The sequence below is a fragment of the Thermobia domestica genome, chromosome 5, assembly GCF_964235325.1.
Source record: "Thermobia domestica chromosome 5, izTheDome1.hap1.1, whole genome shotgun sequence".
Taxonomy (NCBI): Eukaryota; Metazoa; Arthropoda; class Insecta; order Zygentoma; family Lepismatidae; genus Thermobia; species Thermobia domestica.
In genome coordinates, this window is record NC_137458.1 from 314949202 (window position 1) to 316102634 (window position 1153433).

At 36.9% G+C, this 1153433-nt stretch overlaps 6 protein-coding genes and 1 non-coding gene across 8 annotated transcripts; 1 reads left to right on the forward strand and 6 right to left on the reverse strand.

Moving 5' to 3' along the window:
- Nucleotides 1–55131: 55131 nt before the first annotated feature.
- On the reverse strand, nt 55132–814568 carry LOC145686791 (uncharacterized). The gene is made up of 20 exons (XM_081760448.1): nt 814018–814568; nt 658357–658482; nt 621441–621527; nt 545970–546078; nt 533498–533566; nt 467266–467337; nt 354280–354351; nt 300808–300879; nt 272738–272809; nt 251702–251845; nt 248978–249049; nt 243906–243977; nt 205680–205751; nt 172289–172405; nt 135381–135613; nt 106113–106372; nt 85826–86051; nt 77869–77981; nt 64675–64800; nt 55132–55575 (listed from the first exon to the last, which is right to left on the reverse strand). The coding sequence occupies exons 1-20, from the start codon at nt 814055–814057 to the stop codon at nt 55480–55482; spliced, it is 2250 nt and encodes a 749-aa protein (XP_081616574.1). The 5' UTR covers nt 814058–814568; the 3' UTR covers nt 55132–55479.
- TRNAR-CCG (transfer RNA arginine (anticodon CCG)) lies at nt 677551–677621 on the reverse strand. The gene has a single exon. It is a non-coding gene; the product is annotated as a tRNA-Arg (tRNA).
- An 11201-nt stretch (nt 814569–825769) lies between the features above and the next one.
- LOC145686792 (glyoxylate reductase/hydroxypyruvate reductase-like) lies at nt 825770–921162 on the reverse strand. The gene is made up of 6 exons (XM_081760449.1): nt 920683–921162; nt 908882–909012; nt 901526–901715; nt 859049–859392; nt 853169–853294; nt 825770–826064 (listed from the first exon to the last, which is right to left on the reverse strand). Exons 1-6 carry the CDS (start codon nt 920940–920942, stop codon nt 825931–825933), a joined length of 1185 nt encoding a protein of 394 aa, XP_081616575.1. The 5' UTR covers nt 920943–921162; the 3' UTR covers nt 825770–825930.
- Nucleotides 921163–934848: 13686 nt separating this feature from the next.
- LOC145686793 (glyoxylate reductase/hydroxypyruvate reductase-like) lies at nt 934849–976323 on the reverse strand. Its single transcript, XM_081760450.1, has 6 exons — nt 975866–976323; nt 960851–960981; nt 956076–956265; nt 951487–951824; nt 939382–939507; nt 934849–935132 (listed from the first exon to the last, which is right to left on the reverse strand). Exons 1-6 carry the CDS (start codon nt 976126–976128, stop codon nt 935014–935016), a joined length of 1167 nt encoding a protein of 388 aa, XP_081616576.1. The 5' UTR covers nt 976129–976323; the 3' UTR covers nt 934849–935013.
- A 23526-nt stretch (nt 976324–999849) lies between these two features.
- On the reverse strand, nt 999850–1000650 carry LOC145685665 (uncharacterized). Its single transcript, XM_081758058.1, has one exon. The coding sequence runs from the start codon at nt 1000648–1000650 to the stop codon at nt 999850–999852; it is 801 nt and encodes a 266-aa protein (XP_081614184.1).
- Nucleotides 1000651–1003500: 2850 nt separating this feature from the next.
- On the forward strand, nt 1003501–1003992 carry LOC145685666 (uncharacterized). The gene has a single exon (XM_081758059.1). It carries the CDS (start codon nt 1003501–1003503, stop codon nt 1003990–1003992), a length of 492 nt encoding a protein of 163 aa, XP_081614185.1.
- Nucleotides 1003993–1011348: 7356 nt separating this feature from the next.
- Nucleotides 1011349–1045755, reverse strand: Nmdmc (NAD-dependent methylenetetrahydrofolate dehydrogenase). 2 transcript variants are annotated; one of them, XM_081760451.1, is made up of 10 exons: nt 1045469–1045755; nt 1038935–1038976; nt 1033526–1033710; nt 1030684–1030793; nt 1027854–1028019; nt 1026877–1026969; nt 1025122–1025229; nt 1019536–1019661; nt 1017818–1017991; nt 1011349–1013201 (listed from the first exon to the last, which is right to left on the reverse strand). In XM_081760451.1, exons 1-9 carry the CDS (start codon nt 1045573–1045575, stop codon nt 1017822–1017824), a joined length of 1107 nt encoding a protein of 368 aa, XP_081616577.1. In that variant the 5' UTR covers nt 1045576–1045755; the 3' UTR covers nt 1011349–1013201; nt 1017818–1017821. The 2 variants fall into 2 exon arrangements, with proteins under 2 accessions (XP_081616577.1, XP_081616578.1); XM_081760452.1 differs by lacking the exon at nt 1038935–1038976 and having other exon boundaries at nt 1045469–1045752.
- Nucleotides 1045756–1153433: the final 107678 nt, after the last annotated feature.

Genomic DNA, 1153433 nt, shown 5'->3' on the forward strand with positions numbered 1-1153433 from the left:
TTTGTTCTGTGATTTTGCTGTTTCAGCTACTTAAATGGATTTATTTCAGAAGGTGTATAGAAATGTTCAGAATAATTCAATTTTATTAATTTGATTACCAGTGATTGAACTTAGACTGTTTATGAATATATACGTCGATTATAGCTAACTGCTGTATAGCCGGACCAATTTTACCAGGTGAATTGGAGAATTTATTTTAGTTTGTGACTAGTGAGTGTCAGGTGAGGGGAATACATCAAGTTAAGAAAATATTTGTTGTTTTGTAGTTGTTCTTGATGTTATAAGCTGCATTATATATGTTAGCGGAAAGGACTATTTGGCGGAGAGGTACACTTGTTATGATTTATGGGGAAGGCAATGTGGAAATGGTGCATAAAAGACAAGATTGTGACTCATAGTGTTTGAGTTTTATCGAGTTGTACAAAAGTCAGGAGTATCAGTTGTTGAAATTGTGTGAAAACCATGGTCTAGTAAACAGGGGAGCAGTTTATAGTAAGTGTGGAACGAATTGAAATTATAGAAAACAAGAGGAACATCTAACCAAATCTAATCAAATCTAACCAAATTTAGTACATTTTGGCACTTTTGCACATAAACCATGCATTTTATGACATACAAAGTGTTTTCCTTTATCATTGTTCATGCGTATAGCCACCGCCGATGACGCACCTGCTCCCTTTGGATGCACCTCTAGCTGCCGCTCGGGTCCCTCTACTGTGCTCATGCTCTTACTCGGTTACAAAGCATTCGTGCTTTTTAGTGGCCACCTAGCATAAGTTGGTTCGTGTTTTATGAACTAGTTTTTATGCCATACATCCACATTGTATTTGGAACAATAATCACAACCAATCGATTACAACCTTGTATTTTGGGGGAGAAACTAAAAAAATATTCCTTTTTCTTCGATTTTCGTGTTGTCCGGCGATACAGCAGTAATGCCCAGCGATTATTGTACATGTTCACAGAGTAAGGAAAACTCATAAGAATTTTTTGGTTTAGGATTATAACGCGAGTGGCATCTAAGCAAAATCATAATTATCAATATTACGCAGATGATCAAGTATTTTTGTTCTGACTCCTGACCACCATAAGTACCAAACTTTATTTTATCTTGTGTTGTAGGTAACGATGTCATATAACATATCCTTATGAAGAATAGTTGCAATGATTTATGTTGGTGGACTTTGGTACAAGGTCGCCGATCCTACCCCCCTCCCTCCGAAGCTCATGAGGGTCCCCCTATTGTATTTATGAATATACAATATTTGGCATAATTTGAATGCAATTTGTCTTAAAATACTTATATATATATAGTATATACCTTCTGCATCTAAATGGGCCCCCCCAAAGTTACTGAGAAATCGGCGCCCTTGCTTTGGTAAACCATTTGCAGAAAAATGTCATACTCTTAAGGGACTGACTACTAAAAAAATGATACAAAAACTAACCATTTTTCATATGCCTGTTTTTCGTAAGTGAAAAGAGATAATGAAATGTAACTTACCATAATACACCCTAAAATATGAATCAAAAGAATACTCAATGTTGCCATCCATAGAAATTAAAGTGTGGCCAGAATATGAATTATCCAAAAATTTAGGTTAAGGCTGCGACTAGAGAAATGAACTCAACGGTAATTGTTGACTTATCATGTTGTCTTGGTTCCTTGTTAACTACTTTTTAAATAATATTTGTATTTATTTTATACTGTTTATTAAAAAAATATTTACTTTGTACTGTTTATTGCAAAATAAATTTTTAGTAGTCAGCTCCCTTACGAATATCGAGCATTCTTCTTTTGCATAGACATTCAGTATCCAGTTACCAATTTCGACAAAAATTCCCTTTGTCTCTTTTCAAGAAAATAATGTCAAAAAATCCTCCGAAATAGGACTTTTTCCACGGGTTGGTATTATTGCTACCAACTGAACAAATCGTAATGAAACCATCTATCATTAATTTCAAAAAAGTTTCGAATAAAATTCATTTATTTTCTTGCCGTAGAATTCAATCTGCAATAAAAAAAATGGGAGTCTAAGTTTTCAGTCCTCTCCCCTCCCCACAATCAGCCATCTAGGGATAGGGCTGGCTAATTTTATTATAGATTTATTTCTCCTCTCCAAAACAAAATATTTAATTTTTATTTCGATCACTTTTTTTTACGTCTTATGCTTATTTCTTCAGATATTTTGCAATCTCATAAAAACACCATGTTTGAAATTATGTTATGTTGTTAACTGCTTGAATAGAAAACAGGTGACAGTATTTAATTGTCGGATTTTAAAATGAAATTTGAATCCTGTTTTTTTATTTCTTTTATTCATGTATTCATAAAATATTTCTTATTTTATTTTGTAGCGAATTTAGTGACAATCTTCTGCTCGGTACCAACGAAATAACATTTGAGTCCTTAAACAAACAGGGATCCTTGTAAGTAATTATGAAATACTACATTTGATAACCATCTTTTTTTTTTCAACTGACGTAATTTTGTTGTCCTGGTTGGACCTTTACTTTTAGACTGAAACGTTTTCCATTAAGTAAACAGTGAATTCGACAACGAAACAAATTTGGGAATCTGCAAAGTCATTTTAATACATAAATTACTCTAGTACAGAGGCTTTACCAATGTTAATATTATGATAACTGGGAGTTTGATATTAATGTGGTGTAAAAATTTTGCTTTCTCTTACAAGCAGACTTACGGAAGTGTCACTCACCGTAAGAAATAAATAATGATGATATTTCTTCGCAAGTAAGGGTCTTGACGCCTGGGTCCTTAAAGTCCAAAATTGATTTTTTTTTCTACTGTTCTAAGATTTCCTTGACTCCTATATGCTTACTCAAAACTAAAATTAAAGATACGCTAACTGAATTTAATCCTAAATAAGAAGCCTCCGTACATACATAACGATCATTCTAAAGTAATTCATCTGTTACAGAAAAGGTTACCTTGCTCTGAGAACGGAGTTATCCAATAAATGATCAACACTTGAGATTCCATCTCCCTTTGGGCTGCAATCGCGCACGTGCAACGCAGCAGAACACAGCGAGAACTCGTCAAAGTACTTGTGAGAACAAGAAAAAAAGCAATGATTATAATTCATAAAACTTTTACGTACCACTCAATATTGTAATATTCTATAGATAGGATCAATAACATACACAGGAGTTTTAACCCTTCATATTTTTATCATGCAAATATCTTATATAATGTTTGTACAAAGTTTCTATAAGTCTTTAAATACTCTAAATAAATGTTTTTAGTGTAGGATATAAATAATGCCCCTTAGCATACGATGTTGACTCGGGAAGATATGTTGGCTCACAAGGAGACTTACGGAAGTAACACTCACCGATTTGAATGAAACTTTGCACACTTGTAGAACATCAAAAAATAATCGACGCGTATTTTTTGTTTCGGCAATGGTGAAGATTTAAGGGCAGATTTAAGGGTTTGAACTTTAAGAGTGGTCTCTAAGCATACACCGAAAATAATCATTTAATTTAGAAGAAAAAATAATGCCAGGGAGGTTTTAGCACAGCTGATTCAGAATCTGACGTCAAACTTACAAAATTCAAAATGGCGGATCCAATATAGTGATTACAATTACAAAATGTCTTCTGGTTTGAAATTCTCATCAGTGAGCTAAGAACAGTTATAGTTCTCAGAGATTACCGCGAGCGGTTGCAGACCAATTTGAAACCCCTTTCTGTATTTATTTTGATGGGATGCTTGATTAAAGTGAATCTCTGCACCTCTCACTATAGCGTTTAGAGACACAAACAGTAGAAAGTGTGGCACAATCAATAAATTTATGATTCATAGCTACACCATATAGCCTTTAATTTCTGAAAATGGTGTTGTAAAGAATGGAACATTTGACACTATAGTCCAAAACAACCATTTCTAATCTGAAAATGTCCTTGTGAAAGCATCAAATTCGGGAAAATTAACATCAAGTCTTGTGAGATCATGGTTTCAAGAGTTTTTTTCCCGATGTCTAATGTAAATTCCATATTGTTATTAGATTCATGGAGTGGTCACAATTCATCAACTTTCAACCTGTATTACAAACGAAGGAATACCTCAAAATAGAAACCATTCTGCACTAACATTAACAACTGGTAGGAGTCAGCCTCTTGATGTGTTCTTTAGGCCGTGGAAAAACCTCTTGATACATTTTACTGATATTGTCCTCTACAACTACAACTATAACATAAATTTACATCTCTATAATAATATAATTTAGATCCAAATCACTGATTCATAATCAGCTTTCTTCTCCCAGATTTGCAAATCTTATTAGAAATTCGTGATACAAAAACAGTTATTCGGAAGAAGATTTGGCTACATTTTGCGATTTGTCACAGTTATTGCTGTAATAAGGTGAGCTTGGTGTAAACAATGTTTATGCATCACACACTTTTTTTTTTACGAAATATCATTACTGTGAAGCGCTTTCTCAATAAATTCATAATTATAACAATTAAGGATATATGAAGTTCTGCCATAGTGAGGGGCGAGGGGATTTACTATACATAAGAACTCCGAATAGGGAGAGCTGCAGAGACTTAGTTTAATCAAGCATTCTGTTAAAATAAAGGGGTTTCAAATCAATAGAAAGAGCTTTCAAATTGGTTTGCATCCTTCTCGTAGTCACCCCAGCCAACTATAATTGTTCTTGGCTAACTGCAGAGAATTTGAAACCAGAAGACATTTTGTATTAGTTGTATTCACTATATTGGATCGGACATTTTGAATTTTGTAATGTTGACGTCAGTTCTGAATCACTTGTCCTTAAAAAAACCTAGCAGTATGTTTTCTTCTATATTAAATGATTGATTTCTATCTGTGCTTGGAGACTACCCCTAAAGTTCAAAGGGTGATTTTTTCCCCTTAGATCTTCACCATTGCCGAAACAAAAAAATACGTGTCCATTATTTTTCGATGTTCTACAAGTATGCAAGTTTCATTCAGATCGGTGAGTGACACTTCCGTAAGACTCCTTCTTAGTATTTTGAGTTTTTGTTCTTGCATAAAGCTTAATTTTCATCTTTTAATTACGAGGACGATTTAAATCAAACCGTTGGCGCCATTTGCGAAAGGCAGGTGCAGAGGCGAGTCTAGAAGGTAAAATCTGGGGGGACAGCTAGACCCATACTATGATAGGTATATCACGAGTTTAGTTTAAACTTTCAAAAATATATAAATGATAGCTTAAATTATTTTTCTCACTCAGAAATCGGAGGCCTAAACCTCCACTGCCTGGGGCTAGATCTGCACTGGGTAGGTGGATTACGTGTTGTTTGCCACGGTGTTGTGTGCCACGACTCGATTTTGGTGTTGTTTGCCACGATATTGTTCTCTCTGGCTTATATCAATCGTGAAAATTTATACAAAATTGATTTATAATTTAATCATCTGGCAACCCTTTAACTTATAACAATCAAATCTATCATAGTTATAAACAGAATTCATACAACACAAACTGTCCCAAGCCCGTTATTGGATAACTGCGCTATCGGCTGTTAACGCGACAGATAAATTTATTCAAGGTGAGTACAAGCACTCGATTTAATAATTTGTTTGCTTAGAAACTCTCCAAATGCATTTTCTAAATTGATATGGCGTAAAATGTGTTAGTGTTTGACTGAGTAGTCAACATTAAATCTAAGCATATCATCAGACTACCCATAAGGGGGATAGCAATCCCAACAAATGGGGACCCTAACCTTCCGGAGGGGATGCGATATATATCCTTCATAACCTTTCTAGAGAATTGAATTGAATTGAATGTATCTTTATTTCAGCCGGAGGCTGCTTTGCCACCTAACTCTTGCCATCATTACAAAGAAATGAAAAGGAAAAAAACATACAAATAAGATACAAATAACAACATAACATGATACATTCAATAATACTAAGGATAAACAAAACACTCAGTAAATGTAAATGTAAAAAAAAAACTATAATCATACTGATAGTCCAATTTCAGTCCAATTTCATACTGTAGTAAATCTTTCATGTGTGCCAATGCTTTGTCTCTGATCTCTAAATAATAATGTTTGGAGTGATGATTTAAATGAATTGTACGGTTTGTCAGTGGTTGACTTTGTTAGGGAGTTCCAAATTCTTGCTGCCGAAATTGAAAATGTCTTCTCTGTTATTTTTAAAGTATGCCGGGGCATTTTCAGTTTATTACTTCCTCGGGTACTGTAACCGTGAATTTCTGATCTACATGTTAATTTATGATGCAAGTAAGTTGATGTTTTATGTGAATTTATTTTGTATAGTAAACAACTATACTGGAGATACCGTCTTCGGGACATGGTTAGGATATTGTATTCATTAAGTACCGGCAGAATATGCTGAGACTTCCTGCAATTGAGAGAGAAGCGTATAGAGTCATTCTGTATTTTCTGAATTGCCCTAGTATTTTGAGAGGAGAGAGAGCTACCATATATTGAATCACAGTAATCAAACAGAGGCAAAATGAGAGTGTTAACAAGATATAGTCTTGTTTCTTGCGACAAATAGCCTTTTAATTTATAAATCTGTCGTAAGATGCGCTTAGCTTTAATACACTGTTCAGAAATGTGTTTATTCCAGCTAAGCCTTTGGTCTATTATTAAGCCTAGATCTTTTACAAAGAAAGAAAATGGAATATTGGAATTCACTACAGTTACTTTTAGGTCATCAGGGTTGACTTTGCTCAACTGATGTGATGTTCCTAATACAATGAAAACACATTTTAATGGATTAAGTAAAAGACCATTCTTAAGGCACCAGTTGCTAACAGCTGAAAGATCCCTATCAAGTAACTCTATTGTGTCCATAATATTTTCAGGTGTACTACTGATGAAGATCTGTGTATCACCGCATAGAAGTGAACTGATGAATATTTTATGACTGTAGAAACATTTGTTGAAAAGAGTGAAAATAATACGAGACCTAATATTGAACCTTGCGGAACTTCTGCCTTTATCAGGGATGCGGTAGATACCTGAGTCTTTTCTCCGCTTAGTATTACTTGTTGCTGTCTACAGGGGAGATAGCTGTAGAATCATTTAATAAATGATTCCGAGAAGTTGTAATATTTCATTTTGGCCAATAGGAGTTCACGATTTACCAGAGATCAAATTAAACAAAATTAGTTTTTAAAATATGGATTTAGCGATCTTTTAAACACCTTTGGCGAGAGGAGGGAAATTTAGTCTCTTGGTAATACAAAGATTTAATGACTTTGGTATTGTTGAAAGGTTATTTTCAAATCCACACAAAAGAGCTCCCTATTGGACGCTTTTTGTATACGCGCTTTTGGTCTGGGAAACCCGGGTTCGATTCTTGGCGGGAGCTCATATGGTCCGGATTCGACGTTAAACTGCAAGTCCACGTTTTATATAGCCTCGATGCCAAACGGGACGTTAAAACCAATCCCACAAAGATTATTAAAACGCAAGCCTTTCTGAAACAAGATAGAATGTGCACGAATTGGAGTAGATTTGAGTTAAGCATCCATTCAGAAGCAGACTATGAGGCCTGTGCCTACAGCTTAACACATATCTCCGATCCACATGAGTTTTCGTCGGTAATCGAACCCAGGTCTTCCACGCCAAAGGCGCGTACGCTATCCACATAGCCACAAGGGAACCCTATTTACGATTCGTGACAATGAAGCCTATGGCAGAAGTAAACGGGCAGATTCCATTTCTCTAAGTTAGAACCATTAATTCCCTCGGATGTTTGAAGTAAAATTTAGACCATATCAATGCAAGAAGTTTAATCCCACAATCGAAAGATAACTCATTTGATATTGAACCACTCCCACAAGAAACCAAAGAAGAACGATATAAAATATTCTCTTTTTGATGTAATCGTACACAAGATCGTATCTCAGGTGGATTCTCGGTAGGCAGAAATGAGAAATACTATCTTAACTTTTCAAGCAATTCTGAGAGTAAACACTTTGGATGACAGCGACTCAATCACAAAATTAATTATAAACTATTCTCATGACTTTAGTTATAATTTTGTCAAAGAGAAACAAGTGTATAAGTCAGTCTATGTGCAGCTACTTTCTCGGATCTTTACAATGAAATTTATACATTATATTTGTGTTTCCTGAACTTTACAAGGCACTCAAAATTTCCTCGCGCGAAGTGGGTTTTGTGGTAGACAAACACCGTGTGCATGAGTTTTCTCAGATTTATTCTGTTTCTTCCCACTTTCTTCACTACACTATTTTTCATTCATTCTCATCATTACTATATCTTTAGCTTACACAGCATAACCGTGATACTTAGAATTGAAATATTTCGTTTCATTTTTCTTAAGTATGTAAAATCTAGTTCTTTAGTCGAGTAGCATAACGGAAAAAAAATGAAATGAAATATTTAAGTTGTATGTCCCACGGTTATGCCGGTTAGACTAAAGGAGACGGTCATCATGAGAGATGAGTGGAATGGTGGAATGAAGAAAGTGGAAGGAAACGGGAGAACCCCGAGAAAACCCACGAGCACGGTGTTTGTCCACCACAAAGTCCACACGGCGCGAGCTGTGATCGAACCAGGGACAACAAGCACCGGAGGTAAACGCTCTACCACTAAGCCACCGCGCCCCCTCATAACGGACAACATATCATTATATAAAAGGAGATGATATTAAATCTTCAGTTATAAGAGAAACTGCAATTATACCAATTTACTAAGCTATTATGATATTAATGATGTTTTGTGTTCATTCTTTGGAGCTTAATGTTATCTTTCAGCAGAAAGTCTAATCAGACCTCCCTCGTCCCAAAGCCGAGAATATTTACCCCTTGTTCCAGAAGATCAAAAACCGAGGTGCCTGGCAACCCTTCCTTTCAATCCGGGTGTGTGTGAATTTTCTAGGTAATGAGATGTGATAAGATCGGAATGCAAATACTGTGGCAAAATCGTGGCAAACATTACGAAAATCGAGTCGTGGCAAACAATACCGTGGCAAACAACACGCCACCGATAGGTGCACGCCGAGTTGTGTTGTTGAGTGGGTACTGAATATCCTTTCTCATGCAACCACGATCTTTTTTACAGCCTTGGCAACAACAGGAAGTATACTGGAATATTGCCATGCAGTATGCGAGCTGAGAAAACAGATTTAAACGACTTTCTCGAACGATTTGACGCAGCTAGATATTTAAAACTAATATATTATTTCTTGCATTGACGACAGTGTATTTCATAAATGTTTTATTGCCTGTTGCACGACATTTGTGCTAGCTGTGACAAGAAATCAAGGATGGAGGAGAAGAGAAAGGGTAAAAGATGCTATAGTTGACAGAAAATATTAAAACGGATACGTCAAGGACAGTGGCGTATTTACAATTTTGTTTCGGGGGGGCTTTGCTAACTTTCGGGGAGCTTTGCCTGAAAATATGAAAATTCAGCAAGATATTTCATATACAAGTAAGTAAGATTTCGGGGGGGACTTAAGCCCGGAAGCCCCCCTAAATACGCCACTGGTCAAGGAAAAGAAATTAGCTCAGAACCACGGTCAGTGGTGGCAGAATACCCAACATGATACTGATAATGATTATGTTTAGTTGGAAGAATAAGTGTCATTCCTTAACTGACAACATTATTTCCAATAGCAAATGTGTATTTGATGCACTTGGTTATCGTATGTGGTGCACACGTGTTCATTTAATGAAAGGAAGGAAAACCTTAGTTACTGCGCTGTTAACGCTTTCACTCACCGAATTAAAAGTGTACTGCTAACTTTTAATTTACTAAGTAGTTTATTTTACTAAAATTTCTTTATGTCTTTATTTACTATGTCCATATGTCATGCCCATTTTTATTTACTATGCCCATTTTTAACATTACAGATCGTCAGCACTAATTGGGCACTAATTTTTGGTATATGTTTTAAAATTAGTGTCGATGTGTGTGGGGCCAGGTTCACGGACATCCATATGTCCGTCTGTATGGGAGGAAAATTTTGGAAAACCACTGGACGGATTATCACCAATTTTGGTCAGCATGCAGAAAGTGAAAGTTAAGAATCGATTTTTTTTTTACAGAGGGAATATTCCGACCGGAAGTGAGAGAAATCACCTACTTCCGGTTTCTACGTTGATCGACGAAAAAAGAGAAGGGGTTTTCTGCAATCAATTGCGTCCCCAGGACACATACCGATATCATGACCATTCTTTACTCTGTATTAAAAATAAGTACAAAAATAGAAACCCATAACAAGTTTCCGGTTTCAATGTTGGTCTACATAGAACATAAACGGCAAGAGAAAAAAAATGAGAGATTGTTTTTGAATTAATTGAGAGTTCTGTGAATAAATACCATGTATTATCTTAATTCTCTATTCAAATCGGAAGTTCTAAAAGATTTCGCTTTCAACGGGTATCGTTATAGACGAAAAATGGTAATTAATAGCATCCAGCATCCATAATCATTTAAGGATCTCAAAAGCACTAGTACAATCAATAAATTCCTGGACTGGTACTCAGATTATATGCAACCATTAGAACCCATGGTTGCAGTGCTCGATGTGAACGTCCATATGCACACAGAGAAAGTATACAGAAAGTATAAAGTATTGCCTTCATAATAGTTTAAGCATCATGTTCTCTTTTGACCTGTCTTGTCTCGGGTTTCTGCATTTTGGAGATGATGGTGATTTGCAGCTGGCTGCTTGTCTTGTTAGTTGTGGATCGTAGAAGAGACACCATGTTTCATCCCCTGTTATTATCCGGTTCAGGAACGTTTCATCAGTGTCACCACTTTTGGAAGCAGAGTTGTTTTGTTTAAGACAAATTATTAAAACTAGTTTTAAACAATTCATTTTCTTCAGAACAAATTTTGTACAGGTTGAATGCCACGGGGGTAAAGTGGTTTCCTTAGCTTGGGGCCACGCCGCGAAATTTTAAAATTACCATTATTTCTGTGATTTTTGTTTACTGCTATATTGTAAACGCATACTATAAAAAAATCCACGGGCTACGATCACTTTGCACTACGAGGCCAAACGAATATTTCAATCCATATCATCAAGTACGAGGTGAGGTATTGATTAAGACCTCAAGGCCTGAAGCAGTTATTGTAGTGAAACCTGGAAACAGGTCTCGTGGCCTACACAAGATATGTATGTGAGACCAGATTTCGTGTCTCTTGGCAGTCAACCTGTTTTTAAACACGTGTATTTTTAAGACTGTTTTAAACGTATTTTTATTATTATTTTATTTTACTTTTGTAAAATAATCTGCCAGAGAAAGAAAATTGTCAAAAGTGCCCCCCATTCAGAAAACTTTTTTTTTTTTCATGTGAATGTTTTGATATCCCGTGGCTTCAGCTCAAAGATGTGATCTACAATTTATTTTGTCTCTTTTTTCCCCTTATTTTTAACGTATATGGTATTGTTTAAATGCTTCTCAGTTAACTTGCGGGAAACTGTCGTACTTGAAGGTTGGACTACTTATAGAAGTGATATTAAAAATAAATAGAATAATTATCATGAAAACAGATTTTTGTGTTTTATTCAGAAAACAAACAGAAGGTTATTTGCTAAATTGCAGTTCTGAAATTAAAACATCGCAGGCATTCGTTGATACAGTACATGCTGGTTCTCAGTCTCCGTACAACTTTTAATCGTTTAACATGATAAGAAAAAAGGACATCATTTGGAGCAAATTTATTTAAGTAACTCAAACTCCATCAAATAAGAAAACGGCCATACGACCTCGTTGCAAAACGTGTAAGAAAAAATGGTTGGTTTAGTTCAAAGAATGAAGAATCATTATGAAAAATGCAATGCTATGAAAAAACTGGAAACACAAACAAATGATAAAAGTGTTGATCCGAAAATTGCTTCTGATAATTCTAACGTCAGTGATGTGATTGAGATGTAACTGGAAAGTTCAGGTAAAAATTAATTTTGTATCAACAACATCTTTTTCATTATATTATGAACATTTTATTTCGTCCCCCTTCCCGACCTCAGTTCTAAATTTTCTTAGAAACTTTACAACTTGGCATAGCTTGTATGAAGGGACCAGACGAGAAAGCGCAAGGTATGGCAGTCGTCCGGGTAACTAACCATTAAAGCATGATACTTCTTGCAACTTCTATGTGTGGGACAATTTGGTCTCAATTTGTTCGTCTGTCTGTATGTATGTACCACGTTACAGGGCGCAATTTTAGGTCTTTTCACATTAAATTTTGAGGGTAGAGGCACGAGACGTCAGAATTTGCTGTATAGATTTTGACTGCGATCCGACGTAAAATTTCAAAATTAGTGGTCGAGATCCCACTTAAAAACAAAAAGCCCTGTCTCATATAGTCTTGCTAAAGACTATAATCAATCAAACTAAACAAGCTAATTTTATGCGTTTCGAACAAACTTGGGTTGCAGGATAAATTTGGCTCCAACTCAGTTTTTATAAAATATTTTTAGATATGGGCCGTTCAGAACACAAGGGATCCGTGTCTATTTTCAGAAAGGTTCACTTTTGCTCAGCAAACATCGTATCTTCGTAGCTAAGAGTACGAAATGAATGAAACAAAAACCACGTGAAAGAGTGTGGACTAATTTCATAGGACAACCGCTAGACAAGGGCATTGACGGCATGAGGGAGGAATGCTAGTTTCCCCCTACTTGCTCATAAATTTAAGATATTAACGTTATATTATGTACGCTGCAGCGTGGGAATGACTAACAAGTCAAGCTCCGAATGCCATAGTCAGTGATGCATAATTACGTTAAATAAATGCAGGATGTGTTTAAAAGAATACACAGATGGAAAACGTCATATATTCACAACCACAAATCCGAGATGAAAGAAATAAAAACTACATGACAATATGCAATCTAGAATTTTATATAATTTGCGCTAGAGAGGGGCGTTCGTTTAGAGGTCATCCGCCCCTTACTCTGAATTTAAGATTTTGGGGACAGTAATGCAGGTTTTGAAACATTTTGCTGAGCAAATTCCAACATAAAAAATTTGAAGTCGTTACACCGAATAAATACAGATTTTTATCAGTTAACATCCATTTTCATTGGCCGTAAGGAGCTATAGGCCTATATTGCTCTCTTGTATATTTTTTGGCCCAAGGATTCCAAAGGTGGCTCTACATTAGAGTTTCGGACCTGCTTAAAATTCTGGAAATTGGGCCTAAACAACTTCCAACATACTTTTAATCATGTGTATGTTCTATGTATTTATTCGGTGTAAGGACCTCAAGCTTGTTCTGTTGGACTTTGCTTATCAAAAGATTTCTAAAACTGCCTTACTGCCCCAAAAATCAGAAATCCAGAGTGGGAATGGGGGCGGTTACCCTCCTGTGCACTGACGGCCCTGTTTAGTTGTTTAGTGGCTGTCATATGAAACTATCCCACACCCTTTCGCATGATTTTAGTTACATTTGTTTTGGACTCTTGACTTAAAGATATTACGTTTTGAAATAGAACTCATTTGGTGAGCAAAGCTGAACTTTATTGAAAATGGATCCATTGGGCTTTGAACGCCCCAAATATTACCTTTCTTTAATAAATTATTGACTCAAAATACAACCAATTGCATAGGCTTGCGGAAAATAATTCTAAAGCTAGCACAACATGAAGTGTGCTTCAAACATTACTTTTTGAAAATGTATTATTTTAAAATAATTTTGTTAGCATCAATATTCTGAAATAGTAATCAAATTTTGCAACCAAAATCTCACTCGCCTCCACGAAACGCTAGCTTAGCCCCTAAAGGCATAGCTAGAAAACTTTTAGAAGTGATAAATCCTGAATGACCTACTTTAGGGGTAAAATAATGGCACGACCGTATTTCTGGTAAAATTCTAGTTTTAAAACATGTACAATGACTCTTTTTACATTTGTATTTTCGAATACCAATTAAAGATGTCCGCCATGATGCTTGATAGCTTCATCTGATGTGTCAGACCACTTCCAAGTTTCATCATTCTCCCTCAACCCGTTCTCAATATACAAGAATGGTGAGGACTTTTGTTTCACCATGTATATTGATTGATACATTGTGTGAAATCTCCATAGTATGTAGATTTTAAAATCTACCTAAAAAGCTTATTACAACCAAGAAGGTACCTACCAGAGTTACTGGCAAGAGAGTGTAATAAAAGGGGGTCGTGATATGAAATAAGTTGAGAATTACTAATCTATACTGAAATATTCTGTACCCAACAAACTATAGTCTTAACGAGAATAAAATAAATGAAGAGGCCGGTTGCAAGAGCAAAAAAGTCTTAATAAATACGTTATAACTAGATTTTGAAATATGTTTAAAATCAGGTTTTAAACTGGTAAACATGTTTAAAACATGTTTTGTTTCGTGTGTGTTTTAAAACATGTTTAAAACATTTTGAACACAATTTTCGTGTTTTAAACACATGTTTTGTTCTTTTTTCCAACCCTGACTGGAAGTGGTACAAATCTGCTACTATTTCTGGATTCAACATTAATTGAAAAAATATCATACCATACAAGACAAACGCTTTTACATAATGTACACGAGACTCTACTAACCGTTAACAATTGACAAGTGTACAGTAGAAACGAAAATTATGGGAATATGGAGAACAGTGCAAATAAAAGAGAGAATACAACACAATGGTCCCTTTCTAGTCAAGTGAGTAACACGTGTGTTATCATGTGTTTGAGCCTCGTTTAAGGAGCTTACGAGTGGTGATTCCGATAGAACTTCTTAGATCAAATTTCATATAACGTCAATGCCTTAAAATTATGCTAAACTCTAAATCAATCCTTTAGAAACCCTAAAGAAGGCCACAATCAATGGAAAAAACTGGAAGCAATTCGCACATTATGAAGAAAAAATTTTTATACTTTAACTAAAATTCATGAGAACTGATGTTATAATCTGAAATAAAACTTAAAAGATTACTAGAAAAGGACGGTAAATATATCATAACGAATTAAAGTGTATTGTAAGCCAGGTAGTAAAGAATACAATAAAAAAAAAGCTGCGATGAATAAAACAATACATTTGGTTAGTGAAAACTGCAAATGTCAACCGGACGTGGTTTTGTAAGTATTGTGATAGTCATAAACTTCTGTATTTCTCCTTGGTAACTTATCATACGACTGCAGAGTACTTTCAACAACGCTGGATTCCAATGCAAGAGAAACGTCACTGCCATCTCGAGATAAATTTTAACTGCAGAGCTATCAATAGTTTTATGAGGAAATAATTCCTTGCTTGGTATATAAGTTATCTGATTGAAATTAATCTACAAAATGGATAAACAAATCAATTTGCAATCCTTAGATATGCTAGTTGATAGAGAAAGAATTTCAAAGTTTAAATATTAATAAACATATGTCAAATTCCAACTACTTATTAAAGAGATATAGCCATAAAAGGACCAAACATTCATTTCACCAGAAACTCTAAATAATTAATGGGTGCCTACACAGATAGGATTGTGATTAAATATTATGAACACGGATATCAGTCAAGAACATGGAAATGTCCACACGATTTTTACCGGTGTTTCCTATCTCTCTACGTGATAATCACATGACGACATTTGAACATTCAAATATAGATGTATGGCAGTAATACAGAGCTTTGAAATCTAAGAGAAATCCGGTCCGGAAATCCGGAAGAGAGATTACTTCCATTACTCTTAAATTTTCTAGTAAGGGTCTGAGTAAATATTTCCAGTACATTTAACGTTTTTATTGTGATTATGAGTAGTTATTTCCATTATCCCTAAATTACCACCACGAATCTGAATAGACATTTTCCTTTGACTTAAAGTTTCTACTGTGAGCCTGAGTTATTATTTCCATTATCCCTAAATTTTCTACCACCACGAATCTCTATAGACATTTTCCTTTGTCTTAAAATTTCTACTGCGAGTCTAACTGGTTATATCCATTATCCTTAAGATTCTGCTGGAACCTGAATGCCTGAAGACCGATGTAGTTCCGGTGGGACGCGAAGACATGTTGTTTGCGAGTTTCTATACAAACTTTACAATTTATACTGTAAGGGTGTTTTCAATTAAGACCATAACAGAAGGGTGTGGAAGATTAATGAAGGCCAGGACAATTGAGAAAATTCAAAAATATATTAGGATTTTGATTGTGGATACGTGTGTCTAAGAACTTTCCCCGTATATCATATACCTTTTGGAATTGGAACCCTCGGAAATTGCGTCAGAAACTGAAGTTTAACACTTGCTTTTGCTTTAGTAAATTTCAGGTAAAAAAGTTTATTTCATGCATGAAAAGTTCTTAAAGTATGTTTTCTCTTTGTTGGTCTTAGGTTGTTTTTCTATCATGGTTCCTGAATTCTAAGTGTCCAGAGAGCAACTGGCTTCCAGCAACGGAATTTGTTTTACTTAAGCTGTAGATTCGAAATACATAATAAAGATCCTATTTCAGTATCTGAGTTGCATCTATGTAACTCCAAGACCCAACACACTTTGACTTCACAAGATGAGGCTCTTTATTCGTCAATTGTGCAAAATAATATCACTTCAAACAACTGTCTAATTTATTTTTAAAATATTTTGTAGTTAATACATTTTTAAAAGAGTAATCCTGATACAATTTTGGAAATTTATCATTTGTTCCAGTACCACGATCATATGAGATGTGAAAAAACAGCTTAAGAACAAATCCCAACCGTCGTAATACGTTCAATTTTTTAAGGCTCTAGCATTGATAACCAAACTCAGAATCCTGTGTACCAAATGGGCGGGAGGCTAGCTACTAGACCAGCTACGAGCAGGACAAAAAGGTAGAAGAAAAGTATTTAGTGCAAATAGTACCAGTGAAAAGTTCTTAAATCTTGAAACTGATGCAAGATTCGATCCTCTGTGTCACCTTTTTGGGAAGTGACACATCTATGAGTCACATCTTTGAGTCTCCAGGGTTCGACCCTCTATATTCTGGACGTCTTTTTTAGGCCGTAACGATGGTTCGGAGCTTCCACCAAAGCCGATCATATAACCACTGGATAATACGGTTCAGAGTTCCGGTCAGACCATTCTCGGAAATTGACATAAAGAATAATTCCAATTGTATTTCTAATGCCAATGCAATTTAATAATACGAATATTATTACGTTGTAAAGGCATTAAATTATTTATGCTGGAAAGAAAAGGTAAATTAAATTTTGTCATATCTTAAAACATAAATTTAGATCATGGTGATTATTTTGGAAAAGGATACGTGCTACTGTAATATCTTAACTTTAATTGATAACACTGAAACTTCACAAACACATATTAAATTTCACTTTGGCACTTTGATTCAACCAATTTAAATATAGTATAACATTTTATATTTAGCTCAATTTTTCTCACAACGATCGCGAGGTTGCGATAGTCGCGTACTGCCGGTTGAACTTCACTACCACTTTACAATTATTTCTCCTTTGTTGGCTTCTTGGACGATTTGTGAGAGGAAGGGAAGGTTTCTTGGCAAGTCCATGATGCATGGCGGTTACTTGTAGAAATCCTTCTTTACAACATTTCATTTAATGTGATGTTAAATCTCTCGTTCTTGTTCTGGAACTACTGAATCTTCTCCATTGCGCTGTTAATTCCTTCCAGATACGAAGACTTTACAAATAATGCTTTGCAATCAATCATTATTATATTTTGACTTTTACTACGTATATTTATTAATCTTTAACGTAAATGATCACATTTTGTACAACTTGTAGCTTTCGTCGTTTGTCGGACTGAAAACAATAGGTTACTGCGTTTCATACGTAAACTGGTTTGTTGTTCGTCTTGCCGTTTATATCCGACTAACTTGCTTTTTCTCTCCAGCTCTCAGTCCTTCTACCAAACAGAGGGGCTTTTAATTTTGCACTAAATTCTTATGGGACAACCAATTATGTCATAGTATCTTCAAGCAACACAACTAGTGAAACAAAAGAAGTCAATAGTACAAAACAAATGACCCTCATAGCTGTGATAAGGTTAGCATATACTGGAAGGTATACGATAGTAATGGTACATATACATTGTCCTTTAAATAACCTGCCAAAAATAAGTCATATTTGTCTTATGTCCGTGGGAACATTGACTTAATTATAGAGCGCTGAAGTATTGTGCAAGGCACCCTCGCTCAATCTCAGGACATGTGAGATTGTGGTGGAGTTTTTTCCGTCAGTTCTTTCTTGATTTTACCGTATCCTCCAACACTCTTATTCCACAAATTCAATCTAAATCAAAGGGGGCGCGGTGGCTCAGTGGTAGAGCGTTCACCTCTGGTGCTTGGGGTCCCGGGTTCGATCCCAGCCCCCGCCAAGTGAACTTTGTGGTGGACAAACACCATGCTCGTGGGTTTTCTCGGGGTTCTCCCGTTTCCTCCCACTTTCTTCATTCCACCATTTCACTCATCTCTCATTATCACCGTCCCCTTTAGCCTAATCGGCATAAACGTGGGACGTAAAACTCAAAGATTTCATTTCATTTTTTTCAATCTAAATCAATTTCTTTCCCTAATTATGATGTCGGCCATAGGCGCCTACTTTGGGGGGCAGGTCACCTTTGGCCCAGCCAATATTTAAAGGTGAAGTCCCCGCCCCCGAATATAATTCAGTCGAGGAAGAATTAACAAAGAGGAACAAAAATTTCTGTCCTAAACTTCGTTGTGCATTTAATTCAGTATTAGGAACAGCCTTCTTATTCGATAGAAAATGGTGTTTAATAGAGAAGTGAAGCTTCAACCAACACTCTGGCAGCATTATGACAAGTGAAGATCAATGCAGCGTGAATTTTGCAGCGGAGTAGCGGACCAAGATCGGGAAGGAAGAGGGCCTCCATCAAGGAAATGGCTGAATATGGTGATATATGTATTCATTGTTTGGACCTCCCAATATTTTCTTCAAGACGGCGCCTGTGATGTCGGATAACGTAAATGATGCACAGTAAATCTGATGACCAGCGTGTAAGACTTGCCCAAGTGCAAGGGCGGTGATCTCGGGGGGGAAGCCTACCCCAAAGCTCATGTGGGTCCCCTTACTCATTTGTAAATTTACAATATTTGGCATAATTTGAATGCAATTTGTTTTAAAATCTTTATATATGGTTTCTGAATCGCAATAGGCCCCCCTAAATTTACAGAGAAATCGGAGCCCTTGCCCAAGTGTCTAGTGCAAAGATGAACTTTTTTTGTTTTAAAGAATAGATTAACATTTAAACGACGCTCCTGATTATTTAAAATAATGGTAGGGCAATGAAAACATAGGATTAAGTTTCTAACTGTTTTTCAGAATCACACTCGTAACGTCCTACGATGTTCAGTTACGGTACCTGAAGAAAGAAAGGACAACACTAAATACTGTCGGGTATCGTACAGACCACAGAAACTACCTTTCCAATTAAACACGCTTCACCAGTTCAGTATTCTCTTCTGTTTGCACACCTGTAAAGTACTTAATACACAAAGATTGTTAAACTCATAGTACGGAAGTCAATGAACAAATGAAAGCACAGTAATGCTAATTCCGGTACCATTTTCCACATTGTGAATGTAGCATTTACAATAGCTGCTAAAGACACTGCAGCCACACACAAATGATAGGTTGCAGTAGGATTTGTAATACGATGGGTGCGCTCCAAGCTTTACGGCCATTCAAGATTGAATGCATAGCATCTACATTTTAATAGAATATTAACGTTTTTAACAAATTGTACATTGTTTATGCACCATTTGTTAGTCTAACATTGTAGATTTAATTATGGTTCCATAAAGCGCTTTAGAAGGAGTACGTATTGCGAATAAATTGTACCAATGGTAGGAAACTATTACAACAGAGCAAAATATTAATAAATTGATCCATGGGTTAATTTAATTCGAGGCAAATTAACACTAAAGTGGTAACGTTGGGTCTACGGCACCCATTCAAGTTTTTACGCACTGAAATCAATTAAAGAAGAATATTTTATTACTTCGACCTTACATTGACGAAATTATCTTTAGTTACATTAAACGAAAGAGTACAGTAATTTATTTTGAATGCCAAATTCAATATTAATATATGTCTTTTATTGTTATGAAAGTATTTAACGAACATTTTTCATTCAGCTATTATTTAGTTAGGTTGGGTTTAAACACAGTATTCAATACGTAAAACAATATTCCAGACATGATACAAAAAATGAAAGTGTTAAGTAATGACGATATTACTTGAAACTGAAGGGAAATATGTCTTTTAACTTTATTTCAATTTTTCTTTGCACTAATTTCCATCGAATTTATGAAAAACTGAAGCCACTCTTATTAGCATTTTTACATGTAATGATCTGAACATTCACCACACAACATTCTTGCGCGATCCAGGCAAATCCACTTACCACAATTTTGGCAAAAGTACCTGGTTTTACTGTCTTTACACATGTTGCAACGTCCTCGTTTCAATTCTTGCTGCATAGGAGCATGCTCTTCAGGGGTTAATCCACATAACCTCGCAGCTGATTTTCGAAGATCAGTAGGATTACGTTTATTTTGTGATCTCTCCATCAACTGGCTCTGTATCAATTCTTTAGACATCGGTATACGAGCAGTCATGATGTTACTAGAACGACAACGAATATTCACATTTCCCTTTTTCTTCCTCCATTTCGTGTCCTTGTCTCTACGTACAAAATATCTGTGCACATTTTCTTCAAAATCAGAACTTCCATCACTGTTTCCTCCTTCATCACTAGTATAATGATCACTAGGCAAACAAAAGTCAGGATCACAATCTTCATCATCTTCTTCGCAAGATACATCACTTAGTTCTTGCTCTAACACGTCCCTTATTCTTTGAACATATGCCTCATAGCTTTCGGCCATGCTTCACTTGAATATATAAAAAAAAACTATACGACAAGAACTTAAAAAACATGCAAATCAACACACGGAAATATGAAGTTTTCTCTTCTAAAATCGCTACTTAATATTATTTAATCGTGCTAGTAAAAATAACATCACTGGTAACGTTGGGTCTGTCTGACCCACTCTATGAAAAAGCACGCGGCACACAACAATGACCAAGCGAAAACTAAAACAGGCTACGTATGATTAAACTACAACTTAGGAGCGGAAGGTAGGGGGAGGATGTAGCAATTCGAGTGTTGCCAACTAAAGTTATATTATTTTTTGTAAAGGCTTGGGTCTCAAAGGCCCAACGTTACCAGCATAGTGTTAAGAAGAATACCATGCTACTGTGCGCTATAAATGCGAATACCATACTAACGTGCGAACAATATGATTGCTTGAGGTCTATAGAAATCGATGCAAGGTAATCACTGATACGAAAAAAAAATGTATGTAAGACATTAAAAACTGCTCAGAAACAAAACTTCTACGAATATTTTCGTACATAAAAATAAATGAAATCTAGTGCGTAGAAAATGCCACATAGTGAGCAAAATCACAATATGTAAATATGCAGATCTCTAATTGGAAAACGCGTACGACCAGGTCTTCGAGAATACTAGAATAATTTGAGGGAAATTAACAACGATGTTTTGCCTAGTTTTATCTTTACCGCTACTTGAGCTGCCATACATATAGGCACAAATTTCCGTAAGTTTTACGTTTCTGACCCCTTTTACTTAATAGGTTTTTTATTTTACAGTTTAAGAATAATGTAGATTTTTCATCTTCGTCTTCTTCTGTTAACACCTTCTCCATATATTGCAGTTTCGGTTGGCCATGACTTACTGATCTCAGAAACAGAAGCTAATGTAAGCTAATAGCAGCACAAGCCCAAGTACTTGAGAACTTAGATATATCCGGAAATCATTTTTTGAACGCATTCAAAAGGATTTAGGAGTATTAGGAGATACAAAGTCTTCATTTAAGAACAATTAAAAGGTAGCAAAGATTTGTGTAATATAGTAATTTGGTAGAATTTGAGATCAGCATCCGTTTCAACAACAAAAATACTGCAGACGAGAACATACATCTCAATGTCGGATTCGAATCACATGGGCTCCTACCGGAATTGTAATATACATTTTGCGTATTATCTGTTGCAATTACGTTCAATAAACCTGTCTTTGTTTCCACTTAAAATTATTCTACGTTAATTGTAAATTGTATAATTAGTACTAAATCTAAATTTGGAACACGTATTTATTGTGTTTTTCGTGTTCAGTGCCCAAACAAATTATAGGCTAAGTGACGGATATTTCTATTTACGTAATCATTTTAAAGTTCGGTGACTTTTATCTTCAAAATTTGATTATAATAGCGTTATATGCAAAAGGTAAAATATGCAATTACCACTAAATCTGAGCTAGGAGCATATTATCATTGTCATTTTTTTGTTCAGTGTTCAAGAAATTATAAAGATAGCTAATTTTATTCCCGTAATCATTTCAATGTTTTGTGACTTTTACCTTTACAATTTCATTATTATAGCGTTCTATGTAATATGTAAATAGTGTATTATGCAAACTCTATACTGCCAGATGAAAATAAAATTTATAAATTTGTTTCTCTGCTCTCGAATATGAAGTAAAGTTGCATGCCGTATTCAAAGGAAATTCTACTTTCACTGCTAGAGAAAGGAAATATATTGTTACTTAATATTTTTGTGTTATTTTCCTGTTATTACTCTAGTCAAAGCTGAAATAAAAAATCTATTTTCTAAAGTGAATGCTATGGTAACAGCCATTTATTGTGATTTATATTCAATAAAAGTCCGCTCCGCTACCTATTGAGGAATTTGAGTATCAAATGAAGCGTGAGAATATTCTCACTACCCATAAGGGAAGTTCCTCTAAGAGTGCGCGGCCTCTAAGAGTACGATCAACAATTTGCCAGATCTGGTAACGCTGTACGATGTTTCTTTGTATTCGTGCAGAAGCGTCGTTGTGTGAAAGGTTGTTGTACGCAAGTTGTCTGCTGGCAGCATCTGTGCCCTACGTTTTATTGGTAAGTAAATATTTTTGATACTTCCAGTGTAATAATTCAGTTCCCACTAATTAGTGTGTGTAGTTGAATACAGATATATTCTGTTTCTAAACTTACCTGTTAGTATCAAATGTTAGGTGTCACAATCAGGTTTGGGCATAAGACAGATAATACCATCATATCTGAAAACTACTGCACACTTATGATAGATTTGTAAAATGAGTGCGATTCCTCTAAGAGTACGCATTTTCTTTCCTTCAAGAGTACGCGCGCACTCTTCGGGACCGGTGATGCCGTACGTTTGGAGGACTGTGTAGACAATTGAATTTGACTATCAGAGAAGAACACCTTGTCAGATTATTTTCCAATTCTGACACTCGGGGTTACTTTGAGGCAAAATATATAGGTTTCTCTAATATAAACACTAACAGTGTGCATCGCTGTTGAGTCGCATAGCCCGAGAAAGTAGGTAGGCCTAGGTATGATGTGAATCGCCGGCGATTGACATGGCTCACTGAAGTAATACTAATGTGAAATCACCAATAATTTACATTATAGCAATGTGTAATTACGCTATTCCTGAAGTGAATGAAGTAGGACAAAATCTCAGAAAAGTAGGTATGATTACTTCCAGGATCAGAAAATGACAAATTTGAACCTACTGCATGCGAACTAACCTCGGAAAAGAGTCAACTAACATACTGCAATAATTTTTTTAATGGTTTTTGTTTAGCTACAGTTCCTTTTTTCAATTTTTCCAGGGAACTGTCCCAATGTCCATGCGACGGATAAAGCCAACATTCATCCCTCTGCAAGAACAGGAATTGGCTCAGCACGTAAGGGACCTTGACTCCATGCTTTACGGTATCACATGCCAACAACTGAAGGACCTTGCGTTCGACTATGCAGAGAGAAATCAGATCAACACAACTTCAAGAGAGAAGAAGAAAGCCGGAAAGAATTGGATATATGAATTTTGCAAAAGGAATAATAACATTGCACTCACCGGAGAAATGCAGCCTTGGAAGAATAATTGGCTTCAACAAAACGCAATACACGATATTCTTCAGCAACTTTCAGGCAGTGTTACAAGACAAACAATTTCTCTCTCATAGAATGTTTAATATGGATGAAAATGGAATTTTAACTCTCCCAAATAAAATTCCAAAAGTACTTTCGCCAATCGGTAAAAGGCATGTGGGTAAAGTTGTCTAGTGAGAGGGGACAGACGATTACTGTTCTCTGTTACATGTCTCCAACTGGAGTTTACGTGTCTCCAGCCATCATATTTCTCAGAAATAGAATGAAAATAGTGTTGTATGAAGATAGACCTGAAGGAACTTTACCTCTGGTCTCAGATTTTGGATACATAACCAGCGAACTTTTTTTTGGATTGGTTGAAACATGTCTCTCACCTCGTGAAGCCAACTCTGAATGATGAAGTGTTGCTTCTTTTTGATAACCACACCACACACTGCATTTTGGAAGCAGATCTGTATTGTAGGGATAATTACATTATCTTTCTTTCTCTTCCTCCGCATGCAAACCACATGCTGCAGCCCCTTGACAAGGGGTTTGGACCTCTGAAGACTGCCTTTGCAGCTGAATGTGACAAATGGGTGGTCAACAACCATTGATCACCCGTGGGAAGAATAACAGAAAGGGACATTTCCGGCATCATCCACATTGCATACGAAGAGATTGCAACAATTGAGAAAGCTAGGAGTTCGTGGAAGCTACAGGGATCCACTCTTTCAATCCTGACGTCTTGAGCGAAGTAGACTTCCAGCTTTCTCCACTGATCGATCAACAACTGTGCTCTGCTGACAGCGAAGAGAATGGTGCAATAACATCAGATGTTCCAAATGAACCAGTAGCAGTACATCGTCAGCATGTCTGCCTCTTCCTAAACACTCAGGTGTACAGAAAATAAAAAGAGCAGGGAAGAAGTCTGAGATTATGACGTTTCCACCGTTCAAAAACAAACTTGAAGCATCCACAGAAGGAACTTGCAAAAGGAATAGGCCTAGATGCCAAGACTGAAGGAAGTTGTTGTGTTTCTTCAGACCAACCACAATCTTCATCCGAGAAGAATTACTTTTGCCCTGAATGTGATGAGCAGTACACGCAACCCATCATCGAGGTTTAGGTGCAGTGTCATACCTGCAGGAAGTGGTGGCATGAGGCCTGTTCAAATTATGAGGGCCTCAGGGTTTTTAAGAGTGACAGCTGCTAATGATCATATAAATGTCAGATTTTAGATGCAGAATTTTATTGTAATGTTCTATTTGTTTTATTTGCGCATATAAATTTCTGTTTAGTTTAAAAGCAGTGTCAATTATACTTTGGTATAATTTGGCAATTTTCAATTTTATTCCGTAATTTTAAATTGCAGTTTTCAATTTTATTTTGTAATCTAGGCCTAGGTTAATTATAGGCTATCTTTTGGTTTTCCTCATTATCAAGAATTTGAATACTTTTGATGTTACACTTATATTTGTATCATCATTTATATCAATTTCTCGCAAAACCAAAAAAATTTATACCTCTTTTCGTATTTCTGTCATAATTTTCTTTGAATTGTGTAATATCATCTTCGTTTGCTGCCTTGTAATAGTATTATTCTCACATAGCAAATGCGTACTCTTGGAGGATACATTGCGTACTCTTAGAGGCATAGTCCTTCAAGAGTGCGCAAATGCATTGTTTTATAACAATGCGTCTATTGTTGTAACTATTGCGCCACTGTCTTTATATTTGCCTCAAATTTTAACCTTTAAGGAATAACTAAAGATTTATGATAAAAATTATCACTCTGGGTGATTTCCCTTTTCTTCGTTACGTGTTTAAAGACTAAGTGCGTACTCTTTGGGGAACTTCCCTTATATGTACACAAAATTATTGGGCAAGAGTGCATTTTATGCAGAACAAGTGATTTTGTCACAATGTTGACATTACGCAAAGTAGGAATAAGTAGGGTAGGGTCGGGTTAGCTTAGGGTTCGGGAAGTTTCGACCCATTTTGTTAAAATCAATAGAGTGTAACAGCTTGTATTGTTATTTATTATATCGGTTCCTTGAATATTCTGCACAAAGTGCATTCTTTCCAAATGGGCGGTGTTATGCAATAATCATTCAACCCACAACGAGTCAGTTTTGAGGAAATAGCAGTCATAGGTTTCTCGACTCCATAAGATATTACCGTATGTTTGTTGACTTTCTCCTCATAGATGACAGACCGATCGCAAACGCGTTACCAGAATTTTTCAAGTATGTTCCTTACATATGTTCCAACCCTCCGGCAGGGTTAACTCATTTTTTTTTTTAATTTTCTGGGTTGACTGGTTGTTGCATAACACCGCCCAAATTACTATCCATGGATGCTTTCTTTAGTATTCAATTATACAAAATAAATACAGTTTCTACAATAAATCAATTTATTAACAACGGATGGGAATGAAAGACATGTGAAAAAAAATTTCAATACCACTGAATTTATAGATGATACCAAGATAGACGAAATAAAAACCTGAGGGCGAGTGGCAGGTGACCGCAGGATTTTTCCAAGGTAGGGGGCGAGAGATCAATTCCAGGGGGGTAAAAGACTGACACACCAGCACAGTAGTGAATAAACAGATTTCTACGGACGTGTTATCATAATATGTAATACAAAAAAACACTTTTTTACGCACATTTCCCTATTAACTACAGTAAATAAACGGTAGCACTATAATACAGCGTATTTCAAAATGATATTTCCAGCTTTAATCGTGTATAGGTCAAAAATGGGCATAATAGAAAGATCTAGTTTGCGGCATAGTATTCACACACACCCAAAGTTTTGTTCTATACCAATACTGTCAACACATCTCTCTTCTCTGGTTTCTTTTGTTTATGTTTTTGTCATTGCTGGTGAGGCATTGACAAAAATGGCCACTCCTTAGGAGATAGCACAGTCTGTAGAATGGTGGATAGATACAAAGTTTGACATGCAGATCGAGTAGAGCTTCCGAACTCGTTACAGACGCACACCTCAATCTCATCCAAATATCCGGCAGTGGTACATGAGGTTCAAGGAAACCGGAAATCACAAAAAGAAGATAAGTACTTTAAGTCCGAGCACGAGTGAAGCAGCTGTGGAAAGGGTGCACCATCATTTCTCCGGAGCGCAACCAAATCAGTCAGTAAAGAATCTCGAAAGTTGCAGCTACCAATTACCACGGTGCATAGGATGTTATACTAGCAACGGAAGCTGCATGCCTGTAAGATGCAGCTGCTGCATGCGCTTCAACCAGATGACAGGCCAAAGCGCATAACATTTGCTGTTGAAATATTCATTGCATTGACGCATGCGTCCTGATTTGCATTGACGAGGACCCGTGGCGTCTTTTGGATTTTAATTTTGGGTAGGCCCACTCCCTTGCTTATGCATACATACAGTATACACATTTGATTGATTAATGAGAGTAGGAAATTAATTTTACGGTAGGGGTTGATGATATTTGTTAGCGGAATAAATAGTCGTCCCCCTCGCCCCATTTGGTGCCGACAAGTTGACCATCTGGTTCCTAAATGGATCTGGAGTATTTTTGGTCCATGTCTGACTTGGCCAATAAAAAACCGGCTTTAAATGCCTCTTACGGGACCTAAATATGCGGTTAAAGACAGCACTGCATTTTGTTACGAAAACGTAGGCCTACCAAAACATTGCGATCTTGGCCAAGGATTTTAGAATCTCTTGGCCAAGGAATAGAGCATCAAAAGATTATGATCTTTGCCTATAATTAGCTTTTGAATCAGGGGCCACAAAAATTTTGAGCAGCCCTTAAATCGAGTTTTCGTAATTTTTCCAACGAAATAAGCACATCACACTGAGTTAAGTGATAGTTTGAGTTTGGCTACACTATATGTAGTTCTTCAGATCCTATAAGGCCTACAAGAAAATTTTTGACTAAAATATATTGGATCTTTTGATCCAGAAACGTAAATAGAAATGTAACCTGATAAAAATCATTCTGAACAAACATTACCATAATTTTCTGGATACGTATAGCTAAAGAATTAGAGTGTATATTGTATATGTACTTCCAGGAGTCGGGAACACTGAGTAATTTGATCAGACACTTAAATCTCTAGACACTAAGTGTAACTTGTGTTTTCTGAATGACCATATTTCGTGTGAAAATAACTTAGTTCCTGCCAGAAAAAAAGTTTTAAAAATCTCTTTCTCTTTGCTGTAGTTAGGCCTTTATCACGGTACTTCCATTTTAAATCCTTACTAAGCATCTCGCAGCAAGAACGAGGGTGTTGACGTCATTTTAATTGCAATATTTAGACGGAGAAAATTCCTGTGAATTTTAGAATCTTATCATGTAGTGCCTACTTAGTCATCAATTCGACAAAAAGATCACTTTATATGTGCCTTATCTTTGCACTTAAGTAATATTCTGTAGTTGGTTGGAAACTCTCCAAAGAACGCTCAACATTACTCTTTGTCTCTATGCAATATCTTAAAATACATAGAAAATAGAGACGTAAATTATACCTACAGTTAAGCCTTTTGAGATTTCTACTTTTTGACGTAAATTTTAGACTTGCACTCAAACAGTTACTGCTCCTTTACTATTTATCGTAGGGTCATGGTTCATACCAGTTTTTTTTTTTTTTCTGCAGAATAGAGTATCCTTTACAATGGTACGGTACCACTCTCTCGTCCGTATTATTAACCAGAAACGGGAAGATCGGGAAAAACCGAGTTTTTTTTTCGAATAAAAATTCAAATAGGGATTTGAAAATCTCTTTTAAAAATATGTAGTTATGTGCATAATGCATGTGCAAAATTTCAATCTTATATCTTGAAATCAAGCGGCAGAAAAAAGTTTTGAAAATCTGAAGCTGATCCATTTATGTATTCTAAAAGTTTCTAAATTACCATTTGGCCTAGAATCATAGTTCAAACGTCAGTTTCTTCAGTTCAGCACCATATTATAGTTCATTTGCAAGCCTATCGTGAAAACTTATGGGAGGCAGTAAAAATTTACGGCGCCCGGCCCCCTAACCCCCTGTGGATACGGCTTAGTACAACCTGTACATAATAAATCAACAGTTGATTTATAGTTTACGTAAATTTCAAGTTCATTTATTCATTAATTGTGAGACAGTTAGTAATGAGTTGATTTGAGTTAAATATCAGTTTAACATCCCTATCAGTAGCGAGGCTATATGAGACATGAATCTATAGCTTAACATGGGATTCGAACCATGTGAGCTGCCGCTTTGAGTAGAATCCAGGTCCCCCATGCCAAAGACATGTACGCTAACCATTTAGCACAGTTAGTAATGAAATTTCCTATGATTTGCAAATGCTACAGGTGTTTAATTTGGCAGTGGAAAAAATTTAGATTATCTACACCAGCCTTTCCCAACCTTTTCCACACTGCGGCCTCCTTTAGAGTCAAAAATATTTGTAAAGGACCCCTTGCAACATACATGGGTTAGTATATGTATTTCTTCCCATGCTAGTATAGTTAAAGCGGTATGATTCCTACTTCGTAATAAGGTGGTTTTGGATTTCAAACCTGGGGCCAGTGATTCTTCCAGGCATGCTTTGGGGGGGGGGCACTGCCCCCCGGAGGAGACCAAATAATACGTCTATGATATAATAGCTAATAAATAGAATAGTAATAGCAGTACCCCCGGTATACTAAGGGTGCCCCCGCGGAACATTTTTTCTGAAAGAATGACTGCCTGGGGCCGGACACATTGACTAAGATCTTGCAAATATATAAATAAATCCAGCACGGAAACAAAACTAAACCACAATAGCGTACCCATCAGGTGTAGAAAAAAATAAGAATATTTTCGTTTGAAGATATTTTACAAACACGTACATCAGTCTCTCCACACCTTTTGGCTCTGGCAGAAAAAAAAAATTGCTGTTGGAGATAGGCAACTTCTGGTAGGTCAAATATCACTTCTCATACAAATTGACATTAATTCGATCATTTACCTTACAATGATGTTTTTCTCACCACTTTCTGTGCCTTTCTCAGATTGGCTTGCTGACCCCCTGAGATCGTCTTGTGGACCCAGGTTGGGAAAGGGTTATCTACACAGTTTAGTTTCCGAGGTTTGCGGAATATATGATTGTATAACAGAACGTTCGTGCAACCACGTAGAAAGTGACAAACTAAGAATCCCTCGGACATGCATTTTATGACATGCAAGGCGGCGATTGACAAGCTTGAGGCACGGAGAGTCATTAAATTTCTCAATTTTCAGGGGAAATAAACAAAGCAGATCCACGAAGAGATGAAAGAAGTCTATAGGAATGGAAGTTGATCTCATAAAATGGTATCCAAGTGGAAACGTAACTGATGATGCCGCCTTGACGAAGAAAGTTGAGATCATAGAGGAAGGCAGGAGGATAACCATTGAAAGTTTTATGTGTACAATAGTTATGTGTTTCCCTGGAATATTATCTACAACCAGCTTCATCTTCAAAAAGTGCTAGCACGGTGAGAGCTACAACTGTTCACATCTTTCCAGAAGAGAAATCGCGAGTACACTGGAAGATAAATGATGTATCGCTGTCAGGTGGATGAAGAGGACGTTTTCGACAGAGTATTGACAATGGATGGATATTGGGTTTATCTTTATGACTCAGAAACATAGGAAATGAACAAACAATGGAAACATCTTGCCAAAGTGATGCTTTCCGTTTTATGGGACTGTGAAAGGATCATAATGACAGATTACCTACCACAAGGGCAAACTATTACTAGTACTTATTATTCTCATCTCCAGACTAAGTTATGAGGAGAACTGAAAAAGAAACGTCCCGGATTTTTCACAAAGAGGTAGTTTTCTTGGAAGACAATGCACCAGCTCATTTTGCTCACGCATCCATGATGAAACCAATGGAATTAGGATTTGAAATATTGTCCCACCCCATATTCTTCGAACCTGGCACCAACTGCATGCTTGCTTTTCCCAGAAATGAAGCACCTACTCAGAAGACGCAATTTTGACAGTAGAAATGACATCATTTCTGAAATTGAGCTATGTTTCAAAGCGAAACTGCAGATTTTTACAAAATGAGTTTATGGAAAGTGAAGAACCATTGATAATTATTTTTCGCTAGGCACAATGACTATGTAGAGAAAGACTAATACCATCATCGTGTTAGAGTTCTCCAGAGTAAATTTCTTCTAGGTGATTGCACGAAGTATTTGAAATACCCTTGTATTTGAAAGCGATTTTCTCAAAAATCCAATTAAGAATAATTTTTCTTTTCGTAGTGTTTTATACAGTTCAATTATCTCTATTGGATGCACGAATTAATTCATCTTCGTGACGAACTCCCCTACTTCCTGTGTCTGGTATAGAAAGACCACTTCTGGTCCAACAGATTTCTGGTTCAATCTTGGATTTCAATCCTGGTCCACTGCCGTCTGTTGTCACTCGATGAGGGCGTCCATATGGTAAATGCTTATTTGAGTAAAATTTTCCACTTATGGTTGTGTGTGTGTGTGTGTGTGTGTGTGTGTATGTAGCACTTATAATAGCTGCCAACGGAACTTTACCCTCAAGTGAATAACAGATAGCGCCATGATTTGTAATAAGGTAACTGTGCCCATCACTTTACAAGATTTTAAAACAGATTTATACGGTATACATCCTTAAATTGACAAAGAGATTTATAATGCGACGTTGCACTACTTTTTAAACTAAGGTACCAAGTTAACGTTATCATTCTAATTGGTGTTTCACATCATGCTAATATACGAACACGTATTAAGAATAAAAGCAGAAAATTCAAATTGAAGTTAGAATTTATTTAGTCGTCAAGTTTCTGTTTATTGTTTTAACAGTACTATGGATCGGTCTGTTAGACCGCATTATTCTTTCGCATTTTCTGAATAGTAGTATTATTGCATATTTTTTAAAATGCTATCCTACATATCTTAGTTGCTTATAGAAAAATAAAACATAGTAATTTCACGATGTAAAAAATCTTTATATTTTTAAAACAATGAAAAAGAGAACATAGTAAAAATTTGCAACTATGCTTTCATTGTTATTCTGAAATTGTAATTGTTGAAATATTCATTTTTTCTCCATTTCTATGTAGTCAGAATAACACTAATTTAAAATGCACTCTTCTTATGATGCACTGAGAATAAAAAATACAGTAAAAAGGGAGAAAAAGACATGGGATTTTAGCTTGTTTAAACTTACAAGAAGGTACTGTTATAGTCGTAGTGTTACATTTTTTGTAGTGAAAAGGTAATGAATAAAACTTACTTTTAGTTATTATACGATGGCGAAAGTAAAGAAAATACGTTTTGCCGGTAAAGAAAGTACAGCATTAACTTTTCTGACAGTATGTACTTTCTTCGGGTAGGCACTTATATCTTATTTTCTGCACTACAAGGAAATCGGTACCGGCACACCGCTGACACGAATATCTTTGCTTTCCGCTTACAACTCAGTGGACAGAAGACTATGTTTACATCTTCAACTCCTTGTGCACGATGGTGGGAAACTCGCTTTCAAGCTATAGTATATTCTTCATTGAAAAACTCAGCTCTCGTGGCAGATGTCCGATGAACAATCACGTTCTATGTGAGGCCTAAGACGTCCTTTTGCCAACGTTTTCATGAAATCAAGTCTTGTCCTCACTGCAGACTTAGCGTAGCCTTGATGCAAGACATACACATTGACACCACATGCAACATCCACCAGCATAAAGAAAATTGTCAATGGTTATTGTCTTGTTCGACGACTTGATGTGTAATCTGTAATTTTTTGTGTAGAGTATCCACTCCGCCTTTACTCGTTATATAATATGATTATTTCAAGTTTTCCAGTCTCTGGGTCATTATTTGATGTGTGGTGCAAGCCGTGCCACACAGTAAGACACAAACCTACTAATAATCAGTAGATAACGAAAGACAACTGAACAGCAAAATACTCACGTAACTACTATAGCACGTCTGTGAGACCGCTCGACCCCTCCAGCGCCGCCCACAGGGGATCAATTATAATACGAACTTCACAATACGTAACCATTAGCTAGACAGGAAAGTAGACGAAAAGATCCACTTCTAGTAGTGAGACTGTGGAAAATATAATACGAAAAGTCGCAGCGGTCTGAGAGACGGTCCATAGTAGTTACGGGTTAAGTGAGGTAAACTTGATAAAAGTGTGTATTAGGATGATCTAAATAATATACTAAATTTGCAACCTCGTGAGATTTCCGCTAGCGCCGCCATCTTGGTAAAATGGCGCCTGAAGCAGAATCTTCCTAAAATAGCATGATAAAATGGAATTAGTGATAAGCAAAATGATTCATTTCGGAGAATCGATTCATTTACTCTGATTCACTAAAATGATTCGATAATTTAATTCGTTTATATGAATTGGTCGTCTGCGCATTTCCTTCGCGCAAGTGAATTGGTTGGGAATGATTCGCTCATTGAATCAGTTAAGTTTCCGCGCATGTATTTTGCGCAAATGAACTATTCGATCATATGAATTAAGTGTGAATTACTCGAAAATATGAATCGGTTGGACTACTGCACTTCTTTTCTGCGCAACTTAATAAATACTTGTGAGGAAATACAACCTCGTGTATCATCTTTGCCATTGAAGTGAGTGAAGTAGCTCGGGAACTCGTAAGCTTCAGTACTATTATGAAGTTTCAATAATATGCGGTTGCTCTACTCCCATTGTTATTTTTACATCCTGTTTTCATATTTAGGGCTTGAGGCAAAGACCAAAACTGTAGCAGTCTCCACGTTTTTTCTGTCAATTTCAGTTTTCGAGGATGTACTTTGTTGAAATATACTCCATAAGATTTTCACGGGATACGAGAAGTTATAACAATTTATTTTCAACTTCTTATCGTCGTACATATTAATATGGAGAAAAATATAAAGCTCTAAGTGGAGGGGCGCACCAAGGCAAATTCTTCACCTGGGCAAAGGGACTTTTTGGCGTCCCTTTCCCTAGTTCTAGCCTGTATTATACATTTTATTACAGTGATTTTAATATTTTAAACCCATTTTCTAAAACAAAAATGAATACTCAAATACATGATATAGGTCCACTCTTTCTTCTACATGCCAAATTCTCAAATCTCCATTTGTTGATACACCCCCCCCCCTAGTACTATGAAACTGTTTTCTTCCATGGTGGAATGGAAGATCATGTAATTGACGCTACTTTAAGCTTATAAGTATATAAACCAAAAAAAAAATCAGTGGAAAACACGTTATAAAATATGTTATAAAATTTAGAGCTCCTCGGTGGCTAAGCGGTTAGCGTAAGAGCCTTTGGCGCAGGAGACCCGGGTTCGATTCCCGGCGGGAGCTCATGTGGTTCGGATTCCACGTTAATCAGTAGGTCCCGTCTCATATAGCCTCGCTGGTGAAATGGACGTTAAAGTCAACATGAACTTAACTCAACGTTATAAAATTTACTTGTTGAGGCTCGTTTTGGCGCCCCGGCTCTTGGTCCGCCCCTGTTTAAGTGTAATGTATAGGCGACATCCATGCTTTTCGTTTCAAATACAGAAAGCATTATACAAAGGGCCTGTAGTGTTAAAATCATTTCTGGTGAGTATTATTATTCCAAGTCATATACACTTTGTAAAGTACACGTCGTGTTAATTGATTTATTTTGTTGTTGTAAGTCTTAGAATAATGCACTGCAGGGGAAAGAAGAGCTGGATGATTAATAAAAGTAAACTGTTATCTCGCAATAATTTCTATTCTATTCTAGGGATGGGCAAAACCGGTTTTTATAAAAACCGAAATCCGGTTTCTATAAAAACCGAAACCCGAAAAACCGACATTTCGGTTTTCTCCAAAACCGGTTCGGTTTATCACCGAAACAGGTTTCGGTTTTCTCCAAAACCGGTTCGGTTTTCACGGAAACTGGTTTCGGTGAAAACTTTTCGAAAACACATAAAACTATTTCTGTGGAAATGGATTCGGTTTCCGGAGAACAACGAAATAACATTCTGGTCAGAAATAGAACAAATTTTGGAAAAAAAAACGGAATCGGTTTTGAAGAAAACCGAAACCGGTTTCGGTGAAAAACCGAACCGGATTTGGAGAAAACTGAACCGGTTTTGGAGAAAACCGAAATCGGTTTTGAAGAAAAAACGAACCGGTTTTGAAGAAAACCGAAACCGGTTTCGGTTTTTTTTTACCGAAACCGGTTTTTTGAAAATTTTCAAAAACCGGTTTCGGTTTTTTTGAAAACCGGAAACCGAAAAAACGGTTTTTGTGCCCACCACTATTCTATTCTAGGGGTACGTGGGGTCCCTGGTTTGATCTTGTTAACTAAGTATGTGGTGTACATCATGATGTCGGTGGGTTTTGTCGAGTACTCCCGTTTCCTCCCACACTCTCATTCCACCCATTCTTTCATCATCTTTTACATGCACTATCATTCGCCTCCCTTTGCCTATAAGACATATTCGTGGGATATTAAACTGCGAGATCTCTATTTTATTCTATTATATTCAAAAATATGTTCTATTTTATTCTCGACTGGCAGAAAATAATGATCTTTCTTAATTCCTTTGAACTAGAGAAGAAAGGGAATTGACACATCAACATATATTTAATATTATTGTGACCATTTTAAAAGGTTTCCCTCGGGAACGCTTTGAATAAACACGGAATGAAATGGAAACTTAAAAAGTTTTACGTTCCATGCTTATTATCATCGTGTATACTGAAGGAAACGATGATTATGAGAATGAATGAAATGGTGAAATGAAGAAAGTGTGCGAAAACGGGAGAACCCAGAGAAAACTCACACATATGGTGTTTGTCCACCATTAAGCCTATTTGGTGCAAATAGGAGAAAACCAGGGATCGCATCCGCCGTAGGTGAACGCTTTACCACTGAACCACAACTACTTTAATAAGTAAGAGATAAACATATATTTGCGAAAATACTGGTAACCTCAATTGAACTCAATATGAGAAATGCCCCAAGGGAAAATTCTTAGCCCCGGGGAAATTTCTCCCCAGCTATCTCTGAAATCATCAATGTTCGTCTATATTCCGAAGAGAAAACCATAAGTTAGATAAATTTAAGCTTAGTTGATTTTGAATTTAATTTCCCATTCAGCAGCGAGGCTATATGAGACGTAGACCTACTGATTAACATGGAATCCGAACCACATAAGCTCTTGCCGGGAATCGATCCCGGGTCTCCCACATCCACTTGTTTACATGGAAGTTCAGAAAACCATTTGTATATTTACGACTATTTCGATAGTAGTAAAGCGAAAAGTAGGGACCACTAAGCAAGGGCGCCGATTTCTCTGAAACTTGTGGGGAGGAGGCATTCAGGTGTGCTTCGTTGCAGACGACGGTCTAATGGATTTTAAGACGATTTCAAATTATGCCAAATATTGTATGTTCATAAAAATGCATGGGTACCCAACCCAAATGAGCATTCGGGGGGCCCGGCCCCCCAGGATCGATGCCAATTTCCACTAAGCTTTGTTCCATGTTGATAAGTGTTTCTACTGAAAGATGCAATACATTATCTTTCCAGAAAGAATCTACGTTCGTCTTTCTATACATATTTAGTCAAATCCATTATGTACATTACAAATATTTTAGAGTGCACTTTTCTGTGTAAATAGTGTATTTAGATTGAACATAATATAGTACTTTGAGTTGATTATGAAACATTAAAAATTTCCTTTTTGGCTAGTGCAGTTAAAATGATGATAATAGTTTAATCCAATGTACGTACAGTTTCATAATAAAATGGATAAATGCTCATCAAGGGTATGCTGATATTAACTACAAAACTTATTACGTCTGATTGGGCAACACTGCCAATACGTCACGTCGAGAAGCAAGAAACAGGAAAGTTGATTTGGAAAGTAATCTGTTTCTAAGAATGCGGTGTCCTTTCTCTGTAGGAAGCAACCCTATCACACAGGAAGAAAAAAGCGCGCGTATGGTTTTCTTTCTTTTTTCACTGCCCGTCAACTGCAACATCCCTACCAACTCTCTCACACAAGCTGGCAGTTTGTGATTCACAATTCATTTCGATCACGGCAAGCAATTCAGTGAAAAGTACAAATGATTCATTAGAAGAATCGATTCATTTGTGGATAGAATCATAGTTCATTTGATTCACGCCATGATTCGTTCATAATAACCGAATCATTCATGATCGACACAACACTAAATGAAATCTTCCTAAAATAGCATGATAAAATAACTCGCCTCCCTTACATTCTAGCACGAAATAAGTTATCATCAATAACAAAGAGCATAAAATTTGCCACAATTAAGGTCCTATACATTCTTTTTGTAGAATCAACAGTTTCAATGAAACAGCCCTAGGAAATTGAAATTTATTTTTCCGTACCTACAAAAAGTTATTTTTTTTATATTTAAGGTGAACGCACCGGATTTCGACAGGTTAAGGACCTTTTTCAAAATCAATTGCCTATTGTGGCCATAATATTGGTCGGTGTTGGCACATTTTTTTCCCTTGAAATGTACAGTCTCTACTAATACTAAAAGTCACTTCAAGGCTAAAATGCTAATGTTAAAATTTTTTTATGAAACTGGAACTCGCCAATGGAACCCGAATTCGACACACACCACCTGGTTTCGACAGTTGCGGTATCTGAATTCGACATCTTCAATTATATCCATGTAAAACATTAAGTCGGCATTGTTAGTAGTAGTAATCTCTTCTCAGCTTCAAATATTGTTTTGTTATTGTGCAGAAATTATCAGACGGACAAAAGAACACAACTTAAATTTTCTGAACTGAGTTGTTACTTCGATGATCCTCAATTCGACATGCTGGAACCTATTTTCGACATTCCATGTCGAACTGAGGTTACAACTATCGGAGAATTATGCAACAAATAGCTTTATGAAAGACTTTGAACATACTTGTACGTTTAGATATTCAGTTAAAATTATATTTGCACTACTGAGCATGAATTCGACAACCTTGTCGAAATCCGGTTCACGTTACAAATAAAGGCTCGTGTTTTCGACAACCCCCCGTTCATGTTACATCACAACCTTTGTCCTCACAGAAGAAAACAAAACGCACTGATTGAAACTCCTTTACAACATTAAAGTACTACTATTTGCTTGAAGCAAACCTAACTATAATAAAAGTCTTACGAAAATGACTTGCCGTCTTATGATTTCCTTAAGATTATGTGTTTTTTTCTCGAAGAGTGTATCACACACACAACAATGTACTTCTTTTCTCCATACATATGACTCATATACTGTAACCGTGCTTTTGACAGGAGAAAAGACACTCCCATAATGTTGCCACTTCTATGCACAATCGCAGGGATGACATCTTACGCTTGTTTCACAACATTTAAGCACAGGTATGTCGAATTCGGGTGCCTGTCGAATTCAGGCGCGTTTACCTTATGTCATTTGTTTTTAGTACTTTTACCACTTCACACTCATGTTTTCAAAATATTAGTTTTATTTTGCTTTCAGTGCACAATCTCGTGGCAGAAGACGCTTAACCACCTGGATAATTCTAAGGTTCCCCATTGTGTTGAATTGCAGTATCCATTCCGCTGACTCCTCAAAAGGGACCATAGACGCCTGAAAACCCAAAATCTGTTTCTATTCGACAATTCATAGTCATGTGTTGTAAGTGAAGAATTGAGTGATTATGGCTTCAGAACAGCAGTGTTCTATTTGCAAAACAAATTTATCGGAAGGTCCTACTTGTGTTGTGAATACTTTTCGAGTGTATAGTGCTAAGAGAGGTGACAAGAAAATAAAATTATTAAAAGAAGTAACTTCCGTAATCGTTCACGATGCATGCCGTAAACGACATAAGAATGTAAAGTATGGCAGTTCATTTAAGGGCAAGCTTAAAAGCAGAGTTCCGTCTCCTTCGCTGAGATCTACTGAAATTTCATTTGACTTCAAAAGAATGTTGCTTCTTGTGTGCAGAGGAATTAACAGAAGAATTCTTTAAAAGACAAAAAAACTAAAGTAAGTGATCGCGAAGTTGTGTATGACGTGCGAATTTTAACTGTTAAGGACGTAGCTTAAAATCCGCGAGAAAGCGTAATGATGATGGCCCCGTAAAATTATTGAACGAGTCGAGTTTATGATCGATCTAGTTGCAGCAGATGCAAAATACCACAATTTGTGCATGCAAAAATTATCTAGACTCCCCAGAACTGGCGAGGAGAAACATCGTCCACCGGCTACAAACATAGATGAAGCTATGGAAAATATATATGAGTTCCTGGAGGCAAACAGTGATAATTGTCAATTTAATTTAATGGAATCAAAGGAGACTTTCGTCCGGATCTAAGAACAGTAAAAAATAGATTGTTACCGAAATATGATGAGGATATTCTCATTGTCGAAACTGCTCAAAAATCTCCGGTTGTTTGCTTCCACAGTACTGGATATAACGCAATTAGTGACACATGGTACAAATAAGAAAAACAATGAAAAGGAAGAACGTCTGAGAATTGTTAAAGCAGCAGCAGCGATTCTTCTGGAAACAGAAACAGAAACAGAAAAGTTAAAAATAAGGAAAGCCCCTCGGGAAAGCCCGCGCCCTGACAGAGAGTAAGGCATCAACCATCTATCTACATGCCTCTCCTCACATGCAATTAGTACACTAAAGTATCTGTCGGGTGTAGGTATGCGCCGCGATTTCTATCTTTTACGAAAGACATTTACACGCCAGTCTGTCAATGTGTGAAATAGAAGGAAAGAAGGGTAAGCAAGAAGATAGGAAAGCGCGAGATAAGAGTTATTTGTGTTTGATAGAGGGACAAAAAACCTGGGAACCAGGAAAAATCCCCCTTTATCGGTCATGCTGCATGCAATAGTATTTACATGGCAAAACCACAGTTTAAGGGTGGCCAAAATCCATGTAAACTTGTCTGTAGTAATAAATTAATAATTTATCTGTTTAATTACAACCTATCTTAAAATCTGTTTAGTGTTAATAAAAATCTGTGTTGTCTGTAAGGGGAATTGTATTGTTAGTGGGGACAACTGTTATTTTTTCGACATGCAATTTGCCAATGTCGTTGTCCATTGTCGGTGCTGTGAGTCATCATCGGTATGCGGGTGACGGCTGGCTATCTCTCCTCTGGTTTTTCGTTTGCTCTTCTGCCGGTCCCCCTGCTATGTATCTTCTTTGCAACTGTTTTTGGAGTCGTGACGTACAGCTGTCCTGTGGTTGTGGATAGTGCGTTTATTGACAGGTTGAATATCTTCTTGGTGGCTATGGTTATTGTTTCTGTTAGTTTGGGCCTCTGTTCTGGAGGTGTTGTTATTGTCAGGATGGATGTGACCCATGTTATTATTTTGTGTGTGGCCTGGACTATTGCTTCTTCTATTTCTTCTTTGGTTAGCGTTTTTCCGGTTTTTTCTAGTTCTGCTGCGCTGTCTGATTCTTCTTGAATTGTGTTCTGTCCCTGAAAAGAGCCGGTCTTTGTGGGTCTGTCTTCAAAGATGAGCTTCATTCTTGTAGTTTGAGAAGTTTTTGGCCTTTCGGGACAGTTGCTACTTCCGGTTCGATGTCCTTGTATTCTGCAAGTGGCACAAAAGTTGTTGTTTATTGGGAGGTTGCAGCTGGTTTCATGTGTGTTTCCACATCTATGGCATCTTCTCTTGTTGGGGCATTGGTATTTCATGTGACCGTATTCGTAGCAATTCCAGCAGGGCGTGGGACGCGGCTGGCTTCTTGATTGCTCCACTTTGTATGTTCTTCCTCCAGATTTTAAGCCATATGTGATTAGTTTATTCACATCGTCTGGCCTAGTTGAGAAAAGCCTCACTAATTTTGTGGGTCCAGTCTCTGACCGGATTCTGATGAGGTTACTGAAACTGATGTTCTGATTGTGTAATTCAGCATCAAGATCCTTTATTTCTTTGTTTATGGGATAGCCTTTAATTACGCATGTGAATATGGGAGTCTTCTTCTTCGTCTTCTGTTTCCCCCTGGAACTGTTTGATTGGCTGGCGTTTGTTCTGGTGTTTGCTTCTGATTGGTTAGAATTTGTAGCTGTTGTAGTGGCAGCTGCACTCTTGTTTTCTGGTCCTTTCTTTGCTGGGTTCCTTGGTGAATGATTTCTGGCTTCTGATTGGTTGTTTGGTGCTTGCTTCTTGTCTTCTGATTGGGACTTGCCGTCTTGGGTTCTGTTGGTGCCTGATTGTTCCTTGTGGTTCTGAGAAGGGCCGGAGTTTAGAGTTTTCTCTTGGTTGTGTTTGGTTTTCACCTGCGTGTTAGGTTCCACCAGTGTGTGTGCGGTTTCTTCCTGTGTGAGTTTCATCTCTTCTTGTGATGGTTTCAAGGATGTCACTTGATTTGGTTCCCTCGTTTCTGTTTTCTTCCTCTTGCTTCTTCTCTGGACTACATAGAATTCGCTTTCTTGGTCAGTACCTAATGTACTTCTTCCATCTTTGGAGGTAGATGACAACTGGGTTTCTTTGACAGGGCTTCTTGAGTGATTACTTCTTCTGCAGTTTGAGGTTCGTGGTCATCTTTGGTTGTCTCCCCTTGTTTGGATCCCTCGGTCTCTTCTTCGTCGTGGTTCCTATTTGGCCATCTAAACGACGTATTTAACACTACGTGTTTGCCAAAGTCTTCTGGTTGGAAGGACTTTAGAAATAGTTCCCGCGCTGCTTCGTTAATGAAGAATACTTTCATTTGAGTTCCATCATCCACTACCAGGAAGGAGTTGTCATCCATCTTTTCTACGATGATAGCTCTGATGTCTTCGTCTGTGAACCGGTGGGACACACCCTTCATAAATACTGGTGAGGTGTGCAAAAATGCCTCGAGCTCCTTTCCCTGGTGGCGATCTAGCAGCTTCTGCGCTCTATTATTGTGGTCCTCTTCTTTGGTGTCTGGGTGTCTTCTAGTTTTGTCTGCTCCATCCCTGGCGCTCCAGAGAACTGGATCTCCTTCTGATGGCGTTCTTCTCTTGGGCGTCTTCTTGGGCTGGCGGGGCATGGCTCTGATAAGGGCCGCACTAGCTTCGCTAAACAGGGTGCAATTCTAATATTGTGTTTGGTGCCTCTCTATGCTATCCCAGAGAGATAATATTGCGTTCCCGTCAGCCGACTGTCGCCAAAGGCTGTACAACCTATATGGCCAGCGCGAAGCTTGACGCACAATAGGGGGTCCAGCCGACGGAAAACAATGCTTATTTCTCCAGGAAGCGGTGTGTGTGAGTGTGTTGTTTCAGTTTTTCTTTATTAAGAATACACAACTCTTCTCTAAAATGTACTCTTTTTTACAAAGAGTAAGTTCTTCTTGGCTGGTGAGCACACCTTCGTTAACACCGCAAGGTTTCCCGGTGTGTCACGGCGTCTTCTGCAACAGTACACGGCATCTTCATATCTTCAACACTTCTTGAACGTAGAATTCTTCTCTGTGAGTTGAGATGACTGCCGGATTCTTCTGGAAGATATCCGAAGCAACGTATATGGTACACCGATGATTTTGGGTGGTCGCGCTCATTGATTTCGTTGGGGTATGCGTTTATTGGGTTCGGGTTCACTACACTCAATGAGACTCAGGCTCACTAACCTCAACTAGAGTCGAGGTCGTTATTACCGATAGTCTCGTGCTCAATGACGCCAGTGGCGCTTGCATTGATTTGTGTTCGGGTTCATTACCTTCACTGGGGCTCACTATGAGTGGAGGGCTCACTATTCTCGTTAAAGCTCGCTCTTACTCAAGGTCGGGCTCACGTCCTTCAATGAGGTTCTCATTAACTAGGTTCCTTGGAGCTCGTAATCAGTAATCTCTTTCGGACACGAGCTTACTTCGGCTCAAACTTCTACACTCAGCGGGACTGGAGCTCACTGGCGTCAGTTAGATTTGTACTCATTTGTGCTTTGCTTCACATCCTTCATTTAGTCTCGAGCTTACTCGGGATCAGATCCTTTAACGAGACTTGCAGTCATTAGCTTCCTGGCACTTGTGCTTACTAATTTTGTTCGGGCACATTTTCATTTGAGCTCTGGTTTATTACCCCTTATTAGTGGTCGGCCCCACTAATCTCAATTGCATTCACGGTCGATTTCACTATTCTAAGTGGGCCTTGCACTCACCCAGACTATGATAGGTACACCATGAGTTTACTGTAGCTCAAATTATTATTGTTAACTAAAAACTGGGAGGGCTAGCCTTCGGCCCCAGCGTACATCTGAAATTGTGAAGTGGCTTCTAAGTGTCTTGGATTTTCAGATATTTGCTATTTTACCACCTCTCTAGCATTTCGATGTGCTGAAGTGTTATGAAAACTTTATGTACAGAAATAAGTTCAAAATATCACCAACGTAACCCAAACTATAATAGAAACATATGTGAAAACAAGGACATTTATATGTGTGAGCCATCTACTAAGTAAACCTACAACATAAAGACCAAACAATCCAGAAATACAATGCGGATAAAAACAAACTATGCGTTCCGGTTCAGTGACTTCTGGAAACTGCAATTAGAATAACCACTTACATTTCCTATGAATATTCAAAGAACAATAAAGATGAGTGGATTATAACATTAATATATAATTTGTATAATATAGCAATTTACCCTGTATATTTGTAGTGTTAGAATTAGTAATATTTTCCTCTCTGTGTAGTTTAAAAATAAATGAAGTTAGAATATGCTCGGAGCAGTGCTGTAATCCTAAAATGTTCAGAGGGTATACGCTGATTTGTGATCATCTATCATTGTCATAAGAGACATTGAAGGCCTCTTTTAATGAACAAGTGTAAATCGTATGTATTAATAATATAAAGAATACACTACTGCTTTATAATCTAAAACAGGGATGCAAATAACCACTCGCCCGGGGCAAGTGGTTCAGCGGTGCGGGCGAGTTTTTAATATCACTATTAAAATACTGAAGGTAAGGAAATGATTTTTATTGTGGAATGTGAGCTGGGCTGGTAGCTTTTTCTTGAGCTAGTAAAATTTCCTTGGTTATTTGCATCCCTGGTCTGAAAGCATTTTATGCTATTTTCTCGATGACACTCCTTACCTAAATTACAGCATTAATAAGATGAATGCAGTGGCGTATTTAGGGGGGTGGCTTCCGGGCTTAATCCCCCCCTCGAAATCTTATTTAGTATAGTAAATTAAATGAAATATCTTGCACAATTTTCACATTTCAAGGCAAAGCCCCCCCCCGAAAGTTAGCAAAGCCCCTCCCGAAACAAAATCGTAAATACGCCACTGGATGAATGTAATGTAGATATGGAGAAGGAACCAACTTACTCCGAGAAGGAACAGAAAAAATCGAGCAGAAATTTTTTCATGACATATATTTTACATCTGCTAAGAACATAAGAGGAAAATGGTGATATAGTCAATTTATCACTGGAGTCATGGCCCGATTAAATAAATAAACAGAAACGAAACCATACGCTTTGAAGCAGAAGGTGCACTCTAATGACTAAGATTAAGCAGAAGGTATACGGCGTGTACCGCCGTGTATCCTTGACTATAGCCCTGGCTCGGAGTATACAAAAAAGTGTATGTTAAAAGCAGAAGACGTGATTTCCTCTCTTACGCGTGACGTCACAATTTCAGCGACCAATGCCAGTTCGAATCGCATATTTGGTGGTAATTGACATCCAGGATCAATGTAAGACGACATTTCAGAACAAAACTTTACAGCATTAAAATATGCTGTTCATTATTATTGACAATAGTTGATTATTTTTGTTCCCCTGGTATAAACTGGTATCTACTGGGAGAACTTCTGAATATAAAAGTTAAAAGCAAAACCAACCCGCAATATCTCCATAACTGAATCACTCGGTTGAGAAAATGGAGACTAGCGTTGTGCGACACGTCATGAAAATTCTCATGTCTACTCTCGTGTCTGTTACTATGAACCTTGTTTTTTTTGCAGCTATACATAATTGGATAATTGTAACTGCTGCATTACAGCTGATGGCCAGACGCTGTCCCACCATGCTACCTAGAGCAGAAAAAAGTAGAAGATAGTTTACCAAGTAGTGCACGCTTGTGTTATGAGGATTCTGCATAGAATGAGATAAAATACAGAGTCGTCAGATGGGAAAACACATATATGAACTCTGTACAGTACATGGATATACTTTCTCTCAGCCAGCAGTATACATGCTACATGGCATTTTTTAATAGAATCATTCGATAACCAAGCACTGTCCGTAGCTAGTTGTTGTATAATTAAACTGCATATATTTAAAAGACCTGGTCATTCGTCGCAATTCCCATATACTGAAGTGTCCTATCGTACTTTCGGGCCGGACCGCTTGGTGCGCTGGTTATCGGCCATCCTTCACGCCCTGATTTCGTTCGAACTTTCTAACTCTCGATCGTACACACCGTATTTGTGTTCATTTTTTAGTTCTTACAGAAGCTGAAAATAAAAGAAGTACAGACAACATACATAAATAGATAAATAATAGGAGATACAATTTTAAACTATTGAAGAGCTTACCTCATGATGAGTTTCCGTTTTTTAGATCCATTCTTCACATATATCTTGCTTCCCACTACACAATAGTATATAACTTGCTTGCCACTGTACAATATTCACAAAATTGTCCATCAGTTAAAGAACACAAAATTATCCATCAGTTTAATAATATAATTGTAAACACATTTGTCAATTAAGCTGGAAACACTATTTAATGGAATATTCACGAGTTTCGAACACAGTCACCTGGAACACATCTATACTATTTAGTTGCTACACCTTCAACACTTTTCTTGATAATGGCTTAGAACGAATATCGCGCTTCGAAAGTCATTGGAATTCATTTCTATTTTGACAATAATTATTGATGTACGGGCGCAGAAATTTGTTTAAAATAACACTATATAACTTCTTCACGTGATTTTCATCCGCAGAAGGGTTCATGCAGATTATGCTGGGATTCTTACACAAGCTGCGTTCAAATAGCGTTCTAAGTTTGAGGAGAGGTTTCTGCTGCTTATAAACGTGAGGAATTGCTGCTGTAGCCGCTCGATCTAATGCAGACACTACTTTCAAGAACTCTGGAGTGGGAAATAAATAACCACCATGAACTAAGTTTTTCAGAAGCTGTAGAATGGGAAGACCAGAACTTGTCGACACGAACATAGATTTGCAATCTTCGCAATTGATATTGTCTTTCACTGTTCTTATAAGATAGCTAGCAATAACGGCTAATGTTGCTGACTGTAATTTCGGTTGTAAGTCAATATTGCTGCTTTCAAGTAACTTCAACTGAGGTTGAAGTAAAGCATGAAGGTACTTCTCTTCATTGTCCGTGTGGAGGTTTCAATTTTAGGCTTTCTTGTGTAATTAAAGAGAGTGGTATCTACTCTTTCCTCTTGGGGGCTGGCAACATTTGCGCTCTGAGAGGAAGCAATAACTCCGGTAGCCAGATTTTTTTGCATAGCTTGAACAACCACAACAGCATTTGTTTGATCATTGCTTCCCCCAAATCTTCTCACAGAACTAACAAAATTTCGATCTGATCGCTTGAAAATTTTCTGGTAAGAACAAAATGAAATCCATAGCTTAAAAGGTATCTTACGCAACGAACTGTAGAATTTGTTGTCAATGGCATCATATGTAGCTTTACTGAGAAATTGCGTCTTAGGGAATTTACCTACGTTTATCCACTCATTTAAGTAATTTAGGAAGTCTCTTTCTAGCCACTCGAGCCTAGAATCGCTGATTTCGAAGAAGTGCATTGATGTTTCATCGCGCGAATGAACATGGTACGTCGCACAGTGCGTCGAGCATATGGAAGTAATGGACAAAAATAAAACAAATCATACTGAAGTTTTTATCACATGTTTATTGTGTCGCAGGGCGTTCTTTGCTCACTTAGACTGAAGCAAAGTTGTTCTTGAAGTTATCGAACTTGACAACTGTACTTATATAGAAAATAATATCCCGGTCGTGGACGTAAAAAAACTACGTTAGACATTTAAAGCCTTATGCAGATTAGTTCTGACGTGTGATTAGTCCCATACTAAAGAGTTCGACTAACATATGTTTCCTGTAGTAGTCAGGCTTTTAGCATGACGCTAAACATACGTCTAAACGACTCTGCATAAGGCCCTTACTGTTTATGGCACTCGTAAACACGAACCCATACGACTCAAAACTACATAACACTAAATATAATGAAGAGCAGTGCATGAAATGACTGAAACAGTTCTATTTTTTTTTTTAGATCAGTCAGTACCATCACTGCCTAAATTATCAAATTCCATAGCTATAGAATTTATGAAGCTGGACAGTATCAGTTTTGAAATAACTTTCTAGATCTGTATCTGTCCTCCTTTTCTTTGCGTGAATCTGTATCTTGGAAGAGACAATAGGGTCAGATAGAATAAGCATATGCTTCGTCAAGTCTAAATATTATTGAAGAGAGACGTTTTCCGTATAAGATGTAGCCTAGTGTGACGGAAGACTTTGTGGAGAGCTTCTAAAGCTTCTTCCGCATAACGGGCAATCCTTTGGACTATTCGTCATTTCTTGGTGTATTTAATTTCGCTGTTGCTTCTTGACAACAAAGGCAAGCTCTTCTGCCGATTTATTCGCTACAAGATCTAAGCGCCTCTTCTTTGTTTTCACTGAACACTCTCCGAACTGTTTACTGGTTCTACTTCGAATAGAGCAAGCTACATCGGTTTTCACGTTGCTGATACCGAGCAGTTATCACTGTTGAGACATAGTCCGGAAATGTACATGCACGATGAAACCACTCTTTATTTTTAGCTAGGAAAACTGACCAAACTCTGTTGCGACATCCTCCATTTTTTTTTGCTCAAGGTCATATTAATATATTACTAAATTTCTCTAAACTGTTGTACACATCTTCCGCGGCGTCTTCAAGTTTATAACGACTACAAATAGTCTGCATAGTTTCCGCTTTCTTCCGACTAGTACTGGTGGTTGTTCTCCATCTTTCAAAAATGTCCTTGTTTTTCATGGCATCTTCCTTCGCAATTTCACTAATTACAATCAATATTGCGGACACTTGCACACACACTATTACTGATTCCAAAGGAAATCATTAAAGGAAGATATTCCTGCAGAGATCTCAAGACATGTTTAGGCTTTTTTGAGATATTCCAAATATACCAGTAAAAAATGATTACCAATCGTTCTTCGTAAAGGAAAGAACGTACCTGTGCTATAACTGCCCACTAGTGACAAAAAGTCTCACCTTTTGCTTTGGTCTGAAACACCAATGCAATCGCTGTGGAGATAATGACTCAGGTCGGTCTAATATAGTAGTTGTGCATGCTAATTGCTATCTGTAAGAGTGTCATCTCGACTCGGGTCAGTCTAATGTGGTAACTTTGCGTGCGTCCTCTGTAGGATGACGGGTTGACATCAGTTTGTGGCTAAGGATTTCTGTCTTGTGAATCATTTATGCTTCATTCAGTGCTATTTGCAAGTCCGAAGAAAATTGTTTCTTCTCTCATTTTTGTCCATTGGTCGACGCACTGTGCGTCGTGTTCTTCACATTGTGTATCTTAAACCATCTTCCCATTGTTTCTAAGAATATAATTGTTGCGTCACATGTTTGGAAGCCTTCTATGCCGAATAATTCCCCATGATCCTTCAGGACTTTAAGAGACGCTGTTATCTCTTCTGAAAAAATCTGAGTAGCTCTTTTTACGACATTAATTTTTTCAAAATTGCTCGTATTTAGGTGTTTTTTCTGATAAAAATCTAACAGCTTTCCACACTTCTTTTTTCTGAATTTCGTAAAGCATCCTGAGATACTTTGGAGTAATTTCTTGCCCTTTGTTAGTTAGAGTTCTTTTGGAATCAAGAAAAAGGTTCCTAACATTTTTTATTATATGACAGTAGTCATAGGATAGAAATAATGGTCGTTGGTGGTCACAAGGATGAGGGATTTGTGCTTTAACGTCGCCTTTACACATTTCTGCAAACATTTTAACATTAGTGGGATGATTATCAATAACAATTCTAATTACTTTAAATCCAGAATTTTCTATGCTTGTAATAACTCTCAGAGTAAGCTCATGAAGTTGCGTCCCAGTTACATTGTTGGTAAAAAAAAATATATATATTGAACGGGGAGTGCGAAATGAGTTCCTAACCCTTGAAATACGAAACACGTTAAGTAAGTCGCAACATTAGCTTCTTGCCCACTATTGTTTTCAAGTCCATCCATCTCAACTGTACCAATAACTGAGTCATTTGATCTTACGTATTGTACTTGTGATCGAATTGTCATATCATCTATTATTAAGGATCCTAACGTCTCTTCATCTCGAGCAGACTGACGCAGATCAGAGAGTCGCTCCGATATTAGAGTCATTGTATGCTCTTTAGTGCAAGTTCCTATGTATCGCTTAACACTGCAGTGGTCGCGCGTTCTACTTTTGTAGAACAGTTGTTTTATTTTTAGAATCCTGAGCAATTAGCAACACGCTCGACCTTAAGCGGTTATGTACCTTTCTCCGAAAACCTTCTGTACATTCGAGTCCATTTTCAGCGCTTGTCCTTGCACCTGCTTACATTTGTTCCATGATTTTATAAGTGTTCTACTATGGTAGATCGCGCGACTATTGGTGTATAAGTTTGTTTCGTATTAGTGATTTATTTCGTTTTACATTTTCACGTTATTTTTGTGAAATACGTGTTTGCAATATATGAAATGTCAATGTATGACAGAGAACAAGTGCGTTTTTAGTTAGTAGAGGCAGAAAGTGAGTGTGAAAGTGCATTTTGGATTGAAGACATGTAGGAGCTCGAGGAAGATTTTGATGAAGAAAAAGTTGAATGCAGTGACACCGAAGATGTACGAGCAATATACCGGAAGAAGAAGAAGAAGAAAACATACGAGTACAAGCCAGTATTGAAGTCATGGATCTTGCTGCACCACCTTCTCTCGATACTCGTGCGTTTTATATCGGTAGAGAGAAGAACGTAGGACCTTCTCGCTGGTATGTAGATCACATAGTGCCAAGAAACCCACAAACTCGCAATTTGAATATAATACCAGCTTTTCATAGGCTTGACCCACAAGGCATCTTTTTTATGCCTAATTGATGATGAATTGAGGAAAAAATGTAGCTGGTGTTAATGCTCTTAATATATTTAGTACAAATAAGAATAATGAGAATGTCAGACGAAAGGATTTCCCCCATGATCTAGGTTTTGATCTAGGTTTATGAAACCAGCAGTAAGCCAACGTTTAGCCAAACGAGCTTCGATGTAGACAAAGACTTCTGGTTGGCTTCAATGAAGGTATTCCATTACCACAAGACGGATATTCTGGGTTTGGAAAATATGTCCTTTGTTGCCATTCTCGCAACAAGTCAACAAGTAAAAACGTTTGGAAAATGCCAGAGATTTGTGTGCCCAGACCAGCAGAAAAGCGTGTGTGACGTTTGCTTGGAGTAGGCAGTCATTCAAAAAGAGTACATCAAATCATTCTACCTGTACGATGTATAATAAAAAAGATTTATGCTGTTATATGAACACTTATACCGAAACACTTCCTCTATTTTCAGTTCAACATTGTCATATATTAAATACGATATACCAAATGATTATTTCTGTCAATGTTCTTGTATTAATCAAACAAAATAATTTTAAAATATTTTAAAACGTGTATTACTATAAGTAACATACCCAAGACCGAATATCGCTAAAAATCATATTGCTATAGAAAAATACTGATATTCTACAATAGTAGAACGCGCGACCACTTACGTAAAGGTGGAGGGCGCGACCAACGTAGTGTTAAAAATAGATCTACTGGGAATAGAAAGTAGGGGTATGTCGCGAACAAAGTAGGGGTATGTCGCGAACGGAGACCTACTTTGCCACAGGACACAGTATCTAATAATAACCTCACTCCACTTATGTTTAATTTGCTCGAATCAATCTTTGAGAAAGATTGCTTTAATATTTCCCTCCTCGGATGCCGATTTTAATGCCGAAACATTTACCATTTCAAGTTTATTTGACAGTTCACTGCATGACTTTTTTAGTGTTTTCACTGCGGCTTTTAAAACTAATTCTACCTTTTAACCTGCGATTAGCACATTGCAATGAAAGAATTTGTTTGGTTTTCAAGGCAAGGGCCAATGATCGGTTATGAACTAACGTCCACTGGTAATTTCTACCTGTTTTCGTTAATTCAATGGAGTTCTCATTGTTTATGTCGTTCTCATGGGAAGTGACACAATTAGATTTAATTTTCTTTTTTTTTCGCACGAACATTTTGAAGGGAAGTCACTCCGTTTTTTTTAAAGGTCTTCTCGGGGATTTACGAGTATCTTGCATATAACTAGGATAATTTTGAAATAGGGATGGAACACTACCTGTTTTTAGGATTTTCCTCTTACAGTCACTTCTATAATCTTCCTGTCGAAAATGTCTGCTACAAACTACACTACGATCGGATGGCTGCCAATGTCCTTTGTCAACCCTACCTCTGGAAACAGCCTTCAACCATTTTTCTCTTTAACTTAAGTCACACGGAAATTCGTGAAATGAAACATCTTTGTCTTTCCCTTTTGTACTGTTGCACCGAGGAACACAACAATAAACCATTTCACTTTTATACAGAAAGCAATAACACAAGTCAAAAAATCTTTCCCATATGCACTTTGGATAAACGCCTTCTTTCACTTCCCACAAGCACTATCGTGCATGGCTGAACAGTAGCGCCACGGCAAACAGAGGAACTACTAAAAGCCGGACACGTTTAAATGTTGAGTGACCAGGTCTTTTAAATATATGTAGGTCTAGCTGGCAGCTTAATTAAACAAAAATATATTATAATAGATTCTATTATTTTATATTTATTTGCTTCGATCTTCAGGTAAGTAAGTTTGTGGTGGACAAGATCGTTTTCTTAGGGTATTCCCCCTTCCTCCCACATTCTCATTCTAACAATTTCTTCATCATCATTCACTTGACTTAACCATCGTCTCCATTAGCCGAAAGGGCAAAATAGTGAGACGTTAAACATAAAACTTGCATTTCATTTTAGCTTTATTTGCAATTCACACAATTCTTCTCGAAACTTGGTGTGTATATTTATAGAAGATATAAGGATAGTACCCTCAACAATAGTATTTAGAAGATAATAATTGAAGAGCTCAATTCCAAAAGAACCTAAGTAAAAAAAAAGTAAGTTTTTCAGTAGACGAATACTCGTATTTTGTGTGTGTTTCGATCATTCTATTTTTGTAGAAGAAAAGTAATCTACATAAAATAAACTTGTAATTGTTCGAAAAATAACTGAAATAATCATCAATAGCAAGAGTTTTATAAGTGTTTTTTAGGCATGAATCAGAAAATAACTTCAGAGAATACTGTTGACTAAGGATATTTTGAAAAACAACGTTGTTTTCTTTTACCTACAATTAATTTGACTTAAGGAGTTTTGGCATAAAACTCTGTTCAATATATGGAGATGCTGAAATAGAACTTAATAGAACCAATATTTAAAAAATTGACAAAAATTTACTTAGTCTCTTTTGGAATCCACCCCTTCAATTGTTGCCATTTAAAATAGTGTGTGTTATTGCTAGTACTATTTCATCATCGCTAAAAGAAGGCAAGCCATAATAGACACAATATTATACCTAACAGTGTGTTTTGCTTACATACACTGTACCGTAAATGAGTAAATAATTACTTGCAGTAAATACATAACAAAAGCAATCAACTGTAGTCAGTAACGAATAACATATTTTAGTGCCATAAAATTTGACTTTTCTTTGATTTTCTCGAAAACTACACATGAGAATTCAACTTGAGTTATCTCATTTCATTCAGCTTGATGTATTCTGTTATTGATACATGTCTTATCTTTATACATTATAGTAGACAACAAAAAGATAAAGTTTAACATTCTGGCTACCAGACTCATTTTCTGAGTTTTTCGCTTTTAGACCATGGAACTCACGGTGAGTCCCATGGTAGCTAACTTATTAATAACTAATCATAATCTTGAATTATATCACACACCTGGACCGTCAGAATATCTACTGCATAAACTCGCCATCATATTTTCCCGATCTTTATACCATTAAGCATGCGTGAAATGCTCTGAAACGACAGGTTCCACAGCATAATACATCACCTTTGGCCCTCCAGGACCTGAAAACTACTCTCAGGGAGGAGTAGGATCACACACACCTGGAATTCATTAACTTTTTCGTGAACAGCATGGCAAACAGATGTACAGCATTATTGGTGTTCGACATGGTAATACACGTTATTGACTTGCTGAGAGCCCTTATATATTCACGACACCTGACATTTCATGTCATAAATCCATAGTGCTCTCAATATGTGAGTGAATCGGGGGGGCTCACATCCTGTTTCTTTCCATGATGCTGAACTTCTACCATATGTGGTCAATAAAGCTAGCAGAATATTCCAACACACACATTGGTCAGTTACTATACTCTTTGTTCAAAAATATGACTGAAAATATGTTATAGTTTCCTGACAATTTTCAATCAGTGTATTCCATAGGTAAATATATCAGTGTAAACCTTACGATTTAGTATAAGATATTTTCCATTAGAAGAAAATACAATGGGAATGATTTGTTCTTGGGAGAGAGATCTCTTCGGACGCTTTTCTCAAAACTGACCCATATGGTTTTCTTCACAGTTGATAAGTACGCGTAAATTTTTCATTAAGAAACTCAATTTGACGTAAGAATATTTGTTAAAGTAATCTTACGCCAGAGCCCTTACCTGTGGTGTACGGGGTCCCTGGTCCAAGTAAGTGTGTGGTAAACAACATTGTGTCCGTAGGTTTTTTTTCGGGTTACTCTCGTTTTCTCTCAAATAACCACTCCTTCATCGTCATTCACTTGCCTTAACCATTGTCTCCCTTAGCCTAAAGGACATAATGGTGTGACGTTAATGTAAAAGATTTTCAATATTTAGACCTATTAATTAATATTTCCGTAACTGCAAGTGAATTAATGGAAAACCATAAAAAGATAAAACTGTAAAGAATTAACTCTTTTAATTAAGAACTATTTTAATCTACAGTATATAGCTAAGAGGCAGGATTGGGAACAAAAACCACAGGTTGTTATATTTCGTACTTTTATTAAATATTAAATTAAAAAAAAGTAATAGAAATTATATTGATCAAGCTCCTTTGAGCTGATCATTTACCTTAAGTTGGTTACCAGCGCCGCCAAGTGTGAGGCTGACGAACTAAACGAAGAGCTGTACGTAATACGAAGGATACCGGTTCATAATAAAGCTAGTGATAGTAATCAACGTGTTGTATCAAGTTTTGTCGAATTGTATGGTTAAAGGGAATGTACGTAATTGAAAATACATATTATGTATTTCCAAAAGTTAAGAATTCATATATATATATATATATATATATATATATATATATATATATATATATATATATATATATATATACAGTGGCGGATCCAGGATATGATCAAGGGAGGGGCTAAACCATAGTTTGCCGTTTTATCCAGTGTAAAGCAGGATTGAAGCCCATTTTATCCAGTGTAAACCTGAGCATCAAGAGGGGGGGGCTATAACCTCCCTCTCATCTTCCTCCGTATATATATATATATATATATATATATATATATATATATATATATATATATCTGGTACGAGCTGTAAAACTTGTAATAAAAAGGTCATTTTGGTGTATGATGGAGATATCTGTGATTACGCATGAAAGTTAAATAGAAGTCAATATGTTCACATATGTTTTGCATGTTATTGATCCATAAGGATTCAATTATTCAACTTTTGTTAAGAGATTGTGTATTTGTTCGTTTTAAATGTTGATATAAAGTTATATTTTAAAAAAAACTTTCTAATTTAACCTGGAAAGAGAACTTTGCGATTTTTTTTGAATTATTGCTGTTTGATATTCTGTTGCAAGTTATTGAATCTTGTACAAGAAATTGTCAGTGATATAAATTCTGAGATATTTCTATGCGACTGACAATGAGTACAGTATAACAAGGTAGGGTTCCATGGGAGTAGCGTAACAAGGTAAGGTTCCATGAGAACAGCGTAAAAAGGTAAGGTTCTATGAGAACAGCGTAACAAGGTAAGGTTCCACGAGAACAGCGTAATAAGGTAAGGTTCCATGAGAACAGCGTAACAAGGTAAACTTTAAAACTCACAAAAATTATGGGAAACAAAAATATTTATTATTTTAATTTTAAAATCTCTACTTTGGAAAACATTGTATGGTGCTGCTTCCCACTTACATAAAGTTTGTTTTCAAATTTATTTCCTTAAGAGAAGACAAAAGAAATCGAACACATCTGACTGACACCATTTTTACTCGTACACACACAGACACATAAGTTAGACTCTTTACATCAATGTTTTTGAAGAACCACATATCTTTTTTCACACACAATCCACGTAAGTTCACTAAATTCACGAATTGACAATATTTACACACCACAACATACAGTTTTATTTTTCACTCATTTGTCCATCGAAGTGTTTCAAGTTTCAGATGGATGTAGCATGGAATACATTTGTAAATGTCCATTTGACGCTTCCTCTACTCGCCAGTGACGATCTAAGGCTGGTCGTTTGCGTGTCTTGCTAAAACAAAAGGAAAAAATATGGTTTATTTACATCATATTTTTTATCATTAATGTACAGTCTTCAAAAAAATCCTCGCCCCCATCTCTCTTTAAAAGTTTGTAATCTCACAATAGTACCTGGGACAAAGTTAGTATTACGGTATAGATCGAAATTAGTACTGTATCTTAAACAACGTTACCATGTGGTAGACGTTAAAAAACTAGGACATTTTCCGATTTCACAAAAAGATTTATAATACTTGAAAATTTCTTAACCATGTCGGTCCCGGCGTCCCCCAAACGGGACATAAAATATAACGACATTATTATTGTTTACAACTTTAAAATCAGATTGCCAACATCGAAAACTGTTTACAGGGGGATAATCATAGATCGATAATCCCTTGTAAACAGTTTTCAATGTTGCCAGTCGAATTTTTAAGTTGTAAAGCAATAATAATGTCGTCATATTTTATGTCCCCTGTGGGGGACGCTGGGACCGACATGGTTAAGAGCATGACGGAAAAATATATAAAGTGTAACTCGGGCAAGTTCAGGACGGATAATCTTGTAATGATTACAGAGTTTGTGATTATGAACTTATTCTGTCAACGAGACGAGAATAAATGAATCCGCATAGAGGACACTTATAAAAGCGAGGACAGGAAAGAAGCCTTAAGGACTAAGACAACCCTACTTTGTGGGGCCTTGAATAAAGAGTTGAGGAAAAGACTCATAAAATACCTAGTATGGAAAATTGTACTGTATGGGTCAGAAACATGGACATTACGCAGAGGGTGTTAGAAAACAACAATTTTTGATATTATTAAGAAGAGAAAAAGAAACTAGTTGTGACATTGGCTAAGAAGAAACTGTATCACGAGAGACGTGCTAATACTTATGGAGGCAGAAAAAGGGGGAGGGAGCGAAGGAAAGTACCATTAATGGACAATATTAAAACGGAAAACTCGTACGTGAAGACGAAGACGTTTGCTGAAGACTGTGGAGCATGGAAGCTTCTCAGTTCCGGCAACTAACTTGTCAATTATGGGAGAATACTTATGGGTAAGATACAGGGCAAATTAGAGTAGTTCATGTACTCGAATCTGCGATACGACAACATTGCTCTGGTGGATGTTGAAGAAACTAACTCAGCAGATGATTTTATTGTTATTAGCGCAGCTGTAACGCAAAAAGTGAAGAACAGTCGACTTGTGTTCGAGTGAGTTTGTGTTTGGAAGAATTTGTGGATGGAATTAATCTTTAAAAAAGTAAGTAGGAAATCGTTGTTTTAATCCATATACATTTTATCAATACATTGTCACAGGTTCTGTAACAAATCCTTAATTTGGATGTAGTATCACGAAATTACCCGTATTTACAGAATTTGCAGGCCTCTTTTGGTCAACGATTAAATTTCTTCGATAAATATATACGTTTTACTTGTGTACATTTTTGGAAATTAAACATTCTAAGAATATTAATAATTAATTAAACACACACACATTATATATCAAGTGTTCTAAAAATGACGCCCACGGTCCACAGAACACCATTCTACAGGTCAAAATAAAGCGAAAATATTACATCATGGAATGTCCTCTAGGGCCTGCTTCAGCCGCTATGTAGAATCAAAATTTCACTAATGTGGCAACATCGCATATTAAGTTGGAACCATTAGCATTGCTTTACAAATCCATCAAACAGTTACATCGATTGTTAAAGTAATTAAGTAGTGCTAGTGTCAACGTCTATTGACTTTAACTATCATCTGACAAGAATCGATGTAATTATTTCATGAATTGGTAGATCTAAAAAAATATATATATGGTTCTTTATCTGAAACGTTGCCACATAGGACAAGTCGGGTCTCCAGAAGAGGACCTGAAAGGTATACAAATATAAGTTATCAGTGAATTTTAAAGAGAGATAGAAGTCCAGAGTTATAAAAGCAAGACTGGTTATTAGTGGCCTAGATTTGTTTTCAAGATAAGTAACAGAGTAATCTACTTTGCACTTAATTTTTATCATATAATTATGCTATTTTCTTCTCACAACTTGAGTTTTATTCTAAATTAGTTTGTAATAAATAATGCAGAGCAAATAGGTATAATTACCTTATTTTCTGTTTGTTTATTAATATTGTATATATAACAGTTCTTTATCATATAAATGAAATCAATAGTACTTTGTCAATACCAAAACCATGTTTGTACATTAAAATAAGTGTCTTAAGTAACTATATGGTGTCCTTGAAGGAAGTGCAATAGTCTGGGAAGTGATAGTATGGGTGATTCGAAGTTAAAAAATAAAGTTCACTTGAACATAAATCTTATGGTGAACAGTTTCGGAGCTATAGAATTTGATCACTATTTTTTTATGTTGCTTATTGTCCCCCCCTCCCTCCCTTCCTCGTAGTTATTTTATAGAGGTAATGCATTTGTATTTTGAAAGGTGATGAAATGGTTTTTCTCCAACGGTATGAAACACATGGAAGTGGTGTCTTTGGAAGTAAGGTTATTGAGGGAAATTGAAAAAAAAAAAAAGATTTCTTGAAGATTATTTAAGGAGATTGGATGACAACACTGATTGTCAAATTTCCCTCAATAAATTACCTCCCAAAGGCACCACTGCCACATGTTGCGTACCGTTAGGAAAGACATGCTATCACCTTTCGAACGTGTTATGTCTCATTTCGGTACAATAACTACAAGGTGAACAATAAGTAACAAGTCAAAAAAGGATCAGAGCCTGTAGCTTTCAAATTGTTGAGAATGGGGACATTTTTCATACGTACATTTTGCTTAGATTCACCCATACTACATCACGAAACTATAGTTTTACTTTTTAATTCTTAAATTTGAGGTTTTAGTATAAACATGTAAGATTTTATTTTTTTACAAAAAACTTTCGTTTGTTTTCATTGGTGCTGAAAATAAAACATAATAATAAGTGTAATTCTTGGTTACAATAATTAGGCTAAATTAAACAAGTTTGTAAGGAATTAATATTTTAAACAAAGTATTTACTAACTAAAGTACAATTGTTTGTCATATATGAGTATATAATTATAATTTATTATTTTACTACAAATAGAACTATGATAGTGAATATGTGATGATTAGAAACGTATTCATACAGTACATATATCAATAACATATTAACTAAGAAACATTAATTTTATTGTGGCCCCCTGCCAATATTATCATAAACAATTTCAATTTAGTTAATTACATATTTATGGGTTATAGGTGACATGGATCAATGGTCTGCATCTTTGCAATATATATTTTGAAAGAGGTTCAATAAATAACCAGTTTCATTTCATGTGTTATGCTTATTATACTAGTATATTCAACATAACTAGGTAACGTTAAAGAATTAACGGAATTATGTAATATTTCCACACAATTTGAATTTGAATGCTCGGCAAATTCTTTTTTTTTTTTTTTTTTTGGAAAAACTCAATTGTAGCAATTTATAGGAGCCTACAAGGCACAACTACACATTTTTTTGACATACTTAAATATCTTATTAGATAAAATACGAAAAATATATTTAAAAAATATCTTAATTTGCGGGGATTTCAATATTAATTTTTTAATAAGCACGAAGGAAAGAAGGAGGCCGCGGTGGCTCAGTGGTAGAGCATTCACCTCTGGTGCATGAGGTCTCTGGTTCGATCCCAGCTCGCGCCAAGTGAACATTTGTGACGGACAAAAATTGTGTGCGTGGGTTTCCTCGGGGTTTTCCCGTTTCCTCACACTTTCTTCATTCCCCTATTTGATTCATTTCTCATCATCACCGTCTCCTTTAGCCTAACCGGCATAACCGTGGGACATAAAACTCAAAGATTTCGTTTACGAAGAAAAGGAGAGAAGTACTCTTTTAAATAAACTCGCACAGCATAAATTATATAATCAAAAAACTATCTGAAATAACTCCTCACTCAAAAAACAGCAATCGACAATGCGCTAACATGCAAATTACATAAAATATGAAATCATTGATGGACTCTCAGACCACACTTGGCAATTATTAGAAGTAGACTTGGAGTACAATGACACAAACAACAGCATAAAAATAGAAACTAGAATACTATACACAAAAAAAAAAATATAAATAACTTTCTTGATTCTCTAAGAAACGTAAATTGGAATGTCATGTATGAAAAACATGCGATAGAAGATAAATTTTGCTATTTTCTTACTACGCTCAACCAATGATTTTTACCAAATCATTTTCAAAAACAAAGCGTCGAGTAAAGAAAAAAAGCGCAAAGGAGTTGGAAAACGCATGAAATAAAAGGATATAATAAACTGAAGCGAAAATTACTAAAAGAAAAAAATGTTTCAGCTTATAGAGAAATCTAAATAAACAATTTCATTAAATTCTATAAGGCATTAAATTAGAAACACTAAACAGACACACTTTACACCAATATCATTATTCGTTAGGAATAAAACCAAGCTGTCAGAGATCACATACACATAAAAGATAGAAAAGTAAGTAGTACTAAAAAGTTAATTACTGATGATACGATAATAGATGAACCTATTAAAATGTCTGACGAATTTAATTGACAATTTACGGAAACAACCGACAAGCCAGAGAATCCGAAACAGCCATTAAACTGTTAACAAACGCCATACCGCGTTCTGTTTACAGCATATTTCTTTCACCAATATTGGAAAACGAGGTACTGCATCAAATTAGTGAATTGGAGGAAAATAAGTCATCAAGCGAAGTGTTATTGGCACAGCATCTAAAGTATTTATTTAATCAATGCTTAATAAATGGTGTAATTCGTGATGCTCTTAGAATAGCTCAAGTAAGACCAATATACAATATAGACCAATCTCTCTGCTACCTGCTTTCAATAAAATATTTGAACATCTAATAAAGACCACACTATTGGATTTTCTCATACGCCAGAATATAATAACGAATGAGCAACACGGCTTTGTGCCAAACAAAGGCAATTCCACCGCTACCTGAAATCTAATTGTCAATATACTAAAAGGAATAAATTAGAAATTTCTAGTGCCCGGTATTTTTATGATCTGAGTAAGGCGCTTGATGTAATAAACCGTGAGATTCTTCTTTTAAAACAAGAAAATTACGGTATACGTGGAAACTGTCTCAAATTATTGAAACCTTATTTAGAAAATAGGAAGCAATTATAAGAAACACAGGTGATACTCAAATGAAGTACAAATCGACTTATCGAGAAATAAAATATGGAGTGCCACAAGGCTCGGTTCTAGGTGCACTCCTGTTTCTACTATATATAAACGATCAACTTAGCAATATAGATACTAAAATTATACTCTATGCCAACGATACTTCAGTTATTATCAAAGAAAAAGATATAAAAGCTCTTGTTAACAATGTACATAACATAACAAAAAACTTCGCTTTTGCTTTGATAGTAATCAGTTGGTTTTAAACAATACGAAAACACAATATATACTTTTCCACTTAGTACATGCTAAAACTATCAATAAATCCACAATAAATCTAAAGAACATATCCATACAGCTAGTCAACGAAACAAAATGTTTAGGTATTATAATAGATGGGCGCTTTAGATAGTCATAACGAAGCAACTATATATACACTAAATTTGAGGCTATATGCTCTAAGAGCCTAAAAGACACATTAACTTTAAAAATCTTAATACAAACCTACTATGGGTCCAAATATCCTATCATAAAGTATGGCATTCAGTTTTGAGGTAACGCAACTGAAAGCAAATCTATATTTATTAAACAAAAACAGGCCATCTGTGCCATTGCAATCTTACATTACACAACAAGCTGCAAATCGCACTTTAGAAAGTTAAATGATATTAACAGTTCCATCTATTTACATAAATGAAGCATCCGTTTTCAGTCTAACGCAAAACGAAGATGAGGTGAAGGATCATATTTATAATACTAGAGACCAAAACAAAAGTCTTACTTTAGTAGATTATTACTGGCACAACAATTCCCCAGACATATGGCAAATAAAATAGTAAATGCTTTGCCCAATCACATAAAAATGGAGATAAACTTAAATAAATTTAAAGAAAACTAAAAAATGTATCTAATAGAGAAAGACTTTTACAGTCTAAAAGAATACCTAGATGTATATGTGTAACAATGTAAAATATTTTTATCTATATGTATAATTACTTCTGTAAATCATATTCCGGCTGATGCAGAGTCGTTTTGACCTATGATTAGCATCATACTAAAGGCCTGACTACTGCAGAAAACACATGTTAGTCGAACACTTTAGTATGGCCCTAATCACGCATCAGAACGACTCTGCATAAGGCTCATTATATATATTTTTTTTATAATTTTATTCAAATACTATGTACATGTGAACTGAACCCTTCAAATACCATGTGCTGGTTAGATGGAGTAAATGGAGTAGTTATCTATTGTATTGTGTTGTGTTCGTTATTCCTTGTATTGGAATTACAATTGATATGTATTACAGTTATATCTTTATATATATATTTTTTCTGTATCCATATATGTAAATATTATGTATCCAATATTTTCCTTTTGTAAATATTGTATATGCATTTTAATCTGTAACTTTAAGACCTGACGATTGTAATGCTTTAGATGTTCTCTGAAGTTTCTGCAATAAAGACGATATGAATATGAATATGAATATGAAACAAAATGAGATTAACGTTTTAAAATTAGTTTTTATCTGAACCCTTAGATACCCTGGCTCTAGCAAATAGTGTTGGAAGACAACCTGGTTTAGCCAGGGAGTCCCTGATAGCATATGTCCCCCGAAACAGTCTACTGATATTAGTCACTGATACTCACCTAATAGAAATGACATTAGCCTTCAACACTTTCAGTAAGTATTACCCTAGTAGTTAATTGAGTCTGATATTTGAACAAAAAATAAGTTCATAAATATGAATAATATATTGTAAATTTGCATAGGGCATCACAGACTTCTAGTTTAAAAAGGTGGGAGTTTTATCTAGTAATCGACATGTAACCAATTCAGGGTAACTGTCCAGCATTATCCCTTAAAAATATCACCATCTTTTTCTCAGATGGTATTGGATTCCACTATAGAATATACAACTGAGCGCAAATTAAAAAAAAAAAAAAAAACTTGACCAAGTAACATATAAAATGAAACTTCGAATAATAATAGTCATTGAAATTAAGGCACTGCATTGCTTCGCAAATTGCAAATCGATTAAATCAACTTTGTAGATGTTGTCCTTCAGCACAACAGTAAAAAAGAGTAAGACTTAAACCTCTATAATTGATACGGTATTAATTTAATTTGTGGCAGTAACAAAGAGTAAGACTTAAACCTCTATAACTGATACGGTATTAATTTAAGTTGTGGCAGTAACAAAGAGTAAGACTTAGACCTCTATAACTGATACGGTATTAATTTAAGTTGTGGCAGTAACAAAGAGTAAGACTTAAACCTCTATAACTGATACGGTATTAATTTAATTTGTGGCAGTAACAAAGAGTAAGACTTAGACCTCTATAACTGATAGGGTATTAATTTAATGTGTGGCAGTAACAAAGAGTAAGACTTAGACCTCTATAACTGATACGGTATTAATTTAAGTTGTGGCACTAACAAAGAGTAAGACTTAGACCTCTATAACTGATACGGTATTAATTTAAGTTGTGGCAGTAACAAAGAGTAAGACTTAAACCTCTATAACTGATACGGTATTAATTTAAGTTGTGGCAGTAACAAAGAGTAAGACTTAAACCTCTATAACTGATACGGTATTAATTTAATTTGTGGCAGTAACAAAGAGTAAGACTTAAACCTCTATAACTGATACGGTATTAATTTAAGTTGTGGCAGTAACAAAGAGTAAGACTTAGACCTCTATAACTGATACGGTATTAACTGAATTTGTGAGACCCATACCTACCTAACTTGTTTAAAATTCATAACGTACTAATGAATATCTATGATTTGTATAGTACTAATCTATGTTATACACTAAACTAATTTGTCTATGATTTATCCCGTACTACTTCGTCTATGATTTGTATGATACTAATTAACATCTATGATTTAAACAATAATGACTATTCTATCATTCATACCATTCAATTTTGTCTATGATTTACCATCCTATTTTGATGAATCTAATTTAAACTAGGTTAATGTATTCATATCACCCCTAATCATTTATTAATAATTATACCAAACTAATTTGTCTATATTAGCTTCTCGTCTACGGAATTGGAAATCCAACTCTGACTGCGGATGGGGACTTAACCCTTTCGCTGCGGAATTAAATTTTTGGTTGCTTCCTAGGAAAAAGGGCAATTAAGCAGTCAAAAAATGAAATTTTTACATTTTCCTGAAATATGGTTTAAAGACACCAAAATAACTATTAGATATACATAGATTGTATCAATGGCTGAATCTGTCAAATTCGGTCATTGTATTTTCCAATAAATTATATAACACTCACACCACACATGACATATATAAAAATAGCAAAATAACATGTTGTGAATGTTTGAAATTGACAAAGTGTAAATTATATAATATTGTGTAACATTAGTGCTAAAACGTTATATTTGAAATACATAAAATCTATACATGGCTATGTGGTATCTCAAGCATAAAATATACAAGTAAACTCACAAACACGCCACAACAGAATGGCTCAAAGCCTTCGTATTCATTCGTGCTTAATTCTGCAGAGATCCAAGAAATCGCCGCCAATTGGCAGCATAATGCAACATATTATCACTGCCACATGTTCCGTATAGAGTGAGCAACTACCGACGTATAAACAAAAATAGACGTTGTGGACTAAAGTCGATTTCCGTAGCAAAAGACAAAAATTCTCAGATCGACTAAACTTTGCTTTCGCAGCGAAAGAGTTAAGGGATATGAATCCCACGTTCAGTTCTAAGACCAAGATTAATGTAGCATCTCTTCTGAAAAGAGACTTTAAATTCTAAATCAAACAAAATATCAACTAAGTTGTCTATGATTCGTAACACACTAATCGGATGTCTATGATTCACATAACACTAGATAGCAATTAATAAATGTTACTTTAATAAGTATTAATGTGGAAAGATTTGTGACTCACATGTGTTAATACATTCCTCCTCCCACTCATTGTTGTTCCTCCACAGCTTATGGAAAGATTGGAATCTTCGCCGGAATGACCATGGACTGCTTCCTTCTTCTTACATGCATATAACAATCTGGAAATCTGCAACAGAGTTAACTCAAATCAGTTGAACAGTGATTAATGTCTTCAAAAATTAAAGATACTTGTCACTTCTAATCCCTTTTAACAGATCTCATTTTGTAACTGGAAATCTGCAACAGGGTTAACTCAATCAAAAAAAAAAAAATGAAATCAAATGAAATCTTGAAGTTTTACGTTTCACGCTTATGCCGGTTAGGCTAAAGGAGACGGTGATGATGAGAGATGAGTGAAGTGGTGGAATGAAGAAAGTGGGAGGAAACGTGAGAACCCCGAGAAAACCCACGAGCACGATGTTTGTCCACCACAAAGTCCACACGACGCGAGCTGGGATCGAACCAGGAACCAAGCACCGGAGTTGAACGCTCTACCACTGAGCCACCGCGCTCTCAGGGTTAACTCAATCAGTTGAACAGTGATTAATGTCTTCAGAAATTAAAGACACTTGTCACTTCTAGTCCGTTTTAACATACCTCATTTTGTAACTGGAAATCTGTAACAGGGTTAACTCAATCAGTTGAACAGTGATTAATGCCTTCAGAAATTAAAGACACTTGTCACTTCTAATCCCTTTTAACAGATCTCATTTAGCAAATTAGATCTACATTTTGTAAATTACTAATACAAATACTTTTACTAATACATTTTGTAAATTAGAAAAAAACAGCGTTGTTGACGGGATAATTGCTTAGCTGTTATTTGAGAGATCGTTATTAAATTGTTATTCAAACAAATCAAGAAGACAGTAAGCTTTTGTAAATAACACTAAAGATAAACAACTAATGGCGGTCTACACACAGTGAGCTTGACTGTGGTCAGTGATGGTCTCAGGGGTGACCCAAAGAAATTACCTCTGAAGCCCCCAAAGCTATGAAAATTTCCTCTAGAGCCAATTACCAGTATTCTAGAAGTGCTATTTTTCATACAATTACTGAAAGTCTATCTGGGAAATCTGACATCTTTCTGAATAATTTTTAATAATTAGTTAATAAAAAATATGACTACAAGATGCAACGCTGAAAACCTCTAATCTACATAAAGGGACCCAACACTTAGCCTTAGGGGACACCAAAATATACAACATTTTTAAATCTGCCTTCCCAGTTGCCAGATTTACAGAGCATTCAATAAGTTCCGAGCCCACCTGGAAATAAAATATTTAATGATCCCAGAAAATGTAATTATCTCTTTGATTTTTAACATTCGCTTTCCTGCATTATACATTCGCAGTACCAGTCATACAGGCCTGAAACAACCGAGGAAAGTCGTCCACTAGACTTCTGTTCTGCACCGAGGGCACATCTTTCTTAATATTGTGTTTGTTCAGTTGTCAGTCAATGTTTATTTTTTCCTTGCTAGTGTTGAGGAAATGAAACAACGTTCTATTTAAATAGAATAGCTCTAGTTGAATTTTACTCAAAACGATAATTATTTAGAAAAAAAGTTGTTCAAATCATCAAAGATATTCCGCTCGCGCATCCATTGTCAGATCTAAGAAATACAAACACTCCTTGTATCTCGAGTCAATTACCACGCCGCTCCACCCACACATAAATCAGATTTTAAAATAAGTTCAGCAAAGAATAAGTGGAAACGGAGATGTTCAATTGTTCGACATGAATTTCTTAGACTTCCGAGAAAACCTTAGTTTTTCTTCACATGAAACCTTAGCTTTTTTCAATAAAACATTTGTTTATAAACATTACTAATGGTCTAACAACATACTTTCTTTTTAAACACGTAAACTTGTATTCAATGAAGAAAAAAAAATTGAGTTGTTAGTATCCGTTTTACATACATATTATATATATATATATATATATATATATATATATATATATATATATATATATATATATATATATATATATATATATATATATCGGGTGTTGCAAAATAAGTGTTACAACTCTTGGGAGGTGTGGGAAAATGACTTTCGGACGCCAATAGTTCGGAAACTATCCAACGTAAAGAGGGCGGGTAAAAAATTCACTGAAAAAGTCATACCTGCTGTATTGAATTTTGCATGTTTCACAATCCTACCCTGCACGCGCAAGGGATTCCCCAAAGGAACATAGGGAGTCCCGAATAATCTGCTAAATGAAAATCGGTCTAAATTTATATGAATTGATGGGGTTTCTACCAGGTAGCAATAATTCGTTTGTATTAAGTCGATATCTGGAACAAATACAGAATGGTGGACACCTTCATGCTTGTTGTGTGTGGTTGCATAATCGCCAGATACGGATGCTTGCCAACAGTGAAGTTCTGTGTATTAAGTGTAGCAAATTTGTACTCAAATGCTCTAGAAAGACATCTGGAGTGTCGGTAGAGCACAACAGATGGAGCAGGGTGATTCACATGTGTGAAAACACGTAACGAAAAATGCCCAGAAATGCACTCATACTCAGTAAACGTGAGTTCAAAGCGTCGAAAATGTAAGGATTAGCGTCAAGAACATGCAAGTCAATTCACCAATAATATTCCCTCAAACCGACGCAATATGATTTACACGGTTGCATACCAATAAAGATGCAACAACTGAGGCCAAGTTGAAATTGTGTAAAGGGACTCCCTAAGAAACTGGGGAAACTAAATGAATGTCTCTAGTGGGATCACATGATCGATATTAAAATGTGGCCAATGTTTGTGTTGATATCGACATGTAGCTAATGGACAAATGTCAGCATGTCCCACTACTGCTGAGACACCGTCTCACATGCGAAAACTAGGAAAATAACGTTGTACATTCTGCTATTACATCTGGTACACTTTTTGGTAGCACGTAATTAGAACAAGATTGTATCAATGTCCCACTTTGTTTGGGACATTGTCCCACAGTCGACACATATGCAAAGAAATCTCTTAATCCATGGTTCAAATTGTGATAGAGCGTGAAAATAACAAACTTGTATCACGTCTCACGTCTTCAGGGACATATGACGTACTGGATATCAAAACACCTCCAGAAATATGTATCTTACACATAGTACACATGCCAAGACAAAGACGAAAATGAACCAATTTGGCACATGTAACACTATTACTGGGATACCATACATATGGAAAATAAAACTATATGGAAATAGGAAGAAATTTCTTAAAGCTGATTGTTTACAACTGTGCAGTAGGAATAGCACAATGATACCCACAAGTATGTCGGGAGGCTGTACAAGAGCGCTTGCCAAACAAAGTGGGCACTCCTTAAAGAAATGAATACAGAAAAAGTGAGGCTCCTCGAAGCCTCAGGGCTAGAGCATTCGCTTTCGCTCGCGTGGTCGCAGTTTCCAATCCTACTGGGAGCCCACGGCCTCAGATTCAAGACCCGAGTAGTTATTTTCCTATTTTTCCCACGTGGAACGGTGTCCCAGCAGTAGTGGCATATGTTGACATTTCTCCACTAGCTACATATCGATATCAACACACAAATACTGTTGTGCTCTACCGACACTGTTGTGCTCTACTGGCACTCCAGATGTCTTTCTAGAGCATTTGAGTACAATTTCGGTACACTTAGAACTTCACTGTTGGCAAGCATCCGTACCTGGCGATTATGCAACCACACACAACGGACATGAAAGTGTCCGCCATTTTGTATTTGTTCCAGATATCGACTTAATACAAACGAATTATTCCTACCTGGTAGAAACCCCATCAACTTATATAAATTTAGACCAACTTTCATTTAGCAGATTATCCGAGACTTCCTACGTTCCTTTGGGGAATCCCTTGCGCGTGCATGGTAGGATTGTGAAACATGCAAAATTCAATACAGTAGATATGACATCATCAGTGAATTTTCTACCCGCCCTCTTTACGTTGGATAGTTTCCGAACTATTGACGTCCGAAAGTCATTTTCCCACGCTTTCGGCACCTTGTAGATCTGAAACTATGTCCAATACCCGAAAGTTCAAGAGAACTCTTATCGGGTGTTGCAAAATAACTGTTACAACTCTTGGGAGGTGACTCCTGCCACTGAGACAAGAAAAAGAGTTCTCTTGAACTTTCGGGTATCGGACATAGTTTCAGATCTACAAGTTGCCGAAAGCGTGGGAAAATGACTTTCGGACTCAATAGTTCGGAAACTACCTAACGTAAAGAGGGCGGGTAAAAAATTCACTGAAGAAGTCATACGTGCTGTATTGAATTTTGCATGTTTCACAATTCTACCATGCACGCGCAAGGGATTCCCCAAAGGAATGTAGGGAGTCCCGGATAATCTGCCAAATGAAAATGGGTCTAAATGGATATGAATCGATAGAGTTTCTACCAGGTAACAATAATTCGTTTGTATTAAGTCGATATCTGGAACAAATACAAAATGGCGGACACCTTCATACCCCTTGTGTGTGGTTGCATAATCGGTTGCCAGGTACGGATGCTGGCCAACAGTGAAGTTCTGAGTATTAAGTGTAACGAATTTGTACTCAAATGCTCTAGGAAGACATCTGGAGTGTCGCTAGTGTACAACAGGTGAAGCAGGGTGATTCACAAGTGTGGAAACACTTAACGAAAAATGTCCAGAAATGCACTCATAGTAAGTAAACGTGAGTTGAAAGCGTCGGAAATGTAAGAAATAGAATGAAGATCATGAAATCCATTGCCAATTCACCAATAATATTCCATCAATCCGATGCAATATGATCAGAACGGTTGCATACCGATAAGGATGCAACAACTGAGGCCAAGTTGATATTGTGCAAGGGGACTCACAAAGAAACTGGGTAGACTAAAGGAATGTCACTAGTGAGATCGCATTATCGATATTGAAATGTGGCCAATATCAACATGTAGCTAATGGACAAATGTCAACATGTGCCACTACTGCTGGGACACCGTTCCACGTAGGAAAAATAGGAAAATAACTACTCGGGTCTTGAATCTGAGGCCGTGGGCTCCCAGTAGGATTGGAAACTGCGACCACGCGAGCGAAAGCGAATGCTCTAGCCCTGAGGCTTCGAGGAGCCTCACTTTTTCTGTATTCATTTCTTTAAGGAGTGCCCACTTTGTTTGGCAAGCGCTCTTGTACAGCCTCCCGACATACTTGTGGGTATCATTGTGCTATTCCTACTGCACAGTTGTAAACAATCAGCTTTAAGAAATTTCTTCCTATTTCCATATAGTTTTATTTTCCATATGTATGGTATCCCAGTAATAGTGTTACATGTGCCAAATTGGTTCATTTTCGTCTTTGACTTGGCATGTGTACTATGTGTAAGATACATATTTCTGGAGGTGTTTTGATATCCAGTACGTCATATGTCCCTGAAGACGTGAGACGTGATACAAGTTTGTTATTTTCACGCACTATCACAATTTGAACCATGGATTAAGAGATTTCTTTGCATATGTGTCGACTGTGGAAATATGTCCCAAACAAAGAGGGACATTGATACAATCGTGTTCTAGTTACGTTCTACCAAAAAGTGTATCAGATGTAATAGCAGAATGTACAACTTTATTTTCCTAGTTTTCACACGCGGGACGCTGTCCCAGCATTAGTGAGACATGTTGACATTTGTCCATTAGCTACGTGTTGATATTGGCCACATTTCAATATCGACAATGCGATCTCACTAGTGACATTCCTTTAGTTTACCCAGTTTCTTTGTGAGCCCCTTGCACAATTTCAACTTGGCCTCAGCTGTTGCATCCTTATCGGTATGAAACCTTGTTGATCATATTGCATCGGATTGATGGAATATTATTGGTGAATTTGCAACGGCTTTCATGTTCTTGGTGCTATTTCTTACATTTCCGACGCTTTGAACTCACGTTTACTTAGTATGAGTGCATTTCTGGACATTTTCCGTTAATTATTTCCACACATGTGAATCACCTGCTTCATCTGTTGTGCTCTACCGACACTACAGATGTCTTTCTAGAGCATTTGAGTACAAATTCGTTACACTTAATACACAGAACGTCACTGTTGGCCAGCATCCGTACCTGGCGATTACACAACAACACACAATGGGCATGAAAGTGTCCGCCATTTTGTATCTGCTCCAGATATCGACTTAATACAAACGAATTATTGTTACCTGGTAGAAACTCTATCAATTCATGTCCATTTAGACCCATTTATATTTGGTAGATTATCCGGGACTCCCTACATTCCTTTGGGGAATCCCTTGCGCGTGCATGGTAGAATTGTGAAAAATGGAAAATTCAATACAGCACGTATGACTTCTTCAGTAAATTTTTTACCCGTCCTCTTTACATTGGATAGTTTCCGAACTATTGGTGTCCGAAAGTCATTTTCCCACGCTTTCGGCACCTTGTAGATCCGAAACTATGTCTGATACCTGAAAGTTCAAGAGAACTGTTTTTCTTGTCTCAGTGGCAGGAGTCACCTCCCAAGAGTTGTAACAGTTATTTTGCAACACCCGATATATATATATATATATATATATATATATATATATATATATATATATATATATATATATATATAGTTGTGATGTATCTTTATTTGTAAATGTTACTACAAGCTTTCATTAGCTTTGAAAGCAATGCGTGACCTGAATTTGATGGATTTAGATAATATTTTTTAAATATTATTTTCTTTATGTTTTATTCTAATACATAAGAATTTGAACTATTACATTCACGAAGAATCTAGCTTAAAAATATTAAAAGTTTTCGTTAACCCTATGACTACCATTTTTTTAAAATGGGAACATACTTTTATATGTACGACTCCTTTAAGGTTGGTTTAAAGGGACAAGTTTTGCCGATAGATGGCACTACAGTCTTCGTATCTCCTCCATGTATTTTTTATCTTTCACGAAAATTCACGATTTCTCTTACAAATTTCAACTTACAGACTTTCAAATTTTTAGAAAAGGAACTTCATAATCTATCGAAGGCAATAATCCGTTCCGATTTTTTTATTTAAAATTTTCCTCGTTGTTGAAATGGCTTGATTGTTCAAATGGATATCCAAATCTATAACAATCAAACTGTTTCACCAATAAAGAAAATTCTAAATAAAAATCGGCACGGGTTGTTCCCTTTAGTAGGTTATGAAGTTCCTTCTCTAAAAATTTGAAGTCTCTAGATTGAAATTTATAAAAGAAATTGTAAATTTTCGTGAAAGGTAAAAAATACATGGGAGAGATAGGAAGACTGTAGTGACATCTTTCGGCAAAACTTGTCCCTTTACACTAACCTTAATGTGGGATATTCCTGACATCTGTACACAGGTTTGGAAACTAAACTTAATCTCCTGGTCACATCTGACCCATTGGGATGGAATGTATTTTTATTGTATTTTCTTAAAAAAAAAAAAAATCACAACGATGTTTGAATTATTCGCATGGGACACAAGTATCCCGTCGGTAGTCAAAGGGTTAAATTGATTTTTTAAATCAAATTTCCCACACTGTAGAACACATGAGCAACCGGAAGATATAAGCCGATTTTATTTCCATTTTCATTCCTTTTTACTTTCCCCAGTTTGCAACTTTTCTGCAGTATTACTACTTGAAAAAAAATGCTTTTTTGGGCCACACTATTGAACACTCCCGTATTCGCCTAAGTTTGCCCCAACAAACTTCATCTTTTCCATAAGTTCAAATGTATTTTCAAGGTGGAAGCATTTTCATGGTGTCGCATAGGTTCAAGCAAATGAGATGGCAACACTGAACAGCAGTTCAATGGACGACTTTCCTCAGACGTTCCAGAGACTGTACGGCAGTTCCGCGACTGGGTGGAGCCGGAAGGAAATACAAGTGTAAAACTATCGTGGTAATAAATTTGTCTGGTATTTGATTGAATGCACTGTTTTTTTTTTCATCACAAATTTGTATTTCCATTGTACTATTTCTTATATAAAAAAACACTATAAAAATACTAGAAATTTTCCGATCAAATTTTAGGAAACTGGTGATGTGAGGCCTTCACTATCTATTCTACAAGTATCCCGTGGAAAATGTGCTTACACATGGAAAATATGCTTACAATATGTTTCGCTTACGTGATAGATATATACTACCACTTCTGTGGCAATATGATTCCTAAAGTCCAAAAAGTGTAAGAGACCGCAAAATAAGGCTAATAAATTGGATTCAGCGTCTGAAGAGCAAGTTATGTCCCCGACCTCTTCTTTTTTTATTGAATTCGGAAATGATAAGTTCATGTCTTTCAGTTTTAATATCAAATTTATGTTGTTTACAAGGCTATCCTACATTCACAGTATGAAATGAAACACGATTGTTTAAAATTGACACTGTTCTCATTACTAGGGATGGCCAGAACCGGTTCCTGGTGGAACCGGTTTTCGGGTCTGAAGGGATCCGGTTCTAGAAGATCTGGTTCCGGAACCGGTTTTTCGGATCCAGGTCTAGAACCGGTTCTTCGGATCCAGGTCTGGAACCGGTTCCGCTGGATCCGAATCTTTGTGACCATCCCTACGCTAAACCCGAGCTGCTGGCAAGCTGTGAACAGTATGCTAGATGAAATGGTGGAAGCGACAGGCAGGCGCCTAGGCGGCGGCAGCTTGTCTCATTTGGCTAAATAAACTGGGTAACTGGCAAACTTATTGGTTAAACAGGCAAACTGGCCAACTCATTTGGCTAAACACCCACTGGTGAACCAAATTTTTTTTTCTGGGGGCACAAGCGGGTCTGGGCGAGGAAGGCACAAGCGCATGGTCCTCTGCATTATTTTTGAAGGTGAACTTTATGCCTCCTTTACGGGTCTTTGGGGGCTTTCGGATCCAGATCTGGAACCGGTTCTTAAGATCCGTTTCTGGAACAAGGTTTTCATATCCAGATCTGGAACCGGTTCTTAAGATCCGGTTCTGGAACCGGGTTTTCGGATCCAGGTCTGGAACCGGTTCCTAAGATCCGGTTCTGGAACCGGGTTTTTGGATCCAGGTCCGAAATCGGTTCCAGAACCGGTTCTCAAAACCGGATCTCCGAGAACCGAACCGGTTCCGCCGGAACCGGAACTTTGTGGCCATCTCTACTCATTACTGGCATGGAAGTCAAGTTAGCAATTTCTTATGTTTTTTTTTGTCCAACAGAACATCAAAACAAGAACTGTTATATCTTTATACAGGGTGTTATAAAAATATGGCACAATATTTTGGGGACAGATTCATCACATCAAAATAAGAAAAAACGTTCATATAGACCTGTGCTCAAAAGTGGATAGTTTCGGAGTTATAGGGCCCGAAAACGTGAAATAAGTGAACTTTTAAAGTTTATAGTTTCACTGTGTGACCTATCGTAGTCTGTTCAAGACATCGCTAAGTAACGGTATGTGAACTATCCAAATATCCATTTTTAAATTTAAGAATGCTCCAGTACTTGCACACCAATTTTCAGAGAAGTAGGTGGAGAGTGATCAAGTACTCCCAAACAACCTCTCTAAAAATGATTGTGCAAGTACCTAACGTTCTCAAAGATGGATATTTGAAAAGTTCTCATACATAGCACGTCCAGAAAGTAAGCTCCGTTGCAATTTATCTCCGCTACAGCGCTGCGATTGCAGTTCCGCACATGCGCGGTAGACGCTCTGTATCAAGGAGAAGAAACGTGTGCCATTTGGAGATCGCTGTCAGTCACGTACGCTTTGTTGTGCTTGTTTACAATGTCGGTGTTGATTGAAAATCCCGCCACTTGTGAAATCAGAGCGATGATTCTGAATGCGAGGAAAGTGAAAGCAAGTGAAATTTATCGGCAAATTTGCGATGTTTACTCGCTCTCGGTATGGAATATGGTATGCTTGGCGGTCAACACTTCAAAAATGACGACGAGCTGAAAGAAACTGTTTCCAACTGGTTGAAGACACAGGCGGCAAACTTCTATGAGGAAGGTATACAAAACCTTGTGCCACGCTATGACAAATGCCTGCAAAATTTCGGTAGTTATGTGGAAAAGTAGTTTAAGAGTTGTATAATTTTGTGCAATAAATAATTTTTCTGTATCTGTACACAATTTAATTTTATTACCAAACGGAACTTACTTTCTGGACGTGCCTCGTATTAGTTCCTCAGTGATGTCTTGTCCTGATTACGATCCGTCCTATTAACGTATGCCAACTTATTGGATCGGAATCCGGACGTCGACATACACAATTTATATCCACACATAGCTCATGTAATAATAACCATATTAGCATGGGGGCAATTTAGAATGCAATCTCATAACAAATTTAACCATTTTAGGTAGAGCAATAATTTGTTAAGATGGTGATGTTTTAATTGGATAAATAAAACTAGAGATATCAGATTAGATAATTACCCAAAACTGGTGCCGTGGCCTTATAACAAAAATTAATAAAGATTGTCATATTTAATTAGGAGTTAGATTTTGATGTGTATGAAATTGGTACTGAAGTCTAATAATAGAAGTGTGTTATCAATTCGTAACCAGCATGTACTCACCAATGTTTTGATCGGACAAGATTTTAGAGGTTGAACCTACTTCTATGATGGTCACTTCAAAACTCTGTCGAGTTCACTATACTCTTTTTCTCCACCTACCTTTTCTTCCTAGTTTTTGGTAGCGTCATTTCTTCCGCTTACAATTACATTTTCAAGAATTTCCTCATGACTCGAAGTACCGGTAGGAAGTGTTTGTTATTGAGTTGACACATTGCTGCATAACATAAGTTATATTTCCTATTAAAAAGAATGTTTTTATCCACGCATAGTTTTGAGTTGTTACGAGACTTTCTTAGTTGCTCTACACATCTGAACGACCTAACAGTACACATTAGGAATTGAGTTTTTATTTCCATTTAAAATATGAAAATTTACAAAATATTAATATGAAGATTAACAAAATATTATTTACCCTTTACCAATTAACTTGAGTCATATTACATTATAGTAGTGGAGCTATGGACTTTTAAAGTTCATTTTCTCACGTTTTCGGCACCGTTTAACTACAAAACTATGCACCGTCGACCATAGGTCCATATGAACTTTTTTTTATTTTGAGGTGAGGAGTCTCTTACCAATATAATGTGACACCTTGTACAGGGGGTCCGAGAATTATCTATACAACTTTACGACGTTATATTTAAAGAAGTTAAGGTGATATTTACATGCCGTTTGTTGCATTCAATGCAGAAAGTCTTACATGTTCTTCTTTTGTCTTTTACAGGTTAGCAAACAATAAATGAAGATGTGGACAGCACAAGAAAAAGCACAGTGTGTTGCCTGGTACATAGAAACGAAGTCTGAGACTCAGGTGTAGCGGAATGTAAGGACCAAGTATGCACGTGATCCTCCAACCAGAGCTACAATTAAAGCTTGGTATAAACAATTCATGGAAGCGGGAAGTGTCCTGTACCAGAAAGGAGCTGGAAGACCAAGTACCAGTCAGGAAGATGTGGAAAGAGTGAAACAGGCCTTTGTGCGTAGTCCAACAAAATCTGTTCGCAAAGCGGCGAGAGAATTGAATATGCTCAGGGTTACGGTTCATGATGTTCTTCATAAACGGTTGAAGCTGCACGCCTAACTGATGATTTGCTGCAGCGCACATGTGCTGAAATTGATTTTCGTCTGGATGTGCTTCGTATCACACATGGTGCCCACATAGAGGTGTACTGAACAGGTAAAAAACTTTAAGACTTTCTGTACTGAATGCAAAATACCGCATGTAAATATCACATTAACTTCTTTCAATATAACGTCGTAAAATTGTATAGATAATTCTCGGACACCCTGTATATTCCAGTTCAACTCCTCAGACCGTTTGTTTTTAAGGTAAGAGTTTAGGTTTGTGAAGATTCTTTAATCATCGTTTTGGTTATATCATCACACTTGCATTCATATCAAAATCATCTAACTCCATTAATTGGAGGGTTACGCCCTCTCTTTAGCAAAGATTTAAATAATTTTGTAGATGCCAATACAGGTACAATAGGTTATCTAAGCGCAAGATAAAAAACAAGAATTTGAGAAAAACTCGTCTTGAGAAACAAAAGAGTAAATAATGCAGTGCAAAATAGTGGAGCAAATATATAATTAAAAGATAAATTTAATTAGGTATATCAAATATAATCAAGTTTGGTAATAATATGAAGTGTATTGACGTCACAATCACATTGGTAACGTCGGAGCTACTCAAGACTGTTGTACAATTTAATAGGATAGCACTCTGTTATGAGGCTACTTAGTACATAATTTCAATATATAATCTAGATTTCACTTACGTATTGAGGAAAATAGGATTTTTTTAAATGACATTACATTTACTTATGACATGTTGTACAAATAGGTAACCACTCTGCATAAATGTATAGATTACCATCTAAATATTGGAACTTTTGGACTTCTTTGATCATATTATAGAAGCTAATTTACAGACATTGACCTCTTGATTACAGAACCACATAGCGAAAATTGTGCGCATTGCACAAAGCAAAAAATATACATAAATAATAACTTGTGGACAATATATATATTTTATTTTGATTGAAATCATTATCTGGGAAAAGAAATAAAACTAATACTACAAAGTCGACAATTTGGACCTGCAAAAATTGATAGACATAGACATATTTATTGAGATTCCATGTTTTGTGAAAATATTATTATTATTATTATTATTATTATTATTATTATTATTATTATTATTATTATTATTATTATTATTATTATTAATATCCGTTTAATCACACAAACATTAATAATAAATAATCGATTTATCTCACATTACTATTCTTGAGACTGGCAAAATAGTAGGAACTTAAAATAGAGGGCAAAATAATGTCAAGAACACTGTTCAACTCATGCTCCTTTATACACATGTAGCTTTAATATTGTGGCTTTTATGGTAGAAATAACAGCAATAATAATAATAAAACTTTGATCTTATACAGAGGCGGATCTAGAAGCTGCAAACTGGGGGGAGGCAGTCAGAATCCAGTCTATGGTAGGTATATCATGAGATTAATATAACTTCTAAAAATATACCTTAAATTATTTTTGTCACTAAAAACTGGGTGGGGGGCTTGGCCCACAGGCCCCTGGCTATATCCAGTACTGAGCTTATAATGATATCAGAAACATATTAACAATTTCATTACATTTTATGAATATGACTTACCTGTTGTTTGAAAAGTTTAGTGGTCAACGTGTATAGCACAGGATTAAGCGCGGAGTTAATTGGAAGCACAAATACTGCCAACCATGCATACAGATCTTTATGAATGTTCAATCCTGAAACATAAATACGCAACAGATAACTTACAACAACTAGACATTTTTTAACATTTCAAAATAGGAAAATTAGGATAAACAAAACGGGAAGTAAAGTCAAATTTGTTGTTCAACCGAAGTATATAATTTATGATATAATTTCAGAAACTTCAGTCTGTGTTTACATGAACGAAACCTTCGTAAACATTTCTTTCTGTACACTATTCTGATAAAAACGTTATTCAGAAACTAGCTTTCGGTTAGCGTTTCTCGCTTACGGCCTCGCATCTCTTATGTGTCAGTCTTTGCATCAAGAGTGAATTTCGTGCATTTGCTCATATTTCCTGAGTATTGACAGCTGAGGGCTTAGCCTCCAGACCCCGCCTTTACTTGGCCTACGTCCTCGCACCTATTAAAACCACAATTCTATGGAATTTCAAGTTTCTTTTCCGATTCTAACTACCTAAAAGATAAGATTTTGTATCCCAAGAAAACGCCCATTTAAATAACATGGGAATTTCTTCATCCCCCTTTAGATTTCTTAAAAACTTAAAATATTCACTTTTGGCCACTTTCCTGTTTATTAGTCCCGCAAGGACACAATCATGCCAAATTTCATTATTCTAATCCTGCCGAGTTGCCTAAACATTTTTTGGGTGTAGAAGATGTACTATATAAATAACATGGGAAAGATTTTTTCAATTCCCCATAAAACCACTTTAAATTTGATTTTTTTTATTTTTGGTGATTTACTTAGGTAACGCTAATGAAAACGTACAAGCATGTCGAATTCCAACTTTTTATTCCAATTTCAAGTACCTAAAATATTAGATTATAGATGTTTCGTCACCTCCCTTAGACTTGTTAAATCACCGTTGCACTGTCCGCGTAGTCCCGACACCTTCACCAAAGGTCTGGCATATTTTCCGCCCCGTTGCAGCAGTGTTTGACTCCAATTTGAACTCGTATAGCATACACGCCCTTATGACGCTCTGTACAGGTGCTATGTTCACTCTGTCCTTATGCAAGTTTACGGTGTAAGTAAACTCCCACAACCAGGTAGTATGTTGGAAAAAATGAAATCTTTAAGTTTTACGTCCCGCGATTGTGCCGGTTAGGCTAAAGGAGACGGTGATGATGAGGAATGAATGAAATGGTGGAATGAAGAAAGTGGGAGAAAAAGAGAGAACCCCGAGGAAGCCCACGCACACGGTGTTTGTCCACCATAAAGTTCACTTGGCGGGGCCTGGGATCGAACCCGGGACCCCAAGCACCAGAGGTGAACGCTCTACCACTGAGCCACCGCGGCCCCAGGTAGTATGTTGGCTATACCCGTACCAACAGCTGACCTTCGCCTTATCTCCACTTGCATTCAACTCACGTTGTGAAGGCCAATTGAACACAAACCTCCACAAAAAGCGACCGAACTTTCTTGGTTACCTTTATATAATGCAATGATACAAAATATCCATGACATCCACAGTTTTCATTATATCTGTAATTTTACGTCGAGGTTCAATAGAAAAGTAGATCTTGGAAAGAAAATAAGTTTCCATCTCTCTTCCAATGATGACTCTCCAAGAAAACAAATATGTAATTTATAAAAGTAACAGTAACTCAAGAAACATAAGATACGTAATGCAGCGGTAGAGGAATAAAAACATGTATTGTTTCACCACATTTTCGTGACAGGAATAATTTCGCCACTAATAAGACATATAGTTGTTTGTGAATTACTACCTAGAAGAAAAAGTAAACCATACTTAAAAAGGATACGGCATACAACTAGGAAGTGAATAATAATTTGGTAGAACATATAAACACATTCGTCATTTAAATATACAAGTATTACAGGTGAACTGCACAAAGTAATATATCTGTCAAGAAAACTCGTAAATCAAATTGAAATTCAATTTTAAAATTACGCACAATTGATTTCTACTCATTGCAAATGATTCCACTAATACGTATACAACTAATTAAGGGTTAAGTTCCAAAGCTGGTTGTCCGTTTTTACCAAAATTTTGAAACTTTGCCTGGAAGAAGTGAATAATTTGCTTGTTTGTGTGCTTGATAATGTATAAAGAGAGCGAAATTTGTGTTTATTTTATTATGTGAGCGATCCTAAACATGGAAGTATTTGGCAAGCGGAGGGAACTACTTGGCGCAAGGTTACTGCATTGTAGGATTGTGGGAAAATAATAAGCATTTGTTTTGTAAACATGGATGCAGGTATACAGACATGCAGCCCTGGTTATGAGGTAACATTATATGAGTTTGTGGAACAATAAGGTGATAATCAGGAAAATCTATTTAAAAGTAAGTAAAAGTCATGGCTTAATAAATCTAAAAATAAATTCTAGAAAATGTGATAAGCAAATAACGGTAAAGAAACGTGGAAAAACAATTTTAAATGTAACGGTAAGTAACATAACCAACATGGCGGCAAGGTTCTAAAACACAGGTCCCCCTTCCCATTTAGCAGTAATAAAGACATAAAACAACGCGCCCTGCGGGGCTCTTACCCGCCTTCAGTCGCTAACGTTTGCTCGGCAATACTGTGAATTAAATATTAAACTCTGGCGGAAAAAAAAGGAAGTAATTACTACGCTTTTAGCCAAAAACTAGGCGGACGACCAATTTCGGAATATATGTTATAATTAATCTAAGCTTTCCAGTATTTCTGAAAGAGCGTTTAACGATACCTATATGAAGAGGATAAAAATCAATACGATTTTGATATTTTTGAAGGAGTCCATTGCATAGAATAGAATATAATGATTGGCAAATGACAAAATAGCTAGAAAGGCTAAATTTATATACAATATCTAAACGACAGTTTCAGTAGCAATTCTGTTTTGGTAATATCTTATGTCTTATTATATGGTTATGATAATGATTGTTCAATGGAGATAAAGAAGCTTTTATAATGGTATTCAAATTGCAGAATGATGAAACTTACGAACTAAGTTACGTGTCTCATTATTGTTGGTACCATGACAACCAGTTCTAAACGTTCCATTTCCCAGCTCCGCGCAACGCCCGGATAAGCATTTACGAGTGGTATAAGTGGTAAAGCCGAGCCTTCGTTGGGAAGTAAAGTAAAGGAAGAATCAATGGTGCCAGTAGTTAAAGATTTTAATATGGGAGTGGCTGATTTTATGTATCGAGTATTCAGCGGAAATGGAAAGACAAAAATCAACATGAAAACCAGCATGTTTTGAAATCCATAACATTTCATAATTTAAGAATCATATATAAACATCTTCATTCTTTTTCAAATATTGGGGACTCGCCGAGTCAATCGCGTCAACATAAGACCGCCACTGAATAATATACAGGGCGATCTTATTTGAATATGACAAAACATGTGCAAAATATAAAACGATGTGTTTAGACTTTGTAACTTGGTGCAATTAAATTAAACAATCACACGAGGTTTGTGAAACATTTAAGTTTTCCACATGCCCACCATGGAGAACGTAATAAACCTCATATCTAGCTAACATGGACAGTCACGTAGGTAGAAGGTGGAAGGATGAGATTTCTGAAAACACCATTTTTCATCTTTTCTCCTTTCTTGCTATACGCTTTTGACGTACCTGTGATGATCGTGGTTGAGGAAGCCAGGTTTGGTGAATTTGTTCCGTCAATTTTTTCTCCAAATTATGCATTCTGTGTTCACACTGTCGCTAACGTGAAAGACTACTCCGTCCATAAACATTTACCGAATTAGTCACTCATTATCTGCTGACTACCGCTCACACGCAGGCCCGTGCTGGCCCACCGGGACACCGGGACGTGTCCCGGTGCGCCCTCCGAAACATAACAGTGTAAATAAAGGATTTTAGTAATAAATTCTTACAGTTTTATTGGTAAAGAAGCCGTGAAAGGTGCAGTGCGCCCTTTACATTAGACGCTCTTGCGAGTCCACATCAAAGATGAACGATTTTATTTACTTTTCTGTATACCACAGTTCTGTACAACAAATACATACAGTTACTATTGGTAAAGAACCCGTGAAAGGTACAGTGCGCCTTTTACATAAGGCGCCACACGAAACATCACATTATAGATAGTGGTTTTAGTTATCCTGTGTATCAGCTTTATATAATAAATTCAAATAGTGATTGTTAATAAAGAAGCTGTGAAGAATACAAGATCCGTTACATGAGATGCCCTGCGAAATAATCACATTTTTAAAAATTTTATTCTTGTGTATTTCAGTTTTGTATTATAAATTCATACAGTTGCTACTGGCAGAGAACAGGCAAAGAGTACAAAAATATTATAAAGTTATGTAGCTATAAAGCGAAACAACGCGATACATCAAGAATAGTTCGGATAGTCAAACGTACGATGCATTCATGAAATACTACACTGACACTAGTCTTTAATTTACGATTTTTACAGCATCGAAGGTTTCACAGTCTTAATATGCATCCATATATCCGAGCATATTGATTGTTCCTGTGTGTTTTAAATCAGTGTTCGGATAGTCAGTATCTATTGTAATTCTAAAATATAGCTATATTAATTTCCGTAAAATGTGGTCTTCCTGTCACCACGGCACGGCGCGTCCTCAGGTTGTGGATCGAGAAGGCCTCTGGAATATAGAGGTTAGCTGAGAATACTGAATAAGCAGCCGCGAACAGACAAGGGGGTGATCCTCCAGCTTGAGGATTTGGTATGGGGCTAACTACTCATCCTGTAAAAAAAAAAAAAAAAAAAAGGAGGGGGCTTGTTCAGATATATTCGCAGAATCCTCGGCGGATCAGAACTGATAACTTGGCACGAACTCAGCAAAGTAAAATCGACATGAGAATTGGAACGTGGAAGATAAGAAGTCTCTATAGGGCAGGCGCGTTAAGATGTGTAACGAATGAGTTTAGAAATAGAAGATGGACCTAGTGGAATATCAGGAAGCTAGATGAGAAGGAAATGGAGGAGTCAAATTGGGAAATTTTTCGTTCTTTTACGGGGAACGAATTAAAAATTACCGACTAGGATCAGGGCTTTTCGTTCACAAACGAATACGTAATATTAGCAATTACATGGGTTGAATTTGTTAGTGATAGATTTTCTTTCTTATCTTAAGGGTCAGAGGTGTAATATTATTGTTTTAAATGTACCGTACATGCTTAACAGAAAATAAGGATGACAAAAAAAGTTTTTACGAAAGAATAGAACGGGTATTTGATCATCTCCTGCAATACCATATGAAAATTCTGTTAGGCAGTTTCAATGCGAAGGTAGGTTATAGGGAATAAATGTCTGCATAAGGAAGGTCGTGACAACGGCGTTAGACTCTTGAACTTTGCAACATCCAGAACCTTTATCGTGATGATTACAAAATTCCCACATCGCGACGTTCATAAATATACTTGGACCTTACCAGACGGAAAAACACATGATCAAATCGATTACGGTTTAGTAGATAGAAGAAAACACTCTAGCAGAACTGATGTTTGGTCGTTCAGAAGAGTTGATTATGATAAGAGAGAGACTATCGTTGAATAAAGGAAATATTCAATATCTGAAAACGGAGCGGTTTAATTTAAAGAAATTAGAGGAGAATCAGGTGAGAGGGTAGTCAAATTGAAGTGTCGAATAGATTCTCGTTTTTAGAACGTTCGGAGTGCTCTAATGTTCAGAATACTTGGTTGAAATTAGAGAAAACATTAAGATTTCGGCAAAAGAAACGTTGGGGCATGCAGAAATACGTAGGAACAAAACATGGTTCAACCAGGAATGCACTAAAGTAGCAGAGAAGAGAAAACAGAAGAAACAGCGTTGGCTACAAAATCCGAACGAAATAACTACATAAAATTTCACTGCCTTCTGGCGGAAAACTTCCAAAACTTCTAAAACAAAGAAACGCGATTTTTGAAAGCTAAAATTAATTAACTTGAAGATAATAGTAAAAAATAAAAACATTCCGGACATGTGTAAATGCATCAACGGACTTAAGAAAGGCTATCAATTTCGTGCTTATATATTAAAGAAAGCTAAAGGAAGAGTTCTCACTCATCAGAATACCATCTTAAATAGATGGAAAATTTTCTTTGACGATTTGCTTAGCACATAGTCAAAAATTAATGTGCGTGGAGAAAGTAAAATGCATACAGCATAACCCTATATTCCAGAACCTAACCAGACACAAATAGAAATCGCTATTAAAAAATTAAAGAAACACACATCTCCGGGTGTAGACGAAATTCTGGTTGACTTAATTTTAGCTGGGGGAGGGGATTGTAGAGCAAAATGCACAAACTCATTCTCCTTATCTGGAACAAGGAGGAGTTACCACAAGAGTGAAAAGAATCAATCATTATTCCAGTTCAGAAGAAAAGCAACAAAACTGATATAACAATTATTGAGGCATTTCTCTTCTATCAACATCCAATATATTTTCTTACACATTCTATTGGCAAGATTGAGTCCATACACAGACGAAATTATTGGAGATTATCATAGCGGATGTAGGTAAAATCGATCAACTATCGACCAGACATTTACTATTCAACTAATACTTGAGAAGAAATGGGAATACAATATTCTGGCACATCAATTATTGACTTCAGACTAGGGTAGGAGGGAAACATTGTACAACATGCTTACAGAATTTGCAATACCGAAAAAGGTAGATTAATTAAGATATGTTTACATGAATCCCAAAGTAAGGTTCGAGTAGAGAAATTCTTGTTCACGAGCTTTCACGTTGAGAATGGCCTGAAAGAAGGAAATGCGTTTTCGCCATTATTATTTACATTTTTTTTTTTTTTTTTTTTTGGAGAACACTATAAGGAAAATCAAAGACAGGAATCAGGTCCTAGAGTTGAATTGTATTTACCAGGTTATGGCGTATGCTTATGATGTAAATTTAATAGGGTGTGATAGAACAATAGAAAGGAATGCAAAAATCTTACTTAACGCTTGCAGAGATATGAGCTTAAAAGTAAATGCAGAGAAAACTAAATAAATGGAAGTTTGTTGTCGGGATCGTACTGCATTTTATGCATGCGTTAAAATACCAAATAATATTTTCTTTCGACAAAGTGGATACTTTCAAATATCTAGAATTATTATTAACAGACCAAAACCATAATTACAAAAAAAAAAAAATGGCAACTGAAAGCAGGGATTTCGTGTCATTATTCAGTTAAAAATCTTTTGTTGTCGCGAGTTCTGTTAAGGAATTTGTAGCTTAAAATATAAAACGATAATTATGCCTGTTGTGCTGTATGGTTACGAAACATTGTCACTGACTCTGAGGGAAAATCACAGACTCATAGTATTTGAAAAAGTTTTTTAAACAAATATTCGAACTCCAAGAGGAACGGAAATGGAGAATGGCGGAAACTCCATAACGATGAACTGCATAATTTTATACCGCTTACAAAAACATTGTTAGGGTCATCAAGTCTAGGAGGCACAAATTAGCTATTTACGTTAATACTAAAACAAATTTGGTGATTTTGATATAGAAAGGAATCCAAACTTTCTTTCAATATATATATATATTCTCGTTTCCATATATACTCGTTTGTATGGGCACCCTTTTAGTAGACTTGTTCATCGCCCTCATTAGTATCCCAGCAATGCCCTGAACGGAACACGTAATACAGAACTGATGGGTGCTTACTTCTATCGTGTCCCAAATACAAACTATACAGAATCTGGTAGTGTCTCTGTGTTCCTCACAGCCACTTCCACGTATTATGATACCATTTACTGGACAGCATGTTCAGACCGCCATCTACGTCATACACAATGGTTGTATGTATTCGTTCGGTATTTCCATGAACTTGTGTTACCAAATCTACTTTCTTATGTCAGGATAATTAAAATGTAAAATTACTTACCAGTGAGAGCAAGTATTTTGATGAGTATCACAGGCACCCAGCAAAGGCAATCTGTTCCTACGATGACAGCAAATCTCTGGGCGACCACTCTGTCCTGTCTTTCTTGAGTAGATCTTAAAGTCCTGGATTCCCTGATTACAGACAGCATCTTGACATAAGCAAACGCTATGAAGCCCAGTGCTATAGCATTTAGGATCATAAACATAGCTGCAGAGTATTCCCAGCCCTGGAATTACAAATTCAATAAAATATTTTGTATGAAGACGTAATTTTGTGGGTGTCGGAAATCAGTGTTACAGTAAATTTTTTATATGAAGTTAATTCTTAAGAATTTATCTGACTGTTATAGTTGCAGCAAGAATTACATGACTTGAACATGATAAATACAGGCAAAATATATGAAATACGTAATTAAAGAATGAAAATGTGTAAGGGAAGCAGCGTAGAGCAGTCGCTCAATATTTATTCAACCATTGATCTACTCAAAGTTATACATGCATGTTTACCATAAAGAATCTCAGTTCGTGTTTAGCTCAATCTGATTGATTAGTACACGTGACAGTTAAACAGAAATTAAAATTTAATAATTAATCATGTCTTGGGCTATATCTAATTAACCACACAGTGTACTACTAGCACATGCAGAAGGATCATTTGGAGAGGACGGATCACTTCCTTGATGGTGAAGCTCGAAGTACCAAGTTTAATTTTAAAATAGAATAAGGTGGTTCAATTTCTTCTTTATGTAGATAAAATATAAGTTTCCAAGCATATAAAAGATGATATACAAGATGATGGAAACTAGCGAGTTTATAAAAAAAGGTAGTCTTTAGGGGGGCGGTCGAACCGACCAGCTTCCACGTAGATTCGTCACTTCGGTATATTGTCATCTCGATAGTGTTATAATGGGAAACTCCATAAAGCTACGCTTAAGTATTAGTTTTATCTCAACAGATGGGGTGGTCATCGTGTGGATCACCACCCGGAAGTCAGTACATATTTTAGCTTATTTCCTTAACTACTGCGCAATGAAACGGTACATATTATAAATATTGTACTTTAAGATAGAGTAATCTTTCAGCTACAACACAAGACACTGATTCATTTGGTTGTGTCTTCTGATATCGAAAAAGGGAACAAAATAAAAGAAAATATTTGATTCGTTTTACAATGAGCACACAAGATGGCACTTGCTGTTAAATCTTACTAGAAGTGCTCAATGTTAAGAAATGTTTATTTGAATATGTAAAGTACTTTAAAGTAATGATCTTATTACGAAATAGATATATTGTTTGACCGTTTTTGTGTTATACTTCACATTTTATTTAAATATTAATTTATATTTAAGGAAATATATTTTGAGAGGAAATTTGCGTAGAACGCCATAATGCGTTGTTACCAAATTTGTACGTTTAATTCCTGGATTCTTGCGTTGCAGTTCGAGAAGCGGAACTTAGCTGTGAATTGCGGGAAGGGTCGAAAACTAATTTCTTCGGTAAGTATCCGAGCAGAATTCCATGATTACTTCCTTTATCATCTGGCACCAGTAAACACTCGACACTACCTGGCAACGCTGCACTATTCAAGCAATGTTTCGCATAGCACCGACAACACCTAGTGATCCACCTTAAGATTACAAAGTTATTCTTTTCTTTTTCTTTCTTTATTCAAGCAGGTGATCGAAATACCTAATCTTCAGATGTACAAGGTGAAGACTACGTATTACGAGCACCTGCGTGAACGCATTTCGGCATCGGTACGTACGATTATCCCCGTAATGTTGCAGCGTATGTTCAGGTGCACCGCGTAGGAGATGACAGCTCTGCTTGGATATGGAGGGTGGTCATGTCGAACTTCTGTGATTTCGTGGACTTTACGGTGTCTTCTTTGATATTGTAAACACTCCATTTGAATTCACGTGCCGCTTCCCATAAAGATTAGGGACTTTTCGGGCATCCTGTATTTCAGTTGGAAAATCACATATAGCTTAACGTGAGTTGTGATGTTAATTCTAAAGGTCAATTCTAATGTGTAGTATCCGAGAATATAGACACAACCTAACATTTTTGTGTGTTATTGTGTGTGTTTTTGTTAACAACTGATATTCTGCTGGAATAGAATGTTTATAAGTGAAAAATACGCTAATAAATATCAGGTCGTCTCTTCTTCTAAAAATGGTACAGACAGTCCATGCAGTTACACAATACTCCCAACAGTTACGAACATACCAGTTTAATACAGGGATGCAAATGAGCAACAAAATTTCACTAGCCCAAGAAGAAAAGCTCCTAGCCCACATCTTACAATAGAAATCATTTGCTTATCTTCGCTATGATATTAAATACTCACCCGTACCGATGAACCACCCACTCCGGGCGAAAAATGAAATGAAATCTTTGAGTTTTACGTCCCACGGTTATGCCGGTTAGGCTAAAGGAGACGGTGATAATGAGTAATGAATGAAATGGTGGAATGAAGAAAGTGGGAGGAAACGGGAGGACCCCGAGAAAACCCACGCACGCGGTGTTTGTCCACCACAAAGTTCACTTGGCGGGGGCTGGGATCGAACCCGGGACCCCAAGCACCAGAGGTGAACGCTCTACCACTAAGCCACCGCGGCCCCCACTCCGGGCGAGTGGTTATTTACATCCCTATTTTAATATCTTTCAACATTTGGTTATTCTAATTCTATTATCACCGATGTTCGTGTACTTTTTTTTAAAAAAAACTAGAAACCATGGATAAACATTTAGAGAGCTATCAAAATTTCGTACTGTAGATAGTTAGAATTCCATTATGTTGAAAATTTGATTATTTCAAAAGGAAATAATTTACAATGAATATATAAACAGTGTACTCAAGGCAACCATCTGCATAACAACACAACTGAACAGAAATAGATATATAATGAAATATAAACTTTAAATGACATTAAAATGAAAGAATAACATATCACCTGAGAGGGAGCACCTCAGGGATAAAGCTTCTGGAACGGAACGAATATTTGCACCTGGAATATCAAAATTGTATTTCATCTGAGGGTGCATATGAATGGCATTACGTGTTATGTTTTCAGGTGACTCCCGATATTTTTGCATTGATTTCCTTTAAGTTAAAATATTTTATGAGTACTGTCATAAAGGGCTGGTTGTGCTATGAGAAAGTAAAATATACCGGTACTGTAAGAATAAGCTGTCCTAGCTCAGCCGGTAACATGGCTGACTTAAACGCAAGAGAAACAGGTTCCCCGAGACCAAACTAGGCGCACCAACAAGATTATTTGTGTGGGTGCCGGAACCCCGGAGCACCCACACCCATACATAGACTATCGAAAAAAATCACATGAAGTGTAGTTGTTGCAACAGCTACGTATACGTACAAATCATGTAAATATGATAATCTCTTACTTTTTAACAGCGCTATTCAGTATACTTATGTCGGGTACGGAGAAAAAACTACACATTACGATCTTCGCTTGTAGCACTAACAAAATTGCTGATTTTGGTTAAAAACTTGTTAAATGTGTAGTACTATTTATTATTTCACTTTAAATATAATAACTGAATCAAGAAAAAGATTGATTTAACTCAAACACTGATAGCTCGGTCCTCTATTATAAACAAAATTATTACAATTAATGACGATTCTTAATTGAACTGAACTAGAGCAGGGGCTTTATGACTATTGGAAACATTTACTCTTAAAGTCCGAAACAAATGGTAGGATTCTTTTCTAGTGTAGCTGCTACAAGTACAAACACTTTGGAAGGCAGCGTGGATTTGACCCCCCACTTCATGGACTAACGAAAACATTAGTGCCATTCCTTAGTGCTCCTAGAAAGTACTAAAGTTTCGTTAGTGCTTACTTATTAGTGTAGTTATGACCAGTTACATGTCACGAAACTCCCATAAGAAATACAAGGAAAATTTATCATTGCGTCAAATTGTCGCCAAATTCAAAGGCACTAGCCTAATGATCTCTTCCAGTGCAATCGTTAGTGCTTCTTAGTGAGCTAACACCTAATATTAGTGCTTCATTAGTATAGGTGCTGCAAGTAAGAAACTTTTGGGGCCAGCGTGAACTTACTCCCCTACTTCAAGAACTAACGAAAAAAATAGTGCCATTCGTTAGTGCTTCTAGTAAACACTAATAGTTTAGTTAGTACTTCTCTATGAGTGTAATTATGGCCATTGTTTTAGCTCTAGAGCCTACGCTAATGAATCACTAACATTAGGGGTTGGTGCACTGACGATGCACTAACGAATGGCACTAATTTTTTCGTTCATGTTTGAAGTGGGGGGAAAGTTCATTCTGGCCCCCAAAGATTTTTTACTTGTAGCACCTATACTAGTGAAATACTAACGTTAGGGGTTGGTGCACTAAGAAGCACTAACGACTGACCCTAATTTTATCGTTAGTGCGTCATGTGAAGGGACAAGTTCACGAATGTGATTCTCGTTTCAAGTTGTTTAACGACGCAAACGTAGGTTAGACGAAAATTTGTCTCCCACATTTAACACTTGAGTATATTATATGATCGTTAGTTAATGTTTGTTGTTCCACGTTTAGTTACTTCAACTTTTTCCCCACAGCAATTAAAATATTGACGACATTATGTTTGAGTAGCCTTGATCGTCATGACGAATTATGAATTTCATCCATTATCAAGTTCGTTCTTTGTTATTTTGCTAACTTCAGCCCCTACATTTTTGGGCTGGCTACGGGCATGGAAGGAAGCAGTCTGTAGCCATTATGCTAAGTACCATTCCGGCATTCGCCTGGTGCGAATGAGGAAACCCTCATTCAGGATGACTGGCCTGAAAAATCTTTTAACACTTTTTCGAACGAATGCCCCCACCGGAAATCGAACCCGCGACTGCTTGCACAGAAGGCGAGAAGGCCAATGAATACGCTACGCGGGGCCACCATAATTCAGTGGAGTTTGAAGACAAATCCTATTAATTTTCTTGATCAATGTTTTTATTTGTGGAATGTTCATTTATTATTTGCTGTAAAATTATTCAAATTCGTAAGGATTATATCATATTAAGATGTGAAAAACAGTTAACAATGCATTTGCAAGTTTGGAAAAATGAAAGAAGTAAATTGCATAAACATTCGTTCCCTTTAGCCTAAAGCACATTATTGTGAGACGTTAAATTAAAATATTTAATGTCATTTTTTAATGTACAGGGTGTTTCAAAACAACACGACAACGTTTGGGTGGTGGTTCCTGACACCAAGACAAGGCAAAAAATTATAGACAAACCTGGGTGCACAAACGTTCCCTTTCGGAGTTATAGGCTGCCGAAAACATGAAAAAATGAACTTTAAAGATCCATAGCTCCAAAACTATGGGCCCTACCGTAGTCGGGTCAAGACTTTATTTAGGAACTAGTATGTGTCTCATCCAAATATCTATGTTTGAGAATCCTGCAGTACTTTCGCAATAATTTTTATAGAGGCAGTTGGTGACTACTTCAAAGTATAAGCCCGTAGCCAAACTGACTCTATAAAAATTACCGCATGGTTACCTTAGGATTCTGAAACATGTATTTTTGGATAGTGCAAATATAAGTTCCTAAGTGAAGTCTTAACCCGACTACGGTAGGTCCCCTAGGGTTGGAGCTATGGACCTTTAAAGTTCATTTGTCATGTTTTCGGCAGCCAATAACTCCGAAAGGAAGTATTTGTGCACTCAGGTTTGTCTATACTTTTTGTCTTATCTTGGTGTCAGGAATCACCTCCCAAATGTTGTCGGTCCTCTTTCGATACGCCCTGTATATTCCTTTTGTTTCTTTCGACTCTGAGAATCTTCAGCTTGAACCTTCTTTCTTCTCCTGTAGCTGTGACAACTCTAATGTTCCTAGCTTTATGAATACGAGTGTTGATACTAGGGTTTCGGTTTCGCAAAATATAATTTGGATTGATTGCCATTTTCTTCTGCTTTATGATGAAACCTGCTAACCTTTTCGGTTTCAAGCGATATACAGGCAACCGTGATGCACGAGCCTGAGTTAGGAGGGTATATCCTAAGCAGCAAAAGCATAATTTTACAAATATTGCTAGTCAAAGATTTAACGATCTCGGGTGCTTTGTGGTACACAATTTGCACTATCAATGGAGTAAATTACTACTTTGAACAGAATTTTATTAAGCTGTTCACTTCCAATCGCTGAATATCTTCAGCTGCTGCGGTAAGTTTTAAAATTTCTGCTTCTCCCTTTTGTTACTTCGATTGTGATCCACTTTTCAGCTGCAAATTCACCATGTTAAGAAAATATATTTTAAAACCCAATTCCACCAATACTACTTTCTAAACAGGGCTCAATAATTAGCCTTCCAAACTAATTGACGAGTCTAATTGGATGACTATGTCCAACCGTCCATCTGTCAATATGTATAATTATAGCAAAAAAAAAATGGAAGAGAAGCAGTTCTTTGCAAGTATCCCAAGAATAAGTACCGCCCTCGCCGTTAACGCTCTTCTTGAACCAAAAGTGATAGAAATTACCCATTTCAACGTTGATCGCCATACAATTAAAACGGTAGTAAATAGAAACGAGCGCTTTTTAATCGATTCAGCATCTCAACATAACATACTATAAGCAATCGTAACACTATTTGATACAGAAAGGAGTTAAAATTTACCAGCACCTTCTGGTTTTAATATTGCTCTACATTTGACAAGAAACTGTACGAAATATCGAGTGTCCTTTTCAGCACTGTGAGATCGGGACCAACAGCTTAACGTGAGATCCGAACTAGATGATTGCCTACTGAAAATCGAATCCGGATCTCCCACGCCAAAGTCGTCACGAAGAAGCTCGTAGCTCATGATAAGTACATATCTTGAATACTCATATATATTCGTAAAGTATTGCCATACATATATATTTTCAAAATCCTACTATCATGTTTATAGTACAATTGAAATTTTCAAAGATTGGTAGATGCACATTTTTCATTATTAATCTATTATGCCGTATACAATATCATATTTTCGGCAAATATTCCAGCAAACTGAGCACTAAACGTGTATGATTCTGGGTTTATGTAATTTTGAGCTTGCATACGAAAATTGATGCAATACCCAGTTTTAAAGCGAACTTGCTTCAAGAAAAATTAAGCGAAAAGTACTAAAATCATCAGTGTTGCTTGAGGATTAAAATATGCACAACATTATGTTCTTTCATGTTCAAAGGACAGAATTGTTATAGCAGTGTCTGTCACTTAACGAATTTTTTAAAAAACATTTCACTATTACGGACCGAACGTAAGGGACAATAATGCGAAGACGGGACAAACGGGGAAACCTCGAGAAAGCGTACATACACGGTATTTGTTCATCACAAAGTCCCAGTTGGCGGAAGCTGAGATGCAACCAGAAGCCCCATGCCCCTTGAGGTAAGAACTCTACCACTGAACCATCATGGCCCCCAAACTTAAGCCCTTCTTATTATTCTTTGTATCTGCCATTTTTCATGTTTATATACAGCTGGAGTTTCCTTCTTTCACTCTTTTCCTCCATTCATTTTTCTATCCTAGGTGTCCTATCATTTCATCCCTTCTGCCTCAAATAATCCTGTATCTTCTCCTTCCATCTTATCTCAGATCTTCCTTTCTTCCTCCTTTCTCGTACTTACAGCTTCTTGATTCTCTTTCCGACATAATCGTCGTTTCTTTGTTCTACATGTCCCAGCCATCTCAGGCTCAACGATTCAATCATCTCACTCAAGGGCTTCGTCTTAACAGTGCCTCTTAAATAACACAACCACACGCATTAAAAAAAAATTCTGTGCACTGGACCTTGGTATATAGATTCGACGTATTTTGTTACATAGAAACCAAATTTCGAAACCCTAGGACGACTGACCGTATCAATTTTGTTTCATGAGAGAAAAATGTGTCCTTCCTATCCAAAATGGATCAAGGTTTTCCCCCATAACAAAACATTGGCACGGTCGATCTTCCTGGGGTTTCGAAATTTGGATTCTATGTAACAAAATACATCAAATTCATACCCTGGGGTCCGTTCGCTGTATAGTTTTTTAAGCTGTGTTACCTATATTCTCCCTATCTAAAATCACTCAAAATTTTTCACCCATAACAAAATACTGACACGGTCAATCGTCCTGGGTTTTCGAAATTTGGATTCTGTGTAAGAAAATACATCGAACCCATACCTTGGGCTCCGGTGCATAGAACTTTTATTTTGTGTGTGTGTGTGTGGTTGTGTAATCATTCCTTATTCTATCCTCCCTTGTAACACCACATATCTATTTGGATATTCTCATTTCCGCCACTTTCCAGGTTTAACCACTGTACACAAAAGTTAAGGTCATGATAAGTCACTATTAGTGTACTGATTTTACTAAAGATGCTTATAGTGTTGTAACACAGAGTGAAGTTAATTTCAAAAGCCTAAAACTGTGGAATGAATACTACTATATACGAAATGTGTATTCATCAAATTGTATGGATTCGCTTTCGTACATTTGAGAAGCGAACAAAGAGCGATCTATTTATATTGTAATATACGGGTGTACTACTGTATACAAACAATGCTGTATACTCTTGTTTGTAAACAGCATCACATGGCTTTACTACACACCATGAGATATTACTACAAGCAGCAAACGACAGATCACTGGCACCCCTACGAAGCACATGACAGGACAACAGCAGCGCGATCACCATCCTTGTAGGCCTATAAACTCGACACCAACCAGCGGACCAGTACCAGTTCTCTAGAGTCCCTCCTACTGCTTGCTTCGGAGCATTAGAAGAACATACCCCCAAAGCCTCTAATAGTCTGCTTCGGGATTCTTGGCTGTTCCTTTCCTACTGGATTAACCTGCTTCGGGGAACTGTTGGGAACCTTACCACAGTAGCTTAACATGCTTCTGGGTTCTATGACTTCTAATCCTCTCATTGTTTGCTTCGGAGCATTGGGATTTCCTAGGTCATTCTGCTTAGCCTGCTTCTGGGTTCTATGACTTCTAATCCTCTCATTATTTGCTTCGGAGCATTGGGATTTCCTAGGTCATTCTCTTTAGCCTACTTCGGGGTTCTATGACTTCTAATCCTCTCATTGTTTGCTTCGGAGCATTGGGATTTCCTAGGCCATTCTGCTTAGCCTGCTTCTGGGTTCTATGACTTCTAATCCTCTCATTATTTGCTTCGGAGCATTGGGATTTCCTAGGTCATTCTCTTTAGCCTACTTCGGGGTTCTATGACTTCTAATCCTCTCATTGTTTGCTTCGGAGCATTGGGATTTCCTAGGCCATTCTGCTTAGCCTGCTTCGGGGTTCTATGACTTCTAATCCTCTCATTGTTTGCTTCGGAGCATTGGGATTTCCTAGGCCATTCTGCTTAGCCTGCTTCGGGGTTCTATGACTTCTAATCCTCTCATTGTTTGCTGCGGAGCATTGGGATGTCCTAGGTCATTCTGCTTAGCCTGCTTCGGGGTTCTATGACTTCTAATCCTCTCATTGTTTGCTTCGGAGCATTGGGATTTCCTAGGTCATTCTCTTTAGCCTACTTCGGGGTTCTATGACTTCTAATCCTCTCATTGTTTGCTTCGGAGCATTGGGATTTCCTAGGCCATTCTGCTTAGCCTGCTTCGGGGTTCTATGACTTCTAATCCTCTCATTGTTTGCTTCGGAGCATTGGGATTTCCTAAGTAATTTTCCTTAGCCTGCTTCGGGGTTCTATGACTTCTAATCCTCTCATTGTTTGCTTCGGAGCATTGGGATTTCCTAAGTAATTTTCCTTAGCCTGCTTCGGGGTTCTATGACTTCTAATCCTCTCATTGTTTGCTTCGGAGCATTGGGATTTCCTAGGCCATTCTGCTTAGCCTGCTTCGGGGTTCTATGACTTCTAATCCTCTCATTGTTTGCTTCGGAGCATTGGGATGTCCTAGGTCATTCTGCTTAGCCTGCTTCGGGGTTCTATGACTTCTAATCCTCTCATTGTTTGCTTCGGAGCATTGGGATTTCCTAGGTCATTCTCTTTAGCCTACTTCGGGGTTCTATGACTTCTAATCCTCTCATTGTTTGCTTCGGAGCATTGGGATTTCCTAGGCCATTCTGCTTAGCCTGCTTCGGGGTTCTATGACTTCTAATCCTCTCATTGTTTGCTTCGGAGCATTGGGATTTCCTAAGTAATTTTCCTTAGCCTGCTTCGGGGTTCTATGACTTCTAATCCTCTCATTGTTTGCTTCGGAGCATTGGGATTTCCTAGGCCATTCTGCTTAGCCTGCTTCGGGGTTCTATGACTTCTAATCCTCTCATTGTTTGCTTCGGAGCATTGGGATTTCCTAAGTAATTTTTCTTAGCCTGCTTCGGGGTTCTATGACTTCTAATCCTCTCATTGTTTGCTTCGGAGCATTGGGATTTCCTAAGTAATTTTCCTTAGCCTGCTTCGGGGTTCTATGACTTCTAATCCTCTCATTGTTTGCTTCGGAGCATTGGGATTTCCTAGGCCATTCTGCTTAGCCTGCTTCGGGATTCTATGACTTCTAATCCTCTCATTGTTTGCTTCGGAGCATTGGGATGTCCTAGGTCATTCTGCTTAGCCTGCTTCGGGGTTCTATGACTTCTAATCCTCTCATTGTTTGCTTCGGAGCATTGGGATTTCCTAGGTCATTCTCTTTAGCCTACTTCGGGGTTCTATGACTTCTAATCCTCTCATTGTTTGCTTCGGAGCATTGGGATTTCCTAGGCCATTCTGCTTAGCCTGCTTCGGGCTTCTATGGCTTCTAATCCTCTCATTGTTTGCTTCGGAGCATTGGAAAATGGAAATTGAAAAATGGTTGGGGAGGGTGCCTCGACGACAAAGGTCTTTTGCACCCGTCACTGGTCGTGTAAAAAACAGTCACACGAACCACAAAAACACAGACAGGGATAAAACACAGACTAGTCACTAAATGTGCGTGAAGGTCATACATTTAAAACTATCACTCGCTAGCACCAAAGAAGACAGAAAAAGTACCACACAATGAATAAAACGACGAATAAATAATTCGCAAGAGTAAAGATAGTGCACACAGATCATAGGTCGCAAGCACTGGAACACAGAAGAAAGTCAAAGCGCCGTCAAACATGAAAATGGCGCATAAACTGGAACAGCTGCAACACAGTGGCTTCATCATCGCCTAGAATAGTAGCGAGGTCAGCCGGCAGTCCAAACAAAATTCTGGTAGCAGCAAGAGGCACATATTCCACTAAAAGGTGACGAATACTCAGGGGCTGAACACAATGGCGACACGCAGGCGGAGGCATACGTCGCAGAATATGTGCATGACTATGTTAATGCGAAGGCTTGCCAAACTTCCAGGCGAGATAATAGGGAGCTCGTCGACCAGACTCTAAGGCGGGGCTTCACTGCATGCAGCTTATTGTGAATCTGCTCATCCCAGGAGGACTGCCAGCGCTGACGGAGAACGTGAGCAAACACAGAGCAGATATCAGAGCTAGGAAGAGGAAGAAGAGAGCGTCGACCAGTAACAGCAGCCTCCTTCGCAGCAGCAGTAGCAAACTCATTGCCAGGGATACCAACATGGCCAGGCACCCAACAGAACGTGACATCATAGCTCTCAGCAAGGAGTGCATGACAAGTAAGAAGGACGTCCTGGACTAGCGGATGTGTAGAAGTGACATCGGCTAGGCAATGTAAGACGTTGCTGGGATCAGAGCAGATCACAACACGGCGAAGCTGGCGACGGCTGATATGGTGGAGACTCTCCAAGATGGCAACCAGCTCTGCAGTGAAGACTTTGCAGAATGGATGAAACTGGAACCTGAAACGGTGGGCATCCAGGACAAAAGCACTTCCTACAGCATCAGCCTGCTTGGATCCATCAGTGAAGATAAGACGGTGGCCGTGATAAGAGTCGAGGAGGGACTAAAACTGTTGCCGAAATTCCAAATCGGTAGTAGTCGCCTTCGTGAACCGCAACAAGTGGAAATTGACCACAGGCTTCAAAAGTTGACAAGGTGGAAGAGGCAGGAAACCCAGCGGAGAAAGCGCAGGGAGATCGACGTCAAGGTCAGCTAAAAGCTCAAGGGCACGAATGCCAAAAGGCCGGGTGCAAGTGGGTCGGGCTTGATAGCGTTAAAGACAAGCACCAGCATTCAGGGTGAAACTAGACGGGTAGTCAAGAGAAGCTCTCAGGTGAAGCAAGTATCTCAGCTGCAACTGGCGACGATGGTCCAAAGATGATTCGTTGGCTTCGACATATAAGCTGAGGATCGGACTTTTGCGATAAGCCCCAATCGCAATGCGAAGGCCCAGATGGTAAACAGTATCCAGGTGACGAAGGACAGACAAACCGGCAGAGCCATACGCCACACAACTATAGTCCATCTTACAAGGAACCCTAGGTATCTATCAGAGTCCGATTTTCATGAAACTTTGTATATAGAGAGAGTACCTCGGGAAACTCGCATAGCCAAAATTGTAGCTGCAGAGTCTAAGACGTTGGGACACTAGGGCCCGAGAAAGATCAAAAGTGGAACGTCAGTTCATTAAGGACATGGTCAGAAAATGCACGTTTTTCTTTAAAACTAATCATTGTAGCGACCCGAAATGAGCATACATGGATACGAGATGGTCGATATGATCAGTTAAAAGTTATGAAAAGAATATCCGCCATCTTGAAAGAGGCCATGTTGAAACTGGTTCGATTGGTGTAAATGAGAAGAGAATCATGGGATGCATTAATTTGAACGTAAATAGCCACAAAAACTTGTTGGTGAAGTTTGTTGTGATATTACATTATTCCTGTGCTTCTGGTAGAGTGGTTTAGGTACAAGATAAGGAAAGTGTATCTCATGACACTCGAGCAGATGCAGGGTATGGAGCGCTATAGGTGGACTGATATGACGTTCTGATTTCTGTTCGAATTAAGTTAAGTCTAATAAAAAGTTACAAGTTAATGTCAACCATGACATTATTATGAAGATTGAACCCGTCATATCACCACATCCACACCAATTACATGGTGACTGTGACACAAATGATATAGTTCTAAAATTATATTTCGCTCGGTTTTCTAGTTCCACTGATTCCACTCATAGGGCTCCATAATCTGCATCTGCTTGAGTGTCATAAGATACACTTTGCTCATCTTGAACCTAAAGCACAGGGATAATGTAATACCATAACAGATTTCACCAACAGACCAGAAGCACAGAAATAATGTAATCCAACAACAGACTTCACCAACAGGTTTTTGTGGCTATTTACGTTCAAATTAATGCATCGGATGACCCTCTTCTTATTTACACCAATCACACCAGTTTCAACATGGCCTCTTTCAAGATGGCGAATATTCTTTTTATAACTTTTAACAGATCATATCGATCATCTCGTATCCATGTATGCTCATTTCGTGTCGCTACAATGATTAGTTTTAAAGAAAAACGTTCACCTTCTCCTCATATCCTTAATGAACTGGCGTTCCACTTTTGATCTTTCTCAGGCCCTAGTGTCCCAACGTCTTGGACTCTGCAGCTACAATTTTGGCTGTGCGAGTTTCCCGAGGTACTCTCTCTATATACAAAGTTTCATGAAAATCGGGCTCTGATAGATACCTAGGGTTCCTTGTTAGAGCGAATGAGGCTCCGATACAGTCAAAGCAGCACAACACAGTCAGCACCCCAAGTGGTATGGGAAACCAGGCGCAGCAAATTCATCGCACGAAGACACCTATACTTCAGCTGGCGGATATGGGAAGTCCAAGCAAGGCGGCGATCAAACTCAAGGCCCATCGGAGTATTGGGATTTCCTAACTCATTCTGCTTAGCCTGCTTCGAGGTTCTATGACTTCTAATCCTCTCATTGTCCGCTTCGGAGCATTGGGACTTCCTAAGCCACTCTGGTTAGCCTCCTACGGGGCTCTTTGGAGATCCAGTCCTTCAGCATCACGGTCAAGAACTACCTAATTTTAATCTGATAACTTAGAAGACAACCTTGTTTCATTAGCAGCTCTGCCTACCAGAAAGTGCAGTGTATGCAATTACAATTTCAAAAAAGAATCAATGAAGAATTATTAAAAGCAGCACTGTAAACATTATTTAAAAAAGTGGTCGCATATAATGCCTACGGATGTTCCATTTAAGCCACTTGTCTCTTCAAAGTACCGTAAAAGAAACAATAAATACAACATACTGTTAAAAGAAATAATTATATCTAACAGGCTTTAGACTGTGTGATGCAGTATGTGTTTTACTTTACCCTGTGCTGTGTTCCTCCATCATTTTCTTCTCTTTGCTCCACCTCTGGTTTATAAAGCGATGCACTGCATATTTACTAAACCAGTAAAATCGTTCGACAGATAAATGTTACTCAATATAACTCTAGTAAATGTCAAGTGGTTGGATGATTGTTTGATACACATATTTTGTTTCCTGACTATTCTCATCTCATCCAACTCGTCTTTGACACACCCTGGACTCAGAATATTGTATGTCCTATTCTTCACCAAAGTTGAGAACAAGTATTGTACGTAATGTATATTCTTTATCTTTGTCTACGTTTTAGCCCTTGACGCTTCGTTTCAGAAGATTTAGCATGTTTTATTTTCAGAAGCTGATGATTGTAGCTTTTGCGAAGATCTAACTACTTCAATTTTCCCCACGCAACTTGATATATGGGCCATAGATTCCATCTTGCACCGTCAGCTGTGAACAAAACAATTCGCAGGTGCATCAGGTTGAATTAAATAAGAAAGGCCAGTGTACACCACCTGCTGCCGCATCACATTACCGAACGTAAGACGAACTGCAGAAAACTGTATGAGAAATACTTGTCGGCTTCCAAATGGATGAAAATTGAGTTGATTTTGAGATTAACCCGTCTCTTTAAGCAGCGAGATTATATGAACGGGACCTACTGATTATCGTGGAATCCGAAGCACGTGAGCTCCCACCCAGAATCGAACCCGGGGCTCCCACGCCAAATGCCCATACGCTAACTACTTAGCCACGCAAGTGCTCATGGTAGAAAGTTATCGCAGTGGATGAATTATATGTCCATCTCACTACTGATATTCATATTCGGATGATCGCATACCGTGACATTCACGGAAAGGGGCGCAGCAACTTAGTACGCCAGTACAGGGAAAATTTCTCTCGTGGCTTTATAGTTGTTACGGGATTCGGACATGCGCGTAAGTTGATGATACGCAAGGTGAACAAAAATGTGAAAGTGAATGGAAGAAAATTTCAAGAATCTATTTTGACATCTATCTATCGGATAGACATCCCACAACAGTATGGAATAAACGCGAACCAGATTATCCATATGGACAAGCCGTCGAGTCATACCGCCCGAACATCACTACGTTTTTATCAGAAAATGGCAGAGGAAGTAGGAATTCGAGTCATTCTGTTTGAAGACATTTCTGTGAAAAGTTCAGATGCCAGTCCAAAGGATTTTTACGCATTTGAACTGTTAAAACAATATTTTCAACATCGCGACCCAAGCACTCTGGATGGTCTATGTAGAGTTGCCATTCTTCCTGGAAAATTCGAGACCGTCACGGAATCGAAATCTGCGTCCTGGCGTCCCGAAAATATTTCTCGGGACGCCTAAATGTCCCGGATTTCAGCGAAGAAGAAAGGAAGAAGATATTTGTAACGGACCAAAATTTTAGATTTTGTTAGTTACAGACGTTTTTAGTATTTTAACAAATAACATAGTTTTCATTTCCTAAAATAGATAGTTCTATGACAAAAAATAATTTGTAGAATTATTTATTTTGTGGCAAAGATGTTTTATATGCAGAAAGGCTATAAATATATAGATTCGGATTATTTTTAACATTTAAAAATTATAATTATTATTAAATCTCTTTCCTTTTTACTTATGAATATTTTCACGTATTTGAATATTGTTATATGGTATAATTTAATGTTCCCTTTTAATAATTGCAAACCTATGTAGAATGTTATGACTATGACTATGTTCTAACTTGTTCGAAGAAAAGAAGGAAAGAGATATACTGTTGTTGATTAAATGGATCTAGTTGTTAACGACTGGATATAGTTAAAATAATGTTATTGTAACATGGAGATAATAATAAATAGGTGTGAGTAAACTAGTTACGGGTCCCCTCAACTTATTCTTCTTTACCTCACCTTCAAATGTGAGAATTGAGTATAGCCCGCTCCCCCAGTGATTTTTAACGAATCATAGTGATTCTAACAATTCATATTAGTTCATAATGAATCGGAATTGCATGTTATAAAGTTTTAAGATGTAAATCTTGTGGTAAGGAAGCTTTAGTATAAGTAGTAGTAGTAGTAGTAGTAGTAGTAGTAGTAGTAGTAGTAGTAGTAATAGCGGTAGTAGTAGTAGTTGGTGGTGGTGTAGTTGTAGTTAGTAGCAATAGTAGTAGTAGTAGTAGTAGTAGTAGTAGTAGTAGTAGTAGTAGTAGGAACGGGTTAGAAGCCCCGCAGGGGTTGGTTGGGTTCTGTTCTCCATATAAGTAGTAGTAGTAGTAGTAGTAGTAGTAGGAACGGGTTAGAAGCCCCGCAGGGGTTGGTTGGGTTCTGTTCTCCATATAAGTAGTAGTAGTAGTAGTAGTAGTAGTAGCAGTAGTAGTAGTAGAAGTAGTAGTACTAGTAGCAGTAGTAGAAGTAGTAGTAGTAGTAGAAGTAGTAGTACTAATAGCAGTAGTAGTAGTATTAGTGGTAGTATCTATAGTAGTAATAGTAGTATTAGTAGTGACTCTTCCAGTTCCGGTGACAAAGAACTGGGGGGAGCGGGCTATACACAAGCCAAATGGGATCCTCTCATTATCTTGGTATATCTATATACAGGCGTAATAAAATGCAAGTAAGGAAAATAAGTTTTGACGTTGAAGCTGTTGTTCTTTTGATTTATAGAATCCTGAAGTAGTGTAGATATGTGTATATATTTCCTAACGTGTACTGGATGGCTGAAGGAGATATATGAGAGTCGACTAGTGATATTACAGGTGGATTCCACGTATAAATAATAATTCAAGTTCGAGCCGATGTTATGCCGAACTGAATAAAATAATGATTGGTGTGGAATCCGATGTACTTAATGAATCACGCTGTTGACCTTATCTTGATGTTCGCCCTTGTACATGTAGATGTTCTATTATGTGACTACACACTTCCTGGCCAGTTTACTTTATGCTTACGTCGAATAATCCTGCCATGTTTAAAGACAACGCCTAGTAATACAAAATACCTTTCACAGTTAGGGATTCCAATCTAAGGCGAATCTGGAGAAGCGATGTCCTGAACCTTTATTTGATGTAACAATTCTCTATGTTGTCGAATGAGAGAATTTGTTATATATTATGGTTTGTTTTTTTCACAGGATTAGGTATATAATAATTGTCTGCTTACGGGTAAATCATCTGCTTATATTTGCTTAACTAGGAGGAGGTCTACGTAATGCTTGAACAAGTCTATCTAATGGAAGAAGGTAAATTAGTATATAGTAATTCCTCTCATTTTAAGCATTTCAAAGATTCTCGTAATTTAGAAGCGTTCCGGATTTTCATTATTGAAATATGGCAACCCTAGGTCTATGGAAAGCTTACAGGGAGAGGTGGGACAGAATTCCCATACCAGTCCTGCACCGAATCTTGCTGCAATGGAAACTGCGATGATTTGTGATAGTCCACAATGCTGATAATCCAATAGAACAAGGTCGGTGGTGACGGCGCGGTATCTCTTAAGGTGAGTATCCGTCAAAAATGATCGGATGTAAAGCCAACAACCTTCTGTAATGCTGAGTTTTCGGCCATCTTCTCTGATTTCGTTGCAAGAATGTAGTTATATTTCTATGGTTTCTCTAACTGATATATAATCTGCTTACCTTAAATTTTCTGTAACTCTTGCATCTGTAAAATTCATACGATAATTCTCTTCTAAGGTAGGTATAAAAGTATTGGATACGTTACTTTTACCGCTAAGCCCGGATAGTTTTCGCAGCATCATTCCTTATTCCTCACCATGACAAACATTTTTGTTGATGTAAGGTTATCATACGCTCCTACATACGTAGTGTGATATCACTAAATTCAAATTCTAACTAGCTTCGAATTTTCCCTGCTTTTTGTAGATTTTTGTACCACCAGGATAGATGAAATTCGAACTTGAAAATGTCTCACTACAGGTGATCCAAGTGGCCAAATTCTGAACCATTGAAATTAACAAATGACCGACCCTGGTTTATTTCAATGGTACAGAATTTATTCTTGGTGGTACAAAAATGTTCAACAATTCGATACAATTCTGAGCTAATTAAAATTTGAATTTGAAGAGGTCGCACTATAGGTGATCGAAGGGGGCAAAATTTTGAAATGGCCCTTTCTCGTTTATTTGAATGGTACAATTTTTTTCTTGGGTGGACAGAAATGAACAAAAATTTGCAGAAGATTCTGAGCTAGTTAAAATTCAAGTTTGAAGATGTCACACTACAGGTCATCAATGTGGACAAATTTTGAGTTAGTCCTTTGTTGTTTATTTAAATGGTACAAATTTCTTTCTTGGGTGAACGAAAATGGACAAACTTTTGAGGTAGCTGAAATTCGAATTTGAAGATGTCGCACTACAGGCGATCGAAGTGGTTGAAATTTTGAAATGTCCCTTCCTTGCTTACTTGAATGGTGTAATTTTCTTCTTGGGTGGATAAAAATGGACAAAAATTCGTCAAAATTCTGAGCAAGCTAGAATTCGAATTTGAAGATGTTGCACTACAGGTGATCGTAGAGGCCGAAAGTTGGAATGGCAATCTTTAGTTAGTTTGAATGGTACAAATGTTTTTCTTGAGTGGATAAAATGGGCAAAAAATGGACAAAAGGTTTGAGCTAGTTAACATTCAAATTTGAAGATATCGCACTACAACTAAATGGACCCAGATTTTTCTTTTGATTCTTATACTGCCACAGTACCACACAATTTCAAATCCACACATACACAACAGTACCAACTTTAACTTCCGAGATGGGTGACATGGAAATTTCGTTGAAGCCGATTTGACAGTTATTTATATCTTCTTCCAAAATGCTGACATTCATGCATCATTGCCAGGAGGATGAATCAACCACCCTTTTGTTATTCTCATTTCACGTGACCTTGGAACATATTCTAAACCGATACCAATCAACCATTTTAAGATCTTGAGTCTAATTTATATTAGAAACTTGAATTTCTATTTATAAGGAAAGTTGTTGGACGTTAAAAATTGGTCGTTTCTTTAAATATACCTTTATATGCAATAAAGACATAAACATGCACTAACCTCCGAAATATACAAATATATGCATTATAAATCTCTGCTCTTCTGCTCCAAAACACCTGACACGAATTCCTGTTTAAAGAGCACATCAATATGACATCAACACAAAAACGTGCAAATAAGCAAAAATCCGGTCTACTAATGAGTCATTGTGTGCCTTGCGTTACTCAACTGTTTCTTATTTTTCTTCCTATCCTAATCGTGTCATAGTGTCAGATCTACGTTGAAAATGGAAGCAACTAGAGAGCTTCGAGAACTTTATGGTGAAACTGAAATCTTCAAATATTTTTAAAATAAACAGCTTTGGAAATGGAAGTATAGTTAGAGCTTCGAAAACAGTTCTATCATCAGCTTTGGAAATAGAAGCAGGTAGAGTTTCAGAAATACTGCCATCATTATCTTTAAAAATAAAATCTATTAGGACTTTGGGTACGTTCTTAATAAAAAGTAAAAGTGTGACCGGTACCGTAACTAGGAACGGTCTCATTTTTATATCTCCGTGTAAACTTTGTGCGTTGTACAGAGGTAGCCATACAACCACGTATTTCCCAAGATCCATTACCCATTCAATCACAATTTTGAAGTAACCTTTAAAAAGGGCAATATCTAGTTTAGAGTTTATGAATGGCTCTGGTCTCAAATAGAACCATCCTTCAGTGAACATTCTTGATTGAAGTAATTTCACCCTGTATAATTTTAAAAATTTGAATATAAACTTTTAACTTGCTACTTAATGCAAATATATACTTTTTTGTTTGCTTCTTTAAAATTTCAATACTGCATTTTGGGTTGCAATCCAACTTGTTGTGTGCACCACCGGATTATACTACTCTAAATACATAATCACCATCCCAGGTTTGATTTCCGTTAGGTTGGTTATTTACCGGCAAAACCTAAACTGGAAATTCCAGTTTCAATTCAATTAAATGACAAAAACAAACGCAATTCATATGAGAAAGCAAGTGTATGAATGCTTATGCCTGACAACTATCCTTACCGTGGCGAATGGGTCATGAATGTGTAGAGGTAAGCACACTCCATTGTTGCCATAGAAATCTATTCCAAAGTACTTGATGCCGCTGAGAGGCAGAAGAGCAATCACCACAGAGGCAAACCAAACAATTACCATATTCACAGCAGCCACGCAGAACGTTGATCGTGGCCTTTCCAACGGTTTCGTAATAGATACAAACCTATCGTAGGTAATTATAGACAATATAAAGACCGATGACTCTGAGCTCACAGTGCTCAGCAAACCTGAAATTAGAGTTGAAAAAAAGTAACTTAGAATACTCAAACAACAAGAGAATATTTGCATCTCATATTTTTGTTATGATAAAATTATTCAGTAGTACGTCTACTTGCGTGTGTATCGTCTCGCGAATACTCTAAGCTACGAGTGAAATATATTCGTCAATGTAGCCAGAAAGTAGCAACAAAAACTCACGAAATTAGTTACAAATGGCTAAACTTACCAACAAATATAACTAAATTTATAGCTAATAGCAAACCAAAAAAACCTTAGCAAAATATTACATAACTTTAATATACTAACTTAAACTATTCTATACTCTTTCTGATATTCCCAACTGAAACATATTGTCATTTATATTTAAAATACAGGGTTATTACAATTGATTGACCTGATTTCATTAATTCACTGTAGATTTGTTATTGGACATATTGTTAAAAAACTTGCAGACGTATTGAAAAACCCAGATTCTTTTTGTGACATATTACAAGTGCTCCATATATGCATCCCCAGCAATTCTGCAAAAATGAAGTTGATAAACAAGTTCTTCCCACACTCGTTGCAGCATGTCCCTATCAATCCGTTGAAAGATACTGTTGATGCGAGCTCTCAGTTCTGTTAGGTTTCGTGATAGTGAAGGCGTAAACACTGTACCTTACACATAAACAAATACAAAAAAAATGCGTGAGATTAGGTCTGAACAGCGTGGGGACCATAACAGAAATTTCTGATTGTCATCCCCACCAGGACGGATTCATCAGTTCTTCAATCCCCTGTTTAGATACTGTAGGCCGCCCAGTTGATTTGCCCTTACAGAGGCATCCTGAAGATGTAAACTGTGCATACCTCGCCGAATGGACTTGACAGTTGGTGGATATTTTGTTGAACTTCGTTCGGAAGTGTCGTTGCACTGTTAGGACAGACTGATTGTGAATGAAACTCGAGAACGACATAAGCTTTCGGTGTGTGTGTCGTTATTTTTAATAAATGTTCACTGCTGCGCTCTTTTGGGAGAAATCAGAAGCAAACTTGCAACATACAAAAAAAAAAAAAAAAAAAACTTGAGTTTTTCAATACATCTGCAATATTTTGTATGTTCAATAATAATGCGACAGTGAATTTATGAAATTGGGTCAATCATTTGTAATAACCCGGTACAGTATTTATGGTATGTTATACTCCCTGGTCACAAGTACTAAAATCGCTTGAATATTTTACTTTCTTTCCAATTCTCATGATAATGTTGGCTATATTTTGGAGACATTAGTCATCAAGCACTGCACTACAAGTACGCTGTTCAAGTTAAGAACATACTCGGAACAAATCACACAGAAAGTGAATAATGGAAAGAAACAGTTTTTGGAACCTTGATTTGCTGTGAGATGATGGCGCATGCTAAGAGCTATACAAGTAAAATACATATTGTAACTAAACCACAAAGCTACACAAAATTTATACTTTTTTAGTGAGGATTTTTATTGCAAAAGCGATTAAATTACTGCTAAAAATAAATGGCTAGAAATTGGAAATATGGATGTAGAATCGGTCCAAAATTACATATAATAGCTAATGAGAGCATGCCATGGGCTGAATTAGTAACTCTATTTCAGGGAGCACCGTGGCTCAGTGGTAGGGTGCTTACCTTTGGTGAGTCAAGTTCCCGGCCAAGTAAGTTTGTTATGGGCTATATCATGTCCGTGAGTTTACTTAGGGTACTCAAGTCTCCTCCCACTTTCTCATTCCACCAATTCTTCCATCATTATTCACTTGCTTTTAATCACAGTCTCCCTTAGCCTAAAGGATATAATCGTGGGACGTTAAACGAAGATTTCATTTTTAATGCGTTCCATCAGATCGTCCACGTGAACATTAGGCCTTCCGCTACGCTCCTGGTCATGAACATTAGAACGTCTTTTTCCAAACCTTTCTACACCATTCTCTGACTTTCGTTCACTCATTACTGTCAGTTCGTAATATAGCGAAAAATTCCTGATGGATGTTAGCTGCATTCTGTCCTTTAGCGTTAAAAAAATACGACTGATCTCACTTGACATTTCGCTGGATTTTGTATTTTGGTACCGGTAGTCATTTCACCCTTACTGCTACTCGCATGTATGCAACGGCACTCGGACTCGAACAAAAATTGAAAAACTTTAAACAAAAGTATGGAAAATGATCAGCCAATCAGATTGCATTAAGAATAATTTTCTACCAATGATCTTAGGTTATGTATGAATCATGGCTAAAAATCTTAAGGTTCAAAGTATGAAAAAAATGTTAATTTTGTACCAACTGTTTTAATAATTACCTATCGGTTTCATTCCTTAAAATTCGATTTCAAGTCCAAAATTTAAAATTAATCAGAGGCTCTTATCATCCAATCGTATTGCAGCAAAATTAAACTTGTATGAATAATCTCGGACTATAATTCTAAAGGTTCAAAATGTGACATTGTAACTCAGAGGCATGAATCAACCAATCCGATTGTACTAACGACTTTATACTATGAGTTATCCATACGTTTCAGTGTTAAAATTATATATTAGGTCATAATCTTCAAATTTTGAATTTTGTCAATTTTTTTTTACTCATAAAAGAACAAAACTTAAACGATAAAAATTTACCCGAATCCTAGAGAACAATTGCGAATTTTTATTTTTTGACAATTTCAAAATTTAAGAGTGGCTCAAATACGCTTCTCCCAAAACTTAAGAAGAAACTCAAGGTACTCATGTCCAACATATTACCAAATTTTGACAATATATTGAAGAATATTTGGAATATATTGAAGAATATTTTGACAATTTTTACCCGAAGAGCAAAAGCAGAACCAGTGACATTTACAGTTATATATTGGAGTCCTAGAGAATATTTCCGCTTTTTTCTACAAATCACAAATTTAAGGAGTGGTCTAATGTACCCCCCCCCCCCGAATTCTTGAGAAGGGAGCACCATTGGACTCATGTTCTATGAAACAGAATGGCTCTCTGTACTCACAAATACAATCCAATAACGTGTCAAAGGTTCATTAAAGAAAATGAACTAGACCAATAACCGATCACATGGCGAACACTTGTCAACAATATTTGGCAATTTTTACTTGCAGAAGGGGATAAGCATTACCGCTCCAATTTACAGAGTTACCCGTCCTAGGGAACATTTAACACATATTATTTTTGACAATTCTCAAGGTAATCTTATGTACCCCTTCCATATTTTGGAAAAGGTAAGTAAATGTTTCTATTTGCTATTAAAGGCAATGGAACTCTGTTCTCATCCATATCTATATGCGGTAATAATGGCTCATCAAAAAGTATAAAACAGGACAAAAACCTCCGAAATTTACATTTTTGGCAATTCTTTTCCCAAAAAATGGGAACAAGATAGACCCACCAAACTTACCGAAATAAATATTCAAGTCTTATTGTACCATATTATTCTTTTTTTAAAAAAATTGGTCGTTTCCTAATTTTAAAGGGGGTGAGCCAACGCACCCTCTTGGCAAAATCAAGAAGACATTGACACCTATGACGATGTATCATGTGATCAGGATACAATTCGTCACAGCCAATCAGAGCTGAATGATGAATAATACCAACGGGGTTTCATTTTACACTGTGAAGTTCAGTAGACGTTCCAGATTCGGATGCTCAGTATTGAAACCAGGAAGGGTTAATCTGTCAATTCAGCTTTTAATAGAGTAATACGTCAGAGATGGGACATGTTCTTTAAATGCTAAGATAAGAAATTACATAGGACCTATTCTAGGATCTTGAATCCATATAAAAGAAATTTCTAGCTACTATTACTGTTCTGCATGATGTAACCTACCCTTGGGATGTTTAATATGTATTAGAAAACCATTTTGGTAACTTTTCTTCTGATGCCTGCAGCAGATGAAGAGAAAGAATTAGCCCTTCTATGACTTTTCATAATGATACCAAACACAGGTTGGATATTTAAAAAAAATCGTTTTTTTCTGTTGAATTCAGTGAACATGAGAAACAAAGATGGTGCACAAATTCTGGAATTCAGAGACAGTGTGGTTGTCTTTGCTCTGTACTATTCTCTATTTACTGGATCTTCATTCTTTCTCGATCATAGATGTTCCTCAGGACTTTATTTTCGAATACTTAGTTTACATTCATCTGTGCTCGTATACAAAAATTTCTTCGGCATCAACCGCAAAGTTTATAAATTTTATCAATATATGAATGCAAATTGCTTGACTGAGATGTGAGTTCAATATCTCGGTTGTATTGACGAGTGTGAACTTAGCAGGACCACTTTTGAAAATTATAAATATTTTCACCCCATACGTTTGTACTGCGTTTGTACCGGTTTGTACCGTAAAAATTTTCGTTTGTACCGGTCTCAAATTCGAAAAAATCGAAAAATAAAGTGGTCCTGCTAAGTTCACGTGAACTTAGCAGGACCACCGATAAATTTCTACAAATTTGATGATTTTTCTGTACGATTCGTTTGTACTGCGTTTGTACCGGATTGTACCGTAAAAATTTTCGTTTGTACCGGTCTCAAATTCGAAAAAATCGAAAAATAAAGTGGTCCTGCTAAGTTCACGTGAACTTAGCAGGACCACTGATAAATTTCAACAAATTTGATGATTTTTCTTTACGATTCGTTTGTACTGCGTTTGTACCGGATTGTACCGTAAAAATTTTCGTTTGTACCGGTCTCAAATTCAAAAAAATCGAAAAATAGAGTGGTCTTGCTAAGTTCACGTGAACTTAGCAGGACCACTGATAATTTTTTACAAATTTGATGATTTTTATGTACGATTCGTTTGTACTGCATTTGTACCGGATTGTACCGTAAAAATTTTCGTTTGTACCGGTCTCAAATTCGAAAAAAATCGAAAAATAAAGTGCTCCTGTTAAGTTCACGTGAACTTAGCAGGACCACTGATAAATTTCTACAAATTTGATTATTTTTCTTTTCGAATCGTTTGTACTGCGTTTGTACCGGATTGTACCGTAAAAATTTTCGTTTGTACCGGTCTCAAATTCGAAAAAATCGAAAAATAAAGTGGTCCTGCTAAGTTCACGTGAACTTAGCAGGACCACTGATAAATTTCTACAAATTTGATGATTTTTCTTTACGATTCGTTTGTACTGCGTTTGTACCGGATTGTACCGTAAAAATTTTCGTTTGTACCGGTCTCAAATTCAAAAAAATCGAAAAATAGAGTGGTCTTGCTAAGTTCACGTGAACTTAGCAGGACCACTGATAATTTTTTACAAATTTGATGATTTTTATGTACGATTCGTTTGTACTGCATTTGTACCGGATTGTACCGTAAAAATTTTCGTTTGTACCGGTCTCAAATTCGAAAAAAATCGAAAAATAAAGTGCTCCTGTTAAGTTCACGTGAACTTAGCAGGACCACTGATAAATTTCTACAAATTTGATTATTTTTCTTTTCGAATCGTTTGTACTGCGTTTGTACCGGATTGTACCGTAAAAATTTTCGTTTGTACCGGTCTCAAATTCGAAAAAATCGAAAAATAAAGTGGTCCTGCTAAGTTCACGTGAACTTAGCAGGACCACTGATAAATTTCTACAAATTTGATGATTTTTCTTTACGATTCGTTTGTACTGCGTTTGTACCGGATTGTACCGTAAAAATTTTCGTTTGTACCCGTCTCAAATTCGATAAAATCTAAAACTAATGTGGTCTTGCTAAGTTCACGTGAACATAACTGGACTATTGACTAATTTTTTGATATTTGACGTATGTGTTTATTTCAATAATAATTACACAAACATTAAGCTTTATTTATATTGTAAATATAAGACTTGTTTTTACATCGACTGTTTAAAATGTTTAAATAGGGACTCTTACTTAAAAGGACATGCAATATCCAGAAACTAAAGTGGAAGAATTATACACAACATATAAAAGAAATATATTAACGTCTAACAGTTTTCAGTTATTTCAAGTGGTTTGGTGACTATATAGTGTTTTACACAATTTTAAACCTAGTTTAACAAATTTTACAAAGAGAATTATCATACTTTGAGAAAGTACTTTAGAACCCGAATTCAGTCAAAGTGTAATTGATATGTGCTCAAAACATAATTTGTACAAACATTAAATGGAAGATAACTTTCATGGGTATTTTCGTTTAACAGAGAATATTAAGACTTCCAACTTCAAAGTGAACACTGCACATAGAGAGTATTAATTGAAGGGTTGGATACAAGAACCAGGTAAGTTCACTTTTAGAAGTGTTTCCGCAGCTGCGTGCTTCTTGCTTTAAGTTCAGAATGAACACTTTTTCGTAATTAATCCTTTGCATTATAACACTGAATATAATAATCGGATGCACATGATTCTTACAGACAATTTGGAGTGTTTTTTTTCTATTGGAACCTGTGTAAATTTCAAAATTAGTAAAAAATGGCCCTACCTAGTGCTTGTATCCAACCTTTCAATTGTATTCAAACGCTGAATTAATATTACCATATACACACAATCAGTTAGTATCTATAAATAAATTGTATACAAGTTGTTCAAAAATACAGGTGGAAGATATTTTATTAGTTTTTTCGAGTAAGACTAACCAGTTTTGAAATTCTGGGTAGCTGAAATTTTACAATATGATTACTTATAATGTTTAATAGATATTGCTTTGTTTGTTTGAAGTTATGTCGTCTCATATTTCAACAGAATGAAAGTACAGAATTCCATATTAGAAAGCGATTTTAGAAAACGAAAATTACTAAACATTAGTGATTATAATAGTGAAATGATTTTTTCAGGAAGAAGGCAAAAGACTGGTGTTTGGAAACAACTTCGAGAGAAAATCATCACACGATTTATAAGCATGCTACACATATTTAATCCTGTACTCTTGAAAAACTACAATATAACATTTTTATGAATTTAAGACTATAGGAAAGACATATCGTAAAATTTCGATAAACATGCTTATAATTGTTGTAGGCTAGTATTCAACAATATTTTTCTTTACTAAAGATTTTTCTTCTTTCATTTCACGAAACACATTTGGAAGTCTGAATAACTTGTATAGGATAAATCCACGCTGCGTTTAGACAGGATAATATTGATTCGTCAATTATATGCAGCAATAAATTAATAACTGAGCAGTAACACTTGTTTCAAATGAAACAGTTTTCATGCCTTGTGAGTCCTGGCGCTCCCAACGACTATGAAGTCTGTAATTATAACATACATAATGTCCTATGTTAAGATCACTATCAGGTGGTATAAACTCTATTATACTCTTGAGAGAGTACGACTTATTTTGAAGGTTTATAACTATAGGGAAGTCTTTAAGCTGAAACAACCTCAAACGTTCGATCGTATGCCCTACAAACCTATCAGAAGGTGCAACATTTTCAGCAGAGTCAAAGAACACTAACTCAATGAAAATAATACTCTCTGATAATTTGGACGTATATGTGCAAATTCCATCGCAAAATGACTCCGCAGAATCTTCTGTCAACTTTTTTTTGGCACAGGGTTGGTTCAAATACCAGTTCCTCATTTACATATTGTTCTAACCTCTGTATATTTAATTGATTTAAGTTTTGGGTATTTATTGACACTAAAACATGTGATCTGATAATTATTGGTGCCGGGCAAGTGGGAGAACTGCAATTTATTGTTTCTGTCCAGGATGGAAAGCAATAAAAAATTCGTTTCAATATATTCAAAACAGTACTTTCACAGTTGATATGACATATGCCGCCTTGTAAAATTTCCATATCAAAATATTCTTTCGCAATCATTGTTCGTAGTCTGTACACGTCTCTACAAACACCCTTAGTTGACATGAGCTTTATAATAGAAACTGAAATATTATTTGGAGTTATACTGTCAACTTCTTCTCTGAACTTCTCACTGTCACAATAGAGAGCACTAAATGCATGCAATACAGAATCAATAGCACATGTATTTTTTAGTGCATATTTTTTACTTCCTATCTTAATAGGAGGACATTCCATATCGCTTTTCAAAGGACCTATCTTAGTGTTTATCATCTTACTACTTATATCAAGAAGGTTCCATTCTGCGCGTGGCCACTTGTACGAGAACCGTACATGTTTTTTCTTGGAGTTTAGATTCTTCCAATTTTCTTCAGCTGTTACATCATCAATAACTTCCTTATTTGTGTCTTTACGTACTCTTTCATTGTGATAACATGACCAACACAGTCTCTGTTGGCCGTATCCTTCCTCAGACACAGGAAGAGAACATTCGTCGAAAGGATGAACATTTCTTTTGCACTTAATGCAAAAATGACTTCCTTGTGGAAAATTACCTTCAGTACAGAATCTACAAACTCTTTCAGGCAATGTTCTGTCTCTAATGTCTTTGATATTTTGTACGTTTGGAGTACGTGAATTATTAACACACTCAGGATTGTTCTTTCTGCTTTCAATGTCATTATTTGATTCTGCAACCACATCTCTTGTTTTTTGAATTTCCTGTCTAAAAGTTGTCTTATTGACACTGATCTCTGCATTAGGATCACTCAAGCTCTCCACGGAAATGTCAATACTTTCATTGCTGTCTGTTATTATTGTACTAATATTTTTGTTTTGTGTAACTTTTTTGCTAAAGCTTCGTGCATTAAGTTTTGCTGAAGAAAGTTTTAATGAACTTGATATAAGAGTTAAATGGTTAACCACAAATTCATCTACCCTTTGAGGAAGTTCGCAAATTTCATTAAGTTCTTTTTTGACGTTCTTAAAATAACTTTCAACTCCTGCGCTGCTTGCTGTAATAGTAGGCGAATTAAAAATATTTGTCATAGTGCCAGACCACAGTGGTAGCAAGCGACAAATATTTTTCATCGGTCTTATGACGTCTGGTAAATACTGCATATTATCTCTATTTCCAGATGTTATTTGTAAATCTTCAATTCCAGAAAATATTTTTTTCATGAATGTTTCTATATTTTGTGATACAACTTCATCATGCGTTGATCTCATTTCTGTACAGGAATGATTTTCAACGTACATAGAGTCCTCTAACAATGTTCTTTCTATCTGTATATGGCCAATTCCTCTTTCTTCTAGAAATGTTTTCAAGTCCGTGGAGTTTCTTCCCAACCCTATTCTTTCTTTCAGCCAAAGTTTTGCATTTTCTGAAGATACCCTGTTTCCACAAGAATCCAGTCCTTCTGTTTCACTTTGGGCAACTATGGCTATTGCTCTAATGACATCTGCAGCATCTTCAAATGTTATACAGAGAGCAACTTGTGCAAAACATCGAATGTAGAATTCCCGAACTCTTCTAGGTTTTCCTTTTAAGCATGGCCACCGTGCAATACTGTGGAGGAAATGAGCAAAATCTACTCGAAGATAACAATCAGGTTTCAATGCTAAAGATCTGTTAGAATCGAAACACCAATTGAGATAAGACTGAAGATCAGAAAAATTAGTAAAAGCTCGCACAACAGAGCCAAGTATAGCAAAGGACATATCTGTAACAATTTCATTTGGAACTGCTGCACCATTTCTCGTCCACTCCATTAGCCAATATGAAATTGCGTTGGTGGTATGACGCTCGGATAACATTTGTACTACTGGCACGGATGGAGTCGAACCATAATTCAGAGTACCCTGATATAAAAAGATATGTTTAGAAAATTCTTTTTCATGCACAACTTTTTTCACTACACTTCCAGTAGCGTCTATACTAACAGATGTCCTCTGTTGCCGACAAATTTCATTATGAACATTAATTTGATCACCACTCCAGTAGTGTACAAAAAATCTGTCACAACCAATATCATGAATACAGTTTGCTAACTGTTGTGAGTGTTTTGCAATTTGCAATGCTTTTAACGGTTCAGTATGCAAGTAAGTCTTTTGCTTAGCTTGAGATTTGGCTTTCCGCAATACACTGCTAGAGTACAAATGACATGGTTCTACTTCTCCTATTTCCATAATCGAAAGAGCTTTCTCTTTCCTAAACAGACTGATCGACTTCTTACGCAGTTCCTCTTCTACTTCTTTTCGTTCTTCACCAGCCAACCATCTTTTTCGGACATTATTCTTGCATCTAGGTTGTTTAGAAAAATGGCATCTAAATATAACATCCTCAGATTCTTTTGGTTCCTTGTCTAGCATTATATTTACAGAAGTATCACATAATTTGCATGATCCTCGTGCAATAAGGTATCTTGAAGTAGGACAAATGCTTGAATATTTAAAGTTCCAAACACACGCTGATCTTGTTGATTCCCAAATTTTAGCATTAAATACCCCTGTCCACGTTCGCTTTTTCATTATGTATTTTCTTCTAACACCACATGTACTCTTTCTTTGATAAAGAGATTCTTTGGGTTTGATTTTGTTCCATTCATCAAATGTTAATACAAAATCGAACGAAATATTATCACTGTTTCCTGTGGAGGTATTTTCCCAACTGAAACTACTATCTGTCTCACTTGATTCCTCATTTTCGCTCACGGGGTATTCTTCTCTATAACCAAGAGTTTGCCATATTCCGTATCTTCCTAATTTTACAATTACGTAAACTGCCTTAGCCGATATTCTATATTGCAATTCCTCTGCAACTTTTTTCCATACGTCATGTTTTGGCACTGGTATTGACCGTCGTGAGAATCCCAATTCATCCTTATATTTTAATAGTGCAGCAATTATATCCGATGACGCTACTGCTGCCTTCTTCGGCATTTCTACATCTATAACCTAAAAAAAAAAAAAAAAAAAAAAAAAAGCTGCTTACTTGTTGGTCTTGAAAATCTTATAAAATACGGTACACGCACAAACATCTTATAAAATACATTTTAAAATGGCAGTTTAAAATAACTGAAACACAGGCAGGAAATGACTTGAAGTTGAAAAAGTTTCAGAGAATATTAAGAGAAGAGAAAATGACAAGAGGGGGAGGGGAATTGGATATAACAGAATACCCATCCTATTTCTACGTTGTGGTGTTACAGCCTAAGGAAACGTCATGCAACGCAGCGACTATGTCCTGTTCATCAGAGGAGATAGTATCGTTATTGTTACAGAACGAATCTTTCATGTGTGATATTTTTCTGTTTTTTCTGCTTCTCAAAACAAGTTGTAATATGAGCTTTTAAAATATCTAGGTAAGAAAAACGTTAATCCAAAAAGTAGAATATTAACTGATAGTAATGCATGAGGTACATGTTTCTCATTGAAAATCTTTAGTTTATGGTCGCACACTCATGCAAGCTATGTGCTAAAGAAGACGAATGAAATTGCACATGAATGATGAAAAAAGTGGAATTACAATGTGGGAGGAAACTAAGAACCCCCGAGAAAACCCACGGACTCAAGTTACTACGAACATACCCGGACGGGGATCGAATCTGCGACCTTTCGCACTAGAGGTAAGCGCTATACCACTTTTCTTTTAAAGTTAACTGAATCAACGAACGCCTCATTAGCTTGCTTAACTACTTATTACTAGGTTTTACTTCAGAAATCCAAACAAGAAACAAAATACTCGCACAAGAAAAAAGCTATTAGCCCACTTCCCAGTCTTTACAGTTTGATATAAATAATAGTGACTCGCCCGCACCGATCAACAACTCGCCCCGGGAGGTGGGCGAGTGGTTATTTGCATCCCTGTTTTACTTGTTGTACTCGCTTAACTCGTTTTTCTATTAACCCAAAACGACAGGAACACGAAGACAGAAAATCGAGGAAAGTTAAAATTCTAACACCGGGAATCGAACCCAGAATCCCATACACCAAAAGCGCACGTGCTAGCCACTAGAATAGTGAGGAGGGCACCACTGAGCTACCGTTCCCTCTCCATGTTACTCATTGTATACTTATGAGTTTCGTCATAGAAATAGAAGTAAATGAAACAATGAAGTATTGCAATGCAATAGCAATACAAGAGAGTTAGCCCGTGAATTCACGGGTATGTAATCCTACGATAAAAGTTTTCTAGGGGACACGCCCAGTATCCCCAGCCCCCTTGGTGGCCCATCACTTCACCAGCGACCCCAACCCCTTTGGCCATCCATCACTTCGTTCAGAAAGCTCAAGAAGTATTTTGGTTCTTCAGAATTTAAATAGCCTTCATACGAAGTCACTCAAGGACGCAATTTGTTGCCACAACTGCTTTGAAGCATTGCTTTAAACTGGAGCCTTCGTACGAGGCAACTGCAGTTACCGTCACTAAAACGGTTGCCGTCACTGAGCGCTCTCGCGCAACTGTCTCAAGCAACTCTCACAAGGGGAAAGCAGATTTTGGTAAATGAACTTCTGGACCATCTTTCGCGAGGTAGTAGTGCACATTTAAAGTATTAATATTACAAACTGGAAGAGCACAATAGGCAGAAATAGCGGAGAAAATGAGTCTGATTTGCCGTGTATATGATACGACGCGTAACTGCGTCAAGTGATGGCGTGGCAGAGTGAGGATTATCTAGCAAAAGAATATAAGTTGAGAAATTAATTACAAAGTTTATTTTGACTTTGGAGCTGCAATACCTAAAAAGAATTTATGGAAATAATATACACATATGTATATATACTCCTAATGACATGCAAATCCTCCTCTAAGGCAAGCCTCTTGACAGAAAGGGAGCCGTATCAAGAATCATCAGGAGACTCATTCAAGCTGATCCAAGCCAATTGCCATCCAGGGAACCTAAAATATCCCCCTTTATGTCAGCACCTTCGGAATCCAGAGAACTAGCTCAATTCCAAGAATTGAGTGCTAAATATCTTTAAAAAATGTTCCGGAAGTCGGAAAATGTGCCTAATTCCCTTAAAAAAATAATAATGATAAATTATATCTAGCTAAAATAAAAATCGACCAGCCTCCATAATTGAAAATTGCCAATTTTTTTACCAGGAGAAGCCCATCTCTCCGGCTCCGTCCAAAAAAATAACTAATTCAACTTTATTTGAGTGGACACTGAAATCTCGAACAAGGAATAGCTATACGTGTGTTTCTGCGTGTTCCATATATTTCTATGTGTCCTGGCAACACCATACATAATATGAACAATAAAAGGAAAAAAAACAGAAAAGAACTAGAAACCTGTGTCTGCCGGCGGTTGCCTGATTTATATTTCTTTTTACATGCAGTGGCAACTCAGTCACGTCACTCGGTGACATCGTGTGAAGGCAACCTTAGACCTTTATTAGCTAAGGGAATACAGCATCAACCCCCTAAGTTGTCCATCGCTTCGCTCGGTACTCTCCTCTCGCTTCCAATTTGTGGCTTAAAAAGTATTTTTATTTTTAGAATGTGGACACCCCCTGGGCCACTCTGCAGCCCCAACCCCTTTGATAGTCCATTGCTTCTCTCGGGACTCTCCCCTTGCTTAGCACGGGTGGCTCTATAAGTACGTATTATTTTTAGAATGGACTTTAGCCTGTCAGGGGGATACATTACATAAGTCATAACACCAACACTGGGTTTTTGATCACTTCAACTCCTTGGATAATCGTTGGTAAAAACAATGGAACATATATTAATTTAAACATTAATTGTAATTTCCGAATAATTATATCAAAGTTACTGAATATATAAATGATACACACTGAATGTGATTGCTATGAAGATTCTGGATATATGAAGATACTTGTTTATAACGTATAAATGGAAGTGACAAAACAGAGAACGTCTGAATTTATATCTTGATAGTATTATAATTTCTTAGTACTCTTGGCCAAATTACATGTGCTGCCATCTTTGGGCTGTTACTTGATTTTCAATTTGAAAAAGGTTATTAATTAATGATGATTAATTAAGATTTTCCCAGTATGAATAGTTTTCGGCAAATGCACATTTCAAGCTTTAATTTGATACATATGAAGGTTTGCCTGTGATTAATCTTAGTGATGGGCAAACGATTCAATCTCTCAGTCATCGCTCAATGGTTCGCTCACTAAAATGAATCGGTTCATTTGAACGGCTCATGACTCACTTATAATTTTACAAACTGGAGAGAGGGAGATTAAAAAATAAAGTGGTATTATCAGACTAAATGCATTACATAACACCAATTTTATAAAACAAATGAAACGAATCAAGTGGGAGGAACCGAGAGAACCGTAAGAAAACCCTCGCAGACGGTGTTTATCCATCATAAAGCCAACTTATTGCGAGCTGGAATTGAAACAGAGACCGCATGCACCAGAAGTGAACGTTCTACCACTGAGCCACCGTGCTCCCACAAATTTTATAAGGTACAACTCCAATTTTTAGATTACAATCCTGTTTTTATTAACAAATTTAACTTTAAATAAAGTCACAGGAAATTACAATTTTAGACTAATGCAAATTGTAATTAACAGATGTAACCAGGGTTGCCAACTTTTCTTAAGAAAAGAATTCGGACGGGACAATCTGTGCTGGAGCCCCCTTTCCCCACTCCCCGGAGACGACTACACGTACGGCAAGTCGTTGAAAACAATGTAAATAATCAGCTGAATAACACGAACTTAATGCTCACTTTTTTTTTATTTTCCCATCCACTGTTCATAAGCAATATAGATATAAGCAATATATGCAACAAATTCAAACCAAAACAACTGCAATTTATTTATTATAAACAAAGTTTAGAGAGAAAACTATATAGATTTTTATAACAAATGAGTGCATAACATTGTTAACGAATTATTCACAGAAAGTGTTACTGAAATCAAGTCTTATTCTTTGGATATCATCATACAACAAATTCAAACAAAAAGAATTGTAATTTATTTAAAATAAAAATGCTTAAAAAGAAAACTATATAGAAAGTTTGATTTTTATCACAAACAAATAAGTTATAGTTAGCGTGGCGGCCACCCGCTGAAGTGAGCTCTAGTATTACTGCCACTGCGGTAGCATTCGCTTTTATCTAGAGGCTGCAAAAAACAATAATTTTAGCGCTTCATGGAATATACTACCATCATAATTGACTGGATCAACTCAAACAATTAGGGAATAACTATAAATTAAAGACGAGCTGCTAACTATTTTTTCATGAGTCAAACTAAAACACAAATTTGTTAAATTGATTATATATATAAAACTGCGGGTGTAAAAGAATGGCCCAGAAAAATATTAATTAACTTTGAAAATCGATAAATCGGGACAATATGCGTCCCGACGAGTGTCCGGTCGGGACGCGGAGCAAATGAGTCAGAAATCGGTGCGGTCCCGACAGAATCGGGACGTTGGCAACCCTGGATGTAACATACAAAGAAATGCAATTGAAATGGAAAATAAAAATTATATTTAGATTAAATAAAAGCAACTACTATTAATACGTGTGTAATTTCTGTGTTGTAAAATATGATTTGACTTTGCATTTCTACATAGTAGTGTGTAAGGTAATAAACATTATTAAGAACTACTATACTATATATATTGTAGTTTGCTTTAAAATATCAAAGTCTAGTTGCTTGCATTGATGTACGCGTATTTCCCACCCCTGTTAAAAGTATATAGGTTATATAAAAATGAAAGTGATAATATTTGTGACTTAATAACTCTTGAACAACCGATCGATCTCGTTCAAATTTTCAACACAGACGAAGTTTGGGCATAGAACAGTGACACTTCCGATGTCGTTTAAATCCAAATTCAGCCTTCATTATAACTCCTAAAGGGGGATGATGACAGGTAAATATAATTTAAAATGATCAATATTAGTATCGAATTCATAGTTTCTGGGGTCCGTGAATTGATTGGTGCCAGTATGAAACATACTCTCCACGTGTGAAAAACGGGCATTTTGCTAGTAATATTATAAAACTTCATTTGGGTTATTACATTTCTGTAAATAATTACTAATCAATTAGTATTTTACCTGTATAATACAACATAGAATAAAGCATAACACATTTTTATTACGATAATGCATACTGCATTTTCTATTGCGATTCTAAATTTCAATTGTTTACAGTACGATTGCATTGGTACTCGCAAAATTGTATCTAAGCCTATACTAATATAAATATAAGGAATATCATAGGTCCCCCATTAGTCTGCAAACTCCACTCCTCTCTATTGACCTAGTCATGCCTTTCATACGTGTGGTTCAAGATTCGAAATTTTGAGAGCCTAATTCTTTGGAATACGTCCTTCAATAATAGTGACATAATAAAATCTCAGCTTGAGACAGGTAGTAACTATTTTTCGAAATTAATTTCAAACAGTTTCCTCATGATGCTATAACAAACAACAGACAACGTCTCTGGAGAAAAATGTATAGAAAAATGACCCATTAAATAAACCTGAAACCGCGAAACACGTGTTCCCTTATCTTGAATGAGTTATTTATTTATTTATTTAAGCTGAGTTTCATCTTCCTACCTTGACGGGTTCGTAAGACACTGAATTTTTCACATAATATTTGAAACCCTTCTAAACCCTTAGATTATCTCCTTTAATTAAAGAAACATGATTAAGAAAATAGCCCAAGATAATTAGATCTGCCAATTATGTCCAAAATTTTACTTTATGTCCCAAAATGTTCAACCATTTGCCCGAGATGCGGCCACAGACAATATCGATTTCAACGTGAAAAGAATTATAGAAATCCTCCATCTCCTCCCCTTAAAAAACAAATTTTCAATAACATTGAGACACATGTCTACATTTTTAAAAAATGAGGAGTTTATACACCCGAGTTTCATCTTCCTAATTTGATGGGCTCATGAAATAGTTTTTTTTTTTTTTACATACATTTTTGAACCCTCGTAACTCCTTAAAATGCCCCTTTAATCAAACTAATATGATAAAAACTCAGTACAAGGTATATAAATTTGTATGTTCAGAAATTCATTACAAACTGTTAAATCGTTTTCCCCATGATACGATCACATACAACCGGCAACATCGCTCTCAACGTGAACAAAGAAATTACAGAAAATGTTCTCTTTTCCCAGTGAAAGGGAATTCTCAAAAGCAAGGATATGGGTCCGTATATTCCTAAATTTACACATCGTAAGAACCTAAATTCCTTTTTAAAAATATAGGCCACCGCTACCCCCTTACGATACTCATTTTAATCAAAGTTTCATGATAAAAACCGAGTTCGTGGTAGGTGATAACTATATATAAAAATTCATCTTAAATGGTTCAACTGTTTTCCCGTGATGCGATCACAAACAAGATTCTTCTCATTTTTTATTTAATAGAGTTATTGTATCAATAATGTAATAGCCTACTAACAGAATGCCCGTTTTTCGCACGGGGAGAATAGTTTCATTTTGAACATAAAGGGCACCAAAACTACGAACCAGAAGACCATGAATTCGACATTGATATATTTCATTTTCAATTATTTTTACATGTTACCATCTCTTAGAAGTACTAATGGGGGCTGAATTTGAATTTAAATGGCATCGGAAGTTACTGTTCATCTCAGCGACCCCAAAAACTAAGATAAAAAATGACCGATATTAGTGTCTTGAATTTAATCTCCTCCCTCCCCCAAGTTTCGGGGCTGAATTTGGATTTAAACAACATCGGAAGTGTCACTATTCATCTCAGCAACACCGGAAACTGGATTCGATATTAAAATCGGTCATCGACCGATATTTTTTTTATTAGTATCGAATCCATAGTTTTCGAAGTTGCTGAGATGAACAGTCACACTTCCAAAGCCATATACATATACCTATCTCTCTCTCTCTCTCCTAAGTTGCACCATCAAAGTGAAATGATAAAACCCATACCAGGCCCGAACCTCATCAATGTTGTACATGTTTAAAATGATTAAGAATTTATTTGAATTATATATTCTCATTTTAACATATTCCTTCTTAAGAATTGCGTAATACATACCTTTATTTAACACCAATAGTGCCCAATTGACTCACACACAAATGCAGAACGACTACTTATTCTTATCAGTACTGCGAATGCACTGTGCACATTTTGTTCTTCTTATTGTTTAATTTCACAAACGAATAGCCAATTATCTACGTGCGATTACAAGAGAAGATAAGAGGGAAAAGATAAGAACCGGCTCTTCCTGGCTTTTACTTACTTGACTGACTCCCCTATTCTGCAAATTCAATTTTAATTGATACTTAAAATTTGAAGAAATTTGCTTTACACTTTACATGTCAAATATCATTGTGAGTACAATTGTTAAATCAGTGCTAAACGTTTGGTACTGTGTTTGATTTATTCATGCCAGAGGTACGCATATATATGGCAACACCCTTGCTAAACTCGACTAAGGAACAGTGTTGCCAGCGGATTTCAACTATATGTAGCCCAAACATAAAAATGAATTATTTCGAACTATACAATTTTACTAATCACACACACACACACACATATATATATATATATATATATATATATATATATATATATATATATATATATATATATACTACGTCAGATCACTTCTTCCATTCATTTGCTAATTTTGTGTTATCTGGGACCCATGAATTTAGGAACTTTCTATTGTAACTTCACTTACTTTTTATGTTAATATGGATAATGCAGTAACATAATTAACCTTCCGACGTTCACGTTTACACAGCTCCATACAACTATTAGGTTGGGCATTAACTTAGACAGAAACACGGTCAGTGATACTGCTACAGCACAAGGTCAACAAAAGACTGATGTTGTCAGATCTTGAGGTTAAAGTCTACTAAAACAAGAATTGAGCTAGTATCAAACGTGTTAGTTTCAATAAAACTATTGTTCCTTGTGAATAGGATACTAAACAAACAAAAGTTTTATTGTATAATATAAGTTTGTGATTTCAAAAATAAAAATAAGAAAATAGCGTATTCTTAAGAGTTAAACTGCCAGATAATTGCAAGTAGCCGAAAACGTAACGGGTCGCCCAATTTGAAATTTTTGTAGGAACTTTTGGAATCAAAAATTGCCCAATCCGCTTCTTGTAGCCTAATCTGGCTACACTGCTGAGAAGGCGCACGAATCAGTGAGACCACCTTTCCAAAACAGCAACTGATTGGGCCAACGAAGAACGAGAAGCAAGATGCAATTCGCGAATGAGCAACATACAGTCAGAAACAATATAAAGTATAGGTTGGAGGTACCAGTATAAAGAATAAAAGCTCCAAGCTATACTTAATATTGTTTCTAACTGTACGAGATTCATATGCTACAAATATTGTCAATCCCAAACAACCGTGTATCCATCAAAACTGTATTCCTAATGAAACCTGACTGCCAAAGACCATGAGTTCCAAAGAACCACGTCTCCTTAAAAACTACGACTCCTGAAAATACACGCATCACGAAGAAACACCACTTATAAAGAATCGTCGATCATTCCTAGTCAGAGACGACTCACTCGCTTATCCCAAAAAGCAGTCAAAAGATTCCGCTCAATCACGAGCGACACACTATTAATTAATCTTTAAATTAGTACCATAGTTTGACTCCTAGCGTTTTAGCAACAGATAATGCAATAGAATATAATGAATATTGTTCCAAAACTATTCCACGAATGTCTCATTTTGTCTTAGCAGAACACTTTACTTTCCGATTTTTTCGAATTTCACGCCGGGAAAAAAAAATACTTCTTACGGTACTATCCAGAACAAACACAGTACAACGCTTTGTTAAGGAAAAACCTTCAGATTACTAGAAATTTGTATTCCGGTCCTGGTAAGTTCACGTGAACTTAGCAGGACCACTTTATTTTTCGATTTTTTCGAATTTGAGACGGGTACAAACGAAAATGTTTACGGTACAATCCGGTACAAACGAAGAACAAACGATTCAAAGAAAGAAATCTTAATATTTGTAGAAATTTGTGTTCTGGTCCTGCTATATTCACGTGAACTTAGCAGGACCACATTATTTTTCGATTTTTTCGAATTTGAGACGGGTACAAACGAAAATTTTTACGGTACAATCCGGTACAAACGCAGTACAAACGATTCATAGTGAAAAATCATCAAATTTGTAGAAATTTATCGGTGGTCCTGCTATATTCACGTGAACTTAGCAGGACCACTATTTTTTCGATTTTTTCGAATTTGAGACCGGTACAAACGAAAATGTTTACGGTACAATCCGGTACAAACGTAGAACAAACGATTCAGACAGAAAAATGTTAAGATTTGTAGAAATTTGTATTCTGGTCCTGCTATATTCACGTGAAGTTAGCAGGACCACTTTATTTTTCGATTTTTTCGAATTTGAGACCGGTACAAACGAAAATTTTTACGGTACAATCCGGTACAAACGCAGTACAAACGATTCATAGTGAAAAATCATCAAATTCGTAGAAATTTATCAGTGGTCCTGCTAAGTTCACGTGAACTTAGCAGGACCACTTTATTTTTCGATTTTTTCGAATTTGAGACCGGTACAAACGAAAATTTTTACGGTACAATCCGGTACAAACGCAGTACAAACGAATCGTAAAGAAAAATCATCAAATTTGTAGAAATTTATCAGTGGTCCTGCTGAGTTCACGTGAACTTAGCAGGACCACTTTATTTTTCGATTTTTTCGAATTTGAGACCGGTACAAACGAAAATTTTTACGGTACAATCCGGTACCAACGCAGTACAAACGATTCACATTGAAAAATCATCAAATTTGTAGAAATTTATCAGTGGTCCTGCTAAGTTCACGTGAACTTAGCAGGACCACTTTATTTTTCGATTTTTTTCGAATTTGAGACCGGTACAAACGAAAATTTTTACGGTACAATCCGGTACAAATGCAGTACAAACGAATCGTACATAAAAATCATCAAATTTGTAAAAAATTATCAGTGGTCCTGCTAAGTTCACGTGAACTTAGCAGGACCACTTTATTTTTCGATTTTTTCGAATTTGAGACCGGTACAAACGAAAATTTTTACGGTACAATCCGGTACAAACGCAGTACAAACGAATCGTACAGAAAAATCATCAAATTTGTAGAAATTTATCAGTGGTCCTGCTAAGTTCACGTGAACTTAGCAGGACCACTTTATTTTTCGATTTTTTCGAATTTGAGACCGGTACAAACGAAAATTTTTACGGTACAATCCGGTACAAACGCAGTACAAACGAATCGTAAAGAAAAATCATCAAATTTGTAGAAATTTATCAGTGGTCCTGCTAAGTTCACGTGAACTTAGCAGGACCACTTTATTTTTCGATTTTTTCGAATTTGAGACCGGTACAAACGAAAATTTTTACGGTACAATCCGGTACAAACGCAGTACAAACGAATCGTAAAGAAAAATAATCAAATTTGTACAAATTTATCAGTGGTCCTGCTAAGTTCACGTGAACTTAGCAGGACCACTTTATTTTTCGATTTTTTCGAATTTGAGACCGGTACAAACGAAAATTTTTACGGTACAATCCGGTACAAACGCAGTACAAACGAATCGTACAGAAAAATCATCAAATTTGTAGAAATTTATCAGTGGTCCTGCTAAGTTCACGTGAACTTAGCAGGACCACTTTATTTTTCGATTTTTTCGAATTTGAGACCGGTACAAACGAAAATTTTTACGGTACAATCCGGTACAAACGCAGTACAAACGATTCATAGTGAAAAATCATCAAATTCGTAGAAATTTATCGGTGGTCCTGCTAAGTTCACGTGAACTTAGCAGGACCACTTTATTTTTCGATTTTTTCGAATTTGAGACCGGTACAAACGAAAATTTTTACGGTACAAACCGGTACAAACGCAGTACAAACGTATGGGGTGAAAATATTTATAATTTTCAAAAGTGGTCCTGCTAAGTTCACACTCGTGTTGTATTGTCCGTTCACTCTAGGATGGAAAATTAATTACAAACAACAACTGTAGTGCGAGCGTCAAAACCTTCCTTCTCACCCCTACATGGTTAATTCATAGTTGCCAGGCACATGAATCGCCGAACCGAACGTACCTACTTCTGCATAGTCATAGAACAATTATTATTACTACATAAATTGCTGCTTTTGGGATGACTGAGATATTAACGTTATGACAAATCGAGTTAGTTATTATGTAATATAATCTTACATATAATGCACACTCAATTTTGTACAGGTGTTCTTGTTCGAAGGTGTGCGAAAACCTTGTACGCCTGGCAATATTGGAAGCATGTAGTTTGTATTGTAAACAATAAACAGAGATCGCGAAGACCGTTAGGTTCGCTGGACAGCGTTGTTTTCATGATAAGGCGACAGAAACATCTTGTACTCATTATAAACAGAGGCTGGGAATTTCGATGCGAGTATAAGTGGAGATATTCTCGCCACATTATTGCCTGTTGGTGAAAGTTTGCAATGTTGCAAACTGCCAAGTCTAGAATTTCATACTAATTGAACGAGCTTTGAGAAGGATTAGTATGATGCAATAATTATAAATACTAACAACCTTAGACTTAAAGTATTAGGAAATAAAGCATGCTGCTGTAAGAAGAATGTAATACACATTGAATTACGTGTTCAAAGTACAGTATAAAGCGAATTTTAACATGCAAATATTTTAAAGCAATACGCATTTACCCTGTTTGGGTGTCCTTACCAGACACTATCCAACACAAAAAATGGCATTAAAATAGGTAGATCGAGCGTGAGCATGAACCCAGCTCTGGCTGGTATTCCTTATTAAGGTTTTCCTCAGTCCCACGAGGTGAATGCCTAGACGATAGCTTCTGTAAGGCAGGTTCGGATTCAGGACGGACTTCTGGGGGGGGCGGTGGGTTTTAGTACTGCTACTTAGAGCTACTTTTAAGAGCTCCAAACTCTGGGATGGGTTTTATTTAAATATATAAAATAAGAATGTTTTCTCTCCGGGGACCCCGATCGTCCCCTGGATCCGCCACTGCTGTAAGGCCAGAATTGGGCCAAACACTGAGGCCCCAGAATTGGCGGGAAATATATTCCTTCAGAATATTATGTTGCCGAAACTTCCACAAATATTATGGTGGTGGGTTCCGATATCCCTTTTTCGTTTATATGTGTTTAAATTCATTATGAAGTAAATGTAGAAGTGTTTCTTTCATTCTCTTTCTTTCTTTCTTTCTTCTCTTCTTTCTTATCCTCGCTCTCTTTTCTCCACGTTCTTAAAATGTGAATACTATCCTCCTTTAAGATTGTTTCTCTCCACCACCCAAGGTTTAAAGGGACCAACCTGATTTAGTTAACTATTAGCAGAACTATACCAATAAATTCACATTAGAGACAGCGCAGTAACTTAGAATTTTTCTGGGTGCAAGCATTAATACGAGTATTTGGGCCTCCTAGAAAGTTTTTTCTCATTCTAGGGCCCTGCTCTTTCTATCTTTCTCTTACTATTTATGTCCCCCCGAGGCCTGTGGCCCTCCCTCACGGCAAGGTCTGCGGGGCCGTTACTTCCTGGGCCCCTTCCATACATGACAAATTAATTCAGTGGAAATATTAACAAATCTCAAAACCATACGAATAAATGTCATTTCTAAGGTCAAAATAATAATACACGTTTTTTACTGAAGTGGGCCCACGATTCACTTTTGTTTTATTTACCTTTTGTGCGCCGCTATATGTAATGTAGTGAAACTGTTTGATGCTTCATTTATAATTTCATGTTCGTATCGTATATGGATTAAGAAAAATTTGTTTCAAACTGGGCCCCTTCGAACGGCGGGGAACCTCCCTGGGGGCAGTTGCCCCTCCCCTGCCCCATACAAGTTAGATGAAGAAGTAAACTGTTTCGAAATTTACGCAACTTGCGAATACCAAACCCTACTAGTGCTAAAGTTGATGAGTTAGTGCCACTGTTACCACTGCGTTAAGGGGAAAGAAGGGGAAGGACTGCTAAGATTCGCTAGCCAGCTTTTGTGTCAAAACACAGCGCCAAGCTACAGTAAACGGACAATATCAAGAACGAAAACGAGATAATTTAAATGCTCTATCAGCATAAATCTGTCATACTTATGAATGACAGAACTGCAGGCTAATGATAACGTCAATTTACCTCAAAAATACATTGTAAAGACGAAGATCGAAGACTCATAAAAAACTTACATATGGAACAAGTTGACGTTAGAATAGGGCAGGAAATGACAGAGGAGAGTGCAATTGGAAGGTGAGTTCGACAGGCATGCTGTCTCTCGCCTACACTATTTAATATCTATCTAGAAGAGATCATAAATATACTTAGTTGTTGGAGGTTCTAAAGAAGGTTGGATTGGAATAGAAAGATGGAAGATTCATAAGAAAATTATATATGAACCAACAAGGAAGTGTTAAAATAGGGGAGGAAATGACAGAGGAGAGTGCAATTGGAAGGGGAGTTCCACAAGGATGCTGTCTCTCACCTGTATTATTTAATATCTATCTAAAAGAGATAGTGAAATAGAACATACTAAATGAAGATGGCATTTCAGTAAGAGGTAGATTGATTAAATGCATACGGTTTGCAGATGATATAGCGCTTGTTGCGGAATCTCAAAAGAAAATCAATAGGATGTTAGAAAACTTGAGCAAGGGCTGTGAAGAATATGGGATGAAAATAAATGTCAGAACGACAAAAAACCATGCTGATTGGAACCACTGGCGCAAATCCCGGGGAGATGAGGGGGATATGTCCCCTATAATCTTGGAACTGGGGGAGTTTCCCCCCAAAAAAACTCCGATTTGAAATGTTTTTTTTGGGGGGGGAATGTGATGATTTGTGGCCGATTGCCACAAAGGAAAGTGAAATGAAATTGATGTCCCCCAGAATAAGCCTCAAATCTGCCCGCCTCCCAATGTTGAAGACAACTGTGCTCCCTGATCCTCCACAGCATTGTTTTTCAACTTCACAATTATTTTCAGCATCGCTTAACAAAAAAAGAAAAAAAAGAAACGGTCTTACTTGTCTCCCCCCCCCCCCCAATGTTGAAAACATAGTTGCACCGCTGATTGGAACAAAGTGGTCGGTGTTAGTATAGAATCAGCATGGGATAAAATAGAACAGGTAGTATTTTCAGTGATGATATAAAGCTGCGTTTCCCAACCTTTTTCAACTTGCGGCACACTACGGGTGTAACTTGGATTCTCGCGGCACACTTATAGATAATATTCTTATTAGATATTATTATTATTATTATTATTATTATTATTATTATTATTATTATTATTATTATTATTATTATTATTATTATTTGTAAATATAAAATACCGTGGTATTTTTTTCTGTGATTACTGATCTCCTTCTTACAGAGAAGAAAGCTCGAACACTGGTTTCCCCCGTGGTAAATTATTATGCTTATTTTTCATTCTAATTTTAAATAGAAAACAATTGCAATGAAATATAGGACTCATATTTTTAAAAGTACACTTTCTTTTTCGAAAACTGTATCCAACGTTTCACTAAGAAAGAAGATCATTAAATAAGGATGGAACAAACAAATCTCTTGTACTTTTAACTTTAATTTTTAACCACAAACCGGTCCACATTATTGCAACCACACAGCTTGCAATGCGACGAAGTCAAAACACAACTATTTAACAAGGTGTTATTCTGTCACTTACTTGTGTTCTACGTACCTTCACTTATCGCGTACTGTACAAGTGCTTCCATTTCTCGGTGTTAGTATGAACTTTCAATTGAAGTGTAACATAGCAACTAACCGTTGAAATGTGCACGAGCCGAAATACTGTCTGTTACACTATTTGTCTAGTAATGTATGTACAATAATATGTTACAATTACAGTATTACTTTCCATGATAAAAATTCATAGTAATGTGAAATACAAATATACATTTTTTCCTATGTCTTGCAATTTTGTTGCTATAGAATTAATAATTTTGTTTCGATTTCCTCGCGGCACACCAGTGTGCCGCGGCACACTGGTTGGGAAGCGCTGATATAAAGTGTGAACGTCAAATAAAAGCAAGGATAGGAATGGCAACAGAACCTTTCACAACGAAGAAAATATTATTTTGTTGACCTTGAACAAAGAATTGAGAAAAAGACTCATAAAATCCTTCGTGTGGATTTTTGTGATGTACGGGTCAGAAACATGGACATTAGACAAAAATGCTGAAAAACGACTGGATGCACTCGAAATGTAGGTGTGGGGAAGAATCGAGAGAAATAGCTGACTCGAGCAGAAAAAGAATGAGAGTGTGTTAGAAATAATGTTGTGGAGAAAGAATAATTTAGATGCTATTAAGAAGAGGAAGAGAAAGTGGTTCCGACATTATCTCAGAAGGCACTGTATCGTGAGGGACGTGCTAGAGGGTACGGTGGCAGGAAAAAGAGGTAGGGAGCGAAGGGGACTACAATTAATGGACGATGTCGAAACAGAGAAATCGTACGTAAAAACGAAGAGTTTAGCGGAAGACCGTGAAGCATGGAAGCTTCTCAGTTGCAGCAAGTGACCAGCTAATAATGGCAGAATACCTATGATGATGATAACCAGCATAAACGTCATTACATACTCTTTTTTTTCACAATTATTTCTCAAAACCCTTTTATCTACACCTTATTTAAACTTGATAAATATGCCGATCTGCACCTTATTCACACTTGATAAATATGCTATTCTAAATGAATCGAGTATATCGATACCGTTAGACGGTGGCAGTTGAAACTTTCTCTTTACAGTTCATAGTTTAACGGGCAGAGTACTGTGCAACTCTTTTTACATTTTATGCAAAGCTACCCCTGAAGTGCAAAGTAACCCCGCCTTACGGTATTTGATTTGAGGAAATTACATTTCTAACAGGAGATTTTTCTAATGTATTTGTGCGTTGTTTCCTTAGATAAAAAGTAACTAGACAAGAACTGATTCTATATATTGCTGGAAATGAGAAGGTGGATTTCTCATAGAAGATTTTTGTGAGTGAGTCTCTGTAAATATGTTTCAATTTATGTAGAAAGCAGAAATGTTAGTTATTTCTCATAGTTTGGAAAGAAATGTTTCAGTTTAACGTCCCACGATTATGACCTTTAGGCTAAGGGAGACGGATGATTAGGATAAGCGAATGATACTGGAAAAAATGGTGAAATGATTATGTGGGAGGAGACCGTAGTACCCCGAGAAATCCCCGGAAACTAGTTGTCAACCATAACATTAATTGGAGGGCATCAAAGCAGGAACCTCACGCATTAGAGGTAAGGGCTCTACCACTACCTCACTGCGCCCCTAGTTTTCCTAGTTTCAAGTGACTCTAGTGAATAGTATTGTAGGTAGTGGTGGGCACAAAAAACGGTTTTTCGGTTTTTACAACTTTTCAAAAAACCAGTTTCGGTTTACAAACCCGGTTCGGTTTTCAACAAAACCGGTTATCGGTTTTCTCCAAAACCCGTTCGGTTTTTCACCGGATCCGATTTCGGTTTTCTTCAAACCCGGTGCCCATACCATGTCTTCACTTTTTTCTAAGACTATTTACTCTTTGCTTATTTATATGAGATGTTAATCAAGTCGAATATTTCTAGTTTGTTTTCCTACGCAGTACACACTTGTGAAAAATGACGTACATTATTTTATATAAAAAAATATCCGTCGCAACTTCAGCTCTGGAATTAGTTTTTCTATATGAATGTCGTTCATTCTATCTCTGAAACTTCTTTTGACTTATGATCTGATGAAGGTAACGATACATTGTCGAAACTGTAATAGCCGGGCCGCGGTGGTTCAGTGGTAGAGCGTTCACTTCTGGTGCATGGGGTCTCGGGTTCAATCCCAACTCAAGCCAAGTGAACTTTGTGGTGGACAAACACCGTGTGGGGGGGAATCGTCGAGGGTCCTCCCGTTTCCTCCGACTTTCTTCATTCCAACATTTCATTCATTTCTCATCATCACCGTTTCCTTTAGCCTAGACTGCATAACCGCGGGACGTAAAGCTCAAATATTTCATTTTATTTTTTTTCGAAACTGTAATACTATTTATTAAAAGTTATTTGCTTTGGTTAGTTCTTCTATACTAGTGATATTTCTCATTATTATTAAGAACTGATGATAGCCACTATCTAACCTAACCTTTCCAACAGGTGGTTAAGTGCTAGTGGTTGTAGGTTGACAACTATTTGTATTATTATTACTATTATTTTAGTAATTACCAACTGCACCATATTAAGAAGCAATTTTATCCAACTTTTTAAAATTGTGTTAGTTATAACTAAGAATAATATAAAAGTCAGCTCCTTCGGGGCTAAGCGGTTAGCGCTTATGGCGTGGGAGACCCGGGTTCGATTCCCGGCAGGAGCTCATGTGGTTCCGATTCCACGTAATCAGTATGTTCACGTCTTATATAGCCAAGCTGCTGAATGGGACGTTAAACTCAATAACAAACAAATAAATAATATAGAAGAAATAAAATCGACAGCTGATTCAACGATTTGTTGTGTCCGGATAATTCGCTCAAAGAACCAGTCACCACAAACTGAAAATTGCTTTCGTGGCTCATTAGTCTTATCATCATGTTAATTAAAGTTAGTCGCTACACGGCCTAAAATGGGTTTTATCGCAACCCGGACTGATCACAAACCTCACAGAATCTCGATATTCAAATAAACAAAAGAATACTGAGAAAAAAAAATCCGGAACTCATACTGAACCGGAACGTTTTAATTTCATGAATCCAGGATCTATGACATACATAGATAAGTAGAACACATAAATTTGTGAAGTGAGACTTGCATATAATGATGATTTGTGGAAGCCTCACTCTAATAACTTTGAGCTTCAGAGCAGGACTCCAGGATATAATGCAAGTGAGATTAATACCTAATTGGAGAAAGTGAATTTAAATATTTCAATTTAGCGTTCCATGATTATGTCCGTTAGGCTAAGGGAGATGGATGATTAAGGCAAGTGAATGATAATGGAAGAATCGATTGAATTGGAGTATGGGAGGAAACGAGAGTTACCCGAGGAAATTCACGGACATGATGTTGTCCACCACAAAGTTACTTGACCGGGAATCGAACCAGGGATGCAACACACCAGTGGTATTCGGTCTAACACTGAGCTCCCATTCCCCCCCCCCCCAAACACGTGATTGTTGAAGCACATCTAATCTTTAATACAATCTGACAATGATACTAACTTATATCTAAAAATTTAAAACACAGAATTACAGTTTCTCACCACAAAAGTTGCATTGCCAGCTCCTTCTCCAGTTGCTCTCATGGTAGATGTAGACTCCCCTAAAATGTTGATCGTAGCCAGCGATGAGAAACAAGTAGATGCCCATCAGAAGATCGGAAACTGCAAGGTTTTTGATGTAAAAAGAATGGATAGCGTTTGGTTCTTTTACAAGAAGTCGTCCCACAAGAACGAATGTATTCCCAACACACGCTGACAGAGCCATGATCCAAACGCTGAAAAACAAAATGTATTTACATTCTGTCTTTAAAAGACACCTAAACTATGGAAAAGTGAATATCAAGGAGAATCAAGAAATGTTGGTGAGTGGTTTTAATAGTCAACGAGAAAGTGCTAAGACTAGCAAGGAAATACAACAATATTTGGCACAACGAGAAAGTGCTAAGAGTAGCAAGGAAAAAGAGTGATATTTAGCACAACGAGAAAATTCTAAAACTACCAAGGAAAACAGAATGTATTACGCACAAATAGAAAGTGCTAAGACTAGGAAGAAAAAAAGAACAATATTACGCACAACGAGCAAATGTTAAACTAGCAAGGAAAAGAGAACAATATTTGGTATAACGAGAAAGTGCTCAGAATAGTAAGGAAAAAAGAGCAATATTTTGCACAACGAGAAAATTCTAAGTCTAGCAAGGAAAGCAGAATATATTAGGGACAAATAGAAAGTGTTAAAACTAGGAAGGAAAAAGGAACAATATTTGGCACAACGAGCAAGTGTTAAACCAGCAAGGGAAGAGAACAATATTTGATACAACGAGAAAGTGCTAAGACTAGCAAGGGAAACAGAACAATATTTGGCACAACGATAAAGTGATAAGAGTATCAAGGAAAAGGGAACAATATATGGCACAGTGACAAAGTTTTAAGACTAGCAAGGAAAGCAGAACAATATTAGGCACATGGGGAAAGTGCTAAGTCAAGGAAAGAAAAATAACAATATTAGGCACAACGAAAAAGTGAAAAGACTAGCAAGGAAAAGAGAACAATATTTGGCACAACGAGAAAGTGCTAAGACTATAGCAAGGAAGAAAGAATAATACAACATCATTGAAAAGAAGGAAAGAAAGTTTAACACTTTTAAGAAGAAGCTTCAGAAAAGAAGCAGCTTCAGCATTACAAGAGAAGATATGATTGAAAGAAAAGTGTGAAGGGGAAAAAAAAAAGGTAGATTTAAAGCTGGTTAATCTAAATGTAAGTCAAAATATTGAGACTAGTCACATATCCATAGTATATTAGGATAAGTAAGTATATAAAAGTATAGAGAGATAGGATAAGCAAGACCAATACTCTTGATATGGAAAGTAGACTACATGTTTCCGTTTCTTAAGTTATCGCAGAAATAAATGTGTGCATTGACAAAAGATATTTGGTAAGTTAAAACAGAAGAAGAAGAAGAATTCTTAAATCAGATCACTATTAATTTTAACTTACCTTTTACTCAAACGAAAACATTATTTCTTAAATATTTTTTACGTACCTAACTCTTAGTATTTTTACTACAAAATAGAACTTTCTTTGATTTTTTTACTTACTAATTTTCTCAAACTTTACTTACTAAGAATCCTTAAGCCAAGGTACACTTATGATCAATTAAAATTTCCTTACTAGAACTTTAATTCAATCCACTAATATTTGATTGAAATTTGTCTACCATTCCAAAGTGGCTTCTCATTTGTTCTTGAGGAAACTTTACATGTTTCGAAAATTACTAGAAAACGATTTTTTTGAGCACTTGGTTTTCATTCGGCGAAAGTTGGGTATAGATCATATGACATCACCCATAGACTTAACGCTTGGGAGTTTAGTGAGTTATCATTCTTCGCGCTATCTAGATGATGCGTAAAATGATAATCGGGTAATGTTTCGAAAATTCTTTTTAGTAAAGTGGAAAGAATACTGTATAGCAATTCTTTATCGTAGTCTAGAAGAATGTTTCAAATGTTAACGTTAATGAAAACGTGTGTCATTTTCTTGATTATTTTCATTTTTTTTAGACTTCGAAACTATGCTATGTAAACGAAGTAAAGACTGATTCACACATAGGGTCCCGCGCCCATGTGATTCCTCTGCCATACTCTGTCGGTGGCACGGCTGTGACCATTCACACATACCATGGCGTGTCACCTGCTTTCTACCCCACTTCCCAAGGTTGACGCAAGAGCAGGTCAACTTCGTACCACTTCGAGTACTAAGAGGAAAGCCAAAGCATCGCGGCCGACGGAGTTTTCTCTTCAAGGCGACCTGTCGGGGCACGGCATGAGAAGGACACGCCATGTTTGAATTTTAAAAAAAGGACAAAACAATGAATTTTCAATGTCAGAAACTGAAAAGAAACTTCGTAGTCCACGGCACTTACAGTGCAGGGCATAAGAATGAAGCTAAGATTAGCGGGGAAAAGAGAACAATATTTGTCACAACGAGAAAGTGCTAAGATTAGTAAGGGAAAAAGAGCAATATTTGGCACAACAAGAAAGTGCTAAGAGTAGCGAGGAAAAAGAGTAATATTTGGCACAACGAGCAAGTGTTAAACTAGCAAGGAAAGCAGAACAATATTAGGCACAAGGAGAAAGTGCTAAGAGTAGCAAGGAAGGAAAAATAACAATATTAGGCACAACGAAAAAGTGCAAAGACTAGCAAGGAAAACAGCAAGGAATTGTATGAATTAACCTTAAGGAAGTCTTATTGAATGCATATGTCCGCCTGTATATCTGTCGACAGTATCAGAGCAAAAACGGTAAGAGATATGGAGAAGCAGTTTTCTGTAATCAATTCAGCGTCACAAGAATAGGTTTTATCTCCGTTATTAATCCTTTATACAAACCAGACATGGTAGAAACTAATAAGTTCCTATTCCAACGTTGAAAGCCATAGAACAGAAATGGTAACAGCTAGGGACAATCGGTTTTTGGAATTGATTCAGTGTGTTAAGTAAAGATATAATTTCTACTCAAATCTCTAGTGAAACCGGAAGTGGAAAATTTTATTACTGTTTCTGCTTTCAATATAGATCTTCATAGAGCAAAAATTGTAAGCAATAACAGCATACGGTTTCTTGGAAACAATTCAGCGTCTACACGATAGGTTTCACCTCCTCCGTTAGCTCTCTATTCAAACCAAAAGTCGTAGAAATTAGCCATTTCCAGTTTTAACATTGATCGCCATAGAGCAAGCATAAACAGAGATGACGAGAAATGGATTTTTAAAATGTATTAAGCGTCGCAAGATTAACCTTTTTCCCGATATTTCTTCGTCTACGCAAACCAGAAGTAATGGAAATAAACGGTTTCCGGTTTCAACATTGATTCCTATAATGTAACAGAGTAGATAGCATTTTTTCTTTTGGTAAATGAATTAAGTACCGCTAGAATAGATTATGTTTCCGACTTTTATTTCTCTATTACAACTAAAAGCAGTAGAAATCAAATACCACTTCCGGTGCTAATATTGATTCGAATAAAGCAAAATCTGGAATAGAAGGCGACACACGTTTTGTGGTATGAATTTCGAATCTGAGAATAGATTTCATTTTAGCTTTATTATCCTATTAAAGCTGGAATTTAGTAAGAAATATTACAACCTCTGGTACCAAAACCTGTTTTTACACAGTAATAAGTATAAGAAATAATGAAAAACTGTTTTCGATGTGTATTCAGCGTTCGATTAACATCTTCCATCTCTATCCCTATATTACACCTGGAAGTTATATACGGTATCTACTGCTTTCGCTTCAGTATTAAAGAAATGAAATCTTTAAGTTTTACGTCCCACGGTTATGCCGGTTAGGCTAAAGGAGACGGTGATGATGAGTAATGAATGAAATGATGGAATAAAGAAAGTCGGAGGAAACGGGAGAACCCTGCAAAACCCCACGAACACGGTGTCTGTCCACCACAAAGTCCACACGGCGCGACCTGGGATCGAACCAGGGACCCGAAGCACCGGAGGTAAACGCTCTACCACTGAGCCAACGCGCCCCCATGCTTTCAGTATTGAATTTTCTTGGTTTGAAAGTTCGCTATAGCTTCGGATTGTGAAACGAAACTCACTTTTCTTAGTGTGGTGATTTTATATAATTGTTGCGTAACATATGTTTTTATTATTATTATTATTATTATTATTATTATTATTATTATTATTATTATTATTATTATTATTATTATTATTATTTTCACCAGAATACATCTTTCCTATTCACATGTGGAATCTCGAGCATTGAATGAGAAACGTGCTTCTTTTAGGAGATATGAGTTTTTAAATTTAGTTTTTAATTAGACTATTTGCATTCTACAGCACTTGCAATAATTTTTAAACGTTATCCGGTTACAGTATCCAAAAACAGTTTGGTAAAAACGAGAAAAAAATCATCTTAAAATTCATATCAAATATTTTAAATCCTTCGAAGATGCAGAACTATGAAGATCACTTAAAGAAAAAAATGTACTTGCAGGAAACACGGGAAAGTATGATAAAGCTTAGTGAGTCAATACGGATCACATTTTTGGATCAATTATACTGTGTAAGTTCAACAAAAAATTAAGGAACATCGTAGGTATAATGGAAAATGTAATCCATATTCGTGTAAAGCTCGTTTGGATAATTTTGTTTCTAGTAACTTCAAAAAAAATCTGAAAAATGAACTATTAGAACTTCTTCTCGTTACTAAGTTAAAAGGATGCCGTATCTTCAGTTAATGTGAACGATCTTTGTAATTTAAAAAAAAATCTGAAGTGAATTTCACGCGAAAACTAAAGATACGGTACCAGAGAAGTATGAAAGTTATAACATCATTACTACAGATCATTATTCTATGTAGTACGTTACGTAAATACAATTGGTTCAGTTTGATTCCGCATGCAAATAACAAAACTGTATTTTCCTTTTATCTTATGTAGGTTTACAGGACTTCTAATCAGGGGCGTCATTTCAGACTTCACTTGAGGGAGGGGAACAAAAGCACCACCGACAGACAATCGGTTAAAGTATATGTACTCTTCAAACTCTTGGGGGGAATTGCCCCCTCTAAATGACGCCCCCGCTTCTGTATTACATAATCTTATATTACAAGTAGATTATGTTTCCCTGCCAAAGAATTCCAATTAATATAAGCTCTTCAAACATGGTGAACTGAAGTCAATAAATTACCTCTCATTAGTTACGCCAATGTTTTCGTGAAAATAGAACAACAACTCTTGCACCAAGCAAACACATACATTACTCCTTACAGAACTAGGAATATGGCCAATATTAAGTGCTTTCAACCACCTCAACTCCATCTACTCAACACAGTAGAAGTTCATAATATCTCTGGCATAGTTCAAGACTTAACAGTCTGGATAAAAGGGTATGTAAGTCAGTTTTGGCTCATACCTATGTCAGTTTCGGCACTCTCCTTGCTTGTTCAATCCAAGAAGGCACGTAGCCAAGGGGAGTCCATGGGGTACAGATCCCCGTTCAAAACAGAAATGAATAAAATTAAGGACGGATGAAACAAAAAGAAACGAGAAAAGGAAGAATCAGCGTTAAAAATGAAAAGCTACTGGAAGCTTTTGGTTACTCTTTGTTATGAAAAGCTTTGTATTACTTGTAATACATGGTGGCGAATGAGCGGGATATCCTGGAAAAGTCAGGGAATTTGAAATTTCTAGAAAAGTTACGGAATTCTCAGAATTTCTGCTACTAGTCAGGGAAATTTCAAGCTTTCGAAAGCATAGTGCGGTTCTGTAACAGCATGAACATTTTTTAATCATAATTTTTTCATCATTGCTTCTCTGCAGTATCAAACACTTTATTTCCGAAACAGTTTTCTACAGGTCCTTTAACCTGTCATTTGGAACAGACAGTAGTTGACGGAATAATGAAAACAAAAAAAGTTATGTGGAAAGAAAGTTCTGTTAACATTTGATTCAACAGAAAAAGGAACACAGATTTTGTAGAATATTTTACGAGACATTATTGGGTATGCACATTTTAATAGTGGTTATGTACACCTTGTCTCAAAAAGGTTGAGCGCATTCTTTATTGCTGTTTCGAGGCAAAAATTTTCTAAGTCCAACTTCGGGTATCTTCGGGAAAAAGTAAACCAGGTTCGAACCTCGAAGCCAACCTTTGCAATCGGGAAAAATTTTGCAGATGTGTTTTTCTTCTTTTAAATATAATAAGACTTGTTACCAATTATATATAAAAAAGCAACATTGATTGAAATACTTAATGATACAATATTTCGAAACTGTATTAATGCCAGCACATGCTTGTTTGTCATTTTGCTCTCCATATTTAATGGAATATTTAGATACGTAAACGAATCTTTCCATATGTAAAAGAATGGTTAAAGTTAAGACATAGAACATTATTCTCTCCTGAGTACTAAAATAAAAGTCAAAGTAGAACAAAAACAGCGTTTGCAGTGGATATGAATGCAATTATTGTCTTAAATACCGCTATATATCGCTAGAAGTATTATTCGTGGAGCGCTTGTGATAGCTCAGTGGTACGCCGTTGGATTTCAAATCGTAAGGTCGAGGGTTCTATTCTCATCTGAGTCAATTTTTTTTATGAAATTCTATTTTCCGCAATGCATGAAAAATTATATAAAATAATTACATTAAAATACGTCAGTTGTATATATATAACATACAATCATTGCAGAACATAGTGATTATTATGTTTAAAATATAACAGGTGTTTACAGTACGTTGGTATTCTATGATATATGTGAATGTTAAATACAAATTAAGAAAATAATATCATCGCAATGAATAAATTATGTAGTGTATTTATTTGCAGCTATTTGTCATCGGAAGTTACTTCTGAATTTTCTCATTACAGCAAGTGATTTACGCTTTCTGAAAGGTAAAGAGACTATTCGGGTATAAACAGAAATTATATACAAACTCCAATCTTCGTTACAGACACAAAACTCCCGATCCCCAAAACTATGTAAACAGGAAATTTACGAACACGAAGTCATGTCTAAGAGACTTATTTATACTCGAGAAAGAAAGCAGAATAGGATTTCTTTCCAAAGGATTTCAGTTCAATAATCTGCAAGGCTTTTGTATATGGATGTGGTCCCTTTCTCTCCGCCAATATATATAAAGTAAAAGCGATCGATATTAGTGTCGAATCCATAGTTCTCGTTGTTGCAGAAATTAATAATTACAACTCCGAAAGCGTTAAAGTCCAATTTAACTCTCATCGTAAAGCTCCTTTGTGGTTAAGCGTATAGCGTACACGCTTTCGGTGTGGGAGACCCAGATTCGGCCCCCAGCGAGAGCTCATGTAGTTCGCGTTAATTAGTAGGTCTACGTCTCATATAGCCTCACTGCTGACGGGACGTTAAACTCAAAATCAATTCAATTGATTCAAAACCCATTATTATGGCGGGCGATAAAGGATGAAAAATAAAATGTCTCAAGTTACTGAGATTAGTGTCAAATCCATAGTTTGAGTTCGTGACACTGTTACAAACACAATGTCATTTAATGCCACGTTTTGGTATGAGCGACTATGCCTCCTGGATTTTGAATTTACAGGAGCAACATCAAAAGCATTGCTCACACAGCTCTAAATGTTTTGATGTATGTATACGTGTATATTCCAGCTAAACTCCGGAATGTCTGGAGCAAATTTTACCTACCATGGGAGACATATTACTTTCAATCTAAGGAAAAAAATATTGTGAAATTCAGATACCTCAAGGGATTGAAGTTGGAAGAGTGGCATGTAAAAATAGTGTAAAATGACTGATTGTAGAGTGTTATCCATTGTTTTCTCGGTCGTTGAGATGAGTAGTGAGGCACTCAATGGCGTTATATCCAAATTCATCCCCATCTTTACAGGATGAGGGGCTTGGAGATATGATTAATAAAATGTAAAAACTTACTTAAATATTTGTCGAAGTAATAGTTTTCTGGGGTCGCGAAAGCGTTTCTAATAACTTTGGAATGTAGTTTGTAACCACTTCAAGATGGGCTCTTTAATCATATCAATTTCTCACCTTAAGAAGAAATTACCATCTCAACTAGTATATGTATCAAGCTAGCCTTCGCAATCGAGAAAAAATTGTGTAGATGTATGTTTCGTCTTTTAAATGATATACTAAATGTAAAATCAGAGATTGAGTTGGTCGGTGGGTCAAATGGGTCAAGATTTATGAGTGGGTCAGTGGATCGTAGGTCAGCAAGGCGTGACCCACTGCGAAACACCATCACTGTGACTCACACTGACCCATTGACCCACCAACCCATTCTGCTCAGTGCCTTCTAGATAGCATTTTCTGAACACTGGCAACTTTGTCTACGTTTTACTTTCAAGACCTCCATTTTTCTTCTTTTTTTCATTTGGTTGTAATGAAGAAAGAAGTTCAGGCTCTTTTGGATTTTGATATTTCCAGTTGTAACAATGGCAATAGGATTTACTGCTTGGCTTTTGAGATGCAGGCTATGAGTTTTTAGAGGAGCTAACTACTGGAAAAAATTGGTTTATTACAAATATAACCTCTTAAATCAGTAGATAAAATGACGTGGATAATGGATCAAACTTAATGACGATGTATTTTAGTGGGTCGGAGTTGGTCACAATGGTTCAGAGTTGTTTATAGTTGGTGGTGGGTCAGAGTGGGTCATGGTGGGTGAATGGGTCACGTTGGGTGTTGAGTCATTGTGGGTCACGATGTGTAGTGGGTCAGTATTTTGTGGATCAAGGTTTCATTGACCCACACCATCTCTTGTCAACATTGCACTAAAGAGGAGAGTTTCCGAAGGTGCGCGTCGGCGATTTTCTCAAATTTTGCACATAGATAGTACCCCACCAGAAAGCAATAAATCTCGAAACGGTTCACAGTACCATCTCACAGAACTCGAGATAGAGGGATTTGTTTGATTGGCTAAATTAAGACCTCAATAATTTATCCTTCTACAAGCGAGATTTTCTTCATCGATTCCGTGGCGAAGTCAGAAGAATATGCGGTAAGTAAACTTAAGGTTGAAGGTTCGTGCCCACTTTGGGATACTTGCTTTTTTCCCCTAGTGTTTTTTACACTCACCTGAATATAAACAAATCAAGCATATGGGCGATTTAACATATTTTGGGGGAGAAATTTTGTGGTTCGTTGGCGTTTCGTTGAGTCTCTGCCGCTGGTGGTATAATTTTCAAAACCGAAGTGGGGCCACCACGGATCGTAGCTGCGGGATCACCAACTTTTGGCGAAATGTCGCCAGTTGCGCATCGGTGGTCCACTGACGTTTACGACATGGGGGCTTGTATCTGAAAACTAAGAGAATAAAGAAGCATGGTATCCATGAATCCCGTTGACACTAATAAAAGTCTGAAACGATGAAACAGATGTCAACACCGGAAAACATGTATTTTATAATTTCAAAGGTACCCCGTGTCGAGGAAAAAGATTTGCCCCAAGGTTCCCCGGTGGGTCTCAGGAGGGGTGCAACTCAAAATTTGAAAATGGTAAGGGGAATCAAGTAGTATGTCATTTAAAAGTATTACTATAATTTAAAAAAAATGGTAAGAGTCCCGAGTCTTTATGCTAACTTGTGCAAAATAGCGAGCGTTCAAGATGGTAATAAATCCTTCATTGAAAACTCCTTGACCACCTCTACAAATGTGAAACTGTGAAACTACCCAGAAGAGGTAAACACTTGTCTTACCATTGCAAAAGTATAATACACCAAGGTAAAACAAGAAGCGACCCATTATGGGTTTATTACATCACTAATATTAAATTCTACGTTCCACGATTGCGTCTTTAAGCTAAAGGACAGGGTGATTGCGAATTATGAAATTAATGGTAGAATATAGAATTGACCCACAACCAACTATGAACCACTCTGAACCATTGTGACCAACTCCGACCCACCAACGTAATCAACTCTGACCCATGATCCACGTCCTTCTCTCCATTGACTAAAGAGGTTACACTTGAAATAAAACAAGACTGTGAAATTTTCACTTATCGGAGTTTGAATTCCTACCGTCAATCGCTCAAGCACCGCTCTGTTACAAAACCGGTGGATCTGACCTTTACGATATACAATGGTAAAGTGTTTCTCATCTTCCAAATTAAGATGAATTTAAATTTATCATATATAATTATTTCTTTCTTGGCTTACATATACATTTCAGTAGAAAACAGGATGAAATTTGAAAGTATCAAATCAAGATAAAGTAGACCAACGTAAGAAGAAAAGAAAGAAAAACTAGTTTTCCATATAATTAAGCATGCCGTACTAATTTAAAATGCTCATGAAATTAAGCTTGGAATACAAATGTTATGTCTATTTTTCTCACAACTTTATGGTTTGATTGCCTTATGCTCTGAACGATCCATATATTAAACACCAGCTTCAGCAATTATTATATTAGAAAGCAGTGAGTATAAAATGCAAAGGACTGTAGTTTTCATTCCTCAATTAGTTTCTTAACTAATATCAATTGTTTTCGATAATTTTTACAAATCAACCCACCACCATTTTCCAATATATAGAAAATCCCCCCCCCCCGCTCATAAAATACATTTTTAAAAATGCCAGGACACATTCTGTTTAGTTTTAGTAAAGAGTTGTATACTGAATTTAAGCTCTCTAAGTTGAACGGCTTGTAAGATACTTAGTTTTTCGCAAAAATTCGGACACCTACTCCCCACTAAGGATATGTGTTATAATGAAAGTGATATGCGTATGATAACTTCCCAGTTGGGATTGGGGCCTGATTATATACCAAATGTCATTTCATTTGACTTTGCAATTTGACGGTGATAATCACGCAGACATAGTTACTTTCAGTTTTTTATACTAGGTATAATAATTCATATATTACAGGTGATTCAAATTTTTTTCCAGCAGTTAGCTCCTCTAAAAGCTCATAAGCTGTATCTCAAAATTGAACTCCTATTGCTATTGCCACTCTTACAATTGCAAATATCAAAATCCAAAAATACCTGAGCTTTTTTCATTAGAAATGGAGATTCAGAAGAAGAAAAATGGAGATATTGAAAGTAAAACGTACACAAGCTCACCAGTGTTCAGAAGATGCTGTCTACAATGCGCAGAACAGAATGGGATGGTGGGTAGTTGGGGGTCGTTTCGTCCAGAGACATTTAGCCCAAGCACATTTGGTCCAGGGACATTTGGTCCAAAGGGCAATTTCTCCAAAGAACATTTTGTCCAAACGACAATTGGTCCAAAGGACATTTCGTCCAAAAGACATTTGGTCCAAAGGACATTTCGTCCAAAACACAATTGGTTTAAAGAACATTTCGTCCAAAAGCCAATTGGTTCAAAGGACATTTCGTCCAAAAGCCAATTGGTCCAAAGAACATTTCGTCCAAAGGATTTTCGTCCAGAGACATTTAGTCCAAACACATTTGGTCCAGGGACATTTCGTCCAAAACACAATTGGTGCAAAAGACAATTGGTCCAAAGAAAATTTCGTCCAAAACACAATTGGTCCAAAAGATATTTGGTCCAAAGGGCATTTCGTCCAAAAGACAATTGGTCCAAGGGACATTTCGTCCAGGGATGTTTAGTTCAAAGCACATTTCGTCCAAAGAACATTTGGTCCGGTAACGCTTGGGGGTCAAGGGTTTGCTTCTACTAGAAGAGTAAAAGTGATGCATATAACATTATGACTCACAAGTAATACCTTCCAAGTGTAGCACTCCGATTTTGAAAAAATAGGCAGGTAGATACTACACACAAAATAAACGAATACGTGTTTTTCTGCGGAAAAGTGGTTTTAGGGGGGCAAAAGCCCCTACTCAAAATTTTGAAAGTTGACGCCCGAAAGGCAAAAAGAGGTGGACCGAAGTGAACGAAATTGTGCACAGATATTGCAGACGTAAAATGAGGGAATACGTGTTTCGTATTTTACTGAAAAAAATGGTTACGTGGGGCACAGACCCCTCCAAACCTTTGATCACGAAATATCAAAAGTACTAATAACAGTATGTCAGATGTGTGTAAAGAACATGAAGAATTGCAACGAAACTTTGAGTAGGGACAATACGCAAAAATAAATAAATACGTTTTTTTATTTTCTGCGAAAGAACGGTTTTAGGGGGCAAAAGCCCCCATCCACAAGTTTGAAACTTGAGGCCCGAAAGGTCACAAGAAATGAACCAAAGTGAATGAAATTGTGCAGAGATATTGTAGACATAAAATCAGGGAATACTGGTTTCATATTTTCCTGAAAAAAAGAAAAAGGTTTGGGTGGGACACAGACCCCTACAAAACTTTGATCGTGAAACATCAAAAGTGCGAATAACAGTATGTCAGAAGTGCTTAAAGGACATGAAGGATTGGAACGACATATTGTGTAGGTACAATACGCAAAAAATAAACTAATGCGAGTTTATTTTCTGAGGAAAAACGGTTTTAAGGGACAAAATCCCTCACCAAAAATTTTGAAATTTGAGGCCTAAAAGGCAAGAAGAAGTGTACAGAATTGAATGAAACTGTGCACAGATATTGTAGACGTAAATTGAGGTAATTGGGTTTCGTATTTTCCTTTAAAAAAAACGGTTGCGTATATCACGGACCTTTTAAACTGTTGATTACGAAATGTCAAAAGTGCAAATAATTATACGTCAGAGGTTCTTAAAGAGTATGGAGAATTGCAACGAAACCTCGTATAGGGACAATTCGCAAAACAATAAACGAAACGTGTTTTAATTTGTGCGGAAAACAGTGTTGGGGCCTAGGCCTTCTCCGCAAAAAAGTAAATATTACCGTAATAGCGCAGGAAGTAGTGGACCAAAGCAAATGAAATCGTGGGTACACATTTTAGAGACCCTATGTAAAATAAGGCCTTTCGTGTTTCTGAAGTATTCCTATCCGTTTTGCTTCAAATTTGGCACATCAACAGCAAACAGGAAATTAATCGACACGTGTTTTTGTTTATGCGGAAAAACATTATAAGGGTTAAAGGTGCCTCCTGAAATGCTATAAAATACACTATACTGTTTGTGCTTGTTGTTGATCTGCCAAATTTGAAGAAATCAGATGGAGAAACTTGTGAAACACGAAAGGCCTTATTTTATGTATCCAATATCTACATACAATTTCATTCACTTCGGTCCACTTCTTCTTGGCTTTCGGGCTTCAACTTTCAAAACTTTGGGTGGGAGTTTTTGCACCCTATAACCCTTTTTTTCGCAGAAAATAAAAAAACCCGTGTTCATTTATTTTTTGCATATTGTCCATACACAAAGTTTCGTTGCAATTCTTCATGTAAATTTAGGCACTTCTGACATACTGTTACTAGCACTTTTGATATTTCATGAGCAAAGGTTTGGAGGGGTCCGCGCTCCACCCAATCATTCTTTCTAGAAAAACACAAAACCCGTATTTCCTCATTTTTCGTCTACAATATTTGTGCACGATTTCATTCATTTCGGTCCACTTCTTCTTGCCTTTCGGGCGACAACTTTCAAAATTTTGGGTGGGGCTTTTGCCCCCTAAAACCGTTTTTCCGCAGAAAATAAAAAAAGTATTTACTTATTTTATGTGTAGTATCTGCCTGCCAAATTTTTATCAAAATTGGAGTGTTACACTTGGGAAGTGTTACTTGTGTAGCTTCTTATTTCTAAAGGAAATTTTGAAATAGAGATTTATTCCGCAATTTTCTTTTCGAAAAAACAAATATATGTTGAGATATTCAGAAAAAACGTAAACGCCTGAAAACTAAATGGCCACCTTTCTTTGCTTTCATTAATAATTTTACAAAAATACAGTTTTAGCTTCGCAGAAATACAGTTGTAGCTTCGTTGGTTAAGGAATTCACCTCCCAAAATAATAAACAACCCTTTGAAGAGCATACTCCCTCTTCATTTGCGGACAACATTGCCTCCGCATGGTCATGTGAATCTTGTATTTGGTTTGAGACTTTGCAATGGATATCTTAAATGTACTGTGCTGTACCGAGAAAATTAATATGAAAGCAAAAGTATATACTATATTTGCATAAGGAGTAACACTGAAATAAAAATACAAGACAAGTTAACAATTCTGGTTTGTCATACAACTCACTAATTATGTAGAAACGTCTGCCGAAGTTACACACTATCAATAGTCTACAAATAGAAACCAGACTTGTGGTTAACCTGAGAAGATACGTATATTCTAAACGAAATGTTCCAACTTTCATCTTATATTTGTCAATCACTTTTCACAATGTTGCAGTCAAGAATGTGACTGTTTAAGAGTATTATCTTTGGACACTAAGAATATATTTCACACATGTGTATTTTTCTATTCTCAGTATTTCTTCAAAGATACTTGACACATAATTTTTCACTTTTCTAACACAAGGGTTTGAATACCTAATATTTAACTTATTCAAATTTAAACTCCATTAATTTTAGTTACCGGTACTTATTTTAGAACTATTTCATTTACAACATGAAAATTTTAGATGTCATGTTAGCAGTTATTACAGCAACATACTTCACACTACAACCTTTCCCTCACTCCTGTTGTTCGGCCATGTTGTTTTCAGGCATTTACGTTTTTCTGAATATCTCAGCATTATTTGTTCTATCAAAATGAAAATTGCGGAATAAATCTCTATTTCAAATTTCCTTTAGAAATAAGAAGCTACTGAGTCATAATATTATATGAATCACTTTTACTCTTCTAATAGAAACAAACCCTTGACCCCCAAGCGTTACCGGACCAAATGTTCCTTGGACGAAATGTGCTTTGAACTAAACATCCCTGGACGAAATGTCCTTTTGACCAATTCTCCTTTGGACGAAATGTCCTTTGGACCAATTGTGTTTTGGACGAAATGTCATTTGGACGAATTGTCCTTTGGACCAAATGTCTTTGGATTAAATGTCTCTGGGCGAAATGTTCTTTGGACGAAATATCTTTGGACTAAAAGGGTGGCCACCGGGTGGGCCAATGTGAGTCACGGTGAGTGGTGTTTCGCAGTAGGTCACGTCCTTTTGACCCACGATCCACTGATCCACTCACAAATCTTGACCCATTTCACCCACTTACCAACCGACCCACTGACCCACTCCATCTTTGATTTTAACATGTCTTGTTTCATTTAAAAGACGAAACATACATCCACATAATTTTTTCATCAATTGCGAAGGTTGGCTTAATATCATAATTTTAATGGTAATTTCTTCTTAAGGTGAGAAATTGATATGATTAAAAAGCCCATCTTGACGTGGGTACAAATTACCTTCCAAAGTTATTAGAAACGCTTTCTCACCCTGAAAACTATGAATTCGATAAATATTTAAGTAATTTTTGAGATTTTATTTTTAGCTCTCCCAGGCCATCATCCTGTGAAGATGGGGATGAATTTGGATGTAACCTCCATTGGGAGCATCACTATCCATCTCAACGACCGAAAAAATTATGGATAAAACACTAAGATCAGTCGTTTTACATTATTTTTACATGTCACACCTCCCAACTTCCATAACTTCATACTACTACAATATTTTCTTCTTAGATTGAAAGTAATATGTCCCCCAAGTTTGGTAAACGTTGTCCCAGACATTCCAGAACTACGCTCTCCTTATTAGATGTGCTGGGGGATCTTACTCTTACTGGAAGTTGAACTTAAACTTAAAGGTAATCAGAACTGCTCCCAATGAACTTGGCGACCACGAAAGATATGTATTGTATACTAACATTGGTTATTTTCAATTATTTCTACATGTCACAAATTTCACAAACTCATTCATTGTGTTAATGAGGGCTTAACTTACATGGCATCTGAAGTTCCAATCTTTACCTAAGAGACCCCCAAAATTATAGATTCGACACTAATGTAGGTTTTTTTTTTATAATTTTGATGTCAGTCTCTTTCATTCCTCCTAGGACAGCAAACGGATACTGCCACTGCTAGGACTAAATTTGATCTTAAATGGCATTAAAATTGCTACCAATTAATTTAGCGAACAGTGCTGCATTTAGAAGCTCGGCGTCCCTACGCACTTTTGTTCTCGGCGCCCCCAATAACTGCACATTTCTCCGTCCCTTGATCCCTAACTTACAAATAAAACTTAATTCGAATATGCTTAATTAGTGAATTTATTGCAGTTAAATACCACTCACTAGATGCTACAGCTACAATTACATAACAAAAAATAAACGGGAAACATGTTCTAAATTATTTTCAGATTTCTTACGCTATAATTAAATATATTAGAATAGTAAAAGAGGACTGCTCATGAAATAGTATATTTGCTCTCGATTTTTTTAACTTTTTCATACGAAAAAAAAATAAAATTTTAAACTTTGCGCTCTTCAAATATGTTGCCCTCTAGGCACGGGCCTAGTTGGACTAATGGGAAATGCGGCACTGAAAACTTACGTTTCGACTCTAATATTGGTTGATTTCGATATTTTTTTGTCGCTACGTAACCACCCTGGGTGCTAATGGGAGCTTGATTGGACTTGAATTGAAAGTAGAACTGTTTACCTAAGCGACCACGAAACTATGGATTCAATACTAATATCGATCCTTTTCTAGCATTTTTGATATATATCCCGACAGTACTTTTTTCCAGATTGTAAGAAATATGGTTAAAATTGCTCTAGACATATCAGAATTATGTCGAAACACACACATACATCCACTTTCATATATATAAATACAGAGTGAGCGAGCGAGAAAGTGAGAGAGAGCGACCAAAGGCATCACCACTTCCACATTGCAAAAGCACATATCAGGTATTGAATTGAAAATCTATGTAAAGACCTTCTGCTGTGGCATGCTTCATAAGAACAATTCCAGTCTGCTCACGTGACCTTTGGGGTTCATGAATTTCTTGCGAGCGTTCCGACTTTGGATTCTCTGTTTATACCCTCTTTTTATGCCTCGGATAATTTTTCAAGAATATCAATGACATGCTGTAATACGAATGTTCAGGAGAAACCCCTATATGACAAATAGCTGCAAATAAATACACTACATAATTTATTTATTGCGATGATATTATTTTCTTAATTTGTATTTAACATTCACATATATCATAGAATACCAACGTACTGTGAACACCTGTTATATTTTAAACATAATAATCACTATGTTCTGCAATGATTATATGTTATATATATACAACTGACGTATTTTAATGTAATTATTTTATATAATTTTTCATGCATTGCGGAAAATAGAATTTCAAAAAAAATCATTGACTCAGATGGGAATTGAACCCTCGACCTTACGATTTGCAATCCAACGGCGTACCACTGAGCTAACACAAGCACTCCACGAATAATACTTCTAGCGATATATAACGGTATTTAAGATAATAATTACATTCATATCCACTGCAAACGCTGTTTTTGTTCTACTTTGACTTTTATTTTAGTACTCAGGAGAGAATAATGTTCTATGTCTTAACTTTAACCATTCTTTTACATATGGAAAGATTCGTTTACGTATCTAAATATTCCATTAAGTATGGAGAGCAAAATGACAAACAAGCATGTGCTGGCATTAATACAGTTTCGAAATATTGTATCATTAAGTATTTCAATCAATGTTGCTTTTTTATATATAATTGGTAACAAGTCTTATTATATTTAAAAGAAGAAAAACACATCTGCAAGATTTTTTCCCGATTGCAAAGGTTGGCTTCAAGGTTCGAACCTGGTTTACTTTTTCCCAAAGATACCCGAAGTTGGACTTAGAAAATTTTTGCCTCGAAACAGCAATAAAGAATGCGCTCAACCTTTTTGAGACAAGGTGTACCTTTTATAATAGTTGAGGTCACAATGAAAGGAAAATAGTTTTATTTGAATGAACAGAGGAAGGAACGTAGATATTGTAAATTCTGTTTCAATACTTTTTTGTATATTGTCAAGGAACGTAAAATTTGAAGATAATTTTTCTATTTTAAGTTCATTTTAATAAGATATCAGAAGTTAAAGTTTAAAAGCAAATTATAATTTTGAATTGGCGTTGTATTTCAAAATGAAGAAATGCTGCAGTCAAAATAATTTCTAAATAAGATTTCGTTATGTGTATGTTTGGTTTTGTTTACATATGTGAAATAACGATACAGACACGAGTCTGCACGTGTCGTCATTATGACAACAAACATTGAGAAAATCTTAATTGTAAAACTTTTATAAATTTTTGTTAAGATGAACACATTTTAGGAGTTTGTCAAAACTGTTCAAATCGCAGACGTAGACTATTTGGAAATTTAATTTATTGAGAGACAATGGAGAAACCAATGGTTTCAACAAAGAGATGAAACAACACTAGAATGAAGTAAGAGATGAGAACGCAACATCGTAGTTTGGAGGACGACATAAAAAGGTTATGTCGGAGAGTCAAGAGAATCAGTTGCGGTGGATCAGTTGAAGGGAGCTCATACAAAGATCAGTCGATGAGTTGATCAGTCGACGAGTTGATCAGTCGATGAGTTGATCAGTCGATGGGTTGATCAGTCGATGAGTTGATCAGTCGATGAGTTGATCAGTCGATGGGTTGATCAGTCGACGAGTTGATCAGTCGATGAGTTGATCAGTCGATGAGTTGATCAGTCGATGAGTTGATCAGTCGATGAGTTGATCAGTCGCCGAGTTGATCAGTCGATGAGTTGATCAGTCGATGGGTTGATCAGTCGATGAGTTGATCAGTCGATGAGTTGATCAGTCGATGAGTTGATCAGTCGATGGGTTGATCAGTCGATGAGTTGATCAGTCGACGAGTTGATCAGTCGATGAGTTCATCAGTCGATGAGTTGATCAGTCGATGGGTTGATCAGTCGATGAGTTGATCAGTCGACGAGTTGATCAGTCGATGAGTTGATCAGTCGATGAGTTGATCAGTCGACGAGTTGATCAGTCGATGAGTTGATCAGTCGATGAGTTGATCAGTCGACGAGTTGATCAGTTGCGGTGGATCAGTTGTTCAGTCGATGGAGATCAGTTGCAGCGAGTCCGTAGTCAGTGGAAACCCTTCCACTGCTAATTCAGCGAAGTAACGACGTCCAGAGTCAAACCAACAGCCCGAAGGAAGAAATTATATTCCATCAGTTCTCATGTAATATCAACAGGTATGTGGTGTTTCATCTCAGTTGCTCTCAATTGAGTAAATCGCCAAAAGTCTACTTTGTGTGATCTGATGGTATTCACAAACTTATTCGCTCACACACATCATTACACTTAATAAATCCATTTATGAAAATACATGATTTTAATAGTATGTGGTCAGTTTCTATTTAGCGAATAACCTCTCGCAGTAACATGTCAAGTTCTGTTATTCCCGTCTATTTCAGGCAGTAGACGGAAGCAACTTTATTCGTGTCATAAAGCAATTACATTCCAGAGTAGTGAAAAAATGATCGATCTGGCTCAGCGTTTGCCAACTCACAAGCCCCTGGGAAAATGACCACCGTGCACCGTGAGCCCACGGTCTTTTACGACCTCCATTTAGGGGTGTATTCGTTCTCTTTTATGACCACTTTTTAGGGGTGTACTCATTCTCTTTTACGACCTCCTCCATTTTAAGGGGGTGTACTCGTTCCCTACGAACACATAACATTACGTAACACACAGCAGAACATAAGAGTACGTAACATAACAAGGGTGTATTCATTCAACCCCTACGAACACATAGAAAAGAAGATAACACATAACACTACGTAACACACAGCACAACAGATAATACATGGCGTATTTTCCAACCCCTATTTTAAGATAACAGAAATTACGAAAACATAGAAGAGCAGATAACACATAACATAGCAGGGGTGAACTCGTTCCCTTTTTCAACCCCTATTTTAACATAGCAGAAATGACATAAGCATGTCCTCAAACTACTGACCATTGTGAACAAAGGTCAATTGGTCATCAAGGTCGAAAACAGAGCCACATTTAGCAATAGGTCATCAGGTACTACATGTCCCAAAATTAGTGGTCATCGAGGTCAAAGACCAAAATACTTAAAACCAAATAACTCTTAAATGGATCCACATATTGAGGTGCTGTTTCCACATTTAGTAATCGGTCTCCAACTACTACATGTTAAAAAAGTACTGATCATCGAGGTCAAAGGTCAACATACTTAAAACCTAATAACTCGAAAACGGAGCCAAATATCGAAGTGGTGTTTCCACATTTAGTAATTGGTCATCAACTACTACAAGTTCCAAAATACTAATCATCGAGGTCAAAGGTCAACATACTTAAAACCTAATAACACGAAAACTGAGCCACATACTCAGGTGCTGTTTCCACATTGAGTAATAGGTCATCAACTACTACAAGTTCCAAAATAATGATCATCGAGGTCAAAGGTCAAAGTACTTAAAACCTAATAACACGAAAACTGACCCACATATTGAGGTGCTGTTTCCACATTTAGTAATAATATTGCTGAGATTCGGATATTATATTTTGCTGTTTATCTAACTTTTAGAATATTGTAAAATCGTTAATTGCTGTCTTCCAACTATAGAACACCAATTAGTGTTTTTTCTAATAACCTATTATTCTTAACGTTCAACAATTATTCACTGTAAAGCAATGCTTATAGAATTCTTTTCTCGGAAAAATCAGCTGTTGGCATGAAAAAGTAATTGGGGCTGTTCCCACTATAGAACACCAATTAGTGTTTTTTCTAATAACCTATTATTCTTAACGATCAACAATTATTCACTGTAACGCTATATTGAAAGCAAAATTCTTCTCGGAAAAAATCAGGTGTTTGCAAGAAAAATTAATTGGGGCTGTTCCCACTATAGAACACCAAGAAGTGTTTTTACAATAACGTATTCTTCCTAACATTTTTAGTGATATTTTCTAAACCTGAAAATAGAAAAAAGCAAATTATTATTACATTTCTTACATTACAAAATCATCCAAAAATCGCATATTAGGCGTATCCCACATAACTGGCTCAGCATTGGCCAACTCACGAGCCCCTGGGAAATTGAGCACCTTACACCGTGAACCCACGGTCTTTTACGACCTCCATTTTAGGGGTGTATTCGTTCTCTTTTATGAGCACTTTTTCAACATAGCAGACAAAGAACATAGCAAAGGGGTACGAACACATAACATCCTTCATTTTAGGGGTGTACTCGTTCTCATTTTTCAACCCTTATTTGAGCATAACAGATAATACATTCGAACCCTATAGCAAAGATTCTTTTAAGGAGTGAACTTGTTTTAACCTATATTTGAACATAGCAGAGATTATTTAAGAATGCGAAACTTCCGTGTTTTGTTATCAGTTACATAATAACTTCCGCCATATGTAGATAATTCTCATTACGTCATTCATCCGGATTTTAGAAAACATTGACCTAGTTTTCTCTTTAACAGACAATAACTTGTCATTCAATGATAGCAATCCCTGAACGTAATGTAATCAATCACAAAGGTATAAAAAAAGAGGGGAATCCCCGAGGATGACTCATACTATTGCGCAATATTACGCAATGCGGTCAGACAGGTATAAAAGACTGACCGACATGTTTTTTTTGTAATCACTTCATGTTTACCGTGTGAAGCGTAAAGTTCAGATATTTTTTGTGTGTGTGCGTTTATATTATTAGTGTGGTTTATTAATAGTGTGGTTTTGTTTTCTTTTGTAAGTAAGACATTTTATAATAATATTATATTATAAAAACTCAGTTCAAAAGTATTATAGTAACTTTGAAGAGTTAGTTTTTAAAAAAAATGGCAACAAAAAAGGTTAAATCAAATACTATCAATTCTGATACTCTATTTAATAATAATTTTAAAAAAAAATTATTTTAAAATGTGATACTGATTTAAATGAGGATAGTGGATGTTTTTTAAAGAATAAAAGAAAAGACTGTTTAGATATATTAAAACAGGAACAAGATAATTCAGCATTTAAAGTAAATTTTTCTTTGGCTACAACTTTTGTAAAACCAGTAGATTTAGAAACATGTCGATTCTTTGTAAATAGTGGTAACGAAATTATTTTACCGAGTACAGATGTGAATTCTATAATAGAAAAACTATTTAATAAAATTTTAGTTGAACAAGAAACTAGAGCAATTAAGAAATCAGGGTGGTCTTTATGTTCTGAACCAAACCATCACTTAGAAATTAAAATCAGTAAATATGATCCTCTTTCCGCTTCTTCTTTTATAAAATTACCTCAATGGATTTTATCCAAAAAGAATTGTTTCAAATATTCAAAATAACGATAATAGATGTTTTATGTATAGTATTCTAGCTGCGTTGCATCCCGCAAAAGAACATCCATATCGTGTAAATAATTACATACAATATATTAATACTTTATTACCATTATTTGAAAAAACCAATATAAAGTTTCCCGTTGAAATAGAACACATAAGCAAATTTGAACATATGTATAATTCTGTATTTCCTAAGGAACAAATTTCCATTAATATATATGGCATTAATTATGATCATGAAACTATTTTCCCGTTACGTATAAGCGAAAACACAGCTGTAGGTAAACATATTGATTTATTATATTTAAACTCTCATTATTGTTTAATTACAAATTTAAATGGTTTAGTCAGACATCAGTTAGGTAGTCATCAAACATTTATTTGTAGACGATGTTTAATATCTTTTTATAACAAATCAAAATTAGATGAACATGACAAATTATGTAAAGAACACACTCCAACCAAAATTAACATGCCGAAACAAGGAGAAGTTTTAAAATTTCGAAAATTGAAATTGTTATTACAGAATGATGTGATAATAATTGCAGATATGGAAAGTTTATTAAAACCTATAAATAAACAAAGTGGATCTCATACAATACAAATTCACCAACATATACCATGCAGTTTTGGTTATATTGTATGTTGGAGTAACAACTATATGAAATCAGATTTAGTTATTTATCGGGGAGAAAATGTATCAATGAAGTTTATGTCTGCTATGGAGAATGAATTAAGAAAAATCATAAACATATTAGATCAAGAAAAACCATTAATACCATTAAATAGTTCTCAGTTACAGGAGTTTAACCTATCCACTGAATGCTCAGTTTGCGATAGTAAATATACGAGTAACAATAGAAAAGTTAAACATCATAACCATTTAACTGGTCAATTTATTGCCACGGTGTGCAACAAGTGTAATTTACAAATTAAACGTCAAAGTAATTTTATCCCTGTCTTCTTCCATAATTTGTCTGGGTATGATGCACATTTATTTGTGAAAGAATTAGATTGCACCCCTGGAAATATTTTTGTAATTGCTGAAAGCACTGAGAAATACATAACATTCTCTAAGCACTTTAATTTTAATGGTAGACCTATCGAGTTACGTTTTGTAGACTTATTTAAATTCCTACCGTATAGTCTCGAAAATTTGGTGTCAAAATTAAAACCTGAGCAATTTGTCTATACAAAGCAATATTTTTCCGATGAAAAGTTTCCTTTAATTCTCCGTAAGGGGATTTATTTTTATGAATACATAACAAATTTAAATACATTTAAAGAAACTGAATTTCCTGGAAGAGAGGCGTTTAGTAGCAAATTGAATGGAACACAAATTTCCGAGACTGATTATCAATATGCAAAACTGATTTGGCGTGTGTTTAAATGTGAAAATTTAGGGGACTACCACGATCTATATTTAAATTGTGATGTACTTCTCACAGCAGATGTGTTGGAGAATTTTAGAAAGACATGTTTAAATGCTTTTTGTATTGATCCGATTAATTGTTTTACTGCACCTGGGTTGGCATGGCAAGCCATGTTATATAGAACAAAAATTGAACTTGAACTTTTATCAGATATCAATATGTATATGTTTGTAGAAAAATCGATTCGCGAAGGTATTACTCAAGCTGTGTTAATATATGCCAAAGCTAATAATCCTTACGTACATGATTTTGATGCGGAAAAAGAGAAATCTTATTTACTGTATATTGACATGAACAATCTGTACGGACTATCAATGATTGACTATTTACCATATGGTGGTTTTCGGTGGGAGGATAAAATTGACAATTGGCAAGACAAACATAAAATTATCAATTGGCCCACGGATAGTGAATGGGGATTTTTTCTAGAAGTGGATTTAGAGTATCCAAATTATTTACACGAATACCATTCTGATTTTCCGTGTGCTCCAACTAATGAAGTTAAACCGAATGGTAAATATTCAAAGTTACTATTGACACTTAAATCGAAATCGAATTATATCTTGCATTATAGAGTATTACAATTTTATCTAAAACAAGATTTAATATTGGTAAAAGTACATAAAATATTATGGTTTCGTCAATCTAAATGGCTTGCATCTTATATTCAAGAAAATACTCAACGCCGTGCACATGCTACAATTGAATTTGAAAAAGATTTCTGTAAGTTATTAAATAATTCTGTATACGGAAAGACAATGGAGAATGTACGAAAACGAATTGATATAAAATTAATTAACAATGAAAAAAGTGTAAAAAATTAGTAGCGCAAAATCAGTTTCAAAATTGGGTAAAATTGGCTGATAATTTGGCATTGTTTCATATGGTAAAAAAATTGGTAACCCTTAATAAACCAATTTACGTAGGAGCGACAGTTTTAGAATTATCAAAATTAGCTATATATAACTTCCATTATAATATAATGAAACCGCGATATGGAGATAAAATTAGAATTGCATATATGGATACTGACTCTTTCATTTACCAAATTAAAACTAACAATATTTATAACGATATAAAAGATATGATTGAGTATTTTGACACCTCAAATTATCCTGAAAATAATTCTTTATATAGCACACAAAATAAACACGTTTTGGGTAAAATGAAAGACGAATTAGGTGGAGTTCCTATGATTGAATATGTTGGGTTACGAGCAAAAAATTATGCAATAAAAACTGGTGAAAATAAAGAATTGAAAAAATGTAAAGGGATCAAGAAAAATATAGTTAAAGAACAAATTACGTTTAACGATTATAAATCATGTATATTTAAAAACGAAACGATCTATCAAACACAATTTGAAATTAAAAGTAAATACCATAATTTAACAACAAATCAGGTGACAAAATTAGCGTTAGATTCGTATGATGACAAAAGAAAAATTTTAAATTGTAATATACACACTGTTCCTTGGGGGTATTATAATAAAAATGTAAAATGTACGATTTGTATATTGTAAATACGATATAATTTTTTTTGGATATATTAGTATTAAAAAATATGTCACAATCAGTTCGAGAACAAATAGTTGCAGAATTACATAAAAGTGCAAGACGAAACTATCCTCGAATACCCGTTATAACGAAAGGGATTCATGATTTATGGCAAGCTGATTTAGTTGAAATGAATAGTGGAAAATTGAAAGGTCTAGCAAAAATTAATCGAAATTTCAAATATTTATTAACTGTGATAGATACATTCTCTAAATATGCTTGGGCTATTCCTGTGAAAAATAAAACTGGGAAAGAAATTACACAAGTATTTATAACAGTACTGAGAAAAGCAAACAAAAGCCCTAAATTTTTACAAACTGACAGGGGTCGAGAATTTTATAACTCAGAGTTTCAGAAGGCGATGAACCAAAATAACATTAAACATTATTCCACGTACAGTGATGTGAAAGCAAGTATTATTGAAAGATTTAATAGATCATTATGTAATTTAATGTGGAAAAAATTTACACTGCAGGGAAATTATAAATGGATTGGCATTCTACCGGAATTACTACATAATTATAATAATACTATTCATTCCACTATTAAAATGAAACCTATCGACGCTATTAAAAAAGAAAATGAAAAACATCTATTGACAAACATCTATTGCAAAAAGTTTTCTGTGATAAAAAGAAAAAGTAAATTTAAGATAGGTGAATATGTAAGAATTAGTAAACTTAAGCGTCCTGGTTTTGATAGAGGTTTTACACGCAATTGGAGTACAGAAATTTTTCGAATTGCAAAAGTTTTCTTCACTAATCCTCCGACATATCACTTAGTAGACTCAAATAATAAACCTATTGAAGGAAGATTTTACGGACACGAATTACAATTAACGAAATTTCCAAAAACATATTTAATTGAAAAAGTTTTGCGAAAGAAAAATAATAAGGCCTATGTGAAATGGTTAGGTCTGCCAAAAAGTGAAAATTCTTGGATCGATTTAAAACATACTATATTGTAAAAAAAAAAAAGAGAAGTCAAGAATTTATAGGTGAAGCATGTCGTCACAAGTATTTTAAATTCTAGCAATGGAATGGAAAATTCCTTTTACATGTATGGTAGCAGGTCCTACAGGTTGTGGAAAATCATATTTTGTTAAAACATTTCTTGACCATTATAGTAAGTTATTTAAAAATGTTGTAAGGAGTTATGGTGAATGGCAACCGTTGTATGATACTCTTTCAAACTGTACGTTTAAAGAAGGTTTACCTCAAAATAATGAATTTCAAGCACATGAGGGTCCACATCTTGTCATTATAGATGATTTAATGCGTGAGTGTGACCATCGGATTGTAGATATATTAACTAAGGGTAGCCATCATAGAAATATAAGTGTAATATTTATCACACAGAATATTTTTCATCAAAAAAAAGGAATGCGGGATATTTCGTTAAATTGTCATTATATTGTTTGTTTTAAAAATCCTAGAGACCAAGCTCAAATTAATTATCTCGCACGACAATTGTATCCAGGTAATACAAAATTTATTCAAGAAGCATATCAAGATGCAACTCGAATTGCACATGGTTATTTACTCTTTGATTTAAAACAAAATACTCCTGATGAGCAGCGAGTTCGAACAAATATCTTTCCAACAGATTCTTTTAATTATGTTTATGTACCTGTAAAAAAATAATAATTGTAATATGGTTTATATTCTAACAATTATTTGTGCTTTAATAGCCGTAAAAATGATTAGTAAGGAAATGCACATATGTTAAAACTTTTAGCAAAGTCAAAACCGAAAGCACGTAAGGCAATTTTACAAAATGCAGATTCTGATTTAATTCGCTCTATTTGTGAATGTTCCTATAACGTATTACAGGGAAATGTTCCATTAAATAACACAGAGATAAATAAGCTAAAAAAATATAAAAAGGAACTGAGATATTTGGTGAAAAAAGCTCCGTCATTAAAACAAAAGAAAAAACGAATAATTATACAAAAAGGTGGTTTTCTTACTGCTTTGCTTGCACCTATTATTGGAGGTATACTATCTAGTTTAATTAAATAATTATGCAAAACGCACAAAAACTTATTTTAATCGCACCAGAAAAATTACATCATTATCAAACGATATCTAATCTTGATGATGAAATGAAAGAAATTTTAAATGCAGAAGAAAAATGGACAAAATATAGAGAAGTCTTACAAAAATATTTAAATATAATTCAAAAACCGGCAGCAGTTACAACAACAGCAACTACTACTACTACTACTACGGAGGAAGAAAAGGAAGAGGATGAGGAGGAGGATGAAATAATATCTACTCTCCCTGAAATTTGTAAACGTAAAGCGAGACCTTTATTACGTAAATTGAAACAAAATCCAAATATTCAATGGGACGATAATGGAAATGTGAATATTAATAATAAATTGATTCCAGGTGCAAATATAGTGGATTTGATATCCGATTTTGTTAGATGTCGTAAGAAAAATATTTCAGTTGCTGGCTGGAAACCTTTTGCTACATTATTAGCAAAAGCCAATATACCCTTAGAGTACATTGGTAATCCTCAACGAATAGATTATATTAGAAAACTAACAGAAGACGAAGAGGATGGTCCTCCACCCCGTAAACGCAAATGGTGTACTTATAAGCAATAATAATAATATTCTATTGTAATCTATTGTTATTTTTAAGTATATAGAAAGATGAATGAGCCCTACCATAATTATTACATACATCAAGCAGGAGGTAATTATAACGTGTATAGAGGTACAGCATATCAAGAAGGTTATGGCATTGGTAGTTTTCTAGGAGGTTTATTTCGTACTGTATTTCCTTTATTAAAACAAGGTGCAAAAACTGTTGGTAAAGAATTGATACGTACAGGAATTAATGTAGCAGGAGATGTACTAGATAATAATAGACCTATTGAAGAGTCTTTGCATGATCGATGGCAAGAAGCTAAAACAAATTTAAAAAATAAAGCTCAAAATAAATTAAATCAGGTGTTGGAAGGATCTGGAAGAAGAAAAAGAAAGAAAGTTCATTTTAGTGGTGCTGGTGTGAAACGGATAAAAAGATCCAAAGATATTTTTGATTGACTATGGAGCAAAGTGATAGTTTTTATCTCACACTTCCTAGCAATAGTTCTATGGAATATTTTCCTCAAAATACTCTTGCTTGTTATACTACTAAATTATATCAACCTATTGTACTGAAGAAGGGAGTGTGGGAAACAGCTGTTGTTGAAGTGCATTATACAAGTTCATTTCAGAATGTTTCCAAATATACAAATAATATTTATTATCGTCTCATTACTACAAAAAACTGGAATATAACTCAAATCTTACCAGGCCACTATTATCATGTTGATGATATTCTATCTCAAATTAATCATAAAAGTGATATATTAAATTTACAATTAAAAGTCAAAGCATCACTGAAACGAATTGAGGTTAATAGAGTAATAAAAGATCAAGAGAAGCATATAGAAGTACGCCTATCTCGTGAACTAGCCAGAATACTAGGCTTTGATCATATAGAGCAGGAAGATATTGCAGTTGTTCATCATGCTCGTTATCCACCTGATTTACAAAAAGCGCTACCTACACTTATGTATATTTACAGTGATATTGTAGAACCACAAATGGTGGGTGACACCGTAGCTCCGTTGTTACGTATTATAAATACAAATATTACAGAGTATGGTATTAATAATGTACATATTTTTGATAATCCTCATTATGTCACTGTGCAACGTAAACAATTTGATCAAATTATTATTGATTTAAGAGATAGTACAGGTAATCCACTTCCTTTCCAATATGGCAGTGTATGTGTAAAATTACATTTTCGTAGACGTAATATGGTATTGTAAATTTTACCATGTGTGAATATTAATAGTAAGAAAAATGCAGTGTGAGTGTATGAAATCAGAATTAGATTTATTTGCTGGTTTACCCACTCAAACCAGTATTATAGGTAATAAAATAGTTCCATATAAACCTGTGGTTTCAATAGCTGAAATGCACCAATAGAATTTGTAGTCCCCGGTCATGGGGATGACTATATTGACTTACCGCACACAATGTTATATGTTAAAGGTAAAATTACTAAATCAGATGGTTCTAATTTAACTTCTGCCGATAAGAAAATCGGCCCTGTAAATGATTTTCTCAATGCAATGTTCAGTGAAGTGCAATTATATTTAAATAATTAAATTATTTCCTACTCTTCACATACATATCCATATCGATCGTATATTGAAAAACTACTAAATTATAATACTGAAGCTAAAACAACGCATCTTCAAACATCAATGTGGTTTAAAGATACTGCAGGGCATATGGACAGTGTGGCCGACGCTAATGTAGGATTTAAACAACGTTTTCTTCTCACTGCTTTAAGTCAGTCATTTGAACTATTGGGTTATATTCATGCTGATATTTTCAATCAGGACAAATTTTTACTGAATGGTGTACAACTGCGCATTAAACTAATTCCAGCTAAACCTACATTTTGTCTAATGGGTGACGCAGATGCTGATGGAAAAGTTGTAATTACAGATGCAACATTGCTTGTGAAAAAGGTTGATGTATCACCAGCAGTTTAAATAGCACAAAATAAAGTATTACAAAATCCTAAATTTAGAATAAAATATCCTATAACAAAAGTGCAGGTGAAGACAGAAACTCTGCCACAAGGAATTATGGATAGTACACTTCCAGATCTGTTTTCAGGCATAGTGCCTAAACGTATTATTATTGGTTTTGTTACTAATGCTGCTTCCAATGGTTCTTATCAAACAAATCCATTCAATTTTCAACATTTTAGTATGTCATTTTTTACACTGTATGTTGATGGAAATCCAATGCCCTTCAAACCTTTACAGCCAGATTTTGATAATAAGCTATATGTACAAGCATATTCTACGTTATTTACAGGTTCAGGTATTTATTATTCTAATCAAGGTAATAATATTTCACTCGCTGAATATCCTAATGGTTATACTCTACTGGTGTTTGATTTAACTCCTGATTCAAGCGCAAGTGCTGCATTTCATACTAGTCCGCAACGGCAAGGAAGTGTACGTTTAGAGGTTCATTTTAAAGAAGCACTGCCATCTCCTGTAACAACAATTATTTATGGTGAATTCTCTTCAGAATTAGAAATTGATTTCCAGAGAAAAATATATATTAATTAAAGATGTTAAATACAATTGAGCTTTATGAAGCATTACAACAAAATTTACCTAAAGATCATTTTATTGGTGTGTATGCTGCTGATGAGTTACCTTTGTTTATTCATACATTTCCAGCCGCCATAATTATAAACACTGATTCTAGTGATAAGCCTGGTGAACATTGGGTTGCTGTTTATATATCTAATATGTGTGTGGGAGAATATTTCGATAGCTATGGTATACCTCCCTATATACAACATCATATAAGGTTTTTAAAACGAAACTGTCTGTATTATACATGGAATAATAGACGTATTCAAGGTGATTTATCTCAATTTTGTGGACATTACTGTTTCCTATATTTAGCATGTCGTGCATCTGGTTATTCGATGCAGGATTTTTTAAACAAATTCTCACTCACTACTATTGATGCTAATGACATTATGCTTTATTCATTTATGAGAGTATGATGATGTTATTTTTTTAAACTCCGCCATTGCCGGTCCCAAGCCCTGGATGAGAAAGGAGGAGGGTTGGGGGTGTTGCTACCCCCGTAAAAGAAAATAATGTTACATTAAAATAGGGGTTGGAAACGAGTACACTTCTATTCTCTGCTATGTTAAAATAAGGGTTGGAAAACGAATACACCCCTATTCTCTGCTATGTTAAAATAAGGGTTGGAAAACGAGTACACCCCTAAACAGTGCTCATAAAAGGGAACGAGTTCACCCTTAAACAGTGCTCATAAAAGGGAACGAGTTCACCCTGCTATGTTACGTATTCTTATGTCATTTCTGTTATGTTAAAATAGGGGTTGAAAAATATGCTCATAAAAGAGAACGAGTTCACCCTTAAAATGGAGGCCTGCTATGTTAAAATAAGGGTTGAAAAATAAGCCATGCTCTTTTATTAGCTGTGCTATCTGCTATGTTAAAATAGGGGTTGGAAAAGGGAACGAGTTCACCCTTGAAATGTTACGTAGTCTTATGTATTATCTGATCTGTGTGTTCGTAATTTCTGCTATGTGTTCGTAAGGGTTGGAGAATGAATACACCCCTTAAAATGGAGGTTGTAGTTTTATGTGCTCTTCTATCTGTTCGTAATTAACATAGGGGTTGGAAAATATATACACCCTTGCTATGTTACGTATTCTTATGTATTATCTGTTCATAGTCTCAGTGTACTTTCTGCTATGTTAAAATAGGGGTTGAAAACGAATACACCCTTGTTATGTTATGTGTTCGTACCCCTTTGCTATGTTCATTGTCTGCTATGTTGAAAAAGTGCTCATGAAAGAGAACGAGTATACCCTTGTTCTGTTATGTGTTCGTAGGGGTTGAAAAATATGCTCGTAAAAGGGAACGAGTGCACCCCCTAAAATGTGCTCGTAAAAGAGAACGAATACACCCCCTAAAAAGTGCTCATAAAAGGGAATAAATTCACCCCTAAAATGGAGGTCGTAAAAGACCGTGGGCTCACGGTGTAAGGTGCTCAATTTCCCAGGGGCTCCTGAGTTGTTCTAATATGGCCAATGTTGTTCTATGTTGAGCCAGATCGATCACTTTTTTCCTACTTTCCAGTATAGGCACGACACGACTTAAAGTTGTTAATATATATTCTTTTACTCGAGATTTCTTCACAGTTTATCAAAATACTTACTAGCATATCCTCATTTTATTGTTCTAACAAGCCAATATATGTTGCCAGTAAAATAGTTTGGATTGATTGAGCTCCTGGTGTAATAACCACAGTATTTCATGTCACGCCCTCCCCCCCCCCTGGATTATGAAATCCTGTATAAACGAAACAATATATGTTGCCATTAAAATAGTTTAGAATGATCGACCCCCTGGTGTGTTGACCACAATATTTCATGTTACGGACCCCCGCTATACGAAATCCTGGCTACGTGCCTGATTCAAGCAACCATAAGAAGTAAGGAGGTGAAAGAATTGGTAAAGGAAATCGATAGTAACCGAATTGTAACTTAAATGCTTTAGAAAATTCCTTTGATATTTTTTTTAATCTTACATTCCACAATAAAATACATAAAAATCATTTAAAATTCATGTTAATACATCAATAATATCATTCCTATACAATGCTGTTTATTTCTCTTGTAAGATCTTGAAAGGGTGCTTATAGGAGAAAGATATGTGAGTAATGTTTTCCCTAAAAAACTTTAAGATTCTTTTCATATCTCATAAGATATAATATAACTAATATTGAGAGTTAGTGGGAGAACACCCGTCTCTGGTGCGAGAAATCTCACGCATTATAATGTCAGTAATTAGATGAATTATTGCGTCTTTGTTATTATTTACAAAATATATAGTGAGTCAGGTTAATGATTGTTTTAAAAGTTAGTTATAGCTAACAATTTCTCTAAAAAGTGGAATTAATTTTTCAAGTTAACTGAATTTTCTTTTTAATCAATACTAATTTCGACCAAAGCTCGAGTAATTTGATTTCCTCTCTCGCTACGCAAGTGTTATAAGATCATGACATAACAATTTTAAAAATCGTTACAATCGTGTCTGACTGAAAATTATACTCTTAATAAAGTACTCTTTTTCCAGTTTCTCCTGGGGAATCGACAATATCATATTGGGATAAATTGATTCGTGAAGAAATCATATGAGATATTTTCGAGAAAATAACAATTTCCCCCTTGTCGTTATTAGTACCTTACTCATTTTCTGCATTAAGGGAAAGTAATTACTGAATAATCCTGCTTTTAACACGTTAGCTGCTAAGGGTGAACTCTGTTGTTCACCGGTAGAGTGCCAAACGTACTTACATTATGTTTGGTTTGTTCATATTTTGTTAACATAATATTAATGCTGAAACATAATCTAAGGGGATGTATTGAATCCGCACGCATGAAAGTTGGGGGTCCAATCGGACCTACTCGTGTATTTTTTTTGTATGGCCAGGGGGGGATAAAAATGAAAATGAAATGAAATTTTATAGTTTTACGTCCCACGGTTATGCCGGTTAGGCTAAAGGAGACGGTGATGATGAGTGATGAATGAAATGGTGGAATGAAGAAAGTGGGAGGAAACGGAAGAACCCTGAGAAAACCCACGCACACGGTGTTTGTCCACCACAAAGTTCACTTGGCGGGAGCCAGGAGGGATAAATTACAGTTGAACTCAGTGTGACCACCACTAGTCTTTGGTACTAGATCTAGTACCCTTTATAATATTTTAGTGTTCTAGTGCGTTCAGCAACAAGTCTAGTACTTCTCTCCTCTTCTTTTCTCATAAATAGAATACATTTGGGAGAGAAACGGAATCTCATGAAAATTTGGCAATGTACGAAAATTTCATTGTTCCTGGTAAGCTTTTTCTTCCTTTTTTTAACAGTGGTACTTACAAGAGCGGGAGTGGAACATAGGTGCCGTCCGGTCGCCTCCTCCAATTAATAAATAACTACAGTAAACAATATTATGTATTTGGTGATCCGCTTAAACAGTAGACTATTAAGGAATTAAAACTCGACTTTTTTCAATAAGCTCATTTTATGTTATTTCTTATTTTCTCCCACTTCTTCTATATTTGACATACTTGTGTTCAGTGGCGTATTTAGGGGGGGGCTTCCGGGCTTAACCCCCCCCCCGAAATCTTTCTTACTATAGTGAAGTATATGAAATATCTTGCAGAATTTTCACATTTTCAGTCAAAGCCCCCCCAAAAGTTAGCAAAGCCCCTCCCGAAATAAAATCGTAAATACGCCACTGCTTGTGTTACTTTAATAGTTTAAAAGTGAGTTCTAATAAAATTAACCAGGAATTCCGCCAGGATTTTTAGTTTGGAAGTCAACATTTGGAGGGTGTAAATGGCTTGCATGATTTGTATCGAATTTTGATTTTAAAAAAATTAAACTTGGGGTTATTTTAAGAATGTGGAGGTTCCTCCCTCATCCATAGGGGAGGGGAAACTACTAGAAACCTTCTTATAAATTATTAATATCGTAAAGTGTCATAAGTAGGGTGAAACGGGAGCAGATAAAATTTTAGTACCTTTTCCCCAGATCTAGTACTTTTTTTTCTGCATAAGTTAGTACGAATTATTTTTGCTGGGTGGTCACATTGGTTGAACTGGCAACTCTGTTTAATAGTCATTTGTTCATTACTATATGAAGAATCTAATAGCTTTGTGTGAAAAGTGTGGATGAGTTCCTGTTGCTTCTAGTGCTAATAAGTAGTCTCTTTGTGCAATGAAAAACGAAGAATTATGAGCAGAACTTGATCTCATTTGTAATAACAGTATAGTGATCTAGACCTTTTGACAATTCAACAAATTGACGAGGACTTTACTAAACTTGCATCTTGTCAAAATAAATCAAAGTAAGTCATTCAAAAAGCAACGCGTAGGTCCGATTGGCCCTACAGAAACAGCAAATACTTGTTCATTGATATTCAGCGCCTCTAGCGGCGTTAATCAGCAACATTTAAAAACCAAACCTACAACATAAATATCACCTATATTGTGTGTGATAGAAACACTACAGTTCATTAACACTAGAGGCAGTACTTTAAAATACAAATACTCTAACAACAACTCGACGAATTAGAAATTGTGGGTCCCTCTGGACCTACGAGGACACTTTTCTAGACCACATCAGTAGGTCCGATCGAACAAACATGGCAGCTAACGTGTTAGAAAAAAATAAGTTTCAATTTGGTTCAATTGTATGGTCAAGAGGTTCATCCACATACGAACAATGGACAGGTTGGTTTCTGTCATTACTGCAGTCCAGTTTTCTGTCATTCTACCACGCACGTAGCCAGGATTTCGTGAAAGGGGGGGGGGAGTCCGTGACATGAAATACTGTGGTCATCACAACGGGGGCTCGATCATTCTAAACTATTTTACTGGAAGATATATTGGTTCGTTTAGGTAGGATTTCGTAACGGGGGGAGGAGTAACATGAAATTCAGAAGGCCCAGGAGCTCGATCAATCTAAACTACTTTACTATCAACATATGTTGGTTTGTTAGGGCAATAAAATGATGATATGTTGGTAAGTATTTTAATAACAAACTATGAGAAATCTCGAGTAAAATAATAATAGTAAAAAAAAAAACGTGCTGAAAAAAGATTTTACAATTTACATCCTTCCTCTGTTCATTCAAATATAACAATTTTCCTTTCATTATGACATTAACTATTATAAAAACTACATATTCACTATTAGAAAAAGCACATATCATACTCAATAATATCTTGTAAAATATTTTACAATATCTGCGTTCCTTTCCCTGTTGAATCAAATGTTAACAGAACTTTCTTTCCACATAAATTTTTGTTTTTATTATTCCGTCAACTACTGTCTGTTCCAAATGACAGGTTAAAGGAGCAATAGAAAATTGTGTTTGAAATAACATGTTTGATACTGCAAGGATGCGATGACGAAAATTTATGGTAAAAAATGTTCACGCTATTACACAACGGTACTATACTTTCGGAAGTTTGAAATCTCCTTTGAAATCCCCCTGACTAGTAGCAGAAATTCTGAAAATTCCATCTCTTCTAGAAATTCTGAGAATTCCGTAACTTTTCTAGATATTTTAAATTCCCTGACTCTTCCAGGATATCTCGCTCACCTCGCCACCATGTATTTCAGGTAATACAAATCTCCTCATAAGAAAGAGTAACCAAAAGCTACCTGATTTTTTAAACAATTTTAAGGAAATTATTCTTTTTCTCATTTCATTTTTTCATCCTTCCTTATTTTTTTCATTTCTGGTCTCGAAGGGGGAGTCCTGACCCCCCTTTGCTACGTGCCTGATTAATACCCATCTACTAACAACTGAAAATATATCTCAATGTCCTGCCATAGCCTTTTTGGTCTGTGAACCCGTACATCTGTTGTTCTTACCATAAAACAACTCTTATTCACAAAGACAGGCAAGTCAAGAACGCTGTCTTCTTATAGCTGCCTATCGTCCTCATCATGCATCTTGGTGATTCTGTTACCAGAATGATACAAATACTCTACACAATTAGTGCATATTCATTTTTTCCATAGCACTAATTAAAATAGCTCAAGCTCGAAGTCCTTTCACCTCACTCATTTCAGAGTACGCAAATCACATAAATAATGATGATATTTCTTCGCACATAAGGGTCTTGACGCCTGGGTCCTTAAAGTCCAAAATTTTTTTTTCTACTGTTCTAAAATTTCCTTCACTCCTATATGCTTACTCAAAAATAGAATTAAAGATACACTAGCTGAATTTAATTCTAAATTGAGGGGCGCGGTGGCTAAGTGGTAGAGCGTTCACCTCCGGTGCTTGGAGTCCCTGGTTCGATCCCAGCTCGCACCGTGTGGACTTTGTGGTGGACAAACACCGTGCTCGTGGGTTTTCTCTGGGTTCTCCCGTTTCCTCCCACTTTCTTCATTTCACCATTTCACTCATCTCTCATCATCACCGTCTCCTTTAGCCTAACCGGCATAACCATGGGATGTAAAACTTATAGATTTCATTTCATTTTAATTTTTTAATCCTAAATAAAAAGCCTTCGTACATACATAACGATCATTCTAAAGTAATTCATCTGTTACAGAAAAGGTTACCTTGCTCTGAGAACGGAGTTATCCAACAAATGATCAACGCTTGAGATTCCATCTCCCTTTGGACTGCAATCGCGCACGTGCAACGCAGCAGAACACAGCGAGAACTCGTCAAAGTACCTGTAAGCACAAGAAAAAGACACAATGATAATAATTTACAAAACTTCTGCGTAACACTCAATATTGTAATATTCTGAAGATAGGGTCAATAACGTACACAGGAGTTTTAACCCTTCATATTTTTATGATGAAAATATCTTATATAATGTTTGTACAAAATTTCTGTAAGTCTTTAAACACTCTAAATAAATGTTTTTAGCGTAGGATATAAATAATGCTCCTCGGCATACTATGTTGCCTCGGGAAGATAGGATGTTGTCTTAGTCCAAGGCAGCATCAGACGGCCTAGTCGTCTGAGGAACCTGCTCGAAATGGTTTTCATTGACATTAGAACTCCTTGTATATCTTCTGTGCAGATTCTGACGAATTCGTTGGAAGATGTTTGGTGCTTCAAGTATTTGTCCTGCAGGTCCACAATTATTTCTACTAGAATTTCAAAAGTCTCCACTGGGGTCTCATAAGCAAGCTCTTCATGGAACCCCAAGAACAAAAAGTCCATAGATTATAAGTGTGGTGAGCACGCAGGCCAAGTCACTGGGCAACCAATTTTTCCAGATATGTTGTGTAGACATCCACGAGCTTCTGCAGTGAAGTGTGTAGCTACATCATTATGCTGAAACTACATTTGCTACGTACTAAAAATGGAACATCTTCCAAGAATTGAAGGAGCACTTCGTTCTGAAATGTAAGATAACAGTCCCTGTCAAGGCATGGAGGTAAAATATATGGATCTATCAGCTGGTCTTCTAGTATTCCAGTCCAAACGTTGAGCGAGATGAAATTGGGAGTCTCTGCAATGCACATCGTGGGGATTTTCAGTTGCCTATGCGTTTGTTTCTTGTGTTAAGGTACCCGCTTGCGCGAAGAGAGCTTCATCACGATATAAGAGGAAGCATGTAAACTGTGAATCTTCAGCTACTCCGGCAAGAAATCACGGACAGAATTGTCGGCGTGGAATTAAATCTTATGATTGCAACCTCTGAACCTTCTGGAGGTGATAAGGATGAATGTGCCTATTGCGAAGAACGTACCACACCGTCATACGGCCAATATTAAGGGCGTCTACAATAGCCCGAATGCTGGTGGAAGGATCGTCTTCAACACGTTGAAACACTTTTGCCTCCAATTTGTGTGAACTTTTCTGGGAACCCTAAGCTTGGTTACTAGAACCCAAACGATTGTTTCACGCAAACGACTTTCAAGCTTTGCAAATATGGTGAGTAAATGTTGTCGCATATTCGGAAAACGCTTCTGATATAGTCTCCTTGCCTCTCTCTCATGTGGCCTGGCTTATCCGTTTGTAAGAAACATATTAATGTACTCATCATTTGTGTGTAGATGTGACACTCGAAACTTGCATTTGATTCTTCCTGCAAATCGACTCGTCTGTATAACACCCACTGACATGAAGCGTCTGATTCTGAGACACTGCTAAAAGTGATGTGTTGTCGCAATTGTATCTTCGTTTGCACTGTTACGCACTTGGAAAAGAGTTCAAACTGCTAGGTGGCATTTTATGTAACTAAAACTTAAAATAGCAGATTAGAGGAGAGGCAACAACCTTGACAACGTCCGTTATATGCACGAACCAATCCTGCTTGTACAGGTTTCATTCGCGTCTCTCTCCATTCTTCGTTTACATAGGTGGATGCAAACTGGGCTCGAAGGCCTGAATGTCTTCCAGATCGTATCGATCCTCGTCATAGACACTGAAAATTATAATTTTACTCCTATTTATTAATTTTCTGCCGAATAATACAACATGTTTCCAAACTCATGAGAAAGTGCAAAGCCGTGATGCTGTCTTTGTTTCTGATAATCAGCAACACAGAATTACTTTCTTCCCATATTTTGTTCAGCAGTACCAAAGGACACTAACATGCAATAACCTGACAGAGTGATATTTTGTTTCTATATGATATCACTCACGGTTTGCAACACTGTCACCTCCGTGTCACTCGCGTTTCATATATTCGTTGCACTAATTGTATATACAGCATCTTGCTGCAATACAATATATTATCACTATTGGGTCCCGTGTTTTGAATTGTATTTACCATTTTCGAAAGTCAATAGTGCTTCGCAATGGACAACCATGTATCTCGCAAACGTTGCAGCAATCGCGCAAAAAAATATAAAGAAACTTCATCAGTTTGGCCCAACAAATCTACGCACAAGCTATGTAACATGGTCACTAGGATACCTCATAACAACTGAATCAATTAAAATAATGGGCCACTATGGGTCAGTGGTAGAGCGTTCACCTCTGGTGCATAAGGTCCTTGGTTCGATCCCAGCTCACGCTAAGTAAACTTTCTGATGGACAAATACCGTGTGCGTGGGTTTTCTCGGGGTTCTCGTATTCCCTTCCACTTTGTTCATTACACCATTTTGTTCATCTTTCGTCATCATCCTCTCCTTTACCCTAGCCAGTGGGACATAAAACTTAAAGATTTCATTTCATTTCAATTAAAATGACTCTTGGCACGAATATCACTCTTAGGTGTTCAAAGGATCTTTTGATATTATGTGGATAATTTTCGGGATTGAGGTGAGTGGGATAAATGTAAAAATAATCGAAAGCGATATTTATTACTGACCAATCTCTACCTTTCGGAATCATTTGAGTGAATAATGATACTCACGACGCTGTTCAAAGTCCAAATTGATCCCCGTCGACAATTGGGGAAGAAGTGCTGACATATAAAGATAATCGAAAACGACCGATATTAGTTCCCACTCTTCCATTCCATAGTTTTTGGGGTCGCTGAGATAAATAGTGTTACTCTCGATGCCGTTTAAGAGCAAATTCAGGTTCCATCTGCATGCAGGAGCAAATAGATGGGGGATGGGGATGCTAAATGGGATCTATTACGGATTTGTCTCCTTACGCTGTCATGGAAATGCGAATACTAAATGGGAAAAGGTTCAAATATATTCCATAAACATATTCTTCTCTTCCAAAGAAATGCTATTTTAGGTATTTGTACTTAAATATATTCTTATGTCTTTTCATTCCTTGACATATAGCTTCAAACTTTCGTCTATGTATAAGACGTAAACCTTTAAGTTTCTGTCGTCTTACTGGGAAATACCTACTGTGGCAGGTTTGACTTTAACCAGAAGAATTCTGGACTTTCCACATTACACTATAGTAAGGCGAGAAAAAACCGGCGGACAAAATCCACCTTAGGATGAAGTTGAAACTACAAGTATTGTGATGTCAAAACAATTTACCATAAGGTTAATAATACACTTTTAGGCGGCACGAGCATACAGGAAGCTCAGTTATGCTTTTGCTCATTTACTCGCTATCCTCTCTATGTCTTCTATGTTCCAATTCCTTTTCTTGGTAAATAAAAGAAAAAAAGCCCCTGGCACTAATCAGACGTTGAATTTTCCTGTTTGTTTTTACATTTTCATTATCTCATAGTGATGTTGGTAATCCACTTGATCATCAATCCTTGTGTAATCCAATGCCTTTATGCAGTACTAGTCATGACATCCACTTTTTACAAAGAAAAAAAGGTGATCATTGAAATCTAAGACATTCCAAACGCCTCTTCTATAACAAAGTAAACATGACTAATATAACTATTTATCACTTGCTGAACACCCAGGTAGTCGTTTCATAGAACCATGAAAATGCATTAGTTTTGTTTCCGTTTTAATTCTGTAAGATGAAGGGTAGCTTTGCCATTTAAAATTACCAATGACGTAGGCCTATATAGGGGGTGGCTATCGAGCCCAAGCCCCCCCCCCCCCGCGTCGGCACTCAAAAGAAAAAATATGCGCTTAGTCATGTGTTGTCCATAGCCCCCCTAATCCTAAATACGCCACTGAAAATAACCATACTTTATCTTAACATTTAGTGAACTAAAGGATACTAGTTTACTTGATCTATAATGCACTGGTTGGTTCATTTTTGTGCGAGAGAAAATTTCCGAATTCATGAACCTGTAACAGGTACTACTTACCTGTTCTGTTTACCTCTTATTTGCATAGGTTTAACTACCAACATGGAAACCTAACCCTTTCCGATTTTTACCAGAAAGTGTTACAATGAGACCTACAACATTACACAAAGGATTCCACTATGTTCACTACACTAGTAGGAACAGCCAAGCGTAGAGGTTCCTCTGGTTTCGTTACTATGTTCGTTTCTGTTCGGTTTCGTTTGGACGAAAACATCCCAATTACAACACAGAGAAATTGAATGTTATCCTGAATGGCGTTGCAGCCTTGTAGAGCAGACGACATGGTGCTTACTTGTAGTAAAGCAGCGAATGGAATATTTGTTCCTAGAAAATGCATGTTTTAGAATAACTTAAATATTATTTAGAGACTGATAAAAGAGAGAGAGAGGCTGTTCCATGGGGATATTGCCGTTGCCTCAGCAATCCAACAATAGACTTACTAATGTCCCATAAGTAGCGTCACAACTCGTACACGTCCAGAAAATAAACATGGGTACTCACATCATCAGGAGGTAGTACGTTGTTGAACATGGTCTACAAAAGTGCACCATGGAGAACGCAAAATTGCGAGTTACTTTTCTTTATTAACTCAAATTGAGACATTAAACATAGCAAGCCTCAAGAAAACATTTATATATATTTCAGACAGGAATGACAAATGAGCGCACGATTCACAATTAATTTGTCACAAACATTTCGATCTGGTTATACAGTATTGCAAAATGAACCCCGTGGGCATAAATCAACATCATATTTGCTGATCCTCAGAAAGCGTTCTAGCCATTGCAGAAGAGTTTTGGCATACCATATAACATTATCATTCAGTGGCTACGTGCAATTGGAAAGATGAAACAGGTGGACTCATTTAGTCGACAATACCCAACAAGAATCGCCGTTTGAAGATGTACAGTCCTCTGTGGAATAACCGGAAACGTTTTCTGCGTCGGATTGCCGCTTTCGATGAAACATGAATCTGCTCTGACAAGCGCAAACGGTAAGAACAACGTAAAAGTCGAATCTGATGAACGTCGATGACGATTTCAAAACCAAACTATCATTGTGTCGTTGGTATGGTAGTCTATGATGGGAAAAATCCGTCATGTTTTTCTCAGGTAAGGTGAACCGTAGAACCATCAATGCAGATCGTTATTGTACTGAATGACACGAAATTCATCTTACTCATATCTGAAAGCGTCCAGCAATGGTCAACAGACATGATCTCTTTCGGTTGCATGTTAATGCGCTCCCCACATCTCACGCAAAGAAGAGTATAAGATCTTCATGAGTTACATTATGAAACCTTCCTTACCCACTATATTCTCCGATATCTCTCCCACTGACTATCGAAAATTCCGGTGGAAAGACCGTCCCTGACGATCGGAACAGACACTGAAGAGACATGATGCGTGTCTCCTGAGACTCGCAAATCCTGCCTATTGCTTCATATTGAAACGTCAGGTGGAAAAGGCTAATTTACCTTCAACTTTAAGAAAATAGTTGAAAGTGACCTTTGTATTTTAAAAAATAAATAATAAAATACTATTTTTATTTAAAATTATGCGCATTTTCCTTGGGGATTAGGAATAAACTAGAGAAAGTGGACCAAATATGGAATTCGTTCCTATTATAAAATACATAATTATTTTCTTTGTTACGTGCTGCAATCGTATGAAATTATAGTGAACGTAAAACGCTGGTATTCCTTTCTCTATGTATCAGTAGTTTTACACCAGTAGAAAACAAAACCTTTTGTTTCGAGATAGACTGATTCTTTGAACCGATCGAGTTTTGGCCAGTTCTAGTTTTTCGTTGTATTGAACGAAGTATGTATTGTAATTGTGTTTATCTGGTTACAGTTACATATATACCGTTCTTTTAATAGTATAAATGTTAAATTAGCAGATTGCAGATGTGTGTGCGTTGGAAGATTAATGTCCAAAAAAGCGATTTCCTTAATATGGAATATTCCAAGATAGGCTCAGGCATGTGAGAACTAAAGAAAGAGTTTTGAAAAACTTTCAACTGAAACTTAAGACAAAGATATTACCTTTATAACACTTGTGGTGAGATATAGAAGCAGCTAGTGTATCTTTGGCGGGTCCTTGTGATGACTTAATTCGGAGTACTGACAAGAGTTTAAGGGAGATTCAACACTTCCAAGTATGATAAATGTGACGTCTTCTACATGTACAATGATTCGTACACTGTTGCTAGCTGAGACTCTATTTCTATGATTATATACATGAAACTTGAGTTTAAAAATATGTGCAGCATCATAGTTGAGAGAAACAGAACACACATAATTTTGTGGTCATCTAGTAGTCATATTTTCTTTTAAGAACTGGAAAATGAATTAACTGATCATTGCATTAAAACGGATCGACGGTATGTTGTGCTTTATGCTCTTGACATTAAATAAACTGATATTTTAATTCATTGAAATAAATATTTCAAACTCATTTAGCAAAAATAGTAAACCAGGAATCCTTAATGGATAGAAATTCTTATGAGGCTCATCCGACACTTTTTCTGAGAACTCCGCAAGGAACCTCCATAACAAGATTGCTTGATTTTGGATTTAGCGTCCCTTTCAGCAGCGAGGCTATATGAGACACGGACCTGCAGATTAACCTCTAACGTCGACATTACAGATCAACTTGGTAATGTCAATGACTTGGACGAGTGTGGGAGGAATCGTACCTCCACTTACTTTTTCTAAGAACATGGACTCATGCTGTTCTTCCAGTTTCAATTTTAGGACTCTTCCGTCAGTCTAGATTAAATGCGAATATTTACTACATTTAATGTTTTTAAGGTTTGTAGATCCCACTGCAGAACACCCTATCTTAATGTTTGATAGGCATTATTCCCATACTCGGATTTTACAAGTTTATTTTTGTTATATGGAAACTACATATCATTACAATGTGTTAACGTCTTCACTGCTTCAGCACGCAACCAATAAATATGGTCATCATGAATTCTTTCAAGGCTTATTATCGTAAAGAACTGTATCTACGTTCGACTGTTCACTGTAGCTCTATTCAATTTTATAATGTTCCAAGTTTACACACTTCTTGGGAAAATATATAACCAAATTTCCTCTCACTTTCTCATTCCACCAATTCTTCAATCATCATTTACTTGCTATAGTCATCGTCTCCCTTAGCCTAAAGGACATGATCGTGAGATATTAAACTGAAAGATTTCATTTCATTTGATGCAGATTACTATCACTGTTCATGGCACCATATGTTTGCAGAAGTTTAGGATTGATTTCAGTACTAGGCTATATGAGACTTGCACCTATAGTTTATGGTGTACTCCGAATCACGGTAATATGTTCAATGATCATCTACCTAAGACCAAGTCCAGTCAGCATGTGCACCAAAGGCGTGTGCGACAGTCAGTAGATTTTCCCACATTTCTGACACTAATACATTCTTTTTTCCTTTACTTAGAATGTTCTTTATTCTTCTCTATACTCACATTTTAAATGTTTCCAGTCGTATTTCGTCACAGTAAAAATATTAATCCCTACAAGGGGGCCGCGATATTTCAGTGGTAGAACACTTATCACTAATGTGTGGAACCCCTGGCTCGATTTCAGCTTGTGCTAAGCCAGCTTTGTGGTGAACAAACATAGTGTGCGTGGGTTTCCTCGAGGTTCTGTCGTTTCCTCCCACTTTCTTCATTCAACCATTTTATTCATGATCATCAACACTGTCTTCCTTAGCCTCGGCGCATAATCATGAATCTTTATTTCATTTCATTTCAATAAGCCATATGAGTCTTTCTTACTGAACTAACATCTTGTGCATTACACGTGTAGCATGAGGTCCTGCTTTAGATTCCCGGTGAGACTGCAGTATCCAACGCATGATTCAGATGCACTTTAAACTGTAGGTCTTGATCCATATGGCCTCGCTGCTGAGAAAGGACGTGAATACTATTACTAATTAATCAATAGCTAATCCTTACGTAACATTTGGTGATCCTTATTAACAACTCTTGAGTCAACGACCTACAAATACGTTTGCTTCCTTCATAAAGGTTTAATTTGGTATTAATATTCTTTCTTTTTTCTTTTTTGCCTTTTTCTTTTTTTCTCTTTTTATTAATATCCTCTTCATATTTCAAATCTTCGCTTACTTTTGTAGTTGCGTTCCGGAAGTTGATATATTTTCTGTCCGTCGATTGTTACGTTTTTACGTGGAAGATTTGAGGGAATTAATTAACATTCTGCACACAATTTTATAAATGATAGATTTGAAGCGTGTGGAAACATTACCGTGACTTGTGAAGGACAGAAAGTTTAAAACTTTTATGAAACAATATATAAAATGTAAATGAAATCGTTGTGTTTTGTCGTCCAGAAATATATCCTCTATTAGGGAAGTTACAGAAATACGTTACTGAAAGGGGTGGATAACCTTTGAAATATGTCGACGAATGACGACACAGGGAGAGAAAGAAAGAAAGAGAGAGAGAGAGAGAGAGAGAGAGAGAGAGAGAGACGGAAAATATGAAAAATTAATGTCATCAGCTGAATGTTTATTGACCTCCACGACATATGTTAGTTGAGTATATGAACCCAAAATGACCTGATTTTACAGTATCGTGTTTCTACACACGTTCTAATGCCATATGCATAATCCATCTTACAACATATAAATTCTTTTCTCTTAAATGTAATGATTAACCCTTACATTCATACTAGGAAAGAAAACCAAAATTGTATCTATAAATACAGAAATTAAAGTAACTATGTTTGTAACATAAGAAGTCTTAAACCACCAGACCGATCTCGATCAAATTTTCAGCATATATGAGGTATGGGCCTGAGATGATGATTATCATTCTACTTTGAAGGTGCAACTTGAGGAAGGGGAAAAACACTTAAAATCATCAAAAACGACTGATATTGGTGTCGAATCAATAGTTTTCGGGGTCACTGAGATGAACAATGATACTTCCGATACCGTTAAATCCAAATACAGACCTGTAACGTAACCCCTTACTGCATGCCGTGTCATATATGACACATACCCTTTTTTTTCACTTTAGCTTTTCTGTGATTTATCAAAGGCACCAAATGACTGTTTTGTCTGCTGTGTGAGATATTGACCTGTATGAATAAAAGATTTTGGTGTCATCTGGAATGTTCTTTGCGAGTTGTAAGTGTGTCATATATGGCACTTACTTATTTTTCGTCGGAATTAATCAATAATCTAAAATTCAAATTTTAATTCATTTTTCAAGTTCCCATATAAGGATTTCCAATACTGATTATTTTTTTTCACTAAAAGAAAAACACCATGCAGAAAAGGGTTAAGGAGGAGGATTTGATTGATTGATTGAGATAGATAGATAGATAGATAGATAGATAGATAGATAGATAGATAGATAGATAGATAGATAGATAGATAGATAGATAGATAGATAGAGAGAGAGAGAGAGAGAGAGAGAGAGAGAGAGAGAGAGAGAGAGAGAGAAATGATCGAAAATTACCTATGCTATATTAGTGGTAAATTCAAAGTTTTTGGGGTCCCTAAACTCATTGCTGACAGTTTTAGTGTCCTTTATGTCTAAAATGAAACATATTCTCCCTGTGCAAAGCACAGGTATTCTACTAGTTGAGGAATAAATGTTTTCTAGCCTACACTGTCTTTATATATTTCTGTCTTCTTTTCTATTGCAACCTGCAATGCTACTTAAAGCCAGAGTTCGAATTACCGTTGAGAACTCGTTCTGGTATAGAAGTGTTAGGTCGGCCGCACTTTGACCAGAGGGCAAGACAGCCAAGACAAAGTTCAGTATTGTAAGCATTGCAAAGAAACTCGTACCGCGTATTCACTCGAGAATGTGGTAAATGAAATCCTCTCTAACGCTGAGTCACAAAGACAATGAACTCTCCGGGTTCCCTCTGCCTTGGCAAGGATGCCGTATCTATGGTCAATATTGGCTGGCCTTATATACCGCTAAAGCTTAGTATTAAACATAACGGCGTAAATGTTTAAGGAAGACCCGAAATAATATCAATATTTGTGTAGTTTTCTACTGTTAAGGTCGAACGCACATTAATCAGAGGCAGGACAAGCCAATTTCAGGTACAGAGAAGCAGGAAACAATGAGAAGAAAAAGAAATGAGTACATTGATCATCTGTTTAAATCAAAACGTTGGGGAGACTATCAAGGGCGCCGATCCTGGGGAAACGGAGGGGACCGGGCCCCCCAAATCTCGTATGGGCTTCCATGTATTTTTTTATGAAATATGTAATTTTTATTCTTATATGTATTGTTGTATGTACTTTTTTATGAATGGGGTCCCCAAAGATACAGAGAAATCGGCGCCGTTGGAGACTATTCTTTAGCACGGCTTGAATGAATACGACGTACGACACTTTGTTGAATCCCTCACAGTACTCGGCTAGGCTGTGCTGAATCTGTCCTCTGTACAGCCACATTAAAAGATATTGGCTGTATGCTTGTATGTATTGGGTGGGCAAGACGACGTGAGATTTCGGTTGCAACGTAAACTACAAGTACATATGATGCCCGTAGATACATACTATTTACAAATAATGATGTAAATGATTGATAGTTTGATCCAAGTTGTGTATGCTACACAAAGTAGGTCTACTTGTGAATTCTTTCATCCATTGCAAGTTATTTACTAGAATTTGTACAACTGTTTTGCTCAAGTTTGTGGTAGATTTATGTAATGATGCTACATCGTTTGCGTATGAGTCTTCCGTACGAGAGAACCGGGTTCGATTCCCAGAGAGAGCTCATCCGGTTTGTATTTCTCCAAGTCTCATGTATCCTCGCTGTTCAAAGGAAATTCTAATCGAATCCAAAAGTAACAAAAGCCGCGGTAGCACAATTAGCAAAGGATCTCAGACAATTTGGCGGCCACGGGTACTATCTCCGGTGGAGACGGGAATTATTTTCTCGTTTTACCCTCGTTCGAAAGCGGATAACATGTTCCCCGAACCTAGTATTTGGGGAAACTTGAGATGGTAAAAATAGCCAGAGCGTTTTCCTAACTTAAATAATCCTGCATGTCCCGAAGTCAGGAAAATGTGAACCATTAGGTTACTTTCACTCAGCCTATGCTTTGCTCAGAAAGGAGTCGTCCATAATCTCTTAATACTGAACAATAATTGGATAGTGATCACTTGCAACCGAATAAAATAATGCAATACTACCATGCGGGTATCAATTAGCTACATTTAACCCTTTCGGACCTACTTGGCAAAGTGGCACACAAGAATGTATCCCTATTGTAATCCGCTCCTGTGTGGACACTAATTAAGATAACTTGATAATTGTTTTTTCGCCAAATATAATTGTACCATAGTTTATCATAATTAGTTTCTTTTTCTTCTTCTGAGGGTCGAATTTCGTTCTCAAATTTGAGTCCAAAATAAAAACAATTCGAGAATTTTCGAATTTGGAATTTATTCCCTTTCTTTCCCTGTTTCTTCCTTCGTTGTAGAGTGATCTCCTTAAGACTTGTCAGGTAGATACCTCGGATACATACCTAATTGCTGACATCAATTGGACTGGCCTACACTCAGTATTGCCAACCAGGCAAATAAAAATTCCAGTTTCAAATCTTTGTTATAAATCCGTCAACTTACGCCAGTCGAATATAGTTCCTTATTGACCAAACGCGGGTACAAATCCTTACAATGGGGCAATTATTAAACGCACGAAAAATTCGTATTTAGCTTCTAACCCTTGATTTTTCTAGTTTTTCCTTACTTTAAATTTTTGGACTTTTGAAACACTTGGGGGTTCTTTATGTTTCAAATAAATATTTTTTGCACATTAAGAAAACTATAAAATGATAGTTATAAAAACATGAAGTCAAACGTTACGACGGTGAAACGGAATGTGTGAGAGGATAATTTAGAGATGAATTAAACAACAATGATTGTGGGCGACATCTCTAAACTACAAGTAACATGTGAACTACTCACGACGGTGATAGTGCAAAACCTCGTAACTCATCAAAACGAAACTTTTCAGGAGAGAAATAAAACCGTTCTGCTTTTACATTATCTTATATGGGATACGAGGTTTTAAAAGTTAGTTTTTCACGTTTTTTATTGGGTTTTCGTTTACGAGCTTTTGCACACACGTAGATTCAGATGTGGGGAATTGAATGCAACCGAAATCTAAAATTCCATAAAAAGTGGAGATACCGGTATGTGGTTTTGCAATTACGCCCTCGTAAGATGTTTATATATTAGGCAGGTCGTCGTTATGGTAGGGCAGGTTCTACACTTTTAGAAAAAAGTTTGCCTCGCCGACCTATTTAAGTGCTGAACGCTTTGGACTTTGCTGGATGGACGCTCTTACACGCAGCACATTTTCTAAAGCTTTATATCCAAACTTCAATAGTTTCTCTATCCTGAACAAAATTATTTCGGCCAAGTCCGAACCTAATGCGAAATGCCCGCCGAGTAGTAATCACACAACCACCATTACGATATACTTCCCCACAACAAACATACGATGCTCACGACGACACGCCATTGCAACTACTGAAAATCGTAAATATACCGATATCGATCGATACTCCCTCTGCCACGTATCCTCACTACAACTCACACAGCGCCTCCTCCAAATACGGTACGTTTTTTTGCCGGATCCTGTGTGTGTGTTTTTTTTAAAGGAACTCACGCCATGCTATAGGATTGTTTATAAAATGTGAACAAAATCGGCTAACTGTCCGAAGATACATTTGCCCCAAATAATAAATTACATGTTTCGGATGTCTTCAGAAGAAACGGCTTACGCCATATTATATAGTGTTCTTAATGAAATATTCATTCATATAATGTAAGCAGAATAGCATGATCACATTTTGGTAACTCAATAAAAAAAAAACTCAATCAAGAGTAGATTAGTCCTTGTGGTTTTCTACGGAAGAAGTACCTCCAGAAAAATATTTTAGAGCTGTGCACATTTGTCCGAGAAATATATATATGTACAAACTTCTGAGCAGTTTTTGAGACTACTGTCTGAAAGTAATTTCCCCCTAATGCTAGGGTTGTCATATGTCCGTATTTTGTACAGACTGAATTTTTGGATAAGTATAGCACACAGCATGAAATAGGAAAATTTCCGTGTTTCACAGTTTTTGGAGGTGCCCGAAAATTTCCGATTCGGGAATTACTAAAATCTCGGGTGAAAAGAATTGTATTTTCATCACATAGCTTATATTTTAGTAACTATTAATAAAGAAGGTCTTAAAAAAAGTGTACCATTTTTCCATCCCAGGATTCTGTTGGTTAGATTTGATATACGTAATCTAATGGCATGATTTATTATATTCGTGTTGATGAAAAAAATATATAAAACATATTAGTTTCCTATAGTGTTTTAAGTGTTACAATAAACAATTGTGTGATAACCTAAAAAGGTGACTTTTAGATCAGAAATTTCAAAATATTTGTTCTGAGTTTGGACATCGTATCTTTGATGGTTCGTCATTCTAAGCCTTGTCCGTATTTTGGATCAAAAATTTATGGGAACCCTACCTAATGGTATGGCAACCCTGCCTCTTACACATTTTTACAGGAGAAACAGATTATGCCATGTTGTTACGTTGTTAACGAAATATATACATACATATACATACATACATATTATATTATATTATATTATATATATATATATATATATATAGAGAGAGAGAGAGAGAGAGAGAGGAAAGAGAGAGAGAGAGAGATAATGTATTTATTCTAAGTGATATGATTACAATCGTTGAGTGGGTCTAGATAAAATTTTCTTAACAAAACTTTCCCCAAAGAGTAAACTACCCTTGCGGACTGTTTGAGAAATTGTTTACAAAACAGTATGCGTTGTTACCGAAATATATATTTATGAACTATGAGCACAATTGTCTAAGAATTTTTTTTAGAGAAAATTGAACGATATAATGGGTGATATCAATAAAACGGACAAGTTACTCATTATTCCCAATTTTAAAGTAGGTACTCGCATTGGTATCAATAAAAGGAGAAATGAGCACTACTAGTCTCGGCTGACCTCGGAGAAGCTGCGCTCGTTTGGAGAAACCACACTTGTATTCTTGAGCCAAGTAACTACTCCGCGTTTCATATCAATAAAAATCAGAGACTCCTCTGTGTGCAAGTAACTTCTCCAAATTTGTGGAGCAAGCTAAATAGGTGACTCCGAGCGAAATATGGCAGAGTATATGATTGTTTTGCACCGTAGAAAAACTTATAAACTGCATAGAAATGTTGCAAATGGTGATTACAAAAAACATTAAAGGTTCATGAAAGAAAGCTTTTCTTGAAGAAATCACAACTATCAGGTTCATATATTCACGTACACACACATATATTAACAACAACAACAAAAGTTTCTAGAAGATTTTGAACAAAATTATTGTTCACAGCTACAAATTCGACTTTGCCCACTTTTTTGCTTTTTTACGGCTGCCTAACTTTTCTTTCAGTTTTAAGTTCAAATACCTGACACGAATAAATGTTCGCGTTTTCACAAACTGATGAATGATGTCCTTTGCTAGTAATGGAAATTTATTAGCTAATGTATTTTTCATTTCTCTAATAACACCTGGTTTCCGGTTTAAGACTTCTGGAGGGTGAAGGGAACAAAATTCTCTTTCCATCTGCTGTACAGTTTTAAAGAACTCTTCGCTGAGCTTGTAGAGGCCACCCCGTGAAATAACATCAATCCAAGATTTTTCTTCCTGAGGAACAGACGGAAGCTCATCTGAACGCCGCCCTAAAGTTCGGTCTATATTACTGCATTTATGTGCCAGATACCCAGCAATGTAGTACAGGCCATCACTAGAGCAATCAGTTGGCCTAGTATTAATGTCAGTGTTTGCGGTTGGAAACTGTAGGCCACTTCCTCCTGTCTCGTTATTTCCGTTGATCTTCTGCTTGTTCATTCACCAATCCAGATACCATTTCGCTGACAATACTTTCATCTAGTGATCCTTCCAAATCGCACCTTTTTGGCTCATTGTCACACTGCTCTTTGGTTGGAGCTTTCAGTGACAGGCTTCCTATGTTGACTCCAAGCAGCAATAATCTCAACGTATTTTTGAATTCGGTTGGAAGTGGATGATCGTAAAACCCACCTATTCCTCGAATACGTGAAAAAAGGTTTCCAAGGACATCTTGATTTAGCCTTGCTGTCATTATGAACTTCATTTGGTATCTTTCTTTCATATCTTGATGAAGACCCAACAAAGCATTAATAGATTGTATGATGCCTTGTTGAAAAGGTAATAATTTGGTAGCACCATCCACACGCAAATCTGACATCATCCTCTTCATTTCACTTAATACTTTCGTTTGTTTCTTCAAATATGTCCCGAATGCACTTTTTAACTTATTGTCAAAGTTTTCTTTTACATAGAAGTTCATAATATCAAACCAGTCATTCACAAGCAAGAAAAAATTAACGGCTTCATCCTCATTTTCAAAGAAATAAGAAGTTGCCTTGCTCGTCTTCTTTGAAAAGAGTTGCGTCGCATAAAACACTCGCTGTCTTTCGCGCCCTGAAACACACAGATGGGCATCCGTAATACTTAGGGGTAAGTGAAGTTCACTTTCGTTTCTTTCCAACACTCTCTGTAGTATCGACTTCGTAATCACGGTTTTTGAAGGCAACACCAGTCCTCGGTCGAGAAAATGATTACGAAGTAACTTTAGCATGTGTGGGGTATCTGCAAACACCCAAATATTGCTTTTGTTGTCTGATGGATTTACAAAAAAGGGACGAGTTGAAGTTACACTTAAGTCTTGCCAAACTTTCCTATTACCACCCCCTAAATCTGACACGCAAGCAACGACATTAAATCCAGCTTTCTCCACTGCCTGAATTGCTGAAAACAGAATGTCTTTTGTCATTTGAACGTCAAAATCATAATAAATTGTTTGTTTCCATGGAGCATTGAGTCCGCGAATTAAAATTACTTGTGCATTCTTAAATGGTCCCATGATTCTGTCACTTTCGCTATCGTATGCAATTTTCGAATAAATGTTCATTTCATCGAAAGCTAACACGCAACACTTTTTGTCTTGAGAAAGAGTTTGTCCAAAGCATTTCATTATATCAATAACACTGTGCAGTATACCAGGTCTACATTTAAAGTTTCTGGTCCAGTTTCGCAAAGTAGTCAGACCTGGCAGAGGAATCTTAATATTTTTCCGAACATGGTGATACGCTTTCCTAGATACGTGTTTCAAATCCAGGGCATTTATTATGTCTTTCTTGGACCAAACCTTTGGCCTGAGTTTACCTTCGACAAGGCATTTACTTTGCTATTTTTGGAAATATTGGTTGGAGAACATCACTCGCTTTCTTTTCCAGCTCACGCGTAGATGTTTTTGATGTACGCAATTGAACTAATTGTTGTTTTAAAGAAAGGTTTTTCTCTTCTAAAACCTTAGTTTTATTCCGTAAACGATTGTATTGTTTACGTAATTTGGCTATGGTCTTAACACTTTCCTTGTGCAGTTTCTGAAGTCGCTTTACTTGCTTTTCTGCTTTTTCAAGTTTCAATTTTAAATGTTGGGAGACGTTTTCGTCATCGACGGTAGTTCCATTGCTAATACTGGTGCTCTCTTCGGAGGAAATAGTGCAAACACGTTTACGAGGCGACATTTCTTCAAGTCTTTCAATTGCCCGTTTACGTACCTGGCGTTTAATTGAGCGTTCATTTCGGTTTATTTTTCCATCAGTCTCACTGATACTATTACAACAAGGCAAAGACACTGATTTTACTGCAGTACTTTCTAGAAGGTTTACACTAGGAACAGCGTTTTTTTTTCAACTTTGTGCTACAACTTAAATTTAATAATTCTGCTTTTAAATTACGTTCGTAATCTGACTGCACAAAATGCGAGGAGCACACTGTTGCTGTTTTTGCGTTTATTCTGTCCTTTTCTCTTGCACTTCACACTCCAAGCTTGAGAAATCACTGGATCCTTCGGAAATCTGAAATAATTTATATTTTCTGTTTTTCGTGCATTGTTCGTACACGTAGCAACTGCACAATTGCGCGCCATCACGTACACACGGACACACACACACACTAGCGTTTCACACACAACATAGACACGAAAAGCACAAAGAAGATAATCTTCAAGAAAATAGTTTTAAGAAATTCACCTCAGAGGTCCTCAATATGTAATTCGCGCCTAAACACACACAAAAAAATTGCTCTCAGCGACTGCAGCGTGTGGCTCTTGTCCCGTGAGTGACGTCAGGGGGTGGCAACGCCCACAGGACACATTCTTCTTCTTCGGGAAGGCAGACTGCGCTACTTTCTCAGTCATTATTGTATAGGTACTTTGGATGCAATTATTGCGAAATCTGAAAACTGGATTGTTTCCGGCTAGTGCGCGTAAGATGCAAGCGGCAAAGGCAGAGTGGCAAGAACAATTTCCTTTTCCGGGTGCTATCGAAGCACTTGACTATACACACGTGGCAATAAAGAAACCTAGTATTTTGGAAACGAATACGCTAATAGGAAGAGCTCCGTCGTGCCTGAACGGTTAGCGTACATGTCTCTTGGCGTGGGAGACCCGCGTTCGATTCCCGGCGGGAGCTCATGCGGTTCGGATTCCACGTTAATCAGCAGGTCCCGTCTCATATAGCCTCGCTACTGAAAGGGGCGTTAAAATCAACTCAACTCAACGTTGATAGGAAGGGAGTAGACTATATATATGTGAATGTATTTTGTTGATGCCAAGGCGAAAGGGGACACGTATGGTGTGGAAAACACAATCAGATGGACGTCCTTTATGACGTGACTGGCTGGACTTCTTTAAAAAGGCAACAAAGGGGCCAAGTGTCTGATTTCGTTCTTAAAGCCAAACAATCTACAAAGACCTTGGACAACACGTGATATGCGTTTGTCGTGTTAATCTTGATATTGCTGGATTCGAATGAACATCCATCAGCTGCAATAGGTTCGTTCTCATGGTTTCAGTATTACTTTCTTGTTTATCGTCTTTCTTTTTCAAATTAGTTTTTTTTTAATTTATTCTTGTTCGAATATTAAAGATTCTCTTTCGGATTTGTGTCTCAGTCGTAGATGTATTTGATATTTCATTGCATTTCACTCTAATTGCTTTCAAAGCTTCGACTTTCCTTCGTTTACTTTCTGCTAGCTGTTACTGCCACAGTGCCAGTTGAAAACTCTTTTATAATATCCACAAATGTACTTTAATTGAAATTGTCGTTGCTACTTGCCCTTTCCATGATGTTTAGGATACTTCGCCAATAGGTTAAGCACAACGAAATGACCGCCCAACAGATGGGAGAAATGAGTAACTACTCATTTTATTGATATGACTCACTGCCACGCGCAGAGGAAACGCGAGTGAACGTTCATAAATCTTTAGCAGTTTAGACCTGAGTAGTGGCTTGTTTTATTGATACAAAATTGAGGGAGGGGATTACTCCAGGTGTAGCTACTCCGATTCTCGAGCAGGACTTTTCAGGAGTAGTTACTTATTTTTATTGATATCCCCCAATATTCCCCGCTAGGATAGTCTAGGTTGCCCCGTTTTGGAATTTCTCAGGATAAATTATTTACGTCACATTATAGGGTAATTACTGAAATATTTATTTATGAAATAGCTTCTAAACAAAATTACCCGTGGCTGTGATATATTTGGGAAAATTGTCAGAAGAAAACTCATCCCGTAGACTAAACATCCTCTTGTGAATTCTCGAATGACAGCTACTTATACCATTGTGCTTTCATTAATAAAATTAGGCTCTGGTTAACCCATCACCTGGTCCATTATTGACTCTACCTAAATTTCAATATTAAGATGGATATCCCAGAAATAGGAATACAAAATAGGAACTGGATTCTTTTGGCTGAGGACGGAAGGCAATGGAGAGCTTTTGTGAATACTGCATTGAACTTCCGGGTTCCATCGGCCAAAGAGTTAGTAGATCTAACGTTAGAACTTCATATCTGGTTTTGAGTCAATTGAAACGTTTTCTCTGATGTCCTATTTTAGAGGAGGGCGAATAATAATCTACGGAGGGACAAGGCCTCCCCAGGCTGACTACAGGCCTGAAGTTGATTGAGGTTGTGTTATGAGATGGTATGAGTTCCAGAACAATTGATGTAGAATGAGGTTAAGAGTAATGAGGTGTGAGTTGGAGAACGATTGAAATTGACTGAATTTGTTAATTATTATTCGCAAGGTGATACCTAATAGAGCTTTTTGTTCGTGTACATTCCAAAATCCCACAAATAAAACGTAAAGACGTGTACTACTGTTGACTTTAGACGAATTTCAACCCAACGCTCTTCTTTTTCAGCTAGACGAATTTCAACCCAACGCTCTTGTTTTTCAGCTAGACGAATTTCAACCCAACGCTCTTGTTTTTCAGCTAAACGAATTTCATCCCAACGCTCTTGTTTTTCAGCTAAACGAATTTCATCCCAACGCTCTTGTTTTTCAGCTAGACGAATTTCAACCCAACGCTCTTGTTTTTCAGCTAGACGAATTTCAACCCAACGCTCTTGTTTTTCAGCTAGACGAATTTCAACCCAACGCTCTTGTTTTTCAGCTAGACGAATTTCAACCCAACGCTCTTGTTTTTCAGCTAGACGAATTTCAACCCAACGCTCTTGTTTTTCAGCTAGACGAATTTCAACCCAACGCTCTTGTTTTTCAGCTAGACGAATTTCTTTTTCAGCTAGACGAATTTCAACCCAACGCTCTTGTTTTTCAGCAGTTATGATGACTACCAATATTATTCGGTCCTAGCCAACATGGTTTACTGTAAAAGATCACAAACTACTCCAAACGTATCATGTTCATACGCAAATCTTGGCCCCCTAAGTTTTAATAAAACTAATATAATAATCTCTTCTTTGTGAACAATCCTAGTTTTCTCGATGAAGTTATTTCTGTTTTCAAAGGAGTTAAATTTCAGTATTTTAGGCACAGTCCTAGAAAATTCTCAAATAAGGGAATTGCTCTTCCAATATTTTTTCAGAAAGGAAAATTCCAAAAGAGATAATAGCTTGTAAATAGCTCTTTAGTGCCATCTTTACAATAACATTTTAGACTTAGAGGCCAACAAATATTTACTGGCGATATAAGTTGAACGGTTGTTATATTGAACCAGATATTAATCAGTTAGTCGCGAAAAGTCAACACAAGAGTAACTTTCAATTGAGGATACTTTTACTCAGGAGACAAGCGCATCAAAAGGCTCAATTTGGAAGGGGTGCATAGCTTCCTGTTTGTTTGAAATGCAGAATTTTACATTAAAACTCTAAAAAGTAGTTTTAATGTAAAATATATAAATATAGGCCTATAGAAAAGTAGTAGCCCTATTTCGGTTACGGCGTACAATCACTACACTCACATGCAATCGCCAGGACCAGGAGTGCATATTGTATCACGAATTTGGACAGCCCTAGCTCTGAAACTATGAACTTTTCTATACATAGACTGGATTTAGTCGATGCACTCTTTTCGTTGTAAATATACACTATCTACAATGAGAAGCTAGCAGTGAAAATAGCAACCCTTTCTGAAACTTCCTGGCGTCATGTTTCCGTTTGGGGCTTAAAAGAAAGAGGAGTTTTGCAAAAGCATAGTTTAAGTCGATTTTCAAAAGGTTGAAGGAAAAGGATTCTCCAAGTAAAACAATATAACATTTGTCAGGTAGGGAAGGAAATAGAAGCCAGGAGAAGAGAACATTTTTTTCCTGCATAACACTTGCGACCCTCTTTGAAATATTTTCCTGCGTTCTATGCATCAGTGTTGTCAGGGATAAAGAATATTGTCACAGGTCACTTTTGAAGAGTTTCCGTGTGATTAGTTATTTTTTTTTTATTTATTGGTGCACCCTCTCAGATAATCCTCGATATATATAAAAATTGAAAAACTCTTGACTCATAGTATACTAGACAACATTTTAAAAATAATTTACATTTTCCAGCATTTATTGAGATATGAAGTTCTTTCCTGCACTTTAACAAATAACAATTTATTTTAGTAATTGTACTCCTTTGTCAATCTTCTTTGATTAATTTGCACTTCAATTTCTATGTGCATCTAATTGTTTCTGCCTCTTTCAAACAAGAGATAATTACGAAAAAGGAAAAGAGGATGTTCCCCAAGAGAAAATTGTTTTTTGTTCATGGTATTATATTTGTTTACATCTCGAGACGTTATATTGTCAGGAAAGTGTAAATATCTTCTGTATTGATGGATGCAGGTAAATCCAAACATTTTTGTATTTTCTAGGCAAATATAAATTAAACGAAGCTTTTTGACTAGATACATCTTATTTTCATTTGTTTCGGAAGCTTTCGATGATTTTGAATCAGGCTACGATCAATATTGTTTGTTTACATCTCAAAGCTGCAGATTATTTTCCTTGCCTGGGCAAATTGAATAAATGAGCTAAATTTAGAACATAAACACTTGAAAATATTGGAGTTACCTGTGGAATGAGGAAAAGAAGCAAAATCTTTCCAGCAGACACATGGTATATATGGCTTACTCTCCCCCTCTCAGCCATTTTCCTTTTACCATCAACATCGTTCGAATACAATATGTTTTCATATATAAGCCAAGTCAATTTTTTCCATTTTTTAATCTCCACTTTTGTTTGTTTTCCATAAGTTTTACTTCATTGTTTGTTTCGTTCCAATCTTTTAACTATAGCATTTTTCTGTATAGCTGCAGACAAAATAATGCGACTTGAAATAAATGAATCGAAGACAAAATGTATATGGAAATAGTTTCTCCAGACAAGGGATACGGACAAAATCTCTCGTTGAAACATCGCCGTCCAAAACCTCGCGTGGCCAAAACCTGACCGTCTTAATCCTCGTGGGTCAAAACCTCGCCGTCCAAAACCTCAGGGACCAACATCTCACTTGGCCAAAATTTTGCGGGATGAGATGAACCCCCCTACATTATGTGTCACGGTCAAAGTGAAATAAAAAACATCCCAGGCCCTAATCTCAACTATGTGGCAAATTTGATCGAAATGAAATATTTAAGTTTTACGTACCAGGGTTAGATCGGTCTTATGGTTCAAGAGATATTAAGTTTTATTAATTTTTATACATCTCTCCCTCCCCCTCCCCTAAGTTCCACCGTCAAAATGAAATCAAAATCATCCTAGGCCCGAACATCATCTATGTTTGAAATTTGAGATCGGTTGGCTGTGTCAAGAGATATGATGTCACAAACATCATTTTCATTTTTATATAAGATTTCCAAAACATGCGTTAGAATTGTTTAGTTGTCATTATTTTAATGCAATTATGTGTTACTACTAAATATATACATATAGCAATGTATAGAACATTCTACATCGAAGAAATCGTCGTGAGGGGGTTTTATACTAGGCGACATTTCTTCCTAGGCGAGATTACGTTCCACGTAGTTTAGGCCAGGTGAGATTCTGTGTCACGAGATCAGGACCGCGAGGTTTTTTCCAGGCGAGATTTTGGGACGCGAGGTTTTGGACGATGAAGTTTTGGCCCAGCGAGATTTTGGGGGGCGAGGTTTTATCCAGGAGAAATTTTGTTCCGCGAGGTTTTTGGCAGCGAGCTTTGACTAGTGGAGGTTTTGGCCCGCGAGGTTTTGTACCTAAACTAGCTGTAAGGGGGTATGGTGGTTCGGTGGTACAGTGATCACTTCTGGTCCGATGGCTCTCTGGTTCCATGCTAGGTCGTAAGTGTGCTTTGGATAATATCACGTCCGTAGTTTTTCTCGGTGGTCTTTCGAAAAACGAAATGAAATCTTTAAGTTTTACGTTCCACGGTTATGCTGGTTAGGCTAAAGGAGACGGTGATGATGAGTAACGAATGAAATGGTGAAATGAATAAAGTGGGAGGAAACGAGAGAACCCCGAGGAAATCCACCACAAAGTTCACTTGGCGGGGGCTGGGATCGAACCCGACACCCCAAGCATCAGAGGTGAACGCTCTATCACTGAGCCACCGCGACCCCTCGGTGTTATTTCGATTCCTCCCACACTGCCATTCCATCATTTCGTTGTATAATCATTCACTTTGACTAATCGTCTGTCAAAGGTAGTCTAACGGAATAATCGAGTTCATTATTTTCTGTAATTCTAGCCTAAATAATGGTGTGCATAAAGGATTTTAAGATAAGTGTGTAATAGATACAAAAATTCTTATGGTTATGATGTATCGAACTGAAAACGTAATTTCCGTAAATTGTACCTACAAATATAGTTGAATTTTGACGGAGTATACAGCGTTGAAATTGTTGCAGCTAAATTCTAAATAAAACTTTCTGTACTTGTATTTTATTCAACGCGCAATTGTTAACTTGAACATAAAAAATAAGGATTTACAACAACAACGAATTCTATTCGTTGTGTTTAACGAAATTTTAATATCAGTTTGTTTTTTTTTATTTTATAGACAATCACTTGTCCAGGGGGAAATCACCCCAAACTTCAAAATTTCCCCCGGAGTCAAATATACATTCATGCCTATTGTAGGTTACCAGTATATGCACAGTGCAGGAAATGGTATGGGTCAGTGAAAACTTGATCCACGACCCACTGACCCACCACACACTGAGACAAATTCTGACCCATGACCCACTCGTGAGGTACTCAATTCTTCGCAAAAAGATCGTACTCACACTCCCCCCTTAGAATATGTATTATAATGAAAGCGATATGATATCCGTTGAAATTGGGTTCTAACCATATACCAAAAGTAATTTCATTTGGCTTCGACATTTGGTCGTGATGCTCACACACACATAGCTACATTCAATTTTTTATACCTAGGTATAATAATTCATATATTAGAAGTGATTCAAACATACGTTTCTCAGTAATCAGCTCGTCAAAAAAACTCACAGGCTTTGTCTCGAAAGCCAAGTAGTAAGATCTATTGCTGTTATTACAATTACAAATATCAATATCCAAAAGTGTCTGAAATTATTTTTTACTTACATATACTCATCTAGAAAATAAGTAAGTAGAAACAAATGAAAAACGAAGAAAAATAGAGGCCTTGAAAGTTAATCGTAGACAAATTCACCAGTGTTTAGAAAATGCTGTCTACAATGCACTGAGCAGAAATGAAATGAAAGATTTGAGTTTTACGTCCCACGGTTATGCCGGTTAGGCTAAACGAGACGGTGAATATGAGAAATGAATGAAATTGTGGAATGAAGAAACTGGGAGGAAACAGGAGAACCCCAAGAAAACCCACGTGCACGGTGTTTGTCCACCACAAAGTCCACACGGCGAGAGCTGGGATCGAACCAGCGACCCCAAGTACCGGAGGTGAACTCTCTACCGCGCCCCCCAAATGCACTGAGCAGAGTGAGTCTGCATGTTGTACTGGATCGGTGAGTCATAGTGGGTCATGGTACAGCGGGGGACACTTCTAAATGGTACAGCCATATGGAGATTTACGGCTAAGGTGTACCATTTAGAAGTGTCCCCCGCTGTAGGACAGAGGGTCTGATCGAGTCACAGTGGGAGGTGGGTTGCAGGAGGTCACATCTTATTAAACCACGACTCACTGTCCGACTCACTTCTCCACAGTGTGCTATTTCAACCCCGTATATTCAAAATCTCCCGGGAGAAAACTGAAATCAACACAGTCCACTTCTCCTTCAACTGAAGCCAAAAGAAGTGTCAAGGAAGGAATGTTACCAAAATAATTTAAACCAATCAGGCGAAGGGTAACTAGCGTTCTCAGTTTGCAATCGGGAGGCACTGCGCTCGAATGTGGTTACCGGTCTTTCAAACTGTATTTTCCAGACTTTCTTCAGTTTTTTTAGACGAATATATGAGGATATACCATTCAAACATAGGTCTTTTTCTATTGTTGTTGTGGTTCTTACTAATTTTATGATTCTAATATGAACTGGCCTCTAAACCTGCATTTGGAAGTTTTTAATAAGTATTAAATGCCAATTTATTTTTAAATCACAAAGGAGTCTAACATGGGAATGAAGATTTTCATCATAATAGGCAAATCATACATCATTCCATTTGAAACGAAAAAACAAATACAAATTATAATCAGCAGATGTAACGTTAAAGCTGTTAATTATAATTTTTCATTAGTTTAAAATTCTACCTGTTTCTTTGTTTAAGTTGAATTTGTTAATAATGATATATTTTGGTCTAAAATTGCTTTTAAAAATCTGCTTTATAAAATGAATTTAATCTGATATTACAATTTTACCTTTCCAATCCACACCTCTCTCCTGATTTAATAATGCAAGCCTCTGATCCGCTCAATATTTGGCTCTTTTCAGTGAACAAATAGTTTTGCCCATATCACGTTATGATTAACACCTGTGTACATGGTACTATAAGGTAGAGGTCTGCACGGGTTCGGGTCGAGCCCGCGGGCCTTTTCGGACCTAGCTTTGTACAGCGATATTGATTGGACTGTTTTTTCTGAAGAACTTTTAAAGCATGACTACAAAATTAATACCCTACTTGCTGTAAATAAATACAATTTTGCGTTAAATCATTAAGTTCCTGTAATTCGGGCTCATTTGATTATCACATGAGCTCGGGCAAATTCGGGGCTAAATGCTAGAACACATTTCGGACTAGGGTCGATAATCACGTTAAATGTTCACGTTCTTGAATTAAGAAGTACGTAATGTAATACCAACACCTTGAAAATATACTTATTTCTCACTTCCCATTTTGCAGAAATTGTAACTATTCTGTACTATTGCTAGGAAATTAAACAATTAAATTAAGTCCGAATATATAATAGTACTGTATTCTTTTACTGAATATATTTTCCTAAAAACAGTATCCTCTACTTCAGTTTTCCTTGATATCTCACTCCAGTATTATATACGTTGTGTGCTCAGAGCCATCTAGGGTTGGCTCTTCACACCCTCAGTGTCTCTTACGGTCTTTCTTCAAAAAGCTTTTATCCGGTTGGGAAGAGAGGCAAATTAAAATGTGAAGCACCTGAATTGGAACATTGTTTTGGTGTGTATGTATATTGTTCGTGAAAATTCAAGCCCCTTAAAATAATGATGGACGTGTTTTTGCGTTTTAACATATTCTTAGTCGTTTCAAAAAATGAAATCTTTAAGTTTTACGTCCCACGATTATGCCGGTTAGGCTAATGGAGAGGTGATGATGAGAGATGAGTGAAATGGTGGAATGAAGGAAGTGGGACGAAACGGGAGAACCCCGAGAAAACCCACGAGCATGGTGTCTGTCCACCACAAAGTCCACACGGTGCGAGCTGGGATCGAACCAAGGACCCCAAGCGCCGGAGGTGAACGCTCTATCACTAAGCCACCGCGCCCCCATCTTAGTCCTTTCGAAGATACACGGAGTGCCAACGGACTTTATGGACATGAAATGAGAACCACCGCCATTTTGGGTGGGGTCAACATAGGGACCTGAAACTTTCACCAAAATATTTCTCTTGTCGAGACCTTTCCAACGATATATTACTCGACACCCTTTGTATTTTAAAATTTTCAAGTTTATCCCTCATACCCCTATATGGGGGTGTCTGGGTGAACTTTTATAGGTTAAAATTCAAGCCCCTTAATATAATTATGGACGTAGTTTTTCGTATTCTCATATTCGTAGCCAATTCTAAGATACATAGGGTGGAAACAGACTTTATGCACACCCTATATATATATATATATATATATATATATATATATATATATATATATATATATATATATATATATATATATATATATATATATATATATATATATTAGGGTGTTCCTTATTTAGTGTAATTTTGTGTTGCGATAAGCACACCCGCAAAATGTATTATATGTGACCGTAAACATGCATTTAAGATATGTTTAAATGAATCCCAAAGTAAAGTCCGTGTAGGAAAATTTTTGTCCACGAGTTTTCAGGTCGAAAATGGCCTGAAACAAGGAGATGCGTAGTCGCCATTATTATTTAACTTTGTTATGGAATACGTTATAAGGAAAATCAAAGATAGCAACCAGGGCCTAGCGTTGAACGGTATTCACCAGGTTATGGCATATGCTGATGATGTAAAGTTAATAGGTGATGATAGGAGAACAATAGAAAGAAATGCAGAGATCTTATTAAACGCTTGCAGGGACATGGGTTTAGAAGTAAATGCAGAGAAAACTAAATACATGGAAGTGCGTCGGGACCGTAATACGGCAAATTATGAATGCGCTAAAATATTAAATAAAACTTTTGATAAAGTGGATAGTTTCAAATATCTAGGATCAATATTAACAGAGGGAAATCATATTCACGAAGAAATTAAATGTCGACTAAAAGCAGGGAATTCGTGTTACTATTCGGTTCAAAATCTCTTGTCGTCGCGAATTCTGTCGAGGAATTTGAAGCTTAAAATATACAAAACGATAATCATGCCTGTTGTTTTGTATGGCTGCGAAACATGGTCACTTACTCTGAGGGAAGAACATAGACTGAAAGTATTTGAGAATAAGATCCTGAGACGAATATTCGGACCCAAGAGGAACGGGAACGGGGAATGGCGGAAACTTCATAACGAGGAACTACATAATTTATATGGTTTACCCAACATTGTTAGGGTCGTCAAGTCTAGGAGGCTTAGGTGGGCAGGTCATGTAGCTAGAATGGAAGAAAGTAGAAACGCTTTCAAAGTCTTGACTGGAAGACCAACAGGGAAACGACCATTAGGAAGACCTAGGCGCAGATGGCAAGATAATATTAAGAGGATCTCGCAGAGATAGGAATACAAAGTAGAAACTGGATACAGTTAGTTAAGGATAGAAGTCAGTGGAGAGCTTTTGTGAACGCGGCATTGAACCTCCGGGTTCCATAGGCCATAGAGTTAGTTAGTTAGTTAGTTAAACACGCATTAATGAAATAGAAACTTTCTACGAGAATCAGTATTGCCAACAAGTTGATACAAAAAGTCGCTAAATAGGAGTTGAAAAGACTCTAATCTTGGGTGAAAAGTCGCTAAAAATTTATTCGTGGAATTTCGTCTTTCTCTCTTTATAGTATCTACGCCACAAAAACGTAAATGAAAGATGCATATGTAACGAGCAATAATTTGACTTTTAATATAATATATATTTTTAACTTTATGTCCAATTTCACTTCAATAAAATCAAAATCGATTTTAGAAAAACTACGAAAAGCAAAAGTCTACAAAAAATATTACTTCACTTCTACTCGCGCTTCTAAAGATAACAAGCTTGCTATCGGTAATATACTGCTTGTGTCTCTGAACAGAGGCTCTGCAAACTAAAGGATATTAAAGGTAGGAGATCGTCCCCGTGAGAGGGCAGTGGATAACAGCAATCAAAATTGAATTTGGAGATAAATGCTATGTACTTTCCCAGCTCGTCAACACCTGCACTGATTCAAATAAGCAAAAGGAAAATAAACATACATCTCAATTGATTCAAGTTAATAGTACTTGATTATAGGAGAAGTTGTTTACAGTACGAAAGTCGCTAGATTTGTAAACAAGTCGCCAAATTGTCATTCAAAAATAACCAAAAAAGTCGCTAATCGGAATTTTTTTTCGTTATACTGGAAGTCGAATCCCCTAGATTTAGCGACTTTTCCCAAATATTGGCAACACTGATGAGAACGTTAACCCGTTCCTACTTGACAACAAAGTAATAAATGACATTTACAATGTCCAACCGTGATAACGGAGTAACTGAAAGAGACATAGAGATACGCAACTTTGCACGAAGGAACTAGAGAAAGGATGATATCTGCCCGTGTATTGAAGGACATCACCGGATAAACAGTATTGCCAACCCAATAGAAAGTTACGTTTTTGTAAATCGAATGACCTAAATTGAATATCATCTTTGGAAGTAACAATGAAAATAAAGATAAAAGAGATGATAAACACAGGTCAATGTTGCAAACTTTTGTTGAAATAACGCGAAACATGTGTTAAATGAAAACGCTATGGCGCGCAGAAAAAGTGAGGTACTAGTATTTTGTACACCTTAAATTAAATATTGACAAGAACTCTTTACGCTGACTCCAAGTCTAGAAGGTTCCGTTCAACAGTGTTGCCATTAAAAGAAGAGAAATTTGAGTTTTTAAAAGATACAATAACTCGGAATAGGTCACTAGTACAGTATGGTATAAAAGATATAATGCAAGGCGGTAAAGCATATCAGATGGAATCTATTCTTGGGACACTGAATACACTGAAAAACAAAACTGTTTTTGTTGTCTGTTAGCGTTTTGGCACTTGAATGTTGAAACCGGAAGTGTTCGGAAATGTCTATCACTTCCGGTTTTATTAGAGTCATGACAGGCATTATATTTTTCCTTGTGATGTTGAATCGATATTTAAAAATTACTTGTCGATCTCTGTTGCCTTTTTTGCTGTACGTAAAAAAGGCGCAAATACTGAAATCGCAAATACTAGTAGTAGTGTAACCAGATACAGACGGACGGCATTTTCCTTGACATGCTTGTTTCCTCGAAACGCTGAAGTGACTTTTTTTAAAAAATGCTTGTCGTTATATATTACCGTTTTTGTTCTATTGTAATTATTGAAACTTGAAGTACTAGCAACTTTTTAATGAGTTCAGGTTTTAGTAGACTAATACTGGTGGAAATGATGCCTTTTATAGTGATGTAGAATCGATTCCCAGAAAGCGCTTGTCACAATTATAGTTTTTGTAATGTTGAAATCATAAACGCTTGATTTCAACCACTTTCGATTTCAATAGAGAGTTAATAGAGGAGGTAGGACGTATTCTAGGGAGACTAAATTAATTCCAAAATACCGCTTCTCGATATATCTTACCGCGTTTGCTTTATTTAGCAATGGAAAATCAGTATTGAACCCGGAATTACTAGTAAAGTCAGGGGAGTAGCCAGCAGGTTTATCTAGGAGGGGCCGTCGTTTTTGAGGGGGCCAGCTACAATGTACAAAACCCGAAAAAACTGTTACAGGTAGTGATTTTGAGGCCTGGAAAAAAAAAACAGAAAATTTTGGTTTCCGTCCGGAAAACTAAAGACTGCTTTTTAGTTTTTTTTTCTTTTTTTCCATAAATTCTATTTTGTACCAGGTAGTGTTTATTATGCTTAGAAAAGAAGTGCTGTCCCCAACCAAACGCTATACCTTTATGCATAACTATTTCAATTTAAGGTGAATAATCAAATGATTTACCGTAAATTATTAAGTGTATGTAAATTATTTTTAAATGACTGAGGCGAAATAATCTTACGATGATGTTTTAAAAGCTGGTCATTTCGGGGATCCAGGAAATCATGTGGGGGCCCTGGCCCATTGTATATTCCTTAATTTTAAAGGAGTGAAACGAGAAGTGCGTAGTTGATGAAGTTTCATGGCTGAACCTTAAAGAACACGTAATTTTGTAGAAATGAAATGAAATCTTTGAGTTTTACGTCCCACGGTTATGCCAGTTAGGTTAAAGGAGACGGTGATTATGAGAAATGAATGAAATGGTGGAATGAAAAAAGTGGGAGGAAACGAGAGAACCCCGAGAAAACCCACACACACGGTGTTTGTCCACCACAAAGTTCACTTGGCGGGAGCAGGATTTGAACCCGCGACCCCAAGCACCAGAGGTGAACGCTCTACCACTGAGCCACCGCGGCCCCCCCGTAATTTTGTAGATGGTAAAACTAAACACTTTACAACAATCTCCACTAATATAAATATACCCTATACTTCATAACGTAAATGATACGGTGCTTCCTTTACATAACAAGTTATAGTTTCGATTTGTTTTCCCATCTCAGTAGTTGTGAAATACTCCTTAGCAATACAAAAAGTATTTATAGTACATCATGTTTGGAAAACAATGACCAGATTTTAAATTCTTACCAGGCCCGTATACAAGGGGTCTACGGGGGGCCGGGCCCCTCTAAATTTTATCTGGCCCAATAAAATTTTCATGATATGTTTGCAAATGAACTATGATATGATGATAAACTATAATATAGTTGGACCGCCCCCCCCCTACATTTTTTGGCTGGCTACCGGCCTGATTCTTACATCTAGGCAACAAAGCACATACGATCAATGAACATAATTTTGTACTATCTGACCAGCGATGGCCTAGAGTTTAAAATTACTGCCGTTAGATTGTACTACTAGCACCGAAATAGACGCTAATTTTAGTCGTTCACAAGATGGTATTATATTAATACATCAGAAAGCATTAATGTGTATTTGAATTTATCAACACCACGTGCGTGACTACGTTGCATTCCGATAATTTTATGGCATTGATTCAAAAGTGGTAAAGAACATTCGTCGTGGAAATTGCATATCCAAAATTTAAAGCACTGGACGTTTTTGAACACGAAGAAAAATGCATAATCCAGTTGGCATGTAACTGCTATTTTTACCAGGTTACGCGCGTCACCACATTAAGTAATGTTGTTTCATTTGTAGTACGATCTACCCCACCGTCCAGCGAAAATTTTGTATTGTGGGACCACCATTTCAAATCTAGAATTAACCCAAACCCATTCCGACGGTGGTAACTAACGTATATAATATTGTTACCACCTTCCTACGACTGTCCCCTCTTGGTTCTTTCTAAATCTGTGACTCCCTACCTTACGAGAGTAATAGTTTTTAACACGAAATCAATCATGTGAATAAAATTATCCATTCACAGCGAGTCTAGTTCGACGCCGAACTCCAGACTTGGCATGGTGTTCCCACCTGCTGTACTTTTATACCTGAAATTACATTACTTAAGGAGCGCACCCGCGTAAATACGATGTATCCACACGGAATTCCTAGTACTTTTTTTCTCAGTGAACGTAAAGAATCCATGGCTAATGATGCACGCCAGAGAAAAATTTGCGACACATTCAAGAGGATTTTAGTGAACACGCCCACCTTGGCTCTCAACTTCTGCATACAATATAGCGAATACAAATGTTTGTGGAGATACGTAAATCAGCTTGTACAGCGGGGGACACTTCTAAATGGTACAGCCATATGGAGATTTACGGCTAGGGTGTACCATTTAGAAGTGTCCCCCGCTGTACCACGATCATCCGTAGACTTGGACACTCTCTAAAACAGAATCACGGATTAAGTAAAGTATCTGGAAGAAGACGCTCTCAGACGTTTTGGTACGAATTATAGTAATCGGCTTAATTATATGTCTCAGCAAAAGGTAAAGGCCACATAGGGCATTCATAACTATGGTGAAAGAAACTCGAGGATTTACATAATAGTTCGTAATTTGTTTTGTAAATTGTAACACATTTTCATTATTAAATATGATAATTGAAAATAGGAGTAAGATCATTCTTTTTGAAACGCACTGTATATTCTGTAAGAGTACACAAAAATATATTAATGACTCTTTTGTATCAATGTTTGAAGGTAAATCGTATTTAGAATGGGACTATTGCTAATGCCAGCATGTTGCAACAGAAGATCGAAGTTTATCTATTTTTGTTTTCGTGAAACTTATACTGAGATAAAGTCTTAACCAAGAAAAACATATATAACCCATCAATAGTGAACCCTGAAGTTCAAGTTTGTAATATTGAAATTGACAGTAAATCGAAACATTTTGTAAAATTGGTATAAGAAATGCGCAACAAGTTCATTGGGAAGTTGGTAAGAAACATGCTAAGTGTAGGAGTAAAGTTAAATATGAAGTTGGATTTTGGACGGGTGAACGATACCATTTGTAACTATAGTTCCGTTGCTGTTACTTCCTGCCAGGTCCAACCCATTTGTTTACCTCGTTGACCTTGAAAGCACATGGAGTCAATACTGTGTTGTTATTTACCGCACAATACTAAGCTTTCCTAATCAATCACGGCTGTGCGGCTTTTCCTTTCGGACCGTGTGCTTTTCAAGGGCATGAAGTGAACAATATCGTCTATCAGCAGCCAACACAAAGCGCACTGTCTTCTGCTTTAGACGGTAGTGGCTACGTGATTGGAAGACGGTTCATACAGTGACGTGACTATATAGTTTAGGTAGGAGCCACTAAGAGATTGTTTTGCAGCAATAAATCTCTAGGTTCCTTAAGATACTGTATAGAGTTTGATGGTTAATTACCTTGTACGTTGTAAAAGTATTGAACAGAATTCCTAATGAACGAATATTTTATAGAAACTATCAAGTTCTCCTAATTAAATTTGTTCTCATTAGTGAACTAAAGCAGAAACTATTCTTAAAACAAGAATAATGGCAATAATTAAATGTTTATAAAATTTACAGAAATGATTAGTTTTTAAGTACTTACACGTGCTGAAGACATAACAAAGGACGCAGAACGCTAGAATCCAAGTGACGGAATAAATTGTTCTCCAGATTCCTGGAAAGAAAATAAGAATATAAGAAATACAGTATTGCGCTCGCTTTTATGCTGTACCTATTTCTTAAAAGCTCTTTTATTTTTTCCTTTATTCAAATTCAATTAAAATTATCACTTTTCGTTTCTAAAACTCTAATTATTTACGCCATGTATGGAATCTGAATTGAAATGAAATCATTTAGTTTAATGTGCTACAACTATGCCCTCAAGGCTAATAAGGGATAGAGAGGGATTAAAGGCAAGTGAATGATGGAAGAATTGTTAGAATGAGAATCTAGGACGAAACGGGAGTACCCCGAGAAAACCCAGGAACATGATGATATCCACCCCAAACTTACTTGGCTGGGGATTGAACCAGCAACCCCATGCACCAGAAGTAAGCGCTCTATAACCGAGTCTCCCTGCCCCCCCTTTGTCACGTCATGTCTATCTGTAGCGTAAAATCAAGAAGACATCGCAAAGAAGCGCGGAAATAGAATTATTCTTGGGACGCTCAGAACTACCTGGCTTTGTGGTTAGCGTATGCGTCTTTGACGAGAGACCAAGGTTCGATTCATTGTGGAGCTCATGTAGTTTTGATTACACGTTAATCTATAGGACCACGTCTCTTATAGCCTCGTTCCTAAGAATGATACTAAACTCTTAATTAACAGTCTTGAGACAATGAATCCATATCAAAAGAAAGTCTTATCACTGTGTTCTACTGGAGATGAATATTGACACCAGAAGTTGCAGTATGTTTGAAACCTTCCGTCTAAGTAGAAGAAAGATGGTTTAAATCTGTTGAACACATATCGGAAAACATTTCTTTCTCTGATGCCTGCCGACAAAGGACAAGTCCTTCTATGACTTCCTATACTTCTCCATAGCTTAACGTGAAAGTGTGAAGTTCTAATGACAACTGCTATAACTTGATATCTACTACTAGGATAGATAGAACAGAAGGTACGGGCCATTGCATTAAATTTTCTCACTCAAATTTCTCAGACTATAACCTGTTAGGCTGTAGTTATTATATAAACATTTATTTGTGATATACGAACAAATCCATAACACGTTTTCAAGATTTTTTTCCCGAAGAAAATTCACCTTCAAAAGTAAACTACCCCTTCTGAATATTTTTATTGGAAGTAATGTAAGCAACATTATTGTTTATTAATGAAATGTTTATACGAGAGATATGAACAAAATCGACTGGATCGTTATTGAGAAAATTGTCACACACACACACACACAAAATGAAATGAAATCTTTGAGTTTTACGTCCCATGGTTATGCCGGTTAGGCTAAAGGAGACGGTGATGATGAGAGATGAGTGAAATGGTGGAATGAAGAAAGTGGGAGGAAACGGGAGACCCTCGAGAAAACCCACGCACACGGTGTTTGTCCACCACAAAGTTCACTTGGCGGGGGCTGGGATCGAATCACACAAAAAAATCTCATTCACAAGAATAAACTACCCATTATGGAATTTGTCAGAAAAAAATAATTATTCCACATTATCAAGTTATTCATGATATATTTATTTATGACATACATATGAAGAAACTCGAATGAGTCTTATTTGAGAAAATTATTCATTCAGAAAGATCTCGTTCTCAAGAGTAAAGTATCTTTTCTGAGCTTTTTCCAGTAAACGACTACATCACAGTATGAAGTTGCTAATGAAATATTCGTGTTTATCATAGACATTCTTGGTAGTCATTTGCCGCTAATGAGAAGCTTGCATGCCCCACAGTCTTCCGGTAACCTCTTCGCATTAACGTACGATTTTTTTCTGTTTTGATATCGTCCGTTAATTATAGTCTCCTTCGCCTCCTCCCTCTCTTTCCTGCCACCATACCCTCTATCATGTCCTTCATGATGCAGTTCCTTCTTAGCCAATGTTCCAACCAGTTTCTCTTCCTCTTCTCAACAATACCTAAAACTGTTCTTTCCTTCTCACCATTTCTAACACTCTCTCATTCGTTTTCTGTTCGAACCAGCCAATTCTCTTCATTCATCTCCACAACCCACATTTCGAAAACTTCAGGTCGTTTTTAATCAGTTTCGCATAATGTCTATGTTTCTGTTCCGTACAGTACAATACTAAACACAAAGCATTTTATGAGTCCTTTTGGTGGAATAAATAAAAACAGAATTGTGAGAACCATTTCTTGGAAAATCGTATTTTTTTTTTTTTTTTTTATTTTGATCCTTCAGTAAACCACTATTACTTTCGTAGATAGGAAGAAAACTCGAACTCTCCTTATTAAACTTTCTTATTAAAAACTGAAGTTTAAAGTTTGGTTGAGATCCGAAGAACGGATGGCTTCTAGGTGGGTGAACACGTTTATATCGGGATGAACTAGAACGAACGAACTGACGGGCAGACATTCAGAAGTCACTTATTCGGAAAGTTGGACCATGAAACGTGTAAATGCGCTGGAACTTTGAATTCGATTATTTTCCTCATCACCATACTTTTTTCCTCTTCTATCATAAACTGAAAGTAAAGCTTCTTCTTCTCACTTTTGCATGTCTCTCCTCGTTTAGATCGTCCCCTCTCGTTTCTCCCCTTGCATGATATAATACTGTACTTGTTGCAATGCGCCTAACAATTAATTTTAAATCTCCATTTGTCTTTCTTCTGTTACACAGAAATCATGGTCTCTCCGCTGCCAGGTGGAAGTACAAAGGAAGAAAGAGAACACCACTCCGACTTTTCCGATCTGGAGGTGTGCCAGAATCTGAAATTCAACACAAGCTTACAATACAATAAAATACAGAGACAACGCTCGCACACGTCGAAGTGTGATATACTGCATCGCAAAATGGCCGGGTAAAGGTGAAACACAACGAAGAAGTAAGACGTTTATTAGCTACCACCACTGGCCGGAATATCTGGCAACCTTGATAAATGATTCTGCGTAATCGACGACTGCCTATCACCAATTAGATTGGATGTGCTCTGTAAATCATTTAGCTTTAGTTCTGCGTGTGATATTATCCAGTGTTGGGCAAAATCAATTGAAATCAATTGCAATTGATCAATCAATTGAAAGTAATTGCTCTGAAAATCAATTGCAATTGATTTCAATTGCAATTGATTTCAATTTGTAATTGACAATTAATTTCAATTGCAATTGAATTCAATCATAAAATTTGCAATTAAATTTTCGTCAATTGTTAATTGTTAATTGGTCACCAGGCAATTGAAACTTTTAATTGTTAATTGTCAATTGCAAAGGGTGCAATTGAAACATTCAATTGTTTAATTGCAATTGACAATTGAAACTTGTAATTGTTAATTGTAATTGTTAATTGCAATTGAAATCAGTAATTAAAACTGAAGATAAGAAGATATGTGTATATTGTATTGTCCACTTGTTACTGTTTTACATATTTCAAATAAGGTACTTATAAGAAATGCTGGATACCTACCACCCCTTTCCCCCCTGGGAAGAAAGCCGTGAAACTAAGTATTTTTTAAATATATTATGTTTATGGTTCTATCCCCCCCGAAAGAACTCTATATGCCCGTCATGCATACAATAGGAATGAGCACGAGCGAGTTCGAGCGAGTTTTCTTTAAACTCGACTCGAATCGAAGCAGACATCTTTGAGTTCGACTCGAGATCTCGGCTCGAAAAATTTCCCCCAACTCGACTCGAATTTACAACGAGATACTTTGTATCGATTGATAATTACCTGTATTTTTGGGCAGAAAGTGCTTCTACATAAGCACTATACCTGATATAATGTTAATTTCAAAATAACAAAAGAAGAATGTTTTTAATATATGTAAGAAATATACATTATTGTATATTTGGTTGCTAGGTAGTTGTTTATAGATACATAATTAACATGTTTGATTGCAAAACAGTTTGTATGAATATACGTTAAAAGAGAATCAACGAATAAATTATTTACTACTCATCATCGACTTGTAATTTCAGTATAAAAGGTGAGAATACTAGTGGATATAATTACGGAAGATATTTTAAGGTGTGAACAATTACGGCCACTAAAGATTTACTTATGTTATTAGCCGAACCAGGGTTGGCGACCACCTTTGGTGAGTCGTAAAATTTTGGTTTACCTCACCCGGGATCTTTGTAAATTCATATCCTGAAGTACAAAGTAAGGGGTGAATTTACTTCAGTAATAAGGTTCATGTCTACGAACTTAACTATACTTAGAAGTGGTAAAATAATCACAAGAAAAATTATGCTCGGTGAGGCAATGGAGAAAGAAACTGGTGACAGTGGTAACGACGAACAAAATACAGCCCCTGTTGTACCTGAAGTGTTGACATTTGAAGACAAAATCTTAATGGCTTTACAGCGACAAGAACAAAAGTTAGCCCAGATGTCGGAAGAATTAAAGCATACGGTTCAGCAGAAATCCGAAGAATCCAGTAAACAGTACGAGGAATTAAGTAGACGGTTGGAGCAAATAGAACAAAATTCAGAAGATACGAAACAATCTGTGATCCAGGCGGTGAAAGACCTTACATTACAATTTGATGAAAAGTTAAAAAGAGTATCAGAAGATTGCCAGGATAATTACAACCATGTAATCCAAGAAGTCAATTGTGTAAAAAAGGATTTGGAAGTAATAGAATCTTCTGTACGGCAACAAAAGATTCAGGTTACGGATAATTCTAACCAAATACGTGCAAACTCTCAGTTGATATCTACATTACAAGAGGATATTAGGATGTTACAAATTAAGGACAACGCATACCACAACAACATGGTTAATGATCATTTGGAGTTCCCTTGTTCACAAGAGATGACCTCGCATTCACCCGTAACAAATCAACGTGGACCTCATATTATCTCATCTTCAAGTAATCCATCCGATGAGGACATTATTTTGGAAGGAATTCATTCAAGGAATAAAGATGGGCGGAAAAGAGATGGTGGAACCACAGATAAAGCAGTAGGTAAAAATTGTCACTCAACACGAACACGAAATGGTGAAAGGAAGGTAAAGTTAAGTGTAAAGATGAGTGAAATACGTGCTATGAGTAAGTTTAGTGGTAAATGTAATGAAAATGCTACCTCTTTCTTAGAAAAATTTCAAGATGAGTGCAATATAATGTGTATAGATAAATCGCAATATATGAAACTAATCCCTCATTTATTACTCCCACCATGTTCTTTATGGTTTAAAGCAGTACGGGATCACATCAATACTTATGAGGAATTCAAAGCAGCGCTGATTGCAAATTACGAAAACGACTTTTTGCTTGCAAACAGAGATGCCACGATTAGAAACCAACCTTTTAATCCTCGTTTGCACAAATCTGTTGTCGATTTTGTCGTAAATACATATAACGAATTAAAAGTCGTAAATCCGTTGCAATCGGAATCCAGAGTAATTGCATCAATTCGAAATTTGCTACCGTTTAAACTACAACAGATCCTGTTTTCTACCCAGTGTATGAGTCTTAATCACCTATTAACGCTTGTCCAATGTTATGAAACTCAATATCACGCTCAGAATCATCAAGCAGGATTAGGCAAAATTAAAAACAATTCAGATCACCTTGTACCTGTTCGGAATCTAAATATCTGTAATGTAAACGATACGGAATATAACCTAAGTCGAGCAAATTTCAACAATCAGAACGGACAAAATAGACAGAGATATGATGGGAATCCACCTAACCTAACCAATCGTGACAATAATTATGTCAGATCACTTAATCGAAGGAGGCTCAAAAACAGTCGAAATGCATGGCGAAATTATAGAAATGCTATAAATCCTATGTATAGACATAACCGTAGTTCAAGAGATGGCACTTCATATCAAAATCAAAATAATGACGCAATTCATGTACAAAATGATAATGCGGGACCTAATCACGATTGTGCAGTACAATGTACTTTATTAGAATCATATGCAGGTACGAATTTAAATTGACTGCAATTGATGAAGTAAGGGTTAAACCCATATCAACTATAGATTCTTATCAACATTTATCTTCAAATTTATGTGTTAATGTTAATAATGAAAACAACCCTTATGACTTTTAAATACTTTATCACGTCTGTTTCAACAAATGATAATTTTCAAATGATTTTAATTCTTTCTTGTTAATGTGAAGAATTATAATTCGATTCGTAATTGATTAAAAGCAAAGGTTATTTATATTATATTGATCTGTGTTGAAACTTTGTTGTCAAAGATTATGTTAAATATAAGATTCATTCTATTAAGCTAATTATTCGACGGCTGTCTTTATGAGCTACCTTATATGTTATTCGAATAAGATCCTTTTGTATCATGACGCCTTATTGATATAATGTATATTTTAAAATATCATCTAACATAATTACTATATAATGCGCCCTGGAAAGATCAAACATCTTTTTCTTAATATGATCGTTTTTAATAATGATTGAAACTATTGATCATTGTGATTTATGTTTTAAAATGTAATTGACTTTTACAATTTTTGACTTCGCACCCTTCAGTGATTAGATTAATAAGCGACGACGTTTCTATAATAAAAGATAAATATTAATGAAATAAAAGATTTATTATAAATGTATTTCTATAAAGGAAGCTTAATAAAGTTATATACGAGGGTCGATCAAAATGTAAAAGGACGTAATTAATAGAATATCATTATTATAAACGGACCTGTGGCTCTTAAATATAAAAGCCAAGCTCGCTTGTAACTTTTATATTCAGTCCCGTCGTCGGGCGACATTTTATACAACGAGATACTTTGTATCGATTGATAATTACCTGTATTTTTGGGCAGAAAGTGCTTCTACATAAGCACTATACCTGATATAATGTTAATTTCAAAATAACAAAAGAAGAATGTTTTTAATATATGTAAGAAATATACATTATTGTATATTTGGTTGCTAGGTAGTTGTTTATAGATACATAATTAACATGTTTGATTGCAAAACAGTTTGTATGAATATACGTTAAAAGAGAATCAACGAATAAATTATTTACTACTCATCATCGACTTGTAATTTCAGTATAAAAGGTGAGAATACTAGTGGATATAATTACGGAAGATATTTTAAGGTGTGAACAATTACGGCGACTAAAGATTTACTTATGTTATTAGCCGAACCAGGGTTGGCGACCACCTGTGGTGAGTCGTTGTAAATTCGGATCGAGTTTCCAGTCGAGTCGAGCCAATTCGAGCTAAATCCTTTGTGTAGTTCCAAGTACTACTATCTTCAAGTATCCTACATAGACAATATAATTATCAATGATACTACTACTACTATTATAACTAATTATTATTATAACACCGTGTACCTGTATAAACATGGAATATAGGCGGTTTGTATCGGAATACTAAAAATTAGTTAACTGTCGATCTCGGTAGTCAAGAAATCTTCAGGAGGCAAGGACATCGGTCACGAGGTTATTGGTTTGAGTTCAGGAGGAGCAAGTATTCGGGCTCGAGCCAAAAATTGTTAGAAGTTATGGGACTCCAGCCAAACATGTTTAAAACTGCTCGACCCGGGTTTAGGGTTGTCAACGACTCAAGCGGCTCGCTTACAGCTCATTCACTTATCGAGCCGAACCGAGAAGTGAGCCGAGCCAACAGTTTATCCAACCGAGCTAGCTCGAGCCGAAGGCTCACACGAGCCGAACCGAACCGAGCTGATTGCTTACCCCAACCGAGCCGGTTTAAGCCATTGGCTCAGATAAGCTAACTCGAACCCAGCCTATGGACTCGTTTCAACGGAGCTGGTTCGAGCCATTGGCTTCAATCGAGCCGAGTCGATAACTAGTCTTTACCGAGCCGCTTCAAGCCATTGTCTCAATTGAGCCCAGTCGATGGGTAATCCCAACCAAGCCAGCTCAAGCTGTACGCTCAGTTGAACCGAGCCGAGCCGGTTGACATCACTATTCCGGTTGGGCTTCTACGTTGGCTAAAAAATTGGACCGTGCAGTTCTCAGCCTTGATGGTAAGAACTACAAAAAATGATACGAAATCTTTAGTTTTACGTCCCTCGCTTGTGCCGGTTAGGCTAAAGGAGATGGTGATGATGGGAAATGAATGACATGAAGAAAGTGGGAGGAAACGGGAGAACCCCGAGAAAATCCACGAGCACGGTGTTTGTCCACCACAAAGTCCAAACTGCGCGAGCTGGGATCGAACCAGGGACCTCAAGCACCGGAGGTGAACGCTCTACCACTGACCCACCGCGCCCCCTGGTAAGAACTACAGTATATACTTATATTGGTGCTCACGGCATCATTAACTTGTTCCACCACCAACGAATTTCGAGGTACTCTGTTTTGCATCTTTTGTGCGTGTTTTGTGTCGCTTTGTGCGCCTATTCCCACATTTTGTGCATCACCGGAAGTGGGTCAAAATGGGCCTACAAATATGGCGGAACAAATTATTGCTCTTCCGCCACCAATGAATTTCGAGGTCGTTTCCTTCACATCGTTTTGTGCCGTTTAGTGCGTCATGGGAAGTGGGTCAAAATGGGCTTCCAAGATGGGACGAAAATGACCAAGAGTTCCGCTACTATCGAATTTCGAGGTCGTCAATTTCACACCGCGTACCCTTTTGTGCGCCTATTTCGACGTTTTGTGCGTCACTGGAAGATGGTCAAAATGGGCCTCGAAGGTGGACGAAAATGACCCACTTCTCCGCCACTAAAGAATTTCGAGGTCCTTCATTTTGCATCGACTACTGAATTTTCGTGCTGTTTCGTGCCCCCATTTCCACGTTTCGTGCGTCACCAGAAGTGGGTCAAAATAAGCTTCCAAGATGGGACGAAAATGACCCACTGTTCCGCCACTATCGAATTTCGAGGTCGTTAATTTCACATCGCGTACCCTTTTGTGCGCGTATTTCGACGCTTTGTGCGTCACTGGAAGACGGTCAAAATGGGTCTCGAATATGGGACGAAAATGACCCACTGCTCCGCCACTACCAAATTTCGTGGTCCTTCCTTTCGCATCGACTAGTGAATGTTTCGTGCCATTTCGTGCCCTTATTTCCACGTTTTGCGCGTCACCAGAAGTGTGTCAAAATGGGCCTCTAAAGTGTGACCAAAATGACCCATTGTTCCGACACTATCGAATTTCTAGGTCGTTTCTTTTGCATCGTTTAGTGCCCATTTTTTAAAAAAAGTTTTATGTACCTACTTCCTCGTCTTGTGCGTCAGTGAGTTAAACAGGCCTTTAAAGTGGGAGTTAAATGGCTCACTGTTCCGCCACTATCGAATTTCGGGGTCCGTTCTTTCGCATCGTTTAGTGTCTGTTTTGTACGTTTTGTGCGTCACCAGAAGTGTGTCAAAATGGGCTTCCAAAGTGTGACGAAAATGACCCACTTCTCCGTCACTACCGAATTTCCTGGTCCTTCCTTTCGCATCGACTAGTGAATGTTTCGTGCCGTTTCGTGCCCTTATTTCCACGTTTTGCGCGTCACCAGACGTGTTTTAAAATGGGTCTCCAAAGTGTGACGAAAATGACTCACTCCTCCGCCACTACCGAATTTCGAGGTCCTTCCTTTCGCATTAACTAGTGCCTGTTTTGTTACGTTTTGTGCCCCTATTTCCGCGTTTTGTTGGTCACCAGAAGTGTGAAAAATGAGCCTCCAAGGTGTGACGAAAATGACCCACTGTTCCGACACTATCGAATTTCTAGATCGTTACTTTCGCATCGTTTATTGCCCTTTTTTTAAGTTTTCTGCGCCTATTTCTCGTCTTGTGCATCACCAGAGGTGAGTTAAACGAGGCTTTAAAGTGGGAGTTAAATGGCTCACTGTTCCGCTACTATCGAATTTCGGGGTTGGTTCTTTCGCATCGTTTAGTGTGTACCGTTGTACCGTTCTGTTCGCCTACTTCCACGTTTTGAGCATCACCAGAAATGCCTCAAAATGGTCCATCAATGTGTGAGGAAATAGAGCCATTGTTCCGCCACTGTCGAATTTGGAGGTCGTTTCTTTCGCATCGTATAATGCCTGCTTTGTACTGTTTTGTGCTCCTATTTCCACTTTAGTGCGACAACGAAAATGGGTCAAAATGGCCTACAAGTATAGCGGAATAACTTAATGCTGTTCCGTCACCATCGAATGTCGAGGTCGTTTTCTTCACATTTTTTACGCATGATTTGTGTCGCTTTGTGCATCATTGGGAGAGGGTCAAAATGGACCTTGAAAGTGGAATGGATATGTCTTTTTCTGCCATATTTGTAGGTCGTCTTTGACCCACTTTCGTTGGCCTACAAAACGTGAAAATATGCGCAGAAACGGTAAAAACATGCACTAAACAATGCGAAAAAGCGAACTTGTAATTCGATACGGGTGGGAGAGTGGATCATATTTCTTCCCACATTGAATGCCCATTTCGACCCACTACCATTGATTCACAAAACGTGGAAATAGGCTTACAAAACGGTAGAAAACACGCACAAGATGATGTGAATGAAACGACCTCGAAATCGTTCCTGACGGAACAGCATTAACTTGTTCCGCCATTTGTAGGATAACATTGACCCATTTCCGGTGACGCAGAAAACGAGGAAATAGGCTCTGAAAACGACACAAAAATTTTCCATGTAATTAAGCTAAATTTCCATTTAAGTTTGTAAGCTTAATTATATGGAAAATTTTATACATTTTTCCTTTATGTTGGCCTACTTTACGTTGATTTGGGACTTTTAAATTTTATTCAGTTTTCCACTGAAAAGTATCTATAATTCAACAAGGAAATAATTATTAATTATAATTATTATCTATATAATTGAATTCATTGTAATTTGTTCCATAACAAACACTTTACCATTTCGTACTAGCTGTTATGCCCGTTCTTCGCATGGATCAGATAAAATATCAATGTAAACGAACTGAACAACGGGAGAACAATTAAGAAACATTTCTAAAATTGGATATATTTTGTGTGAATATATATCCAACAACGTGCATGTGTTTTCATTCGGAAGGCCGATGGGGGATGAATTTGAACGTATACACTATCGGGGGTGTCACTATACGTCTGAGCAACCCCAATAAATATGGATTCGACACAAATTCTACTACTTTTACATGTCCCGGTGAAAAACCCCTCAGACCCCCTAGGTTCGTATTGTGAAAAAATCTCCTCTGGCCCCCACAAACCCCCAACCAATACCGCGAAAACTATGAATGTGACACTAACATCTGCCATTTTCTAATACTTTTTACATATGCCGGTAAAAGTCCCTATAATCCTCTGGTTCCAATTAAAAAAAAACAATGCCTCTGGCCCACAGCCGATGGGGGCTGTATTTGGAAGTCAACGCCTGTGGAAGTATCACCATTCATCTCAGCGACAGCGAAAACTATGGATTTGACACTAATATCGGTAACTTTCCATTACTTTTACATGTCTCGCAATTCCCCACCCCCGGTGACTCTCGGCCCGCATTCAATGGTGGCTAAATTTGAAAATCATCGCTAATGAAAGTATCACCATTGATCTCAGCCACCGCGAAAACTACGGATTTGACATCGGTCATTGTGGATTATTTTTACATGTCTCGTGATCCCCTTTATAATGCCCCCCTTTCTTAGCTGATGGGGGCTAAATATGAAAGTAAACGCGGTATTGAGTTTCACAATTGAGCTCAGCTATCCCGAAAACTATGGATTTGACACTAATATCGGTCATTTTCGATTATTTTTACATGTCTCGGAATTCCCCCCTCTGGTGACCCAAGGCCCGCATACAACGGTGAATGAATTTGAAAGTCATCGCTAATGGTAGTGTCGCCATTGATATCAGCAACCGCGAAAACTATGGATTTGACACTAATATCGGTCATTTTGGATTACTTTTACGTTTCGGTATCCCCCCCCCCCCGTTGACCCACGGCCCGCAGCCGAATACGGTGAATTTGGAAGTTAATGCGATTGGAGTTCCACTATTGATCTCAGCGACCGCGAAAACTATGAAATCGACACTGATATCTTTCTACTTTTACATGTCCCGTTAAACGCCCCCCTGAGACCCCCTGGTTCGAATTTTGTTGTAAACGCTTAGCCTTGGTGTGGGACCTAGACCAAGGTATCTTTGACCAAATTTTGGTAACTCTTGGTCGACTTTTCTGGTCCCCAGGCCGGTCCTGGTAAACGTCCCCTGGAGACCCCCTAGTAAGGAATTAAAAAAAAAGTCTTCGTCTTGGTCTGGGGCCTAGACCAAGCTACCCGTGACCAAATTTTGAAAAGTTTCGGTCCACTCGTCTCGTCCACAGGCCGCACAAAGATAGACATACAGACACACGAACAAACTCTATTTTATTTATATTAGAAAGGTCAGATCCGCCGTTATTCTATTAGTGCGGTGCTTGAGCGATTGATCATAGAAATTCAAACTCCGATGAGTGATAATTTCATAGGCTTGTTTTATTACAAGTTTAAACTCTTTAGTCAGTACAGAGGAGGGCGTGAATCATGGGTCAGAGTTGATGACAATGGGTTTTGGTGGGTCTGTGGGTCACAGTGGGTAAGAGTGGTTTATGGTGGGTGGTGGGTCAGAGTGGGTCACGGTGGGTCGTGGGTCACGACGGGTGGTGAGTCAATTGGTCGTGGCTAAAGTTTTCATTGCCCCACGCCCTCTCTGAACTACAGTGTTGAAAATTAATCAGTGAAAATCAATTGCAATTGATCAATCAATTGAAAGTAATTGCTGTGGAAATCAATTGCAATTGAATCAATTGCCAATTAATTTCAATTGTAATTGAATTACAGAATTCAATTGCAATTACTTTCCACTGCAATTACTTTCAATCAATTGATCAATTGCAATTGATTTTCCTTTTTCAATGGCCAACTGCAATTAACAATTAACCATTACTTATTTCAATTGTTAATTGCAATTAACAATTAAATTTACAGATTAATTGTTAATTGTTAATTCAATTGAAATTTGCCCAACACTGATATTATCCACAACGAAGCTTCCATGAAGTCTCTGAGAAATTGGTTTCAAAAAAGCATATCGTACATCATTCGCAAATCTTATAGAGATCTGTCAACGTTTACTTTACTACTACCACGTTGAAGATCAACCTATTTATTGGGGAAATCACCAGAGACCTAGATCCATTATTTTGAGCAAGAAGCCAAACTCGGAGCATGAAGTGAGAACACCTTCTCCACATCGTTAAAGAAATGCAAGATGAAATTTTCGGAGGTAAAATGACACGATCATTTCCTTTTCGGGGGCTCAAAGGTGATTATACTTGAGCATTATTTGAAAAAGTGGTCCACGGTCTCCTGTATAAGCTACAGTGAAACTCTGGAAATCAAACTCAGACTAGTAATTCGTACCATAGGACGACGGCCAGTGACGAAGAAAGATTTGTTGTTGGAGGACAAAGTACGCCTATATACGGCCGCCAGAAGCTTTGAAACCCTTACCAAATTGAAACACTCTGCACATAGTACAGATCTCGCACCTTTCAATTATTTTTTTTTCTTTTTTATTGTAAAGGACATCCATTTGGTTTCCACACTGAAATAAAATAAGTGTGCATAAACGGCTATGCGATCAACCGACAATCTTCCTCGGTAGAATAATCGAACTTACTAAGTGCTGAAACAAGTACACTGAAAATCAAGGTGACTATACACAGAACTGATGTTCTTGTTCAACCCCCTAGTATCGTTAAATGCTAATCCATTACAGAAACAAGAAGGTTTGGAATTATATCTCTCAGCATTAGTGCTATCTATGGGTCGGACTAGGCTTGACAATAACGATGATGATGGCAGTCAGTTATCACACTACGAGGGGAATTGGAGAAGAAGGGACCATCACAGTGGCGTATTTAGGGGGGGTTCCGGGCTTAAGCCCCCCGAAATCTTACTTACTATAGTAAAGTATATGAAATATCTTGCAGAATTTTTACATTTTCAGGTATAGCCCCCCCTCCGAAAGTTTGCAAAGCCCCCCGAAACAAAATCGTAAATACGGCACTAGACCATCATGTCAGGTAACATCCCGGCATTTTCTCGGTGTGAATGAGGAAAACCTTATTCAGGATGCCTGTCCTACAAGAAGAATTTTTTTTACAACTTTTCAACCGAATATCTCCATCGGAAATTACAGAGAAATGAGTGTGAATATTTTTTTGTACTTATTCTCGTACAATAAGCATTGTACAAAATTTGTCCCAAACGCCACTGAACATGACAACGAAACCTACAAACAACAAAAGCTTAGAAATCATTATTATGTAGTATTGGAAAGTTAGTAAGTTCTCAGAAGTTTTACATAACTTTACAGAAGTTCTGATACGAATTTTGTGAGACTTCCAGGGAAGTCTTAGGTTGCTGCAGACAAGGGTATTAGGTACTTTCTTCCATTAAAGGGAGATGAGTGTTGGGTTCTTAATGAATAACTTCATAAAAGTCTTCAAAGAAACACTGGAAAACAATTGCTTAACTTTGAGGAACTGTTCATATGAAAGGTAAGTTATACCCGGTGTTATAAATACGCATATATAATTTTGATTGACGACAAAATATATGATATTTAGTTCTCTTTCTTGTATTATATGTTTATTATGGTTGGAAGGTGTGTTTATAACTATTATATAGATCAGTAGTTCCCAACTGGTGTGCCCAACCCGGTATCACGCAACCTTATAGGGCAAGGGTTTTCAAACTTTTTGCAGTTGAGGCTCCCCTCTCAATCACCAAAATCTGAACGTCTCCCCTGTCAAAAATAAAATGTGTCAACAACATAAATACATGCGTCCCTAAAAGAATGACTATTACTGTGATAAACTATGTTTCATTTACTAATCACCAATGGAAATATCTCATTAACACAGGTGATCTACATTGTAACCTTTTAATGATATTAGCCGGTGTTAATAATTATAAATTGTTGTAAGTCAGATATTTATGCTAAAACTGAAAAATACGAAATAACAGAAAACATGATGAAATTTAAATAATTGAAACTGACAAATTTAACTGTTGAGGAAAATCAATAGGATTTATGAGCTTGTTTGAGTCACACAATTTATTAAATTTCTGCACATTTTAGAAATGGAAAGACGCAGATATTTTTAAAAAGTCCTTGTGTCTCCCCAGGGATACACGCCGCACGCAGGGATTGATCACGGGGATTTTTAGATTTATATAGATTTTATCAACAGAATAGTAGTAAATCAGCAAAAAACGCGAAATTTTAGTTATATCAAGGGGTCTTGCTCCCCCACCCCCAAGCCAAATCTGAATTACGCTCCTGGCCGCACAGTTTGAAAACCCCTGTTATAAGGTGTGTCGTGAAAGGGTCTATCCAGTTCGCCATAAGAAACAAACTGTGTCACTTACCCAGTTCAAAAATCAAGTTGCGTGCGAAATCGAGTCTGGAGATTCCAAATTCGGACGTGAGATACATCAAGTACGTAATCTCAGCGTGGGGGTGTCCTCAGGAATTCAAAGAAAATGCATATACTTTATCAGTATTATTGATTTTATTCAAACTTTATTTTTAACTATGTTCTATCCATATTTACCTTACGTGCTATACACGTGCTTACGTTTTTAAGCTCTTTATTATGTCTGCAATAAACTTTCAATTAGCCATCTCCTTATATATGGGTTTCAGACATATGGACGAGTTCATTTTTCATTGGTTTACCATTGACTTTAATGTTCATGTTTCGTAATTTTTTACTATGTTCAATCCATTTTAGGGCAATTTTCTTTTTGAATGTGTGGGTTCCTGTCAGCACGGCATGGCGCGTCCTCAGGTTGCTGATCGAGGAGAAGGCCTCTAGATATAGAGGTTAGCTGCGAATATACTGAATAAGCAGTCGCGGACAGCCGACTAGGAGTGGTCCTCCAGCTTGGGGGTTTTGGTAGGGCTAACAACCTCATCCTATTAAAAAAAAACACTTGTTCAGAAATATTCACAAAAGCCTCGGACAAGGACTGATAACTTGGCACGACCTCAGCAAAAGAAAATGGACATGAGATCTGCAACATGGAATATTAGGCATCTTTATAGGGCAGGCGCGTTAAAATCCGTAACGAGAGAGTTAGAGTAATACAGGATGGACGTAGTAGGAGTTCAGGAAGTTAGGTGGGAAGGAAATGGATCTGTTAATTCCGGAAATTTTACGTTCTTTTACGGGGAAGGAAATAAAAATCACCAGTTAGGAACAGGGTTTTTCGTACATAAACGTATATTACCAGCAATTAAACGGGTTGAATTTGTTACTGACAGACTTTCTTTTATTACTCTTAAGGGACGGCGGTGTGATATTATTGTTTTAAATGTACATGCCCCAACTGAGGATAAGGATGACGATATAAAAGACAGTTTTTACGAAGAAGTGGAACGGATATTTGACCAACTCCCGCGATACCATATGAAAATTCTATTAGGGGATTTCAATGCGAAGGTAGGACGAGAGGATACTTTCAAACCGATTATAGGGAACGAAAGTCTGCATAAGTAAAGTAATGACAACGGTGTTAGACTCGTGAACTTTGCAACATCCAAAAACCTAATCGTGAAGAGTACAAAATTCCTACATCGCGACGTTCATAAATACACTTGGACATCACCAGACCGGAAAACACATAATCAAATTGATCACGTTTTAGTAGATAGAAGAAGGCAATCTAGCATAATTGATGTCCGGTCGTTTAGAGGGGCTGATTGTGACACTGATCACTACCTGGTAGCAGCGATAATACGAGAGAGGTTATCGTTGAATAAAGGTAATATTCATTGTCCGAAAACGGAGAGATTCAATTTAAAGAAATTAGAAGAGAGAAATACCAGATTGAAGTTTTGAATAGATTCTCGGCTGTAGAAGATTCGGAGTGCACTAGTATTGAGGGTACCTGGATTGAAAATAGAGATAGCATTAAAATTTCAGCAAAAGAAAAATTGGGACACACGGAAATACCCATGGTTCGACCAGGAATGCATAAAATTAGCGGAGAAGAGAAAACAGGCAAAATTACGCTGGCTACAAAATATGAATGAAATGACTATACAAAATTTCGTAGATGTCAGGCGGGGAACTTCCAAAACTTTTAGAACAAAGAAACGCGATTTTCTGAAAGCTAAAATTAAGGAACTTGAAGATAATAGTAAAAATAAAAACATACGGAACATGTATAAGGGAATCAACGAATTGAAGAAAGGCTATTAACTTCGTGCTTATATATTAAAGAAATCTGACGGTACAGTTTCCACTGACACGGATAACATCTTAAATAGATGGAAAGATTTCTTTGACGATTTGCTTAACACGCAACCAAAAACTAGTGTGCGTGGAGAAAAGGAGATACACACCGCAGAACCGTATATTCCAGAACCCAACCGAATAGAAGTGGAAACCGCTATAAAGAAATTAAAGAAACACAAATCTCCGGGTGTAGATAAAATTCCGGCTGAGTTAATTTTAGCTGGAGGCAAAAAATTGTGGAACAAGATACACAAACTCATTCTTCTTATCTGGAACAAGGAAGAATTGCCACAAGAGTGGAAAGAATCAATCATTGTTCCAATTCAGAAGAAAGGCGACAAAACTGACTGTAATAATTATCGAGGCATTTCTCTTCTGTCAACATCCTATAAAATAATTTCAAATATTCTATTAGTAAGACTGACCCCATACGCAGATGAAATTATTGAAGATTATCAGTGCGGATTTAGACGAAATCGATTAACTATCAACCAAATATTTACCATTCGCCAAATACTCGAAAAAAAGTGGGAATGCAATACCCCGGTACATCAACTATTTATTGATTTTAGAACGGCGTACGACTCGGTTAGGAGAGAAACATACAACGTCCTTACAGAACTTGGAATACCGAGAAAGCTAATTAGATTAATTAAAATATGTTTAAATTAATCCCAAAGTAAAGTCCGGATAGGAAAATTTTTGTCCACGAGCTTTCACGTCGAAAATGGCCTCAAACAAAGAGATGCGCTGTCGCCACTATTATTTAGCTTTTTGCTGGAATAAGCCGCAAGGAAAATCAAAGATAACAACCAGGGCCTAGAGTTGAACGGTATTCACCAGGTTATGGCATATGCTGATGATGTAAATTTAATAGGGGATGATAGGAGAACAATAGAAATAAATGCAGAGATCTTATTAAACGCTTGCAGGAACAAGGATTTAGAAGTAAATGCAAAGAGAACTAAATACATGGAAGTGCGTCGGGACCGGAATACAGCAAATTATGGATGCGTTAAAATATTAAATAATACATTTGATAAAGTGGATAGTTTCAAATATCTAGGATCAATATTAACAGGCGAAAATCATATTCTCGGAGAAATTAAATGTCGACTAAAAGCAGGGAATTCGTGTTACTATTCGCTTCAAAATCTCTTGTCGTCGCGAATTCTGTCGAGGAATTTGAAGCTTAAAATATACAAACGATAATCATGCCTGTTGTTCTCTATGGTTGCTAAACATGGTCACTTACTCTGAGGGAAGAACATAGACTGAAAGTATTTGAAAACAAGATCCTGAGACGAATATTCGGACCTAAGAGGAACGGGAATGGGGAAAACTTCATAACGAGGAACTACATAATTTATATGGTTTACCCAATATTGTTAGGATCGTCAAGTCTAGGAGGCTTAGGTGGGCGGGTCATGTAGCTAGAATGGAAGGAAGTAGAAACGCTTTCAAAGTCTTGACTGGAAGACCAATCGGAAAACGACCATTAGGAAGACCTAGGAGCAGATGGGAGGACAATATTAAGATGGATCTCGCAGAAATGGGAATACAAAATAGAAACAGGATCTAATTGGCTAAGGATAGAAGTCAGTGGAGAGCTTTTGTGAACGCGGGATTGAACCTCCGGGTTCCATAGGCCACAGAGTTAGTTAGTTAGTTAGGACATAGCTTATTCTACATAAGGTATTGTGACTTGGCAAAAGGTTGATTTCAATATTATATCCTCGATACAACATTGCAGTTGAAACATGAGCACAGCAGTTGATGGTACGAGATCCAGCAGGACATTTGCAGAAATGTTCGAATTTTGTTTCATAGCCTTGGTTAAAAAGATGTAAAAGTATAAAAACTAAATATTCCTTGGAACTGGTTTGGCATCTCCAGACTCAATTTACCATGCAACGTGACTTTTTACCTGATCCCGTGACACAGTCTGGTCATCATGGCTAGCTAGACCTGTGTTTCTTTCACCTTGTAGTCTTCTAAGATTTAAAAAAAAATGTTAAAACTATACGTAAGTATAATTTGTTTTTTCTACAATTTTGAATTTGGGCGGGGGAAATTTAGATTAGCATGTTGAATGTAGTGCCTCAAGTTTCACTAAGATGAAGTTTTATTACAAGATGTGATAATAATCGATAAGTATGTTGCTTTCTTTTCTTGGATAGGACATGCATACCCCGATCCATCTCCTTGAAATTTTGGGAAGGGTACATTGGTTCACCCTTAAATTTTGGAAAGTGTCAAAACTAAAATAGGTCAATCGTCTCTAGAACTAAAGTATACATTGCATAGCTCGTGTATCCTTTTATGAGTAAAAGGAATACTAAAAATTGAATTTATGAGGTTTTTGACTTAATTTATTCTGTAAGATGTAGTTTTGCTGTAATATAAAGATATGAGCGAGTACAGGGTTCCATTCTGGTTCATTGGGCATGAATGCCTTGAGACATTCTTCTTAAATTTTTAGAGGTATATATTGATACACTCGTTAAATTTGAGAATAATCAGAAAACAAAATTTGGAAAATGTTCTCTAGGACTTGGGCATATATGTACTTTTCTAAATTCAGATCGTTCACTCTGATCCTTTGCATGGGTAAAAATTGTTTAAAGTTCAAACTTGTAAGGGTTTTCGCCTCATTTGGGAAGAGACACTTTATTATAACTGAATGAGTTCAGAACACATTATAAGGTAATTGGTGGAAACTTACGTTTTGCAAAATCTCGTTGGCTAATCCCTATCTCTTACTGGTCCACCACAAAGCCAAACTGGCACGAGTTGGGATCGAATCAGATCTCCAGTTATCTCGGTTGAACATTACAACTCAGCAACCACAACTCCGACTTCTGTTTATAGAACAGAGTGATAAACACGATAGCATATACAATTCTTTGGATGCTGAATTCATATTCGCTCTCTCTTATTGTTTTATTCTGATTGCTTCCGACCGGACATAAATCTTCCCATACTTATGTGTAACACAGTTTAAAACTCTAACACTCCATGTATGCACCGCAATTGTCGCGCAAGTCAAGGAACATTAAGTTAAATGGTGAAATTTAAGCACTATGAAAATTAAACTCATCATTCCTTAACTCGCGCGAAAATCGCGTTGCATAAATAAAGCCTCGAAAATAAAACCTAGCAAAATTCGTCTTCGTTTACAAATTCGTCCACTTTCTAACAATGTTTCTCATTTACCACAGATATTGGTCGATCTCTCGGAGAGTCATCCCCAATAGGCACTGAGCTTTTTCCAATCTATTCATCGTACTTTGGTACTCAAAGCCTTTTTTTTTCTTTTTTTGGAGGGAACCTATTTTGTTGTATACTGAAAACAACAGTTTTACATTTCTTAACCAATATTACAATACAATATGTCAGGTACAGGCCTCTAGCAACGAGGGACAGGCTCTCCAAAAATTTAGTCGTGCTCTCCAACTGAGAGATCAACACTAATTGCTTGATATGTTTTATATTAGGTCTATTAGTTTAGAGCAGCTGTGTGTAATAGCCGGCCCGCAGGCCATATGCGGGCCGCCTAATCCTGTCTTGCGGCCCGCTGGTCAGTTATTGAAAACAATAATTATTATAATTTTTCTTTTTTACAAAACCTGTTAAGAGTGAACTGGAAATTCCTCCATCGATCACAGTGCGAAACGTGGTGACGCCCTGAAGACAAGCACTTGGCAAGCGCAGGTACTTTCAGGAAATTTCCGTCGGTGTAAGGATTGCTAGATGTACCGACAAAGTTCTAAATACATTATTCTGCTCGTCTTTAGTGAGTAAATCTTTTGGTTACCAGTCTAACAATTGTTTCGTGTTATTGTGATGTAAATACGATTAACATGTTCCATCATTTAATACTATCCTATTCAATTGTCGTAAAAATGATATACCTACAGTGAGGCCCGCGACCCATTCAGTGCTCTGTTATTGGCCCGCCTACTGTTCCAAGTTGCACACCTCTGGTTTAGAGATATGAAACATCGATCAGTACTAGTTTTTGCCATATCGAGGTCCAAATACAGCAACGGTTGAAGTAAGAGGGGGGAGTGAGGGCACAAAACGACCAAAAACTAAGTAAGAAGGACTCTCAACATTCACTGATACAGACACACACACACACACACACACACTATATTATATATATATATATATATATATATATATATATATATATATATATATATATATATATATACTAGGCATGTTTTGATTGACAAAAAGTTTCAGAGAATTCTATGATTATATTCTGTACTAAATCATTATATATTTTGTTGAATTGCCCTTTCGAATTCAACAGGTTACACTGAACATATGCAGTACATTTTTGGTAAGAGTGATCATACTAATAAAGAAAATACAGTGTTTCAAAACCTCTCTTAAAAAATACTTAGATTTATGCGTAGGCTAGTGCCTATTTCGTTTCCTTTCATTTCTAAAGCGATATTCCACATTTGTAATTGCATAACTTTTGTTAAATAGTTTTGTTGGACGACCTTAGATGGTGCAAACAATTTAAACATTAAATTCAAAAATGTATGGACATTTTACAAGTTTAAAAATTTCAAATATTTAAATTAAACAAATATTACTCACAATAAGCTAGGGAATCGATGTCGAATATTCTTATTTTAGAACACATTAACGTTATATAAAGAACATACTTTGAAATTCTCAAGCTTTATTATTTTACATCCATGTTCATATTGCACATCTAAAGTGGTTTTAGAATTGAGAAACAGTGTTTTTAGAATTGTGTGTCTTGCAAACAGAGTAATTTCAAAACTATGTAAATTTGTTATTCGTTGGCCGAGACAAGCGAATGTCAGGACCAATGATACATAGGTGATCAACGTGAATAGTCACAGTGAAACATGTGGTGAAACTGAAGATTGAGTAGATACTATTCGGAGCAAGTTGTCAAGTGCAAAAGCTATAACCCCAAATTTCATTGCACAAGCGATGGATTTTGGGGACAAAAGACCTGCTCAGTCCAATTTACATGAGTACCGTGAAACAAAGTTCGCTGAAAAGAACGTAGTTTACAAAATCAGTATTACACAAGACTTTGGTTAGAATATCCGTTTTAAGGGACCAAAATTTATGCTATCCTTGTAGGAAGTTTCTAAGGAAAAATCTATGGGATTAGACATTTACTGTGACAAGGTTTTGCAATTGAAGCCAGCATTGGAGCTGGGATCAGGTCTTGAAAACATTCTTCCTCTAAAAACCACTAAGAAACAATTTAAATTTCGGAAGAACTTAAATAAAGACAGTACACGGGGAAAGATGTAAATATAATTCTAGGAGTGGAACAGATTACATGAAACAGGTACTATGTTAAGTGTGTAGCTTGAGAGACTGCAGTTTCTCGTAGTAAATAAAGTACCATACCGTGGAGGCTGAAGATGTGGACTCAAAGATCTGCAAGAATCAAATCCTTATGAATTAGGGCTAGTAAGTTTTATTGGACATTTACAACACAGTTCATATGATCACCATTGAAAAAGATTCGAAACTGAAGCCCATACTTATACATATTTCTCAGAATGCGCAATATATGATACCTGAAGTTTAGAAGTAAATAATAGATTTGTTGGCAGTCATAATACCAGACAAAATAAGAACAGATTATGATGAAAGTAAATCGCAGTTTCCTTGTTTGAAAGTACATGAAACACGAGACTCCTATGGTGTGAAAAATTGTCTGTAGTTGTAAGATTTCCGAAAGAAGAAAAGCTCTATGAACCTTTATTAGATCTTTTGCAATTATCGGATTTAGCATCTGAAAGTACACTGGAAAATGTATTTGAAGCTCTTTGCAAAGAAGGATTTGGAAAACAACAAATAATTTGACAGTGTTATGACGGTGCTAGTGTAATGATAGGACGTAAGGGAGGTGTTCAAAACGATTACAAAAGGACTTCAAAGTCCAGTGCCTTTTATATTCATTGTTGTAATCATCAACTTCATATTGTGATATGTAATTCATACTTGTGCAGCTGTTCTAAATCCGAAAGATATTTAGAATTAGTCGAGCTACAAGTTTTCAGAAAAAATCGAGTGTCACAGATATATAAAGGCCAGAAGCCTAAGAGATTGATGAATCAACGATAGACTGGATACTTGGAAAGATTGGAAAGTATTTCAGAGAATTTTGATGATATAGGTCTAGTATCTATTCTGGAGGTTTTCTCAGGGTGAATTAGGTCATGTAGATACTGAGTTATCTATTGAAGCTACGCGACTTTTAAGAAAGTGTTGCACATTAGAATTCTGTTTCATTACCCTCTAATGTTAGAAATCCTATCTACATTTGAGCCAGGCGACAGTGCATTGCAAACCACGAAAATGCATCTCAGGAAAGAAGATCCAGTTGTAAGGTCTTGTTTGTCAGTTCTGGAGCGAAAAAGGAAGTCTGGGTTTGATAATATGACTACTAGAACCAAAGTCAAATTACAAAAGAATTGCACAAAACTGTCTCATCCTTAGTTTTCTCCGATGAAGTGAATACGAATGATTCTCCTGTCTTTAAAAGATTTTTGTTGTTTAAGAATCTCAAAATATGACTCAACGTAAAGCAATTCACCAAAAGCAATTTTTAATGAGTTATTCTACCATAACATATTAGAAACTAAAGACAGATTTGCGAAGAATAATGAAGAGTGTTTGAAATCTCTCCATTGTTCGTTGCCACAGCCAGAAACATGTTTAAACAGTTCCGAAGTATTGCCACTGTAAATCTCCTGGGCTGTAATAAACAACCATTCGAATTAGAAGTTAAAGTTGTTACAGTAATTATCATATCAAACAAGAGTGACAATAATATTTTAAAGATCTTCGATATGTTGTATCCGTTTAAAATTGCATTTTCCAATTTGTATGAATGATATTCAGGAGCTATAGCAATTGGTGCTTCAACACCATGTGAGAATACATTTTCTTACCTTAAAGGGATTCTTATCCCACACACACAAAAAATTAATGCTTCCTGATAGAAAATCCTACCTTATATTGGCATTGGAAAAACAATACTCGAGCACATCTGATATAGAACTCTTTGCTGACATATTTCGAAGACGGTCTCAACAATTACAACTGCAGACGGTTTGTGGAAGAGAATAAAACTTACAAGCCTTTTTAGTACTTTTTTTATTTTAAAAAAGTATACATAGATACCTATCAATGAGAATCGCGTCTTTTGTTTCTTGAGCTATAGAATCTCAAAGAGAATTATTTTTTCTGTTTTGTTTTTTTCATAATAAAGTGTTTAATTTGAAACATAGTGTTTAAATCATTTTGATAATAAATGTGAGTATTTTCATATATGTGCATAATGTGTCTGATAATGGCAATGATATATATATTTCCGAAACTGTGACACTAATATTTTTCAACGTGATTTGCTTTGATCAGCTTTTATTTTAAATAATACAAAGAAGTTCCAAAGCTTGAGTATTTTGAATTATTTAATTTGAAATGAAATCCTCTATTCCTGCTTCATTAGGTACCATGTGTTTCCCGTTGTGTGCTATATATGTATAATGTAAGACTTGTCTCCGCTCCTGATTGACGCATAATAACCCTTCCGACGTCACAAAAGTCACAACCGTGCCTGATTTATTGTTCGAGGTGTCGTAGATCAGTGATTTTTCTTGCTAAGCAAGTGCTTTGAATGGCCCTACAGATAAAAGTATATGGTGTTAGATCGTGCGAACGAGGTGGCCACTCACTTCGCACTCGACGACCAGTCTAGTGGCCTGGCAACTGTGTATCCAACCACTACCTAACACATGATGCATAGTGAAGAGACGCACCATGTTGTTGGAAAAAGATAGGGAAGTCACTTGCTGGGTTCAGCAGTGATGGGAACACCTGTTCCTGCAGCATGTCAGGATATCTGTCACCAATTAGATTATCATGGATGAAGAACGGCCCGATAATACAAGTGTTCTATATCACACACAGCGTTCTAGAACAAATTATTCTCGAGGCATCTGTCCATGCTGAGTTTGTATCTGACCAATAACGATGTTTATTTACTTCATGGACCTCATGCAACAGATTCTCATCACTACATAACATACTACTTTGCACTTCGTCATAGCTCATTCTTCAAAATCCATTCTATTATCTTTGTCATCCTCCGCTAGGTTTGCTGCAGTTGAAGCTTGTATGGAAGCCACTTGTTTGTGCACAACACACGGAGCATCGATCTCTGACTTACACCTGAAATTGCAGCTAAACGTCTGGTACTGCGTTTCGGGCTTTTCAGCAAGGATGGTGCAACTGCCGTTGCTGTAGCCTCATCCGTTGCAGTCCTCGGCCGTCCACTGTGTTGTCTGTCATGTACATATCCAGAAACTTTAAATTTCTGCAAAATACGCGAGACTGTGTTATGTTCAATGTATGTGCAATGTTGTCTCTCCCTGGATGGCGAGCATTGAAGTCATCAGTGAAGGCTCCGGCTCTGTGTTCCCCACTGATGAGAAAAATTTCAACCCTTTCTTGAGGGTGAGAGCCACGTTACATCCCTGAAAAGACAAATAAAAAAATTACATGATACAATATGTAGTGTTTATTTCACAAACTTTCATTACTGTTTAAAGTTAGGTGAAAAAAAAACTTCAGATTCGTATTTCTGGTGAAAGTTTAGCCTAAAATCATGTGTCGCATGCCTCCCTTCCCATTTGAAATATTAGACCTGAATTCAAAATGGCTCATTTCAAGATATCCGCCATGATGCCAAATGGCGCCATCTGGTGCGCTCATATCCAATTTCCCACATCTAAAGATTCGCCATCTTTCTTCAATCTGTTCAAAAATACAAGGGTGGTGCGGGGCTATTGCCTCACCTTATATATGTATAAGAGCTTTCTAAATAGTATCACATTCTAATACGCTACATAAAAACATAGAATTGGGATGCAAACGAAAACTTACATTGCAAAACTACTATGCATCAATGAGCATAATTTACTAACGTAATTATGTAATTTTACGACAAAGAAGCATATTATAGCATTTTTCATTAAGAAGTGGTTCTTCTCTGTTATCACATAGACCTATACTTGTTGTAATTCTCCCCTTAAAAATACATTTTCATTTAGGTTCCTCTTTGGTTGTCACTAATATATACCAATGCACTATGGATTAAGGGCTATTACGTGGGACTAGCTGTAAAATTGACGACAAAGAAATAACGCGTACTTTAACATTTTATAATATAATAAAATTAAAGGGCTGAATGGTCTTACGAAATGCAAGTGGGGATGCGCACGAGACGAGTCGAGACAGGATTTTCCTGACAAAATTCGAGTCGAGAAATGGCTCTTCTAATAGAAAAATATACATCTTTCGAGTCGAGACATCACTTTTACAGCACATTTTTGAGACGAGACAGCCACAAATCTTGTCTCGTGTGCATTCGTAAATGCAAGACCTCAGATTACTTTTTTGGATATTACATAATGGAAACACGTAACTTCAGCAGTATTCTCCTCTTCTGTTCTTTGTTGTTTAAAGCTCTGGTAAGTATGACACATCTACATAATTATTTTATAATATTGAGCCAGAAAAGTTCTCTTGGTATTTCGTCCTATTACTCATTGAAATGGCAAAGAAAAGGGTCTTCAGTTTGCAACTTCTAAAAACTTTAAGAACAAATATGATGCGGGTAGCGTTTGGTTACAATATGAGTTAAGAAGTTAACACTTGTGCGAATTAAATTATGCTTTTGCTATAAAAGTGAAAGTTCAGTTCCAGGCCTACGTAATGCTAAATCCCCGTTTCTTGATGATACAATATTACCGATGCTGTATATATCATATAAGCACTTCTAAACCAGCTATAATTTTAGAAAATTTACAGAATGACCTTAGTACTATAGTTATATCATAAAAATAATTTTTGGAAGAACACCAATGAAATAATGCTGGCCTGCAGGCCTGGTCTGGAGGCAGTCAGGAAGCGGACGATGCCATTTGGTGGTTCCTCCCATTGACCCCTTCTAGCGTAGTCATTGTTTCTGAGTTCTGTCACAAAACAACGCTTGTGAACGAAATGAATTTTACCAGAATTCACCTATTCTGCTGTTAAAAATTCAATTGCAGTTGTTGGCTTAGTGCGATAATTACTTGACTGTTTCATGAAGAGCTTACACTGACCAAGAGAAGGGAATTCCATGGGTCTTGATACCTTGTATGTATTAGATGCATGTAGCCAGTATATAACAATAGGTGCCTCTGTGTGTGGTGTTTTAGTCTTTAGTGACAATGCAGACCTTCAATCAACATATGCAAGAAAAATACAGCATACAGTTAGAAATAAATAATCAGAAAATTAGTTGGAGAATTGCTTGTTTTTATTTTTACTTTTATAACATATCATTGTATTATTATTGTCACTCATTTCTAGCTTTTGGTTGGCCTCCCTAGTTGTGGTTCAGATGTATTAATTCTATGTGGAAATCGGTATGTTCTTATAAGAAACACGGTATGTTCTTATGTAATTGTATTGAAGTAGAAGAGATTTGCTTAGTGTGCATTTCTTTGATATAAAGCATGTAGGTTCGATTCCCTCTGGACGTGTGGTTCAGATACCACGTGAAAATGCAGGTTCCTGTGTCATATTGCTTCGAGACGCTAGACTATTTCAACCAATCTATTGAAATTTACGTACTGAACCGCACAAGCAACATCCCATCTGATTCAAGCAGTGTCAAGAAAGAGTGACATTGTCATCACTGTTTGTTTCGACAGGATAAGTAGAGAAGGAAAATGAAAAGTCATTTGTTATCAGACCTAGCACTTTAAAAGGAAAGATAAAGAATAAGCTTTTAAAATAAAATAAAGATAGAATATTCAGTTAAATTAACAATGTAATATTGGTATCGAAAGTGTATAACGCGTTTCTCTAATCTGATACATTAACTTACTGGAACCCTTCCCTTTAGCACAGTGATTGCCAAACCGTCGATCGCGAGCTACTAGTGGTTCGCGAGGACATTTTCGGTATATTGCGCTCAGGTTGGCTAACCTTGATTCCTCCACTGATCTGACACTGCCGACAACTGCTTGATTCTCGTGCGCTGCAGCCTCATCTTACAGTTGACCATGGGCGGCGATTAGGGGGGCAGTTGCCCCCGCACTTTTTTTTAAGCAACCCATTAATGTATATAGTTTCATTTGAAAATGTAAAGTTTTTGTATGTATTACTGGTTCATAGAAAAAATGATACCATATAGTATTTGCCGTTGCGTGAGTACTTATTGGTTGTCTTCTCGTGGAGTAAAGGAAACTATAGGAATTGCATTTTAATTGCCACGTAAAATAACCCAAAAATCAACCTATTGGAGCACAACAATTCCAGCATACTTTCACTTCTTACAAGGGCTCGATATGTTAGGAGTTTGAAACTAATTCGCAAAAACAGTTCGAAAAGAAAAGTATTTCACTTTCACAAGTTATTCTTTAATTGCACAAAAATTTAGATCATAAAATGTCTTTTCTTCTTTCTAAAGTAAGGAATGTTGATTAAAAAGAGCGTAATAAGAAACAACTTCTATCTTTTCCATTGTTATGTAGTGTAATATACGAGTGGAGTGGTGTGTTTAAGAGTGTACGAGTGTATATACAGTTAAATTTAGTGAATTCAACATAATTCTAAATTTTAGGATTATTTTGTATAACTGAGGTGTGGAGTGACTCTAAGTATTGTGTTTTGGTGTGTTCCAAGAAAGTGAAAACTGTACCTAACGGCAACGAACATGTTTCGGGAAGATGCAAAAGCAATTATTTCTTTAAATGTCATAGTATATGGTTGTAGTATTTACTGTCTTTCATTTTCTAAGAGTAATAACATACATTTAATAGCATGTCTGGAATTAAAAATATAAGTTGTTCATTAATCCCCAGTTTCAATATAACTTCTACAAAACAAGCTTCATTATTCATTACTATGATTAATATTATCTTTTCTACTTATTTCTTTTGCAAATTTGTTGTTGAAGAATCTGATCACACAATTTTCCAGGCAGAATTTTAAGGTGTTCATGAGCAAGAAATGAAATCACTTCTTACACTTTCGTTGTTTAACAGTACAAAGGGCTAGTACCTACTTGCGTTGCTCTTGTCAATTTACTTAATAAAATATGAAATACGATATATGATATTTTAACTGAAAAAGATAGTATCCTATTAGTTATACAACCTATCGTCAAAGTGTTAGAAACAACCAGGAAAACTAACAGTTATAAACAAATACCGAGCGAAGTAGCTCAAGCGGTAGAGCGTTGGCTTCGCATTCGGGAGGTCGTGGGTTCGAATCCCGCTGCCGACCATCCTGACTGAGGTTTTCCAGGGTTTCCCTCAGTCCTACCAGGCAAATGCCGGGATGTTACCTACTAAACAGGCCCTGGCCGATACCTTCCCAAATCCTTTCCATTGTTATTGTTGTTGTTGAATATCCAGTGTAAAATGGCCTCTGAGCTGTATCTGGTGATTGTTAAATAAATAAATAAATAAATATTCAGATCATGTCTTGCCCCCCCACTTTTAACATTCAACCGCCGCCACTGCAGTTGACCGTATACATGTGAGCTTGTGTATGTTATATTTTTCGTGTATATATATATTAGACATTCGCTAACTTTGATAGTTTAATTTCATATTTCGTCGCTGAACCGCTGTGTGTTAAAACCACTACTTTTCAGGAGAAGCAAAAAACATTCCGAACTCAAAATTTTGCCAAATACATGGAAACACTTGAAAAATGCAATAAAATTGGTTCTGCATATATTATGCATCTCACATTATGGTAATTTGCTTCAGCAGTATTGTATCACTATTTTTGTGTTTACGTAGCACGTTTTACGCCTTTATAAGCCTATAGAGGATTTGTATACATTAATCAATGCGTTACGTGATGAGAATCAGAAGCATTTAATTTTAATCTATAATTTTTCATAGTTGTGGCGAAACAATTGAATATTAACTTATGGCATTATAAGGGACGCTGCCTGACAGTCTACAGGTTTATTTGCACGACATAACTCTTTCCGACAAAAATGTCACATAGCGGTTCTTCGAGGCGCAGCGACGATTTACTAGAAGCGATAAACAAATGTAAGAGTTTTTGGTAGGTACTTCTTTTGATTAGTAGCTCACAGTAGGATTTAAAAACGTTATGGTAGCACAGAAGCTTCATAAATTTGGCGACCACTGCTTTAGCACATTATACACCGTGAACGTAAAGTCCTGCCCTGATTATAAAAATTTATTACGGAATAACCGTTGGACAGAATAATGTAAATTCTGGTCCGTTACATAGGTTAGTATTACAAGTTTTTTTAAAGACCAATAGATGGCACTAGTGCTACCCAAGAGTGACCCATTACGTTCCTTGGCGCGCGCGGGTTAGTTGGCGAAATGGCATCGAAGCAGGAGAAAGCGCAATGCGTGCTGTGGTATCACGCTCTCCCCGCCACAGACATTACTCCACTGAATTCTTTTTTATGGGGCTATATCAAGGACAGGGTCTATACCACACCTGTTGCTGACATCGAGGAACTGAAGGCTAGGATACAAGCAGTTGTGCGTACTGTGACAGAAGACAAGTTACAAAACACCGGGCGGGAACTGGAATACCGCTTAGACATTCTCCGAGGTACCAAGGGGGCACACGTTAAATTGGTCTAACGTAAGTGGTCTTAAAAAAAACTTGTAATACTAACCTATGTAACTGAAAAGTATTTACATTATTATGTCAAACGGTTTTTCTGTAATAATTTTTTGTAATCAGGGCAAGACTTTATGCTCACCCTGTAGTTTGACTCTAAAACCCTCACTTCTAGCATGGATGTTAAATCTCCGCAATGTCATTTTCTTCTATTTCAGAAACCTCCCTCTAGTTCTACTACATGGTTTCAAGTTACAGTATTGTCGGAGATTATTTTCTGTATATTTTCCTCATCTGGGATTTCTATATTACACCCACTTGTTTCATCGAAGTCACACAAGTACAATTGAGTCATACGCAGTCAAACGAAGTTAATATATTTACTTATTCTCGAGAAATGAGAAGGTCCTGTAGCTAGGAGCTATATTGTCCAGTTATAGATATTTGTCAAGTGTAGATGAGAATGTTTGATGGGTTAAAATTACCTGTATATTCCATAAGCAGCGAATAGAGAGAAAGCAACAGCAAAGAGATACCAAGTGTAGGGATTGTGTTGGACGTATGGAGGTGTGAGTGTAGGAATGACTGTAGGAGTGTAGACGAAAATTGGTTGTGACGAACACTGTACAGATCGGAGGTTAAGGTTACATGAGATTACTTGTTGTACAGATTTTTAGGATGATTTTGATTTGTTTGTTTTAGGTGGAGTTGAAGAGTGACGTCTAACTCTTCGCTGAATTTCTTGTTAAGTTGTTTGACGTATTCCTTTATTAGCAGCAGTATAAAATTACAAAGATCTTTGCTTTGCAGTTTACACAAAAATCTTCTACGCAATTTTCTTTCTCTCTTTTTAATTTTGAGTGATGATTGGAGAGAAGAAAATATAGTGATTGTAAAAAGACAGTCGATTTAAGATTTCAATCAATATACACATTTCATGTCTCCTACGTACTGAACAGTTATTTTATGACAGCTGTCCGTCTGTTCGTTTTGATGTACACTCGCCTGGACCAGTGTTCGGGATGCTTGAGACCTCCCCAATTTTGGAAACCGGTTTTGATCCTACCTTGAACCAAGCTTTCAGGAAATATATACATCACCCCCACTTTGTGGGTTCAGGTTCAAGTACGTTCGAAAATAATGTTCATGGCATTACGCGGCAAAGATGAGAACATCCTTTTATATAATTCTGAAGAACGCGTGAAGAGACAAGAATTCAAATCTGACAAAGTCATGCTTTTCTTTTAAATTCCAAAGCGATAAAATATGAACAATATGTGAAATAAATGTATTGACATATGTAAAAATTAGGTACGTAAATATGAAAAAAATGCATTAAAAGTAGAAATACTTAAAAATATGACCAATCAACTGTCTCAAATAACTGCAAAATATTTATTATTCCTGAAATTATAACATTTCAAGAGTAACTTGTTAAACGAAAAATATGTCTTTATACATAATGAGTGTTAATTACAATAGCATGTAATATTCTACACTGAGAAAAATCCGTTCTCCGGACAGCGGTATATTGTACAAATATACGGAATCCTCTTGATTCCTACAGAAATCAGTATGGAGCATATGTTATCCATATGCTTCATACGCATTGCCTTTAGATGTTACATCATGCCGTCTGCAGGATGTCTGACATCTAACAGTTTTCCGTATATCACATGCATATGCTTACGTTACCTTCGTCAGCTATATGTTATATACGTCCATTTGTATGTGAGATCCTGACCGCCTACATTGTTTCATACGGAAAGTACGTATAGATGGAACACTTATACGGAAAGTATTATAAAACATGCATTTTCAGTTATACATCCGCTGTACGTTGTCCAAAAACTACAGGAATTACGCATGTAACCTACCTTTTTAAGTACGACACCTACATTTTTTTTTCTCAGTACACAAAAAGAAATATAACACAACTTTATTTTTTGTTTTAATATATAGATCTACGTGTATTAAGTTTACGTTCATCGTCCAGAAGGCGATACACCTCCTCCAAATGACTTTTCTGGATCCGGTAGTTTTTATTATTATTATTATTATTATTATTATTATTATTATTATTATTATTATTATTATTATTATTATTATTACTTGAATTCATTGTTTAGCTTCCGTTTCAAAAGCCAGCCTATGCGAGACATGAAATTTCAGCTTAATGTAGGATCAGAACCAGAGGAACTTCCATCAGGAATCGAACCCTCATCTCCCGCACCGAAAGAGCGTACGCTAGCCATACATACGCGAGGGAGTTCCTAGATCTGCTTGTAATTCTGGTGGGCTTGCGTATCGGACACTCTGATGTTACACATTCCTATTTAGTGCGAGACGTCAACCGTCCGTTTCGTGGAAACTGTATTGTTCTGCTTGAGTGGTTCCCACTGTCATGTATAGAATGTCCAGATTACTCAGATGCCGGAGAACGGTTAGAATTAGCCTTTTCAGGACCAACGACTCAGGGGCTGAGCGAACAGTTTAAACCTCCGTAACTTGGCTCCTTATTAACCTAGAGACATGATTTAGGTGTCAATCTCTTCACTCACAGAGGACAGAAATTTCCAACGGTGTGCATTTCATTCACATCGGGAGGCACCACAGCGGAAGGGTAGGAGGAAAGTTGGATGTTTTCAGTATTTGGGGGACAAACTCTCTCCCCAAAGGAGCTACAAGCATAAAACGTGGTATCAATAAACATAAATGAACATACTAATTAGTGATATCTGGCTTATATGTTAAAACTTCTTTCTTGCGTATGACGAATAACAATGTTGCCATAGTCCCATAAAATGTATTTTTCATTATTATTTATTTTTAAAAAAAAACTTCTTCTTCTTTCACAGCTTTGGGAAGCAGAAGTTAACTCGCTGGAAATTGTGTCCCATAAGCTTTCCAACGAGGTATGGTTTATATCTCTGTGACAATTAGGGGCGTCGCTAGTGCTTCCAACGTCAGGGTAGACCAAAATATTTGAAAAATATGTACAGGATGATTTTCATAGGAAACATATTCGGAATTTTTTCTCACCTGGTATTGAATTTTACCTCTTAACGAACAACGTTTGTCGTATATGTGATTTTTTTCCTGCGTAAGAAAAGTAAGTGTTGCCCGCCTCTCAAATTTCCAAAAACAAATTTTTCTCATTTTAAAGAAAATCATCATCTATGGTTTTAGCATGGGGAAAGTGGACACAAAAGTTAGCGTATTGAAATCTGTATTCCATATACTTTACAACGAGGTATAATTAATGTCCCTATGACAATTAGAAGAGGTGCTAAGGTCGAAAACGTAAGGGTCTACGATTTTCTTCAAATCATTGTTGGTCCTGAAGAGGCTGAGAGCATTATAATTTTGGTCTAGTTTTGGAAGATAATATTGTGTTCAGTAACCTTATTCTAGCTTTCTTTCATGCGATTGAAAAAGAATGTTCTTTAAGGCTTCTGATTTTAGCTTTTAACTCTTTTTGTTTTATTACTACTATTTCTTATTATTTTAAATTTATTTATCATTTTAACTTTTCATGACCTATGTTTTAATTCATAAATTAACTTCCATCTTTCACAATTATTCCTTTCTCTTTACTCAACATTTGATCTAGTTTTTATTCCCTCTTTTCCGTTTTGGGCAATTATGCTTTTGTTCACTGTTTTTATTTTGCAAGTTTTCATGGAGGACATGTATCGGTCATTTGATCATTAAGTAGCACAAATGGCCTTCCTACTGACAGCTCAATAAAATCTTCAATCAACGAATTTGAGGGTCCTCAACAATCCTCAATCCTTTGATCTATTTGTAAGTGGTACAGTCAGGGCCGTAACTTGTGGGCAGCAACTGCCCCCCAGGGAAGCTCCCGCCGTTTGAGGGGACCCATTTTAAGACAAAATTTTCTTACTCCATGTACGGTACGAACACGAAATCATAAATGAAGCAACAAACAGGTTCACTACATTACATAAACAAAACAGCACACAAAAGGTAAATAAAACAAAAATAAATCGTGGGCCCATTTCGATATGTATTAGAGAGCTCCTCGGTGGCTAAGCAGTTAGCGTACGCTCCTTTGGCGTGGGATATCCGGTTTCAATTCCCGGCGGGTGCTCATGTGTTTCGAATTCCACGTTAATCAGTAAATGCATGTCTCATATAGCCTTGCTGCTGAACGGGACGTTAAACTCAACTCAATTCGCAATTCGATATATATTAGGTCCCTAGAAATAATATTTATTCGTATGGCTTTGAGATTTGTCAATATTGTTCCCATAATTAATTTGTCATATATGGAACGGTCCTAGGGGGGTAACTAACGGCCCCGCAGACCTTGCCACGCGGAATGGACCACAGGCTCGGGGGGCCCTTAAAGAGTAGGAGAAAAATGGAAAGAGGGGGCCAAGAATTAGGAAAAAGAATTTCTAGGGAACCCAAATACGCGTATAAATGCTTGCCCTCCCAGAAAAAATCTAAGTTTCGGCGCTGAGTACAGTTAGTTTGACACTTCAACTAACATTGAACCCGGTACTGTGCACCGGTCATTCCTCAAAGCATGACTTAATTGTTGTTGCAAACTTACAGAATAATGGCGAGCTCTTCCTACATATTAGTACATTAACAAAAAAACAAAAGGTTTCATTCTGTAGCGTCACTTCAAATTTTTCTAGAGGGGGGGGGTAATATGCCAATATACAGTACAATCTCTTATAATACAACCTATGTATAACCTATGTATTTCTCAAACTCGGCGTGCACTTGCCCAGCGTCGGATCTAGCCCCAGGCCGTGGAGGCTTAGGCAGGGGCGGATCCAGGACGGACTTCTGGGGGAGGCAATGGGATGTAATACTGCTACTCCAAACTCTGGGATGAGTTTTTATTTACATATAAAATAAGAAAGTTTCCCCTTCTGGGGGGAGATCGAACCAATAGCCCCCCCCCCTGGATCCGCCCCTGGGCTTAGGTCTCCAGTTTTTGGGGTGACAAAAATAATTTAAGCTATTATTTATATATTTTTGAAAGTTTAAACTAAACTCATGATATATCTATCATAATCTGGGGTCTAGCTGCCCATCAGGGTTGAATTCAGGGGGTAGCCCGGGGGGGAAAAGTCCCCCCGAAGAAAATTCATTCCCCCCTGGAGAAACAAAAAATTTCAGTCACAAAATGTAGAAATTACTTCACCCAATTATTTGCTTTTTTTCCGTGCACGTGCAGACGAAATCCGATCTCTCAATATACATATAAATGACGCAGACCCATTCTATATAAATATTAAACATATAACATCTAAGACAGAATACCAAATAGTCAATGGCTCAGTGGTAGAGCGTTCACCTCTGGTGCTTGGGGTCCCGGGTTCGATCCCAGCCCCCGCCAAGTGAACCTTGTGGTGGACAAACACCGTGTGCGTGGGTTTTCTCGGGGTTCTCCCGTTTCCTCCCACTTTCTTCATTCCACCATTTTTCATCCATTACTCATCATCACCGTCTCCTTTAGCCTAACCGGCATAAGCGTGGGACGTAAAACTCAAAGATTTCATTTCATTTTTCCAAATAGTCAATAAAACTTGTATTTCTTAACGCTATGACCGAGTTTGGCAGAACATGAAATTGTTAACTGTTGAAGAAAGGTTTGTATTTTAGTAGGTGCTATATTCTCGCCCTATATTATATATCAGTAAATAGCACTAGCACAGATTGAGATAGGAAAGGAAAGATATGGAAGATCTTTCAATCATTCCATATGATCTCTGATATCAGCAGACTTCAATTCTTGAAAATGTACAGTTCTTGCATTATTTGAAATAGAATACCTAAATCCTATTTCTCGCATCGGAAGGAACAGACATAAATGTGATTTATGATTGTTAAAGTAAACACACCTGTCTTTAATTAAAAATAAGTCAGTTAAAGGGTGAGATTCAGAGGGCGTCATTTAGAGGGATCAGGGAGGATGAGTTATCCCTGCTGGGTTAGATATTTATATAGAATTTATCAATATGATAGTTGTATATAAGTGAAAGATCACTATTGAAGGTGATGAAGATCCTGCTCAGTGCCGTGCTATGGGGGAGGGGCAAGCGGGGCGATGGCCCCGGGCGCCGAAGTAAGGGGCGCAAAATTCGGGGAGAAAAGAAAAGAAAAGAAGGAAAGAAAAACAGAGGAATGAAACACATGTGCACATATATAAAATGAAATGAAAAAAGTAATGAAAAGTGCTCAAAATCAAGGGAAAGCAGGGTTTACTTATTAAAATTTTCTCATCTTTCGCGGCGGGTCTGTCGACCTCACTCATATATACGGGGGTGCCGTCGTATACTCTCGCGCCAAGCGCTGGTTTTCCACGATACGGCACTAATCCTACTGAAGATTTCGTAAACTAAACTATTGATGTGTATGCAGTGAAGAAACCAAGGCTAATATGCTTGATTTAGAATCAGAAGTGTGAGAAAGAATGATAACTTTTTGTTCAGATATTCCTATGTATGTTTGTTAGGACAAAAAATATTTGCGTTAATTTAAATCTTTTTAAAAACTTCTACATTAGTAACAAACAATAACTACTGAATATAGGAAATAATAACAAAAATAGCTACTGTAAATAGCAGTTAAACTTTAGTGTAAAATATCTTTCCCAGTCTTTATTTAATGTTTTAGATAAAATTAAACTATTGTTTTTTTTAATTATAATCTCGCATTGAATATTTATCAGCAATTAGTCTCAATATTAGGTAAGATGTGCATGTGAATGGAATTGTTAAATATGCTGCTTTCTTGCAAAAATACAGAAAAACAACTCTCCCCCCGAGGAGTTGACATTCCCCCCCGGGTGAAAATGTCTGAATTCAACACTGCTGCCCATCCCCCCAGAATTTTACCTTCTTGATTCACCTCTGCACCTGCATTTCGCAAATGGCACCGACGGTTTGATTTAAACCTTCCTTGTAACTAAAAGACGAAAATTGAACTTTATGCAAGAACAAGAACTCAAAATACTCAGAGAAAGCTAAATTTTTATACCACGTTAATGTCAAATTAAAATCCCAAGTATCATAATATTAACATTGGTAAAGCCTTTGTACTACGGTTATTTTCTTATTAAAATCACCTTGCAGAATCCCAAATTTGTTCCGTTGTGATATTCATTGTTTACTTTTAATGGAAAACGTTTGAATTTAAACGAAATGCCTAATCAACACAACAAAATTACATCAGTTGAAAAAAAAAGATGCTTATCAAATACACTATTTCATAATTACTTACAAGGACTCCAGTTTGTCTAAGGACTCAAATGCTCCTTCGTTGATACCGAGCAGAAGGTTGTCATTAAGGTTGCTACAAAATAAAATAAATAATATTTTATAAATATATGAATAACAGAAATATCAAAACAGAATTCAAATTTCATTTTGAAATCCGACAATTAAATCTGTCACCTGTTTTCTATTTAAGTAGTTAACAACATGAAATCATTTCATACAAGGTAAATTTTTATGAGATTGCAAAATATCTGAAGAAATAAGCATCAGACCAAAAAGTGATCAAAATAAAAAGATTTTTTTTTGGAGGGCAGAAATAAATCTGTAATAAAATTAACAAGCCCTATACCTTGGTGGCAGGTTGGGGGGGGGGGGACTGAAAATTTAAGCACCCATTTTTTTTATCTTAGATTAGATTCTACGGAGAGAAAATAAATTAATTTTATATGATACTTTTTTAAATTAATGATAGATGTTTTCATTATGATTTGTTCAGTTTATAACGAAATACTTTGGATAGATTAATAATTACCTGCACCTTGGGCAGAAAGTGCTCATACATAAGCAATATACTTAATAGAATGTTAATTTAATAATAACAAAAGAAGAATGTTTTTAATATCGGTAAGAGATATAGATAGTGTTATGTAATTAGTTGCTATGTAATTGTTTATGGATACCTAATCATCTTGTATGTGTGCATGACAATTTGAATGAAAATACATAAAAGTGTATCAACTAATAAACCATTTGATACCGTTCATCGACTTTATAATTTTGATAGAAAAGGTGAGAATAATAATATGTATAATTATTAAAGATATTTTTACATGCAAACTATTACTACCACTCGAGATTCCTATATCATCGATCGAACCAGGTTAACGACTACCCTTGGTGAGTCGTTATAAAAATTTTGGTGCCGGAACCCGGGACTTGCTGTAAATTCACATCCCGAAGCAAAGTAAGGGTGAATTTACTTTTGTAATAAAGTTAATGAATACAAATTTCACCAGACTAAGAAGTGGTAGAATAATTATAAGAAAAATGAACGGTGAGGCAATTGAGAAAGAATCCAATAATAGTGACGACAGTGAACATAGTGTAGCACCAGGAATGACATCAGAAGACCGAATCTTGCTAGCCTTACAGCGACAATTGATTCAGATGTCTACCGAATTGAAGCAGACGATAGAGCAGAAGTCCGAAGAATCCAACAAGCAATACGAGGAATTAAAGCAGACGATAGAACAGAAGTCCGAAGAATCCAACAAGCAATGCGAAGAATTAAGCAGACGAATGGAACAGAAGTCAGATGAAACGAAACAATTAATTATCCAGACGATGAACGATATCACCTAGCAGTTCGAGGAAAAGTTAAAAGGAATATCTGAGGAATGCCAGGATAATCACAATCACCTGAGCCAAGAAATCAGTGGTGTAAAAAAGGATTTAGAAGTAATAGAATCTTCTGTTCAACAGCAAAAGATTCAGGTCATCAATAATTCTAACAACATACGTGCAAATACGCAATTGATAGCTACTCTACAGGAAGAAATTAGAACGCTACAGGTTAAGGACAACACATACCACAATAATATGGGTAGTGATCGCTTAGAGTTTCCCCACTCACCAGAGATGACTTCGCCTTCACCTGTGTCTGATGAGAATATTATTTTGGAAGAAATTCATCCGAAGAGGACAGATGGGCGGAAAAGGGATGGTGCAACGACACATCACGTCATGGATAGGAATTGTCAGCCAATAAGTACACGGAATGATAAAAGGAAGGTAAAGTTAAGTGTTAAGATGAGTGAAATACGGGCTATGAGTAAATTCAGTGGTAAATGTAATGAAAACGCTACTTCTTTCCTGGAAAAATTTCAGGACGAATGCAATATAATGTGTATAGATAGATCACAATATATGAAATTAATCCCTCATGTATTACTCCCACCATGTTCTTTATGGTTTAAAGCAGTACGTGATCACATCAATACATATGAGGAATTCAAAGCGGCATTGATTGCGAATTATGAAAATGACTTTTTGCTTGCAAATCGAGATGCCACCATTAGAAATCAACATTTCAATCCTCGTTTGCACAAATCTGTTGTTGAGTTTGTTGTAAATACATACAACGAATTAAAAGTCGTTAATCCCTTGCAATCGGAATCTAGAATAATAGCATCGATTCGAAATTTGCTCCCATTTAAGTTACAACAGATCTTGTTTTCTACACAGTGTATGAGTTTCAACCATTTATTAATGCTTGTCCAATGCTATGAAACTCAATACCATGCTATGAGTCAACAAGCAGGAGTAAGTAAAAATAAGAATAATTCAGATCATTTTGTACCTGTTCGGAATCTAAATATCAGAAGTGTGAACGATGCGGAACATAACCTAAGCCGAGTAAATTATAGCAATCAAAACGAGCAAAATAGGCAAAGTTATGTAGGGAATCAGCCTAACCTAATTAATCGTGGTAATCCTGATGTCAGATCACCCAACAGAAGTAGACTTAAAAACAATCGGAATATAGGGCGAAATTACAGGAATACAACAAGCTACATGGATAGACGTAATTGGAGGTCAAGAGATGGCACTTCGTATCAAAATCAGAATCATGATGAAATACATGTACAACATATTGTGGAACCTAATCATGATTGTGCAGTACAATGTACTTTATTAGAATCATATGCAAGTACGAATGTAAGCTGATTACCGTTAATGAAATTAGGTTAAACCCATATTAGTTATAGATTCTTGTGAACTTTTATTTTCAATTTTATGAGTTAATGTTGATAATGAAAACGACTCTTATGAATACTTGAAGTGCTTAGATATAGTTTTAGATAGACTGGAAAGTTAATTTTCAAATGATTTTAATTCTCTCTTGTTAATGTGAAGAATTATAATTCGATTCATAAATGATTAAAAGCAAAGGTTATTTATATTATATTGATTTGTGTTGAAAACTTAACTGCCCAAGATTATGTTAAGTATAAGATTCAGTCTATTAAGTTAATTATTCAACAACTGTCTTGAATGAGATTCTTCTATATTTTGATGCCTTATTGATCCAATGTTTATTTTAAAATATCACCTAATATAATTATTATATAATGCGCCCTGGATAATGGTAACTCATGTTTTAACTGTAATTGCTTCTTACGATTTTGACTTCACACCCTTCAAAGATTAAATGAATGGGCGACGACATTTTAATAATAAAATATAATAATAATGTAATGAATGATAATGAAATAAATATAATTAATGTAATAAAAGATAAGTATTAATGAAGTGAAAGATTTGTTATAAATGTATCTATATCTATGATATGTAATGAAGATACATACGAGGGGCGATCAAAATGTGATGAACATAAGTAATGTAAGACCATTATTGTAAACGGACCAGTGGTTCTTGAAGATAAAAGCCAAGCTTTCTTATGACTTTTATATTCAGTCCAATTGTCGGGCGACATTTTATATAACGAAATTCTTTGGATAGATTAATAATTACCTGCACCTTGGGCAGAAAGTGCTCATACATAAGCAATATACTTAATAGAATGTTAATTTAATAATAACAAAAGAAGAATGTTTTTAATATCGGTAAGAGATATAGATAGTGTTATGTAATTAGTTGCTATGTAATTGTTTATGGATACCTAATCATCTTGTATGTGTGCATGACAATTTGAATGAAAATACATAAAAGTGTATCAACTAATAAACCATTTGATACCGTTCATCGACTTTATAATTTTGATAGAAAAGGTGAGAATAATAATATGTATAATTATTAAAGATATTTTTACATGCAAACTATTACTACCACTCGAGATTCCTATATCATCGATCGAACCAGGTTAACGACTACCCTTGGTGAGTCGTTATAAGTTGGTAGCAATGATACAACCCGTGGAAAAATATGAACCGAAAATATGAACCGAAACAATTTTCAATGTTGCCATCCATAGAAATTAAAGTGTGGCCAGAATATGAATTATCCAAAAATTTAGGTTAAGCCAGCGACTAGAGAAATGAACTCAAATTGTGACTTATCATATTGTCTTGGTTCCTTGTTAACTACTTTTTTTTTTAAATATTTGTATCTATTTTATACTGTTTATTATAAAATTATTTACTTTGTACTGTTTATTACAAAATAAATTCAAATATTATTTAAAAAGTAGTTAACAAGGAACCAAGACAACATGATAAGTCATCAATTACCGTTGAGTTAATTCGGTAGTCGCTGCTTTAATCTACATTTTTGGATATTCATATTCTGGCCACACTTTATTTTTTGGTTATATGTTTTCAATATCTTCCCGCACTTACGATAATTGCTCACCTGTTTAGTAGACCATGCCTTTCACACAATTTCAACAACTGACACTCCTGCTTTTCGTACAACTCCATAAAACTCAAAGACGATGTGTCACAATCGTGTCATTTATGCACCATTTCCACACTGCCTTTCACATAAATCAAAACAAGTGTACCTTTCCGCCAAACAGTCCTTTCCTCCACCATATATAAAGCAGTTTATAACATCAAGAGCAACTACAAAACAACAAGTATTTTCTTAACTTGATCTATTCCCCTCATCTGACTTTCACTACTCACAAACTAAAATAAATTCACTAATTCATCTGGTAAAATTAGTCCGGCTATACAGCAGTTAGCCGTAATCGCTGTATATATTCATAAACGTCTGAGTTCAATCACTGGTAATCAAATTAATAATGTTGAATTATTCTTAACATTTCTATACACCTTCTGAAACAAATAAATCTAAGCATGGATGGAAGTAGCTGAAACAGTAAAATCATAGAACAAAATGTATCGTTTATTATATCTACAAAATTCATAGTTCTTCGGGACGGGACTCTTTGATGCGCCTGGAACTCTGCTTTTGAAGTACTTCCAATATCCACTTGAAATCATGTACTAAATCTTCAGACTTTCTTCTGGTACTTATTTTTAGAATACTAGTATTTATTTTTAAAGGCAATGCTTACTGCTATAGATATCAACAGTGTGACATAATACTTACAGCTGCACCAAATTTGTAAGATTACTAAATGTTCCCTCTGCCAGCTTATACAATTTATTCCACGAAAGGTACCTGCAAGATGAAAATAAAGAGATGAAAATATGTCTAATTAACTTTAAACATGAAAACATATTATTATTTCCCAAAATGTAATTAGATATCTATTCGGATACATGCACAGTTTGGGAACCTCGTGGACTAACTACGTGCTGCGACCACTTCAGCTACGTTGTTAATAGACATTTCAGTACTTTGCGATTTGTTGTTTAAAAACCACTTCCACGGAAGTGTATTAGCAATGGTTAGTTATGACACATTAACCTGCTCTGAATTGTGTTCCAACTTGTCCAATTTGTCGTCCGATAGGAAGCACATCAGGGCTCTTACATGTTAGTAAATCTACATATTCAGTAAGAATTATTACCAACCCAACACTACGTACTTAATTGTTTTGGATTCATACTGTAAACTTCACAGTGATGAATGGCTTTAATTATCCAGAAAATTACAGTAGACTTCCATCGTCACTGTTTCATAAATAGAAATAAATGAACCAACGCAAGATTATAGAAAGTAACTCTATATCGTAATTCCGCCAGCGACATAATTCAGTGTTATACAATTTCAGAGCATGAGTCGTTCTTGTAGAAGACGATTCATGCATACACACCAATCGGAGCGAAAAAGTACGGGCCATGACCTGTCAACCCAAGGAATTAATTTTCACCGTAAACCTCTGATGCTGTAAAAAGATTGAAAATGTTATCAATTCAACTTTATAGTATGGTGTATTGTGCAGTGGCCTCACCGAAATATTCAAGTCGAAGGACTGTTGTAGTGTAAATAAACTTTAGTAATATTTCCTCAAAACCTTTGATGTATGGTGGCCATCACTTGAATCCAATTATTTTCAGATTTCACTTTATAATATTCTATCCCTTCTGGGAGCAAGTATCTTATGTCGTCCGGTAGTGGAATATTGCTTTAATAGCCCTATATCAAGCTTTTCCCAGGATAAATACCACAATCGTCCTGGTCTGATTGAGCTTTAGAGCTTTGTAGGTTCACATGGATAATTCACGACGTTACCCACATAAATAACGTAACATAAGTCCTCAACCCGTATTCTAGAATTCCATTATTGTACTTCTAATCATAGCCAGTGAATTCGTGTGGCTCTTAACGTGAGTTCTCCTTTCCAAAGGGGATGTTCGGGGCGATAGGCTTTTTACAAAGCGTTTAAGGTTTCATGAGGTGTTAGAACTTTTCTTCTTATTAAACAAATATGTGTTTTACAATTTTTAAACAAACAATAGTGTAGATTCATCAAGACTAATTTTAAGAATTGAAGTCTTTTTTTTTCTGTTTCTTAGACTGCTTCGTCCAAGGTTTACGTTCAGCCTTCTGCAGAGGTGAATTGCCTTCAGATGACGAGAGGCACTCGGGGGAATTGCATTCATTCAGAGGGGGAGGCTAGGCTTGAAAAGGTTGAGAACCACTGATGTAAGTGACATACTTTACCTATAGCATTCCATTGTGCTAATTCAAATGAACTCAATTACTTTTTCGTAATTAGAATGTCTCTAGATATTCGAAATTAAAGGAAAGCATAAAGTATTTGGCGGACACCGCATTCTAGTGGCTAGAGCGTTGACTGACGTCCACGTGACCGATTCCCGGACGGTGCTTCCCAATGTTGGCCGTCCACCCAACGTCGTGAGGAGAACTGGGGAGCCATTGAATAGAAGACATGACGACCACTAGGTATAGAAATCTTTAAGTTTTACGTTCCACGGTTATGCTGGCTAGGCTAAAAGAGGCGATGATGATGAGAAATGAATGAAATGGTTGGATGAAAAAAGTGGGAGGAAACGGGAGAACCAGAGAAAACCCACGCACACGATGTTTGTCCACCACCAAGTCCACTTGACGCGAGCTGAGGTCAAACGAAGGACCTCAGACACCAGAGGTGAACGCTCTACCACTGAGCCACCGCGGCCCCTAGGTCTACAAAGTTCCTGATCCTGTTGAGGACAGGGCAATGCAGCCCGCTGACCAGTTTTCGTCGTTAGCCTAGAGGTAGTTTAGCCGGTTGCTAACATATGAGGTTGGCGCTACTCGGGTCCACAACAAGGGTTGTTACGCAAAGAGATTTGGTTTTATAATGTAAGCTATTCTATCAAGACATGGACTTCTCGCAATTTACTCTAAGTATGATACACAAATTTCTTCATTTTACTTGGTATAAGAAAAACTTAACAATTCTTTATAAACTAGTCTCCGCTAATATTACCTGGTAATAGAAACATTTTGATCAATAAAGAAAATATCTAAAATTATTTTCGTAAGTAAAGCATGAGAACTCTTTTGAAGATAGAAGAGAACAACCTAGATGTCATATTAATCAAATAATGTTCACATGATCAATGCTAGAGTTTCAGGTTACCTCATCCCGTTCTATTTGGTAAAAGTCAGTATCAAAATAACTTTCCTCACAACTTGCTTGTTGAAATCTTGATCTTGTTATAAGTGTTATTAGGGGATGTAGTGTTGCTATGATTTCTCCAGGACTAAGCAGCTTCATGTTGTTTTATCTAAACACAATATCATGTAAACTTCAAAACAGGTCACATCACATATTTTGCCATGCCGGAGGTTCTCAACTAAAGGAAACATAAAATAACTTATTTCAATCAAATCGTTGGAATATAGAAACATACTTACAAATGCTGTAGTCCATGCAGCATTCCAAAGCTTCCAGGCTCAATCTTGGTTATTTTATTGTGCGTGAGGGACAACAAGTTCAGGCGCTGTAGTGGAGGGAAATCGCCTGGTCTTAAAATTTCCAGATTATTTGCGTTCAAATTCCTAGAGAAAAAAAAGAAAATAATGTTATATCAAGTCTGTTGAATTGCTATGCATGTTTCTTTGAGTCATTTATTCCGAAGTTGGGCGTCCGATACTTTTCGAGCAAAATCTTCATAAAAGCTATTAAAATTCATAATTTTTCAATTCCTACGTTCTTAACTGACTTTAGGGTTCCTTTCGTTACATCGTGAGATAGGGGAGAGGTTAGGTTACGTGAGGTTAGGTTTGGTTTGCATATACAATAGAGGTGTCCTTGGACGTCCGAACAAAGTTTACTATTTAATAGTCAGTATTGCCGAGCGAGCGTCAGCGAGTGAAGGCGGGTTAGAGCCCCGCATTCCACGATGTTTTCAGTCTTCATTAAACTCTAATTAATATAGTTTTTTTTACACTTACCTTAGTACTTCGGTTCGTACTGAAAACAATAACTTCCTCCACGTTTGTTCGCTGTCACCCCCTTTTCACACTTCCCACAATTTGTTCTTAGGTTCATTAATTCATGCTCTTCACATAGTTTTAGAAGATTTTGCTCGTTATGAACGTATTGCTTCACGAAATTTAACACGGACGGTTCACATCCTGTGCATCGTTTCGGTATATTTGCCGCCATGTTGATAATATAAATGCTCGTGAGTTTCCCACAATGCAACTATTCTGTTACCTTACGCCAAGTAGTTCCCTCCGCTCGCTGAATAGTCCCAGGTTTGTAACCGTTTATATATATGAAATAAAGATATTTTTTGAGATCCTTATACATTATCAACCACACAAACGATCAAATTATCCATATCTTCCCTGTAAATTTTAAAAATTTTGCTGGAAAGTGACGCCCAACTTTGGAACTTAACTCTTCTTTGATCATCCTATGTATGTATACGGAAAAATAGGCTGTTTTATTGAAAATAAAAAGATATTTTAAATAGTTCTTCATTTACACTCCTTACTACGTGTTTGCTCTTTTAAATATCGAATAACTTAAAAGAAAATTATGAACATAAAGAATGCGTGAACTACGTCTGCTACTATCTACAGCGTGCTGATTACTGAACTAGAAACTGATCCAAAATTTTTCCATCTTTATACAATAACATCTTAGGTCAACAGGGCACTTCATAACGTCATAACTATCGAACGCTGCAGTTTATTCATTACATGAACGGTAACAGGGGAACGGAACTATTAGTTCCTTTCACAGCATTTTCTAAATATTAAAATAGCTTTCTTTTCGATTTTTAAAAAATATTTGTTGCTATCATATTATTGACAAAAAATAATATTATTAAAAACATGTTTTTCTTTAAAAATAAACAAAATAAAACAAATCGTACTTAAACTTTAAAAAAAGGAATAATATGTTTAAGAAAATTTCTTTTTACAAAATTGTAATTAAGCATTACAAAAAATCACGAAAGGCGTTCTCATACACCATATAAATTTATAACATATACTGACTAGCCTTCGGCTAGCTGGAGCTCTGCACCTAGATCCCCGCGTTTGCTCGGCCTACGGCTTTGTACCTCTTAAACCCACAATTCTACCAAATTTAAACTTTCTTTTCCTATTTCAACTATCTAAAAGATAAGATTTTGTATCCCAAGAAAACGCCTTTTTAATAACATGGGAATTCTTTTTTCATTCTCTCCTTTAGAACCCTTAAAAACTAAAAATATTCACTTCTGGCAATTTTCATGTGGGTTAATACCGGAAGACTACAATCCTGCCAAATTTCATCGTTTTGATTGTGCCGAAAGTGCTTAAACATTTTAGGGTGTAGATGTCCCACATATAAATAACACGGGAAAGATATTTCAGTTCCCTATAAAACCACTCTAAAGTTGAAAATTTTTATTTTTAGTGATTTTCTTAAATAATTCTATGGAAAATGTACAAGCATACCGAATTTCAACTTTTTATTCCAATTCCAAGTACCTAAAACGAGATTATATGTCCCAAAAAAAAAGTCCATTTAAATAACATGAAGAATTTCTTCATCGTCCCTTTAGACCCAATAAAATTAAAAATATTCACTTTTTGCAATTTTCCTGTCGGTTAGTCCCGAAAAGATACAATCATGCGAAATTTCAACTTTCCACGTCAACCGGAAGAACCCGTAGATATGTAGTTTTATATACATATAGTTAGAATTGAAAATGCTCCACACGCTTTTCGTTTCATAATCAGACATAAATAGCATTTGTTTTTGTAAAACAAGTAAGTTACTTAAAAACAGAATTATGTTTTCATTTTTTTTAGCACAATTTGGTTTATTTTGTTTATTAATTCTTTTAAGGAAATTCTATTTTTTTCTTTAATGTTTTATACTATTTTCTAGTTTTTAGTCATAGATAAATACATTTTTATTGAATTATTTTGTTTTCTTTCTTACATGCTTGCCAAGGCTTGGTATTTTTCGACACTATACTTTACCTAAGGAAGAAATTCAAAAATCCGGGCTCTTTTGGTGCGGTAGAATTAAGAAACAAAAACTAAGACTAGAACTTCATTATGCGCTCTAATTCAAATAAGCGTTATAATAAATCGCACTCAATGATTTTATAGTCTTGGAGATAGTTGTTCCTTTCACCCACTAAAGAATGCATCACTGCATGACGTATTTTTTTTAGACAAAAATGCAATGTCATTCTCATCATTTTATAAAAATAGGACATATCCGGATTACTTATCCTTCCAAAGGTTCATGACGTATTTTCTCTTAAATTATTCTGGTGTATGTCCTCACAAATCTATACCGACTATTATAATAAGCTTTATCTTTTATTAGTGGCTGTTCTGATCTCCAAGGTATCACTAATAGTACAGCCTTAATTTAAAAGGGGTTAATAGTTTTAAAGCAAATTTAGTTCCTTATGATTTAAATATCTTATTGACACCCTTCCTTAAATTTCAAAGACGCTGAGCGACATGACTTGCCCTTGTGGGCGTCCCTGGATATACTAGACTTCCATTTCTACTTTCGATCGATGATAGGAGAGAAGAAAGTATGATCAGGGGCGGATCCAGGGGGCGATCGGGGTGAAAGCAGAAATGGAAGTATAGTATATCCAGGGAAGAGGAAACTTTCTTATTTTATAAATAAATGAAACCCATCCCAGAGTTTGGAGCTCTTAAAAGTAGCTCTAAGTAGCAGTATTAAAACCCACCGTATCCCCCCAGGAGTTCGTCCTGGATACGCCCCTGATGATGATCGTGAATTCGAGATTTGAACGGATTTACACATTTATGGCCTCTATCTAAATATTTAAGAAAATATGAGTCTGTTTATTTAGATGTATGTATACTCGCTAGAGGCTATGTTACTCAATGCGTCGAAACCAAATTTCAACTTAAGGTTCTTGTAAATTTTTCGAAAAGCATTTTTAATGTTTTTCCATTAGAAAAAAACTCTTTTAGAAAACAATATTAGCTTATTTCAACTAAGGAACCGAGAAAATAAAAATAAAAATAAAAAAAATTCTTAAAAATGATTGATTACTGTTATCTATTAAAATATTTGATGAATTTGTTGCACGTCGACAATATGTATTACGACTTATGTTCTTCGAATAAACCCAACATTACAACCAGCAATTGATAAACTCTTCAGTTGGAGTCTACAATGGAAAGTTAAATTAAATCCATTGGAAACAGAATTGACATTATTTGGACTTATATATGTACTGCTTAACACGAATTCCTGAACGTTTACATCTTACATTACACGACTCGCTCGACAATACCGACAAAGTAGTGTCACCTATCTTGGTGTCACTTTCGACAAACATCTTTCTTGGAAAGCCCACCTTTACAATTTACAAGCTAATATTTGTCGTCGGATCCATTTGTTACGGAGTTTGAAAGGCACTAACTGGGAGTTTAACACCAAACTTATTCTTTATACATATAAAGCTTTTGTCCGATCAGCTCTTACGCTGGGACATGTTGCCTAGTTATCGGCTCCACACAAGTTTTATGATAAACTATAAGTCCTGGAAGGCCATGTGTTAGGCAATACTTATTCCTTACCACCACGGACGCCAACACAAGAGGTCTACCGTCTCATATCTATACCACACTCTTACCATATCTGTACAACAGTGTTAGTAGGTTTACGTACGAAAACATCCCTCAAATTACTCAAAATTTTCCCTTTTCATATCAAAGTTTTTCTAGTTTCTTGAGTATCCAATTCTTACGACAGAAGTTATGTGATAAGATAAATTTAGCTATACGTATTAAAGGAAGTGCCAACCACATTTGTTTTGCTTATTAGTTTTTTGCCTCTATTTTATTACTTTATTTTTCACATTTTTCTACAAAATAATGCATGATAATTCACACACCCAACAATGGGTGCAAATGGTGCTACTTTGCACACACACAAACTATTCCTATTATATTGGTTTATTTCTAAAGAACAAAGAATATATAAGAATTTGAAAAATGAAATGTTTCAGTTTTACGTCCCACGTTTATCCCGGTTAGGCTAAAGAAGACAGTGATGATGAGAAATGAATCAAATGGTGGAATGAATAAAGTGGGAGGAAACGGGAGAACCCGGAGAAAACCCACGAGCACGGTGAATTTAAGGCTTTATATTAGTTAATCAGTCAGTGCGAGAATTTCCCTGGATGTTCACGTTTTATCGAAAATTCCCTTTTTCCCTTTTTGCTAAAGTTATCTACGAAATTTCCCTAAATTAGGGAAAATTCCCTTAAACTACAAACACTGATGTACAGTCTTCGCACGTCACGCATATTCATCATTAGATCACCTTCTTGCTATTCATAAACATGATAGGCCACCGCTTACTATAACCTCCCTCCTCGTGTATATTATCACCATACATACATACATTGCACATAATTTCATCAATAAATCCCTTTGTTTTCTAACTAACAGGGCTTCAAGTGCTTGAATCATTTTAGAAACAGACAAGGCAATAACCGTAATTATCAGCATAGGAAGAGTACCCATAGAAAAAAAGGTAACTGAGACTTCCTATACTAATAGAGATTTTTCTTTCAGGAAAACGACGCATTTTGTTTTCTAAATTAAGTTGTAATAGGAAGGAAACTGATGATAAGTAAATCTCATTTTATTTTCAGCTACCCACGAAAAAAAAAAAAAAAAGCAGAGAGACTATGCATTTCTTTTTAAACATTATTTTGCTTTCAGGCTTTTAACTCTTCAGGAGGAGCAACTATCACGTTTTCGTTTTTTTCGTTTTGATAAACCAACAACTGGAATTCCTGACCATCTATTTACGTTTGCAAATAACGGACGATATAGCTGATTGCTCCTTTTCTTCTTCCATTTGTTTGATCAGTGTCGTACTTCACATACACTCAGTTGAACACCAGTGTTTCAAACCCAATAAATAACTTACTTTTAGTTCAATGTCTTTAATTTTTAATTTCAGATTTATAGTAAAAACTAACACATCTTATATGTGTAGCGGAATTGCATTTATTCCAAAAGCAATTTTGAGCTAGTGGCGTAGCTCCGCATCCCCAGCTAGTGGGAAGATACTTTGGCTTTATAATAAATGTATTTTATTAAAGTGTTTTAAGTTTTAAAATTCTTTTTAGAATCCTTTCCCATTTTTTTAAAATTCTTAAATATATTATTACATGTGATTTACAACCAATGTTTGATTTTCTTTTTAGAATTTTTTAGAAAATGTATCGAGATGCCCAGGATAAGAAAATGTTTACTTGTTGATTATTATACGAGGCGCATTTCAAAAGAAAGAACCGATATTTTATTGTAACCGATTGGCAATAGTGATAGGACCACGCTTGCGCAGAAACATCACTTCGTCCATTGGCTATCAAACAACCATAGTTTCGCCAGTCATCTGTTTGTTTTCGTATGTGCTGGAGAGTATTAAAATGGCTGCGCGCATACACAATCCCGCTAGGTGCGAGGTTCCCTCTGATTAGATTTCTTCATGGCAAAGGACAAAGTGCTGCTGAAATTCAAAGAGAATTGTGTGCAGTGTACGGCGACAATGTAAGGTGCGGCAATGGTGTCGTGCATTCAAAGAAGGCCGTACAGATATCCACGACGAAGAGAAGAGTAGAAGACCTAGCACTCAGACTAACGACTTGGTGCAGCGAGTGAATGAAAAAGTTAAAGAAGATCCTCGCTTCACCATTACCAAGTGACTATCACCTCCTTCTGCACCTAAAAAAGTGGTTTTCATCTCAACGATTTGAAGAACCTGGTGAATTGAAAACGGCAGTGTTGAGGTGGATGAACTCCCAGCGGCGAACCTCTATGCAGAGGGTATAAAATAACTTGTGCCACGGTACAGAAAGTGCTTGGAAAATAATGGTGACTATGTTGAAAAATAAAGTTGATATGTACTTGTTTTTACCCAACAAAACAATGTTGCTAAACTTACTTACCTGTTTCCAATTAAATATCGTCCCTTTCTTTTGAAATATGCCTCGTATATACATTTGTACATTTGTAATTGAAATTTAGTATGTAATCTCATACATAGAATATGAAATTTTACAATTGTAAGCAATCTCAAATTTCTTTTTTAGTGTTAATCTTAGATCTTGATCTTCATTTTCAACTGTTTCTTGTAATTTTGTTGAATCTCATTTACGTCAATTACCCGATTTTGATTTAATATTGAACTTGAATTTCCAGGATATGACATATTTTCTTCGAAGAGAAAAGCATGGAAAGTAGTTAGACTGAGGTCTAGCGTGTGATAACAGCCATTTCCTTGTTGGTTATGAGTATGTGCAGGAATGTCATGAAGAGCATATTCATCGAACTAAAACAGTAATATTTTTTATTCTAGAAGGAACTATATAAACAAAGATTACGATGGTGAACGGTAGTCTTTTTCCCATACTAATATGTATATGGAAATATTTTTAATTTCTATATTTTCTTGTAATTTCTGATTAAGGTTTTTTGTCGTCTTTTACAGACATCTTGGCGACCGTAGCGAAACTTCTTCGGATAGGATATTTCATGGGGATAAATATATTTATTTTACACGGAGACAATATTTCCTGGAATTTCAGTACTATTGCAAAATGGACTTGGCTAAGCCATTGGATATTCCGTAGCTAGTTGTATTTTTGCCATCAATCGCAAAATATAGTTTCTTTCTTTTATAGTCATCCGTAGCTAAGTATGTGTATTCTTAGGTTAAATGTTTCAGTATATTTTGTTGTCTAGTGATATTGCAGTGAATGTTTTAGTGTTTACGAATCGAAATTTTATTATATGTATTTGTATCCTAATATGTTGTAATGTTTTTCATACTAACTTTGTGAAATTTGTATTTTAGTTACAGTATGTCCCAGAAAATATTTGACTATTAAGATGGATTCCGAAAAAATAAACTCATTCTGTTTCTTTCAAATAGCATGAAGCCATAAAGTTTTATAACAATTACTTTCTGTCAATTATTTCATGTGCTTGACGACTTTGGATTTTAATGTCTTAATGAGAATGTTTTGAATATATTTTGTAGCAAAGATGCCTAAGAAAGTTTGTCACAGCTGTTTTGTAGGGAATTTAGTTTTGATGTTTCAGGCCGACCAGAGAGTTGTAATACCGTTGACTATATTTTCGCGTTTGTATCCCATTTTTCTTTTACTAGGTCTTGTACATTTTGTCTTGTACAGACAAACTTTTAAGATGCTACAACAGCATTTGTATTTTATATATTTTCCTAGGTGGAAGACCAAAGTCCGTATGTTATGTTCCAGGGATTTTACTGAATATTAAAGTGTTTATATTTCAGTTAGGTATGGAAACATATATAAGTGCCTATGATTGCAGGCCTTATCAAGTTTCTAGGTTTGCATCGTAGGAAACGATCACACTTTGTATGCGTGTAAGTACGTTTAGTATTGTACATTTTTCCCACCTATGGTTTTGGTCAATTCATGACGTAATGACCGTTTATTTTTCAGGAATGTTTGGACTAGTGAGTCAAGGTAGTTGATTCAGACCTTTGAGAAACTTGCATCTACACTGTATAGTTTTTAACGTTTTATTAGTAAGTTTTTTGCAGATGGTAACCCTACAATATTTACGTTTTTTTGGAAATGAATAACAATTATTATACTAGGCCTAAGCTAATAACAATTTGTTTCAGAATTAAATCGTTTGTTGTATTGAGCATTATTGAATTAAAATCTTGATTTTCACATGCCAAGTAGATGTTATTCTGATCTTATGACGTACTGAATTTTCTTCATGCATGTCAACGAAATTACAATCTCATTTCTTGATATACAGAATGACACACAATCATAGTCAACGTCTTTCGAATAAAATCAGAAAAATAAACACACTGCTGAACAAGATTGCACTTATTTAATATAAAAACACATTTACACGTGACGTTTCGATCTTCTAGCCAAGATCCTCATCAGAGTGTACGTCTGATGAGGATCTTGGCTAGAAGATCGAAACGTCACGTGTAAATGTGTTTTTATATTAAATAAGTGCAATCTTGTTCAGCAGTGTGTTTATTTTTCTGGTTTTTTGATATACAGAAATATGCATGTTTGTTGGAATCACTATGAACGTCAGCTTTGAGACTTAAATTTACTTTTTTATTTTGGAAAAACGAGTTTTCGTTATTTCTCATTAAACTACACAAAGCACTACTTTATTTACAGAAAGGGAGACATACAGGTGAAAATCTTTGTATATTGTCAATCAATAATGTCTTTACATTTTTATTCATTTTACTTTTTCAATGATTTTCATATTTCTCTAGTATATAACGGTAATATTGAAACTTTGACAACAATTTTAATACTTTAATATGTTTTAGAGTTTTTGTTAATTGCCTATTCATTCATGTTTTAATGTTCTATATGCATATATAAATATATTCTAAAAGGAGAAATTTACTTTTATTGAGATGTTTGAAGTCAATATTTTCATGAATAGTTATAGTGTGTGTACATTTACTTCATATCATACAGTATAAAGTGATCGAAACGGAAAACTTAAAAACATTTAACGAAAAGCATTTTTAAAAAAGAAAAGAAAAATAAATTTAAATAGCCCTATGAACGCTTTCCCCGGACTTTCAGTGACAAAAAGGTCTTCACACAGGCGTTAAAAGCCATACTTCGTTTTTCACATCAGTGTATTAAAAAAAAATCTTCCCTTCTCCCCTCATTAACTTAACGACCGAAAACAACGTGGGACGTTCACCATACGAAGACAAAATGGACTTCTATATGCGAAGAAACTGGATATAGAAACCCAACTGCACCAATCATTCAAGAGGATTCTATTAATTTATGGAAAATTTGGACTGGATACTGCTCATGCAGGAACCTCAGTATACTTTGTTGCAGTAAGTGAACAACAAGTTATTTGACTATTTTTAAATAGTCCTTTTTCAGGTTAAAAACCATTGAGCTCTTTTGCACGTAAATCTCACACCATATCACAGTGTTGCCAACTAACTAATCAATGTTTTGTGAGAAACCTAATTTTATCCCAATCTTATTAAACAATCAGGAGTTCTCATCCTGTACTACGCGTGCACTTGACAGATCGGTCCCTTGTTGGGAGTCAATCTATAACCGTCACCAGGTTATAGAAGCATTTTTGTGCACGCTCTGTATATTTCGTAAAGACCGTAATTATTTTTCGATTTATACTCTATTCTGCGACGCAATAACTTCTTTCTTCGATGGGAATTGTTTTTCTTCTCACGTAACAGGACAAAGAAGTTTTTCATGGTTTATTCATATATATATAATTATAATAAACTTTGCTTTGTGGTGAAAATATTTTCGTGAGCGATGAATGTTCTCAGTGTTTCTTCCTGACTTATTAATATGCAAGAGCTATGTTCTATGGTTATTTGGAGCTGAATTAAGTGTATCTTTTAATCATTTATGGAAGTGCTGCGATCCAGAACGGCGCCAGCCACATCGCTTTACAAGTTCGTTATCTGAATGTTACCATAATGTCTTGTGCGTCGTGGCCGGTGGCCTAAAATTATTATTTTTTTTATATTCGATATGCATATACATACAGGTGATTTAACTTGAGTTTCTTTTGGAATGAACTACCAACATTGACCAGGCGATCAGAGCAGCTCGTATCTCGAACCTCTGAGTTCGAGGAATCTTACTCCATGTCTGTGAGCAGCAACCACGTCCCATGCATCGGGCATCAAGCATAATGTTGTGCTAAGGGGTATACGTTATTAGCCAGTCAAGGACCTAGTTATGGCTAGCCTCAATGAGTGAAATCCCAAGTTCACATACCTAGTGCGTCTTAGTTATAAACGCGCCCTCCAACCTTATCATTCCCATTTGGTGATTACATGTTTTTGCTGAAGACTAACGTCGACCTCTAACGATTTTCTGGAGCAGCAACCATACTACTTCGTGGTATCATCTCGATGTTACTCCCACAGCAATAATCCCCCATGTGCATTAACGGTGTGAAAAAAGCATCTATAGTGGAATCCCAATTATAATCTTCCATATAAAAGTGATAAAGGGTTATAGTGTAGTGAAAAAGCAAAGTGTGATTTTATTAGTGAAAATAATTATATATATTCAGTGTTGAGTGTTGTGATTGTTTTTCTAATACGTTATTTTTTAATAGTATTTTAATAAATAAGCATAGTTTCGTTTAACCCAGAGTGTTTTGTTGTATGTATGAATAATGTTTGTGTGCGTTGTGATCTGAATGACCGTCTGATTGTCCGTAAAGTTTTCGAGACGAGACATCCGAACCTCTCGGTGCCTAATGCTCATATCGTTGTTGAGACCGGCGGGCAATTTGGGAACAATTTTGTAATCCCTTTTTGGAGATGTCCTTCAACGTCTTACCCAGGTAAGTCCAGGTCTCCGGAAAATATTCGTTGGCAGGACAACGGAGGACAAACCCCGGAAAGCGGTGATAGCGTTACGGAAGTATACATGAACAGAAATATACTACAAACATCGCCATCAGATCCTGATAATATTTATACTGAACCTGAATCCAGGACAATATGCGAGATGGGTTATCGTCCGCCCCCCGAATTTAAAAACTATGTTCCAAGATAATGTCCGTTACAACTGTTCGATTTTGGTGTAATGCATCGTACAATTCCTTTAAGACTTCCAAATAATTAACTTTGCATGGATTTGAAATAGTAAGGAATAAACAGCAGAGGAGGCCTTAGAGTTGGTATGGGAGACAGGTTTAGTTTTCATAATAATAAGAAGACAACTTTCTCTAAAGTATTGGCTTCTTTAGATATTTCTTCCTTGTTTCTCGATTGCTGTTTCTGCATAATTTTTTCACCAAAATTAACACCATTACTCTCTTTCTTTTGTTCTAGAAACTTTTCTCAAATGTTTTTCTAGTCTTTTTCTGAATAAATATCTTGTTTGCATTTTTCTCCGTTTTTTTTTTGTTTGTTTGTTTGTTTATATACACATTTTCCTCGCCGAAATTAACACAATTGAGGCCGTATCCGGAAAAAGGGCACATACTGTAGGTTTATGTGCCCTTTTTCCGACCATCGCTTTTTCTAACATGCTATAGTGTTGAGAATAGTGTGAAAAGTTCAGTTCAGTATCTCAACACGTGAGGTCAGTAGCACAGTTTTTGTAAACACATGTTTCAGATTAGTGGTGGTTGTGAGTTTGTTGAATCATAACGTAATCTACTGATACAGTGTTCTTGTAGTTTGTGCCTTATATGTTCATTATTAATTAACTATAGTGATGGATATAACTGAACCAATTGAAAAGAAGACACGATTGATGCAAGAAACTAGAAAGTTCAAAAATTAGTAAAGTTTGAGTTGAAGAATGTTACACACAAATGTAACGTAATTCCATCAAAAGGCTTTATATTGGTTAGTAAGTGTTGTGAAAATACATGTTATGAACAGTTTCCACTTCAAGATCAGTGTAACTTATTAGACTCATTCTGTAATGGGCAAAACAAGGCACTTCAAGATGCCTACCTATCACCTTGTATGACCCTGTCGGCTAATAACAACAGTAGTAACAACCAGAAGAAACCTCATCCCAAAACTTGGTCTTCCATCAACTCCATCAAGGAGACCCGACGGGAGCTCCTGTGGTTCGAATTCCACGTTAATAAGCAGGTCCAAGTCTCATATAGCTTCGCTGCTGAAGGGACGTTAAACTCAAAAACCATCATCATCATCCATCAAGCAGAATGGCACTTAAGTTAGGTGCCAAAAGTTTTAACTTACTATTTTCAGCTCTCTGTTAAAAGACTTCATGTTATTCAGTTGGAGTCTTTTTTCCAGAAAATGGGAGGTACTCACGATAATCGTCCACGTAAGTTACATGCTGATGTTTCAAATGTACTGAAAGCCCATTTACAACTAATACCTAGTGATTTTAGCCACTATTGTGCACATAAAACAAAATTCAGAACTCATTCTTAAAAGCCTTTTTGATATGTTTAAGATCTATTAATACGAAATGACCAACAGACCGCTGAAACTTTCCTACGAACACTATCTTAATTTGCTTAAAGTCATTTTAACTAAAGGTTTACAAATCCTTAGGCAGACATGTAAATTTTGTCTGTCCTTTTTCTCCCACATACTTGTGTTTCTTAAAATTTAGTTTTGTAGTCATACAACCAAGATATTTCGTACTTTTTGAGTGTACAATACGTGAATATTTCGAATCTTAGAGTTCATATTATTGTAAACCTCACTCCTGGTTGGAAAAAGGGGACATAACACACTTACTTTATTTAACTCTCTAATTAAAACGACAATTTTTAAGATCAAACACACAGTACAGATATAAAGAGTAAGTAGCTATCAAAAACACTTATGATAAAACATGAAATCCATCATTTATATATTAAGAGCTATCACTGTTTAAAAACTTGAAGGCTCAATATCCCAAAAGCAACTTTTGACTTATGTGCCCTTTTTCCGGATGCCGCCTCAATTGTCCTTTTCCCGCTCAAACCACTTTGGTAAAACATTTCCGACATTCTTGCAAAGTAAGTTCTTATTTTGACACCTTGAACACGTATAACTCAAGCAAATCTTCTGAACTGCTCTAATCGATCAAACATCAGAGATTGCTGTCACATAGTCAAACACTACAAGTCTTTACTATCGTTTTCCCCCTCAAATATTCTTCATCTGAATGAAACCAAAACATCAAAGAAAAATGCTTATTTTCCCCTCGTGCTTTTTTCCTTGCAGGTTAAGAAAATTAGGTGCTGAGCATTTATCGAAAATCCATTGATCACCGCTTTCTTTGATACCAATTGGGACTAGAAGTGAGTGGTATTAAGCCGAGGTTTCCTATTGTAGTTAATAATATTGGGAATGGCGGTGAATGATTGAAAATAGACGATGACAGGTCACGAGGTTTGTCATTTTTAGCAAAGTCAATGATTTTTTGGGCTCAAATACGTTCATTGCCTCTTAATCCTTGAACTAAGATAAAGATTAATTTTTTCGGAACCTCCTTTTGTGTTTAGAAAGGAACCGTTTCTTTTCAGTATTTCCTGACTCAATCTGCAAACTTTGGCTTTGGGTCAAAGAAGACACGTACATACTACGGTAATTGCTATGTCAAATAGTAGAACAATAACTTCAAGGTCACCATATGCATATAGGCCCTCACTCTTTCCTTTCTTCCCTTTGAACGCCAATGATTCTTGGAAAACTCGATCCCCCCCTCCCCAAATGCAAACATTTTCAAAGGATAAACACGACGTTAGCGAACACAGCTTGTCTAGGAACTGTTTAGTGATATATTTTGTTTTGAAACAGAATACGTGAGAGGCAATTGTTCTTTGTTCCGAGAAAAAGTTACAAACATTAAAGTACCAAGGAATACTATAGGAACTCTTTGGGGGGCTGAGCACCCATTCCCAACGCCACTGGGTATAAAGCAATAGTGTTATTCCTCTTTGCTCCGATTTTAGGGTTTCCTCAGTAACTTATTTAAATCTCATTCGTGTTTGACACAATATTATGCATATCATCTTTGTCTCTTTAATTAAGTGCCCGGGATTAAAATCAGTCAATACTGAGAGCTGAATTTTTCACCTTAATGTGGTATAGATTTTAAAAAAATGATTTAAGACATATTTCGTAAAAATATTAGATTTTCATGGAATATGGCGTATAATCATTCCTAGTACTTTGGTTATCGAGTAAAATCAGTTGAGAAAGACAGAATGAACCCTTCCCTTCTCCATCCCAGTTCTATGATGACTTTTGTAAATATTGTGCGATTTTAAAAACAATATAATGTATCTGCTTATTGAGTTGTTCAAATAATTCCAAGTTTCGCAGTTTCCCATCGAAAATTTAACTAAAAGTCTATGATAACTTTCCTAAAAGATACAATTTCGTCGAATATGGAATTTTCTTTTTCAAACAATTGCCAATTGTCTCAATTGCTTGCACTTGAAATGGGCTAATAATGAGAATTCTACTTCACCTCGATTTGAGATAACATAGAACTCGAATTATCCTGAATATTTACTAGAAATACGAAGATTTTTACAGAACGTTGTGTGTATTTTGTCGGAGGTGAGAGACTTACGTCTGTGGTTTGGGGTTAAAATTAGTAAGAGGAAGGATCGCTTGCCTCAATCATTCATAGCATCAATATTTTAACTTAATTTTCTGATAGTGACTAACCTTTAACCCAAGAAAACCCAGGGGGTGCCTCAGAGGCACCCTGGTCCACTTTTAATGTAATTATTCTTAATAGATGTTTCGTCGCTTGTCTTCCGCTCTAGAATTCTCCTATCTCTTTGGGATATGCCCCCTGATTGACTTGTTCATACGTTTTCTTATATCACTTCAGAAAAAATAGGGTTATTTTTTATATTGACGTAAAGGCCCAAAGGTGCCTCGGAGGTCAATTTTTAATGGCATTATTCTTAATAGATATTTCGTCCCGTGTCCTGTGCTCTAGAATTCTTCTCTCTCTTTGAAATACACCCTCAGATTCCGTTTCCTAAGCATTTTTTACTTTACCTAAAAAAATAGCATTTTTATACTAACGTAAAGGCACAAAGGGTGCCTCTGAGGCTCCTATTGAAGTAGGTACTTTTCTAATTATTTTATACCGTTCATTGTTTATTACCATTGACAAATGCTTTCATAGCAAAGTAGGTGACTAGCTTTTTCTATTAATGACGAAAAATACAAATGGTCGCGGTGAGTTCAGGTAGCTTGTATATGCAGCAGGGAGCATCAGAGGCACTCCCTGGTCCTTTTAAGGGTAAAATTAGCGTGGGCTTTCTCGGGTTAATTATAACGTTGAGTGAGTGCTGCAGCTTTCCAATCAACTCCCTGAGATGGAGTTTCAACGTGCTTTCAGCAGCGAGAGTATAAGAGTCGTGAATTTTAAACTTGAGTCCGATACATAGTAATAATTCTTTAGTTTCTTTCTTTTTTTTTTTAATTCCAAAAAGCACTTTTCCAACTTCTAACTTTTCTTCTTCCCGTAATGCATACTTTATCCATTGGTACGCCGACACATAATGCCAAGAAACTGAACTACAATGCCGTAACTACCTTCTAGAGCACCATTACTCCAAGACAGGTTATTTCTTTTGAATTACAATTATTAAAGCATTTATTAAATTTTAATCTACTACATGATTTTCAAAGCTTAACCGACAGTCTACCATCTTGATTAGACATAACAGTGACTACTACAGGTAACTGTGGCAAATGATTTTGCCTGTGAATAAACATGTTTCCATTGAGGTGCGGGAAGAATTCCCTCGAATATAACCATTTGCATTTTTACTTAGCATCAGTGTTTTCGTTTCACTGACGAGAATAAAAGGATTTCTTACTGATGCAATTTTTCTTAGTTTGCACCAAGAGTTCAGGCTATCAAAAATCGTAAATAAAATTATTATTATTATTATTATTATTATTATTATTATTATTATTATTATTATTATTATTATTATTATTATTATTATTATTATTATTTGTATCAGCGATCATGTAATAGACTGTTTCAAAATCACAGATTTCATGCTTTTTAAAGTGACGTAGGCAAATCATAGTTAAAGCAGGCAGATGTTTTTCCTAAAGGATTTGGGAATGTTAAATTCATTTTCACCGGTTGCCAGGCTCGATCTGTCCTCATTTATGTGCTACGGTGCCATTTTCCAATACGGCCGTCACAATTTTCAAACATTTAAAATTCATGAAACTTCATCATCTTTGTGTCAAATTATATGTTTTTGTGGCTAAAATAATTCAAATCTGCACTCCATTTTGCACAGGAGTGACTGAGTTTTATGTTCAACCATATTCCAATATGGCTGCCATAATTTATTTCAAACCTAAAATCATCTTTGTGTTAAACCTTACGCTTTTGAGGCTGAAGAAAAGGCAAATCTGCCGTCCATTTCTGCATAGAAGTTACCAGTTTTGACATTCTGCCATTTAAGAACACGGCTGCCATCATTATTAAAATTTTACAAAGCCCATCAAAATTATTATGACCTTTACATAAAACTATATATCTATGAGGCTATCGATCAATTATTACGAAAGTATTTGACCTATAAGCATATGAGTTGAGTTTTTTGAGTTTAACATACGTTTCAGGAGCGAGGCTATATGAGACGGGACCTACTAATTAACGTGGAATTAGAAACACGCGAACTCCCGCCGGGAATCGAACCCGGGTTTCCCACACCAAAATGTAAGCATTTAATAGTCAAACTTGGTAACTGGTATATCTTCAGAAATTTGAAAATTTGCTATGCTAACTTAGTCTGTTTACATGGTTCATGCCGACTATGACAGCTAGTGAAAATGTGTGGCTCACATCAAATCATAAGTATACTTTTATTACTTTTTAAACAAGCAAACAAACCAACGAAAAATTTAAAATAGAGAAACAGTTTGCAAAAATTTTTTAGTTGGTATATTACTTGATATAAATTAGCAGTAAGTCCCATGCGTCATTTTCATGCCAGTTCTGGTGGACTTGTATGCAGAGAGTGCAGATTCTCCTGTTCACCCGAGCACAGAGAGAAGGCAACTAGCAACTTCACCTGTAAGCATTTCATCAAGTGTTGCCTATTTTCGTGAGGTACAATCATACACAGTATGCAAAGTGGAGGACTGTGTATCTATGTGTGATACACCAGCTTCGAGGAGAGGTCAGGGCTGATTTTGAGAATGGTAATTTTGTTGTAAGAAAGAGCAAGACAGAAATTCAACCAAGTAGACCAAACCCCAGCAAGGAGTGAATGAATAGAAATAGGCAACAAAAATGGTGGAATTGTTGGGATCACCAAGACATCATCAGCTCTCAGTCGATGGACCCTTTCATACAACCTGTGAAGTCACTTGACTACTGAGACAAAGTGTATCTATGAAATTGAACGGGAAGATTCCCTCGCTCACAATGAATGCAACAAAGGCGGGCAGAAACTGGACCTTAAAGATGAAGAAAATCTTATGAAAACCTCCAAACATTCAAACTATTTGCTGAAAATCCACCTGAACATCTGCAAAATATTGCAGCAAACGACATCGTCACTCAGCAGATTGAAGACAACCTTATTCTTGCTTAATAGAAGGGCTAGGAACAGCTTTTTAAATTTGTTGAGGAGAGGCTTTAGCCTGACTCTAAAGTTCCTTTCAGAGATAGTTTACCAAAGAACATGTATCTGACCATTGCTTCTCTCTTTGAAGTGGAAAGGAAAAAAGGTCAGACAAGTGATCATAAAGTACTCCAAGCAACAAGAAGTTCTAACCCCTCATCATTGCCATAAATGCTACAAATGCCAATCTTAAGGACATACTGAAGCATGAGCTGACTCCAGCACCTCCTGCACTTGCAGTAAATTAATGGTGATCTACGGATAGGACAGAAGTCACTTCTGATAAATACTATGATTGGTGAAACATTTGTCCTACAAGCATTGATCCAGCAGATTTGCAGCAGCAGCCTGCACTGATAATTGATGGCCAAGCTTACATACTCGCATTGGGAAAGTCCTCGAAAGCAGATACCTTTGCTGACGCGTTTGTTTCCTGTTACTTCAAATTGGAAGTGTATTCTGTCGCTTAGACGTTGTGCGTTGTGTTTGATAAGTACTTTGACATATCAATCAAAGAAGATACCTGGAAGAGAAGAGCTAAGAATGTAGCACCAGTGAGGAGAGACATACAAGACAGGTATGTTCCTTTCCCAAAAAACTGGGACAACTTTATAGCTATGAAAGAAAATAAATCTGGCTTGGCAAATTTTCTGTTTGAACATATCATTCTACAGGCTGTTCCAAACAAAGTAATTCTTGTATCAGATGATTTCACTGATGAAGAGCAGGTTAAAACATCTCCTCTAGTCAATACAAAAGAGCTGGAAGCCCGACTCCAGGAAGCTGACACACGTATGATTTTCCATTGTATAAAGAACCATGCTTCCTCTATTGTTGCATCTGCTGGAGACACAGATGTATTTGTTCTTCTGTTGGCTCATTTGTCAAAGATATCATATACGAAGATCTGGATGAACTCAGGAACATCGAAAAAAAGAAGTATATTCCAATTCATTATATTGCATGTCAGCTTGATGATAATGTAATTACCAGCTTTCCATTCTCTAACAGGTTCTGATACTACACCTTTCCTCGCAGGACATTTAAAAAAATGTTGGAACTATACATAGCAAATCCACATCTTTTATCAAATTTTGGTCAAGGAGATCTGACTGACCAAATATGTACTGATGCAGAACAATTCATCTGCAAACTTTATAAGATTGACACAACTGGATTAGTGAACGACGCATGATCAGTACTCTTTACACTAGGACGTCCTCTGGAATATCTTCCACCAACCAAATATGTCCTCTCTTTTCAAATCAAGAGGGCATACTATCAAGCATTAGTGTGGTATCGAGAAAATAAGCAGTACCTTGTTTTGACCCCACCTGAGACTGCTGGATGGGAAATCAAGAACGGCAGTTTTATTCCTACTTTAACATCCCTGCCATCGGTTCAAGAGTTTTGCATTATACTTATCACCTGTAGTTATACAACATAATGCAGAACGTCTAACAGCAACTGTAGAAGGCAAAACTGAAATGTACTGCTGCTTGTAAGTGCAGCATGAGCCAGGACGTCTGCAGGAATATTTTTAAGATATTATGTGGTATGCATTCACTTATTAAAATCAATGATTTTTCCTTCCTAAAATTTAATTATTTGTAGCTATCAGATCCTGTGTGTAAATGTGCCTCTCCATTGTGTCTCACAAATGTCTGATTTCAAGATAACAGTACGCATCATTCCAACCACATTTTTCTCAATTGTTTCAAAGAGCATTTTGTCGAAGTAAAAGAAATGTTCTCTCTACCTCATTCACCAGAATTTAATTCTATGCATCATTATATTAGTGGAGAGGTCCATGCAAACATACAGTATTGTAATATCCTATGTAATGTCGTAAACAAGCAATTCCACGCATCAATGTTTACAAACACCACCACATGGTTCGGCAAGAGGATCTGCCACCAGAGGGACCTACAATCACATGCAGACGACGGCTTCTGGCATCTCCCACGGAGCAGAAGACGACATCGGAGCAGCAGCGCCACCGCCACCCAAAGGACCCTATAAAATGGATGGACGAAGGCAACTCGACACCAGTTTTCTGGTGACCCTCCTTTAGTCTGCTACGGGACTCTTGGAGTAACCTAACCCTAGGCCTCTAGTCTGCTACGGGACTACGCCTATCCTATCTCCTGGCTTAGCCTGCTACGGGGCTCTGTCTGGGAATCCCAACCTCAGCCGCTTAGCCTGATACGGGGCTCTGTTGGCCACTTAACCTGCCTCTGCTTGCTACGGAGCATTGGTTCCTTAATTCCACTCCTCTTAGCCTGCTACGGGGCTCTGTTGGAGATCCTGTCTGCGACCTTACGGTCAAAGACCACCTATAACTATCTTTGATTCTAGAGAGATTAATTTGTACAGTGTTTTGTGAAAATACTTTTATAGTGGAAGCTTTTATAATAAAACTGGTAGTGGGAGTCGATTCCGGACGCTCTTTTTATTAACTGCTCTACCCAAAGATCCTATATAAGACAAAGTTTTACAATATGCTGTCTTCAGTACTTCAGTGCACTTATATTTCGACAGATATTAAATTAAGGCCCGGTAACCACTGAAAATGAATTTATCATGCCCTAATCCAAAATGACGGCAGCCATATTGGAATATGGCCGAATAACAAAATCAATCATCCGTATGCAAAAACAGACAGTAGATTCAAAATTTTCAGCCTCAAAAACATATGGTTTAATATGAAGGTGATTAATTTTCACTAATTTTAAATTTCGAATGATCATGGCAGCCATATTAGAATACGGCTGAACATTAAACACGGTCACTCCTATGCAAAAATAGACAGTAGATTTCAATTTTCCAGTCTCAAAAATATATAGTTTGACGTAAAGATCATTAATTTCCATGGATTTTCAACTTTTAATGATCATGGCAGCCATTTTCGAAAATGGCGCCATAGCGCGAAACAGAGGACAGATCAAGCTTGGCAACCAGTAAAAATGAACTTAGCATGCTGAAATCTTTTTGAACAAGACCATCTGCCAACTTCGACTATTAAATGTTTACGGGTAACTTCTGTGAAAATTGCACTACTTAATAAAGTGTCGAAATCGATATAAAAAACAATATACTGGACACTCTAAATATTCATATATTTTAAATTTATATATTTCATTTGCAATATATACTATAATTAATAACTACACTTAATTGTAATATGTTAATATAATCTAATGTATATTAGTTTGTTATCGGCGATGGTTAGTTCAAATTTAGTTTGAACATTAAAAGAATTTTACTCACAGTGTCCTGAGATTTGAAAGATGTTGAAATGCTTCAGGTAGGATGACATCTATAAGGTTCCCTCTCAAGTCGCTGCAAAACAAAAAGAAACAGGGTGAATAGAAAATTTGAGTTGACAACAAATAATTCAATTAAAGTTAAATTCTTATTAGCAGGGACGTATGCAGGGGATGGATTCTAGGTGTCTGCCCTGTTGAAACTCCGACTTTGTAGATTTATTGTAATTTCCGGGGCAATTTTACAAATGTTAATGTAACTTTGTAATATTCGATTTCCATCTCCTAAAATTGAGTTTCGATCCCCCATCCAAAATTAAAGTTTTAGGCCCGCCGAAATAAATTCTTGTGTACGTCATTGCATATTAGCAGTAAAACTTTTAAAAGAGGATTAGTAGGTACACATCAACTAACAACATATGTTGTTACCGTGATAAGGAGTTAGCCAGGCGATTATCATCGAAAGGCGCCAAGATAGATGGATAATATTCAGGCCCCTATCCAGGGTGGCGTACGGGGCCGGGCCCCCCTAAATTTTGACTTATAGTATGGTTGAATTATAGTATGGTTGCATCGCCCCGCCTAACTTCAGCCGAGCCCCCCTACATTTTGGGGCTGACTACAGGCCTGACAATATTACCTTTATATCTCAACATTTAAGGGGAAAACAATTGGCTTTTAGACTTCCCAACTATGCTATAAATAAGTGTCGAATGTCTTTCGAACAGCTCCATCTATTCGTTTGTCAACAAGTATCAGAATAAAAACGGTAATGATATGGACAAACGTTTTTTTCTCAATCGATTTAGCGTCGAAATAATAGGTTCCATCTTCTCCGTTAACCCTTGAATCAAACCAGAAATGATTCAAATTACCGATTTGTGGTTTAAACGTTTATCGCCAACGAACAAAAACGGAAACAGCGGGAAGCGATTTTTGGATGACGATTCTGTCTCAAAAACAACATAACATATGACTATCCACAACACTACTAAAACTAAAGTGCTTCAAATTTACTATTACTTCCGGTTCCGGATTCCATACTGATTTTCGTAGAGCAAAAACGGCAAAAGACATCAAGAAGCATCTTTTCGCAATCGACTCAGAGTCCTAACAACAGGTTCCGTTTCCTCTGTTAAAGCTCTACTCAAACCGGATGTGATTAAAATCAACCAATTCTAGTTTCAACGTTCATCACCATAGAATGAAAACAGTAACACATAGTGAAGATATATTATATATATATATTACAAAACAATTAAGTGAATCAAGACTATAACCTGACTATTCAAAAAAAATTTTCGAAATTGAAAGTAGTTCAAATTTAATATTCCGGTTTCAATAATGATTTTTATAGAGCAAACCGGGTAAGAGATGTCGAGATTCGGTTTTTTTGCAATCGATTCAGTTTCCCAAGAAAATATTCCATCTTTTCCGTTAACCCTCTATTGACGCCGAAAGTAATTCAAATTAACCATTTCTTGTTTCAACATTTTATCACTATAGAACAGAAACGGTAACGGATACCGACAGTTTTTTTTTTCTGGAATCAATACAACCTTAAGAGTATACATCATCACAACTCTCAACATTATATCGAAATTGGAATTGGTTCAAGTTCAAGAGCGCCCATGTTGTGGTTTCCAAGGGAGGGAGGGGGGGGCAAATATAAGCGACGTTTCAAAAATAGTTTCAAATTTTGCTGTAACTAATGTAAACATTCTATTGGATTTTCGATATTCTGAAGTACAACTTCCTCTAGGGGGGCGAGCGCCCCACCTTGCTCCCTGTTGGGCGCCCTTGTTCAAGTTACTAGTGCCTCTGGCTTCAATACTGATTAATCATAGAGTAGAACCTTCAAGAGATACAGAGAAATCTTTTTTTCTTTGTAATCCATTTAGTGTCCTAAGAGTAGGTTTTATCTCCTCTTTAATTCTCTACTGAAACCAGAAGTGGTTGAAATTAACAATTTTTGGTTTCAGTGTTTATCGCTACGGAACAAAAATAGGAAGGTTAGCAAGCAATGAGCTTTTAATTGGAATCCAGCATCTGAGGAACAGGTTTTATCTTTGATCTCATTAATCCAGTGGCGTGTTTAAAATTTTGTTTCGGGGGGGCTTTGCTAACTTTCGGGGGAAAGGGCTTTGCCTGAAAATATGAAAATTCTGCAAGATATTTCATATACTTTACTATAGTAAGTAAGGTTTCTGGGGGGGCTATAGCCCGAAAGCACCCCTAAATACGCCACTGCATTAATCTATTTCGACTAGTAACTATAGATGTACCGTAAGGCGGGGTTATTTTGCACAAGATTTAAGGAATTTTAAAGAAAATCGCATGTAACTTACAAACGTCTGTATTTTAAACATACAATAGCTACAGATATAAAGAAAATATCAGTGCAAGTTCATTAGTAAACATTCAGTATGACCATAGTTATTGAAATATAAACTTTGGTGCAAAGTAACCCAATAAAGGGGGTTACTTTGCACAACATACAATAAAATATGTACAACATACGAAAATAACGCTTCTGTCCAATGTTTTCCCTTCAGTATTAATACATTTTATTTCTAGACAAACCGCATGCAATCTACAAATATTGATATTACAATGAGCGTACTGGTATCGATTCTTAGTGAATTACCAATATATGAAAGAAAGTTATATATTTACTAGTACCGGAACGGAAACTACATTCTAACAGTTCACCATATGTCTAAAAAAATGGCAACTCAGGAACAGAAAAAATCGTGAACTGATTTGCCTCGTTTTTTTCCTTATGTCCAAGAATATCATTCCAACCGTAATCAGTGGACGGGGTTTGGGACTTTCAGGCTGAAGTCTACTCAAATTGCATGATTTCTATTCTAAAAAAATCTAATGTTAGTCATTCCTATGCGTATAAGCTTCAAGCCCCCTCAAAAGTCTACTTATTCCTAAAAAACGAAGCCTTTGTGATTAAAGCCCCTCTCAAACTATTTTTCTGGACCCGCCACTGTTAACAATTTATTTTCCAACAAGAAATTCATTCCGATATCTTCCTAAATCGGAAATTTACTTAAATTTAGAATGCAGGAGGTTCCAATACTAATAATTTCTTATCTAAGCGGTATTTTGGACAGGTGCAAAATATCCCCGATTGGAGGCTAAAACCACCTTCTCCCAGTTTTACTTTTTTATGACTTTAAAACGTTACACATTTCAGTTTCAACTATTGAATCAAGGTCTCATTATACACAGTAGTATTCTACGAAACTGGCAACTTTGACAGGAATTCTTGTACGTGATATCTTTCAAATTTTGGCGGCCGTTAAAGAGACTACTTTCCATATTTCTACAACAACAAACTCTCTGGGAAATAAGAACTGATATTAACCGCCAGCATTATAGCCAAAATACAGTTAGATGTTCTATCCTACGGTGGCAGTTGAAACTTCCTCTTTGCAGTTCATGGTTTGCCGATAGAGCACTGTGAAACTTTTTTCATATTTTGTACAAAGTAACCCCTAATGTGCAAAGTACTCTATCGGTAAAAGTTTCACAGTACTCTATCGGTAAAACCATAGGCATTCAATACTCTTACGGTACTACTTCAAGTTTGAGTATTGAATGTATACACGACTCCAAAAGTGCATTACCACCTGCAATTCTGCTTTTCCTACAATAGTAGGCAACCCAAAAGAAGCCGTTGGCTTCGTTGAGAATTAGAAAGGCGTTGAACAAAACCAATTTTGTTACAAATATATCAGTGTGGCAAACTGCATATAAGAGAATAAAATAAATTGTTAAGAATGACGGTTTTATTATTGTGGGGGAAATGGATGACATAAAAAGTTACAAAATGATCTTACTTAAGCAGTTGAAACAAGATCAATGGTAAGAAATAGATATAAAAGGAAACCAGTTGTTTTCCTTTTTCAAAAAAAACTCGTAAATTTTTTTTAAAAAAAGGTTACACAATGTAAAGGTTTAATATAAACGCCTAACAGCACAAGAACAAACATCCACAGGAAACGGAAAGAAAGAGAAACACAGACTAAGGGACACCATTGGTGTAGCAGACTTGCGGAACTCTCATGCAAGATAAAGAGAGGGGACCCTACTTGTAAACCCAATTGTTATAATTATATTAATTTATTATTATTATTATTATTATTATTATTATTATTATTATTATTATTATTATTATTATATTGTTGTTGTTGTTGAATACTCGTTTCATTTTCAAAGCTCAGATTCTGCCTAAGAGCATGTCTGCATATAGCGGTCATGTGTGCAGTTTTTGTCAATGAGAAGTCTCAAAGGCCAAATGGGATGGAAATCTCCGAGAGAAAGGAACAAAAAACTTTCTTATGATAAATTCTAGGTCAAAATTCGAAGCACGTGTTTTTGACAGGTGCTTTTTCTTTTTTTCTTCTTCGGGAACAGAAACGTTTTGGCGCCTAAGAAATTACAGTATATAATACAGTATACAGTTTTGTACACGTAGATGCAAATAACTAATGCCTCTAATAATCCTTTCTTTATTAATTGGACTTCCTGCCCAGAGCACCGCGGAGGTCATGTGCTTGTTGGTTAGAAACCTCTTGCCCGATGCAGCGTTCAGGTAGGATAATATCTCCTGTCCAGTGGAATGCATAGATTGGTAAAGGACGTCTTGCCCGTAGCAGCGCAAAGATAAGGTTATGGAGTCTCTTCCGCCCGGAGCAGCTTGGAGAGATAGGTAGGATATGATCAGTTAGTGACTGATGTATTCTGCCTCTGTGCGTCCTCTTTTATAGTCAGTTTTGGAGGCGGTGCCTATGGAAGGGTTAAAGGGGTCCTCTTCGTAACTCTTCGTCCTCTTGTTCGACTTTCCGTAACATATTTGTTATGCCGTTCCTACTTTCCTCCTCTGCTTTAGGCGCCTGCTCCTTTTGATTAAATAACCTACAGCCGCTATCACTGGGTACACTTCATCGCCACACATTTCTTTATCATCTACAAACCTCTTGTAGTGCTGAGACTACTCTGGCGTGAGAACAAAGTTGCCACTATTTTTATCCAACCTGTGTACATCAATCATTTCCTTGCTAAACATGTATAAAAGTTTTAACAAGAAAGTGTACAAATGTATATAGATTAATGAAGTTTCTTTTGAGCTTCGGTGTGTGCCCGATGAGTACGCTTCTGTTAACAGTTAATGTTCAATCTTTAACATATTTGCATAATGTATTTTCCATCATTCTTATCCTCAATGCCAATTAGTCAAAGTTTCTTTCTTAAAAAAATCGCTAAGTCAAAACCCAAAATTTTGAGGATCGTAATTCCGGAACCAAAGGTCTGCACAGAAAAACATTTTACATTCATTCTAAGTTAAGATCCATGTTAAATTTGGTCAGATCGAATCAGTTCTGCGAACTGCCTACGATATATATTCTGTTTTTAGTTGATTTTCTAAACAGAAAACAAAGCTAAGGACTTACTTTCTTTCCGCAAAAAAATGGGCGGACTTCAGGAGGTAACACCCTGTGTTCAGTATGCTGGATATCATGTATTAGAAAGATTTGATGTAACCATTAATTATTGTATGGTTTGGACATCAATAGAACGCATATAGACTCTCTGAGATGTAATATTATTTAGGCCCCGAAACTAACTACTGTCGATTGCGGCCCCAAAATACATAATTTAGGAAGAAATGAGCAGAATCAGGTGAAATTTGATAATGAGAGTAACAAACGTTAGAAAGGTCGTTACTGAAGGGTGATTAATAAGGGAGAAAACATAAATTAAATTATGTACTGTATATGTTTGCGGAATGATCCGATATGAGGGGATAAGTAGAGCATAATCTGATATTGTTTCAGTCCCACTGTGTTATTAACTAACTTAGGATATATATATACTGCCGTAATGAAGAGAAATACATATATGTAGAGCGAAAACTAATAAGATGGGAGTTACATGTGAGAGAAATGTAGTGAATTGAGTCAAAAATTTGGGTAGTGTTTCATGGTATAGGAGCAAAAATTTGTGAAATTTAGGGAAGAAGTTTTGTATGTGATTATTTGGGTTGTATAATAAGGTAGAAAAACGAAATATAAAGTGTGCTGTGCAAAACTTTGCGACATACACAACACATATGTTTTATGAAGTATGAAATGTGTTTTCCCACTATACTCATTTATACATATATTCACCGTCGCTGACGAGTCTGCTCCCTACAGACGCAGCCCATCTTTCCGGCTCGGGCTTCCTGCTCAGCTGCTGCTCTGACTCGGTTAGAAAGCATTCGTGAGTTTTAGTGGCAACCTAGCACAAGTTGGTTCATGCTTAATGAACTGTAGTTGTTATGAAATATATCTATACACTGTATTTATAATCAGCCGCCGTGAAGACAATCTGCGCCTATTAACTTAGCTCCTTCTTTAAGAAATACTTTCTAAGGGATTAAGAGTATATCTGATGCTGAAAGAAAATTAATTTGTAACTTTTAATGTCTTAGGAACATGTTTTGGTGGGAGACTGCGCTCCCAAGCGGCCCTTAAACACGCAAAAAGGAATGAGTTCAGTTGAGTTGATTTTTAGTTTAACGTCCTATTCAGCAGCGAGGCTATATGAGACGTGGACCTTCTGATTAACGTGGAATCCAATCCACATGAGCTCCCGTCGGGAATCGAACCCGGGTCTCTCACGCCAAAGGCGCATACCCTAACCGCTTAGCCACGGAGGAGCTCACAAAATAGAACGGTAATATCAATCACGAAATTTAGTAGCAGTTTCGATGCTATATCCTCCATCGCAGTGAAAACTTCACACGGCTCGATTAAATATTGACTTGCGCGATCGTAACGCGTCCGTTGCGATCAATTTATGACAAACGACACTAAATGTAATTTGTGAAGTGATTAACATTGATATGTTTAATTTTTCGTAAAGTAAATTTGGGAAGGAAGTTGAAAATTTTGCGATACACTGCAATAGCAAAGTTGGGAAGACACGATATCTAATCGGCTCCAAATTATTTTATTCATTAATGGGTAGTACCGTGCAACATTTAACAGTTCCAAGCCGTGTTGCCAATTTGGGGGTAAAGTCGCTAAATCTAGGAAATATGACTTTTAGAATAGCGACAAAATATAATAAATCCGATTAGCGACCTCTTTGGTGATTTTTAAATGACGATTTGGCGACTTATTTACAATTCTATCAATTTTTGTGCTGTGAATAGATGAAGAACTATTAGTTGATAGCAGTTTTTGTACGTTTGTTTTCTTTTTACTTATTTGAATTAGCCCAGACATCAATGAGTTCGGCAAATATGCAGACTACAGACGTGTTAGACCCTCACCTCAAATTATTAGACCCTCACCCTCGAAAAATGCGAAATCGATGTTGAAGTCCTAATTTCGGAGTTCTAGAACATGTAATTTAATGGTTTACACCACCAATGTAGGATCCTTCATTTATTTACTGTACACTAGAAGTGGTAATATCACCGTCGAACAGCAAATAGTATTAGTAGGGGGGAGGAAGTTTTGAAAGTGGTATTTCAGTTGTAGACAGCTATTGAGGTTTCTAACAACAATCTGGAGTATTGTGGTTGCAGTTGTAAGCAGTTACCACGTTCGGATACAGAGAGGCGATCGTTCCCCCAGAAGAGAAAACTTTCATATTTCATATATAAATAAAACCCGTCCCAGAGTTTGGAGCTCTTAAAAGTAGCTCTAAGTAGCAGTATTACAACCCACCGTCCCCCCAGAAGAGAAAACTTTCTTATTTTATATATAAATAAAACCCGTTCCAGAGTTTGGAGCTCTTAAAAGCAGCTCCCCCAGAAGTCCGTTCTGGATCCGTCCCTGGCAGTTACAACATTCAAAGCGTTCAACAGTTCTAATGCGCCAGTTTAAAGTGATCTTGACGTATTTTGTGTATTAATCTTTTATTCTTTGAAGTCCTGTAATTACGGCATAATTTGAAAAGCCAGAGACCTTTCTTCGCGTAAAGTGGAAGTTGTCAAAACACTTTTGGGGGAAGGAAGATATACACAACGACAAATAGCTTTCGAGTTGGGGTAGGGGAAAAATCTGCGAGTAAAATCCCCATTGCGATGAACAAGAAGCATATGTATCAGCAAAATAGGTTTGGAAAGTGTGGTCGAAATCCAAACCTATCGCTAAGAGGTATCCAAAAACTAAAACGATTGGCTCTGGGAAACAGAAACGTAACTTATAGAGACTTAAGCGTAAAAATGGCTGAGTATGGTGTAGATAATTTGCCTGAAAACGTTCGAAGGATTCTTTGTGCTGAAGGTATAATAGCACTCAGGCCAAAAAAGAAAGCAAAAATTACTCCAATCATGGCAAATAAGCGCCTCGAATAGGCACGAAGCCTAGAATATTGGACTGCTGATGATTGGAGAATAGGTGTTTCAGTGATGAATCATGTGTCTTCTTGTCTGATGAATGTTCACAATATGTGCGACGTCGACCTGGGGAGGAATTCAAGTTGGAATGCCTCCAACACACAGTGAAGCATCCTACTTCAGTCATGGTCTGGGGTGTGATGTTTGTCTTCGGGCTAGGGAAACTGCATATAATAGAGGGAATAATGCCAATACAAGCATGACCAACACCTACATGTTCTTCAAGAAGAACTGCTCCCCAGACTGCAATCTGGTTTGATGACGCACTCTTCATCTTTATGCATGATGGATCCCCATGCCACCGGGGCAAAACTATGACAAAATTCTTTGAGAATAACGAAATTAGTGTTCTTCCGTAGCCGGGTAATAGTGCTGATATGAACCCGATTGATAACCCCTGGAGCTTCATGGAGGAAAAGCTAAAGAAGCATATTACAACCAAACATCAATTGATCAAAAAGATCAACAATTTGTGGTATCAGGATGCTGAATTGAAGTCAAAATGCGCTAAACTCGTATATAGTGGGTGCCATGACCAGAAGAAATTGGAACAGAGATACAGAATAGTAATTTGAAATAAGTTGAAAGGCGTTTTCTGATGTAATATTCTAAGAACAGTAAAATATTCAGAAACTGAATGTTGAGTCTAATAATTCGAACACGTCTGTATCAGGGTTGGAAAAAATACTGTTTTTTTTAAAAAAAAAAAAAAAAGAACAAACATGTGTTTAAAACATGAAAAAGGTGTTCAAAATGTTTTAAACATGTTCTAAAACACACACGAAAAAACATGTTTTAAACATTTTGAACAGTTTAAAACATGATTTTAAATACATTTCAAAATCGTGTAATAACGTATGTATTAAGACTTTTTTGCTCTTCCAACCGATCTTTTCATTTATTTTATTCTCGCTAAGACTACACTGTGTTGGGTACAGAATATTTCAGTATAGATTAGTAATTATCAACTTATTTCATATCACGACCCCCTTTTATTACATCCCCTTGCCAGTGACTCTCGTAAATACTTTCTTGGTTGTAATAAGCTTTTTAGGTAGATTTGAAAATCTACCTATTATAGAGATTTCACCCAATCTATCAATATACATGGCAAAACAAAAGTCCTCACCATCCTTGTGTGTTGAGAACGGGTTGAGAGAGAATGATGAAACTTGGAAGTGGTCTGACACATCAAATCGTGTTATCAAGCATCATAGAGAACATCTTTGGTTGGTATTCGAAATTTCAAATGCAAATGGAGTCATGTTACAAGTTTTAAGACTACAAGTTTACCAGAAACATGGTTGTCCGGTTATTTTAGCCTAAAGCAAGTCATTTCGGAGTTACCGCTTCTGAAAGTTTTCTAGTTATGCTTTTAGGGGCCAAGCTCGTGTTTCGTGGAAGTAGGAGAGGTTTTTGTTGCAAAATGTGATTACTATTTCAGAGCACTAATGCTAATAAAAATATTTTAAAATAATAAAATAATGTTTCAGGCACACTTCATGTTGTGCAACTTTAGAATATTTTCTGCAAGCCTATGTAATTGGTTGTTCTTTGTGTCAATAATTTTATGAAGAAAGGTAATAATGGGACGTTCAGAGCACAATGGCTCCACATCCGTTTTCAATGAAGTTCAGTTTTGCTCAGCAATTGAATTCTTTTCCAAAACGTAATATCTTCGCAGTAAAGAGTCCAAAACAAATGTAATAAAAACCATGCGAAAAGGTCATAGTTTCATATGACAGCCGCTAGACAGGGGTGTCAGTGGGACAGGAGAGCAACCGCCCCCATCCACACTCTGGATTTCAGGTTTTGGGGGCAGTAAGGCAGTTTTAGAAATATTTTGATAAAGTCCAACAGAACAGGCTTGAGGTCCTTACTTCGAATAAATATGGAGAACATACAGATGATTAAAACTGGAAAGTTGTTTAGGCCCGAAACTCGAAAGTAGAGCCACCTTTGGAGTCCTTGGGTCAAAAAATATACAAGAGAGCAATATAGGCCTATAGCTCCTTACGCCCAATGGAAATGGATTATAACTGATCAAAATTCGTATTTATTCGGTGTAAGAACATCATTTTTTTATGTTGGATTTCGCTCACCAAAAGGTTTCTAAATCTGCATTACTGCACCCAAAATCTGAAATTCAGGTTAAGAGGGCGGATGATCTTTAAACCAACGCACCTCTCTAGCGGCAATTATATAAAATTCTAGATTGCATCTTTCATGTAGTTTATCTTTCTTTCATCTTGGATTCGTAGTTGTGAAAATATGACAGTTTCCGTCGGTGTATCCTTTTGGACACACCCTGCATTTATTTAAAGTAATTTTGCATCATTGACTATGTCATTCGGAGCTTAACTTGTTAATTATTCCCTAGCTGTAGCGTACACAATATAACGTTAATATATTAAATTTATAAGCAAGGAAGGGGAAATTTGCTCTCCTCCTACATTCCATCAACATCCTTATCTAGCGGTTGTCCTATGAAACTCTGGTCCATATCTTTTCACGTGGTTTTTGTTTCATTTATTTCGTACCCTTGGCTACGAAAATACTGCATTTGCTGAACAAATATGAACCTTTCTGAAAATGAACTTGAGTCCCTTGTGTTCTGAACGCCCCATATTTAAAAATATTTTATAAAAGTTGAATTGGAACCAAATTTATCTTGCAACAAAAGTTTGTTCGAAACGCATAAAATTTGTTTAGTCTGATTGATTACAGTCTTGTGTCACTAGCAAGGCTATACGAGACAAGGCTCTTTGTTTAAAGTGGGATCCAAACCAATAATTTTGAAATTTTACGTCGGATCGCAGTCAAAATCTATATAGCAAATTCGTCTCCTGCCTCTACCCTCAAAATTTAATGTGAAAAGACCGAAAATTGTGCCCTGTAGCGTGGTGCATACATATAGTCAGACGAACAAATTGAGATCAAATGGACCCAGACACTGACGTTCGCCACTGATATTACAATAAGTATCACGCTTTAATGGTTAGTTACGCGGGCGACTGCCATACCTTGTGCTTTCTCGCCTAGTCCCTTCATAAAAGCTATAAGCTATAAGCCAAGGTGTAAAATTTTTAAGAAAATTAGAACTACGGTGGGAAGAGAAACGAAATAAAATTTTTATGATAACTTATAATAAAAAGATATTATTGATACAAAATTAATTCTTACCTGGTTTCCAGTTGCATCTCAACCACATCACTGACGTTAGAATTATCAGAAGCAATTTTCGGATCAACACCTTTACTATTTGTTTGAGTTCCCAGTTTTTCACAGCATTGCATTTTTCATAATGATTCTTCATACTTTGAACTAAACCAATCATTGCTTACTTGCACGTTTTGCAACGAGCTCGTATGGTCGTTTTCTTATCTGATGGAGTTTGAGTTACTTTAATAAATTTGCTCCAAATGATGTCCTTTTTTCTTCCCGTAAAACTCATGTTAAACGATTCCAAGTTGTACAGAGATTGAAAGCAACATGTACTGTATCAACGAATGCTTACGATATTTTAATTTCAGAACAGCAACTTACCAAATAACCTTTTCTTACTTTTTTGAATACAACACAAAAATTTGTTTACATGATAATTATTTTATTTTTTTAATATCAGTCCTACAAATAGTCGAACCTTCCACTACATTTTCTCGCAAGTTAACTGAGAAGCATATAGACAATACAATATACGTTAAAAATAAGGGGAAACGAAGATAAAATAAATTGTATATCACCATATTGACCTGCTATAGCTACAAGAAATCAAAACATCCATATGGGAAGAAAATAGTCTTTTAAATGGGGAGCACTTTGGACAATTTTCTTTCTCTGGCAGATTTTTTTTTACGAAAATAAAATAAAATAAAAATAAACATATGTTTAAAACAAGTCTTAAAAATACACGAGTTTAAAACAAAATGTTTAAAACGTATACAAAATTTGTTTTAAACAAAATCAATTGTTTAAACCAAGTTTTAGTCATTTGTTTTAAACAAAACAACCCTGGTGTGTATATAGCATGTTAAATCTCTAGCATCCACTCTTTTTTTTTTTTTTTTTTATATATATATATATAGGCTACGTCTCTAACCGAGAACAATTTTAACCAACATAATTTAGCTTACAAGCTTTCGTTGGAAAGCACAAATAATATAGAGTTACCGTTTTATGTTCTAGTAAACGGTGAAGTGGATGCAAGTTTTTTCTTTGTAAACTTTTAACTTTCATCTGTTTTTTCTAAATATTTTTGATTTCATTGAAGTCAAATTGATTATAGAGTAAAACATATACATTCTATTAAAATAAGACTACTGTCACGGTACTGTGATATAAATTATATATATATCGAGAGAGAGAGAGAGAGAAGATTACAAAAAAAAAAATATAGTGACTTTTGAACCAAAATTGAACAGTGCACCGCCCATTTAGAGACACTTTGTGCCAACCTTTTGGCAACACTGGTTCCAAGGTTTTTATTTCATGCTGTACTACTATATAGATGCATACTGATGTAGAAAAAGAGCAAAACAGGCACGAAAATAAGAAATAACTGAATAATGAAGGCCAGAAACGAAGGTAAGGTACATCTAGAAATAAATGCCATTAGGGTACTTAGGATTTGATGGAATATTGTAGTTGTAATAAAAAGTTTTTACATAGGAGAAAGTGATAACAATTCTACTTACTTCCTCAATTAGTGTTCGAAAAACGATTAAGACTCCATATGTTGTAAACGACCAATTATTGGCACAAAATCTTTTGGACAGGAGGAATGAAATCTTTAACGCTGAGCTTTGAGGGATAATAAAAATTAAAAAACTTCTGAGAGACACCTTATGGCGAAATATATTAGAAATCTCTAGAGGGAATTTTCTCAATTTGTTTCATCTAACAACACTTTTAGTTTTGTTATTACTGCTGGTGTTAACGTTCAAGCTTGACAGGCAATTTAATAACTTTACTCAACGATCTACAAAAACCGTTCATTTCGTTCCAACGTCGAAATTAGTTTTCACATAGTCTTGCGAAGTAAAACCTTCTGTTTTTAGTTCACAGCATCGGCAGTTGACTTTACGTGCTGATGTTTAGTGATTCTTGAACCACCTCAAGTCACAAATGCTCCTGATGGTGAGTTTCCGTTTCGAACTTCTTGTTGAGACGTTACCAATCTTTGAGTTCATGGGCGTATCCACGGGGGCTCCACAAATGCGGACCCCTTCAAAATTTCTTAACATATATCTGTATACTTTCTAAATAAAAATACACTTGTTTAAGAGGGAAATAATTTATATAGCATCATAATTTGATCTTATACTTCATCCGTTCTCTTTTTATGAAATTAGTGGCGGATCTACTCGAGACCAAGAGGCCTAGGCCCCCTCAGTGTCTGTAATATCAAAAATAATCGAAGCTATTATTTAAATATTTTTGAAAGTTTATAGTAAACTTATACCTATCATAGGCTGGGTTCTGGCAGCGCTACCCCCAGTTTATATCTTCTAGATCCGCCACTGTATAAAATAATCTATCATTTTTTCTGAAAATATAGGTAAAATTATTTTACAATTATCCATCGTCTTTTCGGGTAAAGAATTTTACCCGTTTATTACTACATAGACGTAGTGGCCTGCAGTATTGAACCCTCTCCCCAAAATTTGGACCCCTCTTAACAAAAAATTGTGTGTGCATGCCTGCTTGAGCTTCTGATTTTCAGAGTTTCTTTCTCAACGGCGAAGCGTAATCCCACAAGTAAAGTAGACCCGATAAAGTAATAATATAATAATGTATCATAAAATGTTTAAAATTATACTGTCAATAACGCAATAACTAACCAATCACCTCCTATAAGAGGACCAATGCTTAAAAAATTGAGTGTTTGACAGGAAGTATTTTTTGTCACAAGAGTGTATTTATACGCGTTCTTTGTCTGTGTTGTGTTAAAAAGGCAATACTTACGAGGCAGGCAGTGAGATTTTAGGACGTAAAGTCATCACTTATTGTTACTCGTTACTCTCACTCAACGAGTTGTTTTGAATTTTTTGATGCTTAATACCAAAATACATAATAATGTGCTCTGAAGTTTGAAAGTGGATTTACAAAATGTAAAACTGCGATATATGTTCAAAGTCAAGATTAGAATATCTTAATGACTCCATACTCAAAATGTGACTACGAGGTTGCCGGTCAATTAAGAGGAATTGTGGATGAAGTTATATTATCTCAATGGCACAAGAGGCCATGGAACAAGGGTAAAACGTCCAAGAACCCTCCCAAAAGAATCACTAATCAGTGAAATTGCGTTCCCCTAATGGTGAAAGGAAACGAATAAGTTTCCTACTTCGAATAATGATTGCGTACTTCAGTGAACGAACTTTCGAAATTGTGGGTATTCGTGCGTTATGATCGGTACCGGTAACATTCGCGTTCATCCGCAAATAGTAATTTTGGGCCTACATTTTAATTACCAAAAATATATTATTTTTTGCCATCTTGATGGTGCAGTTAACGTAGCACAGTGCAGGGGTACATTTATTCCCCTATTCAATCATTGGGTGCTTAATTTTACCTCTCATAACTCTTGCGGCCTTCTTTCCCGAGGTTATAAGAAACGTTCAAGAACACAAACATAACTTATATAAAACTGTTGACGAGAAAAGTTCTATTCGTGTTTTCCGCAACATTATGAACTCGTCAGTGACGGTGGGTACACGGTCCAAAACCCTCATCTGCTACATTTTGACCAACCCCACTTCACGAACGTTATAGCACCCAAACCCTGATACCCTCATAAATTGCTATGTTGTTAAATTAGCTTGATCTGGTATGTTAAAGATAATAGAACAATCGTTAATCAACGTAGTAGCTTAACTCAGAGGTAACGCGTCCTCTTTCTAAGTAGCTGGTTTCGGTTCGATTCCCAGCAAAACTTTCTTGCATTTTTCTTTTCACCATTGCTTCCTATTAGCAAACTAGTTTCTGTTTGTATTGCGCGAAGAAATATGTTCGTTAGTGCACACGTAGAGGGAAAACATATATTTATACAACTGTTGAGATGACCTCGAGACCAGGCAGTATGTTCGTGTAAAGCTTCGAGACGATGCTGAAGTATTTAAATACAAACATATGTAGCTTTGGAGATGGGGGCACCACCAGTGTTTCTTGAAGAAAAAATGTTCCGGGGGCTCAGATAGTATTCCGGGGCGCACTGCTGATATATTCTATTTATTATTGTATTATAGACAATTTATTTTGGTCTCCTCTTGGGGATACTCTAAGAGCTTCGGGCGGGGAAGTGCCCCCCCCCCAAGAAAGGTCTGGAAGAAACATTGGGCATCACTTGCACGATATAGTGTCCAGCTGAGACAACAATACATATTGTCTCGCGACAACAGTGTGTGCTTCAAACCGAAAATGATGGAAAAAATCTTCCCTTTTATGCCCCTTGTGGATCCTTGTTAAGATACATGCGTATACCAAGTTTGAAGTCTATATCACAACTGAAAAATTATTAGATCATAAATTGTAAGCACAAACACACATACACACACACACACGCACACACGCACACGGAGTTTCAGAGACATATTGCAACCAAGATTTTCGTAGCACAATAACAACTTTGTTACCAGTTGTTTGTAATTTGTTGCTCGGTGTCTTCCCAAGAACTGTGAACAAACACTCTTCAAGCTTTCCCACGCAGCTTTGTCCTCACCTTAGAGAATTTCGTCGAACTTGTGATCTTTGAATAGTTGCCTAATCTGTGGCCCTATGAAAACACCCTCTTTAACTTTCGCATCACTTAATCGAGGAAATTGTCCTCTTAGGTACTTATAGGCCTCATCCTCTTGGTTCATGCTCTTAACCAAACTTTTGGGGGAAGCAAATATGTAGAGGGGGAAGCAAAATTCGGTTACGATCTACCAGTGGTTCATGCTGCACATTTTTCACTCCCGGCTGAAGAGTTTCTCTGGTACTCCAATCACTTTTGCGGTAATGAGATCCACGATCTCTACTGTCCCATTCACATATAAAGCAACAATACTTTGTATACCCTAAGTGCATACCTAGCAACAGTGCTATTACTTTAAGGTCACCACAAATGAGCCACTGAAAATCGTAATATTTAATATCTTGAAGTAAACGTTTCAAGTTTTCATAAAATTCCTTCATATGAACTGCGTAACCTACAGGAATTGAAGGAAGTTCATTTCCAATATGTAAAAACACTGCCTAAACTCACCTTGGACGAATCTATAAAGAGCTTCCACTCCGTAGGTTCGTAATTGATTTTAAGTGCCCTCATGAGACCATTTACATCTGTACATGCCACAAGTGTGTCTTCCATAGTAAAAAATGAAGTGAACATCTTCTCCCTATTCCGATACACTGAAATATTTACTTTTTCCTGCAATAAATTCCATTGCTTTAAGCGTGACGCTAAAATTTCGGCTTTGCTTTTCGAGAGGTCCAAGCCTCTGATTAGATCACTTAGTTCCTCTTGAGTAAGTCTATGTGGTTCACATGGAGGTTCTTCTACAACAAACGTAGGGTCCTTCGAAGTACTTGATTCAGGAGCTTCAACTTCTTGATCATCATCAGAAAAAAGATCGTATTTTTTAGGTGGGTCCTTCTCCATGTGGAACAGGGCGCATTGCAGAAGGAATGTCAGGATAGATCCAGGCCCGCTTCTTCGTGGAAATTCCCTTCTTGACGGAAGGAACCATACAAAAATAACAGTCTCTGATGTGGTCGCTTGACTCCCTCCAAATCATGGGCACTGCAAAAGGCATTCAGCGCCCCTTCCCATTAACCCAATTTCTTAGTTTGCTGGCACAAGTGTTACACACAATGTGGGGTGCCCAAGATTTATCTTAGTCTCCAATTTTACAACCAAAGTAATATTGATAGGCTTTTCTTATTAGTGGTGTTATAGTCTGCTTTTGTGAGGAAAATGTCACTTCCCCACACACGTAGCAGAAGCTATCCGCACTGTTTACACAATTTCGCGGCATTTTTGTTTATTGAAATCCTCAAAATGTCACTTGAAATAGTTCCGACAACTATTTAAAAATATACATTCGAAATACCAGTATTTTTGCGTACTTGTAGTTGTATTTTTATGTCCTGCACTACACAAACGTCACACCCAAAACGCTGATAACTGCACTAAACCAGTCTTTTCTGACAATAGCAGAACACTACTGAGATAAGGAACACAATGAAACCAAGCGTTCATATAGTTTCTCCAGTGTTGCCAGATCAGTGTAACATTTTACCCCAAACGAAGCGAATATATTTATTTTTAAAGCGTTATTATTAGACATGCCTGTAAAACGAAAAGTAGAGCTAATATTCGAAAATAACTTTCAAATTCATGATCAGCACCACAAAATCAATAAGAATTAGCTGATTTTGTTCAATTTACATTTTCGTTGTTGAACAGTGTTATTTACATTGGATTATGAATCCTAAAGAATATTTAAACTACCTCCACATTATACATTGCCTATTTTATACACATTTTAAAATGTAATTAAACCCATTGATTACCCATTGTGGTACTCAATAATATCATTAAATAATATAACAAAGTATTTGATATTTTCGTTTAGCGGGGTAGTAGTACCAGAAACAAACAGAAGAACTGTCCGGATTTACCCAAACTTACCCTACGTATTTACATTTAAATCCTCATTGACATCTTGTTAGAGGCTTTAACTAACTTAAATACCACCTATCTTTCCCAAGAAAAAGGTATACAGAAATCCGCGCTATTGGTAACGCTAAAATAATTTTCGAGTTTCAAAATAGGGATCCGAATGACATAACCACAAATCAATTTTGAGATCTTGAGTTAAAACAAATGGGTTTCATTTGTCATTGTGAAGTATTATCCAAACTATGGGGATTCTAAAGTAAAACTTTGCCCTGTAGATCTCTATTTCTTCTGGTTTGAGCAGAGAGACAAGGTCAGAGACGAACCTGTTCTTGTGACGTTAAATCCTATCAAAATCAATCGTATCGATATCGATTATGAATATCTATTCCAATCAAAATCGATTATCAATATCTATTCCAATTTTAAGAAACTGGATCTATCTACCAAAAATTCTTTACAATATACGTAATTGCGAGGGTCGTTCCGAAATTAATGCCTCATTTTTTCTGGTCACTTTGCATGTCCGTGCCAGATGTCTTTGGTGTAGTGCTAATGCTTGAACCTTCCTCTTTTATTTGCAGCTGGTCCCGTTGGTCTGCGGTAGTTGGTGCCAGCAATGGAGTGTTCCAAGCTGGAGCCTGATATGGACGTGCGTATAAAACAACGATATGTGATTGAATTCCTCCCTCTGAAGGAATTGCGCCGATTGAAATCCATCGACGCTTGGTAAAGATTTATGGACACGATACAATAGACGTGAGCAATGTGTAGCGGTGGGTACGTTACTTTCAAGGTGGTGAAAAGGGTGTTTATGGCAAGCCACGGCCCGATCGACCCTGCACAGCTGTCATCTCTCGCAATGAAGAGCATCTTGATTAACTCATCTGTGCTGATCGGCGGATAACGACCAGAGAATTGTGTGCAAAGCTGAATGTTAGCTGTAATGGCTTGAAAATAGTGCTGAAATATCTTGATTATCGCAAAGTCTGTGCGAGATGGATGCCGCGAAACGGGAGCGACCAAGCAACTCGTTGCAGAATTTGGCTGGATTGTCTTACCACATCCCCCGCACAGTCCGGATTTACCGCCTTCAAACTTCCATTTCTTTGGACCTCTGAAAGATGGATTACATGGCCAACAATTTCAAGACTCGGAAGCAGTTGTCAAAGCTGTAAGGAAGTGGTCAGCCTCAGCTGGTACCGATTTTTACAAGCGCGGTATGCAGGCTTTGGTTCATTGTTGGCAAAAGTGCATAACGAATGATGGGAGCTATGTGGAAAAATGACAGTCTGTAGCTGAAATATTGGTCTGTTTAGCTGTGCTGATGTTGTTTATGTATCTACATTAGTTTCCATGGGAAAAAATAGGAGGTATTACTTTTCGTGTATCGGTCCCTCGTACTTTCTGTGTATCGGTCCGGGATAAAAAGAAAGCAATCACAAAATTGATGCAACACTAATAATATTGGCCATAATGTAAGGGATCAAAAGTTACTAATCCAGTTAGTTGATAAAGGTGATTCATCAACCGGAAGTGGAAGAAATGAACCATTTCCGATCCTTACCTTGTTCACTATAGAGCAAAAACAGTGATAGATAGCGAGAAACAGTTTGCTGCAATTGGTTAAGCATCCCAAGAGCACGTCTCATTTGCATACTTAGCTCTGTACCAGAAACCGTCAGTGATAGTAATTCACAATAACTTCCGGTTTCAATATCTTTCTACGTTGAGGAAAATGATAAAGAGATAGCAAGAAGATGTTTTTAGAGACGAAATGAAATCATTATTAAGCGTCGCTCAATTATGCCTTTGTTAAGTCTAAGGGAGACGGATGATTTTAAGGCAAGCGAATAATGGAATCAGAATGTGGGAAAAAACGAGAGAACCCCGAGAAAAACACGCGGACACGATGTTGACCTCCAGAAACTTACTTGCCCGTGGATCGAACCAGGGAACCCATGCACCAGTAAAAAGGAGCTCTACCACTGAGCAACGGTGCTCCCACTTTAAAAAAAAAACTCGATTTAGCGTTCTAAGTATAGGTACCTCTCTCAACTCCCTATTGAAAACCGAAATGGAGGATGTAAGAAATTCTTTCGCTTTTAACGTTGATCGCTATACAGAAACAAAGAGTAATAGATAATGAGAAGAACTTTATTCCAATTAATCAGAAGGTTCCACGAATATATCCCATCTTCACTATAGTCTCTCCACTAAAACCAGAATTGGTAAAAATGTGCTACTACATCCAGCTTCGAAATTGAGATACATGTTGCGCACTTTTCTGTAAGTGGAGTCAGTAATGGACCGAGAATATAGCCATTCACCGATTTATTTATAAAAATACAAAATAATCTTTGTATTTATCAGAATCTTCCTTATGACCAAGGGTGAAGGAAGTAACTTTTCATACTGGAACCCCTTCGCTCATGGCAGTGACCGGGGTTTCTTCTGGTGATTCTATGCTATGCTCCTAGGAAACCTCAACTCATAGCAGCCTTGTGAGGTACGGTTGTGTTGAGGAATCCCCTTCGCTTCAGAGCATCCTCTAGGGATGTTAGGATAGGTAGAACCCCTTAGTCCAGTGCGATATCCAGAGCTGTTGTGGGTTGGCGATCAGGGGTCAACTGATACCTCCTTCCTCTGTGGTTTCTCTTTTATAGGCTCCCTTCAGGTGGCTCGTCTTCTTTCGGTTACCATCATGTTAATAATCGTGTCTTCCTGCTCAGTGTATCGTCTGCTTGTTTATAAACGTTAGCACGTGTCGTCCATAAACATGTGCTCATGTTGTGATGTGGGGATCCTCACAATATAAAACAAACTTCTTCACGTCGTGTACATGTGACTCTGTTACTTGTTTCTCATTACGAGAACTAGAATATTTGATAAAAATTTCTTTCCCTAACATGTAGCGATAAAATTTAACGTTGTATAGATGACTTCCCTAAAGAACTGTCATTTCTTATTGCTTAGTTTATCGAGCATCCAAATAGATGTCTGAAACTTCCCCATGCCGTAAACGTCGCTAACACCTAGTGGCCCAATTGTAGGTAAATGTCGATCGTTGATATAGCGACGTGTCGAAGAATTGCCACTAGTGTGCCACTGGCGGCAGATTTTCGTTGAGTCGAAAGAGATATCTAGAGTCGAGGTGTTGAAGATATCACCGCGTAGCAGCGAGAGCTTCATTTTGATCTGCGCTCCTTCGATTCGTCGCGCGGGAGAATCGCGAAGGGACCAACACAAACTATCGCCAGTCATGTGCATGCAGTGATTGTTATACAGTATTTTTATTTCCTGACGAAGTGTTCCTAAACTGAGCTCCAGGGATAAAGAGTAACATCTGCCTCTACATCATGAAGTGAAAAATCTTGAGATGAGTGCGTATAACTGTATGAATTTAGATGGCAATTGTCCCGATCATCTGAAAGTGAATATGGGAGAACTATGAAATAAAGTAAATAGATGCGCGTCGTGGTTAAAAAAATATATGGCGAACGCATTTTATCTGATTCCAAACGGTTATCGCCGAATATACATGGTTAAAGGAGCAATCCGATTAGCCAAATTAAAAAGACCTCAGTGATTTATTCCTCTACAAGTGGTGTTTTGGTCATCGCCCCGATGGCCAAGTCGGAAGAACACCAGACTAATAATCATAAGGTTGGTGTTTCGCATCCACTCCGGGGTACTTTTTTTTTTACTTTTTTAAAGTTCTTTTAGACTCACCTTATCGCGTGTAGGCGATTTAACGTATTTTGTGGTTCATTGGCGTTTCGCCGCGTCTCTGCCGCCGATGGGCCACTGGTGGCATAATTTTCAAAACGGAAGTGGGGACACCGCGGATCGTCACTGCGGAGCTGCCAATTTTAGGTGAGATGTCGCTAGTTGCCCATCGGTGGTCCACCGACGATTACGGCATGGAGTTGGGTTCGATTATCGACAGGAGCTCATGTGGCTTGAATTCCATATTAATTTGTAGGTTAACGTCTGAGATAGCCTCGCTGATAAAAAGGACGCTAAACTCAAATCAAATCAAATAGAAATTAAGTTATGGTCAGAACACCGATATTTCTGGGGGTTATTTTCTCCGAATTCTTTACAAAATTAAGATCTCAACCACTGGGTACCAAAAGTTCAATTTTTATACATTATCCTTATTCGTAGTAAAATAAGTTTCAGTTCTTTTGTGTTCCCCGTCAGCACCAGCGTTTAATTATTATTGCATCCTTACATTACCTGTGTCATTAAAAATAATATTGCTAAAAATATCACAAGATAGTAGAAAAGATATCGAAACATAATTTCAGAAAGGCATCAGCTTGAGAAATAAAGGTTGGCGGCCACTCTTAGACTGCAGAAAATATAAATTCTAATGAAAACATTTTTTAAAAAACTTGATCAAATTATGTATGAGCTTTTGCTACTCCCAACTAAAGCGAGTAAAATCACAAGTTCTCTTCGCTAAACTGAAAGAACTAAATGATAAAAACATTAATCCATAAGAAACGTAGCAATGGGGAGCAGACAAGGGCACCGATTCTGGGGGAGCCGCGGGGTGCCCACCAAAACTCATGTCATCTTCTGCACTGTATTTATGAATATACAATATTTGGCATACTTTGAATGCAATTTGTCTTTAAAATCTTCATATATGCCTTTGGAATGGGCCTCCCAAAATTTACAGATAAATCGGCGTTTTGGAGCAGAGAACTTCGAAGCGTAGAAAAACTGGTGGAAGATTAAAGTTAAATTTAAAGTTAAATTCAATTTTGTATGATATCTTACCTGTAAGTTATCCCCACACATACTCTTTAATATCCCCTACATTCTCTATTTACAGCTGTAGATCCAGGATAATAAAATATATTCACATAAAAATGCGATACGAAAGATTGAAAGAACGGAGACACACCAAGTTTCATTTTTACATCTCTTGGAAGAATTGTTTAGGCTTATTCCTCTCCTCTCTCACATGCGTATTTTTATATACACATATAAAGTTACTACGGTATTTCTCATACATGTAAATGAAACATTACGTACATCGCATTGTGACGAGAATTACTTACATTTCTAGCAGAACTCAAAAATTAAGAATGTTGTCAAATATTTCACGCTTCCAAGCATAGAACTTTCAACAAATCGTAGACTAAGTCAAATTATGATATTCATTGACATTTTCTGGGTGATCAATTAAAGACATATTTTTGGAAGGGGCAAAATATTTAGACATCGAACTTGTACAAAAATATTAAAACTGTGTTTGCCATGTAGTCAGAGGCGGATCTAGAAGGTAAAAACTGGGGGGACCAGCCAGAACTAGACTATGATCGGTAGCCTATATCATGAATTTATTATAAAAACTTTCAAAAATGTATATGTTAAATTATTTTTGGCACTCAAAAAAAACTGGAGGCCTCCCAAGCCCCTGGATAGATCCGCCACTGGAGGTAGTGTAATCATTGATTACGATAGTTTTTATTCAACCAAAAGTTGTTCCTTTTTTCATCTTTCCACCATTCAATTTTACTGCGTTTTTCTCCACCAAAAATTCTACCCTTAGTTATGACATTCAATCAGCAAAACGATTAATTTTTAACATTTGAAAACTTGATTAATTGTGGTGGCTTAATGAGGTCGTAACTATATGGACTTATTAAATCCTCGTTGTCACAAATATGATTTAGTGACATTTCTTATTATTTAATTTGCATTTGCATTCTTATATATTCAAGTATTCAAGGTTATTTTGTCAGTTGGTTGAATGTGTATTTGTATGTGTGTCAATATTCAATAGTATTGTAACGATGTAGTTAAAAATAGCGGCAGGGTACAAAGCTCAACTCGTGTGTAAGCGGTGCTCAAATTTCAACAATACACACACAGACAGGTTCATGCGCACCGAAAGACCTTCGTTGCTAGGCAACGGCAGAAAAATTCTGATTGGCTGAATCCAGTCACCTTATTCTTTTAGCAGCAAGAAAAGGAAAAGAATAAGAGCAGTGTTTGTCGCTTTGTGTGTAACTTGGTGAACGTGTTCAAAAGGAAGTGTCTGTTTGTATTCTTAGATTTTAATGAGACTTTTAAAAAAAATTACAGTGTAAAGGTCCGTCTACAGGGATATTCCAGATGTTGAGTCAACGTAGTTTTCGTCGCTGGATTTAAATGGGCAGTTTCTTGCTCTAAAAAAGGTAAAGGGAAGCCAGACATAAGTATTCGAAATTAGATGCGCGGCGGTTATGGAAAACAAGGACATACGATTAATATACTCAGAATCTTTAAACATTCGGAACTATGTTAAACTCAACTGTATTATCATTATTTGTTTGTAATTACTTCAATTCAACTAGTACCATTAAAATTTGTATTATTACTGGAACTTGACAATCTTCCTAGATTTCAACAACCTCTTCAAATTGTTGACGCAGCCCTCTCCGAAGTGTACGGAGACCACTCAGTACGGCGGGAAGGAGAAATTACCAGGGAAACAAATGTGTTGAGCTATTGCTCCATAAACGATAATAATTTGTCAAATGTCTATCACACCTGAGGGAACAGTTCTCAATAGTTAAAGTGGACGAGATGGCCCCTCAATGCCGTTTCCACCTTTAGGTCGGTGATAGATAAGTGGTGCCGGGAGTTATTTTGTGTCAACAATTAACACTATTCGTAAGAGTATTGTTAAAAACAAACTATAACAAAGACTTTTGGAAAAATGTATATTAAAATAGAAATATTGTTATCTTTTATTGGTACGAAACAACATCTCAAGTTAATGCAGAACATTGTATGTTTACTGCTTGCTTAAGAGATTGCTTTTTGTGTGTGTGTATTTGTTTATCATATATGTATATGCATTTTGTTTGTCTCTCTAGTAAGAAATATCTTCTCTTTGACTAAGAATATTGTTTGTTCACATAATGGATAAGAATACAGGTGATTTGAAAAGCGTGTTTTCTGCAGAAAACGTAAATGTCGATAATGGCGCGTTAGACCTTGCTGAACAGAATGTAATGCCGAGTATTCCGGAAATTAACCCTAATATGACAGTTGAAGACTTAGCTAAGATTATGTTAGCTAATTTGGGTGTTGTAAAGAGCGAAGTTAATTCAGAAATTAGCGCTGTCAGAAGTGAAGTTAATCATGTTAAAACTAGCATTAGTGAAGACATTAAAAGGGAACAGGTAGATTTTAATGATAAACTTACCTCTGCTGTGGAGTTACTAGAAACCAATGTAACCACATTAATTCGTGATATAGGTAATTCTCATGGAGAATTTGTTAAACAGGTTAATGAAAATTTTGAAAAGGTCAGTAAGCATATATCTACCGAAATTGCTAATGTGCGTGCTGAGATTTCTGAAGTTAAGATAGCTTGCGAAAACAGTACTAGAACTCTCCAAGAGCAGTTTAATTTTCAGACTGAAATTCAAGCTAGGGTCAACGAATCATTCAAGGATAATATTCGTGGTTTGACGTTATCTGTTACTAATGTTGTTGATCGCGTTGACGAGAGTGATCTTAAAGTTGCCCATGTTGAGCAAAGCACAGAAAGTTTACAAAAACAAGTTGATAATGCTTTTAAACACATTGAAGCTTTAAGACCTAATGTGAACTTTGCGTGTGAACGAGTTGTCGATCTTACTGGACAAATTAGTACTTTAAAACAGGAAGTCGAAGAAAACCGAAAGGTTACCACTGCGCTAGTGAAAACGGAAGTAGAAGAGAAAGTACGTGAACTTACGTTCCAATTTCCTACTGATGGTAGTGATTTTCGTTCTTCACCTGTTGGTCATAGTACGCCTAAGCATGTAAGTTTTAGGAAATCGCCGAATTTGAACATGCGTTGCGAGCAAGGTAGTCCAGACTCTCAATATAGTTCGGATGCTGATAGTTTTTCTGACCTGAGTATTAATGACGTTGTGCGTAATAAACCTTTCGCGTCCTCACAAATTCATCGAAGGAAACCTCGTAAAATTCCTCATTATCGGGATCGTCCTTCGCAGAGTAATCAACACAGTCATTCGCAATTACGCTTAAATGATTTGAAGTCTCTTACGAAATTTTCAGGAAATGTAATGGTGGAGAGTGCTTCCGAATTCTTACGTAAATTTCGTGCTGAGATGGAGTTTAGTAACATTCCCGAACACGAATATTTAAGATACATCCCTATGGTTCTTGTTGATGGTGCTAATTCATGGTACCTAAGCAACTGGTTTAGTGGTTGGAACGATTTTGAGGCAAAATTCTTGCATACCTTTGAAAATACTTGCATCGTTGCTACGCGTTTGAACAAATTGCGTAATTCTCGCTTCAATCCCAAGGAAGACAAGTCTGTCGTAGATTTTCTCTTAAGCCGATACAACAAGTTGAAGATAGCTCAGCCGAACGAAGAAGAAGAAATGCTTATGTCTAATCTCGTTAATTTACTCCCATATAAAGTGCAATCTGCTTTGTTGGGACGTCGAATATCGTGTTTGTCCGAGTTAATACAAGCTGTACAAAATGTCGAAACATTCTTTCATCAAAATCGGAAATGGGAAATGAATGAAAGGAAATCGGCTGAGAATGTGAAGCGTGTGAATAATGTTAAGGTTCAAAGCAAGAATTTTTGTGCGGAATCGAAACCTCGAGGGCGTAATAAAACACTCGTGAAGAATGAAGAAGTTTTCAGAAGAGATACCAACAATGAAGATGGTGGAAACAAAAGACAGGGTCGTGGGTTCGGTCCGCTTCTCGGGCGCCACTGTCACAAATATGATTTAGTGACATTTCTTATTATTTAATTTGCATTTGCATTTGCATTCTTATATATTCAAGTATTCAAGGTTATTTTGTCAGTTGGTTGAATGTGTATTTGTATGTGTGTCAATGTTCAATAGTATTGTAACGATGTAGTTAAAAATAGCGGCAGGGTACAAAGCTCAACTCGTGTGTAAGCGGTGCTCAAATTTCAACAATACACACACAGACAGGTTCATGCGCACCGAAAGACCTTCGTTGCTAGGCAACGGCAGAAAAATTCTGATTGGCTGAATCCAGTCACCTTATTCTTTTAGCAGCAAGAAAAGGAAAAGAATAAGAGCAGTGTTTGTCGCTTTGTGTGTAACTTGGTGAACGTGTTCAAAAGGAAGTGTCTGTTTGTATTCTTAGCTTTTAATGAGACTTTTAAAAAAATTACAGTGTAAAGGTCCGTCTACAGGGATATTCCAGATGTTGAGTCAACGTAGTTTTCGTCGCTGGATTTAAATGGGCAGTTTCTTGCTCTAAAAAAGGTAAAGGGAAGCCAGACATAAGTATTCGAAATTAGATGCGCGGCGGTTATGGAAAACAAGGACATACGATTAATATACTCAGAATCTTTAAACATTCGGAACTATGTTAAACTCAACTGTATTATCATTATTTGTTTGTAATTACTTCAATTCAACTAGTACCATTAAAATTTGTATTATTACTGGAACTTGACAATCTTCCTAGATTTCAACAACCTCTTCAAATTGTTGACGCAGCCCTCTCCGAAGTGTACGGAGACCACTCAGTACGGCGGGAAGGAGAAATTACCAGGGAAACAAATGTGTTGAGCTATTGCTCCATAAACGATAATAATTTGTCAAATGTCTATCACACCTGAGGGAACAGTTCTCAATAGTTAAAGTGGACGAGATGGCCCCTCAATGCCGTTTCCACCTTTAGGTCGGTGATATCGTCACGATATAAGGTATCATGTTTTTTATCCCGTCACGATTTAAGCCATACCTAAAACGAACAGAAAATATGATTTAGTGGGTAACACAAGTGTAGTCTCTTCGCGTAATCTTAGGTTTGAATGCTGATGGTGGAAGTTGCCCAGGATACAAACTAAAGTATTAGCACTACGTTCATAGTTCCTGTCTCATATAACATAAGTGCTTAAAAAGGATGATAATCTTGAATGAATCAATCAAGTAAACTAATGAAATCTAAACGAAATTGTAGTAGGTCTAATACTTACAGCTCTTGTAAATTGTCCAGATGAATAAAGCTGTTGGGTGATAGTCGCTTCAGCTTATTGTAGCTGAGATTTCTGAAAATAGAATAAGAAATAAGTAAATAAATAAATAATAATAGTAACTATTCTACAAAGTTCTATTCCTGGAGGCAAAATACTAATTCTAAAAGAAACGGAGCATGGTGGCTCAGTAGAGCTTATCTCTGGTACGTGGGGTCCCTGCTCTGATCCCCGCCCAACTGAGTTTTTGTGGACAACATTCCCAGTAAGCAAGCACGTTTACAGTAAATCTAAGTTTGCCCTTAATTTTCATTTATAGACTTAACCTTAGAAATCGTTTCTGTGTATCGCTTTCCCAAGTTTAAATTTCGAGTCATACTTGGAGTCCAGATAACTTTGACGTATAAACCTGTGTATGGGTCAATCCATGCTAAATGATTGCGAAAAAAAGACAAATTGCCGCTCGACATTTTCAAAAAAATCTAATTTTTTTATGAATGTTTATACTATATCAGGGTACTTCAAAACCACAATTAATTATTTTTAACAACATCCCATAGCGACGCAGAGGCTGCAGCCATTTCGCGTTTTTTTTTTTTTTTCATTTTAGGCGTTTACGTTGTTTTGAATATCTCAGCATGTATTTATTCTACCAAACTGAAAATTGCTGAACGTCTCCAACTCATGCAGAGCTAAAACTTTGATCTCTTAACATGTTTGCCTAAAACCACTTCAAGAAGGTGAAATCAGGGCCTACAGTAGCAACATTTTTGGACATTGAAGACATGTTTGATGTGGCGTGTCTTGGTAGCCACAAGAGGTGAAATTAATAGTGGACGAAGTTTGGAGAAGAAATGTTTATATCCATGCAGATTTCCTGGAAACCCTGCCGACGCCCATGAACGGGGGTGAAATGTAAAAACATAAAGAGGAAGAAATAGTTCTTTGTTTTGTTAAGAGAGACCTTTAAATAATGATGTTAATTTTCTTCTTCTAAATAATTGTGTAATCTTTTTGTTCTTTTTTTAGAAAAGAAAATAGGAGAATTGAAATAATGAATATTTAAATGTTTAAAAAAATAAAATTGAATGCTGTTTGTATTTTGTTCAGAGCGTAAGGCAAAGAGAAAGAAAGAATGATTGTATTTATGACGTCAGCACTCAATGGAGTATCCGTGCGCTTCTGCCTTGTGACTGGAGGTCGTTTGGTGTAGCTTCAGTTGCAAGCCAGAATGGGAAAGAGATAGTTGGTGTGTCAAACGGAACCTGTGATTGATTCAACCGTGAAAGTTCGTTGTCGCTGTCTGGACTTAGGTTGTTACTGAGTCGAGCTGAGAAGCGTTGATTTGATAGAGGAGGAATTCAAGGGCGATATCGGAGTTGTTATTATCGTAATCTGTGTGAGCTGTATAAAAGGACGAAACTTTCTTTGCTGCTGAGGTGTTGTTAGTCTTCGTTCATGGAAGATTGTCTTTTCGAAGTACCCTTTAGTTGAATGTTACTTTTGAAGCCAGAGAAAGGGAAACCATTGGGAGCTGATTACGGTAAGTGTAAAGTAGTAAAACCCGTAGAATATCCCTTTGTCCTTGTCCAATTCATGTTTCGTGTGGTCGTCTGATTGAATTCTCAGTTTGGCATAATTTGCAGTCCGATTTGTTCAGCAGTTTTCTCCTTTGCATTGATATTGAATTGCTATTTAACGTCCCAATTTTGTGCATTGAAATTGAGTTGCTATTTAACGTCCCAATTTTGTGCGTTGATATTGAATTGCTATTTAACGTCCCAATTTTGTGCATTGAAATTGAATTGCTATTTAACGTCCCAATTTTATACATTGATATTGAATGGCTATTTAACGTCTTTATTTTATACATTGATATTGAATGGCTATTTAACGTCCCTATTTTGTGCGTTGAAATTGAATGGCTATTTAGCGTCTCTATTTTGTGCATTGATATTGAATGGTTAGAATTTTGATCTCGTTATTCGTTGAATTGAATAATTGACTTAAAACTAGTATTATAATCATAATAGTTAAAGATTAAAGAATCAAGTTTGATATTTTTGAAGCTTCTCTGACGTTGAATTTACTAAACGTGATTAAAATAAAAAAATACTTCTTACCTAATTTACTGAGTAATTTTGCATAGAATCTTGATTCTAAAGTAAACTTGGGGTAACCATTGATTGCTGACTTTTGGTACCTTTGGTTATATAGGTTGATAAATTAAAATAAAATTGTGAAAGGGTAATTTGCAATTACTTGATTATTGTGTTTAGACTTGTTGAACTTGATTAATCAGAAGTATTGAGATGAGAAAATATTTAACTTATTGAATTTTTTTTAAAAAAGAAATTTCAATTTGCTTGTTGAATCTAGGATTTATATTCGTTAATTAAACTCAAAATTATTATTGTTGGATTTCTATTTATAGTTAATGAAAATAAATTTATAAAATTGTATATGTGAGTTTACATTTCTACTTTTCAACCGTAAGGTCTGTTCTATGCTTAAATTATTAAGTGTTAATGCAATAGTTTCTGTTACGTTATCAGTTGAATTGATATCAATTGAGATAAAGGTAAGAAGTATAATTGCTATTTCTTTGGTACGTTTGACCTCTCAGAAAGCCGCCCGCTGTGTTGGATCTGAAATACTTCAGTTTAAATTGTCCCATTGTAGATTGGTAAACAGTCGTAATATTGCGGATTCCAAATAGGTGTGGTAGCGTTGCTACATTGAGAAGAGGAAACAACTGACTTGGAGATCTGAATTTGTGTGTGCATGTATTAGAGGGTCATAAGTTAATACACAAAAATTTACAGGCTTGTAGCTGCTCCCAAAGGCCTGGAAAAAAATCGTGAAGTTGGGGAATTATGCCAATTTGGCATATTTCACTGTTCAATATCTCCAATGGGCCTCGATAAAAAAAATATGAAATTTTGAGAATAGTTAGTCCTTTAGTATACCATAACACAATAAAGCGTGTTTCGTATTTTTCAGCAGAAGAGGGTCAAAGTATTGAGTAATGATGTCATACTCTAGGAGGTGTTTTGTTTATAAATTCAACTGGAAATTTGATGTCAAATAAAATATTAAGGATGAATGGTTAGTCCAGTGAAGACTCTCAAGCTCGTTTCTTTCCTCTCGCTGTAACACTGTCTTATCACACCCACAGCAGCACTGGTGAAGAATGCCGCTATCAGCAGAAGGCGAAAGTCAAAATGCACACTTGACAAAGGTCCGTAAGTACTCATTGTTCTTGCTGTTTGCTATATCAATGATATTCAATCCTGTTTATTCTCGTTTTAACTGTCAACTCATGCAGCAGACTGTCTTTCTTTCGTTTGATCTTCATTCCGCAGTCAGTGTTTACGGCGAATAAGTGTTATGTTGTAAAAATTAGTTAATTGTGGTTTTGAAGTACCCTGATATAGTATAAACATTCATGAAAAAATTAGATTTTTTGGAGATGATCGAGCGGCAGATGCTTGATCACTTAGAATGGATTGACTCATATGTTTAGACCAGTTGGAAGAATGAAGGCTGCGCAAGAATGCTTGCTTGTTGGACTCAGAAGTTGTCTTCTGTGGATGGTTTTGCTAAATGTAAATTTTAAGACATGCTTAATAGATGCGTCAATTTAAAGGAATTTTAAGGCTAGCCCTTTGTTATTGTCGTGTGAAACAAGCTTGCAATCGAGGAACCAGCAAGATTGTTATAGTTGTGGTTAGTTCTGCAGCCATATAAATGCAAACTTATGAAAACCTACGGAACTGGCCTAGAAGGTTTGAGTAAAGTTATTTAAAGTCTATAATGCTATTAGAGCTGTGTCCATGGGTTTGCTCGGGGTATCCCTACATTTTCATTCCACCAATTCTTGATCATTCACTTGCTTAATCATCGTCTCCGTTAGCCTTAATTGCATAATCGTCGGACGTTAAACAAAGATTTCATTTTATTTTATTTAACTAATTCTAAAGGAATTTACAGCGGGAAAACTAATCCGATATCAGAACTTTCCTGTCAGGGATAGTTTCCCAGTAATGTATTTGCAGCAAATTTTGCTATACTTGTGTAAATGGTTGGCAACAATACTTTTGATTTTCCGACGATTTCAAATTGTGGCATATAATATTACTTTTTGAGGGAAGGGAAGAGGAAATTATCATCCCTTGATTATGCAGCTAGGCTAAAGGACATAGCGATGATGAGAAGGATGACCAAATCTAAGAAGACGGGAGAACCCCGAGAAAATCCGTACATAGAATATTTCTCCACCAGAAAGCCCACTTGACGGGAGCTGCAAACGAGCCAGGGACCTCACGCGGCAGAGGTAAGCGCTGTAACGCTGAGTCTCCACGGCCAGGCATACGGTACGACTGCCCAGATAGTGTAGGACATTGCATTCAAAGTCACAGTGAGAAAACATCGATTTCTACAAATATAATTTATTACAATTCTTTGGAGATAAAAATGAATATAAATATGTATCCGTACTACGTCCGTGAATTCCCTTGTCCGTGTTTATTTTCAGTGTGTTTTGTAAGTAAGTAATGTCAGAACAGTAACTTAAAAATGTGCAGCAGGAAAATCTGGTATTGTTGGCCTCTTCACGCTACACTAGTCCCAGTTAAACAGCATTTGCAAAAGCTATGGATCTAACAGGCAGAGAGTTTATATATTCTATTGACAAATTTCCTTATCTATAAGATCCTAAAATTCAAGATCAGATCCTCAAATTCGAGAGCTGCAACAAGGTCGAAATATTCAAGCACTCCTTAATGAACAAAGAAAAAATGCACATAGCTAGGTTTAAATAAATCAACACAAATCATTGTTACGAGTAGAAGAGACTAAATTCAAGGAATTTGTGAATCAAGTTATTAAAACTTACAAATATTTATTATACAACTTGTCCTGGAAAATATATTTCAGGGATTGAAATCTAGACTTCTTTCCAGAAAGTTGCAGCGTTGTATCGGACGATCAAGGAGACTTGGTATAAACATATCTACCATGCAGAAACAGTTAAGTGCCCACAATGTTAGCAGATCATTGCTGGACTATAATTAAGATAAGACGTAAACTCAATACGAATAATGATAATAATAATACGAAGAAGAAAATGATGATGATTATGATGAAATGAGCGAGAAAAAATTCTTAAACGTTTACTTTTCGTTTACAGTTTGTACGTTCGGGACTAAAAAACAACTGAGTTTCATTTCCAGTGTAAAATGGCATTGAGTTTTAAAACTATTGAAGTTGTTTCAACAGATAAATAACAATAAAAGGTCAAAACTTTTCTCTTGGAACTTTTATGCAATATGGTACACCTTGCCGCTTTTGCTTTGAATGCAGTGCTGAAACGGGAAATTGTTGAATTTAACACTACCCGTTTCAGTACAGGGATAAAGGACAGAGATAATAACCTATCGCTAGGATATCATATGAATATTTCAGAAATAAATCTCGCTATCATTTACTGTTTTTTGTCCATGGGGATTCGATGTTTGATGCCTAAGGTAGTTAAATCTACCACAAATATATTCTCAGAAAGATCTCAACGATTTTTGTTCTAATATCGTAAGTACATACTTCACTTTTAAAAGAACACAAATACTCTTGAAATATTCAGAATTAGTAAATCACTAGTGGAGTTGACTTTTATGAATGTTTTTTTGTTAAATGACTTACGTGACTTGACTCATATTTCATTAAGAGCTCTAGGGTATGGCATAATTAGTGACACTCACGAGATGATATGAGACCAGATATACAATCGTAAATTCTGTAGAAGTCTCGTCTCCTCTTGACTCTTGAAGGAATTATTTCTAATCTCAATTCTCGAAGGAGTTTTGTCGTCATCTTTTGCAAATTTATGTACTTCAGTGTTGGAAATAATGTTGGGAGACTTTAGTACTTAGCAATTTAATAGGACATTCAAGTGCTATATAGCGATAACTTTGAATAATATTCACAAGTAGTGGTGTAGTCTTGTATCATCACGAATTTAAAAATGTACTTACCGTTTTGGCTCTTCGTTATCACTTTATTTCATTCGTATGACTCTAAAGTTCTGACGTTCCAAAGTTTGGATTGTGCGACTTTACGGACACCTTTTAGCTCTAAAGACTATCACTAGATCCTTATTAAGTTTACATGAGACCACAATAAAAGAATGTTCTTTAAAATAAAAGATGAATTATCGAAATTATCTGTCTATCGAAGTTATGAGTGATCATACACAAAATTAATGATGAACTTGGGATGGTCTTTTCCGAAAAATCTGTTCTTCGATTTTCGATTTTTCGTTTATTCGAAAAATTTTCCGATTTTCGAAAAAAACATTTCATGTTTCCTTTTCCGAAAAATGTTTCGTATTTCGAAAACAATTTTCGTTTTTCGAAAATGTATCCATTTTTCGAAAAAAAAATGTGGCCATCCCTACGATGTACACTGTCAGTCATTGAGGAATTTCATGGTCTTTCTCGGAAGGCTGTCGTTAGATCCACATGATGTTTAAGTGAGATCACATGGATAGAACACTCTTTCAAACAAAATAATAAACCGACAAAATCGGTACATCTATGTCGAAGCTATGTGTGAATATAGACACCTCATATACACTACAAAGGCTGATTATTTATATTGATTCGAATTCCTGTAGAATGTGCCACTTATCTAGGAAATGCTGTGTTCTCCACCACCGGTTGTGTTCAATCTGCAGGCTACCATTGCCTACTGTTGTTCGGCATCGGGATTTCCACTGCAAGAAACAGCTGGATCGTGGATTTTGCATCGCACTTCTCTTTACATGCTTTCCACGGGCTGGAGACGGTGCGGACTCTACAATGGGACAGTAGTCCGAAAGCACAATGGCCCATTGGGCTAGTACCCGAACTCTTGACAGCGTTGGCACAGAAAGGAATTGCCGAAATTCCAGTGTCCTGTTCAATGTGGCGATATAATGCCTGCAGTTCCTTTTCCGTTCAGCCGTATGCCACGGTTGCAGCACGTCCACACAACGCTTGCGAATGATCGTGAGGCGTAAAACCCTGTGAATAGCGCAGTGGATTTTAGTTTGCGATGTGTGGCATTTGCTGGCCATCGCATCCTGTGTGGGGACGGATTTTAGGAGGCCGCTATACGCCGAACCACACCCAATAACGTCGGGGTTCTCTTTTTGGAGGCGGTTTCTAGCTGTTTGCCTCGATGTGGAAAGAACAGAATTCTGCGCCGCACATTTCCTTCTAATACGGTTCACAGTGGCACGACCTACACGAAACATTACGCACTTGACACATTTCTACGATGCGCCAGGCAGTAAATTTAGCGTCGGAAAGGAAAACAATGAATCCTTCCCAGAATCTGTTCAGTTTCGGCGGCATCAGACTACGCTCGACTACTGCTCTACTACGTGACTAACAAGGTGCTGATGATTTTTTTCAAAGTCAGTTAAAAAGATAACAAGAAGCGGTTGATTTTAAAATCGATTTAGCGTTCTACGAATAGGTACCATTTTCTCTCTTTTAATCCTTATTCAAGTCTGAAGTGGTAGAAATCAGCCATTCCTATGTTAACATAGATCGCTAGACAGTAAAAAACAAGAAATGTATAAGGAGACGAGGTTCTCTGTAATCAATTAAACAAGAGTCCACACTAATCTCTTTCTACTAAAACCGGAAGTGGTAGAAATTTACTATCACTTCCAGTTTCGTTATTAATAGGAAAATATCACGCCATACAAACCAAACTTCTTCGCGTGGTGTACAAGTGTCATTGCTACTTCTTAATTGCTAGTTTTCTTAGCACATCATCATCATTAGTCACGTGTTTCTAACCCAAGATTCAAAAAAAATACACTGTTGCATAAGCTTACCTCAACAGGTTTTGCCGTGACCAAGCCCAACAGAACGGAGTCAGAACGAACTGCCAACGGAATATATAAGAATCACTAGAGAGTATCAAAATCCTATGTGTTGTACTTACAGACCACAATAAGACTAAAACTAGGGATTCTCTTAGCAAAAAAGAACTTGCGTTTCTTTCACTGTTGCTAGAAGAGTTTGTTCTAAAACATCTACTAGCAACATTAAACTATTTTTGTCTCCTATCTCCCTTTTGGGATCGATTTAGTGCCTTTAGTTCCAGTTGTAAATAAGCTACTATAAGCAACTAACAAATAACAGAAATGAATGAAAAAATACTATATCCAAGGTTGCCATATGAACTTTACTAAAAGAAAAATGGTAACGATGCACAGTAAAGCCACAGCTATAGTGTTTAATTTATGTTTCCTCGAATATCCCAGTGAATTGGATTACCATCATGGCAACGACTGAAAAAGGTATGTTAACTTTTAAACACGTATATGTAGAAGTCAAAATTTAAGCAGGCATATATAGAAATTAAAGTAATTAAGCCAAATATATGGTTTGAGCGTCGCGGCACATATTCTTGTGGTGAGCTTTAGGAAAGTCATTTACTAATACAATTAGTTTTAGGTTTAAAGGGAGTTCCGGTGGCCCAGTATTTTAAAACTTCTTTGGGTTTAAAATGTAGATGTCGATTAGCTGTGTCCAATGACACCAAGTTTGATTTCTGGAACTGACCGCTTCAAGGTCAAATTAGGGGTCGAAAATAAAAACAAAAGTGAGACCATTTGGGCAATACGCACCAGTGATCGACAGGGACGAAATGAATGTAATTCGATTCGTATTCACATGTGTATATGAATAACTAATATCCCATTTCCCGAAAATTTTATTTTAAACCCGAAAATTAACAAAAATTTGGAATTTTGAATCGTGTATTTTCATTAATTTTCGAGATCAAAATAAAATTTTCGGGAAAATGGAATATTAGTTATTCATACACATGTGAATACGAATCGAATTACACCTATTTCGTCCCTGTCGATCACTGGTTTGCATTCCCCAAATGGTTTCATTTTTTTTATTTTTGACCCCTAATTTGACCTTGAAGCGGTCGGTTCCAGAAATCAAAATTGGTGCCATTGGACACAGTTCATTGACATCTACATTTTAAACCCCCAAAAAGTTGAAAAATATTGGGTCACTATAACTCCCTTTTAACGATATATATTTATTTATTTAATACTTATTTTCTCAAAATTTCCGACATGAAATATGCAGCCTATATGATATTTTAAAAAGTCTTTCGTTTAGTTGCAACTAGGTTTGAGTTTAGAGCACAATGCAATTGATTTGTCACCGTAATTTCTTTAATAATTATACTACCAAACTGCCTAAAAGTAAGTGATAATGCTTACATTTCCCGATAGAGGGTCACGTACGCTAACCAAGTGTTAAGAAAGCTGACTTCACCAGGAATACAATAAAGAAGCCAAATTGAAAAAAGAGAAAATAGTATTATATAACGTCTTCGTAAAGAATTACTGTGCTTCTTATAATCTTACTGTAGTACTACAATGCTGTAAATTGATATTAAACTAAGCAATAAAGTAATCACAAATCTAACTAAAAGACCAGCACACATTTTAATTGTTTAATTACAAAATCAAATTGTAGTTCTCGAAGTATTTATATATTATATTTCCTTCTACGTGCTTCATTGTCAATCCCTCGCCTAAACTACTTTCTACGGTGCTTTCCATCTTGGAATGAGACTCCACTGCTGAAGAAATATGATCATATCCTCAAAATGGGTCTGGAGTCAATTTTGAACTGCTCCTTGAGTGACGAATCTTGGATGCAATCATCCTTACCTGTTGGATTAGGAGGCCTTGGTATTCGACGAACCGTTGATATGGCGATTCCTACCTTTTTAGCGTCCTACCACGGATCCCTTCGTTTAATCGAGGCTCTCCTTCCTCAAGGCTACCACCTGGACCCAGATGGGATAGTTGAAGAAGGCTCTACCAAATGGATAAATATAACAGATACGGACCTTCCAGAAATCAGCAAAAGAGGTTCTCAGGCATCTTGATACACACCAATAGCAGTACATTTCCATAAACTTCTTTTACAATCCGTTGCTGTTCCAGAGGATAAAGCTAGACTTCTTGCTGCGTCATCTCCCCATGCTGGTGCATGGTTAAATGCGTTACCTTCTCCCCAATTAGGTCTTCACATGTCTAATGAAACCTTTCGAATCGCAGTAGCCCTAAGACTAGGTTCAGCTGTTTGTGAGCCACATCGCTGTCCAGCTTGCGGGGATCAAGTTACCCAACGCGGCCTGCATGGCCTCTCATGCATGAAGAGCATAGGCAGAAAAACCAGACATTCATCTGTTAATGACATCATTTTGAGAGCCCTCACAACGGCAGGAATTCCTTCGATTCGTGAACCGTCAGGCCGTTGTCGTTCCGATGGTAAACGACCTGATGGCATGACATTAATACCTTGGATGAGAGGCAAATCTCTAGTATGGGATTTTACATGTTCGGACACATTCGCCCATTCAAGCCTGCCGTTGACCGTTGTGAATGCTGGAGAAGTTGCTAGACGTAGAGAGGCAGAAAAGGAAAGGAAATACAATAATCTTCTCGATAAATTTATATTTGCTCCAATAGCCATCGAGACCAGTGGGGCATGGGGTTCTAGAAGCCTTGATTTTATCAGAGAGGTAGGCAGACGCATATCTATCGTTTCTGGAGATGTTCGTTCAGCATCCTTCTTATTCCAACGTATATCCATTGCGGTCCAACGTGGCAACGTTTCGTCAGTTCTTGGTACGTTGCCACCTGGAAGAGAACTGGAGGAGGTGTTTCTTCTCTAGTGCAACAGAAACAAGCGAACAAGAGAATAATAAAAATAATATATCAACTGTTCAGAGAAATTTTACATATATATTATATTGTTATCCATTGTTTCTAAATACTACATACTATACGCTATATCTCCGAAACTTATTTACATATTTTTACAATCATATATTGCTGTAAATTACTGTTTTATTTATTATTATTTCTGTCTAAGATTAACTTTTAATTGCTATTTAAATACCGGCATTATTTGTTATTTTTCTGTACAGCACTTACTTTTAATTGCTATTTGAATATATTATATTTAATATAGCTTTTATATTAATCCTACACTACAAGTAATCAATTTTAAAAGCAACATTTAAACCTGTCTAAAACAGATTTTTGTGTGAAAAATGGGTAAAATATTACTTAGAAATTGTTAATTTTTGGAACTTTGATTCAAGCAGGATACATTTAGATTTATTATCTAGCACTTTGAAAACAAAAGTTATATTTTTGCAAATATTTGTATATACAGGGTGTTTCAAAACAACACCGACAACGTTTGCGAGCTCATATCTAAAACCAAGACAAGACAAAAAGTATAGACCAACCTGGGTGCACAAATGCTCCCTTTCGGAGTTATAGGCTGCCGAAAACATGCAAGAAAGAACTTTAAAGGCCCATAGCTCCAAAACTATGGAACCTACCATAGTGGGGTCAAGACTTAACTTAGGAACTAGTAAGTCCATGTTTCAGATTCAAAGAAGTACTCCCGCAAATATTTTTATAGAGGTAGTTTGTGAGTACTTCAAATTATATGCCCGTAGCCAAACTCCCTGTATAAAAATTGTTGCATGAGTACCTTACAATTCTGAAACATGTATCTTTGGATAGGGGACATACTAGTTCGTAAGTGAAGTCTTAACCCGACTACGGTAGATCTCATAGTTTTGAAGCTATAGACCTGTAAAGTTCAGTTTTTCATGTTTTCGGCAGCCTATAACTCCGAAAGGAATTATTTGTGCACCCATGTTGGTCTATACTTTTTGTTTTGTCTTAGTGTCAGGAATAACCTCCCAAACGTTGACGGTGTTGTTTTGAAACACATTGTATATCTTGGACATGGCTGGAAAATACAGTTATACATATTTTATTTGAACCTAAACATGAGGTCATCTAAAGACTGTACAGATAGTGATGTAGGTTTACTTTGCAAAATGTCCAAACTCGAAAACCTGGATCTAGGCTCAATAATTGAACGCGCAAGAACGTTTGAGCCTAAGCGCTATATAAGTTCATAGTGACCAGAGCCTAAGTCCAAGTGAAAGCATGGCCCAATGAAGATAATAAGCGGAAACACAAGTGAGTGCCCTACTCATTGATAGCAAGATCGTGCCCGTTGATAGCAAACGTGAGCCTAATGCGATAAATGGGTGTGATATCGGGCTATCATGAGCAGAGACGGATTTAAATCTAATGAGGCCATAAGCTATTGAAGGTAATGGGGGCCCTTTTAAATGTCACTGTCAGTGACAAATTATCTGCACTATATGCTACATGTTGCTAGTCCATAGAGAACGTAAGAGCTCCTCCGTGGCTAAGCGGTTAGCGTACGCGCCTTTGACGCGGGAGACCCGGGTTCGATTCCCGGCGGGAGCTCATGTGGTTCGGATTCCACGTTAATCAGTAGGTCCACGTCTCATATAGCCTAGCTGCTGAAAAAGGGACGTTAAAATCAACTCAACTCATAGAGAACGTAAGCACCTTATGTGCAGAAATGAGCAAACCAATGATATTTTTGATAGCAAACTAGCAGGAGGGGGCCCCATTAATTACGTCACAGGAGCCTACACAACACAAAATAATGTTGATGAATGTAAGTTTTATAACTCGTCTTTTTTATCCTATAATTTGGGAATGTACATCTAGAATACTTTTTGCTGTAATTTTCTGGGGCCTCCAAGAGAGTGAGGCCCTAAGCTGTAGCTTGTTTAGCTTATACGTAAATTCAACACTGATCATCATGAGCCTTATTGAAAAAAAAAATGAAATGAAATCTTTGAGTTTTACGTCCCACGGTTGTGCCGGTTAGGCTAAAGGAGACGGTGATAATGAGTAATGAATGAAATGGTGGAATGAAGAAAGTGGGAGAAAACGGGAGAACCCCGAGAAAACCCACGCACACGGTGTTTGTCCACCACAACGTTCACTTGGCGGGAGCAGGGTTTGAACCCGAGACCCCATGAGCCTTATTGAAGATAGTGAGGTCAAGCTTGGGCGAATACAATTCTCTGATCACGAGCCCATTTATAGATAATGAGCCTGAGCCTGTCAGTGATGCTAACTCAAGAGCGCGATCCTGGGGGGCTGAGGGGGCCCGGGCTCCCCCAAAGCTCATGTGGACCCCTTCATTGTATTTGTAAGTTTATAATATTTGGCATAACTTGAATGCAATTTGTCTTAAAAATCCTCATATATGCTTTCTGCATCTGAATGCCCCCCCCCCCAAATTTGCAGAGAAATCGGCGCCCTTGTGCTAACTTGAAACGGTATAAAATCCCATCTTGAGAAGCAAAACGTTCCATTTTACACTCTAATTTCCCAGGTTATACTAACAACAACACACTTAAAATATGAAACTGTGTTTCTAAGAATTTCTTAAACATGTGAATTGTTCTCTGTAAAAATTGATTCACCATGTTTACCAAACGATTAAGTAAGTTCTTACTTACTTTTACTTTTATTGAAACAGACAACATAAAACGTTAAAGAAAATAAGTACACATTTTGTTGTGAGAAAACTGTGTCTTCATCACGCCTTTGTGAAATTATTTTCTGCTAAACACAACTACATATTAAAATACTAATAACTTTAAAAATATGGGCAACTATTAAAAATAGAAGTATGAACAAACAGTGAGACACTAGTTTACGAAATTCTGTTCAGGAGATATGGTCTCAAAAAATGAATCTCGTGGCAGACCTGAGATCATATTTTGTTATGATGACCTGAAGGCATTAATTAGTTGAACCTAAATGGCCCATAACTGTTTGTAAACCTATTGCCAAACAGAGAGTAGACATAGCTACAGTTTTTACATTCGGCATGGAACACATGAAGAAATTTCAAATGAACTTAGTAAATATACAAATTAAAATCTGGGGTAAAATACTATAGCCGTGACACTACCAAAGCGCTCCTTGCGGTTGCGGGAAGGGGGGGGGATGAACAGGTGAATGTAAGTAAGTTTATCGAAAACGAGTGAAATTAGTTTCGAATCCTTCGTTTTCGTGGTCATCGAGATCAATACTGACTTTCCTGACACGTTCAAGTACAGGTTCAACCCCCCAGTGAAGACACGAAATTCCTAGCAACTCTAGGGATAGGATTGGATATGTAAAAATAATCGAATATGGTCAAAATTAGTGTCTAATCCATAGTTTTTGTGGTCGCTGGGACGGATAGAGATACTTCTGATACCTTTGAAGTCCAAGTACAGCCCCTAGTTTCAACCTTAGGAGGGCGGGAAGACAGTGAGGTAAAAATAATCGGAAACACGGATATTAATGTCGAATTGACAGTTTTCGGTGTCGTTGAGATAAAACGTCATACCTACTCTTGATATCGTTAAAGTACAAGTTCAGCCCCATCGCCATCGGAAGTGTGAAGAGACAAAAAATATAATGTCCAAAATGACCGAGGTTAGCATCAAATGCTTACTTGTCGGAGTCTCTTAAGTTTATTCGTGGCATGTCCGATGACATTTTAAACAAGTTTAGGCAAGAATAGAATGTCAGCTGCTTCGGAAAATTGACACGAGCAACCCATTGCTCGTATACACACACACACACATTACATATATCGACTTCAGAGTGTTTCTCCGAATTTCACCCGCTTAAAATGGTTGCATATAAGATTAGAGTACTCATAAGAGAAAATAAGGTCAATTGAATAATATTGAAGGTCTTTCAAGCAATCTCAAGTTTGAATGGATTTATAGTGTATATATAGGTAGTATGAGGCAATGGTACAGCTTGCAGCAAAAAACCTGCAACATGAGCATGTAAGTTGATTGTGAAACGACGAAGTCTTTTGCTCCAAAATAAGTGTGCAGTTGAGGACGCCGTGGTTTCTCCTGCCGTGATTCTTGCCACTTAGCGTTATGTTGATTCCCTGCACTATTAGGCGTAGTTTCACAATAAACTTAGATGCTCATGTTGCAGGTCTTTTGCTGCGGATTGTACCTTATAAGTTTGGAAATAATAACTTAACAAAAAGTTATCAGAAAGGTAGTACCTATAAAATGATTAGAGATAAGTTGGAAATAACGTGTGTGTTTGTGGTAGAAAGAGAAGTTATTCCAAAACGATCTCAGATTACCTTCTTCTCATTAGAAACTTCGGACCTGAATCCAATATGGTGGACTTCAAGACGGTTATCATGATGGTGTTATACAGTAATAGACGCTGTTCTATCTCTACTATCCCTGTCCAAGATGTGGTGTTACTTCCTCTAATCGTTCCAAACTTACAAGATACCACTGTCTGATATTGTATACTGTTAATGCATACAAAAATTCAGGTCGTTTCTGGCACCATTTAATATTATTCAATTGAGGAAATTTTTCCCAGGATACGTCGGTCTGATATCAAACCATTGTAATGGTGAGACTAAAAAAAAATGAGGTAGCCCCTACTCGAAAATAATAACCATCCCAATACATATGTGTATGATACAAGCATAACTGCAACGCCTGGAGGACCAAACTTGGTACACAAATTATTTACTCCCTGAGAAAATATGTTATGGGAATGAGACATCCCAAAGGATGGCATGTAAAAGTAATCGAAAACGATCTATGTTAGCTTTCGGGGTCGCTGAAATGAAGAGTGACTCTCCAATGCCATTTAAGTCCAAGTTTAGCCCCCATCGTGATGTGGGTAAGAAAGGGGTGACAAGCACATTGTCCAAAATGACCAAGATTAGTGTCGAATCCACAGTTTTCGAGATCGAGAAAACGGGTGACTGATTGAAATGACTTTGATGTAGAAACACGGGTTTAAAATCAGAGAAGTAACAGAGAGAAGCACTTGAGCAAAGTAAATGAAAGCGGTGTACAGGTATTCGTAGATTCACGAATAATAGTGAATGCCAAAGCCATCGACTTTGGTTGCTTTCATGTCTGCTCCTTCTCCTCTCCATTAGTTTTCAAAGAAGAAGAGAAATGAACGGTTACATCACAGAACATTCGGCTGGAGATGATTGGCTAACAAGTGAATGGACAAATGTATGTAATTACATGTTCAGATTTACTGATAAGGTTCCAGAGTAATTATTAAATTTCTTTACCTGACCTGACTTTGTGTAACTGTCCCTCTCTCTCTCTCTCCCTCTCTCTCTCTAGAAAAAAGTTTATACAACACACGTATTTCTGTACAAAGAAACTTCAGTTATATAAATAAAAATCAATGTAACGATATGACAATTAATTTCTGGTAGACCGGTGGACCGACTTTGATGCTTTCTGATACATGATTGAACACTGGTCTAAATTATTAGCACATCTTTCGACAAGAGAAAGGAAGTGGTGAGGGGTTGACATGTAAAAAAAAAATCGAAAACGACCAAAATTAATGTACAACCTACAGTTTTTGCGGTTGCTGTGATGAATAGTGACACTCATTATGCGGTTTAAGTTCAAGTTTAGCCATTGCCAGTATGAGAGTGAGAGCAGGAAGGGGTGATATGTAAAATATAATCGAAATAACCGATATTTTTGTCCAATACTTCGCTTTTGGGATTGCTGAGATGAACAGTGATGTCTCCAATGCTGGTTAAGTGTAAATTCATATCCTAAGGGAGAAAAGTTTCAAATACTTTCCATAAGTCCATTCTGCCGGCTGAGGAACGGGAATTACAGCTAGTCTGGATGTTAAAATTTGACAATTGTTCCTGGACTTTGTTTTGAAGTGACTTAAAATACTGAGACAAAATAAAAGAACAAACTGACACGTTTCTTTGAGATAAAATTAAATCAAGTTTCTAATTTTACGTTCAACGATTATGCACCTAGGCTAAGGCAGATGTAACGGTGATAAGTGATAAAATGATGGAATGAAGAAAGTCACATGAACTGAAATCGAACCAGCAACCCACACTAGAGATGAAAGCTTTTCTACTGATTTACCGTGGCCCTTTAATGTTTCTGTTTGACATAAACAAAACATAATTGTTTAAATATTACCAATAATTATACTACAATTTGCTCTATTTGTGTCAGATTTAGTAACGTAAGGACGTGTACGGCACAAAAATATTTAGAATATTTGCTGATGATTACATTATATACAACCAGTGGTGGATCTAGGCCGAGGCCGGGGGGCCTAGGCTCCCCCAGTTTTTCGAGTGACAAAAATAGTTTTAAGCTATTATTTATATATTTTTGAAAGTTTATAGTAAACATGATATACTTGTCATATCCGGGGTTTTGACCGACTTCCCCCCCCCAGTTTTTACCTTCTAGATCCGCCTTTATATACAACTTACGAGTTATAGTGGTCAGCCTTGTGCTGACGTTTTTGCGTCCTTCATATTCAATTTCAGCATGGAATGACATATTTGCAGCAGCAAAAAATCCTCTATGTCAAATTACAAGCATTTATGTTCAATGGTTCGAAAGAAAGAAGCAACATCAGAATATTAGTTTTTTTCCCCCTCTTTGAAGCTGACTTTCGCGAAACATTCAAACATGTAGTAACTCGTTCAAAAAAAGAATGTTTGAATGTTTCTAATTACATACATTAAAGCTTTCGATGTTTCACCCGTGTTTGAGTTGTTTCAAAGGGAACTGATTGCCTTTGTCATTAGAGTTGCAATAAATTAGGGAATATTTTTGTTTGAAAATAGAAATAAGTTATTAGCAGAACTATTCTCCATACAAAACGTTAATAGGTACATAGAAATATAATTAAATGACGTTACCCTTAGGATAGCGTATGATAGTTTTTAGAACAAGAATTTGGGAATGATCGCCAAAAAATGCATCAAAAGATTGCGAGCTTGGCCAAGAATTAGATTTTGGATAAGGGCCCACAAAATTGTTGAACGGACCCTAATTTTTTTCATATATATTTTTTTTAACGGAATATGCTCATCATACTTAGTTAAGTATTAGTTTAGGTTTGGCTACAATATATGTAGTTCGCCAGATATAAGGCTTACAAGAAATTTTTGATTGATGTATATTGGATCTTTTGATTCAAAAAGTTTTTTTTTTTAATTTCATGAACGAATTGGTGAACAAATCTCTTAATGGCATAGCGCAAAAAATATTTCAGTTTAACATCCCAAGATTATACCCCTTAAACTGAGAGAGACTGATAAATAAGACAAGTGAATGGGACGAAAAAACAAGCATGATTATAGATATTGGTAAACAAGATCTGTCGGTTAATCACAAACAAGCCGGCGAATGATGTGAATAAAATTTTATTTCCGTTTGAAACATTCTAAATGTAGCTTTCGAAGGGTTAAGTGACAGCTATCGAACGTTTGGTAAATTTTTCAAACGGCTGCTTCTAAATGCTGAATACAAAAATCACAATCTGAGCGCTTCAGAACACACACGCCGAATATTTTGTTATTTCAAACACGTTTTAAACAAACATTTACCGAACGAACATAGGGAAAGAGAGAGAAAGACTATTAATACCACTGAGTTAATGAACCTGGTTGTTTGGTTTTTCTTCTTCCTTTATTCAAACGCAGAGAAGTGTTTCCGAGAAAAAATCCATAAATTACTTTGAATGAACAGGCTACGGAGAAACTTTCACCTACGCTGAAAGGTCGTTAGGTGTCAATAGCATTCGTTTGACTTCGGTTTGGCAAAGTTTAAAGTCCACTTCATACAAACAGTTAGCAAACAGCACTTCATCGTAATTACCAAGGACCACTTATCTTCCCTTATTAGGAAGGTATCTTTGACTTTTCCAATAAGACGAGTATGGCAACCATAGGAAGATTTCTTTTTCAGGTTTAAGGGTTGGAATCTTTTAGGGCAAGGGAAGCTGAGCACTGTGCTCTGAAGGGCAGGTACCGAGATATTAAAGTTCATTTCCTGTGAACAGTTAAAGTCTTCCGTCTCTTCAAACATTCGTTCGTTTGCCATATAAGAAGTTCATTCACTCGTTGCAGAGCAGGAAATTATTCCAATCTATACACACGCAAGAGACATATTCTTTATATATATATATATATATATATATGTGAGGAGTAATCAGAAAGCAAAATTACAAAACGGAAATGAAATCTTTACGTCCCACGTCTTTGCCAGCTAGGCTAAAGGAAACGGTGCTGATGAGAAATGAATGAAATGGTAGAATGAAGACAGTTGGAGGAAGCGGGAGAACTCCGAGAGAACACACGCACACGGTGTTTGTTCACCACAAACCTCACTTGGCGCGAGCTGGGATCGAACCAGAACCCACGCACGAAAGAAAATAGAATGTAATTTCACAATAACATCATGACAGTTATCATGCAACATCGTGCAAGCGTTGAACAATGTGTTCTCCGTGTTTATACTTATTACGAAACGAATTCAGTTAAGAGCAACAACTCTTCAGACATTTTATTGTTAGTTGATATTGCTTTAAGAGTCCATTGTAGGTGTTATAGTGTTATTATGAAATCCCATCCTGTCTTCCTCCAACTACTAGCAACTCACTTCAAGCTATCGCGTCTGCGCAATGTTCAATTTTGAATTGTAATAGTTTCGTCCCACCCTGTAGCATGAAATTAAAAAGTAGTTATTTATATTTTTAGCTTATGATTATTCATTTGATATAGGAAAGGTTGTGTGTTAGCATTTTGCAATTATTTTTGACTTGTTTTTCTTCTTTATTTTTGTTTAAATCAATTTACATCAAAAAGGAAAAAGCAAGATAATTATGTTTCTCTTCTGTACACTATCATTTCTCCAAGTATCTTTTATGCTTTGTTGAATAAATACGTATATGGTAGGAATTATCCAGTATAACAAATCTGAAAATTTTTGCATGATCCTGGGCTAAGCTGAATCCTGAATTATAAGAGCAGGCAGGTAGCCAGCCCAAAAATGTAGGGGGGACAGTAGAAGTTAGGGAGGACCGATCCAACCAAGTTATAGTCCATCACCATATTATAGTTTATTTGCAAGCCTACCGTGAAAATTTTAGAGGGGGCAGAAAAATTTTAGGGGGCCGGGCACCCCTATACCCCAGTGGAAACGGGCTTGTCTAAGAGACTAGCAAGTGTGAAAGTCGAAGTCAAGTTAATTTGTCTCTTCTCAAGAGATTCGGCCACAGAGGGTACTTTACCCAAAGTGGGTACTAAAATTGGTGAAACTGTAAATGGCTCAGGCTGGACGGGATGATGATCTTGTACTGAAGTAAGTAAACTGCACTCTCCTTCAAGTTATTATTTAGTCTCTCATAGTTTAAACAACGTCGTCTACTTCTCATTGACTGATACACACCTCAGTAATATCCATGGAGGAAATGATCCTGTATGCAAATCTTACAATTTACATTTATTTTATGAAAAATTCAAGTGAGTAGTTATTTCTTATTTTCGGGTACATCTTGACAGAGCAATATATGTAAATTTCCAGAGCTCATTGGAAAATACTGATTTTCCTCTTAGATACGTGGTGGGCGTAAAAAGAGACGTTGTTCTGAAGATGAGGTAAATCAACAGGATTGGTGGTAACAGACAGTTCCGAGGTAAGCCAGATGAGGATTTGCTGGATACTGGCATCCAGTTTCTTCAATTCGGTGTTGTAGTAAATTCATAGTAGCTGGAAATCGTACAGTATTTTCTTGAGTGGTGCTCATCTGTGCTTCACATGAAGGAAGACTCTGGGTCTTAGAAGGACCAGAAACACTGTAGGGAGTAGAAACTGAGTTGAATGAAGCAACTAGTTGGGGTAGACATTGATACTGCGACGAAAGTTATCGTTTCGAACAGCAACAGGTTCGATGGCCCTTCACACTTAGGCGCAAAACTTCTGGTTGAGAAGTTAGCCAGAAGGTTGATTGTGGATTTCCCTACGATGATAGCAAACTGGTAGCTTGTCCTTATGAGCAGCAATTCCAGCAAGAAAAGACGGATGAGAAATACTTATATACGGTTTCACATTGTAGTGCTGCTGGGATAGACCGTAGCCGGTAATCCCGTCAGATATTCAATGCTGAATTAAATATGAATCAGTGCGGAAAACAGACAAAGCGAGTAAGTCATTTCAAGTTGAGGATGTGAATATAATATCGGAAGGTTAAATATAGTTTCTGGTCATGTTGAGTAGAAACATCATCTACAACACAAGTGCACGGGAGAGGAGGTTGCCTCAATCCGTGAAATAAGCCTTGAATCCACATGCCTGGGAGGAGATAATGGTTAATGAACCAAGTACTTAATTCTTTCAGTAATGTAAAGCCAAGGATTTCACCGTAGTCGTAGATGAACCACTTGATGTTAGAAGTCTTCTTGAGATTTGTTTTAATGAAATACGGAGAATTCATCATCAGATTTAAGTTCTGGATAGCGACCAGGAAATCGGTGTATCCTCAACAGAAGAAGGCGCTGACAGATAAACTACAGTCGGTTTCTTGGAATGTAGTGTGAAGTATTATCTGTGTAGTTACAGTGATGTGACTGTGAGGTGACTGCGAACTTTTGATTTAATTCGTTAAATTCTATTTCATTATTTTTACGATTATCTTCGACAGTATCATCAACTCTCTAAAATCCAACGGAATAAAAAAAAACTTTTTATTAAGATTATACATTTCCAGACAGCTTCTGTAATTATGTATTTGAAATTGAAATTGCTAATAAACACGACTGGTTTCCTTCTTGATTTTCCGCATACCTTTCAGCACAGCCTGATACTTATCCGTTCATTGAACGCCAGACTCATCATTTTACAGCCAAACAAAACCACGGAGGACAGATCGAAAGGGGGTATTCGCCACGAAGTTTACGAAGGTGCAGGATCGTGGAGAGAAGCACATCGCACCATTGGAGGACGACCGACTCCGTATCCCGAAAATCCCATTCTGTTGGTTCATCGCCACAGACAAATTTGAGTTTGACATCTGAGTAGTGGCATCAAGGTCAAGAAGTACATCGTAGAAGGCGCATTATCAAGAGAGAACTCGACCCCTATCAGATCAACAGGATAGATATCCAGTTCTTGATTGATTCCAGCATTTCCAGAATTCCTCCAGAGAAAGACATTCATCGTTCCAGATGACCAGGACGACGCCAATCTCGTTGGAATATCAGGTTAGTGCTCATCCTTTATCTTTGAATCTCAACCTATCTCTCTCTCTCTTTCAACCATTTTCCCAACTAGTCATTTTCAAAATTAAAACATTTGAAATTTATTTGAATTCAATCATAACTTTGCAGTTAAGCAGGCCCGTATCCAGGGGGGTCTAGGGGGCCGGGCCCCCCTAAATCTTTACTGGCCCCTCTAAAATTTTCACGGTAGGCTTGGAAATGAACTATAATATGGGATGAACTAATATTTTTGGATCGGGCCCCCCTAACTTCCACCGCCCCCCCCCCCCAACATTTTCGGGCTGGCTACGGGCCTGCAGTTAAGTACCCTGTTGTGCATCAGTTTCATCCCCAACTTGTTGCATTCATTGAATAAGTATTTTAGAGATTATTCTGAGCTACAACTGATGGCACAGTAGCAACTTAAAATATATGTTCTGACACAAGAACATAATAAGTATAGACCTATTTTTTTCGTACAGGGAACAATATTATACCAAGTCACTATAAGAACGCACAAGCAATATATCATTGGCAATTGAATTTGCTACGAAATAACTCTCATTCGTTTGATTTTGCATTTCGTATTTAAACCAGCAAACCCAATAAACTAGCTCTGATGATGTATATAAATTTGCGTTTTTAGTTATATTTAACTTCGCATTTCTAAACTATTTTTTTGAAAGCTAGAACGTAGTAAAATACGTGTCAACTTTGAAAGATTATTAGCAAACAAATCTCTTACATATACACACCTCTCAATTCACTAATTGCTGTCAACCACAGCCTCATCTATAAATTTTATTTCTAGATTATTGTAAGCGTATATATGACAGTGTAAAATGTAGTGAGCCTTTTGTGCACGAAATGGTGTCAGTATTCCAATAACAGGATATGAGTCGCAGCGAGGGAAAGCTAAGGTCATAGGAAAGGTGACTACGGAAGCTAAGTACATGTAATAGCGTTGTGATATCCTTAGAATCAGACAAATGATATTACGCCGTGAAGATGAGTGAACGTTCCGCATAACTGCGATACATTTGATAATTTTATTTCCATAAGGTGCTAAATGCTGTGCATGCTCATAAAGAAATGTGCGATGTGTATGGGCAACATACAATACCCAAAGCATCAATCGCAAGATGGGTCAGTCGCTTTCTTTCTGGAAATTTCAATCTAGAAGACATTCCTTGCAGTAAACGACCAATCACAGTATTCTGGCAAGTGAGCAAGGTAAGCACTCATGACGTGAGTTTTGTATCTGTCAACATTGTGAAAAGTTTTTTAAAAAAGCAGTTGACTGTAATGATCCATAGCAGTGCTGCAGAAGGTAGAGAAGAGAGGAAGTCATTGTACCGGTAATATTTGTAATTTTGAAGACATTCAGTCAATTTGTATGGTTTTGGTCTTGTTTGTGAAATTATGTAGTAATGCGTGACGTTTAATGAAAAATAGACAAAAGATAGAAAGTTGAGTTTTGATTCTTAAACACAAATTGCTTTTATAGACTGTTACACATGATATGAACAACATTTATCTATCACCGAACTTTTTAACAACCATTTGGAGAAAGCTGGCTACAAAACTTATTCGACATTTGGGTGCCTTTATGATCTGACTGAAAATATTTATTATATCGAATTTTTGTCTGCTAATATCTATTGAGATTTAAGGATATCGTGCCATTTCTGAAGCAGTTGTTCACGAGTGATGAGAAGTGAATAAGTTACAACAACAACTGTACTCCCCCTCCCAAAAAATAGTGGTTGAAGCTAGCAATAGCTCCACAGCCTGTTGCAAAGAAGACAATAACGTGTAGCAGGGGCGGATCCAGGACGAACTTCTGGGGGGCGATGAGTTTTAATACTGCTACTTTGAGCTACTTTTAAGAGCTCCAAACTCTGGGATGGATTTTATTTATGTATATAAAATAAATAAGTTCCTTCTTCTGGTGAGGGGCAATCGTCCCCCCTGGATCCGCCACTGACGTGTAGGAATATTATGCTATGTATTTGGTGATATAAGAAGGATATTGTGCATCACGAGCTGTTGTCACCAGGCAGAAGGATAGATTGGGATCTGTACTAAGAACAACTAGCACGAGTTCACCTACCAATTGAATAGAAACGATTAGAGCTGATCAACAGAAAGGTTATTTTGTATATGGAGCTGACAACACTATAGTGCTGCCAAAATGTTTTGAGCCGTGGCAAAAATGCGAACTAAAGCTCATACCCACGCGTTGAGCCAATAAGGGTTCAGCTCTTGCTAAGCGACAGAGCCTTTCAGCCGTCTACACCAAAGGGAGTGGAATGCCTTGAGCCGATAGCAACGCTTAGAACAGAAGACTAGATGTCAAGTCAATATGGTATATCTATAGATCGCATATTCTTTAACGACCCATCAAAACTTGAGGAAATTTGGCTGGAAGGTTTGAATGTATCCATTGTATAACTTGGGATTGTCACCGTCAGACTATCATTTGTTTTAGTCTCTGCAGAACTATTTGCATAGTGTTGAGTTAATTTTGAGACAGGCCTGTGAAAACCACATTCCTTTCTTATTTTTTAACCAGAAATCACAGCTGTACAGTGTAGCGATGGGATTGTGGTGTTGCCGAAAAATGACAGGTCGTCGAATAAAATTATCCTTATGGGGTTTGATAAGTTTATTTTCAATCCACAACGAATGTATTCTGAATTTTGACCTCCAAAGGCTCAACAGTTTATGACCAGGATTTTTTTTTTTTTTAAATAGAAGTGGATTTTTCATTAAATATGTTTCGGAGGTATGCAAAAAGGGAAAGCTTTGTCCAAACTCGCAAGCTCCAATGAGGTTAATGAGGTGAAGCTGGACCTCATTCAGGACAATGAGTCTAAGCCCATGTTGGTCTCATACTACTTATATGAAGGAAGCGAATCGAAGGACCGCGAATGAAGTACGGATCCGCTTCGAATAAAGATTGACTTTATTAACAAACTTGTCCAAGATAATCGTTTTAGGTATTTATTGCAATAAATAAATACATTTAAAACTATCTTTCATTCAGGAATTACCGTTAAGGTACGGTCGGCGTCAGGACTTGCCCTAGTCAATTCCCGCCCCGGGCAATGGCATCATCTGCCGCCCCCTTTCTCCAGAAAGAATAAAGCTTGGAACCCATGATCTTAACTAAGCTGTCCCATGATGAACAACGAAGGAGAGGGAAAGGATACTCACACTCAGAAAGGCTTAAACACAACAAATACAATTTCGTTGTGTCTGATTTTTTAATTATATTTAAATAATAATCTACTATGTCAGTGAAAGACATAGCAAACACCCCTGCAGAGGAAAGATAGTAATCCTTTATATAGAAAATGAAATGAAATTTTTGAGTTTTACGTCCCACGGCTATGCCGGTTAGGCTAAAGGAGACGGTGATTATGAGAAATGAATAAAATGGTAGAATGAAGAAAGTGGGAGGAAACGGGAGAACCCCGAGAAAACCCACGCACACGGTGTTTGTCCACCACAAAGTTCACTTGGCGGGAGTAGGGTTTGAACCCGGGACCCCTTTATATAGAGTCCAATATCGAACTATAATCTCAATATATGAGTTGCAACTCCAGTAGCTCTTTTATCTTCATTTCTTGATTTTCCTTCTACATCTGTTAACTTTTTAAAAAAATGTTTTCACTTTCAATGATAAGGAACTTGTTTGTGACAAAGATAAGACTAGTTTTCATAGCAAAACTGTGATAACTAAATGGAAAAGAATTCTATATTATTCGAGAATTGAGTTCTTGTATTTGACGACAATCGAGCAAATTATGCTGGGATTTATTTAACCATCTTTTTAGCCCTGTCCATGTGACAAACTAATGGGTTCTAAACATGATTTATGAACGTAATATTCAAATAGGTCAGCTTAGTAAATTTAACTACCATCATCATGAAGTCTGTTTCCAACAAGAAATATTTGTTTTAAATATTATAGTTCTGACAGATTTGGCCGCCCCTCAAAACTTGCCATCTCGTTCAAATGCATATATGGTAGAGCCGGCCCTGGTTCAAAAATTCGCTTCTGTTCAAGACTTATCATGTGATGCTATGGAAACATTTACCTGCTAACAATTACAGCAGTAGCGTCATTTCAGATTTGGCTTGGGGGGGCAAAACCCCTTGATATAAATAAAATTTCGCGTTTTTCACTGACTTACTACTATTCTATTGATAAAATCTAGATAAATCTCAAACTCAGGGGGGACAAATGCCCCTCCCTGCCCCCTCTAAATGACGCCCCTGAATTACAGCTTTATAAGATCAACTATCCTGATTCTAATAAGACCAAATGACACCCACTACGTCTGACATTTGGAAATACCATTAATAAGAAAGAAACAATTCTTGGAAACAGGAAAATTGAAAGCAAACACGTATAAAGCTTCAAATTATGGAAAGCGTACAAGATCGAGCGAAAATGGTAATGACAATGCTAATCTAAGTTTCGATTTAAAGTTACAAAGTTCTCTGCATGAAGTAACTAACTCATCAGCAACACCACAGGATCTGATAATTGTTAAAATACTAATTAGGAGCCGACGAGTGGAATTGACTTCCCATAAACAATAAATACAGCCATTCTCAGTTTGTTTCATTGCCAAGCTAATGTTTGTAAGTAGAAATACAAGAGCTCGATAAAAAAAAAGCACTTTGAAAAATACTGGATTTCTTCCCGGATGGGACATTTTGAGCTTTTCAAATTATTTCAAGTTTAATGGAGAGATAACAATATGATACACCTTGATTTTATCATTATAATACAAAAATTAAGAAGTACTGTATTCATAACAGAAATTCTACAAAAACTTAACGAATCAAAAATCGTTCATTCGACGGAAAGAAAAAGTATAAATCTGTAGATAAATGGCATTACTCAAGCAGACGGTTTTATCAAATTTTGACACATTTCTTACATTTTCATGTTAGGTTAGACCTTTGTATTTCTTTTATCAAAACATGTACTAAGTGAGGAGCTCCATTACTACTTGCAGATTGACTTCAAGAGGAATCAGTATAAAGACAACGAGGAAATATGGCATGGAAACTACAGTGCACAAAACACGAACCAATTTTGGCTAGGTGCCTACTAAAAAGTACGAATGTTAAGCGACTCAGGGCAGGAGAGCAGCAGGTAGGGTCCGAGCGGTAGCGAGAGGGTGGGTGAGTCCATAGGGAGCAAGTGCGTCAGCGATGGGAGTTATACATATAAACAAGGATAGTAGAAGAGCACACTTGAATGTACAATACTTTTAATACGAGGGGGAGTCAAATGAAAACCATAATTATTTTTTTAAATATTATTTATTGGTCACACAGGGTACAGAAGTAAATCACTTTTCAACATAGTCCCCTCCTCGTTCAATGCAAGTCCGCCAGCGCTTCGGAAGAGCCTGAATACCTGCAGAAAAGAAGTCTTTTGGGCGACGGCGCAACCACTCGTGCACCGCGTTGCGTACCTCTTCATCGGACTCATGTGTACACATGCTGCAATTTCGTATATTGTCACACGGCGGTTTTCCAAAACGATGGCTTCAACGGCTGCAATGGTCTCTGGAGTCACTACGCGCCGAGCCTGGCCGGGGCGTGGAGCATCGGCCACAGACGTAACACCATTTGCAAATTTCCGGCACCATTCATAGATTTGTGGCTGTGACAAACACGCATCTCCATACTGAACCTTCATTCGCCTAAAAATGTCAATCGGTTTCACACCTTAACTTCGCAAAAACCGAATCACAGAACGCTGCTCCTCGCTGGTGCATGTGCCTAGTGGGCCTGCCATTTTGGAACTGTTGTTGCGCTGGTGTTTGTACATCTGCCGGCTGCTGCCACCTAGGAGACATCCGGCATACTATCGTAAACAGGCATGCCAACTTACAGCTCACTGGCGCCATATGCGGATTTTTATTTCTATTTTTATGGTTTTCAGTTGACTTACCCTCGTACTTTTACTATTACTCAAAATTCATTTCAATGTGCTATACACTGACAGTAACAACTTCTCATTCATTCACGAAAAATGTTTCACATCATATTTAACCTATAAATTTTCTATTAGGTAGAACCATCTGCTCATGTCAACACAAATAACATATTTCCAGATTTATTAGGTTATCATGCAAGCATTTCTTTATATTTTGTTATAAAGTATCTTATGTTTGAGAGAAACAACAGGAATTCAGTCAAATTAATAATATTAGCAGAAATTGTCCTAAATGCGTAGTAGATATCATGTAACAAAATTATCATTTAAAACGTGTGAACAAACTGAAGCTTTATTGCAACTATATATAACACTTTTGAAGCCGCTTGAACTCGACAGAGAGAGAATGTTTAGAGCACCATCTATAAATTTCCTCTTTCAAAAATTGTGATACAATACAATAGTTAAAATATGTAAATGATGATATTAAACTATTAGTATAGAAAATTAAGCCAAAAATGGCTCGAAACGGGGAGAAATATTAGAAGGCAAATTTTCATTTTAACACATTCTATGGACTCCCCTGATACTCCACGGAAAAATCCCCCAAAAAAAAAAAATCACACGTGGACAACCGCCTGAAATGACGTCATCAATATGGCGGCCTTGCAACTACGACTACTTATGCGATAATATGTGATCACAGAACTGAGATAGAAACTTCGTTCTGGTGCCACATTAAAAATAAGGCATTGTATAAGTGATTTCAGCTAATATTGTTATTACGTGTTGCGTGCCATATTTAAAAATTAATGACGGCTATTATCTTAAAAATTAATTTTCTCCGTTTCACTTTATTCCTTTTAAAGTAGATTACTATGAAACTCTCAGATATACGGAAACACATCTCGAAGTAAAAGTTATAGAATGGAGTCTCACCTTTCTAAAGATACCAATATTATTTCTATATCTTAATAATTAAACGAACTAGTCCGATTTCTGTAGCGCAAGGTGTTGAATTTTTAGGACTTAGTTTACGCTAAACATGTGAGAATATTTTTATTAATAAATGCTTTAAAACGTTTGGATAACAATATCTTAACACATTTGTTTTAAACCATGGAATCTCCTGAGAAAATTGTCAAAAATAGCACATGAGCAATCACCTGAAATGGCGTCAACAATATGGCGGCCATGCGAATACATTCATTTATACTTATACGAAATACCTCATCACAGAACTCGTCGACAGCGTCACAAAGTGTCGTATCTCAAAAAAATCGAAAATTGAGATATTTTACTATGTAGTTGCATACACTGACTTCTACAATTTCCCAAATTGAGATATTTTACTATGTAGTTGCATACACTGACTTCTACAATTTCCCAAAACGACACATCTGTAATGTGCGTTGTGTTGACGGTGGTGATGACGTCACAGTGTCGTATCTTAAGATGAAGCATATAAACCATTTTCACAAACAGTCGTATCTTGAGTTACGACAGTTTGTGAGCAACAGATCTTTCGCAACTGGACAGATACGCCTATATTCAAAGCAATTTGTTTATATATACAAAGTGGCCCAAAAGTAGGTATACAGTCCCGTACTGATAAACTCATTGCTTTTTATATAATTTCTTATTGTTATTCATCAGGTAGACTTAGTTTCTTTATCATTTGTTCCTAATGCATTTTTACTTATATCTTAAGTTCGGAACAGCCGAAGCAAATCAACTTATAAGCTAGAATGTTACACTTGATCAATGCGGGACTGTATACATATATATTTACACGGCATGGGGCGTCCTCAGGTTGCGGATCGACATGGCATGACATTTTTGAGTTTTACGTACCCACGGTTATGCCGGTTAGGCTAAAGGAGACGGTGATTATGAGAAATGAATGAAATGATGGAATGACGAAAGTGGGAGGAAAAGGGAGAACCCCGAGGAAACCCACGCTGTTTGTCCACCACAAAGTTCATTTGGCGGAAGCAGGGTTGGAACCCGCGACCCCATGAACCAGAGGTGAACGCTCTATCACTGAGCCACCGCGGCCCCAGGTTGCGGATCGAGGAGAAGGCCTTTAGATATAGAGGTTAGCTGCGAAGATACTGAATAAGCAGTTGCGGGCAGACAAGGAGTGGCCCTCCAGCTTGGGTGTTTGGGTAAGCCTAACAAACTCATCCTGTAATAAAAAAAAATACACTTATTCAGAAACAATCACAGAAGCCTCGGACCAAGACTGATAACTTGGCATGACATCAGCAAAAGAAAATGGACATGAGATTTGGAACATGGAATATTAGAATTCTTTATAGGGAGGCGCGTTAAAATCCATAATGAATGAGTTAGAGAAATACAGGATGGACCTAATAGGAGTTCAGGTTGGTTGCTATGATGGGGTATGCGGTGCAAACACGTAAGAACATCAGAGAAATTTCTCTCCGATTCTTTGAATCTAGGCATGGACAAAATGAGGGAGATTCAATCCACAGTGCTATAAGCACATCTATTAAGCACTGTGGCAGTAATTTTGTACTCTCGCAACTTGAACCGATTGTTAAACTGGCAAGGAAAAAGAACCCATATACCGTTCATTGTGATGACAGAAGCGATGAATGAGACTAGATCTCTGTCCCAATGTCTTTGTATTCTGTCAGTTAGACGTGACGAAAATGGAGATCAAATCAATTGGACAGAAATGTGCGAAGTGAAAGTGAACAAAGACTACCCAAACTGCATTCAGTTTAAGACGAGTCATTTTGAGGACACTTACATAACTATTTCCCTGAAAAGAACGCAGATTGAATCCACCAGATAGAAGTTCCTTCTTTGCAGACTTGTAAAAAAAATATCGCTCCAGAGAAGTACGAGGACTCGTTTTGATTGATTGATTTTTAACGTCCCTTTCAGCAGCGAAGCTATATGAGACGTGGACCTACTGATTAACGTGGAATCCGAACCACATGAGCTCCAGTCGGGAATCGAACCTGGTTCTCCCACGCCTACGAGGACTCGTTATCATTGTGTCCGGGCCCAACTCCAATCATTCGAAACCCTGAACATGTTCAATTTTACAGAAACTTAACACATTAGCCACCCTTCTCAAGTGCAATATCAAATCATGCAATTTGCAAATTACTTTGCAAGATTTTATATTCTGGCAATGACAACTTGATAGCATTATTTTATGTTATGGTTAGTATGCTCTTAATATTGTGTTTCTTGTGTGTTCTCAGGAATTTCGTTTTACCCTCAAGAATCTCAGGAAGCATTTGTTAAATTATTTTGTGTAATAAACACGAAGTCTTTCAATAAAAGTGCAATATATTCCGATTGTTCATCTATTAATGTAGTTCTCAGTATAAAAAATATGCGTTGTATCTTTCATACAAGAGAGGATTACCATCGTCACAAACTGTCGTATCTTTTTCCCGCCAAATTTTTCATAAGCTTTTACAGGCAAATTCCATAAAACTTTCTACGCTGATTTCTTATGATTTAAGTTATAACTTGGTAAATTTTCTCTCCTTTTGGTAAAATAGATTTTGAGTTATGGCTGTTCATAGTTCTGTGAAAACCTAAAAATCGCTCTCCTGAAAAGTTTAGAAAACTGAGATACGACAGTTTGTGACGCTGTCGACAAACTGAGATACGAACATCGTTCTGGTGCCAAGTTAAAGGTACGTGATGCAAATGATTTCTGCTAGTATCGTTTTTATGTGTTACTGCCATTTTGTAAATATGCCGGGTATTATCTCAAGCACTTAGATTACGCTAAACATATGCAAATACTTTTAAAGACGAAAAACTTTTGGAAAGCTAATTTGCATTTCAATAATTCTTTTGTGCGTCTGTATCTCCATAAAAACTTGCCAAAATAGAAATGCAGTGGCATAACATGACATCGATGGCGATAAAAATCTTTCTACATAAATTTAAACAGGCATTTTTTATATTATATTAGAGTTGAGTGTGCTCTAGAAATATTTTAAGTCGATGAGTAAATAAATATGACTGTAGGTCTAAATTCACAAATGTTGAAAGACAATATGCAATCCATTGTTGTCGGTTCACTTTGTACACGCGCCATCTAAATCCCGCCGTGGCCGGTCCCAACCCGTGCTGAGAAAGAGGGAGGGATCTCCTCATTACACACCTGTTACCGTATGACTTGTAGCGGGCTGAGGGGGAGATAAGTTTGAGTGGTGTTTGGAATCAAGTAACTATCTCGATTGTCCAGCACCCCGAGCAACTTTTCCTTATACACTGTTCCAAAAAGCTGGACAATAACCTACCGGCGGAGGTAAGGCTTAGTCTACCCTCCGAAATGGACAACTAACTCGTGCCATTGGATCCGGGAGAGTACATGTGACCTCACCACGTTCTCAGTGAGATAAGTAGCTTCTGCTGCCGCCCCTAACGGCGGAGGTGAGGTTTCGGCTGTCCTTCAAAATGGGTAACTAAGCCGTGCCCTTGGGTTCGGGAGATAAGGCTACGTGGTACTCCAGCGCGTATGAAAGAGTGAGTAGTTTGTATACCCAGGGTGACGGGTCCAATACTCTACCGGGAGGATGATGTAGGTACTGCCCTCAAAGAGCGTTTTGCACGTGCTCTGGGGTCCGGGATGGGATACCTACTACCAGTCGCGTATTTACGATTTTGTTTCGGGAGGGGCTTTGCTAACGTTCGGGGGCTTTGCCTGGAAATGTGAAAATTCTGCAAGATATTTCATTTACTTTACTATACTAAGTAAGATTTCGGGGGGGGGGGCTTAAGCCCGGAAGCCACCCCCTAAATGCGCCACTGCCTACTACCCTAACACACACTCGTACCTTAGGGGAGTTGAGGAAGTGGGACCGTTTGTCCCAGGTTTTGTTGACCTTACAGGGTGTAGGGTCTACGACCCTATCAAGGAAGCTGCCGCTCCCAAATGGCCATTGTCTTTAAAGGTAGACAGTTTGCATCAGCCATTGGGTTTGGTAATGTATGGTGTAGATTTATTGTAATTAGAGCAAGTTCCGTATTGCTTGAACGACAATACCAAGCGAGGATGTGGTGGCCTCTCACAATGGTGGCTTATACGTACCATTGGCTTCAGAATGTAGTTTTCCTACTACGTGTACGTGGTACCTAGATACGTAAAAGATAGATAGCCCTGTATTACTTGGACGAGCCTACCAGGGGAGGCACGGTTTCCAAATGACAATGTCTGTGTTGAACAGATAGTCTTCATCAGTCATTGGCTCTGGTAATGTATGCCGTAATTAGAGGAAGCCCGTATCGCTTGGATTATCCTACCAGGAGAGGATTGTCAGATTCCTGCCTGCAAGGGGACTGAACGCCGAATGGGAAAAAGTGCCTATCCCAGATATCTGGGTAACGGTTTCTGATTCCAGTGAAAGGAAGGGAACTTTGTAGGATATGGGCTGGCATGAAAGTCAAATGGTGACTTAACACGTACCATTAGATCCGGAATGAGATATGAGAGTATCTCGAGTTTGCGTAGTACCTCTACAAGCGAAGAAGGTTGCCAATTGCACATTAGAGGTAGGCAGGGCTGGGAATGAATAACCCCCTATGGGATTGCCTGGGTCTCCAGGATTGGGTTGGACTCTACCGGGCTGTGGTCATACCATGGGATTCGGTAGCTCATGAGAACCAATCCCAGAAATCTGGGTAACGGTGAGTATTTGTGGTAGATGAGCTTCCTCTGAAATGCACGGGTACCATGTCTGCAGAGCATGGAGGGACTGACTTGCTAGCATTTCTCTTTAACCAGTAGGCAGAACTTCTGTCGTGCAGTGGACGTATCCCACTCCCTTAGAGAAAAGGGGTTACACGATAAGGTGTCAAGGTTGGGGGCCGGATATTTACAGTTATCTACGTGTACGAGAACTAAGAGTCAGAATGAGGAACTTCGGGCAGGATGTCTTGTTTGGCGGAACCTGTCCATCAAATAGACTCAACGGCCGCGGGTTCGCCCACCAAACGTGCACGTTTAATGTGGATATAGTAGACCACTCGATCCTAATGTTCCAGAAAACTGTAAGTGCTGAAAGGAGCACTCTACTGCACATCAACGTGTGGAGAATGTGCGAAAGAATCATGCATAAATAAACTAGTATTAAATTCATTAGAAGACGACGATTAAATTTGTGAAAATCTTGAAGAAACTTCAAAACCATCTTCTAAACGATTCAGAAACATTAATGAATGAAACAGTTAAAACGCATTTGTAGAGAGTTAGTTTATGTAGATCTAATTTGTAATGTAGTAAATGGTTTCTAAATTTTGATTAAATATATGTATTACGTTGTTATACAAAAGTTTTAAATATGTGATATTTTATAAAAAAGTTTACTATTTAAAATAATAATTTGGTTGATAATATCATCATGTAAGAATGCAGACCTTTTTTCCATTACAAAGTCAACTAAATTAGCGATATCAATGTTACTTTAAAATGGTAAAAAATCTTTTGTATGTATGTATCTAGTGGTTTCATAATCTGATTTGAAACAAATCAAATGAATCGGAGTAAATTAATTTTTAAGATAATAACCGGCATATTTTAAAATGGCGGTAACACATAAAAACGATATTAACTGAAATCATTTGAATCATGTACCTTTAACTTGGTACCGGTACCAGAAAGACGTTCATATCTCAGTTCTGTGATATTTCGTATAAGCATAAATGAATTTATTAGTATGGCCGTCATATTGATGACGTCGCTTCAGATATTTGCTCATGTGCTATTTTCGGCGATTCTCTCACCAGTCTCAGCAGTTTAAAAAAAATTGTTAAAAATTTGTTTTCCAAACATAAGTGGTGAAAATTCAACACCTTGCTCTACAGAAAATGGAGTAGTTCGCTTAATTGTTAAGATACAGAAATAATATTGTTATCTTAGAAAGGCGAAACTCCACTCTATAACGTTCACTTCCAGGTGTTTTTCCATATATCTGATAGTTTCATAGTAATCTACTTTAGAAATAAATAAAATGAAACGGAAAAAATAAATTTTAAGATGATAACTGCCATCTTGGAAAATGGCGGCAACACGTAATAAAGATATTAGTTGAAATCACTTAAAGAATGCTTTATCTTTAATTTGGCACCGGAACGAGGTTTGTATCTCAGTTCTGTAATGAGATATTACCGCATAAGCATAAGTAGTCGTAGTTGCGTGGCCGCCATATTGATGACGTCATTTCAGGCGGTGGCCCACGTGGGATTTTTGGGGATTTTTCCATGGAGTATCAGGGGAATCCATAGAATGTGTTAAAATGAAAATTTGCTTTCTAATATTTTTTTTCCGTTTCCAACCCCAATTTCCCTATTCTATATCATCATAGCCAACTAGACGTTTATAGGTTTTAATTTTCTAAACAATTATCTGTTGTTCAGGGTAAGATATTAGTCCTACTCGTACAGACAGTTCTACCAAATTTTGACACATTTCTTACATTTGCAGACTATGTTAGAGGTTTGATTTAGCATTGAGAAACTTTGTCAAGAGGTTCATTACAAAATTTATGGAACTTGCTTTGTTAGTGTGGTTAGAAAGCAAATCGTTTGAAGACAGGGATATTATAGTGAGTCTTGGTGTTCTCAACTTGATGCCATTGTGAAAATAATCGTTACAAAATTGCGTGAAATGGTTCAACATTAACGTGACAGTTTTCATACATTTAAGGAACATTATTTGAATTCAGTACATTTTTAAATCTGAAATAGAATAAATAAAAACTCAGTCTTCCGTATCATCGCTTTTATGAGTTTACACAATATATACTAAAATAGTTAAAGATACAACTTACAGATGGGAGGATTTTGTTAATATAAGTCTTTTTTGGCTTAAGTTTAGAGTTGCCCCTCCAGTCTGAAGGTGCCCTTGGACTTTGCAGCATACAAAAAACAGTGCTTAAAGTATTAAAAATTGTTACATTTCACTTAACTTCAGTATTCCGTGGGCTTTACAAAAATTTAAAAGGTTTTCTTCATTATTTTTGCGCATCCGTTACACCTATTCGCCATATTCGCCATATTTTACAACTACCATGCTGCTGAAACCTTCCGCGAATGCTTCCGCATCCGGCAAATAGTACCAACTTCCACATATGTTTTCTCGTATTAAACATAACTCTCCTACCAAATTTACATCCCTAAACATCAAATAAAAACTTCAAATTATCATATCTTACCTCATTTCTCCTGTAAATTTTCCTGATTTTTATAAAAACCGGAGGGGTAACTCTAAACTTAACCCGTTTTTTTTTAAAGAAAATCTGAATTCCACAAAAATATTTTATAAACTATTTAAAGGAAACAAAGAGTTGTTAACTATTTAACAGTTGTGTTTATTCGTATGTAGAAAAGTTTCATCCCTTTTTCTAAATACAAAAACTAACCCAAACTTTCACGCTTATTTAATTGATATTTATTACATCTTTACTAGCCGGAAACTTTCTTAAAATCATATTTTATAATTTCACATATATCCCTCTAATACAAAACGATTTAGATTCCAAATTATGTAATACAAGAAGTAACTTATATAAACTATGCCTTTCAAATGTTTGGGGAAGGTAACATTTGCCATTTTTATACAAAGGTTGTTTCAACGAGTTTTATTTGAAGCTCCTAATCATATAGCGGTGGTAAAAGATTATTAACCTATATTTATAATGGCATAACGCATACTAATTCGTCAAATGAGGTTTTATTCCGTAGATGTGATATTATATATATATATATATATATATATATATATATATATATATATATATATATATATATATATATATATATATATATATATATATATATATATATATATATATATAATGTACAGGAGAAATATAGTAGGGAATATTACTTTGTTCTCCATTTCTTCACAGTGGAGCATTTTAATTCCAAATTAGTCGCTATTGCCGTTAACTGAAAGCAAGTAGGAAATCTTGAAGTATTTCTGTGATGGAAAGAAAATAACATTTTCTAGGATATTTATCAGAGTACTTGTTTACAAGTAATACAACAAAATCAATTATATTCCACAATTTATTACTAGGAGTGGCACATCTATAAATCTGAAATTCACGGTGATATTCTACAAAGAAGTAAGTTTACGTAAGTTATCCCTTCACACTGTAAGTAAATGAAGTTTCATGCAGATAACTAAAGAATTTAAATTCAAAATTACCATTTTGCAACCGCCTCGTTTGTGCAGATACACACCATCGCTGACGCGCCTGCGCCCTACGAACGCAGAGTCACGCTACCGCCTGAGTTCACCTCCTAATCCCTACGGTGACTCCGTTAGATGCAATTCTCCCCTTTTAGAGATAAACTAACACAGGTTGGTTAATGCTTTTTGCACTTTATGACATATGTCCGGACTCTGTATATATAGTCTACCCAAAATGGTTTAACACTATAGAAGTTGAGATGGTTTTTGCCGCTCACGTATAAACGATCTGCAAAAAATGGATAACAAATTTCAGGACACAAAATGGCGCCTCTCTTGAATCGACTCAATGAATTTTCGAATGTTTGTTTACAGTCCTTGCAGTTGCTGTCGCTTGTGAAGAGGGGACTAAAATTATGCCACCTGGATCTTTTTTGTGTGGGGCATGGAGTATATGTGAATTTTGGGTAAGAATATTCATATATTTTATTTCTTTTGCGTCATATTAGTAATTATAGTTGTTATGCAATATTAGAACTTTATACAGTTTCTAGGTTAAAAGTTATAAATTCTTAAATTGCGTCGCTTCGATATCAACCAATCAGAAAAAAAGAAGTGGAGTAGTAGCGTATTTTTACCGGACTTAACAAAGAAGGTGGCTGAAGGGCTACCCTCTTTTCAACGTGTAGAGTTTCCAACTTTTGAAAATGGGAATACCGGACACCATCTTGTAAATACGTATACTTTTAAGATTGTGAAATCATCGCTCGTCGAAAATGTGAACAATCTGAAAATCGTTAATTCACATAAAATTGAGCGATACGGAGTTCGAATTAAATAACTGTAATTACTTTTCAAGCATTTATTAAATTTACGTATTCCAGTTTTTGTTGAGTGGACACATGTAATTCTGGCAGTCTACCATCAATAATACATCATATTTAAAACAGAAAAGCAAATATAATTATAGCATACAGAAAATATACTTAAAAATAAGTAATAATTAGCTTCACTGGAGTGGTAATGTCTCATAATGCCTACATACCCTACTTTTACTAGATCTGAATGCATTATTTAATTGGAAGATATAGCTGAGGATGAACCAGTGCTAGCTGTACTCTTGAAAAGGTTCAGTAAATTTTCCTGCCTTCAACTCTTCAGCAAATTCCGTGCACGACAAGTCGATATCAAAGCGAATTATAAGCTCTGCTTTAACCATGTTCATCGACAAACGATTCCTTTCGTCACTCCAAATAAACTAAACAGAACAGAGAATAGGAAGAGCAAAAAATACCGGACATTTCATGTGCAGTTTTGAGGTTGTACCGGACACCGGACAAGAAGGTCAAAAACCAAACCGTCTGGTAAAACACAAGACGGTTGGCAACCTTAATTATAACCTTGTGAGCCTTAAAGTGGTCGAGTGAAAATTAAGAAGAAAAATAATTAAGCGCGACCGAAGGATGAAATGGGCCGCGTACTTAACATACTTAAAGTTCAATAGACAGTCGACTGCATCAATTAGAAGACGAGGGCGGATGGTAACTTCAGAACAAATATGATCAACCAGAAAGAGTAGTTTTCGTTTATATATTTTTTTCATTATGTATATTTGAAATAACCTAATAACGTGACCAGTTTCATTAAATAAAAATAACTATCTAGGGTTAGTAACAATGTTAACTTGATGCTATCGCAGAGTATATCAAACAATGTAAACAGGTCGATATTTTCATGATACAAAATTTGTGTTTTGTACAAGATTTCAACGTTGAACTCAACAGTCCAAGACAAGATCTTTATAAACGCGCAATTTTTCCATGTGCCTTATATCACCTGAACTAGAGAAAAAAGAAAGAATATAGGAACAGTAGAAATGAATAATCGAGCTACAAAATGAATTCAGAAGTGTAAGATCTACAAAGATGGAAGATAAATGAGAAAACACATACAATCAGCAAGTTTAGATGACAAGTATTCTCACAATAGATGACAGGCCTACGACGGCAGTTTGCAGTACGGCAGCATTGCAATACTAGATTGGGTGGTGCTGATCTACGTGATGTTCCTCTGTTAAAATGATACCCCAAGTCTCCAGATCTCAGATTGTATAATTTCTTTCTGCGGGGTTATGTGAAGGACACATTTTTTTCTATCTCCAATGTCAATAATGCTGCAAGATTGAAGGAACTCATCACAGTTTCTGTGGCGTCATTTTGCGCTCTCAAAGCGGAGTTGGGAGAAAGATCGTCCAATGACATTATAAAAGTGAAATTAAATCTTCCAGTTTAACGTCCCATGATTACACCCTTTAGGCTAAGGAAAACGGATGATTAATGCAAGTTAATGATGATGGTGGAATGACAATGGGGGAGGAAGCGGAAGTACACCGAGAAAACCCACGGACACGATATTATTCACCACAAACTTACTTAACTGGGGATAAAACCAGGGACCTCATACACCAAAAGTAAGCATTCTACCACTGAACTATTGTATGCCCCACCGCTGACATTAGCACTTAACGTTTTTCATTGGTATTTTAGGATAAAGTTTATGAAAAAGCGTGTGTGTCTCAAACTCAGGGATGCAATTCCCCTGCCCTTCCGAAATAACGTCCCTGTTCTGTGACGAACATTGACGGAAACATATTAAAAGGGTGTTTCAAAATAATATCTCGAATTTAAGGTTTTGTAGTATTTATTACATAAGGTACGATTATAAATAGTACATCAAATGAAAGAACAACTCACACACTTTTTGCTACAAGCGTTCAATGTGAGCACCGTTCGTCACACGGAACACATCGAGTCGACAGGTGAGAAAGGCCTATAAGGTTTCCCCCGGGGTATGCCATAAAACACATTCAATTTAGCGGAGTCTCGTTGGAACTGTACCATCTCGGGGGATTTGTTGGCCCGCAGATGCTAACATTATAAGCGTTTATATTACCATTTATGTGAAATGTCGATTCATCACTGAAGACTACATAATCCAGAAAATCTTCGTCATCCAGCAACATTTCATTTCCAAAGACGGCATGTGAACCGTAGTCTGTAGCTTTTAGACGTTGTAGCAGCTGCAAACGATAAGGACGTAGTTGTAAGTGTCTCCTTAAAATTCTCCACACAGACGGATGCATCGTAACTACAGATTTAGTTTCCAAAATGTAAAACACAAAACATTTTCTGGTCACTAATCGCCATCTTTGCTACTAGCGCTTTCTAACGACAGGCAGAGGAAACAATGCATGCGTTCAAAACTGTTTGAGTTGCTCTTTTATTTGATGTATGATTTACAATTGTAAGTTGATTGTAATACACACTACGAAGCTTTAAAACCCCCGATATTTATTTTGAAACGCCCTTTATTTAACGTATCAAACAAACTGAATTAATATTTATATATGTGCCAAGTGACCAGCGGTGCACACATTGAACTTCTGTAGTATGTACCTAAAAACTTCATAGATATATCTATCTTTTCATCTATCTACCCATCTTTATAGGTGTTACTATATAAACAATTCTAAATACACAACGTTTTAAAACCTGATGAACCATTTACACTAACGTACTTCCAATAACGACTCAAAACTCATCTCCTGCTCTTAGTTGATACCATCAACGTCCACACCAACTACAACATCATTAATCCCATCTCTCTCCTCTCCACCTTACGTTATTAATCATTAGCACTATCCACACATATATATTGGTCATCAGGACATTTATTATATAGACCATTCACTATTTCATCACATTTTCTACTATTCTAAGCGGAAATTACTTTGTACCTTTGTTTATAAAAAGGTTTGGTAAAGTTCCAATACGTGAAGCTTTAATATGAATATATTCGTCCTTTAACTATATCCTGTGTGTTGCCTACTCAAGTGGATCTTATCTTAGCAATGTCATAAACATATCATTCCCAACATATTGAAATATGATTTCCAGCATTTACGTGAATTTTGTTTACAATACTAATCCCCTCATGTTATAGGTAAATGTCGATCGTAAAGATTGAAATGTGCAGTCAGACGATAATTAAGTTTATATAAAATAAGGTTATGACAAAATTGTTTTGCATCTCTTAAATCATCTCCCGTTCTTACCTATCATTTTCTAAGCTTCGAAGTTGTGAAAGACTTAACCGTTGAGCTTGTAACTATTCACAGTTAGAAAATGCGGAATCGGTGTCACCGGAGTTTTTAAATATGAAAATCTTTACTCCTTGTCGGCTTTTGGTTATTTCAAAGAAAAAGTCTAATGTTAATCAGAGATGGAGTGAGTCATGGGTCATGTGGGTCTAGGCTAGTGAGTGGGTCAGTGGATCGTGGGCCAATCCATCACCCACTCTGCCCACTCTGACCCACTAACTCCATATGCTCACAAGTAAAGGGTCCAAATGGATGAATCGAGTTGCAGAATGAGACCATAGTGCGCCTGATAGAGGATGTAAAAATATGTGTATGTGCAAAGTTATAGCGGCTGAGCGCCACGAGAAACAGAGGGGGAGGGGGTCAAAGATGGTGGGAAAAGGGCTATGCTATGTTATAGAAATACATCAAATAAACTGTTGAATCGTAAAAATAGTGAAAGATAGACAATGCAAACAGTGGTAGTTTCACATATTGGTAAAAGAAGAATGGGCAGAGTAGATCACGAACCTCCGCCCTCATCTTCAAATCCACCATTTTGAAATTTGTGTTGAAATGGAAAAGTAGTCAAGCAGCACAAGAGTTAAGACTGTATTTTGATCAGAAATGCAATGCTGCTATCCAGTTTTTTATATCAATAACCATTGATGAATTATGACCCGTTTTATCTTCGCAGATTCCAGTGACTGACAAATGGTGCTGATGACCCACGATGGTATTGTGACCATCCTGATGTGTGGCAATCCTAGCTCGAGTGAGTCTAATGCGCTACACCCCGAAAGGGAGCCCGTATCACACAATGGTCTGGCTAAACTCATCAGAAGATTCCGGGAGACGGGTTCTGTGGACGACAGAATCGTAGTGGTCGTCCGAAAACGTCTACAGATCAGGAAACCACAGTCGCTGTTCAGCAATAGATCCCACCATAGCACACGTCGCGGCGTTTATCCCGGGAATAAGGAGTTAGTTGAACATCCATTCGGAGGATACTTTCCATTACCAAGTGGCACCCATACAAATTCCAGCTTCATCAGCATCTAACACACGACGATTCAGACCGTCGGGTACAGTTTGAAGAATGGGCAACAGCACAACTGGCAAACAATCCAGATGACCCCCTTCCCCTTGACCTTGCTGTTCTCTGGTGAGGTGAATATTTACGTCAACGGAGAAGTAAACAAATAAAACCACCGCTACTGAAGTGACAATAACCTTCATTGGAGTGACACATCAGCAATGATTTGTGATCAGCAGGATATGGTATAGTGTGATATTTTTGGCACGAGGGTCATTGGTCCATTCTTCAACTACGGCATTGTGAAAACCAACCAATATCTACTGCTGCGGGACGAGGATATCTTGCCGTTGGTGTTGTCGGAGGACGATTCATATCCAACCTTCTTCCAGCAAGATGGGATCCCTCCCCCTTACGGACTTAACGTGCAGGAGTGCCTGGATCAACAGTTCCCTGGGAGGTGGAACGGGCGTCGGGGACCGGTTGAGTGGCCATCACGCTCTCCGGATCTCGACTTCTGTGAGGCCACCTTCAGTCCATAGTATAATCCGTCAAGATCCGGAATTTACCACATGTCGTGCAGCGGATTCAGGATGCATGTGCTTCTGTGCATCCAAAGGCATTGCTGGCTGTGCATGAGGAGTGAAAGAGGTGAGTAGCACACATTATTGTTGCACAGGGTGATCATTTCGAGCATATGTTGTGATGGTATGCAAAGGGATTAAACAGTTCATAATTCTTCAACGGTTAGTGATATGACAAAATGGATAGCAGCATTGCATTTCTGATCAAAATACAGTCTTAACTCATGTGCTGCTTGACTAGTTTTCCATTTCAAGAAATAACTCAAATTTCAAAATGGTGGATTTGAATATGGTGGCGGTGCTTCGTGATCTACTCTGCCCATTCTTGTTTTGTCACTATGTGAAACTACCAGTTTTCATTGTCTATCTTAAACTATTTTTACATTTCAACAGTTTATTTGATGTATTTCTATAATATAGCATAACCATTCTCCCACCAATTTTGACCCCCTCCGTGTCTTATGCCGCTCAGCCACTATAACTTTGCACACACACGTATTTTCACATCCTCTATCAGGCGCACTATGGTCTCATTCTGCAACTCGATTCATCCTTTTGGACCTTTGTAATTGTAATTTACTACTATTAATTGTATTAATATTTGTAATTGTAATAACAGCAATAGAACTTACTACTTGGCTTTCAACAAGACACAGCCTGTGAGTTTTTTTAAGGAGTTGACTGCTAGAATATATATATATATATATATATATATATATATATATATATATATATATATATATATATATATATATATATATATATATATATATATATTGAATCACCTCTAATATATGAACTGTTACATAATAATTAAATGTAACTATGTCTACGTGATCATCACGGGCCAAATGACAAAGCCAAATGAAATGAATTTTAATTTATAGTTATGCCCAATTCCTAATGGGATGTTATGTTATTTTCATTATAATATGTACGTATCGTAAGTGGAAAGTGGAGGTTCAAATTTTTATCTTACGAGTTAATGGCGATGAGTCGTGGATCAGAGTGGGTCACATTGGACTGTGGGTCCAGTGGGTCATGGGCGACAGTGGGTCAGTGGGTCGAGGATCACGGTGAGTGGTGGCTCAGTGGATCATGAGTCAAGTTTTCATTGACTCACGCCATCTCTGATGTTAATGACCCGCTGGAAATCATATTTAATGATTCCATATCAAATTTTGTTGACTTCATAGATAAAATCAGAAGTTACATTATTAGTTCATATCATATGTGATCTTTAAGGATATGAAGGCATTTTCATCAAGACGGATTTATATCCGAAAATTTGACAGGTAGTAAACATTTTCTAGAAAAATATTACTATAGGGCTACCCTTGTCTGTTTCTAGTTATTTCGAAGACAAAGTCAAATTTTACATTATAAATTGATATTATTGTCTATTATCTCTTAACAGATGAAATCATTTCGCGCAGGATGCTTTTCGATAGGGTGTAAAATTTCCTACGTTAATATTACTCCCCCTGTCGGTTCCGGATTTATTAAATGACAAAGTCAAATGTTATATTATAAATTGACGTAATTACGTTTTCTTTTAGGAAACATCCCCACTTTGGCAAGATTATTTTAGATCTGAAAATTTAATACTTGAGTAAATTTTAGTTGGGAAAATAAGTGTATTACTACCCTGTCATTTTCAGATTATTTCAGACATGGGCAATTGTTACGTTATAAATTGATACCATTGCTTGACATCTTTTAAGGGGTGCACTCGTTTGAAGCAAGATGGCTTTTTGACAGGGGGTAAAAGAACTATCCCAGGAAATTATTATTCCTCTTGTCGGTTCCTGGTTACTTTAAAGACAGAAGTCAAATGTTATAAACTGATATTATACAGGAGGCACATCTCTCCGGAGAGACACTCATTTCGAGCAGGATGTATCTATATCTGAAAATTTGATAGGGGTAAATATTTATATGAAAAAATCACTCCCTCAGTCGGTTCCTGGTTACTTCAAAGACAAAGTTAAATACTAGGTGCGTTCCGAAAGTAACCTCCAATCGGTCACTGCGTAAAGTAGTGAGGGCAGCGCTACTATCTTTGCGCAGACGTGCGCGGTAGACCAGTAAGCACCCAACCGTGGTAGAGTGAAGGTTAATCACTAGTTCCACTTTTGTAGCGTCTCAAAATGTGTGCTGCAATAGAAAACCCCGGGATGCGAGCTGTTATGGACCAAGTGTAATGAGTGAAGGAGTTGTTCCTGAATGGGTTCGTTCGTTTAAAAGTGGACGAACACACATTCGTGACAAAGAGAGGAGTGACAGGCCATCACTGGTCACTGATGAACTCGTTCAGCAAATTGATAGACAAGTTCCTGAAAATCACTGTTTCACAATCTCGGAACTTTCCGATGAATTTCCACAAATTTTCAGCATCTCAGCGCTTTGGTCATGATTAGTGCAGAGATGTAATAAGTGATTGAATCTTTATGGAAACTATAAAGGTAACCAAGAAAGTTCTGTCGCTTTTTCACCCACCACTTTCGAACATCGATGTGTCACCTGAGACGTATCTGGAAAAATAGTTCCCATCAACATCGACGACCTGCTAACGGACGGTTCTGGAAGACCATGAATTCCATCGCGGTAGAACTTGGTGGGTCGTGAAAAGAAGAAGGTATCAAGTGCATTTTGTACATCTACTAGAGATTTGAACTAGCGTCGTCTAAAGTGATTGTCCAAAGAATGAAACAGGGGATAATCGGACGGTGCAATGTCCGGGGAGTATGGCGGATGCAATAATGTTTCCCATCCAAGGCGTAGAATTGTGTCCGTTGTCATCCTAGCCATGTGGAGCTTAGCGTTGTCCTCTAACAAGAGGATCCCCTTGCAATTCAGAAGTGCAGGCTCCAGAGTTTTGAGTTTTTCTTGAACATGGCTCAACCGCAGACAGTACGCAGTTGCATTGATGCTCTGACCAGCTGGTAGCAGTTCCTGATGTACGATGCCGCGAGCAGTTCACCAAACACACAAGGGGACTTTATGCTAACCAATTTGATCACGGCGCCGTGAAGCTTCGTACAGGTCCCACTTCTCATCACATGTCAATATCCGGTCCAGAAGTGCCTCCTTCTTCAACGAGACAGCAAAGAAACACAACTGTCTGCTCGCGTTCCTTTTGGCCCGGAGTCAAATCATGTGGGACCCATCGACCAAACTTGTAGTGCATCCCAAGTTGATGAATTTTTTGTTGTTTATTGAGTTGAGTTTAACGTCACGTTCAGCAACGAGGCTATATGAGACGTGGACCTACTGATTAACGTGGAATCCGAACCACAAGAGCTCCGGCCGGGAATCGAACCCGGGTCTCCCACGCCAAAGGCCCAAGTTGATGGAAGTGCTGCCGAATGGTTCCTCCACTCACACTGAATTGTAGCCCCAGTTCCTCACATATTTGGCCACTGTTTGTTTCAATTGTTGCCTGATGATCTTCAGCTTGTACACGTGTTTGTCTTCCGGCACGTGGTGCGACTTCGAGTGTTCCGTTACCGTCCTTGAACTTGTTAAACACCGCTGCGCTATCCGCATAGTCACGACATCGTCACCAAAGGTCTGACATACCTTCTGCTCCACTGCAGAGGCGTTTGGCCCCAATTTGAACTCGTACAGCATGCACGCGCTTATGACGTTCCGTGGAGGCCCCATGTTCACTCTGTCCTTACGCAAGTTCGCGATGTAACTGAACTACCACAACTAGGTAGTATTTGGATATACCCACACCAACAACTAACCTTCGCCTTATCTCCATTTGCATTCAGGGCCAACTTAATACACACCTCCACAAAATGCGAGAAATATGTCTTGATTGCCTTTATATTTTGAAATATAAAGGAAAGAAGTATTTTCCAGATGTATAAAATAAATTATTGTTATTTACTTTGGTGTTTGTTTTTCAATCAATCGGCGATTGCTTTCTAAACGGTCCTTGTATTAAATTTTAAATTGACTTCATTTTACATTACTAATAGAACGTTTTTTTTTTTTTTTTTACTCTACGTTCTACTGTGTACTTCGTATTCAAAAGGCTGATCACTTGTCGCTTCTTATTACTTTGAAAGGTAAATGGTTGTATATAATTCGATCTAATCTTTTATTTTTTCTTTTTTTTAGGGTTAAGCCGGTCAAAGGGTTACGCCCTTTCTTCGGGACGAGGATTATAAGTATGGGGAATTTTCTTTATTTATAGGGGGCATTGAGGGTTTGGAGCATTATTTTATTTAATTTCATTCTTATTTGTGGGCATCTTTTTTATTTTTTTTATTTTTTATATTTTATTTATTTATTTATTTTTATGAGAGATGAAGTGAAGTGCAGGTAGACGTCACAAACGCGAGGGTAATGTTAGTATGGACGAGTGAATGGTTATCTTCTGCCCTGGGGCGTCACAGGGTTGATGAAGACAGATGAAGCCCGCTGCTAGCAACATTGATGGAACACTAGTGCAGAGATGGATAAATGCATGGACTAAGATGAGGTGGATGATAGATGGCAAAGTCGGCCTTTTGAGGGTCATCGTCGTCTAGTGTTATGGTATAAAATGAGAAGATGTTGGAGAGGAGTGGCTTGGTGACGTGGGGGCGTATCATGTATGATGTCTTGTTGAAAGGTGTCTAGGAATATCGGATTTCCTTCTGCAATGACTTTTATAATATATTTATAATCTTTTCGCACCGATTTTGGATAAGATGGTCTTATAACCGAAATTTTGATGGCGGACAATAATTATTTTCCAAGGAAAAATATTTATTTTCCTGTAGTTTCTGATAATTTCACAGACAAGCTCAGGTGTTGTAATAATTATTAATATTATATCATGTTATATGTTGGAAGATACACATTCGTCTTGCCCCTTCTTTCTGTCGGTAAGCATAATACCCTGTCGGCCTCTGGTTATCTTTTTAAAAAGTCAAGATTCATTGAACTAATTAAGATCACTTGTACTTTTTGTCCAACAATTTGATAGAGCATTTCCTAGAAAAGATTGCTTCATTTTGTAGATTTCTGATCATTTTAAAGATAATGTCAAATGTTACAATACGAAATAATGAACAGAATATTGTAAGACGCTCGTATAAACGTAGTTTTCCCACAACTCATATATGTTATACACAGTGGTTTATTTAAGATTTTGTTTCGGGGGGGCTTTCCTAACTTTTGGGGGGGCTTCTCCTAAAAATGTGAAAATTCTGCAAGATATTTCATATACTTTACTATAGTAAGTAAGATTTCCGGGGGGGCTTAAGCCCGGAAGCCCCCCATAGATACGCCACTGGTTATACACAATACTCATGTAAAACAGTTTGAATCTGTGAATTAGTGAGGACTGGAATGATCGATAGTAATAATAAAACATAACAGAATTACAATAAGAACTGCCTAAACTATAAAATTTGATAAAGGACATTAATTAAAACGACGGAACTCAAACCTGGGTTTGCCGCTTGGCGCTTAAGTACGATATTATTGCGCAACAAGTCATTCATGCAATGCTGACAAATTAAACTAGTACTTACGGTAGACATACATTTCCTAACGCAAGCATATTTTGCTTTAAAATGTCTCCAAACTTAACTAATATTCCTGCATATCTAGATACAATTTAAGAAATTACAAATTAATATCTGTCATGTTTTATCGCTTCTAGGCTGCGAGTCTACACTAAAAACTCAGCCTCAACTTAAGAAACGTTTGGAGACATTTTCTTTAATAAAGAAGGACTGTGTGACCTGTTTTCGAGTTGAAGAAGAAAATGATGCGTAAGTCAGCTAATAATCATTTCTTTGTACACACCTTAGTCTTTAGTCTAGTCTTAGATTAAGGTTTTCAACTAGCTAAACAGTTTAGTTGGAACATCAAGTAGTTGATTTATTGTAGAAGGCCCGAGTTCGAATCCTGGTAGATCCGATATTTTGAACATGCTTCAACTTCAATTTTAAACCATGCTCAGTGTAATAAGCACGATCGTCTCCTATGAAGAAGGAAAGAGATATTCGAATGACGTTAAATTCTTAAGATAGCTAGAAATTGAGTAAAGAATTGGACGGAAAGTGCTATAAAAAGAATACACAACGCTCCAACATCAAAAAGAAAAAAGTAATTAGTGTTGCAAACAAGAGATTTTACATAATGGCAAAAGGATATAAACTTCCCACTCGACATTGACAGTTAAACTAAAAGACTATTTTTGTGGCAATCGCTTCGTACGAATTAAGCGCTTGGGAGCACAGATTAACGGAAAATATTAAGAGCCGTCAAAAAATTAAAATTAAGAGCCGACAGTACTCAAAGAGCAGTTTTATTACGTATGACAGGAGCAATGGTAACTACACCGGTAGAGGCTTTACAGATGAACTTTGGTATCGAACCATTGCACTTATAGTGCGTCCAGTAAGAGAACGTCTCTGACAGCTCGCAGTGACATTGCCACTACTCGCGTCTCAAGGTTTTTTTCGGTGCAATTGTAGTGGCAATTTAATTAATGGTATAAGACAGAGTGATCGTGGTTGGTAACACTGGTATCAAAGTAGGGGCTGCAATGTCTCACCGCATGTGGTAAGAAACGTCAGAGACCATCTCTTGTTGGCCGTGCTATAGCAATTTTAAGATCTGGTGGTAAATATTGGTTGAAAAAAGGCGATAACAATAAAGTGACAAGACACTTTAGAGCTTTAATTTTAACACCTGACCACTTAGAGAGAATTTTAAGAGAAAAATGGCAAGAAAATTGGAACAATAGTACGAAAGCCAGAAGAGTCTACGAAATATTCACAAATATAAAACAAAGATTAGAACTAGGAGATCTTGAGCTAAATAGGCATACAATAGAGTTCCTGTCAGGACACGAACCCTATCGCACAATTTTTACAAAAATTGGCTTATTTGACTCCGACGATTGAGATTGTGGATAGATTCAAAATCCAGATCACTTGGTTTTTTACAGTCAAAATGTGATCTTATCAGAAGATCAAGATTTAAGAGTCAATCTACGGAATATTCAGGAACAACATGCAATAATAAAACTGATACGTAAAGAGGACTATAGAAAAGGTTTAAACAAAATTTGCACTAAAATATCAGAAATAAATAGAGCACAAATAAGTTTAGATCTAGCGCGAAGAAGACATAATTAAGTGAAATAATTGGAACGTTTCACAACGAACTGAAAGTTGTATAATAATGACGGTACTCAAGTTACATATAGTGTTTTTCTGTTAGTGGTTAGTCCAGTGTATGTGTCTAGTGTATTATTTTAAAATGAAGAGTTAAAGTTAACAATCGAAATTTGTTGAGGGCCACTTAATTAGTAGCAACAGTATCGGAAGTCCAATTTTAACAGAACAAAGTATATTAAACAGAAACAGTACGAAGAACCGACAAGAAGAGTAATCATTAAGTCATTGACTTAAAAACTGTGCAATGCAGGTGAAACCAAATGAGTTCCATAATAATTGTAGATATAGCTATAGCTCATGGAACAAACCGACTAACAACTTCATCGTTTACACTATAACAAGGTTTAGAACAATATAATTAATCAGTTGTAGTCAAGTAACTGTATCATACTATATGACAATGATCACAAACTTTTAAGCGCAGTCACAATTATCGTCCAAGACATGGTCAAAAGTGACCCACATGAGAATGGTCGCGTATCTGAGAGATATCCAGCGTCCTGGAAGCCATGTTATAAATGTGGCTCGTATGATCATTTTGGGGCTAGATACACGGAAAAAAAAATAAAGCCCAACCCACTATTCTACTGGCGAAAATTTTCCAGTACAGAACATAAGACGATTTATTGAAGGAGTAGTTACTCGTGGATATTCAGAGACAGGGACGGACTGGGATGTAAATTTCACTGTGGAACAATTCCACCAACCGGTCCCTTTCAAAGAAAAGTAGCCCCTATTTTTTGTTATCAAATATTTTTTTAAATAATTTTACTATTATTACTATTTATTGTTATTGTTATTTTATAATTTTATATTTTTAAATTGGTCTTTTATAATTATGGAATATACACTCTTGTAAATGAAACTATATTCAATTCGAGATAGGTCCACTTTGTGCTTAATATTCTCGATGCTTCTTTAGCACACAATCGTCACAATAGCATAGGTATTCTACTGTTTTAAGAGAAATATCATTTTGTGTATTTAGCTCTTTATTTTCAACTTCACACAAAACAAAATTTTGGTAGTTGGCTGGCTGTCCGAAACTCCAACAAATTTAAATGTTTTATCGTTTCCATGTCCCGTTTACCTTATTTCCACTGACTCGAGATATAAAAATATCGGTATAGATACATGATTCCTTTTTCTTTCTTTTTACATTACAGCCCGTGCCTGAGCGTTATGCAAAATAAAGAACATTGTTGTATTTCGAAAGTGGAGGCCCATTACCTCAGGAGAGGAATCAATTTTTGAAATGGAAATTAATTATTTTTACTGTTCAACAGGCATATACGTATTTGTAAAATGTTTTACAGATATAGTCTACGTCTTTTGATTTGGTCATATTGTAATGTCTGAAAATCTTTTAGATTTACCGGCCCCTTTAAATTGTAATGGACCGGCCCTTGTGGAAAGCTCCACAACTCCACTATGGCCAGTCCGCCCGTTTGGGGATGAATTAGTGATGGAACAAAGACTGAAACAGATCTTACTGACAAGCGAAACTTTATTAACAACAGATAGTGACGAAACAGATTTACAATTAAGATAAACGACAAAGATTGGTTACTCCAAGAACAAACTGAGGCTTGGACGATAGAGGAATTGGAAGAATCAGAAAAAAAAAATAGTTTCACACAGCCAAGAAGAGTAGGTTTACATCTGACGAAATTGTAATGACATTGGACGGTGACACAGATATTAAGTTGCTTTCACACCGAAAGAAGTAGGGCCTATATGACGGCTACCTGAAGAAGGTGAATAGCGACAGTTTCCAAGTATGATTGAGAAACTTAATATGGCCAGACACTCCAGCGAAAGAAACATTTAAATATTTTTTAAAAAAATACTAATAACTCAATTTGATGCAAAAACGAACGCAGCCTCGGAGAGACAAAAAAGCTTCACAACATAGTGCAAGCGAATGGTCAACCGATTACGGATTACGTAATGTCAATAGAAGTGATCACGAGATGGTACAACGCTAAGATGAAAAGACAATAAAAAGAACCGGAAAGAGAAAAAGAGGATGAGAGGTAGATGAAAGAAGAAAAGAGAAAAGAAGAAAAAGAGATGAAGATTTTTAAAATAACAAGGAAATGAAAAAAAATGCAAATATTACAATCAGGGGTTTACTAAATCTTTGTATGTGTCACGGTTTGTGCTTTGTTTAAAGCTTATGAAGAAATTGCTAAGATAATAAAAGTTCAGTAAAAAGCTTGACGCCAAGTGCTCTAAAGGGAATAAAGAACTTTAAAAAAACAGAAAATTGTAATAATGTGTAAAAGATCAGTTGATGTTTCTCTTATGTTAGTGACTGACGATCATTTTAAGTGTAAATACACATTGTGCTTAAAATACCAGCATATTGAGAGTAACTTACCACTGAGAGTGTGTCCTGATATAGAGCATTTAAAGTTAGTTGTAGTTAAACTATAGAGAGTTTTAGAACAAAGCATACGATATATACTGAAGTTAATGGTTACCTATCAAGTCACGAAATAAGGATAATTAGTTACACATCCAACGTTTGTCTGACTATTCATAAGATTAACTTACCATATTCTTGTTTGTAACAGGAAATGGAACAGGTCAATGTATGGAGACAAAGATTAACTAACTTATTTTCTTCAGTTGTTTCTTGTACTTTAGCCATAAGAATTTCACGTCCATTGACGTATATTACTACACAATTGATTATAACACATGGATTTTTCAAACTCAGGATGGAAATTGCCGCTCCTGTCTTTACCAAATGACACGCCTGATATGTTTCTAGGAAATTGGAACCACAGTAACTCAGTGGGTAGAACACTAATATACACAATATTATGTTCGTACTTTTCTCGGCGATTCTATCGATCTTCCACATTCACACTTCACCATTTTTACCATAACCATCCATTTCCATTAACTGTCCGTCTCGTTTGGTGTAATGTGATAAGTTATACAGGATGATCCAAACGTGAGTCAACACCCAAATAAATCGAAACGGTGCAGAAAAATGTTTAATTAAAGCTTAAATATTTTAAAATGGAAGAGAGTTTAAGGTGGTAAGCACATAAGAATCTCACTAGCCATCTTGAATGCCGCCATATTGCGTTAGAGGGAATTATAGGACGCGATACTATTTTCTGGGAGTCTGTGCTCCCAGAAGGGTATCAGTTAAATTGTGTTCGCTTTATCATTCTTCATAACGAGATTATAATTATTTGAGAAGAATATACAAATTACAGGGTCAATGCTATTACTACGGTCTACAGTATTGAACCAAATAAAAATATATCAATAATACTTACAACAGTACCAGTCTCCTGTTATTTTTGAACACGGCCTCCGGTATTTCCTCTACATGGTTGTTCGTCAGATGCCTGTAAAGAGGTAACATTTTATTATCCTAAAATAATTCAATACTCGAAACAGCAAATATAAATGTATTTTCAATTTTAAAATACAAAAATAAAATTATGCATAATATGTAGGACTTCCTTTGTAACTGAAGATTCTATTACGTATGTCTTCTGAAATTATTTGCATATTTGCGTTAATAAACAACCAATTCCATGAAGTTACGGCATTCTAAAATACATTATCGCATCATTTTAAAAAGAAAAAAGCCAGCACTTAATCTAAAGTCATTCTTATCCAGCTAGTAGAATTTCGATATCTTTTTTATACGCAAGCATTCTAAACTTACTTTTATAAATTATTCATATATGTAAATATTACACTTGTAAAAGGAGAGAAAATTAATGTATTCACGTCAGTGGTGGATCTAGAAGGTATAAACTGGGGGGCTTACCAGAACCCAACTATGATAGGTATATCATAAGTTTATTATAAACTTTCAAAAATATATACATAATAGCTTAAATTATTTTCATCACTCAAAAAACTGGGGGGCCCAGACCCCCCGGGCTAGATCCGCCACTGATTCACGCTCTAATCATGTTTATTATTATTACTATTACTATTAGACTTCTAGAGTATGCTATGCATAATTTTAGGAAGTCTTAGAGAATGGCTAGACTAGTCCGTCTGTACATTCATCTGTCGACAGGTATCCCAACAAAAATAGTAGTAATATCAATAAAGTTTTTTTTTTATTATTTTTGCAATCGATTCAGAGTCCGAAGAATAGGTTTTATTTCCTTCGTTGACCCCCCATTCCAGTGGTTCTCAACCTAATTCCTATCACCACCTCATTTTTATCACATCCTCTTGCCAGCAACCCCCTTATAATTTCTCGTTTGTAATAAGCTTGTGTGGGATTTTTTTAAATATACCTATTGCGGCGATTTCACGATATACATCTATTTCTATAATAGTCAAATCCATTTTTTGTATATAGTGGATACAGTAACTTCAGAAAAAAGCGAATGGATTAAAACCAAATTTGGTCAGTTCATTCATATTACAAATGTCGGATTCGATCCGTTATACTGTTTCAAAGTGGAGGTCGTTTGAAAATTTTAAAACTTTATAACTCCCTTAATTTTGGATCATATGATAAAAAAATGAAGTGGTTTCTAATTTTGCTTAAAAACTTGGACAATTGCTTAAAAAGTTATGAGTATTTTAAGTTTCGAGAAGCCGCCATTTTGAGTTACTTCATATTCTTGTAAGTTTGGTACATTGTTGTGTACGTGTTCAGTGCCACCAAAAACTGCTAAAGGCAAATTAATTGCATTTAAAATTTAAGAAACAAAATTTCATACCTCATTAGATTTCAATCTTAATTGTATTTCAATTTGCAGGTTATGTTGCATTAGTATTTTTCTGGTACTTCAATATGTAGTTCTCATTAGTTTCCAGTATTAGATCCTAATTACTATCTTTATCTTTTCCCCTTATCTTCACGACCCCCATGAAATCCTCTCGCGACTCCCAGGTTGAGAAAACTTGCTCTATTCAAACTACAAGTAGTAAACATGAACCATTTACGGTTTGAACGTTGTTGGCCATAGAACAGAAACGGTCATAGAACAGAATACAGACAAGCGATTTTTTGGAATCGATTCAGCGTCGCTTCTTTCCCAACGTAGTTCAAAAGTAAAATGAATGTAAGAAAGAAAACTGAATGAAGGCCTTGTACATAACAATGATCTCTACAACTTCTTGAGAGGGGTACGTGGCTCAGTGGTAGAGCACTTACATCTAGTACGTGGGGTCCCTGGTTCAATCCCCGGCCAAGTAAGTTTGTGGTGGACAACATCGTGTTCGTGGGTTTTCTCAAGTTTCCTCCCTCTTTCTCATTCCACCAATTTTTCCATCATCATTCACTTGCCTTAATCACGCATCTCCATTAGCCTAAAGGACATAAATGTGGGACGTTAAACTCAAAGATTTCATATTCATTTCATGAATAACTTCTAGAAATTCCTCCCAGTAAAAGAATTCGTCAGATAATTTGAAAACGATCTTCAACGATTCCCTGAAAGTAAAACAGTTCTACTTCCTGTAGTAGTGACTAGTGTGTGGGCTTTTCGTGCATATGATCCTAGGTTCGATTCTCGGTGGGAAAACACCATAAATTCAATTGCACAATCATTCATTTGCCTTCATCACCCATTTCCTTTAGCTAAAGAGCATAAACTTGGGACGTTAGTTTAAAAAAATATTTTTTTTCTCTAAGAATTAAAATGTTTTTTTTTTTTTCGGGATAACTTAGAGGGAGAAGACAAAGCTGTACCAAGAATTCCTAACAGTCACTTCAGTCCTTACTCTCAAACTACTCCGTAAAAGAAATATTAAAAAAAAAATACATACAACATCTAATCAAACGTGATAACCTTCGTCGCGTACAACATTGTTCACAGGCAAATCTCAACTCATATCGCTCTTATGCTCATTGTCCCACACCACAAACAACAAAATTTCGACCGTTGTGTTTGCTTTCTGTCTAGGGATGCGCACGAGACAAGATTTGAGCCTGCCTCGTCTCGAAAATGTTCTGTAAAATTGATGTCTCGACTCGAAAAATGTATATTTCTCTATTGGAAGAGCCGTGTCTCGACTCGAATTTTGTCAGCAAAATCATATCTCGACTTGTCTAGTGCGCATCCCTATTGCTGCCGTCCTATCAGAATGAATAACCTCTCTCTGCTTATGGAATAAACCATAAATTTTTCCTCATCATCATACCACAAAATTTTTCCTCATCAATATACCACAATTTTTTCCTCACCAATATACCATAAACATTTCAATTCACCACAATTTTTCCTCATCAATATACTATAAATTGTTCCTCATCAAACAGACTCGTACCAATATCTTCCATTAGACAAAGTAGCTCCTAACAAGACATCTTTATCCATTTAGGATATATATAAATAAATATATAAATCATGTTTCCGTTTCGGGCTTAAAAGAAAGCGGAGCTTTGCAAAAATAACAGTTTTAAGTCAATTCCTCATACTCACCACAGATGTCTATAGGCATTTACATTTAAATTTGATTCAAATGTACTGGTAGTTACTGGTGCAACCCCCGTCAGAAAATCCCCCCGAGAATATATAAGCTTGGCTTGGCTGCATTTAAGGATATGATATCGACTAAACTTCTGAGTGTAACACACAAATCGCAGATGTCTAATATACACGTGTATAGACAAGTCTCATAATATGATGAGTGTTTAACGAAATAAACACAGAACAGGGGCGTACCTACGAGGGTTCCACCAGGTCCGGAACCCCCTTCCCAAATGTTATAGCTCGAGTAAGATTTGTAGATTTTCTTAATAGAACTATAATTGTTTAAGAGAGAAATGATTGGTGTAAGCTAAAGATTTGATTTTACGCTTCATCTATATTCTTCCTTTTAAAATAAAAATAATCTAGTTGTATCATTTTTTTTTTAAAAAAATATAGGTAACAATATTTAACAATTACTTGTTGTCTTTTTCAGGTGTAGAATAAGAGAAATTCAATATTACATAGATGTGTTGGAGACTCCCACAAAAAAAATACTTTGGAGCCCTCCCAGAAAATATTTCTTGGTGTGCGCCTGAGATATAAAGATGAGTTATACCCAGTTCCGGATTTACGTATAAGCTAAACAATCTATAGCTTATGGCCCTACACTCTTGGGGACCCCAAAAATTAAAGGAAAAATTGAATGCACCATTTCAAAATATAAGAAAAACAATAAATAAAGTAAAATCTACATATAGGAACAGTGCTTCATTTTTGTAGGCTCCTATGATGTAAGTAATGGAGCTCCTTCTGCTAGCCTGCTTCCTAAAATATAACTAGATTCTTCATTTCTGTATATAGAGTCCTACGTTCATCTGCGTACATAAAGGGCCCCATTATCTTCAGTAGCTTAGGGCCCCACCAAACATAAATCCAGCTCTGGTTATACCTATCCATATATATTATTGAATTGAAGAAATGACACGTGAGTGTAAAAGTTCATGTGTAGCTTCCGAAGAAGAGAACAAAAAGAAATTTCTTTGGAAACCTGATCACTATAACTTATAAAGATATACTAGAACCGTGCAACTTAATGGTATGATACGCATACTGAAGTATAGGCTACCCTTATTAAGTTCCTCATTACAATAGTAGCAAGACGACAGTCAGTGGCGTGTTTAGGGGGGTTGCTATCACGCTCAAGCCCCACCCCCCGAAAGAAAATCCTAAATACGCCACTGATGACACTAGATACTATGGTAAATGACGTATAGCCGACAATTGACAGTAACTTTTGCAGTTTTTAAACTTTCTGTTTAACTAAAAACATTGTCCAAAGAAAAGAGAGATATCAGTCGATGATTACATGCTTTAAAGTAAACTTTTATGTGTAGTTTCGAAATGAAATGAAATCTTTCAGTTTAACGTCTCAAAATTATGTTCTTTAGGCTAATCATCATCATCATAGGTATTCTGCCTTTATTGGTAGGTCACTTGCCGCAGCTGAGAAGCTTCCATGCTATACGGTCCTCCGCTAACTTCTTCGTCTTCGCGTATGATCTTTCTGTTTTTAAATCATCCATTAATTGTAGTCTCCTTCACCCCCTCCCTCTCTTTCCCGCCACCATACCCTCTAGGACGTCCCTCATGATACAATCTCTTCTTAGCCAATGTCCCAACCAGTTTCTCTTCCTCTTCCTAATAATATCTAAAAGTGTTCTTTTCTCACCCACCATTTCTAACACTCTCTCATTCGTTTTCCGTTCCACCCAACCAATTTTTCCATTCTTCTCCACACCCACATTTCGAAGGCTTCCAGTCGATTTTCGGCAAGTGAATGATGATCACAGAATTGGTGGAATGAAACAGGAAAACCCTGAGAAAACTCTTCGACCACGATGTTGTTCATCCCAAACTTGCTTAGCCGACAATCGAACTAGGGACCCCACGCACCAGAGATAACCGCTATATCACTGAACCATTATGCACCCCATGCATAGATAAAAAAAAAAACGAACATTTTAGCGCTGAAAAGTGTGTCGTTCTGTGGCAATAACAGTTGACTGCTTTCTTTGTTCTTGAGGACAGTTTAGTATTCAGCCATGGAAATTTTAAGTGTAGTGAGTTTGATGCTGTTTTTTTCTTACGTCTCCCGATTTTAGCTGTTTAAATTATGACAAATTTATGTATGTATCTACCGGAAATCGAATCAACACCACGATTGCTATCCATATGGCTGCCTGAGCGCGCTCTGTTACAAACATAATGGAACCAGCCAGTGGCGGCGGTTGGACGTTAAAAGTTGGGGGGCAAGACATGATCTGAATATTTGCATATAAATGTTAATTTTCCTGCTTGTTTCTAATATTTTGTTTGACGAAAGGTTGTATAACTAATAGGATACTATCTTTTTCAGTTAAAATAACGTATATAGATATTTCATATTTTATTAAATAAATTGACAAGAGCAAGAGCAATGTCAGTAGGTAGTAGCCCTATGTACTCTTAAACAACAAAAGTGTAAGAAGAGATTTGATTCCTTGCTCATAAACATCTTAAAATTCTGTCTGAAAAACTGTGTGATCAAATTATTGAGTAACAAATTTGCAAAACAAATAAATAGAAAGGATAATATTAATCATAGTAATAAATAATGATGCTTGTTTTGCAAAAGTCATATTGAAACAGGGATTAATGAACAACTTAATTTTTAATTTCACACATGCTATTAAATGTATGTTATTACTCTTAGAAAATGAAAGACAGTAAATACTACAAGCATATGCTACGACATTTAAAGAAATATTTGCTTTTGCAACTTTCCGAAACATGTTCGTTGCCATTAGATGCAGTTTTCAGTTTCTTGGAGCACATCAAAGCGTTATACAAAATAATACTAAAACCTAGAATTATGTTGAATTCACTAAATATAATTGTATATACACTCGTACACTCCTAACACACCACTTCATTCATATATTGCACTACAAAACAATGGAAAAGATAGTTGTTGTTTCTTATTACGCTTTTCCCCTTACTTTAGAAAGAAGAAAAGACATTTTAGGAACTGTCAATTTTTGTGCAATTAAAAAATAACTTGTGAAATACTTTTTTTTTTTTTTTTTTTTTTTTTGGCTTTTGCGAAATGCTCTCTGAATTAGTTTCAAAGCGGCGAACCCCTGTAAGAAGAGAAAGTATGCTGAAATTGTTGTGCTCCAATAGGTTAATTTTGGGGTTACGTATTTTCTGTGGCAATTAAAACGCAATTCCTGTAGTTTTCTTTACTCCACGGGAAGACAACCAATACATACTCACGGAACAGCAAATATATGGCACCATTTTTTCTGTGAATCAGTAAATACATACAAAAACTTTACTTTTCTAAATGAAACTATATACATTAATGGGTTACTTCAAAAAAGTGCGGGGGCAACTGCCCCCCTTTGCCCCCCTAATCGCCGCCCATGGAAACAGCATTTCTTATTAACACTTGACAAAAACAAACTACGAGGGCCATCCGGAAAGTGGTACCCGTTTGCGCCGCATGAAGCGCTGATGACTCGGGGAACCGCTGGGCAAGGTCAGACCGCGTCAGTGGTTTGTCTGCCTGCTCTGTGTGAGGTTGCGTGACGCTAGCAGTGCCTGTGTTGTGTCTGTGCTCGTCTATAATGATTAAACGAATTGAGAACCCCGCCAGTTGTGAAGTGAGGGCCGTGATTAAATTTCTTAATGCACGAAACGTTCGACCTTGTGAAATTCATCGCCAATTAAAGGAGGTGTATGGAGACAATGTGATGGACGAGTCGTCTGTTCGGCGCTGGTGTCCCAACTTCAACCTGGGGAGGGGGAGTACACACGACGAGGAGCGTGCAGAGCGTTACAGACGAACTACTGAAGTCAGTAGACGAATGCGTGAAGAATGATCGGCGTGTCACAATTGATGAACTTTGTGAACATTTTCCTAATGTGTCTCGACTTTCTGGCGGGAAAAAGATTTGACAGCGATGAAGAACGTAAACGAGGCGTGACTACGTATCTCAATACGCTGACGGCGGAGGACTATGACGCTGGAATACAAAAACTCGTCACACGGTATGACAAATGCCTCAATTTGCTTGGTGATTATGTGGAGAAGTAGTGTAAAGTATGCTTTTTCCAATAAAAATGTGTATATTTGTTAATATGTACTACTGTGTCTTTATTGCACAAACGGGTACTACTTTCCGGGATGGCCCTCGTAGAAATCACTAGGTGGTTCTAGTTCCAGATTACCAATGCAAAAGATGAAGAACATTGCACAGGATTGGCAGTTGCATAAGACATTTCATATACGTAAAAGGACACTTTATACTCTGTGTAAGATAAAGATAATGTGTTCAAGTATTCGCTTGAGTTCAAATAATAGAGAAAGGAGTCATACATTTTCGATATGTAATAGTAGTTTAATAGCGTAACTAAATTTATTTGGATCACGCTATCGGGACTTGTAACCTTATTACGTCAGTCCGTTAGTTCACACGATAACTACTGAACGACACCGAATTCTTGATTATTATTTTTTTTGCAACACATGTATACCTGGAGCGATTATCTGGGACGGGTTTGTTAATGTGGTCAGTTCGTTGACATCTTCACGTGGAATGGCGACGCCGTTCAAGATAATTCTTGAACAAAAACGAATTATAGAAATGTGTCATTTCTTATTCGTCTATAATAGCTGGAACGATTATCTCGCCACATTCGTTAATATAATCAATTCGTTGACACCTTCACGGGTAACGGTGGCTCTCCATGTGTCATTCATAATTAACTAACTAACTAAGTGTACGGCCTATGGAACCCGGAGGTTCAATGCTGCGTTCACAAAAGCTCTCCACTGACTTCTATTCTTAGCTAACTGCATCCAGTTTCTACTTTATATTCCTATCTCTGCGAGATCCATCTTAATATTGTCCTCCAATCTCCGCCTAGGTCTTCCTAATGGTCGTTTCCCGATGGGTCTTCCAGTCAAGACTTTGAAAGCGTTTCTACTTTCTTCCATTCTAGCCACATGACCCGCCCACCTAAGCCTCCTAGACTTGACGACCCTAACAATGTTGGGTGAACCATATAAATTATGTAGTTCCTCGTTATGAAGTTTCCGCCATTCCCCATTCCCGTTCCTCTTGGGTCCGAATGTTCGTCTCAGGATCTTGTTCTCAAATACTTTCAGTCTATGTTCTCCCCTCAGAGTAAGCGACCATATTTCGCAACGATACTGCACAACAGGCATCGTTTTATATATTTTAAGCTTCAAATTCCTCGACGACAAGAGATTTTGAACCGAGTAGTAACACGAATTCCCTGCTTTTAGTCGACATTTAATTTCTTCGTGAATATGATTTTCCTCTGTTAATATTGATCCTAGATATTTGAAACTATCCACTTTATCAAAAGTATTATTTAATATTTTAACGCGTCCATAATTTGCTGTATTCCGGTCCCGACGCACTTCCATGTATTTAGTTTTCTCTACATTTAAAAATATACGTTTTCTCAAATGTCAAAACACCGGCGAGTTTTGGGTTGCATAAATATATAGGTGAAATATTTATATATTGTAAAATTCTCATTACAAGCTTAAATCCATTCATTCATAAACATATAGTTTCCTTTATTGTGTTTAGCAGAGTTTATTTATTAACTTTAACCAGTTGTCCCTTCAGAAGCTGCTGAACCTGACTATCAGCTGATATGTATTCTCCCTCCTCTGCTTATGACGTTAAAAGAAACATACGACAGTGCCTCTCTTTCTCGACATCGCTCGATTCTGATTAGCTGTCACTTGTTCGCTTTCATTCTGCAAATATTCATACTCTGCGACAGAAATTCTTTAACAGGTTGACTGCCACGGGAGTAAAGTGGTTTCCTTAGCTTGGGGCTACTCCGCGAAATTTTAAAATTACCATTATTTCTGTGATTTTTGTTTACTTCTATATTGTAAGCACATACTATAAAAAAAATCCACGGGTTATGATCACTTCGCAACTTTCTGAGGCCAAACGAATATTTCAATCCATATTATCAAGTACGAGGTGAGGTATTGATAAAGACCTCAAGGCCTGAAGCAGTTGTTGTAGTAAAACCTGGAAACAGGTCTCGCGGTCGACACAAGATATGTATGTGAGACCAGATTTCGTGTCTCATGGCAGTCAAGGATAAACTATTAAAAAGAAGTCGAGATCAATACTTCTCAACTGACAACGAGAAATTAGGACCTATAATTCTTCTGCAATGGTAACGAAAAGATTCATTAATATAATATGTGACGTAAGTGCCCTGGGTAGTATATTAAAAGGTAAAATGAATATAAAACCAATAATTGAAACTTACTACGTAAATGTCTTTCATTTTATTGATTTTCAATTGTTTGTTTTGTTTTATACGAGACAAGTTGGCTAAAATGCTTCATTACGTCACTTACTTTGAGAATAAAAGACCACTGACAGGGTGGTACCTCTTGTTATACACTGGCTACATGCATCTACTACATAGGTATGAAAATTCATGGAATTCCCTTCCATTGTTTCGTGTCTGGAGTCAAGTGTTCCTGCTCTAAGTTGACAACACGGAGTGATTGAATTTTTGCCATTGGAATAAATTAATTCTACTGAAATTAATCATCGTTTACAAGCCGTTTGTTACCAGTGAGATAACTCTGGACCAAAATACGGTGAATACACTATGGGAAAATGGCAAAGCGACCATCGAGGATCACTCTCAGAGAAGTAGCCAATGACGGGTAGGTGATAAAAAATCAACAAACAGACGAATTTATTGTAAACGACTATGAATTTCGATAGGTTTCCAATTTTAGACAACCTGGGAACGGTCGAGTGTTGATTTGTGACTCGAGCGGTCGACAGGTGGACGCGGCGCTCACTTACAATATAATCGTTTCTACAACTTTTTATGATTTTATATGGGATTTATTTTGGACACATTTCTATATGTTAACATTTTGTGATTTAATATTATTATTATTATTACTGCTACTACTAATAAAATAAAATCGCAAATAAAATTATAATACGTTCATGTAAAACAATTTGTTATTAAAATTTATAAGTTGTATCTATTTTTATTATCGAAGTTATATATATGAAATCAATTCATTTCATCTCATAAATAATACAATTAGTTGATTATCATTATCGCATCAAATTACATTTTATTATCATTATCACATAAGGATTACATTTTCTAAAAAAAATACATAATTAGAACGAGTTTTCAGTATATGCTCTTCATATGTTCATACTATTCGTATTTTGAGTTGGAAATTTCTAATGAAATTAAAGATATAAATTAGAGTATTTACACTAAGATTCTTAGTGTAAATACTCTACTTATGCCTCTTGATACATACAGCAGGTACTTCAATAAGACAGTGTCCTATTCCATGTCTCATCACTGTCCTGATGTCACCTATTACACTTTCAGCAGATGCTGATAGTCTGTTTCCCACACATTGGCACTTCACAGGCAGCAAATAGTACAGCGTTTTCTCTTTTTTTCGCAAACCATAGCTGAATCTGCTCCTTCTTGTTGTCCATGATCTCGGAAAAGTCACTCAAGCCGTTGGTCGACAGCTGAGCGTGGCTCTCACAAATTACGCATAGTTACATTTATAAGGCCAGTGGTACTCCAACAGGAAGGAATGAAAAGGTTATACTTGACTCCCACACACAAGACACTTCAAGAGACAGCTAGACAGCACCTCAAATCTGTGACCCCACTAGGGCTGCTCTGAAACGAAAACATAAACCAGGGTGAGCGCTGCGCTCACATGTCGACCGTTCCCGGGTTAAAGTATTCTCCATAAGTAACTGTAAGAAGTGTCATAGAACGACTACGACCATCCCTTTGACTGTCAACAGGTGAGTAATAGCAACAACAGACAGCGAGAAATTATTATCTAGTATGGATTAATTATGCGCCTTTATCCCCTTGTTTCAAACGGAAGTAAGGACTGCGATGGTATAATCGTAGAGCGTTCACCTTTCTTTGGTTCGTGGTATCCCAGGTTTGATCCCAGTTCGCGCTATGTGGTTTTTCGTGGTGGACAGTGACGTACCGTGGAAAATCAGCGCCCGGGGCAAGAGTATACGACGGCGCCCTCGTACATCTGAGTGAGATCGACATACCAGTCGCGAAGTGCCACCAGCGTTGCCGCGAACCGTAAGAAAACTCAAAAATTAACCCTTGACTTTGAGCAATTTTTATTACTTTTTCCTTCCAATTTATATATATATATATCTTTTCTTTTTTTCCTCCCGAATTTCGCGCTCCTTTACTTCTGTGTTCGGGCCGTCGTTCTGCTCGCCCCTCTTACGGCACGGCACTGGTTGTGGATAAACACCATGTTCGTCTCGCGGTTCTGCTATCTCCTACTACCTTTACCATTCCACAACTTCATTTATTCTCATGATCATCATCTCCTTATCCTTCAGAGCATAATTGTAAGATGTAAAACTGCAATATTTCTTATTATTTTTTTCAACCACAAATAATAGAAATCTACCGTATCCACTTTGAATCATGATTACCGCTAAAGCTTCTGGTTTCAAGATTGATCTCTAAACAAATGAAAAATGATAACAGCTACAGAGACCTTTTTATAATATTTCTAAGCGGTCACTCAAAATACAGGTGTAGTGTATATCTCTATCATAACCAGAAATGGTAGAAATCGCTTTCTGTTCTAATGTAGAGAGAAATAAACAAACTTATTTTACATTGATTCAACGACCCATTCTCCATCATAATTTCACACAAACCTGAAATGGTTTAAATTCATTAGTTAATTTCCAGTTTAAGTTATTGACCCTCATAAAACCAGAAATAGTACTGTAGCCTTAAAACTATAATAGCCCTCTTATAAATATATCGTTTTCGACTATTACAGCCAAATTTGTTGTTTTATTGCAAAAATAGTTACATATTCTGAGAGAACATCTCATTTTACAAAAGGAAATTCTGCTGTAAGTTGATATTAATGATTTCCCAGACTTTGGCAGGACTTTTTACCTTTGGATAATTTGCCAAAAATGAACAAAGTTATGCCCCATCAGCCGGAGTCAAGGATTAGTATCACACAAAAAGACAATATTCTTAAGTAAAAGGCAAGGGCGCCGATCCTGGAGGGCCCAAGGGGGCCCGGGCCCCCAAAGCTCATTTGGGCCCCCTATTGTATTTATGAATATACAATATTTGGCATAATTTGAGCGTAATTTATCTTAAAATCTTCATATATATATACCTTCTGCATCTGAATGCCCTCCCCCCAAAATTTACAGAGAAATCGGCGCCCTTGGTAAAAGGGTGTGACAAAAGAGAAAATATTCATTTTCTGGTAAACGTCTATCCGTATGAAAGTGATTACAATATAAGTCGATTTTTTAAACATTCAAAATCTTTCGCAAAAATTTGCTTTTCACGGATTTACTAAGGTAGTAGGAGATGAAAATGTCAACTGTCGTAAAATTTCACAAAACTTGATGACACTGCCATCTGTTATCCAACACAAAACTCCAGGTCAATGCACGGACAGTTTATTTACACTTGTGTTTACATGTGACAACTATGTTTGATCGGAGACAGAAGTAATGTTTCTTCCGAAATGGCGAAAGGTACTGTTTCAATTAATGTTAGGTGGTAGATGATTGGTTTAAGAAAAGATGGCAAACATGAGACGAAGGTAACAGACATCTTGAACATTAGTAAAACGCGTATTCACCAAACCATTCAGCAATGCCAAGAAACGAAACAAGTGTCCGATTGGAAAGGACGCGGCAGAAAACGTATTCTTGACAATTGTACTCTTTGGCTGTTAGTGAACCTTTCAAACGTAAACAGAAAAGCAACAGCAAGAGAAGTATAAAATCTTTTGGTTAAAGAAGTTTAAATCGAAATTGTGCACAGTAACCCAGAACGAAAATTTAAATCTGAATGCATGGTGACCAAAGTGCAAATCTGAAATGGTTTCGAGTTGTATGACAGCCAATAGTTATGGTGGATGTTCCGTAAATGTGGATAGATACTTAAATTTGATGAAGGAGTATATGATCCCGTCAAAGATTAAATTGCTGAGAAGAGGGACAACTTGATTATATCAACAACATAATGCACCTTCACATGTCTTCAGAAACGCTAAGAAATGCTTGAACGAGAGGAAAATTCCTCTGCTAGAGTGGCCAGTGCGATCTCCGGACAAGACCCAATTGGAAAGGTTCTTTATGAACCCAGAATTAGCGAAAAGAAGGATTGGTTCTGTGCTGTAAATCCTGAGTGCAATTGCTGAAATTTGGTAAAACTTCAGGACCAAACAGGTCTTTTCAGGAATTTGGTAAGACCAATGCCAGAACGTGTAACACCGCTGGTGAGCCAGAAAGTATTAATAAAATGCATAAACAAAAATTAATATCTACGACAGCTAAAAAAATATAAAAAACAAGAAACATAATAGAGATGGATATTTTTACACATTTTACAGAGATATAATATTCTTTTCATGGTATCACTTGAACATAAGGAAATGATCACGGAGCCAAGCTAATTGTTATTTTGACATACTTTCTTCTAGGGAAGAATTCTATATTTTTGTTTAAATTAAACGTGTGCCTGCATCTATGAATAGAAGAGTTTGTTCATTTTGGCAAATTAATCAAAAATAGAAAGTCCCACATAAATTCGGGAAAACCAACAAACCTAATTCAAAACAGTATTTCCTTATGTAAAATGACTTGTTCCTTCAGAATAAGTAATTATTGTTTTTTTACAATAACACAAAAAACGTCACAAACGTTCCAAAACCTTGTTTTTTTATGAGGATGGTCTTGTGTTTTTCCAGCACTACTGCAATAGATAGAGAGGAGCTTTTTGTATGGATTTGTATGCATCTAGTATAATTCCAAGTCAGTGAACACTTACTCGCTGTAAACACTGACTGCGAAATGAATACCAAACGAAAGGACAACAGTCCCCTGCATGGCTTGACAGTTAAAACAAGAATAAACATGATTGAATATCATTGATATAGCAAATAGCAAGAACAATGAGTACTTACGGACCTTTGTCAAGTGTGCATTTTGACTTTTCTCGCCTTCTGCTGATAGCGGCATTCTTTACCAGTGCTGCTGTGGGTGTGATAAGACAATGTTACAGCTAGAGGAAAGAAACGAGTTGAGAGCCTTCATTGGACTAACCATTCATTCTTCTTTATTTTACTTCACAACAACGAATTTCCAGTTGCATTTGTGAATAAAACATCTCCTAGAGCACTGGCGCAAATCCCGGGGGATGAGAGGGACATGTCCCCTCCAATCTTGGAACTGGTGAGACGTTCTCCCAATGATCCGATTTGAAATGTGTTTTTTGGGGGAAAATGTGATGATTTGTGTCCGATTGCCACAAAGGAAAGTAAGATGAAATTGATATTCCCCCTGAATAAGCCTCAAATTTGCCCGCCTCCCAATGTTGAAGACAACTCTGCTCCCTGATCCTCCACACGATTGTTTTTGAACTTCACAATTATTTTCAGCATCGCTTAACAAAAAAGAAAAGAAAAGAAAACGGTCCTACTTGTCCCCCCTAATGTTGAAGACAGATTTGTGCCGCTGTCCTAGAGTATAACATCATTACTTAATATTTTGACTCCCTTCTACTCAAAACACAAAACGCACTTTGTTGTGTTATGGTAGCCTAAAGGACTAACTATTACCAAAATTTCATACTTTTTTGTCCAGGCCCATTGGAGATATTGGACAGTGAAATATGCCAAATTGCCATAATTCCCCAACTTTACGATTTTTTCCAGGCCTTTGGGAGCAGCTACAGGTCTGTAAATTTTTGTCGATTAACTTATGACCCCGGACTACATGCACACACAAATTCAGACCTCTACGTCAGTTGTTTCCTCTTCAAAAACATATCTTCAATGTCGAAAAGTTGCTACTGTAAGCCCTGATTTCACCCCCTTGGTGGGTTTAGGCAAAAATGTTAAGGAGATCAAAGTTTTAGCTCTGCACGAGTTGGATACTTCCAGCTATTTTCAATTTGGTAGGACAAATTCATGCTGATATATTCGAAACAACGTAAACGCCTAAAATAAAATAAGACGCAAAATGGCGCCAGCCGCTGCCTCGCAATGGGATGTTGTAAAAAATAATTAATTGTGTTTTTGAAGTACCCTGATATAGTATAAACATTCATGAAAAAATTAGATTTTTTGGAGATGGTCGAGCGGCACATGCTTGATCACTTAGAATGGATTGACTCAGGTTACGTAGAAAAATAACGTTCGTTATAATCTTCTATCATTAGAATAAGAACGTATTTCTTCAAATGTGCCTTTACTTTTTGAATTCCGGTCGTAGATTCAGTGTTCCATGAAATGCAATCATTTCTGTCTATTTTCCTCTACTGAAACCGGACGTGCTAGTAATTAATGCAATTTTCTTTTTTACTATTGATCCCCAAAGAGGAAAAGTGGTGATGGATAAGGGTCAACGTACTCTGATATCAATTTTAGTGTTGCAATAACAGATTGAACCTCTGCATTAATCCTGTTATTGAAACCTTAAGTTGTCAAAACGCCTTTTACTTCTCAATATTGTTTTTTATGCAGCAGTAATGGTAACAGATGGGAAGAAATTATCTTTTTGCACTATTCCGTCAGAAGCGTACGCGTGGGATATCGTAGTTTAACTCTCTTCCTCACCATTGAAAAAGGTATTCTGGAAAATAAATATTTACTACATACACTATAAATAAAAATCACTCTTACCTTGAGAATAAATGAGATACAGTGTTTGAATCCACTTTGATGAAATTCTACGTATGGCACTAGTTGCAGCTTGAGAAGTTGAGTTCCACCTACCTACTTATCTGCTTATTGTAACTGAAACTTCTAAACCTATCATTTCTGTTCAAAATTTTGAATACATATGAGGATCAATACTGATCATAAAATTTAACAGTAAATTTAAACCATTTTAGGTTTTAATGAGGTGATAAGGTAGAGAATGGGTCTATCCTTGTGACGAATTCTTGTCCAGAAAAGTATCTCTGCCTTTCTGCGTTTATAGATTATGCCCATCAACATTGAAATCGGAAACGTGATTCCCGCCACTTCCCGTTACAGGAGAGAGACAATAAATATGCATTTTGAGGAACAGGATACAAATTTTAAAAATCTTTATAGTTATTATAATTTTTCTTTCTTTAGAGATCAATCTTGAAACTAAAATTTCCAGTAGTGGTCAACATTCAAACTGGGTATAGTAGATTTTTACCATTTCTAATTGCAAAAAATGAAATATTTCAGGTTACGTCTCACGTTTTGGTCCTCTGAAGAGCAAAGAAGACTATGAATCATGAAAACGAATGAAATTGTGGTATGATGAAAGGGGTAGAAAACGGTAGTACATCCAGAAAATCTACGTGCATGCTATTTGTCCACCACAAAGACCTAATGGCGCGAGTTTGGATAAAACCGGAGATATCACGCACCTAAAGTGAACGCTCTGCTGTTATGTCATCGCAGCCTCCTTTCTGTTTGAAATAGATAAAGACGAATATAAAACTAATAATTGAATTCATATTAGCTAATAGTTTCTCATTGTCTCTCATTCTTTTTAATCATCTGTCTACAGACAAACGGACTGTCATAGCCATTCTATAAACACATCCTACAGTTACTTCTACACAGCACGACCCGCTTAAGAGAGCAATAACTTCCGGAAGTACGTATTTGTTGCACTCTACCCTAAGCAGCTGTTTTAAGTTGGTCGCAAAATGTATATCATGGGAGTCAAGGTGGAACAAAACGAGCCCTGCGGGGCTTCTAACCCGTTTCTACTTCTTCTCCTCCTACTCCTCCTCCTCCTCCTCCTCCTCCTCCTACTAGTACTACTACTACTACTACTAATCTGCACAAAAGTAAGTAAATAAGTTTTTTTAGTACTATTTTCCTCTTATTTTAACGAAAAAAATGTCATGAAATTTTTAAAAAAAACTTTCCTTAGGCTGGGTTTGAACGCCAAAAGCGATTTCCATTATTAGTCCGTAGCGCTAGCACGCTCGAACACGAGAGCCGACAGCAGCAAGCGTTTGATTTGTGCTATATGTATGCCATGTGCAAAAAAACTGGTAACGCCAACCAATCAGAACTGTGTATTTAGTTCCTACTTCCGGGGACTTCTAGTCCTGTGCACAGCAGTTTGGTGGTATAGAAGGGGAAATCTGTCGAAATTCATTGTCGTTTACAATAAATTCGTCTAGGGCCTATTTGTTGCTGATTTTCGTTATCTGCCACGGTAATTGGCTAATCCTCGATGGCCACTCTGCTTCTTTCCCCATCCATTTACTGTATTTTGCTCCAAATCTGTCTAATTAGAAAGAAATTGCTTGCGGATGACAATGGATTTCAGTAGAACTCATTTAATGCACAAAGAAAAAACTAATCGCTCCATGTTATCAACTTACAGAGAATACTTGACTCCACAGACTGCTTACACAAAACGAGGAATGGGAATTCTACGAATTTGCATACGTAAATAGTGAGTGCATGTACACAGGAGATAACAGTAGATGTCACTTTGTGAAGGCTCTTTCATTTTCAAAGTGTGAGTGAGTTAATTCAGTTTTCTGCTAATTTGTACTCGTACAAAAAAATATAAACAATTGAAACTAATTACAGAAAACTTTCCAAAATATTTTCCTTGCATTTTATATTCATCTTACTTATTAATATAGTCAGTACGTCACTTATTTATACTATATACTCTTATTTTAATTAGCCTTTTTATCATCACTTCACAGCCCCGGAGAAGGCGTTACCTTCTGTGGCCCGCCCAGTTTCGACTGGGAATGAAATTGCAGTTAAAAAAAAAATCACTTCACAAATATTATGGATCTCTCCGTTACTCGGGAAGCACAACACGTGGTTATTGGGTTTTTTTCAACTCGAAAGAGTAAAAGCAAACCGGTGGTCCTAAATCAAGTCACCAATATCCTGATCTTTTCTAGACCGCCGGTCGCTTGATGCGAACAGAAGTTCCCCGTTCACCCCTCCCCCATCTACTGGAGTTTTAAAAAAATGAGCGTTTCAAATAAAAGGCCATATCTCCGAAACTAATCAAGATATTAATGAATTTCTTTTTCCGGTTTTAACTGTAAGGTATGCTTTACGATTTTGTTAATTCATGCTTTCGATACACCCGACGAGTTTTCGGAAAATTTAACTTAAATATTAAAAACTGACATGTTTTGGCCTTAATATTTTCTGTTTTGCTCTGTATTTCCCGAATGAGTTGAGGTATGGAGAAGAAAACATCCCTAATGAAATATGTAGAGCATTAAATTATCTTTTCAACGGTATCAATATTGTTAGGTTTACTTCGAGAAGTAGCCGTACAGCGAGGTAAGTTTGAAGGAAAGTGTACTTTCATTCGAATACTGATACTCCGAATGGCAGCACTGAATTTCAGCTCACGTCAGTCAATAAAGGTTTTGTTTCTGAGATAAAAGCTGATTTTTCCCCAATATTTGAAGAACAGTTCTCACCCTTCTCCCTTGAGCTCTCTTGCACTATCATGATCACTTCTACATCTCCGGTCACTTGATGCGACCATGCGTTAAGGATCACAAAATTATGAGATAAGTAGAGATGTCTTTTATAGTGTTAAAATCCATTTAGAGTTGATATCAGGATGATTCCGATTTTTCAGCTCTATTTGTGTGCTATATTTCCACCGGTTGTTGAAAATAATTCCTTATCGCGAAACATAAAGCATGGAATGCATATTTTAAATAATCATACTTGTTAAGTAATTTAGGATCTGGTAATGTGAATGATGAGGCGATAGCAAGTGCAGAGAAATGTGTGGTGAATCTTTACGCTCATTCACAAAAATCTTCGATCAGTGCTGTATACGCTTATTTGGTCGGTCACAAAAAAGCAGACCAACTTCCACCAATGAAATGTGCTCTAATGTTTCACATTTAGCTAGCACGCCTTTGAACATACATTTGACGGCACATCAGCGACTCGAATGTTGACTTTCTTCAACCCAAACATTTTGGTTGGCAAACTACGAATGGAAAAGTGGTGCCCAAATGAACCAGTCAGGAATCCACTTCTAAAAGTTGTCCAGAATTAAAGTCTTGTAGATGTAAACATATATGTGACACAAAGAATTGCAATTGTGTGCGGGCTTCAGTGGAGTGCATGAAAATCTGTAGCTGTAGTGCTAACAAGTGTTATAACTTGCTTATAAACACTTATGTACCAGTAAATGATTCATCTTATAAAGATTCAAAAGACTAAAGAAATATGTTTTTTTTTTTAATATTTTGCGCAGATTTGATATGATAATGTCGAATATTATTATAGTTCTGTTTGTTTCCAGTAATTAGTAAGTATTTAATTAAGTTCCATGTAATATTGTCATAAATTACATACAAATATAGTTATTGAGCTTTCTGCAAAAACATTTTTTTTAAGTGACCACTGAGAAAATACAAACCCATATTTTTTTTTTAGAAATACTCTTCAGATGTACAATGACGTTATCACTCACCCTGTATATCACCTGTAAATGGTGTTTGCCCCTACTTAAGACATCTTTACATATGTTCTTACATTATTTATATTTTCTGCTTTTTCATTATCGTAAGATAATATTTTTATTAAAGAAATAAGGAATTATTTTCAACGACCGGTAGAAATACAGCACACAAATAGAGCTGAAAAATCGGAATCATCCTGATATCAACTGTAAATGCATTTTAACACTATAAAAGACATCTCTACTTATCTCACAATTTTGTGATCCTTAACGTACGGTCGCATCAAGTGACCGGAGATGTAGAAGTGATCATGATAGTGCAAGAGAGCTTAAGGGAGAATGGTAAGAACTGTTCTTCAAATATTGGGGTAAAACCAGCTTTTATCTCAGAAAAAAAACCTTTATTGACTGACGTGAGCTGAAATTCAGTGGTGCCATTCGGAGAACCAGCATTCGAATCAAAGTACACTTTCCTTCAAACTTATCTCGCTGTACGGCTACTTCTCGAAGTAAACCTAACAATATTGGTGCCATTGAAAAGATAATTTAATGCTCTACATATTTCATTAGGGATGTTTTCTTCTCCATACTTCAACTCATTGAGGAGATACAGAGCAAAAAAGGAAATATTTTGTACAAAATATGTCAGTTTTTAATATCTAAGTTAAATTTTCCGAAAACTCGTTGAGTGTATCGAAAACATGAATAGACAAAATCGTAAAGCACACCTCACAGACAAAACCGGAAAAAGAAATTCATTAATATCTTGATTAGTTTCGGAGATATGGCCTTTTATTTGAAACGCTCATTTTTTTTAACTCTTGTAGAGGGGGGAAGGGGTGAGCGGGGGAACTTCTGCTCGTATCAAGCGACCGGTGGTCTAGAAAAGATCAGGATAGTGGACTTGATGATTTAGGACCACCGGTTGCTTTTGCTCTCTCGGGTTGATCCAACTCCTTATGTTAGAGACTCTTCCAGATTCTGTCTCCCGACTAAATGTGCCTCTTGTGGTTTATGTACTATCCTTTTGAAAGAATCTTTCTCAAAGGGTAGAATTATATGCATAGTCGAAGGATAAGACCTATAAAAATTGAACAAATAGACAATCAGATACGGGTGCTGTGCAGAAACAGTGGCACTGTCGTTTATATCTGTTGTCATAGGCAGAAGGAAAATACATATATGCTGCTAGCTAGGCTCAGCAGCTTTTGCCGGAAAAGTAAGTGAATAATTGAGAAAAGTTAATAAATAAACTCTGCTAAAGACAATAAAGGAAACCATAGGTGCACTGAATATGTCACCTACATGGAGAATTTGTGCTACATATAATAAAATCATTAAAGATTACGAAGGTGTAGACATATTTCATTGTTCAGAAAAATCATTCAAAAAACTAGTATGTGTTTTGTAAAAAAAAAAAAAAAAAAAAAAAAAAGTAAAATGTATTATTTTAATGTAATATTCTGTGTTTAAGCATCAGGTTCATTATATATACAGATTGGTATTCAAGTTTTATGTTATATTGTAACATTATATATTTAAGTTCATATGTAGACATGTAATTGGGCAGTAATGCCTGTTGTGTTGATAAATAAATAAAATAAAAAATAAAAATGTTAAAATATTTTCGCCCATATGTTTATGCAACCCGAAACTCTTCGATGTTTAAAGGTTTGCACATTACTGCTAGACAAAACGTACGTTTTTTAAAATAAATAAAGGTTTTAAATGAATGGAGTAGGGGCAATGTCTATGTATTGCAAGAAACAGAATTCACTAATTTGCTTTTGTTCAAGAATTATCTTATGGAGCAATGTACACTCATGTCCAAAATTATTGTCGCATGTCTATAAATATGTTGTTGTAGGAATATAGTTTGATAACGAATTTGCCCAGTATTTCTTACAATGTTAGCATGTGTATAATCGGCAAAGACATGTATGTGGCAAATTTCACGTCAAAAGAGCAGCAAATAAGAATAATAAAACGAAAGTAAAACTTTCTTGTCCATTTAGTAATATTTTGACTTACTCATTCTAATTTTCGTATTTGTAATTCTTTTCCTATGAAATTTACAACAAATATACATTTTCCGATTATACACATAGTATCAGTATTAAAAGTATCCTGCAAAATCATTATCAAATTATATTCTTACAATAAATCAGTTATAGATATGCGACAATTATTTTGGACATGAGTCTACATATTAAAAGCCAGTGTTACACGTGAAGATATTAAAAGATTCATTCCTTTAACGGATTGAGGCCGACATTATCACTTTAGATAAACGTGTGTTGCAAAAAAAATCAAGAATTCGGTGTCGTTCAGTAGTTATCGTGTGGTGTAACGGACAAACGTAACAATTATAATCTTATAAGATATAGTAATAGATAGAGGGGAGCTCTTTTGTATAAAGTTGTTTGCCTCAAGAGTTTGCCTCTCTTTGTTTCGCAAGTGACAGATATATATATATATATATATATATATATATATATATATATATATATATATTATCTTCGTTTTTATATTAATCGTTATAGAACAAAACTGCAAAGAGACATAGAGGGGGGACAGGGTGGCTCAGTGGTTGATCACTTACCTCTGGTTGAGTGCAATCCCTGTTTCGATTCTCGGCCAAGTACGTTTGTGATGGGTAAAATCGTGTCGATGAATATTCTCAGGGTACGCCCGATTCTTCCCGCTCTCTAATTCCACCAATTCTTCCATCATTATTAATTTACCGTAAAAATTCGTTTCCCTTAGTCTAAAGAGCATAACGTAGGACAATAAAAAGAAAGATTTCATTTCATTCCATAACCTAGACAGAAAAGAGAATTTTTCGATGTTGATTCTATATTCGAAGAACAGTTGCCTTTACCTATCAACTAAAACCGAAAATGGTAGAATTTAATATAATTTCCTTTTTTTAGTATAGATCCCCAGAGCAAGAATGGTGATAGATAAGGAGACATTTCTTCTGCTATGAATTTAGTATTCCAGTAGCAGGTTGAATCTCTGAGTTAATCCTTTTATTCAAATTGAAAGTTGTCAAAACGTCTTTTTCCTATTTCAATATTGGATTCCTATGTAGCAATATCAGTAAGAGATAGGAAGAAATTAGTTTGTTATTATTCTATCAGTGGCGTACGCAAAGGAGTTTCGAAGTTTCGCCTCCTTCCCTTTGAGCAAGGTATTACGAAAAATAAAAATTTACTATCATATATATATATATATATACTGTACACAAAAATCTTGCTTATGTTGAGAATATGTAGGACTCAGTGCTTGAACTACCTTTGATAAACTTCTGGAAATTAGAAAAATTTTGGTACTGACCTAATTGATTTTGTGCCTGTTAAAAAGTTAATAAAAAGAGCGTCCCGTACAGAACTTCCGCACCTCTCACCATGAAATGTTTTGTAGGTAGAATCAATAACGGTCCGGGTGTTTTCTCTTCACCAATTTATTACAAAATCTAAATACAAATATCTTCCAATTTACAAAGAATAATTTAATAGTGTCTTCCTTATGATTGACCAAGATGAATGAAAAAGGTGTTTTGCACGGTGCCCCTTCGGCTCACTGCAGCCTATAGAACATCTGCGGATATTTTAGGTCAATACTTGTAGGAAATCTTCCTCAGCCCAATGCATCGTCGCGAGGTTTAGATGCGGTTAGGATTCCCTAGTCCAAGGGGACTTCGGGCTTGGGTATAGGTGAACTCCTTAGTCCAAGGTGACCTCGGAAGCTAGTGTGGGATATGTGATCAGCCGTCAACTGATAGTTGGTTCCTCTTCGGGCTCCGCTTTTATACGTAGATGGTCTCCTTGTGGCTCGTTTCTCCTCGGGCTCCATCGTTTAGTTTCGTGTCTTCCTGGTTCTAGTTTCTCGTCTGCTTTTGGTGTTTCTAAATAGTAGCACGTGTTGTGGTGACATGTGCTTGCGTTGAAGGTGGGCATTTTTACAATATACATATTATACACAAAAATAACGCGTATCTTGAGCATACACAAGAGTCAGTGCTTGAATCCCCTTGGATAAAATTCTATGTATGCTACTATTTCTAGCTTAAAAAGTTAGGTTTCGTGTGCCCCACTTATCTACTTACTGAAGCTAAAACTTCTAAGTCTATCATTTCTGTGTAGATTATTAAATACCGGAAGTTTGGAAGTCTGTCATAGTTTCACCTATTATTATTATTATTATTATTATTATTATTATTATTATTATTATTATTATTATTATTATTATTATCCCAACAGTTAATTTACTTAGGAACCGGTCGAATTTCAAGAAACACAGCACGTACATAAGACTATATAAAACTCTTATCAGACGTAATGGGGGCGCGGTGGATCAGTGGTAGAGCGTTCTGCTCCGGTGCTTGGGGTCCCTGGTTCGATTCCAGCTCGCGCTGTGTGGGCTTTGTGGTGGACAAACACCTTGCTCTGGGTTTTCTCGGGGTTCTCCCCTTTCCTCCCACTTTCTTCATTTCACTCATTTCTCATTATCACCGTCTCTTTTAGCCTAACCGACAGAACAGTGGGACGTTAAAGATTTCATTTCATTTTTTCTTATCCGACCTAAACTTGAATTCACAAGTGCGATTTGGTCAAACATTAGCAGAACAATGATGAAATAGACAGGGTCCAAACAAGGCTTATAAAATATGTATATTTCTATTCACATTTGTACCAATTCTATTGTGACTACGAGAGATTATTAGAGGTTTCATAATCTAGATCTTTTATCGGAAAGAAGAGAACAACAGGCGTTAAGATTTTTAGAGTCCATTCTAGAAAATAAATTATACAGTGAGTACCTTGTAAATAATATCTCATACAGAATACCAACTCACAGAGTAGGGAAAGCAAATCTATTGTACAAGAACGGTACAAAGAACTGTGTATTTAAGTACTTAGTAGGTTTAATAACAGAAGACATGACTCTTAGAAATTAGGGTTGTATTAGGTTTTCAGTATTTTTATATTATTTTAATCCTGTTATAACAATAATTCATACATGATTCTCTTTTATAAATAGTTATATTTACATTTTATTACTGGACAATCTAATCATTAAGATTAGTGCTATTTTAGTGGTTTTACTTTGTTATGTTTTACTTTATGTAACTCAATTTTAAACTATGAAATATTATAATTGTACTCTTATATGGTACTAAAATTTAATTTCAAGCCTTTTAACTGTATTATGAACAAAATATTCAATTGCCTTGTACAGTGCTATACTTGGGTTGAGTTGATTTTGAGTTTAATGTCCCGTTCAGCAGCGAGGCTATATGAGACGTGGACCTACTGATTAACGTGGAATCCGAACCACATGCAGATGTTGATCAGAAAAATGGAAACACCTGTAGTTGGCAACACGTCAGATGTATGGGTTGGCAGTGGTGTCGTGGTGCCCGCAGCGCCGGACCGCTAGTGGTGGTGTGTTAGGTCGGTATCCATACTACATCAGGCGCAGTGGAACAGCAGTGTCCAGTGGCTGCAGCAGACGGAGGTAGTGTAAAATGGGAGACCTCTCAGATTTTCAAAGAGGGCAAATTGTTGGTGCGCGGTTATGTGGAGTGAGTGTGACGGCAGTGGCTACTGTGTTAGGTGTGTCGCGTGGAACAGTGACGAAGGTGATGACGGCCTACACAACACACGGGAAAACAACATCGGGAAAGCGGAACAGCGGGCGGAAGAAAATCATAAGTGACAGGTCACGCCGGGTATTAAAGCGCATTGTCACGCAGAACCGTCGTGCCACTGCGGAGCAAGTGACGAAGGAACTCAATCAGAACCTGCCCCACCCTGTTTCGACAATGGCAATCCGCCGCGAATTACATGACATGAACTTACGGGGTCGTGTTGCACGGGCCAAACCGCTCATCAGGGACCATAACGCTTTCGCACGCCGCAAATGGTGCCGCGACCATGCAACTTGGACCGTTGAGGACTGGAAACGTGTGATGTGGTCGGATGAGTAATCCTTCACCCTATTCCCAACAATGGGCCGTGTTTATGTGTGGAGAACGCCCAAAGAAGCTTATGATCTGCAGTGTCTCCGCCCAACTGTGAAACATGGCGGCGGCTCGGTGATGCTGTGGGCCGCAATATCATGGTTTTCATTGGGTCCTGTGGTCAAACTTAGCGGACGAATTACTGTCAACGGTTACGTCGCAATTTATGAGACCACTTGCATCCTATGGTCGAGATGTTGTTTCCGGACAATGACGCCATCTTCCAGGATGATAATGCACCCACTTACACAGCTGGCGTTGTTGCAGCGTGGTTTGAGGAAAACTGGGATGAAGTTCAACACCTCCCCTGGCCCGCCCAATCCCCAGATCTCAACATAACTGAACATCTGTGGTCCGTCTTGGAAACATGACTCCGGCGACGATTTCCACCTCCATCCTCTCTCACAGAACTGGCCGATGCCCTGCACGAGGAATGGTGTAAAATTCCACTTGCTATCATTCACGACCTCTATGCCTCTATCCCACGTCGCATCAAGGGTGTTCTGAAGGCGAAAGGTAGCCCGATACTACATTAATCTGGTAAGTTGCAATTTAGTTCAGGTGTTTCCATTTTTCTGATCACCATCTGTAGCTCCCGCCGGGAATCGAACTCGGGTCTCCCAAGCCAAAGGCGCGTACGTTAACCGCTAAGCCACGGATGAGCTCAGTGGTATACTTGGCTAACGCTGTTCTTAGTACTTTAAAATACATAATTAAATTAAATTAAATTATTATTATTATTATTATTATTATTATTATTATTATTATTATTATTATTATTATTATTATTATTATTATTATTACTATAAGCAAGAAACTGATTTAGCCAGTTTAGTCTGCTAAACAATGTAACTTTGGTTTGACTTCAGGTAAACTGGTTTATTCTTGCCTTTGTGAAATCTCAGTATTTGGTTAAATATTTTCATCTTAAAAGGAGAACCCATTGTATTTGTGGGCTGAAAAGTGGTTTCGCTACTTCTCGCTTTTGAAAAAAAAAATACTTAAGGGAAACTAAAAAATTGTCCACATTCGGCAAAAGAACATAAAATTTGGTATCTACAGAATATTATTCTCTTTAGTAACGACAAGAAAACAATTCTATGTAATACCAATGGCGTATAACTGTCTTAAACTTCTGAATATAATTTTTTATTTATAACGTGTAAAATAGAAAATTTTGAGTATTTTTTTTGGTGCAGTGAATGTAATCCTATCATTTATTGACAGGAGTGCCGACGAGACGAGACACGACAGAACGTTCCGAGACGAGATGGAACTTTTCCAATAGAAACAGTCTACACTTCTCGAGACACCTTTCTGAGATCAGTCAGCCTCAACTGTTTTCTCAGTTATTGATAACCTTCTTTACTGATACAAATTAACTAAAATAACGCAGAAAGAGACAAGTGTTTCAAAATATTGACACAACAAACTGCAAATAACTCATCAAGTCAAAACATAATTAGTATTTTAATGTGGTCAGTTAAACAACTCTTGTTCTTCCCAAAAGGTTTCTAGTGAATTCAATATAATCTGTTTGTTATTCTATCTAGATCTGAGAACAAGGCATTTATTCCGAAGTTGGACGTCCGCTTTTGCCACGTTTTTTTTCCTGCCATCTCCTTTCCACATTTTCTGCAATTTGTTATCAGGTTCATTAATCCTTGCTCTTCACAAACTTTTAAAAGAATTTGCTCGTTATCAACGTGTGGCTTCACAAATGTTAAAACTGTTAGTTCACATCCCTTGTACATCTGCCATATTAGTAACATAAATGCTCATTACTTTCCCACAATGCAACTGTTCGGTTACCTTGCGCCAAGTAGTTCCCTCCGTTCGCCGTATAGTCCCATGTTTATAACCGCTTATATATAACAAATAAACAGATTTTTCGAGACCCTTATATATTATTAAGCACACAAACGAACAAATTATCCATATCTTCCTTGTACATTTTCAAAATTTTGCTGGAAACGGACGTCCAACTTTGGAATTTAACCCGAAAACAATCATGCGACTTCGCGGTCGCACTTCTATTTTAACAGAATTCACAGTTGTATTCTAAGAGCTAGGTCTAATGAGCGAAAAGTTGAGTATAATTCCTTCCCCCTCCCCCAAAAATGCGCATTATCTTTACAATCTCTGAAGAACTACATACTTCAAGAAATCATTGCAATAATAGTTGCATACAATTTTTATGTTTTCGTGCTGTACGTATACCAAGCTATGATTAAGCAGTGAATTTCAATATTCATATTTACAGTTGTAACGGTTATATCCTCTCAACATGGATGTATGGAGGGTATTCTCCCTTTCCTCCCAAAACCTCGATTTGTTTTGCCAAATTTAGTATAATTTTAGGAGAAAGTTTCCAAATTGTAACATAATTAATTTCTCATCATATTGACTGTGGATCCCACCCAAGTAAATTCCTGCGTACGTCTCTGACTTCCAAAATCAATCTGCACTGAAGGATTAACTTCATCTATAAGAACAGTGATGAATGTACTAAGAGTCAATTTTATTCCAAAGGCAACGTAAATGAAATTTTCAGAAGGATCGCTATTACAAATTCAAAATTTATGTTTATCGTACGGGACTTAAAATAAATATCCAACAATTTTTCGGTCGTTTTAAATTCAATCTTTTGTGGCATGTGATTACAAACAGAAAGAAAGATGGCGGAGTAGTGAGTAATTTGAATTTGACCAAACAACTTTGTAGCACTTACAATAAAATTAGTTTCTTTAAATTTCTTATCAGCAAGAACCTACCTGGTGACGACTTTTGAGTGCACTTATTTTAATGTGTGTATATGCCCCTAATATAAGGGTAAAAATTAGCACTTTTCACGTACGTTTAGTGAAGAATTAAGTTACAATTATGAAAGTTCACATATACTGAACAAGTGGTTGTATTTTTGTCAGTTGTTTTCCTAGCAATGTCGTCTGTAGAGAAACCCAGATTTTGCTTTATTTAATGTCTATATATGCTTTATTGTCAATTTGCATCATTGCTTTATATTAATCATGTATAATGCATAATATTTACTATATATTAAATATTCTAAATATCTTTACATACTTATTAATATTTTATGCAACCAGTTTCTTTCATATATATAATGTATTTTCTACTTAATGCACTGTAAAGAGATATGCTTTACTCGAGTCAGTTTTTTAATCACTTGTGTGAGTCTTAGAAGTGCATATATGTATACGAAAAGGGAAAGTAACAGATGCCACCAAAAGTGCAGAAAGTGTTCAAGTTCAAGAGAGACATATGACAATATAGTGTAGAGTTCTTGTGCTCAAAGTTTTCTTCTTTTCCGTTTTTCTTTTCTCTACTTCAAAGGATTACACCGAAAAGTTTACAGAAATGAAAATAAACGTTTCAGTTTTGCATTGTTATGTTCTCAAAGATTTTGCGTCGTAAATACTGGTTTTAAAAAATATTAATACAGTATGTTAAACTTGCAGTTAAACAGAGTTTTCCAAGAATTGTTCTAATAGAATTGCAAGAATTGTACTATATATTTTAAATTATGCTTTATGCCTTATTTTCTAAAATTATGCTTTATTATGATTTTAAAATTGATTTCTTCTGGACCCTTAGACAACCACAACCATGTTCAACCATACGTGTAAATTGCTGTTATGGTTTTTATGCGTTTTATGCTTTTGGGTTGCCCTAATTATCTGTATAAGCATATAATCTTACTTGAGAGCATTGCATGATACGTTAAGCTTGGGTGGGGAACATCGGGATACGGACAAAATCTCGCGACCGAAACATCGCCGCCCAAAATCTCGCCGGCCAAAACCTCGCGGGACAAAATCTCGCCGGGCCGAAACCTCGCGCGGCCAAAACCTCGCCGCCCAAAACCTCGCGGGACAAAATCTCGCCGGGCCAAAACCTCGCGTGGCCAAAACCTCGCCGCCCAAAACCTTGCGGGACAAAATCTCGCCGGGCCAAAACCTCGCGTGGCCAAAACCTCGCCAGGCCAAAACCTCGCCGCGAATGAAACTTTTCTTTAAAATTTATCCAATGTATTTCTTAATATGCAATTCCACGTTACAAATAATAATAATAATAATAATAAGAATAAGAAGAAGAAGAAGAAGAAGAAGAAGATACAAAATATCATGTGCGTGGGCTTTCTCGGGTTATTCCCGTTTCCTCCCACTTTCTTTATTCGATCATTTCCTTCATCCTGGTCATCTACGTCTCCTTTAACCTATAGGACATATTCAAGGGACGTCGTAAAAACTCATATATTATTTCATACTTTCATAAATATTATTAGATTTTTGTTAAAATTTTAAGTTTTTGGATGTTCCAAAGTTCACGAAACTAACCTGGTTAGTTGTCATTACTTTCCTTATGCAGACTTTCTTTCCCTATAACCAGTTTAAAAACATCCTGTCGCCCTACCTTCACATTGAAATCCTCTAATACAGAAATAGAATTTTCATATGGTATCGCGGAACTTGGTCAAATACCCGTGATACTTCTTTTGAAACAGCGTATTTTATACCGTCATCCTTATCATCTGTTGGAACATTTACATTTTGGTCAGGCGAGATTTTGGGTATGGCGATATTTTGGGGCGCGAGGTTTTCGCCCGGCGAGATTTTGGCCCGCGAGGTTTTGGGTTGCGAGATTTTGGCCAGGCGAGGTTTTGGCCCCGCGAGATTTTGGCCCGCGACGTTTCGGGCGGCGAGGTTTTGTCCAGGCGGGGTTTTGGCCCGGCGAGATTTTGGCCCGCGAGGTTTTGGGCGGCGAGGTTTTGGCCAGGTGAGGTTTCGGCCTGGCGAGATTTTGGGCCGCGAGGTTTTGGTCCGCGAGGTTGTCGCCGCGAGGTTTTGTACCCAAACCGGGAACATCGAACGCACCACAACAGTTCAGGTTCACCTTTAAATTGTAGATCTCATTTTATACAACTCATCCACCAAGAAAAGGCTTTCGTTCACTAAGAAAGGGCTTAAATGCAATTCAATCCATAAACCAGATTATTAGGGCATTTGAAGAATCACAGTTAATGAGTCACTTTATGTTGAAATTTCGTTTTCTAGTCCGTAGTTCTTTAATTTCGTACCTAAAGTAGATCCTATTATAATATAGTTAATTTATGTCGTTCTTTGTCTTGCTTTAAAACGGAACTTTCAGTCAAATGTTCGGGATTCGATATGCACTCGAACATTTCCTGGTTTCAAAGAATGTTATTTATCAATCTTTAGTTATTTTACCTCTTCTATTTTTCAGTGTAGCAGGTTTAAAATTATTGTTGATAAGTAAAAGCGGTAAAGTCGTATAGAATTTTAAAACAACTAATTACTTATTTATTTTTTATATTTTATTTATTAATTAATTACTTTTGGAATTTTCACCAACTTTTAAAGTTACTTTGTCTGCACAGTTTAGACACACAACAGACACATATACATTACAGACGCATACAATTTGCTTTAACTAAAACTTTGTACAACGAAATATAAGGATCAACGTTTTAAAAAAAATATTATGTTAAAAGAAAGAGTCAAATTTCATAATATCTTTACGTATTAATTTTGTACGTTCAGTAGACAAAAGGTTTTAGTCAAATTTATTCATAATTCATTAAATTTTAACGTTATCCAGGTATTCACTATTTATTCTCTATCTGTTTACCGGGGGCGCGGTGGCTCAGTGGTAGAGCGTTCACCTCCGGTGCTTGGGGTCCCTGGTTCGATCCTAGCTCGCGTCGTGTGGACTTTGTGGTGGACAAATACCGTGCTCGTAGGTTTCCTCGGGGTTCTCCCGTTTCCTCCCACTTTCTTTCATTCCACCATTTCATTCATTTCTCATCATCACCGTCTCCTTTAGCCTAACCGGCATAACCGTGGGACGTAAAACTCAAAGATTTCATTTCATTTCTCTATCTGTTTACCATATAATTTGTTTTTCTGTATTTATGTCAGTTTTGTTTAATTTAAATTAACAGAAATTTTGTTTTGCCTAGGCCATTTAGCTACAACATCTAAAGAACTTTGAAAGTTTTCTACTTCGTTATATTTCTTAATAACCTTAAACAACAGATGGAAACGCAAGTTCATTTTTTAAATTTTGGCAAGTCAAAAATAAATATTGGGAACAATAGAGGACCCAAGGAAGATCCTTGTGGTACTCCTCATTGAATTGCTTTTATATTAGTCAGTGTCGTACCCAGTACTATTTGAAGGCTGGGCAGCATGATAGCTCAATGGTAGAGTGCTTGGCTTTGGTGCGAGGGATTCTTGATTCGATCCCCGGCGAAGTAAGTTTGTGGTAGGCAACATCGGGTCCATAGGATACCTTGCACATTCTCATTCCACCAATTCTTCTATCATCATTCCTTTGCCTTAATCATCCGCCTCTCTTAGCATAAAGGACATACTTGTGAGACGTTAAACTAAAAGATTTCATTTTAAGGCTGTACGCAACGATACACAAGTATTGGCTCTTTTTATGAAGTTCTCTTTTAAATATAATTTCTATACGCAATTTTTACTATATTTGTGAAATATCTTTTCAATTTAATTACATTTGAAGGTTGGAGCAAGATTATATTAATAGATAATATAGTCAATAAGTGGAAGGATCTGTTATTTTTTTTTTGGGGGGGGGGGGAATTGTTTAGTTTTCGTCGCTTGCCTCTGAAGCCAATCAAAACCAATAGAACAACACACAGCATATGATGAGTATCGGTACCTTGTTTTGCAAAAAAACAATGTAAAATACACTGATCACATGTATGTCAACTCTAAACGTCCTTCCTCTCAAATAATTTGCTAGCAATTCATAATACCCCGGAGACAAACCTGTAGTAGATAACGTACGGAATACAATAGCCAGAAATATGTTACAGAGTAAAACATTTCTGCTAAATGAGATCAAGTTTAAATTAGTATAACCAACTGGTATTGTAACGCAGACACGAAAAATTGCTCCGTTTTCAACCATATAATGAAAGAGTCATATTAGAAAATGATGACAGACAGGCATATTCCTTTAATCACTACGTATATAACAACCATCACTAACGCGCCTTATCTTATTAATAAACTCTTGCACTGACGAGTGTGACCTTTACCATCGCTCTGCCCTGGAACAATTATTGTTTCTGCAACAGATCAAAACAAGCTAACAATGCTAATGTAAAGTTAAACCGCAAAATCTCTATATAGAAGACAGTGTTCTTCATTACGTAACTCATAGTATAATAATCATAACATGAGAGTTGCGTTTCACAGTTTGAAAGTACGAGTAGTAGAAAATGGATCGATCTGGATCAGTTTTAGCCAACTCACAAGCTTCTGGGAAAATGACCACCATGCACCGTGAGCCCACGGTCTTTTACGACCTCCATTTTAGGGGTGAATTCGTTCCCTTTTATGACCACTTTTAAGGGGGTGACCTCATTCTCTTTTATGAGCACATTTTAAGGGGTGTACTCGTTCCCTTTTATGAGCATATTTTCCAACCCCTATGAACAAACAGCAGAACATCAGACTACGTAACATAACGAACATACAGAAGAGCAAATTGAACTCGTTCTCTTTTACGACCTCCATTTTAGGGGTGAACTCATTCCCTTTTATGAGCATATTTTCCAACCCCTATGAACAAACAGCAGAACATCAGACTACGTAACATAACGAACATACAGAAGAGCAAATTGAACTCGTTCCCTTTTATGAGCACATTTTTCAACCCCTACGAACACAGAGAAGAGAAGATAACACATAACACTACGTAACACACAGCAGAGCAGATAATACATAAGAGTACATAACATAACAAGGGTGAACTCGTTCTCTTTTATGAGCATATTTTTCAACCCCTATTTTAACATAGGAGATAACACATAAGATTACGAACACATACAAGAGAAGATAACACATAACACTACGTAACACACAGCAGAACAGATAATACATATCACAGCTAATAAAAGAACATGGCATATTTTCCAACCCTTATTTTAAGATAACAGAAATTACACTGAGACTATGAACACACAGCAGAGCATAAGAGTACGTAACACACAAGGGTGTATCATTCCAACCCCTATTTCAACATGACAGAGACTACGAAACATGGCGGACATAGCACAGGGGGTGTATTCATTTTCTCCACCCTAACTGAACATAGCAGAAATTACACTGAGAGTACGTAACACACAAAAACCTCCATTTTAGGGGTGGACTCGTTCCCTTATCCAACCCCTATTTTAACATAGCAGAAATTACACTGAGACTATGAACATACAGCAGAGCAGATAACAAACACAACCACCTCCATTTTAGGGGTGTATTCATTCCCTTTTATGAGCATATTTTTCAACCCCCTATTATAACATAGCACAGATTACATAGCAGAGCTAATACAAGAGTATGGCTTATTTTTCAACCCTTATTTTACCATCACAGAGACTAGGAAACATGGCGGACATAGCACAGAGGGTGTATTCATTTTCTCCACCTCTAATTGAACATAGGAGAAATTACACTGAGACTACGTAACACACAACAACCTCCATTTTAAGGGTGTACTCGTTCTCTTTTATAATTACTTTTTCAACCCCTATTTTAAGACAATGAATACCTATGTAACATAGAAATTCGATACGCTCTTTGAACCGTTTTGGATGAAACTCAGCATATGGGGGTTTTCGACCATGCTGATTACAAATATCATACTTATTTTTACCTGGGTCTGATAGTTTATGTGGCATACGCCCTTTCTATGACACTTAAAACCCAATCACTCGTAAACGAAGCAACGTATTGAGGTGCTGTTTCCGTCATCAACTAGTGCAAGTTCCAAAATAGTGACCATCGAGGTCAAAGGTCAAAATACTTAAAACCTAATAACTCAGAAACGGAGCCACATATTGAAATGGTGTTTCCAAATCTAGTAATTGGTCATCAGGTACTACAAGTTTCAAAATAATGATCATCGAGGTCAAAGGTCAACATACTTAAAACCTAATAACACGAAAACTGAGCCACATATTGAGATGCTGTTTCCACATTTAGTAATCGACCACCAACTACTACAAGTTCCAAAATAGTGGCCATCGAGGTCAAAGGTCAACATACTTAAAACCTAATTACTCGACAACTGAGACACATATTGAAGTGCTGTTTCCAAATCTAGTAACTGTTCATCAACTACAACAAGTTTCAAAAATAGTGGCCATCGAGGTCAAAGGTCAAAATACTTAAAACCAAATAACTCTTAAATGGATCCACATATTGAGGTGCTGTTTCCAAATCTAGTAATTGGTCATCAACTACTACAAGTTCCAAAAATAATGATCATCGAGGTCAAAGGTCAACATACTTAAAACTTAATAACACGAAAACTGAGCAAAATATTGAGCTGCTGTTTTCACATTTAGTAATAGTTCATCAATCACTGCAAGTTCCAAAAATAGTGGTCATCAAGGTCAAAGGTCAAAATACTTAAAACCAAATAATTCGAAAATGGAGCCAAATATTGAGGTGCTGTTTCCAAATCGAGTAATAGGTCATCAACTAGTACATGTTAAAAAATCATGACCATCGAGGTCAAAGGTCAAAATACTTAAAACCTAATAACTCAAAAGCTGAGCAAAATATCGAAGTGGTGTTTCCAAATATAGTAATTGGTCATCAACTACTACAAGTTTCAAAAATAGTGGCCATCGAGGTCAAAGGTCAAAATACTTAAAACCTAATAACTCAAAAACTGAGCAAAATATCGAAGTGGTGTTTCCAAATATAGTAATTGGTCATCAACTACTACAAGTTTCAAAAATAGTGGCCATCGAGGTCAAAGGTCAAAATACGTAAAACCAAATAACTTTTAAATGGATCGACATACTGAAATGCTGTTTCCAAATCTAGTAATAGATCAGCAACTAGTACATGTTTAAAAAAGTACTGACTATCGAGGTCAAAGGTAAAATATTTAAGCCTTAATAACATGTAAACAGCGTGTCCGATAAAAAACTTGTGTGACCTATTCAGTTTTGTACCAAGCAGAGAGAAGTGAAGAATGAATCAATTTGAGTGGTTTATTTGCTATTTTACTAACGAGGAATGCCATTTTGTACTACTCAAACAAACGAAGGAATAAATTTGTATTAACCTAAGAAAAGCGAAAAATGCTCATTTTAATTAAACGAATTAATAAATTTTTACTAACTAGAAAAAAAGCGAAGAAGGACTATTTTGTACTACTCCAATAAACGAAGAAGTATTCAGTTTTGTACAAACTAGAAAAAACAGACCGAAGGAGGACCATGTTAACTATTTAAATAAACATAGGAATAAATTTGTACACCGAGGAAAAGCAAAGAACCAACCAACCAACTGGAAAAGTGAAGAAGAGCCACTTCAACAATCTTAGAATTTTATATCATTAGGTACTGTTTAAACAAACGAGAAATGACAATTTTAACTAGCTCAGAATTTATGTAACAAGAGAACAAATTTGAATGTTCTCTTTTTGTATCAAACCAGAAAAAACCTAAGAAGGATCATTTTAACAAGTTCATAATTTCTGTACTTTTTCGTGCTATTCAAGTGAAAGAAAGAAATAATTTGTGTCCTCAAAAATGAAAGTTCAATTTAACTAGCTGAGTATTTTATATCATCTTGTAGTATTTAAATATACGAAGAAATAAATTTGAGTGATCTATTCAATTTTGTACCTACAAGAAGTGCCATATTTAAGTGGTTCAGAAAAAGGCGAAGAAGGGCTATTTTAACTAGCTGAGTTTTTTATGTCATTTTGTACTACTGAAATAAACGGTGGAGTATTTAGTTTTGTACCACCGAGAAAAAAGAAAGAAATCGTACCATTTTGGAGTATTCAAATAAACAAAGGACTTATAATTTGTATCAACTCTAAAAAGAACCATTTTTAACTAGCTGAGTATTTTATGCAACTGTGCATTATTTCAACAAACAAAGGAATAAATTTGTATGAGTCGGAAAAAGCAAAATGTACCATTTTATATCATTTTGAACTAGTCAAATAAACAAAGGAATAGAGAAAAACCGAAGATGGATCATTTTAACTAGCTGAGTATTTTATACCATTTTGTGCCATTTAAAGAAATGAATATATACATACGGATGTTCTATTTCCTTTTGTACCAACGAGAACCATTTTTAACAGGCTTAGATTTTTATGCCTTTTTGTAATATTTGTACTAAACAAAGGAATAAATTTGTAATAACCACAAAAAGCGAAATCTCATTTCCAGGCCATGTTTTACTATTTAAACAAACGAAGAAAGCGAACATGAACTCAGAATTTTATATCATTTTGTAATACTCAAATTTGGATGGATTATTTAGTTTTGTACCATGCAGAAAAAAGGAAACAAAGGTATAAATTTACACTGATCAGAAAAGCGAAGACATTTATTGAGGTGTCCTATTTCCTTTTGTACCAACGAGAACCATTTTTAACTGGCTTAGAATTTTGCCTTTTTGTAAAATTTGTATCAAATCGAAAAAAGCAAGGAAATACCATTTTTAAATAGCTCAGCATGTTATAACTTTTTGTGTTTTTGGTCTACCCAATTTAAACAAACTAAGGAATAAATTGGTGTGACCTATTCACTTTTGTTACAAGCAGAAAAAGGAAAGAATAAATTTCGGTGACCTAATCAGTTTTGTACTAAGCAGAAAAAAGCGAAGAAGGTAAAATTTAAATAGCTCAGTATTTATAACGAAGGAATAAATTTGGGTGTTCTACAGAAGAAAACGGGGAAGGGCCATTTTATTTAATTTTGTAGTACTCAAAATATACAAAGATATAAATTTGTGTGACCAACATATTTTCTGCTTAGTACAAAACTGAATGGGTCACACAAATTTATATCTTTGTATATTTTGAGTACTACAAAATTAAATAAAATGGCCCTTCCCCGTTTTCTTCTGTAGAACACCCAAATTTATTCCTTCGTTATAAATACTGAGCTATTTAAATTTTACCTTCTTCGCTTTTTTCTGCTTAGTACAAAACTGATTAGGTCACCGAAATTTATTCTTTCCTTTTTCTGCTTGTAACAAAAGTGAATAGGTCACACCAATTTATTCCTTAGTTTGTTTAAATTGGGTAGACCAAAAACACAAAAAGTTATAACATGCTGAGCTATTTAAAAATGGTATTTCCTTGCTTTTTTCGATTTGATACAAATTTTACAAAAAGGCAAAATTCTAAGCCAGTTAAAAATGGTTCTCGTTGGTACAAAAGGAAATAGGACACCTCAATAAATGTCTTCGCTTTTCTGATCAGTGTAAATTTATACCTTTGTTTCCTTTTTTCTGCATGGTACAAAACTAAATAATCCATCCAAATTTGAGTATTACAAAATGATATAAAATTCTGAGTTCATGTTCGCTTTCTTCGTTTGTTTAAATAGTAAAACATGGCCTGGAAATGAGATTTCGCTTTTTGTGGTTATTACAAATTTATTCCTTTGTTTAGTACAAATATTACAAAAAGGCATAAAAATCTAAGCCTGTTAAAAATGGTTCTCGTTGGTACAAAAGGAAATAGAACATCCGTATGTATATATTCATTTCTTTAAATGGCACAAAATGGTATAAAATACTCAGCTAGTTAAAATGATCCATCTTCGGTTTTTCTCTATTCCTTTGTTTATTTGACTAGTTCAAAATGATATAAAATGGTACATTTTGCTTTTTCCGACTCATACAAATTTATTCCTTTGTTTGTTGAAATAATGCACAGTTGCATAAAATACTCAGCTAGTTAAAAATGGTTCTTTTTAGAGTTGATACAAATTATAAGTCCTTTGTTTATTTGAATACTCCAAAATGGTACGATTTCTTTCTTTTTTCTCGGTGGTACAAAACTAAATACTCCACCGTTTATTTCAGTAGTACAAAATGACATAAAAAACTCAGCTAGTTAAAATAGCCCTTCTTCGCCTTTTTCTGAACCACTTAAATATGGCACTTCTTGTAGGTACAAAATTGAATAGATCACTCAAATTTATTTCTTCGTATATTTAAATACTACAAGATGATATAAAATACTCAGCTAGTTAAATTGAACTTTCATTTTTGAGGACACAAATTATTTCTTTCTTTCACTTGAATAGCACGAAAAAGTACAGAAATTATGAACTTGTTAAAATGATCCTTCTTAGGTTTTTTCTGGTTTGATACAAAAACAGAACATTCAAATTTGTTCTCTTGTTACATAAATTCTGAGCTAGTTAAAATTGTCATTTCTCGTTTGTTTAAACAGTACCTAATGATATAAAATTCTAAGATTGTTGAAGTGGCTCTTCTTCACTTTTCCAGTTGGTTGGTTGGTTCTTTGCTTTTCCTCGGTGTACAAATTTATTCCTATGTTTATTTAAATAGTTAACATGGTCCTCCTTCGGTCTGTTTTTTCTAGTTTGTACAAAACTGAATACTTCTTCGTTTATTGGAGTAGTACAAAATAGTCCTTCTTCGCTTTTTTTCTAGTTAGTAAAAATTTATTAATTCGTTTAATTAAAATGAGCATTTTTCGCTTTTCTTAGGTTAATACAAATTTATTCCTTCGTTTGTTTGAGTAGTACAAAATGGCATTCCTCGTTAGTAAAATAGCAAATAAACCACTCAAATTGATTCATTCTTCACTTCTCTCTGCTTGGTACAAAACTGAATAGGTCACACAAGTTTTTTATCGGACACGCTGTTTACATGTTATTAAGGCTTAAATATTTTACCTTTGACCTCGATAGTCAGTACTTTTTTAAACATGTACTAGTTGCTGATCTATTACTAGATTTGGAAACAGCATTTCAGTATGTCGATCCATTTAAAAGTTATTTGGTTTTACGTATTTTGACCTTTGACCTCGATGGCCACTATTTTTGAAACTTGTAGTAGTTGATGACCAATTACTATATTTGGAAACACCACTTCGATATTTTGCTCAGTTTTTGAGTTATTAGGTTTTAAGTATTTTGACCTTTGACCTCGATGGCCACTATTTTTGAAACTTGTAGTAGTTGATGACCAATTACTATATTTGGAAACACCACTTCGATATTTTGCTCAGCTTTTGAGTTATTAGGTTTTAAGTATTTTGACCTTTGACCTCGATGGTCATGATTTTTTAACATGTACTAGTTGATGACCTATTACTCGATTTGGAAACAGCACCTCAATATTTGGCTCCATTTTCGAATTATTTGGTTTTAAGTATTTTGACCTTTGACCTTGATGACCACTATTTTTGGAACTTGCAGTGATTGATGAACTATTACTAAATGTGAAAACAGCAGCTCAATATTTTGCTCAGTTTTCGTGTTATTAAGTTTTAAGTATGTTGACCTTTGACCTCGATGATCATTATTTTTGGAACTTGTAGTAGTTGATGACCAATTACTAGATTTGGAAACAGCACCTCAATATGTGGATCCATTTAAGAGTTATTTGGTTTTAAGTATTTTGACCTTTGACCTCGATGGCCACTATTTTTGAAACTTGTTGTAGTTGATGAACAGTTACTAGATTTGGAAACAGCACTTCAATATGTGTCTCAGTTGTCGAGTAATTAGGTTTTAAGTATGTTGACCTTTGACCTCGATGGCCACTATTTTGGAACTTGTAGTAGTTGGTGGTCGATTACTAAATGTGGAAACAGCATCTCAATATGTGGCTCAGTTTTCGTGTTATTAGGTTTTAAGTATGTTGACCTTTGACCTCGATGATCATTATTTTGAAACTTGTAGTACCTGATGACCAATTACTAGATTTGGAAACACCATTTCAATATGTGGCTCCGTTTCTGAGTTATTAGGTTTTAAGTATTTTGACCTTTGACCTCGATGGTCACTATTTTGGAACTTGCACTAGTTGATGACGGAAACAGCACCTCAATACGTTGCTTCGTTTACGAGTGATTGGGTTTTAAGTGTCATAGAAAGGGCGTATGCCACATAAACTATCAGACCCAGGTAAAAATAAGTATGATATTTGTAATCAGCATGGTCGAAAACCCCCATATGCTGAGTTTCATCCAAAACGGTTCAAAGAGCGTATCGAATTTCTATGTTACATAGGTATTCATTGTCTTAAAATAGGGGTTGAAAAAGTAATTATAAAAGAGAACGAGTACACCCTTAAAATGGAGGTTGTTGTGTGTTACGTAGTCTCAGTGTAATTTCTCCTATGTTCAATTAGAGGTGGAGAAAATGAATACACCCTCTGTGCTATGTCCGCCATGTTTCCTAGTCTCTGTGATGGTAAAATAAGGGTTGAAAAATAAGCCATACTCTTGTATTAGCTCTGCTATGTAATCTGTGCTATGTTATAATAGGGGGTTGAAAAATATGCTCATAAAAGGGAATGAATACACCCCTAAAATGGAGGTGGTTGTGTTTGTTATCTGCTCTGCTGTATGTTCATAGTCTCAGTGTAATTTCTGCTATGTTAAAATAGGGGTTGGATAAGGGAACGAGTCCACCCCTAAAATGGAGGTTTTTGTGTGTTACGTACTCTCAGTGTAATTTCTGCTATGTTCAGTTAGGGTGGAGAAAATGAATACACCCCCTGTGCTATGTCCGCCATGTTTCGTAGTCTCTGTCATGTTGAAATAGGGGTTGGAATGATACACCCTTGTGTGTTACGTACTCTTATGCTCTGCTGTGTGTTCATAGTCTCAGTGTAATTTCTGTTATCTTAAAATAAGGGTTGGAAAATATGCCATGTTCTTTTATTAGCTGTGATATGTATTATCTGTTCTGCTGTGTGTTACGTAGTGTTATGTGTTATCTTCTCTTGTATGTGTTCGTAATCTTATGTGTTATCTCCTATGTTAAAATAGGGGTTGAAAAATATGCTCATAAAAGAGAACGAGTTCACCCTTGTTATGTTATGTACTCTTATGTATTATCTGCTCTGCTGTGTGTTACGTAGTGTTATGTGTTATCTTCTCTTCTCTGTGTTCGTAGGGGTTGAAAAATGTGCTCATAAAAGGGAACGAGTTCAATTTGCTCTTCTGTATGTTCGTTATGTTACGTAGTCTGATGTTCTGCTGTTTGTTCATAGGGGTTGGAAAATATGCTCATAAAAGGGAATGAGTTCACCCCTAAAATGGAGGTCGTAAAAGAGAACGAGTTCAATTTGCTCTTCTGTATGTTCGTTATGTTACGTAGTCTGATGTTCTGCTGTTTGTTCATAGGGGTTGGAAAATATGCTCATAAAAGGGAACGAGTACACCCCTTAAAATGTGCTCATAAAAGAGAATGAGGTCACCCCCTTAAAAGTGGTCATAAAAGGGAACGAATTCACCCCTAAAATGGAGGTCGTAAAAGACCGTGGGCTCACGGTGCATGGTGGTCATTTTTCCAGGGGCTTGTGAGTTGGCTAAAACTGATCCAGATCGATCCATTTTCTACTACTAGTACGGTACACTTTCTAATTATCACGATATAATATTGACACCGGAAATGGTTGATCTGTCACTTTCGGTTCAATCAGATGGATAAGTTGGAGATGCAATCTCCTTTTGAGACACTAAATCCAACGTAAAAACAATTTCTCGTTACCTGTTCATATTTCTCCTCTATAAAACATGGCGGCGGCTCTCTTGATGTTTTAAACCGTAATATCCTGGTGTTCAGTAAAACTTAAGCTGCCGAGTGTCGGTCGCGTCACTGGCCATGATTATGTCGCCATTCTAGGGAACTACAGGGTCTGTCCTTAATAAAACCAGACTAAGGCTGTGCAGCTGGATGTATTGAAAATAACATAAAGTACAACTGATAATCTTCAAAATAACACCCACCGGCATCCACACAGCGCTTCCAGCGATTCTGCCACTGTAGATAAGCTCCCTGGAAGTCTTGTGAAGTGCTGTTCAGGGTCCTTGTAACGGCAGCTTGAACAGCTTTGATAGACTCGAGTCGACGTCCTTTGAAATTTCGTTTTAGCCGGGGAAAGAGGAAAAAGTCACAGGGGGACAGATCAGGGCTGTAGGGAGGTTGTGAAGGCGTAGAAATATTTTTCTTGTCCAGAAACTCCTGCACAATCTTTGCCGTATGACTGGGCGCGTTGTCGTGGTGCAGGGTTCAGTTGTTGGCGATGTCCGTTAGAACGCGGGCGACCTGTCTGCGAAGTCTTTCGAGGACCTGGACGTAGAAAGTTGATTTCACCGTCGCTCCTTGTGGGACGAATTCCTTGTGGACGACGCCTTGAGCGTCGTGGAAAACGATGAGCATCGTTTGAACTTGCTCATCCCCGCCTTTTTGGACGAGGAAACAGCGGCGTGTGCCACTCCGCGCTCTGCTGTTTGCTCTGTCTCCGTTCCCGATTTTTCTAGCCAAATATAAAATTTAGTGGCGTAACGCTGCTCAAGCAACCGCGGTATTTCGCTTTGTTCCAAGGCACTCGCACAACGTCTCGCTCAACACTCGATTCACACCGAACCACTGCTCGCAGCAAACTGAACACTTGTGCATGGTGTTGCTACGGCCCCCCACTACCTCTCCCGGCAGTTAGTTTCACTTCGCGTCGCGAGAGGGCGCCACATCAGAGCTAGCCTGGTTTCATGCAGGACAGACCCTGTATATGTATTATCTACTCAAGAAGTTGTTTCTGTCAAATATCATCACATTCCAGGATGATAACACAATTGGAGCTGTTGCGACGAGATTTGTGGAATAAGTTTAACACCTCTGATGGCCCGCACAATCCCCAGACCTCAACATAATTTAATATATGTTGTTCATTATGGAAACACAAATCTGGCTCAAATTCTTGTCACCTTCCTTATCACGGAAATGCACTGCAAACAGAATATTGTAATATTTCACTTACTATCATTGACAACTCTGGGAGGTGCACAATGGCTCATTAATACAGCGTTTATCTCTGGTGTGTGGAGTCCATGGTTCGATCCCCGCCTAAGTGAGTTTCTGATGGATAACACCGTGTCCTCTTGTTTTCTCGAGGTACTTCCGCTTTCTCCCGCATTCGTATTCTACCATTTTTTCCATCATCAGTCACTTGCCTTAATGGTCCCTCTGTCTTAGCCTTAAGAGCATTATTTATTTATTTATTCATTTATGACTTCTTTTAGGTGGTGAAGTTAAGGCTCTGCAGTCTTCTCTGAGCACTTAAACTGAAAAATTTCATTTCATTTTGTTCGCGAACTCTGTAACCCCATTCCATGTCGCATCACAGCACAGCTGTAGTCGAGGGTACACTGCTTAATCTTGGTCATTAGAGCGTACTTTCTGCTTCAAAGCACATGGTACTTTCCAATTTTGCTTTATTTATGTTTATTTATTTAGTTAATCAGACCATGACTCCAGTGATAAAGTGACTATAACGCCATTGTCCCCTTATATTCTTAGCAGCCGGCAATATCGGGCGCGAGTTTTTCTGTTCTTTCTCGGAATGAGTTGACTCCTTCTTCATACCTACACCCATTTATATTATTAATGGAGTGATTTAAGTAAGGAGTGCCATCAAGAAAATATGATGAAATGCTTTTAGACTATAAAACAGTAATGTATTCTTTATATTTTAATTGAATTAATTAATACATGCGTTTTACATTGTTCATTAAAAATGCCTTCTATGTCTTTTATGACAATGATAGATGATCACAAAACAGCGTGTACCCTCTGAAAATTTTAGGACTACAGCACTACATCACAGCAGTTCCGAGGGTAAAAGACTGTCCAACTCCATATTACCATAATAAGTTCTTACTTTATTCATGTGATTCTATTATTCTGATAACTTTGTGTGTATATATATATACAATAAGTCGTGATTAACTGATGAACGCACAGGGCAAACCGCTTAAGCTACATTGAAATTTTGACCCTGAATAGGATTTATGACGTAAATCCACCTCTTTTGCCCAATTCTTCATCTTCACCTTCACTTTGTCGTCAGTTGAAAATCCTTTTCCATCCATGTGAATCTTCACTGAGGTGAACATATGATACTCTGAAGATGCCAGGTCAGGAGAATCCCCCTATCGGTCAAAATCGACAGTTTTTCACTCCTCTGCTCATCAGGCACATGACTACGACCATTTCTAAATTTACGACACCACTTAAACACACTCGTACGATTCCTAACTCCTTCGCCATAAACTGATTTGATCTCGTTAAAAACTTCAGACGAAGATTTTCCCTTCACAACGAGATAACGGATAATGGTGCGAATCTCGCACTTAGCGGCAGATTGTATCGACATCTTTCACGTAAGACGTTAGTATGACCACAGTTCTGGTCGTACTGACGAGTGATTGGGCTCGCTGGGAAGATGAGATGAGTTGAAAGTCCCGCTGAGCATCGATGCTATATGAGACGTGGACCTACTGATTAACGTGGAATCCGAACCACATGAGCTCCCCCGGGAATAGAACCCGAGTCTCCAACGCCAAAGACGCGTACGCTAACCGCTTAGCCATGAAGGAGCTCTGGCTCGCTGGAAAGTGTAGGAACTAAGCTACACGGTGGTGTGACCAACATAGAAATAACAAATTCCCTCTGCCTGCGAGGGCCCTAGTACATTTATTTTGTAGACGTGCCTCGTATATGAGAGAGAGAGAGAGAGAGAGAGAGAGAACTTAGATTTGGATGTTAGAATGGAGCCGTACTTATTAAGTAAGGTGTTTGGTTTAGCAAAACTTATCTACGTGTCCAACCGGGAGACACAGCATATCGTCGCATGAGAACCAGAAGAATGTAACTCCATTTTCGTACGTTTACTGGCGAGAGAACAAAAGCATTATTTCCTTAGAAATGATGCGTTTTCAATAAGATAGTAATTGAGCTACATTACAACAGATGATCAACAAGGACAACAGATGGCGTTATGTTCCATTTACACCAAGTGGGGCTTTCAGAATTATGTCCAAACATGAAGAAAACGAAAACAGTATTTTTGGAGTTACGTTCCTCTGATTCTCATGCGACGATATCAAGATGGAATACCGTCAATTTTGGCCTGGATATAGAGGTTCAAAACTTAGGGATCTAATTCCGTGATGGAGGTCATTTATCTAGTTGATTCCAAAATAGACAAAAAATATGTTTACCCATTTCTTCCTATAGGAGTAATTGTGGCTATCACCCAGTGGCGTCTTGTGCTGTGTTACGACCGTGGTACAGCATATCAATAGTAATTCACACTTCGGTTTTGTCAAACACATGACAATATTAGCATACATTTAACATGGGAAGATAACATTCATGGGTTTTCTGGTCGTTCTTCCATTTCCTGCTACGTTATCTTTTCACGAATTCTTTCATAATTATCTGTCTTCTTTAGTCTAACTAACAAAATCCTGGGACTTACGTGCTCAGCCGAAACGGTGGCTGACTGATTTCCTGTAACGTCTGTGAATCATGGAAATCATTTTTCCACTAGTCATTGTGTTCAAAATTGCTACGATTGTTTTTTTTTTTTTTTTTTTTTTTTTTTTGCGAAGCATTGTTGCAACACAGGAAGACCTGGGTTTAATCCTCGGCGGGAGCTCACGTGGTTCGGATTCCACGTTAAGCTATAGGTCCGCGTCTCATATAGCTTCGCTGCTGAACGAGACGCTAAAGTGAAAATCAAATCAAATCAAATTTGAACTTTACTCTAACGTTAATGATCTAACGCTTTAAATGCAATTTATTTTTTATTTTCTTGTGTTTATTTATTTATTTATTTATTTATTATTCATTTATTTATTTATTTTTGAGCATAGAACACATTAATTTACTACAGTAGATTTACGGTATGCGAAAATTGATTACTGATGTCAACAAAACATTATTTCCGGAGATGCCTTTATTTTCACTTCATAAAGGCCCTAACTATGTTACGAAAGTTGGTGACAGTGGCGGATCTAGAAAGCAAAAACTGGGGACGCAGACAGAACCAAGAATATGATAGGTATGTCACGTGTTTACTATAAACTTTCAAAAATATATAAATAATAGTTTAAATTATCATATCTTTGTCAGTCGGAAAACTGGGCGTCCTAGTCCCCCCTTCCGGCCCCGGGCTAGATAGTCCACTGGTTGATGAAAATCTGATTTTTCATAACAGGAACTTATTTACGTAGTCTTCATTTTGAACAACTAATTATGGTTATCGGCTGAAATAGTCTCGAGGCATCTGAATTAAAACTTCGAAATGGAATAATCGATTATAACGACATGTTGTGAAAATCCATGGTTCGGCTTTAGGGACAACTTCAAAAAGTATCTACTTATTTGAAGAAATTTAGTAAAAAGAAAAAAGTTAGTTCTTCGGTACAATGAACCTGTTTATTTAGGATTCGATTTTGGAAAAGACTATCTGCAGAAACAATATTTTATGCGACACTTCTATTTAAACTTCAAAATTGTAAGGAATTGAAATCTGTAACGATTTGAATGTAATTCTGGAGAAAATCCTTCTTCCGTACAGGGTTCCGACTTTCAGAACAATGTTTACTAATGTTTGTAGAAACAATATTTTTTTTTTCGAGATTCTCTCAATTGTAATTTTAAAAAGTGACCATTTCAACGTAAAAAGATGAAAATGCATTTTTTTATACGAAATGTACGTTTTTTTGTATGATTTGAGTTTGGGAAATCTGTTTAGTGGCGTCTGTAGAAAAATACGTTAAGGTTACCTAACTTCATGTAGGAAATTGCATGATTACAAGTATGAAACGCTAAAGTTTATTAATTGTCGGAAAAATGTGGGAAGAGAAGGGTAATAGTAAGATAAGCTATTTAGATACATTTGAATTTGGTAGATCTCATTTCGTGAGTATGGACGGAAATATATTAACAAGGATATCTACAATTTATCTTCTAATGATGATCGGATTTACTAAAGATTTGCCTTCTAATACGAGAAAGAAACTTAGAAAAACTCCAAACTTTGAAAAGTGACTTAGTGGTGAATGCAGAAACAATGTTTTTTTTTCATTATACTTAGTTGTTCAATCGATAAGTCAAGATGTTCTATAAAATTTGGCTAGAATACGTTTGCCCATACGATAAAGTATTATTGCTGATTTTTTTGCGGTGAAATGTAGTTGCCTATTGTGTATGTGAAATGGTGCGAATACGTAATTTCCAGCACTAATTATCTTCATGAACTGAGATAAATCCACCTGTTTAGGGTGCACGAAAACAACGTAGCTGTTTTGACTTTGGATAAAGTAAATCATGGGTGGATACCTCATTATTTGGTTAAACGTCTTCGTGAGAAAGAATGAAGCCATTTTATTTAAGTGCTACAAAAGAGCTTTTGCTACATCTTGACTGTAAAAATATACTTAAGGGACGTTGATAAACTGTCTACTTTGGACTTGTACTGTAAATACAAAATTTGGTATCGATGGATATGAATATCTTTAGTAACGTCAAAAAAATATTTTTTGTGACCCCAAGGGGGGATAATTCTCCTGAACATGAATTTTTATTTGTAACTTGTACAATAGGATTTTTTTTTGTTCACTGAGTCTGATGTTATCATTTATTGACAGAAGTGCGGATGACACGATTTTTTCTCCCCCCTCCCTTGTATTCAATGTATAGATAGAAAGATTAACTTAGACAAGTTTGTTAATTCAGTCAAACTGTTAAAATCTTCAAGATAAATGGTGTGTTTAACGGTGGCTCTCCATGTTCCATTTGGTACATTTTTGTGCATCGCAGCTATGCAACCCTCAAAATAGAGGAGAGTTTCGGGTTACATAAACAAAAAGGCGAAAATATTTAGTTAATGTTGATTATAAACGCAAGCCCATTCACTCAAAATATTGTTTTCTTTATAGTATTTATAAGAGTTTATTTGTTAACTTTTCCTAGTTGTTCTTTAATTTTTTTTCTGTCAAAAGCTGACGAGAGACGAGAGCGCCTCTTTCTCAACACTGTCAGATTCTCATCGGCTGTTACTTGTTTGCATTCTATTTCGATTGTGCATAATATTCCTACTCTGTGAAGAGATTCTCTAAAAAGGATAGTGCATAACCTATTAAAAACACAGAGAACAATATTATTTCTGAAATGGCGATCAAATTAGGCATCAGAAGTTCTTCTAAAATTGGATTATTTTGTGCGAGTCAGTTCGATTTTGCATAGCTATTCAGCGACAGAGATTCTTTCAACAGAATATTAGATAATCTATTACAAAAACAGACAAGGATCAGTGACATTTCTTTGACATTTCTTTGACTCATTAATATAAAGGCACATATTATGTATGAGTAAAGTGGGCAGTATAATATACGCAAGACGAATATAAAACGTAAACAAAAAAGTTACTAGGTAATTTTCTTTTCATTTACCTTCAATACTTTGTTTTATTTTATGTGTACACACGTTGATTGAAAATTGGTTTAGGTGACTTACAACACACCTATGCAAATTTTCCTTCCCTCGTTTTGTGTAAGCGGAGTCAAGTATTTCCCATAATTTGGCAGAGAAGCGATTGAAATTTTTTCCAGAAGGATACGGAAATTCTAGCGGAATTCATCGTCGTTTATAAGCCGTTTATTTCTAGTTAGACAATTCTGGACCAAAATACGGTGAATACATGGGGAAATGTCTCAATGGCCATTGAAGGTGAGTCTCAGAAAAGTCGTGCAATGTCTGTGGCAGGCGATAAACATCGTCAAGAAAGTAGACGAATTTATTATAAACGACGATTAATTTCGATAGATTTTCCCTTTTAAACTTCCTGCGTAAGCAACAATAGCAAGTCTTACAGAACGCTTTATGTCCGTCCGTTTGCCTGTTGACATGTATCAGCAGTGGCGTATTTAGATTTTTGGGGGGGGGCTATGCACAATACGTGAATAAACACTTATTTTTTCTTTAGGGTGCTGACAAATTTTAACAAAGTTCTCCGTATAATATTCATTTCGAGGGGTTTGAGTCCGATAGCTACTCCCCTAAATACGCCACTGTGTATCAGAGTGGTAAAAAAAAAATCTCACTGTCTTTTAATATTATCTAATATGGATTCAATAATTGGTTCCATCTCGTACTTTATCCCCGTATTCCAAACAGAAGTGGGGTCTCCGATGGCATAATAGTAGAACATTCACCTTCGACACGTGGTATCCCCGGTTTGATACCAGCTGCGGCAACATAGGTTTCATAGTGAACAAACACCATGTGTGTAGGTTTTCTCGAGGTTCTGCCATTTTTCTAGCACTTTCATCATCCCATAATTTCATTCATTCTCATGATGATCGTCTCCTTTAGCCTTCAGGGCACAACAATCGTGGGACGTAAAATTCAAAGACTTAATTTTTTAAAATCATAAATGGTCAAAATTAACTGTGTCCAGTTTGAATCAAGCTGATCGTTATTTTTGTCGTACTCTTTCAGAGCAATTCAATTTTTGTTGTTGTTGTTGTTGTTGTTGTTGTTTAACGTGTGTGTCCATCTAAGAAGAGAAGAGTTTATTCATTTCCGGCAAATTATCCAAAAGTAAAAAGCACCACCTGAAGTGGGAAAAACCATCAAAATTAATTCAAAACATTCTTTCTTTATATAAAATGACTTGTTATTTCAGAATATGTAATTACTTTTAGCAATGTGACTATAACAGTCCAAAAACGTGTTTCTTATGGGGATAGTCTTATATTTTTTGAGCGCTACTGTAATAGATAGAGGGGAGCTTATTTGTATGAATTTGTTAACCTCGAGTTATAATCCTTTTATTTGACCCCAAAGTGACCTATCATTTTACGTTTTTATATTAATCGACAGAGAACAAAAATAATAACATACAGAGGGGAGCACGGTAGCTAAGAGAAAGAGCACTTAACCTCCGTTGCGTAGGGTCCCTGGCTCGATTCCCCGCCAAGTAAATTTGTGATTGGCAACATTATGAGTGTGGCTCTTCTCGGAGTACTTCCGTTTCCTCCCACATTCTCATTCCAGCACTTCTTCCATCAGGGGCGAATCCAGGACGGACTTCTGAGGGGGGGGGGTTGTAATACTGGTACTTAGAGCTACTTTTAAGAGCTCCAAACTCTGGGATGGGTTTTATTTATATGTATAAAATAAGAAAGTTTCCTCTTTTGGGGGGGGGCGATCGGGGTAATTGCCCCTCCCTGGATCCGCCACTGTCTTCCATCCTCATTCACTTGCCTCAATCATTCATCTTCCTTAATTTGAAGGACATAATCGAGGGACGTTAAACTGAAATATTTCATTTCATAACATACACAAAGAGGGGAAGTTTTTGATGTACATTCAGTGTTCCATGAAAGACTATCATTTCTGCTTTTTTCCCCCTACTAAAACTAGAAGTAGTAAAAATAAATATAAATTATCTTTTTAGTATTGATCCCCCAAAGAGAAAAAATGGTGATGAATAAGGGGCAATGTATTCTGATATCAATTTAGTGTTCCAATAGCAAGTTGAATCTCTGCGTTAACCCTTGTCCAGGCAAGATATTTTTGTAACGTAGATGGGCAACTGGGGCCTTACCAACTCTATTATCCTTACCAACTCAATATGTTCATGACTTTAACTTCGACAAACGATAGAAGAATTCAGAATTTTATGTCATCGAAATATTTATGGTTATTGAGAAATCCGAATAAATAAATAAATTAAGCCCGGATAAGGGTTAATTCTTTTATTAAAGCCGAAAGTTGTCAAAATGTCTTTTCCTTTTCCATATTACATATTCATGCAGCAGTAATGGTAAGAGATACGAAGAAATTATCTTATTGTACTACACCGTCAGGAACGTACGCGTGAGGTTTCGTAGTTTAACTAACCCCATCCCTCCGCTGAACAAGGTATAATGGAAACTAAACATTTAGTGTATACACTAGGGTGGTTCTTAATTTTCGTTTTCCGATTTTCTTTGCTCCCGACCAATAAACTGGTTCCATATCGGACGAAATTAACCCATGCAAAATATTGGCTTAATTATTGAAGAATATTTAACCGACCCCCAAGGAGGACCGTAACTTGTGGGGCAGGGGCAAATGCCCCTAGGGAAACTCCCCGCTGTTCGAGGAGGTCTACTTTAAGGACAAAATTTTCTTACTCCGTATACAATAAGAACACGAAATCATAAATGAAGCATCAAACAGGTTTACTAAAATACACAAACAAAACAGCATACAAAAAGTAAATGAAACAAATATGAATCGGGCTCATTTAAGTAAAAATGTCTGCTATTAAGGGCCCTTCCGCCCTAGAAATAATATTTATTCGAATGGCTTTGAGGTTTGTCAATATTGTCCTCTTAATTAATTTGTCATGTATGAAACGGGTCCAAGGGCGTGCGGAAGTGCCCACAGGCTCCGGGGGCCCACAAAGAGTAAGAGAATGGGCTTATTTTCGAATTTTGCGGAATGGTCCAAAACAACTTTTTCTAGGGGATCAAATATTAATGAGTAGTAGGGGTCCGCGTATGGCTCGCTGAGTCAGCAAAAATTTTCGTGACGTCATAGGTCAAAGGTCAATGACCTTGGCCCAGGGTCAATGACCTAGGGGTACTTAGGACCACCCCCTCTAGATTTTGGCAGGGGTACCATGGCCCACCCCCTAAATTTTGGCAGGGGTACATAGGACCACCCCCCTTAAATTTTGGAAATTGCCAAATCTAAAAATTTGGTATGGTAGCCTAGGACCATAGTATGTACCTCTATCAGTATTGGGTGTCTATGTCGTTCCCTTTCATGGGTAAAAAATTGCCAAAAATTCAAATTTCGGAGGTTTTTGACCTAATTTATCCCCTTGGATGAGGTGTTATTACCCTATATAGTTATATGGGCGTATACAGGGGTCCATTACCTTTCATAAGACATGGGTATATTAATGCACCCCTTGAGAAATTTGGGAGGGGTACCTTGGCCCACCCCTTCAATTTTGGAAATTGCCCAATTTCAACATTTGGTATTATAGTACAGGACCCTAATATGTATTATGATAAATTTGGATGGTCCACCTCGTTTCCTTTTAGGGGTACCAAATTGCCAAAAATATAAACGTAAGCAATACGTTGTACCACGTGTTTGGTTTTTGGCTCAATTTATCCCCTTTGATGAGATGTTATTACCTTATATGGTTATATGGTCATGTATAGGGGTCCATTACCTTTCATAAGACATGGGTATATTTGTGCACCCCTTGAAAAATTTGGGAGGGGTACTTTGGCCCACCCCTTAAATTTTGGAAATTGCCCAATTTCAACATTGGGTATTATAGTATTGGACCCTAACATGTATTATGATAAATTTGGGTGGTCCACCTCGTTCCCTTTTAGGGGTACAAAATTGCCAAATTTTAGTACAACCACATGTTTGGTATTTTGGCTCATTTTATTCCCTTGGATGAGGTCCTATTACCTTATATGGTCATGTATAGGGGTCCATTATCTATTATAAGACATGGGTACATTGGTGCACCCCGGGAGGGGTACCTTGGTCCACCCCTTAAATTTTGGAAATTGCCCAATTTCAACATTTGGTATTATAGTACAGGACCTCAATATGTATCATGATAAATTTGGATGGTCCACATCGTTCCCTTTTAGGGGTACAAAAATTGCCAAAATATAAACGTTGTACCACGTGTTTGTTTTTTTGGTCCATTTTATCCCCTTTGATGAGATTCTATGATTACAGGGGTTCATTTCTTATCATAAGACATGGGCACCCTTCTTAAATTTTGGCAATGGGGGTCCACTGAAATTGTCCAATTGAAGCATAGTACAGGACCTCAATATGATTCGGTGGTCCTATTACCAAATTTGTTTAGTACAACCACGTGTTCGGTTACTGACTCAATTAAGGTTATAAGGTATGGATGGGTATCCCCTTTCAATTTGGTAGGACCCTTCGGGTGTAGTACAGTCACGTGATCGATGATTTGGTTTTAATGCGCGACGAGGTCCCTGGTCAATGTTCTCTAGGAATTAGGTGGAAACTTTGCCCAGGGTTCTCGTCTTATATCGCACAGTTCTTTAGGAGAATCTGATAACGTTGTATATGGAATGGACAATAAAAACACATAAATAAGTATAAATTGTATTTTATTCATTTTTCTGGTTTCTTCTTTTTCTTTCTTATTGACAATGTTTGTATATTGAGCTGGGTTTCTTCATTAGACCGCCTCCTCTTCTTGATTGCGATGATTTGTTTCCATGTTTTGCAGCATAGCACCCGTTTGCAAAGCTTCGTATTGTGAATTCTGTAAAAAGAACGAGGAAAAAAATGATTAGTATAGAAATAGATGATGATTAAACAATACATTTGCAATGATAAATATGATAAAATTACCTGGAAGGTATATTGCAGCAGTCTACGATCATTAACCGTGGGTACTGTTGTGAACAAATATTGAATTTCACGCAGAGATTTTCCTTGGGCTTTACAGCACAAATAAAAATAAGCATAATAGCCACATACGGATGAACCAAGACTTTGCATTTGGCTATTATTATATTTATAGTATATACAATGAAGTTTTAAGAATGCAACATGTTGTGGTACATAAGGAGGAAGGCCATAGCTGTCAAAATATTCTCCAACACTGCGATGATCAATATAAATTGCAATCCAATGGCTTCCTAGTTTTGTGGATGGATCTGTATTTACAATGATTGCCAGAGGAAGAGAAATCCGTGAGGGCAACTCATCGCTTGCAAATACCCCAGTAAAATGATTTCTGAATAATGGGCTCCCGTTTAAAGCACTAGCTAATTGTAATGTATTCAACATCGTGAATGGAAATGATACATAACGTATACGTACCTTGTAATTTAAAAGTCCAGGATAATGTTGCGCTGGTGGTCGATCTCTAGGAGTGAGGAAAACTCTCCATACACAATACAGTTTGCAGGTGCTGCTAATTTCTCTTGGAAATGAACTTCCAATCGGATGGCGCCATGTCGTTGTAAATTCCAATAGTGACAATCTCCAGCAGAAGAATCGGGAGTTAGGTCAAATACAAACAGTGTATATCCATTCTTGTAGTCGGCTCTTGAAATTGTATTTCCAGTATTGGTAAAATGTATGCCAGAGCCTGAGAACAATGTGTGGTACGATGAAATGTAGAAATTTTCTTCAAAGTTGGGTTGCAATGGTTTTGAAGGTACAGCTTTTCCATCCACGTACAATGTAAAGAAATTAATGTTTAGATGTTGAAATTCAAATGGATTGGTGGTAATAGTTCCACTGGATGCTTCATTCGATGTAAATCCTACAATAATACGATTTGGCAATGTTCCCATAAACAGGTTATCAATAGTTTTGGATTGTATATCCTTCGGGATGGTAAATGATTTCATTTGAACCCTAGTCAGAGGATACTTTGCCGGTGTAGATTGTAAAATTTTATTGTGTGCCAATTTGACACTAGGGCTGATGCTGACTTTTTTCACCTGCAACGATGCATCTAGAATATTGATTTTTGCATTGACACCACTTTCACCGGCCATGAGACAAAAGTTTGGCTTTGCAGGAATAAGTTTCACACGTAATTCCACTCCATGAATTAAAAATTTATCTTGATTAAAAATGTCACAATGAAGATGTCCAATCATATCGAATTTCATACTTTGTTTTGTCAGTTCATAGCGTTGTTGAAATCCTTTGTTCTCACTTGTGGTTGCGTTCATATGACCAGCCGTATCTTGAAACCACATTGCTGTTTGTAAATGTGTATTTTTAGCTCCATCACTATAATTGAGCAGTTTTTCCATGTACGAACGATATGGATGATTATGTGACGGAAATGAAATCAGTTTATTGTTCAAGTAGATTTGTACTTCACTAAACATAGCATTTAGAAAATCATTGACAGGTGCAATTGCTTTATCCGTATTGGTGAAGGAGGAACCATCTGGTTTCACAATTTGTGCTTGGATGTATAATAAGGTTTGTGGTAAATCAATGTATTCATCACTGCTACCACTCACTACAAATTCTATTGGTGAATTTTCAGCTATTGAACTAATTGGTTTGTAGCCAATAATACGATTGTCCAGAACACTGGTTTGCGTGGGCAACGTTGAAAAAATGTCCAATTCACTTTTTACACATTCACAGGATTGATGATGTAAGAAAGCCATCGTTGAATTAATCAAAAATATCTGGTGACGATGCCAATGATTTCTTCTTCTTCTTATGTGATAATTTACGTCTCTTTGTAGGATTGATGGTGTTGTTGATCGTTGGAAGGTCAACCTCAAACTGAGAGCAGTCATCCCATTTTCGTTTATGATATCCACTTCCCAGCATAGTTTTCAACTTGTTTTTAGCTTTTTCTTGTAAATTCGATTTTGCCTCTTGCATACGTTGATGAAACGATTCATCCAGCGGTTGATTCGAGATCACAACATCATTAATCATATTGGCACCTGATTTCAATAATTCTTTTCCCACAGTTTTAGCGCCTTGCTTCACAAGTGGTAACACTGAACGAAATAAGCCACCAAGGAAACTTCCAATGCCATGTCCTGCTTGATAGGGACTTCCCACATAGACGTTGCCGATACCGGATAACGCTTGTTTTTGGTAGTATTGCAAGTACGGATCAGTCATGACGACGACGACGGAAATGTAGTTTTGTACACACCGTTCCAAAGGTGAATGGCATACGATGACCTGTGCTATCCCTTATATCGATTTGTATTTGCTCAAAATTCATTTTTTCCACCGGAACATAATGTGCAGGATTAAAGATTTGTACTGCATGACTTCCAAAAGTATGATTCACAGGATCCATGTTGACAATTCGTAGCAAGGGTACCATTGTATCTCCAACAATGACAGATTCAATAATGTCACAGTAGACGTACATTTGTGATGGTAAGCCTAATCGTACATCCGGTGTATATTGTCCCTTTTCCATATCTTTTAAATCACTTTTCGGGTCAAATCCAAGCATTAAACTAACACTTGGTGACAATTGTACAGAAGTATGGATTTCCTTTTTGGGATGTCTTATGAGGCATATATTATTAGTTGCGTCATGAGATATAAATAAATTGGTTTCTTTATGATGTATATTAATTGCATGAATAAGATCCCGTATATTGTTATAATAGCGTACAGGGATCGTTACAACCTTCCACGGTTCTTGATCATTACTACTTGATGATTTGTAATATATTTTATTGTTTTTACTGTTAATGTTCAGCAAAGAATGTGGATAATGAATCTCTACAATTGCCACATCCCATTTCTGGCGAAACTCTACACGTCGTTGTAATTTCGTAATATATGAAGTCAATGTATTTTCTGGAAAATAATCCATGGAACTATTACTGGGAAGTGTAACGTAAAAATCTTGATCAGGTTCCATTCTTCTTCTTCTTCTTCAATGAAGTTGCAGGGATCCACGAATTGAATGAGGAAGGATATCCTTTCCACTGGACGAGATACTCCTTTCTGCGACCTTTTGTTCTTGTACGTAATATTTTATCGATGAGGAACGTCGAAGGGAGCGGTACTGGTTGTAATTCTTCTCTGTAGAAAACACCATCGATGAGTTGATGATTTAAATCCTCTAGTCGATACACTGTTGGGTTTCTTGGTACAATGGCTTTTACTCTGAATATTTCCCAAGTCCAGTTCTCGAGGTAACCCTTGTCAAAGATACGTTTTGTTTTACTTATACGAACAGTATCACCAACAGATAAATCCGTATCTTGTTTTGAACGTTGTAGCTTTTTGTCGTATAAGTTATGCCACACCTCCAGTAAATTGTCCTGAGAAACGTTTGCAGGTGCCATTTTAATACTGGAATGCCGACTTTCATTGTATGCTTTTACAAGTAAAGGCAATACTTTGATGTAATTGTATGTTTGATATTTGGTAAAGTATTTCCACATACGATGTTTCAATGTCTGATTAAATCTTTCTGCGATGCTGGCTTTAATATCTGGATCCTTTGTTGTAACATGTTGCACGTTGTGTTTTCTGAGAAACTTTTGTACTGTCTTGTTGGTAAATTCAGTTCCTTGATCACTACGTAGTACAATTGGTTTCCTCTCCTGGAAAATCATTTCAAATGCATTCACTATATCCTCGGCACTTTTTGATTTTAGTGGTACAGCCCATCCGTACCGACTAAACACATCAATCACTGTAAGAATATAGCGGTAATTGTCATTATAGTTTTGAAGTGATTGTAAATCATTTAAATCACATTCCCATTGATCATCAATATTGTTGACAAGATAAAAATCTCTACGGAAACGACGACGTACAGGGCGATGTAACGTGTAGGTAGGTTGTTTGTTTAACCAAAGTTTTATTTTGGTTAGAGGTATAGATTTTCCTGTGGCTTGCCATAATTTCTTTGCAGTAGAAAACGATGCAGGATGTGCTGGATTGTAATAAATGGATTTCAACTTTTTGTTCATGGTTTGTACGTTGACCATTGTGGAATGATACGTTTTCTTTTTGGTCGGACTTCTAAAACATCATCATCATCTTCTTCTTCTTCTTCTTCTCCGGAAGAAAATAATTCAGGTGCCGGTTTTGGTGGTGCAGATCCTTCAGATGCTGTTGTACTATTATGCTTGACAATATAGTTTAATCTTCGTGGATTACCAATCAATTCTTGAGGTGTGTTTGACGATGCAAGGTAGTTGCAAAACAATTCCCAGCCTTGAGGATTAGAATGTTTCCTCGGTCGAGTCACATCGCACATTAAATCTACAATATTGGATCCATGTAGTTTATTATCGTTGATGTACACTGTTCCTTTATGATCCCACGTAATTGCGTCATCTTGTTTTAAACGACGGAATAGTAGTTCGGCTTTCTTACGATACATTTGTGGTATTGCGGCTAAAATTTCTTGTTTCGTGCTATCGTCAACATTCGGGACGTCACCATCAGGTTTCATTGATGTAATTGTAAGTGGTATTGGTTCTTCTTGTTTACGTATCACATAAAGATATTTCTGTAATATTCTATTGTACTGATTCCATTTTTCTTCATCACTTGGATACGATGTATTCAATATAGATTGCATTTCACGATCGAGATTAGATTCTCGATTTTCACTCACACGGGCTGATGATGCATGCATTCGTTGAAGCATTTCTGGTGGCACTAAAACCATCTTCTTGCTATGTTCCATGATGTTTATTGTTTAAACAAAATACTGGATAACACACTTCCTACAATAGGTGCAAGTAATGCAGGTAAGAATCCTCCTTGTTGTACGGCTAAATGTTTCTTCTTTTTATCCAATGATTTTGTATTGTCTACGAGATAGCGGAGCGTGTTCTTGTAACGCTTTAATCTTGACTTCTGCACACTTGTCAGTGGAACATTGCCTTTTAAGACATTATAACAACATTCACAAATACTATGAATTAATGAAGCGTCTGCATTGGCAATAATAGCTTTACGCAATCTTGGTTTAGCTTTGTGCAGAGCACGTAGCAGATCAGCGTGTTTCACTGTAGGAGACATCGTGACAGACTAAGTCATTCTTTTCACATGCACAATAATTTAAACATGTTTTGTTGGTACGTAAACATAATGATGCAAATCGTCGGGAAAAATATTTGTACGAAATCGCATTTCATCGGGTGTATCTTGTTTAAGATCCAGCAGTAAATAGCCATGTGGATTTCTTGTTGCGTCTGCATAACTTTCTTGTAGAAACAGTGGATGCTCAGGCATGATTTGATAACTCATATGCTTGATTTGTGACTTGTCACGTGGATTTTTAAACAACACCAAATACGAACAATTTAAACTCATATTTCTATTTGCTTTACTTTGATGAAATACATTTTGTGTTATAAAAATCACACTAATATTTCGATGATGTGATCCTTTTGTGAACATATCAACAATATCACTATTCACTTCTCGCATATGGTCATCAATAATAATCAAATGTGGTCCATCTTGAGGCTGAAAATCTTTCATTCGTGGAAGTCCTTCGTGAAATTCTACTGGAACTGGCATTGTTGCATACACGTCTTGCCATTCTGCATAATACCAGTATATCTTACGAAATTTTGCATTGATCATGGTTGGGAGATGTGACAGTAATCGCTTCACAAAATACGTTTTTCCACACCCACTAGGCCCTGCGAGAATACAGGTAAATGGATGTTTCCACTGTGTATCCATGATGAACACTAACACCTTGTTTCAAAAATGATGCGTATTTAAAGCGAGTACAACAATTCTTGCACTCACTGGTGTGAAAAGGAAAGAAACAGTTCATCTGTTTATCGAGTAGTTGAAAACCGTTTATTTGTTAATCGAATAGTTGAAAACCGTTTATTTGTTAATCGAATAGTTAAAAACCGGATAAAGTTTAACGGTTAACCGTGAAAGCTGATCACTGTTTGATTTAAATTCTATTTGAAAATTTTTCGTTTCAAATTTGTTTTGAAATTTTTGTTTCAAAAATTTTGTTGAAAATTTTTTGTTTCAAAATTTTTTGTTTGAAATTTTTTTGTTTGTAAATTTATTCTTTCAAAATTTTTTGTTTGAAAATGTTTCGTTTCAATTTTTTTGTTGAAAATTTTTGTTTTGAAATTTTTGTTTTCAAAATTTTGTTTGAAATTTTTTTCGTTTGAAAATTTTTAATTTTTTGTTGCAAAATTTTTGTTTCGAAATTTTTGTTTTGAAATTTTTCGTTTCCAATTTTTTTTTGTTTAAAATTTTTTTGTTTCAAGATTTTTGTTTAAAAGTTTTCGTTTCAATTTTTGTTTTGATTTTTTAGTTTGAAAAGTTGAAAAAAAAGTTTTAAATGCCAAGAATCTTGTTCAAAGTTTCCACCTAATTCCTAGAGAACATTGACCAGGGACCTCGTCGCACATTAAAACCAAATCATCGATCACGTGACTGTACTACACCCGAAGGGTCCTACCAAATTGAAAGGGGATACCCATCCATACCTTATAACCTTAATTGAGTCAGTAACCGAACACGTGGTTGTACTAAACAAATTTGGTAATAGGACCACCGAAACATATTGAGGTCCTGTACTATGCTTCAATTGGACAATTTCAGTGGACCCCCATTGCCAAAATTTAAGAAGGGTGCCCATGTCTTATGATAAGAAATGAACCCCTGTAATCATAGAATCTCATCAAAGGGGATAAAATGGACCAAAAAAACAAACACGTGGTACAACGTTTATATTTTGGCAATTTTTGTACCCCTAAAAGGGAACGATGTGGACCATCCAAATTTATCATGATACATATTGAGGTCCTGTACTATAATACCAAATGTTGAAATTGGGCAATTTCCAAAATTTAAGGGGTGGGCCAAGGTACCCCTCCCGGGGTGCACCAATGTACCCATGTCTTATAATAGATAATGGACCCCTATACATGACCATATAAGGTAATAGGACCTCATCCAAGGGAATAAAATGAGCCAAAATACCAAACATGTGGTTGTACTAAAATTTGGCAATTTTGTACCCCTAAAAGGGAACGAGGTGGACCACCCAAATTTATCATAATACATGTTAGGGTCCAATACTATAATACCCAATGTTGAAATTGGGCAATTTCCAAAATTTAAGGGGTGGGCCAAAGTACCCCTCCCAAATTTTTCAAGGGGTGCACAAATATACCCATGTCTTATGAAAGGTAATGGACCCCTATACATGACCATATAACCATATAAGGTAATAACATCTCATCAAAGGGGATAAATTGAGCCAAAAACCAAACACGTGGTACAACGTATTGCTTACGTTTATATTTTTGGCAATTTGGTACCCCTAAAAGGAAACGAGGTGGACCATCCAAATTTATCATAATACATATTAGGGTCCTGTACTATAATACCAAATGTTGAAATTGGGCAATTTCCAAAATTGAAGGGGTGGGCCAAGGTACCCCTCCCAAATTTCTCAAGGGGTGCATTAATATACCCATGTCTTATGAAAGGTAATGGACCCCTGTATACGCCCATATAACTATATAGGGTAATAACACCTCATCCAAGGGGATAAATTAGGTCAAAAACCTCCGAAATTTGAATTTTTGGCAATTTTTTACCCATGAAAGGGAACGACATAGACACCCAATACTGATAGAGGTACATACTATGGTCCTAGGCTACCATACCAAATTTTTAGATTTGGCAATTTCCAAAATTTAAGGGGGGTGGTCCTATGTACCCCTGCCAAAATTTAGGGGGTGGGCCATGGTACCCCTGCCAAAATCTAGAGGGGGTGGTCCTAAGTACCCCTAGGTCATTGACCCTGGGCCAAGGTCATTGACCTTTGACCTATGACGTCACGAAAATTTTTGCTGACTCAGCGAGCCATACGCGGACCCCTACTACTTAATGCTTGCCCACCAGAAAAAAATCTACTTTCCTAGGTCCCCAAGCGACCTAAATGTCTGATTACATTTACAATATACAAACATATATGACAAAAGTTTGAAACGACTAAAGGGAAAGGGATCATATTTCACGTAGAGGTAATGGAGGTTGATCCACACCTAAAACTGAGTAGTGTCATGATAGCGGCCATCCTAAAGTCCGTCATCTGGTATTCACACCCAAAACTTTAAACACAAATGGGATCGTGTGACATATCATTTTGGTGTAGCTTTTCACCACAAACACATATCTAACTTTATTTTCCATTTATCTCTGATCATGTAACAATTATCACTTTTGGAATATAAATATAGATGTGAGTCATTTACTGTAACGATACCGGAAAGCGCTAGTGTTGAAAGTTTGAAGGTGTGAGTACCACAGCTGCAAGTATCATAAAGAAGGTTGACAGAGTAGCGATATTTGTAACTTTTAACGGCAAAGAACAATTGTTAGGCATCCCTGAAATATCACCAACTGCAGGCGAAGCACAAGCTACAGCTGTTTATGAAGCAGTGGGGAAATGGGACATAGAACACAAAATACAAGCGTTATGCTTCGATACAACTGCAAGCAACACCGGCAAAACAAGTTACACTTGTTCAAACCTTGCAAAGTTTGATCGTAATTAGTTTACCTACCGTGCCGACATCACATATTCGAATTAGCTCTTTTTAGCAGTTTTCACGCAGTAATGGATGGTGCTACTGCTGCCAGTACAAGTTCCAGGCCTGATGTGGTTTTGTTTGAAAGAATAGGCAATCCTGGTTGTCCATCGACAAAAGCAATTATCGAACTGGGATAGATGATATTACGGAAGATGTCTGGGATTTATACAACAACAGATACACCAGAAACACCATAGAGATGACTATGATGTTTCTCTCTCCTTTTTTTTTTTTTATCTGTTGTTGATCTAAGAGATGGCTTATGGCTAGATATTCCTAGGTGACACCCTTCCACAAGGAGTATGATTTTGCATTCCTGGAGCTGTGAGTCATGCTCGATAGATAACAAACGCTATATATATATATATATATATATATATATATATGTGTGTGTGTGTGTGTGTGTGTGTGTGTGTGTGTGTGTGTTAAAAATACATTTATTCCAAGGTCAATTTGAACTGACGAAATAAAAGAAGAATTGAATCAAGAGAGGACATTTTCCTTGTTCGAATCTATTCATAAGATTGGTTCCTTGTACAGCGGGGGACACTTCTAAATGGTACAGCCATATGGAGATTTACGGCTAAGGTGTACCATTTAGAAGTGTCCCCCGCTGTACCATTGGCTGTGAAAGCTCCGTATCACGATTAGAAGTTTTTACAGAAATTAGTCGAATACTAGGAAGTAGATCTAGAAAACATTAATTGTGCCGTGCAAAAATTCCCTAACCATTTATGGTATCTGTCACCAGAAACTGTGGCATTCGCATCCTTTAATGATGAAATACTGCAACACCTGACAATAAAAATGGTTTCTAATAATTATAATGGCGAGTACAGAAGAATATGATGTACAATCCGCGGCAAAAAACCTGTAACATAAGGATGTAAGTTTATTGTGAAACTACGCCTAACAGCACAAGGAATGAACATAACGTCTAAGTGGAACGAATCACGTCAGGATAAACCTTGGCCTCCTCCCGTGCACATTTATTTTGGAGCAAAAGACTTCGTCATTTCACAATAAACTTATATGCTCATGTTGCAGGTTTTTTGCCGCGGATTGTACAAAACAAAGTATAACTATACTCTGTAAATATTCCAGAAGCCAACACTTTCAAAGAAAAAGAATTTTCGTATTTCATTTCCGCAGATTCGAAGACATGCTTCTCAAGATTTTCTATAGATACAAATTTCCTAAAAACATACTCATCTGCTTGGAGACAATATGTCAACTTTCAACATGGGTTGGATTTATTGAAAGACATTATGTTGGTGAACGATATGGTAGAGAGAGAGGTGATGCTGATACAAGAATACGGGACCATTCTAACCCAGGACGAGAAAGAAAAACAATATTGAAGATCGTCAGTGAACACAGGAAAAATATCCAGGTGCTACAAAAAATGGTTTTAATCAGACAATAGAATTTCTGAATCAGACAATATAATTGTTCACAGCCTTTATCTTTTATTATTATTATTTTCATTTAAAACCTTCATTGTATTAATTAGGTATTTTTACGTACTTCATGCAAATAATTTCAACATAGGTTGGTGTGCATTGGGAAGGAATGTGCTAATATATGGTATGTATATATATATATATATATATATAATTGCTTTCTTGTACACTCATGTCCAAAATAATTGTCGCATATCTATAACTGTCTTCTTGTAAGAATATAATTTGATAATGATTTTGCAGGATACTTTTAATACCGATACTATGTTTATAATCGGCAAATGTATATGTGTGGTAAAATTTCATAAGAAAAGAATTATAAATACGAAAATTAGAATGAACAAAACAAAATGTTGCTAAATGAATAAGAAAGTTTTACTTTCATTTTATTGCTCTTTTGACGTGAAATTTCCCCACATACATGTCTTTGCCTATTATAAACATATTAACATTATAAGAAATACCGGCGAATTCGTTATCAAATTATATTTCTACAACAACATATTTATAGGCATGCGACAATAATTTTGGACATGAGTCTACCTCTTTTTAAATACTTCTGTAAGCTATGAAAAAAGACAGTATTGAGGGATATTAACTTGTAATTTGTGGGTAATAGCTATTACATGATCAGAGATAAATTGAAAATAAAGATGCGTGTTTGTGGTGAAAAGCTATCCAAAAACGTTACGTCACACGACCCAATTTTAAAATTTGGGATCTGAATTCAAGATGGCGGAATTCAAGATGGACGCCATCATGATACTACTTAGTTTCAGGTGTGATCTAGCTCCACTACCTCTATCCAAAATGTGAACCCTTTCCCTTCAGCCGTTTCAAAGTTACAAGCGTCTATTTCAAACTTTTGCCGTATACTATATGTATTATAAATGCACTCAACAGTTTAGGTCGCTTGGGGGTCAGTTAAATATTCTTCAATTAAGCCATTTTTTCCCTGGATTAATTTGGTTCGACATGGAACCAATTTAGGGGTTGGAGCGAAGAAATTCGAAAAAAAAAAAAACATTTCAATATAATTAAGGATCACCCTAATATACACTATACACAAAAATCACTCTCATTTTGAGAATATACCTCACTCAGTGTTTGAAACCCTTTTGATGAAATGCTGCGTACGCTACTATTTGCAACTTCAAAAGATGAGTTTGATCTGTCCCACTTGTCTGCTCATTGACAGTGGAACTTCTAAATCTATCATTTTGGTTCAGAATATTAGATACCTGTATTGGATACCTAGGAGGATCAATGCTGAAACTGAAAGTTGAGAGATAATTAAACCATTTCAGATTTTAAGTGAGATAATGATGATAACAGAAAATGGGTCTATCCTTAAGATGTTGAAGTCATGTCAAAAAAAAGTCTCTCTGTCTTTCTCCGTTTATATATTGTGTAGATCAACATTGGAAGTAGAAGCGACAATTTCCACTTCACTACTTAATAGTATACTTCACAATAACCCAGTGAAACTTGCCAATTAGTAACATTTTGACCCTTTACCTTTTAGAAAATACCACCCTTGCTAATGGGACATATATGGTTGGCTAGTTATCTAGACCTCTGCTATATATTACATTACTTGTCATGTTTTTCAGCGCTCTGCTCTTGTGGTATTTAACCAAGCATAATCCCTCCAATGGTGCAGATGTAATCGAATTGCGCAAGTTAAGAAAATCTGTGAAAGGCAAACTTGGAACAAGTACCTAAAAATTACCGTAGACTCTACCAAATGCTACAACTTTCATGTTATTCAATCCATGCTTTACGACACTAAATCGGAAATTAAAATGAAATGAAATGAAATCTTTAAGTTTTACGTCCCACGGTTATGCCGGTTAGGCTAAAGGAGACGGTGATAATGAGAAATGAGTGAAATGGTGGAATGAAGAAAGTGGGAGGAAACGGGAGAACCCCGAGAAAACCCACACACACGGTATTTGTCCACCACAAAGTCCACACGGCGCGAGCTGGGATCGAACCAGGGACCCCAAGCAGCGCAGGTGAACGCTCTACCACTGAGCCACCGTGACCCCCTAAATCGGAAATTATTTTTAAAGGTAAATCGTAGCGCCTGTGATTTTTAACTAACAAATTCTACCAAAACAAAAATAATTATATGCTATATACGAAATATAAAGGTTCTAGTTGGAAGAACCGTCCGCTAAAGTGAACGTGAATCCATTTACAAATATTCTCTCTCTTTTTTTTTTTTTTTTTTTTTTTTGGTACAGAATATCGATGAATAACGTGCGACTTGTATGAGAGATAGGCCTATTATTCCTCTTAAGATTGAGTGAGGATTATTTTATGCAGTAATTGCCATCATTAGGCAAAGTAGCCCTACTCCATCCACAACCAAACAGTTACCTTACCAAGGTGTCACAGAACACTTGTACGTTACATAATTTTGGCAAAATTTCCAACAACTCATAAACATATACTTCAATAAATAAGCAAACTTAATAAGAGTGTGACAATTCTCTAGGAAGTAGTCTTTACGAGCCTTTTGACAGTGTAAATACAATGCATATGCCCAATGGCGTATTTATGATTTTATTTCGGGGGGCTTTGCCTGAAAATGTGAAAATTCTGCAATATATTTTATATACTATAGTAAGTAAGATTTCGGGGGTGCTTAAGCCCGGAAGCCCCCCTAAATACACCACTTCATATGCCTATCCACCCAATGGCATTATAAGTACACAACCACATTATTGGCTGTTACAGGGTAAAAGAAGAAAGAAAATATCAGACTCTTAACATATTATGAAATTCCAAAGACCGTTCATTTTTCATCGTTCAAGTTTTCCTAGGAGCACAGACAATCAACAATAAAACAGGCATAAATTACTGTGAAGCCTTACGTAAAAAACATTTCTTTATCCTCTTCTAATATGGCGAATCGATTCGATATATGCCAGTTCGATACCGTCAAAGAACTCGAATCAGGGCATCTCTAGTTGTTTATTTTACGAATTTTAATATTTATATAGTAAGTGTATGTAGAAAGTAATTAATAGTAGATGACACTTTGTCAATGTTCTTTTATTGTCAAAGTAAATGACCTAATCCAATTTTCTGCTAACTTCTACTCGCATAAAATAAAATAAAATAAAATAAAATAAATAACAGGAAACTTACCTAGTGCGTTTTCCTGATTTTACATTCATCTTTTCTATTAACATACTCGCTATGTCACATGTCCTTAAAGCGGGTTAGGCATAGTTCTGTTTAAAGAACCTTTGTCAGAGTAGAAATATAGAATATAACAGCCTAAACACACGATCTGACTAGTGATGGGCAAACCGATTCTTCTCTGAGATCGCCGCTCAATAGTTCTCTCACTAACAAGAATCGATTCATTTGAACGACTCAGTGACTGACTCATATTTTTACAACAGGGAGAGGGGGAAGTTAAAAACGAAAATTGTATTATCAGACTAAATGCATTACATAAAATGAATTTAAAAGGTATAACTCCAATTTTAGATTACAAGTATACTGCTATTAACAAATTTAACTTTAAAAAATCACAAGAAGTTACACTTTTAGACTAATGCAAATTATAATTAACAGATGTAACACACAAAATAAGCTATATGCAAATTACAGCCTAAACGAATCAAAATACAGAATGCAAAATATTTCAATTGTAGACTCAATGTTAAAGCAATACAATTTTAGAATTACTGCAAAAGTGTTACAACTTTAAATTCAATGCCAAAAATATTATAATTTTATTACAACATCGTGAAAAACTAAATTTTTCTAAAAAATTTTGGCCACTACTCCCACCTTAGAATAACACATTTTAATCAAAGTAACGAGTTCTCCCGTGGCTAAGCGGTTAGCGTACGCGCCTTTAGCGTGGGAGACCCGGCGTTCGATTCCCGGTGGGAGTCCATGTAGTTCGGGTTTCACTTTAATTAGTAGGCCCACGTCTCATATAGCCTCGCTGCTGAAATAAAATGAAATATTTTAGTTTAATGGCAAACGATTAAGCCCTGTAGGCTATTGAAGACGATGATTAAAGCAACTGAATGGTGATGGAAGAATTGGTGGAATGAGAAAGCGGGAGGAGCAAACTTACTTGTCCGGGGATCGAACCAGGAACCCCACGCGCCAGAGGTAAGTGTTTTACCACTGAGCTACAGTGCCTCGCTACTGAAAACGTCGCTAAACTCAAAACCAAATCAAATCAGCAACCACGAGTCCCGAGGAATAATGACGAACCACGACTCCCAAAGAACAACGACTCTCAAAGAGTAACGACTGTCGAAGAGTAACGACTGTCGAAGAGTAACGACTGTCGAAGAATCGTTGCTCATTTCTAGTGAATAACGACTCACTCACTCATCCAAAAGAGTTAGAAGAGTCGACTCACTCGCGAGCGATACATCACTAGATCTGACAGGTGAACAAATAAAAGCCAATCAAATTCGGGTGATTTCGAGAAAGAGTACCGCTGTTATCTGCTTCTCTTGACGCCATAAGCAGAAGAAGAAAATGCATAACTGTTGCAAATCAGGCTCAGCAGCTTTTGACCGGAAAAATAAGCGAACAACTGGGAAAAGTTAATAAATAAACACTGGTAAAGGCAATAGAGGAAACCATAGGTATAACAATAGATTTGCACTTGTAAGGATGTTAAAATATTTTCGGCTATATGTTTATGCAACCCGAAACTCTTCGGTGTTTAAAGGGTTGCATATTAGTATTAGACAAACGTACATTTTTAAAAATTAAATGAATGAATGGAATAGGGAGAATCACCGTTAAAGATACCGTTTCCAGTGAAGATGTTAATGAATGACTATTAACGAACGTGACGAGAATTGCTATGCCTATCTATTGCAAGAAACCGAATTCATTAATTCGCTTTCTTTCAAGAATTGCCTTGTAGAGCGAAGTACATATTAAGAGGCCCCATCACTGCGAAATTAAAATACCGTTAATTTTACAGATTATGGGATATCTTCAAATAGATAAAAAAAATCGAAAAGTGTAACAAAACCTCCCTAGACAATGTTATTTTGCATGAGGCACCGTTATCACGAGTCACCTAGTAGCTTTCCGTTTGCACTTATTTAGAGAAGCGAAAATAAATAAGATTTTCTAAATGGCTGGAAATTAAAAGCAGATAAGTGAGTTGTGATAATGGTATCTCATGTAAAATAATATTGTCTAGGAAGGTCTTGCTCCACATTTCGATTATCTTCAATTTATTTGAAGATATCGCATAATTACTGTAAAATTAGAGGTATTTTAATTTCGCAGTGATGGGGCCTCTCAAAAGCCAGTCTAACACGTGAAAATGTTAACGGATTAATTTCTTTAACAACTCGGTCAACAGAGTCGCTCTCGCTATACATGTATAGGAAAGAAGTCAAGAATTCTATATCGTTCGGTAGTTATCGTGTGGTGTAACGGGTGGACGTAATAACATTATACTCTTATAAGATATAGATAGAGTGGAGATTTCTTGTGTGGATTTGTCTGCCTCGAGTAGAGCTCAGTTTGATCTACAACTGCTCTCTTCGACACGGAAGTCACAATATTTATCATTTTCTGTTTTTATAGGAGTATCAATCCTCATAGACCAAAAATGATAACATAGACATTAAGCACGGTAACTCATTGGTAGGTTGCTTACCTCTGGTTGCATGCGATCAGTGTTCATTTCCCAGCTAAGTACGTGGTGAATACCATCATGTCCGTGCGTTTTCCCGGGGTTCTCCTGTTTTCTCCTACATTCTCATTTCACCTATCATTAATTCCTTGCCTTAATTATTCGTTCCCCTTAGCGTAAAGAACATAATCAATATTTCATTTCATTTCATAACATAGACAAAGAGGAGGAGGTTTTCGATGTAGATTCAGAGCATCTTCGCAACTAAGCGATTAGCACTGGCGCAAATCCCGGAGGGAATGAGGGGGACTTAACCCCTCCAATCTTGGAACTGAGTGTTATTGTCCACCCCCCCACTAATAATCCGATTTGAAATGTGTTTTGGGGGAGAAATTTGATTATTTTTGACCGATTGCCACAAAGGAACGTGAGATGAAATTAATGACCCACACAATAAGCCTCAAATCTGCACGCCTCCCAACGTTGAAGATAACTCTGCTCCTCTGATCCTCCACAATATTGTTTTTCAACTTCAAAAATATTTTGGACATCAAAAAAAAAAAAAGGTTATGTGAACGGTCTTACCCGTTCCCCCCAATGTTGAAGACAGATTTGGGCCGCTGGCGGTTAGCGTACACTCTTTGGCATTGGGGACCCGGGTCCTATTCCTGGCGCGATCTCATGTGGTTCTGAGTCTACGTTAGTCAGTAGGTCTCGTCTCATATAGCCTCGCTGCTGAAAGGGACGTTAAAATGAACTCATCAACTCGATGTAGATTCAGTGCTCCACGAACTGCCATCGCTTCTGCCTCCCCCCCCCTCTACTAACACCGGAAGTGGTTGAATTTAATATAATCTCCTCTTTAGTATTGATCCTCAATGAGCAAGAATGATGATAGAGAGAATCGTTTTTAATATCAATTTAGCGTTCCAGTGACAGATGGAATCTCTGCGTTAATAACTTTACTGAAACCAGAGGTTGTCAAAACATGTTTTTCTGCTGCAATATTGGATGTTCGTGCAGCAATAAGGTAAAAGTTATGAAGAAATTTAGTTTTTTGTACTATTCCGTCAGCGCGTACGTAAGAGAGCTTAAGAGTTTAACTCCCCCCCTCTTTGAAAGAGGTATTATAAATAAAATGAACATTTACTATATACATTATACACAAACACCACGCTCATCTTGAGAATATATCAGATTTAGTACTTGACTCCTCTTTCACAAAATTTTGCGTACTACGCTATTATTTTCAGCTTGAAAACTTAAACTTCATCTGTCCCAGTTATCTGCTTATTCAAAATGAAATATCTGTCATTCCTGTTCAGAATATTGAATCCCTGTGCTTTGGTAGTCTATTGTAGTTTGCTAATATGGAACAAAACTTGCGTATTATTATTATTATTATCTAGTAGTAGTAGTAGACGTCGTCAAAAGAAGAAACTAGTATTCTGAAACTATAAGTAACTAGGGAAATCTGCAGAGACAATGGGTAATATCAATAAAAATAAGTAACTAGTCGTGAGAAGCCCTGCTCGGGAATCGGAGAAACTACACCTGGAGTAATCTCCTCCCTCAATTTCGTATTAATGAAACAAGCCACTACTCAGGTCTAGTCTGCTCCAGATTTATGAACGTTTACTCCCGTTTCCTTTGCGCGTAGCAGTGAGTCAGGAGTAGTTGCTAATTTCTCCCATCTGTCGGCAGTCATTTCGTTGTGATTAACCTATGGCGCAGTATCCTAAACGCCATGGAAGTGGCAATTAGCAACGACAGTTTTAATCAAAGTGCATTTGTGGATATCATAAAAGAGTTTCAAGTGGCACTTTCGAAGTAACAGCTAGCAGAAAGTAAACGAAGGAAAGCCGAAGCTTTGAAGGCAATTGCAGTGAAATGCAACGAATTATCAAATACACCTATGACTGAGACACAGATCCAAAAGAAAATCTTTAATATTCGAATGAGAATAAAACAAAAAAACTGATTTGAAAAAATACCGGAAACAAGAAAGTAATACTGAACTATGGGAACGAACACTATTGAAGTTGATGGATGCTGATTCGAATCCAGCAACATCAAGATTGAAAGGTAAATTATATCGCTCTGAAGCCGAAGCGTTTGATATGTATTCATAAATTCATAAAAACCAACATGTCTTTTGTCGTTAATTTAAAGTATTTATGACCTTTAGTCACGTCAGGCGCCTCAAAGACCTTGCTTTCAGGCAAAACATCACATTATCGTATTCAAGTGTTCTGATAACGCAAGGAAACTTCATCCAGTTTTCAGATTTCGCAGTAATCGCATCCATTACACTTGTAATAGTCAGACACAGTCCACACTAGAATCTTCTGACACTCCGACCTGGAATATAGGTTTTGGTTGATTCTCCTAAAGAATGTTATGTTGTTAACCACTCATATTTTCTTTCTTGAATATATATATTGTAATCACCATTTGCAACTTTTCTACGCAGTTTATAAGCTTTTTACGCTGCAAAATAATCATGTACTTTACCGTTTTTCGCACGGAGTCACCTTACTGAGATTGCTCCAGAAATTTGGAGAAGTTACTCGCATCACAAAAGAGTCTCTGATTTTTGTTGATATCAAACGAGGACAGCTCGAGAATAGATGTCAAGTTGATTTTGAGTTTAACGTCCCCATTCAGCAGCGAGGCCATATGAGACGTGGACCTACAGATTAAAGTGAAATCCGAACCACATGAGCTCCCGCCGGTCGAGAATAGAGGTGCGGTTGCTTCAAAGGGGCTGGGCTTCTCCAAGGTCAGCCAAGACGAGTAGTGCTCAGTTCTCTTTTTATTAATACCAATGCGAGTAACTACTCCAAAATTGGGAATAATGAGTATCTTCTCCGTTTTATTGATATCACCCAATATCTTTCAAGAGAGTCTCAATGCAACTTCAAAGCGGCTATAAATATTTCAATAAAATATGGTTATAATTCCTTCTTCCATATTACGAACCAATTTCTACAGGTTTCTACTTGGGAAAACTAATGATTTCCCAAAGAAATCTCTCTCTCTCTCTCTCTCTCTCTCTGAGAGAGAGAGATAGAAAAGGAAATGTGTATACATACTTCAATGTAATGTTAACTATTTAACGCTTTAAATGTAATTTAGTGAAAATGTGTTTTTCACAAGAAGAAATCAATTTACTGGATTTACAGTTTGAGAAAAGTGATATAAACAAAACTATTTTCGGCGGTGCCTTAATTGGGACTTCATAAGGCCCTAAGGGTTTTAAGAAATTTGATGAAAATTCGAATTTCTGGTACGAGGGACATGTTTACCTAGGATTCAAAATAAAATTAAATCTTTGAGTTTTACGTTCCACGATTATGCCGGCTAGGCTAGAGGAGACGGTGGTGATGAAAATTGAATGAAATGGTGGAATGAAGAAAGTAGGAGGAAACGAGAGAAACCCGAGGAAACCCACGCACACGGTGTTTGTCCACCACAAAGTCCACTTGCTGAGGGCTGGGATCGAACCAGGGACCCGATGCACCTGACGTGAATACTCTACCACTGAGCCACAACGGCCCTTACCTAGGATTCGACTCAGGCAAAAGAGTGTTTGCAGAAACAATATTTGCTTTTCTGAGACACTTCTATTTCAGCTTCAAAACTGTAACGATTTCAATGTGATTTGGAGAAAATCCTTCTTCGGTACTAGAAACAGTTTTATCTAGATTTCGACTTTCTGAAGACTAATTAGGGGTGTTTTCAGAAACAATATTTTCAGGATCTCCTCAATTGTAATTTGATACTAAACCACTTTTTTGATACTAAATGTATTTTTAGTATGATCCTAGTTTGCGAAAACTCATTAGTAGCGTCTGTAGAAATTACGTTTACGTTACCTAGCTTATATCTTTGGAAACGGCAAGATAAGAAATATAAAACGGCAAAGTTTATGAATATTTGTGAAAGTTCATGTTGTAGTACAAGAAACTATTTAGATATGTTTGAATTTTAGACATGTCTCATTTAGTGCGTATGGACAAAAAAAAAGGTTGAGAAAAGTGTCTACAATTTATCTTATAATCAATTCTAATGATGAAATTTATTAAATATTTGCCTTCTAGTACGGGAAAGGGACTTTCAAGATCTCCAAAATTTGTAGCGTGTGCAGAAACAATGCTTTTCATGACGCGTGGTTTGTTCGTTGAAAACACGTGAAGCTGTTCTATGAAAATAGCAAACGTATGTTTCCTGATACGAGAAAGCATTCTTGCTGAATTTTGAGTGGATAAATGGTTTGGAGTCGTCGTTAGGAAAGCTAATTCTAACTGTGGTGCCTATTGAGTTTATGAAATGAGGAGAATATGTAATTTCCAGCCATAATTATTTTCATGAATTGAGATAAATCCATCTGTTTAGGGTACATGAAAACAATGTAGCTATGTTTTGACTTCAAGTAAACTCGATCATGCGTGGCTTAGTGAAATCGCATTATTTTTTAAATGTTTCCACGATAAAGGATGAAGAGATAGTATTTAAGAAGTTAATAGTTTTTGCTACTTCTAGAATTTGAAAGAAAACTTAAAGCGGGACTTCAAAAAATGTTCACTTTGGACATAAACACACAAACTTTGGAATCCAGGACTTTGGATCTTTTTTCAGTGTCAGAAAAATTCTTTGTGATATCAATGGGGGATACTTTTCCGAATATAAATTTGTATTTGTAACGTGTAAAGTAGGACAGTTTAGGTACTTTATTGGCTTTTTTTTCAGTACAGTGAATGTCATTTTATCATTTATTGGCAGGAGTGCCGACGACACATTTTTTTTCTGTAATGGCTAGATAGAACGATTATCTCGACGAGTTTGTTAATGGAGTGAATTCGCTGAGTCTTCAGTGTTACGCTGGCATTGAATGTGTACGTACATTACTCCACAATATAATTCTTGAACGAAAGCGAATTATTGAATTCTGTCTCTTATGGTAGATAGGCAGAGCGATTATCTTGCCATATTCCTTAATAGAGCCAATTTCCTTAACATTTTTACGGATAACTGTGTCTTTAACGGTGTCTCTCCATGTTCCTTCCATTCATTTCTTACAAAATAGGTTTTGTGTAACGCTAATATACAACCCTCAAAACATCGGAGAGTTTCGTGTTGCGTAAACATCTAGGCGAAAATATCAGGATGTAACAAAAAGATACGGCAAAATTTCAGGAGTGAATTCCTTATGGGTAGACAAGCAAAAACGTTCATATGACCATATGTCAGGAAATACATCGTTACAGAGTTACGGCCATTGAGCCGACTGATGCTGTGAAAAAAGTCACATTTTGGTCGCTCCTTAATGTGATTCAATTTGAACATCAATAACTCACCCCCTAATTAAGCTTAGAAAGTAATTTTGGTATCAATGTGTTCCTGAAGGATGAAGCTTTTTGCCGGTATGTATTTCATGTATGTGGGGGGTACCAAGGCGAACGGAGGAGGGAAACTACCTGTCTTTTTTTTTCGCATCACGTATGTACTCATTGATGTAAGTTTTCATTCACTTCCCAATTAAATTTATACTTAATACTAGGAGTTCTTTTTCAAACACCCTGTATATTCTCTCCTCTGCTTGTGACATCAAGAGAAAGATACCAAAGCGCCACTCTTTCTTGACACTGTCAGAGCCTCATTCGGTGTTACTTGTTCATCTTCTATTTCGATTCTGCATATATTCCTTCTCTGCAGGGGGCGCGGTGGCTCAGTGGTAGAGCGTTCACCTCTTGTGCTTGGGGTCCCGGGTTCGATCCCAGCCCCCGCCAAGTCAACTTTGTGGTGGACAAACACCGTGCTCGTGGGTTTTCTCGGGGTTCTCCCGTTTCCTCCCACTTTCTTCATTCCACCATTTCACTCATCTCTCATCATCACAGTCTCCTTTAGCCTAGCCGGCATAACCGTGGGACGTAAAACTCAAAGACTTCCATTTTTTCCTTCTCTGCAGCAGATTCTTTAAAGAAAATAATCCACATTCATAAAAGTCGAAAATTAATTTTTTTAAAGTGGTGACGAAAAGACTCGTTAATGTATCCTGTATTGTTAATAAGTGTCCTTGGTAGTATAATAATAGGTAAGATGAATGTAAAACGAAAACATAAAATACTAGGTACGTAAGTCTTTTGTCATTTGCTTTGAACTGTTCCTTTTATTTTATATGTGCAAAAGTTGACTGAAAACTGGATTAGATCACTTAATTAGAAAATAAAATAGCACTGACAAGATGACATCTATTGTTATGTACTGGTTACATCAACCTATAACGTATGAAAATTTCCCTTCCGTATATTTGTGTAAGCGATCTGCGGAGTCAAGTGTTTCCCCATTTGACAGAGGAGCGATTCAATATTTGTCAGAGGAATAAGTGAGGTTTATTGAAATACATCGTCATGTACAAGCAAGGGCGCCGATCTTGGGGGGCCGGGGGACCGGGCCACCCCAAAGCTCATGTGGGGCCCCCTCTTGCATTTATGAATATACAATATTTCGCATAATTTGAATGCAATTTGCCTTAAAATCCTTACATATATATATATATATATATATATATATATATATATATATATATATATATATATATATATATATATATATATATACCTTCTGCATTGAATGCGCCCCCCAAATTTACGGAGGAATCGGCGCCCTTGTGTACAAGCGTTTTGTTTCTAGTTAGGCACCTCTGGATCAAAATACGATGAATACATGGTGAAATGTCTGAATGGCCATTGAGGGTGAGTCTCAGAAAAGTCGGACAATGTCTGTGGCAAGCAATCAACATCGTCAAGAAAGAAGAAGAATTTATAATAAACGTCGATGAATTTCGATAGGTTTTCCTTTTTAGACTTCCAAAGTACTGTACATAAGTAACAATATGAAGTCTTATAAAACTGCTATGGATGTTTATCTACCGATATGTATCATAGTTAAAACAGTGAGGGACGAGAAATATTTATCTAATATGGTTTCAATAATTCGTTATATCTCCGTATTTATCATGCTATTCCAGCGACAAATGGAGATCGCAATATCTTAACAGTAGAGCGTTCACCTTTTGTGCGTGGTATCCAAGGTTTATATCCCAGTTAGCACCATGTGGGTTTATGGTGGACAAACACCATAAGTGTAGATTTTCTCGCGGTTCTGCCATTTCCTACCACTTTCATCATTCCACAATTTTCATTCGTTCTCATCATCAAAGTCTCCTTTAACCTCCAGGGAACGTAAAACAGAAAGATTTCATTTTCTCAACCAGAAATGATAAAAAAAAATCTACCATATCCAGTTTGAATATTGATCGCCACTGGAACTTCTGTTTTCAAGATTAATATATAAAGAATAAAAGATGATAACTGCTAGCGAGAAAAGTTTTTTTTATTTGTATCCTACCCCTCAAAATTAGCATCTCTCTACTACAGCCGCAAGTGGCGCGAACTATCGCCTCCGGTCTCAAAGTTCATCGACAAAAAAAATATAAACGGAAAACAGACAGGTAGAAACGGTATCTGACACGGATTCAATGTCTCAATCAGATATCCATTCAAGTGGCGAATCCAGCTCCGGGGGACCTAGCCCTTCTTCCAGTCTTTTCAGTGACGGAAATAATTTATTATTTATATATCTTCGAAATGAAATGAAACCTTTGAGTTTTACGTCCCACGATTAGGCTAAAGGAGACGGTGATGATGAGAAATGAATGAAATGGTGGAATGAAGAAAGTGGGAGGAAACGGGAGAACACTGTAGAATAGAATACTGTATACACAAGTTAGAATACTGTATTTTATGCTCCGCGTTTTTTGAGAAACCTTTTACATTAGTCAGGCAGAAGTAACAGTCTGAAACATGATCACGGGGCTCGCGCCAAACCATAGGAAAGGCGAACGGCATCGATTTATGTGTACCTTTCAACCACCCTGTGAGAGTATGCGCACACGAGTTACAACTTTGTTTCGGAGCCCAAACGCGATCCTGGTCGCCGATTTTACACCCGAAGTACAGATGGTAGGCTGTCTTGAGAAACGGTGAAAATGGCCTACTTTGTCCCTTGAAAATCACTTCCCCACAGCATGTAGCAGAATGAATCTGTCGAATTGCTGCAAGTTCTCGGCATGTTCGTTTAACACAACGCACTCAAAAATATTTTTCACCTACGGTATACATAGACACAGCGTAACACCACCTTCTAAGACGAAGATCAACTCGAAACTGAAATATTTGTTTCACGCGACAACATGGTGTATGTCTTGGCGCCTTTTTTCCAACAATCTGTCTCTCGTCTAGACAAAAGGGAGCCGACGAATGATCGCAAGTTGATTACGAAACCTTTCTCCGCCAATAACGCCTAGGTTTTAGTGTATGCAGTGTGGAAAGACAAAAAATCTTTGCAACCCAAGGGGAGGGGGTACGTTTTCGGGGGGTCGTGAGCTAGAGAAAAGAATGTTCCTGGAATATAGCCTAGTAACAGTTCTTGAATTAAGATAAAAATTCAGAATTATGCACTCCAAACACGGAATACATATATTAAATACGAAAAATACGATTTTTCTGTCAATTATGGAAACAGCACCCGGCCAAAAAAAAAAAAAAAAAAAAAAAAAACAGTGCTGGAACTTTCTCGATGAAATATTCGTAATCAGCGTCTCGAAATCTATCCGGTACACCCTTTCGCCCTTGTGGGAGGATTTTCATGCCGACCAGTGTAATAGTTTTTGCTACTTCTAAAATTTGAAAGAAAACTTAAAGCGAGACTTTAAAAAAATGTTCACTTTGGACATAAGCACACAAAATTTGGTATCCAGGCACTTTGAATCTCTTTTTAGTAAGGCAAAAAAATCTTTGTGATATCAATGAGGGATACTTTTCCTGAATATAAATTTGTATTTGTAACGTGTAAAGTAGGACACATTAGCGACTTTATTGGCTTTTTTGGTACAGTGAATGTGATTTTATCATTTATTAGCAGGAGTGCTGACGACATTTTTTTCTGTAATGGCTAGATAGAACGATTATCTCGACGAGTTTGTTAATGGAGTGAATTCGCTGAGTCTTCAGTGTTACGCTGGCATTTAATGTGTACATTACTCCACAATATAATTCTTGAACGAAAGCGAATTATTGAATTCTGTCTCTTATGGTAGATAGGCAGAGCGATTATCTTGCCATATTCCTTAATAGAGCCAATTTCCTTAACATTTTTACGGATAACTGTGTCTTTAACGGTGGCTCTCCATGTTCCTTCCATTCATTTTTTACAAAATAGGTTTTGTGTAACGCTAACATGTAACCCTCAAAACATCGGAGAGTTTCGTGTTGCGAAAATATCAGGGTGTAACGAAAAGATACGGCAAAATTTCAGGGGTGGATTCCTTATGGGTAGACAAGCAAAAACGTTCGTATGACCATATGTCAGGAAATACATCGTTACAGAGATACGGCCATTGAACCGTCTGATGCTGTGAAATAAGTCACATTTAAGTCGCTCCTTAATGTGATTCAATTTGAACATCAATAGCTCGCCCCCTAATTAAGCTTAGAATGTAATTTTGGTATCAATGTGTTCCTGAAGGATGAAGCTTTCTGCCGATATGTATTTCATATATGTAGGGGGTACCAAGGCGAACGGAGGAGGGAAACTACCTGTCCTTTTTAGTTTTTCGCATCACGTATGTACTCATTAATGTAAGTTTTCATTCACTTCCCAATTAAATTTATACTTAAAACTAGGGAGTTCTTTTTCAAACACCCTGTATATTCTCTCCTCTGCTTGTGACGTCAAGAGAAAGATACTAGAGCGCCACCCTTTCTTGGCACTGTCAAAGCCTCATTCGGTTACTTGTGTTATTCGTTTATCTTCGATAGCAATTCTGCATATATTCCTTCTCTGCAGCAGATTCTCTAAGGAAAATAACCCACTAAAATAAGAGTCGAGGATTAATAATTTTTCTGAAGTGATGACGAAAAGATTCGTTAATGTATCCTGTATTCTTAACAAGTGTCCTTGGTAGTATAATAATAGGTAAGATGAATGTAAAACGAAAACATAAAATACTAGGTACGTAAGTCTTTTGTCATTTGCTTTGAACTGTTCCTTTTATTTTATGTGTGCAAAAGTTGACTGAAAACTGGATTAGGTCACTTAATTAGAAAATAAAATAGCGCTGACAAGATGACATCTATTGTTATGTACTGGTTACATCAACTTTCCCTTCCGTATATTTGTGTAAGCGATCTGCGCAGGCAAGTATTCCCCATTTGACAGAGGAGCGATTGAATATTTGCGAGAGGAATAAGTGAATTTTAGTGAAATTCATCGTCATGTACAAGCAAGGGCGCCGATCTTGGCCCCCCCAAAACTCATGTGGGGCCCCCACTTGCATTTATGAATATACAATATTTGGCATAATTTGAATGGAATTTGTCTTAAAATCCTCATATATATAGTCTACCTTCTGCATCTGAATGCCCCCCCCCCAAATTACGGAGAAATCGGAGCCCTTGTGTCAGTGGCGGATCCAAGGGCGGCTATAGGGGCTATAGCCCCCCCTTGACGCTCAGATATACACTGGATAAAATGGACTTCAATCCTGGTTTACACTGGATAAAACGGCAAAATATGGTTCAGCCCATCCCTTGATCATATCCTGGATCAGCCCCTGCCTTGTGTACAAGCGTTTTGTTTCTAGTTAGGCACCTCTGGATCAAAATACGATGAATACATGGTGAAATGTCTGAATGGCCATTGAGGGTGAGTCTCAGAAAAGTCGGGCAATGTCTGTGGCAAGCAATCAACATCGTCAAGAAAGAAGAAGAATTTATAATAAACGTCGATGAATTTCGATAGGTTTTCCTTTTTAGACTTCCAAAGTACTGTGCATAAGTAACAACATGAAGTCTTATAAAACTGCTATGGACGTTTATCTACCGATATGTATCATAGTTAAAACAGTGAGGGACGAGAAATATTTATCTAATATGGTTTCAATAATTTGTTATATCTCCGTATTTAACCTGCTATTCTAACGAGAAATGAAGATCGCAATATCTTAACAGTAGAGCGTTCACCTTTTGTGCGTGGTATCCAAGGTTTATATCGGGCTCGCCGAAGAGTTGTTTCTTCAGATAACAACAGTCGTTAGTACAATGAGAAGATGCTAAAGGAATATCCATAGGGAAATGGTTGAAAGCAGTGAGCGATCAGAAAATAAGTACAAATAAAGAAAATGTAATATACAGAAAATTTCAGTAGAATGTATCATAGTACACAAATGTTCAACAATATATATATATATATAGAAGAGTGTGTGTATGTATAATAAAAATAAAACCTAATGAAAAAGTGCGTACTAACAATGTTATTGGTTGGGGTCCACACGGACACCAGGTTGACATTAACGTAATCTTTGAAAGGTTGGCGTCATAAGGTTAATTGTGAATGTAATGTATTTGCAAATTACATACTGCATGCAAGAAGAAAGAAAACACTGATCATACATAAATTAGAAACTTCAACTGGAAGTAGGCTCAAATCTTGCAAACGGTGCGAGATATTTAAAAAAAATAATCGAAAAATTATCTCCCTTTATTGTACCCATTGGCCGTTTTTATCAAGAAGTCTTTCACTTGTGTCTGTAAAGGGACATGAACAAATGTTGTGAGGAATGACAAACAGATTAATGCTGATATGTGAATAATGCTCTGTGTAGAGAGCGCAGGTTCAGCTAGTTGTTGTTGTTATTATTATTATTATTATTATTATTATTAGTAGTAGTAGTAGTAGTAGTAGTAGTAGTAGTAGTAGTAGTAGTAGTAGTAGTATTCAAAGCAAAAAAACTGATTTAGCCAGTTTAAACTGCTAACTCTAATTAGGGTCTAGGAAAGTCTGCAGAAACAATATTTTCGGGAACGTCCCAATTGTAACTTCAGAGATCCAAGATTTTGACGTAAAGTTATGAAAATCCATTTTTGATACGAGATGTAGATTTTTAGTATGATTCTAGTTTGCGAAAAATCATTAGTGTCGCCCGTAGAAAATTACTTTTAGACTAGCTAATTTGTATCTTGGAAACTGCAAGATAAGAAATATGAAACGGCTAATTCCGTACATTTTCCTGAAAATTTAATGTGACAGAACTTGATCCAGTGACTGGCAATTTTAATTTATGTTGGAAACATATCGTCCGTTAACCGAGAGCCTATCAGCTCTCTAAGTTAAAGTTTATTGCCTGAATGGTTATTAACAATGGCCATTTGCTTGACGTCACCAGCTAAATCTAAATTTTACATTAACAAAATAATCATTGCTGTCTACAAGGCATTATATCAACATTTTTGTAAGACTGTTCTGCGTAAATAAGATGTTTTTCTTTGCTCTACTGACTTCGCCCATCTACATCCTAATTGCTACCAATAGTTACCATTTAAATAGTTTGTTCCATTTCAATTATATTTCTCAGAGTTATCCCACATCTTTTGTGGGCCTCTCGCAACGATCCCGACCTTTACGTCGTGTCGTTTTACTATGTTGTAGTACGAGAAGTGATTTAAATATGTTTAAGTTTGGACAGGTCACAGTTAGTGCGAATAAATAAAAATATGTTGAGGAATGTGTCTACAGTTTATCTTATAAGCGACTCTAATGATCTGCCTTCTAGTATGGGAAGATACTAGAAAAAGCCTTAAACTTTGAAAAAGTATCCTAGTGGCGTATGCAGACGCTAGTTTTTCAATAGATAACAAGTCAAGCTGTTTACGAAATTTGGCGAGAATAAGTTTCCATATACGAGGAAGCAATTTAGCTGAAGTTTGTGTTGACAAATGTGATTTAGAGTCGTCCTTAGGAAAGCTAATTCTAATTGGGGTGCCTACAGTGTTTACGAAATGGTGCGAATATGTTAAATTCGAGTAATAATTAATTTGAGCCGAGTAAACAAGGACCCCAAAAAGGGTCTCAAGCTTAAATAATTCTAAAGTAACTGAAATTTGCTCTTTATGTCTAATACAATGAAATTTTTCAAAGTTCTAAAATATTCCATGAAACTTCATCCTCAAAATGGCGATCAAAGATGGTTACGAACCCCTGCACGCTTGGTTCCCTATTTCAGCCTATACTTGGCAAGTGAATAAGCATATTTTAAATTAGAAGACTACATTTTACTCTCTAATTTGGGCTTAAGTTTAGAGTTGCCCCTCCAGTCTGAAGGTGCCCTTGGACTTTGCAACATACAAAAAATAATGCTTAAAGTATTAAAAATTGTTACATTTCACGTAACTTCAGTACTCAGTGGGCTTCACAAAAATTTAAAAGGTTTTCTTCATTATTTTTGCGCATCCGTTACACCTGTTCGCCATATTTTACAACTATCATGCTGCTGAAACCTTCCGCATCCGGCAAATAGTACTAACTTCCACATATCTTTTCTCGTATTAAACATAACTCTCCTGCCGAACTTACATTCCTAAACATCAAATAAAAACTTCAAATTATTATTTCTTACCTCATTTCTCCTGTAAATTTTCCTGATTTTTATATAAAGCGGAGGGGTAACTCTAAACTTAACCCCTAATTTGGTATATTATACATTTAAATAAAATCTCACCCAAAAAGATTATACGTGATCAAAGTTGATCATTCTGGCATTTTAGAAAGGCAGTCTGTAGTATTCTGCGTTCAAGCTCCTAAACTATTAGAAAATCGTAAAAACATGCTCATATATTTTTAATTGTGTTTCATGAGCTGCATTTTTCAGACAAATCATCAAATTCGGATCATAACGTTTTCAAATGTTTATTCCGTTGCGTGAATAGCTGTTAGCAGTGATTCAAAGAATAATACTAACTGATAGTTAAATATTATTTTCATTTTTATACTTAGTTCGTCCAGCATTGGCTAGATGGTAGGAAATGTGATTGCCCATTTTGTTCTATTTTGCAAAGGAATAATAATAATATGTGTGCGCAAGGCATTTACAGCTAACTATATTAATTTGTTTATGTTCACTACTTACGGGAAAGGATTAGAGATAAAGCAAAAGAGCAAGGAAAGGAAAATACAGGAAGTCTCGTGGTGTCACTACAAGAATGTACTATATACAATACAGGGTGGCGCGATGGTTGTGAACAAGTTGGAGTGTTACTAGCAGCCATAACAGATCAGAGTTATGGACAGTGTTGCCACACTTGGTACAATTGTACGAAATTCAGCCCTTTTCGTCATTCATCGGCCCGTTGGTAGTATTTTCAGCCCCTTTTGTGAAAAAGTTGGTACAATTCTACCCAATTCAGCACCATTTAACAAATACTTGATATCATGTGTTTTCTATTAACCTACTATATGTATGTTACGTGTATTGTTTTACTGCACTTGAGGTGTGATGTCATTTATTTTCTGTTACTGTTTGTGTATTATGTGTATGTGTGCTGCACTAGTTAGTATAATAGATACCACTGTGACTTATAATTATTAATAATATGTTGTGATGTCTTTCAGGGAAGGTGCTAGGACCTTGGACCGGTTTTACATTTTTTACAAATGTCAGTTTATATACCTCATATTCTTCTTACAGTCTATTATCCTCCTTCGGTCATGGAATAACAAGAGTAAGGTGCAATAAGTTATATTTTAATATTTTATTATAACGTACTATTTACACACGAACTCGGAGATAATTTATTTGTTCCTCGTTTTATATTTATTTTCATATATGGCCATAACACCGTTTTGGTTTTGTTGGTCATTTTGAAATAGAGTTGCGTTTGGTTTGCTTAGAATACCGATCGAAGATGATAACTATTCTTCTTTTAGTTGCGGCCTCTGTTATACTTCCTACGTGCGAGAAAAGTTTCACCTTCTTCCACGGTTGTTCGAGGTCCTCCTATTTGGATATTTTTAAAAAGTAATTTTTGAAAAGAGCACTTTCTTGATTTGTACTCTTGGAAAAGGGGGGAGTGCTCTAAAACTTTAGCTCTTTTAGTTTCGTGTTATAGAGCCATGTATTACACTGGTATGAAATAATGAATTCAGCCCTCTTTCAATTTGGTACTTTTTTCCAGCCCGCTCCATAGCTAGGACTGTGACAACACTGGTTATGGATAAACAAAACATATTCGAGTTTTGATTGTTGCTCCCTTTGAAATGGCAAATGCAGAAGGATATTTCCGTACTTCAAAACTCTGGTTACAATCCATCGAACAAGTCAACATCTTACCATTATACATCGAAGCAGATCGTACTGGAGATATGGAATTGCATTTTCATGCAATCAAATCAATGGTGCTGTACTTCCACGCAGTTGATTATCTCTTTTATGCTAATTGTGCGCATTTGTGTGTTCAGAAGATGGAAGCTTTGCAGGAGAAAGATCCTGAGAAGTACAGCAAATTTACAGAACAAGGATATTTCACTATTCACAGAAAAAAGTAGATATGAAAGTGGGATTGCATCAGATATGATCATTCAACAAACTTTAACAAAATCAATGAAAGTTTCTGAAAGGATCACTCAAGGCCGAGGAATAACAGATTCGGCATTGGCTAGTTGGATACTGTCGTTTCCCATTACTATGAAAGCCACTGAAGTATTAAAAGACTTCTGCCATAAACATTTTGTTTCTTCTGAATAACATTTGAGCTTAGGCCCTCCCAACAGACACGAGATAATTATGATCTAAAGAAGATGTCTGAAAGGTTATCCCTTTATGAACCCTTTAAAACCTCAGCACCAAAGGAGTTAATCATGTACACTCATGTCCAAAATTATTGTCGCATAACTATAAACATGTTGTTGTAGGAATATAGTTTGATAAATTTGCCCGGTATTTCTTATAATGTTAGTATGTTTATAAATCGGGAAAGACATGTATGTGGCAAATTTCATGTCAAAATAGCAGTAAATAAGAACAATAGAACGAAAATGAAATTTTCTTGTCCATTTAGCAACATTTTGTTTTACTCATTCTAATTTTCGTATTTATAATTATTTCCCTTTGAAATTTACCACAAATATGCATTTCCCGATTATACACGTAGTATCAGTATTAAAAGTACCCTGCAAAATTATTATCAAATTATATTCTTACAACAAGACAGTTATAGATATGCGACAATCATTTTGGACATGAGTGTACATTGCAAGTGGTTTAATTGCTGACACTCAGACAAACTGTGATCACGCAAAGAAGATTGGTGAAGGGTCATTAAACAAAATGATTGGTGGTTACTTTGAAACTGTAAAACTGGAAAGCAAAAAAAAAAAAATCCCTAAATCTCCTACAAAGGATACCATCAATATTTTAGAGCAAAATGCAAAGTCAATTCGTTCCATCTCTTCAGTAGAATTGCAGCAATGCTTCATTCGAGTGAGAATCTTCGCGAGTATCTCAAATAGGAGTTAGCACCGATATCTTCATTTCTATTTTATGAGGTGTCAGTGGGAAAGAATTCCAAATCCACTCTTTCGACTGTTGTTGAAACTGTTGAGTCATGTGTAAGAGCACCACAAAAGTGTCTGTAGTAAATGGAAGATATCTTCTTCATGCAATGATTTGGACCCAATCGGACAATATGTCAAAAATATGTAGACTTTGTGCAACGACGTTTCACTCAATGCTGTGCAGTAGTGTTTGATGGATATACTTCTGAAACCTATACTAAGATTATTAGGAGACAAAGGACAATGTCGAAAAAGTCCGCAACAATAGTCTATCACGAAAACATGGAGGCAACAACAGATCAATGTGAGTTTTTACGGAACTGAGAATAAAGCTCGACTGATTAAGAGGCTGAAATCATATTTTAGTAAGAGTGGCATAATAGTCAACCAAGCAGATGTAGATGCTGATTCTCTAATTATCAAAACAGCGATAGATTTGAGCCAAAATCATAGTTCTGTTGTAATTGTAGGAACAAATTCAGACTTGCTAGCCATTTTAATCGCTCATGAACGTCCTGGAACATTGTTGTTTTTTGTAAAGCCGAAAATGGGCACCATTGAATAAAAATGGTATAACATTAGGAAAATGTAAAATACTTTTGAACCACTGAAAGAATGCTTGATTTTTCTTCATTCGGCCACTGGGTGTGACACCATATCAGCGATCTTCAGAAAAGGAAAGAAAGCAGCCTTGAAACTACTTCTAAAGGATAGTGTGCTCCAATCTTCTGTTTGGGCCTTCAATGAAACCAACTTTACACCACAAAGTGTTACTGAAATTGAAGACGTTTTCTTGCTACGGCTTTATAGAAGTGATAAAGCATCCTGATTAGACACACTCAGATATAACGTGTGGACAGTGGCGTATTTAGGGGGGGGCTTCCGGGCTTAAGCCCCCCCCCGAAATCTTACTTACTATAGTAAAGTATATGAAATATCTTGCAGAATTTTCACATTTTCAGGCAAAGCCCTCCCCGAAAGTTAGCAAAGCCCCCCCCCCCCGAAAGAAAATCGTAAATACGCCACTGCGTGTGGACCAAAGAAGTCAGGAAGAAGGTTTCTTCTAATTTTCAAGTAGCAAAATTTACGCGTACTACCAACCAGTGTGGCTGCCTCTCAACTTCCCCTTCCGGTTTATCTGTAAGTGCTATAATGGCTGTAAAATAAGATGAATTCAACTGAATGATACGTCAAAGAAGACCGACAACTTATATCTGCTATTCCAACACGTCTTCCACCAGCTCCTGAAGACGTATTTAATTTAATAGCCAGCCAGTGCAAACCTGTGAATCTAAGCGTGTCAACCTTAATTGTTGCAAGTTTTGCTCCTTCTGTGAGGGACTTTCTTCTATAAACTCACAGCCGGCTGAGGAATCGGATGAAGAGGATGACGAATTATCTTTTCTCCTATTTTTCTTAGGACTGCGTTTTTTTCGTCCATTCTACTCTTCTGTTTCTTTTTCTTAGTTGTTACTTTCTTTCGATTCTCGTATCACACTTTCCACCGTTGTTAGTTGTGATTCAAGTCGGCCGTCGTCAGTAACACCAAAACTAAGAGGAGCTGGTAAGCGAAATTGGTGTTCCACATCAACTTGCACGGATATCAACATAACGGACTTTAGTTATTATATCAAAGGACTATTTACATCCTTTAGTTATACAGAAAGTAAATGTTAATTTTTGTGTGTATCATGTTACATAAGACTCACCAGTCTGCAATTCTTGCCATTAAAACTGCAATCAATATATTTCAGTTTCAACCTGTCTCAACATTTTCTTTCAGGTAAAAACGTACACAGATAAAACAATATTTCCATTTCTTTTTCTAAAAGGAAATCAGTTAACTTGAAATGAGATTGCAAATATTCAACCTGTGTTTGCAGGAGCGTCATTTCAGATTTTCCTGGGGGGGGAGGTAAGATCGTCCACCGACATACGAGTTTCAAGTTTTCTCTAGTACATTAATAGACAATCGATTAAAATATATTTAATTCTCAAACTCAGGTGGGCAATTGTCCTCCTGCCTCCCTGTCGGTGTTTCTTCCAGACATATTTTTGGGGGGCACTGCCCCGCCGGAGCTCTGAGAGTGCCGCCACGGAGGAGACCAAAATAATATAGCCCCCCCGGAATACTAAGTGTGCCCCCCGAAACATTTTTTTCTGAAACAACGACTACAACCCGTAATGTGCATACCCCTCTCCGAAACAAAATCCAAATACGCCAGTGGCAGTAGAACATAATTCTTATGCCTTCCTGTTGAACGTACACCAAACTAAGGTTGAGAACTGAGTTTGAATATCGATATGTATAGCCAGTGGCGTATTTAGGATTTTGTCTCGGGGGCGGGCTATGCACAACATGTGACTAAGCACTTATATTTTTCCTTTCGGGTGCCGACAAAATTTAATGAAGTTTTGCATACAACAAATTTATTTCGGGGGGAACTTGGGCCTGATAGTCAAACTCCTAAATACGCCACTGTGTAAAGCTATAGCCGTTATGCCTCCCAACATGGAGGTGGATCCTGATGTCTGTACTACCCCCTACCGAAATCCCAACTTTTCTGCAAGTTTAGACTAAATTTAAGAAATAATTTTACAAATTTTTAATATGATTTATGCTTATATTGAAATTGGACTCCCCCACCGAAATAAATATTTGCGTACGATCCTGTCCCCAAAGGTCAACCTGCACTGAAGGATATGCCGTCGCCTATTGAAGAACAATGGTGTATATACTGAAGGTCAATTTTATCTCAAAGGCATGGTAAATGGAATAAATTTTCAGAAGGATCGCTATTACAAAATCAAACTTTCAGTTGCACATACGAAACTGAAAATAAATATTTAAATGATTTTTCAGTGATCCTGACGAGTGATCATAAACAGAAAGGGAGATGGCAGAACAATAAATAATATGTATTTGATCACATAACATTCTAGAACTTAAGCCAAAATTACTTTCTTTTAGTTTCTTATAAGCAAAGATTCAAATGATGAAATTATTTGAGTACATTTATTTTAATGTGTGTATATTCTCCCAATTTAAGGAATAAACTAGTACTTTTCATGTACGTTTAGTAAGGAAAAAGCTAGAATTACGAAAATGTGGGTTATCACCCGAAGTTTACAGATTTTAATTAAGCCATAATCTAATATTGAAATGAAACATTACGTTTTTATAAGTAAAGCACTGAGGTGATTCTTCACACCAAGATAAGACAAAAATATAGACCAACCTGGGTGCACAAATGCCTCCTTTCGGAGTTATAGGCTGCTGAAAACATGAAAAAAATTAGCTTTAATGGTCCATAGCTCCACAACTATGTTGTTGAATTTATATGCCCGTAGCCAAACTCCCTCTATAAAAATTGCTTCGTGAGTACCTAAGTATTCTGAAATATGTATTTTTGGAAAGCGCACATATTAGTTCCTAAGTGAAGTCTTGACTCGATTGCGAGAGGTCCCATAGTTTTGGATCTATGGATCTTTCAAGTTGATTTATTCATGTTTCCGGCAGCCTATAACTCCGAAAGGAAGCATTTGTACACCCAGGTTGGTCTATACTTTTTGTCTTATCTTGGTGTGAGGAATCACCTTGTTTTGAAACACCCTGTAAAATAATAGCTTAAGTTATCTTTGCACTCAAAACCTGGGGGGCTACGCCCCCCAGCCCTGGGCTAGATCCGCCACTGGTAATAGGTATGTTGTTTGACTGTATTCCCTGTTACCTTTTACATTTTATTAAAATATCAGTATTAATTACCCGCTTCGCTGGCAAGAGCGCCGATTTCTCTGTAACTTCGGGAAGGGGGCATTTAGATGTGTGCTTGGTTACAGACAAGGGTCTAAGAAGGCATATATGAGGATTTTAAGACTAATTGAATTCAAATTATGCCAAATATTGTACACCGTATATTCAAATAAAAATCCATGTAACAATAAAAATACATATAAAAATATATATTCATAAAAATTCATGGAGGCTCACATGATCATTAAGGGGTCGCCCCCCTGAGCATCGGTGCCCTTGTTCGCTGAGTTAAATTAAGAAACAATAGTAATATGGGATATACAATAGTAATATCACTTCCGGTTCAATCAGAGGGATAAAGTTGCAGATGGAATCTATTTTTGAGACTGTAAATCCATCGAAAAAACAATTTCTTGTTACCTGTTCATATTTCTCCCGTATGAAACATGGCGACAGCTCTCTGAAACTTTGGACCGTAATATCCTTGTGTTCAGTGGAACTTAAGCTGCCGACTGTCGGTTGTATCACTGGCCGTGATTATGTCGCCATTCTAGGGAACTATATGCATATATAGTCCAGATGTTGTTTCCGCCAAATATCATTACACACCACGATGATAACACAATTGAAGATGTTGCGGCGTGATTTGTGGAACATACGAGTGAAGTTCAACACCTCCGATGGTCCGCCCAATCCCCAGACCTGAATGCCGCCTCCTTCCTTCTTTACGGAACTGAATGTTGCACTGCAAGTGAAATGGTGTAATATTCCACTTTCTCTTATTCACGACCTCGGTGAACCCATTCAACGTCACATCAGAGCTGCTCAGAGGGCGAAAGGATGAAAAAGACAGTCCAACGCCATATTAATCTAATAAGTTTGCACTTTTTCAGATGTTTCTGTTATTCTGATAATCACCTATATAGTCCATGCAGTAAGTCGTAACTAACCGATCAACGTCCAGATCAAACTGCTTGAAATTTTGACAGTGAATAGCGTTTGTAACATAAGGTACTACAAGGTAACCAAAATAATTCCCTAGTCGACGGTAAGTACCTTTAGGTTTCGAAGTAATCTCCATCAGCATCCAACAACTTTAGTCAACGTTCTTGCATCAACACAATGTTGGTGATAAATCTCGGCAGTCTTGGGTGCACAGAACTCCGTGTGTTACGGAGGTCTTCCTCATTTGCGAAGGATTTCCCATGGAGGCGGTTGTCGAGGGAATAAAACAGGTGGAGATCTATTGAAGCAAGGCCCGGTGAATATGGTGCATGGCACAGTGTCTCCTAGTAAAGTTGCTGTCGTGTAAACCCGGGTCGTGTTTGCCACATGTGATTTGGCAGTGTTAAAGAGGAAGACCACACCCTTGCGATTCACTAATGCCGGCTCTTTCTGCCGCAATACACAGTTCACCCTTTGCAGCTGCTGAGAATAGAGATCAGCAGTGATGTATGACCAACGGAAAGGAGCCCGTGGTACTCTACTTGTCGACAATTCCATCATACATTTCGTGGAAGCATAACATTTCGTGAGTGCAGAGGTAGTCTTGAGGTGTGAGAAACAAGATCATTTGGCGTCAACCAATGTTTGGTACGGTTCGGAGTGCCACAGAGGATCCGTTTTTCGTCATCACTGAGCAAGCAATCAAAAACAGGTGTTTTTCAGGTACCGAGGCTGCCATTCATTGTACCTTGTTGGATTCCGACAATATGTGGGATACCCACTACCTTAATTTGAATGACTTCTCTGTCCCATGCAGGTGCAGTCTGATTATTTCAGTGGAACCTTTCTGCAAGTTCATTACATGTTAGACCTACTCAATGGTTGTTTTCAGGACCTCGTCATCCAACATGTGGTCGTCCACTATGAGGTTTATCCAAAAGGCTCCGAACGGAATTTCTGGAACCAATTCCCGGTTGTGCGTTTGTTCACGGCATTCTCCCCAAGTGCCTGACAAATGCAGCGACTTCATGCGGCAGCTAACAGGACCACTTTAAAGTTATACAACAAACAAACAAGAACAAGCTGCTTCGACACGTCCATTTCTCTTCGACATTGAATAAGCTATGACTGCTGTGTGCGCGCAACGTGCTTTGTATGATCAGACTATCTTCTGATCACTTGGAGGCATGTGGATCATTTCGATTCCTCTCTGTGAGCGTATGATTAATGGCTCGTCAATGTAGACAAAAAAAAAGCGTTTTTGCATACCTTGTATATATTGAGAAAACATCTTTGGGAATTCGACGGGTTATAGGAGAAAATGGGCCAGCAATTATTATAATAAAATGGGAACATTTCCGAATCTCTGAAGGATAAAGACAAGAAATTTTATATATGAACTTTTCATTTAAAACAAAAAAATGCGTTTCAGCGTTTTTAGATATTTCCTATAAAAGGGAAGAATAACGGTAGAAAGAGAAACAGTATGTGGGTTGTAATTGTTAAAATAAGCTGGCCTTACCTCGAAATTATTATTATTATTATTATTATTATTATTATTATTATTATTATTATTATTATTATTATTATTAAGTATTCCGCCTTTTGGCAGGTGCTGAGTTACCTCAAAATCCCTTTACGATTTATGAACCATTACATTTATTGTTTTTCTGAAGACTATTGTTAATAATTTTATCAACAAGCATTCGTGTAGTGTGGTTCATGAAGCGTCTCATACTAAAACTATTGTTGAAAGTTCGAAAAAACGTCTGAGCTGGCAGAATATCAACAGTCATGATTAGTTTAAACGGTGCCTTATATAGCTCACTACAATATGTTTCAAACTCATCTTAGGCATTACTGCTGTATCGCCGGACCAGATGAAAATCGAAAACAAGGGAATATTATCTAGTTTCTCCCCCAAAATAATATTTTATGACCCTGGCACATTTGGTAGCGATTATTATTGGAAATACAGTGTGGACTTATGGCATAAAAACTAGTGCATAAAAGACGAACTTGTGCTAGATGGCCGCTAAAAAGCACGAATGCTATCTAACCAAGCAAGAGCAGGAGCGCAGCAGATGGGCCAGAGCGGTAGCGAAGGGTGCGTCCGTAGGGAGCAGGCGCGTCAGTGGCGGTGGATGTACGAATAAACGAAGATAGTGGAATAACACGTTATATATCATAAAATGCATGTCTTGTGTGTTGCACAGTTCTGGGGAGATACTAAATGCCATCCAAAAACGTAGCAAAATGTACTAAATTAGGTTAGACTAGATTAGGTTTGGTTAGATGTTGCTCTTCTTTTCTGTAGTTTCAATTTGTTTCTACACTTAACGATAATCTGATCGCCTGTTTAGTATACCATGCCTTACACAATTTCAACCTATGACAATCCTTATTTTTGTACAACTCGATAAAACTCAAACATGATATGTAACAATCTAGTTATTTACGTACCATTCCCACACTGCCTTTCCAGTAAATCATAAGAAGTGTACCTCTCCACCAAATACTCCCTTCTGCCTCTACATATAGTGCCGATTACATCAAAAACTACTCACATAACAATAACAAATATTTTCTCAGCTTCAACTATTCCCCTCACCTGGGTTTCACTCACTGATCCTCACAAACCAAAATAAATTCTTCAGTTCATCTGGTAAATTTTCTAAAATTGAGTTGAGTTGATTTTGAGTTTAATGTCCCTTTCAGTAGCAAGGCTATATGAGACGTTGGTCCAGTAATACAACAGTTAAACCTCATTTTACATAGATGTAACGTTTAATGCTTTAACTTCATATTTTTGCGCAATACTGGCTTTTATTAACATTTTTACTTTTTACGACTGTCATTGGCGGAAAAGCGCGATCTTTTCCACCTGCTTTCATGCCTTATTTCGTTCAACACTTCCTCTGCTTCAGAGCTGCTAAGATCATATAGGGACTCAAGCTACGTTTTATTTAACAAACGTAGCTGTGTTTAATGTATCAACTTTCTAATCATATCTAACAATCAAATTCAGCAGTTGAATATGCTTGCTCTTGTTCAATGACTTGCCACCGTCTTTTTTGTCTTTTGTCTTCCAATTCCTGCTTTGCTAAAGAAAATTTCTGCCACTACTCAGACCACTGGCGTCTCTGGCATGTAAAATTTGGGGGGGGGGGCGGACATTAAAGAAACTGATTTAAACCGTACTACCTAGCCCAACCTGTGTATTATCTTCGATTCAATTTGTTACCTTTCTGCTTTCCTTCACGCACCCACTGAAGTCTATCAAGAACTCGGTTATAATCGTTTCACAGCCTGAAAATTATATTCCAAATAAATATAATTATTGTTATTTATATCTTATTTTGTCGTTAGTAGGATGAGAATAAAATATTGAATATTTTGTACTTCAAAATATTGGAGGGGTAACGGTCCCCCTCGTCCCCCTGCCAGAGACGCCCGTGACTCAGATATTCTCTTTTTCTGTTTGTTTCTACATTTTCGTTATTTATTTCATAATGTAACAATCTCATAGCGAGGTTGATAATTTACTTAACTCTTAATCCTTGTATAATCGTGGTACTTGGATGGAGATGGTTTTGGCAGAGGCGGATATAGAGGTAAAAACTGGGAGGCGGCAGCATGAGTTTACTATAAACTTTCAAAAATATATTGTAAAACTTTTTGGTAAGTGAATCTAGGTAATAAAACAAGGTTTGAAACTGATTTTTATTACCGGTTAATTTTATAAAATCTCATTATATAACAGTATTTATTTTTTAAAAAATACTACAGAAGTGCTTTTTTTTTAAAAAAAATAAAATATTAGGTTAACATGGGGTAGTCTTAAACTGTATAGCTGAAAACAAAATTACCAAAGCAAATTAAGCGAAGTGGCCAAAAGAAAAAAATGCTCCAAAGCAGGCAGCGAGGGGTAGTGGCGTAACTACAATGGAGCGAGTGGAGCAGTTGCGCAAGGGTGAGAAAAAAAGAATATGGAAACTGTTCCTTATTCAAAGAACGTTTAAAAACATTTCAAAAGGTACGCAATGACTATTAACACTTAATTAGTTCGCTAACTAAAAATGCGGACTGCAATGCTTCATAATACGTATTTATCTACGCTCTTCTGGAGGCGGCATTGAGGGAAGCCATGTTGTTCAACACGAGAGACTCCAGAATTTCCATGAACTGGAAATGCATACATTATCTGCAATGAGTGGAAAACACACTCAAAATCTTCCTTTTGAGAGAAATTTTAAAACATTTTTCCCCACAGCCTTTGAACAAGCACTTCATTAAGGACTAATTTATATATTTTACTCGTTACGGAGGGGCGCGCGAACCCCGCGCCTCCTTTCTGGATCTCCACTGGACAACACCCGGAGAATCGTCACGACAATGCTCATAGGCGCCGACTTGAAGAAAATATTGGGGGATCCCAAACAATAAATAAATACATAAATAAATACATAAATCATAATCATATTCAACCATTTTCTATCAATTGTTTGATGGAGGTTTCCTTGCCCCAAAAGATAGGCTCAAGATAGGTCATTCTATACATCATGCAATATCCACTTGTACTAATCTAGCTGTAACTATGTTGAAAGGGTGTCTTCCTGTTCTGCCTAATTCCTGTTGTACCTAATGACCCTCCAGCACTTTGTAACGCATTTTTGATTTAATCTTATCTTTAGGCAGAACAGGAATTCCTGTTCTGCCTAATTCCTGTTGTACCTAATGACCCTCCAGCACTTTGTAACGCATTTTTTATCTAATCTTATCTTTAGGCAGAACAGGAATTCCTGTTCTGCCTGATTCCTGTTGTACCTAATGACCCTCCAGCACTTTGTAACGCATTTTTGATCTAATCTTATCTTTAGGCAGAACAGGAATTCCTGTTGTGCCTAATTCCTGTAGTGCCTAATGACCCTCCAGTACTTTGTAACGCATTTTTTATCTAATCTTATCTTTAGGCAGAACAGCAATTCCTGTTCTGCCTAAAGATAAGATTAGATCAAAAATGCATTAAAAAGTGATGGAGGGTCATTAGGCACAACAGGAATTAGGCAGGACAGGAAGGAACCGTTGAATGTTCCTGGCTATCTTCACACCAAAGGCGCAATAAATTGTTGAAGTTGCTTGTTTCTTCACTATGTCCTCGCATTGCAAGCTCTTGTATAGTTAAGTAACGGAGAGAAGATATGATTTTTAGTAAGCATTGGCAGATTTTCTTTCAATTGCTTCAATTTTTCATTATAAATCTGGCCAAGCACATTAACATTTGATTCTAAATATTTACATTTAATTACAGCTTCCCGATAGAAACTCGATCTTTAAGGCTTTTAACTTTTCTACTCCCTTGTTCCAATTAGAAAACCCGTTTGAATAAATGTCATTTCCATTTTTGGAAGAGAACTGAAAATTACGTCCCTTGAAAATTTGTTTGCAAAGTTTCCATAAAATTACATCTCATACTATATTGTATTCCATCCTTGGAAATTGCTGTTTCCAAGATGGCTGATAGCTACGTTTATGCGCCTTTTCTCCTTTGAGAATTTTTCTTTTCTGTTCTGTTGGAGCACCGCTTTCATTTTGACACATGACAGTACCAACAATAGCTTCAGGTTCAGTTTCAATTTCACGACATGTAAGTAAATGACTTTTTTGGCGCATTGTTCTTTACGTGTCATATCAATGCTACCATAGTGTTGGTTGAAGCTTCATTTCCCTATTAAACACTGTTTTGAAAACGGTGTTTTCTGTCGAATAAGAAGGCTGTTCCTAATATCGAATTAAAGGCACGACGAAATTATTACTCCTCTGTGTTAATTCTTGCTCGACTGCATTATATTGGGGGCGACGAGGACCCCACCTTGGCCAAAAGTGTCCTGCCCTCCCAAAGTCGGCGCCTATGGCAATGCTTGTCTAGCTAGCTGCCTAGTGAAAGTTTCGCATAATGAGTCATTGCAATCAGTGCGCCGCGCCCTCTCCCGGGTTCCACCCCATCCAGGAATAAAACGAAAGCCTAGTTGACACTTATAAAACTATCCTGTACTCCGTACTTATATTAAGAATTATAAGCAATGATATCATTCTATCTTCAAAGTATAAAAGCAGCAGTCAAAAAAAAAAAAAAGAGTTTCACTCTTTCCGTCTCAACCTTCCTGATTAAAATAATTCATATTAAATATGTAGTGATAACTTAGGAAAAAGATAAGTAAAAACTTAAGGTATTTTTAAAAACTTTGTATACTGTTAGAATATATACACAGGGTGATTCTTTATAGGGTTTACAACTTCAATCAGTAATAATTCTTTATTGTAACCACATACAGACTTAGTTTATATGTCATTATACTGCAAAACACTTCACACGCGGCGCCACCGGTCAGTTGTTGAAAATGGAGACTTTCACTGATGCGGAAAGAGCTAAGTGCGTGTTTAGGTTACAAGAAACGAAATCAGCAATGAGTGTACAGCGTAAGTTTCGCCCACAACACGGCAAGGAACCACCCAGCAGCCAGCAGTGTACAAACACCAGACATTTGTTGAAACAGGTTGTTCTGAGCGACACGGCGCTCACCCGTGACTGACAATCTGGTTGAAGCAGTTGGAGAGTGTTTAGTCCGCAGTCCTCGAAAATCTATACGACGTGCATCACAAGAAACTGGTATCTCTCAGACCACTGTCTAGCATGTATTGTGTAGACGTTTGTAAATGAAGCCATACAGACTCTCCTTGGTTCAAGCACTAAGAAAAGCGGATAAAATACCCGACATGAATTCTGTGTTACCATGTTGGATAGCATTAGTGGTGATGAGTCATTCTTGAACAATGTGGTATTCAGTGACGAATCAACTTTTCACTTTCCGGCCGAGTCAACACACACAATTGTAGTATTTGGGCTCGAAAAATCCACATGCGCACGTGGAGCTGGTTCGTGACAGACCCAAAGTGACATGTATTGCGCTGTTTCCAGAGCAAAGGTGTATCCACAGCACCATCACCGGCATTGCGTGATATGCTCCAGAACTTCCTTGTTCCACAATTCGATGAAGATAACCAAGATGGTCGCTTGTGGTGGCAACAAGATTGCGCCCCGCCGCACTACCTGATAGACGCAAGGGAATTTCTTGAACAGCGTTTCCTAGATAAGTGAATAGGTCGTAGTGGACCAATTGCCTGGCCACCACGACTTCTAGATTACACTCCACTTGACTTCTTTCTGTGGGGATTTGCGAAAGATAAGGTGTACACACCTCCCCTACCTGATAATGTCAGAGATGGAGTGGGTCGGTGGGTCAGTGGGTCAAGTGGGTCAAGTTTTCTGAGTGGGTCGTAGGTCAACAGCATATGACCCACCACCCACCGTGACCCACTGCGACCCACCACCCACCGTGACCCACTGCGTCCCACCGACTCAGTCTGATCTACCGACCCACTCTGCGTCACTGCATTGTAGACAGTATCTCCTGAAGACTGGTAAATTTGTCTTCGTTTTACTTTCAAGACCTTCATTTCCCTTCATTTTCCATTTGTTTCTGTCTACTTTCCTGAGGTGAGTATATCTAACCAAGTTAAAAAAGAACTTCAGGCACTTTTGGATATTGATATTTGTAATTGTAATAATAGCAATAGGGCTTATACAACTACTTGGCTTTCGAGACCTGTGAGTTTTTAGAGATAACTACTGGAAAAAATACATTTTTGAATCACTGTAATATATAAATTATTATATAAAAATTGAATGTAACTATGTGTGTCTGATCATCACGGTCAAATTGCAAAATCAAATGAAATTACTTTTGGTATATAGTTAGGCCTTAATCCAAATTGGGATGTTATATTGCTTTTATTATAATGCATAATATCCTAAGGAGGTAGTGAGGATCCGTATTTTTGCGGAAAAAAATGAGTCTCTCGCAAGCCGTTAAACTTACGGAGCTGAAATTCGGTGTATTAACTCTTTATTGAAAATAAACAGAATGTGTCCTAGCATTTTTTTAAATTTCCTTTATGTGGAGGGGGGGCACTTCCTATATATGGAAAATTGGTAGTAAGTTGGTTTGTAAAAATGATCGAAAACGATCGATGTTATTTAAGAAAAAAATTCAGAAACAAAAAATACAGTGCTTGGCTTCATATATCCATTGCTTTCTACTATAATAATTGCTGAAGCTTATGTTTATTATATGTAGCGCTTACAGCACAGGGCAATCAACCCACAAAGTTGTAAGAAAAGTAGACATAAAATTTGTACTGTAAGCTTAATTACACGGAAATTTTAAGTTTGGATTGTACGCATAATTATATGGAAAATTTTACTCTTTTTTTTCCTTTACGTTGGTCTACTCACCTTGAGTTGGGACTTTCAAATTTCATTCTTTTTTCCACTGAAAAGTACCGATAATTCATCAAAGAAATAATTATACTATGATAATTTAATTGAAATTCATCGTAATTTGGCCCATGGCAAACAGCAGTGTGGTAATTGAAGGGGAAGAAGAAGGGAAATTCCCATTCACCTCTGAACACTCTCCAGGAACCTCGTCCCCTTTCGCTTTCTAGAGGGGGGAGGAAACTTGGTAATGGCATCAAACCTTCATATGTAATTGCAAAAATTAAATTTATAAACAAATAAGAATTAATCAATTTATCAGGCTTTAATTGATAATTTATTCACAAGATTCCCTATCGAAGGCGTGGTAGATTAAGTTTCTGTTCTCCATGAGTTGACATTACCAACTGACATGGTCGATATGGAAAGGATGTTGTATGGTGATAGAGAGATGATACTTCTTGCTGAGTATTTCAAAACTAAGCAAGAAAAATCGTTATCAGACTTAAGTCTAACAAGCAGATTGTCGATGAGGAGTTGCAGAAATCGGGAAGAAGTATTATCAATTTCCACGACAGAGTGTGAACGAGGATTTCCCTTAATGAATTTACAGATGACTGATATTAGAAATAGGCTAAGTGCTCAAACATTGTCTAACTTGTTGTTCATCAATGTTAATGGCCCACCGCTAGACAAGCTCAAAGTAGACGAGCTAGTTATGTCTTGGCTGATGGATGGACATCATTCCGCTGCGAATGATTTACCACGAAAAAGTTACCAACAGGAAATAAACCCGATTTCAGATTTGTTTTAAAGGTCAAAGTGGATGAGAGTGGGTCATCGTGGGTGGTGGGTCAGTGGGTCGTGGATCACGGTGGTTGGTGGGTCAGTGGGTCGTGGGTCAAGCTTTCATTGACCCACGCCAACTCTGGATAAAATGTTAACGAACTGAAACACTATCACAACAGCCATCGCGGACGTTACCCCCGAAATGCTGGCTACTGTTTGGCATGAAATCGACTTTCGTTGGGATGTGTCCAGTATGACCGCAGGTGCACACATCGAGCCATAATGGATTTGTCACAAAAAAACTTGAAGTGTTTTGGAGTATAATTACACATAAACCAAGATGTTATGTAGTTCCAATAAAGAATTATAACTGATTCAAGTTGTAAACCCTATAAAGAATCACCCTGTAAATATAACGCAGCAGCTGAAATGCGTGTGGCAGGGGGCAGGTATGAGTAAATCGATGATCGATTGATCCAGGGCGCTGTAAAACTAGCTACGCTAGTGATGAGTTGGTTAAAAGTCACAGAGCCCCAAAGCAGGTTAAACAACTATAAATAAAATTTTTACCAGAGCCCCAAAACAGTGTAAGCCACGAGCAAATGAATCGCCAAAAGTCCCGAAGCAAACTAAGGGCTAGATAACTCCTAATGCTCCAAAGCAAGCTCGCGTTGAACATTGCAAGGACTTGATTAAAACAGCCAAGCGGAAATGAACATTTCTGGAATCGATTGCAAACAAAACGCCAAAGTGCTACGTGGAAGCCCCCAGCTTCTTCGAAAGCAAACAAAAAAAAAGTCATCTGAGAAGACAATGTTGATATGTTTTTACGATTCGAAAGGTGTTATACGTCTGGAATTCGTTCCACAGGGTCAAACTGTTAATGGTCAATAATATCTGGGTGTTATGGAGCGTTTTTGGAAGCGAATCGTTCGCGTATTGCCCGAATATCGAGCGTCAGACAGTTGGCCTTTATTGCATGACAATGCACTATGCCACAGAACCACCGCAGTTTCTAACCTTTTGGCTAAAAAGAATTAATCTATGTGCTTTCACATCCTCCGTATTTGCCTGATTTATCACCGTGTGACTATTTCCTATTCTCAAAATTAGAATTGGCAATGAAAAGGACATTTTATGACAATGTTACACACGACTTGTGACGAGGGTCATGGAAGCGATTCCGAAAAAGGATATTTAAAAAGTCTATGCTAGAGGTGGTTGAACGTGCCAGCGGTGTATTGATGCGGAAGGGGTGTATTTTGAATTATAAAAAAAAAAACTATAGTTGGTAAAATACCTAACTCTTTTTTTTTAAATTTAAAATGTTCCCATATTTTTCCGAGATACTGTGTATATTCAGAAAAAATCATGTAACTAGATTGTTTTTATAAGCGAAGAAAGAATACAAATGAAATATCAGATCAGATCTTCAAGTGTACATCCATCATTTCTCTGCTAAACAAGTGTAGTTTTGATCAGGAGTCCGGATCCGGTGCAGGGGCGTCATTGCAAACTTCGCTTGAGGTGACAAGAGCACCACCGACATAAGACTTTCACGTTTTGTACTAATATATTAGTAGACAATCGATTAAAGTATGTATTCCTCAAACTCTTGGGGGGCAATTGCCCCTCCTGCCACCCGTAAATGACGCCCCCTGATCCGGTGGGCCCCACGTGGATGCTCCCCTGGACTTGGCAAATCTTTCAGTATCACCCTGTACAAAAACAAATGAGCTCTACAACAAATAAGCACAACAAAAGTATCTCTATTTTCAGTTTTTATTTGACCAAACCGTCAATGATTGTCCGATTTGATGTTACTTTAATAAAAAGATCCGTTCGTAACAAGAGATGTGTCATCAAACAATATGTTGTGGTTGTCTCTATTCTTTTTTTCTTTTTCCTCCATTCATTCCCTTTGATCACTGTAGCAAACGTTTCTCAAATGTTTTCCTAATTAATTAATTTCTCACCAGAGGGAATCAATAACACTGTGTACGGTAGCAGAGGGAGGCTTGAAGACGTGATGCTTCGTCTTCTATCCCTCGGGAGACTTTTAAATGACTCTAGAATGGCGTTCACTTCGAACTAGAAATTACCTTCTTCTAAGTACGTAGATGGTGTAATACAAAGACGTGAGATCAACTTCTTGCTAGTTTCTAGTTGCTAAAATGAACCTGGAAGGTTTACTGTTTTAAAATAATAATTGCTATGCTCAGAAAGAGCTGATGCAGCATTAACAGGGGGGAAAGGGGAAAACTTTGTCTCTGCAAATTTTAATTTCGTACTACAGTGAAGCCAGATGAAGCGCACGTGCTCTTACGTGTAATTATAAACAAGTATATGTATCATGTGTACACCACACGAAGGAGTTCGCTCTGTATATTGAAAGTTACTGAACGGAATGTAAAAAACTAACGTTTAGGTAGAGCTGGATTGCATACTAGCAAGGGGTTACATTTATCTAAAATGATTATATTATTTGATTTGATTTTCAGTTTAGCGTCCCTTTTTGCAGTGAGGATATAAGAAACGTGGGCCTACAGTTTAAAGTGGAATCCGAACCACAATGAGCTCCCGCTTGGAATCGAACCCTGGTCTTCAGAGTTAAAGGAGCGTGCGCTATCCGCTTAGCCACTTGGGAGCTTTCATCTGCTAATAACCTCCCATGGGAATACATGGAGTGGAGGTATCATACCTTTAAATCAGCTGGACGGATTTCTTCCATCAACAAGGTCGATTGCTAACTTTTAATCGTCTTCATCCTGGCCGACAGTGATGGCAGTCCATCAAATAGATCTTTATTTTATTTTATTTTGCTTCCCGGACGGCTACATACTATTGCATTACTGTATATGGTGTCAGCAAAGCATTGAAGGCAACCTAGAAAATGTAAGAAAATCGTTGCCCAACAAATCGAGGATGTCGTCTCCACCACCAGCTTTTATGAAAAGCTGGAAACATGAATAATTAAATTGTATAATTCTTTCATGAAAATGAAAAAAAATACTAAATTCGGGATGTAGCTTTAACAAAGCTAATATTGTAATTATAAATAAAATACAGGGTGTGATTGAAAAGTGCCGGAACTTTTCCCGCCGCGCGGCTCCCTGGCGTTCGAAAAATGTGAGGGGTGGGGGGAAATGTGCGCAGGACCTTCCTCTTTCAAGCGGAACTTGGCCCAGTGCGCTGCGAGCAGCGGTTGAGAAAGCATCTCTGTCCGCGCGAACGTCGTTATGGTCGTCGGTCACGTTTTTTTGAGCGCCGAAAATGGAGTCAAAGATTGACAAACGCTACGCCATCAAGTTTTGTGTCAAACAGTGTTGGGCAAAATCAATTGAAATCAATTGCAATTGATCAATCAATTGAAAGTAATTGCTCTGAAAATCAATTGCAATTGATTTCAATTGCAATTGATTTCAATTTGTAATTGACAATTAATTTCAATTGCAATTGAATTCAATCATGAAATTTGCAATTAAATTTTCGTCAATTGTTAATTGTTAATTGGTCACCAGGCAATTGAAACTTTTAATTGTTAATTGTCAATTGCAAAGGGTGCAATTGAAACATTCAATTGTTAATTGCAATTGACAATTGAAACTTGTAATTGTTAATTGTAATTGTTAATTGCAATTGAAATCAGCAATTAAAACTGAAGGTAAAAAGATGTGTGTATATTGTATTGTCCACTTGTTACTGTTTTACATATTTCAAATAAGGTACTTATAAGAAATGCTGGATACCTACCATCCCTTTCCCTCCCTGGGAAGAAAGCCGTGAAACTAAGTATTTTTTAAATATATTATGTTTATGGTTCTATTCCCCTCGAAATAACTCTATATGCCCGTCATGCATACAATAGGAATGAGCACGAGCGAGTTCGAGCGAGTTTTCTTTAAAACTCGACTCGACTCGAAGCAGACATCTTTGAGTTCGACTCGAGATCTCGGCTCGAAAAATTTCCCCCAACTCGACTCGAATTCGGACCGAGTTTCCAGTCGAGTCGAGCCAATTCGAGCTAAATCCTTTGTGTAGTTCCAAGTACTACTATCTTCAAGTATCCTACATAGACAATATAATTATCAATGATACTACTACTACTACTATAACTAATTATTATTATAACACCGTGTACCTGTATAAACATGGAATATAGGCGGTTTGTATCGGAATACTAAAAATTAGTTAACTGTCGATCTCGGTAGTCAAGAAATCTTCAGGAGGCAAGGACATCGGTCACGAGGTTCTTGGCTTGAGTTCAGGAGGAGCAAGTATTCGGGCTCGAGCCAAAAATTGTTAGAAGTTATGGGACTCCAGCCAAACATGTTTAAAACTGCTCGACCCGGGTTTAGGGTTGTTAACGACTCAAGCGGCTCCCTCACAGCTCATTCACTTATCGAGCCGAACCGAGAACTGAGCCGAGCCAACAGCTCATCCAAACGAGCCAGCTCGAGCCGAAGGCTCACACGAGCCGAACCGAACCGAGCTGATTGCTTACCCCAACCGAGCCGGTTCGAGCCATTGGCTCAGTTAAGCTTACTCGAACCCAGCCTATGGACTCGTTTCAACGGAGCTGGTTCGAGCCATTGGCTCCAATCGAGCCGAGTCGATAACTCGCCTTTACCGAGCCGGTTCAAGCCATTGGCTCAATTGAGCCCAGTCGATGGGTAATCCCAACCAAGCCAGCTCAAGCTGTACGCTCAGTTGAACGGAGTCGGGCTGGTTGACATCACTATTCCGATTGGGCTTCTACTTTGGCTAAAAAATTGGACCGTGCAGTTCTCTGCTTTGATGGTAAGAACTACAAAAAATTATATGAAATCTTTAGTTTTACGTCCCACGCTTATGCCGGTTAGGCTAAAGGAGACGGTGATGATGGGAAATGAATGAAATGAAGAAAGTGGGAGGAAACGGGAGAACCCCGAGAAAATCCACGAGCACGGTGTTTGTCTACCACAAAGTCCAAACTGCGCGAGCTGGGATCGAACCAGGGACCTCAAGCACCGGAGGTGAACGTTCTACCACTGACCCACCGCGCCCCCTGGTAAGAACTACAGTATATACTTATATTGGTGCTCACGGCGTCACTAACTTCTTCCACCACCAACGAATTTCGAGGTACTTTGTTTTGCATCTTTTGTGCGTGTTTTGTGTCGCTTTGTGCGCCTATTCCCACATTTTGTGCATCACCGGAAGTGGGTCAAAATGGGCCTACAAATATGACGGAACAAATTATTGCTCTTCCGCCACCAATGAATTTCGAGGTCGTTTCCTCCAATCGTTTTGTGCCGTTTTGTGCGTCTACTTCCGTTTTGTGCGTCACCAGAAGTGGGTCAAAATGGGCTTCCAAAATGGGACGAAAATGACCAAGAGTTCCGCTACTATCGAATTTCGAGGTCGTTAATTTCACACCGCGCACCCTTTTGTGCGCGTATTTCGACGTTTTGTGCGTCACTGGAAGACGGTCAAAATGGGCCTCGAAGGTGGGACGAAAATGACCCACTTCCTCGCCACTACCGAATTTCGAGGTCCTTCCTTTTGCATCGACTACTGAATTTTCGTGCTGTTGGTCTACTTTACGTTGATTTGGGACTTTTAATTTTATTCAGTTTTCCACTGAAAAGTATCTATAATTCAACAAGGAAATAATTATTAATTATAATTATTATCTATATAATTGAATTCATTGTAATTTGTTCCATAACAAACACTTTACCATTTCGTACTAGCTGTTATGCCCGTTCTTCGCATGAATCAGATAAAATATCAATGTAAACGAACTGAACAACGGGAGAACAATTAAGAAACATTTCTAAAATTGGATATATTTTGTGTGAATATATATCCAACAACGTACATGTGTTTTCATAGGGAAGGCCGATGGGGGCTGAATTTGAACGTATACACTATCGGGGGTGTCACTATACGTCTGAGCAACCCCAATAAATATGGATTCGACACAAATTCTACTACTTTTACATGTCCCGGTGAACCACCCCTCAGACCCCCTTGGTTCGTATTGTGAAAAAATCTCCTCTGGCCCCCATCAACCCCCAACCAATACCGCGAAAACTATGAATGTGACACTAGCATCTGCCATTTTCTACTACTTTTTACATATGCCGGTAAAAGTCCCTATAATCCTCTGGTTCCAATTTTAAAAAAAAAATGCCTTTGGCCCACAGCCCATGGGGGCTGTATTTGGAAGTCAACGCCTGTGGAAGTATCACCATTCATCTCAGCGACAGCGAAAACTATGGATTTGACACTAATATCGGTCACTTTCCATTATTTTTACATGTCTCGCAATTCCCCACCCCCGGTGACTCCCGGCCCGCATACAATGGTGGCTAAATTTGAAAATCATCGCTAATGAAAGTATCACCATTGATCTCAGCCACCGCGAAAACTACGGATTTGACATCGGTCATTGTGGATTATTTTTACATGTCTCGTGATCCCCTTTATAATGCCCCCCTTTCTTAGCTGATGGGGGCTAAATATGAAAGTAAACGCGGTCTTGAGTTTCACCATTGAGCTCAGCTATCCCGAAAACTATGGATTTGACATTAATATCGGTCATTTTCGATTATTTTTACATGTCTCGGAATTCCCCCCTCTGGTGACCCAAGGCCCGCATACAACGGTGGATGAATTTGAAAGTCATCGCTAATGGTAGTGTCGCCATTGATATCAGCAACCGCAAAAACTATGGATTTGACACTAATATCGGTCATTTTGGATTACTTTTACGTTTCGGTACCCCCCCCCCCCCCCCGTTGACCCACGGTCCGCAGCCGAACACGGTGAATTTGGAAGTTAATGCGATCGGAGTTTCGCCATGGATCTCAGCGACCGCGAAAACTATGAAATCGACACTGATATCGTTCTACTTTTACATGTCCCGGTAAACGCCCCCCTGAGACCCCCTGGTTCCAATTTTGTTGAAAACGCTTTGCCTTGGTGTGGGACCTGGACAAAGGTATCTTTGATCAAAATTTGGTAACTCTCGGTCGGCTTTTCTGGTCCCCAGGCCGGTCCCGGTAAGCGTCCCCTCGAGACCCCCTAGTAAGGAAAAAAAACTCTTCGTCTTGGTCTGAGGCCTAGACCAAGCTACCCGTGACCAAATTTTGAAAAGTTTCGGTCCACTCGTATCGTCCACAGGCCGCACAAAGATAGACAGACAGAGACACGAACAAACTCTATTTTATTTATATTAGAAAGGTCAGATCCGCCGTTATTGTATTAGTGCGGTGCTTGAGCGATTGATCGTAGAAATTCAAACTCCGATGAGTGATAATTTTATAGGCTTGTTTTATTACAAGTTTAAACTCTTTAGTCAGTAGAGAAGAGGTCGTGAATCATGGGTCAGAGTTGATGACAATGGGTTTTGGTGGGTCTGTGGGTCACAGTGGGTAAGAGTGGTTTATGGTGGGTGGTGGGTCAGAGTGGGTCACGGTGGGTCATGGGTCACGACGGGTGGTGAGTCAATTTGTCGTGGCTAAAGTTTTCATTGCCCCACGTCCTCTCTGAACTACAGTGTTGAAAATTAATCAGTGAAAATCAATTGCAATTGATCAATCAATTGAAAGTAATTGCTGTGGAAATTAATTGCAATTGAATCAATTGCCAATTAATTTCAATTGCAATTGAATTACAGAATTCAATTGCAATTACTTTCCACTGCAATTACTTTCAACCAATTGATCAATTGCAATTGATTCTCCTTTTTCAATGGCAAACTGCAATTAACAATTAACCATTACTTATTTCAATTGTTAATTGCAATTAACAATTAAATTTACAGATTAATTGTTAATTGTTAATTCAATTGAAATTTGCCCAACACTGGTGTCAAACTAAAAAGACGTTCACTGAGACCCAGGACCTGCTCAAGGAAGCCTTTAGAGAAGATGTGATGTCCCGTACTCGGATCTTTGAGTGGCACAAGGCCTTCAGGGAAGGCCGGGAGGACGCCGATGACGAACCACGCTCTGGGAGGCCGTCGACGTCGAAAACCGATGAAAACGTCGACCGAGTTCGCGAATACCTGAACCTGGACCGTCGGACAACCCTCCGGGAGATCATCGAAGAACTTAATTTGACATATTATGCAGTGCAAAAAATTGTGACTGAAGAATTTAACATGCGGAAGGTGTGCGCCAAACTGGTCCCCAAGGTGTTGACCGAGGAGCGAAAAGAACTGCGAGTGAAAATGAGTCGTCGTGAAGTGCTGGATTGTGTGGAAGCCGACGAAGAGTTATTAGACAGTGTGATCAGTGGTGATGAAACATGGTGCTACGAGTACGACCCCTCGGTGAACGTCTTTTGGCGTAGCGTTAGTCAATCTTTGACTCCATTTTCGGCGCTCAAAAAACGTGACCGACGACCAAAACGACGTTCGCGCGGACAGCGATGCTTTCTCAACCGCTGCTCGCAGCGCACTGAGCCAAGTTCCATTTGAAAGAGGAAGGTCCCGCGCACATTTTCCCCCACCCCTCACATTTTTCGAACGCCAGGGAGCCGCGCGGCGGGAAAAGTTCCGGTACTTTTCAATCACACCCTGTACACAAAATACATATTTTAAATGATGCAGCAGAATTCGGGTAGGAAAAATAGAATCTTAGGTCTGTAAAATGTAATGGTTTGTAAAGTCCTTTCAATATGTCAGCTGATTACAATACCTTCAAGTATTGAGGTAGCTCCATGACCTGTCTTCTAATGACGTTTCTCCGTCAAAATCTTATTCACACTTCCCCGACAAACTCGGTGTTCGTGGTTTTATTCAAAGGCTGGTTTTACAAAACCCAACCCCCTTTCTTCTCTTATCCATAAAAGGTAACGAACTTCAAATGTTCGGGAACACCCACAATCACGTTGTCTTGATGGAAATCGAAAGTTATAGAAGGTTTAGGACATAAACCTCCAAAGTTCAGTACCACGAGCATCATCCTCAATCGACCTCACAGGAGGTGACGTCGCCCAACGTGAACTTACCAATATAGCTGATAAAGTAGAAAATAAGGAGTTCCACAATAAAATAATGTTTATGTTTGCGGATATAAATCACTTCACTCAGTAGAAAGAGCATTATCTGGCAGGTTAGTCAATATCAAAATACTGACTCAACAAAGTAACAAAACAAAGTATAGCTGACATATGACACGATGTGTAATGTGTAAAAGTAGCAAGTAAGCGGAAAAAGGCAGGACAAGAAATAAGATGTAGACATATGCAGGGTAAAAGACTTGTGCCATTGCATCTAGTTTAATGAACAAAACAAGTTTTACAAAACGCTTGAAAGAAGCTTGAGGCTACGTGAGTTCAAATCTTCTTGGAAAAGAAAAAAATAAAATTTTGCAAGTGATCCACAAGAATCGAACGACGGACTTCCGGGACCATATCTCTCATCATGTAACAATACACAAGATCAATACATAGGGCGTTACATAATTGTGGCACAATATCTTGGGAATCAAAAGTTCGTTGCTCCATTACTATGGGGCCTATCGTAGTCGGTACAAGACATCACTGAGGAACTAGTATGTAAACTATCCAAATATCCATCTTCCAGAACCTCCGGTACTTGCACGATCATTTTTAGAGAGGCTGTTTGGGAGTAATTGAATACTTTCCACCTACCTCTCTAAAAATTGTTGTGCAAGTAATGAAGCATTCTTAAACATGAATATTTCGATAGTTCACATATTAGTTCCTCAGTGATGTCTTGACCCGACAACGATAGATCCCATAGTAGTGGAGCTGTGAACTTTTAAAGTTCACATATTTCACGTTTTCGGTACCCTGTAACTCCGAAATTATCCACTTTTGAGCACAGGTGTATATGAAATTTTTTTTCTTATTTTGATGTGAGGAATCTGTTCAGAAAATATTTTGCCACATTTTTGTAACACCCTATATAAAGGAATTTCGGTTGGTGAACTAAACCTCTTAAAAGTGAAATTAAACATCTAGCTTAACGTCCCACGATTACATTCTTTTAAGTTTCTGAAACGAATGATTAATGGAAGGGTATGGTTATGAAATAATTCGTAGAATTCAGACGGTGGAAAGAAATGAAAGAACCTCAAGAAATACCCACGGACATAATGTCACCACAAATTCACATGCCCTAAATCGAACCACGAACCCATAGCATCAGAAGTTAACTCTCTACAACTGAGGAACCATGGCTTTACAAGTAACGATGTGCCGTAAGATAGGAGGCGATCGGATTAGTAGAGAGCGAACTAAATACATTTTTGATTAAACAAAGTAATAATAATGTTACTACTACTATTATTATTACTACTACTACTCAGTGGCGTATTTACAGGGGGGCTTCCGGGCTTAAGCCCCCCCCCCCGAAAGTTAGCAAAGCCCTCTGCAAAACAAAATCGTAAATACACCACTGCTACTACAACAACAACAACAACTACTACTAGTACTACTACTACTACTACTACTAATAATAATAATAATAATAACTAATTTTTAGAAGTGCATTTTGGTCAGTTCTCCCCGATGAAGAAAGTTTAAAACATGTTTTTCCCCAAACAACTCTTTCTTGAGCTTGTTCTTACTGGGAACAGCTTTAATGTTTCTAAGGATTTTTTGGTGTAATCTCTATGGCAACGAGCCTAGCGTTTTTCTTTGTATTACCTATTCTGGTTCGTAGTCATACGAAGTGATTCAAAACTAATCGTGGGGGAGGGGCACTGTGGCTCATGACCTCTGGTGCATAGGGTCCTTGGTCCGATCCTCATCCAAGTAACTTTGTAGTGCAAAAATTCCTTACAGGGTGTATCGATATTGAGAGCCAGTTGGGGGCCTTTTTTTATTTTCCTTTCTTTGACAGTGACTTCTGTTCCTGTCATCAATATATCATCATCGATCGAAACTGCAATATGATCCTGACGGTGTTGACAGACATAAAGATTCTAAAACAAAGTTGTTCTTAATTTTAAGGTTGGAGTGCCGGATAGACTGCTCCGCTGTTGCATATCCTGTCTGAATACGATATTACATCGCTGGGTTTCGTTGTTAACAGCGGTTCACAAATGACTTACTCTAAAAAAAAAAAATAATAATAATAATAATAATAATAATCTTATTTGTGCACTAACTTGCAGGAACATTTCAAAAGTTCCCAGGACAATTATTTTATTTACAAGGTAACCAAAAATATTCTTGCCGCTAGAGCAGTGATAAAGAGAAACACAATGGACGGTATGTACGTTTAGGTCCCGAAGTAATCTCCATCAGCGTTCAGCAACTCTTGCCAATTCCCTGCAGCTGCACCATACTCTGGATAATAAAACGCGGCGGACGTGGATACAAAGAAGGCTGTGAGTGCGTTCCGCAGGTCTCTCTCATTTGCGAAGGATCTTTCATGGAGGTGATTGTCGAGAGAAAGAAATACGTGGTACTCTTTTGACGCAAGGTCCGGTGAATATGCTGTATGGTAAATTGGCTCTCAACCAAGGTTTTCAAAGACCTCCCAGGTCGTTTCTGCCACATGTGGTTTGACACTGTCGTGCAGGAACAGAACATCCTTGCAATTCACCAATGTAGGCTCTTTCTGCCACGGTGCACCCTTTGCAACTGCTGAGAGTAAAGGTCAGCAGTGAAAGTCTGACCAGGTGTAGGAGCTTGTAATGCGTCACTTGCCGACCTACACGTATATTTCGTGGGTACAAGGGTGGCCTTTAGGTGAGAGGAACATGGTCACATGGCGACAACCAATGTCTGATAAGCCTCAGAGTGTCATAGAGGACCCACGTTTCGTCATCAGAGAAAAAGCGATCAAAGATGAGTGTGTTCAGATATCGAGTGAGGAAGGACAAACAAGATGTCGCACGTTGTTCCTTCCAAGAATCGTTTTGTTGGCTTTCAACAATGTGCAGGGTGCCGACATGCTTAGCTTCCTATCCCATGCAGGTGTAGTCCAATTATTTCAGCGGAAATATAGACCAGTGTCCTCCTCGATGGCTGTTTTCAGGGCCTCATCACCGTCTACTAAGGGTTTCGAGGAAAACTCACATCTCCCAAACGGAACTTCTGGAACCAATGCCTGGCGGTGCGATCGTTAACGGCCTTCTTCCCGAACGCGCGGCATATGTGGCTTGGTGCAGCAACTGACAAACCCACTTGAAAGTCATACAACAAACACATGCGCATAAGCTGCTTCGATACCTCCATTTCTCTTCGACACTGGACGAGCTATGTATAATGTAAAAATGCCAGGAAAACTTAAAACTTATCGGAAAAAACGCAAACATACCAATAATCAGATGGTCACTATAACTTTGCCTATCAGTTTCATAGATGAAACGACCCCACCAGGGGCGGATCCAGGACGAACTTCTGGGGGGGGCGGTAGGTCGTAATTCTGCTACTTAGAGCTACTTTTAAGAGTTCTAGGATGGGTTTTATTTATGTATAAAATAAGAAAGTTTCCTCTTCTGGGGGGAGGGGGCAATCTGCTTTTGTATACCGAATATAGCAGATTTGTATTATTTGACGAACACTACAAATACAGCACGTCTGGGGCAGTCAGATGGGCGAACGATATGAACAGGGGATGCCCGCTCCCCTTGCCCCCTGTAGTGTCCAAGGAACACTTTCTTATCGTAAACAAAGTATAAAATTCAAACTTTTTTAAGTATTCCGACCTTAAGAAAAACCGTGTACCAAATAACACTGCTGTGATAGACACAAAATATGTGAATTATTTCTAGCGTCATCTATTGTTGATTTGTTACGGAAATCTATAAAAATAAAAAGAAGTTATACTTACAGCTCAGTAAGTGATATCAAAGGACTAAAAGCGTCCTGGTCCAATTCTTCAATCGCTGAGTGAGAAAGAATTCTGCAAACAAACAAGAAAGTAAAATGTATTGAAGTTTATTTACTTTATAAATGTTTCACACAGATCTATGTCCATTCTACACTAAAACAATGTACGAAAGTAGTCTATATAAGCAATGATAAAAACAACAAGAAATATAAATATGCCAGATTTATAGAGACTTTACTTAGTTTCTAAAATGATTTTGAGTCAAACATATCAACACCTGGCGATAAACAATTATACAATGATCCCAGCCTGAACTATAAAGAACGTTGTGTAATTGGTAGATTGGGTATTACATATGTCAGTAATGTATGACTGCGAGTAAGGCAAGAAGGTAACGAAAATTGAGAACAGAATGTGAAAGTAAGTTTCTCATTGAATAATACTCCAAGGCAGGGCCGTAACTTGTGGGGGACAGGGGGCGACTGCCTCTTCCCTTAGGGAAGCTCCCTGCCGTTCGAAAGGGATCCATTTTAAGACAAAAGTTTCTTACTCCATATACGATACGAACATGAAATTATAAATGAAGCATCAAACAGGTTCACTACATTACATAAACAAAACAGCACACAAAAAGTCAATAAAACAAAAAATGAGTCGTGGGCCCATTTCGGTAAAAAAAAATAGGGGCCCTAGAAATAATATTTATTCGCATGGCTTTGAGATTTGTCAATATTGTTCCTTTAATTAATTTGTCATGTATGCAACGGGCCCAGGGGCGTAACTAACGGTCCCGCAGACCTCGCCGTGCAGGAGGGCCCACAGTCTCCGGGGGCGCATATTTTTTTCTATAGAGTAAGAGAAAGATGGAAAGAAGGGGCCCAAGAATTAGAAAAACAACCTTTCTAGGGGGCCCAAATACACGTATTAATGTTTGACCCCCCCTCCACTGAAAAAATATAAGTTACGGCGCTGTCTGAGGTCTTTATATGTCTCAACTCTTTCGATAGCACCGTTGTTATTACAATTTATCTGTGATATTTTTTTAAAGAAATAGTAAAAGCACAACATTTTTGAGGGTTTACTTTTAAATTCGAAGTCGCACACCAGTCAGTAAGAATAGTGAGAATTTTTTGAAGTAGTAGAGCATCGTCTATGGAAGAAATTTTATGGAAAATTTTACAATAGTCAGCATTAAGAAATCAATGGCGAAACATTCTATAGTACTCAGAAACTGATCCCATCTCCTTAATATTCAAGTATATTTTTTTTCAAATCAATCAAAAGGGAATCTCTTATCAATATATTAAATATTTAAAGACTTCTGCTTAAAAGTACTGGTTTGACACCACTGCCGGAGACAGGGCCGGCCTTAAGCCGATTGGACCGATTGCTTCCAATCGGGCCCCGCGCCTCAGGGGGCCCCGCGCTATTGTGCCGTCTACTCTACTCTCCAGTGCTGTTTTAACAGCCTATTAGGTCCTAGAGCAAACAAGCGTTTTGTTGTCCCTATGACTAAATTTTGCACCTAATACATGTAATTAATACATGCTCGCGGGGGTCCCAGGTCAAGTGTTATAGTACCGTACTCTCGGCTCTGCTACTCTCGGTTGTCAAGTACACACAACAACACACTGCAAACAGGTACATCAATGGATTTTACAAGGGAGGGTATGGCCTCTCCCTAACCAGTAAATGAATAGTTTGTATTAAGTTTCCGGGGATAATCAAGTATTTTCTGAATTTAATGCTGTAGTTTCTTTCTTTCTGTCTTTTTTTTGGGGGGAAGGGGGAATCAAAAAATCCAATAGGCCCTACATAAACTCAGGTAAAAAAATTTCTTGTAGGCCTTTTTACTACCACTTAACTCAGTATGATGTACATATTCCGCAAAAAAAAAAAAAAAAAAAAAACGAAAACTCGATTTACAAGCCATCCAGAAGTTTTGTGGCTCCTGATCTAAAAAATGAAATATATTTCATTCAATCAAACATTTTCTTGTACGCTCCATATATGGAGAACCACATATAGTGTACCCAAACCCGAACTTTCACTTAACTCAGCATGATGTGCTTATTCCGTTAAAAGAATATGAAAACTCGATTTAGGGGCCGTTCAAAAATGTTGTGGCCCCTGATCCAAAAAAACATTCAATGAAACATTTTCTTGTACTTCCCTTTTATGGAGAACTAAAAATACAGTGTAGTCAAACCCAAACTTTCACTCAACTTAGTGCCGATGATGTGCTTATGCCGTAAAAAAATTTTAAAATACGAAAACTTGATTTAGGTGCCGTTCAAAAATTTTGTGGCCCCTGATCTAAAAAAAAATCCAATATATTTCACTCAATCAAAATTTTTTGTCCGCCCCATATATGAAGAACTACATATAATGTAGTCAAATCAAAACTATCACTTTACTTAGTGTGACATTCTTATTCCGTAAAAAATACGAAAGCTTGATTTAGGGGACGTTCAAAAATTTTGTGGCCCCTAATCTAAAAAATCCAATATATTTCATTCAATCAAACATTTTCTTGTATGCCCCCATATCTGGATAACTACATATAATGTAGCCAAACTCAAACTATCACTTAACTCAGTATGATGTACTTATTCTGTAAAAAAAAAAAAAAAAAAAAAAAAATGAAAACTGGATTTTGGGGAAGTTCAAAAACTTTGGTGGCCCCTTGATCCAAAAAAACCCAATAGATTTCATTCAATCAAAAATTTTCTTATACGCCTTATATGTGGATAACTTCATATAGTGTAGCCAAACCCGAACTATCATTTAACTGAGTATGATGTGCTTATTCCGTAAAAAATGAGAAAACTCGATTTAGGCGCTGTTCCTCCTGATCCAAAAACTAATAATTGGCTCAGATCGCAATTTCTTGATGCATTGTTTTGGATCATTCCTAAAATTATTGGCCAAGATCGCAAGCTTTTGATTAATTTTTTTGATCATTCCTAAAATTCTTGTTACAACTTCTACTGTAAAATAAGATATTATATCCAGAAAGTATTCTGCACACCCCCAACACCCCTAACATTTTCCCCTATGATGAATTCATTTTCTCATTCATTCATTCATTTTCAAGTATGCCTTTAGTAATGGGCGACTTTTCAGAAGAAATTATATGCAGATGTTATGTTTCGTTCAGTCATATTAACACACAGTGCAAGTAGGGCCTATTATTTTAACCTTAAATTGCAAAAGGCCAAATTGAGGAAGAAATTATGGTTTATAGTTATTATGACACATTTAAGGCGTCATTCTGTTTTATTTTCCACAATATAAGGAATGTTGGTCACTTTTGCTAAATTTTTAAAACATGTCTTAAAGTCTAATTATTGTTGTATACATGGCCGCCCGCAGGATGAGGCAAGGGGCCAGTTATATAAACTATATTTTCGAAAAGTGTTCAATTTCTTCGAAATACATGTCAAAACTTGTTAGATTGGCTCGATGACACACTGGTGTATTTAATGGATTAGTACGAAATTCTATAGTACTATAGATATTTACTATATTTAATGCTACTACACAATGGCGTAGTCAGGATTTGATTTCGGGGTGGGTGAGGGGGTACTTCCCCAGAAAGTTTTCAGCAATGGAGAAACTAAAACGCAATTTTAGGGTTTCATTTAACAACTTTAAAATTTTCGAGGTTCAATAAAACAAGTAGTATTATAACTATGTTCTTTTCAGATATGATATATTAATATTGCTGGTTGTAGATCTACATATATATACATACGTATTCAAATTATTAGACTCAACGTTCAGTTTCTGAATATTACGTGAGAAAATACGTTCGACCTTAGTATAAATTACTACTTTGTAACTCTGTCCTACTTTCTAGTGGATGTGGCTTATGCTTTTCAATATCAATAAAACAAATGCGCACGTAACATTCAAATATAATTACTATAAAGTGTGTATATCCAAATTGGAAACAAAAAAAAAAAAAGAAAAAGAAAGAAAGAAAATGAAATGGAATACTCTTACAAGAAAATTATCTCTCACACAAATATTAATATTTCTTATGAAATCCCTTGTTCTTTATTAAATCTTTTATCCTTTGTGGCATCCTATGTACGAGTTTTAGCATATTTTGCCTTCAATTCAGCACCGTGATACCACAAATTGTTGATCTTGATCAATTGAAGTTTGGTTCTAATGTACTTCTTCTCTAGCTTTTCTTTCATGAAGCTCCAGAAGTTTTCAATCGGGTTCATATCAGGACAAGTGCCTGGCCACGGAAGAACACTAATTTCGTTGTCCCCGAAAAATTTTGTCACAGCTTTGGCCCGGTAGCATGAGGCTCCATCATACATAAAAAGGAATTGTACCTCACCAAACCAGAGTACAGTCTGGGAAAGCAGTTCATCTTGAAGAACTTGTAGGTATTAGCCGTGCTTCATTGTCCTCTCTACGATATACAGTCTTCCCGGCCCGAAGACAGATCAGACCCCAGACCATGACAGAAGTAGGATGCTTCACGATTTATTAAAGACATTCCAACTTGAATTTCTCCCAGGTCAACGTCGCACATATTGTCAACATTCATCAGACACAAAGATACATGATTCATCACTGAAACACACTATTATCCAATCGTCAGTAGTCCAATATTCTAGGCCGCGTGCCCACTCGAGGCGCTTCTTTGCCATGATTGGAGTATACTCTAATTTTTGTTTTCATTCTTGACCGTGTGCTTTTATTCCCTCGGCACAAAAAATCCTTCGAACACTTTCAGGTCAAATGTCTGCGCCATACTCAGCCATTTTTATGCTTAAGTCTATTAGAAGTTGCACTTCTGTTTCTCAGAGCCTATCTTTTTAGTTTTCTGATACCTCTTAGCGTTAGCTTTGGTTTTCGTCCACACTTCCCAACCCTATTTTGGCTCTTGTTCATTTCAACAGAGATTCTACTCACAGAGTTTTGTTTTCTATCCCAACTCTACTAGCAATGTATTGCCGTGTATATCTTATTTCCACCAGAAGTATTTTGTTAACTTTCATTTTACGCGAAAAAAGGTATTTTGCTTTTCTCATTATGCTGCGATTACAGAACTATACAGAATAAAAGATTGATACACGAAACACGTCACGATCATTTTAAACTGGCCCATTCGAACTGTGGAACGCTTTGAATGTCGTTAATTTCTTACGACAGCAACCACAACACTTCAGACTAACTTGTTGATAGGAATCACAATAGCTATCTACAACTGAAACAACACTTTCAGAGATCCCCCCCCTCACTAATACTATCTGCTGTTCAACGGTGATATCACCACTTCAACTGTGCAGTAAACAATTGAAGGATCGTATTTTGTGGTTTAACCATTAAATTAAATGTTTTAAAACTCTGAAATTAGGACTCCTACATCAATTTTGCATTTTTTGAGCGTGAGTCTAATAATTTGAACGTCTGTATATAATTTTATATTGTAGTGTATCTTATATACACTGGTGTATTTAAGAAGGAGGGCTTTCAGGCTTAACCCCCCAGAAATTTTATTTACTATAATAAAGTAAATGAAATATCTTGCAGAATTTTCAATTTCCAGGACTGAAGTTAGCGAAGCCCTCCGAAACAAAATCGTAAATACGCTACTGCTTATATATGTTTAGTCTATTAATTTTCACGCACCATTTAAGCGCACATTTTGATTGCCATCCATTCTGACTGTAAAATCTCTGTTAAACTTTTGAAATGAAATAAAAAATATTTTTGTATGACGTCCCAAGATTTGTTCTTAGGAAGTGGATGATTAATGAAAGGGAGTGGATTATACAATTAAATTTTGTGTGCTTTCCCACCGGGAATCGGGGTCGAGACTATGTACATCACAGGAGCACGCACTAACCACTAGACCAGCAGAGAGAGCGCCATGCAGGGCTTGAAAAATCTACTCGCCAGTAGCGAGTACTTTTTTTACATTTGGCGTGTAAAATCCGACATAAACACTGTGACTGCAAAATGGTCTGGGTAGTAGATTTTTTGGCTGGCTAGTACTTGCAAGCAAGATTTTTCAAGCCCTATATATATAGGTTCTACAGACCTTTGTGCAAGTTGTAAACCTGGGGCCCCGCAAAATGTTCCCAATCGGGCCCCGTAACACCTAAGGCCGGCCCTGGCCGGAGACATGTGAGAACCTTTCTACTTTAGAAGCATATCAGCTATGCAATTTACAAAGCAAGAGAAACCTTGTAAAATAATGGAACATTTAATTTGAGTTCTGCGTAGTTCAAACATTTTGTCTATTACTATCCGGATAATTACTGGAGGCCGCGGTGATTCAGTTGTAGAGCGTTCACCTCTGGTGCTCGGGGTCCCTGGATGGATCCCAGCGCGCCGCAAGTGGACTTTGTGGTACACAAACACCGTGTACGTGGGTTTTCTCGGGGTTCTTCCGCTTCCTTCCACTTTATTCATTCCATCATTTCATTTATTTCTTATCATCACCGTCTCCTTTAGCCTAGCTGGCATAATCGTGGGACGTAACACTGAAAGGTTTCATATTTTCGCATAATTACTGTCCTACATAGCATGTAACGCCAATAGAAAATTTGATAAAATGCTTTTTATACAATAATGTAACTATCAATCTAGCGGACAATGTTGAATTGGCTACAAATGCATTGAATGTATTTAATAGAACAGTGACTAATACAATCCACAACTGAATTATCGTAACACCCGTTCATGGGAAGGTATTATTCAAAAATTCTTCAAACTTACTTTTCAGATTTCATATTCAAAATTTTCCCCAATTAGCATAAGTGGATCTAGAGATCCGCTTGGTTATGAACTGTAAGACCAGTCTCACAGATTTTCAAAGACCAGCGACATTGTCACTAGCACACTTTTATCACGAAATGAGTTATCTATTAGTGCTTAAAAGTGTATCCCTGTTATCCCAATTTACTTTATACAATCAATTACTATCTTATTTAAAAAAACACATCTCTCTAAGAAAATATTACTTTTGTCCTCTCGCCTGTAAACCTACGAAAATTGAGTTACGTTCCTTTGGTTCTCATGTGACGATATAATTGTAATTACAGTTTTTTTTTTTTTTTTTTTTTCAAAAATGAATCCTAACCAACATCATACACGTAACTTAATTGTTTAAAATGTTAGAAACAACACATACAGTATATAATGTGTTACGAAAGAGCTAGGAAACTTTGCAGCACAACCCCGTTGTGTTATGCAACCCAATTCACGCTAAGGAATGCGTGGTTGCCTATAAACATGTAACTTTGCCATAATTAATCTTGAATCCCTTGAGGTGTTTCATAGTCTAGCATTAGCTGCAAAGATTAAAATATCCAAAAGAAATTTCTACAGGACAACCTGGGAGGTGTACTGTTTCAAACGAAACGGATACAATCAAAATCGTCCCACCTATGTCGAAGTTATACATGAATATAAACAAGTTGAACCAACGGCGTTTTAAACAAAAACGGATAAAATTATGTAAATGGTAAATTGTGAGAATGAATATGGAAATTGTCTGGAAGACCTACAATTTTTACGAGATGAGACAAGAAGCACAATAAAACGTTTCAGCTAAATACAATGTTGATTAAATAGCTATGGTGTGTGTACAAGCAACAGAATCAGAAGATGATGGAGGAACATAATTATAATCTTTAAGGTTCATGTAAAGGGACAAGCTTTGCCGGTAGATCTCACTACAGTCTTCGTATCTCTCTTATGTATTTTTTACCTTTCACGAATATTCACGATTTCTCTTACATATTTCAACCTAGAGACTTCAAATTTTTAGAGAAGGAACTTCATAACCTATTGAAGACAACAATCCGTGCCGATTTTTTGTTTAGAATTTTCTTCATTGTTGAAACAGTTATACTGCTAAAGGTTTGAGTATCCATTTTAACAATCAAGCCATTCCAACAATGAAAAAATCATAAATAAGAAATCGGCACGAATTGTTGCCTTCCCTAGGTTATGAAGTTCCTTCTCTAAAAAATGTGAAGTTTCTAGGTTGAAATATGTAAGAGAAATCGTGAATATTCGTGAAAGGTAAAAAATACATGAGAGAGATACGAAGACTATAGTGACATCTATCGGCAAAACTTGTCCCTTTCAACCAACCTTAATGAAATTATCAATTACGATAAAATTGAAATCGTCTTCAGAAACACATTCAGTGTTCGTACGGAGTAAGTTCAATGCAAAATGAGTAACTTTTACCGCTAAACATTGTATTTTCAGAGAACATTTATGATTTTGGTCTAATAATAAGTGGTCCCGATCTCTGAATTTAAGAACTCCCAAACTTCATTATTTAAATTAAGAAACTAAAACCTAAATCTATCGGCCGTCGTGGTTCAGTGGTAGAGTGTTTATCTCTGAGGCATGGGATCCTTGGTTTGATCCCAGCTCGCGCCAAGTGAGCTTTGTGGTAGACAAACACGTGTGCACCGTGACCACTTTCTTCGTTCTACCATTTCATCCGCTCTCATCATCATCGTCTCGTTTAGCGCAGCCGGCATAAGCGTGACATGTAAAACTGAAAGATTTAAAACCTAAAACCCTGATAGTGGGCGGAAGTCTCCAATGGCAGGGAGATAGTTTGCCAATGGCTAAGAATAATAAAGTCTCCTGTCATTGCTGCACAGTTAGCCTATAACTCCATTTTGTTGATTGTGTATAAGCAACATAAATCAACGATCTTTCTTCTGTAAAAATGCTGAGAGTTGAGAAGAGTCCTGTATATTTATTACAGCAATAAATATAATCGCGGCAAAACTCGTCTCTCGATATCTATTACAGATATCCATTTTGCCAACTATCCTTGTACAGAAAGATTTGTTTCAAAACTCATCGGGGTGAGTAGAAGTGTAAGAAGAGGAGGGGGCAGGCGAGTAGTGAGACGTTAGGTCACCGAAGGCACTTGAAATGCAATATTTGTGAGACCTTAAAATACCTTAGTTACGTTCATATTATGTGTTGGAGTATATAAACAGTGTTTCACGTGTAAAAGCTAAGAGGGAAGTCACTGTTACATTATATATGTTTTTTTTTTCTACCGAGGGTTATCATATTTTCTCCACTGTAAATACAAGAAGCGAGTTATCAAAAATAATTAACTTAAAGCATATTTTAAAGCATGCTTACACAGATAAAAATTCGTTCTCCGGACAGCGATATATTGTACAAATATACGGTATCCTCTTGCTTACTATAGAAATCAGTATGGAGCATACGTTATCCGTGTGCTATATAGGCACTGCCCTTAGATGTTACATCATGCCGTTGCAGGATGTCTGGCATCTAACAGTTTTCCGTATACCACATGCATATACTTATGTTACCTTCATCAGCTATATGCTATATACGTCCATTTGTATTTGAGATCCTGGCCGTCTACATTGTTTCATACGGAAAATACGTATAGATGGAACACTTATACAGAAAGTATTATAAAACATGCATTTTCAGTTGTACGTCTGCTGTACGTTAAGTCCAAAAACTACAGGAATTACGCATGTAACCTATCTTTTTAAGTACGCCACAAACTTTTTTTTTTTCTCAGTGTAGGTATGTGAATACGTAAGTTGCTTTGGCATTTAAGAGCGTATTAGGTTAACTTTATTAAACACTATATTTAAGTACTTGACCCTTTTGATTAAACAGGTGCCTCATAAACTTCATAGAGACCGTGTTGGGTTAGTGAAAAAACACTCATCTCCGGTATGTTTGTTCCCCGGTTCAATCGAAAAATAAGATTTGAAGTGAACAAACACTAAATGTATGGGTTTTCTCGGGCTTCTTCCGTTTCTTCCCACTTTCTCCATTCCACCATTATCACAGCCTTCCTTATTAGGCTCAGTGCAAACTCGTGGAAGGTTTCGTGAAAGAAAAACTTCATAATGCCAGTAAACTGCTGTAGGAGTAAAGAAAATACAGGGAAATATGCGTCCTGCAGAGGCGGATCTAGGAATCCAGACTCTTAAATTATTATTGTCACTAAAATACTGGGGGGCCTAGGCCCCCCGACCCCAACCTAGATCCACCACTGGCGTCCTGTACAATCTTCATACAAGTTACGAAAAAAAATATTGTAAAATACAGAACAATTCTATGAATAGAGAATGCCTGGCAATCCTATTTCTACCTTACTACCGTACTTTTTTTTTATTTATTACTTGCATAAATAAGTTACTTATAAATAACTCTTTATAAAGTAATATATTTTACCCTCACATTTTTTATTTTTATGTTGACCTATTCTCAATCTGGAACCAGAACTGTCTGCTAAAAAGGTTCCCAGACCACCCCTCATATATCTTCACAATCTTATCGTTTTAAAAGGGTTCACCCAGAAAGATTTTAGATTTGTTCAGATTGTATTAAATCATTGGATGTGTATGGTCAGTACAGTAGCAGCCCCTGCTGATAAAAATGTTTATAGAATCGAAGAGCAATCCATTTTATTGGAAGTCAACGTATGTCAATAACTTTTATACAACAGCCCACAGGAATCTTTCGACTAAAAGATGTCAGATTAAAAGAAATTCAACTAAACTGTTATCTTCCACTAGTAATTCCTTTCTGCGTGATGAGTAATATTCCAGCCAGATGTCAACTTCAACGTACGCTATCTCGTGATTTTTTTCTCAAATAAATTGGACATAATTCTCAGAATGTTACTGCACCCTATGGAGAATGTTAAAGATCTTTTAGATTCCGTATTACTTTCTCAACTGTTTCTGTAAGTCTCTTCTCTTCTCAGTATTTCTAATCGAATCAACAGATGGCAGTGCAATATTTATTTTTGTGTGTGCTTTCTTTCTTCCCAGAATCAAAAGATCAGAAGATATTGGAGACTACAAGAAATACTGATGTTCAAACAGAATTTTCTCTTCAAAAAGACAACCTCCAAAGAATCAGATAATGTTACATAATATGCTACTGACACAAGCAGATTAAAAGTGTTTATTCCTTGACAAGGAGACTTTCGTCCATTTTCTACAGTTGTACAACAACGATAAAAAGATAACTGAACTCTCGAGTTTGTTAACGACAAAAAGATAACTCAACTGTCTGCAGCGTTGCCAAAACTTTGACACAAAAAATCACTAAACGTGAGATGAAATAATCCTGATGCTTCCGCATGCAAGTAATACACAAAATAAAGCTTTTAACCGCTTTTGAAAACGTTTACTGCCCCTCACATTTCTATAGTTAATCAGCGTATTACCAGTAACTTTGTTTTACTTGTTGCTCTTAATGCAGGACACAGTAATTTCAAGTACATTGATTCATCAATTTGGTAAGTACTTCAAGGTATTCCAAACAGGCAGGGATAAAAGTGAGGGGGCCGCGGGAAACGCCGTGACGTCATGCCGCTACCTACCGTCCCCCTACCTTTTGAGATCCACTTTTACCCTGCAAACAGGTAAGTATTTTCCTAAACTTTTTTGTTAGTGGAAAGTACTTAGTATTAGATTAGATTAGTTTAAGTTTAGAATTGTCAACTACAGTTGTATTGTGCTGCCAAAATGTCTTCAGCCGTGGCAAAAATGCGAACTAAAGCTCACACCCACGCGTTGAGCCAATAAGGGTTCAGCTGTTGCTAAGCGAGAGAAAGCGAGTGGAATTCCTTCAGCAGATAGCAGCGCTTGCAACGGAAGACTAGGGATCAAGTCAATGTGGCATACCTATAGTAGTGATGATAATATAGATTGAAATATATCGTCCCATCGTAATTTAGTGATAATGCAGTTAGTAATTTGGAATAAGTTCTTAGGTTAGGTTATTTTGTCCCACAAGTCCAGGTCGTGCATTCCAGTTATATTGCAATAACAGTGGTTGTTAATGTCCCGTGTATAATTCTAGAAATATTAATCAGTAATTCACAACAATTCTTTTGATGAAGTGTAATTGAGAAGGTAGCTTAGTCAGTAAATAGATTCAAATAAAGTTCTTTGTGAAAATTAGTTTGAATTTTTAATTCAAGTTTCAGAAAAAAAATGAAATCTTCCCACGTTTATGCCGGTTAGGCTAAAGGAGATGGTGATGATGAGAATAGTACGAAATGATGGAATGAAGAAAGTGTGAGGAAACTGGAGAACCCCGAGAAAACCCACGCATACAGTTTTAAGTTGAAGAAAAAAGATTCATATTCGATAACCTTTATGTAACAGTATTAAATATAACCAGTTGAAACTGCTCCTAGAGCATTGCCAGAATCAACTTTTAAAAGAATTAATTTTTCTTATTAACTTCTACAGACTTTATACCAATTGTTCTATGTACTTTATATTCATTAAACAATTCTTGAAATTATCTATCCATTTATAATTTCCTTGAGTACTAAATTTCTTCCATGTGTTTTATTTAAAGGTTCTAGTAAAATATTCTACGATTTGTTGTTTTACGAAGACAACAAACATTACAGACGAATTTAGCAGATACGCAAAATATTGCAAAGTATAATAATAATTACATATATATATTATGTTGTATTGATATTTTTTCACGGTATGCATATAATGTTCTGTTAAAAACAAAGAAAGGTTCTGAAATTGTAAAAGCAATGACAAAAATTAAAAAAAAAAAAATAAGTTGCCTGGGTTTACCAGAAACGGATTTAGGTGGTGAATTTTATAATCAACATGTAAAACGGCTGTTTAAAGAATATTAAATTAATCATTATAGTGCTCAACATAGAGGGCTCAAAATTGAAAAATTCGCAAAATATCATCTCTCTATGACTTACGTGTTCCCGAGATATGGCTCCTTAAATCTCCCGAAATCGGAACTTTTTGGCCAATTTCTCGGGAACGGTAAGAGTGACGCGAAAAATTTCCTAACTTCTTTCAGATAGTTTTTGATGCTCTATCGAATGGAGGGATCAAAATGGAAAAATTCGCAAATAACAGACACAGGTACGCACACACACACACACACACACACACACATATATATATATATATATATATATATATATATATATATATAGAGAGAGAGAGAGAGAGAGAGAGAGAGAGAGAGGGGGGGGGAGGGAGGGAGAGAGAGAGAGGGAGGGAGGGAGGGAGGGAGGGAGGGAGAGAGAGAGAGAGAGAGAGAGAGAATTCAGTAAGGACTTTTTTAAAGTTCGTTGATTAGGATAGCTTATATTTTCATATTGATTTTCAAAAACATTTAGTATTGTATTTTCTGTTGCTTATAGTTTTCAATACCAACTGCAGTTTATTAATTCCTCTCCATCCAACACATTCCAAATACTTTACTATAAGCATAGCTATCGTCTTTACAACGATACATTATGTAACTATGGCGTCATAGTGTATGAATATCATGCATATTCGTACCATAATCTTAATCCTTAGTTGTAATCGCAATGTCATATACTCTTAATAATATAAATATGATATTAAAATTCCAGTTTCGAGCTGGAGGAGGAGGGTCATCAACACCATTGTGTAATAATTCTTGACTTAAATATCAAACAGTTTTAATATGCAATTATGAAAATTATTTCATTCGCCAAGCTGACAATACGAATATTATCCGTGGAGTGAAAATGTATCCTCGTCGCCATAAGTGCCTTTACATCGCAGTGACGGGTATGTGACCGCGCAGTACTCCAAGGAAGGAATGGTTGTATAAGAATTTTTGATTAATTTTGAAGAGTTTTTATTTTGACTACGGAATTAACATAGGTATAGGGAGTAAAGACACAGATTTGAAGCATCAGTGCACGAAAAGATTCGTATTCTCAGTTTTTCTATTTATTGTTTTATATGTTAAGTTAAACACCACAATATGTATCACTGATATCGCAGATCGAATTATTTTGTAAAATCGTGTCTGTAACCTATTGTCAAAACATTCATCTCAAGACATGATGTAGAGAAAAGAGAAAGAGATAAGACATCTGTAATATATGTATAATTACTCAATAAGTAATTATAAGTAAATTAGACTCAATAAGTAATTGTAGAAATTAGTTAAAGGACACGTAAGAGAGCGAAAAGGAGGTCTAGAAGTCTGAACTTTTTAGAAACGTCCTAGATAGGTGAAAATATAGTTAAAAATTGCAAAAGGTATCATGTAATTTATCTTTCTTTTCTTATATCCTAGTATACTTTTTTCTTTCACATCCAAACATCTCTATTCAGAATTACGAGATAAAGGTGAAGAGAGAAACATTTCCATCTCAAGAATTATATCAGAAAAAAATCTTTTGACTCAGGCTAGATTCGAACTCGTAACCCTTGAATCCATAAGTCTGCGCTCTACCGATTGAGCTAACAATTGCTGTTGCAAAAGCCTGATTTCTACAACTACCGGTTGCTGAATGGTGTGTATTAACGAAATTGGCCGAGATAATTGCTTCATATAGCTATTGCAATAATAATAATAATAATAATAATAATAATAATAATAATAATAATAATAATAATAATAATAATAATAATAAAGATGATGAACAGAATTTAAAAAGTCGCATTGTTAAAAGTTTGGTGTGCGAAGTTAGTCCTAATATGAGATTTTATTAATTATATATAATAAATGTAAGCGTGGTTTATTCGTGCGTGCTACTCAAATTGCGCAACTCATAAGGGTTGTACGCGTATGGTGCAGTAGCCTTGCGTCCTCCAACCGTGAAGAAAGAATCGGTTTGAACCTATGCGTGTCCTAAGAGGAAGGAGGAGATTCAAAGAAAAAAAAGTAGTTTAGAAATTATGCAAAAATAGAATATCTCACGAGGTGAGGTAATATAGAGTTCAGCGTGTCTTTCAACTGTGACTCTATACATGATGTGCATCTATGACTTAACGTGGAACCCGAACCACACGACTCCTGCCGGGAATCGAAACCCATATCATCTCTAGCTCTATCATGAGAGACACACAAGGGCGCCCATATTGTGGTTTTCAAAGGGGGCAAGTATAAGCGACATTTCAAATATAGTTGCAAATTTTGGGGTAAATATTCAAACAATTTTTGGGTTTTCGATCTTGCAAAGTATAATTTTCTCTAGAGGGGGCAAGCGCCCCCTCTTACCCCCTTAATGGGCGCCCCTGGAGACACAGGGACATGCAAAAATAATCGAAAATAAACGATATTAATGTTAAATCCATAGCTTTTGAGTACATGAATTATGAAACCTTCTATATCGTTCACATCAAAGTTTAGCATTATCGGCATGGAGGTTTAATGGGAGGGGTGAAAATTTAATAATTCTTAATTGAAAGATATGAGTGTCTATTCAATAGTTTTCGGGGTTGCTGAAATTAATAATTACACTCCAGATACCATTAAAGCCCAAAGCTTTACTCTTTCGTTAGCAGGAAGGTTATTCATTTACTTAACTCAGGACACCTTAAAGTTAAGGATATGAAACTCGATTCATATATTTCTAATTCAAAATTATTAGATACGTATTGTAGCTTAGACTTCTAAGGAGGGGAAGGGCCAATTTATGCAATGATTTCCTTCACATTCGAATAAAATACTGTTCCATTATATTGCGAAAACTCATTTCGAGTAGTGTCATTGCTAATAGTTTTCCGTATTTTTTTTAGACCCCTACTCATTTATAACAGAATCTCACTTTTCCTGTAACACCTAAGCAAGCACTTAGTAAAGTAAATGCCATTAAAATCTATATTCATAGGACAGTGGTGCAAATGCAGTTGAGCTCTTCGGCAATCTTTAGCATGGAAAGAGAAAAAGCCACCACATTGATATTGGAAAAGTAGCTAATGAATTCCTCCCCGAAAAAGGTCACCCGCACATTTATTTTACAGATGGTGGTTTATAGCTATACGTAAGTTTGTTGAAATTGCTCCATAGTTGTGGGGGCGAGACACTGAAGCCATCCGTAATAAGGGGGGAAGTGGCATGTAAAAGTACTCAATATGAACAATATTAATATCGAAATCGTTATGGTATTAGTTTTCGTGGTCGCAGATGAATAGTGACGCTGTCGATGCTGCTTAAGTTCAAGTTAAGCCTTGGTTGGCATGGAGGTCAGAGTGGGAGGGTGGAAGGCAAATAAATAAATAAATAAATAAATAAATAAAATAAAATCGAAAACATCCTTTATTTGTGTCGAATATATATTTTTCGGGATCTCTGACATAAACGGTAATATTCCAGATGTGGTATATGACCAAGGTTGGCCCCATTCGCATGCGGTTTCAGAGGAGAGAGCCGGTGAAGATTTCAGAACAGTTCCTTTGACTTAAGTTTCAATACACTTAGAGTGAGGAGTGGTAATACACAAATACTGGTGTCACATCCGGACCTATCAGAGGTATGATTTCTGGGGAACTGTCGTTGCTCCAGGGAGGCATTACCCCATGATCAGTCCCTAAAATTCTTACTGCTTTACAGGAGCGTAGGCAGAAATTTATTTCAGTGATCAAAAGCATTTTTAGGGTTAAATTGTTCAGATGGTAATGTATACGTATACTAAATTCGTTTGAAATCCCTCCAGGAGCCCATGTTGCATCGTACGTTCAACTGTACTTTTTTCTGAATCAAAACTTTCTCTCTCTCTCTCTCTCTCTCTCTATATATATATATATATATATATATATATATATATATATATATATATATATATATATATATATATATATATATAACAGTAACAGGATCGGTTGTAGACATTTTGTAAGTGTAAATAAACAATATTTAGTCGCCCCCGCCTAAATGATAATAAAAGAATAGAATGCTGTAATGGACAAAAATTCTTCAGATAATTGTTACAATTACAAATTTCTTCAATATATAATAATTCAGTCTTCCAGTGAGTATTAAAGGAAAATGGCAAAATTAAACCTAATTAACTGTGGATGAATCATGACCAAAGTTCCAGTTTTAATAATTTATATCTTTTTTTTGTTATTATTATTAAATAAGCACAGGAAACAACTAAAATGTATACCTAAGATGTATTTTGACAAATACAGTTGAAACATAAAAGTCGAAATAGAATAAAACTAATGAGCTTTAAGTCTAACATTATCACAGGTTTGATTTTGACAAAGAGATATGCTCTTACACCTCATTAAAAGCATATTTAAATAGTGTTTTCTAGTGATACAAATATGGTAGTTAGCTTAATTTCTCGTTTTCTTTGTTACTGTAAAGTTCATGTTATAAAGACACTTTTCTGGCTTTCAATTTGGCAAAATCTTTTATTATTGCATCAATATCAATTTCATTCAGAATGTAATTTTCAATGGCCATCAAAGCTAGTCCATTTAATCGTTCTTGAGATATACTTGATTTCAAATAATTCTTTATTAATTTTAGTTAAACTAGTTCAATACACAACAAATGACAAAAGTGTGTGTCTTAATTGATATTTAATTTGTCCTCGATCCAGTGGCAGCACTTTAAAATCAGGTTCCTTCGCAAAAATTATTTTCAGGGCCCTTTAGGCCTATAGAACAATTCAATTCTTTCATGTTTCTTTCCAACATAAACGTACGAAATCAGGCAGTAACGCAATGTAAACACAAGCAAAGATGCACCCAAGATTTTTCTTTCGGGTCCGAAGATTTTTCGGAATAGCCTACAAATGCAAATAATTTTTTGTATCTGCCCCTGAAATTGTGCTAATTGAAGGATCCAGACTCTCAGACTACCTGTGCAGTGTTTCGTCCACACATATTTTTAGGGGGCCACTTTCCCCCGGGAGGAGATCAAAATAATACGTGTGTAATATAATAATAAATAAAAGAGTAGCAGCAGTGGCCCTCTGAATACTAAGTGTACCCCCCCGGAAGATTTTTTCTGAAAGGAACACTGCACCTATTAACGATGCCCACGAGACAAGATGTGTAGCTGTCTCGTCTCGAAAATGTGTTGTAAAAGTGATGTCTCGACTCGAAAAATGTATATTTCTCTATTGGAAGAACCGAGTCTCGACTCGAATTTTGTCTGGAAAATCCTGTCTCGATTCGTCTCGTGCGCATCCCTAGCACCTATGTCGGTGCATCCCTGAACACAAGTAACTAATAATCAAAACTCTACTTTGCATTAGAATTATTACTAATTTAAAATATCGCTCCATCTAAATTTAATAACAGAGAATGGATTAATAATTATTGTTATACTGTTATAATAAAACAAGCATCTGTATATGCTGCTGTGATTGAAACTGAGAGTACTGAAAAAAAAACTACTTGTCATCCAAATGACCTTTCATCGCTTTCGATTATATCCTTTCAAGTTATATACTTATATGCCGCGTGAAAACTAATTGTATTCAAATATATTTTGAAATACATGAAATTTAATTCAGACCCATAACAGAAATGACCGTATCGTCCCATTTTAATTCAACAATTAAATTACTGCAATCAGGTAAAATAACCTTACAGTTTCAAAAGAATGTCGACCTGCAAATGCTTCGTTAACAGTGACTGGTATTGACAACTCCCCACCTCAACATTTGTATGATTTTGTCCAGAACGCGAAAGAAATCTTTTAGAGCTTTCGGTTGCCTCTTATCTTCTTTCATGTTTTGTAGCTTTCTTTTCCGATAAAATGCTCACTTGGTTTTATATTGTTGGTCATTATTATTACATGAAAAACAAAGTACTATTAAAAAGTGAAAGCACACATCATTATAAATTAAAAATATAAACAAAAACAAAATGACTTAGGATAGAAATGAAAATCTTGACGAACGACAAATGAACTAATAGATATTAAACAAAGTGAGCATTAAGCAGTGGACAGCGATTTGAGCCATTAGGAACTTAAGTTAAAATTTCCCTCAGAAATGATTTTTAAAAAATCCATTTGTACCGCCCGTGTTTTCTTAGTATTCGCTCCACTCCCTGGGCGAATGGACAAGAAAAGCCTACTTGCTTGCATGGGGGCCCGAAGAATTTTTTAGAGGGGTCATCTTCCTGGTTGGTATATTACGTTTGGTATTTTTATTTGTATTAAGAAAATCTTAAGAAATTATACATATATATTATACTTGTCGTAAGCCAGGTGGGGCCCGGCCCGGCCCCCTCGTCCTCTTTTGGGCGCCCATGCTTGCTTCAACTTTGATAATGTGAATTTCATTTACGGTGATCTTTCTCAACCCTTAACTGAGGTCATTGAACCAAAGTACTATGCGAAGACACTGTTTAAGACAAGATGGAGGAGCACCCTTGGAGACATTTCTTTCTACTTTGATAATGCCACCCAATCCATAAACAATACTTGCGGTTGAATTCCTTTCGTTTGTTGATCCATTCGGATTTTAAATACATATTTGGCAATGATATTCTCTAGCAAGGTGTCGGAAGGATTGTTGAGGAAGGAATGAAGAGTCTGTTATATTTGTATTTTGTGCATATGGTGGGATTGTGGAAAGAATACCACTGTCTTTAGCTCTACGGTCATAGTGCTTAATACAACATCTATTGGAAAGCTAGATTTACCTTCATTTTATCTCATATTCGTAAAATATCCCTTTTCCCTCTTTAAAAAGGTCTATCCTGTGCCGTGGAAATTTTCCTCAAACTAGCATCACTTGTGCGTGTGGTATTGGCATCAATTGATGTACGAGTCCATTTCATTTGTAAAGGGTGTTTACAGCCAACCACGCAAAGATTCGACTTTATTGTCCTTTTGACGTATTTTATCTGTATCTCAGTCTGTACAATATTTACTTGAAGCTATATGAGGAAAATTTTTCATCATAACATTTTTTTAAAATATATATTTACATTTAAAACAAAATTCATTTTTCTAATTTGGCTCCCTGTTCACCTGGCGCCTCCTGCGAAAGCGTAGTTCGCAGGCTTCAAGATCCGGCCCTGCAGTAACAATGAAATTCTGTATTACCGCCCGACTATCGTTGTTGTGAAAACATTCATCATGATATGACGTAGGGAAATGAGTTACATTAGGGTTCTAAGATCTAATATCAAAGTTGAAACATCGCAAGTAAAACAAAAACATGTAATAGCAAATAGTTTTGAAAATAATTTCAGTTTAAACTAGCTGCGACTACATTTAATTCAAAATTGAACTTCTGGAGTGCAACATAGTCAAATTTGAACCGGGGAGACTCTCAATTACGAAGCGTCAACACTAACCAGTAACCTTCGTTCGCTCAGTAAATGTCTTCAAATTACTTTTCTGTAATTATTTTTCAAAAATGTTTATTATTTTCATGAAACAAAGAGTGCATCTTCTACTTGGGTTGAGAACTACACCGTATATCTACTATACTTCTAACAGTCAACTAATAGTTGATGTTCATTATTTCTATCGATTTTCTACGTCTACTAAGTTATTTCAATTTTTTATAAGTTTTCTCTTCCGTTTATGACAATGATTAGAAATGAAGGCTGCTGTTCTTATACAAATCTTGATCATTGTAACATTTTTAGTCAAAATTCTGAATTATTGAAAATATTTACATTAGTTAGAATGAAGAGGATAATACTAAGAAACATGGTTAGAAAAAAAGAAACATTGTTGTTTAACGAATTGATAAAATCAAAATTTTTCAAAACATAAAAAAATACTGTATGGTATGGGATGATCATGGAAAAAGTAAAAATAGCCATCGAGGACACACTAACCAACTACTGTACGCGGATAAGTCAAGGTTCGTTAACTTGGTAGACGTATATGAAGAAACCACTAACAGAAAATAGCTGATAGCTTTACGCCTAATCATCTCAGCGACCTCGAAACTATGAACTCTACATTAACATCGGTTGTCGTTTTCGATCATTTTATATGTTACTCCCTTCCATTGTCTCAAGGTATCAAGGTATGCCTTACCCCTTATCCCAATGCATGAAAAGCAAATAATATTTTCGCAAACACCGCGAGGGGCAGGGAGGGAGTAACAGAACGCACACAGCTCGCTGTATGGCTTTAGGGCAAATACCTAAAGGCATAAGCAATAGGCCACTTGACCAAGAGCAATGTTGCCAAACGTAAAACAAGGTAAGCCCTCGCGCAGCCTGTCTCTTCGCGTGACATTACCTTCGACACAAAATCACTGACCCTTCGAACAAGATAACATTGTTGCGCTCTCAGAGTCAGGTTTTAATTGCATTTGTGTTGAAGAACTGAAATGAAATCTTTAAGTTTTACGTCCCACGGTTGTGCCGGTTAGGCTAAAGGAGACGGTGATGATGAGTAATGAATGAAATGAAGAGAGTGGGAGGAAATGGGAGAACCCCGAGGAAACCGACGCCCACGGTGTTCGTCCGCCACAAAGTTCAATTGGCGGGGGCTGGGATCGAACCCGAGGCCCCAAGCACTAGAGGTGAAAGCTCTGCCACTGAGCCACCGCGGCCCTAAAGGAAAAGAAAAGAAAAGCGCACCCAAGACAATACCTCTAGAGTTGTGGGGAAACTTGTCCAAATAGACTTTTCTTTTTATTTACATTTAAAAAGAAATAAAATATATTTCCATGATGGAATGAAATTCCACTAATATAATAGACATCTAAATTAGAAATAGCAAAAACAGCTGAAAGTAAGGAGAAAGCAGTAATTTCACATCAGGTTCCAAAGAGAATAAACAGCACCGAGTAAGCAAACAACAGCGTTACTCCTCCTGTGGTCCTGTCCCGAGCATGTGTCAAAGGTGACGTCATTGCACGATATGACGGAAACGCGTTCAGTGATGAACTTACCAAGCCAGTAACTACTGTATTTACGCCACGGAGTCAGACACTCTATAAAGTGCCTTTTATCTATACAGCATTATGCGCGATCAACATTATAACTGTTACATTTTTCATTCTCTGTTGCAAGAAAATAATTGACATAAGGATAGGACCTGTACTTAAACGCAAAATTACATAAACGGTCTGGTAGTTTTAGTTAGAACGATCCGTCAAGTGGAGGTGGGGTAAGATCTCAAACATTTAAATATACGACGTCTTATATACTGTAGGTGCACTACGCAACCAGTTACTAGAGAACAAACCTCGAAGTAGGACTGGTATCAAAACGAGACAATACGAGACTATTTACAGTGTTAGTCTCCTTTCAACCGACAAATAGCGGTCTCAGTCTCGTCTCGATAGTTTCGAAATAAATTATTTGAAATTATTCCACACTAAATTCGACAGTAGATAAATAAAATACACTTCCAATAGTTCTCCCTATTGCTTCAGAATATATAATGGATGCACCATTTTCTACTAGATAAAGTATGAATTAGCAATTCATATACAACATTCAACAATACATATGTCTGTTTCCATTAAATATACTCATTGTTTCTTAAATTATTTATTTACTAATTTTAAATACCCGGCGTTGCACGGGAAGAATAGGTTTATATTTCAAAGATATATTTGAGATTAGTTTTCCCAGTAGAATACATATTTGAGTCGGAATGAAATAGTACGAATCCATTTCCAGTAGGAGCAAATGAATTAACTTGCCGCTAACGAAGAATAAAAACTTGGGCTTTTATGGTAACGGGAGTGTCATTATTCACTTCAGCGACCCCGAAAACTATTGAATAGACACTCATATCTTTCAATTAGGAATTTTTAGGACCTCGAAAGCTATGGATTTAACATTAATATCGTTTATTTTCGATTATTTTTACATGTCCCTGTGTCTCCCATGATAGAGCTAAAGGTGATATGGGTTTCGATTCCCGGCAGGAGTCGTGTGGTTCGGGTTCCACGTTACGTCGTAGATGCATATCTTGTATAGAGTCACAGCTGAAAGACACGCTGAACTCTATATCACCTCACCTCGTGAGATATTCTATTTTTGCATAATTTCTAAACCACTTTTCTTTCTTTGAATCTCCTCCTTCCTCTTAGGACACGCATAGGTTCAAACCGAATCTTTCTTCACGGTTGGAGGACGCAAGGCTACTGTACCATACGCGTACAGCCCTTATGAGTTGCGCAGTTTGAGTAGCACGCACGTATAAACCACGCTTACATTTATTATATATAATTAATAAAATCTCATATTAGGACTAACTACGCACACCAAACTTTTAACAATGCGACTTTTTAAATTCACTTCATCATCTTTATTATTATTATTATTATTATTATTATTATTATTATTATTATTATTATTATTGCAATAGCTATATGAGGCAATTATCTCGGCCAATTTCGTTAATACACACCATTCAGCAACCGGTAGTTGTAGAAATCAGGCTTTTGCAACAGCAATTGTTAGCTCAATCGGTAGAGCGCAGACTTATGGATTCAAGGGTTACGAGTTCGAATCTAGCCTGAGTCAAAAGATTTTTTTCTGATATAATTCTTGAGATGGAAATGTTTCTCTCTTCACCTTTATCTCGTAATTCTGAATAGAGATGTTTGGATGTGAAAGAAAAAAGTATACTAGGATATAAGAAAAGAAAGATAAATTACATGATACCTTTTGCAATTTTTAACTATATTTTCACCTATCTAGGACGTTTCTAAAAAGTTCAGACTTCTAGACCTCCTTTTCGCTCTCTTACGTGTCCTTTAACTAATTTCTACAATTACTTATTGAGTCTAATTTACTTATAATTACTTATTGAGTAATTATACATATATTACAGATGTCTTATCTCTTTCTCTTTTCTCTACATCATGTCTTGAGATGAATGTTTTGACAATAGGTTACAGACATGATTTTACAAAATAATACGATCTGCGATATCAGTGATACATATTGTGGTGTTTAACTTAACATATAAAGCAATAAATAGAAAAACTGAGAATACGAATCTTTTCGTGCACTGATGCTTCAAATCTGTGTCTTTACTCCCTATACCTATGTTAATTCCGTAGTCAAAATAAAAACTCTTCAAAATTAATCAAAAATTCTTATACAACCATCCCTTCCTTGGAGTACTGCGCGGTCACATACCCGTCACTGCGATGTAAAGGCACTTATGGCGACGAGGATACATTCAATATCTGTTAATTAAATTAAGTATCACTTAAAAAACCCACAAGTTGTCACTGAAATCTGATTGCCACATAGCACGTCTGATAGAGCATCATGAGAAACGAAAATGAGCAAAATTTAAGGACCTATGGATCAGAAGGATAGGAGCTAGGGAGCTTCAAAAATTTGAATATCCAAAGATTTATATCATGAAATTATGTACGTTTAAAGTAAATATCTTGAAAATCGTTAAAGCAATCAAAACAAAATTTGCACAAAATAATGAGAACGAAATGCTCTATCGAAAACCACAGTGTTGCCATAGGTAAAGCAGTGTTGCCAACTCCATATACAAGTGTGCACAGATTTAAAATTCATTTTCATCACTAAACATAACAATGAAGTGTAGTTGTACAGTGTTACATTCTGCTGGAGTTTCGCTTGCTGAAAATGTTCAATGGAAGAGAAGTCGGATATGTGGCGACAGATAGTAATAAAGAAATGCATTAGAAAAAAGTGAGGGTTTTGCATTATACTTGTGTAGCCCCGGTGAATAAACAGACAACTGGCGAAAACAAAATGATAGAAGCGAGGAAAGAAACGTGTGTTTCTAATTCTGTAAACTGGTTCTCTAGATTATCCTATTAATATTTGTAAGGGTACTTTCTTGATTTACGTCTTTTGTGTTAAGTGACATATTCTTTTACTTCCTTTCCTACATACCATATGATTATGTTTGTACACTGTAATATTACCATATTCTGGAAATATAATTAATTTATTACTACCTCATTTCGTTTGTAGTCGGCCCGTATAGCCGTGTAGGATAAAAGGCTAGACAGCCGACATATTATAGATCGTGGGTTATAATCCGGCCTCGGACATGTTTTTGTTGTACTTTTCAACTTACATTTTATTGTTATCTTTCTCTTTCATAGTTGTTCGGATCCCACTTTACACTAAGAAATCCCGTCCTATATAGCTTCGGAGCTGACACAGGACGTAAAAATGATATCACTCAATTTCATTTTTCAAATACATCAATATTTTATGACACTGCTGACATTTTGCTATATTTCCTATCGGTGTTAAGAATTTGAACTAAATTCAAAGTATGAGAACAGATTCCTATATCATCATCTGTTACCACATATCAGACTTCCTCATTGTACATTTTCAGCACACATAGCTCCAACAGTGTGCAATACTATACCACTACATTTCACTGCTATGTTTAGTGATAATAGTGCATTTTAAACCTGTGCACACTTGTATATGGTGCTATATCAAACAAAATATTTTATGCTGAGTCGCCAACACTGCTTCACCTATGGCAACACTATGCTTTTCGATAGAGCATTTTGTTCTCATTATATTGTGCAATATTTGTTTTGGTTGCTTTAACGGTTTTCAAAATATTTATTTTAAACGCACACTACATAATTTCATGATATATATATTTTTGGGGGGGTATTCAAATTTTGAAGCCCTTAGCTCCTATCCTGGTTCATAGCACCTTAAATTGTGCTCCTTTTTATTTCTCATGATGCTGTATCAGATGAGCTGTGTGTCAATCAGATTTGAGCGACAACTTGTGGGACCTTCCCGTGTCAGTAATTCAAACGTATATCACTTGGAACAGTTAACAAATATATGAATCTAACAAAATTTGAAATCATTTATACTAAGAATTTAGAAATAAACAGTTGAACGTCTTAATTGTTCAAGACATTAATAAATAGTGGTACCGTGTTATGGAAAGAATGGATCTTTCCAAATAGTATAATTACTGCTGCCTCTTTATACGCGTATACAGACCTTTAAAACATATATTCAAAATATCTAGTCAGAATTTGTTAAAATTAGCTTTAGCTTTTGCTTTTCACACTTATTATGCAATTTCAAAATTACCAGGTTTTGAATTAGCTTCGTAAAATTTTTGTGGATTATTTCCTTTTATTTCGTTTTATAAATTTTTGAAAGTCTTGTTTGCATCTATTTTATTTTTTTTAACATGCCATAAAACTTTACTTTTCAGCTCTCTAGAACTTGCTTCAGCATATATTTCAATCACACTCAACCCTAGCCATAAGAACTAAATACACAATTCTGATTGGTCGGAGTTATCCGTTTCTCGCTACGAAGCATACTTCTAGAACAAATCAAACGCTACTTGCTGTCGGTCCTCATAAAAGTCATAACCCTGCAGGGTAGTAATAAAAATCGCTGTTAGCGTGTGTTCAAACCCGGCCCAAAGAATTTTTTTTTTTAGTTTTTAATCTTTCATAACACTCCTATCATTAAAATAAGATGAAAAAAATACTCGTTTACCCTTATACGTAATATACAGGGTGTTAATGAACTATACCGACAAACTATAAGAGGTGATTCCTCACATCAAAATAAGCGAAAAAGTTCCTATGGACCTATTGCGAAAAGTGCATAGTTTCAGAGCTAGAGCTGTTGAAAATCTCGATAAAGCTAAATTTCAATAGGCCCTATTTCGAATTCCAGAAACTGTAGAGGGTGGTCCTTATCAGCGTAAAGGAAGTCACGAACACACAATCCAGAAATGCATATTACATCAAGTTTCAATGGGTATGCAAGGTATTCTTTAAAGGGTATAATTCTCAAATATGCTCTCAATAGAGGTTTTAGATATACCCTGATTTCAAGGAGGGCTCAAAGTAGGCAGGAGGTAAGCCTTGACAACAATCGACATCCAGTGCTTTGGAGGGAAGTCAGAAGTGTTAGGAACCGGCACGTCATGTTCTTTTGTGTTCGGAGTAACGTGTGATGCGATGTATTTCGTCACGGTATATTTCACGGTTTCTTCACTTATAAGCGTGAAAGAAAACATCGCAGCATGCGTTTTCACGAGTACAATAGACCTTGCTGTTGATAATCCTTAACACTTCCGACATCGCGCCAAAGGATTCCATGTTCACTGTTGTCAAGGCTTATCGTTTGCCTACTTTGGACCAATCATAAAGCCAGAGTGTCTGGGAATTTCACCCTGCAGGGAATACTCTGCACACTCATTGAACATTAATGAAATATGCAATTTTGGATTGTGTATTCCTAGCTTCCTTTACGCTGATAAGAACCACCATTCTAAGATTTCTCGAATTCGAAATAGGGTTTCTTGAAATTTGACATCTTCGCGATTTTGGACAGCCCTAGCTCTGAAACTATGCACTTTTCCCGCACAGGTCCATAGGAACTTTTTGACTTATTTTGATGTGAGGAATCACCTCTTACAGTTTGTCGGTACAGTTTCTTAACACCCTGTATAATGCATAAATTGTGCTTTTTCCACCATTTACCTAGACATTTCTGATAGCCCTTATAAACAATGGCGCTATAAACTAACAGGAGAGTATGAAGTGGGGCCCTCAGGAGAATATGAAGTGAGTTGTAGGAGGTGGTGGTGAGTTCGAGAGGGCAGGTGCCGGAGACAATAAAAGGGTGAGAGTAGGCATAGGCTTCATTGCGTTCCTTGGGGTGTAGTTCAATTTGCATTGAATTGCATGATTCAGTCGTGACGTAATGTCACGTGGCAATTTAGTCCACTTTCCACACAGAACTTTATTGATAAAGTGATTTACGCTGCGAAATATAGCTGAGCGAGCGTTAACAAGCGAAGTGGGTTAGAATCCCCGCAAGGCTCGTCTTATTCCACCTTTTCCCCCATGACAACACCACGTGACATTACGTCACACTCAGATGGTGCATCTTTGATGTAAATCTAACCACATCTGCTTCCTTGTGATCAATTGGCTAGGGTAGCGCGTGAAAAAATATGCCTTTCCTTTCTTCAATAATGCAACGTCTGACAAACGAAAATTAAATTTAATAAACTTCATTCCTGCAATGATAACTTCTTGCACATTAACTAAATAGCGTTTATAAATCGCTAATAAACAAAGAAAATGAAAATAGTTTAAAACAATTAAAGTATTAAATATAAAACGAAAACTAAACAAATACTGTAATGCTGTATTAGTGGGCGTTACTTTTTTTTTTTTTTTAATTATTATTTTATATCACCTCAGACAGTTTCGTAATCGAATTTCTAAACATTCTGTGTATAAATCAATAATTTTAGTGTCTAACTTAAGTGTGTCGAGATGTGGTTGACGTTGAATGAAGCGTGTTGTCAGTCAGAAGAAGTTAAGTAAGGTTGGTTTAAAGGGATAAGTTTTGCCGACTAGTCTTCGTATCTCTCCCATGTATTATTTATCTTTCACGAAAATTCACGATTTCTCTTACAAATTTCAACTTGCAGTCTTCAAATTTTTAGAAAAGCAACTTCATAATCTATCGAAGGCAATCATCCGTGCCGATTTTTTATTTAGAATTTTCCTCATTGTTGAAATGGCTTGATTGTTCAAATGGATATCCGAATCTTTAACAGCGAAACTGTTTCAACAATGAAGAAAATTCTAAACAAAAAATCGGCACGGATTGTTCCCTTTAATAGGTTATGAAGTTCCTTCTCTAAAAATTTGAAGTCTCTAGGTTGAAATTTATAAAAGAAATTGTAAATTTTCGTGAAAGGTAAAAAAATACATGGGAGAGATAGGAAGACTGTAGTGACATCTATCGGCAAAACTTGTCCCTTTACACTAACCTCAAGAAGTAAATCACTTTTATGTAGCTTCGCTACTGACGAAGAAAATACGAATCAGTCAACCCAGAAGTCCGAGAACTGGAGAGGATTCCAGGAAGTATCTCTGAAACTTATATTGCTTTCTTTTTCTTTCTTTCTTTCTAATCAAAGTGAAGGAAATAGAGTTTCTCATCTTTCGTACCCCGCTAGCCTTCCCTTATTCCTTTCCTCTGACCAGAGTCGTAGCTAGAGATTTCGGCGCCCGGGGCGAGATAGAATTCGGTGTCTTAGATTCTCATGTCAATAAGCTTTTCCTTTTTTTCTTAACATATAAGAAGCAGCATCTTTTATTGTTGCTATGCTAAGCTCAATTTTTATCAAGCTGCCTGGACAGACTATTGCAATAGTCAAAAGTGATCATTATATATTCTTTTACAAATAAGAACTTTTTCAAGAGACTTATTTTGGACTTTTTGTTAAATTGACAAAATTATCTTTGGTTGGTATCCAGATCCGCTTCCCTAGCCGTTTCCTCTGAGCTCTGACACAAAGGTAATATGTACACTCATGTCCAAAATTATTGTCGCATGTCTATAACTGTCTTCTTGTAAGAATATATTTTGTGGTAAATTTCATAGGAAAAGAGTTATAAATACGAAAATTACAATGAGTAGAACAAAACGTTGCTAAATGGACAAGAGAGTTTTATTTTCGTTATAATCTTCTTATTTACTGCTCTTTTGACATGAAAATTTGCCACATACATGTCTTTGCCGATTATACACATACTAACATTGTAAGAAATACCGGGGGCATTAGTTATTAAATTATATTCCTAAAACAATATATTTATAGATATGCGACAATAATTTTGGACACGGACATACATTTTTACCTATTTCAAACAGTTCGACACGACCCCTCTGCTTCAGTCGTTCGTACAAAGAATAAATCTATAAATCCAAAACATCTTTGTTTGCTCACCTTATCATCATAGCAAAAGAAAAGAATGAACTGTGAAGGTATTGAGTCCTACACGATGAATTATGTGTAATAATATTAATAATAACAAAGTTTGGATTTATAATGTATTGGACTGACACTCTGCAAAAACGATAAACATTATTTATTTGAAATCATGGACAGTGAATTCTCATTATCAGGCCAATATATTTTGAGTTCTATTTCTTTCAGCGCAACTTATAATTCATTCAAACATAAAAGATTCTATTTTGTTTTCTTTCTATGTACTCCTTAATAAACATGCAGATTGTTTCGTTTGCCAAATTCTGTCAATCTACACACTTTGCATTTTCATCATCTATGTGGTGTTACATGTCGCACTGGCTTACAGTGGTTTTGGTGCCGGGTGTTTCTTAGCTGATTTGAAGTAGAATTGGGACGCTGAATCCAAATATGGCGTTAGTTTTCCCCTAACAGATTTAGTTTTTGAGATATAGGAATTGCAAGACTGACCTGCTACAACGTTGAAAATTGCATAGGTGCTGTTTTACTGTAAGTGAAAAGAAAACTATGACATTTAAATCTGTTATTTGGAACACTTTGAAAATAATGAAAACCATATAAACACAAACATCAAGTACATAATAACTCTGTGACTACATTTTATAATAGTTTTTATGAATAAAAAATCAAATAATTTGTTCAAAACGATCTATTCAACACTTCGGAAGCTTCGTTTTCGTGACATCCTTGAATGTTTCTTTGCACAGTCTCTTTTTAGGTTCCAGCAGTAATCTGCCATCATATGGGCATCCCATCTTCCTTGGTAGCGGTCCTCCATTGTTTTAATATCTTGGTGAAATCTTTCACCTTGTTCTTCACTCAGACTGCCTACGTTGTCTGGGAAACGGTCCAAATGGCTGTGCAGGTAATGAATTTTGATACTCATATTACATCCAAGTTTTTGGAATGCATTAAGCATCTGGTTCACTAGCTCAACATAGTTATCAGCTTTATTATTGCCAAGGAAATTCTTGATAACTTCTACAAATGAGGTCCAAGCTCTACGTTCAGTCTCATTCATGGACTCCACGAAAGCCGGATCTTTCATGAGTTGTCTTATTTGGGGACCATCAAATATTCCAGCTTTTAATTTTTCTGTGCTGATCTGAGGTAGCTTGTTTCCCATGTAAGCAAAGCACGGCCCGTCCTTATTTAGCGCCTTTACAAACTGCTTCATCAAACCGAGCTTGAGATGTAGAGTTGGCAAAATGATTTTGTCACACTCAACAATAGGCATGTTAATAATATTTTTCTTACCAACAACCATGTCGTCTCTCTGCGGCCACTCTTTTTTTGACCAATGGTTTGCTTTGTCTCTGCTATCCCACAGACATAGAAAACAAGGATATTTTGTGTAGCCACTTTGCTGTCCAAGAAGAAAGTTCACCATCTTTAAATCCACACAAATCACCCACTAATGGTCCTGATATTTAATTTTTTCCATAACCAAAGCAATTGCTTCATATTCTTCTTTCAGTCGTGTTGAATGAGCGATTGGAATTGAGCCATATTTATTGCCATTGTGTAGAAGGACGCATTTTAAACTTCGCTTGGAGCTATCAATAAACAGGCGCCAATCATCTGGATTGTATTCTGGAAGACCCATGTGTTCTAGGAGACCTCTAACATCGTGACAGAATACGAGATTTGTGTCTTCAGTGAAAAATGGTAAAAACTCCTTTTCCCTTGTTCGGTAGAATGTGATTTTAGTTCCTTGTTCTAGTACGTTTTTCTCCTTCAATCTGGAAGCAAGTAATTCAGACGATTCTTTTGAAAGATTAAGGTCCCTAACTAGATCATTTAGCTCATCTTGATTAAACTGTTGAGGAATTGTTGACATTCCCTCATAATCACTGTCACTTCCATCATCCATGTCACAAGAATGTTCACTACGTTCGTTTTCAGTCTCACAAAGCTCTGGCAAGTGGTGAAACGTTGGGATTGGTATTTCATCGGAATGAACAACTGGACGTCTTGCTGAAGGCAGATCAGGATATGTCCACTTGTTCCGGTTATTTCTATTCATACCCGTAACATTTACCAGGCAGAAATAACAGTCATCAACATGGTTTGTGGGTTCCCTCCAAACCATTGGAACACCAAACTTAAGACTTTTTCTTTTTCCAGTTGTCCACTGTCGCAAGTGTTCAGTAAACATTTTACACACAATATGTGGAGCCCACGTTTTATCTTGGTCCCCTAGGCGTACACCAAAATATGCATGATATGCTTTTTTTACAAAGTCACTGATATGTTTTCTATTGTCTTTAAATGTGTACTCACCACATATGTAGCAAAACACATCAGGATGGTTAACACAACTTCTTCGACTTGAACTCATTTTATGTTCAGGCCACTAACACGGATGTTAAATATAAAGCCTTAGTATACGCGATACAAGTTATGATTTCAGAACAAAACTCACATGTTCCAACATGTCACTCCACCTGCAAGACAACAACTACGATCCACTAGCCAACTAGAATACCAATGCAATCTAGTGGACGTTCCTGGAACTACTATATGACTAGTTTCCGTTTAGTACCGACAGATAGCAGCACTAATGAGAAAAGAGCGCCGTTCTTCCAAATAGAAATCTCTATAGAGCACAGTGGGATTTATTTGAGTTGCAGAGTTTATAAGATCATATTCAAACTTGTTATTACGAGAATATTTGTATTTCTTTTGCTTATTTTGTATACTATTGCAAGAAGCATGCAGAAATAGTGGTTACATCATTTATAATTTACATATTTATTTTGGATTGTAATATTTCTTTCACATACATTGTAACGTAAATAACACTACTGGTACAGTAGCCTGTATCTACCAAAGTAGAGCTGATAGAAAAAAACTGCTTACATTATTGGATTCAGCGCCCCACACATAGTTAAAATCAGCTCTAAAATTTTAGGCACCAAGAAAAAATTTTTTTCTGTAGGCCTGTGTAATTTATTATTTAAAAACAAAAAGTTATATAAATTGTGTCAATGCTGCTTTTTTGAGTTGATCATTTGTAAAATTGGTTAACAGCGCCGCCAAGTGTTGGGATGACGAACTAAACGAACAATTGTGTGTAATACGAAGGCCACCGCTTCATACTGAACCTGGTGTAGAACCAAGGGCGCCGATTCCTCTGTAAATTGGGGGGGGCATTTAGATGCAGAAGGCATATATGAGGATTTTAAGACAAATTGCATCCAAATTATGCCTAATATTGTAAATTCTTAAATACAATAAGGAGGACCCACATCAGCTTTTCGGGGGTCCGAGCCCCTTCGCCCCCTCCCAGGATCGGTGCCCTTGCCTGCATGTCAAGGACACAAGTGTTTGAGTAGCGCAAAAGGTTTTTGGAGGTAAGGAGAGCTGTGATGATGATGAACGAACAAGCCGTCCGCGTTCTTCTGTAACTGAAATATCGAAAGTGTAACTCGTGTTGTGAGAAATGACTGCAGATTAAGTGTTATAGCAATTGCTGAGACTGTGAACTTGACAGAGAGTCAGTTAGACGCATCTTGCATCAGGACAATGCACCCACTCACAAGACTATCCGTACAGCAACTTTCGCTCGAGAAAACATTGCAGTGTTAGAACACCCGCAGTACTCGCCTGATTTGCACTTTGTGATTTCTTTTTGTTCGCGAAAATAAAATCTGAACTTAAAGAAGCACATTTTACCTCTGTCAATGAGGTTAAAGAAAAAAACGGAAAACGTACTAAAGACCCTTACAAACATGACTTCCAGGGATGTTACACACAATGGCGCAATGGACTACTTTGCAGGTGAGACCACCGACAGGAACCAATAATGTAAGTACTCCGAGTTATTACTTCAGTCCGGTTTTTCTTGTTACACCTCGTATATATAAGGTGTATCAAAAGTCCCTTACCACCCTTTTTAAAATCCACACTGATGTAGTTTCATTGAATGCGAGATGAATGTTACATTAGGACCAGGGGGCACTTTAGTTATAAGTCACGCGGACGGCCGTTATCTTGTTTCTGCAATCTTGAATTCAAAATTTTTATAGGCTAGAATTTTCTCATGACGTCAAATATGCAATCAGATTTCATGTAACTCAGTTTAGTGAAAAGTTATTAGCAAGTGAAAAGTTACGTTTTACTCTTTCTTGCAGGTGTGGAACAATGCCGTTAGTATGTCAGAAATGAATCCTATATAATCAAACTGTGGAATGAAGGAGTGCCCATGCAGTGACTGCCAATTTCAGCTAATGTCATCCAGCACGTAACCCTGTGCACATATTGTAGTGTCACAGTTATTAACCAAATTTGAGGAGACGGGTACAGTCGTGGACATGACGTAGCGGACGACCGCGTGTAGCGACGGACGAAACAACAGGTACAGCAGTGTTGGTCTCCTCCTCAAAATTGCCCCAGCGAAGCACACGACATTTATCAATGTAATTTCGAGTGAGTCACAGTTTAGTGCACACGTATAAGTAGCATTCGTATAAGCTGCAAAATGTAGCAACATCTCTCCGAGGATGGGGGCCGCGGTGGCTCAATGTTAGAGCCTGCATGTGGTGCATGTGGTCCTTGGTTCGATCGCAGCTCGTGCCGAGTGAACTTTGTGGTGGACAAGCACCGTGTGTGCATGGGTTTTCTGGTGGTTCTCCCGTTTCCTCGTATTTTCTTCATTCCACCATTTCCTTCATTTCTCATCAACACCGTCTCCTTTAGTCTAGCTGCTATAATCGTGGGACTAAAACTCAAAGATTTCAGTTCATTTCATTCCTCCGAGGATGTTCGTTGTCGCCGAGTGCAATGTTGTGAGTGGAGCTATCGAGCAATTACGGCTAAATACTAAGTTTAATATGTAGATAAGAGACATTCGGATGACTCACTCCTACGTAAATGGAAATGTTAATAAGTAGAATATGGGCTATTGGCCACTTGAAAACCTTGCGTGGACAGATCCCTCCAAAATGATCGGTGCAAAGCAGAATATAGTGTGGGCAGGCACTGGGGAACACGAATAATTGGTCCCTTTTTTTTATTTGGGAAACTAAGTTCGGAACGATACTTCAATCTATTACAGGAACAGATACTGGCAGTTGTGTTGTCCATTCCCCTTTTTTTTTTTTCTTCAGCACGATTGCGTTCCCCCATTATGATGTCGTTCGTCTCATAACCGGTCAATAAAACTGCATGCATGTTAAATTTGAAACGGGTGGTAAGGGACTTCTGATACACCCCATATATATAAAATATATGAATCTCGAAGCTGGAGCAGTTGTCTGTATCCCCAAGAAAAGAGAACACCCAACATTTTTCTGGAACATTTCTATTACCCAAGAAAGAGGACATGTTCGGGTAAAAAGAACATCTGGCAACTCATTTCTGTGTTTAATTGTACTGCACGTTTAGAAGATATTCATGAAGATGTATTAAACGTGATTGTATGACTCTACTGGCGCACGCAAGGGGGATCCTGGGTTTCAACTACCCCTGAGCAAGATATTGTGAAAAAATCAATATTGTGTTACTATTAGGGGCGGCGCCCCCCCCCCCAAAAGAGGAAACTCTTATTTTATATAAAATTTAAAACCCATCCCAGAGTTTGGAGCTCTTAAAAGTGGCTGCAAGTACCAGTATTATAACCCACCGCCCCCCCCCCCAGAAGTCCGTTCGGGATCCGCCTCTGGTTACTATGTTGTAAAAGAATATGAGATTGAGTTCTTGAACTGCCTCCTTGACGAAATTATGCATACGCCACTGTATTTATGTCATGGAAATCCAAATTAACAAAAAAAAAAAATGTTTTGTAAATGCAATTTTAAGTGGTAATCTATGCTTACAACTTCCTTTCGAAATGACAACACCTCTCTGCATTTTGACTACAGTTTGAAAGAGTAAGCCGATAGTTGGTTTTATCTGTTAAGTCACCTAAGTTTCGTACCTTACGTAACATTTGCAGTTGGATGGGTCAGCCAAGCTAATTGCATGGTATCCTCGTCGCCATAAGTGCCTTTACATCGCAGTGACGGGTATGTGACCGCGCAGTACTCCAAGGAAGGGATGGTTGTATAAGAATTTGTGATTAATTTTGAAGAGTTTTTATTTTGACTAGGGAATTAACATAGGTGAAGGGAGTAAAGACACAGATTTGAAGCATCAGTTCACTGCTATTGAAGCATCAGTGCACGAAAAGATTCGTATTCTCAGTTTTTCTATTTATTGTTTTATATGTTAAGTTAAACACCACAATATGTATCACTGATATCGCAGATCGTATTATTTTTTAAAATCGTGTTTGTAACCTATTGTCAAAACATTCACCTCCAGACATGATGTAGAGAGAAGAGAAAGAGATACGACATCTGTAATATATGTATATGTGATTCACTAAGTAACTGTAGAAATTAGTTAAAGGACAGATAAGAGAGCGAAAAGGAGCTCTAGAAGTCTGAACTTTTTAGAAACGTCCTAGATAGGTGAAAATATAGTTAAAAATTGCCAAAGGTATCATGTAAATTACCTCTCTTTTCTTATATTCTAGTATACTTTTTCTTTCACATCCAAACATCTCTATTCAGAATTACGAGATAAAGGTGGAGAGAGAAACATTCCCATTTCAAGAATTATATCAGGAAAAAAAATCTTTTGACTTAGACTAGATTCGAACTCGCAACCCTTGCATCCATGGCTCAGCGCTCTACCGATTGAGCTAACAACTACTGTTGGAAAAGCCAGATTTCTACAACTACCGGTTGCTGAATGGTGTGTATTAACCAAGTTTGCCGAGATAATTGCTTCATATAGCTATAATAATAATAATAATAATAATAATAATAATAATAATAATAATAATAATAATAATAATAATAATAATAATAATAATCAAGTAGAAGAAGAACAGAATCTAAAAAGTCACATATGTTAAAAGTTTGACGTGCAGAGTAAGTCCTAATATGAGATTTTATTAATTATATATAATAAATGTAAGCGTGGTTTATTCGTGCGTGCTACTCAAACTGCGCAACTCACTACCTAGTCCCATAAGGGTTGTACGCTTATGGTACAGTAGCCTTGCGTCCTCCAACCGTGAAGAATGTTTCTGTTTGAACCTATGCGTGCCCAAAGAGGAAGGAGATTGAAAGAAAGAAAAGTGGTTTAGAAATTATGCAAACGTAGAATATCTCACGAGGTGAAGTGATATAGAATTCAGCGTGTCTTTCAGCTACTACTCTATACAAGACGTGCATCTACGACTTAACGTGGAACCCGAACCACACGACTCCTGACGGGAATCGAAACCCGTATCACCTCTAGTTCTATCATGGGAGACACAGGAACATGTAAAAATAATCGAAAATGAACGATATTAATGTTAAATCCATAGCTTTTGAGTGCATGAATTATGTATGATACCCTCTATATCGTTCACATCAAATTTTAGCATTATCTGCATGGAGGTTTAATAGGAGGGGTGAAAATTAAAAATTCCTAATTGAAATATATGAGTGTCTATTCAATAGCTTTCGGGGTCACTGAAATGCATAATTACACTCCCGATACTATTAAAGCCCAAAGCTTTACTCTTTCGTTAGCAGGAAGTTTATTCATTTACTTAACTCAGGACACCTTAAAGTTAAGGATATGAAACTCGATGCATGTATTTCTAATTCAAAATTATTAGATACGTATTGTAGCTTAGACTTCTAAGGAGGGGAAGGGACAATTTACGCAATGATTTCCTTCATATTCGAATAAAATACTGCCTCATTATATTGCAAAAACTCATTTCGAGTGGTGTCATTGCTAATATTTTTCCGTATTTGTTTATATCCCTACTCATTTATAACAGTATCTCACTTTTCCTGTGACGGGAGCAACACCTAAGCAAGCATTCAGTAAAGTAAATGCCATTAAAATCTATATTCATAGCACAGTGGTGCAAATAAAGTTGAGCTCTTTGGCAATCTTTAGCATGGGAAGCGAATAAAGCCACCACATTGGAAAAGCAGCTAATGAATTCCTCTCCGAAAAAGATCACCCGCACATTTATTTTACAGGTGGTGGTTTATAGCTATACGTAAGGTTGACGAAATTGCTCCAGTGAGGCGAGACACTGAAGTCATTCGTAATAAGGGGGAAGGGACATGTAAAAGTAGTCAAATATGAACAATATTAGTATCGAAATCATAGTTTTCGTGGTCGCAGATGAATAGTGACGCTGTCGATGTTGCTTAGGTAGAAGTTAAGCCTTGGTTGGCATGGAGGTCAGAGTGGGAGGGTGACAGGTAAAAAATAAATAAAATAAAATCAAAACATCCTATATTTGTGTCGAATATATATTTTTCGGTATCTCTGACATAAATAGTAATATTCCAGATGTGGTATATGACCAAGGTCGGCCCCATTCGCATGTGGTTTCAGAGGAGAGAATCGGTGAAGATTTCAGAAGAGTTCCTTTGACTTAAGTTTCAGTACACTGAGAGGGAAGAGTGGTAACACACAAATACTGGTGTCACATCCGGACCTATCAGACGTATGATTTCTGGGGAACTGTCGTTGCTCCAGGGAGGCATTACCCCCTGATCAGTCCCTAACATTCTTACTGCTTTACAGGGGCGTAGGCAGGAATTTATTTCAGTGATCGAAAGCATTTTTAGGGGTAAATTGTGCACCCTCCAGGAGCCCATGTAGCATCGTACGTTCAACAGTACTTTTTCTGAGTCAAAACTTTGTCTCTCTCTCTCTCTCTCTCTCTCTCTCTCTCTCTCTCTCTCTCTCTCTCACTCTATATATATAACAGTAACAGGGGCGGTTGTAGACATTTCGTAACTGTAAGCAAATAATATTTAGGCGCCCGCCTATATGATAATAAAAGAATTGAATGCTGTAATGGACAAAAATTCTTCAGATAATTGTTACAATTACAAATTTCTTCTATATATATAATAATTCAGTCTTCCAGTGAGTATTAGAGAAAGATGGCAAAATTAAACCTAATTAACTGTGGATGAATCATGACCAAAGTTCCAGTTTTAATAATTTATATTTTTTTATTATTATTATTATTATTATTATTATTATTATTATTATTAAATAAGTACAGGAAACAACTAAAATGTATACCTAAGATGTATTTTGACAAATACAGTTGAAACATAAAAGTCGAAATAGAATAAAACTAATGAGCTTTAAGTCTAACATTATCACAGGTTTGATTTTGACAAAGAGATATGCTCTTACACTTCATTAAAAGCATATTTAAATAGTGTTTTCTAGTCATATAAATATGGTAATTAGCTTAATTTCTCGTTTTCTTTGTTACTGTAAAGTTCATGTTATAAAGACACTTTTCTGGCTTTCAATTTGGCAAAATCTCTTATTATTGCATCCATATCAATTTCATTCAGAATGTCATCTTCAATGGCTATCAAAGCTAGTCCATTTAATCGTTCTTGAGATATACTTGATTTCAAATAATTCTTTATTAATTTTAGTTAAACTAGTTCAATACACAACAAATGACAAAAGTGTGTCTTAATTTATATGTAATTTGTCCCCGATCAGTGGCAGAACTTTAAAATCATGTTTCTCCGCAAAAATTCTTTTCAGGACCCTTTATGCCTATAGAACAATTCAATTCTTTCATGTTTCTTTCCAACATAGACGTTCGAAATCAGGCAGTAACACAATGTAAACACAAGTAATGATGCACCCATTGAGGTCCGAAGATTTTTTCGGAATAGCCTACAAAATGCAAATAATTTTGTGTATTTGCCCCCTGAAATTATGCTAATTGGGAGATCCAGACTCTCAGACTGCCTGTTCAGTGTTTCGTCCACACATATTTTAGGGGCCACTCCCCCCGGGAGGAGATCAAAATAATACGTCTATAATATAATAATAAATAAAAGAGTACCAGCAGTGGCCCTACTAAGTGTGCCCCCCGGAAGATGTTTTGTGAATAGAAAACTGCACCTATTAGGGATGCGCACGATACAAGATTTGTGGCTGTCTCGTCTCGAAAATGTGCTGTAAAAGTGATGGCTCGACTCGAAAAATGTATATTTCTCTATTGGAAGAGCCGTGTCTCGAATCGAATTTTGTCTGGAAATTTCTGTCTCGACCTGGCCCCTTGCGTATCCGTAGCACCTATGTCGTTACATCCCTGAACACAAGTAACTAATAATCAAAACTCTACTTTGCATTAGAATTATTACTAATTTAAAATATCGCTCCATCTAAATTTATTAGCAGAGAATGGATTAATAATTATTGTTATCTGTCATAATAAAACGAGCATCTGTATACGCTGCTGTGATTGAAAGTGAGAGTACTGAAAAAAAAATACTTGTCATCCAAATGACCTTTCGTCGCTTTCGATTATATCCTTTCAAGTTATATACTTATATGCCACGTGAAAACTAATTGTATTCAAACAAATTTTGAAATACATGAAATTTAATTCAGACCCGTAACCGAAATAACCGTATCGTTCCATTTTAATTCAACAATTAAATTACTGCAATCAGGTTAAAATAAATTTGTCAGCTTCAAAAGAATGTCGACCTGCAAATGCTTCGTTAACAGTGACTGATACTGACAACTCCCCACCTCAATATTTGTCTAATTTTGTCCAGCACTCGAAAGAAACTTTTTTAGAGCCTTCGGTTGCCTCTTATCTTCTTTCACGTTTTGTAGCTTTCTTTTCCGATAAAATGCTCACTTGGTTTTATATTGTTGGTCATTATTATTACATGAAAAACAAAGTACTATTAAAAAGTGAAAGCACACATCATTATAAATTAAAAATATAAACAAAAACAAAATGACTTAGGATAGAAATGAAAATGTTGACGAATGACAAATGACTAATAGATATTAACAAAGTGAGCATTAAGCACTGGACAGCGATTGTGAGTCATTAGGAACTTAAGTTAAAATTTCCCTCAGAAATGATTTTTAAAGAACCCATTTGTACCGCCCGTCTTTTCTTAGTATTCGCTCCACTCCCTGGACGAATGGACAAGAAAGCCTACTTGCTTGCATGGGGGCCCGAAGAATGTTTTTAGGGGGTCATCTCCCTCGTTACTATATTACGTTTGGTATTTTTATTTGTATTAAGAAAATCTTAAGAAATTATACATATACATTATACTTGTCGTAAGCCAGGTGGGGCCTGGCTCTTTCGTCCCCTTTTGGGTGCCCATGCTTGCTTCAACTTTGATAATGTGCATTTCATTTACGGTGATCTTTCTCAACCCTTAACTGTTGAGAAAGGAATGAAGAGTCTGTTATATTTGTATTTTGTGCATATGGTGGGATTGGGGAAAGAATACCAGTCTTTAGCTCTACGGTCATAGTGCTTAATACAACATCTATTGGAAAGCTAAATTTACATTGATTTTATCTCATATTCGTAAAATATCCCTTTTCCCTCTTTAAAAGATCTATCCTGTGCCATGGAAATTTTCCTCAAACTAGCATCTCTTGTGAGTGTGGCATTGGCATCAATTTCTAGAGGATATCAGGCTTAGCGCCTATTTTGAATTCTCCCTGTATGTTGTTATTGTTCTTCAAACAAGAAATTGTAATTATTAAATAATAAAGAAGAGACTTCCCTATGTTGTCACCTCATCCCAATACAAATTCATGCTTACCATTCTCTTCCTAGTTTCCGTAACTTCATCAAAACAAGCTCAGCCACGCCGTTTCAGCAATTAACAAACTTCCCTATTGACCAAGATAATTGTGATGAGCTAGTCATCCACGTGCGGAGCACCAGGAAGAAGCGAAAGCAAAGAAGTAGAACAAAACCAGGGGACACGGGACCCTCGAGGTGAGAAGTGTGATAGAAGCCGCCAGAAACACACTTTGGACCCCTATTCAGAAGAGTCGTCGTAGCAGCAATTGAAAGACGGTCGGCACGCCTGGGCCCTCACCAACCATTGCATGACAGAGGTGTCATTCTGAAGAGGCCAGGACATCTGGGAGCTGTTGCCCTGAGGTCGAGAAGTTCTTCACTCTCGAACGTGAGGTCCGGGATCGATACCAGACGGAAACACTCAACGAATTGGAGGATAAGGCTTCACCCGATATTTGAAGAGGCTCATCATATCGAAATGGCTGAGGTACAGTAAAACCCTTTCCTTTCCTAACCTTTGTGTCTCTGTGATTTCTTCTATTAGAAAACATGCATTTCATTTCATTCATCCCCAATTAATTACTTCAGCGCTGTACTGCTCAGATCCCCACGTACTTTCTCTCTTGCCATGCAAAGTGCTATCCCCACATTCTTTCAGTAAAGAACTGATAATTGAGCAAATAACTGTGGTTGTAACTCCACAGTACAGTACAGCAAGAAATTGATGTGCGAGTCCATTTCATTTGTAAAGGGGTGTTTTACAGCCAACCAAGCGAAGATTCGACTTTATTGTCCTTTTGATGTATTTTATCTGTATCTCAGTCTGTACAATATTTATTCGAAGCTATATGAGGAAAATTTTTCATCATAACATTTTTAAAATGAATATTTACATTTAAAACAAAATTCATTTTTCTAATTTGGTGCCCTGTTCACCTGGCGCCTCCTGCGAACGCGTAGTTCGCAGGATTCAAGATCCGGCCCTGCAGTAACAATGGAATTCTGTATTACCGCCCGACTATCGTTGTTGTGAAAACATTCATCATAATATAACGTAGGAAAATGAGTTACATTAAGGTCTAAGATCTAATATCAAAGTTGAAACATCGCAAGTAAAACAAAAACATATAATAGCAAAAAGTTTTGAAAATAATTTCAGTTTAAACTAGCTGCGACTACATTTAATTCAAAATTGAACTTCTGGAGCGCAACATATGAGCGTAACTAAAAGAAAAAATCAATAAGAACAGTCGGGATTTGAACCTAAAGAAAACAAGTAGGAGTCCCTTATACTAACCATTCATCTACTATATTTTGTTTACTAAAAATATTTTCCATGCAGCAAAATGCCATTTCACACTGAAACATTAACAACATAAGAACAAAGTTTTCAAGAAAATTTCCCAAAGCTTATGTATTAAAAGTATCCCGTTATTCGCCCAGTGGTACTGCAAAATCACTAGTCAGGATGCCTCGTATCGAAATTTGAACCTGGAGACTCCCAATTACAAAGGTCAACGCTAACCAGTAACCTACGTTCGCTCAGTAAATGTCATGAAATTACTTTTCTGTAATTATTTTTGGAAAATGTTTATTATTTTCATGAAGCAAAGAGTGCATCTTCTACTTGGGTTGAGAACTATATACTATACTTCTAAGAGTCAACTAATAGTTGATGTTTATTATTTCCGTCGATTTTCTACGTCTGCTAAGTTATTTCAATTTTTTTTAAAGCTTTCCCTTCCGGTTATGACAATGATTAGAAATGAAGAGTCCTCTTCTTATACAATTCTTGATCATTGTAACATTTTTTAGTCTAAATTCTGAATTATTGAAAATATTTAAATTAGTTAGAATGAAGAGGATAATACTAAGAAACATGATTAGAAAAAAAAAGAAACATTGTTGTTTAACGAATTGATAGAATCAAGCTTTTTCAAAACATAAAAAATACTGTATGGTATGGGATGATCATGGAAAAAGTAAAAATAGCCATCGAGGACACACTAACCAATCACTGTACGCAGGTAAGTCAAGGTTCGTTAACTTGAAAATGAAATGAAATGAAATCTTTGAGTTTTATGTCCCGCGGTTATGCCGGTTAGGCTAAAGGAGACGGTGATGATGAATAATGAATGAAATGGTGGAATGAAGAAAGTGGGAGGAAACGGGAGAACTCCGAGAAAACCCATGCACACGGTGTTTATCCACCACAAAGTTCACTTGGCGGGGACTGGGATCGAACCCGTGACCCCAAGCACCAGAGGTGAACGTTCTATCACTGATTCGTTAACTTGGTTATATGAAGAAATCACTAACAGAAAATAGCTGATAGCTTTACGCCTAACCATCTCAGCGACCTCGAAACTATGAATTCTACATGAACATCGGTTGTCGTTTTCGATCATTTTATATGTTACTTCCTTCCAAGGTCGCAAGCTGTCTTGCCCCTTATCCTAATGCATGAAAAGCAAATAATATTTTCGCCAGCGAGGGGCTGGGAAGGAAGAACGCACACAACTCGCTGTATAGCTTTAGGGCAAATACCTAAAGGCACAAGCAATAAACCACCTGACCAAGAGCAATGTTGCGAAACATAAGGCAGGGTAAGCCCACGCTCAGAATCACTGACCCTTCGAACAAGATAACATTATTGCGCTCTCAGAGTCAGGTTTTAATTGCATTTGTGTTGAAGTACGTTTTCTTTGATTTTTAAACATTTGATGAATTTCTTACACACTGTTGTGTATGATATTTTCTATGTGGAATATTATTGAATATTTTCTACTGTACACATTGTGTAAATAGAACTCATCTGTATTTCTTACATTGACTTTGAAAACTTTAGCAATGACCTCATGCGCTGTGTACGGCTTTAAAATGAACACACGAAATAGAAAAGTTGATGAAGAGAACGTCAAATTCCGTTCATTTCAAAAGCAGGGAGATTTACAGCAATTGTAAAGCAATAGGGGTGTAATTTTGTCATCTGTGGTTGGACCCAAAAAGCCGTAGGTCCACGCTGCTTATGCCCTTAGCAGAGCTGAGCTGATTTTGAGTTTAACATCCCGTTCAGCAGCGAGGCTATATGATATGTAGACCTACTGGTTAACGTGGAATGCGAATCACATGAGCTCCCACCGGGAATCGAACCTGGGTCTCCCACGCCAAACGCGCGTACGCTAAGCTTGTGCCCTTAGTTTTATGAAATTTACCAAATGAATGAATATCTACATATTTTAACACAGTATATGAGTTCTTTGCTATATTGCTTTTGTAGTAATATTTTTGTCATTAATTTGCTTTATTATGTATCTTTCTATATAAAATAACAAGTTCTGGCTGGCTGATTGATCAACGCTAGGCCAAACCGCTTAAGCTAGAAACTTGAAGTTTAGAAAGGACATATGATTTGTAATGTAAGGTTCCACTAAAAGAAGAATATTTGGAAATTTGAAGGGAAAAGGGAGAAAGAGTAGTGGCAATTATCTTAAAATGCCCATACCTTGGAATCTTTGAGTGTTAACGACATGAAATTTGGTATATGGACTTCTCATTTAAAATAATTAGATATGTATGTAAGCGTTTTTATGATATTTGCCCTAGAAAGGAAGAAAATAGGGTAAAGTTACAATTGTTATAATTGGATGGTCATAACTCGAAAATCGTTAAGGTTATTGACATGAAAATTGGTTGAGTTGATTTTGAATTTAACGTCCCATTCAGTAGCGAAGCTATATGAAACGTTAACCTACTGATTAACGTGGAAGTCGAAATACATGAGCTCCCGCCGGGAATGAAAATTGGTGTTTAGGTTTTGCAAGTAAAACAATTAAAGACATGTTTCTGCGTTTTTTCATTTTTCCTTAAAAAAAAGGTTTAAATTGTAATTGGTAAAATAGAATGGCCATATTCCAAAATCCCTTAAGAGTAGAAACATCTTGATTAAAGATGTATTTCAGCGTTATATATATATATATATATATATATATATATATATATATATATATATATATATATATATATTACGGTTAGAAGAAAAACAGCAGGAAGTCAAAGTTGGGAGTTGAAATTGTTACAATAAGATAGCCATATCTCGAAACCACTTAAGATCAGAGGTCTTAGGGATATGAGAAGTGAGAGGTCGGAGAAAGAGCAAATGCAAGCGTCTGGGGGCGGACTCCCCGCCTAGCCGAAAGCAAGTTATGCAATAAACAAATTTGCATCAGTTAGACTTTACACGGCGGTTTCTGGGTGTTGGTTTTTGAAGCTCCAAGTTAATCACATAACTTCAATTTACATATCTTTATTTTCTAAAATTCAGCAGTTGTTTATAAGTGGGTATTTTGGACTCAAATTTTACATTTAAATTCATATGTTTTTTCGTTATTTATATCTGGTATCAACTTTGTTTTCTTTATCAGAAAGATAGAAGAAATTTTCGATTATTTTTACATGTTCCTGTGTCTCCCATGATAGAACTAGAGGTGATACGGGTTTCGATTCCCGTCAGGAGTCGTGTGGTTCAGGTTCCACGTTAAGTCGTAGATGCACGTCTTGTATAGAGTAGTAGCTGAAAGACACGCTGAATTCTATATCACCTCACCTCGTGAGATATTCTACGTTTGCATAATTTCTAAACCACTTTTCTTTCTTTCAATCTCCTTCCTCTTTGGGCACGCATAGGTTCAAACAGAAACATTCTTCACGGTTGGAGGACGCAAGGCTACTGTACCATAAGCGTACAACCCTTATGGGACTAGGTAGTGAGTTGCGCAGTTTGAGTAGCACACACGAATAAACCACGCTTACATTTATCATATATAATTAATAAAATCTCATATTAGGACTTACTCTGCACGTCAAACTTTTAACATATGTGACTTTTTAGATTCTGTTCTTCTTCTGCTTTATTATTATTATTATTATTATTATTATTATTATTATTATTATTATTATTATTATTATTATTATTATTATTATTATTATTATTATTATTATAGCTATATGAAGCAATTATCTCGGCAAACTTGGTTAATACACACCATTCAGCAACTGGTAGTTGTAGAAATCTGGCTTTTCCAACAGTAGTTATTAGCTCAATTGGTAGAGCGCTGAGCCATGGATGCAAGGGTTGCGAGTTCGAATCTAGTCTAAGTCAAAAGATTTTTTTCCTGATATAATTCTTGAAATGGGAATGTTTCTCTCTCCACCTTTATCTCGTAATTCTGAATAGAGATGTTTGGATGTGAAAGAAAAAGTATACTAGAATATAAGAAAAGAGAGGTAATTTACATGATACCTTTGGCAATTTTTAACTATATTTTCACCTATCTAGGACGTTTCTAAAAAGTTCAGACTTCTAGAGCTCCTTTTCGCTCTCTTATCTGTCCTTTAACTAATTTCTACAGTTACTTAGTGAATCACATATACATATATTACAGATGTCGTATCTCTTTCTCTTCTCTCTACATCATGTCTGGAGGTGAATGTTTTGACAATAGGTTACAAACACGATTTTAAAAAATAATACGATCTGCGATATCAGTGATACATATTGTGGTGTTTAACTTAACATATAAAACAATAAATAGAAAAACTGAGAATACGAATCTTTTCGTGCACTGATGCTTCAATAGCAGTGAACTGATGCTTCAAATCTGTGTCTTTACTCCCTTCACCTATGTTAATTCCCTAGTCAAAATAAAAACTCATCAAAATTAATCACAAATTCTTATACAACCATCCCTTCCTTGGAGTACTGCGCGGTCACATACCCGTCACTGCGATGTAAAGGCACTTATGGCGACGAGGATACAACAGGAACATTCGGAGGATGAAACTTCAAGTTTAAAAAGTGGTTAAGTTAATGCATAGTATTTTCGACTTAACCGTATAGTGCACTTGGGTGTTAGGCTATGAAGATAAAAGAGATTGAGTGACGGAAAGCACACATTTGATTATTAAAAATTATTTGTCTGAATTACGAATATCAATGTCTTTACCTAGGTACAAGTTCCTCTCCTTCTTTCTGATTTATACTAGACCATAAAATTGAAAGTGAGCATATTTGTGGTTTCACAACTCGAATCAAACGACAGATCTCGATCAAATTTTCAACATAGATGAGATTCGGGCCTGGGATGGTTTTTATCATTTTCCTCGAAGTACAACTTAGAGGAGGGGAACGGGAGGGATACTTAAAAATGATCGAAAATGGACTATATTAGTGCTGAATCCATAGTTTCCGGGGCCACTGAGATGAACAGTGACACTTCCGATGCCGTTTAAATCCAAATTCAGCCCTTTATGTCCAAAATGAAACGTATTCTCCCTGTACGAAGAAGGGACATTCTGGTAGTTATATCTAAAAATGGTTATTTTGTCTTCCACTATTTCTAAAATGTCACTCGTTTTCCCTTCGACTCACTTAATTCCCTCCATTCTTCTCCACATCTGCATTTTGAAAGCCTCCAGAACTTTGAAACAAAACCTCACATTGTGAATTAAAATCGAACTAAGCAATGTAGGTAAACAGCACTTGTTTGACTCAGTGTTGCAACTTGAAAATTATTTCTAAATTTGGAAAGAAAGCTTGAAGCATGAAGATATTTACGAGGGCCGTTCGGAAAGTAGCCTCCGATTGGTTAAAAAAGAAACAACAAAATAAATAAGAAGGATTTATTATATACATCTGAAAACTACTTTTTGGATCAAAAGATCCAATATTTTTCAGCCAAAAATTTTCTTGTAGGCCTTATATCTGGAGAACTACATATAATGTAGACAAACCAAACTAACAATTTACTCAGCATGATGTGCTTATTCCGTAAAAAATACGAAAACTTGAGTTAGAGGCCGTTCAAAAATTTTGTGGCCCCTGATCCAAAAAAAATCAATATAATTCATTTAATCAAACATTTTCTTGTAGACCTTATATCTGGAGAACTACATATAATGTAGCCAAACCAAAACTAACAATTTACTCAGTATGATGTGCTTATTCCGTAAAAAATATGAAAACTCGATTTAGGGACCGTTCAAAAATTTTGTGGCCCCTGATCCAAAAACTCCAATATATTTCATTAAATCAAACATCTTTTGTACGTCTTATATGTGGAGAACTACATATAGTGTAGCCAAACCCAAACTATCAGTGAACCCAGTATGATGTGCGTATTCCGTAAAAAATACGACAATTCGAATTGGGAGTATTTCGAAACTTTCGTAGCCCCTGATCCAAAAACTAATTCTTGGCCAAGATCGCAATCTTTTGATCCATTTTTTTGGATCATTCCTTAAATTCTTCTTTGCTCTATATTTCAACACAGTTTCCATAAACATTCAACATTTATCATATCTCTGCACTAGCTTAGAAATTCTATCACTATAAAAATCTCCCGCCTGTGCATTGAGCCTGTCTGTAACCACATCTTTTAACTCCTTCTCATCACCAACGTGCTGAGATCCTGGAAATTTGAGGGAATTCATCACATTGTGAAACGTAGATTTTGAAGAACTTTTCCATCAATTTTCTGAACGAGTTCATCAGTGAACGAGGTGGATGGCCTGTCACTCTTCTCTTCGTCATGAATGTTTGTTCGTCCGATTTTAAATAAATGAACCCATTCACGAGCAACTCCTTCACTCATCACACTTGGTCTATACACGGGACAAATTTCACGATGAAACGAATATCAGCTCGCACCTCGCACGTGGCAGGGTTTTCTATTGCAGCATACATTTTGAGACGCTACAAAAGTGGACTTAATGATCATACAATCTTCATTCTACCATGGCTGGATGCAGACTTATCTACCACGCATGTCTGTGCAAAGATAGTAGTGCTTCCCGCGCACTGACCACTCAGAAGTTACTTTCCGAACGCGACTCCAATATCAAAATTGTTCACCCTTCTTTCTTTATTTTAAATTCCTTTTAAGACTCACATATTCTTATGTTTTATATAAAGGTAACCAAGAAAATTCCGTAGCTTTTTGTAGAGGTCTGTTTTCAAGTGGCCCTCACACCGCGAGTTGAATGCGAATGGAGATAAAGCGAAGATTATTTGTTGACATGGGTATATCCAACATACTACCTGATTGTGGCAGTTCAGTTACATGGGATCTCCAATTAAGGGCGTGTATGATGTACGCGCTCAAACTGAGGTCAAACGCTGCTGCAGCGGGGCAGAAGATACGCCAGGCCTTTGGTGAGGGTGTCGTGAAGTGACTACGCGAACACTGCAGTGGGTCTCACATCATTTGACTGCAGGCCATAAGGCAACGCGAGCAGACACTTGTGTTTCTTTGCTGTCTCGTCTGAGAAATGAGCCATTTCTGGACAGGGTATTGACATGTGATGAGAAGGGGATCCTGTACAAAGATCCACGGCGCCGTCATCATCATTGGTCAGCATCCCATGAACCGGATCCAAAACAGCCGAAACCAGCAGTACACTAGAAAAAGGTACTTCTGTGTGTTTGGTGGATTACTCGCGCCATCATTTATCGGGAACTGATACCAGGTGGTCAGAGCATCAATGCAACTGTGTACTGTCAGCAGTTGAGCCATGTTCAAGAAAAAATTAAAACTCTGGAGCCAGCAATTCTGAGTCGCAAAGGGTTTCTTCTGTTACAGAACAATGCTAAGCCCCACGTGGCTAGGATGACCCGTAATACCATTCTACGCCTTGGATGGAAAACACTATTGCATCTGCCATACTCTCAGGTCATATCACCTGTTCCATTCCTAGGGCAATCATCTTAGAGAACGCCAGTTCATACCCCTAGTAGAGATTCAAATGCACATGATGCCTTTCTCGCTTCACGGTCCACAAAGTTCTAAGCGATGGAATTCATGGTCTTCCAGAACGTTGGCAGAAGATCGTCGATGCTGATGAGGACTATTTTTGATGTTCCGGTACGTCTTAGGTGACATATCGATGCTCGAAGGTGGTGGGTGAAAAAGCGACAGAACTTACTTGGTTACCTTTATAGATTCACTTTACCCATAAGCCCAGCGTTCACTTTGCTTATCATCTTTCATTAAGCCTAGATTTCCTTTGAATATATCTCTATACCCTATTTTAAATCTTATTCTCGAAACATGACTTGAGGCATCAATACAGTTTTAAACTTTAGGAGCTTCAATTAAATTTAGAATTTTAAAAAACTAAATTTAGAGAATTTTCGTGCAAGTTGGGGAACTAACTTACGACATAGGGCAATCTTTGGTACTAGGTTGGCAACACTGATTTGACTCAGTAGAGTTATGTATAACGATATTGCGTATTTTATGTGTAATCTTAAATATCATTTCTTGTATTTGCGGGCATTATATGCTATTGAAATATGCACAAGTTGGTTAGAAGAAGAACAAGAAAATATGAAAAGAAATAAAATTAATTTCTTTCTGATATTATTATTGATATTTTGCTAACATGATAATCTGACGATATGTGTTATTGGTCGTCATAGAAACGAGAAACAATATATAACAGAAGATCCATCTTGTATAATCTACATGTGTTATTTAAAGGGTGTAAATGTTTCTTTCATTACGTATTATAACAAAAGGTAATATCAAGATGGTGTGTTCAAGTGAATTTTAGAAAAAGGTAGTAGACTACATGGGCGGCGATTAGGGGGAACAAAGGGGGCAGTTGCCCCCGCACTTTTTTGAAGTAACTCATTAATGTATATAGTTTCATTTAGAAATGTAAATGTAGTAATAGTAATAGTAGAAATGTAAATTTAGTAATAGTATGTATTATTAGTTCATAGAAAAAATGATGCCATATATTTGCCGTTCCGTGAGTACGTATTGGTTGTCTTCCCGTGGAGTAAAGAAAACTACAGGAATTGCGTTTTAATTACGACAGAAAATAACCCCAAAATTAACCTATTGGAGCTCAACAATTTCAGCATGCTTTCACTCCTTACAAGGGCTCGATATGTTAGTCAGCCGCTTTGAAACTAATTCAGAGAGCATTTCGCAAAACAAAAAAGAAGGTCTTTCAAAAGTTAGTTTTTAATTGCAGAAAAAATTGAGAGTTCCTAAAATGTTTTTCTTCTTTCTAAAGTAAGAGAAAAATAGCGTAATAAGAAACAACTTCTACGTTTTCCATTGTTTGTAGTGTAATATATGAGTGAAGTGGTTTGATTAGGGGTGTATGAGTGTATATACAATTAAATTTAGTAAATTCAACATAATTCTAGGTTTCAGTGTTATTTTGTTTAACTGGAGTATTGAGTGATTCTGAGTATTGAGTGATTCTAAGTATTGTTGTGTTTTGATGTGCTCCAAGAAAGTGAAAACTGCACCTAATGGCAACGAACATGTTTCGGGAAGTTGCAAAAGCAAATATTTCTTTAAATATCGTACCATATGCTTGTAGTATTTACTGTCTTTCATTTTTTAAGAGTAATAACATACATTTAATAGCATGTGTGGAATTAAAAAATAAGTTGATCATTAATCCTTGTTTCAATATGACTTCTGCAAAACATTATCCATTACTATGATCCATCCATCATTATTCATTACTATGATTAATATTATCCTTTCTATTTACTTGTTTTATAATTTTTTAATTAAATAATCTGATCACACAATTTTCCAGACAGAATTTTAAGATGTTCATGAGCAAGGAATCAAATCTCTTCTTACACTTTCGTTGTTTAAGAGTACAAAGGACTAGTACCTACTGGCGTTGCTCTTGTCAATTTACTTAATAAAATATGAAATACGACATACGTTATTTTAACTGGAAAAGATAGTATCGTATTAGTTATACAACCTTTCTTCAAATAAAATATTAGTAACAAGCAGGAAAACTAACATTTATATGCAAATATTCAGATCATGTCTTGCCCCCCCACTTTTAAAGTCCAACCGCCGCCACTAGTAGACTAGATTATATTTATTCGAACTGTGGGCTGTGTAACCCTGAATATACAAAATAAATATATTGATCGTTACATTTTAAGTGGTGTTTCCGCCGCAGGATTATATTTGATGTGGAGTTGTGCCGAAGTATAGTAGGTATACTTTAAGAATAAGATAACGTTAATTAATAAAGACTAGTCTACTGAACAGGAAAACCTTTAGATTGATTTTAAGATTACGTAGCAAAAGTGATAATATAGAAATGAACACATCCACGAACATAGTTGACCTTATCAACTTGGTGAGCAAATAAAGCAACAGAATCAGCAGTTATCACAAGAGTTGTCACAATGGATTGAGCAGATAAATCAACAGAGCAAATGAAACAGCAGTTACTTTCGAAATTCGATCAGAGTGATCGTAAATTAGAGCAGATTTTACATCAAAATTCAGTAGAAGTTGTGGAAACTGGATCAGATTCCAGTATCCATGAAATTCAGAAAGAGAACGTGTGTTCCCATCAATGTTTGTAGTGATTGGTCGATTGAGTTGGAGCTGTTGAAATGTTCATCCAACGAAAAGACCAAAAGGATAGTAGCGAACAATCCGATGGTGCTTCTACCGAATGCGGTGCAGTACGTTCACTTCAATCATCTAGGTATGACATTGCAAAATTTTGAAAACCCATCAATGGTGCAATAAAGTACTAACCTGAACCAGGCCCGTGCTGGCCCACCGGGACACCGGGACGTGTCCCGGTGCGCCCTCCGGAACATTACAGTATAAATAAAGGTACAAGTTTTTAGTAAAAAATTCTTACACTTTTATTGGTAAAGAACCCGTGAAAGGTGCAGTGCATCCTTTACATTAGGCGCCCTTGCGAAACAACATCAAAGATGAACGATTTTATTTACTCTTCTGTATACCACAGTTCTGTACGATAAATATATTCAGTTACTGTTGGTAAAGAACCCGTGGAAAGTACAGTGCGCCCTTTACATAAGGTGCCCTACGAAACATCACATTATAGATAAGTGGTTTTAGTTATCCTGTGTACCAGCTTTGTTTAATAAATTCAAATAGTGACTGTTAATAAAGAACCTGTGAAGGATATCAGGCGCTCTTTACATAAGATGCCCTGCGAAATATCACATTATTTTTTTTTTTAATTTTATTCTTCTGTATTTCAGGTTTATATTATAAATTCATACAGTAGCTATTGGCAGGGAACAGGCAAAGAGTATAATCACAAAAATATTATGAAGTTATGTAGCTATGAAACGAAAATGAAATGAAATGAAATATTTAAGTTTAACGTCCCACGGTTATGCCGGTTAGGCTAAAGGAGACGGTGATAATGAGAAATGAGTGAAATGGTGGAATGAAGAAAGTGGGAGGAAACGGGAGAACCCCGAGAAAACCCACGAGCACGGTGTTTGTCCACCACAAAGTCCACACGGCGCGAGCTGGGATCGAACCAGGGACCCCAAGCACCGGAGGTAGCTATGAAACGAAACAATGTGATACATCAAGATAGTTCGGATGCATTCATGAAATACTTCATTGACACTAGTCTCTAATTTACGATTTTCACGGTATCAAAGCTTTCACAGTCTTAATATGCATCCATATATCCAGCATATTGATTGTTCCTATGTGTTTTAAAGCAGTGTTCGGATAATCACTACCTATTGTATTTCTAAAATATAGCTATATTAATTTCCGTGAAATGTGGTCTTCCTGTCACCACGGCATGGCGCGCCCTCAGGTTGTGGATCGAGGAGAAGGTCTCTAGATATAGAGGTTAGCTGGGAATATACTGAATAAGCAGTCGCGGACAGACAACAAGGGGTGATCCTCCAGCTTGGGGATTTGGTGTGGGGCTAACAATCTCATCCTGTAAAAAGAGGCTTGTTCAGATATATTCGCAGAATCCTCGGATCAGAACTGATAACTTGGAACGAACTCAGCAAAGGAAAATCGACATGAGATTTGGAACATGAAATATTGGAAGTCTCTATAGGAAACGCGCGTTAAAATTGTAACGAATGTATTTAGAAATAGAGGATCGACCTAGTGGGATATCAGGAAGTTAGACGAGAAGAAAATGGAGAAATCAAGTCGGGAAATTTTACGTTCTTTTACGGGGAACGAATTTAAAATTACCAATTAGGAACAAGGTTTTTCGTTCACAAACGAATATCAGCAATTACATGGGTTGAATTTGTTAATGATAGATTTTCTTATACTTCTCTTAAGGGTAGGTGATGTAATATTATTGTTTTAAATGAACATACCCCCAACAGAAAATAAGGATGACGATATAAAAGACAGTTTTTACGAAAGAATAGAACTGGTATTGGATCATCCCCCGCAATACCATATGAAAATTCTGTAGGCGGTTTCAATGCGAAGGTTGGACGAGAGGGTATTTTCAAATCGATTATAGGGAAAATGTCTACATAAGGAAGGTTGTGACAACGGCGTTAGACTCGTGAACTTTGCAGCATCCAGAAACCTTATCGTGAAGATTACAAAATTTCCACATCGCGACATTCATAAATATACTTGGACTTTATATACTTGGAAAAACACATAATCAAACTGATCACGTTTTAGTAGACAGAAGAAAACAGTCTAGCACAACTGATGTTCAGTCGTTTAGAGGAGCTGATTGTGATAATGATTACCACCTAGTAGCAGCGATAATAATAGAGAGACTCGTTGAATAAAGGAAATATTCAATATCTGAAAACGGAACGGTCTAATTTAAATAAATTAAAGGAGAGTCAGGTGAGGGGGGAGCCAGATCGAAGTGTCGAATAGATTCTCGGTTTTAGAAGGTTCGGAGTGCACTAGGGTTCAGGATATTTGGTTGGAATTACATATATCATTAAAATTTTAGCAAAAGAAATATTGGGGCACGCAGAAATACGTAGGAACAAATCATGGTTCAACCAGGAATGCACTAAAGTAGCAGAGAAGAGAAAACAGAAGAAACAGCTTTGGCTACAAAATCCGAACAAATAACCACATAAAATTTCATTCTCATCTGGCGGAAAAGTTTCAAAACTTTTGGAACAAAGAAACGCGAGGTTTGAAAGCTAGAATTAATTAACTTGAAGATAATAGTAAAAACCAAAACATTCGGGACATGTGTAAATGCATCAACGAACTTAAGAAAGGCTATCAGCGTCGTGCTTAAACATTAAAGAAAGCCAACGGAACAGTTCTCACTGATCAGGATAGCATCTTAAATAGATGGAAAGATTTCTTTGACGATTTAACTAACTCCTTACCGCATGCCGTGCCTTATATGGCACATACCCTTTTTTCACTTTAGCTTTTTTGTGATTTATCAAAGGCATCAAATGACTGTTTTGTCTGCTGTGTGAGATATTGACGTGTATGAATAAGAGATTTTGGTGTCATTTGGCATGTTCTTTGTGAGATGGCACTTAGTTATTTCTCGTCGGAATTAAGTGAAAAATTTAAAATTCAAGTGTTAATTTATTTTTCAATTTCCCATATGAGGATTTCCAATACTGATTATTTTTTTTTTTCGCTAAAAGAAACAAATCATGCAGAAAGGGGTTAACACATAACCAAAAACTAATGTTCGTCGAGAAAGTGAAATGCATACTGCATAACTGTATATTCCAGAATCTAACCAGACAGAAACAGAAATCGCTATTTAAAAATTAAAGAAACACACATCTCCGGGTGTACACAAAATTCTGGCTGAGTTAATTTTAGCTGGAGGGGAAAAATTATAGAGCAAGATACACAAACTCATTCTCCTTATCTGGAACAAGGAAGAATTACCACAAGAGTGAAAAGAATCAATCATTGTTCCAGTTCAGAAGAAAAGCAACAAAACTTATTGTAATAATTATTGAAGCATTTCTCTTCTGTCAAGATCCAACAAATTCTCTTAAACATTCTATTAGCAAGATTGGCTCCATACGTAGATGAAATTATTGGAGCTTATCAGAGCGGATGTAGGTAGAATCGATCGACTATCGACCAGATATTTACCATTCGACTAATACTTGAAAAGAAATGAGAGAATACAACATCCTGGTACATCAATTATTGCCTTTAGACTCTGGTAGGAGGGAAACATTGTACAACATGCTTACAGAATTTGCAATACCGAAAAAGGTAGATTAATTAAGATATGTTTAAATGAATCCCAAAGTAAAGTCTGGGTAGGAAAATTTTGGTCTATGAGCTTTCACGTCGAAAATGGCCTGAAACAAGGAGATGCGTTATCAAACACAGCAATCAGGTCCTAGAGCTGAATCCTGAATTGTATTTACCAGGTTATGGCGTACGCTGATGATGTAAATTTAATAGGGAATAATAGAACAATAGAAAAGAATGCAGAAATTTTAATTAACGCTTGCAGGGATATGGGATTAGAAGTAAAAGCAGAGAAAACTAAATACATGGAAGTGCGTCGAGATCGTAATACTGTATTTTATGGATGCGTTAAAATACCAAATAATATTTACTTTCGACAAAGTGGATACCTTTATATATCTAGGATTATAAAGGTGGATACCTTTATATATCTTATTAACAGACCAAAACTATAATCAATAAGAAATTTGATGTAAACTGAAAGCAGAAATTTCATGTTATTATTCAGTTAAAAATCTTTTGTTGTCGCGAATTCCGTTGAGGAATTTGTAGTTTAAAATATAAAATGATAATCATGCCTGTTGTGCTGTATGGTTGCGAAAAATGATCACTGACTCTGAGGGAAAATCGCAGACTGAAAGTATTTGAAAACAAGATTCTTAGACCAATATTCGGACTCCAAGAGGAACGGGAATGGGGAATGGCAGAAACTTCATAACGAGGAAGTGCATAATTTATACGTTTACCAAACATTGTTATGGTCATCAAGTCTAGGAGGCTCAAATGGGCAGATCACGTAGCCAGGGGAATGGCGGAAATTTCATAACGAGGAAGTGCATAATTTATACGTTTATCAAACATTGTTAGGGTCATCAAGTCTAGGAGGCTTAAATGGGCAGGTCATGTAGCCAGAATGGAAGAAATTAGAAACACTGTCGAAGTTCTAACTGGAAATCTAAATAAGAAAACGACAATTAGGAAGACCGAGGCGCAGATGGGATGACAATATTAAAATGGTTCTCGCAGAGTTTGGAATATAAAGTAGAAACTGGGTACAATTGGCTAAGAACAGAAATCAATGGAGAGCTTTTGAAAACGCGGCACTAAACCTCCTGTGTCCATAGGCCATAGAGCTATATTAAGTAGTTGGTATTGTTAGTTTCTTTTTATTTGACAGAAATGTTATTAGAGAACTGAAAAGTTTTTCTCTAGTAAACAGGATTTCGATTCGAGGTTTCCACAAATTAGCTATTTATGTTAACACTAAAGCACATTTGGTGATGATTTTGATATAAAATGGCACCCATACTTTCTCTCAGTCTCTCTCTCTCTCTCTCTCTCTCTCTCTATATATATATATATATATATATATATATATATATATATATATATATATATATATATATATATACCTGTATGTATATTCCAGTTTGCATGGGCGCCCTTTCAGTAGACTTGTCCACCGCCCTCATTAGTATCCCAGCACGGGCCTGACCTGAACCCAGGCCCGTGCTGGCCCACCGGGACACCGGGACATGTCCCGGTGCGCCCTCCGAAATATCACAGTATAAATAAAGGTACAAGTTTTTAGTAATAAATTTTTACAATTTTATTGGTAAAGAACCCGTGAAAAGTGCAGTGCGCCCTTACATTAGGCGCCCTTCCGAGACCACATCAAAGATGAACGATTTTATTTACTCTTCTGTATAGCACAGTTCTGTACAATAAATACACACAGTTACTGTTGGCGAAGAACCCGTGAAAGGTACAGTGCGCCCTTTACATAACGCGCCCTACGAAACATCACATTATAGATAAGTGGTTTTAGTTATTCTGTGTACCAGCTTTGTATAATAAATTCAAATACTGACTGGTAGTAGAGAACCTGTGAAGAATACGAGGCGCCCTTTACGTAAGATGCCCTGCGAAATATCACATTATTTTTTGATTTTATTCTTCTGTATTTCAGTTTTGTATTATGAATTCATACAGTTGCTATTGGCAGACAACAGGTAAAGAGTATACTCACTTACAAAAATATTATAAAGTTATATATCTATAAAACGAAACAACGTGATACATCAATAATAGTTCGGATAGTCAAACGTACGATGCATTTATGTAATACTACACTGACACTAGTCTCTAATTTACGATTTTTACGGCATCGAAGCTTTCACAGTCTTAATATCCATCCATTATCCGAGCATATTGATTGTACCTGTGTGTTTTAAAGCAGTGTTCGGATAATCAGTACCTGTTGTATTTCTGAAATATAGCTGTATTAATTTCCGTAAAATGTAGTCTTCCTGTCACCACGGCATGGCGCGTCCTCAGGTTGTGGATCGAGGAGAAGGTCTCTAGATACAGAGGTTAGCTGCGAATATATTGAGTAAGCAGTCGCGGACAGACAAGGGATGATAATCCAGCTTGAGAATTTGGTGTGAGGCTAACAACCTCATACTGTAAAGAAAGGATTGTTCAGATTACAACGAGATACTTTGTATCGTTTAATAATTACCTGTACCTTGGGCAGAAAGTGCTCGTACACAAGCACTATACCTGATATAATGTTAATTTAAAAATAACAAAAGAAGAATGTTTTTAATATATGTAAGTAACATAGATTATTGTATAATTAGTTGCTATGTAGTTGTTTATAGATACCTAACTAACATGTACTATTACAAGACATCCTGTGTGCATATTCGTTCAAAGAGAATCAACGAATAAATTGTCTAATACGCCTCATCGACTTGTAATTTCAATATAAAAGGTGAGAATACTAGTAAATGTACTCACGGAAGATATTTTAAGGTGTGAATAATTACTACCACTCAAGATCTACTTATATTATTAGCCGAACCAGGTTGATGACTACCTTTGGTGAGTCGTTCGTTAAAAATTTTGGTTTACCTCACCCGGGATTCTTGTAAATTCATATCCCGAAGTAAAGTAAGGGTGAATTTACTTCTATAATAAAGTTAATGACTACGAACTCAACTATACTGAGAAGTGGTAGAATAATCACAAGAAAAATGAACGGAGAGGCAATGGAGAAAGAAACCAGTGACAGTGGTAATGACCAACAAAGTGCGGCGCCAGGAATGACATTAGAAGACAGAATCCTGCTAGCCTTACAGCGGCAAGAAGAATGCCGAAAAGACGATTCGGAAGCCATGAAGCGATTGGAACAAACTTTGGTTCAGATGTCCAACGAATCCAGCAGACAATATGAGGAATTAAAGCAGACGATGGAGCAGAAGTCCGAGGAATCCAACAAACAATATGAGGAATTAAGTAGACGACTGGAGCAGAAGTCAGAAGAGACGAAACAATCCATTATCCAGGCGATGAATGACATCACCTCGCAGTTTGACGAAAAGTTAAAAAGAATATCTGAGGATTGCCAGGATAATCACAATCATTTAATCCAAGAAGTCAGTGGTGTAAAAAAGGATTTGGAAGGAATAGAATCTTCTGTACGTCAACAAAAGATCCAGGTCACGGATAATTCCAACAAAATTCGTGCCAATACTCAGTTGATAGCTACCTTACAAGAGGAAATTAGAATGCTACAGATTAAGGACAACGTATACCCCAACAACAGGGTTAATGATCGTGTGGAGTTTCCTTGTTCCCAAGAGATGACTTCGCCTCCATCCGTAGCCGATCAACGTGGACCTCACATTATCTCATCTGCAAGCAATACATCTGATGAGGACATTATTTTGGAAGAAATTCATCCGAGGAGTATAGATGGGCGGAAAAGAGATGGTGCAACTACTCATCACGCCATAGGTAGGAATTGTCACTCAACAAGAACACGGAATGATAAAAGGAAGGTAAAGTTAAGCGTAAAGATGAGTGAAATACGTGCTATGAGTAAGTTCAGTGGTAAATGTAATGAGAATGCTACTTCTTTCCTAGAAAAATTTCAGGACGAGTGCAATATAATGTGTATAGATAGATCACAATATATGAAACTAATCCCTCATTTATTACTCCCACCATGTTCTTTATGGTTTAAAGCAGTACGAGATCACGTTAGTACGTATGAAGAATTCAAAGCAGCGCTAATCGCAAATTATGAAAATGACTTTTTGCTTGCAAATAGAGATGCCACGATTAGAAACCAACATTTCAATCCTCGTTTGCACAAATCCGTTGTCGAGTTTGTTGTAAATACATACAATGAATTAAAAGTCGTAAATCCATTGCAATCAGAATCTAGAATCATAGCATCAATTCGAAATTTGTTACCGTTCAAGTTACAACAGATCCTGTTTTCTACACAGTGTATGAGTTTCAACCACTTATTAATGCTTGTTCAATGTTATGAAACTCAATACCATGCTCTGAATCAACAAGCAGGAGTAGGTAAAAGTAAAAATAATTCAGATCATTTTGTACCTGTTCGGAATCTAAATATCCGTAGTGTGAACAATACCGAACACAACCTAAACCGAGTAAATTCAAGCAACCAGAACGAGCAAAATAGGCAAAGCTATGTAGGGAATCCGCCTAACCTAATTAGTCGTGGCAATCCTTATGTAAGACCATATACTCAAAATAGGTTTAAAAATAGACGAAATACATGGCGAAATTCCAGGAATGCTATCAATCCTATGTATAGACATAATCGTTGTTCAAGAGATGGCACTTCGTATCAAAATCAGAATCACGACGCAATACATGTACAAAATAGTACGGAACCTAATCATGATTGTGCTGTACAATGTACTTTATTAGAACCATATGCAAATACGAATTTAAGCTGACTACAATTGATGAAGTAAGGGTTAAACCCATATCAGCTATAGATTTTCATGAACATTTATTTTATTTTTATTCAATTTAATTTTCTTTAATTCTCATTAACCAATGATAACTTTCAAATGATTTTAATTCTCTCTTGTTAATGTGAAGAATTATAATTCGATTTGTAATTGATTAAAGGCAAAGGTTATTTATATTATATGGATTTGTGTTGAGAATTTGTTGTCAAAGATTATGTTAAGAATAAGGTTCATTCTATTAAGCTATTTATCCGACGACTGTCTTTATGCGCTACCTTACATATTACTCGAATAAGATTCTTCTATATTCTGACGCTTTATTGATACAATGTATATTTTAAAACATCATCTAATGTAGTTATTATATAATGCGCCCTGGAAAGATCAAACATTTTTTTCCTTTACATCACCGTTTGTAATAATGATTGAAACTGTTAATCATTGAGATTTATGTTTTAAAAAGTAATTTGCCTTTTACCGATTTTGACTTCGCACCCTTCATTGATTAGATTATTAAGCGACGACGTTTTTATAATAAAGGATAAATGATAATGGAATGAAAGATTTATTATAAATGTATTTATATATATGAAGCTTAATGAAGATATATATACGAGGGGCGATCAAAATGTAAAAGACATAAGTAATGTAATACTATTATTATAAACGGACCAGTGGTTCTTAAATATAAAAGCCAAGCTCGCTTGTAACTTTTATATTCAGTCCCATCGTCGGGCGACATTTTTATACAACGAGATACTTTGTATCGTTTAATAATTACCTGTACCTTGGGCAGAAAGTGCTCGTACACAAGCACTATACCTGATATAATGTTAATTTAAAAATAACAAAAGAAGAATGTTTTTAATATATGTAAGAAACATAGATTATTGTATAATTAGTTGCTATGTAGTTGTTTATAGATACCTAACTAACATGTACTATTACAAGACATCCTGTGTGCATATTCGTTCAAAGAGAATCAACGAATAAATTGTCTAATACGCCTCATCGACTTGTAATTTCAATATAAAAGGTGAGAATACTAGTAAATGTACTCACGGAAGATATTTTAAGGTGTGAATAATTACTACCACTCAAGATCTACTTATATTATTAGCCGAACCAGGTTGATGACTACCTTTGGTGAGTCGTTGTAAGATAAGTTCGCAGAATCCTCGGATCAGAACTGATAACTTTGCACGAACTCAGCAAAGTAAAATCGACATGAGATTTGGGACATGGAATATTAGAAGTCTCTATAGGAAAGGCGAGTTAAAATTGTAACAAATGTATTTAGAAACAGAGGATGGACCTAGTGGGATATCAGGAAGTTAGATGAGAAGGAAATGGAGGAGTCAAGTCGGGAAATTTTACGTTCCTTTACGGGGAACAAATTAAAAATTACCAACTAGAAACAGGGCTTTCCGTTCACAAACGAATCAGCAATTACATAGGTTGAATTTGTTAATGATAGATTTTCTTTTACTTCTCTTAAGAGTAGGTGGTGTAATATTATTGTTTTAAATGCACATGTCCTAACAGAAAATAAGGATGGCGATAAAAAAAATACAGTTTTTACGAAAGAATAGAACGGGTATTTGATCATCTCCTGCAATACCATATGAAAATTCTGTTAGACCATTTCAATGCGAAGATAGGACGAGAGGGTATTTTCAAACCGATTATAGGGAATGAATGTTTGCATAAGGAAGGTTGTGACAACGGAGTTAGACTCGTGAACTGTGCAATATCCAGAAACCTTATCGTGAATATTACAAAATTCCAACATCGAGAAATTCATAAGTATACTTGGACTTCATCAGATGGAAAAACACATATTCAAACTGATCATGTTTTAGTAATAGATGGACAGATTTCTTTGACGATTTGCTTAACACAATCAAAAACTAATGCGCGTGGAGAAAGTGAAATGTATGCAGTATAACCGTATATTCCAGAACCTAACCAGACAGAAATAGAAATCGCTATTTAAAAAAAATTAAACACGTATCTCCGGGTGTAGACGAAATTCTGGTTGATTTAATTTTAGCTGGAGGGGAAAAATTGTAGAGCAAGATACACAAACTCATTCTCCTTATCTGGAACAAGGAGGAATTACCACAAGAGTGAAGAGAATCAATCATTGTTCCAGTTCAGAAGAAAAACAACAAAACAGATTTAATAATTATCGAGGCATTTCTCTTCTGTCAACATCCAATAAATCCTCTTAAACATTGTATTAGCAAGATTGACTCCATACGCAGATGAAATTATTGCAGATTATCAGCCCGAATTTAGGTAAAATCGATCAACTATCGACCAGATATTTACCATTCGACTAATACTTGAAAAGAAATGAGAGAATACAACATCCTGGTACATCAATTATTGCCTTTAGACTCTGGTAGGAGGGAAACATTGTACAACATGCTTACAGAATTTTCAATACCGAAAAAGGTAGATTAATTAAATGCTTAAATGAATCCCAAAGTAAGGTTCGAGTAGAGAAATTCTTGTTCACGAGCTTTCATGTTGAGAATGACCTGAAACAAGGAGATGCGTTGTCGTCATTATTATTTAACTTTGTTTTGGAGAACACTATAAGGAAAATCAATGACAGCAATCAGGTCCTAGAGCTGAATTATATTTGCCAGGTTATGGCGTATGCTGATGATGTAAATTTAATAGGGAATGATAGAATAATAGAAAGGAATGCAGAAATTTTAATTAACGCTTGCAGGGATATAGGCTTAAAAATAAATGCAGAGAAAACTAAATAAATGGAAGTTTGTCGGGATCGTAATAGTGCATTTTATGGATGCGTTAAAATACCAAATAATATTTTCTTTCGACAAAGTGGATACTTTCAAATATCTAGGATCATTATAACCAGACCAAAACCATAATCACTAAAAATTTGATGTGAACTGAAAGCAGGGATTTCGTGCTATTATTCAGTTAAAAATCTTTTGTTGTCGCTAATTCTGTTGAGGAATTTGTAGCTCAAAATATAAAACGATAATCATGTCTGTTGTGCTGTATGGTTGCGAAACATGGTCACTGATTCTGAGGGAAAATCGCAGACTGAAAGTATTCGAAAACAAGATTCTTAAACCAATATTCGAACTCCAAAAGGAACGGGAATGGGGAAAGGCGGAAACTTCATAAGGAGGAACTGCATAATTTTATACCGTTTACCAACCATTGTTAGGGCCATCAAGTCAAGAAGGTTCAAATGGTCAGGTTATGTAGCCAGAATGGAAGAAATTAGAAACGCTTTCGAAGTTGTAACTGGTAATCCAAATAGGAAATGACCGTTAGGAAGAACGTGAAGCAGATGGGAGGACAATATTAAAATGGTTCTCGCAGAGATTGAAATATAAAGTAGAAACTGGGTTCAGTTGGCTAAGGACAGAAATCAATGGAGAGCTTTTGTAAACGCGGCAATGAACTTCCTACGTCCATTGGCGTGCTATATAAAGTTGTTGATACGTTTAGCTTCTTTTTATTTTACAAAAATGTTATTATAGGAACTAAAACGTTTTTCGCTAGTAAAGAGGATTCCGATTCGAGGTTAGCTATTTACGTTAATATTAAAACAGGAATATATATATATATATATATATATATATATATATATATATATATATATATATATATATAATATTCCTGTTTGTATGAGCGCCCTTTTAGTAGACTTGTCCACCGCCCTCATTAGTATCCCAGCACGGCCCTGCCTGAACCAAACTAACCTTTATCGAAACCAAGTTCGAAATATCCATGTGAGATTGAAATATGATCCCAATGTAAAAAGTAACGTTAAATTCACGTGGACCGTTAATGTAACCGAATCTAATCTTAGTAACAACAGTAATAGTAATCGTACTACACTTAGAAAGCAAGTAATCATTAGATCTAATTTCCCTCGAATTGGATTTCGTAGAAATTTCATAGATGGCAAAAATTCTCAAAATAGGAAACAAAGAACTGTAGAGGTAAATAACGCGCAAGAATGTATTACGGTTTATGACTTTCAATACAACTTAAACGAATTCGTTGGTCATGTAACTTAAGCTAAAGTTACGGCGTACGAGAAAACCATATTCAATTGATTTTGCTTTATTTCACTGTAAATATCGTTATGATTTTGTTTGTTATTCGTACTTTATTTGAATTCTATGAAAATATAATATATACAGGACACAGAATATGAATAATGCTTATCGAAGTTATGATAACTATGCTAGTTCTTAATACGGTAAAGGTGCTTCGTATAAGACTATATTTATGCATCAAGCAAATTAATCCTAAAGTTTTCGAACTAATAGATGTGAAAACTGGTAAACTTTTGGGTTTACGCAATATTGATGAACTAAAATTATGGCGTCCCTCAAAATATACTAAAAGTAAATGGATACAGCTAGTTAAGACATTAGTTCCTTCTGAAGTTGTATCCAAGATTAACATAAATGACATTTAATCTTCTCTCTCGTTCAAAAGAACAATTATATGCATGTCATAATATCTTTTTCAAAACTTTCATAAAAGAATAATATATATTTTGTTAACTTTCAATTTGCAATAAGTCCTAATGGTATCGAAATGAAGAATTTAATTAAAACTCAAAAATAAATCACTAATATACCGTATTTTGAATGTACCTTCTGTTATCATCGATGAATTTTATGAATAATTAAAATAAAATTAATTATGAAAATTAAAATAAATATGAAGATGATATTAATATAAAATGAATATGATATATAGTTATATGAATTGTAATTTACATTATATTATAAATATATATATATATACGAGGGTCATTCAGAAACTTAGGTAATTAATATGGAATATCTGACGGTCCAGGATTCTTTTTTTTTTTATTGTAAACAAACGAAGTCCTATTGTTCGAGCGTCATTATATAACGATATTGTGTATTTTACATGTAATCTTAAATATCATTTCTTGTATTTACGGGCAATATGTGCTATTGAAATATGCACAAGCTAGTTAGAAGAAGAAGAAAATATGAAAAGAAATAAAATTAATTTCTTTCTGATATTATTACTGATATTTTGTTAATATGATAATCTGACGATATGTGTTATTGGTCGTCATAGAAACGAGAAACAATATATAACAGAAACAATATATAAAAATACACAAAAACTACATTACAAATGCAGCGAAAGAATTAAACTTAGTTATTTCGTTAAATAACTATACTTACAATGTGTCCACATTCTGCAAGACGGGCTCCGTAATTTTCAATTTAGAGAAGGAACTTCCTGTGACATCACTGAAACATTAAGAATTTTCAAAAATTAATCGACAGTAAAATATTAAAAGCAAAATAAGTATGACAATAAAAAATTATCAAATATATATATATATATATATATATATATATATATATATATATATATATATATATATATATATATATATATATATATATATATAGATAGATAGATAGATAGATAGATAGATAGATAGATAGATAGATAATATATTCTGAATCACAAATAATAACTTATTTTCAGTACTGCGAATAATTCTTAGGCAAAAATACAGCACTTTATAAAATATTAATATATAACCTTATATTACAAATAATCTAGAAAAAAGTGATAATATAAAACAGTGTAATGAAAGATAAGATAATTATCCACTAAGTACGTTAAAACCCTTGTGTGAAGGTTAAAATATTAAAGTAAGTTAAAATAAAAAGCATTTCCATAAATACTATTTTCATAATAATATTGTAATATCCCACGGATGGTTCTATTTGTAAACATCAATATGTGAGTCCTACTACAAACTACTACAGAACAGTGATGTTTAGTGATGAGCAAATGCAAGACCAAGACCAAGACCTGGGTGGTCTTGGTCTTGGTCTTGGTCTTGCAATGGAACCCTCGGTCTTGGTCTTGGTCTTGTACCCCCAGTCTTGGTCTTGGTCTTGTTCTTGCACACCTAGTCTTGGTCTTGGTCTTGGTCTTGCACACCCAGTCTTGGTCTTGCTTGCAAGAGTCTTGCAAGTTTTGCTTTTAAGAAATCTATGATTTTCATAAGTAAATTTTACTCTGGATATAAGGGATAATAAATCCTACATTGCGTCAATAGTGAGGGAAATACAATGTATGTTTCTAAATGTAATATATTTTACCTTCGTGTAAGTGTGATGATACTGTACAACATAGGCGATGACCTTTACTTTTTTTTTTCAATGGGTGATCACGCTTCACTACTTATAAGATAAATCACAAAATTTCGTAATATTTTTATGTTTTAACATCCAATACTCCACTGGTTCCCAAACTGGGGAGGCTACCCCTGACAGTGAGACGCATGAAAGAAAACCAAGACGGCACAGATTATTGAAATACCATAAATTGCAAAATTATTTATACACTCTAAAGGCGTCAGCTTTTTTTCTTTCCAACCACGATTAGCTCATCTTTGTATTGAACAAGCTCCCAATTAAATATTGAAATTTTGTTTTACTGATTCTAATATGTACTGTATGGGGCAGAAACAAGGACATTACGCAAAAACGATGAAACAATTAGACTTTCGAAATGTGGGCATGGAGAAAAAAGGAGAGAATCAGCTGGGTTGAACAGAAAACGAATGCGAAGGTTTTAGAAATAGTAGCAGTAGGGGAGAAAAGAAGAATTTTAGATGCAATTAAGAGAAGGACATTGGCTGAGGAGGAACTGTATTATTAGGGACGTGCTAGATGGAGGGGGCGAAGGAGATTGTAGTTGAAGAAATATATTAAGACAGAAAATTGCTACGTTAATACGAAGAGACTAGCTGAGGACCACAGTCATCGAAGCTTCTCAGCTGCAGCAAGTGACCTGCCAATAATGGCAGAATAGCTATTATTATGACGATGATGATATGTTTTGCAATATTGACCAAAAAAGAGAAAAAAATTAAAATAATAATAATTAAACCTCTTAATATTTTAGAATATGAAACGAAATTAAATTTGTGAGTTTTACGTCCCACGATTATGCCGGCTAGGCTAAAGGAGACGGTGATGATGAAAAATGAATGAAAATGGTGGAAAGAAGAAAGTGGGAGGAAACGGGAGAACCCCGAGGAAACCCACGCACACGGTGTTTGTCCACCACAAAGTTCACTTGGCGGTGGCTGGGATCGAATGCGGGACCCCAAACACCAGAGCTAAACGCTCTACCACTGAGCCACCGCGGTCCCAATATTTTAGAATAATTTGAGTGAAACTGAAAACGACTCAACTGTCTGTCTTTTGTGTAAACTCAATTTATATAAATACTTTTGACCTACATTAGAAATACATAATAACGGCATCAAATCTCAAGTTATTTGAAATAAGTACGAAATCACTCTCAGTTGTGAATATAGATTATTTATTGTTGTATAATGTTATATCGTTGAATCCTAGATATGCCGTATACCTAAGGGGGCTATAAGTTATATTGATTGATTATATTGATATAACAATTATATTATATTGATATAACAATTATTCAACGTATAAGCATCCACCTATGAAATCAAACTTGCGGTCACATGCGCTAAGTTTTTGTCAATGTCATGAACATGTTATTTCAATATTAATTTTATAAGTACACGTTAAAAATTTCCAACGGATGCTTGAACCTAAGAGCCAAGGCCATACCCATGTAGTCGGCACCTATGGTGTACGGAATTGCCGATGTTCAATACTACATTTCTTTAGTTTTGGAAGAAGAACACCACTAATATGTTTTGAAATGAAATGAAATATCTACTTTAAAGTCCAACGATTTCACTGACGCTAAGGGAAACAGTGATGATGAGAAATGGTGGAATGAAGAAAGTAAGAGGAAACGGGAAAACCCACGCACAGGGTGTTTGTTCACCAAAGAAACTCTCATAGCGCAAGCTGCGATCGAACCAAGGCCCCATGTACCAGAGGTGAACGCTCTGCCACTGAGCTACCGTGTCCATAACATGCTCTAGTTTATTTTTGCTTATCCACCTCTTATGGACACAACTATTCTTCCTATGATTTTCCAAAATCCAATCATGGGTCGTCGTGAATGATCAAATGATGAGCAAAGTAAATCAGACACTGAAGTTATTATAGCTTGTAACAATTCATAGAATTATGCTGTCGGTCGTCTAGTCAACAAAGATTCAAAAAACGACATACTGTAGCTATATGTTACAGGAGCAGATCGACTCACATGGATTGCATAAACTACTGGGAACACATTCACTTCGTCGGTATTTTTACTGGAGCCAAGAAGTTCACGTGAAAGATGTAATGATTTTTCCCCTTCCTTTTTACATTCTATAAAAAATCAAGTAGTACCGTACTTGTGCAAGACTCTTGCGCAAGAGTCTTGGTCTTCGTCTTGGTCTTGCAGGTATGGTCTTGGTCTTGGTCTTGGTCTTGGTCTTGCACCCCTTGGTCTTGGTCTTGGTCTTGCATGCAAGACTCTTGCAAAAACTGCAAGACCAAGACTCTTGCGCTCATCACTAGTGATGTTAGATCTTAAAGTTAAAATTTCCCTCAGGGATGATAAAAAATTCCCTTTCTAAGATAAAATTTTCCCAATTTTTGTTCTCTCTTTCTCGTATTTAGGGGAGGCTTCCGGGCTTAAGTTCCCCCCCCCCGAAATCTTACTTACTATAGTAAAGTATTTGAAATATCTTGCAGAATTTTTACATTTTCAGAGAAAGCCCCTCCCCCCGAATGTTTGGATTATTATACTGTGCTCATATCTCCATAACTTGTGTTTTTCATCATCTCTTATTACTTCAATGTTATCTTGTATAATGACAGCTTCAAGCCAGACCGGGGAAGACTTGTGAGGGGAAAAGAAAGTTTGTCAGTCAATTTGTGTGTGGGATTCTGGAAAGAATGCCACTGTCTTTGGTCATACTGCCGCGGTGCTTACAAAGTAACATAACATTAATTGAAAAGCTAATCGTAAAATTTCCCTTTTTATCCTCCTCAAAAAATTCTTTGCTAAATCTCCCTACGCCGCGGGAAGTTTCCCTCAAACTAGCATTACTGCTACAGAAGCGGACGACAAGAAAAAAAAGCGCCACCAGTCATCACGTGACGGAGGAAGGACGCATGCCCCACCAGGGCCGTGCCGTGGGGGCGCGAGCGGGGCGACGGCCTCGGTCGCCAAAGTAAGGGGGCGAAAAATTCGGGATAAAAAAGGAAAAAACCTAGGAAAAATTGCTTGGAATATATGTATGGGGGCGCCGTCGTATACTCTCGCCCCGGGCGCTGATTTTCCACGGCACGGCCCTGTGCCCCACCGCTACACAGAAGCAGCTATAAAATTCAGAAGAATCACCATATTTGGTATCTGTCTTGGTTGAATTTGAATTGATGAGTATATTCGGCTAAGGCCAGATAATACTAGATCATCATCTAAAATACAAAATTTCAGATTTTTCTGATTCGTAGTACAACAGGATAACAATTTCAATTGAGGAAGAATTTAATTATAGAAGTGTCTGGAATAGCCATAATTAAGTGGTCTGGATGTTTAAATAAAATGAAATCTTTGAGTTTAACGTCCCACGATTATTCCCTTTAAGCTAAGGGAGATAATGATTAAGGCAAGTGAATGATGATAGACTAACTAATTGGTGGAATAAGAAAGTTGGAGGAAATGAAAGTACCCCCAAGAAAACTCACGAACACGACGTTCTGCACCACAAATCTACTTAACCGGGAATCGAACCAAGGATCCCACACATCAGAGATAAATGCTTTACCACTGAGCCACCGTGCACTCACTGATTTTATTTTGAGTTTAGCGTTCCTTTCAGCAGCGAGGCTACAGGTACACTCATGTCCAAAATGATTGTCGTATATCTATAACTGTCTTCTTGTAAGAATATAATTTGATAATGATTTTGCAGGATACTTTTAATATTCATACTATGTATATAAACGGGAAATATATATTTGTAGTAAATTTCATAGGAAAAGAATTATAAATACGAAAATTAGAATGAGTAAAACAAAATGTTGCTAAATGTACAAGAAAGTTTTATTTTCGTTTTCTTCTTCTTATTTACTGCTCTTTTAACATGAAATTTGCCACATACATGTCTTTGCAGGTTATACACATACTAACATTATAAGAAATACCGGGCGAATTCGTTATCAAATTATATTCCTACAACAACATATTTATAGACATGCGACAATAATTTTGGACATGCGTGTACATAAGACGTGGACCTACCGCTTAACGTAAGATCCGAACCACCGAAGTTCACAACGGAAATCGAACACGCGGCTCTGACATTACAAGCGCGTACGCTAACTGCTTGACCCCGAGGGAGCTCTACTTTAAACGGAAATGACGTTTCAGTACTCCCACAGCCTCATTATCCACATTGCGTGATATTTTTATAACCACGAATACCTTTATTAATTTTAGAATGGGTTAGATTCCTCGATTCATATGGAATCCAACATCAGTTTTAGCACCAAGAACATCCCTATATGAGACGTTGAATCCGAAGTATATAAACACTCACCACGAATTACACCGCGTCTATCGCACCGAAAGCTTATACGCTAATTAGTTTGTTTACGATGATGGAAAGCAAATACTTTTGTTATTTGTTTCTCTGCGTTTCAATATGCACAAACAGGGAGATTGATAAATAACTACCATTTATTAGTAGCTAGTTTCAGTATAACCTTCGTAAGCTTATTTTGTAACGTGAACTTTTATGTTAAGCTTATTCAACTCGTCAGCTGTTTTACTTCAAGCAACAAGTTGCATTCTTTTATCTTCAACAAAATTATCCACTCTTTTGCCGCATAACCATTTCGAGTCTGGTCGCACAGAAGCACAAAAGATTGAAACACTCTAAGACTACCTTCACACTAGAATCCTGTGAGTCGCTCATGTGAACCTGTAGTATGAAGGCACTAAATACTTCTGAGCCGCTCAAAAGATCGTGATACCACAATTGCAGCTATGTTAGTGTCAGAAGAAGCTGCAGCTTTCATCTTGGCGATAAATTGCAAGAAAAAGGAAAAGAAGATATGGAGTAATGTGGATTCATTCTATAAATCAATCAAGACTGGACGAATGTTCATTTTTCAGTCTGTTTCCTAAAATGAGAGAAGATTTAAAGAATTTTTTTTCAATTACTTCAGGATATCCATATCTTCGTTTGACAAACTGTATAATAGTATAAAGTATACATTTCATTAGAGTAACATCAAAACGGAAAAAGAAAACTAAATATATGTACACTTTTCTCCATTCCAATTGAGTTCATGCTCACGTGTGAAGGGCTCTCTTAGGACTGCGTGCTATTTTCTACTCTGTCAGCAGCTCGCTCGAGTCAGCTAGTGGCGGGGTGATCTTCATAGCAGCTCAGATCTGCGGTTCACTTGCACCGAAGCGCATGTCTGAAGGCGTACATTTAAGACAATCTACAGCTAGTTAGCTGCAGCTCATGCGAACGGCTCACAGGATCCTAGTGTGAAGGCTACCTAAATTACAAATGCACTCGCTTAAATGTCCGATAGGAGGCTTGATTGCATTGTTAACAATTTCCTTCATGTACTGCTTCTCAGCTTGGGTAGGCTATCCTGCTCTCAATTAGCGGCACGCATTAAAATTCTTCTCCGATCAGCTCCTAGATCTTCCTAAATGTATTTTTCCGATCGGGTTCCCAGTTAGAATTTTGAAACCGTCTCTACTTTTTTCCCATTTTGGCTACATGACCTGCCCATATGAGCCTCCTAGATTTAATGACCATAATAAGGTTAAGTAAACCATACAAATTATGCAGTTCCTCGTTATGAAGTTTCTGCCTTCCGTCTCCATTTTCATCCGTCTTGAAACGAGATATTCGCCTTAGGATTTTATTTTCAAATACTTCTAAGTTTACATTCTTCCCACAAAGTAAGCGACCATGTTTCGCAACCATATAGCACAACAAATATAATTACACCGATGAACAGTGAAAATGTTTCTGAAATGAACTTAGTCACAATTTGTTAAATTGAGTCCCACAAACACGAAATGGGCAATGCAATGATACCGTTAGCTCTTGTTTTCAAGAAACAGCCAATTTCAGTGAGTAATGGGGGTGTTTTCAAGCAATTGTGAAGACCTTGTTATAAAATATGTACTGCTGAAACGCTGTTCACCAGAATATCATGGTTAATAAGTCATTCTGTGTAGAATGATGTGTGCTTTCAAATTCTATATCGATCATGCCGCTATCGCGTACGAGAAAATGATTTTTTTTTTTTAATTCGGGAAATTTCTTTGAAAAATCCCATTCTGGATGTTTGGGACCCTCTAGAGCGACTCTGGGTGAAAGCACTGAACACTAATATGTTGGCATACTAATATGTTGGCAAATCGGGAATGTTCCTGCGAAACATCATTCTGATATCGTATATGATGACGTCATTATTTTTAGTCCCATTTGCAAGTAAAAAAATAAGGTTTTAAGATTACTAAAATGTAGTAAAGTGTACTAAAGTGATTACCACATAAATTGTACCTACGAGTATAATGATGGTATTCTTGTTTCTATCCAGATATGTTAAAAGTTTCTGAGTGATTAAAAAGAGCAACATGCATTGTCAATATGTCAGCAGTCCAAACATTTTCTGTGTGTGTGTGTGGTGTGTGGTGAAGTGAAGTCATATTTGCAAAGCGGAAATGTCCATTGATGCCAGATATGGAAACAGCATGTTTTTCACTATTTTGGTGTGAAAGTAGGGGCCAGAACAAGCCACAGGTACCTCATATACACGTATGGGAAGATAGACCCACCACCTACTTTAGAAAATTGAAACAATTACTAGGTCATTCCTTTGTACTACGTTTGTACCGTTTGTACCGAAAATATTATTGTTTGTACCATTTTCCTTATAGGGTTTCTTGACACGTCGACTGGCGCCAAGATAGCCCCCCCCCCCTATCACAGCACAAAAAAAAAATTGAAATACACCATTCGAAAGCAAATCGTTTGTACCGAAAAAAGTTTTGTTTCTACTCTGATAGTTTTCGAGAAAGAGGGGATGACATTTCGGGGGCTATCTTTGCGCCAAGATAGCCCCCCCCCCCGCCAGTTGACCTCTCAAGTAACCCTATAAGGAAAATGGCACAAACGATAATATTTTCGGTACAAACGTAGTACAAAGGAATGACCTAGTGATTGTTTCAATTTTCTAAAGTGGGGGGCCATACGTTCATATACGCTGCAAAAGTTGATGCGTTAATCTACGTGCATGGTTAAAAAACAAGGGTTATTCAATGAAGTTTGGCATTCCGGTGGTGTGAAGGGAGCCAACCAATCATTTCAGTGACTGTTATTTTTGTTTGGTACCACCAATTAGGCATGTCCAAAAAGAAGAAAGGATCAATACAATACCTCAAAATCCCGCCAGTCCTCAGACCGATCTCTCCTGGCAGAGGTCTTCCTGTACCTAGTCCTCCAAACGAATATAGTGTGCAAGACGAAGAAGACGAAGAGGATACGATGACATGGAGACAGCACAACAACCCTCATACGGAAATTGTGCCGCACACAGGCCCGTATCCAGGGGGGTCTAGGGGGGCCGCCTCCCCTAAATTTTTGCTGGCCTCCTAAAAGTTTTACAGTAGGCTTTCAAAAGAACTATAATATGGTGATGAACTATCATATGGTTGGATCGCCCCCCCCCCTAACTTCAGCCGGGCCTCCCCTAAGTTTTTGGGCTGGCTACGGGCCTGGACGCACAGTGCAACATTGAGAGACCTACGCCTACTTTTACACACCGAACTTAATGATGTCATGCGAGATCTTTAGCTGCCTAAGAACAAAGCTGAGTTTGCCTCATCAAGACTTAAAGAATAGGACTTATTACAAGATGATGTGGAAGTGTCAATATACAGGGATAGTCAAAAGCAGTTTGAGGTTTATTTCACGTAGCAGGATACTCTGATATTTTGTCATGACGTAATTGGTTTGATGAAAAAATTTCATTTCAAATACAAACCACAAGAGCGAAGACTGTTCATAGACAGCTCTAAGTTTAGAATAAAAACAGTCCACAGTTCCAATTCTCTTCCATAAGTGCCTATTAATTATGAAGGAAACATATCAAAACATGAAACAAATTTCAGCAGTTCAGTACAATGTGCATCAATGGCAGTTACGCAGAAACTTAAAAGTCATCGCTATTGTGTTAGGGTTGGAATTGGGTTTCACGAAATACCGTTCTTTTGTGTGCATGGGATATTAGGGGCAGGTCTTCCCATTACATCAAAATGACGTGGCCTCCAAGAAGGAATTTCCGGCCTGGTGAGAATATACAACATCCCCCTTTAGTTCCTGCGAGGAACATCCTGACTCTGTTACGTATCAAACAGGGGTAAATGAAACAGTTTGAAAAGGTATTGAATAAAGATGGTTATATTATGTCAGGGGCGGATCCAGGTCTGACTTCTGGGGGGGCGGTGGGTTGTCATACTGATACTTTTAAGGGCTCCAAACTTTGCGATGGGTTTCATTTATATATATAAAATAAGAAAGTTTCCTCTTCTGGGGTGGACGATCGCCTCGATCGCCCCTTCCCCCGCTGGATCCGCCCCTGTATTATGTAATATATAATATAAAGTATTGACAGCCAATGCTACATTACAACAGCTGTTTCTCAAAAACAGTAGCTAACAAAAGAAATGTGAGGTCAGATTCGTATTTCCTGCCCCACAATTAGTAAGAATCAACTACTTTGGGAACAGTGTTCCGGGGGGACATTCTTGGTATTCCTGGGGGGCACTGCTGATACTATTCTGTCTATTATTATATTATAGACGTATTATTTTGGTCTTCTCCGGGGGGCACTCTCAGAGTTTCGGGGGGGGGCAAAAATAGGTCTGGAAGAAACTCTGCGAAAGGAAACATTCAACAAGTCTTTTTTTGTTGTTCAGTGTTATCGTTTTATATTATAAAGATATTTTCTTATTCATAGATGGCAAGTAAACTCAAATATTTCATTTTATTGTATTTTATTTACAAACTGAGATTTTTCTTTGAAACTCAAATATCAAAATTCCATATATATGAATAATAGATTTCTTTCTAACAAAGAAATGTTATTCGGAAACATGAATTATTTATGCATCAATTGAGACTTTTGTTTCCCAATGAAAACACATCTTCCTGCCAATCCGCAGTTTAATCAAAAGTTTCAAAGACCCAGATTCTTACAAAATTGAGAAGTACATTATTCTATGCAATTCAAACAAGATACTACAGAAATATCATAAAAATAAAAAAATAAAATAAAATTAATGTTAATACGTGACCAAACGTCTGCAACACCTGCTCATCTTTTTCACTTGTTTAAATTTTCCAGCAGCTTAAATGAAAGAAAAGTAGATTATTGTTTCCGTGTCTTCAGAAAAGCAACGAGTGTGCTCACAAGAGACCATTCCGATTTGATGAATTCAATTGCTAAAAATGATTGCTAACACTGGATTCAGCACCAAAAGAAACAGAGAAAAAGGTTGTTTAGTGGCAGACCGTATACAGAGTGGGAGATAAATGGGGCAAAATGCGAAGATAGAACATGGCAAATGTCTAGAAATGCTATGTTAATTTTGAAAGAGTAGAGGGATTGAGGTCAGATGTTTGGATATGAGGAATGCATGCAGAGCTCTACTGAATAGGCGTAATGTCAATCATGGGGGACATCTGAAAAGCCGCCATGTTGGAATTAGCGCAAGAAGAATATAGGGAAAGGGATCATGTGACATATTTCTATTGACGCACACCGTCTATTGAAACCAATATGGCCAATACAGTATATCGATATATCCTGTTGTTTCCATGGGTGGGAAATTAATAAGTCAAATGTATCTAGTCTGCTCGGAGTCAAGTGGCCACTTTCCAGCCAACAAACGTCTGGATCCGCCAAATATTCGTTCATATGCTGATAAAAGTGCAAATATGATCAAGGACCAATATGCCCTGAAAGAGTTCATGACTGACGTTTTCTGGCCTTCAACACAGTAGACAAAATTGCTGCTCCTGTTGATTCATGAAGAAGAAATAAAGACGAGAAGTTGATGCAGAAGCCAGACAATGTTGAACTTACCAAAGGAGGCACAAAGTTCACCTTCAAAACACTGCAAAGAGGACCATCCGTTTGTGCCCTCTCCGCCCAAACCCGCTTGTGCCCCCAGAAAAAAAAGTTTGGTCCACCAGTGGGTGTTTAGCTAAATGAGTTTGCTAGTTACACAGTTTGTTTAGCCAAATGAGACAAGCGACCGCTGCCTGGGCGCCTGCCTGTCGCTTCCATCATTTCATCTAACACACTGTTCACAGCCTGCCAGCAGCTCGGGTTTAGCGTAGGGATGGCCATAAAGTTCCGGTTTCAGCAGAACCGGTTCCACGAAGAACCGGTTCTTGCAGATCCAGTTTTCAAAACTGGTTCCGGAACCGGTTCAGACCTTGATCCGAAAAATCGGGTCCGGAACCGGGTCTGTTGACAGCCGAAAACCGGTTCCAGCAGGAACCGGTTCTGGCCATCCCTATTGTAGATATTTTCTACGTTCTATCATCGCACTTTGACCTCATTTATCTCCCACCCTGTATACGGTCTGCCACTAAACACCCTCTTTTCTCAATTTCTTTCGGTGCTAAATCTATTGCTAGCAACCATTTTCAACAATTGAATTCACCAAATCGGAATGGATCCTTGTTAGTATGACAGCTGTGAAACTATGTTAGGCATCCAAACTATGAGTTGAAACCGATATATAGATTCCAGCTGCTACAGAGAGATAGTATGAAATGAACTTGAAATCTGTCAAGTAATGAATTTCTAGCACTTCCGGTCTTAGTTTAGAGATAAAAGATGAAGTTTAGATCCTTTCTTAAGACATTGAATAGATCCCAAAAATCTGTTTATCGTTATCTAGTGCCGTTTTTGTTCTATGACAATCAACGCTGAAACCGGTTGATTTCTACCACTTCCCGTTTGAATAGAGAGTTAACGGAGGGAATGAAACCTGCTCAAAAAATGGACGCAAAAGATGGATTCTCGATATTTGTGAGTGTTTTTGCTCCTATCGAAATCAATATTAAAACCAAAAGTACTACTAAAATTCAGTCAGTTCCAGTTTTGGTAGTGTGTTACGTGTGGTTATGGTATGGTTCGGCCCTGTGAACCGACCCTGTGTTAACGTACATATCTCAAAATCACTTAAAAATTACCAAGTGGTGTACGCAATGCGTGTGTCAAATAGCAGTCTGATATCTTGAAAACTAAGGAGGGAAACAATCCATAAACGTGTACTCTGATAGTCATCTCGATGACATACACAGTATATGTGTCCTTGGATCCCATAAAAACTTTTAGATAACATTTGCGAGAGAACAAAATACGCCTTTTACCTTGTACTTTTGAACACCAAACAGATGACGTCATGAACCCCACCAACTTGACGAGATACTTCTCAAAACAAGTATGACCTATTTCGCAATGCATATATGACTAAACAAACTCCAGTAGTAATATATCTTAAATGAACGTTTTAAAACAACATGCACGTAGAGTATATACCAAAATCCCGAAAGGGTTAAAGCACTGGTAATAATACCATAATAAATACAGTATTGTAATAATAGTAGTAAGAATAATACGTATTTATGATACTTACAGAAATGTAATGTTCTCTGGAAGGTTTGAGGGAAGCGTTTTCCATCGTAAGTGCACACATATTAATTTACTTTGAATACAGCTACATTCTGAAGGAACATTCTGAAGATCTGAAATAAAATATTTAAAAAAAATAACATATCAATGACCCTCAAAATTTCAGTGTTATTATAGATAAGCAAATTACACAACTATTATTATTTGGGGTTAACATTAATTGGGGACGACTCTTAATTTACTTGTAACTTGCACAACTTGCTTCATGGTAACTTTTACTAGTAATGAGGTTTTGATTTATGATCATCCTTCATTGATTTTTAACAAAATTTTACTGTAAGTACATACTGCATTTACCAGGGCCGGATTTAGCATTTTGGCGCCCCTAGGCCCAATAATTTTTTCCGCCTCCTAGTCTGGTTAAAGTTACTTTCCTAAAAACCTTTATTAAAAAATTACAGCCAGTTCTCCTGTGTTTGAGATCAATGTTGTAACGAAGTTGATGCATAATGTTGAAAAATAGTTTAACTTTACCAACAATTATTTGATCCAATAAACTTCAAAATCAGAATGCTTTATTAGCCTGATTTTTAAAATCAATTCATAAAATATGTTAAGTTATGGCTATTTATTTTTATTTCTAGATATTTTTTATTTTTTTCTCTCGGCCGTGCGCCCCCTGGGAGCTTGCGCCCATAGGCCCGGGCCTATTGGGAAATCCGACCCTGGCATTTACATAACATTTAACTGTCGTTCATTGATTTTAGCAAATCTTCATTGTAAGTACTCACTGCATTTACGTAACGTTTAACCATCCTTCATTGATTTTAGCAAACCTTCATTATAACTACTCACTGCATTTACGTAAGTTTAACCGCTGTTCATTGATTTTAGCAAATCTTTATCATAAGTACATACTGCATTTGCTTAATGTTTATGTGGTTACATGATTCAGTATAGGGGTCCATTTTATTTCATAAGAGATTAATGCTACCTTCTCAAAATTAGAAGGAATGTGTTGGCCCACTGCTTAAATTTAAGAATTGTCAGAAACCTAATTTGGTATATGTTCTATGTGACTCAAATATGTGTTTCTGTATATTTGGTTTGATTCTGTTTATCCCCTTATTTGGGTTAAAAAAAAATGCCAAAAATATAAAGGTAAGGAATACGCGCATGTCGTACCACATAATAGGTTACTGGAGGCGCCTATAGTATTAAAATCCCCCACATCCATTGCGCTTAGTTTCGAGTAATCTCGCAAAACGTGCACTGAGGCTCCATATACAAGCTTACAAAGTCCCTTATTTGAACTAATTTTTTAGTATGAAATATTAAACTTTTACACAAAAGTCGGTTTCCATGGAAGTCCTTTAGATCAAACATATAACAAGCGATATATACCAAATTTCGATAAAGCGTTCATCTCTGGTGCTTGTGGTCCCGGGTTCGATCTCTGCCCCCGACAAGTAAACTTTGTGGTGGACAAACACCGTGTGTGTGGTTTTTTGGGTTCTCCCGTTTCCTCCCACTTTCTTCATTCCACCATTTCATTCATTATTCATCATCACCGTCTCCTTTAGCCTAACCGGGATAACCGTGGGACGTAAAACTCAAAGATTTCATTTTATTTTCAATTTCAGTTAAAAAAATGATTTGGCGGGTTTTGATACTAAGCGCATCATTGATTTAATTTATCTTCTTTGATTAGGTTTCATCACGTTATATAATTATATCGATGAATACAGGGCTCTATTTCCTTCTATAGGACATAGACATATTTATGCTCACTTCTCAAAATTTGGGAGAGGTACATAGGACCAACCCTTAAATTCAAGGATTGCCAAAAAAAAATTTATAAATGTTCTCTAGAACTCGAATATATACACCTCTCCAAATTTGAGCGATTCGATTCTATTTCCCATGATCAATAAATGCCAAAAATATATGTAACACTTTATATTTTGACGAAAAGTTTTACTTTTGGCGAGAAATTTGAATTAGCATAAGGCCGGTTTTTTAATGTAGTGCCCCAAAATTAAGTAACATAAAGCATTATTGCAAGACATGATCAAATAATATTATTGGTTTCTTTTTTGAATAGGATATAAGTACAATGTCGCACTCCTTTGAAATTTTTGGTATCTATATATTGGTCCTCTTAAACTTTCGAAATTGTCAAAATTAAAAATTTGTAAATAAACTCTAGGATTAAGATATCTCTAAATTTGGATGGTCCATGCTTTCTTCTATAAGGAAAAAGTTACCAAAATTGCAAATTGTGAAGTTTGTGACCTAGTTTATTTATAAGCAATGGCGTATTTAGGGGGGCTATCGGGCTCAAGCTCTCCCCCCTCGAAATGAATTTGTTAGTTTTTCGCATTCCACGTACTACAATAACCCTTGTTACCATTTCTAAGAATTTCATTGACTTTCTACTTTCTTATGCTCTTTGTTCAACAATACTGTATTTGTCAAATTTCATTCCATATAATTGCGTTCTTTTATCTTCCTTCTTTCGTCCATTCTACTCTTCTGTTTCTTTTTCTTAGTTGTTACTTTCTTTCGTTTCGCCAATCATACTTTTGACCGTTGTTAGTTGCCATTCAAGTCGGCCGTTGTCAGTAACACCAAAACTAAGAGTAGCTGATAAGCGGAACTGGTGTTCCACACTAACTTGCACGGATACCAACATAACGAGACTTTAGTTATTATAGCAAAGGAATATTTACATCGTTTAGTTATAAAGAAAGGTAAATGTTTGAACTAAAGAAAATCAAAAGGGGGGGATAAGTAGCCCGGGAAATTAGGTAGGCCAAGAAGATTATTTCTTTTTCTTCTATGAATAGAGTAAAAGATTAGATTCACTGCTAAACCTTTGTGTATATCATATCACATAAGATTCACCAGTCTGCAATTCTTGCCATTAAAACTAAAATCAGTATATTTCAGCTTCAATTTGTCTCAACAGTTTCTTTCCGGTAAAAACGTACAGATATAATGAATATTTCCATTTTTTTTCCTAAAATAAAATCAGTTAAGTTGCAGGAGCGTCATTTCAGATTTGACAGGAGGGGTAAGATACTCCACCGACATACGAGTTTCACTTTTTTCCTAGCATATTAATAGACAATAGATTATAATATATTTAATTCTCAAACCCAGGTGGCCAATTGCCCCCACCTTCCCCAATGACGCCCTTGTGTGTTTGGGTTTTGCAGAGTGAAAAGGAAAAATACAAGTGCTTATTCACGCGTTGTGCATAGCTTTACCCGAAACAAAATCCTAAATACGCCACTACCTGTAAGTTATGAATAAATACAGGGTATCATTTTGGATTAATTTAGTAAATATTCTCTATGATTTTGGTTTATATTTTTTTGCAAATTGGGAATGGTTTACGTTGATCCATTGCTTAGGTAAACCATTGTAAAAATTTAAATTTAGGGAATTTTGACTTCATCTAAAATGAGAGATTATTATATGATATGATCATACGGGTGAATACAGGACATAGTGCAAGGTCATTGGTCCAAAGTTATCTTCGGTGAAATCTGATTGGTTGATCCCTAACCTCTAACTTCAAAGTTTGAGCTTCAAACCTGATTGGTAATTATTGTAACCAATTGATACACATCAACAATTTCACAAATTAAATTTTAGACTTGTAGTATAACTCAAGTGTGGCTCAAAGTCTAAGGTCATTGGTGGAAAAATTATTTTTGCCGAATTTGATTGGCTGACTACTTTACAATCCTTGTCTAAGAACTTTTGGAAGTTCCTGAAAATTTTGCTGAAAAATTTTTGGGTCACTATTTCAAAACTATTTTAGTTTCAGAATTTTTGAACCTTCGTGTTGTACAGAGAATTTTTCGTTCAAATCTCGCCCGAACAGAACTCGCCAACATCTAGAAAGTGCCCTTTCTGGATTTTATCCCCCAGAGAAAGTAAAAGATTCATAGATATTCCGTTAGGAAAGCTGGATCCGATTGATGACGTATGGTATGGCGTCCGAGAAACTAACCAAAATTCGTTGATAGGACCTCGACAACTAGAACGCAATTAAGGCGGCGTAGGATTTGTAGTTTGTCATGTGTAGTTGCATACAATTGTAAGTGAGTCTAATGGACAAAATTAAATATTGACTATAATGTCCTGTAGAATAAAGGAGACGGGTGGTTACTGAAGTGAATTATTATGGGAGGAAATGGCGAAATGAGAATATGGAAAGAAACGAGAGTACCTACATAACATAACGGTCTACTATATTGTACAGTGACGAACATTAATAAATGGAGGTTGGAGCCATAAGAAATAATGGATTCAGCCTCCATTTATTAATGTTCGTGACTGTACATCTCACACTCATTTGGCCTGGGTCGAACCTAAGACCGCTTACGGCAGAAGTGAATGTTTTACCACTGAACCATAGTGCCCATTTCCCCCTAGCGGACAAAATATCGTCGATAACGCATGTGATGTTATGCGAGCCTTAGACGCACACACTTGCGTGAACTACTTTCATGAAAGCTTTGTTTCATCATGCATGTTGGAAGAATTTATGCTCACCCACGTACCAACTTGCTCCCAAACATACTAGAAGAATTAATCGAAGGAAAGAGTCACGTGATTTCTTCCACTGTCGTGATTGGCGGACCAACTTGCATGAACGAGCACATGCACAGTAAACATACATGTAGAAGGCAAAACCATCATTCATGTTTACAGTAGATTTTGAAAACTTCCCAACATGCATGAACGAGGCCATACACGATCAACTTGCCTGTATTTTTATCATTTTTCATGCATGTTGGAAGGTTTATTCATGCATGTGTCTGCATGTATGAGTCCCTTTACACACGGCAGCAAAAACCAAAAAAGAAAAGAAAAGAAAGAAAGCTACGTAACGATGAGTCAATCAAAAACAACTGTGTTACGGAGATTGACCTCTTGGAAAGCGAAGGAATATGAATTTTTGGACGTGTGATTAATGCAGATAAAAACCGGCAAGACGTCAATACTACAGAACTGCGGCAACAGCCGCCCCACAAAGAAACAATACCACGAACTGTGCAAAGATGCAGAGAGATGTGTGGAATTAGTTCGCCAGCACACACACACCTAGTACTCTCAACGGGTCGGGTCGGGTCGGGTTGAAGACCGACCCGACCCGACCCGTGACCCGAATTGACTGACCCGACCCGATGACCCGACCCGACCCGACTGACCCGAACCGTGATCCGACCTGATTGACCCGACCCGACAACCCGACCCGAGCTGACCCGACTGACCCGAACCAATAACCCGACCCGAGTGACCCGACCCGATAACCCGACCCGAGCTGACCCGATTGACCCGACCCGACAACCCGACCCGAGCTGACCCGATTGACCCGACCCGAGCTGACCCGACTCGACAACCCGACCCGAGTTGACCTGACCCGACCCGACCCGTAACCCGACCCGAGCTGACCCGATCCGAGTCGGGTCGTGTCGGGTCACGGGTCGGGTCGGGTCAACCCGATCCGTTTGAGAGCACTATGGTCACAACACTGGGTGAACACCAAAATGCACTCCCATTGGGAATAGAACCCGGACCACGTGTACCGAAGTCTTACACGTTAACCGCTAGCTAGATCAAGCGGGGATTTGTATATGCATCTTAATGAATATTTGGCACTTTTGAGGTTTGGTTATTTCTTTTTATAACTGATACCAATGTCCGACGTGGGAGAAATTTATTTTTATTTTTATTTTTTATTTATTTATTTATTTATTTATTTATTATTTTTTTTCTTTAGTTCTATGTGACGAAATTTTTATTCAAGGTCAGTGTTCTCACCTGCTGGGACGGCAGGGCGTCTTCTCGGAAGGAAGTAGCAAGAGTCTCTTGGCGGAGACAAAAGGAAATCGTTTAACTACAATGATAAGGGTTGAGGAAACAGGAGAACACCTGTGATTTTTTCCAACCCTTCAACTTTCATTCCAAAATAGGTTCTTATGATTCCGGGACCCGTACCACTTTGATTTTTCTTTCTCTGTAATTAAAACGTATTTTACAGTATATATAGTTGCACGTAAGAAGATACATAATATGAATTTAAAAATACAGGTTGATATTTAATTATAAAGTACTAATTTTATTTCATCACTTTCAGCCCAACAAATGAAATTCAAACAATTCTCTCCCTAGGTCTTGGTCATCAATACTGCGTCTTATTCTTTGTCTTGCAGTCAAGTCTTGGTCCTGCATTTCGTAGTCTTGGTGATCTTTCATGCTATACAAGAGCCAAGAATGCTCACCTCATCGGTACAAATGAAGACCAAGTGTGATTTTGATTATGGTATTTCATACTATACGGAAAGCTAGAAAATACGCTCATCGCTACTTGATCACCAAAACAAGGCCAAGAGCAAGATTACTATGCAATTCGTCTTGCATATCCAATCTTTATCTTGTTCTTGTATCGATGTCCTTTGGCTTGGTGAAATAAAATGAAATATTCACTTTAAGCAGGGGTGTAGCCAGCAGGTTCGTGTAGGAAGGGCCCGTCGTTTTTGAGGGGGGGCTACAATGTACAAAGCAAAAAATGTGTTGCTGCTAGTGTTTTTCAGGCCTAAAAGAAAGGAAAATTTTGGTTTCCTTCTGGAAAACTAAAAACACTATTTCATCTTATTTATTATTACTATTACTATTATTATTATTATTATTACTATTATTATTATTATTATTATTATTATTATTATTATTATTATTATTATTATCCATAAATTATATTCAAGATAGTTTTTATTATGCTTAATCAAGAACTACTGCCCGGGACCAAACGCTATACTTTTGTGCATAACTATAAAGATAACCAGAAAGTTCTGTCCCTTTTCGTGGAGGTCTGTGTTCAATTGGACCTCACACCGTGAGTTGAATGCGAGTGGAGATAAGGCGAACGTCAGTTGTTGGTGTGGGTATATCCAACATACTACCTGGTTGTGGCAATTCAGATACACAGTGAACTTGCGTAAAGACAGAGGGAACATGGGACATCCACAGAGCGTCATAAGAGCATGTATGCTGAACGAGTTCAAATGGAGGTCAAACGCCGCTGTAGCGGGACAGAAAATATGCCAGGCCTTTGTTGAGGGTGTCGTGACGACGCGGACAGTGCAGCGATGGTTTAACCAGTTTAAGGACGATGACCAAACACCCGAAAACACCACATGCCAGAAGACCAACACATGCACAAAGAGGAACTGGGACTACAATTCAGTGTGTGGAGAAACCATTCGGCAGCACATCCATCAAGTTGGGAAGCACTACAAGTTGGGTCTCACATGTTTTGACTCCGGGCCAGAAGGCAACGCGGCAGTCTGTTACGTTTAGTCGAAAAATAAAAATATGTTAAATGTTTGTTAATAAAATCTCCGTTTTAAAATAGCAATAGTTTCGTGAGATACTCGTAATTGAGTGACCTTGGCAGTGCCTGTGGGGAAGTGCGCGAGCTTTCCGCTCTGTGTCGCTAGTTGTCGCTGCAGCCAGCTGCCTGCTGCTGAACTAGCGGACGGCATAATTTAACATAGGTACTGCTAGAGTGAAGTTCGAAAACTTGATAGTGGGAATTGTGAAATGGAGGTGTTAATATTTGAAGTTGATACGACAGGAACCAGTGGATTTTGGCTGCAAGGAGACAAAAGGAATATCTAACCACTAAAATGGCTCTGTAAGAAAACAGGTTTGGAGACAAAAAAAAAAAAAGGAAATGAAAATGAATGAAACAGTTTCTGGTTTGTATGTTAATTATTCTTATTTGCATTAGAAACTTCCATTTCACTTTTCTTATTGTCTTGTTTGAAAAAGGAAATAAGAAAAAGGAAAATAAATGAAAGAAACTTGGATTCTGTCAACTTACGTAACCATTAAATGCCTTGGTTAAGCTATTTGAATAAACCCCTTTTGGATTTTGCTTTTAACTATAAATTAAGTTACTGTAGCTAACCCTGGTCATTCGTATTGGGTAGAGAATTCCTATATCATTTAAAGTTTCGATAAGCAGTGCTTTATTGCGTTTAAAGTGGGGATTTTATATCTAAAGATTCTAGTGTCAAACAAATCTTGGAAAAAAAAAAAAGTTAATGTGTGTTACTTTCTCATTGGATGTTGTATCTGAAAGTTAATTTAGTCCACTGCAAGACTTTCTTTATTTCTTTTCGTTCAAGTTATTTGTTACTAAATTTCACAAAATAAAGTTTGTTAGTTGTTATCTGAAATTGGGATTTGCAGTAATTTGAAACTGATACGAACCTATTCTACCCTTCTATCGTAACTATCGCGCTCACTCGATGTGTGGACGTTAATTGTCAGTGCTGGTTGTTTTATTTTCGGGAATTATTTTGCAGTAAAGAAATTTAATGCTATTTATATTCCTAGTGGGTAAAACAGCTAGAACTGGGAATTGGCGGATACATGGAATTATATATGTGTATTTCATTACGCAACACATATATAATTTAAATAAGGTACCTATGTTAAATTATGAGTGTAAAAATAATTGAAGGGTTTCATGAATAGGTTTTCTCTCTTTGAAAGTTTCTGTATAGCAGAGTTTCTGTGGAAGGATTTCCTGCTTAATGCTTTATTGGCAATTTTTTTATTGCAATTGGTACTGTTTGTGTATAGACGTTAATGTGTCCGTACCTCTTGCATTGTTTATGGCAGGTTGCTAAATGCGTAAAACTGATAGTTATGGAAGTCGCATGCTAATGTGGGAGGAAACTTTATGGAAGTATATTACAGAAACATAACAGATATAAAATTCCCAATTTATATTGTAGTGTTTATATGTATATATGTAATTCCTCTCTCCCCGTTATATTGTTTTGTATTTAAGAGTAATATGGCGCAGTTTAATGATATAAGGGCTGGTTTTGTATACGATAATGATCAATCTAGCTCTAGTGGCGATGAGTTTGTGGGGTATCAATATGAAAATCCCTTATTTGAAAATGACCTGAGCGGAAGACAAATTCCTAATTATAATAGTGCTTCTCCTAATATGGGAAGGGGAGCCTCCAATGTGAGAGGGGGTGGTCGGACCGAAATGGTACCTCCACTAACCCGTCAATTTCAATTCAATTTTTCTAGGCATGCTTCGGATAGCATGTATAAAGTCTTAATGGAGGAAACTAATAGTTTACCAGTAATTGATGGAGGAAATACAGACTTGACTTTCAAGTTTTTGCTTCGTTTGGATAGTTTTCTCAGGGGATGGGATTTTCCGTTGGATTTGGCGCTAATCGCTTGTCTTTCTCGAACAAAAGGGGAAATTCAGGAGATGGTACAATCTCTGATTGGAAGTTCCCTCTCATTGGAGACTGTTTGTAGGCGAATAATGTTGCGTTTCATCTCTACTATTGCTAGAACTCAATATATGAAGTTATATTTTTACACTACTATGAGTGAAGAGGAAACACACTATGACTTTATTGATTCTAAATTATCTATAATTAAGGTTTTGGATATGAATTTTGATGAGCATACTATTTGTAGTCTAATTGTAAATATGGTTACTCCTCGAACACATGAATTTTTAGTTGAGCACGGATTTCCTAACACTTTTGAAAACTTGTTAACTTTAGCTGCTAGGTTTGATGCTTTGTTCCGATATAAAAGGGATTATTATAAGTTAAGTAAACGAACCTTAGGGGACAAACAAAATCAGGTCGCAACACAAAAGTCACCTAATATGTTGAAGGCTCGTGGCATGCGTAGCTCAGTGGTTCTGGTACCGAAACAAAAATGTTATATTAATCATCCTAGTGTTCACCAATTAGGTTATGAAGACGACTCAATTAGTGGAATGCAAATGAGGGAGAATAGTCATGCTACAAAAGTAAATAGATCTTTGGGTAATAATACACTAAAAAGTAAATGTCCTCATTCAGATTTAGATAAATTCAATAGAGTACGGGGTGTTCATTCTCAACCACGGTCTAATGTGAAAATAAATGAATTTGGGGAATCTACTGAATCACGTATAGCTCATACACCTGATAAAAGTTTAATGAATTTAATTTCGGTGTTAATTTATATAAAAGGCGAAGCTGTACCTTGTGTAATAGACACTGGCAGTAGTAACAATTTCATTAGCCAGCGCTATTATCAACATCTAAGTAGTATGTGTCGTATAAAAAGTGAGAATGTGAACTTACGAACTACGGGTCTTGGAAATACTCAGATTCTCGTAAAACAGAGAGTTTGTATTTACTTCCGCATGGGACGTCAGCAGTTTTGTGAACTGTTCTATATCATCGAGTCGGATGACTTTGATATTCTTTTGGTTAACAGTTTTCATACAAAGTATAGTGCTGTTATAGACTTACCTAATAACTTATATAGAGTACAAAATCGAAGATTAAGCGTACCTATACAAGATGCCTCCCAGTTGTCGGCAGAAACTGTGCGCTCTTCCCTTTATACTTCTAGGGGAGAGGATCGTGGAAGGCAACCACCATGCAACCTAGGTTCGCTGGAAACATCTTCTACTCCTAGTACTTCTGCGAGTTTTCAACAACAGCATGGATTACCGGAAGCTGCTGCATCCACGTCACATGGAGCTGTTCCAAAAGAACCAGACCCAGAGTTGGAGTTTTGCTATGATCATTCGGTTCTTCATCCAGAGAGGATTACCGAGGAAAATTTACAAGGTAATTATAAGGTTTCGCCTGAACTTTTACAAATAGATCCTAGTTTACAGAAATATGTTGATAAAATTTTAAATAACTATCAAGATGTGATATCGGATAAAATCGGTAGAGTCAAGAACTTTGAATATAAAATAGAAGTAACTGATAATACTCCCATTAGACAACAACCTTATCATCTCCCTACCTTTAAACAAAAAGAATTAGAACAATATATTGAACAACTTGAGAAAGATGATGTTGTAGAGAGGGTAGACTTTTCACCTTTTACTTCCCCATGCTTTCTTGTAAAAAACTCAGATAAAAGTAGTCGTTTGGTCGTAGCGTATGGAGAAATGAATAAGCGGGTGATTTGTAATAATTTTCCGTCTCCTAACATGGAGAACGTTATATCAAGTATTTCTAATCACTCTATATTTAGTAAACTGGATCTCCGATCCTCTTTTTTTCAGTTGACCTTGACTAAAGACAGTCGTCCTTATACAGCCTTTGTCACAAAAAATAAAATTTATCAATTTAAGGTTTGTCCTATGGGTTTTCAAAATAGTCCATTTGTGTTAAGTAATTTAATGAATAAGGTACTTGAGGGGTTAATTGGAAAGAATTTGGAAATATTCTATGATGATATTCTATTGTTTAGCTCTAATGTCGAAGAACATAAGAAATTGTTAGAGGATGTTCTCTCCCGTTTAAGAAAATGGGGTATAACAATTTCCCCTAAGAAAACATTCTTGTTCCAACAATCTATAAAGTACTTAGGGTTTCGTTTTGAAAAAGGAACTATGTGTATTGACTCCGACAGAATTAAGGCAATTCAGGATATTCCAAAACCTAAAAATCGAAAAGGAGTGAATAAAATATGCTCATTTTTTTGCATTTTACTCTAAATTTGTAAGAAATTATTCGGAATTGATAGCTCCTCTACAGGAATTACGATCTCCTAAACGAGTATTTAAGTGGACCAAAGATCATGATATTGCACTTCAAAGATTGAAGGATGAATTTTGTACTCATGTAATTTTGAAAGTTCCTGATATGAACTCAAGCTTTATTGTCCATTCGGATAGTAGTTTGCGTCATTATTCGGGAGTTTTGAATCAATATGATGAAAATGGTAATTTGAGACCTGTTGCTATGTTCTCTAAAGCAATTCCCCCTACAGATTGGAGTAAAAATGTCTATGAGTTGGAACTTAAAGCCCTTACTCTTTGCTTAGAACGATTTGAATATTATCTATTCAATCCATTTGTTGTATACAGTGATAGTAAAAGCCTCTCTTGGCTTCTTACAAATCATAAAAGACAACGTCGGTATGGAACTCTTTTGGAGAAACTTGCACGTTTTAGGTTTAGAATAGTCCATATCCGCACTAAGGTAAATTGTATAGCTGATTTTCTCAGCCGTGTTGGCAATCATTTGGAATTTTATACGAAAGACGCAGATACTGTTGAAGTTGTCAAAGATCATGGTAAAAGTGTAAATGTGTCTTTTGTAAATTTTTGGAAGTATCCTGATTTCAGTATATCCTTGAAAGAACATCAAAGGAAAGATCCAGAGCTTCAAGAGATTATAACCAAACTCGAAAGTAAGCAGGAGGTAAGAGGTTACAAATTACAAAATAACATCTTGCTAAAACGAACAAAAGGTAAATCTGGTCAAGGTTTTAGAGCTGTCGTACCTTCTTCTTTAATTAATAGCATTCTAGAGTATGCTCATAATTCTTTAGTACCAGGAGGTCATATGGGAATTAAGAAAACGATACAAAAGGTTGCTTCTCGCTTTACATGGTCAACAATGTATTCAGATATAAAGAACTATGTGAATATTTGTGAAATATGTCAGAAATGTAAAGATAAAACTAAGAAACCTATGGGAAATTACTATACTAGAAATGTTAAACATCCGAATTACATTTGGCACATTGACGTAGCTGGGCGTCTTCCCAACAGTTCGGGATATGAGTTTATTTTGAGTGTAACAGATTCTTTCAGTAGATTTGTGTTTTTAGAACCTTTGAGACAATTAAATTCTAAGACTATTTGTAATAAATTATTAGATCTTTGTCTGAGATTTGGATTTCCAGGTTCTGTCTTGCACGACGGCGCGACATATTTTGTATCAGAGTACTTTTCTCAATTTTTGTACTCTTATGGTATTCAGGATGTAAAATTATCCCCTTATAACCCGTCGCCGAATAAGGCGGAAAGAACCATAAGGTCGGTGAAGAATTTAATTCGTGCATACGTTGATAAGTCACAAAGAAAATGGGCCCAATTGTTATCTAAAATCGCGTTCACTATCAACATTAGCATGAATGAAATTACTGGTTATTCACCTAGTGAAATTTATATGGGAAGAAAGTTTTATCATCCTCTTGATATTAAATGGTTATTAGATCTAGAAATTTGACGATGACCTAAATAAAGATGAGAAATTTGCTATTATCTGTAATAATATTCAGAATTCCTGGAAACGTAGTGAAAAAATTTACTCTCAGAAACATATTCCCGTTAATATTCATGTGGGAGATCTTGTCTTAGTGAAAAGAATGTTAAAATTATCAGTGGAAAAGCACTTTAACCCAAAACTTGCTCCTCCTTGGGATGGTCCATTTGAGGTGTTAAATAAACCTACACAGAACACAGTGTGGTTGAGAAGTGTAGAAAATCCTAATATAAGGTTGAAACGCCATGTATCCTTTTGTAAAATCTTTAACGTTCCTCCTAATGCTCAGGGTAATAATAATTAAGATACCTTTATATATATATATTTGAATTGCTTGGTATTTGTGTTGAGATTTATTGTTATATGTGTTGTTGGAATACTTGTTGTGTTTGTTTTATTCTGTTTTTTCCTGCAGGAAAATCTTCATTATTGTTAAGGGCTAGGAGTTGTGGTGGTAGAGCCCATCATCATCATCCGTGTTCGTCGCGTGATTGTCGTTAATATGTAAAGGAGTGGATAATCTAAGTTTGTAAGAGGATTAACCATATAATATTGATTTTGAAGGAAATTTGGTAATGTACAAATTATTTTTATTTTTCTCCTCTTGTTTTGTCTAACAGTATTGTTTGCCTTCTACAGGGGAGGGGGAAATTAATGTGTTACGTTTAGTCGAAAAATAAAAATATGTAAAATGTTTGTTAATAAAAACTCCGTTTTAAAATAGCAATAGTTTCGTGAGATACTCGTAATTGAGTGACCTTGGCAGTGCCTGTGGGGAAGTGCGCGAGCTTTCCGCTCTGTGTCGCTAGTTGTCGCTGCAGCCAGCTGCCTGCTGCTGAACTAGCGGACGGCATAATTTAACATAGGTACTGCTAGAGTGAAGTTCGAAAACTTGATAGTGGGAATTGTGAAATGGAGGTGTTAATATTTGAAGTTGATACGACAGGAACCAGTGGATTTTGGCTGCAAGGAGACAAAAGGAATATCTAACCACTAAAATGGCTCTGTAAGAAAACAGGTTTGGAGACAGAAAAAAAGGAAATGAAAATGAATGAAACAGTTTCTGGTTTGTATGTTAATTATTCTTATTTGCATTAGAAACTTCCATTTCACTTTTCTTATTGTCTTGTTTGAAAAAGGAAATAAGAAAAAGGAAAATAAATGAAAGAAACTTGGATTCTGTCAACTTACGTAACCATTAAATGCCTTGGTTAAGCTATTTGAATAAACCCCTTTTGGATTTTGCTTTTAACTATAAATTAAGTTACTGTAGCTAACCCTGGTCATTCGTATTGGGTAGAGAATTCCTATATCATTTAAAGTTTCGATAAGCAGTGCTTTATTGCGTTTAAAGTGGGGATTTTATATCTAAAGATTCTAGTGTCAAACAAATCTTGGAAAAAAAAAAGTTAATGTGTGTTACTTTCTCATTGGATGTTGTATCTGAAAGTTAATTTAGTCCACTGCAAGACTTTCTTTATTTCTTTTCGTTCAAGTTATTTGTTACTAAATTTCACAAAATAAAGTTTGTTAGTTGTTATCTGAAATTGGGATTTGCAGTAATTTGAAACTGATACGAACCTATTCTACCCTTCTATCGTAACTATCGCGCTCACTCGATGTGTGGACGTTAATTGTCAGTGCTGGTTGTTTTATTTTCGGGAATTATTTTGCAGTAAAGAAATTTAATGCTATTTATATTCCTAGTGGGTAAAACAGCTAGAACTGGGAATTGGCGGATACATGGAATTATATATGTGTATTTCATTACGCAACACATATATAATTTAAATAAGGTACCTATGTTAAATTATGAGTGTAAAAATAATTGAAGGGTTTCATGAATAGGTTTTCTCTCTTTGAAAGTTTCTGTATAGCAGAGTTTCTGTGGAAGGATTTCCTGCTTAATGCTTTATTGGCAATTTTTTTATTGCAATTGGTACTGTTTGTGTATAGACGTTAATGTGTCCGTACCTCTTGCATTGTTTATGGCAGGTTGCTAAATGCGTAAAACTGATAGTTATGGAAGTCGCATGCTAATGTGGGAGGAAACTTTATGGAAGTATATTACAGAAACATAACAGATATAAAATTCCCAATTTATATTGTAGTGTTTATATGTATATATGTAATTCCTCTCTCCCCGTTATATTGTTTTGTATTTAAGAGTAATATGGCGCAGTTTAATGATATAAGGGCTGGTTTTGTATACGATAATGATCAATCTAGCTCTAGTGGCGATGAGTTTGTGGGGTATCAATATGAAAATCCCTTATTTGAAAATGACCTGAGCGGAAGACAAATTCCTAATTATAATAGTGCTTCTCCTAATATGGGAAGGGGAGCCTCCAATGTGAGAGGGGGTGGTCGGACCGAAATGGTACCTCCACTAACCCGTCAATTTCAATTCAATTTTTCTAGGCATGCTTCGGATAGCATGTATAAAGTCTTAATGGAGGAAATTAATAGTTTACCAGTAATTGATGGAGGAAATACAGACTTGACTTTCAAGTTTTTGCTTCGTTTGGATAGTTTTCTCAGGGGACGGGATTTTCCGTTGGATTTGGCGCTAATCGCTTGTCTTTCTCGAACAAAAGGGGAAATTCAGGAGATGGTACAATCTCTGATTGGAAGTTCCCTCTCATTGGAGACTGTTTGTAGGCGAATAATGTTGCGTTTCATCTCTACTATTGCTAGAACTCAATATATGAAGTTATATTTTTACACTACTATGAGTGAAGAGGAAACACACTATGACTTTATTGATTCTAAATTATCTATAATTAAGGTTTTGGATATGAATTTTGATGAGCATACTATTTGTAGTCTAATTGTAAATATGGTTACTCCTCGAACACATGAATTTTTAGTTGAGCACGGATTTCCTAACACTTTTGAAAACTTGTTAACTTTAGCTGCTAGGTTTGATGCTTTGTTCCGATATAAAAGGGATTATTATAAGTTAAGTAAACGAACCTTAGGGGACAAACAAAATCAGGTCGCAACACAAAAGTCACCTAATATGTTGAAGGCTCGTGGCATGCGTAGCTCAGTGGTTCAGGTACCGAAACAAAAATGTTATATTAATCATCCTAGTGTTCACCAATTAGGTTATGAAGACGACTCAATTAGTGGAATGCAAATGAGGGAGAATAGTCATGCTACAAAAGTAAATAGATCTTTGGGTAATAATACACTAAAAAGTAAATGTCCTCATTCAGATTTAGATAAATTCAATAGAGTACGGGGTGTTCATTCTCAACCACGGTCTAATGTGAAAATAAATGAATTTGGGGAATCTACTGAATCACGTATAGCTCATACACCTGATAAAAGTTTAATGAATTTAATTTCGGTGTTAATTTATATAAAAGGCGAAGCTGTACCTTGTGTAATAGACACTGGCAGTAGTAACAATTTCATTAGCCAGCGCTATTATCAACATCTAAGTAGTATGTGTCGTATAAAAAGTGAGAATGTGAACTTACGAACTACGGGTCTTGGAAATACTCAGATTCTCGTAAAACAGAGAGTTTGTATTTACTTCCGCATGGGACGTCAGCAGTTTTGTGAACTGTTCTATATCATCGAGTCGGATGACTTTGATATTCTTTTGGTTAACAGTTTTCATACAAAGTATAGTGCTGTTATAGACTTACCTAATAACTTATATAGAGTACAAAATCGAAGATTAAGCGTACCTATACAAGATGCCTCCCAGTTGTCGGCAGAAACTGTGCGCTCTTCCCTTTATACTTCTAGGGGAGAGGATCGTGGAAGGCAACCACCATGCAACCTAGGTTCGCTGGAAACATCTTCTACTCCTAGTACTTCTGCGAGTTTTCAACAACAGCATGGATTACCGGAAGCTGCTGCATCCACGTCACATGGAGCTGTTCCAAAAGAACCAGACCCAGAGTTGGAGTTTTGCTATGATCATTCGGTTCTTCATCCAGAGAGGATTACCGAGGAAAATTTACAAGGTAATTATAAGGTTTCGCCTGAACTTTTACAAATAGATCCTAGTTTACAGAAATATGTTGATAAAATTTTAAATAACTATCAAGATGTGATATCGGATAAAATCGGTAGAGTCAAGAACTTTGAATATAAAATAGAAGTAACTGATAATACTCCCATTAGACAACAACCTTATCATCTCCCTACCTTTAAACAAAAAGAATTAGAACAATATATTGAACAACTTGAGAAAGATGATGTTGTAGAGAGGGTAGACTTTTCACCTTTTACTTCCCCATGCTTTCTTGTAAAAAACTCAGATAAAAGTAGTCGTTTGGTCGTAGCGTATGGAGAAATGAATAAGCGGGTGATTTGTAATAATTTTCCGTCTCCTAACATGGAGAACGTTATATCAAGTATTTCTAATCACTCTATATTTAGTAAACTGGATCTCCGATCCTCTTTTTTTCAGTTGACCTTGACTAAAGACAGTCGTCCTTATACAGCCTTTGTCACAAAAAATAAAATTTATCAATTTAAGGTTTGTCCTATGGGTTTTCAAAATAGTCCATTTGTGTTAAGTAATTTAATGAATAAGGTACTTGAGGGGTTAATTGGAAAGAATTTGGAAATATTCTATGATGATATTCTATTGTTTAGCTCTAATGTCGAAGAACATAAGAAATTGTTAGAGGATGTTCTCTCCCGTTTAAGAAAATGGGGTATAACAATTTCCCCTAAGAAAACATTCTTGTTCCAACAATCTATAAAGTACTTAGGGTTTCGTTTTGAAAAAGGAACTATGTGTATTGACTCCGACAGAATTAAGGCAATTCAGGATATTCCAAAACCTAAAAATCGAAAAGGAGTGAATAAAATATGCTCATTTTTTTGCATTTTACTCTAAATTTGTAAGAAATTATTCGGAATTGATAGCTCCTCTACAGGAATTACGATCTCCTAAACGAGTATTTAAGTGGACCAAAGATCATGATATTGCACTTCAAAGATTGAAGGATGAATTTTGTACTCATGTAATTTTGAAAGTTCCTGATATGAACTCAAGCTTTATTGTCCATTCGGATAGTAGTTTGCGTCATTATTCGGGAGTTTTGAATCAATATGATGAAAATGGTAATTTGAGACCTGTTGCTATGTTCTCTAAAGCAATTCCCCCTACAGATTGGAGTAAAAATGTCTATGAGTTGGAACTTAAAGCCCTTACTCTTTGCTTAGAACGATTTGAATATTATCTATTCAATCCATTTGTTGTATACAGTGATAGTAAAAGCCTCTCTTGGCTTCTTACAAATCATAAAAGACAACGTCGGTATGGAACTCTTTTGGAGAAACTTGCACGTTTTAGGTTTAGAATAGTCCATATCCGCACTAAGGTAAATTGTATAGCTGATTTTCTCAGCCGTGTTGGCAATCATTTGGAATTTTATACGAAAGACGCAGATACTGTTGAAGTTGTCAAAGATCATGGTAAAAGTGTAAATGTGTCTTTTGTAAATTTTTGGAAGTATCCTGATTTCAGTATATCCTTGAAAGAACATCAAAGGAAAGATCCAGAGCTTCAAGAGATTATAACCAAACTCGAAAGTAAGCAGGAGGTAAGAGGTTACAAATTACAAAATAACATCTTGCTAAAACGAACAAAAGGTAAATCTGGTCAAGGTTTTAGAGCTGTCGTACCTTCTTCTTTAATTAATAGCATTCTAGAGTATGCTCATAATTCTTTAGTACCAGGAGGTCATATGGGAATTAAGAAAACGATACAAAAGGTTGCTTCTCGCTTTACATGGTCAACAATGTATTCAGATATAAAGAACTATGTGAATATTTGTGAAATATGTCAGAAATGTAAAGATAAAACTAAGAAACCTATGGGAAATTACTATACTAGAAATGTTAAACATCCGAATTACATTTGGCACATTGACGTAGCTGGGCGTCTTCCCAACAGTTCGGGATATGAGTTTATTTTGAGTGTAACAGATTCTTTCAGTAGATTTGTGTTTTTAGAACCTTTGAGACAATTAAATTCTAAGACTATTTGTAATAAATTATTAGATCTTTGTCTGAGATTTGGATTTCCAGGTTCTGTCTTGCACGACGGCGCGACATATTTTGTATCAGAGTACTTTTCTCAATTTTTGTACTCTTATGGTATTCAGGATGTAAAATTATCCCCTTATAACCCGTCGCCGAATAAGGCGGAAAGAACCATAAGGTCGGTGAAGAATTTAATTCGTGCATACGTTGATAAGTCACAAAGAAAATGGGCCCAATTGTTATCTAAAATCGCGTTCACTATCAACATTAGCATGAATGAAATTACTGGTTATTCACCTAGTGAAATTTATATGGGAAGAAAGTTTTATCATCCTCTTGATATTAAATGGTTATTAGATCTAGAAATTTGACGATGACCTAAATAAAGATGAGAAATTTGCTATTATCTGTAATAATATTCAGAATTCCTGGAAACGTAGTGAAAAAATTTACTCTCAGAAACATATTCCCGTTAATATTCATGTGGGAGATCTTGTCTTAGTGAAAAGAATGTTAAAATTATCAGTGGAAAAGCACTTTAACCCAAAACTTGCTCCTCCTTGGGATGGTCCATTTGAGGTGTTAAATAAACCTACACAGAACACAGTGTGGTTGAGAAGTGTAGAAAATCCTAATATAAGGTTGAAACGCCATGTATCCTTTTGTAAAATCTTTAACGTTCCTCCTAATGCTCAGGGTAATAATAATTAAGATACCTTTATATATATATATTTGAATTGCTTGGTATTTGTGTTGAGATTTATTGTTATATGTGTTGTTGGAATACTTGTTGTGTTTGTTTTATTCTGTTTTTTCCTGCAGGAAAATCTTCATTATTGTTAAGGGCTAGGAGTTGTGGTGGTAGAGCCCATCATCATCATCCGTGTTCGTCGCGTGATTGTCGTTAATATGTAAAGGAGTGGATAATCTAAGTTTGTAAGAGGATTAACCATATAATATTGATTTTGAAGGAAATTTGGTAATGTACAAATTATTTTTATTTTTCTCCTCTTGTTTTGTCTAACAGTATTGTTTGCCTTCTACAGGGGAGGGGGAAATTAATGTGTTACGTTTAGTCGAAAAATAAAAATATGTAAAATGTTTGTTAATAAAAACTCCGTTTTAAAATAGCAATAGTTTCGTGAGATACTCGTAATTGAGTGACCTTGGCAGTGCCTGTGGGGAAGTGCGCGAGCTTTCCGCTCTGTGTCGCTAGTTGTCGCTGCAGCCAGCTGCCTGCTGCTGAACTAGCGGACGGCATAATTTAACATAGGTACTGCTAGAGTGAAGTTCGAAAACTTGATAGTGGGAATTGTGAAATGGAGGTGTTAATATTTGAAGTTGATACGACAGGAACCAGTGGATTTTGGCTGCAAGGAGACAAAAGGAATATCTAACCACTAAAATGGCTCTGTAAGAAAACAGGTTTGGAGACAGAAAAAAAAGGAAATGAAAATGAATGAAACAGTTTCTGGTTTGTATGTTAATTATTCTTATTTGCATTAGAAACTTCCATTTCACTTTTCTTATTGTCTTGTTTGAAAAAGGAAATAAGAAAAAGGAAAATAAATGAAAGAAACTTGGATTCTGTCAACTTACGTAACCATTAAATGCCTTGGTTAAGCTATTTGAATAAACCCCTTTTGGATTTTGCTTTTAACTATAAATTAAGTTACTGTAGCTAACCCTGGTCATTCGTATTGGGTAGAGAATTCCTATATCATTTAAAGTTTCGATAAGCAGTGCTTTATTGCGTTTAAAGTGGGGATTTTATATCTAAAGATTCTAGTGTCAAACAAATCTTGGAAAAAAAAAAAAGTTAATGTGTGTTACTTTCTCATTGGATGTTGTATCTGAAAGTTAATTTAGTCCACTGCAAGACTTTCTTTATTTCTTTTCGTTCAAGTTATTTGTTACTAAATTTCACAAAATAAAGTTTGTTAGTTGTTATCTGAAATTGGGATTTGCAGTAATTTGAAACTGATACGAACCTATTCTACCCTTCTATCGTAACTATCGCGCTCACTCGATGTGTGGACGTTAATTGTCAGTGCTGGTTGTTTTATTTTCGGGAATTATTTTGCAGTAAAGAAATTTAATGCTATTTATATTCCTAGTGGGTAAAACAGCTAGAACTGGGAATTGGCGGATACATGGAATTATATATGTGTATTTCATTACGCAACAAGTCGCATGGGTTTATTTACTGTTTCGGAGCCATTTCTGGATATGGCGTTGACATGTGATAAAAAGTGGGTCCTATACGAAGCTCCACGGCGCCGTCATCATTGGTTAGCATCCCATAAACCGATTTCAAAACAGCCGCAACCAGCACTGTACCAGACACTGGCGCAAATCCCGGGGGGACGAGGGGGACATGTCCCCACCAATCTTGGACCTGGAGGGAACTGTCCCCCCCCCAATAATCTGATTTAAAAAGTGCTTTTTCGGATAAGTGTCATGATTTGTGTCCGACTGCCCCAAAGGAATGTAAAATGAAATTGATTTCTCTTGGCTTTTTCCATCTTTTTTTTTTTTTAAAGAATCGTATTCTGTAGTATTTCAAACTGAACTTCGTGCTGTAGTGAGTTTAGTAGTCTCATCAATATGTATTAATCCCACTTCCGCTATTTGGGCACAAATTGCAATAAATGCCAGAGGAGGATATGCCCCACTCCTCATGCTGGAAAGTTGTCTCAGCTGTAGGTACGGGCACAAATTCCGGGGAAATGGAAAGACATGTCCCCCCCCCAACATTGGAACTGGAGGCATTCCCAATAATCCGATTTGAAAAGTGCTTTTTGCAGATAACTGTGATGAGTTGTGTCCGACTGCCACAAAGGAAACTGAGATGAAATTTGTTTCTCTTGGCTTTTCCATTTTTAATGAAAATGAAGGCGTGCGACTGTGCGTGACGTAACCTGATATGAAATCTTATCTCCTCATCTCCCCTAGGCCCTAGCACACGAAGAGTATATAGACTATCCAATGTCAGTAGAACCCATCTTTTCAGTAAATGCGCATTTAATCTATTTGTAGCATCAGCCTAGGCATCTACTCATGCTTCGTAAGCTAACTAACTCTATAGCCTATGGAACCCGGAGGTTCAATGCCGCGTTCACAAAAGCTCTCCACTGACTTCTATTCTTAGCCAATTGGATCCAGTTTCTACTTTGTATTCCTATCTCTGCGAGATCCATCTTAATATTGTCTTCTCATCTGCGCCTAGGTCTTCTTAATAGTCGTTTTCCGATTGGTCTTACCGCTAACACTTTGAAAGCGTTCCTACTTTCTTCCAAACTGGCTACATGTCCTGCCCACCTAAGCCTCCTAGACTTGATGACCTTAACAATGTTTGGTAAGCCGTATAATTTACGTAGTTCGTCGTTATGAAGTTTCCATCATTCCCCATTCCCGTTCCTCTTGGTCCGAATATTTCTCTCGGGATCTTGTTCTTAAATACTTTCAGTCTATGCTCTGCACTCAGTAAGCGACCATGTTTCGAAACCATACAGAACAACAGATATGATTATCGTTTTATACATTTTAAGCTTCAAATCCCTCGACAGAATTCGCAACGACAAGAGGTTTTGAACTGAATAATAACACGAATTCCTTGTTTTTAGTCGACATTTAATTTCTTCGTGAATATGATTATCGTCTGTTAATATTGATCCTAGATATTTGAAAGTATCCACTTTATCAAAAGTATTATTTAATATTTTAACACATACATAATTTGCCGTATTACGGTCCCGACGCACTTCCATGTATTTAGTTTTCTCTGCATTTACTTCTAAACCCATGTCCATGCAAGCGCGTCTAATAAGACCTCTGCATTTCTTTCTATTTTTCTCCTATCATCCCCTACTAAATTTACATAATCAGCGTACGCATAACCTGGTGAACACCGTTCAACTCTAGGCCCTGGTTGCTATCTTTGATTTTCCTTATAGCGTTTTCTAGGACAAAGTTGAATAATAATGGCGACAACGCATCTTCTCGTTTCAGGCCATTCTTAACGTGAAAGCTCGTGGCCAAAAATTTTCCTACCCGGACTTTACTTTGGGATTCATTTAAACATGCCTTAATTGATCTAATTAGCTTTTTCGGTGTTTCAAATTCTGTAAGAATGTTGTACAATGTTTCTCTCCTAACCGAGTTATAAGCCTTTCTAAAATCAATAAACAGTTGATGTACCGGACTACTGTATTCCCGCTTGTTTTCGAGTATTTGGCGAATGGTAAATATTTGGTCGATAGTTGATCGATTTCGTCTAAATCCACACTGATAATCTCCAAAAATTTCATCTGCGTATGGGGTCAATCTTGCTAATAGAATGTTTGAAAGGATTTTATAGGATGTTAACAGAAGAGAGATGCCTCGATAATTATTACAGTCAGTTTTGTCGCCTTTCTTGTGGATTGGAACAATGATTCTTCCCACTCTTGTGGCAATTCTTCCTTGTTGTAGATAAGGAGAATGAGTTTGTGTATCTTGTTCCACAATTTTTTGCCTCCAGCTAAAATTAACTCAGCCGGAATTTCGTTTACACCCGAGATTTGTGTTTCTTTAATTTCTTTATAGCGATTTTTACTTCTATTCGATTGGGTTCTGGAATATATGGTTCTGCGGTGTGTAACTTCCTTTCTCCACGCACATTAGTTTTTGGCTGCGTGTTAAGCAAATCGTCAAAGAAATCTTTCCATCTATTTAAAATGCTATCTGTATCAGTGAGAACTGTTCCATCAGCTTTCTTTCATATATAAGAACGAGGTTGATAGCCTTTCTTAAATTCGTTGATCCCTTTATACATGTCCCGAATGTTTTTATTTTTACTATTATCTTCGTTCCTAAATTTTAGCTTTCAAAATATCGCGTTTCTTTGTTCTAAAAGTTTTGGAAGTTCCTCGCCTGATGTCTACGAAATTTTGTGTAGTTATTTCATTCGGATTTTGTAGCCAACGTAATTTTGCCTGTTTTCTCTTCTCTGCTAGTTCTAACCATGATTTGTTCCTACGTATTTCCGCGTGTCCCAATTTTTCTTTTGTGAGAGGATGTTTCGTAAGCAAAGAAAAGAATTCAATTGCTGGAATATTTTTCTCTATAATCTTAAGGTTACATCTGTTAAGTAAAGAGTATGACATGCATCAGATTTCTGAAACGATTCCTGTAATGTTATTGAGATTATAATCATTTTGCTCAAAGAGTATTGTTGCGTCATACATAATTGATATTCTTTCTTCATAGTTTTGGGGAAGTCGTCATTTATATTATTATATTACTATAAAACAATTTTAACGTGGATCTTTGTGGATGCCTAATTAGAAACATACCAATTATAAATATGCATGTATTCAAATTTCAGAATGTTTTCACGGTAGTGATTTGTAATACTGATATGTACTACTACTTCATCTACATCACCTAATATATAATATACTCTACAACAGTTGATCAGATTCATCTACTGTAATATGAGTTTCATCTCCCTTATCTAGAATAAGCCTCAAATCTGCCCACCTTCCAATGTTGAAGACAACCAATGGCGTATTTAGGATTTTCTTTCGAGGGCTATGTCCAACACAAGGAAGGAAGTGGGCAATTGCCCCCCTGAGTTTGAGAATTAAATATATTTTAATTTATGCATAAATTGGTTATAATGGCAAGAATTACAGATCGATAAATCCTATATGATATGATACAAAAATTTAGAAGTGAATCTAACCCTTTGTTCTATTCATACAAGAAAAAGAAAGCATCCTCTTGGCCGTCCTAATTTCCCGGGCTAATTATTCCCCAGTTTTGATTTTCTTTAATTCAAACATTTCCTTCTTTTAAAAATAACTAAACGATGTAATTGTTCCTTTGTTATAATAACTAAAGTCCTGTCATGTTGATATCCGCGCATGTTGGTGTGGAACACTAGTTTCTCTTATCAACTCCTCTTAGTTTCGGAGTTACCGATGACGGCCAACTTGAATCACAACTGACAACGGTCGATAAAGTATGATAGGCAAAATGAAAGTAGTAACGTCAAGAAAAAGAAACAGAAAAATAGAAAGGATGACAGAAAGAACAATTAAGGATGCAGTTCTTACATGGAATGAAATTTGACAAATACAGTATTATTTCTGAACAAAAAGCATAAGAAAATGGAAAGCCAATGACATTCTTAGAAATGGTAAGAAGGATTATTGTTGTGCGTGGAATGCGTAAAACTAACAAATTATTTCGAGGGGAAAATGACCCCGATAGCCTCCTAAATACGTCACTGAAGACAATTCTTCTCCCCTGATCCTTCACAGCATTGTTTTTCAACTTCATAAATATTTTGAACATCTTTATGGGAACGTCTTAACCGTCCCCCCCAATGTTGAAGACAGATTTGCGCCTATGGTACCAGAAGAAGGTCCTCCTGTGTGTTTGGTGCATCGTGCATCGGGAACTGCTACCAGCTGGTCAGAGTATCAATGCAACTGTGTAGTGTCAGCAGTTGAGCTGTGCTCAACAAAAACTCAAAACTCTGGAGCCATCACTTCTGAATTGCAAATGGGTCCTCGTTTACGGGACAACGCTAAGTCCCACGTGGCTAGGATGACTCAGGACACCATTCTCCGCCTTGGATGGGAAACAATATTGCAACCACTACATTCCCAGGGTTTTGCACCGTCCGATTATTATCTGTTCCATTCTTTGGACAATCACTTTAGAGGCCGCCAATTCAAATCCCTAGTAAAAGTCCAAAATGCACCTGATACCTTCTTCGTTTCACGGCCCACCAACTTCTACCGCGATGAATTCCATGGCCTTCCAGAACGTTTTCAGAAGGTCGTCGATGTTGATAGGGACTATTTTTGATCTTCCAGGTTAGGTGACGTATCGATGTTCGAAGGTGGTGGGTGAAAAAGCAACAAAACTTTTCTTGGTTACCTTTTTATTTAAATTTAAGACCTTGTATACAGAACCTATGTACACGAGATTGATTTTCTTTAAATTTCACTTAATTTCTTTATAGTTTCCTGACAAAAATATTTATTTATTATTCGTGACTAAAAAAAAACAATTATTTTATTACACTGAGTAGAAATAAAAGAGAGCGAATGAAATCCAAACTGAATAAAAACATTGTTTCTCACCAAATTTTCCATTCTCTGTCTTTTAAAATACTTGTTAAAGCATATAAAAATATAATGTACTTACAAATCACTTTAGTACCTTTGTTTTATGGCTGTATTTATAATACCTATTTAAAATGTTTGTCTTTAAACTATCAAATATAAATAGCAGTAAAATGTGTAATCTGCTGTCACAAAAATGCATCCTATTTTTCGATCGGTATGGAAAAACAATATTTCTCCATACTATTTTACCGTAAATTATTAATTGTCAATAACTTTGTTGCTTTTAAATGAAGGAAGCGAGATAATTTTACTATGATGTTTTTAAAGCTGGCCATTTGGGGGGGGGCAGGAAACCATTTGGGGGGACTGGACCCGATGCCCCCCCCCTTGGCTACACCCCTGAGTTTAAGGTCCCTCGATTCTGCTTCGAGGCTAAGGGATATGGTGACCATGAGAAATGAATGAAATGGTGGAATAAAGAAAGTGGGAGGAAACAGGAGAACCCAGAGAAAACCCACTACACGGCGTTTCTCCACCACAAAGCCTACTTAACACAAGCTGGGATCGAACCAGGGACACCATGCACCAGAGATGAATTCTCTACCACTGAGCTACCGCGGCCCTGCTTGGGCTTGGTCGTCCATATCCAATCTTTCTTTTGGCCTTGCTTAAACAACTTCTAGTTTTGTTCTTAATCCAGACTCCATATTGGCGTAGATATTAATATTACAGTCGATTGGTAAAATCAATCTTCCACATTTAAAAATTAAAGTACACACAAGTACAAAAATAAGCATTTACCATAAAAACACTAGCTGCAAGTGTTCAAAATACATTTATGGCTTCTATAAAATAAATTGAAAATTGCTATTTTTAATTAGGCAGCTAGTGTAAAACAGCAGTTTTCGACTCCAGCCGAGTTTAAGCTCAACCTAAACTTAGTTGACCAAAGTGAACTGACCCGACTGACCCGACCCGACAACCCGACCCGACTGACCCGACCCGAGCTGACCCGATTGACCCGACCCGACAACCCGACCCGAATAACCCGACCCGACAACCCGACCCGAGCTGATCCGACTGACCCGACCCGACAACCCGACCCGAGTGACCCGACCCGATAACCCGACCCGAGCTGACCCGACCCGACAACCCGACCCGAGTGACCCGACCCGATAACCCGACCCGAGCTGACCCGACTGACCCGACCCGAGCTGACCTGACCCGACCCGACCCGTAACCCGACCCGTTTGAGAGCACTACACACACCACAGAGTCAATGGCCGTAAAAGGGTAGCCTTCCTGAGATTTCCCTCTTGACAATCAGTCCTTAAATGGTAATGTCACTTAGCTGCCTAGATTTTTCTTTTCTTTTCAATTAACATCCCGTAGTGATATCCTTTTTGGACCAAGTGAGACTTTACAATATACAGTACATAGCACGCTATATCCATTTTAACTGTTGACTGATTTTAGCTTCGTGGTTACAAATTATATATCAAATTTACTACGTAAAAGTCAAAACTCTAAAGGAGTAAATATCGCTTTTAGGGCAGTTTCTGCTCATAATTAGAAGCAAAATAAAGTCTGTTGTATATTTGCTTTTAAAGATTTTGTGAATAACAACCCACAGTTTAACTTAGAATCAAGCTACATTAGATACCACTGGGAAATGAACTAGAGACTTTTACATGACACACAACAACGCTATGTTCCTAACCGTAACCAAATGGTTAGCGCATGTGCTTCCCGTACGCATGATCCCGGGTTTGATTCAGGCGAGGTATTTGGATCAGAAATTGAAACAAAATCTTCGAGCTTTTTTTTTACGTCAACGGTTATGCCTCTAAGCCAATGGAAACGGATAATTGATGAAAATAAAGTATTGTAAAGGAATTTGAGGAATAACATTGTGGAACGAAACGGGAGAACTCCGAGAAAACACAGGGAAATTATGTCTACCACAAACTCTTATAGGTTTCGGACTGAACCAGGGACTTCTCGAACTAGATGTCATCACCGTCTAGGGTTAGCAACTGTCAGCTTTATACTGGCAGGTCGGTATTTTTGTCGGGCTCCACTACAGCTTAATGGTGGCTTAACCCACATGAGCTCCGCCGGGAATCAAACTCTGGTCTCCCAGAAGAAAGGCGTGTATGCTAACCACATTGCCACGAAGGACCTCATCCAGATTCTTCCAGATACAGCTACTTCCAAAGTGTGTGGAATCTTTCTGCCTCAGCTAAGATTGATTGAAATTGTACTGTGTTATCCTTGTACAACATTTTTTTTTAGCAAATAAGAGTGTCCTAGTATTGCATAACATCGTGTCCGTGGATTTTGTCGAGTACTTCCATTTCCATTTCCTCACACATATTCATTCCACCAATTTTTCATCATCATTCACTTACATTAATAATAGTCTCTCTCAGCCTAAAAGGACATAATCGCGGGACGATAAACTCAAAGATTTCTTTTCACTTCATTTCATTTTTCAAACTTGTTCCTGTTTCCCAGAAATGTACGTATAATTGTCTACCAATAGAATTTCGTCTAATATTACTTAGGCTTAAGAGTGGGAAAAAATATTTCTGTTTATCTTGAAGAGTAGGCAACACTGCTGAGTGTTTTATACCATTCCATCTCCTTTAAAAACAACAGAACAGTAATTATTCCGTTGAATGTTTTGTGAAACGACGAAAGTAACAAGGTTGCGTGGGGGCGGTTCATTGTTGCTTTTTTGTTTCTCTTTTCCAAGACAAGACTTGTTAATAGCAACTGTACATCCTTATCAATTTTACTTGATTACTTGTCAAAATGAGTGGTTTTTTTTTCTTCTTTTTATTCTTGTGAACACTCGAGTTTGAAAATGATATGCACACTTTTCCCTGTTGCAGCGCAAATGTAAACAAAACACAATTAGTCACAATAATTAAGAAGTTGGTTTGCTTCTCATCAGTTGCGTAATTTCATTATAAAACAAAACAACATTTTCATAGCACAAAATAACTATTTTTAATCTTTTCTTTTACTTATTATGGTTTTCCACGTGGCTGAATTGGTTACTATTCTTGCTTTATTGCTGTGTTCAAATTCTATTCTCAGCTCTGAAGCTGCATGAGAAAGAATCTAGTGTTTAAAGAAAGATACTTCCAGGTTTTCTTTCAGAAAAGTTTTTTCGTGAGAGGGGAGGGAAGGGAGATCAAAATGTGAGTGGAATGAAAATGTGGAAGGCTCAGTGGAGGTGGTTCAGTGGTAGAATCTTTACCTCTGGTACGTTGTTCGATCCGCTGCAAATTAAGTTTGTGGTAGACAATATCGTGTCCGTTGGTTTTCTCGAGGTACACTCATGTCCAAAATTATTGTCGCATGTCTATAAATATGTTGTTGTAGGAATATAATTTGATAACGAATTTGCCCAATATTTCTTATAATGTTAATATGTGTATAATCGGCAAAGACATGTATCTGGCAAATTTCATGTCAAAAGAACAGTAAATAAGAACAAAAAACGAAAATAAAACTTTCTTGTCCATTTAACCACATTTTGTTTTACTCACTCTAATTTTCGTATTTATAATTCTTTTCCTATGAAATTCATCACAAATATACATTTCCCGATTATACACATAGTATCAGCATTAAAAGTACCCTGCAAAATCATTATCAAATTATATTCTTACAAGAAGACAGCTATAGATATGCGACAATAATTTTAGACATGAGTGTACTTCCATTTCTTCCCACATTTTCATTCTACCAGTTATTCACTTGTCTTAATCATCTGTCTTCCTTAGACTAAAGGGTATAAACGTGGGACGTTAAACTAATCATTTCATTTCATTTTCATTTTTTCAAGTTTTGAATGAATTTACAGTACACAATATGAGCCAAAGAATTAGAAAGACAATTGTAATGTCAAGACCATAGATAATTATTAATTATTGGTTTAATTTGTTTAGTTTAATTGTAGTATGGTCTTGAGTTTCAGGAGACCTAATTTACTCTTGTTTATCTCTAAAGAGATATGTGCAAAGAATACAGTATGTGTATACTTCAAATTGTATGAATTCTAGTCTATCAACAAGAGCTTGTAATGTTATGTAACAAATTTGTTAACATCCACACTTTTCTTCGGACAATGAGGACATCAAGAAAGTGACATTGTTTCGTGTCATCATGATTGAATTGAGGTTATGAGAATTTGGTTGAATAAGATCTTTTTAGATCTGGGACGCACGTGGATGAAAATCGGCCCGAGTGCTGAAACCGTATTACTGGATCGTCAGCAGTTTGAGTTGTATAAAAACCTTTTATTTTATTCAATGAGATCATTATCAGAGTATCATTATCAGAGGATCACTGTCAGAGGATCAATATTAGAGAAGTAGCGTTTAAAGTTCTACAATTCGTCAAGTTAAAACATTATTAACTTCAAATACTAAGAGAACAGTCTAAGAAGTTGCAACGTTGACATACAACCGACTGCTGTTACTGGTATTCGATCATTTAGTGCTTGGTTCGACTAATCATCAACAACAGGTATGTGTCACAACCAAATTCTGTGCTAATCCAATTCATTATACATGATTTACACATTAAATTACACTTTCTTAAGTCTTTATTACACAAACAACACTTTACACATAAATAATTACTAGTTCTGTTAAAAATACACATGTTTAAGTAGACATTGTTGTTATCATTTTAATAGGGCTCTGGTTGGCCCTCAATCAATGCAACCAGTGGTGGAGTATCCCCAAACTTACCTCTCATATAAAATGCAAGTAGATATAGATTTGCTTCATGCAAATTAGATCAATCTGGAGAGCTCAGAGTGCTCTACATATTCAAGTTTTACTAAATTTTATCAAGAGTAACCCAGGTTGGCATGGTGGAGTATGCTTAGGGTTCGATTCCCGGCGAAACTAGTTTATCATAAGATTATATTACCACCTTGGCATGGTGCAGATGCTTAGGGTTTGATCTCAGTCCCGACCAACCCACCACCAAGGCATGGTTGTTTACATCCCGCATTCTTACTTGATAGTTGCTAAACCCTCCCGCCCACCCTCGCGAAATGTTTAAAACAGCGATGAAGTTAAATAATAATAATAATAATAACTAATTTTTCCATTTGGTAACAATAATTATTATGTGTGTAGTTAATAAGTTAGAAGTAAACATAAGAATTCCTTATGAATTATTAAGAAAGGGTTGTGTTATAAAAGTATATTTGCCTTATTACATGATTAATACAAAAGGTGTTTGTGTACAAGCTTATACGAAGGGTTTAGAATTATATAATGTGTGTATACATATTATAGAATAAGTATAGTTTAATGACGGAAAGACGAATTATAACTAGAGCACAGAAAGCATTAGAAGGTGTAGACGTAGGAGTCGATAAGTTAGTACGTTTATTAACACCACCGCGGGGACGCAAGAAGTTAAACGAGGATTGTGTAGTAGATCAGGCAATAGGAACACCAAGTTTTAGACCGGGTCCAGTTTTAAATTTTCCAGGTAGTCCTGTATCGGTAAAAACGTTTGATTTCCCACGTGAATTTGAAGAAATAAATCCAGATATAAAAGAAGAAAAACAAGTAAAAATAAATAAGGAACAGGAAGAACCTAAAATAGAAAATAAAGATATGGCGACATCAGATAGAAGAGTAGCAATATTTACGGATATGAGTAGATTACCAAAGTTTGACTTAATAAAGGATCAAGACATAGTTGCGTTCTTTGATGAGTTCGATGACGCTTGCGAAATAGCAGGATACGATGAAGACAAAAGGAAAACACTGCTAACTACAGTTTTTAAAGGTGTAGGTAGACAATGGGTAAAGCTATTTTTGAAAAGAAAAAATGTAGCTGACATTTCCTATAAAGATCTACAAAAGGATTTGATAGAAGAATTTACAAATTCTAATTTTAACCTAGATTTAGAAGACAGGATTAGAGACAGGTTACAGAGAGAAGATGAACCTGTGATAAATTTCGCGTATGATATTCTTACACTAGCAGATAGAATAGACGAGAAAATGAACGATACAAAGAAAATAGGATTAATAGCAGCAGGACTTTTGCCATATTTTATGGAAAAAGTAGGAACAAAAACTTTTGTATCATTAGAAGAATTCTTAGAAGAATTACAAAAAGTAGAGAAAAATAAGTGTAAAATAGAAAGGAGACAAAAGAGAGATAATAAAGATAGGAAAGTAACGGTGAAAGATTTATTAAAGAAAATGAAAGAACAAGTAGAAAGTGACGATAGTGACATAGAAATAGATAAGCTATTAATCAGAAAGAAAGAAGACAAAGAAATTAAGAAAGAGCCAGTTAGTGTTGCGCAAATTTCAAAATTAGAAAAGAAAATTGAGGATTTACAAGTAGCATTAACGAATGCATCACAGTTCAATCATAATAAGGATCAAAGTCAGGAGTCAAACGGTAGTCAGAATCAAGGCCAAAATAGAGAACATAGGTCAGATCGAGGAAAAGGATTTAGAGGAAGAAATTTTAGAAATCAGAAATTTCGGGGAAACAATAGAAACTATGACAACAATCAGTCGTATAATGGCAAATATAATAATGGAAATAATAGAGGTCGTGGAAACAATTACAGATCTGGTAACGGAAGAGGACAAAGAAATTTCAGGAGAAATTGGCGCGGAAGAGGTTTTCAAAATAATTTCCCGAATAACTATCAATATAATCCGCAATTTCAGCCTAATTTTCCGCCGCAATATTATCAACAGATACCAATGGTATCTCAACAACCTCCACAGTCTCAGTCTGCGGTACCAACAATGGTTCCCCAACAACTAAATGGAGTGACATATTATAATCCAACTACTCAGTCTTTAAACTGAAACAAACTGTAAATGAACGAGGCACATTTACAGGTAATAGAGTTAGGAAGATTAGAGAAATAGTAGCCTCAATAGATTGTGACAATGAAATGGTATTTTTACCAGTTTACATAGCAAACCGAAGAATAAGATCAACAATTGATACGGGATCACAATTGTCAATAATAAGTGATAAATTATTACCGACAAACGCAATAGTTATTCCGGAGAAAACCCAAATTAGAGGCATCACGCAAAATTCATTGACAATCGATAAAGTAGCAATTGTTCAATTTACAATAAATGGTAGCAATTTTCACCATAGATTTAGAGTTATTAAGGATTTCCCTAATCAAATTTTAATTGGTAATGACTTTTTACACCCGCACAATTGTCAAATTCATTATGGCAAGAGGCAGATTATTTTGCAAAGATTTGGTCGACCTCCAAACAAAAACAGGAATAATAATAATCCACTAAATGTTTCTGAAAGAATATCGCATATTCTAAGAGTATGCATGGTTCCGAAATTTGTCGTAGCAAGGAAAACATTTTTAGCTCCCAGAAGTAGAGTAATTGTTCCATTAAAATTGGTAAATTCGTGGACAAATCAAGAATATTTATTGGAACCTGATAGAGAAACGGAACAGAGGAAAAATATTTTTATTCCTAGGGCACTATTAGCACCAAATCAAACGTTGTTGGAAATAGTAAATCCTACTCAGAAACGGGTATGGTTAACTCGCAATACAGAGATCGGAAAAGCAGAGGATTATGTTGAAGATCAGGAGTTGATAGATCAGGGTTTGACACAGCAAGAGATTGACGAAGTGTTACAATCTAGAAAAGAGTTTGATAAAACGAAGTTAAACATAGGTGAAAAAACAGAAGATAGGATAAGACAAAAATTGGAAACTTTATGTCGAGAATATTCAGATGTATTTGCATGGAGAAAAGAGAGTATAGGGAAAATTAAAAACTACAGCCATCACATAGAGTTAAAGACCAAAGTTCCGTTTAGGCGTGCGCAATATCCAGTACCAGTAGCATTAAAGGACAAAGTTAGAGAGCACATAAATGTTCTAAAACAGGATATTATAGAAGAGGCTGCAAGCCCTTATAACAGCCCTATGCTATTCATTAAGAAGCCAGACGGGAGTCTGAGAAGTGTATTAGACGCGAGACAATTAAATAAACACGCAGAATTTTTCACGGTGTCTTTACCGCCTATACATTCGATTTTATCATGTATGGGAGGTCATAAATTTTACTCTGTGTTGGATATAAAATCTGCTTATTTTCAAGTGCCAATCACAGAAGAATCACGTGATTGCACTGGATTCAATATTCCTGGTCTAGGAAGTTATAGATTTACTAGACTAATTCAAGGTTACTTGAGCGCACCGGCGGTATACTCTAGAATAATGGCTATGGCGTTGGCGAACATATCGGTTGAGTCTGTATCCTATTATATGGATGATATTTTCCTATTTACGAATGACCAGGGGAAAATGTTAGAAGTTTTAGAGAATGTCTTCAAAAGATTAAGAAAATTTGGAATGAAACTGTCAGTAGAGAAATGTCAGTTTATGAAGGAAAAGGTTTTAGCGTTAGGCCATCTAGTAAGCGAGAGTGGATACGAGATAAGTGAGAAAATAATGAAGGCAATTAAGGTGTTTAAACCACCAAAATCACCAAAGGAATTAAAATCATTCCTAGGACTGACAAATTACGTAAGAAGATTTTGTAAGGATTATGCGAATCTAACCGCAGACTTACAGAAACTTCTGAAAAAGGGACAAAAGTTCGTGTGGACTGAGAACCACCAAAAAGCATTTGAAGAATTAAAAGCTGCTCTATTATCTGCTCCATTATTATGTCCATATGTCCAGGGAAGACCTTTACGGTTATGCACGGATGCATGTTCAAAATCCGTAGGCGCAGTGTTGCTACAGCAACAAGAAAATGGTGACTGGACACCATTAGGATACTATAGTAGGCTATTAAGACCAAATGAACAATCGAGACATATTGTGGAACAGGAATTGCTTAGTATCTTAGCAGCATGCAAAGCATTCAATTTTTATTTATATGCGAATGAATTTGAATTGTACACGGATTGTCGTGCCCTTACGTATTTGAAAACATGTCCTAAACTATCACCAAAACTTTTACGTTGGTCCTTAGAACTCGAAGAATACAGGTACATCCCGGTTCATTGTGAAGGAAGTAAGAATCCGTCTGATGTATTGAGCAGAAACACAACAATAACTCCCGATAAAAATGATTTTGATTTAGATACACTCGATACATTTTTAACGTTTGAAGAGAACATAGATGTAGCCGAATTACAGAGAAAGGACAAAATATTCGGACCCTTGATTAATGCAATAGAACATCCAGATGAATGTACACCGGAACTCGAAAAACAAGCTCGAATGTATGAAATAAGAGAAGGAAGACTGTATAGGATACATAGGTTTGCGAATGCAAAGAAATATCTACTGTGTATTCCATTTTCGTTGCGTGAATACGTATTTAGACAATTACATGTAGAACAATATGGAGGAGGACATTTCTCCTATAGCAAGTGTTATGCACGAGCAGTTAGGAAAATTTATTTTCCTAATATGAAGAAATTCTTTCACGATAAGTGCGCATCCTGTATAAGTTGTCAAGTGAACAAGAGGAAGACTGGACGTATTCCGTTACATCCACAGACGTACCCACAGTACCAACCGTGGGATAGCGTAGTGATAGATGAGGCTGGACCATTTCCGACATCAAGCACTCATAGGCATAAATATATCTTAGTTATAGTAGACCAAGCTACTAGATATTTGATAGCGAAATCCATTCCAAATGTGTCTGCAGAAACGATATGTCAAACCATATATGAAGAACTAATATTAAAGTATGGCATCCCAAAGCAGATTCTGCTAGATCGGTTGTCTTCACATCGGGGGAAACTAATGGAAGAAATGGCCGAGCGGTTTGGAATTCATCTAAATTTCGCTAACACAGGAGCCCATTATAAAATCGGTCAAGCGGAAAGAATGAACTTAACTCTACAAACAGCAATGAGACACTACTGTGATAAGAAATTGAATTCATGGGATGTTGTATTACCGAGTATTGTATTTACTTTAAATACACAAATACATGACGGAATGAAATATAGTCCATATTATTTGTTATTCGGTAAAGAGGCTAGAACCCCTCTTGAAAATTCTTTAGACATTCCATGCGAACACGAAGATAACGAGTTACGTATTGCCGCATTAAAAGAAGCTAGAAATTTGGCATATAAGAACTTGCAAAAACGATTCAAATCTCAAAAGAAATATATGGAAAAGAAATTTGATCAACCAACTTTTGAAATTGGCCAAAAGGTTCTAGTGCGTCAGATGCCAACACCAGGGACACCAGCATGTTTCGCAGAAAAATATAATATTAGAGCGGAAATAATTGAAAAGTTAAATAATAATTCCTATAAGGTAAAATATTATAATAATAAAGGACAGGTGAAATATGATTCCGTCGAAATTCGTAGATTAAAGCCATATATTGAGGAGGAATTAGAAGAAGAAACGCTAAATGACTGAAAAAAAAACATGAACTTTATTTTGCTTATAAGTATGAGCACTGACCTAGGTCGAGTCAGCCCGACCTAGTTGGGTAGTGAACTTAGTGTTCACATAATATCCCAAAGAACCAAAGGCTAACGCATTGACGGACAGGAAATGGTCTCGTCTCTTACAGTGTCACATGCTTATAAGGAAAATAAAGAGAAATAAATAAGTAAAGTAAAAAAATATTTAATATTGAAGCTAATTGTAAATGTTTGAAATAATCATAAACACGGCAAAATAATAAATAAATAAATAAGAGGTAAATTTTCCATAAATTACAGATTGTGGAAGAAAAAAAAACCGTCACATCATGTTTGGAATATTAATATTAGTCGGCATCGCAGTTGTAACGATATCAGCAGCAGAACATCAGCAATACACTTTGGAGAAATTAGGAATTGCAGTTTCAGAAGATTCGTTCGCAGTACATACGGTGAATGAGGTATACACCACCGTTAAATTACACCTAAACTTTCATGAATCAGTTCCAATTCATGAAGTTTGTTCGGAAGTGCCAGATATTTCCGAAGAATTTCGAAAACAAGAATTAGAATTTCGAACAAATATTTTAAATTCCATCCCATGTGCATTTTTATACAAGGATGGTATAGCACAATGCATGAATAACAATAGAACAAGGAGATCTATTTTTTCATGGATTCTAGGATTTTCTTCCATTGGACTATCAGCTTACAACTTAGTGCATGGACAACAAATGTCAGCGTCAATAAATAAATTAACCGAACACGAAAATGTATTAACAAATGAGGTCAGAAGATTAAAACAATCTGTGAATGGTCAAATTAGTATAGTTCATGGCGTAATTGTTAAGGTCAAGCACATATTGGATGATTTTCGGTCAAAATTACAAGAACTTTACTGTTATATGCACCAAGCTCATCGGAAAATTTTAACAAATTTATTTTTGCATATGGCGAAACAACGTGTTTCCGAAATTTTGAAAAATATTTTATCTAACGAATTAACATATCATATATTGAGTAATCAAGAAGTTTTGGATTTCATAAATTCTCATGATGTATTAAAACATACAGTATATTCTCAAGACATCGGATTATTTTATAGAATATCGAGTGTTCATTTGTTAAAATTTTATTATAATGAAAATAATGTTGATCTATTATTACGCACACCAGTTGTCTATGAAACTAGCATATCGAAAATGTATGAGGTAACATCAATGGGATTCCTCATTGACAATCGACGATATTATTATAAACTACCGGAAATGGTATATTTTACTGGAGGAAAATTCTATAGCCTAGAAAAAGATGAATGTACATTTAAAAGTTTTTTGTATTTTTGTAACAATGTAAATTTAAATACGGAATCCAAATGTTTGAATAACTTAATATTCAAAAATTCGGTAGAACACTGTCAATTAAAATCAGAAAAATTTCAGTCAAACATATCATATTCTTACACTCATGCTGGAGTGTTATATTCAGCGTTAGAACCAGGCTATATGACAAAATTAGGTGAGCAACAAGAAGTACATTCGGGAAAAATTCAATTTGGAAGTAATAGATCATATTTCATTTCATATGAAAAATTTGATAATCTCATTTTTGGAGACATTGTAATTCCGACGAAGAAAATTTTACAAGTCTCAAACGAAATGATAAATTTAGTAGGGAACTGGTCAGAGGAACACTTAAATGTTACAGCTAATACGCATGAACTAGATATCTTGACTGAAAAATTGTTAAAATTAAAATTAAATTCTGTAATTCCAAATCTTCAACTAAAAAATGACTATATGATGTATGCAATTATTGGACTTTTAGGAGTGTTATCCATTATTATTATATTATCAATTTTTATTTACGTTAAAGTATCTAAACTCATTTCAAAATATGAAATAAAGCATGATAAACCGTAAAAAGGGAAACATGTATCCAAAATTTTGAATATAGATTTCAAATTATTAATGATAATTATAAATAAAGCTTGAATAATATTTTAATAGAGTGCTAAGGTTATTTGAAATTGAACTTAAACTGCATAGGCAAAACCTATTTTTACTAATGAGTACAAGTGTATTTTGCTTGCATTGAATCTACATAATGTTTAGCATTAAGTGGGAAATTCAGTTTAAATTGAAATATTTTAATTATGAAATTTTGAAATGAGTAGAGAAAAATAAAATAAATAAATAAAAGTTGAAAATTTGGAAATATAGAAGTGTTCTGTAAATGTAACAAATAAGGAAAACAAACATTAAATTAACAATTATAAAATAAAATTGCAAACAATAAAACATGCATGGTACGTTACCGAACGGCTATATAAAACTGAAAGAAATTGCGAACCGCGGAAAACGGGAAAGGAAAAGAACTAGATATAGGTTAAGTTATACATTAATAAGCTACAATGAATAGAGTACAAATATGTTTTTCGTCAAGCTTAAATAAGTATTAGAGTATTAAAGTAAGAATGTGTTATTTGGTAATGGATTGTAAAAAAAAAAAAAAAGTAATCAATAAATCAATAAGTAATCAATAAATCAATACCTAATCAATCAATCAATCAATCAATCAATAATTATTGATAATTAGTATCACCTATCAATCGATTGATGATTTATTATTTATTAGTATAGGCCTGATATTTATGAATGTAATCTTATAGGTGATAGAAAACAAGAACTTATATATATATATGTATTAGATGTTTAAGATACCCTATTTTGTACTAATAATGGCAATTACTATTTATTTTACCATTATATTATATTAGTATTTAATGATAAGTATTGACTATTATGTGTAATATGAAGAATAAATATGAAATATGAATGAAAAAAAAAGAAGAAAATATTACGTAGACAATAGATGAGGTATTAGCCTATCAAAAGTAACTACGTTAAAGTCTGAAATCAAAATAGATATTATTCTAATAAATCAATTTTGAGGTTGATTCAGTATATAATATCGAAACAGAACCTACATGTAAATTAGCTCAATGCATGATCTCGTGAGACGCGAGATTCAGTAGCTAATAAAAGCCAGATTTAAGTACATGAATATGTAAATAAATATATTATTTTAAAGTATTAAGTATTTAGAATTTAGCAATATATAATATTTAGGGATATAACAAGCCTGACGAAAACATATTTTGTCTTTATTACAGAAAAGAAAAATGGAAAAATTAGTAATTATTTTCTTGGCAGCAATCGCAGTAACCTCCCTCCTAGGCATTATGTTAGTAGCGATAGGAATATTTCTTTATAAGAAAGCAACTAGAAAAGCGGAGAAGGTAATTTCCTGTGAGACGTCTATCCCAAATATTTTTATAGTGGACTCACCACAAAGCAAAGAGCGAAATAGCATAAGCTCTACAACACACAAGAATGATGATGACATTATTTCATTCAAGAATCTTTTTCACATTAACAATGAACACTGCGACACTGAAAAGGGATCTACTTCATTCATGAACACAAATAAGGGGGAACTTTCAGACACTCATACAACTATGCACAATGAGGAGTCACTAATACACAATACAGCCATCTTGAACGAACAGAACAATATTTCAAATTCGTTTCCACCACCCCCCTCCCCTCTTACTCAAGCAAAATTAGACACCCTACATTTCTTGCACACACTTAACTCTGAAAACACAAATTTCACAAAAAGCACAGAAGTGACACACGATGAAAGCACTATGAGCACAGCACAAGCAAAGAAGTCGAGCAAGAACACCGAGCTGATTTCCACGCCCGAACTGGACTTAGTGGAGAAGTGTGTTTCGAGAAACATTCCGAGAAACACCCCGAAATATGTAAAATTTCACAATAACGTGATCCAAAAGGAACTTCTCCAGTTACAACACGGAAGTGCGATAATCCCGTGCAATATACGATTAATATAGTCCAGTTATTCTACAAAAAACGCTAAAAATCAGACTTTCGAGTAGCATGGAGTCCATAACGGAAGAAGCCCCATGTTGAAGTGACGCTTCCGAAGTATTTCATCATCCAGAGTGACCGGATGTGAACTAGTGTTGCTAAATATGATGAGAGTTAATGTTATTACAGGGGGACAATGAGCAAAAATAAACTAGTGTTTTCAGCAACCCTGTATAGCTTATTACATTCATTATAGTGCAGAACAATATGTACTATATTTTGTTTCTGTGTAGTGTACCTAGTTACGTTAAAAATAGAAGAAGAGGGAAAAGTGAAATTTTATTTCCCCACTGTGTTCATTGGTGTCTAAACGTAGTGAAAAAATAAATGAGCTTTCTACTCTGGTGGAGTTATAGCATGAGATCCCTTAGTCAGCAGTAACTCAGTCAGACCACATCGGTACAAAGTGCAAAACCACACCTATGTTATCAGAAACTTTGTCGGATCTCTTGTTCTTCATTGCACTTGTTTTCCTTTTCATCAGCAAGCAGAAGAGTAACTGAGATATATAAACATCTTTGTCTCTCTTGCATAAACTACATTTCTTTCTTTCTTTTAAGAGGAAGAATTAACAACAACAACTGTGATATGTGTGAGTTATTGTTCAACGAACATAATACGAGGAAAAATCAACAGATGGCTCAAGCTTATTCTTTCAAAGACTTGTTTTAAATCAAATGAGAGATCCATGGATGGAAAAGATAGATACATTTAATAAACTGTTTATTTTTCAAAATATTATATGTTATATATATATATACTAAATGTTATGTATTGGTTATTGGTTTCCAACCTTTTCACGCAGATACTTAGCAGTACTGCAAAATTTATGTAAATATAGTACCAATAATTTTTTTTTTTTTAGAAATCAAGTAATGATTTAATTTTCATTGTAAATCTTATACAGTAAAATATCAATATTTATACACTTTTGATAAATTTTGCATTAATTTTGAGGTTATGGGTTTTATCGTACGCAATATTGTATTTTAGTCAATTATTTTCAATTTTATATTTATTAATACTGTTTTACATATATCTTAAAGATTTTGATGTTTCATATACTTCTCTTGGCGTCCACTTGCGACGGCAAGCTGGAGTCTTGTCGGCGGGGGTGTCAAGACCATAGATAATTATTAATTATTGGTTTAATTTGTTTAGTTTAATTGTAGTATGGTCTTGAGTTTCAGGAGACCTAATTTACTCTTGTTTATCTCTAAAGAGATATGTGCAAAGAATGCAGTATGTGTATACTTCAAATTGTATGAATTCTAGTCTATCAACAAGAGCTTGTAATGTTATGTAACAAATTTGTTAACATCCACACTTTTCTTCGGACAATGAGGACATCAAGAAAGTGACATTGTTTCGTGTCATCATGATTGAATTGAGGTTATGAGAATTTGGTTGAATAAGATCTTTTTAGATCTGGGACGCACGTGGATGAAAATCGGCCCGAGTGCTGAAACCGTATTACTGGATCGTCAGCAGTTTGAGTTGTATAAAAACCTTTTATTTTATTCAATGAGATCATTATCAGAGTATCATTATCAGAGGATCACTGTCAGAGGATCAATATTAGAGAAGTAGCGTTTAAAGTTCTACAATTCGTCAAGTTAAAACATTATTAACTTCAAATACTAAGAGAACAGTCTAAGAAGTTGCAACGTTGACATACAACCGACTGCTGTTACTGGTATTCGATCATTTAGTGCTTGGTTCGACTAATCATCAACAACAGGTATGTGTCACAACCAAATTCTGTGCTAATCCAATTCATTATACATGATTTACACATTAAATTACACTTTCTTAAGTCTTTATTACACAAACAACACTTTACACATAAATAATTACTAGTTCTGTTAAAAGTACACATGTTTAAGTAGACATTGTTGTTATCATTTTAATAGGGCTCTGGTTGGCCCTCAATCAATGCAACCAGTGGTGGAGTATCCCCAAACTTACCTCTCATATAAAATGCAAGTAGATATAGATTTGCTTCATGCAAATTAGATCAATCTGGGGAGCTCAGAGTGCTCTACATATTCAAGTTTTACTAAATTTTATCAAGAGTAACCCAGGTTGGCAGTAAGTTAATAAACAGGTATTATGAAGGTAATAGCTATTAAAGTATAAGTTGGAAATAAACCGCCTGTATATCTGTGAAAAGCTTCCCCAAAACGATATGTCATACGAAATCCTTCGTATTAAAGATTCTGACTTGAATCCAAGATTTGGACTCCAAGATGGCCACTATGATGGTACTATATAGTCAGGGGTAGAAGCGGATCTGAAAAGGTGGGGGAACGGTTGGTAGCGACATGATTTCACGCCGTTCCCCCTGGCTATCTTTGCCCATTGTATTTCTAATGTTTTAAGAACTGGGGGGAGGCCGTACATATTTTTTCCAGGTGGAATGACGGTGTTCCCCCGCGTTCCCCCCACACCTTTACCCTGTATATAGTAATAAATGTGTTTACTTTCCTTAGCTATGGTATAATGCTACTCTTTCTAGCCATTCCAAAGTTACAAGATGATTCACATTGTAAACTGTAAGTCATGCAAACTCTCCATTGACTTGTGTCCTTAGCCAACTGGATCCAGTTTCTACTTTGAACCCCTATTTCTCTGAGATCCATTTTAACATTGTCCTCCCATCTGCGCCTAGCACTTCCTAATGGTCGTTTTCCAATTCAATTTCCAGTTTAAACTTTGAAAGCATTCCTATCTTCTTCCATTCTGGCTACATGACTTGCCAACCTGAGCTTCCTGGACTTTGATGAGCTAACAATGTTTGGTAAATGCTACAAACATTGTACCATTATGCAGTGACGACAAATTCGCGACAACAAAAGAATACAAATTCCCTACTTTCAGCCATTTCATTTCTTCGTGAATGTGGTTTCGGTCTGTTACCATTGATCCTAGACATTTGAAAATATCATTTTTTTTCGAAGGTATTATATGATATTTTGACGCACAGTATTACGATCCCGACGAACTTCCATGTATTTAGTTTTCTCTGCATTTATGAGTACTTCTAAACCCATGTCCCTGCAAGCGTTTAATAAAACCTCTGCATTTCTTTCTGTTGGCCTCCTATCATTCCCTATCAGATTTATATCATTAACATACGTCATAACCTGATAAATACCATTCAGCTTTAGGCCCTGGTTGCTATCTTTGATATTCTTTATAGTATACTCCAGAACAAAGTTGAATAATAATGGTGGTAATGCATCTCCTTGTTTCAGGCCATTCTCGACAAGACAGCTCGTGAACAAGAATTTTACTAGTATCAGACTTTACTTTGGGATTCATTTAAATCCATATTAATCTAACTAGCTGTTTCGGTATTGCAATTTTTGTAAGAATGTTATACAATGCTTTCCTCCTAACTCTAAAAAAAGAAATTCCTAATGCATACAATATATATTTAAACAACTGTGAGGCCAATATTATAAATAATCCTAAGACTTTTGGGGTGTATGTTAAAAATAAAAGAGGTCATCTGGGAAGTAACAATATTCCTTATGGCTGTCAAACTTTGAGTGATGATGCTGCTATTGCAAACGCGTTTATAGCAAATTTTCAAGTGACACATAGTAAATCGACCTACAATCTCATTCCTATGGAGCAACATAATAATTCGGAAATTCTGAATAAATTAAACATTAACTTTAGATAAATCGAAGACGTTGAAAAAATAAAATGAAATCTTTAAGTTTAACGTCCAACGTTTATGCCGGTTAGGCTAAAGGAGCCTGTGATTATGAGAAATGAATGAAATGGTGGAATGAAGAAAGTGAGAGGAAAAGGAAAGAACCCCGAGAAAACCCACGATCAAAGACGTTGAGAATGCGATTAAAAACCTTAAACCACGCTCATCTTGTGGGCCGGACAGGCTGCTCAGAAATATTGAAACATCCCTTACAAGTTATTTTAACAAGTTAATAGCTTCTTCTACATTTCCTACGAAATGGAAAATTGATGACGTCTGTCCCATTCCCAAAACAGGCTGCCCTACTGACCAAATAAAGAAAATATCGACCGGTAACTCTACTATCTGCCCCATCTAAAGTATTTGAAATTATTACATACCAAAAAAATTTAACTCACATGTACGTTCAATAATATCTCCCTATCATGGCTTTATGTCAAGGAGATCAACTGTAACCAAGCTCTCAGAACTCACACATTTTATAGCTAATAAAGTTGATAAAATGGAACAAGTAGATGTAATTTATACAGATTTCTTCAAGGCATTCGACGTAATTGACCATGATATACTTCTAAGCGAAATTGTAACATTAAATTTTCCACAAAATCTTCAACAACTTTTAGCGTTCAATCTTTGCCAACGCAAACATCTCGTACGATACAAAAATATTTTAAGTAAGGAATATGGAGTAGACTTTGGTGTGCCTCAGGGATCGAACTTAGAACCTATATTATTTATACTATTTGTTAATGATGTACCACTTGTAATAACATCCTCCCGCAAACTACTGTTTGCTGACGATCTAAAAATCTATCACAGTATCTCCACGGAATTAGATACTATCTCTTTGCAAAGCAACATAAATGCTATTTTTAGCGGTGTGGATCAAACAAGTTGCTGCTAAATATTAAAAACATGAAAAGTAGTATCATACACCACGAAAATGAACTATGTACGCAATGTGTATACTATTAATCAAACGCCAATTGAGAGAGTGGATTATGATACTGATCTTGGAGTTACTCTGCAGTCAAACACGTTATTCATGTCAACGGAGTAGTTGGTGAGGCTTTTAGGAATCTTGGCTTTGTGATGAGATTAGAAAGGGATTTTTTAATACTAATGTTCTCAAGACATTATACACTGCCTATGTAAGATCTAACGTGGAATATACAGCGATAATGTGGGGCACTAATAGTAAAAAATATATAAACAGAATCAAAAGCATTCAAAATAAATTTGTGACATACTCGCTTTTTGACATACGAGGGCCACTATTTATATTTTGAGCCTAACAATGCAAAAACAGTAATTTGTCATTGAAAATTAATTTATTGTTTTTTGAAATATTCTCCTTTATGATCCATACACTTTTGCATTCGTTCGAACCATTTGTCAAAGCACTTTTCTTTATTTTCTTCAGACACCTTCATAATATGGTTTTTAAACGCATCAACGGCTTCTTCCGCCGACGAAAATCATTGTCCACGCAATTTATTCTTGATATTCGGGAACAAGAAGACGTCGTTGGGTGCCAAATCAGGATTGTAAGGCGGATGACCCATCAATTCGATTTTTTGAGAGTTCAAATAATCGGTTGTTGGACGAGATGTGTGAGAGCTCGCATTTTCTTGATGAAGAATGATCCGACAGCGCTTGGTTTGTTTTCCGTATTTGACCGAAAACTTCCTACAAACAAATTGTTGTGTACCATTCAGAGTTGATCGTTCTACGTTTCCCTAAAGGCAGTTTCCACATGACTAATTTTCCCGAAAAAACAGGTGACCATTTGTTTCTATGTGCTTCGAGCGCGAACACCTTTCTTTGGATTTGGTTCATCTTGAAACATCCATACAGTCGACTGCTGATTACGTGTCGGCTCATATGCATATATCCATGATTTGTCACCTGTTACAATCTTATATACGTCTTTTGAAGCATCACTATTGTATTTATTGAGCATTTGTGTGCACCAATCGAAGCGAGCTTCTTTCTGAGTTTTTCTCAAATTATGTGGGATCCAACGAGAACAAACCTTTCTCACAGCTAAATGATCATGTAATATTTTATGTAAGCTGGTGGAACTAATGTCTAGGGTTGCTTCAATCTCACAGTATGTCACATGACGATCTTATAGTATTAGGTTTTGCACAGCATCAATGTTTTCTTGAATAACAACTGATTTTGGACGTCCTTCGCGAATTTCGTCAGTAAGCGAATAGCGGCCACGAGTAAAATCGTTATACCAGCGTTTCACAGTGGCAAAGGATGGGGTTTCATCGCCAAACATGGAAGTAAGTTGATCGATGAACTCTTGATTTGATTATTCACGTCGAAAATCGTAATAAATCATCGCACGAAAATTTTCACTAGTTAATTCTATTTTTCTGTTGGCACTCAATCTTCAAGTCAACGTAAACAACAGAGATAAAGTTATTGACAAAACAATTGAAGTACGTTATGGTCAACAATGTCAAACGTTTGTATGCAAACAAAGATTATCGCCTGTGACAATCAGTGTTGCCAAGGCTCAAAATATAAATAATGTCCCTCGTATAAAGAAACAAGGATATATCCAAAATTTGAGAACTACGAAGATCGAAACAAATATTCATTATAATCACTTGAAAACAGGAGAACTCATTTCATTTTATATTTCTTACATAAAATAATTCATAGTGCAATAGATTCAGAATATTTATCAGAAATCAAAATTCACGTCCCTCATAGAACAACGGGACTTCATAATGGCAAATTCCATCTCTGAATGCCAAGGACTAATGCAATGGGTGTATCGCCTGACAGAAAAAATGTGTTTATTGTATAATAAGATGTCACAACGACACGGAGAAATAGATATCTTTAGTTATAAATTTTCATACTAGATAAATTAGGTGTATATCGTGCTGTGTGTATTTTAACGTATCTTATTATATGTGTATTTTAAACTGTATTACCACACAATGACGGAAAACTGTAATTAGGCATTTGGCTGTTGTTTTTCCGAAATTAATAAATGAATAACCGAGTCTTAAGCGTATCTAAAATCAATGAGTAATTTATGGACCGATGTATTTTATTCCGATTTCTTTTCGAGTATTTGCCGAGTGGTAAATATCTGATCGATAGTTGATCGATTTCTCCTAAATCCGTACTGATATAATCTTCAATAACACTGGTCTATAATTTTTTGTTCAAGTTTCTGCTTACATTGATTTTTCAGTGTTTCTTTAATGATTTGTACCTGCTGATCACGAATTTCACAGTTTAGCCATAGTGTCAACTATTCATATGATTAAAAGCATTTTATATTATATTGAAGCAGTAATGTATCATATAGGAATATTTAACTACAAACAAAGCACAACCAGTTCGCTCATCAAGCAATCCGTACGAAAAACAATATACCAATACTATTTACAACAAATACCGTACTGACTGCATGGATATTTCATTTTGATTTGTTTAATACCTAATACTAGAATAGATATGCAATTAGATTGTTCCTGCGGTGCCGAATTTCGTAATCAAAAGTGGAGTTTAGCCGTTCTTATTCTTTTGGGTGAAACATTCACTTCGTTGCGGAATAATCCCCAACACATAATCCCCCATCGCTGCACCGTCCCATCTTCCCTAGTGTTCCGTAAAGTGCCATCAGTTTGTAGCTCAGAATAATCTCTAAATACTCATTTGAGAATTGGGGATAAAACTGATGCTCAACACGGTACTTAACTGTAAAAGTTATGGTTGAATTTAAATAAAATTCAAATGTTTCAATTTTATGAGAATGATTAGTTGAGGGAAAGGTGTGTGTGTGAGAGAGAAAGGTTTAAACTATGAAACAAAGGATGAGCACTAGCCTGATAATTCCAATGAGACTCGTGTCGTCCTGGTCATCTGGGTTGACGAATGGTTTTCCCTAGAAGAACCTGAATACACTGGAGTCAGCCAACAATTGGATCCCAATCCTGTTGAACTGCTAGGGCTGTTGAGATCTCTTGTCACGGTGTGTCTTTAACGATGTTGAAAATCTCCATTCCACTAGTCGGGTGTCTAACTCAAGTGAATCTGTGGCGACAAACCTACAGAATGGTATTTCCAAGACATGGAGTTAGTCGATCTCCAATGGTGCGTTCTGCCTCTTACGACGATCCTGCACCTATCCAAACCTTGTGGCGAATACCCCGTGTCGATGTGTCCTCCGTGGTTTTGTTTAACAGAAAAACGATAAGTCTTACATTCAATCAACTAGGAAGCATCAGGTTAGGCGCAAGGGAATGCGGAAAAGCAGGAAGGGAACTAGTCGTGTCTATTAGCAATTTTAGTAGTAACCATTCAGAAATTACATACTTATCCTAGCCGTCTACAAATGTACATCACAAATAAAAGTTTTGTTTCGTTGAATTTTAAGAGTTCATAATTCTGTTGAGATTTAGTTGTGGATAACGCAACTTCATAAAATAATAAAAGTACGCGCCTTTGGCGTGGGAGACACGGGTTCGATTCCCGGCAGGAGCTCATGTGGTTCGGATTCAACGTTAATCAGTAGGTCCATGTCTCATATAGCGTCGCTGCTGAAAAGGGACACTAGACTAAAATCAACTCAACTCAACTCAAAATAATAAAACTTAATTTAGCAAATTGAATCAAGATTTCACAGTTGCTTCACACTAGTATCTACTTTCCATTACCTGAATGTCTACGAAAATGTTTGCCGTGCTCCTCGATAAGGCCTGCCAATTTCTGCCTAAAGAAATCTAGGTGTGAATGAAGAATGTGTAATTTTAGAGACATTCTACAGCCTAGTCCTGTATATCGATCAATGAGTGTTTTAATTTCTTGATCAAATGCCTCCCTTCCGTTATGCACAAGTAACCCTGTCACTAAATTGTGATAATCGTCCCAAGCATTTCTTTTCAACTCAGTCACTTTTTTGTTTAAGTTCATCACTATATAATATCAAACAAATCTGTGGCTCTGTGAAAATACCACTCCGAATTCTTGCGACTGACAAAGCAGGAAATATTTGCTTTATATACTGAAGAGCAGCTGATTATAGATCCAAAGTTTTTACAAATTGTTCTACTGATCTCAACTTAATGTGCAGTATTGGAAAAAGAATCGTCTCTCTGGGCACTAAAACTCTATTTACCACATTGTGTGTTCCAGAAATTAGCTCGTTTCTTTCAGGCCATAGAGTTTTCTTATAAAGTTGGCTAGTTGTCCTACTGCCACAAAGACATAGAAAGCAGGAGTGTTTTGTATATCCACTCTGTAGTCTAAGAATAAACCCAATTATTTTGACATCACGTACGTCCCATTGGTGTTTTCCATATTGAATTTTCTCCAACATGAGCTTCATACATGAATAACATTCCTTCAGGTGGATGCAGTACACGAATGGTATTGAAGGATATCGGTTATGGTTATACAAAACAATTGCCTTCAGGTTCCCTTTGGAAATGTCCATCAACAAACGCCATTCTTTAGGTTCATATTTGAAACGAATTACACTAAAAAGACCACTTACATCAGACTATTAGCACAATGAATCTTCCACAGTAAAATAGACTAAAAATCATTGGTGTCTGCTTCTGTACTCTTTTACAGGAAGGTAATAGCAAGTTCCACTCCTTTAGTCGCGATGCTAAAAGCTTAGACTTGTCTTTCGGTAATTGTAGAACTCAATACTCAGCTCTCCAGATTGTAGATCTCATAAGATCATCTAGTTATTTTTGATTCAGTAAATGAGGTTTCCTGCTATTTTCTTTGAACAAAGACTTGTCAGTTCTGGCGGAATCAGTTTTCTCTTCATCGAATGTCGTTTGAATTGGGGGTCAGAAAATAAGGGAGAACCTCGCTCTGTGGAACAGGTGCTCAGGAAGATATATTAGGATATTGAAGCTGTCGTCTGATTTTTTATGTGTGACAATTCGATCATGCAAAAGTAACAATCATCGTGGTGATTGGTAGGTTCTCTCCAAATTCTAGAAATGGCAAACGGCATGGTTTCTCTGCTCTCATGCAACCAATTTTCCAACGTCGATCGGCAACTACAACAAGATATATCTGGTCCCCATGGTTTGTTAAGATCATCAACACCACTCCAAAGTAAGCTTAATAACTTCACAAAGTTTGGTTCCAGATACAATGGTATGTTTCAATTGGTTTGGGCCAATATAATATCCACACACATAACAGAAAGAATCCGCGCGCAATTTTCAGTTCCGACCCGTGACAGGCTGTCGTCATGCATAGCAAACTAACTGCTAGATACACACACGTTAAGATACAATTAAAGGTTATGTTTTTTGCTAGCCGAGCGCGTTATGCCCTCCATGGGATGAGGGAAGAGGAATTTGGGAGATGATAGGAAGGGACTGGGAGATGTTTCATTATTTTATTAGAACTTTGTTTTATAAACCAATAGTAGACGGGAGTTGGAGATTGCAATCTTTGTGACAGTAATCATCAGAATAGAGAAAGGTCAGTGTTATACAATAAATTACAGTTATAGTACATTTTAAGACTGGGCGATATTTTCTTCATGGGACCACAGGGATGTGTGAGATGACTAAGAGATGAGGTGCGATTGGTAACAACACAAAGGTGAGAGTTAAAGGACAGATACAATATTCTCGCGTGGGGGTTGCTCCAGGCATTGAAGGTAAAAAAGGGGGAAGCCCTGTTAGTAACAGAGGATTTACTATGCAGAATGCGAGGGGATGAGATGAGATGGAAGATGTGATCGTCAAGAAAAGTCCACATGAGCAGAAGATAGGGATGCCCGTGTGGTAAAGAGTAATTATACAATGTGAAAAGAGTGAAAGAGAGGAATATGTGATGGGGTCTGTAAAATCATAGTTGTTGGTATGAGGGTTGATAGCATCGAGTAGAAGTAGATGATGGAAATTGAGGCGGTGCTGAAAGTATTTGAGGCGGAGTTTTTCGCGATTAAACAAGATGTAGGGAAAAGGCATTCGGTCATACAGGATTTGGGATGGACTGGGAAGTTTGATGCGGTAGGCAATTCGAAGGGCGTGTCTTTCGAGAACTTTTAAGCTTGTGGTAATAGAAGAAGGAAAACAACAATGCAGGTCAGGTGGCTATGAGTAAGCACTGATCGGAGAAAGGATTTATAAGTGTTTAATATAAAGTTAGATCAATTGTGCTTGTTGTCTGTTTGTTGGTAGCCACTGATGGCTAGCACCCTTTCAGAGGGTTACGCCTTCTCTTAGGGAAAAATAGTGTATAGACAGAGGAATTAAGGGATTGAATGACTGTCTCAGACAAGTTCGTTATTTAATATTATATTCGAATCACTTCTAAGGTCTTAAGGATCCTTAACATTTGGCAGGAAATTAACGAGTTAGGTGCAGTTATAGTAATATCATACAAAATTGTAACAGTGGAAATATGGAAGGAATAATAAATATATAGAGATAGTCAATTTATATTATACTCAGTGGCGTATTTACGATTTTGTTGCGGGGGAGGGGCTTTGCTAACTTCATTTCTGGAAATGTGAAAATGTTGCAAGTTATTTCATTTAATTTAAAATAGTAAATAACATTTCAGGGGGGGGGGCTTAAGCCCGGAAGCCTTCCTTAAATACACCGCTGATCATACTCGTATGAATTTATTGATGATGAGCATGTAGGATGAGGCGAGTGTGCTATTGCATCACAACACTGAGAAGTGTTTGTTGGAAAGATGAAGTTATCTTCTCGTCTAGGGGCTGCTCTAGGTTTCCATGTAGACAATGAGAGCCCATGTTAGTAGCAGATGGATTTAGTGTGTAAATGAAGGAAATATGAGTGGAAAACGATCATAAACTTGATAGTCTGTAAGGAGCTCTTGATCTAAGGCTCAGAAAAACTGCAATGATGGCAAAGAGTAATATCGAGATGGACAATGATGTAGAGCCAAGTTGTCCATAGTACTCAGAAGTAAAGAGTGTTGTGCTTGCTAACAAGAGCATATGCATGTGAGACGTAATGTTTTAAGATGAAACTGAATTCGGTTGTACAAGTCGGCTGTTGGACTAGGCAATTTGACTCGATATGTGCAATGTGGAAAGCATGTCGTTCTAAATAAAAGCTTCCCGTAAAACGGGTCTGTAGCCGCAATCCATCCAACATGTCCGTAAGTTAGCATTGGGCGTAGGAAAGCCTTGGATGTATTCAGTATTGCGTACGGTTTCAATTCCCAGGACGTTCCAGCGGAACTTTTTAATAAGTTTATTGTAGGCTTTAGTTGTGACTATTTGAAGAAAATGTTTCCAAGTGAGATGTGTACCAAATGTAAGCCGCAAATAGGTTGCTATTGAATGTGCCTGAATGAGAGTTTGGTCTGCATGGACTGAGACAAGATTAGGATTTCAATGGACTCTTGATGTTCTTTTCGGAGGAATGAAGATAATGGCCTATTTCGGTAAAATAAAACTTAAAATAGATTAAAAGTTGGTAATTATATTAAGATGAATGAAGATAAAGTTCAACGCTTTGATTTACATTCAATTTAGCTATGTGAGGATTCATATACAATCAATTACTGTCGGTAGCATACAGAGAGTGAATTTAGATGAATCGTTTATACAGCAAATACAACAATACAGCAACTGAGTCCAGGGCTCAAGCCGGCTTGATTGGGTCAGCTGTTCGCTCGGCTCACTTCTCGGTTCGGTTCGATAGTGAATGAGCTGTGAGCCAAGCTGCTCGAGTCCTTGACAATTCCAAACTCGGGCCGAGCACTTTTGAACATATTTGGCGAGTGCCCTATAACTTTTAACAATGTTTGGCTCGAGCCCGAATACTCAATCTAGACCCTCAACCCAAATTCAGAAGCTCATGAACAATGTCCTTGACTCCTAGACTTCACGACTACACTGTAAAAATCGTTGTGTTATTTCAACGACATGCCTGTGTGTTAACACGATTGTTTTAAAATATAACACAAACAGGTGGTTAGAACAACTCACTCTTCATTTAGAGTTGTGTGTCAAATGCCGGTAGTTGAAATGGCACAAAGTGCCATTAACACAAGTGTAGAATCTTCGGTGTTGCTTTCTGCGTGATTGCCAAATATGATGGACAATTAATTATAAAGGCTTATGAATTGAAGCTACAGACAACCACAGTAGAAAAAAAATACTTAAACAAATCCAGGTATTCGCAAACTTTCAACATTCAAACCACACGATGCGTTCTTAATTGTTTTACATAATGTTTCTGAAGAAATATGTTAACAGTAAGATACAACACCCTATTACTGTGTCACTTCTACGCTGCACTAGAGTTCGCCCGAGACTATGTTTCAAAAATGGCGGAAAGAAGTAGAAGCACGATTAAAAGGCAAACATATTATGAGGATATAGGTAAGAATTTCCTATCAGTCTTGAACAAGATGTTGGTGAAGGTTGTGTTTCGCACTATCAAGAAATAGTTCACAATAAATGTTGGAAAGGACGACAAAAATTTTATGAAGATTTTCTAAATGAAGTGCTTTGTAGTTTACTATTCTTATTTTAAAATTAGAATCTTCGGTAAGCGTAAGCATGCACACCACAACCTTTTCCAACACATGGTTACATCTACACCACACACAGAGTTATTTCAACATCAAAATAGGTGTTGTAGTAATACAGAAGTGGAGTCGAACTAACACCAAAAACGGTGTTAATCTGGTGGTCTGACCTTGAATTTTAACATAGGGAGTATTGAATTAACACCAAAACGGTGTTATTTATACGGCTTTGATCTTGAATTATGACACAGATTGTATGTTGAAATAAGAAAATGATGTTGAATTAACACAGGGACTGTGTTATATTAATACTTGACATGTGTAATGTTAACACAAAATAATTAACACACTACATACTGTGTTACTTTCTTCGTGTTGTTGCAACACCGCCACAAGTAACAGTCAACACTTTTCCCCACACTACCGACACTGACATGGTGTCGAGTCAACACCGAAAACACTAACACAAATCTGAATTTAACACCGCTCAACACCTGTTGTGTGTTAAAAACGTAATACATTCTTCCCTGTGTTAAACGCCAATACCGCGGGGTCTGTGTAGAATTAACACCACATAGTGGTAAGCATGCTGGAACCACTGCCCTGGGTTAAAATTGAGTTGAATTAACACAACCATTTTTTACTGCGTACGAAGTTGACTTATCAACTAGTTTTTTAGTATTCAGATACAAACCGCCTTTTTTCATGTTTATACAGTGTTGTTATAAATAATAATAATAATAATAATAATAATAATAATAATAATAATAATAATAATAATAATAATAATAATAATAGTGGTATAGCAGTAGAAATACGAAATATTGAAACAATAAGTCTTTTTATCATATTTAAAGTTTCGGACCTAAAATTAGCGCGTTACACTTTAAGGTAAAGTAAAGTAACTTTCAACATATTACATTTTTACAAATAACTTAATTCGTTAAATTTACAACCGTTGTTATAGCAGATAGACATACAAAATGACTGCGGGAAACTTTACGGTGTAAAACTATCTTGATCCTACTTGAATTAGCTACAATTTGATTACTGCTCATGCTACATTTAAGCTATTTATAGTTTTACTGCAAATTTTCAGAAGCTTCATTCTCTACTTGCGGCTTTAAACTAATGTTAGTCGATGAAAAGTGTGCTTCTATCTACCGAGTATTTTAAAATTAATGTGGGAACTCCTGCAGTACAAGGAAAACAAAACAAACATGCTGAAAACGAAAATCTTGACATTAGGACAAAATTAATGCCGAATTCGTGTTCATCGGTTTAAAGTATATAAATATTCATCAAAAATTAATAGTAAGCAAAATCTTGTATATCCGTGTAATTTCATCTGCATATGTGGTCGACGTTGCCAAGGGTGCCGATTTCTCTGTAAATTTGGGGGGGGGGCATTCAGATGCAGAAGGTAAATATATATATATATATATATATATATATATATATATATATATATATATATATATATATATATATATATATATATATATATACAGTACAACCCCTCAAATCCGAACTAATTGGGGCTCAAGCCTGTTCGGATTTCGGGGAATTCGGATTACCCGGGAAATAATATTACGTACTTATTTCGTCACTGAATTGGCGGTAAAACAACGACTGAGGTTAGACAGGGTGGCCCAGTGGTCGAAAGGGCAGTAACCTTGACTGGCGGGTGTACACTCATGTTCAAAATGATTGTCGCATATCTATAACTGTCTTCTTATAAGAATATAATTAGATAATGATTTTGCAGGATACTTTTAATGCTAATACTATGTGTATAATCGGGAATATATATTTGTGGCAAATTCCACAGGAATACAATTATAAATACGAAAATTAGAGTGAGTAAAACAAAATGTTGCTAAATGGACAAGAAAGTTTTATTTTTGTTTTATTGTTCTTAATTACTGCTCTTTTGACATGTAATTTGCAACATACATGTCTTTGTCGATTATAAACATACTAACATTATAAGAAATACCGGACGAATTCGTTATCAAATTATATTGCTACAACAACATATTTATAGATATACCACAATAATTTTGGACATGAATGTATATACATGCATTAATATGCTCGTACAGTATATGCATTAATGCATGCTTAATATGCATTAATAAGCATTAAGTCTAAAAATGTTAAAACCTTAAAACAAATTAAATTTGTGTGATTAAATCTTTTTTTTTTCCATTTTCCAGCTGTAGTTTTTTTCCCCTGAGAACGTATATATATATATGTGTGTGTGTGTGTGTGTGTGTGTGTGTGTGTGTGTGTGTGTGAGAGAGAGAGAGAGAGGATTTTAAGTCAAATTGCATTCAAATTATGCCAAATATTGTATATTCATAAATACCATAGGGGACCCACATGAGCTTTGGGGGACTCCGGGGCCCCTTGGCCCCCAGGATCGGTGCCCTTGGATGTTGCCTCGATAATTATTACAATCAGTTTTCTTGTCTGATTGATTCTCTCCACTCTTGTGGCAATTCCTCCCCGTTCCAGATAAGGAGAATGAGTTTGTATATCTTGTTCCACAATTTTTCTCCTCCAGCTAAAATTAACTCAGTCAGAATTTCGTCTGCAACCGGAGATTTGTGTTCCTTTAATTTCTTAACAGCGATTTCTAACTTCGGTTAAGCTTTGGAATATACGGTTCTGCTGTATACATTTCCCTTTCTCTACAAACATTAGTTTACGGTTGCGTGTTAAACAAATTATCAAAGAAATCCTTCCATCTTTTCAAAATGGTATCTGTATCAGTGGGAATTGTTCCATCGGCTTTCCTTAATATATCACCGCGAGGTTGATAGTTTTTCTCAAATTCGTTGATGTCCTTATGTACCGAATATTTTTGTCTTTACTATTACCTTCAAGTTCATTCTGGCCCCGCGGAGCGTAGTCGCTAACGCTCTCGCCTTTGGTGCGAGCGGTCCCAGATTCGATTCCCGGTGGGGGCACTCGGTCGAAAATGTGTAAAACGCTTTTTCAGACCAACCACCCTGAATGAGGTTTTCCTGGGTTTTCCTCATTCACACGAGGCAAATGCCGGGTGGTACCTAACTTACAGGTACCAGGCCACTTCCTTCCTTCCCTTTCCCCGGATAGTGTGCTCGCCGAGGGACGTCATCCCTCAAAACGTGAAGGGCTAAATGGCCTTAGATGCCAAAAGCCCAGAAATCTAAATCATAAATCCCTTCAAGTTCATTAATTTTAGCTTTCAAAAAGATGCGTTTATTTTGTTTCAAACGTTTTGAAAATTTTCCGCCTGATGTCAACGAAATTTTACGTTGGGATGTCGTTCTGATTTTGTAGCCAACATAGTCTTACCTGTTTATTCTGCTAGTTCAGTGGTATCCTGGTCGAGCTGCAGTTTCTTCCTATGTATTTGTCCAATTTTTCCTTTGCTGAAATTTTAATACTATCCCTAATTTCAACCCAAGTATCCTGAACACTATTGCACTTGGATTCTTCTAAACTAGAGAATCTGTTCGACATTTCAATCTGGTATTTACCCCTCGCTTGGCTCTAATTTCTTCAAATGTTCGTTCAAAAATCACAATCTCTCGAACTGATTTCTGTTCCCTGAAAACTTTCAGCTCTTATTCAGAGACGCAAATCTATTTTCAACATTGGGAAGGGGGGGACAAGTAAGACTTTATTTTTGTTAAGCGATGCTCAAAATAATTGTGAAGTTGAGAAACAATGCTGTGGAGCAGAGTTGTCTTCAACATTGGGAGGCGGGGAGATTTGAGGCTTATTCTGGGGGAGGACATCAATTTCATCTCACTTTCCTTTGGGGCAATCGGACTCAAATCATCGCATTTCTTCCAAAAAAAAAAAAAATTCAAATCGGATTATTGGGGAGTATAGTCCCCAAGTTCCAGGATTGGAGGGGACATGTCCCCCTCATTCCCCCCGGGATTTGCGCCGGTGCTGATTTTCATGGTCTTAACAGTTATCTGTGCTGGTGAGGAGCTCATCCACGGGAAGGTCCACAGGTCTACCCCTGCCCCCCCCCCCAAACTTTGTCATTTGGCATAAACTGTATTTCTTTAGCAGAGAACTACTTGAATTGAGCTGATCTTAGTTTAGCGTCCCTTTCAGCAGCGAGGCTATATGAGACGTGGACCTACTGATTAACGTGGAATCCGAACCACATGAGCTCCCAGAGAACTACTTGATATAGAGTAAAGACCTTACTCATATTTTCTTATGATAAAAACAATCAAATTTTATCATTTTTCCTGAGAATATATGTTGGCACTTAAAAATTACTTATTGTTTATTTCGGCTAGAGAATAACACCCCTTCGATACTACATAAACATGCTGCCTTGTGTCACTGGATCCTCCAAACCTTGGATCCCTCGCAGCAAAAATGGCTGGATGCGGGCCTGGTGCTGGTACACAGTGTTAAAAAAAAATGAAAGCTTTCAGTTTAACGTCCCACTATTACACCCTTTAGGCTAAGGGGGACGATGACTAAGGCAAGTGAATGGGATGGAACAATTAATTAGTCGAATGAAATGTGAGAGGAAACGGAAGTACTCCGAGAAAACCCACGGACACGATGTTGTCCACCACAAACTTACTTAGTCGGGGATCGACCTAGGTACCCCACACACCAGAAGGTAAGCATTCTACCACTAAGCTACCGTGCCCGTGTTAAGAAAGCATACATTTAAAATAAACCATTTTCCTATTCAAATACTGTTTCCCAAACTAAATTTCTTCCACGAAAAACTTTAAAATGGAAGACAATCCTTCCGTTTTATGTCCCTTGTATATGTACTGTAAGCTTAAGGAGAAGGATAATTAATATACCTAAATGACTATAAAAGAATTTGTGGAACAACAATGTAGGAGGAAACACAGCACCAAGAAAACCTATGGTCCGATATATCTTGGAATTTTCTTTGATCAAAATTTAACATTTAAGCATCATATGGAAACAGTAACGAGCGAGGCTTATAAAAACCTTGGTTTTATCATGAGGCTAGGTAAAGAGTTGAGTTGATTTTAGTTTAGCGTCCCGTTCAGCAGCGAGGCTATATGAGACGTGGACCTACTGATTAACGTGGAATCCGAACCACATGAGCTCCCGCCGGGAATCGAACCCGGGTCTCCCACGCCAAAGGCGCGGCTAGGTAAAGAGTTTCGTAATGATTTAACTTTAATGAAATTGTACTTCACTTACGTTCGGTCAAGATTAGAATATGCTACTGTTGTGTAGACACCAAATATGCAAAAATACTGTGATATGATTGAGGGAATACAGAAAAAATTCCTAAGACTTCTAACGTACAGGAAAACTGGGCTTTACCCGAAATATGAATCTTACAGAGAGTTACTGGAAAATTAACAACTACCCACTTTATACGAAAGAAGAAGATATAATGATCTAATATTTTTATATAAATTAATACATGATAAGATTGACTCTATTGAGCTGCATTCGTTGCTTTGTTTTCAAGTCCCATCAACCAGAACGAGGATAGGAAACACATCTACGTTTTATCAAAGAAAGGCAAGAACAAATATCCTTCGGAAATCTCCTATATGGAGGATAAGCACCTTCCACAATGAGGTCGAATAAGACTTCAATATTGATATATTTAGCATGTCGGAAAGTGTGTACAAAAGAACAATTAAATAGGCATGTTTTGAAAACGGCATATAAGGAGCTGATATGCTAAAGACAAATGAATGTTTTTTTTTTTTTTTAATTGTGTATTTTGTAATGTGTATTTCTTTTAATTATTTGTATATCTCACTGTTTTGTATTAATATGTATTTCGTTGTCAAAGACAACACAACAATTGGGCCTAGAGTCTGTTGTGTTGTGCTTGAACTAAAATAAATAAATAAATAAATATCCACAAGAAACTCTCGTTGTCAGGGATCGAGCCAGGAATCCGGCATATTATAAGCATGTGCTCAACCACTGAGCCACCGTACCCTCTTCCATGATAAATTCCAGTTATCCACGATGGCAACTGTTATCGGTGCGGGGACAATGTAAACATCTACAACATTTAAAAAAAAAAAAAAAAAGAAAGAAAAAACTACCTTTTAAATAGGCCTATATTTTATTAGATAACATCTGTGGCTGTATCTTCCCAAAAATGTTTAGTTCTTCCCTGGAAATGTAAAGTTCGCATTCGTGTTCGTAGCTCTTATCTGTGCTATTTAAAACAAGCAATTTATTTCCGTTAAAAATCTCTGCTTTGATTTCAGGTTGCATCACGCCATCAACCTTAATTTAGACCACAGCCACTCTTCAGCTTCAAAAATGAATTACAGAGAGTTTGAAATATTCTAGTAACCTCCCATGCAAATTTAAAAAAAAATCACTAACTTACATCGTACCAGCTAATCTATTCTGGACTCAATTCTATGTAAAAGGTTACAAGAAAGCAGGATAAAACTTGGTGATAAATTTCCGACCTGTAGATAAGAAAAGTTAAGCTATGAACAAGAGATTTAAAATGTTTCGTGTCTGAGGTATTATTGGTTTTATCAGTGATTTTCCATTACAGAATTGAAATGCTGGCATATCGTCAATATAATGTTGTTTATCTTATCTCTGAATTATTGTATTAACACCATTTATAAAACTATGTTGTTTCAAAGCGTAGTCTATAAATTAAATACAAGGATTTACAAAAATGTGTCAGAATATTTTGGGAAAAAGATTGCTCACACCAAAATAAGAAAAAAAAATCATATGCACCTGTGCTCAAACGTGGATAGTTTCGGAGTTATAGGAAGTCGAAAACGTCAAACAAGTGAGCTTTAAAAATTCATAGCTACACTACCATGGGACCTATCGTAGTCAGGTCAAGATATCGTTGAGGAATTGGTATGTGAACTTTCCAAATATCCATGTTTAAAAATGCTCCAGCACTTGCACATCAAATTTTAAAAAGGTAGGTGGAGAGTGATCAAACACATGCAAACTAATACGGTGCCCGTGGGGGAAGAGAGCGGGGCCACGGCCCCGGCCGCTAAAGTAAGGGGACGCAAAAAGGAAAAAAGATAGGAAAAATTACTTGGAATATATGTATGGGGGCGCAGTATATAGTCTCGCCCCACACACAGGGAAAACCTGCAAGAAACAAGAAGAAGCCTAAGGTAAAAAGAAGCGAAAAGATAAAAACATAAATACGCAGAGAACACAGATACCAAACACACTTACAGAAATACACAATAAACAAGCAATCTAGATTCAAACTCTTTTGTTAATTTTTTTTTCGTTTTTGTAAATTTTACTTTTTTTGTCTCTTTTCCTTCCCCATCCTTTCCCTCCCAAATTTTCGTATTTTTTTCTTTTTTCACTTATGGAAATAAAGAAAAAAACAAAACTACCATAGAAACCATTCGCAATGATGATAACTCGTCGGTTTTCGAATGCTCTAGGTAACCGACTAAGAGTAACGCGACTGAGCGAATGAAAAAAAAAAAAAAAAAAAACTCGCCCCGGGTGCTGATTTTCCTCGGCACAGCACTGACGCAAACAGCCTCTATAACAATGATTGTGCAAGTACCGGAGGTTCTGAAAGAGGGATATTTGGACAGTTCACATATTAGTTCCTCAGTGATGTCTTGATCCGACTACGATTAGTCCTATAGCAGTGGCATTATGGACCTTTGAAGTTCGTTTCTTCACGTTTTCGGCACCCAATAAGAACGAAACTAGAGCTCCTTCCTGGCTACGCGGTTAACGTACGCGCCTTTGGCGTGGAAGACCGGGGTTCGGTTCCCGGTGGAAGCTCATGCGGCTCGGATTCCACGTTAATCAGTAGGTCCCGTCTCATATAGCCTCGCTATTGAAAGGGATGTTAAAATCAATTCAACTCAACTACGAAACTATGCATTTCCGACCACAGGTCCATATGAACTTTTTTTCTTATTTTCACGTGAGGAATCCATTTCCAAGATTTTGTGACAATTTTTTAAAACACCCTGTATACGGATTACACGTGTATCTTTATTAGCGTTATACAGACGATAAAGTTTAGATCAAATTCGCTAAAATTAACACATGTAATTTCCAAGATGCAAATCAAATGTCCCTATGAGTACAATGCTCACAAGCAAATGGTTGTTCTCCAATTGGCTTTCCAAATACATAATTTACGTTATTTAGTGTACAATAATATCTTTACATTTATAATCAAGTAATGATTGTTCTTTCCTCTATTGTTTAAATACGCTGTACAATTTATGATACCCTAATGTTTGTTGTTCACTCTTGGAAATTTTGTAGAAATCTATTCTCGTTTCGTCTCAATTTTCATCTCGTCTCGAAAATTTGTCGTCTTATTTTGTAAAATATAGTCCATCTAGACGTTATAAGGATCCCTCCACGAGAAGTTCGCGAAGGATGTGATCAGGGCCGGCTCTACTATATGTGCAACACGTGCATCTGCACGGGGCACAGGTTTCGAGGTGCGGTAAAATTTGTTATAACTATATTATTTGAAATAAATATTTCTTGTTGGAAAGAGATTTCATGATGATGATAATTAAGTTTATTAACGTAAGCTGACCTATTTGAATACCATATTCATAATTCATGTTTTAGTCGCATTAGTTTAAGATCACATGAACAGTGCAAAATCAAATGGTCAAACAAATTCCAGCATGAATTGCTTGATTATTGTCAAATACAAGAAATCAATTCTCCAACAGTAGTGAACACCTGTTCCATTTACTTATCACAGTTTTGATATGAAAACTAGTCTTGTCTTTGTCACAAACAAGTTCCTTATCATTGAAGGTAGAAACAAGATTTTTCATAAATGTAGAAGGAAAATCAAGAAATAAAGATAAAAGAGCTAGTTGCACTGGAATTGCAAACTGATATATTGAGATTGAAGCTCGATATTGAATTCTATAAAAAAGGATTACCATCTTTCCTGTGTACGTATGTTTGCTTTATCTTTCACTAACATAGAGCTTCTTCGTGGCTAAGTGGTTAGCGTACGCGCCTTTGGCGTGGGAGACCCGGTTTCGATTCCCGGCGGGAGCTCATGTGGTTTAGATTCCACGTTAATCAGTAGGTCCACGTCTCATATAGCCTCGCTGCTGAACGGGACGTTAAACCCAAAATCAACTCAACTCAACTCTTTCACTAACATAATAAATTATTACTTTTAAAAAATAACAGACACAACGATATTATATTTGTAGTGTTTAGGCCTTTCTGAGTGCGAGTACTTTCCCTCCCTTTCGTTGTTCATGATGGGGTAGCGTACTTAAAATTGTGGCTTTTAAGATTTGTTCTATCTAGAGAAAGAGGAAGGGCAGCAAATGATACCATTGCGCGGGACAAGAGATTGCCTAGGGCCGGTCCTGGATGTGATATAACATTTAAACCAAATATATCATTGAAATATATCGTCTGATGCTTTGATATATTTAAACATTGATCAATAGTCTTAATTATGTTCGTACAATCACTTTATCCACTTATAATGAATCATGTAACACTAGAACAGTGTCTAAGACTTGGGAAATTAGTGGTATCTACGAGGCTCGTGAAATTTCTCTTCTTGTCTTGCATTTAAAATTATACTTCTCATTTCGTTTTCAAGACGAGACAAGGAATTTCTGGTTTCATGGGCAGCACTGACCTGGGCGCCATGTATTTTTGTGAATATATCATTGTATTATTTGTAGCGCATTCTGAACGAGAATGTAATGGTTTTAATATAATTTCGTTGTGCGAAATCATTTGTTAAAACATTTCTCGTGTTGGTAGTCGTATAACATTTCTTACCTATTTCGTTCCGAACTTACACTTTAATCTATTCAAGTTTCGTTCTACTTTATTTTAAGCATTCAGGTTTTAGCATTGACATCATTCACTGTTGCTTGAACTCCCACACAACTTCGTCTACTGGGAAGTCTATAGAAGTCTCTGCTTTTTTATGTCGCTTAGATGTTTCTTTCTCTGATCATGCATTCATGTGAAATCGTGTCGAAGTCAGCGAAAGAGGTTTAAAATAGAAGTTGCACAAAAGAAGTTAAGAGAAAACTCGATGAATCAACTTCAAGAAAAGAAGTCAGGAGTTTTGCAAGTGGCGCCATCAATGGAAACAAAGTGAAACTTCCGATTTGTTTTGCATAATGTGCATTTGTGTAGGAAATCATAAAATATAAACAAAAACAACGTAATAAATAATTTAAACTACTGTAGTCATTTTCACTGCCGTAAGACGGAACAGTCAATCCTCAGGTGTGTTTGTAGAACCCTGATCTATGCTGTGCCTAAGTCTAACAAGAGCGACTGCATCTGGTCGGTTGCCTGTCCGTCTGTCTGTCTACAAATACAAGGTGACCAGACGTCCTGTTTTAGCCGGGACAGTCCCCTTTTTCCCACCGTTGTCCCGTTTTTATCTGATTCTCAAACGGGACTGCTAAATGTCCCGTTTTTAAGCAAACATGACCTGAGTGTCCTGTAATTATTATTCAAAATATAAATGGTCAATGCAAATTCTACATTCTTCCGTACCAGCACTCATTGGGAAGGTTCAGCTGTATCTGGAACTTCTGAATGTTCAAATGGGAATTGAGTATTCTGTGCTTCAAGTGGAAATTGAGTTGGAATTCTGAGTGTTCAAGTAGTTAAAAGTATTGTTGAGTTTTACTTAAGTTAGAAACGGTGTGTTATCATTCTTACTTGTATATTTTGTAAATTGAAAACACTGCTGAATCCCAAAATGCAATGTGGAAGTCATATATATATATATATAAGTCGCCGATTCGTATGCGTCCCGTTTTTGAAAGTAAAAGTTCTGGTCACCTTGTGCAAGTATCAGAATGTATACGCTGAGAGGTAAAATGTGGTGTTGAAGGAAGATGGAAAAGGTAAAATGGACAGAGAGAGAGTAACAAATGAAGATGTTTTAAAACGGATAGAAGAGAAGAGGACGCTTTTGGTCAACATCATCCGTAGGAAGGACAATTGGATTGGACATATCTTGGGAAGAAATTATCTTCTTCGCACCGCCTCAGAAGGAAAGATGAAAGGGAAGCGAGGAAGAGGAAGAACACAGCTGATTGATGATTTGAAAAATAGGAGAAAATATTGGGAGTTAAAAGATGAAGCTCAAATTCAAGTTCAAATCTAAAACTGTAGAAAAGAAACTTCATTAATCCCAGGACTTGCTAAAAGGCAGAATTAATAATAATAATAATAATAATAATAATAATAATAATAATAATAATAATAATAATAATAATAATGATGATGTGAGAAAGCTTTGAAATTAGGAATGAACTTATTCTCTTGCTTCTAGGGATGCGCACGAGACGAATCGAGACAGGATTTTCCTGACAAAATTCGAAAAAATGAAATGAAATCTTTAAGTTTTACGTCCCACGGTTATGCCGGTTAGGCTAAAGGAGACGGTGATTATGAGAGATGAGTGAAAATGGTGGAATGAAGAAAGTGGGAGGAAATGGGAGAACCCCGAGAAAACCCACGAGCACGGTGTTTGTCCACCACAAAGTTCACTTGGCGGGGGCTGGGATCGAACCCGGGACCCCAAGCACCAGAGGTGAACGCTCTACCACGGAGCCACCGCGGACAAAATTCGAGTCGAGACACGACTCTTCCAATAGAGAAATATACATTTTTCGAGTCGAGACATCACTTTTACAGCACATTTTCGAGACGAGACAGTCACAAATCTTGTCTCGTGCGCATCTCTACTTGCTTCGTATCAGTTACCAATTTCAGCACCAAGCAATGGAAATGAGTAGAAATCTTCAAATGTAATACATGCGATACTGCACCAAAAGGATTGTTTCTTTACTAATATTATCGCGAAAAATTATTCCATTATTACATTACGTGGATATATCAACTTTTACCCATGAGGTTGATTTTCTACGTCTTTAATTTCTTTATTCCGTCCGCATATTATTTTAAGTGGCTTCGGCTTCTTATTCGTCTTCTTTACCGAAGAAGGCATATCAATCTGACATTAAACTGAGGATTTCAAGGGGGGGTATGGTGGCTCAGTAGTAAGGCTCTCGCCTATAGTGTGAAGGATCCATTGTTCGATTCTAAGTCACATGAGTTTGCAGTGGATAACATCGTGTCCGTGGGTTTTCTCCAGTTTTCCCGTTATGTCGCACATTCTCATTTCGCGAATTACTTTACAATCAACCATTCATTAACCATGTGTCCCCTTTAGTCTAAGGAGAAAATTGTGGGGCGTAAAACTGAAAAATCCGATTTAATTCCAAAAATTTCCTTTTGAGTTTATTTTTGACATAATTGAAATAATAGAAGTTCCTAATTCTTTACAGTAATTATTCGTTCTTCTTTTCATAGACTTGGAGGAATTGGCAAACTAATTCATTTAGTTCGGTAAACTGACTTGTTCGTTCGTGGATTACACATCTTTAATCTCTAGAGAAAATTTTTATTAAAGGACTTTCTTATTATTATCTTTTACTCTGCGTACATTTCTTGGTATTTAAGCTTCACTTTAATTAATGTGAAATGTGGTGTGTGTACAACGAACAAAACAAAAGTAATGAATTTTAGGGAAAAACAAATTAAATATACAAAAGCTAACTTGAAATATTTTGTTATTCTGTTCTGAAAATTATTTGTTTCAAAGTGAATGAAAGGGGAAGAGAGAGAGAGAGAGAGAGAAAAGAAATGTATGCGAAAACATGAAGTGTAAATTAATCAACGAAGATTGGCGAAGAACGCAATCACAATCACAGTTAAGTCAAGAGGACAAGGGAAAACATTTTATCTCAGGAAAATGTTGCCAAATACAGATAAATTCAATTCAGTCTATCTCGTTGTTGTATATTGTAGGATACTTTCAGAGCTGGAAGCACTATTTCACATAAATAAACAATTCAACTTAGTAAACATGGATCGAAAGTGCTTATTTCAAAGTTGCTGCGAATTTGAAAAAAGACAAAAATTCACTTTGAGGATACAAAGAAAACTGGAAATTCATCAGTAAGGATTGCCATCTCTGAGATACAAACTAAATCTGATGACTTGAGAAATTGTGTTGCTACGAAACAAGAAATATCTGGGCTCGGCTCGATTCTAGTCTCGAAATTGAGACGAGAGTCGAAAACGAGAAGTACATTTTTAAATTCGCGACGGGAGAACAAATTTCTCGAGTTTCATGGGCAATATTAATTCACTCAAATCTAAGATCTCATACACCGTTTTAGCGTTACATGCAAGGGCGCCCATCAGGGGGGCAAGGTGGGGCGCTTGCCCCCTAGGGGAAACCGTACTTCGGAATATCGAAAACCCAATTGAATTTTTACATTAATTACAGCAAAATTTGAACCTATATTTGAAATGTCGCGTATACTTGCCCCCTCTTGGAAACCACAATATGGGCGCCCTTGGTTACATGATTTATATTACAAAACCTACGAGGGTAAATCAATATGTAACTGCAATATTGTTCTTTTTTTTTTTTTTTTTTTTTTTTTTTTTTAGATTGTCTTGGCTCTACGGCAATGTGTGCTCACCAAACCTAAGCTAGGTATCACCGCTTAATTCGCTTGTGGTAAGTTGGAGCGTTATCACATTAGTTCTCTTCGCGTTCTTGCGAAGTAAAGATGGCCGCGCCACTCTCTGTGGGCATCAAAGAAGAACAGTGTTCTGTCATTTGTATTTTGTGCTCTGAAAGTGTTCTTGCAATGGGACAATGTGTTGCCACAGCGAAGTGTTTAACAGTGGTCTAAACTGTTCAAAAGTCGTTGAACAAGAATGAAGAACGAAGAAAAAGCAGAGCGTCCAGCTATAGCAACAACTGATGGTATTATTGAACGGGTCCGTGCCTTGATTCTGAATAACAGATGAGTGACTAACTGTTGATGAAGTAGAAACCAACCCATTTGCAGTCATGGTTCTGCATATGACATCATGCATAACAGGCTCAACTATTACAAAGTCTGTGCAAGATGCGTTCGAAAAACCTTAATGAAGAGCACAAGCGAAACTGCAAGAATCTGTCAGCACCTACTGGACCGTTATGTAACTTCGCGTTTCTCAGGTGAATCGTGACTGAAGATGAAACGTGGCTCCATCACTTTGAACTGGAGAGCTAACGCCAAAGCATGAAATGGAAGCACCCCGGATTTACCTTCAAGAAGAAATTAAAGAGTCAACTTTCTGCAGGGAAAATGATGCTCACATTGTTTTGGGATTCACAAGGTCCAATTCTGGAACAACCTATAAAAGGGGTCAACAATAAACAGAAAAAAGGTAGAGTGATATGCTGGTAAGCAAATTGAAGCCTGCAATTCATAATAAAAGCAGAGGTCGATTGTCGTAAGGCATTCTTATGTTGCATGACAGAACATACCGTCACCCACACCACTCAAACTCTTCAGGCGCTGCGTTTCGAGGTGTTGGAGCATCCTGCATACAGTCTGGATCTCCTCCCGTCGGATCACTATCTCTTTAATCCACTTAAAGACGCTCTTAGAAGCCATCGATCCAGCTTCAAGTCCGATCAACAGGTGAAGGAAACGGTGCATTTGTGGCTTGCTGCACAATCGAAAACCTTTTTTGCAGAAGATACCGAGAACCTTGTTGTAACGATGAACAATATCAATTAAAAGGCTGGGTAACTATGTTGAAAAATGATATGAATAAAAACATTGAACTCTTCTGGTAATAAACAATAAAAATTAATTGCAGATACTTATTGACTAACCTCCGTATAAACTAATAAAATGATTGTAATAGCATACTGAGCTGCATGCCATTACATAATATATACAAAAAAATAAATGTGTTTTGAATGTTGTTATATCACACTCTTTGTGGATTACTCTTAATCAGAAGAATTCTGATAACTACATGAAATTAAGGAAAAAAGCATGAAAAAATATTGTACATATATTTGCAAAGCGAGAAGAGAAATTCTTAAAAGGAAACGAAAAAATGTTTTTCGAGAATTTAGACGAGACAAGAATGGATTCTTTGAGAACTGAGACGAGACGAGAAAGGATTCTTAGAACCGAGGCGAGAAAGTATTCTTCGAGAACGGAGACAAGTCGAGCAAGGATTTTTTCAAGAATAAGACGAGACTTTTACAAAATTTACATGGGAAGAGAAAACTTTGTGGATTTACACTTTTCATTGGTACTACATGCAGAATAAGCGGGTATTACGCAAAAATGGTGAAAAACGACTGAAAATTTTCGAAAGGTGGGCGTGGAGAAGAATGGAGTGAATTAGCTGGGTTGACTGGAAAACGAATGAGAGGGTGTTAAATAGTAGGGGGGAGAGGAACAATTTTAGATATTATTAAGAAGAGGAAACAAACTGCTTGGGACATTGGCTAAGACGGAACTGTATCATCAGGGGCGTGCTAGACGGTATGGTGGCAGGAAAGAGAGAGAGGGCGAAGGAGGCTACAATTAGTGGAGTATATCAAAAACAGAAAAATTGTACATGAAGAGGACGAGATTAGAGGAAGACCGTGGAGCATGGAACCTTCTCAGTTACAGCAAGTGACCTGCTAATAAGGGCCGAATACCTATGATGATGATGATTTTTCTAGAAAAGTCCAGAGGGTGTAGTTTTTCTCGGGGTATTGAATTCTAACGAAAGATTTTCTCAAAAATGACTCAATTGATTTTGTTCATATTTCATAAATATTTCATTAAAAACTGGATGATATAGCATAACCAATTTAAAAACCGTGAGGTATCATTATCACGAGTCACAAAGTAGCTTTCCGTTTGCAGCCATTTAGAAACACAAAAAGAAATGCCAATTTTTTTAATGGTTGGAAATCGAAAGCAGATATGTGGATCATGATAACGGTATTTCATGTAAAATAATATTGTCTAGGAAGCTCTTGTTCCACTTTTCGGTTATCTTTTGCCTATTTGAAGTTATCACATAATTACTGTAAAATTGACGGTATTTTAATTTCTCAGTGATGCGGCCTCTTAAATGCTTTTTGGGCTTTAAGAAGAGAACTAAGAAAAGATTAATTAGATTTGTAAGTTTAATTTGACCAGTAGGGATGCACGCGAGACGCGAGAAGTCTCGCCTCGTCTCGCATTTGCGAGAGGAGACACGAAACGAGAGAGAAAATTTTATGCGAGACGTGAGACGAGACTAAACCATGCGAGACGAGGCGCTAGACGAGACCCGGTTAAGTCTCGCGAAACTTCTCGCAGTCTGGCAACAACATTTATGAATTACATTTAATTGTATATTTAGTGATTTTACATTTATTGAGTTTTCTAAGTTGAGCGTTAATGCCTCCAGGAACAAAAAAGTGATTGGGGCAATATACATTTTATGAGATTTATTATTATTCAAGGTTGATTTTCAGAATTAAAGCCTTCTTTAGTTTCCAAAAAAGAAAAGCTTTGTAAATTGGAAATTTATTACAGCATCGGTTTAGGACTTTATTTTGCGACACACAAACATACACGCGGGCGCGCACGAATACATGAACTTCTGTTTTTGGTCTGAAAAGCGAATAAGACTCCCTATTGCTGCGAAATGTGATATTTCTGTTGTTTCTTTTTCACTGGCGGGGAAATCCCCTCTCGTCAAAGTTTATCCCCGGCCCGGCTCGCAGAAATAACATGATATTTTTACATGGAATAAGTATTTTCTTTCTATATATTTATCAAATACATCCCCCTCTAGTTCGGAAGTTTAATTCAAACACTGGTTTGGTATGATGGGCCTATAGGTTTGGTGGGAGATGGTAGGAATGGCCCTATATCTGTTAGTAATTTTAGATCTGGCAATACGATATAAGTTGAAAGCTAAAGTTGATAAAATGCGATAATGCAACATTGCTACAAGCGCGAACGAACCGAAAGAATTGGGTCGTATTGTGTTGTGAGGAGTTCTTTTGTTGTCTACAAGAGCTTTTGGTGGTATAAAAACATCTTTATGATGGAAAATCACCCTTCAAGGAAACGACCAAAACGTGTAAATGTTGATAGTGGCGACGATATTTTAGAAGGGCCAAATATTGCTGGAGACCTCTAAGCTGGAAAACAATGTTGGATCCAGCAACAATTTATGCTGGTTTTGCTGTAAATAGTGCTATTAATTTGACGAAAATTAATGGTCCAGCAATCAAATTCCAGCACAACTTTTCTTTTAATTTGGAGCGGAGGTGACACAAGTTCGGATACCATGTTGAACTCTAGGTTCCGTCTCATTAGGAAAACAATGGCAAACCACCATGGATTCACCTTGCCAAGGGACTTTTAGGTCAAATACCTGCCTTCGGACAGAATATCACATCATCATTCAACAGCCATAGAATGACACATTACAATATTTTGATCCAGAATATATGCGAGACTGCGAGATCATGCGAGAAAGTCTCGCGCGAGACGAGACTCAATATTTTATGCGAGACGAGACGAGGCGCGAGACGAGACCAACATTTGAGGCTGCGAGACGAGACGAGACTTTTCCACTCTCGTCTCGTCTCGTCTCGCTTGTATCCATATTGACCAGAAAGATTTGTTAACAACTAACAGATTTCTGTTACAAAGATTTAACAAGCTGAATAGTGTTTTTAAAATACCCCATTACGAGATACCAATTTTAGTACCCTGTCCACAACTCGAGCATATACCACGTGTAAATGATAGAATTGGGAAAGAACTTACACAGAGCATAAGTTCCATCTGTCTTCTTCTTCCAGGGACGGGGGCTGCTGCTGCAATATGTTCGGATCTGTTGTATATTGGGCAACATGTTTGAGGATGGTGATCCAAAGAATAAATGAATGAAAAATGAATGATTCCCGATGCCTCCGACCACCTTATTTATTTCAAAAGTTTATCTAAAGTTTATCTTCAGTTTCAAATTGTATTTTAATGATTAATTACCAAAGATTGGGTGTTAGCATGCGTAGTCATAATCTGATTTTAATTGACAGAATCATCTGCTATCAGAACAAAAATTTTAGGAAAACCAAAAAAATGGATCAAAAGATAGAGATCTTGGCCATCATTAATTTTTGGATCAGGCGGCACAAAAGTTTTGAACGTCCCCTAAATCGAGTTTTTGTATTTGCTACGGAATAAGCACATCATCCTGAGTTTAAGTGATAGTTTGGATTCGGCAAAACTATACGTACTTCTCCAAATATAGGATCTACAATTTTTTTTTTATTCAAATATATTGGATGTTTTGGGACAAAAATGTATTTATCATTTTAACAACAAACTTGTTTTTGTTTGTCTTTCTTTCTGGTCAGTTTGTGACAACACATTATTTCTCTTGTGCAAGTACAAGTAACGTTTTGACTCAACGTCGTATATAAAACGGATAAGAAAGTGGAAAATATCCTGCAGAGAAATTAGTCTCCAAGACTGGCAACACTGATCTGAGTCATCTCTCTTTTATGACTTATATATGGCTAGTTGTAAATGTTTATCCTCCTATGTTTTTTCCGTTGTTCCATTTATTTCAGAGCTTCATCAATAACCATCCTCTCCTATTATTCCCTAACGAATTCTTCTTTTAAGACTAGGAGACGCCCATATACTACAGAGAATGATGAGTACTCCGAGATCATTTCTTCTATTTATTTTCCTCTTTTTTTTCTGATACGAGTGTTTCGTTTCGCTTTCATAACCCACTTAAAACTTTCTTTCGTTTTAAACCGTTGTATTCTTACAACCACAAAATGAACTAGGCGCGGCTCGTTCTTATTGTTCATCGGTGTACCGTACCGTTAAATAAAGTCATTGAAATTTTACAGGACTCCAAGTTTTACTTCCAAATTAATACTTCTTAAACTGTGATTGCTCCTTTCAAGTAGGCTGCTATAACGGTACTGTCTGTATACGGAACCTAATTGTGTCTTCAATTATGATTTTCCGTTTTTTTCTTCTTTTATCAGCTTTTTCTGTTTTTACTTTTTAGTCAAGGTTTTTCATAAAGTTCGTCCAAGTCACGCCTTTAAAACCATTCTACATCTAAAATATCTTATATATCACTTGGGATACCTTTCTCCACATTTATTTATGTCTTCCGGGGATGCGGTGGCTCAGTGCTAAAACGCTTACCTCTTCTGCTTGGAGTACCAGGTTCGATCCCGGCTAAGTAAGTTTGTGGTTGACAACATCGTGCCCGTGGGTTTTCTCGGGGTACTTCCGTTTCCTCCCACTTTCTCATTCCGCCATTTCTTCCATTATCATTGACTTGCCTTAGTCATTGTCTTCCTTAGCCTAAAAGGAAATAATCGTTAAACTGAAACATTTCATTTCATTTCCATTTATCTCCTCGTTTATCCAGTTACCTATCACCATTTAGTTATCATTTCAGTAATAGTACAAAATACACCTCTGTTCCAGATCATATAATTTTATGGTGGACAACATCGTGTCCGAAGGTTCTCTCGCGTGTGTTGTTGTTTCCTTCTACTTTCTCATTCCACCAATTATTCTTAATCATAACTTTAATTAATCATTTGCTTGTATAGCTTAAACTAAATGAATGAAATCCCAAAACAAAGGCTTCATTTCAGTCTATTTACTGTATCATTTCACGTAATTCTCATATCTTCTTCATAACAGTTCCAAACAACTCCAGTCATGCCTCTTGCATTTTCACCTTCAAGTATATTACTATAATGTGTCCACTACCTTTTACGCTCTCATTCTTAAGGCTGATTCACACATAATGTGCGGAGTCCATGCCATTCCCCTGCCATACTCCGTCCGTGACACGGCCGAGACCATTCACACACAGTATGCCGTACTGTGCCGCTACTGCTTTCTACACGATTTGTCTCAACTTCGTGTCGTTTCGTGTCCTCAGAAGAAAGCCGAAAGACCTCGGTCTACGAGTTACGACCGGGCTGGTTTCTCTTCAAGGCGGTACGGCACGTCATGTGAATAAAAAAGACAACCAATGAATTTTCATTCTTTGAGGACTACAGCACGCATGGGCATGGCATGGGAACGACATGTCATGCGTGAATTTAAAAAGACAACTCATTGAATTTTCTATGTGAAAGTCTGCAAAGAAACTTTGTGGACCACGGGACGGATGGGCATGGCATGAGAACAACATGTCATGTGTGAGTTAAAAGAGACAACCCAATGAATTTTCAATGTCAAAATCTGAAAAGAAGCTTTGTGGACCACGGCACGGAAACAGCATGGGAAGGGCACACAACGTGTGAATTAACCATTGGATGCTTCACACATCCCCTTAGACTTCTCATATTTGTCGCCCTGCTTAGTTGGTCCGTTGTTTTGAAGTTAAAGATTACCTTTCGGCATCAAGACTACGTGAGACGTGAAGCTATATCTTTTAACGTCAAATCCTCACGAATATATTATGTACTTGGCTGTGTAAGAAAAAAGGAAAAAAACCTAGATTAGTGGATTTTGATCCTGTATGTGTCCTAATATTAAAGGTTAAATATTGGGAGATTCCTATAAGATATGAAGAGTAAATGCGATGCAAGAATAACAGACTACCTAAAGTTGACGCAAACCAGAAAATATATTTGACCCTAGAATAAACGGATCAATAAACACTGTATGCATCCCTATAAAATTGTTGTCTTGATATACCTTTGCCTATGTTTTCTTCTCCTGTCTCGTTAATATGTCTGCCTTTGACTTGTAGCATGAACAGGTGAAAGTATTTAAATAAATATTTATTTCAAAATGCAGGGTCCAAATTGGTTTCCAACGCATTTAGAGTATATAATATGAGGCAAAGGTACTTTGTAAGTTTGGAAGATACAAAAGGATCGGCACTATATGTTCGATAGTGTACGTAGAAAGAAGCGTTTTAACGCACTTAACCATTACCCGTTCTTTCGACTTGTAAATAAAGCAGTGGCGAACACCTGTTCAATTTAGTTAGTTAACACACTTTTGATATCAAAATTAGTCTTGTATTTGTCACAAATAAGTTCCTTATCATTGAAGGTGCAATCAAGTTTTTTTTTTTCAATTTTTTTAACAGACGTAGAAGGAAAATTAAGAAATAAAGATAAAAGAGCTAGTTGTACTGGAATTGCAAACTAATATATTTAGATTGAAGTTCTATATGAAATTCTATAAAACGGATTACTATCTTTCCTCTGCAGGTGTATTTGCTTTATCTTTCACTACCATAAAAGATTATTATTTCAACGAAAAAAACATAACAAGATTGTATTTATGGTATTTAGGCCTTTCTGAGTGCGATTATTCTTTCCCTCAGCTTCGTTATTCATGATGAGGTAGCATACCTAAAGATTTGGTCTTTCTGTAGAAAAGGGTTGGGCCAAATAATACCATTGTACAGGCCAACAACTTACCTACGGTTGGTCCTGTATGTATGCTAACGGTATCGCAACGACGGAACTCTTATATGGCGCAGCTAATTCAGTACGGTATATATTTATTAACACAACTGTACAAACATTAAGTGAGATGATAAGAATATAAATTATTTTGAATACTATTTTAAAATGAATGTATTACTTACGACAAGATTGGTCTTCCTCTTCGTCCAAATCAGCTCCTGGTCGTTTCTTGACTAAACTGTCCCAAAATGACTTATCATGCTTATCACCTGAAAAAAAATAGAAAAAATGTTAATACTGTAAAATTGTTAATTATTTGATTTGTAGTTACGTCCATCGTCAGCAGAGAGGCTATATGGGACGAAATGTACACTCTAAAATTGAAATTGAAATGAAATGAAATCATTACGTTTAACGTCCCACGGTTATCCCGGTTAGGCTAAAGGAGACGCTGATAACGAGAAATGAGTGAGATGGTGGAATGAAGAAAGTGAGAGGAAATGAGAGAACCCCAAGAAAACCCACGAGCACGGTGTTTGTCCACCACAAGGTCCACACCACGAGCTGGGATCGAACCAGGGACCCCAAGCACCGGAGGTGAACGCTCTACCACTGAGCCACCGCGCCCTCTCACTTTAAAATTGAATCTGAAGTATTGTACTGCCTTCCATGATCATTTGGAGGAGAAGAAGGAGCTGACTGCCTCATCTCAGTTTGACAGATACGTATTTTTTAATCAACTAAAATAATAAAATAAAAAGAGAAACGTGGAACTCTTACGTCGGTGAAGAAACTACCACCCTCCATGTAAGCAAAATCTGAACTGACGCTGAAGGTGTCATGGTCTCTTATCGAAAGTCAAACCCAGAACCTCAAACACAAAGGTACATCCAGTATATACTAGACCAGGAATAAGACTCATTAAACGTTAAACACCGATCAATCAAATTCTAATTCTAATTCTCAATCTATTCCCTAATCTATGTCTTTAATTTGTTAAGTTATAGTAAAGGATAAAGTAGGAACAAACGAAAAGTTGGAAATTGAAGAGGTAGATATAAGTGTGATTTATTTGCGCTTGAACATCCCTTTTCTGTACCATGGCCATTTGAGGTGAGACCTACTCTTTAAAAGTAGGATCATCAATTACTACTCATGCATGTTCCCAACCAGGAATCAAACCCGAGATCACGTGCACGTATAAAGAGCGCACGTTAGCAACTTGGGAGTTAGGAATATCATAATATTCGGTAGAGTAACAGTATACAGGTCTGTTCCTCATCTTTTATTATGATAGATGTTTATACGTTTTGTACCAACGATTATAAATAAGTAATTTTCTATTTGTCTCTAAAAGGTCTTTCCTCTAAGTCAAGAAGAATTGGACTTCTTGCACGTTACAGCCAGGAGGAGGTTGAGCTTAAGAATGACCCTGCAACTCGGTTTAATAGGAACCTTCTGCTCGTTGCTGCACAGATGTGGGATTAAGATCTCCCGACCGTCGCAACTCGGAGATAGAGTTGGAGAAGTCTCTTCGGCCCGTTACAGCTTGAAAAGAAGAGATATCTCTTACCCATTGCAGCTAGAGATAGCTAGGAGATGACCAGTTAAAAACTGATAGCTTCTGCCTCTACGTGTCCGTTTGTATAGCCAGTCTATGGAAGCGGAAAATGTGAAGGGGTTGAAGGGGTCTTCTTCGTATATCTTCGTGTTTCCTCGGTTTCGTCGATGGTAATGGCACCCATCGTGTGCTTGCTGGAGCTTGTGTCGAAGCACGTAGTTTTTGTTTATTAATATGAGATGTTTTCAATATGAGGGGATGCTGCAATATATATGAACTGAGTAGTAAAGGTCCATCTGCTTGATATTCACTTGTAGACCCCAATAAAGCCTCCCTTGTATAAGATACTCCCTTATCTGAAGCATAGGGAAGAAAATAAATTCTTTTAAATAGGTATTTTAGAACTTAAACAAGTAGAAATGTGACGTATACACCATGTTTGTTTTGTATGGTATGATACTTTAGAAATTAATATTAAAATCAGAAATGGTAGTAGGTTATAATCACTTCCGGTTTTAGTACAAAAATATAGTGAGAATGGAATGTATTCTTTGAACGTTTATCATTACAGAAAACCGTAATACTACAATGTTCGAAAAGAACTCACCCCCAAACTAAATCACCCTCTGTAGATTTTTCTCGGACTACTACACTACAGAGTTGCTAATGAAATATTTACAATATTTATGGAAAACGAATTAAATCGTTAAAACAGTTTTCGAAAACGATAGCTTTTTTTTTAAACCCTTCTGTACAGTACCCATATACTTTAGAGTGTGGGAAGAAAATTCAAACCTCCTCTGTCTCCCTGGAGAATCTTATAAAAGTTTAACTTAAAACTCGTTGGTATGGGCTTTAACGGAGTGTACAGTCAGCAACAAAAGTTCTTTCCATTTGCTAAAATTTATTTTAGGAATAACGGTGAAATGTACACAGTTTCACCAAGTTTCAAGGCTGGAACGTACAGAAAATTATATCCTTTTTACTTTACTGAGAACTGCACTCAAATTTTCCTTCCATTCTGAAGTTATTTACGAAACTAATTTCATCAAACAGAAAGAACTTTTGTTGCTGACTGTACATACATTGGACAAATAGAAGGACAGACATAGAAAATCTCTTTTCCTGCGTGTAGGAGCTATGTAAACCCGTTGCAACATTCAATGAAATATCTGGTGTACTGTCTAATTATGCACCGATCCTAATGGAAACAGTGATGTTGGTAACGAATGAAACGTTGCAGTAAAGCAAGTACAGAAAACTGCAGTTTTATTATATGGATCCATAGTATAAGTAATAGTAGAAGTAGAAGTAGTAGTAGTAGTAGAATAGTAGTAGTAGTAGTAGTAGTAGTAGGAACGGGTTAGAAGCCCCGCAGGGGTTTGTTGAGTTCTGTTCTCGACCTAAAATGAGTAAAATAAAAACTTTCCCAAATTTTTCTGTACATCTTACAGTCTGTGAATCCGTACAGTAAATCTGCACCGAGGAAACGGAAGAACCTCAAGAAAACCTACGCATATGGTTTGCCGTCACAAAGTTCCTAGGCAGCAACTGGGATCGTACCGTAGACCCAATACATCTAGGCATTTATTCCGAAGTTGGGCGTCCACTTTCGCCACGTTTTTTTTCGCTGTTATCTCCTTTCCACACTTTCTGCAATTTGTTATTAGGTTCATTAATCCATGCTCTTCACAAACTTTTAAAAGATTTTGCTCGTTATCAATGTATTGCTTCACAAATGTTAAAACTGCTAGTTCATTGCCCTTGTACATTCACCATGTTGATAATACAAATACTCGTTTCTTTTCCACAATGCAACTGTTCGGTTACCTTGAGCCAAGTAGTTCCCTCCGCTCGCCGTATAGTCCCATGTTTATAACCGCTTATATATAACAAATAAACAGATTTTTCGACACTCTTATATATTATCAAGCACACAAACGATCAAATTATCCATATCTTGCCTGTAAATTTTAAAAAGTTTGCATGAAACGGACGCCCAGCTTTGGAACTTAACCCTACATCTGAGATGAGCTCTCTCACCGAACCACCGCGGCTTCCATTGTTGAAACCTCAAATTCAATATTTTTTTCAGAATCACCATACTCTTCTATCGCCGCTAGAATCACAATTTATTTACCTTCTACCGTCGCGCGAAAGGGAAAAATTAATTTGTACTACGAGTATTAACATATATATTTTATTTATGCAAGCATAAAATACATTTATTTTACTAATGCAACCATAAAATGCATATCCTACACACATTGAAAAAAGCAAAGCAAAGAAACAAAACAGGAGTAATTGAGTACTTAAGAGTAACCTTGCTCCGTTTAATGATTATGAAATAAACCGGCTTAATTTGTCTGAAAACGACGACGAAATGTGGAAGTTATAGCCAATACGCTGTAATGGATCCATCACAGTTACAAACTGATTAACGTAACTACTCTTATCGAAAGGATGAAGACGAAGGCAGTTCATCGTCGAAACGTCTGAAAGCTAAAGGCGTTTGTAAGCTATGAATAAGGATAATCAAGTTATTAATTGCAGAGCGCTATTAAAGCTTGTTCGGTAATGAACCATAACGAACAACACCTGCTCCCAGAAGCCGTTGAATTTTACAACTTCAAAGCACGAGCCAGTATTAACATCAATTATGCTGAACGATAATAAATTCATGACTCGTTAATTTAATTTCTACAGGGTGAGGCAAAAGTGGCAAGGGACATTTCTTTCTTATTTCATTGATTTCCATTTTGTCAACTGATATAGTCGGTATAAGTTCAGATAGTGGGTATAAATTCATACCTACTGAAATGTCACAGAAATACGCAGCAAGTAAATCAACATTTTTAAAAAATGGATCTCATCAAGTCACACGCTAAACAAGAATGTTACCAAATCATCATTTCCTTCCACAATGTGAAACTAATACTTCCAAATTATGCGAATTTAATACTCAAACTTGAAGTAGTACAATGACTGGTCACAATAGAGGAACAACATCAAAGATAGAACCTGTTCCTCAGACACTGAATTCATAACAAGAAGCCATTACTTGTTATCTCTTGCTGTTTCTTTTTTTCTCTGTACGTAGAGCACCTGTACACGTTGATCCTTTTCCAATGAATGTCTGCCTGAGGCCATTCATTGAACCGAGGGTTCCCCTTCTGAAAGAAGATAGGATTTTTAGGAGTTGCTACTCTATCCCAGTAAGTTTCATTGTCCTTTTTTTTTTTTTTTGGTATTTTTTGTCTATCAGAGTCAGTATGTTCTCGTCACAGTTAATTTTGTTTTATTGGAGGGGGTGGGTGCACTTGAGGTCTAGGCAAAATGCGTGTTCTTCTCTGTGTAGGAGTTTTTTGCACAGTCTGTCTACTCTAGTGATGTTATGATGTTGGCTGTATCGGCGCTTGCAGGGGCCAGTTTGCTATTAGCCGTAGCAGCATTTCGGAGAGCAAGGAAGAAAACTCACAAGAAAAAGGATCGAGTTAGATCTTTGTGAGTTTGAAATTCTGAAATTCATTAGCCAATTGTGTACTGTTAGTTTTTGTTTCGTGTATCCTGTCGTTTTCTGTGTTGATTGTTGCGATTCTTGTTTTGTGAGTGTGATATGTATATGTCCCCATAGGTAGAGGTGATGATGCTTAGGTTATCGTGTAGTATTTGTTTGGATGCTGTTTGAATTGCTTTAAAGAGAACTGTTTGTTTAGGAGGCTCGGTTATTGTAGTCAGTATGTAGCTAACCCAATTTATGATCTCTTCTGTTGCTTTCTTGATTACATTTTGAATGAGTGAATCTATTGGCGGGATGGAGTTGGTTTCCTCAATGGTGATTGGTTGTTGTGATTCTTATTCTTTTTCCGTAGGATCTACTTGTCTTGTGTTTTCGGCCTGTACCTTGTAAGGGCCGGTTTCTCCTACTGTGAGTTTCCTTGATCTGTTTTTGATAATGTTTGGAAGTTTGTTGTATGTGTTGTTCTGACCTTCCTGTCGGTATTTTTGGGCAGCTGCTGTGTCCAGTCCGGTGGCCCGACTTCTTGCACGAAGCGCAGAAATTTGGGTTGGGTGGAAGCTTGCAGACTTCGATGTTGCTGTCTCCGCATCTCAAGCAGATCTTCTGATTGTGGCAGAAGGAGGTCATGTGACCATATTGATAGCACTTCCAGCAAGGCAGCGGCCTTACGGGGATGCGTAATGCTTTTGTTCGGTGTATTTTCTCGAAGAGCAGCGTGTGCGAGTTTATTAACTAGTTCAGGACTTCGGGAAAACACCCTGACTAGGGGTACAGGACCATCCTTTCGTTGAATTCTTGTTGCGTTGCAGAAATTGATGTTTTGTTTCTGTAATTCTTTGATTTCGCTCGTGCTCTATTTCAAGTCGACTCCTTTTATGACGCATGTAAAAGTTGTATTGATTGTGTGTTGTTTCCTTGTTCGAGTGGTTTACTTTGTGGTGGGTGATGTCTTTGAGTTTTCTTCTTTGTTTCTCAGTAAAATGTTTGTGTGTCTTGTCTGTGTGACAGTGTTTGATGGGTGTGGGTGAGTGGAGTTGTTCTTTGTTACTTTATCTGTGTTCTTCATTGTCTGTGGTTTGGTTACTTTTATGTTGACGTTGATCCGCTCCCATACAAAGTATGCGTCCTTTCCGAAATCTGATGCTACGTAGACTTTACTAAACCAGTAGCATCTGTGGGGGTCATGAACGCAAGATGAAGGAAAGAATCCCCGCCTTCTATCACTTTGTGGTTGATTTCGAATATAATTCTTGTGCCTCTTGTTAAGAAGGGAAGCTTGTAGATGCCCTCTCCTGCGCTTTCCACCTCCTCGAGCGGATAGTCCTGCTTGTGAGGGTGTAAACCCTAAGGAAAATTGGTGTACTTTTTTCTTTGGGGTCTTTCACTTGCACGTTTTTGCTCTGTTGTGACTTGTTTGTATCATCTACATCTTGTTCTTCAGTGCTTTGGTGTATGCCTGTTGATGTTTCTTCTGGTGGAGGTGATGGATTCAGGTGTGGGGGTTCTGTCATCAAAGGCTGTACAGCAAGAATGCTAGTGCGAATCTTAGCTATCCAAGTTGCCATCACGGTTCGATCGTTCTTACTTCTCCTCGAGAATGACACACTGAAAAAAGGATGATAGGCCCGCAGCTTAGAAAATAGCACTACGTTCACTGTCTCTTCGGCGAAGAACGAGAACACTAGAGAACACCGACGAATTCTTCCAGCACACTTCACTATTCTTTGTGTGGGAGCATTGCTCAAAACCACACACACTTAATAGAACTGTCTTCTTTCTTCTATGGGCGAGAGTCTCGATTGCTAAATTTTGGTACTTGCGATAGCACTCTCTTTAACTGTACAGAGTGAAGCTTTATCACGTTCGTTTTCGCTCGCTGTCTTCTTCAGAACGACCTCTGCCTAAGACCAAAAACGGAAGCCTTTATTTTATAGGTATTGGCAGGAAATGGGCAAAATTTGATTGGTCAATGGTGACGTCCAATCAGCGTCAGTCTATGGACTCAATTATGATTAGCTGGTTGATTAAGTTGGTTGATAAACCCTGATTGGTCGTTTTGTTGGCTGAGTTGAAGACCGGTATCCCTATTGAGGTTGCTGCCTTCTTCTAATATTGCTATTGCTTCTTTCACTTTTCTTTCCCAGTAGTCTGAACACTTTTCTATCAACGTTGTTTCAGAGGAAGAGATGTTGTGTTCCCAGTTATACTATGCTCTGCCAATCCTGATTTTTCTGCTTGCTGTCGTTTGATGTAATTAGAACGTTCTTTCAATCGAATTTCAATTGTATGTCCAGTATATCCAATATAGGCTGTAACGGATCCTTCTGAATCCGTGACATTGATTCTTATAGTTAGCGATCGTGTGTTTTGTTGGTATTCCACGATGTAAAAAAATTATTTGCGTTTGTCTGGATATGAATTTATTAATTTTCTATAGTATACAACCGTATTCTCAAGCTGTACTGGGTACTCACCCGTTCGTATATTTCATTAGGTTGTAGTTCTCAGTTAAATAATTTGATTTATAAATAAGATAAATTAAAGGTAAATTTAAATTATATATATATTGCTTAAGGACTACACATGATTAGATATATTTTTAAGTTTCAACATTTATAAACTTGTAATCAAAATTTAGCTGCAGTAACAAATGTGCAAGCTAAAATTTCTTTATCAGTATAGCTTATTCTGATTATATGTAATTATTTATATTTTAAACTTAGTCTATTTTCCATACAAAGAAATTAATTATTACGAATATTAAACTAATTGCAAATGAAGTCGAACAGTGCATGAACGTTGATGGCTGTAATTGCTTCTCTTAATCGGTGCTTGCCATTTATTAGTACGGGCAGTTGAAATTAATAGCAACCAAACAACTGACGAGCGAAATTTAAAGAGGAAGTAAAGAAATAGTGCTGTATAAAGTAGATATTTTATACATTTTTGGATGAAATAATTTAGTATCAACATTTATTTAGGAATTACGGGAGTAAATTTTGAATGTTAAATATGATTCAAGGCAATAATGTTCTTACAGAGATAAATTCTAGTTTGTTCATAGCTCGGCATTAGTTGTTAGGTGTGACGTATGAATATAATTTTGAAAACCCATAATCGGTTTATGCGTCGAGACGAGTCCTGCTATTATTCGATTTAAGTTATAAAATTTACATTTTGGGCCATTTTACCTATGCAAAATTATTGATTGGAACTTTGATAATGACAGTAGAAGCAATGAAGTAACCTGAGTAGGACTTCGTACGTGAATTTTAGTGTAGACTATGGACTTTACACCAAGATGAGGATTCATTTGTAATACTGTAATGTGGTATTCTAACACCGTCAGACAATCTCTATCAGCCATGGGAAGGCTTATGTATAGCCCGCTCCCCCCAGTTCTTTGTCACCGGAACTGGAAGAGTCACTACGACTACTACTACTACTACTGCTATTACAACAACAACAACAACTACTACTACTACTACTACTACTGTTACTACTATTACCACTACTCCGACTACTACTACCACTTATATCAAGAACAGAACCCAACCAACCCCTGCGGGGCTTCTAACCCGTTCCTACTACTACTACTACTAGTATTGCTATTAACTACCATCACTACTACTTCTACTACTACTACTACTACTACTACTACTACTACTACCACTACTACTGTTACTACTACTACTACTACCGCTACTACTACTTATACTAAAGCCTCCTTACCACAAGATTTACATCTTAATCTTTATAACATGTGATTCCGATTCATTATGAACTAATATGAACCGTTAGAATCACTATGATTCGTTAAAAATCACTGGGGGGAGCGGGCTATACTCAATCCCATGGGAATATACTGCAGGCACAACGAGGAAGTTTATTTGGGACTCGAACGGTGCTGGATGGTATAACTGTTTTATAAGGTAATCCCTAATCAATTATTTACTTCACAGGAGTTCGGATAGCTGCAGTGGGAATCCCAGGATGACTGATTAATACGACAAATTTTACAATATGTTTAAATACAAAGTTTTTTGTCTAGTTCTTAGTGGTGGCACTAGCGGCACTGAAAATTAAAACTAATCAGTGATAAAGAAATTTTATAAGTTTTATTATTTTTCGTGTGTATTTGAACAGTGTGATGATGATGATTCGTAACTAATTACCGGTAGCGTCATGCACTTCAGGTTCATAGTGGGAATGTCTTATAGCTATAATCGCGTGACAAATATAAATTCTCGATTTTCATAATATTCTAAATTCTTTAGTTGATTATTAAATTTTGTAATTAATGAATGCTAACGTACGAAATGAGCTTCGACGGTACCAATCATTCACAGTTGCCTGCCTCAGAAAACCTCTATCTTGTTACCCTACGATTCATGCAATATTTAGAAATGAACCAACTTAAGAAAAACAGATAATATTGTTATTATCATATTGTCTGGTTAGTGGTGCCATGCTGGAAATTGGGATTTATCTATAATCAGCTTCTAATGCAGTAATAAACGATTTTATTTTTTTTTTTTTTTTCGTTTAAGTCAATGCCTCACATTCCATATATGTTTTCTTCATGTAAATATATCATTCCTCATTATTTTTTTTTATTGTTGAAAATTATAGAATTTTCATACTAAGTAATAATTATTCGGAGAAGTAAATAGAGCTGGAAATATTGGTATATTGTGTAGCCAATGTCATAAATCCACTGCTCTGCTCCTTCTTAACTCACAATAAATAATTTATTATTAGTAGTAATAATGTATGTGTCATTTAATGTTCGTGTGATGGCATGGCTGATATAAACTTTGTAATATTCGTCAGAATAAGTAATTATAGTTTAAGATGACCTTCAACCTAATTTTTTTTTATTTTTTTTTTTTTTTTATTTTTTTTTATACTGCAAGACAACCCTAGAGGTATAATATCCCAGTTTCTTAGCAGGCGCTAGCAGGCCCTATTTATATGTATTAGGTCTAAGTAATGGATAGATGAAGATACGAGCTGCTGTGTTGAGGCCAAACTCACTGTCTAGGCAACTGCTGTCACGTATATGCGATGATGGATGTTTCTTTGTTATTTCTGAGTCAATAAACATATTGAACAGGTTATTTTTCATTTCAATTTAAGCGCAGTTACAAATTTCTCAATTTAATTACTAACCTACAATACAAGATTTTGTTATGAGAAAGGAATAAAGATTTAATTTCACTGAAGGAATTGCTGCTTAGGACAAGATCCTGGTGACTTCTGATCAATAAGCGAGATTTTGCTTAATGTACAGTAGATTTCTTTCAAAATAATGAAGAGTGTAAAATCAGTTGTTTTTTTTTTTTTATCAAAATATATTTTCCATTTTTTAAAGTTATAATTATTTAATATTTTAATTATTTATTTCTACTTTGGAATAATAATAATAATTATTATCATTATTGCTGTTATTATATTCTGTCGACGGTAAAAAAAAAAAAAAAAAGAGAGAGAAATTTTATTGGTCGTAACAAGGCTTTTCCACATCCACATGGAATACCGTACTCTCGAGGTGTTCAAAGTCTTAATCATCTTCTACTGCACGTAACAAGGCCCTAAGTTTGGCGGGAGGCTTATGAATAGTACCTATCCCATAGGTTCGAAGGATTTGCTAAGCTTTCCTGAAAGTTGGCCCGTGTATGGAAGACAGGAAGTTCCTTTCGTTCTTCCTTTTCTTTTCCTGAATTGGATGGCTTCGTGGCGGCCCTTTTAAGGCTCCTTCTTATGTCCTTATCTCTGTAATCATTTTGTCGAAAGATGGTCTTCAAATGCTGGAGTTTGGGCTGTATGCTTTCTTCATCTGATATAGCAAAGGCTCTATGTAACAATGTATCCATTACTGTTATCCGTTGAGACTTGTGGTGGAAGCTATTGTTGTTAAGATAGAAGTCCGTAGGTGTGGCTTTCCTGTACACACTCAGTCCAAGGCTGTCGTCAGGTTTCCTTCTAATGAGAATGTCCGAAAATGGTAAGTACCAGTTGTTTTCTATTTCCATAGTGAAATTGATGATAGGTTGGCGGCTGTTGAGCAACTCAAGAAAGGTTTGTAGAGATTTTTGTCCGGGGGACCACACAGCGAAGGTGTCGTTCTCATATCTGTAGAAATGGCTTGGATTCAGAGGTGCTGACTGTGGAACTTCGTGTTCAAAGTCTTCCATAAATAGATTATCCACAGCTGGTGATAGAGGTGATCCCATTGCAACTCCTTTCCTTCTAACATCTATATAATAAAGACTTCTGTTTTTGGTCCTTCATACTTCACCCTGAAGACGAGGACACTGTTGCCAGTCGGTTATCAAAACGTTGGACGCAGCAGAATTCACCTGGCTAATTGCCCGAGAACACCTATATTCAATTACTATAGTATTTAATTCTTCATTGTGTATTCATACAATGGAGGAATAGAGGAAATGATCAAAACCATTTAAACGAATTTCTGAACATAGTTAACATTTAGGATGAGTTGTGTTTGTATCATAACAGTTTGGTAGAAATTGGTACCTTAGGGGGAAAGGGATTCAATTTTTAGCAAATAATAATTCCACCGCCGTTTGAAATGAGGTTTTTGAACTCCTTGCTCAAGATGGGTTTGTATAATTTAATTTTCATTCAAATAACCATTCTGAAGAGATGCAAACTGGGTTTAAATTATACCTTGATAAACCTGTTCTTCCTGTGCGTAGAACAGGCAATTCAGTTAGTTTCTATATAACTTAATTTGATTTAGTTGATAATGGTTTAAGTTTAGTTATAAATGTTACAAAATTAAACGTAATTTGTAAACGAAGAATGAAAAACTTAAAACAATTTTACCGTTCCATTTTTGGGATGTTCTTAGTGACATCATTTATGGAGGGAAGGGGGACTATTGCACCCCTCTATACTAAAAAGCTAATAAAAACGTGAAACTTTTATGTCGGCATTGAGTCTTGCCATCAGCAGCATTATTTCTGATTTTGATTTGGGGAGAGGGCGAAACCTTAGATGTCAGTAGATTTTCAGGATTTTGATTGGTATATTATTATCTTATGGATTAAAATTATACAAATGTCAAATATAAGGAGACAATTGCCCCTCTGGAGTCCCAAATGACGCCCCTGTTTGCCAACTCCCTCCCCCCTCAAAGAAAGAGACTAAACTGATACTACTGGTTGTTCTTTCCTAAACTTATATACGAGGAGGTACCCAAAAGAAACCGGAATAGCATTGTGGTGGGCGAAACTTCTGTAGTACGCATTTATGCTGCTAGACATATATAGCACAACCCATTGCCAATTCAGTGCCACCTGCGTTGTCGGCCTGGCTTGTTGTGTTCATCTACAGTGAGTGTTTTTGCTAACGCTGTTGTGTTTTTGTTTTTTTTTTCTGATGGCAAGTATAAGAGACCAGGTCAGACCATCAATCTAGCCTTTTATTTGGAAGTGTTAAGAACATTGCGCAACTGTATTCGTCAAAAAAAGACCCGATTAGTGGTGGCAGACAGGAGACTGGTTCTTCCAACACGACAATGCACCCGCACACACACAATCATCTCTGTTCGTGAGTTTTTGACTAAGAATAACATGGTTCTGCTGCCCCACGGATCTTACTCACCTGACTTGGCTCCGTGCGACATTTTCCTATTTCCACGCATGGAAAGAGGCATGAAAGAACACCGATTTGACAACATTGAAGAGGTCAAGAAAAAACGAGGGAAGAGCTGTCAGTCATTTCGCAAACCACAATGTTTCGAATAGTGGAAGCGCCTGTGAGACAAACATATTAGTTGTAATGGAGAGTATTTTGAAAGGGATAAGATTGTTTTGTAAAGTTTGAAAATATAGCTTTTACACAATAATTCCGGTACCCCCTCGTACATATGAGATGACTCTTTTCCTTATATAAAGTATCAATCAGTTAGAAGATGGCAGACCTAATAATTATATACTGTACGTTGACGATAGAATAAAATTTTTAATATCCATTAGGGATGCTTCGGTGAATATTTAATCTTTCCTTAACATAAAGGGCATCATGAGGATCCTCCCGTCTTTTGCTCCGTTTAAATTGCGCTGGGTGAATATAGTACGTAAGAAAACAAATAAGATAACTGGAAAAAGCTATTTAAATTTGAACTATGTGTAATGAGATTTTTGGTTAGTTGAATCAATTCAGTTGAACTGGCATCACTTTCGGCTCAGTCGACTATGTAAACACAGCTTCAACTGAATTCTATACTGATTGAAACGCGACTAATCGACTATCGCACTGTAAACAATTACGATCACATTTACTGACCGATTACCGTCAATTCTGTCTACCAACTGATTACTCTAAAATTTATGGTATTACTGTCAAATTTATAGTTATGGGGCATAAAATTACCGTATTTATAAACTATTACCATAAGTTTGACATTAATACAGTAAATGTTACGGTTGGCAGCCAGAATTGACGGTAATCGGTTAGGAAATGTGGCCATAATTGTTTATAGTGCGACTAAACTTAAAGAGGTGTAAGGTGGCCATACACGCGGCGAGTTGCTCGCCTAACGACCGGCGATTTGGTCAGTCAGCAATAAGAATGCACGAATATCGTCCCGTGTGCGGGGCCGTTTCGACCAATATGCAGGCCATCACATGGTGACAGTTTAATCGACTGAAAAGTTCGTTCGATCCACAAGGCTAGTGGAGCGAGCTGAACATTGCCGGGTGATTATTGGTGGGTATTGCCAGCGGCAAGTAATAATATCGAGTGACGCACACGCGCAAAGCAGTGTAAGCCAGATATTGCACGTAGTTGCAGACTCCTTATCAGTAAGTGCAAGTTGTTCTGTGTTCTAGTTCACAAGAGGAAGTAGGGACTGCCTACTTGATTACTGGGACGAAACAATCTCTCTCGACTGGCAATTTGATAACTCATCCAACAAAATTGCCAGTCGCTAGGCGACTAACTCGCTGCGTGTATGGCCACCTTTATTTACTGGGGTCGATTTAATTTGACCGAGCAACGCAATCGGCTAGGTCCTAATGAAAAGAAGTTTTGCCCAAAGAGTTAGGTAGATATAGGGCTACAATTATTTTTAGAATTGTATAAGAAAAGTGTATATATTAGGGTGGGCAACGTTCTGAAAAATAAAATTACCTGCATCCGATGATAATATCGAAGATAGATGAAAAATAATTATATTTTAAACCTTGATATATATATAGGGAGTCCAGCAAAAATACCAGTCTGCCGGTAAAATACTAGCTAGTTGATATCCCTTGATATCCCTAGTAGCTATTAAATACAAAGAATGCTTTTCACTTGAAAATGGACCTAAAGAAAGCGATCGTAAACTAAATTAACTTTAAAATGACAATTACTTTATTATAGTCTTATATTATATATATTAGGGTGAACCTGAAAGATGAGCACAAACTTCCGGAGGTGTTGCGGTGTTGTCGAACTCCGCGTGGCGTAAGAGTGATAAGGGTGCCAACTTGGAATCGAAATTCGAGATGAAGTGGAGTTTTTGAGTTTTACATCCCATGGTTATGCCGGTTTGGCTAAAGGAGACAGTTATGATGAGAAATAAATGAAATGGTGGAATGAAGAAAGTGGGAGGAAACGGAAGAACCCCGAGGAAACTCTCACACAAGGTGTTTGTCCATCACAAAGTTCAGTTGGTGGGAGCTGGGATCGAACCAGAGGTGAAAGCCACCGCTGAGCCACCGCGACCCCGAATCGAAACTCGAACCCTGACAATTGGAACGGAACAGAAAGATATTCACAGCGTCCAGACGCGGAATTCAACAACATGCACGAGAACTTTATTTTAATGTTATGAATCAACTCTCGGAATTTGTGGACATCTCTCAGGTTCACACTGCATATTTTAGGACAACATATAATCGTGAAATCGCTACAATAAATAAAGGTACTAAAGACAGAACATAGGTTCACGCAAAACCTACATTTGTGAATAAATCCAATAAGTTAAAGTCACCGTTACTCATGACCATGTGAAAGTATTGACTCTATTGACCGAACTCGGCCGACATAATCGCTCTAGCTACCTACTGCAAAGAAATAGGATTCAAACCTTCGGTTCCATTTAAAAGTTATTGTGTGTAGTAACGGATGGGCGTATCTTATAAAGCCCACGCAAATTGGCCTAATAATATTGTTATAACGTACATTTCTGTAGTATCTTACTCTTGGACATCTTTAGAATTGCCGGCCAATTTCGATTTGACCACAGCAGAGCAAGTCGACAAGTAGTATTGAATTTTCATTCTAATAATTTGAACAGAATCATGTGTGATAGTTTCCGGCCTATTCGATTCAATTGAGAAGAAACCGCAGAAAGTTGATTAATCGTGCAATGAAATCGAATAAGTTTAAGGCGAACATTGCTGAATGATTAATCAGTCACTAACGTTGCAAGGGTATCGAAAGAGATCCTTAAACCACATTCAGTATTACCACCGAGGAACGAACTCAGGGGAAAAAACGCACAGAAAACACCTGTAGTACTGTATCGAGTGCAACTACAGCAACAAAAAAAAAAAAAAAACGGAAACTGAAGAGAAATTCGAAACTATTCAAATTCGAATAAAATTCAGGACCTAGAGGTGCACGTGGCTCAGTGATAAAACTATTACTTTTGGTACGTGGGGTCAGTGGGTTCGTTCCCCGCCCAAGTAAGCTTATGATGGACAACGTCGTGTCGTAAGTTTTCGCGGGGTACTTCTGTTTCCTTCCACATTTTCATTCCACCAATTTTTCCATTATCATTCACTTGTCTTAATCATCCATCTCCCTTAGCCTAAAGGGGCATAATCGTGGGACGTTAAACTGAAAGATTTCTGTTCATTTGAAACTGAGAACCTTCCGTTGTATGATCTAACGAAATGTTAAAATTTAGAGCCATCATCTTTAGGTTCTTCAGTGATATTTTTTTTTTCCTTCAACGGAGACAATGCCCTACTGGAATGATAAATGAAGTACTTAAAGCACCCACTTCCTTTAAGTCGTTCTAAGACATAAATCAAACCTCGTAAGGAAAACAAACACACACAAATCCCCACTACAAAAGTAGCCACCAATTAAACGTGTTCTTCTCAACGACTATCCCCGTCCTCATTTCTTTTACAAAAATAACTCACCTTAATCATTTTCTTCTCTCGTAAGGTAGGTTAGGTAAACATGATGTAGGTTACGGAACAATGAGGATACTTCTTTATAACGTTAAGTAAAGTTTGCCGAAAAATAATGTAATCAAAGGAAGAATTTTGAATGAAAACTCGGACATAATGGATTTTTAATTTGCAGGTAGTGTAATGTCATTAGAAATTTCTCATATTAATTGTCGATGGATTTGTGTCTGCTTATAGAGTTCGAAGCTTATACTATACTTACGATAGGAGGCAGGGTAAAAACTTCCCTTCATCTTTCCAATCTAAAGTTTCGACAATAGATTCCATCTTTGAGTCTATATTTGAAACCGGAGCACACGGTAACAAGTTTCTTGTGGACAACATCGTGTCCGTGGGTTTTTTCCGGGGCGAGGCTACTTCCGGTTTCCTCCAACATAATTATTCCACCAATTCTTCCATCACCATTCACTTGCTTTAATCATCGTCTCTCTTAGCCTGAAATGCATAATCGTGGGACGTTAAACTGAAAAAAAATCATTTTCATTTTTCTCTCTCTCTCTCTCTGAAATCAGAAGTGGTAGAGAGAGATTCTGGTTCCACCATTGACCCTTGCCCCCACCTGGACGATATATAAAGCAAAACCATGATTTAAAACCAGAGTAATGGCAGAGAGAAACGTGTAGAGCTAAGAAGGGGATTGGGCGGGGTAGGAGAATACAACCAATAAGGCTCGTTGTTATGGATCAACGAGTAGTGCAACCATGTCCGTAGTCATGATTTATTTCATTCGGGTTGATATAGCTTCTTATTTATAGACATTTCTAATCACATTTCAAGTATCTGCAAACTAAAAATCCATTATGTTCGAGATTTCATTTAAAATTATTTCTTTAATTATATTATTTATCTTATTGGGGGTTGTAAGAAATTATTTTCGTAATTTAATTATTGTTATTATAATTATATACAAAAGAGACATATAGAGTAAAAAGTCAAGAAACATTATTTCTAATATGAACTACTGTTTCCTTTAACCCTGTGTTACTTGAATATCTGAAAAGCAGAGTTCATGGTTTATCACACTTTATCAACACTTTACGAATGAAGCCATACAACATAAATGCTTTAGAACAAAATGCATACATGCTTAGCATGCTTTAGAATATCTATCTTTTCTGCTATGATATGAATGTCTAATAAAAAGCAGGATTAGGCTACTCTTCCATATTATACAGCCTCACAGAATACTTCTTCTTTTAATGAGATCTATATCTTATCCTGCCCAGTGGAAAATCTCCCCCAAGCTGGAAAATTTCGCCCAGAATCAAATATTAGTTTATACTTAATCTGGATTACCAGTAAACGTACACTACTATTTCAACCTTCCCCACCTGTGTATTGAAAATCTACCAAAAGAAAACTAAAATCAACATTCAGCCCGATTGTTCTCGACTACCAAGGGTCGGCTACTACATTTAGACAGTTTTGAGGGAGGTCCAATACTCCAACCTACTACATTTAGATAGTTTTGAGGGAGATCCAATACTCCAACCTACTACATTTAGATAGTTTTGAGGGAGGTCCAATACTCCAACCTACTACATTTAGATAGTTTTGAGGGAGATCCAATACTCCAACCTACTACATTTAGATAGTTTTGAGGGAGGTCCAATACTCCAACCTACTACATTTAGATAGTTTTGAGGGAGGTCCAATACTCTAACCTACTACATTTAGATAGTTTTGAGGGAGGTCCAATACTCTAACCTACTACATTTAGATAGTTTTGAGGGAGATCCAATACTCCAACCTACTACATTTAGATAGTTTTGAGGGAGGTCCAATACTCTAACCTACTACATTTAGATAGTTTTGAGGGAGATCCAATACTCCAACCTACTACATTTAGATAGTTTTGAGGGAGATCCAATACTCCAACCTACTACATTTAGATAGTTTTGAGGGAGGTCCAATACTCTAACCTACTACATTTAGATAGTTTTGAGGGAGATCCAATACAACAACCTACTACATTTAGACAGTTTTGAGGGAGATCCAATACAACAACCTACTACATTTAGACAGTTTTGAGGGAGATCCAATACTCCAACCTACTACATTTAGATAGTTTTGAGGGAGATCCAATACTCCAACCTACTACATTTAGACAGTTTTGAGGGAGGTCCAATACTCCAACCTACTACATTTAGACAGTTTTGAGGGAGATCCAATACTCCAACCTACTACATTTAGATAGTTTTGAGGGAGGTCCAATACTCCAACCTACTACATTTAGATAGTTTTGAGGGAGGTCCAATACTCTAACCTACTACATTTAGATAGTTTTGAGGGAGGTCCAATACTCTAACCTACTACATTTAGATAGTTTTGAGGGAGATCCAATACTCTAACCTACTACATTTAGATAGTTTTGAGGGAGATCCAATACTCCAACCTACTACATTTAGATAGTTTTGAGGGAGATCCAATACAACAACCTACTACATTTAGACAGTTTTGAGGGAGATCCAATACTCCAACCTACTACATTTAGACAGTTTTGAGGGAGATCCAATACTCCAACCTACTACATTTAGATAGTTTTGAGGGAGATCCAATACTCCAACCTACTACATTTAGACAGTTTTGAGGGAGGTCCAATACTCCAACCTACTACATTTAGACAGTTTTGAGGGAGATCCAATACTCCAACCTACTACATTTAGATAGTTTCGAGGGAGGTCCAATACTCTAACCTACTACATTTAGATAGTTTTGAGGGAGGTCCAATACTCTAACCTACTACATTTAGATAGTTTTGAGGGAGATCCAATACTCCAACCTACTACATTTAGACAGTTTTGAGGGAGATCCAATACTCTAACCTACTACATTTAGATAGTTTTGAGGGAGATCCAATACTCCAACCTACTACATTTAGACAGTTTTGAGGGAGATCCAATACTCCAACCTACTACATTTAGACAGTTTTGAGGGAGATCCAATACTCCAACCTACTACATTTAGACAGTTTTGAGGGAGATCCAATACTCCAACCTACTACATTTAAATAGTTTTGAGGGAGGTCCAATACTCTAACCTACTACATTTAGATAGTTTTGAGGGAGATCCAATACTCCAACCTACTACATTTAGACAGTTTTGAGGGAGATCCAATACTCCAACCTACTACATTTAGATAGTTTTGAGGGAGATCCAATACTCCAACCTACTACATTTAGACAGTTTTGAGGAAGATCCAATACTCTAACCTACTACATTTAGACAGTTTTGAGGAAGATCCAATACTCTAACCTACTACATTTAGATAGTTTTGAGGGAGATCCAATACTCCAACCTACTACATTTAGACAGTTTTGAGGGAGATCCAATACTCCAACCTACTACATTTAGACAGTTTTGAGGGAGATCCAATACTCCAACCTACTACATTTAGATAGTTTTGAGGGAGGTCCAATACTCCAACCTACTACATTTAGATAGTTTTGAGGGAGATCCAATACTCCAACCTACTACATTTAGATAGTTTTGAGGGAGGTCCAATACTCTAACCTACTACATTTAGATAGTTTTGAGGGAGATCCAATACTCCAACCTACTACATTTAGACAGTTTTGAGGGAGATCCAATACTCCAACCTACTACATTTAGATAGTTTTGAGGGAGGTCCAATACTCTAACCTACTACATTTAGACAGTTTTGAGGGAGATCCAATACTCCAACCTACTACATTTAAATAGTTTTGAGGGAGATCCAATACTCCAACCTACTACATTTAGATAGTTTTGAGGGAGATCCAATACTCCAACCTACTACATTTAGACAGTTTTGAGGGAGATCCAATACTCCAACCTACTACATTTAGATAGTTTTGAGGGAGATCCAATACTCCAACCTACTACATTTAGACAGTTTTGAGGGAGATCCAATACTCCAACCTACTACATTTAGATAGTTTTGAGGGAGGTCCAATACTCTAACCTACTACATTTAGATAGTTTTGAGGGAGATCCAATACTCCAACCTACTACATTTAGACAGTTTTGAGGGAGATCCAATACTCCAACCTACTACATTTAGATAGTTTTGAGGGAGGTCCAATACTCTAACCTACTACATTTAGATAGTTTTGAGGGAGATCCAATACTCCAACCTACTACATTTAGACAGTTTTGAGGGAGATCCAATACTCCAACCTACTACATTTAGACAGTTTTGAGGGAGATCCAATACTCCAACCTACTACATTTAGATAGTTTTGAGGGAGGTCCAATACTCTAACCTACTACATTTAGATAGTTTTGAGGGAGATCCAATACTCCAACCTACTACATTTAGACAGTTTTGAGGGAGATCCAATACTCCAACCTACTACATTTAGACAGTTTTGAGGGAGATCCAATACTCCAACCTACTACATTTAGACAGTTTTGAGGGAGATCCAATACTCCAACCTACTACATTTAGATAGTTTTGAGGGAGGTCCAATACTCTAACCTACTACATTTAGATAGTTTTGAGGGAGATCCAATACTCCAACCTACTACATTTAGACAGTTTTGAGGGAGATCCAATACTCCAACCTACTACATTTAGAAAAGTTTTGAGGGAGATCCAATACTCCAACCTACTACATTTAGATAGTTTTGAGGGAGATCCAATACTCCAACCTACTACATTTAGATAGTTTTGAGGGAGGTCCAATACTCTAACCTACTACATTTAGATAGTTTTGAGGGAGGTCCAATACTCTAACCTACTACATTTAGATAGTTTTGAGGGAGATCCAATACTCCAACCTACTACATTTAGATAGTTTTGAGGGAGGTCCAATACTCTAACCTACTACATTTAGATAGTTTTGAGGGAGATCCAATACTCCAACCTACTACATTTAGATAGTTTTGAGGGAGGTCCAATACTCCAACCTACTACATTTAGATAGTTTTGAGGGAGGTCCAATACTCTAACCTACTACATTTAGATAGTTTTGAGGGAGATCCAATACTCCAACCTACTACATTTAGATAGTTTTGAGGGAGGTCCAATACTCTAACCTACTACATTTAGATAGTTTTGAGGGAGATCCAATACTCCAACCTACTACATTTAGATAGTTTTGAGGGAGATCCAAAACTCCAACCTACTACATTTAGATAGTTTTGAGGGAGGTCCAATACTCCAACCTACTACATTTAGATAGTTTTGAGGGAGATCCAATACTCCAACCTACTACATTTAGATAGTTTTGAGGGAGATCCAATACTCCAACCTACTACATTTAGATAGTTTTGAGGGAGGTCCAATACTCTAACCTACTACATTTAGATAGTTTTGAGGGAGATCCAATACTCCAACCTACTACATTTAGACAGTTTTGAGGGAGATCCAATACTCCAACCTACTACATTTAGACAGTTTTGAGGGAGATCCAATACTCCAACCTACTACATTTAAATAGTTTTGAGGGAGGTCCAATACTCTAACCTACTACATTTAGATAGTTTTGAGGGAGATCCAATACTCCAACCTACTACATTTAGACAGTTTTGAGGGAGATCCAATACTCCAACCTACTACATTTAGATAGTTTTGAGGGAGATCCAATACTCCAACCTACTACATTTAGACAGTTTTGAGGGAGATCCAATACTCCAACCTACTACATTTAGATAGTTTTGAGGGAGGTCCAATACTCTAACCTACTACATTTAGATAGTTTTGAGGGAGATCCAATACTCCAACCTACTACATTTAGACAGTTTTGAGGGAGATCCAATACTCCAACCTACTACATTTAGACAGTTTTGAGGGAGATCCAATACTCCAACCTACTACATTTAGATAGTTTTGAGGGAGATCCAATACTCCAACCTACTACATTTAGATAGTTTTGAGGGAGGTCCAATACTCTAACCTACTACATTTAGATAGTTTTGAGGGAGGTCCAATACTCTAACCTACTACATTTAGATAGTTTTGAGGGAGATCCAATACTCCAACCTACTACATTTAGATAGTTTTGAGGGAGGTCCAATACTCTAACCTACTACATTTAGATAGTTTTGAGGGAGGTCCAATACTCTAACCTACTACATTTAGATAGTTTTGAGGGAGGTCCAATACTCTAACCTACTACATTTAGATAGTTTTGAGGGAGATCCAATACTCCAACCTACTACATTTAGATAGTTTTGAGGGAGATCCAATACTCCAACCTACTACATTTAGATAGTTTTGAGGGAGGTCCAATACTCCAACCTACTACATTTAGATAGTTTTGAGGGAGGTCCAATACTCCAACCTACTACATTTAGATAGTTTTGAGGGAGGTCCAATACTCCAACCTACTACATTTAGATAGTTTTGAGGGAGGTCCAATACTCCAACCTACTACATTTAGATAGTTTTGAGGGAGGTCCAATACTACAAGCTACTATATTTAGATAGTTTTGAGGGAGGTCCAATACTACAAGCTACTATATTTAGACAGTTTTGAGGGAGGTCCAATACTCTAACCTACTACATTTAGATAGTTTTGAGGGAGATCCAATACTCCAACCTACTACATTTAGATAGTTTTGAGGGAGGTCCAATACTCTAACCTACTACATTTAGATAGTTTTGAGGGAGGTCCAATACTCTAACCTACTACATTTAGATAGTTTTGAGGGAGATCCAATACTCCAACCTACTACATTTAGATAGTTTTGAGGGAGGTCCAATACTCTAACATACTACATTTAGATAGTTTTGAGGGAGGTCCAATACTCTAACCTACTACATTTAGATAGTTTTGAGGGAGGTCCAATACTACAAGCTACTACATTTAGATAGTTTTGAGGGAGGTCCAATACTCTAACCTACTACATTTAGATAGTTTTGAGGGAGGTCCAATACTCTAACCTACTACATTTAGATAGTTTTGAGGGAGGTCCAATACTACAAGCTACTATATTTAGATAGTTTTGAGGGAGGTTCAATACTGCAAGCTACTATATTTAGATAGTTTTGAGGGAGGTTCAATACTGCAAGCTACTATATTTAGATAGTTTTGAGGGAGATCCAATACTCCAACCTACTACATTTAGACAGTTTTGAGGGAGATCCAATACTCCAACCTACTACATTTAGATAGTTTTGAGGGAGGTCCAATACTCTAACCTACTACATTTAGATAGTTTTGAGGGAGATCCAATACTCCAACCTACTACATTTAGACAGTTTTGAGGGAGATCCAATACTCCAACCTACTACATTTAGACAGTTTTGAGGGAGATCCAATACTCCAACCTACTACATTTAAATAGTTTTGAGGGAGGTCCAATACTCTAACCTACTACATTTAGATAGTTTTGAGGGAGATCCAATACTCCAACCTACTACATTTAGACAGTTTTGAGGGAGATCCAATACTCCAACCTACTACATTTAGATAGTTTTGAGGGAGATCCAATACTCCAACCTACTACATTTAGACAGTTTTGAGGGAGATCCAATACTCCAACCAACTACATTTAGATAGTTTTGAGGGAGATCCAATACTCCAACCTACTACATTTAGATAGTTTTGAGGGAGGTCCAATACTACAAGCTACTACATTTAGATAGTTTTGAGGGAGGTTCAATACTACAAGCTACTATATTTAGATAGTTTTGAGGGAGGTTCAATACTGCAAGCTACTATATTTAGATAGTTTTGAGGGAGGTTCAATACTGCAAGCTACTATATTTAGATAGTTTTGAGGGAGATCCAATACTCCAACCTACTACATTTAGACAGTTTTGAGGGAGATCCAATACTCCAACCTACTACATTTAGATAGTTTTGAGGGAGGTCCAATACTCTAACCTACTACATTTAGATAGTTTTGAGGGAGATCCAATACTCCAACCTACTACATTTAGACAGTTTTGAGGGAGATCCAATACTCCAACCTACTACATTTAGACAGTTTTGAGGGAGATCCAATACTCCAACCTACTACATTTAAATAGTTTTGAGGGAGGTCCAATACTCTAACCTACTACATTTAGATAGTTTTGAGGGAGATCCAATACTCCAACCTACTACATTTAGACAGTTTTGAGGGAGATCCAATACTCCAACCTACTACATTTAGATAGTTTTGAGGGAGATCCAATACTCCAACCTACTACATTTAGACAGTTTTGAGGGAGATCCAATACTCCAACCTACTACATTTAGATAGTTTTGAGGGAGGTCCAATACTCTAACCTACTACATTTAGATAGTTTTGAGGGAGATCCAATACTCCAACCTACTACATTTAGACAGTTTTGAGGGAGATCCAATACTCCAACCTACTACATTTAGACAGTTTTGAGGGAGATCCAATACTCCAACCTACTACATTTAGATAGTTTTGAGGGAGATCCAATACTCCAACCTACTACATTTAGATAGTTTTGAGGGAGGTCCAATACTCTAACCTACTACATTTAGATAGTTTTGAGGGAGGTCCAATACTCTAACCTACTACATTTAGATAGTTTTGAGGGAGATCCAATACTCCAACCTACTACATTTAGATAGTTTTGAGGGAGGTCCAATACTCTAACCAACTACATTTAGATAGTTTTCAGGGAGGTCCAATACTCTAACCTACTACATTTAGATAGTTTTGAGGGAGGTCCAATACTCTAACCTACTACATTTAGATAGTTTTGAGGGAGATCCAATACTCCAACCTACTACATTTAGATAGTTTTGAGGGAGATCCAATACTCCAACCTACTACATTTAGATAGTTTTGAGGGAGGTCCAATACTCCAACCTACTACATTTAGATAGTTTTGAGGGAGGTGCAATACTCCAACCTACTACATTTAGATAGTTTTGAGGGAGGTGCAATACTCCAACCTACTACATTTAGATAGTTTTGAGGGAGGTCCAATACTACAAGCTACTATATTTAGATAGTTTTGAGGGAGGTCCAATACTACAAGCTACTATATTTAGACAGTTTTGAGGGAGGTCCAATACTCCAACCTACTACATTTAGATAGTTTTGAGGGAGGTCCAATACTCTATCCTACTACATTTAGATAGTTTTGAGGGAGGTCCAATACTCTAACCTACTACATTTAGATAGTTTTGAGGGAGGTCCAATACTCTAACCTACTACATTTAGATAGTTTTGAGGGAGATCCAATACTCCAACCTACTACATTTAGACAGTTTTGAGGGAGATCCAATACTCCAACCTACTACATTTAGACAGTTTTGAGGGAGGTCCAATACTCTAACCTACTACATTTAGATAGTTTTGAGGGAGATCCAATACTCCAACCTACTACATTTAGATAGTTTTGAGGGAGGTCCAATACTCTAACCTACTACATTTAGATAGTTTTGAGGGAGTTCCAATACTACAAGCTACTACATTTAGATAGTTTTGAGGGAGTTCCAATACTACAAGCTACTACATTTAGATAGTTTTGAGGGAGGTCCAATACTACAAGCTACTACATTTAGATAGTTTTGAGGGAGGTCCAATACTCTAACCTACTACATTTAGATAGTTTTGAGGGAGGTCCAATACTACAAGCTACTACATTTAGATAGTTTTGAGGGAGGTTCAATACTACAAGCTACTATATTTAGATAGTTTTGAGGGAGGTTCAATACTACAAGCTACTATATTTAGATAGTTTTGAGGGAGGTTCAATACTACAAGCTACTATATTTAGATAGTTTTGAGGGAGGTTCAATACTACAAGCTACTATATTTAGATAGTTTTGAGGGAGGTCCAATACTACAAGCTACTACATTTAGATCAGGGATGCAAATAAGGAACAAAATTTTACTAGCCTAAGAGAAATGCTACTAGCCCGCATCTCACAATAGAAATCATTTACTTACATTCGGTATTTTAATAGTGATATTAAAAACTCACCCGCACCGATAAATCACTTGCCCCGGGCGAATGGGCGAGTGTTTATTTGCATCCCTGATTTAGATAGTATTGAACAGATATTATTCTGGACTCGAATAGAAGGTAAGTAATTGTAAAATACTTCCAAATAGATTTTCAGAAATAATGATAGAACTAGATAAAAGAAAGAATACAGCTGAATTGTAAGATCAAATTTTCATGCTACATCAATCACTTCCCTGTTAAACAAAAATAGTTTTATTGAGAAAGTATATAAATGTATATTAAGTTAGAGAGTTTTTGGGGGAGGTGCATACCCAGTGGCCCCCCACGTGGAAGTTCCCCTGGTTAACATGTTACCTTTAACCATAGATCCTTTTCTATTGTTGTTGTGGTTGTTACTAATTATTATGATCCTAGTGTGAACTGATCTCTCAAAATGAATTTTGAAATTTCTTAATAATTAAAATATTAAATGTGAATTTATTTTTAAACCATATTTAACATGCGAATGATGTTTGTCTTCAGCAGCGCAAATTTGTCTTCAACACTAAGGGGGTGGGGGCGGGAGGAGGAGACGGGCAAGACCGTTTCCACAATCTTTTTTTTTCTAAGCGACGTTCAAAATATTTATGAAGTTGAAAAAAATTATGCGGAGGATCAGGGGACCAGAGTTGTCTTCAACATTGGGAGGGGAGCAGATTTCAGGCTTATTACTTTCATCTCACTTTCCTTTTGGTAGTCAGACGGAAATCATCACATTTCTCTGCAAACAACACACATTTGAAATCGAATTATTGGGTATGACAGTCCCCCAGTTCCAAGATTGGGAGGACATGTCCTCCTCATCTCCCTGGGATTTGAGCCAGTGCATAATAGAGAAACAATGTCTCATTCCTTTTTGAAAAAACAAATTATAAGTAGCAGAAGTAATGTTATAACTGTTAATTATAATTTTCACTAGTCTAAAATTATAACTGTCTTTAAAAAAAAAAAAAAAAAAAGAAAACATGAATTTGTTAGTAATGGTATGTCAGTCTAAAACTGAAATTGTGATTTTTAAAATTTGTTTAATAAAACACACTTAAGCTGATAAGATTTTAGTTTTAAAATTCATACACCTCTTCAATCGTTCGTGAGTAAAAATATGGGTAAGTCGCTGAGCTCTTTAAATGAACCGATTCGTTTCAGTGAACGAACCGTTGAGTGGCCTTTCGAGAGATGAATCGTTTTGCCCAACATGAACTCATTCTTTTCATACTGTTACAAGAGTCACCGGGGTCAATCCCACCGGGAACACTGAGGACATATCCTCCCCAATATTTGTAAAAGGGCTTTCGTCCCCCACCCTAAATATTTCAACTATCCAGGTCAACTCTAGCCCAAAAGAGGCACAACCATGTACACTCATGTCCAAAATGATTGTCACATATTTATAACTGACTTCTTGTAAGAGTATAATTTGAAAATGATTTTTCAGGTACTTTTAATACTGATACTATGTGTATAATCGGGAAATGTATATTTGTGGTAAATTTCATAGAAAAAGAATTATAAATACGAAAATTAGAATGAGTAAAACATAATGTTGCTAGACAAGAAAGTTTTATTTCGTTTTATTGTTCTTATTTACTGCTCTTTTGACATGAAATTTACCACATACATGTCTTTGTCGATTATACACATAATAAAATTATAAGAAATACCGAGTGAATCCGTTATCAAATTATAAGTCGTACAACAATATATTTATAGACATGCGAGAATGATTTTGGACATGAGTGTACCAGTTTGCTTCGTTCACAAAACAATGTTAGACAAAGTGGATATGAAAAAAGTACCACAAAAGTTTGTTTCCTATTCTGTAAAAAGACAGGCAGTTTTTTGGTCCTATGAACCTGAAGGTAGGGTAAATTGTAAACTAACAAACTGTTTTTGTTTAGATAGCGAGCAGCAAAGCGGGTTTACATTAGCTTTAAAAAAAAATCAACTATTTTTTTTAACTATACATGGTTGAGCCTAACTTACATTAGTTGTAGGCTTGTAGGCCTAAATCCTGTTTTAAAATTTTATTATTTCTGATTCTTCACTTTAGACTACCTTTTGACCTTTTGACACACACATGGTCTCATTTAAGATTAACTAGAATTGTAAAACAAGCTTGAATTTTATTGTTTGAATAACGTGTGCTTTTTTTTATTTAGTACCATATTTTTCTAAAAACTAGACTATCAAAGTTAAACATACAACACAAAACTTTTTAACTTTTTAATTTCCTTTTAAGCCAAAAATGCTTTAAAATCCAATGTACGAAGATTATTTTTCAAAACTTTTCGAGAGTGAACCCCCCCCCCTTTCCTGCGGGTATTTAATATACCCGTCACCCCAGTACTCTGTCCGACCAAAGTTTGTGCTGTCGACGCTAATGACAAGAGTCATTATAATTTTCATCATATGTACAGAAATATTAGCCAATATGTTTCTTTTCACTTAAATCTCCGAACACTATAATGCTAATGCAGAAACCTACAACTTGTGAGAAAATGTTGCCTTAATATATTCCCATGAAAGGAATGATAATTGGAAGATGTGATACTTCTCAGAATTCAGAATTTTGAATTATAAATTGATTCAGTTTCATTGAATAGTATCATAGCTTTATTTACGCTTTACATCTTTTGTGTCAAAATTTCATCTTGACATCCCATAAATGTGTCACAACTGAGCTTGAATGTTTTACTTAATTGTAACTGCCACCTCTTGTTTCTGTTTAAGATACGAAAAGCATGAAAAGAAAATTAGGATTTGACTTTTAAAAAATACTGTAAGTAATTATTGTGGGGGGCCATTCCTAAGTATTCTTGGGAGCCACAGTCGCTCAGTGGTATAGCGTTCACCTCTGGTGCATGTAGTCCTTGGTTCGATCCTAGCTCGCGCCAAGTGAACTTTGTGGTGGACAAACACTGTGTGGGTTTTCTCGGGATTGTCCCGTTTCCTCCCACTTTCTTCATTCCACCATTTCATTCAATTCTCATCATCACCGTCTCGTTTAGCCTAGCCGGCATAACCGTGGGACGTAGAACTCATTTCATTTTTTTTTTTTTTAAATCTTGTTTCCAACCATGTATCTCGATCAAAATATTTGTATTGATGAGGTTCGGGCCTGGGATGATTTTTATCATTTCACTTTGACGGTGATGATACTTAGGGAAGGGAAGGAGAGGGGAGATATTTTAAAATGATCGAAAATGACCTATATTAGTGCCGAATCCATAGTTATGAACAGTGACACTTCTGATGCTGTTTAAATCCAAATTCACCCCGCTGCAGCGGCGTTTGACCCTAGTTTGGTGCTGTCCAAAATGAAACTTATCCTTCCCGTGCGACAACGGGTATTCTGATAGTGCACTATAAAATTTACACAACAGAAGAACGCAGAAGTAGGCCCCATCATATTGTCTATATTGTTTCACATAATAGCTGGAACCAGGCCCGTAGCCAGCCCCAAAATGTAGGGGGGCCCGGCTGAAGTTAGGGGGGCCGATCCAACCATATCATAGTTCATCACCATATTACAGTTCATTTGCAAGCCCACCGTGAAACTATTAGGGGCCAGCAAAAATTTAGGGGAGGGGCGGCCACCTAGACCCCCTCTGGATACGGGCATGGCTGGAACAGCTGTTCGTCGCAAAGTGAAAATAGGTTATCCAAAATATTTGAGTCCCCTTTTGAAATACATTTCAATCGAATTGTAACGATAAAAACCAATAAGATATTCTACTTCGGGGATAAATTTTGTACCCCTTTATTCCCTTAGAGAAACCCTTTAATCAAAGAGATATTATAAAATGCGCAAATTGAGATAATGCATAAACTATGTTTCAAATTTCATGTAAGACCGTTTAGCCATTTTCTTGTTATGCGATCACAAATTTCAGACAATGCCGATTTTCAATGTGGCGAAAGAAATTAAATGAACTACCCCTTTCTTCTTTATCTTAAAAGCTAAATTTTCGAAAACTCCTGAACACTTTTTTTGTTTTCGTTCCATTCACCAGACTTAAGCTTAAGTATCATCGAGGAGTAACCAATCAGCTTAGCAACCCCAAAAGCTAGGGGTTCAGGAGTAATCTCGGTAGTTTGGTTATCTCTCCGACATTCCAACAACAAAGTAAAACATTCAAGCTCAGTTGTAGTATATGGGGTCATCAGAATGAAGTTTTGACATCAAAAATGTAAAATGTAAATAACGCTATGATCGTAATGAAAGGAAGAGAATCAAATAACAACCAAAAATTCTGAACGTTGAGAAGAATTATGTATTCCAATAAAGATCTTTCTTTTTATGAGAATTAATTGAGGTAACATTTTTCACAAGTCATAGATTTGTGTTACCTATTTGATTTGGTTGGTTTGAGTTTAACGTCCCACGTTTATGCCTGGGCAATTAAGGGAGACGTGGACCTAGTGATTATAGTGGAATCCCAGGGTAATTTTCATTCCTCCGCTTCCGAAGCTAATACGGAGTGAACTTGAACTTACATAGCATCGTAAGTGTCACTATTCATCTCAACGACACCGAAAACTATGTGCGAGGAGAAATCAAAAAGTAAAGGGACTTAAAAAAACGTACATTTATTCTAATGATATAAAACTGAAACATACATTATTTTTCTACATACTCTCCCTGCACTTCAACGCACTTTTCCCAACGTTTCACAAGATTTTTTTTTTTATTCCGTCGGAAAATTTTTTTTCGGTTGCACCTGTAACCAATTTTATACCAATTTAGCCTGGCGTGTAAGATGCAATAAGCTGAACCATGACAGATATGTAAAGTTTTGCTGATTTCGTCCACTGTGATTCGTCTGTTTTCCATCACCATACCCTCAACAAATTTCAAATTGTCCTCAGTAACTGACGTCGATGGTCTGCCCGATCTTTTCTCATCACATAAATAATTTCTTCCCTGTTTGAAACGCTCTATCCATTCGTAGATCTTGCTTCGCGATAAACAGTTGTCACCATATTGCGCTTGCATTCAACGAATAATTTCCACAGGTTTAACACCTTCCGCAAACAAAAAGCGAATTATTGCTCTCATTTCCACCTTGGTGCAGATCGACAATGAAGCTGCCATGTTTAACGGTCTGCTACCCTCCAACGATTAAGGCGGAAATAAGAGTGACACGCTGCATAGAAGTGTTGCAAAGGACACTAATTCAGCGCTGACTACTAGCAGTGTTACCAAACTCTAGTGCGAGAAATTGCGTCCCTTTACTTTTTGAATTCCCCTCTTATTTGACACTAATAGCGGTCGTTTTTATTTTTACGCCGTCTCCTTCCACTCTTAGGAATGTTAGGGTTTTTTACCACCGCAGTATTTTTTCTTCAGATTGCAAGTCATATGTGTATAAAGTTTGGTTGAGGTTTCTGTACGCATTCCGGAGTTATGCTGGAATACAATACATACGCGTACACACACATTTATTATATATATCATATTAGCTGATAAAGTACCCGGTGTCCTCGAATAAAATAAAAACATGGGCAAATTAACAAACTTTTCAGAACAATTTATGGTATTAGTTCTATCTACAGTATGACTAGTATTTATGATATCTTTGCCGTGTTTACTTTATGTTTCATGGCATTCTTAGATACTTTTTTTTTAAATATCCATGATGTAAAAGACAGTCCAGTTTGAATATTTGTACATAAATAAGTGCGCCCCTTACATTCGTTTACGTATTTCACACTAGGAATTACGTTAATTTGTTTGCCTGTTATTTTGTTGTTTTTTTTTCATCTGTTACATTGGGAGAAAATAAAAAGTATCTAGGTTTTAAATATATCTACCCAGAAACAGTAATTACTACCGCCCCCCCCCCCTAGTTTTTTTGAATGACAAAAATTACTTATGTATTTTTGAAAATTTATAATAAACTCATAATACACCATATAACATGAAAAGGTTATATGGAAGAACAAATGAAGAAGTTAAGGAAGAGTAGTTCGGGTTCAGAAGAGGTAAGGGCATAAGAGATGCTATTGGATTATTATGGGCGATCGGTGAAAGATTTATAGAAAAAGGGAAAGAGGTGTATGTTGTATTTATTGATCTAGAAAAGGCTTTTGATCGCGTGAATTGGGAATTGTTGTTGGGAGTTCTAAAGAAGATGGGGTGGGAATGCAAAGATAGAAGACTCATAAGAAACTTATACATGAACCAACAAGTAAGCGTTAGGATAGGGGAAGAACGGACAGAAAAGAGTGCAATTGGAAGGGGAGTTCGATAAGGATGCTGCCTCTTGCCAACACTATTTAATGTCTATCTAGAAGAGATAGTGAAAAAGAGCCTACATGATGATGATGGCATTTCGGTAGGAGGTAGAATGATTAGATGTATAAGATTTGCAGATGATATGGCGCTTGTTGCAGAATCTGAAAAGAAAATCAATAAAATGTTAGAAAAAATGAGAAAGGGCTTTGAAGAATATGGGATGAAAATAAATGTTAGAAAGGCAAAAGCCATAGTGATTGGAACGAAGGGGTCTCGTCTGTGTCAAATATAAAAGGAGGAGGGGAGAAAATAGAACAAGTGAATAGTTTTCGATATCTGGGTAGTATTCTTAGTAATGATATGAAGTGTTAACTTGAAATAAAAGCAAGGATAGGAATGGTGAAAGATGCCTTTAGGAGGAAGAAAAGTCTGTTTTGTGGGACCTTGAATAAAGAGTTGAGAAAAATACTCATAAAATGCTTCGTGTGGAGTGTTATACTGTATGGGGCAGAAACATGGACATCACAAAAAAGTAATGAAAAACGACTGGAAGCCTTCGAAATGTGAGTGTGAAGAAGAATGGAAACAATTAGTTGGGTCGAGCGGATAACGAATGATAGAGTGTTAGAAATGGTGGGTGAGAAAAGAACACTTCTAGATATTATTAGGAAGAGGAAGAGAAACTGGTTGGGGCATTACCTAAGAAGAAATTGTATCAAGAGGGACGTTCTAGAGGGTATGGTGGCGGGAAAGAGAGGGAGGGGGTGAAGGAGACTATAATTAGTGGATTATATTAAAAGAGAAAGATCATACGTGAAAACGAAGAGGTTAGCGGAGGACCATGGAGCATGGAAGCTTCTCAGCTGCGGCAAGTGACCTGCCAATAAGGCAGAATACCTATGATGATGATGACATGATACACTTATCATAGTCGGGGTACTGGCTGACCCCCCTCCGTTTTTACCTTCTAGATCCGCCACTGCTCCAAACGATCTTTCTGGATCCGATAGCGACTCATCGTTACTTTATTTTATTTTGATGAAGGCTTCGTATTTCGACCTTATGTTCATTTTTCAGGAAGTGATCCGTCGTAAGAGTAACTAGAGAGGGCTAGGAACAACATAAAAATCTCTTCATCCCCTGGGATATAGCTGGACCGGAGTCTGTCCCGTATCGAGGGGGTCTAGGGGACCGGGCCCCCCTAAATTTTTGCCCTCCTAAAATTTTCACGGTAGGTCTGCAAATGAACTATAATATGGTGATGAACTATAATATTTTTGGATCGGGCCCCCCTACATTTTTGGGCTGGCTATCAGCCTGACCAGAGGACGAAATAATGGTCGTTGATTTAATTCTCAGAAGTAAGGAGCCATGGTCCCTACAGCAAAATAACCTAGTTACGTCAATGCGATCCGCTCCTTCCAAACGGCCCTTCTGGAAGGATTCGCTATTGCATGCGATTCTAATTTTATGCACTCCTGACATATATATGTTTCAATAAGGTACCATGCAAATAATAATAATAATATGCATGGTTATGAATATGGTGGGTTATTAATGATCTTATATTCTGAAAGACTTTTATGTTGCGTTTAGTATGTAAAAATTCCAGCCTCCCTGAAAAGGTAAAAGGCTCTTTCTCTCTCTCCAAGAACTTACTAACTATACCACTGCATAACGGTGACCAGAACTGGCTAACTAGATCGCGTGATCTTACTTCTTGCGACTACTTCCTTTGATACCCTGTGAAATCAAAAGGTCTATACACACAAACTCAGGGGTAAAAGTGAATCTGAAAAAGTAGTTGGGCGGTAGGTAGCGATATGACATCCCGCCGTCCCCCCTGCCTATATTTGCCCATTGTATTTTTTTTTTTTTTGGAACTGAGGGGGACGCGGTATAATTTTTTTTGGAGATAGGGGGACGGCTTCCCCTCTCGTTCCCCTGCACTTTTACCCCTGGACAAACCCGAACACAGTGGAAACTCAATGAAGAAATAGAACATGTTATTGGCCACATTGATGAATTACGCAAAAAAAAAAAAAAAAGTAAGTATAAATATTGTCGATAGGGTGAAGTTTTGGAAAAGAAGTTACTACAGACAAATATAGGATATTTTTCATTTTTAAACCGAAATATTTACCTGCTCTAAAGATATAAAAATATTTGTCATTTTATAAATATACAGTATTTTCTCGAGGTTATTAAGTCTGTTCTTTTTAATGAGATACCCTTGATTACTTCCTCAAATTTAGTGTGTATCTTCAAATAAAGGTCTTGAGATCCCAGGACTTTGAGCAGATTTAATTTGTTGCTCAATATATTGAGTATATTTATCTAAAATTGTGCTAGAAAAAACATGACCACTGGCTACCCATTTTCCACATCTTGGGATAATAGAGATGAATCACAAATAATTCCATATTAATAGAATAATGAATACAGGTAGAGGGAATATCCAGCTTCATTTTAATCAAAGAAAGCATCCTTCACGCAATATCTTAATACTTACAAAAACAATGGACGAGTATTATGTTCCAACATAACTCTAGAATGTCTGAAGCAATTTTGACCAAACTTGGTACACATATTACTTACAGTTTGGAAGAGTTCTGTTAAGCCCCCCTAACCCCTTAGGGGGAGATACAAAAAATATCGTAAACGACCGATATTAGGGTCAAATCCATAGTCTTCTGTGTCCGTGAGCTGATTGGTGATGCTTCCGATCTCCTTCAAGTTTAGTGAATAAGACTCCCTTGCACACCTATGGAAACCGGAAGAGTGATATAAAAATAATCGAAAATGCCCGATAGTAGTGTTCAATCCGTAGTTTTCGAGGTCGCTGAGATTCACCGTGACACTTCCGATGCCATTCAATACCAAATTCAGCCCTGATTAGTGTTCCTTGAAGAAGGGAAGTGACATAAAAATAATTATAAATGATTGACATTAGTCGAACCTATAGTTTCAGGGGTCCCTAAGTTCATTCGTGACAGCATTTGTCCCCTTTAAGTCCAAGGTTAGCTAAACTTACCAGTTGGGGTAAACTCCCTAACACCCCTAGAGGAGAGGGGAGGGGGATGCATAAAATGATTAGAAAAAATACTATATTAGTGTTGAATCCGTAGTTTTCAGGGTCAGGACAAAGGGTGACTCTCCAGATGCCATTATAAGTTCAAGTTCAGCTCTCATTAGTTGCCGGGGGAGGAGGTGAAATTGTGATATGTAAAAGTAATGAAAATGGCCAATATTGATGTCGAATCCATACCCTAAGTTACAGAGCATCGGAACTACTACGAATCAAGTTCCCTAAGTTAAATGGTAGCGGTTTCGATTATCTTTAAGTTCAGCTTCCAGTAGGAGTAAGACCCTTTAGCACACCTAGGGAGAGTGGAAGTCGTTGGTAGCACATAACATGATCTAAAACGACCGATATTAGCGTAAAGTTCATAGTTTTCGAGGTCGCTGAGGTGAATAGCGATACTATCGATGCCTTTTAATCCAAGTTCAGCCCCAATTAGTACTCCTAGAGAGGGAACGGTGACGTGAAAAAGTAATCAGAAACGATCGATATTAGTATGGGATACTTATTTTCAGCGATCAGTTGATTGGTGACACTCCTTATACCATTTAAGTCTACGTTTAACTTTCATTAGCCTCTCCAGGGTGACACAAAAGATTTCATGTCTTATTTATTTTATTTTATTTTATTTTATTTATTTATTTATTAATTATTTTTTTTAGTTAATTCCTACGAAACAAAGATAGATTTGTTTTAAAATCTTCTGTTTCTATAGTTTTAATTATAACCTTTGACATTGAAGGTTGTCAATCACTTTATGTAATGTGTATAAAGATCTTATTAAACGATTTCAGGGACATCAGTTTAGATGTAAATGCACAGCAAACTAAATATATGGGAGTTCGTCGGGTTCATAATAAGGCAAATTATGAAAGCGTTAAAATATCAAATAACACCTTTGATAAACTGGATATTTTCAAATACCTAGGATCAATGTTAACAGAACCATATTAACGAAGAAATTAAATGTCGACTAAAAGCAGGAATACGTGTTATATTCAGTTGTCGAGGATTTGAAGCTTAAAATATATAAAATGATAATCATGCCTGTTGTTCTATATGGTTGCGAAACATGGTCACTTACTCTGAGGGAAGAACATAGACTGAAAGTATTTAAGAACAAGATTGTGAAACGAATATTCGGAGCCAAGAGAAACGGGAAAGGAGAATGGCGGGAAACTTCATAACGAGGAACTGCATAATTTATACCGTTTACCAAACATTGTAAGGGTTATCAAGTCTAGGAGACTCAGGTGGGCAGGTCATGTAGCCAGGATGGAAGAAAGTAGAACGCTTTCAAAGTTTTAACTGGAACACAAATCGGAAAACGACCATCACGAAGATGTAGGCAGGATGGAAGGATATATCTCGCATAAATAGGAATACAAAGTAGAAACTGGATGCAGTTGGCTAAGGACCTAAATCAATGGAGAGCTTTTGTGAACGCGGCATTGAACCTCCGGGTTCAATACGCCATACAGTTAATTTGTATAAAGGCAAACAATAGAAATTTAATCAAGTTACAAAATAGAAATCCCATTTAAAAATGTTAAAATTAATGTACTTACGACAATCCCAATCTTCACTGTCCTCCGAGCAATCATGTTTTTTGTCACAAATGGAATTTTCCTCTGTCTTCTCGTACAATTCAGTGTTGTTAGAGTCAGATGAATTATCACACGTTACAAATAAATCTGTAAAAAAAAAAATAATATAAATTGCACATATTAAAATTTATTACAAATACTGTGTGGGGTCACTGTTAGGAGCAATACAAACAACAACAAATATAAGCTGCTACTGATTGGTTCACATTTTTCGTATACAGTGCACATTAATTATTAATCCCTTGCGTTCCAGGTGTCATTTCTTATGTACATGCTGCAATACCGATCTCATTTACTGTCAAAATACTATCTAGACCAGTGGTTTTCCTTTTTCATATCAGACAAATGCTGGGACCGGCATTTAGAAAAGCTCGAGCCACTTTCTTCCTTATTTTGTCATAAACCGTAAGCCGGCATTTGAACTTGAGATAACGTAGGAAACAATGTGAACTCTAGTCTAGTGGCATTTTGATGTTATGATATGTCCAACAATCGCAAGTTTTCTCACCTTTCTACATATGAACTTATACATAATAATAATTGATAATATCCTCAGCTAAATCTATTACCCATAAAAGCATTATGACGCAATTGAAACAAATAAATGCTAAACATTTTCTACAAAGATAAGTATTTCTTGATCCCGGTCGTGGTAAGAAAGTTATTTAGAGAACTCTTCCATCGCACTTATTAGACATAGCTGTACGTCAGATCAGTTGCACGGGGTTTGCTCTACCTTAAGCTCCTCTTAGTTATTTTATGCTCATGGCCTTCCCAGGCCCGTATCCAAGAGGGGTCAAGGGGGCCGGCCCCCCTGAATGTTTACTGGCCCCCTAAAATTTTCAAGGTAAGCTTGCAAATGAATTATAATATGTTTGGATCGGACCCCCCTAACTTCTACCGGTGTCCCCTATACTTTTTGGGCTGGCTACCGGCGTGGCCTTTCCTTTTAGTTATGATTTAGCCTAGAGTTGAAAAACTCTCTGGTTTTGTGTGAGTCGCAAACTAAAACAACATAACCTAAAAAGATGAACTCCAAAAGGTTTTCTAATTACTTTTCGTTAATCATCAACAAAGCACCACTCCATAAGCGAAAAAAATAGTGTATATTATATTTAAGATAAAGAGGCATATATTTAAGATATGATGGCTGAGATTAAATAAAGAATATTTTTATTGCTGCTGGTGGTTATAATGTATGTAATTGCTACTATTTTATTCCATTCTTATTTCTTCTTTGTTCATACTTTATAGGGATGGGCACGAGTCGAGAGTAAACCTTGTAAAATTCGCACACTTTGAAAAATTCGAGATTAGTCGAAACAAACGTATTTCTCGACTCGAATTTTCGGATCGAGGCACGAGTCGAGTCGAGACTGCTCGTAAAAATTTCGACTCGACTCGAATGTCTCGGAAATCTTTCTATAATATTTAATATTATTTTGAAGAAAAGTATTCAGTCAGAAACAGCCTTGAAACCAATTCCAGCGTTTATTACTTTAGAAAAGTACAGAAAACATAAACTTAAGCTGGATCGCTAGTTATCTTTAGGGTAAAACTTTCTCACTAGATGGCAGAGCACATTGCGATACATGCGATGTTGCCACACGAGTTACGGATAGAAAGGTGTTTAGACACGATCGCATTTTATACATGATTTACAACAAAGAAAAATGAGAGCTTTTATTTCCATTTTACTCAATACTGCCTGCTTTAGAATGTGAATTAATTATATTCTTTGTTCAAAAGTGTTTTTTTTTTTTTTTTTTAATTCGTGAAACGTTATGCATATCTCTCAAACTAGATGTCTTTACGGTGCAGATTAAGAATGCCTATTTTGTATTAGTATAGACATTATAATACAAAATCATTACATAAATTTCATCTTTTGGACAAAACAGACTCTCAGTACGCTCAAAAATTGTGTTTTATAAGCGTAGTTGTAATCCTTGGTGTAAAACCTATCTCTACTTTAGAGATTTAATATATTATGGCTAAAATTCGATTGTTTTCTGGTCAAAGGGCAACTAAATTTGCATTTAGGGGAAAATTATATCATTTTTATGGTAATAGTTTCTTAGAAAACGGCAGTTAAACGTTATACATTTATTTATAATTAGATGTCCCTACGGTGCAGATTAAGGATACGTGTACAAATACAAAATCATTACCTAGGTAGATAGGACAAAACAGATTCTTAGTAGGTTCAAAAATGTTATTTTATAGGCGAAGTTGAAATCCTTGGAGCGCTTTACATTAGGGGCTTAAATATCATGGCTAACATTCCAGCATTTTCTGGGCAAAATTCGACTCAAACTGCATTTAGGGGTAACAAAAACTACTTTTATGGTAAAATTTTCTCTGCAAATTACAAAGATATACGTTTATCTATAACTAGATGTCTCAAAGGCGCAAATTAAGAATAAGTATACAAATACAAAACCATTACACAAATCCGATCTTTTCAACAAAACAGACTTAGTTCCTTCAAGCGTGGTATTTTGTCAGTTGTATTCCCGTGGAGGTATTTTGTAAGTATATGCAGTGTTCCCCAGTGGATATATTTTGTAAGTTGAATGTCTTAGTGTAACTTTACTTTAGATGACATAATCAAGCCCGTATCCAGGGGGCTCTAGGCGGGCCGGGCTCCCCTAAATTTTGGCTGGCCCGACTAAAATTTTCACGGTAGGCCTGCAAATGAACTATAATATGGTGATGAACTATAATATTGTTGGATCGAGCCCCTCTAACTTCAGCCGGGTCCCCCTACAATTTTGGAGAGGCTACCGGGATGATAATCACTATGGCTAAAATTCCAGCGTTTCTGGACCAAATATGGTTACGTTAAATGAAAACTATCACCAACTTTTACTAGGTTGCTTACTTACATAGGCAGGTTTGTTCCACAATCCAGGCGAAATGAGGAATCTGAGATATTGCTTTATGCAGAGTAGTTTTGACGTATGATTAGCGTCATACTAAAGGTCTGACTACTGCAGGAAACATATGTTAGTCGAACTCTTTAGTAATCACGTGTCAGAATGACTCTGCATAAGTCCCCGCAGCGAGTAAAACTACGCGATTAGCACGGGTGTTAAAGTGCCGAAGGCGCTATTTGAAATTTTCTAGTTTAATATTCCACGATTATAATCCGAATCTAAAAGAAGTGATGATGCTTATCGAAATGTTGGACTGAAGGAAGTGGGAAAACACCGAGAAAATCCACGCACACTATGGGTCCTGCAGAAAGTCTTCCTGGCGAAAAGTGGGATCGAACCAGCGATCTCATGCGCCAGAGGTGATCTATCTACTAAGCTATTTACAGCTAATTTTATTAAAATCTACTAGTATATTTAACCTACTTCATTTCTCCAAGTGTTCTGCGAGTACTTGCTTTTGCACCTTGATTGCTGTACTTCATATATCACATGAACTTCAACAATAATAATAAGTATGAATTCTGTGATTCTTGTTTATAGTGGCATATATTCAAAACAAGTTCACGCTATCTTTTAGTACTGGTTCATACTTGAAGATAATAACAGTTCCGAATAAGAACACTTTTATCCAGAAACACCCGCAGGATTTTTCCAAGGTCGGGGAAGGGGCAAAAGCCCGACATACATTGATGCGCATAAAGCATAATGCAAAACAGTTATTATTGAGGCATATTGTATATCTTTGTGGACTACATTAAATAGGTTTATATTAAATGTTCTAGTAGGTGTAACCAAATATAATGTTCCTTCATGTGTGTTTCTGGGTAAAAGTGTTTTGAAACAACCAAACACCTTTCGAAAATTCAGAGTAAAGCGATTGTCCCCTTGCCTCCGCTGCGGACGCTCATGGCCTGATCGTTGACAGAGCATACGGGTCTATTGCTTTACTCAATGGTGTCATTCACCTAGTTCGCCCGAACCGTTATTAAAATTTCTCAGGTTCTTGGAACCGGTTGTTAAAATTGTATCTCCACTTCCATATCCGGTACTTACGGAAACAACAATTTTCTAGTGTTACGAGGTGTCAAAAAATCTTTAAAACTTTTTTTTTAAAGGAAAATATTGAGTGAGCATGGCACAAATGAATTTCATTTTTCTACACAATCCACTCTACGCTCAATATAAGTTTCCCATTACTTACGAAGTGTCCCAATGCCTCTAAAGATCTTTTTTATTTATTTATTTATTGGATACGCAATCAGTCATACACCATTCGTTGCACCTCTTCATCAAATTGCAACTTTTTTATCTTTAGTGCCTTTCACCACTGAGGCGAGATTCGGTACGAAAGGAGGATGAAATGAAGATTTTCAATGATCGCATCCATTGCACAGGCAGTAGTGAGGCCGAGTATTGTTATGTTATAGAGGAAATTTGTTTTCAGAAGTCCGTGTTACTTCGTATAGTAAGTTTAGGACCTTTTCGGAGATCGGAATACAAGATATTATTGGCTATGCGTTCCCTATGCTGTAAGGCTCCAAAATGTCACCCTTTTGGTCCCAGAAGAAAGTACTAACTTCCCTGTAGATGGTTGTGTCCGATAATGGATACTGCCATTGCATGCTCGCTTTCTTACTTCCGAAATGGAATAGTGCACCCATGTTTCATACCCAGTAACGAATCTCTTCTGAAAGTCACTACCTTCCCGCTTACGGCGTGGCAAAATCTCGTAACACATCAACACATCGCTGCTTCAGTTCGTCTATAAACTGGCGTGATACCATCCTGGCACACACATTCCGAAATCTGAGCACAGAGTGAATAATGTTACAGATTGAACAGTGACTTATGTCAATGATTGTAGCTACTTCATCCAGTCACTCTGCATTGCCCCTTATCACACTTTCAATTTACATAGAGCAAAACGGTAAGCGATAACAAGAAATTATTTGTTGATATAGATTCAGCGTCCCAAGCATGGGTTCCATCTCCGCTCCTTATTCTTATGTTGAAACCGCAAGCGGTAAACGTATCACTTACAATTCGGAATTCACGAACAATATTCGTCAGAATATTGGTTCAATAAGAGCTAGACATAGATCACTCACTTCTGGCTGGATCCCAGCTCGCGCCAAGTGAGCTTTGTGGTGGACAAACCATGAGTGGAGTTTCCTCCGGGTCCCCCCCTTTCTTTCATTCAACCATTTCATTCGTTGTCATCATCACCTCCTATCTTTCCTTCGAAGCACAATGATAGGACGTTACAGAAAAAAAAAAAACATTCATGTCTCTCGGTTATGCCATATAGGCTAAACGAGACGGTGATGATAAGAATGAATTAAATGGTAGAATGAGAAAGTAGGACCACAAAGAGAAACTTGAGAAAATCCACACACACACATGGTGTGTTTCCACCAAAAAGCTCACCTGGCAAAGCTGGGATCGAACCAGTGACCCCGCATACAAGATGTCAATGCTCTACCACGGAGTCACTGCAGCTCCGGAGTAGGAAAAGGAATTGCATTTCTCAAGTGAAGCTGTAGGGTCTGAATACTTTCTTATCATTATAGGAAAAAAAAATTCAAGCTTTGCGGTTTTATGAATTTTTAAATACTAACTAGAGAATGTCGCGGGATATTACTCTGACTTCGTTCCGATATTATGCTCAGTCGACGCCTTTTTACATATGAAACAATTAGGTAACCGGAGAAATCCTCGATCGCAAGCGTGTTCGAATTATGAGCGTTAAAAGTTCAAAATTGAACAGATTTTGCAGAAAGTTTGAAGTACCATTTCTTGAGATAGACGCTTCAGTTTTGATATCAGGGAGTTCTCCTGGATACCCAACACAGTAGTAAGATCAAAACGTATGCATTTTGCAAGATAAGGCCAATTATTTGGAATGGTGTGAAGGGTAATGGCGTCTTACACCATGCAAATTGCCTCTCATTTGACATACTGGGCCAACCAGTGGTAAAAGTGGATCTGAAAAGGTGGGGGACGGTAGGTAGCGGCATGACGTCACGCCGTTCCCCTGCCTATCTATCTATACCCATTATAGTATTTTTTCGAAACTTGGGGGACGCCTTAATTTTTTTCGAGGTGAGGGTACAGTGTCCCCGCATTCTCCTTCACTTTTACCCCTGGGGCCAATAGGCTAATAAAATGTATTTGATACCCCTATTCGACTATATTGTTATTCAAATATCACTTTTGATTCCCGGCGGGAGCTCATGTGGTTCGGATTCCACGTTAATCAGTAGGTCCACGTCTCATATAGCGTCGCTGCTGAAAGGGACGTTAAACTAAAATCAACTCAACTCAACTCAAATATCACTTTCCTGTGTGGCCACCTTGAAATTGAACAAACACATTTGTCTTGGAAACGCTTTGCCAGGCGTGCAAAATTCAATGAAGAACGACGTGATATTCATAATTAAACTTGTGATGATCTATATTGTTGTGTTCTTCCCAGGTCCGTATCCCCGGGGGGTCTAGGGGGCCGGGCTACCCCTATATTTTTACTGCTCCCCTAAAATGTTCACGATAAGCTTGCAAATGAACAATAATATGGTGATGAACTATAATATGGTTGGATCGGCCCCCCTAACTTCTACCACTCCCCTGAATTTTCTGACTGACTACTGGCCTGGTTCTTCCCCTTTTGTAGCTAGGTCCAAACAGCTCGAGCAGCGCCAGACAGGCTTGCCCTGCCGCAGTACTTCGAATCCTGTCGGTCTATGCTTATGCATCGCAGAATACGGTGTTCTAATACATCATCGCTAGCCATATGTTTAGTTTTCAGCAATTGGAATGACGATTATGGGGAAATATTGGTCAAACTCCAGGAAATATTTTAAGATATTCAACGAGAAAATAGATCGAAAAATTTAAAGAAGAAAAAATGGTTAGCGGGAATGTGCGCTCAAAGTTGTGAACCAGGTGACTATTATTCTCGAGAAAACCGCTGTTTGCATACATCATCTCTATCCGATTGTTTCTTTTTGGTCACATTTCTCTCGAAATACCGTAAAATATTGTCTGAAGTTTGGCCACTATTTTCAAACAATCGCCATTGAAATCCGTTGAAAATTTTTAAAAAATGGCTAGCGATGAAATATTGAAACACCGTCTTCCACAATGGATACCATCATGTCCATGGATCTTCTCGGGGTACTCCTGTTTCCTCCCTTCTTCTCATTCCATCAATTCTTCCATCATCATTCACTTGCCTTAATCATCGTCTTCCTTAGCTTAAAGGGTATAATCATCGGATGTTAAACTGAAATATTTCATTTTTCCACAGGTGGACGAAAACACCGTGCACGTGGGTTTTCTCAGGGTTCTCCCGTTACCTCCCACTTTCTTCATTCCATTTCACTCATCTCTCATCATCACCGTCTCCTTTAGCCTAACCGGCATAACCGTGGGACGTAAACCTTAAAGATTTCATTTCATTTCATTTCATTTTAATTTTTTCCACAATGCACAAAGGCCGGCTGGGTTGGGAGTCGCGTTGAAGTTAGTCCCACGGCAAGGCATTTCGGAGACAAATGTCATTCTTTAATGTTTAGGTTGCCACACAGGAAATGACATTTGAATGACAATACAGTTGGTTTCAAATAAATTTTATTAACCTATTTATCCGGTGTGGCAAATAGGATGCAATTTGCAAGTTGTAAGACGCCATTACCCTTCAGCCCTTCCCCAATAAGTTCCCTTATCTTGCAAAATGCGTATGTTTTGACTTCACCATTCCGTCGAGTACCCAAGAAAACACTCCAGTACCAAAAATGAAGCGTGTATCTCAAAAAATGGTTTCTTCAAACTTTCTTCAAAATCTCTTCAATTTTGAAATTTTAACGCCCATGATTCGAACAAGCTTGCGATCGAGGATTTCTCCGGTTGCCTAATTGTTTCATATGTAAAAAGGAGTCGTATCAATATGAAGTCAGAGTAACACGACCCACGACCTTCCCTAGTAATTGGAATTAATTACTATTTTCCACTAACGGGTTCAGGCAACTATTCGTGTATGTATGAAAACTCAAAAAACATATTATATATATATATATATATATATATATATATATATATATATATATATATATATATATATATATATATATATATATATATATATATATATATATATATATATTTTCAAGAAGATATATATTATTTTCAAGAAGATATATATTATTTTACCTAAGCAAATTAAGTTTCAGCAAAAATAAAGAAAGAAAGGAAAAAGGAAAGAAAGAAAAGAAGAAAAAAGAAATAACACATATTAGGCTACATATTTAACGTTCAAAATGATCATCAAATCTTTGTATTACGTAGAAACAAACAGTTAAAAATTGAAAAGCGCTTAGCTGTTTCTTCAATTTATTCTTTCTTTCTCTTTGCTTCCTTTGGCTGTTCGATCTTTTACTTATATCTCGGCTCTGGACTTCAAACGCTAACAAGGAATTGCCCTACTACTGTGGCTGCAACAGTACGCATGTAAGTTTGGCAACGAAGCATTATGGCGTCCTGCGTAAGCATGAGATTCAGCCGCTAAAACTATTTCCGTAAATACAAAATAATATTTAGATAAAATGTAAAACATAACACGAAAAACGGTAATATAATATCCATATTCCGTAATGAGGCAACTACCTGTAAAATAGTGTATGCTTGTAAGTAAAAATCTCATAAAACTGAGCACAGGAGTAGCAAAATCTAACAGCAAGCGCCATCTTGCGTACTCATCTTAAAACTGATCAAGTTTTCCTCTTAAATGTTACTTTTTTAGCTAACAGAATACATAAGCACAGAAAATAGTATCTCATGTTGTAGCTGACGCATAACTCTATTTTATAGTGTAATACTTATAATATGTGCCATTTCTTTACGTGTTGGTTAAGACAATGAACTAATGCATATACTGACTTCCGGGTAGTGATCCACCTTAATAGTTCATATTTTGAGATCAAGATTTAATTTTCAGTTCAATTGTTAATTAAAGCTAATAAGTAATGTCGTGATATTTGATTGTACTTCAAATATAATAATAATAATAATAATAATAGATTATTTACTTTGTGTAAACTATTGTGATAAAGTGAACTTCATAAATTCTCTGGATGAGCAATTGGCAGTCTACAGTAATTTAGCATAGCTATAATTATTGTGTTTACTGGAGCTCGAGCAAGGCACCATGACGGCCGAGGAGTATCGCACATTGCTTGCAGACTACGTACACCCCTTCATGACGACCATGTTTCCCAACGGTAGTGGCACTTTTCGACAAGATAATGCACCATGTCACAAGGCCAGAAGTGTGATGGAGTGGTTAGAGACACAGGGGCAAGTTCCAAGTGATGTGCTGGCCCTCCAACTCGCCGGATCTGAAACCCAATCGAACACATCTGGGATGTGATTGAACGTGACGTCAAAGCGCATCGCCCTCCTCCCTGGAATTTACGGGAATAAGGTGACCCGTGTGTGCATATGTGGTGCCAACTCTCTCCAGCGGCCTACCATGGATCATTGCGTCTATGACAAGACGCGTCGCCAAGCATTTTTAAAAAGTACTCTTAAATTTGTAATTTATTTGCTATAATGTCTAGTAAATATATAGTTTGTGCGTTAAAGAGAATATATTTAGAGTATGAACAGAAATATCATTTGATTGTTATCTTTCTGTTTCCGTTCGAGTTTTTCTTTTTCTTTTAATTTCTGTTTTTCACTAATCTTTCAGAATGAATCATTCCAGTTTATTACTAAATTCTACTGCTTATTTGTATGCGTGATAAGTATTTCTATTAACATGTATATAATTTTAATCAGTGTGAAATTTGTTCAGATTCCGAGTCAAATCTGACCAAGTGCTCCTAAATTTGCTCTTAACAGCCAAGCATAACTGCAACTGAAATGGATAATTTGGAGTCAAATCGCTCACGTTGGTAAGTTGTTGGATAGTTCTTTCATAATCGTAATTACAAGTATCTCGATACGATACTAAAAAAGAAAGGAGGTTATATTTTAACTTTGAGTAACCATTGGAAATTAGTTTTTGAAATTTTGTTAACAAAACTAAAACTATTTTTTTTTTTTTAATGTTTGGGAATACTTTCTTTAAAAACCGTAGGCAGCTGTTAGACCGACAAGAAAAAAAACATTTGTTGATAATTTCCTGTTTTGACCAATCAAAAGCAAACTTTTTCATTCATGTTTCAACTTCATCCTATATCATGTATCCTAGTATTGTGTTTCCATCATTGATGTTCTTAAGTGCTATGAGAAAGTTTTGGAGCTATAAGAATAACAGCTAATTCCTTTAGGTAATAAGCCATGATGATATTCTTCTTCAGGAAGAAAGCTACGAAATTAACAAACGGGTAATCACCACGAAGGACAGTAATCACAGATCCTGTCAAATTTTTAAGTTTAAAACTACTTTAAACCAAAAATATAAGAGAATAATAATAATAATAATAATAATAATAATAATAATAATAATAATAATAATAATAATAATAATAATAATAATAATAATAATAAAGTTGTTTGATTCGACAATGAACGCTAGATGTAAGATGTATAAATTCAATGGTGATGCGAGGTAAATTGATTTATAATTTTATTTTCTGGCTATTAGTCCAGGAACTTTAGTCAAAAAATGGGTGTTTCTTCGGAAAAATTAGAAGCCAAGGTTTTTCTTCACAAAAACGTTCATTAGGTCATTCTAAATGACATATCAAAAGTCCCCGACTTTCTGATGTACGCTTCCCCCTTTTTCGGGGGGTGGAAGTGGGGGAGGAAAACGCAATTTAAAATACAATCAAATTCAGCTTATTTGCATGTTGACCTAAATATTCCGAATAAAAAGAACAAAATTTACGGTTTCGGAAATATGACGTCATCAAAATGGCCGACACCAGAATTTGTAGTGTTTTGTGGGAATGGTTATAACTTTCCGCAGAATAGTGGTAAAACCGTCGTTTTTGTTTCGGATTGAAGATAATTAATTACCAAATGTACGGAATGAAACGTTCTGTCTGCATTGTTAATTTCTTTCGAGATACAATAAAAAAATTATTTTTTGAGTACCTGGTTTTAAGTGTAAATGCAAATAACTCAGTAATCATAAAATATTTCAAAATATGTCTTCAAATAAAGGTTGTAGAGCATTATAAAGCGTTTCCAACCGTACCTGTACCTGCATTTTTTGGTAACTAAAACCAGCTAAAAGAGAGAGGTCCAACTGCACAATTATGGGAGCCAGGGGCGGATCCAGGACCGACTTCTGGGGAAGGGGCGGTGAGTTGTCATACTGCTACTTTTAAGGGCTCCAAACTTTGGGATGGGTTTTATTTATATATATAAAATAAGAAAGTTTCCTCTTCTGGGGGGGGCGATCGCCCCCCCCTGGATCCGCCCCTGATGGGAGCAGTATTTAGACATTGTGTTAATCCTCAAAGAGTTTATTAGGGCAAAGAGGATGGGTGACTGGAAGGCATATTTGTCTGCAGTGAAGAGAATGATTCCGTATTTCCACGCCGCAGGACATTTTTTGTACGCTAAAAGTGCCAACTTGTTTGACAAAGACATTGTAAAGTTGGAGAACTTAATGGATGGAGACATCTATAGAAAATTTACTGCAGACTTTTTCACCGTTAAGCGATCAGACAAATTTTTTAGTGGAACTCCAACAGATATGGTAATAGAACAGTCACTCATGAAGTCTTCAAAGATACGAAGAGGCTTTGTGCATGGAAGAAGTACAAAAGAGAATGTTTTAACTAAGTTTGTTATTGGTTTATTAAGTGCGAGCAACATTTCTGAAGGACTAGAAAACTTTTGTGGGATTTCGTTTGCAAGTGAAGAACAGCATGTATATGCACGAGAATCTCAAATCAAACGGGACCAAGAAGATGTTAGGAAAGTATCAGAGTGGTTCAGTGCCCACAACCCTTTCCCAAATGTACAAGTGATCATGTCTATAGCAACAGGGGTTACAGGTAATGTGGAGAAGATAAACTGCTACGATGCACTGAACATTGGAGCAACCATGATGGAAAGAAAAGTTCGTGACAATTTTTATGACATAAAATATTCTCGTACTGATAGGGTTCTTTCTCTTTAAACAGTGAACAGTCACCTTACGGTACATGATGTTACTGTGCCTGTGGATCCACTGCTGCTGTTTCAACGATTCAGCGTAATCAAAAGATCAGATGATGACCTTCGAGCATGTTTAAATTTCGAACTGGCTCCTTACCCAATGGCTCTTTTTGATGCAACTGGAATGAGAAAAACGAAGAAATCATCCTTATTCGACATCTTCAACCCGACCAATGTTCATCCTGATCTCGGAAACGCAAACTACGTCGTTGATGAAGGGTTCCTTCTTCATCAAATGGTGTGGCGTCAAAACGAATCTTTCATGCATATTTGTGATAAATATGTGGCATATGTGGAAACATGGTTGCGACTACGAGCCAAGAAAATCTTCTCGCCAATGCAAACAACAAAAGTAGGTTGATTGGTTTGCTCACTGATAAATTCATGGCTGCCAATATTGATGCCAAACAAGCAGAGAATGATGCTGATGTCCTCATTGTAGAAACCGCACTCACGATATCAAAAATTAATTCTAATTCTACAGTTATTGTTGGTGAGGATATTGATTTGTTAGTAATCATGACAGCTTGAACTCCGCCGAATTTAGATTTTTTTTTTTCTTGAAGCCAGGGAAAGGAAAGACAGAGCCGAAGATTTACTCATCAAGGAGTTTAGAAGGTGTATGCAAAAATCACATTTTATTTCTACATGCTTTTTCAGGCTGTGATGGAACATCTGCCATCTTTCAAAAGGGGAAATCAGCTTGTTTGAAATTATTACAAAAATGTCAAGATTTAAAACATGTAGAAATTTTTAATCGAAGTAATGTTTCCCATGCAGAAATAACTGAAAATGGCATACAGTTGTTTTGGGTTTATACGGTGCATCTGAAAATGGCGTTATCATTATATCACCAAATCAGTGAAGAGAAACAAGTCTGTCGATTTAAAAGCCCTACCACCGACTTCACCTGCAGCACAACAACATTTGTTACGGATTTATTACCACGTACAAACATGGCTCGGAAACCAACTAAATCCTGAGGAGTGGGATTGGGTTATGAGAGACAATTTGTTAGTACCAATTCAATCAACGCAGCCACCTGCTCCACCGTCCCTTTTAAAAATGATTTTCTGTTCATGTTTTAAAGGATGCGGCAATGTGTGTGAATGTCAAAAGCTGGGTCTGTTCTGCTTTCTTGCTTATGCAAATTGTCACGAAAAATCCTGTTTGAATGTCACTCCAACGGAAGGAATCTCTGAACGTGAAATATTCATGGACACCGAAGAAATAGAGGTGACAAACCAGGTGGACCTGCTATAATTACAATTATTATTTATCAATCAGCAAAGGAACTCAATAAGTAAACCATTTCAGGTAAGTTGAATAGTTTACATTTCTTATTTACTAGCAGCGTTCACCCCGCTTCGCTGCGGTCACCCCGGAACGCAATAAACGTTGTTACTTAGATAATTTTTACTTTTTCGCTTTCAAATTGCAGTAAATGTTAACATTATATTGCCTGTCATTTATGTTAACCCGCCGAGTGACACGGTCATGCGGGTTGCATATAAATACGTTTATTTTTACCTATGATGAACTAATAACAAAGGATTTGTACGTATGGACACTTGAAAGGTCAATTATCTCAAGACACTGGTAATTAAAAATTAAAGTGATATGATAAAAACCATCTAGGGTCCAAATCCTAATAACCCCCCAAAAATAAAAGAAATTGGTTCAGCCGTATTAGCGTGATGAGGGAACAAAGGATTTGTGCGTTCTCTTTTATATATATAGACTAGCAGCGTTCACCCCGCTTCGCTGCGGTCACCCCGGAACGCAATAAACGTTGTTACTTAGATAATTTTTACTTTTTCGCTTTCAAATTGCAGTAAATGTTAACATTATATCGCCTGTCATTTATGTTAACCCGCCGAGTGACACGGTCATGCGGGTTGCATATAAATACGTTTATTTTTACCTATGATGAACTAATAACAAAGGATTTGTACGTATGGACACTTGAATGGTCACTTATCTCAAGACACTGGTAATTAAAAATTAAAGTGATATGATAAAAACCATCTAGGGTCCAAATCCTAATAACCCCCCAAAAATAAAAGAAATTGGTTCAGCCGTATTAGCGTGATGAGGGAACAAAGGATTTGTACGTTCTCTTTTATAATATAGATTATTACTCTGAATTTTACATTTCTCTCTCTACAAACGATAAGAAACTATCGCCGAATTGTAAATCCTCATTTTTGTATCTGTGTCTGAGGTGTGTGTGACTTACGAATGCTAATGCGATATTGAATATTATATCCAATTATTTTCAATTTTTTTTTTTTTTTTTTTTTTTAAAGCAGGCTTATATTGGCTTTACAAGAGTCGGTCTATTAAATGGAAAATATGCAGGTACAGGTACGGTTGGAAAGGCTTTATAATGCTCTAGAACTATTGTTTGAAGATATATTTTGAAATATATTTATGATTACTGAGTTATTTGCATTTACACTTAAAACCAGGTACTCAAAAACTAGTTTTTTTGTTATTGTATCTCAAAAGAAATTAACGATACAGACAGCACGTTTCATTCCGTACATTTGGTAATTAATTATCTTCAATCTGAAACAAAAACGACGGTTTTACTACTATTCTGCGGAAAGTTATAACCATTCCCACAAAACACTACAAATTCTGGTGTCGGCCATTTTGATGACGTCATATTTCCGAAACCCGACCCGATATTCTTTGGGATTTCCTGTGAAACATTTACGAGCGAATGTGCTAAGCGTTCCCGGTAAATTTTGTTTTTTTATTCGGAATATTTAGGTTAACATGCAAATAAGCTGAATTTGATTGTATTTTAAATTGCGTTTTCCTCCCCCACTTCCACCCCCCGAAAAAAGGGGAAGCGTACATCAGAAAGTCGGGGACTTTTGATATGTCATTTAGAATGACCTAATGAACGTTCTTGTGAAGAAAAACCTTGGCTTCTAATTTTTCCGAAGAAAAGTGCTAAAATTCCTGGACTATATGGAAGTATCGAGACTGGAAAACAAAAGTGTCAAATAATTTATATTTATTTTTTTCAAACCATCTCTCCAGATTCTCTCTGTACTCTAATAAATTAAACTATAGCGAAATGAGTAACATGTTTACTCTCAAATACAATATATTCATTGATAAGTTTTTCAAACGCCTTTTTTTCGTCCTTCATTTTAAAGACTAAGACGGAATGTCTGCTCTTTAACTGCTGGCTAGCCATGTATCAGGTGTCACTGAAGCTTGATTTACAGCATCTCCTCCCTCCAAATGATCAGAAGGGAACATTTCTTTGGATTTCCACACAAACATGGCATTCACCATATTCCTAGCAACTCTGAGGAAATATTGGCCTTTGGAGCGTAATAAACTACCATAGAAGTTTTCAGAGGGCAACAACAACACCCTCTGTTCTCCGCTACCTCACCCCGAACTTGTATTCTTCTCTGAAGGGGACATTACGTAGGGCCAATGTATTTGTTTTCAATTGTGTTATTCAGCACAGGATTTTAATAATTTGTTGCTTTGAATACAGTGGTTCTGTATTTGTCTTGTGATATTTTAAAAATATTTATATCGCATTTAAAAACGTTCTTTTTAAATAATCAAAATCGTCGATATTTATGGAATTCTAATTATCTACATTACGAAATTTTGATTACTGTATAAATTTTTATCCATAGTTTCTAGTTTTGGAAAGTCTTTGAAGTCTTTCAGTTTAACGTCCCACAGTTATTCACTTTAGGCTAAGGGGGACGGACAAGTGAATGGCGAGGGAAGAATTGGTGGAATGAGAATGTAAAAGGATACGAGAGTATTCCGATAAAACCCACGGACATGATGTTGTCCATCAAAAACTTAATTAATCGAGGATCGAACCAGGGACCCCACGCATCAGAGGTAAACGCTATACCACCGAGCCACCTCAGCTTTATGGCAATGGAACTAGTGTTAAAAGTGCGATCTGAACCACGACTTGAGTTTGAACCCGAGTCAAGTGCTCTCATCGGGAGTCGACCTGGGACCACCTGCCTAAAAAACATGCTCGTTAACAATTTGACCATGGAATGTCACTGCAAGTTCGGTTAGAAGTCTGTCGTAGATAAAAGAACTAATTGTGGTGAAAGATTCAATGGTTTAACACAGTGGCGGATCTGGACCGGGGCCGGGGGACCTAGGCCCCCCAGTTTTCAGAGTGACGAAAATAATTTAAGCTATTATTTATATATTTTTAAACTTTATAGTAAATTTATGATATACATATCATAGTCTGGGTCTGGCAGCCCCCCCCCCAGTTTTTACCTTCTAGATCCGCCACTGGTTTAACATGATAACAACGAACGCGGTGATTCGTGTCCCATTTTAATAATAATTGTTAGTTTGCCATTTAGAAACCTGGTGGTGTGTACGGACGTAAAGAAAATAACATAGGCTTCCCACACAGTCTACTTCCAATCGTGTCAAATATTACAATAGAAATCAAATTTACACTACGTTAAACTATGACTCACAAGCACTACGTGTCACAGCACTTTCTAATTTTAAACACTATAAAACCAGAAACACTGACACTTTTTGTGGTTTAGTTAATTTCAAAATACAACAAAAAGCAGAATTATATTATTTACTTATTATAGGCAAACCCGCCGGTTAAGAATGTAATGTTGGTTGCATATCTGTTCGAGAAAAAGATCCTTTCACATATTAGTCAAACGTGCCGATTAAGAATGTAATGTTGGTTGCATATCTATCAGAGACACTTTTTTTTTTTTAAATTTAATTCTCGGAATTCCTCCTATAGAAATAATTCGAGATTGATAACTCGTAATGAGTTTATTCATAACAGGGAAAAGATCGCCGTCATTGGATTTTGAATCCCCATATATAAAAGAAGTTCTGACTGACTGACTGACTGACTGATCAGCGCCCAGACTAAACTGCTTAAGTTAAAAACTTGAAATTTGGATAGACAGAGCACTAATGACACAAGCATTAGTTCTTTTATTAAGTCCACACTGTAACTTTGATGGACAATAACTCGAGAACCAAAGGTCTACTCGGGAAAACATTTCTCATGCATATTCACTAAACAAATCTACGAGGGAGGACCCAAAAGAAACCGAATTGAAAGAGCGCCACCGTTCGTAGGTGTAGTAGAGAGTTCTCCCTTTAGATGGGTCTAGCAGAGACCTTAAAAAATCAGTTGGTCAAGCGGCGTCTGCGTAGGAGGTTAACGTTTGATTGTATTATTGTTCTTCTCAACTTTTCTCGTTTGCCGCCTGCGAAATCGTTATGGCAGATTCAAAGGAACAGAGGATGTGTTTAAAATTTTGCTACCTACTTGGAAAATCGGGAAAGAAAACTTACCAAATGCTTCAACAGGCTTTCAAAAAGGATACTATGAACAGCACACAATGTTTTGAGTACTTTGGACATTTTAAATGTGGTGAGATGAGTGTTGAAGATCCTGCTCGTCCTGGGTGCTCTTCATCATTTCGAAACGACGTAGACATCGAGAAAATCTGCCAAAAAAATCAACGAGTATCGTCGTTTTATGATTGATGATATTTCGAAAACAGACAGGAGTGAGTTGCTTCTCGTGCCAGCGTGAAGTTTTGCAAATGAGACGTGTTGCCGCTAAGTTTGTTTTTCGCCCGCTCACATGGGATCAAAAACATCCGACTGAATTTGAGCCAGGACTTGAAAAAAAAACATTGAAATTGATCCAAATCACTTTTTGACCAACGTGATGACAGTTTTCGAGAATTAAACAAAATCTAAAAGGAACGTGTTTTAATGGTGTGGAGGCTGTAAAAAGAACTTCGCAGAGCGCATTGGACGATATGGAAGTTCCAGAGTTCCAGAGGTGCTTCAAACAGTGGGAAAGAAGATGGGAGAAATGAATCGCATTTAATGGAGAGTACTTTGAAGGAGACTGAAAGAATTTTGTAAAAAAATAAAATTATTTTTAGAACAAAATCCGCTTTCTTTTGGGTCCCCACTCATATGGCAACCTCCACACCAAGTTTCGTCCAGATCGGGTAAGTTCTGCAGACAGTACACCTTGTAATGTATTTATTAGAAAAATCAGAAGACGTAATTTATTAGAAAATACACAAAAATACCTTGTAATTTATTAGAAAATACACAAGGCAAACTGCGAATTCTCTTATCCCATGTATTATAGTCACACTCGCCAGTCAAAGATGTAAAGTTGGTAGCACATGTATCAGGAAAATGAAAAATTTCCTCCGTTCCTGAGTTTCTCCTATAGCAGTGATTCGCAACTGATAGCAGTGGAAATTCCTATGTGCGTCTTCAGTACTATCAGGCAAGAAGGCGAAAAAGAAACTTTTGTTTCTTCATTTTTAAAGAAAATTGCAATTGATATAAATCTTGAATTTAAATCACTTAATTTTTTAAATAAAAAAAATCATGTTTCACGAAACGTTTATTACATTGTATTTCTAAAAAATGATTCCGTTTCTCGAATTGTGTTATCGTATATTTCAGGTCTTTTGTGTGATTTTCGAATTTTTCTTTTCCGTTTGAACCGATGTAACCAAACGGTTAACGCAGATGTCTTGTTATCGATTTTTCAATAAGGCAAGATTCTCTCTTGGCATAGCACTGTAGAATAATCGGTGAAATTATTCGAATTAAGACGTAGCAAACTCCTAGTTAGAAACCGGAAATAATGATTCCGGAAAATGATTACGCATCATTTAGTTCAAAATGGACTATCAGCCCTTCCTGCACTCAGAAAAATAATTTCAGATTTACGCCAAGATTCACAATAAATTAAGGGGAAACCTTGGTGGATAACATGCTTTCTGGTGAAAATACGTCAAGACGGCGTTCTTGGACTTTGTCGATCGTAGTAAGTAAATGAAATGAAATCTTTAAGTTTTAGATCCCACGGTTATGGCGGTTAGGCTAAAGGAGGCGGTGATAATGAGAAGTGAATGAAATTGTGGAATGAACAAAGTGGGAGGAAACGGGAGAACCCCGAGAAAACCCACGAGCACGGTGTTTGTCCAACACAAAGTCCACACGGCGCGAGCTGGGATCGAACCAGGACCCCAAGCACCGGAGGTTAACGCTCTACCACTGAGCCACCGCGCCCCCTCGATTGTAGTAGGTATCAAACACTCGATTTAATATAGTGGCGTACATCAGCACGTGAAATAAGGTGTATTTTCTCAGGGTAGGCTGTACTATAATCAATTTGTTCAAGATGTCTTTTCAGTCTCTCTGTCGTGGTTATTCTAAACTAACAACATGAAAACTACGTTGGGGGTCTGTAGAGCTGACTATTTAGCCTCTTTGTAGCTACATATGGCCATAACGTTTTGGAAAGCTTATTATTGGTATCGTTCCGCCACTTTTAGCTAGAATGAGCTCAAAATATTACAGTTATGAGCAGACGGAAAATATTCAGTTTACTTTTTTTAAGTTTCAGTGAGAAAATAATTATTTTTAAAAAATCAGAATACACTTCCTGATAACACAGTCTTCACAAAAAGTCAGTTCTCGCTGTCAGTAAGGTTTGGAAATCAATCGAACAGCCTATTACGAACTTTAGTGTTAGCTTTCGGATATGAAAATAATACTGACGAAACTTAAAATGAGTGCTGGAACATAAACCTCATGAAAAAGTTAAACAAGTCTTCAACTGAAAAATTTTGTCAAAAAGTAAATCAGTGCAAAGATGCAAGAGGAAATAATACATTTTCAGAAATAGTTTCGTTTGCTTTTCTTTTGATACTAACGCATCCACATTCGAACGTGGAAGGGGAGCATGTTCAGTCAAGTGAATATAATTTAAAAAAAAAAAAAGGTGAGGAACAGATTGAGAAGAAAACCGCCTTCTTGAATTCTATCAGTGAGATTTGAGTTGTGCTGTGTACAAATGTGAAGATTTTCATACGAAATCCCAGGAACGGTTTTACAATAAGTTGAAACAAAATCATCCTATATGCCAGTACAGATAGCCGAGAGAAAGAAGCTGTCTCAACCTGAAGAAGATAATAATCATGATGAACGCCATTTATTTCTGTTAGATTAGTTTTGCTTTAATTATTATGTTGTGGTAAGACAGGAATGAATATTATATAATACTCTAACAAAAAGGTACGGCAGAATTTCTGGGGTGGATTCCTTATGGGTAGACAAGCAAAAAAAAAAAGTTAATATGACCATATGTCTGGAAATGCATCGTTACAGAGTTACGGCCATTGAGGCGCCTAACAGTGTAAAATAGTCACATTCTGGTCGCTCCTTAATGTGGCTAAATTTAAACCTCAATAACTCAGCCCATTATTAAGGTAGAAAGATAATTTTTGTATCTATGTGTTCCTGAAGGACGACGCTTTCCGCCGATATGTATTTTATGTATGTGGGTGTACCACGGCGGACGGAAGAGGGTAATTACTTTTTTTTGTTTTTGTTTTTTGCATCAGGATTTTGGGGATGGCATTCCTTCCCCCTTGGGGTGCACACATAAAAATACACATCGGCGGTAAGCTTCATGCTTTGGGAACACATTGCTACCAAAATTATCCTCCTAGCTTAATTAGGAGTTGAATTGTTGAGGTTTAAACTGAGACACATTTAGGAACGACCAGAATGTAACTATTTTACACCGTTAGGCGCCTCAATTTCTGTTTCTCTGTAACGATGCATTTCCCGACATATGATCATATGAACTTTTTTGCTTGTCTACCCATAAGGAATCCATCCCTGAAATTTTGCCATACATTTTTGTTATGCTCTGTATATTTGATTGCTTTCAGCTTTGTCTCAGAGCGGCATTTCTTTCTTTCTTCCGTTTTTAATCATACCTGGTTAATTTTAGCTTTCGCTTTTAGCCACTTTTCCTCTTTGGGTGTTGGCAACACTTCTGTGTTATTAAGCACAGATGACAAGTTTTGTTAAAAAATAAATAGATGGATATACTACTCATTTGGAATGGGCCAATAGGACCATGGTGAGGTTAAATTTACATTGAAGTTGCAACACCCGATTGTGATGTAATGTCACGTGGTATTATCATCGCGGTGTATCACCTGTGAATGGAAGAGTGATCTTCTATGAATTGTGTTAAAAAGGTGGAATGAAACGAGCGCTGCGGGGCTTCTAACCCTCTTCGCTCGCTGACGCTCTCTCAGGTTCGATTCGTAGCGTAAGTGAATCACTTTTTTATCAATACAGTTGTGTGTGCAAAGTGGACTAATACCACGTGACATTACGTCACGATCAGGTGATGCAACTTCAATGTAAATTTAAGCTCATCCATAAGACCAATGGACGATTCACACTTTATTAGTATCTTAACGTTTAGAAGATGATTGTCGGAGCTTTTCACCGCAAAATATCTCTTCTTAGAACCGTGAACAGGTGTTCCATCAAAACAATAGACCAAACCTCCTGAAATCATTCTATGAAGGGAGAGGGACGAAAAATAAACAAGGATATTGTTATTTTGGTCCAGGATATACGCGAATTGGCGTCTAGAATTTCCAAATTCACCTTGGGCTGCGGCAGTCGGCAGAACCTTACAAAAGACAACAGTGTACTAGTCGAAATAGAAGAAAATGTCTAGGAATCAGAACATGCACTAATTCACAGCAACTAGTGTACCGGTACAGGAACTTGTCATCAACTTATAAGCATTAAGTACAACGAGAATTAAGTCACATATCAATACAGCCATTCAAGGTATATAAAAATAACAGACAGTCCCAGTTCACGTTTAGCGTTCTGATTGGCTCCCTGTCTGTGATGTCATGTGGAGGAACTTTTGTCCATCTTGAAGTAGTATACCAGCTAGCGTAATTGTGTATGCAATATTTCCCTTGTTCTCTTGAACAATACCTCGAGATACCCAAGGATGTTATAAAATAGAAGATCTGCTCATATGCATCTTCATCCTATTAACTCAATAAAGCCAAAAAACAACCTAGCATTGCCACGTCTAATTGTCTACTCTCGTTTCCGCCATGTATGTTGGCTCAAAACATTGCGATATTCATATGTAGACGTGCAGTGTGTCTGTTGTTTATTTTTATTTATTCGTTGCTTCAGATGTATATTATACAATGGTTACATGCTGCACGTATGGGTGTACAAATAGGAGTAAAAAAAAAAAAGAAATTACAGGGAATAACCTTTCACAGGTAAGAAAATCACCAATCCTAAAATACGCATGGCTCCTCTATTCTATAACATCCTTGGCGATACCTCCACGTGACGTCATCGACTGCAAAGTATACTGGGAAAAATAAGAGCAGAAAGGCTGAATCGAGAGTTCTCTGACAGCCATCTGTAGAAGAGAGCGCAGGTACTGATTGACCTGACACGTGTGAGTATCAATCATCAGACGTCCACTATATCTACATTTAAGCTCGGAGATATGTCATCCATCCGTTTGCTAATTCAACAGTGTGTCGACTCATGGACATGAATTATAACAAGTCATATCAATTACAGTGTCTTATAACAAGATGGCTCGCAGTAGATAACCACTTACAAACACTAAGCACAGAATATCGTCGACAGTCCATAAGCTAGTCGTCAACAAAACATCAAATTAATAGTATGTTTTCGCAAACGACAATGAATACCTCCAATATAGAATCTAAGACAAGATACGAGATGTTAATACATAAACATAGAACATATTAGCGGTAATTCAGTATAGTATAGATCAATGACTTACTGTAAATAAGAATATTTTACAAATTTGTAATATACTAGTATATTACAAAACTGGTGTAATTAACAGTTCAAAGTCCAAATACGATACAGAAGGCACTTTTACACGTACTATCTTCAATTAAGTAGTTTACATCACAAATTATAAGTCAAATATTAATCTATAACCATTAGGCATTCCGTACTACCTCATTGTGTGGGAGTACACTTATATTCATAAAATATGAACTTCTCTTAGCAGGAGATGTACTCTTACTGTCTTAAAAATTGTTTCTTATGGGACAAGTTGCGGCAATGGATGCAGATTGACTTTAAGAGAGCTTACGTTAGTATAAATACAGCATATAGGCATGCCTTAACAGCTTCAGTGCACAAAGTATGAAACAACTTAAAAACACAAATTAACTTGTGCTAGGTGGGCAATAAATACACGATGATATCTGAGTCAGAAGAGAAATGCAGGGGTGCGTGCGTAGGAAGCAGGCGCGTCAGCGACGGTGAATGTATACGTAGGAAAAACACTTAATATGGCATAAAAACAAATACACAGCTTTGCATATGACACAGCTTGAGATACTTCTGTGATCACTTTATACGCTATCTTCAAATAATACTGCACTTTATCATGTCTTTCTTATGGAGTACTACGTGGTTAAGAGCACACTTTGTATTTCTACCTTATTACATATGTGAAAGGTAAGCTCCTGATACATAATTTGGTTGCTAATGCAATCCTGTTGTGAAATTAACCAATATCTCTCTTCCGTAGATTTTACAAATTCATGCCTCCATAAAATGAGATAGAACTCGACATTCATTGTACTGAAGCCAAAACATTCGTCTGCCTAATTTCTTTATTGTTTTTTTTTCTCTCTATTGCTCAAGTAATTACATTATAATTGATTTGCGATAAGTACTGAAACAAACTATTTTATATTATTAAAGCAATATTGGAAATAAAATAGTTTATAATTTTTGTTAACTAAATATCAAAATATTTTATTTACAGTCTATGGCTATTTTCAAGGATGTTATAAATAGAGGATCTGCACATATGTATCTTCATCCTATTAAATTGTTGAAGCCAAAAAACAACCGAGCATCGGCACGTCTGATTGGCTACTCTCGTTTTCACCATAGTCTGATTGGCTACTTTCATTTCCACCATGATTGTTGGCTCAAAACATTGCGATCTCATTGGACGGAATGAACAGAGTAGGGGTGGTAAAACTGTGACGTATAGCTTCAAGATTTTGTTGTAAGGCAGATCCTCTATTTTATAAGAACCTTGGCTATTTTAGATATAAACAATGTTTGAAACAGCCATAAGAATTTAACTTTTTTTTTTTTCATCTGGGAGATGGAATATCGTGGAGAAAGCATATTTGGTTTACAAATTGAATGGATTAGCACAGCGTACAGAGTTCGTTATATGATCCGCTCAGTGCCTACTTGCTCAGTACCAAGTCTAACCGTACCCACCCAATGTCTCTTGAATGTTAGAGCCGTTTTAAAACGAGAATATAACTAGAAATATATCGCGGAAGAAAACAAATATCCTCTATCTCAAAACTTATTTAAGAAAAACAACATTGTTTTTAGGTTTCTGGAAAGTTTCGCTTAATGAAATTCTTGTTTTTCATTTTGTGTGTGTGTGTATTTTGTGTTTGAGTGATTTTCTACTGGGTGACCACAAAATCCAGTTACCCCTTGATAAATGCTAATGTAAGTTTTCCCGTTACCCCTTTATAAATGGAAATGTAAGGTTTTCCATTGTTTTAGATTGTGTGAACGATGGCTGATATTTCCAATTACAGTATTAAAGAATGTGTTTTTGCAAGTGATTGGGTGCATGAGAGAAACCAAATAGGTAAGACACTGGCAGAAGTGCGAGCAGACTTTCGGACAAAATTTTAACAAGATTCTCCCCCCGAAACAATCACTTTTACGATGGAAACAGAAGCTATTCGCCACAGAAAGTACGTGTAAAGAATAAGGAAAAAAGTGGCAGAGCGTCCACACGAGCAGAAACATATCGTTTCGTCACGGCCTCACCTCACTACTGGTCAGGCACGTAGCCAGGATTTCGTGAAGGGGGGAGGGGATCCGTGACATGAAATATTGTGATTACCACACAAGGGGCTCGAGCATTCTAAACTATTTTACTGGAACATATATTAGTTCTTTTAGCCAGGATTTCGTAACGGGGGGAGGCATGACATGAAATTCTGAAGGCCCAGGAGCTTGATCAATCTAAACTACTTTACTATCAACATGTATTGGTTTGTTAGGACAATACAATGAGGATATGTTGGTAAGTATTTTAATAACAAACTATGAAGAAATCTCGAGTGAAAGAATACAAAAACGTATTGAAAAAGATTTTACAATATTTAAGTTGTTCCTCTGTTCATCCAAATATAACAATTTTCCTTTCACTATGACCTCAACTATTATGAAAACTACATACTTAATAAGGTCTTGTAAAATATTTTACAATATCTGCGTTCCTTTCTCTGTTGAACGAAATGTTAACAGAACTTTCTTTCCACATAACTTTTTTGTTTTCATTATTCCGTCAACTACTGTCGGTTCCAAATGACAGGTTATTAAAGGAGCAGTAGAAAATTGTTCTTGAAATAACATGTTCAATACTGCAAGGATGCGATGACGAAAAATTATGATAAAAAATGTCCACGCTGTTACACAACGGCACTATGCTTTCGGACGCTTGAAATCTCCCTGACTAGCAACAGAAATTCTGAGAATTCCGTAACTTTTCCAGAAATTTCAAATTCCCTGACTCTTCCAGGATATCTCGCTCACCTCGCCACCATGTATTTCAAATAATACAAATCTCCTCATAAGAAAGAGTAACCAAAAGCTTCCTGTATTTCTTTTATTTTTAACGCTGACCTTCCTTTTTCTCATTTCGTTTCATTCTTCCTTAAGTTTTTCATTTCTGGTCTCGAAGGGGGAATCCGTACCCCCCGGACCCCTCCCTTGGCTACGTGCCTGCCATTGGTGATAATGCGCTATAGAGGTTTCATAAAGGGCATCGTTTCACAAACCGTTATGATACCACTGCCGAACTGACAGAAACTGTGAAATAAACTTTCACTAAAGTTTCACCTGCAATGCTCCGCAAAATGTCGCACAGAATCTGGTGGTGTATTACCCTTTGTCGTGAGAGTGACGGTCGACAGACTGATCCTTTGAACACTTAAGGGGGCAGACTACTAAATATTTTTCAAAAGCTAACAATTTCTCTTTTGGCAGTTTTTCGTAAGTGAAAATAGATAATGAAATGTAACTTGCTTCAGTATTCGATAATTTTATTCTACACTTGAAAATAAGAATTGGAAGAATTTTCAGTGTTGCCATCCATAGAAATTACAGTGTGACCAGAATTTGAATTACCCAAAAATCTAGGTTATGGCAGCGACTACAAAAATGAACTCAACGGCAATTGATGGCTTATCATGCTGTCTGTGTTCCTTGTTAATTACTTTTTAAATAATATTTGTATTTTAAATCTACTGTTTATTAAAAATTATTCATTTTGTACTCTTTATTACAAAATAAATAAAAAATGTTATTTAGAAAATAGTTAACAAGAAACAAAGACAGTTATGATAAGTCATCAATTGCCGTTGAGTTCATTTTTCTAGTCGCTGCCATAACCTAGATTTTTGAGTAATTCAAATTCTGGTCACACTGTAATTTCTATGGATGGCAACACTGAAAATTCTTCCAATTCTTATTTTCAAGTGTAGAATAAAATTATCGAATACTGAAGCAAGTTACATTTCATTATCTCTTTTCAGTTATGAAGAATTGGCAAAAGAAAAAATGTTAGCTTTTGAAAAATATTTAGTAGTCTGCCCCCCTTAATGTTTCTTATCTCAATAAAACTTCTCGAAAGAATTGTTGTTCATGTCATTCAGTTGTTTCCGTGTAGTTATTTACGTACGTTTAGTGGTTGATGTTACTTATTTTCAGGAGTAATGGGACTTTGTAGCCACCCTGTATTTTTATAGGACACCATGCCTCAGGAATAATAGAGCTGTCGCCTTTGCTAGAAGTAGTCCCAGATTACGGTCGTTCCTGATAAACGACATGGTGTTTGCTTTGTTAGTTTTACAAAGTATTTTAGTTCTTCAGAACTCTCATCATTATAAAACATTTATTTAGTTTTCTTTGGTTTTTTTTTTTGGGGGGGGGGTAATGATCCACCGTCATGGCCTAGAATCGAGAATAGGATTAGAAATTAGATTTCTAAGATTTCGGCATCTATGGTCATGTTAGCCCGTCACGTATAAGGGATGACGTTCCTCGCAATCTCACTGCCGGGAGAAATGTGGAGGAAGAAAGGAATGGGGGAGGAAGGAGGCAGCCTGGGGCCATTATGTTAAATACTATCCCGACATTTGAATGATGTGAATAAGAAAAAAACCAGGAAAATCTCATTCACGATGACCGGCCTGAAAAGAGCTTTTATACTTTTTCGATGAGTCCCCACCGGAAATCAAACCCGAGACTGCTCATGCCAAAGACAAGAGCGTTAACCGGAAATCGAGGCGTGGGTACCCTACGTGGGGTCACAGTGACCTGGAATAAAACCAGGAAAGGCTGATACCAGATAAGAGTGCTTTGCTACTGTATACACCTTTCCTCGATCTTTTATAGTTCAAATAGTTAAGAATATGTATGAACCAGGGTTGAGAAGAGTCGTACTGAATATTATTATTTCTAATTCCTAATTCTAATTTCTAAACTCTAATTTCAATCTTCCAAATCCTATACAACTCCTTAAACATCAATGAGACATTGGGTGATATCAATAAAACGGAGAAGTTACTCATTACGCCCAATTTTTAAGTAGTTACTCGCATTGGTATCAATAAAAAGAGAACTGAGCACTAGTCGTCTCGGCTGACCTCGGAGAAGCCCCGCCCTTTTGAAGTAACCACACCTCTATTCTCGAGCCGAGTAACTACTACGCGTTTGATATCAATAAAAATCAAAGACTCCTCTGTGATGCTAGTAACTTCTCCAAATTTGTGGAGCAAAGTAAATAGGTGACTCCGTGCGAAATATGGCAGAGTATATGATTGTTTTACTACGTAGAAAAACTTATAAACTGCATAGAAATGTTGGAAATGGAGATCACAAAAAGCATTATCTATATATATAAAAGAGAACGTACAAATCCTTTGTTAGCTCATCACGCTAATACGGCTGAACCAATTTCTTTCATTTTTGGGGGGTTATTAAGATTTGGACCCTAGATGGTTTTTATCATATCACTTTAATTTTCAATTACCAGTGTCTTGAGATAATTGACCATTCAAGTGTCCATAACGTACAAATCCTTTGTTAGCTCATCATAGCTAAATCTAAGCGTATTTATATGCAACCCACATGACCGTGTCACTCGGCGGGTTAACATAAATAACAGGCGATATAATGTTAACATTTACTCCAATCTTCTCTGGTTTTTATCATATCACTTGAAAGCGAAAAAGTAAAAATTATCTAAGTAACAAAGTTTATTGCGTTCCGGGGTGACCCTAGCGAAGCAGGGTGAACGCTGCTAGTAAGTTTATAAAAGAAAATGTAGTGATTAGCACAACATTTTTTAAGAAGAATCAACCGAAATTCGGGGTGGTGGACTACGTAATGATGAAAAGATGCGGGTTTTCTTCAAGGGCGCCGATCCCAGAAAGCTCATGTGGGCCCCCTATTGTATTTATGAATATACAATATTTGGCATAATTAGAGTGCAATTTGTCTTAAAATCCTGATATATATACCTTCTGCATCTGAATGCCCTCCCCCCCAAATTTACAGAGAAATCGGTGCCCTTGGTTTTCTTGCGTTACGTGAGTGATCCGGGATTCCAGGTCGGAATGTCAGGGGATTCTGGTGTGGCTCAAAGTACTGTCTATGACTACCTGAAAATGGATTGTTTCCGGAAGTGTGCGTAATATACAAACAGCAAAGGCAGAGTGGCAAGAACAATATACATTTCCGGGTGCTATCGGAGCACTTGACTATACACAAGTGGCATTAAAGAAATCTAGTATTTTGGAGAGTAATACGTTAATAGGAAGAGCTATTTCGTGGCTAAGTGGTTAGCGTACATGCCTTTGGCATAGGAGACCCGCGTTCGATTCCCGGCAGGAGCTCATGTGGTTTGGATTCCACGTTAATCAGTGGGTTCTGTCTCATATAGGCACGCTACTGAAAAGGACGTTAAACTAATAATCAACTCAACTCAACGTTGATAGAAAGGATGTATACATGAGAATGTATTTTGTTTATGTCAAGGCGAAAGGGGACACGTATGGTGTGGAAAACGCAATCAGATGGACGTGATTTATGACGTGGGTGGCTGGACTTTTTTAAAAAGAAAACAAAAGAGCCAAGTGTCTGATTTCGTTCTTAAAGCCAAACAATCTACAAAGACCTTGGACAACACGTGATATGCGCTTGTCGTGTTAATCTTAATATTGCTGGATTCCAATCAACATCCATCAGCTCAAATAGGTTCATTCCCATGGTTTCAGTATTACTTTCTTCTTTCCCGTTTTTTTAATATTTTTTTCTTCTTTTTTATTTAAACTCTTTTATAATATCCACAAATGCACTTTGATTGAAGCTATCGTTGCTACTTGCCCGTTTCATGGCTTTTAAGATACTACGCCATAGGTTAAAAACAACGAAATGACTGCGCGATGAATGGGAGAAATGAGTAATCACTTCTTTTATTGATACGACTCAGTGCTACGTGCAGAGGAAGCGCGAGTAAACGTTCATAAATCTGGAGCAGACTAGACCTGAGTAGTGGCTTGTTTTATTGATACGAAATTGAGGGAGGAGATCACTCCAGGTGTAGTTACTCCGATTCTCGAGCAGGACTTCTCAGGAGTAGTTACTTATTTTTATTGATATCACCCATTATTTCTAATGAAGAGACCATATTGCGTAGTAGTTCAGATAATAACTTGTTGTATTAGTTCATAATAAATTATGAAGGAGATCGACTTACCAACCAAGCTTCCTTATATACTGTATTTATCCTGTATGTCTGGGTGTCCGTTGGTTCGGGAGACAAGAAAATGTCTGTCTGTCCACGAAATAAAAAAAGAATCTCAAGAACTAGTAGATGGACTATCAACAATTTTGGACACCCTGTATAGTAGAGGGTCAAAAATTAGAAATCGAATTTGTTAATGACGGTGATGTTCAAACCGAAAGTCACTAAAATCAACCAATACCGATTTTAACGTTAATCACTATAAAGCAAATATGTCAACAGAAAGCGAGAAGCGGTGTTCTGCAATTGATTAAAGGTCTCGAGAATACATTTCATCTTCATTCGTAACATTCTACTGAAACCAGATGTTATAGAAATCCATTTCAACTTCCGGCTTCAATAGAGAAAAGTGATAAGAGATAGGGAAAGATCATAAGATATAGAGAAATGTGATAAGAGATAGGGAAAGCGATAAGAGATAGGGAAGTGATAAGTGATAGGAAAAAGTGATAAGAAATAATGAAAAGTGATAAGAGATAGAAAAAGTGAAAAGAGATGGGGAAAGGTGATAACAGATAGAGAAAAGCGATGATATAGGGAAAGATGATAAGAGATAGAGAAAAGCAATTTATTTGGAATCGATTTAGAGTTCTAACAATAGATTCCATCTTCTGTCTTAACCCTCTGTTCAAACCGGAAGGATGGGCACTTTGGCTCAGCGAAGGGTGAGCACGAAGCGCTTACCACTGGTGAGTGGGGTCCCTGGCCAAGTAAGTTTGTAGTGGATAACATCGTGCCCGTGTATTTTCTCGAGGTACTCCTGTTTTCCTCCTACATCCTCATTCCACCAATTCTACCATCATCATTCACTTGCCTTAGTCAATGTCTCCCTTAACCTAAAGGGCATAATCGTGGGACGTTAAACTAAAATAAAGATTTCAAACCGGAAGTGACAGAAATCTACCACTTCCGGTTTTAACGTTGATTGCTATATAATAATATACATAGTGAGAAGCGGTTTAATCCAATCAATTAAGCATCCCAAAAATATGTTTTATCTCCATTCTAATCTATTAACACAGAAAATGGTAGAAATGCCACTTTCGGTGTCGATATTAGTTGAGAAAATATTACGCCATGCAAACCAAACTTCATCACGTGGTATACTTGTGACTTTGTTACAATTTGCACAAGTACTGGTATTACCTATCCAAAATTAGATAGGATTTACGCTAAGGCAGTTAAAATTTTAGAGGTTTATAATTGAAATGAATACTATTGTAGCCGAAACTGCGCATTACGCAAGTTCAGGAAGTCCTGGGTAAAGAGTTTTGTCTTCCGTTTTGATTCGTTTAGTAATCTTGTTTTCTGCTGAGTGCTCTTACCTGTCAAGATTTAATCAACTTCTCAAATAACGATTCCTCGTAAAAAAAACGCTCAGAGAATAAATCGTTGAGAACACAAACAAATAATACACATACAAAATTAAAAATGAATTCAATAGGTGAAAAAAAAACAGATAAAAAAATTGGATGAGAACAGTAGAAGTATCACTGGAGCATAAATAAAGAGAAAAGACTTTTAAATGAAAATAAAAGAAAAATCAACACAAAGTGAACTAATTACATTTCCTCTGGTTAACTGGCCTAATCACTGTGAAATTAAGATACCGCTAATTTTACAGTAATTATGTGATATCTTCAAATAGATAAAATATAATCGAAATGTAAAACAGCGAACTAGACAATAGTCTATTATTTTGCCGTTATCACGAGTCACTTAGTAGCTTTCCGTTTCCAACCATTTAGAAACGCAAAAATAAAATTTCTGGAAATTGAAAGCAGATAAGTAAGTCGAAATAACGGTATCTCATGTAAAATAATATTGTCTAGCGAGCTCTTGTTCCACTTTTCGATTATCTTTTATCTATTTGAAGATATCACATAATTACTGTAAAATTAACGGTACTTTAATTTCGCCGTGATGGGGCATCTTAATTGTGTCTATTCTTGACTGCTCAATTGAATTGAATTGTTGAGTCGAATGGAAAAAATTTGCTTCAAAAATGAAGAAATAAAATACTTTACAGTGTGTGGTTTTGTGATATTCAGGGACAAGAAGCACGCCAGTGTGTGCTCATATGTTTGATATTACAACCGTTGATCTTCAGACTGCCTGTCACTACTAACAAGAACACTTCCTTCGCTGGATCGAAGAAAAGTTCCAGTTTTATACTGGTTTGCAAGAAAAAACCACATGACCACCTATATTGTCGATATAGCACGTAAATAATAAAACTCAGGTATATTAAGAAATAGTGGTAATTTCCTTATTTCAAGGTGAAACTTTATATGATGTTATGCGTACGACTGCGGGGATCAACAGCTTATTTCTCTTCTATGACGTCAATCGTGAAATTTTATCCGTTTAGAAGAAGGAATATGAAGCGTGAAATTGCCAACTACGAAGAATCTGCTTCACTAATGATCTCTTCAAAGTCCACCGCCCTCTCTGTTTCTTCATTTCGATTTCTTTTACTGCCAAGGAAATGAAAGGCATTATTTGACAACGTGACCTACCTTACAATAAATAACAGCGGCGATTCTAAATCCACGAGAGTTTATTTTCTTCGTAGGAAATAAGAAAGAAAAAATCTAATTCTCTGCAAGACTTTTTTCATCTATTTCAACCTTGATTCTTTATTGACCATCTAAACAAATTATATTGGTACGATAGTGGTAGAGGTGCTTTTGTTCTATTTGAATCAAATCAAACTCCGAACTCTAGATTAGAATAAAGTGTAACAACGCTTGCTGTTGTGAGGACTCCGCAAACACCAAAGGTAGTGTTGCCAACACACATAGAGAAAAAGAGACTAAACTGAATAGCTAAAAATGACCAGAAATGATTAGATAGAAAGAAAAAAAAGCAAGTATCCGCGCTGAGACACAGATATATAACAAATTTGATTCGTATAATAACATAAAATTATAGCAAAACTCACCTAACAGACATACATGTTATTGTCATCATCATCATCTTCAGATTGAGGCAGAACTTCTTTTATTTCGGTTGTTTGTGCCTGGCTGCTTTTGTTCCAACTCGTTGTAGGGTACAGGGTGCGGCACGTAAAACCGGCCCGTCGTAATTTTCTGGTATATTGTGTTTTTGGCAACACTTAAATAATCTACCTTCCTACCAAGAGATGGCGTGTCGAGGTCGGGTCGACTTACGTGACCTGCAGCAGTCACGTGCAGCCGCAGCCAGTGAAACTTGTCGAAACCAGTTGAGAAAAAGGCCTCGTTGTGTTGCCTTTTGAGTGTCAGTGTGTGATAATGCCGTATTCGATACTCGAGCGTGTTGCCATTGTTGAAGGGTTCATTCTCACTGGATCTTTTGTGAAAACAAAGAATTTGTTTCGGGAGAAATTTCCAGGACGTTCTGTGCCAGCAAAAAGCACTATTCAGAAATTGATTGAAAAATGGCGGCGTACAGGATCGGTTCAAAATGCTGCCAGGAACAGACGACCATCTGTCTGCACACCTCAATTAAAGATGCAGGTGGAGGAGATAATGACAAGAAGTCCTCGAAAGTCAACCAGGAGATTGAGTCAACAGGTTCATGCGAGTGAGAGAAATTGCAGACGTGTTTTAAGGAGACTGAAGTTAAAACCGTACCGGATAAGTGTTGTGCAAGAACTGAAGGAGCCTGACCTGCAGAAGAGGGTGCATTTCTGTTCATGGCTGTTGAGCAATGTTGCCAGTGGTTTCTTGGATCCACTAATGCTCATCATGAGTGACGAGGCGTGGTTCCACCTGTCTGGGTACGTAAATTCCCAAAACAACCGGTATTGGTCGACAGAAAATCCACACGCAATCCACCAGGTACCCTTGCATGAGATTGGTGTTTGGTGTGCCATTTCCGCCACACGTGTTATTGGGCCCATATTCTTTGAGAAGACAGTGAACAGTGACGTGTATATGGGAATCCTGGAGGAGTTTTATACACACTTGACCGAAGAGGAACGTCAGTTATGTTACTTTCAGCAGGACGGTGCAACATGCCACACATCAGGTGCATCATTGTCCCTTGTGCATGAGATGTTTACACCAGAGAGGACAATCAGCAAAGGCTTGTGGCCTCCTCGGTCACCAGACTTGTCCACGTGTGACTTTTACTTATGGGGACTGTTAAAGGGAAGAGTATACGAAACAAATCCACACACAATTGAAGAACTCAAGACCAGGATCCAGGATGTCACCAATAGCATTACAACACAAGAACTGACAAGGGTATATATGAATCTCCTCAATCGTGCTCACATGTGTGTTGAAGTGGGCGGAGGACACTTTCAGCACCTGCTGTGAAGGCTGCTGTGAAGGTGAGTAGTCATATTCAATACATTACATTTCATTTATTTGTTGTAGTTAATCATATTCAATACATTACATTTCATTTTATGTGTTCACTTTACGGGCCGGTTTTACGTGCCGCACCCTGTTGTGCTATATCGTCGGACCACACGAAAACCAAAGGCAAAAAGTACCAAAATGTACTACACTTGGTCAAATTAGATTTACATTACGTTAAGTTACGTTAGATTAGGTTGAGTTACAAGTCAGTTACCTTCAAAATATAGGCGTGTAAACTAGGATGCGTCCGAAGAGAGCAGGCGCGTCAGTGACGGTTGGTACGCGCGTAACGAGGGTAGTGAAAAGAGGTGTATTTTGGCAATGATACGAGTTTCAATGCCATTTGTCATGGTTTCATACTAGTAACACTCTACTTGTAAACATTAAGTGCAGCTTCTGTACACTGTGCAGAAATACACCGCCGTAATGGACACCTTGCAGGTTAAATTACACGCTCGTTATTTTTTTTATATAGTTCTATTTAACTCAAACACGATATGTCACAATCTTGACATATATGCGTCATTTTCACACTACCTTTCCCACCATTAAATTGCAACAAACGTACCTCTCCGCCAAACAGTTTCATCCGCCTCCAAATACAGTCCCGCTTACATCATCCTTACCAGCCTACAAGAACCCAAAATAAATTCTCCAACTCATCCGCTAAATATCCTAAAATTGGTCTGAAGATGCAGTACTTAATCCGCAATTGCAAGAACACTTTTGCACACGGTGCAACCACGGACATCCGCTGGATTCCTTTCACGGGAGAGGCGCAAAGACCTACATGCAAGCACAATGGCGAATATACATCCACTTTGATGCACGCGTGCACATAATGTAATACGACAACTATTTACTCATATATCTTTAGTACGCGTAATTATAGTAAATAAATTATAGTACTATTGTAGTTACCATAATATGTTAAGTACTGTAGTATATAAGAGGAAACGTATGTTTGACATGCATTTCCCAGAAATGAATACACTTTGAAAACCAGGGTGAGTAACTGTCCCCTTTTACTTTCGCTGCGGGCAGCTATGGGCACAACCCAAATCTCATTCTTAAAACTGAAGAAGGCTTTTTTGTTCTCGATCTGTTTCTGAGTCTGTTTTTGACTATAATCACCTGGTTGAACAGATGCTTCAGCTCCGCATTCGAAAATGAAATGAAATCTTTATGTCCCACGTTTTTGCCGGTTAGGCTAGAGGAGACGGTGCTGATGAGAGATGAGTGAAATGGTGAAATGAAAAAAGTTGGATGAAACGGGAGAACCCCGAGAAAACCCACGAGCATGGTGTTTTACCACCACAAAGTCCACACGGCGCGAGCTGGTATCGAATCAGGGACCCCAAGCACCGGAGGTGAACGCTCTACCACTGAGCCACCGCGCCCCCCAGCTCCGAATGCGAATCTGGAAGCGTTAGTAACAAAAAAATCAAACTAATTCTGAAAATGGACTCTCCCTCCAATCTCTTTGTACTCATTTATTTCCTGCCAGAATTCTTCAGTTCCGGCTTCAGTTCAGCTCTGGAGTTACTTATCAGTTCAATTAATTTTACGTCCCGCCACTAATTTTCATTTTTTTTTCAGCATTAATATCCCAAAGAGCTCGGTTAGTGTACGTGGGAGACCCGGGTTCGATTCTCGGTGAGAGATCATGTGGTTCGGATTGCACGTTAATCAGTAGGTCCTGTCTCATATAGCCTCGCTGCTGAAAGAGACACTAAACTCAAAATCAACTCAAATTCCAAAGTTAAAGCTAGGTCAGTAATAGACTATTTTATTGGCTTTTAATTCTTCTTGACCTGAGAAGGGACATTTTCTGAAGAACATCTGTGTTATCAAGAAGTATTCTGAATTTCTTTTTTTCTTTTTCAAAAATCTAAAACTTACATATCGTTTCTGAAGTTCATTCTCAACCGCAAAATTACACAAAGAATATATGGAGCAAAAAGTGGTTGAACTCAGAAAATGGCTAGAAATATGTAAAAGTAAGAATCATATGGCAAGAAAAGCCACTAGTGTATTTTTCGAAAACTTGTGGCTAGCCAGATTTTCAAACTGGCCAGATCTAGCAACAAAGTCGCTAAATTGGCAACCCTACTCACTGCAAATGCAATGACAAAAAGTAGAGAGGGTAGATTAATAGGAACGGGAAAATGAAGGATCTTTTAAATCTTATTTTTAATTGGTTGGTAAGGCTTAATTATTTTTAAGGAGTTGGTTTACCAAAACTCCTTTCTACATAACCTATGGTCCGTAAGTTCACCCGTTCTAGAGACAGAAAGAAAGAACAAATCAAGAACTAATTAATGGATCACCACAAAATTTGGTCAGTGTTTAGAGGTCTAAAAGTTAGTAACAAAATGCGTTGATGGAGGCGATATCCAAACCGGAATAAGTAGATATAAGCCACTTCCGGTTTTTACGATGACCCGATAGACCAAAAACGGTGGTAGATAGCGAGAAACAGTTTTCTGTAATCGATTAAGCTTCCCAAAAATACATTTTACCTTCAACTTTAACTCTCTACTAAAGCCAGATGCATCAAAAATCAACCACTTCTGAAGTTCTACCGATGATAGAGTAAAAATGAAATGAAATCTTTCAGTTTAACGTGTGTCAATTATGCCCTTTAGGCAGGAGCGTCATTTCAGATTTTGCTTGGGGGGGGGGGGGCAAGACCCCTTAATATAAGTAAAATTTCGCGTTTTTCACTGATTTACTACTATTTTATTGCTAGAATCTATATAAATCTCACTCAGGGGGGGTAATTGCCCCTCCCTGTCCCTAAATGACGCCCCTGCCTTTAGGCTAAGGGAGATGATGATTAAGGCAAGTGAATGAAGATGCAAGAATTGGTGGAATAAAAATGAGGGAGGAAACAGAAGTAACCCAGAAAACCCACAGACACGATGTTGTCCACCGCAAGCTTACTTCTCTGGGAATCGAACCAGAGACCCCACGCGTCAGAGGTATGCGCTCTACCATTGAGCCACCGTGCCCTACTTACTATAGAGTAAAGACAGCAACAGATAGAGACTGTTTTCTGCAATCAATTACGCCTCCAAAGAGTATATTCTATCTCCACTCCAATGTATTTGTTAAAAACCGGAAGTGGTAGAAATGTACTACTACTTCCCGTTTCAATAATAATTTAGAAAATATTACGTCATACAAACCAAACTCCTTCACGTGGTATACACGTGACACTGTTACTTATTTCACATTTTCAAAATGTTTGCTTCATTTCGTGACCAAGTTTCTCACGCACCTGTTTCCTGTGAATGTGATCGCTGGTTCGGACTCCCACTACGGTACTTATCTCGACCAGAAGTTCGACTATTAGTTGAGATCCCACTTCAATCTATAGGCCTCATTATTTATAGCGTTGGGGAGCAAAATCGCGACTAAGCGGTTAGTGTACTTGCCTTTGGTGTGGGAGATCTCGGTTCGATTCCCGGCGGGAGCTCATGGTTACGTTAATCAGCAGGTCCAGGTCTCATATGGCCTTGCTGCAATAATGGACGCTAAAATCAAATCAAACACAATCTATAGCGTTGGGCTGGAAGGAAGCGTCAATGTCCAATCAATGATTTCTTATTGACTTTAGTTAACCAAAACTCCTTTATACAGTTATTCTGTCTGTCCGTGTGTCTGTATATCAGTCCGGGAGCCAAAAGAAATCTCAAGAAGTACTGAATGGACCTGCATCAATTTTGGCCAGAATGTACAGAGTCAAACATGAACAATCGAGTTCATTGGTTGAGATTATTCATTCACCGGAAGTAGTAGAAATCAACCAGTTCCGCTACTAACCTTTAAACGCCGAAGGATGCAACTGTTGAGTCAATGATTTAAACCTTAATAGCTCAGACCCTTATTAAGCTAAGAACATAATTTTAATATCAATGTGTTTCGGAGGGATGAACCTTGCCGCCGATATGCATTTTATGTATATGTGGGATACTAGAGAGAAGGTAAAAATTTGTGATTTTTTTGTTTTCTGCATCAGGTTTTTTTTTGGGGGGAGGTCATTCCCCCTTCCTTGGAGATATAGCCATAAAATCGGTATGTAAAGCAATGGAGTAGTCCACTACACGTTAATATCCTGCAAAAGTACTTGTTGCTTGTGTGGCGAAAGTTGGGGAAGGGCAAATTTGACCAATTTTTAGAGTATCACCTTTCTGATATAAATCTCATTTAATTTTCAGGAAGGTTCCATGTAAGACAAGATATCTTTTCACTAAATAAGTCTGCAAAAATGTTACCTCGTTGGAGCCTGTGTTTTATCAATGACTCTGTGATAACTAGTGGGGGGGGGGGTCATCAAGGCCGCCAACGCCAAGGTCTCCAACAGCCCTTCGAAAATGATACATAGGGTATTTTTATTGGAATTTCGTTCTGAATTTTTATCTCGCCATTTTTTTATATTATTGTCACAAGTATATTGCCTACACATTAGCTTCACTTTTTCAGTGTATTGTGACTGTAAAGGTTGCGAGTGCCTCCCAATTTTTTTTATTTTTTTTTATGATTTTTTGTTTCTTCTTCTACAACTAGGGCGGAAACTGCACAAGTGTTACCTCGATGGAATCAGTGTTTCATACCCTAGCTTTTCAATGAGGTATCACTGTGATAATTACAGGGGTCACCAGGATCCCCAACGTGACAGTCTACGATTTCGCTCAAACCCCTGCCCGATGTATAAATGTTAATATTGAAACTATAGAGTAAAAACAGTACATCGAGAACTTCTTTCCTGTAATTGATCAAGCGTTCCAAAAATTGTATTTAATCTTCATATATAATTTTCTATTAACACCAGAAGTCATAAAAATCCAATTTGAGATTTGGCTTGGGGGAAGACCCCTTGATATAAGTTAAATTCCGCGTTTTTCACTTACATACTGCTATTCTATTAATAAAATATATAGAAATCTCAAACTCACGGGGGGCAAATGCTCCTCCCTGCCCCCCTAAATAATGCCCCTGGAACTTCCGGTTTCAATATTGATTTACAAGGTTTATCCCGAAAATATTGCGCCCATTTTTTATTTTAAGAAATTTATTGAACCGATTCGTACAATTACTCAATGTTCTTCGCAATACGTATATCTCTTCTGCTTCAACACACTTGTTTCAACGCAATTTCCATGCTTTATATTCACAGCATTCACGGGAATGTCCTTTAGTAACCTCGTCGTAGCCTCCTTGATGTTCTCAGGGTCTCCAAATGATTCCTTTGAGGATTTTTTTAACCTTCGGAAACAAAAAGAAGTCGGGCGGGGACAAATCAGGACTGTAAGGCGGCTGGGGGAGCGTTGAGATGCCGGCCTTGATCAGGTTGTCGGTTGTCATAAAGGTGGTGTGGCATCTTGATTTCGACCGAGACTCACACAAGGGTTCACTGAAATAGGCACTATGACTCTCCAGGATCTCGGAGCCGATTAGCGCTGGTCGCGCTGTGTTCCCAAGACTCCACCCACCCTTTCGTGTAAGCGGCAACGCTGTGCGACTGATAGTCGCGGCAGAAGAAAATTGGGCGCATTAATTTGAAGACAGACCTTTTATACATAGGTGCATATATAGCGAACACAATAAGCCTCGCTGCTGAAAGGAATGATAGGGTCAAATCCAAGCAACCAACTAGAAAAATGGGATGTTCCGTGGAGATTCTGATTTTTCATTATTCAGATTTGATTCATTACTTCTAGCACTCTTAATGAAAAACGCTTGCCTGGAATCGACGCAGAACTCCTACTCCTACCTAAACATTATTTCTTCCAACCTCTCCAAAGCAATTTCATTATACTCCTTTATTGTTATTATTATTATTATTATACAAGCTTTGTTGACGAAAAATATCACTTGGTGATATGGAATCTTTACATAAAAAAGTGACAAATAGTGTCAAATACGAAACCAACTTTCAGAACCATTTTTCCCAATGCATGGCCTCAGCTATTCTGTGTCTACTCGTGCCATCTGACGGGGGGGGCGCGGTGGCTCAGTGGTAGAGCGTTCACCTCCGGTGCTTGGGGTCCCTGGTTCGTTTCCAGCTCGCGCCGTGTGGACTTTGTAGTGGACAAACACCGTGCTCGTGGGTTTTCTCGGGGTTCTCCCGTTTCCTCCCACTTTCTTCATTCCACCATTTCACTCATTTCTCATCATCACCGTCTCCTTTAGCCTAACCGGCATAACCGTGGGACGTAAAACTTAAAGATTTCATTTCGTGCCATCTGACGAAGTTTGCTGATATTCGCTGTTTGCTACGTGGATACGAGATTCCAGCTGGGAAACACGGAATAAGCTTTGGGTTTACAGAAATATAAAATCACCAGTTTCCTGGAAGTTTGCATGAGAGCTGGAAGAGAAGACAAAACGCCATTACATTGTCTCTCTAAACTGCTTTCGTAGTATTAGTGGGTACCAGTCATCATTAAAGCGATCGTGCTAGCTTAGATTAAGGTATCAAAACTAATACCTTAAAGAGAATAAAAGCCATTTTATCTGTCCTAGTGATGAGCAAATGCAAGACCAAGTCCAAGACCGGGATGGTCTTGAAAGTCTTGCATTTAAGAAATCTCAAGCTTTTCCTAGGTAAATATCACTATGGATATAAGGGATAATAAACACTGCAATGCGCCAATAGTGGCGGAAATATAATGCATGTTTCTAAATGTAATGTAATAACTTTGTGTCAGTATCATGATAGTGTACAACATAGATGATGACCTTTCCTTTTTTAATGGGTGCCCACGCCTCACTACTTGTAAGATATGCCTAAATCACAACGTTTCGTAATCTGTTTATATTTTCTAACAGATCCAACACTCCACTGGTTCCCAAACTAGGGATGCTACCAATGAAACGCACGAAAGAAAATCAAGACGGCACATATTATTGAAATACTATGAATTGCGAAATTATTTTTATACTTTAAAGGCGTCTGCTTTTTCTTTTCAACCACCATTAGCTAATCCTTGTATTAATCAAACTTCCAATTAAAAATTGAGATTTTGTTTTACAGATTCCAATATGTACTCTATGGGGCAGAAACATTCACATTACGCAAAAGTGATGAAAAAATTGCAGGATTTCGATACATGGGCATCAGGCACGTAGGCAGGATTTCGTGAGGGGGGGGGTCCGTGACATGAAATACTGTGATCATTACACCAAGGGCTCGATCATTCTAAACAATTTTACTGAAACATATATTGGATCGTTCAGTCAGGATTTCGTAACGGGGGGGTGGGGTGAAGTGACATGAAATTCTGAAGACCCAGTACCTTGATCAATCTAAATTACTTTACTATCAACATATATTGGTTTGTTAAGACAATAAAATGAGGATATGTTGGTAAGTAATTTAATAATAATGAGAAATCCCGAGTAAAATAATTTTAAAAAAAGTGCTCAAAAAGATTTTACAATATTTACATAATTCCTCTGTTCATTCTAATATAACAATTTTTCTTTCATTATTACCCCAACTGTTATAAAAATACATATTCACAATTATAAAAAGTACATACTCAATAAAGCCTTGTAAAATATTTTACAATATCTGCGTTCCTTTCTCTGTTCAATCAAATGTTAATAGAACTTTCTTTCCACATAAATTTTTGTTTTTATTATTCCGTCAACTACTGTCTGTTCCAATGACAGGTTAAAGGAGCAGTAGAAAATTGTTTTTGAAATAACATGTTTGATATTGCAAGGATGCGATGACGAAAATTTATGATAAAAAATGTCCACGTTGATACACAACGGTACTATACTTTCGGAAGCTTGAAATCTCCCTTGAAATCCCCCTGACTAGTAGCAGAAATTCTGAGAATTCTGTAACTCTTCTAGAAATTCTGAGAATTTCGTAACTTTTCTAGAAATTTCAAATTCCCTGACTCTTCCAGGATATCTCGCTCACCTCGCCACCATGTATTTCAAGTAACACAAACCTCCTCATAAGAAAGAGTAACCAAAAGCTTTCTGATTTTTTAAAATTTTTAACACGATCCTTCTTTTCCTCATTTCGTTTTTTCATCCTTCCTTATTTTTTCATTTCTGGTCTCGAAGGGGGGGGGTCCGGACTCCCCGGACCCCCCTTGGCTACGTGCCTGTGGGCATGGAGAATAAAGGAGAGAATTAGCTGTGTTGAACGGACAATGAGTGAGGTGTTTAAAAAAAAATTAGCAGTAGGGAAGAAAGGAAGAATTTTAGATATTGTTAAAAGGAGGAAGAGGAACTGGTTAGGATATTGGCTGGAGGAGGAACTGTATTGTGAGGAACGTGCTGGACGGTATTGTGGAAGGAAAGAGAGGGAGGGAGCGAAGGAGACTAGTTGAAGGAAGGTATTAAAACAGAAAATTGCTACGTCACAAAGAAGAGACTAGCTGAGGACCACCGAACGTCGAAGCTTCTCAATTGCAGCAAGTAACCTGCCAATAATGGCAGAATAGCTATTATGAAGATCATGATATATTTAGCAATATTGACTAAAAAAGAGAGAAAATAAAAATAATGATTATTGTAATCAAACCTCTTAATATTTTAGAATAATTTGAGTGAAAACTGAAAACTATTCAACTGTCTATGTCTTTTGTGTAAATTTAATCTATTCTATATAAATATTTTGACCTGTATTGGCAATACAAAATAACGGCATCAAACTCCAAGTTATTTGAAGTCTCACTTGTGAATATGGATTACTAACATCAATTACCCGCTTCGTTGGGTTAAACTTAAAATAATAATAATATATTTCGTTAGTCACTTTTATTAGTAAAGCGCTTTCTGATATCGGTCATTTTCGATTAGTTTTATATTTCTCTCCCCTCCTCCTCCCCAAGTTGCGGGGCTGAATTTGAATTTAAACGGCATCAGAAGTGTCACTGTTCGCCTCAGAGACCCCCCCCCATAAAAACTAAGAATTCGGCACTAATATCGGTCATGTTCAATAAACTTATATATATCCTTCACAACCATTTTGCGAGGTACGGCATCGGAAGTGTCATTGTTTCTGAAGTATATATTTGTGTGTAAGATTAAGATTATTATTATTATTATTATTATTATTATTATTATTATTATTATTATTATTATTATTATTATTATTATTATTATGTTGATAGGGCATTGGGCTAATAAGGTGCTTTTAGGCCTGGTCCTGGAAATGTACCTTCCACGCTTGTCGATTTTCAGATTTCTTTAAATTCCCAATATTTTAATTTTTATTTTTCAAATCATTGATCACTTCTGTTCTTCTTCCTCCTCCCCGCTTTCCTTCCACCTATCCTTCAATGGCGGTAGCAAGAAGACAATATCTTTGTATGACATATGACAAATGTCTAATGCAATTGGCCTTGCTACGAAGCATGCTTTCTAAAGCATCCTCTTCTCACCTACCCGTTTTAGAAAAATCTTAGTTTGTTACTTTCTCTATTTATTTTATCTCTGATTTCAAGCACTGTCTGGTATCTCTGCTTTCAAATACTGACTGGTATCCTTGCTTTTAAGCCCAGTCTGGTATCCCCGCTTTCGAACTCGCGTCGAACATTTCATTTGTGAAGTCATGGCTATTGTCAATGGTTAAACGTACATAATTTTGACATTCTTTCTTACACATGTTATAAATGTGGTTAATTCCTCAACTGCAAGAGAAAAGATTCATGATTTGTGCATGGGTATAGTAGGACAAACCTTCGGCTCATTTTGTTGTTCAGGTGCGTGATTTTCTTACTGAACAAATTTCAAAAACGCAGGATTATGCTTGGTTCTTCATCTCCAACACCATGGAAAAGAGTTTTCACAAAGCACGGATCTTACATCAGACAACTCATTGTGGGATATAATGTAGTTACAGGTTTCTCATTGTTGGTAAAAGGGCAGGTAAAGAAGTGCGTGAAAATGTGGGAGAAACTTATCGAACAATTGCTTCTCAGGTACTCCGGTACGTGTTAAGCAGACGTAGAGAAGCGCACACAGTACATTTCTATGTACAGTACAATGGAGCACATACAGATTCATTGAATAAATAGTTCGTAAACTGACATTGCTCTTTAATACTGAAACCTAGAGGTGCGTATACTTCTCTGACACACTATACATGTGCAATATCAGCACAGGGAAACTTATTTATGGACCACTAATCCTCGCTACATTGAGCACAAAACTGATAAGGAACTGATGAAAATTCTAGTAGCAGAAGGCAGAATTTTATTAGATGTACAAAAAAGAAAAAAAATATTAGAATATTACGTTAAAAGAAATTCTATTCATATGGAGGTTAAAGAAGGTATGATGGAAGGAAAGGGAGGGAGAGAAAGAAAGAGGATACAATTGATAGACTGTTTTAAAGCGTTCAATGCATAGCTTCTTAGCTGCGGCAAATACGTATATGAACGATAATAGTATAATTTAAATATATGACTCAAATTTAAAAAAAAAAAAACAGGATTCCAAGGAAACTAAAAAATACTACTGGAAGTTCTTAATTAAACCTCTTTATGTGTTATGAACTAGACCGACAAACTGAAACAGGTGATTCCTCATATCAAAATAAGGAAAAAAGTTCATGTGATCCCGTGTTCAAAAGTGCATACTTTCAGAACTGTCCACAACCGTGGGAAAATGAACTTTAGGGGCGAATACCTCCAAAACTATTAGCATAGGCGTGCCCACCAAAAAAATTCTGAGGGGACAGTACCCTTCACTCAACATTATGGGCCAAATTTAAAGAAAGGCTAATGTCATGGCACACCCCCCCCCCTTAATTTTCAAAATGTCACATAACATGAATTAAAGTGAAGCAAATTTAGGATAGATAAATACTATGAATGGTGATAACAGGTTCTATTCCAGTGACACAAAAATCCTATTTATGGTACTGTTGACAATATTTATTATAATTAATGGGATTTTCAGGGCGATTATATTAATTTGAACGTTTCATGACATTACAATGAACTTATGATCAGTAACTAAGCATATTATTCAAATTCATGGTTTCATTTATGATTTGTGTTGTTTCCCATTTTGACACTGAAATTGGGTCTTTAAGTGTCCTGTTAAAAACTTCAACTTCTGATAATGTCAGATTAAACGGGAGAACCCAGAGAAAATCTACAAACAGTATTGTCTACCACAAATTCATTAAGTCTGGGATCGAAGCAAGGTCCCCTCTCAACGGAAGTTAGCTCTACCACTGAGACAGGCGCAACGTTGTATAAAATAGTCTCACATGTCGTGAGATCGAATCAAAAAAAACATTCCATCCAGTGTTTTGCGCTGTACAAGTAAAGTACTATGATCCAAGTTCCACATAAATATATCAATACTAGTTTCGGGAAGATTACTTTCAGATTGCGATATAGCTTTTCTCTTTCCATCGGCGAGTGCTTTCTTGAGAACAAACACTACAATCCTATTTCCCTTTTTCATCTTTTTGGTTTCATTTTAGAAGTTTTCTTTTACTAAAAGCTTTACTTTCAAAGTCAAAGGCTCTTCTATCTGGCAATTATTGATTTAAAACGCAACTAATACTAAACTCCTTGATCCGTAAAAATCACTTACATTGATTCTACTTCACTTCCCTTTTTCTTTCTGTTATTTAACGTTTCAATTGCTTTGCTCTGTTCTTCGAGATACGCTTTATCCAATGTATCTGTTACATCAATCTTTAAAAGTAAGGTTTATTAGTTTTCTTTCCACTTATGGTTCATGAGTCTCTAACCTTTGCTCTGACGATTTTATTTTTCTCTTTTTGCTACAGGCGTTTTACGGGAAAATATTTAAAAGATATATATTTGAATCACCTTTCCTCCTTTAAGATACATATTTATTTCAATCAAAGCGTAATGATAAAAATAACTCAGGTCGATCAAAATGTTGACTGCTCTTATTTGGAAAAAAGAGTTTCTTTACACATTGTCAAATTACGGTAGACTTCCAAACTATCCGGATTCAATACTTAAACCTGAAGGAGCACATCTATGACTACTGGGTCATCTATAAGTACTACATGAGGAGTTTTCAAACTGTGTGGCGCGCCACCCTGGGGAAGCGCCAAAGGTTGTCTGGAGAGGCGCCAAAAGTTGTCAGGGGAGGCGCGAGGACTTTGGAAAAAGATCCTATGGAACATATTTATAATGCAACAAGAATACTTAAGTCTGTACCCTTCTTTAGTAATACATAGTGGGCTAAGCCTTTGTATCAGCTCTGTTCCACATACGATCAGCGATGACCCGTTCATCTCTAGTTTAAACGTGTATAATGTTTGTTAGATGGCCACTATGTTGTACTTTATCTCTGTAGAGTAGTGTGTCTTTGGAATTTCGCACGACGCCATGTTAGCTGAATTTTTCTTTCTCTTAATTTTCTGTTATTATTTTTGGGACGATTCTTGAGTCTTAATCTTTTCTTAACTACTACCGCCATTCATGAATAGTATTATTTGTTTTATTTTTATTGGTCGAAACCATTTTTCAGACGTTTCAATTCGACTTGGTTCTTCCGTCTTTCGTTTCCACAGCTTGTTTTTGCTTTTTTGTATTTTGCTACTCTGAGAAGAAAGAGACAAGTTTTATGTTGTTTTGACAGTGAACAGTAAGAAAGTAGCTTCAAAGGCTTTTATATTAATTACGTTAAATATAAGATTTTTTTTTTTTTTTTTGATTGATAAGTTCAGGGGCCTCTCAATTCAGTCTTTCTGCTCTCATTTTTCCCAGGATACATTGCGGTCGGTGACGTCACGTGGAGGTATCGCTAAGGATTTTATAAAATAGAGGCTCTGCCCATAGGCTACTACAAAATCGTGAAGCCATACGTCACAGCAATACTTATCCTATGATTCGTGATTTTTTAAACTGTGAAAGGTTATTTGGGGTAATTTCTTCTCACTTCTATTTGTACACCCATACTTGCAGCATATAACTATTGTATAATATAGGATCTGAAGCAACGAATAAATAAAAATAAACGACAGACACACTACATGTCTACATATGAAGATTGCAATGTTTCGAGCAAACATATGTATGGCGACCATTCAGTTACCTAATAGGATGAAGATACATACGGGCAGATCCTCTATTTTATAACATCCTTGGGTATCGCGAGGTATCGTTAAAAAGAACAAATGAAATATTGCATACGCAATTACGTTAGTTGGTATACTGTTTCATGGGAGAAAGTTCATCCACAAGACGTCACGGATAGGGAGCCAATCAGAACGCTAAACGTGAATTGGAGCTACCTGTTATTTTATATACCTTGGATAAGTTTATAACAAAGGCGTTTAAGAAATGTGTATTAGATAATGCAGAACTTAGTGACACAGAGAAACCAAAACAGAATTATAGAAAATATGATGAAGGTTATTTGAACTTCGGTTTTACCAGTACTACTGTTAGTAATGAAGAAAGGCCTCAGTGCGTTTGTTTGAAAATATTGGTGCAGATAGCATGGTACTAAATAAGTTGAACCTCGCTGCTGAAAGGGACGTTAAACTCAAAAAATATCAACTCACTCAATCCAATAAGTTGAAGCGATATTTAGAAATTGTGCACACCAGTTTACAAGGTAAGGACTGGGAATATTTTCCCCGTAAAGCAACTGAAGTGAAACAAAATAAAAGTCCATTTTCTCAGCAAATGTCTGTTCCCGGAAAAGCGCTTCTAGCATCGTACAAAGTACCATATCGTGTGACACAATGCAAGAAATCTCATACAATAGCTGAAGAACTGATTTTGCCGGCAGCAATTGATATGATCTCGATTATGGTTACTGAATCTGCTGCTACGTAACTAAGAAGTGTACCTTTGTCTGACAGCACAATTAGTCGTCATTAGTAGTAGTTACATTTACGTACATTTATCGTTGCAAAAATAAGTTTCGTTTCCCTTTTTATCACTCCAGAAGCTGTAGAAATTCTTTATCTCTCGAGGAGAATCGGAGGCTAAAGAAATTCTTTATCTATCTAGTAGTTCAGTGCAATTAGACCAAAAAAGGCAAAACCAGGACATTTAAAAAAAAAAAACAAGCCGAAGCTTTTTCTAAAATGATATAATACTCTATTCAGTAACTCAGAGAAATTTCTAAAAAATCCCGCGTTGGGTTTGGTCACTATTGCCGCCATATTGGTTAGCCTATTTCCAACGCCAAAAGTATCTGTGAAGACCTAGCATTCACTTTAACTTACTATAATACGGGTTGTAAACACAGCAGAGATATAAACTACACCTCACTGAAAAAGATATTTAACGTTGTTATTATTGTATGAAAATTGAGGAAATTTTCACTTTCCCTAGAAGGAAAAAGGGAAATTCCACAAACTTTCTCAGAACAGAAGTGAAAAATTTGTTTTCTGATCCTTGTTACAATATTGTAGGGAGAAGTGCAAATAAGATATATGCAAATATCTTATAAGATATGTGCAAATTGTTTTCTAAATCTTTCTCAGTAAAACGTTAAAAATACACAACATTACCTCTTCTAAAGCTGGGATTTTAAACTTAGATTCGCGTAATGCGTTAAATTCCTTTTGTCCAAATATTGTAAAATTTTCACCTGTGCATCCACAAGTTTCGAGTGAAGCTATCAATGGATAGGTATTTGAAAAGGCTTCAATATCTCTTACAAATTCGATGTTGACAGTTTTGGGAATGGGAAAAGGGAATAATTCCAAAATTTGAGGGATTTTTGAAAAAAAATGCTCTATTCTTAGCAAGCCAGATTAGTCAGAGGAATTTGACATGTATACAAAATTGTTTTTAAAAAGTCATGTTTAGTAACGTATAAAAAATTCGTAATGTTTGAGCTAGGAAAAGGCCTAAAAAGTAGTTCTTTATTATGTAAAGGTTTCAAACTTAGATCATTTTGATTTGAAAGTAACTTATGTTGACGAAGATGTTTGGCGTCTTGGAATGTCTCTTCTTCAACATCCTTTTCGGGAACTAGCAAATCTCCATCGATTTCCACTTCATCTTCTATGTTTCAGTTGGTACGTCCATGCCATACGCAGTACATACACATAATAGAGCACTTTAACATACCTCTCCGGCACTCAGAACTTCTTTCACAGTCGTCGGTGCAGGAACAAGAGATAAGATGTATTAAGTCTTCAGGAGCAGCGGACTTCGAAGTTGGTATGGGACGTAGATAACTTTGACTACCTGCAATCCGTTGCATAAAGTGTCCATGTTAACACCACGCTATGCTCCACTTGATAAAAGATTCGGAGTGAATGCTTACGAGTGGTTCATGTTGTAGGAGGAAGTACAGTTAATTTAAACTGTAAGCGTATAGGCTGTTTGGCAATAGTTGGTGACATAAAATGTCCAAGTTCCTGATATCTTTTGACCCACACAGTGACAGAAAGAAAGATTCACCAGCTTAAGCCACAGCTTCAGCTGACACTCGAGAATTATTGAATATACTTAGTTTATCTCCAGGTTCCTTATTACTCTAGCTGTTTGTAAGCAGAAATTTTGCCTTTTCGATAAATTGACGAAACTGAGTCGCATTCTGTGAAGCCGTGTACAATTATAAGAAAGTCCTTCATATCACTTATATCATCTTAAATAGTTCCAATATGGTGAATCTTGTCTGGGCAAGTCTTCGTTCCTGGCATCATCATTTTCAAAGATGTGTCTGGTAGAGCAAGGGAAACTAGAAGAACTAATAAATCTTTGTCTTCACCAAACAAAATAACTCCTTCACCAATCAAAGGCCTTTCTTGGCATCTATAATAGCTGTGATTGCAAGCAGCATAGCAAAATCTGCCTTGAGTACCTTGTATCCTGACTTCTGAAGATGCTTACTCCAAAGATGGCTGAATCTCATTTTGTTGTTGTGATTTAGGAGAAATTCAGTCTGCCCAACAGTAGTAGTAACATTATCTTCTAATTCTAAATATATGTGGCAAGTCCTTCCTGCACGTCGCAGCTATTCCTCATCATTTGTCCTTATACCTTCGTTATTTCTATCAAAAACGACGAAAGTTTTTCCGTAATGTGTAACAACACATGTAGTATATTGCTGATATATTTCTTTGAACGTTGCTGGACACTGCCATACAACACGATGCAAGAGATGCCCACCATCAACTATGTAGGATACACCCTGTTTTGCGACCTACTTGTTGTTTTCTGGGTCGAAGTTCAGGACAAAACGATATTGTCGATGATTTTGTAGCTTTCCTCATAAGACCTTCATCAAATAAGAAGGGAGGATAGGCCGATAGTTCATATTTGAAGATCTCAGACAACTGTTCTTCAGAGCTAACTGTGCATACCATGCAGTGCAGAAGCTGGTTTGGGATTACACAGATTGGTTCATTGCGTACAGTTACTGATTTTGTTAAGCTGCCCAAAGAGTTCACACTTGACCTGTGTTTCAGATGAATTTCACTGAATTGCTTTCACTCAAACTTCTTCATCACAACAAGTCTAACTTCTAATGCTTTATCACAATTTACATTTTCATCTGCTACCAAATCAGTAGATTTTGATGTAAGTTGGGATGATCTCTCGAATGGTTTATGTTCTCGGAGCCAGTTGATGAAAGAGAGACGTCTTCGGCATCACGAGTTTGACGAGACTCTCGCAAGTCAGCATGTAGTTCACAGGAGGCGGAGATAACATAAGTGGATTTCTCCACTGCTTCCACTGTTCTTGAATATGCAGGCATGGAATGAACCCATTTCGTAATAGCTGAAGCAAAATTCCTCGTCTCCAGATGAGGCTACCACTACTTTTCATAGCTGTCATTAAAGTCTGTTCAATTGTCAGGTCACTCCAAATTCCGGACCAAAACTTCTCACTTTTTCTAACTATGAAGTAGCTTTGTTTTACAAACTTCAGGAATTCTTGTTTTAGTAAAATAAATTCTAGTTTGCAGAATCATTAGCTGAATTGATGATAATGATGATGTAGTGTTCTGCCTGAATGCAGGTCTTTAACCCGAAGGTTCTAGAGCAAGATAAACCCGTGGTGGTTTGCCATTACCTTCCATAGGATGATGATGACTAAGTGGATGAATTAGTATGCGCTATTTAAAAATTTAATCAATATTACAATCACTAGAAAAGTCCCAACCTGGGAATTGGATTGACTTTCTGACTAAAGAAGAATTAACCAATGCTTGCGGATATATATTAATTTCATCCAACTATTTTTGCATGCAAGGACTATATACGTATATTATATATATATATGTATATTAAAATTTCCCTCAAATTATCGGAAATTTGCCGTTCTTTCTTTCTTCAAAGAAGCAAATATTTACGTTTGTAGAGGTTATTGAAGCCTTTGCAAATACCTATCTACTGATAACTTCGCTCGAAATTTGTGGATGCAAAAGTGAAGATCTTAAAATATGGATCAAAAGGAAATTTAATGCATTATATCAATCTTCAAAATCCCAGCTTTTAGAAGATATTAATATTAGGGTGTAGCCAATAATTTTGTACATATTTTATGTTTCTTAAAATATTTTTACAATGTTGTAATAAAAATAAAAACTCAATTTTTCACTTCTTTCCTGAGAAATTTTGTAAAATTTCCCCTTTTTCCCTTTCGGGAAAACGTAAATTTCTTTAGTTTTCATACAATAAGAACAACTAATTAAATACCTTTTCAACGAGATATGATTCATATCTTTGCTGCGTTTACAACCTGTATTATAGTCAGTTAAAGTGAATGCTAGGTCTCAACGAAAACTTTTGGCATTGGAAATAGGCTAACCAATATGGCGGCCATAGTGACCAAACCCGATGCGGGATTTTTTAGGACTTTCTCTGAGTTACTGAATAGAGTATCATGATCATTTTAGAAAAGGTATCGGCTTTTTTTTTTTTTTTTTTTTTTTTTGAATGTCCATGTTTTGCCCTTTTCTGGTCTAATTGCACTGAACTACTAGGTAGATAAAGAATTTCCACAGTTTCCGGTTCTCCTAGAGAGAAATAATTTCTGCAGCTTCCGGTTCTTTTGGAGTGATAAAAAGGGAAACGAAACTTATTCTTTCAACGGTAAATGTACGTAAAGAGAAGAAAGTAATCTCGCTATCTATTATTGGGTTTGCTCCATGATGATCAGCGTTGAAGCCGGAAATATTAGATTTCTACTATTTCCGGTAGAAACAGTACGGAATGAGTGAGGGCAAAACTATTCTTGGGACGACGAATCCATGCCAAAAACCATACTTTGCTCCCTTTACCTTTCTTATCTATAGAAATCAATATTGGAAACGAAAATGGAAGATTTCTACGACTTCCGGTTTTAGTATTTAGAGTTAAAAGTGGCCGTGAAATCTATACTTGGTGTGTAAAACTATTCTCAAAACTCCCTTGTTGCTAGCTATTATGGTTTCTGTTCTATGATGATCAACTTTCAAAGCGGAACTGGCTAATTTCTACCATTTCCTGTTTGGGTAGACAGTAACGAAATCAGAGCTCCCTCGTGTCTAAGCAGTTAGAGCACGCACCTTTGGCGTGGCAGACCTGGATTCGATTCCTGGTGGGATCTCATGTGGTTCGGATGCCCCATTAAGCTATATGTCCACGTCTCACATAGCCTTGCTACTGAAAGGAACACTAAATTCAAAATCAAATGAACTCGATGAAGTTACGAGATCAGATTATACCCATTCTTGGGACAGTAAATTCATATCAGAAAATCATTTCTCGTTATGTCTACCGTTTTAGCTGTGATATTGGTCGACAAACGGGCACAGTCGTTCTATAACAGGTTCCAATACTTATATATAGAATAATTTGGGAACCTAAAGCCAGCTGCATATTACCAAGTGGACATAACAGCCGAGCCGAGGTTTCGTACTCTGAGCAATGCAACAAAGACTCGAAATGACACGTGCTTGACAAAGGCCTTTCTAACATAGTGATTGCAATACACAGTCAATGCATTCAGACATCTGTCTCCACATTCTCTTCTGCCTCAAATTGAATGGTCTCTTCTGCACAGCGAGCCTAATAGCTAGTGAAATGGAAAATGAAAGGAAGGGAAAATAATATCTCGACAAAGGTAATGGAATGTGATGTTGTTTACTTATATATCCCGACTCGGGATTGGACTAGGGATTTTTGTTTATTTTTCCTTTAAATATACAATGCATGCATTAATATATACAACTTCTCGGGTCTATTCTCTAAAAGATCTACTTCTCTTGATGTTTGTAGGATGCATTCTGTTCTCTGTTTCCATAGAGACAGAAGAAATTGCTGCCACAAACCAAGTTAAGCGGAGTATGCTATGGACTGGGAAAATTCATGGAATTTTTATCTTAAACAACTTCTTCTTCACATAGGATATTCATGCTGCATTGTATAATTAAACAAAATGAATTTATACACCGAACAATGTAGAGAATCTTCAGTCAGTATAAGCGTAAAATGGAAGGACAACATGAGTTGCAAGTCAGAAGACAGGTAGATTAACAATACATTATTTTACATAATTGTTACGGTAATTCTTTAATCGTTATAGTCAAGTGAATATACCAATCCTAGATTTAATTAAAAGACATTATTAATGTTCTATACTTTTGATAATGTTTATTTAAACGACTGATGGAATAGGGGAGGAAATGGCAAAGGAGAATGCAATTGGAGGAGGAGTTCAAAAGGAATGCTGTCTCTCGCTTACATATTTAGAAGAGATAGTGGAAAAGAGCCTATAACCTCCTGACACCCCGCTAGAACCACGGATGTTATAAAATAGAGGATCTAAACATACGTATCTTCATCATATGAACTCAATGAAGCCAAAAAAAAAAAAAAAAAAAAAACGAGCATCGTCTGAGCCGGCACGTGTGATTAGCTACTCTCGTTTCCGCCATGATTGTTGGCTCGAAACATTGTGGTCTTAGTGGCGCGGAGTGGGCAGAGTAGGTGTGGCAAAGCTGTGACGTATGGCTTCACGATTTTGTTGTATGGGCAGATCCTCTATTTTATAATATCCTTGCCTAGAACAGGCTCTACATAAAATGACGTCATTTGCCCTTTCGTTCCTGCCGATATCTCAAGCTTTGGTAAGTTGAAGTCTTTTGTAGGGTAATATCTACACTTCAAATCTTGCTTCGGTAGGCAGACGATAACAGAAGCACCTTATGTTGTGTAATTGGACAGCAGTTAAGATGGTGTCGATCAGCAGTGGGGGCCGTGACACGCAGCATTCAGGTAATTTATTAATTTTAATATTTAGAAAACAACAAAATGTTTTGAATTCTCACCTCCATGACTATTAGATAACCTGAAATCTGTATAGTATATTGGTCTTGAAAAACTTTGTATTTAGTGGTGTTCAGGGCGGTATATTTGCTGTTGTAAAGGGCTCTCTATATTAAGTTTAAATGAGTAAATTTTGGTAGAAGGATGAAATTACACAGTATTATTTTTGCTGTTGCGCATTGTTGAATGTTTCTCAGATATATATATATATATATATATATATATATATATATATATATATATATTACCTCGTAGATTTAACAAACGATACAGCAAACAAGATAAACAGAAAGTAAACATTCCTATGCTATCAGCGGTTGAAGTCTACAATAGATGTATGGGGGGGAGGAGAGTAGATCTTTACGATCGAATGATGTAGTTTTACAGGATGCAAGACCGAACTAAGAAATGGACAGTTCGAACAATTTTGCGTTTCTTCAATCTTGCAGCCGTAAATGCATGGTTTCGGTACAGACGAGAATGTAAATTAAACAATCTTCCAATCAAAAATATCCTCAAATTTCATGAATTCAAAATGGCTCTGACTGAGGATCTTATTTTTCCTGAGCAGAACCAACGTTAACAAAGCAATCTCGAAGATGACGATTCAGCAGGCCACAGGCAAGAAAGAACACTTCCATGTACAGCATTCAGATATGCAAGTGCATGGCATTTGCCCAAAGCGCTAAAGATGCTAAATTATCCAAGGTACAGAAATCCTGAACGAAAGCAATTCTCCCGAGTACGATGTATTTGGTGCAAGGTATTTCTGTCAGTGTTGCCAACAACCTCTGAAGAAGATAGGCTAGATGATCTTCAGAAATAAGCCTTTTTACGCCAAAAATGGCTAGATTTTTGAACTACCAACCTATATAACCCAGATTGTAGATTTTAAATCCTTTTTTGTGTCTAGGGTTATAAGTGAGTTATAGTAAAATTTGATATGTTGAATTTTATTCGCTGAAGACTAACAAGCAACGTACATGACTTTAAACTGTAATAAAATCCATCAACAACTCATCTGGTTTGCGAAAGTGTACAACCATATTATCAGCTGAATTAAAATAAGTTATCATCGATGATGTCGCAGCTAGCAATGACGCGGGAATTGGATGCACCATCATTGGATTGTGGATTGGTTGTGTTAGTATACCCTGCCATTATACGAATTTTCAGCACATGAATCATCCTGATTCCATTGAGAGTTTTCAGGCTAATAATCCTATTTGTTTCCTTTAATAAACAAAAACAATCTCTTAAATCACTAGGCGGGAAGAGAAAAGAAGAACGAAAAACAAGTGTTTCTTGCGTAATAAAACACCCTCTGTCTAGAGAAATCAATTAATACTATAATATATAATAAATAGGTTAACTTTAAAAAAAATTACACTTTATTTACAAAGAAAAAATATTTTAGAATTAATTTAACGGTTAATTAAAAAAATGGCAAAAGAGTTTCATAAAATAAGCTATATATTTAAGGCTATAAGCATTTCGTAGATTTGTATGGCTAAATGCCTCTCCAAATAGGCTAGATTTAGCCAAAAATATGCTAAATTGGCATCACTGATTTCTGTCTGTTCAACCTGAACGTAATTGTTTCCTAAGATTTCACACTAAAACGTGAGGAGACAAGTCATAAAAGATTCAGTGTGCAAACATTGTCAATTATAAAAACTAAGGTATCATTTTACAACTGAAACTGTATTCATATATATATATATATATATATATATATATATATATATATATATATATATATATATATATATATATATATATATGATACTTGTGCCGATTATGGCCCGAGTCTCTAATATGGCCCACCCGCCATATCTCTGCAGATTTACGTTGGTGCTACTAGATGACAATATAAACTATGCCCTCATGAAAAGCGTATACACATTTGCGCGGCTCAGAGCACATAGTTTATATTGTCATCTAGTAACAACAACGTAAATCTGCAGAGATATGGTGGGTGGGCTATATTAGGGACCCGGGCCATAATCGGTACAAGTACCATATATTTTTAAATAATGTTCGTTTATTGTACACAATCAAAGTAACATTACTAATATTAATCACTATGAGTATTGTTAAAACAAATTTATGCATGTAGATGACCAAATTTATATGTCTAGCATTAAACAGTTTTCATAACACTAAAGACCCTATATGAATTCCCATTTCTATTATTATCCCCAAAATACCGAGCGTAGGGATGGCTCTACTATAGATTCTGCGCATGCGCGCAATCAGAAATCATTAAAGTACCCAAATTATTAATCTGGGGACCCCAAACATTCAACAATTAAAAAATGAACCAAAAATTCCTCCTCCTTCATGTAGGCAATTTTCTCTGGAAGTCAAGAGGATAAAATGAAGACAGCATTTTAGTAGGAGATACAATGATTACGGTTTCCAGATAATATGGCGCTTGTTACAGAACCTGAGGAGAAAATCAATAAAATGCTTTTTAAAAACTATGAAGAATATGGGATGAAAATGAATGTTAGAAATACTGGTAACTGGTAAAAGCCATGGTAACTGGTACGAGACAGTCTGTGTCAAATATAGGATCAAGAGGGGAGAAAACAGAAGAAGGACTAGTTTTTGATATTTGGGTAGTGTTATTAGCGATAATATGAAGTAATATGAACTAGAGATAAAAGCAAGGATAGGAATGGCGAAAGAAGTCTTTAGGAGGAAGAAAATATTATTTTGTGTGACCTTGAATAAAGAGTTGAGAAAAAGACTTAGGAAGTGCCTCGTATGGAGTATTGTGCTGTATGAGTCAGAAACATGGACATTACGCAAAGCTGATTATAAACAACAAGAAGCTTTTGAAATGTGGGTGTGGAGAAGAATGGAAAGAATTAGCTGAGTCGACTGGAAAACGAATAAAAGGGTGTTAGAAATGGTCGGGAGAAAAGTACAATTTTATATATTAATAAGAAGACAGGGGCGGATCCAAGGGGGGCGATCGCCCCTCCCCCAGAAGAGTAAAACTTTCTTATTTTATATATATAAATAAAATCCATTCCAAAGTGTGGAGCCCTTAAAAGTAACAGTATGACAACCCACCGCCCCCCCCCCAGAAGTCGGTCCTGGATCCTCCCCTGAGAAGAGGAAGAGAAACTGGTTGGGACATTGACTAAGAAGGAACTGTATTATGAGGGATGCTAGAGGGTATGGTGGCAGGAAAGAGAGGGACGGGAGAAGGAGACTACAATTAATAGACAATATCAAAAGAGAAAAATCGTACGTAAAGACTAAGAGGTTATTGGAAGACCGTGGAGCATAAAAGCTTCTCAGTTGTGGTAAGTTACTTGCTACTAATGGCAGAATACTATCATGATGTGACAAATAAAAGCATAACTTTTCAACTGGAGCACAGTGATTTTTTTAGATAACGAATTTTAGTCTTAACTCTCCGTAGCATCTGACGGGATATTCCAAACTTATCGCATAATTATGATTTATTGTACCAACTCTTAAAACAATTTGAAACTACAAAATTCATTGAATTTCTCACTTAGCGACTTCATTTGCAACTTACAAAGTTTTCAGCGCGCCGACCGCTCAACACAACTTAAAAAAAAAAAAAGAAAAGAACACCATAACAGTCAATTAGTTGTAACTCGAGTAGCACGATGAGCGTTGAGAACGCTAGAGTTGAGGAAGATGAGGATGTACCCCTCCTCGACTGCCTCCCAGACATGTTGTATTGTAGATCAAGGACCACAAAATGACTCTTGGTATACAAAAAAGATATATATAAGTAACCAAGAAATTCCTGTCGCTTTTTCACCCACCACCTTCGAACATCGATATGTCACCTAAGATGCACCTACAAGATCACGGACCCCTCAGCATCAACGGCCTATTTCTAACGTTCTGGAAAGCCATGGATTCCATCGCGGTAGAACTGGCTGGCCCGTGAAGCGAAAAAGATATCACGTGCATTTTGCATCTCAACTAGGATTTGAACAGGCGTCCTCTAAGGTGATTGTCCAAGGAATGGAACAGGTGGCAATCGGAAGGTGCAATGTCCGGGTAATATGGCGCATCCAAAATGTTTCCCATTCAAGGCGTAGAATGGTGCCCACGTAATTCTAGTCACGTAGGGTTCAGCGTTGTCCTGTAACAGGAGGATCCCTTTGCGATTCAAAAGTGCTAGCTCCAGGGTATTGAGTTTTTCTTGAACACGGCTCAATTGCTGACAGTACACAGTTGAATTGATGACTAGCTCGTAGCAGTTTCCGATGCACGAGGCCGCGAGCAGTCCACCAAACACACAGGAGGACCTTCTTCTGGTGCAGTGCTGGTTTCGGCTGTTTTGGATCCGGTACTGCGGATGCTAACCAATGCTGGTGATGCCGTGGAGCTTCGTACAGGACCCACTTCTCATCACATGTCAACACCCTGTCCAGAAATGACTCCTTCCTCACACGAGACAGCGAAGAAGCACAGGTGTCTGCTCGCGTTGCCTTCTGGCCCGGAGTCAAATCATGTGGAACCCATCAACCCAACTTGTAGTGCTTCTTAAGTTGATGGGGTGCTGCTGAATGGTTTCCCCACTCACACTGAATTGCAGTCCCAGTTCCTCACATGTCTGGTCACTGTGCGCTCAATTGCTGCCTGAAAATCTTCATTTGGTACATGTATTGGTCTTCCGGCACGAGGTGCGTCTTCGAGTGTTTCATCACAGTCCTTAAACTTGTTAAACTACCGCTGCACTGTTCACGTAGTCACGACACCCTCACGAAAGACCTGGCATATCTACCGCCCCGTTGCAGCGGCGCTTGACTCAAGCTTGAACTCGTATAGCAAAACACGCTCTTATGACGTTCCGTGAAGGTCCCATGATCATTCTGTCTTTACGCAACGGTGTAACTGAGCTGCCACAACCAGATAGTGTGTTGGATATACCCACACCAACAACTGACCCTCACGGTGTGAGAGTGAATTGAACATAGACCTCCACAGAAAGCGACAGAACTTTCTTGGTTACCTTTGATGTATGTATAACGAATTTTACGGACTATAAGACTCCTGCACTTGCCCTTGCACCCAGGAAATGAAGGCAGGCGTCATCAATGAGTATGAATAGTGATTTCGAGTTTCTTCGAAAACAAAATTCAGACTTCTGTTTATATTTTGTATGTTGTATGTGCATGTGGGGAGACATGGTCGCTTAGTGTTAAAGTGCTTACCTCTAGTACGTGGGGTCCTGGTTCGATCCCCGGTCAAGTAAATTTGAGGTGGACAACGTTGTAGCCGTGTGTTTTCTTGGAGTACGTTCGTTTCTTCCTACACAATTATTCCAACATCATTCACTTGCCCAAATCATCAGTCTCCCTTAGGCTAAAAGGCACAAACGTTGGACGTTAAACTTAAATATTTCATTTTTATTTTGTATGTGCATGCATGCTTTTGAATAAGTAAAAGGTATTACGCATACCCTAATTTAAATATTGTAAAAGTCAGTTTTACGTTCCCTGATCGTGCCCTTTCAAAGTCTTGACTGGAAGACCAATCGGAAAACGACCATTAGGAAGACGTAGGCGCAGATGGGAGGACAATATTAAGATGGATCTCGCAGAGATTGAAATGCAAAGTAGAAACTGGATGCAGTTAGTTAAGGATAGAAGTAAGTGGAGAGCTTTTGTGAACGCGGCATTGAACCTGCGGGTTCCATAGGCCATAGAGTTAGTTACCTAGCTAGATCCTGCCCTTTGTGGTGAAAATGAGATGGATCACCGATGAAATTTAACGTTTATGAAAGGAATTCATGGAATGAGAGTCTGGGAGAATCCAAGAAAGCTCACAAGCAGGATATTGTCCAGGGCCATAACTCGCTTAACCTGAGATCGAACTAGGAACATCTTGCAAAGCAAGTACGCGTAACTTCGTCTTACTATTTATGAAACTAATATCACTGCATTAATAGATTTTATATATATATATATATATATATATATATATATATATATATATATATATATATATATACACTGAGAACATTTGTACGGCTAAATTAACCAAACTTCGGTTACAAGTAACAGATTTGCTTTGTCAGTATGTAGCACATCGAGCTCTCGGTTACAAGAACCGACTACCACTTGGCTAGTTAATGTTGAGTTGAGTTGATTTTAGTTTAGCGTCGCTTTCAGGAGCGAGGCTATATGAGACTGGCTAGTTAATCTTCATTCATTTAACCGAGTACTTGCCTAATGCAATCAAGGGGATTAATTAGCCCACTACGTATAGAGTAAAGATAATCAAGCAGGATTGTTTCATGTAGCACATAAAGTTGGTAAATAAAAAATTATCCTCTATGTTTGGCTGAGTTAAGCGAGCATAGTTATTGGTTACTGTATAACCAAGGTAATTGCTAAAACTGGCGCAGGAGGGCTTGCCACCGGATGGCGCTCTTTGCCAGTGCCGTGCCGTGAGGGGGACGAGCGGGGCGACGGCCTTGGGCGCTAAACAAAAAAGTAATAAAAAGTGCTCACAATTAAGGAAAAGAGGGGTTTATTTTTGAAAATTTAATTACGTGCCAACCATGGTGGGTACACAAAGGTAATCTTTGTGTATCTCTTCATTTTTTTTTAAAAAAAGGAAATAAAAACAATAACAAGAAAAGAAAAAAGATAAAGAATAGGGCATGATTTAAATTTTTTAGGTATCATACCAATAAAAGGTAAGTCTCGCCTTACCCCAACTGAGGCCAATCACAAAAAGAGGAGAGAAATCATACGGAAAAAATTAAAAAGTAGTAGCGAGAGAATTACGAGTAATTCGAGAATTACGAATTACGAGTAGCGTCTGCCATTTAATAAGACCATATGAAGTGGCAAAGGCAGGGGGAAATGGAGGCTTTAAAAAAAACATGCTGGGGCTTCGCGGCTGGTCTGTCCACCTCACTCATACAGTATGTAACACATTTGTTCGTCCAGTGTGAATATAGTGGAGAAATTGCTCTGTAACCGCCTAAAAGTGAACTTCGTATACTAGCTTTGTTTTAGTTTGTTCTAAAGAAACATCACAAGCACCAATATATGAAAACCACTAACCAAATGTAACATGCAAACCCTAAAAATAGCGAAAAGAATGAAAATCTGCAACATACTTATTCGTACACAAACTATGCTTTCAGAAGGGTGGCACCTTTTCTTTGTCTCTCACAACTTGCTACGTAATCGTCCTCTAGAGGCACAGGGTGCATTACGAAAGACTAGAGCGCACGGTAGTTTACGCTGGAAATCTGCTTTCAAGAAAATGGTGCGTCGAAAGGAGTTAAGTAGTGATTTGAAGAAAATTATCGTAAACCTTGCCTTAAAAAGTAAGTCACTTAGAAACATAGGAAAAATTGTGAACAAATCCCATTTCAACTATTCAGTACATTGTGAACAAATTTAAATACAACGGCTCAACCAGAAATTTACCGCGTAGGGCTCCAGAAAAAAAAAACTAAATGAAAGAGATTAACGAATGATTGTGAATAAAATCAAAAGTAATCCTAAGATTAGTGTATCACAACTTCGTCCAGCAGTAGAAAGTGTGCTTGGGAAAGTAGTGTCCAATCAGATAACCCGTAGAGTGGTGTGGAAAAACGGCTACCATGGTATAAGGGTAAGGAAAAGGACATACGTTAACAAGAAAAATCGTGCTCTCAGACGTGAGTTTGCTCAGAGGCATCCGAAAGATCTGTGTGTGCCGATCGCTTTTTCTCCACACTCTTGTGATGTCATCTGAGCCAAATAAGTTTATTTTTGTATCGTCTGACCAGTTGACACTATCCGAAAATTCCTGACTATCATTCAGATGCCTCTTCCCATTTCCTACTTTCTCACACACCTACTACCGGACGAAGTTGTGATACATTGTGTGTATAACATTGATTTCGCAAAACACTGGATCCATTAAAAAGTAGTCGTATAAAGCACATCCTTGAATTAGATTCATCATTTCAGAAACATAGTTTGCTTTATAATTTTCTGTCACCCTGTATGTTTGGTCTAAATATAGATTAAAATTGCACACGCTGACAGTTTTAAGCTTCTGTACAGCTTGATCTCAAATAAAAGATTATGATTCGCATACAAGATTCATATAGAAGTACATTTGGTCGTTATATCTCTCGATGATTTCTTGAATTGACTACAATTTATCTGTCAGCTCACCATATAGTCAATGACGATTTCTACAAATCAACAGTCCAGATGTCTCTCAAGGCAAAAGGAACATTCTTTTCATCTCAGGAAATAAAAATAAAAAATATTTTGCTTAAAGTTAAAATAGATGTACTTCGCGAATTTTTATTTTTCTGCATGTTGCAAACTGTGTTAACATCTAATTTATTCTATGCCGCATCCTGAAACTAAAATAGAAGACACCCTTGGCAGTTTTACGTCATAAAGTAATCTAGATTCACTTTTCTTGCTTACCTTCACGTAGCATGTGACTAATTTACACAAGTTCTTATTCCCTTTTCCACATTATATCTATTTTTTTTTTTTTTTTTTTTTTTTGCGGGGATATTCAGATTTTCTCGCAAATCCTCATCAGATAAATTCTTCCAAAATCATTACATATTAATATTGTCTGTCTCCTTTAACACAAACAGCGTTGCCAGATCTAGCATAATGATGCTAGATCTAGCATAATTTGCATGTCTTTAGCATCTAGCATCTTGCGTTTAGCATCCTGCCCAAATCTAGCATAATTTCAGCAAGTTTATCAAAAAGCCGTAAAACCTGGAAATGAGAAAGAACTTGGTCGTGGGAAGAAAAAGAACGGCAGAAATGTATCCTCTCCTACCGATTCATACAGTCGGTAAACCATACAGGCAGTCTCATTTTCCGAAATAAGTTAGAATCGGCTTTGGGCCTTTTTTTTTTTTTTTTTTTTTTTTTTTGTGGCTCCACCCAAGGTTTTCTAATCCTTTAACTGCGAGACATAGGCGAAGCTATGGGGCCATTCTCCCCCCAAATTTTTGACAACTTCACCATCTTTATTTCTGACTTCATGACCATCTTTATTCCTGAAATGAAAGGTCCGAGACCGACCGAAAGTCTGCCCCCCAGCAGACAATTCCCAACTCCGCTTATGCTGCGAGGCAATTTTCTTTCAAAATATGTAAACAAACAGTTTGCATTCATTTATACGATATATACGCCATTGAATCTGGCAACGACTGCACTAGTTTAGTTGAGTTAAAGCTTTGGTGCGTGAAGTATTGGGTTCTATCCACGCATTCTTGCGCTCTGCGTATTTTAAGTTACGTTGTCGTATCTCAGCTTCGTTTTTTTTTTTTTTTTCTTTCTTTTAAAACTCCTGAATTAGTAATTATGAAGATCTAACATAATTTGACCGAATCTAGCATAATTTCGATCAGGTTTTGGAATAATTCCGAGTTGTGAGTCTGGCAACGCTGAACACAAAGATCATGATTGTGGGTCATGCATGTATTGATTTTATTTAACTTCTATTTATTCACTACATTCAGTCACTAGCGGAGTTATGAAACCACTCACAAGACACCAAAAAATCCTTCGCCATCTTGATTTTGTTCAAAATATTGATGATCTGTCAACGACATTTTGTTAGTTGGTGGTACGTTGTTTCATCTGTTATGAATCGAACCCATCTGTCCTAACGGAATATCCGGGACCCCCACTTCCTCTGGGGGAATCCCTTGCGCCGCCACTGAACGATTCAGAATTATGAATTTTTGGATAGAGCAGATTACAAGTCTAAGACAATGCCGCCTCAGCTCAATGGGTAATAGTTTTGGCAGGGCCGGATTTAGCATTTTGGCGCCCCTAGGCCCAATAATTTTTTCCGACCCCTAGTCTGGTTAAAGTTACTTTCCTAAAAACCTTTATTTAAAAATTATATAAGGCCTATATGTTAATTGCTTAAACACCACTCTACGATGCAATTTTATCATTGCAAGTTTTTTGAGGAATTTACTTGGTTCTGGGCTTAAAATACCGTTAATGTATTAACAAAAGATTGGTGAACTTTACCAACAATTATTTGTTCCAATGAACTTCAAAATCAGAATGCTTAATTAGCCTGATTTTTTTAATCAATTCAAAAAATATGTTGTTATGACTATTTATTTTTATTTCTAGTTTCTTTTTTCTCTCGGCCGTGCGCCCCCTGGGAGCTTGCGCCCATAGGCCCGGGCCTATTGGGAAATCCGGCCCTGAGTTTTGGAGATATTCGCCCCCAAAGTTCATTTTCCCACGGGTTTGGACAGCCCTAGCTCTGAGACTATATGAACTTTTTTCCTTATTTTGACGTGAAGAATCACCTATTTCAGTTTGTCGGTCTAGTTCATTAATACCCTGTAAAGTAATATATACACCTAAGTGTATAAATTGCTATGGTTTAAATAAAGAAGCAAATTATATATTACTTTAACTCATTTACGAAACGCTACTATTGTAAGCACGTCTGTTCAGTTCTCATCCACATTTTCCAATCCACAATAATTATTATTCTTCCCTCCTAAATGAACCATGCCAAACCTCATCTCAACAATATGGAAACAAACGTGTCATTGTTGACGTCAGCTGCACATGAAAATGGTTTTGTTAAGGAAATAAGAGTTAGACAAGCAACATCATTGCTGGGAACGCGTGAAAGTGAACTACGTCATGCGTGAACATCAATTTGAACGATAGTGACATCTATTGACAATTTCAGAACTTCAATTTATAATATAATTCCCGCATAAAAGAGAGCGGTCACTGGGGATTCACTACAGACGCTTCACCGTATGATGTACTATTAAAATTATTTGAATTTCTGTTCATTCTATCTCCCAGCGTTATTATTTCTGGTTTTATGAATTTGATTTCTGACAAACAGTAGTTTTTCTGGCCTTATGGAAGACTAAGGTAGGGTTACCAACCGTCTCGTTAAAACGAGACTTCACTACCATTCCTGGTGTCCCGAAAAATTCTCCCGGGACGCCAAAATGTCCCGTATTTATAAAAAACCTTTCGAATCGCTAAAATTTCCTAATTTATATTATTTTTCTAAGCTATGTGATTATATTGGAGTATGACAGTATGACGAATTACTGAGCAATGTCATTACGACGTTTGCGATATTAAGTGTGGTGGCTGCACTGTTTTCCCTCCTAGGCCTCCTCACTCCGCAGACGACAGTGCAAGGGGCTGAAAGTAGTGGCAGACAAAGTATTCTACAGGTACCGTTAGGTACTATAATTAATATAGAAAGTACTATGCTGTGTTGGCATCGGGTTGGGTTAGGTTATTAGGGTTTGATGACCTGTTTACGTGTATTGGAAAGTTGTTATATTTCTGTTTTTAGTTGTGCTGACATGTAAAAGGTCGTGTCCTCTTTTTAGAGACTTTATACTGGTTATTTTTAAAAATAATGGAAATTTGAATTAAATCTGTTGATACGTCATTCTGAGAGAATAAAAGATTACACGTACAATATACATTTAACGGTTCGGTTTTTATTAATTTAACCTCTTGTAATAAATTTACTCGAGAAATATACATTTTAACGGTTCGATTTCTATGAAATCTCATAAAGTGGTAGGAAATTGTTTTATTAGAAGGTAAGAACACTTATAATGTGTGATACGCACTGGGATTGAACCCGGGACCCTTAGCATTGGAGCTGAATACTGTATGATGGGAGGGAAATATTTATTCATGCGTGACTTTTTAATTTGTTGGTTTGTATGCATAGCATACTCGGTGAGCGTGGCAAAACTTTGTGTACGGTATGATACACTATGATGGTACATATACAGAGCGTGGTTTCCGTACGTCTGTTGCTGATGAACTTAAGACATGAACTGAACTTTTCGCGCGCTTTTTGAAACCCGGTTGGGTAAGAGTGGTGATGTGTGCTTGCAGGGCGTTGCTAAAACTTGAATTCAAATACAAAGGAAGACCGTTGACACGATTGGTAAACATTACAGAATACCGCCAGACTAATAGAAATAACTTTGGCGCCGCGGTAGGTGAACAAAAGGAAGATTGCGGACGTGGGAAATATACATCACAAATTGGGGACAGACAGACCAATAGAAATAACTTTGGTATCGTGGTAGATGAACAAAAGACATTGTCGGTGAAAACATAAAAGAAAGATTGCACATGTAAAACATCAGAAATTGTGGACAAACTAATAGAAATAACTTTGGCGATGTCGGTGAAAACATAAAAGAAAGTTTGGGCACGCGGAAGATAAACATCACAGGTTGGAGACAGACTAATAAAAAACAAGTTTTATGATAGTTTGTTAATAATGAATACAAAGAAAGTTTTACATTACGAATGGTAAAACATATGAGGTTATTGAACGCGAATGCAAAAGAACATTCACCTATTGAATGATGATCATGTTGAAACATGAAGGGGTGTTAAATACGATTGCAATAGAAGATTGTTATATTATTGTAATAATAATGAATGAATGAATGCAAATACAAAGATAGTTTGTGGCATCCGTTATTTTACGTGGACAACATGCTGGTGTATGTAGGGACATGAATAATAATAGAAGTTGTAAATAACAGATTTTATTTTAAAAGCATGTAAACTATTTATTTATTTACACGTGATGTATCTAAATCTGAACATAGATGACAGATGATTAAATAGTACGCCTTATGAATACCGTTGTAAAATGTGTGGAATGATTTTACCAAAGTGAAAATACCAAATGTTGATATTTTAAAAGATTATATGAGAACATGTTTGCTATTTCTATATTTATAAAAATTCCATAGAGAATTGGAAAAGTATATGTGAAAATATTTTAATTGGCGTGGTAGGACTGTTTGAAAAATGTTTAAAGTACCACGTGATATGATGTTATCGATAAAGTTTTCCTTATATACTGGGTATGATGAGAAGACTAGCATAGTATCATCATGGATTCGTCTGGCAGTATAGTACAACGAGAAATTCAACTTTGCAACGAAGTAGATTGGGATTCTACATTTGACTTTGTAGAATCTCCAAGGAAAAAGTTTAAAACTGCGAGAGATTTACCAGATATATTTATTGACGAGGAAACTCAGTATTTTTCTCCAGCTTCACCAGTATCCTCAGAAATTATTATAGAGGAAGAAATTATTGACTTAAGAGAAGATCCAGTATTAATCCCATCATCTCCTGTTGGAGTGAGGACATCTTTACCAACACTTCCAGCATCCTCGTCATTATTAGGAGTAAAAAACATTCAACCAACATCTTTAAAATGGATACTAGATAGTAAAGAAGAAGAAGAAGAAGAAAGAACACCATCACCTGATTTATTTACTGAAGAAGAGGAAGAAGAAAGAACACCATCACCTGATTTATTTATTGAAGAAGAGGAAGTGGATGGAGAAGAAGAAGAAAGAACACCATCACCTGATTTATTTACTGAAGAAGAGGAAGAAGAAATTTTGCGCTTATTTGACGAACTGGACGAGTGTAAACCTGACACACCACATGCAAGTGTTACACCTTCACCAGCACCACCATCACCACCATCACAAACGGAGCCCTTAGACTTATCAATGAAGAAGAAGAATGAAGAAGAAGAAGAAAAGTGTAAGTGTACACAAGTGTTTGTGGATGAAAAGTGTATTAAAAACACTATTTTAAATTGGAACCCTAATTGTGCATTATTATGTGAGGGTTGTTTTTTTGACTGTCCACAACAAATGTCTCACCGCTGCCTTTTTATGGACATTGAAGCTTTAGAAACAGAGACATGGTTAATTTTTATTAAAGAAAATGTGAGAAAAGACCTTTATAACATATTTCGAAACTCACATAGAATGTGTGTAAATACAAACATATTTGAAGAAGAATATTTCAAATTAATAAGAAACCCAAGATATTTGAATGAATTAGTAGATATTCTACTATCAAAGAATAAGAAATATTAATTTTCGGTGATTCTGTATATATATTGTCTAACTTTTATGTAATATTATTATTTTGCTTGTATATTATTTTGATTGTATATTATTATTATTTTGCTTGTATATTATTTTCCTTGTATATTATTTGCTTGTATATTATTATTTTGATTGTATATATATTATTATTATTATTATTATTATTATTATTATTTGCTTGTATATTATTTTGCTTGTATATATAATATAATATTACCGAAATAAATATATACGAATTTCATTTCTTGATTCTTATTTAATATTAAAACTTTCCTAAATAAAAGGTATTATTGACATTTTACAAGGTGAAACTTCTTTATGCTTTTTATCGTTTACTTTTTTGGAAAATCGTTTAAAATTGGTATTTGATGACTTTTTTTTTTACTAATACTTTGAAGTATTTAAAAGTTTGATGAGTATTTTACATTGACAAGTTTGCGATTTTTTGAAAACATAGTTTCTTGTAGCTGCTCTAGCGAGTATGCTTTGGCATACGAACCAATAAAATATTTTAAAAACGAGTTTGTGTAACAAACGATTTATTTTACAAGTTTACAGCGTTGCTGCTCTTACGACTTTCTATATTTAAAAACGAACTTAGTATTTTCGAAATTATTTGTAGGTTCACAGGGTACCTGTTCTTAGGAGTTTGCTTCGCAAACGACCCAATAAATAAGTTGAATTTGCTAAGCAAATGAACCAATAAAATATTTAAAAAACGAGTTTGTGTAACAAACGATTTATTTTACAAGTTCACACGAAGTGTTCGACTAATTTATTAGGAGCTTTTTTAATATTTCGGAACATCTTTAGTATGTTCACAAGAAGTGTTCGAGTAATTTATTAGGAGAGGTTAAATGAATAAGGAGCTTCTTATGGAAGCGATCCATTATTAAAATTACGCCTTTCTATAAGAAAGGAGAATATAAAAAATAAGAAGCGATCAAATTAAAGTTAACAAAGAGTTTGCACATCAAACAATCCATTATATAAGCAGAGTTCCACACAAATATATATATATATATATATATATATATATATATATATATATATATATATATTCAGAATAAAAAATTAACCGACTTTGCAATGGCACAGGAGAATATAAAACAGAAATTGATTTAATATCGAATTTAAAAACTCAGTAATATTATAGTATGATTTATATACTTATCTTACAAATGAAAAAAAAAAAAAGTTTTCACATACATGCAATATAACATGCAGAAACTAATTTTACAAACGCAAATCCTAATATGCAGAAAGTTTTTCACATACACGTGATATAACTGTCGAAAAGTGTTTTTTTTTTCAAAAAACAAATAATTAACACCAATTTTAAAAAACGAGTCTGTGTAACAGACGAATTATTTACAAGTTTACAGGGTACCTGCTCTTACGACTTTCTATAAAAAAGGAGCTTAGTATTTTCGAAATTATTTGTAGGTTCACACTACAAGTTTTCTGAGATTTCATAGAAATCGAACCAATAAAATAAATTAACACGGAACTTCTAATGAAGTGATTGAACAAAAAAAGCAAATGAACGAATAAATAATCACAGCCTAGCTGGTCTTACGACTTTTAAGTTCACATAAAGTGTTCGAGTAATTTATTACGAGCTTTTTAATATTTCGCAGCGTAGCTGCTCTGGCATACGAAACAATAAAAAAAAAATAAGAAGTGATTAAACAAAATTAAAAGTGAAAATACAACTTGTGAAAAAATGAAAATACAAGTTACGAAAAAAAATTTTTTAAAGAATTTTTCCCTACGTATAAATTGTGAATCATATTTGAAACATAGTTTACTTTTACACTGTAACTGTATTGAAATTTTTCGCGTTGAAGTAAAATATATAAGATGTGTAAGGAAATAAATAAAACATGTAATATAAAATGAGAAAAATTTTATTCACAAATTTCAATAATATATATATATAGTTTACATACAGATACATTCCTTGATATATTGTTTAATACAATCTATATTTATATTAGTATATGCACAATTACATACTGGCCAATTTATTGCTGAAAGTCTTTTATCATGTGCCTTTGTTAATTTATACACATTGTTTTTATTATTATTATTTTGTAATTGATTAACAGAAGAGTTTTTGTTTTCCATTATTACTATTTCTTATGCATATTATAATGTAAATCTTTTACTAAGAATAACTCTGTAATTAACTGAATGTTATCTTTGTTTAATAAAATGTTATATAATGTCCATGTAAATTCCCAATCATCAATTTCAGTATCACAATGCACTCTTGCAAATTCTTCATATAAATCATCAAAAGTTTGTCCGTTTACCATTGTACGCCATGCATTATAACATAACATATTATAGTCCGAAGTAATACAATCGTGTTCTTCTATTTTGCTCCTGTTTTGAAAACACCCATAACACAAAAGTTCTCGTGGTGGTTTCCAACGGTCAATACACATTAATACACATTGTTCTTTTATAGAAAAAGAAGAACATCGATATTCGCAATTGTCGTATGTCTTTAGGAAACGACATTGGTACTCACAGTCTGGATTGTTGATACACATCTTTATCGTGCTCAAGATATGCTTCTCTTAAGTCAGAAATATGATAATCATTAAACGTGATTTCTTGATATGAATAATTAAAATTGTTTATAAGATGGGGAATAATGTTTACATCTATATATTTCACATGAATCTTTAGATATTGTTTTAATATTTGATCACGTGTTGATTTTTTGATTAGGAAATTCCACACAATAGTATTTAATTCTTCATCACTTTCACTCACACATTTATGATCAGTTTCTTTCTCACTACGATTTGCACAGCCTTCACAAAGTAATGGTTCAGAAAGTTTATATTTTTCTAGTAACTGTTTTACACAAACTTCATTTACTTCATTAGGAGTACAACCACACTTCACACCATTGAATATTAGAATATCATTAGAAATTGTATTTTGATTTACTACAACTTCCTCTTCAAAGGGTATTTCATTTGGGTATCTGAAATTTCGTCTATACACAGTATCGTCTATGGTAATTTCCTGTGTTGGATAAATAATCCTATATTTTTCAGCGTCTTCTTCAGGAATGTCAGGATCATTTGGATGTACAAGAATAATTTTCTTTTGTTTTTCAAGTTGAAAACGTTTTTCACGTGGTGAAATGTATTTAGATTTTACACATTCACTTTGCAATAAAGAAAGATTGGTTTCAATTTCACCTTTTCGTTTCTTATTATTATGAGATGAAGAACCAGAATTTGTTTTTTGCTTTTTAACTGCGGAAACAGAATGCTTTTGACTGTACATTGTAACAACGTATCACTTCCTTTATATGATTTACTACAGCTATACGCATGCGCGCTTTTATATTACATTGTGACATGCGCGAAAACCAAGTACAAGTATACATACGCATCTGACATGCGCAAAGACCAAGTACAAGTATACACATGTATCTGACATGCGTGAAAATCTAGCACGAGTATGCGCACGCATAGAATTTATATTGTTATGTCTAAATACATCGTGAAAAGAAATAGGTGTAATTATATAAAAGTTTTTCATACCATTATTATATCATTAGAACATTTATATGTAATAATAGACATGTACGTGATTTGTTAGGGATGAAATTAATAATATTAACAATTTCATACTTTGTAACTCATTTACTAACACTTAGTGTTTGCTAAAGCAATCTTGGTACAAACGATATATATATATATATTGAAAAATAAATAAATAAATAAATAAATAAATTATGATATCAGAGAAAACAAGATTGGATTTTATTTCATGTGCTTACAAACTTAGTAATTCAGATAGTTTGCTTAAAGACTATGTGAATTCTTTCCTTCAAATGAAGCAGGAATCTTCAGGATTTCCTGCATCATGTCAAAGTAAAGGAGACAAACAAAAATACATTAAAGAGTATCATACCCACGAAGGCATAGAGTTAATGGAAAATAATATTGGATTGAACCCAGGATTGAGGTATATCTCCAAGATATTCCTCAACTCGCTTTATGGGAAATGTGGACAAAGAACGGACTTGTTGCAATTCATGATTGTTGACACATTGGAAAATTTTTTGTATTATCTATGGGCACAACAATACGAAGTACAAAGCGTATTACCCATTGGAGATAAACATCTTATTCTTACGTATCACAATACAGAGAATAAGAATAAGCCCTGGAAATTTTCAAACGTTGTGCTTGCTTCGTTCATCACATCGTGGGCAAGACTTCGTCTTCATGACCTATTGACTGCTGTAGGGGCTGAAGCCATATTATATTGTGACACAGACAGCATTATGTTTATACAACAACGAAATAGAGAATCCAATCTTACAATCGGATCCTACTTGGGTGAACTAACCAACGAAGTAAAAGATGGGTGGGAAATAGACAAATTTATAGGTTTTTTTTTTATTATTATTATTTCAATAGAAGAATACATTATTTCGATTACAGATGACTTCTACAAGTGAAAACGAACTAATTCAAGTGGTAATTATGGCAAAACGTTTCGGATATGAAGCATCCGAAGTTGTTTACTACAGATGGAAAATGATAGTAGATAAATTTCATAGCAATGGGTGCATGTACGTAGTTTTGAGTAGAAACGATTTTTGGAAGCGTTTGGTAGATACTTATCATTCTAAGGGTGTGCGTGTACCCAATGAAAAATATTATCAAATGTTAACAGAGTTATTAAAACAATTTAAAGGAAGACAGGATGTTATTTTGACAAGCTGTGAAACCGCTGCTGATATTTCTGATTTATATCGAACAGGGTTTTTTCGAGAGGATGATATAAAAAATCAGGCTTGTGAAAAAGTTCAAGCAGCAGGTAAAACAGCTCACTTATTTGTTAAGGACAATGCTAAACTACTATTAGGCAAGCTTACCACAACCAAGTTTTCCTAGTTCTGGGGAACCTAAGAACTAAATTGTGTTTTTCAAGAAGTACCTAAGATAATGGATGCATTAGAATTGAAATAGTAAAGAGTATATCATAAACATATGTTTACTTTGGGTTAAAAGGGACAGAAATAACCATTAAGTGTATGGATCCGGAAAAATATATACGAAATCTGTTTGATTTCGGAATGACTCATGCATTAAAGGATGTTGACAAGAACACCTATATAGGAATAACTATCGAGAGCACTACCTTAAACTTAAAACAATGTACACAACATGACGTCCTAAAAAGAAATTGAACCCTGATGTATTATTCCATACAGTTGAAAATGTTTTAAATAGTAACGAACATTTTCTTTTGGGAAAAAAGGTGGATTTTAAGATCCACATTGTTAATCCATGCAAGGGAAGATATCGATCCCGTGAATCGGGCAAATATGAGGAATATACAACTCTTTTGGAAAAGTGTACCATCCCATTAAACAAGGACATATAATGTCTTTCTAAGGCTATCATCCTCGGGAAGGCTAAGGCCAATCAAAATTGCTTTCAAGTATACAAGTTAAAAACAATCCTGAGCGATTGTTGAAGCAGGCCAAGGATTTGTGTGATGATGCTAATGTTACTATTGGACATCAAAATGGATGTACTATTAATGATGTGAAAAATTTCAACAATACCTGACACCCAAATACCAAATCATTGTCTTTGAAAAGAAACTTAATAGTCGTGAATTTTATGGAATGTATCCTGGAATAAAGGGTAGTAAGCAAATATATTTACTGTACAAAGATAATTACTACCAATTAATAACTAGTGTACGTAAACTCTTGCTAGCCGAAGGCTTTTGCGATTATTATTGTTGCAAAAAGTACAATAAAAAATCTCCGATTTTATTATTATTATTAGTATAAAGTCTTCATTTATTCATCAATATGAAGCTTGTATAAAGTCTTCATTTATTCAGCAATATGAAACATCTTTCATTAGTTTATATTGTTTTTTTTTTTTTTAAATTTGTATTGTGTTAATTAGTTTTCAACTCATACACATAAATATTTGAAGAAATGTTTAGTATGATAGCACTGCACTGCACTACACAGTAAGTATTTTTTTTCTTAGATATTTACTTGAGTAAGATTTACTTGTAACGTTCACAGAAAAAAAAGCATGGCAAATTGTACCATTTTACAGTTGTACATGTAATATACCTACAGAAGAGTAACATTTTCATCCATACGTCTTCATATTTTTCAATCACAAACACTATCACTATCACTATCACATTGGTTTTTATTCCAAATTAAGAATTTCTTAAAATCTTTCTGCAAAAATATTTCTATCAGTTGATTAACAAATGTATCATTATGAATGGCATCATCATATATATGAAAAAACTGTTCTAATTTATTAAAAGTATTGTCATGCATTTTTTGAAACGTATACCAAATTTCATTTTGTGTGTCCATATCCATAATAACACTTAGTACTTTTGTTTTCAATATATTTTTATGTAACAGAATGCAGTCATGGTTTATTGCGTCTTTCAATCCACGTGCACACCCACTGCAAAGAAGCATACTTCTTCTTTTAGATTCCCACATTTGAAAAGCATTTATTAAGCACTGAATGGTGATGTGAATATTATCGCAGAAACAAACCAATACGTTTTCAGCATTAGACATTTTTCAGTTCGACAGAGTAAACGAATTATATAATAGTTCTCAGCTTTCTTAGCAAACGAACGAATAAAATAATCACAACGTTGTTGCTTTTACGACTTTTTAATTTTAAATAACACTGTAAGTGTTCGAGTAATTTATTACGAGCTTTTTAATATTTCGCAGCGTAGCTGCTCTGGCATACGAACCAATAAAAAAAAAAAAAAAAAAAAAAATGAAGTGATCAAACTAAAATAAAAACACCAGGCACAAATATCTTCATTGACCACCATACGAAGAAGAAAAAAATCTTTTCATCGACTACAACCAGAACAAGAATATTCTTATGTAGCTTTCTTAACCGCGGTATTTATACTTTTCACCGTGGGATGTAATGACATGTTTGAATTAACCAATGAAAACAGGTTTAAACAAGTTTAAGGTAGACCTGAAACTCATAGTTCCCACCCCCTATTAGTTTTTAGATACTATTCTTTTATTATCCAAATTAGCTTGAATATTTCATCTTTGCATCAGTTTTACAAGCGACAAAGTCACCCAGACCGTTTACTGCGCGTGCTTGAATTTTTTATATACTAACATTGAAAACAATAATTAGAAATTACTATACCCGAACCCCAATAGCTCCTTTGTATTTACTTTTTTTTTTTAATTAGCCTGTTGGATTCCAACGTATTGATAAATAATGCTTTTAAATCCTTTTAAAATATGCTTTTGGTTATTTTACATTTAAGACATGGTGGATTACTTCCTTTTGTGACAACTTTTAGCAACGAGTGGTGCTATCTTATCTACAGAATACTCCGCACTTGAAAAATTTATTACTGTTGTTATCATAAGACAATAATTATTGAACTTTCGCTAAATATGTTTACAAATAAAGTATCGCCTACAATAAGGAGAAACAAATGCTATCGAAAATTCGGCAAATGTTAAGGAATCTTGTAGACAATCCATATAGTAAGTTGTGAATATATGTTAAAACTGAAGCCTACATTATGTATTTGATCAGTGCTAGAACTTCCTGTGAATTTTCATTAGGTATGCTATATGTTAAAAAGCATAGGAAAGAAAAAAACTAACACCAACTTTGCAATGGCAAAGGAGAATAAACTGTTTCACAAACTTCTTCTTCTTATGTCTGAAGTTTCATGAAAGTAAAATTTATTTATTTGTACAAGTAATCACTGATTTATTTCCTATTTATTTGTATTCTTTTTTCATGTCTATATGACATATATTCAAAGATCATTTACTTATTTAAACAGGTTTTTTTTTTATGTCGATGCGTTAGGTTATACATCTCTATTGTATTGAATTAGATTCAATCACCCAACATGACCCTCCTCCTCTTTGCTAAGCGGATAGCGTCCATGTTAGCGGCGGTGACAAACCATAGTCATGTAGGAAATCATCATTTTATTTACACTTTTCTTCACGAACAATAACTTTGTGAGATTATATATATAAAATACCCCATTACTGTTCAAAGGGGAGGTCAACTAAACTACCACCTTTTCCTATCATTTCATTTAACCACTTGTTTTTTAAAAAAGAAGGCAAGTAGAATCAGTTTTCAGTTCAAGTTCTTGAAAACAACCATCTTTTAGTATGTATTAATATTACTTATTTGACACACAGTTGTTCATTAATTTTACTTATGTACTGTTCAAAACAGAAAAAGATTTGTTCAAAGATTTGATGATAAGTACCTTAGCAATAGTTCACTATTGTTTTCTTATCGAGACCAAACTTTTATTCTTTCATAACAGGTCCGTCTCAATGATTCACATTTAATTTTAACACTTTTGAAAATACAATTTCCTTGAGCATCCAATAAAATTATATGGATTACTATGCTGACAAAGTTTCAATGTTTAGTTTTTTCAGTGCTAGTTGGTTTCTACAGTTAGACTTTTCTTCATTAGGTATTCATTTATCAATATAGGATTATAATGGCTCAATGATAAAGCAGTCATTTTCACTGCTTAGGATTTTTGGTTCGGTTACCGTTTACATCAATTATTTCATTTGTCATAGCGAAGCCATAAGGGCTCAGTGGTAAAGCATCCATTTCCACTGTTTAGGGTCCCTGGTTCAATTACCGATTGCATTAATTATTTCATTTATCATAGCGGAGCCATAAGGGCTCAGTGGTAAAGCGTCCATTTCCACTGTTTAGGGTTTTTGGTTCGATTACCGCATGCATCAATTGTTTCAACATTTTTATCACAACATTAAGTTTGGATTTATTTCTTATAAATTGTGCTGAACAAACAACGTGTTCTCCCACTACTTCATTCCATCAATTTCATAACCTTTTCTAAAGTAATCCGACATAATCGTGGGACTCACAAATTTCATTTATTATTCAAAATAATTTCATAATTAACCGTACACAGACACAATAGTAAGTAAGTAAGTAATTTTTATTTCTAAGAAACAATTTGCTATTTAATCTTTACATTTATTCAGAGTTCGATTCCATGCTGCACAAAGTATCTAAACTGAACTGAAGTTCTTCTTCTTTGGCAATTGCAATGGCTTAGTGGTCACCTTTAGTGCTTGGGGTTTGATCCTAGGATGCTCCAATTATTTGAACATTTTATGACAAGTATTTGTGTTTCTCATGGCCGCTTTTTTATAAAGTGTCTAAGAGACAACAAATCTTCATGACCTAAGTGTATGGGACTCCATTTCATCCAAATAGATAATGGTATGCCAATTAACATATATGTCATTCTACACTGAAACCCTTTATCTATATTTACCTTAGATAGTTGGACATTATCGTGTTTTTGCACCTGCCGTGGCTCGCAAATCCACAGCTTCAAACCCAAAAGAAATACCTAGTTAATTATTCAAGGAATAAAAAAACTGTTCTCAATGTATGTTCCCTGACACCAACTACATTTTAGTGTTCACAGAAAGAAAATGTATTCAAATTCTCTATCTTGTTTTTAATATGTTCGCAAATACAATTTGCTCTGAGTAATTTATTAGGAGAGTATTTTTTTATTCTCTCTTTACATATTCTTCGAACATCTTATACATGTGAGTGAATAAAATAAATTCATTCACTCATCTTAAACGGATTTAATCAAAAAGTAAAAAATTCAGACTTTTCTTTCAGTATACTATCATTTAATAGCAACAACTAATTAGTAAACGAGAATGTTGTTTTAATTCTTATTTATGGACACCAGCAAATATCTCATTAAACTTGTTTCACCCTACAATTATGTATATTAATTTAAAAAATAAAAAATAAAAAATAAAAGGAAAACTCAAGTACAATTTGATATTGGAGGGAAATCAAAGTAGTTATGACAGCAAAAAAATTGAAATCTTTTCAATTGAAACTGATAACTGAATAGTGACGCGTACTGAAAAGCATAAAGATTTTTTCCTGCTTTTAAAAATTCTAACAACAAATCTTATTCTGAAAATATCTTTTTCTATGCTTTGAAACGTTACTGTTAATAAAAGGCATCTATAAGTTCAATATGATACGGAAAAAAAAAGTTAGACATTTTTATGACCTTTGTTAGGTAGGTTTTAAAAAATTCAAAGGAAAGGAAACTCAAAATTTTCCCATTCACCCAAAACATGATTTATTTACAGTTTTTTTTCTTTTACAAGTATTTTTGTTTCAGTTTTTTTATTTTTTCCATTCTTTCATATTTCTCCCATGCTTTTATAAACACGTCGTCTTCCCCATCATTTAATAAATCCCAATCATTGTCATTTACCCCCTCCACCACTGGTGGTGATATTGGTACCACTGACATCACTTCTTCCACCAATACCACTTCGTCTTCCTCCACTGACATCAGTTCTTTCACCAGTGATGATGTTATTGGCTCCACTTTTTCCTCCACCACTATTACTTTTTGGGGTACTTGTTCTTCCGCCACCACCACCGGGTTGTATCTTTTTCTCCTCTGTTCATCTCTTCTTCTTTTTTTCCTCCCTTCGGCCACATCCAATAATTCTTCCATCTTATTAAACCACTGGATGTGGCGGTACGAAGAGGAGGAGGAGGAGAAGGAGGAGGACTCACCGGCGGAAGTGCATGGCTGCGGTTCCATCTTTCTAAAATAAAATAAAAAAAAAGTATTATTAGTACAACTTATTTTCAGCAGAATGAAATCAATTATAATCAACACTAATAAAATTATATTATTCTAATCACAAACTCAATTACATTGTTTAAGTTGAACAACAACTTATATATAATTTTAAAGGAGTTAACTTCACAAAGATTTGACCTCTATGTAAAAAGTTATATCTGATTTCCGGTGTGGATTTTATGCTTCCAATTAGTGCTAAAAATTTTTTTTCCAGGAGCAAAGTTTAAAGTTGTGTTTGTGTTTAATTTTCAGTTTTTTGTTCTGAAAAACCTATAAGAAAAATATCACTCTTAAATCAAGTCTAGTGTTCCTGTGTAGCCTAACATAGTGATTAATGCTAATAATCACGCTATTGGTACAAACTGTTCCGGCTTCAATTTCCAGTTGTAATAAAATACTAGTTTCATATAGCCATGCTACTGAACAAAACAGCAAACTTAAAATCAATTCACTTTATGTATGTACACGTCTCATATGCCCATACTACTGAACGGGATAGCAACTTAAAATCAATTCACTTTATGTAGGTACACGTCTCATATACCCATGTTACTGAACGAAACAACAACAAACTCAAAATCAATTTAACTTAGGCAATAGCATACGTCCCAAAGTTTCCAATAATTGTTAGTTAATAGGTTCATGTCTCATATGTCAATGATGCTGAACGCCTTGATTAACTGAAATTAAGCTACTATTATTAAATCTTACAGTATGTTCTTATATTTTAATAAGCGGTGCTAACAAACACGAATTCAATTTCCGGTTGTATCCTAAAAGTTTCACGTTAAGGCTGGCGCATTTTGTTAAAATGAATCACAATTTAATTTCCAATGGTTCGACATGTTCTAACCCCTAATGCTTCTGCCTTTGGTGCAAACAAAACCATAGTACCGTATTCACTAAGGCTACCATCTTTACTGCAAACATATTTTCGTTCTCAAGTACAAATTTCGCATGTCATAATTTTTAATGTTATTGCCTTTCGTGCTAAGGCGTACAATTTTAATTCCCGTGCAGGTCTACCCGCATAAACAAAGTCACCTTAACAACGGCGTGCGGATTTAATTTCCGCGTAAACCTAATACTGTCGTCCAGGTTCAAATTTCGGGCAAGCCTACGCGCATAAACAAAGTCATCTTAACAGCGGCGTGCGGGTTTAATTTCCACGTAAACCTAACAATGGTGCATGGGTTCAAATTCCGAGCGGACATACGCGTATAAGCAAAGTCACCTTAACAGCGGCATACGGGTTCAAATCCCAGGTGCGCTTACGCATATAAACAAACCACTCTTAAATGCTCTACAACAACAACGCTGCAAAGGTTTGGAAATTAATTTTAATAATAAGTATTATATTTAATCTCGGGTTTTATTCAATGTTACTCCAATCCAGTTAGCTATAAAATATTCTCCCACATTCAAATGTATTCTGCGATATTTAAATATATATCTTTCACGCCATTTCCCTCAAAATATGACGGACTAAACAAATTAAGTTATTATTTTATTTTTTCACTGTATATAAATCATATTTCCACCCGGACAAACTCAAACAAAGTGATTTATTAAAAATAAAATACGTTCGCTTCATATAAGCATTGTCTCTAGTTCAAACCATAAGTCGGTCATAAATGAACAAACGAAATGTGTATCAGTTTTCTTATGCATCTCTATATCAATTTTTAAACTTATAAATATTCTTTCAACAAGAAACAAAAAAAAAATAAGATTGTGTATGTGTTTTCAATAACCATATTAAAACAGTAAAATTACATTTCTTCTTCTTCTATACTTATTTTTTTTCTTTCTTTCATCGAATAACCCCGTACTAATCATTATATATATAATTCTCTTCAATCATTTGTTTTCATTACTTTAATACAAAATCACCTATAATAGAAAATTGTAGTTCTATGCCATCTGTCGGAAAAATTTTAAATTAACTTTAGTTTAGTTTAAGCCGTGTGCCGTGTTGATGTATTTGTTATTAGTCCTGAATATATATTTATATTTTAAAGGTACAGTATGATATATATTTCTTTTTAGCCATTAAATACTACTAATAGCATTAAATAAGTACCCTTCTTGCAGTTGTGTTCTGTTAATAAAACATAATTTGTGAGGGCATAGTTGATTCTTCTTTTATCAGTAAACCACCAAACGTTCATTATATTACAAATCCCTAAGGGGGACCCTTCAGTTGAACATAATTATCATCATTATGTTATTACCTATTCAGAAAAAAAAAAAAACCGCAATTGTAGGAATTAACTAATGGAAAACTTTAACACATGTCAATGTATATGGTAAAACACATAATTCTCTTTTTGCTATAATACTGTTAAAATCTAGGATCGCCTATAACTAATGGGTCCCGCCAGTTATAGCTAGGTGATTTTCCTTTTGCTATAATATAATACTGTTAAAAATCTAAGTAAGCCTGGGGGCCGCGGTGGCTCGGTGGTAAAGCGTTCACCTCTGGTTGGTCAAGTAAGTTTGTGGTGGACAAACACAGTGTGCGTGGGTTTCCTCCCACTTCCTATATACTTTTAAGAGTTTATTTTAGCTCCCATATTTAGTTCAAACACCTTATTTTTAACAACGAGCTTGTGTAACAAACGAGAGAATAAATAAAAAAAAACCGGCATAACCGTGGGGACTCAAAAATTTCTAAATAATCCTGTGACTGGGACCCGCCAGTTATATTACAAATAGGACTACATAATTTCCTTGTAATACAATACTGTTTAAATCTATGGGGGGACCTATAACTAATGGGGGGAATGTCGCCCGCCAATTATACGGTTATACTACAATAGGCATACATAATTTCCTTGTAATACAATACTGTTTAAATCTATGGGGCACCTATAACTAATGGGGGGAATGTCGCCCGCCAATTATACGGTTATACTACAATAGGCATACATAATTTCCTTGTAATACAATACTGTTTAAATCTATGGGGCACCTATAACTAATGGGTGGAATGTCGCCCGCCAATTATACGGTTATACTACAATAGGCATACATAATTTCCTTGTAATACAATACTGTTTAAATCTATGGGGCACCTATAACTAATGGGGGGAATGTCGCCCGCCAATTATACTGTTATACTACAATAGGCATACATAATTTCCTTGCAATACAATACTGTTTAAATCTAGAAGAACCCCTAACTAAGGGGTAGGGCCTCCGACAGTTATAGCTATGTGTTACAATACTCGTACGTAATTCTCTTTTGCTATAAGATAATACTGGTAAATCTAGGCAATCTATCTTGCAGGCAAAAGCCCCTCGTTGAGGGACATGGTAGAAATAGGAATACCCATACATAAATTCAATTCGCTTCCTTGTAATACAATACTCCTAAAATCTAGAGGAACCCATAACTAATGGGGGGGAAGGGCCCCCGTTACTTGTAAAATATACTACAAATAGTCATACATAATTCTCTTTTTGCTATAAGATAATACTGTTAAAATTTAGGCAATCTATCTTGCAGGCAAAGCCCCCTTCATTGAGGATCATGGTACAAATAGGAGTACATCATTTCATTTTGCTTCGCGGATACACAACAGGTTTTCAAGTCAAAAGACAGTGTTCAATAACCAATGTATTTAGGGGTTCCGTAAAATTTTCTTTCTTGACATTAAAGCTATTCTATGCGTTATGTAACTACCACCCAACGCAAATAACTAACATTCAGTAATATTTACTATTAAAACACAATAATGTTAGGGGAAAAGCGCTCCCCCCAAAACTAAAACATTTCTTTCTTTCTGTAAATACTAGTCTTAGTTCAAACATTTGCGTTCCTAAAAAGATTATCAGCTATATTACCAAAGTGTAGTAGTATGCCATCTATTGGCAAATGAGCTTACTTAAACAGTTCAAGTCCCATCTGTACAACGTACATATATATATATATATATATATATATATATATATATTAGGTATAACTGATTTAAAGTGATCGGTATAACAGTTAAAAAATCGTAACAAATGAATCAAACATATTGTAATTAAGCATCCTATAATTAAGCAAATAAAACTCTACAAGTGTTCTGAGTTTGCTTCGCAAACGACCCAATAAATAACACCAATTTTAAAACGTTCACAATCTATTTTAACAATTAGTTTGCACCGCAAACGATCCAATACATAAGCAGAGTATGTATAACATACGATCCGTAAAAATATGAAGTGATTGAACAAAAAGCAAATGATCCAATAAAAAATAGAAATCGAACCAATAAATAAGTTGAATTTGCTAAGCAAATGAACCAATAAAATAAAATAACACGAACGAATAAAATAATCGCAGCGTAGCTGCTGTGAGCTTCTTATTTTAAAAACGAGTGTTATTTTAAATAACACGAACCAATAAAAAGAAGCAATCGGTAAAAAATAAGAAAGGAAATTAAAAAAAAATAAGATACGATCCGTGAATAATAATAATAATAATAATAATAATAATAATAATAATAATAATAATAATAATAATAACTTTAGTAATCGAAAATCGCAATTACATTTCAAGCGTTTTCAGTATATCGCAAAGCTTATCCTCTTGTCATGATTACAAAAATGGTCGTAGGTTTATTTCCCCCGATAATGTTTCTCAGAAACAAATCGTGTATTATTTACTTAATTATAATGAATTGAATAATACATGACATTTAAAAAGTTCTCACCTTAAAAAAATCAGACTTCGCTCTGTTAAAATCACTCCCAAAAAAGTTCAACACACACACACACTATGGAACTGTGTAAAAACAATAATAACAAACTTTATTTCAATACTATATATATATAAGGATTTCATTATGTCCCTCCCCCAAGCATCATGTTTTTTCAGCGGGTTTTCAACCCGATTTCATTAATTATAAATAAATAAATAAAGTCCGCTAACATTGTTTATTCAGTGTTACGGTAAGACATCTGAATTTCTTATTTTCAAGTTCGTCAACCGCTGGAGAAATCTCATTCAGACAGGGTATCGACATTCAGGACAGTCTATGTACGGTTTTCATCTAATTAAGGAAAAATGCTTACATGTTCATCAGATATTAGATATTCTGCCAAAATCAGATATTGCCACAAAAATACATTTACGTGTTTGTCCCAAAACATCTTTTAAAGGGGGAAGAAACATGAAATTTCTATCTGTCTTCTTCATCACTGCCGATAACTATCGCTGTAACAACCATCGTTAATGGAAAAATATTTTCAGTATGTTGCCAGACAGTTTTCTCATGGTCAAGGAGAAAGTGTCTAAGGTTATTCCAGTACATGCGGAAATAAAAATTAGAAAGTGCATTGACACTCTATACATGCGTGTCACAAGTCATAGTTCTATCGGGAGCAAGGTGAAAGCGTGTGAGGCAACGACCCGGAAGTAATGGCATTCTAAGCTAGTCTTCTGTAAGAGACGGAAGAACAATTCACTCGCTCCGTATTTCAAACTTGGCTGTAAACACGGAGTTAACTATAAGGAATAAAAACGATGAATAAATCATACATACACAGTTCGTATTTCCTATATATATTTTTTTTTTCTCGCCAATTTACATGTGAGAATTGCAATAATTCTCAGTACAATACAATATACATCGTCGGTGCTTGGGGGTCCCGGGTTCAGTCCCCGTACAATACAGCATTCATCTCTGGTGCTAAGGGTACCAGGCTCATTTTCAGTACAATACAGCATTCACCAATGGTGCTAAAAGTCCCATATTCAGTCCCCGTACAATACAGCGTTCATCTCTTGTGCTAAGGGTCCCATATTCATTCCCCGTACAATGCAACGTTCATCTCTTGTGCTAAGGGTCCCATATTCATTCCCCGTACAATGCAACGTTCATCTCTTGTGCTAAGGGTCCCATATTCATTCCCCGTACAATGCAACGTTCATCTCTTGTGCTAAGGGTACCAGGTTTATTCACAGTACAATACAGTATACACCGCCAGTGCTAAGGGTTCCGGGTTCAATCCCAGTGCGTATCACACATTATAAGTGTTCTTACCTTCTTATTTTTAACAATCACCATCTCCTTTAGCCTAACAGGTGGGACTCAAATATTTCATTTTCTTTTTTATTCTATCACATATTGTTCAACATGTTATACATGTGAACGAATAAAATATTCTCTCAAAATGACGTAATACAGAATGACGTATCAACAGATTTAATTCAAATTTCCATTATTATTATTATTTTTAAAAATACCCAGTATAAAGTCTCTAAAAAGAGGACACGACCTTTTACATGTCAGCACAACTAAAAACAGAAATATAACAACTTTCCAATACACGTAAACAGGTCATCAAACCCTAATAACCTAACCCAACCCGATGCCAACACAGCATAGTACTTTCTATATTAATTATAGTACCTAACGGTACCTGTAGAATACTTTGTCAGCTTCTACTGCTGAAAGTCTTATGAACAACGTAACCTGTTTTTACTCTCTGTTTGGGCGCATTGAGGCGCTGTCATCAGTGTTTTCGTGATTTGACTAAGATGTAACATACTACGAGAGGGTAACAATGGTATAGAACTATAAAAGTAAAAGTAAAAAGAAAATCAATTGTAAGTGAAATAATGTTTAAAAGTAAGAAAATGCAAATAAAAGGAGTTGGAATCCGATGCTGAGAGTAATGTAAATCCTGTCGGTGACAGATTTGATCGCTCATATATTTTTAGTAATGTTTTTCAAATATTTCATTTTTTAGTTGCTGATAGGTACTTGTTATTTAATTAATTCCAGACCTTTTAAATAGGTTTTAAAACTAAAAAGTAAATTTACTCTTCTGTGGGGGATACAGAAAGGTTATTATATATATAGGGAACGGAAAGGCAAAAATATATACTTAGGGGAGCAATTTATCGAGAAATAAAAGGTGTCCCGTTTTTTCTAGTTGACGATTTGGTCGCCCTAGACTAAGGTTATGCTAGATCGTATTTACTATTAACGTTAGCTGAGAATTACAACCAGCATTGAATGTAATGCATACGGCGGATGCCTATATTAATATACAAGAGGAACCCTAGCAAAATAATACGTTCCCGTCGAACACATTCTCTGCATTATCTTAACCCTCTCACTACCTAGGGTTTTTTTTTTTTAACACAGACTACCAAAGGAGAGGGTCATTTTGTACCCACCTGTTAAGATTAAATATATCTCGCAAAAGAAACAAATTAAAAACTCTTACAAAAATCTACAGTGACTGAAGTGAACAGTGCATGGAATAAGACCAAGGGCGTCCATGTTGTGGTTTCCAAGGGGGGGGCAAGTACAAGCGACGTTTAAAATATAGTATCAAATTTGGCTGTAACTAATGTAAAAATTCTATTGGGTTTTCGATATTCCCAAGTACAATTTCCTCTTAGGGAGGAAAGCGCCCCACCTTGCCCCCCCTGATGGGCGCCCTTGGATAAGACTAACAGCTATCTATTATACTGCCATCTAGGAATGACACTTCTAAATATCGCTCACATCTCCTACCAACGAGAGGGGTGTATTTGCGCCCACCAACTCAAAATAACAAATTTATGACAAAAACAAACGTTCAATTTGTACCATTGTATACACTTTAGCTAAACATTTTGAGTTGATTTTGAGTTTAACGTCCCGTTCAGCAGCGAGGCTATATGAGACGTGGACCTACTGATTAACGTGGAATCCGAACCACATGAGCTCCCGCCGGGTATCGAACCCGGGACTCCCACGTCAAAGGCGCGAACGATAACCGCTTAGCCACGAAGGAGCTCAGCTAAACATGTTGAGTAATAATATATATCATTTTACAATTTTAAAGAAACGACTACAACAGTAATTACAAAAGACATACTCTGGTGGATACAAAGTACCCCCCCATTGGTAGTGCGAGGGTTAATTGAAGTAGTTCTGTAAATGTATCATAATGTTGGGTGGATATTGTAGCATGTTGTAAGATTATAAAAAAAAAAAGTCATTTAAAACTAGCGCCACTTCTAATGGGTGGTGAAAATAGGAACTATTGTTCTGGACGTAGTTAACTGACCACCTTTTGGTGATTGGAAAATTGAGCACAGACGGGGAGCACATGCTCTGGTTAATCGTCGAAATGGTGCTATTTATATACAAAGTTCAGAACTTTGTCATCAACGTCTTTATAATTTGGTGAATTGTGATATATTCGACATAATCTGGATAAGTATTTATACTATTTTCTGAAAAGTGACTAGATAAATCAGTTGAAGTTGAATAGGAGTCTTATCCAAATAGTCTTACGAGGCATTTTTTGTGTTGTAAAATCCACGAGTGTAGTTTGCAATTTCTATTCCTATTTTGACTGACTATGTATTAATACTAGTGATAGTGAAGATTTTTTACTAAAATCCAAAAGTCTTATCTGAATGAACTCTTAATATTATGAGATTGTGGAGAAAGATATGGCAACGTGTGATCCAAGGGAACATTTAACGCTAATTATCATGATTCATCGATGGATTATATAATCAGATTCTCCTGTATAAGTAACAACTATATTGTATACACTAGTAAATTTTTGAACAAAATCATTCTACGTTTTAGTGTACTAGTGGATTTAGTGAAATTTGTGCAAATAACATTAAAATTATGATTTCTCTATCGTCACTACGTTTTTTGTATTTCTAACGCACTCACCCAAATTCCATTATAATGACTTCTTTTTTTAATAATTTGTGTGGGTTTTATACCCTGCACCACGGCGTCTAAATTAATACAAGACGTCGGCACAATATCAATTACGTGGGTCTCTCCTGCTTCCTTCCACATACTCATTCTACAAACTCTTTCATAATAATTCTCCTTGATTAACTCTAGTCTTCTCGAGCGTACAAATCAGTGGCGTAGCACGAAAACTAAAAGACTCATTTTTCTCCTAGTAATAACGGTTTTCAAGAATTCGATGTAGTACAGTACTTGACAGTGAAGTTTTTTTAAACTGTGCGGAAAGTACTTAGCAAAATATAATTAATATGTTGTGAATGAAATGTCCACCCCAGGTGCATCATTTACAAAGATAAAAAAAAAATGAAAACTATTTGTATATTACCTGGTTAATCAAAATACCACCTGAAACGAACTGAAATGAAATCATTTACTTTAACGTTGCATAATTATGACAATTAGGCTAAGGGAAACGAAGATTATAGCAAGTGAATGATGATGGAAGAATTAGTAGAGTGCGAATGTGGGAGGAAAAGAAAGCACCTCGAGACGATCTATGGACACGATGTTGTCCACCACAAACTAACTTAACTGGGGATCGAACCAGTTACCTCCATGCACCAGAGACAAGCACTCTACCGCTAAACATCTACAATTTGTTTGCACATTCAAAACCTGCAAAAAAAAATGTGCGTTCTAAAATTATCGTATATTCATCTATTACCTTTAGAATTTACTAATATATTCTGTTTCTACCAACTGGGTGCGCTCTTGTTCCTTATTAATTTCTGTCTACATAGGAGAGAAACAAAAACATACTTTCCCTTTCTCCAACACTTTTTTTTTCTCATAGCTCTTTTAGATAGGTTTTAACGATCGTTAGCAAGCTTAATTCCTGATTAAGTAATTAAGATTTAATTACCAACGGAATAATTGGTTTAAAACTTTTCTAATTATGATGTAGACTCATGTCCAAAATGATTGTCCCATATCTATGTACTGTTTTCTTGTAAGAATATAATTTGATAATGATTTTCCCAGGGACTTTTAATACTGATACCATGTGTATAATCGGGAAATGTATATTTGTGGTAAATTTCATAGGAAAAGAATTATAAATACGAAAATTAGGTGTGAAACAAAATGTTGCTAAATGGATAAAAAAAAGTTTTGTTTTCGTTTTATTGTTCTTATTTACTGCTCTTTTGACATGAAATTTACCACATACATGTCTTTGCTGATTATACACATACTAACATTATAAAAAATACCGGACGAGTTCGTTATCAAATTATATTCCTACAACAATATATTTATAGACATGCGACAATAATTTTGGACATGAGTGTACATAAACGAATATAGATCTAATTCTTTAACGTAAACACTAAATGAAAGCAAAGTATGAAATGTTTAAAATTAAAGAAGGAAAACACAACAAGTAGCTGCGTCACGTGTGCACGGCGTAAAGGAGTTTGTTTTGTATGGCGTGCTATTTTTCAAATTAATACTGAAACTAGAAGAGATAGTATATTTAAAGCACTTCTCGTTTAAGTAAAGAGATTAGAGTGAAGATGGAATATGTATTTTTGAAACCCTCAATTGATTGCAGAAAACGGTTGCTATCTATTGCCGCATATACTCTACAGAAATGATCCACTTTAAAGCCGAAAATGGTTGATTTATGCCACTTTTGATTTGAATACGAGGTTAGGAGAAGATGCTACCTATTCTTAAAACATTAACGGTTAATTCACACATAGTGTGTCCTTCCCGTGCCGTGCCCCGACAGGCCACATTGAAAAAAAACCAGCCCGGTCGTGGCTCGTCGGCCGTGATCGTTCGGCTTTCTTCGGAGCACACGAAGCGACACGAAGGTCACTACTCATCTCATCATCTTCTTCTTGAAGAGAGAGGGGGAGAGAGATTGAGAGAGAAAGACTGTTTCCGTCTTCTTTTTCATTTTCCTTTATTTCTTTCTTTCCCTACCTTAAAGAAAGGAAGAGAAAGAAGAGTTTCTCTTTTTCTTCCCTTCTCTTTTCTTTCAGAAGGAAAAAGAGGAAGGAAAAGAGACATTATCTTTCTTTTTCTTTCCTTTCTTTAAAAGAAGAGAGAGAGGGAAGCTTTCTTCTTTTCTTCTTCTTCTTCTTCAGAGGAAGGGAGAGAGAAGGAATAAAAGAAATAAGAGAAATCCTTTCTTTCCCCACGTCCACGGATCCTTTTCTTCCCCTAAAAGAAAGAAAGAAAGAAGAATCCCCATTCGAGACAGGCAGTCAGTGTTGTCCATGAGATGAAGAATAATTCTTTTAAATTCGAGACTAGACGAGAAATTTCATATGAAGGATTCTGATAAATCCTACAGTAGATCAAATTAAGAAGAAAAATCAGCGCATAAATTTTGTACACAAATTTACAAAATGAGGCGACAAAAATTTCGAGACGAGAAAAACTTCAACAAGGATTGAGACGAAACAAGAAATTATACTTTTGAAAATCGACGAAAGTAGAGTGGTAGCACTTGTGGGGATTTTTTGACCTACTGCGCATGCACAAACTGTTCCGGTTCCTTTTCCGATTCATGTTCCGGCTCCTGTTCCGATGAGTCGGAACAGAAGTCGGAATCGGAACTGGAACAGGAACCGCAACCGGAACAGTTTGCGCATGCGCAGTAGTTCAAAAAATCCTCCAAGTGCCACCACTCTACTGACGAGATACTTCTACAAAATTTATGAAACGAGACGAGAAAACCTTATTTCTCGTCTCGTCTAATGGTGAGCATTGCAGGCCATGACAGGATAGAAGTAAGCCTCAACAGTTTTTACACTAGTACTTACAGAAGGTAATGTACAAAGTATCCCGCTCGGCCTCACTTTACTCACCATGTATTCATTTTACAGATACCGATTATTGGAATAAGGGTAGAACGAGAAATCATTCCCGTTCCCAACGGGAATCTAATTCAAACTCTCCAGTTACTAGTTAAACGCCTTAAATATAAATAAAAGCAAAGCAAACACTTAGTAGTAATAATCGGTATTATAGTTTCGACAATTTATCATTGCCTTAATGATACACATCAGACATTTAAAATATGGCCGAAACCGTAACACCAATTAGTAATAAGTGATTAATATTGTCAGACTTTATTTTTATGTAAGTTATACAGGTTAAAAGCAAATTTGTTTAACTTTCAAAGCTAGAACGAAGAGCTACAGTTAAACGCCCTACATATTAGCAGGTTCGTCATTTGGGGAGGGGAGAAGGGAGGGGGGTCAGAACCTAAGGATACAAGGCCGATATATATAGAGGAATGAAGTGTGTTCTCTAATTTGAATACATGGAGCGGAGAACTGTGTAGAGTTTCAGCCACTCGCCACCTACGGTACAAGTTGTAGGTGAACACAAAGGGCAACTCGTTTGGAAAACTGGTCAAGTGAAGAAATCGGTTCAGTTTTTCGATTTCTGTTGGCGAAACATGTAACCGCGGCTGAAATTCTCCAGCAGCTGGTAGAGGTTTATGGAGAAATTGCAATGTCTCGTCAGCATGTCGCAGAATGGTGTCGAAAGTTTGCGGCTGGTAAAGGAAACGTCAGCAACGAGGAGCGCAGCGGTTGACCCAGCATGACATCAACAGTTTCGCTGAGATATCATTTCCCATTCTACATACAGCCCGAACCTCCCTCCAAGCGACTTTCACTTATTCCCGTACCGTACTTGAAGGAACACCTAGAAGGCCGTCGCTTCGCTTCAGACAAAGAAGTGAAACACTTCGTGACAACGTGGCTAAACACGCAAGGACAGGATTTATACCAGGATGGAATCTTCAAACTCATCTCACGATGCGACAAGAGCTACAACCGATATGGAGATTATGTCAACAAATAACGTAAAGTATGTACTATCTATTGGCTGTATTGGTTGTATGAAATAATATATACACGTTTCAATCCAGGTTTTGTAACCTTACTTTCTGATTACTTCCCGTATTATATATAGAAATAGAAATATGCTAATAAAAACCGTGTAATTCTTGTATGAATGTAGAATATAACCCCTTCTAGCAGAATCTGAAATAACTCTGCTCTATATTAGACCACCATGGCACTAGAGTACAGTTTGCTTTCAACGTTAAAAGAATTTCCAAGACATTTTGAAAAAAAAATGAAAACGAAATGAAGTCTTTCGAGTTTTACGTTCCACTTTTACGCCGGTTAGGCTAAAGGAGACGGTGACGATGAGAAATGAATGAAATGGTGGAATGAAGAAAGTAGGAGGAAGCGGGAGAACCCCGAGAAAACCCACGAGCACAAAGTCCACACGGAGCGAACTGGGATCGAACCAGGGACCCCAAGCACCGGAGGTGAACGCTCTACTACTGAGCCACCGCACTCCCTACTTTTTGAAAAAGTCTTATCTTGTATAATGCTTCCTCTTGTATCTTATATTTATCCTACCTATCTACAGTAATTTTACCCTTGGTTTGAGTTATTTTCTTATTCCGTAATCCTTTCTCCAGCACCTGCCAAAAAATCTCTTCCATAAATATTCCTTACTTTGCTAGACTTTAATCTGTCCTTGCATTACTCCGAGATATACCGACCCGCACAACTCGGAACTGAAGAAATAATAACAGGTCAAGATCTGCAGGACGCCCTCGTAGCTGTAACAATTAAGAAAGCTAAAATGTGACACCGAAGGACGCGGAAGTTAATTGACTATAAACAGGAGACACTAAAGACACCGCGGAGACATTCATTTATAAATTACTGCCTCGTTAAGTTGATACCGGAGCGTGAAGAACAAGAATCGTTATTCCTGCCGCAGGAAATGTACACTAATTTAGGAGTGGCGGGCGAATCTTTTCTCATCAAGAAAGCTGGTAATGAGAATAAATATTAAATGAAGCAGAAAATTGATTTTCTATTATGAGAAGTAATTCACCATTAACATTTAATCCCTCAATAATCCGTCGAGAAGACTTGAATCTACGAAGAAACTAAACTTCATACTAATAACAACAAAAAGGGAAGAATTAGATCACAACTCTTTTTTTTACTGAAGTTTAGTGCCCATTTCCAGCAACAAAGGAACTAAACTTCTGTCTGATAACAACAAAACAAAGAAAAATTCTGACTACAATTGTTTGCTTATTAAAGATTAGTGTCCATTTCCAACAACAAAGGGACTCAACTTCTTTCTGATAACAACAAAACAAAGAAAAATTCTGACTACAATTGTTTTCTTATTAGTGTCCCTTTCCAAAAACAAAGGCTCAAGTTCTTTCTGATAACAAAACAAAGAAAATTTTTGACCACAATTGTTTGCTTATTAAAGATTAGTGTCCCTTTCCAACAACAAAGGAACTAAACTTCTTTCTGATAACAACAAAACAAAGAAAAATTCTGACTACAATTGTTTGCTTATTAAAGATTAGTGTCCCTTTCCAACAACAAAGGGACTAAACTTCTTTCTGATAACAACAAAACAAAGAAAAATTCTGACTACAATTCTTTGCTTATTGAAGTTTAGTGTTCTTTTCCAACATCAAATGTACTCAACTTCTTTCTGACAACAACAAAACAAAGAAAAATCTGATTACAATTGTTTGCTTCTTAAAGATTAGTGTCCCTTTCCAACATCAAAGGGACTAAACTTCTTTCTGAGAACAACAAAACAAAGAAAAATTCTGACTAAAAATCTTTGCTTATTGAAGTTTAGTATTTCTTTGCAGCAATAACGAGGCAATATGAAACGTGTACCTACAGTTTATGATAAACGCCGAACCTGTATAATGCATCCAATGTTCCCCCACTGGGAATCGAGCGCCCAGCATCACGTGAACCAATGGCAAGTGCTATATCCACTAGACGAGCAGAGAGTAGAGCTATCACTGTTCCCGATTTCGGAGGAAAGGTCTCGCATCCCGATGAGACTGTCTCGCGTCTTGACGTGGCTAAAATATCAACTCTTTCATTATTAATGTATTAGAATATTGGGATACGTTAATTATCCCTGGTTCGATCTTCGGTCAAGTACGTTAGTACGTTAAATGTATGACAATGTTACGTTGTCTTCGGGTCAAACGTATGGATCATGAAGATCGTGGACTTTTCCATCACCTTAATGAAGTAGCAGGGGCAGAGTTGTGCAGTAGCAGAATGCTTACCTTTGATGTGTGTGGTCGCTAGATCGATCCCCAGCCAAGTAAGTTTGTGATGGACAACATTGTGTCCGTGGGTTTTTCGTAGTACTCCCATTTCCTTCCACATTTCCATTCCACTAATTCTTCCATCATTATTCACATCCATAATTATCCGTTTCCTTTAGTCTAAAGGTCATAACGTGGGATGTCAAACTGAAATACTTAATTTCATGTTTAACTGAAGCAGCTAGAGATTTTTGCTTGATGAAACAGACGCCTACAAATATAGAGAAAAGTGCCTGAGATGCGAAGAAGGAAAGGAATAGAAACAAATTGGATTGGGTATGAGTTTTGGTGTCCCGTTCAGCAGTGAGGCTATATGAGACATGGACCTATAGCTTAACGTGGAATCCGAACTACATGAGCTCCCGCCGGGAATTGAAACAGGGTTTCCCCAGCCCAAAGACGCGTACGCTTTCCAAATAGCTACAAAGAAGCTGGCAGAAATAAATTTTGATACGTTAAAGCTTTATGTAAATTGTGTTAATGTAGTTTTCCAACTTCTAACTTCTGTGATTACTTTACTACCTTACATTCCAGTTACAGATTATATTAGAGTATTATCCAAATATATGTCGATTGACCAGTGCTGTAAATTAGATTTTTTCTCGGGGGAGCAAGCATTAATACGCGTATTTGGAGCGCCGTAACTTGATTTTTCTGGGGAAAGCAAGCATTAATATGCGTATTTGGGCCCCCTAGAAAAAGTTGTTTTTTTCTAATTCTTGGGCCCCCTCTTTCCATCTTTCTTTTACTCTTTATGGGACCCCCGGAGACTGTGGGCCCTCCTGCATGGCAAGGTCTGCGTGGCCGTTACTTACTCCCCTGGGCCCGTTCCCTACATGACAAATTAATTAAGGAGACAATATTGACAAATTTCAAAGCCATATAAATAAATATTATTTCCCTAATAGAAGATTTTTTTAATGAAATGGGCCCACGGCTAATTTTTTTTATTTACCTTTTGTGTACTGTTTTGTTTATGTAATGTAATGAGCCTGGTTGATGCTTCATTTATAATTTCATGTTCGTATCGTAATTTATATGGAGTAAGGAAATTTTGTCTTAAAATGAGCCCTCCCTTTGAACAGCGGGGAGCTTTCCTGGGGGACAGTTGCCCTGTGTCCCTCCCCCAGTGAAGTGACGTCCTAATTTATATAAGTTCATTTGGAAATGTAAACAGGATGTCCATACAATTTGGAGAAAAGATCTCTGACTTTTCCCTGACTTTCCATGACGAAAGTTTCAGATTTCCCTGACCCCTGAATAACTTAAAAATATAGAAAACAGAAAGAAACCCCAGCCTTCACATTCCCCATACTTGGCCTTGTTCTCTTCCGCTTCTGTTTCTTTCTTTTTCAATTTTCTTTCCAAAGGAATGTAAATTTACCAATATGTGCATTAGGCCATTATTGATTAGGCCTACATATTACACAGAATGTAAAGTTACAAACAAAAGTGTGCAGTATACAAAGTACTTAAGATATGAAAAAAATACACATTATATGCTTACACATTATAATACCAATTACACAGCATTATAATATTGCCTATAGTAATAAACAGTTCATACATGACTTTACTGATTATTATTAAAAAAAAGCACACACACACATTATGTAACACATACTTTTGCTGGTGCAGTTGTTAAATGCAACAAATTTAGAAATTTGTTTTCATATTTTCTCGCATAGTTTTCTTCTCATTGATCTGAATATCCTTGTCTTCGCAGGTTAATTTTCTTTTCTTCCTCCAGTTTTTTTTTTTTTTTTTTTTTTTTTTTTTTTTTTTTTTTTTTTTTGCTGAATCTTCCGATTCTCTCTCCTCTTCTCGTCTCCAGCATTTATTTCTCTTTTCTTTTCCAAATACACCTGATATTGTCTCATTGAACTTCTCGCTGATTTTATCATACCTCTTGTAATTATTAATCCTGATGATCCATCTATTCTCATCACAGAATCATATATGATCTGTTGAGCCACCAGAGATTCTTCTTGTAAGTTGTCAACAATGAGAATTTATTTATTGTAAAACCACTTTCAAAAAATGCGTTTCCGTGAAAGAAGATAAAACACATTTCATAACTGACCATAAGTCAACGAAGTTCTTCCCATTTCCTAAGACTAAGTAAAAAACTCACCAAGTCCAATACTATCTCTATCATTGGCTAAGAATTCATTCGAGTGTTCCTTAAATTCTTCAGTCTGAGCTTTCACTGTGAGCTGGAGATACTATTTCTTCGCGTTCTCAGCCACTTGTCCAGATATCCTCGTGGCACCATGCAGTTCTTCTAGAACAGCGTCTACCCTTTTGAGCAAATATGCCAGGGGATGCAGTTAGATGTGCTTTTCGCAGAAAATTAGTTTCAACGACTAATCAGAGAACACTGACTCCCTGAATATCATCATTGAGAACACCACATTTTGCATCCAGTGACAGTAAAGAAATCAACAATATTTCATAAATTCATTGAACAATGGACCTAAATTGATTTTCTCCTGACTTTCCCTGACCAATCTGCCATTTCCCTGACTTCACGTGATACATTTTTACTTCCCTGACCTTTCCCTGACTTTCACTTATTTTCCAGAATGTGGACACCCTGGAAAAGGTTTTGTATGTATTACTGTTTCATAGAAAAAAATGGTGCCATATGACATTTGCCGTTGCGTGAGTACGTATTGGTTATTTGTCTTCCCATAGAGTTAAGAAAGCTACAGGAATTGCGTTTTAATTGCAATTCAAAGCAATTAATATTGGAATTGCATATTTCTTTAAATGTCATAGCATATGCTTGCAGTACTTATTTATTTCATTTTCTAAGACTAAAAACATTCATTTAATGGCATGTGTGGAATTAAAAGTATAAATTGTTCATTAATTCCCAGTTTCAATATAACTTGTGCAAAACAAGCGTCATTATTCATTACTATTATGATTAATATTATCCCTTCTATTTATTTATGTTGCAAATTTATAAAATAATCTTATCACACAATTTTCCAGACAGAATTTTAAGATGTTCATGAGCAAGAACTCAAATCTCTTCTTACACTATCGTTGTTTAAGAGTATAAAGGGATAGTACCTACCTGTATTGCTCTTATGAATTTACTTAATAAAATAGAAATACGATATACGGCATTTTAAGTGAAAAAAAGATAGTATCCTATTAGTTATACAACCTTTCATCAAACAGTGTTAGAAACAATCTGGAAATCTAACATTGATATACCATTGTCCAGATCATGTTTTGCCCCCCCCCCCACTTCTAACTTCCAACCGCCGCCACTGGTTCAAATACAATATATGTCATGTCATCCAAAGCATCAGTGAACGCAAAGCTATAAATACCATGATTCAAATATACACTGAAATATGTGTCATGTCAGTCGATTAATCAAATACGTTAATCTCCTAACAACCTGCTCAGGCACGTAGCCAGAATGCTAAGAAGACAGGGGGAGGCCAAGATCATTTTTGAGGAGCTAATTTGAGTTCACTTTGCATTAAGGCTATAGTTTCTTAATTACATAAACCTCATTATTATGAAATACGATTTTTTTAAAGTGATCTACAAAAAAGAACTATTTGAATTAGTACTAAACAAATAGCATAAATTAACGTGATTTTAACAGCTTCAGAAAATTGGAAATTAATTGGAAAATGAATACGTACTTAATAAAACATGGCTGCCTGCAAAAGACAAAAGTATATGGAACTTTCATGGAGAGAAAAAAGGAAATATCGGAGTAGCCTGATTAGCACAATAGATGCTGCTTCCGACAAAATATTACCATTTATAAAAACAAGGAACTGCTAAATCCATCTCTCCTTCAGCGATGTAAGGAACCATTGTCAAATGAAAGGGTTATCCAAAACGCGCTCCGGTTTTGGATCGTTTGGCAAATTTTTGTTTCTCGGTTGCCGACATTGTTTTGTATTGTTGCTCTATCCACAAATATTCCGATTGTCCCTTTAGTCTGAATTTTTTTCTCGCATTTCTTCAGTTTGTGTCTAGTCATGGAGCAGTTTACTATAGCGCAACGTGTGTAAATTGTGAAAACTTTTTACCAGAACGGAGAAAGTTACGCAGCAACTGTCAGGCAACTTCGCGCGGTTCTAGGGCGAAATGAGGCACCGAATGAATCAATAGTTCGCAGTCCTATGAAAAAGTTCATTGAAACGGGTTCAACACAGGCCCGTAGCCAGCCCAAAAATTTAGGGGGGGCCCGGTAGACGTTAGGGGGGGCGATCCAATCATATTATACTTCATCACTATATTATTCTTCATTTGCAAGCCTACCGTGAAACTTTTAGGGGGCCAGCCAAAGTTTAGGGGGGGCCCGGCCCGCCCTAGCCCCCCCGTGGATACGGGCCTGGTTCAACAGTGAACGTTAAAAGTCCTGGGTGTCGTCGTAGTCGTTGGCTAATTCCAAGTAGAAACTTGTTAGGCAGTCATAACGAATTTCACGAACAGAGTTATTGCATGGCATCGCAGTAGAGGAGGTCATATGCCCGACGTCATTCATTATACCTGAAATCGGAATGTGTGGTGAACATATTTATGAATGTTGATAGTGTGTTTTGAAAAAATAAAGTTCATAATTTGATGTAACAAAACCGGTGCGATTTTTGAATAACTCTATACATAAGAATGGAAACCTCTATGATAACAGAGCGGTCAACTTAAAAATGAAATATTAAAAAGAAAAACTCGACTTCTCCTGGAAAAAAATGGGTATAAATACTAAAATATTAAATTACTAGATTCTCCCTTCTACTCACAACCAATAAGTTGTAAGAATTTATTGAATTCTTACTTTTTTGAACTTACATTTATCTAAACGCCAACCACTGTTGCCACACTTGGTACAATTGTTCCAAATTCAGCCCTTTTTGTCATTCGTCGGCCCGTTGGTACCACACTGGCATTTTCAGCCCCTTTTGTGAAAAAGTAGGTACTATTCTACCCAATTCAGCACCATTTAACAAATAAATGCCACATTTTCAAAAGTGTCAGTAAGACTTTCCCTACATCTCTCTCTCTTTTTTTTTTTATGTCTTTCATGGAAGGTTCTAGGACCCTGGACCGGTTTTACATTTTTTACAAATGTCAGTTAACCCTTTCACAGAGGAAGTCGACTTTTGTCGACAGAAAGAAAATGTCCTTAACATGCGAATGTCGACTATAGTCGACGTGTTAAAATTTGTTTGTCCGTATCTTGGCTTTGTCAAGAGTATTCGCCAAAGTTGTACCGTTCAATTTTTTGTGTTCTATTGTTTTTCGATAAATAATAGAAATCACACAGAAAACCTTTGGCGACTACAATCGACAAAACCAAGATACAGACAAATTTTAACATGTCGACTATAATCGACATTCGCAGGTTAGGGAAATTTTCTTTCCGTCGCCTTCTACAGTGAAAGGGTCAACTTACCTTATATTCTTCTTACAGTCTATTATCCTTCTTTGGTCATGAATAAAGCGAGAATAAGGTGCAATAATAATTTATATTTTAATATTTTATTATAACGTACTTTTTACACTCGAACTCGGAGATGATTGATTTGTTCCTAGTTTTATATTTTTTCATATATGGCCATAATACTTTTTTGGTTTATTAGTCACTTTGAAATAGAGGAGCGTTTGGTTTCGTTACAATACGTACCGAAGATGATAACTGTTTTCCCTTTTAATTTGTGGCCTTCGTTATACTTCCTATGTGCGAGAAAAGTTTCATCTACTTCCAAAGTTGTTCGGGTTCCTCCTATTTAAATGTTTTTAAAAGGTAATTTTTAAAAAGAGCACTTTCTTCATTTGCTCTCTTGGAAGAGGGGGTGGGAGTGTTCAAGAACTTCACCTCTTTTTGTTTCGTGTTATAGGGTCAGGGGCGGATCCAGGGGGCGATCCGGGCGATCGTCCCCCCAGAAGAAGAAATTTTCTTATTTAATATATATATATATATATATATATATATATATATATATATATATATATATATATATATATATATACTGTATATATATATATATAACCCATCCCAAAGTTTGGAGCCCTTAAAAGTAGCAGTATGACAACCCAGTGCCCCCCCCCCCAGAAGTCGGTCCTGGATCCGCCCCTGTATAGGGTCATGTATTACACTGGTATAAAATAATGATGAATTCAGCCCTTTTTGTTTCAATTTGGTAATATTTTTCGGCCCACTCCAGAGATAGGACTGTGGCAACACTGACGCCAACTGAAAGATTCAGGCGACATGGTGGAGGTGCGTGAAGTTGGCAGGACCACTAACAGCTCAAATTCTGAAACTCGGTGCAGAATTTGAGTAGAATTTGAGCTCTCAGAAAAACCAACTCCCACAATGTCACCTCTCAATTTAAAGGCTCTAAGCCCATTTGAAAGGTGCTCCTGCCAACTTCACACTGCAGGACCACCGAAAGCTCTAATTCTCAAAATCCGTCCAGATATTCAATAGAATTTGAGCTCTCAGAAAAACCAACTCCCAGAATTTGAGCGTTCAATTTAAAGACTCTAAGTCCATTTGATAGGTGCTCCTGCCAACTTCATACTGCAGGACTACCGAAAGCTCAAATTCTTAAAATCCGTCCAGATATAAAGTAGAATTAGAGCTCTCAGAAAAACCAACTCCCAGAATTTAAGCTCTCAATTTAAAGGCTCTAAGTCCATTTGAAAGGTTGTCCTGCCAACTTCACGCTGCAGGACCATACAAAGCTCAAATTCTCAAAATCCGTCCAGATATTCACTAGAATTTGAGCTTTCAAAAAAACGAACTCTAGGAATTTGAGCTTTCAATTTAAAGGGTCTAAGTCCACTTAAAAGCTACAATTTAGAACACATCGTACCAGGACACCAACAGCTCAAATTCTGAAACTCGGTGCAGAATTTGAGTAAAATTTGAGCTCTCACAAAAACCAACTTCCAAAATTTGAGCTTTCAATTTAAAGGCTCTAAGTCCATTTCAAAGATAGTCCTGCCAACTTCACGCTGCACGACCACCGAAAGCTCAAACTCGGTCCAAATATTCACTAGAATTTGAGCTTTGAAAAAACCAACTCTAGGAATTTGAGCTTTCAATTTAAAGGGTCTACGTTCACTTAAAAGCTGCAATTTTCAACACGTCGTACCAGGCCATCAACAGCTCAAATTCTGAAAGTCGGTGCAGATATTGAGTAGAATTTGAGCTCTCAGAAAAAAACTACTCCTAGAATTTGAGTTTTAGTTAGTGGCGCAAGTTTTAAGTGGACTTAGATCTTGGTGTGGGAGTTGGTTTTTCTGTGGTCATGAAGCGTGGTCATGCAGAGTGAAGTTGGCAGGACCACCTTTCAAATGGACATAGAGCCTTTAAATTGAAAGCTCACATTGTGGGAGTTGTTTTTTCTGAGAGCACAAATTCTACTCAAGTTCTGCACCGAGTTTCAGAATTTGAGCTGTTAGTGGCGCAAGTTTTAAGTTGGACTTACACCTTTTAAATTGAAAGCTCAATCTCCGGGAGTATTTTTTTTGAAAGCTCAAATTCTACTGAATATCTGGACCGAGTTTGAGCTTTCGGTGGTCCTGCAGCGTGAAGTTGAAGGAGCACATTTCAAATGGAATTAAAGCCTTTAAATTGAAAGCTCAAATTCTGGGAGTTGTTTTTTCTGAGAGCTCAAATTCTACTCAAATTCTGCTCCGAGTTTCAGAATTTGAGCTGTTAGTGGCACAAGTTTTAAGTGGACTTAGATCTTTTAAATTGAGAGCTCAAATTCTGGGAGTAGGTTTTTCTGAGAGCTCAAATTCTACTGAATATCTGAACGGAGTTTGAGAATTTGAGCTTTCGGTGGTCCTGCAGCGTGAAGTTGGCAGGAGCACCTTTCAAATGGACTTTAAGCCTTTAAATTGAAAGCTCAAATTCTGGGAGTTGGTTTTCTGAGAGCTCTAATTCTACTGAATATCTGGACGGTTTTTGAGAATTTGAGCTTTCGGTGGTCCTGCAGCATGAAGTTGGCAGGATCACCTTTCAAATGGACTTAGAGCCTTTAATTGAAAGATCAAATTCTGGGAGTTGGTTTTTCTGAGAGCTCAAATTCTACTCAAATTCTGCTCCGAGTTTCAGAATTTGAGCTGTTAGTGGCATAAGTTTTAAGTGGACCCAGATCTTTTACATTGAGAGCTCAAATTCTGGGAGTTGGTTTTTCTGAGAGCTCAAATTCTATTGAATATCTGGACGGATTTTTAGAATTTGAGCTTTCGGTGGTCTTGCAGTGTGAAGTTGGCAGGAGCACCTTTCAAATGGGCTTAGAGCCTTTAAATTGAGATGTCACATTGTGGGAGTTGGTTTTTCTGAGAGCTCAAATTCTACTAAAATTCTGCACCGAGTTTCAGAATTTGAGCTGTTAGTGGCATAAGTTTTAAGTGGACTCAGATCTTTTACATTGAGAGCTCAAATTCTGGGAGTAGGTTTTTCTGAGAGCTTAAATTCTACTGAATATCTGAACGGAGTTTGAGAATTTGAGCTTTCGGTGGTCCTGTAGCATGAAGTTGGCAGCATCACCTTTCAAATGGACTTAGAGCCTTTAATTGAAAGATCAAATTCTGGGAGTTGGTTTTTCTGAGAGCTCAAATTCTACTGAATATCTGGACGGTTTTTGAGAATTTTAGCTTTCGGTGGTCCTGTAGCATGAAGTTGGCAGCATCACCTTTAAAATGGACTTAGAGCCTTTAAATTGAGAGCTCACATTGTGGGATTTGGTTTTTCTGAGAGCTCAAATTCTACTGAATATCTGGACGGTTTTTGAGAATTTTAGCTTTCGGTGGTCCTGCAGCGTGAAGTTGGCAGGACCACTTTTCAAATGGACTTAGAGCCTTTAAATTGAAAGCTCAAATTCTGGGAGTTGGTTTTTCTGAGAGCTCAAATTCTATTGAATATCTGGACGGATTTTGAGAATTTGAGCTTTCGGTGGTCCTGCAGCGTGAAGTTGGCAGGACCACTTTTCAAATGGACTTAGAGCTTTTAAATTGAACGCTCAAATTCTGGGAGTTGGTTTTTCTGATAGCTCAAATTCTATTGAATATCTGGACGGATTTTGAGAATTTGAGCTTTCGGTGGTCCTGCAGCGTGAAGTTGCCAGGAGCACCTTTCAAATGGACTTAGAGCCTTTAAATTGAACGCTCAAATTCTGGGAGTTGGTTTTTCTGAGAGCTCAAATTCTACACCGAGTTTCAGAATTTGAGCTGTTAGTGGCGCAAGTTTTAAGTGGACTTAGATCTTTTAAATTGAGAGCTCAAATTCTGGGAGTTGGTTTTTCTGAGAAATCAAATTCTACTGAATATCTGGACGGAGTTTGAGAATTTGAGCTTTCGGTGGTCCTGCAGCGTGAAGTTGTCAGGACCACCTTTCAAATGGACTTATAGCCTTTAAATTGAACGCTCAAATTCTGGGAGTTGGTTTTTCTGAGAGATGAAATTCTACTCAAATTCTGCACCAAGTTTCAGAATTTGAGCTGTTAGTGGTCCTGCCAATTTCACGCACCTACATGGTGGTTCAGTGGTAGAGCTCTCATCTATGGTACAAAGGGTTCCTGATTCAATTCCAGGCCATAAGAGTTTGTACTAGGAAACATTCCTGTCCATGCGTTTTTCTCCAGGTCCTCCAATATTCTCATTCTACCAAATATTTTATAATCATTACACTATTAATCCGTCTCCTTTAGTCTGAACAGCATAAAAGTGGGAAAAATACCCATCGTAGATTTCATCTTATTTTATTTTGAAAGTTTCAGGGAACTGGAGACTGTGCTTTCCTGGCTACCCTGAGGTAAAGATCTGTTTCTCCTGTATAGAATAAACAGGAGCTTGTTGCAAATGATTTACCACTAATGGTAGAATATCTAGGATGGTGATCAGTGGCAACAACAGCTTTAATTTTGGGGGGCTGAAGCAAAACGAGGGAACAGAAAATTTGAGGAGTTCAGTTATATTTTTGTATGCCGAAAAGGATAGATTTATGTTGTACTATATTCACTCAATAGGAGTGCAGTTCGGCAAATGTCTTTAAAGTCCAGATTCTGAATTTTACAATAGTATTCCTTCCTCCCTCTATCCCTCTTTCGACTGCATTTGCGGGGTTGCAACGTCTTAATACCCATTATGTCTGTTAATTCTTCCCAATATTATGGGTGATATGAAATAGATGTCAGACAATGTAAAAACAACGAAGCTGAGAATCGAGCACTAATTTAAAGGATAGCATTCGGAATTATAGAAACTAACACTCCACGTGGAGTTCACAAGCAAATGTCACTTGTTTGATATGAGGGTTCTGGCTGGCCATTTAGTTATGGGGCTTGATTTCCGCTAGATCCCTCGGACGATGACTTATTTATGGCACGAGCCACCACACGTAGAAAGCGGCATTCTTTATATACAAACTGCACTTCGGTTGAAGAAACGAAGTATAAGCCTACTGTGGTCCATCGGCGCGACGTGAGTAATATACAGGTGCTATTAGTTATTGAGCCACTACACGTAGAAAGCGGCATTTCTTATATATGAACTGCACTTCGGTTGAAGAAACGAACTATAAGCCTACTGTGGTCCATCGGCGTGACGTGAGTAATATACAGGTGCTATTAGTTATTGAGCCACTACACGTAGAAAGCGGCATTCTTTATATACGAACTGCACTTCGGTTGAAGAAACGTACTATAAGCCTATTGTGGTCCATCGGCGTGACGTGAGTAATATACAGGTGCTATTAGTTATTGAGCCACTATACGTAGAAAGCGGCATTCTTTATATACAAACTGCACTTCGGTTGAAGAAACGAAGTATAAGCCTACTGTGGTCCATCGGCGCGACGTGAGTAATATACAGGTGCTATTAGTTATTGAGCCACTACACGTAGAAAGCGGCATTTCTTATATACGAACTGCACTTCGGTTGAAGAAACGAACTATAAGCCTACTGTGGTCCATCGGCGTGACGTGGGTAATATACAGGTGCTATTAGTTATTGAGCCACTATACGTAGAAAGCGGCATTCTTTATAGACGAACTGCACTTCGGTTGAAGAAACGAACTATAAGCCTACTGTGGTCCATCGGCGTGACGTGGGTAATATACAGGTGCTATTAGTTATTGAGCCACTATACGTAGAAAGCGGCATTCTTTATATACGAACTGCACTTCGGTTGAAGAAACGAACTATAAGCCTACTGTGGTCCATCGGCGCGACGTGAGTAATATACAGGTGCTATTAGTTATTGAGCCACTACACGTAGAAAGCGGTATTTCTTATATACGAACTGCACTTCGGTTGAAGAAACGAACTATAAGCCTACTGTGGTCCATCGGCGCGACGTGAGTAATATACAGGTGCTATTAGTTATTGAGCCACTACACGTAGAAAGCGGCATTTCTTATATACGAACTGCACTTCGGTTGAGGAAACGAACTAAGCCTACTGTGGTCCATCGGCGCGACGTGAGTAATATACAGGTGCTATTAGTTATTGAGGCACTACACGTAGAAAGCGGCATTTCTTATATACGAACTGCACTTCGGTTGAAGAAACGAACTATAAGCCTACTGTGGTCCATCGGCGCGACGTGAGTAATATACAGGTGCTATTAGTTATTGAGCCACTACACGTAGAAAGCGGCATTTCTTATATACGAACTGCACTTCGGTTGAAGAAACGAACTATAAGCCTACTGAGGTCCATCGGCGCGACGTGAGTAATATACAGGTGCTATTAGTTATTGAGCCACTACACGTAGAAAGCGGCATTTCTTATATACGAACTGCACTTCGGTTGAAGAAACGAACTAAGCCTACTGTGGTCCATCGGCGCGACGTGAGTAATATACAGGTGCTATTAATTATTGAGCCACTACACGTAGAAAGCGGCATTTCTTATATACGAACTGCACTTCGGTTGAAGAAACGAACTATAAGCCTACTGTGGTCCATCGGCGCGACGTGAGTAATATACAGGTGCTATTAGTTATTGAGCCACTATACGTAGAAAGCGCCATTCCTTATATACGAACTGCACTTCGGTTGAAGAAACGAACTATAAGCCTACTGTGGTTCATCGGCGTGGCGTGAGTAATATACAGGTGCTATTAGTTATTGAGCCACTATACGTAGAAAGCGGCATTCTTTATATACGAACTGCACTTCGGTTGAAGAAACGAACTATAAGCCTACTGTGGTCCATCGGCGCGACGTGAGTAATATACAGGTGCTATTAGTTATTGAGCCACTACACGTAGAAAGCGGTATTCTTTATATACAAACTGCACTTCGGTTGAAGAAACGAACTATAAGCCTACTGTGGTCCATCGGCGCGACGTAAGTAATATACAGGTGCTATTAGTTATTGAGCCACTACACGTAGAAAGCGGCATTTCTTATATACGAACTGCACTTCGGTTGAAGAAACGAACTAAGCCTACTGTGGTCCATCGGCGCGACGTGAGTAATATACAGGTGCTATTAGTTATTGAGGCACTACACGTAGAAAGCGGCATTCTTTATATACAAACTGCACTTCGGTTGAAGAAACGAACTATAAGCCTACTGTGGTCCATCGGCGCGACGTGAGTAATATACAGGTGCTATTAGTTATTGAGCCACTATACGTAGAAAGCGGCAATCCTTATATACGAACTGCACTTCGGTTGAAGAAACGAACTATAAGCCTACTGTGGTCCATCGGCGTGACGTGAGTAATATACAGGTGCTATTAGTTATTGAGCCACTACACGTAGAAAGCGGCATTCTTTATATACGAACTGTACTTCGGTTGAAGAAACGAACTATAAGCCTACTGAGGTCCATCGGCGCGACGTGAGTAATATACAGGTGCTATTAGTTATTGAGCCACTACACGTAGAAAGCGGCATTTCTTATATACGAACTGCACTTCGGTTGAAGAAACGAACTAAGCCTACTGTGGTCCATCGGCGCGACGTGAGTAATATACAGGTGCTATTAGTTATTGAGCCACTACACGTAGAAAGCGGCATTTCTTATATACGAACTACACTTCGGTTGAAGAAACGAACTATAAGCCTACTGTGGTCCATCGCCGCGACGTGAGTAATATACAGGTGCTATTAGTTATTGAACCACTACACGTAGAAAGCGGCATTTCTTATATACGAACTGCACTTCGGTTGAAGAAACGAAGTATAAGCCTATTGTGGTCCATCGGCGCGACGTGTGTAATATACAGGTGCTATTAGTTATTGAGCCACTACACGTAGAAAGCGGCATTTCTTATATACGAACTGCACTTCGGTTGAAGAAACGAACTATAAGCCTACTGTGGTCCATCGGCGTGACGTGAGTAATATACATGTGCTATTAGTTATTGAGCCACTACACGTAGAAAGCGGCATTCTTTATATACGAACTGCACTTCGGTTGAAGAAACAAACTATACTTGATCTAATTATTACTGTCCGTTCACTCTAGGATGGAAAATTGTTTACAAACAACAATTGTAGTGCGAGCGTCAAAACCTTGCTTCTCCCCCCTATATGGTTAATTCAAGGTTGCCAGGCACATGAATCGCCGAACCGAATGTACCTACTTCTGCACAGTCATGGACCAAGTGCTATTACTACACAAATTGCTGCTTTTGAGATGACTGAGATATTAACGTTATGACAAATCGAGTTAGTTATTATGCAATACAATCTTACATATAATGCACACTCAAGTTTGTACAAGTGTTCTGGTTCGAAAGTGTACGAAAACCTTGTACGCCTGGCAATATTGGAAGATTGTAGTTTGTGTTGTAAACAATAAACAGAGGGAGGGAAGACCGGTAGATTCGCTGGACAGCGTTGTTTTCATGATAAGGCGACAGAAACATATTGTACTGGTTTTAAACTGGGGCTGGGAATTTCGATGCGAGTATAGGTGGAAATATTCTCGCCACATATTGCCTGTTGGTGAAGGTTTGCAATGTTGCAAACTGCCCAGTCTAGAATTTCATACTAATTGAACGAGCTTTGAGAAGGTTTAGTATGATGCAATAATTATAAATACTAACAACCATAGACTTAAAGTATTAGGAAATAAAGCATGCTGCTGTAAGAAGAATATAATACACATTGAATTACGTGTTCAAAGTACAGTATAAAGCGAATTTTAACATGTAAACATTTTAAAGCTGTATACATTTGCCGTGTTTGGGTGCCCTTACCCGACACTATGCAACACAAAAAAAGGCATTAAAATAGGTAGATCTAGCGTGGGCATGAACCCGACTCTGGTCGGTATTCCTTATTAAGCTTTTCCTCAGTCCCACGCGGTGAATGCCTAGATGGTATAAATAGCTTCTGTACGGCAGGGGCGGATCCAGGATGGACTTCTGGGCGGGGGTTGGTGGGTTTTGATACTGCTACTTAGAGCTACTTTTAAGAGCCCCAAACTCTGGGATGGGTTTTATTTAAATATATAAAATAAGCAAGTTTCCTTTCCTGGGGAGGGCAATCGCCATGATCGTTCCCTGGATCCGCCACTGCTGTAAGGCCAAAATTGGACCAAACTGAGGCCCCAGAATTGGTGGGAAATATATTCCTTCAGAATATTATGTTGCCAACACTTCCACAAATATTATGGTGGTGGGTTCCGATATCCCTTTTTCGTTTATATGTGCTTAAATTCATTCTGAAGTAAATGTAAAAGTGTTTCTTTCATTCTCTTTCTTTCTTTCTTCTCATCTTTCTCATCCTCGCTCTCCTTTCCCCACCTTCTTAAAATTTGAATACTATCCTCCTGTAAGATTGTTTCTCTCCACGGCCCAAGGTTTAAAGAGACCAACCTGATATAGTTAACTATTAGCAGAACTGTACCAATAAATTCACATTAGAAACAGCGCCGTAACATAGATTTTTTCTGGGGGGGCAAGCATTAATACGTGTATTTGGGCCTCCTAGAAAAAGTTTTTCTCATTCTTGGCCCCCCTTTCTATCTTTCTCTTACTATTTATGCCCCCGGAGCCTGTGGGCCCTCCCTCACGGCAAGGTCTGCAGGGTCGTTACTTACGCCCCTGGGCCCGTTCCATACATGACAATATTGACAAATCTCAAAGCCATACGAATAAATGTTATTTCTAGGGCCCCTAATAATAGACGTTTCTTCCTGAAGTGGGCCCTCGACTCACTTTTGTTTTATTTACCTTTGTGCGCTGCTTTATGTAATGTAGTGAAACTGTTTGATGCTTCATTTATAATTTCATGTTCGTATTGTATATAGATTAAGAAAATTTTGTCTCCAAATGGGCCCCTTCGAACGGCGGGGAACCTGCCTGGGGGGAAGTTGCCCCTCCCCTGCCCCACACAAGTTACGGTCCTGATTAGAGAAAAAGTAAACTCTCGAAATTTACGCAACTTGCAAATACCAAATCCTACTAGTGCTAAAATTGATGAGTTAGTACCACTGTTACCACTGCTATAAAGGGAAAGTAGGGGAAGGACTGCTAAGATTCGCTGGCCAGGTTTTGTGTCAAAACACAGCGCCAAGCTATAGTAAACGGACAATACAATAAAATACATCTGGAGGGAGACGTAGCCACCATGGGGCGCTCATTCTCTTACCCCTCTTCCCTCTGACATCGCCATTCATGATGATTAGTGATTATTTGAAACCAAAAAAAAAGTAATTCTTCACATCCAAAAGTCTACTCATATCATCACTTTCACTTCAACTTTTCCAAAGTGTATTAGGAGCTAAACACGATTTAGAAAATAATGGTAAACTTCTTTTTCGCTAGGAAAGGGGCAATTGTCTTTACGATTAAAAAAGAAAACTTTACTGTTGTTATACAAGCAGCATTCTACTGTAAGTCACCGAATTATAGTAAGTTGGATAGCTGTCATTTTGTCTGCGTGTTCGGTACATTTTATGTTATAAGAAGCCGTTTTTGATACTTTTTTTCTTCCAAATTGAAGTCGAAAACATAATAGTTGACTGTGGAAGAAAGTAAAAGTTCTGTTTTATTCTTGAAAGGTCAACTGACACAGATGTCAAATATATTTTCCGTCCTTTTTCTATTTCCTCTGTTTTTCATTGACTCTGGAAATCCTACCCATTCAATGGAAAAGACTTCCATTCTAACAATGAAAAACTCTTAAGATTGTGGGAGAGCAAGGAGGGAAAAAAATGGGTTTAGAAAAGAGTGGGGGGATTTTATTTTATTTTCACTGTCGAGATTCTCATTTTCTTGTCCATTTTCTCGTCGCCATTTGTGTGAAATGAGAAAAAGAAAGGAAGGAAGGAAGGATCAAACCGAAATTTCAAAATGAGAAGTGAAGCAATTTTCTACCTTTTTTTTTTTTTTTTTTTTTTTTTTTTTTGTGTGTGTCTAGTTATCTCAATGTATAACTGCCTAGAAACGTAGCGGCAGACGGAAGTAAATTTTCTATGAAATACAAGCAGAGATCAGTTATAAAGGAGAAAATGTAAATGACAGTTTTCTATCCTTAGCTGAAGATTATGTTCGTCATTTCCCTAAAACCTCCACCGTATCCTCCGGACTAGCAAACTTCCTTCTGGAACGAAAATGTGTCTCTCTTCAAAGAAGTTATGCTGATATTATATATATATAGGGTGCTTCACAACTTTGGAAACTCACTGATTTCTTTATTTAGCTTACAGACATGGTTTTGGTGTCATTTTGTGGCAAAATATATCAAGTTTTTTTAACCCTATACCTTTAGAGTTTCAATGTGGTTTCCATTGGAGATGCAGCATACATCCCATCTGAAGTCGACTTCTTGCCAAACCCGCTGCAGTACGTCAGCTGTGACTTTTCTCAATTGTGAGGTAGATCCCAGCTCTGGTTCAGTTGCGAGGTTGATGGTTTGAGATGTAATCGTTTTCTCAACATACGCCAAACTGTCATGTGTGGGATGCCCAGCAATCGAGAAGCATGCCGGGGCTGTTCACAAAGCCTTGTCTCCCTTACTCTACAACGTCTTCAAACGAACGGGGACGACTTGAAGATTCATTGTGTTTTACCGAACATCCAAATTCAATAAAACACTGACAAATAGTAGGCCTACTGGGAGGATCTTTACCATACTTTGCACGAAAATTACGTTGCACAGTTGTCGCAAACCAAAATAGACAAATAGACTTGCTCGGGACAAGTGAAGGTAGCCATCTTTACTCCAACTGCCGCTAGCGCTTGCGGTGGCTTGTTTCTGAACTAGTGTACTACGTGAGTCAAAACTTTATGTATTTTGCTACAAAATGACATAAAACCCATGTCTGTAAGATAAATGAGTCAATCAATATGAGTTTTCAAAGTTGTACAGTCCTTTCTGATACACCATATTTTATATATACAGTACAACCCCTCAAATTCGAACCCCGGAAATCCGAAAACCCGGCAAATCCGAACACGTTCTCAGGAAAAAAAATAACTACAGCTGGAAAATTAACTACAGCTACTTATTGTTGCTTTTCCAACTCCGCACTCCGCCGCTAACTTGGTCAAACTTTCGCCGTCGTCTAAACGTTTTAAGGCTTTTAACTTTTGTTCCACGGTTCATGAACTGTGTTTCCGCTTACTCGACTCAGCCATTACAGTACGTACTTTTAAAACGTCAATTCAAGCTGTTTATTAGAATACGTAAACAAATATTAACCGCACAAACGCTTAAACACTTAACACTTAACTAACGCCTTATTTATACGCACGATCCGCACTATTCAGCAGGTGAACGCTCACTAGATAGACGCAATAAATACATCAATAAATACAGTAAGAGGAAGTGGTAGGGGTAGAGTGATAATAGGCTATTTTTAGCACACGCTCGCCTAGCAACAATGACAGCTCACCGGACGTACACTCATGTCCAAAATTATTGTCGCATGTCTATAAATATGTTGTTGTAGGAATATAATTTGATAACGAATTCGTCCGGTATTTCTTACAATGTTAGTACGTGTATAATTGGCAAAGACATGTATGTGACAAATTTCATGTCAAAAGAGCAGTAATTAAGAACAATAAAACAAAAATAAAACTTCCTTGTCCATTTAGCAACATTTTGTTTTACTCATTCTAATTTTCGTATTTATAATTATATTCCTGTGAAATTTGCCACAAATATAAATTTCCTGATTATACACATAGTATCAGTATTAAAGGTATCCTGCAAAATCATTATCCAATTATATTCTTACAAGAAGACAGTTATAGATATGCGACAATCATTTTGGACATGAGTGTACACCCGCCAGTCAAGATCACTGCCCTTTCGGCCACTACCGCCAATTCACTGACGAAATAAATACGTAATATTATTTCCCGGGTAATCCGAACCCCCCGAAATCCGAACAGGCTTCAGCCCCAATAAGTTCGGATTTGAGGGGTTGTACTGTATATACACGTTTCATTACAGGCTTTGTAACCTTACTTTCCGATTACTTCTCGTATTGTATATATAGAAATAGAAATATGCTAATAAAAAACGTATATATATTCCTGAGAGAACAACGCTTCAAGACCAACCTAAACGATAACATGGTAATCTAAGTAGCTCATCATCAGTGCCGTGCCGTGGAAAATCAGCGCCCGGGGCGAGAGTATACGACGGCGCCCCCATACATATATTCCAAGTATTTTTTGCTTTCTTTTGCTCCTTTTTCTCCCGATTTTTTCGCCCCCCTTACTTCGGCGCCCGGGGCCGTGGCCCCGCTCGTCCCCGCACGGCACGGCCCTGCTCATCATCATCATCAATATAACCATTGTGACAATATTGGCAGGTCCTGCAAAGCTTCTACAGTCTTCCGCTAACCTCTTCGTCTTCACGTACGATTTTCAACGAACTTAAAAAGTTCGTTATTGAATTCTCTGTGTCTGTCTGTCTGTTATTTGCGATTTTTTTTTTTAATTTTGAGCCCTCGATTCAATAGAGTATCGAAAACTATCTGTGAAAGTGATGGAATTTTTCGCGTCACTCTTACCGTTCCCGAGATATTGGCCAAACAATGGCCGATTTCCGGACATTTAAGGATTTATATCTCTGGAAGCATAAGTTATAAAGAGATGACGTTGATGTTGATCAATATGTAAGAGAATGGTGAACATTTTGGTACCAAATAGTAACCGATAGCCACTGTCCAAGTGCCCACTAGTTTGACCAGTGGCAACCAGTGAATATTGGTACCAAAATGTTTATCATGCTCTTACATATTGATCAACACTAAAATCATCTCCCTGTGACTTACCGTGTCCGACATATTGGCCAAAAAATAGTTCCAATTTCGGGAGATTTAAGGATCCATATCTCGGAAACCGTAAGTCATAGAGAGATCAAATTGGTGTTGATCAATACTAAGAGGATGATGAACATTTTGGTACCAACTAGTAACTAGTGGTCACTAATTAACTGGCCACCGTTCCCCAGATATTGGCCAAAAAAGTTCGGATTTCGGGAGATTTAAGGAACCATATCTCGGGAATCGTGAGTCATAGAGAGATCATATTGGTGTTGACCAATACCTAAGAGGATGGTGAACATTTTGGTACCAAATAGTAACCAGTGGCCACTGGATAACTGGCTATTGGCAAACTGGCCACTGTTCCCCAGATATTGGCCAAAAAAGTTCGAATTTCGGGAGATTTAAGGAACCATATCTCGGGAATCGTGAGTCATACAGAGATCATATTGGTGTTGACCAATACCTAAGAGGATGGTGAACATTTTGGTACCAAATAGTAACCAGTGGCCACTGGATAACTGGCTATTGGCAAACTGGCCACTGGTCCCCAGATATTGGCCAAAAAAGTTCGAATTTCGGGAGATTTAAGGAACCATATCTCGAGAATCGTAAGTAATAGAAAGATGATATTTTGCGAATTTTTGCGAGAAACAGAAGGAGCGGGTAAAAAGATTTACTTCTACATGTAGAAACAATCACAGTTATCCTCCCAGTTCCATCTCTCCATTCTTTTGAATTTCGTTCTGGCAATGCTCTTCGAGCATTCTCAACTGGTTCTATTTTGATATCGTCCATAAACTGCCTCCTTCACCCCTCCCTCTTTATCTTGCCACCACATGTCCCTCATAATACAGGTCTTTCTTAGCCAACGTCCCAAGTAGTTTCTCTTCTTCTTTTCATTTACGTCTAAAACTGTTTTTTTTTCTCCCTCACTATTTCCAATACCCTCTCATTCGTTTTCACTTATTATTATTATTATTATTATTATTATTATTATTATTATTATTATTATTATTATTATTATTATTATTATTATTTGAATAATGACTAAATTCATTGGAATGCACTACCCACCTAGAAGTCAGAGCCATAGTGCTATTTGAGCAAGATACATGAAGTTTTCTCCTGTAAAGGGGTTTGTGCACATTCTATTTCTCAAAGTGTTATGTCGTGACGTCATACCTGTCAATTCGTCTTCAGTAAATAAAATATCTCAGCCACATTGAGTCCAATTAAATGAAGATGGAAACCACATACAAGCACCCTCTCTGTTAATTAGCATTAATTTTGGTTGAATGGTCTCTCCCCTGTTGCTTGGATAGAGGGAATTAGAAACGCAGATGTGAACATACATTTGGTGTCATTCATGGCTTCTTTTTTTCCCCACAAGGAACTAGTTTGCAGTGATAAATGGTCCCTTCAAACGCTAAACGTCTTTCACTTAATGGAAAATTTATTCTTGATCCCAGCGGACAGAGAAGCATAGATCATGGTGTAACCTTGAAACGTATTTGGTAACTTAACGCAATGTTTTAATAGTAGAAAAGATTTATTCTTCTATCGAATCTATGTGCTAAGTAAGCTACGAAATCAGGGTTTCTGCCAGCATTTCCAAATTGGGGTGTCATTAAAGGCTGTTGTAAATTGCGCTTCAAAATACATTACATTCAGTATTTTGTAGTTATTTGTACACATTAGAAGCAGTGATGTCAACTTATTGAAAAAGCAAGGGCGCCAATCCCGGGGGGACGAGTGGGTCCGGGCCCCCCAAAGCTCATCTGGGCCGCCTTACTGTATTTGTAAATTTACAATATTTGGCATAATTTGAATGAAATTTGTTTTAAAATCCTCATATATGCTTTCTGCGTCTGAATGCCCCCCCCTTCAAATTTACAGAGAAATCGGCGCCCTTGTGAAAAAGTACCACTTTGTGGGTTTTTTTTAAATTTATCCCAAAGAGATAACGGGAGTTTTCGTAGAAACTGGCAGCATTTATATGGGATTTTTTGGGAGGGAAATAAATTAATGAGCCTTCAATAAGCATAAAATCAGTACTAATTGTCAAATTTAGTTACTGTAAAGTGCATGCCAGTGTGGAACAGATATATACAGTGACTTGAGCACCTTAAGAGATCTCCTTCGTCTCTAATCGGTTAGAGTACACGCTTTGGCGTAGGTAGCTCATGTGGTTTGGATTCCACGTTAATGACTAGGTCCACGTCTCATATAGCCTCGCTGCTGAAAGGGATGTTAAACTGAAAATCAAATTAAACTGAGAATCTTTTTAAAAAATGAAATATTTAAGTTTTACGCCCGATGATTATGCCGGTTAGGCTAAAGGAGACGGTGATGATGAGAGATGAGTGAAAATGGTGGAATGAAGAAAGTGGGAGGAAACGGGAAAACCCCGAGAAAACCCACGAGCACGGTGTTTGTCCACCACAAAGTCCACACGGCGCGAGCGGGGATCGAATCAGGGACCCCAAGCAGAGGAGCTAAACGTTCTACCACTGAGCCACCGCGCTCCCCACTGTAGAAGTTATTCTGCTATTTTTAGCAAAAAGTGTCGAACGAGAAACAACAATCTTCCAAAACATTCCACACGAAATTACTGGAGAATGAAACTTGTCTTATCTTGCTCTGTTACATGCCATCGAAAATTATAACAAAAATACATGATGTTAATACTAGTTTCTAACAACAAAATGTACTTGCTTTCGCCAACATTTGCAATTCTCTCTCCTCAATTTCTTATTCATAATCTCTTTGATTGAGACAGAACATCTCAATTTACTGACATACTGAAGAAAGTGAGTGACATAGAGTAGCTACACTTTACGTATTTTATGGATTTTCGAGATTTTATACAGCGCGGGAAATTTAAGAGCAAATGGAAATTTCCTCTCTCCTGAGGTGGGATTTTATAGCGTTTCAGGTTGATATCACAGATTTTGAGTTTTTCGCAAACTTTATTCAGAAAAATATATGGCAGTTGGCTTTTCACAAAAACGGATTTAAATGTTTCAGGTTGGTATCACAGATTTTGAGTCTTTCGTAAACTTTATTCAGAAAAATATATGGCAGTTGGCTCTTCGCAAAAACGGATTTAGTGCATTGCCTTTCTTCATTCAATATTAACAAATTTTTATTTATATTTATTTATCATCCTCTCATAGTTACAGAAGCAGACATACTCAACTAATATGCAGGGTAGATCCCACAGCAAAATATAAGTATTGTTGCCCATGAGACGAGATGAGACGAGTTTTTTTTTTTTTTTTTTAACTTGTCTCAATATTCGAAGAACTCTTTCTCGTCTGGTCTCGATTCTCGGAAAGTTTATTTCGTAACGTATATGTATACAAAATTTATATTCTGACATTTATTTTTGCCGTATATTTTGTAATGGCTTGCGTATCTTTAGATAAATGTTCTTCATTGTGTTTGTCCAATCCCTTTATCACTTTATACTCTTTATACTCTGAATGATGTGACACTAAAACAATATAACTACTTGAGATCTAAAACTAGGGTGAATACCCAGGAGAATGGAGAAATTCTACTCTCATCTGTATTCTTATCTCAAAAACGATTCGACGATTGCCTCATTTCTCGTCGCATATTCGAGATAAAACAAATTCTTGTCTCGTGTGTAATAAGTTTCCCTATTCCGGAAACAATTCGCCTTTCATTATCTTTCTTTAAACAAAACTTAGTGAAATTTTTCAAAATAATTTTAACGAAGTTCAAATCCAAAAATTTAATGGTTCATAACTCAGGAACCAAAGTCCTTCATACCATAATTCACAAGCGTGTATAACACGTCAAGGTCGACAACCACGCCAAGTTTGATCCAGATTGGATTATTTCGGTTGAACTCGTACAATATACATAGTGTTCTTGATTTTTCAAAAGAGGGAGGGGAAATCAATGACGGATAAAACGTGGAAAACAGAAACAGTGGTTTACAAAGTGTTTTTGGAAATTAATTTTGTGGTTTTCTTCTATTCCACTACATATGAAGATTAGGTAAAGAAAACGTTTATTCTAGAAACATCGGTTATACTCAGTGGCGTATTTAGGATTTTGTTTCGGGGAGGCTATGTACAACACATGAATAAGCACTGATATCTTTCTTTAGGGTACAGACATATTTTAATGAAGTTGTGCATATAACAAATTTATTTCGGGGGGTGACTTGAGCCCGACACCCATCCCCCTAAATACGCCACTGGTTATACTACAGAAATAAACTAACAATTACTCCCAATAGGATAAACACTGTCATTATTTTTGGCAACGGAGGGAGCACGCAATTCTTTTTATCGCTATAAAAATGGTTTTGTCTTGATTTTTTCGCAAATTATATATGATACTCCATCCTGAGCGTTATGACAATGGTCGGGTATATCTCATCAACTATATTGACTATTGTCCAGTGATGCCAACATGAAACATTATAAAATCCCATCTCAATGGGCAAAAATCCCATTTTACCACTGATTTTCCCACGTTATACTTATTATAAATATGATGCAAAGTGTGATCAAAAAGTAAGGTGAATGTAGTTGCACAGTGCCATCTATCGATGCTGTATCCGTTTCAACTAGTAAATCCGGTAGCTTAAACCTTTGGTACAGTCACTGTCGAGTCTGAATGTGTTGTGACATGATAGTTGGCTTCCAGAGTCAGCACGGAGAAGAGTGAAGACGTGTTAAAAGTGTCTGTCGAGCGCCAACATTAAGCTTTGTTCTAAGCATGTACCAAAGAAGCTCATGAAATGTCAAAATCAGTGTATGGCGATGAAGCAGTGACATTGAAGACCTTTTACAACTGGTATGAGCGATTCAAAAGCGGTAAAGAGTCAGGAATCGGTTGAAAACGAGCAACGATCGAGACGTCCTTCGACGTCAAAAACAGATGAAAACGTGCAAAAAGTGGCACAAATGATTTGTTCAAACAGGCGAATGACTATTCGAGAGGTTTCCGAAGAACTAAACATCTCGTATGGGTCCTTGAAAAGCTCATTAACCGCAGATTAAATAGGCAAATGTCTTCTTTTTGGCTCCTTCTAAATATTAAAACTGTGCTTTCCACACACTTTATGAGGAGCATCCTGAAAGTTGATTGTTTATCGTTGGTATTGTACTTTCTTCCAGTGCCCCCCCTTTCCCTAGAAGAGGAAAGTTTTTTTTATTATTTTATATATAAATAAAACCCATCTCAGAGTTTGGAGCTCTTAAAAGTAGCTCTAAGTACCATTCTTACAACCCACCGCCCCCCCCCCCCCAGAAGTCCGTCCTGGATCCGCCCCGGCTGCCTTCTTTCATTCGTTTGTTCATTTGTTTTATTTTTTCTTTCATTTCTTTCATGCGGTTCGGATTTCACGTTAATCAGTAGGTCCAGGTCTCAAATAGCCTCGCTACGGAACAGGACGTTAAAATAACTCTTTTATTTCTTAAGTATCCGAGCACAAATTGTGTTTCCTGGCGCTTGTTTTTTTAACCATCACATATGATTAACTCAGTTCAGAAACAGCTTCTGCACTAGTATTCACTATCTCAACAGCAAAGTAAAGATTCCCTGCAAAGATTGCGAATTTGACACCCAATTTATTTCGTGTTTCTTGATGACTCATTTCAGGTATGTCTACTCTCCGTAGAGGTCTGCACGGGTTCGGGCCGAACTCGGGTCTACAAAGCGTAGATCATTTCACGTTTCGATCGGGCATGGGCTGCAAATTTTTCAATATACAACCATATTTCTCGGGCATTTTCGGGCCTAACTTTGTAAATATGCTGTACAACGAAATTTATCGGACCGTACTTTCTGGAGAACTTTTAAAGCACAACTGCAAAATGAAATCTTTAATTGCTGTAAATGAAAATAAAATTTTGCGTTAATCATTAACATCTCGGATTAGGGCCGGGCTGAAAATTCCGGCCCGCGCTGACTAACTCTCCGCCAGTAGAAAATTTTTGTTAATTTGGTTTCTAATATAATCTATATGTGTATATATGAAAAATCCCATAGATCCTATCAGTGGCGATTCTAGAAGGTGAAAACTGGGGTGTCTGCCAGAACCCAGACTATAATAGGTATATAATGAGTTTAATATAAACTTTCAAAAATATATAAATAATAGCTTTAATTACTTTTGTCACTCAAAAAACTGGGGTGCCTAGTTCCCCCCCCCCCCGGCTCCAGGATAGATCCTCCACTGGGATATGTTGCCGTTTATTCGTTTTCGAAATATAAACGTCAAAAAAATACCACGAAATGAAAATTTTCCCACAAGTTGACATCACTGCTGTTCTCTTGCATCATAAAAAACTTGATTTGGATACACTTCACCATTAGTTTGGTCTTAATAGATGGCGTGATAATCGTACAGTATGAATTTTCAGGTTTACATTAAAAAAAAATATATGCATGAGTATTTAGCAATAGGTCTTGTTCATCTCAATAAGACGTATGATTGGTTTGTGTCTCATGTTAAGACTTTTTTTCACGACACACTAATTCTGTTACGGAATTCGGCTGAAACATTTTCCGTGTTTGAAGAAACTCAGCATAATATTTAATTTAAAAGAAAAAGCTCGGACGATGTTCGAAACAAATCCTAAATATAAAATCAATATTCATCAAATAACTTATTATTCATAAGCCTGCTGTATATGAGCGTTACAAACATATAGAAAAAAGACGCTCGTATTTGCCACAAATAATAGTTTTTGTATAAAATATATCACATTTCCCTTTTTAATGTACTGTAAAATTTAAATCCACGAAGCGGAATTACGAACCGTGAACGAGTTTTCTCTCTCTCTCTCTCTCTCTCTCTCTCTCTCTCTCTCTCTCTCTCTTAAAAGGAGAAAGAAAAAAGTGATTCGTTGCCTAGTAGGTTGGAAAACTCCCCTTCCAAAGTTGTCTGGCTACAAAATAAAGTCGGTCGTAGAGGAAGCGTGTGCCCACAACAGTGTGTGCGTGATTTCTGTTTTCGCTTCGTCACAAGATGGCGCTTATCACATCTGACAAAATGACACATCACCCGCGACATTGCTCTGTTTCGCGGAAAACTTTGAAGATTAATGTATAAGCTTATGGAGATTTCTCCTGTGGATTCCCTTTTGGTTCAGTTCCAGAAAGCTCTTGGCACAACGACTGAAAACACACGCGTACAACTCAAGCGTTAATAAATCCCTTTAATTGACATGTCAACAAATAGAGGACAATGTTACTCGAATAAAAAAATAAACGAAAATCTAACTATACACCCAAACTTTAAAAAAAAAAAAAAAAAAAAAAAAAAAACTTCAAAATTCATTATACATATTAACCTGAAGTCTTAGTAGGTTTACACGCAAGGGCGCCCATCAGGGCAGGCAAGATGGGACGATCGCACCCCTAGAGGAATTGTACTTCAGAATATCGAAAATCCAATAGAATTTTTACATTAGTTACAGTAAAATTTGAAACTATTTTTGAAACGTCGCTTATACTTGCCCCCCCTTTGAAACCACAACATGATCGCCCTTGGTTACACGTTTCTATTTTGTTCGAAAACAATTTTAAGCTGATTAAACTTTCAATATTAAAGGTACATGGTTACAGGGGAAAAAAGGTAAGATTTTTCAATGACTTTTTTATAGTAGCAAGGCATTTAAAAAAATAATACAGTCCTACATAAAATTGGATTAAGACTTGTTAATGGATGGACCAACCATCAAGTACTTTTACCAGTTTTTCTGGTGCCATTTGTTCGCGATGGGGCGATTGCCCCCCTGTCCCACGTGTTGCAACTCATCTTACACATAATTTTACGGGCTACAATTAAATATGAAAACATAGCTGTCTTTCTATGTGTATCTCTCAATCTACATAGCTCACCTCTCTCTCTCTCTCTCTCTCTCCAAATTTATTTGTTATTTAAAAACTAGCAGCGATCACCCTGCTTCGCTAGGGTCACCCCGGAACGCAATAAACTTTGTTACTTAGATAATTTTTACTTTTTCCCTTTCAAGTGATATGATAAAAACCATAGAAGATTGCAGTAAATGTTAACATTATATCGCCTGTCATTTATGTTAACCCGCCGAGTGACACGGTCATGTGGGTTGCATATAAATACGGTTAGATTTAGCTATGATGAGCTAACAAAGGATTTGTACGTTATGGACACTTGAATGGTCAATTATCTCAAGACACTGGTAATTGAAAATTAAAGTGATATGATAAAAACCATCTAGGGTCCAAATCTTAATAACCCCCCAAAAATGAAAGAAATTGGTTCAGCCGTATTAACGTGATGAGCTAACAAAGGATTTGTACGTTCTCTTTTATATATATAGATTTCTTTGGTTCAAAAATCTTCAATGTTTTTATTCCTATTATACTTGACAAATATATAACCTAGGATATGTACAGTCAGCGACAAAAGCTCTTTCCGTTTAGTAGAATTTATTTTGAGAATGATGGTGGTATGGCTACAATGTACATTAAATTGTATTCTTTTTTAATTTACTGAAAACAGTACTGAAATTGTCCTTCCGTTCTGAAGTTATTTACGAAACTAATTTCATCAAAATGAAAGAACTTTTGTCACTGACTGTACAATTTTTACGGGAACCTTTCGCGCAAATACTTGAACCCAGTTTCCCGATGACGTTGCCTAAATTTAAAACAACACTATTTTTAAAGGAACAACTCGAGAAAATTTCCCAAATTCACTGATTGTTGCACATATGCGTGGTAAATTCGCACACCCAAGGGCGCCCATGTTATGGTTTCCAAGGGGGGACAAGTATAAGCGACGTTTCAAAAATAGTTTCAAATTTTGCTGTAACTAATGTAAAAATTCTATTGGATTTTCGATATTCTAAGTACAATTTCCTCTAGGGGGGACGAGCGCCCCACCTTGCCCTTCTCTGATGGGCGCCCTTGCGCACACCCACAACATTCTGAACACAATGACATGACGTATAAACCGAAGATAATCATTCAGAAGACAAAACGTATGACCTATAAACCTCATCAGGGTATAAGATGATGATTTTTAAGTGATTCTTTTAATATTTCAAAAAGTCACAATATTTCGAGAAACTTCCCATCTTCATACCTAATATCTGTACGTCAATAAAACTATGCAAAAATATAGTCTAGGACACTTTTTATTTTATTTTCTTAAATACATTTCGTAATGTACCTGACTCTGAAGCTCAGCAAGATAGATCCATATTTTTGCTCATATTTTTCCCGGATATTTTCCGAATTTTCCCTCATTTATAAAAGTATGAATCGTGAGTAATGTTTAATGTTTAAATGTTTCAAGGAAAGTCAATTTGGATTCCGCAAAGGAAAAGGCACCCGAGATGCTATTGGATTGATCAGAATTATATTAGAACTAGTTCTCGACGTAAAGAGAGAATTGTACTTGTGCTTCATCGACTGGGTCAATTGAACTAAATTTCTCAAAATACTTGAAGAAATCTGTGTCAACAGAAGGGATTGCCGACTGATTCGCAATCTGCGCACAAGACAAAGAGTGAATTTGCGTTTGAATCAAGAACAAATCAACAGTGTGGAGATTGGGAGAGGAAACAGACAATGAGGTACATTCATGTCCAAAATTATTGTCGCATATCTATAACTGTCTTCTTGTAAGAATATAATTTGATAATGATTTTGCATGGTACTTTTAATACTGATACTACGTGAATAACCGGGAAATGTATATTTGTGGTAAATTTCATAGGAAAAGAATTATAAATACGAAAATTAGAATGAGTAAAACAAAATGTTGCTAAATGAACAAGAAAAGTATTATTTTCGTTTTATTGTTCTTATTTACTGCACGTTTGACATAAAATTTGCCACATACATGTCTTTGCCGATTATAAAAATACTAACATTATAAGAAATACCGGGCGAATTCTCTATCAAATTATATTCCTACAACAACATATTTATAGACATACGACAATAATTTTGGACCTGAGTGTACGTAGTCATCCCAATTATTTAACGTTACAGTGAATGCTTAATAAAGGAAGCACTAATAGAAGTTGGAGATTTCAAGATTGGAGAACAGATCATTAACAGTACAAGGTATGCACTGACATGGTTATTATAGCTTTAACAAAAACGCACTTCAGGAGAAGTTGGATAAAATACCAGGTTATCATAAAATAAGTATCGCTGTTCAGAGATCTCTGGAGACATAACCACTTGACAGAATGCAACCAAACTTGGTAGGAGCATATTTGGGAACATGCAGAAGCGATTGGTGTAGAAAACAAAATTAGTTCCAGTTCTCACCACCAGAGGTAATTGTGGTTCTCTGTACTACGCCATGTAAGTGCAGCGTGGAAGAAAAACGACACTGGTGATGTAAAGTCCAGTGAGCAGAACCCTACATCATCATCATCATCGCCCATAACACGGTGTTTGTCCACCACAAAGCTCACTTGGCGGGGGCTGGGATCGAACCCTGGACCCTAAGCACCAGAGGTGAACGCTCTACCACTGAGCCAAAGCGGCCCCAAAGGGAAGTATACTGATGAGACTTAAGAAGAAGTTAGTCAAGTGCTATATATGCAGAGGCGGCGATTAGGGGGGAAAGGGGGCAGTTGCCCCTCCACTTTCTTGAAGTAACAACTTAATGTATATAGTTTCATTTGGAAATGTAAAGTTTTTATATGTAGTAGTGGTACATGGAAAAAATGATGCCATAGCCTATAATATTTGCGATTGCGTGAATACGTATTGGTTATTTGTCTTCTCGTGGAGTTAAGAAAGCTACAAAATTTGCGTTTTAATTGCAATTCAAAGCAATTAATATTGCAATTACGTATTTCTTTAAGTGTCGTAGCAAATGCTTGTAATATTTACTGTCTTTCATTTTCTAAGAGCAATAAAATACATTTAATGGCATAATTAAAAATAAAAGTGTGGAATTAAAAATAAAAGTTGTTCATTAATGGACAGTTTCAATAATGTAACTTTTACAAAACAAGCCTTATTATTCATTACTATGATTAATATTATCTTTTCTCTTTATTTGTTTTCCAATTTATTAAATAATCTGATCACATTATTTTCCAGACAGAATGTTAGGATGTTCATGAGCAAGGAATCAGATCTCTTCTTACACCTTCGTTGTTTAAGAATACAAAGGGCTAGTATTTACTTGCGTTGCTCTTGTCAATTTATTTAATAAAATGTGAAATACGATATACGGTATTTTAACTGAAAAAGACAGTATCCTATTAGTTATAAATCTTTCGTGAAGCAAAGTGTTAGAAACAAACCAGGAAAACTTACATTGATATACAAATATTCAGATCATGTCTTGTCCCCCCACTTTTAACGTCCATCACCGCCACTGCATAGGCTATATAGAATATTGGATTCTATGGTTCGGAGACTTGCATACTAGAGAAGTTACAGAAGAAATATTTAGAGAGCTTCGAAATGTGCAGTTGAGGAGGAAGATATAGAAGATCAAATAGACGGAGAGATTAAGAAACGAAGACGTTTTAAAACGAGTAGGAGAGAAGAGGACGCTTTTAGCTAACATCCTTCGTAGGAAGGCCAATTGGATTGGACACATCTTACGAAGAAATTGTCTTCTTCATACCACCATAGATGGAAAAAGGAAGGAAAGATCCTAACTGATCTATAATTTGAAAAATAGAACAAAATGTTGGGAGTTAAAATAGGAATCTGAATTTCGAGACACTTGGAGGAAACATTTCCAGATCCGAATCTAAGGCAGAAAGGAAGAAAGAAAGATAATTCCTCATTAGTTCCAGGATCTGCCGTCACGCAAAATACTTAAAAGTCTTCATCCTGGCGAAATTAAGATACCGCTAATTTTACAGTAATTATGTGATATCTTCAAATAGATAGAAGATAATCGAAATATGGAACAAGAGCGCCCTAGACAATATTATTTTGCGTGAGGTACCGTTATCACAAGTCACCTAGCGGCTTTAAGTTTTCAGCTGTTTAGAAACGCGAAAATAAATGCCGATTTTCAAAATGGCTCGAAATCGAAAGCAGATATGTGAGTCGTGATAACGGTTTCTCATGTAAAATAATATTGTCTAGGGCGCTCTTGTTCCACATTTCGATTATCTTTTTATCTATTTGAAGATATCACATAATTACTGTAAAATTAGCGGTATTTTAATTTCGCCGGGATGAAGACTCTTAAGAGAAACAAACGATTGATTCTCAATAAATGTATTCCTTCTTGGAATGAATCTAAATCATCACGTACTCGTATGTCGCGAAAATTATGCTTAGAACGTCTCCATAGGATAACTTTACTTTTGTAAGTGTAGTTAGTTTATTGAAGTTCTGCGATTAGTTTAGGTTATGTTACGTAGAGAATTCGATTAGGTATGTTTAGTCTAAGTTAGTATTGAGATTTTTCATTTTTTATGTATAAATTTGATCTGCAGTAACTTCCTTCATAATGTAAGATAAGCCAGTTACTCAAATCTGCCTTTGAAGAACTGACACGACTTATTTATAGTGATTATGTCTTCGCACTCACAAGGAAAAACCACGGACACAAGTGTGAAGGGGTCACTGTGACTTGCTCATCCTGTGTAGGAGAGCATTGGTTCGATCAGACCCGTGGTCAGAACATTAAGATAGGAGAATCGAATAATTTTTTGGAGGAGTTCAGCCTATATTCTTGAGTGCTTTTTTCTTTAAACATCAACTTATCTAAAAGTACTGAAAGCTTCATGGAGAGTAAAGGTGTCACAGACTAACTGATCCCCCATTGGTCACCCAGTACATACAGGTCTCAGTATCATCCCAGATTATGGAGGTGTATGATGAAGGACACTGTGTCAGAGCTCTCTCTTCCTCCAAAATTCTCATTATACTAGTTCTTTCATACATCTGTCACCTTTTGAGTACAGGTCATAGTACGAGGAATCATATTTTATAGAGACTATTACTAGTAGAATACCCGTTCTTCGCACGGGAAGAATACGTTTCATTTTGGGCATAAACGGAAGAATTTGGATTTAAACGGCATCGGAAGTGTCACTGTTCGTCACAGTGACCTCGGTAACTATTGATTCGACACTAATATCGGTCATTTTCAACCATTTTTTAAATATCTCCATCTCCTCTCCTAAGTTGCACCATCAAAGTGAAATAATAAAAACCATCCCAGGCCTGAATCTCATCTAGGTTGAAAATTTGATTGAGATCGGTCTGGTGCTTCAAGAGTTATTTAGAGTAACAAATATAGTCACTTTCATTTTTACATACACCGTATATAGATAGACAGAAAACAGATTTATTTATTTAAGTTTAAAGAATTCCATGCATACTTATTCTCCGCTATAATTCTATCATCTGTAAGTAAAAAACTCACTAAAGAGAAACAAAAATAAAAAAAGCTTTTACATTTTGTCACCAGATGTCTCGACATGCACTAAGTAAATGTAAGCATCTTGGTGTAGACTGTTCGAGAGGGTAATTTGTTTCTTCATATTTCCACTGGGAATATTACATTTAAATTCCCCTATTTTAGCTTTCGCTTATGTAATCTCATAATCTTAATTGTCGTAGGAAAAAAAAAACTAAAAAATAGAAGAAAGAGTTTATTTAACTTTCTTTTTTTTCTAATTCACATTATTTCGTTTCTTTCCCCAGAGAAATGGGTCTCTGTTTTAAGACGGTCTTTTTAAAATGGAGAAGTTTTTTAACGTCTCGTGTTACTAGATGGAACGTTGCTACTTCGAGAAAATTCTATTTCGCGTTCCCCTCGGTGGTAAGGTTACACCTACTCCACTTTAGCAAATCAACTTACAATTCCCAAACCAAGTTGCTCAAATTTGACGCTCTGAACATTGAGTCTTGCGAGAAGAAATATATATATAAAAATTTCAGGGCAAGGAAGGAAAAAAAGTAGTTTTAAAAAATCACTCTGTCTTGTCGTTCAGGAATTCAGGTTTGTCTGGGTTTAACAGCTGTGGTTGCGAAATATAATTTTCTGTCTGTTTTAGACGATTACTGCTAGAAAAGCAAAATCGTGTTCCTTTTGTGTATGGATTTGAAAGTTCGCCGCAAAATGACAAAAAAAAATGCGTTTTTAGATCAAATTTTTAAGTAAAATACAAGACAAATGAAATGAAAGATATACTTCTCCAAATACTAGTTGCGCGCTTGAACTTTCCTAAGCTCTCATGCAGTTGAACTTCTGCAATAGCTCATCAAGGGGAAAACGTAATTAAACATTCCGAGCATAGTTCGTAGTTTACTGTTTGAAACATGTAACTCCTATTTTATTACTTAATGCAATATAAATTTTAGATGGCAGAACAATAGAAATAAATGCAGAGGTCTTATTAAACGCTTACAGGGACATGGGTTTAGAAATAAGTGCAGAGAAAACTATAAATACATGAAAGTTCGTCGGGATCGTAATACTTCAAATGATGAATACGTTAAAATATCAGATAATAATTGATAAAGTGGATACTTTCAAATATCTAAGATCAATATTAACAGAAGAAAACCATATTCACGAAGAAATTAAATGTCGACTAAAAGCAGGGGATTCGTGTTATTATTCAGTTCAAAATCTCTTCTCGTCGAGGAATTCTGTCGAGGAATATAAAACGATAATCATGCCTGTTGGGTTGTTTGGTTGCAAAACATGGTCACTTACTCTGAGAGAAGAACATAGACTGAAAGTATTTGTGAACAAGATCCTGAGACCAATATTCAGACCCAAGAGGAATAGGGATGGAGAATGGCGGAAACTTCATAACGACGAACTAAATTTATATCGTCCACCAAACATTGTTAGGGTCATCAAATATAGGAGGGTCAGGTGAGTAGGTCATGTAGCAAGGATGGAAGAAAGTAGGAATGCTTTCAAAATCTTAACTGGAGGACAAATCGGAAAACGACCATTAAGAAGACCTAGGCGCAGATGGAAGGACAATATTAAGATGGATCTCGCAGAAATAGGATTACAAAGTAGAAATTGGATCCAGTTGGCTAAAGATAGAAGTCAGTGGAGAGCTTTTGTGAAAGCGGCATTCAACCTTAGCGTTCTAGAGTCCATAGAGTTCATTAGTTAGTTAGTTAGTTAGTTTGAAAGTTGGTCGCAAAATGACAGGAAAAATGCGTTTTGGGGATCAAAATTTTAAGTAAAATACAAGATAATTGAAATAAAGGGTATACACCTCCAAATATTAATTGTGAGCTTGAATTTTCCTAAGTTTTTTAGAAGCAGAAGTTTGGCAATAGCACATCAAGAAGGAAAAGGTAACGAAACATTCCGAGTGTGGTTCGTAGTAATATTTAACTCTTTATTTTATTATTAATGCAATGCTATTTCCGAAACAATATACAGTAGCTTCGTGTTTGTTTGCGCAAACCCATGACTTCATAAACCTGCAAAGAAAGTAGTCACAAGGAGTAATTTTCAATGTGTTCAACTACGCGTACATATTTAAAATATGGGAACCACTATACGGGGTGTTTTAAAACAACATCGACAACGTTTGTGAGGTGATTCCTGGCACCAAGATAAGACAAAAAGTATAGACCAACGTGAGTGAACAAATGCTTCCTTTCGAAGTTATAGGCTGCCGAAAACATGAAAAAAATTAACTTTAAAGGTCCATAGCTCCAAAACTATGGGACCTACCGTAGTCGGGTCAAGACTTCACTTAGGAACTAACATGTGCCCTATCCAAATATCCAAGTTTCAGAATCTTGCGGTACTTTCGCAAAATTTTTTATAGAAGTAGTTGGTGAGTAGAAAAATACTTCAAATTATATACCCGTAGCCAAACTCCCTCTATAAAATTTTTTGCGTGAGTACCGCAGGGTTCTGAAACGTAGTTTTCCATAGCGCACATATCAGTTTTGGAGTCATGAACCTTCAAATTTTATTTTTTTATGTTTTCGGCTGCCTATAACTTCAAAATGACGGATTTCTGCACCCAGGTTGGTATGTACTTTTTGTTTTATGTATTTATTTATTTTTATTTTTATTTTTTATTTATTTTTTTGCCAGGCATCACCTTCCGAACGTTATTGGTGTTGTTTTGAAACACCTTATATAAAAACGATGAGCACAGTCATTTTTAATACATCGTAATGACTTAGAGGTTGTATTTTTATCAGTGCATTTAGAATTTTGTCGTCTTGTGACCTCCATTAAAGATTAATAATGGCGGCTGATAAAGATATTTAAACACATATTGTGCTATGTGTAAAATCAGCTCCTAATGATTTAGAAACTCTTATTCCATAGTCAACTTTCGATTTTTATTTGGAATGTCTGCATGACACGATTTATTTGTATGATTCACCAGTAAGTGTGAGTGTCTGAGAAATGGGAAACAAACGAAAAGTGAAATCTTAGTTTTAACGTCCAACGTTCTTTAGGCTCATTAGGCTAATAAATGACTAATCAAAGTGAATGATAATGAAACTATCGGTGGAATGAGAATGTGCACAGAAACGGTAGAAACCAGAGAAAACTATGGCCATGATGATGTCAAGCAGAAACTGAAGTGACCTGGAAAGCAACTAGGGACCTCTCACACCACAGGAAAGGGGGATGTACAATGAGCCATGGAGTCCCCAGAAGAACATCAGTAGCACTTGGGAATCAATAATGACTTTTAAATACCTTGAAAAGTGTATTTAACGTTTAGAAAGCGTATACGAGGGTCACTACGAAAGTTTTGAGATGTGAAATAACTTACATACTTAAAATCAATTTAACACTTACATTTTCTCAAAGTATTCACCATTACAATGTACACACTTTTGCATACTCGAAAACCACTTTTGGAAGCAGTGCTGCCAGTCTTTTTCTTCAAGTGTTGAAAGTTCATCTCGTAAGCCACTACAGCTTCTTCAGGACTGCAAAATCTCTTCCCACGCATGCGATCTTTGATCTTGGGGAACAGAAAAAAAATCACACGGGGCCAGGTTAGGACTATACGGCGGATGAGTCATAAGTTTGACCTCCGTAGATTCTAAAAACTGAATTGTGATGTTGGCCGTGTGTGCGGACACGTTGTCATGATGAAGCAGGATCCCACGCAATCCAGTTCTTGGACGCCGTTCCCGAAGCTTCTGGAACACTTTTGTTAGGCAAACAGTGGTGTACCACTGAGCAGTAACAGTCCTTTGTTCTTCAAGTGGAACAGTTGCAACATGATCAGATTTGGAGAAGAAAGTTGCGACCATCTTCTTCAACACACTTCGCGATCGCTTCACTTTTGTGGGTGGATTTTCGTCTGGAAAGATCCAAACTGTAGACTGGCGTTTATTTTCAGGGTCAAATTGATGGATCCAGGTCTCGTCACCAGTAATAATGTCAGAGACGCATCGAGAATTGCCTCCATCAAATCTTGCAAGCATTTCTTCACACCATTCCACACGCATGCGCTTCTGCTGTTCAGTCAAAGTGTGAGGCACCCAACGAGCTGAAACCTTCCTGACCCGAAGATGATCATGAAGAATTTTTGTTACTGCTGGCGATCCAATGTTCACTGTAGATTCAATGTCCTTGAAAGTTGTTCGAGAATTTTCTCGAATCATTTGTTCCACAGCGGCAGTGTTTTCATCTGACACAGCTGTTGCCGGACGTCCAGCTCTCTCTTCATATTTAAGCGATGTCCGGCCTCTTCTGAATTCACCAAACCACGGAAAAATTGTAGCACGGGAAGGAGCAAGGTCCCCAAATGGCCCCTGCTAACGGTCAGGGCTTTGTGTCCCGTTCAAACCACTTTTGAAATCGTAAAGGATCATTGCCCGAAAATGTTCCCTTTCGAGCTCCATTCTAGACAGCCGAATACTGCTCAAATCAACAAACAAGTGAAGGCGATACGGCCACGCCGATAAGCGAGGCAAGTTGAAACTTGCTTCGCTTCTTCGCTCTGGATACCACTACCGAACGCAATTGTTGGAATTCAAATACTGTGCCACAACAATGCGTATCTCAAAACTTTCGTAGTGACCCTCGTATTATGTGTGATTGCTTCTCTTTACTGTGAATTATATGGTACTGATGCTTGCATTATATTACTTCTACTTTATTATCGTACTTAAAGGTACTGCGCCTGGATCAATTACTTCTTTAGATGATTTTTTTGAATCAATAGATTCTACCATTAAAATTTCCAAATAGTGATCTTATATTCTTAATCTGCACCCAACCCAACAATGTTTCGAATAGCATGTAGTCGGCAGTTGAGAAAGTATGATAACAATTATATATTTGTTTGGTTTTAAGCTCCAGGTGTAAGCAAACAAGTGCTTATATGGTAGTTTTACTTCAGATATGTGTGTGTGTGTGTGTGTGTGTGTGTGTGTGTGTGTGTGTGTGTGTGTGTGTGTGTGTGTGTGTGTGTGTGTGTGTGTGGTACGTCTTTTCTCTGTAACTACTGGCTGGATCAAAATCAAATTTGGTGGAGAACTAGAGCATCATCTAAGACAGCGTTTCTCATCCGCTGTGTCGTGACACATTGGTGTATCCAGAGATTTATAATGTCTTCTAAGGTCTTCCGCAAAGAAATTATCTTTAGAAGAAAATAAAAATTTATCGCCAATCAACTTGATTTGACACTTGTCTTCCAAGTTTAAAGCTGGAAAGTTTGCTTTTAACGTTGTTCATTTTTCTTTTATTTTATGACCCAGCGGAAAAAAACACTGGACATGAAAATGTGTGTCTACAAAATGAAATGAAATGAAATTTTTGAATTTTACGTCCCATGGTTATGCCGGCTATGCTAAAGGAGACGGTGAAGATGAGAAATAAACGAAATGGTGGAATGAAGAAAGTAGGAGGAAACGGGACAACCCCGAGAAAACCCACGCACACGGTGTTTGTTCACCACAAAGTTCACTTGGCGGGAGCAGGGTCTGAACCGGGACCTCATGCACCAGAGGTGAACGCTCTACCACTGAGCCACCGCGACCCTGTGTCAAGAGTTCGCCCACTCATAGATATGCTTTCCAAAAATCGCCAGGGACAAATATCTCACTACTTGTAACATTGATGTCTTCGTACATTTCTAATAATAATATTTCTTTCTCATATTCCTGCTTAAGAATCATAAGTTTATTTTAGATTAATATGTTTCTATTCAAGAGTCTTACGTAATTTGCTTATGAGATTTGTATCTCATACTCGCTCCATTATTTAAAAAAATGTATTGTATGTATTTTTGTGTGTTTGCTTTTTATGCATCTAGGAAAAAATCACATGAAAGTGTGTCGCGGAAGTTTGAAACGTAATTTGGTGTCCATCAAAGGAAAAGAACTTGAGAGGCGCTGGTCTAAGGAATAAAGATCGCTAATTTGTAGGGATGCGCACAAGACAAGATTTGAGGTTGTCTCGTCTCGAAAATGTGCTGTAAAAGTGATGTCTCGACTCGAGAAACATAAATTTTTCTATTGGAAGAGCTGTGTCTCGACTCGAATTTTCTCAGGAAAATTCTGTCGCGACTCGACTCGTGCGCATCCCTACTAATTTGGTGGTCGAGCTCGGTCAGGCACTAAATTTTCACACTAGGAGCTTTTGAGTTTGGTAATCTTTAAATGCCTCCATGCTAGGACTTGTGTAGAAAATTAAATTATAGCAAACTAAATCTGAAACAAGAGAGTACAGTCCCATAGTTAGCCCAAAAATGATGGGGTGCAGTCGTTCTTTTTAGAAAAAAATGTTCCGGGAGGCGCACATAGTATTCCGGAGGGCACTGCTGGTACTTTTCTATTTATTATTATGTTGCAGATGTATTATTTTGGTCTCTTCCGGGGGCATTCTCAAAGCTCCGGGAGGGGGCAGTGCCCCCCAAAAAAGGTCTGGAAGAAACACTGATAGGGTGGCGGTAAAAGATAGGGGGAGCCCATCTAGTTCATCATCATATTATATGTAGTTCATTTACAAGCCTACCGTGAAAATTTTAGGTGGGGGCAGGAAAAACTTAGGAAGGGGTCCGGCCCCACGTGCCCCCGTGGATACAGGCCTGAGAGAGTATATTAGTTTTAATTTAAATAAAAGCGGTTGATAGTCATTTTACATGAATACAACGCGTTATTCATTATCTCTTCGAAGTGGTTTACGATTTTAGGGCATCCTGTTGTGAAAAATAGCAATATTTCGTTAAAAATTGAATTTTGATATTCAATTGCGCAGATTGTAACACTCAAATCTATGTTTTTTATTCCAGCTAATAATTCTCAGTAGCATTTTCCTTTCAATATATAAACAACTAATAAAATTCCTGAAATCAAACAAAATCCCATATCCTAAAAAATCGCGTATTTTTTTTCACTCCAATTATTTTACATTTTTTTCTCGCTCTTGCTAGAAGCTACGAATTAGTTGTGCGTCAGTTAAATTCAAATAGAAAAACCTGAACAATTGAAAAACTAATTTCTGTTTCAGATGTGGCGGGTACGTAGGTGGCAGCACGTGTTTTCTCTGAACGTGGTATATCCTTTGCTCCCACATAAGCTTAAATGGATTTGCAGAAAAACACAACTAGTGCTCAAAAAAAAAGTTTTATTATCTTTTTTTTTTTTAATTTTAATACTCTATACGTATGCAGTAAGCTTCCAGTGATTAACTTAACAACAAAAAGTTGTACAATCCTAATTCGCAATAAATTTTATTTCTCAACGCCTTTAAGTATTTAGTAATATATCTATTAATAGATATCTTTAATTACACTTAAAACTGCATATAATAGATTAAAGTGGATTTAGTAAATTTATCTTTAAGCATTGTGAGACAAGCCAAATCCTATTCCGCTATTTTGAATCTTTTCCAGGAATCGTGTACAAGAAGATACACCTAACCACTTCAAAGCCATCTCACTCCGAGGAGAAATAATAAATGAACACTCCATAACGCTTTTTCTGAGATTGCTTGCCACTGCTGTGTCACATAAATCGTTGAATTTCGCTTGAGAAATGACGAAATAACAGAACTCCTGAAGATAACTCTAATATCTTAATTTTCTTACATCTTTCTCTAGCGTTATTCAATCTCTTAGAGGCGATAGCTAAGAGGAGTCTACAGGGAGAAGACATTATTTCGATAGGTGATAAGAGATCGAATAAGTGGTCCCGACCCCTCCCCCGAAACCTCGTAACTCGGCAGACATTTCTACACTTTAAGAGAACTGTGGTTGCTCTAGAAGAGAAATGGTTGATGTACCTTAAAAATTTGATCCTACGCTACATCTGTACTTTTCTTATAAAAGCAATTTAGTTTTATCTTTACTGACAAGGTAGCATTGCGATTTTCTGAATTCAATTGCTGAAAACGATTGCTAGCACTGGATTGAGCAATAAAAGAAACAGAAAAAGAGGGTGTTTAGTGGCAGACCGTATACAGGGTGGGAGATAAATGAGGGCAAAGTGCGATGATAGGATGTAGAAAATGTCTAGAAATGCCATGTTAATTTTGAAACGAGTAGAGGGATTGAGGTCAAATGTTGGATGTGAGGAATGCCTGTAGAGCTCCACTGAATGGACGTAATGTGAATCATGGGGACACCTGAAAACAGCCATGTTGGAATTAGGGCAAGAATATACGGGAAAGACGTCATGTGACATGTAGCTCTTGACGCACACAGTCTATTGAAATCAATAATGACCAATAGTTTGAGACCTCTGTAACAGAAGACGTTCCACGCTATGGTAATGTATCAATATTGTCGCAAAGGTGACGTGAATGAAGAACTAGAGACCCTGTAGTACGGTTCATGAGCACGTTGTATGCATACGGGTAGAAAGAGATAGAATCGAACCCTGGAACATCATGAAGAATATTTGCAACATGTAACGGAATGAGAAGTAGTTTCACTGGATGAATGCTGACGTTTTACCTTGCAGAAAGACACCTGTCCCATTCAAGATTCTGCAGCAAAACATGCAACTTCTAATAGTGGGACTCTTCTCACAACCAGTTACATAAAATTGGCAGATAAAACACTGTTGATTGTGGTGTTACGCATGAGACAAGATTTCAGGCTGTTTCGCCTCGTTTTCAATACAAATCAGTCTAGCTCGTCTCGTTCTACCTATGATGTTGGTATTGTTAAACCTCGTGTCGTCTTGTACGACTTCGTAGATGTTTCGTCGTCTCGTCTCGTATGCATGAGCACTTATTTACACTCATCGTTTAAAAACGTCTTACTAGGAACGTTGTTTATTATGTGCACCTGTCGGTTAATATTATTATTGAAATCACTGGTTAGTTTCTTCCCTTACAGAGACAATTAACAGTACAATGGCCCCTGTGATTCACATTACGCCTATTCAGTGGAGCTCTACATGCATTCCTTATATCCAACATTTAAACTCAATCCCTGTACTCGTTTCACAATTAACATGGCATTTCTAGACATTTTCTACGTTCTATCATCGCACTTTGCCCTCATTTATCTCCCACCCTCTATAAGGTCTGCCACTAAACAGTACATTTAATTTTATTTCAATCATATTAATTCTTTTCCCAGATGCACAACTTTCTTTAATTTTCCCTTGAACAATTCCCAGTAATCCAATACATTTCCGGAAAATGTAAACAAACTAAACTCTCTTCCTTACTCGAGTTTCGAGTGCTTTATTGACAGAAGTGTTCCTGACGTGAGAATTTAACCAAACGTTCTTTTTAAAACGCCCTCTCTTCATCTTGAGAGTAAAAAAAAAAAAAAAACAGAATGAACACTACTATCTTTGTTCCTTCGATCCTTGTACGTACTACAGTTCTGTCACCATGAACTTGGATCGATTCCAGCCACTTCTTTATTATGCATCCAGCACGTCAGTTAAGCTTTACATAGTGTTTGTATGGCATGCAACGTATCTTCTACCTCATTACCATTTCCAAAGGGACACAAAGAATAAGTGATCTCTAGAGTATGCTGAAAAAATTTCTCGGTTTTTTTTTTTTAAATAAAACTCTCAAAAATAATCTTATATCCTCCTGAGACCTGATGGTCGACGTATCGAGCACTAGAATTTCCCGTTTGAAAGAACTGATATTATTTACATATAGTGGTACCTCGAAAATTCGAAGCTGAAGGAAATATATTGTGGTTATGCTTAAGGATTATACTTGATATCCTAATTGGGGTGCGAGCTCCTCCGTGGCTAAGCGGTTAGCATACGCGCCTTTGGCGTGGGAGACCCGGGTTCGATTCCCGGCGGGAGCTCATGTGGTTCGGATTCCACGTTAATCAGTAGGTCCACGTCTCATATAGCCTCGCTGCTGAAAGGGACGCTAAACTAAAATCAACTCAACTAATTGGGGTGCATTTGGAGAGGTTTTGCGTTTCAAACAACCAACTCTTTCTTATATTCCTGATAGAAGAGTTATACAACATTAATTAACCTTGGTAATTTTAGACATGAATAAGAAGATACAAGCCTTAAGACAAACCATTGACCTAAGAATATTAATAAAATATAAATAGTTAGAACCTACAAACCAGTGTATCTAAAATACGAGTCAATTCCTCATACCGTTTTAATATTATTAATATTTACCTACGTGAAACTAAAATAACATAAATTATACCAATGCAATGTTACAGTTCCATTATATAAAGATGAAATTAATTTTTTTTTAAATGCCTTATATTAACTAAGGATCTTTATAAAGGCGTAAGCCTAACGCATTTTCCACCATGTGGTTATGCCTAACGTTTATATTCAATATCCTAATTCGGGTGCATTGCGAGAGGGTTTTGTATTTTAAACATAGCCAGCTCTTTCTCATACTTCTGATAGAAAAGTTACAGATTAATTAACGTTGGTAATTTTAGACATGAATTAAAAAATACAAGCCTTAAATGTGTGATTGATTTAATGTTTTTGATTAGTTGTTATGTGGTGTTTCTGAATTGTTTTATATGTTGAGACATTTTTGGCAGTTTAAAGAGTTTTCAAGCACATGTCTGCATTTATTTGTTGAAAGTGTTATTCCACAACAGTTACTTGAGGCGTAATCTTAGCACAAGTACTTTAATATTGTGCACATTCACAGAGAAGTTTCTTATTTGATGAAATTGTTACTTTTTCGAACTTTGACGAATGCAGACTATGATGATTGGAGTTTGAAACTAAAATGTGATTTTAACTTTTAAGTTACATTGAAACAGCTAACGATATATTTGGTATCCCGGAAGTATCTTGAGCTTTTATATTATTACTTCTGCTGAGTTTGTTACCCAAAGTGTCTGTGGCTATGACATGTGACCTAGAAAATCGGGTTGATGTACAAGACGGAATTTGGTTCAGACGAAGAAATCTGTCAACGCAAGATTTTATTAATGAAGAAGTTCATTATGTAAGTTAAACTGTTTTCAGCACATAAAACGAATTTGTAGACAAAATTACATAATCATTTTTCACATTTTATAATAGACTTTTTGACCTCAAATTATGTTAAATAATATTTTTTCCTTGTTTTGTTCATTATCTCTGACAATTAATGTTAAATTTAAACGTCAAGGTACAATAATTAAAAAAAAAAGTTTATAACTGGTCGATTACTATATAAACAATGGAGTTATTTGGTGTTTCGAGAAATCAAGGTGGACAGAACAAAACTTCGAGATACCAACGTTCCGCATTCCTCATGGAAAGTAATTATATAACCTCTATAACTCGAATTTTTATTCATTCAACCTCTATAACTCAAAGTTTTATTCATTCAACCTCTATAACTCGGAGTTTTATTTATTCAACCTCTATAACTCGAAGTTTTATTCATTCAACCTCTATAACTCGGACTTTTATTTATTCAACCTCTATAACTCGAAGTTTTATTCATTCAACCTCTATAACTCGAAGTTGTGAAAGTTCCTTGAAGTTAAATAAAATGACTAGTAAAAAATAAAATACTGGACATGAGAAAAAAACAATTACAGTACATATTAGCAACAATGACAATTATGTTAAAGCAAAGAGCTATAGTTTCGAGTAATCCAGGTCACATCACGAGAAGTTCGACTTATGGGGGTAAATTTCGACTCGTCGAGGTTCGCAGATACGAAAGTTCGAGTTAACAAGTATTTTAAATATGATTATGAAGCCCCTAAAATTCGACTTATCGAGGTTGTAATTTTTAAACATTCGACTTATAGAGCTTATTTTAACATTGAGTGTTATGAAGAGTTCAATAGAATATGAAAAAATTCTAGTTGTCAAGGAAATCGAGCTATCGAGGTTGTAATTTTTAAACATTCGACTTACAGAGCTTATTTTAACATTGAGTGTTATGGAGAGTTCAAGAGAATATGAAAAAATTCTAGTTATCAAGGAATTCGAGCTATCGAGCTTGTAATTTTTAAACATTCCACATGTTATTAAGGTTATTTTAACATTGAGTGTTATGGAGAGTTGAGGGAAATTTTAAAATTCGAGTTTTCAAAGAATTCGAGTTATCGATGTCGAACTGTAATAGCAATATGCGTAACATAGTACACATTTAAATATATATATATATATATATATATATATATATATTATATATATATATTATATATATATCAATGCAGATATTGTACAACGTCATTCATATCGGTAATATATGCCGCAGTTGTTTCAAACGGAAAATTCTAGTGGTCGATATATCGACCATCAGATCTCAGGAGGATATAGGGTAACTGTCCCAATAATTGACAGTGTACCAGTAATTGACACTAACGTCATTTTTTCGCCGCAACAAGACTGCGGGACTAGATACCAGCAAGTGCTGCCACCTGTTATTCCTTTGTGGTGTTGTCAATCCTACACTACTGTTAATATTTGTCACTAGGTGATAGTACTCCAAAGGAAGCAGAACATCAATGGACAGCGAGAATTCAACTGTTTTTTCATCCTTCTAGTAACGGTTACGCTTAAGGAAAGTTGTTTTTGTTTCCGGCAAATATCAAATAGACCATAATAAAGACTGACCAGTTAAAGATCTTTTGATGTGATTTAAGAACTAACAGATCAGACTAAACCAAAAATTTTAGCTTCTTGAAAGTTAAACCAAGTTTTCAGGGGGGGAGGGTGTCAATTATTGATCACAAGTTAGCTGCAATCACCAGTAATTGACACCCCTGTCAATTACTGGTGATTTGCCTAAGCTCAATGAATATCAGTAGAAATTTGCATACCGTGTATTTCAGTGAAGTTAAGTTTACTGGTAGAGTTAAAAACATTATTTCTTATAAAATCTCAGTAGTTGACAGGGGGTGTCAATTACTACATCCAGGGGTGTCAATTACTAGGCTACAGCAGAAAAATTGTACAATTTACACACTTTTGTTATTATTGTGATTTGTCCTCATTCGAAAGGCCTTGGGTTGACACCTTTGTGATTAACAGAGAACCGACCTTGCTTTTAAAAAAAAATCTTTAAGTGGTAAATATCCCCTTGGTACGGAGTTAAGTGGACCTAGGCCTTTTCCCTTATTTTTCTTTCTTTGTCTTTTTGAGCGTTCAATATGACTTTAAGCAAGTGTCTTCCCTTAATCTACAGTACTCTTACTTGGCACGTTGCCACTGGTAGAGTAGCCTACAGTAGCCGATTAGTTAAAAAAAAAAGAAGAAGAAGAAGAAGGAAATAACACATATTTATGGACACTGTGAATGCTTTACACTGATGAAGCTAAGGAAAGATTCTGCTTTGTTTCTTTACAATTGAAATCACATCTATGGAGCAAAGTAAAATCACATCTAATAGGTTTAAGCAGTGGCGTAGCACACTTTTGCGGGCCCCCAGCAGAGTATAGAGAAGGGGCCCTAGTTGTAAAGCCGACAGAAGTAAGGTTGAGGTTCTACTTCTTTATATCTTTATTCATCGCAAGACTTCGGGGGCCCCTATAGCTAGGGCCCCCCCCGCACTGCGGGGGTTGCGGGGGCAGCTGCTACGCCACTGGGTCTAAGTCAACTCAGAGTGCGTCTTTAGCTAGTGATCATATGAATGCAACGCAGCTGCAAACTGGCCATACCTACAAGCGAGAGGGCACAGTCTTCCCTAGATATTGGTGATAGCCCAGAGGAAAACGAGAAAATAGAAGTGGCACAAGTGTTAGAAATACCGTCCGTGCCATCAAATTCGTCCCTTCAGATTCCGTCAGGTGGTAAAAACACTAACTTTTCTTTAAATGAAATCTTTAAGTTTTACGTCCTACGATTATGCCGGTTAGGTTAAAGGAGACCGTGATGATGGGAAATGAGTGAAATGGTGGAATGAAGAACGTGGGAGGAAACGGGAGAACTCTAAGAAAACCCACGAACACGGTGTTTGTCCACCACAAAGTCCACACGGCGCGAGCTGGGATTGAACCATGGACCCCAAACACCGGAGGTGAACGCTCTACCACTGAGCCACCACACAAGAGAGTCTGGGAATGAACAGTGACATTCCAACCACATCACATCAACTCAACGTGTAAAATTGAAAAAAAAAAAAACACGTGTTTATTATGATGACCAGTTTTATATCGGTTGCATTACTGCTATTGATAAGGACAGAATTCGTCAAATTTCTTAGAGAAGTCACGGAAGACAAATTTGTGTGGCTAAAAGTCACTGATATTGATAAAGGTGGACATAAAATTCATATTTTACGGATCGATTTCTCTAATTGGATAATGTCGTTATGCGCAGGTCAAAATCTTATACCGACAGATGAAACTATCATAAAGGTTTTCCAGCATCATTGGGCCATTAATTCTTGTGTTATGCGATGCTGTTACATTAGGACCGAGGACATTTCAAATAAAATAATATTTAACTGATAGTATTAGAAAATATTTTACTTTTCAATTATACAATTATTAGTACTTAATTTTCTTGTCATATGTCAACTGAAAACAAGACTATGCTATGAATATTTGTATTATTTTAGTATTAACATCCGTTGTATGCAAAAATAATATCTCAAAACTGTTATAAATCAGCTTGGTAACGTGGTAGAAAATTATTTACTTCATTCCAAGTAAGATATTAAGAGATGTCAATTACTGGGTCACGATGTGTCAATTACTGGTGATTCTCTCAAATCACAGTGTCAATTACTGGTACAATAAACAACTTTTCGTATATATATTTTTAAAAATAATAATTATCAGTCTATATTTTTTTTTCGGTTGTGTGTTTGGATGAAGGAAGGATGCCTTTGTACCTACACGAGAGTTAAGTAAGTTAGACTCATTTGAAGGGTAAAAAAAAACGCAATTTGTCAAATACTGTTCTTATACTGTCAATTATTGGGACAGTTACCCTAAGGTGTTCCACAAATTTGTTTAAAATTTCCCGAAATTTGTTGACATTATTAATATTGTAAGTATCTTCAGATTACTGCCAGAAATTCAATTTTTCTTTCATGCAAAAGTAAAGTCTTCTTATTTTCCTTCCTCTTTTACCTTTCATTAGTTGTTTCTGCTACACATTAGAGCAGCTTTTCCCAACCTCTTTTAACTTGCGGCACACCATGGGTGTTACCTGGAATCTCGCGGCACATTTATTGATATTATTATTTGTAAATATAAAACACAGTGGTATTTTTTCTGTGATTATTGATCTCCTTCTCACAGAGGAGAAAGCTCTATCACTGTTTTTTCCCCGTGGTAAATCATTATACTTATTTTTCATTCTAATTTAAAAATAGAAAACAATTGCAATGAAATATTGGACTCAGGTTTCTAAAAGTACGCTTTCTGTTTAAAAACTGTATCCAACCTTTTACTAAGAAGGAAGATCACTAAATAACGAACAAACAAACAAATCTCTTTTACTTTTAAAATACAAATGTAGGTAATTTGTCGAAATGATTGAATGATATTTTAAATTTTCAAGATACGAAGCAGTCTGCAACAATAAAGAAGCAATAATGGTCATAACAATTATAAAAATACTTTTTTGAACATTAGAAATGTACAGAACAGTAATCCGGTATGAAACTTAAAATTGTAGATTCATAGTAGGGGTTCATAGTAATGTGAAATACAAATATACATTTTTCCCTACGTTTTGCAATTTGATTGCTATAAAATTAATAATTTTGTTTCGATTCCACGCGGCACACCAGCGGCCCATTCACGGCACACCAGTGTGCCGCGGCACACCGGTTGGGAAACGCTGCATTAGAGGATAAAACCATGTTAATTAAAAGTTCTAATTGTCTACATTTAACTCTTTTTTATGGTTTGTCCATTAAATAACTTGCTGTTACAAAAATATTAATACTGCAATCCTCATCTTAATAAACAGCAAAACACGTTCATGATCAGCATCATCAGCATCCTTTTTCAAATAGTTAAATTGAAACAATACAGTTTAAGTTAACAATACAGGTTAAGTAATTAAATCGTCAGAATAGTTTTAAGCCAGCAAATTACCTGCACGCCTGCAAAAGCTATTGAAAAGAAAATGAAATTAAATCTAAATTTAATGTCCCACGGTTGTGCGGGCTGGACCAAAGGATACGGAAATGAATGAAATGGTGGAATGAAGGAAACGGGAGAACACTGAGAAAACCTATGCACACGGTGTTTGTCCAAGTGTCTACTGACGTCAGGCATCCAGGCAGTACAGCTAGCGACAACTATTATCATAACTGTTAACTATTATGGATTACCTTAAGACACTGGCGTAATTGTCTTTTACAAATAGGATTTACTTACTTACTACTAATAGAGTTGAATGTCTAATTATGGAAAGTTTATTTAACACAACAAAATTATAAAACAATACAAAATCAAAAAGCTGAATATAAACATACGAGTTTCCTTTCACATTGTGAAACTACAGTAGACTTCCAAACAATGGGAATCCAAAGCTAATACCGGAAGTAGTACATTAATAACTTCCAGTTGCAATTGAGGGTTAAGGTCAGAGACTGAATCTGTTCTTGCGACCCTAAATTTTCAAAAAAAAAAAAAAGTTCTTACTATCTATTTACAATTAAATTTGATGAATTTTTAAAAAATCACAGAATAAGCTTTGAACATAAATTTACGAAACAAGTCTACAAAAATTTCGAGACGAGATTTGAAAAATTACGAGACAAGAATAAAAAAAAATTCAAGACGGGACTAGAAAAAATTTGGGAAGAGACTAGAAAAGTTTCCAGACGAGACAAGAAAATTTTACGAGACTAGAAAATTTCGAGACGAGGCGAGGTTAGAAAAAATTTGAGACGAGACTAGTAAAAATTTCGAGACGAGAAAACTTTTCGAAACGAGACTATAAAATTTGTAGACGAGATGAGGCGATATTAAAAAATTTCGAGACGTGACTAGAAAAAAATTCGAAACGAGAAGAGAAAAAATTGAAAATCAAGACGAGATGAGAACCCCTTTGTCTGGATACTTCTCAATTTTTAACCACAGTGTACCGAGTAATGCAGAATATGAAAAATAACACATCTTTTGTTTGGCGTAACATCATGTCCTTTAGCCTATAGGAAAAGGATGGTTAATGAAAGGAAATGATGTCCAAAGAATTGTCGGAATGAGAATCTGGGAAGAAATTGGATAATCTAGAGAAAATTCACAGCCATAATATGTGTAGCCTGGAATAGAAGCACGAGCTCCTTGCTCCAGAGATAAATATTCTGCTACTAAGCCAACGTGGCTATTATCAGGATCACGCTAATGGGACTTACGAGATTGTAATGTTAATACGTCTGACAGTTATTTTACCTCTATTATTATCACGATCACGCTAGTGGGACTTACGAGATTGTAATATTAATACATTTGTCAATTTCTTTACATCTATTATTATCAGGATCACGATAGTAAAGGTAAAAGACTGTAATGTTAGTGTGTTTGTTCATTACTCCACATCTATTATTATCAGGATTACGCTAGTGAACGGTCAAAGATTGTAATGTTAGTACTTCTGTCCATTATTACACACCTATTATTATCAGAATAACGCTACCGAACGGTCAAAGATTGTAATGTTAGTACGTCTATCCATTATTCCACATCTATTATTATCAGAATTACGCTAGTGAACGGTAAAATATTGCAATGTTAGCACGTCTAACCATTACTATTCACTAATACATTCCTTGAAGTTTAAACCCTGTCTTTACAATCAAGTCGGGCGCACTTGGACCGGATTTAATGTTGTGCCGCCTTTAATCCGAAAGGTTATTTCCGCCCCTTATTGCGACGTACAACATTTTAACACAGTAGATTTTTTAGAAAAAAATAGCAATAATACTTTTCTATTATGCATACCTTTGTTTCAACGTTTCTATAAATTTCAATGAATTTTCGTTTTGAACCTGTTGCAAAGATAGATTTGAAAAATGAAATGCAATCTTTAAGTTTTACGTCCCACGGTTATGCCAGTTAGGCTAAAGGAGACGGTGATGATGAGAGATGAGTGAAATGGTGGAATGAAGAAAGTGGGAGGAAACGGGAGAACCCCGAGAAAACCCACGAGCACGGTGTTTGTCCACCACAAAGTTCACACGGCGCGAGCTGGGATCGAACCAGGGACCCCAAGCACCGGAGGTGAACGCTCTGCCACTGAGCCACCTCGCCCCCAAAGATAGATTTGAATTGTTACAACAGATTTTAAAAAAAAATAAAGTTATAGAGAATAGATTCATTTTACAATATGCACTAGTACAATAATAGTAAAGAAATTCGTTCTGAATTTTCGTCCATACTAGAGTGAATATTCAAACAGAAAAACTACCATTAAATGAAACTGAATGACTATTTTCATTGTTTAAATCTATAAAGGCTCGTGGCTAGGTTTCTTTTAGTCACAAGGGACAAACACGTAATTCGGAGCTCAATCATTACATATGCCTTTTAGGCACAGCACCAACAACATGCCTCAGTTGCTTCCTTCTAGTTGTAGCCCTGAATCTATGTTTCCACTGCAATACAAAATTATTTTGATTACAAGAAACATAACTACTTTTTTCAATATTACCATTTTTTGTTCACACTAAAATCAAGAAAGTAAATTTAAAAAATGAAATGATAGAATGAAGAAAGTGGGAGGAAAAGGGACAATCCCGAGGAAACCCACGCACACGGTGTTTGTCCATCACAAGGTTCACTTGGCGGGGGCTGGGATCGAACCCGGGACCCCATGCACCGGAGTTCAACGCTCTACCACTGAGCCACCGCGGCCCCCGGAAGTAAATCAAGCAAGAGGGAGAACTATTATGAAAAAGTACAAGAATTTTCTTTTAACCATTACTTTATTATTATTATTATTATTATTATTATTATTATTATTATTATTATTATTATTATTATTATTATTATTATTATTCAAGTTCTGCCATTTTTGTTGTCTTTTTTATTGTATCTTCTTCCAATATACGCTCCTAAGAACGGAACATCCCTGGGCCAGGGCTGGACTAATTCATTTGAAGGACTGGAGCTAGATAAAGTATTTGGCCCCTGCTGACCACCTAATACATTTCTGTGAAAGTGCGGTAGGAAAGTTAAGGGAATTTGTTTCATATTTTTGGTCATATTTTATTTGATGATGATGATTGTATCTTTATGATTTTTTTTAGATAGCCTGTTGAAATTTTGGTCATAGTATAGGACCCTGGGTTACAGCCCACCGTTAATCCGACCCTGTTTAAACCTAATGCGATTTGACTCCAAAGAAAAGAGTCCAGATATTTAATCAGGTACCATGAGCACAAAAACCTACGGCTAATCCACTTGATAACGAAGATAGAAACTACATCTAAAGGTATTTTGCGATTAATATTGTCGGAAATAATAAATAAATTGGTTAATATTGCCTTTTTATTACGGTATTCATTTTATTTCCTGTTTCCAAGAAACGAAAGTCTCTATTTAAAAATGGAGACAATCGGAACTCAAGTTAATATCCGCTTCAAAATATCAACATTGCTCATAGAATCCTGTATCGTATTGGCTGAAGGGTAAAATATTAAAAAAATCCTTTATCGTTATCAACAACAACTGGGTGGAGTTGTATACTTAATTTGAGAGCTAGCGAGCTGCAGGCTCCATTTCCCACATCTAACACAACTTTCGTTTCCCGCACGCAGTCAACGGTTCAGAGACAGCGGAATTCACGGAACGAAAACAACTAAATCTCAAAGCTACGACAAGAATAAGAGGAAGAGATTTTTCCCCCAAGAGAACAATCTAAAGAAAATGGCTTTCAGCTTCTTTTAAATCTAAACCCCCTCCTTTCTTTTTCATATACGTCAAGATAATATTCTAAATTTCACATTGGTATTCTGTTTAAAGTTAAACCAAGGTTATATCGAGACCAGACAATGGTGCAAAATCATTAAATTATATACAGAATTATACAAGACAGTATAACAGGATTATCATGGTTTATACGAATCATTTGATGCAAAAATTCTAACCATTCTGTACAAAATAAAAATTCCAATTATCATGGCCACGGCAATTTGCCGCCCCGTGCGATGAAATCAATTGCGGCCCAATTTTTCTCGAGAAAGAACAAATCTTAAAAGTCGCGATTTTAAGTATGCTACACTATCATGAACAACGAAGGGGAGGGAAAGATCACTTCTCAAAAAGGCCTAAACACTACAAATACAATCTCAGTTTTTTTTTTTTTTTTTTTTTTTTTTTTTTTTTTTTTTTTTTTTTTACAAAATAAAAATCTATAACCAGTGCAAACACACCTGCAGAGGAAAGATGGTAATCCTTTTTATAGAATTCAATATCGAGCTTCAATATCAATATAAGAACTTGCAATTCCAGGGCAACTAGCTCTTTTATTGTTGTTTCTTGATTTTCCTTCTACATCTGTTATTTTTTTTAAATCTTGTTTCTAACTTCAATGATAAGGAACTTGTTTGTGACAAAGACAAGACTAGTTTTCATATCAAAATTGTGATAACTAACTAAATGGAACAAGTGTTCGCTACTATTCGAGAGTTGAGTTCTTGTATTTGACAACAATCAATCAATTCATTTCATTTGTTTGAACATTTGCTTTAGCACTATCCATTTGACCTTAAACTAATGAGACCTAAGCATAATTTATGAACGTCGTATACAATAGGTCAGCTTAGCAAATTTGACGACCATCATCGTAAAGTCTGTTTCCAACAAGAAATATTTATTTTATATAATATAGTTATGACAGATTTTACCGCCCCTTGCAAATACACGTGCTGCATATATGGTAGGACCTGGTAGCCCCCCTTCGCATGCAACCACAACCACGTTTAGCCCTTTATTTAGTAAAGTCAAGATGATTTTAAGATTAAAGTTGCAGCACTTAAGCCAAGTCGACTACACTATTATTGTCCCAAAGACAAGCCGCGGTGGCTCAGTGGTAGAGCGTTCACCTCTGGTGCATTGGGTGCTTGATTCGATTCCTGCTGGACCCCAGTGAACTTTGTGGTGGAAAAACACCATGGGTTTTGGGGGGGTTGTCCCGTTTCCTCCCAATTTCTTCATTCCATCATTTCATTCATTTGTCATCAATCACTGTTTATTTTAGCCTCGCCGGCATAATTGTGGCACGTAAAACAAAAGATTTCATTTTATTGTCCCAAAGTTGAGAAGATTCTCTCAAATTATGTTGTACTAAATATTCATAAATCGCAAGCAAAATGGCGCAGACGCAAACCCGATAAATGATATATCGCTACGAGATATAGTGTATAATTGAAAATAATAAAATGAATATGTCGACAGAAGTATGTCTACACTATAAGTTGACTCCAAAAAATCTAAAATATCATTTGTAAGAAATAAAATGCTTGCACGAAATGAGAGTTCGAAACAGTCAATCGAATTCAGACGCCATCTTGTCTGGAACTCTTACAATTAGTTTGAGTCTCTACTCTCCAGAAAGCACTTTTGGAGCGCTTCGGCTCAGAGCAAATGGAATTTGTACGACTAATGGCATAGCAGCCATTTTGGGCGTATCATGGAATTATTTCAGACATGGCTATCATTTCGTATGGATCTTTGTCAAATTTCGGTCTGCAACGCAAATGAAAAATTCAACAAGCAATTAAAACTGCCGATTATTGCAAACTAAAACGCAAATTTTGTGTTGCGTTGTCAGATACCGCTACGGTATTAGGTCCCTGAATAAGCAGTGTTCTTCATTCGCCACTTCATTCTCGATTCTAGAAATGGGTTGGAGTTCCTCGTACAATTTTAAGTTATCGTGGCTTGATTTTTATCGAACGAAGAGCAGTGCGAGAGAAATTGAAAGTTCTTATGTAAGTCAAGATTAAAAATTAATATTTGTGTTTCTTAATGAACCTTAAATTTTTATATATGTTTCTTGTTTACATTGAGGAAACGACGTATATGGCGTACGTGAAAACGTAGGTTGCATTTGTAAATCCTGTAGTTTTTGGACTTAACGTACAACAAACGTATAGGGGATAAGCTGAAAAAGTACTGTATATTTTATACCTACTTTCCGTATAAGTGTTCCGAATAAATGCACTTTCTGTACGAACGAAAAACACTGTATATAGGCGGTCAGGATCTCACATACAAATGGACGTATATAATATATAGATGGCATATGTAACATACATATACGTATGTAATATACCGAAGACCGTTAAGTATCAGACATACTGCAACGGCATGATATAACATCTAAGCAACTGAATTCATAGATTAGAGCAATGGTTCCCAACCTATTAATTCACAACACACTTTGCACATCGTCTGCGACATCGTGACACACTTACTGTTTTAATTAATCTAATATATACAATTGATTGTGACTATGTTTCTCAGTTCATAACTCTTGAAGCATTTGAGCGATCTCGATCAAATTTTCCACATAGATGAGGTTCGGACCTGGGACGGCTTTTGTCATTTCACTTTGACGGTACAATGTAAGGGAGGGGGGATATATTTAAAAATGATCGAAAATGACCAATATTAGTGCCGAATCTATAGTTTTTGGGCTCGCTGAGACGAACAGTGACACTTGCGTTGCCGTTTAAATCGTAATTCAGCCCGCATTGCCTTTTATATTTAAAATATAGCGTATTCTCCCGTGCGAAGAACGGGCAACCTGCTACTAATAATATAAATTATAGTTTCTATCAAGTACTGACTAGTGCTGTTAAAATTCGAACAGTTTATCATTCAAATATTCAGATAATGGATTCTTTGAATATTCCAACAAAATTCGAAAAACGAATACTGATTCAAATATTTAAAATGAATATTCTGATATTCGGACAACAGAGGAAAAATTACTCGAATAATTCTAACTGTACTAGTAGCGACCTTATATGTAAGTAACACTGAGCGTTGTTGAGTTGACTGGTACAGTGTGTCCCAAAATTAATTTTAACTAATTATTATAAAATGCGCCATGATTTTTGAATTCTAAAAGATCTCGTGACATATCCTAAGTAAGACGGCGAGACATACTATTATGTTGCGACACGTTGGTTGGAAGTCACAGTAAAAAATGATTGATTGATTGGTTGATTTTAGTTTAGCGTCCCTTTTAGCAGCGAGGCTATATGAGACGTGGACCTACTGATTAACGTGGAATCCGAACCACATGAGCTCCCGCCGGGAATCAAACCCGGGTCTCCCACGCCAAAGGCGCGCACGCTAACCGCTTAGCCACGAAGGAGCTCAAGAAAAAATGAAGTCTTTCAGTTTAACGTCCCACGCATATGTCTTTTGGATTAAGCGACACGATAGTTAAAGTAAACGAATGATAATGGAAGAATTGGTGGCATGAGATGGTGGGAGGACACGGAAGTACTCCGAGAAAAAGCATGCACACGATGTTGTCCACCAGACACTTACTTGGCCGGGGATCGAACTAAGGATACCACGCACCAGAGGTAAGTGCTCTACCACTGAGCCACCATGTCTAATACTTTCAATTTATTGACAGCAAATGTGTACCTACACAAATTTCCTCAGTGATATTCTTCCATAAAGTCTTTGTCAAAGATCTTATAATAAAATACAGGATCTGCCCTTACAACAAAATCTTGAAGCCATACGTCACAGTTTCACCACCCCTACTCTGCCCACTCCGCCCAATAGGATTGCAATGTTTTGAGCCAACAATCATGGCGGAAACGAAAGTAGCCAATCAGACGATGGCAGAAACGAAAGTAGCCAATCAAACGTGCCAATGCTCGGTTGTTTTTTTGGCTTCATTGATTTAATAGGATGAAGATACATATGGGCAGATCCGCTATTTTATAACATCCTTGGTCCTTGTTCTGTTTTTTTTTTTTTCTTTCTTTCTTTCTTTCTTCATATGACTCGTTCACTACGATATCGACAAACTTAGATATGCGCCTAAGCTGAGTAGAGTTGAGCCTATGGGCGGTATTTTTGGTTCCCTCTCCCCAGGGTCATATGTTAGAGAAATTTCGCAAGTGGACATTTCTACAGATTATAATACTCCTTTCTGTTTTCGAAATCAACATATATATATCGATCAAAATAGAATTGAGGAAATATAGTCTAGAGTGTCCGAGTGGTTAACTTGGCCCTGTGTTAGCACGAATCCTTTAAGCAGATAAAACGAAAACACACATTCATTATCACGTCATATGTGAAGAGAAATTAAGCTTCAGAAAATCAACGGTTCTTCATGTTCTTAGAAATAGTTCATCCTCCCATCCCCGCGAATAAGCAGAAATGAAATTTCCCCTTAGGTGACAGTATCTTAAAACAAATTTGCTGCTGATATGTAAGTTCTTTTTTTTTCTATTTTTTTAAGAATAAAAGAAAAGGCATAGCTAAATGCACGCGATCATACGCTATTAGCTAAACACACGATACACTCATTTCGTGTCATGTTTCAAACAAGGGACTACAGTAGCTCAGTGATTGAGCGCTCGCTTCTGTCTCGAGGGGTCCCTGCTCTGACCATGTGAGTTGGCTGTTATAGCAGCGTGTTCGTGGGTTTCATTGGAGTTCTCTCGTTTCCTCCCACATTGTCATTCTACAAATAATTCTATAATTTCATTTGTTTTTATAAATGATCCATCTCCTTGAATCAATGCCACAAGTTAAAGCCGGGATATAAAACAGTTTTTTTTTTAAACCTAACTCCCTTTCGGTGTCTGAATACCAATGCATCTCATAATGTTTAGGGCCGTAATACACTAATTCCGAAAAATTTATCTTAGGGGAACAAGAAAAATGCTTTGATTTCCGGCGGGAGCTTATGTGGTGCAGACCTTATGTTAAGCTTTAGGTCCACATTTCGTATTGACTCGACTCTAAAAGGGACACTAAGCTCTAATCCAACCTAATATGTTTTGAAATTAGATATTTAGCTTAAGTCTCCCACCCCTATACCTTTTAGTGGTCCTCCGTAGCGTACTCACTAACGCTCTCGCCTCCAGTTCGAATAGTCCCGGGTTCGATTTCCGGCGGGTGCACTCGGTCGAAAAAGTGTAAAAACTTTTTCAGTCCAACCATCATGAGTGAGAATTTCCTTGTTTTATTCTCATTCCCATCAGATAAATGCGGTGATGGTACCTAACATACAGGCCACTGGCTGCTTCTTTCCTTCCCTGGGGCCATAGTGGCTCAGTGGTAGAGCGTATCACCTCTAGATCTTGGGGTCCCGGGTTCTATCCCAGCCCCCACCAAGTGAACTTTGTAGTGGACAAGCACCGTGTGCGTGGGTTTCCTCGGATTCTCCCGTTTCCTCCCACTTTCATCATTCCACCATTGTATTCATTTCTCATCATCATCGTCTCCTTTAGCCTAGTCGGCATAACCGTCGGATAGTGTAATCGCCGAGTGACGTCATCTCTCATACTTGGCCATACATGCCGGAAATCCAGAAATATAATTTCCTTTTAGGCTTAAAGGAAAAAGATGACTAATAAAATGTAAATAATTGTGAAAGAATTGGTGGAATGATAGTGCGAGAGGAAACGGGAGAAAATCTCGAAAGACTATGGTTCTGATGTGGTTCGTCGCAAGGTCACTTCATCTGGGATCAAATTAAGTATCCTCTACCTCGGAGCTGAGCTCTCTTACCATTTAGCCACCCTCTCTCTCTGGTGCACAAAGTGAATAAAAAAAATACATGCTTTGCTTTTACGAGAATGTTCAATGTTTTATCAAATCTTGAACTTTAGCCTACATTTTCATTTAATTAATTAATTAATTAATTAATTGGTATCTACATCCTTCATCAGCAGAGAGGCTGTATCGCACGAGACCTGCATTTTAAAGTGCGATCTGAACCCCCATTGAAGGACGTTTGATGTTCTTCCATTCGGAATCAAACACAGAACATTGAGCAACAAAGTGCTCCCTTGTAACTAAGCGGTTAGTATACGCGCCTTTGACGTAGGAGACCCGGGTTCAATTCCTGGCGGGAGCTTTTGTGATTCGCATCTCATGCTAAGCTGTAGGTCCACGTCTCATATCGTCGCATGAGAACCAGAGGAACGTAACTCCAAAAATGCGGTTTTCGTGTTCTTCATGTTTCGACATGATTTTGAAAGCCCCACTTGGTGTAAATGGAACGTAACACCATCAGTTCTCCTTGTCGATCATCTGTAGTAATGTAGCTCAATTACCATCTTATTAAAAACACGTCTTTCTAAGAAAATAATATTTTTGTCCTCTCGCCTGTAAACCTACGAAAATGGAATTACGTTCTTCTGGTTCTGATGCAACGATATATAGTCTCGCTGCTGAAAGGATTGATTGATTGATTGATTTTGAGTTTTACGTCCCGTTCAGCAGCGAGGCTATATGAGACGTGGACCTACTGATTAACGTGGAATCCGAATCACATGAGCTCCCGCCGGGAATCGAACCCGGGTCTCCCACGCCAAAGGCGCGTACGCTAACCGCTTAGCCACGGAGGAGCTCGCAGCTGCTGAAAGGAACATTAAACAAAATTCAAACTAAGCAACAAAGGCGCGTGCGTGCGCGCTAGTCACTAGGCTGAGGGAGAAAACATTCATGTTAAATTTATTGTTACTCACATACATAATAAGCAATAAATGACATAATAAGCAATAATAAGCAATTGTTTTTTTGGTATATACATATATTAAGTGTATAAAGTGTTTCCCAAATAAGTCTCAGAAAATTTCAAAATAAAATTCTTAAATTTTTACGAGGGCATGATGGCTCAGTGATAGAATGCTTACCGCTGGTGCGAAAGGTTTGGTTCGATTTAAGGGCGCCCATCAGGGAAGCAAGGTGGGGCGCTCGCCTCCTCTAGAGGAAATTGTACTTTGGAAGATCGAAAACCCAATACATTTTTTTAAGAATAGTTACCGCAAAATTTGAGACTACATTTGAAATGTTGCTTATACTTGCCCCCCCTTGGAAACCACAACATGGGTGCCCTTGGTTCGATTCCATTCCATACGAGTTTGTGGAGAACATCATCGTGTTTGAGGATTTTCCCGTTACCTCCCACATTTTAATTCGATCAATTTCTTTCACAATCATTAATTTTCATTAATTATCTGTGTCCTTTACCCAAAGTGGTTTCCAACCGACATGTTGCGCAGTTCCATAGTGTGTCAGGAAATTTTAACATTTAAAAATTACGAATCATTTAATACTTATAGTGCTGCCAAAATGTCTTGAGGCGTGGCAAAAATGCGAACTAAAGCTCACACCTACGCGTTGAGCCAATAAGGGTTCAGCTGTTGCTAAGCGAGAGAGCCTTAGTGAAAGGGAGTGGAATTCCTTCAGCCGATAGCAGCGCCTGGAACGGAAGACTAGGTATCAAGTCAATGTGGTATATCTTTAGTAGAACTTAATTTTGAGACGACGCGGTGGCACAGTGGTAGAGCATTTACCTCTGATGCATGAGATCCCTAATTCGATCCCAGGCTAGTAAGTAAGTTTATGGTAGACAATATCGTGTAGTGGGTTTTCACGGGAAGTACATTTCATCCCCCATCCTCATTCCACTAATTCCTCCATCATCATTCACTTGCTTTAATCATCGTCTCCGTTAGTCTAAAAGGTATAATCCTGGGGCGTTAAGCTTGTTTTAATTTTGAGACGGACTATACCAGTCAATGCCTATAGTAGTAATAATAATGGTCCGCACTACATAGAGTTACCACTTTATAAAAGACTTATAGACTTACGCTATTTAATTTATAATATTTTAAATTTTAAAAAATCAAACAAGTGGGTCGCGATCTAGTGGATTGTCAGAAGTGTCATCAGTGAAAAAAGGTTGGGAACCGCTGCTTTAACCTATAGGGCATAATACTGGGGCGTAAAAATTATTATTATTATTATTATTATTATTATTATTATTATTATTATTATTATTATTATTATTATTATTATTATTACTGATCCCTTTTGGCTTTTGAGTGACACTATCATGTCACTCCATCCCCTTTCAGAAATACTATTATATACCCTTATCATAGAGTAATGGATGGTATCGTTACCCTATGCTCTTATTCCTAGGTAAAATTACAGCGAGCAGTGACATATTCTTCGTATCTTTTCAAACATCACTATACATTGTTATACGCACAATTTCTTGAATTGGATTGAATTGGATATGAAACCAAAATTTTTCAGTTTAATGTTTCATTATTATGCTCTGTAGGCTAAGCAAGACGATGATTAAGGCAAGTGAATAACAATGGAAGACCTGGTGGAATGAGAATGTAGAGGGAAACGGGATTACCCCAAGAAAACCCACGGACACAATATCGTCCACCACAAACTTACTTACTGTCCGGGGATCGAACTAGGTACCCCACGAACCAGACATAAGCGCTCTACCATTGTGCCACCGTGGCCCTTACGAAGTGTCTGCACCGTGTATCGCATGTGCCTTTGCCGGGTACTGAACCCAGAACCACATACATATTGGGAGAGACATGTTCTTATTTATGTTTACGTTTTTCATTGGTACTATCAGAGTAGTATATATTTAATATTTTCTTTTTAAAAATTTAGACACATTATTAATCATTGGAAAGACATGAAGCCCGTTGATTTTTATGTGTGATGGTATTATAAAAATAATGAAACTAACGCCGTGCAGTACATGTAAACAACAAATGATATTGCGTCCCTTATAAACAATGTTTAAGGGCTTTTCCGTTTCCTATTTAACTGTTTGTGTCAACACACGTATGATAAACAAATACAAAGAAACTCTCTTGGTAAACAGAAAAATAAAAACAAGAAATTTGGAACTTACCTGTAACTGCAGACAGCACCAACATTGACCATAAATACATAGTCAGTTGCCCGATTTTTCGCACAATTTCTTGAGAACGTTCTTATGCAGGTGATAGTTTTTTTTTCTTTTTTTTTAAAAAAAAGGCAAACAAAAACAAAAGAAAACTGTTTCACGCACTTCTTCGCCAGGAGCGTCCCGCTGGTCGTGCTTCGCTCAACGGAGACTTGCGTTCGAAAACAAATTGTTTTTGAAGCTTTTGCATGCTTTAAAAAGAGAGAGAATAGACCGGGAAAGACATTCGGTGCCTCCTTCGAAAGCGCATGTCAGACAGAACGTGTTCAATCGCAACTCACTTTGGGTCATCTCATCCCTCACTCACTGCGACTACCCTTCCGTTTCTGCGCCTTGTCACCCCCTTCGTCCTCCCCTACAAGCCTTAAATATTAGATAAGCCGGAACACCAGCAAAAGGTGTTAGGTCTCCTTTTTTACATACATAGATTTTCCTTGCTCTGGTAATATAGATAAGGGGCTTCTCTTTACATACCAAAACAGTTGACGATTTAAAGTGTGCTGTCGATGTAAAATGTTGCTCCTGTAAGTGCTTTTAGAGAGTACGGACACACACACACATTCGAGCAGACCGCTAACCTTGAAAATGATGGAACACCTTCCTTGAATTGCACTTGTTTTATACGACGCTTGGTATATGATCTTTTGCACTTACCAACGACCGAAATAGCCACATATACGAAAAATTAAGATTTCAAAGGGGAAAAAATCTGTATATATTATTTATGATATTACGGGTTGCCATAATATTTTTTTTATTTATTTAACAAATAATTAGACACAGAGCCGGAATCGCTGGTGTAGTTCTGTGATCAGTTCTCCTTAAGGCGAGATAGTACGCTGGGTAACGGCCAAGGGCGCCGATTGTAGGGCCGGGGGCCCGAGCCCCCCAAAGCTCATCTGCCCCCCGCTTTGTATTTATGAACATACAATATTTAGCATAATTTGAATGCAATTTGTCCTTAAATTGTCATATATGCCTTCTGCATCTGAATTCACCCCCCCCCCCAAAAAAAATTACAGAGAATCGTCGCCCTTGGTATACTGTGAGGGTTGACCTTGCCACTGCACTGGATTTAGAGTTGCCAACTCTGGAAAATAAAAAAAACTCAAAATTCCGTATGATATAGGTGTAAGTGTGAAGTATCTCTGTTCGGACTCATCCATGGGAAGAAATGTACTATCGTGGACAAAAGTGCATTAGCATCTGTATTCTGCTTATCCTTAGTACATTCACTAATAAGCTTAATAGATACATTATGCTATAAATGAGAAACTGAAGTCGGTATTGATCATTTTATTGTATTTACCAGTAACCGCCATTTCTTTAAAATTAACGAAACAGATAAACCAAAAGTATATTAACGGGATGATCTACCTTTTCTCGGCACAAAAATTTTTATATTGGACCTTATGGGGAGAACATGGCTACCGAATTTCCTCAGTTTCTAAGGAACTAGGTATCTCTAATGGGAAAGAAAAATTTTGCAGCATTCTACAGAAGTTTATTAACGGGTTGAAATACTTAAATTGTATATTTGTCTGCTAGTTTAGCAGAAATAAATTATTAAAAAATAAATAAATTAGTTTCTTTTTATACAAATTATAATATGTCTAACTTTGGAACCAATTATGGTAGAAAGACCAACTTTTTTTTTGTTTTATTCCTTGAGAAGAAACGACTCTAATAGTTTTAATCACAACCATATCTGATACGCCAATTAAAAAATAGTATTTTAATATAAGTATTAAAGTCCACCTGTCAAGAAGTTTGACTAGGGTAAGGCATCCGCGCCCACCCTTTTCTTTTGTTTTCTTCCCGAGAGATATGAAGGGACCGTTTTCACAGCAGGTGTCAATGCGAATGTAAACAACCTGTCCTCACGTTCAATAGCCCAAGTTCGGCCACATTCTCTCTCTTTTTTTCTCTCTCTCTCTTTCGAGGAGGTGTTTCTAGTTTCTACCCTGTAAGAAAATTATAGATATGTAGAGAAAATGGTGATCAATTATTTCTGATAGCCAGATGATAGACAAGCATTCTAAAATGCCTTCGAATTCCAAAAATGTATCGACCATAACTTTACCATCTGTTTATTTTCAGAAGGCAAAAGTTATATTATTATTATTATTATTATTATTATTATTATTATTATTATTATTATTATTATTATTATTATTATTATTATTATTATTATTATCTCAAGAACAGCAACAGGATAATATTCCAAAAAGATGTCTCAAAAGTATCAAAGTTCTGAACAATTTTTACAGCTGTAGTGGAGAAATGAAGTTATTTAGGACATTTATTATTTTGTTTATTTCTAACGACAACTAAAAAGTTTATGTACATTGTGCAAAATTATTTTAACTTGCAAAAGAATCTTTTGTAATGAAATTTAACGAGTTAGTTCTTGTGTGATCTGATGAGACTTCAATTGAGACTCCCCCACCTCGCTCCCCTATATCACTTCGTTTGACATTTCAAAGAAAATATTTTTCATTACTGTTTGTTTTTGTCATCTCAGGAAATATTTCTAGTTCTGCCTCAGAAAATATGTTGTATGTAAAGAAAGGATGAATATTTTCGAGAGTACATTAGTAAATCAAAGAGTTAAAAAAAAAAAAAAAACTTTTGGCACAGGGCAACAAGAGACAGCTTTCCTTGAAAAATTGAAACGGCTATCGTTTGTACTTTTTTCTGGATCATGCTGGCGTTCACATTGAAGTAAGGCAATTTTGAACCAAATTTGGTTTCATTTCTGACTTTCGTGTGTGTGTGTGTGTGTGTGTGTGTGTGTGTGTGTGTGTGTGTGTGTGTGTGTGTGTGTGTGTGTGTGTGTGTGTGTGTGTGTGTGTGTGTGTGTGTGTGTGTGTCATACGTATTGGGACAGTTTTGAATGAACAGTGCGGGACACATTTTAAGCAAGGTTTAAATTGGTTAAATCGGTGTCTATAAGATGAACTGAATCAAAATTAGCGAACAGAATGCTATTTGGTCTATTTATTGAGATTTGAGGGTCCTTCAGACCGAGTCCAGAACATTAACTTCAGGCAGTTTCCGGGCAAACCAAACTAAAAATCGAATTCTAATAATTCAGACTTGATAGCATATTGTTTTCAACCACATTGAGTGATATATATTAGCAATTAGTTCTCTACCGTAAAAAGTAGCCTTCTGAAGCGGACCACAATAATTATCCTTTGGCTCATATTATTGTTTGTTCAAACCTTCCCTACCCTTGTTTAAATCTGCCTCCCAAGGGAATATATTTGAACGATATCCCTTATGGGCTTACGTCTCATCGAAAATTTGAGAAAGTTCTCCATTCTCTGGTCACATTGGTATATCATATTCAGCACATTGATGCACTTGTATAAGAAAATTTACTGAGTGTGAAGGAGAAAATAAGAATTTCGGGAAATTTATTGTTCAAATGCCCTCCGCCCTCTACTCTAAATGTATTACTTATGGTATGTGGCCATAGGGTAGCTAGAAGTTATGCCGAGCTCCTTCTTGGCTAAGCGGTTAGCGTACGCGCCTTTGGCGTGGGAGACCCGGGTTCGATTCCCGGCAGGAGCTCAGGTGGTTCGGATTCCACGTTAATCAGTAGGTCCACGTCTCATATAGCCTCGCTGCTGAACGGGACGCTAAACTAAAATCAACTCAACTAGAAGTTATGCCATAAGGACCACTATAGTTGCGTGCCTCCCAGGCTTGATAAACTAAAATAAACATTGATTATGGACTAACACTCTTTTAGCATGAAACGATTCAGTTCTAGAAATTAAGAATTTTTGAGAGGTTCAAACGGCGTCTTTTCAAATTTTCAATTTGGTCATTCAGGTTAACGAACTCATCCAAGATCATTGTACAAATCAGTTTGTGTACCAAGTTGTTTTTTTTTCATTGAAATCAAGGCTGTTAGCTCGTTCACAAGAAAAAATCATATTTGATATATGGGGGCGTGAGTGCACAAGGAATTCAAATCCCACATTTTTAATTTTTTCATTCAAGTGTCACGAAAAAGCATTGAAATATGTCCCTTTTTAATACGAAGATAGTGCAAACTCTCTGCCGGTGGTTAACCCAGCCGGTGATGTAGGGGAAAAGCGGCCGCCTGCTATGCCGCACTGAGTAGGTTGAGTGTGGGTTCAAATCCCGCTTATGCCGATCATCCTGGCTGAGGTTTTCCTCAATTTCACCAGGCGAATGCCGGGGTCGTACCTTCTCTAAAACGGTCAGGACCACGACCACTTTCTTTTCAAATCTAGCTTTCCCTAAAGGGCCGATGTGACCTCGAAATTGGAGGCCCGACCCCTTCCTATTGTCTTCTCGTTCACAAATAAATAAGAAATAAATAAATTGAATCCCTTGTACACTGAAGGTACATTTATCAAACATCTGATTTTCAACTCTTTAGGATAAACGATAAGACTAACTGACAGTGCGTAGTCTTAGCGGGGTAAGCGCGGAAAACGAAAAAGTCAAAGAAAACAGGGCTTTGCTCCCTTGTCTCCATATAACAATGCACAGTATGGACACCGTTCCAAATGGGTCTTACAGGAGTTATCATGGCAACATTTTTGTATAAGACAATTGGTGTGTGTCGTCTGCATGGTTGTCTGGGGACAAAAAAGGGCAAACATGTTTTTCAATAAATAAATAAATAAATATAAGAAAACGTGCATTTTTCAATTCCCATATCCTCGTCCTAAGAAGGCGCTTAGCGCAACGAGCCTAAACTTTAAATGCTTTGAAAGTTTGTTCTTTTTTGCGTATCCTGCTTCTTGTTTCAACTCCCTAGGACAGTGATGATTTCAGGGGTGATTCTGGGGGGGGGGAATTCTCCCGTGAGCTACGAAATTCACCCTCGAGTGCTTGAGATCTTCGCAGAAATTTCTGTGGAGCACGCAATTTTTAATCGCTTTTGCCCTGTGCGTGGTGCCTCCGGAGGAAATGATCTGAAATTAACACTGCTATAGGATAATTGGAGATTGGCTTACAGTGCTTAGTCTTAGCGAAGTAAGCACGAGAAACCAGAAATATCACAAAAAAAAAAAAAAAAAAAAAACAGGGCTTTTGCTCCGCTGTTCCCCCGTGAAAATGCACGGTTTACACACAATACAGGTTGGATCTAACAGGGCTATTTAGAGAACGTCTTATAGAGCATTTGGTGTGCAGTGTTGTCTGCGGACAAGGAGGCAAAACCGTGTTTTTCATTAAAAAATTGAGTATTTTAAATTTCCCTCGCCCTCTCAGGAGACGCTTCTTCAATGAGACCGTATACTGCCTCTTTCTCCCATTCTCTAGGCTCTAGGCCAATTAGGACTGACAGGCATTTGATTAAGTCCATTACCTGGTTGCCTAGTAATTAGCCATCATATTGGCTGCCATATTGGATTTAGACAATGTTCTCTCATGTTACCATGTAAAATATGACTTGTCGTGATGAAAGCTACCAGAAAAAGTAGGTTTCGTTTACTCCTAAGGAAGTACGCTACATCCTAGAGTAATGCGTGCATATACGCATTTGTAACTTTGTACAGTTCATCGTTAGACAACAGTGTTGCCAGGTTGTAAGGTTTCTAAGTGGCAATAAACAATGCCATATTTAAATTCATCGGCCTCAGAAACCTATAGTTTGAAACCAAAATTATCTTTCTAAGTGCCTTGGTTCACGATCTCTCTCTTTATATATATATATATATATATATATATATATAGAGAGAGAGAGAGAGAGAGAGAGAGAGAGAGAGAGATTTACGTAGGGCGGTGGCCATATTGGAAAATGACGGCTACCAGGAAAACACCACAAATTTGAAATATATTCCCAAGACATTATTTTTAAAAGAACTTAGGGGACATTTTTTTACGGACAATTATATATGGAGGCCAGGACTTTACATTGTCGGAATCCTGTGGGGGCACCCCTCTGCCCCCCTTCCCTTCGCCACTACTGTATGCTATAATATTTGTCCGGAAGGGAAAAGTTCCCAAAATAACAGCGTTTTCTGATATATACTGTTCTTCCCGCGCACTCTAGAATGCATCTTGATGAACTTCCAGAGGTAACGGGAAAAAGAGGATACTTCACACCACATTGTCCAGTCTCTTAGTATGGAACCATTGAGGGAGACAAACTCTATAAAGCTAACAGTATTTGGCAGCTGACAGGTAATCTCAGAAACTGGTCGAGAACCTGTTTCATTCAGACATCCATCCCCTTCCCCCTCCATTTCACCAACCCCCGCCCTTTCCGCGGCCAAGCTTAGAGTGGGGCGTGACTTACCCTCGTCAAACTTTGACAGGTGGAATTTAATACTTATATTAAAATACTATTTTTTAATTGGCGTATCAGATATGGTTGTGATTAAAACTATTAGAGTCGTTTCTTCTCAAGGAATAAAACAAAAAAAGTTGATCTTTCTACCATAATTGGTTCCAAAGTTAGACATATTATAATTTGTATAAAAAGAAACTAATTTATTTATTTTTTAATAATTTATTTCTGCTAAACTAGCAGACAAATATACAATTTAAGTATTTCAACCCGTTAATGAACTTCTGTAGAATGCTGCAAAATTTTTCTTTCCCATTAGAGACACCTAGTTCCTTAGAAACTGAGGAAATTCGGTAGCCATGTTTTCCCCATAAGGTCCAATATAAAAATTTTTGTGCCGAGAAAAGGTAGATCATCCCGTTAATCTTTACGTGACAATCTTGGATTCGGAAAATGAAGTTTATTCTTTAAACTTATACTTCAACTACAGGAAATTACTTTAAGAAGTCCTTTTTCATTCTCAATAAATGTATAAAATTCCTTAAAAGTAAATTTCAAATTTTCCCTGTTACGGTCCCTGTCATCTCTTTAAAATTATCTAAACTGATGAACAAAAAAAAAAAAAAAATCGTTGATAGATGGTGAAAGGTGACACTTTTGGATTTACAGAATGAAAGTTACTTTTTAAATCTATATATCGAACTATAGATATACCACATTGACTTGACACCTAGTCCTTCGTTCGAAGCGCTGCTATCGGCAGAAGGAATTCCACTCCCTTTCGTATCCGCTCTTTTGCTTAGCAAAGGGTGAACTCTCATTGGCTCAACCCGTGGGTGTGAGCTTTAGTTCACATTTTTGCCACGGCTCAAGTCATTTTGGCAGCACTATAGATGAAAATTGCTTCGAACTAGATACAAATTTTAAAAAAACGGTAATAAAGGGGCTGGTAAGAAGTTTGTACCGGTCACCGGCTTCAATTAAAACAACTGCAGTATTTCCGGCCAGGTCGGTGAAAAACCAGTCAGTTGGCAACCCTAACTGGATTGTAGTCCCGTTCGTGTTGTTCATGTTAATAGTAGTTTCCGGTGGATCCAGTGGCTCAGAGGTACAGCGCTTACCTCTAGTGCATGGGGTCCCTGGTTCAATTTCCTGCCAAGTAAGTTCCTGGTGGACAAGATCGTTGTCCGTGGGTTTTCTCGGGGTACTCCCGTTTCATCCTCTATTATAATTTCAGCGATTCTTCCATCATTATCCATTTGCCTTTAGTCATCCTTCTCATATTCTTAATCATATCTCGTATAAAACTTCGCAAGATGATCGGTTTTGCTAGTACTGTGGCGAAACTGTCAATAATCAACAATAATAATGATAATAGAAAAGGAATGGAAGAACGTCATCGAGGCTCTACATCTGAAGATACCATTGCAGTATCGAATTAGTGGAACTGACCAGGCCCGTATCCACGGGGGTCTAGGGGAAGCCGGCCACCCCTAAATTTTGGCTGCCCCCCCAAACTTTTCACGGTAGACTGGCAAATCAACTATAATATAGTGACGAACTATAATATGGTTGCAACATGCCCCCCCTAACTTCAGCCGGACCCTCCTACATTTTAGGGCTGGCTACAGACCTGGAACTGACTCAGTCAAGATTTCGAATCGTATAGGATTTGTATCCGGAACTTTCCAAATGCGAAATACTTATTGTAAGCATAGTTGGTTGTTTAGCTCGAGATTCAATGTTCCTTTTTCTGCACCGAGACTAAATAAGACACTACCTTAAGTTAAAGTGAGACCAGAACTGCTACTCAGAGGATTCAGTGTTCTCCGGTGAGTATAGTCAAGCAGTTTGAAGCATTAGACTAACGACCGTGAGTCCTTCAAAGTTAATTTATACATAGCTGTGTTGGGCAAATTTCAATTGAATTAACAATTAATCTGTAAATTTAATTGTTAATTGCAATTAACAATATAAGTAAGTAATGGTCAATTGTTAATTGTAGTTGGCCATTAATAAATGAGAATCAATTGCAATTAATTAATCGACAGAAAGTAATTGCACTGAAAACTAATTGCAATTGAATCCAGTCATTCAATTGCAATTGAAATTAATTGGCAATTAATTCAATTGCAATTGATTTCCATAGCAATTACTTTCAATTGATTGATCAATTCCAACTGAATTTCACTGATTAATTTTCAACCCTGTAGTTTAGAGATGGCGTGATTCAATGAAAACTTTACCCATGACCAACTGACCCTCCACCCATCGTGACCCACGGCCTGCCTTGACCCACTCTGATCCACGACCCACCGTGACCGACTCTGAATCACCACCCATGACCCACTCCGACCCACCACACACCTGAACCACTCTCACCCACTGTGACCCACCACCCAACATGACCCCCTCCGACAGACCACCCACCATGAAGCACTCACACCCACTGTGACCCACAGATCCACCAAAACCCATCCATCAACTCTGACCTATGATCCATGCCCTCTCCTCTACTGACTGAAGAGTTTACACTTGTAATAAAACAAGTCTATGAAATTATCACTCATCGGAGTTTGAATTTCTACGATCAGTCGCTCAAGCACCGCTCTATTACAACAACGATGAATCTGACCTTTACGAAATAAACTGGTAATGTGTTTGTCATGGGCCAAATTACGATGAATTCAATTATATATATAATTATCATAGATAATTATTTCCTTGCCGAATTATAGATATTTTTCAGCGTAGAAAATAATTAAATTTGAAGGTCCCAACCCTTCAAGGTAAAGTAGACCAACGTAAAGGAAAAAGTGTAAAATTTTTCGTATAAATAAGCGTATCGTATAGTCCGCAGCAAAAATCCTGCAACATGAGGATATAGTCTACGTTTATTGTGGAACTACGCCTAACAGAACAGGGAATCAACATAATGTCTAAGTGGCACGAATCACGCCAGGAGAAACCTCGGCGTCCTCCACTGCATACATATTTTGGAGCAAAAGACTTCTTCGTTTCACAATAAACTTACATGCTCATGTTACAGATTTTTTGCTGCGGACTGTACAAAATTGAAATTTCCATGTAGTTAAGCTTACAGTACAAATTTTATGTCTATTTTTCTCACAACTTTATGGCTTGATTTGCTTGTGCTCTGAACGTTAAACACAAGCTTCAGCAATTATTATAATAGAAAAGACTGTATTTATAATGCGAAGCACTGTATTTTTTGTTTCTCAACTAATATCGATTGTTTTCGATTATTTTTACAAATCAACCCACTACCAATTTCCCATATGTAGAAAGGGCCCTCCCCCATAAAAAGATTTTTAAAATGCTAGGACACGTTCTGTTTATTTTTACCTTTCGAAATTGAAGTCGAGTTTCGTGTAGAGTCGAGATTGATAACTAGCTCCCTCGCTCAGCTAGTTTTAACTCGTTTTGACTCGTTTTGAAATCATGGCCTGATTAGACTGGAAAGCGAAAGCCATGAGAAATGTAAGCAGTAATGTGGAATACTTCTAGTGTTGCTCACGACAGGGGTGCATCTTGTCTCATACTTTTAGTGCATCTCGAGAGGTATCTTTAGTGCGTGGACGATAGATTTTTATAACGAGACAGCCTCAAATACGATGAGAACCAATACAAGTATATACTGTAGTTCTTACCATCAAGGCTGAGAACTACAAGCTCCATTTTTTTTTTTTTTTTTTTTTTTTTTTTTTTTTAGCCAAAGCAGAAGCACAACTAGGATAATCATGCCAACCGGCTCGACTCGGTTCAACTGAGTGAACAGCTTGAGCTGGCTCGGTTGGGATGAGCCAATGGCTCGGCTCAATTGAGCCAATGGCTTGATCCGGCTGGGTAGGGACGAGTCATCGACTCGGCTCAATTGGAGCCAAAGGCTCGAGCCAGTTCCGTTGAAACGAGTCCATCGGCTCGGTTCGAGTCAACTCAACTGAGCCGATGCACAGTGGGGCGAAAACGCAAAAAGCTGGCCAAAAGTGAAAAAACGAAAGTTAGTAATATAGGAATTTTTTAATGTAGTTGGCTAGAGTGATGTTAGAAGGGCCCAAATCCATAAATAGAATAGGGTTTTTACTTTATTCCGACTACCTGAGCCACTCTGAAGTAGACCCTTCAGCAGGTCAAATGCGTAGAGAACAATAGAAGAATTGTGACGCGTCCGTTTAAACGGTTGTAACTTTCGAAGCGTTCATAGTTTTTAAATCTGTAAAGTTTTCTTATACCGTACTGGTAAGTAGAATAAGTGTATGAAGTGAAAAATTAATAATAATGATGTAATAATTTATAATTTGAATCGCAAGTCAGGCAAAATTTTCACATTGTTTATATATTTTATTAACTTAAAGCGTTGAAAACATTATGTGCACCCTCGTGCACCACGTTCATATTTTGTAGAATGGTAATCTGAAAACTACTTGATGCTGTCGACAAAAACGTGCCAATTACGATGCGTGTTGATGTTAATTATTGTTCATTTAATGTTACGGTGACAAGCCGTTGCAGTTATCATAACCGAATCAAATACCAATAATTTATGTCATTTAAGTAATAATACATTTCTAATAAATAAGAACGTAAGTAACAAGTAATTGTTCATCAAAATATGGGAAAAAAGTGAACGTTGTTAAAGATATATTGTGAAAATTACGAAGTATGTTGACATTCTTGTTATTCCGCCATTTTGGATCCGCCATTTTGTTTTTTTAAACTTTAGTTGCAGAATCGTAATCAGCAACCTCAATAACCCCTTTATCGCCACTTTTGAGAACATTTCTACAACTTTTTCGACTTTTGCAAATTTTATTCCGCCATTTTGTTTTTTTCAACTTTAGCTGCAGAATCGTAATCAACAACCTCAATACCCCTTAATACTAAATTTCATTCAATTTGAATATAGTTATCATATTTTGGCCAGCTTTTTGCGTTTTCGCCCCACTGTGCGATGGTTCGAACCGGCTTGAGATGAGCAATCAGCTCGAGCTTCCTCGGTTGGGTGAGCTGCTGGTTCAGCTCACTTCTCGGTTCGGCTTGAAGGATTGACGCTAGTGTCCCACTTGCGGCAGGGTTTCGTCGAGTCGAAACAGATATCCCGAGTCGGGGTGTTGATGTTCCCACCGCGTAATAGTGCGGACTTCCTTTTGGTCCGCGATCCTTCGATTCGTCGCGAAGAATCACGAAGAGACCAACACGAACTATCGCCAGTCATGAGCATGTGGCTATTATTATATATTATTTTTCCTGACGAATTGTTCCTAAAGTGAGCTCCTGGGGTCAAGGAAAACCTCTGCCTCAACATCATGAAGTGAAAAATCTTAAGATAAATACGATAACTTAACTACTTTAACCTACAAAGTGGGTTAAATAAATAAGACAGCTTTTAACATAGATAACCCAATTTACTACCTTAATTACACAAAATATCATATATGTTAACATGTTACACCAAGGTAAATAATATTTGTTAAACTAACATTAATGCTGAAGATGATTAATATCCACTATTCAAGGTAAAATTGTTGTAATAATATATACAATAGGACTTCTGGTGGCTATCCACATTGCTTTGCCCTTAGCTCATACGGCATTTGTAAATTTTCCAACGCAGCAATGATATTCCTAGCTGTATATATTGCAGATCGAGTGCGAGTTTCAATTGTAGCACTGCCAATATGAGGTAACACAACTGGAAAAACAAAAAGAATAAAAACATTAAGAACGGTATATCGTAGACATAAATTTATCATTTATTATTAAAGTTGACTGAAAAAGAGAGTTTACGGCCGGTTGCACAATGTTCGCTTAACTCCTGGAGCGGTATTCAGAGAGAATGAGTTAATCGTGGGTTAGTCTCGGACTAGTTAATGGCATACTAGATCTTTACTGACGAATTTGCACTATTTTGGTATTCAGAGTCTACTTTGAGTACAACTAAAACGTTGATTTGGGTATGATTAACTTACACAACCCAAATACATTGGTGAAAAAATAAATGTGGCAACTACAGAAAAGTAGATGAGCGCATGCGTAGTCTTTAAAAATGAAAATAGATGAATTACGAAATCCGAAATGTGTCGCACGTTAAACCGTGGGTAAAAGATTAGCCTCTGCTCATGATTAATTAGTCTCATGTGATTAACTTCGTCAAATACGACGTCCTAATCAGAGACTCTGAATACAATTTTTATAACCATCCTTTAGTCAACCTCGTAATTTGGCTTTAATCAAACTTCAAAAAGACTCTGCATAAGGCCCCTGGTGTCTAATCGTATCTTTCTTTCAAAACCATCAACAGTAGGGCTATATATGTAATAAAGGAGGTATCTCCAATCCTACCCAGCATTCAAGCAGAACTTTCTACACAACGAAGCATTGAATGTGCAGTAAAACCCCGCTTAGGAAGTTGAGCGGTAGTTCATCTGCCGCGTAGATTTAAGCGTTTTTTTTTAGCTCCACTTTGCATAAAGCCAACATTGTGCAACGTAAAATTTACCGTAAAGCTGAGCTTAAGTTCTTAAACGGACATTGTGCAACCGGCCGTTAGTCATATAAGAAATACATTGAAATACATAATACGGATAATTAGTACGGAGAAAGTCTACATTACACAAAGGAAATCTTTGAATTAAATGTCCCCTGATTTTGCCATGTAGGATAAGGGAGACAAATGATTAGGACAAGGGAATGATGATGGAAGACTTGGTGAAATGCGGATGTGGGAGGAAACGGGGGAATTCCGAGAAAACCCACAACACGATGTTGTCCACTACAAATTTACTTAGCCGTGAATCGAAGCAGGGACCCCTAGGACCAGAGGTAAGCGCACATTGTACAAAACAACGTTGTTTAGTATCTATTTTACATTAGAATTAAATTGAATTTCTTCACAGGATAAACAAACAAGTTTTAAATTGAAAAATATTTTCATTTTTATAAACTAAATAATACAGAAAATCATTTTGAACATTTCAAAATTGTAAATAAATAAATAAATAAATAACGTCCCTTGGTTATATCCTTTAGGCTAAAGGAGACGGATGATTAATGGAAATGAATACAGTAGACTTCAGAGTATCCGGCCTAATGCAGCAGAAGGGTTGACCGAATAGCAAAAATGTCGGATAGGCCGGAGTTCTATGAACTCATTTCTTTATGAACTTTAAGCATACCGTAGATGCGGGCTACTTGGACCCAATTTTGCAACAAATTCGTTCTTTCGGCCTGTTTTCATCCACGAAAACTTGAAAGTTATTGTCATAACCTATATTAAGTGGAACTACAGGCTTTATTGCACATATCGAGGACAGTTTTAGTTACATATATTGAAAACAAAGCACAGGCGATTATTGTAAAAAATGGGACTGGAAAAACACCCCTATATTTTCGGGCTACTTGAACCCACCCCTATATTTTCCTACAGAAAACCATTGAAATCTGTTCTGAGACTAAGTAGGACGTAGATGTTCCAAGAACCACACTTTTTATTTACTGCAAGCCACAAAGAGAACATGTTAAGAGGTACTATCAAATATAATGACTGTAATAGCCGATTACGTTTTCTTCTACAGCAGCACGAGCCCTATCTATATTAGCAGCGAATCTAGTCGTTGACTGGAGGTGCATTTTCTAAAATAACTTCACTCAATCTGGACTGGGAAGATTGTCTTAGAAAGCAATGACAGTTCTCCCATGCATTGCTAAATAGGACTTCAGAATAAATCTGAAATCAAGTTAATTAACGAGGAATCCGAAATCACAAACTTTATCAAGATGATTAGCGAAGGCTAATTCTTCTTCTTCAGTGAACACTTTTAGATGGCCTGGATTCTGCCTTGACCTATTCTTTAATATTCTTTCTATGGTGGAACGACTTATCTTGAAGTGAACTTCTGTTTCTATTTGCGACATTTTCCCCGACTGAATTGCTGGTAAACATTCTTCAAGCTGTTATGAAAAATCAGCATGTTTTCGACCTGCAGGCAATCTTTTATATTGATGTACCATTTTGTACCGGTATCCTTAAGGAAACAATGAAAAGTCCTAACTTGTGTGACACGTGACAACATACCTTTATTTTTCATTGATAAAGATAACAAAGGATGGGGTGGGATAAAGATAACAAAAGATGTGGGACAACATATCCATGTTTTCCAGGTCATATGTACACACTTCATATACTGTATAATGCATTTACGCACACATCTTATTGTATATGAGAAAGTTTACCATGTCAGTTTCATTAACCTATATGTAACTACTTATGTGTTTACTTAGCATTGGTTCCACTTCCTTACAAATAGTGTCCACACATAAAAGTTTGGCGCTCAATAAATACACTGTTTTCGTCAACGACCTTTCTCACCAATGCTGCTCAATCGTAGCCTACCACAGAACTAGTTTCAATGTGTGTACGCCTGCATTATGATCCCATCTAACGGATCTAACTCTGAACTAACTCATTATTGCATTGCATATGGGAATTTAAACGAGATTTTGGTATGGGTCCAAGTAGCCCCTTAAGGGTCCAAGTAGCCCGCAATTACGATACTCGAAGAATAATTTACGAATACAGTGCTGTATATACTGTACAGTTATAATCAGGAACAGCAGCAAGCGTACTGTATTGAGGTCTGTTACATACAGATGAAACAATGAACCAGGAGCTGAACGCTGCTCTTTTCCTGTCACAACTTATATTTTGCACACGACACGTTGGAGGATCGTAGCAGATGTCCGCTTCTAGTGCCAATGTAACACCTCGTATTTCTCATTTAATTACGATAAAAGAAAACTAGGCCGGATACTCGAGAGTCTACTGTAATTGTGAAATTAAATTTTGATGGTCTCTAACACGCACTATAGTTACCGCGACGACTTGTGAAACCTGGGCTCTACACCAATCATAGAACGGCTTTCCCTCACGTGTGATGTATCGGAAGAATTCGGTACGATTTGTGGAGCTGCCTTCCGAACGCACACTTGAGAAAGAGTGAAACGGCAGAAGTGCGCAAACAATGTTGCCAAGCTTAGAGGACATGGAAAACAAGCGAAAAAGAAAACACTTAGAAAATTATAACAATTATTCGAATTAAACAATAATAATAATAAGAGCAAAAATACAAAACAACAATAACTACAAAACGAAACTTAGCGGCAATCCAACAACACTGTGCCCTTGGGAGATGTTCTCCGTATATCGCTAGAGAAGACACTGGCAAAATTTTATAGATAGGGGTTGACGACCGTGACACACCCTCGTGTTCTATTGGGTGGTGAAATAGGTAAATCGAGGTCAGGCGATGTCCCCGTTTGCCTGGATGCACTGCTGAAGGCGCCATGTGAAGGCTTCCATAACAGGCCTTAGTATATCCTGAGAAATGGTGCATATTTCACGGCGAGGGACAGTCTGGAGTTCGTCAATAGTCCGCAAACGATTGACAAAGACCCTTTCCTTCACATAACCCCCAGAGAAAGTAATTCAGAGCTGTTAAACCTGGGGAACGGGATGGTCACATCACATCTCCAAAGCAGGATATCATACGGTTGGAAACATTTATTGGAGTAGAACCATACTTTGGCACGATGTATTTGCCGTTGCATCTTCGTGTTGAAACCAAATAGTATTCAGCAACCCTCTTGCCTGCAATCCGGACGAGAAAATTCTGCAACGTTTTGTCAGTAGCGGTCGGTATTCACAGTTTTCTGGCGTCATCCTCAGAAAATAGGCGCCAACAATATTGCACACTCCTACTGCACACCTTACTACAACGTTTGGGCTCGCCTGGAGCTTTTCTTGTAAATGTCATGGATTTTACTGAAGCCAGAGTTTTGATTATTAACATATAGAGTCATGAAAAGTTCGCTCCATCGGACATCAGCAGTTATTGAAGAAATAGTGATTCTCGGTTAATCATTGCAAGAATGTCAGTGCAGTTGGGGAGTCTCTTTTGCCTATCAATGTCTCAACTGTTGAATCACTTATAGATTATACGGATGGAGCTTTAATCGTCCATTAAGCGGCTCAATGAACATGGCGACAGTTATAATGTTTGTGCATGCCGCCCGTGCTGGACATCTGGGACTGCGTTCAAGTGATATCTGCAGATGTTCCAGGTTCTCACATGTTCGAACACTTCTTCCCCACTCTAGTGACCAGTTGTTCAAAACACCACCAGTGGCCCTCTAGTGTCTCACCCACCTGAGAATACTGCTTCTCTAAAGTACAGCCACACGACGATCATCAATGTGAGTCTCCGTAACAGAACCAGTTCGAATAAAGCCTTCCATCGCCGCAATTCGCGTCTGAACAGACCACCGCTTCATGGCATACTAATTGTCTGATTTCCTCCTATTCAACGAAGTACGCATGTGCAGCATTCATACGGGCATTTGGTCAGGATTTCCAACTGCAATTGGTAGATAGAATACGGGCCAACTTCTACAATTGTAAATGAAAATTTTTAGTATTGTTTAGTTTTGTCTTTTAAAGCTAAAATACGGACAATTATTGAAGGTGAATGATTGTGAAGCAGTTTATGGAGAAGAGAATGTGAAAGGGAGAACCCCGAGAAAACCCAACAAGACACTATGTTGTTCACCACAAATTCACATGGTCTGGGATACCGAACCAGGGACTCCTCGCACCAAAGGTGGGCGTTTAACTACTGATACCCCATTCTTCAATAATATTTAATATCGTCAAATCACAAGCTAGTATTCAACAAGACTTCTACAGTATTCCCATCTATACGTACACACTACGTGGTATTTGCTACTTTTATTTCGATATTTGTAAAAATTTGAATTATTAAACCTATTACCAATTTCCAAACGGGTGGAATAATAAAAAAACCTTGTTAGAGCGAACTCCAGTTGTCAGAAAAGCATAATGCAAGACAATTCTGTATAGACTACTGGTGATTAAAAATGGAAAATGTAGGGCGTTCTCTTAGGTTTCCATTGTTTCAGATGAAGTATTACATTTCCATCCGTTTTATCACGCTAGGAGACCTTATAAGATTGTCAAGCAAGTACGTATACACGTCTGTTATTCAATGCAATTTTTTTATGTTCAAAAGTCAGATATATAATGATTTTGTGCATGGAAGTTTGATCAATTCACTTGTACACATTTGCCTTGTTTCACATTCTATGATGACTGAAAATATAATGTAGTTGTTGGAGAGTGCGTACTGATTTCGATATATGCAGAACACACTGAATTATTTCTCTTTTTTTTTTTTTTTTTTTTTTTTTTTTTGACGATAGCTTGACCATTCGCAACTTGAACATAATCTATATAATAAAAATGAAAGTGACTATGTTTATGACTTACTAGCTCTTGAACCACCCGACCGATCTCGATCAAATTTTCAACATGGATGAGATTCGAAACATAGATAAGATGACATGGTTTTTATTATTTCACTTTGACGGTGCATCTTACGGATGGGGAGGAGGAGATACTTTAAAAAGATCGAAAATTACAGGTAGTACCGAATTCAAAGTTTTCAGGGTCGCTGAGATGAACAGTGACACTTCCAATGCCATTTAAATCCAATAATGAAAAATGAAATGAAGTATTTCAGTTTTACGTCCCGTGGTTATGACGACTAGGTTGAAGGAGACTATGATGATGAGAAATGAATGGAATGGTGGAATAAATAAAGTAGGAGGAAACGGAAGAATCTCGAGGAAACTCATAAGCACGGTGTTTGTCCACTACAAAGCGTTTAAATCCAAATTCAAACCCCACAACTTGGGGGATATATATATATATATATATATATATATATATATATATATATATATAAATGACCGATATTAGTGTGGAATCCATAGTTTTCAGGATCGCTGAGACGAACAGTGACACTTCCGATGGCGTTTAAATCAAAATTCAGCCCTTTATGCCCAAAATAAAACGTATTTTCGACCTGCGAATAACAGCTATTCTGCTAGTCCATAATTAGAGCATCGTTAGTGGGGATACTTTTTGAAATGAAAATCATCAGGTGGAATTTCGTGTTCCAATTCTTAAATGTGTGTATGTTTCACTGGTTTTGTTACAACAACTCCACCAAATAACGCGTTTGTTAGAAGATCGTGGAACAGAGTATCCTTATTACTTTCCTCCTTTCTCTTACCACACCTATATCTCTGTGAGCTTCGAAAAGAATTTCATTTGAAACCAGTAATGGCGCTCTTCTGGTTGCTGGTTGTGTGCCACTCGTCCAATTTAAGCATGGAAGGTTAACTTGATTGATTACATCAAAGAATCATTTTACTTTCAACATATTTTTTTCCTCCTGCTTCTGTTGTGTGTGTAATTGTGATCCATGTGGAAAATATAAAGTGGACTTGTCTTTACACCGTTATATACATGTTTTGTGACAATGTTATATAGTTCCGCAGGCTCTGTAATTTTAAACGAAATTTCCTCGTTGTTATATAAAATGATAAAGCTCTGAACACTCCCCTCTCTTTCATACAAATTTGAGCTGCCTCTTGGATAAGCAGTTAGCTTACGCGTCTTTGACGTGGGGGAACCGGGTTCAATTCCCGGTGAAAGCTCATGGGGTTCGGATTCCACGTTAAGCTGTAGGTCAACGTCTCATATTGTCTCGCTGCTGAAAGATGCTAAACCCAAAATTAAATCAAAACAAAATCAACTCTTCCCTACAAGTTCAAGGTGAGTAACCGATTCATGGTGTTTGCTAAGCTTAGAATTAGTTACATCATGGGCGCCCACAGAAGGGGCAAGAGGGGACAATTGCCCCTTCTGGATTTTCGAAAAGGTTCAAGAGACTCTTCTAGTGACAAAAGTTTGCTTTTAAAACTAATATTCAAGTAAATGGTTAGAAGTAAAAAAAAAAAAAAAAAAAAATTAGTCGAACCATTTCGAAGATTTTAACCTATTCCAATCTCCCTGTGATGTTTTATTATTTTTTTTTTCAATAATGATTATATTCAGCCTGATGAATAGAATGACAAAGTATTTTGAATGATTGTACCCGTCAGTTGATTGAAAAGATAATTTCACTGTTTGTTGTTGCTTTTGCAGACTTGATGCTGATAAAAATGAAGTTTTTGTTGTTGTTGTTGTTGTTGTTGGGTTTCATTCTAGCAATTATAACCCTTAATTAGTCGCATGCGGAATTTTGTTCCGCACTTTTACATTTCTCTTTTTGTTTTCCTTACTTTCCATCGTATGCTTTTGAACTTTTGTCTAGCTGTCTTTTAAAGTTTCATGATTAAACAACAATACATATTTGAATTGTTGCCCAAGCCACTGGTGAATATTTTGTTATTTATTTTGGAGTGATGCAGTTTGCGGAGCAAAGTTCCGCGCGCGACTAAATAACTTACCCCTTTTTTCTCCTACAAATTCTACGCTTTCTTTCAGTTTATTGTTTTTAGCCGACAACAATTAAGCGATTCGGTGACTACGAAACATATCACAGGCAAGCGCCACCACCACTATTTTTTAAAATTTATTTTACAAAAATATATTTTTAGGTACAGTTCATTTGTAAGCAACTGAAGTTATAAGCGGTTTATATGTGCATTGTGCGCTCTGAAAATAAATGCATAGAGAAGAGAGTCAGTCTTTTCTTTCAAAATGGATCATCATGAACGTGATGTGGACAGAATTAGAAACATGTTGCTGGAAGTTCTGGCTGAAGACGACAATTTAGATGTTCCGGATATGGAAGATGGTGATGAAGAAGATATCATTGAAGAAAGCGACCATATCTCTGCCAGTGAAGAATCAGCAGATGAAGGTGAAGTGTTGCCACAAGCAGATCATGTGAAATCACTCTCAAATACTACTTGCACGGGGACCATATCTTCTAGGAAAGAACAATGTCACTAAATGGTACGCACATGCTCCGCGGTAAATTATACGAAGAAAAAGTCAGACTATTTTGACCCATTTACCAGGAGTCAAATGACATGCTAAAGAAGCGAAAACGCCGAGCGAATTTTGGAGTTTGTTCTTTAGTACGTATATGCTAGAGAGAATCGTTGAATTTACAAACCAGTGCATTGAAACACATAGGGACGCTTATAGCAGAGAAAGAGATACTCAAAATACTAATATAACAGAAGTAAAGGCCTTGCTGGGCCTTCTGTATCTTGCAGGAGGACTGAACTTGCAGGAGGAGGATAATTAGTCAATAGCATAAAATAACTTAAGACGACTATTAAAACAAATATTTTAACCTAAAATTAAATATTTAAAAAAAAAAAACAAATATTACACGAGTTTTACTATGTAGTTATTATGCGGAACAAAATTCCGCACGCGACTAATTAAGTAACTTTTTTCACGCGACTAGTTAAGGGATAATGTCCAAAAACTGACATCTAAGCTAGACTTTCAATAATACCATTTTCAAACATAACCCGGTTTCGTTCTTCAAGACGAGCCGAAATGACAAAATTTTAGTGATTTTTACCTTTACAAATAATAATAATAACAATAAAGTACTGGGCATAACTAGGATTTGCAGCCTTGTATTTGAAGCTTCATTATCATCTGCACATTTTTAAACACTAATACGATCAGCTACGAAATAAGGTTTTATTAACATAACACTGCAATATACGTACGTTATTATTGAGAAAAATTAACACAGTGGTAACATTTTCTTCCCTTCCCTCTCAGACGTAATTGTTGTGACTGTAGCGAAAGAATCGTTTGGTATAATATTACGAAGGGTGCCGATCTTGCATAAGTTAATGAACATATACTATGTGCTAAAATAACTGATCACTTTGACGTGAAGGATTATGTGCAAGCGTCTCTTAAGGTGATTGTGTAAGAGAGTGGAGGAATATATATATATATATATATATATATATATATATATATATATATGTTTGTATGTATGTATATGTATATATGTATGTATATATTGTGTGTGTTTCCCCCTTGGAAAAAGTCCTGCGGGCGCCCATGAGTTACATCTAAACACATTGGAAATAGAAAACATTAAATTAGTGAACTAGTTTCTATTGAGAATCATAGTATGTTTACGTGTTTTACCTGCGATTCTTGTGAAGTTTTCGTGATCTTTGAATGGTTTGTTCTAAATTCATATTGATAACCACAAGACAAAACCGTCCTCTAATGTCTTCGACCACGAAGTGTCCTTGGATGAATTTCATGTAAAGGTACTTCCTCCACTTCTGTATTGTTTTACTCCTTACAAATACTAAGATCCATACCCAAGGTGACCAGAATTCTTACTTGTAAAAACGGGACGCATACGAATCAGCGAGGGGGGGGGGGTAAATATCTGATTTCCATATTGCATTTTGGGACTCAGCAGTGTTTCCAATTTACAAAATACACAAGTAAGAGTGATAACACAGCGTTTCTAACTTAAATACTACCCAACAATACTTTTAAATACTAATAAACTACTTACCTCATTATTGAATATCTGTTATTCTCTACTATATAAATACTTTCACTACATCATCTATAGCGTAATTTTCACTGGCATTTTTAGGATGAATGGATGTTCTTTAAAAGTTCTTTGTTTGTTTGCACTTAACAATTTGTAGAAATTCGTACAAGACTGATTAAAATTAATCTTACTGGTCAGCACAGCTTCCAAAGCATATGTAAACAGTTGGATTTTTATCACTTGTTCACAAAGCATTCATATGCGAGAATACACGTTCAATTGAAGCATTAGTCCCGGGTAAACAGAGAAGGAACTTCATAAGTTTTAGATTTGAGTACGGTACGTTATAAGAACAGAAATGGGAAAATACTTCTACCCACCAGTTGTTAGGAGATACTTTATTTGAGTTTCACTTAAATGAACCTTTCCAATGAGTGTTGGTACGGAAGAGTGTAGAGTTTCTATTGACCATTTATATTTTGAATAATAATTACGGGACACCTGGGTCACTTTTGCTTAAAATCGGGACATTTAGGCGTCCCGTTTGAGAATCAGAAAAAAACGGGACAATGATTGAAAAAAAGGGACTGTCCTGGCTAAAACGGGACATCTGGTCACCTTGTCCATACCCCACATAGTTTATAGAACCGAATTCACGAAATACAATAATCAGTGATTCCACAGTCTGCACGTGCAGCTGCCCGTCACTTTCATAATCAACATGTACTAAGTTGTTCAGTAGGACTAGACGAATTAAAAAGTATGACATTTCCGCAAAGTATGACGTGCGCAGCTCTGACTTATTCTCATAATCTTTGATAAACTCTTCAAACTTGGCTTTCAAAGTTTCTGAAACTAAACAAAGTATATCGAATGTTGCTTAGTTTTGCACTGTGTCTTTTGAATGAACGGTTTCCTGTGCCTTGCAACTTCTTCTGTAACATCAGCGAAACCTAATTTGTCACTCTTATTCCAAAAGACCATCCAACGCAATGTTTCTGCATACTCAGATAATGACGAGCATAGCCTGTAACGATCGAACAAAGTAAGTTTCGTTCAATACAGAGTGCACAGTTTCGCTTTCAAAAATTTCAATATCAAATGAGTGAACCCTCTATGTCACATTTACTTGCGTAACTTCCTCTACAAAGCAAGGCAACGCAACCATTACCATGTGGAAAACGCCATCATTGGATAAAGATCAGTAAATTTCTCTGGATTGCTCATACAGATCTTAGCGGCAATACGGAAGACATCTTCGTCACAGAATATTCGCAAGATTGGATGTTCTTTAAGTTGAGCACACAGATTTTGCTAATTTTATTGCGTAGTTCCTGACAGGAAGCGTTATTACCAGGGCCCGGATCTTGTTGACAAGTCAACTTTTTTCTGTAACGCATATGACAAGGCAAGTTCAAATAAAAACGTTATCCATCAACTCTTGGTTCTAAAAATATATTTTTTAGAGTCAACTTTTGGTCACTTTTTGCCGTTTTGAAGTTTCAGGTCAATTTTTAATATTTTAAGGCAACTTTTAGGTCACCATATGGTCTTTTTATTCTTTTTTTTTTCTACATAAGGAAATCTTAAAATAAAAACTATTTACGGATTTAAAAACACGAAGTTAAATGATCTTCGTGATTTTTTCTCCTTCCTGATTGTTGGGGTGGAAAAACTGCATTCCTAACAAGTCAATGAACACTACGCTGTAGCTGGTTGACGAGGACTGGGGGTTCGTAAGTGGCCAAAGCAGATGGTTGTAGGTTGTTTACTACAAAGGATATGACTACGTGAATAACTAAAAATTATTCTTTAAGTGCGCTTCCTAGTTTCAACTCGAGAGTCAATTGATGCTTTGAGTATGTAGAATGCCGAGGCCTAATCTACAGCATCTCATTTAAGACAGATTATTTCTGAATTTGGTGAGGATGTTTTTAGTACTTATAGCACAATAGTTTTGCAAGGTATGTGAAGAAAAGTGGCAGCAGTAAAAAAGATACACTGTGCTAAAGCATATCTGAAGTGAAAAACATGTATGTGCAGTTGAAAACAAACATAAAACCAAGTGTTCGCAGTTGTTACTTGTGGAGAGTGCTTCGAATAGTAAAGGCAAATCCTCAGTATTCAAAAGAGTTGTGTGAAGTTTTTGTGTCTTCAAATATTCCTCTTTGGAAACTCAACTGCTGGATTTCCTGGAACATCATACAGGTCGTTCCATTCCAGATGAAACGAATCTTAGGAAAAAATACATGCCAAAGTGTAACGAGGACACAATAAGAAAAATAAGAGAGGAACTTTGGACTCAGAAATTTTTTGTTTCTATAGAGAGACTAGTGATGTGGAGAAACGTTATATAGTCAATATTATTATTGGGACAATGAAAGCCGACGAACCTAGCAAAATATTTTTGCTGACTGGTGAAGTGTTGGAATCTGTCAACCATTTTACAATATGTAGACTTTTCGATAAATCTATATCCCTACTTTGGCCTGAAGGTGTCCAACATGACCATGTTCTTTTTGTAACAGATGCTGCTCCGTATATAATTAAGGCTGCTAATTTAATAAGATCGTAACAATGTTTAAAGTTATGTACTGCAATGCTGAATAAGGTATGAGCTAAATTTTGTAACGATTACAAAGCTCCTGAGTTAGTTTGTTGTATCACAGCTTATAAAATGTTTATATTTTGCTTAACTGGATATAGACCTATATATCTGTAATTCAAATATGAAATGCTTAGATATCTACTAAATTGGTCAAAGTTTAGTTTTAATATTATTGCTTTTTTAAAACCAAAGACACAAATGATCAACTGACTGCAACTAACTGAAACAAAACTTTTAAAAATGAGTGAGAAATAGTAATTAAAATTCAATAGATGTTCAAAAAATGTCAATGTTTTAACGAAATAAACGTTTAAGAAATAGCAAGTTTTAAGGTCAACTTTTGTTAATTTTAGGGTCATTTTACAGGAATTTTAGTATCATTTTATAGGTCACTTTTTAGAAAATTTTAGGCCAACAAAATCCGGGCCCTGGTTATTACTGTATAAAAAGCCAAAATTCTTCACTGCGTCGTATTGTGGGATATCAGAGTATAAATTCCAGCTAGGTCATCCTAATATTTCAGTCCATACCCAATAAGAACATAATAAATTCAGATTCATTTTATTTATGAATTACGTACTATTGTATGATGAATGTTCTCACCCACTTTGAAACTTTATTTACTTGTAGTACTTTTGTATATTTATCTACTTGTATTCATTATTTCGGTTCATTTTTATGTCAAACATTGTTTGTCATATACATTAAAAGTTCTGTATAATGTGAGATTAAAAGTGTTGTGTTGGATTCTTGCTACCATCATTTTAGATTTTTCGTCTTTATTTTTCAAGACATCTTTTTTTTTTAACACATATGCCTACTTATGCCACCTTAATCTTGGATGAAGCACTATGTATAAATTCTTATATTGATCATTAAACTCAATGAAATAGCAGAAGTCCTTTACTCCAATATAATTGTTAGAGGCCGCGGTGGCTCAGTGGTAGAGCGTTCACTTCTGATGCAAGGGAACCTTGGTTCGATCGCAGCTCGTGCCAAGTGAGGTTTGAAATGGACAAACACCGTGTGCGTGGGTTTCCTCGGTGTTCTCCCGTTTTCTCCCATTTTCTTCATTCCACCATTTCATTATTTCTCATTATCACCGTCTCCTTTAGCCTAGCCGGCATAAACGTGGAAAGTAAAACTGAAATATTTCATTTCAATACCTGCTCATTATTTTTTCCTATCCTTCCTGTTTCACCAAACCCTACTCGTGCCTCTTAGTATTTCCTTATGTGTCAGCCATATCTTTTGAAATAACCTTCTTCAAGCCCATATTTACCTTATTGATAAACTATGCTATCTTGTGATTTCTGAGTTCTCAGTCCGTGTACCTAAACATTTGCTCTTGCCAAATATGATTTTTCTATTTCGATTCAGCTGAAGTGGAAATTCCACTTTGCACGATTTCACGTGAAGTGAGGTCGTTTCTGGTTAACTTTCGAGGTCTATGTCCCTGAGAATACATGACATGTGCCTTCTAGAGCTTTTGATTGACGTCACGACTATATGATTGGGGGTGTTTCCGAAAACGCCAATTTTTTACCAATTATGGAAATGAGGAGGAAAGTGGACGAATTTGTCTGAACCCGCTCTGAACAAAACGATTGTCTACCAAATCGACGAGGAACTATGTGCGAGACTTTTGGAGGAGACGTTTCGAGCTACTAAAAGAACTTAACGGATCTACAACTACGCCAAGGTCTTGTGCTACAGGCTGACATATTACGAAAACTTTTTGTCGAACAGTAATTAGTTAGAGACCATTACTTAGAGATTAATTATACCATTTCTCATTCTGTTGCACTTTTTACATAAAAATGCATTATCGCCTATGGAACCCGGAGGTTCAATGCCACTTTCACAAAAGTTCTCTATTGACATCTGTTCTTAGCCAACTGGATACAGTTTCTACTTTGTATTCCTATTTCTGCGAGATCCATCTTAATATTGTCCCTCTCATCAGCGCCTAGATCTTTCAAATGGACATTTTCGGATTGGACTTCCAGTTAAAACTTTGAAAGCGTTCCTACTTTCTTCCATTCTGGCAACATGACCTGCCCATCTGAGCCTCCTGAACTTGATGGCCTTAACAATATTTAGTAAACGGTATAAATTATGCAGTTCCTTGTTATGAAATTTCCGCCATTCACCATTCCCGTTCCTCTTGGGTCCGAATATTTGTCTGAAGAATCTTGTTCTGAAATACTTTCAGTCTACGTTCTTCATTTATCATTTAACGTAAAGCGATATCCTTATGAGTTTATTTACAGCTGTTAAACCGTATTTATCCTTCATATTGCCAGCATTTGACTGCTGATCGTGAAGAAGATATCCCCGACATAGTAATGTAACAAAAGAACTAAAACGTACTTTCGCTTGGTTTATTTTAATACATATCTATTCTTACTTTATTATAGCCTCCATAACAACATTATGTATTATAGTTTCCTGTATTAATAGCCACCATTGTGTAAAATAACAAAAAAGTTTGCTCTGATAATTAATTTTTTATGTTTATAAGACTACTTGACCTTGAGAACCTATGTTTTGACACAAGAATGTTTAAAGTAAGCTATCACAAGCCATCACAATTCATCCGCCATTTTTTAAAATGGCATCCAAAATGTAATCGACCCGGATTAGTAATGTCTACTTAAGCCATATTAATTAAGAATGTTCCAAAATCACAAATCAGAAACGAAACTCTCTGGATGACTTTTTTTTTTTTTTTTTAATATGTTATAAGACCAGGACTGCGTGGGTTGCAACGCTAGGAAGTTAACGTATTTTAGTTTTGTAAACGTGAATGTTGATCACTAGCAGAGGAAAAGAAAGAAACGTGTCAGGTCTTGAATTTCCTAACATCCAACGACCTGCTTTTGCTTTCGTGGAGTCTCTTGTTAAAGTGCACTGCTGATATCTGCTTCTCATGTTACTACTACCATCTGGTGGCTTTGTAAAGGAACAGGAAAGAACGATACAACTTGAGTCAAACTACGAACGCTTGCCAAATTTTTGTAAAAGCATAAAAAGAAAAAGAATCATTTAACTTCACGAACTGTTTTTACCTTTAAACTTATTCTCAATGGAAAGTTAGGAGGGAAGGACACTATGGAAACCAGGGTTAAAAGAAATAAAAGTAAATTTACTTTCGTGGCATTACGCCTAGCTTAACTACTTTGTTGCCCCAGATAGTTTAATTATGTTCTTCATAAAAGATAAACAGTGAGTAGGCTAAATGTGATCACTTACTCCAGAAACTAACAATAAGAAGCTTGTTGACTCAGTGATTGACTGATTCGTATTTAGTCCTTTGTCAACAGCAGGGGCGGATCCAGGAGGGGGGCGATCGCCCCGATCGCCCCTCCCCAGAAGAGGAAACTTTTTTATTTTATATATAAATAAAATATATAGTTTATTTTTGACGCTCTTAACAGTAGCTCTAAGTAGCAGTATTACAACCCACCGCCCCAACCAGAAGTCCGTCCTGGATCCGCCCCTAGTCAACAGCAATATTCGGATCGATTTCCGGCGGAAGCTCACGTAGTTTGGATTCCACATTAAGCTGTAGGTCCACGTCTCATATAGCCTCGCTGCTGAAAGGGATGCTAAACTGAAACTCAAATAAAATCAACAGCAATGTTATATAAGATGAGTCATACAATTCAAAGTAGGAATTCAACCACTGTAGTATGTTTTCTATGTTGTCCCGCCGGAAATTGAAGCCGAAATCACACCTACCACTACAAAGGAGAGAAGCAAAAAGTCAGTGTTAAAGATCGCTTAATCAACACAAAGAAAAATATACAGGTAAAAATTTTGTAGTCTTCGTGTTTGGAATTTTGTTACTATTATTATATATTTATTTATTTTGTACTAGTTTGACTCAGTGGCGGATCCAGGGGGAGGAAACTTTTTTATTTTATATATAAATAAAACCCATACCAGAGTTTGGAGCTCTTAAAAGTAGCTCTAAGTAGTAGTATTACAACCCACTGCCTTCTCCCAGAAGTCGGTTCTGGATCCGCCCCTAGTTTGACTTTGATTTTCTTTCTACTTTGGTGATTATATGAGGCTAATACAGAAAGTAAATTCCGATAATGTCACAAGATGGCATGAGGAATCCGAGTGGGACATGTTTGCACATTTAGGTGTCCCAGCTACTTTTTAGGTACCCTACACTTAGCACATATGATATTCATGTGCTAAGTATGTACTTCAGCTACCTACAGTTTTAGGTACTTGTTACACCTAATTGATATTTGCAACTATGTACAACTAATATAGCATTTATATACCCAGCTCAGTTTCGCACTCTAACAGTCATTTGTTTTTTGTCGTCACTTTGTAACGGACCATTTTGGCACATGGTCCTTACAGTATATGTATGTTTTAATGTAAATTCAGTTTGTCAACTCTTGCATTAGCTGTTTATCTGCAAGTTTGAAAGAGTTTGTTTATTTAGTATATTTTATCATTTTGTAAAAGATTATTTATAGCTAGATGGGTAATATGTTATTAAACTTGTAGATTCGGAATAATGAACTATGTAATAAAATTTAAATTTTCTGTTTAAATATTGATCGAAATTATATAACAAAATAATTATCTATTTTAATATTTTATCTATGGTCAATGCAATATACAAAACATGTGATTTTAATGAAAACTAAAGCCTTTATGAAATGTTCTGTAAGAAGAAGAAGAAAAGTAGTAGATAAAAATGTACTAAAAAAATAGATTATTGATGTATTAAGTTCCTGTCATGAAAATTATTATTGATGCTTTATAATTGAAACAAGGTGAAAAGAATACAGAATATTATTACAGGAATAGTGTTAAATCATTTGGTGCATCTGCACTGTGAAATTTTATATTATAATATTTATATTTTATTGAAGGCGATATAAATATGAGTAACATGTACGAGTAAATAGTTAGGATCCCTGACAATATTTCATCACCTGAATACGTCGTACTTCTCTGTCGTAGGTGAAAATAGGTATCGTAGTTGTTCTTGGCAGATGATCTATAATTATGAAGCGTACTGATGGTGGATATGGCCGGGTACCATAGTAACACAACATTAGTCGCTAATGCATATTCGTCAGGAAACTGTAATGAGTAATGATCACGGTGAAGCTAAATACTTGAGGCAATGCTGCAATATATAAATGCATGGTGCCAATAGAGCCCTATCTAGTTTGCATGTAGCGTATTGCCCTCTTTGAAGACTTCACGTCTGTGGCATTTAAATAAGTTTACAGCCTGATTAAGATATGTAACATTAAGCGGCGTTATAGTGAAATGTACGTACTTCCTTCCCATACCATCATCTGGTGTTTCCTTCCTACAAGTCACACTGATAAATCTGTTAACTGCCAATCCAGCTATATTTAATAATTATCAATATGCCACGAAGACCATCTGGAGATTCCCAATCCCGACCACATTGCTACGCACCACGACCAGGGGACTTGGCAGCGTACCTATCGATATCCAGGCCAACATAAAAATTTTAATCTATTTGGAACCGTCTCGTGTTGCCTTGGTGATGTTAATAGTCGTGACCCGGCAATGTGAAAGGGCGGCTACAGTAGAGAATGGCGACCCAGCCAGGATGTCGCTAGAGGGCGTTAGTGTCTCTGTTTTGGCATCCTAGTTGTGATTGCGAAAGCCTGTGGAGGTGTTTTGTGAAGAGAAGTTATCTAACATCAATCGACGAAGGTGTAGAAATTGTTGGGGAACCGTTGTGTGAAAATATGACAAAGTCGAAGAACAAAAGAAATGTTACGGGAAATAAAGACTCCCAATTGAAATACGCTTGTGGATGTGAGCCAAAGGAGGGTGAAAGTGAACCCACAGTGAAATGCGAAGAGTGTGAGACCGTGTTCCACGTTGAGTGTTTGGATCTTGAACCGGAACAATATGAAGCGATTTGTAGTCCTGAAAATAAGTGGAAATGTAAGAAATGTGTAGAAAAAGAGACTGAAATAGGAATGAATGATCTTGAAAGATCATCCCATCAAGAGTGTACTGAAAGTGTCGACAATCAAACAGAAGTGCCTCAAATGTCTCCGGAAATGCAATATATGCTGAGAGAGTTTCGTGAGTTCAGTAGTAGATTGGAGGAAAAGTTCACTTCAGCGTTGCAACAGGGAGAGGAAAAGTTCACTTCAGCGTTGCAACAGGACAAAGAGGATAGGAAGAAGGAAATAACAGATCTCAAGGCGACCATGATTCTTTTAAATAGCGAGTTGAGAAAGGAGGTGTATGACGACCTAACTCAAATGAAGACGGCAATAGCGGAAATCCAAGTGACGGAGACCAAACAGAAGGATGAAATTCTGCAGATGCAAGAGAAAATCGTATCAGAGGAGGAAAACTTGAAAACTCTGAAAGCTACAGTGGACTGTCATAGTAAATTACTTTCGGAGTTGAGTACTCAGGTAGAAAGACAAAAGAATAATTATGAATTATTGTCTCAGCGAATTACAGGTAAAACTAACCATAACAATGCTGATATTTCAAGTGTTAAAGTTGATAATCCTGTTATAATTCATGATTCTGTTTCAGGTATGAATGCATCTTCCGAAATACCCGTGATTGCGACATCTGTTTCTTTAAGTACCGCCACGGTAACAAGAGTTACTAGTCAATTGGGGTATGATTGCTGTAAATGTATTAGACATGTAAATTCGGGAACATCACAGACGAACACGAACCCTACCATGTTGAATGTAGGACGTCCAATACCATCACATCGCGAGGATAATTCGAGTGAGGAGTGGAAAAAATATTTACTTCCATATCGATATTCTACAGATAGAAAGTGTTCCGACTATTCTGATCGTGAAAACGCTATATCCTTAGCCGAGTTGCGGAAAGGTTTACCTATTGATGATGAGTATCGAGATAGTACTTGTTGTATGAAACCTTATCGAGATAATACTTGTTGTATGAAACCTGGTGATTTAAGAGATATCCCTAAATATGGGGGTCAAGTTACACCAGGGGCGGCTCGGATGTTCCTCGATGAGTTCGAACAATATGCTGCGATGTTCAAAATAACTGGGAATGACAAATTGTTATTATTAACGCGCTGTTTGGTCAAGTCTGCAGGTGCCTGGTTACGAAACGTATCTAGTTCCATTTACAGCTATGATGATTTCTTGTATATGTTCAGAAAACATTATTTGTCTCCTAAGATGGAGAGATCACAGAAGCGTCAACTCCTGCAGGAACGGTATTACAAGTCTCGTCACGCGTCGATGGTAGAATTTGCGTGGGGATTGGTGGACAAATACAGGATGATTGTAGAAGAGTATGATAAGGATGAAGCCATCGATATTGTTCTATCTTGTCTTCCTCCCGAGGATTCAAGATTGTTACGCGCCGCTCCTTGTCGTTCAGTAGAGGATCTATTATTCCGTCTGGCGGATATACAGAGATGTCCTAATTATTCGCCAAGACATACGCCTGCCGCAAGAACTGTCATTAACAAAAGCTCGCCGGATAAGCAAATGACAAATTCCTCGGTGCAAACAAACTCAATGGAATTTCAAACCGGACCAGGCAGATTTCAACGCTATCGAAACTATAATGGAAATCGCTTCCGCAGAAGAAATTGTAAACATCCGAACTGTGATAACGAAAGACAGAAATGCTGTTGTCACACTAATTGTCCTGTCCATAAGGATATAGTTACTTCCGAAATGGAAGGTAATTGTGTGGAATCTAATTTGAATGAAGCGAACGCTCCCATTAACGGAGTACCATTCAGGAAAACTAGGAGCGCAATCAATGTTAACAGGGGAAGATGGTTGCGCTCATTCCGGTGCCCCTGTGATAGGCATGGAACAATCCAATAACATAATTTACTTTGATGAAGAGACTTTCTTAAAAGACTGTCAGTCGGAAATAAACTATAGTATCTTATTTGTTGTGGAAGAAGATTTAGAGTTGGACAAATTAGATCAGCTTAATCCGGAAGAATACTATTACCCTTCACCTAGTGTGTCCTGTCAAATTGGAAATCTAAACATAGTGGGTATTATTGATTCTGGAGCTGAATTAAATTTATTAAGTGAACGTATATGGTCCCAATTAAAACATAAGTTCCCTTGGGCGAAGCTCAGACCATGTGCTCATAGTCAAGTAGGTGCATTTGCGGGAAAAGAGCGTTTCGTCATAAAAGGTATGCAGCAATTGAATTTTTCTATCAATGGTCATGTGTTTGAGATACCTATTTTTGTAGTCAAATCCATGAACCCCGACTTGTTATTGGGCAGTCCGTTTTTAAAGAAGGTTAGTGGAATCATCGACAGTGGAAAGCAAGAATTATCCTTGACTGATAATCAAGGAAAATTAGTCCGTATTCAACTATTCAGGCCAACATCAGTTTATCACCGGTCGAAGATAAAGAGGAACAGATTGCTTGTCTGTCAGAATCGTTAAACTACGCTGAAAAGATGGAAATCACAAAGAATGTTGAAGAGGATGAAAAGCAATACAAAATTCCCGAACCAAATATTACTGAGGAAGAAATAAAGCAGTGGGTGTCTCAGAGAACTGATTTATCGGAAGATCTTAGAATTCAATTGTTACATCTGTTATGCAAGTATCGATCAGTATTCGCTGAATACCCGAAAAGGATTAAAACAAAACTATATAAAATCCAACTGACCGATGAAATTCCAGTAGTTGGGAAGTTATATGGAATCCCACAATCCATGAGAAGTGAATTTGAATCCGAACTGAAAAAGTGGCTTGAATATGGAATCGCTGTGAAAATGTCTTCACCCTACCGTAATCCATTACATTGTGTAAGAAAGGCGTCCAGTGGAGTACGTCCAGTTTTGGATTTGCGGGGACTAAACGCCAAAGTAGTCTCCCCGAAAGTACAAGTGGAACCCATAACTGAAATTTTGACTCGACTATCAGGAGCAAAAGTTTTTTCCGCTTTTGATTGTACATCGGGATATTATGGTGTGCGTTTAGATCCTTCTTCCTATAAGTACACAAGCTTCGTATACTTAGGGCGGCAATTCTGTATGCGAGTACTTCCTATGGGATTAAAATCTGCTCCTTCAATTTTCCAAGAAACGATGAATTCTTTCTTTACACTGGATACGAGATCTTTCGCTATTGTTTATTTAGATGATGTACTCTGTTTTTCGCCCTCTATAGAACAACATTTCAAAGATTTGGAAAAAATTTTCAAGATCTTTAGCGAAGGTAATTTTTCAATAAATTTTAAAAAATGTAAGTTCCTATTAGCGGAAATTAAATTTCTCAGACATGTTGTTAACGGAGAAAAAATTAAGGTAGACCCAAAATCCAACGAAGCTATTCGAAGTTTTCCTATGCCTCGTTCCAAGAAACAAATGAAATTATTTCTTGGCCTCGTAGGTTGGCGTCACAAACATATAAAAGAATTTTCAAAACTTACTGCCCCGTTGTTCCAACTATTGAAAAAGGAGGCCATTTTTAAGTTTACACCTGAAGCAGAAGAAGCGTTTAAGAAGTTACGAGTGTTGGCTAGTGAATCACCTGCCTTATGCCAACCAGACTTTGACCTGCCTTTTCATATTTTCAGTGATGCAAGCGCTATGCATCTTGCAGGTTATTTGGCACAATTTCCTCATGAAATGAATGATCCTGCTGTCATCGCTTACGCTAGTAGACGTGTCAAATTACATGAGCTTTCACTAAATATTTTTCAACTAGAGCTACTTGCGATTTTATTTTTATGTGAGCATTTTGCATCTTATGTGTTGGGGCGTCCTGTTATTATTCACTGTGATAATAGTGCTGCAACACACGCTCTGACTTTAAAACACCTAGACCCGCGAACGACCCGTATTATTTTGAAACTTCAAAGATTTGACATACAAATAGAACATTTACCAGGAAAACATAATAAGATTGCGGACATACTGAGTAGGAATCCACCAGAAGAAACTGGAGAGGAGAAACAGTTTTTTATTAATGACATGCACTTTTTATTAGAAGACTCTCCATTAGTTGAACATGATATACATTTTGTCTTACATGATTCTTTGCTAATTGACCCGTCCATGGTAGCTGTAGAACAAGAAAATGATGAATATTGTAAATTACTAAGACAAGCTATGGAAGAGGGCAGATCCGAAGACCATATTGCGCAGGTAGATAATATGCTGTTTGTTAAGAAAGCCGAAAATCATGGATGGAAATTGGTAATCCCTAAGAAATTAACTCAAGAGTTGGCTGCGAAAATACATTGTCGTGCACATTTCGGTCTAAAGAAATGTTTAAAATTTTGTTCATCGTTATTTTATTGGAAGGGAATGAAAAATGATCTCTCAAAGTTTATAAGAAATTGCCTACTATGTGCAAGGACGAAACCTAGAAATCGATCTATTCATTCTGAGGAATATCATATTAGTACAAAGGGACCTCATGAGATGTTATGTATAGATTTGGTAGGCAGACTTCCAGAAAGCAAAGGATTTTACTATGTTTTGTCCGTAATAGATGTCTTTTCTCGTTTTGTAGCATTCTATCCTCTACGCAAAGCGAATACTAAAGAAATAGAAAGGGTTTTAGAAACACGCTATTTTTATAATTTTCCTTACCCTGTATCAATACTCACTGATAATAGACCTCAATTTACATCAAGAAGATGGAAAGATCTATGTAAAAAAATGCAATATTAAACACTATACCACTTCTCCTTACTCTCCGCAAGCGAATGGTCTAATAGAACGTCGTCATCGAGAACTTAATCGGCTGTTAAGATTAAGATGCGGATCCGATCACACGAAATGGAGTCTATATTTAAAAGAAGTTCAAGATATGTTAAACCATTCCATCTGTGATGGTACAAATAGGTGCCCTGCTGATATATTTCTTTCATTTTCTGCAGTAGAAGCTTTCAAACGAAACTTTCCTTGGCCGGAAGAACTGAAACCTCTTGAGCTAAAAGACAAACATATACAACTGGATACCACAATGGATATCAACAATAATCCTCGGAATACTAAACAAGATCATTTAATAGAAACCGACTGGGTAATGGTTAAATCACATACCATGTCCTCCGCAGTAAAACAGCAAACACACAAATATATGCCTTATTATGTTGGACCATATATAATTACGAAATTATTGAGAAACTGTGCTGTTCTTGAAGATTTGCAAGGCAAAGCTGCAGGGACCCAAAATTTCAAAAAATTAAAGAAATTTAATTGTTCTGAAGAAAAGAAACAAAATTTGTTATCACAATATCGAGGGTAGTATTGTTATTCTCTTAATTAATTTCTAACGTAGTTGTTATATTAAACCTTTAATGTAATGTTAACCCTTTAATGCTATGTTAACCTTTTGTTGTCCAACGTTAATGGAGGTTACGATATTGTGTGAAAAATTTTAAAACTAACATTTTAAAATTTTTCTTTCAAGGGCCGGCAAAAGTGTAACGGACCATTTTGGCACATGGTCCTTACAGTATATGTATGCTTTAATGTAAATTCAGTTTGTCAACTCTTGCATTAGCTGTTTATTTGCAAGTTTGAAAGAGTTTGTTTATTTAGTATATTTTATCATTTTGTAAAAGATTATTTATAGCTAGATGGGTAATATGTTATTAAACTTGTAGATTCGGAATAATGAACTATGTAATAAAATTTAAATTTTCTGTTTAAATATTGATCGAAATTATATAACAAAATAATTATCTATTTTAATATTTTATCTATGGTCAATGCAATATACAAAACATGTGATTTTAATGAAAACTAAAGCCTTTATGAAATGTTCTGTAAGAAGAAGAAGAAAAGTAGTAGATAAAAATGTACTAAAAAAATAGATTATTGATGTATTAAGTTCCTGTCATGAAAATTATTATTGATGCTTTATAATTGAAACAAGGTGAAAAGAATACAGAATATTATTACAGGAATAGTGTTAAATCATTTGGTGCATCTGCACTGTGAAATTTTATATTATAATATTTATATTTTATTGAAGGCGATATAAATATGAGTAACATGTACGAGTAAATAGTTAGGATCCCTGACAATATTTCATCACCTGAATACGTCGCACTTCTCTGTCGTAGGTGAAAATAGGTATCGTAGTTGTTCTTGGCAGATGATCTATAATTATGAAGCGTACTGATGGTGGATATGGCCGGGTACCATAGTAACACAACATTAGTCGCTAATGCATATTCGTCAGGAAACTGTAATGAGTAATGATCACGGTGAAGCTAAATACTTGAGGCAATGCTGCAATATATAAATGCATGGTGCCAATAGAGCCCTATCTAGTTTGCATGTAGCGTATTGCCCTCTTTGAAGACTTCACGTCTGTGGCATTTAAATAAGTTTACAGCCTGATTAAGACATGTAACATTAAGCGGCGTTATAGTGAAATGTACGTACTTCCTTCCCATACCATCATCTGGTGTTTCCTTCCTACAAGTCACACTGATAAATCTGTTAACTGCCAATCCAGCTATATTTAATAATTATCAATATGCCACGAAGACCATCTGGAGATTCCCAATCCCGACCACATTGCTACGCACCACGACCAGGGGACTTGGCAGCGTACCTATCGATATCCAGGCCAACATAAAAATTTTAATCTATTTGGAACCGTCTCGTGTTGCCTTGGTGATGTTAATAGTCGTGACCCGGCAATGTGAAGGGGCGGCTACAACTTGGGACATAACTGTCATGTTCTAGGTACGTCCTTTAGGCACATACTGTTTCAGATACCCTAACAGCACAAGACGTGCTAAGCATGCTACATTTAAGGGTTCTAAATTCATATCTCACATTTGATGCATTTGTTGCTTCTTTTTCTAAGCGATTGTGTACTAGAAGCAACAAACGCGTCAACTTTATTAGATGGCAACTGTCGCCGATAATTTGAAAATCAATATGGAAGAATTATAAAATAAAGTAAATAGACACTCGTAATTTTGTCATAAAATTACATGGCGAGCAAATTTTATCTGATCCCAAACGGTTATCGTCGAATATATGCGGTTAAAGGAACACTCTGCTTAGTCAAATTCAAAGACCTCAACTAGACTCTGACTATCACTTGCCATTCATGTGATTTCTCTCTCATAGGTACATAAGACACACACTGGGCACATTCCCATGTATCTGAGGGAACATGACAAACATATGCCTGCTATATACTTGTGCTGTTAGGGTATTGCTACATTTGTTTAAGATTTTATGATTGCGTAATTTTTCATTCTTCAAAAATAATTACAAATATATGACTGATCTTCATTGGGTACGACAGTGGTAAGATTGATCTAGATATGTCACATGAAAAATATTGATCCTCTGAAAGATGGATGTCCAGTAAAACTAATTGCTTTGTTTCTCTGAGAAACTCCTTTTCCGCTTTATTATTGATGGGTTATTCGAAGGAATTTACTAGACCTTTAAACCAAATAACGCGCCATGAAGGTGGGTATGGATAGTGAATAAAGCTGCAATAGTCCGTTTCTGCCTTCTAGTCTTGCAATTCAGCTTCCAAAGGTGAGAAGAAGGAAATTAAGCTGAGTTGAATTCTTCATTCATATTTGCCCATACGAAGAGAAGAATGGGCAAGCAACCACACACACACACATAGAAAGACTTGTGAACGAGAAACTTCGCAAAATCGTAATTCCAAGAATTTTGTGTCAGTGCGCACTAATTCCAAGAAATCTTCTTCCATATACGAGGGCTATGGAAAATATTTATAACGATGGCGTTATAACTTGTACAAGTGAGATCAGATACGAGGAGTGTTTATTATATTTTAAGCGTAAAGATGACGCACTCTAATCGAATGAAGAAACTCGGAAACGATTGCATATTCTTCCTTAGTATAAAAACAAAAGTAGAGAGCTTCGATTTTAGTACGGTATGGAATGTTGATATCGAGCGATGTCTACAAAAGCTAACGACAATGTACCTGTACACAGAGCAGCTGTTTCTAGTGCAGAATTCCGCTTCTTGCTCATTCACCCTGTAGAGAATAGAGTGATCGAAACTCCACCCAGGCGTTTCCTTGATTTCAGAATGAATTGTATGGTACTCTTGCAGGATTTCCGAATTATGGACTTAAAAGAAGATATATCGACATTGGAGTCAGGGAAATCAATATAGTCAAAATATCAAAATAAGTCGAAAACAGTATCACATCTTAATTAGAAAAATATTTAAAAATTGAATCATACCGATAGTAAACTATTAATAGTATTGGACACAATATGATTTCCGTATATCCATATATCGATATTTAAAATATGATTCTATAATTAAATCGAAATACCACCCAAGTAACAAGAAAGCTTTTGTCCAGTTGTGCGTGCTGGCTTTTGACTTTCTGCGCTTGCCCTTCCAATGCGTGCTTTCATACAATCTGCCTTTTGTTGTATTCCCAAGTGATGCTTTAGATCCCTCGCAGAGCGTCACACCATCACTAGCCGCTCATTAACTATTGACTTACCGCCAGCGGAAAACGCTTGCATCAAGCTTGAACGGAACACTAAATGGAAAATTGCCCCCATGTAACTTCTTTACTGAAATCCAGCTTGCGGCATGCTTGCACGCTTTCCAATCAAGTCGGATGCAAGCTTTGCCGACTTCCAATGCAAGCTTACAGCAAGCGGTTTGCAAGTTGTATCTACTGTTAGGGTATAGTCTTATTTGTACCTTGTTTTACAAGTAATAAATTGTGTAAATTACATGTATTGTTCCCTACCTAAATTTTTCACCTTCAGCAGTGGGTGATCTGGTGGAAGAGGTTCTGGGTCTGTGACATCGAGTCCAGCCGCAGCAATTTTCTTATTCAACAAAGCTTCCATCAGTGCTTCTTGATCAACAACCACTGAAATGAAATTAAAAACATTTATGATGCCTCAGAAGGAATAAAGTATTATGTGATTTACAGTTATGAATATGCTTAAATAATATTATACATTGTTATTATTCTGATGACACCTCATCACTTTTTCTTACAAGAGGGCATCATTCACAGAACTTTCCTTTTTCACCATTATGCTGTGCCGATATATTTGAGGTAGAAAATGGTATTGTGTTTTTAACTGTCCTCTCTTGAATTTTAATGACCTCAATAAACACTATGTATATTGTAATATTCTGTCTATAGGACAGAGCAAAAATGGTACACGGGAAATTTGGACTTTCCCAATTCTCTCCATTATAAAAGTTCATCTTATGTACAGTAACAAATAAATACAGTTCAAATACTAAGCTCTTCTTAGCTAATTTGGAGGTTTGTTGTAGGAATCTAGAGACCAAGCGCCGTAGGGTGACAGGATCCAAAGTGCGTGTGTACGTGCCTCTTAGCGACCAGGCGTCCAAGAGAGGAGGATAAAACTCAAAGAGCAAACGTCCTAGAAAATGCTGACGTGTTTGCGAGGACCACACGTCCAAGCAAAGGAGCTCTCAGAGAGTAGGCGTCCTAGAGAGTGGTAAGGATATTGCGAGGACCAGACGTCCAAGCAAAGGAATTCTCAGAGATCATGCGTCGTCGAGTAATAAGGATATTGCGAAGACTATGCACCTAACCAAAGAAACTCTAAGACCAATCACCCTAGCAAGTGGTAAGGATATTGCGAGGACAAGGTGTCTAAGCAAAGGAACTCTCAGAGACCAGGTCTTCTAGAGAGTGGTAAGGATATTGCGAGGACCTGGCATTCGAACAAAGGATCTCTTAGATACCAGGCATCCTACAGAGTGGTAAGGATATTGCGAAGACAAGGTGTCCAAACAAAGGAGCTCTCAGAGACCAATTGTTCTAGCAAGTGGTAAGGATATTGCGAGGAGCAGTCGTCTTAGAGAATAGAGATGATCAATCGGTAGAGATTGATGCCTTCTGTGGTGTTAAATGTTCTTTTAATTTAAAATGTCAGCTCACGTAATTGATCATCGTTATTTGGCTATTGTTGACGACAGTCTACGGCGTCTTCTTCGTGTTTCTCGCCTGAAGTTGTTTACAGCCAGCATGTGTAGAACCCTGTAATGTAGACAGATACACTTGTTGCGCGTAACCTCTTAGATACATGTTGTTAGCCCCTAAAACGCTACTAACTAAAGTTGTCGTTTATGCAAAATTGTAAACACTAATGTTGCTCCACTACACTACCTTACCAGAACAATTATTTCTAACATTACTAGACTTTTCAGTCAAACATTTTTGTCCTTGAACATACTCTAATAATTCTGAAGGCCGGACTTAGGAGTTGCAGGGCACAATTAGAAATATGTGTTTATAATGTTCTTACATGTTAAAATATCTAATATGTTTAAACTATATCTCTCTATATAAAAGATGTCCTGACTAACTGATCGACGCGATTCCATGCATTTTTACACGGTGCCTGTTATCGAAAAATTTCGCACGGTCCTGTTTATCGGATTAATCATTTTGCAGGTGTCGTGCATTTTCACACGGTCCACATGTCAATCACGTGATTCATCCTAAAACTCCTTTCACTATAGGCGGAGGAAGGACACAAAACAAATGTCAACTAAGTAAGAAGAGAAAAAGAACAAACACAAATTAAAATAAATATGAACAATTGCTATTAATGCTAGAAAAGGAGAGCTTAGGAAATGTTTCACTTTCACAGAAAGAATAATAAAGAAAATAACCGGAAATTAAATAACTAAGAACAAGACACAAGAAAAAATGAGGAAACAAAAGTTATAGTAAAGAAGAAAAGAAAAAATAATAACATAAAGAATGGGAAATTGAAATAAAGAAGAGAAAAATAATAACAAAAACTATTGCAAATTGAAATAGATAAGAAAACAAAATAAATAGCAAGAGAAAATAAATAAGAAAAGAAAAAGAATAATAAAAAATTAAAATAACTTGCAACAGAAGAATGTATCTTCTGTCCTACGTCCGCAGTTATATTGCATAGGCTAAACCTGACATATGCAAAATACACTTATATGATTATGGAATAATTAATAAAATATTAAAGTGGTAAGAAATGAAATGCTACGAGAAAAGTTACAGATGTAATTTGTACCGTGTCCTGCGAAAACGAACTAAGCGCCACTTTCATACTTTTGAGAAAATTACGTTTGAAGGTTGATGTCCAGCATTAGTGTAGCCGTAATCAAAAGTGAAATTATGTTTCTTTTTTTGGAAAGGTGTTGATTTTCCTCTCTTTTCGATTGTGCAAAACGTTCTAATGCTTATCAGGAACCAATCGTCGCATTTACGTGGATTTTCAAAATTTGGCGCTTAGTTCACTTTTGCATAACACGGTACATTTGTACAATAGAAACTCACAGGAGCGGGAATCGGACTACTACACCTATTATAAACTTAACATTGAATTTCGTCCGGATAAACATAACTACAGAGTGTAACTACTACAGGTCGTTTACAACGCTTGGAAGGTGATTCCTCCCACGAAAATAAGCAAAACATTTATGTGACATTTTCTTAAATTCGGCGTCATTTCCGAGTTACAAGCTGTCGCAAATGGCAGCAAAATGACGTGTAACACCTCGTTGCGGACAAAGGAAAGGTGCAACAGCAAGCGGGTCTACACAGTTTAGAGAAAGTAATGCCTGAATAACATAATGGTGTCAGAAGCAAGGCAGTAGGGACGCGGCACAAGGAATTTCTCAAAGGGGACTTCCTCATGTGGACAGACTGACATGCGGGAAATGGATGCAGAAAAGGAACTCCTTGTGCCGCGTCCCTACTTCCTTGCTTCTCACACCATTATGTTATTCAGGCATTACTTTCTCTCAACTGTGTAGACCCGCTTGCTGTTGTACCTTTCCTTTGTCCGCAATGAGGTGTCACACGTCGTTTTGCCGCCATTTGCGAACTCGGAAACGACGCCGAATTTAAGAAAATGTCACATAAACGTTTTGCTTGTTTTCGTGTGAGGAATCACCTCCCAAGCGTTGTATACGACCTTTAGTTACACTCTGCATAGATCAAAATCCGAAGAATCTACGGCCTCAAAGCTACCGACACCTTTTGAGCAAGTAACAGCGTCACGTGCACACCACGTGAATTAGTGTGGTTTCTATGGATTAGTATTTTTTTAAAATTCATATTTCAACCGGAAGTGCTTCTAGTTCCGGTTTCAGTAGAGTGAGATTTGAGTGGAATATATTCTCGGGACGCTTCTCGCCATCTATTACATTTCCACTCTATAGCCATTAACGTTGAAATCGGGAGTACGCGTCTTTGGCGTGAGAGACCCGGGTTCGATTCACGGCGGGAGCGCGTGTGGTTCGGATCCCACGTTAAGTTGTAGGTTCACGTCTCATATAGCCTTCAGTGCTAAAAGAGACGCTAAACTCAAAATCAAATCAAATGAAACGTTCAAGTCAGAAGTGGTTCATTTCTGCCATTTTAAAGTTGAATAAAGAATTAACAAAGAAAATGACACCTGTTCTTATAACTCTAAATCGATTAAAACAACAGCTTCTCACTCCTTTTATCCCTTTTGATCTATGGAGATCAATGTTTAAACTGAAAGTTGTAGTAGATTTTTATTACTTCAGTTTTAATAGAACTAAGGATGGAGATGGAATTCATTTAGTACCCTGCACGTGATTATACTGTATTTATAAATATCAAAATGTGCTTTATATTTATAAATAAGAACACATGCTCTTCAATTACAAGTTACCACATGTAGCAGACGACAGGAATCATTGTCACCACTTGCTCGTGTGATGGAAGAGAAACAGCAGTGTAACCGCTACTGAGGAAAAGGTATAAAATTCCAAGCATCGCCACAACCGCATGTTTCGGCTGGTGAATTCCTTTTTCTTAGCTTACCTGGAGCTTTGAGAGATCCTTACCTAACCCAAGCCTCCTAGCTTGCCTGGAACTCTAAGGCGTCCTGCTCACCGTGCTTGCCTTGAGCATTGGGAGAACTTAACCGCTCTCCTAGCTTACGTAGAGCTATAAGAGTTTCCTAACCACAACCATCCTGTTTGCGTGGAGCTTCGTAGTTTTCATTCATGCTCAGCTTGCCCAGAGTTTTGCGGGATTCCAACCTGCCTTTGCTTTCGTGGAGCACTGAGAATCCTACCATCTTTCACTCAGCTTTTGTGAAGCTTTGTGAAAATCCTTTCTTAGGCTGCTTGGGCATTGGGGTACCTATTTAACCAGGGGGTAAAAGTGAAGGGGAACGCGGGAGAACGCCATCCCTCCCACCTCTAAAAATATGTACGGCGTCGCCCAGGGGCGGATCCAGGGAGGCGATTGATGCGATCGACCCCCCAGAAGAGGAAACTTTCTTCTTCTTCTTCTTCTTATATATATATATATATATATATATATATATATATATATATATATAACCTATCCCAGAGTTTGAAGCTCTAAAAAGTAGCTCTTAAGTAACAGTATGACAACCCACCGCCCACCCCAGAAGTCGGTCCTGGATCCGCCCCTGGCGTCGCCCCAGTTCCCAAAAAACTTACAATGGGCAAAGATAGGCAAGGGGAACGGCGTTACGTCATGCCGCTACCTAGCGTCCTCCTACCTTTTCAGATCCACTTTTACCCCTGATACTTGGTAGATTTTGTATTGATCTTAGTGAACCTTTGTTATATTGTTTTATAACAGAAAGTTTTACAATAAAAGATTGTGGAAGAAAATCGATTTCCATGTGTGAATTGCTCTACCTTCTACCTAATTAGGTAAGCTTGGGAGACTTGATCGATTGCAGCAAACAGTTTCTCGCTACCTATTACTACTTTTGCTGTATAGTGACCAACATAAAAACCGGAAATGATTGATTTCTATTATTTTGCTTTGTACATTACATGCCTTACTGAACTCGAATTCTAACTTTGACTTTCTACATCCTGGCGAAAATTGATGACAGGCCGGGCAGATGTTCTTGAGATTTATTGATTCCCAGACGAGCGCACAAACGCTTAGAGAGGGTAAATATATAAACGAATTTTACTAAACCGAACTCTTTCAAAAATTGCGGAAAACCTTAGGGATAGTGCAATATCCCCTTAAATTAGTGAACAAAACCGTGGGCTTCGGAACGAGCATCAGTAAGCAAACGACTTATGCCGTCACCACCAATAAAACGCGAAGAGACACGAAGGAGACCCCTTCGACCCCTCCACACGCTCCGCCTCCGAAAACTGGCTATATAAACGAACACATCGAAGTAGAAGACATCAGTTGTTAACTGGTCATCTCCTATCTATCTCCGAGCTGCAACGGGCAAGAAATACTCACTTCTCTCCAAGCTGCAACGGGCGGGAGAGACTCTTCTAACCCTACATCTGAGCTGCAACGGGCAACAGATACTCCCTTCTCTCAAGCTGCAACGGGCGGGAGAGACTCCTCTAACCCTACATCTGAGCTGCAACTGGCAAACGGTTCCTTTAATGCAGCTGTAACAGACAGGGTCATTCTTAACCAGGAAACCACAAAACCTCCGAGCCAGAACGGGCAGGAGGTCCAATTGTAGAAACTTGCTTATTTGTGACATTGTGTACAAACTGTATAAACATCTTTTATAATAAAAATGAGGTGAGGGAAAAGCCTATGTACCGTTACTCTACCGAATATTACAATAGAAATAATTGCGTCATCTCTTACCTGCTTCGCTCGTATTTACAAACACAGCGTTGGGCTTCATTTTAGCAAAAACCTCTTTAGTAAACAACAGTCTTGATTCATGGGTCAAAGAGCAAGTGACGATGACAAAGTCACTAGAGAAAAGGAGATTGTCAAACGTCGAATACTCAACACAGAACTCTCTTTCAATGTCTGTAGATTGCCTCTTGGTGTCGTAGTACAGAATTTGGCACACTCCAAATGGCTTCAGGCGTTTAGCTACTTGTTGGCCTATCTTGCCTAAGCCTACAACTCCGACTCTTGAATCAGTAAGGCCTGCACCACATAGCCAAGTGGGGCTCCACGAAACTTTCATCCATCCGCCACTGGAAAAAAATACAAACTCTGAAAGAGGATCGATATCCAAAAATTAGCACATAATAAAGATAAATGATCACGAAGATAAAATAGTATCTTGATTACGACATTCCACGGTAACGATCATTTACGTTTGAAATAAAATCCAAACAAAATTAATTCTGGGAATTTTTGTCTAAGCAAGTAATATTTGTCTATAGCGATAGTGAAAAAAACATAAAGTGATATGGTAGAATTTGGTGAAAATTTTGAGAAAGCGGGAACCACAGTCAAGAAGACATGTTGAATCTGTGTGTCTGAGTGTATACTAAGAGGAGTCGAAGTATATGCTAAGATGTGTCTGTGTGTATGCTAACAGACGTCTGTGTGTATGCTAAGAGGCGTTTGTATGTATGCTAAGAGGAGTCTGTGTGTATGTTAAGAGAAGTTGGTGTATATGCTAAGAGGGGCCGGTGTGTATGCTAAGAGAAGTCTGTGTATATGCTAAGAGGCGTCTCTATGTATGCTAAGAGGAGTCTGTGTGTATGTAAAGAGGAGTTGGTGTATATGCTAAAAGGAGTCTGTGTGTATGCTGAAAGCAGTCTGTGTATATGCTAAGAGGCGTCTGTGTGTATGCTAAGAGGAGTTTTTGTATATGGTAAAAGGAATTTGTGTGTATGTTAAGAAGAATCTGTGTGTATGCTAAGAAGCGTTTGTGTGTATGCTGAGAGGAGTCTGTATGCTAAGAAGAGTCGGTGTATATGCTCAGAGTCGTCTGTGTGAATGCTAAGAGGAGTCTGTGTGTATGCTAAGAGGCGTCTCTATGTATGCTAAGATGAGTCTGTGTGTATGTTAAGAGGGGTTGGTGTATATGCTATGAGGGGTCGGTGTATATGCTGAAAGGAGTCTGTGTGTATGCTAAGAGGCGTCTGTGTCTATTCTAAGAGGTGTCAGTGTGTATTGCAAAAGTTGAGTATCTTTGCAAAATTTATTAGATTATACGAGGCTCCTCCGTTGGGTCCTTGAAAGGTAAATAGTGGGGAAGGAGATCAAATGTACTATTTAGAATATTTATTTTTCTGGCTAGCAATAATTCCAAAAATCATCCAAACTAAATTTTGAAAATGTTACCGAACTTTATGTACAGCTTTTTTTAAACCATTTTATAGGACACAATCTTCTACAATTTTTAAAGTTATCCTTTGTCTTGTATTTCTTTTGGGAAAAGTAAACTAGCAGAAATACTTTAAATCCATCTTTAACGGTTAATGTATATTTATTGCTTAGTTCGTTGATTGCAGTTTAAATATTCCAGAAATTTGACAGAAACGGGGCCTTTTATCAACAAGGCTAACCATTATTTGATTTATACGATGTATTTTCGCCAAGAAAGTAAGATTTATTCAAAATCAAAAACTCCTTTTCGTCCGTTGTTTTCACAAAAGCACAAGTAGTGCCACTTACTCTACTGAAACCGTAGGCAAATGCCAAAATGTTATGAAAATTTGACTTCTGAAAGTGGGAACTTTGTAAACGTCATACGAATATTTAGTTGTGACGTAATCTAGTGTCGAGTCCCTCAAGACTTCTCACCCCATGTAGTACACATACAAGATTCTTTAAATATGGCATATGCAAATTACTAGATTATTGACATAGAAGAGACAGAGAGTCTGTGATAAAGTGAATAAGAGTGAATTTTAAAGCTCAGTTCTTTGGTTCCTTGAAAATTCGTTTCCTACCTCATTTCTGTTTCTAAAAATATAACGTATGTAATTTTGCCAGAAGCATTCAGGATGCTCAAGAAGTGCGCACATTTGCCATGGAAGTGCTTGCGCCCTCCCCACTTCCTGAGCAAGCCACTACCTCATTCTGTTTGATCATAAAGATTCATTTGTTTGTAGTTTAGCGCTTCTTTCAGCGAAACTCTATCAGATGTAAACATGGGATCCGAACCACATAATTTTATACACTGAGTTTCATCTTCGTGACGGGCTTGACGGACTCGTGAGATTCTGTATTTTTTGGCATAAGTTTTAAACCCCTCTACCCCTTAGGATACGTACTTTAAACAAAATAACATGAAAAAAAGTCTCACAATAATATCACACCATTGACCCTGAAGATTATTGAAGGAAAGTCTATCATTAGCAAATTCAACATGTTTAATTGCTGATATTCTTAGTTTGTGAGGGGAAAAACCCTATTCCTAGTTGATGACTTTTATTTTCTTCCCCATAGAAAAGACATACAATTTCCGTTTTGTGTTGCTCCCTTTCTTTCCTATCAACTTCCTGTACTTCTAGCAGGTCCATCCTATAATTCTGTAAGTCATTTGTTAGGGATTTTAATGCGCCTGCCCTATACAGGCTTCCAAATCTTATGTCTATTTTACTTTGCTTAAATCATGCAAAGTTCTGGTCAGAGGTTTAGAGCTTCTTCGTAGCTAAGCCATTGACGTGGAAGATCCGGGTTCGATTCCCGGCGGAAGCTCATGTGGTTCGGATTCCATGTTAATCACTAGGTCCACACTTCATATAGCCTCGCGGCTGAACGTGACGTTAAACTCAAAATCAACTCAACTCCTGGTCCGATGCTTCTGTGAATGTTTCTGAACAAGAAGTGTGTTTTTTTGCAGGATGAGGTTGTTAACCTCACGCTAAGACCCCATGTTGAAGGACTAAGTTGTCTCTCCGCAACTGCTTATTCAATATATTCGCAGCAAACCTCTATATCTAAAGGCACTCTCCTCGATCCACAACCTGATGACGCCCCATACCATGGTGACAGGAACCCATGTTACATGACCATCGTAATTACTGAGCAGCAATATTGCTTAGAACTGAACCTCAATTGCAGTTCCATATCTTTAGGTGCAGATCTTGGTCCCAGTCATCTATATAACTGATATCTATAGTAAATAATTATTTTGTAAATATTTAGTTTAATGTAAAAATTTATGAAAATGGCGGATAATGATGAAAGATGGCGAAGTGACTCCAGGGGCGTCATTTGGGAAAGGCACAGGGGGACAATTGTCCTCCTCCCCTGAGTTCTGAAATACATATTTTGATTCCACTGTATACTAATATATTAATAAAAGACTTGAAATTCTTGTGTCGTTTGGGAGTCTCGCTCCTCCCTAGCAAAATCTGAAACGATGCTACTGCTTGACCCATCCAATTTTCCACTTACTTAGAAAGAATATAGGTAGATAAATTTGATTGCTGGTGATCTTGAGATAATTAAAAAGAAAAAGAACACCTGCCGAGAAGGAACGAGAGATTTTGAGTGAACAGGCTAATTAACGATAACTATACGAAGCAAAATTATTGGAATTAATTATCACGGTCTTCTTGTTTGTGATTCATTTACCTTTGTGATTGAATCATTACTCAAAACAAGGTAACAGTTTACAGTTATTTGCGAAGCATCTACCTATAATTAGCAGATAAGTAATACAGTAAATAAAGAGATCCAAACCATCAATTAGCGTATCAACAACAGAAGAGAAAGTAAACGATGAACCAATTGGAAACACTAGGTGCCTTATTTAGTGTATTTAAGATGAATGAAGATAATGTGCTTTCACTTATTAATACACTGCAAATCACTAATTTCAATATAAACATTCTAGCTTTAAGACATGTTGTATTACATGAATGCAATATAAGGTGTATAGTTCAACATACCAAATAGTATTTGACTAAACTAGTCTAAATTCGTTTGTATTTAGGACCATGGCTCTTTGGGTCCATCGTTTTATTACAATTTTCAATATTAACCATATACGGAACGTCATTAACTATTATATATATATATATATATATATATATATATATATATATATATATATATATATATATATATATATATATATATATATATATATATATATATACGAGGGCCATCCGGAAAGTGGTACGCGTTTGTGCAATAAAGACACAGTAGTACATATTAACAAATATACACATTTTTATTGGAAAGAGCATACTTTACATTACTTCTCCACATAATCATACCGTGTGACGAGTTTTTGTATTGCAGCGTCATAGTCCTCCGCCGCCAGCGTATTGAGATACGTAGTCATGCCTCGTTTAAGTTCTTCATCGCTGTCAAATCTTTTTCTCGCCAGAAAGTCGAGACACATTAGAAAAATGTTCACAGAGTTCAATTGTGACGTGCTGATCGTTCCTCACGCATTCGTCTACTGACCTCAGCAGTTCGTCTGTAATGACAGATGGTCTCCCTAAACGCTCCTCGTTGTGTGTACTCCCCCTCCCCAAGTTGAAGTTGCGACACCAGCGCCGAACAGACGACTCGTCCATCACATTGTCTCCAGTAGTAGAAAATGGATCGATCTGGAACAACCTAGGCCAACATAGAACAGCATCAGACAACTCACAAGCCCCTGGGAAATTGAGCACCGTACACCGTGAGCCCACGGTCTTTTACGACCTCCATTTTAGGGGTGAATTTATTCCCTTTTATGAGCACTTTTTAGGGGGTGTATTCGTTCTCTTTTACGAGCACTTTTTAAGGGGTGAACTCGTTCCCTTTTATGAGCATATTTTCCAACCCCTATTCGAACATAGCAGAAATTACACTGAGATTATGAACACACAGCAGATACATAAGGCTACGTAACACACAGCAGAACAAATAACACATAAGAATACGTAACATAACAAGGGTGAACTCGTTCCCTTTTATGAGCATATTTTTCAACCCTTATTTTAACATAGCATGAGATAGAAGAGCATATAAGATTATGAACACACAGCAGATACATAAGACTACATAACATAACAAGGGTGTATTCATTCTCTTTTATGAGCATATTTTCCAACTCCTATTCTGAACATAGCAGATAACACATAGAAGAGCAGATAACACATAGCACTATTTTAACATAGCATAGCAGAACATAAGACTACCTAACATAACAAGGGTGTATTCATTCCCTTTTATGAGCATAGTTTTCAACCCCTATTTTAACTAGGGATGGCCACATTTTTTCGAAAAATACTTTTTCGAAAAATGGCTTTTTCGAAAACGAAAAACGAAAAACGAAAATTTTTTCGAAAAACGAAAAACGAAAAATTTTTCGAAAAACGGAAAACGAAAAATTTTTCGAAAAACGAAAAATTTTTCGAAAAATGAAAAACGAAAAAATTTTCGAAAAACGAAAAACGAAAAATTTTTCGGAAAACGAAAAATTTTTCGAGAAACGAAAAACGAAAAATTTTTCGGAAAACGAAAAAAAATCGAAACAGAAGGACAAAGTTTGGAGATGGAACACGAAGGGACGAAACGAAACTGAAGAGAAATTTGAAGTTGCGAAAGAGCAACATTTCCTTCCCTGCCTGGTTTGATTGAAGTTATAAACAAAAGAAAAGAAACGCATCATTACATATAGATAAGCTTTACTCCCTGACTGAAATTGAATAGTATCTTATCTCGCTGATGCGGCGTGTTCTAATCGTAATAGCTATTTGAGACTGCTTTTAGCTAGCTATCTCGTACTCGCCTTTGCTGATACGGTACGTGGTTTCGTATTCGCTGTGACTGAATATTTTGGTAACAATAAAATATTGTTGTTTAGAGAAAGGACACGTGTCCTACGATATCAACACTTCTGATATGTTTATTGGCCTAGTGGGAGAAGCATTAGTTCGTTATGAGGAATACCCAACCGAGTTCATTATATCAGTTACCAAAGCAGAGCTTGTTTCGAACTATATAAGAGAACTGCAAGAAGAGATATTTTCGGGAAGTATTTACAATGGGAAAGTCGAATATATGGGAACATTTCACTCGTGAAAATGATGGTGTTTCTTCAAAATGCAATTACTGTCGAAGTATTATCCATAATCGAAATTCAACGACTGGCTTGTGGTACCATTTAAGATCACGACACGTTGGTGTTATACACGAAACATCAAGATAGCAGTCACTGGAAGAGATTATTGAGGCCGAGTGTGATCCAGAGATGGAGCCACAAAAGAAACAGAGGTAAGTGATTGTACATTGGTGTCATTTGAATCTTCTAGCCCCCTCCCCGAGTGGGGTAGATAAAATTTATTTAGAGGACACTCGTGTTTGACACTCTTAGAATAAAAATAAAAAAATAACGTGACAGGAACACACTTAGTGGACTATTTATCTTTACACTCTTGTAACTTTTAGAATAATATAAAAAAGGCTGAAATTTTGTTACAAACTAAGGATGCTACAGTATCACAAACATCCACAAAGATTCAGGCCCGTGCTGGCTTACTAATGAGGGCGGTGGACAAGTCTACCAAGAGGGCGCTCATATAAACGTGATTACGTGTGTGTGTGTGTGTGTGTGTGTCTGTCTGTCTGTCTGTCTGTCTTTTGGAAGATTTAATTCCTGTCTCCAAGATAAAAAGAAAAGTATAGACCAACCTGGGTGTAGAAATGCCTCGGAGCGATGACCATCCAAAAATTTTCGGAAAAATGCAAAAACACCCATACTCCAGAACAAAATGTCGGATTGAAATTAGGCAAAAGTGAATGTCCATTATTTTAGTCATAGATTCCATTAGTGTACAATCGGATAAAGTGCAGTGGCGGTGCAAGGGTGGCTCCCAAAGAAACTGAGGGAGCACAGTTGTCTTCAATATTGGGAGACGGGCAGATTTAAGGCTTTTTTTTTTTTGGTGGCGAAGGGGCAGATGAGACTCAGATGAATCTGCTTTCTGAGGTGAACATGTTGTATATTATATATCAGGCGATGTAGATGAAATAGTGGTACATATCAGTATTACAAATCAATGCCATGAACTTATTCTGAGATCTGAATACATGCATATTTGTAATTGGTATGCTTCTACTTAGACCGCATTAAATTTTAGGACACTTATTTTATAATAACTTAAATAATGACTTTCCCAAAACTATGAAGAAAGAAAATCAATTATGTATGACGCAAGAATACTATTATTTGAGAAAAATGATGATGATCTCAATAGCATTATAGGAATCGTTACAGGAATTAAATAAATAGACTAACAATAATTAAAGACGAATTTAATGTATTGAAATTGGGGGGCAGGCCCCCCATTTCCTTGGGATTTGTGCCCTATCTACAGCTGAGACAATTTTCCAGCATGAGGAGAGGCACATATCCTTTTCTGACACTTATTGCAATTTGAGTCCAAGTAACGGAAGCTGAATTAATACAGATTGATGTGACGTAAATACGCCAGGATACGAAGTTCAGTTTGAAATATGAAAGAATACGATTCTTTTTTTAAAATGAAACAAGCCAAGAGACATCAATTTCATCTCACTTTCCTTTGTGGCAGTCGGACACAAATCATCATATTTCTCCCCCAAAAACACATTTCAAATCGAATTATTGAGGGGACAGTCCCCCGCAGTTCCAAGGTTGGGTACATGTCCCCCTCATCCTCTCGGGATTTGCGCCAATGACTATATGAATTTACTATATAGAACTGATATACAGAAGGACAATTAAAACCACTTCCCTCTAACGTGGTGTTTCGCAGGGTGCTCTATGCGCGGGACGCACTGTACCCTTCACGGGTTCTTCACCCACAGTAACACCATGTATTCATTTTATAGAACTAAGTCATACAGAAAAATAAATAAAACCGTTTATCTTTGATGTTGTTTTGCAAGGGTGCCTTGACGGGTTCTTTTCCAACGATAACAGTATGTATATTGTATAGAACTGTGCCATACAGAAGCACTAGCGGATCCAGAGGTATCGTTTGGAGGTGCGGTTCGCTTTCTGGAAGATGAGGTAGCATAAAAGTGACCAGAATTTTAATTTGCAAAAATGGGACACATATGAATCCGAGGCTGGAGAGGGGGGGCGTAAACCTGATTCTCAGATTATATTTTGTGACCCGTTTTTTGTTGTTGTTGTTGTTGAAAGTATATTCTTTCTCTAGAGTTAAATTAAACACGAACTTCCGTTTCGGAGGCGTGGCGGTATCATAATTCACTTCACACTTAGTCACCACAATATATCAGATGCACTGTCTTGCACAGTACTTACACAAAGTACTATATTGACGATGGCATTTATATGCCATCTGTTATCTGCCACGAAGCCTCTCCCATATCTCCTCTGTGTATATAAATATAGCTTCCCTTTGTTTCACTAAAGTGATCGCAAGAAAACATGAAGTTTGACGTAACTATCAATTTCATTATTCAATAGAATGCCTTGACGTTCGTCGACCCCTATCCATGACATTTTTTTTCACTGTCTCTCTGATCTGATCTTTGATCTATGGCGCTATGGAAAGAACATTTCCTGAGGGCAAGATGTTGGATTTCCGTTACGTTTCGTTTTGCTAAACTCAATATTTCACCATAATTTCAGTTTATCAACATTATTGACATTTTCTTAAGTGCGCGTTAAGATTGCGGCTACATAAGTCGTACCAAAATCTTCTGATGTATCAAAGGTGAAGAAAACATTTCTGTGATTGGTATAGAACCCAGGATTCACGAGGAGTTGGGGAGTCACTGACTGATAAACTTTGACACCCATGGAATTGTTCATTTCTCAAGAAAAGCTCCCAACTGTACTCAATTGATGTATTTAAAGATGAATGTGTAAGGAATTCAATTTCTGGTACATTCAGGAATTTTTAACTTAAGCAGGAGAGAGCAAGAAGACAAATATAGGACACTATTACAAAAGTGTAGACCTCTATACATAGGGTATTTTGATTTGTTGCTTGAGCTTAACGTTCCATGGTAGTGACATGACGGCTAAAGGAGACGTGCACTTATTGATTGTAATGGAATCCGAACCACATTTTTCGTTGAATAATAATAATAATAATAATAATAATAATAATAATAATAATACAAAACGCTGAAATATATATTGAATTGTTTTAAGTGAGAAGTCCATATACCTAATTCCATGTTTCTAACCTTCAAAGATTCTTAGATATTGATATCTTATTATGATAACTGCAATCCCCGCCCCCTTTTCTTTACACCTCTTTTCCCCATTTTACTGAAGTATCAAAAAATGTTGAAACGCATTATTTTAAATGAGAAATCAAAATTCAAATTTCTGTTTTCTAACCTTAAGGGATTCGGAGAGATGATCATCTTATTAAAATAATTCCCACCCCATTCCCCCTTCCTTTCTTTGAATTTCCCAAAAATCCTTCCTTAGTGATACCTTAGGTCGAAAATCTTATCTACTGTCCGAATTTCAAGTTTCTAGCTTAAGCGGTTTGGCCTGTGCGAAGATCAGGACGACTTCTTTATATATGATTGCAATAACAGCTTGTATTATTTCCTAAGAAAAGATGAAATGCCATTAAAAGTCACAATGAATGTTTCTGTGTTGAACCCCAAAAGTCACAGTTCTTTGTTGATGTAGTAGCTAGCGAACGTACCTTTGATATTTGATGCATGAGGTTCTGTGGTTTGATACAAGGTAAGTGAACATAGAACGCACTGCAGTGGTTCAGATCCAACTTTAAACTCTAGTTCTCGTTCTGTAAAGCATTGCTTTTGATACATATCAATCAATCAACCAACCGAAAAGTCTCCTCTTAGATTCAGAGAGCTTTTCGGTAAGGAGCGCTGAATATTCTATATTTCTCTTTATTCAAGGTAAACGTAATTGAAGTTTCAGGTTTTGAATCACACATCATTTTTTTTTTCTAGGATATAGTTTTAAAATATACATTTTTAGTTCAAAGAGTGATCCATCTTTCCTTCTTCCTACAGCTGTTCGTTCAACGAATAAATCATTCTCGCTCGTTTGCGGCTTATGGTGACGGTCTCAAGGAACTAGGGACAGAAGTATTCACAATTCAAATATGTCTGTATTAAGTACCATACATTTTGATTAGACTCTGCTAGGCTTGTCACACAGATTGGATCGGCCAGATTGAAAAGACAATATTTTTATTTCCGAAAGTAAACTGGAAGTAAAAGACCTTTGGGGGAGCGGTCGCCCCCTTCGCCCCCACGTGATCGTAGATCCACCAATATACAGAAGAATAAATTAAACTTTTATCTTTGATGTTGTTTTGCAAGGGTGCCTTACGTAAAAGGCGCACTGTACTCTTCACGGTTTCTTTACCCACAGTAACAGTAAGTATTTATTCTATAGAACTGTGTCATACCGAAGAATAAATTAAACCGTTTATCTTTGATTTGGTTTCACAAGGGCGCCTTACATAAAGGGCGCACTGTACTCTTCATGGTTTCTTTACCCACAGTAACAGTAAGTATTTATTGTATAGAACTGTGTCATACCGAAGAATAAATTAAACCGTTTATCTTTGATTTGGTTTCACAAGGGCGCCTTACATAAAGGGCGCATTGTACCTTTCACGGGTTCTTTACCAACAGTAGTAGTATGCATTCATTGTACAGAACTATGCCATACAGAAGAATAAATAAAACCGTTTATCTTTGGTGAGGTTTCGCAAGGGCGCCTTATATAGAGGGCGCACTGTAACCTTCATGGGTTTTTTTTACCAACAGTAACAGTATGTATTCATTGTACAAAATTGTGTCATACAGAAGAATAAATAAAACTGTTTATTTTTGATGTAGTTCGCGAGGGCGCCTTATGTAAAGAACGCGCTGTATTCACCACCAGTTCTTTAGCAATAACAAATGTAAGAATTTATTAGATCTATATATATAAAAAAGTTGTACCTTTATTTATAATGAGATGTTTCGGAGGGCGCACCGGGTCATGTCCCGGTGGGCCAGCACGGGCCTTCAAAGATCCAAATGTTTTAGGCTTCTATAATAGTAATAAATAATAACTTGGACGGGGCATGCACATCCACAGTACATTAGTGTTACATACTATGATCATGATATGATTTATTTCAAATAAATAGGTACAAAGTTGTCATCATAGGTATTCTGCCATTATTGGCAAGTCACTTGCCGCAACTGAGAAGCTTCCATGCTCCTTAGTCTTTACGTAAGGGATTGAAAATTTGACTTTTTTTTTTTCAGAAAGATTTTATTTCGATAACTGCTTGGATGAGTATCATATCCAACAACATAGAAGGTTTTCAACGGACGTAAAGATCATAATGCAGTTTACAGCAATTTGATATCTCAAACTGATCTGGAGATGTGATACACATTGGTAAAGTTTGCAACACTGGTTAAAATTATGTAATTGCAAGAATTTATTGTAATTACAAGTACCAAAATCTGTTTCTGTAATGTTATAAAAGCAAAGAGAATCAAGATACATTACGAACAATCCCCAAATACGTCATTTTTAGGAGTATCACTATCAGTATTCACGTTTTTCATATCTCCTGAACGATTTGAGATATCAAATTGCTGTAACGGCTCCGAGAAGTTTACGTCTTTTGAGAATCACCTACGTGATTAGACGTTCTGTTTATGTAAGAAATTTTTCGAAAAAAGTCTAATTTTCAATTTCTTGTATTCATTCGGAATAAGCCACGGTCATAGTATTCGACACTAAGGTATTTCGGGTTTGCATTTCACTGCCGTCTCACTTCTATTCATAGACAGATCCAGGGGGGGGAGGTTATTCACCTCCCTAAGTTTCACAATCACCAGTGCTGCAAAAGTCGGTGAGAGAGAAAACAAAATCTTTCACTACCTTCTTTCCTCACCGTTGAGTTCGTCCTGAATCCGCCTCTGCTTTTATTAATACTATTATCAGGTTTCTGAAGTTTAGATGCTTGTCATATTGCAGCATCCTTGATTTGCAACACTGAATAACAAATTTGTGTTGTAAGGTTTCGTTTAATATTTAGATTTGAGATATGTAATAACATGGCATAGTGGCGTTAAAAATATAAACTTTATATTATGTTGGCAACACTATTAATTTGTTGGTACTGCAGAGTTTATTAGACAGAGTTCCCTTGTCGTTATTTGCATCTTACAAAATTCCAGCCATTTTTATCAATTAGTTTCAAAATTACATGGGCGTATCAAGATAAATGGTCCATCTCAAATTTTTATACTATAAAGTGGAGAAGTTCCATATAATATAAGCCTAATTAATCATTTTTTTCTCTCTTTAAATGTAAAATCTCAAATGATTGTTGTGTTTCCTTCTTTTAAAGAGACTCAAAATATTTTTCAAGTGAAAAGAAAACATATAAATAGAAGATTCGCAATCTAGTTTTTATTTTAAGCTTAACACCTTGCAAATGTGTTCCGATGATGATGAGGATATTGGTTTTAGTTTAGCGTCCTACTCAGCTATAGAGACGTGAACTCAGCGTAACATGAGATACAAACCACTTGAGCTCCAGGCTGGAATCGAACCCGGTCTCCCGAGCCGAAAACTCATACGCTAAACATATAGTCACGAGGGACCTCGAATGGGGCTGCGTAACTAAGGGAGATGCTAATGAGCAAAATAATGGATGAAATGGTGCAACGCTACGAAATGAGGAAACGGGAGAACACCGAGAAAACCCACGAGCACGGTGTTTGTCCACCACAAGGTCCACACGGTGCAAGCTGGGCTCGAACCAGGGACCCCAAGCACCGGAGGTGAACGCTCTACCACTGAGCCACCGCGCTCTCATAGGAAATTGTTCAAGGTTATGTACATACAACGCTCAAGCGACTGAGACATTTTCTCAGGTCAACATGTTCTCTCAAATTATGAAGTATTGACTGTATCCTATCGTCAACTTTCATATACATGGCTTTTCCGTTCTTTTGAGTAATGCTCAGCATTTCCATTCTTCTGAAAACATGATTACATATAGAATCTTCCCTCAATAGTCTTCACAAGACTGGAAATGTGCAGGGGTTCTGGATAATATTTTGTTTAAGCATTTGTGTCAGTCTTCTACTGCTTTATTTGTTCGATTCCTGTGACTTCTACAATTCCAACTTTCCGGAGAAAAATTTGGATTTTCCAGCCATTGCTCCGTAATCATTGAAGACTTCGACTCTTCGTCTAATCGGACAACCTCCATGTTGATCAACAAACCATCAGAAATATACTCTACGGGTACTAGTGCCAGTGTTGCACACATCCGGACGTGACTGTGAATCTCTTTAATCTTGAGATTAGGGATGGACACATTTTTTCGAAAAATACTTTTTCGAAAAATGGCTTTTTCGAAAACGAAAAACGAAAAACGAAATTTATTCGAAAAACGAAAAACGAAAAATTTTTCGAAAAACGAAAATTTTTTTCGAAAAAACGAAAAACGAAAATTTTTTCGAAAAAACGAAAAACGAAAATTTTTTCGAAAAAGCGAAAAACGAAAAAACGAAAAATGAAATTTCCGAAAATCGAAACACAGATTTTTCGAAAAAGGCCATCCCTAATTGAACGGGTGAGATTAAGAAGGGAAAGATTCCACATAACCAAACTTTTGGGAAACTGAAAAAAACTTCATAGTAACCAATCAAATAGTCACAGGAAGAAACGTACTATTGGAAAGTTGCTCCTTATAACCTTAAGTAACATATACAAAAAAGTGTTTTACCATTACATTCTTATTACAGTTATTATATGGGTTTAAAAACGGTGGAATCTTTCCCTTTTTAATCTCAACAGACTTAGATGTCGAAAAAAGTAAAGAAAAGCGTATTTATGAGCTTAAAACTGTTCCTTACTTATTGTTAAACCAACAAAAATAATGAAAATTATACATTATTCACATGTTATAAAAATAAAATACATGATATATTGGTTTGTGCCTTTGTACACTGTTTCTATTACTACTCACTGTTCTCACTCTCATGCTCATGAGTAGGCCACTCTAAAAGTTTATTGTAAAACACTCTGGCTTGTTCCGGCACATAGTGAACCACTTTGGCAACATCCTCGAGTTTCTTCCTTTTTATGGGAACGATTCCATTATATGCCTTTTTAACAGGAGGGTCTGCTTCACCAACTTTGTACAGTTTAAAAACTTCAGTTTGTAGCCCGTCTATAAAAGTGTGAACTGTAACATATCCCCTTTTTGCTGCTGTGAATGTTAAATGTATGTAGGTACTGATTTGAAAAGGCTGTTTGGTTCGAACACTAGCACAAGTCTTTTTGAAAAATGTCGGCCACCATCCTTTGAAGTTCAGAATGTGTTTGTTTGAAACGGATTTCACCTGAAACAAAGGCTGCTTGGTTTTTGCAGTGCTAATCATATCGTTGTATTGATCAGGGGAATAAATCCTATCGTGGCGTTTCATGGCTCTTAATAACACCAAAGTTCCGGTCGCAGGGGAGAAAACTGTGTCCTCTAATCGGCAAAAATACATGTACTTCATTAAATCGCCTAATAATAGTAACAAATAAGAACAATCTCAAAACACGTAATGCCATAACTTCCTTAAATAGAACATTTCTTGAACAGGTATGCACGGCAAAGGAAGATTTTGCATGAAATCAAAGCAGATTCCATGTACGTCATTTCTATTAGAGCATAGTTCAGTTACTTCTTCCGTTTTCTTGTAAAACTTGCTCTCTTTTATGAATCATCAATTCAGCTAAAGCGACCCGTTTAGCGTTGTCATTCAATGTCGATGATGATATTTTTGTATTTAGGTCCTCACACGTTGAACACACGTCAACTTGCGGCCTACCGAATCGGTACCCATAATTTTCCTTGTAATAAGTTAAAAAGTACTCATATTTTATTATGTCTTTTAGTTCTGGATGCTTTTCCAGAAGCATTTTATGCTTCTTTGTGCATGTCAGCCCAGCCTCTAAATATGTAACAGGATTTGAAGAATAGTGGGAGGTTTTTTGGGGGTAAGACTCGATGTGTTCCTTTAGCACTATTAAAACATCATTGGGAAATTTCTTATGGTTATCGTGTTTTCCTCTCATGAACATACTGAAGTGCCTACACGAGTAGGGTAAATTGACACTAACACATGTCCGCGCAACGGACCTTAACTCAGCAATATTAACCGATCATATTTTTTATAAAAAGCAATTACAACACTCGTACTAATGGAGTTAGATATAATATGAAATAGAGGAACTGCATATGTGAAGCCTCTAACAGTGACAACACGGACCTTTCCTAGGAAATAACCGAAAACTGGCCTCAATTTGAACAAATTCCGTTCCAAAGCAAAACAATAGGAACTTCACATACCTAGGCACACCAGTATGTTCTTATTTAGCTCCATGGCTGAGAATAAGAAGGGAAAGATTCCTGGAATGTTTCCTTTCTTAACCTCAGTCAAATTTTTCACGTGCTCTTACGTCATAATGATGAAAGGAATCTTTCCGTTTTTCATGCCAAAATATGTGTCTTAATTAAAGAAACAAAATGGCTATTTCAACTTATTTTGACAAAAAAGTGGAATCTTTCCCTTCTTAATCTCACCGATTCAATTTTAACATAGCAGAAATTACACTGAGACTATGAACACACAGCATTTTAGGGGTGTACTCGTTCCCTTTTATGAGCATATTTTTTCAACCCTTATTTTAACAGCAGAAATTACAGTGAGAACACATAGCACAGCATAAGACTACGTAACACACAACAACCTCTATTTTAGGGGTGTATTCATTCCCTTTTATGAGCATATTTTCCAACCCTTATTTTACCATAACAGAGACTACGAAACATAGCACAGGGGGTGTATTCATTTTCTCCACCCTAATTGAACATAGCAGAAATTACACTGAGACTACGAACACACAGCAGACCAGAGAATACATAAAATTCATTCCCTTTTATGAGTACATTTTAAGGGGTGTACTCGTTCTCTTTTATAATTACTTTTGCAACCCCTATTTTATCATAGCAGAAATTACATAAGATTTTTTTTCAACCCCTATTTTAAGACAATGAATACCTATGTAACATAGCGATTCGACACGCTCTTTGAACCGATTAGGATGAAACTCGGCATATGGGGGTTTTCGACCATGCTGAGTACGAATATTATACTTATTTTTACCTGGGTCTATAGTTTATGTGGCATACGCCCTTTGTATGACAATTTTAACCAATTTGGGTGAAACTCGGTATATGGGGGTTTTCGGACATGCTGATTACATATATCATACTTATTTTTATCTGGGTCTTATAGTTTATGTGGGATACGCCCTTTCTATGACAATTTTAACCTATTTGGATGAAACTCGGCATATAGGAGTTTTCGGACATGCTGATTACGAATATCATACCTATTTTTACCTGGGTCTTATAGTTTATGTGGGATACGCCCTTTGTATGCCAATTTTAACCGATTTGGATGAAACTCAGTATATAGGGGTTTTCGGACATGCTGATTACGAATATCATACCTATTTTTACCTGGGTCTTATAGTTTATGTGGGATACGCCCTTTGTATGACACTTAAAACCCAATCACTTGTAAACGAAGCAACATATTGAGACCGTGTTTCATCATTTATCAATAGGTCATCAGGTACTACAAGTTCCAAAATAATGACCATCGAGGTCAAAGGTCAAAATACTTAAAACCTAATAACTCGAAAACGGAGCCACATTTAGTAATTGGTGTTTCCATATTTAGTAATTGGTCATCAACTGCTACAAGTTCCAAAATAATGATCATCGAGGTCAAAGGTCAAAATACTTAAAACCTAATAACTCGAAAATGGATCCACATATTGAGGTGCCGTTTCCACATTTAGTAATTGGTCATCAGGTACCACAAGTACCAAAATTAGTGGTCATCGAGGTCAAAGGTCAAAATGCTTAAAACTCAATAACTCGAAAACGAAGCAACGTATTGAGGTGCTGTTTCCACATTTAGTAATTGGTCATCAGGTACCACAAGTTCCAAAATTAGTGGTCATCGAGGTCAAAGGTCAAAATGCTTAAAACTCAATAACTCGAAAACGAAGCAACGTATTGAGGTGCTGTTTCCACATTTAGTAATTGGTCATCAGTAGAGACCGGATGTTAGGCAAAATGCCTATTCTTTAATATTAAAGATATGATCAAAAATAACGTTTTAAAATTAATATGGGGGGTTATAGTTTCGATTTAAGCCAATTTTATTTTGCCTATTTTGCCTATTTCGACCTTTACTGCCTAATATTGCCTATTCTATGCATTTTCTTCTAAATAAGCCTTCATTGGGAAAATATATAATTTATGTAACATAATACGCACATATTTACGTATATTATGTGTTTGTTATCACAAGCATGCGGTACGTTGCAATATACAGCTATACAGTATGAACTTCAAATATGTGCACATACTTCGGAAGCTGATTCGTGACACGAAAAGAAGACAAAAGTCCTCTTGAATGTCACGAATCATCTCCTGAAGTAGGTACGCACCTTTATGTCCCGTTCCAATTGTCAGGATTCGATTTTCGATTCCAAGTTGGCACCCATGTCACTCGAACACAACGCAGAATTCGACAACATACAGCAACACTTTTTGTCTTCTTTTCATGTCACGAATCACCTCCCGAAGTATGTGCACATCTTTCAGGTTCACCCAGTATGTGGAATGCATAACATGGCTCGTTTTTATATATACAGCAAAAGAAGATATTCTTTAACAAACAAGTATATTTCTATATTCTTTGAACCTTATCTATGACTTCAATCTATTTTTTAATGGTATTGAGTATTTATCTTTATTATTTCGAGTTATATTTTAGTGCCTATTTTACTGCCTATTTTTTAAATTTTAAGTGCCTATTTGCCTGCCTATTTTCCAGGTTTTTAGTGCCTAAACATCCGGTCTCTAGTCATCAGGTACCACAAGTTCCAAAAATAATGACAATCGAGGTCAAAGGTCAAAGTACTTAAAACCAAATAACTCTTAAATGGATCCACATATTGAGGTGCTGTTTCCAAATCTAGTAACTGGTCATCAACTACTACAAGTTTCAAAAATAATGACCATCGAGGTCAAAGGTTAAATATTTAAAACCTAATAACTTGAAAACGGAGCCAAATATTGAGGTGCTGTTTCCACATTTAGCAAGAGGTCATCAACTAGTACAAGTTCCAAAATAATGATCATCGAAGTCAAAGGTCAAAATACTTAAAACCTAATAACTCGAAAACGGAGCCAAATATTGAGGTGCTGTTTCCAAATCTAGTAATTGGTCATCAACCACTACAAGTTCCAAAAATAATGACCATCGAGGTCAAAGGTCAATCTCGTAAATGAAACCACATATTGAGATAACGTTTCCTCATTTAGTAAATTTGTGTGATCTATTCAATTTTGTACAAAGCAGAAAAAAAGTGAAGAAGGAATAAATTTGAGAACACAATTTTAACTAGCGCAGAATTTCTGTACCTTTTTGGGCTATTCAAAAGAAAGCAAAGATATGCCATATTAACTAGCTGAGAATTATTTAAGCAAAACGAAGAAAGCGAACATGGACCATTTTACTCAAATTTGGATGGAGTATTTATATTTGTATGAACCAGAAAAAAAATGAAGAAGGTTCAATATTTCTGTACAATTTTGTACTACCCAAATAATCACAAGAAAATCAAAGAAGGGTCGTTTTAACTAGATCAGCATTTTATACCTTTTTGTGCTATTCAAATAATAGAGGGAACAAATTTCAGTGGTCTATTTTATTTTTGTACCAATCAGAAGAAAAGCAAAGATATGCCATTCTCAGACTTTTATACCATTTTGTACTACTCCAGTAAACGAAGGAATACCAATCAGAAAAAAAAGAAGTGAAGATCAGGTGGATTATTTTCTTTTGTACCAACTGGAAAAGAGAAGAAGAGCTACTTTAACTAGCCCATTATGTACTGTTTAAACAAACGAAAATTGACCATTATGTAACTTTTGAAATACTGAAATGTTCTATTTTTGTATCAATCAGAAAAACCCGAAGAAGGATCATTTTAACAAGTTCATAATTTCTGTGACGAAAGAATACTTTTGATGTTCTACTTTTTATACCAACGAGAAAAAAATGAACTAGCTGAATATACGAAATAATAAATTTAAGTGACCTATTCAATTTTGTACTACTCAAATAAACAATGGAGTATTTAGTTTTGCACCATTTTGGAGTATTCAAATAAACAAAGGAATTATAACTTGGGACAACTCTAAAATTAATTAAACGAATTAATGCATTTGAAAAACCGAAGTTGAGTATTTTATACCATTTTGTATTATTTCAACAAACAAAGGAATAAGCAAAAACAAAGGATCATTTTATATCATTTTAAACTAGTCTAATAAACGAAGGCATAAATATGAGTGAGCTATTTAATTTTGTAGCTGAGTACTTTAACGAAAGAACAAAATTGTACTAACCAGAAAAAACCGAAGAAGGCCCATTTTAACTAACTGAGAATTTCTGTACCTTTTTGTAAATTTGAGTGGCCTGTTTTTTGTAGTAACCAGAAAAATCGAAGGAGGTCCAATTTAGCTAACTCAGAATTTTATACCATTTTGTACTACTCAAATAAACGAAAGAAAAAACGAAAAATACCAATTTAACTAGCAGCTCAGAATTTATATACGTTTTGTTTAGGTGTCCTACTTTTTGTATCAGCGTGAAATGCCTTTTTAACCAGCTCAGTAGTATTCAAATAAACAAAAAACCGAAGAAGGATCATTTTAACTAGCTCAGAATTTCTGTACTTTTGTGCCATTGAAACAAATGAAAAAACTAAATTTGAATGGAGTATTATTTTTTGTGCCAAGCAGAAAAAGGAAAGAATTTGTACTGACCAGAAAAGGCGAAGAAGGATCATTTTATACCTTTATGTGCTATTTAAATAAACGAAGGAATAAATTTGAGTGATCTATTTAATTTTATACCAATCAGAAGAAAAGCAAAGAAGAGCCATTTTAACTAGCTGAGTATTTTTGTGATACACAAATCAACAAATGAATAAATTTGAGTGACCTATTCAATTTGGTATCAATAAGAAATACCATTTTAAATAACTCAGCATCTTATACCTTTTTGTGCTATTTAAATAAACGAAGAAAGCGAAGGAGGTTCAATTTAACTAACTCAGAATTTTATACCATTTTGTACTAATCAAATAAACGAAGGAATAAATTTTTATGACCTATTCAGTTTTGAAAACAAGCAGGAAAAGAAAAGAATTAACATTTTGTACTAATCAAATAACCATATTAACTAACTCAAAGAAACGAAAGAATAAATTTTGAGTGGCTTAAGCAAAGAAGGTCAATTTGTACCTTTTGTGCTATTAAAACTGAGTGATCTATTCAATTTTATACCAAGTAGAAAAAATTTTGTTTGCAATTAAAAAAACGGAGGTCTATTTTATGTACATTTTGTACTACTCAAATTCTACTTTCTGTACCAACCAGAGAAAAAGAAAGAAATACCATATTCTGCTACTCAAACAAACGACGGAATTTCTATACCTTTTTGTGTTATTCAAATAAACGAAGGAATAAATTTGTGTGACCTATTCACTTTTATAGCAAGCCCCTTTTAGTTTTATACCAACCATGAAGGTCCATTATAACAAGCTCGGTATGTTTATACCATTTTGTATTACTCTATTTCATTTTTGTAACAATCAGAAGAAAACAGCTCAGAATTTTATACCTTTGTGGTGTTACATTTTGTATATTTTTGTGTCATCCAGAGAACAATTTAAATTGACTCTCCCTGACAATTCAGTTGCCAGAGTCCAATGTTAGTTATCTATTAAATTCTTAATATTACAGTACTACAAATTGATCCAGTTAACAGTTCAAGTTCTTCTATTCTTACACAATCAAATGCAATGCTACAGTGGGCTCAGTGTTCATTTACAGAATTAAATAATTGTTTATCTTTCTCTAAAAACATTTCTACTATTTTGTTGATATAATAATCACACTCTGTAATGTATTCATATACCAGATTAAATTTTTTCTCCAAAGTATGTGTTCTTAATATTACAACCTTTAAAATGCTTCTTTATATAAAGCTTATACATTTTCTCTCTCATTTCACATTTAATTAAGATCGTCCACAAATTTTGTAATAATTCGTAATCATACTGCAGCAAACAGTTGTGATCTTTTTCATTCTCATTATGTTTAGAACATGCTTCACATAATAATACTGAATTTGGTGTATACTCATTAAATAATTGTATAACACATGTATGACTAATACTTTCACTAGTACACTCGCACTCATTAGCTTCCAGTTCAAAACAGGTAATATTTGAAACACTGTCATCATCACTTTCCGGGAGTATTTCATCATTATATCTATTATAGCGTCTAAAATAATACACTTCTTCTATTTCTTGTGTTGGATATATGATTCTCACTTTATCACGTAATTCATCTGGCAAATCGGGGTCAGACGGGTGAATTAACAGTATAGGTTTTTCGTTTTCACGCTGAATTTCTTTTTCTCTAGGTGAAACATAAACATTCTCCATGCTCTTCAGCAAAAACAAATCAAGTGTGATACATCTATTTATATACCTACAATAAAAGCATTCTATGCATTCTCCGTGTTTAATAATATGTTTCAAGCAATATAAAACATCATGATGTATGTTCTATTATTTTCCAAATATACTCTATAAACTTATATTCCATTATAATAAAATACATAAATGCAAAAATATATATTTGAAGTTTCATATAATTTACCTTAGACGAGGAAAAAGTTTTAAAAAATAATTGAATCGTTGAGCAATACGCAGTACCTTAGGACTCTCATTATACTACCAATACAAACGTTAGGTAACGCATTCGTAACGTTGTTTAAATATCTGCAGCACTCTTTATAGATGGTATGAAACATGGAACTTTGAAAACTTCTCTTTGATATAATCTCTTCTTCTGCTGTGATTCAAAATTTTCAAGTATGCTGTTTCTTCTTTCTTTCTTTAGTACGCAAATTGCTATGTAGTCTGTTCTACACAATTATGACTCAACTCTGGTTTGTTAAATCTCACGTTCAATATTTTATGAGCCTTTCTTATTGACGGGAGAGTCAATTTAAATTGTTCTCTGGATGACACAAAAATATACAAAATGTAACACCACAAAGGTATAAAATTCTGAGCTGTTTTCTTCTGATTGTTACAAAAATGAAATAGAGTAATACAAAATGGTATAAACATACCGAGCTTGTTATAATGGACCTTCATGGTTGGTATAAAACTAAAAGGGGCTTGCTATAAAAGTGAATAGGTCACACAAATTTATTCCTTCGTTTATTTGAATAACACAAAAAGGTATAGAAATTCCGTCGTTTGTTTGAGTAGCAGAATATGGTATTTCTTTCTTTTTCTCTGGTTGGTACAGAAAGTAGAATTTGAGTAGTACAAAATGTACATAAAATAGACCTCCGTTTTTTTAATTGCAAACAAATTTTTTTCTACTTGGTATAAAATTGAATAGATCACTCAGTTTTAATAGCACAAAAGGTACAAATTGACCTTCTTTGCTTAAGCCACTCAAAATTTATTCTTTCGTTTCTTTGAGTTAGTTAATATGGTTATTTGATTAGTACAAAATGTTAATTCTTTTCTTTTCCTGCTTGTTTTCAAAACTGAATAGGTCATAAAAATTTATTCCTTCGTTTATTTGATTAGTACAAAATGGTATAAAATTCTGAGTTAGCTAAATTGAACCTCCTTCGCTTTCTTCGTTTATTTAAATAGCACAAAAAGGTATAAGATGCTGAGTTATTTAAAATGGTATTTCTTATTGATACCAAATTGAATAGGTCACTCAAATTTATTCATTTGTTGATTTGTGTATCACAAAAATACTCAGCTAGTTAAAATGGCTCTTCTTTGCTTTTCTTCTGATTGGTATAAAATTAAATAGATCACTCAAATTTATTCCTTCGTTTATTTAAATAGCACATAAAGGTATAAAATGATCCTTCTTCGCCTTTTCTGGTCAGTACAAATTCTTTCCTTTTTCTGCTTGGCACAAAAAATAATACTTCATTCAAATTTAGTTTTTTCATTTGTTTGAATGGCACAAAAGTACAGAAATTCTGAGCTAGTTAAAATGATCCTTCTTCGGTTTTTTGTTTATTTGAATACTACTGAGCTGGTTAAAAAGGCATTTCACGCTGATACAAAAAGTAGGACACCTAAACAAAACGTATATAAATTCTGAGCTGCTAGTTAAATTGGTATTTTTTCGTTTTTTCTTTCGTTTATTTGAGTAGTACAAAATGGTATAAAATTCTGAGTTAGCTAAATTGGACCTCCTTCGATTTTTCTGGTTACTACAAAAAACAGGCCACTCAAATTTACAAAAAGGTACAGAAATTCTCAGTTAGTTAAAATGGGCCTTCTTCGGTTTTTTCTGGTTAGTACAATTTTGTTCTTTCGTTAAAGTACTCAGCTACAAAATTAAATAGCTCACTCATATTTATGCCTTCGTTTATTAGACTAGTTTAAAATGATATAAAATGATCCTTTGTTTTTGCTTATTCCTTTGTTTGTTGAAATAATACAAAATGGTATAAAATACTCAACTTCGGTTTTTCAAATGCATTAATTCGTTTAATTAATTTTAGAGTTGTCACAAGTTATAATTCCTTTGTTTATTTGAATACTCCAAAATGGTGCAAAACTAAATACTTCATTGTTTATTTGAGTAGTACAAAATTGAATAGGTCACTTAAATTTATTATTTCGTATATTCAGCTAGTTCATTTTTTTCTCGTTGGTATAAAAAGTAGAACATCAAAAGTATTCTTTCGTCACAGAAATTATGAACTTGTTAAAATGATCCTTCTTCGGGTTTTTCTGATTGATACAAAAATAGAACATTTCAGTATTTCAAAAGTTACATAATGGTCAATTTTCGTTTGTTTAAACAGTACATAATGGGCTAGTTAAAGTAGCTCTTCTTCTCTTTTCCAGTTGGTACAAAAGAAAATAATCCACCTGATCTTCACTTCTTTTTTTTTCTGATTGGTATTCCTTCGTTTATTGGAGTAGTACAAAATGGTATAAAAGTCTGAGAATGGCATATCTTTGCTTTTCTTCTGATTGGTACAAAAATAAAATAGACCACTGAAATTTGTTCCCTCTATTATTTGAATAGCACAAAAAGGTATAAAATGCTGATCTAGTTAAAACGACCCTTCTTTGATTTTCTTGTGATTATTTGGGTAGTACAAAATTGTACAGAAATATTGAACCTTCTTCATTTTTTTTCTGGTTCATACAAATATAAATACTCCATCCAAATTTGAGTAAAATGGTCCATGTTCGCTTTCTTCGTTTTGCTTAAATAATTCTCAGCTAGTTAATATGGCATATCTTTGCTTTCTTTTGAATAGCCCAAAAAGGTACAGAAATTCTGCGCTAGTTAAAATTGTGTTCTCAAATTTATTCCTTCTTCACTTTTTTTCTGCTTTGTACAAAATTGAATAGATCACACAAATTTACTAAATGAGGAAACGTTATCTCAATATGTGGTTTCATTTACGAGATTGACCTTTGACCTCGATGGTCATTATTTTTGGAACTTGTAGTGGTTGATGACCAATTACTAGATTTGGAAACAGCACCTCAATATTTGGCTTCGTTTTCGAGTTATTAGGTTTTAAGTATTTTGACCTTTGACTTCGATGATCATTATTTTGGAACTTGTACTAGTTGATGACCTCTTGCTAAATGTGGAAACAGCACCTCAATATTTGGCTCCGTTTTCAAGTTATTAGGTTTTAAATATTTAACCTTTGACCTCGATGGTCATTATTTTTGAAACTTGTAGTAGTTGATGACCAGTTACTAGATTTGGAAACAGCACCTCAATATGTGGATCCATTTAAGAGTTATTTGGTTTTAAGTACTTTGACCTTTGACCTCGATGGTCATTATTTTTGGAACTTGTGGTACCTGATGACCAATTACTAAATGTGGAAACAGCACCTCAATACGTTGCTTCGTTTTCGAGTTATTGAGTTTTAAGCATTTTGACCTTTGACCTCGATGACCACTAATTTTGGAACTTGTGGTACCTGATGACCAATTACTAAATGTGGAAACGGCACCTCAATATGTGGATCCATTTTCGAGTTATTAGGTTTTAAGTATTTTGACCTTTGACCTCGATGGTCATTATTTTGGAACTTGTAGTACCTGATGACCTATTGATAAATGATGAAACACGGTCTCAATATGTTGCTTCGTTTACGAGTGATTGGGTTTTAAGTGTCATACAAAGGGCGTATCCCACATAAACTATAAGACCCAGGTAAAAATAGGTATGATATTCGTAATCAGCATGTCCGAAAACCCCTATATACTGAGTTTCATTCAAATCGGTTAAAATTGGCATACAAAGGGCGTATCCCACATAAACTATAAGACCCAGGTAAAAATAAGTATGATATTCGTACTCAGCATGGTCGAAAACCCCCATATGCCGAGTTTCGTCCAAATCGGTTCAAAGAGCGTGTCGAATCGCTATGTTACATAGGTATTCATTGTCTTAAAATAGGGGTTGAAAAAAAATCTTATGTAATTTCTGCTATGATAAAATGGGGATTGCAAAAGTAATTATAAAAGAGAACGAGTACACCCCTTAAAATGTACTCATAAAAGGGAATGAATTTTATGTATTCTCTGGTCTGCTGTGTGTTCGTAGTCTCAGTGTAATTTCTGCTATGTTCAATTAGGGTGGAGAAAATGAATACACCCCCTGTGCTATGTTTCGTAGTCTCTGTTATGGTAAAATAAGGGTTGGAAAATATGCTCATAAAAGGGAATGAATACACCCCTAAAATGGAGGTTGTTGTGTTTATTATCTGCTCTGCTATGTGTTCGTAACTGCTATGTTACATACTCTTATGCTAAGGGGTTGAAATCGAATACACCTCTGCTATGTGTTCGTAGGGGTTGGAGAACGAGTCCACCTCTAAAATGGAGGTTGTTGTGTGTTACGTAGTCTTATGCTGTGCTATGTGTTCTCACTGTAATTTCTGCTATGTTAAAATAAGGGTTGAAAAAATATGTTCATAAAAGGGAACGAGTACACCCCTAAAATGCTGTGTGTTCATAGTCTCACTGTAATTTCTGCTATGTTAAAATAGGGGTTGAAAACTATGCTCATAAAAGGGAATGAATACACCCTTGTTATGTTAGGTAGTCTTATGTTCTGCTATGCTATGTTAAAATAGTGCTATGTGTTATCTGCTCTTCTATGTGTTATCTGCTATGTTCAGAATAGGGGTTGGAAAATATGCTCATAAAAGAGAATGAATACACCCTTGTTATGTTATGTAGTCTTATGTATCTGCTGTGTGTTCATAATCTTATATGCTCTTCTATCTCATGCTATGTTAAAATAAGGGTTGAAAAATATGCTCATAAAAGGGAACGAGTTCACCCTTGTTATGTTACGTATTCTTATGTGTTATTTGTTCTGCTGTGTGTTACGTAGCCTTATGTATCTGCTGTGTGTTCATAATCTCAGTGTAATTTCTGCTATGTTCGAATAGGGGTTGGAAAATATGCTCATAAAAGGGAACGAGTTCACCCCTTAAAAAGTGCTCGTAAAAGAGAACGAATACACCCCCTAAAAAGTGCTCATAAAAGGGAATAAATTCACCCCTAAAATGGAGGTCGTAAAAGACCGTGGGCTCACGGTGTACGGTGCTCAATTTCCCAGGGGCTTGTAAGTTGTCTGATGCTGTTCTATGTTGGCCTAGGTTGTTCCAGATCGATCCATTTTCTACTACTGTCTCCATACACCTCCTTTAATTGGCGATGAATTTCACAAGGTCGAACGTTTCGTGCATTAAGAAATTTAATCACGGCCTTCACTTCACAACTGGCGGGGTTCTCAATTCGTTTAATCATTATAAACGAGCACAGACACAACACAGGCACTGCTAGCGTCACGTAACCTCGCACAGAGCAGGCAGACAAGCCACTGACGCGGTCTGACCTTGCCCAGCGGCTCCCCGAGTCATCAGCGCTTCATGCAGCGCAAACGGCTACCACTTTCCGGATGGCCCTCGTATATAAAATGAAAGTGACTATGTTTGTGACTTGAACTACCCAACCGATCTCGATCAAATTTTCAACATAGATAAGGTTCGGGCCTGGTATAGTTTTTATCATTTCACTTTTATGGTGCAACTGAGGGAAGAAGCAGGAGGAAGATATATAAGAAGGATCAAAAATGACCGATATTAGTGTTGGATCCATAGTTTTCGGGGTCACTGAAATGAACAGTGACCCTTCCGATGCGTTTAAATCCAAATTCAGTCCCGCAACTGGGAGGATATATATATATATATATATATATATATATATATATATATATATATATATATATATATATATATATATATATATATATATATATATATATATATATATATATATATATAGTGTGTCCGTAAAATTGCTCAACCCAAAGTTTGATTGCGTATATCTTTTGATCTAAGAATGATAAAGTCCTGAAACTTGAAACAAATGTAAGCATGTTCTATATAGATATTTCCGAGATCATGGCCAATGCTGGAACTTGTAATGTTTTTGTGTAGTAACGAAAGAAATTACCGTAAGTGTAAAATAAAAAAAAATGTGCAAAACGAAGAAAATCAATATTCAGTTGCAGAAAACTGATTTCCTGCGTTTGAAGTCCTGTGTATATGTACAGTGTCCATTGGTGCAAAAATGTGACAAGGTTGATGCAGTGTTGCCATATAAAAAGGCTATTTAATGCAAGTCCATAAAATGGATGTTTTTTGACAGAAACGCGTCCCCTGGCAACAATGTTGTTGTAAACTTACTCCAACAAGTGTGATTTAGGTTAATTAATGATAAGCAATGAGAATTTTCGCATAATTGATAACATGAATTTTTATGCAAAAATTTGCGAAATTTCCTGAGACGAAGAGTGATACTTCCGATGCCGTTTTATTTCAATCCAGCGAAGTGTAGTATCAACGCTAGTATATAACATACTTAATGTAAATCAACACCATAACTAATATTAGGTTAAAAAAGAAAACACTTTATTAATTGTTTAAAGAAACATTTGATCGAGATCGGTTGTGTAGTTAAAGAGTTACTAAGTTTTATTTATTTTTTATAATTCCCCCTCCTCCCCCTCTCCTGAGTTGTAACGTCAAAGAGAATACCTAAAAACACTCCCAGGTCAGAACCGCTTCTACATCAAAAATTTTATCGAGATCGGTCGGGCGATTCAAGAGATTAAGTCAAAAAACGTAGTCACTTTCAATTTTATAATATAGATTACAAAAAATATAGTATATTTGTTATGCGCGTGATAATCAAAGAAATAAGTTTAATAATACTAATAATAACAATAATATATAACATACTTATCTTTTAATCTTTAATCTCGAACCCCAAATCGACGACACTGTCCTGAACATATTTTTAAATCCTCATTAACGCTACTCTGAACAACAATACTTCCACCCCCTTGTAAACGTAAATTGAATTTAAAGAGTGGTTATTATTTGCCAATTCTCAAATCTTTATTGATTTATTTTAGCGGCAATAACTGTTAAAAACCTCTGTATGTGTATTTTATAATTATTGCACATCTACAATTTATTTGGACATTAAAAAACTCCAAAAATATGTGCGTTCTAAAATAATCATATATTCACCTATTATCACATATAGCATTAAGGTTTAAATTATCGCACATCACGATAAATTATTGTATGGTTGGCAAGTCTGGTCTGATGTTGCTAATTATTCGTAAGTTCCCTCTGTAGTGCTAATAAGCACAATTACATTACAAAAGAAAGAGAAATAAATTAGTATTATTCGTTTACTTTACTCAATCATACTTTCCAAACTGACAGCGTAAAATAACTAGTACCCTGTACAACTACCACTACTGTAAATATACAGGGTAAAACAGTAAATTAACAGTTTTACGTTTAAAACCAGGATTTTCAGACTGAATCGCCTATATCAAATTTTGTCCTTTGCTTGAAAAGACCATCAAATCGAGGTTTGTAAAATGGAGGGATTAATGTGTCTGAAAGTAATTAAAAATAAATAGTATGAATTTGATAGAAAATTCTTTAGTTGCTGTGTGTGTGTGTGTGTGTGTGTGTGTGTGCGTTGGTGAACCCGCCAATCTTTGTAGGTCGATCGGCTACAGAGCAGCACTCTGAGCAATTTTTGCAAAGCGAGCATTTTTTAGTGGTTGCTCGAAAAGTTTTTTACTTTTAACGCGTGCAGGACCATTATAGGGGTCCCCCCGCGAGTTCTTTTGACTCCGCTCGTTTATACGGATACAGCCGGTTTGTGTGTGTAAAGTGTGTGCTCAGACTGAAAAATTTCGTTTCTCGATCGGTGTGTATTCCGACGCAGTGCCATCTACGTGTGTATTCCAAGCAGGAACTAGAGCAATTCAAACTCCCAACGGCTGCGTTCACCATTGTTGCCAATCAAGTATTTGTTGAAACGTTAAAGAAAAATAGCAACTATAGCAAGGAATTTTTCACAGTAAGAACTCGGATATGAATATTACGTAAAAATAACCCTATGCCTAAAATGCTTTTTTTACTAGAGCTGAGGAGAGGGAGAGGGGAGGGAGACGTGTGTATATAAAAATATATCTATATATATAAAATTGAAAATCACTATGTTTATGACTTTAAATCTGCTGAACCGCTTGATCGATCTCGATCAAATTTGTAACATGGATGAGGTTCAAGGCCGGGCTGGTTTTAGACTATTCACTTGGATGGTAAAGGTGAGGGGGGAGGGGGAATGGGTATAAAAATAAATAAAACTTAATAACTCCCGAACCACTCAACCGATCTTGATCAAATTTTCAACATAGATGAGGTTTAGGCCTGGGATTGTTTCTATAATTTTAAATTAACTGAGCAACGTATGGGAGGAGAAGGAGGGGGAGGTATATAAAAATCAATTTATATAAGACTGAAAGTGACTATTTTTGTAACTTAATAAATCTTGAACTATCCGACCGATCTCATTCAGAGTTTCAACATACATGAGATTCGGATCTGGAAATATTTTTGTAATTTCACTTTAACGGTAGATTCTAGGGAAGGGGGTGGGGAGGGGGACATGAATAAAAATTAATAAAACTAATAACTTTTGAACCACCCAACCAATCTCGATCAAATTTTCACCATGTATGAGGGTCGGGCCTTGGGTGCTTTTTATCGTTTCACTATGGCGAGCCAGTATAGAGGAGGGGAGGGGGAGATATATGTAAAAAAAAATAAAAATGACTGTCTTTGTGACTTCATCACTCTTGAATCACCCGACCAATCTCAATCAAATTTTCAATATGCATAAGGTTCGGATTTGGAAACATTTTGTAATTTCACTTTAACGGTAGATCATAGGGAAGGGGGTTGGGAGGGGGACATGAATAAAAACTAATAACTTTTGAACCACCCTACCAATCTCGATCAAATTTTCAACATGTATGAGGGTCGGGCCTTGGGTGCTTTTTATCGTTTCACTATGACGAGCAAGTATAGAGGAGGGGAAGGGGGAGATATATGTAAAAAAAAATAAAAATGACTGTCTTTGTGACTTCATCACTCTTGAACCACCCGACCAATCTAAATCAAATTTTCAACTTTCATAAGGTTCGGATCTGGAAACATTTTTGTAATTTCACTTTAACGGTAGATCCTAGGGAAGAGGGAAAGGAGGGGAACGTATGAATAAAAACTAATAAAACTAATAACTTTTGAACCACCCAACCAATCTCGATCAAATTTTCAACATGTGTCAGGGTCAGACCTTGGGTGGTTTTTATCGTTTCACTATGACGAGTCACCATAGGGGAGAGGGAGGGGGAGATATATGTAAAAAATAAAAATGACTGCCTTTGTGACTTTATCACTCTTGAACCATCCGACCGATCTCAATCAAATTTTCAACATACATGAGTTTTCGGACAGGGATTAAGGCTACTCACTTTGACGATGCAACGTAGGGGAGGGGGAAGGAGGATAAATTTAAAAATGATCAAAATGACCAATATTAGTGTTGAATCCATAGTTTGCGGGATCGATGAGAGAAACAGTGACACTTCTGATGCTGTAACAATCCAAGTTCAGCCCTGATAGTTGAGGAGGGGGAAGTTGCAACGTAGGGGAGGGGAATAAACATTAAAAATGATCGGAAATGGCTAATATTAGTGTCGAATCCATAGTTTTAGGATTTGCTGAGATTAATAGTGACAATTTTGACGCCGTGTGCCGCAGCACGGTTGAGGGGAGGAGGAGTTGTATATAATAATGATTGAAAATAACCAATATTAGTGTCTAATCCATAGTTTTCGGGACCATTATGATGAACAGAGACATTTCCGATCCGGTTTAAATCCAAAATCAGCTCCACAAGTTGAAGAAGGGGGAGAAAGAGATATATTAAAAATGGTCGAATATGTCCACTATCAGTAGAATTTATAGTTTTCTGGGTCGCTTAGATGAGCAGTGATACTTTCGATCCCGTTTAAATTCAGATTCAAACCTTCAACTTGGTTGAGGGGGAGTAAAACGTTTAAAAATGGTCGAAAATGACAGATATTAGTGCTCAATCCACATTTTTGGGGTCGCTCAGACAGACAGTGATACTTCCGATTACATAGGCCGCAACAAGGGGGAGGGGGATATAATGATTCGAAATTAGTGTTGAATCTATAGTTTCTGGGATCGCCGAGATGAACAATGACACTTCGTATGGTGTTAATTCCAAATTCAGCCGCGCGTCTTCTGAGAGGGGGAGAGGGAAATAAAAAATAACCCATATTAGTGTCGAATCCATAGTTTCCTGGGTCACTGAGATGACCGGTAACACATCCAATGCCGTGCCGCACAACATGAAAGAAGAGGAGGGATATATATATATATATATATATATATATATATATATATATATATATATATATATATATATATATATATATATATGTTCAAAATTATCCGACACTAGTGTCTGATCCGTAGTTTTTAGGGTCGCTGAGATGAAGAATGACACTTCCGATCCCGTTTGAAACCATACTCAGCCCCGTAGCTTGGGAGATAATGAAATGATCGAAAATGATTAATATTAGCGTCGAATACGTGGTATTCGGGATCGCCGAGGTGATCAATAATCTTTCCGATGCCGTTTAATTCGATGCCATTAAAAACGAAAACAGCATATTTCACGGATACAGAAAACATGAGACACGGAATTGTGCATTTAAATTTTCATCTCACCCAGCGAAGCGGGTATATACTAGTAAAACCTCATAACTTTGGAATCACCAAACCGATCTCATTCAAATTTTCAACATGGATGAAGTTCGGACCTGGGATGACTTTTATCATTTTAATTTGACGGTCCAATGTAGGGATGGGAAGAGGGTGTATCAGACCACCAGTCTTAGACATTTTTCTCAGCTTCTAGTGCACGTAGGCGCTGGAAACAAAAAATGAATGACCAAATGGTACATGAAGAATCAAATGGTGATACTTCCATATCCAGTGGCGTAGCGGGAATACACCAAGGGGGTCAACACCAAAATTTTTAATGGAAAATGGTATCAATTTCGGTTTTTTAGAAGTAATATTGAAAAAGAATTAACTTTTACGGGAAACACTTTTCGTTAAATTCTACGGTTTCGGATCTACGTCTATTATTTGTTGTATTGCTACTACCAGACAACCCGGTAAACTCATTTTTCTGTTCATAGTGCACGGAGACACTTCAAACAGAAAATGAATGACTAAATCGTATCTGAAGAATAAAATGGTGATACTCCCATATCCAGTGGCGTAGCGGGAATGCATCAAAGCGATTAACTCCAAAATTTTTAATGGAAACTGGTATCAATTTCGACTTCTTTGAAAGTATTACTGATAAAGAAACAACTTTTACGGGAAACACTTTTCGTCATATTCTACGGTTTGATATCTACTTATGTTAATTGTTGAATTGCCACTTCAGACCAATTGCCATCTCAGTCATTTTCCTCTGTTCGTAGTACACGCAGACACTTCAAACAACAACAAAAAACTGAATGACCAAATCGTACGTGAAGAATCAATGGTGATGCTTCTATATCAATTGGCGTAGCGGGGATACATCCACGGTGGTCAACTCCAAAATTTCAAATGGAAATTGGTATCAATTTCGATTTCTTTGGAAGTATTATTGAAATAGAAACAACTTTAACGGGAAACACTTATCGTTAAATTCTGCGGTTTGGGATCCACGTCTGTTATTTGAAGTTGAATTGCTACTATTAGTCCACCGGCACAGGCATTTCTCTCTGTTCGTAGTGCACGTAGACACTTCAAAAAAAAAAAAAGGATTCAAACTGGACCAGTAGTGTGCGTTGTGTATGCTGAAATCTCCATTACTCTTGAAGGTTGCTACATCCGTCCACAGAATGTCCCGGTGGAAACATGGGTTTCCTGGCACTCATCCACTGACAAAACTAGACGGATATGTAAATCTTGTTCTCGGAGTTCCTGATTCAGATGAACATGGTCAAAATGGAGCACGTTGTTGAGCAGAATCCTCCAAACCGTCATGTTGCTTATCGCAGCATCTCTGGCGAATCGTGTTTTCGAGATTTGGGGAACCACATGGACTGCAGCAAGGATGCCGGGAGACCGTTTATCCTAAACACGGCGCCTGATCTGCTGACGTCTTTTGTGTTGAGAAGGGACATGTCCAGTCCTCTGCACACCAAGTGCAAGACGAAACGCTTTCTTCGACTGCCCAGCACGATTGAGAAACCGTTGATCATATAGCCGCGCAGCCTCGCGATAATTCTTCCGACATCACTCAATACTATTAACATATCAAAAGCTACGATATTCGAAAACATCGTTTGGGTTCTCTCAAGCTCACGAAATAATAGGTAATAGGAGCCGTAATCAACAAACATTCAACACTTTATCTTTCAACTACAAAGAACAAATATTCAACTGTTATATATCAGAATTTTTTCCCGTTTTCTTTCCTTCTTCTACTTTGTCAGATGACACTACATTAATGTATTTTTCGCTACTAATAACCATCATACAAAAATTTCTCCATTTTTACTCCTTTTTGCAGCTTCTTTTCCTCTTGATCCCCGTCTTCACCTGTATCTCATTCTTATGTAGAGGTGTAGCTTTGGCGCAAAACCCTTTGAACTATTTACATGTAAAATTCAATTTTTTGTATGGATAGGCATGTTTATAAGGAACAATTATATGTATGCGACAGAATGAAATACAAAGTAATACTCTGTATTATAGGTTTACAAGTGTAGTGTTCCTAGTCTAAAATGATTACAAGTGGTTTGCGTCGGATATAATTAGTGAGTGTATATGAAAAATGGCACTATTATATGTTATTTTCCACTGGCAGCATATTCTTGCACAATGTAAAAACCCTGTATTTTGTGTGTTCAAGTGCAACGTTACTAGAAAATAAACCATTACAAGTGCTATTGAAATTCGTACCATTGACAAAACCCATTGCTTTCCATCTTGGCTTGCGCACATATCTCCGACTGCTGACAGACTTGTTCCTTTCAAACGCACTCCCGTGCTAGCGTACGGGCCCACCAGCTTTATTTTCATGTCGCCAAGGGAAACCTTTTAGGAAACAATAAGAAGGAAATTAGTAAAAAAGAATTATAAGTTTTAACAATTGTTTCTAGTGGTGCGCCAAAAGTAAACTTGTACGCATTCCTTTTCTTTCTCTCTTCTTCACCGGTGTCTCAACGGTTTGCTTTAATTCTTCAGACTTCCATCCATCATCTTTTTTCTTGACTAATTCCTCTATATATTCGGCTTCTCTTTTATTTTTACACATCCTTATTAATCCACTATCTACATTTCTGAATTGTTTTCTTCTGTTTCTTTCTTTCCTAACTTTATTTTCTATTCTCACCTGTTTACCATATTTGTTTTGGAGACGCATATCATGACTAAATGGTTACGTATTAAGATGATATATTAGGTCAAAATTCTAAAATTTGATTATTTGAATTCTTTCCTTCTATTATTGTTGACCTTGTAGGTATTCCCTGACTCATACTAAGGTATTCCGTTTCTACTACCTGTTTGTCGGTGTGTCTACAGACCTGATTCCTCTGTTATCGATTTTCTGGTTCAGATTCTACTGTTTAACCCCTGAATTTCGTTTTACCAATTAAATTCGATTAATTACTAGTGAACATATTTTCTTCTCTGTATTGGCTACCGGAATGGAGCTTAACATAAAATCTCCACTGAACTAAAATTTCGTTCATCTTCTGTATTCGTATTTGCTTCTGTCATCTAATTCTTCTGTAATTCAGTAAGGATGAAGATCTTGTCTTTCTTCTGAATATCTTCATCAGGTAACTCAATGATTCTTCTAAAGTACCTATTTGTATACCTTTTGGACAATAGTGTGCAAGATGATTATATTCGTTGCAATTCCTACTCCTAGCTGAACATTGATATCTAAAATGTTTTCCACATGCTAAACAACCATATTGATAACATACATATTTTCCTGTGATCGTTTCAGAACGAAATCTACTGATTTTATGTAGTTTGTCTTGATAGATATTTGTATCTTTCATTGATCTGTTGCGACATTCACTTGTAGCGAGAAAAAATGCTTTTGTACACTGGTTTAACAATGCAGAAGGCATAGATATAGCAACTCATGTAGCATTACTGGAAAGGGAAGTAACCATGTTTTGTGAATTTTATTCAAGAGTGGAAGAAGTGAATCTAGCTGCTCTCACTGTATTATTGATCTTTATTTGGGCCTTATTATCTGTTCTATACTAGCAGCCTGTGCTGAATGGATACAAAATCATTGAAAACATGGTCGTCCCTGCATCAGGATTCGTAAAACTCGTAGTGCCGTAACAAGACGGAAGGGTGGTGTAAGGGAGCACTGCCCCCCAATTTCAAGAGGGGACTTACTGGTGTCCAACTTTTTGTTTTGCACAAATTAGTACCTAACTCAAGAGTGCTAAGCATTTTCCAAAAGTAAACCTGGAAATATAAACATGTGAATATTATTTACATTTTTAGGGGAAAGGAGGTAGCCCCAGACATTTTAACACATTGAACTGCCTCTTGGTAAAAAGATGTAAAATTGCCCCGAAATAAGCCTGAAATATGGAATGTGAACTTTATTAACAAACTGAACATATCGACATAAATGCTAAAATAATGAAATAAACAAACGGCAATACAGATCGCTAAATTTCACATATTTGGAATATTGGCGAGCACTAACGAACACGTAAGATGTTTGAAAAACATCATATTCTACACCTAGAAGGAACAATAAGAAAACCTATCCACGAAGCTAACAGTGGTACCGTGTAATGGATATCTGTTGACTCAATTGAGGTGCAGTTTCATGAACCCAGCCATCGCAGGATTCACACTGCACCAAGCATTCATTGAACGTTTCACCACAAATTATACATTTAGTGGGGCTTTCTTGTTAATATTTTCTCGTTGTCTGTGTAGTGGTTCATTAGCTTCTTGTGACCTTACTTTGCTACTTCATTTGCTAAAATCACTTTTTCTTTCAATTTGCCTCTTATATGGAATCGCGCTTTACTCAGTTCTTCTGGTGCGTGACGCTAAACGTCTCTTGCGATTTTCAGTCAATGATTATAACTGTTCAATAATGGAGAGCTCTTTAGCTCTTTACTAGATGATGGACGAGTAGATTCTGATTTGTCGGTCATATGTGGAGAACATGATTCGCTGCAGACGACAAACAAGAAGTATCCAAATTTTCCTTAACCCTTAATGAAGTTGAACATTGTGGGTCTTTAGAGGTAGATCCAGTGTATCATATTGCAACATGAATCAAGTTTGCGGAGAGATAGTCGGGTTTGTAAATATCTGAAGGTTCAGTGAATATATTCCGGTGCACGCAAATCTATTGAGAGCAATATCCATGCGACACACGTTTCAATATGCCTCTGAAACAATGCCGTAAATTAGCCGTAAATTAGTTTGAAATAAATAATTGCTAGCTTATTTTCAGATCGGTGTTATGGTTGCAACGACAGTAACAACTAGAGATGCAAAAAAGCCGGCTTTTTTGATTCTATGTTTTTTTTCACATAAACAGCCGGCTTTTTTGGGAAAAATCGAGAATTTTGGAAATTTTGGCTTTTTTTCATTTTTATGATTTTTCTATCTAAATAGCTTTAATATAGTATATTCTATAGTTAGATAAGAATTCCATGACCTAAATGCCATATTTCGCTCTGAAATTCACCATCAAGATGGATGGAGCACATGTTTTACGAATTAAAGCTAACGTGAAGAATGTAGTATTTGAGGGCAATTTTATAGGGTATTTAACTTTATTTTAACTTTTGAGTTATCAACATTTTGTTCTTCTCTAAATCATTTTAGTTTGCCATCCGTGTTTCATTTCTAAGAGCTTAGCACTCTAGCTTCTAGCGCAAAAGTTAAACTTATGTTTTTCTATATATCCGTCAAAGCGTACGTTTTTTCAATATATCCGTCTAACCGTACTTCCATATTTCTGTTATACTGTAGCTGTGCAACGATGTAGCAATAATATTCCGGATACAACCTTGAATACTAATTTATACAAATAATCAGTAGCGGATTTAGAAACGTAGTTTGGGACGGGTTTCTCTGATCGTTTCATTTTCTAAAATCTCCTAATTTTATTTGGGAGGAGCTTGAAGTTTATGAGTACAGCCATAACTAATACTGTATTTCGTTTCGTTTATATATTTAGCGATAATCTTCCGGATACAACCTTGAAGATCATTTAATACTGAGAATCAGTGGCGGATTTAGAAAAGTATTTTGGGAGGGTTTTTTTTCTTACTAATGTTTAGTTTTTCTAAACATTCGTAATTTTTATTTGACGGCAGCTTAAAGTTTATGAGTAAAGGCATAACTAATAGATATTTCGTTTGTTGCAGACATTCCGTAATTTTGGGGAACAGGCTTCAGTCCGAAAGAACACCCCTCTAACCTTCGCAAAACAGTTACTGCTGGTAATTAGTAATAATAACGCAAGGAAGTCGGCCAACTCACAGTACACGCACTATTTCTACTTCACAGATAGAATGAAGAAAAGCTTTGTCAGAATGCTCGAATGCTGGGTTGAATCCCGAACTTCCCGATAGAAGCGCAAAAGCTCCACTCGGTCATGTTTGTTGTGCAGTGGTATTTATCTTAACTTAAATATATTCCATAGTCCTTTTTTTTTTGGTGGTGGTGGGGTGGGGAGAGTTCCGTCATGATATGAAGGGTGTGAGCCAAGAACATGGTAACCAACCAATTTTCAATTGCTGCGTTATGCAGCACCAGATAGACAGCAACGCATACCGCTTCGTTCAGTCCTTCATGTATAGTATTATGTGAAAAATCAGCTTTCAGACTTTCAAAATGCATTGTGCAGCAGAAAATCTCTAATTTCTTAAAATAGTAAAATTGTGGGTTACCATGTTCTTCCCTCACACCCTTCATATGTTGAATCGCTCTTGTTAAAAATTCAAAAAACTTGAGGACTGAGTAAACCGTAATGGTGGTTATAGAAAACTATAGCATTTCAAGAATATACAGAACCAAAATCTCTAGATGTGCAGCCTTTAATTGTACCATATAAATCTAAGTATTTTTCTTATGTTTTATTTTAATTTTATTTTGTTCCAAAAAGAGGGTATGGAATATTTTGAAGTAAAAATACTACATAGAATTTTGCTAGTTGTTTGTGTATTTTTTAAAAAGAAGTATTTACTTTTAGGGTTGGCTGGTTTACACCAGCTGTTTTTTTTCTTTTTCTTAAATAAACAACTGGTTTAAACCAAAAAATAAAAAGAATGAAAAATGCGAATCGTGTGAACTTCATGGTGATGTTTCCACACATCAAACAATCTGCATTAGTTTTATTTCCTTTTCACCTTTTAATCAAGGTGTCCCATGTTCAATTCTCGGTTGAACTACAACCCTTCTTTCATGCGTAAACAAAGTAGCGGTTCGGATGTAACTTTAAGCGAGTTTTCTCCTTGATAACCTCGGTATTACGTAAGAATGTTAAGCCTGAACATACGAAACGAAACCAAATTGTATATTTCTGCATGCCTGAATGCCTGTTATTTTACAAAGAAGCCAAGGTTGCTTAAATATATTGATAGAAATTGGCATAATTTATCGATTTCCTACGTAGCTTCCAACATTAGCTTGGATTGGACTTTCAATGATATGTACGTACTAAATTTGTTATTTAATACCTCAGGTTTAGCGTATTGATTATGATACGTTGACCTTTAAATTTTACATGCAAAGCAATAACAGGATTTTTCCATTATTGTTTTTCATTTACAGTAATGACAGGATTTTCCCGATGGCTAGGGCGGGAGTTTCCCAATTTAAGAAATTTAGTGACCGGACTTCTTAGGGCTTATGCGACCTCTTAAAGAATAACCCTGTTGTTGCATAATAACACCAAGGCGAAACAAACTTATTTCCGTCAATATGTAATATAAATACATGAAGCAAAATATCTAAGCCCAATAAACCTGATTTAAGCCAAAAAAGCCCAGTTTAAACTTCCCCCCCCCCCAAAACGGGTTTTTGGCATTTTCAAAAACAACCATGGTTCTTCCCAACACTGCTTACTTTTATATATAGGAGGTTTAAAAAATTCTTATTATATACATTGGTTAATCCTTTGGAATTCATAATGTAAATATGTTGAGAAGTAAAATTGTTTGAAATATCTTTTCGAAATTCATGGTTTATTTTCGAGGTTTTATATTATTATCGGCATCAGCCACTAATTAAATGACTTTTTGTGTTACAGAGAAGCGAAACAAAATCTGCTTTATCAATTTAAAGAAGAATTTTGAAAAAAGCCCAAAATTTCCCAAGCAAAAAAGCGAAGCAGAAAAAAACGAGTTTTTTTTAAAAAAAAAAGCCGTTTTTTTTCCGAGGCCTTGCATCTCTATATTATAATAATAATTATTATTAATGAATAGGATGTTGCAATTAGGTTTTGTTCTATGAAGTTGGGAAGTCAACTACAAAATCTCATAGGTAGTTATATAATGCTTATATGAATCATTTAGTAGCATTTGAGTTTCGCAATAGTTCGTAAGGGCAGTGAGTCTTTGAAGCAAGCCGGTAGGACAGAAAACCGAGAGAACAATGGTGCATATGTAGAAGCCAGGGATCAAGTTTTGTTGGTCACTAATTATGGATTCCAATGGTCTCGACATTCTCTCATTAAATTAACAGTTGAATCCCTTGGGAGCAAATATATGGATTTCATGGAGAGACCGAAGTAAATATATATACATGTAAATATATATATATATATGTAAGAATACTGTAAATATGTGATGACAGACGGATAAAAAAAGTTGTCAAAAAAGTGAATGCACAGATTATTGCTAACCATTCGCATTAAAATTGAAAACATTGCGTATTAGAATAAGCTATGGTTTGTTTCAGAGTTACTACGGATAAAATAGTAAAATAGATAAATTGATTCGATTAGACAAATAAATTATAATATTCCAGAGCAACAGAAGTTTTAAGTGATGCAAGATTACGACGTTCAATAGTATATTAGTCATATTAAATGAACTAATAGTATATTAGTTCAATAGTATAATAGTATATTTGTGTGTTGTTGCTAAGTGTTAATGCAAGTAACATGATAATGTCTTAAAGTTTTAAAATCCCTCACTTGTCAATTTTAAACTTACTGCCTGTTTCGTTTTATTGTTTTATATTATATCTTGTTTTGCAGTATTCTTGACGTTTAGTACTTCATTTTCGACGTTATAACAAAAATATTAAATTCGTTGGTACGAATAGTTGAGTTAAGTTGATTTTGTGTTTAACGTCCCTTTCAGCAGTGAGGCTATATGAGACGGGACTTACTGATAAAAATGGAATCCGAATCACATGACCTCCCGCCGAGAACCCGGGTCTCCCACCTGGTATGAATAATGTATCTTGTTTCGGTGTTTCTTGTAGACATATAATATTGTTCTCCCGCTGGCTTTGTAGCTGGCACGTGTCTCTTTGGTCACATTGTCTCATGGAAGCAATTATAAAATCTGAAGTATTATAGTGGTTCGGATTCCACCTTGAACTATAGGTCTCCCTCTTATACAGCCTCGGTGCAGAAAGAAACAATAACCTTCATTAAGCACACAAACAGATATAACCCTACTTTAGTCTCGCCATTCCATTTCAAAATGAAATGAAATCTTACAGTTTAACGTCCCACGATTATGCCCGTTAGGTTACGGGAGGCGATGGCTAAGGCAAGTGAATGGTGATGGAATAATTAGTGGAATGAGAATGTGGAAGGAAATGGGAGTACTCCGAGAAAACCCATGGAAACGATGTTGTCCACCACAAACTAACTTCCCCGGGGGATTGAATCAATGCGCTATTCCATTCGAAATGAAATGAAATGAGATTTCTAGTTTTACATCCCTTGGTTATACTCTATAGCTTATAATAGACGGGTGATTAATGAGAGTGAATGATTATGAAATAATTGGTGCAAAGGAAATGTGGAAGGAAATTGGAGGACCCAAGAAAGTCAACAGCATTAATCCATGTGTTTCATTTGTTACAAAGTTAACTAGTGTTTAAAGCAATTGCTCTAATTGCATTGCTCAAATTTACTCACTGAACTCGCATTTTACACATTTTACACACAATATCTTTGTTTGTTTGTTAGTGTCTTCGTTTGTTACATTTACTCGTTTTGCAAATGCCCAGTTGGTTTGGGTGCTCACTTGTACGTACCCAGTCAAGGACGAGATACTGCATTCTGGTGCTTCTGGAAATGTAGCTTTCTCGATGACGCAACTTTTGGAAGCGTATCAGAAAAATAGCTCCATTAATAAAGCAGATATGAATGCATACTCGGTTTTCCTATGGCCCAGCTCGCATACGCCTTTTGTAGGGTAGACAAACAGGGGTGTGTGTGTGTGTGTGTGTGTGTGTGTGTGTGTGTTCAAAATCATAGTAGTACTATCAGGGGCACCCATGTTGTCGTTTCCAAGGGGGGCAAGTATAAGCGACGTTTCATATATAGTTTCAAATTTTGCTCTAACTAATGTAAAAATTCAATTGTGTTTTCGATATTCTGAAGTACAATTTCCTGTAGGGGGCAAGCGCCCCACCTAGCCCCTCTGATGGGCGCCCTTGAGTACTACAACTTACTTTAAAATCTCATTGTGTGCTTCGAAGAGCCTTCTTGATGCTGCCAGAAGCAAGGCTACTGTGAGCTCAGCGGTGGCGTCACTTAATCCATGGGGCGTATAGCCAATGCGTATCCCCCGCTTTAGAGCCTCTTTCACGTCAATATGGTTGAAGCTGGATGACATTGTTGCTATCACCTTCAGATTTGGACCTGGAAGAAATTTTAGATGTACAATTGTAAGCGAAAGTTCGTCCATTCTATAGGTTTTCTTTTAAAAAAATAAACTGATAAAAGGATTTGACCCTACAGATTGATATGGAAACGTACGGCCATCGATTATAATTCAGTGTCTTCAGGTTCCAGCATGGATATCGCAGCAACTTTCAAATTTACCGCGTTGGCCCGCCACTGTTTTTTGTAGGTGCCGTTTATGTTATGATGGCGCTGTAGTCAATAATGATCAGATGAGTATTGGTTGTACCCTCTAACGGCTATTCTTGCTCATTCGTTCTGACTTTATCATTTGCCGCTCTATAGCCACAGCAGTTGAGCTAAAACTCTGTAGAACGGTTTCATTTAAAAGCTGTTCAGCGTAAGCTCTAAACTCCGACAAACAAAATATTTGTATCCTTCCGCTTGTCACAAATACGATTGGGTAATGATGTATCACTCCGACTCCCCACGGGGAGAAGCAAATTATACGCTTGCATTTTGACAATACTGTCTCGTGTTGTCCAGATACTTGGAGCAGCAGCAGAAAAGAAAGAATGAAAAAAACTCGAAAGATTAAAAAATATATATATTTGAATTTCGCTGGTAGGCAATTGTTGCTTAGTAAGTACAAAGAGCACCCAAGACAAATGAATGAACTAAATTTTTGCATAATACAAACGGATAGTTCGGCTTGGTCAAGAAGATAAATGGACTGGTTGAACAATAATAATACTTCTACTACTAATAACGGTGTTACTACATGAAAAATACATTATTATTATTATTATTATTATTATTATTATTATTATTATTATTATTATTATTATTATTATTATTATTATTATTATTAGTGTTTCATCAGAACACTCGTGTAAGCGAGATTCATGACAGCAATCTTTCAGACTTAAAAGCAGAACACGCCTTCACAGTTGAAGTGGTGCTATAATTACTGCGCATGCTTTGTACTTATTTCCACTGTTTCATTATAGAATCCGTAATATATTTATGTAATTTATAATAATATAGCAGTTTTATATGGAGCTTCATAATGAAAGTAATAATCAAATCATATGAGTTATTTTGCAGAGGAGTACAAGCATCGGAAGGCCAACAGCAAATCAGCGAGATCTAATTTCACGTGGCTTTTTTATCGCAGTTTAGAGCTTAGGCCGAACAGGGTTTAGTTGGTGAACATTAAAATTTCATTTCTATTGATTTACTGTTTGTCTTCCTTTAAGAGACCCTAAAAGTGGGCTTTTCTGTTAAATACACAGCACTTATATAGCCATCCAAAATCCGGTATTTTCGAAAATCCAGCACTATCTGGGTTTGGAAGTTGCCGGATTTTTTAAAATATTAACTTGTACTAAAAAGAGTAGAGGAAAAGGCTGTAATACGTTACAAGGTGTGGGCTAATACATAAAATGCTTTAGCTCTATATATCCATGCGCCATACCAGAGCAAATTTATTTCTGAAATTAGCACCGAATATCCTGTCATCTCGACAATAGATGTGTGTGTTGCAGTCTGGTAAGAAGCACTTGAAATGAAAGTATCATTATCGTATTCTCTTGTTAAAAACCCCGTATAAAAAGCATTTTTAAAAATCTAGATTGCGGCTTATACACTCATATAATAAGAAATATGTATCTCAGGCAACAATAGCTCTTACTACGTGTGCGAAAGTTTGTGTCGTATAATCGCTGCTGCTGTGTTACGTGTTGTTGTAGGGTAAGTAGAATGTGAGGGTTTTTCTGCATTGTTTTACAGAGTTGCCAGAGCATAAAAAACTAATCACTGACATGACAACCCCTATGGATCTGAACTAGGGATGAGCAAAACCAGTTTTTATAAAAACCGGAAACCGGTTCCTAAAAACGAAATCTGAAAAACCGGCATTTCGGTTTTCACAAAAACCGGTTCGGTTTTTCACCGAAACCGGTTTCGGTTTTCTCCAAAAAGCGGTTCAGTTTTCCCACCGAAACCGGTTTCGGTTTTTCCCAAAACCCGGTTCGGTTTTTCACCGATACCGGTTTCGTTTTTTTAAAAAACCGGTTCGTTTTTCCTCGAAACTGTTCGGATTTAAGCGAAACTGGTCTCGAGTTTCTTAAAAGGACCGCTCCAACGCCATCTGTTAGCGACTGGTTACAGTACGTCAAACCCAGCGACGAACACATGAACACATGGTCAGCGCGCTACGTCGCCCTGTCTCTTACAAGAGTATCAGAAGCTCCCTAGACCTAGTGATCGTCACGTCTTTTATTCGCTGTGGCTCAGTGGTAGAGCGTTCACATCTGGTGCATGGAGTCCTAGGGTCAAACCCTGCTCCCACCAAGTGAACTTTGTGGTCGACAAATACCGTGTGCGTGGGTTTCCTCGGGGTTCTCCCGTTTCCTACCACTTTCTTTATTCCACCATTTCATTCATTTCTCATCATCACCGTCTCCTTTAGCCTAGCCGGCAAAAAATTCGTTTCATATTCACGTGACTCCCCAGTTTGCCTCATGACGCTGGGTGGACGCCAAAAATTGGGAAGCACCAGCCGGGAACTGAACGCGGGATCACGAGGACGTGAATCCAACGCTCTATCCATTAGACTGCAGGTGTCCCCGTCGCCAGAATATAGTACAGTAAAAGTCAAAAGACATATTTTATAGACCTACTATAGATATACTACATTGACTTGATACCTTAAATTCCGTTCCAGACGCTGCTATCGGTTGAAGGAATTCCACTCCCTTTCGATAAGGCTCTCTCACTTAACAACAGCTGAACCCTTATTGGCTCAACGCGTGGGTGTGTCGAGGGTGTGAGCTTTGGTTCGCATTTTTGCCACGGCTCAAGACATTTTGGCAGCACTATAGTGGTTTTCATTTACTTCAGAGTTCTGGATTATTGTTTTTAAGGCAAGGTACGGACCCTACATCTTTAAAGTTTTGTTGATTTGTTATGATTGGTTGAAGTTTAATGTGGACGTCAGTACCGAGGCTATTTATTTCTGTCACGATTAGATTAATGGCCAACACAAGCTGCACATTAAAAAAATAATTTAAAAATCTTTAAAAAATTAAATCAAATATAAAATCTACAAATGAAGAGAACAAACTGGAAAAATAGATAAAAATTAAAACGGAGGTCGCGCAAAGGATAAAGACATAAATAACAAAACAAAATATGTAACGAGATTCAAAAAATAGCAATAACAGAAACTGACAAAAAAAAATCTAGAAAGACAATTTCTGAGACAACGTTTGCTACTTCAGTCGCACGAATAAAGGTGAGAATAATGTCATTAAAGACTGTATTAACTCTGGAAACCTGATTAAGATCTTTATTTATTTTATTTATTTATTTATGACTTCTTTTACGTGGCGAAGTTAAGGCTCTGCAGTCTTCTCCGAGCACTTAACCACGTGCATTTAAAAAAACACCAATACATAGAAAATATTAACAATTACAAAAGAAAAGTATTGAACCACATAAAAAAAGAATACACTACTTAAGTAGAAAAAATAGTTAAACACTTCACAATAAAAATTGAAACATAACCTTATCTTATAGTACAATATTTATAATATGTAACGCTTCATTGCGCAGTAGTTAAGGGAATGACCCAAAATATATATACTGACTTCCGAATGGTGATCCACCTTAAACACTGTAAACGATGACAGGAACAGTCCATTCGCGACAACTCAAACGTACTGGCGTCCGTGGGAAGACAATGAACCGGTGCAACGAGTGCACATGCTCGGAGCGCCGACACTAACGCTGCGGTGTCGTTCAAAAGAAACGGTGCGTACTTGCAGGACATTGGCATTGTGTTTCGTTGGGAAAGATTTGGACAAGTTGGTCACCTGCTGTGACAAGTGATTGAACATTGGTGGTAACTATGTCGAACAATAGTTTAAGATGTGCTCTTTAATGTAAAAATAAATTTGGCTTGAACAAACACTTCAAACAGTACGAACTTTTTCAAAACGGTCGCCTACTTACTTTCCGGATACGTTTCATATCTATATCTATCTATCTATCTATCTATCTATCTATCTATCTATCTATCTATCTATCTATCTATCTATCTATCTATCTATCTATCTATCTATCTATCTATCTATCTATCTATATCTATATATATCTATATCTATCTATCTATCTATCTATATATATCTATATATATATATATATATATATATATATATATATATATATATATATTGCCCATCACAAACGTACTTGGCAGGGGATCCAACGCAACAGAGGTAGTTTGTCCTTGACCAAATCAAAGACGGTAATAAATTGCGAGATATTTTTATATGGACTCAGTGCCGGTCTGGCTAGGTCGGCTGCTCGGCGATCGCCGAGGGCCCGAGAGCCTTTGGGAGGGCCCAGACGTATAGGAAAATAAATATTTAAAACTTAAAAAATAACTTAATTATCAGATGTTTAGCATACAAAAACAGAATTAACTACTGATAATTTTAAAGCACAACAACATAATTTAATGTAATGCTTGAAAACCAGTTAAAAAACAACCAATACCAGATTTACACACAACAAGCTATAGCTTAAGACGCCACTCTTGTAGGGGCCCCAAAATATTAAAAATGTAAGTTGGATATAATGACATTTTTTCCTATCTAATTTTCAGTTCACAGTTCATACGGTATCTTCTCTAATAACATTACCTAGATACAGTACAGAAAACTATTTATCTGTTATAGTATTTCCCTTCGGACTTTATAGTTGCCGCACTTTCGTTTGTGACAGTTTTCATAGATTTATTGTTCCTTTCTTTTCGTATTTTTCACAGGTTTTCCTAAAATTCTCGAGTGAAATAGTTTACTAAACTTTTTTTTTTTTTTAATTCCAAGATATTTTCCTGTGTGTGTTCTCTGCATATATAACTTCCTTAAAACAGTCATTTAATCACTAGAATAAAGATTGAAGCGGTAGTCTATTATTGGAAGTTTACAGTGGGGTGAGGTCAGCGTTAGCTTGCCACCCTCGTTTCAGTGTTAAGAGAAGAAAAGAGAGAGAGAAGAGGAGAAAAGAAAGAGAAGAACATTTGAAAAAAACAAACACTTTATTTCATTCATATTTTCGTCGTTCTGCTGAGAGTGGACAACAGAAATTTCTGACTGTTTTTCAAGTACAGGTGAGCAAAAGTAACAATAATTGTAAACTAGGTGATGGAGCAAACACAAAGCTTTATCATCCATAATAGATTTACATCATGATAATGTTGAATCTTCTAAATTCGGTACATTTTTGTCAGTATTGTTAGATAAGTATGTCAACAGGCAATTTCGATTGCAAAACAAAATTTACAGTGCATTCCCTTCTAAGACAGTGGTGCAAATTCGAAAATTTGTTTCTAGCTGTAGTCATGTTAGGCATGTTTTCAGTTACTTCTCCTGTGCCCATCTTTCTCCAAAGCAAGTCTTTATACTATGCAAAGGCCTGGTAATCGGTAGATGCATTATTAGACGAAATTAGAAGAAAAAGAAGTGACAAAAATTTTAGAAGATAGCATGACAAATGTAAATCCCTGGTTAAAGATATCAAAGTTTATTTTAGGAATGGGGAAATTGATATAGAAAGTGATTTTCCAGAAAAAAGAATTCCCAAGGTGAAGAAAATGCCTTGTGAACAAGTTTCTGATGAGGCTAGAAATTATTCACATAACCAGAAATACAAAGCACTATACTTCAACATTCTCGATTATGCGAGTAAAAGTATAGAAGAATGATTTGTACCCAACAAGACTCTACTGCTTGAATGTTTCTGGTTAGACTCAAAAAGGTACGAGGATATAGTTGCAATGGAGGTAGAAGATTTTCCAGATGATTGCTTGCAAACTGTTTCTCAATTAGCAAACGTGAATAGAAGTGAGTTGTTGTTAGAACTGAAACAGTTTGCTAGCCAGTATCGTAATTTGAGTGCAGATTTTAGTGGCAAGTCTGAAGAACCAGAAGAGAAAGAAGTATGTAAATTTGTGAGAATTACAAGTAATGATGGTGATGGTGATGGTGATTCAGATGAAAGTGTGACATCTGAAGAAGAATCTGAAGATAAAAAGAAAAAGTCTGAAAATCAATGTGGTACTAAAAGGAAATGTTTCAAATGTCTCTCATGTGCATTTCCCATTCTCTATGAACTATCGTCACAATCTGGATTATTTAATAATTTATATACTGTGTTTAAATATATAATGACCATTCCATCCACTCAGGTGACTTACGAACGAGTTTTTTCGAAATTGAAAATTGTAAAAAAAAAAAGACAGATATTCTTTAAGCGAGAACTTACTATCTCCTTTAATGTTGATGAATGTTGAGAGAGACTTGTTTATAAATTTGGACAAAAGTAAAGTCATTGATGAAGCGGTGACAAGCGAAGTTTTGAAAAGAAAATTAATGTATTGATATGTTTCTGATACTTCGTAATTCCTGTGTGTGTCTGAGTCATTTTCAATTTTACAATTATATGCTTTATGATATTGTAATCATTTATTAGTAGTAATCAATAATTTGCCTGTTTGTATTAATATAAATCTAGAATAAGCTTCACTTTGTTAATGCATACCAATATTTTTGTCTTTTTACAGTAATGTGGTCATATAAATGTTGTAATACACGTTAAATATTTGTCATTAGTTCTCATAGAATAAAAAAAAAAAATATTTATAACTATACGGGTTTCGCATAATTTTGCCATATCAACACATTTCTCTTTATTTCTCTCATAGCCTCATTACATCATATAGTACAATGCTGAACTGACGCCGAAACCTATATCATGATTATATCTACGTTATATTGGTTAAGTATGTTTTACCTTGTCATTTATCGTAACATAGATAGATTGAAAATACTTCAGAATTTTTTTTTTCTCGATCAGGGGGCCCACAACCAACTTTAGCCGAGGGCTCGTGATTGCTCCAGACCGGCACTGTATGGACCCAAGTCCAAAAACTGGATTTCATCTTTGACTTTATACAATAGTGGTAGATCTTAATTCTCCCAGCTTCAATACTTGATTCGTATAAAGTCAACCGTAGTTTTACGACGTGGAACGAACGTCAACTTGTTTTTAATAATTTAGATACTTTCTCAATTGTTAAATCGTGGCCAATAAAAATTAAATGAAGCTAAACTAACCTGCAGCGTCCATGATCTCCTTATCGATTTTGTCCGTAAGAAGACAATATAATGCGTTCTTCCCAGATATATTAATCTTTAAGTCTTCCTTGGGGATCGGTTCACACGACGGCCATAATTGAACTTTACATCTGAAAAAAAAAACAAGAATAATTAATTTCTAGTTTATCTAATTTAAATATGAATTGATTTATTCTATTCTAAGAATCTCATCTAAAAGTTGTATACAGGAGAAAAGCTATCTTCAATATTTTCACAAATTTATTATACTGGGTGTTTCAGATAAAACGTTCGGTTCTTTAAAATCACAAACAGAGATAAAAGAATAAAATTTAAAAGTACATGAAACAGGAAAATGACAGAAGCATCTGCAAATGGAGCGCCCCGATTATCTTCCAAGGGACCTGGAAGATTTCCGAATAATTCAGATCAGAGATGGGCAAACTTTTTTAGGATGGAGCCAAAGGAAAAGCTTTAGACAGGCCAATTATCTATATCTATATCTATCTATCTATCTATCTATCTATCTATCTATCTATCTATCTATCTATCTATCTATCTATCTATCAGAGATGGAGTGGGTCAGTGGGTCGGTGGGTCAGTGGGTCAAGTTTTCTGGGTGGGTCAGTGGGTCGTGGGTCAACAGCATGTGACCCACTGTGACCCACCACCCACCATGACCCACTATGACCCACCACCCACCGTGATCCACTGTGACCCACCACCCACCATGACCCACTGCGACCCACCACCCACCGTGACCCACTGCGATCCACCGACTCAGTATGATCTACCAACCCTCTCAGCTCACTGCATTGTAGACAGTATCTTCTGAAGACTGATAAATTTGTCTCCGTTTTACTTTCAAGACCTTCATTTCCCTTTCTTTTCCACTTGTTTCTGTCTACTTACCTGAGGTGAGTATATCAAACCAAGTGAAAAAAGAACTTCAGGCACTTTTGGATATTGATATTTTTAATAGTAATAATAGCAATAGGACTTACACTACTACTTGGCTTTCGAGACCTGTGAGTTTTTAGAGCTAACTACTGGAAAAAATACATTTTTGAATCACTGTAATATATAAATTATTATATAAAAAAACTGAATGTAACTATGTGTGCCTGATCATCACGGTCAAATTGCAAAGTCAAATGAAATTATTTTTGGTATATAGTTAGGCCTTAATCCAAATTGGGATGTTATATTGCTTTTATTATAATGCATAATATCCTAAGGAGGTAGTGAGGATCCGAATTTTTGCGGGAAAAAAATGAGTATCTCGCAAGCCGTTAAACTTAAACAGTGTGTGTCCTAGCATTTTTTAAAATTCTCCTTTATGTGGGGGGGGGGGCTTTCTATATATGGAAAATTGGTAGTGAGTTGGTTTGTAAAAATGATCGAAAACGATCGATGTTATTTAAGAAAAAAAAATAGAAACAAAAGATACAGTGCTTGGCTTCATATATCCATTGCTTTCTGCTATAATAATTGCTGAAGCTTATGTTTATTATTTGGAGCGCTTACAGCACAGGACAATCAACCCATAAAGTTGTGAGAAAAATAGGCATAAAATTTGCACTGTAAGCTTGATTACACGGAAATTTGAAGTTTGGATTGTACGCATAATTGTATGGAAAATTTTACACTTTTTCTCCCTTTACGTTGGTCTACTTACTTTGATTTGGAACTTTGAAATTTCATCTTTTTTTCCACTGAAAAGTATTGATAATTCAACAAGGAAATAATTATACTATGATAATTTAATTGAAATTCATCGTAATTTGGCACATGGCAAACAGCAGTGTGGTAATTGAAGTTGAAGAAGGAGGGAAATTATCATTCAACTCGGAACACTTTCCAGGAACCTCGTTCCCTTTCGCTTTCTAGATGGGGGAGGGAACTTGGCAATGGTATCAAACCTTCATGTGTAATTACAAAACTTAAATTTATAAACAAATAAGAAATCATCAGTTTATCAGGCTTTAATTGATAATTTATTCACAAGATTCCCTATCAAAGGCGTGGTAGATGAAGTTTCTGTTCTACATGGGTCGACATTACCAACTGACATGGTCGATATGGAAAAGATGTTGTATGGTAATAGAGAGATGATACTTCTTGCTGAGTTGAGTTGAGTTGATTATGAGTTTTACGTCCCGTTCAGCAGCGAGGCTATATGAGACGTGGACCTACTGATTAACGTGGAATCCGAACCACATGAGCTCCCGCCGGGAATCGAACCCGGGTCTTCCACGCCAAAGGCGCGTACGCTAACCGCTTAGCCACGAAGAAGCTCTTCTTGCTGAGTATTTCAAACCTAACCAAGAAAAATCGTTATCAGACTTACTTAAGTCTAACAAGTACATTGTCGATGAGAAGTTGCAGAAATCGGGTAGAAATATTATCAATTTCCACGACAGAGTGCGAACGGGAATTTTCCCATATGAATTTACAGATGACTAATATTAGAAATACACTAAGTGCTCAAACATTGTCTAGCTTGTTGCTCATCAATGTTAATGGCCCACCGCTAGACAAGCTCAAAGTAGACGAGCTAGTTATTTCTTGGCTGAAGGATGGACATCATTCCACTGCGGATGATTTACCGCCAAAAAGTTCCCAACAGGAAATAAATCCGATTTTAGATTTGTTTTAAGGTGGAAAATTACGTGTTACGGAAAATGTATACTTGTATTACTAATGGCTTATTTGTTATTCAACTTTGTACCTAATTTTTAGTAAGTCTCTTCTTTGCTTTAGGTAAACTACTTTGAATAAATATTCATAATAATTGCAATTATGCATATTTGTAACTTAAATTTAACATAGTGTTTTAGTGATTACACAAATTACAATTATGAGCATACTTTATGGAGATGCTCTCACAGAGGGTAACCGAGCACCTTTATACCGTATGAACAACTGATTTTTCAAGTCTTTTGTGAGAAAAATACTGTGAACTGAAAAACCATAACCTTTTCCATATTGTACAGGGGTATTTTCCTGCGAATAGAAGTTTCTTGTGGAATGCGTTCAGAAATTAACACTTGAAAGAATACCCTCTTAGTACAAGTATATTTTAGGCACACACTAATTTCCCCCACCTCGAACTGTTTCAATTTCCTCACTGACAAACATTTTACCATTTTATACCTTAGGTCAGATCCACTGTTATTGTAACAGAGTGGTGCTTGAGCGATTGACTAGAAATTCAAACTCCAATTAGTGACAATTTCACAGTCTTGTTTTATTACAAGTGTAAACTCTTTAGTCAGTTTAGAAGAGGCCGTGGATCGTGTTCAGAGTTGATGACGATGGATTTTGGTGAGTCAGAGTAGGTCAAAGTGGATGAGAGTGGTTCATGGTGGGTGGTGGGTCAGAGTGGGTCACCGTGGGTGGTGGGTCACAGTGGGCCATGGTGGGTGGTGGGTCAGTGGGTCGTGGGTCAAGTTTTCATTGACCCACGCCAAATCTGCTATCTATCTATCTATCTATCTATCTATATATATATATATATATATATATATATATATATATATATATATATATATATATATATATATATATGTATGTATATACAAAGGTTGTTTAAAAAGTTTTGCACAGTGGCCTATAATTTTTTTATTTGTTGCAGGAGGAGAATGAATTTTTTGTGAACATACTTGGAACATTTAGCTATAAGTTCGTATATAACATCTATTTTCTTTTATTTACAGGTGAGCCATAATGGACCGTGAAGTAGATGTCAGGTTGCGACAACGGTCGGTGATGGATTTCCTCTTCAAGACCGGCGATGACTCTGCCACATCGATTCACAGGAAGTTGCTCCCTGTTTATGGGGAGGACATATTGGATCGCAGCAGTATCCAGCAGTGGTTGCAGAAGTTTAAAGAAGGTGATTTCTCTCTACTGGACAATCCATGATGCGGTAGACCATCGACGGTAGTGAGTGATGTGAATAAGGAGACCATTAATCAAATAATCCAAAATGACAGATGTGTCACGACACGACAGCTTGCTGAAATGACTGGTTTGTCATTGGGTAGTGTGGTATCAGTTGTACAGACACTAGAGTACAATGCTAGCTCTGTTACTGATTGAAAGTTGTTTAAGGTGAATATGATGAATTAAATTGTGAGTGTATATCTAAAATAGAAGTGAAGTTAAAATTGTCAGATTAGGAATCATGCACTTACTGCACAGAACCTTTCATGGGACCTCATATGGTCTGCGGAGGTCCAATAATTTGCCCATCACTATTTTAAATGATAACGTTATCTAATTTGATTAAGAAAAGATTATGGAAAAACAAATACCTCTTGAAAGTAAATGTTTTTATTGTGGTGCACTATTTATATATGAGTTTTGTCTGAATGTCCTATAATTCACAGTGAAATGGCAGCCATTTTGAAGACGGTGCGCCACACAGAAAACTTTTTTCCTGCAAAAGTTGTTTCCTAATAAATTATTCCCGCTGGGCAGCGTTCATCCACAACATCCTGACAGAAGTTGACTCAAATTCCCGAAAGGAATGTATTTTCTGGTTGAACCTATCTTTCTCATCTCAGGTTGAGTGAACATTTATAATGTTTGGAATTCTGAAATTCCACATGTTGTTTATATATATATATATATATATATATATATATATATATACATATATATGCGAAGTGTAATAATCTACAACATATTATTGAACTTTTGTTTTTCCACGAAGTTACCATTGCCGCAGGCATCTTCTTAAATAGATTGGGAATTACACATCATCGCAATTACAAAAACATCAGTTGAGTGTTATTCTGCAATTAAACAGCGTGACAAACATCTTGGCATTTGAAAGCGGCGCTCCAAGTTCCCTTTAAATGTTGCTAGCAAATGAGAGGCCAGCGGAATTGCCACGTTAAGTTTATACACATCCATGTCTATCCTCTGCTACCTGATCGCACTGTGGTTCGTCTGCTTAGCCATAGCCACACCCCTTTAACACTCGGCAACATCACGTCAGAGCTTGCGTTTTATTCGTTTAGCTGAAATGCCAAAATGTTTGTCACAGGCCTTAGATGAGACCCCTTTACACCCGAGTTCACTTGTTTGTAATTTCTCAGTGAAGCTTTCCCTAGATGATGAATTAGGATCCAATACCTTGGCCAACGCATTCCCAGATATGTGGCCCCGTTTAGCGTAGTCGCTAACACTCTCGTCTTTGGTGCAAGCGGTCCCTGGTTCGATTCCCAAGGAGAACACTCATCGAAAAAGTGTGAAAGCTTTTTCAGGCCACACATCCTGAATGAGGTTTTCCTGGGTTTTCCTCGTTCACACCAGTCAAATGCCGGGGTGGTACCTAATATACAGATCCCAGGCCGCTTCCTTCCTTCTCCAATTCTTTCTTCCTTCCCTTTCCCTGGCCAGTGTGATTGCTGAGGACATTCATCCCTCATACGTGACGGGCTAACATGGCCATAGATGCCGAAAGCCCAGAAATCTAGTTCCTAATGCTAATCTTTCAACAAACTTAAAACAAATAACAATACAGGGTTTTCATAAAGTCTGGATGGATTTAATTTGCTTATAATTTTCATTAAAATGCTCATAATGAAATCAAATAAAGTGCAAACGGTAGCGGAAAGATTAAATTTTTAGTTGGCAACACTGTTAGATAAGCGGCAACTCTGAACACGTTGAGAGAGGGAGGGGGAGGGCAAGGGTCAGTTTCTTACCAAATTCCATCCATTGTTGTTTTCATTGTTGTTCCAATGTTGACTGTTAAAAGTAAGTTGTAAGCTGTATTGGTGTGTGTGTCTTTTAAAGAAATAAATAAATGAAAAACTCCTCTGAGAAGACTATTTTTTTTTTACCGTATCAAAGAGGGCGTCGGTGAAAGAGAAAGCGCAATGTGTTCTATGGTACGCAGAGCTAAAATCACCAATTTTGGTGTGTCGAAAGTTCACCAAAGAGTTCAAAAAGCCGGCACCGACTGAGAGTGCAATCCGAAAGTGGCATGCCAAGTTCTTGGAGACAGGAAGCGTCCTGGACCGTCCTCGAAGTGGGAGGCCGCCAACATCGCCTGCAACAGTGAGCAGGGTAAGGGAAAGCATCATCAACAGCCCACAGAAGTCGATTCCTAGACGGTCCATGGAACTCGGACAACCGTGTTTAAGATAGCCAAGAAGACGATCAAGGCCAAAGGTTACAAAATCAAGATAGTCCAGGATCTGCATGATGAAGATTTGGACATCCGGTTCAACTTCTGTGACGCCATGCTCAAGCAGTTGGAACATGGCGACGTTCTCCTTTCAGCCATCATGTTCTCAGATGAGGCAACCTTCCATGTCTCCGGGAAGGTTAACCGACACAACTGTCGCGTTAGGGGCACGGAAAACCCAAAGGAATTTGAGACACATGAGAGAGATAGCCCTAAAGTGAACGTTTGGTGCGCTGTGTCCTATGATCATCTGATTGGACCGTTCTTTTTTGAAGAGGAGACCGTGAATGGAGATTCGTACCTGGATATGTTGCAGAAATACCTCATTCCGGAACTGGAGACACGTGGAATCCAGAACAACATCGTGTTCCAATAGGACGGGGCACCCCCTCACTATGCAATCAAGGTGAGACAGTTCCTTGACGAGAAATTCCCTAACCGATGGATTGGCCGCGGTGGCCCGACCGCTTGGCCGCCAAGATTACCCGACCTTACCCCCTGCGACTTCTGGCTTTGGGGTCATGTGAAAACGGAAGTTTATGCAAAGAAGCCAAGTGGTTTGGAGAACTTAAAGGTTTGGAGAACTTAAAGGGCGTCTGTGGCTGGCATTTCGGATCAAACACGGCGGAACGCTGTGAGTGGATTCCAGCGCCGCCTATGCGAATGTGGACGTAAATGGCGCCCAGTTGGAGGTGTGGCGGTGAATGAACTGAGCTGGTGCAGATTACAGGTAAAAATTTAATCCTTCCGCTACCGTTTGCACTTTATTTGATTTCAATATGAGCATTTTTATGTAAATTATAAGCGAATTAAATCCGTCCAGACTTTATGAAAACCCTGTATAAATATCCACCTTCTCTCCCAAGAAGCAAAACGTGAAATGATGTTTCTACTGGTGACTGCCACACAACTAGCTAACACCGCCCCTAACGTGATGCAACATCACGAGACCCTATACAAACCAATGGCAACCACTTCCAATGCTTTAATGTAGTCAGCAATATACTCATAAGCCAAAGTGAATCCATCTACACTCTATATGTTATTTCTTTCTCTTCTTTTTTTCTTTCTATTTTTAGTGTTGAAAACAATTTGGCCGAAAGTGAGTGGGACACCCTGTATATCTGTCTTTCTAGAAATAACATTGGTTATTGATTTGTAAGAGCTAGAAAAATGTGCAAATTAATTTAGCCATAAAGTTATATAGCAATGTGCTTTGAACATGTATGCAATTATTTTCTAAAATTATTATTTTACATTATAAGATAGTTTATGGTTTGTCTTTCTGTAAAAAAGAAAAAAAGAAAGAAAGAAAGAAAGAAAGAAAAAAGTTATTGGTAATTGCACCTGAGTGGATAGCGTATTACTGCCTTTTTAATATTATCAAATTAAATTGGTATTATTACATAGTCATAGAATATTTTGTAATGTTTAATATCTGTTCTATTCATGGAAAATTATAGGATCTGCTCGTAAACGAATAATTACTGATATAAAACTATTAAATCTGCAACCTCGCAAGTCTCATATCACGCAAGTGTTACAAAAATTTATTAAGAGGGGAAAAAACTAACTAGATACAATAGGATACTTAATTGGACACATGTTGTCTCCTGGATCAATTAATTCGTCGGAAGCTATAATATTCCAGACAATGTGATACTAGTGTTTAGAAAAAAAAGAGGATACATAGAGGATAAAATTAGATTTGGTGTGCGCAGCTGCTGCATTCACGTAGTTATTTCTCTTGCTGCTCGGAGGGGAAAGACAAGGAACTTCAACACAAGTCAGATGTAAGGCTAGTTTTAGACGGAAGTATTTATCGTAGCATTTCTCGTAGCAAAAATCGTATCATCGATATCTTACCGTGTAAAGTAGCATATCCTATGGCATTTCTTGTCGATAGAACCTGCTCTATTTCGTAGCATTTTCCCCAGTATTTCTGGTCCGATTGCAGCGCCATGGTGTGTTAAAAGGAGCGAAGGATTTTGTGCCAAATATCCATGATCTTTGTTTTGTGTAGGAAACTGAATTGTAGTAAAGAAAAATGAGTTTGAGTAGGGATGCTATTATTCTGCTGATTGAAAAATATGAGGAGCATCCTTGTTTGTACAAAGTTAAAAGTCCTTTGTATCATAACAAGCATGCGCAACAAAGGACTTTAGAAGAAATAGCGACTGAAATCTTGGTTTTTAGTTTCGAAGCCATAATTGCGCTCTTCTCCAGTGATTTGTTTGCTACGTCATGACCAGATGCTTATCAAAACGCTACCGTATAAAAGCACCATATACTTTTGATGCTATAGAATATTATACGAGATTTTTGGCAGCACATCTACGATAAATGCTTCCGTATAAAACCAGCCTAACAGACGTTAGGCTTTCATCGCCGGTCTAATGACTAGCACGCACGCCTTTAGGATGTGGAATCCCGGGTTCGATTCCTCCTGACAGAACCTTGAAAAATTTAAAAATATTATGATGGTACGGATTCCACTTTAAACTGTAGATCTGCATTTTATATAGCTTTGCTGCTAAGAAGCAACACTAAACTCCAACAAATAAATTCCAGCTTAAAGGAGGATAAGTTAAAGTGAAGTTGCGGCCATAATTGTGGAATGAAGATAGTCGAAATCATCATCATCATCATAGGTATTCTGCGATTATTACCAAGTTACTTGCTGCAACTGAGTATCTTCCATGCTCCACGGACTTCAACTTACTTATTACAATAATTTTGTAATAACTTATTTATTTTGTAATAATTTATGTAAGGTTTATAAAATAAATAGAAATATTATTTAAAAGTAGTAAACAAGGAGCATAGACACCATGATAAGTCATCAATTACCGTTGAGTTCATTTTTCTAGTTGCTGCCTTAACCTAGATTTTTGGGTAGTTCAAATTCTGGCCACACTGTAATTTCTATGGATGGCAACACTGAAAATTCTTCCGATTTGCATTTTTGAGTGTAGAATAACATTATCTATCAGGGGTGCCCACAAGGGGGGGCTATGACGCAAAGTGCGTCATTGAAATATTTGGGAGGGTTAAAAATCTATATAAATATGTTTTGAGAGGGTGTAAAAATTAATCGAAAAGATTTTTTTTTCATGGAAGAACACCTACGGATAGGCAATTGAGGGGGGTGCGTCATGGACATGAGGGGGGGTGGGCACCACTGCTATCTATTATTGTGGTAAGTTACATTTTATTACCTTTTTCCACTTACGAAAAACGGGCAAAAGAAAAATTAGTAGTTTCTCAAAAATATTTAGTAGTCTGGCCCCTTAAGCACTTTACTGCTTATATCGGACAAGAAACACATGGTCCAGTATGAATTTCTACAAATAGAAAAATCTCTAACCAAACAACAAGCATTACAAATCATTTTGTTTCCAATATACTTTACATAGTTACTCCATTTGTTAACAGGTGGCAGAACAGAAAATACAATGCTGAAACTCTCATGACATCTAGTGGAGGAAGCAAAAATTTTTAGAACACGTTATTCTGGAAAGTTTGAAATCAGTCTGTTTTGTTGCGTTCGATAAACTCGTCCTTGATTGATTTTACCACATCTTTATCATAAGCAAACCTACACATTCAGAGACGGATTTAGAAGATGAAAACTGAGGGAGGAGGCAGCCAGAATTCAGACTATGATAGGCAGAGGCCTATTTAGAATTTTGTTTTGGGGGAGCTATGCACAACACATGAATAAACAATGATATTCTTTTTTTTCCTTTTGGGTGCCGACAAATTTTAATGAAGTTCATTTTCCTCCCTTTAATATTTGTATAATGACACTTCCAGCTATGAGGAATAAAAACATTGAGTGAGGATAGGCTGAAATAGCTGAAAGGTAAGATAATACCTAAATTATCAAGAAGGAAGTGCGCGAGGAGGTGAGCTATAAAAATCGGTGGCTGCACATTTTAGAAAAATAAGTAGTATCCTAGCATTTAAAATTAAATATAAATCCCGCGATAAGGAAAAGAAATATAAGTCAGTTAAAGGAAAAGGCGAGATTTGAATGAAATAATCAAAGAATAAAACAGTAATGAGCAATAGAAGCATATTACAGTATATTACAGCATACTTTAGTAACCAACATTCAACATTTTGTTCTTAATAATTTTTCACAAGAAATTTATAACTTTACATTTTTGAAAACAGCTCCTCGTATACAGTATGGTGATTAGGGTCTAAGACACATACTTCTTTAGTTTCGGTGTTAGTGACAGGGCCGACTTGAATCTCAACTAACAACGGTCGAAAGTATGATAGGTGAAACGAAAGAAACTAACAACTAAGGAAAAGAAACAGAAGAGTAAAATGGACAAAAGAAAGAAAAAAATAACGTAGCTCTTACATGGAATCAGGAACGTACGCAGGGAGTGGATCCTGGGGGTCCAGACCTCCCCCAAATCCGAACTTTTCTGTAAATTTAGTCTAATTTTAGGGGCAATTTTACAATTTTTAACATAATTTAGCTTTAAAATGTGTTTGAACCCCCCTCCCCGAAAAGCTTTGGATCCCTCCCGAAATAAATTCCTGCGTACGTCCCTGCATGGAATGAAATTTGACAAATACAGTATTATTTCTAAACAAAGAGCATAAGAAAATGGAAAGTCAACGAAATTCTTAGCAATAATAAGAAAGATTATTGTTGTACGTGGAATGCGACAAAACTAACAATTTTATTTCGGGTGGACTTGAACCCGATAGCCCTGCCCCTAAGTACGCTACTGATGATAGGTATATCATACTATTACTATAAAGTTCTAAAAACATATAAAAATAATAGCTTAAATTATTTTTGTCACTAAAAAATCGGGGGTCTACGTCCCCAAGTTACGAACTAGATGCGCTACTGCACACATTGGGCCTTATGCAGAGTCGTTCTGGCACGTGATTAGTGTCATACTAAAGATTTCGGGCAATGTTTAGCAGAAGGGGTCCTGCTATTTTTTCTAAAAAAAAATGATACAATTTCGGCAGTTTCTATTCATATTAGGTTAGTTTAGATTAGGTTAGGTTATTTAGGTTAGATTATATTAGCGTAAGAGTCCGGCATAATTTTCGAAAAAAATGATTAGCTTATTTCTATTAATATTAGGTTAGTTTAGTTTAGTTCAGGTTAGTTTAAGTCAGTTTAGGTTAGGTTAGGTTAGATTTGGTTATGTTATGTTAGGTCTAAGTATTTGCAACTTTCATTTCTCCCTTAATTTTGCATTTTCTACATATTTTTGGACCCCGTCTGCTAAACATTTCCCAAGATTTCGACTAACATATGTTTCCTGCACTAGTTAGGCCTTTAGTATCATGTTAATCATACGTCAAAGCGACTCTGCATATGGGTCATTGTATTTACTTAACATTTAGCGAATTAAGGTTTAAAAGTTTGGTCCACGGATTGCCTTCTTATTCTTCATTTTAAAAAATAGTTTCATGGATCAAAACCGAGAGCTCTTACCTTGTTTCAGTTTCAAGACGCTATACAATTTTATTGTGTAGTAATTTGCCTCCTCTAAAAAATGGCTGCTATAAACTGTATTTGTTCCAAATATAACTATGATTAAATTCTACTCACTTCTTCTCCAACAATGCAATGCTTTCAGCAGGGACATCTTTCCTTGTGATGTACACTTGGGGAGGAGTTCTTGCAGAATGTTTTGATGGAAACGAACTGATATTTTGCACATTGCAATATTTACGCTTTCGCTGATGGCGTTCCCGGTTCCCAAAATTCGTGAAGTGAATTCTTTTCATTATGGTCCATACAATAAACTGGCTGCGTCCACGAATAGACACATATTTTTGATTGTTTACATATCTGACTAACGTAAACATTATCTATGTTTCTACTCATTAAATTTTTGTCATTGGAAACGTTTACAGAAAATCTGCATTCACACCATTTTCTAAATCCTTCGCTCATACTTCTGGATAAAGTTTGACAATAAATCTTCCAGTGATGTATTTGAATGAACATTTGCCCATGATGTGACACAATGTGGAAAGATTGTCGAAGTTGACAAAGGTAAGACTCATTTCTATAAGAAGGAGAACGCACAGAGAGAATCATCGTTCTCTTCTTTCAGTTTTAACTGTCGTGTCGAATCACGAAAGCACTCTTCGTCTAAAGCCGATTGTACATGGTCATAGTTTTCCATCAAATGTTGTATCAAACTTATCTTTGACAGTCATTTGGTTAAATTAAGTTGGCTAATACTTTTATAGCCGTGTGTACCAACAAAGTTTAAACGAGCGTTCACTCAAACGCGTTCAACATTAAACCTTCAAGTTTAAACATGGCTCCAGGACTTTTGTTGCACCATTGAAAGTCGAAGTTCAGTACATCTCGTTTAAGTAAACTTCGGTCAATTTGTAAAATCGACTCTGATTGGTTGTCGTCTTTTGTCTCTTATCTTCGTTTAACAAACTAACAAATGAAGAACCGTGCAGTATTTTCGACATTCGAGATTGTGTGCATAGAGTTGTGACTAGTCTAATTTCAGTTATCGTAATTGTGATAGAAAAAAATGAAATCATGAGCAAAAAAAATTTTCAGAACACGAGAAATGTATTGTAATTTCATTAGTGGAAAAATACAAAGACATTATTGAATGTAAACAGACTGACTTGGATCAACGAGGTATGAACCCCCAAATTCGGCCATTTAAGCTAAAACCAAGTTTATCCACCATTTGATCGAGACTTAACCTTGAACGTTGTTGGTGCAACAGACATTTTCACTGAGCTTGCTTATGACCCTCGTTCAACAGTTGAACTTCGTTGGTGCACACGGACATAACCCAGACAGCACAATGCACGTACAGTATCCGTATAGTACATGTACAATTGCACGGATGCAACATGTTCATCATCTGTATAAATGCACGCCTGTACATGTGATGCACATATACATGCCAGGTCCTATTCAACATCTTCACGTGCACAGAACATGTGCAATGCACACATACACATCCTGCACAAGTGATTTACACCTACCGCGCAGGTGATTTACAAGTAGCACGTATTCGATTTACATGTAGTTCACAGGTGATTTACATGTAGGACAGCGGTGATTTACACGTAGCACACAGGTGATTTACATGTAGGACAGAGATGATTTACACGTAGCACGCAGGTGATTTACATGTAGGACAGAGATGATTTACACGTAACACACAGGTGATTTACATGTAGGACAGAGATGATTTTCATGTAACGCACAGGTGATTTACACGCAGTACCCAGATGATTTATATGTACGATAGAGGTGATTTGAAGGAGTACCCAGATGACTTACATGTAGTGCACAGGTGATTTCCTCGTAATACAGAGGTGATATAAAAGCATATTCGAGATGCAACGAAAAAAAGGAGTTTATATATTTGGTGTCTTACGCAGTAACACCATCTATAACTGCAAAGATTTTTTTTTTTTTTTAATATGTTATACCGCAGACGATAACGTCGTCTCTTCGGGAGTGATTCAGATAGACATTGGTTATGATTTAGCACATATATGGGCTATGAGGGACTGCAAAGACATCACCTTCAGAGTATATAACAAGTAACTAATAATTGTCAGTGAAAATTTTAGTTATGGAGGTTATTATTTGCAACGAGCAAAGCTTTAGGTAGTATCTTTGACATGTTTGCCAAGTAACAAATAACGCAACATATTCTGCTGTAATAGGTCACGAAAATAATTTTGTAAACCCATGAACTGTCTGACTGTAGTTACATCAGTACAATGCTGCCACCTGTTGATCTTGTATCCTAGCTCAGCGGACGTTATGGAGTTTTTACAATCATTCAGCTGTTATTCGTCGAAAAGTGTCTATAACACCGCCTGAAGGAAAAACGACACCTACCAAAAATGGAGGTTACTTTCTGTTGATGAGAATGAGTAAAAGAATGAAAGTAAAAGTATACACTTGCACGGTATTATGGACGTCTCATACACACGTGCAGTAGCCGTGCAAATACCCATGTGCACACAACGGCTTAAGCACCGGTAATTTAAATGTGCTTCATCCACGCAAATGCACATGCACGGCTCAAGCATGGGTTATGTACATGCGCTACATCCACGCAAAAGCACATGTGTACATAACGGTTACAGCACGGCTTATATAAATGTGTGCTTCATCCATGCAAATGCACATGTCCATATAACGGCTTAAGCACGGGTTACGTACGTGCGCTGCATCCATGCAAATGCACATGCGTACATAACGGCTTAAGCACGGGTTATATAAATATGTGCTTCATCCATGCAAATGCATATGTGCACATAACGGCTTCAGTACGGGTTCTGTACGTGCGCTGCATCCACGCAAATGCACATGTGTATGTAACGGCTTAAGCACGGGTTATGTAAATGTGTACTTTATCCATGCAAATGCACATGTGCACATGCACGACTTAGTCACTGGTTATGTACGTGTGCATAACCCACGTAAATGCACATGTGCACATACACGGGTTATGTATGTGTGCTTCATCCACGCAAACTCACGTGTACGGCTTATGCACAGGTTATGTATGTGTTCATCATCCCCACAAATGCACATGTGCACATGCACGGCTTATGCATGGATAGTGCACATGTATCGTACACGTACGTGTTGTCTGGGAACACGCACTATAAGCGATCAAATACAAAACTAGTTTTGTTGCTCATTTGTTTGCATCTCTTAATTCAAATGTTACACTTGTTGATAGGCATAGAGTGCAACGTGGTACTCGCTTGAAGGAGTTATTTAAAGATAAGGGGCCTTATGCAGAGTCGTTTTGACGTATGATTAGCGTCATACTAAAGGCCTGCCTACTGCAGGAAACATATGTTAGTCAAACTCTTTAGTATGGCACTAATAACGCTTCAAAACGACTCTGCATAAGGTCCAAGCTGTTTAATCGTAAATCTTAAAATAAATGAGCAATTAAAATATGAACCGTGCATGTGAAATGTGAACGTTCACCAAGCTGTAGTCTCTGGCCTTGCTAGACTAACTTAAGCTACATTTTTTCCCCAAGACTTCTTTGTGTTTGTATTTATTGTAATGTTTTTTTTAAGTTTACAGCTATACGAAACAGGATGCTCTTGCAGGGGCGGATCCTGGACGGACTTGTGGGGGCGGTGGGTTGTAATACTGCTACTTAGAGCTAGTTTTAAGAGCTCCAAAGTCTGGGATGGGTTTTATTTATATATATAAAATAAGAAAGTTTCCTCTTCTGTTGGGCGATCGCCCCTTCCCCCGTGGATCCGCCCCTGGCTGCTTGTAGGCTTCAGAAACATTTCAGTTACTTCGCGTGTTCATGTTTAGCGACACCGCACAGCGATTTTCGTTTGTTTTCTTTGATGCAATGTTGGATAGGAATACAACATATTTTATTTTAGAACTGTTGTATTAAATTTGCAACCAACCCAAAAGTTGCATACAACTTGGTATCGTACACGTTCAAATTCCAGTTTGCTGAAACAATTGATACAAAATTTGATGTAATATTTGATTATGTATAACAGGCTTAACGTTGCACATTTAGAACCACGCCGCCTTATGCAGAGTCGTTTTGACGTATGATTAGCATCATATTAAAAGTCTGACTACTGCAGGATACATATATTAGTCGAACTTTTTAGTATGGCGCTAATCACGCGTCACAACTACTCTGCATAAGGTCCACGGTATCTCGAATCAAAATATTAAACATTGCTTTCGTGATGTCATTCCAGAGTGGATCTAGAAGGTTAAAATTGTGGGTGGAGCAACCATAATCCAAAACTATGATAGGTATATCATGAGTTTACTATAAACTTTTAAAAATATATAGATAATAGCTTCAATTATTTGTGCCACTCAAACAATTGGGTGCCTAGGGCCCCCGGCCCCGGACTAGATTCACCACCGTTTCATCTGAAAAGAATATCCGGGAATGTTTGCAAAACAGTTATCAATTTAGAAGGAAAAGTCCTTAAATCTAGGGGAATCGACCTCCAAGATAGCGACAAAAATTTACTTTTCTAATTGATGATTTGCTCGGTGATTTTTAAACGACTATTTAGCGACTTTCTTACAAATCTAGTAAAGTTTGTGCTGATAACTTATACTTCTTTGATCAAGTATTTTGAGTTGAAAGCAGTTTTGATATATGTTTCTTTTAACTCATTTTACTTCTTTTGTGTAAGCGTCAAGGGCAGGGTGCGAAATCCCGGGGGGGACGGGAGGGATTTCCCCCCCACCAAAAATTTTACACTTGCTTTTCCCCCTCACCAAAATCTGTAAGGGGGGACACATTAATAGGAAAATATAAGTAGGTCTATAAAGAAAATTTTCAGACAAACAATAATTTTAAATGCATGCTGTTTTAAAAAACGTAGTTTATTTGCAAAAGGATCAGGTGTTTAACTTTTTCGGTTGTTCGGTTGTTGACGAGATGAAGACCTTTATTCTCTAGCGTACCAGTTGCATGCAAAATTGGTAAAATTTCTCAAACATCAATTTCAGTGGACGAATCTACAAACAGGTTTGCGGATAAGCACTTGCTGTTATATGAACATATGTGGACGAAGAAAATAAATTTTGTTGTCGTTTTTATAAATTAGTGCCTGTAGAAAATGCCGATGCAAAATCCCTTAAAGAGAAAATTATTCAAGCATTTTTCGAAGATGGCATAGATATTTTTAATCTTAAAGAAAAACTGGTTGGTTGGATTTAGTTCGGACGGGGATGCAGTGTTTACTGGGAGAAATGAAGGTGTTGCTACTCAAATTAGAAGAAATGTCAACCCGTGCCTAATTAGCGTACACTGCATGGCACATCGAATTGGTCTTGTTTCTGAAAGAGTTTTTGGTGTTGTGAATGCTGTTCACAACTTTGCATGTTTGTTAGGCGAACTTTACCAGGTGTTCAGTAAGTCATCTACAGCTGCAACACTTAAAAGTATCGCGACAGTCACAGATGCCGCAGGACAAAAATTTGAACGATTACAGTGGTTCAGATTTCACCTTAAACTGTAAGTCCACATTTCATAGCCTCGCTGCTGAAAAGGGTCATTAAACTTAAATCAGCAAATCAATCGTATTATAGTGTTTGTGCTTTTATTTTCTAAAGTTTAACGTCCTATGAATATTCACCACGGCTAAGGAAGACGGTCATGATAAGATGAATTATAATGGTTGATTAGGATAGTGGAAGGAAGCGAGAGGACCCCGAGAAAACCCACACACAATTGTTTGTATACCACAAGCAGAATTTGGCTCGAGCTAGGATCCAGCCGATGATTCCACGCACCTGAGGTGAGCGCTCTACCACTGAGGCAACACGGCTTTTTGTTGTCTATCAAGTATTTGTATTGAAATCATTATTTATAATAATATATTCTTGCTAATAATACAATATAGATACATAGTATTATTTAGACTTACAAAAGTGGCCGTATATCTGAAGGACCAAACTGAAACACTACGTACGTAGCGAAGAAACGAGAATTTCATAAATAATAATAAAAACTATACTCTGACTACAGCTCATGAGGATCTGTGGCTTGCCAGGTGGAGCGCTTCAAGTTAGTAGTTCTAATGCTTGGTTAGGACATCGGTTCTCAGGGACTATTATTTCTGACTTATATATCTCTAGTGCTATTTTCGCGAATGTAATCTTCAATATAATGGTAAACAGAAGGGTACTGTGCTCCCACTAGAGTCTAACCCTGGACCATACGCACCGAAGTGTATATTAAATGCAGTTTGGTTAAATGAATAAATAACAAAGTATTTTTAAATAACAATTACGACTAGTTTGAACATTTATTATTATTATTATTATTATTATTATTATTATTATTATTATTATTATTATTATTATTATTATTATTATTAATAATAATAATAATAGTAATAATAATAATCCATTAATATTTCAATTTTTTGGAGGCTCCACGAAGCATTAGTGTGGATCGCTGAACTTCTTCCCCCCCACCATTTTCAAATGATTTCGCACCCTGGTCAAGGGGTTGAAGAAGTATACAATTTGACTACCCTTCCACAATTTCGCTTTAGTATCTGCTACACCTTGTCCTCTAATATCGAACAATTCAAACAATCAATAGTTTGCAAGGTTTCCGTTGTAATACGGTATTACCGATATCAAGCTGATTGCTGTAGAAGTATGAGTTAAAGTGCAGTGGCTGTTAGTGTCAGTGGCGCACCCACGGGGGGGGGCGGGGTCACCGGGTCCGGACCCTCCAAAATACTCAACATATATTTGTACATTTTCTTAATGAAATTATACTTAACAGGGAAATGATTCATGTAGCATGAAAATTTGATCTTTCACTGCATCTGTACTCTTTCTCTTATAAAAACAATCGATCATTTTTTATCCAAGACTCGCGTTCGGGCTACTTGAACTCATCCCCATATTTTCCTACAGAAAAAAAAATAAAATCTGCTCTGGGACTAAGTAGGACGACACTTTTTATTTACTGCAAAACACAAAGAGACCCTTTATCTAGGTTATCTCTGCTTCTACGAATAAATTGTGCACTGATGATTTTCTCACCGACAATTTTACCACTTGTGAACAAGGGTTACGATAAGCAACCTACCTTCCTGAATAAAAATCGACTAAAGTTTCACACCGTCTTTTATATACCGGTATTACAATATCTTTACTAAATGACATACACAATTTACTGCAAAATTAAAGCAAGTGCAAAAGAAAACCTATTTTTGTTCTCACTGAATTCCAATAATTTTAAAATGTCCTGATTTTCCGTTGATTCATTAATAGTTTGTATATTAGCATTTGCTTGTGGATTTCTCTTCTAGTAGGTAAGTACGTATTACACTAAATGTTCAATGAATCTTCTATCAATTTTATATGTAGCATCTGTATTCTTACATGTTTATTTTATAAATTTAATAATAGAATATAACTAACGTAAGAACTTTGTATATTGTAAAATTTTTTTGTTATTAGGATCGGTAGAGTTAATATACACGAGATCTTTTGAATGTTTATTCTTTCACCTTTTTATACTAAAAATACTAAGTACGAAACGAGTGTTCAGAGACACTGCAGTGTTCCATTCTTGCCTTCTAGTTCTCAAGTATGGCTCTGGAGGAATTCGTGCTTGGAGCTCTCAAGGCAAGACGCAGCTAATGGAAGGTAGGAATACTCGACGGCCCAATGCAGCCAACCAGAGGAGGTTTAGTTAGATAGGAGGCTCCAGCCCAACGCACCCAAGAGGGTAGGAGTATTCCATGCAGCCAGTGGGGAGAAGCCATGGCAATCGCAGAGCAGACTGAGATAACAGAAATAGAAAAGCTAAGGGGGAGGAAGGAGGCCCCTCAGGAAAACCAGCGCCCTGACAGAGAATAAGGCATCAACCATCTGTCTACAAGGCTCTCCTCACATGCAAGTAGTAACTAAAGCATCTGTCGGGACTTTTCTATCATTACGTTTGACATTTACTCGCGCGTCTGTTACAATGTGTAGATAGAAAGAAAGAAGGGTAAAGAAGAAGAAAGGAAAGCGAGAGAGATTTGTTTTGATACAAGGATGAAAACCTAGAAATTCAGGGGGACACATACCTCTGTTATGCTGCATGCTTAAGTATTTACACAAGGGAAAAGGTGGCAAATATCCATCTAATCATATATGTAATAGTTGGACAATGTTTAGCAGAAGGGATCCAGATATTTTTTCTAAAAACTGTTATAATTTTGGTAGTTTCTGTTCACATTAGGTTAGTTTAGGTTACTTTAGGTTAGGTTAGGCTAGTTTCGGTTAGGTTATGTTACTTTATGTTAGATTATATTAGTGTAGAAGTTCCTTATAATTTTAGAAAAAAAAATAGAATTTTGCTTATTTTGTTAGTTCAGGTTAGTTTAAGGTAGTTCAATTTAGTTTAGGTTAGATTTGATTAGGTTATGCTAGGTTTAAGTACTTGCATCTTGCATTTCTCCCATAGCCTAAATTTTGTATTTTTTACGTGCTTCTGGACCCTCTCTGCTAAACATTTACCTAAATTAACAAATTATCTATGATTTACGAAAAACTAAATTAATATGTTGTAAAAAATCTGTTGTCTGTAATGGGGTGGTATATTGTTAGTCAGGCGCCTTTTTTCAGCATGCAAATTGTCCGTTACATCGTCCATTATCTGTACTTTGGTCGTCATCGGTTTGCAGGCTGGAGTTACTTCTTCTGACTTCCGTCTTGCTTTACTGGTTAATGCTTTAATTAATTCAGTTGTTGCTTGTTTTGCCAGTTGTTTGATTTTCTCAGCATACGTTGGCTTGGTGACTTGTAATTTTCCTTTTGTTGTAGTAAGAACGTTAATTGTTTTAGAGAAAACCTTCTTGGTGGCTATTTGAATGGCTTCCAACATCCTATGATGTTCTTTTGTGGGGTGGAAATAGTTAGAACAGTGGTTACTCAGGCTACAATATTGTTAGTTGCTGTTTCTATTGCTGCTTAATTTATTTTATTGTGTGCTTCTCTAATGGTAATTCTTCTTGCTGTTTAGTATTCTGGCTCTGACTGAGAAGGGCCAGTAGCACAGGTTGGTACAGTATTTTCTTCGAATGAAAAGTTTGTGATTTTCTGTTGATTGAAAGTCGTGGGTCTTTATGGGCAGCTGCGCTTCCTGTTCTGTGGGTAGTTACTCTGCATTGGAATTGCCGCAATCTTTGTGTGCCTCCACAACTGAAGTATACGCGCTGTCCTGTGCTCTTAACCCGTAAGTACTATGGACCGTCTCTCAGACCGCTGCGACTTTACGTATCATTATATTTCTCACAGTCTCACTACTACAAGTGGATCTTTTCGTCTACCTTCCTGTCTAGCAAATGGTTACGCATCGTGAAGTTCGTGTTATACTTGATCCCCTGTGCGCGACTCTGGAGAGGTCGAGCGGTCTCACAGACTTTCAGAACAGAGATTTTGCTGTTCAGTTGTCTTTCGTTATCTACTGATTTTTAGCAGTTTTTTTGTCTTACCGTGTGGCACATCTTGCACCACACATCAAATAAAGAATCAGAGACTGGAAAACCTGAAATAATCATATTTTATAACGAGTAAAGGCAGAGTGGATACTCTAGGCAAAAAATTACAGATTACACATCAAGTCGTCGAACAAGACAATAACCATTGACAATTTTCTTTATGCTGGTGGATGTTGCGTGTGGAGTCAATGCGTATGTCTTGCATCAAGTCAACGCTAAGTCTGCAGTGACGACAAGACTTGATTTCATGAAAACGTTGGCAAAAGGTCTTCTTAGGCCTCACATAGAACATAGATTGTTCATCGGACATCTGCCATGAGAGCTGAGTTTTTCAATCAAAAGTATACTATAGCTTGAAAGCGAGTTTCCCATCATCGCGCACAAGGAGTTGAAGAGGAATACATAGTCTTCTGTCCACTGAGTTGTAAGCGGAAAGCAAAGATATTCGTGTCAGCGGTGTTGGGTACCAATTTCCTGCTGTTAGAAAAGTTAATGCGGTACTTTCTTTACCGGCAAAACGTATTTTATTTACTTTCGCCATCATATAAGAACTAAAAATAAGTTTTATTCATTACTTTTTCACTACAAAAAATGTAATAGTACAACAATAACAGTACTTTCTTGTAAATTTTAAAAATCTAAAATTCCATGTTTTTTCTCCGTTTTTACTGTATTGTTATTCTCAGTGCATCTATAAGAACACTGTACTTTAAATTAGTGTTATTTTGACTACATAGAAGCGGAGAAAAAATTGAATATTTCAACAATTACAATTTTAGAATATCAATGAAAGTTGCAAATTTTGACTATGTTCTCTTTCTCACTGTTTTAAAAATATAATGCTTTTTTTACATCGTGAAATTACTATGTTTTGATTTTCTATATGCAACTAAGATATGTAGGATAGCATTTTAAAAAATATGCAATAAAACTACTATTCAGAAAATGTGAAACAACAGTGCAGTCTGACAGACCGTTCCATAATAGTTACGTGATTATTTTCGTCCATAGTACTTAAGGGTTAATATGTCGTTGCCCATATTGGTAGCAATCCCAGCAGGACATCAGTCTTGCTGAAGTTTGGAGTTCTCTACTTTGAACCAACTGTCTTTAGTGTTCAGTCCATAGAATGTGAGCCGGTTTAAACTACCTGAGTTGGTGCAGAATAGTCTTAGCATCAGTGCTCCGTGGTTTTTGTTTGAATATGAATGAGGCTTGTGAAATGAATATTTTGATTCTTAAGGGTTGTTTTGACCTGATCAACATCGGTTGTAGTGAGTAAATCTTTACTGACACGTGTATGTGGTCGTCTGTTCCCCCCCCCCTTTTCTTCTGTACAGCTGTTGTTAGAAAGTTAGTCTTGGTTTTCTTCTCTTCTGTTTCTTCTCCTCACAATCTGGAAGTCCTCCTCTTTCTGATTTCCTAGTGTGTCTTTTGTTTGGAGTTCCTCTTTTTGTAGTGTTCGGCCAATCATCTGTTCGTGGGCAGTTTCCCGTGATCATCATAAGGATTAGATTCCTCTCCTATGTTTTCACTGTTTCACCTGTTTTGATTTTTCACCTACTTGTCTTTGTTTTGGTCCTCGTAAGGTCCGAAACCTGGTTTTGCCACCTTTGTGTGCTCTGATTTCTTTATCTATGTGCCCGTGCTGTGTCATCAGATTGTAGCTCAGAACAATCTCTAAAATATTCATTAAATGGATGTAACAATTGGGGATGAAACTGATGGACAACACGGTACTTAACTGTAAGAGTTATGACTGAATTTAAATAAAATTCAAATGTTTAACTTTGAGAATGATTAGTTGGGGAAAAGGTGAGAGAAGAGATAGGTTATGACTAAGAGATAAAAGATGAGCACTAGTCTGACAGATCCGATAAGACTTGTGTCGTTCTGGTCATCTGGATGATGGTTTTCCCTGAAGGAGTATGGATGTAATGGAGTCAGCCAACAACTAGAACTTAATCCTGCTGGACTGCCAGAGACGTCGAATCCTCTCGTCTCGATACGTCTCCAATGATGTTCTCCTACACCCTCATTCCACTAGTCAGATGTTGAACTCAATTGAATCTGCGGCGATGAACCAACAGAATGGCACTCCCAAGACATGGAGTTGGTTGTTCTCCAATCGAGTGACGCGCCTCTCACGACGATCCTGCACCTTCCCCAGCCTTGTGGCGAATACCCCCTGTCGATGTGTCCTCCGTGGTTTTGCTTAATAGAAAAACGACGAGTCTGACATTCAGTGAATTAGGAAGTGTCAGGGTAGACGGAAAGGAACGCGGAAAAGTCTAGTCGTGTTTATTGACAATTTCAAAAGTGACAATCAACAAATACCTGCTTATACAAGCTGTCTGGCAATGTACAACATTAATAAAAGTTTTGTTCCGTTGGATTTTAAATTTTCATAATTCTGTTGTGGATAAATGTAATTTAATAAAGTAATTGAATTTAGCGAATTAAGTTAAGAGTTTACACAGTTATCAACTGGTCACTTCACAGTTACTTCACATCTATGTAGGAGCATCTCATGGAGTTTCTGGTGATTTAACTCTCTCTCTCTCTTCCTTGATCGTTAGTGCGCTTTTCCCTAATTATTGCGTGTTAATCTAAATCGGAGTTCTTGAAGATCCTGAGGAAGACAGTTCTATTTTGAAGAATACTCTGAATTTATGTTTTTCCTGTTGTACTAGATAGAATTCGTCTTGGTCCATCTTCTTTCCAATGTACTTGGTCCTCTGCGATTCTGCTGACCTTCTGGATACTCATCGGAGCAATTTTCATCTAGTGTAGTTGCTTCCATTGCTTGTAAGTTTATCTTTCTCAGCATGGCGTCTCCTCTGTTTGAAGCTTCTCGTGTTCTGGTGCTGTTTTCATGTGTGCTTCTGTCCAGGTCTTCTTTGAGGTGGTAGCAAACTACTTCTTTCTCTGATGGTATTCTGGTTGGTGTATTCTTCCATGCATGGTCCTGTTAAGGGTTGCACTTCTAAGTTTGGTTAGAATTAATGAGTATTAATAGGGTTTTGGATTTCATTAACTTTTTTGTATAGTGCTATTCTAATGCTACCCAAAGAGATAGTATTGCGTTCCCGTAAGAAGACTGTCACAAAGGCTGTAGAACTTATATGGCCAGTGCGAATCTTGGTCCACAATAGGGAGTCAAGCCAACGGAAAATAATGCCTATTTCTTATGAAGCGGTGTGTGTGAAATGTTGTGTTAACTATCTTTATTAAGGACAAAGTTTCTTTTTGTGAAGGATAAAGCTATCCTTGCCTTTCAGCGGCAGCCTTGTTAATACCGCAAGGTTTTCCCGGTTTTGCTTAGTAAATTGTATTCATTAAAGATTTCTTTGCTTCTACATTCTTGATAGTCATCTGCAATCCAACTCGCTGCTGCTCAATAATTCCTGCCTCCCTCTCCTCTGACTGGATAATTACATATCTGACCCTGAGGTCTTCGCCCCTTCTCTTTTGTATTGAATCTTAATGATATCCCTCATTAAATGTCCGCACTGGAGCTGTTGTAGATGTCTTCTGTCTTCGTAATTATATGACAGCTGGTAGAGTGTACTCTGCTTGTTTGTTTATTAGTGTCACATGGTTGGGATATTGCAGATGATTAACTTCCCGTCATCAGTGGGCAAGCGATCAAATATGGGTGTGTTCAGGTACCGAATGAGCAAGAACAAACAGGCTATGATTCGTTGTTCCTTCTTGGCTGCCGACAATGTATAGGGTACCCACTTTCTTAACTTGTGACTTCCCTATCCCATGCAGGTGCAGTTTGACTGTTTTCAGTGGAAACATGGAACCTTTCTGTAAGTTCGTCACATGTTAGACCGCTGTTCTTCTCGATGGCCTCGTCATTCAACACATGTGGTCGTCTACTGCAAGGTTCATCCGAAAGGCTTATATCTCCCAAACGGAATTTCTGAAACCAATGCTTGGCAGTGCATTTGTTCATGCCATTCTTCTCAAATCCCTGGCATATGCGACTTGATGCGGCAGCTGACACACACACACACACACACACACACACACACACACAAAAAAAAAAAAAAAACGTGAAAAAGCTGCTTCGATGCCTCAATTTCTCTTTTGACACTGAATGAGTTATAACTGATGTGTGTGTGCTACGTGCCCGGTCGATTGTGATACTAACTTCCGATCGCTTGGCAGGCGCGTGCATCATTTCGTTTCCTCTGTGTGAGCGCATGATTAATGGGACATCAAACTCGGCAAGAACATTTTCCCTGATTCAATCTCAGACCGTGTGAGTTTGTAGAGAAGAACATCGTGTTCGTGGGTTTTCTCGTGGTTCTCCCTTTTCCTCCCACATTTGCACTTCAGCAATTCTTTCATAGTCGTTTGCTTTCATTAATCATCCGTCCCCTTTAACCTAAAGAATATAATCGTGAGACGTTAAACTGGAAATCGTATTTCATTTCTCTCCTACACAGGGAAGTCCTTAAAAAGATACTGTATTGTCATGCATGTAATCGGTGATGTGGTAAGAGAAAAACATTACAATTGATTAAATACGTACACATCAAGAACACAATCTGAGCGAAACCACATAAAACTCCCACTTAAAAAAAAAAAAAAAAAAGTGCTATTTTGAATCATATAAATTGTGTAAACTCAACTTTTATTAAAATGTCAAATTATAATGTTCACCGAGCTTTAGAAAATACGGTTGAGAATGTTGAGAAAAATTAATAAAAATGCTACATCGAAAAAATAAAATCATATATTCTTATTGCAAACACAACTATCAAAATCACATAGTTATTTCATTCACATTATAACACATGACTTAGAAAACCACTAGAAAAGAATCACGTTATTTTTAACGTCAAATTACATAAAACTGTTAATAATATGGTTCATCACGCTGTTACTTTAGCTCTGATGGCATTGGCTTATTCTCCAAAGCAGCTATAATGTTTTTGGCTGTAAGTACACCCATGTCAGTTCTTGTTTGTATTGTAGCGCTTCCAATATGTGGTATTACAACTGAAAAGTAAAATAAATAAATTATTACATTTCGTATTATAAAATAGTTATTATTTTATAATACCAATTTATTAATTATTTTATAATGGTATTTTATAATACCATTTAATTATTAAATAAATAAATAAATAAATTATTACATAACACTCGTATTACATTTGGTACAAAATTAATTGTTAACTAGAAGACCAATTAATTACAAATCAACGAGTAACATACAGAGTTTGTCCCGGAAGTAGTAGGACTGATTTTTTTCCCGCCAAAACATGGAGGGGAATGTTACTGCATTGGTTAGGTGGTGGTGGCTCTTAGCTACTAATGTACCAGTCCTCTCCAAGCCTTCACGGAGTGTAGATCGAGTTTAAGGTTAACCCCTTTCATCTTCACAATGAATCGTTTGTTAGAACAGCGTTACGCGGTGAAGTTTTGTATCAAACTGGCTAAAACTGCGAGTGAGATCCATAACATGATCAAGACTGCTTATGGGAGTGATGCCATGAGTCGAGCAAGTGTTTTTGAGTGGCATAAATTGAGCAAGTCGAAATTGATGTTGAAATCATTTTTTCTGAATGCAAAGGAGTGGTTCACAGAGAGTTTTTACCGCCTGGTCAGACTGTAAATGCTGCATTCTACGTGGAAGTACTTGAACGACTCAGAAAACGGGTCGCCCGCGTTCGTCCAGCAATCGCTTGATCATGGAAGCTTCATCACGACAATGCGTCGAGCCACGCCGCCTTTGCTGTCATGGACATCCTGACCAAACATGGCATCACACAGCTCCCAAGCCATCCTACAGCCCAGACGTCGCTCCTGCAGACTTCTTCCTCTTTCCCCGACTGAAAAGGGCCATGAAAGGACGACACCTTAGCTCGGTCCAGGCCATTCAAGAGGCCGTAACGTGGCAGCTGAAGAGCATTCCAGTTTATGCGTTCCAGGGAGCCTTCAGTGATTGGCAGAATCGCTGGGAACGCTATGTTGATGCAGAAGGGGTATATTTTGAACACCATTTAGGTAATGTGTCAAAATGGTGAATACTTAAAAAAAAAAAAAAAAAAAAAAAAAAATCAGTTCTACTACTTACCGGAAAATTCCTATATTTAGTGTTCATGATTACACTTTTACTGTATTGACACTTCACAAATACAAACTGTCTATAAAATAAGTTAAAACATAACATTTTCAGATTACAAGTTACCTATTTTTCATTAAGGTCTTATATTATAAACACTATCCATTTTCTTTCTCGAACGTTTTTCAGTGGTTGGCCAGTTAGCCCTACCACTACCTATATCCAGAAGATGGAGCTGCCATCTTCAAGGGTTTCAAAACAAATTTTTACATTTCTCCAGTATTACACAATAATTTCAAGTACGTGTCCACTATTTCCAGTATCGATACAAATTTCCAGTAGATTTTCACTATTTCAAGAACCAGTAGATACTCTGAATACGAACAAAATTATACAGGGTTTTTGGAAAACTTCGCGCGAAGAAAACTTACTCTTGAAAGTAAATTATTCCTTGTAGGTTTTTCTTAAGAAATTAGTTATGCTATATAATAGAGATATTAATGAATTATTTCTTTACAAAATACTAACAAAATAGCCTGAGTTGGTTTTAATAATAGTAATAACACTCCAAGAGTGCGGTAACCCTTGTGGATATTTTTATGGAAGCGATTTACACAACCTTCTAGGATTATTATAAAAATATATGTTCATAAAATATCAATAAAATCACCTGAATCAGTTTTGAGAAAATTGTCAAAAACCTCACAATCAAGAATAAAATTACTCCTTGCGGACCTTTTATATATATATTATATATATAAGAAATTACTCATCCTATATTCTAGTGTTACTATTTAAGAAATATTAGCAAAATCGAGTCACTTTCGAAAAATTCGTTCGGAAGTACTCACTTTCAAGAGTAAATTGCCATTTATGTATTTTCTCAGCACAAATGAGTTGTGCCGTACTGTCAGATGGAACACTTAAAAATGAAATATAAACAAAACCGCCCGATCGTTTTTGAGAAAATTGTCCAAAAACAACTCACTCCCAAAACTTAAACTAGTCCTCGTCGGTTCCGTCCCCCCCCCCCCCAAAAAAAAAAAATTACATATCATAATATAGAATTGTTAAGAAATATTGACATATGACATACCTAGGTATAAACAAAATTGTTAGGTCGAGAAAACTTTTTTCCTTTTTCTTTTCCTTTTTTCTTTCTTTTTTTTTTGGTATTTTCACATTTTATTTTTCAAGATAAAGAAGAAAATTCGAAAAGAAAAAACAACTACAGACTGTTATTTAAAAATTAATTTCAAAATTTGATGGCCTATCTGTGGAAATGCTGAACGGTATGGCCTATAGCAGAATGCATATACATCAGGGTGATGCAGATACGCTGAAAGGTATGGTCTATAGCAGAATGCATATACATCAGGATGATGTAGATACGCTAAACGGTATGGCCTATAGCAGAATGCATATACATCAGGGCGATGCAGATACGCTGAACGGTATGGCCTATAGCACAATTCATATACATCAGGGTGATGTAGATGCGCTGAACGGTATGGTCTATAGCAGAATGCATATATATCAAGACGATGTAGATACGCTGAACGGTATGGCCTATAGCAGATACATCAGGGTGATGTAGATGCACTAAATGGTATGGTCTATAGCAAAATGCATATACATCAGGATGATGTAGATACGCTAAACGGTATGGCCTATAGCAGAATGCATATACATCAGGGCGATGCAGATACGCTGAACTGTATGGTCTATAGCAGAATGCATATACATCAGAGTGATATAGATGCGCTGAACGGTATGGTCTGTAGCAGAATGCATATACATCAGGATGATGCAGATACGCTGAACGGTATGCCCTATAGCAGAATACATATACATCAGGGTGATGTAGATGCGCTAAACGGTATGGTCTGTAGCACAATGCATACACATGATACGCTGAACGGTATGGTCTATAGCAGAATGCATATATGTGATACACTGAACGGTATGGCCTATAGCAGATTGTATATACATCAGGATGGGCAGATATTCAAAACTCACTTTTTCAGGATGTAGGGGTCATGAAATGTGTAAATCTGTTCAACTCTCGAATTAAATTTTTCCACTATCACCATCCTTTCTTTTCTCCTATTATCTCTCGAGGAATAAGGTATAAAAAGTTCCAGAATTAAGAACGGTAGAATGAAGTCGTCAGAGAAGGCTCGTACAGTTCTGAGAAGTTCAGGATGATTATCAGGAAGAAGAGGACAACAGAATTTCAAAAATACTGTAAACTTTAAATAATATTGATAACTTAATTAGATTTAAATTACAAACTTTACTAAGATAACCATTTCCAGTTTTATATATGGAATCAGGGTATAGCTCAGAGCTTACACTTCGAGACAAATAGTAAAAGAGGCTTCTCGGACCGAAAATTTGTCCGAATTCCCAGTTTTAATGCTACTGATCACAAGAATGCAAGTTTTGCTTGCAAACTGTATGAAATTTTGTATTACGAGGTTTTCTGTATGACCCACCAACAAACATAAATGTAATATTCATTCTTTGATAGAAATTTAATTTTCTAACTACTAAGCAAAACTCATTTTCAAAGGAGTGAAACTTGCAAGACGCAGAAAATCTGTATGTCTAGATGGAAAAATTTTAACAATCTGTATGTCTAGACGGAATAATCTTAAAAATCTGTATGTCTAGATGGAAAATCTAACAATCTATATGTCTAGAAGGAATAATTTTAAAGATCTGTATGTCTAGAAGAAATAATCTTAAAAATCTGTATGTCTAGAAGAAAAAATCTTTAGAGTCTGTATGTCTAGAAGAAAAAATCTTAACAATCTGTATGTCTAGAAGGAATAATCTTAAAAATCTGTATGTCTAGAAGAAAAAAATCTTTAGAGTCTGTATGTCTAGATGGAAAAATCTTTAGAATCTGTATGTCTAGATGGAAAAATCTTTAGAATCTGTATGTCTAGAAGGAAAAATCTTATGAAAAATAATAATAAAGACTGTAAGATAAACAATGTGCCAGTCAACTTTCTATGTTGAGTTTTATAGGAGATAGGTTATGAAAAGGGAGTTCTTTTTCAATTGTATTACTAGTTTTACTTTTAACAAGCTTTCCAAAACCACAAATTGGATTTCCTATACCACTACTTAATTTACTGATGTAACTGATTAAAATAAGACAAATAATCTTACCACAGTTTTTTAATGTAAGCAACTGATGGTCTCTTGGAAGAGGCTCAGGAGTCATCACATCTAAACCAGCTGCTCCTATTTGTCCCGTCCTCAATGCCTCTATCAATGCATCTTGATCAACCACACCTAAAGTAATAAAAACAATATAAATTAATTAATTAATTAAAGAATATCTTAAATCGTTGAAATGTCTCAAAATGTATCGGAACAGGTTATTCGAATGAGATTTCCAGAAATATTAAATTAGTTTTCTTAAATCCGAACCGATTCTTAGTGAACGTTAATTGTCCATGTTTATTTTGGACAATCTTATAACTACTTCAAATTTAATGCCTACACACAGTATATACAAGATGCGATCAGAAAGTACGGTGAATGTAGTTTCACAGTGCCACCTATAGATGGTGTATCCATTTCAACTAGTAAGCAAGGTAGTCTAAACCTTTGGTATAATTAGTGTCGAGTTTGAACGAGTTGTGTCATATTAGTTAGCTTCCAGAGGCAGAAGAGTGAGGACGTATTAAGTGGCTGTCGGGGGTCACCATTAAGTTTTGTTCTAAGCTGCAAAAAAAAAGTACCGAACAAGCTCACGAAATGTCAAAATCAGTGTATAGCGATGAAGCGGTAACATTGAAGAATGTTTGCAAGTGGTATGAGCGATTCAAAAGCGGTAAAGAGTCGGTTAAAAACGAGCAACGATCGAGACGTCCTTCGACGTCAAAAACAGATGAAAACGTGCAAAAAGTGACACAAATGATTTGTTCAAACAGGCGAATGACTATTCGAAAGGTTTCCGAAGAACTAAATATCTCGTATGGGTCCGTGAAAAGCATTCTAACCGATTAGATAGGCAAATGGCTTCCTTCTTTACCACGAAAATGCGCTGTGCTATACTTTGCTTTTGATCCGCGAGTTTTTTTAGCTAAAAAAAAAGAATATTCCTGTCTGTCCACATTCACTGTGCTCTCCAGATATAGCCCCATGCCACTTCTGTCTCTTTTCAAAAATTAGAATTATGCTTGAAGGAATACGTTTCGACACCATTTCTGATTTTGAGAGGGCCACGACAGAGCAGCTAAACGCCCTTCCAAAAGAAGTCTTCCAGAAATGCTTCCAGTCTTGGATTTAACGTTGGGATAAGTGTATTGCTAGCCAAAGACAGTATTCTGAAGGAGATTAAATCAAATTCCATGTAAGTTTATTGCTTTGTTTCTAATAAAATTATTCACCGCACTTTTTATCAAATTCCATGTAAGCTTATTACTTTGTTTCTAATAAAATTATTCACCGTACTTTTTATCAAATTCCATGTAAGCTTATTACTTTGTTTCTCATAAAATTATTCACCGTAATTTTTATCAAATTCCATGTAAGCTTATTACTTTGTTTGTAATAAAATTATTCATCGTACTTTTTATCAAATTCCATGTAAGCTTATTACTTTGTTTCTAATAAAATTATTCACCGTAATTTTTATCAAATTCCATGTAAGCTTATTACTTTGTTTCTAATAAAATCATTCACCGTACATTTTATCAAATTCCATGTAAGCTTATTACTTTGTTTGTAATAAAATTATTCATCGTACTTTTTTGCTCACACTTTGTACACAGAGAGGTCCTCAATTCACGCTACTGTTACAGTATACTCCAGGAATTGCAAATATTGTGAACTTTTTGGTCTTTTGTAGTAAACAAAGTAAGAGCAAACTGATTGAAGATATTGAATGGACATGTACCATGCGCAATATGTTAACCGTAAAATTCGCTAATTGTCACTGTCATGCGATATACTACATTAAACATGAAACGTAATACTCACCGTAATATAGAAGAAGAATATCGGGACGGTATAGTTTGTGTGTGTGTTCTAATAAGTGTAATCTCAAAAATAAACACGTTAAGTACATTACTACTAACAAAGCATGCAATATAACCATGGTAACATCAGTATTTTGATCTCCTTCCCCCTTCCAGATAGTCTTCAGACTAGTAAAATAATTAAAGAAAAGGATTTTTTTTTTTTAATATGCAGAATTTTTACCTAAGTATAGACTACACGACTTATTCATTCACAATATGAATTTTCTCTTCCTTTTCTTATTTTAAGGATACGCAAAGACCAGTAAATATACTACTAGCTTCTTTACTAGTGATTTATATAAGTATCTTTTAAGGTAGCAGAACTTGTTGAAATTAGCAAAAAATTAGCTGAAATTCTGACATTCAGTTGTTACAAAAACTCCATAAGATTTGCTAGACCACAACACTCTCTAACCCCGTAGTGTTAGTACTACTCTCCTCGCAGCTGCAGAGAGGTTTGAGAAATAAAAGTACACCGATAAGATACCTGAAAGGCTGCATTTTCAGTTTTATTCAGAATTACATTACTAATGTGTGACAAATTTTGTAAGTTAAACAGTAAACTTGCTCCAAACTTCGGATCGGTTTATATGCACATTTAATTTTCGGACTTTTTTTTATGTTTACCAACTGGGTAAATTAAAACAAGGCTAGCGGAAAAGATTTTTTTTTTCCCCTTTTACACGGTATCTACTAAAATTTCAAAATGAAATTTCGTGACATTTTCGTGACCTTTTCTTTACCAAATCATAAAATTTCCTAACATTTTCAATAGCGAATTTGGGTGCAAATTAGACCGAATTTTCATCCATGCGATAGAAACGTACTTTGCTTGCGATTTGGTAGCGTTTAAAGCCGACCATAGACATTTTTGGTGGTGAATTTTGAGGTCTTATACAACAAACTTTTCCAATCTGTACTTACATTTGTAGTTTTAAAAAATCATGACCCAAAAGCTAAATTTCGTGACTTTTTCGTGACATTCATGACCGTTTTCTGATTTCGTGACTTTTTGTGACATTCGTGACCGATAGACACCCTGTTTTATCATCATCATCGTAGGTATTCTACCATTATTGGCAGGTCACTTGCCACAACTAAAAAGCTTTCATGCTTCACAGTCATCCGCTAACCTCTTCACCTTCACGTACGATTCTTCTCTTTTGATAACGTCAATGAATTTAGCCTTCTTCGCTTCCTCCCTCTTTTTCCTGCCACTATACCCTCTATCACGTCCCTCATGATACAGTTCCTTCGTAACCAATGACCCAACCAGTTTCTCTTCCTTTTCTTAATAATATCTAAAGTTGTTCTTCCCCCAGCCACCATTTCTAACACCCTCACATTCGTTTTCCGCTCTACCCAGCAAATTCTTTCCATTCTTCTCCACACCCACATTTCGAAAGCTTCCAGTCGTTTTTCATCATTTTTGCGTAATGTCTATGTTTCTGACCCATACAGCACAACAGTCAACACGAAGCATTTTATGAGTCTTTTTCCCAACTCTTTATTCAAGCTTCCACAAAATAACATTTTCTTCCTCCTAAAGGCTTCTTTCGCCATTCCTATCCTTGCTTTCATTTCACGTCCGCACTTCGCATCATCACTAATAATACTACCCAGGTATTGAAAACTAGTCACCTGTTTTATTTTTTCCCTTCCTATTTCTATATTTGACACCGACCCCTTTGTTCCGATCACCATGGCTTTTGTCTTTCTAACATTTATTTTCATCCCATATTCTTCACAGTTCTTCCTCAATTTTCTAACATTTTATTGATTTTTCCCTTCAGATTTCGCAACAAGCACCATATCATCGGCAAACCGTATATATATCATTCTACCTCCTACTGAAATACTATCTTGATTAAGCTTAATATTAAAGTGTATAATAAATCAATCACGACAGAAAAGAGAGAGAGGAGAGGGGGAGAATTCGAGAAAGTTCGAAGTATTTGAAAAGTGTACCAGCACAGAACAGAAACATACAGTAAAAGAAATGTGGGAAAGAGGTAATACACAGATAAATTTTACCAACAAATAGAGTATTTTATTATTCAGTCTGGAAGTGCCAAGAAAATGTAGAAAGTTCATATACATAAATTGTTTCATCCATTTACTAACGTATAAAGCGGAGCTAAGGTCTAAGAAGCATGTTGGAAAAACAGTAATGACAAAATAAACAAATGGGACTATATGAAAGACTGTGGGAGAGGATAGCTTGTTGCAGAACATGATCACTAGAGCAACCCAAAAGCATAAAAAGCATAATAGCGATTTGCACATATGATTGGTACCTTAAACATGGTTGGGGTTGTCTAAGGGTCCAGAAGAAACTAATTTTAAAAGCATAATAAAGCATAATTTTAGAAAATAAAGCATAAAGCATAATTTAAAATATATAGCACAATACTTGGAAAATTCTGTTTAACTGCAAGTTTAACATACTATATTAATATTTTTAACCAATATTTACAGTGCAACACCTTTGCAAAGCTTATTTTTATTCATGTAAACTTCTTTTCGGCGTAATCCTTTGATGTGAAGAAAAAAAAGTAAAAGAAGAAGAAAGCTTTCCGCCAACAATGAATAGTATACAAGAACTCCACACTGCATTGTTATGTGCACCTCTTGAACTCGAGCACTTTCTGTACTTTTTGGTGGCATTTTTTACTTTCCCTTTCTGTATATACGTACCTTTAAGGTGCCCACAAGTGATAAGAAAAACTGACTTGAGCAGATATCTCTTTACAGTGCATTAAGTAGAAAGTTCATTAAATATGAAAGAAATTGGTTGCATAAAATATTCATAAATAGATCAAGATATTTAGAATATTTAATATATAGTAAACATTACACATTATACACGATTAATGTAAAACAATGATTAAAATTAACAATAAAGCATAATAAAGCATAATTTGGAAAAAAAAATAAAGTATAATTAAACAAAAAATAAAGCATAATATGGGTTGCTTTAGTGATCAGGAAAAGATTAAAATGATAGGAATACATTTTCGAAGAAATGAAACAAGAGGTTCCACAAGAAATTTTGGACAAAGAGATTGAACGATTGGAAGGAACCAAGGAAAACTGATGAGGAATGGAATAGACAAGAGAGAACTTATCGATTAAAGAGTGGGAGGAAAGAAAAAGATTGAAGAGCTTAGCCCACATCCAACACAAGAAATGGATAAGGAAACCGTATCTAGGAACATGGAAATTATTTATCCGCCATCAATACAAATCAAAGTGATAACGGTACATTTTATGTGAAAATGGATTGAATCAATTAATGGGATACACCACATCCCCATAAGCAGGACTTCAATGAATATTCAGTGGAGCTCCTTCGTGGCTGAGGTTAGCGTACGCGCCTTTGGCGTGGGAGACCTAGGTTCGATTCCCGGTGGGAGCTCATGTGGTTTGGTTCCATGTTAATCAGTAGGTCCATCTCATATAGCTTCAGTGCTGAACCGGACGTTAAACTCAACTTAGTATTCAGTGTGTTAAAATATCCGGACCAAGAATGAAACAAATTTGCAGATTTCTGTGAGGATCTGTTAGCAACTACGCTACCAGCTTCCTGCAACACCTTTTATCACTCTTGAGGTTGGACATAATACCGAATTCAACAGTCGTAAGTGTACCATAATAAAGACACTGGGTTGTCCAACGTGAATATAGTACATACATAGAGATGCAAGGGCTCGGAAAAAAAACGGCTTTTTTGGAAAAAAACTCGGTTTTTTCTGCTTTGCTTTTTTGCTTCGGAAATTTTGGGCTTTTTTCAAAATTCTGCTTTAAATCGATAAAGCAGACTTTGTTTCGCTTCTCTATAACACAGAAAGTCATTTAATTAGTGGTTGATGCCGATAATAATATAAAACCTCGAAAGTAAACCATGAATTTCGAAAAGATATTTTAAACAATTTTACTTCAACATTTTTACATTATGAATTCCAAAGGATTAACCAATGTATATAATAAACACATTTTAACCTCCTATATACAAAAGTAAGCAGAGTTGGCAAGAACCATGTTTTTTTCTGAAAATGCCAAAAACCCGTTTTGGGGGGGGGGGCAGTTTAAACCAGGCTTTTTTGGGGTTTAAACCAGGTTTTTTGATTTAGATATTTTGCTTTATGTATTTATATTACATATTCACAGAAATAAGTTTGTTTCGCCTTGGTGTTATTATTCAACAACGGGGTTATGCTGGAAGAGGTCCCATAAGCTTAAAGAAGTCCGGTCAGTAAATTTCTTAAATTGAGAAACTCCCGCCCTAGCCATCGGGAAAATCCCGTCATTCTTTTAAATGTAAAACAATAACGGGAAAATCCTGTAAAATTTAATTTGCATGTAAAATTTAAAGGTCAACGTATTATAATCAGTACGCTAAAACTGAGTGACACACAATCATAGTCAACGTCTTGCGAATAAAATCAGAAAAATAAACACACTGCTGAACAAGACTGCACTTATTTAATATAAAAACACATTTACACGTGACGTTTCGATCTTCTATCCAAGATCCTAATCAGACGTGAGTGTAAGTCTGATGAGGATCTTGGATAGAAGATCGAAACGTCATGTGTAAATGTGTTTTTATATTAAATAAGTGCAGTCTTGTTCAGCAGTGTGTTTATTTTTCTAAAACTGAGGTATTAAATTACAAATTTAGTATGTAGGTATAATTGAAAGTCCAATCCAAGCTAATGTTGGAAGCTAAGTAGGCAATCGATAAATTTTACCAATTTTAATCAATATATTTAAGCAACCTTCGCTTCTTTATAAAACAACAGGCATGCAGAAATATATAATTTGGTTTCGTTTTGTATGTTTAGGCTTAACATCCTTACGTAATACCGAGGTTATCAAGGAGAAGACTTTCGCTTAAAGTGACATCCGAAAGAGTACTTGGTTTACACATGAAAGAAGGGTTGTGGTTCGACCGAGAATTGAACATGGGACACCTTGATTAAAAGGTGAAAAGGAAATAAGACTAATGCAGATGGTTTGACATGTGAAATGTCACCATGAAGTTCACACGATTCGCATTTTGTTCTTTTAATTTTTTAAGTTTAAACCAGTTATTTAAAAAAAAAACAGCTGGTGTAAACGAGCCAACCCTAAGAGTAAAAACTTCTTTCAAAAAATACACAAATAACTAGCAAAATTGTATGTAGTATTTTTACTTCAAAATATTCCATACCCTCTTTTTGAAACAAAATAAAATTAAAATAAAACATAAGAGAAATACTTAGATTTGTATGATACAATTAAAGGCTGCATATGGTTCTGTATATTCTTGAAATTCTACAGTCAAGTTTTTTATAACCACCATTAAGGGCGCCCATCAGGGGGTTAAGGGGGCGCTTGCCCCCTAGAGGAAAATGTACTTCAGAATATTGAAAATCCAATAGGATTTTTACATTAGTTACAGCAAAATTTGAAACTATTTTTGAAACGTCGCTTATACTTGCCCCTCCTTGGAAACCACAACATGGGCGGGCCATCATGGTTTACCTAGTCCTCAAGTTTTCTGAATTTTTAACAAGAGGGATTCAACATATCATTACGGAACAAAAAAAAAAAAAGACTACGGAATATATTTAAGTTAAGCTAAATACAACTGCACAACAAACATGACTGAGTGGTTGGCTTTTGCGCTTCTATCGGGAAGTCCGGGATTCAACCCAGCATTCGACCATTCTGACAAAGCCTTCCTTCATTCCATCTGAGAATGTAGAAATAGTGCGTGTACTGGCCGACTAGGAGTGTAGGAGTTGGCCGACTTCCTTTCTTATTGTTTTTAAATCGTTATTATTACTAATTACCAGCAGTGACGGTTTTGCGAAGGTTAGAGGATCGGTCTTTCGGACTAAAGCCTGTTCTCCAAAGTTGTGGAATGTCTAAAACGAACAAAATATCTATTAGTTATGCCTTTACTCATAAACTTTAAGCTCCCGTCAAATAAAAATTACGAATGTTTAGAAAAACTAAACATTAGTAGTAAGAAAACCCCTCCCAAAACACTTTTTTAAATTCGCCACTGATTCTCAGTATAAAATGATCTTCAAGGTTGTATCCGGAAGATTATTGCTAAACATATAAACGAAACGAAATATTAGTTATGCCTGTACTCATAAACTTCAAGCTGCTCCCAAATAAAATTAGGACGTTTTAGAAAACAAAACAATCAGAGAAACCCCTCCCAAAGTACTTTTCTAAATCCGCTATTGATTATTTGTATAAATTGGTATTCAAGGTTGTATCTGGAAAATTATTGCTAAATCATTGCACAACTACAGTATAACAGAAATGTGGAAATACGGTTTGACGGACATATTGAAAAACGTATGCTTTGACGGATATATAGAAAAACGTAAGTTTAACTTTCGTGCTAGAAGCTGGAGTACTAAGCTCTTAGAAATGAAACACGGATGACAAACTAAAATGATCTAGAGAAGGAAAAAAATGTCGATAACTCAAAAGTTAAAATAAAGTTAAATAACCTGTAAAATTGCCCTCAAATACTACATTCTTCATGTTAGCTTTAATTCGTAAAATATGTGCTCCATCCATCTTGATGGTGAATTACAGAGCTAAATATGGCATTCAGGTCGTGGAAATCTTATCTAACTATAGAATATACTATAAGAAAGCTATTTGGATAGAAAAATCATGAAAATGAAAAAAGCCAAAATTTCCAAAATTCTCGGTTTTTTTCCAAAAAAGCCGGCTTTTTATGTGAAAAAAACTATCGATTCAAAAAAGCCGGCTTTTTTGCATCTCTATACATACAGTCCATGTTATCTGAAACTATGAGCCGGAAACCACGCTAACTCTACTTTTACCCACTCCACTCCTCTAGTCATTGACTACCGCCGTATTTTCCCAGTTTTCCTTGGTATTCCTCGCAATTGTTTAATTTCCTTCTCCAATACTTCTTTTCCCGGCTGTCCCTCATTTTTTCAAGCTTTTAGAAACTATTCATTGGTGATGGAACATTTGGAACACCCAATTTTTATTAGCATTTTGATATCTAATCATTTCTGTATTTTTTTCCAGGTAAATTTCTGTCTCATTAAATTATTATCTACAAAGTCTTATATATCAATGAAAAATAACTGGACCGGGACTCAAACCCAGGACCTCAGGCATATCGTGCCGATGCGTTAATCACTCTGTCACTCAGTCCGCTCCCGAAAACAGCCACCCACTCTGTCACTCTCGAGGTCGGTGCTCTCCACTCTGGGGAGAGGAAATGGTGTAGTGGTTAACGCATCACCACAGTATGCAGGAGGTCCCGTGTTCGAATCATGGTACAGTCAGTCACTTTATCACTTTTTATGTTTTATAGAATCCTTACTCGCCAACGCAGTACGCAACAGCTCAAAAATTTGGTGTACATTGAAAAAAAATGGGACTATTTTTATTTCACTTTTGTTATAAAAGAATTTTCAAATCATGCTAGTATTTGTGTGTTATAAGAAATGGCCATACTAATAGAGTAGGCAAAAGTGTTTTTTAAAAAATTCTAGTAGCTGCCCTTGCTAGAAGGAAATCTTTACAAACTATGAGGGATATCCAGGAAGTACCAGACATTTTGGCCTATCGCGGCAGTGGGCTGGGCTAGAGTTGCTATATTGGTGTCAGAACGTTGCCACACTCAGTACACGTCCAACTGTGGTAGCGTGAGGACTATGACGCTCTTACTCTGCTTTCTGTGACGTGTTACAATGTGCGCTGCAATAGAGATGCGTTCTGTGATTAGGTTTCTGTTAGGAGAGGTGTTGTGAAACACTGAGAAAGTTAAGGCGCGCGATTCAAAACAGCGCGAAGGTGTTGGTTTTTTCACGACAACGCACGTTCACACACGTCCAAGCGTACCCAAGAGCCCTTTGGATAGTTTTTAATGGGAGGTGTTCGATCACCCACCATACAACCCGGATTTGGCGCCGAACGACTACTACCTCTTCCCAGCGATGAAGACATGGCTCACTACACAACGCTTTGATACAGAGGCCGAACTGAATGCCGGTGTAAGCTAGTGGTTGAAATCGCAGCGGCAGATTTCTACCGAGGCGATATTGAAGAACTTATGCCACGGTATGATAAGTGTCTTAATTTGCATGGCGATGATGTGGAAAAATAGCTTAAGAAAGTACCTTTCAAATGTATGTAATATGGTTTGTTTAGTTCATTCTGTTACTTTTTAATTTCAAAACGTCTTTTACTTTCTGGATAGATCTCGCATAAAATAAAATTACAAATACAGTGATCACCTATTACAGACATACCACATTGACTTGACAGCTAGTCTTCCGTTTCAGGCTCTGCTATCGGCTGAAGGAATTCCATTCTCTTTCGCTAAGACTCTCTCGCTTAGCAACTGCTGAACCCTTATTGGCTCAACGCGTGGGTGTGTCGGAGTATGAGCTTTAGTTCGCATTTTTGCCACGGCTCAAGACATTTTGGCAGCACAATAGTATGTTTGTTTGTTTCGTTTCTACAAAGCTAATCAATCTTCTAATAGTAGTGGTTTTCTCTTAAAGATGTGAAGAAGAATCCAGCTCTTAAGTCTGTATTCTCACTGCACAGACGACGGAATCCACACGATATTGAAATATAAACAGTGAAGAAACATAGTTTTGTTGATCGCAGTGTTTAGCACCCGTTTTCAACACCAAGACAAAGATGTAATCTCAAACATAGTAATGCGTTATAATTTCCTATGCTATCCCACCGGGAACTCGCAACCCCGTGCACTAAAGGCGCGCACTAGCTATTAGATAAGCGGAGTGGGCTGAATAAATTAGCCATTTACGAACATACGAAGTAAGTTAAAATATATATATAAAATAGAAAAATCATATACAGCCTACTTGTATACAGGGTGATCCATTTATAATGATAGCAGTAAATATCTCAGAAATCGTAGAATGCAAAGAAGCGAAGTATTGCACCAAGAAACTACAGGGAGGAGAGACAACGTCCTAGGTATTTTGTAACCTCACCGGACGAACAGTGTTGCCAACCCAATATAGATTTTTTTTCAAATTGCACTTTTCAGATTATTACATATTTGAAATCAGCATGTCAAACGAAAACTTAAAATACCAGATTTATTGTTAAGTGTTGCAAACTAAGGATGTTATAGTATCACAAACATCCAAAGTTTGAAAGCCTCTAACACACATATCGGAAATCGACACGATAATACACATCTCTAGTACCATAGCGTTGGATAACATGGTAATGGTGTAACTTGTTTCGAATGAATAAGAACCAAGTTATAAGGGCTTGAGCATTTAATTTTTTCGAAAGGTTTTATTTCGAAAACATGTTTAGATAAATATTACACTTAATTACTTGTGTGATTTGCAATTGGCAAACAAATCACTTTCCCGTTTACAGCACTTCTACATATCAAACCGTACCAGAGATATGATAAGCATTGCTGAAGTCTGTAATACTGCTTAATTCATGTAATTACTGGAACTTGTTGTAATAACAGCTACTGAAAAATATTGCTGTAATGCTATAAAAGAGAAGGAAAACAATCATTTTAAATATTTTCCACATATATGCCATTTTCAGAAATGCTGCGAACTTTATCAATGTTTATCATATCTCCGGAAAGGTTTGAGATATCGAAGTGCGGTAAACGGCAAAATAATTTGTACGTCGATTGCAAACCACACAAGTAACTACATATGATACTTATCTAAGTATTTTTTCGAAATAAAGCATTAAAAAAAATCAAATTTTCAAGCCCTGGTAACTTGGTTCTTAATCATTCGAAACAAATCACACCATGACCTAATGCTAACGCTCACCCAACGCTAATGTACTTTCGATGTGTATTGTCCTGTCCATCTGCGTTGTGCTGTATGTGTGTTAGAGGCTTCCAAACTGAATCTTTGTGATCCTATCACATTCTTAGTTTGCAACACTGAATAATAAATATGTTATTTTAACTTTTCGTTTGACAACCTGATTTGAAATATATGTAATAATCTGACGTAGTGCAATTTGTAAAACGTAACTTTATATTGGGTTGGGAACACTGTTCATCTGGTGATATTACAAAATACCCAAGACGTTGTCCGCCTGCCTATAATTTCTTGGTGCAAAATTTCGCTTCTCTGCCTTTTACGATTTCTGAGATATTCACTACTATCATTATATATGGACCACCCTATATATCTATCAAACCCAGTTTAAAGAAAATTACCTCCTCGACTTGTGTTCACAAAAATAGCATTTGACTTCATTTTTGAAAACGCTTCTTTATTAAACATGTTCTGTGTTTCTGGAGTCAACGAACAGGTGACAATCACAAAGTCGCTTGAAGAAAGACAATCATCGAATGAAGCGTATTGTGCACTACACTCTTCTTCTATTGATCGTGGCCTTTGGTTTCTGCTGAAGTAAAGAATTTTAGCCACACGAAACGTCTTCAATCTACGAGCAACTTCCTGTCCTATTCTTCCAAATCCAATAATTCCAACAGTTGAACCGCTAAGACCTTGGCCACACATCCACATTGGTCGCCATGATGACCATCCTCCACTATAATTAAAAGTAAATAAATTAAATCAATAAAAGGACATACACGATAAAAATAATAATAATAATAATAATAATAATAATAATAATAATAATAATAATAATAATAATAATAATAACACTGCCCATTTGCATTTCATCTAATATTATACATTACAGGACTAGCACAAACTTCAAATTTCAACTATCGAGGATCAATATTAACAGACCAAAACTACATGCACGAAGAAATTGAATGTCGACTAAAAGCAGGGAATTCCTGTTGTTATTCAGTTAAAAATATTTTTCTGTCGCGAATTCTTTCGAGGAATTTCAAGCTTAAAATATATAAAACGATAAACATGCCTTTGTGTTGTATGGTTACGAAACATGCTCGCTTACTCAGAACGCAAACAGAAAGTATTTGAAAATAAAATTTCAAAACGAATATTCGTACCTAAGAGGAACGGAAATAGGAAATGGCGGAAACTTCACAACAAGGAATTACATACTCTATACCGTTTATCAAACATTGTTAAGAATCATCAAGTTTAGGAGGCTCAGGTGGGCAGGTCATGTAGCCAGAATGGAAGAAAGTAGGAATGCTTTCGATATTTTAACTGGAAAACTAATCGGAAAACGACCACTAGGAAGACCTAGACGCAGTAAGATGGAAAAATGAAATGAAATCTTTGAGTTTTACGTCCCACGTTTTTGCCGGTTAAGCTAAAGGAGACGGTGATTATGAGAAATGAATGAAATGATGGAATGAAGAAAGTGGGAGGAAACGTGAGAACCCCGAGAAAACCCACGAGCACGGTGTTTGTCCACCACGAAGTCTACACGGCGCGAGCTGGGATCGAACCAGGGACCCCAAGCACAGAAGGTGAACGCTCTACCACTGAACCCCCCACAGTAAGATGGATCTTGCCTAGAAATAGGAATACAAAGTAGAAACTGAATCCAGTTGGCTAAGGATAGAAGTCAGTGGAGAGCTTTTGTGAACGCGGCATTGAACCTCCGGGTTCCATAGGCCATAGAGTTTTAGTTATTTGGTTACTAAGGACTAGCATTAATGATCTTCTGATTTTGTTCTCCTGTTATGTTGAAAGTATAAGGCGTAAAGTATTGAAGCATAGAGCACTAAAAGAAATCCTCACCAAATTTCAGCTGCAAATGATACAAATGCTAGATATGCCCTCCTTTAGAGACGTGGCACACGTCTACACAGTGATCCAAATTCCATTCCCACATCGGAGCATACCCTGGTGATCTCTACCCAAAGCTCCTCGGACCCGATTCTTTAGGTAATCAATATTAGCTGGCAAGAGTGGTTTCCGTAGCACTTTTCACACAGGTGTATCAAGCTATCTGCCTGCCTTTACAGTCAATTTGCTGGGGCTTCCCATATAAACTTCTCTTCTGCGTTCAACGTTTTTTTCGGAAAAGTATGGGCATCCCGTGGATTTATTTCTTCTTGCAGAGCCATCCAATTCTTGTACATTTGGAATACCAATCTCGTACTGTCTTTCCACTTGATGCTTCCTTCTAAAATCGTGTTCGGAAATGTCTTTGAATAGTAATTACTTATCTTGTAATGAACTCAAAAACGAAATTTTTACGCTTTTCTGCTGTCGCTGTCATTTCCCACAGGTGTCCACCCGGCAATACCTCTCTGAAACGAAAATTGTTGAGTTTATCTTTTCATGCTACATGTTTCAGTATTTTGCGCCTTATACTTTTAGCTCAACATGTAAACGAATTTAGGCTGATCATTCGTGCTAGCCCTGTATTTACTGAGATTCTAAAAGGTTACATGTTAACGACTAATCTTAGAAAATTGCACTATCTTATACACATTATTGGTCTTACAGATCAACCTTGATCTCAAGTTGGCCATGCAACACATTCATCTTTTGATTTGAGTAGTTTCGGTTCGAAATGAAATCCTAGTTCAATGTTCTCGTTATATCGCTGAAATATAAAGAAGATTGAGTTTGAATTTTGTGTTTTGAATGTCCTTAAACAACAAACTGAGGTTATGAAGGATGGAGCTTACTATTAATATGTGCTCCGGAAGCTTACTATTAACCTGTGCTCCGGGATTCTGCTATTAACATGTGCTTTGGGAGCTTAATAACCTGCACTCCGGGAGCTCAATATTAACCTGTGCTCCGGGAGCTTGCTATTTTCATGTGCTTCGGGAGCTTACTGTTAACCTATGCTCCGAAAGCTTACAATTAACATGAGCTCCGAGAGCTTGCTATTTAACATGTGCTCCGGGAACTTATTAACCTGTGCTCCAAGAGCTATTAACATGTTCCGGGAGCTTAATAACCTGTGCTCCAGGAGCGTACAATTAATCTATGCTCTGAGAGTTTATTATTAACATGTGCTTCGGAGCTTACTATTAACTATGCTCTGAGAGTTTAGTATTAACCTGTGCTCCGGAAGTTTACTATTAATCTGTGCTCCTGGAGCTTACTATTAACGTGCATACTATACGTTAATGAGTCTGTGCTCGGAACCAGGATTGCGGCTTGAATCCAGTGCGATTGGCGGGAGCAGAGATCTCGTATACGATCACCTTCACAATATAAGCCGTTCCTCACGACACTTACTACACCTCCAAAAGAGTGAATTACAGGTCCATACCACGAGACGAATGAGAGAAATATGATTATGGATCAGCGTAGTGAAAACAATCCAAACGCAAGAATAATGGACACGATGTTGTCTTCCAGAAGCTTAACAAACTGAGAGAAATCACGATAACTCGCACCAGAAGTAAGCACTCTGACACTGAACAACTGGCCTATTTTCTGGGTTCGACTTCAGGTAGGAAATTAATCTTTACTAGTTTGGGAACTACTTCCTCACGCGCATAAAGTTACAATCTGATACTATAATTCGAGAATATTTAATTAGAATATCACTACATTAATATGGTCATAATACTGCCTATTTCTATTATTGAGGCTTGATAATACAGTGGTAGCACACTCATTTCTTATACAAGGGGTTCATGGTTCGATCCCAGGGCAAGTAGGTAACTTTGTGGTGGACAACACTGTATTTGTGAGTTTTCTCTGAGGTTCTCCCGTTTCCTTCCACTATTCTCATTCCGCCAATTATTTCATAATCAAACAGTTTCATTAATAATCCGCTTTCTTTAGCCTAAAGGTCTAATCGTTGAATATATTAAATGAAAGATTTATAGTATACTGTTATTTTATTTAACATGATTCGAATGAAACAATATGAATGATGCGTTTTGAGGACATTCTAGTGTTAAAACAATAAGTTTGTCGTTCATTGTTCATAATAGAAAAAAATAATGCTTATTCTACTTACGCTGCTTTCGTGATATATTTATTTGAATTCATTTCACATACATAAATAACTGAAATGTCCCCCATTGCACTGGTAAGAATGGTAAATCTAATATACACTTCATTTTAAAGAGTAACATTATACATTTTAAATAAAATACGTATGTGAATGAATCATTTAAAGAGTAACATTATAAATTTTAAATAAAATATGTATGTGAATGAACCATTTAAAGAGTAACATTATAAATTTTAAATAAAATATGCACGTGAATGAGCCATTTAAAGAGTAACATTATAAATTTTAAATAAAATATGTATGTGAATGAACCATTTAAATAGTAACATTATAAATTTTAAATAAAATATGTATGTGAATGAACCATTTAAAGAGTAACATTATACATTTTAAATAAAATATGTATGTGAATGAACCATTTAAAGAGTAACATTATAAATTTTAAGTAAAATATGTATGTGAATGAACCATTTAAAGAGTAACATTATAAATTTTAAATAAAATACGTATGTGAATGAACCATTTAAAGAGTAACATTATAAATTTTAAATACAATACGTATGTGAATGAACCAAATGACACTTGTCCTGAAAGTTGCTTTCATCCTTTATTGGAAATTAAAATTAATACCAACATATAGAATGAAAACATTATATAACATATTACTTACAGAAAAAGTACATCGATTTATTAATGTATTTTTAATGTTATTCTACGGTGACTAAAATTGACAAGTGCCACCGAATTTTAACGAAACCTCATTCTTTTAATTGCAACACAAATACCTACCTTATGCAGCTGTAATGCACAAGATTACATACACACAAGCTCCACAAATAGTCTAAATGAGGAATTTAGTTGCAGAATGTTCTGAAATTGTTAAGTTTTACTGTAATTAAATACGAAACTGTCCGATTTACTTACGTGAGAATCTCGTTATGAGATTCAAATAGTCTCCTAGATGTAGCAAGCAGCAATGCAATTGTCAACTCAGCGACAGCATCTGTTAAAGCTTCTGGAGTATAGCCAACGCGAATTCCACGTTTCCTAACTTCTTCAAGATTAATGTGATCATAGCCTACTGACATCGTTCCGATTACTTTTAGGCTAGGACCTAGTAGAGGTTTTAAAAGAAAGAAAGAAAGAAAGAAGTTTCCAATAATACTATTTGGCCTACAAAGAACTTTAAAAAACAATGCATTTTGCACACTTAGTAGTTTGAAGCAAATACAAATTAAGAAACGTACACACACAGAAATTAATATTATTTGCACATACTTCATTACGGCTAGAAAGATTTTTTTTTTTAAATAAATAAATCTACATAACAAAAGTGTAAGTGTGTTTCTGTCTGATCGTATCACGCAATAACCACTGATCTAAGTACAACGATACTTCGCATGAGTTGATTTTGAGTTTAACGTCCCTTTCAGCAGTAAGGCTATGTGAGACGGGACCTACTGATTTAACGTAGAGTCCGAACCACATGAGCTCCCGCTGGAAATCGAATCCGGGTCTCCCACGCCAAAGGCGCGTACGCTAACCGCTTAGCCAGGAAGGAGCTCAAGATACTTCGTATGATTCTCAACCTTAGGCCTCTCAAAGACGTCACATTGTGCGATGTATTTTTAGTGCATCAATTCTTCTAGAAGGGAAAAAATGAAATGAAATCTTTCAGTTTTACGTCCCACGGTTATGCCGGTTAGACTAAAGGAGACTGTGATTATGAGAAATGAATGAAACGGTGGAATAAAGAAAGTGGGAGGAAACGGGAGAACCCCGAGAAAACCCACGAGCACGGTGTTTGTCCACCACAAAGTCCACAGGCGCGAGCTGGGATCGAACCAGCGACCCCAAGCACCGGAGTGAACACTCTACCACTGAGCCACCGCGTCCCCCCTGCTTTTCTAAAAAGGATATCCAAGAGTTAGCACCTTGGAATAAGTTATTTGCGGATGACACTCGTGCTGGTAAGTGAGACCAAGGTAGCACTAAAAGAGAAATTAGATAAAGGAGAGTAAAGGGCTTAAAGACTGAATATTTACATTGTTCTTTCAGGATAAATGTAATAGAGAATACAAGAATACGATTGGACAAAGAAAATATGGAAATGACAAGGAAATTTAAGTACTTGAGATCAATACTGCAGGAAAAAGCAGGAGTAGAAGATGTAAACAGCAGAATTAGCAGCAGTAGGACGAAATGTAGAGAAGAAGCGACAGGAGTATTGTGTGATCATAGGGTACCAATACACCATAAAGGAGGAGTTTACAATACAGTAGTGAGAAATTAGGTGACTAGTGTCCTTCTTACATGCCTTATTATACAGAGCGGAATGTCGGATGACGAAGAAGAGAGAGGAACAGAAGTTGCTTGTTGCGGAGAGGAAGATACTACGGTGGAGTGACGCGAAAGGACAAAATTAGGAATAAAATGATCCGGAGAGCAATCAAGGTGAGACCACTAGTACAAAAACTGCAAGAAAGTAGACTGACATGGTCTACGCATTTAAGAAGAAGACCTTCGGAATAGGTAGCTCATGTCATAGAACTGAACGGGAAACGACCCTGAGGCTGGCCGAAGAAAAAATGGGGAGATTGTGGTACGAATAATATGATACAGTGTGGTGTTACAACGGACATGACACAAGATAGATACAAGCGGAGGACAACGATCCGAAAAGCCCGCCTCAGTTAACTGGGTAAAGAGGCTTAGTAGAAGAATAAAAATCCTTCTAATGAGTTCTTTGAGTGTAAAATGAAAGTGGTATTCGCTGTTAACGAATAATACTGGTAATGTGAGACCATCAATAACGTCAAGATTCGTTAGCGGATACGTACCGAGGATGACAAGTAGTAGCTGAAATGTACAGAAAACAGAAATATGTTACTTTATCGAGCTGATACATTGGGCTATCACCAACATCATTGCTTTTCGTGTGTCTTGCTTATTTCTTAATCTGAACTAATAACTACTTTGTTCCACTTGTACGTAGTTCAGTGCTGAATGTTTATTCATAAACGACAGTAGCTAGATTGAAACCTTCTCCAGTTCAATCCATCTTTTTATGCAATTTCGAAAAAATATTACACCAGTAAAATCAGAAAATAAACCAATTTGGTGAAAACAAAAAAAGAAAGAAAAAAATCTCGAATATTTGACGTAAGAAAGCAACCCACACGTTCGAGATATAAATATTTACTTAAAGACAGAAATATACACATTTTTAATCAACTGAAAAGATTAGTAAAAAACGGTAATTCCATTGATTGCGTCTGTAAGAATTTTCCTAAACAATTTCGGCCACTTATGTTGTGGTCTTGTTCACCAGGTTAAGCACTCACACAGAGTCTAAATCAGTTTATAAATACATTTCACACATTTAGTGCAAGAGTTCAAAATAGAAATGAAAAGAACTCTTGTTAAACTGGTTATGTAGTACACCAAATTTTAAGCTCTTGCACTAAAAGTGCCAAATGGATTTATAGTGATTCAGTCTTGATGTAAGTGACTTAACTTGGTGAACAAGGCAACAGTATAAGTAGCCGAAACCTTTTAAGAAGATTGTCACAGGTAATCAATGACTTGAAAGAGAGCTACAAATTCATAAAAACAAAAAAGTGCGTTCAACGAAAGGGAGACAGAGAAAAAGAACGATTACATTCTATTTGATAAAGCTTACAAAGCTAATCAAAATCTATAGAAAACATTTGCCAGACGTATTGCTGTGTATATAACGATTTCTTCTATGTTTTTTCCATCCTTCTGTGTAATGGAATACAGACTTGCTCAGCGTTCGAAGCGAAAAAAAGCAGAGGTGGTATGTTTTATTGCGATTTTAAGTCGACATACTGGCTATCTAAATGTTGAAATACAGTGAGGATATGTTGCCTAAAAGATTGCATTTCTATTTATATAATGACTGAAAATCACTGAAGAGCTTCTCCGTAGTTACGGGCGGGAGGGGGGAAAGCCATGGAGAGAGTTCCCCGCCAACAACTTTCTGAAAAAAAAATTAAAAGGACCCCTCACATTGTATTAGAGAGAATTGTACACGAAAATGCTCAAAAATCTAGTTTTTATGTTAACAATTTCCTGCGATAAAATTCCCGGACGCCCTACTCGACTGAGGTACATTCCAAACCCCTGGAAGATCCTCCTCCCACAGCAGACGACCCCTAAATCAACCCATACTTAAAACATGACATTTATATGTATTAAGGCAAGAAGACACACACATGTACGGTATAAGAAAGAAACAATTCAATATGACACATGAAAATATAAAGTAGGTGAACTTCCTTGAAGACACCTCATTTTAAAAACAAAAGATAGGGAAAAGATTACAAAAATGTCGGTGTTGTTAACTTAGAAATTATTTCTACATAAGAAATACAATCTTCTTACGTGCAAAGCTATTTGTCAATTATTGTGTATAAAAATTGATTTATTAAAGTATGTCTTGATGACTAAAAAAATCAGAGGTGATATACCACGTCTCACTTCGACCACTGGACTTGCTTTCAAAGAAATAAAGGGTATCCCAAAAAGAACGCAACTTTTGAAACACCAGCCATTTGTGTTCTAGTAAGATGGCAGCACTGAACGTTACACGATTTTCATCTGCTGTCTTTGTGATTAGTACTCACGGGCGCCGTGATAGTCATTTGTTTTCTGTACAAGTAAGAATGGAGCCCTTCACGTCACTATAACAACACGCTCTTCCGTCATGTCATGATCTTCACATCTAGTCCAAATTACAAAATAACTACCGTTCTTCGTACGGGAAGAATAAAGTTTATCAAATATTTGAAAGATATAACAATTTTCCGTGGTTTCAAAATAGTTGTTGATGCAAGCTTGACTTCCCTCGAGTTAAATAAACGCTCACTCTCTTTCCATTGCATTAGTGATCTTATATTTCGCAAAACTCCATCTTGAGCTCCTTTCACGAGCAAGCGGTTAGCGTGCGCGCATTTGGCGTGGGAGACCCGGGTTCGATTCCCGGCGGGAGCTCATATAGTTCGGATTCCACGTTCAGCTGTAAAAGTGACGTTAAACGCAAAATCAAATCAACTCAAAACTCCATCTTATATTCAACCCAGAGTACCTAGGGAAGATTTACACAAAAGTTCTATGCCTAATAACTTTGTATATCTCAGAAATAGCAAAAACACTCTCAAGACCCCCCCTCCCTCTTTATGGCTACACTTCGCAGAATTCCGACTTCTCCGCAGCCTAGGGTATAAGAATATTATTTCTATACAACTTTAAATTTTCCTTCCTAACAGTTTCGGAGGTTTAAAAGATGCTACAAAAGACTTCAAGCCCTCTTAATCTTTTATTTATTTTATTTATTTATTTATTTTTCATCACAATGTAATTTGTTTCTACATGGAAGTAATGAGATTTACGTATTAAAACATTATGGCTACGAAATTATATTTTATTTAAAGATATCTACCAAATCAAAAGCTAACTTACAGACAAATGAGAGGGTGGTGAAAAACTAACTCGTGTTCCTCATGCAATAATGTGATCAACTTAATATTTTTATTGTGACATAATTTCATTAAAGAAACCATGCGACCAAGTATTGTAGGTAAGAATCATATATTATCTTAATATAAACAATAATCACAATAAATATATATAGTCACAATAAATAAATAAATAAATAAATAAATAAAATAACAAACCTGCTGCATCTAGAACGTCATTGTCAATTTTGTCGGTTAAAAGGCAATACAATGCATCTTTGCCAACTATATTCTTCACCAGTTCTTGTTTTGGTATCGGTTCCACAGATGGCCATACATCTACTTCAAACCTAAAAGTCAGATAATTGGATAATAATTAGGACTTCTGAAAGAGTATGAATAAAAACTGAAATAATACGAGGCTAATTCGCACAATTTGATTGTAAATAAAAATCCTGCGTAGATATTTTTATTCTTTTTACTTACATCTGAAAAGTACAGCTGTCCTCTATTTTACAATGTAGTCGCCATGTAAATTCAAGCACTTGTTATAGTGTTTGATTAACTTACAAATCGTTTTAGTATAAAACACTGCCCTCTCGAAATTCAAGCAAACTGTCAAAGTATTTTGAAGTATCCTCGTCCCCAGCAAAATCGCCTAAGCCACTTCTTCATGAGTGAACATGTCTTAAGTGTGTATTGACGGTTCTCACGATCTTTATCGATAATTTTCTTGGTGAGATTATCATTAATTCCAGAAGACCTACCACTCCTTGGTCCACCATGAATGATTGTTCTTCCTTCTTTAAAAAGCCTGATCCACTGACACATAATACCTTCATTTACAGCACACAATTCACGATGAATGTATGCACCTAACAGACTTCTTTTGCCCAAAGAAATCTTACCATTCCGTGTACCTCAAATTCGGCGAGATTTTCTATGGCTGCACATATTTTATGACGCTATAACCAGCATCCGCAAGGCACTATGATTCTTTCACTAGCACACGTGGAATCTTACAGAATCAAAAAATGTGTGATGTAACAAAGGAGGCGTTGCTAGTATTATACCACAATGACGGTTACTTTCCGAATTACCGTCGTACATATAATCATGACATAACAAGAATTAAACCAAAGAATATCTAGAAGTTGATTCATGTTTTAATATCTTAGTTTAAAAATTTTCTCAAAACTTCGGTAATTTTAACTATTGGCATTAACAAAATTCGCTTCTTCTGTATATGTAGGCTAGAGATACTTTGTAGAGATATGCAGAAAGAGAGGTTAAGCTTTCAAACATGAAGTTAAACTCCAAGATTTGAAAAAGAAGAAGAAGAAGAAAAGAAGAAAACCGATTCCATAAAACTATATTTTGTTAAGGAAAAGCACTTCAAACTTCCAACCAAATCATAAGTATACTACTGAAAATCAAGTTTTATTTCCTTTATATAAGTGCTAAATGTGACCATAATTCCTCCCAATAACGTTGCAGTGCACCACTGAGTTGATCTTTATTGTTATGCGCCTACTAATTTTAAACTATCGAAAAGACCACGGAATGTTTTAGGAAAAAAGTGAAGATCTTGAATCACCTTTGAAAAGCACGCTGCATCGTAACAACTGAACTGTTTTTAGCGAACCCGAGAACGTAAAATGTATTTTGCTCAAGTATTGCCATTCCGAGCGTAAACAAGCAACTGTTTGTTGAAGAGAAACAACGCATCACGTGGGACGTTAAACAGAAAAAAAAAACTAATACGACGCATCCAAAGCACAACAGAATACTCTGCTGCCAACTTTTCAAAATTTAGAAACCTACTCTTCATTCCGTAACGACACTTTAGAAACCTATTCTTTGAAATGGTCAGAGACTCATTCCGTAACGATACTTTAAAAACCTATTCTTTGAAATGGTCAGAGACTCATTCCGTAACGATACTTTAGAAACCTACTCTTTGAAATGGTCAGAGACTCATTCCGTAACGATACTTTAGAAACCTATTCTTTGAAATGGTCAGAGACTCATTCCGTAACGATACTTTAGAAACCTATTCTTTGAAATGGTCAGAGACTCATTCCGTAACGATACTTTAAAAACCTACTCTTTGAAATGGTCAGAGACTCATTCCGTGACGATACTTTAGAGCCACTACATAAGGGTTCGAAACCGGTTCATTCTTTCTGAATGACTGTATTATGTACAATAAAAGCCAGAAAATATTTTGCCAGATGTTACCAACGAGATATGCACTGTCAAAATGTATATGACATCAAGTGATTATATCACTTTACTTCTTTTTTCCCTTCTAATTTTCCAGGAAGTTTCATTAAAATCTCATAAAATTTACTTAAAATATTTCCACAATGGGAAGTAAACAATCTGTATCTATGATTAATAGATGAGTGAAGTCTGATTTACATTCTGCTGAGATAAAGCTTTATAGGCTTTAAAACTAGACAAAATAAAGTGAAGTTTGTGTAAATATTGAAACGTACAACAAAGGATAATCATAAAGTGGTCAGATGTAGATGATATTGTGAGGAGATAACAGAAAGAAATTATTATAAAGAATAAAATGATTGATTGATTGACAGCCAATTCCATGTCAACTACCTAGAGGGGGGTAGCTCGACTGTTCATCTGCTGCAAAATTGATTGACTCATGATACCCAGGATTTGCAATGGTACAGAAAACAGTTGCTGCATGGTTACTAGGAAAGATGAAAAGTTGTGGTTTTTACTACCCTATATCACAGACCTTGGCCTTCGAGAAAACAGACATACATGCAAAAATAATACCTTGATACCTTGGGAAATATTTTAAAGATATCAAAAGTAGCCATCAAAAATACGTCATTTTTTAATTTTGAAATCCTATAAAATCAAAAGGGTTTAAAAACCAGTGGATGTGGATTACTGCACAAGAACTATGGATAGAAGAGGTTTAGAAATTATTAAATATAGTTGGAGTTAGAATCCCTTCCTAACATTTTTCTCCTAAATTCTAAAAGTTTGAACAATTAAGCTCAAAGTCAAATTTATCAGAAGGGGACGAAAAAAAAAAAAAAACGTGAAAGCTTGGGCCTAGAAACTACTACTAGTGCTAAATAAAAACTATTGATTTCATTCTGTGCTTTGCACTGACACACGTTTCAAATAGTTGTGAAAATAGCAGGTCTTAAAAAAAAAAAAAAAAGAAAGAAAAGAAACGTGACTCCATATTACTACTTCACAAGCTAATAAGTTTGTAAGAGTAAAAACTCATTTCAGATATTTATCGTTCATTGTAATTTATGTGCAATAATAGTTCCTGTACTTTTGTTTCTCTTTCTTGCTTTCTTTCTTGGTTACAAAAATCAACTACTCAGTCTATTGATGATCTCTGCAAAATGTAGCCGTGTACTGTCATTGTGTGAATACTGAAAGTTCGTCAGTTTCATTCAGTGCATTGCGTATGAACGTAAGCTACAACGTTTACACTCAAATACTAATTATGTTGTAGGATAACGTGGTATGCTCTATAGGTTCTTACATTGGTGAAAAAGTTATCAGGATAATTCTTATGAATAGTCAGATATAAGGACAACATCAGATATTAGTAAATTAAAACTTTTGCTTATGAAATAAAGTTAGACAATTAGTTTTGGGGACTAAAGATAAGTGTAGAAACTTTCTCTTCATGCTTTCAGGGAGCCGCGGTGGCCCAGTGGTAGAGAGTTCACCTCTGGTGCTTGGGGTCCCGGGTTCGATCCCAGCCCCCGCCAAGTGAACATTGTGGTGGACAAACGCCGTGTGCGTGGGCTTCCTCTGGGTTCTCCCGTTTCCTCCCACTTTCTTCATTCCACCATTTCATTCATTTCTCATCATCACCGTCTCCTTTACCCTAACTGGTGTAATCGTGGGACGTAAAACTCAAAGATACCATTTTCATTTCTTTCATGGTTTTAGAATGTTTTCAGTCTTTACAAAAAGCATATGGAAAAATATTAACACTTGTTTCAGATCTGTTCTGACCCATTTAAATTCTATAATACACAAATAAAAAAAAAATAAAAATAAAAAATAAACATCAGTGTGTAGTTCACACCATAAAAAGTTACCTACGCGTAATGAAAATGGTGATAAAAGGAGAATGAAGAACATCCCACATCTCATCAGAAAGTTGTAACCGGTTTAACAAAGCAGGTGAAGTACATTAGCACTATCTCCTATTAACATTACGAAAGTGATAAGAAAAAATACTTAGAAGTATATCGGACAGTGTAAATTTTTCTCTCGCGATTAAAATCAAATTAACTGATGCTGTAAAAGCATAAATATATCTTTTCGTCTATGAAATTTTGCTGCTAATATCCTCTCTTTTGATTTTAATTTAAAAAAAAAAAAGTCTTGTACAAAATCATTTGTCATTTTTTTTTTTTTATAGTAGTCTGCGCTTCGGAAAAAAAAAAAACAGAGCACCCAGATCCAACAAATTTTTGAGCAGAATAAAGAACCAGAATTAAATTTATTTATGACAAGTGGAGAGAATTTCTTTATGTACTTTAATAAAAAAAATTAAGAATTTTTTGAACTAGCTGAATTTTCCGATAACGTCATTTCATTTATGATCCAGATTTCCTTTGTCAAGATTGAGCAGCAAATTTCTTGTTCGATGAAAAATGATTGTATTTGTGTTCATGGAACAGGATCAAGTACAAGCCTCTCTGAACACGTATTGTCCAGGATGAAATCCAGTATTGCCTCTAGTAAATGCTCAACCTACCATACACTTTTGTAATTACTTTAAGCCTGAATCTAGAGATCTTTGTAACAAGTTTCTTTGTATTACAAGAGATTGCCTGCAATGAAAGACAACCACACTTTATGCATTCCAAAAGAAGCTGATTCCATTCCTTCACGAATCTATATCAAATATGAAGAAGAACTATAATTTCTCAGATGATTCAGCACCATGGTGTAAGAACAGAAAGAATTTTTCGAACTGTGTAAGTATAAAGACGACTTTGGTGTGGAAGCTGGCAAGTCACAGTAAGAGTCTGTTGGATAGTGAAGAATCTTACAGCAAAGGCAAATCTTCAGTAACCAACCGAGGGAGTTTTGTGTACAGAACATCAAAGGCACTAACTTTGTTTCTGAAAATGAGATCAAAAAATAAGATGAGCATCTCCCAACGATCGCTTCAACAATTCCCAAAGATTTTATGGAACACTACTTCCACTATTGCTACATCCCCAAGGACTCTTCTGCTAAATAAAATAGCAGCAGCACTTGATTTGATCTAATTCGATTTTCAGTTACGTCTCTTTTAGCAGCAAGGCTATACGAGATGTGGATCTACAGTTTTAACGTGGGATCTGAATCACATGAGCTCTCACCGGGAATCAAACCGAGCTTTCTATGTAAAAGGGCACGTACGCTAACTGCTTCGCCACGAACGAGCACTTCCGACACAGATTCGTGCGAATGAAATATACATGTAAGTGATATGTTAATGAAATATGGTTTGTACGCAAGGTAATTGATAACTGAAACCATGACAGGGATTTTCTTCAAACCAACTGGGCCATCAACTAGCTTTACTTTGCGAAGGAATGACATTGCTTGGGTGAAACTGAACAACATACTTGATGCTCTGACACCATACCAATTCACCCTGCTACTGGAAAAACATACAATATTACCCAAAAAAGCACACAACTTTTACTTAAGTTATTAACCTACTTCAAAAATTGGCTGACAGATGTAAGTTCATTACAACAATAAATACAAAAAAAAAAAAAAAAAAAAAAAAGTTTGTATAAGGAGTACATTACACTTATATAAACATGATGTAATAAGTATTTCATTCAATACAAAAGCAAATCTTACACCACGATAATTTTTGATTTTGTTTTATTAAAAGCATGCCCAACGGAGAACATCCCAAAATCACAAAGAATAACAAATATTTTCAAGCTATATTTAGCGAAAACTGTTCAAGATTGCTGGTTAACCCTGTATAACGCACGAAAGGTGATTACAAATGCATAAAATAATTTATTTTCATGAGCTTAGAACAGCGGAATTTTCATTATTACTAGAATTGCTTTTATGGAACCTTGAAATACCAGCATGATACAGGGTTGCCACTCTTTGGTAAGCCTAAAACAAGACACACGCATCCAATGTGTTCCTCATACCCAAATTTGTGTACGGAACAATTTATTAAGAACAGAAAGAAATATACATATATATAATTATATGAGATGAATATTGCAATGAAAATTTTAAATCAAAAATAAACGAAACATGACCGGTTTATTGAACACAAGCAGTCAGCTTTTTCGTGGTTCCATTGAACAGTAGTTATCGAGCATAGAATCAGTACACACAAAGAATAATTTCATTTGCAATATTTTCATTGCTGCCAACACGAAGACAATTAGCGACATAACCGCATCGGTGTACTAAGAATTTCGATTCCATATTTTGTGTTTTGGATCGTCTGACGTCCCGTTTACGTGTAATTCGGGACGTTGAATATTTTCTTAAAATTCGGGACAGGTAGCAACCCTACCGTGATGCAACCCTCACAAAATGGTTTGTGAAGTGTTCGAGTATAACTGCATGTGTATTAAGAAAAGGATGCAGTCAATGATTATACAGTAAAGAAATCAAATTATGATATTTAGGTATAATGTTGAAAGTTGAATTCAGGACATAATGGCTACGATAGTAAATTTCTGCTAGTTGTAAGAGTTTTGACATAAAGTAATGAATATTCTATACAGTACTCCGTTCAGATTAAGAATAGTGTAACTATTAGGTAAAATATTATAACACAGCTTACTTAGTACACACAGCATCCTAATGCATTATAAACTCTACACCCATACTTTCTTGGCCCCTTCCCACCAATTGTGTAAATTTATACGGCGGAACAAAACAAGATGGCGGCAAGTGTAGTTGGTCGACCCGTAGCTCCTGAAGAAAAGCAAGGTATTAGCGTGGAACTGTGTAAAAAATGTAAATACAACATTGAATCTACTACATTAAATGTTTGTGAAGCATGCAATATAAAGATTCAAAACAAAAATACAATAGTAACACGATCAAGATCGAAAAACGTTCAGACGAATTCATGTGCTTCGCAAACAAATGACGATCGAGTGGAAAATGACACAGTAAAGGGAAAGTGTTTTAGTTGCGTTCGGATAGAACATGAGGTATCGTCTTTGAAAGAAATGGTACATATTTTGCTTAGTGATGTGAATACATTAAAAAGTAAGATTCATGACATCAAGGAACAACAGGAAGGAAGTGTGATTAAAAGTGATGAAGTGCAAATGCAAGTGCAAGGACAAAACATGAGTTCAAGTATTGTAAAACCGAACCATTGTGACGGCAATGTAGATGTTGATAGCTTGATACAAATAATAAACTTATTACAGGATGACATAAAGTCCCTAAAATCAGAAAACGAGGCATTGCAACAAAAAATAAAGACAGTAGAATCAGATGTTGAAACTCAAAGGAACTCCAACCAGTGGCAGAAAGTAAGTTACAGTAGACCTAGAAAATATTCTGATGTGGTTTCAAGTAGTTCAGTTGTATGTGTAAACAGATATAGTGTGCTAGAAAACATCGAAAGTGAAGTGGATATGAGGTCAAATGTAAATCAGGCAGGGAACTCACAAAAGAAGACAAGTGTAAGAATGCCCATAAACAAAGGACAAACTATAAAGCAATCTCAAGTGCGCAAAGCTTCAATCAATAAGATTGGTACAAGAAGAAAGCTCCAGACAGAGTCGCAAGTGTACATATATGGTGATAGTCATGGTCGAGGACTGTCTATGAAAGTGAGCGATAATTCTAAACACAAATTGGCAGTACAAGGGAACATCAGGCCTGGAGCGAAAAGTGTTGATGTGTTATCTGGCATCAATCCGAACAATGTAAATAAAGAAGGTAATTGTGTAGTAATATTAAGTGGAACAAATGATGTGGCTAGCAATGAAGGTTGTGAGGCTGTGAGTAGGATTAGAAATAAACTAGCTGTTTTGAATAAATGTAAGTTAATAGTAGTAAACATTCCTTACCGGTACGACCTTATTAAAGAGTCATGTGTTAATAAAGCTGTACAAGCCACTAACTTAAAACTAAAAGCAGTATGTAATCAATTCACGAATGTTGATATGGTGGATATCAGTAAGTTAGGTAGGGAAATGTATACTCAACACGGTATGCATCTGAATCAAGCAGGGAAGGATCTATTAAGTATAAAGATCTGTGAAATAATTGATAAGAGCATAGACACTACATTAGAAAGTAAAAAGGCAATAGCGATGCCTTGGTCTGTACAGGAAAACCCAAATTACCCGACTCCATGAATGAATTTAAAATTCCGTGGGGCCGGGTGAAAACTTCAAACCTAACAAAGTCGCTTAAAATTAATGATATAAGTAGAAATGTAACTGTTAATAAACGATCAAATGTACAAGGTAATATGAGTCAGGGAGTAGAATCGATTTCAGTCAATGCTGTCCACTTAGCCCAACTATCTAATAAAGCTGACGATACACACTCAGTGACCAGCAATGCTCTTAAACTATGCTTTCTTAATGTACAAGGGTTGAAGGACAAATCATTCCTTATTTCAGATTTTGCCTACGAAAATGATTTACATATTTTCTGTGTGAGTGAACATTGGAGTGCAGACAGTGAACTCCAATACAACAATATAGATGGTTTTTCTATGGCAAATAGTTACAGTAGGAGTATATACATACATGGTGGGGTCGCTATCTATGTTAATAGCAAAATAGAATATCGTCAATTAGATATAACTTTTCTTAATACTGAACGTGAATTTGAATCAACTGCAATTTTTCTGGATCAGTACAAGTTAATAATTGTATCTGTTTATAGAACTCCTGATAGTAATCCAAGTATTTTTTTAGAAAAATTGGAGAAGTTATTGGTCTTTCTCAGCAACTGGCATAATTATGAGATAGTAATAGGGGGCGATGTAAATGCACATTTTGATGTGACTACTGACAAACGAACTGTCCATGAGTTACTTAATCTACTCAGACAACATAATCTTCAAGTGGTTAACCGTAAACCGACTAGAGGCAAAGCGTGCTTAGATAATGCATTTACCAATGTAAAAACGGAACATTTAACCAGTAATGTATGTCAATTTCCTTTCTCAGATCATGATGCCCTGCTAGTCAATCTAAGTACAACAAAAGTAGAATCCTGCAACTTTAGTTTTCCCACCACCGAACTCATAGCAACTAGGCCCATCACAGAAACTAATTTGCAAAGTTTCATTCAACAATTATCGTGTATAAACTGGGAAGTAAACATTAAGTATGATAATTTAAATGCCAGCGATACATTTGATCTTTTTTTAACAAAGTTTCTAAATATTTTTGATATGTGTGTGCCTAAAAGGGTGGTCCGATATAATTCATCAAAGAAAACAAAGTTAGGTAAAAGAACGTGGTATACCCCAGAACTCTCTGCCATGAAAGCTAAAGTAATGCAGTATTATAATATATATAAGAATAAAATGACTAGTGAATCCAGTGATATTTATAAGTCTCAAAGGAGTAAATATAAATCTGCAATAAAGGTAGCGAAAGCAACATACAATGAAAATTGCATTGAATTAGCATCAAATAAATGCAAAACTGCATGGAAGATAATCAACAAGGTAAGCAATAGTAATAATAATAACAACAATAATGTTACGCTGTCGCCTGATACTCTTAACACGTATTTTGTTACTTCCGTAGAGGAAATCAAGAAAAACAATGCAGATACTAATGTAAATATGTATCAGTATTTAAGTCAACATAGTCTATTTAATAGTTCTTTTGTTATTAACCATGTTAGCCCTGATGATGTCATAAAAGTAGTTAAAAAAATGAAAACTTCGGACAGTAAGGATATATTTGACATATCGAACAACCTTATAAAAGCTATCATTAATCAAATTGCGCACCCCCTTGCAATATGCTTCAATAAATGTTTCTCTCAAGGTATTTTTCCTAAAGCACTTAAAATAGCAAAAGTTATTCCTATATACAAAACGGGAGATCGATCGTGTTCATCTAATTACCGTCCAATATCCCTTATTCCAGTTTTTTCTAAAATTATGGAAACTATTGTTAAAGATCAGCTATATAAATATATGACTGAGCAAAACATAATTCTTGAAGCTCAATTTGGATTCAGATCTGGGAAATGCACAATTGATGCAGTAGAATCACTAACGAAAAAAATATATGAAGTTTTTGAAAATAAGGGTTTTGCTTTAGCTACATTCTGCGATTTAAGTAAAGCATTTGATTGTGTAGATCATAAAATTCTATGTGATAAGTTAGCGTATTACGGATTCCACAGTAGCAGTTTAAACTTTGTAAAATCCTATTTAAAGGAACGTAAACAGATAGTCAGTGTTAACAACATGCATTCAAACATCTTAGAAGTGAAATATGGGGTACCGCAGGGTTCTGTTCTGGGTCCGGTACTATTTTTAATAATGATAAATGATTTGCCTCTAAATACTAATACCACATCAATTCTATACGCGGATGACACTACGCTACTTAACATAAATACAAGCTTTGAAGAAGTGTATATAGAAGCTCAAGCTGCATTAAGAGAGGCAGCGACCTGGTTTAAAAGAAATGGTTTTGTGCTAAATCAAGATAAAACAAAAAAAGTAACCTTTAGTCTCAATCACTGCAATGATAGAGGAAACCATGATGTATCTGAGGTTAAATTTCTTGGTATACGTATAGACAGCCAACTAACCTGGGAACAACATGTCAAATATGTATGTACAAAGCTCTCCCGAGTGCTCTTTCTGTTAAGAAAATTGAAAGATACAGTTCCTTATGAGTATCTGAGGAATTCATATTTTGCATTTTTCCACAGCATAATTGGATATGGGATTTTGCTTTGGGGTAACAGTAGCCAAGCACATGATGTTCTAGTTTTGCAAAAGAAAGCCATCAGGATTATTGTTGGAACACATGATAAAGAACACTGCAAACCACTATTTATCAGGCTTAAGATAATGACAGTAGTTAATGTATATATTTATCAAGTGCTACTTTACACTAAGCAAAACCTGGCAAATATGACACTCAGAGATGAAGTACATACATATAATACTAGATTGTGTAAGAAAATTGATATACCCTTCACTAGATTATCGAAGATCAAAAATAGTTATTTAGTTATAGGACCAAAGCTATTTAATAAACTAACATCCTCCATACAACAGCTGCCATTTAAGGTTTTTAAGAAAAAGTTATATGACTGGTTAATAACGAATCCATTTTACTCGATTCAAGAGTTTATTGAATGTCAAGACATTGTGTCCTAGTTTGCAGTATCACTTTATTTCAAATATTATTAGATTGTTCATAATAATATTAACCAATAACTGATTGTCTGTATGTAATGATTATTTTATATATATATATCTGTATCTATAGCTATGTATATTTCATTCGGACGTTGTCTATTGCTTGTAAAGCTCAATGACAATAAAATATTCTATTCTATTCTATTATAAAATGCGTGCAAGCTAATATACCATATAAACGATTATTCTAACGTCTACAGTTCACTTTTACTAGATATGCTTTCACCAAGGATTTATTTCGTGATCACGGGGACTGTATGAGCCGAAGACAGGTGATGGTAGACAAGGCCAACTCTAGGCAATTTGCCACCCCGTGCAATGACAGTATCTTCCGCCTCCTTTCTCCAAAAACAGCAAATCTTAAAAGCCACATTTTTAAGTACGCTTTTCACAGAATTTTATAGAACTCTTTTTATAGAATTCAATATCGAGCTTCAATCTCAATATATTAGTTTGTAAATCCAGTGCACCGAGCTTTTTTTATCTTTATTTCTTGATTTTCCTTTCTTTTTTTTTTTTTTTTTTTTTTTTTAAATCTTGTTTCCACCTTCAATGATAAGGAACTACATAAAGACAACATTAGTTTTCATATCAAAAATGTGATAACCAAATGGAACAGGTGTCCGCTATTGTTCAAGAATTGAGTTCTTCTATTTTACATCAATCAAGCAATTCATGCTCGGATTCGACTATTTGCTTTAGCACTGTTCATGTGACCTTAAACTAATGCGACCTAAACATGATTTATAGATGGAGTATTGAAATAGAAGATCAGCTTAGTTAATTTAACTACCATCATCATGAAGCATGTTTCCAACAAGAAATATTTACTGTAAGTAATATAGTCATGAATGACAGATTTTGCTACCCTTCAAAACTTGTCGCCCCGTACAAATGCAAGTGTTGCACATGTAATAGAGCCAGTCCTGATCGAATGGAATGTTAAGATTTAATATTCAGTCACTACACGGATACAAACTTATAAGGCATAAAAACGATGTTTGCAGTGTGCACTGCTCACTTTTAATAAGTATGCTTGTATGAGGGGTTCTATTTTTTAACACAGAAGATGTGGGAGCTGGAGAAAGAGGAGGCTGGGTCAAGTTCTAATTACTATAGGGCGTTATAGACGCTACGCGCAGGCACTTGTGGGCACAATCCTACGCATACGAGCCTAATCTCTACCATGTGTTGCTTTCTTACGTGCAATTTGCTGGCTGATTGAACATATAGCATTTTTCCTCAACAGAGAGGCTGTATGTGACGTGGCCCTAAAGTTTTAAGGTTGAATTCGAACCACCGCAATGTGTTCACGTTTAAAATCTGTCCCACCGGAAGCAAGTCTGGAACCCTAGCAGCAAAGGCATGCGCTAGCCACGTAACGTACAATAGCATCGTAATTAAGCATTCTTCTTACTCCGTTTCTCTCCTGTTTAGTACCTATACAAGTAAGTTCTTTAAATATTACTCCTCCTTTGCGATTTAATAAATTTCTACCTGTAAAATTTTCCCGTCCTACCCTGAACCAGAAAGATACAAATCAAATTTCGGATAGTACTTAGTATCTCCCCAAAATCTATCAACGAGTCCGAAGCCTGTATTGTGATTTATAGTGAGCCGTTGTAAGCGACCTTGTTTATGCGTATACCCACCGCGTCCTGTACGGACGCACCCCTTCGCTACTGCTCGGGTCCCCTTGCTGCCCTCCTGTTCTTGCTGACGATGTAAATGTCCTTGTAACAGCGGACAATACAGTTGAACTAGAAAGTAAATTAAAACAAACTGTGGAGCGTTTGATAAAATGGACATCTCAGAATCAACTGCTGATAAATGCAAAGAAAACAAAAGCACTAAATTTTCATTACTCATGTACACCTCGAACAGTACCTCCCATTGTGATAAATTCAACTGATGTAGACTATTCAAAATCCACTAAATTTTTGGGTGTAACAATAAGCAATAGGCTTACATGGGATGCACATATTACTGAGCTAAACAGCAAATTAAGCCGTATCTGTTTTGTCATTTATAGACTACGTGGTTCAGTGTCAAAAGAAACGTTGCTGTTATTGTACTATGGTAAGTTTCAATCCTTGTTAAATTACGGAATAATTTTCTGGGGAGCCTCCTATTCCAGTGTTACTACTTTTCGTCTACAGAAAAAGGCAATAAGATCTATTTTTAATCTATCACCAAGGTCATCATGCAAAAGGGTCTTTCAGTCAAATAAAATTTTAACTGTGCCTTGTCTGTACATATACAAAAATATCATGTATGTAAAGAGAAATGAAAGTAGTTTTCTTCATGTTGACGATGTACATTCATACAACACACGACAAAAGAATAACATATTCACAGCATACCAAAACTATGCGTGCACCAAAAGAAGTGTTCTTCCTATGTCCGCTAAGTTGTTTAATAAGCTCCCAAGTTATTTGAAGGATATCAAAAACATACGAAATTTCAAAAATGAACTATTTAATTTTTTGTGTAACAAAATGTATTATCATATTAATGAATACTTGGGTGATAGTTTGTAAAATAATGTAAATCAATTATATTGAAATGTCTTCTTATTATTTGACAAGTCCTATGTACTGGTCTCTGACCAATAATGTACGACATGGATGAATAAACAATGAATGAATGAATGAAAAAAAAAAGCATTCATGCTTCTTACTGGCCACCTAACACAAGTTTGCTCGTGTTTTATACACTAGTTTTTATGCCATACGTCCACACTGTATTTGTGCCCATTACAGTTGCAAATAACGAACCGCTATCAATACCAAGTGATTTGCGGGAGACACTAAATAATGCCCCAAAAATTCTAATGACCACATAGCACAGTTAGATGCGTGCTTTTGGCACAACAAATCGTTTTTATGGAAAATATGTACCCGGGGTCAAGTTTACATTAGAATCGGGGATTGATATTCTTATGCATAAAAAATGACACTCCTTTTAACCGTAGGAACTAACCGTCTTATTAGAATACGGTGACAAGACGTCACGTTTTTAACGGGAAACAAAATGTCCGTCTTTTTAATGTCCCCTCTTGTTTAGACTCGTAGTTACATAGTATTTTAGTAATTTCTTCTATGGACTTCAACAGATTTTGAAGGAAAAACGAAACCTTCTACATGAAATTTAATCATTAAAAATATATATATATATATAAATTTGAAAGAAAATCGATGCTATTACTTCTAGTTTTTGTTAAATGTTAAAAGATAAATTGAGCTTTACTAAGTAAAAACCTGTTATTTTGAAAAGGTAGAGACTTCTTTCTCACTGGCATGAGCAACGACGTAACAAGGATCAATCTTCATTAGGAGGATGAACGAAACAAGTATTTGTTCATGTATATACTCAACGTCGCTAACGCGCCTGCTCCATATGAACCCTTCTACATCGCGCTGCCCAGACTGACGCTGAGCGCAATACTAGCTTCTTGTGACTATCTAGTACTGGTTGATATGTGTTTTTCGCACTGGAGAATGAATTGCACAGTAGTTCTACGTACTGTAGCGTATCAACACTAACACCTGATGCTAATGTACACTTTAAGCTTACGTATATAGCAATTAGTGGGTATGCGCCAAAAAAAATAAGAGGGCCCATAATGCATCAGAATGTTATTTATACTACGAAAAGTGAAGTAAAATATTCTATGAGGTGGTCCCCGTATTATTAATTTGCACGCAAATGTGCATGCCACTAACTTACAAGTGTTTTCTATATTATTATTATTATTATTATTAAATTTTCTCTCACCTGAGGAAAATTTCTCAACTTACTTCTGCTGTAATAGTTTAATGCTTTCCTCCGGTACATCTTTTCTTGTAACATAAACCTTCGCTGACATGTTTGGAGAATATACTGAAAAAGTTCTAAATCCTTTTAAGCAAATATCTGTTCCCTTTTTCTCTTTATGAAAATCAACTGAACATCTGCTGCTGCTCAAACTGCTTAAAGCACAACACCACTGGAAATATTGATTGTGAGCAGAAGTAAATAAGATCTGTCCTGCACGTAAATTTACTCCTCGCTGAATGATCATATTTATCTTGTACTTTAAAAAAATATATTCTTGCTTATCAAGATTTGATCAACTTGACCATTAAAATTAAGGCAAATCTTAATACATGTTGGTTGAATTTCATATTCCACAAAAACACATGTTTCTGTTGTACCGGCACTCGAGCGGTCAGGTACGAAGTGTCATTCTCTCGAAGGGGACAGTGAAGGCGCATACCCCTCTCCAAAACGAGTAAATCTTTACACATTATCTGAATTTTGATAATGAATTTGTTTAGACGCATACATGGGTGTACTAAAGGAGAGGAGAGAAGAGAGGAAGAATCATAATTTATACGTAAAATTTAGTAGGCGTACGGTATCTCAAGAACCTGTTAAGCTAGGAACGTGGAATCAATACACCGGTATACTCTTCTCATTAAAAACGGGTATGTAGGCCTATCCTAGTGTTTCTGGGAATTTTGGTTTTAAAGGGAGAATTTTATATCTATATTAAATAAAATGATACGTATGTAGACTATTCGCCTTATTCAGAGTCGTTTTGACATATGATTAGTGTCATACTAAAAGCCTGACTACTGCAGGAAACATATGTTAGTCGAACTCTTTAGCATGTCACTAATCACACGTCAAAATGACTCTGCATAAGGCCCTATGTGTTTATGTTTCACCATCTTCGGAACAGTCGTGGATCTAGGAAACACTGCTTTAGAACAACTGGTGGCGAATTCCGGAGTGTCTGAAATGAACTGTGACATTCTCGACGCCGCGCCGTTTAAGGTCAAGTGCACCCCCATCGGCATGAAGATAAGAAACAAGATGCCCAAAATACTGAGATTAGTGTCGAAATCAGAGTTTTCGGTGTTGCTAAGCTGATTGGTTAGAGTTAGAATGATATTTCAAATAGAAAAGAACGGGCATGTCAGCTGCCTGGGGAATTGATAGGGGCCAGGGCCGTACTGGCCAGGCGGGAAACCGGAAAATTTTCCGGTGGGCCCTGAACGGTTAATTTTTTTAGTGGACACTCCGCTCTGTATCGTAAGTATAGCGGTATAGATACAAAAAAAAGGCACACGTCACGCACTTCTACGGGAGTAACGGAACGGAGGGTAACACGTCGAGTACCGGCAATACAGTCAGCTAATACCAAATCAATATTGTTGCCCCATGAGCCTTTCATAGTTTTTCGTATTCAACCCTTCAAAGGTTACTGATTTTCCACCCTACTTTATTATTTTGCTAATATTGAAGTAGGCAGCTAAATCGAAATCTCAAATGATGCCATAACTTGAAACTAAATAATAATTCACACTTTATAGTATCGTTGTTTTCTGCATTACCCACAATTCTTCACTCACTCTTCGCGTGATGAACGTCAATTGTTCTGGTTTCCATATGAACAGAAAAGAACTCGGTAACGTCCAAGGATCTTATAGAATAGAGGACCTGCCTGTGTGTATCTTCATCCTATTAAATTAATGAAGCCAAAAAACAACCGAGCATCGGCAAGTCTGATTGGTTACTCTCGTTTTCGCCATCGTCTGATTGGCTACTTTCGTCTCTGCCATGATTGTTGGCTCAAAACATTGCGATCTTATTGGACGGAGTGGGCAGAGTAGGGGCGGTGAAACTGTGACGTATGGCTTCAAGTTTTTGTTGTAAGGGCAGATCCTATATTTTATAAGATCCTTGGTAACGTCTGCTAACCTAGGATATAAGAGCAACAGGTGGCAGCACTGTACTCATGTAACTATTGTCAGGCAGGTCGTTGGCTTACAAAACTATTTTCGTGACCGGTTACAGCAGAAAATGTTACGTTATTTGTTACTTGGCAAAATGTCAAATATACTGCCTAAAGCTTTGTTCATTGCAAACAATCAACTCCAAAATTAAAATTCTCACTTACAATTACTAGATACTCCAGATATGCTTGGAAGGTATTGCCTTTCTGCCAGTCCGAGCAGGTCTAATACGCTCGTGACCAGTGTTAGAACAATAGTACCCAACAAATTACCTCTGACGATACCAATAGAGTACTGTTCAAGTTCCTTTAATTATCACTTAGACCCGTCACTACACGGTGTTATTCTGAACCAATATACATTCTACCAGTGCATATAATGTCCACGCCATCCAACAAGTGCAGGAAAGCCCCTCCGGACCAGACAAAGGAAATTAAAAAGAAGTTCAAGGGACTGCGATACACAGCACTCGGTACCGGCCCCCGCCAGCGAGTACCCCTCCCCGCTAGCAAACTAGACAAGTGCAGCCAAGAAGTGCTAGAAGACAGCCTCCAGAACACGGAGCTGTATGCTCCAGTTGATCCCACCGCACAAAAAGTTATCCTAGCGTCCCCCCCTGAAGAGTCCTCCTCTGCTAGCGACCACAGTTCCAGCTCCCCAGTGGACCCCTCGACACTGAACATTGATGACGTGGTGGTGGTGGTGGACATGGACGACGCCACAGGCCAGGCCCCAGATCCCCCCTGGATTTCAATATCCCAGAAAGACGGCGCGACCTCCAACAGAGGGCCCCATCTCTTCCCTAATGCAGTTTAGAAACATGTTTTCTCCCGTCAGTGTCAAAGCCCAGAGTGATGAAAATGCAGCCTCCACGTCGACAGTGCCCCCACCGGTAGCAGCAGCCAAGAAGATCCCCCCGATCTACATCTATAACATCACCAACAGGTTTGCCTTCGTGAAATCCATAGTCAAGACCCTATCTGCCCCTCCCAAACTGGAGCAGCGTCGCGACTATGTCAAGTTTCAATGCACTACACCGCGCGACTTCGAGAAGTTGGACGCCTTTTGCTCCAGCCAAGGCTACTCCTATTCCACGGAACTTCCAAAAGCATCCCGCCCTATGAAAGTGGTCATACGCAAGCTTCCCATAGACGCTGAACCCAAGGACATTTACGAAGATCTCGTGGACCAAGAATTCCCGGTCATCTCGGTGACCCAGCTTCAAGGCAGACCTGACAGCACAGGGCAGCGTCCTCGCTTCCCGCTCTTTCTGGTGCACCTCACTAAGTCAAAGGAAGCGGAAAAAATCTATGACCTCCGCTATATCCTGTGCTATAGGGTGGAAGTTGAGCCCTACAAAGGCGCTGACATTTTACAGTGCTTCCGCTGCCAGCGCCTCGGTCACTCCCAACTGACGTGCCGAGCGGACGCCCGGTGCGTAAAATGCAGCGGCCAGCACCATACGTCGGAATGTCCCAAGAAGACCCGTGACTCGCCAGCGTCGTCAACTGCGGCGGCAATCACCCCGCCAACTACCAAGGATGTGAATATATCAAAACGGCTAAGAGCAGAAGAGCAGCCAACCAACAAGAGTCCAACACCTGCACAGAACACCTGCAGCACCCAATAAGAAAGCTCAACGGCCCCCAAAGCCAAGTCCACACCCGCCAACAAGACCACCTCCCAACCATCCAAAACAGCCTCGCAGGAACCACGTAAGAACAGTGACAGTAAAACTAGTGATAGTGCAACTAGTGACAGTGCTAAGATTACGAAAAACACTCAGTCAGTGCGACCCACGGATGCCACCGCCAAGCACTCCCGTACTAACCAACAGACCACGCCTCCACCTGCAGAAACCAATCTGGCCAACAAACCCTCGCTAGCAGCCTCTATCAAAGAACTTCTAGATCTCTTCAAGGAACTGAATCTCACATCCATCATCCAGAAGCTAAAGAAAGGTTTAAGAAAGATAGTAGCAGCCACAGATCCCATCACGCAAATGATTACTGTCCTGGAAGTAGCCGCAGACCTTTTGGATGATGGGACGCAATAAATTTGCAATTACCCGCAATCTGATAGTGGCGTGCTAGAACGCTGCCGGCATAGCCGACCAACGTGAGGAATTACAGGATTTCCTCACCCGAGAAAGAATAGACGTGGCCCTCGTCAGCGAAACTCACCTGAAGCCCGACAAGCAATTTACTGTCAGGAACTACACAACATATCGCTCACACCGACAAGGACCCATGGGGGGTATGGCCATTCTCATAAAGTCGCACATTGCCCACGACCCTCTCCCCACGCCGGCACTAACCTCACTTGAAACAATAGGAGTCACGGTCCACTCCCCGGACGGCCCACTGCAGCTGATCTCCGCCTACAAACCTCATAATGGGCCTCTTCACCCGCCAGACCTCACTCTTCTCAGGAGGCTGGGACACCGAGTGCTGGTTGGTGGAGACTTAAACAGCAAACACCCACACTGGAACTCAAGAACCTCCAACCGAAATGGCCGCATTCTGTATCAGGCTCTCCGTGGCGTCGACTTTCTGCCTTCCGCGCCCACGGAACCTACGCACTTTCCCCGGAATGGCGGACAGCCCGATATCTTGGACATGGTGCTTAGCGCAAACATCGCCTTGACGGACGGCCCCATTACCATTCCGGAACTCAGTTCAGATCATATCCCCATCAAGCTAACAGTGGCCCTCCGCACACATGTTCCTGCAAGGCAACTACCAACACTGCGACAGACCAACTGGCAGCAATACATGAACCTTCTGGCAGCGTTGGTAGACCCTCGTCTCCACCCCCGAAGACATCAACGCAGCAGTAGCATCCTTAACCTCCAACATCCTCACTGCGATGGATGTGACCACCACCACCAGCAACAATCCATCTCACAGCAGCAACCAGACCCGGCAGAGGCTCGCACCTCGGCACTCATCCACCTCAAACGAACAGCACGAAAACTTTGGCAGCGAACACGACACTCAGAATACAAACGTGTATGGAACTCCCTTTCCAAAAGAATAAAGAAGAGACTGCTACGCAGGCGTCTGCAGAAGTGGAATAACACCCTACAGGAGATGGACACACCTTCACGCGACTTTTAGCGACTAGTCAGAAAACTTGCCCGACCAACTGGCCCACCACGTGCGCAACCCCTCAGAAGTCCCCAAGGATTGGTGTACAAACCGGAAGAGCAAGCCACCCTCTTTGCGGACTACCTGGAAGGTGCTTTTCAACCGAATGATATACAGCCTGATGCCGAGACGCTGGCGGCAGTTCAGCACTCCATCCACACTGCCAATCACCTTCAACTGTTGAACCAACCCTCACTGGTACGCCCAAGAGAAGTGGAACAAATTGTAAAGCATCTCCCGACCCACCGTGCCGCTGGACCGGATTGTATCCCACCCCAAGCGCTCAAACACGCACCAAGGAAAGTCATAGTGCTCCTTTGCCGTTTGATCAACGCCATCTTCAACACAGGCCACTTCCCCCCAGCCTGGAAGGACGCACGAGTCATACTCATCCCTAAGACGCTGGGGAACAAATCAGAACTCAAAAACCACCGCCCTATCAGTTTGTTATCTCACCTCAGCAAACTTGTGGAAAGGGTCATCCAACGGCGCCTGCAGCAGCATTTCACGACCCGGGACATTCTCCCGCCGCATCAATTTGGTTTTCGACCAGGACACGGCACGACAGTCCAACTAGTGCGAGTGGCAGATGACATCACTTTCAGATTTAACGAACGTGGGCACACTTTAGGCCTTTTCTTGGACATAGAAAAGGCTTTGACAAAGTGTGGCACGAAGGTCTCATTCATAAACTCTCATAAACTCATGCAAGCGAGTTTCCCAACCTACCTCGTGAAACTGTTACACAACTATCTGCAAAACAGGAGTTTCCATGTACACCATGCAGGCCATACCACCACGTCAAGAAGTATTCGAGCGGGAGTTCCGCAGGGTTCCTGCCTCTCCCCCATTCTCTACAACGTATATACCAGCGACATCCCTCAGACCGCCAACACCACCACTGCCACATATGCCGATGACACCGCACTGTTTGCCAGCCATCTGAATCACCGGTTTGCAGAAGTCTATTTGCAGCGACACATCCACATGTTGGAAAACTGGACACGGAATTGGCGCATCAAGATAAATCCCAACAAGACCACCCTGGTGGACTTTACAAAAAACAGGAAGCAGAGACCCATCCACTTCTCACTACAAGGAACCAACCTCCCACTCAGTCCCCAAGCAAAGTACCTCGGTGTCATCCTCGACAAGAAACTTCCCTTCATCCCCCACCTCTCCACGACAGCGAAGAAGGCGACACAATGCTTCCGAGCCCTCCTTCCGCTCTTCCTGAGCCCCCAAATCACCCATGAAACCAAGCTTCACGTCTACAAGATGTGCATCAGATCGGTACTGCTGTACGCCTACCAAGCTTGGGGCCACGTACCACACACACATCTCCGCCAGCTGCAAGTGGTTCAGAACAAAACTGCGACAGCAATCACAGGACACTCGTGGGACACCAGTGTGGCTCAACCTCATGAAGATCTCAACTTGGCGACGCTGAATGAGGTCAGACAACAACAATCAGCTTCCTTCTGGCGCCAGGTCAGAAGTTCTGCATACCCACACATTGAGAACATCGCCACCAAAGAACCAAGAAGACATTTGTACAGGATGCCTCGCCCCTGAACACCCCAGATGACCAGCACGGAACCAGCGACAGTTGCGGCCCCGAAGAACAGTTACGCCACTGAAAACAAGCCACGATGCAACAAACATGGAAGGCAAGGGCTCAAGCCCGTCACTTCACCACTCAACAACAGCCACGACAATGACTGACTGACTGACTGTCTACAGCATTATGAAATGTATTGGCTTACAACTACGCTATAACCGAGACAATGATGTTTTTTTTTGTAGTAATCGTCACAAAAGTGGCGCAAAATAACATTGCACTGTCTTGAACAAGACTTATCGGCAATTTACAATGGTAATTACATGTGTAAAATGTAAAGATTGGATTAGTGGGAAAATGATAAAAAGTAATAATAAGATGAGTACAAAGTCATAAAACATGTACAAAGTAAGAAGTATGATAAAATAAAAATACATGAAAAAGTAATGTCACAGTCGGGAAAAAGTCAAATCAGGAGAGAAGTATGGCACAATAGGGAAAAGGTCAAAATCGGGAGAGAAGTTCGAACAGTTAAAGATGGCTGAAGGCCAAGATGGACAGGGCAAAAGGTAGAGAAAAGTGGGGAGTGTAAAATGAATTGAAAAAAGTCCCACTCAACTCTCGTCCTCACAGAGCACACTAAACATGTTGCACTCGCCGTAACGGCCAATGTCGAACTCCAGACAATGATGCACCGCCACGATACGTTGATACTCCGCTCCAGCATTACTTCATATTGTACCACTTGCAAATGGATCCTGTCGACCGAGTCCCAGAAGTATTTGCCATATATCATTCACGCCATCTGTCATCTTCCATCATATGCACAGTAGTCACCTACATCAGTTCCTGAATAGCCCCAGGAACAGAAGATAACTGCATCCGTTCACTAACAGAACCTAGTGTTGTGGCGTCCAGTACAAGTCATCCTCATTTTCATCATCATTTCAAAATATTATTCCTTTGCATTGTTCTCCTGTTACTGTTCTTATTTGTTCTTAGATTCACGCACTTCGCCTTCATTCACTGAAAATTTTGTTATTTTCTTGTTCCATATTCTTAAACCTACATGCACTTATTTTCTTTCTGTTGTTATTATTATTAGATTTATGTGTCACCTGTTCCAATTTATCTCTACTATATATATATATATATATATATATATATATATATATATATATATATATATATATATATATATATATATATGTGTGTGTGTGTGTGTGTGTGTGTGATTTACTTAAAATAATATATGAATAAAGGAAAACCCCTTAGACCAACCACAATTTTTGTAGCCTCTGCAATTCTAATACAATACTTACCCGAAGAAAGGGCGCAACCCTTTAAACGGGTAGACGACAAAAAAAACCTTCTACAGCGATACTTTCCCGGAGCTGTGCTCTGAAGCGTCGCTAATTGTATAGTGTCGATTTTTGGAAAAACCTTTCTGTTCCTCATCCTGGGCCTCACCTTCTGTCTCTTTCTCACGAACCATCTGTCAGACTTATCTAGCCAAGGGCAACTGGATCCACAGATCGAGCCAGGGGAGTTGCTCCATCAGGACAACTTGGATGGAACGGATTGTCCCATCTTTGCTCATCTCACTTACATCACGCATCATTGCTTCATTATTTCGGCACACGGTTTTCCATTATGGCTGATCCTCCTGGTGCCACTGGATCCTTTGTAAATAGACGCCATAATGGCCTTCCTTCTGTGTTTGCCGTTCCCTCTGCTTCGGCTGTGAAAGTGACAAAGCGGAAGGATTTGAGCAACAGACAGCGTACGGAGTCAGGCAGTTCTACCGACTCTACAGCTTCCAATGTCTCCATGAGATCCAGATCGCCACATAGTCAACAGCTCTATGCTGATTCTGTTAAACACCCTCGCCATCCGGCAAAGAAACAACATCAAGATAATCTTCCGGATACTTCTGACATGGAAGCCCAGCCGACAGTCATCAATCATTTATCTCAACTTCCATCTTCCTCACCAACTCATCCGATACTTTACTCATTTCTGCTGCAAAACTTTGATGCTAAGTACTCCAACGAGAAATTCGTGACTATTCAACTTCGCAAGTACTTACCTAGTGCTCCTTTGTCCCAAGTCGTCAAATCACGTAATGGCATTATATTAAAATCATCAGATCCTAATTTCGCCATACTCATTCGAAATAAAGCCTCATTTGAGATCTTTTGCAAGCAGGCTACGATTACATCCCTCAACTCTACCAAACGTAAACAAGCGCCTCCACCAAAGCGACCTCCACTTCTTTCAGTTGTTATTCGTGGAGTTGACCCTTCTTACACCGATGAGGAGGTTCAAGAAGAGCTTCAGTATGAAGGACATACTATCCAAAAGGCTGTTCGAATCAGAAGCAATGCTGGCGCCACCTATATGGTGCGTATTCCTACATCCTCCCAGGACACAATTGACAATTTGCTCACCCATGGAGCATATACGTATTTATAAATGGAAACATGGTGTTGAGCCCTCCAGGTCTTCTACACCTTTGCCGCTACGATGTGAAAAATATCAGCAATATAATTCACATTACACATCAACCTGTCCAAATCCGACCGTTTGCGGCTTTTGCTCTGGACCTCATCAGACTCGAGTTTGTCCTAATATGGCACAGCCTCCGAAATGTCCAACTTGCACTGATCAACACCCAGCTTATAGCTATAAGTGCAAAGGCAAACCTCCCGCTCAGGAGTCCCGCCCTGAACTCGTTGTTCCTCTGAAAACTGTCTAGTCATCTACTTCCACTGGCAACTCAGTTAACGATCTCGGCACAGTTCCCAGCAAACTTCTTGAATTTCTAGCTCTAACTCTACAAAATATTCCACTTTTTCAACGTCAGTACGTCCTTCAACAAATCATAGCCGCTGCTAAATCTACATTTCATGTCTCATTATACGCCACTCAGAATCAGATACTATAGGCAACAATCATCCAGTAGATCAAGTTGATCTTAACTGTTCTTCACTTCAACCTCATGTCTCTCATACACTTCCCAATCATGTTCTTACCACTCCCATCACAGTATCAGAAATCACCTCTATCATCCAGCACAAACGCAATACTTCACCAGGCTTCGACTCCATCACCTATCGACATATTAAAGAAAGCCCCGCTATACTACCCACTCTTCTGGCACTCATTTATACGTTCATATTACGCACAGGTTTTCCCCACAGACTGGAAAGTATCCAAGACCCTCATGTTTCCCAAACCAGCTAAACCACCGTCCGATGTTCCTTCTTACCGACCTATTCAGTTAACATCTACTTTCAGTAAAATATTCGAGCGCATTCTTGTGAAACGCCTACACCCATATTCCCTAGAGCGTCAGCTACTACCGACTCATCAAGCTGGTTTCCGTCTCTCTTTCTTTATTAACGATCAGTTACTTCGTCTCACAACCCTCATAATGAATCATTACAACTCTATTCAACCATCTTGTCTTGTCCTTTTCGATCTTGAAAAAGCTTTCGACAAGATTTGGCATATAGCGTTAATTTATAAACTCATTAAATTTCAAATTCCGATGGCATACATTCGCATCATTTATCATTTTCTCGTCTGTCGCATCTCTTACACTGCCATTAACGAACAGCTATCTCATCCAATTTTCCTCATGTGCGGTGTTCCTCAAGGTTCTACTCTTTCCCCATTCTTGTACATCCTTTTTGTTGCCGACCTTCCACACCTTCCTACCGACGTCCACCTGTTTCAATATGCAGATGATAACGCCTTTCTTGCTCTTGGCAAAACTATTCAGGATATCAACCTCTCACTACAAATAGCCATCGATCGTTTCACCCACTGGTGTTCTAAATGGAGACTCAAGATTAACGCCACAAAAACTCAAGCTATTGTATTCATACCATCCCGCAAACGCACTAAAGTCCACCAGAATCCATCTCTTCTGTCACTTCATGTCCATAATACGCCCATCATTTCCACACGAACCGTTACATACTTAGGTATATTTTTCGACCATCATTTAACTTGGAAGTCTCATCTTATTCATGTTAAACTAAAGCCTATAACCGCCTAAATCTCCTGAAACAACTCACCGGCACAACCTGGGGACTCAAAGCACCCGTTGTTCTGAACACATACAAGGCTTTCCTTCGACCCATTCTCACATATAGTTTTCCGGCATGGATCTTCGCTCCTCCCTCATACTACCAGAAACTAGCCATTTTAGAAAGACATGCTTTCCGCATTGCCTTCCACATTTCTCTCCCCAGCCCAACCCGTGATTTATATTCCTTACTATCATTTCCTATACTCAGCTACCATCTCGAAACTCTTCGCTTAAAATTCATTACCCAACGCTACACACATCACCATTCTCTACTGTTTGAAACTATGCACCACCTTGCACTTCACTCCTCGCCTGCACGATACCATAATACCCCACTTCATCTTCTCTTTACACTATATTGCTACACAGTCCCTCCGGACCATCTCGATCTACAGATCCTCCAAGACTACCGTTTGCATGTACATCTTCCTCATATATTCCCATCATATGCACAGTGATTCCATTTCTCTAACAGGGTTCACCACGTCTCCATTAGCCTAGAGCCACCCCTAGGCAGAAGATAACCTCATTTGTCTTTCTAACAAACTTATGGTGTTGTGGCGTCAGGTGCACTTCACCTCATCACTCATTTTCATCATGCCTTATGATTTCTCTTTCTTTGCTCTTTGTTTTTTGTATTAAATTTCTCACACTCGTTACATTGTGTTTTCTACTCTAACTAAATATGAGTATGTTTTCTATCCTATAAATGTGTATGTGATTGTGATTATGTATGAATGTGTTTCTACCCCTATTTCTGTATTATAAACTCTGTTGTATTTATGCTCATGTCTATACCTTGTTTATGTTCCAGGATACCCGCAAATATGTTTATGATCTTAAAGATCATAAAGACCTTTCCACCAGAATGATGAAGATAATAATAAAGTTTAATAAATAAATAACACAGCCCATAGCCCAACAACCAATCCTTCACTACCATAGTGATCCCCTCAACTCCCTTCCCTAAAAGAGGGTGTAGCCCTCTTAGAGGTTGCTTGCCCATCGCTAGCCTTAAAAAAACTTCTACAGCCCACCCATCCCCGGATGGGAATGGAATTCTTGAAAAAAAATGGTGTTAAATCTTTGTATTTTAACCGTGTATTGGCATAAAGGTTTCAGCGCTGAAGTCCCAATACGTTGTTGTTAAAATTGAGAGTAGATGATTAATGGTGGCATGGAGAGAAATTTTGGGGGGCAATCCGCTGAGGTTTGAGGTAGATCCAATTACGTCTTGCACAGGATTATGACGGATACCCTGCCGGCGGGACGAAGGCGTAATTAGTGTAATCGAGCAAGTGGCCCAGCGGCGGCATCCCCTAGCGGCCCGCCATTCGCACATCGATGGGCCTACGGCGGCCCGCTGGTAGAATGCTTATGGGGTACTTTAATATTTTCAAGGATGTTTTAAGTAACATCGTTGAATATTTTGATACTTTGTAGACAGCAGATTAATGGAGGTATCTTTTGCAAGGTAAAGACCTAAAAAGTAGAATTAATAAGAAGGTTAGTCTGACGAGTGATCATGATAGTGTATTACAGTAATTCCACTTCACTTATGTGAAAGTTGGGGGAGACAGATATCCTCTGCAAGGATTCATACTAGGTGCATACTTTCAGGTTGTGTTGCTTCTAGGGATGATAGAAGAACATCAGAATATTATCGTTCTATCATCTTTACAAAGTCTGGAATCTACTATTAATACAGGACAATGGAGAAGTGTTGCATTTGTATAAATTATAAACTACTTCTGTTGCTTCATATATGTGTTTGTATATGCACCAGGGGGCGCCTATGAAGGTTTCATGGCACAGATGTGCCATTCTTTTAAGGGGGAGATGTAAAGTAATGGAGGTTATGCAGATGATTGTACAGTTGCAAGAGAAGAATGATTACGTCATTACGTCAGATCAATCAGTGTCAGGGGAGAAATTACTGCCTAAAAAAAAATAAAGTCTGCATTTCAAGACTTTTGAGCATACTTGATCCAAGTGACACTCCCGGACTCCATTTTATTGTCCGGGGAGGGGAGCAGTAAATACATTTGAGTGGGCCCTCTAGAAAGTACCTTCCCGGTGGGCCCTTGGGTTACAGTACGTCCCTGATCGGGGCAACACCAAAGAAGTTTCTTCATCGTGATTTATTCTACTTAATTCTTTATTTCTTAACACAGATAACGCCGAAGATGTTGCTCTACGTGAATGTATTATAAGAATGTATGTATGTATGTGTGTCCATGTTGTATGTTGTTTCCAGCATAACTCGGGAATACATGGGACAATTTCAACCAAACTTGCTACACATATGACACAAAATCTAAAAAAAATAAATAAATAAATAAAAAATAAAAAAATAAAAATAAAGAACTGTAGAAGTAAGATGCCTCTATCGCCTTTAAGGGTGGTAATGAAAAGAGATGACATGCAAAAATAATCGAGCATGACCATGGTAGCATCGAATCTATATTTTCCAGGGTTGCTGAAATGAATAGTGACAATCTTTAATCCATTTAAGTCCAAGTTCGGTCCCTATTAGCACCCCTGGGAGGAATAATAGCATGAAAAATAATCGTCGGGCTCTCCTAAGTTGATTGGTGATAGTTCCGATACCCTTTAAGTACAACTTCAGCCCCTAGTAGGAGTACGCAAAATTTGATTGGCCCTGTTTCTCTCCTTCTATGGGTATAATACATTTTTTAAAAATATGCTTAATTACTGTGTATTATCACGTGATAGGTTATGGACCTATCTAGGATTTAGGTATATAATTTTGTAAATTTGGACGCTTCACACCGATTCTTCCCATGGCTAATAAAATTGTCAAAAATTCAAATTTGTGTAGGGTTCTTACCTCATTATAAGCCTTTATTATACAGGGTGAGTCAAAAGTCCTTGGACATCCTTATAATTTGAACGCGGAAGGGAACAAGCTCAACGTGAGTATGCCAACTGATATTGGGTGAGAGGCTGCAACTTTTGGATTGTCGATCATGGACGCCATCTTGAAATCAGCCACCTTGGATTCAAGTCGAGCATGTGGCATATTAAATAACACTAGCTCGACCTCACAAATGCATTTTTTTTTCAATGTTGGAAGGTTTGGGAGTTGTGAAGATCCAAAGATGAAAAATGACATTGAAACTGACTGATCTCTCTTTAGTGCAGGCAGCTGATCTAAACTGGGTTACATTGATACTAACGTAATCTTTCTTTGTTGTAAGTGATCTAAAATGAGTTGCATTGGCACTGACAGAGAATCTCTCTATGTTGCACGTTATCTAAATGCAGAAGATGCGTTAGGCATAGGCGAAGTAGGCAACCGCCTAGGGCCCCGCGCTTTAAGGGACCCCGCATCGGCACTTGTAAGAAAAGAAAAATACCCTTATTCTTAATCTTAAAGGAAGATGTGTTAAAGCTCTCTTTAAGATTTCTCAGAAATAATCTGACTTGCCGAAAGTGCTCATATTGAAATTGCTTCGTACCTTGTGGTGCTCACAGCTGGAATTTAATACTTGGAAATGCTGCAGCTTCTTGCATTGGAGCCAAATTATTCTTTGGTATTTTACAGAGACTTTTTACTTTGTTCTTTGGTTCAAGTGCCAGATGGGAAGTTCTGAAAGCCAAGGTCGAATTAACTCTGAAACCTTTGTGTGAAACTAGGTGGGAATGCAGAATGGAAAGAGTAGTAATCGCATGACTTGGCCGAACTTTTTGGCCCCTGGGTCCCTGCCTCAGGACCCATGGTCCCTGGCCGGGGTCAATGACCTAGGGGTACCTAGGACCACCCCCTCTAAATTTTGGCAGGGGTACCTTGGCCCACCCCTAAATTTTGGCAGGGGTACATAGGACCACCCCCCTTAAATTTTGGAAATTGCCAAATCTAAAAATTTGGTATGGTAGCCTAGGACCATAGTATGTACCTCTATCAGTATTGGGTGTCTATGTCGTTCCCTTTCATGGGTAAAAAATTGCCAAAAATTCAAATTTCGGGGGTTTTTGACCTAATTTATCCCCTTGGATGAGGTATTATTACCCTATATGGTTGTATGGGCGTATACAGGGGTCCATTACCTTTCATAAGACATGGGTATATTAATGCACCCCTTGAAAAATTTGGGAGGGGTACCTTGGCCCACCCCTTAAATTTTGGAAATTGCCAAATTTCAACATTGGGTATTATAGTACAGGACCCTAATATGTATTATGATAAATTTGGGTGGTCCACCTCATTCCCTTTTAGGGGTACATAGGACCACCCCCCTTAAATTTTGGAAATTGCCAAATCTAAAAATTTGGTGTGGTAGCCTGGGACCATAGTATGTACCTCTATCAGTATTGGGTGTCTATGTCGTTCCTTTTATGGATAAAAAATTGCCAAAAATTTAAATTTCGGGGGTTTTCGGCCTAATTTATCTCCTTGGATGAGGTATTATTACCTTATATGATTATATGGTCATGTATAGGGGTCCATTACCTATCATAAGACATAGGTACATTTGTGCACCCCTTTAAATTTTTGGGAGGGGTACCTTGGCCCACCCCTTAAATTTTGGAAATTGACCAATTTAAACATTGGGTATTATGGTACAGGACCCTAATATGTATCATGATAAATTTGGGCGGTCCACCTCGTTCCCTTCCAGGGGCACAAAATTGCCAAAATATAAACGTAAGCAATACGTTATACCACGTGTTTGGTTTTTGGTCGATTTTATCCCCTTTGATGAGATGTTATTACCTTATATGGTTATATGGTCATGTATAGGGGTCCATTACCTTTCATAAGATATCGGTATATTTGTACAATCCTTTAAAAATTTGGGAGGGGTACTTTGGCCCACCCCCTTAAATTTTGGAAATTGCCCAATTTAAACATTTGGTATTATAGTACCGGACCTTAACATGTATTATGATAAATTTGGGTGGTCCACCTTGTTCCATTTTAGGGGTACAAAATTGTCAAAAATATAAACGTAAGCAATAGGTTGTACCACGTGTTTGGTCTTTTGGCCCAATTTATCCTCTTGGATGAGGTTCTATTACCTTATATGGTTATATGGTTATGTATAGGGGTCTATTTCCTATCATAAGACATAGGTACATTTGTGCACTCCTTTAAAAATTTGGGAGGGGTACTTTGGCCCACCCCTTAAATTTTGGAAATTGCTCATTTTATATATTTGGTATTATAGTACTGGACCCTAACATGTATTATTATGATAAATTTGAGTGGTTCACCTCGTTCCCTTTTAGGGGTACGAAACTGCCAAATTTTAGTACAACCACGTGTTTGGTCTTTTGGCCCAATTTATCCTCTTGGATGAGGTCCTATTACCTTATATGATTATATGGTCATGTATAGGGGTCCATTCCCTATTATAAGACATGGGTATATTGATGCACTCTTTAAATTTTTGGGAGGGGTACCTTGGCCCACCTCTTTATTTTGGAAAATTGCCCAATTTAAACATTTGGTATTATAGTACTGGATCCTAACATGTATTATGATAAATTTGGGTAGTTCACCTTGTTCCCTTTCATGAGTAAAAAAAAAAAATGCCAAATTTTACTACAACCACGTGTTTGGTATTTTGGTTCACCCCTTGGATGAGGTCCTATTACCTTATATGATTATATGGTTATGTATATTGGTCCATTCCCTATTATAAGACATGGGTATATTGATGCACTCTTTAAAAATTTGGGAGGGGTACCTTGGCCCACCTCTTTATTTTGGAAAATTGCCCAATTTAAACATTTGGTATTATAGTACTGGATCCTAACATGTATTATGATAAATTTGGGTGGTCCACCTCGTTCCCTTCCATGGGTACGAAATTGCCAAATTTTACTACAACCACGTGTTTGGTATTTTGGTTCACCCCTTGGATGAGGTCCTATTACCTTATATGATTATATGGTTATGTATATTGGTCCATTCCCTATTATAAGACATGGGTATATTGATGCACCCTTTAAAAAATTTGGGAGGGGTATCTTGACTCATCCACTCAGTTTTAGAAATTGATTAATATAAGCATTTGGTATCTTCGTACAGGTCTTCAATATGTACCACTATAAATTTGGATGGTCCACATCGTTCCCTTTCATGGGTAAAGAACTACCAAAAATCAAATTTCGGATGTTATTGACCCCTATTTAATACGTTATATGGTTTATTACCTCTATATGTTTATGTTCTCTTTTAAATTTGGGAATTATCAAATAACAAAATTCGGTAAACGTTTTCTAGGACCCATTGGTATTCCTCTTATGGCCAAATATTCAAAATTTAAAGGTTATTGACCGGCTTTATTATTGAATAAGTACAGGATTTATTACTTTTTCATAAGACACAGGTGTATTTGTGTACCAATCTTAAATTTTGGGAGGGGTACATTTCTTATTGTCATATCAATAATTGGTAATTGTTCTTTGGGTAAATCATTGTGAAATATGAGTATGATCACGTGATCAGTTATTGACCTATGATGGGATTAGGACATTGGTACATTTAAACTTTGTAGGATAATTTGAGAATGCGTCATTGGTATTGATTATTCCCCGCCAAATATAAACGTAAGCAATACGATGTACCACGTGATTGACTTTGATGAGGTAGTGTACAGGGATACATAGCTATCCTTATTGAATCTTATGACTCATAGTCTTAAGGGAATACATGCTACAACACTGGCAAAGTTATTGTTAATGCAATTTCATTGGTTGATCACTATCTTTCGTGCAATCTGATTGGTTGATCACTATCTTTCGTGCAATCTGATTGGTTGCTGATTTTCAAATCTTTGCTGTATTCAGTTTTAAGTTTTGTTTAACATTTAAAAATCTTGGTTTCGTTCAACATTTTGCACTCACTGATAAATATGATCAAAACCGTTTATTTGTTAATCGAATAATTAAAAAACCGGATAAAGTTTGACGGTTAACCGTGAAACGTAAAATTTTTTAGTTTGAAAATTTTTTGTTGAAAGTTTTTGTTTGAAAACTCTTGTTTCAAATTTGTGTTTGAATTTTTTGTTTCAGAATTTTTTGTTTGAAATTTGTTTCAAAATTTTTTGTTTGAAAATTTTTTGTTTGAAATTTTTTTGTTGCAAAATTTTGTTTGAAAATTTTTTGTTCGAAATTTTTTGTTTTGAAATTTTTCGTTTCCAAATTTTTTTGTTTAAATTCTTTTTGTTTCGAAAGTTTTGTTTGAAATTTTTTGTTTGAAACTTTGGTTTGACATTTTTAAAAGTTTGTGCACTCATTAGTAAAGAACCGGAACTGTTAGAACTAAAACCTCTGGCAACATTGTGGTGCAATAGTACACGTCAGAACATGGTGCAATAGTACACGTCAGAACACGATAATGCAACGTCATCAGTTTTGCATCATATATAAGTATCGTTCGAGTTAGTATTCATGATAACGTCATCATGGCTACTTGTCTGCAGTTTCTAAACACACGTGATGTGATGAAATCATTTACCAAGATTACTGATTTACAACAGAATGTACCTTATAGAATCTTAGCTAGCCAAATGATACCTACAAAGTTTGGATTAAGAATCGTAGTGAAGCTTGAAAATGATAAGAATATAATTTTACCAGCAAGATATTTACCCATGGAAGCATCAAAACAAGAAGAACTGCTGCGTTTCTTAAATACTGGATCTGTATCTTTATGTTACAAAGGATTCTTGGGTCGAAGTCATCAACTTGAATTTAGTACACAGCCGGATTCGTCAGCCATTGTGATGAAATCATGAATCAGCACATTCCAATGACGTCAGCTGTAGTTGTATGAATTTGGTTGGTCGGCATGACGTCAGCAACTGTGATGAAATCATGAATTCAAACGTCAGCACATTCCTTACCAATGACGTCAGCAATAACTATAAACCAGCAAATACAGTGTCATCCCACGAAATCATTTGAGCAAGTGCTTTTCAGGAGGAAAGATGTGTACTTCTAACGATAAAGAGTTCATCTTCGCAAGCTATTATCCAATAAATATATTTCAAACAAAACATGTGATGATTGCTATCAGTGCTAGAACATTTGAACCTGTGATTCGATTGGGCAAAGCAGAACAATTTGGTGTACAACTGACCTGTGAAGAATGGCAAATATTATGTTCACGAATCGACCAAATGAACGATTATTTTCATGATGAGCTAAATGTGACCATAGTCAAATCATTAGGCTCAAATCATGAAGTGGTTATGCGTACAGTCCTCGAAGAGAAGATGGTGCTGTTACGTAAAAAGAGTACATTTCATGTCCCTCGCAACATGGTGTATCTAACACAAACGGAATGGAACAAATTCATCAGCGTATTTCAGTGTGTGAAACATGCAGTGGAAGTGTGCAACAAAACCAGTATATTCCTGAAAAAGTACTATTTTGAAAAATGTGTTATGCATATTGTACAACATGTATCTAGATATTGTGATGGTTGTCAACATCGTTCGTGGGTGCATACCTGTATTGATAAACAGTTTATTTGTGATCAAATGGACATTGAGTTTCCACCAATTGATATTGCATTAGACCTTAAAAGACTTCAACTGGAATTAAAATTATATGCTAAAGACAAACTAGTGCAAGAAGTTCAAAATACATTGTATCGACAATATCCAGAACCACTATCTGGTATGGATGTATGTGGAGTGTAATAAAATGATCCATTTCAATGAATTGTGTTTTTTTTTTCATTTCAAGTACAACCCTATGTTCTGACGTGTACTATTGCACCACAATGTTGCCAGAGGTTTTAGTTCTAACAGTTCCGGTTCTTTACTAATGAGTGCACAAACTTTTAAAAATGTCAAACCAAAGTTTCAAACAAAAAATTTCAAACAAAACTTTCGAAACAAAAAGAATTTAAACAAAAAAATTTGGAAACGAAAAATTTCAAAACAAAAAATTTCGAACAAAAAATTTTCAAACAAAATTTTGCAACAAAAAAATTTCAAACAAAAAAATTTTCAAACAAAAAATTTTGAAACAAATTTCAAACAAAAAATTATGAAACAAAAAATTCAAACACAAATTTGAAACAAGAGTTTTCAAACAAAAACTTTCAACAAAAAATTTTCAAACTAAAAAATTTTACGTTTCACGGTTAACCGTCAAACTTTATCCGGTTTTTTAATTATTCGATTAACAAATAAACGGTTTTGATCATATTTATCAGTGAGTGCAAAATGTTGAACGAAACCAAGATTTTTAAATGTTAAACAAAACTTAAAACTGAATACAGCAAAGATTTGAAAATCAGCAACCAATCAGATTGCACGAAAGATAGTGATCAACCAATCAGATTGCACGAAAGATAGTGATCAACCAATGAAATTGCATTAACAATAACTTTGCCAGTGTTGTAGCATGTATTCCCTTAAGACTATGAGTCATAAGATTCAATAAGGATAGCTATGTATCCCTGTACACTACCTCATCAAAGTCAATCACGTGGTACATCGTATTGCTTACGTTTATATTTGGCGGGGAATAATCAATACCAATGACGCATTCTCAAATTATCCTACAAAGTTTAAATGTACCAATGTCCTAATCCCATCATAGGTCAATAACTGATCACGTGATCATACTCATATTTCACAATGATTTACCCAAAGAACAATTACCAATTATTGATATGACAATAAGAAATGTACCCCTCCCAAAATTTAAGATTGGTACACAAATACACCTGTGTCTTATGAAAAAGTAATAAATCCTGTACTTATTCAATAATAAAGCCGGTCAATAACCTTTAAATTTTGAATATTTGGCCATAAGAGGAATACCAATGGGTCCTAGAAAACGTTTACCGAATTTTGTTATTTGATAATTCCCAAATTTAAAAGAGAACATAAACATATAGAGGTAATAAACCATATAACGTATTAAATAGGGGTCAATAACATCCGAAATTTGATTTTTGGTAGTTCTTTACCCATGAAAGGGAACGATGTGGACCATCCAAATTTATAGTGGTACATATTGAAGACCTGTACGAAGATACCAAATGCTTATATTAATCAATTTCTAAAACTGAGTGGATGAGTCAAGATACCCCTCCCAAATTTTTTAAAGGGTGCATCAATATACCCATGTCTTATAATAGGGAATGGACCAATATACATAACCATATAATCATATAAGGTAATAGGACCTCATCCAAGGGGTGAACCAAAATACCAAACACGTGGTTGTAGTAAAATTTGGCAATTTCGTACCCATGGAAGGGAACGAGGTGGACCACCCAAATTTATCATAATACATGTTAGGATCCAGTACTATAATACCAAATGTTTAAATTGGGCAATTTTCCAAAATAAAGAGGTGGGCCAAGGTACCCCTCCCAAATTTTTAAAGAGTGCATCAATATACCCATGTCTTATAATAGGGAATGGACCAATATACATAACCATATAATCATATAAGGTAATAGGACCTCATCCAAGGGGTGAACCAAAATACCAAACACGTGGTTGTAGTAAAATTTGGCATTTTTTTTTTTACTCATGAAAGGGAACAAGGTGAACTACCCAAATTTATCATAATACATGTTAGGATCCAGTACTATAATACCAAATGTTTAAATTGGGCAATTTTCCAAAATAAAGAGGTGGGCCAAGGTACCCCTCCCAAAAATTTAAAGAGTGCATCAATATACCCATGTCTTATAATAGGGAATGGACCCCTATACATGACCATATAATCATATAAGGTAATAGGACCTCATCCAAGAGGATAAATTGGGCCAAAAGACCAAACACGTGGTTGTACTAAAATTTGGCAGTTTCGTACCCCTAAAAGGGAACGAGGTGAACCACTCAAATTTATCATAATAATACATGTTAGGGTCCAGTACTATAATACCAAATATATAAAATGAGCAATTTCCAAAATTTAAGGGGTGGGCCAAAGTACCCCTCCCAAATTTTTAAAGGAGTGCACAAATGTACCTATGTCTTATGATAGGAAATAGACCCCTATACATAACCATATAACCATATAAGGTAATAGAACCTCATCCAAGAGGATAAATTGGGCCAAAAGACCAAACACGTGGTACAACGTATTGCTTACGTTTATATTTTTGACAATTTTGTACCCCTAAAATGGAACAAGGTGGACCACCCAAATTTATCATAATACATGTTAAGGTCCGGTACTATAATACCAAATGTTTAAATTGGGCAATTTCCAAAATTTAAGGGGGTGGGCCAAAGTACCCCTCCCAAATTTTTAAAGGATTGTACAAATATACCGATATCTTATGAAAGGTAATGGACCCCTATACATGACCATATAACCATATAAGGTAATAACATCTCATCAAAGGGGATAAAATCGACCAAAAACCAAACACGTGGTATAACGTATTGCTTACGTTTATATTTTGGCAATTTTGTGCCCCTGGAAGGGAACGAGGTGGACCGCCCAAATTTATCATGATACATATTAGGGTCCTGTACCATAATACCCAATGTTTAAATTGGTCAATTTCCAAAATTTAAGGGGTGGGCCAAGGTACCCCTCCCAAAAATTTAAAGGGGTGCACAAATGTACCTATGTCTTATGATAGGTAATGGACCCCTATACATGACCATATAATCATATAAGGTAATAATACCTCATCCAAGGAGATAAATTAGGCCGAAAACCCCCGAAATTTAAATTTTTGGCAATTTTTTATCCATAAAAGGAACGACATAGACACCCAATACTGATAGAGGTACATACTATGGTCCCAGGCTACCACACCAAATTTTTAGATTTGGCAATTTCCAAAATTTAAGGGGGGTGGTCCTATGTACCCCTAAAAGGGAATGAGGTGGACCACCCAAATTTATCATAATACATATTAGGGTCCTGTACTATAATACCCAATGTTGAAATTTGGCAATTTCCAAAATTTAAGGGGTGGGCCAAGGTACCCCTCCCAAATTTTTCAAGGGGTGCATTAATATACCCATGTCTTATGAAAGGTAATGGACCCCTGTATACGCCCATACAACCATATAGGGTAATAATACCTCATCCAAGGGGATAAATTAGGTCAAAAACCCCCGAAATTTGAATTTTTGGCAATTTTTTACCCATGAAAGGGAACGACATAGACACCCAATACTGATAGAGGTACATACTATGGTCCTAGGCTACCATACCAAATTTTTAGATTTGGCAATTTCCAAAATTTAAGGGGGGTGGTCCTATGTACCCCTGCCAAAATTTAGGGGTGGGCCAAGGTACCCCTGCCAAAATTTAGAGGGGGTGGTCCTAGGTACCCCTAGGTCATTGACCCCGGCCAGGGACCATGGGTCCTGAGGCAGGGACCCAGGGGCCAAAAAGTTCGGCCAAGTCATGCGATTACTACTGAAAGTGTGAAAGCCGTGAGATACCAACTGAAAGAAGTTTGTGAGGCTTTAGTAAGTTTAAGTGATAACTCAAGTGACTGTTTTGAGACAAATGAATGTCAGTCTCTCATCAAGGAAATAAGGTCCTGTGAATTCATTGTTTCTCTTATTATTTGGTATGACATTTTGGTACAGATCAACACTATCAGTAAAGTTTAGCAAAGAGTAGATTCCCAGATAGATGTTACTTTAAAGCATGTGATTGGTTTTGAACAGTGACTGCAGACGTACAGAGATCAAGGTTTTCAGTCAGTTCAGGTCACAGCAAGTCAGTGGCGTAGCACACTTTTGCGGGGCCCCCCCGCAAAGTATAGAGCAGGGGCCCTATTTGTAAAACCGATAGTTATGATGACAATAATAAAAATGCCTTTCGGCCAAACCTACAAGGGAAGGTAGATTGTAAAATTTGTACAGGAGAAAGATGTTATTGAGTGTAACTCATGTTATGCAACCCGTTTGACAACTAAGGAGAGAGTGGTTGCCGAAGGAAAAGGATAATTACTTGGGTAATTTTTCGAGGGATTTTCGCTCGTTATCCGGGCTCTTCATCACGCCGGCTTTCAAGTGATTTATAACAAATTTAGTGTGTAACAGTTTTAACTGACCATGGTTTTGAGGTCTATGGACCATGAAACGTTAAACTGTTGAAACGACTGTAATATACAGGTTTAGATGTTTTTTTTTAAAATATAAATAATAATAATAATTATAATAATAATAATAATAATAATAATAATAATACATGCACTTTCTACTTACAATTAATCTTGAACTTTGAAACGTCTTTTTCGTGCAGCATTCTTGCGAGCAAAATCTTCCACTAAAGAATGCAGATTTAACTTGCGTGCTCTTTCAACTTCGATGCTTATCATACTAAGAGATGACAAACGTTCCTGCATCATCGAACTGCGCACATGGTTCTTAATTAATTTTAGTTTTGAAAAAGATCGTTCTGCTGAAGCCACTGTCACAGGAAGAGTTAAAAACAATTTCAACGCCACAGAGACCTCAGGAATACTGGAAATAATCACATGATTTTTAATAAGGACCAATTCCGCAAAATCTTTCACTGTTCCCACTTTTAAGCATTTGATATCATTTCGAAGTACACTACGGGTCATAAGTAACTGATGAGGGAATTCTGAAGAAATATCATTCGGATAGCTCACTACAAGTCTTTCCGCCTTTAAAAAGAGTTCCTTGTCACTACTGTTCACGAGAACACTGGGTTGCAAACACTCAAATTTTTCAGTGATGTTCATCATGCTTTCAAACCTGGTCTGTAATTGACTCAATACAGTATCCAAATAACCATAGAAAACATTAATTCTGAAATATTCTTCTGAATTACTTAGTCTTTCATCCTCACATAATTCGTCAAAAAACTTTTTTGCTCTACTTGGACGTTTACTTGTGAAACGACATTCGATCCCCCACATTTGTGCCATTTCTTTGGACTCTTTCTTCACTTCGTCAAAAGAATTCCTTAATTCTTTAAGTGAAATAAGTGCCTCACCCAATAATTTTGTTACAGCTTGTATATCTTCATTTGGTGACTGCATTTTTTTTGATACGATGGTCGTAGTTTCTAAAACTTTATGTTGTACTACCACTTGAATTACAAACTCGTAGCATTCCATTTGTTTTCTTAACGAAATTGCATCGTCGCGTTCCTCTGACTTGTTTGATGTCACAATTATGTTGCTTAAAGCCTTCAGAATTTCTCCATAACGAAAACGGACAGCTAATAACGCGTCGTAAGCTGAGCCCCACCTTGATGGACATAGTCTTTTAAGAGTCGTGGCTTTACTATTAGTTTCTAGAATTTGCCATCTTTTAATACTGGAACTAAAACAGGGGTGCCCACAAGGGGGGGCTATGACGCAAACTGCGTCATTGAAATATTGGGGGGGGGTAAAAATCTATATAAATATGTTTGAGAGGGTGTAAAAATTAATCGAAAAGATTTTTTTTTTCATGGAAGAACACCTACGGATAGACAATTGAGGGGGGTGCGTCATGGAGCTGAGGGGGGGTGGGCACCACTGACTAAAAAATACATAAAGCTTTTCAAGAATATTATAAAAGAACGTTATCTGCGGAATTTTAGCTGCGTCTCTTAGCACTAGATTCAAGTTGTGAGCAGCACAATGTATATAACTGGCTGAAGGCTCAAGTCTCTTGATGCGCTCTTGCACTCCCGAATACACTCCGCTCATCACTTTCGCCCCGTCGTAGCCCTGTCCCCTGCACTGTCTTATTGAAATTCCCTTTTCTTCAATGAATTGTAAAATTGTATTTACTAATCCTTGTGCACTTCCGTCCAATACCCTCAAAAATCCCAAGAAACTTTCATGTATAATGAGTTCTACGGGGCTGTCGTTTACATCCTTCTTTATTAGGACGTATCGAAAAATGAAGCTTAATTGGTCGTGTTTTGAAATATCTTGAGTAGTATCCAAAATCAAAGAAAAGAAACAAGCGTCCTGTATTTCTGCGATTATTTGTTTCTCTATTTGCGTTGACAACATTTGAATAATTTCATTTTGTATTTCGGGACTTAAGTATGTAGTTTTGCTCTTTGTTTTATCATTTATTAATCGAGACAAAATGGGGTCGTATTTACTCAAAAGTTCAACTACCGCAAGAAAGTTACCAGTGTTAGGTTCACCCAGTTTTTCGCGATGTCCCCTAAAGGCAATATTACACATTGCCAAAGTGAGTGTGACGTCGATTATTCTCCTCAATATTTCTCGAAAATAATTTATCTCGTCTTCCATTTCAGATACTAAACTGTCTCTCACAGTACTATTATTTTTCCATGTCGTGTAAGTAATACAAGCTTGCAAATGATATTGAGCTCGTTCGTGCTCTTTAATTTTTTTCCCTAGTCCTTGCCAGTCACTTATTCCTTCAATCCATGCTGAATGAAAGTGAGTTGCTTTCCTGTCAGCAAAGAGCCAACAGGGCTCACAATATGCGCGGTTCAGTTTTTCCGAATAACATAACCATAGTCGTGGGATTTTGCCATGTTGCGTATTTTGAAAATAATATTCGGAAGAGAAACATCTATTTTTCTCGTCTCTAATAAAAGGACCGGATGGTTTGCAGGGGCCATAACTCAAAATGCACTTTTTTAAGTTTGCTGGGATTTCGAAATTAAAATTACCTCGATCGGTTGGATATTTATGAGACAAATCTAATGCTTCAGCAGTATGGTCAACATTAGTTTGAGAAGTGGAGGGGAAGGGGGAACTAGAGTTGATTTCGGTATGTTTGTTATCCGAAGGGCAAGAAACACTATGCTCACTTTCCACGGGTTCACATTCCATATTTGCAGACACCTCAAATTCAGAAACACTCTCAGATTTTTCATCTTGCAAAGTTTCTGGTGAAATACGTTGTTCACTTTCTTTGATCACTGAAAAATGTGAAGAAATTTTCGGGATGCTTTTCAAAAAAACATCCCTTTGTTTCGTTTTTTTCCTTTTTGTCGCTCCGCTGGGATACACACGTTTACTGGACATAGTAATTGGGCGGGGGGAGGCACTACACAGGGGAAAATCACAGCCTATGATTAAAACAAAAGTCACACATAAGATATCACACTCACCACTAGAAGGAATACTGTTAATCTATATTTTTTTCTAATGCAATTCACTTCAACACAATACCACACACAACTACCACTTTGCTGCTTGTATTTGCTTGACGTCCTACCAACAAGCAAGGCTTCTCGTTATGAAATGCATGTCACATGGTCAACATTGCCCTTTACCCCTTTTCATTCCATTTTCAAACTCTCTGACTCATCCTAGGTATTGTTCGCTAGTTTTAGCTGAGAGGCGGGACACGGAAGAATGTTTTTAGTTTTCTTCTGCCTGTCACTGGTGACCCTCCTCAAAATAACTTAGCGACCCGCGAATGACAACCATTAAGTTGAAGGGGTGGGGGCACTTACTGCTCATATCTGAATTCCCAGCCTAGCAACCTGCTAGCAATACATGTGTACATAAAGCGAACCGACAGTCCGTTGGGGGCTCCAGAGGCCAAAATCTTGAAGAGGAAGGAACAAAAGAACATTCTTCTGCTGCGAAACTGAACTAAAGTTCAACGTACTTGATGATTTTTTTTTTTCGAAACCGAGAAGTCTTTGTGGCTTGGAAATCACGATGTACACACAAATACACACAAATGTTTGCAAGTGGAATTATTTAGTGGAAGTAAGGTTGAAGTTCTACTTCTTTAAATCTTTATTCATGGCAAGACTTTGGGGCCCTCTATACCTCGGGGCCCCCCCGCACTGCGGGGGTTGCGGGGGCAGCTGCTACGCCACTGCAGCAAGTGAATTAACGAGTGGTATTGGCATCGAGTCAAAATTCAAAGAAGTTATTACACATAATAAGAAAAGGATGATCACATACAAAGTGCAGGATGAGGTAATACGGTTAAGTGAAGACAAATTCAAAATTGAATATTTCTATGTTGTTATTGATACTTTGGCACAAAGTTGTGAACCTCGATTTCAAGCGCTAAGAAAGTATCACGAGATATTTGGATTTGTATATGATGTTGCTTCTCTAAAAAGTCTGACAGAAGAGAAAGTGCTGGCTAGTTTTAAAGATCCTCAAATCTCTCTCTCAACGCACGATATGTCAGATGTGGATGGTATTGAACTATTTGAAGAACTGAAAATGTTCAGTCGTGTTTTCAGTGGTGTTAATATTAAAAATGCCATGAAATGCATAGCGGAAAATAAGTTAGGAGAAGTGTATCCTAATTTAGAAGTGGCTTTGCGGGTTATTGTGACTATGCCTGTGTCGGTAGCATCAGCAGAAAGAAGTTTTTCGCGTTTGAAACTGATTAAAACATACTTGCGGTCGACAATGAGTCAGGCAGGATAGACTTTCTTCATTAGCTATATTATCTATCGAAAGACACATCTAGCAATATTGATATGACAGAAGCGATCCAGGTGTTCAGCAGCAGGAAATTTCGTAAGGTTCCCATTTAGATGAGTTTACTAATTTTTAAACATCCTTTATGAATCTAATTTGAAGAATCTCTCTGTAGAGAGAATCAAAGGTGTTCTTCCAACTATTTTTTTTTTTAAATATTGTCGTTATAATTCAAAGTATATTCAAAAACTGCCGAAGAAATTCTCCACAATAGAAAAGTCAAACAAGAAAAATCGAACGATTATGATTAACGAGCTCTATGAGGTGAAGCTAACACAACCAAATGATGATGCTTGAATGAATGGAAACTCATCTAATTTTGTTGAAATTACAATGTAAATATTTCTTCGTAATTATTGCGCATATATTTTTTATTCTGGATTAGTGTCTATAATATTATTTACGTTTGAATATATAAGTGGAGAAACCTAACTTCATACATATTAACCCTAAAGTGCATATTCGAAAGTGATTTTGTCATCTTATTAAAATAATATAGAAAAATCTTCCTTTTTCAAAAAAAGAAAAAAAAGAAAAAAAAGAAAGAAAAAAAAAGAAAATAAGACATGAAAGTGAATGGGATATTTTGGAAAACAACAAGAAATGAAAGACTTTTAAGAAAAAACTGGTTTCTATAAATCTTATTCGTATAAAAGGACTAGAAAGATCTTGATTGAAAACTTTTCCCTAGAACAGTAGGAAGAGAGACAACAAGATGGATGATTAAATAGAATAAAGGTAAGTTTGTACTTAAGTGTATTGGTATGTGTTAACATATGTTAGTGGGTTTATTTAAATATTGCATGTTATTATTAAGAACATGTTGGGTTTCGCCTAGAACTTATACAACCCGGCAGCTCATTCCGAAACCAAACCTTGTGGGTGCGCAACTGTTGTTAAACACACGTTATACTTCGCCTGGAACTTATGTAACCAGTACAATTTTCGCCTGGGACTTATGCAACCTGGGACGGTTTTTTAGGGGGGCCTCGCTTTAGGGTCTTGCCTACGGCCTCGCGAAACCTAACACCGCCTCTGTCTAAATGGGTCTGACAAAGGCATAGAAGGTGGAGATCATGCTTACGAGGGGAGGCTGGAAAGTTCATGAAATCAGCAAGAAGAAATTTACCTGGAAGAACCATTTTAATACACTTTTCACAACGATATTGCAACATTTCTAACCCTTGCAAATAGAAGGTCTTGTCCTGTTGTGCAAACCAGCCCTCCACCTCCGTAATGAGTGCCTCATCGGGTGGAAAATGTTTGCCTTTGAGATATTTTTTGAGATGTGGGAAGACGTGATAGTCGTAGGGTGCCAGATCAGGTGCGTAGGGTGGGTGAAGTACACAGGTGAAGCCCAGATCCACTAGCAATTGCATGGTTTGATGAGCCTTGTGGGAGGGTGCATTGTCTTGGAGAAACTAAACAACACTGCTAACTTTTCCCCGATGTTTTTTTTTTTCAGAGCCTCCTTCAGCTCAATCAAATAGTTGCAATCAACCCCAGCATTGGTGGCTTCACCTTTTTAAGATATTTGATAAGGATGAGATCATCCTTATCCCAAAACACCGATTCAAGCACCTTCCCAGCTGATCTGTGGCTTCGGAATTCTTTGGTCGAGGAGATCCACTGTGGCACCACTTCACGGATTGCTGTTTAGTCTCTGGATCATACTAGTGCAGCCATGTTTCATCTTCTCTCACCAGAATGCGCAAGAATTCACTAGGGTTTTTAAACTTTTGCAAAATTTCCTGTGACATCTGCACCCGTGTTCTCTACCAGTCAACATTTAGGAATCCATTTGGCACTGACCTTCCGCATGTCCAAATATTCTGCTATTCTGAAACCCACACCCTCAAGCTATATCCCCACACACGCAGCAAGGTTTTTGATCGATATGCACCTATTCTCCATGATCATGTCATGAGCACTTTTTCGATGTTTTCCGTGGTTACTGCACTTCAAGGCCCGGTTGAGCGATGATCGTCTTCAGTGCCATGATGACCAGTCTCAAAACGCCTAATCTACTTCGCTACTGTGGTATGCCAGGAGCGTGTTCCCCAATAGTACCCTGCAAAGTTTTATGAATTTCAATAGAGGATTTGTCTTGCAGCACAAAAAAACTTGATGACACTGCGAAGCTCATTCTTCTCGAATTTCCTTAGATCCTCCGCCATATCTTCTTACAGAACGTGTAACAAAGGAAATAACAACGATAAAATGATCATATACTGGATGAGAGGTTCACAATATATGACCTTTCTAATGACTACAATGATATGTTTCAATTGTTATTTCTTCTTGTGATTTCATGAATTTTCCAGCCCCCCTCGTATATCCGAATAATTGCAGATGACTACAACAGACAAAGGAACCAGGATAGATAATATACCAATCGAATTGATTAAGAATATGGAAGATAAGGGCCAGAAAAAAATGTTCCAACTCTGCAATGAAATATATGAAACAGAAGGGTGGACAAAAGACTTCCTGACAACAATCATGATACCAATGGCTAAGAAATCGAACCCAAAGAGATGTGAGCATTATAGAACTATTAGTCTCATATCTCATGCAGCTAAAATTTTGCTTCGAATTCTGAACAGAAGGTTATATGGAAGAGCAAATGAAAAAGTTGAAGAGGAACAGTTTGGGCTCAGGAGAGGTAAGGGCACAAGAGATACAATTGGACTATTAGGAGTAAATAAAATGAAATTAAATCTTTGAGTTTTACGACCCACGGTTATGCCGGTTAGGCTAAAGGAGACGGTGATGATGAGTAATGATGAAAATGGTAGAATGAAGAAAGTGGGAGGAAACGGGAGAACTCCGAGGAAACCCACGCACACAGTGTTTGTCCACCACAAAGTTCACTTGGCGGGGGCTGGGATCGAATCCGGGACCCTAAGCACCAGAGGTGAACGCTCTACCACTGAGCCAGTGCGGCCCCGGACTATTAGGTCTAGGAGTGTCAAATATAGAAGTAATGGGGGATTTGAACAGGTGACTAGTTTTCGATATCTGGATAGTATTATTAATAATGATATGAAATGTGAACATGAAATAAAAGCAAGGATAGGAATTACTATTTTGTGGGACCTTGAATAGAGTTGAGAAAAACACTCGTAAAATGCTTCATGTAGAGTAGCGTATGTATCGATCAGAAACATGGACATTACGCAAAAATGATGATAAACCACTGGAAGCTTTCGAAATGTGGGCGTGGAGAAGAATAGAGTGAATTATCTGGGTCGTGCGAAAAATAACTGAGGAGCTGTTAGAAATGGTAGAATATTATATATTAGATATTAGATAGAAAGAACAATATTAGATATTATTAAGAAGAGGAAGAGAAACTGGTTGGTAGAATGAATAAGAAGGAAGTGTGATGAGGGACATGCTAGAGGATATAGTGGCAGGAAAGAGAGGGAGGGGCGAAGGAGACAACAATTAATAGTCGACATCAAAACAAAAAAATCATACATGAAGACGAAGAGGTTAGTCCGAGACCGTGGAGCATGGAAACTTCTCACTGTCAGTTGCGGCACGTGAGACAGAGAATCGGTATCACACAGCACGGTCGCACACATGATCACCAAATTCCAGAAGACTGGCTCTGTTGAAGATAGGCCACGTAGTGGGCGATCAAAGACCGTCACCACTGAGGAAACAGCAAGGGCGGTGATAACATTGTTTGTGAAAAGCCCTAACCGCAGTACCCGTCGTGTGTCATTGGAATGTGGAGTAAGCCAATCCTCCGTGATCCGGATATTGCACACTTATGAGTGGCATCCTTGCAAGCTGCACATGCTATATATACTTAAGGAGGATGACTCTGATCGCCGGTTGGAGTTCTGCATGTTGACTACCGAAGAACAGGAACGGAATTCCTCATTTCCCAATGGCATTCTGTTCAGCGATTACACATACTTCACTTTGAACGGGGAGGTCAATTAATCAGCATAACTGTCGATATTGCTGTGACACAAATCAGCACTGAGTTGACCCGAGTAGAGAACATAGTCAAGAAAAAATAATGGTGTGGTGTGGCATATGGGACACTCGCATCATTGGGTCATTTTTCATTACCAACATGTTAACTGTGCAACAGTATCTGATGCTGCTGCAGGACTTTGCGTTTCCTTCCATACTGAACGTGAACGGCGGCAGCTTAATATTTTATTTTGAGCACGAAGGAGTCCCCACACACTATGGAGTTGGTGTGCGTGAATGCTTAGATGCACAACTTCCAGGGAGTGGCCACCCTGATCCTCTGACCTAACGCCCCTCGATATTTATCTGTGGTGACACCTTAAGCAGATTGTGTATGTTGAAAGAATCCGCGATTTGAGACACCTTGAGGCACGCATCCAGCACGCCTTTGACCAAATTTCATCCGACATTCTCCTTTCTGTGCAGTCAGAGTGGTTGCGGCGACTGAAGTTATGTATTGCACAGGTTGGACACCACATGGAACCTGAAAAAATGAAATTTTTGAGTTTTACGTCCCACGTTTATGCCGACTAGGCTAAAGGATACGGTGATTATGAGAAATAATTGAAATGGTGGAATGAAGAAAGTGGGAGGAAGCGGGAGAACCCCGAGAAAGCCCACGCACATGGTGTTTGTCCACCACAAAGTTCACTTGGCGGGAGCAGGGTTTGAACCCGGGAAACCCATGCACGAGAGGTGCACATGGAACCTGTGTTGTACCATGCGCTTAAGAGGTAATATGCCAACTTTGGGCCTTCACAACTTCCGAACCCTCCAACATTGATAAAAGCAACACTGTATTTGTGATCTCGAGCTAGTGTTATTTAATATGCTATACACCCCCCTTTTCGTTTAAAAAATTGACTTGAATCCAGAGTGGCAGTTTTCAAGATGGCGGCCATGCTCGACATACACCCCAAAAGTTGCGGTATCTCACCCGATATCAGTTGTCATACTCACTTTTCATTTGTTCCCTTCCGGCTTCAAATTATAAGGGTATCCAAGGGCTATTGACTCAACCTGTATTATATGATTATATGGTGGAGTCATGATTGTACTTCTTTGACCCTTTAATTGGCAAGCATTGATAACATTACATTTAAAATATTTAGTTTGCTTAAAAATACACAGACACGGCGTTTGTCCAATACAAAACTCATTTGGTGCTAAGTGGAAGTGAACCAGGCATCCAACCGCATAAAAGCTGAAAGCTTTAATACTAAGCAACGGTGACCCGTTCTTGAAGATCGTGTATTCGTTGCAAGATTCATTATGAGTACTTAAGAACTTAGAAGACTAAAAGAGCACATCTATCAATTACTTTTACATATGAAATAAATCTCTTTTTTTTACTAATTTCATACTGCAGTGCCATAAACTTTGGTTAAATATTTCACACTTTATTTTCTATTTTTTTTTTTTTTTTTTTTTTTTGGGGGGGTCCTTTTTTCAATTCATCAATCATTGGAAAACTATTTCATAATAACATCAGACAAACTGGTAAGAAAAGCTAATGATGGAAACACTGCTTCAGCGCACGGACTTCATTCAGTTTTCTTCTGCTTGGTAAGAACGGACCGAGCATGTTGGTTTATAACGTTAACCCGCCGTATAGAGTAGTTTTCGAGAAAATAGCATCTTTTGATTTTCACCTTTGAATAAATTGAGATTTGTATCGTCTAATTTGCGATCGTCCAAGTGATCTTAATGATGAAATAAAGTTTTTGTATCAAATAAGTTATAAGAACGGTTAAAGTTGCGTACTAGTTTAATGAAACACGTAGATCGATTTAGATCCCTAAAACAATTATCATCAAAGGAACAAAAACTTGGATGGGAATTCTTGACTTTCCAAACCATCGACAAAATTTCAATGTATTCTTGCAAAGCATAATATATCTTCTTCCAGTATCCCCCTCAAAAAGTTTAGAAAAACATCTTACCAGATTTAAAAGTTATTTTGTTGATCCATTAAATAAGTCAGGTATTGATCGTGCTCAGTGTGAATGTGACGCTTCATATATAGGTGAAACCTGACGTAATATTAACACCCGAATTAAAGAACACATTAGAGAATCAAAAATGTCACAAAAAGACGGATGTGGGAATTGTCACTTCACCTAAAACAACATACACACAATATAAAACAGGTTAATGTGATAGGTTCAGAAAAACAAAGAAATAACGGGAGTCTTTCCTTAATCATAAATATAAACCATAAACCGGCTTTAAATCTGGATTGTGGCAACATTGATAATATCTGGCTACCTACCTTTGATGTATATTTTGAATCTGGCAATATGACGTAACATAAACACCGCGCTTCCTTCAACTTAGCTTGTTTCTTCTTTCGTCCACTGTGCTCTGCTCGTTCTTTTTAACATCAATCTCTCACGTTATATTTATTTGGTGATATGTATTCGTTTTTCCATACCATATTTCTTTCACCCATTTTTATTATTGTTATTTTACCACTGAAGACGGAATTGTTGTTCCGATACTTTTGGAGAATATTTAGTTTTCTCACGGGGGGGATTTATTGGTAAGTAAACATTTTATTTTATTTTATTTATTTTTATTTTTTTGTTAATTTAACTCATCCTCTCATGCGTCTACCTAATTTTGAAGCACTCTTATTTTTGGTGTAGGAAGAAAATTCAAACCCTCGCTACTTCCGCTGAAGTATCTTAGAAAAAGATTTGTTTACGATTTGGTTTGGATACATTGAACGGTATGGGCATTATACGTCTGTACATACTGGGATAGATTGATATTCAAAAAAAATTTTTTTTGGCATGTAGGGGCTAGAAGTCTGCACGGACCGGAATTTTTATCCTGGGCCCGGCCCAGCCCGTGAATTTATAATGTGAGGTCCGACTCGAGTCCGGAAACATGTTTTAGGCCCAAGCCCGAGTAATAATCAAATAAGTCCGAATTACAGAAACTTAATAATTAACGCAAAATTGTATTTTCATGTACAGCAATTAGATTGATGATTTTGCAGTTGTGCTTTAAAAGTTCTCCAGAAAGAACGGTCCGATGAATATTGTTGAACAGTATATTTACAAAGTTAGGGCCGAAAAGGCCCGAGAAATATGGTTGTATATTTAAAAATTTACGGTTCGAGCTCGGCCCGAGCCTGAAGTGATACAGGCTATGCTTTGTAGGCCTGAATCTGACCCGCGGGTTCGACCCGAGCTCGTGCAGACCTCTAGTAGGGATATTGTTTTTATTTATTTATTTATTTTTAGGAACCTTATCCATCTCTATTAGGATCATTGAAAAAAGTAAAAAAAAACTAAATGAAAATACGTAATGAAAACAATTACTTTATTAACAAGAATATAAAGCAACAATATAGTTACACTTTGTTAGTTTCTTCTTAAGGCAATATTTACAAGTCAACATATAAGACATGTCGCTTTTATATTACTATTTTTAAAATTTCTCTTGATGCAGTCACACTACAAAATAAAGCAATACTCTCCTGACTTTTTAATATTCCTCGTAGCAAAAGAGGCCGTTATAAAGTGACAATGATATGAGAGTCAAAAACAGAAAACCCTATATATATAGTTCTACGAATGTACAAATACAGTGCACTCAAAATGTTCACGGTTGCATTTCTTAAAACATGACTGTACATAGACGCTTATCTGTACTCTTGAAACTTACGAAGAAAAAACTTATTTATGTTTATTATAGCACCATTTTTTAAAGACAGACTCCTACTTTATTAAACAAGATTGCATCTTGGCATTTTCAGAAATATCGTGAGTCACAAACAGCAATAAAATACTTTACAAAAAACTTACATCTGTCAATGCATTGGCTTGTAAACAAATATCAAATGCATATAACTGACATCAAGAAGCTACCTTCGTCTTCACTATCATAATTATTTCAATGCAAACGTACGGTATGATACGAGGCACATCCAGACAGTAACTTTCCCAAGGGTCATGAACAGAAACAAAACACAATCGAATGGAAACATTTATTGTACCAGATGCAGGATGTGTTGAACTAGTTTTCTACATATTCACCACCGGAATTCAGACATTTGTCATATCGTGGGACTAACTCGTCTATACCTGTGTCGTAGAACTCGGCCACCTGAAATTGGAACCACTGTTTGACAACCTCCTCCGCCTCTCCGTCATTCTGAAAATGCTGATGTTAACCTGACAGGAATCTATAGAGGTGTAAGAACAGATGGTAATCGCTCAGAGCGAGGTCCGGACTATACGGTGGATGATCCAAAATGCCCCAGCCGAACTGCTGCAGGAGATCTGTTGTCCGGCGAGCTGTGTGTGGGCGGGCATTATGTGTTTGCTCATGACTGGCACAGTTGACGTCGGATTTCAATCGGCACTATGCCCTGTGCATTCAAAAACTTTATCGCTGCTTGCACTTCACACGCGGCGAGAGCTGGAATAGAAACGTCCATCTTCAACCACTGTCACAACGCTACTGAGAGCACTAGGGAAGTTCCGCTGGGGCATGCGCCTTCCTAGGACCTTACTTTCTCATGTGTATGCAGTTGCTTCAAGCAACATACGGTTTCCTAGCTGTGGGACGCATCGGCAAATTACTCTCTGGATGCGCCTCGTACATAAAACATCATACTAGTCCACTGGTTCTCTTGATTATTGCAGGTGTTACATGAATATAAAGCCTTTCAGATGAAATATAACACAGGAAGCTAAGATCATTTAGGGTTATGCGGGTTAATATTAGTTCACCTGCCAACCAGAACAAACTTTACTACAAAAACTTTAAACGTCTGTACAATTATTAAAAAAGAAATGTTTCTCTTGTATTTCTTCTACCTGCAGTTCCATAAACTGACAGTAAAACATACTTTAAAACACAAATCAGAAACAAATGACCAATGTAAAGTCTGAAAACAAATATATATGATATATTTAACACGTATATAATAAAAATACATTAACAAGTATTATTTTCACGATCTTTTCACAACCTATCAAATGATAGAACAACTTCATGATATTAATGTACAACTTTAAAAAAATGTATATTCTAATACTGACAACCTTGTACAGCAAAGTTTCCAATTGTAAATCTTGGTTCATTTCACTCGTGTAGAGACTGGAACATATATTCATCACGAAAAACCAACAAGTGACGACCATAATCTGAAAAACAAAGATAAATCAAGTATTTTAAAGAATAACCAAAATATTATTCTTAATTTATTGGACCAAAAGATAGAATACATTGAATCAAAAATTTCCTTGTACGCCTTATATCTGGAGAACTACATACAGTATAGCTAAACCCAAACTATCAGTTAACTCACTATGATGTGCTTATTCCGTAGAAAATATGAAAACTCGATTTAGGGGCCGTTCGAAAATTTTGTGGTCCTTGATTGAATAACTAATTATTGGCCAAGGTCGCAATCATTTGATCCCTTTTTTTTATTCCTAAAATTCTTGTTTACTGTAATAATCCACTAAGAAACTTGTACTTTTACTATTTTCATTAGACAATTAATAATGTCATTTCCTGCCTGTTAATATGTTGACAGCAAATTTTTATCTTCTCCTATACAGCTGTGACCACGAGGCGTAGATTTTGCAAACAAAATTGATTTCTTTTCCCAATTTTCCCTTTCTTTCATCTGTCGGAAATTTAAAAAAAAAAAACTTATCAATATTTGTGTCCCCAGTGATGACATTAATCCGTGACTAATATTTCATTTTCACTTTTGGGGAGCACGGTGGCTCAATGGTAAAGCGTTTACCTCTAATGTGTGGGGTCCCTGGTTCGATCCCTGGCCTAACAAGTTTGTGTGGACATCGTGTCCGCGGATTTCCTCGGAGTACTCTCGTTTCCTTCCACATTCTCATTCCACCAATTCTTCGATCATCATTCACTTACCTTAAACCTTTTGGGATTTTATGATACAGTTTGTACCATACGGGTGTTTCATGGTACATTGCATTATAAAACTCTCCTATTTGAGATTTTTCGTCCTTTTTTTTTTAAGTCCAGAGGCATTATAGAAGACGTTACGTATGGTTTCACACCTTCCTGCGTCGAGACATAGAAGGTGATGACATAACTTTAAACAATATATTTTCTTTTATTAAGCCTATGTTTATTATTTTTTGGTGGGCTCATTTTTGCACTTAGAAGATTAAAATTTTGCACAAACATTCAGTCCACCGAGTAGTATTTACCAGATTTTTTTTCAGATTTCTGCGTTAAAACAGGGGGATCCAGAGGGGCAAAAAGTTGAAAAAAGGGATTTTTTTTTACCAAAAAATCCTTTTTCACTATTTTTACGCCTCAGATACATGATGGAGACACGTAAATGGTACCGTCTGAAAGGCGGTTCTATTCTGAAGAATGATGTGCAAACCATGATCCTAAGGTAATTAGGGATGTCTCAGGGAATTTTTACAAAATTTCCTTCTGTATACAGGGAATATAGGACATTGTCGGTATTTTTTTTTTGGCGGGCTTATTTTTGCACCTAAAAGATTAAAATTATGCACAAACATTCAGTCCACCTAGTAGTATTTATCAGATTTTTTTCATATCTCTGTGTTAAAACAGGGGGGTCCAGAGGGGCAAAAAGATTGAAAAAAGGAATATTTTAACCCAAAAAATCCCTTTCTTCGGGATTTTCCCGCCTCACATACACGATGGAGACATGTGATTTGTACCGTTTGAAAGGCAGTTCTATTCTGAAGAGAATGATGGGAGAACCATGATCCTAGGGTAATTAGGGATGTCTTACGGAATTTTTATCAAAATATCCTTCTGTATAGGGAAATATGGGGTATTGTCGGTATATTTTTTTTGGCGGGCTTACTTTTGCACCTAGAAGATTGAAATTGTGCACAAACATTCAGTCCACCGAGTAGTATTTAACATTTTTTTCAGATCTCTGCGTTAAAACAGGGGTGGTCTAGAGGGGCAAAAAGTTGAAAAAAGGGATATTTTTACCAAAAAATCCCTTTCTTCGGGATTTTCCCGCCTTACATACACGATGGAGACATGTGAATGGTACCGCCTGAAAGGCAGTTCTGTTCTGAAGAGAATGATTGGCGGATTATAATCCTAGGGTAAACAGAGATGTCTCAGAAAATATTTTACCTGAGATCAGGGTCTTTTGCGGTAATTTGGGGCATTGTGGGGATTCTTGATAAAATTTCTCCCACCCTTACTATTCGATAGAAACTTGAAATTTGGCACACACATTCAGTCTACCAAGTAGTATTTATCAGATTTTTTTTGAGATCTCTACGTTTACACAGGGCCGTTCCAGAGGGGCCCAAGGTGTGAAAAAAATCCCCCGAAATTTTCCTTTTGATATCACTTTTTCCCTCTCCCGGTATATGGTATGGGCATGTGGTACCATTTGAAAGCCTGCTCCATTCTGAAGAGAATGAGATATGAACCATGATCCTAGGATAAATAGTGACGATGCAGTAGCTGCTTGACTGAAAGTCTAAAAAATACCCAAAAAACCAAGATCTTAAAAGGGTTAATCATCGTCTCCCGTAGCCTAAAGAGCATAAACGTGGGACGTTAAACTGACAGATTTCATTTAATTTTCAGCATTTTTACTTTAGTGCGCTTGATGTGCATTGTAAAAAACAGGATCATGAATAGGATATGACCACACTATTCCAATCCACACTCCATTTGAATATTTGACATCCATACAGAATCCATTATCTGATACCACAAGCAATAAAAATAGGTACGTACACTAATGTCCAAAATGACTGTCGCATATCTATAACTGTCTTCTTGTAAGAATATAATTTGATAATGATTTTGCTGGGTACTTTTAATACTGATACTATGTGTATAATCGGGAAGTGGTAAATTTCATAGGAAAAGAATTACAAATACGAAAATTAGAATGACTAAAACAAAATGTTGCTAAATGAACAAGAAAGTTTCATTTTAGTTTTATTGTTCTTATTTACTGCTCTTTTGACACGAAATTTTCCACATACATGTCTTTGCCGATTATACACATACTAACATTATAAGAAATACCGCCGGGCGAATTCGTTGTCAAACTATATTCCTACAATAACATATTTATAGACATGCGACAATTATTTTGGACATGAGTGTACACACAATTCTCAGTGTAGAAATTCGGCAGAAAGTGTCCTGTTTAAAATATTAAATAGATCTGATTTTGGTTACGAAGAAAAAAGAAGGGCATTAGTTTTATTGCTGTATTTAATGTGCACCATTTGTGGATAAAATATGTATTATTCTATATCATGGATATTTGTGCGGTAAGTTTCTCATATAGAAATACAGGCTTTTGCAGGTGATTTACCTTTGTGATGTTTAAGCCTTAATACACATACTGAAAAGGGATTTAAACACTAAACTTAGCATCATGCAGAATATTTTTTTAAAACTAGCAAGCTGATGTGCATTTCCATAACAATAGCGTCAGGCCACATACAGAAAGGCTGTCCCCGATAAAAATAATCGGTTTTCATTGACCCTCTCGAATAAGGTATTTAACCGTTGTTATGCCCGATACATTGCTGGCTATACTGGGGCGTGTACTTGGTAACAGTATCAGCTAAGACCGATTCGTAGGACGATGAAGATGAAAGTGACAGCCTTCTGGAAGGGGTTCATTTGTGGACATAGCGAGGCCCAGACTACATCGTACACACTCCTAAATATGTTCTTTAATTGAAATACGAGTAATGAATATAAAAAATATTTTCGAACCATATATGTAGTGCGAAATTGGCAGGAAAATACAGTTTAGGAAGCTTCTGCCCGTACCATAATTACCGTAGGTTGTCAAGTCTCATTGAAGTAGTTAGTGCTATGAAGATTTAAAAAATTTCAAACCCTGCTGCGACGGTTTGAAATATATATAGAAAAACTTAGGAGGAGCCTCTTTGTATCCTAATAATGTTAGGGTCATGGTTCGTACGTCATTGTCTTTAGAATGAAGCAAAATTTCGAATGATGCCATACGTGTGTGTTGCGAAAGACACCTAAGAAAATATCAGACGTCCTTGGTTATACATTCGCCAAGTTTCAGTTAAATATGGATTTTAGGTATGAAGATAGGAAAGTACTTCGAACCGAAGACAGCAATTTTTGTAGCCAATATGACTTGGGGAGGTGTTTTTTCCATATGTAAACAAGTGCTCGTGACATTATGAGCATCATGAAATCAAACTAAATTAAATCTTTCAGTTTTACGTCCCATGATTATGCCGGGCAGAATAAAGGAGACGGTGATGATGAGAAATGAATGCAATGGTGGAATGAAGAAAGTGGGAGGAAACGGGAGAACACCGAGAAAACCAACGATTACGGTGTTTGTCCACAACAAGCTCACTTAGCGCGAGCTGGGATCGAACCAGGGGCCCCACGAACCAAAAGGTGAAAGCTGTTCCACTGAGCGACCATGTCCCCTATGAGTCATACAATGGGCAAACAAAGCACAATTTAACTAAGCACAAGTAAATACCCGTTAAAAGAACACCTGGCCATGATTCATACACTGATTCAAGAATTTAAAAGAAGTTAAGAAATGGAGATCGATAGCCCCTTTCATACATTTAACATGAGGTAATTGAAATTTGAGTTTTGTGTATGCGTTGCTGTAAGCTCACGCAACTTACTTTCGTATTTCAATGACATTACCTAGTATTTTATTCCACTAATTAAGAAATGCATTCTATGAAAAATAATTTACAATTCACTTTATTTATGTATAATTTGAAGCCTTACTTACCTTTTTATGGTGTTAGTTGTGAAGCCTTCTTCTGGACAACAGCCCCAGGTGCTAAAATGTTATATTCTACATCTTTCTTTGCTGCTAGGAAAGTATTCTTCATTAACATTGTTACAGTCATGGGGCCAACACCACCAGGCACTGGAGTTATATAGCCAGCTACTTCACTCACACCTGAAAAAAGTAATGCACACAAATTATTATTAAGTATTCTGCTTGTCGGCAGGTCCTGAGACTAACAGGATTAAATACATACATGTATATTCATACTTTAACACAGATATCATCTAGCACATTTTGTGATCAACACTGTACATGCCGGCGTTTACCATACCATTTGTCAGTGTGACAGTTCTTACATTCTTACATTGGAATGACAAAGAACAATATAGAAACCAGAATAAAAGAACATATAAGAGACGAAAAAGTCAGGATTCTGGGGTTTCTGGCTAATCAAGTCATTTCAATATAACCAAACCCAACTCAAAGGAGATAAAGTTATTAAAATAACTTGTCACCAGTAGAAATGCATATTTTTGAGTCATATCAAATTGGAAGTAGTAAGTTTTCCTATACCGAATTAAAGTCATCCTTTATTCATTTTTAGCAAATTTTTATTATCCATACGCACTGTAATTTCCCTTAATAGGTGTGTTAAATTCAAGCCTGAAATTCACTCGCCGATAAATCGGAAACCAAGTCTAAACTTGACCAAATTTGAACTATTGGCACACCTTAACAAGTTCAAGAAAATGCAAATGAAATGAAACCTTTCAGTTTAACGTCCCACGATTATACCCTTTAGGTTAAAGGAGATGACGGTTAAGGCAAGTAAATGATTATGGAAAAATGGTGGAATGAGAATATGGAAGGTCACTGGTTCAACCAAATCTCGATCCCACCTGGTTCAACCAAACCTTGAGGTCGTTTGGGTTGCCATTTACTATTATTTGAGATAATTTTTCTTATGGGTTGCTTCGGTCTGATATGGAACCATTTTAGAGGACTGAGACCAAATAAATAAATAAACTATGCTGCATATATATTGTAATATCCCATGTAATGTAAACAAACAATTCCACACGTCAGTGTTTACAAACACCACCGCGTGGTTCGGCAAGAAGACCACACCAGATGGACCTGCAATCACTTGCAGACGACGGCTTCTAGCCCCTCCCACGGAGCAGAAGACGACATCGGAGCAGCAGCACCACCGTCACCCAAGGAGCCCTATAAATTGGATGGACAAAGGCAATTCAGTACCAGTTTTCTGGTGACCCTTCTCTAGTGTGCTTCGGGACTTTAGGAGTAACCTAACCCCAGGGCCTCTAGTCTGCTTCGGGACTACGCCTATCCTTTCTCCTGGCTTAGCCTGCTCGGGGCTCTGACTCGGAATCCCAACCTCAGCCGATTAGCCTGCTTCGGGGCTCTATTGGCCATCTAACCTACCCATTGCTTGCTTCGCAGCTTTGGGCACCTTATTCCACTCCGCTTAGCCTGCACGGGGCTCTGCAGAGATCCTGTCTGCGACCTTACGGTCAAAGACCACCTATAATTAACCTTTGATATTAGAGAGATTAATTTGTACAGTATTTTGTGAAAATACCTTTATAGAGAAATCTTATAATAAAATTGGTAGTGGGAGATCGATTTCGGACACTCCTTTTATTAACGCTCTACCTACACCGATATGGGACAAAGTTTTACAATATACTAACCTTCAAAATCAACATCACCAACAAGATACGATTTGCCAGTTGTTGGGTCTTTAATCCTGTTAATACCGACGTCAATAATACAGGCACCTTCTTTTACCATGTCTGCAGTTATAAGATTAGGCACACCTACAAGTAAAATAAATGAAGGGTAAGGGGAAAAAACAAGGAATGTCCATCTGTGTGCTTTGCCGGGTGCTTTGTCCTATCTGTTGGTGACTCTCGGTACTATTTGACTGTATATTCCATGCATGACTAGATGTAGAAATGTCCGAGTAAAAGAGGCAAAAGTTTTGATTAACCCTATTCATTTGTACACGGTTTTCAATGTTAAAACGCCGTTTTCTTGAAAATGCATTTTTGTGACATTCCTTCTTTTTTCCCCTTACCCTTCAAATATTATATAAGAAAATACCTTAATAAGCCTCTACTTGGAAACAATCAATTAAACCACCATATTATTTTTGTTTGTTGAGCTATATATATCATCAGTGAAGTATACGTTATTTAACAAATGAGCATATTATGATAGCTTAATTAACTGTTTCTATATACAGAATCGTTAAGATCTTTTAATATATATATATATATATATATATATATATATACCAGACTAAGTGACAAGTTCGTTCGTTTCTTGATGTGATCCATTTGTACATTGAGAAAAGCGTTAAGGCTCAACTTGTTCTTCAAAGTAAAGTCCATTGTGGATGATCTGCTGCCAACATTTTACATGACGCACAAACTCATGACGATACTATTCGGTGGATTTAGAGGCCAGAAACTTGCGCATCCCGTTTCCCACACCGTCAGCTGTTTCAAACTACTATCCTTGTTGGCAGGGCAGGCTCTACCCTATGTGCAACTCGTGCTTTTGCACGGGAGGCGTCAAAATCTGTCATAACTATATTATTTAAAATAAACATTTCTTGTTGGAAACAGACTTCATGATGATGGTAGTTAAATTTACTAACAAGGAAAGTACTTGGGCTCGAACGGATGAATACGCACAAAAAGAAAAGCATGTGTAATGTGAGCACTCCTGAAGAAAACAATGACGTCCGTTTTTTTGCAAGATCGTGTAAATGTCCGCAAGAGCAGCGCAAAATAGAGTACATGCCATAACTACGGGACGCTATAAAGTCGGACTCCGAGCCATTTTTGCGGAAAAGGGTTAGGTGGATTGAAAAATCGGCCCATATATATCTCATTATTTTTAGAGGCATACATTTTGAATGAAAAAAGTTGTGTCCAAGGGTCCCCTGGAGGGTCCAACCAAAATTTTCACATGGTAAGGTGGGGGCAAGTAGTATATCGTTGGAAAAGTATTGTGAAAAGAAACAAGATGTAGCAAGTCCCGAGTCTCAACGCTTACCCCGTACAAAATGCTAGGCAGTCAAAATGTCAGCACAGTTGTCATGAAAGAGTCTGTGTATTTTGCATATGGTGTGCATACGGAATCGGGACTTGTTGCAGCTTGTTTCTTTTCACAATACCTTTTCAACAATCTACTACTTGACTCACCTACCATTTGAAAATTTTGGTTGGACCCTGTCTGGGACCCTCCGGGGGACTCTGGAACACAACTTTTTTCATTCAAAATGTATGCCCCTTAAAATAATGATACGTGTGCGCCGATTTTTCAATCCACCTAACCCTTTTCCGCAAAAATGGCTCGGGGTCTGACTTTATAACGCCTCGTAGTAGGGCATGTGCTCTACTTTGCCCTGCTCCTGCGGACGTTTACACCATCTTGCAGAAAAACGGACATCACTGTTTGCTTCCGGGGTGCTCACATTACACATGCTTTTCTTTTTGTGCGTATTTATCCGTTCGAGCCGAAGTACTTTCCTTGTAAGTAGACCTATTTGAATACTACATTCATAAATTATGTTTAGGTCGCATTAGTTTAACGTCACATGGACAGTACTAAAACAAATGGTTAAACGAAGTCTAGCATGAATTGCTTGATTGTTGTCAAATACAAGAACTCAATTTTCGAACAGTAGCGAATATTTGTTCCATTTAGTTAGTCATCACATTTGTGAGACGAAAACTAGCAATGTTTTTGTCACAAAAGAACTAGTTGCACTGGAATTGCGAACTGATATGTTGAGATTGAAGCTCGATATTGAATTCTATACAAAGATTACCATCTTAACTCTGCAGGTATGCCTGTTTTATCTTTCACTAATATAATAGATTATTGTTTAAGGAAAAAACAACAGACATGAGACTGTACCGGTATTTGTAGTGTTTAGGCCTTTCTGAGTGCGAATGCCCTTTCCTTCTTCGTTGTTCATGATGGGGTAGCATATTTAAAATTGTGACTTTTAAGAGTTGTTCTTTCTGGAGAAAAGGTAGTGGCGGCAAATGATGCTACTGCATCGGGCGTCAAATTGCCTATAGCCGGCCTGCTTGTCGGAAATTCGGCAGAGAGAGAAACAAATGATAATATGAAGGGAACAAGTCTGGGCTGTATGCAAGACTATGCTAATATGAATCCTTGAAGTTTCTGGGTAATATTCCATCATATGCATATTACTTTTGTTTGAAATCTCCAAATTTAAACAACTGGCAGCGCCTTTTGACCTAGTCGTTGACTCACTTTGACTATAATGTAGGTGTTGTCTACGTGATGACTGACATGCGTTCCACGTTATGCTAACTTATAGTTACCATTCCACGATAGGAACGCATGGTAATTCGATGCTTTCACATAACGGAATATATAATACATTCAGATGAGTTCTGAAAACGAAAGAACTTATAACTCACCCTGGTATCATTAATGTTTTGCTTATCAGAAGTAAAATAAGTATGGGTTCAAATATTGAATATAATAGTAACAGTTTATTATATGTAACTCCATCCATCTTGACTCTGAAATTATTACTTAAATATTTCTTTTCTTTAGAATACAGTATGTACTTCTTTATTAAAATTAAAATAAGTCGTAAAGGTTTCGATAACGTACCGTTATCTTTATCAGACGTTAATTGGCACTTATATGTTCATATTAATGTATGTATTACCTATATTAATAAGAACACATATATGCCAATTAACGTCTAATGAAGATAACGTTACGTTATTGAAACTGTTACGACTTATGTTAAGTTTATTAAAGAAGTACATACTCTGGTCAGAAAAATATTTATTATTTATTGTATGATTTTGTTGCCACACTGTAAAAATACATTATTGCAAATATAATCCTGGCCATATTTCTTTACTTAATATTTCCTACGCACAAGGTGTGTGGAAGGTTTACTTTATAATACAGAAAATCTACATATAAATCAGGTTATGTAAACAAAGATTTGCTCTTACATATTAAAATATTTTTCTTTGTTTATTACAAACAGCATCTTCCATTAATATTATTAATTTACTATTATTATATTAGATTTTTATGGTGGAGAGATTTTTGTGTTTATTGATGTAATGGCAGAGTAGGTAACAGAAACATACAAACTGAGAATACTGACAACTGAAAAGAAATTAGTTGACTCTTGTAAACACTATGCATCATCATTGCCATAACTGGAAGACAACAGTTAAGTACTCTCCTCTGCTTTAAGTGCTCTTGGGCTCAATTCTATACCAAGATAGCTTGTGATAGACAATATTATTATGCGCGTTGATTTTTTTCTGAGTCATCAAGTTTCCATCATATACAAGGGAGGATCAGAAACTAAGGTTACAAGGCCGATATCCTGAAGTTTCGTCTGCTGTAGAGAAATGAAGAGTAAGCGGTTATTTTAATACATGCAGTTGGTAATTATGAAGAGTTTCAGTCACTAGCCACCTACGAAGCTAGTTGCATGTAAACACAAATGGCGACTTGTTTGTAAAACTGGTCTCGTGAAGATGTCCGCCCAGTTATCCGATTTCTGTGTGCGAAATATATAACTGAGGCTGAAATTCACCGACAGCTGGTAGGAAACTGTGATGTCTCGACAGGATGTCGCAGGATAGTGTTGAAAATTTGCACCCGGAAGAGAAAATGTCACCGACGAGGAGCGCAGTGGTCTGGGCTGACAGTATCAACAGATTTGAACACAGCTCGCGTGGATGAGCTGATTCAGGCCAACAGGAGAATCACGCTCCAACCGACTTTTACCTATTCCCGCACTTAAAGGAGCACCTAGAAGACCGTCGCTTCGCTTCAGACAAAGAGGTGAAACACTTCGTAACAACGTGGCTGAACACGCAAGAACAAGATTTTTTACCAGAAGGAAATTTTCAGACTTGTCCCACGATGTAACAAGTGCTTCAACCGATGTAGAGACTACATCGAAAAATCGCCTAATGTATGTACTATCTGTTGGCTGTGTTACTTGTATGAAATAACTAGTAGAATATACCCATGCTTCGCACCGGGGCTGTATTTGGAAGTCAACGCCTGTGGGAGTATCACCATTGATCTCAGCGACCGCGAAAACTATGGATTTGATACTAATATCGGTCATTTTGGGCTATTTTTTACATGTCTCGGATCCCCTTGCCGTTGATTCCCGGCCCGCATACAACTGTAACTAAAGCCTGTGACAAATATCTTGGCATTTCAGCTAAACGAATAAAACGCAAGCTCTGACGCGATGTTGCCGAATGCTAAGAGGTGTGGTTATGGCTAAACAGACAAACTACAGCGCAATCAGGTGGCAAAGGATAGACGTGGATGTGTACAAAATAAACGTGGCAATACCGCTGGCCTCTCATTTGCTAGCAGATTTAAAGGGAACTTAAAGCCCCGCCTTCAAATGCCAAGAAGTTTGTCACGCCGTTTAAATTTGCAAGTCATCGCTAATGGAAGTGTCACCATTAATTTCAGCGACCGCGAAAATTATGGATTTGACACTAATATCGGTCATTTTGGATTACTTTTATATGTCTCGGTATCTCATCCCACCCCCCGGTAACCCCCCGGCCCGGAGCTGAAAAACGTGAATTTGGAAGTTAATGCGATCAGAGTTTCACCATTGACTTCATTGACCGCGAAAACTATGAATTCGACACTAATATCAGTCATTTTCTACTACTTTTACATGTCCCGGTAAACGCCCCCCTGAGACCCCCCTGGTTCGAATTTTGACAAAAATGTTTAACTCTTGTCTCGAGCCTGGACCAAGGTATTCGTGACTAAAATTTGGTAACTCTCGGTCAATTTGTCTGGTTCCCAAGCCGGTTAGGGTAAACGCCCCCCTCCCTGGTTCGAAATTTGAAAAAAGGCCTTCGTCTTGATCTGGGGCCTGGGCCAAGGTACCCCTGACCAAAATTTGGTAACTCTAGGTCCACTCGTCTGGTCCCCAGGCCACACACAGAGACAAACAGACAGACAAACACACAAACAAACTCTATTTTATTTATATTAGATATATACACGTTTCACTACAGGCTTTGTAGCATTACTTTCTCATCACCCCTTTTTATCATCCGTTTCTTCAATCAACATTCACCTGCATTCATGATTATGGTTTTTAACCTGGAACTCAAAAACATTCAACAAAATATTATGCATGTACTTAGAACGTGTTCAGAAAAAGACAATTCCATATTTCTAAACATGTATTAATGGGTCCTTACCTGCCGCTGAGACTATAATGTCGGCATGTTTCGTAAATATTGCTAGTTGGTCTCTAGGAGTGTACCTATGGCAGATTGTAGTGGTTGCGTCCATAGCATGAGTTTCTCCTGTTGAAAGACACAAACACACAGTAATTAATCCAAATAAAATAATGTAAGATATACTTGTTTATGGATTAATACTTTCCTTCCAATCACGGAAGTGTTAAATGTTGAGCTTAACTTATGGCTTTAATAACATTGTATTCTGGGACATTGTATTTACGCCGATTTTTAATACAAGAGTAGATTTAGAGTCTTTATATATAATGTAATTAATTTTGGTACCCTTTGTACGAATATTTAAATCTAAGAATTTCACGTTCTATGCACCTTCCCTAACTAAAGTTTTGCATCTAACATCCCTAGTTCTACTCATTATGTATACTATTATACTTCATTTGAAAGTTCGAAAGCTATGTTACCAGGAAGATATAATAATGGTATTTTTTTCAAACTTTTCAAGAAGAGATTTTAATTAGACTTATTTGCACACTTCGTGTAAAATATTGTACTGTATAGAGCAGAAACATAGACACTACGCAAAAATGATTAAAAATGACTGGAAGCTTTCCAAATGTAGGTGTGGAAAAGAATGGAGAGAATCAGCTGGCTCGAGCTGAAAACGAATGAGTGTGTGTTGGAAATGGCGGGGAGAAAAAGAAGAACTTTAGATATTATTAAAAAGAGGAAGAGGGATGGGACATTGCCTAAGGAGGAACTGTATCATGAGAGAAGTGCTAGATATGGTGGCAGGAAAAAAGCGAAGGAGACTACAATTAATCGACGATATCAAAAGAGAAAAATCGAACGTAAAGACGAAGAGGTTAGCGGAGGACCGTGGAGCATGGAAGCTTCTCACTTGCAGCAAGTGACCTGCCAATAAAAGCAAAATACCTATGATGATCATGATGATATGATGTAATTAGTTTTGATACTGTTTGTATAAATATTCAAATTTGAAATTTCAACCTACTACGCACCTTTCTTATTTAAACTTTTGCATCTAACATTTCTAGTTCTACTTATTATGAATACTGGTGTACTGCACTTGAAAGTTCCCACCATATAGTACCAAGAAGTTGTAATAATACTATTTTATTTAAACCTTTGGGGAACAGCTTCTAATTAGACTATTATATATTTCTTGTGGAATGCTTCATGTAGAGTATTGTACTGTGTGGGCAGAAACATGGACATTACACAAAAACAATGAAAAATGACTGGAAGCTTTCGAAATGTGGGTGTGGAGAAAAATGGAGAAAATTAACTGGGTGGAGTGGAAAACGAATGAGAGGGTTTAAAAATGGTGAGGGGAAAAATTTCTTAGATATTATTAAGAACAGGAAGAGAAACTCGCTGAGACATTGCCTAAGGAGGAACTGTATCATGAGAGAAGTGCTAGATATGGTGGCAGGAAAAAAGCGAAGGAGACTACAATTAATCGACGATATCAAAACATAAAAATCGTACATGAAGACAAGAGGTTAGTGAAAAACCTTGGAAAATGGAAGCTTCTCAGTAGTGGCAAATGAACTGCCAATAATGGCAGAATACCTATGATGATAATGATGATGTATACCAGAGATATGATACGTTACTATGCCTTACTACAGAGAAACAAAAGGAAAATGAATCATCTAAACACACATATCTTAACAGCCCTTAAGGAAAAAAAATCTGAATTTTACTTATAAGAAGAAAATGTAATCTCACCTATGCCATCAGCATGAAGAAGCATGGCAATCGGCATACCAACGTTTTTCGATCTTCCACATACGACAGCATTTTTACCGAACGTTTCAACACCTGAAAACAGCACAAAACATACAGCGTTAAGTATTTTTTCACCTAGATACAATAAATGTAAAAATGTTCAGAAAGTATACGCTAAGAAATAATACTTACAGTCAGTCTTATTTAAATAAATAAATAAAAATCTGATCACATATTTATCTTTTTTAAATACCTTATTCTTATCCATAGATCGAATTAAATGAAGCAATATTCAACCGGGATCTCTATTTCAAACGGAAGTATTGAAATTTGCTTCGTAAAGTTCCGATCACATGTCCTTTAAGAGAGAAATAGGTGGCAAAGTCTTTTAAACAAACGATAAGAAAAGAACATCGTTTCGAACACACACTGAAGGTACCAACGACTGCCAATCCCATGTCTTTATATCGAGCACCTTATGACGGTTGATTTCATATATACTAATGAAAGGAGAAACAACCAATTTTTTATTTTACACACCAAATCCTTTATAGGTGCTAATTCTAACAAAAAAAGAGTGAAAAAGTTACTAACTGGAAAAAGTGACTAAGAACAGCAGGGGTCTGTGGTACAACCCACGTAGTCCGACATGAGAGCACCTGACCTCGAGAGTGAAAGAGTGATTGGCTGTTCTGGGAAGCGGATTAGGTGGAGTAGTGGTTAACGCATCGGCACGGTATGCCGGAGGTCCCGAGTTTGAGTCCCTGTCCAGTTAGTAACTTTTTCACTCTTTGCGTTACCTCTTTGTAGTTTATCAATAAGATGATTTCAAATTAAAAGTACACGATCTGCCACTTTAAATGCTGTTAATATCCCTACCAGGCATTTGTAATTAACCACTTATATGCTATAGTTCTAACTACAAATGCTAATTACCGGATCCTATTAGCAGTACGAAATAGCAAACTGATATTCACCTGACCTCCTGATTAGTTCTTGAACGCCTAAAGGAGTACATGGTATTAGAGTCTTCAAATCTAGACAAAATCTTCCAACGTTCACTATGTGAAATCCATCCACGTCTTTGTGTGGAGCTACAGCGTTGCAGATAGTTCTCTCCGTTATGTGGCCAGGAAGCGGAAGCTGGAATAGTAAAGAATATAACGTTATAATTGATTGTGACAAAAACATATACAAATAATTATATAACTGGTTACACAATCTAGAAGTAAGTATTATCTTTTATTACAGTGGATCTATGGCACAGAAAAAAACACTAATTTTTATTTGTTTACTTACGTATCTGAAGATAGTTTCAGATCACCAAAAGTTTTGAACAGGTGTAAACGTCTTATTCATGTAAAGACGAGAAGGAAGCTGGTTTCTTTCTAAGCTGATTTTTGGAATAGATATTTGAATGCTGCACCTTACAATATTCAACTGGTAACCTTTTTGCAGGAGAATCAGCAGTTATTTTTGTAACTTTTTAAACTCTCGCCATTATTATCCAGGTTGCCACTATGAATATATCTTACTAGCTGAACCTGCGCTCTCTACAAAGCGCATCATTCACATATGAGCAAGAATCTCCTTGTCATTCCTCACAACATCTGTACCTGTCTCTTTTCAGATACAAGTGAAAGACGTCTTGATAAAAATCGACAAGGGGTACCACAAAGGAGAGATTCTTTATATTTTTTTTTTAATATTTCGCACTGTTTGCAAAATTTGAGCGTACTACCGGTTGGAGTTTGTAATTCATGTATGATCAGGTTCTCTTTCTTTTTGAATGCAGTATGTAATAAGCAAATACATTACACACACAATGAATTATAATGTGAGTGATATATGTTGTTCATTGGGCAAAACACTCCAAACAATAAAGGGTCCTCTTAGACTAGAGAAATGGTTATCATTCGTTTTTCATTAGCCTATGGCGTGGGAGACCCGGGTTCGATTCCCGGTGGGAGCTCATGTGGTTCGGATTCCACGTTAATCAGTAGGTCCACGTCTCATATAGTCTCGCTGCTGAACGGGACGTTAAACTCAAAATCAACTCAACTCAACTCGTTTTTCATTATCATTTGGCCATGAAAAACCCCGGAAAGATATACTAACCCCGTATACAAATGTGTGGTGTTGGAATGTATAACTCGTAGGATATGCTTTACTTCTTAAAATTTGAATATTTCCAATGTACCCTTAAGAATGTAATAACGTAATAACGGCCATTAAAAAAAATCAATTAGAACTAAACAATCTACACAAAATTTGCAATCGATCAGTGAAAACGGCATCTTTCTAAAGCTTATGGTTTCCAAGATATTGTCAAAAGAATTAGCCACAAACATATAAACCTAGCATTTTAATATATACGAGATAGTAAATTTCACCTTTAAAATTACTACAAATATTTATTGAGCGAGAGCCTAAAGTAACCATCATTGATTTATATATTAATTTGAACAATGCTAACGCACAATGAAGTTTTGAGTATATCTACGCATGACACTACGCTAACATTTTTTGGCTTCGTCCAAATTCAATAGAGGTCTTTTCCTAAGAATGAGAGATGCTCTAAATATAGTTCTACAATTTTTGTTACAGCATTATGAACAAGTAATATGTTTTACTGTAATGTCATATTTTGTCAATTGCGAAACATTTTTTTTTTTATTTCTTATGAAAAACCTTAATTATAGTTTACATATTCCTTTAAAAAAAAAATCTTATGTAACTACCTTCGCATTCATATATGATTTCGTACGCCTCGAACATGCTACATGTTCTTCTCTGTTTACAATCTCTTCTACGCAACTTTCAACGTTTCTTGAGGAAAATGAACTAAGTGCGGTTATACAGGATGTTTCAAAAAGAATGACCTGAGTTTAAAAGTCCATATGCATTGATAAAAACATACTACAAAAATGGGATAAACTGCAAAATACTCACGAAATTTTCAAGTTATAGATATGCTATTACAAATGATCTATGTGTCCACTAGTAGCGCGGACTCTGCTCAAACGTTTGCCAAATTGTTTCCAGCATTTCATCGCAAGTGCGAGGCCGACCTGGACTCTTACCCTTGCACAAGCATCCTGTCTCTTCAAACCGGCGACACCAACAACGAATGTTTTTTGGTGCAGGCAGATCAATGCCAAAACGCCGACGAAAACCACGCTGGACCGAAATCACTGATTCAGTGTTTGTAAACTGCAGCATACAAAAAAAACACCTTCTGTTAAACGGACGTCATCTTTCTTCTGACTGGCTGCAAACTGAGAAGACGCATTGACTGACATCTAATGGCAATTTTCTGAAACTTGGCCATGAATGTTCAAACAACACCCATTTCCTTGCAGGCACGTCCCATGTTCCGTAATTATTACCATCCAAAATCAGGTTATTCTTTTTTGAAACACGCTGTATACATAATAAACTATCTAATTAGGATACTCGTAAAAGTAGAAAGATTGGAATATTAATTCAACGTCCTATGATTATGCTCTCTACGCTAAGGAAAACAATGATTAAGACAAGTGAATGATGATGGAAGAATTTGTAGAATGAAAATGGGGGAGGAAACGGGAGTGCTCCGAGAAAACCCACAGACACGATGCTGTCCATTCTAACTTACTTGGCCGGAAATCGAACCAGGGACCCCCATGCATCAGAGATAAACGCTCTACCACGGAGCCACAGTGCCTCCTTACATTGGAATATATACTCTTGAACAAACCAAGATCACAATTACTTCTATGTTTGTGCTTATTTTCAAAGACTACATAAAATAAAGAAAAGACGAACCTGTACTAGAATTCCGTCAACGTTTGGATTTTCATTCAAATGGTGAACCGTATCAAGAAGTTCGTGCTCTGAAACAGACGCTGGCAGCATTATCGTCCTGCTGTCTATGCCTGAAAGAAAAATAGGATAAAATTAGTTGTGCTGCAATTTCTTAAATTGGGTATTCTTTAGTTTCTACACGGAAACATGTCAAATATTTAACATGAAATTTGAAACTCCTAGCAATTCTCCAATTTCGCAAGCCCATAAACAGGATTAAACAGCTGTGAATATTGTTACAGAAATTAACGTAACAGGTTTGTTTGCAAGAAAATCGGAAGTGTTGAATAGAATTGGAAGCAGTGTACTGAAGAAAACTCTCTGTCGATTTTTCTACTTTTAGATTTTAAGGTGTTGTAACAATGTGTAATCTAAAAGATTCCGACTAGTATTACACCTATACTTGAAGATGGTTTCATAAGATGTTAGTTATATAAAATCACATAATTTTAAAGTCATTTTAAAGTCTTTTCATTCGTTATTGCTCCTGCCTCCTGTACTCTAACTGGCCCACTCGTCCATCAATTTTATCTTTCTCTGCTAACCTCGTAAGCTTTCGCAAGTTTCTTCATAGCAAACTATTACCTTACCCTATATTTCAACATGGCACCTACCTGGACGATTTACAGCTACTTCCCTGATCTCATTTTAATTTTTTTTCTTGACTCCCTACTTCTTCCCCTCTCCATCTGACGAAGCATTAAGCGAAAAGTTATTGTATGTGATTATGTTTTTACGATTTTCTTACATTATATGGGGCCTGGTGGCTTAGTGGTAGAGCGCTCTATACTCTGGTGAATGGGATACTTGGTTCGGTCACAGCTCGCGCCAAATGACCTTTGTGGTAGACAAATACCGTGTGCGTGGGCTTTCTCGGGGCACTTTCTTCATTTCACAATTTTTTCTTTACTATCACCACCGTCTTCCTTAGCCTGAGAACATAATCATGAGACGTTACACTCAAAAATCAAATAATGCGTTGTGTATACGCACCAAAGAAAAGAAAAAAAAACTACAGCTTTGCAACAAAGTTTAATATCAACTTTCAAACCATTACTTTTTAACAAGTATCAGTGACGTCTCTCATTCATACTTCCTGAAGACTATCTCAAAACATTGTACGTATTTATATGCGTAGCTTTCAATACTAATGTTCCTTTCTTTATTTTGGTTTCGGTTCTTAAAGTATTACTATTTTTGTCTTGTATTTTCAATTGTGTTTGTGTGTACATTATATATATATATATATATATATATATGTGTGTGTGTGTGTGTGTGTGTGTGTGTGTGTGTATGTCAGGGTGTATTAAAAAGGACTTCACAACTTTGAAAACTGATACTGATTTATTCAGTTAGCTTAGACATGGTTTTGGTGTCATTTTGTAGCAAAATACATCACGCTTTATACCTTTTACTTAAGAGTCTTCATCCCGGCGAAATTAAAATACCGCTAATTTTACGGTAATTATGCGATATCTTCAAATAGATAAAAGATAATTGAAATGTGGAACAAGAGCGCCCTAGACAATATTATTTTACATGAGAAATCGTTATCACGACTCACTTATCTGCTTTCGATTTCGAGCCATTTTGAAAATCGGCACTTATTTTCGCGTTTCTAAACAGCTGAAAACGGAAAGCCACTAGGTGACTTGTGATAACTGTACCTCACGCAAAATAATATTGTCTAGGGCGCTCTTGTTCCACATTTCAATTATCTTTTATCTATTTGAAGATATCGCATAATTACTGTAAAATTAGCGGTATTTTAATTTCGCCGGGATGAAGACTCTTAAAGAGGTTCAATGTGGTTTCCATTGGTGATGCGACACACATCCCATTTGAAGTCGATTTCTTGCCAAACTAGCTACAGTATTCTGTCAGTGTCTTTTAATTCTTCCACTATTTGCAATTTGTATGGTTTGAGACGCAACCGCTTTCTCAACACACGCCCAAACTGTCACGTGTGGGATGCCCAGCTGTCGAGAAGCACGCCGGGTTGATTTAGTAGGACTGTTCACAAAGCTTTATCTCACCTGCTCAACAACGTCTTCAGACGTACGGGGAACACCTGGAGATTTGTTGTGCCTTACCAAACACCGTTTCAATAAAACACTTACGTCACTGATAAATAGTAGGCCTATTGCGGGGATCTTTACCATACTTTGTACGAAAATTACGTTAGACAATTGTCGCAGACTTGGATTCTTCAAACCAAAACATACAGCTAGCACGCTTGGGACCAGTAAAGGCAGCCATCTTTGCTCCTATTGCCGCTAGCGCTTGGGTTGCATACACCCTGTATACAGTATATATATATATATATATATATATATATATATATATATATATATATATATATATATATATATATATATATATATATATATATATTGTTGATATATGGGAATTAATGTAAACGATCTTTAAATGGAGTAATTCTTCTCTGTTCAGGGTAGGGTTAAGACAATAAAGAAACACATAAATCAATAAATTAAAGAATAGTGTAAAAACCGTGATTAATTTATCAAATAGTACTTTGAAGGTATGTGCAACTTGTTACAGATTATATTTCTTCCGTTCTTGAAGCATACTTAACAAAATAAACAAAAGTAATAAAAATAAAATAAAAAATGGTGCTGCGATCAATCAATCGTCGTAAATAATTAATAACTACAATGCTACATTACTTAAGAATGCTCATAAATTAAATTGATTGCAATTAAACTTAAGTCGCTTGAAAATGAATTGATTTATCATTCTTCATGCTTTATGCCTGTCTATCAAAGTGCAATACACTTACCTACAACATCTGCAGCCTTTATTTTGTTTCTCACATACGTGGCACTGGCAGGATCATCGCCGACAAGCACCGCTGTCAGGTGTGGCCGTCGGTTACCAGCTGCGACCCATTGGTTGATTTCAGTTCTCAATTCTTCTTGGATTTCTCTTGCGATCTTCTTCCCGTCTATTATCTTCGCTTTCAACCTAAAACAAAACTTAACTATGTTACGTTGTGTTCGAGTCCGTTAGACTACACACATACACATATATATATGATATAATTTGTTGGTATGCTTCACTAATGTAATCAACAATTATCGGACAACGCAATCAAACCTCAAACTCTTCTTACCAGAAGTGAGCACACCATTACAAAGACCGTGGCGACAGACATATGCAGTACTGAAACAGTTAAGCATGATATACTTCCGAAACAATTTGTTTCCAGGAGCCCAATAAAAATATGCTACATATAAAAGGATCAGAGAGGTAAAGAGAGGTATTTACGTGAAAATAAGCATAGAATTTACACCCACCTATGTTTTCTTTATCTAGGAACCACACTATTCGGAACCAAAAAATGTTACTTTTGAAACTTTAAGCTTTTGTTAACACCGAAAGGAATGAAATTACTTGATCCATACATTCGATGTGAATGAACAATGATAGACAGGATTTTTTTTTCTTTTAACATCAGTATTAAGGATAGGACAACAAATTTATTTCTTAAAGTAATAAGGAAATTATCTGATATATTATTAAACTAGTAAGAACCTTATTGTTCTTTTTGGTTTAAGCACTGTATAAGAATTTCAAGAACCCTTGCTTCCTTGGTCACGATGACGTTAGTTTCTCAAACGTATTTTAACCCAGAAAGAGAAAAGCACGAGTTCTTGAAATGATCTCACCGTGACTAAATAAAAGGCACAATAAGGATACCTTTATGAGTATCCTCTCATTTGCCATAACACACTTTTATATTGTTTGCACTGCCTTCCATCTTCGCATGTTATAAGGTTATATTGTTGTGGTAATGCTACGAAGTTTCATCTTAACTGTCACATTTTCCTTTCTTGTATTGCGAAGAGAATATGGCTGTTCCACTGGCAGTGTGCAACAAGGCAGAACAGAGGACAGTGATCAAGGGACAAAAAATACTGTCTTTGACAATACAATAGGTCTCGCCGTCAGATGCAAACGGTGGCTTCAGATTGTTGGCAATGCACTGTAATCTTTGCGCCCCTTTCCCAAGGAGTCTTCTATTTAAGATCTTTTTCAGGCCAAAAACGTTTCGCATCACCGTTCCCGTGGAGTTTTGAATTTCTTTCTCAATAGGGATACTAGGTATTTGCACTCTGGATTCTGGCTGATAATGAGGAACACAGTTTTAACTTCTGTAACTACTCTGTTCAAAACTCTTCGCCTTGCTTGTTGCAGTGTTCGAGTAATGAATGAAGTTCACGCATATCCTGCTCCTTCTTTCCGGTAACGCTTATTCGGCCTCTTCTAAACTTTACTACTCACTCTCATGTATATACTTCTATGCAATTGCGTTGAATATCCCCGATGAATTTCAATCTCTAACAGTACCTCCAAGTAGACAAATCGTGTCACTGTCTTCTGTTCTTACTCAATACACAATGCTAGCCGAGCTGCAATGTTTCTTGTTATTATTTTTTTAAAGAAAATAAAGAAAAAATAGAGCAATTAAGATCAAACTCTAGCATTACCACAACAGAATAACCTTATAAAACCCTGACAAAGTTATCCAATCACGAGAATTTTAAGATGTACTCCATGTGTACCAATTACTAAAAAAATTCTTATTGAAGAACTACATGTTAACAAATTTTCCATCAGACGATACGAAAAGTGGACAAAATCACATAATTCTCAGTTTTACCTTTACTTTCCGAGATATATCACAGCAATACATCTCTACAATATGAAATAAGTTAAACAGCGAAATTTAATCAGCGACGCTAAAGAAGAGGCAAGCAAACTTTGAAACTGTTCGTGAAATGTAATCTTCATGGAGGTTTTAAGTGAAAGTACTTTTCTTTTCTTTCTTGTTTGTTTAATTTAATATGTATTTGATAACGTCTATTAGGAACTAGTGACACTTCTGCTTAAATATTATACTCTTTTGCATACGTTAAATATGTTGCTACGCTATTTATCCTAAGGAAATGAATCAAAATTCTGAATATTTTATCACAACACAAAAGAACGAATGACATATAATACTATAGAAAAAATTTTTAATTCATGCATCGTACAGTCAGCGACAAAAATTCTTTTCGTCTGATGAAATTAGAATACAGTAGATGGGCAATTTGCGTACAGTTTTCAGTAAATTAAAAAATATGTAATATTCTGTACGTTCCGGCCATACCACTGTCATACGTAACAGCTATACTACCGTTATTCCCAAAATAAATCTTACCAAACGGAAATAACTTTTGTCGCTGACTGTACAAGACGTAATTGAAAATTATCAAAGAAACATCTTCACAAGAATTCCTCCTTAAATCTTTTATCGATACCTAACGAGTCACACATAAGGTGTGAATAATATGCAAATTACGTCAGCGCATTGCCAAAACTCATCCATCCTTTGTGATCTACACCAGTAACAAATTGGTCGTGCAATTATCTGAACTGAGTTAAATACATGTGAAATAATAATAAAATAATTATTCAAAGTACAATCTGATAAATGTTCCCAACAGTAATCCTTCAATTTAATAAACAAGCAACGCCCACATGCAAATTTGCGCACCCTGGCAAGTGGGAGCAACGTCTCGGATGCGTACATCCCGTCCACGCAGCTAAAAAATTATCTTCGTAGACAAACTTATTTAAACATATTTCTGGGCATTACCAGTATATATGATCTTAAGTCTGTCACATATAAGGAATAACAACCATCAGCGAGCACACAATCCGGGAAAAGGAAAGCGATCTGGGAATTATCTGTTAGGTAGCTTCCCGGCATTTGTCTGGTATGAATGAGGAAAACTTAGGAAAATCCCCACGCAGAATAATTAGTCTCGAGTTTTTTAAAAGCTGTTAAACTTTTTAAACCGAGAATTCCCACCGGAAATCAAACCCAAAACAGCTTGATCTAACTCTCCTCAGATAACTATGTGCATTTTTAATGTTTATATCTGAATTACTAAGTTAATGAGACAAATGTTACAGAAGATATATAATGTATAATGAAATGAGGAAATAACCAAATTTAACCAACATCAGTTCCTCTGAAGGTACGAACTGAATGATACACGAACAGCGAAAAAATGAACTACTGGGCGATGATTTAGACACGGGTCTTGTATTACTGTACCGATGAGTTAAACATTTGAGATATGCACATGCCTTATCCCTGGAGCATATTTCTTTAGTTACTAGAAATGAATCGTTAGAAATATAGTCAGGGCGTTCACAAAATCAAATTTAACTTTACATGAAAGGTAAACAAAGACAAAAAATATTACGATAAATTAATTTAAATTGTACCAAGAAAGTCAGCCCCTCTCCAAACAAAACTTTTCATTTTAAAGATATACAATGAGAGAGAGTTTCTATTCATTCCCATCCTTACCTATCCCCCACTTGCTATACTCCAGATGCTTTCTTTTATACAGCTTCTGTTTTTAAGGCTTTAAAAGTTTCGACGAAGGATTGATATTAGAGTGTATAAATAGAAGTTAAAATATGATGAACATAACTTGCGTATCTTCCTTATTTCATAGAATTCGCTGTCGAAATAACTGTCCTATGAACACAGACATTACATGCAAGAACTATTACTTTTTTAAAACTTCTATTTCCACATAGAGGGTTTGTCCCGGAAGTAGTATGACTGATTTTTTCCCGCCAAAACGTGTTGAAGAAGGGGGATGTTACTGCGCTGGTTGAGTGGGGTTCTTAGCTACGAGCGCACCAGTCACCGGTGGTCTCCAAACCTTCACGGAGTGTAGATGGAGTTGAGTTGAGTCGATTTTGAGTTTAACGTCCCTTTCAGCACAGAGGCAATATGAGACGTGGACCTACTGATTAACGTGGAATCCGAACCACATGAACTCCCGCCGGGAATCAAACTCGGGTCCCCCACGCCAAAGATGTGTACGTTAACTGCTTAGCCACGCAGGAGCTCGGACTGTACACCGAGTTTAAGGTGAACCCTTTCAAGGTGCCTTGTCATCTCCACAAAGGAGTGGTTCACATAGAGTTTGTACCGCCTGGTCTGATTGTGAATGCTACATTCTACGTGGAAGTACTTGAAAAACTCAGAAAACGAGTCGCCCGCGTCCGACCTGCAATCGCTTGATCATGGAAACTTCATCAGAACAATGCGCAGAGCCACACTGCCTTTGCTGTCATGGACTTCCTGGCCAAACATGGCATCACACAGCTTCCCCAGCCACCTTACAGTCCAGATGTCGCTCCTTCAGACTTCTTCCTCTTCCCCTGACTGAAAAGGGTCATGAAAGGACGGAACCATAGCTCGGTCCAGGCCATTCAAGAGGCCGTAACGAGGCAGCTGAAGAGCATTTCAGTTTCTGCGTTCCAGGGAGCCTTGAGTGATTGGCAGAGTCGCTGGAAACGCTGTGTTGATGCAGAAGGGACATATTTTAAAAACCATTTAGGCGGCGTGTCAAAATTATGAATTAAAAAATAATAATAATAATAAATAAATCCTACTACTTTCCAGAAAAACGCTGTAAGTGCATATTATTCAAATAAGAATCTTAATATATTATGATATTAGAGTGGCGACATGAGATGGCATTTCCAATTCAATGTAAGTTAGCTATGAACTTCAATTTTCTGCCTAATTATATGTGTTAAACTTTATTTGTTCAATATGTTACATTCTTTACTAAAGATATAGTTTATCGGAACACAAAAAACAAGACACATATACCACCTAAATTAAAATTAGATTCATGCATTCGTACAAAGGCGTAATTGAGAAGTGCCAAATGACATCTTCATAATATCCTTCGTTAAACATTATCAATATCTAATTACAGATAAACTATGTGTAATATGCATCCCCATCGTGCCTTATCATGCATGTATAACAATACGAAGGAATATATAAATTCACTTCAGTACGAACATAGTCTTAGAACATCACGAAACGCAGCAAAATAAAATATCTTTCCATTAGATCCCCTGGTTTCCTGTCACAAATTATGCCAATGATCTTTTTACAGTTTTCAGCACTGAGTTGCCCTGAAATGTAAACGATCTTATATTTTGGTCTAATTGGTTCTTAGCAATCTCTTTCCCACGTTCATTACATGCAAATTTTATGCTGCCCGAATACGGATATAGTTCTTCATGCTGAATGTTTTGTATTTTCCCCACATGGACGAACACTGTTCCCATATCAAAAATAGTTTCTTGTACTTACTCACGCCTTCGACGAGCTGGTTGTGGAAACGCTGACAGCATGCTGAAATAATCAGCAACAATTATAACAGAAGTAAGTAAATTTGTATGTTTATAAAAGGTAAAATTATGTGAATCATACTAAGTCTTGACGCATTGCTCCGTTTTTCAACCATGATCTCAAAATATGTTTGAAGAACAATAATTTTTGTAATCAAGCATAGAAAAAAGTGTCTTTTTTTTCTTTCTGTATGGACACCGAATCTATGATTTTCAACCCCAAAATCGAGATTATAAATGAAAGTCCCTTTCCTTGAAATTTAGGTCTTCTTCTGTCACACAAGACGTTGAAGCCAGAGACAAACGGTGGACGCTTAAAACTTCACTTTTGTGATTTTTTATCCTCTAACAAATACTTCAAATTTCTCTTTCCATTTGAAGTTCATAAACTGTCATATGTAAACTTTTATGCTTACATGACAAGCATAACTTACCCAATCAATAGAAGCTGGAAAATAGATCCTGAACAATAAAATGTTCAGTTATAAGCACAGGGCGTTTTTTTAAAACTCATGGATTTCATTTGGGTGTAGAATTTTTAACTGAAATCCGATTTTCATGCGGTCTGTACAAATGGTCACGGTAAGATGGGAGATTTATGGGTCTATGATTATTGGTTTGAATCCATCAAGGGTAGTAACGCCCACGCCTCAAGAAAAACAACAAATATTCGCCAGTGTACCTTACAATTGAAATGAGATTTTAAATTTTTCAAGTGGACCTGCAGAATACAAATTAAGTGTTAGTAATATTACCCACAACGATAAAAATTATTTCTTGGGCGACAGAGAGATTTCTTGGGTGGCCTAAGGAGTTGATAACTGACACCTTCCACAACACCCGTCTGCGGGATCCGATGCTTCCCTCTCTCACTCAGAAGCGATCCTGTTTCTTCCAACTTATTCATTAGCGACTACATTGTGTTCCTGTCTAGGACACAACATGAGGCAAATTTGTTTCTAAACGCCCTTTGCGAAGCAGCAACAGATTCCGTTCTCCAAACACTTTTAACGATAACGGTTGCTCCAAAGAGTACACCGTTTTCACTGCGTCCTGACCACAATCCCACACTAGCACACAATTGCACTAGTACAGCAAAACAATTCCCAATACAACGGCTAAGTTCCCTGTTCCTTGTTGCTCTTGGCGAGATTGCCATTAATGGAAAACTCAAACCTCCGCACCGCACCTCATTACAATTGTAAGGTACACTAATGTCCAAAATGAACGTCACATATCTATAACTGTCTTCTTGTAAGAATATAATTTGATAATGATTTTGCAGGGTACTTTTAATACTGACACTATGTGTATAATCGGGAAATGTATATTTGTGGAAATTTTCATAGCAAAACAATTATAAATATAAAAATTAGAGTGAGTAAAACAAAATGTTGCTAAATGGACAAGAAAGTTTTACTTTTTTGTTTTATTGTTCTTATTTACTGTTCTTTTGACATGGAATTTGCTACACACATGTCTTTCATGTCTTTGCAGATTATACACATACTAACATTGAAAGAAATACCGGGCGAATTCGTTATCAAATTATATCCCTACAACAACATATTTATAGACATGCGACAATAATTTTGGACATAAGTGTACATTGGCAAATATCTGCTGTTTTTATGGTGGTGGTTTTCTGGTGTATGTAGTCCAGGGTTCCATTCTCAATAGGAGAGCACAGATAACTAATTTTCACCATTATTTCTTTTCATTAATAATCTCCTTTGGCATAACCGTGGGGCAACAAACTAAAAAAGAAAATAAATAATTTTATTTTCATTTTTCTATTATTTTTTACGATCTAATTCTGTCTTAGTGTACCAAAACACATTTTGAGAAAAAAAATCGACGAGTTCAAAATAATAATAATAATATATAAAAATAACGGAAAGTAATACCCAAAAATTCTTGAAAGCTGTCTTAAATATACCATTAATCAGTGGCGTATTTAAGGGAAGCTTCCGGGCTTAAGCCCCCAAATTTTATTTACTATATTAAAGTAAATGAAATATCTTGCAGAATTTACACATTTCCAGGACTAAAGTGAGCAAAGCCACCACCATCCCGCTCCGAAACAAAATCGTAAATACGCCACTGCCATTAATACATAGGATACATTGGAATTTGGATGCAATCTGCTCCAGAAGCCATTTACAGATGATCCAGGACAGTTTTACATAATACAAACTGGATTAATCTGTTCCTGGGTTCTACGACTTAGAATTTTTAACATTCTGGATTTTATGAAATGAAATGAAACCTGAATTGAACGCCCCTTCGGCTAAGGGAGATGGTGATTAAAGCAAGTGAATGATGATTTAAGAATGAGTGGAATGAGAAAGTAGGAGAAAACGGGAGTACCCCGAGAAAACCCATGGACACGATGTCCATCACAAAATTACTTGGCCGGAAATCGAAGCAGAAGCCCTACATTCACCAGAAGAAAGCGCTCTACCACTGAGTTACAACGCTTTCTTTGGATTTTAAGGCAAAATATTCACAAATTATAATAACCTTTAATAGTAAAATAATGGGTTTCTCTCTATTATCAGCTTTTCGCATACAAAGAAGTGACTAGAGCTACCAGATTATGCACTCATGTCCAAAATTACTGTCGCATGTCTATAAGTATGTTATTGTAGGAATATAATTTGATAACGAATTTGCCCGGTATTTCTTATAACGTTAGTATGTGTATCATTGGCAAAGAAATGTATGTGCCCGATTATACACATAGTATCAGTATTAAAAGTACCCTGCAAAATCATTATCGAATTATATTCTTACAAGAAGACAGTTATAGATGTGTGACAATCATTTTGAACACGAGTGTACACAGATAGTTTTTCACCGGGTCTAATAGCCTACAAAGCCCTTTTCTTGATTTTGGACTCGCAGGGGACGCATTTGGGTGGTGAAAATGCATGCATAAAATGTGAGAATAGACTTCCAGGACGACGGATATTAGTTGTAATGGATTGATTCTTCAATTGTACCTTTCAGCAGCGAGACCATATAGAACACAGGTCTGCTGCCTTAACAGGGGATCCGAACCATATGAGCTTCTGCCGGAAATCGAATAAGTCTCCCGCGCCAAAAGTGCATACGCCACGAAAGAGCTTCTGACGGATAACAGAGTCAAATCCATAGTTTTCGGAGTCACTGAGATCAATACTGACATTCCCGACACCGTTCCAGTTCAAGTTTAAATCTCCATCGCCATCCTTGGGACGATGGGGGAAGATTACAAAATAACATGTCAAAAACGATTGACATTAGTGTCAAATACATAGTTTTCGGGATCGCTAAGATGATTAGTACCAGTCCTAATGACATTCAAGGCGAAGTTGCGGAAAAAAGGGGACATGTCAGCTGGTTTGGGAATTGACAGGAGTAACGCCGAAGACGTTGTTCTTCCTGAATTATTAGTTAATTGATTTCTTTATTTTTAAATATCATATATTGCATAAATATGCTCACCGTGCGAGGAACGGGTACAACAGCTAATATTTAAACAAAAAGGTAAATTAATAAAATTAAAAATAACACAAAACAGGCACATAAACAGCGAAAATCACACCAAATCCTTTCATTACACAGCTTGAGCTCCTTTGTGGTTAAGCGGTTAGCGCACAGACCTCAGGCGTGGGAGACACGGATTCGATTCTCGGCGGGAGCTCATGTGGTACGGATTCCACGTTAAACTATAGATCCATGTCTCATAGAGCCTTGCTGCTGAAAGGAACTCTAAACTTAAAATCAAATCAGATCATTACACAGATTTAAACAACGAACTGGATGATAAAGCGAATGGGTGGCCCGAGCGTTGAGAAAACGTAAGCACGAACACAATACTAGGCGTTCAGATTCCTGTAAAAAAAATTTGCTCGACTCTCCCTTTGGATCCCCGACCAATACTGTATTCATGTGTAATAATCCCTCTATTCAAGCAAACACTCTCATTGCAATGTTTCTGATTTTACACCCTTTGCTACAGTCCTCCCTGGAACCGGATTAAAAGGAAATTGGCTTATAATGGCACAAACTTGCTTTCTGCCATCCCGTGTCTTTTTAATAGTTTATGTACGATATATCGGTAATTGTTTAGTATTAGGTGGCCAAAAGCGGCAAAAAAGCAGGGTTTGAAAAAACCCGGGTATTTTTGAAAAAACCCAACCCACCTGGGCCCATGTGGGTTTTTTCGGGTATTTTCGGGTTTTATTGGGTTTAATTGGGTTTTACCGAAATATTTCAATCTCTTTGGGGTAAAATTGTCAAAATGTGATTTACATTTCATGAGTATCATTGTCACAACTTGCAACAACTTTCTATTCACTGCTGTTTTGAAAAAAATGCCGCCATTTTGAAATTTTATATTGGATCGCCGAAAAAAATCTATACATCGAATTTAGAATGTGTTGTGCTTCTACTCTCAAAATATCAACTTAAAAAGTCCGAAAATTGCACCTTGTAGCATGGATAACCGCTATTTTGAAAAATGGACGCCATTTTGAAAAATTTTATGCCGCCAAAATATATACAGCTAATTTAGTCTCTCATGCTTCTACTTTGAACCAATAATACAATAACAAAAAAGTCAAAAACCCAGGTGGGTTTTAAGATTTTTTTTCAGGCGGGTCCAACCCGAAAAAACCCGGTGGGTTTTTTCGGGCTGGGCCCACTTGGGCAAACCCTGCAAAAAAGAGAATGATTTACAGGAGAAATGAGTTGATAGTGGTGTTTAAGTAATCAAGAAGGTATCGTACACAATTTTTTGAAGGCAGTACGGTAGAGGAACTGTACAAACCGTAAATGTAAGTGGAAGTGATTGCCTATTTTATGTCGAGAACAGAACCTAACGAACCCCTGCGGGGCTTCTAACCCGTTCCTACTACTACTACTTATACTATAGATCCTAATTCAACGCATGAAACCATAAAACAACCGAATCGAAATAGAACATCGCAGAAAGGTACGTGAGAAAGCTGGCCCTCCAAAGCTAAACAATAGCCGATACATCTTATTAAAACAATTAACATCTTTCGTTTTCTTCTTCGTCTTATAACTCTCTCCCACAAAACCATCTCTGCTACGTGTACTCAGACTTCTAAGCTATTCTATGCATAAGTGTCGGAAGTTTTATAGAACGGCTTTGTCCGTCCGTTTGTCTGTCGACAAGTATCAGAGTAAAAACGGTAACAGATATCGAGAACTGATTTTTTTTCGCAATTGATTCAGTATCTCAAGGATAGGTCCCATCATCTTCATTAACTCTTTATCGAAACCGGAAGTGGTTCAAAATAGTCATTTCCAGTTTTAACGTTTATCGCCATAGAACGAAAATGGGAACAGATTGCGAGAAGCGTTTTTTGCAAACGATTCAGCATCTCATCACAACACATCATGACTATCCACAACATTCTACCGAAAAGAAGGGGTTCAAATTTACTATTACTTCCGGTGTAAATGCTATCAATATACGGTTTTTTCCAATCGATTCAGCGCCCGAGGAATAGGTGTCATCTGTTCCGGTAATCCTCTATTCAAATAGAAAAATTGGCCATTTCCGGTTTCAATGTTTATTGCCATAGAACAAAAAGAGATAACAAAAAGTAGTTTTCTGCAGATGATTTGGCGTCTCAAGACAACATATCATGACTATCCACAACACTACCTGTTCAAATTTACTATTATTTACGTTTCAACATCTTTGATTTCTGTATAGCACAAAAGAGAAAAGATATCAAAACGTGGCTTTTGCAATCGATTCAGTGTTCCAAGAATGGGTTCCATCTCCTCCCTTAGCCTCTATTCAAACCGAAATGGTTGTTTTCTGTCTTCGTTACGAATCGGTTCATTGAACGATCCATTGAATGAAATTACCAAAGCAAAGACTTGCCATTATAGATGAACTACTTCAAGTTTGCGTATTGATTTCGTATAGTTTGGAAATCTTAAATTTACACTATGAAACGATACTCACTTGTTAATGCTTATAACTAACAGAAAGAGTATATTAACTTTCCATCAACATCAAAATTAAGGAAACAAAACAAACAATAAAACATTATCTTGCTCCCTCAAATGGAATTAGAACCATCTGCTTACGAAATTTTACTTCTTAAATTCGCCAAACAAATGTCATTGGTAAAATATTAGAAAATTCGGGTTAACTTTACAATGCCGGCTCCAACTGGTGTACTCACTCTGAAACACGAAATTATTTTCTATTAATTTCATGAAAATGGGTCAAAACTTCCCTAACCTTAAGCTAACCCGCTCCTACCTCTACCTTACTTATCCCTATCTTACTCTACTCTACCCTACCCTACCCTACTAGGCCCTTTTCTAGCGGTCCTACTTATAGATGCGCAGCTGGAGCGTGCATTGTAAAGTTTACCCCAAAACTCCTAAAACAGAATTACAGGTAAGTTATTTCATCAGCTAATAACTGATAAAAAAAAAAAGTCAACTCGTCTATACATACCGGGAGAAAGTTGTATGAAAACTTCTGTAGCTTTCACTCTTGCATTTTGCAGCTTTTGCGAATAAGTTGGCTGCAGCGCTCATTGAATGTCGTATTGAACAACTCATTGTTCTTGTTTACAACTAAACTTTCATACATACACTTACGGCGCTTAAATACTTTTCTGTTATCGCTTCACAATAGTCCAAAGTTCAGATACAAGCTTTGCCTTACTCTAGAGCAGCTTCCGTCGCCCGTCTGCCAAGTGCGTCTGCTATCGTGAGAGAAGCGCGTCTCGCAATTCGTCTGTTTCCTGATTTCTTCTTCTTCTTCTGTGGTTGCATCTTGCCTTAGCGAAGATCGCTCTCCCGGCAATTATATACGGTATGATGAAAAGAAAAAGATGAGGAATTGAGATGAATCTTTAGAGATGCTTATAAGATGCTAAATAACTTAGTTCTTTGTAAATATAGATAATAGGCGATAAGAACAGGTGGAGATAAAGTAAAAATAAACGAATCTACATTAAAAGGGCCAGAACCGTGAAATTTATGAAGAATAGAGAGAAATGGCGGGCGATATTGTTGATAAAGAGGGCAAGAGAAAATGAGATGATCGATAGAGCCAGTATCTAGACCACAATTACAAAGTGGAGTAGTACGTTTTCGGAGAAGATATAAGCGTTGGGGAGTATACAGAATGTGAAGTCTGTTACGGAGCAGAAAATGGAGGTAGGAGGGAGAGAAAGGATGTTGAATAAACCAAGATGGAGAGCGGAGAGAGCAAGGATGATACCAGTACCAACGGGCCTTTGTACAGGAGGCATTATAAGCAGTCCAGCGTTGATAATGAAGTGTAATAAGGCGTGGGAAAAGGTCAATAGGCGAGACTGAAAGATCTATGGGAGTGCCATGCAGGGCTCCGAAACGGGCTGCGGCATCGGCAAGAGAATTCCCGAGGATGTTGACATGGCCTTTGGACCAAATTAAGCAAGTAGTATAGTTGAGGGTAGTCCGGCGGTATAAAAGAAAACGGATTTCATAAAGAATCCAGGAGGATTTTGAAGTCCAGGGGGAAGATTGTAAGGATTGGAGGAGAGATTTAGAATCAGTGGCGATACAGATAGATGTATACTGATGCTGAAGAGAATGAAGAAGAGTCGCAAACAAGGCATAAGCTTCAGTGAGAAAGGTAGAGACATAATGGGGCAGTTGAAAGCTGAAACATTGTTGAAGAGAGGAATCGTAGAAGGCTGATCCCAAATGCACGCCCTGGCCAGAACCATCGCAGTACAAATGAACAGTGTCCTGAGGGAGAGGAGGAATGGATGAGGAAAAGCAATGTTGGTAAGTTGCGGGAGGGAAAAGTTGGGTAGAAGGATATTGGGGAAAAATTATAGAAAATGATTGAGAAAGAACTGGATAGTCATGCAAGTAGCAAGGGAGAGTATACGTGCGCTGGATGTGTAATAGATGTGGTGCAAGATCTAGATAACTGGAGTATATGAAAGGGAGAGATGCGAGATATGGAGAACGTTTTCGGCCTGTATGAAGGTGTCGAAGCAGAGTGAGTTTAGGGAGGAGAGAGGATCGTGTAAATTGGAAACGTTGAAGACAGAATTTGTCTGAGAGGTGTTTCAAGTGAATTGCTAAAGGTGGAACTCGGGTCTCAGAATAAAGCGCAGTGGCAGCAGTGGTGGAAGGGAGACTAAGAGTACGGCAGAGAGTAGTATATTGAAGGGATTGGAATTTTTGAAAGACTCGAGAAGGAGATGGAGATAGAAAGAAACCACCATACGTTAAAATAGGTAAGTAAACCTGTTTATATAACAGGAGGAGAACACGAAAATCTGTAGACCAAGTAGAAGTAGAAATAGAACGAATTAAACGTAAGAAGGATGATGTTTTTTGATGTAGATGATGATAATGGGGGGTCCAACGTAAAGAAGAGTCTAAAACGATTCCAAGGTATTTAACTGAAGGACGGCGAGGAAGAGTGATACCGGTGAAAGTAAGGGAGGGTAGGGCGGGAGAGCGTTTGCGAGTAAAGACTAGAAAGGAAGTTTTGTTCCAGTTTATTCTTAAGCCATGTGTACAACACCAGGTGGAGAAAGTGGTGAGAGCTGAAATGAGTTGGGGTATAGCTAGTTGAGGGGAGGGAGAAGTAATATAGAAGACTAAATCATCACAATAGGAAAGAACCCGGACAGTGTTACTGGTTTGGCGAAGAATCGGGGCCAGAAAGAGATTGAACAAAAGAGGAGATAATACAGAACCTTGAGGAAGACCTTGGGAAGTGGTGCGACCTTCAGAGAGTTGGGAACCGAGGCGAAGATACAAGATACGTTGGACCAGAAGGTTGTAAATGATGCGGAGATATTTCGACGGGATGCCTTGTTGCCAAAGTATATCTATGAGATCATAAAGGGGAACTGAGTCATAAGCCTGAGAAAGATCAATAAATACGGCAAAAACAAACTGGGTACGGGAAAAAGCAAGCCAAATATCAGAGATAAGAACAGACAGACAGTCAGAAACACTGGAACCTAGTCGACAACCGTATTGTTGTTTGTAAAATAAAAGGTGGTGTTCACAGAACCATTGGAGGCGTTGTTTCAGGAGATGTTCGAAGACCTTTAAAAGACATGAGGAGAGGGCAATAGGACGATAATGTTCAGCGATACCTGGTTGTTTGGTGGGTTTGAGGATGGGAATAATAACATAATCTTTCCATGGAGGGGGAATGCGTTCAGAAGACCATACAGTATTATATAAGGTGAGTAGGAAGTTCTGGTACAGTGGAGGAAGATGTTGTAGGTGGCGGTAATGTATACCGTCTTTGCCAGATGAGGAGTTGGGTAGACGGGATAAGATGAGAGAAAGTTCAGACATAGTGAAAGGAAGATGGATAGGGGTTGATGGTTCTGGAGAATAGAGAGGTGAAAGCCAAAGAGGAGGGAAGAGACATGTGGATGGTGCTAACTGGGAATGGAATTGATGAAGCCAGGGAGAGGAAATAGATTCACCAGAGGGAGGACGACATGTCTTGTTACGAAGGGACCGGTAAAATTTCCAAATGGAGGATAAAGAGGAACCATAACGTAAGTTGGAACAAAATTGGCGCCAGGCATTACGACGGGTTTGTTGAAGAATACGGGTCGTAGTGGCTTGGGTTTGTTGATATATCAGGAAATTGGAGTAGGAGCGAGTGGCGAGGTATGTTTTAAGGGCTTGACGTCGTCGAAAAATCCATTGTTGACATTCCCTAGTCCACCATTTAGGATAATGAGAATGGACAAAAGAGGAACGAATGGAGGGAGAGGAAGCAAGGTGGGAGTGTGATACTGCTTGGGAAAGGCGAGAACAAAAAGTAGTGTGAAGATGGAGAGGATCACTAGACGAGGGAGGGGGAGAGAAATGGTCAAAGCAGGAAGAATAAAGGGACCAATCGAGGTTAGTAGAATATGGGCGACCTATAGAGGAGGAGGATGAAAAGGAAGGAGAAGTAGAGTTATGTAAAATGATGGGAAAGTGATCACTGCCATAAGGATCGGAAGTAACAGTCCATGTAAGGTGGCTAGAGTAAGCTGGAGAACAAAAGGTGAGATCAGGTGCGGTAGGAAGTTCACGGGGACGGGGAAGACGCGTAGGAGTGCCGGTATTCAGAAGAGTACAGGGTAAGGTGGGAAGTAGACGATACAGGGCAGAGCCAGCGGGGTTGGAAAAAGGAGCCCCCCAGAAAGGGTGATTACAATTTACATCGCCACCTACAATCCAGGGAGGGGTAAGGAAATTAAAAAGATAGAGCCAGAGATGATCAGGAAGGTGAACGTGAGGAGGAATGTAGAGGTTAACCAGGGTGAGAGAGTGAACGGTGACCATTTGACATTGAACTTCGGGGTATTGGATGGGAGGAGGGTGTAGTACGTAAGGTAAAGAATTATGAATGCCGAGAGAGAGTCCCCCTCGACCATCTGGGCGAACATCATGAAGCCAATGGTAGGAAGGGGTGTTAAAACGGTAGGAATCTGTAAGCCAGGTTTCTTGGAGTAAAAGAAAAGACGGATGAAATAGAGATATGAGGTGATGTAAGGCATACATTTTACTGCGAGAACTCCTCATGTTCCATTGTAAGAGAGTAGAAAAGCAGGAACCAGATGATTTTATAGTGAATGTGATTGTAATAGCTTGAGTATGGTGATGCAAGATTTATAGTCGGGAGGAGAAAATTTATGTTGCGATTTTTCTAAAATAGAAAGGATGGACGAAACAGCGGAGGAAAAAGAAGGTATGGGATCTGCCGCATTTGACGGTTTCTGAAAAGCTGTGACAGTGCTGGGAAGGGGAGAAAATGCTAAAGGGGATCGGTCAGTTGGAAGAGGTGGGGGACGGGCAGAAAAAGAAGGCGAAGAGTGAGGACTGAGAGAGCGCTTTTTTCTAACACCGGAAGGAGAGGGAGGAGAATGAGAAGTGGAAGGCCGAGAAGTAACAGCTGAATATGAAAAGGAAGCGGAGGTAGGGATAGAGGACGGAGTAAAGCTAGAATTGGCAAGAAGGGACGAAGTGGAATGGGGAAGTGGATCTCCCTTTAAGGAGCGCTGTGCAGGGGTCGTGGTTAAATAGCGTCGTTTGGCATCAGTATAGGATAGATGTTCTGTAGCCATCAGTGTATTAATTTGAATTTGGAGAAGACGTTCAGGACACTGAGGGAAGGTAGCCACATGGTCACCAGCACAGTGCTTACATTTGGGAGGTGCAGAGCAGGAGGAAGAGGGGTGGTTGGGTAGGCCGCACCTAACACAAGATTGTTTACCACGACAGGCCTGCTTAAAATGGCCGTAAAAAAGGCAGTTGGTACATTGCTTGAGTCTCGGAATATATGTTTCGACGGGTAGGTGAAAATAGAAAAGGTTGCAATGGGAGGGGAGAGTGTTGGCATCAAAGGTGACGACGATTGTTCCGGTGGGGATGGAAGAATCCGTAACAGGAGGTGGAGAATCGGAGATAGGAGGTAAAGAAGAGTCAGAGGGAGGGGGAGCTGTAGGAACATCAGACGAAGAACGTTTTCGAAACATACGGCGAACATGCAAGATTGGAGCGCTACTGCGTAACGCAGTGATGAGTTCATCGTCCGTTAAGGACGGATCGACTCCTCGTAAGATACCCTGACATGAAACGGCGTAATTCGGAATATAAGCACGCCAATTATGTGCTGCTAATAAAGGATGATGTAGGAAATCGTTGGCTGCTTTGCCAGTTCGAAAAAAGACCTTTAAACCCTGAGGGCCAAGAGTGCGAATATCGGTGACATCGGTAAGATTGTTATTATATAAGAGTCGACCTAACTTCATAGGATGTTGCTTGCCCAAGGCAGACGTGGAGGACACGTGGACGACATAGGGTCCGAGGTGGTGATTTTTATAACTGTTGTTGGTATTGTGTGCATAAGGCACAGATGATACAGGAGAAGTAGAATTAGTAGATGATGAAGTATCCATATTAGTTGTTTGGAGCACATGGCCGTCTGAGGAGGCTGCCATATTTGGCAGCGACGAAAGTGAAAAAAAAAATTTTAAAAAAAAAAAAAAAACCTTGCACTAATGCACCACACACGTAGTAAATAAAAGGAAGAGAACACTAGTAAAGTCAAATACACTATAATGCGAGAACAACGAAACTAAAGAGCACTCAAAATCGGCTGGAGACCTAGCACAGAAGTACACTCAGTCGAAGCTCACCACGTCGTTTCCTGATTTCCTTGTTTTGGTACAGGTTGCCAGTCTAAGATTTAAAATTATATCAGAGTGTATAAAGCTAAAATCTTTACTGTTGCTGTCAAGTTTACTTTTTCGCGACGATAGAAAAGAAGGTATGGTGATCGTGAGCATCATTCTATAAGTTCCTTCGCTAAATTTGCAGAAGACCACGCAACGCAAATAATGTAACAATAATTTTTTGTCGTTAATGCCTACTATCTCAAACTGAAACACAAATTTTGCCTTGTTTTCACGCAAACCACTGCGGAATCCGACCTCGTTACAAAAAGGATAAACATTTCATGGCAGGAGAAGAAAAAAAAATCTGATTTCCGTTCGTCCTGATATGTCCTGATATGCAATCACCTAGAAGTCATGTTGTTCAATACATCCAGACCAAATTTTAAATGAATGTCTTTATAAGATTTTTCAGCTTTATTATTTCCCTACCATCAAAAATAAGGGTTAAGTGTAATTTATCGGAGAGTGAAAATCAAAAGAGATTTTCTCGAAAAAGGCTCCAACAATTTTCTTGATATTTCATAGATCAATATTTTATTAACAATTTGTAATAGGTAATCATTGCTTTTCTAGGAAAAATCCAGATGGAGTAGTTTACTCCAGATGGAATAGGAGGTGAGTTATATATACCTTAGGCATAAGGACGATTTTCTCAAAAATGGCTCGAGCGATTTTATCAATATTTCGTAAGTAAATGTTTCATTAACAATCCTACTTGAAAAAGTTCACAACAGGTGATTTCCTGGTACTCTTGAGGGAGAGTTTATTCAAAGAATTTTCACAAAAACTATTAAGGCGATTTTATCCGTATCTCATAAATTAATATTTAAAATAAAACCCCTATAGTATGGTATAAGTCGGTTCTCTTAAAAAAAAAATACACAAGGGGTAGTTTAATCTCAGGGGGATTAAATATATATTTCAATAATAACTGCAGAAAATAAGAGTGAAGAAGTTTAGTGCCATGGTCTGTACCCTTTTATATTTGAATTTTAAATTACAAATTACGTGCGAGCATTTACTGTATTTCACAATGAACAAATGTTATCAATTACATTTCCAATTTATTTTATTACAACACGTCAAACTCTCGTCCATAGTCCATTTAGAGGAAAACTAAGGTGGCTGTCGCGCACATACACGCAATTAGGAGAGCTATTCTTTAATTTACCTGCTCCCAGGGTACAAGTGGACCTGAAAAGGTAGGAGGACGCATGACGTAACGCCGTCCCCAGTGCCTATCTTTACCCATTTTTTTTTTAAGTGGGGGGACCCACAGATATTTTCTGGAAGTGAGAGGACGGCGTCCGCTCCTGTTAATTACGGTGAACACCACAATTCGATTGCTATGAACTTTGCAAATTCAAAGTATCAAGAAGTGTGGACAAAATTGGAATATTGAAGAGCTTCTGGTAGAAATGTAGACAAAGTATTTCCAGAATGCAGTGCTTTTACAATGCTTATTATAGACTGGGCCGGCACTAAGCAATTTGGAGCTCCATTCAATGACATCATTTGCCGCCTCCTTTCTCCAGAGAGAACAAATTTCAACATCCACAATTTTAGTTATGCTACCCCATCATGAATAACGAAGGGGAGGGAAAGAGCACTTGCACTCAGAGAAGCGTAAACACTACAAATACAATTTCATTGTGTTGTTTCTTTAAATAATAATCTATTATGTTAGTGAAAGATAAAGCAAACACACTTTCAGGGGAAATATGATAATGTTTTTTTATAGAATTCACTAACGAGCTTGAATCTCAATATATCAGTTTTGCAATTCCAGTGCAACTACCTCTTTTATCTTTATTTCTTGATTTTCATGTACATCTGTTAAAAATTTGAAAAAGTATTTCCACCTTCAGTGATAAGGAATTTGTTCGTGTCAAAGACAAAACCAGTTTTCATATCAAAACTGTGATAACTAACTAAGTGGAACAGTTGTTCGCTACTGTTCGAGAATTGAGTTTTTGTATTTGAGAATAATCAAGGAATTCATCCTGGAATTTGTTTGAGTATTTGCTTTAGCACTGTCCATGTGACCTTAAACTAATGCGATCTAAATGTGATTTATGAATGTAGATTCAGATAGAAGATCAGCTTACTGAATATAACCGTCATCATGAAGTTTCTTTCCAGCAATAAATATTTATGACAAATAGTTATGACAGATTTTGCCGCCCCTCGAAACTTAGCGCCCCGTGCAAATGCACGTGTTACATATATGGTAGAGCTGGCCCTAATCTGTGTAAAACTTATTGAACGCTCCTTGTATATATTGTTGGTTGGATTGGAGTTGTGTCTCTCTTAGCACCGAGACTATATGAGATGTGAACTTAGAGCTTAACGTGGAATTCGAACCATGTCCAGAATTGAACCCAGGTCTCCCACTTCATACTTCTACAGAAAGGTAGGGAAAAGATAATATGTTAATTGAACTTGTTTAAGACTTTAAATGTCGGTGTTACAAAAGTAAACAAAGGGGGGCAGGGGCGGCTCAGGGGTAGAGTGCTTACCTCTAGTGCATGGAGGTCAGTTGGTTCGATCCCCTCCCAAGTAAGTTTGTGATGGACAACGCCATGTCCCTGGGTTTTCTCGAGGTACTCCCGTTTCCTCCCACAGTCTCATTTCACAAATTCTTCTATCATCATACACTTGACTTAATCATCCGTCTACCTTAATGAAAAAAGGATTAATTGTAGGACATTAAACTGAATGATTAGGCCCTATATTTTCATTTCAAAAGTAAACAATCTACTGTCGGCAAAACTTTCTCATTTCATGATAATATTCTCTTTCTCGGCAACTCTGTAATCTTCATAAATGGCTAAAACCGGATCACGAGGTCATGAAGCTGCCAGACTTTTGCGTCAGACGACAATGTGTGCGAAACTATGTAGAATTCTGTAGCAATTGTGTATTACCTATTTATTTGATCGTACCCAATAACCCTTGTAAAGAAAGGATGGAGCTTATATCAAATACTACTTTTTTTGGTTCAATACCAACGATTGTAGTGAAATTCATCCTTCATGAGCTCAACACCAGGACCTGATAATACAATTTGATAAACAAACCTGAAAAGTTTTTTTTTTTTCTTACGAACTCGTGTAGTGCTAGGAATGCAACTTTCACGTGTTACGGGAGAAATACATCTTTCTAAAGCAATGTTAAATCTATGTGACTATGTACTTGCTATAATATAATTGGAAGATCAATTTTGGAAAATAATACACGTCAAGTTAATGTAAATGTTAGCTTTTTAAACCTTTTTTTTTTTTTTTAAAGCAATTTATCGACTTTAACAAAAGCACTAGAAATTAGAAAGTGATGAAAGCGCTCCAAAACAGATTATTAGGTAGACCTACAAATTTGCTTAACTTAGCACAAGCTTCATAACTTTTTACAGATGATGGTGTAGGGTTGCCAACTGGCCGATTTTTCACCGGCCTGGCCGGAAATATTACTGTTATTTTGATTAATACCGGTGACCGGTACAAACTTCTTACCAGCCCCTTTTTGACCGTTTTTTTTCCTCAAATTTGTATCTAGTTCGAAACAATTTCCTCTACTTCAAAGTATAGATTTAAAGAGTAACTTTCATTTTTGTAAATCCAAAACTGTCACCTTTCACCATTTATCAATGATTAATTTATTTTATTCATCAGTTTAGATAATTTTAAAGAGATGACAGGGACTGTATCAGGGAAAATTTGAAATTGACTTGTAAGGAATTTTATACATTTATTGAGAGTGATAAAGGACTTCTTAAAGTAATTTCCTGTAACTGAAATATAAATTTAAAAGAATAAATTTCATTTTCCAAATCCAAAATTGTCACGTAAAGATTAATAAACTTTTATTCATCTGTTTCAATAATTTTAAAGAAATGACGGTTAGGCATATGGTAAATACAATAAAATGAAACAAACGCCCATTTCAGTTTTTTTTTTTTTTTTTTTTTTTTTTTTTTTGTAGCACAATGTATCAATTAACCTTACTAGTGAATACAGGAGCTAATGCTCTTTTGTTCACGATAGTACGCTTTCTTCCCATGCATGGGTCCTCAACAGAGATAGGCCTACTTCACACTTAGATCCATATCATAGGTAATTTTGAGGGGGTGCCGGGTTTTTATTTTCCAGAGTTGGCAACCCTATGGTAAAGAATTCTTTTCTGTTCTTCAGTGCTCGCTATTATTTTGTGCTTTTTAGCACTTGTTGAAGTCGGTTAATAGTGTTTTTTTTAAGTTCTTATTTTCTGCTTTAATAGTGCGTTCTTGAAGTCGTTTATTTTTCTAGTGTATTTAAGTTTTCCAGTTTTTCGTTTCCCTCAGTAGTTTAGTTAGATACTTAAACTAAAAGTAGGACTAATAGGCCGGTCTACGGAAAATGCGTGACCATATATATGGCGTGTATATTTACATAATGAAGTCAGTTAATTACGACATTATAACACTGTCAGTCGTTGAAGAATTTTATGATCAACCTCCAAACATTATCATTGAATGCTTATGAAATCTATATGGGACTTCCAGGAAAGAGTACTCTTCCAAACAAATTAAGAATCATCAAAAGCGGTGGAACTATGTTCAAGTTATGCCTAAACATATACAACATACGTATATATACTCTTATATTTTACTTACGTTGGAGACTACGGAGCAGACAAAGCATTGAAATAAACCGACAATACAGCTGACAGCAAGTATGAAGTGAAGTGTTTTTTGTAAGTGCAGAAAGTAGTCAGACATGACGACTACAAAGACACATGGATATCAAAAACAAACATTGTTGTTTCATTGCGTTCCTCTTTTCACCGTAGGTTCTCTGACTTAAAACTTTTGTTGACCACAGATAATTTAAAGCACAATACGTTATGAAATCTTTTCTAAACATAATCAGGCACACAGATCCTAATATTTATTTGCTGTTTACTTCGTGTGTACTTTTATTATTTGCCTCCTATACAGGCAAGGGTACTTTACGAAACCAATATGACAGTTTATAAAATTGGAACATTCAGCAAGAGTCCGTACAAATTTGGAAGGAACCTTTTAAAGTTTATTCTTTGTGCTTAATCAAACAGTAACCAGAACGAAAAATGTTTTGTTTTAATTTCTAGACTTGTTCTAGTTTTTAACGTAACATTATTTCACATATTTCACGCGTCATGTAGAAAACTTTACGCGTAATTACCTAACCATAAAGGAAATACGAGTCATAATCAATACCGTTTTAAATGTAATCTTTAATAATTTGTATTTCATATATTTTCTTTGTATTACTATTATGTGAATAGTATGGCGTATATTATTATCTGTTTTGTACTTTTGATGTTACCATGTAATAGTTCCCATGTGAACTTTTACCATACGGGAATTTTTACCTCACCGGTGTGCTAAAAGTCCGTTTTTGTTGTTGATTAAATTATCATTTAGGCTGCTATACACTATGAGAAAAATCCTAGGAAATATCTTAGGATTTTTCCTAGAGTCAAAATCTCAACGTGTATGGCATCAGATCGTATGTCATTTCCTTTGTTCTGAACGATTCTATGTGATTTCTCTTGTTCAGAGCACGCTCTATTTCGGAACGAAATTTCGTAAGATTTCGATTTAAGCGACATCAGGTGGGAAAAAGTGAAACCAAATTTATTTTATCCCCGCCAACAAAGATACTATTTGCGCACTTATTAGTGCATACGAGAAGCATACATTTTTATATAATACAAAGTCAACGCTCTATTACAACAGACATGCAAGACAGAAGGCACTGGAAAACATTGCTCGCCGACTATGCGTTGTGGAGCTGGAATCTTTTCGGAGAATGTGAAACAGAAAAAATTTTCCCGTGTTTGGCACAAAGGGTACGATTTCGTACCATATGTCTTAACATTTGTTCTTAGATAAATCCTAAGACCTTTCCTAGGATCTATCTCTTAGTGTATAGCAGGCCTTATTGCAACGAGAATCTTAGAAGTATTCATAGCATAGTATTAATCTACATATGTAAAATTGAAAATCACTATGTTTGTGACTCTAAATCTCCCGAAGCGTTTGACCGATCACGATCAAATTTGTAACATAGATGAGGTTCGAGGCTGGGCTGGTTTTAGGCTATTCACTTTGATGGTATAACTGAGTGTTGGGGGAAGGGGTATTAAAAAATAAATAAAACTTAACTCCTGAACCACTCGACCGATCTTGATCAAATTTTCAACATAGATGAGGTTCAGACCTGGGATCGTTTTTATGATTTAAATTTGACGGAGCAACGTAGGAGAAAAGGAGGGGGATATATATATATATATATATATATATATATATATATATATATATATATATATATATATATATATATATATAAATCAATTTATATAAAACTGAAAGTGACTATTTTTATAACTTAATAACTCTTGAACAATCCGGCCGATCTATATACAAATTTTCAAGATACATCAGGTTCGGATCTGGAAACATTTTTGTAATTTCATTTTAACGGTAGATCCTAGAGGAGGGGAGGGGGAGGGGTCCTATAAATAAAAACTAACAAGTCCTAATAAGTTTTAAACCACCCAACCTATCTCGATCAAATTTTCAACATATATGAGGGTCGGGTGTTATGTGGGAGCTCTATATACCGTAGGGAAGGGGGAGGGGGAGAAAAATTTAAAAATGATCAAAAATGACCGATATTAGTGTCGAATCTATAGTGTTAGGAGTAGCTGAGATTAACAGTGACAATTATCATGCTGTGTACCGCAACACGGAGGAGCGGGAGGGGGAGTTATATATAATAGTAATCGAAAATGGCCACTATCAGTGTCGAATTTATAGTCTTTTGGGTCGGTTAGATAAACAGTGATACTTTTGGTTCCATTTAAATTCAAAATTCAACCCCGCAACTTGGGGGAGAGGGAGGAAGAGATATTTAAAAATGATCGAAACTGACAAATATTAGTGTCGAATTCATGGTTTTTGGGGTCGCCAAGATGATCAATGATCTTTCCGATGCTGTTTAAATCGATGCCATTAAAAACGAAAACAGCATATTTCACGGGTACTAAACACATGAGATACGGAGTTATGTACGTAAATTTTCATTTCAACTCAGCGAAGCGGGTAATATATGCTAGTATGAAATATATTCAAACTAAAAGAAAATGTTTGAAGATTGCCAAGGGTAAATTAATGGCTTTCCTTAGAACGGAGATAAGATTATTCAAAAACTAAGTACGTATCCTTCCCCATTCTACTCTATAGACTCACGTACCAATTGTACTTGATACGAAAAGGCAATTTTCATTTTTGTTTAAAAAAAAGTTACATAATCGTTTCACCTATTGTAAAGAGATTTCATTCAGTCAAAAATTGGTGTTCTGTAAGAAGATTACGTCTTCTTTCTAGCCAGTGGTATGTGGTTAGCAGAGCACAGATGGACATTTTGGATCATGCCCAGCCCTACATCTAAGAAATCCTTTAATTTTTATATACATAAAAATATGCTTCTGTCCGGGATCGACTGGGGACCTTGCGCGTGTGAGGCACACGTGATAACCACTGCACTACGGAAACTTATGGCAAAGGTACCGGGCATATACATTAATTATATATATATATATATATATATATATATATATATATATATATGCTCGGGTGTGTATATATACGTAATAAATAAAGTATTAAATTAAAACTTCTAGAGTGATATGTTGAAATCTAGAGGCTCCGCGAGAATTTTCGTGAATAAAAAGAAACATCAAAATGAAGATGTTATATTTGTAGTGAATTGCTTTCTAAGTGAATTGTGTTACATTTTTGTTTTTATCTTTCCTTCTTATCTTCTTATACTGTGTTGTAAGATAAAGTGCTATATAATAGAGGCTTACATAACACCTGCGTTTAGGACGTAAAGGCGAGTTTCTTTCTTTTCAAAAATGCTACGTAACTTTCATCTACTAAATTTTTAAAACTAGGAATGCAATGTATATACCCGATTGCAATGAAATGAGCTGAGCGAGCTTAAACTACGTAATCAGGAAGCGTTTTTCGGTGATTATTCCTCGATGGTACATCGGATTTTTGATTTCGACCTATGTTGTCACTCAGCACGACATACTCTATCAGCGTGCTAAGTTTGGTTGAGATCGGCCAAACGGTCTAGGAGGAGTTCGCGGACAACCAAACGGCTAACCCGAGTATAAGAGCTTTGCTTCGCTCAGCTCAATAACGTTAAAAAATGTAGAGAAAATATGAGAATATACCATTATACTACAAAAACTGAATATGTTTTCGTTACCTAAACCGCTAAATTAAACTCTCTATGGACTTATTGAAACCCAGCAGGTGGCAATGGTTTCTTGAGATAGGTTAGGGTTTCAACATTATTTCGTTTGATTACAATTTAATATAATTTCTATTCATCATGACGAGCTTAAAACAGTTGGGAGTCCTTTGTTTACATGTTATGTAAGAGATTGTTCGTATCACCAATCAAGATTAGCTCATTTAAGCTACGATTATTATTATTATTATTATTATTATTATTATTATTATTATTATTATTATTATTATTATTATTATTATTATTATTATTAAGTATTCTGCCTTTTCACACATTCTGGGACTAATGAGTTTCTTTTCTTTTTTTTTTTAATTTTAGATTTGGGTCTGGAAATGTCTCCATGTTTCTCGATCTTCAGCTTTCTTTTCTTAAACCCCCAATATTTTCTTTCGTTTTTCAAATCATGGACCAATTGTGTTCTTCTTCTTCCTATTCCTCGCTTTTCTTCCATTTTCCTTCTATTTCGGCGTGAGGAAGACAATTTCTTCGCAAGATGTATCCAATCCAATTGGCCTTCCTGCGAAGGACGCTGGCTAAAAGTGTCCTCTTTTCTCCTATCTATTTAAAAACATCTTCGTTTGTTACTCTCTCTATACATTTTATCTTCCTCCAACACCACATTTCGAAGCTCTCTAAATATTTCTTCTCTAACTTCCCTAATGTCCAAGTCTATGAACCATATAGTCCAATACTCCATATATAGCACTAGACCAACTTCTTCCTTAATCCAATATGAAGCCTGCTAGTTAAGAGTGATCTTTTCGTGTTGAGTGCTATTCTTAACCTGATCTCTTTGGTGCAGTAAGCGTCTCTCATCAAAATACTTTCCATATACTTAAAATTATCGACCTGTTCAAGTATACTCTTTGTTCTACTCTGAGCCGTAAGGGCGTGTTTCCACGGGATATTCTCCTCACTTTCAATTTTTCCATGTTGATTTTCATTCAATATAGTTTCCCAGTGTCGACAATTTCGTCCATCATCTCCTGTAGTTCTTCTTTGGTTGTAGCTCTAATAACCGTATCATCTGCATACCTGATCTTGTTAATGATCTGCCCTCCAATCTTGAAATCCCCCATTCCCACTCTAATGCTTTCTTCATTAAATAATCACTGTAAATGTTGAATAATTGGGGCGAAATACTACATCCTTGTCTGACTCCTCTCCAAGAGATTAAGTTGTTTCGTCCAAAGTTTCGATTTTCTTTTTTGGTTTCTCCGTTATGACGGTTGGACATTATAAGTGATGCACCCTGTATTATATATCGTATCTACCTATCTATATCTATATATTCACCTAGTATCCTCAACTTAGTGTCACAATTTTAGTCAGAAAAAAATTGTAATAAATTGCAACTTACCAGATTAATATGGTGTCGGGCCACCTTTCGCCCTCAGAACAGCCTTGATGCGACGTGGGATGGAAGCATAGAGGTCGTGAATGGTAGCAAGTGGTATTTTACACCATTCCTCGTGCAGGGCATCGACCAGTTCTGTGAGAGAGGATGGAGGTGGAAATCGTCGCCGGAGTCGTGTTTCCAAGACGGACCACAAATGTTTAATTATGTTGAGATCTGGGAATTGGGCGGACCAGGGAGGTGTTGAACTTCATCCCGATGTTCCTCAAACCACGCTGCAACAACGCCAGATGTGTGAATGGGTGCATTATCATCCTGGAAGATGGCGTCATTGTCCGGGAACAACATCCGGACCATAGGATGCAAGTGGTCTCCTAAAATTGCGACATAATCGTTGGCAGTGATTCGTCCGTTAAGTGTGACTACAGGACCCAATGAAAACCATGATGTGGCGGCCCACAGCATCACCGAGCCGCCGCCATGTTTCACAGTTGGGCGGAGACACTGCAGATCATAAGCTTCTTTGGGCGTTCTCCACAAATAAACACGGCCCATGGTTGGGAATAGGGTGAAGGATGACTCATCCGACCATATCACACATTTCCATTCCTCAATGGTCCAAGTTGCATGGTCGCGGCACCATTTGCGGCGTGCGAAAGCGTTATGGTCCCTGATGAGCGGTTTGGCCCGTGCAACACGACCCCGTAAGCTCATGTCATGTAATTCGCGGCGGACTGTGATTGTCGAAACAGGGTGGGGGAGGTGCTGATTGAATTTCTCCGTCACTTGCTCCGCAGTGGCACGATGGTTCTGCGTGACAATGCGCTTTAATACCCGGCGTGACCTGTCACTCATGATTTTCTTCCGCCCACTGTTCTGCTTCCCCGATGTGGTTTTCCCGTATGTTGTGTAGGCCGTCATCGCCTTCGACACTGTCCCACCACGCGACACACCTAACACAGTAGCCACTGCCGTCACACTCACTCCACATAACCGCGCACCAACAATTTGCCCTCTTTGAAAATCTGAGAGGTCTCCCATTTTACACTACCTCCGTCTGCTGCAGCCACTGGACACTGCTGTTCCACTGCGCCTGACGTAGTATGGAGACCGACCTAACACACCACCACCAGTGGTCCGGCGCTGCGGGCACCACGACACCACTGCCAACCCATACATCTGACGTGTTGCCAACTACAGGTGTTTCCATTTTTCTGATCACCATCTGTATATATATATATATATATATATATATATATATATATATATATATATATATATATTCTTTCTTATGTTACATAAATAATTATTCAAATTATTCATTTATGTATCATAAGCATGTGGTACTGGATTCTATTTATGCAATGTGTAAAACAATACTTGAGGTTCACAATGTCAACGTCCAACCTAGCCATAATATCCATCGGGAGAGAGTGAAGTTTATAATAAGCGTTGCCTTTTATTCTTTATTGGAAAATCTTTGAAACATTAGATAAAGTTTCAGTTTCAGTTTCACTTTTTCTGTTATGCAATGTGTAAAACAATACTTGAGGTTCACAATGTCAACGTCCAACCTAGCCATAATATCCATCGGGAGAGAGTGAAGTTTATAATAAGCGTTGCCTTTTATTCTTTATTGGAAAATCTTTGAAACATTAGATATAGTTTCAGTTTCAGTTTCACTTTTTCTGTTATGCAATGTGTAAAACAATACTTGAGGTTCACAATGTCAACGTCCAACCTAGCCATAATATCCATCGGGAGAGAGTGAAGTTTATAATAAGCGTTGCCTTTTATTCTTTATTGGAAAATCTTTGAAACATTAGATATAGTTTCAGTTGCAGTTTTTCTGTTATGCAATGTGTAAAACAATACTTGAGGTTCACAATGTCAACGTCCAACCTAGCCATAATATCCATCGGGAGAGAGTTAAGTTTATAATAAGCGTTGCCTTTTATTCTTTATTGGAAAGCCTTTGAAACATTAGATATAGTTTCAGTTGCAGTTTTTCTGTTATGCAATACCTCGCCCATCTTAGCCACAAAATCCAGCCACAAAACTAAGGACGTTCAAGGTCATACAAATAACACACAGGGTTGCAAGCACTACAAATTTAAATTTAGAAAAATAAAAATCCCATAGCAACCTTACTCCACGCTCAAAAGGACCCATGCAATCATCATCCCTATCGTCCCTTTACATAATATACAAAATTTTGTGTGCTAAATACCATGGTATCAATACCACAAGACATAAACGAAATGGTTCAAATTTACACAAACTTTTGTGGCCAGGGTCGTGCACGTTCACTAGCGGGTCAGGACCCACGCGATCATCATCCCTATCATCCCTTTACTTACTATACAAAAACTTGTGCTGTAAAATATCGTGGTATCAATACCACAACACATAAACGAAATGGTTCAAATTTACAAAAACTTTTGTGGCCAGGGTCGTGCACGTTCACTAGCGGGTCAGGACCCATGCGATCATCATCCCTATCATCACTTTACTTACTATACAAAAATTTGTGCTGTAAAATGTCGTGGTATCAATACCACAACACATAAACGAAATGGTTCAAATTTACAAAAACTTTTGTGGCCAGGGTCGTGCACGTTCACTAGCGGGTCAGGACCCATGCGATCATCATCCCTATCATCACTTTACTTACTATACAAAAACTTGTGCTGTAAAATATCGTGGTATCAATACCACAACACATAAACGAAATGGTTCAAATTTACAAAAACTTTTGTGGCCAGGGTCGTGCACGTTCACTAGCGGGTCAGGACCCATGCGATCATCATCCCTATCATCACTTTACTTACTATACAAAAATTTGTGCTGTAAAATGTCGTGGTATCAATACCACAACACATAAACGAAATGGTTCAAATTTACAAAAACTTTTGTGGCTAGGGTCGTGCACGTTCACTAGCGGGTCAGGACCCATGCGATCATCATCCCTATCATCACTTTACTTACTATACAAAAATTTGTGCTGTAAAATGTCGTGGTATCAATACCACAACACATAAACGAAATGGTTCAAATTTACAAAAACTTTTGTGCCCAGGGTCGTGCACGTTCACTAGCGGGTCAGGACCCACGCGATCATCATCCCTATCATCCCTTTACTTACTATACAAAAACTTGTGCTGTAAAATATCGTGGTATCAATACCACAACACATAAACGAAATGGTTCAAATTTACAAAAACTTTTGTGGCCAGGGTCGTGCACGTTCACTAGCGGGTCAGGACCCATGCGATCATCATCCCTATCATCACTTTACTTACTATACAAAAATTTGTGCTGTAAAATGTCGTGGTATCAATACCACAACACATAAACGAAATGGTTCAAATTTACAAAAACTTTTGTGGCTAGGGTCGTGCACGTTCACTAGCGGGTCAGGACCCATGCGATCATCATCCCTATCATCACTTTACTTACTATACAAAAATTTGTGCTGTAAAATGTCGTGGTATCAATACCACAACACATAAACGAAATGGTTCAAATTTACAAAAACTTTTGTGGCCAGGGTCGTGCACGTTCACTAGCGGGTCAGGACCCACGCGATCATCATCCCTATCATCCCTTTACTTACTATACAAAAACTTGTGCTGTAAAATATCGTGGTATCAATACCACAACACATAAACGAAATGGTTCAAATTTACAAAAACTTTTGTGGCCAGGGTCGTGCACGTTCACTAGCGGGTCAGGACCCACGCGATCATCATCCCTATCATCCCTTTACTTACTATACAAAAACTTGTGCTGTAAAATATCGTGGTATCAATACCACAACACATAAACGAAATGGTTCAAATTTACAAAAACTTTTGTGGCCAGGGTCGTGCACGTTCACTAGCGGGTCAGGACCCATGCGATCATCATCCCTATCATCCCTTTACTTACTCTACAAAAATTTGTGCTGTAAAATGTCGTGGTATCAATACCACAACACATAAACGAAATGGTTCAAATTTACAAAAACTTTTGTGGCTAGGGTCGTGCACGTTCACTAGCGGGTCAGGACCCATGCGATCATCATCCCTATCATCACTTTACTTACTATACAAAAATTTGTGCTGTAAAATGTCGTGGTATCAATACCACAACACATAAACGAAATGGTTCAAATTTACAAAAACTTTTGTGGCCAGGGTCGTGCACGTTCACTAGCGGGTCAGGACCCACGCGATCATCATCCCTATCATCCCTTTACTTACTATACAAAAACTTGTGCTGTAAAATATCGTGGTATCAATACCACAACACATAAACGAAATGGTTCAAATTTACAAAAACTTTTGTGGCTAGGGTCGTGCACGTTCACTAGCGGGTCAGGACCCATGCGATCATCATCCCTATCATCACTTTACTTACTATACAAAAATTTGTGCTGTAAAATGTCGTGGTATCAATACCACAACACATAAACGAAATGGTTCAAATTTACAAAAACTTTTGTGGCCAGGGTCGTGCATGTTCACTAGCGGGTCAGGACCCATGCGATCATCATCCCTATCATCACTTTACTTACTATACAAAAATTTGTGCTGTAAAATGTCGTGGTATCAATACCACAACACATAAACGAAATGGTTCAAATTTACAAAAACTTTTGTGGCTAGGGTCGTGCACGTTCACTAGCGGGTCAGGACCCATGCGATCATCATCCCTATCATCACTTTACTTACTATACAAAAATTTGTGCTGTAAAATGTCGTGGTATCAATACCACAACACATAAACGAAATGGTTCAAATTTACAAAAACTTTTGTGGCCAGGGTCGTGCACGTTCCTTAGCGGGTCAGGACCCATGCGATCATCATCCCTATCATCACTTTACTTACTATACAAAAATTTGTGCTGTAAAATGTCGTGGTATCAATACCACAACACATAAACGAAATGGTTCAAATTTACAAAAACTTTTGTGGCTAGGGTCGTGCACGTTCACTAGCGCGTCAGGACCGATGCGATCATCATCCCTATCATCACTTTACTTACTATACAAAAATTTGTGCTGTAAAATGTCGTGGTATCAATACCACAACACATAAACGAAATGGTTCAAATTTACAAAAACTTTTGTGGCCAGGGTCGTGCACGTTCACTAGCGGGTCAGGACCCATGCGATCATCATCCCTATCATCACTTTACTTACTATACAAAAATTTGTGCTGTAAAATGTCGTGGTATCAATACCACAACACATAAACGAAATGGTTCAAATTTACAAAAACTTTTGTGGCTAGGGTCGTGCACGTTCACTAGCGGGTCAGGACCCATGCGATCATCATCCCTATCATCACTTTACTTACTATACAAAAATTTGTGCTGTAAAATGTCGTGGTATCAATACCACAACACATAAACGAAATGGTTCAAATTTACAAAAACTTTTGTGGCCAGGGTCGTGCACGTTCCTTAGCGGGTCAGGACCCATGCGATCATCATCCCTATCATCACTTTACTTACTATACAAAAATTTGTGCTGTAAAATGTCGTGGTATCAATACCACAACACATAAACGAAATGGTTCAAATTTACAAAAACTTTTGTGGCTAGGGTCGTGCACGTTCACTAGCGCGTCAGGACCGATGCGATCATCATCCCTATCATCACTTTACTTACTATACAAAAATTTGTGCTGTAAAATGTCGTGGTATCAATACCACAACACATAAACGAAATGGTTCAAATTTACAAAAACTTTTGTGGCCAGGGTCGTGCACGTTCACTAGCGGGTCAGGACCCATGCGATCATCATCCCTATCATCACTTTACTTACTATACAAAAATTTGTGCTGTAAAATGTCGTGGTATCAATACCACAACACATAAACGAAATGGTTCAAATTTACAAAAACTTTTGTGGCCAGGGTCGTGCACGTTCACTAGCGGGTCAGGACCCATGCGATCATCATCCCTATCATCACTTTACTTACTATACAAAAATTTGTGCTGTAAAATGTCGTGGTATCAATACCACAACACAAGCGAAATGGTTCAAATTTACAAAAACTTTTGTGGCCAGGGTCGTGCACGTTCACTAGCGGGTCAGGACCCATGCGATCATCATCCCTATCATCCCTTTACTTACTCTACAAAAATTTGTGCTGTAAAATGTCGTGGTATCAATACCACAACACATAAACGAAATGGTTCAAATTTACAAAAACTTTTGTGGCTAGGGTCGTGCACGTTCACTAGCGCGTCAGGACCCATGCGATCATCATCCCTATCATCACTTTACTTACTATACAAAAATTTGTGCTGTAAAATGTCGTGGTATCAATACCACAACACATAAACGAAATGGTTCAAATTTACAAAAACTTTTGTGGCTAGGGTCGTGCACGTTCACCAGCGGGTCAGGACCCATGCGATCATCATCCCTATCATCACTTTACTTACTATACAAAAATTTGTGCTGTGAAATGTCGTGGTATCAATACCACAACACATAAACGAAATGGTTCAAATTTACAAAAACTTTTGTGGCCAGGGTCGTGCACGTTCACTAGCGGGTCAGGACCCATGCGATCATCATCCCTATCATCACTTTACTTACTATACAAAAATTTGTGCTGTAAAATGTCGTGGTATCAATACCAACACATAAACGAAATGGTTCAAATTTACAAAAACTTTTGTGGCCAGGGTCGTGCACGTTCACTAGCGGGTCAGGACCCATGCGATCATCATCCCTATCATCACTTTACTTACTATACAAAAATTTGTGCTGTAAAATGTCGTGGTATCAATACCACAACACATAAACGAAATGGTTCAAATTTACAAAAACTTTTGTGGCTAGGGTCGTGCACGTTCACTAGCGGGTCAGGACCCATGCGATCATCATCCCTATCATCCCTTTACTTACTATACAAAAATTTGTGCTGTAAAATGTCGTGGTATCAATACCACAACACATAAACGAAATGGTTCAAATTTACAAAAACTTTTGTGGCTAGGGTCGTGCACGTTCACTAGCGCGTCAGGACCGATGCGATCATCATCCCTATCATCCCTTTACTTACTCTACAAAAATTTGTGCTGTAAAATGTCGTGGTATCAATACCACAACACATAAACGAAATGGTTCAAATTTACAGAAACTTTTGTGGCTAGGGTCGTGCACGTTCACTAGCGGGTCAGGACCCATGCGATCATCATCCCTATCATCACTTTACTTACTATACAAAAATTTGTGCTGTAAAATGTCGTGGTATCAATACCACAACACATAAACGAAATGGTTCAAATTTACAAAAACTTTTGTGGCCAGGGTCGTGCACGTTCCTTAGCGGGTCAGGACCCATGCGATCATCATCCCTATCATCACTTTACTTACTATACAAAAATTTGTGCTGTAAAATGTCGTGGTATCAATACCACAACACATAAACGAAATGGTTCAAATTTACAAAAACTATTGTGGCTAGGGTCGTGCACGTTCACTAGCGCGTCAGGACCGATGCGATCATCATCCCTATCATCACTTTACTTACTATACAAAAATTTGTGCTGTAAAATGTCGTGGTATCAATACCACAACACATAAACGAAATGGTTCAAATTTACAAAAACTTTTGTGGCCAGGGTCGTGCACGTTCACTAGCGGGTCAGGACCCATGCGATCATCATCCCTATCATCACTTTACTTACTATACAAAAATTTGTGCTGTAAAATGTCGTGGTATCAATACCACAACACATAAACGAAATGGTTCAAATTTACAGAAACTTTTGTGGCCAGGCTCGTGCACGTTCACCAGCGGGTCAGGACCCATGCGATCATCATCCCTATCATCACTTTACTTACTATACAAAAATTTGTGCTGTGAAATGTCGTGGTATCAATACCACAACACATAAACGAAATGGTTCAAATTTACAAAAACTTTTGTGGCCAGGGTCGTGCACGTTCACTAGCGGGTCAGGACCCATGCGATCATCATCCCTATCATCACTTTACTTACTATACAAAAATTTGTGCTGTAAAATGTCGTGGTATCAATACCACAACACATAAACGAAATGGTTCAAATTTACAAAAACTTTTGTGGCCAGGGTCGTGCACGTTCCTTAGCGGGTCAGGACCCATGCGATCATCATCCCTATCATCACTTTACTTACTATACAAAAATTTGTGCTGTAAAATGTCGTGGTATCAATACCACAACACATAAACGAAATGGTTCAAATTTACAAAAACTATTGTGGCTAGGGTCGTGCACGTTCACTAGCGCGTCAGGACCGATGCGATCATCATCCCTATCATCACTTTACTTACTATACAAAAATTTGTGCTGTAAAATGTCGTGGTATCAATACCACAACACATAAACGAAATGGTTCAAATTTACAAAAACTTTTGTGGCCAGGGTCGTGCACGTTCACTAGCGGGTCAGGACCCATGCGATCATCATCCCTATCATCACTTTACTTACTATACAAAAATTTGTGCTGTAAAATGTCGTGGTATCAATACCACAACACATAAACGAAATGGTTCAAATTTACAGAAACTTTTGTGGCCAGGCTCGTGCACGTTCACCAGCGGGTCAGGACCCATGCGATCATCATCCCTATCATCACTTTACTTACTATACAAAAATTTGTGCTGTGAAATGTCGTGGTATCAATACCACAACACATAAACGAAATGGTTCAAATTTACAAAAACTTTTGTGGCCAGGGTCGTGCACGTTCACTAGCGGGTCAGGACCCATGCGATCATCATCCCTATCATCACTTTACTTACTATACAAAAATTTGTGCTGTAAAATGTCGTGGTATCAATACCAACACATAAACGAAATGGTTCAAATTTACAAAAACTTTTGTGGCCAGGGTCGTGCACGTTCACTAGCGGGTCAGGACCCATGCGATCATCATCCCTATCATCACTTTACTTACTATACAAAAATTTGTGCTGTAAAATGTCGTGGTATCAATACCACAACACATAAACGAAATGGTTCAAATTTACAAAAACTTTTGTGGCTAGGGTCGTGCACGTTCACTAGCGGGTCAGGACCCATGCGATCATCATCCCTATCATCCCTTTACTTACTATACAAAAATTTGTGCTGTAAAATGTCGTGGTATCAATACCACAACACATAAACGAAATGGTTCAAATTTACAAAAACTTTTGTGGCTAGGGTCGTGCACGTTCACTAGCGCGTCAGGACCGATGCGATCATCATCCCTATCATCCCTTTACTTACTCTACAAAAATTTGTGCTGTAAAATGTCGTGGTATCAATACCACAACACATAAACGAAATGGTTCAAATTTACAGAAACTTTTGTGGCTAGGGTCGTGCACGTTCACTAGCGGGTCAGGACCCATGCGATCATCATCCCTATCATCACTTTACTTACTATACAAAAATTTGTGCTGTAAAATGTCGTGGTATCAATACCACAACACATAAACGAAATGGTTCAAATTTACAAAAACTTTTGTGGCCAGGGTCGTGCACGTTCCTTAGCGGGTCAGGACCCATGCGATCATCATCCCTATCATCACTTTACTTACTATACAAAAATTTGTGCTGTAAAATGTCGTGGTATCAATACCACAACACATAAACGAAATGGTTCAAATTTACAAAAACTATTGTGGCTAGGGTCGTGCACGTTCACTAGCGCGTCAGGACCGATGCGATCATCATCCCTATCATCACTTTACTTACTATACAAAAATTTGTGCTGTAAAATGTCGTGGTATCAATACCACAACACATAAACGAAATGGTTCAAATTTACAAAAACTTTTGTGGCCAGGGTCGTGCACGTTCACTAGCGGGTCAGGACCCATGCGATCATCATCCCTATCATCACTTTACTTACTATACAAAAATTTGTGCTGTAAAATGTCGTGGTATCAATACCACAACACATAAACGAAATGGTTCAAATTTACAGAAACTTTTGTGGCCAGGCTCGTGCACGTTCACTAGCGGGTCAGGACCCATGCGATCATAATCCCTATCATCACTTTACTTACTATACAAAAATTTGTGCTGTAAAATGTCGTGGTATCAATACCACAACACATAAACGAAATGGTTCAAATTTACAAAAACTTTTGTGGCCAGGGTCGTGCACGTTCACTAGCGCGTCAGGACCCATGCGATCATCATCCCTATCATCACTTTACTTACTATACAAAAATTTGTGCTGTAAAATGTCGTGGTATCAATACCACAACACATAAACGAAATGGTTCAAATTTACAAAAACTTTTGTGGCTATGGTCGTGCACGTTCACTAGCGGGTCAGGACCCATGCGATCATCATCCCTATCATCACTTTACTTACTATACAAAAATTTGTGCTGTAAAATGTCGTGGTATCAATACCACAACACATAAACGAAATGGTTCAAATTTACAAAAAATTTGTGGCCAGGGTCGTGCACGTTCCTTAGCGGGTCAGGAACCATGCGATCATCATCCCTATCATCACTTTACTTACTATACAAAAATTTGTGCTGTAAAATGTCGTGGTATCAATACCACAACACATAAACGAAATGGTTCAAATTTACAAAAACTTTTGTGGCCAGGGTCGTGCACGTTCCTTAGCGGGTCAGGACCCATGCGATCATCATCCCTATCATCCCTTTACTTACTCTACAAAAATTTGTTCTGTAAAATGTCGTGGTATCAATACCACAACACATAAACGAAATGGTTCAAATTTACAAAAACTTTTCTGGCTAGGGTCGTGCACGTTCACTAGCGCGTCAGGACCCATGCGATCATCATCCCTATCATCACTTTACTTACTATACAAAAATTTGTGCTGTAAAATGTCGTGGTATCAATACCACAACACATAAACGAAATGGTTCAAATTTACAAAAACTTTTGTGGCTAGGGTCGTGCACGTTCACTAGCGGGTCAGGACCCATGCGATCATCATCCCTATCATCACTTTACTTACTATACAAAAATTTGTGCTGTAAAATGTCGTGGTATCAATACCACAACACATAAACGAAATGGTTCAAATTTACAAAAACTTTTGTGGCCAGGGTCGTGCACGTTCACTAGCGGGTCAGGACCCATGCGATCATCATCCCTATCATCACTTTACTTACTATACAAAAATTTGTGCTGTAAAATGTCGTGGTATCAATACCACAACACATAAACGAAATGGTTCAAATTTACAAAAACTTTTGTGGCTAGGGTCGTGCACGTTCACTAGCGGGTCAGGACCCATGCGATCATCATCCCTATCATCCCTTTACTTACTATACAAAAATTTGTGCTGTAAAATGTCGTGGTATCAATACCACAACACATAAACGAAATGGTTCAAATTTACAAAAACTTTTGTGGCTAGGGTCGTGCACGTTCACTAGCGCGTCAAGACCGATGCGATCATCATCCCTATCATCCCTTTACTTACTCTACAAAAATTTGTGCTGTAAAATGTCGTGGTATCAATACCACAACACATAAACGAAATGGTTCAAATTTACAAAAACTTTTGTGGCTAGGGTCGTGCACGTTCACTAGCGGGTCAGGACCCATGCGATCATCATCCCTATCATCACTTTACTTACTATACAAAAATTTGTGCTGTAAAATGTCGTGGTATCAATACCACAACACATAAACGAAATGGTTCAAATTTACAAAAACTTTTGTGGCCAGGGTCGTGCACGTTCACTAGCGGGTCAGGACCCATGCGATCATCATCCCTATCATCCCTTTACTTACTCTACAAAAATTTGTGCTGTAAAATGTCGTGGTATCAATACCACAACACATAAACGAAATGGTTCAAATTTACAAAAACTTTTGTGGCCAGGGTCGTGCACGTTCACTAGCGGGTCAGGACCCATGCGATCATCATCCCTATCATCACTTTACTTACTATACAAAAATTTGTGCTGTAAAATGTTGTGGTATCAATACCACAACACATAAACGAAATGGTTCAAATTTACAGAAACTTTTGTGGCCAGGCTCGTGCACGTTCACTAGCGGGTCAGGACCCATGCGATCATCATCCCTATCATCACTTTACTTACTATACAAAAATTTGTGCTGTAAAATGTCGTGGTATCAATACCACAACACATAAACGAAATGGTTCAAATTTACAAAAACTTTTGTGGCCAGGGTCGTGCACGTTCACTAGCGCGTCAGGACCCATGCGATCATCATCCCTATCATCACTTTACTTACTATACAAAAATTTGTGCTGTAAAATGTCGTGGTATCAATACCACAACACATAAACGAAATGGTTCAAATTTACAAAAACTTTTGTGGCTAGGGTCGTGCACGTTCACTAGCGGGTCAGGACCCATGCGATCATCATCCCTATCATCACTTTACTTACTATACAAAAATTTGTGCTGTAAAATGTCGTGGTATCAATACCACAACACATAAACGAAATGGTTCAAATTTACAAAAACTTTTGTGGCCAGGGTCGTGCACGTTCACTAGCGGGTCAGGACCCATGCGATCATCATCCCTATCATCACTTTACTTACTATACAAAAATTTGTGCTGTAAAATGTCGTGGTATCAATACCACAACACATAAACCAAATGGTTCAAATTTACAGAAACTTTTGTGGCCAGGCTCGTGCACGTTCACTAGCGGGTCAGGACCCATGCGATCATCATCCCTATCATCACTTTACTTACTCTACAAAAATTTGTGCTGTAAAATGTCGTGGTATCAATACCACAACACATAAACGAAATGGTTCAAATTTACAAAAACTTTTGTGGCCAGGGTCGTGCACGTTCACTAGCGGGTCAGGACCCATGCGATCATCATCCCTATCATCACTTTACTTACTATACAAAAATTTGTGCTGTAAAATGTCGTGGTATCAATACCACAACACATAAACGAAATGGTTCAAATTTACAAAAACTTTTGTGGCCAGGGTCGTGCACGTTCACTAGCGGGTCAGGACCCATGCGATCATCATCCCTATCATCCCTTTACTTACTCTACAAAAATTTGTGCTGTAAAATGTCGTGGTATCAATACCACAACACATAAACGAAATGGTTCAAATTTACAAAAACTTTTGTGGCCAGGGTCGTGCACGTTCACTAGCGGGTCAAGACCCATGCGATCATCATCCCTATCATCACTTTACTTACTATACAAAAATTTGTGCTGTAAAATGTCGTGGTATCAATACCACAACACATAAACGAAATGGTTCAAATTTACAGAAACTTTTGTGGCCAGGCTCGTGCACGTTCACTAGCGGGTCAGGACCCATGCGATCATCATCCCTATCATCACTTTACTTACTATACAAAAATTTGTGCTGTAAAATGTCGTGGTATCAATACCACAACACATAAACGAAATGGTTCAAATTTACAAAAACTTTTGTGGCCAGGGTCGTGCACGTTCACTAGCGCGTCAGGACCCATGCGATCATCATCCCTATCATCACTTTACTTACTATACAAAAATTTGTGCTGTAAAATGTCGTGGTATCAATACCACAACACATAAACGAAATGGTTCAAATTTACAAAAACTTTTGTGGCTAGGGTCGTGCACGTTCACTAGCGGGTCAGGACCCATGCGATCATCATCCCTATCATCACTTTACTTACTATACAAAAATTTGTGCTGTAAAATGTCGTGGTATCAATACCACAACACATAAACGAAATGGTTCAAATTTACAAAAACTTTTGTGGCCAGGGTCGTGCACGTTCCTTAGCGGGTCAGGAACCATGCGATCATCATCCCTATCATCACTTTACTTACTATACAAAAATTTGTGCTGTAAAATGTCGTGGTATCAATACCACAACACATAAACGAAATGGTTCAAATTTACAAAAACTTTTGTGGCCAGGGTCGTGCACGTTCCTTAGCGGGTCAGGACCCATGCGATCATCATCCCTATCATCACTTTACTTACTATACAAAAATTTGTGCTGTAAAATGTCGTGGTATCAATACCACAACACATAAACGAAATGGTTCAAATTTACAAAAACTTTTGTGGCCAGGGTCGTGCACGTTCCTTAGCGGGTCAGGACCCATGCGATCCATATCCCTATCATCACTTTACTTACTATACAAAAATTTGTGCTGTAAAATGTCGTGGTATCAATACCACAACACATAAACGAAATGGTTCAAATTTACAAAAACTTTTGTGGCTAGGGTCGTGCACGTTCACTAGCGCGTCAGGACCGATGCGATCATCATCCCTATCATCACTTTACTTACTATACAAAAATTTGTGCTGTAAAATGTCGTGGTATCAATACCACAACACATAAACGAAATGGTTCAAATTTACAAAAACTTTTGTGGCCAGGGTCGTGCACGTTCACTAGCGGGTCAGGACCCATGCGATCATCATCCCTATCATCACTTTACTTACTATACAAAAATTTGTGCTGTAAAATGTCGTGGTATCAATACCACAACACATAAACGAAATGGTTCAAATTTACAAAAACTTTTGTGGCTAGGGTCGTGCACGTTCACTAGCGCGTCAGGACCCATGCGATCATCATCCCTATCATCACTTTACTTACTATACAAAAATTTGTGCTGTAAAATGTCGTGGTATCAATACCACAACACATAAACGAAATGGTTCAAATTTACAAAAACTTTTGTGGCTAGGGTCGTGCACGTTCACTAGCGGGTCAGGACCCATGCGATCATCATCCCTACCATCACTTTACTTACTATACAAAAATTTGTGCTGTAAAATGTCGTGGTATCAATACCACAACACATAAACGAAATGGTTCAAATTTACAAAAACTTTTGTGGCCAGGGTCGTGCACGTTCACTAGCGGGTCAGGACCCATGCGATCATCATCCCTATCATCACTTTACTTACTATACAAAAATTTGTGCTGTAAAATGTCGTGGTATCAATACCACAACACATAAACGAAATGGTTCAAATTTACAAAAACTTTTGTGGCTAGGGTCGTGCACGTTCACTAGCGGGTCAGGACCCATGCGATCATCATCCCTATCATCCCTTTACTTACTATACAAAAATTTGTGCTGTAAAATGTCGTGGTATCAATACCACAACACATAAACGAAATGGTTCAAATTTACAAAAACTTTTGTGGCCAGGGTCGTGCACGTTCACTAGCGGGTCAGGACCCATGCGATCATCATCCCTATCATCACTTTACTTACTATACAAAAATTTGTGCTGTAAAATGTCGTGGTATCAATACCACAACACATAAACGAAATGGTTCAAATTTACAAAAACTTTTGTGGCTAGGGTCGTGCACGTTCACTAGCGCGTCAGGACCCATGCGATCATCATCCCTATCATCACTTTACTTACTATACAAAAATTTGTGCTGTAAAATGTCGTGGTATCAATACCACAACACATAAACGAAATGGTTCAAATTTACAAAAACTTTTGTGGCTAGGGTCGTGCACGTTCACCAGCGGGTCAGGACCCATGCGATCATCATCCCTATCATCACTTTACTTACTCTACAAAAATTTGTGCTGTAAAATGTCGTGGTATCAATACCACAACACATAAACGAAATGGTTCAAATTTACAAAAACTTTTGTGGCCAGGGTCGTGCACGTTCACTAGCGGGTCAGGACCCATGCGATCATCATCCCTATCATCACTTTACTTACTATACAAAAATTTGTGCTGTAAAATGTCGTGGTATCAATACCAACACATAAACGAAATGGTTCAAATTTACAAAAACTTTTGTGGCCAGGGTCGTGCACGTTCACTAGCGGGTCAGGACCCATGCGATCATCATCCCTATCATCACTTTACTTACTATACAAAAATTTGTGCTGTAAAATGTCGTGGTATCAATACCACAACACATAAACGAAATGGTTCAAATTTACAAAAACTTTTGTGGCTAGGGTCGTGCACGTTCACTAGCGGGTCAGGACCCATGCGATCATCATCCCTATCATCCCTTTACTTACTATACAAAAATTTGTGCTGTAAAATGTCGTGGTATCAATACCACAACACATAAACGAAATGGTTCAAATTTACAAAAACTTTTGTGGCTAGGGTCGTGCACGTTCACTAGCGCGTCAGGACCGATGCGATCATCATCCCTATCATCCCTTTACTTACTCTACAAAAATTTGTGCTGTAAAATTTCGTGGTATCAATACCAGAACACATAAACGAAATGGTTCAAATTTACAGAAACTTTTGTGGCTAGGGTCGTGCACGTTCACTAGCGGGTCAGGACCCATGCGATCATCATCCCTATCATCACTTTACTTACTATACAAAAATTTGTGCTGTAAAATGTCGTGGTATCAATACCACAACACATAAACGAAATGGTTCAAATTTACAAAAACTTTTGTGGCCAGGGTCGTGCACGTTCCTTAGCGGGTCAGGACCCATGCGATCATCATCCCTATCATCACTTTACTTACTATACAAAAATTTGTGCTGTAAAATGTCGTGGTATCAATACCACAACACATAAACGAAATGGTTCAAATTTACAAAAACTTTTGTGGCTAGGGTCGTGCACGTTCACTAGCGCGTCAGGACCGATGCGATCATCATCCCTATCATCACTTTACTTACTATACAAAAATTTGTGCTGTAAAATGTCGTGGTATCAATACCACAACACATAAACGAAATGGTTCAAATTTACAAAAACTTTTGTGGCCAGGGTCGTGCACGTTCACTAGCGGGTCAGGACCCATGCGATCATCATTCCTATCATCCCTTTACTTACTCTACAAAAATTTGTGCTGTAAAATGTCGTGGTATCAATACCACAACACATAAACGAAATGGTTCAAATTTACAAAAACTTTTGTGGCCAGGGTCGTGCACGTTCACTAGCGGGTCAGGACCCATGCGATCATCATCCCTATCATCACTTTACTTACTATACAAAAATTTGTGCTGTAAAATGTCGTGGTATCAATACCACAACACATAAACGAAATGGTTCAAATTTACAGAAACTTTTGTGGCCAGGCTCGTGCACGTTCACTAGCGGGTCAGGACCCATGCGATCATCATCCCTATCATCACTTTACTTACTATACAAAAATTTGTGCTGTAAAATGTCGTGGTATCAATACCACAACACATAAACGAAATGGTTCAAATTTACAAAAACTTTTGTGGCCAGGGTCGTGCACGTTCACTAGCGGGTCAGGACCCATGCGATCATCATCCCTATCATCACTTTACTTACTATACAAAAATTTGTGCTGTAAAATGTCGTGGTATCAATACCACAACACATAAACGAAATGGTTCAAATTTACAAAAACTTTTGTGGCCAGGGTCGTGCACGTTCACTAGCGCGTCAGGACCCATGCGATCATCATCCCTATCATCACTTTACTTACTATACAAAAATTTGTGCTGTAAATTGTCGTGGTATCAATACCACAACACATAAACGAAATGGTTCAAATTTACAAAAACTTTTGTGGCTAGGGTCGTGCACGTTCACTAGCGGGTCAGGACCCATGCGATCATCATCCCTATCATCACTTTACTTACTATACAAAAATTTGTGCTGTAAAATGTCGTGGTATCAATACCACAACACATAAACGAAATGGTTCAAATTTACAAAAAATTTGTGGCCAGAGTCGTGCACGTTCCTTAGCGGGTCAGGAACCATGCGATCATCATCCCTATCATCACTTTACTTACTATACAAAAATTTGTGCTGTAAAATGTCGTGGTATCAATACCACAACACATAAACGAAATGGTTCAAATTTACAAAAACTTTTGTGGCCAGGGTCGTGCACGTTCCTTAGCGGGTCAGGACCCATGCGATCATCATCCCTATTATCCCTTTACTTACTCTACAAAAATTTGTGCTGTAAAATGTCGTGGTATCAATACCACAACACATAAACGAAATGGTTCAAATTTACAAAAACTTTTCTGGCTAGGGTCGTGCACGTTCACTAGCGCGTCAGGACCCATGCGATCATCATCCCTATCATCACTTTACTTACTATACAAAAATTTGTGCTGTAAAATGTCGTGGTATCAATACCACAACACATAAACGAAATGGTTCAAATTTACAAAAACTTTTGTGGCTAGGGTCGTGCACGTTCACTAGCGGGTCAGGACCCATACGATCATCATCCCTATCATCACTTTACTTACTATACAAAAATTTGTGCTGTAAAATGTCGTGGTATCAATACCACAACACATAAACGAAATGGTTCAAATTTACAAAAACTTTTGTGGCCAGGGTCGTGCACGTTCACTAGCGGGTCAGGACCCATGCGATCATCATCCCTATCATCCCTTTACTTACTATACAAAAATTTGTGCTGTAAAATGTCGTGGTATCAATTCCACAACACATAAACGAAATGGTTCAAATTTACAAAAACTTTTGTGGCCAGGGTCGTGCACGTTCACTAGCGGGTCAGGACCCATGCGATCATCATCCCTATCATCACTTTACTTACTATACAAAAATTTGTGCTGTAAAATGTCGTGGTATCAATACCACAACACATAAACGAAATGGTTCAAATTTACAAAAACTTTTGTGGCTAGGGTCGTGCACGTTCACTAGCGGGTCAGGACCCATGCGATCATCATCCCTATCATCCCTTTACTTACTATACAAAAATTTGTGCTGTAAAATGTCGTGGTATCAATACCACAACACATAAACGAAATGGTTCAAATTTACAAAAACTTTTGTGGCTAGGGTCGTGCACGTTCACTAGCGCGTCAGGACCGATGCGATCATCATCCCTATCATCCCTTTACTTACTCTACAAAAATTTGTGCTGTAAAATGTCGTGGTATCAATACCACAACACATAAACGAAATGGTTCAAATTTACAGAAACTTTTGTGGCCAGGCTCGTGCACGTTCACTAGCGGGTCAGGACCCATGCGATCATCATCCCTATCATCACTTTACTTACTATACAAAAATTTGTGCTGTAAAATGTCGTGGTATCAATACCACAACACATAAACGAAATGGTTCAAATTTACAAAAACTTTTGTGGCTAGGGTCGTGCACGTTCACTAGCGGGTCAGGACCCATGCGATCATCATCCCTATCATCCCTTTACTTACTATACAAAAATTTGTGCTGTAAAATGTCGTGGTATCAATACCACAACACATAAACGAAATGGTTCAAATTTACAAAAACTTTTGTGGCTAGGGTCGTGCACGTTCACTAGCGCGTCAGGACCGATGCGATCATCATCCCTATCATCCCTTTACTTACTCTACAAAAATTTGTGCTGTAAAATGTCGTGGTATCAATACCACAACACATAAACGAAATGGTTCAAATTTACAGAAACTTTTGTGGCCAGGCTCGTGCACGTTCACTAGCGGGTCAGGACCCATGCGATCATCATCCCTATCATCACTTTACTTACTATACAAAAATTTGTGCTGTAAAATGTCGTGGTATCAATACCACAACACATAAACGAAATGGTTCAAATTTACAAAAACTTTTGTGGCCAGGGTCGTGCACGTTCACTAGCGCGTCAGGACCCATGCGATCATCATCCCTATCATCACTTTACTTACTTTTTTTTTTTTTTTTTTTTTTTTTTCATTCGCTCAGCCGCGTTACTGTCAGCCGGTGCCTTGAGCATTCAAAACCGGCGAAGTATCATCATTGCGAATGATTACTCTTTTGGGTTTATTTATTTCATAATTTTGAAGAAGGAAAGGGAAGGGGAAAAGGACGTGAAACCTAAACAAGGGATTGGACAAAAAAAAAAAAAAAAAAAAAAAAGATGAAACGAACAAAAAACAAAAAACAAAAAAAAATAACTAAACTTAATATTTGCTTAACTCTACTCTCATTTCTAGTCTTGTGAGATTTTGTGTGTTTTTTTGTTTTATTGAGTTTAAGTTTGAGTTTAAGTTTGTTACGTGTGTGTTGTTTTGAATGTCGTATGTTTTGTGTTTTCGTGTTTACCTATTGGTCATCTTCTTCTTTCTTCTTTTCTTCAGGTTTTCACTCTGTATGTTTGGTTTCTCTGGTTTCTGCCTGCATTTCTCTCCTGTGTGTTCTATTTCACATTTGCACTATTTACACTGGCTTTTCACCTTTATATTTTGCCTCTTTTCACTATCCTGCATCAACACTACACTACACTCACTATTGACACTGACTGCTTTTGATGAAATCACTAACCTTCACCAACTAGTACTTACACTATGAAACACACACGCTACACTTACTTTTATCTAAATTTTCACATTTTCAAAACTTTTAATTTTCTGATGCTTCTATATAAGCGTTTCCTGTTACTTTTGCTTTGATGCTTTAGTGTTCTCAGTTGCGTATCAATGCCAGTTTCCACCCATTTGTGCTGGCTTGAGGTCCAGGGCCCACTCAGAGCACTTAGTGCAGGCCCTGGTCCGTTTTATCCTTCGGCCGGCACGCCCGGGATGGGCCGTCCTATTGGCGAGAGTTGCTCTATTATTTATCTCTGAGACACTATCCTCGCTTCACCTCTACTCATGCACTCACGCAACATTCACTCTTGCACCGGAGTTCCTTTCCAAACCGAGAGGCTGGAGGTGCAGCACGCATTCTGGTCCTCGGCGAAAGCACGGTGATCCAGTGCTTGGATTCCAGGAGTCTTTTCTCCGGTCCGAGGACTTCTTCACACATTCTTCCACTTGCACTCATCCTTCTATTCTTCTTCTGTAAGTTTTTCGTCTTAGTTCGGAGTATTCATTTGTCAAATTTTCCAATTTCTTGCAGTCTTCCTCTACTTCTATTATTTCTTTCAGTGATTTTTCTCTTATTTGAGTTCTTAGTTCTAAAATTTCTTCTAATAATGGACACCACATGACATGGTGCTCAGGAGTTCCTTCTTCTCCGCATTCACACGTTGGGCTGGGTCTTAACTTGATTCTGTGGAGGTGTTGTTCGTATGGTCCATGGCCTGATAGATAATGAACCAATCCATATGTTGGATTTAAGTGGTTTATTTTTAGTCTATCGACGATGCTAGGAAAAATTCTATGTAATCGTTGCGCTCCACTGTATTCCTGCCATTCTTTATCCCATAGTTGTATTATGTTGTCGTTAATTTCTTTCTCATCTTTTAGATCCCTGTTAAAAATTTCTCTAATTTTCCTTTTCTCTTCTTTCCTTAACCAGTAATTAATTGCCCTTTGCAATAACACATAGTTCATTGGTTGGATACCAAGGATTATACAGAGTGCGCTATGCGAAGTAGTGTTAAAAGCTCCAGACATTCTGATTAATAGGTTTCTTTGTGGTCTATTGATTTGATTTCTGTAAGTCTTATTTCTTAATAGTCTATCAATCCAAACGCTGGATGCGTACGCCATGGTAGCTGACAAAATAGTTTCTTGGTATAGTCTTAGTATTTTTAATGGTAGCCTGTATCTGTTTCTTGCAATAGTAGTCAATTTATTCGCTACACTGTTTCCCCTTTTTACTATATATTTCAAATGTTCATCAAATTTTAGTCTATCGTCTAGCATTATGCCAAGGTATTTTATGCTTTGCGCTCGTTCTACTCCTACTCCATTTAATTTTATAGTCGGGTTTCTTTGTAGTTTTGTGCCGAAAATTAGATATTTGGTTTTCTTTGATGATATCCTTAATTTACTCTCCATACTCCATTCTTCAAGTGTTTCTGTTATCTTTTTAACTTTTTCTTCTAATTCCCTTCGGCTGTTTCCTGAGGTTGTTATTACGACGTCATCGGCGAATGCCACTATTTTATCGACTTCTTGCTTTTTGTTTATTTTTTCCAAGCAAGGTTGTAATTCTATGTCCCATAGTAGGGGTCCTAATATTGATCCTTGCGGGCATCCTTTCTCTGTTTTAATTATTATGTCGCCCTCTTCATTGGGTATTATTATTTTTCTGTTTTCTAGATAGTTTCTTATCAAATTCAGTAAGTATGCTGGCATTTCCAGTTTTTTTACATTTTCAATTAAGGATGGAAACCATAAATTATCAAATGCTCCTTCGATGTCAATGAAGAGCGCTAATACATATTTCTTTTCGTATATCTTTTCTTTGATATCATCTAGAAGAGTATTTATGGCGTCTTCTGTTGATTTTCCTACTCTGAATCCAAATTGTAGTTTGTCTTCAGTTACGTTTCTGTATTTTTGAATTCTGTTTAATATTACTCTCTCAAAAATTTTTGATATATTTTTTAATAAGCATATAGGTCTATATGAGTTTACTTCTGATGGATCCCTTTCTGGTCCTTTTGAGAGAATAATTAATTTTGATGCTTTCCACGGCTCTGGAATTTCTTGTTTCTTTATTAGTAAATTGAAAAGCTTCGTTAGGTAGGGGACCCATAAATCTTTAGTCTTCTTGTATATTTCGTTTTTGATGCCATCTATACCCGGAGATTTCTTGTTTTTAAGTTTTCTAAAGATCTTTTCTATTTCTTCGTTAGTGACTTTGTCCGATTCTGGTACAGTTCCTGTATGTTGTTCACCCATTTTGTTTCTTAGTACTGTGTTTCTTTCTGTGTCGTTATTGTTTTCATCTCTGGGAAAAAATTTGTTCGCTAAAACTTTTAGAGTTTCTTCTCTGTTTGAGGTGTATGATCCATCTAATTTCTTGACTGTATTTAATACTAATGGGTTTATTTTTTGTGTTATGAGTTTGTATGGAACACCCCATGGATCTATTTCAATATTTTTCTTGAGGTAAAGATCCCAACTTCTTTTCTTAGCCTCTAATATCGCTTCCTTATATTTATTCTTTGCATTTCTATATTTTTCTAATCTTCTTTCCTTTAGTATTGGGTTATAAGTTGCTTGATAACTTTTCCGGGCTGACGTTGCAAGTCTTTTTAATCTTTGTAGTTTAGGTGTCCAAAAGTCTTCATATACTCTTCTTTCTTGACTTTCCGGAGTAGCCTCTTTGAAAGCTTTTTTTGTTGCTTGTTCAATTTCGTTGATTATTTCGGTCAAGTTTTCATCTTCATTTATTTGGGGTAGATTTAATTTGTTCTTGAAAGTAATCCAATTTGTCTTAGCTATATTAAATTTTTTTTGCTCTTTTCCATTTTTCTCAATTTTCATATCAAATAGTATTATTTCGTGGTCGCTGAGAGTGAGTTTATCTCCAATCTGCCAATTTTCAATCCTACTTGTTATTTCAAAGTAATCCTACTTTACTTACTATACAAAAATTTGTGCTGTAAAATGTCGTGGTATCAATACCACAACACATAAACGAAATGGTTCAAATTTACAAAAACTTTTGTGGCCAGGGTCGTGCACGTTCACTAGCGGGTCAGGACCCATGCGATCATCATCCCTATCATCACTTTACTTACTATACAAAAATTTGTGCTGTAAAATGTCGTGGTATCAATACCACAACACATAAACGAAATGGTTCAAATTTACAAAAACTTTTGTGGCCAGGGTCGTGCACGTTCACTAGCGGGTCAGGACCCTGGCCACAAAAGTTTTTGTAAATTAGAACCATTTCGTTTATGTGTTGTGGTATTGATACCACGACATTTTACAGCACAAATTTTTGTATAGTAAGTAAAGTGATGATAGGGATGATGATCGCATGGGTCCTGACCCGCTAGTGAACGTGCACGACCCTAGCCACAAAAGTTTTTGTAAATTTGAACCATTTCGTTTATGTGTTGTGGTATTGAACCACGACATTTTACAGCACAAATTTTTGTATAGTAAGTAAAGGGATGATAGGGATGATGATCGCATGGGTCCTGACCCGCTAGTGAACGTGCACGACCCTGGCCACAAAAGTTTTTGTAAATTTGAACCATTTCGTTTATGTGTTGTGGTATTGATACCACGACATTTTACAGCACAAATTTTTGTATAGTAAGTAAAGGGATGATAGGGATGATGATCGCATGGGTTCTGACCCGCTAGTGAACGTGCACGACCCTGGCCACAAAAGTTTTTGTAAATTTGAACCATTTCGTTTATGTGTTGTGGTATTGATACCACGACATTTTACAGCACAAATTCTTGTATAGTAAGTAAAGTGATGATAGGGATGATGATCGCATGGGTCCTGACCCGCTAGTGAACGTGCACGACCCTGGCCACAAAAGTTTTTGTAAATTTGAACCATTTCGTTTATGTGTTGTGGTATTGATACCACGACATTTTACAGCACAAATTTTTGTATAGTAAGTAAAGTGATGATAGGGATGATGATCGCATGGGTCCTGACCCGCTAAGGAACGTGCACGACCCTGGCCACAAGAGTTTTTGTAAATTTGAACCATTTCGTTTATGTGTTGTGGTATTGATACCACGACATTTTACAGCACAAATTTTTGTATAGTAAGTAAAGTGATGATAGGGATGATGATCGCATGGGTCCTGACCCGCTAGTGAACGTGCACGACCCTAGCCACAAAAGTTTTTGTAAATTTGAACCATTTCGTTTATGTGTTGTGGTATTGATACCACGACATTTTACAGCACAAATTTTTGTATAGTAAGTAAAGGGATGATAGGGATGATGATCGCATGGGTCCTGACGCGCTTGTGAACGTGCACGACCCTAGCCACAAAAGTTTTTGTAAATTTGAACCATTTCGTTTATGTGTTGTGGTATTGATACCACGACATTTTACAGCACAAATTTTTGTATAGTAAGTAAAGTGATGATAGGGATGATGATCGCATGGGTCCTGACCCGCTAAGGAACGTGCACGACCCTGGCCACAAAAGTTTTTGTAAATTTGAACCATTTCGTTTATGTGTTGTGGTATTGATACCACGACATTTTACAGCACAAATTTTTGTATAGTAAGTAAAGTGATGATAGGGATGATGATCGCATGGGTCCTGACCCGCTAGTGAACGTGCACGACCCTAGCCACAAAAGTTTTTGTAAATTTGAACCATTTCGTTTATGTGTTGTGGTATTGATACCACGACATTTTACAGCACAAATTTTTGTATAGTAAGTAAAGGGATGATAGGGATGATGATCGCATGGGTCCTGACGCGCTTGTGAACGTGCACGACCCTAGCCACAAAAGTTTTTGTAAATTTGAACCATTTCGTTTATGTGTTGTGGTATTGATACCACGACATTTTACAGCACAAATTTTTGTATAGTAAGTAAAGGGATGATAGGGATGATGATCGCATGGGTCCTGACCCGCTAGTGAACGTGCACGACCCTGGCCACAAAAGTTTTTGTAAATTTGAACCATTTCGTTTATGTGTTGTGGTATTGATACCACGACATTTTACAGCACAAATTTTTGTATAGTAAGTAAAGTGATGATAGGGATGATGATCGCATGGGTCCTGACCCGCTAGTGAACGTGCACGACCCTGGCCACAAAAGTTTTTGTAAATTTGAACCATTTCGTTTATGTGTTGTGGTATTGATGCCACGACATTTTACAGCACAAATTTTTGTATAGTAAGTAAAGTGATGATAGGGATGATGATCGCATGGGTCCTGACCCGCTAGTGAACGTGCACGACCCTGGCCACAAAAGTTTTTGTAAATTTGAACCATTTCGTTTATGTGTTGTGGTATTGATACCACGACATTTTACAGCACAAATTTTTGTATAGAAAGTAAAGGGATGATAGGGATGATGATCGCATGGGTCCTGACCCGCTAGTGAACGTGCACGACCCTAGCCACAAAAGTTTTTGTAAATTTGAACCATTTCGTTTATGTGTTGTGGTATTGATACCACGACATTTTACAGCACAAATTTCTGTATAGTAAGTAAAGTGATGATAGGGATGATGATCGCATGGGTCCTGACCCGCTAGTGAACGTGCACGACCCTGGCCACAAAAGTTTTTGTAAATTTGAACCATTTCGTTTATGTGTTGTGGTATTGATACCACGACATTTTACAGCACAAATTTTTGTATAGTAAGTAAAGTGATGATAGGGATGATGATCGCATGGGTCCTGACCCGCTAGTGAACGTGCACGACCCTGGCCACAAAAGTTTTTGTAAATTTGAACCATTTCGTTTATGTGTTGTGGTATTGATACCACGACATTTTACAGCACAAATTTTTGTAGAGTAAGTAAAGGGATGATAGGGATGATGATCGCATGGGTCCTGACCCGCTAGTGAACGTGCACGACCCTAGCCACAAAAGTTTTTGTAAATTTGAACCATTTCGTTTATGTGTTGTGGTATTGATACCACGACATTTTACAGCACAAATTTTTGTATAGTAAGTAAAGGGATGATAGGGATGATGATCGCATGGGTCCTGACCCGCTAGTGAACGTGCACGACCCTGGCCACAAAAGTTTTTGTAAATTTGAACCATTTCGTTTATGTGTTGTGGTATTGATACCACGACATTTTACAGCACAAATTTTTGTATAGTAAGTAAAGGGATGATAGGGATGATGATCGCATGGGTCCTGACGCGCTAGTGAACGTGCACGACCCTAGCCACAAAAGTTTTTGTAAATTTGAACCATTTCGTTTATGTGTTGTGGTATTGAACCACGACATTTTACAGCACAAATTTTTGTATAGTAAGTAAAGGGATGATAGGGATGATGATCGCATGGGTCCTGACCCGCTAGTGAACGTGCACGACCCTGGCCACAAAAGTTTTTGTAAATTTGAACCATTTCGTTTATGTGTTGTGGTATTGATACCACGACATTTTACAGCACAAATTTTTGTATAGTAAGTAAAGGGATGATAGGGATGATGATCGCATGGGTTCTGACCCGCTAGTGAACGTGCACGACCCTGGCCACAAAAGTTTTTGTAAATTTGAACCATTTCGTTTATGTGTTGTGGTATTGATACCACGACATTTTACAGCACAAATTCTTGTATAGTAAGTAAAGTGATGATAGGGATGATGATCGCATGGGTCCTGACCCGCTAGTGAACGTGCACGACCCTGGCCACAAAAGTTTTTGTAAATTTGAACCATTTCGTTTATGTGTTGTGGTATTGATACCACGACATTTTACAGCACAAATTTTTGTATAGTAAGTAAAGTGATGATAGGGATGATGATCGCATGGGTCCTGACCCGCTAAGGAACGTGCACGACCCTGGCCACAAAAGTTTTTGTAAATTTGAACCATTTCGTTTATGTGTTGTGGTATTGATACCACGACATTTTACAGCACAAATTTTTGTATAGTAAGTAAAGTGATGATAGGGATGATGATCGCATGGGTCCTGACCCGCTAGTGAACGTGCACGACCCTAGCCACAAAAGTTTTTGTAAATTTGAACCATTTCGTTTATGTGTTGTGGTATTGATACCACGACATTTTACAGCACAAATTTTTGTATAGTAAGTAAAGGGATGATAGGGATGATGATCGCATGGGTCCTGACGCGCTTGTGAACGTGCACGACCCTAGCCACAAAAGTTTTTGTAAATTTGAACCATTTCGTTTATGTGTTGTGGTATTGATACCACGACATTTTACAGCACAAATTTTTGTATAGTAAGTAAAGTGATGATAGGGATGATGATCGCATGGGTCCTGACCCGCTAAGGAACGTGCACGACCCTGGCCACAAAAGTTTTTGTAAATTTGAACCATTTCGTTTATGTGTTGTGGTATTGATACCACGACATTTTACAGCACAAATTTTTGTATAGTAAGTAAAGTGATGATAGGGATGATGATCGCATGGGTCCTGACCCGCTAGTGAACGTGCACGACCCTAGCCACAAAAGTTTTTGTAAATTTGAACCATTTCGTTTATGTGTTGTGGTATTGATACCACGACATTTTACAGCACAAATTTTTGTATAGTAAGTAAAGGGATGATAGGGATGATGATCGCATGGGTCCTGACGCGCTTGTGAACGTGCACGACCCTAGCCACAAAAGTTTTTGTAAATTTGAACCATTTCGTTTATGTGTTGTGGTATTGATACCACGACATTTTACAGCACAAATTTTTGTATAGTAAGTAAAGGGATGATAGGGATGATGATCGCATGGGTCCTGACCCGCTAGTGAACGTGCACGACCCTGGCCACAAAAGTTTTTGTAAATTTGAACCATTTCGTTTATGTGTTGTGGTATTGATACCACGACATTTTACAGCACAAATTTTTGTATAGTAAGTAAAGTGATGATAGGGATGATGATCGCATGGGTCCTGACCCGCTAGTGAACGTGCACGACCCTGGCCACAAAAGTTTTTGTAAATTTGAACCATTTCGTTTATGTGTTGTGGTATTGATGCCACGACATTTTACAGCACAAATTTTTGTATAGTAAGTAAAGTGATGATAGGGATGATGATCGCATGGGTCCTGACCCGCTAGTGAACGTGCACGACCCTGGCCACAAAAGTTTTTGTAAATTTGAACCATTTCGTTTATGTGTTGTGGTATTGATACCACGACATTTTACAGCACAAATTTTTGTATAGAAAGTAAAGGGATGATAGGGATGATGATCGCATGGGTCCTGACCCGCTAGTGAACGTGCACGACCCTAGCCACAAAAGTTTTTGTAAATTTGAACCATTTCGTTTATGTGTTGTGGTATTGATACCACGACATTTTACAGCACAAATTTCTGTATAGTAAGTAAAGTGATGATAGGGATGATGATCGCATGGGTCCTGACCCGCTAGTGAACGTGCACGACCCTGGCCACAAAAGTTTTTGTAAATTTGAACCATTTCGTTTATGTGTTGTGGTATTGATACCACGACATTTTACAGCACAAATTTTTGTATAGTAAGTAAAGTGATGATAGGGATGATGATCGCATGGGTCCTGACCCGCTAGTGAACGTGCACGACCCTGGCCACAAAAGTTTTTGTAAATTTGAACCATTTCGTTTATGTGTTGTGGTATTGATACCACGACATTTTACAGCACAAATTTTTGTAGAGTAAGTAAAGGGATGATAGGGATGATGATCGCATGGGTCCTGACCCGCTAGTGAACGTGCACGACCCTAGCCACAAAAGTTTTTGTAAATTTGAACCATTTCGTTTATGTGTTGTGGTATTGATACCACGACATTTTACAGCACAAATTTTTGTATAGTAAGTAAAGGGATGATAGGGATGATGATCGCATGGGTCCTGACCCGCTAGTGAACGTGCACGACCCTGGCCACAAAAGTTTTTGTAAATTTGAACCATTTCGTTTATGTGTTGTGGTATTGATACCACGACATTTTACAGCACAAATTTTTGTATAGTAAGTAAAGGGATGATAGGGATGATGATCGCATGGGTCCTGACGCGCTAGTGAACGTGCACGACCCTAGCCACAAAAGTTTTTGTAAATTTGAACCATTTCGTTTATGTGTTGTGGTATTGATACCACGACATTTTACAGCACAAATTTTTGTATAGTAAGTAAAGTGATGATAGGGATGATGATCGCATGGGTCCTGACGCGCTTGTGAACGTGCACGACCCTGGCCACAAAAGTTTTTGTAAATTTGAACCATTTCGTTTATGTGTTGTGGTATTGATACCACGACATTTTACAGCACAAATTTTTGTATAGTAAGTAAAGTGATGATAGGGATGATGATCGCATGGGTCCTGACCCGCTAGTGAACGTGCACGACCCTGGCCACAAAAGTTTTTGTAAATTTGAACCATTTCGTTTATGTGTTGTGGTATTGATACCACGACATTTTACAGCACAAATTTTTGTATAGTAAGTAAAGTGATGATAGGGATGATGATCGCATGGGTCCTGACCCGCTAAGGAACGTGCACGACCCTGGCCACAAAAGTTTTTGTAAATTTGAACCATTTCGTTTATGTGTTGTGGTATTGATACCACGACATTTTACAGCACAAATTTTTGTATAGTAAGTAAAGTGATGATAGGGATGATGATCGCATGGGTCCTGACCCGCTAGTGAACGTGCACGACCCTAGCCACAAAAGTTTTTGTAAATTTGAACCATTTCGTTTATGTGTTGTGGTATTGATACCACGACATTTTACAGCCCAAATTTTTGTATAGTAAGTAAAGGGATGATAGGGATGATGATCGCATGGGTCCTGACGCGCTTGTGAACGTGCACGACCCTAGCCACAAAAGTTTTTGTAAATTTGAACCATTTCGTTTATGTGTTGTGGTATTGATACCACGACATTTTACAGCACAAATTTTTGTATAGTAAGTAAAGTGATGATAGGGATGATGATCGCATGGGTCCTGACCCGCTAAGGAACGTGCACGACCCTGGCCACAAAAGTTTTTGTAAATTTGAACCATTTCGTTTATGTGTTGTGGTATTGATACCACGACATTTTACAGCACAAATTTTTGTATAGTAAGTAAAGTGATGATAGGGATGATGATCGCATGGGTCCTGACCCGCTAGTGAACGTGCACGACCCTAGCCACAAAAGTTTTTGTAAACTTGAACCATTTCGTTTATGTGTTGTGGTATTGATACCACGACATTTTACAGCACAAATTTTTGTATAGTAAGTAAAGGGATGATAGGGATGATGATCGCATGGGTCCTGACGCGCTTGTGAACGTGCACGACCCTAGCCACAAAAGTTTTTGTAAATTTGAACCATTTCGTTTATGTGTTGTGGTATTGATACCACGACATTTTACAGCACAAATTTTTGTATAGTAAGTAAAGGGATGATAGGGATGATGATCGCATGGGTCCTGACCCGCTAGTGAACGTGCACGACCCTGGCCACAAAAGTTTTTGTAAATTTGAACCATTTCGTTTATGTGTTGTGGTATTGATACCACGACATTTTACAGCACAAATTTTTGTATAGTAAGTAAAGTGATGATAGGGATGATGATCGCATGGGTCCTGACCCGCTAGTGAACGTGCACGACCCTGGCCACAAAAGTTTTTGTAAATTTGAACCATTTCGTTTATGTGTTGTGGTATTGATACCACGACATTTTACAGCACAAATTTTTGTAGAGTAAGTAAAGGGATTATAGGGATGATGATCGCATGGGTCCTGACCCGCTAGTGAACGTGCACGACCCTGGCCACAAAAGTTTTTGTAAATTTGAACCATTTCGTTTATGTGTTGTGGTATTGATACCACGACATTTTACAGCACAAATTTTTGTATAGTAAGTAAAATGATGATAGGGATGATGATCGCATGGGTCCTGACCCGCTAGTGAACGTGCACGACCCTGGCCACAAAAGTTTTTGTAAATTTGAACCATTTCGTTTATGTGTTGTGGTATTGATACCACGACATTTTACAGCACAAATTTTTGTAGAGTAAGTAAAGGGATGATAGGGATGATGATCGCATGGGTCCTGACCCGCTAGTGAACGTGCACGACCCTGGCCACAAAAGTTTTTGTAAATTTGAACCATTTCGTTTATGTGTTGTGGTATTGATACCACGACATTTTACAGCACAAATTTTTGTATAGTAAGTAAAGGGATGATAGGGATGATGATCGCATGGGTTCTGACCCGCTAGTGAACGTGCACGACCCTGGCCACAAAAGTTTTTGTAAATTTGAACCATTTCGTTTATGTGTTGTGGTATTGATACCACGACATTTTACAGCACAAATTTTTGTATAGTAAGTAAAGGGATGATAGGGATGATGATCGCATGGGTCCTGACCCGCTAGTGAACGTGCACGACCCTGGCCACAAAAGTTTTTGTAAATTTGAACCATTTCGTTTATGTGTTGTGGTATTGATACCACGACATTTTACACCACAAATTTCTGTATAGTAAGTAAAGTGATGATAGGGATGATGATCGCATGGGTCCTGACGCGCTAGTGAACGTGCATGACTTTAGACACAAAAGTTTTTGTAAATTTGAACCATTTCGTTTATGTGTTGTGGTATTGATACCACGACATTTTACAGCACAAATTTTTGTATAGTAAGTAAAGTGATGATAGGGATGATGATCGCATGGGTCCTGACCCGCTAGTGAACGTGCACGACCCTAGCCACAAAAGTTTTTGTAAATTTGAACCATTTCGTTTATGTGTTGTGGTATTGATACCACGACATTTTACAGCACAAATTTTTGTATAGTAAGTAAAGGGATGATAGGGATGATGATCGCATGGGTCCTGACGCGCTTGTGAACGTGCACGACCCTAGCCACAAAAGTTTTTGTAAATTTGAACCATTTCGTTTATGTGTTGTGGTATTGATACCACGACATTTTACAGCACAAATTTTTGTATAGTAAGTAAAGGGATGATAGGGATGATGATCGCATGGGTCCTGACCCGCTAGTGAACGTGCACGACCCTGGCCACAAAAGTTTTTGTAAATTTGAACCATTTCGTTTATGTGTTGTGGTATTGATACCACGACATTTTACAGCACAAATTTTTGTATAGTAAGTAAAGTGATGATAGGGATGATGATCGCATGGGTCCTGACCCGCTAGTGAACGTGCACGACCCTGGCCACAAAAGTTTTTGTAAATTTGAACCATTTCGTTTATGTGTTGTGGTATTGATACCACGACATTTTACAGCACAAATTTTTGTATAGTAAGTAAAGTGATGATAGGGATGATGATCGCATGGGTCCTGACCCGCTAGTGAACGTGCACGACCCTGGCCACAAAAGTTTTTGTAAATTTGAACCATTTCGTTTATGTGTTGTGGTATTGATACCACGACATTTTACAGCACAAATTTTTGTATAGTAAGTAAAGTGATGATAGGGATGATGATCGCATGGGTCCTGACCCGCTAGTGAACGTGCACGACCCTGGCCACAAAAGTTTTTGTAAATTTGAACCATTTCGTTTATGTGTTGTGGTATTGATACCACGACATTTTACAGCACAAATTTTTGTATAGTAAGTAAAGTGATGATAGGGATGATGATCGCATGGGTCCTGACCCGCTAGTGAACGTGCACGACCCTGGCCACAAAAGTTTTTGTAAATTTGAACCATTTCGTTTATGTGTTGTGGTATTGATACCACGACATTTTACAGCACAAATTTTTGTATAGTAAGTAAAGGGATGATAGGGATGATGATCGCATGGGTCCTGACCCGCTAGTGAACGTGCACGACCCTGGCCACAAAAGTTTTTGTAAATTTGAACCATTTCGTTTATGTGTTGTGGTATTGATACCACGACATTTTACAGCACAAATTTTTGTATAGTAAGTAAAGTGATGATAGGGATGATGATCGCATGGGTCCTGACCCGCTAGTGAACGTGCACGACCCTGGCCACAAAAGTTTTTGTAAATTTGAACCATTTCGTTTATGTGTTGTGGTATTGATACCACGACATTTTACACCACAAATTTTTGTATAGTAAGTAAAGTGATGATAGGGATGACGATCGCATGGGTCCTGACGCGCCAGTGAACGTGCACGACCCTAGCCACAAAAGTTTTTGTAAATTTGAACCATTTCGTTTATGTGTTGTGGTATTGATACCACGACATTTTACAGCACAAATTTTTGTATAGTAAGTAAAGTGATGATAGGGATGATGATCGCATGGGTCCTGACCCGCTAGTGAACGTGCACGACCCTGGCCACAAAAGTTTTTGTAAATTTGAACCATTTCGTTTATGTGTTGTGGTATTGATACCACGACATTTTACAGCACAAATTTTTGTATAGTAAGTAAAGTGATGATAGGGATGATGATCGCATGGGTCCTGACCCGCTAAGGAACGTGCACGACCCTGGCCACAAAAGTTTTTGTAAATTTGAACCATTTCGTTTATGTGTTGTGGTATTGATACCACGACATTTTACAGCACAAATTTTTGTATAGTAAGTAAAGTGATGATAGGGATGATGATCGCATGAGTCCTGACCCGCTAGTGAACGTGCACGACCCTAGCCACAAAAGTTTTTGTAAATTTGAACCATTTCGTTTATGTGTTGTGGTATTGATACCACGACATTTTACAGCACAAATTTTTGTATAGTAAGTAAAGTGATGATAGGGATGATGATCGCATGGGTCCTGACGCGCTTGTGAACGTGCACGACCCTAGCCACAAAAGTTTTTGTAAATTTGAACCATTTCGTTTATGTGTTGTGGTATTGATACCACGACATTTTACAGCACAAATTTTTGTATAGTAAGTAAAGTGATGATAGGGATGATGATCGCATGGGTCCTGACCCGCTAAGGAACGTGCACGACCCTGGCCACAAAAGTTTTTGTAAATTTGAACCATTTCGTTTATGTGTTGTGGTATTGATACCACGACATTTTACAGCACAAATTTTTGTATAGTAAGTAAAGTGATGATAGGGATGATGATCGCATGGGTCCTGACCCGCTAGTGAACGTGCACGACCCTAGCCACAAAAGTTTTTGTAAACTTGAACCATTTCGTTTATGTGTTGTGGTATTGATACCACGACATTTTACAGCACAAATTTTTGTATAGTAAGTAAAGGGATGATAGGGATGATGATCGCATGGGTCCTGACGCGCTTGTGAACGTGCACGACCCTAGCCACAAAAGTTTTTGTAAATTTGAACCATTTCGTTTATGTGTTGTGGTATTGATACCACGACATTTTACAGCACAAATTTTTGTATAGTAAGTAAAGGGATGATAGGGATGATGATCGCATGGGTCCTGACGCGCTTGTGAACGTGCACGACCCTGGCCACAAAAGTTTTTGTAAATTTGAACCATTTCGTTTATGTGTTGTGGTATTGATACCACGACATTTTACAGCACAAATTTTTGTATAGTAAGTAAAGTGATGATAGGGATGATGATCGCATGGGTCCTGACCCGCTAGTGAACGTGCACGACCCTGGCTACAAAAGTTTTTGTAAATTTGAACCATTTCGTTTATGTGTTGTGGTATTGATACCACGACATTTTACAGCACAAATTTTTGTAGCGTAAGTAAAGGGATGATAGGGATGATGATCGCATGGGTCCTGACCCGCTAGTGAACGTGCACGACCCTGGCCACAAAAGTTTTTGTAAATTTGAACCATTTCGTTTATGTGTTGTGGTATTGATACCACGACATTTTACAGCACAAATTTTTGTATAGTAAGTAAAATGATGATAGGGATGATGATCGCATGGGTCCTGACCCGCTAGTGAACGTGCACGACCCTGGCCACAAAAGTTTTTGTAAATTTGAACCATTTGGTTTATGTGTTGTGGTATTGATACCACGACATTTTACAGCACAAATTTTTGTATAGTAAGTAAAGTGATGATAGGGATGATGATCGCATGGGTCCTGACCCGCTAGTGAACGTGCACGACCCTAGCCACAAAAGTTTTTGTAAATTTGAACCATTTCGTTTATGTGTTGTGGTATTGATACCACGACATTTTACAGCACAAGTTTTTGTATAGTAAGTAAAGTGATGATAGGGATGATGATCGCATGGGTCCTGACCCGCTAGTGAACGTGCACGACCCTAGCCACAAAAGTTTTTGTAAATTTGAACCATTTCGTTTATGTGTTGTGGTATTGATACCACGACATTTTACAGCACAAATTTTTGTATAGTAAGTAAAGTGATGATAGGGATGATGATCGCATGGGTCCTGACCCGCTAGTGAACGTGCACGACCCTAGCCACAAAAGTTTTTGTAAATTTGAACCATTTCGTTTATGTGTTGTGGTATTGATACCACGACATTTTACAGCACAAATTTTTGTATAGTAAGTAAAGGGATGATAGGGATGATGATCGCATGGGTCCTGACGCGCTTGTGAACGTGCACGACCCTAGCCACAAAAGTTTTTGTAAATTTGAACCATTTCGTTTATGTGTTGTGGTATTGATACCACGACATTTTACAGCACAAATTTTTGTATAGTAAGTAAAGTGATGATAGGGATGATGATCGCATGGGTCCTGACCCGCTAAGGAACGTGCACGACCCTGGCCACGAAAGTTTTTGTAAATTTGAACCATTTCGTTTATGTGTTGTGGTATTGATACCACGACATTTTACAGCACAAATTTTTGTATAGTAAGTAAAGTGATGATAGGGATGATGATCGCATGGGTCCTGACCCGCTAGTGAACGTGCACGACCCTAGCCACAAAAGTTTTTGTAAATTTGAACCATTTCGTTTATGTGTTGTGGTATTGATACCACGACATTTTACAGCACAAATTTTTGTATAGTATGTAAAGTGATGATAGGGATGATGATCGCATGGGTCCTGACGCGCTTGTGAACGTGCACGACCCTAGCCACAAAAGTTTTTGTAAATTTGAACCATTTCGTTTATGTGTTGTGGTATTGATACCACGACATTTTACAGCACAAATTTTTGTATAGTAAGTAAAGGGATGATAGGGATGATGATCGCATGGGTCCTGACCCGCTAGTGAACGTGCACGACCCTGGCCACAAAAGTTTTTGTAAATTTGAACCATTTCGTTTATGTGTTGTGGTATTGATACCACGACATTTTACAGCACAAATTTTTGTATAGTAAGTAAAGTGATGATAGGGATGATGATCGCATGGGTCCTGACCCGCTAGTGAACGTGCACGACCCTGGCCACAAAAGTTTTTGTAAATTTGAACCATTTCGTTTATGTGTTGTGGTATTGATACCACGACATTTTACAGCACAAATTTTTGTATAGTAAGTAAAGTGATGATAGGGATGATGATCGCATGGGTCCTGACCCGCTAGTGAACGTGCACGACCCTGGCCACAAAAGTTTTTGTAAATTTGAACCATTTCGTTTATGTGTTGTGGTATTGATACCACGACATTTTACAGCACAAATTTTTGTATAGTAAGTAAAGGGATGATAGGGATGATGATCGCATGGGTCCTGACCCGCTAGTGAACGTGCACGACCCTGGTCACAAAAGTTTTTGTAAATTTGAACCATTTCGTTTATGTGTTGTGGTATTGATACCACGACATTTTACAGCACAAATTTTTGTATAGTAAGTAAAGTGGTGATAGGGATGATGATCGCATGGGTCCTGACCCGCTAGTGAACGTGCACGACCCTGGCCACAAAAGTTTTTGTAAATTTGAACCATTTCGTTTATGTGTTGTGGTATTGATACCACGACATTTTACAGCACAAATTTTTGTATAGTAAGTAAAGTGATGATAGGGATGATGATCGCATGGGTCCTGACCCGCTAAGGAACGTGCACGACCCTGGCCACAAAAGTTTTTGTAAATTTGAACCATTTCGTTTATGTGTTGTGGTATTGATACCACGACATTTTACAGCACAAATTTTTGTATAGTAAGTAAAGTGATGATAGGGATGATGATCGCATGGGTCCTGACCCGCTAGTGAACGTGCACGACCCTAGCCACAAAAGTTTTTGTAAATTTGAACCATTTCGTTTATGTGTTGTGGTATTGATACCACGACATTTTACAGCACAAATTTTTGTATAGTATGTAAAGTGATGATAGGGATGATGATCGCATGGGTCCTGACGCGCTTGTGAACGTGCACGACCCTAGCCACAAAAGTTTTTGTAAATTTGAACCATTTCGTTTATGTGTTGTGGTATTGATACCACGACATTTTACAGCACAAATTTTTGTATAGTAAGTAAAGGGATGATAGGGATGATGATCGCATGGGTCCTGACCCGCTAGTGAACGTGCACGACCCTGGCCACAAAAGTTTTTGTAAATTTGAACCATTTCGTTTATGTGTTGTGGTATTGATACCACGACATTTTACAGCACAAATTTTTGTATAGTAAGTAAAGTGATGATAGGGATGATGATCGCATGGGTCCTGACCCGCTAGTGAACGTGCACGACCCTGGCCACAAAAGTTTTTGTAAATTTGAACCATTTCGTTTATGTGTTGTGGTATTGATACCACGACATTTTACAGCACAAATTTTTGTATAGTAAGTAAAGTGATGATAGGGATGATGATCGCATGGGTCCTGACCCGCTAGTGAACGTGCACGACCCTGGCCACAAAAGTTTTTGTAAATTTGAACCATTTCGTTTATGTGTTGTGGTATTGATACCACGACATTTTACAGCACAAATTTTTGTATAGTAAGTAAAGGGATGATAGGGATGATGATCGCATGGGTCCTGACCCGCTAGTGAACGTGCACGACCCTGGTCACAAAAGTTTTTGTAAATTTGAACCATTTCGTTTATGTGTTGTGGTATTGATACCACGACATTTTACAGCACAAATTTTTGTATAGTAAGTAAAGTGGTGATAGGGATGATGATCGCATGGGTCCTGACCCGCTAGTGAACGTGCACGACCCTGGCCACAAAAGTTTTTGTAAATTTGAACCATTTCGTTTATGTGTTGTGGTATTGATACCACGACATTTTACAGCACAAATTTTTGTATAGTAAGTAAAGTGATGATAGGGATGATGATCGCATGGGTCCTGACCCGCTAAGGAACGTGCACGACCCTGGCCACAAAGTTTTTGTAAATTTGAACCATTTCGTTTGTGTTGTGGTATTGATACCACGACATTTTACAGCACAAATTTTTGTATAGTAAGTAAAGTGATGATAGGGATGATGATCGCATGGGTCCTGACCCGCTTGTGAACGTGCACGACCCTAGCCACAAAAGTTTTTGTAAATTTGAACCATTTCGTTTATGTGTTGTGGTATTGATACCACGACATTTTACAGCACAAATTTTTGTATAGTAAGTAAAGGGATGATAGGGATGATGATCGCATGGGTCCTGACGCGCTTGTGAACGTGCACGACCCTAGCCACAAAAGTTTTTGTAAATTTGAACCATTTCGTTTATGTGTTGTGGTATTGATACCACGACATTTTACAGCACAAATTTTTGTATAGTAAGTAAAGTGATGATAGGGATGATGATCGCATGGGTCCTGACCCGCTAAGGAACGTGCACGACCCTGGCCACGAAAGTTTTTGTAAATTTGAACCATTTCGTTTATGTGTTGTGGTATTGATACCACGACATTTTACAGCACAAATTTTTGTATAGTAAGTAAAGTGATGATAGGGATGATGATCGCATGGGTCCTGACCCGCTAGTGAACGTGCACGACCCTAGCCACAAAAGTTTTTGTAAATTTGAACCATTTCGTTTATGTGTTGTGGTATTGATACCACGACATTTTACAGCACAAATTTTTGTATAGTAAGTAAAGTGATGATAGGGATGATGATCGCATGGGTCCTGACCCGCTAGTGAACGTGCACGACCCTAGCCACAAAAGTTTTTGTAAATTTGAACCATTTCGTTTATGTGTTGTGGTATTGATACCACGACATTTTACAGCACAAATTTTTGTATAGTAAGTAAAGTGATGATAGGGATGATGATCGCATGGGTCCTGACCCGCTAGTGAACGTGCACGACCCTAGCCACAAAAGTTTTTGTAAATTTGAACCATTTCGTTTATGTGTTGTGGTATTGATACCACGACATTTTACAGCACAAATTTTTGTATAGTAAGTAAAGTGATGATAGGGATGATGATCGCATGGGTCCTGACCCGCTAGTGAACGTGCACGACCCTAGCCACAAAAGTTTTTGTAAATTTGAACCATTTCGTTTATGTGTTGTGGTATTGATACCACGACATTTTACAGCACAAATTTTTGTATAGTAAGTAAAGTGATGATAGGGATGATGATCGCATGGGTCCTGACCCGCTAGTGAACGTGCACGACCCTAGCCACAAAAGTTTTTGTAAATTTGAACCATTTCGTTTATGTGTTGTGGTATTGATACCACGACATTTTACAGCACAAATTTTTGTATAGTAAGTAAAGGGATGATAGGGATGATGATCGCATGGGTCCTGACGCGCTTGTGAACGTGCACGACCCTAGCCACAAAAGTTTTTGTAAATTTGAACCATTTCGTTTATGTGTTGTGGTATTGATACCACGACATTTTACAGCACAAATTTTTGTATAGTAAGTAAAGTGATGATAGGGATGATGATCGCATGGGTCCTGACCCGCTAAGGAACGTGCACGACCCTGGCCACGAAAGTTTTTGTAAATTTGAACCATTTCGTTTATGTGTTGTGGTATTGATACCACGACATTTTACAGCACAAATTTTTGTATAGTAAGTAAAGTGATGATAGGGATGATGATCGCATGGGTCCTGACCCGCTAGTGAACGTGCACGACCCTAGCCACAAAAGTTTTTGTAAATTTGAACCATTTCGTTTATGTGTTGTGGTATTGATACCACGACATTTTACAGCACAAATTTTTGTATAGTATGTAAAGTGATGATAGGGATGATGATCGCATGGGTCCTGACGCGCTTGTGAACGTGCACGACCCTAGCCACAAAAGTTTTTGTAAATTTGAACCATTTCGTTTATGTGTTGTGGTATTGATACCACGACATTTTACAGCACAAATTTTTGTATAGTAAGTAAAGGGATGATAGGGATGATGATCGCATGGGTCCTGACCCGCTAGTGAACGTGCACGACCCTGGCCACAAAAGTTTTTGTAAATTTGAACCATTTCGTTTATGTGTTGTGGTATTGATACCACGACATTTTACAGCACAAATTTTTGTATAGTAAGTAAAGTGATGATAGGGATGATGATCGCATGGGTCCTGACCCGCTAGTGAACGTGCACGACCCTGGCCACAAAAGTTTTTGTAAATTTGAACCATTTCGTTTATGTGTTGTGGTATTGATACCACGACATTTTACAGCACAAATTTTTGTATAGTAAGTAAAGTGATGATAGGGATGATGATCGCATGGGTCCTGACCCGCTAGTGAACGTGCACGACCCTGGCCACAAAAGTTTTTGTAAATTTGAACCATTTCGTTTATGTGTTGTGGTATTGATACCACGACATTTTACAGCACAAATTTGTGTATAGTAAGTAAAGGGATGATAGGGATGATGATCGCATGGGTCCTGACCCGCTAGTGAACGTGCACGACCCTGGTCACAAAAGTTTTTGTAAATTTGAACCATTTCGTTTATGTGTTGTGGTATTGATACCACGACATTTTACAGCACAAATTTTTGTATAGTAAGTAAAGTGGTGATAGGGATGATGATCGCATGGGTCCTGACCCGCTAGTGAACGTGCACGACCCTGGCCACAAAAGTTTTTGTAAATTTGAACCATTTCGTTTATGTGTTGTGGTATTGATACCACGACATTTTACAGCACAAATTTTTGTATAGTAAGTAAAGTGATGATAGGGATGATGATCGCATGGGTCCTGACCCGCTAGTGAACGTGCACGACCCTGGCCACAAAAGTTTTTGTAAATTTGAACCATTTCGTTTATGTGTTGTGGTATTGATACCACGACATTTTACAGCACAAATTTTTGTATAGTAAGTAAAGGGATGATAGGGATGATGATCGCATGGGTCCTGACCCGCTAGTGAACGTGCACGACCCTAGCCACAAAAGTTTTTGTAAATTTGAACCATTTCGTTTATGTGTTGTGGTATTGATACCACGACATTTTACAGCACAAATTTTTGTATAGTAAGTAAAGTGATGATAGGGATGATGATCGCATGGGTCCTGACCCGCTAGTGAACGTGCACGACCCTAGCCACAAAAGTTTTTGTAAATTTGAACCATTTCGTTTATGTGTTGTGGTATTGATACCACGACATTTTACAGCACAAATTTTTGTATAGTAAGTAAAGTGATGATAGGGATGATGATCGCATGGGTCCTGACCCGCTAGTGAACGTGCACGACCCTGGCCACAAAAGTTTTTGTAAATTTGAACCATTTCGTTTATGTGTTGTGGTATTGATACCACGACATTTTACAGCACAAATTTTTGTATAGTAAGTAAAGTGATGATAGGAATGATGATCGCATGGTCCTGACCCGCTAGTGAACGTGCACGACCCTAGCCACAAAAGTTTTTGTAAATTTGAACCATTTCGTTTATGTGTTGTGGTATTGATACCACGACATTTTACAGCACAAATTTTTGTATAGTAAGTAAAGGGATGATAGGGATGATGATCGCATGGGTCCTGACGAGCTTGTGAACGTGCACGACCCTAGCCACAAGTTTTTGTAAATTTGAACCATTTCGTTTATGTGTTGTGGTATTGATACCACGACATTTTACAGCACAAATTTTTGTATAGTAAGTAAAGGGATGATAGGGATGATGATCGCATGGGTCCTGACCCGCTAGTGAACGTGCACGACCCTGGCCACAAAAGTTTTTGTAAATTTGAACCATTTAGTTTATGTGTTGTGGTATTGATACCACGACATTTTACAGCACAAATTTTTGTATAGTAAGTAAAGTGATGATAGGGATGATGATCGCATGGGTCCTGACCCGCTAGTGAACGTGCACGACCCTGGCCACAAAAGTTTCTGTAAATTTGAACCATTTCGTTTATGTGTTGTGGTATTGATACCACGACATTTTACAGCACAAATTTTTGTATAGTAAGTAAAGTGATGATAGGGATGATGATCGCATGGGTCCTGACCCGCTAGTGAACGTGCACGACCCTGGCCACAAAAGTTTTTGTAAATTTGAACCATTTCGTTTATGTGTTGTGGTATTGATACCACGACATTTTACAGCACAAATTTTTGTATAGTAAGTAAAGGGATGATAGGGATGATGATCGCATGGGTCCTGACGCGCTAGTGAACGTGCACGACCCTAGCCACAAAAGTTTTTGTAAATTTGAACCATTTCGTTTATGTGTTGTGGTATTGATACCACGACATTTTACAGCACAAATTTTTGTATAGTAAGTAAAGGGATGATAGGGATGATGATCGCATGGGTCCTGACCCGCTAGTGAACGTGCACGACCCTGGCCACAAAAGTTTTTGTAAATTTGAACCATTTCGTTTATGTGTTGTGGTATTGATACCACGACATTTTACAGCACAAATTCTTGTATAGTAAGTAAAGTGATGATAGGGATGATGATCGCATGGGTCCTGACCCGCTAGTGAACATGCACGACCCTGGCCACAAAAGTTTTTGTAAATTTGAACCATTTCGTTTATGTGTTGTCGTATTGATACCACGACATTTTACAGCACAAATTTTTGTATAGTAAGTAAAGTGATGATAGGGATGATGATCGCATGGGTCCTGACCCGCTAAGGAACGTGCACGACCCTGGCCACAAAAGTTTTTGTAAATTTGAACCATTTCGTTTATGTGTTGTGGTATTGATACCACGACATTTTACAGCACAAATTTTTGTATAGTAAGTAAAGTGATGATAGGGATGATGATCGCATGGGTCCTGACCCGCTAGTGAACGTGCACGACCCTAGCCACAAAAGTTTTTGTAAATTTGAACCATTTCGTTTATGTGTTGTGGTATTGATACCACGACATTTTACAGCACAAATTTTTGTATAGTAAGTAAAGGGATGATAGGGATGATGATCGCATGGGTCCTGACGCGCTTGTGAACGTGCACGACCCTAGCCACAAAAGTTTTTGTAAATTTGAACCATTTCGTTTATGTGTTGTGGTATTGATACCACGACATTTTACAGCACAAATTTTTGTATAGTAAGTAAAGTGATGATAGGGATGATGATCGCATGGGTCCTGACCCGCTAAGGAACGTGCACGACCCTGGCCACAAAAGTTTTTGTAAATTTGAACCATTTCGTTTATGTGTTGTGGTATTGATACCACGACATTTTACAGCACAAATTTTTGTATAGTAAGTAAAGTGATGATAGGGATGATGATCGCATGGGTCCTGACCCGCTAGTGAACGTGCACGACCCTAGCCACAAAAGTTTTTGTAAATTTGAACCATTTCGTTTATGTGTTGTGGTATTGATACCACGACATTTTACAGCACAAATTTTTGTATAGTAAGTAAAGGGATGATAGGGATGATGATCGCATGGGTCCTGACGCGCTTGTGAACGTGCACGACCCTAGCCACAAAAGTTTTTGTAAATTTGAACCATTTCGTTTATGTGTTGTGGTATTGATACCACGACATTTTACAGCACAAATTTTTGTATAGTAAGTAAAGGGATGATAGGGATGATGATCGCATGGGTCCTGACCCGCTAGTGAACGTGCACGACCCTGGCCACAAAAGTTTTTGTAAATTTGAACCATTTCGTTTATGTGTTGTGGTATTGATACCACGACATTTTACAGCACAAATTTTTGTATAGTAAGTAAAGTGATGATAGGGATGATGATCGCATGGGTCCTGACCCGCTAGTGAACGTGCACGACCCTGGCCACAAAAGTTTTTGTAAATTTGAACCATTTCGTTTATGTGTTGTGGTATTGATACCACGACATTTTACAGCACAAATTTTTGTATAGTAAGTAAAGTGATGATAGGGATGATGATCGCATGGGTCCTGACCCGCTAGTGAACGTGCACGACCCTGGCCACAAAAGTTTTTGTAAATTTGAACCATTTCGTTTATGTGTTGTGGTATTGATACCACGACATTTTACAGCACAAATTTTTGTATAGTAAGTAAAGGGATGATAGGGATGATGATCGCATGGGTCCTGACCCGCTAGTGAACGTGCACGACCCTAGCCACAAAAGTTTTTGTAAATTTGAACCATTTCGTTTATGTGTTGTGGTATTGATACCACGACATTTTACAGCACAAATTTCTGTATAGTAAGTAAAGTGATGATAGGGATGATGATCGCATGGGTCCTGACCCGCTAGTGAACGTGCACGACCCTGGCCACAAAAGTTTTTGTAAATTTGAACCATTTCGCTTATGTGTTGTGGTATTGATACCACGACATTTTACAGCACAAATTTTTGTATAGTAAGTAAAGTGATGATAGGGATGATGATCGCATGGGTCCTGACCCGCTAGTGAACGTGCACGACCCTGGCCACAAAAGTTTTTGTAAATTTGAACCATTTCGTTTATGTGTTGTGGTATTGATACCACGACATTTTACAGCACAAATTTTTGTAGAGTAAGTAAAGGGATGATAGGGATGATGATCGCATGGGTCCTGACCCGCTAGTGAACGTGCACGACCCTAGCCACAAAAGTTTTTGTAAATTTGAACCATTTCGTTTATGTGTTGTGGTATTGATACCACGACATTTTACAGCACAAATTTTTGTATAGTAAGTAAAGGGATGATAGGGATGATGATCGCATGGGTCCTGACCCGCTAGTGAACGTGCACGACCCTGGCCACAAAAGTTTTTGTAAATTTGAACCATTTCGTTTATGTGTTGTGGTATTGATACCACGACATTTTACAGCACAAATTTTTGTATAGTAAGTAAAGGGATGATAGGGATGATGATCGCATGGGTCCTGACGCGCTAGTGAACGTGCACGACCCTAGCCACAAAAGTTTTTGTAAATTTGAACCATTTCGTTTATGTGTTGTGGTATTGATACCACGACATTTTACAGCACAAATTTTTGTATAGTAAGTAAAGTGATGATAGGGATGATGATCGCATGGGTCCTGACGCGCTTGTGAACGTGCACGACCCTGGCCACAAAAGTTTTTGTAAATTTGAACCATTTCGTTTATGTGTTGTGGTATTGATACCACGACATTTTACAGCACAAATTTTTGTATAGTAAGTAAAGTGATGATAGGGATGATGATCGCATGGGTCCTGACCCGCTAGTGAACGTGCACGACCCTGGCCACAAAAGTTTTTGTAAATTTGAACCATTTCGTTTATGTGTTGTGGTATTGATACCACGACATTTTACAGCACAAATTTTTGTATAGTAAGTAAAGTGATGATAGGGATGATGATCGCATGGGTCCTGACCCGCTAAGGAACGTGCACGACCCTGGCCACAAAAGTTTTTGTAAATTTGAACCATTTCGTTTATGTGTTGTGGTATTGATACCACGACATTTTACAGCACAAATTTTTGTATAGTAAGTAAAGTGATGATAGGGATGATGATCGCATGGGTCCTGACCCGCTAGTGAACGTGCACGACCCTAGCCACAAAAGTTTTTGTAAATTTGAACCATTTCGTTTATGTGTTGTGGTATTGATACCACGACATTTTACAGCACAAATTTTTGTATAGTAAGTAAAGGGATGATAGGGATGATGATCGCATGGGTCCTGACGCGCTTGTGAACGTGCACGACCCTAGCCACAAAAGTTTTTGTAAATTTGAACCATTTCGTTTATGTGTTGTGGTATTGATACCACGACATTTTACAGCACAAATTTTTGTATAGTAAGTAAAGTGATGATAGGGATGATGATCGCATGGGTCCTGACCCGCTAAGGAACGTGCACGACCCTGGCCACAAAAGTTTTTGTAAATTTGAACCATTTCGTTTATGTGTTGTGGTATTGATACCACGACATTTTACAGCACAAATTTTTGTATAGTAAGTAAAGTGATGATAGGGATGATGATCGCATGGGTCCTGACCCGCTAGTGAACGTGCACGACCCTAGCCACAAAAGTTTTTGTAAACTTGAACCATTTCGTTTATGTGTTGTGGTATTGATACCACGACATTTTACAGCACAAATTTTTGTATAGTAAGTAAAGGGATGATAGGGATGATGATAGCATGGGTCCTGACGCGCTTGTGAACGTGCACGACCCTAGCCACAAAAGTTTTTGTAAATTTGAACCATTTCGTTTATGTGTTGTGGTATTGATACCACGACATTTTACAGCACAAATTTTTGTATAGTAAGTAAAGGGATGATAGGGATGATGATCGCATGGGTCCTGACCCGCTAGTGAACGTGCACGACCCTGGCCACAAAAGTTTTTGTAAATTTGAACCATTTCGTTTATGTGTTGTGGTATTGATACCACGACATTTTACAGCACAAATTTTTGTATAGTAAGTAAAGGGATGATAGGGATGATGATCGCATGGGTCCTGACCCGCTTGTGAACGTGCACGACCCTAGCCACAAAAGTTTTTGTAAATTTGAACCATTTCGTTTATGTGTTGTGGTATTGATACCACGACATTTTACAGCACAAATTTTTGTATAGTAAGTAAAGGGATGATAGGGATGATGATCGCATGGGTCCTGACCCGCTAGTGAACGTGCACGACCCTGGCCACAAAAGTTTTTGTAAATTTGAACCATTTCGTTTATGTGTTGTGGTATTGATACCACGACATTTTACAGCACAAATTTTTGTAGAGTAAGTAAAGGGATGATAGGGATGATGATCGCATGGGTCCTGACCCGCTAGTGAACGTGCACGACCCTGGCCACAAAAGTTTTTGTAAATTTGAACCATTTCGTTTATGTGTTGTGGTATTGATACCACGACATTTTACAGCACAAATTTTTGTAGAGTAAGTAAAGGGATGATAGGGATGATGATCGCATGGGTCCTGACCCGCTAGTGAACGTGCACGACCCTGGCCACAAAAGTTTTTGTAAATTTGAACCATTTCGTTTATGTGTTGTGGTATTGATACCACGACATTTTACAGCACAAATTTTTGTAGAGTAAGTAAAGGGATGATAGGGATGATGATCGCATGGGTCCTGACCCGCTAGTGAACGTGCACGACCCTGGCCACAAAAGTTTTTGTAAATTTGAACCATTTCGTTTATGTGTTGTGGTATTGATACCACGACATTTTACAGCACAAATTTTTGTATAGTAAGTAAAGTGATGATAGGGATGATGATCGCATGGGTCCTGACCCGCTAGTGAACGTGCACGACCCTGGCCACAAAAGTTTTTGTAAATTTGAACCATTTCGTTTATGTGTTCTGGTATTGATACCACGACATTTTACACCACAAATTTTTGTATAGTAAGTAAAGTGATGATAGGGATGACGATCGCATGGGTCCTGACGCGCTAGTGAACGTGCACGACCCTAGCCACAAAAGTTTTTGTAAATTTGAACCATTTCGTTTATGTGTTGTGGTATTGATACCACGACATTTTACAGCACAAATTTTTGTATAGTAAGTAAAGTGATGATAGGGATGATGATCGCATGGGTCCTGACCCGCTAGTGAACGTGCACGACCCTGGCCACAAAAGTTTTTGTAAATTTGAACCATTTCGTTTATGTGTTGTGGTATTGATACCACGACATTTTACACCACAAATTTTTGTATAGTAAGTAAAGTGATGATAGGGATGACGATCGCATGGGTCCTGACGCGCTAGTGAACGTGCACGACCCTAGCCACAAAAGTTTTTGTAAATTTGAACCATTTCGTTTATGTGTTGTGGTATTGATACCACGACATTTTACAGCACAAATTTTTGTATAGTAAGTAAAGTGATGATAGGGATGATGATCGCATGGGTCCTGACGCGCTTGTGAACGTGCACGACCCTAGCCACAAAAGTTTTTGTAAATTTGAACCATTTCGTTTATGTGTTGTGGTATTGATACCACGACATTTTACAGCACAAATTTTTGTATAGTAAGTAAACGGATGATAGGGATGATGATCGCATGGGTCCTGACCCGCTAGTGAACGTGCACGACCCTGGCCACAAAAGTTTTTGTAAATTTGAACCATTTCGTTTATGTGTTGTGGTATTGATACCACGATATTTTACAGCACAAATTTTTGTATAGTAAGTAAACGGATGATAGGGATGATGATCGCATGGGTCCTGACCCGCTAGTGAACGTGCACGACCCTGGCCACAAAAGTTTTTGTAAATTTGAACCATTTCGTTTATGTGTTGTGGTATTGATACCACGATATTTTACAGCACAAATTTTTGTATAGTAAGTAAAGGGATGATGATCGCGTGGGTCCTGACCCGCTAGTGAACGTGCACGACCCTGGCCACAAAAGTTTGTGTAAATTTGAACCATTTCGTTTATGTCTTGTGGTATTGATACCATGGTATTTAGCACACAAAATTTTGTATATTATGTAAAGGGATGATAGGGATGATGATTGCATGGGTCCTTTTGAGCGTGGAGTAAGGTTGCTATGGGATTTTTATTTTTCTAAATTTAAATTTGTAGTGCTTGCAACCCTGTGTGTTATGTGTATGACCTTGAACGTCCTTAGTTTTGTGGCTGGATTTTGTGGCTAAGATGGGCGAGGTAACAGAAAAACTGCAACTGAAACTATATCTAATGTTTCAAAGATTTTCCAATAAAGAATAAAAGGCAACGCTTATTATAAACTTCACTCTCTCCCGATGGATATTATGGCTAGGTTGGACGTTGACATTGTGAACCTCAAGTATTGTTTTACACATTGCATAACAGAAAAAGTGAAACTGAAACTGAAACTATATCTAATGTTTCAAAGATTTTCCAATAAAGAATAAAAGGCAACGCTTATTATAAACTTCACTCTCTCCCGATGGATATTATGGCTAGGTTGGACGTTGACATTGTGAACCTCAAGTATTGTTTTACACATTGCATAACAGAAAAAGTGAAACTGAAACTGAAACTTTATCTAATGTTTCAAAGATTTTCCAATAAAGAATAAAAGGCAACGCTTATTATAAACTTCACTCTCTCCCGATGGATATTATGGCTAGGTTGGACGTTGACATTGTGAACCTCAAGTATTGTTTTACACATTGCATAAATAGAATCCAGTACCACATGCTTATGATACATAAATGAATAATTTGAATAATTATTTATGTAACATAAGAAAGAATATATATATATATATATATATATATATATATATATATATATATATATATATATATATATATATATATATATATATATATATATATATATATATATATATATATATATATATATATACAGATGGTGATCAGAAAAATGGAAACACCTGTAGTTGGCAACACGTCAGATGTATGGGTTGGCAGTGGTGTCGTGGTGCCCGCAGCGCCGGACCACTGGTGGTGGTGTGTTAGGTCGGTCTCCATAGTACGTCAGGCGCAGTGGAACAGCAGTGTCCAGTGGCTGCAGCAGACGGAGGTAGTGTAAAATGGGAGACCTCTCAGATTTTCAAAGAGGGCAAATTGTTGGTGCGCGGTTATGTGGAGTGAGTGTGACGGCAGTGGCTACTGTGTTAGGTGTGTCGCGTGGTGGGACAGTGTCGAAGGCGATGACGGCCTACACAACATACGGGAAAACCACATCGGGGAAGCAGAACAGTGGGCGGAAGAAAATCATGAGTGACAGGTCACGCCGGGTATTAAAGCGCATTGTCACGCAGAACCATCGTGCCACTGCGGAGCAAGTGACGGAGAAATTCAATCAGCACCTCCCCCACCCTGTTTCGACAATCACAGTCCGCCGCGAATTACATGACATGAGCTTACGGGGTCGTGTTGCACGGGCCAAACCGCTCATAAAACAATACTTGAGGTTCACAATGTCAACGTCCAACTTAGCCATAATATTTATTTATTTATTTATTTATTTACATGAAAGTACACAGGCATACACCCATAACATATCTTCTTGACATACATAATTGAAGGTGGCATGAACCTTACGAAGAAAAAAAAACAGTATAATATGAAAAAAGAAAAAAACTAATAATAAAGAAAAAGGAAATAATGTACAATCCAGTCATACGAAAAATAATATACACATATATCGGTTTTCAAACAATGATAAATCATACATGGTCATTATTCAGTATTTCATACAGAAGTTTAACAAATTTAACTTTCCCAATTGAAAACAGGTCTATCCTATCATTTAATTTGTTATAGATTCTCAGCATTCGTATAACAGGTGAGTGTGCATGACTTGAACTTTTCGACATAGGTATATAAAAGATATTTTGATTTCTGGAGAGAGATCTTGGTACGTAGAAAGGGATTTGTTGCAACAGTGTTGAACTATTAATTCTATTTTTCAAATATTCCTTAAAATAATAAGAGAATGTACAGTTCTTCTAATATCTATCGGGAAAGAGTTTAAGTTGGAAAGTTCTGCAGGACCCACGAAAAATTGTAAACTCATGATTATACCTACTATAGTCTGAATTCTCGCTGCCCCCCCCCCCTCGTTTTTACCTTGTAAATCCGCCACTGCCGATCCTCTATGCATTTTGTTAACTAAATCAATTATTTTATGAACATTCCCACGTTATTATAAAGAAAAATGAAATTTTAATGCATAAAGTGAATAAAATCAGTAATTCTTCCATTTGTGTTAATGTATTCAGAGTAACAACTTAATTGATGCACTCGGACGGCTAATAAAATAAATGTTTACATTAATAATTCTAGAAACTTCCAACTGATAACTTCTTATTAAATAGCACATTTTTATCTTTTATGCACGTCCTACAGAACCAGATCTAACTAGATTTGAGTTTACCATTATCGGCCATCACCTTGACAAAGCCAGACTATAAATACTGCCTCAACATGATAATCTTAACTGATGATTTGACTCTTTGGCTTCTCAGAGTAGATATAACTGGTTAATACAGGATATGAAATCGTTCAAACTTCCTTCAAATTAATACACTTGAATCAAAACAAGATAACGTGCCAATTTTTAAAGTCGTAGAAAACAGAAAATAAATAAATAAGAAAGATCACACTTATATTCTTGTGATGTTAAGTATACCAAGAAATATGATGATTTATTGAAATACGCAATTCATGGTTTAGGACAATGCTATTCAAATGACGGTCTGCCAAACTATTTTGTTTCCGGAAACTTCTTTTTGGATCAAAAGATCCAATATATTTCAATCAAAACCTTATATCTGGAGAACTACATATAGTGTAGCCAAACCCAAACTATCACTTAACTTCGTATGACAAGGTGACCAGAACTGTTACTTTCAAAAACGGGACGCATACGAAACGGGCGACGGGGAAGGGGGAGTGACTTCCACATTGCATTTTGGGACTCAGCAGTGTTTTCAATTTACAAAATACAGAAGTAAGAATGATAACACAGCGTTTCTAACTTAAGTACTACCCAAAAATACTTTTAACTACTTCAACCCTCAGAATTCCCACTCAATTCCCACTTGAACCACAGAACACTCAATTCTCATTTGAATATTCAGAAGTTCTAGGCACGGCTGAACTTTCGCAATGAGTTTTGGTACGGAAGAGTGTAGAATTAGCATTGACCATTTATATTTTGAATAATAATTACGGGACACCTGGGTCATGTTTGCTTAAAAACAGGACATTTAGGCGTCCCGTTTGAGAATAAGAAAAAACGGGACAACGGTTGAAAATAAGGGACTGTCCTGGCTAAAACGGGACGTCTGGTCACCTTGTCGTATGATGTTCTAATTCCGTTTAAAAAACTCGATTTAGGGTTATTTCAAAAATTTTGTGGCCCCTGATCCAAAAATACATAAAAAGATCCAATATATTCCAATCAAAAGTTTTCTTGTACGCCTTATATCTGAAGAACTACACATAGTGTAACTAAACCAAAACTATCATTTAACTTATTATGAAGTGCTTATTCCGTAAAGAAAGAAAAAGAGAAAAAAGAAAACTCGATTTAAGTGGCATTCAAAAATTTTGTGGCCCCGGACCCAAAAACTAATTACTGGTCAAGATCGCAATTTTTTAATTTATTTTCTCTTGTAATGTTTATTTCTCCAAAGTTTTACAAGAACTTGTAAACAGGACAGAGTTTTCCCTAGCCACATATGGAATGCACAAATTAGCTGACAAATACGTAAAAACTCAAGTACTAAATGAAAGGTTTGATTATTTTCAGTAATAATCGCGAGAAGTCGTGAAGCTTGATCTAGATTTACCAATTTCACCACCCAATCAAACCATTTTTTTCTTTGTTGCTCCCTCAGGTGTTTCCACATAATGATTTGATTATCAATTAACTTTGTCAACCTTTGATCATTATACTTTTCAGCACGAGGCTTTTCTTCAGAATTATTTTAAGAGTTACTAGTCATGCCCTCTGTCTTTCTTTTTATCATCCATCGACACGGTACTATTTGCTTCATTTGTTTTTCATGTGGCACCAAATTAGGAACTCTTACTCATACTTTCTTCAACCAGGTATATTTGCAATTTATATTACCATCAATACCCGATACTCGATATTTGACTTTTGTTTGTATGTATCAACCTCGGTTTCTGCCAATCGTTTCTGCTTTCTTTTCTATCTGCACAACTTCCTCTACTATCCTTATCATTTCTTCCACCTGTTTGATATTTTTCAATGCTGATCTTTGTGCATCTGTTTAAGTTTTAAAATAAAAGCCTACTTTGTTGGACTGTATTATTGGCATGGTTTGCGTAACATTGTCATTTGGCTTTCTGATCTCATTCGATGTAAGACGTTCCTCCGGTAGTAAACGAGTAATCTCAGGCTTTTTTGATTTGGTGTCCCAATCAGTGACGTAATTGAGGAGGAGGGGAACGGTGCTTGCTCAAAACTGGGGGCGCAAACTGGGCAAATATTTATTTTCACTACAAAGCAAGGAAAGAAGTTTTTAGCAAACTAAAAATCATAAAAAAAAAAAAAATACATCAGAAACTCAACAGAACCACAAGAACTCACCAAGCTTAGGATCATATCCATAGAGAATAAGTTAGCTTCAAACCTATCTTTTGAGGACATTGTAAAAACCTTTGTAGCCAATAGAGCCCGCAAAGTTAAACTTTTGCGTCGCTGGTCCCAATTTATATTTTGGAAGTCTCTTTGCTATACATGCTCTGTCTAAAAAATGTACGGAGAGAAATCTTCTGAAAGGAAATCATCATGTTGAAACAATGTATGTTCTTGAAATTATTTTACTATCATGTTTTTCCGTCATTGTTGCCAGACCCAATGTTGCAAACCGAGAAACCTCCATACATCACAATACTCAGCTAACCTTTTTTGTCTTGATTTAGCAATTTTCGTTTTAATATTGTCCATCAACTGTAGCCTCTCACCTTCCCTCTTTTTTCCTTCCACCGTATATTCTATCAAGTACCTCAAAACACAATTCCTTTTCAATCAATGTTCCAAATAGTTTCTGAAATGGAATTAAATGAAATACAAAAAGAAGGAAGTGACCTGGGACCATTATGGTAGATACGCGTACCATCTCGACATTTGCTTGGTGTGAATGAGGAAAACTCAGGAAAACCTCACTGGGGATTGCTGGACTGAAAAAGCTTTCACATTTTTTCGACAAAGTGTTCCGGGGCCGCTTGCATCAAAGGCGAAAGCATTAGCGATTATGCTACACGAGGCCGCACAAGAGAAGAGTTTTCAGGGTAGAAAAAAAATAAAATTTAATAATTCATGTAAAGGAAATTGGAATTCAAATAAGCCATGGTTTTTAGTTTTTATTATAAAAACTTGGTTTTATTTTATAACCCTGCCTGTCAATAGAAGTATTCTAGAGCAGTGGTTCCCAACCGTTTTCAACTGACAACACTCTTTACCGAACGCCCTCCCACATCATAACACACTTATGTATTTTTTTTTTTAAATTATTAGTTATATAAACAGTATTAGTGTAACACTATAAGTTTATACAAAATAGGGACTCTATGTAATGCTTAGAATTGTCGTTGCCACTGAAGGCATTGATTGGTACGCTGATTCAGATTTGATTTAAACGAAATACTAAACACTTCATGATTTTTGTATTCTACAATTTCACGACACATCAGTGTGTCACGATTCACCGGTTGAAAACCACTGTTCCGAAGATACGTTATGAATAATGAATGTGGTGACCACTTTTGATCCTTACTGCGATTTTCCCAGGGTTTCCTTCGATTTATTTTGACCATTGATGGAATGGTAACTAAATTAACTTTCTTTCCCATTGTTGTGAATCGTTAGGTTAATATTTGGCAGTGTAAATTGGATTCTAAAATGATAACAGAAAGTTTGTTAAATACATACATATATTTAATGGCCGTACACGCATTGAGCAATGAACTCTAATTCTTTCTATTTTTTGTTTTATTTTATTTATTTATTATTTTTTATAAAGGTCACTAAACATGGAGATTGGATATAACACACTGTTTGTGAAGATCGTGACAAACACTATCTTTTCTCATGATACATTCAGGTCTTATTTTTTTCTTTTTGTCACGTTCTCTTCAGTTTTGCTTTAAATCATGAATCATCATTAAAATCACATATTTCAGGTCATGTTACAACCTAGCAACATCAGCTATAACATTCATAAGTATTTTTATACCTTTTTCATGCCTCTTTGAAGATAATAGCTATTCGGTATTAATTTGGGGTCGTTGAATCCAGATCTGTAATCTCTTTTTTGATATTAGTTCTGCTTTCTAAGTAATGAAAGAATAAAGAATTCATTATTACTATAATAATGCTATGTGTGTAGCCTACTCTGCATAGTGAGTAAAATATAGACTAACTAAATGTAAAAATGATTCTTATCTGATACGTGAAATATCTTCAAAATTTGTGTTGGATTAATGTATGAGGTTTTAAATTATGTTAAATCGATTATATTCTGCGATGTTTCGCTCTTCTATTGTGAAGTTCGGAAGAATCTCACATCAAACACCAACAGTAATCTGCCATCATGCCTCGTCCCACCGGTCTTGGTATCTCTGTATCATAAGTTTAATATCCTGGTGGATCCCCTCTCCTTGTTTCTTACTCATTCTCCTGGGGTTGCAATATTTCCACTACAATGTCTTGATAGTTCTCTGCTTTCATGTTGTCGAGAAAGTTCTAAGTTACATTCATGAAAGAAGCTCAAGCTGGCTATTCTTCATAAATTCTGTATCCAATGAAAGCACTATCTTCTATGGGTCCGGGTCTGCGGTCCGTTGAAGCTACCTATCTCCAATTTGACTTCATTTTTATTTGGAAACTTTGACCTTAAATACTAAAAGGTGTAACCATAATCTGGAAGGGACGTCACAAACTGTTTCAACAGTCCGACCTTGATGTGCGAGGGTAGTAGAAGTACATTTTACTTAGGGAGGAGGGAATGTTGCAAAACGTTTTTCTCTCCTGGTACCAGTTGTCTTCGTGTTGGCCATATTGCAGTATTCCAGTGATGAAACTTCTCTCAACTATTCCACTCGCAAAGGAAACAAGGATATTTGGTGAACTCGAATTGTATATACCAAACGGAATAACCAATACTTTCAAGTATCCAGAAAGGGTCTACATACTGTTTATTGTTCTTGATTTTTTTCCAACAACACTTTCAAATTGTCATTAGTTTATTTTAAAATAACCGAGTAGGCGTGAGTATTGCATAAATGCCATTCCAGTTGTGCAAAAGACAACTTTTATGCTTCGAATAGAACTGTCCATAAACCATCTCTAGTCTGAAAAAGTGTATAGTAAAACAATAGTAATCAAACCACTCACATCGCAACAACAAATAAGGTGTCCGTTGATTTAAAATAAGAAAAAAATAAGGCAATCTTCTTTCCCTGTATCTGTACCAAGTGAAAGTGTTGGGAGTAAGTAAATATTTTCTTTGAGACATGAATCCAGCAGTTTGGCCCCGATTTTAGATAGATCAAGGTTCCGCACTACATCATTTGGTTCATTCTGAGTGAACAGTTTTGGATGACTGTGATCCCTCCGTACAATAGAAATTGTCATTACGTTCGTATAAAACCGGAAAATCTGAATCAGAGGACTCAGATCCCAGTATGTAACGACGGGTAGGAATCGGTACACCACCACTGTGGGACACTAGCAAAATACATTGAATTCCATTAGGATATATTACAGATGACATTTTCCCCCTTATTTACACCACTTACTTTACACAATCAGAAGTAACCATCACTTAAGTGATCACAAATCTCCATCTAGTAGTTTAGCATACCATAAATCTCCAAACTTCACCACTTTCCTTGCATCCACTGACGGTGAGTCATGTTCATATTCCATGTATTTCAAATTTAAATGTTGCTTACCATTTCTTGATTCCCCAGTTTAGCACCAAAGCAGACATAGTAGCTTCTTCTGTAGAAATTTATAATGTTTCTTCTTTGTGGTTTTATGGTGTGTAACAAAGAAATTTAGATCATTTTTTTCTATTTGCGGTGCAACACCACGGCAGAGCGTTGTAATATCACTCTGTCGTCACTTCACACACCTCAAACAATCGTCCTAACTGCAGAGCAACTCGCACTTAATTCATCAACCTTCAGTGTCAATAATGATATCTAACTTACAGTACCGTCAATAGATAACGCTATTGGCATTAATTAAGTTTCGATGTTATTCGCATTGGCTGGACTTTCATACGTTACGGGACTTTCAGAAATAACAAAGGAAGGCACTAATTCCCCGCAATGATGTGCAGTCTTGTTCAAAAAATCTTGGCCACCCACCTTATTTAGAAGGTCATATATGAAAGATAGGATAGTCAACTTGGAGGTGCACCGTAAAGACGACATTTAACGGTGCATGGAAGTATTTACACGGGGCGTCAGTTTCAGCACCAGCTTGTAAAGTATCGATAAATAATAAATGTGAAATTAGTATGCCAAAAACTATGTATTTAAAGCAGAGATCTGTGAGATGTTGAGTCAGATGAGGAAAATCGATGTGTTTACATGTCAGGGAGTTAGGATAAGGCGGTCTTATGCGATGAGAAAGGCGAATGGAATGATATTCGAGTATTGGTGAACAACCATTGAATTTCGTGCAGGAGTTGCACCAAGCGATGTGTCTATAAGATAAGGTAGCCCTGGAGAACAATTTGTATGTATTCAGTACCAATGAAGAGTTTAACCCTTATCCGGGCAACCGGGGCCTCCCAGGCCCAGTAGCTTCATATTTTTCTTCGAATTTCTTAATAACCATAAATATTTCGATGTCATAAAATTCTGAATTCTTCTATCATTAGTCGAAGTTAAAGTTATGAACATATCGAGTTGGTAAGGCTAATAGAGTTGGTAAGGCCCCAGTTGCAGTCTACGTTACAAAAATAGCTTGCCCGGATAAGGGTTAAACCCCAAGTAGTTCCAGTGAGACGGCGTTGAAGATTGAGCCGGAGATCAGTTTTCTGCTATATTTTCTCTAGATGAATATTCCAATTTAGTTTGGAGTCGAAAACTACCTCGAGATATGGCCTTAGGTGTTGGCTCAAGAAAATGATCTTGAAGAATGACTTGGGTTGTGACGAACCTTAAGGCGTTGTTTCTCAGCTAAATAGACCAAGAGTGGATCGCAATATTGTGCTAATTTGGTACAAAGTCTTGACAAGAACTAGGAAGGTCATATCACCGGCGTATTGAAATAAGAACACATTTTGCATTGGTTTAGTTGTATTACATATAAGAGCGGACTGAGAGCAGAGACCTGTGGTACACCACAATACGGAAAACCAGAGTGCGAATTACTGGGGACGATGAGAGGGATTTTTCCCCTCAATCACATTTTGTTCCCTTCCCCAAAGAAATCAACTGAAGCATCCCCACCGGGGATGCTCGCTCCCTTCCAAACCGTGCTTAGTACGCCCTGTTTCAAAAAGATTATACGTATTACGAAGAATTATTTTGTCCAAACTATCGATCGCTGCGCCTCGGCTCGGCTATTGGAGAAACGAATACATAGTCCAGTTTATATTAATAGCCGCTAGATGTCAGTTGTCTTCTTTTTTGCTTGGTAACCGTCATATGTTTAAAAAGGCTACCCCGCAGCAGAAATCACTTTGTGTTCTCGAGTTTGCGAAGTGCAATTCCGTGATTACAGTACAAAGACGTTTCAGGTTGAGGTATCAAATTGATCCTCCGAATGGGTGGAACATTGGCAGATGGTATCGACAGTTTGTAGATACAGGATGTGTATGTAAAGGAAAGAGTCCTGGCCACCCTCGTGTTCCTGAAGAAAATGTCACGAATGCAAACTGCTTTCCAACGTAGTCCTTCAAAATCAACTCGTCGTGCCAGTCAGGAGTTACAAGTGCCAACAACAATTTGGCGTGTTTTGAGACGTCGTTTGGTTATGAAGCCGTACAAGTTACAGCTGTTACAAGCTCTGCGTCCTGATGACAAACGCAAACGTGCGGCATTTTGTATCGAGATTCTAGATGCTATTGACAATGATAACATTTTTGCAATACGCATCGTGTTCAGTGATGAAGCGATTTTCCGTGTTAGTGGTCAGGTAAACAAACAAAATGTTCGAATTTGGGGCATACAGATCACACATGCAGTCATTGAACATGTACGAGATTCGCCCAAAGTCAATGTGTTTTGTGCGATATCCCGATCATCTGTTTACGGCCCATTCTTATTTAATGTAAACACGGTTAACAGTCAGCAGTATCTCGCTATGTTACAAAACTGGTTGTTTCCGAGACTGCACACGAAGACAACTTCATTTTTCAACAAGACGGGGCACCCCCTCACTGTGAGTCGCCAAGTGCGTGAATATCTAAATGAAACTCTACCGAACCGTTGGATTGGGCGTCAAAGAGCTGGCAACTTAGCATATCTCAGCTGGCCTCCAGGGTCACCTGATTTGTCACCCTGTGACTTCTTCCTGTAGGGTTTCGGTAAAGACAACGTTTATGTACCATCACTCCCACAGAGCCTGGAAGAGTTGAAGAACCGGATCAGTACTGCCATAATATCAGTGACGCAGGACATGCTTGCCCGAGTATGGGAGGAATTTTAGTATCGATGTGATATTGTTCGTGTCGCTGATGGAGGACATATTGAACATCTGTAATTTGAACTTTGAACTGTAATTTGAACACGAGAGGTTCGTAAATATGTATATAAAATATCATATTCGTGCGTCTTAAAGTTTAATAAATATATGCATTCGAAATACGCATGTTCTTTTTGAAACAGGGTGTATAACGCCAAATTTCAGATTTTTGTCATTTCTTGTAAGTTAATCTGCTAGTTGTATTTTGGAATGAACTACGTAAACTATTCAGTTTTGGTCTTCCTAATTTTCGCCTGTTTTCACTGTTGCTTAGTTGAACTATATTATTCTGACTACAACTGTTGCTTGCAACCATATAAATTCTTTCAGCTGGTCGTTGTTCGTTAATTTGAATGTACTAATTGCGCATAATTAGTGTTGTAAAAAAACGTTTTTTTTTCTGTGAATTTTTTTTCAATAAAAAACTGTTCTTTTTCATGTTTTTTTTCAAATGTTTTTTTTTCTGGCAACTATTATTTATTGATTTATGTTGCAGATTATTGAAATAATCAACAGAACTTGAGTCGAAGCCCTCGTAACTCATAAATCGTTTGTTTCTTTGTACCTATACGAGCAAAATTGTGTGATTATTCCTTTCGGACCCAAGTCATTTCTGGCGTTTTCCTACCTTTTGAGTTAGTGACTTATTGCTCAAAAATCACTTATTCGATTGATATGGTTAAGGCCTTGTTTTTTTAGAAAATGGATATGGCTATGTTTTGGTGTAAGTTGCACTGCAGTGTTCCCAACAGGTGGGAAATTATTGAGGTAAATGTAGAGGTGAAAATTTACAAAAAATTCCCTAACCGAATTTCTTTCTTTCTTTTTTTTTTTTTTTTTTTGTATCTAGCACCACTGCTGTTATGTGAGTTCAAGTCACCTAAACAAATTCTTTGGTGTGTTGACAAGGTATAGTGAAATCCTGAAGTCGCTGGCTTCCATTCAAAGAAGGAAAGAAAAAATTCTCTGTCATCATACACATGAAATTTTGACACTTTTTACGCCTCAGAAGCAAAAATCAACAAATATGCCGGAGCTACAGCTTCTCTAATTATCCTATTGAAACATTTTATGGTGCGTTCAGTAGGGCAAAGAGGAAGCTTTCAGGTAGTGGTACGTTTGTTTCAATGTAGAAAGCAAGAGGGTAATAATAAAGAGGAAAAGGGAAATTTTCCGAATTTCTCACCTAAAATCGGGAATTAATTGTTTTGGCTGGAAACACTGCCACCAGACAGACGAAAATTATCTGAAAATAAACCTTAGTACTCCAAGAATATATCCTACAAGTATCATGGCGATAGCTAACAAAATAAGCACGAAATTTAAAAAAATATCTCATTCTACCTCAGAAATTCACCATTTTCTTACCATTTCCAGAACATGGTTTATTATAAACCTTAACTGTACTTCTTCTAATTATTCTAGTGAAACTTTTTATGGTGCGCTGTGTAGGCTAAGCACGAAGCTTTTAGACACTGGTATGTTTGTTCGAGTGTAGCTAACAAGAGGGAAATAATAGAAACAAAAAAGGGATTTTTTCCAAAATTTGCCCCTAAAATCTGGAATTAAAATTTTCTGTAGCTTGCAACACTGCTATCAGACACACACAAACTATCTTAAGATAAGCTTTGGTATCCCACTAATATATCCTACAAGTATTGACGATATCTAATAAAGTAAGCATGTCAATAAAAAATATTTCATTCTACCTTTAAAAAATCACAGTTATCTTTCCAATTAGAGAACAAGCTCTACTGTAAACCTCAACTGTACTTCCCCTAATTATCCTATTGAAACTTTCTATAATGCGTTGTGAAGGGAAAAGACGAGACTTTTAAATACTGGTACGTTTGTTCCGATGTAGCCAACAAGAGGGAAATAATAGAGACAAAACAGATAATTTTCCCAAAATTTCCCCCTAAAATCTGGAATTAAAATTTTCTGTAGCTGGCAACACTGCTACCAGACAGACACAAACTATCTTAAATTAAACATTGGTACAGCACTAATATATCCTACAAATATTATGGCGATATTTAAGGAACAAAGCTTCTGCATAATTACCAAAAAGATATTACGATAAACATAAAAGGTAAAAACTAGAAAAATCAAGGTTTAGAACCTAAATACGAATTTTTCGTGCGCCCCCTAATTACCCCATTGTAACGATCTGTACTTGCGTTTGTTAAGTAAGGATAAATGTTCGATTGGCGTAAGTTGACTTGCACTCGGACGTATAGGTACGGATTTATAAACAAAAATCTCGAATTTTTTTGCCCAAATTTAGGGAAGTTTTAATTTCCGTAATTGGCAACACTACGCGCAGGCCCGTCCAATTGATGTCAACAGTTAGGTATCTATCCGAGGTATCTACCTGGTAAGTATTAGGAGGTCTTTCTACAACGAATGAAGCTACCGGGAAAAAAGGAGTAAAGGAAATTCGAAATTAGAAAATTCTCGAATTTTTGACGGGTGAAATTTGAGAAGGAAATTCGACACCAAAAGAAAAAGAAATTAATATTATAAACTATGGTCCAACCATATTTGGCAAGAATAATATCCCGATATCTTAATTAGTGTCCACACAGGAGCGGATTAAAAAAGTGCCACCCCCGTGTGTGCCACTTTGGCCACCTAGTGTACATTTGATTACATTTTTTTGACTACTAACTCGTGTTGTTCTTGTAGTTATAGTCTCGACTAATAATAATATCGTTGTTGTAAACAAAAACTTTATAGGAAAATTTTCTCTCCTTTTTACATCTTAGTTCCAACACTGTTGGTGAGAAATGCAGGGTGTTTCAAAATGATTGTCGGAGTTTCAAGTCTTCGTAGTACTTATTAGATTTTACGTACAATTATAAGCAATGCATCAAGTAAAAGAGCGCCTCAAACAGTCTTTGCTACAAGTGTCCGATGTGAGATTCATTCGTCACATGGTACACATCTAGTCGATAGACGAGAAAGGCCCATAAACCTTCCGCCATATGGCACAAAACACATTCAATTTAGGGGAGTCTCTTTTCAACTGTACCATCTCCTGAGGATTTGCTGACGGTCAGATCCAAACATTATGAGTATTCACATTAGCTCTTAGGTGAAATGTCGATTTATCACTGAAGACGACACGATCCAGAAAATCTTCATTGTTATGCAGCAATATTTCACTTGCGAAATTGGCACGTAAACCGTAGTCTGTAGGCTTTAGACCTGTAGCAACTGCAAACGATAAGGACGTAGTTGCAAGCGTCTCCTTAATATTCTTCACACAGATGGTTGCACTGTACAGATTCAGTCTTTATTAAAACACAAAAAGCTTTCTGCTCTCTAGTCTCCATCTTTGCTACTTGCTCTTTCTAACGGCAGACAGAAGAAACAATGCATGTACATGCGTGCGTACAAAACTGTTTGAGTTGCTCTTTCATTTGATATAATATTTATAATTGTAAGTTAATTGTAATAGATACTACAAAGTTTCAAAACCCTAATATTAATTTTGAAACACCCTGCATTACTTCAAATTCAGTCATCCTATATTCATGTATTGTATATACATATACAAGAAGTGCCATTATTATCAACTACTAACTTTCATCATCATACACACGGCCGGCTCTAAGCAATTTGTCGCCCCATGCAATGGCATAATTTGCCGCCTCCCCCTTTCTCCAGAAAGAACAAATCTTAAAAGTCATGATTTTAAGTATGCTACTCCAGCATGAACAACGAAGGGGAGGGTAAGTGTAGTTGCACTCAGAAAGGCTTAAATACTAAAAATGCAATCCCGTTGTGTCTGTTTTTTTCTTTAAATATTAATCTATTATGTTAGTGAAAGATAAAGCAAACACATCTGCAGAAGAAAGATGGTAATCTTTTTTTATAAAATTCAATATCGAGCTTCAATCTCAATGTATCGGTTTGCAATTCCAATGCAACAAGTTCTTTTATCTTTATTTCTGGATTTTTCTTGTACATCTGTTAACATTATTTTAAAAAGTTGTTTCTATCTTCAATGATAAGGAACTTGTTTCTGACAAAAACAAGACTAGTTGTCATATCAAAACTTTGATAACTTACTAAATGGAACAGATATTCGCTACTATTCGAGAATTGAATTCTTGCATTTGAAAACAATCAAGCAATTTGTGCTCGGATTGATTCGACCATTTGCTTTAGCATTGTCCATGCAACCTAAAAATAATTTATGAATGTAGTTTTCAAATAGGTCAGCTTAGTAAATGTAACTATCATAATCACGAAGTCTGTTTCCAACAAGAAATATTTAATTTAAATAATATACTTATAACTAGAGACCGGATGTTAGGCAAAATGCCTATTCTTTAATGCTAATATATGTTCAAAAATAACGTTTTAAAGTTTATATCGGAGATTATAGTTTCGATTTAAGCCAACTTTATTTTGCCTATTTCGCCCCTCACTGCTTAAATAATTGCTTTAGTGCCTAATGTTGCGTATTCTATGCATTTTCTGTGAAATAAGATGTAATTGGGAAATATATACAATTTATATACTGTAAATAACACAATCACATGGTACATTACAATCTCTCTCTCTCTCTCTCTATATATATATATATATATATATATATATATATATATATATATATATATATATATATATATATATATATATATAATATGAAATACATATCAAGCTTCGTTCTTTACATATAGAATTAAAGAAGACATTAACAAACAGGTATGTTACTACATTCTTTGAACACTATTTATGACTAATCTATTTTTTAAATTGTATTGAGTATTTATCTTCATTATTTCGAGTTACATTTTAGTGCCTATTTTACTGCTTTTTTTAAAATTGTAAGTGCCTATTTGCCTAAGTGCCTATTTTTCAAGTTTTTAATGCCTAAACATCCGGTCTCTACTTATAACAGATTTTGCCGGACCTTCCAAATTTCCCGCTCCATGCAAATGCACGTGTTACAGGTATGGTAGAGCCGGCTCTGCATATCATATATATCTAGTCGAGAAATTATTTATATATGATATTTAGAAAAATACTCTTAGGCAAATTAGTATTAGTTTTTACCATTACACAAGTTATTTGAATTTTATACTGTTTGTGACATTATTTTCGTACATATTAAAGGCCTGCTTTCACGAAAAAACAAAATTTCATTTCTACTTTTATTTCTTAGTTGATACTGATGAAAACTGCTGAAACCCGAATTGTTAATAGGTATGGTATTCATGTAAATTGTAAAATATTTGTAGCGTATTAGTATCTAGCGTTTAATTTATGTTGCATTTTACGGTGATTACACCTACATAAAAATATTTCATACTTAAATAGACGTAAGATGCATTACAAATGACTATTTGAAAAAAAAACGAAATTTAGAAAAAAACGAGAGGCAATGTTTTTTTTCTAAAAAAACGTACATTTCTGAAAAAATACGAACGATTTTTTTTGTTTACAACACTACGCATAATAAAGTCAATATATGCGCATAAGATAAACAAATTGCTTCATCAATCATACTTGTGTGAAGTATCTGTGGGAAGTATCATATTCATCTGTCGTGTCATCACCAAGAACGTTTGGAAGGTGATTCCTGACACCAAGATAAGACGAAAAGTAGAGATCCACCTGGGTGCACAAATGCTTCCTTTCGAAGTTATAGGCTGCCGAAAATATGAAAAAATGAACTCCATAGCTCCAAAACTAAAGGACCTACGTACCGTAGTCGGGTCAAGACTTCACTTAGGAACTATCCAAGTTTCAGAATCCTGCGGTATTTACGCAACAATTTTCATAGAGGTAGTTGGTGAGTGCTTCAAATTGTATGCCCGTAGCCAAACTCTCTCTATAAAAATTGTTGCGTGAGTACCGCAGGATTCTGAAACATGGATTTTTAGATAAGACACTTTTTAGTTCCTAAGTGAAGTCTTGACCCAACTGCGATAGGTCCCATCGTTTTGGAGCTATGGACCTTAACAGTTCATTTTTTATGTTTTCGGCATACGATAACTCCGAAAGGAAGCATTTGTGCACCCAGCCTGCTCTATACTTTTTGTCTTATCTTGGTGTCAGGAATCACTTCTCAAACGTTCTCGGTGTTGTTTTGAAACAACCTGTATATACTCTCTTGAGATTGCAAAAAATCGCTATCTATCACCGTTTCTGTTCTATAGCGATAAATGTTGAAACCGGAAATGGCTAGTATGAACCACTTCCTGTTTGAATAGAGGGTTAAGAGGAAAGATGCAACCTATTCTTTGCAAGCTAGAATCGATTGCTAAAAAGCTAATCTCGATATCACTTACCATTTTTGCTCTATAGAAATCAGTATTGAAAACGGACGTAGTATTAGACTTCAACTACTTCCGGTTTTGGTAGTGTGTTGCGAGTTGTGATTATACACCCTCCATTCAGGCACGTAGCCAGGATTTCGCAATAGGGGGGGTCCGGACGAAATACTGTGGTTATCACACCAGGGGCCCGATCATTTTAAACTATTTTACTGGCAACATATATTCGTTCGTTTAGCAGGATTCCGTAATTGGGGGGGGGGGGCTGTCATGAAATATTGTGGTTACACACCAGGAGATTAATCAATCTATACTATTTTACTGGCAACATATCCATATTGGTTTGTTAGGATAATAAAATGAGAATATGTTAGTAATTATTTTAATAAAAAACTATGAAGAAATCTTGAGTAAGAGAATACAAAAAAACGTTGAAAAAGATAGTCTACCGAGGTCATTCGAACTCGGTTCTTCTTGTCTTCTTTCTTCTTCTTTTTCTTATCTTCGTTTAATCCCGTCAAGGATAGGAACGAAATCTCTTTCGGGAGTAAAGACACCCAATAAAATGGATTAGTGTTGCTGCGAAATTCAAAATGGCTCATATTATTGGTGATTCTGGGTATTTCTTAAGTTCTACCTGAGAGTCTATCTTATCTAACCGGTTTGTCGATCGTCATTTGTAGTTCATAGGATTAGCATGGAGATGATGGAATTCGGAATGTTCTATTACAATAATATTCATTTTTAACTTGACTCCTCCGTTTCTTCCACACAAAGCTCCTCATAAGAAAGAGTAACCAAACGCTTGGTGTAGCTTTATATTTTTGACGATGATTCATCTTTTTCTCGTTTCTTTTTGTTTCATACTTCCTTAAAATTTTTTAATTTCTGGATCCGAAGGGGGGGGTCCGGACCCCCCGGACCCACCCCTTGGCTACGTGCCTGCTCCATTCCAAAAGAAACCGAACTTTTGAAAACAAATAGTACCACTAGTGCCATCTGTTGTAATATTTTACCGGTAGGTGGCGTAGTCCCTCATTGACAACTGGTATAAATGTCATGACATTTGGATGCACGGCAACAAAGTTATTGCGTTTCAACTGTCAGTGTGTTGTGTACATCGGTCGGAAAATGAGTTTCAAACAACGAGCTGCAATTGAGTTTTGTGTTAAACTGGGTAAAACTTTTAGTGAAACGCACCAAATGCTACAAAATGCATATGGTGATGAGTGTCTATCCCGTACGCAAGTTTACGAGTGGTTCAGGCGATTCAAATCGGGTAGAGAGACGCTGGATGATGACGAAAGATCAGGCCGTCCCAGAACCGGATTATCGGAAGAAAACATCGAAAAAGTGCGTGAATTCATCAAACATAACAAAAAATCGTCGGTAAAAGTTATTGAAATGGAATTAGGCATTTCTCAAACAACCGCATACCGCATTTTGACCGAAGTTTTGGGCCTTAAGAAGGTTAATTCGCGGTTTGTACCACACAAACTCACCGAAGACCAAAAAGTTGATCGAATTGCCCATTGCAAAGACATCGTTAAAAGTGCTCGGCAGGATCGAAACTTCTTGCAGTCGATTGTAACTGGTGACGAGACGTGGTGTTTTGAATATGAGCCCGAAACAAAGCGGCAAAGTGCTGAATGGAGAGCGCCGGATGAAGGAACACCCAAAAAAAGTCGCTTGGTGAAGTCAAAAGTTAAGGTGATGCTGATTTGTTTTTACGATTCAAAAGGAATTATCCACAAAGAATTTGTTCAGTCCGGCCAGACAGTCACTGGAGAGTTTTACTTGGGCGTCATGAAGCGTTTGCTGGCAAGAATTTGTCGTATTCGGCCCGAATATCGCGAAATCGGCAGTTGGACTCTTTTGGACGATAATGCACCATCACATCGTTCGCGACTTGTAACTGAATTTTTGGTCAAAAATCACATTATTCGGTTGCATCATCCGCCCTATTCACCAGATCTCGCTCCGTGCAATTTATATCTGTTCCCGAAACTGCATTTGGCGATGAAAGGAAAGTGGCACGCATCGATTGATGCCATTGAGAAGGCGACGACCGCCGTCCTAAAGACCATTCCAATAAAGAACATGGAGAAGTCGTTTGACAACTTGTTGGAGCGTGCAAATATGTGTATCGATGCAGAAGGGGAATACATTGATTAATAAAAATGATTTGTTTCAAAATGTACATTGCTTTTTTGTTTTTTTAAAACGTTCGGTTTCTTTTGGAATGGAGGGTGTATGTTCTCTTGAGAGACTGAATCGATTACAGAAAACAGTAGGGGAGAAGAGGGTAATAGCGGTCAGGCGACAATGACGGTCAGTGATGTCATTATATAACGGTGAGTCACAGACAAATTTTGACAGGTGCTGCTGTCTGCCGAGTCCCCAATAAAGCTTGATAAGCATTCCCGCCCAGATCGCAGTCTTTGTTTGAGTACAGTAGTGAAAAGTGTGTTTCGTCATTTTCTGATCTAAAAATAAGTGACATTTACAGACTTGTTGTACCATTTGTTGTTGTTCGATAGTGCTGCAACTTGTACATAGAATACTTTGAAGAGTCTTCTTAAAGGTACGTATTCATTTTTTCTTAATTGAGCTATATATGTGCTATACACTGAAGGGAATAATAAATGTACGTTTCGGATAATGGCGGTCACTCGATAATTATGACCGGTATTACCCTCTTGAGTCTTGAATAGTATTCTTATGTCTCATTTCAGATGCCCTCTAAGTGGACAAGGAAAACAGACAAAGGGAAATGGTCAACACAGTCGCTGGAAAATGCTATTGCTACCATAAGAGGAGGGATATCGATTCGGAAGGCAGCCAAAATGCATGGAATTCCCTTTAGTACCTTACAAGAGCAAGTGAAGAAAGGTGTTTTTAGCTCTCCAAGGTTTGGAAGAAAAACTTATTTTCCTCCAAATTATGAACATGCTCTTGCGAATCACGTCAAATTACTGTCCAAAATATTCCACGGTTTGTCACCTATTCAGTTGAGACGCATAGCTTTTGAATATGCCGAACGTAATAACATAAAAAATCGTTTTAATAAAGCAAACAGGATGGCTGGAAAGGATTGGCTTAGCGGTTTCCCTAAACGGCATGATATTAGCGTCCGGAAACCTGAAGCTGTGAGTGTAGGTAGAGTTATGGGCCTTAATAAGATGGATGTTAACCGGTTTTTCACCAATTTGGAGGAAGTAATGGAGAAGTACCATTTTAAAGATACTAATATATGGAATATGGATGAGACTGGCATAACCACAGTCCAAGATCCAGGAGTCGTGATTGCTGTAAAAGGACAGAAAAGAGTTGTCTCAATCACCAGCTGGGAGAGAGGAAAGACTATAACAGTTGTTTGCGCTATGAGTTCCGGAGGTCAGTTCGTGCCACCAATGTTCATATTTCCTCGGCAGCGCATGACACCATTGCTGGAAAAGAACGGCCCACCCGGTTCTATTTATCACTGCAGTAAATCAGGATGGATAACAGAAGAACTATTCGTGTTGTGGCTTAAGCATTTCGCGGACTTCACCAATGTATCGAAAGACAATCCTTGTCTTATTAGACCTTGACAACCATACTTCTCACTGCACATTAGAAGCTTATGAGTTTTGTAAAGATCGTGGAATCGTTATGGTTTCCTTACCACCTCACTCTTCCCATCGTCTCCAGCCGTTAGATGTGACTTTTTTTCTCCTTTAAAGGCTGCATATCGCTGAGAATGTGATTTGTTCATGAAAAGCAGGAATTTTCAGAAGATAACCCCTTATGATGTAGCTGAACTTTTTCATAAGGCATATGCAGTCGTAGCGATTATTGCTAAAGCAATTTCTGGGTTTCAAGCCACGGGTATCAAACCACTTAATCCAAATATCATTACCGAAGAAGATTTCCTTTGCGAAACAATACTACAGAATTCTTCTAGTACACCTGTTTGTACTGATGATGCATCTCCAGCAGGCGATCACTCAGAAACAGGTTTGCTGTTATCTTCTCGTCTACAAACAGACAACAAACCTGAAGATCGAGGGCAACAAGGATGTTCACCAAGTAAACCTAGTTCTACATCTTCTAAAGAACCTGAAATGTTAGTTCCAATAGAAGACATCTATAATCTCCCATCGACGAGCACGGGCTATCGGGGAAAAGAGCGGGAAAGAACGCATTCTGAAATATTAACATTCACACCAATGAAAGACCGACTTAAAAAGAAGAAAGCAAAGAGACTGCAGAAAGGTCTTAAGAGCTCTAGTAAGATAAAGGAGAGAAAGGAAGAAGAAATATTCAAGAACTGTGAAGTACAGAGCAAGAAGAAAAATGAACGTAAGCAGAAGAAATTACTAAATAGAGGCCTACAGAAGAATTTTGATAGCTCTTCAGAAGGCTGTTCACTTAATGAAAGCCAAATCTGTGACGATGATTCTGATGATGACTGTGAAACAAACATAGGCAAAGATCTTTGCCTCATTTATGAAGAGTTTGGTAAAGACGGTGAGATGTGGTTTCGCTGTACAGGGTGCGGATTGTGGGTACATCAAGCGTGTAGTGGTTGGGACACTGCAGAAGGATATACTTGTGATGGATGCAATTGAAAAGGTTGTCTGATAAAAGAAAACTGTTTTAAGGTAGTAACTTCATGTTTTTGTACATATCTAAATGACTTATTATATTTTATCTGAAACTTCAAACTCATTAAAATTGTACTTTTCGTTTTGAAAAACCTTATAAGGCTATATTAGTACTAATATGCTGTATATTACTACCGCCATGCAGTTTATAAATACTATAGTTATGTTCCTATTGTTATTACTAATAATATAACAAATAATTCGATTGGTCAAGAAAGATAGGCAGACATTTAAATAATTAAAATTGTTTAGTACGCTGAAAGTAGGCCTACTGAAGCAACTCCTCTGTAAAAGCAGCTAAGTTTTTATGATTCTTACTGTAAAGACCTTTTATGATTTTCATTTTTACCTAAACTTTGAAATTACATTATGAAAACTACGTTATAACGTGTATGATATTATTAATATTTAACCATATAAATATTTTCTACTCTATGAATTCTATGTAAGAAAAGTGTACAAAAATAAATATTGTTCCAGTGGACATAATTAGTTCTTTCTCTCATTTCCATACAGTTATACATAAGCTAAGTAGCATAATTATTATGAAATAAATTATTTTTATATGAAAATTGTATTGTGTAAGAACTGACCGCCATTATCCGCATGTGAGGGAAATCCCGGTCAAAGCTCTTCTTTCACTTTTTCGGGTGTATGTAATAGATTATGCTTCACAGAATATTCAGAGTTGTTGTTTTGCAAAGAGTACATTTCAACTTAATTATTCCATTTTAAAAAGTTCGAATAACTGCTTCCAATTCTCCAGTATATCGAATTGCGCTTAAGTGACCGCCAATACCCCATTCTCCCCTATGTCGCTCTATCTGTTACCATTTTTGTTATATGGTTACAAATGTTGAATTCCGAAATGATTAATTTCAACCACTTCTGGTTTGAATGGAACTTCCATAGAAAAGATTGTATCTATTCTTGCAACACTGAATCGATTGCAAAAAGCCGCCCATCTTGTTATCTTTTACCGTTTTTGCTCTTCGGAAATCAGTATTGAAACCGGAATAGTTAATTTGAACTATTGGTTTTGGTAAAGTGTTGTAGATAGTGATGTTATGCTGTCTTGTGGTGCTGAATTATTTACAAGAAACCGCTTGTCATTATCTGTTATCGTTTTTATTCTATGGCGATAAACATTGAAACAGAGAATGACCAATTTGAACCACTTCGAATTTGAATAAGAGGGGGCGGCGGAGGAGATGGACTCTATTTTGCAAACGCTTAATCGACTGTAGAAAACCGCTTCTCAATGTCTCTTATTACCGTTTTTGGTCTGATACTTGTACACAGACAGACAGACAAAGCTGTTCTAAAATACTTTCGACACTTAAGCATAGCATAATTTTGAAGTCTAAAAAACTGAATTAGAAAACATTTCATTTATGAATACTGCTAATACCATTCTTCTTTGTTATCACAGAAGATATAATCTTTGCATTGAAAATGGAAGTGAACACCCTGAGCACAATTGTAGGCTTCTAACACATTTTTTAAGTACAGCTTATGAATTACTCTGTAGTAAAATACTAGTCATTAATCGATAAAATACGCAGACTACAAAGGAAAGCAAATTCAAACTACTGGTAAGTTCAAGGCTATATATAGAGTATGAAAAAATGAATCTTAAAAATAACTGCTGCAAAAACCCAATCATAGCAAAGAACGTACTAACACAATGCAATCCATTCTTTTATGTAATGATACAAAACGATTACGACATCACATACCTCGTTCAACAAAAGGTTATTGATTGTATGAATGCAAACAGCATGTTGATAAGACTTGTGTTTGCTTTTCTCAAAAAGAGGAAACGACTCATTGATATAATTACAACTCTTTCACACGTATCAGGTATCTGGTGCCATAAAAATTCATTACGTTCGAAGAACGTTACAGAAGGTTAATATTCTCAAACAAAATGTGGTTATTAATATTAAAGTCGCAGCACTGAGGATAAGTTGACTATTGCACTAATTTTGTTTTAAATATGAAATTTGTATTAAATTATGTTGCACTAAATAACATTCATTAGTCACAGCATAAACTGCATGCAACCAAAAGGATGCGGACTAATGTCCGAATCCTCCTGCATTAAATAATAAATTGTTACAAAATAATCAAAACTAGTAAATACGTTGACACCATACGTCTACACGTTATAAAAGAGTAGACTAAAATAAAATAGATCCAAGAACGATAAAATAGGTCCAAGAAAGAACATGTATTAAATGAAATGATTGCACTACATTGGGGTTCGAAACACATCTTCGAAAGCTGACGCCATTTTGTCACGAATCCCTCCAGCAGCAGGAGCATTTTAGTTCGATTTTTTCATAGATATTTTGAATCATTTTTTAAAATAAGGTTCAATGTTGATACTTCTTTATGTATATCAGTGGTGTACCGGCGTATACGACATCAGTAGTGGACTAGCAGGGCTGGTAATGTGGTCTGAGCTTTTACAGTTAATCAAATACTACTACTACTACTACTACTACTACTACTACTACTACTACTACTACTACTACTACTAATAATAATAATAATAATAATAATAATAATAATAATAATAATAATAATAATAGACACAACTTTATTATTTAAAGATTGATACGTTATATGTAGCCTAATTACTAATAAATGCAATTACAAACGCACTGTACGGTGGCCCGACCACTAGCGGATGCACAAAAATCGTTTGGAGTTGCACATCGCCTTCAGGACGACTAATGCGAGCTTAAAATACGGAGTTTTATATCAAATCAAAATAAAGTAGTGCAATATTTTGTATACAGACTTATAAAAAGGTAGCCATTGGAGAGGCAATAGCCCCCACCGCTCTCCCGTGGATTCGCCGATGGGTCCGAGAAGAAGGGAACTCAAATGTGATCGTAACAATGAGGTCGGATATACATCTACTTATTGGGAACACTTATGTAATTATAGAGCGTATCGCTCTATAAAATCATCCTTCGAGGGCTATTGTTCAGAAGATTTATCCTGCGAAGTCAGCTTATGCAATGATTGAATGTTAGTTTTCTAAATAATTTTAACTTAATGTCTCCTGCTCAAAATTGCTTTAGATCAAATAAGTCTATTGAAACTGCTATCTACTCCTTTCTCTATTTCGCTTTAAATTCATTAAATGCTATGCAACCGGCATATTTCTTGACCTTAGCAAAGCTTTTGATACAATTGATCATGGAATTTTACTTGAAATATTATAGTGTTAAGGAAAATGTTTATGAGTTGTTTAAATCGTATATATCCAACAGAAGGCAAACTATTGAAATTAACTGTCTAACTCGAGACACACAGCGAGTAAGCAAATGTTATTCAGATACCAAAGAGCTAAAATTTGGAGTTCCTCAAGGTTATATAGACCCTTTTCTATTTTTAATATATATGAATGAGTTGCCACAATGTTTAGACTCTGTTAAAATTGTTTCGTATGCTGACGATACAAATATATTAGTAACCGGAGTAGGGATGCGCACGAGACGAGTCGAGACAGGATTTTCCTGACAAAATTCGAGTCGAGACACGGCTCTTCCAATAGAAAAAAAATACATTTTTCGAGTTGAGACATCATTTTCACAGCGCATTTTCGAGACGAGACAGCCACAAATCTTGTCTCGTGCGCATCCCTAAACCGGAGAAACTTATGTTGAGTTATATAATGCAGTAGACTCCACCATATCTGCCATCAGTGACTGGCTGGATAGAACTGAACTAATACTAAATAGAACAAAGTCTTCGTGCATGTGTTTCACGTAGTAAAAAACGAGATCAGAGAATGCCCTTGTGTAACAATCAGAGCCGTAGTGGGGCGGTCGAAACTTCAGGATCCCATTTCTGAGACTTCGAGGTCAGAGCCCGATTTCTGACATCACAACTGTGTTCGAGGGACCAAGACTTATCCAACGCTACTACCCTCGTCGAACAACTCAATGTTTGATAGGTAAATAGAATGGACCCGAATCCAAAATTTCGGGACCTCATTTCTCAGGCCTCGGGTTCCATTTCCGACATCTGCTAATGGAATCCAGACCTTTCCATCGGTACTACCCGTGTCCAAGAATCCCACGTTTATTAGTCGAATAAAAGGAACGTAAGCCCAAAATTTCAGGATCCTATTTTTATGGATTCCAGACCCGGATTGGATTTCTGATATCAGCACTATGCTCAAGGGACCAAGAGCTTTCCAATGCCACTAACTCCGTCCAACAACTTCATGTTTAATAGGGAATAGAAGGGACCCAAGGCAAAAGCTTCAGGACCCCATTTCTGGGACCTTGAATGCCTGATTCCATTTCTGACATAACCGATGTGCTAGGAGGACCAAGATCTTTCCAACGCCATCACCCGCGTCCAAAAACTCCATGTTTAATAGTCGAATAGATGAAACCCGAGCCCAAAACTTCGGGACTCCATTTCTGGGGCGTGGGCTCGATTTCTGACATTACTACTATGCTCAGGGAACCAGGATATTTCCAACGTCACCACCTGCGTCTACCAACTCCAAGTCTAACGGTTTCCCTGACGTAGGAAAATTAGCTCCATGCTCTTTTCGTAACTGTTCTGCAAATGGATTTGTATACAATCAAAATTAGTTTTGTCAAGTTAAAAACAGAAAATACAAAATAAGCATCTTGAAAACAGGTCTTATTTGTAAAATGATACATAATGGTAGCTTTTGGATGTTGCAATGGTCTGTCCAAAAAGCTTGACAAAAATTCAGCGTAGCATAACAACAAAAGCGGCTTCTCTTATATGTAGAAACAAACAAACAAAAACAAAAAAGGTAAGGTGAGTGTAGAGGGGCGCCGCCGAAACCTATAGCTACGGCTCTCGTAACAATTAAAGATAAAACGTTGAATTACGTTCCGGAAATCAAATTTCTTGGTCTTTGGGTGTCAGGTACATGGGATTGGAAAATTCATATTCAAAAATTATCTAGTAAACTGGCTCAAACCTGTTACGTGTTAAAGCTTTTACGAAATAGTGTCAGTCAGCATGTTCTGCTCACAACTTATTTTGAACTTTTTCATTCTAAATTGAAATATGATATTATATTCTGGGGATCTACTGCACTGCTAAATTCTATATTCGTTTTATACAACAGAGCTTTAAGGTTTATGACTGTAAGTTAAACTCGATCTTCTTGTAAATCTATATTTAAATTTCTTGAAATCTTACTTCTTCCATGTTTATATATATACAAACTCCTAAAATTTGTAAGAAAAGATATAGAGATAGGTACTAGCAGCTTCCGATTGAACGCAGATATTCATTTGCATAAAGACAAGCGTCGGATCTTCATGTAGTCTTCACGTTTAAAAGTGCATAGAAATAGTACATATCCTATGGCAGTGAATATTTATAACAAGCTTCCTTCCACTTTTAAAAACAAAACATCCGGTTTCAATAAAGCAGTCAAGCACTACCTACTCGAGCACTGTTTCTATTCTGTAGAAGAATATCTCGCAAATCCATAATCAGTTATATCAAAAAATGTCTGTAGTAGATAAGGTTTAAAGAATATATATATTTTGCATATCTATAAAGTAAAGGTTTATAAACTATTATTAACTGTTATTTTGTTTTTATATCGTTATATGTAAAATTGGAATAAGGAAAAATTGTACCTCGACTTAAATTGACACTATTTTTAATATTGTGTGTATGATTTACATGTATAAATATGTACACATTCAATGTTCTTGTGAAATGTCGAACTAATACATTCATGTTGTAAATAATTTGTATAAAAAAGGATAAAAATCAAAACAATACAATACAATACGGAAGAAAGCAGTGGTGCGCTGGTTAGCGCATTGATTCTCTAGTTTAAGGAGGGGCCGCGGTGGCTCAGTGGTAGAGCGTTCACCTCTGGTGCTAGGGGTCTCGGGTTCAAACCCTGCTCCCGCCAAGTGAACTTTGTGGTGGACAAACACCGTGTGCGTGGGTTTTCTCGGGGTTCTCCCGTTTCCTCCCACTTTCTTCATTCCACCATTTCATTCATTACTCATCATCACCGTCTCCTTTAGCCTAACCGGCATAACCGTGGGACGTAAAACTCAAAAATTTCATTTCATTTTTTCTAGTTTAAGGAGGCTTCGGTTCGATTCTCGTCAGGAATATATGAGATTGTTTACAGCGGACTCGATCCTCAAAGTGAAAATTGTAATAAAAGAAAGAAGACGCTAAGGGCTCGGAAGTTCAATATCATTGGGCTTCGGACTGATTCTCTACTTTCCTGCCTCTACGGATAATAGTAATACTTGCAAGTGAGATGGGGTCTTATTTATTTTGTTTTATCTATTGTCTGACCTTTCGTTCCCAACCCCCAAAAAATACAGCAGTAAGATCCAGGCCTTCAATTCAGCAGGTGATGCTTAAACTTTTTTTTTTTTTTAAGGTAAATGACTCCCAAGGTGTCGAACTGGAAAAAAAGAGAAATAACGTGTTATTTAAATAAGGGGATTTAGGATTTAGATTTCTAGGCCTTCGGCATCTATGGCCATGTTAGCCCGTCACGTTTGAGGGATGACGTCCTTCGACGAGCACACTATCCGGGAAAAGGGAAGGAAGAAAGGATTGGGAAAGGAAGGAAGTAGCCTGGGACCTATAAGTTAGGTACCACCCCGGTATTTGCCTGGTGTGAATGAGGAAAACCTCATTCAGGGTAGCTGGCCTGAAAAAAGCGTTTGACACTTTTTCGACCGAGTGCCCCCACCGGGAATCGAACCCGGGAGTTATTTATATAAATATAGTAGTATGGTTATTCAAGTCCCTGAACCTTTAGTGTAACCAGGGATCCACCTAAATTTCTAAAATAGAGAACACATAAGATAATCGACTAATAATGTTATTTGGTGTTTTGATGCCGCTGTTTTGACAGCTATTCTGTTGTTGTTGTTGAAAAATGAAATGAAATCTTTAAGTTTTACGTCCATTCAGTTGCAGAAGGTATAAATATGTGGATTTTAAGACAAATTGCATTCAAATTATGTCAAATATTGTATATTCATAAATACAATAGGGGGGCCACATAAGCTTTGGGGGGCCCCCGGCCCCCAGGATCGGCGCCCTTGGGGGATGATGAGAAGTGAATGAAATGATGGAATGAAGAAAGTGGGAGGAAACGGGAGAACCCCGAAGAAACCCACGCAAACGGTGTTTGTCCACCACAAAGTCTACTTTCTGGAGTCCGCGCGAGCTCGGATCGAACGAGGGACACCAAACACCAGAACTGCGGCCTCCTGTTGTTGTTATTATTTTTATTTACCACTAGAAGCAATATGAAATATGTGAATACACCGACAATCTGTGAATAGCTTATCCCTCTATAATGAATCGGACCTCACGTTGCGAACCACTATTGGATATGGGCAGAGCCAATATCCCATCTGAAAAGATGGCAATCCGACTAAACTCGATCCGGAAAAAATCTAATTTAATTGCGTAGTACGTTGCACGATATTGAATTTGGCCCTGATTTTGACCGAAAAACTAGAATTTCTGGTCGCTCTCTTAGATAATGATATTCAAAACTTGGCTTATTATTATTTTTTGATGAATATTTATATACCTTAAACCGCTGTTGTCGTAATATTAAGTGTTTCAGTGTTTTGTTTTTCTTATACTGCAGAATTTCCCAAGGGAATTTTGATATATTTACCTTTATACTCGTTAGATAGAAGCACGCTTTTTGTTGACTAAAACTGGTTTAAAGCCGCAAGTAGAGAACGCAGCTTCTGAAATTTAAATCAAAAGTGTAAATAGCTTAAATGTAGCCTGAGCTGTAATCAAATTGCAGCAAATTCAGGTACCATAATTAAGGTATCCTTACACTGCAAAGTTTCCCGCAGTTGTTTTGTATGTATAAGTGCTTTAACAACGGTGGTACGTTATAATTAATTAATCTATTCTATATGAGAGGTTTGGTCCTATTGCAGATAAAATTCATCTATTTCTATAGTCCGATGACACTGCTTTTATTGCCTGAGAAACAACTTTTCAATCCAATAATACTGCTATACAGTCAGCAATTAACAATTCCTTGGCTGGTGTAGCAAATGGCAACTAATGATCAATGCCACAGAACACCAGGCCATTATCTTCATTCCTCCGAAAAGAACATCAAGAGTCCATCGAAATCCGAGAAGCTTTTAGTGTTAGAACGACAACGATACACTTTCCGCATTGCATATCGAGTCAAAGTGCCTAGTCCAACAGCCGACTTGTGCAACTGAATTCAGTTTCATCTTGAAACGTTATATCTCACATACGTTATCAAGCACAACACCCTTTAATCTCTGACAAACGGTAAGTACCATGCCCCAAAAAGGTATCATGCACCACTTGGCTCTACTTCATTGTCCATCTCGATATTACGCTCTACCGCTATCATTACTCTACACTCTCTACTGTTACTCTCCACCCCCTGAGGCCTTAAGTCAGGAGCTCCTCACAGACGATCAAATTCAGATAATCTTCCACTCATATTTCAATCATTTGCAAAATCAATCCATCATCTGCTAACGTAGGCTCCCATTGTCTACATTAAAGCAGCCCAACAACCCTTAGGCAAGAAGATAACCTTATCTGTCCGATTAACACTTGTTAGTGTTGTGATGTGCTAGCACACCTTGCGTCATCTTCCATGTCCATCATCAACAAATTTATACGAGTACGATATAATTTAACTATCTCTATATATCGATTATGCCTTCCATATTTCCGCTGTTACAATTTTGTACGATATTACTGTAACTACATCCAGTGGCGTAACTAAAGGCTTGGGGGCCTCCCCGCAGACAGCGTTGAGCGGGGCCCCTTCTCTACGTTCCACTTCACGATTTGGGACCCTCTGATGGCTTGAGGCCCCGCAATGCGGGGTCTGCGGGGCCCTTTTTTACGCCCCTGACTGCACCTTCCTCGTTAATTTCCTGCCAAATGTTAAGGATCGCAAACGTCATTAAAACCTTAGAATATTAATTCTTAAATAATTAAATAAAGAACTTCTCTGAAACCATCACTCAATCCCTTAATTCCACTGTTTATACACTACTCTTCCCTAAGAGAGAGCGTAAACCTCTAAAAGGATGCTAGCCATCAGTTGCTAGCAACAAACAGCTAACAATCACAATCGATCTAACTATTAAACAGTTATAAATCCTTTCTCCGATCAGTGCTCATGTATGGCCACCCGACCTGAATTGCAACTCCTCTCTCTCTCTCCTATTACTACAAACTTACAGTTCTCGAAAGATACGCCCTTTGTGTGTCCTACCGCATCAAAATTCCAATTCAAGTACTTTATGGATATTCCCACATCTTGTTCCATCAGGAAAAACTTCGCCCTAAATACTTTCAACAACGCCTCTATCACCCGCTTTTCCTCGATACTATCAACGTTAACAACTATGATATGATTTTTACAAACCCCATCACACATTCTTCTCTTTTACACCTCTTCACATTGTATCAATACTCTTTATCACTTGACCATCCCGATCTTCTGCTCACTAGGACTTTTCTGATCGGCCATCCTCGATCTTATCTCTTCATATTCTGCACAGTAATTATTTTGTTAAAAACAGGACTTCCCATTGTCTCCCATCTGACTTGGGGCAGCCCCTAAGCGAGAAGATTAACTTGCATCTGTTCTTTAACTCTCACCTTTGTGTTGCGTTATCAAGAGCACCTCATGTCAGTCATCTCACGCATCCCTTTGGTCCCATGAAAAAATATTGCCCAGTCTTACAATGTATTGCAACCTTAATTTATTGTATAATACTGACTTTCCCTTATTCTAATGATTGCTGTCGCAAAGATTGCAAATACATACTTCCCGTATACTGTTGTTTTATATCACACAGTTCTAATAAAATAATGAAACTTCTCCTAGAGCATCTCCCAGTCCCTTTCTATCATTTCTCAAACTTCTTTTCCCAATAGATGTCGCAATCAGTGAGCGAGTAGTTACCTCCAGCTAGCAAAAAAAGAATTAACTTTATAATTGCATCTTTACGTGTGTATACCTGGGTATATAGTAATTCATTTGCTAGACATGACGACAGCACGTCAACGGGTCGTAAGTGGAAATTGTGCGCGGACTCTTTCTGTTACGTGTGTGGATATTATATTGGCAGAAAGCAAGTGAAATATGCCATTATACCTAGAACCAAATTTTGTAAAGTTATAAAGCTTACTGGAATTGCTGTTGGTGATCTTGACAAACGATGGGCACCATATACGTCTTATGGTACATTTCGGTCGACGTTAGAACATTGGTTGCGTGGAAGTAGAAAAACCATGCCGTTTGCCTCTTCTAGAGTTTGGAGAGGACCTACCAATCACTACGTTGATTGTTACTTTTGCATGATCGACTTGTCACACTTCAAGAAGAGCAAGAACAGACGACAGCTTCAATACACTGACGTATTGTTCTCCCGAGCACTTGCTCTTCATAGCGAGGAGCTTTATATTTTCGCACCTTCAAGTCAAACGACATTCGATGAAGAGAAAACTGATTCCGTTAGTTTTGACGAGTCTTTGTTCAAAGAAAATAGTAAGAAACCTCATTTACCGAATTAAAAAAAAAAGCACACAAGATTATCTTATTAGAGATCTACAATTAGCAAAAAATAAGTCTGAACTTTTAGCATCGCGATTAAAAGAGTGGAACTTGCTATTACTTTCCTGTAAAATATCTAAATACAGAAGCAGATACCAATGATTTTCATGTTATTTGCTGTGGGAGATTCATTGTGTTACTATTCCAATAAGTGGCCTTTTTAGTGCAATCAGCTTCAAATATGAACCTAAAGAAGGGCGTCTGTTCATGGACAATTTGAAAAGTAGCCTGAAAGGCAGTTCTTTTGCATAATATTAACCAATATCCTTCAATACCATTCGCATACTCCAGCCCTGTGAAGGAATGTTATTGAAGTTTGAATCTCATGCTGGAAAATTCCAATATGAAAAACACCAATGGGACATACGTACTTGTTGATTTCAAAATAATTTATTTTATTCTTACAAGGGAACATCTTATATTGATAGTAGTATTGCCCAATCAAACAATGTGCAATTGATAGAGGGGTAAAGAAAAATGAGAAATCCAAAGTTTTACGGGCCGACACCCAGAAACACAGGAGATACGGAGGAAAGAAGGATCTAGAAACTAGAATCATGTGAAGATATCAATGTAAAAGACACACTGTCACAGAAAGAACTTGAAAATGATTAAAGTCATCAAAATGGCATTTGCACAATAGTATAGTAAGCAAACATTGTACCCATAGACATGCTCAATAACATCATATGTAATGAGCATCTAGAAAATCTAATTAGGAGTAGCACCATACCTGTGAAGATGAGATTTTCATAGTTAGATTTTCTAGATGTTATAATTTGTGTTCCATGCCATTTAACAAAACTTCATTTTGTGCTCAGTTGGCAACACTGCATTACACATGATGTTATTGAGCATGTCTGTGGGTACTATGTTTGCTTACTATACTATTGTCCAAATGCCATTTTGATGACTTTAATCATTTTCAAGTTCTTTCTGTGTCAGTGTGTCTTTTGCATTGCTATCTTCATATGATTCTAGATCCTTCTTTCCACCGTATATCCTGTGTTTCTGGGTGTCGGCCAGTAAAACTTTGGATTTCTCATTTTTCTTTACTCCTCTATCAATTGCACATTGTTTGATTGGGCAATACTACTATCAATATAATGAATGAATGAATGAATGGGGATTGATGGGGACGTCAGCAACAATCCCCAATATAAGATGTTCCCTTGTTAGACTGCAGAGTGGATATATAAATCACTCCTGCTTTCTGTTTTTGGGATAGCAGAGCAATTAACCAGCATTATGAGAAAACCGCATGGCCTGAAAAAAAGAGCTAATTCCTGGAATACACAATGTAATAAATGCAGCTTTAGTGCCCAGAGAGTAGTTTCTCCTTCCAATACCACGCATTAAGTTGGAATTAGCAAAACAATTTGCAAAATCTTTGAATTGTCAATCAGCTGCTCTTCAGTATATCAGTGGCTGCCAGTGAATGCTAGTCTCGGGTGTTGCAGTACGAACAATCGGAGACAGAAGATAGAAACGGGATTCATTAAGTAATCAACGTAAATTTAGACACACATATTATATGATATGTGAAAATAAATATAATTATGCCAAAAAAAAGACTAAAAATTAGAACATTTTATCCACTTACTCATCTTATATTAATAGAAAAATGCAACATGATAAAGCCTCAAGAATAAATCAAATACCAACGGAAGTGATGAAGAATCTCGAAATAGCAACAAAGAAGAAACTATTTAATCTTATTAATGAAATGTACATCTCCGAAAAATACCAAGAGACTTCGAGAAAAGCATATCCCGCAGAGGAAAAGCGCACGGAAATGCGAAAAAAACAGAACGTTTAGTTTGCTTTCCCACGCATCAAAAATGCTGTGCAAAATTATCCCACAACGAATAGAGGGGAAGATCGAAGAACGGTTATCGGAGGACCAGTTTGGATTCAGAAGGAAAAGAGGAACAAGGAAAACAATACTGAGTCTGCGGTTGATCATGGAACAGCACATCAAAATAAACAAACCAATTGTGATAGCATTTGTAGATATAGAGAAAGCTTTTGACAACGTAGATTGGAATATCATGTTCAGAGCGTTGAAGAAGCTGAGAGTAGATTACAGAGACAGAAGAATAATATACCAACTTTATAGGAACCAGACAACTGTTATAGAAAGAGATCAGAAGGAAGCAAGAATAAGTAAAGGAGCGAGGCAAGGATGTGGACTTTCACCTCTCCTGTTCAACGTCTATATAGAAGAGGCTATAAAAGAATTCTTTGAAAAAAATGAGAAAGGCGTAAAAGTAAATGGTCAGGTTTTCAGCACAATAAGGTTTGCTGATTACATGGCATTGATAGCGGAGAGAGATGAAGACTTGCAGAATGCACTTTCAAACATGAACGACCAACTGGAAAAACATGCAAAATGAAGATAAATAAGGAGAAAACGAAAGTCATAAAGTGCACAAGAGCAGGACAGGAAGGGACAAACGTATGGCTAGATGGACAGAAAATCGAAGACGTTAAGACGTTCTCCTATTTAGGAAGTCTAATATCCTTGGACGGAAGAAGTGAAAAAGACGTAAGTTCTAGAATAGCACAGGCTAAACAAGCATTCAATAGGAAAAGAGGACTACTAACATCAAGAAATGTGTCGCTAGACGTTTGTAAACGATTTATTAAGGCACTGGTATGGAGCGTGGCGCTGTACGGATCAGAAAAAAAATGAAATGAAATCTTTAAGTTTTATGTCCCACGGTTATGCCGGTTAGGCTAAAAGAGACGGTGTACGGATCAGAGACGTGGAGATTGAGAAAAGCTGAAATATCCAAGCTGGAAGCATTTGAAATGTGGCGTTGACGCAGAATGCTGCACGTATCATGGACCGAAAGGAAAAGGAATTAAGATGTACTAAAGGAAGTTAATGAAGGACGACAGATCATGAAGATAATAAGAAAAAGAAGAAACGGCATGCTTGGCCATTTTATTCGACATTCCTATTGGACCACTGTGCTGATAAAGGGAAAGGCAGAAGGAAAACCAGGAAGAGGAAAACCAAGGATAGAATATCTAGATGCAGTTACGAAGAAGAGGCCTTGCCAAAGTATAAAACAGCTCTCCCAAGCGAGAGAAAACTTTTAAAATTTCCATGTTGCCCACCAACCTATGGTTGAGGTGAACAAGAAGAAGATATTAATAGAAAATATATTATCCTTTTGATTGCAGCAAATGTTCTATTACAAACTCTAGTATTCTCATTATCTGGTCTTTATCGATGAATGCCAATACTGATAACTTTTTTTTAAAAACATCGAATTCTTTTAAAATGTTTTAATTCTATTCAATGTGCGAAAACACTTTTCTCCTTCTCATTACGTCATAGGTACAGTTAATATTAATCTCGGAAGCTTTGTAGATTCACTAAATGATTTTCCTAGATTATTCCGAACAATTAATTCTAGCAAACCCACATCCCTGGCGGTGATCGAAATTTATCTACAGCGTAGACTGAAAACAGTTCGTGGCAGAGATTAGTGTTATATATATAAAAAGAAATCTCTGCATTAAACTAGTACCAAAAAACAATAACAAAGAATCAATGTGAAGTACATTTGAAATATACTTGAGATCACTTGTTTCATCGGCTATAATAGCCAGGAAATCAGCTTCGTTAATTTCGTATCGTCTTTATTCCTGACAAACCTCAAGCATTACCTGTAGGAGCTCATTTTAGATCGTTTTGGATGTCCCTTTAAGCTCTGTAGGTTTTCTAAAGGTTTCCTCAAAGCAACGTCTGAGCAGTTTGAAGCAAAAATTTAGTAATCTTCTAAATACTTCCGGGTTGGAGGTCGAGTAGTTTAGTCGTGTCCCTTTAAGGTAGTGTAAAACGCCTCGAAAATGAACATAGTTTATTGTCATATTCAGTACGCATGTGTTCTGTCTGATGTTTTCTATGTGCCCTTCAAGTTTTCTCCTATAAGAACTGTCCAACTTCGAAGCGATATTTACGTTTCGAAAAAGTGTGAATTTTAATAAAACACTTCTTAAATGTGAAGCCGAAGATTTGTACTTTTTATGTTCTTTATGTTTGAGCGTAAATGGCTTAAATCTATTATGCCTAATTTTATCCACAATTCTTCACCACCAAATAATAGATACGGAACGCAAAATTGTTTTCTTTACTGAACAACCTCTTGAATTAACTTTTATCTGTTTTGATGCTGTGCACAATGTCTGTCTGGCAATGACCTTCCAAGGTCCTTAATCGGAAGTTTTCCCTCAACGGAAAGCTGGAAAAATGACTTCTTTTGGAATTGTTTACAGAATTCATGACGTAGAATTCATTGAGAATTTGTAAGTCACGGAATTAGAATACACACAACGCAAGTAAATCTAACTAAAAATCAAAACCCGTGATTCAAACACACTGAAGAGGTACATGAATCACGGATGCCACACACACACACACACACACACACACACACACACACACATATATATATATATATATATATATATATATATATATATATATATATATATATATATATATATATATATATATTGTGTGTGTGTGTGTGTGCGAAAGAAAAACTACACTCCATCCACAAGAGGCTAAACAATGCTTATCGACGTCATGCGTTCTGAAATGCAAACTTTGGAACCTGCCAAATGTAAATTCAGCATGTAATAGAAGCCAAAAGTCAAAGAACGTCAAAACAAACAGCATTGCTAAGTAGTCCCAAATGCATTGTGGCCACTGCTTTACACAGTTTCATATGGAAAGTTAAATTTTTCAGTTCAATGTCACACGTTTATGCCCGTTACGCTAAGGGAGACGGGTGATTTAGGCAAATGAATGATGATGGAAGAATTGATGGAATGAAAATGTTGCAGGAAACGGGAGCAACCTGAGAAAACTCACAGGCATGATGTGTACTACAAACTTACTTGGCCGGGCATCGAACTAGAGGCCCCACGCGCCAAAGTTAAGCACTACTATTGAGCCACCATGCTCCCATATGGAAACTTATTAAAAGTACAGTGGACTCTTTTTAATTCGAAGTCCAAGTGGACACGAAAAAATTTCGAATTATCCAAAATTCGAATTATCCAACAACATTCATTTTCACATATGTAACAACAAACAAACCAAAGTACTGTGCATCAAAAACATATTCATATATTGTAGACTTTACCTTTAAAGCAGCTTATTATTTGCGTGATCGAATACCGCAAACTAACAAACGAGATTGACTCCACATAATTCAAACTACGTGTACAATGGAAAGTATATTTACGTACAACACTACAACATATATTGAATAGCCCAAACAATTAGACACCAGTAACAATTTGAATATTCTGTTCTCACTTTTAAGAAGTCGTAAACCTCATTTGCTTAAATTTGATTGTTTTTGTACGGTCAATAATTCTTAAATTTCATGTATTGCGTGGAATACGAAATCAATAACATTTGGTTGACTTTATCAATAATTCATCCTAAATTTTCAACAAATTCTGAAACAAGATGAGATTGGCACACGTTCTCTATCTTTACTTCTTCCCCAACTCACCTTCATGTTTATCATTACATAGATTTTCTATTTATCTTTTGTATTACTCTTCCCTATGGCTGCATCTGGATAACTGAAAACACGTTAAAACTGTATTTCTCTGTTTACATCTATCCAACAGTAAAAATTTTCAACTGTATTTACTTCGAATTATCCAAAACATAGGTTCAAAAGTTCGATTTATCCACGATTTTTTACTATTGTTTTCAATACAGTTTTCAAGGGGAATGGACTTCTGTTCGAATTATCCAAGTTCGAATTAACGAGACTCCACTGTATATGATACATTTATTTTATAGAAGATATACATATATACTAAAATACTATCTACAGAGGGGAAGATGCTGTACAATTTTTAGCATAAACGTCTGTTTGGATAATGTTTGGAAAGCACAAATGTGACTTTTCATTACATCAACTCAGGTTCTAAGGATTACTAGAATTTCTGCGATTCTTGTCAGAAGCAAAAGCACCCAGGCTGTTGTTCAACGAACTTCGCTGTCTTCAGAGATGAAGGAATCATATTATTAATTCTTGAAATACGATACTATATATTGACTTATTGGGCCTTATGCAGAGTCGTTCTGACGCGTGATTAGTGACATACTAAAGAGTTCGACTAACATATGTTTCCTGCAGTAGTCAGGCTTTTAGTATGGCGCTAATCATACTTCAAAATGACTCTGCATAAGGCCCATTATTATTATTTGGTTCACAAATTACTGTATAAGAAATCTTCATTATCTATATAAACTAATAATTAAATTGTAAATGCGTGTTTACTTTCATTTGTTTTCTGCACTACTACATATTTTCTTTGTTATTTTGTAATTCTGCGATCACTTTTTCTTTTGTTTTAAAAAAAAGTATTATTATATTGGTTTGCTTCAGCACAATCCTATAATTTAAATATAATTATGAATCCATAAAAATGAATGCCACTCGTTAATTGGTAGAAATAATATTCAGGAATCTTATTTAGCGCGAAAAGTCTTTTTGTTCACTGAAAACCTTCCCGCGTTGCACGAACACTGCAACGACCAGATTCTTTAACTTCTGTGATAGGGGAAAAACGACTTACCATTCGCTCCAATGTCCGTGTTGTAGAAATCTGGTCGTTGTATGCTGGCTGCAATACAACAAAAATTAGAGATTCTCTGACGGATTGTTTCTGCTTTTTAAAATGGATTAATGGATTTTAGAGTTATAGAAATAAACAATATGTTGTTTAAGGCATGTATAGGAGTAATAGAAAATTCTTCACTACTGCTAATAATTTTTTCTTGAAAATCTTTGGTGGTTGAGCAACGCTGCAACACTAACATTAGCCACCGCTGCAGTATACAAAAGAAATGTTTCCTGCTTTGTCAGACGCAATAATTTTAGGTGGTATTTTCACAGGTCCACAGATTTGTTTGATACTAAATAGTGCTGAACTTAAACAAGAAAGGTCTGAGTTGGAAAGAAATGCTTGGGACGCTTTTCACAATTTAGTGACGGGCAGTGGCGTATTTACGATTTTGTTTCGGGAGGGGCTTTGCTAACTTTCGGGGGGGAGGGGCTTTGCCTGGAAATGTGAAAATTCTGCAAGATATTTCATTTACTTTATTATACTAAGTAAGATTTCGGGGGGGCTTAAGCCCGGAAGCCACCCCCCTAAATACGCTACTGGTGACGGGTATTCTTGAGCACAACGGAAGTGAGGCATTTGATCAACAAATTAAAAAACTCATCGATCGACGTAGAAAACTGGACTGTAGAATGTATCTAAAATTACACATGCACACACCTGGATTTCTCTAGGCAGGACTTGGTAGGTTAGCGTGGAGCACGACGAAGTTTAGGTGGTTTTCATAAAAACATACAGTACAGTATATACGTAAAGTAATTGACAGACAAGACATATTGACGATTACCTATATGCACGCTCATGTGGAGAGTTCTGCTTTAAATAATTTGTGCACACCCATATGAAAAGTTCTATGACTTTGTGCACACTTATTTGAAAAGTTGATTTCATTACCTATGTACACACCCATATGAAAAGTTCTACTTATTTTTTTTCACACTCATATGAAAAGCTGCTTTTTTGTGCAGATCCATTTGAAAAGTTTTTAATTACCTTTGTGCACGCCCATATGAAAACTTATTTTAATTACATTTGTGCACATCCATATGAGTAGTTCTACTTAGTTACTTTTGTGCACGCTCATATGAAAAGCTGCTTTAATTTTCTTTGTGCAGATCCATTTGAAAAAGTTTTAATTATCCTTTTGCACATGCATATGAAAAGTTCTGACTACGCCTACGGGATAGGCAAATGAAACGCACGGTCGGCACGAAGTAAGGCTCTATACTTACTTGACTTTAGCAAGTGAGCCTACAAGTGATGTATGAGACAGCATGATCCGGTCGCCTTTACCTCCACCAAGCCCACGTTTTCCCATATACTCGTTTTACTGAGGATGGGTAAACTACTGACTTCCACAGGAAGGAGTGTAAAACAAGAAATAAATATGTTAACTAGAAATGAAATCTGACCGAAGCATATCTTATTACTTTCGGCAATTTATCACACTTTCAGCAACATACCAATGGTTTTATAGGACATACTATCTCAATATTATCAGATAACACTAATGAAGGCAACGATATACTGCTGAATCTGCTGTACCTTCTGCATAAAGAGAAATATCCTTTCCTAGAAGCAGCGTACCGGTAAAAATGAAAATACAGTAGACTCCTGCTAACCTATCACTACGGGACCGAGCCCTGGTTGGACAACGATAGTCGGTTAAAATAAAAATCACCTTTTTACAGTCCCTAAATTCTATAGCATCTCTGTAATGGTTAAGAAGTAGGTTACAGTACTGTAATTCAATAAATTTAATTTATAAAAATAAGAGGTTTTGACCACACGCTGTTCCAGTAACTCTTCAATTGAACCAAATATCGTATACTGGATAAAGTACACTAAACTATCACGCATATCACACCTTTATTTACAGTGTATGTAATTGATTGAACACAAACCGGAAAAGTACGATTAAGCCTACAATACTACATGAAGTACAGTACTGCATTTTATAAACACATTTACTAAAAGACGAAACATTTCCGCTTGTTGTATGGTATATTGCTGTAGAGCACCAAGCAGGTGCGTATATAAGAGCCCCGCAGACCCCGCATTGCGGGAGGGTCCAAGCCATCTGGGGGCCCCAACTCGTGAAGTGGGACGTAGAGAAGGGGCCTACTCTACGCTATCTGCGGGGTGGTCCCCAAGCGTTTAGTTACGCCACTGGCACCGAGCGCAGTTGAGAACAAAAATAGCTCATTTCTTGGAAGATGGGCGATTAAGAAATAGTCCACTGTATATGGTTTCTTTAAGCAATGAGCATATATAGAATTCAGCTAAATAAACTACAAATGAGACTCAGGTTAAAAATGTACAGAACTGATATGTAGAAATGATCGCACTAATACTGGGTAAATTAGTTGGACAAACATAATAGGAAAGATCGCTATGAAATTTCTAAACGTGGTAAACCTAAGATGAGAATTTGTTTGATACATTCGTACGATTAAGGTCAATATAATTTACCACAAGTCTCCTAGATTCGTTTTTTTTTAATAAAACACAAGAAAAGACAAATTCACTGGTACTAGGTTGTATATTTTTTTGTTCCAAAATATTGTCTAAAATTTTATAAAGTTCTTTCTGTGCTGCCTTCTTGCGATGATATTTAAGCCCAAGTTTAGGCTCAATTTCAGAGGCGACTCGTCATTATTTATTCTACTTAGTAACTTACTTTTGACAGGGACAATGTCAAAGGCGTCGCTCCTACACCTTATATATATATATATATATATACTAGGACAGCTATGGGGGATTGTGATTGGCTGAGGGAAATGCTGGGTTCTGATTGGTTGCTGCTGTGACTACGAAAGATAGCTTTGTTCAATGTGTTTTTGTTCCTAAAAGGGCCGACCAGATAGGGCTGAATTGAAACCCATTATCTCTATTGAGACTGTTTCTTTTCCGTTGAGATAGCCATAGCTTCCTTTATTGTTCTGCTTTAAAAATTGCTGCACTGGCTGCTACGGTGGTATTTGCAAATCAATACTCTGTCCAAGCTCTAGGCTATACTCTGCTAGCCCCGACTTTTCGAGTTTGTGGTCTTACGTAGCTGTTGTATTCTTTGCACCATTGTTCTATTGTATGTCCAGTCTGTCCTATGTATGCTCTGCCACATTCACATGGTATACACCAGGAGTGCGCACGTGAAGGTCGTCTTCCACTGGTTCGAGACTATCTGATGTTGGTTGGGGGTGTATGAATAACTCTTATACCAGTCTGGCAAGTAATCTGCTGTTGGAGGCGCGGCCGATGAAAGGCAACATGGTAGTAGAGATAATTCTACTCTCAACTTTTTTTTGATTACTTTGTGTTAAGAAATAACGGCCTTTTTATGGCCATGTTGATATCTGTAAGACTAGCCATTAGGGCGTGTCGATTTTTTCAATTTTCAAAATCCTAAAATGAGAGGTGCTAAAAAGTTGAGACTTGACATTGTATTTCGAAGCATACATTTACAAATTCGATATAATGTTGTTTTCCTAGGTAAATATCAGTCCAAAGTTTTGTTATTTTCGTTTTATTTTTTTTTTATTTTTTTTTTACAAATTTACTTTTGTTGTTCTTAGATGGCGCCAGCGTTGTATTTTATTTATTGAGCAGAAATACATGCTCGTTGAGATTAGTTTTATCTATTTGCACCTTGCTGAATTAGTTTTACTATTATGTGAAACTTATATTCTACAATCATTAAATTATATATTTTTTTTCAATTTTAAACGGGTACTAAAATTTTCACATTTATTATATTGGGTGTCCAGACAGTAACTATGCAGTTCATGACCTTGATCACAATGATGTCACACAAGACGTTGGTCTTCAATCAAACCGGACATTGAACAAATACAAATACCTGCTCAAATTGGGTTCAAATATGTTAAACAATGGAAAATGTTGTATAACTAATTTACATTCATATCAGTCATCACTTAACACACTACAACATGGCACTGCATAGTTACTTTTTGAACACCCATTATAATAACTCCAAGGGTATAAGCAAGCCCGTGCTGGCCCACCGGGACATGTCCCGGTGCGCCCTCCGAAACATTACACTATAAAAAAACATACAAGTTTATTTTGTAAAAATAATAAAGCTATTGGTAAAGAACCCGTGATAAGTACAGTGCACTCTTTACATAAGGCGCTCTTACGAAACCACATCAAAGATAAACGATTTTATTTATTCTTCTGTATGACAGTTCTGTACAATGAGTACGTACTAGAGCGTATTGCTGTTGGTAAAGAACCCGTGAAGGGTACAGTGCGCCCTTTACGTATAAGGCGCCCTTGCAAACCTACATCAAAGTAAAACGGTTTTATTTATTTTTCTGTATAGCACAGTTCTGTACAATAAATACATACTGTTACTGTTGATTAAAAAAAAAAAGCCGTGAAAGGTACAGTGTGCTCTGCGCGTAGAGCGCCTTGCGAAACATCACGTTATAGATAAGTAGTTTTAGTTGTTCCGTATACCAGGTTTGTATAGTAAATTCATATAGTAGCTGTTGGTAAAGAACCTGTGAAGGATAAAGTGCACCCTTATAAAAGACGGACTGCGAAATATCACATTATAAATATTTTTTTTAAAAAAAATCTTCTGTATATCAGTTTTAAATTAATTTACAAATTTGATTGTTCCTGCGTGTTTTA

Bases quoted from the DNA above. Each gene is read 5' to 3' on its own strand.
- LOC145685665 (XM_081758058.1), bottom strand. From the start codon at position 1,000,650: ATGCAGTCACCAAATGAAGATATACAAGCTGTAACAAAATTATTGGGT.
- LOC145686792 (XM_081760449.1), bottom strand. From the start codon at position 920,942: ATGTTTACGTTAGTCAGATATGTAAACAATCAAAAATATGTGTCTATT. The intron at 859,393-901,525 runs GTAAGTTGTAGT...ATTTTTTTCCAG, and splicing joins GCACACAATGAGATTTTAAA to TGGCGGATGGATGAAAGTTT. The intron at 853,295-859,048 runs GTAAGAGATGAC...ATTTCATTTCAG, and splicing joins TGTAAATACGAGCGAAGCAG to TGGTTGTTGATCAAGAAGCA.
- LOC145686793 (XM_081760450.1), bottom strand. From the start codon at position 976,128: ATGATCATTCAGCGAGGAGTAAATTTACGTGCAGGACAGATCTTATTT. The intron at 956,266-960,850 runs GTTTGTTATTTT...AACCTCTACTAG, and splicing joins TGACGTTCTAGATGCAGCAG to GTCCTAGCCTAAAAGTAATC. The intron at 951,825-956,075 runs GTAAGTAAATCG...TTTTAATTATAG, and splicing joins TCTCATAACGAGATTCTCAC to TGGAGGATGGTCATCATGGC.
- Nmdmc (XM_081760451.1), bottom strand. From the start codon at position 1,045,575: ATGAGTTGTTCAATACGACATTCAATGAGCGCTGCAGCCAACTTATTC. The intron at 1,038,977-1,045,468 runs GTATGTATAGAC...TGATTATTTCAG, and splicing joins TTTCATACAACTTTCTCCCG to CATGCTGTCAGCGTTTCCAC. The intron at 1,026,970-1,027,853 runs GTGAATATCAGT...TGCTGTTTTCAG, and splicing joins AGAACTAATCAGGAGGTCAG to GTGTTGAAACGTTCGGTAAA.
- LOC145685666 (XM_081758059.1), top strand. From the start codon at position 1,003,501: ATGATCACATACAAAGTGCAGGATGAGGTAATACGGTTAAGTGAAGAC.
- LOC145686791 (XM_081760448.1), bottom strand. From the start codon at position 814,057: ATGTATTTATGGTCAATGTTGGTGCTGTCTGCAGTTACAG. The intron at 467,338-533,497 runs GTAAGTATAGTT...GTTTGTTTGCAG, and splicing joins TTGCAGAATGTGGACACATT to AATTCTTTCTCACTCAGCGA. The intron at 77,982-85,825 runs GTAAGTAATTTT...TTTATGTTTCAG, and splicing joins CAAAATACTTGCTCTCACTG to GATTGAACATTCATAAAGAT.